This window comes from Triturus cristatus, chromosome 3_1 (genome assembly GCF_964204655.1).
Source record: "Triturus cristatus chromosome 3_1, aTriCri1.1, whole genome shotgun sequence".
In the NCBI taxonomy this organism is placed as follows: Eukaryota; Metazoa; Chordata; class Amphibia; order Caudata; family Salamandridae; genus Triturus; species Triturus cristatus.
The window spans coordinates 144,373,300-145,526,732 of NC_140583.1; the positions used below are offsets into that span (position 1 = coordinate 144,373,300).

Below are 1,153,433 nucleotides of genomic sequence, written 5' to 3' on the forward strand. Positions count from 1 at the left end.
CAGAGGTTTGCCCTAATGACCTTGAATATTTCTCAAACAGATTGTTTTAAATACTGTTTTTCTTTAATTTATTTTTATGTACCTGATGTGTGAGAGTCTAGTACAGCCATTTTCCAGAGAAATGTTGTGTTTATGTTTCATGCAATATACATAAAAGAATTTTCTTTAAGATCAAAACAAGGCCTTACATATAAGAAATGGAAGGGCGTCACAGAGATTATTTGCAGTAATATTGGTGAGCTGCTGCTGTGTTACAATATTGAAAACACACATAACTATCCCTGAGTATTAGATGTAAACACATTTAGGACCTTATTTTTGAGAAGTGATGCATCGCTGTGTGAAAACAGGGATGCGCCATTTCTTAGCGCGTCCTCCATGCAACATGATGGATGCGTCATATTTACTGTATGACGCATCATTTCGCAAGGAGTTACAGATACAGCAGTATTTCTGACGTATTTGTAGGCGCACAAGTGATGCATTACTGGGGTGTGTCTGAAAATAGACGCAGCTCCAGTAATGTGTCCTTTCACATGGGGCAAGCCCCATGTGAAAGGCCCTGCATCAGTCTTACACCTGCTGTGAGGCAGGTGTAAGATATTGACACAATGGCGTCCTAGAAGTGGCGCACTGAGTTCTCATAGATTTTAATGCGCCACTTCTACGAGGCTTTTTGCGGGGCAACACCCACCCTGCATACATTATACCTGGCGCAGGTATAATGTGGAGCAGGGGTTTACAAAGTGACGCATCTGCCTAGATGCGTCACTTTGTAAATAGGGCGCAACATGGCACATTTTTTTTATGCTGCTGGTGCGTCACAAAACATGACGCACTGGCGGCATAAAAGGCCCTTAGAATTTGAACGAGTGTTCCTTTGCACTGTCAGGGACCTAATGAAATGAAATAGTGTATTTATCAAAGAGCGCAGCTACTCAGACTACAGTGTCCTGGCACATGACAGCGGGAGGAAAACGTGTGTAAAGTTTCTTCCTGAAAGAGAGTAGGTCTGTGGGTAGTCTCAGAGACTCAGGGAGGCGATTCCACAATTTTGCGCCTAGAAAGCAGAGGGATCTGGCTCAAGTGCGGGCAGGGCATATTTTAGGCATGATGGCCAGGTTGGCATTGGAAGATCTTAGGGATCTAGATGTTGTGTAGCGATTAACTCTCTTATTTAGGTAGCCGGCTTCTAAGCCGTGGGAAGCTTTAAAGAAGATGGTCATCCCTTTGAAGTCAATCCGTTCTTTTATGCGGAGCCAGTGTAGAGACTTAAGAATAGGTGTCATACTAGATCTGGGTTTAGGTCTCAGGATGGCTCTGGCCGCCGCGTTTTGTACTACTTGTATGCGCTGGATAAGGGATTTGGGAAGACCGAAGTACAAGCTGTTGACATAGTCAAGCTTTTATGTCACCAGAGCCTGCACCGCGATCTTTCTGCTCTCAAGCGATAACAGTGGCAGGAATTTCTTAAGCATCCAGAGTATGCCAAAGTAGAAACAGAGGCGGGGGTATAGGATGTATTTCACGAGTTCTATGAGACTTTATATAAAAGTGAAGAGTATGATATACAAGCTGGGGAGGCTCTCGCCCTGCGTTTTTGTGAAAACAACTTAAATAAACAAGAGTCTGATCTCCTCGAAACTCCTATAACTGTGGAGGAGATAGAGCGGGCCATTAATAGCTTGGCGGCGGGAAAGGCAGCTGGGCCGGATAAGCTCCCACTGGAAATATATAAAACCTTCTTCGATTGTTTGAAATATGATATGCTGGCTACGCTCAGACAGGCACAGATGAGTTCCCCCCCTCAGTCATGGGATGAGGCGAGCATTATTGTCTTTAAAAAAAAGACAAATCTGCGGAAAATCTGGCCTCATATCGCCCTATATCTCTATTAAATACCAACAGTAAGATCTATTCGAAAATTCTCGCAACCCGGTTAGCCGAAGTTATAATCCCGTTGGTATCCATCAGACAACATGGCTTTATCCCTCAGAGAGGGACGATTAACCATATCAATAGGGTGTTGACACTAATGGATACCACGGGAGACGCCTTCAGCCTCATTTTACTTGATGCTGAAAAGGCTTTTGACCGGGTTGCATGGGGATTTTTGTGGGCAGTACTACAACGACGGGGGTTCCAGCCTAGCTTTATTCAAGCCATACAAGCGCTTTATTCCCAACCTATAGCAAGAATTTGTACTATGGGTTTAGAATCTAGCTGGGTGCATATCACTCGTGGAACAAGGCAGGGATGTGTCTGTTCCCCTTTGTTGTTTTCGTTATATATTGATCCATTTATAAAAATGCTGGAAGCCAGCAGTAGGATTGAACCGGTGATATTGCAACAAGAATATTATCGGGTACTGGCCTATGCAGATGACTTGGCCATTGTAAGTCCTAATCCCTCTACTGCCTTGCCAGAAATAGAGTTTTTGGCGTCACAATTTGGAGCAGTCTCTGGTTATAAACTTAACGCTGCCAAGACTCAAATATTATGCGTTAATATAACAACAAGCACGGATCAAAGGGTAATGAACGAAGTGACTTATTTAGGGATTAAATTGCGCGCCTGTCTAAAATCATTGGTTGAGGCTAATTGGTCATGTCTTTTAAGTGAAGTAAAGAAACAGCTAGACAGATGTGAATGTCTACATCTATCTATGGTTGGGCGCTGTAATGTCCTTAAAATGTTAATTCTACCTAAAATACTCTATTTCCTGACAGCTGTTCCATTGGAGATATCTCGGGCCAATCTCTGTCTACCAGATTTGTATGGGCACAGGGGAAAGCGCGGAGAGCTCTACGATTTATGATTTCACCGCGTAAACAAGGGGGCTGGGCTGTCCCTGATTTGACTCTTTATTACTTTGTATGTACCTTACAGCGTATGAATAGTTTATTGACAGGGATAGACGTGAGTAGCCCAGCAGAAGCTCCTTCTATTTTTCAAATGTTATTGGGCAGTGAAGCTAATAATCGCCTATTTCTCAATGTAGATATGAATTATTATAAGAGGACTCGGTTTAAGGTGTTCATAGCAGCTTTTAAGGTATGGAGGTCTGTCAAAAAATATTACAATATGGGGAAGATATCTGGATATACTCCCTTATCTGCTTTAGAACTTCTCCCGCTGATATTTGGGGATTGAATAGTAGATAAGTGGCGAGATAAAGGCGTTCAAAGAATTGGAGATCTATACTCTAATGGGGATTTGATATCTTTTGAAACGTTAGTGCAGAAATTTCAAATTCGTCGTTCTGATTTCTACAAATATCTTCAAATTCGGGACTATTTGTTTAACCATCACTGGAATATAGATACAAATCCAGTAATTGAAGCCGTGGGGAAGAATTCTCATATTGGATATTTGTATTCGCTATTATTAAATACCATGGGTAATGATTTAGTGATTCATAATTTAAAATGGGACTGTCTGCTGGGTTGGGTTGGGACCCGGATAGAAACCTCTATTGAAATGGCTGGGAGATTATTTATGGCCGCTAATTTACATGCACAACATTACAAAACCATTTTTAATTTATATTATACACCAATTAAAATGCTTAAATGGGGTGGGGGTAATGATGGGAAATGTTTTCGTTGTGTGTCTGATGAGGCTGATATATTACATATTTTTTATTCGTGAACGTACTTAAACTGTTTCTTTGGCCACATTGAGAAATTCTTGGAGGAGATATTGGGTGGAATGGTACGATTGTCCAATGCGCATGTATTATTGGGGATAGTTGAAGAAAATGGGAGGGATTCAGTGATGTATAAACATAAGTATCTGATATTCATGGCTACTTCCATAATAAGATTATGTATAGCCTCAATGTGGTTACAGAGGGATGCACCATCTTTTGAACTCTGGCGAGCTAAATTTTTGGCATCCTTTAACATTGAGTACAGCTTTGAAAGGCACGCGGAAAAAGAAACTTGGCCAGGAAATATGGAGACCAGTGGTGACTTATATGAGCCTGTAAATTTCAACCTTATGTGTAAAAGTCTCCTGTTTCGTCTTGTAAATTTTGTTTCTGCTGCTGTGTATTAATTGGGAATCTTTTTTTTTTTTCTTACCGCTGACGTGTATACCTTGTTTGTCATGAGCGTGTTCTCCTTTGTTTATTGTTTTAATTTTTTCTTTTCTCCTTTCTGTACGTTCATGGATTACCAATATAATCATTAAAAAAAAAAAACAGAGTATGCCAAAGCAAGCACCAGTTAGATTTTGGATTTGAAAGCGCATGGAGAGGGTCTTGTCTATGACAATTCCTAAGTTTTTGACTTTTCCTTCTCCGCGGGCGGGGGCGGCAGATCTTTTGGCCACCAAGTGCTCCTGTCAGGTGTTTCTGGATTACTAAAGAAAACAACTTCAGTTTTGTCCGGATTGCACTTCAGCTCATAGATCTTAAGCCAGTTAAAAACCTTTGTGAGTCAAGACCTAATCATTGCCCCGTCAAAGTCGGTTCCTTTTTCACACGTAAAAATCAGCTGAGTGTCATCAGCATAGGAAACAATTTTGGCGCCCTCTTCCTCTACCAGAAATGCACGGGGATAGATATATAATAACAAGCATTTACAATGCAACGGTCTCGGCATTGTTAAAGTTAGAGCTATTGGCATTGCTCATGACAATGCCGTTTCTTTAAATGTTTTAAAAACCAAAACATTAACAAAAATAATGTCATGAGCAATGGCAATAGCTCTAACTTTAACAATGCCGAGACCGTTGCATTGTAAATGCTTGTTGTAACTGACGGAGCCGGTATTCCTTCAAACTTGGAATGCCTCGAAGCTGCTTGAAAAAACAACAACACAATATTAGTGCTGCACCGATCGGCCCTTACACGTCTTCACCTCCCAGCACCGGTGTGTGCATGCTAGCTAGAGGATGCTGGGGGAAGCCAGGGGCCCGAGAGTGCCACGAGAAGGGCTTTTAGTCGCTAAAGGGTGCTGGGGGAATCCAGGGGCCCGAGAGTGCCACGAGAAGGGCTTTTAGTCGCTAAAGGGTGCTGGGGGAAACCAGGGGCCCGACAGTGGCACGAGAAGTGCTTTTATTCGCTAGAGATGTTGCATGCAGTACTTGAGTGCCGCGAGAAGAGCTTTTAGTCGGTGGAGATGTCTGGAGTAAAGCGCTTCACCGCCTCATCCGGAGTAGTAAGCGCTATACAAATACAGTCCCTTCAGCCGGAAAGATTTCACCCCGCAGACCCCGATGCAGGGGCATTGACTTGCTTCATTAAATGTAACGAGGATATTTTATTCCCCAGAACAGTACCTGCGGGTTGAAAACAACCCGGTACCGCCTCAGTGGAGTGTCCCCCGCCTAAAGAGCAGAAAGCCTTCTGTGTGCTGCCAGGGGCTCCGCAGCGTCCCCAGTCGGTCTTTATTGTTTGCCCCGGCGCAGAAGCATCTTTGGGTTCAGGAACTGCCCACTACGGCCTCGGCCGTGGCACACAGGCAGATGTCAGCCCTTTTCCGACACCGCCCCGCGGAGCTGTGTCCGCGAGCGGCCATCGTGGCACCATGCCAACACATCTCTCAGTCACCCCTCCACTCTCAAGAACGGACTAACGCCAGGGTAAAAACCAGAACGAACACAAACACAGCTATGAGCCGCCGGCCTGGGCACTTCAATCGTGTCTGATGTCCAGGAGCCTGGATGGGCGCTTACCAAAGATCTCTGGAGGCTAGGTTACGTAACGTTAGAGGCACATATTACATATTAAAACAAGAATTAACATAGACGATGGACTAATGATAACGCAGGCTCACACACAGCGAAGGGCACCGGAAGACACCACCGCCTTTCTCCGAGGCAGAGCAGAAATGCCTCGGAGAAACGCAGCGGCATTTTCGGATTCGGGGGCGTGTTTGTCTTTTCTCTCCTCCAGCCATTGGCTGGAGGAGAGAATGAGACTTCTTGCAAAAAACACGCCCCCCGATCCGAAAAGGACGGGGCCTGATCGGAATGACTGACCTCTTCTCCAATGGCTGGCCAGCATTCAAGAGGCCAGCCAATGGAGAACAGGGGAGAAGAGGGGTGGGTTCAAGCCCCTCTTCTCCAAGTCATTAAATCTCTCGACTTCCGGTTCTGCCTTCGGCAGACCGGATGGTCCCGAGACCTAAAAATGTAGTTAAAGACAAGAGAGAATCCAGGATGTGGTCAGAGTTCTTCACAGATTTCCCCATTAGAGCCAATATCGAGGGCAGGACTCTTTCTAAGCAACGAAGCGAGTCAGACAACAGATCCTTGCTTCCAAGATGATTACACGAAAGAATGTGTGCCGAGGCACAGTTCTGTAGAAACAGACACCCTTATATGAGATGAGGGTCTTTCACTAGGAGTACTGCTAAAATGCTGCATCTTGGGGGGGAGGACCTAAAGGGGTACCCCATTTATGACACATAGCGGGGCTGTTTTATATTGAAGGCGTATTCTTCAGCTAGAAGATTTAAGAGTAGACTGCCATCCGTTGTTGAATTCCTTTTACGGAAACCCACTTGAACCTTTGGTAAAACTCTGGCACTGCTTACCCAGTCCTCCACTAAACGCAGTGGGTGTTTCGCGTACATTTAACTGGACATGTCCAACAGAGTAATCATATGTTAACTCGAGGGCAGGTTCTGTTCACTTTTTTTATACAATGGGACCCTAAAGCTACCTTTCCAGGTTCTGGTAGATCGTGTCCACGTGTTATCACACCAAACACTGGAGCCAGGACTTGTGCCCACAAACTAAGATTACGTCTGATTATAACCGACAGTAAGCACATCCACACGCAAAGTAGTTTCCTTCAGTGCCATGGACTATTGTGGTGACAAAGTGTCCTTTTTAAGACCCAAATTATTTTTACATTGGCGAGGAGTTGACAACTCACTCATAAATACTTTTTTACACAAACTATGACAAAACAAGCATGTGCTATCTAGTAGGCGAGAGTAAAAAGTGTTGACATATTCTTACATTACTTTATATGTGCGCTTGCTTATACTACAATGCTAATGTTTCCTTGGGTGTATTTTGATAATATACTTAGGTGCTTGTAACACTAAAGCTTGATAAACATTAAACTAGTTCACATTTACAGAACTGCCTTTTTTTTTTTACTGTATAAGGGAGTGGGGTTTTGGAGGGGGTTGGGTTTTGTGCTGACTTTGAGTCACTGACTCCCTCTTACCACACCATAAAAAACAAAGCTTTGATGCAGTGACCAATGTCGTAGCACCGTTTCACATTGTGGGATGATCATGGGCTGAGCAGAGCCTTTAAAGAATTATCTGGAACCCTGCTCTCTGCAGAAGTTTCCAAATAACTGTGTTCACCATCTGATAAGGGCTCCCCATGGAGTGACTGTGTCAAGGATCCGATATATGATGAGACACAGGGCAGGGGGGCACAGGGTGAGTTGGAAGGTGTGGAAATACACGGGGTATGATGTATCCGTTTGTGAAACAAAGTAAATATATATAAATATGAATAATATGGGCAAAAAATAAATTTAGAAAATTAAAGACATCTAGACTTAAAATATAACTACTACAGAACTGGGAGACCTAATTATTTCCTATACAGAGCGAGCGCCGGGTGTGGAGGGGGGAAAGCAGGGGGTAGTATCACAGACCCCATACTCACGGGCTGTGCTGAGGTTGGCTCCCGGCGAGGAGTTGAAGCGGTCCACCTCCGTCGACAGGTCCATGACCTGTTCCCAGTCCCGGGGCGACCGGCAGTGTGGAGGAAAAGGGGGGGGGGGCAGAGCTTGGGGTGTCTTTGGAGGTGTGGGGGGAGCAGATTAAGAGTGGAAGAGGGCCTGAGTTTAAGTACTTCTAAGGGGTCGAAGGTGGATTTGTAGTAGAAAGGGCCTAGGACTGTGGGGCGAGGGGTCTGAGAGGGAGCAGTGACGGTATGAAGGGTCTGGATTGCGCTGAAGAGTGAGACGGGCAGGGGGCGTGGGTGGTAGGGAGAGGATGAGGACGGATATGGTTTGCGGGGGTCTGGCGTCTATGTTAAGACTGTCCGAAGCGTCTTAGGTGAGAAGGATTGTGTGACTGGTCTGTGGATTCAGAGTTGTTGAGCGATCTGTGGCGCTGTGGGTGGCGAATGTGTGAGACCGGAGTTGGTTTGAAGGAGACTGAGAGGGTTTGTAGATAGACTTAACCTGAGGAGTTTGTAAGAGAGCAGGGGGGGGGGTATGGAGGGGCTGAGGGGACAGGAACCGATCTGATGGCTTCTGAGAAGAGATCTACGTTAACCATTTGTGTAGCGTCAGAAGCGCGCCAAGCGCTGAGGAGGATTGGAGATGGCTGTAAGAAGGTAGGCTGGAACGGAGCCGAATTTGTTTTAGCGGGTCTCGGAGCATTGGGGCGGGGGAGGGGGTTCATGTACAGAGGGGAATTTTAAGATACGGCAGGAGTCTGAAGGGGATTGAAGCGAGCTGGAGGTCTGACGGGTGTGAGGAAGGACTGTGGGGGAGGGTTGTGAATGAAGCGCGCCAAGCGCTGAGGAGGATTGGAGATGGCTGTAAGAAGGTAGGCTGGAACGGAGCCGAATTTGTTTTAGCGGGTCTCGGAGCATTGGGGCGGGGGAGGGGGTTCATGTACGGAGGGGAATTTTAAGATACGGCAGGAGTCTGAAGGGGATTGAAGCGAGATGGAGGTCTGACGGGTGTGAGGAAGGACTGTGGGGGAGGGTTGTGAATGAGTCTGGGTAGTTAGAGGGGGTCCGAAGAGACAAGGCTTTGTGTAGTTTCGTAGGGATATAGGGCGATGGGGTCTGTTGTTTTGAAGGGTCCATGAAGAAACGGTGGAGTTCTGTCTGGGCGAGGGGATGTAGCGGACAGTAAGGGGGTCTACAAAGACTGAGGGCGAGCAGCCTGAGACGAGAGGTCTGGAACGCTAGGATGTGGATGGAGTGGGGGTTGCTGGGGGTCTGAGATGATCGGGAGCAGGGGGCTCTGATGTGAGAGATAAATTGGGGGCGGGGTGGACTCTGGTCTCGGGCTCTGCTGCAATCCAGTTAAAGCCCCGCCCACTCACGGATAATGGTGAGGGTTTAACCCCCTCTATGCCGGCGACCGAGGTCGAATGGAGAGGCAGCGAATTTACCCCTTTGCCGAGCCTCACCCCCCCCCTCCCCTTCCCCACCTGCAGAGCCTGGCCTCTCTACATATTAAAACAAGAATTAACATAATGATAACGCAGGCTCACTCACAGCGAAGGGCACCGGAAGACACCACCGCCTTTCTCCAAGGCAGAGCAGAAATGCCTTGGAGAAACGCAGCGGCATTTTCGGATTCGGGGGCGTGTTTGTCTTTTCTCTCCTCCAGCCATTGGCTGGAGGAGAGAATGAGACTTCTTGAAAAAAAACACGCCCCCCGATCCGAAAAGGACGGGGCCTGTTTGGAATGACTGACCTCTTCTCCAATGGCTGGCCAGCATTCAAGAGGCCAGCCAATGGAGAACAGGGGAGAAGAGGGGCGGGTTCAAGCCCCTCTTCTCCAAGTCATTAAATCTCCGACTTCCGGTTCTGCCTTTCGGCAGACCGGTAGTCCTCGACCTAAAAAGGGTAGCACTGAGAATGGAGCCCTGAGGGACACCTACATTCATGGCCGGAACTGGGGATGAGAAAGGGGGGAGCCAGATGTCCTGAGATCTATTTGCCAAGAAGGATGACATCCATGTTCAGGCAGTCCCCCCAGGCCGATGTTAGCAAGTCTCTCCAGGAGCCTCTCATGTGGGACTGTATCGAAGGCAGCCGACAGATCGAGTAGAATATATACGTCCTTGCCTCCCTGGTCCAGCTTACCCTTGAGAAATTCAGTCACTTCCAGCAGAGAAGATTCCGTACTGTAGTTAGCCCTAAAACCGGATTGGGACTCATGAAGGAGCTTCCCATTTTCAATGTGTTTTTTGAGGGCCTTGTTTACATGCTTCTCTAATACTTTGGAGAGGGCCGGAAGAAGGGAGATTGGCCTGTAGTTGGCAGGGTCCTTCGGTTTGGCGTTAGTGGAAGAATCTTAGCATTCTTCCATAATTTCAGCATGTTGTCTGAGGAGAGGGAAGCATTAAAGAGCTGATTTACCGTGGGGTTTATGGTGGGAGCTAATAGGTTCAGGATATTCGCAGGACATGGGACGGTAGGCGAGCCAGACTTAATGCTTTGGAGAAGGGTCAGTGACTCTTTAAGCTGAAACTCAGGGAAAGCTAGTAAAGATGGAGGATCCAAGAGGTGAAATTTGCTATTAGAACTAAGGTAGAGGGTCAGTTCTTCCTCTGAGATGTTAGTGAAGGCTTGTTGGATCACGGACATCTTTTTGTGAAACATTTGAGCTATTTGCTTAGACCATTCTTCCTTGCATGGCCCTTCCTTTGTGCCGACTTTCGGGGCGGTAAAGGATTTGACTATGGTAAAGATTTCCTTACTCTTATTTTGGGCATTTTTGACCTTGGTTTGAAAGAAGTTTTTCTTGTCTGCCTTCACGAGAATGTAATTAGCTTTTAAGTTGTCTTTATACACCTTCCTGTCCTCGGGTAGATAGGATTTACGCAATTTCGTTCCATTTTCCTACAATTTCTTTAGCTAGATCTGAGGGAATCGTTAAATCATGGAGCTGGTGGGGCCAAACTCTCTCAGGAGCGCGAAACAACCAGTACCGCTGCATCAATCTTGGTTTGGAGCCATGAATCTATTGAGAGGGCGTCCGAGTCGGGGCAGCCAGACAGCTCTCGTGAGGAATGACGGAGGGCGTCGGCGAACATCGGGATGGATATTTTATGGAACGTCCTGTAATTAGGGACCCTCTGCCCTGCGTTAGCCCGAGGGGCTGTGGCAGAGTTGGGAATGACGAATTTTAATAGGAGGTGGTCAGAACAGATAATGGGAAAAGGTAGGCTTGCTGATATGTCAAAGTTGTGAAAGATTTGATCTAGGGTATGACCCTTCTCATGGGTGGCCGAAGAAATAGATGGAAACATGTTGCAGGCCTGCAGAGTCTCCAACAAGGAAATTGTTTGAGGATCTTTTCCATTGTCCAAATGTATATTGAAATCTCCCAGAATAAGGCAGTTGTTGTATTTTAAGGCCAAGGAGGTGGTGGCTGTATTGAGCGTACTAATAAAATTTCCAATGGCACTGGGAGGTCTGTAAATCAGAAAACCAGCTAAGCTATGATGGGGGGGATAAGGGACAGCGGAAGCTTAAGGACTCTGCGCCCTCGATGTTTTCCATCAGGAAGGGAGAGCAGTCTAGTTTTTGATTGTAAATTTTGGTGACACCACCCCCTTCCCACTCGGCCGGTCCCTCCTAAGGATATTATAACCTGTAGGGATTGTTGAGGTGATAGTAGGGTTGGAGGCTTCAGACAGCCAGGTCTTAGTGAGAAATAAAAGATCAGGCTGTTCGTCTAAAAGTAGGCCATAAATGTGTGGTCAATGCTTTTGCATAGAGCGACAATTTAAAAGGATGGCCTTTAAGTCCTCTGTTTTCTTATTGTTTTTACACTTATTGTTGGGTGGGAGGGTCTTGGGTGTGAGTTTCCTGGGCTGGAGGAGAGACAAGTTGCACTTATTGCATCAAAAGTCTACCTCCAAGCTCGGATCAGCCGCTGTACACTGACATAATGGTAGCCGCCTAAGGCTAAGCGGTTTTTCCCTATTGTAATATAGTGGAAGAAACTCACCGGAGGGGAACTGGGCAGCATGGCCAGCGCTGGACGCCTCCGGAACGCCTCCAGGCGCAGACGGGCTTGCCTTTGGTGCGCCTTCGGTACGCCCGATGCGTACGTCCGTTTGCATCGGGAATATATAGGCTAATACCAATGATGCAAACTGGATCGCTAACGCAGCTGAGGAAGTGGAAACTGAGTGGGCAGTAGTGTGGAGCCCGATAGTAGCCCCAGCCCTCCGCACAATCGGCGTATCAGCCGCGGCCCACCAGGACTGGAGGAAAAGCGAGATGCGAATGGAAGCAGCTAAGGAGGTGTAGGCAAGCAGAATCAAGTAAAGTGCGCGAAGGTAGGAGAAATTGTTAAAAAGCACAGAGTAATTAAGCCACACATATACAATTTTAAAAGTATTAAAAACATAGTAGCATGGCAGGAAACACTAAATCCTAGCACTGTCAGCTGCGCGCGTCTGTTTGCATCGGGAATATATAGGCTAATGCCTATGATGAAAACTGGATCACTAACACAGCTGAGGAAGCGGAAACTGTGTGGGAAACAGGGGCTCAAATTGGAACATAAATTCAAAGTTGTTCTGAACAGGGGCCCCCAAAATATGTTTGGCCCAGGGCCCCCAAAATCCTTAAGATGTCCCTGGGTGCACGCCACTGCTTGTTACGCGCATGCATGTTTACGACATAGAAACAGACCAAGTTAACATTTCTGCTGCATGTGTAAATCCAACACACCAGTATATTTCCACTCATTTACCTTTATTTTGTTTTCCTTGTGGAATGCACCCGTCAATAACAACTCCTCCAAATCCATTTACTCCTGCCTTTCACCGAGTCAATCTGCAGTTTTTCCAGGGTGAGACATTCCTTGCAAAAGGTTTTCGAATTTACGAGTTTGTCCGCCCAGTCCCCTCTCCCAAACGTCCCCTTATCCAACAGCCGTTGCAAGAAGCTATATTCACTCACGTTTACGTCATTCTGGCAGAACTATATGCGGGAGTAAATGCATTTAAAAGGGTACAATCACTGGTGCTGGTTACTGGCCGAGGTTACACTGAGGTGCACATAGCGTGAATGAGGCCCCAAGTATTAGCAGAGGAGCCAACAAGCCGACACCTCATTCAGAACTAACCCCTCCAGTGTCTGAATTCAAATATTTGTATGACAGCTGTGCATCAACAACAAAAGATAAAAAGAGGTTCTTTCTTTCTCTCGCAGTAGAAAGTGTCTCTGCAGAAGATTCTGAGCAACTTTTAAATAATTCAGCGCCTTGTCAGGGGTATTAGGAGCTACATAATATCTCCAAAAACGGAGCTACTTCCGATATAAATAGTAAGCAATGAGTTTCTGGGACACGCGTTTCCTGCGCTTTCCTGGTAGCCACAGGCCTGTGTGTTCTGATGAAAGGGGTGTCAGAACCCCCGGGCTCAGGGGGATTTAGGGTCAGTAACACGAAGCCTCTGTCTGTCAGCTGCTGCCTCCAGTCCCTCAGACAGCAATCTAGTTTAAGACCGCTACTTCCGGTTCCTGTGCTCACTGTGAGCTCACGTGGCCTCTCTGCCCCTGCAGCACCTCCTGGCTGGTGGCCACCAAAGTCCAAAGGCCTGATAAGTATGAGACAGGAGGCTAGCTCTGGGGCCACCTCTGATCCCGGCTTCCCCACTTATGAAATTGTGTGACCTTGCTCAAATTAGTAGATATTCGTGATAATTCGGACTTCCGATTCCCCTACAACGAGAACACTTGTAAAATGGCAAAAGTGCCACGTAAAACAAGCATTGTCAAGGCCACTCGCTTTGCCTTTTGTAAGATGTACTTGGCTTTAGTAAAACTCGCAGAACAAGGACCGCACGGGTAAATGTCAGGGGTAATGGAAGGAATGTCCTACACCTCTGACCCTGTCGATGACGCAGGGGAGATTCTTGCCCCACCCTTTGCCTTGTGGGAGGGGGGGGGGTGGTTTGAAGGTGCTGGAGAGCACATATCTGCAGTGAACTGCAGCAAACAGAGCCAGCAGCCAGGTGATGCTGCTTAAGGAGGTAGAACTGGTTGCCACTCAGAGAACATGCTGAAGGAATAGGGGAGACTATTGCATTTTACAGAGCAATATTCGCACAGGTCCGGAAGGCCCACTCATGAAATATTCCAATACTTTTTCATGGTGTGCCTGACCATGCCTGACCCTCCCCAGGGCTGCTGGAGGTTGTATTGGCCTAAGAAATGTTCACGAAAACGGTGCTAAAGTTCCAGATGTTTACTTGGCATCTCATGATTCATAGCACTCTACTCACTGCAACATAAATAAACTCCACAAAATACCACTCAGTGTGACAGTTACATGCCACATAATTACACTCTACTCAATGCAACATAAATACACACCACAAAATACCACTCAGTGCGACAGTTACACGCCACATTATTACACTCTACTCAATGCAACATAAATACACTCCACATAAAACCACTCAGTACCACATAATCACACGTCACAATGACACTCTATTCAATGCAACATAAATACACTCCACATAATACCACTCAGTGCCACATAATTACACACCACATAATTACACTCTACTCAATGCAACATAAATACACCCCACATAATACTACTCAGTACCACATAATTACAAGCCACATAATTACACTCTACTCAATGCAACATAAATACTCTCCACAAAATACTACTCAGTGCCACATAATTACACTACTCAATGCAACATAAATACACTCCACATAATACCACTGTGCTACATAATTGCACGCCACATAATTACTCTACTCAATGCAACATAAATACACTCCACAAAATACCACTCAGTGCGACATAGTTACACGTCACATAATTACACTCTACTCAATGCAACATAAATAACATACCACTCAGTACCACATAATTACACGCCACATAATTACACTCTACTCAATGCAACATAAATACACTCCACATACCACTCAGTGCCACATAATTATATGCTACATAATTACACTGCACTCAATGCAACATACACTCCAAATATTACCACTCAGTGCCACATAATTACATGCCACATATTTACACTCTACTGAATGCAACACACACTTTACATAATTACATGCCACATAATTACACTCTACTCAATGCAACATAAATACACTCAACATAATACCACTCAGTGCCACGCAATAACACGCCACATAATTACACTCTACTCAATGCAATATAAATACACACCGCATAATACCACTCAGTACCACATAATTACACGTCACATAATTACACTCTACTCAATGCAACATAAATACACTCCACATAATACCACTTAGTACCACATAATCAAACGTCACAATGACACTATTCAATGCAACATAAATACACTCCACATAATACCACTCAGTGCCACATAATTACACACCACATAATTACACTCTACTCAGTGCAACATAAATACACTCCACATAATACCACTCAGTGCCACATAATTACACACCACATAATTACACGCTACTCAATGCAAAATAAATACACTTCACATAATACCACGCAGTACCACATAATGACACATCACATAATTACACTCTATTCAATGCAACATAAATACACTCCACATAATAACACGGTCCACATAATTGCACACCACATAATTACACTCTACTCAATGCAACATAAATACACCCCACATATGACTCAGTACCACATAATTACATTCTACTCAATGCAATATAAATACACACCATATAATACCACTCAGTACCACATAATTACAAGCCACATAATTACACTCTACTCAATGCAACATAAATACACTCCACATAATAGTACTCAGTGCCACATAATTACACTACTCAATGCAACATAAATACACTCCATATAATACCACTCAGTGCCACATAATTATATGCTACATAACTACACTCTATTGAATGCAACATACACTCCACATAATACTACTCAGTGCCACATAATTACACACCACATAATTACACTACTCAATGCAACATAAATACACTCCATATAATACCACTCAGTACCACATAATTACACGTCACATAATTACACGCTATTCAATACAACATAAATGCACTCCACATACTATCACTGTGCCACATAATTACACTACTCAATGCAACATAAATAAACTCCACAAAATACCACTCAGTGCGACATAAATACACCCCACATAATACCACTCAGTGCCACATAATTACACACCACATAATTACACTCTACTCAATGCAACATAAATACACTCCACATAATACCACGCAGTACCACATAATTACACATCACATAATTACACTCTATTCAATGCAACATAAATACACTCCACATAATAACACGGTCCACATAATTACACACCACATAATTACACTCTACTCAATGCAACATAAATACACCCCACATATGACTCAGTACCACATAATTACAAGCCACATAATTACACTCTACCAAATGCAACATAAATACACTCCACATAATACTACTCAGTGCCACATAATTACACTACTCAATGCAACAAATACACTCCGCATAATACCACTGTGCCACATAATTGCACGCCACATAATTACACTCTACTCAATGAAATATAAATACACTCCACATAATACCACTCAGTGCCACATAAATACACGCCACATGATTACACTCTACTCAATGCAACATAAATACACTCCAAATAATGCCACTCAGTGCCACATAATTATATACTACATAATTACACTTTGTTCAATGCAACATACACTCCACATAATACCACCCAGTGCCACATAATTACATGCCACATAATTACACTCTGCTCAATGCAACATAAATACACTCCACATAATACCACTCAGTGCCACGGAATAACACCACATAATTACACTTCACTCAATGCAATATAAATACACTCCACATAATACCACTCAGTACCACATAATTACACACCACGTAATTACACTCTACTCAATGCAACATAAATACACTCCACATAATACCACTCAGTACCACATAATTACACGTCACATAATTACACGCTATTCAATACAACATAAATGCACTCCACATACTATCACTGTGCCACATAATTACACTACTCAATGCAACATAAATAAACTCCACAAAATACCACTCAGTGCGACATAGTTACACTTCACATAATTACACTCTACTCAATGCAACATAAATACACCCCACATAATACCACTCAGTGCCACATAATTACACACCACATAATTACACTCTACTCAATGCAACATAAATACACTCCACATAATACCACGCAGTACCACATAATTACACATCACATAATTACACTCTATTCAATGCAACATAAATACACTCCACATAATAACACGGTCCACATAATTACACACCACATAATTACACTCTACTCAATGCAACATAAATACACCCCACATATGACTCAGTACCACATAATTACAAGCCACATAATTACACTCTACCCAATGCAACATAAATACACTCCACATAATACTACTCAGTGCCACATAATTACACTACTCAATGCAACAAATACACTCCATAAAATACCACTCAGTGCCACATAATTACACACCACATATTCACACTTATTCAATGCAACATAAATACACTCCGCATAAAACCACTGTGCCACATAATTGCACGCCACATAATTACACTCTACTCAATGAAATATAAATACACTCCACATAATACCACTCAGTGCCACATAAATACACGCCACATGATTACACTCTACTCAATGCAACATAAATACACTCCAAATAATGCCACTCAGTGCCACATAATTATACACTACATAATTACACTTTGTTCAATGCAACATACACTCCACATAATACCACCCAGTGCCACATAATTACATGCCACATAATTACACTCTACTCAATGCAACATAAATACACTCCACATAATACCACTCAGTGCCACGTAATAACACACCACATAATTACACTTCACTCAATGCAATATAAATACACTCCACATAATACCACTCAGTACCACATAATTACACACCACGTAATTACACTCTACTCAATGCAACATAAATACACTCCACATAATACCACTCAGTACCAAATAATCACACGTCACCATTACACTCTATTCAATGCAACATAAATACACTCCACATACCACTGAGTGCCACATAATTACACACTACTCAATGCAACACAAATACACTCCACATAATACCACTCAGCAGCACATAATTACACGTCACATAATTAAACTATTTAATGCAACATAAATACACTACACATAACACTGTGCCACAGAATTACATGCCACATATTTACACTCTACTCAATGCAACATAAATACATTCTCCATAATAGCACTCAGTTTGACATAGCTACAGGCCACATAATTACACTCTACTCAATGCAACATAATTACACCCCACATACCACTCAGTACCACATAATTACAAGCCACATAATTACACTCTACTGAATGCAACATAAATACACTCCACATAATACCAGTCAGTGCCACATAATTACACGCCACTCAATGCAAGATAATTACACCCCACATACCACTCAGTACCACATAATTACAGCCACATAATTACACTCAACTCAATGCAACATAAATACACTCCACATAATACCACTCAGTGCCACATAATTATATGCTACATAATTACACTCTATTGAATGCAACACACACTCCACATAATACCACTCAGTGCCACATAATTACATGCCACATAATTATACTCTACTCAATGCAACATAAATACATTCCACATACCACTCAGTGCAACATAATTACACGCAACATAATTACACTCTACTCAATGCAACATAAATACACTCCATATAATACCACTCAGTACCACATAATTACACACCTCATATTTACACTCTACCCAATGCAACATAAATACAGTCAACATAATACCACTCAGTATAATCATAATTACACGTCACATAACTACACTCTATTCAATGCAACATAAATACACTCCACATAATACCACTGTGTCACATAATTACACACCCTATCTTGCTCTTGCCCATTTTAACTGTTGGATTGAGAATGTGGTGATCAATCTCTCTCCACAAGCCAAACTTAGACACCATAATGCCCCACTGCCTAAATCTTGGTTCCTGCCCCAGCTTAAAATTCTGAAGCAACATTGTAAAAGGCTGGAAAGACAATGGACACAAGATTATGACTCTGGGACCACGACCACATTGAAAATGGCCCAAAAGACTTACTATGCGGCCATTAGATTTGCCAAGCGCAATTATTATACTGACCGTATTGCCCAGTCTAGTAATATTGTTAGAGTTGTTTAGCATCGTAAAAAGCTTCACTTCTCCTAATGCAATGAACGTGGCCCACACCCCTTCTCTCGAATGGTGTGAAGAACTTTCCACTTTTTTTTATTAATAAGGTCAGGGCATTGCAATCGTATTTTCAAAACTCCAACAGCCAGCCCTCTCAGCTGTCCCCCGATTATCTGTCTTGCTCCACTACCTGTGTTACCTTTTCTGCATTTGAACCTGTATCTCTGCCAGACTCCCTGGCTGCTTCATCCTGCCTTAAATCAGGCTCCCCTCATGATCCTTGCCCCGCAAAACTTCTGGCTACAGCTGCGGTTGTTGTTAATCCTTTTGCGAATCAGTTGATTAATACCTTACTCACTTGCTTTCGTTCCTACTGACTGGAAACAGGGGCTGCTTGTTCCTCTCATAAAAAAAACTACTCTTGATCCTCATCTCTCTTCCAGTTATCGCCCCATCTCTCTGCTTCCTGCGATTACTAAAGTTTGTGAAAAAATGGTTAACAAGCTGCTTACATCCTTCATTGAACAGCAAGGCCTTCTCCACTCTGCACAATCGGGCTTCAGGGCCACATATAGTACCGAGTCTGCCCTTGTGGAAGTAGCGGAGGCTATCTGTGAGACCTTGGATGCTGGGGGCAGGGCCATCTTGGTCCTGTTGGATCTCTCGGCCGCTTTTGATACTGTACCCCATTCACTTCTCCTTGCCCGTATACAAAAGTTGGGCATCATCGGTACTGCTTGGGAGTGGTTAAAATCCTTCTTGGAAAATAGAACTCAACAAGTTTGGATTCCCCCTTTTGTGTCAACATCTCAAGCTCTGCGGACAGGGGTTCCTCAGGGGTCTATGCTTAGTTGCTTGCTATTCAATCTTTATATGACCCCTCTTATTCAGCTGGCTGAGGACCTGGGTGCCAAAGTGGTTGCCTACGCATATGATACGCAACTTTTGTTTACCTGGAAGAAACACGAGGCCAACACATCTCATGTCAAGACCTGCCTGTCTGCGGTACTCAGCTGGCTTGTGTCGGCTCAGTTAAAATGTAACGCAGACAAAATTGAGATTCTCTTCTTTAAGGAGTTTCCCCCTCTGTTTTGGCGTTATTTCTGGCCGATTGAGTCCCCCTGCCCTTCCCCTTCTGGCCATCCTGTGAAAAATCTTGGCATCTGGTTTGATGAGAAACTCAGTTTTGGTAACCAGATTGGCATACTTACTGGCACTTGCTTTGCTATTTTAAAACTTCTCCGCAGATTTTTGCCATTACTGCTTCTCTCTGCTAAAGAAACGGTCATCCGTGCTTTGGTTACCTCTCGCATAGATTATGCGAATGCACTTTACGCCGGTCTGCCTTGTTACCTTCTGGTCAAACTACAGGTGGTTCCGAATGCAGCAGTTCGTCTTCTACTGGATCTTCCTAAGCACTCCAGTGTCAGGCATCACTTGCGTAACTTACACAGGCTGCCAGTTAAAGCTAGGATAATGTTCAAGGCTGTGACCATTGCTCATGCTGCACTTTCCGAGTATGGCCCTGCCTATCTCAGGAAACGTATTCAGTTTTATACCCCTGGCAGGTGTCTTCGCTCCTCGAATATGCTTCTAGCATCTGTTCCCAGGTTTCGTTTGAAACATAAGGGTGGCAGTTCTCTGTCCTATCTTGCAGCAACTTACTGGAATTCCCTCCCTCTGGATCTACGTAACCTTAAGAATCCTTCTCAGTTTAGAAAAAAGCTCAAAACTTTCTTGTTCAATTAGTCTGTTCTTAGTTTATTCTGCTTTGGTTCCCTTTGATGTTTGGGCTGGAGCCGGGACACTCTATTGAGTAGCTGTGCGCTACAAATCCCTAATAACAATAACAATACAAATCCCTAATAACAATATTAAATACTCAATGCAACATAAGTACACTCCACATAATACCACTCAGTGCCACATAATTATATGCTACATAATTACACTCTATTGAATGCAACATACACTCCACATAATACCACTCAGTGCCACGTAATAACACATCACATACTTACCCTCTACTCAATGCAATATAAATACACTCCACATACCTCTAAGTACCACATAATTACAAACCACATAATTACACTCTACTCAATGCAACATAAATACACTCCACATAAATGCACTCTATGCCACATACCACCAATCAACATAAATGCACTCCACACCATGACACAATTTCACTAAGCATAATTTCACTCAACACCACAGTTCCAGGCCCCACAATTCAACTCCACACATTTCCAATACACAACACATAATTACATACCAAACAACATATTTCAACTCCACAATCCACAACGTATCTCCAATCCACACCATATAGTGAGTGGCACCACCTGAGCACCAAACATCACTCATCACCACCATTTTGCATCAGCGCACCACCTAAGCATCACCTAAACATCCCCTAAGCATCATGTCAGTCTGCCCTCGGAATCTGGCATCTGTTGATTCTCCCCTAGTGTCCGTCCGCTGCTCGTGTTCTAATTAAATTACTGTTTTCCAACCTCCACTCCCCCGTTATTTATGTCCTGCTCCCCCATAACAAAAAAAATTATAACAAACAAGCATGAGAACAGGCAGGAAGAAGTTGCCAGCAGTGCAAGTACAAAAAAACTTGAAGACATTTTTTATGTTAAAATCCTTTTTTAATCTGGTTGTTCAGTTGTATATAATGTCGTCTTGGTTTGTATAAAGGTAACAAAAATGCTTAACACTTTTTATTATAACTTTTCAACATGATGTACAGTAGCCACAATGCCCTACAACATAGCCAAAGGTTCTGGCTAAACACATAAGGTCCCAAAGGCAAGACCTATTGGCTATGCCAATGCTTGTTACCTTGTGCCAGACAAAAATGTATCAGTACCTCTCATACTCTCTTGCAACTTGAATCTCCTTCAAGCACCAGACTGGAAAGTTTAAATAGCTCTCCTGCTTAAAGGTGGCACCTCAATCGTAGGGCCTACATACTCCATATGCCACGGCAGGTCCTGCTCTGGATCTCCTTTAACCAGGAAAACTTTGAAGCAGACCCCTTGCAAGGACAAAAACAAGTTCTCTGTAAAGCAGTACAAGAAACACCACAAGAAAGGTTCTTCAGCTTCTCAACGTTGCTTCTGCTCGAGAAGTAAGTCATCCAGTCAGCGGCTTTTTTCCAGACCCCAGCCTTGACTTTGTCTTTGTAATATTCTTTAGTAGATATGCAACTGGCGCTGGGCCACGAAACTCTGCTCCATTTCTGGACTTTCCAGCCCCTGGCGCTGACCCATCACAAAATACAAAATAAGGAAAGAGACTCCCACACGACCTTTATACTTTCTTTGTAGGCTTCAAAAAGCTCTATGGGCCACCCACTGCTAACCATACAAATCAAACAGCTACTTGTGTAAATGTTATCATTTTATTGTATTGTTCAATTCATTCTTATTATTTTTAAATATAAAGGTTTTTATGTACTTCCCTGATTGTACAAAATCTTAAAACATATTATTGAAACCACAAAAACATTCATAAGTAAAAATAAACAGTTATTCAGTTTGGACATACGGATCGCATTTGTTTTAATACATCAACCTAGTTTGTTAGAAACACACATATATTGAAACATATGGTATATCCCCTGAATCAAACACACTGCCATCCTGACCTCTCACACAAAACCAGACTAACACATATACATCACATACATAAGCTACCCAGCCACAAGTGGCATACACCGTTGATAATCGCGGTGAGAACACTTCATAGGGGATCCGCGATTGTGTTGCCAACTGGGATCGCACATATAATATAAGTTTAAAATAATGACAAACATTCACAGTGCTTTCAGGGACCTCATAAATTAAATAACCGATTTGCTAGTACTGCCACTTTTTACACCTCAGATCAATTTGTGAGGACACATTTTGAAAAACAACAAAATGCGTGAAAGACTTTTCTTTTTTCAACTTAATCAATCAATTTTATAGTATCAAAAAAACGTTATCGTCCTTCCAAAGTACAAAATACAAGAAAAAAGTTACAACTCACATAAATGGGACATAGTGCATACAATAACCATCACACCTTTCAATCACACATTTCAACCATTCTGAGCAACACACTCTTCTTTGCTCCAAACATACTGGTACCGATAAACCATTCACACAACTCAGTCAATCTTGTGGGAAAACATAAACATTTAATATTCTATTTTCACAGACCACAGAGAGTATCGTTGAAATAGTAACTCTCAATATTATTTGTTTTTTAACCAATTCCAAATTCTTGTGGTCAAACAAAAAGGTCTACGCGTTTCGAGACCCCTTGGTTTAGAGGGTCTCTCATCAGGACCTGCAAATTAAAATGACAAAAACCTTTTTGAGTAACACTAGAACGTACAATTTCCTCTCAAAGCACAACAAATTTCAGTATTGACTTGATTACCTCTGACATATGAAGAGAAGATCAGCCGATCTAATCCGAAATGACTCTGAAAAAAGAGAACATGGCACTAAGCTAAGGGGATAGAATACGAATTCTGGTGGTATTAACAGAAGAAAAATAGTGTTAAGAACAAACGTTCATTCATCGTGCACTTACATAAGTTATGGCGCGTCGTAGCTGTCTTAGTGAGCAAAGAAGAGTGTGTTACTCAGAATGGTTGAAATGTGTGATTGAAAGGTGTGATGGTTATTGTATGCACTATGTCCCATTTATGTGAGTTGTAACTTTTTTCTTGTATTTTGTACTTTGGAAGGACGATAAAGTTTTTTTGATACTATTAAATTGATCGATTAAGTCGAAAAAAGAAAAGTCTTTCACGCATTTTGTTGTTTTTCAAAATGTGTCCTCACAAGTTGATCTGAGGTGTAAAAAGTGGCAGTACTAGCAAATCTGTTGTTTAATTTATTACGGGCTCAGCTTTACTGCTCTCGGCCTACCTCCAATCTTTGGTTTGGGTTCAGGGACCTCATAGCACTAAAACTAAACAAGTCGCTTTTCCGTGCTGCATTAAACAGAATTCCATTCTGTGGGCCTATGGTTGCACACATATACATCTTTAGTGATTGCATTAACCAATACAGGTTTCAAAACTTAGAATAGTGCATTTCCCACTGATTAGTTTAAGTTTTATTTATTTTTCAGTGTTTTCTTTTTTTATATTTAGTCACCTAATGGTAAGAGATGGTGAGAGGGGCAAGCCCGTCTGCGCCCGTCCGTGCCCTGACGTCGCCCGGACCCAGGAATCCTGCCTGTTTCACTCCTGACATCATGCAGTCCCGAGGTATTTACTATTCAAGAAAGGAGTTACTGAGCATAAGGGAAAGGACAGTCTTCCGGCCCACTTGGTGGCATCTTACCCAGGACGCTGCTCTGAGCTTACTTATACCCGAGGGCCCTTTTTCCTGCATCAACTGCCAGTTTCAGTGTAATACCACTACTATAGCTCCCATAAGTATAATCCCTGGATATCGTACCTTCACTCTTCCCACAAAACCCCCAAGGATGACCTCCTACCGCCTCTAGAACCTAGAAGGCCGTCCAACAGCCTCAATCTAAGCTGCAAAGGCATCTTAAGCAATGTCAGATCCCTCCCTAAGCACGCTACGGAGGTGTGTGATCTTCTTAATACTAATAAACCCAGACTTAGGGTTCCTGACCGAAACATGGCTCAAGCCTAACTCTACCCCTGCCATCGCCCTTGCTTTGTCTGTAGGCTATAGGGTCTTAAGAATGGGTAGACAAACAAAAGGAGGGGGGGAATTGCTATTATTTACACAGACAGCATATCCGCTTCTATACTTGAGCAACACTGTAATGCGCACTTTGAAATCCTTGTCTTCCGTATCGATTTTCTCTCACAACTTAGCTGGAAAGGTTCATTAGTGTATCGACCCCCAGGTCTGCTGATAGACTTCTCCCTCCAGCTTACGGAAATAATAGCTCCCCATGTAATCTCAAGTAACAAATTGTTATTGCTTGGTGATTTTAACGTGCACAGTGAATTTACCACTAACCCTGATACGTCCCAGCTTTTAACAGACCTTGCTCCTTTAAGCTTAACGAAGCTCAATGATGGCCCGACACACACTGCTGGTCACACTCTTTATATCATTTTTTCCAATGCATCCAGCATTTCCTGCGAACCTCCCCAGACACTGACATGGACTGACCACGCCACTATTGAATTTAATATTCAAGGTTGCGGGGTGGCTGCTGTACGGACCCAAACCTCCCATTGGGTCTGCAGACAATGGTATAAGATCTCTCCGGATTCCAGATTGCCCTCCCAGCATTCTGGGTAACTGATCCCGCTAATACGGGGGAGGGCCTAGCCCAGTTCAACTTGGCGGTTGAATGTGCCATTGATCTGCTTGTGCCTCTTAAATCATTACGTAACTCAGCCAAGCGCCCTCAAACAGCCTGGTGTTCCCCCGAGCACCGCGCCGAAAACCAACTGTAAACATCTGGAGAGACGCTGGGGTAGGTCCAAGGAAGCGAGAGACAAAGACTGCTTTTAAAGAGCCCTCTCCACCTATCACAAAAACATAAAAGGAACACGGAAAGTTTTTATCACTTCACAGTTAACAAAGGCATAGAACGCCCCCAAAACCTTTTTCCAGATAATAAAAATCTTTCATAAACCCGAAGGTATGTGACAATCCTGAGACCCCCTCCCAAGCCCTCTGTGACGATATTGCCCAGTATTTAGCGCAGAAAATAGATCTTATCTATGATAAGATCTCCCATCCTGGGAGCCAGCAACCAGTTGCTTTTCCAGCATCTGCTAATACTCAGTTGCTGGAGTGTTTCCCCCCCTATATCCGCTAATGAGGTGGGAGCCTTACTGCATTCAGTATAATCAGGCTCCCCCTTAGACGTAATTCCAGCTAAAGTAGTTACTTCCCTCTCCAAACAATTGGCCCCGCACATAGGCACCCTTTTCAACCTCTCTATGACAGAGGGCTACCTTCCCCAGGAATGGAAAGCAGCACAGATCATCCCCATTCGGAAGAACTCCAAGGTCCCTATGAAAGAGCTCTCCAACCTCCGTCCCATCTCCTTACTACCTTATTTGAGCAACGTATTGGAAAAATATATTAATAAACAGCTGACCAACCATGTAAAAAATACTGGCAGTTTGGATCCTTCTCAATCTGGTTTAAGGCCCAAATACAGCACAGAGTCTGCCCTACTGGAGGTCACAGATAACATCAGGATGACCTTAGACACTGACCTCTCCACGATTCTCATGCTGTTGGACCTCTCTGCCGCTTTCGACACGGTATCCCACCCGATCTTGCACAGGAGATTGGAAGAGATTGGTTTAAGGGGGCCTGTCCTCCAGTGGATGACAAGCTTTCCTTCCTCCCGTTCCCAGACTGTCAATCTTGGCCCTTTTCGGTCAAAACCAATGGAATTGACCAAGGGAGCCCCCCAGGGCTCATGTTTGAGCCCTACTCTGTTTAATATCTATATTGCTCCCTTGGCCAACCACATCAGAGCCTGCAGCTTTATGCCAATTTCATATGCTGATAACACCCAGCTCCTCTTCTCATTTAACAAATCTGACTCATCAATTTGGTACACATTTTCTATGGGAATGACCGCCATCGCAAATTGGATGAAGGGGAACTTTCTCCAATTAAATGCGGGAAAAACAAAGATTATGCTCTTTGGAAATGCACCCTCATTGTGGTCACCAGATTGGTTACCGGTTTCTCTTGGCACACCCCCTTACCCTAAAACCCTCGTTAAAAACCTGGGTATCCATCTTGATCGAGCCCTGTCTTGAAGAAGCATGTGACCCGAACCGCCGGGTCCTGCTTTTATATGCTGGGCCTGTTACGCCGAGTTTTTCCCCTCCTTCCGGACTCCACTTGTAAAACCCTCATTCAGGCTATGGTTACGAGTCGGCTGGCCTACTGCAATGCCCTCCTACTCTCAGCAAATGAGTCGTCATTCCGCAGATTGCAGGTGGTCTAGAACACAGCAGCACGCCTTGTCATGAATGCTCCTCCGAGAACCGCCTCCCTACCCCTTCTCCAGCATTTCCACTGGCTCCCTGTTCGCAAACGTGTGATTTTTAAAATCTGTTGTATTGTACAGAAGGCTTTGCATAACAAAGGTCCGCTCCACATCTCTTCGAAAACTTAAGCCTTACGCTCCTTCCAGGACCCTAAGTTCAGGAAATAAAGTGTTTCTCCTCGTACCCCAGATTAGAAAAACTAGGCTAGGTGGAAAATCCTTTTCCTACCTTGCTCCCTTCTACTGGAACCTGCCTCCCATTCACCTTAGACAAGGCCCTGATTATGTGCACTTTTAGGAAACTCCTCAAGACTGCTCTCTTCTAACTTCTGCCGTCAGTCTGTCTAGTCGTAGAGTCCTAAGTGCTGAGATACCCCTCCAGTAGTGATTCAAGCGCTATATAAAACCTATAAATAAATAAAATAAATAAAGAGATCAACAAAATAGGTACAGAATATTTTGCTCTTTTAGGCATGTCTTTGATTACGCCTCTGAGCTTACTGACCCCGTCCCCAAGGCAGTATCCATACTTTTTTAATGCACTTCAACTGTTGCATTGAATAGCTTTGAGGTGGGAGAGCAACAAATTAACAAGGAGAACTAGCCAAAGGTCTGGCTTAGATCTTAGAGCCCGCTGATATGTTTGCTTTGAAATTCCTATCAAAACATCATGTAAAATATGGTATAATTCAAGACACATGCATTTGAAGCATTGACGTTAATAAGTCACATTAAAGTCTATTAAATCAAATACAATAGGTTTTCGTCCAACTGGTATTTGGAACTCACATATTTGAAAGTACTTTCATATGTATTCACGAAGAAAAAAGAATTTTGGTAAGGTAAAACATTTGCCTAAGATCACTCAATTTAAGCAGGGAAGCTGCAATTTATCCCAAAATATAATTTTGCACAAATCAGACAGTCAATGTGTATTTTTATTTTTTCTTATTCGTGCACTTTTCTGCAGTTTTATATAGCGTGAACTCGACCCAAAGGTATTAGAGCACTTTACATGAGCACCACTTGCATTACACAAGGTCACATTCATTGTTTATAGGCATGGGGAGATTAAGTGGTTTGCCCATTTTTTTTTTTTTTTTTTTTTTTAAAGTTCCAAAACCTTTATTAGTGTCTGAACAGTCATACATTATACGCCTACAACCTCACGGGCCGGCTCCACAAAACAGTTCACAACGAATTTCAGCACTTTGTACACAGCCAAGTGGCCGACAACCCGGAGGTTCGGCGGCGAATACCTTTTGTCCCAACATAGCAGTAGTACTATACAATGTACCATGAACACCAGGGAAGTGGCGGAGCACCATGTCCGTCAGGCGCAACCGCCATGTGCTCTTCCTATCATTTGGGAGTGCAAGCATCTAGAAGTATACCCCCCCACTGCAGTCCACCACCAGCACCCTCCTAAAGGGCCAACATTCTGATCCCACCTAGGTAATCTCAATGGCTCCTGAGTCAACCCTCAGCCTGCACCCGGTCCTCCCCCTCCTCTGAGGCAGTATGCGCCGCCATATACTCTTTGAACGGGTCCCAGATGTCCCTAGCTCTGCTAGTTAAGGGTTGCGTCTCAGCGTAGATAGCACTCTGCTCCTGGCAGTATAACAGATCCCCTATCCATTCCTTGAATTTCGGCGCCCGCCCCCTGCCCCATCGGCACGCGACTCTACGCTTCGCCAATAATAGAGCAATGTTCCCCAATTTGCGCGTCAGCTTAGGTATTGATATCGTGTAACCCAGCAGCATCACAAGCGGATCTAATTCGACCGTAGCCCCCAACATAACCGTCAATGCCGAATGCACCTGCAGCCAGTAATCTGCCACTCTCGGACACAGCCATGCCAAGTGTAGGAAATCTGCTCCCTCCGCCTGGCACCTCTCACATCTGTCGCTGTCCGATAGGCGAAATCTAAGCTTTGTAACCGGTGTGTAATACATTCGCTGTAAGAACTTATAATGAATAATACGTAGTCGGCTACTGGAGGAGATCTGGGAGGTGAGCTCGCAACAATACGTCCATTGCTTCTCCGTTATATCTCTGCCTAGCTCGGTTCTCCACTGCTGGAGTGCCCTACATTCCAAGCTCCCACTGTGCGCCCGAATACTACTGTATAACTGAGAAACTAAATGTCTGCCATCCGTAGAGGTAAGCAGGAGCTGTAGAGGCCTCACTACAACGGGTTCCTCCGGGAAGCTTGGTAATATCTTCCGCAGCCCACGCCGCAGCCGGATATAGTAAAATACATCCAGCGGAGTAGGCTGATATCCACAAAACAACTGCTCTTCCGTCTTGAACCGCCCATTAGCAAAGAGATCACCCCAGTGCCGTATTTTTATTCTAGCGCACATCCTCTGAAACCCTTCTTCCTGCAACAGTGACAAGTCCGGGTGATAAACCAACGGCAGCGTCGGAGCATACAGGAAGCTAAGCTCCAGTCGACGTAGTATACGTTGCCATGCGTCTACCGTGCACGGCACCGTTGTAAATGGCGTATCAAAGGCACGGATTGAGCACTGAAGAACACCCGTCAGTGGCAGAGGCTGGGATAGCCAGTCCTCCACCGCTAGCTGCGGCAGGAATGGCGTAGGTGCAAACCAATGGTATGCAAAGTGAGCCTGCGCACTCAGGTAGTATTCCAGAAAATCGGGAACATCAAATCCACCAGATTCGTATGGCCTGGTGATGACCGACCATGCCAGTCGAGGCTGCTTACCAGCCCAGAACAGCCGCAATAATTCGGTACGCAACCTTCGAAAGAAGTACGCCCCAGGGTGGTACGGGATGTTCTGGAAAAAATATAAAAAGCTAGGTAAGACCACCATCTTGATCAGCGAGGCCCTACCCGCCATGGTAAGCGGAAGAGACACCCAGCGAGTAACATCTTCCGTCAGCTTAGTTACGGCTGTGCCGTAATTCAGCCGCAACGTCTCCTCTCGATCCTTTGAAACCTGGATCCCCAAATATCGGAGATCCGACTCACACCATTCTAGCGGGTAGTCCAGAGGAAAGCGGCCCACTGCTGGCGTCAGGGGAAAAAATTGCGACTTCTTCCAGTTTATTTGAATGCCCGACAAACGCCCAAACACCAAAAATTCTCGGAGCAACGGATTGAGGTTAACCTGCGGATCCACCACGTACAACGTTAAGTCGTCCGCATACAAAGATACATCAATCTGCCGTTGGCAACATTTAAATGCACTCTGTTTATGCAATTGTCTGATACGGCACGCCAGAGGTTCAATCGCGATTGCAAATAGTAATGGGGAGAGCGGGCACCCCTGCCTGGTACCCCTAGTCAATAGAAACGATTCGGACACCGCACCATTAATCAGCACTCTCGCTCTCGGGTCAGTATAGAGCAATTTGATCCATGCCACGAATATTTTGGGAAAGCCCATCCTGTACAAGATGGCAAACAGATAGTTCCACTCAACCGAGTCAAATGCCTTGGTGGCATCAAGGAACACAGCCGCTACAGGCAGTTCCGGCGCTATCGTATTTATCAAGGAGAAGAGCGTACGCAAGTTGCTAGCAGTCGAGCGACCTGGGACAAACCCCGATTGATCTGGGAGAGCAATTTTCGTCATAAGCAGGGAGAGCCTAGTGGCCAGCACCTTCGCCAGAATCTTTGCATCACAATTAATCAGGGAGAGCGGTCTATATGAGTCGCACTCCGCTGGGTCTTTTCCCGGTTTCAACAGCGAGGTGATCAGTACCTCCCTCATTGTCCCCGGCAGCACTCCCACCTCCAATGATTCCTCATACACCTCCCGGAGCACCGGAGCCATGACATCAATATAGCTTTTATAAAATTCCGCCGGTAGGCCATCAGTCCCCGCCGCCTTACCATTACTCAGAGACATGATCGCTTCCCGTATTTCATCCAATTCAAATGGAGCCCCGAGAAATTCTCTATGGTCATCACTTAACCAACATAACGCCACATCATCCAGAAAGTCCCCAAACACCACCTCCCCACCACTGCGGGCTTCATATAACTCCTCATAATGCGCAGTGAATTGAGCTAATATTCCCTTCGTATCTTGCTGTAAGATCCCTCCCTGCCCTCTGATCTCTAGGACGTGTGTGGAACCCCGGGCATGCCGAGTAACCTCCGCTAAGGCGCGCCCTGGTCTCTCTCCTTCACAATATCGGCGGGCTCGCCAATATCGGCCCCTGAATTTGGACTCCCGATCTGCTTCCTGCTCGTACTGCGTAAGCCGCTCTCGGAACTCCTTATGGACCGGACCCATTGGTTCCCGTGCCATCCTAGTTTCTAGCTCCGCCAGCTCAGCCTCTAATTTGGTGAGCGAGCCTCGTATTGTCTTTAGGACACCGAAGCTCTTAGATATATAATATCCCCTGACCGTCACCTTGAATGACTCCCAGATGGTCTCAACACTATCCACTGACCCCTTGTTGCGGGGAAAAAACTCTGCTATCTCGTCCCCCAGTTCCGCTTGAAACACCGGATCTAGTAACGCCGTGGGCTGCAGACGCCACCTGTGTGCCGCCCCACAGAATCCAGGGAGCGCCACCTGCACCAGTACCGGACAGTGATCCGAATACGTCCGCGGTAAGTGAGCCACGCGACCCAACTCCAGCGCCAAGCCCGGAGACAGAAAACAGTAATCTAGCCTGGCCCAAGAATTGGCATATGTTGTGAAGTGCGTCCCCTCCCGGGCCCCAGGATGCACAAACCTCCAGCTATCCACAAGTCCCCCTTCAGCCACTATGCCTGCCAGGACGTCCCTCGCCCCCTTATTATATTGCGGGCTACCATCCGACCTATCAAGCCCTGGGGTCAGTGTTAGATTGAAATCCCCCCCCCATATGATATGCGTGGATCCAGTGTTCAGTATTTTGCCCCACAGCATGGCAAAGAAGGCAGGCGAATCCACATTCGGCCCATAGCAGTTTGCAATTGTGACCGTATCAGTACCAAGTCTGCCCCACAACAGGACAAATCTCCCTTCCTTATCCGTAAGATCACCCAACTTCACAAACGGCACCGCCTTCTTGATCAGTATGGCCGTACCCCTGGCATACCCTGAATACGAGGAGAAGCTGCGTACTGCCGCCCATTTGCTAGCAAAGGTGTAGGTGGCCCGAGGACTAAGATGCGTTTCCTGTAGCAAGGCAATTTGCACCTTATGCTGTTCCAGATAAGCCACCACCCTCCTACATTTCCTGGCGTCATTTAACCCCCGGACATTCCAGGTGGCGACAGTGACATGTGACTTACTCGCCTTGTCTGCCATGCTTCGTCAACCGACCAAGTACCAAAGCCGTCTGCCAGGTCTGCCTGCCAAGAACACCCCAGGTGCCTGCCTCCCAATAATATCCCCCCTCCACCCCATCAGATCGAATATTCAAATACAGCCCTTTCCATGGCGTATCGGATTCCAGCCCACACCCTCCTGCATGTACTACAACCACCCTCCTGGTACTACTCTGTTTCGCCCGTTTTGGAACTCTAATCATACACACCAGAACAACATCCCATGTACCCACCCACCTCCCACTGAAGCAAACCCCAACCTGCCAGTGCTGTAACCCCCCCTCCCCTCCCACAATTGCCCCAAACATCCAGGCAAAAACAGTCCCCAAACTCCGAACATATACTTGGGTATTTCCCGTCAGGAAACGAATCTAGGTGGCACCACCAGTTCCCTCCCCAGTGACACCAGCCCGGCCACACAACGTGCAGCCCAGCGCGGCGAAACGAGGAGGTGTCCGGCGCTAGTACTTAATCCACCCGAGTCCCACAACAAGCAAGTCTCTGCCTTCTTTAACAGTAGCCGACACTGTGCCCCCCCTCGTGTAGTCTTAAGAGGATAATTCTGCGGTGGCAGCGCCCCAGAACCCAACAACACCCCAACGCGCTCACAGCCACAAGGCCTAACCAACCCCCAGCGCAATGACTCACAGCAAGCTACCCCAATGCCAATTCTCGGGGGGGCCCTCTCAACCGCCCATGTAGTTCAATATACCAGCTACTGTCACACCACTCACGGTTCACCGGCCACCAACTCTTCACGCCCAGGGTCCTCGTCACTCCCAGCTCCAGCCTCCGATCTGCGGGAACGCTTATACTGTTTGATGAAGTCCTCCACCAGCTGAGGATTCGTGAAGAATTTTTGCCTCCCCTGATATGTGACCCGCAGGCGCGCCGGGTAAAGCAGTGCATAGTCCAATTGCAAGTCTCGTAGTTTCGCTTTGACTGCTACGAATTTGCGACGCTCCTCCTGCACCATCGGTGTGAAATCTGGATACAGCGTGAAGGAGTTGCCATCGTAGGTTAACGTACGCGTACTCCGTGCAGCCCTCAAAGCGGCGTCGCGGTCGCGATAATTAAGCATCCTGGCGATGATCGGCCTGGGCGCCGCCCCCGGCTTCGGTCTGGGGCCCAGGGCCCGATGCGCCCTTTCCACAATAAATTGGGGAGAAAAAACGTCCGTTCCAATGGCCGCCCCCAACATCTTCTCCACGTATTCCTCCATTTTACCCACATTCGTCGATTCAGGAATACCTACGATGCGCACGTTATTCCGCCTACTGCGCGCTTCCAAATCCTCATTCTTAGCAGCAATGAGGCGCAGCAGATTGTCCATTCTGGATAACTGTGAGGTGTGCCGCGTCACCGTATCTTCTGTGTCCGATATCCGCTGTTCAGCCCCCGTGATCCGTTCTTCTTGGGCGTCCAACTTCTGTACTACCGCATCCATTCGGGACGACATTCTATCCATTTTGTCAGCGATCGTCGCAAACCCCTGGCGCATTTCTCGCAAGATATCCTGTAAATTGGGCGCCGCTTCCGCCGAGCCTCCCGCCACCACCGGTGGCTCCGCCGTACCGCGCGTCTCTTCCACAGTCTTGGGCGGTTTCTTACTGGCCTCAAACGTGAGTTTGGGCTGCTTCGCATCTGTCCTGCCCATGCTGGCCTCCGGTCAGTCCTCTCCGTCGGCAACAGCAATCGATTCCCTAGGGCCCAGAAACAGCGTCGACGCTCCCTCCGCACTTCCCAGGAGCTACTATCCTTCTGCGCTCCGCAGGCCCAGGCCGCCAATATCCTCGAGTGCCGTGTAGCAGGCCAGCCGACACCAGCCGCAGCCTCCTCACACCTCCCAACAGTCTCCACGGCCGGCCGGCGGCCGCGTCAGCACTCCAGAGAATCAAACCACGTGCAGTCCGTGCCAATGGCCAGTACAGCACCCCCAATCTCCGCCGCAGCCACCTGCAGGGCAATGCGCAACGTAGCCCTCCACGGCCCCTCCTAGGGTCTCAGCTGTGTTCAGGGACTTCCAGGTCTGCCAGTCCCAGTATCGTTGCCCAGTGACCGCTCACCCCCGCAGTCGCGCTCCAGTCCAGTCATGCGCGATGCCCGGGGGGCGCCTCCGCTCCAAGGCGGTCGTTATGTCGGAGATAGGGGTGATCGGAAGGGGGGGAGCGGGGGGGGGCAACACCTCTCACCCCCAACGTCCCACGGCTCCCCCACAGCACCCCACCACCAAGCTCCTCCAGGAAACAAGAAATTCAGCGTACTGCCAGAGAACGGCGGGGGGGGGGGGGGGGCCGGCCAAGGAGTGCCCTCCTTACCGTCCGCAGCTTCGCAGACCGCCCCGCTCCGCAGCCCCCGCCAGGGCGCCGTGTCACGCAGGTGGATCGATTTCCGGCTTAGCGCCTGCGGCCCGCAGTCGCTACCGCAGCCCCGGCCTCCCGTATCAGTGCAATCCAGCAGGGCGACCCAGCTCTGCCCACGTCGCTCGCGCTCCGCTGACAGCGGCGCGTCTATCGCTGGCACCGGCCGTCCGTTGTCCGTGAGCCTCGGCCAGCACCCGCCGGACACCTCACCACTGCTCTGTGCTCGTTTTCGGCCCCCGGGTGGCACAATTAAGGATAGTTGGACGGATTATAACCGCTGGACAGCGGGAGCCTCACATGGAAGCCGCCATTCACCAGTGCGCCACCTAGCGCCCCATCGTGGTTTGCCCATTTTCACAGGATGTTGAGCCATTGCCAAGACTCGAAGCTGGTTTCCCCAGTTCCATAGTCATCAGCCATGTCGCTAACACCACATCCTGTGTAGAGGGAAGAAGGCAGGCTGAAGCCAAATGAAAGCTCGGCTCGTTGTGGGATCAAGGTCCCAACAGGACATTGAGCTGAGCCACAGACAGACTTCTGGTTCAAACCTGGCTTAAGCTTTCAGCGGCTGCAATGGACCCCAAATAATACATGGGTGGACGCATGGTAACCCCCATGTCCTGCCCATATCAAGCCTACCTGACAGAAGGTAATGCAAGGCAGTGCTATGCACTGTTTTGTTATTTTTGTTTTTACAAACCCACGCCAATCAGGATTGGTGCCAGTGTGTGCTAAAAGAGCTTCTTTAAGCTAGCAAAATCAGGCTTATCTGTCTCATTCTTGAGATGATTCATCTTGATAACTGAAAACAATCTGACCATAAAGTGCTGCCTAGAAACACCAATTGGTGCGGTTGGCGGACGTATAGCAAGAGGGATGACCACAGATCACAACGGGTTTCACTTTCTTTCATAGCTGCTAAGTGTCTCAATGCTATGCTGTCACATTCTGTCAATCTTTTTTTAAACTAACAGGGCACTGCAAGGGTGCTTCAGGCCCAAAGAGAACAGCTTTAGGCGACTCACCCTTGGGATACTTTAGGTCGTGCTGTAGCACTCCCTGCCATCAACTTCTAGAAGGGTAAGTTGAATCAAAGTGCTTTTCTCTCATTTTCACTGCTTTCTCCTTGCTCTTTCCTATGTTTTTTTGTGTGCCTCCTCCTTTCTTTTTTACTTCGTTTTATGTGAAGTCTCCCCATACAACTCCAAACCATCGCCTCTCTCTTTCTTGCCTTGTATCCACTCCCAGGGCCATCCTTCCCTACAAACCATGCCTCAATTTACTCACAACTTTCTTTAATTTTTACATGCGCTGCAATAGTATGTTCATGTCCCCTGAGCAAACAAATGCCTGGGAATATTAAACTGAAGGCAAGTGTTTTGGTCAAGTTAAGTTAGCACTATCAGCCTTAATAGATGTGTGACTTGTCTCTATTTTGCTGTTCTAAACATTTTTTTTTTTTAAATGACTGTTAGTTTGGTGAGGAATCGGGGATCAGAGTATTTAGTTTGCGAGGCTGCCGAAAACTCTGCAAAGCATTTGACTCTAAAAGATGCCCAACCACTGCCTCAACAGTCCAGGTAAAGTAGAGTTTAGGCAATGTTGGTGTATTCTGCAATGGATCCAAAGTACAATTGTTTTACAAGGTATAACATGAAGCAGGCTATGAATCTACCTTTCCTGAACTGCACAATAATGAGCTCTCCGTCATTATGTCCACTGTGTGTTCATGTTGCTTTTTCGTGGCTCTCCATGCCACCAGTTTTATTTTGCCTGGTGATTCCGGATGTTCATTTGGTCCGGAGCATTGCCAGTCTACTCTCATATGGTTGGTTGAGTGACCAGGGTGAAGTTCAGAGGTTTACTGTGTTGAGCATGCTGTCTCATGGTTCACTGAGTGTCGAGGCTGATATGAAATGGTACACTGTGATCAAGCTGCGGAATGATGATTCATGGCTTGATAATGCTGGTATATGATTATTCCCCAGTACTGTCTTTAATAGATCACATGCTTGAATCTTTCCCGTCACAGGAACAGTAATAATAGTAGTGTTAAAGAATTAGCATTGACTTCATTGAAAACAATAGTATTTTGTAACTCATTTACATTGTTTTAGAACATCCAAACTTAAACCAATCAGAGCTGAGACCCTGGAGCACTCATCCCCTGAAGAGGCACCATACCTCAGATTTCTTACAAGACGTCGTGTGTTAGGAAGTCTCCCTAAGCTCTACTCAGTCACCATGTTGCTCTTTTATCGTTTTGAATTCTAGCTTCCAGCTATCATTGGATCGCCTATCAATATTTGAGGTCAGTTGGAGTGTGTGTTTAGATATATATTCACACAGAATGCCACAGTTGAAAAAAGGGCTTTTAGGTCCTGCAAGACATGTGGAAAAAGCAGACTTTTCTCTGAGGATCCTCTTCAAGAGTGTTTGTATTGTCTCTATCCTGACCACAAACCCAGAAAATGTAAGTACTGTCATAGGTTTTTTGCTAAAAGCCTCAAAGACAAATGGGGTTGACTGCTTCTATGGCTACAGAGAAAAAAGTAAACTCCAGCCCTGAAAGGGAGGAGAAGGCTCAAACTCCTCCAGAAAAAGAAAAGAGGGTGAATCCTCTACCCACAGGGACACCAAAAGATCTAAGTCTCATGGAAAAGACACTTCTGAAGAGAAAACATCTAAAAATACCAGGATGGCACTTCCATTCCTCCTCGTAGTTTTGGCTCAGCACCTACGTCTGCTCCTCACACCACCTTCAGGAAGCCATCCTCACTGACAGACCGTTGTCGAAGACTTTACAATCTATTATGAGGACTTAAATTTCAGGCTCACCGTTGATGGTCTCGTAGGCAACGTCTACCACGTGGACGATCAAAATGTCGACAGCATCGTCAAGCAAGGATGTCATCCTGACTACACCACTGACGACGACATGACAGTCCGCGACGACGAAGATTAGCTCGTCAACTACCACATCGTCTACGGCTGCCCTGCCAATGAAGACTCCTTACGTCACGTCATCGGTCAACCATGTCATTGACGGAAGAAAAAAACGTTTTGATGGCGCCATTTATTCAGGATTTTTTAAAATGATCTCCTTTGCCTTCAGCTCGCCTTCTGGATTTTCAAGAATCGGAGGAGGAAGGCTTACCTGGACCAGCTTACAGTCCGTCCCAATTGAAAGTCAAATGCCAAGAATCTGGGAAGGAGGATGATGAGGACAATAATTCATCCATTTACTTGCAGGAGGACTACTCCGTCACTGAAAGAGATCCTCTCTCTCCTCAGCGCGTGGACTCCTCCCAGGAGCATTATCCTTACGAGGAGCAGGAGGAAGAACATCAACTACAGGAACCCTCTGTTAGTGTCCCTGTATTCCTAGTCACGACTTATGTTTCATGATCAACAACTATTAGAAGGGCTTTCCACATGACAACTCTGTTTAGTGACCTCCACCTCCACATCAGGTTCCAATCACTAGTGCTGCTCCTCACAGTACTCTAGAACGCACTGAAGAGAAACTAATACCACTGGCTATTTCCATTCCGGATGATCCACAAGATAGCGATGATCAGCAAATGGAGGAGAGTGAACTGGAGATGATCCTCATGCTCCAGATGAATAAGACGATTATGTTTGCCCAATGCCTCCGTCTCCTACCCCGCTAGTTGCAGATTTGCCACCTGCAGATATTGGAGGTTTCCACAATCTTTTAGAGCGGGCCTCAAAATGCTTCGTACTTCCAATGCCAGCAAAGCAAGCTGAGTGCTTTCTTTACTATTTTATACCGAACACACAGTGTACCACTCATGCTATCCCCATTGTGGATTTATTGTGGCAGAAGGCCTCAAATTGATGAAAACGCCAGCATCCATTCCTGCCGTCATACCAAAGCTCGATAAAAAATACAACTCCCCCCCTCCTGTCTTATTGGTCAACCTTGAAAGGATTTGGTAATCCTTCAGGATGAATAGAGAAGGGCAAAAAATCCATCCTCTCTGTGTACAGCCCCACTGGATAAGGAAGGGAGCCACTTTGATAATATTGGAGGGAGATTTTCTGCCTTGGTGGCCACTTCCATTAGATCCTCATGTGCCATGGCCATCCTACAGAAGTACGACCGGCAGATGTGGTACAACATCTCGTCTCTGTGGGAGTATCTCCCTGAGGATAAAAAGGAGGCAAAAGACATTCTTTCAGAAGGCGAAAAGGCTTTTTTTGAGTTAATTGATGTTGCCATGGACTTTTCGTCCACAGCCTTTGGACACATCGCTGAGGCTGCAGTGTTACGTCACCAGGGATGGCTAAAAGCCACTACTTTCCATCTGGAAGTGCAGGCTAAGGTGTTGCATATGCCATTTGATGGAGAATTTTCTTCAGAAAGAACATCGATGATGCACTCCAATCAATCAAGGCTGACACCGACAAGGCCAAGTCCCTTGGTACTCTACAGCAGTGACGATTTCAGCCATTTCGGGGCAAGGATAGAGGTCCGTACCTCTCTAGACCGCAGTTCCAGCAATGGTCCAGCCATATTACCGACCATCCTATTCGGGTCAGACCTACCGCTACAATACAACGCCACCTTATACGAGGGCATCAGGAAGCAGATGTACACCATCAGTTGGAAAGTCTCAAGATTCCCACAGGAGACAATGAGTAGCCGCAGGCCCCTGCCCCTTCAATCCAGTCCTGCCTTGTCCAAATTCTTCAATCAGTGGAAGTCCATAATATCCAACAAATAAGTGTTAAGATGTTTTCCAGCATGGTCACACCTTGAAATTTGTTTAGCTGCCGCCAAACTTTCCTCCATGGAAGACATCTCATCGACATCTTCCAATTCTCAAAAAAGAAATAAGATTGATCCTCTCTAAACACGCTATAGAAGAGTTACAACACAATCAGTGCAATCTGGGATTCTGCGCCCTCTTTTTTCTTATGAAGAAGAAAACAGGGAAATGGAAGCCGATACTGGACCTCAGGTGCTTGAGCAAGTTCATCAAAATTCAACAATTCATAATTCTTTCTCTCCAGGAGATACTGCTTCTCTTGGATGCAAGAGACTATCTATCATTCTCGATCTGGTGGATGCATATTTCCACATTCCCATACACCCCAAACTCAACAGATTTCTCATGTTCGAGGTGGTAGGGTGCCATTAACAATTCAAGGTGCTACCCTTTGGGTTGAAAGTCAGCACCCAGAGTCTTCACCAAGTGCATGACCCCGGTGGCATCCTTTCTACGATGTTCCGGTCACCAGGTATTCCCCCACCTGGACAATTGGTTAGTAAAGGCTCCATTCTTGCAAGCGGCCAGAAAATCCACACAAGCCTGCTGGCAACTGTTTCAGTCTCTATGACTCCACCTCAACAAGGAAAAAAAATCATCTCTCGTCCTCTCCGGGTCACTGGTTTTTCTAGGGGCGATCCTCGTCATGGAGCCATCAAAGGCCTTTCCCACAGAAGAAAGAAGAACATAATAGTATGTCTACTGTCTTCAAGTAAGCCGTTTTCATAAGGGATGCATATCCATGCTAGGGAAAATGTCATCCTGTGTCCCGTTGATCCACTGTTGACCTTTGAATTGTGTACTGCCGCCTTCAAATGAGGCCCCTGCAGGAACAGCTCGGTGCGCAGTGGACTCAATCTCTGGGATCGTTCGAATACATAATTTCCGTAACATCAGAAATGACCGCTGCAATGTCCTGGTGGAAGGTCACGTACAACCTCTCTCTGGGCCTCTCCTTCCTTCAGACAACACCACAGATGGTGATGATTTCAGATGCCTCCATAGAAGGATGGGCCCATCTTCAAGATCTTGAGAATCACAGCAAATGGTCCAAGCAGGAAGCTTCGCACCATATAAATCTTCTAGAGTTGAAGGCAGTGTTTTTCGGTCTTCAAACCTTCCTTCCAAGGATCAAGGGATCTTCCGTCCTAGTCAGGACAGACAACACCACCAAGATGTTTTATATGCTCAAACAGGGTGGAAGAAGGTCTCAAGTTCTCTCAGCCTAGGCACAGCAGATATAGGAGTGGCTGATAGACAATATCTCATTGAAGGTGGAACATGTCCCAAGAGTACAAAATGAGTGGGCTGACTCCCTTAGCAGGAACAGCAAGCAGTGTGATGAGGGGGAGATCAATGACAAGCGAGAAGTGTCTTCCAATCTTGGGGTTATCCAACCTTAGATCAGTTCGCTACATCTCTTAACAAAAAATGCAATCCCTACCCAGTAGAGTTCCTCAGCAGGGGTCTTTGGGAGATGCCTTTAACTTCTCAAGGATGGGAATGTTTGCTTACACATTTCCCCCCGTTCTCGCTCATCCCAAGGATTCTCCCAAAAATTAAATGGGAGCAGTAACGGTTCATTCTCATTGCCCCAGCAAGAGCGAGACTATATTGGTACACCGAGCTGCATCGCCTATCAGAGTGCTCTCCCATTCACTTCCAGCTGACAGAGGATCTCCTCTTCATGAATCGGGCCAGGTATTTTATCCACAGATTCACACTCTTCACCTATCAGCTTGGCTCCTCACCATGCTGAGTTCAGAGCTCTAACAATCTCTGAGGAATGCAAGTCAAAATTCATAAGGTTTGAGCTCCTTTTACCCTTAAGTGCCACTTGGCAAAATAGAAAAGGTTCTGTGAATGGTGTGATTCACTGTCTTATCTTTTTTCCATCACACTGGAGCAGCTGTTATCTTACTGCCTACATCCTGCCAAATCAGGGCTTTCCCATTCATCCATAAAGGTACATTTGGCTTCCATTTCCAGGTACAGTCGGTGTTCTGGCCACCTATCATTGTGGTCCAACAGGCTTATCAATACATTTATGAAAGGTCTCTTCAGGGCTTACCCACCTTTTAAGCCTCCTCCAGTCCTATGAAAGCTAAACACTGTATTATCAAAAATCATGAGGGCTCCACTCGAGCCTATTCGCAAGTGCAATCTAAAATTCCTTTCTTGGAAGGTGGCTTTCCTCTTAGCCATCACATCTGCAAGACGTATCAGTGACGTTCAGGCTTTCACCATAACAAGCCTTACCTTCAATTCCTGGAGGCAGAATAGTCCTGCGCACTAATCATTCATTCATTCCAAGGTGCCTTCAACATTTCACCTCAATGAACCAGTGAGTCTGCCTTCGTTCTTTCCCAATCCTTCTCCAACAGCAGAGAAAGCTTTGCATTCGCTGGACATTAAGTGTTGTTTGAAATCCTATTTGCAAAGAAAAAAGAATTTCCATAAATCATCTCAGTTGCTCATCTCCTTCTCTGCCCCTAGAAAAGGACAGGCCTTAAATGGGCTAGTGTTGCTCGCTGGGTCTCCTCAGCTATATTCGCCTGTCACAAAAAAGCAGAACGCTCACTACATGCAAACGCGAAGGTTCATTCCACTCGGAAGGTTGCAGCCTCCTGAGCCCTGTTCACAGGAGTATCACTGCTGGACATTTGAAGAGCAGCGACATTGGTGAACGCACACACCTTTACTAAACATTACTGCCTCGATGGCTGGAGTAAAGCAGAAGTAGCAGTTGGTCAGGATGCTCTACGGTGACTCTTTGCATAAGGTATGCTACTGTTCTGCTTTCAGCAGGTTTCTTCTGTTATATTACTTATCTACTAATTTAATTATGTTGAATATATGTCTCTTCTGATTTTATGCAATTTCACAGAAATGTAATTGGCTACTTGTAGTCAGTGGTAGCTCATGGTGGGATTGTTTGCTTTAACGCTGTCATTAGTGTTAGATACTGCTTACTAGTCTAATTCAAGCATGTGAATCTATAAAAGACAATACTGGAGAAAAAAAACAATCTACTCACCTGTAGACTGCGGTTCTCCAATATTGATGACTTCATAGATTCATGTGACCCTCCCTCCTCCCCAGTCAGGCTCACCTTTTGCTAACTCTACTGTAGTTAGTTTACACTTTTGATCGAAATCTGAGGTACGGTGGCTCTGCAGGAGATGATTGCTCCAGGGTCTCAGCTCTGATTGGCTGAAGTCTGGATGTTTTAAAACAATGAAAAGGAGTTACAAAATACTATTGTTTTCAATGTAGTCAATGCAAGTGCTTTAACAATCCTATTATTATTATTACCTTGGGACTCCCACCATGACGACGGGAAAGATTCAAGAATGTGAATCTGGGGGCGTGGCCAACCGCCAATGGCAATGGCCGCTCCGTAGTTTCATTGCAGAGCGCCACTCCCCAACTATCCTGCATAACTTCGCCCCTGCTGGCCCGATTCCCGCCCTGGTGCCTCCGTAATACTTCTGTGGTGCCCGGCTACTGGCAGTTAAATTTTGGGCTTGATCGGCGGCATCCCCCCCGCGGGAGCTCCACGGACCGTGACCTCGCGGGTTCCTCTGCCCGCAGAGGTGCGTCGTTGTGCCGATCGGGCGCCACGCGAGGCCGCGGCTGAGGCCTAGGGTGACGGGGCCTTCGGCGACGCACTGGTGGTGCTCCTTGCCGGACCCGGCTTCGCCGGATCCCTGTGGCGACTGCGGGGAAAGTCCTTGGAGGTCCGCGGGTGCCGAGGGGCCGAGTGGTTGGAGCGGTGACCCCCGACGTGAAGGACATTGAGGTACCTTGCAGACACGGGCCTGTAGACCCGGGGCGGCCTTCATAAACCGGTCGTGATCTGTGGAGGTAGACGGAGAGCTGACGGCGCCCGGGGGGTGCGCAATGGGGGCCTCCCCTTGATCTGTCTCGCCGCGACGTGCAGTGGAGCCTGGGAGGAGAAGCGATCTGTAATCAGCTGCCATTGCCTTGCCACGACTTAACCAGAAGGCTGAAGGGGTGATAGTGGTGGCCCCCTTCGATACCGGTGGAGGCGGACTCTGCTGGGCTGGAGTGCGAGGGCTGGCGGTGGTCCTGGGACTGCACTGAGCAAAACAACTACTGGGGGCCGTGGCTGTGACCTGGCCTTATCGGAGGGCAGCGGTTGAGGGCTGGACGCCTGCGGCGCGCAGGAGGCCTGTTCCGCTCTCCCGGGGGCCCCGCTCTGGAGCGACTGGTGGTGAGCACGGCGCGACTGGTGCGCTAGCCCCGAGCGGTGGGGGCTGCCCTCCGGCTCTTCTGCCACGGCGATCCGTACCAGGCTGTGGGGGGAAAAAACCCGGTGTGGGGGACGATCCCCGGGGGGGCCTGACGCTGCCACGGTGCTGGAAGCACGCGATAAGAGGGGACTGGCCGCTGAAGAGGCGACGTGAGTGTGCAGAGGATAGTGGCCGGCCGTATCCTTGGCCTACTACTGGGAGCCTGGACTATGGCGGGGGGCCCCTACGGCCAGGGTGCAGCCAGTGAAAACCGACAGGCCGGGTGGAACTTTCCACAGCAGGCGGCAGGGAATAGCGGCTGCGCCCGGTAGTGGGGGTGCACCCGCTAAGAGCCGACCATGCCTTCTGGGCAGAGTGGCAAGACGGCAACGCAGACCAAACTGGAGAAGTTTGTGTGGCAATACTAGCAGGGCGGTGACCGGGACAAGAAGCCGGCCTCTGATAGCAAGGCAAAACCTATGAACAAAGATCTCCTGGAGGCTATCACTGCTATCAAGGCATCCCTTGAAATTCGCATCGATACCGTGGCCACCGAGGTGGGTCTGATCCGGGAGGATGTGAGGAAGATTGCCGACCGGGTGGGTGCTGTGGAAACTGTCACCAAGGAACTGTCCAGTGACACTGCCCTTCTCAAACGAGAGGTTGCGGACATGCGTGTCGCCCATGAGGCGCTGGCCCGCCAGCTGGATGACTATGAAGGCAGGATGTGCCGGAACAACGTACGCATCATTGGGGTTCCGGAACGGGCGGAGGACCAGTCAGCGGACCTCTATGTGGAGGACCTGGTCCTCAAGCACCTACAGCCCCGAGGACTATCAAAGTGTTTTTCGATTGAAAGAGCCCATCGCGTGCCAGGGGGCTGCCCTCGACCGGGGGCACCTCCGCGACCACTTCTTGCTCGAGTGTTTAACTTCCGCGACCGAGATGTTATTCTCCAGACGGCGAGGACGGCTCCACCAGTCACGGTTGAGAACAGCAACATCACGTTCTTCCCTGACTTTACCCTACGAGTCCAGAAGCAAAGGCGCAGTTTCATGGAGGTAAAAAAGGCCCTCCGGGAACAGGAAGTTAAATACGCTATGATGTTCCCTGCCAAGCTACGCGTGGAGGCCGAGGGCAAATCCTGGTTCTTTACTCGCCCGGAAGATGCTTGGGACTGGCTGGAGGGCTGGCGCACGGCGGACAAAAGGAGGCGAAAGGGACCCTCGGCGACGGATAGGGCCGAAGATTGGCGTCAGCAAAGGCGATCTCCGTCAAGACTGGACTCGGCGGCCCCGGGTCCAGCTGAGGAACCCTGGCTCAGGACAATGATAAAAGGGTGAAGTGTTTTGAATGGCCACAACGGGCCTTCCTAACTTGAGGCAGGGGTTGAATGGGTACCTTCACACTGTGAGTATGGCTTGTATGGGTGTGCCCCGGGAACTGAAGAGTGTCCTGCCATTTGGTAGGTCGGCACTGTGGACTCCCATTGCAGACTGTGGGGAGATAGCGGACTGGCCTTCACGGTCGTTGAGGGGCTCTCAACGGTATATTCATTCGTTGGCACTGTTTTCTTAAAACATTACGGGGGGGCCAATAGTGGTTATGAGGGTGCTTCCTCAGAGGGGCTCGGACACTCCGATTGTTGTGGCAAATTCTCTTTAGCGGGGGGGCGGGGACGGGCGGTGGGGGGTGGATCCTATGTGCTGTTATTCAAATTGTGGGGAGTGGGGCGGCGCACGTTTCCTCAAATTGTTTAGGGGGGGGGGCGACAGGCGCTCTGCATGTTGGGGGTGGCGGGCGGTTTTAGTCCCGTAATGCAGGGAAGCAGGGAGGGAGATACCTTTTCGGGGGGGGTCGTTTGGTTTGATTGGGTTTGTTGGGGGGGGTTGTTTTTTATTGTTTACTTGCAGCAGTACCAAATGGCATTCTTTGTCAATTTGTCACATGGGATACTTACCTACAGATGCAGGGCCTTATCTCCTTTATCGAGCCTGAGACTGACGAGAGGTGTGCTGGGGTGACCGAGGGGCCACGATGCTTTGAGCACTCCGACCAGGCTAGGCTAGTACTGATAGGATTTTATGGCGGTGACTCAGGGACTTAGCCTTATGACCTGGAATGTCAACGGGCTGGGCGACAAACTTAAACGGGGCATAGTGCAACGGTACATTCATCGGCACCGGCTTGACCTGGTTATGCTCCAAGAAACACACCTGATAGGGAATTCATGCCAGGCCTTGGATAGAAAGGGGTATCGTATGATAGCGCATTCTGGCTTCACCTCAGGATCTAGGGGAGTGGGGATCCTCCTACGTAAGGGGTGCCCATATGTGATACATACGACGCGGTCGGAACCGCAGGGTAGGTATGTAGCATGCTCCGGTAGCTGGGAAGGGAGGGTCCTCAATGTACTCTGTTTACGCACCTCCCGGCCTTCAGCGCCAGACTCTTGCGGATGTAGGGACACTCTTGATGACCTTGCCTGAGGGCGCCTTGGTGGTGGGCGGCGACTTTAACTTAACTATGGATGATGCCATGGATCGCGCTCCGCCTCGGCGGGAAGCCACACATGGTTCGCAGCTGCATAATTTCACGGAGGCGTTCGGTCTGGTTGACATTTGGGACACACTTTACACGTTCCAATCGGGAGTGCATGGCAGTCACTCACGGCTCGATTACCTGTTCACCCAGGCGCAACATATTCAGCACTTCACTGACTCCACGAGCTTAGGACGGGGGATATCCGACCACTCCCCGGTCACATCTACCTTTGGCGCCCGTCGGCAGCGACAGCCTGGTCCCATCATGATTCAGCCCTGGCTGCTGAAAATCCCACACATTAGGGACGCCTTGAGGCAAGATACTGATCATTATTTTGAGGAAAACACCGGGTCAGTGAAATCGGCGGTAACGCTATAGGGCGCTTACGGGGCGGTCATCAAGGGAAGGGCGCTGTCCATGATAGTGGGGCACAGGGCTGAGCGTAGGCGGCGAGTGAGAGAGTTGGAAACTGAGATACTTTACCTCGAGAGCAGCGCTCCACATGCTTCTGCCCCAGATCCGCAACATTTACTCAATGTCAAGAGACAGGACTATAGACAACTGCTCCTCGAGGAGGCCAATCGACGCAATCTGGCGACCCGGCACAGAATATACGAGTTGGGTGAGCGTACCGGCAAGCTATTGGCATGGCTAGAACGTAAGGAAATGGCAGCGCGGTGGGTGGGCGCTATTAAAGGGCCAGACGATGTATTGCTCACTGACCCTCAACACATTGCGGAGACGTTCGCTAAGTATTATGAGCAATTGTAAAAGGCGCCGCAGAACTCACAGGGACGCTGGGCGCCGGATCTCCTAGCCACTATTGAAATGCGCTGTGTCTCTCAGCAAGACAAGGAGGCCATGGAGGTTGATATCTCGATTGAGGAGATTCAAAAAGCTATCCGAGACGTCCGCTCTGGCAAGGCCATGGGTCCCAACGGCATCCCGATAGAGCTCCTGAAACCTATGGCTCTAAAACTTGCGCCCCACCTGCTGAACTTGTATAACGAATGCTATGATGCTGGCGTTCCCCCGGCCGATATTCGCACTGCCACCATAGTGGTTATCCGTAAACCTGGTAAACCTGAGGACGAGTGTGCCTCGCACCGTCCTATATCCCTGATTACAGTGGAGGCCAAAATCTTGGCCAAATTGCTGCCCATCCGACTGCTTCCGTATCTCACTGCATTGATCCACCCGGACCAGTCGGGGTTTATGCCGGGCCGCAACACTGCGCGCAATTTGCGCAGAGTTCACGGAGCACTGGGCCGTGCTGGAACACTCCAAGAAGAGGCCCTTTTGCTCGCCCTTGATGCCAGGATGGCGTTTGATACGGTGGCGTGGGATTATCTCTTCGCTGTTTTCACCCGCGTGGGGCTGGGCCCCCGGATGATAGGATGGATCAGACTACTCTATAGTCGGCCCATGGCCCACGTCTCAGTTAATAATCTCCGCTCGAGCACCTTCTCCCTGTGCCGAGGCACACGACAGGGTTGTCCCCTGTTGCCGCTTCTTTTTGCATTAGCACTTGAGCCGCTCGCGGTCTGGATCAGGGGGGACCCCGAAATCAGAGGCCTCAAATGGACACCAGATCATGAAGACTGCATTTCTTTATATACGGACGATATATTGTTGTACCTGGCCTCCCCGGCGCGCTCGGTCCGTAGGGTACTCCATATTTTCCATATTTTTGGGGCCCACTCCGGATACCAGATTAACTGGTCCAAATCCCAGATGTACCCCCTCTGGGGTAATCCGCCTCATAGTCCTAAGGGAAATAACATCCCGGTGGTAACACAGGGCTTCCAATACCACGGCATTTTTATAACGCTGGATCCGTCCCTATTTCAAGAGCACAACTTAAGGGGCCCATTGCAGAGGCTCAGGGTAGATGTGGCCCATTGGCAGACGCTGCCCCTCACTCTCTTGGGTCGGGCAGCCCTTTTCAAGATGCTGGCCCTCCCGCACTTCCTCTACGTCTTACAAAATACGCCCATCCAGATTCCCGACTCCTATTTCGTGAAGATTGAGGCGGTACTGCGAGGTCTATTATGGGACACTGGACCACCCAGAATTGCAATGAACAAACTCACAATGGGCTGGTATGATGGGGGGATAGGACTGCCGGACATACGCCTCTACTATCAAGCGGCGCAACTGATCGCGATCAACCTGTGGGTATTCGGCGCCCACGATGATCCTAGCTTCCGCACTGACCACTGGCTTTTGGGGAAGGGAGGGTACAGCAGGGCGCTATACTCAAACCACAAAAAATTAGACCTGACCGGCCCTACAGCCCGGACGGTGGAAACCTGGCACAGGCTCCAGCGGCGCATGGGTTGGCATGGGCGGCTGACCAAGGCCACTCCACTTTGGGAACCTGACTGTCTGGGGCGTCTGAGCTCCTGCGCAGGTTTCGATAAATGGGACCTCATCGGCATTTCTACGGTGGGGGATATCTGGATTAAAGGCAAAAAGGCGTCATTTATGGAGCTTCAGCTCAAATACCAACTCGCGCCCTCAGAATACTATCGGTATCTGCAAATCAGTCATGCTATCGACGGCGCTCACCCCGCCGGCGCCCCCCTCCCGGCCTCCTCTCCTCTGGAGGACAGGCTGCTGCTGGATCCCATGGGCGCAGGGCTATCTCCCTGACCTATAGAAAGTTAGTTAATAATAGGACCGATCCAATGCATAAATTGCGGGCCAGATGGGAGGCGGATTTGGGGGAAATGGCTGAAGACGACTGGATTGACGCTCTAGCTTCCCCTCGGGAGGTGGCGATACCAATGCGACTCCGCCTGGTGCAACTCAAAATTTTGCACCGGGTGTATTTCGATGCCACACTGTTGTATAAAATGGGTAGACGTCCAGATGCACTCTGCTTGCGGCACTGTCACCAGACAGGTACATTCCTGAATATATTATGGACATGCCCCCACATTCAGCAATACTGGATAGAAGTCACCCGACAGATGGTGAGGACGATAGATAAACCTGTCACCCCTTCCCCCCAGCTCTGCCTCCTTAACGTGTGGGACGATACAGACCACACTCAGGTGGAACAGGAGTGGGTGGCGGGGGGTTGGGCCATTGCAAAAAGGAACATTGCCCAGAAGTGGGGAGTAGACACCATGCCACGGCTGCACGACTGGGCCACGGATATGGATCAGGCCATGGTGGCGGAGAAAACTGTTTACAAAAGTAGAGGCTGTCCGCGGAGGTGGGATCGCAAGTGGGGGTGCTGGAATAGGTATCGAGGAGACATTTGTATCTCTCCAACAGTGGAACTTCGTAGGGAGAGACAAGCTATCCTAGATCAAGTAGGGGCAAACGCTGTGACCTGATGGCTCCAGACCACCATTCCAATGCTGTGTATGGGGAGCTCCCCGATCCTAACTTATGTCTGTGACCGCCTCTGTAATGTTTTACTGCTCGATTTGCCCCCAGGCATACTGCCCTGGTGTATGACGTGCTGTCTCTGAAGTCTGGATGTATATGTTATCTGTAAAGGTGCTATGTAAGTGTCAGGACTGCTGCAATGGTGTGGTTTTCATTTCTAATAAAATTGTTATTTAAAAAAAATAAAAAAAGAATGTGAATCTATAAAAGACATCAATACTGGAGAACCACAGTGTATAGGTAAGAAACTTGTTTTTAGGTGTCGCCTAGGCAGTGCTTGCCCTGTCTCTTCAAGACATGCTGAATTAAGAACATGGGCTTTAAGCTCCGCTTATGTTCCACCAATGTATTTTATTGGCTCCTTTCAGTGTCTTTTACAATTTGTAATATTTCATTGGTTTATTTATATAATAGTACCTCCTTCTACCTTTTTAATACCTCCTTCTATTCAGTTGTAACTTCCCATAAGGACAGCCCCTCCTAAATGTGACTATACTCTGAACTTTTTATTTACAGTTTCTCACACTCTTTCCTTAATGACTTGTTAAACGTAGCTGGAGTTGTAGGCAACAATAGCCCCTTCCCCGACTGCACTTCCTCGACACGCGCTCTTTGTGCTGCCGATGCCTTCTCGGACTCCCTCCTACTTATTTACTTATGGATATGTGCTTACATTTTCTTAATGCATTTACTTTTCATTTCCATTTGCGGCACGCCGCGTTTTAGGTTCACACGCTTAAAGCTAAAGCGTGGCATGCCGCGATTGCTACAAAAGTAAATAATTACAAAAAGAAAATGGCAGCCGCCGGCTTTCTTTTCTATTTATTTACTTTAGTAGCATTCGCGGCACACTGCGCTTTAAACCTGTGAAGCTATTGCGCTGCGCACCACAAACCGTAATAAAATTAATATAGATTTTTAAAAAGCCACCCGGTCGCATTTACATCATTGTCTTCTTTCCCTTTAAAATGGTGGCAGCTTGCCTTTCCTTTCTATTTATTTACTTTTGCACCATCAACGTCACAAAGATATGGGCTTCAATTAAAAAAAAAAATTTAAAAAATACTTAACCATTCGGGGCACGCTGTGCTTTACCTTCACAAGTTTAAACTAAAGTGCGACGAGCCACGATTGCAATAAAAATAAATAAATAGAAAAGAAACAGGTGGCTGCCGCCTTTCATTTCTGTTTATTTACTTTTATAGCAATCGCAGCGTGCCGTGCTTTAGCTTTAACATAGGTGAAGCTTAAGTGCGGCGTACAACGAATGGTAATAAAGTACATACATTTTTTAAAAAGGCACTTACCCTCCTCTCGTAATTCTCCCTATTATAAACAGATAAATGACAGATGAACATATGTTTTTATTGAAAGTGAAATTTTTGTTACCTTGCGTTTTCAAAATGCACCATTCTTAATTATTTAGCTTTATTTCACAAAATACTACTACAATGCATTTTTAAACTGCAAACTAACAAAAATCTCACTTCCAATCAAAACAAATGAAAACTTTTGCTCAGCAGCAATCTTTCTCTTTATATTTTCATTAAGGATGCAGTACCTTATGTGGCTAATAGAAGTCAGTTTACAACTTCACAGGGACAGCTAGTAACAGCCTCTGGTACTGCAAAATAGTTTGTGTGCACGCTGTTTGCAGAGGTCGACGACGTTTCGATCCCGTTTACCCGAATAATGGGATCATCATCAGGACAAACAATAATTGCCTGAACAACATGTGTCTAAACGATTTTTTTTTTTAAAACAATCAAACAATTTGAGACGAGGAGAAAAAGGAAGGAAAAGAAAAAGAAAACTAGTGTGTTAATTAGAGAATGTGTTACTAAACGCATAAAGTTAGTGGCGCGCTGGGATCTAGCTGAGAAGCCACGCAGGGAGAGCCTATGGTCATAGCAAGCACCATAAGGGTTGGGGCGTGAGGAACGCAGCCGCATCAAGCTAACGGCGCAGTGAGGTCTTGATGAGGAGCTAGAGTGAAGCTGGGAAATTATAGAAGGTGGCCATAGGGTCAAAACGTGGAACATAATAGTTGATGTCACGAGTAAAAGAGCCTAATGAGCGAGAGTATAACGCTCGAAGGAGCGAGTTAGCTGTTACGCGATTAGCAGACCTGAATTTGTGTGTAAGGAGCTCATGAGCTAAACATGGCTAAAAAGGAATTAAAGTTAAAAACAAGGAGTGTTGGCGTTGGAGAGGGCGCGTGGTAAGGACGCGAACAATGGAGAGGCTGAAAGCAATAAGTGGCCTTACCTAGATCAGTCTTGGTTTTGATTATCAAAGCGCAATTGGAAACAACACGAACGGTGCGGGAGGAGGTGTTGGGAACAATGACCAACAACGGAATACCTGAAATGAGGTAAACTTGGTGTAAAATTGATCACCAAGGGGAGGAGGTTGCAGTTAATGGCAGCACATTAAGCGTGCGTTCATACCTTTGTAAAAGCAATTCAATGAAAGGAAGGTGTCGAAGAATCTAGCGGCAGGAGTTTAGAGGTAGGGAACGTCAGTACTCCAGGGGGTGTTGATCGATTAGATACCCACCAATTCGGGGAGGAAAAACCAACAGCGACCCTTGACCTTGTTAGGTAGGTCGCTCCCCCTCCGTACAGCACCGCCTGTCTGTCCTGTCCCTGCCCCAGCTGCCTCTGCTGAGGTAAATTGAGGCCCTCCTGCGGCCAGTGGTAGGCCGTAGGTCTGCTCCATTGTTGATTGTTCTGCCCGTATCGTCTTCTCTTGTTCTGTCTGTGACTGCTGTTGTCTGTCTTCCCCCTGTGCCTGTATTTTCTCCTATGCCCTTCTTTCCTTCTGTTCACATCGTCACCCCCATGATCTGTGCCCTCTTTTTCCTTATGTGACCCCCGTAATCTGTGCCCGTTTTTTCTTGTGACCCCCGTAATCTGTCCCCGTGATCTGTACCCTCTTTTTCCTTCTGTGACCCCCGTAATCTGTGCCCGTTTTTCCTTCTGTGCCCCCGTCATCTGTGTCCTCTTTTTCCTTCTGTGACCCCCCTAATCTGTGCCCGTTTTTTCTTCTGTGTCCCCCGTAATCTGAGCCCGTTTTTCCTTCTGTGACCCCCGTGATTCTGTGCTCTTGCCCTCCGTGTCGTCCACCGTTCCCGTTCCCGCCGCTGCGTCCCCGCCCCCTCACAGTCCATTCACTGACCCTACCTCCCGCCTCCCAGCTGCTCCTCCCTCCCACCTCCCCATATATGGCGGCCGCTGCCCACACCACATCTTCAGCAAAGCCAGCAGCACCATTGCACCCCATCTCCGGAAAACCATCAACATCTCCTTCGAGACAGCGACCTTCCCGGAGAGCTGGAAGCACGCAGAGATCAACGCATTACTCAAAAAACCCAAGGCGGACCCCAAGAACTTCCGACCCATCTCCCTGCTCCCGTTCCCGGCGAAGATCATTGGAAAGGCCGTCAACAAACAACTGACCAGCTTCCTCGAGGAGAACAGCATCCTGGACCCGTCCCAGTCCGGGTTCCGCAGCAACTACAGCACCAAAACTGCCCTCATCGCTGCCACCGATGACATCAGGACCCTGCTAGACAATGGAGAAACCACGGCCCTCATCCTCCTGGACCTGTCAGCCGCCTTCGACACACTACGAACACGCCTCTACGACGCCGTAATCCAAGAGAAAGGACTGGACCTCCTTCTTCCTCTCCGGCAGAACAAAGAGCGTCCGCCTTCCCCCCTTCTGCTCCGAAGCCACCGAGATCATCTGCGGCATACCCCAAGGCTCATCCCTCAGCCCAACGCTGTTCAATATCTACATGGCACCGCTCACGCACGACGGCACGACCTCAACATCATCTCCTGCGCCGTTCTTTATAAACTCACTAAGCATTAGGATTGTTTAAACCTTGAATCTTTACATGCACTCTATCCCTGATACGTCTAATTAGACTACACTCGTTCAGTCACGGGTACGCATACTACACCCAACATGGCTGCCATAGTCCGTGATCCAGTTTTCCATTCAATTACAAACACGCTAGGAACTCCCGCGCTTGAAACTCATCTTGCTTCTTAAGCTCCCGGAAACACAACCGGTTAGGACCATTGAGCCATTGTGCTCCTGCCAAACGGTATTCCACTGTTTTTTGGAACCCCCAGCACTTGGCGACATCGTATTCGTCTCTATTGAGGTAGCAGCCATAGTCCATGCGCAGCCCCGATCTCCACTGCATATTAAGGTCTAAATGTAATCGCATTGTTTCCGTCACAGGTTGTTCAATCAATCAATCATGGCATTTGTAAAGCGCTTTCTTTTAAATAAGGAAAATGTGAACATAGAAGAAAGACTGAATTGGTGCACATTCTATCTGAAATACATGTGTTTACAGCCTATATCAGTATTTATGAATGGGGAATACAGTTGTGACATATTGCATGTATAAAACGTACGCAAATACAGATTCACAATAAGGATGTCCAATCCTCATTTCTGTTCAGTCCGTTTTTTATGCTTTGGGTGCGCAAAATCCTTATTAGCTCCTCTTTGTTTAGCAGGATGCCAATGTACCCTCCTCTTGGGGGTGGTTTGATCTGACTGATTATCGTCCATTTCATGTCATCTTCATTGTGCCCAGTATTTGAAAAATGTTCGACCAGTGGTGCGTTGGCTGTTTTGCAGCGAATCCTGATGCGATGTTGGTTGATCCTTAGATGGGCTTTCTGTGTTGTTTGTCCAATGTAGGTTTTTTTACATGGGCATTGTATTACGTAGATGACATTACAAGAGTTACAATTGGTGAGGCATTTGGATGTGATTTTGACATTATTGAATAAAAATTCTTTACCTTCGATAGTATAATCACAAACGCTGCACATACCACATTTAACATGTCCTAGAAGGGGGTCAAGACCCCATAGTTCAGTGAGAGTAGTGGGGAGTTTGAGTTGGCAGTGCTGCTCTAACTAGATGGTCCTTTATATTGCAGCTTTTACGGAAAGCAAATAAAGGCCGTTCAATGTTTAACATGCCTGCATTCAAGATCGACAAATGCTTAAGGACAGATTTGCAAAGTGTTTGACATGGGTGAGAATGTAGTTACACATACCATGCGATTAGAGTCATCTTGGGTTTGGGAGATAGGAGAACATCCCTGGGGCAATACCAGACTCTTTTTAATGTGGTGCGAACCAGTCGTTTGGGGTATCCACGAGTATGGAGTTTAGAGGAGAGTAGTGCAGCTTCACAGAAGTAGTCTTCTCTAATAAAACAGTTTCTTCTGAGGCGTAAATTGTGAATATAGGAGTGAATCACACAATGCTCGGGGGTGGTTACTGTTATATTTGAGCAAAGTATTGCGTTCAGTAGGCTTTGTATAAAGACTTGTGATCAATTCACCATTGGAATAATGGATCGTCAGGTCCAAAAATGGGATCGCTGTTTTGCTGTGCGTAAGAGTGAAGGTCAAACCATGACAGTTGTTATTAAGCCAATGGAGGAAGTGGTTGAGAATATTTTCGTCGTTATGCCAAATTAAGAAGATGTCATCGATGTATCGCTAAGTCAAACAAAAGGGTCCCTTTGTGTTCCTTATGTAGCATACGGTGCAAACCAATTCAAACAAGCTGCATTCAACCAATAACCACTTATCAGCACCAAATAGAAACCAAGAGCATAATGTAAAAGAATATATCCTATATCTTTATTCAGTAAACAAATATCATAAAATATATTGAAAACGCGTAATACATTTATCTCATTTGTACACATATATTAAAAACATTACATTCATAGTACAGCGGGAGAACCTTATAATGTTCAAAAAGTTCAGACTAACAAAGGCTTGTCCTATATCAGAGAGCACTCCAAATACATGGAATTGAATATTATTGTTGTTACCAATTTAATATATAAAATCCATTCCGTGTCTTCTCCTCAGACCCGATGTTTATGAGGCCTGTTATGTTAGGACCAGGTGTTATCAGAATATTTCCTAAAAAAGCGACGCGTTTCGGTGGTATCGTAGTAGTTCACCACCTTCTTCAAGCTAACAATAAATTCTAACACATCTCCCAGATCATTATATCTAAAAAACAATAACATTAAAAAAATATTGTAAATATCTTCACATAAATCTTATTTTATAAACATTACATTCAATTTGTATTCGTTATGACTTTCATTACATATTTAGCAGAAAAAACAAGATTATTTTCGAGAAAGCATTAAAAATTATAATTTTAAAAATAAATGTTTACTACATTACGGTCTAGGTTTCACAAATGGTGCTGTCCATACTCATATATACCACATATTGCTTAGACTAACTAACATCCTCATTCATCCATTCAGCACTCAAAAGTTATCAAGGGTATTACCCACCCGATTTTCGAAGTGATGGAGGACAATCTAGCCCTCCTATTACGCAGAACGGTTTCTTTCAAGGGTAAAACCCAAATCTTAGCTGTTCAGTGAGGGGGCACAAAGTATCCTCCCTAGGAAATAAGAGTCGTAGTCAAGAACTAGAAATTACATTAGTCTCAGAGTTGACTCACTTTAATATCCCTAATTTTTTTAAAAAATGTTTTGTATCCTCAATTTAATAAACATGTATGATAATGCATTAGGATATATTGAAAATTCTACCTTGGAGACTCTTTTAGTAGTTTTGTATGGTACTTAAACCAATTCAAGTGCAGCGTTAACAAGGGACCACAGCCTCATAGGTTACAGCTAAGAATAAAATTGAATAATATTCAATTTGATATTGTACTTAAATTCTCATGAGCATCAATACTTTAATCATAAAAAATATATATATCTATATATATTGACCATATTGTACCTGTATACTTGATCCAAAATGTCCTGACCACTGGAGCTATGGTCATAGATCGAAATATTTCAGGAGTGGAGGTATGAGTTTCTTAAATATAGTAATGCTCAATCAAGAATATTCTTTCTAAAGGCCTCCGCAAATCCACCTGTTTTGCAAAAAAACCATAATCTCATATTAGTTCCTCCCTCAGGCATATCTGTTGCGTCTATCTGCTCATTTCCAAACAACACATCCCTTTTTCATGGCTACAAATATAGAGGGTACAAAACAACATCCATATTCCTCAAAGTGAATACGGTATTAATATTGTATTCTATTGTGAAGCCCATGGTTTTTCGTCAACATTAGAGCTTAATATAAAACTAACATAACCCAAACTGCCGGTACCGGGAGATCTAAGAAGCATACATACTCAACCAAATAAACACGGTTCTAGCGTTCCATTCAATGTTGGTAGCCAGCATCGTTCAACAATAATAATAAGGCTTTATCTAGTGCAGGCATATCCCAAAAGATAAGGCCATTCTAAGCAGACAATCAAAAAGAACTATGTGTGCACCAAGCTGTTTATATTTTTTACCAATTTTTTGCAAAGTACTCGTAATGTCAGTATATTCTTTAAATACACCAATAGGATTTCTAATCTCGATATGGCTAACTCGCCTCAACTGAGCTCCGTTGTTGTATAACGAATGATAAATGCGCACTATTTATACATAAAATAGTATTTGAACTGCGTACTCAGATTTAAACAAGAATAAAACATTATATCTCAATATCCCGGTTCTCTTAAATCACCATTACTAACCCTTAACCTTCATACTCATAAGTCTATCTTATACCCCTTCCTTGTTCGTATGTCGATCAGGAATCACTCACCGGGACTAATCAGTCTCCGCACCTCCTCCTGTTATCTTCCCGTAACAAAGTGAACGCCAACTTGTTTCCATTACCGTTTTTAAAGAGTCGGTTCGCGCGTCAACAATCTCAATAGAAAGAGGACTAAACCCAACTCTGCGGTTCCGCCATATTGTAATGGGTTGTATTATTTGTAATCAGTTCCCATAAAATAACAAAGCAATTCCGCATTATGTCTCGAACACACAAATCTTTCCTTGTGCCACATGTGGGAAATAAAAAGGGAAAATGGTAAAAAAAAACATTATCAAAATAAGCAAAAAATATATTTTCTAATTACTAATATCTTGTTTAGTCATGGGAATAACAACACCCAAACTAAATAGATTCTGCTGATTTAAAATGCAGCTATAGCTTAATTAATTTGAGTGCCCATGGTTATGCATGTGCAATAATAGGTCAAAACCCGTCAAATCACTATAAAATAAGTAATTCTATTTAACAGGGGGAGAACCTGTCTCATATTAACCTCATATTGTATATTGTTTGTTAATCCTCTATTAAAATATAGATCACAAGCCTCAATGTTTTAGCATAATTGTACATATAAGATGAAGCAAAGGATGGATAAAAACCACTTGCCAACTAAATATCAAGTTGGTGTATAGTTGATACCTAAACAGACTTTTTTTCCTTTATTTATCCACTACACATAACATCTCCATGTTATTTTAAAAGTTTTTCCCATTCCTCCCGTGAATTTAGTCCCTGTCTGATGGCATTCAAGATACAAATGTACCATTGTTCTCTGGCCTTCCTTTTTGTCTCCATGTGTCCTCCTCTCCTATTCATGGTTACTTTCTCTAGTATGTACGATTTAAAGTCAGTTTCTTTGTGTGCCTTTTCTAGAAAGTGGGCCACTAAGGGTGCATTAATCTTCTTAGTTTTAATGGCAGATCTATGCTCAAGGAGTCGTACTCGCAGTTCTCGACCCGTCTCTCCTACATATGCAAGTCCACAAGGGCATCTCAGCAAATATATGATATTTTTACTCCGACAATTGTTCAGTGTGAGCAACTATAGTACGGCCATTGTGTTGTAATTCCTTTGCCACCATACATTGTGCACATAAGGAGCAATTGCCACATTTGGTATTACCTATCACTTTTACATTGTCAATAGTCCTCTGCTTTTGGGATGAATCCTCCCTATATGTATGGACCAATTGCTTACGTAGATTGGTATTCCGTTTATAAGCAAAAATGGGTTTTTCTAATCTCACATTTTCATCATTATTAAGAATGTTCCAATGTTTGTTGACCACATTTTTGATTTTATTGCTAATCTCATAAAATTGGCTCACAAACACCACTTTAGTCATCTCGTCTTTTTTCTTGGGGCCCTCAAACATACTTTCTCTATTGTAAAAATGTGCTCTGTTAAATGAATGAGATATTAGTTTTCTGGGGTAACCTCTATCTTTTAATTTGGTTTTGAGAACCTCTGAGTGCTTATAAAAATCCTCCAGTTCAGTACAGTTCCTCCTCAACCGGAGGAACTGACTGAATGGGATATTGTCCCTCTGGGACCTAGGGTGAAAGCTGGAGTAGTGAAGTAAGGTGTTTTTATCCATAGGTTTGGTATACAATTCTACCTCCAGCTTACCACCCCTGGCCCCAATGGTAATATCTAAATAGTCAACACTCACCCTACTATGATGGGCTGTAAATCTGAGGTTCACATCTCCTAGGTTTAGCCAACTAAGAAATTCTTCTAGTTGTTCCATGGAACCAGTCCATATGAAAAATACATCATCAATAAAGCGATGCCACTCGCTAACGTTTTCATAGAAAGGTGCTAGTTCATTGTAAATATGATTTTTTTTCAAATTGTCCATACTGGCCCCCTTCTTTTGGCGAAATAGCTAGTTTTTAAACAGAAAAATGTTGTTGGTCAACACTAAATCCGTGCACCTAATGATGAATTCTTTACTGACACCCTCCATTTCTAAGCTCTCAAGTAGTTCATAAATTAGATGTATCGCTTCCATAGGGTGATATCCATATTGAAAGGATTGTGGGGTGTGAGAATTGAGGGCATTTCTAGGTAGTCCATATATAATCTCGCTAGATTTGGGGCAAAAATGGCCCCCACTGAGGTACCCTTCACTTGTTGATAGAATTCATTGTCGAATGTGAAGAAATTCCTGGTGAGACAAAGTTCGAGCAGTTGAAGTATAAAAATTGTGGGTACGTTATGATGGGCGAGGTCTTAAGTTCAGAGTGTGTTCAATGACTAACATTGCTTCTACCTGTGGTATATTTGTGTAGAGCGATTCCACATCTAAAGTGCATAGAATGTCTGAATTTACATTGAATGGGTGGTGCTCTACTAGGTTGATCATACCCATGCTGTCTCTAACGTAGCAATCTGTATTTGGAACAAAGTCCTTAATGAAGTAATCCACATACTGGCTGAGTGGGTCTAGGATAGAAACACAGCCAGAAGACTATGGGGCGTCCAGGTGGTGCCGTATCATTTTTCTGAATCTTTGGGAGGGTATAGATCACCGGGGTGCGTGGTGATTTGATGTTTAGAATAGGAATTCCTTAGAGCTGAGAAAGCCTTGTGTCTTGGCGTCTGGTGATCTGCATGATCAGTTGCAGGAGCTCTTTGGTGGGATTGGTAGGTAACCTACAATAATGGTTAGTGTTGTTAATTTGTCTTAGAATTTCTTCTTTATACAGATCTCTGTCCTGCAAAACTATACCTCCGCCTTTGTCGGCATATTTTATGACAAGGGACTGGTTGTTTTTTAGTGTGTCTATGGCCCTTTTCTCTTCCAGCGAGAGGTTATGTGGGATAAATCTCTTCTCACTCTCAAGTGATGATAGCTCCTTGAGTACCATTTTCTCGAATGTGAGTATTTCACTTGGGATCATATTGGCACTGGGTGAGAAAGTGGATGGAGGGCGTAAAGAGGTGTTGGCAACTGTGGTAGGTGAGGGATTAAGTGAGAAAAAAGCATGTAGTCGTATACGTCGGAAGAACCTGAGTAGTTCTGTCTGTTGTTCAAAAGAATTGGGTTTGATCGTGGGAACAAAAGAAAGCCCTTTGCTAAGGATGGAAAATTCAGAGTCGACAAGAGTATGTTTGGAGAGATTTAAAATGGGGATGGTTTGTAGAGCAGTGGAGCTCCTTACCACTGGTAAAATCTCTGGCAGGTTTGTCACTCGCCCAGAGGGTTGTACAATTGTCATTTGTTGCGTCCCTGCCTGGAGGGTTCACTCTGGCCTCTGCCTAAAAAAGTTTGTTTTGAGGGCCGACTGGAGGTGCTTCGGGTTTCTCCTTGATCTGAAGTATTAGAAGAATCAGCTGATGTATTGGAGAAGCCCACCAGGTTGTTGCGTCTATTAAACCTACCCCAAGGTCTGCTGTTCTGGGGGTTGGAGTATGTGTGGTTAGTATAGAAGTCTTTCTGTAGGTAAGGATAATTTCTCTCTAATACGTATGATTTTATGTCCTTCTTGACTTTGAGAGATTTTTTATTTTCTTCTAGTCTGTAAAATTAGTCAGCCGTCTTTTGTACTTGTTCAAGTAATTTTTTGCATTCGGAAACAACTGGTGTATTTTATTTGTTTCTCTATATCATTAATTTCTTGTTGTAATGTTTTTAATGTCTCGGTAGCTGTGTCGATTCCTAGTACCATCCAATGCCTAGAGCAGGTTGTCCCTATGTAACTAAAATTAGTTATGTACTTGGGATTGTCAGTAAATACTCCTGGTATATTACGGACCTGTAAACCGACAGGTATAACATTGGCCTTGAGGTACTCCGTGAGCATGCGAATCATGAGTTGTAATCGAACACATTTTTCCTTACATTTCTCTAGTTCTTCCTTAAGTGGGATATTAACTGCACTTGCTGTTTCTGCAGGGTCTGTAAAAAGGGATGGGCCTTCTAGGATTTTTTTTAATGTAGTCATCGGTATAAAGTGGTGCGTGGTCTGTCATACCAATCTGCGTTGAGAATTAAGGGAGAAATTAGAAAAAAGAAAGAAGGGAACAGGAGGTACCCACTTTAGAGAGGGGAAGATGGGGTATGTAACCCTTGCAATCCAGCGATTGCGCTAAGTATGTGTTTTACAAAAACAAGGGAACCCAAATTAGGTAAGCAAGGACCTTGGGTATCAATTTTTATCATGGACAGCGGTCCTTGTGAGTGGTGAATAAGGTTAAATAAATATAGAATGGAATCGATTCTATATAGTGACTATCCAGCCCCATAGTAGGATTTAATCCAGTTTATTCTTAATTAATTAAGCTATTTAGGAGGCAGTTTGGTACATATTTGCACTAACGTCGAGTGCACTTGCAGAAACAGTATTTAAATTGGTTGGAGATGGGTATTGGATGCTAAAATGAATTGTATTAGGACAGCCTCTGGGTAGCTTGGAGTACAAGAATAGGGTTAATACAAAAAATAGATACCGAAGGGAGGTCTTTAAGCACATCAGTGTTTGGGAGAGTCTAATGAAGAAGTATGTGATTTAAGAGGATACGTAGACTCTGACTGGTGTGACGAGAATAAAATACGATCTGGCTACTGCAATACATAGTGGCTTGCTTGAGGTGGGACAACATAGTGGACTGCTTGAGGTGGATAATGGAATGAGAGAATACTCATGGATGTGTCATTACTTTTCAGAGAGTTGCTGTTGTGTAATTTAACTGATTTTACGGCAAAATTCTCCAAGTTGCCTGAAATTTCATGCACCTGTGCCGTGAAAAAACACAAGTGTTTGTCCTTCTCAGTAGTGAGGCAGCAGGTCTGGCCAGAAGTCTTTTCCACACTGCTGGGTTGCTTTACTCTGCTGCTTAGTGGTTGATCAGCTCGGGGTCTGGCATGAACTACAGGGAGACATCAGCTGTTGCCCAATGCAATTTCCAGTCTAAATACAGGTGGTCTTGCTGCGCAGTGTATTTGAAACCTTTTGCCTCTTAACAAAAGGAGCAAAACAGTGCATAGCACTCGCAGGCGAAGTGGGGCGGGGAAGGTGGGCCTGCTCCTACCTCAGTGGCCCACCCGTCTGATGTGTTTCCCAGAAGGACGTTGCACTCTGCTGTTATTATGAAGAACGGTGAAATGTTTTGCCAAGAAAAATGCTAACATGCTCTGCAGCAGCAGGTGTACCCAAATGCAAGAGAACTTCCCTTTGAAGCTGGAAAGGTAGACTATCACTTATATTTAATTGTGGTTTACGGAGTGCATTCAGGCCCAGGCCTCACTACTTCATGGGCTTTGGGGATGAATGGGAATTGAGGTCCTCATGGTTCAAACTGTATACTGAAGCAAATTCCACCCCTGCGACGAACTTATTTTCAAAATACTTATGTTAAACTTGCCCATGCTGACAAGGGAGCGTTGGCTGAAGCCTCCTGAAAGTAAAAGATGCAGACTATAACAAGGTAACTGTTTACAATACTTTTGTCTCAAAACATGATGCTCTGGTGAACCACAAGGTACATATTCAGGTAGGTGCTATGCACGGTGTCCCCAAGCGTCCTGGTGGGCCTTTGCTAGTGTGGCACACCGATGAGGCTTGGCTTTTGCCCGCAGCACTTTGTATTCTGGGACTAGTGGATTTATTACTGCACATGCGAAATGTAGGCCTCCAAGCCAAAATACAGTAGGCTGTTAGTAATCATGATAGGATGAATATGCCATACATGCAGTGATGCCCTTGGCAACTATGTTTATATAGCGAGGTGGAAAGAACTACATTTTACAGTGTGTTTAATGAATATTAGAGAGATGCACAATCAGGAAAATGGGGAGAATGCACGATATTGTACGGTGTACAACCAATGTGTGGTTAGCACAAAATCATTTGTAATCTTGGTGTTTCTTTGTGCTCTTTGTCATACACCTGGGCACTACTAGGTCGGGGTGGATAGAAGTAACTTTCAGAAGAGGGGGCTGTTCAAATAATTCTTAAGTAGGGCAACGACATTTTGAATTAGTGGGTGGAAGACTAAACCTCTCATTCAAGTTCTATTTTATGCCTTTTTACTGGTTCTGCACATTTAATTTTATCGAGGCCTTGGCTGCTATTTTGGTAAATTGACACTTTATCTATGTTTCAGGGAATATGCAGCCATGCCCGGTGTGGGCATTTTCTTGCTATTCAGCTTTAGCCCTTCAGATAAGGACATTGAAAATGAGAAATGATGCAGTGTTTCTTGTAACCTGTTGAGCCTAAACAATGCGGGGCTTCGGTGGCCTTGAAGATAATTGCTTGCCAAAACCACACTTTGCGCGCAGGATTAAGAAAGCAACCCGGGGACTCATTAATGTAAAACTCAGAGCCTTAAAGAGTGGCGTTTTCAACGGAGAGCTTCTAAATTAATGGTGTTTCCTACTTAATGCAGCCAGTCTCACTTTGTATCAAATTTTGTCCTTCTGAGCTGCCTAATCCAAACCTACCTCCTATGCTTTTTCTCCATTGACAGTAGATAATTTACATTTTTTACAGCGGCATATAAACTTGATCAGGTACTTTCATCTAGTAAGTCCCCCTCCACCTCTGCCACCATGAATTTAATTAACTGAGTCGCTATGTAGGACACGTGTATCAATCCTGGTAATGCCACCTTTAACCTTCACACATTCTACATCAAATAATTGGGTACTGATAATAGCAAAATGTTCTGCTTTAACAGAATTAATGAGCAAAAGAACACCAGGTATCTACTCTACAGCACCAACCACAAGAACACCCTAAACATCAACTGTATACCCTTGCACAACCAGCCTAGGACTAAGTCCACAACGTCTAGCAAACTATCACACACACATCCCAACCTTATCATGAGTGAGTTGAGCAGGTTAATGGGCAACAAAGATGCCTCTAAATTTTGTTTTCAGTTTGTCACAAGTGCGGTGTTCAAGAATAGAGGGCAAATCTCAGGCTGTATCATCTGTCAAATATCTGCTTAGTCCTTCTACATGTGGATTGGGGTTTACAAAATTCTCTAACTTTGCAGTCAAAGACAGAATAATAAAGTGGATTAGTCGACAGTCTTGTGGTAAAGGGCTTGTAAAAACTGAGGCTGTAAGCGGTCAGTTTTTTTGTAACTCACTAAAACTTCTAAATACCTGTAAATGAATTGTGAAAAAGTTTCAAAACATATCAGCAGTTAGGAAACCACAAATGGACCACTTGATTGTAATTCAAAGGTGTGCTGGAAACCCGAGTTTTAATAGGTTCAAAACAATCAAGACACTTTACTTGGCGATGTTCAAATGATATATACTTGCTGAAACCACATTTCCACACGTTATTTGTGCGCTATATCGTTTTATCAGTAGAACTGCATATTGGCATTTTGCTGCCATTTCAATGGAAAAGGTTCTGTGTCTAAAAAACAGTGACTCCTGACCTACAATAATGCCTCAACGTATACAGTTTCTAGTTTGTAGCACACTTCTGTACATCATTGAGAATCTGCAGTTTGCAGCTCACAGAAATGAAATGGCCCAATCAGTATACTATTTACCATATACAGGTAAAATAAGGAGGGCTGCTATATGGCTAATCAGGGCATTATATAGCAATGCTAACTCCTATCTATCAGTTCTGGCCCACAATAATGCCATAACACTCAACAGTCTGCAGCCAAATATAGCTCATGCAGACTGGTCAATAACTACCTTTTCCTGCTTTAATGCTCTCACCCTCACACAAGACCTGTCCACTATGGGTCTTATCCATCACTCTGTATTGTACCAGTCCTCTCCAGCTTAACAGACTTTGAATACCTGAAGCAATCTGACACAAAGCTGGCCACTCGGAGGATTGCACTCTAGTCCAGTACTGCAGGTCGTATTTAGCTACATTCTCTCTGTGCTGCTTTACATCTCACAATGGCATTCAGATATGAGATGCTAGTAACAAGATCCAGCCAAGCAGATCTTCCCGACAACTTCTCTCACTAAACATGCCTGCTCAGGACCATGAACTGTAAACAAAATATCAGAATGGACAACCCAGTGCAGTAACCATACAAATAGATTATGATTATATGAAATACCATAAAAAGACCTGAACAGTAGCTCAAAAGTGCACGCATACCGAAAAACCATTAAGTGCACGATTGTCTCATCCCAATGTAAACTTATTTTGACTTTTACTTATGTTGGTTGTCTATTTACTTTATTATATATAAGGCTCACAGTTTTTCGTTTTTACTGATTTTTACAGATTCAGAAATTAATGCGTTTCCAGTCTGTATTCATTTTTAAAAGTGGAAAAATACTGTAATTGTGCTGCTTTTAAGAGAATCTTCATGCTGTCTTTAATGAATTCTAGGCAAAAGTTGAGCAAATACACAGCATGGGGAGTTACAAAAAACTGGATGAGATTTCCTTAAATACAGGCATATTTTAACATACATTTGTAGTAGAACACTAATATGTATCTATGGTATAGTGTTTTGTTATATGTAGCTGCTGAATTTGCTAAAAAATGGAATCCACATACGAGTGCAATTTTAAGAGTTAAATAAATGTGGCAATTACCATTTTGACTATTTATTCTCAAAACACAAAATATGGCCAATAAAATAAAAAGGATAAATACAGACGGAAATGTTTTAAAAATACCTTAAACCGAGAGTCCTAATTATATACTATTGCGCGACCTTCTCTGATGTGTCTGTAAAATGTACCCTTTGTCCTGAATTTTGACTTTGTCCTGAATTTTAACACTCACCGTCTTGAATTTGCACCCATATCAGTTGGTTACCCTGTCTGTTTTGCCTTTGCTGCCCCGTTTGGCCTTTTCTACTCGGTTTTGCCTTTTCCTGCACGGTTTTGACTTTATAGGTCTCGCCTGAGCCAGCGCTTTAGCGCTGCTCTCGCGAGAGCTTTTGTAAAAGGGGGGATTTGGAAGTACAAACCAGTGCTTTCAGGCCGCCAACTACAGTGCATGTGCGCCCGCCGGGCACGCGCAGCCTGCGTGATCATTTTGCGGCCGCTTTGATGTTCTCAGTGAGCCGCACGGCCACTGAGAACATCAAAGCGGCCGCAAAAGTGCACACCATTTGCCACCCCCTCCCTTATCCCACTTCCTGCTTGTTATCACATCCTTGCTGTCTTGCAATCTTCCCCGTTATCTCGCTAAGTCAGTTTCGTTTTATGTTCCTGTTTTTCCCGAGCCCAAAACATGACTGCTTTGCAAGACTGCATTGTTCAGCTGGCACAAAAACACAATCCCCAGCGCACAAGTATTTCAGAGGCGTGCAGCGAGCTGCTTAGACATCATTCCGTTTGTATTTCTGGCATTCAGACAGGAGAAGAGAGCAAAGCAATCATGTCGCTTCCCGAAGTGCCTTAGAAAGTGGAGAGGTTTATTCAAACAGCTGTCTTGTACTCGAGATGCATTTCACCCTCATCTCTTCTTTGATAAAGAGCCTCGCTCTCTGCAATTGCCAGCCCTGCTTTGCAGCACTCACTACCTGCACAGGGTCCGCTTCATTCAGGTGTGCTCGTCCAAGAAATATTCGAAAACTGTATGAACATTTCTTTCAAAACTATGAACATGTCAGGGAGCGGGACATCGTAACGGATATTTTGACACTACTGAAAGTCCCTACATCCTGTATGCACACACTGCCTCTGCAACCCATGCTCAGAAGAGGAAACACAAACACTTAGGTGATGGACTATTCCCTGAGGAAGCCCCCCGCATCTGGAACAATTGAGGGTCAAGACCCCGCCAGTTCTGACCTCCGCATCCAATCAATTTTCTTTTCCTTCACTTCTCCCATACACGTTTATTGTCAAATACACGAGTTAAAGCTATTGGCATTGTAAATGACAATGCCAATAGGCATTGTTATTTGCAATGTCAATAGCTCAAACTCGCGTAAATGCGAGACCTAATGCATTGCAAATGCTTGTTCCGATTGTTTTGTCCCACAATTTCCTCAAGACCTGGCTTTCCGACGGAGACGTCGCACCCCACCGCCCAGATACTCTCTGGGTGCCCCACTCTACAAATGCCGATGGATTCCTCACAGGTAGGCTGCATATGCGCAATGCCGATTTTATCCATACGAACGCAGCTCGAATAAGCGGTTGGAAATTAACGACCGGGGCAAATGAAACAAATCGAATTCAAAAGAGCAGAAGAGCGCATTAGATCATGCGATGCACTCAAACAATGGAATTTCATGGCGTCTTCTTTAGCACGTTTCTAAGAGCAGGGGGAAACCGTGGCATGCCAGACCATCGTCGCTAGGCTGGTGACCGCCGCTGGGATATCTGCTCGTAGGCAGCAATCCTTGAAGCGGTGCTACACACGAATATTTCGGCGCTGCTATTTCCAGCTATAGACGGCACTGTAGCACAGACCACAAATACCCACGTGCGGCTGGAAAAGCCGTTTCCGCAACAGCCGCATTAATGCTTCCGGGTCGATTTAGAGCACCTCATCCTGGGCGGTCCTTCTCTTTAGAACCAATCGGAAGGTTTACAGAGCAGAAACACCAGCCTAGGTCCGCCTACACCCAACCCACCTCCAATCAATCAGCTCAAACTAGGTTTGCGATTGGCTCTCACTGCCTCCAGTTTTTAAAGCGCTGTAGACTTCAGGCAAGGCTGAGAAATCTTTAGAGCTGCATAGAGACGTGAGGTAAGTCACGCTTTGTAGAATCCCCTGCCTTGCCAGCGAGGACAGCTCGTCTCGTGCGCATTCTCTGTATCTAGAGCACGTAAACATGGATGTCGTAGTTGCAAGTTTTTTTGCTTGCGTGTGACAGCTCCATGTTTCCAGCGTGCTTCTGTGCGCCTTTTCTGAGAGACAATTTGAGTGACAGTTTATATATATAATTTTGGTACTATAATGTTTTATAGACCCAGACTTGCTCTAGCTGCAACACAATGGGAGGCTTAATGCAACATCACAAACGTACAGCCAACTATATAAATAGGCAGGTCATAAATAGTAAATACAGCTTGCGCAGCAGTTTGTGACCGTTCTGTCATTTCACCATGCGACCTAGGTTGTATCACAAAATTTCCATCAACAAGTGGGTCACAGAATGGCCGGTCTGACAATGAATATAACTTAGGCAGGTAACTATTTGCGAGCTCCCCTGCAATTTGTTACTAATATAGAGACGGCGATCTGAAAACATCTGCAGACTGCAAGCATTTACTTTCCCGAAAGCATCTGCAGACTGCAAGCATTTACTTTCCCAAAAGCATCTGCAGGCTGCAAGCATTTACTTTCCCAAACTAGAAACTTTTTACTTTTATTTTAAACCTGTGTTTCCTTAAAAGGAGCAGGTGCCGCTTTAAACAAGCATTGGCATAGCCAACAGGTCTCGCTTTTGGGACCTTATAAGTATTTAGTTATGCAGCACAATATCCTTGGTGCAACAACATCTACTGTTGCATGGCTAAACACTTCTAAGGTCCCAAAGGTGAGACCTATTGGCTATGCCAATGCTTGTTATGCGCAGCAATGCAAACAATTGGCGCTGAAGCAGGAAAACAACAAGTGTCACCGGTGTAAACAGCAGACTCTCACACTAATCACAGTTGGTCGTTGCCTCCTCGCATTGTGTGATCTTCTGCAAATCAGTTTTCTCTCCGACGCGATTCCCTTGCTCATAAAGATTAGGCAAAATATGACCTATTACCACTAGGCGTTTTGCAGGGGCTGCAGTTAGGGTGTGTTGCTACCATGAACTGAGAACCCTATGAACAAGAAAAACATTTTTTAAAGCGCTGCTTATGTCACTTCTAAGTGTTTTAAATAGCAACAGTAACTGCTACCATTACTCATTGTAGAAATACAACATTTACCAACCTCAGAAGTATGGTCCGTCATAACATCCCAAGTCAGCAGCAATGTTTAACTCGCTGAGCCACCTTGCACGGTTACTATGTTTGGGAGATAGCTGTGCAGTGGCGAGTACATGCATATACTAAGTATGTGTTTTAAGTTAAATTTCTCCTTTTTAATCCGAATTAAATTCCAGGTATGCCCGAATATTTCCACCCTCATTGGCACGGAGATTTATACGTGGTGTTCTCTGATGGGCAGCTGCCATTTACAAGGGATGACAGAAAGCCCCCCTCGTGAGATTGGGCCATTTGCAATAACATTTTAAACGGGCAAAAAATAAGTGATCAAACATACAAGATCAGGACAACGTGCGAGGCAAAATGACAGGCGGCTAAATAAAAAAAACAAGAAGCGCGAGCAACAAGCCCGGGAGTTGTGTGTGCGCACGTGCAAAAAAAAAAAAAAACAGCACGCGAGCCGCACGCGCTACAAAATAAAAACAACACGCGAGTGGTGCGCGCGAAAGGAGATGCCTGTGCACGTTCACATGCACACAGGCTTTAGGCCACTCTGGTAGTACTTTGAAAATCTGCTTACTAAAGGTCTCGCCTGAGTTAGCGCATGCGCTAGAGCTCAGGCGAGACCTAAAAATGTTCGTTATTATAAGGGGATCTGAGCTCTCAGAGGAGAGTTACTGTTCCTTAGACACACTTCAAACCCCTTAATTACGATACAGTAGGTTAGGAGGCAGAAATCAAATCTTTAAGGCTCTTCACTTGAATGTGATTTCTGATAAACATCAGCTTCTGTCATGCTGAAAATTGTATTTTACCAAATATGTCATGAAAAATTCAGAAATTAAAGTTTGCCTGATTGGTAAGCCCGAATCAGGACCTGTGGCACATCTGCTCCGTATTTCAATGAACACCTACAACCACACAGTCCATACACTCCGCATCACCCTCAGACGCCAGTCCTCATCACGTATTCATCAAAGAACATGACCCCATCAGCACAGTGCTCAATCTGATCCTGCATGACTCAGTCATCACAACCACCTACCCGGAATCCTGCAAACACGCCACAGTATGCACCCTATAAAGAAACCCCTCAGCACACCCGAATATGCTAGCCAACTACTGGCCTATCTCCATGCTACCCTACCTGGGAAAAGTAATGGAAAACAAGACGAAGTGACAAACAAGACAAATAAATGCTTAACCGACCACCTCCTCAACACCACTCAATCCGGATTCAGGCCCAACCACACTACAGAAACTGTCTTCCTCATCTCCACGGACTTCATCTGGATGATTATGGACAGAGGTGACACCACGGCCTGTATCCTATTGGATTTTTTCACATCCTTCATACCCCATCCCATCCTTATCTAATAACTGCATGAAGCATCCAAGGTCCCGATCTTGGCTGGATTTGCTCCTTCCTGACAGGCTTCACTCTGTCGGTAAACATGGGCCCCTTCACATCAGACGCTGCCATCTCTATCTGCGAAGTTCCACAAGAATCCTCACTCAACCCCATTCAGTTCAACACCTACATGACCCAACTCACCAACATCATCCGTGCCCATAGAATCAACATCATAGCTTATGCTTATTACACCCAGCTCATACTCTACCTCTCTGACAAGACGCCAAACACCTGTACTAATGTCTTCACTTCCATGGCCAAAGTCGCCACATGGATGAAAACCAACTGCCTCAAGCTCATAACAATCAAGATGGAAGTAGTAATCTCCAGCAAAGACACCTTGCCCTGTGACTTCATCTGGTGGCCTGCTGAACTCAGACCCCTCCCGGTAACCCACGCAAAGAACCTCTGAATAGTAATCTACAACCAGGTCACCATGATTTGCCCAGTAAATGCAGTCCCCTTCTTTCTCTCACTCAAGATGCTCAGAAGGTCTTCATATGGCTCCCAATCATCATACGCAGACCATCACCTAAACCTTTATCACCAGCAAGGTGGACTACTTTGTGCTGGAATCAACACTGAGCTGACCAAAAGACTGCATATCATATTAAACTCAGTGGCCAGTCTCGCCCTCCACCTACTACCCAGCATTCGCATCAGCCTGCAACTCAAAGACCACTTCCATTCCCCAAACGAGCACTTGGTCAAACTCCTCACTCATACATATAAAGCCTTACGCAACATTGGCCCCATGTATCTCAACAACAGCATAAACTTCCACAAACCTACCAGTCACCTCTGCTCAACCGGACTCCTACTCACTTCCTCCCCACATACGCATAACCAAATCTTGCAGGCGTGCCTTCTGCTACCTCGACCGTAAGCAGGCAATGACCTGCTCCTCCTCAGCTCCTGCTCCAGCTGAAGGACACCCTCCTGAGTTGTGTGCTATAAAATGCACATAACATAATGATGTAGCCTAGTTAGCCGTACTGTAAGAATCTGCCTGTGCAGAGCTCTGAGCTGATGCTGGAATATTTGAGTGCCCCAGTGTAGGCAAAAGGCATTTAGGTGCACTCCACAACTGTCACCGGCCATGTGATGCACCCTTTAACTATGCAGAAGGCTGTAGCCTTTTGCCTGTGACAGTCCGTGCTCTCATGAAAACGCTTTACCAAGTGTCACACAACTCTCATCGACTGAGGTGTTCCTCAGCTGATTTTTATGAGCATTCTGGAACCTTGCAGCGATTTAGAAAAGTTCCCAGAAAGTGTTGTTCTATCCTTTAATGTGTCACGTGGCAGAGCTGTGCTCTATGTCAGTAGAGGTGAGCCTTCATGCAGGCTTCAGCACTCTCTAACTGAGCGCTCCAAGTATGACGAGGATTAGTGTCACACTCCTTGTGGGATTGACAGCGTAGGGCCCTATTGTTGAATGACCTCCTGTGTGGCTATAGATACACAACTAGCTACACACAAAAGGAACACAAAAAGCTGAAGTTTTGGTGTTTGGCGACCTCCTTATCTGGTCTCCGGCATGGTGACCTGCGTATTGGTGCTTCTGCCAGTCTCCTGTCACCAACTCACAGAACCTGGGTGTTAAGCTCATGTATACTTGCTGCTTTATAGTGAAGCTCTTAAGAGAAGTGTCTGCTATGCAACCTCTTGTCCAGATACCGAATGTTGCTGCCAGGTTTGTGCTGGATATCCCATAATAGGTCAGAATTTCTGCTTATCTGAACAATCTACATTGGCTCCCAGGTCAAAACCGCCACCTTTTCACAGCAATATGTTTCTGCCATAGCACTATCTTAAAATCTCTTTCGCCTTCAAATTATAACTCCCAGCTGTTTGCGATCTGCAAGCGTTCCAGAAGGCTATATTGTTTTATGGCTAGTCTGGTCCCTTTTCTCCCTAGAATCGATAGACCACGCTTTGGAGGTTGCTCTTTTCCTGTCCATACCACTCTTACTTGGAACCATCCGGCTTTAGCTATTTGTACGGATACTCATCTGAAATTCCGCAAACTCCTTAAGACTTACCGTCTCAAACAGCAATTTTAGCTTGCTGAGAGCTTCTCGGGGTATTAGCGTGCCTAATGAAAATAAAATACAAATGCTGTAGTTTGAAGGCCAGGTGTGTAAAGATAGGGTCTCTGTAACCTGAGTGTTAGCACAGTTGCATTAGTCTGTAAAATCTGTGTCTCTGCTACTATATATATTGCCTGAGATTGTGTGATGGTATATATCTTTACTCCACCTTCCAAGGAAAGACATGAGTAACAATATGGAACACCTACTTGGAGTGGAAGGATAGAAAAACTAAAGGAAATTAAATGTAGAATTGTTTATTGACGCTATTCCAAATTATTGGTCACATAAAATTAAATTTTCTGATGTACCTATTTTCCTTCTGACTTTTTAAAAATCTTTTTGGGAAATTGTGCTGAAGAAACATGCTATTTTGTCATCAACTTGTGTGTGGCAGGTGGACCGGCAACGCTTCTTGGGAGGATCTGACATAGTTGGCCTACAGTAAGAGTACTGGTTAATTGCATGAGTGCCTGTTGCATTTAAGCCCATTTTTTTGTGAGAAATGTGTTGTAAAATGCAATATTTGACCCAATTTTTATCAGGTGAGAACCATCTCCAACTCCTCTTGAGACAGTTTGAGCTTGCTACATTAAATTTGTGCCACGTTTTATGCCCTACAACCTTATACATCACCAGCCGCCACTGCTCTCTACAGCCTGCAGTGATAAAAACTGTTTCTGGTGATGGTTTTGTAGCTGACAAGTTTCCCAAGTCCCTGTGCAGCCTGATGTCTTGGTGCTTTTAGTCTGCTATGCTTTTTAGCCAACAGTAGCCAGGACAAACAATATTTAATAGGACCAGAGCCTTTTATACTCGTAAAACATAATACATTGAATCAGACTCCAGTCTGCAGTGGAAACCTTGGATCGGTGCTGATAATCCCTGGACATGTTCTCTTAACATTGTTGAGCCTTCATGTAGGGTGGAGACGGATGGTTTTATTTGTGATGTCATTGAATTCAATGGAGTCGACATATTTTGTTTAGAGGACTAGGAAGATTTCAGGGAGGGTCATCTTACTGAAGTGTATAGGAGTCCTTTTGATTGTTTGGAGAGTGATGAGATGTCCAATGAGGGTATGTTAAGAGGTTTTCTGGACTGCGAATAGTATTCAAATGACATACCTATGATGTCATGCACTGTACAAATGCCAGTAACTGCAACTGTCAAATATTGATTATGCAAGTGTGTCACATTTCTATGTTTGCAGTTTATGTATATGTGAACTTCTTTCAGATGTGTGATACTTTGAGTCTTGCTGTGTGGTAGGTAGTTAAATGAGAAAATTTCGCAAAAAGCAAGTGTTTATCTGCTTGGCAGCTGTTTAACCAGTAGTAATATTTCCTAAATTGTCCACTAGCTAAATAGCAGAGGTTATGTTCTATTTAGCTGATAGAAGGACAGATAGATAGCAAAAATATCGGAGTTAATTTCCCAGCGTCTGGCTATAAAACAAAGATACTATACTATCTCACTGGTCACCAGGCAAATAGCATGAAACGTAAATATTTAACCTGGCAGCCTGTTAAATATCAGATTATGTACCGTTTTCTCATTTGCTAGGAAATAGCTGCTGATTAAGTAGCAGAGATTATGTACTATTTAGCCAGCCATTTTAGAAATAGGAAATAAACTTCAGTATATACTAGAAGAATCTGAAAATATAAGATGAAAGGTGATTAAAGATTCATTACCTTTATCATCACCATTAAGACTTAAGGCCTCATTACTACGTCGGTTGGACCACCACTGACAGACCGTCGGTGGCGGTCCGCCTGATATCCAGGACAGCGGTCTGACTGCCGGATTACAATACCAGCGGTCAGAGCCCTGAGGTCGGGGGGGAAAGGTTGCCCCGACAGGATCCAAGATCCCATTGGGACGGCGGTTGAAATACTATCCCTACAATGGTCCTAGTGTCATTACAAACAGGGAGAACAGTACGAACAGAATCCCAGTCCAGATTCAGTTTTATGTGCCTGTTCAGTGAGTTTGAGTTCAAGACATGTTGAATTTTGGACCCTTATCTGGGCAAACCCATTGTATTTGGAGCATTACAAGGAGAAAAAAAATAATTGAGAAGTGGATTGAATTAATATCAGCTTCTGGCAATCACTCTGGTCTGCATTCTAGTCTATCAGTTTATTGTGTGTATTATTTATTGTTCCCTGTGCCACAATAGACTGGGAGACACCTTCCAGAAGTCAGCCGTCGGCCTACTCCACTAGTATTAGTCCTGCCCAAACTGCCAAGCCACATCCCATATGAATAGTAACCCAGGCAACTCTCAGCCAGTTTACAATCCGTGAGTTGTATCTTGAAAGATCATTCTAGAAGTGAAAATACACTAGTGTGCTCCATCATAATGCATTCATACACCACAACAACTAAGTGGTATAACTTGCCAGTTGTTTTATGTATCTAAGGTTGTGCTACCTAGTTGTGAAGTTAAAATATAAATTTAGTAATAGTTATTGTAACATCTCCTGTAAGGTAGTGGGCGGTCTGAATACATAATAAAGATTTTTATCACTTATTATATCATACCTTAACAGCCCTGTGGTAGTGATACCTTTTTGAATAACAGGGTTCACATTGAGAGAAACAATGCAAAAAATAAATGTTCATATTGTCAATCGGAGAAAAAAGACAAATACTATTGGTTATGATTACCTGGATATCAAATGGGTTCGTCAGAGTTAGCAATTGCTGCCCCTGGTGTTTGCACTTGAGGCTCCAGGAACAGTCTCTGGAATCCTGCAAATGCTTGGCATTCCACTTGGCCCCCATGTTTTTAGCTATTACTGAAGTCTAGCGGATTAGGAAGAAGTGGCAGAAGTCTTTAGCTAGCTCTGCCAGCATCTTCGATCTCGTACCCTATAACATACAGTTGATGTATCTGACCGCTGAAGCATAATCCACTTGCAGGGAAACACTACAGGTTACCTTGTCTTTGGTCATGCTAGATTCTGACTCTAATATAAGTTCTAGAGCAGCTCCAAAGGTTGTCCTTCTATTCTAAGACTCTGAGTTCTTTTTTTCCACCAGGAACAAATTGCTCAAATGCCTCAGGGTTGGGAAGGGGTGCTGTATTTATTGGCTTTGGCCTCTTGCTCTGCGACCTCTGCATCTACCAGGTCACATTGGTCCTGGGAACAGACCAACAGGCGTGGGCTTTGTCTTTGTTTTGGCAAACCATAAAACTATTTCCATAACACAGGTGTCATGGATAAGCTTGTAACCATGCATGCAGAAATGTTGCTACCCCACCCCAACCCCGTTCAATATATTAGAGGTGAAAAAGGGATCATTCTTACCTAAAGGTGCCATCATCCCGACCCAGGCACTAGCTTCTCCCCTGGTCTCGTCTGGAGGGAAATAAGATAATCTTGAACTGGTCCTTGAACTGGCTTCACTTGTAGCCATGGTTCATCTGGGAACCTGGTACATTTGGCTGGTCTTGCAGATCTACCCTGCCTTGTTAAATAACTGAATTGCGAACACTTTCCTGATTGAAGCCTAGGGTTTATCCTGTGAAGCGAAGGCCATGGTGAACTTGCTGAACTCTTTTAGGTTAGGCTAGCTAAATGGGCATCCACCTGCTATAAGGCCTGTCTTTGAGGCCACTCGTTTACCCAGTTTTAGATATACCTTTAATGAGGAGGATGCCTCTGTGTTCTACGGAAAGGATGCAGTTGGCATTGCCCAGAAAGCAAACTGCCCGCGGCTCTCAACCAGATTCGGTCTCTGATCAAATAAGGCCACTGGAAGTTTTGCCTTCCTCCACCATATCAACGTTCTTTGTAATAGACCCAGTGATGTCCAGAAGCATGTGTCATCAAGATAACCAAGACCTGTTGATACCCTTCATTGAGTCCTTCATACACTTTGGAAAAAAGGTAGCCTTTTTACCATTAGTCTTGGGTGTTAGCACTACCTTAAATTGCACAAAAGGGTGTGGGCACTCTGCCTGCAAATAACAACGGACCTCTTTATCTACAGGTTTACAAATCTTACTGGCCTCATATTTGGCCACCTGCTCTGCTTAGGTCCATTCAGAGGGCCTCAGATGATAAGTCTTTTGGCTCCAGTGCGTCTTCTCTATGATCTAGGTCTTGGTTCTGGAGGCCAGACCTAGGACTGTTTAGTCCTAGATACTGCGTGTGGGGCAGACTAGTCCAGGCCTCTTTTCTGCTGCGTCTATGCACAAGATGTTCCCTGGGTTCTCCTCTGCCTCTGGCTCAAGCCTTTCCTAAGGAGGGTAGAGCATGTGGGATATACACATTCTTAAGAAAGGTGTCTAAATGAGTACAGTTGTACCTTTCCATTTTTGCCTTGCTGTTAGTCTGTACTGGAAATACCCACAGTAATGAGGTCAGAGGAACCTGGTAGGGTCTTCTACCTGAGGAAGGGGTTCTGGTTTCCAGGCACGAGTAGCAGGAGCTGCTGTCAGCGGGGCTGAAGGACCTTTGATATTGCTTTGTACACTAAGGAGGCACTCGCCTCAAGTAGATGACTATCTCCTACTTTTAAAGGTAATTGATACAGTGCTGGGCCATGGAGATGTGAGGTTATTGCCTTAGAACACAGACCAAAAACTATTGTCTAAAAAATTGTGTATTATGTTTTTGTGATATCCTTATTAATGCACCAAACCACCCTTAACTGCATGCACTCCCCTTCACATGCTAGCAGCACTGAAAAAACAAGACCCCGCAGGGTGTGTAGATGAGGTGGTGGGGTCCATTTGGGACACGGCTGAAAAACAGTAAGTCAGTGTAGGAAAAGGCTGCACATGCCAGCTCCATTTCCTGCTCTTAAGTTGCAGACTGTCGGCAGACTCGTAATGAGTCCAGTCAGTGTTCGTGGTATCAACAACCTTCAAGTTAGGACTGGTGCCAGACATAGTGAAGAGCCCCCGGCCACAAAACTGCACTCAGGTGACGCAGCCTGTCTGAACTCCCACAGCCACACAGTAACAGGGAAAGAGCCCCAGAACCTTAATAGCAGCAGGACCAGAGGCTGGAATACAGAAAGACAAGTGCAGGCCAGCCTGAGCACAGCCTCATAAAATACCTTTGGGGAAGTGATCAGTAGCACCTCATTAAAGTAAACAAGAAATTCACTGGAACATCAGTAAAGAAAAGGAGGGGATAGGGAAAAACCATTATAACCACTGTCCCTGCATGATTAACTGCTGAGCAGTAATAAAATAGGAATGGGCAGCAGTTGACAGTCAACATAAAGATGAACTATAGCATGTAATTAGTTGATGTCATGATTCTGTTATGGGAAATGTAGTTCAAGTCTGTTCAGTGTTGACTAGCTTTTGTAAGGCCGCTTAGAATAGAATGTGTGACGTATAATCTTCACCTCCGGTCCTGACATAGAATTATATATTGGAAGTACTTCAGCTTGGTACGTTAATTTCTAATACTAATTTATGACACAGATAAGTTTATAAGATCTTTCCATCCACTCAAACACTGTGGACCAGTTCCTCAAGGTCAGTAGAAAATCTCCACCGTTGGATGGATGAGGCTCTCAAAAGTACACCAGGAAAAATGTAATAGTCACTGGTTTCCCAGGTGTACTCCTGATAACTTGTAACTTCCATTTACTCGGGAAAATTCTCACATTACAACACCCGTAGTGCCGATGTAAATGCACTGGCAATATAATTTCAGGAGCACAGACCTGATACAAGGTCCAAGTTCCACTAAAAAGCTAACTTCTTAAAGCCAGGCGTGAAGAGTTCTGTGTGTGGTGGAGGAGGCCATGAGAAGCAGGCAAAGCGTTACAGAGGGCTATCTCTGTAGCACAAAGAGCAGGCCTGGAATCGTGGATAGTGGTCGCTGTAGCATGACGAACCAGTCGGGCGTTGCATATGGTTGTTGCTGGAGTTTCACTTTGGCGGTCACTACAGGCTGTTATTGCTGTAGCATGAAATGCGGATCTCACGTTGCTAGTTGTAAATGGCAGTCGTTGTTGCGCAAAGAGCCTGGTTCACTGAAGCTTCGTGTTGGCGAGTGGCAGAGTCTCAGCGGGAACCCGTTTGTGGTGGCAAAGACCCCAAAACTTCGGGAGTTCACCTTTCTTTACAGGAGAAGCTCAGCCGGTCCATATGCAGGTCCAGTGCAGCAGGTGACCTGGGCAGTTCAAGGAGGCGTCTGTAGCTTGTGTGTCCCTGTAGCACAAACAGGAGGTGAACTAACGGACTTTTTGAGGCTCTCGTGTAGTCTGGCATGAAGGGATAAGGTCCAGTCTTCCTTCTCAGAGAGCAAGGCACTCCTCAACCAGCAAGACCGCTATCTGGGGGTCAAGGTAGTCCTCAAGCAGCAGTGCAGTCCTCTGGGGAACAAAGGCAGTCCTTCTGTGATGTCTAGGAGTGCACAGAAAAATGGTTCTGTGGCTCCAGTATTTATGCCTGGTGATCCTGTCCTATCCCCACATTTGGTTCTGGAAGGTTCTTCCCTTCCCCTTTCAAGCCTCCAAATTGTCTGGGATTACAAAAAGGCTGGTGTCAAGACGCTTTGTGTGTGCTGGAGCCCTTTCATGTGTAAATGGGGTAGGGTACAGCTCTGCCACCAGCCATCCTGGCAGGATGGCCTATGTTGCCCAAACCTAACCCCTTTTGGTTCCACTGTCTGGACAAAATTCACAAACCGTAACAACAGATGCATTCACAGTCAATTTACCCAGAAAACCTGGAAAAAGCTCAAATGGTTAAAACAAGAAAATGCCAAATTTCAAAAAGTGAAATTTTCTGAACTGTAACTTTAGTTTCAACTTTACCATTAACAGGGATTTTAAATTACAATTTGTTTAAATCTAAACAACATATGTCTGTCTGATCCCAATCCAAAGTTAGCACTTATTAAATATAATAAGGTAACCAAGCGTTTCTCAATGGGAGAGACAGGGCTTACAACAGTGTAAAACAGCTATACAACCCACATGTCCTCTTTTTTTAAATACCATGCATATTGACTATGAGCCTTAGTGCCTACCTGGGGGTGATGTACAATTATTAACAAGCATTGAAAATGCAATAGGTCTCGCCTTTGATTAAGTTAAAGCCATTTGCTTTGCTAATGGTATTGTTTAGCATGTCATTTTTTTCATGTCCGATTCCCGACAGAATCAAGCAGTTTAATATGGAGCCAGAACTGACAATTCATGGCCATGAACACAAACAGCCCAACCAACTAAACATCGCATATTATGATAATAAAGGTTGTTAGATGCAGAAAGGGACTTTTTTTTAAGCTCCAAAGGAACAAATCACTTCCTTCCATGTAAATTCCACAAGTTTCTAGGAAAAAAACGTACATTCAAGTTTGTATTTTAAAACCCACAAAAAGTTGTCCACAAAAATAAAACCGTTTGCATTAGTGTAAAACAGACTAACAAACAGCAAGGCTGTTACAATCTTAAAGTAATGTTCAGTTTCCAAAACTATCTATTTAACAAGCAACAACAACCAAACAATATAAAAAACGTGGGGAAATCAAACGATAATAAACTTGATCGCAAGCTCCAAAGAGATTTCAAACTGCAATACATTCTATCGCAAGTTACAAAAAGAAGAAAAAACAATGCTTACATCGGAGGCAGCCACAATGTTAAACCAGCTGTCACATTGTAAATATTTAAAAAAAGTATGATTTAAGAAGACCGTCTAATGCCGCAAGTAAACGACTAGTGTTGGCATCATGTGCCTTTTTGGTAGTCTATGGGGAGCCTTGAGCTTGACTTCTTCAGAGAGGGTATCCCAGAGGCTACGAGTGAACTTTCCGTCTGCAGGGTCTGCCTACCCTCTGGCCATAACTGCCCGGAGCCAGGCAGGGCGCTGCTCAGGGAGTCCTATGTTCCCATAGTCACTGGGGTCAGACCACAGGGCGGCTCGTTGAGTGACCCCTGTGCCCTCCGGGTGGGGGAGGCTGATGGGATGTGTGTGAAAGGATGTTCATCTGATGGGGGAGGGACGGGCACACTCCCTCATACAAATATATAATGGCTATAAAGCGGAGAGCCGCGGCGAAAGTGAAAGCGGGCATTCTTTGTTTAAGTAATGAACTGCATGGGATGTGAGGGGTTTACCTAGCATAAAGGGTCGTGCAGGCTTTTTGGTTGTGGCATTGTGCAACGCGTGATTATCAGCGTCACCTATAGCATTTGGCATCACAAAACTGCTGACATTATAGCACGATGGCTTAAAATTTCACACGTCACGTTCTCGTGTTGACTAATAGTGCTGCAAATTTTGTCTTCAGGGTGTTTTCAGTGCTGAGGATGTCGCGTGGGTGCCCCCTAACCCGCCCCAACCGCGTACAGATGAACAAACGCCTGCCTCTCTGTATACTGTTGTGTCTTCAAGCGCTTTGAAGCTTTGCTCAACCACACGGAGTGCTATACCAGAATTTAAACTAAAAAATACAATACACGTGTGGATTCCTTAATGTTCAGGTGCCCGCTGACCCCTTCACTCCACTAGGGAGTTACTTATCACGGGTACCACCGGCCCGTCCATCACAGAATCTTCACATCTGTATTGGGGTGAAAACACATTTCGCTTACAAATGTTTCACACTATATTGGCTATAGAACAGAGAGCCGCGGCCAAAGTGAAAGCGCGCAAGCGGAGCGCTGCAGCTAAAGTGAAAGCGGCATTCTTTGTGTAATGTTTCACACTATAAGGGCTATAGAGCGGATAGCCGCGGCGAAAGAGAAAGCGGCATTCTTTGTTAGTGAAAGCGGGCATTCTTTGTGTAATGTTTCACATTTGTCCGCATGTGTTTCCTATCCTGCCGCTACCGTCAACAAAATTTTGCCTAAAGCTCGGTTTGTACAGAACAGTGTAAGTTAGTGACAAGTAAGCATATGTTCGCCAAGCAGCATTGTGCTTTTTAAGTTTTCTCGCGCACGGCCACCATGAAAAACAAGCTCGACCCAGGCGGCCCGCGCTCACAATGACAAAGAAAGAGTGCGTCCCAGCTAATGATGGAGACCGTATAATGCCGCAAGTGAGAGATCCAATCCCGGTGGGCGGGGCCACTAGTGGACAGGGCAGCAACAAGGAGGGACTAATAAGCCTCCTTTTCAATCCTGAGCCAGCGTTTAGCATGGAGGATGACGCCAGCGAATTAAAAAGATGGGCGGGGCTTCAAGTCCGTCTCTAAAAGCTTCGGAATCCGTATTGATTCCAGAAGCCATCACATGGCGAGACAGTGCATGCGCGCTACTAACGCCAGGCGAGACCTAAAAAGGAAGGTTTAGGCCTGGCAAAAGGTTTATTTTTCGAGGTTGAAATGGCAGTTTAGAATTGCGCTACAGGCTGCAATGGCAGGCCTGAGACATTGTTTAAATTGCTACTTTAGTGTGTGGCACAATGCATGCTGCAGACCCACTAACAACTTTAATTTACAGGCCCTAGGTACATGTAGTACGGTATACCAGGGTATTAAAGTACATTAAATGTACCAATTAGGTATATGCCAATTGTACCACAAGCACTTTACCACTGGTGAGCGGGGTAAAAGGGCACAGATATCAAATGCCAACGAAACAGGTTTAGCAACAGAAGGCAAAAAAATATGGGGGATACATTGCAAAAAGGGCCAGGTCAAGCACACAGCATCACAATAACTTGCTTTAGGAAGCAAGTAACAATGTGGTGTTGGGAATGTGCTGTTCGAGGACCCAATAACACTAATACTGCACCTGATCCAGGGCAAAATGGGAATGTGCGTTTCTACAATAGGGTTGTAGGATTTAGGCTTGGAACTTCACCAAGCCAATAATAAGGGAACTATATGAAGGTTAAAGGTGTCCCTTACGAACACAATAAGACAACAGCCGCTACAGCCAGCACATTATAAAACCATGAAGAATGTAGCAATGCAGTTTCACCATTTGAAGATTAAACACACACTTTCATGAACCCACTTCTAATTGGGCACGCTGGTTAATAGATGCAAACTATCTAGAACTGTTAGAATAGAGGGTACAAAATACCACTGCCTTCAAATCCTATAGAGGATGAAGACTGGTATACATTCATGGTTGTAATACACATTTGTGGCGCACATTCTGAAAACTATGGTGTAACATGTATGCAATGAAGAATAATCTAATGGGAGACTGGTGCAGCATATTACGAATGCTGGTTGGTCACGTGCAACAAGAAATATTGAAACTCTGAACAGTGCTTTTAAAGGTTGGATATTCCTTCACACACCTTTTAAGAGGCACACAGAGAACTGTTGTTTTTCTCAGCCTAGAGACAAAACTCACTCCTCCAGTCTAGTAGCTGATTGGGTGCTTCTATAGCACAACTCTGGATGCCTTTGCAAATACAGTTTTTTCAATACATTGCATTATGGGTAGTTGTTTGTTCTGTAACAGTTAAAGAAAGTAAAGGTTCCAGTACCTTAACAGTTAGTATGTCAGACATGTCAACATGCAGATTTGTGGATGGGGAAGTTTTAAAAATAGCTGTTTGTAGTTCTTGGTTTTCCAGTATACTCAAACAATGCTATATGGGAGAAGTAGTATGTGGCAGAATTTTGTTCAGCAGTAGGAACAGCATCCTTCACAGGGTCTTTTAGTAGATCATAATTCTAGTAACTGCTCTTCAGAAAAGCTATTTGCTTAACTTCGAACCCGGAACTGCTAAACTCCAGCACCCATTAAGTTCCATGGACATGCATCATGATAGGCTGACGGTTTCCAAGGAAAATTTTATAATAAGAGGATTTCGAACAATATGACTCAGTTAGTTTGGAACCAGTCACTTTGTTGTGGTAAAGGCCATTGTTTAGGAAGAGTGTTGGATTATATTGATGCTGGTGGATGTACAAGACCTGTAGAGAAAAAAAGTTTCATGCATGTACTGAGAAAAGTATCATGACAAAGAGATATCTTTACGCATCTTAAATCAGACATCGAGTTCTTGTAAGACACACTTTCTTAATGTCTCATTTAGATATGTCTGAAGCAGGTGATGACGACATGCCTGAGCTGTACGACAGTGGAGACGATGCTGCCTGGGAAGATGATGAGCCTAAAATGGAGACTCGATGTCTATTTTGTGAGAGGTTGGTCCGTTTTTTTGGGGTGCTTAACTAGACAAAGTAAAAATGTTTGCAAGTTTCGTTTAAAAGAACACTTCTTATTTGAACTTTTTCGAGGGAATGTTTTTGACAATTGACTATCTTGAGGACGACTACATCCAGTCCTATCTATCTACAATTAAACCTCTGGACATAGAGTCACTTGGGAAACTGATGAATTAACACCTATCAGGGTCCCCTGATGACTTGTGTCCCCCCGGTGGAATGAAATGGATTATACCTATAATTTCTAAACCCATAGTTTTGAATTCCTCCCCTTCTTAAAAAAGCTATGGTGCAACCTATCCTGATAAAAACGTGAGACACCTTGAGATTCTGAAGAATTTTCACTATATTTCCTTACTGCCATATTGCACAAAGTTATTGGGATGAAATGTGGAACAGGAAATCAGTACCCACCTGCAGAGTGCTAACCGCATAGACCCCCCCCCCCCTACAAGCTGGTTTCCATCCTAGCCACAACAATGAGGCAGTAATTTTGTCATCAACAACTTGAGAGAACATCTGGATACTGGCCCAACACATGCACTCGCATTATTAGGTCTATCTACAGCTTTTGACACTGTTGATCATAACATTCTATTAAAACGGGTCAAGTCTGTGGGTGTTTTCGGTACATCCTTTGTATTGTCCGAATCGTACCTGAAGAAGGAACACAAGCAGTGTGGTTGCCTCCCTTTGCAGCCAAAAGGATGAAGGTTAAACGTGGAGCCTCTCAGGGCTGTGCTCTATCCCCACACTTATTTAATATCTCTGAGGTCCCTCATAAAAGAACTGGGAAAGAGAGGCTGTTGGCTGTAAAACTACCCTGGAGACCCTCAAATATTACTTTGCCTAGAGGGCAATGCCTCATGGCAACACAATTTTCAAAACACCACTAGCCTGTCTCAAACTGCACTTTGTAGTATGTTTTGTAGTACTACAAAACACACTAAAAACATACTACAAAATGTTTTGCCCATACTTGTGTGTGGAGTTCTCTTCTCTGCCTCAACTGTAGAATCTCCTCATAAGTATAGATTTTAGTCGTAAATGTGGGAGGAACACAAGGAAGTGGGTGGGAGAGAGGCAGACTTACTACTAAAAAAAGATGGCATTAGGGAGGATTGAGAGAGGTTTGGGGAGTTAGAGGGTCAGGGAGTTGGAGAGGGGCCGGGAGGAGTTTAGGGAGGTCACCCACCCAGCCAAGAAAAAGCCAATTGCATTACACTCAGTTGGAGAAATTTAACTTGCACTGTTGTAGTAAGTTCACACTCTCAGTTTGTGAGTACTGAAAGTAGTAAACTTGCTCCAAAGTGTAACTTACCTTTTTGAATCAGGCCCTTCGTGTCTCATCTGCTGGTTGATGAGAAGTAAACACCTGATCCTAACTCTGATAAAACTGAAATAGTAGTAAAAAAAGCAAAGCCTCTGCTCTAGACCAAACAGTACTGGCCATAAGAGATGGGACTTATGCCTTAACCCATGAAAGTTTCCAAAAGCTTGGGAGTCATTGTGGACAACCAGTTATTCCTCAAAAATCACATCACTGCAGTTGTTTCAAGGTTAGCTTATTGTCTGTTAGGAAATTACATGCATATTTTTCAGTGGATGCTTAGAAGACTATCATGTTGGCATACTCCAACTGGAAGCCGATTACTGCTAACTCCATCTATCTCAGCCTTCTGAGGGGGACTTGGCTTAGTTAAAGTTGATACAAAATGTGGCAGCCAGAATGGTATATCTATTACCCAGTAACACAATACTACCCCTCTTTTGAGTGAACAAATACATTTTAAAACTTGTCTGTTTTTTAAAGCCATCCATGGCTTAGCCCCTCAGTTTGTATACAAAAGAACATATGGATACAACCCTTTACAGATTCTTCACTTCTCCTCAGCTAATTTGGTGGACATACCAAGATTTAAAAAACGTAGGTTTGGCGTTTGCAGGTTTTCTAGTCTAGTTTGTGGAATGGAACCCTCTCCAGCGCAACCTTTGTTCTAACCCTGAAATGGCATCATTTAGAAAAGCTTTGAAACCAAGTTGTTCAAACAAACATTTATTTAAAACTTCTAGAGCTGCTGGTCCTATGAGGACAGAATGGGTTGTATTTCTAACCCTCTAGCATCACTTCACTCATATGTGAAATCAGCACCATGAACCCAGAGCGCTCTCTGAACACAATTAACAATAGCTATTGTTTATCTTCCTAAACAAGAGGAGTTATTGCAGATTAGCTTGGACACAAGATAGACCAGTAGCCGCATTATGGGGTCACGCAAAATGTGTCGAATGATCCATCTGTCTAGTGCTTTGCTGGGTGGGATGGTCATTGGCCATTTCATAGGCTTCGCACAACAAGGAGGAATATTCGTTTTTCTGTTCACTTCTAAATGCTTGGTTCTGTGCAGAAACGTAGGTGGAAGCTGGATCTGGTGTGCAGGGATCCTGCCTTGTGCCTGAATACTGGTTTTTTTTATAGGTCAGTGCTAGTGTTTCTGTACATGTATACCTCCTCACTCAATGTGACCTGCGCCGCCAGCTCCCCAGATAATACTGCTCTAAGTCTACTTCTGGCTGAAGGGCTAACTAACAAAAAGTAAACTGCATCAGCTGCGGCAGTTTTGTCAGTTCTAGTTATATTATCAATATTGTCAGAAGAAACGTCTAAAATCAGTTTTATATTGGTTCTAATTCTTATCCAAATATCAATAAAGCAGATGTTTGCATCTAGTTTATTAGCTTTCGTCAGCTTTATTAATTAAAAAAAAAATGCAGTCAGAAAAAATATGTATGAATGAGTGACAGAGTTTGCGGCAAAGAACGCTTTAGGATGTAGATGATCACTCATCAATGGCGTTGTCTTGAGCAGAGTATTGTTGCCATAACAGAAACATTGCTGGTCGACACTTCAGGACTTAGGATCAACCTTTGTCTTCTGCAGACCAATGGACCTCACAGCATCAATCATCTAAGTGGTAGATGCTGAGATTCAATTAATATCCACACTTGATATTTCCAACTTCAGCTTGTAGCAATCCTTTTACTTAATATTTTCCTTCTTTGAAAGTGGTGCATGTTTCAAAAGTTCATATATGGGATAGTAGTACTCTGTAAGACACCAGCCTCTGAAAACATCTTACAAAACCTCCTTGGGTTCTCAAGCACAAACATACTGCTTTTCCAGTGATGCCATACACACACTTCTCAGACTTGTACAATCTTCAAACCATATTAACCCTATGAAGATGCTAGGATTAAACTAATGGGGTTTATAGCCAACACAATCCCCATTCAAATCCATCACAGGAAGTGTCCATTTGGATAAGTTGACTGGACTGACTGCCTAATCCAGTTTGATAATGAGGTGTCCAAGACGCACACACACCGATCTACACAACACTTCACAGAAAACTGGAAATAACAAGATTACTAGCACTAATGTGTCGAAATTGCTTCTATCACAAGTGGATGCCGCGATCTGCAAGGAACTCCCAAATATGAAGAATATTGCACTTCACCTGAGAATCTTAAAATGCCGGTGTCTGTGAAGTTTGTGAATAAAAAGATAAATGGTGAATAGTTTCGGTTCTTCCTAGACTCACCTTATTTGTTTTTGTTAAATCTGAATTTAGGTCCATGCAACACAACCCTTGCGTAATATACAGTCGGCCTCTAATAGACAACTCGTCAGCCACTACATTACAATAGTAAATGCCAAAAGACACCTCTAACATTTGAGGTGCAAGCAATAGGCAGTTCAACCAATCAACTATTCAGGATATTGAAAGGACTGAAGGGCTGCCGTTTTCCAAATATGCTGCCCCTTTCAGCAGACTGATACCCCTAAACAAAATCCAGTCAATCTAAACTGACATCACTATTACCCCTATACAAAATCTGCACAAATGCGCTTTTATACTAAAAAATATGTATGTCCAAGTCTAGCAACACAGGAATCTGTCTCCCCATAACACCAATGCTGACTGTCTTAGTCAACTGCCTAACACAACTCCTCAATAAACTGAGGCATGGATCGGTCCACTTTCCTTAAGGCCCACAGTGAGACGAACAACCTGGCCAATTACGATCATTTTGCATTATTACTAAAAGTAGTATAAAAGATGGTCACCAAACAACTAAGCAAATGTGTAGAAACCGTTATACATTTAGTTGGTTTTCAGTTGGTTGTTAACCCCTTCCCCGCTCATGACGGAACCACTCCGTCATGAGCCACGGTTGCGCTGTGCTCATGACGGAGTGGTTCCGTCATGCTACGGCCGTTGGCGGCCGCTCCGCCCACGCGGCGCTAATTCCCCGCCTGTGCGGGTGATTAGCGCAGTGGGCGGAGACGTGACGGAACCACTCCGTCATGAGCACAGCTCAACCGTGGCTCGTGACGGAGCGGTTCCGTCACGAGCACCGCGCCACCGCGCTGCCCCCAAACCCCCCCCCCAGCGCCGCGGCGAAGGGGTTAAACAAAGATTAGTCACAGACCACCCCCCTGCATGACTCGAGTGCACGGTGTCCCATCACAGATGATGGAAGTGTTAGCAGTATTGTGTAGAGAACGCTAATCACCTGAGAGGGTAGCCAGGCGCAAGTATATCTGCGGCTCATCTAGACGCAAACGTTTCCAGGTGCAAACATACTAGTTCTAATAGACCTGTTGCCTGTATTTACTGTGGGGGGGGGGATAACCTGAAAACAACAATGAAATGAACTTAAGAGGCAATACATCGATGATACACTTTCTTGCCCTACAGCTCCACATGGCTTATTCACATTTTATCTCCCAAACACTACTGTGTTGTCAGTATTGGTTAACATTTGCATGAAGCTTTGACAAGATGTTTAGACCACTAAGGTTCTTCTACGCCAAACATTGTATTCTACGGAGATTTAGCTTCCCCAGCTTTAAGTAATGTTCTTGTGTTCTGGTATTTAATCACTTGATGGAGGCTTCTGTGCCAAACACCACACAAATAATAATCGGATAGTTTTCCCTCTATATCCATGGTATGTGTATGACAGATTCTCATAATATTGATAGCTGGTTGTTGAAAATGGGGTTACTGGTTGAGGGGGTGAGACCCTACTCAAGCAGCAACCACGATTCCTGTGCTTAATCCTCTGGTAGCTAGGCACAAAACCAGTCAGGCTAAAATAAGAAGCAATGTGTAAAGTATGTATGCAGCACTTCAAACAGTGAAAACACAACACAAGAAAAATCCCTCTCCAATTTAGAAGAAGATAGTAAAGTTGAATACATAATTTGACACCAAAACAGCACAAAAAAAATCTTTAGAAAAGGAGATATGCAAGTTTTAAGTAAAAACAGTGCCTAAAAGCACAGAGCACCAACTTTGGGTATCTATTGCACCAGAGCGGGACAAAGTCACAAGTTCAGGCTGACTTAAAAAGAGCGCAGGACAGGTAAGGCACCAAGTTAGGACAAGAGTCCCTTAAAGCCTGGTTTGTTGCGAGATCCTACATTGAGGATGGGTCATGCAGGAGTGGTTCCAAGCAGCTGCGGGCTGCGATGCCAAGTCCTGCAGCGTAGATGTTTCAGGCGCCAGGGGTACCGAACAGCTGCAGGGTTGCGATGTGGAATCCTGCGTCGTTGATGGATGGCTTGCGATGTGAAGTCCTGCGTCGAGGATGCTTCACACATCGACTTTGCCGAGGAATCTGCACGCTACATCTGTTTTGCTTCACAGGGCCACAGCTGACTGATACACAAAACAAACATATGGCATGCAAAACGTGGGTATATCGCGTGTGCAGTCTACCAAGATTACTGCATAGTGACCAGTACAAGGGGCCGTGTGAAGAGCAGAATGGCGCGCATTGCCTGGTTATTGCAGGTCGAGTAGTGCGGAGCTGCCTCGATTTGTGATACTAGGGGTCTGTTTCCCTTAAACTGATTGTAGAAAGCATGTTGGGGCATAATGCTAATCAGTGCTAAAATCATCGCAACACAAATGCAAACATTTAAAACTCTCCGGTCATCCCAAAAACAAATTCCATGCATGAGCAAATTAAGAAAGACACCAACACCAAAAACGAAAACAAATTCAAAGCCAAATACTTCACTACACTAGTGGCAGGTTTACAGTAGTTAGGCGGTGCTGCATAGGCGTTCCCAAACAAATAAAGGAGGAACTAAAAGACAGATTAACCGGTCAAAAGCTAAAGATTTAAGCTGACAAGCGACCAAGCAAATAAAAAGGCAATAGGCGGGAATAGGCGGAGTTTCACCACTGATATGGATTACTGGATGTCTCATAGAGACCGCGCATGCGCGCTGCCTAGGCAACACCTAAAAAGGAGGGGGCTGCACGGCCCTCCTCGTAGAGCCCTGGGGACCATTTCTACCCCCCAGGGCTGGCTCCAGCAAAGTCCCAGGGTGCCCATCCCCGAAAAGTGCAGTTTTCTATGGCAGTTTGCCATGGCATTTTGGAGCATCGTGCCATAGCAAACAGTGCTCCGCTTTGAGCAAGCAAGAGCAATTTCCGCTCGCTTGCTCAAAGCGGAGCACTCTTTGATTTTTGAACCCTCAATACTAGTCAGTAATAACATAGACGTGTTAGAAACTGTTACTTCAAGGAAACTATCTAATGAGCAGGAGTCGGAGTGTTTTCATATGAAGGAATGCAAGAAAACTTGAAGGAGAAATATAGATGTATAAAAAATGCTGAGTTCACTGCTCTATGAAATTCATTCTTCTTGCTGCCAATCGTCATAACAATGCTTGACTTACTACACAGTGCAGAAAATGTGCACTTGTACAACACTGGATAAAGTGGCTTCTAGGCCTCAGACGTACTTGACTCTCTGCAGGTATGTTAAGGTCAATGTACACTTCGGATTGATATAAAAACAGCATTAAGATTCGGTCAGATAACATATCAGTTCATGGTAAGGAATGCATGTGCAATGGCATGTTCATAAAAAACACTACTATCAAAACGTGGAATATATGATTCTGATTTCTCATTTCACCCCACCCTTTTTTTGCCAGGAGGCAAAACCCTCCACAAGTTAAAATATGTACAGGTGGATACCATTGACTTTTACAGCTTCAAACCGCCAGCCTCATCCTCTTCAGGAGTAGCTAGAGAATAATTGTGGACTGTGCCTTTATTTAAACAACTCCAGTATGAAGATGCACACTTTCATCTTTATTAAAATATACCGATTAATCGCAATTAAAATAACAGCAATAACTATTTCAAATATTATTATTGCTCAATTTCAATACAGCCAATTGGCAGCCAGTCCAGATGCCACTTAGTCCAATCCGTTCTGAATCTTGTGTAATTTATTAACACTATCCCTAATGTGGTGTCTTTGGTCAGTGGGAAGTATTGGGGCGATAAGTATACCCCTCGATTCGTACTTTAGTGCAGACCCCTTCCTTTGATACTAGGAGGTAATCTAAAGCCATTCTATTCTGTAGGAGCATGGTTGTGTCAGTATCTGACTGACCAGTAATCAGTCAAAGTGCGTTGGCATTTGCTACTTCTTGCAACATCTCCGCATTGCGTCTAGTTACTCGAATAGCCTGCCCTACTCCATACAGAGGGAAGATGATGGAAAATAATCAGTTTCAGAAATGTAACTGCAACCCTGACGTCTCTAGAGGGAGTGGACAGCAAAGTGTCTGAAGGCAGGTAGAATTAATCCAGAGTAAAAGAACACAGTCCACTCCTGAGGTAGCCAGGAATAGACTCCAGACTTACAAATACCATGAGCATATCATGCTTGATGATGTAATTTGTGGAACGCTATTCCAGTGGTAAGTTTGTGTTCATATGAAAGTGATTCAAAGTCTATACCCTCTTCTACAGAGACACACTCACTATGACCCGCAAACACCCTTTCACTGCTCAAAGACCATTTCCTTCTCAGTCATAGCAAGGTGGTGACATTGGCTTTGTAACGTCCCTTGGGGGTTTTATTTTTCGAATCCTTGACAAGATGCAGGCAAAATGCTGGAACATTCAGGCAGTCTGTAGAACAATTCAAGACCAGTTTCATATTTCTCAAGGGATACTCCGATCAAAGGCTTGGTTCCTCCCATCAACAGGCATGTAAGATCCAGCAAGAGGAGACATTATTAGTTTGTCCCTACTTCTCAAGCAACAACACATAGCAGTTGTTCACATAGAGCAAAACTCCATTGAAGGACCGCTTCTGTACAGCTAGGCCTCCCCATTCCATAACAACAATGTATCCCACAACTAACGGGATGCTCAGGGTAGTGACAAAAACAGCAAGCCAGATCCACGGAGGCATCAGTATCTGGGAGAGGGCTGCTTACTTTGGACAGAGGCTGTAATGTTGAGTGGTGATGGGTGTATTATTGCATTGCTGCAAAGGGGCAGACCAAGTAGGTGGACATGGGTGACTCTGCCCACTAGCAGGAGGAACGGCAATAGGGACAGTTCTGGCAGAGGACCCCGGCCTGGAAGCAGATCCGGAGGCAGATGAGGGTGTGCTGCCATCTCTAGGTGGAGCAGTTAGCTTGCACTATAAGGAGTAGATCCGTGTCGCCAGATGACAATTAAATTGCTGTATTGGTGGTGAGCAGGACTTTATGTTGCCCATGCTAGCAAGGTTGCATAGGAGTCGTTGCCTGGTGCATCGTGATGTAGACCCAGTAGCCAGGCTGGAGGGAGTAGCAGGCCTCATGATTCTCGGGTAATGTAGCTTTGACCTGAAAACGGAAACTGTAAAGACAAATTATACTTTTTCTACAGTACTACAAAACTGAATCATCATTCAATTATAAATCTAACTTTGCCTCTGAGATTAGAGAGTATGACAGCAAAATCACGGGTCACCCAATGATAATCTTGTAGGGGTTCAGTTTAGTTTTTTCAGTGCGTACTGCTCTGTACTTTGTACGTTAGTACTAAGGACAGAGCATCAGGCCATTTCAGCTGTGTCTCTGAACATACCCTTTGCTATCTTATTTGTGAGTGTGCCATTGTTTCTCTCTACCTTGCCTCGGATTCTGAGTGGTGCACATATTGAAAATGTGGATCTATCCCTAAAGTTTTTCAAACTTCCTGCACTACTGTTGAACTGACCTGTGGCATGCCAATCTGGGCGATTGCCCAACGTAAAAAATCTTGGAGTCATCTTTGATGACAAACTAACATTCAATAGTCAGATCAATAGCCTCTCCTCTACCATCTGGTTCATTCTAAAAATGATCAGAAAAATGTGTCCATTTATCCCTCCCGATGCAATCAAAACTCTGGTTACAGCATTGGCCCTTTCGAGATTGGACTATGGGAATGCCCTATACATGGGGACCCAATCCAAGCATCTACTAAGACTGCAACGTTTGAAGAATGCTGCAGACAGATTAGCACTAGATATTCCGAGGTTCAAATTCCACGGTTTAAGAGCCCTCCACTGGCTCCCGGTGAAAAAAAAGGATTGAGTTTAAATCCCAATGACTGGCCTTCAAAGCTCTACATGGCATAGGGCTGCAATTCTTGAGGACGCACCTGAAATGGTTTGCGTCGGCCAGAAGCCTAAGATCTGCCCATACAAAACTTCTACAGACAGCTAAGTTTAAGAAGGCCGGATGGGGTGGAAGAAGTTTCCTGTTGGGGACAGTTAAGATCTGGAACCGGCTTCCTATCTCCTTTAAAGAGCAGCTCATCACTTTTGTCCTTCAGAAAGGCAATAAAAACCCGGCTCTTTAACAACTGATGCATCCTGTATAACCCGGTAGCACCGCTCAGATCTACCGTTTCTAGCGCCAAGACGTCCTCGGGCATTCGTTGCGTTCTACAAATATACCAATCAAATTAAATCAAAATCAAATCATGTGCTCCTCGATCAATCGAAATTCGATTCGGTATTCACACTGGGGACTGAAATCTCCACTAACCGTTTAGCTTCTGTAATGGCATCTGCTCTGGTGCATGGGTACGCTTCCACCCAACCTAAAAACATACAGACAATCACCAAAATATAGGAATAGGATGCACACTTCAGCATTAGGATATAATCCATCTTGAAGTGCACAAAGGGGGGAGGGATGAGCCGTGGAGATGGTCTTGATCTCTTTCCCAGCTTTATGGGAGTGACAGGTGGCACAGGGGTGACAATTATTTATGGCCATGGAGGAAAAGAAGGGCGCAAACCAATGGGTTGCTGTGACACGTAACATGCTGCCTGTCCATACCTACATTGGCTGCTCTATGGTTTGGGGAGTAGAAAGTTTGACTTGACTACATGCCTATTGCTGTCTCTTTCACATCTCTGCTTGCAGGCCTGTTCCTGCAAAACAGACATCTCTATCAGTGAGTGCAAAGGATATAAATCTGTTCTAATTAAATTCATGGCAACAGCACCATTTTCAGACAAAGTTGCACTTTTAGTGGCTGATCCAGCCAAAGCATTTCCACTAAAACCTCATTAGAAGGGTGCTGGTGTGCAGCACACTTAAGTACTGCTATCTTCTTTGGTAATTGTAATGTACTATGAACATTTTGAACATGCTGGCCTTTCTTAATAGGGGCCCGGCAGAGGTTAAAAAACCCTGTTTTTCCCAAAGGAATCCGGATGTCAGGTGTTATTCCAAATACAAGTACAGAGTCATAGTCATTCCTTTGGCTGGAATGCATGCACGGGTGAGGGCGACATGCTCAACTACTTGTTCAGTCCTCACAATTGCCATGCCACAACTCTGCACAATATGATATACAGGACATACAGCGCAAACTTTGACCTGAACACCATCATTATTTCTGAAACCGGACCCATCAATAAAATACTTTAGCTCATAGTTGGTAATAGGTACTTCGGATAGAGTAAACGTGGGGCTTGATAACCTGGATGGTGACAAGAAGCCAGTCGTAGGACTTTCCCTCCTCAAGGGTAGACATCAGAGAAGCAGGGTTCTGGGTGAGGCAGTAGGCAAGGATAATACGGGAAGTGACAAAAATAAAATATTTGTCTAGACCACTGCAATGGTTCAGGGCTATCTTTTCTAACATAGTCTTTCAAGGGCTTTACCATTTGGTATACCTTTGGATCCACTGCCTATAGTAACCAGCCATACCCAGAAAGGTACCTATCTGGGAAATGGTACCGGGCAACTTACAGATGGCTTCAGTCAGCTGGAGGATAAGTGATCCTTGCCGGCAGAAATTTACCCACCACGGTACCATATATGGGGAAGGCAAATCTGTGATAGTTCTTTGAAACCACATGACCCTTGTTAGCCAATTCAATGAGATGGTAGATTGAGTCCCCCTAGAAGTGTTCTAGTGTAGCAGTTGCTAACAATGAAACATACTAAACCAAAGTGGAACCAAACTAACGTGTCTCAATCTTTCTTTAAAGGTTGGGAAAAGTATGGGGGGGGATATTGTAAATCCTTGAGGGAGCTTTTGCCACAAATGTTGAAATCCTCAGAATGCGAATGTGAAGAGAAACTTACACAAGGAGAATACGGGCATGTAAATGTAGGCAGAAAAAAGGCCTACCAATGTAATCCACTGGGTGTTTGCAGATTGCAGGAAAGATGGTGGCTGGATTGGGGACCACAGGGAAGCTTTGGATAACCACATTATTAATTTCCATAAGAACTTGTATGAATCTATGCATGTTGGCTTTGTCCACTTTGCGTATCAGCCAGATCAATGCTAACAATGGTTATTAACACCTTTATTGCTAGGCCTTCCCCTCCCGATGCTAAGCCTTTTTTTGGCTAGTTGGCATAGTTTGCGCTAGGGGCCCCTGTAACCTTTTGTCCTCATAAGGCATCCATGCCAATTTTGCGTCCTTTTCTTCCAACATCCTAGGGATTCTAAAGGTACCTAGGGTTTGTGGATTCCCCCGGAGGGACTTGGAAATTAGCCTAAATAAAGCTACATTTTATTTTTTGGGGGGTAAAAAAGTGCTACAGAAGAAAGCGTCTGTTTTTTTCCCCTGCATATGGTATCAACAAAGGATTTGCGGTGCTAAAATCACAATCTTTCCAGCTTTCAGGAACAGGCAGACTTTTGTCAGAGAACCAACATTTCCTCCACGGTTTTCCCATTTTAGTGGGACATAGCCTATTTGTCCAATTTTGGGGCTTTTAACCTCTTTCCAGTTATTGGTCGACATGGGTGTGAAACCAATAATGGACCCTGGAAAGCGATACATTTCTGAAAAAATAGAGAAAATTGTGAACTCAGCAAGAGGTTCTGTGTGCAGATCCTTTAAGGTTTTCCTATAGAAAGTAACAGTTGAAATAAAATAATTTTGAAATTGAGGGGAAAGACTGTAGGCCTAGTACCCAGGAAAGGATATGACCCAAAACGCCACGTGGACACATCACATTTTTCCTGTGAAAACTGAGCCTTTTTTCACAATATGCCTAGCTGTGGATTTGGGACCCTACTCAGCCGGCACTTAGTGAATCCTAGCAAACTTGTATATTTTTTAAAACTAGACACCCAGGGGATCCAGGATGGGTTGACATGTGTGGCTCTCAGCAGGTTCTGTTACCCAGAATTACTTGCAAACCTCAAACTTTGTAAAAAAAAAAAAACACACACATTTACCTCACATTTCTGTGATGGAAATTTCTGGAATCTGCGGGGAGCCACAAACTTCCACCCACCCAGCATTCTCCCATTTCTCCCCCTAAAAATAGTACCACACTTGTATAGGTAGACCTGGGGCTAGCAACAGGAAAAACATTAGAAGATACACAGAGGCCACACCTCCCTGGGGTCCACCAGGTGTCTAGTTTTCAGAAATGTATTGGGTTGTTGGGTTTCCCCACATGCCCGCCGAACGCAGATGGTCCCCTTGCAATACCAAGTCTTTTTTTGTGATCGATAATTTCCACAGTACGTTTTGGGCTCTTCCCTTTTGGAAGCACGTGGCCCACTCACACAAGTGAGGCACCATTTATATCGGGAGACCTTGGGGAACGCTGGGTGGTAGGAAATTTGTGTCAGCCTGGTGATCCCACAACTTTCCAACACAGAAATTTGAGGAACATTTAATGTTTTTAGCTAAATTTGATATTTGTGCTGGGGATTCTGGCTAAGGAAACGCTGAGGGATTCATGCAAACACACCTCCCTCTTCTCCCCAGTGTGTCTAGTTTTCAGGAATGTCTGGGTTTGGTAGGTTTCCATAAATGGCTGCTGAGCCCGGTAATAAAACCCAGGAGCCTTCATTGCAAAAACAGATTGTTTTGTGATACATAGGCGGCCACCTGGGTTTTGGTTCCCAGGCTTGGCGGCCATCTAGGTAAACCTCCATAACCCAGACATTTCTGAAAACTAGACACCTGGGGGAGTCCAGAGAGGTGTGGCTTGCATGGATCTTCCAACCTTTTCTCATCCAGAAACCCCTGCATACCTCAAATGTAGCTAAACAAATCACATTTTCCTCACATTTCTGTGTAGGATCAGCTTGATGGCACACATTTCCTACCACCCAGCGTTCCCCTCTTTTCCCAATAAAAATGATACCTCACTTGTGTGCGTGCCCAAAGCAGAGTCTGCCTAAAAACATGTAATAATGAAAAACTGAGGGGGAACCAAAGCATGTCTATAAGGGCACATTTTTTAATACGCTTTTAGACTGCCTCTGTTTTGGGCACACAAGTGAAGTATCATTTTTGTCAGGAGCTCAAGGGTAATGTGGGGTGGTAGGAAATTTATGCCAGTGCGGTGATCCTTAACCATTCTCACAAAGACATGTGAGGAAAATGTGACTTTTTAGCTATATTTGATGTTTGGAGTAGATTCTGGGTAAGAAAACACTAGGGATCCACGCAAGCCACACTGCCAGCCAAGCAACAGTCCGTCCACATCTTTAGCCAAGTGCCAGTCCACGTACACCACCAGCCAACCGCCATCCAAGCACACCGCCAGCCAAGCACCATCCAACCCACACTGCCAGCCAAGCGCCAGCCCACTACACCGCCAAGCAAGCGCTAGTACACACACACCGCTACCAAGCACTAGTCTACACACACCACCAGCCAAGCGCAATTCCACACACACCGCCAGCAAAATGCTAGTACACACAGAGCCAGTAAAACACCAGTACATGCAGACTGTCGGCCGAACTCCAGTTCACTCACATAAACACACACACAAACTTTCCCTGGTAGTGGTTTTCTGCCCCCCTTGGGGGCAGATGAGCCTAAACATATTTCTGATCTGCCCCTAAGGGGGGCAGTAACGACTAAGATGTGTGTCAAGGACCGCTTCCCATCCTTGCTAGTGAGTCACACCCACTTTTGAATATTTGCTGGGGATCCATAGTGTGAACAGGAGATCCTTTCCACTGAGACTTGCTTTGCTTAGATATTTCAGCCCAGTCAGTGTTTCTGTCGTTCACGCATTCACAGATAGCAAGAAAGAGTCTGCTGTTCTTGTACCTGCAGTTCATCCTTTGGGTGGTTGTGCGAATGAAACCTAAAGCAGGGTAGGTCTGCCCTCAGTTGTTCTCTAACTGATCTTTCGGAGGGGGGAGGGAAGGCAAAGCATCCTGCACTCACACCCAAAGATCCCGTTGCACTCTTGTGACGGTGTCCGGGTGGTTGGATTATGATCTATCTCTATAGGTCCACCTGTCCATCTCTCCCTCTACCGCTCTCTCTGTTTCTATCTGTGTGTATGTCTGTCTGTGTCTATATGTCCACTTGCCCATCTTGCCCTCTACCACTATCTATCTAACTACTTGCTGTCTATCTAACTATCTATCCCTCTCTTTTTCTCTCTTTCTCCCCTCTTCAATGGTCTGTGCTTTGGGTCCCATCGCTAAAGCCTGTCTTCCCCGTTTCCGCTATATTTCTGGAGCCCACTTGCTCTACTCTGTCTGTTCTCTGGACTCCTCACATTCCTACCTACCCAACCATTCTGTTATCCCATCATCTTCTGCTCAGACAACACTTTTCAGTTTTCAAAACAGTTAACAAAAACAATCAATCCTGAACATGCAATCGAGCAAGCAAAATACGTTAAGTGTAGTAATGAGCAGGAGGCAGAGCTTTCTCTGGAGAAGGAATGGGAGAAGACCTTGAACAAGAAATGCAGGTACATCATTACTGACTTTGCTGCTTTCTGAAAACCACGCTTCTTACTTCCTGTCTTTTCTACGAGGCTCAGCTTACTACACTTCTGTGCAGATATTTTAAGGGGATGTAAGGTGATGTAAAAAGAAAATTGATATTCGGTTCTGTAGCATATCAGAGTATGTTACGGCATCCACGTGCAGTGGTGTGTTCATAATAAAGCACTAATATTGGCGCTTGTCTAGTGACTGGGAGAATATTGAGTTAATTAAAATTCTCTCATGGAATTTCGCAAGTTGCGAGTGTCGTGTGGTGAAATCTGGCATTGTGGACTACTAGAAGTATTGTCATGTAACCTTGCCATAGGGAACATTATCGACAATGACCTATCTTGAGAAGGTTGTGAGCGCGACGAGTGATACCTTAAACCAGCAAGGAAATCAAAAGAGAAGCCACTCAGGTGAAGGTTTGCTGTTTGTTCCACCGAGCATCCTTAACACAACAATTGCCATAATATGATACACCTCTGATAGCTTGCTGATGTCATTGACATCTTCCAACATTCTAACTTCTAGAAGATATTGATTAGAACTCCTGGCAGTATGGTTATTCTTATCATGGCTGACATCGCAAAGCCATGTGGAGTAGTTGAAGCAGCTTATGTGAAGAACTTCTGTTTGTTTGCTTCATTGTCTTATGGTTTAAGATCGTTGATTCTGCACAAAATATTCCAGAACCATTATTTGGTTAAATTTTCTAAACAAATGATTGTAGGTGGCTACATTAAAGACCAGCAGGAAAATATACCAAAAGTCCAACCAAGATAATTGGGCTACTACATTCTCAGATTATGTTTAATTGGTAAAGATAATTTCTACCTATGTCATGGATTTGTGGTGACTTAGCGTGTAGTGATGGGCTACTTCATTCAGCTACCGCCTGATAGGATGCCAGGTTTGAAGAAAAAAGTTCAACAAATATTACTTCGATTTAAGGAATTTGTTGAAAATGCTTTTTGATAAATGGTGTGCCTTGATTTCTAGAAAGAACAAGACCCAACAGATTATAGAAGAAAACTTTGAACTTCTGTTCAGCTTAAAGCAGAAGGTGAAGAAGAGGTCACTGTATGGGAACAACCATAAATAAATAAAAAAACATCTTTGATTGAAGAAGTCTGTTCAGAAAAAAAAAATAATAATAATGCTTGTGCTAGAGTAAGAGTAACACGTAAACAACACTTTTAGTTTAGAAGTAAATATGGTAAAATGTCTGGAACCAATTTGTTATTTAAAAAAAATAAAATGGAGTTATTAAAAAGATAATCATAATAATGTAGGGATCACAGGTGATATAATAGTAAAAAAGTGTCAGAATGAATGATTAGAAACCCAAAAAATAACATTGTCCAGTGGAGTGCAGTGTAAAAGGCCCTAGCCACAGTGCTTAACTTGGGCGGGTGGGGCCCACCGGCACTTATTTGTTTGCGGACCGCCTCTTAATTTTCCTTAATGTGATTGAAAAATCATCACACAGGGAGAAAGTAGGAATCTGCAAGAATGGATGGTTTTAAGAGCCAGGGAGTTTCTGGGAATCGATTAAAGAGGCATGAAGTGGCTTCAGAAATATGAAATCTTGGTATTCGGCATGCCTGCTCCAGCCGCGGGCTTCCTACCAGAGATTTGGAATTTTTCCACATAGTTAATCTTCATTCTTAACAGTCCAAGCAGCTCTCTGCCTAGAGTAGTCATAGCACGTTTTATAGGGTCAGTGAGGAGAGCCCCTCTGTCTTGGCCGAAAGTAAGACCCTTTCCACTCAGGTCTGTACACTGGTTGTAGCCCATCTGCTGCCCAAAATTGGTTTGTGCTGTGGAAAATAAGTGATTGGTGATTTTTAAAAAAAAACACATTTTAGAGTTTCATCATTAGTAATCAATAAACAGACTTGTTATATTCATTAGTCGCTCCTTCATATAGCTATACATGACACAAGAACTCTGGCATCCCACCCTGTAGTCCCCACCCGCCTCCCTCGGCCGTGTGCTTGAGCCATACTAGCCGTGGTATTTGTATTTTGTATTTATAGAAGAAGCGCATAGAACCCAGAGGTATCAAAGCGCTGAAACGGAAAAGGCATAGTAAGGGAGGGAAGGGCCTAACCGGAGTAGAACAATAATATTAAAACAACTTTCTGTTAAGCAAAGTGCCACGTTTACACCTGCCTAGGAAAAGTCTGATGCGAGTTAAGGCTCCTAATGTGTTTCGGTATGGAATTCCTTACTGAGCAGCCGCCACTGTGAAGGCTCGTTCCCCCATCTAACTTTCCTGCACCGGGGAATGATAACCTTATGCTGACCTGCGGATCTGCGAGGTCTGGTGGGAACATACCAGTTGAATGCGGCCTAAGATAGCAAGAATCTTGCTGACGAACAGCCTTATGCACCATACACATGGCTTTGAAGGACACCCACTTCCTAACTGGTAACCAATGGAGAGGTCTCAAGCCCTGCCTGACAGGTGTTTTGGCAGTCCTAGGACAAGTCGAGCTGCAGCATTTTGGATAATCTGGAGCTTATTTAAAGAGTACTGATCCACATTTAAATAAAGGGCATTACAGTAGTCCAAGCGAGATGTGATCAATGCAATCATCACTGACACCCTAAGCTCTTTTTTTTTTTTTTTTTTTTTGCTCTAGCCAAAAGGCTTTTATTGGTAAATCAATCCCGAAGTAGGGCTTTGTATTAGTCAACATAAAACGAGAATCCGGTGCTGCTGCAAAATATCAGTTCTCCTGGTCCATCATTTTTTGCAACCCAACCATGTGATCTCAGATTTAAAATGGACAGTATTGCGACAAGTAAAAGTTAAATCATATGTGGAACCTGCCTTACATAGACAAGATGCTGTTTAGATGAATCACGCACTCCAAGGTGTATTGGATTAAACAATGTTAGTCAGTTGATCAGTTTGATGGGCGTGGGTGGAGGTACCGTCCTCTAAATCAAGGCGTAGTAATATGACCAAAGTTGCATTACCCCCCACGGGAAACGTCCCCCCCCGCGCACCGCCAGTAATGTCACGCCCCAAACATCCATAGGACAATCACAAAAAGAGCCCGAATCGTTCAAATCATCAACCCATCCAATAAGTTGATATACACTCATTGAATTCAATGGGAGCATATTCCTCAATTCAATGGGCGCGTGTCCCGGAATGCCGCCTCGTACGGTCAGCTCAGACAGTGTAAACTAATCGCGGATACACACCGTCTGAACTAACCGCGGGAGGCAACATTCCGGGGGACACACCCATTAAATTGAGGAATACACTCCCTGACGAAGGGCAAGTTGTCTGCCCGAAATGCATTGGGGTTCTCATTCATATGTATCCGAACATCAAGAATAACCCTTCAATGGACTTTTGAAATGAAGTGATTATCTCATGAACTCAATGAGTACAAATCATCACACAACCTATTAAATAAATTGATGATTCGAACGACTCAAACTCCCCTCGTGACCATCCTATGAACGTCCAAAACGTGACATCACCGGCAGTGCGCAAGGAGGGACACCTCCCGCGAAGGGCAATGCAACCCTGGTTACTTTGACAAGAGGCATCTATAATAATGAAACTATTGATGGCTGAAACAAGACTGCGTGACATTTCTGAGATCAGTAATATATTTAGAAAAAGTGTGATACATTAGTACCAAGAAATGTTGATTTGAAGATGTTCTGCTATCTCCAAAGTTTTTTTTTTTTTTTTTATTGAGCAGAGCAGAGCAACGACATAGCATCCAAATACAAAGTACAATTTATGATAACAAGATGTTATAAATACAAAGAATTCAGTATTAGAAACCTCTAAAGAGTACTAAATAGCCTTCCCATCTTAGCTCCTTCCTTTATGTTGCTAAAAGTAGTAATCAGAAAAACTAATCCATAATGAGGAAGGGATGTAATGTACTAAACAGCAGACCATAAAATGCTAAAGGAACAGATATAATATCCGTTGTTAATAAGCAGCAATGTATAGAAAAAAAGTGCTAGTGCTTCTCAAGTATAGTCATTAGGAGACAGAAAAGTGCAAGTGCGTCGATTTATGAGACGACGGTGGTAAAGTGCTTTGGGAAAAGATTTGATAACCATCATTATAGAATTGTAGCAGCAATTACATAGAAAAAAGAGGCTAGTGTTTTTTTGATTGTATAAAACTACTACAATTATTAACAGCCTGACCCAGACATTGTTCAGTTTCCTTTGTCTTTTTCCAGATCACTAAAATACTTCCAGTTTTTCTCAAATTTCTTAATGGCACCCACCCGGCCTGCATATGCTCTTTCAAAATTACAAGTTCTTCTCATTTTCATCCACCATTTCAAGTGAGAGGGAGCATCGGTGGACTTCCAATTTTGTAGAATTAAGGATCGGGCAACCATACATGAAATAAATAGAAAAGTCTCTTCATCCCTATTAATTATCGTTGTGTTTTTCGCGATACCAAACAAAGCCGATTCGGCCTCTGGCTGAATATTTTTCCCGATTGCCCTTCCCAAATCCGCAAAAATTGTATTCCAGAATAGATTTAGTTTCGGGCAAGAGAAGAAAATATGGTGCCAGCCACCTTGACCATTAGCAAGACATCTAAAACACTTATTTTCTACTTCCGGGTAAATTTTCCCCAGGGCCTCCGGTGTCAAATAGGCTAACCAGCGTGATAAAAAGGCCATCCTTTTAAAGTTAGCTGCTCTTAGTGCTTTATTGCCTAAACGGCAGATCGTCTCCCAGTCTTTACATTGAAGGCTGCATTGTGTCACGTGGTCTATTTTTCTTAGGTGGCTTTCAACCAGTGGCGTATGATTTTGTTGAAGTAGCAGCCTATACCAATTCCCTATACCCATTATTTTGGCTCCGTATAGGGCTACAGCTAGTTCAGATGGAGAGTTAATAATACCATGTATTTTCCTTATAAAGTATACGATTTGTATATATTCGAAAAACGTAGGTCTATTCGGGCCGTTTGCTCTGGACATCACCTCTTGCCACGAAATTATTCGATTAAGAATGGAAAAGTGTCTTCATTCTTTTAGCCCGCACTTTTCCCATCTAATTAAATGACTTTTGTTTAGTTGGAGCCCGAGATCTAAACATTCCCTCAAACTCAAGAATTGCCAGCCGGAGGAGTCCATTTTTTTTGAAAGACACTGAAGTCTAGAATGATATTCCCTTAAGGTCTTATATCGGGTTTTTTTGGGATATTTGGAAGTCTTTAGGAACACTTGTAAATTGGAGCTATTTTCCTGAAGCATTTTTTCCAAAAAGAAACTGTCTCGCTTAGATGTCGAGCCCATCAGTCCCGCCACTATATCTAAAAAGGCGGCCTCATAATATATTTTCACAGCTGGTAGGGCAAGACCACCCTGTGAGGTAGATAGTTGTACTATTGGTAGTTTGACCCTAGAAATTTTTTTCCCCCAGACAAAACTTCTGAACATCGTCTCAATTTCTTTAAAAAAGGAGAGCTTGACTTTAATAGGGATATTACTAAATAAAAATATAAGCAACGGAAGTATTGACATTTTGATAAGAGATACCCTGCCCACAATTGAGAGTGGTAATGAAAGCCACTGATCCAAAAGCTTCTTAATTTTATCTTTCATCCTGGTGTAATTTAATTCAAACAGCTGGTGGTAATGAGAGTTAATGTAAATTCCTAAATACCTAATCGGATCTTTATTGGCTGTTTTATTGGAGTTTATTTTATAACCACCAATTTGTTCAAATTCTCTAAATTCTTTTAAAACACTCTCAATATTTTCTTTATCGGGCCTCAGATATAAAATAATGTCGTCAGCAAATAATTTTATTTTGGACATTCGGAAGACCGGAGATCGAATAGCAGCATTATTTCTAATCTTGATTGCTAAAGGTTCAAAAAAAAAGGTGAATAGCAACGGAGAAAGAGGGCAACCCTGCCTGGTCCCTCTATTAATTTTTATCGAGCCGACAGTTTGCATATTAATAAAAATCTGGGCCGAGGCGTCTTGATAAATTATACGTAGCATGTTGACAATCTGGGCTGGAAATCCAAATTGTTTTAGGATAAAAAACAGGGTGCTCCAGTTGACTAAGTCAAAAGCTTTTTCCGCGTCTACCATAACAATGCATGCTGGGGTTAAGTTGGTATTAAAATAGTCCAAAGCTTGAATTAGAAATTCGGTGTTGACTGACACCCTAAGCTCCTTAGAAAGAAAAGGAAAACTCTTCTTCAAAGACTTGAGTCCGAAAGCAGGAGCTCACCATTCTATTCAGCTTGGAGTCAAAAGTCAAGGTGTTATCAAAGATCACTCTTTGACTGCGGCCACCGCCACAGGCATAGTTCCTCAAGTATCCGGCCACCAACTGTTGGTCCAAATTGAGTTTTCAGCTAGTGACGTTCTAGGTGAACGTCCCCAGTTGTGGATATTCCTATGAAACCACCAGTCTAGTCTCATGACTCGGTGGGGTCCCATCCAGCCATCGACCTCATTGATCCTCATATGTGGGAAACGAGCCACCTGACGATCAGGCTGCTCCCAGGCAGTATCCGATGATGTTTCTGTTGGCGGGGGTTTAGATTCCTCGCAGATTCCACCAATGCCTCCCAGGCCCTGGCTACATGTAGTGATCCACGCCCACTTCTAGTTTCCAGCAGAAGCACTGCACTTTCATATTCCCCCCCATCGTGCTTATTCTCTACGCCAGACCACCCCCCACGGGCCCCTTGGTGCCTTCTAGTTCCTAGTGATTTTCCTTTTCGCTTGTATAAAAGCTAGGTGAAAATTACTTGTGACTTTAGTTTCAGCCATGTGAGGCAACACTCTCCGGAGACCCAGGCCCAGCATGCATGGGACTTCGCTGTCAACAGTATCCGCAACCGCCCAGTGATCTCCTCCCAGTAGGCCGTGAGCATTGGGCAACTCCAGAATATTTGTATAAAGTTCACTCCCTCCTCCCCTTACCTTGAACTCTTCACACCCACTGTAGAAGGTATTTATCCTTCCAGGGGTGAGGTACGCCCTATGTAGTACATAAAAAAGTAGGAGTCTAAAGGGGGCGTTCCTTGATATTTTGGCTATTCTTTCTAATATGGTTTCCCAGTCACCCTCTAGAATGGGGCTCCCCAGGTCGTCCTCCCCTCGGGTGCAGGGAGTAGTGAGAGGAAGCATCATGTCCTCTCAGACCGGCCTATATAAGGAGGTAACGGCTTTAAAGGATCCCGAGGACGTTGCTGTGTAAGTACAACTTTTGTGGTTTGGGTTTTTGTGAAGGCCCTCTCCCCAGTGTTTACAGATTGCAGCCGTCACTGCCCCATGCAGCAAAAAGTGGCTTGGATGGAGATTATGTTCCGCCCAGAACCACTCAAATGGGAGGAGTACCTCGGTTCCAGATAAGTCCCCAAGTAGTGTCACCCACTCCTCCAATCCTCTCCAATCTCCGCCATGTGGTAGTACCTCCAGCGTCTCCATGGGTAGGTCAGGTGAGTACTGGATTCTCACACAGATTTTTTGCTGTCATCTGGCCCAACAGAATCGTAGTACTCGACATTCTGAGGCTCTAGTGGGGCATCTGAGCTGTATCAACACCCTAAGCAATTGGTGAAGTTTCGGCACTAAGAGACCCAATACTTGCCCAGGTGCCCGTCTGCCCTCCAATCATTGCATTAGGCATTGGAACTGCCCCACGTGATGGTTTAAAGTCGGGGACTGCTAGGCCTCCGCTGTCCACTGGTCGCTGCAGAGTGGTTAGGGCCACTAGTCTGCGGCCCGATCCCTAGATAAAAGCAGTACTGAGTGCGTCAGTCTAACGAAACATTGCTCTAGGGATCCAAACTGGCAGTACCCCAAAGAAATACAAAAGTCGAAGGAGTGCGATCCTTGTTAACAGTGCAACTTGGCCTGTAACCGACGGGGAGCGCTTTCCAGAAGTTGGTGCTCCCATGGAGTGCTCAAATCACTTTTCCTGCATTTCCCTCTAGCAAATCAGATGGGTTATGGTAGATCCGAACCCCTTTAGGTATTGCAAGCATCAGGGATCCCTCTGTAATGCTGCCAGATCTCTAGGGAGGATCGCTGTTTGCCAATATTGGAAATAGCAGCGTCTTCTGCCAATTAACCCTCACTCCGGAAAACGACCCAAACATCTCCAGGAGTCCCCAGCGCTCTCCAGATCCTCTGTTGTATTTTGTAGGGGCATCAGGAGATTGTCGGCATAAAGAGCGATGTGGTGGGTTTGTCCACCTATCACTGTGCTCAGAACATTGCTCCCGGTCCTGGCGCAGCAGGCCAGAGGTTCGATTGCCAGGGCGAATAACAGGGGTGATGAAGGGCACCCTGTCTGGTCTCGGTCCACCCGATAGATCTCCAAAATAAGTCGCCCTATCCTGACTCAAGCAGAGGGGTCCTAAAACAACAATCTGGTCCAGGCTACAAACCCCTGCCCTAGTTGAAAGTGTTCCATGATGCTGTATAAAAAGGTCCTTTCTAGGTGGCAAAGGCCTTCTCTATATACCTCGAAATTCGCAGCCTCCGTTCGATTATATGTATCAGCTTTCAATAGTTTGAGAAGTCTCCGAATATTTAGTGCCGTGTTACTGCCAGAGATGAATCGTGTCTGGTCAGAGTATGTAAGCTTGGGCATATGAGGGAGCAGTCTAGTGGCAAGTATCCGGCTGAGGATTTTAAAATCAACATTCATTATCGATAGCAGCCGGCATGCCCTCTAGTCACGTGCCGTCTTCCCGGGTTTCAGAAGTGACACTATTAAGGCTTCAAGGATGGAGTTTGGTAGAACTCCCATGTCTCTAGCCAGCTTTTAAAGCGTACTAGTTTGGTGGCCAGTTACTTAGTATATGTAGCATAGAGCTCTATTGGAAACCCATTTCCCACTACGCTTTGCCCTGGACCGTCGCTTTTATTGCTGTGTGAACCTCCGGCACGGTAATTCACCGGCCCATCTTCCTCAATGGATTGATCCGTGGTTTGCTTGATTTAATCCCAGCCTCACATTGCATACCAATTCCAAGCATGCCATTACAATGCGGGTATTACTACGCGATGTCAATGACAACGACATGCCATTACATCGCAACCTTTTACCACGACTATGCCTTCACCACACAAGCCATTACAACGCAAAGGCATGTGTGGTAAAGGTATACTCATGGTAAAGGTTTGCAAGGTAAGTGACTCTACCCTACCCTAAACCCTTATGTAGTACCCCTGCACGACCCTCCACCGACCCCCAAGTCCTCTCCCTACAATAACACTACACTACCCTGCGCGACCACCGAACACTACCCTAAACCCTAAACACTACTCTACACAAACACCTCTACTCTACCCTAAAACACTAGCCCCTGCACGACCCTCCCCCTCCCTCTACCCCCATTCCGGTCCCTGCACGACCCCCTGACACTACCCTATACATTAAAACACTACACAAACACCACAACACTACCCCCAGCACATGACCCTGCCCCTACCCCCAGTCTGGTCCCTACACTGAAACAGTACCCTGCACTACCCCCCCAACACTACCCTAAAGCACTACACTACACAAACACCACAACACTACCCTAAACCCTAAAACACTACCCCCAGCAAGACCCTGGCCCTACCCCCAGTCAAGTCCCTACACTGAAACACTACCCTGCACGACCCCCCTACACTTCCCTTAACCCTAAAAAAGTAACCCCCACCCAATTTCCAATGCCCCTTACCTCTCTCTCCTCGTGGTTCCTCTCTCTCGGATCCAGCGTCATCTGAGGGGCGGTGCAGGTCGTTGTGAGGAAACGGAAGAGCCTCAGTTTCCACACAACGAGGTGGAGCGCCATTACATGGCACGTGTTGTAAAACCGCATGCGATGTAATGGCTACGCGTTGTTAAATCGCATGCAATGTAATGACTTGCGGGGAAACAGCCGCGTTGTAATGGCTGTATCCCGCTACTGATATCACTCTGCTCTGTATCCCGGTCCATCATTTTTCCAAGTTTATCAGGTTCTTTTTTTACCAGTTACGGAGAAAAGGCACTGTAACTTACAAATATATATGCGCATTTATCTACTGACCACTAATTTAGTCTGTTTGTGAGGTAATGATCGCATTTAACTGGCTGCTGGCTTCTTTTGATCTGACTGTGCTTTAGACACATCTGTCACGTTGAATCACTTTCCATCCATACGGATGTCTGAATGCAATGTTAGAAAGTTAGAATTTGGACCTGAAACTGCATCCTACCAGGTTTCACTATTGCCATTCTGTTATCCCAGTTGATGAACGAACAGTCTGCCGGTGTGGCTTGTATTCAGCATACAAATGTGCTCTTTGTAATCCCTTAGGCAATAGTATATAACCTGATAAAGATGGGGCCCTCCGTCGTGAACGGGTGCATGCCATCAAAACCATCCCCGTGAGTGAAAGCAAGATCTGGGAGACCTTTCAAGAAGCAGTCAATTCCTAATTAAACTCCCAAGATCTTCAGCTGGACGCTCATTCCACACTTGGCAGCCATGCTACCAGGTGTCTCCATCAGACATTCCAAAGTAGAACACATTGGAATAGATTATCAGCTGTTTCCATATTGATATTCGATCCCATTTAAAACTGGGAGATGGTCTGTATTGTCCTACCTGCTCTTCTGCTAAAGAGTCCATTTCCTGTGGCTCTGTTGTGTAAGGGGGAAAACAGAAGAAAATCTAGGTCTGCTGTAGATTAAGATGGATGGATTGATCTGATAAGTTTCATTAATCATTGTAAACTGCTTTTTAAATGTACTTTGTAGGTTATTCATGTCTGCGGAAGAAACCTTTTCCCACTGCAAATCAGAACATCAGTTTAACATAGGCCAAGTGGCCCAAAAACACGGTAAGGCCTAATTTGCTTGGAAATATTGGTTCATGTGTGTCTGATGCATGTCTTTTACAATCTAATTATGAGACTGTGCAGGCAGTGGAAAATATGCATGTCCCTACAATTCTTAGACTGGCTGACCTAGCTGTGTTCTGCCTTACTCGGAGGAAGCCCCTCGACAATTTAACTTTCCTCAAGTTCCAGCCTCCCAGTACAATCTCTACGAGAAGACACACACCACACACATACTCCTTCCACACACACACACACACTTCATCCATCTACACACACACTACATCCACACACACACTACTTCCATCCATCCACACACACACACTCCATCCACACACACTCTCTCCATCCATCCACACACACACACCCTCTACAGCCATCCATCCACACACACACACCCTCTCCATCCATCCACACACACACACCCTCTCCATGCATCCAGACACACCCTCTCCATGCATCCAGACACACCCTATCCATCCATCCATACACACCCTCTCCATCCACCCACACACACACCCTATCCATCCATCCACCCACATACACCCTATCCACCCACCCATCCATCCACCCACACTGACACACCCTCTCCATCCATCCACACACACACACCCTCCATCCACACACACACCCTCTCCATCCATCCGTGCACACACACACACACCCACTCCATCCATCCATCCACACACACACCCTCTCCATCCATCCGCGCGCACACACACACACATACACACACACACACACTCCATCCATCCACACACACACACCCTCTCCATCCATCCACACACTCACAAACCCTCTCCATCCATCTATCCACACACACTCCATCCACACACACACACACACCCTCTCCGTCCATCCGCACACACACACACCCTCTCCATCCATTCATTCATCCATCCACACACACACCCTCTCCATCCACACACACACACACACCCTATCCATCCATTAATCCATCCATCCATCCACACACACACATCCTCTCTGTCCATCCATCCATCCACACATACACACCCTATCCATCCATCCATTCACACACACACACACCCTATCCATCTATCCACCCACCCACACACACACCCCCACCCTCTCCATCCATCCATCCATCCACACGCACACACCCTATCTATCCATCCGTCCATCCATCCATCCATCCATCCACCCACACACATACACACCCTCTCCATCCATCCTTCCAAACCCATCCTCCTGCTCGTTCTCATCTTGTCACACTCGACTTCTCTCCCTGTGTTCTTCACCTCAGGGCGACACTGGGCTTTGAGCCCCATGAAAGCAGTAGGCCATAAACCTCAGAAGAGCATTGTGTGATATACCTCTGGGGAACACTGAATGTTCTACACTGCTATTCTACGTCAGGGGAGCTGTCAGTATCTGACAGTCCAGAGGCACAAGACTCTGTGCATTATGGGGGCCAAGAGTGATCTACTGGAGGGGTATGCGTCAGTGTCATGTAGATGAGCAAAGGTTAATGTTAGGGAGGTGTCATGCTGTCCCATGTCAGGCATGAATACTGAATCCGGTCCTGTTTTCTCTTAATATTCTGGGGTTTGCATTATTATTGTTTTCTTTGTATTATGGGGTTTCATTGTTTTCCTATTGCAAACTCTACAAATACCAGTCAAGGAAGGGTGTTTTTAGCTTTCCAAAAGTATTTGAGTGATTTGTTTGCAGGAACCTATTTGTGGTATTTTATACACGCTGTACACGTGAGCTATATGCAGACCTGCACAGCCTAGAGACAGGCATTCATAGACACTGCTTTATTTGAGATAATATCCATTATTTTATTAGCTTATGTTCTTTAGCACGTAAATAAACTGTATGATTCATGAATCAATGGCAATTTCATCTTATTGTGTCATCCCCAAATAACCAAGCATTGGCAAAGCCAATAGGCTTGGCATTGAATGCCAGTGTACTGGCTTTGCCAGTACTTGTTTTCTAATGTTTTTGTAAGTCTTCTTACAAAAACATTAAGAAGATGGCTGCTTGTGCATGCGCATGCACAGGTGGACGTCTTTTGAATGTTTCTGCAATAGCATTTTAACAAATATTCAAAGAGGGCCGTCTTTGCATGCATGTCCGACTTCTGTGAGTGGAATGGATGCTCATTTAAAGACGGTCACCCTTATGTGCCTTTGTGTATGTAAGGGTGGCCCTCTTAAAAGCTGAGTCATGAAAAATGGCTGCCGGTGCATACGTTAGCGTGTCAATCATTGAATGGATTAGTATTTATTCATAAGACGGTGATTGGGAGAAGTACATATCCGGAATGCAGTGCACCACAAGTGGCAGCCAGAGCCATGTAGCAGTGTCTGGAAAGCTGCCCAGGTTCTTGCAAAGTTAAAAAAAAGGTTCAAACCATATTAAATAAAAAAAAATACAAAATACAGTGGTCTTCAAGTCCTTAGCACTGAATGTTACTGCTTTCTCTGTGGGTGATGACAGTGTGCATTGGCAATGTTGTCATTCGCAGAGAAAAGAACCAATGGCTGAAGTGGTCTGACCCATTCCCCCAAGCTGTACACTGTGTGAGCGAAAGCAAAATGTGAATGACCGAAAAGACCATAGATGAAGTGGTCTGGCTGGAAGCCTCTATATGAAGTAAATAATGTATGTACATGTTTGGTAAAATCAAAAGGTCTTGGCTAACACCAGACCTAAGAATGTTAGTAACTGAATTTTGAGTCTGATTATTCTTCCGTTGCATTTCTTTCTATTTCAGGTCTTGATTTCTATGGATACATCAAGTTAATAAACTTTGTTAGGACCACAGTAAGTAGTTTTTTTTCCCTTAAACAAATTGTTATGCCTGATGAGCAAGATTGTTCACAAAAAGGTTAGCAAATTCAAATAACATGCTAGGAAATTACCAAGTCCAAACAACGCTCATGTACAGTTCCTACTGAAGTACCCTTGCTTCTTTTAATTTGCACATGGCTTTGCTTTCTGTAGATGATACCATCTTTGTACAGTAGTCTGAGAGTGTGTGAGAATCTCTGACTTCGGACATCACCCTGCTAAGGTCTGTGGTCACCTGAATACAGCATCCATTGAGCACAACGCTTATAATACAATATAATGAACTCCGCACAGTGCGTTACAGTGCAGTAAACTTCGACCAGCACTCTTCTTGCTGATCACAGTATATGCCCCTTCTGGTACACCTCTGGCTTTCCCAGACAGTATAAGTGTATTTTGAAGAGTGAGGGGACCTAGACACTTCAGTGGAAAAGCAGAGGCAGCCTTCCACCCTAGTAATTTAATAAGTTATTTTTGCTGCAAAGGGCTGCTGAAAAGTGTTTTTGAAGTACAGCCATTTGGTGTAGGGTGGGACTGCAGTCTATGTTCTGCAGAGTGTGAATAGTTCTATGGAGGAGGCCAGCCTTTTTTCTGTCTTTCATTTCTGTTTCGTACATCCACACTCTTTCACCTTCTCTCCTCTTTTTTTCCCTCTCTAATCGCCCACTCTTTGCCTTCCCCCTACCTCTTGTTATGTCTCTCAAGAAGCCTCCCTGTGCCTACTACAATTAACTTAGGGCAGCTGGTAAAAGTGAAAAAAAACAGACTGCCCACTAGGTACATACCTGATGGAATAACTGGCCTGTCCAACCATTGGTTCTCCAACCTGACGATGACTCTGCTCTGAGGAGAAGCACCCTAGACAACGGCTGAGTCTAGAAATCAACCTGAGATAGATACATGGAAGGAGGATGGACCCAAGCGGGTTCTGAAAGTGCAGGCCAAGAATATACATCACCTGTCTGGGATACCTATAGAAAGGTGGGAGCTCTTGACCCACTTATTGTTCCAGTTCAAGGAGAGGGTGCTCCACAGAGTACTCGGAGGACTACTGCTCAGCTAAGGCTGATGTCTGCTAGACAGACAGCTTGCCAGTGATGAGGGGACATCACCTGGAGTCTGTTCTGAGGCGCCATTAGTGCCATTCCTGGTTGTAGGAGTTCCCTTAGAGCTGGTGATAATAGACATCGTTGAGCCATTTGATCCACTTTACAGCACCAGGCAATAAATGCCTTTTGGTTGTAGTGGATCTTGCCCCAGGTATCCTGAAGCAGTGCCACTGACGAACACGACTACAAAAGTGGTACCTCGGGCTCTCCTGGGGATCTTTTCTTAGGTCTATTTTTTTAAGACCGTGATTTCTGAACAGGGAACCCATGTCAGCTCAACTTACATGATGTGAGAGCTGTGGGAGGAAGCTGGTGTAACATAGCGCTTGTCCACAGTGTAACATTCACAAACCAATGAGTTGATGGAGTGGTTCAACAAAACCATAAAGAGCTTGAGGGAAACTCTACCAAAGAACCTCAGTAGGACCTTCTCCTGCCATATCACATATTCACCCACCGGGAGATTCCACAGAGGGGAGTGGGTTTCTGTCGCTTCTAACTTCTGTTTGGGCATCCATTGTGGGGCTTGTCCACCTTGATTAGGAAGGGAGCTTCAGAGTCACCTCGGAAGGATATGATGCCTATGTGATTGGCCTCAGGAAGTGCAATATGTGGCTCAGGCTAAGCAAAACATTTAGGCTAGCAAAGAGCTGATAAAGAGATGGTGTGACCAAAAAGTGACTCTTACTGTGTACCAGGAAGGTCAGGAGAAAAATAGTGTGGGCCATACATGGTAGTGCAGAAAGGGTCTGATGCGAACTACCTGGTGGACACAGGTGCCACAAAGGAATCCAGAAGATGTATTTCTGTAGCAATTGCACTTCTAACATAATTGCATATGTGGGAAGGAGTACTATCCTAATCCAAAAATCAATTCAAATAACAAATAGTCAATCATAATCTCATTAAGAATCTCAAATGGGAGGAGCCTAGCGCTTGACCAAGATGGCCGCGTGAGCTTAGAGCTCCCGAGACCCTCGCGCCCTCCGTCGACTATCCTGTCTCTAATCCTGACGGTATGCATGGCACCGTGTTGCTGAGTTATCAGGGAGGCGATTGACACTATCCGCGGTCGGATCGCCCATCGGGAACCGGACTTACGACGGGCGAAAGATTGCGGCCTAACTCCCGGAGATGCCAGGGGCTAGAGTTGGCAGGATGCCCGACTCCTAGTTGATCAACAACGGCCTGGTGAGGTGTGAACTGTCGGACGGAGGCCCTCGCTCTTTCACTTTCGGTTTCGTTCCCTTTGTCTGCCCGGACACTGTAGAGCTCTGGGCGGCTTTACAACCCCAGGGACGCTCGGCGGGCTACTCTGGCAGCACAAGGCGGACTTGCTCACTCCTTATTCCTCTCTCTGAGAGGGAGCGGTCTTCACTGCATTGGACTGCCTGGAGTCCATTATGTCGGGCAAGGCAGAAGGGGATCGGTTGAAGACTAAGTCCACCAGGCGGGGAACGTATTCCCAAGTCAACAGTATGGACCGCTACGCCCTCCTGAAAACATCGCCGAGTGGACCGAGCCAGGCGCCGGATGCCCAGAAGGAGGACTCGCCTGGGACACCGGAGCTATCCCTGCAGGATGTCATGGGCGCGCTTGACGGGATGCAGACCTCGATGGGGAGGCAATTCGAGGCCCTGGCGCATAAGGTGGATGCCATCCTGGTGGATGTCAATTTGATCCGCTCGGACCTGGGCAAGACAAACGAACGAGTTAAGAACCTGGACCACAAGACCACGGGCCTCGCTGATGATGTCGCGGATTTGCAGAACGAGGTCCGGAAGCTGAGGGCCGAGAGTGACCTCGCCGCTCGCCGGCTGGAGGACTTCGAGAGCCGGTCCAGGCGCAATAACGTGCGCGTCATCGGGGTCCCGGAGTCCTCGGATGAGGCTTCGACGGACCTGCTTGTGGAAGATTTGGTCCTCAATCATCTTAAGCCTAAGGGCCTTGGAAAGTTTTTTGCGGTGGAAAGGGCCCATAGGGTGCCGGGCGGGCGGCCCAAGGCGGGGGCCCCGCCGCGGCCGATTGTCGCCCGGCTCTTTCACTTTCGAGATCGGGACGCTATCCTGCAAGCATCGAGGGTGACGGGCCCAGTCCCCTTCCAGAATGCGTCGGTGAATTTTTATCCGGACTTCACCCAGCATGTGCAGAGACAGAGGCAGAGCTTCCTGGGGGTGAAGCGGAGACTTCGGGAAATGGACCTGAAGTATGCCATGCTTTTCCCCGCCAGACTACGGGTGGTGCATGAAGATCGGACATTCTTTTTTGACTCTCCCGTTATGGCCGACGAATGGCTGGACGCTTTGCCCCGGCGACGGACCGGGGACGACACAGCCGAGCATGGAGACAGTGGCCGGAATGGACAGGGCTGATATCTCAAAGCCGACCTGACTTGATTTAACCATACTTGAAGATTTGAACAGAGTGCAGTAACTGTGGAGGGTTGCGGGAGGACGAGGGGTGCTCTTTTCCTCCCTTAGGGTACTTTTTGTAGATTTTTGTTTTTGTAGGGCGACAGGCACACTGCAAGTTGGGGGGGCTTTTTAAGCTGCAGCAGGGGTGCAGGGTGGGGGGAGTTTTTGGGATTTTGAGTTTGTTGTTGGGGGGTTTATTTCTGCAAGGCATGATGATTATCCTCAGGGCTGTTCCATGGTGGCGCCTCGGGTGTGGGGTGGGCCTCTTTCCGTTTGAGGATGGGGGGTAGAGGCTTAAGTGTTATAAGCTGGAATGTTAATGGTTTGGGGGATCGCATCAAGAGGGGGATTGTGTTGCAATTTTTGAAACGCTCAATGCCAGACGTTGTCCTGCTGCAGGAGACGCATCTCATAGGCAATACGTGCTATGCCCTGAATAGGAAGGGGTATAAATTCATTGCACACTCGGGATTCTCTTCTGGGTCCAGGGGTGTGGGCATCCTCGTTAGAGCATCGCTGCCTTTTGAGGTGGACTCCACCATTGTTGACGATAGGGGGAGGTTTGTGGCGGTGGCGGGGCGGTGGGAAGGAAGGACTTTGGTTTTGGTTTCAGTTTATGTCCCGCCGGCCCTGCAGGCCTCCACATTTGCTGAACTGGGCAGGGCTTTGCTGACTCTCCCGGGGGGAATGCTGGTAGTGGGAGGGGATTTCAACGCTGTGGGTTCCGGACTGTTGGATAGATACCCGCCCAGGGACACAGGGGGGGCTCAGAAATGGCTTCCAGACTTCCTGGATACATTTGGTCTGATAGATTGCTGGAGGCTCCGGCACCCCACACAGAGTCAATACACGTTTCACTCCGGGGCGCATGGTAGCCTCTCCAGGATTGACTACCTGCTCACTCTGGCCGCACATGCCTCGTTGATATCCGAGGCGAGGCACATGGCACGCGGTATCTCTGACCACTCGCCACTGTGGATCCGGCTGGATCTAGGTCGGGAGGGAGGAGGGAGGGTGGCCCCCATCAACCCATGGTATTTCCGAGACCCCAAGATGCGCAGCGCCCTGGTAAAGAAGGTAGATAATTACTTTAAGGACAATCTGGGAACCGTGGACTCGGCGGTGTCGCTGTGGGAAGCTTTTAAGACCGTGCTTCGGGGGGAAGCCCTTTCCCTTGTGGTGGCTGCCAAGAACCGGAGGGATGGCGAGGTGCGGCGGGTGGAGGAGGAGATTGCGGCCCTTGAGGGGGATATGGAGGAGGAGGTTACAGAGTCCTCATTGCATGAGCTTTGCCTGAAGCAGGCGGAGTATAGGGACCTGGTGACGAACGCCGCTAAGACCCTCAGCAGGGAACAACAGGGCCGTCTGTATGACGTTGGGGATAAGGCAGGGAAACTCCTGGCGTGGCTGGACAGGAAAGAGCGGGTCAATAGAGTGGTGCCAGAGTTGATTGGAGAGGGGGGAGAGGCGATCGTGGAACCTGAGGGGATTGTGAAGTGTTTCGCGGAATATTTTCATAGGGTTTATTCCTCTGTGTCGGACAGGCCGCCCGAGGACTCGTCTGATCTCCTCCGAGATATCGAGTTGCCCTGCCTCTCTGACATAGATAGGGACGATTTGGATGGTGATATCACGGTTGACGAGGTGGCGGGGGCGATTCGCGCGTTGAACTCGGGTAAGGCCTCTGGACCGAATGGACTGCCGATCGACCTGTACAAACTGTTCCCGGATAGGGTCGCCCCTCATCTGCACGCCATGTTTTTGGAGGCGCGGCGGGATGGGATCCTTCCGTTGGACCAGCGGCTGGCGTCGATCGTGGTCATACATAAAGAGGGTAAACCCCGAGATAGATGCTCCTCCTATCGGCCCATTTCACTCCTCAACGCTGAGCCGAAAATTCTGGCCAAACTCCTGGCTACCCGTTTGATTAGGGTACTTGGCGATTTGGTCCATCCGGATCAATCTGGCTTTATCCCGCACCGAAATACAGCATTGAACCTTAGGCGTCTTCATGGCGTCATCGCCAGGGCGGGCACGCTGCGTGAACCGGCTGTTGTGGCATCTCTTGATGCCACGATGGCCTTTGACACGGTGGAGTGGGCATATCTGTGGGCCGTGCTGGCCAAGTTTGGTTTCGGTCGCGGTTTTGTGAGTTGGGTTCGGTTGCTGTACGAGGGGCCACTAGCGAATGTGGTGGTGAATGGACGGGCATCTACTCCGTTTCAGCTTGGTAGGGGTACCCGGCAGGGCTGCCCCCTGTCGCCTTTGTTGTTCGCCCTCGCCCTTGAACCGTTGGCAGCGTGGATACGTTGGCACCCGGATATACGGGGCCTTCGGTGGTCGTCGGATCATGAGGATCGTATCTCGCTCTATGCCGATGATATCCTCCTGTATCTTGCCTCACCTAAGAAGTCACTTATAGTGGTCTGTGACGTACTCGCATCGTTCGGTAGGAACTCGGGGCTTGTGATTAATTGGGGCAAATCGTACTTGTACGTCCTTAGTGGCGAGGTCCCACCGATCCCTAGAACATGTTCGATACAGGTTGCCCAGCAGGGTTTTGTGTATTTGGGGATTTTTATATCCTTGGATCCTGCTGTGCGCTATGAGAGGAATCTGCTCCCCCCTTGGCACGCTTGCGGCGAGATGTGGAAGGTTGGCGGAGGCTGCCGCTCTCCCTCGTTGGGCGTGCGGCCCTGTTTAAAATGATGTCTCTTCCCCGCTTCCTCTACGCTCTCCAGAACACCCTGGACTGGGTACCGGCCAAATACTTTCGGGAGGTCGAAGGCCTCCAAAGGACGTTGCTGTGGGATGGGCGGCCGCGAATAGCTATTTCAAAGTTGACGCTCCCATGGTACGATGGGGGCATCGCGCTCCCAGACATCCGACGGTACTATTGGGCCACGCAGCTGAGTGCGATCAACCATGGGTTTTATGGCCCTGCCCTCAGCCCTGGGTATGCCATGGATAGGTGGCTGCTGCGCGGCGGCAACTACTACAGGGCGTTGTATTCGCGGTCCTTCGACTCCTCCCTCACGGGGCCCACAGGTGTGGCGGTGCGCGTATGGAAGATGGCGACTGACTCGTTGGGCTGGAAGGAGAGGCTAACCCTCGCTACCCCATTGTTTGAATCGGAAAGATTGGGAAGACTCTGGCACACGAAGGGCTTTGATAAGTGGGACCTGATAGGTATAGCCAAGGTGGGAGAGGTACTGCATAAGGGGAGGGTGAAGTCTTTCGAGGAGTTGCAGACTGAGTTTGAGCTAGGGCCCTCAGAGTATTTCAGGTATATCCAGCTGCGTCACGCCCTCCGATCAGTCCTTGTTGAGGGTGAGAAGGTGCCGGAGTCCTCTCCCCTTGAGGACCGAGTCCTTGATGGTCATATGCCCGAGAGCACGATCTCGCTCATATATAAGAAGTTGATAAACGTCCGGGCAGACTTGCTGTTGGGGCTGAGAGAACAGTGGACCAGGGATGGTCTTGAGTTGGATAATGAGGACTGGCAGTCAGCGGTTTCTTCGCCTAAGGAGGTTGCGATCCCGTCGCGTCTGAGGCTGGTGCAGCTTAAAATACTGCACCGGGTGTATGTGACGGGGCCAAGGCTGGTCCGCATGGGATTCTCGGAGGACGGCCTGTGCAGAAGGGGATGTGGTATGGTGGGCACTTTCCTGCACATCATTTGGGAATGTGGTGTCATTGTGGAGTTCTGGAGGAGAGTCCATGCAGTTATGGGGGAGGTGACGGGCATTGTGGTACAGCCGGAGGCGCGGTGCTGCCTCCTGAACGTCTGGGGGCCCACTGACCTCGATGAGGCGCAGACCCAATGGGTGACTCTGGGTAACATGGTAGCAAAAAGGGATATCGCGCGGCTATGGGGCTCCTCGGGACCCCCTACACTGACCGCGTGGAAGGAAAACATGGATTGGAGCATGTTTAGGGAGAAGACGGTCTACTGCTCTAGAGGTCGCCCCCGGAAGTGGCATGCCATCTGGGGGCGGTGGAACCAATACAGGGGGGGAATATGTCTTGCCCCGGATCTGGAACCTCCCGAGGAACAGCTTTCCCCCTCACCTACTTTCCAGCACAGCTTGGTTTTAGTAACTGTTCTGGGCCTCTGCTGTTCCCCTTCTTCCTCCGTACACAGTCTTGTACTTAGTAGACGAGTGGGGTCCGGTCTCCCCTGGGGGCCTCCGCCATGGGCTCACAATGTCTTTGCCTTGCTGGGGTTTGTTGTTAGTTTTTTATGTGTGTATTTAAAATTGAACCTTTTGCATTATTCTTTGATCTGCATTGGGGACACATCACTGTATCTAACTTGTTATGCTGCCGAACCTTCGGGCTGTCGGCTGAATAGCTGTGTCCTGAATCTTGAAATAAAGGTTTTCAAAAAAAAAAAAAGAATCTCAAATGAAGCATCGAATGCAAACGTATGCTTGTTGTGTTAAGCGGTCCGTTTTGAAACCATTGCAGAGACTACCCTATTGAAAATTATTGGCTTATGTGTTTATGGCTTTCACATTCACCGCCAAGATATATATCCTCTGGAGACTTACCTAAGTCTTTCTTTTCGGATTGCTAAGAGTTTCCAATACATTTCTGACAAATTGGCACTACTGAATTTCAAGGACTCTTTTTCTAATGTATGTATGGGCTTTATTTCAACAACTCGTGTCATAAAAGATATAAAAAGCGCCAGTTATAATAAAAGACTTAAACACTCACTTTTAATAAACATATTACTATGGAATGATGTGGCAGCACACGGTCATTTAAAGGCAGGACATTTCCAAGAAATGGACAGAAACCTTCCCAATATCCTGCAGCTTTACTGATAAAGCTATATAGTGTATTAACAATAATCTTTAAAAATCAGCTTTCAGAAAACATTTAGCATTTGCAATCACCAAGTAAGGGATTCTTATTTGTTTTTCATCGTATTAAAAAATATTTTCAGTCCACAGAAGTACAAAATATTTACTTTCATAACTACTGGAATATATTTTGAAATGTTTGTACTGTTACTTATTAGCTATTTAAATGTGTGTTAGGAAAAACCTGACACCCTACAGCCTTTTATTTCACAATTCGCACAGCAGGTCAGACAGTTCATTTTACAAAATCCTGGAACTCTGCACTCAGAGAAGGAAAAGACATTGTAAACTGATTTCTGTCTTTTAACATAGAACTAAGGAGAACAGATAAAAACAAGATTTAAAGGCATATTTATTGCTTCCTCACTTTCTGACTGAACAGCTGTTCTTTGTAAACTCGCCAGAAAGGGCTAGTAGGTGCTAAATATAGCTTGACCTGATCAAATCTGACTCGCCATAGCGAATGAGTGAGTATGTTTTTCGAGGCCTGTAATTGTAATGAAAAATCCTAACTCATGGTGCAGTTGGATTTAAAATACAGTTCTAAAAATGCCACTTTTAAAAAGTTGTCATTTTCTTGCCTTAGCCATTTGGTGCCTGCAGCCTGTTTCTGGGTCACATGACTGGGTGTAGTTGACAGTGGGCTTTGTGTATTCCTCCTAGACAGCCAAAGACAAAGGGGAGCTTAGAGCAGTTGGCCTAATGGCTAGGGCGCTCGACCTCAGACCTGGGGAACTGGGTTCGAGTCTCGGTAATGACGCTGAACATCCTGTGATTCTGGGCAAATCAATTAATCTCCCCGTGTCTAACAAAGACTGAATGTGTGTCCTAATGTAACGTAACTGGTGCTATGTAAAGCGCTCTGATACCTGATTGGATTCGGGTCAAGTTCACACTATATAAAACTCTGAAAGAAAGAAAAAAAAAGGTGTGACTGAATGGACCATCACTGGCAGGATGGGAGGGAGGAGCTGGGCCCATCCCCACTTAAACTTTAATAGGCCATGTCCTGTCTCTACACAAAGCGCTGCACACCACCTGTAGTTATTCTGAAGATAGGGCAAGGAAGGCAAAGCACCTGTACACTTCAAAGGCCTGCTTCTAGAACCTTCTCCACACTTCAAAGGCACAACTGGATATAAATTCTGGACCTCAGACACCATCTCTTTCAGTAACCTTCTGGACCTGTCGATACTCTGCCAGGAAGAAGGACTGCTGTGCTTCTGAAAGGACTGTCACTTTGCTGGACTGTTGCTCTGAAAGAACTGCTGTCCTGCTGTGCTGTCCTACTGCCCTCTTGTCTGGGGGAGAAGGACTGGACTTGTATCTCTTGAAACCGGGGTGACTCTAAGAGTTAGTTGGCTGGCTTCCTGATCTGAAGTCTCAGAGACACAACAGGCTTCCAACAACCCTGCACCTGGACTCTTCCATCTGTGAGTCTGTCCTGCCAAGTGGTGCCACCCCAGTCCTGGACTCTTGGAAGGGGGCTTAAGGTGCTCTGCCTGCCTCTGTGGATCCAGCGGAACCGATGCATCTCCTCTGCTGCATGTGGCACCCCTGAGCAGAACTGACACATCTCCACTGCTGCATGGATTAGACCCATCGCATAGACCCGAATCGCACCCGCAGCCCATCGGAACTACCACTGCGTGACCCATGGCCGGCGCAGGCCCTCGCATGCCTAGTCGATGGCTACCTCGACGACGGACTCTGCCTCACAGCTCTCTGACTGTTCACTTCATCCCCGACGCCATACATCACAAGCCTCGTCTATGGGATCCTCGACAATGACGCAGGTCCTCGCATTGCAAGCTCGCTGCACAACGGAACCAACGCATTACTTTGGTTGTGCGAAGCATCTTCAACGCGGATCCTCGCAACGTGCTGCAAGCCAGGATTTCAGCAGGCCTAACTGGGTCCTAGTGGCTGGCCCGCACTCCATCGCGGTCAACCTGAAGTTGTAACTTTACCCCGGTCCAGCACGACCAGGTATCCACAGTTGGCGCTTTGTGCATTTTGGTGCTATTTTTACTGAAATCTTTAAAAAAAATTATATCTCCAGTTCTACTGATTGGATTTTTAGCGTTTAGGTCTTATTTTATTTATTAAATGTTACTCTATTTTTCTAACTTTGTGTGGGATTCTTTTATGTGTGGTGTTTTCACTTTATTGCTGTCTGAAGTGTCGCATAAATACTTTACACATTGCCTCTTAGTTAAACCTGACTGCTCTGGGCCAAGCAGCCTCTGAGATGAGCACAGGTTAAATTAGTGTTGGCTTGTACCTTTCCCTGACAAGGTTTGTGGTTGCTGCTTGACCAGGGCTCATACCCAAGTCAACCAACAGCCCAATTTCTCGCACCGATGTTTTTATTTAGGTTATTTTCTCCAATTATTTAATTCTTTTGTAGTTTAGGCTATTTTGAAATGAGAAACAAGGTTGCTTACTATTTACCTTTTTGGCTTTATAAAATTGGAAATCTTTCTTTTTAGTGCTTTGGAGAGAATGGCATATTCTGCCATCAACTGCTTTACCTAGTTAACTTCCGTAAGACACAAGACCATTTACAAAATGGGACTGCCCCTGTAGTCTTTTAGCCTTTGAAACGTTTGTTCTTATGGTGCTTGCAATTTAAAAATAATGCTGACTAATTTCAAAATGATGCTGACACTATCCAAAAGACAGGGAATAAAATTACCAACTTAACAGTTGTTTTATTTTCATTTGGAGGTTTTGTGCTTTTGATCCTAGTTTTGCAAATTTTTGTTTTTAAGAAACCAGCTGCAGAGTATGTGAATTCAATATGTGGCCCAGCTCCTTGGGATAATGAAGACTATTTGAAGCCTTGGAAGCACGATGACCCCTTGCTCCAGTTTGGTAAGCTGCAGTAGCATTATTGTAGCGGTTTTGTTCTTGTGATGGTTCTGAGTCCATAGTCCTATGGTAATTAGATATATATAATGTTTTACAGGATTGTTTTCTGTTAATAAAGGGCTACCTGCTCCTCTCAGGGTAGATTACATGCTTAAAGCGCATTTCAGATGGTGAACGCTGATGGAGTTGATAAAGTCGTTAAGTTTCCATCCTAATTTAGGTAGCTCCAGCCCTGCATGGTTGGTGATTGCCTGAAGGATCATTGACTGTTTGTGCCTTGAGTGTTGCATTACAGGCAGTCACTATTGCAAGTCATTTGGTTCAATTGCATGTTGTTGTAACAATACGGTTTGAAAAACAAGTAGGGAGATAGACATACTCTTTAAAAAAGAAGACATTGTAGAGGTTAGGAGTAATGAGTTATTGGATTTGAGGTTAGGAGCTTGGGAACAACATTAAGAAATTTGTTCAAAGATTTTGACATGCAGGGTGTGACGTTAGGTGGTATGGGTTAGGGCAATGAATTATGGATTTGTGGTTGGAGGTAAGAGGTAAGGATTTAGGCAGAACCAGCATTAGGTGGAGAGATGATGGTTTTGAAGAAAGGTGTTAGATGATGTGGATTAGACAAATTTGTTAAAATAGTTTAATATGTGCCACATTTTGCATTTTGTTATCATTTCCCCTGTCAACGTGTTTTTGTCTGAAGAGTCACCTTGTGAAATACCCTCATACTAAGGTTTTAAAGGTAGTATAGTTGAAAAACAAGACAGAGCTAATAATTTTACCTTTCCTTTTATTGCGTCTGTGGTAAATTACATGGCATGATACTTGACAGTGCTAGTCCTTCTTTGATGTCTTTTTCACCCAAGCTAAACTTCTTCTACTTGTGCTCTGAAGCGCTTATCTGCTTGTATGTTGTAGAAACTACTTATAAGATAAATTCAATTTTTTTGGGCTAATTTCCCTATTTTTTTTTTAAAACAATCCACACGATTATGTGACTTTTTCTGTATTACAGTGAGTTGTCACAGCCATGCTGCTTCTGAGATTTAGTTTTTCTCTTGTTTTACTAGATTTGGATGATCTTAGTGATGATGTTAATGCTCTTCCACCTGGTGGATCTCCTGGAGATGCAGCTCTTCTGGCACGCTTGAAACTTGCAGAAGAAAGAGCGCAAACTGCTGAGGCCAACTTGGCCCTTGCAATGGAGGATATTCACAGGATGAGGTAGTTGAAACAATTATTTTTTAAACTGTAATGTTCCTAAAATGAAATGTTGTGTCTGTTTTAGCTTTGAGGAAAAGCAGTGCATGTTCTTTATTCCTGGGGTACAGCCTGCCCATTACACCATGTATTTTGATTCAGGTCTGTGTGGCAATGACTGAAATCTGGAGTGTCTGTTGTTTGGCATATTAAATCCCTATGTTTATCTAGAAATATGTGATAATACTGAACACTATATTATTGTGAATGATGTCTGCTAGAACAAGACTGGTGGAAACAAAGCACAAATAAATATAGAGAAAAATGTTCGGCAATCTAATTATAGACTACCACAGTACCACCACAATTTAATAGACACCTTTCTAGACTTTGCATGATAGCTCCCTAAGTGATCAAATATCCAGTGTTTGTAAAGCGCGAACAATTACCCGAAGGTGTCAAGGCTGTGGGGGCCATCGGGAAGATTAAGCAAGCTATTGCCCACAAGCTGTGCATCATGGGAGACATGAACATTTGATTCTATCCACCTTCTCACTGCTTGAAACAATTCCCTCAACCTTCATCCTAATGTATTTTCCCACCCTCTACCCACCTATTGTTTTTACCAAATCTAATCCCTATTGTGTTCCCCTCCTTTAATGACCGATGCCTTCTCCCTACCTCTAGTGATATATCTTTTCATTGTAACATTACTCTTAGCCTCCCCCAAACGCCTTCTCATTCCTCTCTCATTCTGGTTCTTCATTATCTCATCCATCCCATCCTCCCCATATGCTTCCTTCTGCAGCTTATTTAGGACATAATGCTCTTTAGCACACTAGTGCCCCCGATCTTGCCATCATTACCCTCGTGCTTCTCCCTCTCGCTTTACCAACATCCAAACCAGTCACTGCCTTATCTTTCCCATCCACTGCTTTTTAACCTCTTCTTCACAGCCTCCCTTACCCTCCCAAAACCACAACAATATTCAGCTCTTACGTAAATCTATAGTCTTCTTTCGGCTCGTCAGTCGCTTTGTAACTACTTTTTTCCATCCTATGACACATCCGTAATTACCCTTCTGACCCAATGTAGAAAGCACATATGGCCTGCTACTCACCTCTTTTTCTTTCCTCTCTCTCCCACCCTCGCTCATGCCTTTTTTCTCCTTGTTCAACCTAGAAACAGTATGCCATTTACACCTACCAATCCCTTTATTCCTACTCACAAAATAAGCATCCTTTCCCCACATCCTCACCGTTTAAATGGTGAAGGCTCCTTTTCAAGCAAGAAGGGGAATCTTCCCCTCGTCTTCTTCCACCTAACGGTCTTCCACCATCCACCTACTTACCCCCCACTCCATCCTCTGCCAACACCTATTCATGGCCCCGACTAGCCATTCCTTCCAGTAACATTTTTTCTGTCCTCCTTCCCTCAGACAGCCCTGCATTTGAGATGCCTCGTGATCAATGAACATTCAATGAACAAGAGCCATATAAACATATTCAGCCTGATATCACACTCAAGACCATACCTAGTCTTTGTTGCTGAAACATGGTTTGGAAATGATGCTTTACTAGTAGTTCTGATGCATTCCCTCTTTGGTCCTTATTAGAATCTGACAGAGGAAGTACCAGAAAATAATTTGCTTTATCCTTCAATGAATTACTACAAACCTATACCTGTACACAATAAGTTACCCTAGGGCATGAAGTATGTGATGATTTATCTCTTATAGGTGGAAATGGTTTCCCTACAAAGAGTGATATGCTTCTTTAAAACAGAAAAAACACACAAAAGAGAGTGCCTCAAGAGCCTAGCAATTATATTGTTGAGTTCATTCTCTTTGTTTCTTCTCTCCTCCTTTCACGAAGCACACATAGTTGAATGGTGTCAATATCAATGTACTATTCTCCAATATCAAAATCACATGAGAGCCGTGGTATTCAGTCTCAAAACAATTCTCTCTATTATTCTTCAATACATCATAGAAACAGCCCCACCAACACGTTTCGTCCTCCAGGAGGACTTCATCAGAGGTTAATGTATTTCTTTACAGCAATGTCATATCATAGTCCAAGTGTAAAATGGAGCAGTTTTCCCTGAAATTCTTGAAACGCTCTTACTGCTCCTATATTGTTGTAGGGAAATACCAGGTGACCATATATAAATATCACCGCTTAATATCCACACCCTACTAGGTTCTGTAAGCTCAGGCCGGATAATACGACATTCCACCACTGTCACTGACCTTCTTCGTGTATTTCCCTACAACAATATAGGAGCAGTACGAGTGATCTTCCTTTTCCACCCAAGCAGCAAATCAAATTTCTACATAGATGAAAAACCTCAAAACTACCTCGAAATCAGAAATGTAGTGAAAATTAGCAGTTGCCAAGATAATTCCACATCGACTAGACTAAACCATCCCACATCGACTAGGCCAAACCCTGTTTCCTTTACTAGCAGCAATTGTTCAGAACTGGGGGGTGTTACTGGCCAGAAACTGGAACCAAATACTCTGGAAACTAGGCTGAACCTTATACTTCCTGACACACCCGTGTGAAGTCTTCTGAGCATATCCCATGACTGGTTGCATAATACTAGTTCCTGTAGGCTGCTCCCTGATGGTCTCCTTTCCTGTGGCTCTAGTACGGACTACCCACTGCATACAATATGGCTTGGCATTCTTTTAACAGACTGCATTCTCGTTTTTGCTAGGTATTGCTCCCCCGCTGCTTTGGGTAGGCTTTCAAAGAGCACAAACCTAGACTGGCTATTTATTTCCCATTCGTATGGGTTGCTCCCTGCTGCTTCTGGGTCAGCTCCCTAAATACATACCATGGCTCTCTATAGTGTCTCTGCAAACATTTTGACTTTGTCACAATCTATGGCAAGGCAGTTGTTGCAAAATAAGGGAATGAGGTCGAAGTAATAATATATTTTTTCAATTTTCAAAATGTTTTTTGCCAGTGGCCCCATCAACCCCGTCTTTTGGTCACATTGTCACTTTGAAGAATAAGCAATGGATGCACCTACCCTTTTACAAGGAAGGGTGTGGAAACATATCACCTAGCCCCTGTAATATTTAGCTTTTCCATCATGACATAAACCATTTATTTTCTTGAAATGTCGCGTAGATAGAATGCTTTTTTTCTTACTAGTATGCATAATAATGTCAAAATAGTTTCTGAGTATAAACGCCAAGCTTAGATGCACCTAACTAAATTAACTTCACATATTTGATATGGCTCATGAGACTATTATCAAACTATATTTATTTGTTTACTTTGAGTCTATAGCTATTTTGCGTTCAGCGATTATGGGTTGTGCTATAGTAAGTTGCGGAAGGTTTGATTTTTTTTTTGTACTTCCTAATAAGTAGCACGATGTAGAAAACTGTGGTGTGCTTAGTACTACAACATTTAAACCTATGTCCCCCTTATATAATGCCACACACCTCATCCAGGGCTCAAAGAAATATTACCTCATCACCACCACTGTGATGGAATTCCACTGGCTTTCCTTGCCGACTTGCACAATCCTCAAAACTCACTGCATCCTCCATAAAGCCATCACATCTGGCACTCCCACTATCTGACTGACAAACACACCATCTTTGGTGGCTCTCAGTGAACCTGCCACCAGAACACCATAATACGGGGACAAAAAATAAACAAGATTAGGGGGCTTCTCTGTGTACAAACCCAAGATCTGGAATGAGATCCCTGACCCCATCAGGGCCATCCCAACCCTGCTCAGACTTTCGAAGGTGCTAATGATACACCTCGTTAAAGAACACAGCATCAGAACATTGTGAAAGTGGAAGAGGACTTTTAGAGTCCAGCTGACCCTCCAACCACACTCTTGACTATTTCTCTGCCTTAGTCCCTGTACAGTGCTCTGCTATCTTTTGACTAGTTTTGCGCTATAAAATAACATATCTATGCACGCATACGCATACCCAGGCAGGTAAGCACACTTTACATGGGCAAAAGCTAGTGAGTGCAGTAACATACAGTCGGAGAGCAGAGGATTGTCCACTGCTATTTAAAATATTGTGTGTGCGTGTCTTCTCTCACCAAGTTTTAAGAGGGATGTAAAAGAACACAACAAGGTAATACGTAGTCCCAAATAGCATGGCTATCTATGAACATCAGGTGTATGGAGGCGGGAGAATTTTTTTCTGAGTTCCTACTAGAAATGTTACCAAATCTCTATCAATAATCAGCTGCGCACACTCCAGATGTTACCAGAATTGGTGGTCACATACTCCAATGGTGAAATTAAGTTTCAGAACACATTTTTTTTATACTTTATTACCAAGAAAACTAGATCCACCTCTGCTGTCAGCGTTCAAGAAGGCAGCACACCAGGGTTGTCTTGTACTCGTAGGAGGGCAGGAGGATGCTGCCAACAGTCCATCGCTTTCTGTGTTGTCCCTGCCCACAATAGGGCTACCAACTTCTGTCCATTTCTGTGAAGGAGAGTGGAGGGCAGCCCAGTGGTAGAGGTCTTGATTGATTCCCACATTGCATATACTGGGTCCATTTTGAAATTATACAGACCTCCAAAATAACTGTGCTTTCATGTTTAAAGTGAACATGTACATTTCTGTTCAGTTGGTCAAAATCCAGCCTTTTCTGTTTAAACTGAGCACTTGAAAGATTACTGCACACTCTGCTCTGAGCATGTACTGTGGTACATTTAGAGTGTGGTTAAACTGTAGGATACAAACCACTACACAGATGTTTAGTTTCTGCATAGGCGGCCTTGTCAGTACTCACACTGGTGTGCTACGCTGGTGGATCCATGGCTGCATGCTTGCTAAAACAGGTTTTGAGCATCTCTGCCTTAAGTGCACAACTGTAAAACACACCCAGATTGACCATACTGCACCCACTCTCTTTTCATCCATACTCCAGCATATCATTCTTAAGTGTTCTACTTCTCACTACTTTCCCTTAAATTCACCCAAAGGTGCAGCAAGATTACACAACCAGGTGCAACCCTAATCTTCATGCACAGCACCAAAACACTACCAATATGGGACACATGGTAATCACTCATTTTCTTTCTAAACCCCTCCCACATAGCAACGTGCTACCTGTCTGTAAATGTTCTTAGACCCTCATCTGGGGTGTGAAGGAGTATGTAAATGCAATTGCAATAGGTTGAAATCTTGTTACTGCACATTCTTCACCATTTATTTGTTCGAAATGCCATGTCTGTAATTAATACCATACTGGCAAATTTTCAAATTTTGACTTTCAAATTTTGATTGGGACTAAGCAAGTTGACGAGTACGGTCAGATGATCACCTGGTCTCGAAAACCTAAATTGTTTTCCATTCAGTGCTGGTGATTGTTCACTGTACTTCCATCTGTTTGTAGTCACGAATGCCAAGAACTGTAAATTCACATCCTGTAATGCACTTTTCTTATCAAAACCAGGACATCTGGTTAATTGGGCGATTGAAGATGATCGGTATATTTAGCATGTTGAGTCATGTGAAAAGTACTGTGGGATACCCAAGACGAATGCACAGTTTCCAATTAAAATCTATTATGCCCTGTGTCAACTCCACTAAAGAAACTCATGTGAAATACTAAACATTATCTTTCTAATCCACACTCGCGCTTCTGACTGCGTGGCCCTTGTAATAGTGTTTCCTGGAAGCCAACCCAGGTGGAAAGAGATCTCCAGGAGATATTTCTGATGTTCATTGAAGTCTTCTAGTTGAACCCTTAGCCTGTAAGGAAGGCTGAATAGTTAATTATTGTAGAAACTTAGATTGTTTTGCGTGGTTCCCTCATTTTCTCTTACAAGTTAGCTGGCATATTTGAACCTGTTGGCTTACTGCTAAACAGGTTCCAGTGTATGTGCTATACGCTAAAACACAGTGTATAATTGGCTACCTCCAATTGGCACATTTGACTTTTCGGCAAAACCATGCTAAAGGTTGCTCTGAAACTGTGCAATTGGCATAAACATCAGGTGCCACCTGTGTTGCCACAGTGTGGCTTTGCACAAGCCTATAGCTGCTGTGAACTGCTGCTGGTACCATTTTTACATGCTTAAAGCCTGTTTCTAACTTTAAGGATCACTTGTTATAAGAGCTTGAATAAGAGTCTTCTTGACTTAGCGGGAGCCACTAAAATACTTTTTTAAGCATTAACACATTGCCCAAGCAGGCACCACAGACAGACATAACCTGATCTCTCTTAGAAAGATTCTCGTCAGCCAGTTTGTCAAGAGTTTTAACTGTACTCCTGGGGAGAGAGGCAGAAACTAGTTTAGAAGGTCACCAATCATCCGACCAATAGACTTGCACCTTACCAAACAGCAATATCTCGCTCTTATCTCCATTGAGTTGTAAGCATTTCAGAGTCACCCAAGTGGCAATTTCCCTCATGCTGACAGTAAGGCTGTTTTTAGCATTTTGCAGATTGTCCCCAAAAGAGGTGATTAATTGGGTATCATCTGCGTAGGATATTATGTCGAAGCCACAGGATATGACTCTCTGGTGCCACATAGATGCTAAAAACAGTGGGGCTCAAAGAAGAGCATTGGGGGACCCCGTGGCCATGGAACATGGTCAGAGATTTGAAAAGGACAAATGAGACCATCTTGGACCTGTTTTCCTAAACAATTTTTGAACCAGTCAAGAGCCTTCCCATGGATGCCTATCTCATAGAGATGCTGGAAGTTGGGGAACATTAAGTCCAATGTATGGCCTGCTAAGTGTGTAGGGCTAACTACTTTCTGATGTCACAGTAGCATTTCAAGGTCAGTGAGCAAATGAGATACCTCCGTATCTGAGGCAACTTCTGCATGAAAGTTAAAATCACCCAGCAGGAGAAAATTGTCCGTGGCAAGTACATGCTGCTCCAAACATTCTATCAGCCTGTGGCTAAAATCTTTCTTAGAGCAGAGGACGATACACGCATCCTTCCAGACATCACCATAGAGAGTTTTCATCTTAAAAACACACAACTCCACCCATTGGGAGAGTAAGGAGTCCATGATCTCAACCATCAGGGATTCCAAGAAGTCAATAGCAACTCTGCCTTCCGATTTAGATATCTGTCTAGTCTCGCCAGCCTATATTCTTCAGGGAATGCATGGGAATAAAGGGAAGGGCTAGCAAGTGCTCGCGCAGCACATCTGTGCTAGCCGTTGTACTCCCACTGCAGTACAGAGCATTTGTTACCTGAATATCAGTCTCCATCTCCCTGGGTTTCCCGCTCAGGGTGTCCCATGTGAGGACCTCTTCCCCTTATTTACCACTTTGGTTATGCGCGCTATCTATATGTTTTTTCATAATTCCATCAGGTGTCCTCCATACCATTTGGTCTTGTTGAGACCCCATATTACAAAGGGGGTCGAAATATCGATATTTTCAAATGAACCAAGTATCCACCCCTTTTATTGTCAAAAGGGCTCGATTGCAATAGATAAATTATCCATTGGTATTTTGCTACAGTTTGGAAACTTGTTTCTTCTTTTCTGCATTGTTCGAATAATTGTATTGTCTTTCTTGGTTGTTTTTTGCTCCGTTTCACGTGGAACTCCATGCAAATATGCATTTACATTGAAAAATACAGTTTAATATTCCCTCTGTCACAACCAGTGTTTGTGTCAGAGTGTAACTACTAACCTGATTTTGCAGGGGTGATGGAGAGATGACAGTCCAACCACTTCCCTTCGTGTTCTCCCCGAGGGACAAATAGGAACTGTCCAACCAAAGCGAACACGTGCAGGAAAGGGGTAGTTGATAAAAAAAATTAAAGAACAGACTAGAATATTGGATTTCATTTCTTGCTGAATCTTCTCCGGAAAAAGTGGTTGATCAGTGTGTCCTATAAGGCCAACCATGGTGTGCGCAACCTGCCGGTAGAGAAAGAAAACACTAAAAGCAATTATAATATGCTCCTCCTACCACCAGCTTCCTTTGAGACATAATCCTCCCACCTCCTGTACTCACTCATGCAACCACACATAAGCAGAGGGGCTGTTAAGGCTGAAAACAGGAGTTGGATACTTCACTCTTGCACCAACTTCAGAGAACTGGCAAAAGAAGGCTTCTCTGTGATAAGGGTTTGCAGGGTAGAACACCAAAGGAACTGGTGAATGCCGCAACATTTCTAACTCCAATTTCCAAAAGCATAGGCCAATCGTCCAGAGGTATCTTTCTCTAAACATGAAGTACTTTATGAGGCTCAAAGGATGCCTCAATGACAATTGACAGGTGTGCACGCAAAAATGTAGAAAGCTGAAATATGATGCACTGCTCTGTCCATGAGCGTGCTCTCAAAAAGCTGTGATAGGTCCAGCAAAGCACACAATGTCACAGAACCAAAAAGGAATTCTAAATGAGGCCAAAGGCTACAGTGCGCCCTCTCAAGCATACGCAGCATTCACCGAGCATCGTACTAGTCCACGATGGAACTCGGATGACCTCTGCAGAAGCTGGCCGGGAGAAATCTTAGCCGGTGATCCCACTAGCAGTACAGAAATCAGCAGGACTCTTACGAGGAACCAGCTACCTGCAGGAGAGACTTGATGGCAATCTCGGCTGTAGTGTGGAACAAAGACTCACCCTCTCTAGGACGTTCGTTGTGCTGGCACATACTGGAATCCGCCGAGGGCTGCCTTTAGGGAAAGGGATTGCGGGGAGTCAGACTGTCATCCTCTCTCTCTCTCTCTCTATAGAGAAGTTTATCTGAAAGAGACTATTAGTTATAGATTCCTTACCTTAGAATTACCCCCAGGCGTCAGACTGGAGCCGGAGAATTTTTCTCCGCAGTACCCCTGCGCGTTGGTAGGTGGCGTCTGTTGACGCCGCATTCGGCATCGGCATTGCTGGAATGACGTTGCGATATCTACTTTAGACGCCGCCTCTCCATGCTGATGTCAGTTCTTTCTTTTTCCGCGCCAGCAGCGCAGATCTAGAGAGAGGTACCCTTATTCGTTTTTTGACTAAACTTTTTCAACTTTTGTTGACCTCTTTGTTAAAGTCTTACGACGCCTGGTGCACGAGGGATGTCAAGTCATCGACCCGGTTTCAAGCCTTATGACTCCTGTCACAAGCTGATGTAGGTCACCGATATGTACCTCGTGTGCCTTTGGTGCCTGGGTCGCGACCACAACCCAAATTCGTTCTCCGACTGCCGGGCCCTGAACCCTAAGTCTTTGCAGGAACGATCCCGAAAGCTTTTAGATGTCTGGCAGTAACCACCACCATTTGTCATCGAAGTCTTCGTCTTTGGGTAAGTGGAAGCACAAGAAGAAGGTGAAGAAGCATCGCTGTTCTTCGCCTTCTCCCTGTCCGTCGGCCAACAAGACACGGGACACGGAGGGTTGTCGTTCTCATGCTCTGCCCTCGAAGCCTCCTGGGACAGCTCCATGCTTCCCTCCCTTTCTGGGAGCCAGAGCGTGACCTGCCCAACTTCATGCATTTTACGAAGCGCTCCAGTCCATCTTTGGGCAGCCTGACTCTGCTTGCGTGCCTTCGGGCCCCATGGACTCGGCTGAGGGCTCTAGGCCTTCGATGTCGGCGGCTCTAGCCTCGTCGCCGCAGGGCCCCCAGGGATCCAGACCTGGATCCAGGTCGGCACCAGTTGACCTCACGGTACCTTCCCTGGCGCCGATTCCTCGGACTACGCCTCCGCCGCTGGTTGCGACCCTGGCTGGCATCGACCCCAGCTTCCCTCTCGACTTGGACATGGTGCCGGACCGGCGTCGACCGACGGCGGTACCGGCGTCGGAGGATACTTTTATACCGCTGTTCTTCCCTGGCGTTACCTATCACCCTGAGTGGCTGCCAGAGGAGGGTGAGAAGGACTGGGAGGGATCTGTTGACCCTCTGTCAGACCAGCTTGAAGAGCCGGACTAGAGAGAGGAGTTGGGTGATGCCTCCCCTGACCTTGGTATGCTTTCTCCCCCTACCATGACTACAGAGGAGGGAGCTTCCTACGCTGTGGTGTTGCGTAGGGCGGCTGAGGCCTAGGGCCTTGAGCTTCCCACGGTGGCAGTCAGAACTAACCTCCTGACTGAGGTGCTTCAGCCGACAGCCTCCTCTTTGGAGCCCCTGCTGCCTTTCAATGAGGCCTTCTCTGACGTCCTTCTGGGCTCCTAGCCCAAGACCAGCGCAGGGGCTCCAGTGGATGGAATGATTGCCCGACGCAACCGCCTGGACCTGGGGAACCACTTTTCCTCTCCCAACACCCTACCCCCGAGAGTTTGGTGGTCCAAGCCTCATCTTGGGAAAGAAGCGCTTTCCCTACAGTTCCTCAAGATAGGGAATCCAAGAAGCTGGACCATCTTGGAAAGAAAATGTTTTCTTTCGCCAGCTTAGGACTGCAGTCCGTGAACACCGCATGTCTCTTGGGCCGTTACACACATTCGGTGTGGGACACGGTTGCGCAAGTGGTGCCACAGTGCCTGGAGGAGGCCCGGGCCTTGCTTGCCCGCGCTGTTGCTAAGGGTTTAGACGCAGCGAAGTTCACCATCTGTTGTGGGCTAGATACCGCGGACTCGTTGGGTAGGACGATTTCCACAAGGGTAGCCCTGAGGCGCTACGCCTGGCTGAGAGCCTCTGGCTTCTCTGGGGATGTCAAGTCTACCCTTTTGGACATGCACTTTGATGGCCGTCGCCCTGAAGCTTGAGCGCTTCAAGGACTCTAGGGCTACGGCCAGGTTCTTGGGCCTTGCCGCATCCTCTTGCCCTAACTTGGATCTCAGAGATGTCAACTGCTTCCTCTGGGAAGAGAAGTTCAAAATGTTGAATTTGGCTCACGTCCTGTCTGCCGTCGACCCTGGAGACTGGATGGTAGCATTAGACTTGCAGGATGCTTATTTTCACATCCCCGTCTTGCCTGCCCACCGGCGCAACCTGCGGTTCACAGTAGACCACGAGCATTTTCAGTTTACCGTTCTTCCCTTTGGCCTTACCAGCGCCCCTTGGGTGTTCACAAAAGCGATGGCAGTGGTCACGGCTCATCTGCGTAGATCAGGAGTTCCAGTTTTCACCTATCTCAACGACTGGCTGTTGAAGGCGGGCTCGCCCCAGGCTGTGGTGTCCCACCTCCAGACTATGGCGGACCGCCTGCATTCGCTGGGGTACACTCTCAACCTGCCGTCACACCTGATTCCCTCTTAGAAGCTCCTTTTCATTGGAGCGGTTCTAAACACAGCTTTGTGCCTATCCTCCCGAGCAGCGAATCTGGGATATTCGGGCTGTAATGCTGATGTTTCAGCCTCTATCCCGTATTTCTATGAAAATGAGCCTGGGGCTGCTGGGCCTCATGGTCTGCTGCATCCTGCTGGTGGATCATGCCCGGTGGCATATACGGGCTCTGCAGTGGGACCTGAAGTTCCAGTGGGCGCAGAATCAGGGGAATCTTTCCGATTGCGTCCAGATCTTGGAGGGCACTGCACGTCAGCTGCAGTGGTAGCTCTCAAACGAGGAGTGGGTCAACCGCAAATCCCTCTCCCTTCCCTAACCAGAGTTCACAGTGGTGACAGATTTGTCACTCCTTGCATGGGGCGGCCACATGGGAGAGCCGGAGATCAGAGGCCTCTGGTCTCCAGCGGAGTCCTGGCTCCACATCAACCTTCTGGAGCTACGGGTGATTCGTCTTACACTTTCAGGGCATTCCTTCCTTCTGTCGGAGGAAGGGTAGTGCAGGTGTTCACGGACAACAACACCACCATGTGGTACTGCAACAAACAGGGCGGGGTGGTGTCGTGGACCCTATGTCTGGAGGCTCTTTGTCTTTGGATATGGCTGGATCATCGGGCATGTCCCTGGTGGTTCAACACCTCACAGGTTCCCTGAACGCCATGTCGGACGAACTCAGCCGCCGGTGCATGATGGATCACGAATGGCGTCTTCACTCGGAGGTGGTGCAAGGTCTCTTTCAGCAGTGGGGTGAACCTTGGTTAGATCTATTCACCACCGTAGAGAACGCGCAGTGTCAGCAGTTCTGCGTGTTGGAATTTCTAAGGCGGCATTCGCTCAGCAACGCTTGTCGTCGCAAGTGGAATTGCGGTCTTCTATCTGCCTTTCCGCCTATACCACTTCTGCCCAGAGTGCTGTAGAAGATCAAGTGCGACCGGGCCCAAGTCATTCTTGTACCTCCGGACTGGGCACGAAGAGTCTAGTATCCCGTGCTATTGAGCATGGCCATCGATCCTCCGACAGACTGCCTCTTCGGGAGGATATTCTGTCGCAGCAGTAGGGAATGGTCCTCCACCGAAACCTGTCCCGCCTCCACCTCCTTCATGGAGATTAAGCAGCGACAGTTGACAGCTTTCAACCTCCCTCCCGAAGTCTGTGATGTCATTGTGGCAGCCAGCCGTCCCTCTACTAAAACAGTATATGCCTGTCGATGGAACACATTTGTGGCATGGTGCGCAGCAAAGGCTGTTGATCCCCTTTCTGCACCTCTTTCTGAGGTTCTCCTCTTCATACTATCTTTGGCCCAACAGGGCTCTGCTCTATTCATCCTTAAAGGCTAGCTTTTGCCATTCTGGCCTTTCTTTGCCTTCCTGATCAGCCTTCTCTTTTCAAGTCCCCTATTGTAAATAGGTTTCTGAAGGGCATTACTCACCTCTGTTCTCCTATTCCTTTCGTAATGTCCCAGCGGGACTTAAATCTTGTCTTAACTTACCTTATATGCGCTCCTTTCGAGCCACTACATAATTGTCCTCTCAGACTCTTGACTTTAAAAAATGCTTTTCTTGTTACCATCACCTCTGCTCACAGGGTGAGTGAGCTTCAAGCATATCTTCCAAACCTCCTTTCCTTGCTGTCCATTCGGACCTTCGAACTAGGCCTTCTTTTCTACTCAAAGTGGTTATCTCTTTCCACATAGGACAGACCATCACTTTGCCCACCTTCTTCCCGCATCCTTCCAAGGTTGAGGAAAGACTCCACCGTCTGGTTCCAAAACGTGCATTATCATTGTATCTGGATCGCACAAAACAATTCCGGGTTGACGATCAACTCTTTGTTGGCTATGTGGGTGCCAAGAAAGGTCGGGCCATGCAAAAACGGACCATCTCTCGATGGGTCGCCCTGTGCATTAAGATGTTATTCATTGGTGAAAAAGGAGACTCTAGTAGGGCGGCTGCAGATACCACTGCTTTGGGACATGGAGTCCCCCTCAGGGACATGGAGTCCCCCTCAGTGACATCTTCCATGCAGCCACGTGGTCATCACTGCACACGTTCACTGAACATTACTTCCTGGATAGTCAAGTCCAGAGAAACGGCTTCTTTGGCCGTTCAGTTCTCCAGGACTTTCTGGTGTAAACTTAGTTCGCAGATCCACCTTCGGGGTTGGTATTGCTGGGGTATCTATTCTAAGGTAAGGAATCTATAACTAATAGTCTCTTTCAGATGAACAAGTTCCTTACCTTCGGTAACAATATATCTGTAAGAGACCTATATCAGTTATAGATTCCTTACTGTCCCACCCATCCTCCCCGTTCTGCAAACTGAGTATTAGAGAAGGGGACTCTAGTTCTCTGCACCAGTGGTCAGTGTCTTGCATGGCTCTGCGTTGCGTGGAATGTCGTGTAAAATGACGTCAGGGGCGGCGTCTAAGTAGATACCGCAACGTCATTCCGGTGATCATGACGCCGATTACGAACGCGGAGTCGACTGACACCACCTACCGACGTGCAGGGTTACTGCTGAGAAAAAATTCTCCGGATCCAGTCTTGACGCCTGGGGGTAATTTTAAGGTAAGGAATCTATAACTAATATATGTCTCTTACAGATATATTGTTACCAAAGGTAAGTAACTTGTTCGGCAAGTAGTGATTATATGGGGAGAACGGTATTAATAGCCCCTACAATCAACATGGCCATAGGGGATGCAGCTGAGGCGCTCCTCTGCTGCACGCCGAATTCTGGGATACTAGGATGTTATGCCAGATTTTGTTGGTCTTTTAGTATTGCATCATAGCAGAACAACAGTTAGGATACATTCCAAACAAGTCATGTCTACTGCTGACGTTCCTATTGCTGTCTAGAAACCCCCTATCAACAGTTGTAACTTTAGTGACCCTCCCTCGTCCCTCCATGCGAGTCCTTATTATTAAGTATAGACCTAGTATCAACAACATGGAGCTACGTGCATATCAGCTAATGAAAGTTCAGTATGGGGGTTTATATAGTGTTAGGTTAGGGTGTATATCTGTAAAGATAAGGTCAAATCCTGAGTATAGGGTTTACTCAGTTATGATCGGTGGTGTTATGATTCAGGGCCTTATCCTATTGGGTCTCTTCTTCCCCTTCCGGACCCTCCAGATCCGGCTGTGTTAGGTCTTGCAATAAGGTTTCCCATGCCCTGAGAATTTTCATTTTTTGCATTCCTCTCTTAGCCTCCCTCATCAGGACTCACCCTTCGTACCCTACCCATCTAAGGAGCTCTGTTTTCCAGGTGGTTATCTTGGGACCCCCCATAGACTTCCAATGCCTGGTTATTTCCCTTTACGCTAATATGAGCCCCAGATCTTGGAATCTGCTAGTGACCTTGTTTTTGGCTGTGTGGGGGAACCACCCTAGAAGACAGTGGGCTGGGTAGCAGAGAATCTTTGTCTATGGTTTCTCCTATTATGCGTGTTACCTCCTCACTCCCAGTATTCCCGTAGGCAAGGGTAGGTCTAGAACATGTGCAGGATATGTGCCTGGTCTTCACCACATCGTAGGCAAATTTCCCTTTCCGTCTGGAATTATCTGTGTGTGCGTTCCGGGGTTAAGTAGGCTCTATGGATTACATATTAGTTTATTAGTTTAAAGCGTGCTTTTCTGGAAACATTAGATATTCCCTTTAGTATATTGTCCCAGTCCTTTGTCGGGATTGGGGAACTCAGATCCTCCTTCCATTGTAGGTGCAGTGCCACCAGAAAACGTAATCCATCCGCCTGTAGTACCCTATACAGGCAGGAGATCACTTTTTAAAGGTTCCCGCCGATAAGGCTATGTAGTAGGAGCTCTGCTGGGTGGTAGGTTGTGTAGATCCCGTCTTCTAGTGTTTACGTATTGCTGTCATGTGTGCTTTATGTAATACGAAATGTCCCTGTGGCACCCAAATTCAACGCAGAGCTCCCCAAATGGCAGTTGTTACATGTCTCTATAGAGTTCTCCCATTTTTGTCACCCCAGCCTCTATCCATATCTCCAAGGTTCTTCAATTGTCCCAGTGCAGAAGCGCTCTTAGCATGTCTAATGGGATGTCTGGTGAATTTATTTTATTTATTTATTTATGTCATTTGTAGAGCGCATGAATCACCCCAGATGGGGTATCTCCGCGCTAAGGACGGATAGAGGTAATTACTGAGTGTTTAGAAGAGTGATGTTTTAAGTTTTTTCCTAAAAGACACGTAGTTATTGCAGAGACGAATATCCAGAGGTAGCTGGTTCCACAATTGAGGGGCAAGATAGGAGAACGCTTTACCTCCTAGTCTGGTTTGTTTTATCCTTGGAATGGTGAGGAGACCTTTTCCTTGAGAACGGAGGGTACGTGAGGGTGTGTATCTGACTAGTTTATCTGCCAGATATGTCGGTCCCATTTGATTAAGGCCTTTGAACACCAGACAGCAGATTTTGAACTGAATCCTTTTACGTATTGGTAACCAGTGTAGCCTGCGGAGAAGGGGGAGAGAGGGGGTTCGGTAGGGTGCACTGGCTATCAGGCGAGCTGCTGTGTTCTGGACCACCTGTAAGCTGTTCAAGGAGGACTCCTTTGCGGCGATTAGCAGAGCATTGCTGAAGTCCAGGCGGCTGAGTACTAAAGCGTGTACCAGAGTTTTCTGAGTGGAAGGGGGGAGGAAGTGAAATACTCTACGGAGTAGGCCAAGGGCATGGAAGCATGCTCGTTTGGTGGAAGTTATGTGTTCGTCCAGATTGAGTTTGCTGTCTATTAGGACCCCAAGGTTTTTGATCACTAGTTTAGGGAAGGGGGGCGGGCCTAGTTCTTCTGGCCACCAGCTCGGTGCCCAGCTAGTAACTGCATCTTTAAATAGCATTATTTCTGTTTTCCTGCATTGAGCTGTAGGAAGTTATTGCTCATCCATGATGTTATTGTTTTCATGCCTTCCAAAAGGTGTTTTTAGTGTTGGGAGAGTCTTTATCAAAGGAGAGAAGCAGTTGGGTATTATCTGCATAGGAGATTGGGCTGAACCCAATGTTTCTCAGGAGAGTAGCAAGAGGGGCAACTTATACGTTGAATAGAGAGGGGCTGAGACAGGAGCCTTGCGGTACTCCCTTTATCAACGTGGTCTTGGATTTGAACGGTCCTAGGTTTACTGTTTGGGTTCTTCCGTTGAGGAAATCTCGTAGCCAATCTAGAGCAGCGTCCTGTATTCCTATGGTTTGCAGTCTTTCCAGCAAAATCTGGTGTGAGATGGTGTCGAATGCAGCGGACAGGTCGAGCAGTACGAGAATTACTGCTCGGCCCGCGTCCGTCTGCATTCGGATGTTGTCTATGACATTGACTAGAGCGGATTCTGTACTATGTCGAGGGCGGAATCCTGACTGTGAGTGGTCGAGACAGCCGGATGATTCAATGAATGCAGAAAGGTGAGTGTTGATATGTTTTTCCAACAATTTGCTATGTAGAGGGAGTAAAGAAATTGGTCGATAATTGGATATTACATCAGGGGGCAGTTTGGTGTTTTTTCTTATGGGCATGATCTGTGCCGCTTTCCATTCATCGGGAAGCTTGCCTTCCTTGATGGATTTGTTGAGAATGTGACAGATGGGTGCTGCAAGTTCCGCTGCTAGGCTTTTTGATACTTTTGCTGGTATAAGGTCCTTGGGGGAACCTGATTTGGTGGATCTCAAGAGAGATTCTGTTTCTTGAATCGTGAGCAGAGGAAATTCTTGGAGGATTAGTGAGTTAGATGGAGGGGGGGCTTTTGTAGTATGCGGGTTATGGTGCGTTGTTGTGGTGGTTATTTTATTGTATAGATCGTTTATTTTTTGTGAAAAATGGTTGGCTATGTTGTCACATAATGCCTGGGTGGGTTCATCTTCTGGGTTACAGGCTTTGGGATTAATGAGGGTGTTAAGTACTTGAAAAAGTGCAGTGCGATCCTGCCGGCCACTTGGAGCAGCAAGGTGCTCCAGAAGTCTAGAGCTGCGTTCAGTCTTCTCACCGTTCTTCCTTTATTCCCCTCGTATATATCTGTCCATCATGCTAAATATAGACACCCAAGTATGGTAAACAGCGGAGCTCCTAACGCAGGTTTTCGAGGTCACCGGGAGAGCAGCCCACCCGCACCACCGGGGAGAGTCGAGACTTCTGCCAACTCACCTTAAGCCCTGAATTGTAGCCGAATGTCTTTAATAGGGCTCAGGCCTTCGCCAAGTCCTCATCTCCTCTTTCAAAGAACAGTCGCAGGTCGTTCGCATAGAGTGCTATATACTGGCAAGAATGGTCAGCCCTCAACCCTCGGTAGTGGCACCCTGTTCTGGCCGCAAGCACGAGGGACTCAATGGCCAAGGCAAACAGCAGAGGGGAGAAGGGGCATCCCTGCCTGGTGCCTCGCTCTACTGGCCATCCCCTTGATACAGAACGTCCTGTGCGCTCTCGAGCTGTGGGCTCTGTATAAAAGAGTTTAGTTCACTTTATAAATCTCTCCCCCAGCCCCGTACCCCCCATCACCTCATACAGGTAGTTCCATTCTAGGCTGTTGAATACTTTTTCTATATCGACCGCGAATATTGCGGCTGTTTCGCAGCCTTCTCTATTTGCCTCTAGTATAGTGAGTAACCGTCTGATATTTCCAGCCATGTTACGGGCTGCGATGAACCCATCTTGGTCCTCATCCTCATGTACTAGCGTGGTCATGTGGGGCAGCAGGCGGAGGCAAGGATCCGACTAAGGAATTTATAATCCATGTTTAACATCGAAAGTGGATGGAAGCCATTTTATCGTGAGCCTCCTTTTTTTTTTTTTTTTTTTTTTTTTTAAATCTGTTTATTATTTGAAATACAGTACATCTCACCTTCATCTGTGAGCAGCGTACAGATAACAAAACATATTAACAACATTACAGTTCCGGGCAAGTTCACAGGACATAAAGTGCACTTCTGAAACACAGCGAGCGTCCTGCAGCGGACACGCAGTAGCGACAGTCTTGTAGCAACCACCTGAGCAGTGTACCTGGCTACCAAAGGAAAAGATTCAATCAGTATCATTCGGCGTCGCCTCAGCCAGAAAGCGTCTAAGCGGCTCCCAGATATCCTTCGGTTTGGAAGAGGTGGGCAACTCCTCTGCGTACAATTCTAAGTTTTCCCTACAATATACCATGTCAGACAATCATCCACTTACTTTTGGTTTAGCTGCGCTGTCCCACGTAAACAGAGTGCGCCGCTTGGCCAGCAGAAGAGCAACCCTCACGAACCTGCCCACCACACCCTTCAGTTGAGGCACAGAGGTCAGCAGGCACACCGCAGGCACACAGGAAAGCACCGCCCCCGTCATTTTGTGAATGTGTCGTATCACCTCTTCCCAGTACCCAAACACCGGCACACAGCTCCACGCAAGATGCAGAAAGTCCGCAGCCTCCTGCCCACACCGCCTGCATCGATCCGACTCCCTCAACCCCATTCTGTGCAGCCTGGACGGGGTATAGTATATTTGATGCAAGTATTTGAAGTGGATAATACGCAGGTTACCATTTGGGGAGAGGCGGCCCGTCAGTTGACAAATCCGCTCCCAGTCCTCACCCGTGATCTGGGGGTCTAGTACATCATTCCACTTTGCTAAACTACCATCAGGGCCACCAACCGTCTCCTCCTGCACGGCCCTGTATAATTTTGTGATTAGTTTCTTCCTGGACGGAGCCACCAGCATCAGCTGCAGTGCCTTAAGAGCGGGGGGTTCAGCAGGGAAACAGGGGTAGTGAGCTTTCATGGCTCGTTTTAGACGGTAGCAGGTATACACAAACAAGGGTGTGGGATTCTGTATATATGCCAAATCACTCTGTTCTAGATAGCGGCCCCGTGTATACAGGTCCTGCATATGAGTTATACCCGCTTCTTTAAGCGATGTCAGAGGGCCCACCTCCTGTGCGACTGACAGGGCCGCGTGGTGTGCCAATGGCAGTGCCGGCGCATATAGCGGCAGTCTTTGCGTTCTACGTCCAATCGCCTGCCAGGCCTCAATAGTCATGTCCAATGTATTGATTTCGGTGCGTGGCGTGTGTCGGACAGTGTGTGTTAGTATACCTCTAAGTGGGATGGGATGGGCGTCCCCATCCTCCACCGCCACATGTGGGACGAAATTATGCGGTCTGTACCAAAAGTACGCATACTGCGCCTGTGCGCATAGATAATACACATAAAAGTCCGGCGCCGCGAAGCCCCCCCTGTCGTACGACAGGGTCAACGTTTTGCAGCTAGTCCTAGGGTGTCTTCCCCCCCAAATTAAGCGCAGCAGCTGGGTGCGTAGCGTTTTAAAAAATTGTTGGGTCAGCCTAATCGGTATATTGCAATATAAATATAGAAAGCGTGGGAGGACAACCATTTTTATCACAGCGATGCGATCCGCCAGGGACAAGGGGAGGCGCAACCATCCGTCCACCTGCTGCAGCAGTGCGTCATACGCCCTACCATGATTTTCCCTGATCACCACCTCGGGATCACGGTGGACCCACACCCCGAGATATTTCACTGGTTCCGTCGTCCAAATCAAGGGGAATTCCACGTGGGGCTGGGACGTTATCATCGTAAGTGGTATGACAACCGACTTGTCCCAATTAATAGCAAGCCCGGAGTACAGACCAAATTTAATATATTCCCGAAGGACCGGAGATAAGTGGGTCTGAGGATCTCTAATGAACAAAACCATGTCGTCAGCGTACATCGAGATGCCCACCGGCCGGTGATTAAAATTGAGGGCGGATGCCCTATGACATTGCCGAATCTTGCAAGCCAGCAGCTCGAGGGCCAGGGCGAATAGTAGCGGGGACAGCGGGCACCCCTGCCTCGTACCCCGAGCAATCCGAAATGGCTTTGACGTGTGGTTACCCACGCGCACTACAGCCGATATGTCAGTATATAAAAGCTGAATCCACCGTATCATGACCTCCGGGAAACCAGTCTTACGTAATATGTAAAACATATAGTGCCATTCTACGGAATCGAAGGCCTTAGCCGCATCCAGCATGACAGCGGCCGCCGGCAGTTCAGGATTAAGTATGTGAAGCATGGAGAAAATGGTCCGTAGATTGTGGGAAGTGGACCTTTCCGGTATAAACCCGGACTGATCGGGGAGCACCAGACAGGTCATCAGCGGCTGCAGTTTTGTGGCTAGAATCTTAGCCAGTATTTTTGCATCCAGATTGATCAGCGAGAGGGGACGATATGAGTCGCAACTGGAGGGTGGTTTATCCTTTTTGAGGAGGGTTATGATCATGGCTTGTCTCAAAGACGGAGGTAAGATGCCAGCCTCGTGCGCCTCAGCGTACAGTTCCAAAATATGTGGGGCAAGTAGATCAATGTACGCCTTATAAAATTCGGCCGTTAGGCCATCAGGCCCAGGAGCCTTATTGTTGGGAAGGGAAGTAATGGCGTCGCGGACATCATTCACATCTATAGGCATGGATAGGTATTCCCTATCGAAGTTGGAGAGCCACGCACACGCTATGTCCGATAAGTAGTCTCTCAAATCCTCCCCATCCACCGCCCCCTGTGTGGTATACAGAGTCTTATAGCAGTCCTTAAATTGTTCCACTATAGCCTGCGGCAGGTAGTGCTCCGTCCCAGCAGCATCAACAATCTTGTCAATCTGCTGGTGATTTGCTCGAAACTGTAACTTAGCAGCCAGATTTCTGCCGGGCCGTCCTCCCTCCCCATATGCTCTAGCCACATGCCATTTCCCCCTGTATTTAACTTCTGTATCTGCCAGTTTGTCATATTCCGTGAGCAATTCTTGTATGCGCGCCAGTGCAGCAGTAGACGGCGCTGCGTAGTATTCCCGCTCCAACCCCTCCAGAGCAGTCTCAGTTTTAGCAAGCTGCCCCCGAATATCTTTCAGAATACCTGCGGTGGTGCTAATGCAGACCCCTCGAATCGTTACCTTGAACGCCTCCCAGAGAGACGCCTGGCTAGTCACAGAGCCTGTGTTTTCAGCAAAATAGTTCACAATGGCCTCTCTAATGGTGTCTGTGTATAAAGGATCCCGCAGCGCCTCCCCTCGAAAGCGCCACGTGAAGGGGCGGCGTGGGTTAGCAGGGATGCGCAGATGTAAATATACAGGGCTATGGTCCGAGAGCGTGCGCGGCAGGTTGCTGACGCCGACCACCCATCTGTTTGTTTCCTCACTCAACAGCCAGTAGTCCAGCCGGGACCAACTATTGTGGGCAGATGTGATGTGCGTACCCACGCAAGCACGTTCATTCCTCAACCGCCAGACATCCACCAGTCCCATCTTCACCATTGCATCACGGACACACTGAGCCACCTTAAGTGTACGGGCACCCGTTGGATTAGACTTGTCAACCTGTGGATTGAGATGTGTATTGAGGTCGCCCCCCCAGAGCACCGCAGCGTCTGGCCAGGAGCGCACCCCAGCAAGCATCTGCGTAAAGGGGAGTGGGTCATCCACTACTGGACCATATATATTCAGAATCGTAATATAAGTCATGCCCAGCTTACCCTGCACCGCCGCCCAGCGCCCTTCTGAATCCGTAGCGGTGCGCGTAGGTAGGAAAGGGACACCTTTTTTGACCAGTGTAATCACTCCTCGCGCATAAGCGGAGTAGGAGGAAGCGAGCCGAAACCCCGCCCACCTATGAGCCACTGCAGCCTCAGTCTGTTTAGTGAGATGTGTCTCCTGTAGTAGCGCAATCTGTATATTATGTCTATCTAAGTAGTGTAATACGTGCCGTATTTTTTTGGGGGTATTAAGCCCGCGGACATTCCAAGTCAAGCAGCGGCATTCGTCACCCATTTTCTGTATGTGATGGCACCTCTCCGGAGCCGACTGCCACCCCACTCCCCGCATTGCAACACGCAGCTCGCCTCATCTTCCCAGCATGCACTCCAAGCCGTGTCCCCAATCGCATCCGGAACTGTATCGAACACCCACCCCCCACCCACTTCAGCAACCCAACCTTGCCAAAGACAGAGCCCAATACTGTACAAAATAACACAAAAACATAACCAAAAACAAACCTACAATATAGCAATAGTAGAGAAAGGTGGGGAGCACCCATTGGGGGAACGTAGCGGCCGCAAACACCTCCCAAGCTTTTGGGGAGGGGTCGCCATACTGTGTCTAGTGCTCCCAACGGTAATCCCACCACTCGAGGCGCCGTGCAGTCACCCAGCGTGCAATGCAAGCTCCCCAGCTACAGCAGGAAAGTGGCGCCACGAAGTAAACAGCCAAGGGGACCCAGCAGCCCCTTCCGTACCATTATGAGCAAACGGCTGAGACAACGTGCGCTCGATATCTAGATGGGCCCAGGAGCAGTAATGGGTGCATGCCCCAGTTGTAATACCCAACAGTAACCATCAGCAAGCTGCATATGAAACAGTGCAAGTGCATTGCAATTACAAACCATGTATAGTGGATAAACCAACAAACATAGTACTCAGTTCAACTACACAGCAATCCTGTAAATCAAACTTCAGATCGGACCCAGCAGTGGCTCAACATATAGGGAAAGCTACAATCAGTCATCAATCTCGGAGGTAGGAGTGGAGGGCTGCCGCCCTCTCCTCAGCGACTTAGCATGGTCCATAGCTGATTTTGGGCTAGTGAATATCTTAGCAGCGTCATCGTTGCCAATCCGAAGACGCGCTGGGTATAACATTGCATAAGGGATGCGTTCCTTCATGAGTAGCTTTTTAACACCTAGAAATTCTTTGCGTGCAGCTTGAACCGCGGCAGTAAAGTCTGGAAAAAAGGAGAGAACATTCCCTTGATAGCTGACAGTGCCTTTCTGTCGAGAGATACGGAGTAGTGCGTCCCTATCTCTGAAGTTTAACAGTCGGGCTATAATGGGGCGCGGAGGAGCGCCCGGCGGCGGGCGCGCATTTAAAGATCTGTGGGCGCGCTCAACGGCAAACATGGTGGAGAGATTCGTAGGCTCACAAATATCTCGGATCATAGTTTCGATGTAATCCTCAAGCCTGCCCACATTGGTAGATTCCGGCAGGCCTAAAATCCGTACGTTATTGCGCCGAGAGCGCGCCTCGTTATCCTCGTTCTTGGCCTGTATCACTGCCAGCAGCCGTGCAATGTCCGCAGTCTTATCAGAGACCTGCTTGAGACCATCCTCGTTGTCTGAAATACGCTGCTCTGCCTCACCCAGGCGCACCCCCTGCTTGTCCAGCCTGGCGGAGATGGAGTCCATGCGACCACTAAGGGCTTCTATCTTGCCATCAATAGACTGCAGGCTGGCCTGAATCGCCGACAACGTTGTCTCCAGGGCCGTGGGGGTCGGCGCGGCAGACTCCAATTCCGAGTCCGATGTCACGGCGTGTGAGGATTTACCCCCTTTGCGCGACTCAAACGTGAGCCGCGGCTGAGTTTTATCCGGCTTGCACATGGCCGCGACCAGCCCGGACAAGATGTAGCAGTAGGGCAATCCGGGTCGGACGCGCACCCCCAGGTCAGTAGGGAGCAGAGCACCAGACGTTAGTAGGGGGATCGCCACAAGGAGAGTCTCTCGCAATGCACACTACTCGGCGCCAACCGGCCTGCGCGCCTCCAACGCCCCTGATCAGCGGTATATTCCTCACCACAGGGCCGGCTTCGCCCACCCCACAAAGTCCAGCCCAGCCTCACAGGCAGCAGCGCACCGGGCCACTTCGCAGCGTGTGCGTCCAGCAGTCAGGCAGGGAACCCGGTCTCCCGCGGACCAACACTGGGCGGCTCACTCAGGATGCAGCAGGGCAATCCACAGCCGAACCGGCAGCCCGTGTGCACCTCGCCCCATGCGCACACAGCCTCCACCTCCACAAGATCACCTCTCCGCTCCGCGTGCAAGTGTCACAGTCAGTGCGCCCCTGTACCAGCTCGAGCAGGACTCGAAGGGGGGAGCTCGCCGCCAGCCACAGGGCCCACTCACCCTCTCAAAGCCGGCAGCTCGCGTGCGTCTCGCACCGCTCGCCTCACCTCCACGTCCGCCGGGCTGCCACTGGTCTCTTCCGCTGCGTCGGCAGGGGAGCTTCAGATCCAACGCCCTCTGCCACCGCTGTTACTCTTCACCAGCGTCCGTGCACACAATACCAGCAACCAGGCATGCAGCGCAGGGGCCTCCCAGCGCGGTTCCGATCTTCGCCTCTGCGACTCCTCCGCTCCCCGCAGCCGAGCTCCAAGATGGCGGCCTCACCCAGCGCGGCTCTCCGATCAGAGCCCCAGGCCACGGATCCGCATCCCGATAGAAGCCTCCACCAGCCCAAAGTCCGGAGCTTCAGTCTTCCACCCGGGCGTTCGGCGATGGGCACCCTGAGAGCAAGGATAATGCAGGATAGTTACGGCGGCCGGCGGAGCAGCACTACAGTGCGGCCATCTTGCCGCGCGCCAAGCCACGCCCCCCATCGTGAGCCTCCTTATTGGGTTTCAGAATGGGGACTACGATAGCCTCTCTGGTGGTTGTCGGGAGGTTGTCCATATCGTCGGTGCCTTATACAGCCTCACCAGCTGGGGAGTCAATTCCACGGAGAATGTGGAGTAAAGCTCCACAGAGGTCTTATTTCGCACCATAAGCTTTATAACATCGGCAATTTCACAGGACGTTATGTACCCTCCCAATAGTTCTGTGGTTTCCTCCGTGATCTCATGGTTTGCCATGTACGCTCGTATCGCCTGTGGTTCTCTAGGGAATGCACTAGCATACGAGGTTGAATAATAGTCTGTGAATATATCATTGATTCCATCTTGGGTATAAATCCTTTTCCCTTCTGCGTTCTAAGCTTGTAGTATGGGTGAATCTCTTTTTGCATGGTTAACTAGCCACGCGAGCAAGGAGCCCGATTTGTCTCTCTCAGCGTGTGTTTTATTCATATAGCTTTTATGATCAAAACATCGGAGGCATTCCACTTGCGCTGCTACCTCCTCTTTGGCCGTTAGGAGATCTATCTGTATCTCAGGGTGGCTCGGTCATCTGAGCTCTATTTCTCGCAAGTGTTTTTCAGCCCTTTCTTCATCTGTCAATAGCGTTTGCCGAACTCCTTTATATTCTGCAATACAATATCCCCTTGTCACCGCCTTAAAGGTACCCACTCTATTTGAGGGGAGGACTCCGTCCCTGCATTCTCAGTGAAATGTTGAACAATTTTAGTACCAATTGCTTCATGGAAGACCTGGTCCTCCAGCGCCTCGGATTTAAGTCTCCAAGTTGGTACGGAGGATCTAGGTTGTGCCCATTTTAGTCGCAGTAGGACAGGGTTGTGGTCCGAGATAGTACGGGATAAGTATTCAATGACTCCGATCTGACTGTGCACATCTGGAGATGAGAAGAACAAGTCTAGTCTAGTGTGGACCTCATGAATATTTGAGAAAAAGGAATAATCCCTATCCTGCGGGTGTAGGCGTCTCCATGAGTGTTTAACAGGTTCCATTGCTTCTGCCAATCCACAAAGATTTTGGCTGTGCGAGTTGTCTGGGAGTCTCGTAAGGAAGGGTGTGAGCGATCCAGTAGGGTATCCGCAGTACAATTAAATCCCCCGATCAATATTGTTTCTGCCAGCCGTGGAGCTAGTCATCGCGATAATGTCGCAAAAAAAGCGCCGTGCTCCGTATTTAGAACATATACATTCACCAGTGCTATCTCTCTGCCCTATGGGCGACCTCTCACCGCTATGTATCTACCCTCGGCGTCTATTATAGTGTCCATTAATTGGGATGGAACCCCCGACCGAATCCATATCAACACCCCCCTTGCGTATGCTGAATAAGTGGTAAAATATACCTGGCCCCTCCACCATTTCTGTAACGCCGCCCTTCATTGTCAGTGAGATGCGTTTCTTGTAGTAATGCAATGTGTGTCCCTCTCCTTTGCAGGTAAGAGAAGACTTTGTATCTTTTTGCCATGGTATGCATCCCCTAGACATTCCATGTCAGACATCTGTATGTTAGTCATGTGTCTGCAGAGTGTTGGGGAAAGAGTCCCCCAGCCTTGGCCTGCAATACCCCCATCTCTCGTAGAGTACTCCAATAGTGCTGATGTGTAGTGCTGTATGGTTTGCTAATCCCCATCATAACAAGCAAGAAGTAAAACCCCCAACTCCCCCTCCCCAGCAGCAACATGCCGCCCGCCCAAAACTTAATAATGATCAAAAGGTTCATAGAAGAGCTTCCCTAGTGCTCTGCGGTGATGAGGGGTGTCCATTTGGTTCCTCGACTGCCAGACCCCACCCGGCTTGGTGAGTCATTAATGAGGGACAATGTCCAGGGTAAGTGCTCAGTGCACTTCTCATGGGTCGTTAACTTGCCGGGAGCAGGATCTAAAATCCGTCTTTGTTCTCTCAAGGATAGGTGTGGCATGCCATATAATATCATCTGCTGTGCCCGATTTATCTTGGGCATTTCCATGCTTGAGTTCTCAAATGCATTGGTCTCCAGGTCCGATTCCAAGTCTGGGGGGGGTGGTCGCTCGCTCCGGCGTTTCTCGCTCTGCTTGGCCCCCACTTATTTGACCGACTGCCTCCATAACTCTTTGCCGTCCCAACTTGGCTTCAGTCTGGGAGGGCGCTGCTAGGCTTAGTCGCGCCTGTGTTTCCCTGTGTTTCTGGCGCTGCCGTTGCCACCGCCCCTCCCCTCCATCCAACTTGGTTTTTTTCTTCGGAATTCCAGCCAGTCCTGTGCTTCCTGTGGTGTTTGGAAGAACTTCTGAAGTAATTACTCGCAATCTGGTTGGGAAAAGCATTGAATACTGGAGATCCAGCTGTCTTAGGTCCTTCTTAATTTCCTGGTAGGATGCTCTTTGTTACTGGACCTCCTTGGAAAAGTCAGGAAAGATGCGCACAGCCTCACAGCCACGGAAACTGTCGCTCACAGCATGCGTCCTCACAGCGCGAATTGCCACTCCTACTGCTTCAACATCATGGATCAACGCGAGGGTGCCTGTGCTGCTCCAGCAGCTTCACGTGCTGCTGCCTGGGAGTAGATACTGGCGCATCTGTGTGGAAGTGACATTATCATGTAGAGTCATGCAGCGTGACCTTGTACGTCGGCCATATTGGATTGAGTGGAAAGTACGAGGAACTGCCATTTCTGATATTTTTAACCCCTTCGCTGCTAGGCCTTTTTTTGTCTATTTGGGGTAGTTCGCGCTTAGGCCCCTGTAACTTTTTGACCACATAAGGTATCCCCGGCAAATTTGGGTCCTTTTCTTTCCCAATATCATGGGGATTCTAAAGGTACCCAGGATTTGTGGATTTCTCTGGAGGGGACCCAGATTTTAGCCAAAATACAGCAAAAAAAATGTTTTTGGGGGAAAAATGGGAAAAAAGGGCTACAGATGAAAGCGTCTGTTTTTTTCCTTGCAAATGGTATCAAAAAAGGGGTTGTGGTGTTGAAATCACCATCTTCCCAGCTTTCAGGGACAAGCAGACTTTTGTCAGAAAACGAAAAAATGTACATCGTTTTGGCATTTTTTGGGGACATAGCCTATTTTTGCTATTCTTTGTGCTTTTAACCCCTTTCCAGTTAAAGGTAGAAATGGGTATGAAAGCAATAATGGATCCTGGAAAGCTAGACATTTTAGGAAAGTAGACAAACTTTCGAATTCAGCAAGGGGTCATTTGTGTGGAGCCTTCAAGGTTTCTTTATAGAAACTAACCGTTGAGTATAGGAAAAATTGAAAATTAGTTGAAAAAAACAGTCTTTTGTGTCAACATTTTCACCTGTAACTTTTTAATTATGACAGCTGTTTAAAAGCAATATACCGTTACATCCGCTGGACCTTTCTGGTTGTGGGGATATATAGTATTTGGAGGTTCACCAAGAACCCGACGAACCCAGAGCCAATAACTAAGGAGCGTCTTGCAATGTTTTTTTATTATGTATCAAGTATATAGCAATTAATTTGGGAAAATATAGACATGGAAAAATCGTTATGAAAGACACCTATGTATTTCTGAAATTGTAACAAAATATAGAGTTTAGAAACAGCAGATATTTGCACATTTCCGAAATTATGAGTACCCATACTAGCATGAGAATTATAGGTCATTTTTCAAAATGACTTCTTTTTTACACATTGTCTTTCATTTGGAAGGCAGAAATGCTTTGAAAGTCAATAGGTAATAACAATTTCTCTACAATTCTGTGTTACCCAAAGTCTACCAATAAAAATGGTACCTCACTTGTGTGGGTAGGCCTAGTGCCCGCGACAGGAAACTGCTCAAAACGCAACGTGGACACACTTTATTTTAACAGTGAAAACTGACCTTTTTTTGTAAAGTACCTAGCTGTAGATTTTGAACCCTAGCTCTGCCGGCACCTAGGAAACCTATACATTTTTCAAAACTAGACACCCAGGGGAATCCAAGATGAGGTGACTTGACTGGCTCTCACCAGGTTCTGTTACCTAGAATCCCTTGTGAACCTCAAAATATGTCCAAAAAAACTAATTTTTCTCACATTTCTGGGGTGGAAAGTTCTGGAATCTGCGTGGATCCACAAAATTCCACCCACCCAGCGTTCCCCAAAGTCTTCCGAGAAAAATGGTACCTCACTTGTGTGGGTAGGCATAGTGCCCGCGACAGGAAACGGCCCAAAACGCAACGTGGACACACCACATTTTACAGTGGAAACTGAAACTATTTTGTAAAGTGCCTAGCTGTAGATTTTGAACAACAGCTCTGCCGGCACCTAGAGAAACCTAGCAAACCTATACATTTTTTAAAACTAGACACCCAGGAGAATCCAGGATGGGGTGACTTGTCTGGCTCTCACCAGGTTCTGTTATCTAGAATCCCTTGCAAACCTCAAAATTTGTTAAAAAAAAAACACATTTTCCTCATATTTCTGTGGTGAAAAGTTCTGGAATCTGTGTGGATCCACAAAATTCCACCAAGCCCGCACTCCCCAAAGTCTACCGAGAAAAATGGTACCTCACTTGTGTGGGTGGGTCAAGTACCCGCGACAGACAAGGCCCCAAAACCTATTGAGGCGACTTCAAAATTACCCATCACAAAACAACCTGGTTTTGCAAGGGGGGGGGGGGTCCCATGAGTTTTTGGCCCCGGGCTCGGCGGCCATCTAGGGAAACCTACCAAACCCACACATTTCTGAAAACTAGACACCCCAGGGGAGTCCAGCAAGGTATGACATGCCCCCATCTGCCCCCACGCCCCCCTGGGGGGCAGAAAGACTGGAATTTCTCTGGGGCAACTCCCACCCCTACATGAATACAAAAACATTCCCTGGTTTCTAGTGGGCTTTCTGCCCCCAGGGGGCAGATTTGGAGCTATTGCCCCCATGTGCCCCCTCAGGGGAGCAGAAAGACTGGAATTTTTATTTGGGGGGGGCATTGGCATGCCCGTTTTGGGCAGCTCCCACCCTAATTCCAATTGCCCAGAATAACTCCCTGGCATCTAGTGGGCTCCCCCCGCCCCAGGGGGGCAGATTCGGGGCTTCTGCCCCCATCTGCCTAACATGAGTCCAGGTTATTGAAAGTTTTTATAAAGTTGGAGAAAAAGGGGCCTGCAGTAGACCATTCCAAATGTAAATTTGCAGAAAATGATGTTACTAATTTAGGACACATCATTGATGAGCACAGGGCTAAACCCAAGTCAACGTTAGGACTGACATTGAGATTGTGCCCCTTCTAATGTGTAAGGATGGTGTACGGTCATTCAGGATTCTTCTTCTTTTTTTTTTTTTTTTGAAAACCTTTATTGCATAATTCAAATTGTACACAGCTTGTTACCTACATCCTGCATTGATACAGGCCGGTAGCGACAACTCAGCATCTAGAGTGATAAGCATTGCAGGGCAAGTATCGATCATTTAACACAGCTCTTATGCCTACAACCCTTATGGGCCGGCAGCAGAATAGAAATAACAGACTACCTATGTGGGAAGCGAGTGCATAGGAGAAAGCCAGATGAGGTCAAACAAGGAGTAGTCTAGGTTTCGATTATCTATATTAACTAACTCAACGAAATCACAACAACAACACCCTCCCAGGGTGTGTCCACCATACACAGTATGTGGAATGCCGTATCTTACAGCACGGGGCTGCGGCACCCCGCAGCACATCACGGAAGAAAGTAGGAGCAGGAAGGGGCGCAGCACAGTCCCGGCCAGCAACGCCGCTGTTCTGGGAGGGGGGGTAGGTATGAACCAGTCGGGAAGCCAAGAAAGTGGAGTTACCATTTAGGATGCCATGCCATCTATCCCAGTAGGGAGCAAGGGGCACCAGTCCCCGGAGCCAGGGGGGACCGCAGAGCCCCCGCACATCTCCCCCGAGCCGCAGGTCTGCGATATGTGAGTACCCTGGAGAGCGTGCAGCCGACCCGGATGTGTCAAGAGGCGTCGTGTGCGGTGCGTGCCAGGAGGAGGGGGGGAAGCGGGGTGAGGGGATACAGCAGCAAGGAGCGCAACTGGGGCTAGGTGTAGGTCAGTTTGAAACGGGCGGGCCATCCCCCCCCCCCCCGAATCTCCGCGCGGGCTCCCTCCCGCCTCAGTCGCGTCCGGAGAGCGTAAAAGATATGCCTTGAGGGGTCCCCATAAGTCTTTGGGACGAGACTTGCGGGGTAACAAGTCCGCGTACTTGTGAAGTTGTTCCTGCCAGGTCGACATCGATGACAGCCAAGTCTTAAATTTGGGCACTCGTCCACGTCCCCATCTGCACGCCACGTGCCGTTTAGCCAGCAAGAGCCCCAGCGCGAGGAACCTCCGATGTGCCTTTAGCTCGGGGCAGGAGCGACCCAGGAGGGCAACGGCGGGGCAGGGCGCTATGTCCATCCCAACCATCACTGACAGGGCAGCGAACACCTCAGTCCAATACGTAGCCACTGCACGGCAGGACCACGCCAGATGTATAAAATCCGCACCCGGTCCACGGCACCGCTGACAACGGTCGTCATCCCGGAGTCCAAAGCGGTGCAATTTGGCAGGGGTATAATAAAGTCGATGCAAAAATTTATAATGCACCAATCGAAGACGCGCATTTCCCGTCACTGCAGTGATGTGGGTGCAGCTGTCCTCCCACTGGTCATCTGACATGGGAGCGCCCAGATCACTGTCCCAATCTCTCCGCGCTCTGAGCGAGGGGGGGGTGGGAGCCGCCTGCACGTGTGTATATAGCAGAGAGACCACATGCGTCGGGGCAGGTGTCTGGAGCAGAGCATGTAGTGGCGCCACAGTCTCCGGCTCAGCAGGGAACTGCGGCGTGACAGCTCTGATATTTTGCCGAAGGCAGACGTAGAGGAATGCGTCCATTGCCGATGGGGTAGCGTCTCCAAAAAAGTGCGCAGCCGAACGAAAGCTCCCCTGGTGGTATAGGTCTCCCCACGTGTGGATCGCCAACCGAGTAAGCATTCGGCGTCCCAGCTCCTCGCAAGTAACACTCAGTCTGGGGTCATGCGCCAGGACCATACGGGGGTAATATAGAAATTTGACATCCATGTAGTCTGCCAGGCGCCTCCAGGCCTGCACTGTGCAATCGACCGTAGTGGGGTCACGGGTCCCCGGAGGAACCACTGTGTATAGATACCCCGATGGTTGCGCAGGCCTCATGAACCCAACTTCAACTGCAAGGTGGGCCATAAAGGGGGGAGGGTGGAGCCAGTAAACCGCGAAGTGGCCCTGGGCGCAGTCATAATATTTCTGGAAATTCGGGACGTCGAGCCCTCCCTGATGATAGGGCAACATAAGTGTCCTTAGTCCGATCCGGGCCTGCTTCCCACCCCAGATTAGTCGAGAAATCTGGGAGTTCAGGGTCTTGAAAAAGTATGTCCCCGGGTTATAGGGGATGTTGGTAAATAGGTATAACAATTTGGGTAGCACCACCATCTTGATCAGGGAGATGCGTCCCGCCATGGACAGGGGGAGGTGGATCCACTGTGTGATTTGATCCGAGAGTTTATCCAGGACAGTCCCGTAGTTAGCCCGTATCATGGATTCCTTGTTCCTGGTCACCCGAATCCCCAGATAAGTGAGCTCGTCCGCTTCCCACACCAAGGGATAATCCAACGGGAACCGCGGAGTACTGTCCGTCAAGGGGAATAAAGCAGACTTCGCCCAGTTAATTTGTATGCCCGCTATGGCTCCAAATTTAGTCACCTCCCGCAGTAGTGGGTTAAGAATTTCTCGCGGCTTGCGGACGAACAGGGTCATATCGTCCGCATATAGCGCGATAAGGAGTTGGCGCTCCGGATAAATAAGAGAGCGGTGTTTGTGGTGTTGGCGTAGCTTGGCCGCCAACGGCTCTATGGCAATGGCAAACAAGACGGGAGAGAGGGGGCATCCCTGTCGGGTGCCTCTGTGAATAGCGAAGGGGGCAGAGCGTGACCCATTCAGCAGAACCGTGGCCTGAGGATGTCGATATAACAACCGGATCCAGTCTAGGAAATTAAAGGGCACTCCCATCCGCTCCAACAACGCCAGAAGGTAGTCCCACTCCAGAGTGTCGAACGCCTTGGTGGCGTCCAGGAAAACCGCCGCGGCTTCACAACTGGGGTCAATATCCTGCAACACCGCTTGCAGGGTGCTCAAATTGTGGGAGGTCGCCCGGTTGGGTACGAAACCGGCCTGGTCGGGAAGGACCAGACGTTCCATAAGCAGATTAAGGCGCGTGGCCAGCACTTTAGCAAGGATCTTGCTATCCGTGTTCAATAAGGAGAGGGGTCGATAAGAGTCGCAATGTTCCGGGGGCTTACCCGGTTTCAGCAGAGATGTGATTAGGGCTTCGCGCATCGTTCCCGGCAGGATGCCCTCCTCCAAGGCAGAGTAGTACACCCTTTTCAGTATAGGGGCAAGAACATGAATGAAGGCTTTATAAAAGTCTATCGGCAAGCCGTCCGAACCCGGCGCCTTGCCAGATTTCATAGACATGATAGCCTCCTTTATCTCATCAAGTTAGAGTTCGTGGTGCAGGAATTTCTGCTGGGATGGGCCCAGCCACGCTATCGCGGTGTCCTCCAGGTAATCCTGCAGGACTATCGGAGTAGTCCTGTGAGAGGTGTATAAACCTACATAATGGTCGGTAAGGACTTGAAGCTGGGCCGAAAGGTCCCTCTGCGGAACCCCCTGGCCATCTAGCAGGGTGGAAACGTAATTTCGATACCTAGGGGGACGGACCGCAATGGCCAATGCTCTGCCGGGTCTGTCTCCCTCCCCATGTATCCGTGCTAAATAAGGCTTCCCCAGGAATTTACACTCTTTGGCAACCGAGTCAGTGTATTCGGTCACTTTTTCCCGGAGACGCGCCGCGACAGCGCGATCATGTGGGGCCCGTGCCATTTCTTGTTCCAAGAGGAGTAGTTCAGCTTCACGTTTGCGCACGTCCCCGCGTAGAACCTTAAGAACCCCCCCCCCTTCGCAATGCACCATCCCCGCACGGTAACCTTGAAAGCCTCCCACACCGTAGTGAATTGGGAGACTGAGGCAGCATTACGATCAAAAAAGTCAGTGATGTCATCCTCCATTTCTGCCATAAAGGCAGGATCCGTGAGGTGCGCGGGGTTGAGACGCCAGCTCAGGTATGGGGAGGTATCAAGGGGAACGTGGAGCGACAGTAAGACAGGGGAATGATCGGAGAAGGTCCGGGCAAGGTGACATGCCCTGAGCAGCCATGGGGCGATACCCGCTGAGAGGAAAATATAATCGAGACGGGCCCATGAAGAGTGCACAGCGGAGTGATGGGTGCCCTGACGAAGCGTCGGGTGGAGGTGTCGCCACGCGTCTACCAGCTGGTGCTGGTCCGCTAAGTATGCCAAATTGCGCTGGGTTTGCGAGTAGTGTGACGGCTGTGGGTGTGACCTGTCCATCGCGGGGCTAAGGGCGGTGTTGAAGTCCCCCCCCCAGTACTACATGAGAGATACCCAGCGTGTGTATCTTCCCCCACAGATTCAGAAGCGGAGCCGGGTCATCCACGTTGGGGCCGTAGTAACAGGCAAACAGTATGGTGTGTGAGTGTAGTGTCCCCCAGATCATGCAATATCTGCCACACGTCCCCACCTCAGTACCCGCTGGTATAAACCCCACGCCGCACCAATATGGTCACCCCTCTCGCGTAAGTCGAATAAGATGAAAAGACCCTGCACGCAGCCCACCGCGACGCGAAGGGGGGCTTCCTCCCGGCCGCAAGTGCGTCTCCTGAAGCATGGCAACAGATACTTTATGCCTATCTAGGTAGCCCAGGACCTGGCGACGTTTTCTCGGGTCATTCAGCCCCCTCACGTTCCAGGAGACTATCTGAAACTATTGTGCTGGTTCAGTGTTCTCTACGCTCCCCATGGATCCAAGCACAATAGCACCTGACCGGCAGACATAGCTTGGGACAAGTCATAGCAAGCATGGTAACGATATAAAAGGACATTCTTGGGGATAACTTCTAATATCCAACTCCACCCCTCAGTAACTGGGGAGTACGTGATAGGAAATCGAAAGCAGAATACATGCCCACCCACACCGGCAACCCCAACTGGCCGGGAATAAGGACCCCACCCTGCCCACCCATTCCCAAACAATATCATCCCAACTAAAAAAAACCTGCAGAGCAGCATCCCCTGCCCCGCATGGGGGGGGGGTGCAATGGGGTTCGCCCGACGGGGGGATAGTGCCCAGGGGGCGCTCAACCAGCCTCCCATCTCCCTACTTACACCCACGAGAACCAGACAGCCAGTCCAGCCTCTCAGTGTGGGACGGAGATGGGTAACCGGGCAAATACATCTCAGTGACCAGACCAGGCATTGATAACAGTACAAGGGTTACCTCACCGGGATGCGTAGCAGTTCCAGCGGATATAGGCAGCAGTGGTACATAAGAATGTCAGTGTCCCCACAGCAGGGGGGGGGGTCAATCCTGCTGCGCCATCGGAGAGGGCGATCTAGAGCAATGCTGTCCATCTTTATCTCGAACAGTGTCCCTCTTGTGGGGCTTAAGAAAGTCTTCCACCTGCTGAGGCTGCTGAAAGAAGAGTTGTTTACCATGGTGTGTTATTTTCAATTTTGCTGGATACAGCATGGCGTAGGGTATTTCCTGTGTTTGCAATTTCTTCTTGACAGCAGCAAATTTACGCCGAGACTCCTGGACAGAGGCGGTGAAATCGGGAAAGAAGGATAGGGTTTCATTGCCGTAGCGCACGGTGCCCACTTCCCGCGCCCGACGCAACACGGCATCTCTGTCCCTGTAATTCAGGAAACGGGCTATGATGGGCCGCGGAAGAGCTCCAGGTGGAGGGCGGGCGGCCAAGGATCTGTGTGCCCTCTCCACGATAAGGTGTGGGGAAAAGGAGTCCCTTCCAAAGAGCTCGATCACCAGATTTTCAACAAAGGTCTCAACCTTCCCAGTATTAGTGGATTCCGCAAGGCCCAGAATGCGAACGTTATTGCGTCGGGAACGGGCCTCCAAGTCCTCGTTCTTGTCCGCGATGATTTTCCGGAGCCTGTCCATTTGCGTCAGCTGTTTGCCCGAGGAGGCAGCGCCATCCTCAAGGGAAGATATACGTTCTTCAGTCTCCTGGATGCGGGCGTCATGTTGATCTAGTTTAGCCACGACTCCATCCAATCGGGCATTCATGGTGTCGATTTTAGAGTCGATGGAGGAGAGGCTTTGTTTCATGCCCAGCAGGAGGGACTTCCAGTCCTCGTCCAGGGCCTCGGCGAGCGGGGGTCCCCCCTCCGCGCCACCCGACGGCGGGGGGTTTCGTTTGGCCTCATAGGGCAGTTTGGACTGACGTGTGTCGTTGCGGCCCATGGCGCGGTGAGGGGTCGACCCCACCGTCGATCTTCTATTCCACCAGGGGGGGAGGCTCGGCCGGGGCCCAGCGGGGAGAGCCCTCCGCCCCCAGCCGTCCAGATGGCGATCAAGCCCGGCTCCAAAGCAACTGACAGGCGGCGTGGGTACTAGACAGTCCAGGCGCAGGCAAGTGTCCGGTGGGGCCAATGGCGGCAACGCAGGCGAGGGCGAAGAGGATAGGAAGCAGGGGACTTCGCAGGCACAGCCGGGTGTATAGGGCCAGGGGCCGGCAGCAGTTTTTCCAGGTTACCGCTGCACCCCAGTCGGGGGGCACCAGCGTCAGATGTGCGGGCCGCCGGCTCATTGATAGGAGGGGTCAGAGCCCATCAGGGGTCCCACGAGGCAATCCCAGGCGGGTGGGCCTCCACGATGCAGCAGGCAGGCAGTCAAGATGGCGGGCAGGACGCGGCAGCCTCCCTGAGGGTCCCACGCGCTCCCCAGCTCACAAGTCCGAGGTAGCGCCTCTCCCTCTACCAGTGGTCCTCCTCCCGGGCCCAAGGGGCGAACCGGCAGCTGGCGATCCCGGTCGGAGTGGACGGGGTCTGTGCAACGGGGGGGCGCGAAGCCCCATGGCGCAGGAGAAGGCCTCCGGGGTGGGGATTCCTCAGCCAACGGTCCGGGACAGCCGCCAGCGGCCGGGAAGAGTCCGCGATGTGTCCCGCCTTTCAGCCCCGCTCACCTCAGCCCCAGCCAGGCAGCAACTCCGCAGGCAGCACGGCGCCTCCCCCGCAGCAAGCAGCGCCCTCAGCGGTGCTCAGTCTCCGCAGTAGGGTGCAGGCCCCCGATCCCCGGGGTTTCCCAGCGTGCAGCAGCCGGCCAGGTCAAGTCCCGCTCTGAGGCCGTCCTCCGCTCCCCAGTACTCCAGCGAGTATCTCGGCTCTCCAGAGTGCGAGCGCTCCGCTCTTTGCGCCGACAGACTCAGCAGGCTCTCACCAGTGCATCGGTGAGGGTTGTGGAGGGAACAGGCTGGTCAGGATAGCTTGAAGGATGATGGTAATGCCCGGTCGGGCGGGAGCCTCACTACAGTGCGGCCATCTTGGTTTAGCGCCACCTAGCGCCCCCCAGGATTCTTTCGTCAGAAGGATTGCGCAACATGATTGTGGAGTTTTGCCAACGACGGGCATTCAGGTATTGTCAGAACAAAATCTATTTTTTAAAAATTGTTTTGTGCCCTCAGGCAGATTTAGCAGCGGAAAAGATAGTAAGAGATTGCCCTGCTTGGTTAACTGCATGTGAATGTTTTTGTATTTTACATCCTCCCATGAATGAAGGTTTCTTCCTTAGGAGTCCGTGGGAGGTGGTTGCAATTGATATTACAGTGCCGGTGGGTGTTCCACAAAAGAATCTAATTTGTTTTGATGGATTTGTTTTCAAGATGGCCATTGGTCAAAGTGTTTGAGAAAGCTGGTACAGATTCAGTTTTTGGAAATATATTCTCATCTGAGGGTATTCCAGCATTAATTGTGAGTGCCAATTGCGTTCAGTTTCTTTCTCACACGAACAAAAAGTACTTTTAAAAAACGTATATAATCCAAGTGGCAACAGTATGGTTGAGAGATTCAACCATGTATTGAAAGGCTCTATTCAGTTAGCTATAAGGAACAATGTGGATTGTATTATCCAGATTTGAGAAAATTGTATGGGTTTGTAGAGTGAAATGAACCATGTGACTGGTTTACCTCCATCTGTGATCATGAGAGGGAGAAAACCTAGATCAAAGTACAATCCGAGAATGTTGTTTTCCACTAGGGTAGAGTTGTGTGTGGTTGAAGGTAGAAGTTTAGTACTGGATAGTACATACGTATGACTCACTTTCTGCTAAACATGGTGTGAGGCCTGTACAAATTGAAGTAGGACCCTGGGTGCTTGTAAAGAAACCTGAATTGGTTTGCAAGGGAAAGTTGGTACTGTGACCCAGAAGAAGTGTTGGAGGTGCTACACAATGCAGTGAAATTGAGGAAGGAGAAGGTGTAGAATCTGAACAGGATTGCAGTTGAACAGAAGGTTGTTTGAAGGGAAGAGGTTGAAGGTAGTTGGAAGATGAATTTGACTGGCTTCAGGGGGAAGTTGCTGTGAATAATTCTATGTGTATAGAGGTGCCTAGGGCAAGTGTGCAAGGTGTGCAAAGGAGTACGACGCAGAGAGCTGTAGTGGATGCGACTATTGTTGATGAAGGTGTGGTACAAGGTGATATGGTGACCAGGCCAACAATCACAGTGAGCACATCAATCACTTTGGATGAGGCTGCTGCTTTTCTCCCAGTGAAGATCTCATGGAGATAGATGACCCTAACTGACCACACTTCAAAAAGTAGTAGAAAGGCTCCTGGATGGTTAAATGACTACATTGTTTATAATAAGTTTGTGGTCGTGGTCCAGATAGCCTATGCATGCCTTGTAATTAATTTTCTGTTATGTACCTTAGTATAATTATAGTTTGGTTCTAAGGAAATTATAATTTATAAATTAAATGTTGTTCATTATTAATTTGCATAAGATGTGGTGGGAGAGAGGATGTGTTATGTTGCTTAGTTACATGGAATGTTGGTGGAAATTGGAATGCATTGATTCAGTTGTAAGGAATGTTGTGGAGGTCGCTCTGGAGGGGGGAGTGTCCACCGGTGCGACTCATTTGCTTAGTTCAGTAATAGAATATGGAAGCTAAAAACATCAATGTTCTAAATATCGAAAAAAAGAATATCGACTACAAAACTATCCACTTCAATACCTTAACAGGTAAGTACAAAAATATGGAATCAAAAATATCGAAGTTAAATATATAGGTGTAACAAATATCGATTCAAAAATATAAATAAAGTAAAATAATATATGTTAAATATATAAAATATTAATATGATCTTTAACAAAATTATTTACATTTAATATAAATTTTATCTAAATATAAAAAATAAACTTAATAAAATATAAACACAAAAACATAATAATTTATACATATACATATTGTAACTTTCAAATAATTTGTTTACTATTATCTTTATTTAATTTGTAAACTTTTAAATTCTATCAAAATAAAGGTGGACTCCGATCCTGTAAAACCCGGGTATGAACCGTCATACGGAGCGTTTTCTCCGTCCGACTCGTACCTGGGAAAACCACCTTACAAACCCGCAAGTACGATTCGTACAGAAATACCATTTCCGTACGATTCGTACAAAACACCGACCTGCTAAAATATACCCACAATTCCGATCTGGGACACCGCGTACGTGACGTCCGGACAGAGTCAGGCAGCGTTTTACGAACCAGCAAGTACGATTTGTGCCTACGTCACTCCACACGTAGCATTTTTTACGGGAGCCAAAAAGTGCCGGGAAATTGAGGACGACGAGAGGAAGGAGCACCTGTACGCGACGGACAGCCATGGACCCCATCCTACGTGTCATCCCGGCCCTCATAGCCTACGACCTGGTGCACAGGAACCGACGCAGACGCCGCAGAAGGTCAGAACAACACCCAGGGGCAAGGGGGGGGGGCAGGGGCAGGACACATAACCCCCACCCAAGGCAAAATTTATACATGCCCTGTACATCCCGTACCTCCAGGGACTGGTCACTCGGGGGGGGGGGGCGTGTCCACCAAGGCCTGCGTCCCGCCACAACGGAAGTGGACGTGGGCGCGTCCCGTCATCACAACAATTGTGGTACGCACCGTACCAACGCCTGAAGAGCGTAGGTACGGGTCGTACCACGCCTACCCCTACATCACCCTAACATTGGGGGTACGGCCCGTACCCAGGCCTGAAGAGCGTGGGTACCGGTCGCACCACGCGTACCCCTACGTCACCCCAACAATGGTGGTACGGCCCGTACCCACGCTCTTCAGGCCTGGGTACGGGCCGTACCACCATTGTTGGTGTGACGTAGGGGTACGCGTAGTGCGACCCGTACCCACGCTCTTCAGGCCTGGGTACGGGCCGTACCCCTACGGCACCCCAACAATGGTGGTACGGCCCATACCCAGGCCTGAAGAGCGTGGGTACGGGTCGCACCACGCCTACCCCTACGTCACCCCAACAATGGTGGTACGGCCCGTACCCAGGCCTGAAGAGCGTGGGTACGGGTCGCACCACGCGTACCCCTACGTCACACCAACAATGGTGGTACGGCCCATACCCACGCTCTTCAGGCCTGGGTACGGGCCGTACCCCCAATGTTGGGGTGACGTAGGGGTAGGCGTGGTGCAACCCGTACCCACGCTCTTCAGGCCTGGGTACGGGCCGTACCCCTACGGCACCCCAACAATGGTGGTACGGCCCGTACACAGGGCTTCAGTGCGTGTGGGCGGGTGGGTGGGTGTCGTGCTATGATCCACATCAGTGGACAGAGACATAGGGGTGTGTGCCCATCACGCCCAGCAGTGCCCAGACATATGAGGGGTGGGTGCAGAGGACCCCCAGCAGTGCCCAGACATATGAGGGGTGGGTGCAGAGGACCCCCAGCAGTGCCCAGACATATGTGCGGTGGGTGCCTATCACTCCCAGCAGTGCCCAGACATATGAGGGGTGGGCGTAGAGGACCCCCAGCAGTGCCCAGACCTATGAGGGGCGTGTGCCTATCACTCCCAGCAGTGCCCAGACATATGAGGGGTGGGTGCCCATCACTCACAGCAGTGCCCAGACATATGAGGGGTGGGTGCAGAGGACCCCCAGCAGTGCCCAGACATATGAGGGGTGGGTGCCTATCACTCCCAGCAGTGCCCAGACATATGAGGGGTGGGTGCCTATCACTCCCAGCAGTGCCCAGACATATGAGGGGTGGGTGCAGAGGACCCCCAGCAGTGCCCACATATATGAGGGGTGGGTGCCTATCACTCCCAGCAGTGCCCAGACATATGAGGGGTGGGTGCAGAGGACCCCCAGCAGTGCCCAGACATATGAGGGGTGGGTGCCTATCACTCCCAGCAATGCCCAGACATATGAGGGGTGGGTGCCCATCACTCCCAGCAGTGCCCAGACATATGAGGGGTGGGTGCAGAGGACTCCCAGCAGTGCCCAGACATCTGAGGGGTGGGTGCCTATCACTCCCAGCAGTGCCCAGACATATGAGGGGTGGGTGCAGAGGACCCCCAGCAGTGCCCAGACATATGAGGGGTGGGTGCAGAGGCCTCCCAGCAGTGCCCAGACATATGAGGGGTGTGTGCCTATCACTCCCAGCAGTGCCCAGACATATGAGGGGTGGGTGCAGAGGACACCCAGCAGTGCCCAGACATATGAGGGGTGGGTGCAGATGCCTCCCAGCAGTGGACATGGGGGTGTGTACATCATCCTCCCATTAGCAAAACTCTATGGGTGCATGAAGGCATCCACAATGTGCGACTATGTTGATAGTGCCATGACAACACATCACTGACAGCAGTGTCCCACTCCCATGAGGATGGATGTCCTTCCCCCACTGCATGACACACCACATGTGGGTGTGATGACAAATTACACATGCATACCCACCCCTGGCGGTGACAGCACAATACACACACTGAGATCATGCAACAAGACTGTATCCTCATGTGAAACCCCACTAAACTAAGAGAGCCTAAGGGAACACACACTGTCACCCACATTCCAGGACTGATAGGAATGTACAGGTGCTGGGGCAGCCAACAAGTTGTTGCCTCCCATGAAAGGAAAAGGGTGGAGTACCCACAGATACAATGCCCACAATTGTCAGTCAGGTGCCCAAATACCCTGCAGAACAAGTAACACATGTGTGCTAGGCTGGGAGTACACACATGCATAGTGCGGAAAAGGGACCATGTCCACATGAAGCCATGGCAACATACTTCATAAACAAGTACAGTGACTACCAAGGATGGCACAGACGATGCAGGCGGAGACATTGCTGAGCAGGCATGGGCAAAGTTGAAGGGATACCTCACACAGCAAGGAACTGTAGACACAGGTCAGCACAACACTTGGGAAACACCCTGCAGGGAAGAAGTCAGGTGCCACAGAGGAAGGAACACTCCTTGGGACAATGTCAGCATACAGTAAGAGCTTACATGACCAAAGAATATTTGCAGAGACCTTGTGATGGCACCCAGATACCTGGGTCCTCCCCATGAGCAGCACACTACAACATTTCCCAGACACCTAACACATTATCACCACCCCAACTCAGGGAGCAGCAGCACCAACAGCAATACCAGAAAAGCATTTGTGTGCAAATGAAAAACAAAATGCTTTATTCAGCATAAAAAAAATTGGATTTGAAATGTACACTATATACAAGGCCCATAGGCCAGTCCATATGCGAATTCCGGGGGGGGGGGGGGGACACATTGGGACGCGTTTCCCCTAGCTTGCCTGCACAGTTCACAGTTCCTTTCCATCCACAGGGGGGGGCATCGTGTGGGGGGGGAAGGACCAGGCACCGCAGGGACAGGAAGGACAAGGGTAGGTGTTGTGGGTACAGGGACAGACGACTCCACCACAGGGGGTGGGACAGCGCCAAAGGTGGTGGTTAGGATGGCGCTGCACACAGTTGCAAGGTCTGCCAGCGTCTCCCCTGCACCCGAAGGAACCACAGGCCCCAAGGAGGGGGGTGGGGGGGGTCGGAGGGATGGGTTGCAGCGCTAGTGGGGGAGGGTGTGGACAGGGGGGGGACTCAACTCCCCTTCCTTGACTGCTTGCGGGGTGGTGTCACACTGGGGCTGAGGGACAGACTGGCCATGAAGGACTCTTTGTCCGACTGTTGGGCAGGGGAGCTAAGGGGAGTGGTTTTGGAGGAAGTGGGTCGTGAGGACTGCGGACTCCCACTGTGGCTGCGTGGCTGACGTTTGCCCCCCGACCCAGTGAGTGTGCCTACTTCCGCCTGTGTGTGCGTGACTGGAGGAGTGCGCTTGGCCTTCCCTGTTGGTGTGCTGCCTGTGTCTGGTGGGGTGCGTGCATAGGGATGTCTGGGTGTGCTTGGGACAGGCATGGGAGTGGGAAGTGTGGATGGGGCAGGGGTGGGGGGGGACGGAGCGCTGCAGGAGACCCACTGCTGCCGTCAGTGACGAGTCCATGGACCTCAGCAACATCCGTTGGTCAGACATCGCTGCTGACATGCCCTCCATGTACGACACCATCTGTGTCAGCAGTCTGGTGTGGCCATGGAGGACATTAAGCAGCGATGTCTGACCAACCTGCAACTGCCGCAGGATGTCCACAGACTCGGCATTGACGGCAGCAGGGGAGACAGGGGCAGGGGGTGCGGTGCCTGGCACGAAGGAGACATGTGGTCGCCTAGCACGGACAGAAGGGACCCGAGCAAGTGGGAGGGTGGTGATGGGAATGGAGGGGGCGGCGAGAGATGTACTGCTGCTTTCAGCTGTGGGAGCAGCCTCCGCCCCCTCTGGGAGCTCAGCCTCGGACCCGTCAGCATCATAGTCGGTGTTGGGACTAGACAGGTCCTCCGCCTGACTTCCCTCGCCCTCCGTGCCACTTGCTGCGCCAGACTCCCCAGCACTGGTGGCACCGGTGCTGGATCCCTCCTCCACGTCCATGCCGGTGTCTCCCTCGGTGTCCCCCAACGATGCTGTGGGCAAGGTGAAGAGACAGGAAATAATTAAAATCCTATATAAATATGACACATGAGTCCAAACTACATAGGTCACAGGGCATAGCATGAAAAGCATCATGAGTAACATCTACAATACTACGCACATATGTAGGCCATGCACTACACAGTTGGTTGAGCCACCATGCCACTTTGAAACAATGGAGAGCATGACACAACAGCAAAGAACTTAATATCGAATTATACAGAGAAGCTAGTGTCTGTGGACAGTCAAGCACAGCATCTGGACCACACACCGTTGGCAAAAATGGATGAGCAGGAACCATGTCTTTTAACTTTTGACACATGCTGCAAAGCACAAACATTAAACCCTGCACAACATGACTGGGTCAATACTTGTTGAGTGTCTGTTCCGACTATCATCACACACAGGCCAGACCTGGCAAGGAAACATATGCTTTGGACATGTAGGCCTTGCTCGCACAAACCCCCCCCCCCCCCCCCCTCCCCCTACCTGAGACAATGTGATTGAGACAGCGGAAGGACTTACACCTCTTAATCAGGGATCACATTAATGGGCTCTATTAAAGCCTAATTGCACTCTAACTACCCCTCGTGGGGCTGACCACACATTATTGACAAACAACCATCATCAGATAGTTGTACACAGACACACAGGCACTGGCCAGTGTGAGGATGCACAAGCCACATTGGGTCACCCTGTACAGTGTACACATGTAGAACACTTTACGTAAATACAAATGAGGCCAGGGTACAATGCCACAGAGGCCAACCTATGCTGAAGACACTGAGAATGTCCACAGTGTTGGATGACACACATGATTCCTAGGAAAAGGTGTCTCATGGGACTGTAGTGGCCACACTGCTCCATGGTCCTGGATAGATCTGACTGCAACAGGAGCAACCGTCCCCGCACTATGCATATCTCCCCCTCATGTACATCATGTCTGAGGCCACAACATCGGTCATGCATGCTGCAAGGCAGTTCATTTTAAGCCTCATACTCCTATGTTGAGACTCTGCATCAGTGCCAACAATCATGGACCCCCAAATGACTGAACTGGACAGGGCACAGGCATGGTCCCAACACATGTCACAGACCACCCCCACACATGATGCTTCAAGCATTGGGCACTTGGATTAACTGCCAGCCTAAATTACCTTGTGCAAGAGTGACTACACACAGACCAGGGAACACATGTCAAGGAGGGGAAGGGAGGAAGAACAGGACCGGTTGACTTTGGGGAACGGGATATGCACTGCACATATAAACCCTGGCAGTGTATCCAGGCGACTGAGCACTTCCAAAAGCTGGTGACACACAACAAACACACATGTACCTACCCCCTTCCTGCTGCTGCTTCTCCTGTAGCCGCCTATCCATGTCAGGGAAGACCACCGCCAGGACACGCTTCATTTGCTGGGTCAGGCGCCGGCGCCCGCGGTTCTTGCCCTCTGGTGAGTCCCCCAGCAGGACCCGGGTGATCCTCCTGGTCCAGCACCGGATATCCTGCCAGCGTTTCCTCACCTGGGCCAGGCGCCGACTGCGACCCTCCACCGACCTCACGGCCCTGACGGCCCGCTTCCAAATCTCCCCCTTGGCGTAGGTGGCTACCTGTGAGGATGACAAAGTGAGACAACATCAATACACCTGCTCCATGTCACAGAGACACACATTAGAACAATTGGGCTTGTTTGAACAGGGCATAGTATGCAGCAAACTCATTGCACCTTTGTCATAGGGACATTATCCTCTGTGTACTTTAAATGCACTACGTGGCATTTAAAGTACACAGGTGGCATGAGGGGTGTGACAGAATCAATGATCATGGCTCACACTGTGCATCACAAGCAACACCAGGATTATGGACAGCACCTCAAAGCAGTCACATGCCCCAGGCCACTGATGCAACCTCAGCGGAGTACACAGACACACACAGGCACAGGACAATCACCTGCCATTGGCAACTGCGGGTACAAACATCACTCTGCACATGTGCCACTTAACTGGGGGAGTCACAGGTGTGGGCCTAGTTCAGCACGTCAGACACACAGCACGGCTCCCTGCTCACATCAGATGGGTAGGGCATATGCATCCTACATGCAGCTGGGGTGCAACACTCCACATAGACACTCACCCACATGACAGGGGACTTACACACACACACCAATGTCCAGGGGCCGTACACATCATTTGGACACTATCACCACAGGTACACTCAACTCACACACATCTGTGGGTACAGTCACCTGTCACACTGGGGGGACCACAGAATCACATCAGGACTATGGAAACAACATTCCCAAGGGGATTAGCCAGGCTGAATGTGGCATGCAACATGCAGTGATTGTCACAGTAAGCACAATGCAAGTGAGGAGTGCAGATATGAACCACATCAGGCTCTGCATGGGAGACATAAGGCATTCCATCCCCTGGGACCCACCATGAACAACATTGCATGTCTGTCACACCTGGACTCAATGCCAGAAGTGACAGACACAAAAAAGGGGCACAGTCACAGCTAGTGGAGTCAGCACTCACCTGCTCCCCTGGTCGACCATATAGGCAGGGGTACTGTGGGAGGATGACGTCCAGCAACGCCTCATTCTCCTCTTGTGTGAATGGCTGGGCCCTCTCCATAGACCTGGACATGGTGTCAGAGGAATCACGAGCAGCAGCAGTGGTGTGGAATGAAAGGTTGTGCAGGCAAGTGCTCTCTCATGGGTCCTGGCTGCTTTATATCTCCCTTGCTGGGCTGTTTCATTTACAGGAGTACAGAGTGATTGGTCAATCTCATTTGCATCCTACGTTTCCTCCAATCCCTTTAAACCTACCCCAGTGAGGGCCTTTGCATGGTTCAAAATTTGAGTATGATGTCAAGCCAACAACCACTTGGCAACATAGTATATTGTCTCCAACCGACTTTTGCTGGCCACCTGATGCAAAAATTTGAACTGGAAACTCCATGACAACCAGCATGCATTTAGGCCCTTATACTTGTCCCTCATGTGTCCCCTATGTAATTTCACTATCCACACACAGGTACGGTGCGTTCCACACGTACCCCTAGGGCACCACTACTCCAGTGATACGGTCCGTACCCGTGTGTGTAGGGCCCGTATCACTTCGGTAGTGTTGCCGTAGTCGTACGCCATAGTGATACGGGCCGTACATACGCGGGTATGGCCCGTAGCACTAGGGTAGTGTTGGCGTAGGCGTACGCCATGGAGATACGGCTCGTACCCGCGTATGTACGGCCCGTAGCAATATGGCATACGCCTACGGCAACACTACCCTAGTGCTTCGGGCCCTACACATGCGGGTACGGCCCGTAGCACTAGGGTAGTGTTGGCGTAGGCCATAGAGATACGGCTCGTACCCGCGTATGTACGGCCCGTAGCACTATGGCGTATGCCTACGGCAACACTACCCTAGTGCTACGGGCCCTACTCACGCGGGGTACGGCCCATAGCACTAGGGTAGTGTTGCCGTAGGCGTACGCCATAGTGCTACGGGCCGTACATACGCGATGCTGGGTGAGGGTGCTGGGGTACGGTGTTGGGGTGCGGCGCGTACAGGTTCGGGCTGTGCTACGGTGTTGGGGTACGGTGCGTACAGGTGCGGGCTGTGCTACGGTGTTGGGGTACGGTGCGTACAGGTGCGGGCTGTGCTAGGGTGTTGGGGTACGGTGCGTACAGGTGCGGGCTGTGCGACGGTGTTGGGGTACTGTGTGTACAGGTGCGGGCTGTGCGACGGTGTTGGGGTACGGTGCGTACAGGTGCGGGCTGTGCTAGGGTGTTGGGGTACGGTGCGTACAGGTGCGGGGCTGTGTTGGGGTGCGGCGCGTACAGGTGCGGGCTGTGCTACGGTGTTGGGGTACGGTGCGTACAGGTGTGGGCTGTGCTACGGTGTTGGGGTACTGTGCGTACAGGTGCGGGCTGTGCTAGGGTGTTGAGGTGCGGCGCGTACAGGTGCGGGCTGTGCTACGGTGTTGGGGTGCGGCGTGTACAGGCGCGGGATGAGCTACGGTGTTGGGGTACGGTGCGTACAGGTGCGGGGCTGTGCTACGGTGTTGGGGTACGGTGCGTACAGGTGCGGGCTGTGCTACGGTGTTGGGGTACTGTGCGTACAGGTGCGGGGCTGTGCTATGGTGTTGGGGTGCGGCGCGTACAGGTGCGGGCTGTGCTACGGTGTTGGGGTGCGGCGCGTACAGGTGCGGGATGTGCTACGGTGTTGGGGTACGGTGCGTACAGGTGCGGGGCTGTGCTACGGTGTTGGGGTACGGTGCGTACAGGTGCGGGGCTGTGCTACGGTGTTGGGGTATGGTGCGGAGGGGGGGTACGGTGCTGACATACGGGGGTACGGTGCTGACATGTGCGGGGTGAGGGGGGCTGTACGACTCGTATTCGGGCACAAGTTTACCCGTGTACATGTAGGCTACAGCGTTCGCTCATTACGGGGCCTTTTACATGCGGTTGTGTATTCGGACGGGCACTACGGATCGTACTAGCGCGCTCGGACTTCTGTTTTACGATTTGCACGTAAAAATGTCCGGCTCCCTATCGGACACTTTTCCCGACGCTATTCGGACGTAAAATTTTACGTCTCCCTCTCTGACCATTTTCCCGACGCAATTCGTATGTATTTTTCACGTACGAATCGTACTTCGCAGTTTGTACGGTACTTGTACGATTCGTACGTAAAAAAATACGGATACGAGTCAGACGGTAAATGTTTTTTAACGGATCGGAATCGGCACCAAAATATATACATACATCAATAATTTAAAATAAAAATAACCATTTTATAATTAATTAAAACATTTTACTATTTAAGAAATTACAACGTACATTTCACAATGCAATAAATACAACAGTAGGGAAAATGTTGGATAGCGGAATAATTACATTTACTATTCCAGCTTCAGTGAGTGCAACAGTACGGAAAGTATTGGATAGCAGAAGGCTAACAGTTACTATTCCAACTCCAGTTAGTGTAACAGTAGGGAAAGTGCTGGATAGCGAAGGGGTAAAAATTACCATTCCCACTCCAGTGAGTGCAACGGTAGGGAAAGTATTGGATAGCGGAGGGGTAAAAATTACTATTCCCACTCCAATGGATGCAACAATAGGAAAAAGTGTTGGATAGCGGAGGGATAAAAAATACGATTCCCACTCCAGTGAGTGCAACAGTAGGGAAAGTGCTGGATAGGGGAGGAGTAAAAATTACTATTCCAACTCCAGTGAGTGCAACAGTAGGGAAAGTTTTAGATAACTGAGGGTAAAAATTACTATTCCCCCTCCAGTGAGTGCAACAGTAGGGAAAGTATTAGATAGGGGAGGGGTAAAAAATACTATTCCCACTCCAGTGAGTGCAGTAGTAGGGAAAGTTTTGGATAGCAGAGGGGTAAAAATTACTATTCCATCTCCAGTGAGTACAACAGTAGGGAAAGTATTGAATAGCGGAGGGGTAAAAATTACTATTCCTACTCCAGTGAGTGCAACAGTAGGGAAAGTATTGGATAGCGGAGGGGTACAAATTACTATTCCCACTCCAGTGAGTGCAACAGTAGGGAAAATATTGGATAGCGCAACAGTAGGGAAAGTATTGGATTGCGGAGGGGTAAAAATTACTATTCCCACTCCAGTCAGTGCAACAGTAAGGAAATGATTGGCTAGCACAGGGGTAAAAATGACTATTCCCACTCCAGTGAGTGCAACAGTAGGGAAGGTGCTGGATAGCAGAGGGGCAAAAATTACTATTCCCACTCCAGTGAGTGCAACAGTAGGGAAAGTGGTGGATAGCAGAGAAACACAAATTACTAATAACATTTAAAAAATAGAAAAAATTTAAATAATGTTTAAAAAAATATATATTTTAAAAAGATCCAATTAAATATATTAAACATGAACTTTAAATATATTAATTACATATAACAAAAAGGTACATATATTATCTGAAATAAATTAATACATACATTCATAAACAATATTTAATTAAAAGGAACAAATATTAACAAACAAAAATATTTAAAACCATAAATGTATTTTTTATTTCCTACCCTAAAACACTACATCAATATAAAAAACTTCAACACTTTTATTTAAGTTGGTGGCTTTGCAAGTCATTGAGCCAATCAAAGCTTCAGATTCACATAATTAATAATAAATTAACAAAATATGAATAAACAAATAATATACATTCATTGAATACACATTCTTTAACACTATAATATGCACAACACACACCTAAAATGAATTACACAATTACCAGAATTAATTCTCAAATAATTAATTTAAATTAACAACTAATTATTAATTCATCAATGAAAAATAAATTACTTCATATCCTTCCCACCATTTATACCACAACACACACATCAAATGAATTACACAATTACCATCATTAATTACTAATTGCTAAAAATTAACGAATTATTCATCAATTAAAAATAAATTATTTCCCACCCTTTCCACCTATAAACACCACAACATACACCTGAAAGTAATTACAAAATGACCATCAATAATTACTAATTAATTAATAAACATTAACAACGAATTATTAATTAATCAATGAAAAATAAATTACTTCTCACCCTTCCACCATTTACACCTATAAACATCACAACACACACCTAAAATAATTGCACAATTACCATCATTGATTACTAACTAATTAAAATTAATTAACTAATTATTAATTCATCAATTAAAAATAAATTACTTCCTACCCTTCCCACCATTTTCACCTATAAACACCACAACACACACCTAAAATGTATTACACAATTAACAGAATTAATCACCAATTAATTAAAATAATTAATAACTAATTTATTAAATTATTAATGCTAAATTATTTACACATTTAATGCTATAACATTTCAATTCAGCAAATAATAATACATAAAAATTATTCAATACATTTAATAAAAATTACATTACTTCCCACCCTAGTCCCCTATAAACCCACAACCTGCTACGGAACTAAAAACGCAAAATTCAATTAAAAAATAAAATAATAACTACTAAAAATAATAAATACATTTTATAAAATTACATTATTTCCCACCCTATTCACCTATAAACCAACAACCCGCTACGGAACTAAAAATACAAAATTCAAATTTAAAAAATGTATAACGACTAAAATGTTTACACATATAATAAAAATACAAACAATTCTTATACATCACACACCCATATAAAATGTAAACTAAAATACATAACATTAATAAAAAGTCAATATTTTTAAGATCTCTATTTTTGCTAACAATATTAAACACTTTGATATCTTTTGATTCGATATTACTTACCTAAAATCGATGTTGACTACGACAATTTGTCTGTCGATATTCTTGACCCACAATATTTTTGCCACGGTACTTGTACAATTCAATATTTTTGACTCGATATTTTGTGTCTGTACCTATTTGCTTATTCGAGTGAGGACTGTTTACTTTGCAACACAGTCTCATCGCTCTATTACATGAGTTATTGCATACGAGTCATGAGGTTCCTCAGTGCTTTGCAAAGAAATCAAGCGCGTGTGTGCACCCTTCATGTAATAACTGGTGCACACTTCTTGTAATCACTGGTGTGCAGCTTATGTTCTCGTATCCAAGTTCTTTTTTTAATTGGTCTTGCTGCCACTATATGGGGCTCTACAAACAGCTCTTTCTATTAAGAAACTGCCTTGCAGAACAGCATGCGAGTATAAAATAAGGGCCTCAGAAAGAGGCAGTGCAAAAATCCAGATATCGGACTTTGGAGAGAGAAGTAACATGTTTGGTGATCCCCTGTACTCTGAGTGCGCTCTTGAAATAGCTGTTCTAGAATAATGTGTGGAGCAGCATGAGTTTGTTCGAATAAAGAAGCAACCGGTCTGGCAGTCATTATTTCCACCCGGTTTGGATGACACTTAAAAATATAAAGTATTTATTCATACTGCTAGAGGCCAAGTTCAGTCCAGGGTCCTCTGCTTTACTTCCTGTGCACCACATCCCTAGGTGACTTATTCGGTTCTTTTGCCTTCTCCCATCATCTCTGTACTGATGACACACATCTACTCCCTTCCTGTACTCATTCTTGAACTCGAATCCAAGGTTTGTCTGCCTGGCGGGCACTCATCACTCAATGGTTCCCTCTCTCTGAAATCCTTCAGGACAGACTTGCTCTCTTTTTGTGGAATCAGAACCCACAAATCTGCGAGTTACCATGATCCCCTTCATACTCTCATGTCTACATCTTCGGTCAGAAAACTTGGTGTGTATTTTAGCTGTGACAAGCCCACATCTCTTGCACATCCATTGCTGCCAGATACCAAGTTCTTTCAAATCTGTAGAATCTTTCTTTACATCCCCCTTCGTGCTGATTCAACACTACTCTGTCTGTTCGTTCTGAGCAAGAAGGGTTACTAAAGCAACTCTTTGCTTGTCCAGTAGTGGGAATGAGTACTGAGAAGGCCAAATTGGTCCACTTGCCTCTAAAAGCTTTTTCATGACGTTCATAAGCCCTCCCCTCCTACATACAGCTACCAGCATCTAATTGGCTGGTTTTCAGCAAAAAAAGGCACGAGAACTTTGTAAACTGCGGGTTCTCATTTTAAAGCTATAAATGATCTAGCCCATAGTTAGCTTTCGTGTGTGCTAACAACATATGTGCCTCCCCACGGCATTTGCTCTGTTAACCTGAATCTTCTTGTCTCCAAACCCCTCTGATTTACAGTTCTGCTCTTTCGAGCTACTCTGACTGTACCTCAGTAATCATTCTAGGTTACTGTTGGAAATGGCCCTTTTTACAGGGTCACTCCAAGGGCGTGGCTTGGTCAGTTAGATTGCGAGGGGGGAGGTGAGCTTCAGCTGTTCAAACAATCAAATAATATAATAAATGTCACTAAAATTGGGGCGCATTAGAAAGGCTTAAGGGGCAGTGGAAAGGGAGATGAAAGCTGATTGGTAGGGGTCCTAAGTGAGAGAAACCACAATATTTTGTAAAATAAACACTTTTTGAAGACTTTCAAAACAGAGAGAGGGATGGAGATTGTGTGCCTTTTTCTCTGTGTATATGTAAGTATTCCTGGTGAAATCCAGCAGACACCTCACCATACGGACTGAAAGCAGCAGTACCCAAATATTTACAAAAAAATGCATTTATTAGGGAGTGTAACACCCCAAACACCCCCTTCCTTAAGCCACGCCCCTGGTCACCCCCAAACATTTTGCCTTCCTCCATTTTTTTGACTTAGTGCTTGCTGGTATTAGAACTCTGAACACTTTAACAGCGCTAATCAGTGCTAAAGTGCTTGTGCTCTCTACCCTAAACATGATTGCATGTCTGGGTTGGGTGACAGCTGAGCTTTGTGTATTCCCAGTAGACACAAAGGGAGCTTAGGTGTGACTTGATGGGCCATTCACATCCTGATGGCTGATCCTGGGCAGGGTGGGATGGAGGAGCTGGACACAGCCTCACTTACACCTGAATAGGCAGTGTCCTGTCCCCACACAAAGGGCTGCATACCCCCCTTGTAGTGACTCTGGAGCTATGGCAGTAAGGGTGGGCCTCTGTGCACTTAAAAGGTCTGTCTTTGAAGTCTCCCCCTCTTCAAAAGCGCCACTAGGTATAAGCACTGGACATCAGACACTGCCAATTCAGTAAGTTTTTGGACCTGTGGATACTCTGCCAGAAGGAAGGATTGCTGTGCTACTGAAGAACTTCCACTCTGCTGGACTGCTCTCTGTTGGGCTCCTGCTTTGCGGTGCCGACCTGCTGCTGTCTTCCCTCTACCTGGGTGAGGACTGGACATGCATCACTTGACCCCAGAACCCAGAGTGACTCCGAGGCTAGTTGGCTGGCCTCCTGATTTGAAGTCTCAGGGACATAAAAGACTTCCAACCATCCTGCTTCTACACCTGGACTCTGCCAGCTGTGAGTCTACCCTGCCAAGTGGCGCCACCGCAGTCTTGGACCCTTGGAAGCGGCAGAAGAACTGACTCACCTTCTCTGCTGAGTGATGCAAACCCAGGCAGAACAGACGCATCTCCTTGACTGTGCGACCCATCCCTAAGCAGAACTGATTCATTGCAGGTGTTGCGTGGATTAGAGCCATCACAAATACTCATCATTGCTTCCTCCTGCATCTTGGGACCGATTCATTGCCTTTGGAACCGCCAGTGTGTAGCTCTCTACACGGCGCAAGCTCGTCACATCCTTCATCAGCGACAGCCTCGACGACAACTAAACTCCTCATCGCAGCTTCACCGCTTATCAGAACCAATGTATCATCTCTGCTGCGCTCCGCATTCCCGACACTGAACTTTGCATCACAAGCCCCGTCAACAGGAGCCTCGACGTCGGCGCATTAGGACTTAGTACCGCAGCTTCATCACTTTTTGAAACTGACGCATTGCCTCTGCTGTGCGATGCATCTTCAACACGGATCCACGCAACCCCAATGTAAGGTACTTTGTTCAGTGAGCCTAACTGGGTTCCTGTAGCCGGCCCGCTCCTTCGCAGTTGACCTGAGCTGGTGGCTTTGTCCTAGTCCGGCACGACCAGATATCCCAATCATGCTTTTTTTCTTCTTGGCACTAAAATGCTGTGGCCATACAAGACATTTTTCCCAGTGGCCTTGCCTGTACTGCTGCTTTAAAAGGAATGGAGCTTTGCCAGAAAATTCTGGTACTCTTCCTTTAAGCGAAAGAAAGTCTAGGTAACCTAAACATTACAGTTAATGGTTTCCAAAACGTTCTGTTTTCGTCTGAAGTATGTGGATGTGGTTCACTCTGCAGGATCTTATACAAGTCCCAAAAGAAAACCATTGCAGCAAAAGCAGGTGGCAATCCTGCCACAATCTGAGGTTGAGCCATATGCTTACTATTTGAGATTTACATATTTCGCAGCCTCCTAGACATAGCTGTATTCCATTGCTCACCCTTAGAGCAGAGGCCAGCCAGAGAATGGAGTACTCCCAAAAATCGAGGATTTACTTTTTTAATGCCATTTTTTTCTATTTTGGGCGTGTTGCTGTAGTGTCAGCATGGAGAGGGATTGAAAATAAAGACATATTAGTACACCTGCATGCAACGTGAACACGTTCTCAATAGAAGTGGAAGGGTATTGAACGACTGGTACTGGAGAAGGCGTGATCTCTGGTGTGGCAGTGGTGTATGTGAGGAATCTGTGTGAGGGCCAGGTCAGTGGAGGTTCTTGTGCGGGAGGGGGTGGAAATTCAGCGGGTGATTCAAGCAAGCGGGTCCTTGGTCATGGAGGGCTTGGTACGCGCGGGTCAGGAGCTTGAAGTGACAACTCTTGTGGACCATGAGCCAGTGGAGCTCTTTCAGGTGCTGGGTGATTTTTGGTTTTCTTGAGCTGGTGAGGATCAGTCTGACGGCTGCTTTTTGGATCGTCTGGAGTCTTTGCATGAGTTTGGTGGTGGTGCCTTCATAGAGTGTGTTACCGTCTTCCTGATAAAGAATAGACAAAGGACTTCCAAACAATCAGAAAAGCAAGTTCAATGCAGAAAATTACAGACCTGCTAACTTGGAAAATAGTTAATCCGTATGAGAGGAGGGGACAAGGCTTTGACGGTGTGGGGTTTTGAGTGGAGGAAGAGCTATGAACCAATCACCATCGGGTCAACCATGGAGGAGGCTGGGAATGGTAAGTAACAGGGATGGGCTTAGGGACCGATACTGTCAGAATAGGCCCTCCTACTCTCCGACAAATTACAGTGCTCCTGAGCACGGGGAGCTTGTAAAAACCATGAAGGTAGTAGAGGGTCAGAACTGTCACACAATGAGCTGGAAACCTGCTCTCTGCTAGGGTTTCCAGCTTGCTGTCTACACCATGTGATATCTGCTCTTCACCTGGACACAGTGGGGCCTATTCACAAAGGGCCTCTGCACTCGTGGCAGAGGCCCGCAATCGTAGTGGGGGCGCATTCCTGGCAGGATCTTCACAAGGCAGTTATTCATTGCAGAGGTCCTGTGACCAGTGTGGGGACCCCACACAAGTGTGAGCACCGCCATGACTCCGGTACCTCCGCAATGCTTACGCTGCCCCCACCATGAGTGCGGAGGCCCTTTGTGAATCGGCCCCTGAGTGAAGAGAGCCAATTCTGTGTGTGTTGGCAGGTCTGCAGTCAGAATAGCTGGAGGCAGTCTGACCTCCCTGAGCCATTTTGCTCTCCAGGGAGGCGCCTGCAGCCTGAACGTGTGTGTTTTTTTTCTTCATGCTCAGGCAGCAAATTCTCCATTTCATCTTAGTCCACCTGCCAAATACATTTTGATTATGATGCCAAACAAAGCCCTTGTGTTTGCTTTGTTCGCCCTAAGTTGGCAGGGTACGTCCAGACGTGGACCCCTTGCTCACTTTGCCACTGGATTCAAGCTAGCCTGGCTGATGAGGGCTGTTAGCCTGAAACTGGTCCCATGATGCTTGTTTCCAGTCCAGGGAAGACATGGTTTGGCAGTTTGGCGGGACTGTTCTCATGAGGTACAGGGTCAAGACTGATTTGCATATAGCTGTGTCTAAACTGGGGTGGCAAAGTTAGCTAAAGAACGATGATGGATTCAACCCAGATCTGTGACTGGGAGTGAGTGTCTGAAAAGTCTCAGCGCTCAGTCCATCATCTCCTTGTGTTTGCTTTGTTCGCCCCTTGCGTGGACTGAAGAAATTGAAGGACTCTGCTGTATGTGCTTTTTGAAGTATAATTTCACACAACTTAATAACAGTACCTGCTCATTTAAAGTTATACCAAATATTGTGAAACGTATTCTCAGCGTAAAGGGGGGTCATGTCAATATATGTGTAACTCTACCTACTCCCAAAGACACCTTTGTATTTAAAAGATGTTTTGGGAATCATTGTAGGCAGGGCGAGTCACTGGCTGAGGGTTGAAAGCTTGCATTGGTATTGCCCGTGCAACAGCTGTTGCTGTTCTTTGAGGCAGGTAAGCAGCTCAGTTGCAAAGGGTCTGCCCTTACTCCCCCCCTTTATGTTCATGGAGCCTGAAAGGAATCTGTGGCCTATGCCTACATGCACCTTATAACGGCACCGGGGAATTTGTATTGTCTTGTTCAACCTTGGGATCATGTTGATGGCATCATTCTAAATCGGTATGCTTTTTAGTGCATTTTGGAAGAAATTTCTTTCATGGTTATTCTTATAGATGGCCATCCTTCTTTCATGGGTGTGACTTCTATCAGGTTTGTTTTTATGGCTAGCTAACAAGTGGTACATTCCTTACACAGTTTTCAGTACAGTGCTTAATTTGTGCTGGTGGCTTCCGGTGCCCACCACTGGCACTCAATTGTGAGCAGCATCTCCGATGACAGTTAACCACATGGCGTCGCTGTCTTTTTCATTTTGAGATGAGCACAACAAATGTGTCTATTAAATCAATATGCATTGAAAATGAATAATGCTAGCCTCTCATGTCATTATCATAGCTTTGTGTGGCCTGTAATAGTCGAATTGTCACACTTGTAGGAGGGCAATGGTTAGGTGCTTTGCTAGTACTGCCTTTGGCAGCGCTGGCAGGGTATGGCTAGTACAGGCTGCAGTGGTCTTCCGAGAGGGGCCCTGGCACATACTTTTTTTTACAAATTAAGCACTGTTGCAGTAGTGTTTCCTGAGACCACCACTCCTACTGTCAGTTCCTTCCCAATGTATCCTACCATGCAGTTGTTCATTGATCTCTTTCATTCTTAAATCCATCCATCCACTCACACTGCCATTCAGATTACTCACCCATTCAGCTATGCAGTCAGTTTCTGATCCGCATACACTCGCTCACTAATTCATCCAAACATGCTCTCTCTCATCGATCCATCCATTGACTCATTCTTGCACTCCCACAGTTACCCGTCAACATAACAGGACGCACAAACAAGCTGTTTTCCAGACAAAGTTAGCCAGACCTATTGGCTTTACTAGTGCTTTTTCTCTTTTAAATTTCCTTTGGTATAAATGAGTGCTGTAGCTGCATTTGTTACGCCAAATCTAACAGTTGCAACAATGACCATTCCTAAGACATATTTTAAATGTATCGGTGAAAAATGTAATTTACAGCCACTCTGTTTGTGATTAACAAATGTTTGTTGCAGTTACTCGCTATAGCATGCATTAGCCGCAGGAGGAGCTCGCAGAACCCAAAGTAGACCAGAACATCTTCAACGCTGCATGACACAAAGCGCAGTTCATGGGGTGCGGGCCACGTGTCAGAGCGATGCGGATACAGCGCAGCCTCCAGGTCGCTCTGTAGGAACAATTTATAGTTGTCAATCAAAACTGTAACTCATGTACCTTCCCTATTAAAAGGAAATGCGGACTCGGCCTAGCAGGAATAGCTGTTGTGATGTCATTGTTCTGAGCACAGTATCTTCTGAGCCACACTTGGTCTAACACGTCTTTGAATGGGGTGTTTTCACAATTAGAACATTACACCCCTGGGGTCATGAGGGATTTTAACTCTGACCAGTAATTTAAGGAATCCGTAGAAATTGTGTTGTTGTTTTGGGATGACACTTGAAATATATTTTCATATGGCTGAATGGAGCACATAATACGGGAAATTTTAAATTCCTCTAGACTTAAAGTAATAATTTATCATAACGAGCGTTGCTTGCCATTGTTCAGTTTCATAGTTTCGGACAAGGCAGCATAGATGGGTATATTTTCTAAGCCCAGTTTTACCATAAGTGTATCATGGTGCTCGAAAACTAAAAACATAGCCAGGCAGGGGCTATCGAGATTCAGTGGGGGTGAGGTAAGAGAATTTAGGAAACAATAGAGTCTTCAGTCGTTTCCCCGAGTCTGTGATTGGAGGATGGGTGGATGGCTCCAAGGACAAAGGAAGCTTAGTCCAGACCGAGGGACTGGACAACATCACATCTTGTGCATAAAGGACACGATTCGGAGCAGAACACGTGAACTGGACTCAGGCCGAGGAGGCGCATGTGTTACCACAGAGTCAGACAGGGAGCTGGATTCAGGCCGAGGAGGCGCTTGTGTTACCACAGAGTCAGACAGGGAGCTGGATTAAGGCCGAGGAGGCGCTTGTGTTACCACAGAGTCAGACCGGGAGCTGGATTCAGGCCGAGGATGTGCATGTGTTACCACAGAGTCAGACAGGGAGCTGGTCCTCCAGGCGTCCTCCAAACGAGGCCTTTGTTCGGAGGATACCACGAGGACCGGATACCACGCAGAAATAAAAACGATTTCCAACATAAGGACTGCCTAAGACAATTTGGGGCTGGAGGAACGAACTCCCTTTTAGATTGCCCAACATTAATGAGAAGAACATGCATTTGTGTGCTGATATGGTGACAGAGTAAGATTAGAAATAAAAGTGGAGGCCGGTTTCTGATCTGAGTCACGTGGTTACAGAGTTACAAACAAGTGGACAATATTATGCTAACTGACCAGATTGCTGTAGGAAAGGAATGTCCTTAAAAATCAGTCGAACTTCAGAGAAGTAAGGATATGCCATAAGGGATGTGAAACTATGGTAACCAACCAGTGCCAAGTATAGGAGAGACATACATTTTTGGGTCTTGAAAAAGATGGAATATTGAATAAAGCCATCGAAACGCGTCGACGCTGATATCGACATAATCCGTTGGAAGGAGTTCTCCTTACAAGATAAAATTATAGAAAAGGTTTTGGATGAACGATTGAGAAAAGATTATTGTCAGAACGGATGTGTAAATCAATGACAAAAAACATTGTGTTTTGTTGTCTCTCTGTTATTTGTGTGTTATAGCTAAATGTCTCGATAGAGGAGGTTACTATCTGTGAGGTTGTGCTACATGTATTGTATTTTAAAATATTAGACAGTTTTATGTCTATTTTTAATTGCATTGGTATTGTGTTTTTAATAAATTTGATACAAATATTCTTTTGAAATATAGTGACTATTATGGTTTTTTGAATTTGTGATGTTCTAACACATGGGCTCAAAATTTGGGGTGTGAATAAGATTGAATTTAATTGTTTAACGAATTATTATCACCAAGGGATAACAAATGTTCATTACCACAGAGTCAGACAGGGAGCTGGATTCAGGCCGAGGAGGCACATGTGTTACCACAGAGTCAGATAGGGAGCTGGATTCAGGCCGAGGAGGCGCATGTGTTACCACAGAGTCAGACAGGGAGCTGGACTCAGGCCGAGGAGGCGCATGTGTTACCACAGTCAGACAGGGAGCTGGATTCAGGCCGAGGAGGCACATGTGTTACCACAGAGTCAGACAGGGAGCTGGATTCAGGCCAAGGAGGCGCTTGTGTTACCACAGAGTCAGACAGGGAGCTGGATTCAGGCCAAGGAGGCGCATGTGTTACCACAGAGCCAGACAGGAAGCTGGACTCAGGCCGAGGAGGCGCATGTGTTACCACAGTCAGACAGGGAGCTGGGTTCAGGCCAAGGAGGCGCTTGTGTTACCACAGAGTCAGACAGGGAGCTGGATTCAGGCAGAGGAGGCGCTTGTGTTACCACAGAGTCGGACAGGGAGCTGGATTCAGGCCGAGGAGGCGCATGTGTTACCACAGAGCCAGACAGGGAGCTGGGTTCAGGCCGAGGAGGCGCATGTGTTACCACAGTCAGACAGGGAGCTGGATTCAGGCAGAGGAGGCGCTTGTGTTACCACAGAGTCAGACCGGGAGCTGGATTCAGGCCGAGGAGGCGCATGTGTTACCACAGAGTCAGACAGGGAGCTGAATTCAGGCCGAGGAGGCGCATGCATTACCACAGAGTCAGACAGGGAGCTGGATTCAGGCCGAGGAGGCGCATGTGTTACCACAGAGCCAGACAGGGAGCTGGACTCAGGCCGAGGCGGCGCATGTGTTACCACAGAGTCAGACAGGGAGCTGGATTCAGGCCGAGGAGGCGCATGTGTTACCACAGAGTCAGACAGGGAGCTGGATTCAGGCCGAGGAGGCGCATGTGTTACCACAGAGTCAGACAGGGAGCTGAATTCAGGCCGAGGAGGTGCATGCGTTACCACAGAGTCAGACAGGGAGCTGGATTCAGGCAGAGGAGGCGCTTGTGTTACCACAGAGTCAGACAGGGATCTGGATTCAGGCCGAGGAGGCGCATGTGTTACCACAGAGCCAGACAGGGAGCTGGGTTCAGGCCGAGGAGGCGCATGTGTTACCACAGTCAGACAGGGAGCTGGATTCAGGCAGAAGAGGCGCTTGTGTTACCACAGAGTCAGACAGGGAGCTGGATTCAGGCCGAGGAGGCGCATGTGTTACCACAGAGTCAGACAGGGAGCTGAATTCAGGCCGAGGAGGCGCATGCGTTACCACAGAGTCAGACAGGGAGCTGGACTCAGGCCGAGGAGGCGCATGTGTTACCACAGAGTTAGACCGGGAGCTGGATTCAGGCCGAGGAGGCGCATGTGTTACCACAGAGCCAGACAGGGAGCTGGACTCAGGCCGAGGCGGCGCATGTGTTACCACAGAGTCAGATAGGGAGCTGGATTCAGGCTGAGGAGGCGCATGTGTTACCACAGAGTCAGACAGGGAGCTGGATTCAGGCTGAGGAGGCGCATGTGTTACCACAGAGTCAGACAGGGAGCTGGACTCAGGCTTATAGTAGGCCGGATTGAGATTCACCAGGCAGAGCACTCTGACATAAATCCACTGCTTTATTGAGAGCACGTGCAGTAAGCGCCCCGTTTCTGACCCCTGATCACATTCGCCAAGGCCACAAACCAGCCGCCACCGCGTCGCTGCTTTTGAATCCGGTTTCTGTCAGCCCTAAATTCAGAGCAGTGTCGCGACTGAGAAGCATTAGCATGCATACCCCAACCACTTATGCATCCCACTGCTGCGGGATAAACAGCAAGATCTTATGCAGGAGTAGAGGACGACAGCATGACCAGACCCGGTGGATCTGGCTGTCAAAGTGGAAGTCATTATCAAAGGCCACTTGGAGGTTTTTATCCCAGAGCAGAGGCGCTGGAGAGGTACCTGGTCGGGTGGACCAAAGGCTACAGTGCAACAAGCTGAGGCTCCCCCCTCCAAGGAGGAGGCCTTCCTCTTCCTTAGTGTCACCTTTCATCAGCCCCGGCGCACGCTGCACTGTCATAGGTCAACTTATAGATGTGCGGGCAGCATACGGGTTACACAAACATTGGAGGCCAATCTTATCTGTAGAGCTTAGCACCCTAATATTACCTTCAAATATTTGTTTGGAAGAAAAATGCATTCACTTTGCTATTTCACAAAACATTTCTTATTAGAAATCTAAATTCCCAAACACTAGAGTTTCCTCTCCAAGATAAACCTTCTGGGCCTTTTTTGTCTATTTGTCGGACAGGTTACTTCCATCAAACATGTAGCGGGTGCCATGTCTACTTCTAATCAGTGCATAGAGCCAAAGACCCCCAGTACAGCGGGATGGGACATTAAATTTATTTTGATGAAGATCCCTATCGGCCAAACCTAAAATAAGGCTCTCTGTCCTGACAAACTAGAGTTCAATTTAAGTAAATACGCGTTTTGTGTCTAAACATCAATTAGCCGTTTTCATGAAGTACTAACACATACCACACATGGACATGTTCCGCATTGCATGATCAGGTATCATAGTCTCGTATAATGGATGCCCAAATCTGCCAATCATTACCTCCATTATATCAGTGATGGACATCATCAGCTCATGGCTGAACACAATAGGTCAAGAATGACCTCCATCGTGCCAGGGTCAGTGTCATTGGGGGTGGCCACCCTCATGCCAAGGATGCCAGAGCCTGATTATATCAGGTGTGGTAGTATAGGTAGGACAGCTGCACACTGAATGACCAATTATTGTACGAGGGCCAACATTATACCAAGTGTCCGCTTCATCATGCCATGGATGCAGACAATATGACAATGGCAACACTATACTGACGTAGGCACATTCAGAGATGGCCTAATGTCCAGGGTATGGCGTAACGGCCAGAGCTGCCGACTTTGTTGCTGGGTAACAGGTTTGAGTTTCGACTGACCAGCTTGTGATTCGGGGCAAATAACGTAATTTCCCTGTGCCTACCCAAAATGAATGTGTCCTTGTGTAACGTATCTAGTGCTCATGTGGAGCGCTCCAATTGCTGCGGATCAAGTTCGCGGTATATAAAACTGCAAAAAAAACACATATATATTCCCACATTAAATCCTGTGCGCATCTCTCTTGAGCTGCTCCCTCCCAAACCCTGCACAGCTCACCCACAGAAGCCCAGGTCAGACTTCCTGCCACTCCCCATCCCTGCCCATTCTGACCCCGAGCTTCTCCCTTCCCTCCGAACACCGCACGGCTCACATATTCCGTAATTTGGGCATATTAGGACAGTGGTTTGGTCATTAAGAGTGACAAGTGTTTTGCTGGCTAAATTGTTTTGTGTAAAATCGCAAATCTGGAATTGTAGCTTTGCCCCCTCAAATGAACTCTGAGGTTGCCGAAGTGTCTGCATGCCCTTTTTGATGATATATTAGAGCTCTCTGAAACATATTTTATTCCTATTAAGCACTATAAGGAAAGTGTTAAACGAGGTTGTCTATCGTTTTGCCATGTTTGTAAGACACAATATTGTAATAATCGCGTGCATGGCCTGTTGTACATTGTGTCACCAGCAGAGGGCGCCTCAGCCTTCTTTGCTGTAGAATGGTTTTGCTGCAGTCTCGCCTCTGTCTGTCTCCACAGCCCCCCCCCCCCCCCCTTGCTTCCCTCCTTTCTTCTCTTTTCACAGTTCACTAACTTTGTCTCAAGGGTATGTTTCCAATTGATTACAGACACTTTGCGCAGGACTTTGTGATGAACGCAGATGTCGGGAGCAGCTCGTCCTCTGCCGGCGCGGTGGCGGCCCTGCGTGAAGACGAGGACGGCGCCTACTTCTGCTCCTACAGCCACCACGGGATCCACGAGGAGATGCTAAAGGTCAGCCGAGGGGCCTGTCTGTACCGCTGGTGAAGAGCTGGGGGGTGTAAGTGAACGCGTGCCCACCCCGCACTCTAGCGCATTGCTGCAGTGCGCCTGCATTTTTAACTGCATCTGTGCCAGACGAGTGAGGTGGAAGATGCCACAGCAGCGTCAGAGTGATAAACTGCAGATCCGCGCAGAGGATGCGCGCTCACACGGCGGAGGCGTGGCCTGTATGTGAAATGCACTGCAGTAGGAACGTGCGCTGCAGCAGGAACCGCAGTAGGCGGCTGGGGGCTCATGACGTCACCCCCCCACCCTGCGCCGCAGTAGGCGAATTATGGCCAGAGATGGCGGGAAACATCTCACACACTGCAGTGACCTTGAGCATCAGTAGCAGAACAAACACCGAGGGTTGGACTCTGAAGGAATGAGTTTGGGGAGCAGATAGTGGGCCCCCCACCTACCTCTGACTGACCTGCATTCGCTGCTGCCTTTTTGCACAAACTTGAGGCGTAGGATATCTCACCCGGCAGTCAAGAGCGGAGAATATGGGCAGGGGGTGTATCTGGGTCAGACTTGAAGGACCGGTCCTAAACAGATTATGGCACAGAGCCACTGGCCAGTGGTGGCCAGGCGCCATATTCCAACGGAGAATAGCCACGCGGAGAACACCGCTTTCTTATGCGCCACATGCATTATCCAGTTCCCAGCCAAGGCCTCATTGACCAGTGATCCCCGCATGAAAGCCCCCCTTACCCTTTCTGCAGATTTCAAAGGCAAATAACCTTTCTTTGAGAGCGAACACCTTTTTTGAGGGCCACTACTCGACTACAAACACAGGATTTAGAAGAGGAGTTTGCTGTGACGTGCGCATACCTATCACTCATAACAGGCCAGCATTGCCACACGCAGTTGGGGGTTGGATATTTATTCATGAGGACAATACCTTATCATGGCATTAAATGTCCTACACGTTCCTGAAGGCGGCCGTGGAGTTGGACAAAACTAATGTCCTACATGACCACTTCTATTTCATTGTATTCTTACTGTAGGCAGGGCTAACATCCAAGGCTTCCTCACAGTGTCATACCAGCATTTATGTAACAAAGCTTTCAAGTTTCATGGGGTGGTAGCTCACCCATGGCAGGTAGGGTTTTTTTTCATTCCGGGATTTAAAGCTCTGTTTATTTCATGATAAAATAGGGGAAACCAGTTCCAGAATCCAAATAAATAGCGGGAAACTGTAAAGCAGTGAAACGGAGACATTTCTGCTCCATCGGACGTAGTGAGCATTGAAGCAATTGTGTCAATCGCAGGGCCCAGGGAGCCAGCCCTGAGTCAGAATAGTGGGATAGCCGACAACCATGTATATGAGCTCCACTACATTCATTGTATCTGAATGTATCGGATGTGAGTTCTCTGACCTTCCTGGATCTACCTTGGACACCCCTAGAAGAAGGCTGCGTAGTGTTGGTTGAGTTAAAGATGCATGTGGTGGGGTGATAAAGGAGTCCTTGAACAGAAGTGACTTGCCTCTCCTCCAGCATCTCCAAGGCGCATTGAAGGCTCCTAGCCGCGCACATCAGTACTCCACATCCCTTCATGCTTTCCCTCTGAAGTGTGCATCAGAACTCCGTGCACCTGTAATCTGGTGTACGTCAGTACTCCCCACACCTCCAAACATTAACTCTGAAATGTGTAACAGTACTGCAAAGCCCTCCATGTCTTTGCTATGATGTGTAAGTCAGTGCTTCACACCCCTCACTACCTTCCCTTGCAAGTGTGCAGCAGTTCTCTGTGCACCACCATACCTTCACTCTGAAGTATAGGTCAGTGTTCTACCCACCTCCATACCATCGCTCTGAAGTGTACGTCCGTGTTCTACATGCCACCATACCTTCACTCTGAAGTATAGGTCAGTGTTCTACCCACCTCCATACCATCGCTCTGAAGTGTACGTCCGTGTTCTACACGCCACCATACCTTCACTCTGAAGTATAGGTCCGTGTTCTACACGCCTCCATACCTTCACTCTGAAGTATAGGTCAGTGTTCTACACGCCTCCATACCATCGCTCTGAAGTGTACGTCCGTGTTCTACACGCCACCATACCTTCACTCTGAAGCATAGGTCAGTGTTCTACACACCTCCATACCTTCACTCTGAAGTATAGGTCAGTGTTCTACCCACCTCCATACCATCGCTCTGAAGTGTACGTCCGTGTTCTACACGCCACCATACCTTCACTCCACCCATATGTTCATGTTGAAGCGTACCTCAGGTCTCGGCAGCCCCCAGACCTTCTTTCTGAAATGTGGGTCATTGTTCCACACCTTTGCTCTGAAGTCAGTACAGGTGCTTTATATATCTCGATACATTAACTCTAGAGTGTCCATCAGAAGTCCACAACCTATCAAGTTTGCACTCTCGGTCTGCTTCAGAATTCCCGAACACTGTATCTTCGTACTGTGCAGTCCTCCTCAATCTTGACCCTGCATACCTGCACCACTATTTCATACCAGTACTCTGAAGTCTACACCAGGACTCCACAGCTGAACACTGCGAAGTTTCCACGCGAGCTCTATTCACCTATCTATCCGTGTTCAGCCGCCATGTTGTGGACCATGTCCCTCCAACCATGACTTGCCCCTGTGCCGTCACATATGGTGTGACCCTTCACTTATCTCCATACTACCAGCAAGGGAGGTCGCTGGTGCCCATCTGCTAGGCAGTTGAGCACCCTGGTCCTTATTTGCCATGCTATGGGATGCCATGCTCCTCTTGGCAATGCCATGACGCACCATGCTGCTACCAGCCATGCAGTGAAGTGTGTCATGGCATGCCTCTGTGCCATCAGCCATAATTTCCAAGTCTTACCAGCCATGAAGTACCCGTATACATCTATCTGCTAAGCAACTCCTCATACTGTACTCCTGCAGCCATGAAGCAAACGCCCCTATCAAAGGTGCCATGGGGCACCCGCACTAGACAGCAATGGCCTAACCCAGTCCAATCAGCTAAGAATGCCAGTCCCTTTCGGCGCGAACTGTGCCATTGGTATCAGCCAAGAAGTGCCACAGATATGGAAGCCATGGTGGGCTGTTGCCTCCCAGCATGCCCTAGTCCATCAAGAATGACCTACCCAAGTTTATTCACACGTGATGTGCACTGTAGTAATACGGCACACTGATTCCATCACCCAAGGCATGCCCCAGGCATGACTTGTCCAAGTCTAGCCAGCTCTGGGATATCCTGTCCTTTCATCCATGGTGTGCGTCTGTCCCTTTAGGTGAGACTACACTTCCAATTCGACCAGCCATGATGTGCCACTGTCCAATCAGCTTGAGCATGCCCCAGTCAGCCATGACACTTCACAGTTCCCTCTGCAAGGAAGCTGTCTTGGACAGAGATTATTTTCCATCACTTGCTTAATTTAATTTGTATCTGGTGGACTGACATCCTCTACTTAACTGCAGGTGAGCTGAACTGGCATTCCACTGATGCCTGAAACCAGAAGTCTTCAGATTGGGAGCGGACCCCTCTGGGAAGAGGCTTCATTGATCTTAAGGGCTGGAGGGGGGTTCCAAAAATTGGAATACTTCCCCCTCCACGTCCCTTCCTCCTTCTTCTGCCAGTGATATCCTGTTCGGAAAAATGTTTGCAATCTTATTCTCTGCCAGTTGGTTCTTCCGTGATTTGCCTGCCGTGTCCCCCAGGACCAATATACCCTTTGTGCTTTAGAAACGTATGTAATAAATAAAATAAAAATGATGCAAGGCGTATATATGGGATTCTTCCATGCTGTAAAATGTGCCAACACACTGTAGAACACCGTACCTTTTCTACCCGCTTGTAAATCACCTCTTTAAATTAGTACACAATGTCTTTTTTGCCAGATTCTCAGTTAGGAACACCTTAAAAACATGTAGGCCGCCTGATGGAAAATGTACATTGCACATGTGCACTAGTCATAAGAGGACATGATGTGGGCAACCTATGATAAGGGGTATATATCACAGAAATGCGGATGGTGTTGTGCAAAAAATTAAGGGGCAAACCATATCTTCCACACATGAAGGGGAAAACTTGTGCAACCAATTTTTTGCACAGGCACGATTCGTCGTCTTCTTTTATTGCATGTGTTTTCCCCAAATGTTGCTTGTGGGTGCTTTCTGGACATCGATACCTCAAGGGAAAGTACCTCGCGGGTAAGTAGTGTGGATTTTACTCCCATTTTTGCTCGCTGTGCGCCGTGAGGTCACTGTCAATAGCACGTTTCCAAAGCGCTGGGACAGGGGTGCCGACCACGCGGCTGCTGCGCGTATTTGCGCGTAGGTGATGAATACAGTAGCGGGCGCGTCGGAGTCCTGAAAAACCCCGCGAGATAAATGTACTTATCCCTCAGATATCAGTGCAGTAGGGTGAAGAATTGATGAACAGGAAGCAGAAATGTCTCGGCTCAGAGGCGCAGCCGAGCGTGGCCGCCTGACAGAAAGCGCGGGCTTTTAATTGATTGCGTCGGGCTCACTGCCGCGGCGGAGTGATTGGTGGGGACAGGGTCGAGTGCTCTCCCGCTGACTGTTCACTTGATTGAGGGCGAATGAACCCGTTTTATTCCAACCGATCCTCTTTTTACCGACACCGCTCTGTTTTCTCCCTCGCTGTTCGCTAGATCGGGGTAAATACTCTATACTCTCCCGTACTCCAGGAATATCCTGGCACGCGCTCTTTTTACCATGCATTATTCGCAATCCCCTTTCCATTTTCGGAAAGTTATGTTTAGACCACAAAATAAACTCTCGGGTTTACCTTCGCTCTTAAAAAATGCGAGGCATGTTCATTGTAGTAATTAAATAAATATAATATAAATACATATTTTTCTCTCATTTTGAATTCAGCGTAATTGGTGGCCAAAAACGGGTAGGGTTTTTCAGTACTGAAAAATAGAAATTCGTAAGTTCATGACGTTACAGGAGGTGAAATCATACGACCTTTTTACCCGGTAGCGTCGCCACCGAAATGTACATCCGGTAGCGGGAGGCATATCAGACCGCGTCTTGATCCAGACGGGTGGAAGGGTGGCCTTACTATCGGAGCTGTGGGCGCGTAGAAGGATTCTCGGGTGGTTTTAATTTAACATGTAGGTGGTGGCTGTGATGAAGTGTCTACGGTTCCAAGCTGCGGCATTACTGGTACCACGCCAGTAAAATGTGCTGCAAAATACCTCATGGTAAAATAAACCACAAAGGTTCACTGCGGAAACATTTTCAAAACGATAAATAAAATGCTTGATTAAATACGCCTTGGTCTTTTGTGTGGGTGTGGAGGGGTTGGGGGGTTTAAGATTTCCGGTATTGCGGTGGGTAAACAATTCGAGGAACATTATTTCATAAATTGTTTCGCAGGCCGACAAGCCTTTCCAAGGTCATCCTGAATGTTGCCAGGGGCGCATGGTGTATGTCCGTCTTCGATGTGGGTCAGTGAAACTCAAAGTACGGCCCGGGGGCCGCTTGTGGCCCTTTTGACCTTTACAAGCGGCCCCCAGTGAATAATAGCACGAGCTGCTCTTTTCTTGCTGAACACAGCACTAATATTCAGAAAAAGTGTTAAATTAACGGGCAGGTATGTTTTTTGCACGTTAAAAGAAGTAACTACTGTGGCGTCCTGCACCGCTTAACTTTAGTTAACCTGTAAATAAATGCTTGCCCGTTTATTTTACATTATTTAGAACTCCTTGCACATTCCCTGACCCACCCAGGACCCCCTGTCCCCACAGTGCGTCCGTCGGTCACACCACAGACCATACTTTGTGGCCGCTGGACAAATGTTTCCGAGTACCCGCGATGTACGTGAAGTAGCGGGAATTGCAGCAGAGGGGTTCGGAAACTTGTTCTCTCTTGGACTGAAACCACGTCTTTGTCAGTGAAATGCTGCAAAATTGCGCCATGATGGCCACGTGGGAGAAACGCAGTGATGTAGGGAATCTAAAACATGCCATGCCTTTAGAAATTATATAACCTCTTAATTTACGGACTTCGAGCCGTGTGATCTGAGGCTATATTTATGGGGTTTGCTGGTCTTCAGGCTGTCTTCCAGGCGGAAACAGGACGGCTGGTCTCCTCGGCTGTTCTGCAGAGGGAAGTGCCCGCTTTCTGTCACAGCAAAGATGTTCCTGTCTGCTGCAGGATGCCCCGGGGCTCACTACACAGAGATCTCACTGGTCAGACAGTGCTAGAAGTCTCCCTAGTCTCGGGCTCTCATTGGCTGGTCACACATTGTAGAAACCACTGGTTTGCTCTAAGGGCTGCTGTCAGACCCAGGCAGCCTTCTTCAGTGTCCAAAGAAATTACTTTCATTTTATGCCACTGTCCTTCTTCACTTGAGTATCTATTTACTGCAACCATCCCAGCCTTCAAAAGCCACAGGAAGACGGGGCTAATTCGGTAGCCAGTAGGACTACTGTGAAAGGGGCAGCCTGCTACCTTAATCGGTAGGATTGGCAAGTATGGTTCAGATGTGGAGCACCCACCTTTCAAGGACGTGGTTTTGTGTCTAAATCGTTACCTGTGGAATCTGCATTCCTGGGCCTGCATTAAACATTGGGCGCACTGTCTCGATTTCTGCCTATTTCCACCCCCTTAACACGGTGCGCCTGCACAGACAAGGCAATGGTCACAGATACACAGACAATGTGCCGTCCTTGGCACAGGTGCAAACGTTCACCGCTTGCATGCATGCTGGGCGTGCATTAGTGAGGTTAACCCATTTATATGTCCATTCCCAGTCATGGACTGGTTTCTGTAACCCTGCCTCCGCCAGGTATCACGCCCCACTGTTCTATGTAGACATCTAAGGCAGGAGATGCTCCTGCCAATGTCCTAGTAAAATCTTTTTGTGTCCCTAGAAGTACATGAGAAGGCTATGTCACCTCGAGACTTTAAACTGTAAGGGGTGTGTTTGGCTTTCTTAAGGGCTTGTCAGCGTGAACGGTGTGAATCAGTATGAGCAGCTCCCTAGATAAACAATCTCTTTTTTTAAATGGCTTTTAAGCGTGTGGCCTATAAACATCCTCACGCTTTGAACTGAATCTCGTGAAGCTGCTTGTGCAAAGTTCCTGCAGTAATTTAGTGTATGTACTAGTGGATTGAGAGGGGTAGAACTGGAAGTCCTCCATGATGGGGGTCCTGCACATCCAGACAGCGGACGCCACCAGAAGATACCTTTAAAGCCTTGCAGTCGCAGAGGACTTTCCATCCCAGTAACGCCTTTTGTCACAGGGGGTGCGCAAACTGGATTTTTTGAAAGCTTTAACCCTCTGGTCATTGGAGTTTTCTAACTCGCTTCCACCCTCACGTGAAGCCTGATGAAAGATGCATTTTTAAACAAATAGATTTCAGTGATTCTTCTCTCCAAGCCTAGAGCAGAAGACCATTATTTTCACAGCCAAGTAAAAAGTATTATTCAGATGGTAAAAGCAGGACTATTTCTTTGGGAGGCTTTGGATCTCAAACAAACAACAAAAACTGAGTTGGACTAATGTGAACCTCTTAGATTGTTTGAAAATAGCACTCTCTGGAACATTACCAATGTTGTACGGTTCCTACTAATCAAGTTAAACTGTGTATTTTGACAACATATGCCTCAAAGTATGGGGACTGAGTTCACACATAGCAACAGAATAAGTTGGCCCGATCCCTGGCTAGCTCACAGTGCACCATCGGGATCCCTAAACCTGACAGGGTACCCGATGCTGTCTGGAACCTTAGAACATGAGCTCTCCGACTCTCTCAAGGAAATAGAGAAAACATCTGCCCTTTTGTGGTTACCTTAGGCATTCCCAAAGAGAGAGACCAGAAATATGCCAATTAACGTTTCAAACCTTTATCGAAGCAATTGGATTCTTCTGTAAAATACATGAGATGCAAGTCGCAGTAGAAGGAAACAGAGCATTGTTACCAGCATTACATTAATGGTGAAGAAGATGAAGAATTCAACCATTATAATGTTGCAGTAAATATATGAATATATATCATACTGATAACCCTACCAAACACTGACTCTACTATAGACAGCGTAATAAGAAGTGCATTCTGCCAGATCTCTGTGAGTAGCTTAACTCCCCATTTACCTGTATGCGTGATGTATCCAGAAGTCAGTCTGGTGTAGAACAGGCCACCGTCCTTATTTATTTATTTTTATTTATTTATTTAACTTATATGGCGCAACAGCTACCCAACAAGGGTTTCCCGGCGCCTGGATGAAACTACTGAAGAGGAAAGAGTCTATTGGTTGAAAAGCCAAGTCTTAAGAGCACAACGAAAGTGGGAATAAGACGGCTCTCTGCGTAAGGCAAGAGGAATCAGGTTCCAGAGAGAGGGACCCAGGACCGAGAAGGATCTACCTCCCATTCTTGAAAGCTTAAACCTGGGAACATGGAATTTTTCAAGTGAGGCGGAGCGAAGGGGACGGGTTGGAACATATTGACAGACAAGGGTCTGTAGGTAGTCAGGTGCTAGGCCCCATTTGATTTTGTGCATAAAAGAAAGAGCTTTGAACTCGACCCGCTTGTCAATACGGAGCCAGTGTAGATCCCGTAGATGGGGGGAGATAGAAGAACATCTAGGAACTCCGCATAGGAGTCGAGCAGCGGAGTTTTGCACAAGTTGCAGCCTACGGGATACCGCCTTATTTGCACCCAAAAACAGAACGTTTCCATAGTCCAAACGTGAAGTAATAAGAGCATGGACTACGGTTTTTTGGGTGTCTTTAGGCAGCATCCAAATGATTTTACGCAACCACTTCAAGATGGTAAAACAAGTGCCTGAAATTTTGATGGCTTGATGGTGCATTTTCAAAGAGTCATCAATGATAAATCCCAGGTTTCGGACATGGTCAACAGGACGAGGGAGAGTACCCAACTCATTCGGCCAGTGACGAGCACCCCAAAGATCCTTCTGCTTACCCAGAATAAGGACCTCCGTTTTGTTTGCGTTTAGCTTTAGATAGTTGTTATTCATCCAAACAGCAATTTGACGTAGGCCCGACTGGAGAACAGAAACAGAAGATAAGGGATCAGATTTGGAGAGTGAGAAAATAATTTGAAAATCATCAGCGTAGGTGAAAAGGGATAGTCCTGCGTTAACAGCAATGTCCGCAAGAGGCCTAACATACAGATTAAAAAGCAAAGGACTCAAAATGGAGCCCTGAGGGACTCCAAAAGGTGAGGGAAACATGTTAGAGCTGTCCGACGCAGAAAACACTTGGAAAGTGCGGTCAGTAAGAAAAGAAGATAGCCAGTCCAAGGCTGAACCACAGATACCAAAGGATTCAAGAGTGTTAATAAGGATGGGGTGAGAGATAGTATCAAAAGCCGCGCTCAGATCTAATAATATGAGCGCTACTGTCTCACCAGAATCCAATAGGTGGCGCAGTCTTTCATTCACGCCTAACAGTGTGGTTTCAGTCGAGAAACCGGCACGCAAACCAGACTGAGAAGGATGAAGGAGATTGGTATCCACAAATTTGACAAGGTGAGTGTGGATATGTTTTTCTAAAAGCTTAGAAAAGATGGAAATGGGAGATATGGGACGAAAATTAGACAGGACTTTAGAATCAGCAGCAGGCTTTTTTAACAAAGGGACTACCATGGAGTGCTTCCAGATTGGAGGAACAATAGAAGATGTAAGGGAGGAATTTAGAACTTCCATGACAACCTGGAGGTGGACAGGGTCAAGTTGTTTCATAATGGAAGCAGGAAGAGGGTCATTAGGAGAACCCGATTTAATGGTACCAAGAATGGAAATAAAAGTTTCCAGTTTCAAAGAGGGCCAGCAAGACAATTTAGGAAGGACACTAGAGTGTTCTTGAAAGGTGTCGGCCGGAATGGAAGGGGGCCCGTGCAATTTAGGGGGGAGTTTGCTATTTCTAAATGGATAAGTTCAATTTTATCTGAGAAAATTTAGCAAGGTCATCACAGGATTGTTTGTTAAGAGGCAAAGGTTTAGCTATAGTCTGAGCACCAGCCAAATTTTTCACTAAGCTAAACAATGTCTTAGGACGATTAGTAGCAATGTTAATGGTGTCACGGGTGTAAGCAGTACGCGAGGATTTGCATAGGTCATGATGAATTTTTAAGGAACTTTTGTATGCTATTTTCAAATCTGGAGAATAGTTTCGCCGCCATTTTCTTTCTAATGCTTTGCATTTTGATTTTTCGACCCTAAGGCTGTCAGTAAACCAAGGCGCAGGGGGGTGGTGATAGTATGATTTTTTTTGACAAGGGGAAGGCATACTTCAACAGCATGGGACAGCCAATTTTGGATGATTTTAGCAGAGACAGGTACCTGCATACTAACAGAGGGTAGATTTTCCTTTAGCAAGTTGTTCAGAGCGTTATTATCAACTTTTTTCCAGTCCCTAGTAAAGAACATAGACTGTGGGAAAGCAGAGAAAGAACTATCAGGTGCCTGGATTTGAAATTTCAGTAGAAAATGATCCGACCAAAAAATAGGTAACGCTGGTTCGCACACTATAGATGTAACATTAGAAAAAATGGGATCCAAAAGATGGCCGGCTTTATGAGTGGGACCAGAGTTACAAAGAACCAGATTCATAGCTAGTAGATCGGTAATAAGATTGGAGCATGTAACATTAGTAGCGTCTTCCAGATGGAGATACAGATCTCCAAGTAGTGTGAAATTAGAGGAGGTCAAAAGGAGGGAAGAGACCAAACCAGGCAAAGAGGCCGACCACAATGAGGAGGAACCAGGAGGTCGATAGAGCAAAAGCCCTTAGAAAGAAAAGTTAGGAGTAAGTCTAAGTTTAAATAGTGCGGCTTCACAATTGGGAAGGTTGACAGATTCTAAGTTGCATTGGAAGGAGTGTTTGTAAATAACAGCAATTCCCCCGCCCAACCCAGTGGTTCGATCCAATCTGGCGATGGCATAATTAGACGGAAGAGCAGCAGCTATATCAGACCCGGAACTGTTGTGGAGCCAAGTCTCGGTCAAAAAAAAAGCATCAGGTGAGTCTTCCAGAAGGAGATCAAAGATGAAGCTTTTATGCTTAGGAAGAGAACTGCAGTTTAAGGTTGGGAAACAAAACTTAGGAACAGTGTTATCAGATAGCGTGGCCATACGGTCATTGACCTTCAAGGAGTGGGTCAAGGAGAAGGAGCAGTGAGCCCCCGAACAGGTGAAAGTACGAGCATTATCAACAGCTAAAAGAGCACAGTCAGTAAGACCGATCGGTCATAAAGCAAGGAGTTGAGACGAGGAGTACACTAATCGTCGGGCTGCTAATGATGACAGAGGGGCAGGGGTTCTGGCCCATAGCCCCGGACTGCCGCGGACGGGCGCAGACGGGCTTGCCTTAGGCGTGCCGCGGGCGCGGCCGCTGCGCGCGTCCGCTTCGCGGGTCAGCAGGCATTACTGATAAAGCTTGTGGAAGGATCACGTGTCCGCAAGGACAATGAAACCCCGCCTCCCCGCAACGGACCAATCAATGTTCTTCCGCGATCTCCCTCCACAACAAACGGGAAAGCCCGTGGTGGAACGGGGAGTGGGCGGATCCAGAAACTAGTGAGCAATGTGCAAACAAGCAATGAGGCAGAATAGCAGCAGAACGAACTAAAGACATTAAGTACATTTCATTTAAAAGCGGTACAAGAAATTAAAAATGAGGACTGCATATATACAGAGCACTAACTTTCCAGCGCGCGTCCGCTGCGCGGGTCAGCAGGCATTACTGATAAAGCCTGTGGAAGGATCACGTGTCCGCAAGGACAATGAAACCCCGCCTCCCCGCAACAGACCAATCAATGTTCTTCCGCGGTCTCCCTCCACAACAAACGGGAAAGCCCGTGGTGGAACGGGGAGTGGGCGGATCCAGAAACTAGTGAGCAATGTGCAAACAAGCAATGGGGCAGAATAGCAGCAGAACGAACTAAAGACACATTAAGTACATTTCATTTAAAAGCGGTACAAGAAATTAAAAATGAGGACTGCATTTATACAGAGCACTTACTTTCCAGCGCGCGTCCCCTTTTCAGGATAGTGATGGAAGTCAGCAGGGCTGGCAATCAGTTGAAGGCTAACATCCAGGATAATCCATTGGAAGTGCTCCTCTGACGACCCAAAGCTCGGAAGCAGTTTATATAATAAAACTGTCTCAGTTCGCACTGTGTCCGAGATCCTGTGGTATGTTATTGTTTGTATTTCTGATTCAGAGCTGTCTCCCAACTGACAAAAACATACAAGAGCAGCGTGCTTAGCGTACTTTATCCTTGAACATAATGTACAGTGTGGTGATAAAGTCATTACGAAGAAATGTGCCTTGCAAGTAGAACACTTACTGAGTATGCTCTGATGTACGTGCAAAAGTATGTCAAAAGTCACAGTTTAAAAAGATGGCAAGTTTCAACGTGAACTTATAAAAGGGAAGTTTTTCTGCATGGGCCCTGTTGAAACCACAACATCAAGCCATCTCGCCCTGCTGTTAAATTCAGTGTTGCTCAGTGCAGCTGAGTCATGGAAACCTCTTTCCTGTTCTTGCAGTAAAGTCTCACAATCTGCTTTTCAGGCTACCAGATGACTCCATGCCACTGGGGGACACCATGTTCTGGGCCATCACAACCCATTGAATTCTAGAAACTGTAATCTTGGTTCAGCTTCGTTTAACTAAAGTTCTAGATTGCAGTGAGTTGTGGAATTAAGTAGAAAACTGGAATATTGGGACTCCTTTGATGTAGAGTAATTTAGTGGTACTGTTGAAGGAAATGTATTTGCCGTAAATTGTCTCCCTTATTTTAAAATTTGGATCTCTGTAGTTTTTACCTCCGCTTCGAACCAAACCGTAATCCATTCTCTCGTTTCTGTGCTCTCTTAAAATTGTGCCTTTCTTCTCTCACTGCAGCCCCTAGTCTTAAAGACATCGACTTCATTTTGGGATCCTAAGCTGTTATTGAGAATTGTAAATATTTTGATAACTAGCCTTTTGTATTACCGGGAAATCGGTGCCGTTGCCTATAGATCACTTATGGTATGGAAACCTTAGAACCTAATAATTCATTTTCACTCATAATTTTCAGTTGGCACATGAAGATGAAACTGATGTATGGCATTCTTTGCCCAGCGCTGAATTGCGCAGTTCTGCAACTGACTGTGATGCTTGGCACTTGTTGCAGCTTATGGACCACCCTTCTGGGTGATAGCGAGTGCGGAAGCACCAGGTATGTCTGGGCTGTGTCGATACTCCACCATGCGCTGAATGTGGCATCCACCAATATGCCGCCTGATAGCGAGAGGAGGGATCCCTCTTCTGAACATGTATAAATAAGCCCATTCCTCGGTGCAGATGTAACATCCTATCGGAAACGTTCAGGCACTTAAAATAATGTAAAGTCCTCTATATCAGCCAGCTTACACTAATGACTCCAGCATCACCAGCTGGATAGTGTTCAACATGACAACTCCTGCACGCAATCTGTCCATGCATAAACCAACCGAGAATGACAGATGGAAATATGACCATCAACAGATCAGTTTAATTATGCCAATATGTCCTCAAATGAGTGGCAACAGTTAAGAGCAAAACAAAAGGCCCTAAAACATGTAGTGTTCTAGAGCAGTCTGCAGAGTCTACCCATCTGCAGCACCCATCCAGACATACCTAATGAAAATCATCTTAAAAACTAAGTCTCGCTTGGAGTGACTGTAAGTATTGAATATAGGTTTCTCCCGCTTAGCCTCAGACACTCCAAAATATCATTTATCAGAAGAGATCTCAAGACGGTGGAAAAGGATACTACAGAGAGTACCTCTTATCTGCTCATTATGACATAAAAGCAGTTCTTGGTATGGTTGCTCAGCAGCTTGTTGTGGTAAACAAAAAGTCCAGCAATGAACTGGCCCTGCTGAAGGGGAAGCATCAGGTGTTTGAATGCACCTCAGGGAAATCCAACCCTGAGATGGACCAGGTGTGCTGCTTGTTCATCCTAAGAGTGTGCCAGTGCACGGTCAAACAGGTTAAGAAAGCCTACTATGCCTACTGAATCATCTATGGGGCACAATCTTGATTAAATAACTGTTTATGATTGTCAAGGCAATAGAAGGTGCAGTGTCTAAGAATCAGCCCTCAATGCTGGTTGGGAACTGATGTGACCCTATTCATATCCAAGATCCATAAAAAGGCCCCTTCCATAAAAGACCCTTATTCACAGCTGCACATCGTCAGCCTCTAAGTCCAACCAAGCTAAACCAAAATAACAACAAAGCGGCAAGTCATAAGAAGGTGCCACGAACATCTGCATGTATGGAACATTTAGTTCAGAGACGTAACTGCACTTTTCAAACTCTCCTTTACGCTTTGCAACAGGGTCTCTAACTTTGTCGAAATACATACCGGGACACACAGCACATGACGTCTCCAGTAGGGAGAGTGCTAGATTGTGATAAATTGGTGTTTACCTCCAGATCTAATTTAGAAATTTTGCTCGGAACTGGGTATGGAGTGTTGGCAGAGCGTGTGGAGAACCTGGGACGGTTGTCCACCTATTTTGAAATTGCCCCAAATTGACATGGTCTTGGGAGAAGGTGTTAAATGATAGACTCTACAGTTGAGACACGCATGCCTCGTTTCGCAGTCTGTCCTACTGGGACTACTCAGTCAACTGAGGCTGCCGTTTAAGTCCACAATAAGTTGCCAAATAGCTTTAGAGCTTAAGAAAGCACACCAAGCCATTCTTTAATTTTGATGGTCGCACCGTCGCCCGGGGAATATTAACTGGCTGCTTAAACTTTGGCATTCAATGTGAATGGAAAAGCTGCCACTCTCTGTGTACTACAAAACCAGCACCTTCTAAGAAATACAAACACCTCTATATTAACTCATTTCATCTACATGTAATTCGCTTAGTTGCCCAAAATACTTCTTATTATTGCACATAACCCGCACGGCCTCAGCAACACAGAGCATGCACGGCTCAGTACGCCAGAGATGTATATTTGCAGCTGTGGACATTTCACTGTTGGTGATCGAAGACTGTGAGATGGAAAAGCAACAGTAATGATGTTCGAAACTGAGGGACGAGTTGGATAGGGGTAGGAAGGGGTTTCCTAACTGAATTGGTTTATCACCTTTTCTGGTTGTGTATCACTTAATACCAGCTGGCCTCCGGGTTGTAGGTGGTAAATCTCTACCCCGTTTCAAAACTCAATCAACAGAATTGATCCTAAATACCTACCAGTTGCTCTACATCTAAAACAACCTGCTGTGTCAGCAGTTGTCACAATCTGCCCTTCAGTGACTCGGGATACTTCCATGTGTGCTTTGTGCAGCTTCATCCTAGAAGTACATGGGGGGACCAGCAGCCTAAACAGGGTGAGTTGAGGAATGCACATCTTCCCCATAGGATTTTAGTGACCTTAAAGAGCAAAGTATGTTCCTTATCTTAATCAAATGAAGGGTGTATTTCCCTGTATCCTGTTATCAATGGAGCATTTGCCCATGATTAGTGCACGAAGCACCTATCACCCGGTACCCAGCACATATTGTTTGGGGTCAAGAAAAATACATCTTCAAGTAGACCGAAACCACTGCAACACAAACACTTTTGCTGCCAATTTATAGTGTGCAGTATGGTTGTGGGAAAGATTACCTGCTGCTAAGGCAGGTTCTGCATCCACGTGCATTCTATGGGGGTGAGAGCTGTGCTGAAATACAGTGAGCTGCAAGCTCAGCTTGCAATACTGACAAACGTAAGTAACCCCAGGTAAGAAAGAAAGCAATGGTACGTTTAGAACAATGGTATATCCTGAACTATGCTATAATCAGAACACTTGCATAAGGAAGCAGTGGCATATTCAGAGCCCTAGCGTTATCAAACAGCTGCCCTTGACAGACACCATTTCTAAACGGAGCCTTTGAATATTCAAATATTTGACAGAAATAGAACCTTGAGATTTGCGGCATTCCATTTAAACTGAAAAGGGGCGTAATCGGAGCCTAGCAGAATCCAAACCTAGACATTACATGAACCCTAGCATAAGAGCTGATCTTATTAAAGCTCTGTTATGAGAACGCGGGTATAATGTTTCTGATGGATACTTCTAACTCCAGATTCCTCACATTTTGAATTCCCCCAGGTGCCCGAATGGATCCTGAGAAACTAGAATAGGTCCTGTGTGCCAGCAGATGGTGCCCGCGGACTCCATATGGTCTTTGCTTTACTTCCGGAAATGATGACCAGTCGAATATCGGCACCACCTCTGCATGCTGAAGTCCATTCTTTTTTTCCCCTCCCTTAGGCACATAAACAGATTTCTGCTCCTGAACTTTTCATCAGTGTTTAGTAACTTCCAAAGTCTTTTAACACAACAATGTGCTAGGAAATATATCCCCTTCGCAGACTACAGGCGTTAAACCGTGCCGTACCTTCAGGAAGCAAACAACTGTTCCTTGATGCACCCATTGGTCATCGGAGAGTACATTTTAACCGTATCTTGCTGATACAAGAAGTGAAGTCAGTCAAATTAAATGTCCTGGTCCTGCTCTTAAGCAAGTCTCGGTCCCGGACAACCATCCTCGGGTAAACCTAAGACAGACGTTCAATACCTATATCACCAAAAGCACAAAAAATCTAATCTGTGGCAACCTCCCCCATGCTTCTCCCTCCCCAGGATGAGGCTGTGAAGTTCCTCAAACCCTACCCTGCTGCCTTTGTCCCATTATGATCCTAATCCACAGTTGAAGCTGATGCCCACCTCAGTTTCCCGGGCCATCGTCGACTCTGCAGTATGTTCACTCCTTAAAAGAGTGATGCTGCAGCTTTTTCAGATGATTCCACGTTAGGCTGTTGTCTGGCCCCCGCAGAGTGTGCTGAAATCCAGACCGATTCTGGTTTTAAGGGGGGGGGGATATTAGGTTAGCAATCCTTAATTCACCATTAAAGATCTGGTGATGTCTCATATGGAATACGGATGCTGCAGAGAGAGATACAGGGATGCGCCAATTTGAATGCAAAGCTTCCACTGCAGAACTTGCAATCTTGCATTAGCTTAATGCGCAAGGCCAAGAGATCAAGAAGTCTCACAACTGGTTGGGAGAGAATGCAGAAACAAGCTTGAAACATCAGGATCACATCCTGACTGTGTCAAAACGGCTGGAGGGGAGGAAAGGCTTTGAAGGCCACCATGTCCAGACAGTAAATCTACTGTACTGGCTGATGATGGGATTTAGTTTTGCTATCCGAGCTCCCCAGGGAGGATACTAACGAGACCATTGTCTGTAGGTGATCTGCAGCTAACTGGTGAGCCCACCTTCAGCAGCCAGTCATCGCCTGTGGGTGAGTCCAACGGGCAGGATGTTGAACGCCCCATGAAACAGAGAAAACACCTGTGAAATTTCCCGACAGGCATGTGAAAATCTGTGTCCAACAAGCCCAAAAACAGCATCCAGTCACCAAGTTCTGATGCAGAAAGGACATGGGCCAGCATTTTGGTTTTGTCTTTCTGAAGGAAGGTATACAGAAACTGAAAATCTAGAATTGGTAGCAGAACGCTATCTTTCTTGGGCACTATGAAGTATCGTGAATAGCACCCCGTGCTCTTCTCTGTGTCAGGTAACCTAGTAACCATCTGGCAAGCAACACCTGCGAATCCTCTGAAGTCTTAGCAAAAACAGGAGGAACATAAGGATGAGTATATAGAAAAAGAAGGATCTAACCATTCTGAACATCCTCTAGAACCTAATGGTTTGAGGTAATTGCAGCCAAACTAGGTAGACGGAAACATATCCTGCCACCTACCGGACATAGATGTTCACTATAATGGGAGTCAGAAAGGCTTGGCAGTTGTTGTGGCAAGCGACAAATTAAAGAGGAGGACGACTGCCCTTGCTGATGGGCATGGCCTTTGCCACCGCCTCACCCCCTAGAGCCATGAAAAGACTGTGCAGACTCTTGCAGAGGTTTGTTAGGTGGTCTCTGGAGATAGTCAAGGCCCTGAGAGTAGTCTCAATAGTTCCTGCACTGCTAGTGAAATTGGTTGGCTGCAGACAATAAGCCCAAGGAGACAGCCGTAGCCCTGCTAACTTTGAAATGCTCCATGGTTGAGTCCAGTAGCGGTTCCTGGTGGGAGTGCTGTGGGGCGGTGAGGTGTGACGGGGCAAGATGGGAGGTAGTAAACCACGGAATACGGCCGAATGGAGGTAAGTACATAAATAAATAAACAAAACAAATTACATTGCGCACGCTGAATCGCCATTTGGCGTTGCAGCGTGCGCAATGTAATTTGTTTCATTTATTTATTTAAGTACTTACCTCCGTTCGGCTGTATTCCGTGGTTTACTACCCCCCACCCTGCCCCTCCCCACCGCAGCACTCCCACCAGAGCCGCTACTGGTTGAGTCTGGTTTTTTCTCTAAATAACCTAGTGCCATCTAGTGCCATCAAACAAAATATCCATCGTACAACAAGTTGCACCTTCTGGGGGATTCTCTTCTAACCCCAGACTTCTCACTGACCCACCTACGTCCGCCTTCTACAGTGTGGACTTCGGATTAGATATAACGTCCCATTTTATTTGAGAGTACAGAAGTTACCTTTGAAAACTGACATCCTTGTGCACGGGGGCTCCTATAAGTCCTCATCATTTCCAGTGTTGAGGCGAAGCCAAGTGAAGTCTGAGGGCGGCAGCTGCTGGCATCTCTAGAAAAACCTGTGACGTGCATCCCGCAATGGCGCCAGAATATGACACTGGTGCCCATAGCACAGGTAATGCAGTCTGTGGAGTCCAGACTGAACCATAAAATCCACCTAACTGCATCATGCAGTTAGGTGGATTTTATGGTCAACACTCTGAGAGAAAGAGTTTCGAAACTCCTCTGGTAGAACAGGCCAGATCTCGCCTGCCATATGCCAGATGGCATGCGTGTATCGCCTCAAAAGGCAAACAGTATAAGAGATCTCACAGCCAAACAGGAGAAAGAGTAGACCCTCTTTTCCAGAGCATCAGTGCGATTCCCTATCTGTCAGAGCCTTGTAGAGACAGTGGAGTTTAGTTTACTGGCAGAATCCTGTCTGACCAGGTTTCTGGCATTAGATGCAGTGTTAGAAATGCTAGTTCTCATGAGCAAGGCGGATGCTGCCTAGCAATAGGGCTGCTCACTTGTGACGCTGGGAAAGGCTTGGACCATGCAGCCGTCAAAACCTCCAGCAAGGCCTCATTAAAGGACAGCAATGATTCGAAAGTTGAAGGATCTGGTTGCAAGATTTCAGTGAGCAAATTTGCCTTTGTCTTTACAGACAGAAATTGCAATTCTAGCACATATGTGGCTCCTCGAACCAGCACCACAACAAAGACTTTCTCTTCAGTAGGGGGCCCAATGGCAGATCCAATTCTGTGTCAGTGCTGCTAGCAACTTGCAGGTCCAACTGCAGACCACCATCAGTGTAGTGAGGGGGAGAACATTTTCTGCACCCTCTAACTAATAGTAATGGCAACTGCATACTAGCACCCTGTTGCCAACAGAAGGAACGCTACAGACCTAACAAAAACTTTCCACAGGACAATCCTTGAAAAGTCAAGTTAATAACAGTATTTCACTGTGTAGGAAGGGATAATCCTTCTGCATGGTCCCCCCACTTTTTGCCTGGTGATTAGCTGGTTTTGACTAGTCTGACAGGGATCCTAATAATCGGGACCCCAGTCTATCTGCTTTCTTCCTTAAATTGTTATGTTCAGTACTTGTGTATATCCCAGATTGGATGCTGGGGTACCCTTATCCGTCCCTAGTATATGGTACTAAGGTACCCAGGGCATAGGTACCCGAGAGGCCCCACATGGGCTGAAGCATGCATTATGCCACCCATGGGAGACCATTCAAAATAGTACAGGTCTGCCACTGCAGCCTGTGGATGCTGGTGCTAGCACCACTTACTAGAGATAGGTTTCCTATATCTAGGGTCACTGCACTTAAAACCTATAAGTCACCCCTATAGCAGGCCTTTGCAATCCTGAAGGCAGGGTGCTTGGTTCTAAATGTGAGGGTGCCCTGCATGAACAGGACACCCCTATAGCCTGCGGAGTCCATTCTCCCAGGTTGTAAGTGAAGCAGCCCTATCCCATATAGAGGGGCACTACGTAATTACGCGATGACCATCTCGGAACTGGAGGCAACAAATTCTATCATGTTTGGTATCAAACATTTTGGAATTATACCTCCCACACCGTAAGCGGTGTGGAAGGTATGATTCCAAGCACTGGAAGAGCCCTCTCTTAGGCTCTCAGTGTCCCCGCTACCACCCTTCTAGACCTGGACAGGTTTCTGCCGACCAGAGACATAATTCTGCCCTCCTGCTGCTGAGCCAAGCTTGAGCAGGGGAAGGCGGAACAATAGGTATTTTGTCACATGGTGGTGTGACCTTCTACCAGACAGTATTTAGTGTATTGAGGCAGGGTGGGTGCACTTGCCAGCGCCACTCGGTCTGCATGAGGGGCACATTTGGTGTCCCCATGCATAGTCCAATTCAAACCAGCTCTGTGAGCCGTTGGCTCCCGCTCCGGCGCAAAACTGGACAAAAGACATGGGAGTAACCTCCCCCCTGTCCAGACCCTCCCCTGAATCGTCCCAACCCTTTCCTTAGGGTACTTAGGGGCTTACCTTTGGGTGGGTCCCTAGATTCGTCATGGGACAAGATTCAGATCAGACACCACTTCTTCTTCTACCGTCTGAGCACTCTGGACTTCGTTGAACTTCATTTGGGCTTGACTTTGTCTCCCTTTCAGTCTGCTGCATCGTCTGTGCCTATGCACCATACAAGAACCTTCCAAGGCCAGTGGGCATCAAAGACACCTGAAGGAATCTCCCTTGGAGTGAAGGAGTCACTTCCCTGTATTCGCAGGCACCAAAACTAAGTTGACCGGTCTGCTGATCCTGAGCTCCTCCGGACTCGTAAAGGTTCTGCAACATAGGTGGTGGTTTCCACAGCTCTCGAGGCCTGCCCTGCCCTCTCACCAATTTGAGGCCAGGATCCCTCGTGGGGGCTGCAATAACAGAACCTCTGTGCACCGCGCCAACTTGCAGTTGCAAAGGCTTGTTGGCTTCCTTTCAAGAAGATCTTCGGGCTCCAAGTAGCGCCAACCTCGAGCATCTCCGGAGACCAGAATCTTCGGCCACACCGCATCGTGTGCATCGTAGCCTGCATCTTTTGGTGAGCTGCTAGAGGTCCTCTCGCGACTCCATTGCCTCCGACCTGTGGGTCCATTTGAGGGTCACCTTTACTTCTGTTGGGCTCCCCTGATTGCTTGGGGCCTGCCCTGACTCCCCTACTTGTGGTGTGTCCCCTGGACCTTGCTGGTCCCGATATTGCCCCTTCTTCGACTTCTACTTGGGTTGCATTTGCCAAGGCTTGTGGGTGCTCCCACCGGACACCGACCCCTCAGCAATCGACATCCAACGTGGGACAGCTCGTGCACTGCTCCTGTTCTTCTTCAGCGTCGCCTGGTCCTCACAGCTGCAGAGTCAAGGTCCTCGGCAACTCTCCTGTGACTCCCGACATTGGTGGACATTCGTCTTCCAGATCTCCTGGTCACTCCTGAGCTACATAGGCTCTGTCCCCTCTGCTTGCAGGTACCTCTCATCTAGAATCCACCTTCGGATTCCACCGGGCAATTTCTCCTTCGTCAGCAGCTGCACTTTCCTGAAGTCCTCCATTTGGTTTGACTGCGGTTTCCGACATCACTTCGCATCTATGCACACGGCTTCCCTGGTGCAGGTAACGTGGGTACTAGGGTATCCACGGGTATGGTAGCTCTCCAACCTTCTGTCTTCCACTGGGTTTCTTCAGGGTCCACTGGGAAGGGTCCTTAATCTTTAAAAGTCCAACAGCAACTTTCTCGTTGACATGTACGGAGAACGCTGTCATGTTCCCACACTGTATCCGTAATCCAAAAGGGGGGACAGAGGGGCTATATTTAAGGAGGTCCAATGTACAGGCCCCAACAGACTATATCCAAAGCGGGGTACAGAGTTCCTCAAGTACTAGAAGGAGGAGATGCGGTTGGTAAATGGAAGGTTCATTCACCAAGGCTTGTTGGTAGAAAACAAAGGAGCCAGGGAAATTCCTTTAGGTGGAACTAATGCTCTCACACACCCAGCAAGCTAGGTGTCATGCTTCATCATATGAGCATTGCCCCTCGTCAAGTCGGCGCTGCAATCCTTGACGGGCACCCGAAACCGGGGCTCTTTATCGGGGATCTTTTGTTCCTGCCGATATTTGCTTGAGTGTGAGGGGCCTAGTAAGAAAAATGTAGCAGAAGGAGGAAGTGTGTAATAAAAAGGGTTGGTCAGTCCTAATAGTACTTTATTCAAAAGGTAGACTACCCTATTAAAATGTGTAGAGTGGCTAGATGCTAGAAGTAAGGTGTCTAGGCGTGAAGCTCTACTCTAAAATGATCGACCTGTTTCTTGCCATATTAGTCAGAAGGATCTTAGGCAATTCATCAGGATCAGGAGCTGTCTACATTAAAAAGGTGATGTGTACTCTACATACCATGTCCGATGCTGCGACCTGTGAAGATGAAGTAACAACATCAACAGTAAAAACAATGGCATCTCTACCTTGAGTACATAATGTCAACAATGGTGTTTGCACACAGCACCGTGTATAACGTGACGATAACAACCTGCTTCAAGGTGTACTATTTCAAGGAAAAGTGAACAATAAGTGGGGGGGGGTGATTTGGTGTATTAGAACTACTAATACGCTAAAGCCGTTCTCAATGACAAATAAGGTTCACTCACCTAATACATTGACTAAATACGCTCGCAACGGAGCTGGCGGCTTTAAAGGACACCGATTGGGTCCTAGGGTAAAAGAGGGAGGGGGAGGGAAGGGGAGAGATAAAAATGGACATCCACTGACAATCAAGGTACAAATGAAAGAGCGATCGAGGTTGTTACCTCTAGGTAAGTTCTTATGCTAATACCGTTAAAAGTTGTCAATCTCGGAATCAGAATACATCTCATTTGTTACTTAGCTAAAATTGTCGAATCTACTGACTGACATGATCAACTTCATACAGGCCGTAGCCAGTCAAATGCACTCGACCACTTAAAAATATAGTGAATGACACTGCACACGATCTCCGTGGCGTTCCTAGTAACTCATCTTGGGCACTTCTACGTCCTCTAGACCTTGTCTTGATCCTAGTCGTGGTTCTTATACCACTTTCTTAGTATATGGTTTAGTCCCCCCCTCCCCCTGGGTCCACTGTGTATTTCGTGCTATTTACTGTTATTTCTATGCAAAGTATTGTGTGTATTGTGCATATTTCTGGGTAGGAGATATCTTAACGTATTAGAGAGTATTATATAATAAATAAGAATTTTTATGAATACTTTGTGTGATTCTTTTTCACTTAATCAATACATATAAGATTGTGTTCTGGTAAAGCAAGCTTCTTTACACTCCTTCTGGACTAACCCTGAAGGCTGCTCTCCACAGCTACCACTTAGAGAGCTTTCTATGGTTGTCTAAGACCTCCTAAATCACCATAAGGGGTGTCCGGACTGGTGCAAGGTGTCCACTTACATAGCTGTACATCATATTTCAGGCTAGCTTCTCATACACTGAGAACTATCTGAATTGCACCAAAAAAATAAAAACTGAACCCCCCAGCACTTGCCTTGGCGTCGCTCCTGTAAAGTAGTCTTCTGCGCAACAATGCCTACCTGCTAAAAGCTCCTGGGCACACACACCCTTCTTGGTAGGGGAAAAAATCACCAGGCACAGGCACCAGCCACAACTAGATTAATCAAGCTCTCCGAGCCATCTGTAAACTCAATCAGTCAATACTTATAAAGCGCTGCAAATCACCCGTGAGGGTCTCAAAGCGCTGCAGTTCCTTATTGCTTTGTGGTACTCACTCGAACAGCCAGGTTTTTTGGCTATTCCGGAAGGTGCATAATAAAGTGGAGGTCCTGCGGTGCAGGGGAAGGTCATTCCAGGCTTTGACCGTCAGGTGAGAGAAGGAGCGTCCTCCGCTGTTGGTTTGCTGTATGGGTGGGGGGGGGTCTGCGAGGAAGAGTGAAGCAGATCACAGGTGTCTGGTTGGTTGGTGGAAGGTCATTCGTTTATTAATGTATGCCGGTCCTTCATTGTGTAGGGCTTTGTAAGCATAGGTCAAAATCTAGACTTAGTGCTTGACCCTCACTGCGCTGTTACACAGATAAATCAGTTAAAGACTCAAACCCTTCACTTCAGAGTGAGAGTCTAGGACTTAACCATTAGGCCACACAAGTCGACTTTCATTAAAATAAGCCACCCAAAACATGCCTTTCAAACTCTTTTTCCCCCGCCTCAGCCCCCTAAGTGGACCTTGCTCCACCACTTGTGTGCCCCTGCTCTCTTTACATTCACTGCCCTCTGGCACTCCAGAGCCGCTATCGAGAGATGATAAAACAGTCTCGCGGTCAGGCGAAAAGCTCCGACTGTGCGGCTTCCGCGGGGCAAGGCGAGAAATGTACCTCTTGGGACGCAGCGAGCAGGTACAAAGAAACCTGCTCGCTGCGGCTCCTTTTAACGTGCATGGTCCGGTCCTTTGCACCCCTGGAAGCACGTTACTGCTTCCGGGGTCGCGCCTACTGCGGCCAATCCTCTTCCCCGGCTAGCCCCCAGCCTGGGAGCAGGCACTCGACCGGAATCTGTCCCTGGCCCCAGCAACACTTGTCGGCCCTTCCAAGTTGAGAGAGCCTTGGTAACTTGTTCATTAATGCTTTTAGAATTTAGAAAAGCGATTAATAATCATTCTTAAAAAATAATTTGACCTTCGCCGTCAGACCGACAACCCAATATAACCATCAAATAAACAACACTTTGCCCCCAGGACTTGCAGAAAAGTTGTCTGTTCTTCAGGCACAAGTTGGGGGTCCACGCTGGTAGACAGCGTCCAACCACTATTTTCACAGGGTGGGTGCAGTCCACCCTGTCAGGAAATTGGCCCCACTGAATTGTGCTGAAGGAGTCCCAGTGTCATTTTCTGACAGCAACACACTTTCAGCAGCACATCGTCTGCTCTCCTTTCCGAGCAACAATGTGCAGGCAAAGAGGGGGCTTTGGTATTTTAAATTCGAACAGAGACCAAGACAAAGGCCTAAGTTAAAGTGCTATTTGATAGAGTATCCTCGCCGAGAGCTATATGGAGCCTCACATTAGATGCAAATGCAACAGAGGCAATAAAAGCAAACAGTTTGTTATTACTTCACAGGTACTTGGAGGGGCATGGTTTTGACTTTATTCAGTCCCTGTATATAAGAGATATGCATGCACTGTAACAACGTCACATGTGCTGGTCTGGCGCAGTGTTTACACAAATAATTAAATGTATCACTATTTTGTTTAATTTCTTTTATAGCGCTACTCATCCCATGCAGGGTGTCGGTACTCTTTAGATCACACATACACATTATACATGGACAAGAAATCATATATAAGGGTAAATCAATTTACAGGATGTGTTACGTAAGACGGTGGGGGATTTCGAGATGTAGGAGTCATGTCCTTCATCGCTCTCTGTGCTATATTAGAAGGATTACAATTTATGAACTGCAAGTAAGACCAGGTTCTCTGTGTTTAAAGCAGTCACCCACTTACGTAGCCACATAAAATAAACATCTGTCATGTGCATGTTAGATGATGTGCTTTGCAGGACACACTTTGACCCCCTATGCTACTTTGATTCAAAACTGGGACTAGACAAACCACAGATCTCTCCTGGAAATGCGTTAACCTCCGGAGTTATTTTACCATTAGTATTGTCCCCTGAGGTTTACTGAGCGCACAATGATTACTGAACCAGCAGGCGCCTTTACTACCATAAGATATGTTAAAGAGCAGACTTTGCAACTAATTAAGCAGAACACATTTATTGCCATGTTTCTCCTTGTTACCAATTTCTTAGTGGCAGAGCTTTAAAAAAAAATAGGCCCGCATTTTCCATCGGGGTTGTGTCACTCTTTTGGCACAACCCCAGCGCAATATCTCTTTTTTTAAATCTCGTAATGTGCTCAGATGTACTTATGAATAGACCTGCTAAACTTGTGAGGTCACTTCCTGTGAGGTCACGGGTTGTGATGCCACTTCCTGTGATGTTAAGTCCGTGTGATGCTGCGCCATAATGTCACTTGCAGACTGCCTGACTAGGTTATTCCACCACTTCTATTTTTGTCGGATGTGTGCCCTGCCTGGTCTTCACAAGCGGAGAGCCGCGCAGGACCGTTGGTTGAAAGGTTGGCCATGTTATTCCTTCTTGCATATCTCCTTCCTGGCGCCCCAGCTTCTGGCTCTCCTGTTCTGTAAGTGATGTAGTGCAGGGTGTGCTCATGGGTAGCTTGCACTGCGGCATTCTTCATTGAGCTGACACCTTCGGCTCGGGTGACTGACCGCGTGACCACAAATCACACGTTCCTTTCTCTGGACGAGGAAGCGTCGGTGATGGCTTTTGGCTGCAGTGGCGCACACAGACCCCCCACTGAATTTACTAATGCTGAAAACGTGGAGGTTATTTGGTAGTTCACGGGGAGCCAATAATCACCACCCCGCCTTATCGTTCAGAGTTTGCAGTGACTGAGCAGAGCGCCTCGTTCGTTATTTGAGACCTTTAGGCGATTCAAGTGCGTATGTTCTGCATGGTTTAGAAAGCCTAATGTATTTATGGAGATTCTTCCAAGAAGTGGAAACCATTTTGCTCTTCGAAAGAGGGTGCGTCGTTTCTTTATTTTAATGCGTTTGTAATGGGGTCATCCGACAAAAATTTCCAGTTTTACATATTAAACATTTTTAAAAAGTGTTCTTCAGCCTCTTATGTGGAATGGGTAACTAGTTAAACTTGTTATGCCACCTAGATCCCTCAAGGTCTGATGCATCCAGCTGTTTTCCCCCACTCTGCTTCTATGGGAAGTGTGTTAGCTCAGAAGGGTCTCAGTGAGTTATACCCCGCCACTGACATCTGCTGTGACCTGCAGGCCAGAAGTTCGAATTCTGGCCAGGCAAACTCTGCCTCCCATACTTTCGAGGGTAGTAAATGGTACATCATCAAGTTGGATGAAATGCTATATTACACATAACGCTGGTGGCTTGCTGCACGTCACTCCAGAGTAATTCTTCTTTTGTGGGCGTGCCTGCAAGAGATGGCAGTCCTCTTGAGGACTTTTGAGGGTGGGTGTAGTTCACTTCATACCCCCGGCTGGCTCCAGCTGCATATTCATCCTCGAGAGATGCTGGGGTGTGGTACTCTGCCGGTTCACTAGCGTATGTAGTGTTTGGATCTCACCCCAAAGACAACAAAGGCCTGTGCATGGCTATCACAGCATGAGGCATTTTAGGGTTTTTCGGTATTTCCTTGCTCTGTTTCAGCATAAATCTCCATTGAACTATATGCAAAGCTTTAGCAAGAGTGGTTTTCTTAACAAACAATTCTATGCATTACCTGCTGTCTGGCTTGGTTACCTCTAGTGGTTGAATACACAAGCCACTGACCTCTGTAAATCTGTAAAGGTTTAGGACCCCTGGCCCTCAGTTCGCAAAATACTCCGAACAGAAAGTGGTGGTCACTTGAGCATCCTTGACGCTTGGTGGGTGCGAGCGGGCACATCAAAGCTGAGGCAAACTGGGGATATGTGGATGAGTCTAGGTACAATACAACACAACTCACAGTAATAAAGTATGAAGGTCCAGCCAAGGGTTGTAACGTACACAACACTTGCAATAATCACTCATGTACTGAAATAATAACTCGTAGACATTTAATACATTTAAAGTTTAAACGCAAACAGATCAAATGAAAAGTACGCAAAGCACAATCCTACACAATAAATTGAGCCAGTGGTTTCACAAAGAGAGTGGTACTCTGAGGTGGGGTAGTGGACAACAGTGCAGGTGTGATAACCGTAGTGCTGCGGCGAAGCCTCCTGGCTAATCAGTGCACAGCATTCACAAATACTGCTAATGAGACTAGGGTGGACTATGTGACGTCTCCTCCCTTAGGACTCACTTAAGGGGTGACGCTGAGGCACCAGGCTGCGATATGGGGGGGAAGGTGGTTGGTATTTGTGACTCCGTAAGCTATTAGCAAAACTGAAAAAGATGGGGAAAGCTTCATGGGACAAAGCAAAAAAATGTCAGGAAATGCCAGCTGCTCAAGAGGATTGGGTATGTTTGTCTTTACCGATGCCCTTCTGGCTAAACAAGTGCCAGAAATCTGGCCTCCACCTCATCTCTCATACAGCAACCAGTCACTGTTTCTACTCCATGACTCTTGAATTCTTGAACCTGCAGATGTAGCCAGCCAGTGTCCAGTCCAGAGACATTAAACCTGCCGTTGTAGCCAACCAGTGTCCAATCTGGAGACCTTGAACCTGCAGTTGTAGCCAACCAGTGTCCAATCTGGGGACCTTGAACCTGCAGTTGTGGCCAGCCAGTGTCCAATCTGGAGACCTTAAACTTGCTGTTGTGGCCAGCCAGTGTCCAATCTGGATGCCTTGAGCCTGCAGTTGTGGCCAGCCAGTGTCCATGCTGAATACATTGAACCTGCAGATGTGGCCAGCCAGTATCCAATCTGGAGACCTTGAACCTGCAGATGTGGCCAGCCAGTGTCCAATCTGGAGACCTTGAACCTGCAGTTGTGGCCAGCCAGTGTCCAATCTGGAGACCTTGAACCTGCAGATGTGGCGAGACAGTGTCCAATCTGGAATCTTAGAACCTGCAGATGTGGCCAGCCAGTGTCCAATCTGGATACCTTCAACCTGCAGATGTGGCCAGCCAGTGTTCAATCTGGAGACCTTGAACCTGCAGATGTGGCCAGCCAGTGTCCAATCTGGAGGCCTTGAACCTGCAGTTGTGGTCAGCCAGTGTCCAATCTGGATACCTTGAACCTGCAGTTGTGATCGTAGAGTGTCCAATCTGGAGACCTTGAACCTGCAGCTGTGGCCAGCCAGTGTCCAATCTGGAGACCTTGAAACTGCAGTTGTGGCCAGCCAATGTCCAATCTAGAATCTTTGAACCTGCAGCTGTGGCCAGCCAATGTCCAATCTGGAATGTTTGGACCTGCAGTGTGGCCAGCCACTGTCCAATCTGGAGACCTTGAAACTGCAGGTGTGGCCAGCCAGTGTCCAATATGGAGACCTTGAACCTGCAGCTGTGGCCAGCCAGTGTCCAATCTGGAGACCTTGAAACTGCAGTTGTGGCCAGCCAATGTCCAATCTAGAATCGTTGAAACTGCAGTTGTGGCCAGCCAATGTCCAATCTGGAATGTTTGAACCTGCAGTGTGGCCAGCCAGTGTCCAATCTGGAGACCTTGAAACTGCAGGTGTGGCCAGCCAGTGTCCAATATGGAGACCTGGAAACTGCAGGTGTGGCCAGCCAGTGTCCAATCTGGAATCTGTGAACCTGCAGATGTCGCGGGGCCGCCTTCTGGACATTCTGCTCTGTCAGCACATAAAATAATTCAACTCTCCATCAAGAATTTTTCATCAAAGCTGTGTGAAGTTTAAATTTACTCTGGAGTTTTGCTCAGTTGACAAAGCTTTCAAGTTGGCCCGCTTTACAAAACTTTTCAATCAATCAAAATAATCTTTATTTCGGTCGTAGACCATAAAAGATAAGCAATCCACAAAGACATACAATTATACAAAAAGAAGAAAAGGGAATTGCAGTTCATAAAAAGTAAGTACAATAAAGATTAGATTAATTGGCAGTTAATTCATTAAAACAGTAGATAAAAGATTAAAAGATTAAAATATTATAAAAACAGTAAGAAATAGCATCAATGGGTGTTGATTTATTCCAGGGGATTAGACAATAAAAGGGAACTTCTCCTTCGCCACACAGCATACCAGAAACGTGATACCGAAAAAACTATAGGTAATGCAGTGTCTGTCTTCAGAATTCTGTAGGCAACTTTACAATGTGTAGTCCCCAAATTCCTACAGAGTTGAAGGAGCCAACGTTTTCTGATAGGTTTATATGTGGGGCAAAAAAAGAGGACATGTAAGTTACTTTCACTAGAAGCTCCACAGGTTGGGCAGTCAGAAGGATTATTTATCGACCATTTTCCTGAGAATGCTCTCAGGGGCAATGTTCCATACCTGAATTGCATATATAATTTCCTAGAGGCGTTAGGCTCCATCAGGTCTAAAACTGGCTCTATTTTGAAGTCTTCTTTAGTATTAAAGAAGTCCATGGTCAGTGAGCCTATTTTGTTATTGGTTAGCATCATGTTTTTGTTATTTAACCAAAAAGCGTTTGCCAATTCAGCTCTAGAGAGTGTAGGGGCGTTTATTTCAGGATGGTGCCATAGAGCAGGAAACCCTAATCTAATGAGCTCCCTTTTTATATAAAGTAACCACGGTATATTATCTATACCACGGGGGGTCAATAGCGATTTTAAGTCGTTTTGATAATCCTCTAACTCTGGTGTTGCCCACAGCCTGCGCCAATACAATAGTGGCCTTAAAGCAATTTCGTCTTGGATAGACCTTACTCCCAGGTCCATTCTGAGTGGTATAAGGGGAGTGCTGGGTGGTAGGGACAATAACGACCTCAGGAACTGGTTCTCAGATCTGCCAATGTCTCCGGTTAGACAGTGCCCCCATAGTTCAACCCCATAAAGAGATGCAGCCCGTGCTTGTACTTTATATATCTCAATGATGGGTGCTATCGGTTTTGAGATGGAAGCTCTGTATAATTTAAGGATCCCACCGCAAGTCTGCGTGAGTCGTAATTTAGCTTTTGCTAGATGGGGACCCCATTCCATCCTATCTGAAAGGGTGACACCGAGATATTCAAAGACTGAAACCCTATCCAGAGTAACACCATTGAGAGAAGGGTTAGGACCATTTTTTTTGGGCGGGTTGCATATCATGAATTTTGTTTTTGAGGAATTGACCTCAAGGCCTCTCTGGGAACAAAATTCAGAGAAACTATCGAGGGCACGTTGAATCCCCATAGGGGATTTAGACACCAGAAGGGTATCATCAGCAAACATTAGTGCGACCACCTGCTCGTTAAGTTTGGGGGCATTGATGTCCTTGACTCCCCTCAGGTGGGACACTAATGCATTAGTATAGAGAGAAAATAGGGTTGGGGCCAGGACGCATCCCTGTCTAACTCCACGGTTAACAGGGAACTTTGGGGTCAGATTGCCCCACTTACCGCACCTAACTTGGGCAAAGTTATCATTATGGAGCCGTTTTATAATCCCCAAAAGGCAGGCAGGCATCCCCATCTCAGCCAGGACCGCCCACAAAGTTTGCCGAGGGACTAAGTCAAAAGCTGCTTTGAGATCGACGAAGATAAGGTAGAGGCTGCCACCCTCTACCCTCACGGTTTTCCAATAAAGAAGTTGTAGTCGGAAAAGTTGGTCCACCGTGGATGTCTTCTCTCTAAAGCCAGCCTGGTAAGGAGTTAGTATTCGTTTTTCATCCATCCAGGCTTGCACTCGATCTAGACTAATACGTGCAAAGAGCTTCTGACTGACGTCGATTAGGCTAATCGGGCGGTAGTTACTAGGCAAGAGAGGGGAGCCCTTTTTGGAAACCGGGACTATCTCGGCACCTGCCCAGGTATTCGGAATGGGGGCACCATGGAGAATGGCATTGTAAAGTAAACAGAGATATGGTATCCACACCTCGGGTTTATGCCTGTATAGGTCCCCTGGAATCTTGTCAAGGCCTGGTGCCTTGCCTACTGGAAGTCTATTTACAGCCTTTTCTACCTCCCTGGAGGATATACTATCAATAACTTCATTAATCGCATCAGGGGGGGATGGGGCCTCAGTAGTGGGGGCCAAGGGAGCATACAAACTCTGAAAGTGATCAACCCATTGACTCGATGCAATATTGGGATCATCGGCTATACAGCCTTCCTTTGATTCTGATCTAACAATTGCCCAGAATTCTCTCATGTCCTTTTTGGTAAGAGCTCTTTTGATGTCCTCCCATTTATCGTATTCCCAATTATGCTTAGCCACTTTTACAGTCTGCTTGTATTTAATTCTACTCATAGCGACCGCGTTCCTATCGCCAGATTTTAGTGTGGCCAGTAGGGCTAATTTTGCCTTCCTGCATTCATAGTTAAACCAGGAGAGTACCATCGCGGTTTTCTTTTTTCTAGGAATCAAGGGGTTTAGATAGTTTCCCAGTATGGTAACTAGCCCAGTATGAATTTCGGACACGTGATTTTTCCTGGTATCACTGTCCTGGTCTAAGGTTTGACACATTTGTGCAAGGGCATTACATGTGGCCGAGTAGATAAGGCTGATTTTGTCAAGAGATTTAAGAATCAGCGTCCACTTAAGGCGTCTTCTGTCGCCAGAGAGATATAAGGGTTGAGGCCTACCACTATTTTGCGTGGGACTATTTTCCATCACTACAGTCAGATCGAGGGTCAGCGCATTGTGGTCACTATCATGGTGAGGGTGGATCGTAAAATCCAAAACCCTCATCCATGTCTTGGCCTCAACCAAAATGTAATCAATACACGAAGTCTGGCCAGGACGATTAAAAGTATGTTTACCCTCAAGATCCGACAGAGAGCGCCCATTGCAAGCTCTAAGTGAGTTAGCTAATGTTAGGGAGTTAATTTGCAGGGCTAATGATGTCCAAGCCTTGGCAGGTGGAATTTGAAGGGCCGGTATGGACCATTGTTCATCTTCCTCCCTAGTAATTGGGTCAATGAGCCCAGGTAGGGGCTCAAATTGGCAATTTAAATCGCCAGCAACAATCAAAGTGCCCTTATCTTTTACTGATTGAATAAGTTTGTCCAGTAGGTCTAGTGTAGGCGATTCACTGCCTGACTTAGTAGGGCGGGAGTAAACATTAACCAAAATAATAACAGAGCCTGAGCGAAACATAAGCTGTACACATTGGAGATCAAGTGATTGCGTGGCAATTTCAGAAATTACACAACCCAGATGTGACCCTATAAACAACTGCAGGTGTGGCCAGCCAGTGTCCAATATGGAGACCTTGAACCTGCAGCTGTGGCCAGCCAGTGTCCAATCTGGAGACCTTGAAACTGCAGTTGTGGCCAGCCAATGTCCAATCTAGAATCTTTGAAACTGCAGTTGTGGCCAGCCAATGTCCAATCTGGAATGTTTGAACCTGCAGTGTGGCCAGCCAGTGTCCAATCTGGAGACCTTGAAAATGCAGGTGTGGCCAGCCAGTGTCCAATATGGAGACCTGGAAACTGCAGGTGTGGCCAGCCAGTGTCCAATCTGGAATCTGTGAACCTGCAGATGTCGCGGGGCCGCCTTCTGGACATTCTGCTCTGTCAGCACATAAAATAATTCAACTCTCCATCAAGAATTTTTCATCAAAGCTGTGTGAAGTTTAAATTTACTCTGGAGTTTTGCTCAGTTGACAAAGCTTTCAAGTTGGCCCGCTTTACAAAACTTTTCCTGTGAACGCAAATCACCCAAAAACGTTTTTGTGGATGTATTGTCTTGTTTTGTAAAAGAAAAAAATCCCTGATAAATATTTTCATTCAAAACATAGGTTTTCCGGATTTTTCCCCCCGAAAAGAAACCTTTTAAGACCAGCAGTGCCTCTCTGCGTGAGTTTAGCATCCCGCTGTGTTCTCCGGCAGATGTAGGCTCCCACCTGGTTGTATGTAGGCAGGTGATATTTTGCAGCAGAGACCTAGCTATCATGCTGCACAGTGCTGGAGATAAACAGGTGTAAAGTACAGTGCGCCAGGGTGAACTTGGTGTCGCACATACACAAAGAGAAGAGAGAATCTGGGCTGGCACAGCGGGGCCAGCAGGATGGGGTTGAGAGTGTGATGCTGGGAGAGATGTCGGAGTCCAGGATGGGGGGAGACGGGGTGTTAGATGCCACTTCGTGGAACATATAGTCGGCGCCACCGTAATTATGCGATGCTTCGTCTTTTCGCATAATTATGTATTTGCCACATAATCCATCATCTTCCGCATCATTTGCAGATTGTAGCAAAAAAAGTTTCTAGCTGAAACGGATCAAAAAATACAAAAAATGCGGCGACGTGTGTTGCTGTGCTGCGGAAGGCATTTTGCAAGATTGACTGTTCACTTTTCAGTGCATATTGCTGTATTTTTTTTTTGTCAAACTCTTGCTAGTAAGGTGAAACCTTTGTCCTTACAATGTTAACGTGGTAAAAATGACAAAATAACGAACTGTTGTCACAAAATCTGTTGCTTTATGCTGCATACTTTGCGTTTTATTGCTGCATAATTTTGTAAATCCCTCACATAATTTGGTCCTCTCTTGCCGCATAATTCCAATGGATCATTTCCTGGCGAGAACCTGCGACGGCCGCAATATACAAAGGTGGTGGTGGTAGGGGGGGAGGGGGCGAATGCTGCCCCCGAGACGGTAGGTAAGAGTAGGTGGACGCCGCCGCCCCCCCGGACCACCCCCATGCTACGCCCTGGCGGCGCAGCTATCATGAGTGCCCTCGCACCGGGGCCCACAGCGGTGCGGGGTCGACTGCAACCCAGTCATATCCGTCTCTTCTACAATCCAGCCGTGGGTAGGGATCGCATTTTCATGCCCGACTTGACTGACCGCGCAACTGTGCGCGATCTATTTCAATCAATTCTTAAATATGTGCGTAGCGTGGGGACTTGGGTCCGACCGTCTCACTGACTGCTGTTGGCTGTTTGGTTTATCATTCCGCTTTGCACGAAGTGTTTCCGTTGGAATACACAAGGGACTATTATCTATTTGAAAAGTGCACTTTGTTATCACATTTTTATTGTTTCCCTCGTATATACATTCTGTACAAAAAGCAAACCTTTGTTAACACTTTTCCTCGCATCGTCAAAGGCAGTAGGAGCAGTGCATCATTAGTGCATGCACCGTGTGCAAACCGCGTTATTTACATGTCTCTGTTTACGTGCAATAAAGCCCGACCTATAGCCCTGCTAATGTCTGTTCTTTCTAGCACGTGGGCTTGCAGCTCCGTGGCTACGTCACCAAATGTTGTTCATTCTGTTATAAAACCCCGTGTTCTTGGATTATTCTGCTTAGAACCACACATATGTGCGCCTGTGTACGTTCTTTTTCTTCAGCGTTTATACTAATACTCGCATTGAGCTTTTCCTGAAAGAAAAGCCCAGCCTGGCATTAGCTCGGCCCAATATTCTGGAGGCCCATATGGAATGCCAGACTGCTGGAAGTGCAGGGTTGGCCTCTTTCAGGATCACTAGGCAAAAAATCCAAAATGGCCAATTTGACAGACATGCAAGGAACAAACTGCAGCGATGCCCTTCAGGGGCGGTTTGGAAAATTAAATATGAAATTCTGCGGTATTTACACAGAGTGGCTTTGACAAGAACAGGAGCGTGTAATGATCTCTTCATAGCAAAAATATCTCGTGGGATTCTCTTGTTTGGTTGGGACTCGTGTGTTGAACTAGAAACTTGTTACAAAGGCACGATAAACCCCAATTTTTGTTTTTCCTTTTTGTTTGTGTAGCTACATAAAAACTTTTTTTTAAAGACTCTGTATTCAATTCAGACATACATTTATTTTCGTTTATATGCAGCTTTAATACGTATCTTTTATGCTTTTTTACGTCAGAATATTACAATGCGTCATTTTAAACAAAACAGGCAAAAATAACAGTAAAGGTTGGCCGGCACAGTCGAATGCCATGGTCCTACTATCGTGGCAGGTTGGCCAGAGTGTGAATGTTTGTTCATGCAACACTGAAAATGGCTTCTCTTAAGTTTTAAGTCCTGTTCTCTTGTAAAGATGTATGATATATTTTTTCGTGTTTCTTTACCCAGGACACTGTACGAACAGAAAGCTACCGGGACTTCATTTACCAAAACCAGCACATCTTCAAGGACAAGGTATTGTGGGCAGCCAGGTGACAATCGAGGGGCGGGGGGGGAGTTGGGGGGAGGGGTTTAGGAGGATCTAGGCTGCTAGCTCCCTGTCTTCAAGGACAGGGTATTTTGGGCAGGACAGCTCCGTGGCACGTCATAGCGCCCCCTCTCGCACATCAAGGCGCTAGCTGTCCTCACGAGCCCCCGACGGCCTTTGATTTGAATACGCTCCGCGTCGTTACCCCAGAGAGCGCCGCGCCGCGTCTGGAGGGTGCGGAATGCTGATAAGAGGAATGCTGATCCGGGTCATTGTCGCGCCCCATGCGCTGTTCATTAATTATCATGACACGGCCACGTCGAACCACTCATGTCCGAGATTGTTTTTTTCATTAAATCACACTTATATCAGCGAGATTTGATTTACAGCCCTTCACGTGAATGGTAACGCAAAGCCTCCTTTATTAGAAGCAGCGCGCATCGCCAGACCCTGCTTAATTTATTTAAAAAAGTGGGAACGCCTAAAATGTTTGAGGAGTCTGTCGTCACGAATTGCCTCTGGTGCGCGGCACCGTCCCACCCTCCTACCACCTGCCCCGTCACTGTTGGTGTGGTGTGGCGCCATCTAGTGGCCGCGGTGATGGCAACACTACTGTCCAGGGCGAGGGCTGGTTTGTGCTTTGTGCGTACGTTTGTAACTTCTGCTGCTGACTTGCACAACAAATGTACCTTTACAACTTCAGGTACGTAAAGTTGGCTTTTTTACTGAGACAATAAATAGCTTCAGCATGTCATAGTTTTTTTGATCAAACTCACGAAAGATGATTGGAGGATGCTTGCTATACATCTAACCAATAGTAATCACTCGGGGTAGCATTCCAACCATTGTTCTTCTGCCCACCATGCCACCTCAGTTTGGGCCCTGCCATATGCAAATCAGTCTTGACCCTGCTCCAGTGGGAACAGTCCAGCCTGAACTGCCAGACATGGTGCGCTGTGAGCTGTAACAAAAGTAGCCCTGGGCCGGTGTCTCTCTAATTGGGGCTTGTCAGTAGGGGGGGCAGTTGGGTCCACTGACACAGTGAGCACGGGACCCAGGTCTGGGCATGCCCACGGCTACTCACGCTGGTAGATCACAGGTCTGGGCATGCCCATGGCCACTTACGGCAGTAGATCACAGGTCTGGGTATGCCCATGGCCACTCACGGCGGTAGATCACAGGTCTGGGCATGCCCATGGCCGTTCACGGCGGTAGATCACAGGTCTGGGCATGCCCATGGCCACTCACAGCGGTAGATCACAGGTCTGGGCATGCCCATGGCCACTTACAGCGGTACATCAAGCACTCAAAAGATGATTGGAGGAATGCTTGCAATACGTCTAACCAATGACAGTTGCTCAAGGTAGCATTCCAGCCCATCGTTCTTCTGCTCACCGTGCCACCTCGGGTTCGAACCAGCCATATGCACATCAGTCTTGACCCTGCTCCAGTAGGAGCAGCCCAGCCCAAACTGCCTAGCACGGCCCTCCCTGAATCAAAACACAAGCAACTTAATACTGGTTTCACTGAGCCACCTGAAGCAAGCTATACACGACCGACGAGCCCAAGCAGGGCTAAACCGGACTTGGCTTGCTTGTGTTTGATACAAGGAGGACCTGGCCTGGTAGTTTGTGCTGGATTGTAGTTTTTGAAGCAGGGTCAAGACTGATTTGTATATAGCTGGGTCCAAACTGAGGTGGCACGGCGGGCAAAGGAATGGTGGGTTGGAATGCCCCGAGCGCCTGCCACTGGTTAGACTTCTTTCAAGCATCCTCCCTTCAGCTTTTGTGTGTTATCAAAAGCGCCCAGCAAAAGCAGAAGAATATGTCCAGGCACTTCCCCAACATGCATGACACCAGTCCCCAGTCTAACCGGCAATTGCCAGCCTACTGGACCAAGGTATTCTGAAATACCAGACACATACACAACACTTAGACACGGAGAGCACATTTATACACTAAGCATTGCAACCCTGACCTACCCGAAATCTGTAACACTCAAAATGCCCCCCCACAGCCCATACAATAACCTATACCAGTACAGCATGAGCACCCTCTTTCATAGTCACACACCAATAACAGTAATACAGACGCGCAGCGCAACATGCAAACAAAGCGTGCACCACCAGTAATGTAACTTGTTCCCACACAGGACAAATGCAGCAAAATGCACCGAAGAACATTAAAATGATCAACACGCCCCACTGCTCAGGAGCACAATACAAAAGAACGTCCACACTGCAAGCACTTGAAAACCCCCTCAAAAATATAAACGCACCCTCTTTTTTTAATTTATTTTTTACATAGCAATAACTGACTAATAGGAAAAGGACGTCTTCATAATAAACTCGAAACCACGTAGCAACATTAAAACGGAAAATATGTTATGCAAATTGTATTCTAAAATGGCATTAGTCCACTGGTCTCTCGACTGGACGCTAGCCCAGAACACCAAGCGACGTCTCTGCTTCTTGTGAACGTAGAGGAGTCATAGTCTTCATGAGAGAGCGGTCCTAGCGTGGCTGCGCCTGTGGGATTTAAGAAGCGGAACCTGTATATAGGGTGCTGACGATTCCTTCTACTGCCTGCATGCATGGCAGGCTGGTTCATTCGGACAAAAGATGGGGCGAACTGTGGCGCTGATGTGAGGGTGAGCTGCCAGTCAAGAGCACTTCCACTAACCTGTCTATGGGCGGAGGCTCGGGCACGCTGCTCCATCATATGTCAGGCCTGTACAGAAGGAAACAGACTTTCAAGTCAGATGCCCAAATGAGTTACATCAAGCAGGCTGATGTCCCCCGGGGTGACAAACTACAGTGCTTGTTATATCAGTTCCTAATTTGCAAATCAGTTACCAAAGGCTTTGTTACCCACACCATGAAGTATACAAAGTGTGTGCAATGGGTGCCACCGTGGTTCAAGGTGTGGAGCACTCTCGGAAGACACAGAAGCTTGCAACAAACTCGTTTACTAGAGGGCTTTTATTTGGTTAAAAGAAGCTTGACGTGCTGGCAGTAGTTTTCAAGTGAGAGCTATTCATAATCCCTGGCAGGAACAGGTGTAGACTCCCTGTTCGTCCCTGCACAACTCTCTGCCAAACTCCATGACAACAGAATGTAGCTGCTCTGACAAGTAGCACAGACTCGCCATCATATCAAACACCACTGAAGCTGCCTCACCGCACATCTTCAGATGTACCGATGGCCTGCTTGTTGTAGTGCAGGGGACCGTGGCATTTGGAGGGAATAATGAAAGGCCATTCAAGTGGCCAATGCTTGATATGATTAAGGTGAAGTAACAGGGCCCGGAAGTATTGTGGTGGCCTCCTGTGCATTATGAAACCCACTAATATTTAAGAAGTGTGCCCAATGCGTAATAGATAGTGTTGTGAGTGTTTTTAATAATTAGAAAATAATTCTTGAGTTACATGTGTTTCAGGTAGCATTACTTGGCCTCAAACCAGCTTGTATTTCTTTTTTTAGTTTTATATAACGTGAACTCGACCCAAAGGTATCGGAGTACTTTACAGGAGCACCAGTTAGGTTACAGACAGATTCATTCATGTTGTTAGGCCTGGAGAGATTAAGTGATTTGCCCAGAATCACAGGTTGTTGAGCGCCCCTGCCGAGACTCAAACCCAGTTCCCCAGTTTCAAGGTCGACCGCTCTAGCTGTTAGGCCACACCCTCTCCCCTCTTGAGATCATTCACATTTGCAGTAGGAAAGCACACTTTTATTTTATTTGAGCGAGCATTCTCCATGTGCATGTGTTTCTCTGTGGTTTTATTTCCATAAAAAAAAAAACGTAAAATAGAAGCTTTTTCTACATGGTGTTTGTTAAATCAAATACAGTTGTATTAACATGCTTCCCTCATGAGCAATATATGTCCAGGATGTTCCTGTATTTGTAATTTTCAAGGCCTTTTCTTAGACTCGAACAAAAGAGCCTTTCATTCATCATACATTATATTGTTTGTTACATGATGCACTATTATCTCCTTCATTTCCTGTCTATACCTTATTCATAAATATATAGTAGAGTAGTTTCTTCTAGATGTATCATTTTGAATGTATCTAATATATTTAAATGTTCATTGGTCTGTGTCTTGTAACATTTATACTCTACTACTCTCAGACCATCAGATACAGCTAAATGTGTGTAGCTTTCTTTGCCTTAAATCATATAAAAAATTATATTTTTGGGATATGTGCCAGCCTTTTTTGAGCACTCCATGTAGGCAGACTCTGTGTTGGTCTGGCAGACTCGGAGGTTGTCGGGCAGACTCTATGTTGGTCTTCTTGCTTAACTATACGTAGGTTCTAGCTGCTACTTACTCTGCAGATCTATGTTAATCTTCTTGCATATTTTGATTTTGATTCATATTTGACTTTTTAATTGCCGATTCCTCACGATTTAGCTAATGACGTTTTGCCTTCTGCAATACCTTAACTTTTAATAAAGCCTAATTCATGGTTTTGACTAGTATTCAAATCTTGTGCAACTTTCATCTGATGTCAAAGGTCATCGTTTTATGAAGACTTAGACTGCTCCAATACTTTGCCTTGCCCCTTTTGATTGTTTTAATTAGGTCTAAAAAATGTGTACTGACAATGCTGCACGACCTTCTGATGAACTTTTGGGGGTTCTCGACAGAGTGGAAACAAGGCAGTAATACAGTGCTTAACTCATTAAAAAAAAAAAAGTGCCAGGGCCCTCGTCAGGAGGCCACCCCAGCTTGCATCACCCATTGAAAATGCCAGCACTTTCACAACTACTAACCATCACACTGCTTCAAGTGTGACATTTCAGACAGTTTGAAGCCCCCCAAAGCTATTAGAATGGCTTGAGAGACAGGTATTCGTTTTTTAATATCCATTTGCTTAATATACAACTGTTTGTGGTCCTCTCTATACTACACAAACAGCACCACCATTTGGTAGCTGTCATAAGTTCCGGTGTTGTCAATTAAGTGGCAGTGCTTAGCACCTGAAACCACCTGTTCAAATTAAGCACTGCAGCAATATGACTTGCTGGTGTATGACCTGAAGAAGAAATGAAAAAGCACAACCACTCCCCTAAATTCAAGATTAATAAAAGTTGACCCCAACAACCATCTATGAGTATTTTCACGCGAGGCGATTGTAAGGCATGTCAGTGTGGGATCAGTATCTTGAAATACATGTGAAATTCTCACATGTGTATGAAATATGACACGAAGAGTTTCATTAACTATCCTAGCCATTGTATCATGTGTGTATTGTTCTTATTGTTTAGGCTCTGGTACATTGACAGTGGGATTCAGAGTTTAGCAGTAAGGATGATGGACAGGTCTGCTCCATGCTTATAGTAGCTGTGCCGCTTCACAATGGCCGTGCCATTAGGGCTGCATTATTGGACTTTGCAAGTATCTGTCCCGTCCCAGAGCTTGGACGATGAGGGAATGGGGATATCTGGCTATGACCAGCTGAAGCGAAATTCATAATCCTTTGTGCAGGAAAGGATTGAGCGGTCTCGACTATGAAAAAGATTACACAGTCTGGATGTCTTAATACTTTTTTTATCAGATTTTACAAGGTAGAACCATTTCTCGTTGAATGAGAACACACACATTCATGAAATGCAAACATTTCCTCAGTAGGCAGTAATTATACAAGAACATTTGTAAATATGATATCTCATATTATAAGGTTCAAGTTAGAGTATCATTTATACCTTGGTTGGAGGTGTTTCATCTCAGGCAGAAGATTGAGATTTAATGTTCGCTCTGGAGCCTCTTACCCATCCTTGGCGCGATATTTTAGCGCTAAGAAAACCCTCCTCTTCTGCAGTTAATTGTTTATTTTCATTGTGATGAAGAGTCAAAGTGAAGCGATCACGTGGAGCGAGAATGCGAGATTAAGATTTTGTGGCTCAGCTACTATGGCTCATCTTTGTATTGATTAACAAAAGTTCCTGCTGAGATTGATTTGATTAAAAAATGCAAATCTGCTTGAAACCGATATAATGATCACTTCATCTGGAGCTTTACTCTCTTTCAATAAGTCTGCGGAGGCAGATGACGCATTGAGCCGTGGCGCAGCTTTGACGAGGTGTACCGGGTGCAAACGGGGACATGTAACGTGCGCCCCCCAGGGCAGATGCAAACTCGCAGGTACCCACAGGGCAGCACTTAGGGCAAAGCAGCTATTTGTTGCATCTGCTCCATCCCTCACTGTGCAGGAGGCACCTGGCCTGCACTTCAGGGGTGTGTGGTTTTAGGGTGTAGGGATTCCACTGCAGACGGGTGTAGTGACTGGCTGGACCCCTCCTTGCAGGGGAAGTGTGGAGGGGGGCCGTGAAACCCCTTCAACCCAAATGATGCATATTGTTAGAGGGTGCACAGAATGTGTGGCACCCAGTCTGTGTGCCTCCGGACGGTCTCTTTGCCTCTGTTCTCGTGTCCATAATACTGAAGTCGTAGGTGTCACCAGTACTCCCTCCTAGCTCCCAAAACCTACTGGATGTGACATCCAAGGCATGTCCTTGTATCATCGATATACGTTCACTTTTTTCCATGCTCTAGGAAGCAGATCTGGAGAGTTGCTCTCCTCAAACCCGTTTCCTAAAAGTATATTAAGTGCAGTGTTTTGTTGGGATGCCCCCGCCCCCCCCCCCCCAAAGTTGTCAGGCTTCAAGCCTGTGCTAAGCAGATGTTGCTATCAGACACGGTGCCCAGTATAGTTCTGACTGGAAAGTCCTCCATACCAGCCTTGTCCACAGACTCTTGGGTCCTATGGCCTCAAACCTATTCTAGGCGTAGGGCCTCTGACTCCTATCCCTGACCTCAGCCTTGTAGCCAGACTTGGTGAAAATACCACAGGATTCATGCCAGGCTCTGGCATCCGAACGCAACCGCAGCCCAAAGAGCTGCTTCTGGTCTTCAGCTCCTTGCACTGATCCAGAATAAATGTCAACCTTTGCCCAGCCGATGGAAACGCTCTATAGGAAAACATACCGGTTTACTCCCTCTGGTGAGCCTGTGGGTGCCAAAAAGCTTCTTCAGGCTAACAGTGCTAATCGACCCCCACACCATCGAGCCCCCCTAGGCTGCATCTTTCATGGCTGCAAGTCAGGCACTGCAATCGACAGCACTCCTGGCTCCCCCAGTGCCTAATGCACCTCCCTCTCATGACTACTGATGCTGGTTCCCATTTGGCACCCCAGAGTGCTAGTCGAGTAAACACCTGACGGAGGTGGATTGCACTGTGCTGCAGGGCCTTCACTAGAGGACATTGCTTCATTTCCATCACTTCTTCACAAGGCCTTGAATTGCCATTGTCTATAGAGGAGAACAAGGCTGCTCTCCTCACTGGGATTCTCCAGTCTGCTTCATCTGCGACTGAGCCTTTTAAGCTTTTTCAGAGACGCTTTACTGGACCATAACTGATTGCTTGAGGCAAGCCTGCTTCTGCACCTCCTGTAAAATGTCAGGTTGTACACTGCCGCGCCGTGCTCCTGGAGAGTCAAAAGGTTTGCCCGCTCATCCCTCACCATAGAGCTTAGTGACCCAGTCCTCTCTTTCTATCAAACAGCATTCTGGTTTCCTCCCTTACACTCCTGATCTGGGAGAGTGGAAGAAAATCAGTACAATGCGGATATAGGTTTTTGCCTCGGCTAGCTTTGCAATTCACTCTGCTAATGGGACTTGTTTCTGGTAGAAACTGCTAACTGTAGATTCCTCAGGGCCAGACTGGATCCAGAAAACTCCTGCGTGCTGGAAGGTGGCATCGTGTTATTCCGTGTTGATGCCGTTCCCCTCCAAAAGTGACGACTAGAGTCGCATTAAAGTGCCACTCACGTGCATTGACTTTGCTTCCTTAATTTCCGTGTTTCCAGGCGTGGATCCAGAGCTCAGCTGCTTTCTGCTTCACTCAGTGAAGCGATTTCTCCTGAAAAGTTTTCAAGTGTTCAAGGAATGTCACCTCTTTAAAAGACAGGATTTTATCCTTGTAAGGACTGTCGCAAACAGATGTCTATGACAGATCCCCATGCAGTGTGCCACTGGTGCTTGGGGTCCTTGCTCAACTCCAAGGCCTATGAACAAAACACCCGGAAGAAATCTAAAGGCGTTCGAGAGAGTGAGGTGAAGCTTTATGTGGTGAAACACTGAAGGCCTCAGTGCCTTTCCAACTCTATGCTGAAGTGGACAGCAAGGACCCACTACCGTAGTCATTCCCAAGTCAGATCTTCCACTGGCCAAATTCTTCAGATATGTCAAAGAAGAAACCTATAAAGTCTAAGTCGGACTCTACCCCTTCCTGCCACTCTGCAGAGAGGGTATAAGAGCATAACTGTGCCTCCAGATATTCCCCATATTCCACTGAGGAGACAATTCTATACCTCGTCCCGTTGCACCCGGAGTTCCAGGGTTAATCGGCGATTTTGCAGCAGGTTGAGACGTTTTGTAAGCCATGCTGCGAATCTTTGGCATGCTCTCAGGCCCCAAGGATCTGCAGGCACACCAAGTTGTATTACTGCCTGCAGGTTTACCCTCTGCACCATATGGGCCCCTTAAACTGCTGCGGGTTCCGTGCCGGCAGTGGGATCAGTGCTGAAATCTGCACCAGTTCCGCAAGGGTTGGCGCTGGCATTGATGCCACCAACACAGGAATAAGACCAGCAACCTATCATAGTGTCCGCATCTGAGCCGACGTGGTCTCAACTGAGGCACGTCCAGACCTTGATGTGCCACAACCTCTACTGAATTCATCCAACTCAGACACAATTCCACTTCCCTGCAATCACAGATACGCATTACACTACACCAACTTTTTTGCTTGGGCTCTAACTAGAGCTAGCCTCATGGAGACCACCATGGGGGGGATGGGAAAGTGTTTGCCTCAACCTCCGATGAAAATAGCTTGTACATGTACAGGATGCCAGTTGGGTTAGACATCTCATCTGATAGTGGTTGGTCCCCCCACCGGGCAACCAACAGACAAAAGCAGCTCAATAGTTACAGTGATCAGGAAGGTCCTTGACCTTCACCTCCTGACTATGAAGGTGAAGAAAAGTGTATTGACAGATGTCCTACCACCTGACCAAGGACCAACTAAACCTCTTCTGCCCTTCAATGAAGCCCCTTCTGACACACTGCTTTGCGTTTGGGCTAAACCATGGTGCAGTTCCTAGTCAAACGATAGGTCGCCTACTGCTATAGACCTTCTTCAGGATACCCATACTTCTTAACACAGCATCCAACCTCTGGAAGTCTGGTGGTACAGGCATCAGAGTAGAGTGAACTCTCTAATGCCTTTCCAACCACACTCCGGTAGGGAGATGCATTCAGCAATCATGTGTTCTCCCTAGCCAGATTTACCTTGAGGTTGACCAGTGCAAGCTGTTTCCTAGATTGCTATACCCACGAACATTGGCAGTGGTGGGTAAGATCTTACCTATACCCCCAGTGGGCTTACAGGCTTCCTTAGCCCAAACTATTCAAGATGGTTGGGATGGGGACACATTTGTCATTCACTCGAGTCTGGACACCATGAATTGTATGTGGGGCTTCGATGAAATGCCTGGATTAGGTCCACTAGCTTCTCTGGAGACATCTAGGGGCGTAACACAGGCCCCACAGGCTCCCTCAGCACAGTACTCCGGCCTGAGAGCTCCCGATTAAATCCGGAGTGGGGGCCCCTCCGTGTACCTGGCAGGGGGGCCCCCTCAATTTTCGTTATGCCACTGGAGACATACTGACATCCTTGATGGACATGTATTTCGACGGCTCCTGCTCGATTGGTCAGAAGGCGGATTCAGCCAAAGAGTATTTTAAGGAGACCCGAGCCTCATAAGCTTCTTGGACCTTTCAGATTCCCCAACAATTTTGTCCTTTTAGGGGATATGTCCTAGACACTTTGCATATCCACAGCGTCAGGCTCTCCCTACCACACAATAGGCCTGTCAGCCCTATTGAGTTCGAAAATGACCTGCCCACCAGGGGCAGGACTCATCTCAATCTCCCCCTCCCCCCCCCCCCCAACCACAACCTCCAAGCCATTTTCGAGCGCCCTTACTGGCGATAGCCATCTAGTAATGAGCAGGATCAACCACTACCTTTAGGGATGGCAACACATTGCATCCGACAAGTGAGTACTGCATATTGTCCAGAGAGGCTACGCCGTGCCTTTTATTTTCGACCATCCTTCATCAGTCCACATTTCAGAGTACCATATGTCCGTCTTCTTCAGACCTATTAATGCTTGAGAAGGAGTGGCAGATGCAACACTCATGTGGTCTACAGCTAACCTTCTCGTGTTTGGGAAAATGTTAAAGGGAGTGTGCCTCCTTCTTGATTGTCTCCAACAGTTATTGGCTTTTTTCGGATCCTTCAACACTGCAGATAGTTTTCACACAGAGTCCTGTGGATGATAGTTATTACCTTAAAAGAAAGTGATATGAGCATTGGCTCATATGCCATTGTAAATGATGAAGAACTGGACTTGTGTGCATTTTGCTGCCTCATTTTTCATCATCTAAAGATATTGCGGGGAATGTGTGAAGCCGTCATGAAGAGGGTTGTTGCAGCAGTCCACCTTGGCCTGTAAATAGTCTGCGAGATGGTCACCAAGTACTGTTTGGAGAGACAAGGTTGACCGACGGTAGAAGCCTAAGAAACAAAGTTAGATTCAGTATTTACTCTTGTCATCATGACTCACCAAGAAAAGTGTTTTGAATAGTAAAGTACGGATTTTAGACCTGTTTCCACTCAACCTATGAGAAAGGAACAAAGAACAGGGACACCCTCTTTGAATGTTGCAAACCGAGCTGGCTAGCTTTCACTCGCTCTTCTGACAACAACATAACTGGCACAAATTTTGCCGCAGCGCTGGGGGGGGGGGCGGTTCGGGGTGAGCGCAGCGCCGCCATGCTCGTGACGGAACCACTCCGTCATGAGCCACGGGTGCGCTGTGCTCATGACGGAGTGGTTCCGTCACGACTCCGCCCACTTGCATTGTTCGCCCGCACAGGCGGGGAATCAGTGCCGCGTGGGCGGAGCGGCCGCAACGGCCGCAGCATGACGGAACCACTCCGTCATGAGCACACGGCACCCGTGGCTCATGACGGAGTGGTTCCGTCATGAGCAGGCAAGGGGTTAAATGATCAGAGTATCATTGGGAAAGTATGGAAGTTTACACCTCACACATGCACAGATGGTGAAAAGTGGGAACATATGTCTGCCTCCCAACAAAAGAGTGTAGCAGTCCCACCATCTTAACCAAGCATTCAATTTGTCTAGTGATCAAGGGTGTAAAGGCAGAGTAAAGCCCAAAGGAAGCAACCCTGCCGCTGTTCTCTCATCCACTGCTGTCCCCTGACCGTCTTCTCTCCTCTTGCTGTGGGGGAGGGGAGCATGGGTGACTGCCTCGTTTTTTTCCCAAAGAAACGGACTAAGGAAGAAGATTGTTAGGCTCTATGTGGTTTACTCCTTGTCTGTTCCAGGTAAATCTGATTACCTACAGTGTAGACCACGAAAGTGCAAATAACAAAGATGTTGTTAAGCTCCACTAACTTGTAGCACACTCTACAAGTGGGTAGAAAATTAGGACATCCACTGTTAAAACTGCAGTATTTACATAATGTATTCCTTAGAAGCAGGTTACCATTGCTTGAAGCAAATGCAAAGCCGAAATACTTCAGGTTTCTTTTATTTCATAAAAATCTTTGTTTCAAAATTTTAATGTTGAGTGTACGTTTTGAATGTAAGTTTTTTTCATGACTTAGAAGTGTTGATGCAGGAGAAAGGCTCAAGAAGATCTCCAAGTCCTTAAGCCCGATTTGTACGGTCTTCAGGAAACCCATATCGCACAAAAAGACTGTGATCTACTTAAATCTTTAGGGTTGAAGGTCATAGCGTATACAACGCAAGATGTCAGGACTAAGAGGGTTGCCTTCATTTCAAAAGGCAGCGCCATTACTCTGGGGGAAAAAGATGGTGGATAGTAATGGCAGGTGGGTTATAATGGAATGTAAGAGTGGTGCTGGTTCTTTTACATTGTGCTCAGTATATGCATCAGTGTCAGATGACCCGGGTTTATTGCATTTTTTAGCTAATGAACTGCCTTCCTGGTCGGCACCGTACGTGGTCTGTGGAGATTTACATCTCAATGGCTCAAGAGGAACCATAGGCAATACTGGAGTATCTAGTAAAGGGCGCAAACCAGACTCTATGAGGGTGTATAATAATTTATTAAAATATATTGGCCTGGTAGATGTGTGTGCTGAATTTAAAAAACGATGATCCTGGCTATACCTATTATTCGGCCCCTCATGGCAAAGTTCCTCGGCTCGATTATTTTTTAATGTCCCCATCTCTTCTTCAGAAGGCTAGGGTGGAGCTCTTTCCCAGAGTAATGTCTGACCACAACCCTATTGTCCTGGAACTTCCACTTAGTGGGATATGTAAGGAGTATACAGGCTGGGCGATTGAGAAGGCACTCTTATCAGACAATGAATATGTTGAATATATGGGGGTTGGATGAAAGAGCTTTTTGATAATATCTGTAGCGCCCCTCCTGGAATGATATGGGATGCGTTTAAGGCAACAGTGAGAGGGGAGACACTGCAATATAGTTTGACCAAGCAGAAAAAAGGGGCTGCACAGATTAAATTGTTTTATCATAAACTTGCCGGTCTGGAAACAGAACTGATATGCAAGGTGGCTAGGGGATAGGATCTCTCCGCAACCCTGAATTCTATCAGGGTCACTAAAGCTTGTCTGTCCGATTTTAATTCTGAAAGGACAGCAGTGAAGAACTTGGTCAAAAGACAGGACTGTTATGAATTCAGTGAGAATGTCGGACGATTATTGGTAGTTAGGGCCAGGCAACAGGTTGCGTCAGGTCATATTGAACGATTAAAAACATGAGGGGGACTGTAGTTACGGATCCCGGGGGTATTTGCGAGACCTTCAGGGAGTTTTATGAGGATTTATATAGTGCTTCTCCCTCTACTACTCCTCTGGAGGGTGATGTACTGGGGGAATTTCTCCCGAGAGGAAAGGTATCCCCGGAGGAGGGTTTACAATTGGGGCTGAATATCTCACAGGAGGAGGTATATTGTGCACTTCAAGCCCTACCCGTAGGTAAGGCAACGGGTACCGATTGTATCCCTATAGAGATTTATAAAGTTTTTTCCAGAGAGACCTGTCAAGCTTTGCTAGTTTTATTTAAGGAGGTTAGAGAAGGAGCTTTTCCACCCGGTTCTTGGGGCACAGCCAATATTGTCTTTTTTTTAAAGAAGGGCAAATATCCTATCAGTCTGGGTTCATATAGGCCCATTACGCTGCTCAACAGTGATGCTAAACTGTACTCATAGATCTTAGCCACTAGGCTGAACTCAGTGATGCATCAACTAGTCTCAGTTTGGCAGCACAGGTTTATACAGGGAAGGGGGATGGAAGACCACGTCAGAAGGGTAATTTCACTCTTTGACGCTACCGAAGTCCTTACAAATCCTATGGGAGTTACCCTCTTGGATGCCGGGAAGGTGTTTGATCGTGTGGCATGGAACTATTTATTGGAAGGTCTTGGAGGCTAACGGCCTGGGAGACTCATTCGTTAATCCACTACGGGTCTTGTATATCAACCCCATTGCACGACTAAGAATAATGGGGGAGGAATGGGAGGCTTTCTCAATTGGTAGAGGGACTAGGCAGGGCTGACTGTCCTCCACCCTGCTATTTGCACTATATATAGGCCCCTTTCTTAGATGGCTGGAGATCTCGGCAGACATTATTCCTGTAAGTCTACACGGTTGGGCCACTAAGCTCCTGGCGTATGCCGAGTATGTGGCCATAGTTACTTCTGACCCCGATGGAGCAATGCGCGCCATGTAAAGCATTGCGGAAGACTTTGGGACTTATTCTGACTTTTCGCTGAATAGCGCTAAAACACAGATCTTGACAAATAGATTTGTCATGGCCTCGGATACTCGGATTGTTGAAAAAGCGGTTTATCTAGGGGTATTTATTACAGCTAAGGTCGATGATATCGTAGAGCTAAACATGGCTCCCATAATAGGGAAAATAAAAAAATGACCTCCAGCGATGGGATAACCTGAAGCTGTCAGTAATGGGGAGGTGCAATATTATTAAAATGATCATTTTGCCAAAGCTGTTGTATATCTCTTGTACAATCTCCCTGAAAATACACAATCTTTGGCTTTGCCAAATTGAGAGGGAGGTAGCGAGATTTATCTGGTCTTATGGCAAAACAAGGAGAGCTAATGCATTTCTATCCCTCCCAAGGGAGAGAGAGGGATGGGGACTCCCAAACTTTAAGCTATGTTATTTAGCTGCAGTCTTGCAATACTATGGGCCTCTCCTTGGCATCAAGGCTAGGGAGGGAAACAATCCTAGCTATGTCCCATCAATATTTGAAATCTTGATTGGTACACGGGCTAACGGTTGTCTTTTAAAATTTTATGAAGCCAGTTACTTAAAAAAAAACTTTTTAAAGTTTTAATTACTGCCTTTCGTAACTGGGCTGGTGTAAGGAAAAAATTAGGAGTTGGCAGGTTTAACAGGTATACCCCCCTGATCGGGAATGATCAGCTTCCGATGGCTCTGCGAGATGAGTGCTTGGCAAGGTGGGGAAGAGATGGATTTTATAGGATTGTGGATCTTCTGTAAGGGGATTACATAGCTCCCTTTGATATAATCCGGGAAAGATTTAGTATAGGCCCCCGGGATTTTTTTAAATTCTTATAGTTAAGGGACTTCGGGCCATATGTATGAAGGCAATTTTGCGATCACAAATGCCGAAATTCGCAGAATTTCGGCGTAGGCGATCGCCAAACAGCAGTGTCATATGTAAGACACAAACCACCCCATGCAAAATAAGGAATCGAAAATTTTGCAGTTCCCTATTTTGCGATTGCATTTAAGGAATTGCAAATAGCGATTCCTTCAATGCAATGTAAAAAGCACACAAAAAGTGCAATTTGGACTTAAGGAATCGCAAATTACCACCAACTTCAAGTTGGTGGTAATTTGCGATTTCTTTGAAAAATGCACTTTTATGCATTTTTCAAAGTGCCATGTGATTCACATACATGCCCTTAGGGCATGTATGTGCGCCACATATGCACCCATGCTCATTTCAGGGGTGAATCAGGGTGTCCTTATGACACCCTGGCAACCTTGAAATTGCATTCCCAAATTGCGATTCTCTAATTAAGAATCACAAATTGAGAATGTCTTCCCATTCATCCCTATGGGCCTCTAGGCCCATAGGAATGAATGGGGAGGTATTCCTTAATTGCAAATCGCAATTTTCGATTCGCAATTAAGGAATATGTAGATTTCTCAAAATTTATTGCAAATCCTACATACATAGGGTTTTGCGATTCTCAAATAGCGATTCGCAAAAAATCGCTATTTGAGAATCGCAAATGGGCATTTTCATACATATGGCCCTTCCTTCTTTTAAAAAGCGGGTGGCACTGCAGGTTTTGGGCAGGTGGCGATAATTGAACTGCTGACTTGCAGTTCGGGTTCCTTAATCTCACAACTTTATAGCTGCCAGCTGGAAGGGCTGCCAGACGATCTAGATAAGCATAGGCAAAGATGGCAGGATAAATTGGGGGTTTTGGATCCCCGTTTCCTTAAGTCAGTGGAATTGGGAAACTGTGTTGTGCTTGGCTATTCTGAAATCACAACATTTCAAGACCCTGTTTGACCTTTATATCATGCCTGCGAAAATTGCGAAATTGGAAGGAGTGGAGGGAACCCACTGCTTTAGATGCAAGGCACATGCTGCGGATATAATACACATCTTCTCCACCTGCCCCTGCATTGAGTCACTTGGTCAAGAAATATCTGCTTTTTTACAGCTTGTCTCAAAAGACAATGTACCTCTGTCACCACATCTTATGGTATTGGGGGCGAACGAATCTATAGGGAAAAAAGGAGAGTAGCTTATTTTCATTGCGATGGCAGTTTTAAGACTTTGTGTTGCCTCTGCCTGGCTAGATCCGCAACCTCTGACTTTTCAACAGTGGAAAGGCCAATATTTGCACATTTATAAATTAGAAGAAGCACTTTACAAGCGAAGAGGGAGAAAGGGCTAAACAAAAGGGAAAAAGATCTGGGGCCCGTTTACAACTTGGGTTACTCCATTTATACGGGCACAATGAAATGTATGGTAATCATCTTTTAGTTTAAGGGATATGTGATGAAATGTTGTTGCAGTGTTTGCTTTTATCCTTTTATTGTATACAGCTTTGTTTACTTGAAGAGACAAATGTAACTGCCTTAACCTTTAAATGTATTTATTGCCTGTATATAGACCTCATCCTTTAAAAGTCTCTAGTTTTTGATGTATGGTCTTAGCTGATAATGGTTTTTTAGGTCTCGCCTAAAAGCGAGACTATTGTAAGGAGCTCCCAAAAGTGCTCCGAAAAGCGGATTGCATGGCGAGCACGCGCACAATCACGCGCATCGTGCCGCCATGCAATCCGTTTGGCATCGCACTTCAAAGGGTCCGCTCCCCCGCCTGGAATGCGCTCCACCGCCCACGCCAAGCGCTCGTCACTCTCCGCCGGGCTTGTCTTGTTGTTTTTGTTTGTATTCTTCCACAGGGAAAGGTAACATTTGCATCTCTCATGCCTCCCACTTTCCTTTCCTTTAATTCCTCTTGTTTCTTGGGTGTCTGTGCAGAGCTTGCAAAACGCGGAAGGCTTTCCGTCTGCATATCAGAGACGACATATGTAAAGTGCTCCACTTGCATCTCTCATGCTGATGGTATGCAGTGAACGCTTCAGAAAGAATAAACCTAAAGTAAGCACGTTTCGTGCACCTAACCTGAAGTGCCACTGCCCCCAACCCCCTCACAACCGTGACAGTATTATTTTAGGTATATAAAGAGTGTTTGGCTTGTAAACAGTATACTTGTACGTTTATTTCGTTTTTGCGTGAAGGCATATATTTTCTTGGGACTACGGCCATTTTAAAAACAAATACGGGTTAACATCCTTTTTTTTCTTCAGTTTTTTAAGATAATGGTGCGTCTTCCGGTTAACGGGTGGTTCCCTGCCAGATGCAGCATTTCTCCGTGCGAACCTTCTTTCTCCAGTTACTTTTTGACAACCATCAGCATAGATTGTCCCTTAAGCACTTCCCCAAACTTGATCAACCGTCGTACAGCTTGCTGTTTTTGTGTTTTTCTCCTTCGGCAGTCACCTGGTGTGTTGTCTTGCACAGGACGGCACATGAATCCCTTAAGTAGGTTTGAGAAAAGCAGCACTTCGGAGTCCGGCTTCGTTACATTCGACTCTCCTTTCCATCGAGCAATGAACAACAAAAATCTTTCAGTGAGTTGATAAATACCACGAAACGTGGTATGTTTTGATAGGCTTGGATTATGGAGCTTTAGACGTTTTTTGATCCACTAGTCCTAATTAATTATCGACATTTTGACCCCTCCATCAGGCGCTCCGAGCATGTTTGCATGTTTTAGTTGGGGCTAGACCAGCCAGTTTATATACACGAAGTACACATGCTGTTAAACGCCTGTTAAAAAGACTATAGGGTCTGTCGAGCCGCACAGGATTTTATAAACATGCCTTAATAGGTCTTGAATATGTTACGGTGCAATGGGTGTTTTTTTAATTAAAAGCGGAGTCAGCAATTTTCAACCGCCGGCTCGTGACTCAGACGCATACACAGCTTTTGTCGTACCCTCTTCCATGTAGTTGCATATGCTAGCATGGCCTAGTAAGCGTATTTGTACCCTTTTTGTTAAAACCTCATTGGATATCTCATTTTTTATCGGACCCTCGCCTGTGTCAGTCAGTCATAAAGTCTTTATTCGGTTTAAGTGCAAACCATAAAAGCATACTACAATAAATACATATTAAAAAGACAAGGTTCATTTTGGTAAATTACCATATCTAAAAAAAACACATTGACACAGATAAATTTAACAGGGCAACGTGTCCAATTAAAAAACATTAAAAGGGTACAGTTCATTTCTTCAAGGAGCGAATTACCACAGTTAAAAAATTCGCAATATTAAAAGTTTCCCATACATTGTTTAACAACTGAAGATACAAGAAAGCAGGTCTCACTTGAACAAAGCCTTTGTCTCTTAATATAGGGATTAAAAAACGTTTCCTAATATCAATAAAGTGCTCACAGAAGAAGAAAAAGTGTATCATATCCTGGGGGGAAAAATTATCACAAGAACAAGGGCCAAGGTCCAACGCCCTTTTCCAACCTTTCTTAGCTCCAATCAGTAGATGTAATTGATTCAATCTAAATCTGGTTAAAAGAAAACGGTGATTTGCATTTGTAACAAATCCAAGATAAGGTTCCATGGAGGATGTTGTTTTACAGAGCTGGTGGGCCCTAACGGTGCCCTTAACCAGCTCCTTCTCTTCCCTTACCGAGGTAGATATGTACATATGAGTTTCTTTACACCATTTAGTGTCACCTTTTACCAGGGTCTCAGGAGAATGAAACAATTCTGGTCTACCAAGCTTAATAGCCAGGTTCCGAATATATTTCAACCAGGGTATATGTAGCCCATGATCTAGCGACATACAGTCTCTCAAAATTATGTGATTCAGGTGTAAATCCGGGTTAAGCCAAATGCTGATCCATTTCAGCATCGGGGCCAGGGCAATACTGTCTTCTAGAAAACTGATACCAAGTTCCTGATGAACATTATAGTTAGCAGTAGAGATCGGGACTGAGAGGAGGTTTTTTAAAAATCTATCCTCAACAATCTGAATGCTTTTGGCATTATTAATGCCCCAGATCTCAGCTCCGTACAAAGCTATGGAGAGACACTTAGCTTTATAAACCTGGATAAGGGCCTTCATTGGTCTGGCACCTAGCTTTCTGGCGAAACCCAGAACACCCACGTTTGCTCTTGAAAACACAATCTTTTTTGCCGTGATTTGGGTTACCCAAGAATCTCGATCATCAAAAAGAACACCCAAATAAGGAAAAGAAGATACCCTGGATAATTGATGACCCCCACATAAAAAGGTTTTAGATTTAGCGGATTTAGGGCCGATAACCATGACATGTGATTTAACAAAGTTAACAGATAAGTCCAAAGCCTTCATAAAATCAGCAAATGAATTAAGCAGTAACTGAAGGCCCACTCCCGTTCTAGCAATTAGGGCGGCGTCGTCAGCATATAAAAGAGCAGGAATTAAACATTTCCCTGCACGAGGGATATCATTACATGAGGCGATTAGGGTATTGTCTAATTCATTTATATACAGTGTAAAAAGGAGAGGTGCCAAAATGCACCCCTGCCTAACCCCATTTGATATGGGTATATCTTTTGTGCAATTACCCCTTTGATCGTAACGAACTGTTGCTATTAACTCTCTGTGTAGATCCGCTAAGAAGTGGACGATGTCTTTGTCTACTCCAAGTGCTAGGAGCAGGGGCCACAGTTTTGATCTATTTACCCGGTCGAAGGCCGATGACAAATCCATGAAGGCAACCAACAACGTTCCCTTCTTGGCCACCGTGTATTTACCAATTAATAGTTGTAGATTTAAACATTGGTCTGTGGTACCCATCCCTTTTCTAAATCCATACTGGACCTTAGAGAGTTTTCCTGATTCCTCTAACCAACCATTCAGTTGGGCAAGGACCACCCTCCCCAAAACTTTCACAGAAGAATCTATGAGGGAGATTGGACGGTAGCAGCTCGGGTCGCCTCTATCCCCCTTTTTAAAAATAGGAATGATGACAGATTTCGCCCACGTCGATGGAAGGCCCAGTTGACAAGCATTTGTGAAAACATTATATAGGATTTTGGACCAGAGTTTTATATCTGATTTAAAAAGATCAGCCGGGACTCCATCAGGTCCCGGCGCCTTATTACTTGTCGCCTGTGTCTTTGTGCCTACCTAATATTTAATCCTCGCTGGCTATGAGGCTCAGGTAGTGCTCGCGTTTCCTAGATACATTAAATAGTGGTTCATCCAGACCAGATTTCTATATTGCACTCTGTTTATCCCATTTAAACAGCAGGACTACAAGTCCCAGAATGCAACCTACCTATCATGGTGGAGCTATGCACACAGGGGGAAGGTCTAACGCTCATTTAGCTGACCTTGCTCGCTTTGTTTTCTTTCACTCCATGGCGGCGCCATGTTTGAAATTACTTAAAGAAGAGTTTTATTAACAAGTGCCGACAGGAAACGACTGCTGTTGACTCAAGTAGTGCAATTTGATCACTGACTTGAAGTGAAAATGTTAGTTTATCTACCTGCAAAACACATTACCGCGGTAATGAGTTCAGGGAAAAGACAGGTGCCTGCAGTGCCTTTCGTATCATTTGATTCACCTTTTATATGTGCCACTCCCCATGACAGTGCATAACATATGTGTTACAATATAGCATCCCAAGTGTACTTTTTCGATACAGATAGATGCAGTTCAGACATTTTTAAAGATGTTTCGTAACCACCTACAAATTGCAGGCATGTAGCTGGCATCTTAATTAAATGCATTCGAGTTTCCCCGCTCTGTTCTTTACCTTTTTTTTTTCATCACAGTTTTATATAGCGCAAAACTGCACCAACGCTATTAGAGCACTTTACACGAGTACCAGATTGCACTGCATAGTGTCAGATTTTATATTTTTTGGTAACGGAGAGATTATGTGATTTGCCCCCAGAAACATAAGGTGTTAAACTAACGTCTCATCTGTTTTTTGTAGCACTGCCAGTAAAGTATTTTTCATTACACAATTGAAATTTTACCCCACCTCTTTTCGTGACATTGTACCACGCCTTCTTTTCGTGTTTTTTGACATTACAGAGGGCACTATACCAAACCAGAGCGCCACCTTTCCCATTTAATATACGGGCCCTGGGCGGACTGCTGCGGGACTAAATAATGCGCTAATCCTTCACTTTTATATACGGAAAGGTAGATTAGCAGGGATGCTTTGGTTTCAACGTGCTTAGAGCACACATTTACAGCAAAATACTTTTTGAAGATCAGGGATATTTTATCTCCTTGTGAGTAGAGGCTCACTAAAAGCTATTGCGGTACTCTTCACATTGAATAGCACGGTATTATTACTACTCTCAACTGTACCGGTTTTATCACCATAAGGAGGATAATAATCTGAGTGAGCTCTGGGAAATTAAGTGATTTGCCCATAATCACAGGATATTCAGCTGATGCTGTGAATCAATCTGATTCTCAGTTCCAAAGTTGGCAGCTCTGGGAGTGTGGCCTATATTAATTGGTAAATTATCAGAACATGAACGCTTACCTCTATTGTATATAATATAGGGCTGGCAACCTGGCCATTGCTTAGCCCTTTTTTGGAATCTCTGTCAATCTACTTTACTGTATCCTAAATGACAACCAGATCCCATGTGTCACTTCCATCCCTTTCTCTGGCTCAGGGACCAGGCACAGATTTATTACATTTAATTGGTGTCCATTCGCTTGCGCCTTCATTCAAGTGCTATTTAATTGAAGTGCAATTTTTTTACAGGGGTTGCTGCTTACCTCTCCCACTCACCACTTTCCATGTTGCTGACCCCTTCGCCCACACCCCTCCGGTCTTGCTTGTTTTGTTTTCATTCGGATTGTTACACCACACAGAATTCCACAACTAACAATTGCAATCAAACCCACATACTTCCACTTCACACCACATACATCCACTCCACACCAAACTGCATAAAAAAGTACATTGCCTTTACAACGCCAATAGCTCTAACTCTCACAAATGCGAGACCTATTGCATTGTAAATGCTTGTATTAGCTATATATTGATCCATATTTATGGTATTATAAGTATCGTGATTTATCGCTTCAGCTGTATTTTTCTTTTTGACAAAATAAAAATATATCTAAAAAAAGAAAAAAGTGTTGATGCCAAAGTTGCAGCTTCCTGGTGCACGCAGTAAGACTTTTAAATAAACTCTGGCATATTGTATTGTGCAAGGTGTGCTCAGGCAAGCTATAATCCTACTTAAGTATGCAACCTAAAATGGAGTTCACCCTGTGTTCCTCAGACACTGGGTCATTACATATCACATGAAAAGGAAATGGTTTAGTGGGAAATATTAGGAAATGTGTTTAGAACATTAGGTGGGCTGGAATTTTGAAGCAATCCCACCTGAAATATATTAAATAAAAACAATATTGATCCAATAAAAGACAAAAGACATACACATTATTTTATGAGTTTATAGTACATTGTTTATAAATAGTTCAATTCACTACAAGGACAATATGCATAAAAAGGTATTCTGTGCAGATCATGAAAAGTGCTTGTGCAAATAAGTGTGTGTGAGTTGATATATTCAGTGGTTGAGCATGCAATCATAGTTGTTCAAGTCTGCTCAACTGGAGATCACATCAGTTTAGACTGAGTGGGTTTTTTGAGTCCCTTGATTCAGACCAGCCCAACTGAATGTCACAGATGATGGTTATCATTGACGTTTCCGCCCCTTATAGGTACTTGACACTTGATCATCAAAACAGGTTCCTCCTCAGGACAGCTTGTGGAGTCGCCTTCTGTGGTCAAATGAGGATATGTTATATCAGCTATGTGTTCATCACCAATAGTTGTTTTTCATGGTGCGCCAAAAATGGATACTCACCTAATCACGGTGTGCGAAGAAATCACAACTGAGATTCACAGGGGCCGCCAGGTGCTTCAACACTTGGCTGTAGGAGGTTGCCTAAGTGTTTCAAAAGTATGGGTAAGGCAATGGTTTAATAACCAATTCTAAAGGTAAGTATGTAGTGCATCTAAAGCAATCGACTCACTCAGGTTAAGATCAAAGGTATGTAGCCCTTCATCACCATTAAATCAAGTAGAAGTGGAGCTTAAGTGATCGCCACCCACCGCTTTTAAAGGCTTCATTAGGTCGCCTGTGGCTCAAATCAGTACATCATCAAATGATTGTTTGCAAGGCAATGGACATGCTAGAGCACATGCGAGGGAGGGGACGGCTGACGACTGACCAGTGTTTTGTTTAGAGTGATGCATTTCCTACTTAGTGATAATTATCACATCCATGGACCATAATCCGTAGAATTAAAACCATATTGGTGAAGTGATAGGATAGAGAGTAGAACAACCCACAAGCAGAGTAACGGTGTCCATCTGCACCCATTCTTACCTCTTGGTATGTGTGCATCTGCTGATGCTTCTGTAATGTAGTGCGACACGGATACTCCAACAGATCATCACCTTGGCGTGCACATGATAAGTCTATAATGAGATGGTGGCATTTAAAGTCATAAACATCACATACATGATTCTAAATTAGCATATTCTGGCACTCAGACTTGTAACGCTATAAATGAACAGTAAGGGCCTGATATAGATTTTGGTGGCTCTTTTACTATATCACAACGGTGACAGATATCCTGTCTGCCGAAATATAAATCCCATAGGATATTATAGGATTTATATTTCGGTGGACAGGATATTCATCACCATTGTGACGGAGTAACCCGTCCACCGAAATCGAAATCGGGCCCTTAAGCACTACTAAAAATTGGGTACTGATCTCTTCATATTCGTTGCGGCCATTATTGACTGTGTCCAAAACGTGTATCCATTTCCACTCCCTAAGGTTTAACACGGCATTGAAATTTCTTCCCCATGAGCTTTGCGTGACTTTCTCTAAAGCCCAGCTTTAATGTCACCTGTCTTGTGTTTGGCTTGATTGAAGTGTTCCACTATGGTGCTCCCTGCGTTTCACATCTAATGCGGCTGCGATGTTAATGCGAATGGAAGCTCATAGAGCGCACATTCACTCTAGGTCTCTTGGCACTAAATGCCCAGCATATCAGAGGAACTTAGACTGACTCAAATAGGTCCCATACGCTTGTTTAAAAAGCATAGTCTTCAGGCTTTTCTTTAAGGAAGAAGTATACATCGCAAGTTGAATTGTTCCTGGCAAGAGATTCTACCTAGTAGAGGCTATGACCAAAAAGCTTCGGCCTCCAGATCTGCACTTCCTTTATTTAGGAACAGTTAATAAATTAGTATAGGTTGATCTCAGATTGCGTGATGAACATATTTCATTACTTTGTCTGAAATAAATTTCAGAGTGAAATTATTTAAGCTGTTAAAAACAGAGTAGCAGGGTTTTACTTGTACTCTTTGTTTGACGGGGGTCAATGTAGTCTTTTATCAGAGGCTCTGTCATGGTTCATGTTGTCATTTCCCACTTTAGCATTCAAGTCTCCCTTCACAATCTTTAGGTCGTGGTTCGGCATGTCTTCAAGGTCTGCTTGCATCTGTTTGTAGAATATGTCATTAACTATTTCCCTTGCATCATTTGTTGGAGCATAGCACTGTATATCGGTGGTGGTAATGTGTCTGCCTTTTAACCTGGTGGTCATGAGTCTGCTGTTGACTGGCTTACACTCAATTACACATTTCTTTCTACCCTTGTTTAGGTCGTTGGCTACTCCTTCGATGATGTTAGTCATTGTCTCTTCCCGAGTACAGGACTGTCTCTCCTGTGGTGGTTTTCATTCTGCCAGATCCGGTCAACCTTCTGTCACTGACCCCCAGGATGTGTAGGTTGCAGCGCCTCATCTCAGATGTTACTTGAGCCAGCTTTCCTGCGCCATACATAGTCCATATGTTCCAGAATCAGATTCTTATCTTGCACTTGGCATTCATATACCGAGACTCTGAAAGTCCCTTGAGCCCAGAAGATTTGGTGCTTCTTGATGCGGTTTCATAACAAATGCTTTTTATGGAAGAAGGTGGAGAACCAGTGGATCACGCGTAATCTGGTCTCTACCCTTTGCCCTCTCCGTCTTGGGTGACCCTGGCAGGAGGCTGAGCTCCCACCAGCATAGCTCTCCAAATCAGTGAGACACGCAGGTCCCTCAACCACTGTAAGGTGGCAGTCCTCTGAGGAGTATCTCTGCTGTGCATCATGGTAAATTGAATGTTAGCAGACTTGCCGTTTAACCAACCCAAGAATGCTTTGAGTGTCATATCGTCTCCCATACAAATTGTCATGACATCGTGTATATACCTTCTCCAGAGTGTCCCATTCTATGAGAAAGGATTGTACTCATAATATATATGTGTAAATTAAAATTTGTCCATGAAATGATTTGCTAAGTCCGGAGCAGACCCTGTACCTATAGCAACTCTCTTTAATTGAAAATAATAATTATTATTTAATAACCGACTTTTTTTTGTCAAGGCGATCGATATCAAGTAATGTCGCAATGAAATCAGTGGGCACTCGTGCAGGACTCTCTCTGCTGTCCAGTGTGGACCTGATCGCTCCTAGTTCTTCATTCTGGTGTATAATGGTTTATAAGGATGCTACATCCATGCTGACCAATGTTTGGTTGTCGGGTGTACAGGGATAATCCTCAGCAAGTCTAATGATGTCCATATTATCCCTTAAATAGGCTTTGGTTTGCTCAACAAATGGTTTGCTGAATATGCCAATGTACTTGCAGAGTGCTCCTAAAATGGAACTGTAGCCTGTAACTATTCACCATCCTAAACGGTTGTTTAGGCTTTTTCTGGGTACTGTGTGAATTGTAGCCACAAGGTTTATTTTTAATCAAGAAAGCGTACTCTTGTTCGCGTAAATATCCTTCTGCTAGTCCGATGTCAGTAATGGACCTAATCGGGTGGCTAATCTCCTGTGTTGGGTTGCTCCTGAGTCTGGTTTAATGCATCTGTACTCCAAGTTAGTACAATATCGCCTTCTTATATTCTTCAGTATTCCTGTATAAAGATCACACCCAACCATAGAAGCATTCTTTGTGAATGAATCTAATGCTTGTTTTTTCTACTTTTGTTGTGTTATAGTTGATGTATTTTCTTTTATTCAGTAATTCTGTTACATCTCTGAGAGCTACCTGCTTAAAGGCCAAATCTTATGTGACATCATATGAGATTGAGGCTTGTAGTCCGAAGGTGGACTTAGTCCTTTGGCATCCTGCTTCCCTTCATGATGGGCTTTATTGAAATAATGCTATAATTTGACCTTTGTGAAAACTGGTGAAGCTCCATCTTGGCGTTGGATATTGGTGGCGGTGTATAAAAAATCTTTGCATAATAGTCCCAACTCCGCTGTACTGCTGTTAATGGGATTGTCTTCTATCGTCTGTAATACTGGTGTCTGGTTTGTCTTTCCCCGTGTGTCGCTTGCTAATAAAACCTCCGACCTATTTGTCCCCTGCCTCTGCCTCGTCCCCTGTCTGGAACTCTGCCTATATCAGGCCTCCATCCTCCCTGCCCTAAAAAGTATAAACTTGCTGCGGTTCTGTGTTCTGCCAGCCTTGTTGATATGTGGCTGTACTTGTACTGTTTTATTCATTTTCTGTGTTTGAACCACTCAATGCAGAGGATTCAGAGAATTATACAAATCTTTTTTGGAGCGGTTTACGTCTGTACGTGTGGTGCCCTGATAGTCATGTTAGTAATATTTATCCTGTAAATATGTTCTGCATCAGGTATGTAGGTATAACTAACCCTTTATTTGTTTTCACAATTTCAATTCCATATTTCTAGATTCTTTGATAAGTGATGTCTGCTTGGTGTGTGCGTTGGTATTTTCCATTTCAGTAATCTGGGATCAGTGTTGAAGATAGCCTGGTGTGATGATGAAAATGCACTGTCAATGTTTCAATTTCTCACACAAATGTGGTAGCCTCAGTAATGGATGTTTTAAGTCATGTTGCGAATCCTGGAAAATAGCTATGTTGCTGCATTCTTGACCCGTTCAAATTTGAGGTTCAGTGCAGTAGCCCCTATTATTATGTTTGTAATATTTATCATTTTTAGTAAACTGAAAAGGTCTAAAGTTAAAAAACAAAAACAAAAAAAAAACACGCAAATAAGGGCAACACTGTAGTAGTGGGGCCAATAATGACTTTGTTTCTAATAGGTTCAATATCATACAGTCAAAATTCCTATATTTGCAATTGTTTATTTTTTGTTTTGTAATTTTCTTTATTGTTAAAATTCTTTTTTCCATTCCCTGTACCTCCATCAGAGGCTGATGGCACTAACTATAATACCTGCTACCTCAGATCTCTAATAGAAATTAAAAAAATGTGGAGTATCTTTTCTTATTAGTTAGACTGAATCCAACTGCTCCAAGATCGTGTCGGTCAACTAATGTGTTTGCCCAAACAAAAGCTTAGCATTGATTTCAGAGAAGGCCTTCCGAGTTCCCAGATTTCTTCAACTCCTAAAACACCATTTAAAGGGAAACTTGAGCAAGCGGATTAAGGTAGTTGGATCACATATCCTGGTTTGTAAAAGAGAATCTGCTCAGGCCAATTTCCCTACTAAATGTGGAAGTCAAGGTATTAGCCAAAATATTGGCCTCTAGACTGAAGGTGGTTCTCCCCTAGATAATACACCCGACCAGTCAGGGTGTATTCCCGGTAGGAGCACGCGGCTCAGTCTGAGACGCCTATATGGGGTCCTCCACCTAACTAAATCTAACTAAAAAGGTAGCGATGGCCCTAGACGCGAAAATAGCGTTTGATTCAGTGGAGGGGAACTATATGTTCACAGTTCTGGATAAACTGGGGTTCGGCCCCAAATTCAGAGCCTGGGTCAAACTCATTTACACAACTCCTATGGCCAGGGTCAGGGTGAATGGAACAGTCTCACGCACCTTCGAGCTGCATAGAGCCACCCGGTAGGGCTGCCCACAGTCGCTTATGTTATTCGCCCTGGCCCTTGAAACCCCTAGTGGCACGGATCCGCGGAAGCCCTCTAATGTGGGGCATACCCGCAGCAGGGAAATGGGAAGAAATAATCTCCCTGTATGCTGACAATCTTCTGCTATACATGGCTAGACCTCAGAATTCCATAAACGGAGTAATCCAAATCTTTCGAATATTTGGGTAACACTCGGGCTATACAATCAATTGTGCCAAATCAGTTATATACCCCCTGTCGGGGAAAGCCCCTTGCTTGCCACGTGACTGCTTGGCCCGGTTAGTCCAAAGGGGTTCAGATATCTGGGTATATATGTCATATGAAATCTGCATGAATTCTTAGGCAAAATCTCGATCTGCAACCCGAAAGGCTTAAAGCAGATGTGATGCTGTTGGAATCTCTGCCACTGATTGTAGCCGGTAGAGCTGCCCTCTACAAGATGATGACCCTTCTGTTACTGCTCTATGTAATGCAGGATACTCCCTACAAGATCCCATCAACCGTGTTCACAGGAATTGACCAGACAGTCCGTAAGCTGCTATGGAAAGGGGCGGGGGGGGGGGGGGGGGCAAGAATTGCGCTGGCCAAGCTACAAAAAGGGGTATATGATAGAGGACTGGCGTTCCCTGACCTTCAAAAATATTACTGGGCCTCGCAACAGCTGATAATCAACGACTAGGTGTTTGCGAACCACCAGGACCCAGCATACAGGGTAGAAAGAGGATACATGGCACAGGGAGGATGGGAGAGACTACTATACGGTAGGATGACCAGAGACAACTGGCCTCAGCAAACACAAGTGGTGGTGCATGTCTTGCATAGGGCGACCGGCTTTCTGGGCTGGAAGGGTAAACGGACGGCCTAGACTACGCGGTGGTGCAGTGCACTGTTACCAGAGGTGGCAGGACTAGGCGGATTCCAGAAGTGGAGGCTCATTGGTATAGAACACCTGGGGGACATCTGAAGGAGCCAGTCCTACATACAGTTTCAGGACCTACAGTTCAAATTTGAACTGGCTGAATTGGAAAGATTCTGGCACGCGCAGTTGGGGCATGCATTGCACTGTCACCAGCGGGGAACAGCTCCCTGACTCCTCACCATCAGAGGACGATCTACTCACAGAGACACTATCAAATAAGGGAGTATCATTAATTTACAAGAAGCTAGTTAATAACTCACCTGACCTGCTCGACCCCCTAAAACAACTGTGGGAGGGAGATCTGGGTAAAACGCTAGATTAAGAAGATTGGGTGGTGGCCCATCAGGCCCCTCAGGAGGTCTCCATCAGAGTGAGATTTTGGCCGGTTCAGCTCAAGATTCTTCATAGATTCTACTATGCACAAACCCTCCTAGATAAAATAGGCAGAGCAGACTCCCCACTGTGCAGGAGGGGCTGTCGGAGCAAAGGATCCTACTGTCACACCCTGTGGGACTGCCGGCTGATCCAACACTACTGGGCCCAGACTACATCGATAATGGCACCGGTGGCGGAGGGGGAGGTCCCGGTAGAACCTGGTTGGCTACAATTAGGAATAAAATAGGACCATGACTGGCATAAGTAAAAAGAAATTTGGCTGAGACTGGCAGTGGGGGTTTCGGTGGTTTCGGTGCTTCGGTGGCTGGGACCGCCCCATCAGTTAAAGATCGGGAGGCTGACCGAGATTGGTGCCAGAGAGCGAACAAGTGATCTACATAGCCAAAGGATGCCCCAAGAAATGGGAGAGACTATGGGGTGACTGGAAAAACTATAGGAGCTAGGGTAGTGGGATGGGAGGGATATGACCAGGGGTACGGAAGAAAGGTGGGGTGCGCCAATCGAGTCAAACGAGATGGCCATAAAAGCGCCTGAATAATTCATTTGAATTGAGCATCACAAGGGAGCCTATGGCACCAAGGCGAAGATGTATGTGTGATGATCTGACTATACTGCTGCTAAATGATAAGTGAAGCCTACTGTTTTGTTTATCACTAATTAAAAAAATATATATGTATATATTATTCATCAGACTCTGGCAATATTTGACTTAGGCTTTCAAAAACTGACCTAATAAGTTAAGTGTACCTAAACTTAATTTCTCCCTCAATCAGCTGAGATTGGAAAGGGCAATTTCCCTCAGCTGACAAATGTTCCTCTTGTTTTCAAACAAGCAAATCTCATGAACCTGCTAGTTATTCATATATTTCTTTATTAAATGTGGATATGTGCAAACCTCTTTAATCATCGTAGTTAATAGGGATACCAGCTTAAGATGAATTTTGTGTTTGCACTCCCGATCAAGGGCCGGGCGGCTCTCCCAGCAAGCATCCTGAATGCTGTTGCTAGGCTGGATAAGACAACGGGCAGCGTTGGACTACAACATGTCTTAGTCTTTAGCAGTAATTACTTTCCAGCAGCAAGGTTGATAGCTACTGGGGCTACACACTGAATCTATTGTCTCTTATCTTGTCTGGCTATAATCGAGTCTAGTGCAGATGCTAGCTGAATGCGTTACTGTAGTAAAACACTTACAGTCTGCAGACAGAAAGCTTATACATTTCAGCTCTTGTGGCTGAGGTCTACTTACTTTCTTTCTTGCCTTCTTCATAGAAAAATGATACCCATGGCAAATTAGTTTTTTTATTTAATATGTTTTCGTGCTAAGATGATGAGTACTCGTGTTCCCTACTAATCACAAAACGTACGCAGTCTGTAAATGGAAAGTTGGCCCCCACCCCACCCAAAGCTTCCTTTACTCTCTGCGTAGCTGTTAACAAGCATTGAAAGCCTAGCTGTTGGACATAGCCCTATCTGCAGGGTCATCCCCAAATGTTTTGCCGTCACCTTCCTGTTTTCTGAATCCGTTTTGTTGCCTTTTAGGACTCTACTCACTTTACCACTGCTGGTCAGTGCTAACGTGCTTGTGCTCTCTCCTTTAAACATGGGGAAATTGCTTATTCCTAATTGGTACATTTACGTTTCTTGTTAGTCCCTAGTAAAGTGGTACTACATGTACCTAGGGCCTGCAAATTAAATGCTACTAGTGGGACCGCAGCAGTGATTGTGCATCCCATTTAAGTAGGCTTTTTAAACATGTCTCAGGCCTGCTATTGCAGTCTGTGTGTGCAGTTTTAAAGTGCCATTTCCACCTGGCAAAATAAACCTTTTGCCAGGCCTAAACCTTCATTTTTAATACTTATACGTCATCCCTAGGATAGGCCCTAAGCAGCCCATAGGGCAAGGAGCAGTGTATATAAAACTTGTACATGTACTTTTAACTTTTACATTTCCTGGTAGCGATAACTCTACATCTGTTCTACACTACTGGAAGGCCTACCTCTCACATAGGATAATATTGGCTTACCTTATTAAATGTAATAAGTGATAGCTTTTGATTGGGGCTAGATAGGATTGTTGAGTTCGGTTTCTAAAGAATTGTAATTTAAAACCCTCTAATGGTAAAGTCGAATTTTAAGGCACAATTCTGAAAATGGCACTTTAAAAAAGTTAGCTTTTTCTTGTTTTAACGATGTGGTGCCTGTATCCAGCTTACATGATGAGGTGTAGCTGGCAGTTAGTCTTTGTGGATTGCTCCCAGACAGTGAGACAAAGGGGGAATAGATGTTGGCAGGAAGGGCCTTCTCCGACTTGATGAGTGGGAGGAACTGTTGCCTATCACACTTGCACATCACAAAGACTCACAAATGGTTTGCCACTACTCTTTTGTGTCCCCAGACAATCTGGAGATAGGGCAGGGAGGCTGAAAAATCCAGATACCTCTGGAGATGGGAACCGCCAGAGCCGTCTCCTACTACAGAGTGGGTACCAGGTATAAATTGTGGGCCCTCAGTCCCAGCTCTTCAGTATACCTCTGGACCAGTGGAAGACTCAGAAGAACTGCTGTGCTGCTCTGCAAGAAAGACAGCTAATCTGTTGCCATGTTGCCTGAGTGAGAAGGACTTGGCCTGCATCTTGAACCTAGGACTACAAGAGTGACTCCAAGGGCAAGTTTGCTGGCCTCCTGATCAGAGCCTCTGGGACAGAAAAATGCTCCAACCACCTTGAACCCTGCAAGTACTCTGTCTGCTCTGAGTCCTACCTCTCCCCCACCACCCCCCCAAGTCCCCATCCTTGACCTTTGAAAGTGGGCCAGATGGTGCTCTGCCAGCCCAGCTGTGGTCCTGTGGGCAGAACCAACCCCCAGCGTGAGGGATCTCCTTGCAGTTCCAATTCGGATCCGCCGCAGTGCAACACATCCTCGATGCAGACCTTCGCATCGCAAGTCCCTAGTCGACAACATCCTTGACGATGACACAGGGTTTTGTGTCGCAGCCCGCCGTTTTTTTGGAACCGCCGCTGTGCAATGCCTCCACGACGCCGGACTTTGTATTTCAAGCGCCACGACTGCTGCATCCTCAATGACGACACAGGGCTCCACAGCTTCCTCGGAACTGCCGCTGCGCGACGCATCCTCAAGGCGGGATCTGGCAATGCTCCGCAAACCAGGATTTGAGGTACTTAGTTCAGTGAGCCTAACTTGGTTACTGTGTCTGGCTTGTGCTCCCTCATGGTTGGTTTGAACGTGTGACTTAGTCCTGGTGCGGCCAGATAACCTCAATTGGCGCTTTGTGCTTCTAGGAACTGTTTTGACCTAAAAATTTGAAATTGCGTATCTCCAGTTCTGTTGATTGATTGGATTTTTGTCGTTTTGGTCTCAAATCATTTATTTAGTTTTTGTACTTTTGTGTGGGATTTTTCTTGTGTTGTGTTATGTTTTCACTTTATTACTGTTTGAAGTACTGCATAAATACTTTACATGTTGTCTCTAAGTCCAGATTTGTGCCTAGGTACCAGAGGGTTAGGCACAGGTTAATTTGGGTTTCACCCTGAGAAGAATTGTGGTTGCTGCTTGAGTAGTGGTTCAACACAATTTCCAACACTTGCCCAAAACGTGAGTGCAGGGTACATTACAAAACAATTATTACGTTTCCTTAAGACTACAAATAGACAGCCAGGAATCAACGTTTTCAGAAAACCACAGCACTATATTAGAATCTGATTATAAAAATGTATGAAAAGTAACGAAGATGAAATGGTAAAAAGGTGTGCACTGCATGTACAGGATAAAATGATTATCCAGAAAAATACACTGATAATTCTAGACCACTAAACATGAACGCGATATACTGTTCCACGTCCCCCGATGCTACCATAGAAACACCCCTGAACACGTGAACTCACTGATGCAATGGTCAAATAGATGATGGCTCATAAAATATTTCTTTACATACAACGTTTGTAGTCCCTACCTAATCTTCAACACACTTCTATAAGATGGAGGATTGCAATCATCAAGGCAAGTTAAAACAAAACACAGTGGCAATTAATAAAACACAGAAAGAGTAGGTCTCCAAAGAAAATTTGTGTCTTGGGGTTCAGAAAAGTGGGATAAAGTCGGGGAGCAGACACAAAATGGATGAGCGAGTGGGTAGCTACAGAAGATAGACTGTACACACACCACGGGTGAGAGGGTGATGGTATGCATGGTGGATGTGAGGTGGCTAAAAAAAACTGTGAATGTGAATGGAGGCCAAGGAATAAAGGATGGGATGGTAAAGAAAGACAAAACAGATGATGGAGACCAACGCAAATATTAAACGGAGGGAAGGAGGAAGCCCAGCTCAAGTAAGAGGAGTATCGAGGCACACCATGGACGGGAGTGGAGAAATAGGCACACTATTGAACAATGCAGAGGACTCGAGAAAGGGAAGTAAGGCGCTCTTTAGATAAGTCATGGAACGTGGGTGCACAGCAGATGAGAGGAGGGAGTTGGACTGAGGGACACATGATTGATGAGGTCAAGACACCAAGAGAGGAGGACATCAACAGACCAAGACACATTGAAGAATGAGAGTGTTGGCTGACGAGCAACATGGATGACAGATAGAACAGGGCACTAGGTGAGAGAGAGTTGACGAGCTAAAAGCAGGTTGACATTCAGTAACCAAAAGCTGTTTTTACAACATGTCTTAGCTTAAACCCATAAGCTCAAACACATATCGCCGCTTCGTTCTCTAAACAACCAAGCTATGGTGTCGGGTCCTGCCCAGCATGATTGCTGGTATGCATCATTTCCCAAGAACCTTTTAGACAGACTGCTCAGAGCCCATATGAGCGCTTCATGCGATCTGCAGACTTTCCAAGTGAAAGGACAGGATAGCGCCTGGATACCCCTCGGGTAATTAGTCGCGCTTAACAAATCCTTGTAACGTGACGTAAGACAACAAATCGCATCTCTGCTGTACACCGACTACTGCACTGGTTCCTGGTTACAGACATCATCTTCAAAATCCATAGGATATAACTGTCTTGCACCAGATGGCGCAGATGTACACGACCACGAAAATCACTCCCCATTGGCCCGTATGATTTCAAATGAGATGCCTGTTGTGACGAGAAACATTAATACATAGGCAGGATATAACATATCCTCCTACTTTTAAGCGGTTAGTATCCATGTAAAGCGGCCCCACCAGGAGCAGCCTGCCAGCTGCTCAGCCCATCTTCAACTGCCACACCTCACCACACAGGCACACAAACATCCCAATCATGTCCATCACACCAGCATGCCACTCAGAACCCTCACACCGGCTGAGCAGCTAGGAGCCAGGTAACACAGGGGAAACATAAATACACAGACAGGATAAAACAAGGCCCATATGATTCCAAAGTAGAAGCCAATAGAGGCTTTCTGTCCCCACTCGATCACACGTGGACCAGTCCTTTTCAGTGCAGGCACTCTTGTTATTAAGTGTCCTTCACATCGATGTGTGGATGACAAAGCTGAAGACACATTTGATAAAGGGGATGTGAGAGAGGTAGAAGAAGGTTATAGCTGTCAAAGAATGCAGGACTATACTGAGGGAAGCCTTTGGTTATTTGCAGAGAGAGAAGGACCTTTTTGAACAACTAGACATTGTACTTATCCCAAACATCAAAGATGAAGGGAGTAGAAATGTGCAACCACCGCCCACCTGGCCTTTTTTCTGTCCGAAGAAGGCCAGACACATGCACTATACATTTAGAAACATTTCTGACGAAAAACACTGGGGCTGTATATTCATTCCAGTCTCCCGGCCAGCCAGTCAGGTAAACTCATATAAGCAGTGTTACAATCTTTTGGGCAGGCTGATGATGAAAATATGTAGTTGTGGTAGGTTTTTTTATGGCGACGTACATGTTACCAAAGGGCACGTTCTTTAAACTGACATTTTATATTCAATAGCTTCTGAAATTGCCTCAATGCACTGCACCAAGTTTACCGAATATATGCACCTGGAACCGATGGAAGGATGCACATGCCGGGCACCCTGACACTCATGAGACCCGGGGAAACAGACCTTTGGTGGAGAAATGCTCCTGCCCGAGGGAGGCTGAAAGAAAAAGTCTTGTTTTTAAAAACATTGTAGAAATTCGAAAAAACGTCATGTTTGGTGCTTTGTCCCTGTCAGTCAGTCAGGGTAAGTGAGGGCTGTCGCCCAATGATAGAATCCTTATAATGCAAAGACATTGAACATATACGTTACAATACGATTCCTTACGGCTTTGAGGTTAATATCTGTAACAAAAGAAAAGGACATATGAGCATTGTGACTGCGGTCAATTCTGAAATTACCTGGATGCACTGAGCCTGGTTTATTGCCTGTGGGGGCCCCACAAAACAATGCCAAAGATGCGCGCTTGCTGCCCCCACTCAGAAGACTAATGGGGATTTATATGTTTAACGTATGGTGGGGAAATGCTCCTGCACATTGGAGACTGATCAGAAAAGTCAGAATTAGGAAAAGGTTTCAGAAAAAACTTGAAAATACATTTTTTTATGTTATGCTGACCATCCATTCAAGGAGTGGAGGGTTGGAGGGGGCTGGCAGCCACCAAGATGTTGAAATGATATAACGTGCTATGTAGTCCCATGACTGAGTTAATATTTTCGACTGAATGAAATGGGCCCCATAGGCATTTGGACTTCATTGGTGCTGAAATTACCCGCCTGCACTCTGTCTGGTTTACCTCCTGGGTGTTACCCGCCTGCACTGTCTCTGGTTTACCTCCTGGGTGTTACCCGCCTGCACTCTCTCTGGTTTACCTCCTGGGTGCTACCCGACTGCACTCTCTCTGGTTTACTCCCTGGGTGTTATCCGCCTGCAATCTCTCTGGTTTACCTCCTGAATGTTACCCTCCTGCACTCTGTCTGGTTTACGTCCTGGGTGTTATCCACCTGCACTCTCTCTGGTTTACCTCCTGGGTGTTACCCGCCTGTACTCTCTCTTGTTATATGGCCCTTAGGGACATTGTTGACATTGTTAAGTTAGCATGAGCTTTGCTGCCGTGATGCTGCTTTTGCGCACGGTACAACATGACTTTATTTTTGCAAGACTCTGTTTATGCCTTTCACATGAGAGCCGTCTGCCTTTCACGTTCTCTGCTGCGTTCTTGGAGTTTAGTCTGAACACGCTGTACAAGGTCGATAAACAATGCCCCTTGTTATTCTGTTCTGGTCAGTCCCTAGCACCTAGACATAACATGCTAAACACAGCTGCACTGCTGGAGACTCGTGCTTTGATATTACGGGAATGCATGTTGTTTTCACACACATTTGGAGAAAGCCTTTCCATGGGGAAGAGCTATGCTGTTAGTAAGGTAGTTTAAGGTATGGGGGTCTGCTGTCAAAGCTCAGGGATCTTCCTTTATATAAATAAACTTCTTCCAGTCAAAGGGAGAGTGGTTATCCCCGCAACACTCTGCTTTACCTCCTGGGTGTTACTCGCCTGCACTCTCTCCGGTTTACCACCTGGGTGTTACCTGCCTGCACTCTCTCCAGTTTACCTCCTGGGTGTTACCCGCCTGCACTTTCTATCCGGTTTACCTCCTGGGTGTTACCCGCCTGCTCTCACTACGGTTTACCTCCTGGGTGTCACCCGCCTGCCCTCTGTCTGGTTTACCTCCTGGGTGTTACCCGCCTACACTCTCTCCGGTTCACCTCCTGGATACACCCGCAACTATTGCAAAATCAATCACGTCTTCTTTCCCTAGACGAAGGAGACCCTTGAAAATGAACATGTGGGACTGTTTTCCCCACTGATTTATTTCTGTTTGCAGAAAAGCAAAATGTATTGGGCAATTTTGTGACAATTTTGAAAAATACTTAGTTTGTATGATTGCACAATAAGACAAGAGGTACACATGTTTGATCAGCCTAGCATCAATATTTTAATTAAGTGGGTGAGAAGGAGAATGGTGTGATCTTCTGTGTGTGATGTGGTGAGCAGATGCAGGATGAGGATAAGGCTAGAATCCCATTTGTTCTGAATTCGACCTGCGTTGTTAATGCACTGAAGGTGCACTGCTATCTGAACCTCTTCTCATCTTGGACTTTTTGTGGACACCAAATTACATCTTCAAGAAGTTGTGAACAACTTGACAAGAAGTTTCGCATTTTAGCTCAGATGTTGTCAGACATCAAAATCATCCTGTCAGTAGATGTCTTTAAAAAGACTGTTCACTCGCTTGTCCTGTCCAGGTTGGATTATGGCAACTCTGCTTGCAGTCCTTGCTAGGATCTGGCTTTGATCCCTTCATGCAGCTTCTCGTCTGATTTTTATTTAATTCACTGAGGTCGGTGCTGCTAGTTTTTTTGGCTTTTAATGAAGTGACGCCATCGCAACTTGACTTCTTTATTCTCTTTCCGTTCTCTCATCATATGGCCTGCATGCACTGTCTTTCTGCACTCTCTTCTCCCCACTATCAATTCAGCTCCTTGCTTCAAACTAGGAAAGTTCCTTGTCAATGGACCTTAATGCAGGTGAGAAAGTATGTTTAGTAAAAGCTGAATTTGTAGGGAATTTGGTTAAATGATGGGAAATGCATTTGTTACGTCATCCAAACCTAATTTCTCTTTTATTTGCTTAAGATACGTTAAGGGCTGGTCTTCTACTTCCTCAGATATTTTCCAGAGAGATATTTTCCAGAGAGGTTGAAGTTTACATTGCATGCTTGCAAAATTTGTACACGCACAAGTACGTTTTTTTTTCCCACGATGTGATTGCACATGGATTAAAAAAGCTACACAACACACCTAAATAAACAATACTAATTAATGCTGTGAAATCCAGAGATCCAGTAGGAGTCTACATTTTTCTTCATAATGACACAGCTTAGACATGCTAAATGCTTTTTCTAATATCTGTGAGTGATTACCTGTTTGTAGCTTAAAATGTGGTTGTCTCAATCCTTCTACTTTATGAGGTTGATTACATGAGAACTTATTTTGATTAGGTAATAATTGTATGTAAATTGTTCTGTAGGCACTGTGGAGACGGTGGTACAGAACATTATAATTAGGACTTTTTAGGGCAATGCAGAATATCAGTCATTTCATCTTTTTAGAGAAAGTGACATTTGATGGTGATGAAGAATGAACTGGTCTATTTGTATTCTTATTAGGTTGTCTTGGATGTTGGCTGTGGTACTGGGATACTTTCAATGTTTGCTGCCAAAGCAGGAGCAAAGATGGTGATTGGAGTCGACCAATCAGAAATCATTTACCAAGCAATGGACATAATCAGGTACGTTTACCCAACTTCTATGGAACTGTCATCAAGTACACACAAATGTTTTTTTGAATATGCAATAATTTTGGTCTTTCTGTACTGTACTGTAATCCAACTAGTTTGTTTCAGAATGCACATAGAAGATTGTGTGCTTATTCGGAATCCACATTCCACTGTTTCCCCTAATACATCGCAGGTATTCAACTTGTTTTGTAGTTGAAAGGGAAGTAGTGGATCCTGGAACTATTTATGAAGCTTAAAGTTGTTTTTACTGATTTGTGTAGAGCACTCACACAGGCCTTTCTTAATCCTATGCGTTATTTGGTCAGCAAGAGTTAAGAACAAGAACCGCGCCTTGGCCTGGTTTCTTGCTTATGTCTATTGGCAAGACTCTTGAGGTAGGAGCAAGTTGATGAAGAGCTAAGACCAAGTTCACGAATGGTAGCCATCGCCTTGATGCACCAGTCTTTGCCCCTGGCATATGGATCTTTCGGGCGTAAGGGCAGTAGCAATGGAGGAGCGGCACAAAGCTTAGCCACACTTTTATGAAGATCTACATGTGAATGGCCTAACTAGGCTAAGACTTTGGCATCCAGTCCTGATTTTATAAGCCAAGCCAGAACTGGTTGCTGCAACTGTGCCTGTGTGATAAAAAATGTGTGTGTATCTATATATGTGCATATATGTGTCTGTGTCTGGGTGGTAACAGTTAAGATTGCTTTTTCATATACAAGGTGTTTTTCGTTCTGCTAATAACTTTTGCGCTGTTAGGCGAACCTTCAAGAAACTTCCCCCTCCAAAATAAAAGCAAATTCACATTACATCCTTCCTGGAAAGTTTCAGGGTGATGTCAATTGGGGGCGGGAGGGGGGGGGGGCAAGAAAAAGGTTTGTGTTAAAAAAAGCTTATTTTCCAATGCATTTTCGGTAGCCTTTTTTAGGCAGCAATACCGCAAAAACTGCAGAACGGAATTACACCAATTTGGCAGGAAGCTTCATCTTGGTTTGCAGATTATGCTTTTTTGTTTGGTGTAAATCGGTTCAATAGTTTGTAAGAAATTAAGGTACAAAAATATTTGTATATCTGGACCGTTAGGTCCGAGGGACTGCCGCAAGAGTCTTGCGGGAGTGCCAATTCAAAAATAGAGCCTTGTGACTGTCCAAGGGACCATCTCACTCCCCCAACAGTCGGACGCCCGTGGGAGCGAGCACTCTGATTGGCTGCCAGCAAATGGTGCTGGCAACTCTTACAGGACTCGGGGACTTAGTTCCCTGTCCTGCAGTATGAAAATACATTTTTTATAAAGGATCAGGTTAGGTATTCTACCCCCTTAGGCCCTGTGAGGGGAACCCAGAGAAAAGGGGGCCAAACAAAAATAAATCTGTGGGAATTGCGCAAAAGAAATGGTGGCTCCTATTATTGTAATTGAATATATGGAGAGGGGACGTGAGTAAAGCCCCTCCTTCATCCCATTTTGGGTCCCAAGGACCCCATCCCCCGGGCCAAGTATATTTAACTAAAGTGATGGGGCACGACGGCCCCCCTATCCGAGCCGAAATTCGCCATCCTCCACGAAATCGTAAAAATGGGGCAGGCTGACCGCGCAGCCCCCCATCTCAACCTGTGAAGGCCAAGGCACCTCATTCCCCCTGGGGATGATTTTTCACAAAAGGGAGGGGTGAAGGTCCTGGGGACCCCATGTACAATTGCATTAAAAAAGGGGGAGTGGGCCACGTGTGCACCTCTCCAAGCCTTAAAAAGGCCCCAGGGACCCCATCTTCCAGATCCATCACATTAATTAATAGGGAAGGGTGTGCTCACATGAATTAAAAGGGAAAGGGGGCACACAACTGCCCCTCCCTGAGCCTTTATAGGCCCAGGGACTCCATCCCCTTGGTCTAGCTCATTGACTGTCCAGGGGAGCCCACCCCTAGGACACACCGTAGTTTAAATCTCCCACCAGTAACAAACACATTAGTCTGCTTCCAGACTGCATGAGCTTTAAAGATGCTCCTGTCAGCGAGGAGCAGACTTGTGTTCTGTTTCCCTGCCCGACTCCTCAGGCAGGGAAACTGAAACGGGCAGGGAAACAGAAACGATATTACTCCCGCCCGGAGCAAGCAAGCTGAATACAGCTGCTACCTCTGGGCAGGAGCAATGCCGGCTCCCACTCCACCCGCGGCCTCCAACGTGGCAGTTGGTGGGTGCACTGGGACACCCAACTATAATTAATGAAGACCCCAGAGGATGTGATCCCCTAAACCAAACTAGGCTTGGGAATCGGGGGCGCGTGACCATCTCTCCCCTTTAAAAAAAAAAAAAAACACAGCCCTGGGGGAAGGGGTCACCAGGCCTAATAAGTCTTGGGGTGGAGGGCTGCATGCCCCCTCCCCTTAAGTTTTGAGCCCAGTGAATGGAGTACCTGGAGTGCAAAGAAGGCTTGGGGAGGGGGACCATGCAGCCCACTTTCTTTTTTTATTGTATTTGGCCCCATCGGATCAGGTTCCCTGGGCCAAAATAGGCTCAGGGAGGGGCCTGCACTGCTCCCTCCTCTTTAATAAACTATGGTCTGAGGGATGGGGTCCCTGGGGCATATTATGGCTCAGGGAGGGGTGCAGTGCGGCTCCCCTCCCCTGTTTAATTAAATTATATTTTGCCATGGGCGATGGGGTCCTGAGGTCCTAATAATGCTCGGTTGGGGGGGCCCACGGCCCCTTTTCCCTTTTATATTGTATTCAGCTCCTGAGTATGGGGTCCACGGGCCTATTAAGGCTCGGGGAGGGGAGCTACATACCCCCCTTAGAATTTATTCCTGGTGGATGGGCCTGAGGCCCAAGAAGGCTAAGGGAGGGGGACTGCACACATCCCTAACCTGTTTAATTGTATTTTGCCCTAGGGGATGGGAAAGGCCATCTGCAGCATGGGGTTGGAGGCCTTTGGGTGACTGCCTGTGGGTAGTTGGATGCAGCACGCGCCTGTAAGCTAGACCCTGTGGCCAATCCCTCATGTGCCCACTGTGAAAGGCCTTGCACTGCATGGGGTTGGCTGCCCCTGGAGATTGGCTGCCTGTGGGGAGTTGGCCTGTGTGGCCATGCTCTGCACCCAACCCCCACACCGTGCACGGCTAAAGGCCATACGTGGGGCATACGGTTGGCTTTACCTATGGTAATACAATATTCCATACTTGTATATGTAATGCGTCAAGGCTTTCGTTTGGAATAAACTCTAGCGTCACATCTCCACGGTGTCAGCGCCTGTTATTTGGATGTTTTCTCTGCTCTTTTGCAGTCTCATCACGGAGTTGGTCATGGACAACCTGGAACAGAAGTAAATAATCATAGTATTAGTACATTTCCCCGGGAACAGAAAACACATTAAAACCCATTAAAATCATGATATTGGGATCCATGCAAGCTTATAGAGACAGCATTGAAGGAAACTAGATATCTCTGCATGTTAACAGGGAATAGCAACAAAGAGGCACCGTGTTAGAGAAAGGTATACATTTCCTCATCAATATTTATGCCTATTGGCTCTTTGGTACCCATCCTGAGAATGTATCTGCATTCCAATTGTCTAAGGGCCTTCTGTCTATCATCTCCTCTCAGTTTTTACCACCTGATCTAAGATACAATAGGTCTGTTTGGAGGGGTCTCTGTTGTGGTATTCCATGCCTACCGGATATTTAGTATCCGCATTCTTAATAGCACGTAAGTGCTGTAGAACCCGCTTATGGGCTTCTAACTTTGTACTCCAAATGTAACCCTTCAGGCAGGGACATTCTAGCAGGTAAACCACATAGTCTGATTCACAGTTAAGTGGTTTAGATATAATAAGACGTTCTCCAAGGCAGGTTTTAACCTCCGTTGTATTTCTGCATTTGATACATCTTTCGCCATTTTAGCCATTTTGGTGCGTTTCAGTATATGTATTTACTAGTTTGTTCCCTAGTGTCGGTGGTCTTCAATATGTTATGTTCGGTCTGATGGTAACGTATGCTTCTATAGCAGGATCTCTCTTTACCAGATTAACTTGTAAGGCTTCCCTGTCAGGTTTGTTTTGTTTCAATAGTAGATCTATTCTCTTTGCCTCTCTGGCTTTTTTTTGGCCATCTGTAAAACTGGTCGTTGATACCCTCTGTCTGCTAATCTGTCACAAATCTCCTCTTCTGCTATCTCATACTTCTCAGTAGAGCGACAGATTCTTTTAGCGCTCAATAGTTCACCATAGGGGATACTATTTTTGAGTGACTGGCGATGTGAACTGTTGACATGTAGCGTTATATTACCCGCTGTAGGTTTGCGGAAAACTGTAGTGGAGAGGCATTGGTCTTTGACCTCTATTTTAACATCCAAAAACTCAATCTCAGTATTGCTGATTCGACTTGTAAATGTTAGATTCAGTTTGTTGGAATTGATCAAATTTACAAACATCTCTACAGACTCGATGTTACCTTTCCATAAAATGAAAAGGTCATCTATGTAGCGTAACCATATAACAATATGGCATGACCACTTTTCCATTTCTGGACTGTGTAGCACCTGCTCCTCCCACTAGCCCATATGCAGATTCGCATAGTTGGGGGCGAAGCAGGTGCCCATTGCTGTCCCCTGTTGCTGTTTATAAAGAATGTTGTTAAATAGAAAGACGTTACATGACAAGCACTACTTTATCATTTTGATCAACATGACATATATATATATATATATATATATATATATATATATATATATATATATATATATATATATATATATATATATATATATACTATCAGTGCTCCCTTTTCCCCTTTCTCCTATTCCAAAGGAAGAAGCACTCAAGGGGGTGATATCAAATCTGATTATTTGGAGCAAAACAGACGCGTTTCGGCTGGTGCCTTTTTTGATCTTTTGTTTACGCACGCAAAACGAAAATGCTTTATTATAAAATAAACATTATCACTTGTGTTAGACTTGGCACCATTGATGTGAGTCTCCCTTCCACTTTTTGCTGTTGCCTCATCTTATTTGTTGGTCTAGATGCTTTGGGCACTTTGCCACTGCTGATCAGTGCCAAAGTGCAAGTGCTCCCTATTGTAAAATGATGTAATGGATTAGTGATTCCATGATTGGTTATTTGATTTACTTCTCAGACTCTAGTACAGTGCACCACGTGTGCTCAGGGCCTGTAAATCAAATGCTGCTGGTGGGCTTGCAGCACTGATTATGCCACCCACAGAAGCAGCTTGTAAAATGTGGCTCAGACCTTCCATTGCAGAGCCTGTGTGCAGTCTGGGACTAACATGTCGACTTGGCAAGTTCACCCACTTGCCATTCCCTAAAGCTTCCCTTTTCTACATGTTAGTCAGCCCTACTGTAGGCCCAAGGCACCCCCATGGGCAGGGTGCATTGTATGTAAAAGGTAGGACATGCCCTGATGTGTGTGGCATGTCTTGATATTGAATTACAGCCAATTTTGTTTTTCACTATTGCAAGGCTACCTGCTCCCATAGGCCAGAATGGGCAGTTTGATTATAACATCTTATAATCGTAACTGACCCAGGGAACAAGGTAGAAATTCGAGTTTAGTATGCCTGAACTCAGAATGTTAAAATACATCTTTTAATTAAGGTGGTTTTTACATTCTGTGTTTGAAAATACCACTTTTAGAAAGTAGGCATTTTCTTGCCTAACCATCCAGTATACCTCTGCTAGGTTTGTGTATTTCACATCTGGTGTGTGAGTGACAGGGGCTGGGGTGGCCCCAAAAGTCTGGGTGAGTCCACACTAGGCTGAATAGACCTATCTGCATTTGGATTGGTGGGAGGAGTAGCACCTGGGCCTGAATAGGGCTGTGCCTGCCTTCCTCAATGCTGACTCCACCTCCTGTGGTGCGTCTGATGACCCTGGCCCACCCTGACAAAGGAAGAAGTTGTGCACTGGCAGAGTGCGCCCAGAACTGGTTTGGATTGGGTCCAGGACCCCTCACACATAGAGACCAAAGACTTTTGGGGTATAAATATGAGAGCTGAAACCCCTGAACTTTAGATCACTTCTGGGAAATCAAGAGGAGCCTTTGCCAAGGAGAAGAAACCAGAGAAGCTGAAGTAGGATTACTGCCCCTGTGCTGTTTGCTGTCTGGGGTATGTCTGCAGTGGTTATTTGTTGTCAAGGAAAGGAGAAAGGGACTTTGCTGTTTGCTTTGTTATCTTGAGGAAGATCTCCAAGGGCTTGAACTGAGCTTGCCTCCTGTCTGAAGTCTCAGGAACACAAAGACTTCACCACCCCCTGAATTTCCTTGCTGGGAATTTTAACCTACAGAGAGGTGCCTGCCGCTGTTTAGGACCTCTAGAGACTGTTTGGCGCTGGGAGCTGGAAGCGCGAAGAAACGAGAAGCGTGTCGCCGCCGCAGCAGTTGCCGTCGCATCACCGAAGAAGCGTACCGCCGCCGCATCTGTTCACCGTTGAATCGAAAGCGTAGCGCGTCGCATCCCCGGAGATGCGTGGCGCAGGGCTTGTCACGGCTCCAAAGATCATTGATTTTGCCGCGCAGCTGTCGGGCGTGCATGCATTGCATCCACGTTGTCGCATCGCATCAATGACGCCATTTTGTCTTATCTCACCGGATCGTTGCATGGCATCGAGGCACCATCTTGTCGCATCGCACCGGATCACAGTAAGAAACCGACGCATCACCTCCTCTCCGGTAAGGAACCGATGCATCACCTCCCCTGCGCCGCAGTAAGGAACAGACGCATCACCTCTCCCGAAGCAAGGAAACGACGCATCACCTTCCCTGCGACCCTTTTGTTTGTTTTGCGTGACGCATCTAAGGTACTTTGAGAGTAAAGTGTTGCTTTTAGCATCTACATTGAACTAAGCTATTTCTACCATTTTAAAGTTTTATTTTTATTACAGTATTGCATATTTTTGTCGTTTGGTCTTGTGTTAAGTCTAGTAAAGATTACTTATTTTTCCAAACTGGTGTGCTGTCCATTTCTAATGTTTTCACTGTATTACTGTATGTGTTCACAAATGCTTTACACGCTGCCTCTGAGATAAGCCTGTCTACTCGCGCCAAGCTACCAAGGGGGTGAGCAAGGGTTATTCAGGAGTGTATCCCCCTTTCCCTGACTAGAAGCAAGGGTCCTTATTTGGACAGAGGTGTATACCATTGCCAACTAGAGACCCCCAGTTCTAACATTGGTGGTCAGCGGTGAGGATTTGAACTTGCACTTGTGACTCATATACAGTCACAGGTGTACACTACTAGTGAGTGCAGACCATAACGCAACCACATACATTTGGTAGAATATTTCTGGGACTATTTTTTGAGAACTGCCAATACTTACCATGAGTATGCCAGCATCCATTGCATCTATGGATTTAGACTTTGAAGGAGAGAGGATTGATACCTACACTGTGCCACACCTTAAAGCTGTTTTTAAGAAATTCAAAATCTCCAGGAGAGGCCTTACCAAGAAAGAGGAATTCCAAAGGGTGCTGAGGGCCTGGTTGGAATCTAGGGATGTCAGTGAACACCATGAAGAGCCTATAATGGAGGGAGAGAATGTGGATGGGCAGCTGGAGGGGCCATTGGGCCTGGCTGGGGGGAAAGCACCTTCCAGGGCAGGCAGCAGTGTTTCTTCTAAGGGCCTATCTCCAGAAGAGCTGGAGGACAGGGGAGAACTAGGATGCATGAGTTGGAGCTCACAAAGTTCAAGCTGGGGAAGGAGGATAAGGAGTTGGCATTTCAGAGAGAGGAATTGGCCCTAGAGGAGGAAAAGATGCTTTTAGACCATGAAAGAGGGTTGACGGAGTTGGATCTGAAAGCAAAAAGTTTAGAGATCAGTCCCTCTGGTGGTGGCACTTCTTCAGTGCCTGTAGAAAGTAGAGTATATATTCCCATGGATGTCATTAAGGAGTTCATGAAGCATGAGGACATTGGGCAGTGGTTTAAGGCTTATGAGGTGACCATGATGGCCCATAGAGTGCCTGAGAAAGACTGGGGAGCGGGGTTGTGGAGCCGCTTTGTCAGTAAAGGGAGGGACACCTTGTTAGACCTGCCCAAGGAGGATCAGACGTCCTATACCCCCATGAAGGAAGCCTAAATGACCAGGTATGGGTTGACCCCAGAGCTTTATAGGCAGAGATTTAGAAACTGCAGGAAGCTGGAGTCTAGTACCTGGGTGGAGTATGTGACTTTCTTTTGCAGAGCCCTGGATGGTTGGGTGAAGGGTAGCAAAGTAAATGATTTTAAGGCGCTCTATAATTTGATTGCATGGGAGCACTTGTCCAGTAATTATTTTCCAGAGCTACGCCGACACTTGATTGACAGTAAGCTGACTGAGCCCAGGAAGCTTGCTGAGGAGGTGGACCGCTGGGTCAGTACCAGGGTCCACTAGGGTCATGTGGGAGACTCCGCCAAGGGTGGGAAGGGTCCCCAGCAGAAAAGTGGGGGGGCAAGGGTAAACAGAAAGAGTTCTACAAAGGGCCCCAAAGTAATCCCCAAGGGAACCAAGGGAAAGGTTCCCAGCCTCCCACTTATAAAAGGCCATGGGTCCCACTAGGTAAGACTGTGCAGACCTTGAGGGGGATGGCCTTAAACCTACAGGGGAACAGGTAGCTGAACTGGGGGACCTGCCTGAGCTGACCCATTGGCAGCAAGAAGGAGGACCCTCTAGGGAAGAGTTCTGCGAGGAGCAGAGGACGTGCCCTTCTCTTGTGGGTTTGCGGCAAAAGGCCACAAACCAGGCAGCAGGTGATCAGTCTTGGTCACATTGGATTTACTGGGAGAATGGTCTCCTGTATAGTGAGCCTAAGGTTGCTGAGCCTGGGTCAGCCCGGGTGCTGGTGGTACCCCAGTGCTTCAGAGCCTTCCTACTGGGTCTGGCTCATGATGTGCCTTTAGCAGGACATTTGGGGCAAGACAAGACATTTGAAAGGCTTGTTACCCAATTTCACTGGCCCCAAATGTGCAAGAGTTCTGATACTCATTGCAGGACCTGTCAGACTTGCCAGGCAAGTGGTAAGTGGTAAGAGTGGGAGGAAGCACAAGGCTCCTCTCCAACCTTTCCCTGTGGTCAGCACTCCCTTTGAGAGGGTGGGTATTGACATTCTAGTATTTACATTCTGGGGCCTCTGGATTCCAAGACAGCCATGGGCAACAGGTTCATCCTGGTCTTGGTGGACCATGCCACCCGGTACCCAGAAGCCATTCCTCTCCGTACTGTGAAGGCCCCCGTGGTGGGTTGTGCGTTGATGGGGATTTTCTCCTGCGTGGGGTTCCCCAGAGAGGTGGTGTCAGACTATGGTACCAACTTCATATCGAAGTATAAGAAGTCCCTGTGGCAGGAGTGTGGTGTAACCTATAAGTTCATCACTCCTTACCACCCCCAAGGTAATGGGCTGGCTGAGAGATTCAACCGGACCCTGAAGGGCATGATTATGGGTCTTGAGGAGCCCAGGAGGCGTGATTGGGACGTCCTCATGCCATGCCTTCTGTTTCTTTACAGAGAGGTGCCACAGAAGTCCTTAGGGTTCAGTCTGTTTGAACTGCTGTATGGTCACCCTGAAAGAGGACCTCTGAGTTTGGTGAAAGAAGGCTGGGAGAAAGTGCACAGTCATCCTCCCCAGGATGTATAGCTACATGCTGGCCTTCAGAAACCAGACTAGGTGTTTCAGACAACTTGCTCAGGCGAATCTGGCAGCCAGCCAGGAGGAGATGAAACGGGGGTATAATCAGAATGCCACTCTGATCGAATTTCAGCCTAAACAAAAGGTTTGGGTCATGGTCCCAGTGGAGCCTTGTGTGCTCCAGGATAAGTGGAGCGCAAGAGTAATGTCACCTACCTGGTGGACTTGTGGTCTCCTAGGAACCCTTTGCGAGTCCTGCATGTTATCCGCCTGAAGCCCCACTTGGAGAGGTCCGAAGTGGGCATGCTCCTAGCAACAGATACTGGGATGGAAGAGGAGACTGAGCCTCTTCCTGACCACCTGTCTGCCCAGGAGCAAGATGGGTCAGTGGACGAAGTAAACCTCTCTGACCCTTGAGCAACAGAATGGATGCCGCCAGCTGTTGGGGCAATTTTCTGATTTTTTTCTACCTGACCCCTGGTGTCACTCAGTGGTGTGTCCATGATGTGGACTCTGGGGACAGTCCTCCTATCAAGCACAACACTTTCAGAGTGACTGACCGGGTGAGAGCTTGCATCAAGGAGGAGGTCTTCAAGATGTTTTCCTTAGGAGTGATTGAGTCCTCAAACAGTCCTTGGACCGGGTTGGGATCTTCCACGGTCCCCTAAATTGGTGCTCCTACATGTGATGGATGATATAGGGGGCAATGTCTATAAGCGCCATCTGATGCTCCTGGGTTTTACTCTTGCCAAGCAGGATGTAGCGAAGGCCTGGTAGGCGACGGCCACACCCTCAATATCTGTTTGGAAGGCCGGGCTGGATTTCTGTATGGGCCTAGAGGCCCCCATTTATGTGCCGCGGGGATGCCCACGAAAACATTATAAAATCTGGAAGCGATGGGCAGACTACAGGGGACTGGAATTGGAACCAATTTCAGTGAAATAATTGCGTGGGTAGCGAACCATCTCCTCCCTGTTGGAGGGGGCCATGTAACACTTGAGTGCTGGGCGCAGGGTATTACAGGAGGTTTTTCAAGGGGTATGGCAACATTGTTGCACCCTTGACAGAGCTGACTTCCAGGAACCAGCCCAAGAAAGTGAACTGGACTGATGTCTGCCAAAAAGCTTTTGATGCCCTGAAATCTGCCATGTACACAGCTTCAGGCGCACAACTTCTCAAAGGAATTCATTGTGCAGACAGATGCTTCAGAGCATGGTGTGGGGGCTGTGCTTTCACAGATGAATGAGGAGGTCCTAGACCAACCTGTAGCCTTCATTAGTAGGAGGTAACTTCCACGGGAACAGAGGTGGAGTGCAATTGAGTGTGAGGCCTTTGCTGTGGTCTGGGCACTGAAGAAGTTGAGACCATACTTGTTTGAGGCTCACTTCCAGGTTCTGACAGACCACAGGCCCCTCAGATGGTTGATGCAGATGAGGGGTGAGAATCCAAAAATGTTGAGGTGGTCCATTTCCCTACAGGGGATGGACTTCACGGTGGAACACCGCCCTGGTACAGAACACGGAAAGCTGATGGTCTTTCCAGATTTTTCCACCTCAGTGAAGAGAACTCCCAAGGGTTGGGTAGTTCTCCCCACATTTCAGCTGGAGAGGACACTTGTTAGACTTGGCACCATTGGCGTGAGTCTCCCTTCCACTTTTTGCTGTTGCCTCATCTGTTTTTGTTAGTCTAGATGCTTTGGGTACTTTGCCACTGCTGATCAGTGCCAAAGTGCAAGTGCTCCCTATTGTAAAATGATGTAATAGATTAGTGATTCCATGATTGGTTATTTGATTTACTTGTCAGACCCTAGTGCAGTGCCCCATGTGTGCCCAGGACCTGTAAATCAAATGCTGCTGGTGGGCTTGCAGCACTGAATGTGCCAGCCACAGAAGCAGCTTGTAAAATATGGCTCAGGCTTGCCATTGCAGAGCCTGTGTGCAGTCTGGGACTGCCATGTCGACTTGGCAAGTGCACCCACTTCTTTTTTCTACATGTCATTCAGCCCTAAGGTAGGCCCAAGGCACCCCCATAGGCAGGGTGCATTGTATGTAAAAGGTAGGACATGCCCTGATGTGTGTGGCATGTCCTGAAAGTGAATTACAGCCAATTTGTTTTTCTCTTTTGCAAGGCTACCTGCTCCCATAGGCCAGAATGGGCAGTTTGGACATCTTATAATGCTAACTCGTACAGGGAAGAAATTCGAGATTAGTATGCCTGAACTCAGAATGTTAAAATACATCTTGTAGTGAAGGTGGCTTTTACATTCTGTGTTTGAAAATACCACTTTTGGAAAGTAGGTATTTTCTTGTCTAACCATCCAGCATGCCTCTGCTAGGTTTGTGTATTTCACGTCTGGTTTGTGAGTGACAGGGGCTGGGATGGCCCCAAAAGTCTGGGTGAGTCCACACTAGGCTGAATAGACCTATCTGCATTTGGATTGGTGGGAGGAGTAGGACCTGGGCCTGAATAGGGCTGTGCCTGCCTTCCACAATGCTGGCTCCACCTCCTGTGGTGCGTCTGATGACCCTGGCGCACACTGACAAAGGAAGAAGTTGTGCACTGGTAGAGTGCACCCAGAACTGGTTTGGACTGGGTCCAGGACCCCTCACACATAGAGAACAAAGACTTTTGGGCTATAAATATGAGAGCTGAAACCCCTGAACTTTAGATCACTTCTGGGAAATAAAGTGGAACCTTTGCCAAGGAGAAGAAACCGGAGAAGCTGAAGGAGTATTACTGCCCCTGGGCTATTTGCTGTCTGGGGTTGGCCTGCCATGGTTACTTGTTGCCAAGGAAAGGAGAAAAGGACTTTGCTGTTTGCTTTGTTATCTTGAGGAAGATCTCCAAGGGCTTGAACTGAGCTTGCCTCCTGTCTGAAGCCTCAGGGACACAAAGACTTTACCACCAGCTCCCCCTGAATTTCCTTGCTGGGAATTCTAACCTACAGAGAGGTGCCTGCCGCTGTTTAGGACCTCTAGAGACTGTTTGTCGCTGGGAGCTGGAAGCATGACACAGCAAGTAGAAACGTGTCGCTGCCGCAGCAGTTGCTGTCGCATCGCCGAAGAAGTGTGCCGCCGCCGCAGCTGTTCACCGTCGCATTGCAGACGAAGCGCGTCGCATCACCGGAAAGCGTGTCGCAGGGCCTGTCGCAGCTCCAAAGATCATAGATTTTGCCGCACAGCCGCCGGGCGTGCGCGCAATGCATCCACGTTGTCGCATCACATCAAAGACGCCATTTTGTCGCATCGCACTGGATCATTGCATCGTATCGAGGCCCCATCTTGTTGCATCGTACCGATCATAGTAAGAAACCGACGCATCAACTCCTCTCCTGTAAGGAACCGACGCACCACCCCCCCTGCGCTGCAGTAAGGAACTGATGCATCACCTCCCCCGAAGCAAGGATCTGACGCATCACCTTCCCTGCGACCCTTTTTTTTTTTTGCTTGACGCATCCAAGGTACTTTGAGAGTATACTGTCACTTTTACCATCTGTATTGAACTAAGCTATTTCTACCATTTTAAAGTCATATTTTCATTACAGTATTGTGGATTTTTTTCGTTGGTCTTGTGTTAAGTCTAGTAAAGATTACTTATTTTTATGAACTTGTGTGGTGTCCATTTGTAGTGTTTTCACTGTATTACTGTATGTATTCACAAATGCTTTACACAGTGCCTCTGAGATAAGCCTGTCTGCTCATGCCAAGCTACCAAGGGGGTGAGCAGGGGTTATTCAGCAGTGAATCCCCCTTTCCCTGACTAGAAGCAAGGGTCCCTATTTGGACAAAGGTGTATACCATTGTCAACTAGAGACCCCTAACAACGTGGTGCAGTCAAACATAGACGATGGACTTGCCACTACGACAATTGTGGTCGCCATATTGGAACAATGTTAAATTAACATTTCTATGCGGTGTTTTGAGATCATTTAGTACACTTTTACCAAAAATGCAAATGTAGACACAAAATTCATGATCATTATTTAGCCGTGTGTTAGCACTCTAATGTTACATCAACAAATCTTGGTGCACGTTCTATTAAATAGCTACCTCTATACAGTCCTTGTTATAGAGTTGCATAAATAAGCATTTTCGTTTGGTGTGCGTAAACAAAACTTCGAAATAGACACCATCTGAAACTATATATATATATACCCGAGAGTAACCAGTGAGCAGTGGCATCTGAGGAATGCTACGATTTGCCGAAATGCATTATGCCTATGCTGCTTTGTCCTAATAGTTATAGTTAGGACCGAGTTTCCATAGGAAATCTCAAAATTCTATTTTGAATAACTTTGGCACCGGTTGGCGAATCCTCGCGAAATTTTCAAAACTAATGGGGCGCTCCGCTCAGCTTCTACCCTGGAAGTCTCGGGGTGATTCGTCAAGCGGGGGCTGAGAAAAAGGGGGGGTCCCAAAACACGTTTTCCCCATGGATTTTTCCATAGGGACTTTAGTCGCAGCTACAGCCTGAACAGCTTAACATAATTATGTGAAATTTGGCAGAGAGGTAGCTAAAAGGTCCATGAAGTGCCTTTTGCAGGTTTGGTGTAAATCTGTTCAGTATTTCCTGAGAAAAAAGCATTTAAATCAATATATATATCTGTACATAAGGTGGCTCTAAAAAGAGCCTTGTGTACATTGAGTGTTTTTTGGTACCTTGAATATTAATACTTTTTTAGTAAATTAGTAAAAATTAGTAAAAATTATTGATTTTAAAAAACAAATATTTAAAAAATATAAATAAAAAATACATAACTTAGCATTTAAAATACCTTGCAAATTCACTGAAAAAACCATAGGTTTCACACACGTTATAGTTAGGAATTAGCATTTAAAAAACCTTGCAAATTCACTGAAAAAACCATAGGTTTCACACGTTATAGTTAGCTGGACATTTCACTCGTACAAAACCAATGAAATTCCCCCGTTATAGTTAGTTCAGCTAACTATAACTCGCGCGCCCGCAATCCACTGCTGATGACGTCACATATTACATCACTCATGACATGGTCAGTGACATCACTCATGACATCACTGATGACATCTCAAATAACATCAGTCATAACGTCATCCATAAGAAAAATTACCACATCTTCTCACACCCTAATATACCTTTGATACAACAAAAGAAAATTTAGAGTTCCATTCTCAATACCATTCCAATATCTACTTATTAACTCTAAGGTCTACATACACCTCCACTCATTCACCTGTACAGTCACTCATACTTACAGTCACTCCATACAAGACTAGCACATGCTTTTATACATCTATATACTCAGTCACACACTATCAATCATCCATAGAGGTACTTTCACACCTAGTCAGTCATGCAAATAATCACAGTTCCATTTACTTACCTATGCGGTTATACACACTCAAGTTAACTTAATCATAAAAATAGTACCACATTCTTACGCTCTAATAGAATCATAGATACAAGCACACACTCATCCATACAGTCACTCTCACAATCACAGACTCTCGCATCTACCCACTTATATACTCTTACACACATATATACTGCCTTTCACATATGTAGTTAGTCACAAATGTACCAGTGAAATATACATTCAATCACTAACACACCCATACATACACTCATTCAACCATACAGTCCACCACAGATCCACTCTTAAAACCATGAACCCACAGAATCACCCACTCACACATCTAGTCACAGAGTCACACACACCCTACCCACACAAACACTCAAACACCCATACAGATACTCAGACAACCAATCAATAACCCATATAGACACTCATATAGCTATTCACAAAACCATGCAACCACTTACACACCAACACACAAACACATACAAACATTCACACAGTTTAGTAACTAGTATGCATTAAGATACATTTAATGACTCACTTATAGTGTCAATTAAGCACATAGTAATATATCCATTCACTCACTTTTACAACCCCTTATTGTTCAACAGAGCTTTCCCTATATATATTAAACATATTAAAATTATTCAGAAACACATAGTCAATTGAAGACGTCATCAATGATGTCATCAGTGATGTTATTTGAGATGTCATCAGTGATGTCATGAGTGATGTCACTGACCATGTCATGAGTGATGTAATATGTGACGTCATCAGCAGTGGATTGCGGGCGCGCAAGTTATAGTTAGCTGAACTAACTATAACGGGGAAATTCATTGGTTTTGTACGAGTGAAATGTCCAGCTAACTATAACATGTGTGAAACCTATGGTTTTTTCAGTGAATTTATATATAAATATCATCATAGTTAGATAAAAATGTAATTTAAAACATACCATTTTAAATTAACAAGACCACTGAAATTCACCAGTTATAGCTATCTCAAGTAGCTGTAACTCGTTCTCTAAAGTAACTATAACTCTCACCCCTGCCATGCACAGTGTTGTTATCAATGAAGCCATTTCAGATGTTGCAGTGATTTTATCAATGATGTGACTGAACATGTCATGAGGGATGTAAATACTATGAGAGGTCATAAACAATGCATGGAGGACGGTATGAGTTAAACAACTTGGTGGTTTTATTGGCCCTTCTAGGGACACCACCAGGCTCATAAAATATGTTTTTTTTGGCTTTTGAAAAAGTCGGGCTAAAATTTTGCCCGGGCGGTCTCCCTCGCCATACCTACACGCCTGGATCTTTTTGCATAAAAACAGGATTTTCCGCATCGCCTCTTCTTGGTACTGATATCTTTTCACGTATGCTGGCGAGGTTGTCGGGTTTGCCAAGAGCTGTGAAATCTGTCTTCGAGTGTAGAGATATCAGTTTCAAGTGCCCTGATCGTACTGCGGATGGACTTCGGAATGCCATGCTGTTTGGCTAGGCAATCGCCTCGGATCACCGCCTTAAAGGTGTCCCAGAGTATGGCGGGGAGCCAATCGTGTTATGCTCAAAATAATCTTGATTTGCTGCGCGTATTTCTTCCCTGAAGACAGAGTCCCTGAGGGCAATCGCCATATGAATGCATTCGGGAGTGTGCTTGGGGGCTGGATAGTCAGTTGCACTGGGGCGTGATCAGAGAGAGTGTGGGGCAGGTGGGTAACTGTGGGTCGCCAGAGGATCATGTCTCTGGTGGGCCAACCAGTAGTCTATTCTCAACCATGCTCTGTGTTGCAGGGAGAAGCATGTGCCCCAGTGTGTATTGGAGTGCGCGTCTTGCCATATGTCCATGAGTTTGTTGTCGGCGATGATTGTGGTCAGCTTGTGGGTGCGGTTGCCTGGATCTACCCTCCCTGTCCAGAGTGTCTATTAGTAGAACATTGAAGTTGCCACACCATATTGTTGTCTTTGATTCAGTGCCTGCAATTAAGTGCCAGACTTTGGTGAAAAACCGTGGGTCATCCCCTTTGAGGCCGTAGCCTGTAGCAAGGGTTACTGGGTGATTGTAGAGTGTGTCTGTCAGGATGAGAAACCTCCGGTCGCTATCGCCGATGCAGTGTTTCGTAGTTCAGGCCAGGCCCTTACGGATAAGAATGCAGATGCCTCTTGCGTAATTAGAATATGTGGCTGAGTAGGAGGTGCCCCATCCCCTAGTGAGTAGTGGAGGGAGAGCCCGTCCATGGAGGTGGGTCTCCTGGAGTTGGCAGATATCTATTTGATGCCTATTCAGGTAGGCATGTACCAGGCAGACCTTTCTGCCGTCATTCAGGCCTCTGACATTCCATGTTAGATTAACTGTGGCTAAACCGTCCATCCCTGTCCTGTGAGATAATGGCAAGCCGTAGTGGTGAGGTATCGTCATGTGCAGGTGGTGTTGTGAGCTGTGTTCCCACCGTTGTGTGTGGTAAGAAAAGAGATGTATGTGCAAGTCAGAAAGCCAACATTCTGGAAATATCATAAACAAACTTCAAGGAACTGAACAAACCAACCCCTGCCGTCCCACCCTCCCCCTCAACTCCAACCCCCAATTAGGTTGAGAAAGACCCTCCCTCTCCCATATTTGAAACATCTGGGAATTATCCCTGGGGGCAGCGAAATTGCTGTGTGAGCTAACCCGCCAGAGGAGGCTGGGTGGCCGAGCATTAAGCTATAGCCCTTAGTTGCAGAGACTCTAGTATAGCGGCTGCTTTGCGTCCCTGTGCCTGTACCATAGCAAAATACAATTCACAACCAAGTAGAATGCAGTTCTGGAGAGCCTGAAGAGAGACATCATGAGATTGTCAGCGTCTTTAAAGGCCCAGGTCTTCCATTAGGAGGTCAGTGCCATCAGCCTTCGAATCCAGGCCCCAACTGTGGCAAGCTTGTATTTAGTCATTGTCGTTCAGCTGTGCTTTGGTGGGGACCTGAGAGGATGCTCCCTGTGATTCTTGGGTTTTACCTGTTGTTTGGCAAACCTGAGGGCTTGCTTGGGATCCATGAAATTATGCATTTTCCAGTCTTGTGATACTCTTAGCTTGGCGGGGTAGAGCATGGTCGTATTTTATGTTGGCTTGTTGCAGGACTCGCTTGGCCGGTTGGAATTCTCGCCGGGCCGCCTGCACCACCACTGTAAAGCTCGTAAAAGACTGTCGCCTCTGTACTGGATTTGGCCTCTCTCTCTTGCCAAGCGAAGGATCGTGTCCCGGTCTTTGTAGTTCAGCAGACAGGCCAGTATCGGACAGGGTGGGGCCCCCAGCGGCGCTCGCCGGCCCAGGGTTCTGTGGGTCCTCTCAACAATAAAGACTTGAGATAGATCAGGAGCGAAGAGGTCTTGTAGCATCGTCTCCATGAAGTCTTCCATTCTTGAAATAGCTGTCGATTCCGGTACCCCTGTGACCTGAAGGTTGTTACGCCTCAGTGGGGCCTCGGGGTCCTCGTTCTTTTGTTTAATCAGGTCCAGGACTTTATCCATGCGTAGGAGGTGTTCAGATGTGGTAGTGTGGTTATCTTCCGTTTCGCCCACGCACGTTTCTATATGGTCTAGCCGGGAGTCGTGGGCATCAACTCTGTTTTTCACCCGGTCTAAGCATGCAGTGAGCAGGTCCAGCTTAGCATCTATGTTTTTCAAACTGGACTTTACCTCCAGCATGATCTCTTTTAGGTCTAGTTCCTTCTCTTCTGCGTCTCCCGATGGATGTGTGGTAGTGCCCTTTTCGCCTCTGGATCTGTCTGGCGCTATGTTTTTTCTCAAAGGAGAGTGTAGATTGCCTGCCCTCTGGTTTGCCCATGGTCGGGGGTGGGCATATATCAGCAGACGCGGGCAACATGGGGGAAGAGGGGGTTAGTCAGTCCTGTGCCGGGGGCTTCCCCCCCCGCCCTGGAAGCACAGGTCCGCATCGGGAGGGGCAGTGGTACAGTTGGACACCCCAGTGCCTCTGGCCCCAGCGTCTGGAAGCGTTTGGGTCTTCAGCCTCACAGGCCAGGGATGGGTCAAGTTCTCTCTATGTCGGAGGGGGGGGGCGCAATCAGGCTTCCTCCTGTCTTGGTTGCCAGCACGATGACACCCTGCAGTCTGCCCGTCGACTCCTACCATAGGGCACAGAAGTAAGGGCCCGCCTGGAACCGGTGTGTGTCTCCGCGGGTTAAATGCTGGCTTCCCCGGGCCCGCTCTGGACCGGGCGGCCCGTCTCGCCAGGCCCGCCCGCTTCACGATGGCTGCAAGGCCGTCCGAGGATACAGGCCTGTGGGTGATGTCACGCTACAAGCTACTAGACTTGTTCTTAGGCTGATTCAGGCCTCAGAAGTGTCGCCCGCCTCGCTTGTCAGCAGGCGTCCCTGGGCCGTGTCTCAGGCTCACTCCGGTCCCCCAGCTGGTTCCGTGGGCGCCCGCCTTCTCCCGCCCTTTGGTTCCACTGCTCCGTTTTCAGCTGGGCCTCCCTGGCTGGGCGCGCCTTGTGCCCGCCCAGGCGTGCCCCTGCCCACAGGGCCATCCGCCATGAATGACCGCTGCTTCGGGGGCTGCGTTCTGCCCTGCCCTCCAGTGTCCACACATGCCGCCTCACCTCAGGTGCCCAACTCCAGGCAGCTCTCAGCCCAAGTCTGTATGCGGGTGTGTCTCTCGTTGGTTGCTGCTGGGCGGTCAGAGAGAGCGCCTCACATCCGCTGCAGGTGCTCAGACTCGGCCTGCTTGCTGCTGATCGTGGGATCTCCGGGTGCCTCTGCTTTAGGTGTAGCCCCATCCCGGGACAGCCATTGTGCTGCGCCGGTTCGAGCAGTCCCGACTTGGGAGGCTCCACTAGGCCGCAGTTACCGCCTTCAATCCCGGCTCGGTGTTCGAGCACAGGGCTGCCTCACCGCGGGGGTCCGTGTTATTCCTCCATTCCGCTGGTGTGTTCCACACATTCCACCACCTTTGTCGTGCTCAGATGGGTTCCTTGGTCGCTGGGTTTGCAAGGATTGTGAGCTCGGCCGGCAGAGCTCGCACACTATGCAGCCATCATGCAACGCGGCGAAGCCACCCATAAAATGTTTTAAAAGCCCTAGTAGGGCATTCATTATGGAGCACTCCTTGCAAGGATCAGTGAATAATAAATGAGCGCCTGCTGCCGCTTATTTCCTTTTTTTTTTGTGTTTATATTTTGGGTGTCCTGGTGCTGACACACCCAGATCACACCCAGATCTTGTTGGGGGCTGTGGGAGGAGGCCCAGGGCTCCTGCTTCCCCACTGGCTCCCTGCTACTTCAGGAGCCAGCATCGTGTGTTTTTTTTAATTGTTAACTGGGATGCCCCAGTGCTACCAGGGTAAACAAACATGTCCCTCTGGGGCTGTGGTGGGATGTCTATGCCCCCACAGCCCCACCCGCGCCCCTGCCTGAAGCCAGCCCTGGTCCAGGGGGAACGGCATTGCTCCCACCCAGTAGGAGCAGATTTTCTATTGCTTTTGCCTATTGCCCATTCTGTGTTTTTCCCTGCCATGGACGTGGGCAGGGAAACATCTTTGTGCTCCCAAAGAGAACATTACACTTTCCCTGCTCATGCTCTCAGGCAGGGAAAAGACTGTGTCCCAAGGGTGTGGGTCCTCGGTACACTGTCCCTGAGCTGGCCTCAGGGGATGGGGTACCCGGGGCCTCCTCCAGGCTCAGGTAGAAGGGCTCCTTACCTTACTTACCTTAGGTAACTTTGGATATCAAACAGCAGATTCCTCACTTCCCCTCCCGCTCCCCCTTCTCCCTCCAACCTTCTCTTTTACCATCTTAAAAGGTACTGATTTATAGATCTGGAGGGGGAGCCCAAAACATGTTTACTCCATTCATTTTTTCAGCAGAAAATTGAGCCGCAAAAACTGCTGAATAGAGTTAAACTAAATTTGGCAGAAAGTTATTTCTTGGTCCAGAAAGCGTTCTCTATAAGATTTCTTGTAAAACCGTTAAGTAGTTTTTGGTCTCTGAAGTACATTGAGGTGCTGAAAATACGCTTTTCCGTCAAAGGCATACAACCTAAAAAATGAATGTTTAAATTCTTCGGATATAGTAAAGGTAGAGTGCAGAAGGCATTACCATCAGAAGCAACATCCTAAATGGTAGAAAAACATATGCATCACTATCAATAAAAAAAAAAAGCATAAAAACATTTGGGTATTATCTTCTATTCAGATGTAAACAATCTGCCAACCCATCTAGGGAGTAAAAGTACAGTGCTTAAAAATAGTACGAAATTGTGCAATTTATGCATAAGATAGCAATGTGTTACATTATTGGAAACAACCAAATTCGTAGAGCCTACCTACTTAAACATAATCCTGGAGTGGAGGGCAACTCTCTCAGGCAAGGCCATGTAACCCTTAAATGTGAGGCTAAGGAGGGGACCACGGTAAGTAGTTTTTGAAAAATTAAGGTTAAAAAATGTGTATATTACACGCTGCAGAGGATCTGCAGAGCCAGCAGATCTCCAGATAAGATCTGATTAGCTGCAACTATAGCAACAAAGATATGTTGGCCGCCATTTTAGGACTCGGGCCTCCGTCCCCTGTACTGCAAAAAAGTGTTTTAAAGCACATAGCATACAGGGTATAGATACCCTGCTGTCTTAGGTGTGGTGTGGGGGCAATAATGCTTTTCCCCTCAAATTCGACGATGGGGATGTCCTGTGCTGATAATTTTTTTAAAAAAAGGAAGTCTCCCGCCTTTTAAAAATAAGACCCCTGGTTTCGCAGTAGTTTTATTTTTAGTGGAGGGGGCATGCGCCCCCCACTTCCTAAGCCGTAAATCCACTCTGGGACCCCATCCCTCAGGGCCTGATCGAAGCAGTAACTCGGCCCCCCCTACCCCCCCCCCCACCCCGGATTAAGCCTCCTGGCACTCTCTTGGGCAGGAAACACAGCTTTGCTCTTGCCTGGACCTTGTCAGTGATTTAATTCCCTTCCTGCGCAGCTCCGCCTGGGAGCTGCTGCCTCTTGCAGGCTCACTGACCCTCCCTGATTGGTGGTTCAAGGTCCTCTTTCACTCACAGGCTCTCGCCTGTGCCTTATCCCTGATGGTCTAGTGTGGAGCATCTTTGCTCTGCCGCTAATTTGCCCTCTGTCATTTTGCTTTCTGCCTCTTTGCACTCTTTTTTTCTCTCTTCACCCTTTTTTCAGTTTTTCACTTTTTTCTTTCATTGTGCCGTGCTACTGCTGCTGCTCGACCCCCTGCTGCCCGCACCCTTCCTAGCGTGACATTTACTGCCTCCCAGCTGTCCAGAAGGCAGGGGTTGGCTAGACTTTCCTGCTCCAGGCAGGGGAGGAGTGGCTTGCCCACTGTTGTGGGTGCTGACTGTTTGGTCTGCCCCATGGCCAACCAAACCAGTCATGCACACTCTGCATTTTCTCTATGTAGGTTGCCGCCCCCCACACGTGAGTCATGCCGGCCACGACTGCTAACATCCACTGACCACGCACAAAACTTTGGCAACATACTGGAGCCTGAAGTGCGTCTCTTAAAGTGAGTATCATAAGTTCATGTCATTATAAGTAGTTCTGCGCATTTCATTTTATCCTGAGCGGGTTTGCTGAAGCCAAACATGAAATTAAAACACTGTTCAACACTCTCCAGTGAGCAGATTCAAAGTAACATTACCGGATTTGCTTGAAATCTCCTGCACCTGTTGTTCCAAATGTGGCATAAATAAAGTCACACAGACCTACTTAGGGTAGAACTTGGTAAACAGGTGCCTGCAATCAATTTGCTGAAGTGTCCTGCATTTGGCCTGTGAGCAAGGACTGGGGAAGTCCGAAACATGTTAGGCCTCTGAAAGAAGAAACAAGAATTCCTTGTATGTTGCTGGGTTTGTTGCATTCCATATTAAATAATTGGAATCTGTTTGGGAGTGCACCTATGTCTGAGGGCATATATATATTTGGATATTTTATTTCACAATCTGGAAGCCAGCACCCACTTGGAGATACAAAACAGGACTCCAAGTCCCATCATGCCATAGTCTCACTCACCTGATTCATATCGGGATTTACTAAGCGAAATAAAGATGGGACTTCCTTTTTACTTGCTGGTGCCTTTCATTTTGTGCTAATGCTGCCCAGGGGAAGGGAGGTATCCCGAAACGCTTAGGCGGCGCACATGTGGGGAGATGGCCTGAGTGAGCAGCCCAGTCTTTGGCCTGACCTCCGGAGAGTGCGTTCCACCGGAGCGGCAACCTCTTGTTAAATATATATATATATATATTTGGAAAGGGGATTATTGGTAGGGGCAAATGTATATCTGCCATTGGCAATAAGGCCACTAACGCTGTATAGGGCTCAGAATAGGTTTTAGAAAATTCTTCCTATGTTCAACCCTTGGTAGCTTGGCTGCAAGCAGGCAGGCTTTACTTCAAAGATGTGTATGTAAAGCATTTAAAAACACCAACTCAGTAAATAATTAAGACACAACACAAAATAAAACTCCAACACCAATTTATAAAAATAGGAAATATTTGTATCTTTTAAATGACGATTCAAAATGAAGGGACTGAGAGCTTTTCTATGAGGTCCAACGTATGCGCCCAAGTAGTAGATGCACAAAAGAAAGTATGAAGTTCCTCAGTGGATCACTAAAAAGAAATATTGTGGAGACAGATAGGCAGGTAGTGCTTAAGGAGGAGGGGAATTCCTCCTTGTGGAACTAGGGCACTCACACACCCAGCAAGCTAGGTGTCATGCTTCATCATATGGGCCTGCTCCTCATCGGGTCGGCGCTGCAATACCCGACTGGCTCCCATGAAGGGGCTCTTTGTCGGAGATCTTTTGTTCCAGCCATAAAGGTGCAGTGGGAGTAAGGGGCCTAGTGAGTGTAGATGTAAGTGAAGTTGTTAAAACAGATGAGGGGATCCCGGGGCAATTTTATTTATTCTGGTGGGACCCCAGTCTGAATAAAAGAAAAAACAGGGTAGGCGACTGTCAAGCTACAACTCCTTGTATATACTTACTAATGTGCCCTTGTGACAAACAATATGTCGGGATGACAATGAGGACCGTGAAGACAAGGATATCTGAACATAAGAGCAACATCCACTGCCAGAAATCAAATACAAAACTGTACACACACTTCAAAGAACAGAAACACCCCCCTGAGAGTTTAAGTTAGCTGGCATTGGAAGTACACCCTAAGATTACCCAAACTGCCCTCTTCAGGATTGAGAAAAGATGGGTACATCGCCCGGGTCGCGATTATCAGGGACTCAACGACTAAATCCCTTGGAGCTTACTGTCTTAATGCCTGTATGGGTTCCCCAACCTTAGAAGCAAAAGATATGAGGGACAATGATCGGGCACCCTTGACAAAGATTCCCACAACAGAAAGTATTCTTCTTAACTGAGCCCACCTACATTCTGTGCGTACCAGCAGGCCCCCACGGGCTCGACCCAGGATTGCATCGGGCATATAAACAGGATGCACGGAGTACAATGGCTTGGGGACTCCAGAAACATATGCGGGGTCTGGCGTATGACCACAACAGTACACACACCAACATAACCGACCTAACTACATAGATTTTCCCGTCATCCAAAAACTTGTACTGAACTCATGATAATGTGTGTCTACACGACCAGCCACACCCCCATCCGATATAACGATCCAATATTGTGGTCAGACACTGCATATTTACACATAAACTCACTGGGCGGATCAATTCAATTAGAAATATACGTACTGTCCCATCTGACGTATCCCGCTCAGGTTCTTGTCTTTTGCTTGTCCTCTTCCCCCGCTCCTATAGAACTTCCTAAAAAACATCTACAACACTGGTGAGGGTTTACCCCGTTACGCCAACCTGATAACATTTGGGCACCTCACAACTATATTTGTGATGTTGTAACTGAACATATTTCAAGATGGCTGACATGTTTCACTACGCTTCCACAGCGCGTACACAGATGAGTCACAGCTGAAGCTAATTGACAGCTTGAACCCTCCCCTTCCGCCAGCATGGTACAGTACTTATGGTGGCCTCGCACCATGACCGGCTACCATCCTGGCTTCAGCGGAACGGGGTAGGTCCAGCACGACCCTTTTTCAAGGAGCGGGTGAGTATTTCGAAGACTCCCATTTGAACCCCGATCTACGGCGACGACGCAGGTAAGCGGGCTGTTACATGGGCTGCCCTGTTGGGATCTGAACTGTGCGAACTTTGCGCCTGGATTAGGACCTCCCTTGTCGGGTCCTTTGTGGCGTGCTTGTCCACACCGGGTTGCTCAGCGGTTTTCCTCACTTGGGGGTTACCTCTGTGCGACCGGTGATCAGACCGGCTCTCCTGAAAGTACGCCGTTTTTAAGGGGGCTCTGATAACAAGGACGAACATACATTCCTGACATAACGTCCCCTCCTACCCGCACCCTTGACACAGCCCCGTAAGGACAGGGACTCTGCAGTAGCATTTTGATATCGCTTCCCATGCCTTGAATTTGACAATTTCTCCTGTGTGTGTTTTTAATCCTTTACCACATTAAGACATCCCAATACAGATGTCTGTATTCTGCTGCAGTTGATGAAGCGTAATCCTCAAATTAGTTAGGTGAGTCACATATCACAATTGTTACTTCACCACCATCATAATTATTTTACACCACCAACTGTATTTACAGCCTGTTCTTCACCCCCAGTGCTTTGCACAAGTCACGTGGATATAATGATATACACTGCTGACCATTTTAATTAATCACTTTTCACGGGCAACAGTATACACGTGCAGGCACTATTATTGATTAGGCACTAATGATGTTGCAACGTATACATTCTAGACTGCGGATTGAACTTGTGGGGTTCCCCGCTAGTTCTGAAACAACCTTGTGTCGTTTTGATTTGTTTCCTATGCAGGTTGTGCCAGCAAACAAACTGGTAACATTCCCGTACCGTCATATAGTGATAGGTAGGTCCCACCATACCACTTGTGTAGACCGTAACCACCATAGGTCCTGATGAATCGCCACTAGATCACTTTGACTAATCAAGGCGTGAAACATGCTGACCCTCTGGGAGTAGAGCGCCTCTAGATTCATTGTAGGTTGACAGTCGCCTACCCTGTTTTTTCTTTTAATAAGACTGGGGTCCCACCAGAATAAATAAAATTCCCCGGGATCCCTTCATCTGTTTTAACAACTTCACTTACATCTACACTCACTAGGCCCCTTACCCCCACTGCACCTTTACGGCTGGAACAAAAGATCTCTGATAAAGAGCCCCTTTATGGGAGCCCGTTGGGTATTGCAGCGCCGACCGAACGAGGAGCAGGCCCATATAATGAAGCATGACACCTAGTTTGCTGGGTGCGTGAGGACCCTAGTTCCACAAGGAGGAATTCCCCTCCTCCTTAAACACTACCTGCCTACTGCCTATATTACTCCACTTAGGAACCCAAATAGATCAAAATATTTCTTTTGGGTGATCCACTGAGGAACTTCGTACTTTCTTGTGTGCATCCTTTAAATGACACCAAAACTAAAAGAATCCACTGTGGGGATCCGGAGATATGTTTTTTTTTTTTTAAAGATAATTCACTTTCTAGTGCTTAGAAACCAACAGTGCCCCTTTTGATCATTTTGTTGCCTCTGACTGAGACACATTCACATTTAGCAATCGTTCTGGAGGATCTCTCAAAACTCTTTTACAGCCCCCTCCATCAGGCTGGATTCTTTTAGAACTCCTTCCTGAAGTTCTTCTTGCGGGTCACAAAGTGTCCAACTCAATCCAAGGCTCTGAAATCTCCAAGAGGGTCCTTGGAAGTGTGAGACTGCAATTCCAGTATGAAATAAATATAAAATTCTAATGTAAATATTTGATGATATGAATGGGTCTTGCTTTGGTATGATACAAATGGCAATCACTCCAATAAAAAACATTCTGTCTAAAGTAATTCATTATTTCTGCTTACATCAAGCGACATGTGATGTCATAGAGACTAAAATCAACATACAGTATATTGTCCTATTGGCAAACATGCAGTACCTGATTACTTACTTAGCTGCCACAGTATATACTCTATAATTGATCTCTATGGTTAAAGCAAGAACCTAACCCAATAAAATTCATCAGTAAAAAGAAAACGATGTAAATGGTCTCCTGTAGCCCATGTCTGTCTGTCTGCTCCGGCTTAAAAAAAGTTTACAAAGTGCAAGGTGCTTGTATACTTATAAACTAAAGTGCTGGGTGCAAAGTAGAAAAATCCCTGTATACTACCAGGGTAAAAAGGGGAAACAGCAGTCAAGAGATGGTAAATACTTTTGCCTAATGGTTACTCCTAATTACTAGATGGATTATGCATGTAGGATCATAAACGCTCACGACATACTAAGTAGAAAATCAAAAAGCTATGTCGAGGCAAATGCAAAAGTAACGGGAAACTACATAGTCAAAGGGTATTGGGAACTAGTATAAATAGAAAAAGCGCAAACCAACTGCATACCTCTGTGCATCTGAATAACATGGACCAGAAAACAGGAATACCTCACATCTAGATGGAGAGATTGGGGAACTAACAAGGAGAACCGGAAAATAGAGTTATAAGAAATTGTTTAGGTCCTCCCCATTATTGAGACCATTTGGTGCGCTAGAGTCCAGTTCCAGTATGAACTTGGACTCCAACCATCTAAGCATTAGCTTCCTGTTCCCACCTCTTCTTAGGGGAGGCACAGCCCCAATTACAAAGTACTTAGGCAACTGCGATTGTTATTGTGCATCTGTTTGAACTGATATATCTCCTGCATGTATATAGCCTGTATGTATCCAAGAAAATACAGCCCGCACGCAGCGTGTCAGTTGCCATCAAACTTTAATGGCAATGCGGTTCAACCCAGAGGGTCTTCGTCACGTCCTTTGTTTACAGAATTGTGCTCAATCTCCCTTAAAAACATTACCCAGTGATAGACATAGAAAAAATATCCTCATAATTAACAAGCATTTACAATGCAATGGTCTCGGCATTGTTAAAGTTAGAGCTATTGGCATTGCTCATGACATTATTTTTGTTTATGTTTTTGTTTTTAAAACATTTAAAGAAACGGCATTGTTATTTACAATGTCAATAGCTTAATCACTCTCAAATGCGAGACCTATTGCAATTGCACCCACACACAGAGCCACACACACTGATTAAGCTACTGACATTGTAAACAACAATGCCGTTTCTCTACATGTTGTAAAAACAAAAACAAACAAAAATAATGTCATGATCAATGCCAATAGCTCTAACTTTAACAATGCCGAGACCATTGCATTGTAAATGCTTGTTTAAAAGATGCTTCGGATTCGCTGGAAGGGAGAGTAATAGGACGGCGATTCTATGCCCTGGAGCCAAGAACTGCAGAAGAACCTTCACACCTCCCCCCGACCCCCCTCCCCCCCCCCCCTCGAGATTTCAGTAGAAGGCGGCTTCAGAAGGTTTGCAGTACGATCTGCTCTGGAATGCTGGCATGTATGGCTGTGACCGTCATGTGCACAAGGCAGGGGTCATCCCTACAGACATGCTGTGCATGAAAGGAAGCACGCTGCCAAAGTTATGTTAGCAATCTGAGAGGTCACCTCTAGGTTAAAGGGGCCACAACACCCTCAGGGGCCTCTTCAAAGCACTGAGGGCTCCCCACATTTCGCCTCAGAGACCAATGTAAAGAAACGAAGAGGTAATAAGGAGAAAACTCAATTGCTTTTCACTTGGGATTTTGGCATATACACGCATCAGAAAGAAACACACACACTCGTTTTTGGTTTAAAGTTTTTCAAATTGCCATTTTATAAAATAATGACTTATAAATTCCACTCACAATCCGCACTCCTCTCCCTTTCTACAGCTCGTTAAGACCCCACCCTCACCCTTCCTGGCCTGTTTCTCGTAAAATGTATTTTAACCCTCATGGTTGTTGGGAAATCTGAAGCTCACCCCCTGCCCCCCATCCCCTCCCTCCCACGCTTTTCGATGGGACATTTACAGCTGAACGAAATGGAGAAAATCGAATTAAATGTTCTTGAAATAAAATAGTGAGGAGAATCACACATGTCGATTAGGGAGTTAAGGTTCCCGTTGCGCCAGAACTAATCTGCTCGTATAAAAAAGGCATCCACGTCAAAGAGGGGAATGATTAAACGGCCGGATTAAATCAACAATTTGGATTCTGCTAATAATTTAGCACCACATTAGTCATTGCAAAATCAAAAACTGCATATGGCATTGTGTTTCGGATAGGCAGTTATATTTTAAGGAAGAACTATTACAGTTCGTTTTTACTATGTACACGAAATTAGGGACGCTGATTTTCGCCGTCAGAAAGCAGGTCTGATCCCCGGCAGGAACCAATGGAGCTAAGCAGCACAGGGGTGTTTGGCGCTATGTGGGCAGTTTCCGAAATCCGGCTCCAGGCAGAAGTGGCAAGTTCAAAGAGAAGAGGCGCACTTCAAAGTCTGGCGGCAGAGCAATGTCTTTAGCGTCCTTGTGTGGAAGACACACACGAAAACGCGGACACAAACACGCGCACACCCACACGCACGGCCCATACTCACTCCGCATTTATTTATGTGACTAAAAAGGTAGCAAGATTCGTTGCTTTTTCGAGTTTGCCAAATTAAAGGCTCAGTGCAACGACGCCTATGGCCCCAGCCACAGTGGTCTAAGTGCATTAAACAAAATACAAACATCAGAGTAATATTGTTACCTTGTTTTCATAAAGCGCTTCAATGCAGGACTTCGCAGCTCTGTAAAGGAGAGAATCACTAGAACCATCTGGAGGAAAGACTGAACCTGCATCACGCATATTCGAACCTGCTGACTACGGATCTCTGCGACACATACTGAAACCCACTGAGCCAGCTTCAGAGAACAAGCACAAGTGTCTATCAAAATCCCCCTATAGTACCAAGAACCTGAAAAAATATCCGAAAACAAGCCGCAGTCACCAAATGACAACGGTTGGTTAAAAATTTCAATAGAGAAACACGAACATGTGCAAAACAGGTCAACAACGCGTTAGAAGCAGACGGAGACAGCGGAGGCCGGTACAGAGAGGAACGACAGCGAGAGAGGAGAGCCCCAGCACGGACCCGACATGAAGTTCGTATATAAGGAGGAGCACCCGTTCGAGAAGCGGCGGTCCGAGGGCGAGAAGATCCACAAGAAGTATCCCGACCGTGTGCCAGTAAGAATTGGGGCAGGGGAAGGGGCATCGAGTGTGACCAGACACCCGCTCTGAAAAGACACCACTGCCTTTCTCCGAGGTCAAGAAGGAATGCCTCGGAGAAACGCAGTATCCTTTTCGGATTCGGGGGCGTGTTTGTCTTTTCTCTCCTCCAGCCATTGGCTGGAGGAGAGAATGAGACTTTCTGCAAAAAACACGCCCCCCGATCCGAAAAGGACGGGGCAAGATTGGAGTGACGGGACCTCTTCTCCAATGGCTGGCCAGCATTTACGAGGCCAGCCAATGGAGAACAGGGCAGAAGAGGGGCGGGTGCAAGCCCCTCTTCTCAAAGTCACTCAAAATCATTAAATCTCGGAGCGAGACTGCGCAAGCGCAGCCTTCGCAGCCGAGACCTAAAAAGGATTGTGTCAGGAGGAAATTCACATTTGCAATGGCTTTCACTTTGTAGTTACATAATTTATCAGTGTGTTCTTCCATAATACAAATAAGTTAAGTGCAATTAATGTTGCACTGTCTCATTGCAGTACATGTATTTGTACATTTATTAAATTACATAACTACACACCACGACAAAATATGAATTTCCTTTTTGTAAAACAGATATCAACACAATGAGGATTTCTAATGCCTAGTGGCTAGGTCATGATCTCTAATTTATGCGGCAGGATGTGCTATATAGCCTAACTCCTGTCTCGTTGTTCCAATTGCCTACAAAACCATGCCATATCCGTTTTCGCCTAGTGGCAACAAATCAGAAACAAATTGTACCTGCCAAGTGGCAAATTATCCCATTCTGGCTTCCGCTGAGTGGCTCTAACAACAGTAAGTGTTGTAGGTAAGGAAAATACATATAAATATTATGAGAGTCAATGACCTAGATGATGTCTCGATAAATTGATGCACAAACCTTATCACAGAAGAGTTTTGCCTCCATGCCCGACTAGCGCCCATCCAACTAGCTCCTCTCCTCAGTTGAAGCCTGTGATTCACCATGTGTATAATTCATAAGATACTTTATAAACCAGCACAGAATCTTTGTATTTTATGGTGCTCAGAATCAAAAAGCCTCAGAGGCTATCAAACAAATATTATATGTAATATTGCAGAAAAATAGGAGACAGAAAACCAGTATCACGAACTGTAGGGGTGACATGCCTGGGGGGAAGACAGAAGACAAAGATCAATAAACAGCCACAGCAATATAGGTGGGAGTAATGAGTACAGGAACAAGGAACCTCCAGAGCTAAGTTAATCAGAATAACTAAAAGAAAATACTACCACATCAGACAATGTGACTATGGAGTTCTTCACTCTCGTTCAGTCCTCCAGGGATCTTGCTCCCAAGCAAAATGATGTACTCTGACTTTCTCTGTCTTAGCTGTCGCTCTCTCTCTGTTGCCACCTCTGGTGTTCCATTCGATCCTGTCAACCCCAAAAAACACAGGATGGTTAGCATCTTGTCCATGTTTGTTGTCACAATGTCTCGCAACAGGGTAAGTCACATCCAGGTTCTTGATGGCCCTGTAGTGCTCTAGTACTCTTTTCTTAACAGGGCTAATTGTACTTTCAACATACCTTAGCCCGCGGCCAAAGGCCGTGCACGTAGTGGGGTTGAATTAATGGAGGGGGCGTTGGCAGCACAGTGGGAATATTGAAGGCCAAGTCACCTACAAGGTCTGCCCTCTTACTCCCGCTATATTTTGGCTTAGCGGAAGTATAAAAAAAGCATGGACTACGAGTGGCGCCATTAGGGCGGGCTAGCAATTGATGCAACTTAAGTTCCTCCATAGGGCATATTTCACGAGAAATAGAATGTAGACGATTGGGAGTACCATGACAGACAGGTGCTTACGTCACTGTAAACAAAGGGATCCTTGCTGCACACTCTGCGGTTGCCCGCATATTAATAAGTCCTTTTAAGAAGGGGTACAGAGGAGTCTTTCAAGTAAGTGTCCTGGAGACTGAGATTGAGAGTACACCGCAGGTGGCCGTTCTTAGTAAATGGAGAAAACTAACCCTCGTAAAATATTTTACCGTCTCTTCTGCAATACAACCGTGGTGGTGGCAAAAAAGGGATAAGTCCAACAGGGGGGTGACAACCTTCCTCCGAAGGTGGCGAAGTGGATACATAACGTTGACTGGTGCTTGTATGCTGAATAATCTATATATATATGGCTAGAAGATGCCCACGGACACGTAACAAAATATGGGATCATTGCGGGAATACTGAGACCAGGTATAACAAGTTTCAGAGGACTTAAGAACCCTAACAAAAAGGGGACTAGGAAATTAAAGAGAAAGGGGAGGGTGGCTTGGCACTGGGTTATGTCTTTGGAGCTTTTATGGAGCGAAAACAGTAAATGCCCGAGTCTGTACTATACGCTGATCAAGACTTTGGTACTTAAGACCTGGCCGTACCAATAAACAGATCACCACGAGTAACAGATACCATGAAGCAGCTAGCAACTCGAGCACCTTGATCCCCTCGCGGGTGATTTCCCTCGGTTTGCAAAACCCTTGATTGATTGAACCTGGCACTGTAACCCAGGTATGTGCTATCAAGTAAAAAAATGTCATTAATATCCAACAAAGAGAGTTCGGCAAAAAAAACATTGACTAGGCCGTGGGTTTTTCAAGGCTGGGACATTTTGTCTTTGCCATTGCTTGTTGGGCTCGTGTCCCACAGCCGTGTGGCAACCTACATTCCCATTAGAGGCCACCACCGTGTCACACATGCTGATGTGCATGCGCATCGGCATAAGGATATGCTAAGCATCACCTTAGCATAGCCAATGCTTCTTTTATTTTTTGGCTGTATGCCTCGGGACTGATATTTTTGTAGAAGCCAATAAAACTCGAGTTCCCTGCAATGCGTGCATAATATTTCCCGGGTTTCCCGATCACAGCCGAAATCTGGGGCGGTTCAAAAGTTCAGGCAGCCTTTCACCCCTATCAGCTTCCCATCCCATTGTCTGGGGCCCCGTCCTTTTCAATTACCGCTCTAATGAGCTCCCCGGGCCGCCGCGAGAGGCGGGCCGCGCGGGAGGGTGGGAGCCGCAGATAGCAGCACGCGGCCGAGATAAGACGGGCCCGGCAGAAATAAATCCCACTCCTCTGAATAATTATCCTGTCCTCTCTAACATTAGCTGTCACCGTAATGGCGCGCGCCGAAAGATTGATACTCCTCGCCGCGGAGAATGGGGAATCGTTAAAAACCCGGGATCTGGAGTTGTTTCGGCGCGCGCCTCAGAGGGTTGTTCTTATGGAGTGGTTTCGGCGCGCGCTTCAGAGAAGGTTGTTCTTATTCTGCGGGCGCTCCGGCGGAGCACCGGGCTCGACTTTATTTTTTGCTCTCTCGAAACGTTTCCTCGTGATTACTTCCTGTGTAAGTCGAGGCGGAAGGATACAAGTCACAAAAGCGGCCGAGTGCCCTTGTGACTTTGAACGCAGGTGAAGGAGGGAGTGTTGTTCCAGTCTCCTCTTTTTTGGTTCATGGGTTGCTCTGATTTGTATTTACAGTGGTGACTTTTGAATTGCATTAACATTAGAGTCCATTTTAGGCCCTCATTTGCAACGGAAGCTGTAAACGGTGGTTTACTTTTGTAGGGCAGTCACTCGAGCATGTAGTCTCCCTTCAGCACTATACTGAGGGTGAATCTGTTGTAGCAGGTAAGGGTGCGCGAGGCTGTCTTCTCTAAGGTTTAATAGTGGTAAGCGCCCTCCTTCTTCTCCTTTCGCCATTCGACTGGAGCTGGCGGTTTCCTGTGCAGGGCACCTTCGTTAGGAGTCCTGTGGCAGGTTACCTACGTCAGTTGTGTATTACTGCCCAACCAGGTCTACTTTAGGAGTCCAGTATCATTGTTCACTACCGTCCTCAGGACCAGACATGACACTGCTAGTGGCTGATGGCAGCAATCTTTAGTTGTGGGGTTACTAGCCTCGGTACCTACACGCCTAGGTGTGGATACTGACTCTGCATTGCCATGGTCGGGACCCGCATGCAAGCGGTGCGTGGGAAGAACTGCTTGGATACATGATTGCTGGGGTACAACAGCCTTGGAATTTTCTTGTTTGCATGTAAATTTAGGTTTTATCGTGTTTCCTAGTTTATTGGTAGCCCCCTTCCTTGCATGTCCCCCTTACATACTCTCTCCACTGCTTGAGTCCCTGGAAAGGGCGTTGTAAGATAGGCTAAGTTTCTACTATTGCATTCACGTCATCTTTGGTGGTGCAAGAATGTTGTTTGTGACCCCTTCTGTGGATTAGGACAGTTGCAGCAGGTCAGCTCGTGGGCTATAATGAGGTACCCATGATAAAAGACGAAGAACACACTTGTGGCCATTGCCTACACCTCCACAAAGCAGGTGTGCTACCTGTCATCCCTGCATCATGAATCCATATCTGTCAATCAAACAGAAAGCCAGCTACCTTCTCTCATTTCCTGGTAGCCAACTAGTCTAATGCACATAGCTCTGTACATATGAAATGCCTTCCATATACAAGGAAACCAGAGGGACTGCACACCTTTGTGTAGAAGGTTCTGTGGGGCTGAGCAATGCCTAGATCACAGATGCATTTTTCAGTGACTGGATCCCTTCAAATGTTTGGGGGCAACTTTGCATTCGATTGGCATTTGACGTGAGACAGCTGCCACATTTGTGAGTATAATCTGCCTGTTTGTGCTCTGTGCACCAAAAGAGACATAGGATTCGACCTGAGCACCCCTGCTAGATTCTGAAGTACAGTCCAGCATTGGGCAAAAGGGCTGCTCCTCCGACATGAAAAGTAAGGAATTAGACTGCCTGTGTTTTTGAGAACCTGTTCTATTCAGGCACAGAATCCCAGGCCCAGCCGCTTCACGTGCTGTTGTAAGGAACATAGATGGCAAAGTATTGCCAGTATAAACGTTTGTTGTTTTTCAGAATGAAACAAGAATGTTGACGATCAAGAACAGAGTTCTTACCTTTCTCTTTGACGTTCCCTAAAAGCGAAGATATGCAACGTGACTTTGGCAACAGGTGGCTGTGAGGGAAGTGTCAGCTTACTGGCAGGGCAACCTTTTTAGAGGAATCTGACGATGATGAGATGTTTGGCCCTGCTCACAGTCCCTCTCAGCTTTATGTAAAATTTCAAGATGATGATGAATATGAAGGTTACTATCAGCAAGAATATCACCCTCCTCATGCAAAAATTCAATACATGGAGCCTGTTAATGAGCCGATGGTCCATCTTCCTGTGGCTCTGGTTCAGGACCTTCAAGACTTGCTGCATGATTACCGCACACGTTTTCTTACAGCAGCTGTTCCTCCACTGCCACCACTGGCTGCCTCTTCTCCACGTACCTTGGAGCCTTTGCCTTCCCCTGCGAGAGATACTGTTTTACCACAATAACATTAGGACACGTCTAATGACCGAGAAACTGAGGATAGTCAACCTCAAAAAGATGGGCAAATTGGTGATGAACGGGAGGATTGTTATAGCAACACCTGCTTCTCCTCAAACTGTAGAGTCTCTGCTAGAAGATATTGGCGGCTTCCACGCACTAATAGAAAGAACAGGTCCAAGTTTTCAGTTAAAACCAAAGGGGATGATGGACGGAGTGTTGAACATTGCAAGCACTCACCCCCAGTCAACTGATCTGGGTTTAATCCATCACCATTCTTTAGCTCACTCCGCCACCCTAGTGCAGACATGGCCATATGCAAATCAGTCTGACCCTGTGCCTCATGGGAACAGTCCAGCCCAAACTGCCAAGCCATGTCTTCCCTAGACCAGAAACAAGCATCCTGGGACCGGTTTCGGGTACATAACCCTCATCAGCCAGGCTATCTTGAATCCAGTGATTCCCATGAGGCACAGGGTCAGACTGATTTGCATATGGCCATGTCTGGACTAGGGTGGCGGAGTGAGCTAAAGAATGATGATGGATTAAACCCAAATCAGTTGACTGGGTGTGAGTGCTTACAATGTTCAACACTCCGTCCATCATCCCCTTTGGTTTGGCTTTGTTTGCTCTAAGGTGGCAGGGTATGCCCAGACGCGGGTCCCTTGCTCACTTTGCTCGTGCTACCAGGAAATGAGAGAAGGTAGCTGGCTTTCTGTTTGGTTAACAGATATGGATTCATGATGCAGGGATGACAGGTAGCACATCTGCTTTGTGGAGGTGTAGGCAATGACCACAAGTTTGGTCTTCGTCTTTTATCAGGGGTACCTCATTATAGCCCACAAGCTCACTTTGCTCAAGTGAGCAAGGGACCCGCATCTGGGCATACCCTGCCAACTTAGAGCAAACAAAGCCAAACCAAAGGGGATGATGGACGGAGTGTTGAACATTGTAAGCACTCGCACCCAGTCAACTGATTTGGGTTTAATCCATCATCATTCTTTAGCTCACTCCGCCACCCTAGTCCAGACATGGCCATATGCAAATCAGTCTGACCCTGTGCCTCATGGGAACAGTCCAGCCCAAACTGCCAAGCCATGTCTTCCGTGGACCAGAAACAAGCATCCTGGGACCGGTTTCGGGTACATAACCCTCATCAGCCAGGCTATCTTGAATCCAGTGGCAAAGTGAGCAAGGGACCCGCGTCTGGGCATACTCTGCCAACTTAGGGCGAAGAAAGCAAAACTAAAGGGGATGATGGATGGAGTATTGAACATTGTAAGCACTCACCCCCAGTCAACTGATTTGGGTTTAATCCATCATCATTCTTTAGCTCACTCCGCTACCCCAGGTCAGACATGGCCATATGCAAATCAGTCTGACCCTGTGCCTCATGGGAACAGTCCAGCCCGAACTGCCAAGCCATGTCTTCCCTGGACCTGAAACAAGCACCCTGGGACCGGTTCGGGTTCATAACCCTCATCAGCCAGGCTATCTTGAATCCAGTTGTCTTTAAGAGTCAAGCAATCTGACTGTTTTCTCTATGATTTCAAGGATCTATTGAGAAAGACTGTCAGATCTATAACCATTGTAGATCACATCTGGGAGGAAGGTGTAAAAGTAATGAGAACACCCACCACAGTTATCCCGGTCTTGCCCAGGATCAACAAAAATTATAAAGCTCCTAATGATGCTCCAGCTTGTCTGGTAGGACAACCTAAGCCGGATTCCGTTATCTCACAAGCCGCTCAACGGAGATCAAGAATCTCCTTAGAGCCCATTACTGCACCGCCTGATAAGGAGGGAAGGTGCCTCAATAACATTGGTAAAAGATTTACAACCACCTCAGGTGCTACAGTTCGCGCTGCTAACACTCAAGCAATTTTTAGCTAGATATGATCGCAAGATGTAGTCTGACATCGCCCATTTCATGGATCTTCTTCTGGAGGAAAAAAAATTGGAAGCAAGAAAGATCCTGCTAGAAGGAGAAAGGTCTGCATCAGAAATGATTGACACTTCTATGGACATGGCTTCCTTGGCTTTTTGTCAGCTCGTTGGAGTGGCTGTCCTCAGGCGTCCGGGTTGGCTGAAGGCAACAATGTACTGCCTTGTAGTGCTAAGCAAAGTTTTGGACATGCCATTTGATGGCGAGACACTATTCGGCAAACCATTTTGATGACACTTTACAATCCATCAACACTGACAGATACAGCTAAGACTTTGGGAATGCTCCAATATAGAAAGACCCACTTTTGTAAAGCACGTGGCCGAGGGACCTTTTCTTTTTGAGGTGGTTATCAGAGATAGAGCCACAGACTTGCACCTTTTTTGACTTTCTTACCAGCATCAGCAGCAATACCGTGCACCGCCACAAGCTGCTTACTCTAGGCAGAAACAACAGCCTTAATCCAGAGATTGTCAGAAAGTAGTGACGAGGCCTCGCAGCCTGCACTCTTCCCTTGTTTACTTCACTAAGGAAAATTGCCCTTTTCTCGTTGCAGTTACCAATGGCAGACAATAACAACAAACAAATGGGTCCTGGATATAATAAAATATGGCCATACCCTACAGTTTGCCTGTTGCAAAGTCATCCTGTGCCCTGGGCTCCCCCCAACTTTTTGTTGACTGATGCTGGTGGTACCTGACTCTTGACTCTGCCTAAGCAGGCCCAGGGCCAGTGCTATGCTGAAGGAAACATTAAAATACAGTTAAAACACCTACATACACTAGGGTACACAATGGTATGGTGGGGTACCTCTGTGATTGGCATGACCTACCCTATAGGCCCCTAGTATATAATAGGGCAGGGGGATTGAAACTACCTAGAAGTCCCCAGTACCCTGGGGCGTGGCAGTTTAGAGGCCAGCAGCTCTTTTTGCACTTGCATGTGTGCACTGCTGAAGCCTGAGGTCAGTTTAAAAGCAGCCTTGGGTGCCAGGACTGCTTTTAAAATTGTAAATTGTGCCTAAACTCGACTTTGGTGTTTGGGGCACTTAAACATGGATAACCTACAATGTTTTGGTATATTATGGACCCCCAGGGTCTCCCCTAGGTATCCCAGGGGTGGGGGGGGGGGGGGTCAGATATGTATAAGGTACACCCTTCTAAAATGAGTTTTTATATGCCTGGGTAAAGTGAAATTTCACATTTCACTCCCCACATTGTGGTAAAGTGCAGCTCAAATTCGACTTTGATGCTAGAAGCACTGGGGAAGAAGGATCTGCAATATTTCTACAGATTCAGGATCCCTAGAGTCTCCCCTAGTTGCACATGGGGTGGGTTCCTGTAGAATTAAGGCAAGTACTTATAAAATATGTTTTTGTAAGTCCTGGTGCAGGAAAAATGGCCCACGTCATGCTTCCCATTGCAAATCCCCAGTTACATAGGTTAACATGGTAGAAAGTTATTGATTAATAACTCTAGATAGGAGAGGGAAAGAAAGGCCCTTCAAAGACTTCCCAGAATGGTATTAACAAATCCAACAATATCATATTGTTGAATTTCTCCTAAAGTGTACATACAAGAAGTTATAAGACTTTCTTGTTTGTAAGTCCAAATCCAGCTTTCCAGTGGTCTGCCCTGATTGGTCAGAGTTAAGTGGATTAGCCAGGCTGCCTTGAAGAGGTGATAAAGAGCCCCTGGGGCTAACCAGCTCTGCTGGGAGGGCAGTGTGCTGTTTCATAGGAATGCCAGGCCAGGGGGAAGAGTCGTAAACCATAGTCTTCAAAGGCAGAGGGATGGCCACAGTGTCAGTTTCCACTTCACACTTTTGACCCCCACCAGACATAGGATAAGGGAAGGTATGTGCAGATGGTAGGTGGAGAGTCTATGGAAATAAGCCATCCTAAGGTGTGTGTTTAGCCAGCTCTTACCTCCTTGCTGGAAAATCAGCCATTATGGATTTGGAAGATTTGATGCACTCTGGTACAAAATAATGCCACACTCTTACAGGATGTGGTCATAACTTTGAGGAGTTACCCCGCTCCCATTGGTCAGAAGTGACCTCCTGCATGACCCAGAGAACTTGGAATAAGTATCTGAGAGGGGCAGAGCCCTCCAGATCTGCTGCTTGAAACTGAAGAGAATCAGAAGGGTCTGTCTGTGCTGAAGATTTTGAAGTGCATTTCCAAAGGCCAGGACTCTGAGTTTGCGCCTTTTTGCACCATTGGAAACTACAGCCCTGTGGATCAAACCTGCTACAAAAGGACTAAAGAGTGGACTCCCTGCAAGCTGCAGGTTAACAGAGCTCACCTGGACATCCCCACAAAGAATTCCCAGCCTGGAGTACCAGTGGATTTGTAAGGGTTTTGTTCAAGTGGATTGCGGAATTGAAGTTTCACACTTTCAAGGACCCTCTTGGAGATTCCAGAACCTTCGATTGTGTGTTGGATACTTTGGGACCCGCAAGCAGAACTTGGGGAAGGAGTTCTAACTGGACCCCGCCTGCTGGAGAAGGCGGCACAACACAGGGGTGAGATTCTCCAGAACAATTTCTAAAGGTGTGTCCCTGTCAGAGAAAACGAAATGACTAAAAGGGGCACTGTTGCTTTCTAAGCACTAGAAAGTGACTAATCTTTAAAAATTCCTATCTCTGGTTCCCTACAGTGGATTTTTTTCGTTTTGGTGTCATTTAAAAGATACAAATATTACCTATTTTTATCAATTGGTGTTTGATTTTTATTTTGTGGTGTGTCTTAATTATTTACTGAATTGATGTTTTTAAATGCTTTACATACCGGTCTTTGAAGTTAAGCCTGTCTGCGCGCAGCCAGGTTACCAAGGGTTGAGCATAGGAATAATTTTCTAAGACCTATGCTGAGTCCTACCATGTGTTAGTGGCCTTATTGCCAGTGGCAGACCTACATTTGCCCCTACCAATAACCCACTTTCCAACATTGCCTCAACACCACTTCCTCATCCGCCTCAAAAATCAATACCACCTCATCTTCAATTGCCTAAGGCGGCATTGCTAATGCTTTAAAAGGGAGCAATAGAAAGTGTACCACGCTCTAAGAGAGAAAGAGGCTTCTACTACTGTTTTTTCCTGGTTAAGGAGAAAAAGTCGGGAGAATGGCGCCTCATTCTAGACCTCAGAAAACTCAACAAATACATACAGAAGAAATCCTTTTGCATGGTAACTCAGCTTTTGAATCATTCAGATTTCCTGGCAAGCCTGGATTTGGAGACTCTTATTTCTAATATCCCTATTCATCCCAAACATCGAAAATGTCTCTGTTTGTCTGTGGCAGGCGCGCATTATCAATTCAAGGTGCTTCCCTTTGGCCTTCGTTCAGCTCCTCGGGTTTTCACCAAGTGCCTTGGATCCGGCCCTCAAGGTCTGAAATTGGAGAACCCTGGTATAGGCCATGAACCAGGCCTCTACAGCCATCTAAATTCTGGGCTTTTCTTTCAATCTAACTCCAGATGTAACCCATCACCTTGCAGTCAGCCGCAAGACATCTGCGCCAGGTGGTGGTTGGCCATCCTCTTTTCCTTTGAGGGGCTACAAATCAGGGCTTGCCTGGTGATGTTTGATGCAGACCTGGGGAGAGTGTGACCTATCCTGTCCCAGCATCTTTTCATGATTTCTTTATGAGCAGAGAGTTGGAAAGTCTGCTAGCCTAGGTCCTTGTTACTGATCCTTTAGACAGGTGTTGATGAAGGTTTGGACTTTGTTGGTGGTGGTCTCTGTTCTCAAAGTTTCTGCTCCATACAGAAGGACCGATTTTACGTTGGTGGTAAAAAGCCTGATCTCAGTTTGCGGTGTTAAGTCCTTGAAGATCCAGATCTCCTTTAGCTGAATGTAAGTAGGTCTTACTTAGCCGATTCTTGCCTTGATGTCGGCGTCTGAGCCGCCCTGCTTGTCGCTAAGACACTGTCCTGGTAGGTGAAGGCCCCAACTTCTTCCAGTGCAATGCCTGAAAGAGTGACTGAAGTTATGCTACCCGTGTTAGCCTTCAGGATCTTGATTTTTCCACAGTGGATGTTGAGGCCAAGTTGTGCTGATGCAGCTGCCATTTTGTAATGTGAATTACCTATGGTCTTCTTCCCTTCTTCCTCATTCCTGCACCAGAAGGTCTACAGGAACAGCTGTAAAACTTGTGCCATGGAATCCCAAAGGACACGGGAGTAGCGGCCTAGAAGGCAGATGGCATTCACAGACCTCACGGCCAGGCTCCTGGAGATAAAAATCAGTTTGCCAACTGTTTGAGTCACGATCATGCAGACTGATATTAAAAGCATTAGGAATGACTTTTCTGGCAAACGCCTGTACCACCAGTCTCTCTCTGATATGTCAGGTGTTGAGTCAGCATGCCATTGTCACCTGTTATGGGGCGATGACTACTGGTGACCTGCCTATTAACAGGTGGACCTGAACATGGCTTTGACCAAGTTCCCAAAACAGTTTCCATAAGGGCCCCATTAAATGGTAATAGGGGCTCTGTGGGAGCCTGGCCAGGTTGAAGTACTTCAGTCAATGTGTTTATTGATCTTCACTTACCACGATTGAGAGCTGTAAATGTATAACTTCTAACACTCTTGGTATAACAGCAGCAAAAGAGGCGCTTTCCTCCATGGCAAGATCAGAGAGGGGCACAAGACCAGTATCTGGAGAAGTATCCAGCCCACTAGCTTATTGAAGTTCTCAATACTAGTTTTCCTCCTTATATTGGGGAGGATAGTCGTCCCCTTCATTGTAATTATCATTGTCTAAGTCAGTGCCGAAAAGATTGTGTAAAGTTTGAGCGCTACCATGTGGGAATGGTACCAGAATCTGAAGAATTGCCTAGTGGTTGTGTGGCGGTCACACCTGGGCCATATCACAATCGAGGATGTTGTGGATTCTACTTGGAGTCGAATAGTATGATGGACTGACTGTACATCGCCCTCCTGGTGCCAATGCGAAAGGAACTGGTGCAGGAAATGGTGTTGGAACCAAAGTAAGCATCAGAGCTGGTGATGAACATGATGCAATTCAAGGGGCACAGATAGTGCAGAGGGTGGACCTGCCTGTAGAAGTCCGACTGGAGGCCCCTGCGAATCCTGCGCAGCTTAGCCTCTCTGAAGGCCTTTACATGCTGTGGCATCGTTGATGAACCTGGAAATTCAGGGTAGCCAAGACAAAACTCTAAATCGGCTCTGATTGAGATCAGGAGTGAGATTGGGAGGCCTTTTGACACCTTCTCTGAAGTCTCAGAGTGGTGGGAAGGGTGCAGTCCCTATTTTGATTTCTTATGCGTTTTTTGGGCTTACCAAGACTTCAACTGTGACGATGATCTGCCACAGGAACAACTTTGGGAACTGGAAGGGGACCTTCCTTTTGACCGGTTGCTGCTGGGAGTATTATTGTGTTTGGTGACATAATGTTTGGCCTCACAATCCTGTATGGCCTCTGGATTTATTTGGGTGCAGTCATCGCAGGCCCTAGAGTCATGCTCTGATCCCAGGCATCATGCCTGTGACAGACTTGAACTGTCTAACACAGGTATCGATTTGGGACACTCCCAGTGCGGTTTAAACACTATCATCTTAGGGTGGCAACATTTACGCTTGCACACTGGATAATTTTTTTTTTTTTGTTTTTTTTTTTTTTGTTTTTGAAAAACCTTTATTTCAAAAATCAGGACACAGCTATTCAGCCGACAGCCCGAAGGTTCGGCAGCATTGAGAGTTAGATACAGTGATGTGTCCCCAGTACAGTACAAAGAGTAGTGCAAAGGTCCAATTTTAGGTAAACACAAAAAACCACAACAAACCCCAGCAAGGCAGGAACATTGAAAGCCCATGGTGAAAGCCCCCAGGGGAGGCCGGACCCCACTCATCTACTAGTTACAAGACAGTGTACGGAGGAAGAAGGGGGACAGCAGAGGCCCAAAACAGTTCCTAAAACCCAACTGTGCTGGAAAGAAGGTCAGGGGGAAAGCTGTTCCTCGGGAGGTTCCAGATCCGGGGCAAGACATATTCCCCCCCTGTATTGGTTCCACCGCCCCCAGATGGCATGCCACTTCCGGGGGCGACCTCTGGAGCAATAGACCGTCTTCTCCCTAAACATGCTCCAGTCCATGTTCTCTTTCCACGCGGTCAGTGTAGGGGGTCCCGAGGAGCCCCACAATCGCGCGATATCCCTTTTAGCGACCATGTTACCCAGAGTCACCCATTGGGTCTGCGCCTCATCGAGGTCAGTGGGCCCCCAGACGTTCAGGAGGCAACACCGCGCCTCCGGCTGCACAGCAATGCCCGTCACCTCCCCCATAACTGCATGGACTCTCCTCCAGAACTCCACAATGACACCACATTCCCAAATGATGTGCAGGAAAGTGCCCACCATACCACATCCCCTCCTGCACAGGCCATCCTCCGAGAATCCCATGTGGACCAGCCTTGGCCCCGTCACATACACCCGGTGCAGTATTTTAAGCTGCACCAGCCTTAGACGCGACGGGATCGCAACCTCCTTAGGAGAAGAAACCGCTGACTGCCAGTCCTCATTATCCAACTCAAGGCCATCCCTAGTCCACTGTTCTCTCAGCCCCAAAAGCATGTCTGCCCGGACGTTAATCAATTTCTTATATATGAGCGAGATCGTGCTCTCGGGCATATGACCATCAAGGACCCGGTCCTCAAGGGGAGAGGACTCCGGCACCTTCTCACCCTCCACGAGGACTGATCGGAGGGCGTGGCGCAGCTGGATATACCTGAAATACTCGGAGGGCCCCAGCTCATACTCAGTCTGCAACTCCTCGAAGGACTTCACTTTCCCCTTATGCAGCACATCTCCCACCTTGGATATACCTATCAGGTCCCACTTATCAAAGCCCTTCGTATGCCAGAGCCTTCCCAATCTCTCCGATTCAAACAATGGGGTAGCGAGGGTGAGCCTATCCTTCCAGCCCAACGAGTCAGTCGCCATCTTCCACACACGCACCGCCACACCTGTGGGCCCCGTGAGGGACGAGTCTAGGGACCGCGAATACAACGCCCTGTAGTAGTTGCCACCACGCAGCAACCACCTGTCCATGGCATACCCAGGGCTGAGGGCGGGGCCGTAAAACCCATGGTTGATCGCGCTCAGCTGCGTGGCCCAATAGTACCGTCAGATGTCTGGAAGCGCAACGCCCCCATCGTACCACGGGAGCGTCAACTTTGCAATAGCTATTCGCGGCCGCCCATCCCACAGCAACGTCCGTTGGAGGCCTTCGACCTCCCGAAAGTATTTGGCCGGGACCCAGTCCAAAGTGTTCTGGAGGGCGTAGAGGAAGCGGGGAAGAGACATCATTTTGAACAGGGCCGCACGCCCAACAAGGGAGAGCGGCAACTTCCGCCAACCTTCAACATCTCGCCTCAAACGTGCCAGGGGGGGGAGCAGATTCTTCTCGTAGCGCACAGCAGGGTCCATGGATATAAAGATCCCCAAATACACGAAACCCTGCTGGGCGACCTGTATCGAACATGTTCTAGGGATCGGTGGGACCTCGCCACTAAGAACGTACAAGTACGATTTGCCCCAATTAATAACGAGCCCCGAGTTCCTACCGAACGATGCGAGTACGTCACAGACCACTATAAGTGACTTCTTAGGTGAGGCAAGATACAACAGGATATCATCGGCATAAAGCGAGATACGGTCCTCGTGATCAGGCGACCACCGAAGGCCCCGTATATCCGGGTGCCAACGTATCCACGCAGCCAACGGCTCAAGGGCGAGGGCGAACAACAGAGGTGACAGGGGGCAACCCTGCCGAGTACCCCTACCAAGTCGAAACGGAGTAGATGCCCGACCATTCACCACAACATTCGCTAGCGGCCCTTCGTACAGCAACCTAACCCAACTCACGAAACCGCGACCAAAACCAAACTTGGCCAGCACGGCCCATAAGTATGCCCACTCCACCGTGTCAAAGGCCATCGTGGCATCAAGAGACGCCACAACAGCCGGTTCACGCAGCGTGCCCGCCCTGGCGATGACGCCATGAAGACGCCTAAAGTTTAATGCTGTGTTTCGGTGCGGGATGAATCCGGATTGATCCGGGTGAACCAAGTCGCCAAGTACCCTAATCAAACGGGTCGCCAGGAGTTTAGCCAGAATTTTCGGCTCAGCGTTGAGGAGTGAAATGGGCCGATAGGAGGCGCACCTATCTCGGGGTTTACCCTCTTTATGTATGACCACGATCGACGCCAGCCGCTGGTCCAACGGAAGGATCCCATCCCCCCGCGCCTCCAAAAACATGGCGCGCAGGTGAGGGGCGACCCTATCCGGGAACAGCTTGTACAGATCGATCGGCAATCCGTTCGGTCCAGAGGCCTTACCCGAGTTTAACGCGCGAATAGCCCCCGCCACCTCGTCAACCGTTATGTCACCATCCAAATCGTCCCTATCTATGTCAGAGAGGCAGGGCAACTCGATATCACGGAGGAGATCCGACGAGTCCTCGGGCGGCCTGTCCGACACAGAGGAATAAACCCTATGAAAATACTCCGCGAAACACTTCACAATCCCCTCAGGTTCCGCAATCGCCTCTCCCCTCTCTCCCGTCAACTCTGGCACCACTCTATTGACCCGTTCTTTCCTGTCCAACCACGCCAGGAGTTTCCCTGCCTTATCACCAACATCATACAGGCGGCCCTGTTGTTCCCTACTGAGGGTCTTAGCGGCGTTCGTCACCAGGTCCCTATACTCCGTCTGCTTCAAGCAAAGCTCATGCAGTGAGGACTCTGTAACCCCCTCCTCCATAGCCCCCTCAAGGGCCGCGATCTCCTCCTCTACCTGCCGTACCTCGCCATCCCTCCGATTTTTGGCAGCCACCACCAGGGAGAGGGCTTCCCCCCGAAGCACGGTCTTAAAAGCTTCCCACAGCGACACCGCCGAGTCCACAGTTCCCAGATTGTCCTCGAAGTAATTATCCACCTTCTTTACCAGGGCGCTGCGCATCTTGGGGTCTCGGAAATACCATGGGTTGATGGGGGCCACCCTCCCTCCTCCCTCCCGACCTAGATCCAGCCGAATCCACACTGGCGAGTGGTCAGAGATACCGCGTGCCATGTGCCTCGCCTCGGATACCAACGAGGCATGTGCGGCCAGAGTGAGCAGGTAGTCAATCCTGGAGAGGCTACCATGCGCCCCGGAGTGGAACGTGTATTGACTCTGTGTGGGGTGCCGGAGTCTCCAGCAGTCTATCAGACCAAGCGTGTCTAGGAAATCTGGAAGCCATTTCTGAGCCCCCCCTGTGTCCCTGGGCGGGTATCTATCCAACAGTCCGGAGCCCACAGCGTTGAAATCCCCTCCCACTACCAGCATACCCCCCGGGAGAGTCAGCAAAGCCCTGCCCAGATCAGCAAGCCGTGGAGGCCTGCAGGGCCGGCGGGACATAAACCGAAACCAAAACCAAAGTCCTTCCTTCCCACCGACCCCGCCACCGCCACAAACCTCCCCCTATCGTCAACAATGGTGGAGTCCACCTCAAAAGGCAACGATGCTCTAACTAGGATGCCCACACCCCTGGACCCAGAAGAGAATCCAGAGTGTGCAATGAATTTATACCCCTTCCTATTCAGGGCATAGCACGTATTACCTATGAGATGCGTCTCCTGCAGCAGGGCAACATCTGGCATTGAGCGTTTCAAAAATTGCAAAACAATCCCCCTCTTGATGCGATCCCCCAAACCATTAACATTCCAGCTTATAACACTTAAGCCTCTACCCCCCATCCTCAAACGGAAAGAGGCCCACCCCACACCCGAGGAGCCACCATGGAACAGCCCTGAGGATAATCATCATGCCTTGCAGAAATAAACCCCCCAACAACAAAATCCAAATCCCTGAAACTCCCCCCACCCTGCACCCCTGCTGCAGCTTACAAAGCCCCCCCAACTTGCAGTGTGCCTGTCGCCCTAAAAAACCCAAAAGTCTACAAAAAGTACCCTAAGGGAGGAAAAGAGCACCCCTCGTCCTCCCGCAACCCTCCACAGTTACTGCATTCTGTTCAATTTCTCAAGTATAGTCAAATCAAGTCAGGCCGTCTCTGAGATATCAGCCCTGTCCATCCCGGCCACTGTCTCCATGCTCGGCTGTGTCGTCCCCCGTCCGTCGCCGGGGCAAAGCGTCCAGCCATTCGTCGGCCATAACAGGAGAGTCAAAAAAGAATGTTCGATCTTCGTGCACCACCCGTAGTCTGGCAGGGAAAAGCATGGCATACTTCAGATCCAGTTCCCGAAGCCTCCGCTTCACCCCCAGGAAGCTCTGTCTCTGTCTCTGCACCTGCTGGGTGAAGTCCGGATAAAAATTCACCGACGCATTCTGGAAGGGAACTGGGCCCGTCACCCTCGATGCTTGCAGGATAGCGTCCCGATCTCGAAAATGAAAGAGCCGGGCGACAATCGGCCGCGGCGGGGCACCCGCCTTGGGCCGCCCGCCCGGCACCCTATGGGCCCTTTCCACCGCAAAAAACTTTCCAAGGCCCCTAGGCTTCAGATAATTAAGGACCAAATCCTCAACAAGCAGGTCCGCCGAAGCCTCATCCGAGGACTCCGGGACCCCGATGACGCGCACGTTGTTGCGCCTGGCCCGGCTCTCGAAGTCCTCCAGCCGGCGGGCGACGAGGTCACTCTCGGCCCTCAGCTTACGGACCTCGGTCTGCAGTTCCGCAACATCATCAGTGAGGCCCGTGGTCCTGAGGTCCAGGTTCTTAACGCGTTCGTTCGTCTTGCCCAGGTCCGAGCGGATCAGATTGACATCCACCAGGATGGCGTCCACCTTATGCGCCAGGGCCTCGAACTGTCTCCCCATCGAGGTCTGCATCCCGTCGAGCGCGCCCATGACATCCTGTAGGGAGAGCTCCGGTGTCACAGGCGAGTCCTCCTTCTGGGCATCCGGCGCCTGGCTCGATCCACTCGGTGATACTTTCTGGAGAGCGTAACGGTCCATGCTGTTGACTTGGGTATACGTTCCCCGCCTGGTAGACTTAGTCTTCAGCCGATCCCCTTCTGCTTTGCCCGACATAATGGACTCCAGGCCGTCCAGTGCAGTTAAGACTGGTCCCTCTCAGAGAGAGGAATAAGGAGTGAGCAATTCTGCCTTATGCTGCCAGAGTAGCTCGCCGAGCGTCCTTGGGGTAATAAAGCCACCCAGAGCTCTCCAGTGTCCGGGCAGACAAAGGGAACGAAATCGAAAGTGAAAGCGCGGGGACCTCCGTCCGACAGTTCACACCTCGCCTGTCCGTTGTTGATCAACTAGGAGCCGGGCATCCTGCCAACTCTAGCCCCTGGCATCCCCGGGAGATAGGCTGCAATCTTCCGCCAGGCGTAAGTCCGGTTCCCGATGGGCGATCCGACCGCGGGTAGCATCAATCGCCTCCCTGACAACTCAGCAACACGATGCCATGCATACCATCAGGATTAGAGACAGGATAGACGACGGAGGGCACGAGGGTCTCGGGAGCTCTAAGCTCACGCGGCCATCTTGGTCAAGCGCTAGGCTCCTCCCCCTGCACACTGGATAATTGAATGAAAGTAGTGGTCAAAAAGACCAAAGACAAGCTCCGGCACTATGTCTAAAAGTATTAAAAGAAAGGCTCTGACAGGGTGGCACTTATAAGTTATCTGGAGTGTTGTTGCTTGTTTTGTTGTTGGCCCAGCAAGGAGTTGCATTGAGCACTGTTAAAGGCTATTTATCGCCTGTTTAAATTATTAAGGGTTGCTGGATCAGTATTTAAATCCTGTTGGGATTAATTTTTATAAAGGTTTACAACACGTTTCCAGCAAACCCTTTGTGATGACGCATTCGACCTTAAATTTGGTTCTCACATTTCTCATTTGCATTCTAGCTGAACCAGTGGCCTGTTGTACACTACGTCTCTTGACCCGAAAATGATCTTCCTGGTCACTATAGCATCAGCACGTTTTGTGTGTGTGAGCTGCAGGCACTCTCTGTCCAGTCGCCTTATACAACATTGTTACCTCCAGACAGGTGTTGAGAACTCGAGTTGCATTTCTGCTGCAAGCAGCAACCCCTTTCCATGTCAGACAAGCTATCACCATTTTGACTTTCTTTGCTCGAAAGAGGAGGAAAGATCCCATTGTTTGAATCCCACGAGGTCACCATTGCTACATTGATCATATCAAGAACTATCAGGTGAACGATCAGCTCTTTGTGGGTTTCTCTGGAGCAAAGAAGGGCAAGCCAGTGCAGAAACGAGCAATCTCAAAGTGAATAGTCCACTGTATAAAAACCTGCTATGAGCTATTTAAGAAACTGCCACCTGAAGGATTAAAAGCTCAATCCACTTGAGTGAACGCTACTACTACTCTTCTAGCACATGGAGTGCCTGTACTGGATATCTGTCAAGCGGCTAAATGGGCATCCGTATACACGTTCACAAAGTCATATTGCCTTGATAGTCCGGTCTGTTGAGATGGGTATTATGCGCATTCGGTCCTTCAGGCATTTTTGTTCTGAGCCATCCCACAGACCCCAAACAAGGGGAGGTTCTGTTTTTGTATCTATTCGCAAAGTGAAGAACCTGCAGTTAGAAGAGTCCATTAGAAGAAAAAGTTACTTATCTTCGTAAAGCACTTTCTGGTGGATACTCTATCTAACTGCAGATTTATCGCCGATCATCCCACCACCCTGTTGCGTGGAATGGGCTCTTTTTCCACCTAGAAAGGTCCCAAACAAGAGATATGCCACTGGTCAAGCCAATATGCAGACCCGTTCTGCAAGTAAGAGCGCGACCAAGCCTTCAAAAGCTAACTGGCGTCAATGCACCTGGGTGGCACTTATATGCGGCCCTCTCATCACTACTGGAGTGGGATGTCAGTGCGAAACTGCACAACGCCACCTACCAGCACCCAAGAGTATTGCTTTTGAGCTTCCTGATCACAAGATCAGGAGTTTGTGTTTAGACAGATTGTCCACAAGAAAGGGCGTTACCAACAATAAGCACATTTTTCATTTTGGCCATCAGCTGCAACAAACAGCAAGGTGGTGGATGGAATGCTTGAATGTTAAAATGTTTATTGCATCAGCTGCAGTGAATTGCATTTTAAGTCTGCAAATGACTAGTGCAGTAACTGGGGAGGCATGTTAAGTTACTGATTAACATCTATAAACCTCTCACCCACCAGGTGTCCAAGGTCAGGGGTTTTGCTTCTCCACCTTGAAACAAGGTGGTGAGTCAGTATGCAACTAAATAAATCTAATGAGCGTATTGCTTTAGCTGGAGGCATACAGACATTCCTCCTTAGCACCTTTGGGAATTATGATTTTCCTGGAAAGTGTGTTTTTCCCAGAGCTAAAAAGGCCACACACAACTGCTGCTGGTAAGTGGTGTCTCAGGGGTGTGGAATTTTATAAAATGTCAATTTGTCCAAGGGACAAGATGTTTCAGAAATCTTATTAGCCTGTGAGAAAATCCTCTTGTCTCATTTAGTGCCATGCAATGAGGTGATATGACAGGTTTCACATTGTATTTATTCATTTATTTAGTTGAGGTTCTTGTTTAATGCTTCATTACCCATATTATGTGTTAGAGTGCTTTATCATCTAACTGAAAGTTTACCTGAGCGAGCAGGAGTACAGCTCAAAGAGTTGGATAAATAACCTCTTCTACATAGATTAATGTGCTTTAAGAGTAGGTGTAAATAAGTCAGCAATTAATCAACAAGAGAAATTGGGAACTATGTCAGGACAATCAGGGGAAATTAGAGCAATTGGACAGAGGGAGCAGGATATTTTAGATCATAATAACATTCAGGTTTTTGAGGTATTTGAGGTATAAATTCTTATTTTTTTAATAAATATATTTACTTTTGTTTGCTTTTAACCGTTGACATAAAAGAACAAAAAAATCATGAGTGCATGAGACCAAGTAATCAACAGATACTGACAATTGGTATAAGACATAGAATAGTACAACACTTCGTCTGAAAGAGAGCACAATCAGATCACGCAATGTTACAGATATACATGTGCTGAGGGTCACATCAGAGTCAAGCAGCGTTACCCACAGTAGGTCAGACAATACGGGTTTTAAGGCTCTTTTCCCGGTTCTCCCAATGCCAGATCCGGTCCCTCTCCCTCTGGTCCTAGTTCCAAACCATAGTATTGTAACCATGGAGTCCATATCTTGCGAAACTTTCGAGGACACCCCCTTGCCGCATACGCCACTTTCTCCGCTACCATGTACAGATTCAGATAATTTCTTCATTCCTGGAGTGTAGGGAGCTGGGGTGCATCCCAGTAGTGAGCTATATCTCTTTTAGCTACTACCAATCCCAGGTTAACCAACAGCAACTTGTGTCGCAGGAGATATACCTCAGTTGGGATTCCCATTAAAAGGTATCGAGGTTCCATCTCAAGCTGAGCCCCTAATATACTGTTTAATTCCTGCTCTATCATATTCTAATACATTTGAATCCTGGTACATTCCCAGAGGGTGTGTATAAAGGTACCTCGTTCTGTGTGACATCGAAGGCAATCCAGGTTCTCTGCCCTGCCCATAACGTGTAGTCTCGCTCTATCAGAGTAGGTCCTATGTAGGATTTTGTATTGTATAAGTCGTAGTCGTAGCTTAATTGTGACTTCACGTGGGTGCATTAAGGCGGCCACCCAGTCAATGTCCTCCAACGGAGCAGTAGTGAGTTCCCATTTAGTACGAAGTGGGCATAGTGTGTCAGGTATATTGTTAATTTGTGTTTTGTATCTTAACGAGATGGCTTGGCTGGGGATCTCTTCCTGTAGGAGTCTGCCTTCTAAGGGGGCATATTCCAGCAGCGTCTCCGCGTCTAATCCTTCAGCTCGCCAGACATGTTGCAGCCGAAGATAAACATAGGATTGAGTCTGGTGAAGTTGATAAGTGGCTTGGAGCGAGGTGAACGGGGCCAATGTATCTTTTTCCATAACATCACCCACCTTAGAGATCCCTATCAGATCCCATAGCCTAAAACCTCTCAGCTTTCCAATTTCCTTCAGCCTAGTTTTCTCCCATAAAGGAGTTTCCCTTGTGGGTTTCTTATCCCATTTCATTTGCTTTTCTGCGTGTCTCCACGCCTCCACTGTTCGTTGGGTGGCTGGGAGGAGACAGCTGCAGTCTTTACCACCATAAAGGTAATGTAATTGTATACGGTCTCTATATTGCAGTCACTCCAACATATAGGTGGGGTGGTCTCTTGGTGCATGATTCCATTCGTTAATTATAATGAAGTGAGCCGCCCTATAATAAGCCCTAATATCCGGTAAGGCCAACCCACCATTGTATGGGTTGCGCTGTAAAGTTTGTAGTGCTATACGGGGTTGGGCCCCGTCCCACAGAAGCAAGTGGAGTTCGCTATTAAGGGTTGTGAATACGGTCTCAGGAATTTTGCAATAGGAGTTTTGTAAAATATAAAGCAACTGTGGGAGTGTGACCATTTTGTACATAGCTGTCCGTCCCATGATCATTAGAGGGAGTTTCCTCCACCTCTTAACGTCGTCTTGAAAATTAGAAAGGATACGCTTAACATTACGTTAGCCACTGATTTAGTAGTAATGTAAAGTCCCCGGTATGTAAACCCTTCCAGGGACAATCTTAGGCAATTCGGGTAGGTTTGGGGTTCCACCATCCCCGCCACTGGGTATAGGGTAGATTTATTTCAATTAATCTTATACCCCGCATGACGGCCATATTCCAAAAAGATTTTCAGAGGTTTGGGCAGTGTCTTAGCCGGGTTCGTAATGTACAACACAATGTAATCAGCGTACAGCGATATGCGTTCGGGGTCTAGGTGTCGGGAGTCATCTATAAAACCACCTAATCTTTGGCTGGTTCGAACCATACAAGCCAGTGGCTCCAGTATGAGAGTAAATAATAGGGGAGACAAGGGACAGCCTTGCCTAGTGCCTCGTTTAATCGGGCAACTGGATGACAGAGACCCATTGACTCGTACTCTGGCCTCGGGCACAGTGTACAGAAGCGTCAACCATTCCCAAAAACTTAGGGTCAAATCAAAATTTTTCTAGGACGGATCTCATAAAGGGCCAATGAATGGTGTCAATCCGAGGCTGCTTTGGAACTGCGCCAATGCCGTAGGACCATGGGATCCTGCTCGTATTTGGGTGCGATCTATCGCGGGCTCAAGTACATCGTTAAAATCCCCCCTATGATGTGTGTGGCTGGCCCAGAACGCAGTAAGAGCTCCGCAAGTCTATCTAATGTGCGTTGCTGTAGTCGCGGAGGAGCATAGACACTTGCAAGGAAAAACAGGTTTATGATTCCAACTGCCCTGCACTGCTACATAGGTCCCTTCTGGGTCCACCCAGTGGTGAATGACACGAAAGGGGGGGAGACTTTTTAATGAGAATCGCTACTCCTCTCAAACCCTTAGTGAAGCCCGCATGCGCCAGGGTAATGTAGTGTCTTCTACCCAGGAAAGAATAGCTCGAGCCCAACAGGTGGGTCTCCTGTGAGAGTATTGTGTCGGGTTTAAGTCTTTTAAGATAAGTGGAAACCAGGCCTCGCTTAATCCATTGACATTCCACGGCAACGTCGTGAACCTCTCCTCAGCCATTGCAACTCTCCCAGCAAGCCACCCTCTGTCCACCCCCCTCCCCGAGGAATTTGAGGTATACATTTAAGCATTATTTAAAAACAAATGGTTTTAGTATTTTCCTGAAAGGGATAAAATCTTTAGCACGTCCGACGTTGTCTCAGAAATGTGTAATAAGAAGTGAAGATATGATGACTGGCCAGTGGAGGTTTTTCAGGATAAGTTATGTGTGGTCAAAATTAAATCTCATTATAATACAATCACTTATTCTTATGCTATGAATTTTCTGACTAGCAACCGGTCAAAACTGCTCACGGTTTAGAGTCTAAGAAGGCTCTGATAATAATGTTTTCTGATTATACTAGACCGTGAACATATCAGGGCTTTACTTATCTCAAATCTTGAATATGTCAGCTTCTTTTATTATGCAGCAGTTCTGATTATAGAGGAGTTCAGGATATATATTTGCTGTTTTTTCAATTTAGTTTCTGAGGAATGTTGCTAAATGTGGAATGACCCTGTATTCCGCAGAACCTGGACTCCCACAAGACACTTTTCAGTTCTGTTGGGTTCACTTGCATCGTCAATCAGGATTTTTATAGCGCAGCAAGTCACCCATGGGGGTCTTAAAACAATGGATTTGCTGGCTGCATCACTGAGAAAGCTGTGAAAAATGAGGCAGGAGAAGGCACTCAGGAAAATGAGAGAGAGGAAGAAGAAAGCAGTAATGAACGAGGCATAAGCAAGAGAAAGCACTCAGAAAAACGGGGGAAATTACAAAAAAGCAGTAAAAAAGGAGGCAAAAACAGGAGAAAGCACTCAGAAAAACAGGGAGAAAGGAAGGAGAATGCAGACAAAAATGAGGCAAAAGTAGGAGAAAGCAGAGCGGTGCAGCAGCACGGGAGAGCTGGGGCTGGGACCTGCTTAATGGGGTCGTGCTGTAGCCTGCATTAAGTAGGTCTTGGGAAGTAGGAGGGGTGATGGTGTATGGGGCTAGGCGGAGGTGGAAAAACGGGTGGCAGGCGGGTGCGGCAAATAAGGGGAAAAAATGCGAAGCAGTGACAGATGAGAGAAAAGCAGGGGAAAGGAAAACGCATGAAAAAGCACTCTGAAAAATGAGGGAGAGGACGGAGAAAGCAGTAAAAAAAGAGGCAGGAGAAAGCACTCAAAAAAACAGGGGGAAAGGAAGGAGAAAGCAGAAAAAAATGAGGCAAAAGCAGGAGACAGCACTAAGTAAAACAGGGAAGAAGCAGAGCGGTGCAGCAGCACGGGAGAGCTGGCCTGGGACCTGCATGCACATTATAAATGTAACCCCATGAGGTGAAACAGTCCCTTTTCTCCTGAAACTGAATGAACGAACGCACAACATTAAAAAAATTCCTCTATGAAATATATGTTATACTACTGATTTAATCCACATTATTATTGAAAATGTGTTCTCATTGATCGTGTAGGCGTTCCATCCCCACTTTTTTCCTTTTTCCCTGAATGTTCCCATTTTTTAATGATAGATTTGTGGATCATGAGGGATCCTTTAGACTGCTGATTGGTACTTTTCAGGGCTACTTTTTGGTATATCCTGTACTGAAGTTCTCAATTGATCTCCCAACCATGCAGCCTCAAATTGGTAGCCCTCTGATCTAGAGACTTGTGCGGCGCAGCCGTGCCTCAGCCCAGGGTTGCCACGCTCCTCTTCCTGATTTAGATCTTTGGATGCACGGGAAATTCCTTCCTATGCGAGTCTTGCATTGACCTCTGACTGCCCTCATGCCCCTGCTGATGTTTCCTTGTTAGTTTCTTTTACCCAATCGTGGTGGGATCCATGCATCACTGCGTGGGCATGTCATCCCCCCAGCCAGTTCAAAGCCAAAGTAAGTTTATGTTTTATTATTTGAATAGCGTGGAGCGGGGGAAGGGGAATGCTCTTTGTTAGTGTCAACCTCACTTTAAGTGGAGAGGTGAGCGATCCTTCGCTTCCGAATCAACGTTCTCTGATCTGCCTTGAAACATGCGCACTGGGCTCTACATCGCGTGCTGGTGTCGTGATTTCATTACTGGCCGGTGTTTAAGGGAGGAGCTGCAGCTGGATGGGGCTAGTGCAGATCCCTTCTATGTGCCCCACGCTATGTTCCCCTGCTTATTGATATTTAAACTTCTGACCTTTTAGAAGTATGAGCACGTATTCATTCTAAAAGAGATTGAAGTTTTTAGCTGCAAGGGGTGGCATGCGAAGCAGGGTGTGTAGAGGAGGGAAGTCCACAAGATAATAAATAGTTGGAGAGGATAGAGTGGGTACGCAAGGCTGGCATGTACTCCTGGCGTGCGGTGGGTGGCAAACAATTACTGCTGGCTCCTTTTCCCTGACCAGAATGGGAACGTATAACTGTTCTCAAGAAATCCAGACACCAGTGGTCTATTTTGTCTTTATTGTGTTGAAACATTGAACGTTGTGCATATTAAATCGAGTGTGACTACTCTGCCTTTCTGTGTGCTGCACTGCGGCGGCCTAAAAGCATTAGTTCTCTGAGTTCTGTCATTGACTTGGAGGGCTCCTCTCAGGACATCCTTCTCAGAGAGTAACAGAAGATCTTTATAAAACTGAAATACAAGAGTTGCTGGAAGCCCAAATAACATCGTATCGCAACTAGTCCTATGTCATCGATCCCGCTTTGTATACCAATACTTACACATATCATGAAAAGCACTACACAACTGGCGGCGGGTTGCAAAGGAAAACAGCTGATATGGTACTCGCGAGCACTCTGACAAGGAGCTTCAACATGTGCTTGTACTACAATTGCAAAGTGTTCAGATGAATGTAATAAATTTACTTAATTTGGAATATATATAAATCTATTTAAATCTATAACAACCGAGTGCAAGTGTGCATTGGGTTTCTTCTTTTGCTTGCTACAAAAATCAATGTGGATAAATACTGATAAAATGACACAGGTGCCGCGGCAGAAGGTGCACCTTGATGCAAGTCTGACTAAAGGGGCCTTCCCTCCCTTCCTCCTCCCATGGAGCATGTAGGTTAAGGCTCTTGGGCTGATTGTGAGCCCTTTGAAGTGGAGAGTGACAAAGGTCACCCCACCCAGTGGTATCTCCTTATCACGAGATTGGTAAGGACGGGGCCCGCTTAATACAGGTCCTGATGAATGCCGCGTACCCCTTTGGGACACCAGGCAGAAACTGTTGACCCTATTCACTATGGTTAGGGGACAGTAAATTTCCCCACGTCACCGTTCACTTTTTTAATACCATACAGTTGCCCATTTCATTATAATTATTCGACAACTGTAATGGTTTTTAAATCACACTCACTTCTCACGGGCCCCCACTTAGTTTAGAAGTGCATCCCTGTTGTCAGGTGTATGCCCGTCCTCTATCAAACTGAGTTTTTAGAGGGCGAGGACTGCCGATGATGAAGCATGACACCAGGTGGTGTGTGAGGCTAGTCCTTCACTTTTTGTGAGATGTCAACACTCACAATTTAATTTTGAGCACCTTTTTGGTCACTCCCCTGGGAGCAGCCCCACTTGTGTTGAACATTTTGTGTTGGAGGCTGGCTTGCTCCTGGCGCCCTGAGGCGTCTAGTTTCCTCCTCCGGTTAGCTGCTGGGGTTAGTGTGGTTTAGAGGTTAACTCTCCCTTAGCCTGACTTCCTGGAACCTTTGCATCTGAAGGGTAAGACCGTTCAACATACCCAACTTCCTGGGTTTATGCAGATACACTGAAATTCTCCTGGGGCTGTTGAGTTTGACCTGCATAGATCATGCTGCTATTTGTGCTTCTAGAATGAGTAGCAGAGTTCCGCCTGTTACGTAGGCTGTGAACAAGTCTGACGACTCCTGCTGAGCTCCACTGGCCTGCAATGCTTGGCTGCATTGAAGCACCTGTCTAGATTTAGAAGCACAGAGATATAGGTACAGTTCCTTAAAGCTCTATCACTCACTAAAGACTGGAGGAGGAATGTCCAATAAAAGTACTGCTACAAATGCAGGTGATTTGAGTGGTAATACTGCCTGCTGAGCATACCTCTTGCCACCATGTATTTTATTACCTTCATTGACACTGCTGTGGGCAGCTGCGAAGCACCTAGTGACTTGCCAGCTAGGTGAATCTAGAGGAAATTGAATGGTATGAGCCTAACCTGTTTTTCCTATGGGTATACAACCATTTCTCTAGGTCCTATCATCACAGAGACCAAATGTGAAGAGACCCAGCAGCTTTGGAACACCCAGGCAGCGGGATATCCCAATTTTGGGTGACCAGCTCTGCTTCCCTAAAAACAGGTGGTAGGTTTGCCCATCTAGACTCAATAAAAACACTTTCAGAACTTGGAGATACTAACTCCTTCACAAGCACTAGGATCTCGAACAATAAATATTTTTGACTTGTAACTCCATTTTATCACAAGGATTGATATCCTCCATTTTACAGTGTTTATTGTTGAAAACATTGCTTAAGCTTACCAGTATTTTTATAGCTGTTTTATTGTGATACAGTGTGGCTATGGATATTTTTATTTTTTTAAAGCACATCCCTAGCTGGCTAGTAGTGGAGAGCTGTACAGAGAGCGATTCCCAATTAAGATAAATGGCAGAGGGGGGCAGTAGAGCTAGTAGAAGGGACATGTTGTCCGCCTCCTTGAGGTGAGTTTTCAATTTATTCCTGAATTGTAGCATGGTTGGTGCTGGTATGATATCGGAAGATGATTTGTTCCAAATCCCGGAGGTGTAGGCTGAAATGGCTTGTTTCTTGTTTTTTATTTTCTGCATGGTTTAATCTCTAATCTGGCGATGGACCTCTAGAAATTGTTAGGTGGACAGGAGTCTAATTATAGAGGCTTTGTAAGTGCTGCAGTTGATCTTAAAGATGATCCATGCTTGCACTGGGTGGCCTTTATAGATCTTTAACAGGTGGGTGTTCTTTGCTTTCAGGATCGTGTCAGTATTCCCAATCCTCTAGTGGTAGTGAACAGTGCATTCTATGCATCGTCTTAGTTCCTGGTTTTACTACTATATTATCTTTCATTGACATTTTATTGTTTTTGATGTTATTTCTACTTTAGATTTCTCATTTATACTATAAATATATGTTTGAGTTAATGAAAATTGTGCTTACCGTTTTTAACTACGCAAACAAACCAGGAGGACCTGGCTTGGCAGTTCGGGCTGGACTGTTCCCATGAGGCACAGGATCAAGACTGATTTGCATATAGCTGTTTCTGAACTGGGGTGGCATTGTGAGCAAAATAATGATGGATTTAACCCAGATCTCATGACTGGTGGTGAATGTTTGAGTTATTCAGCATTCCGTCCATCATTTGCTTGCGTAGCATACTGTTATAACTGGTCATTAACATCTTTATTGCATCTTTAATAATTGTATTGTACAACAACTAGACTCATGCTACACCATGTCTCCTGAGCTACCCGTGTATGACTTTAATATTGTTTCAAAAATGTTAATTGACACAAATATTGTGATGTCAATATTATCATAAATGAGTAATGTAATCATATCGTTGCTGCATATCAACGTATCATATCAATACATCTTATAAAATAACATATATTGCAGTTACAACTGTTGTTTATGGAGTATTATGTTGTATTTTATTAGCTTTGTGGTTATAAGTTCTTACTATTTTAAGGTCGGGTATATGTAGCTATTGTTTAGTCTACTTTTTGTTGGGGAGATTTGGAAATATATTTGAAGAATTTTTTTATTTTATTTGAATGTATTTATTTATTGGCAGGCCATTGGGTTTGTGGGTGAATAGGGTGAGAAGGTTTTTATTTGTTTTTTAATTGTTTGAAATATTTTATTAATCATGTCAATGTTTTTATTTTTAAACTCATTAATAGATAAATTTAAATAAAATTATACATTTTGTAAATTGTTAATGGGTGAGTTAGGAAAAACATTTTTTAGAATGAATTTTTTTTGTAATTTTTTATTAATTCATTTTATTATGTTAGTGTTTTATGTAATTAATTCTATAGTATATTTTCGATGTATGTGTTTTTTTCTAGCATTATTTTAATTTGTTTTTGTGGGTGTTTGATATTTTAGGGTAGTGGGGAGAGAAGTGCTTCAAATCTGTTTTATGTTTCCAATCAGAGAAGCAAAGAAAACAGAATGTGCCACCTACCTCCAGTCCACCAACCGCACCAAGGAACTATTCAACATCATTAGAGAAATATTCTCCCCAGACGCCGTCAAACACCATCCTACCCTTCCAGTCCATCTGAAACTCACTCTGACATCTTTCAAACCAAGACTGTCAACATCTACAAAAACTGCAAAGCTCAACCGGCTCAGCCAGACCTCCCCATTCCTTCCACCGACCTCCTGCCCCACCTCCTGACCGACTGGACACCTCTCTGCACCAAAACCACTTCATCCATCATGTCTTCCATTCACTCCGGAGCTCCTACCCACCCCTGCCCCTACCATTCCTTCAACTGTGGACACAACGAAATCGGTCCCCCGTTCACAAGCATCATCAACGGGGCATTCAGCTCTGCCACCTTACCGAAAACCTTGAAGCACGCCGAAATCAAACCACTTCTGTAGAAGCCCTCAGCAGACCCATCCGACCACAAGAAATACCACCCCACCTCGCTCCTCCCCGTCCTGAGCAAGGTACTGAAGAAAGCCGTCACCACCAGCTCACGGAGTACCTGGAATCCAACCACGTGCTCTAACCCGTCCAATCCAGTTTCCGCCCGAACTACACCACAGACCCAGCCTTTATAGCCGATACGGACGACACAAGAGCCATCCTTGACCGTAGCGAGTCAGTAGACCTGATCCTCCTCGACCTGTCATCAACCTTTGACACCGTCTCCCACCACCTCCTCATCCAAAGACTTCACCACATCGGCATCTACGTCAACGCGCTCCAGCTGCTATCCTCTTTTCCCACTGGACGCACTCAAAGAATCCACCTTCCGCTGTACACCTCCTACCCCAAGAGCATCATCTGCAGCGTACCACGGGGCTCCTCTCTGTTCAACATCTACATGACTGTGTTGGCACCCATCACTCGCAGCCAGGGTCTCATCACCATCTCATATGCCGACACCCAGCTCATACTCTCCCTCACCAAAGACACCACCAGAGCGAACTTCCAAAACGCAATGACTGACGTCGCCGATTGGATGAGGGCCAACTGCCTCAAACTCAACTCCTCTTCAGAAGACCTCCCCTCACCATGGGATGACTCCTGGAGGCCCTCCGCCCAGCAACCACCCCCTCCACCCACGCCCGCTACTTCGGAATCATCCTCAAAAGTGAACTCTCCAGGAGAAGTCAGATCAACTTGGTTGCCTCCACCGGCTTTAACACCCTCAGGATGCTCTGGAACGTCTTCAGATGGATCCCAACCGACACTAGAAGAACTATCACTGAAGCCCTAATCGCCAGTCGACTTGACTACGGGAGCACCATCTACGCTGGAACCACCACCCTCCTCCTCAAGCGCCTCCAAACAATCCAGAATGCAGCAGCAAGAATCATCCCGAACCTGTCCAGACGAGCCCACATCACCCTCCACCTCCGTAGCCTGCATTGGCTCCCCGTCAAGAAGAGATGCCACTTAAAGCTGCTCTGGCACGCCTAAAAAGCCCTCCACAACATGGGACCAGAATACCTAAACAACTGCCTGACCTTCCACCAGACACCTGCGATCTGCCACCCTGGCGCTCACCACCCTCCCCCACATCCATCGTACTCGAGCCAGAGGACGCTCCTTCTCCCACCTCGCAGCCAAAGCCTGGAACGACCTGCCCATCCTCCTTCGAACATATATCTCATTTGCCTACTTCAGGAGTAGACTCCAGACCTAGCTGTTAGGGTAGCTCAACCTCATTCAATCGCCTGGATACCCCTTTGGGGTGATTAGCACGCTCTACAAGTTCTGATTGATTGATTTGTATTAATTGGTAAAGCCTTTATATAAAATTCATTATTTGAATTGGTAGTTTAGCCGCTTCGACGCGGCTGGAATTCCCCCACTGTGCGGGAGAATTTCACTTGTGCGCGGAACAGACGGCCCCCGGCCATCCTCCGCACATGCCCACCGTGATGTCCCGTCCGACACATGGAAGAGGTTAATAGGTTTAGCTTTTAATTCTGTTTATAAGATTTATAATAGTAACAATATTTGATATATATTACCTACTGGCAGTTGCCAGTAGGTAGTTATAGTTAGGACCTAGTTACTATGGGAAAATGGCAACATTGTATTCACAATAACTTTGGCGCCGATTGATGAATCTCCGTGAAATTTTCAAAACTAATTCTTTGGTGAGATCAGCTCCTATGTTGAAAGTTTGTGGGTGATTCGACAAGGAGGGCTGAGAAAAAAAGGGGGGTCCCAAAACGTGTTTTTTCAATGTTAATTTCTATAGGAAACTTTAGACAAGGCTACAGGTCGAACGGGTGAATGGAATTACCCCAAATTTGGCAGGGAGAAGGGTCTTGGTCTAGAAAGCACACTTTTGTTTGTTTGATGTAAATCCGTTCAGTAGTTTGTGAGAAATATCGAAATTTACAGATATCGATATTTGGGAATTCTGCCATCTGATTGGCTGAGGCGTTACGAGCACGAGCTTGCTGCTGATTGGCTGCGAGTGTTTGAAACTAGGAAGTGTTGGCCGCCATTTTGTGATTCCGTTGAAGCGAGTAAGGGGGAAAAAGGGCGAAAAATGTGGGAAAGAGGAGGCTAGGAGCACTGTAACCTCTATGGGGTGTTTAGGGTGTGCTACAGAGGGGGTGAGAAGCGAACTACTCATACCTGCCGGTCTGAAAGTGCTGGGTACGGAAATTAAGTGAGGTATTGCGTAGTCTGATGCTGCTAAGGTGAGCTGCTGCGGGAGTCTGGGATGAAAGCGTGAGCCTAAACTGTGTGTCTTATGGTGTGAAGTCATGTGCCCTGGCCGCTGCAGCACACCCGAGGAAGTAGTGTCAGCATGTGTTTATACCTACTAGGACGAACTACTGACTCCTACTGGTTTGAAAGTCCTGGGGTACGGAAAATATGTGAGGTATTGTCTGGAGTCTCATGCTAAGCTGAGGTGCTGCCGGAGTTGGGGATGAAAGCGTGAGCCCAAACTGTCATATGCTGTGAAGTCATGTGCTGTGGCCGCTGTGCCACATCTGTCAAGTAGTGTCAGCATGTAGTTATACCTACTCGGAGGAACTTTTGTTTTGAACATTGTAACTTGTGTATGGTGCTTAGGGGGTGTTATACAGGGAGTGCGAAGGTAAATTTGCACGCATCAAATCAATACGGAATTTGTAAAGCGCAAACTACTCACCCCTATGGGGCTGAAGGCCCTCGAGGCCAGCGTGGAAATTATGTGAACTATTAAGTGAGCTATTGCCCAGAGTTACATGGTGCTGAGCTAAGGTGTCCTTCATAAGCATTTCCAAACCTACCCCAGTCAATGTGCCTAGGTCATTTCCACCACAATGCACAATCATGAGGTCAGGGTGTGGAAGATGCAAAGAGGTTTTAACCAAAGCTAGCAATTGGTGCAACTTCAATCTTCTCTGCGTAAACCATTTAATGTCTGCATTTTGTAAACCTAGGTCTAAGTCAATACGTCTGTGTTCTGCATACCTCTTGCACCTGAAAATATAGCTATGTCCTACGATCCACACTAGCATTTTCAAGGTATGGTTGGAAGGTATGGAAAGATGTCTGTAGCTCATGCAGTTCCTTGGTAGAATAAGAGATATGTTTAAAGATGGGGAAGTACTTTTTTTTGCTATAAAAAACGATACGTGATTGGGAGTTCAAAAGCATTCTTTTTTAAAAGTAGAGTGCACATTTGTTTTGTGGAAAAGCATCTTTGTGATTGGTTAAGAAAAAGCAGTTTCAACATGGAGTACATATCATAGGATAAAATTTGCTCAACTGAACCACAGCTGCTACTTGCATTTGGAAGGCACTGTTCGAACTTAAAACAATCGTGAACTTTTAACCTGCACGTGCCGTTAAATGTTCGAGAAAATGTTGCAAAAAACATCATTAAGTTAAAAAAAATTGATGAACGTTTAACCTGCACGTGTTGTAGAATGCTCTAGACAATTCAAAAGAAACCAATAGAGAGAAGTTTTGAAATCTAAAAGAATCAAGGAACTATTCTAATTTGTTCTTTACATGTGTTTATGTGTGGAGCAACAAAATTATAGACACAACAGCACCAGGAAGAGGAAGAAGCAGGGAGTGGGGCGACGGGGGGAGATGGGCAGAATGGCACACATGCACAATTAAGTACAGCACAAGTATAGACAAACAATGGCCAAAATTAAACACACCAACAAGGAGCACAAGTCACACAACCCGCCAACATCACACGACTGAACGAGCATAGAAGTGAAAACCACGCTGCATTCATACAGGATGTGTACAAAGGCCGGTCGTTGGTGTTGTGGGAGGTTTGCGAGCGTGGTTATCATGGATGAGATGCCCAGCACGTGGCACATGGGCGAGTTCACTGTGTGTTACATTGCCAAACAGCTGCTTCTCCCTACCACTAGCCCCCACACTTTTCTACGGTGCGCTGTTGTATCTCGTGCACTCGTACGGCACACCATTGTAATGCCTATTTGCGCATGTCCTGCTACATTCAAACTACACCATCACAGTGCCGTTTGGAGGTGGTGCATGGCACTTTACAACATCGAGTGCTGCGGCCTTTTCCCTTGCCGGATAGGCACACCCCTGCGCTGACCTGTGTACTCCGGACCACCACATACCGGATGTGCATGCAGGAGGATGCATGCGTAGCTACATGTCCAGGCTCACTGCCAACGCTGAGGTGACAGCACACTGTGATGTTGCAGGGCTCGTGCCTATCATGCTAAGACAATGACCACAGGGACACACTTGCTCAGATGCGGGTTTGGGGGGCGTTGGCGGTCCGGGAGTCTTGTGGCCCTCATGGGTATCCCTGCATCATGGTCATTGATTATATGGCACCCGTGGGTGTTCTGGTGTGGCTCTTGGCTGTGTTCCGTTTCATGGTGCAGGTAGTCGTCCTGCTTAACACCAGCAGAAAGCAGGTGTAAAATACCTGGTGCTAACGTGGCTTATCGCCGGAATTTGTTTCGCATTGCAATTGGTGTGAAAGTTGTGATGTGATTTTTTTCGTGTGCAGAACAATATACGAACTGAGCAGTGTATCTCGTCAAGATCCAGCACTTGACGCACTATTCCCAATCAATATAAATACAATGAGAGTTCTTAATTGATTTTGTGTGTACACTGTAAGTGCAGCCACTACCTCAGTGCAATTCAATACAGGATTTTAGTATTTAGAATAAATCGCAAAGGTGCACCTCGTGTCTTTTTGTACGGAAACGGCTAGTCTGCATTTCATTATCAGCACTTTAATGGAAGTAAAGTTGAGATAAATCTAACACACTATTTAGAAGTTGGTGTAAACTGCAGACATCACCAGTATTCCCACGATAAGTGCCCCAAAATTTAACACCATAAACAAAATGTAACAAAAATAATAGAAAACAAGAAGGCGGAACACTCCTGTGGAGACCATGGATGTCAACGACAAAGCCTGGAAAATAAAGCACACGTGTGTAATGGGCATATCAAAGGAGAGAGGCACAGAGAAAGAGAGAAGGAAAAAAAAGCCAGAGAGGGAAAGAAAGAAAGGGAGTGAGAAAGGGAGAAGGAAGAGCGAGAGTTAGAGAGATAGAAGGAAAAGAAGGTAGAGAGAGAGAGAAACGGACACTGCCCCCTCTGCGTATCCATGAGCAAATAATTACCTGGTGCCACCGGAGTATGCAGCAGTGGGCACTCCACGTGCCTGTCAAAACCCCGCACATCCCAGATATGTCGCTGAGTCCTGAGTCATGAATGGCGGAGACCACATCAGCTTTTCCACGGATCTCACAGATGTCGCTGAATCCTGAGTCATGAATGGCGGAGACCACATCATCTTCTCCACGTCCCGGCAGATCTCACACATGTCACTTGAGTCCTGAGTCATCAGTGGCGGAGACCACATAAGCTTTTGGGCCTGCTAAGCCTATGGAACTCAAGTGTGTGCATGTGGTGGTAGGCCCCTTGGATCCCAATATGTCAATTCCCTGTGTGGAAATTTAGCTTGCAAACTGAACATTATCTGCGCCATCTTGCCCCTCCCCAGCACCACGCACAGCGAACGCACGGCTGCCATTTTAGGCACCCCACTCATTGTCAATCGCCAGCGCGGTCCCCTTGGCGCTGCAAGCATCCCCCGCGCGCTGGCCACCCCCGCTCTCTCATACAGGCCATAAACCCTCTCCTTCTGCGCGACCCTGCTACGGAACCACTTCCGACCGACAACCCATACATGGTCATGCCTCTCCTTTGATAACCCCCTTCCTCTGCGCCCCATTGTCTGAACTGGTCCCAGGCCATCACCTAGCCCTGCGGATGCAGTTTATTGCCCCTACTGTAAGGGAAACACCCCACATCAAAGGGATTACAGTAGATCAAAGCCCCTACCCCCTGAGACCCGGCCGGTTGCACACACCCCCGGGAATTAGCGGAATTCCCTGCTGCGCGATAGCCATCTCCCACTGCGGGTAGGGTGGGAACCTCTACTGTAACCATGTGTGGGATCAGATCTGAGCCGGGGGCTTCAGGGGATGTTCTTTCAGGCATCAAGGGAATCTCAAGAATATACTATGTATAATAAAGCAATAAACCAGTGTATAAGAGACCAGGTCTCAGAGATGCAGTTAGAGCACCTCGTGACGATACCTTGCTGTCTGATCTGATGTGTTCTGCTCCGACGGAATAAAACTTTGTTTCCTGCCTTCCAGTCTCCGGCACCTGCCTCTTTTATTGGTAAATTATCGAGTGGTATGAGAGGCGATTACCGCCGGGCAAATACTTGAAAGGTTATCGACTGAAACTGCCGCTACCATTTAACAATTGGCGTCCCAAACGTGGGGCCCATCAGCGACACGTGGATCCAGTGGGAGAGGTCCCGACGACAGAGTGAACGACTGCAACGATCGGGAGAGCTCCTGCCCAATAGACCCTCGTCTGGCAGCCGATCATCCGAACTTCACTGGTTCCGAGCAGACCTCTCTCGAGTGATCTACGGTCCTGACTGGGAACCATCAGGAGTGCCGCGGCAAATACGGAGAGTAGAGGACGATCGGGCGCTGGAGGCGGAAGACGAGAAACTGTCCACGCGGTCCGTGTAAGGTCGTGAAATACGACAAAAGTGCGAAATAATTGATTGATTGTTTGAATACTAGTATTGCTCATTGATTGTTCTCTTTGAGATATTCGCTGTCTACAAACGGGGAGGAGTAGAAATACTCTCTCTCTCTCCCTTTGCAGATAGTGAAGGGTAGGTAACGCAGACTTTTGTCCCCGTTGAAACCCGTCGTGCCTATCTTTATCTCCCCATTGATTGATTGTCCGAACATTGATTGTTTTGAAGAATAGTGCTTTTTGAGATATTCTCTGTTTGCAAATAACGTAGAATAGGAATATTCTGTCTAGTCTTTGCAAATAGTGAAGGGTAGGTAACGCAGACTTTTGTCCCCGTTGAAACCCGTCGTGCCTATCTTTATCTCCCCATTGATTGATTGATTGATTGTCCGAACACTAGTTGTTCGATATTGGTTCTTTGGAGGTATTCTCTGCTTACAAATAACGAAGAATAGAGATATTCGGTCTAGTCTTTGCAAGCAGTGAAAAGATAGGTAGTGCTGACTTTTGTCCCCGTTGAAACCCGTCATGCCTATCTTCTCCCCACTGATTGGTAGTTGGTTCTGCCCGGACCGCTTATTAGAGGTGAACCACCCGGCTCCACTGGAAGGCACCCCTAATAAGGACATGTTCACTAAATATGGACTAGTCGCCGTAGCTTATAGCAAGCTGTGGCATAAATATACCAAGAAGGACCCCGAAAGTCAGTGGCCACTGATGGGATCCTTCGACGACCGCAAGATAGAAGCGCTAGAAGTAGCTCTGCGTAGCAATAAAACGACGCCTACTATGCTTGACAGTATTGGCATGTGGCGCAAAGAAGCGACGCAACGGAAAAAGAGGGAAGAAGTAAAAGCAGAAAAGGAATTACGAAAGGCAGCTCACCTTGCCGCTAGAAAGTTAGAAGAAGACATAAAGGAGAGAAGGGAAACTAAACTAAGACAGGAGCCCGAAACCTCAGGCCAGTACGCTGTTAGGACCCCTTCTTTGCTCTACCCTGAGTTGTCCTCCAAGCAGCGAACGAATGACGAATTACTGTTAGGTCCCCCGATCATTTACATGCCCCCTCCGTATGCACCCTCCCAATCAGTAGTGCAACACCCACAACCCCCGAACACGAGCGAAAGCAGTACAGGGGCCTCGGCCCTCACGGCTTCCGCGCCGGCTGAGCCTCTTGTGCCGAACCCAACGTCTACTACAATGCTAGACGACCATGAGATAGGAAAGAAAGAGTCCACCAGAATGAATCGATTAACTAAGGATGAACGAACAGGAATCGACAAGATAGTAAAGGCACTGGTAGGATCCTTTCTGACCTTACAAAAACTAAAATAACGCTAGGAGTTAGCCCTTTGTGGGACATATGAAACCAAGGGAAGGAGTCAAGCTCACGGTCGAGACGACCGCGAGGTAGCCCGACTCCATTACTCTCGCTACCTAAACATGTCTGCCCTACTGCCCACCCCGCCCAATAAGCATGACAAAATCCCGCACAAACGGAAGCCTGCTGACACCCACCATCGACGTCACCAAACTAGGGCTAGATCGCGCACAATTGGGCTATGTTATTTTTCCGATTGCACAGTAACTTCCTTGTGCTCGTCATCAGACTACAAATATGTACAAACACTCCAACGAAGTAATGTAGTTATAACATTTTAATAACTTATAGGATATAACAAACACACCAACAGGGTAAACAGGTTAAAACACGTTTTAAAACAACTATTTACATGACAGTCTGCTGCAACCTCCATCCCAAAGCCTTAACGTCCACGTGACACCGTCCTCGCCTCTCCTTCCTCGAAATTGCAACATTGGCCTGTTTTGGGCGGTCCCTCTTAGTTGACTTTGGGCTATAAAAGCCATGCAAAAATCCATTGACATCAGTGGCGAGCGATTGTGCGAATAGGCCGGAGGCTATACGAAGCGCCGAAGTTCTGGCAACACCAAGGCGGAGCCCGCCACGCTGTGCGGGCCTTTCCGCTTTCTCTTCTTCTTTCTTCAATGAGGGCTGGTGCCCTGGCGGGGGGAAGCGACGCGGACGGGCCTCCCCCACCTCCCCAGGTGGAGGCTCGCCGGGCACCCCAACCGTCTTTGACTCACCGGCCAGCTAAGCTGCACCCAACCGTCTTTAACTCGCCGGCCAGCTAAGCTGCACCCAGCCATCTTTTTCATCGGCCTGCTGAATTTCACCCTGGCACGCTGTGCGGGTCTTCCCAGTCACTTCTTCCTTCAATAACGGAGGGTGCCCTGGCGGGGGGAGGCGACGCGGACGGGCCTCCCCCACCTCCCCAGGTGGAGGCTCGCCAACCGCATCTTTCACACGTCAGCCAGCTGAGTTGCGCCCTGCCACTTCATTCGCCGTTCGGCTGAGCCGGCACCCCTGCACGCGACCGCCAGGCAACCACCCAGGTACAGGGTTCACCAAGACTACCGCTAGCACCCGACGCGGGGAGTGGGCCCCCGCAGCCAAGTAAGTAGGGGCCCACTCCGATGGTGATACCATACGAACTGCTGTTGTCGCTGCTACTGGAACCACTCCGGTGGCAATACCATCTGAACTGCCGCTGTAGCTGCTGTTGGCCCCTCTCCGATAGCCGTACCGAAGAGCTGCTGCTACTGCTGCCATTGAACTCCGGCGGTTGACCCCTCCGGTTCCAGGCCTGGCCCACCGTGAGACAATTCTGGACTCGAAAGCTTGTTTGCTAGGGCATGGGCCCCACCCTTGACAGAACGCTCCCCTCAGCCTTGCAGAATTGGTTGGAGTCATTTGACATTCGACTCCTGCGGACTTCCGGTAAGGACAAAACCACCGCCATTGCTCTTTTGCCCCCGGGCGGCAACCGCCTTGCCTCCGCTTGGTGCAGTGAGAAAGTAGAGCGTCGGCGGAAGAACCCGCCTGCTGCCCCGCCCTAAGAACGAACCATGGCATTGCTACAAGGTTGCAGTGACGCCATGCTGACGCAAAGTTGACGCTAACGAAAGTTCTCGAACTACCGAAAGGAATCCTGGTTCAACAGCTAATTCATGGAAAGATTTAGACTGTGCACTGACCCGACCCCGCCCCAAGATGGCGCTGATGTAGGAGTGGCCTACAACTCCTTGTGGCGTTCCAGTCACGTGACATTTGTGTTAAAAAAGAGAGAGATATATATATATATACGATGCTTACACACATGATGGTGGGGAAAAGGGGGGAACCGATTTTTATGTTAATCCAGTGTTGCTCATGTTGCTCGACGCCTCTCACACCGTGGCCGGTCTATGACGGCTGTAGGCCCGTACTTCCATACTGACATTGTTTTAAATAAAGGGCTTCTTAAAAAGGAATTACGAAATCAGTGTCATGACTAATCATCTGGGTTGTTGAAAGTTTTTTCTTTTAAATAAATGATTGTTACTCCTAAGCGAAAGCATACAGATAATACAGACACAATTTGCCTAAAAATCTTTTTGTTTAACGGAATTTGTACCCATCACGCCTGCCCTTTTTCCAAGAATTGTCAAATCAATAATGAACTATAACTTAAGGTATATGTCGCATGCAAGGTATGGTATCCTGCACCATAATACACGACCAATTGAGAAATACATGCACGACCAGGGAACGCGAATTTAGGAGATGAATGAACTAGAGCATCTTTGCCTCGAACTAAAGAATAATGGGTCCGTGGTATTACCCACCCCTGCGGCTAGCCTGGTACATGGTAAGTAGAACCTTTCGTGTCTGCGCGCGCTGGGGTATTTTGAATACTGCACCCCCCCTCCCCTCTTATTTCCCCTCTATAGGTCACGACGAAGTTCCGACTGAAGAGTGGAGTGGACATGGACCGCACCAAGTTCAATATCAGGGAAAACATAGACAAACGTTGTGAGATAGTGCGTAAAATTACGGACCACCATTGGGAACATGAAAAACTGTATGATATGATTGTGCGTGTGTACTACGATTATACGATATGAATGTGTATGCATTTCATGTTCGGATCACTTGAAGAGAGCGTCATTGTATGATTGAAGTGCGCGTCCACCGATCAAAGGGAGGAGAATAAAGGGTCAGACAACCCATAAAGATGAACTACAAAATACTGAAGGTACGCAGCATGCATAGGAATAGAGGACAGGAAAGGAGAGGTCCCCGTGCTCGACGCAGCCCTGAGTCTCCGTCTTGATGCATGTACTGTCACACCCTATCCGGCATTTGTGTGTACGTGATCACCGAATTTATGTCTTTTCCCCGCTTGTGTTTTCTTACATGGAACAGACCCATGCTACTCCATGTTGTGTGTGCACCAAGTGGCCTATTATCTTACCCATCTCTCTCTCTCTCTCGTTTTGTGTCGTATGTATGCCAAAATAGCCTACTTGATGCACACGTCTCTCTCTCTCTCTCTCTCTCTCTCTCTCTCTCTCTCTCTCTCTCTCTCTCTCTCTCTCTCTCTCTCTCTCTCTCTCTCTCTCTCTCTCCCCCTCCCTCGCAAAAGGCTCTCTCTTGCCCTCTTTTCTTCTTGAATAAATTAACGACATACACCCCTTTGGTAAGTGTATAATTGGCCTGAACACAGTGGTGCTCGAACAAATTGACAGAAACAAAAACGACCATACTTTACCACGTTACTACCTCTCCTTTTTACAAACATTAAGCCTAATCGGCTGAGAAGGAAAGGACAGGTAAGACGACTGATGTCTCCCAATCTGACCCTCAACACGGGGACTATATGTCAGTGGTTTTTGTTCTTAAAGGACACCATCTCCACCACCCAGAATTACCCCTGACCAATTAGCCCGAAATAGAATGTCTAAAGCACCCTGTTCTCCCAGAGATAACTCCAGCCCTATACTAGCCGTCTCAGAGTATCCCGAACGAAACAGCTGATGGCCCTGTTTTAAACTGATAAAGGGTCACCTACTGTATGAAAAGGATACTCATGAACGCATGACAGTAGCACCTCGCACTTACGGGTATTACCAAACCTTGTATTATAGGGCGCAGAAACCGACACCTAGAAGGCCAGACGATGGACAGGGACACCCACAGAACCCTGCACCACAGCAGTAATTAATAGATTAGTAACACGCACATTAACATCAGAGTTAATAGGCACCAATCATGTAGTAACAGATAAGAGCATTTCCGCAACTACTCAGTGGTTGGGAGAGAGAATGAAGTATGTAAATGTCTTCCCTGCCAAGATCTCTAAGACTTTCGTTTCTTATAACCTATTCAAGGATAACCTGCAGCCATCGGAAGAGAGGGGTCGGACGTGACGCACAGTCTGGCTGCGGATCATAAAGCATCTATGACATCGACCAAGGGGGAAGCGACGAAGCAACAAGGGTGTGAGACGAGACACCATTATCAGAACGATGAGCGCGAAGGGCTACATCGAGGCCCCTGCTCACTGACCAGCGTGCCTGAAGTCTCAACCCGTCGGGCCCGATTGATGGGCCCAGTGCTGAAAAGATTCTGCCCCCCCTCTGGTCCGCATTTTTGATCCGATCCCATGCCACCCCATTCTCTCTTCCTCTTTCATTTGGACTATGACTTTGACCTACTACCGAGGAACAAAAGGCCGGCACCCTGTCTCAAAAGTACCTGTGGTGAACTGTGTTAAGGAACAGGACTGTGATCAAAGAACAGTGAGTGGTCACACCCTGCCACGCGAAGAAATCGGATTTGAGCTGGACCTTAGTTCCACCGCCGGTGCTCAACAGTGCCAACGAAAGAAGAACAACAATGAGAGCTTACCAGTGATAGCTCTTTATAAAACAAGGACACTGGAAAGAAGAACCCATGTCAAAGTTGAAAATCCTCTCCCAACCACCTTATTATATTAACTATCTTCTTATCAAGTTTTCATGATGTTGCATCAATCACTTCCGACTATACACTGAGAAGTTAAGAAAATGTAACTTTGTATAGTAACATTCATACAACACCAGCCATGTACACGACTATACTGCAACTTTGAATGTACTTCCTCCTCGCCTACTTTATCAAACTGTATGAGACAATGTACAAATGTGTCAGATTACTCCAGCCTACCCTAACGACTCTGTATCTTTAAAATGTGTGACGAACATTGACGATACTGTAACTGAAAGGCTAACAAAGGTGAATATTGGCCGGACAAGCTGGCGAGATATGTTAAAAGGGAGGACTGTGGAAATTTAGCTTGCAAACTGAACATTATCTGCGCCATCTTGCCCCTCCCCAGCACCACGCACAGCGAACGCACGGCTGCCATTTTAGGCACCCCACTCATTGTCAATCGCCAGCGCGGTCCCCTTGGCGCTGCAAGCATCCCCCGCGCGCTGGCCACCCCCGCTCTCTCATACAGGCCATAAACCCTCTCCTTCTGCGCGACCCTGCTACGGAACCACTTCCGACCGACAACCCATACATGGTCATGCCTCTCCTTTGATAACCCCCTTCCTCTGCGCCCCATTGTCTGAACTGGTCCCAGGCCATCACCTAGCCCTGCGGATGCAGTTTATTGCCCCTACTGTAAGGGAAACACCCCACATCAAAGGGATTACAGTAGATCAAAGCCCCTACCCCCTGAGACCCGGCCGGTTGCACACACCCCCGGGAATTCCCTGCTGCGCGATAGCCATCTCCCACTGCGGGTAGGGTAGGGTGGGAACCTCTACTGTAACCATGTGTGGGATCAGATCTGAGCCGGGGGCTTCAGGGGATGTTCTTTCAGGCATCAAGGGAATCTCAAGAATATACTATGTATAATAAAGCAATAAACCAGTGTATAAGAGACCAGGTCTCAGAGATGCAGTTAGAGCACCTCGTGACGATACCTTGCTGTCTGATCTGATGTGTTCTGCTCCGACGGAATAAAACTTTGTTTCCTGCCTTCCAGTCTCCGGCGCCTGCCTCTTTTATTGGTAAATTATCGAGTGGTATGAGAGGCGAATACCGCCGGGCAAATACTTGAAAGGTTATCGACTGAAACTGCCGCTACCATTTAACACCTGTATAAAACATGCCATCTCCCAATATATATATATGTTGGTAAAAGAAGGCACCCGTGCATTTATACGATGATGTGTATCCGGGTCATTGAAGTAGGTTGGTAGTGACCCCTGACGGTAGGCAACCGTAATTTGTTGCGCAAACCGTATCGCATAATTCCTGCACTAGCATTACATATACAAAAAAATATACCCGATGTGCTGCGCCGTACTTGTCCCACATCTCGAGACTCTGTCCACAAATATGCACGCAAAGTATTTTCGAGCCTCTCTCATGTCAGTGGCCTTGTGCCACCTCCTGCTAGTACAACTATGAACTGCGAGTAAGCTTCATTAAAACGTATTTATTTGCACTGGCATAAATATACGACCAGACACGAACGACATCAACCAAGTAGGCATCATATTAGGTAGCTAGACCTGACCCGCTTCAAGATGGCGGCCGAGCCCTACGTATTAAGTATAGTAATCATTACATTACGACATCGTCCAAGACTGAGACATAAATAGAATGGAAAACTTCCTAACCGCACTTCCGAGGAATTGGCAAAATTCTGGTAAAAATAATTTGAAACAACTCATAAAATAGTAAGTGGTCACATAGAAGCCAACTGTATTATTTCCACTCCAAGATGGAACCGGCAATAACTTAGGCACTTAGAGTTAGATCACGTGTACCATTACGCTGGGCAGCACGCTACTCAGCCCCACAGGTTTTTGCAATTAGCAAATTTGTATCGCGCTGGCCTAACGTATAAAGAGGCAACAATATCAAAGGCAACCGTACCGGAGCCGGGTCACGTTAGGAACGCCGACGAGTGGATATACGCTACCACTGATAGGTAAGAGACCGTGCTGAGAGAATACATAGCTTTACTTGTTCTCACTTGACTCTATGTTCTAACAAGTTCAAATTGGACAAAGTACGGATGTAGTGATATCAGTAACATGGGTGAGATAACAAACATAGTTTAGTCAGAAGTTCTAATAGGAACGAGCGGGCCAAAAACCATTTATGGCTAGCACCAAGTAGAAAAACTATAACCAGAGATTATAGCGATAAACAAACAATAGTGGGATTTACCTGTAAAGTCATTCTAATAGGGTCTCTGAATAACGCGACTTATTCTCCCATCCCATACTGTCTATTAGAGCAGCCAACAAGAAGGGAACCGGTAATTCATACCCGGAACATCGAAAATGTGGTAACTTACGAGAAAACGAAATAAGAAATAAGAACACATTATGGAGAAAAGTTAACAGAAAAAGACCATCTAGGTAAATACACACTAATTGACCACGTTATTTGGTGTATAAATAGGATTGGAAATACTAACTATTCTCATTTTTTATTGTAGTAGGCAGACATACAAAGACCACTTGAGGGCTGATTACCAATGTGCTCGGTGAGACAAGTTCTGGAATAACGATCTTGCGACGATCTATTGATTCCGACTTTTTAAGATTGAGACCCGGACCGATTAAGGTATATATAGTGTACGCAAAACGTCATTTGAGATGTCATCAGTGATGTCATCAGTGATGTCACTGACCATTTCATGAATGATGTAATATGTGACATCATGAGCAGTGCATTGCGGGGGCGCGAGTTATAGTTAGCTCAACTAACTATAACAGGGCAATTTCTATGGTTTTCTATGAGTGAAATGTCCAACTAACTATAACATCCCTGAAACCTATGGTTTTTTCAGTGAATTTCAAAGGTTTTTCAAATGCTAATTTCTAACTATATAGTGCCTGAAACCTATGTTTTTTTCTGTGAAAAATAAATATATATATATTATATACAATTATATTCAGAAATATGTTTTGTTTATTTATTCTAGCACTATTTAGTTTTTTCTTAATTTAGGAGTGGGATTATTAAATGTGGCCCCTCGAAAGTCCAACCCTTTCCCTAGTGTTGCTTACATTGGAGTGGGAATAGTAAATTTGACTCCTCCAAAGTGCAATACTTCCCCTACTGTAACTCAGGTTGGAGTAGGATTAGTGAATTTGACCCCTCAAAATGTAATTTTGATTTTTATATTTTTAACATGTATTATTTTAATTTAATTTGTTTTAATATATATATTTTTTTTTTGGGGGGGGGGAGTAATTGTATTGTAATCAATTTTTCATACTTTTAATATCTGATGTTTGTAATTATTAATTAATATTTTTAATTGTGTATGTAATACTTTATAATTATATAAAATTGCATTTTTTTAAAGTATATATCTTTATTTTATGAAACTTATAAACATTTTTTTATATTATATGGATGTATTTATAAATGTAATACATTTTGTAATGCTAATATATATGTACTTTACATGCAAGGTATGTAAAGTCAGTATTTGTGTCCGTGATGTTTTTTTCGAGACATTCTGTATTCTGTTTTTGGAGGCGATGTACAGTGATACGGTCAAGCTAGACCTTGACTCGTCTCTATGTACCTAAAGTGACAGAGGCATGGTGAGGCCATCCTTCTGTTGCAGATCATATGCCTGGCTCTCTGGTTAATAGGGACACCGTTGGCATTTTCAGTTTTAAAGTGCCTGGTGTTTCCTGCGATTCCGCACACCTGAGATAAAGCCTAGCAGTGCATCTTCTGAATGAAGATGTGCTTTGGAATTGGATCTTTTAGTGCACAGAGAGCGGCTGTTCAGCACAAAGCTGCCATATTGTTCAATCTGTGTCAGACATCGGTTACTTGGGCACATCCTTATGTGCAACACACCAAATCTTTTAGTTAAACAAGCATGTGTAGTCACTATTCAAACTTTGTTACTATGGTAATAGTATTTTTTAAGTGTTAATCATTTCGATATTTGAAATTGTTTCTTTTTAAAGTGTTGGTTGCCAGGGACATTGATTGGATGACAGATGTGCATCATTCAAACAGTATTAATGCAAGAGCAGATCCAAGCTGAAAATATGCAGCTGAACCTCAATTTGATTTTCTAAAGCAAAATAATTTTTGGGCCTCCCAAGACGGAACATGGTTTGTAGTTCCTCCAGCTCTAGGTCGGTCCGTCTCCTCCAGTGTAATCTCTCTTTCATTAACTTAATTAACAAATATAGTCATGAAATGACCAACTACCCTCATCGAACTACATTTAACCAAGCATTGCTAATTCGTGACCCATCACAGTACAGTTATTAAAGGTAATGCAGTGGTTAGGGTGACGTGCGCAGAAGCATTTACAACTAATACAGAATGCACCCGTGAAATAGACATAATTATTTGAAATTTCAGCTCTGACTCTAGACACTATGTAACTGACCATTCCCTAATCACTGTATCCTCTTCACCTTGTAGACCTGCTATAGTGTAGTGAGGTAATGGATTGTACCTCACGGCACATTAAGTTTGCTGTTGTGTTATTTTCCGATAGACTGAACCGTCTAATAAATTATTTTTACGAGTTCTGTTTCTGATGGCAGTGAAAATGTGTGGTCGAAGCTGACCTTTGGATTTTTATATCGGCCTCTGGGGATAATTCAACTGTAGTTAGCATTATGTTGGGTGATATGGAAGAAAATGGGAAGGACTTTCCAAAGTCATCATGCCCTACCAGCTGGCCGAAGAGCTTCGCTCAGCTTGCGGCCCTTGTGTCCTGAGATGAAAAGTCCTCCCATGCACATGGTATTCCAGCTTGTGAAGAAGCCGCACCTCCTTCACTATGGTCAATGTGTCCAATGAGAAGAGAAGCTCTTCTATCTTCGCAGCTTTCTAGCTCATGATGAAGCCCCTCCTCCACTGTGGTCCAAGATCTTGGATCTCCTTGCAGCCTTGTTTCCAATGAGATGTGAAGCCCTTCCACCTATGCATTATCCTAGCTTGTGAAGAAGCACCTCTTTCATTGTGGTAAAAGAGCCTTGTTCTCCTTACATTCCATGTGTCCAATGAGAAGAGAAGCTCTTCCATGTATGCAGTGTTCTAGCTCATGATGAATCACCTCCTCCACTGTGGTCAGAGAGCCTCGATCTCTTTGAGGCCCTTGTTTCAAATGAGATGTGTAGCACTTCCACCTTTTATCTTTAGTCTCAATATCCTTGCCAACTGCTATTATTGAAAAAGTCGACGTCAATGTGAATAATGATTCATTTACGTCCAGAAATAAAATAGCATCTTTTTTTTTTTGTAAAAACATTTTTTATTGTTTTCTCAACAACACAACTCCCCAGGGCCCCCGAGGGTATCAACAGGTCACAAAAGAGTATCATATGAGTCCGACTTCACAATTATACAATGACATAAATACTCTTCCCTTGTGGGCCCCCCCTCCCCTCCCATCCCCCCCTTCCACCCTTGTCAGTGTGCCCCCTACCCCTAGTCTTCCGATGGTAAGCCCTACTCCCGTAACGTATTATTTGCAGGGGTGGTCTGTCCCAGTTCTACCAACTTAAGTGCGTTCCAGGAGCCCTCCCTGGCATGGGTCACCGTCCATCATCCCGAGCACCCTCCTAATCTCTCCGCGCTGGATCCCCAGTGTGTTCTGGCATCTCTCCCTCGTCTATGGCATCGCACAATAGTCCCTGGAGCTCAACCACCAATGCCTCCCACGCTCTGGCTGTTGCTAGTGTCTTTTCGTCGTCCGCTCTATGCGCTAATTGCAAACGAAGTGTACCCTCACTGCCTGCCCATTTTGCAAAATTCGCCCTCCACCTCAGAAAGCTAGGCCCCGCCCTTGACTTCCAATGCATGGTGAGCTCCCTCTTAGCCATAATCAACCCTAAAGCGCAAAACTTACTAGTAACCTTCGTGCGACGGGTATGGGGAAACCAAAGCAACAAACAGGCGCCCATCTCGGCGTCGATGGTACGATCTGTCACTTGATTCAGGCAGTCTATGACGTCTTCCCAATAGCTGCCCAGCGATGTGCAAGACCAAAACATGTGGCGAAAGTCAGCCCCGTCCACCCCACACCGTGGGCACTGTGCTAGGACGCCCCCAAAGTACTGCAGTATCTTGACGGGCGTCAAGTATGCCCTGTGTAGCGTGAAGAATTGCACCAGTTGAAACCAGGCGTTACGCGTGCCCTTCCAGGCCCGCCGCACCAGCTAGGCCATGTCAATTCGGGGATGGGCCTCCCAAGGTCAGCTTCCCATTTATCTTTCAGCGCCACTAGTGGCTGCAAACGTTCTGTCGACAGCTGTCGGTACAAGCAGGTGATAGCTTTGACCGTACCCGCTGCCATGACTACGTATTGGCAGCCCGCGGCGACCGGTGGTTCCGATAGCCCCGCATTCCATTGCTTTTGGAGGCCCGCCACAAGAGCGGCATGAAGCAAATAATCCCCCCTCTGGATCCCATAGGCGTCCTGCAGCTCCTGGAAGGGCAGCAGCACCCCCTCCTTGTATAGATCACCCACCATTTGGATGCCGAGGTCTTCCCAGATGGCTAACCCCGACCAATCACCCCCGTGCGGCAGAGCCATGCACATACCTAGGGGAATCTCTGGGGCATAAGGGCGGATAATATCAGCCTTCCTTTGGCAGCGATTCCAACACAGCCGGAGCGTGCGTTCCTCCAGAGTGAGCCGGGCTAAATCCATCCGCTGCTGGAGAACTATAAAGGAGATCACATGGCGAGGGATTAATCTGCCCTGCGGGCCCTCTGGGCCTCTAAACTCCCTGGCCACCGCCTGCGTAAGCCATTGTAGTTGGGCTGCCAAATAATACCATTCAAAGTCAGGGACCGCCAGGCCTTCCTCTGCTCTAGGCCGCCACAGCGTGGTCAGTGCCACCCGTCGTCTGCCCGAGCCCCAGATAAAGGCCGTGGACAGTGCCCAAAGCCTCCCAAAGAACGACGCCGTTATCCATTTGGGCAGTGTGCGAAAAAAATACAGGAGGTGCGGCAGCGCCACCATCTTCAGCAGCGCTACCCGTCCAGCGCTCGAGAGTGGGAGCGTGCTCCAGAAATTGATACTACCGATCAAACCCCTGATTGCCCTGCCCACGTTCCCCTCTAACAGATCGGGTTGGAAATGATAGATGTTAACCCCCAAGTAACGCAAGCAGAGATCTTCCCAGCGTATCACTCCCAGTGATTGGGGGGCCTGTCTATTAGGTGACAGGGGGAACAAGCATGTCTTGCCCCAATTCACTTTCAGCCCCGAGAGATGGCCAAAGTCATGCAGCAAGGTGGTCGCTCCTTTCAATGCGCCCTCTGTGTCCGCCAGGAACATCAGTAAATCGTCCGCATAAAGGGATATGTAATGAGTCTCTCCCCTTAACCACACCCCAGTATACGAGCGTCCTAGCCGGGCGTGAGAGGCCAGCGGCTCGATGGCCAAGGCAAACAATAATGGGGATAACAAGCAGCCTTGTCTGGTCCCCTGTCGCACCTGATAGGGAGCTGAGATGGTGACTCCCGTCTTCACGCGGGCAGTAGAGTCGGTATAGAGCAAAGTAGTCCAGCGCACAAAGCCATCCCCCAAGCCGAATTCCTGCAGCACGCGAAGAGGTACGGCCATTCCACGCTATCAAAGGCCTTCTCTGTGTCAATAGAAAGTGTTAGCGCCTCGGGGTAATCTGCCCGGTCCGCTTCCATTACCCGCAGCAAACGCCGAACAGAGGTGGCTGTGCTACGTTTAGGAATTAAGACCGCCTGGTTTGAGTGTACTAAAGTAGTCATATGGGTCAACAGGCGTGTAGCTAATACTTTACTCAAAATCTTGTAATCCACCGTCAGCATGGAAAGCGGACGATACGCTGTTCGGGCGCTAGCATCACCTCCTGTTTTCAGCAGGGGTACAACAATCGCCTCCCGCGCGGAGGGGGGCAAACGCCCCATCCCCCAGGCTTCCCTATACAGGGCCTGCAGCCGCAGGGCCAATGACTCCACGTATGCCGCGTAAAACTCGACAGGTAGCCCATCTGATCCTGGGGTTTTCCCACGAGCCATATGTTTAATCGCGGCCCGGATCTCGCCCAGCGTTATATCACCTCCCAGCTCTTTCTCCCACCCTGGGTCTAATCGTGGCAGCTGAGCCGCTGATAAAAACTCCTCTAGTTCCCCTAAATAAAATAGCATCTTTATTGACAAATTTACCCGTTGGGACCTCCGCATCAACCCAGACTTAGAAATACGTAGGCAAGTCCTGAAACCCAGGCCCAAGGTCACTGATTGACAGATCACAGGTGGGTTAACACGCAGCCAGCAGACAGACGTACAAACAGGAAATCCCAGATCAAACTCACAGAGGCGCAGCGACACCTCAATTGTCCAGGGAGAATGGCCCCAGTAAAAGCGCACATGAGCAGAGGGGTGCGCGTGTTCCCAAAACACCAAAGTCAGATGCCTAATAAAGTTAGGAACACTCAGCCTATCAGGACAGCACATGCAGAGACCTTGAGGTTCCCATGCCAGACATCTAGACATTATCTACTGACCACTGATTGTCCACGCAAGGTCGAGTCCCACCTGGATCCTTCACCTAAGCATTAATTTATGGCTCCAAAGAAAGCGGTCCGCATTCCTTTCCCAAAAAGGACTGGCCAACCCATCGTATTACACCCAATGAACTGTATAAAAGTCTATGTTAGACCAATTGTAAATTAAGACAGTCCTCAGATCCAATGCCTGTAACTGTTCTCCTGCCCTTAATGTTTAATTAATCGAACTGTTCCTGTTTTGGCAAACGTCTCTGGTCTTTTCAAGGTATTTCATGTTCAAGCAACACACCTATGTGTTCAAGGAGAAAACAAGCCATCTCATACATTTGATTCTTTTCCTTTGCTGTTCATTCTTTGCACGTTAGGTACAGTGATAAGCTCAAGAACAACTCTCTTGTTCATAAGGCAGTGAGTGGAAATAGAGCTGTGTAACCTGGGGAGTGTGTGTACTCTCTCCTGTAAACATGGTGAAACAAGCAATTGGCTCATATAATTTACTTTGAAGTCCCTAGTACAGTGATACTACATGTCTCCGGGGCATGTAAATTAAATGCTACTAGTGGGCCTGCAACACACATTGTGCCACCCAATTAAGTAGCTCTATAGACATGCCTCAGGCTTGCCATTGCAGCCTGTGTGTGCATTATAAACTGCCATCTGCATTTTGCCAGGCCTAAACCATCCTTTTTAATATATATGTCACCCCAAGAGTAGGTCCTAACCTGCCCATAGAGTAGGGTGCAGTGCATTTCAAAAGTTGGATACATACTTTTAACTTTTGCATGTCCTGGTAGTAAGAACCCTTTACATTAGTTTTTTACCATTGAAAGGCCTGCCTCTCCCATAGAGAACATTGGGTTAACGTATTACATTTAATAAGTGACAACTTTCAATTCGGAGCAGGTTGGAATGTCGAGTTTGGTATCTAAGGAATTATCATTTAAATTGTTTTATGGTAAAGTCATATTTTATGTCACAATTTTGAAAACGCCACTTTTGGAAAGTTGGTATGTTTATGTCCTAACCATTCAGTGCCTGCTGCCTGTATCCTCGGTCCCATCACTAGATGTAGCCGGCAGTTGAACTATCTGTATTGCTTCCAGACAGTGAGACAAAGGAGAAATAGGTGTTGGCATGATGGGCCATCTCTGACTTGATGAGGGGGAGGAGCTGTCACCTACTGCACTTGCATATCACAGAGGCTCTGCCTGAGCACACTCAGAAAGGGCTTGACACTTGTCTTTTGTAGCCCCAGACAAGCTGGGGCCAGGGCATGGAGGCAGGAAATTCCAATCTCGTCTGGGGTGGAAACCTCCAGAACCTTCTCCTATTTCAAAGTGGGGATCAGGTATAAATAATGGACCATCAGACCCAACTCTTTAGTACACATCTGTACATGTAGAGGACTCAGAAGGACTGGTGTGGTGCTGTGCAAAAAGGACTGCTATTCTTTTGCCATGCTGCCTGAGTGAAAAGACTAGAACTGCTTCTTGATTCTGTGACCACCAGAGTGACTCCAAGTGGTAGCTGACTGGCCTTCTGATTAGAGCCTCAGGGACAAAAAAGGCTCCACCACCTTGAAACCAGCACCTGAACTCTGTCTGCTGTGATGCTTGCCCCAAAGTGGTGCCACCCTAGTCATGCACCCTTAGAAGTGGGACTGAAGGTGCTCTACCAGCCTAACTGTGTTCCTGCAAGCAGAACAGATGCAGCGTGGTGCAGGTCTTCGTAGCCGCATTTTAACTGCTGCAGCCCAACGCATCCCTGATGCCGGTCCTCACATCGTGACCCGCATTCTCCTCGGGACTGCGCTGCATGATGCATCATCAACAGAAGCCTGCTTTTCGCAAGCCCCTTGTCGACAGTTTCCTCGGCAACGATGCAGAACTTCACAGTGCAGCCCCCCCCACCCAGCTTCCTCAAAACCACTTGTGCACAACGCATCTTCAACGTGCAAGCTAGGAAGTAAGGTACTTTGTTCAGCAAGTCTAACTTGGACCCGCACCCCATTGTGGTCAGTCTCAGCTTGTGACTTTGTCCCAGTCCGGCGTGACTAGATAATCACATTTGGGTCTTTGTGTTTCTAGGCACTTTCTTGACTTAAATCTTTACAATTGTATAAATTTAGTTATACAGATTAGATTTTTGTCATATTGATCTCAAAAACATTATTCAATATAACTTCATTTTTCTAAATTGGTATGATATCTTTATTGTGTTGTGTTTTCACTTCATTACTGTTTGAAGTTCTGCATACATACCTTAAACATTGCCTCTAAGTTAAGCTAGGCTGCTTTGTGCAAAGCCCAGGTTAATTTGGGGTTTTCTTTTGACTTCACCCTTACAGAAATTGTGGCTGCTGGTTGAGTAGGGCTTCACCCCCACTTTTGACTTCACCCTTACAGAAATTGTGGCTGCTGGTTGAGTAGGGCTTCACCCCCATTGAGCAATGCTAAATGCTGACCATTATAGATGATAGCAGACAGTGGGTGTGTGCAAAATTTCACATTTATTTTCTTTATGAAAAGTATGCAAAGTTCTGTTGGACTTGCACATCTTATAGAAAACTTTCACAAGCATTTTCCATGATTGTAGCTTGACATAACTTTGCTTCAATAGTATTGTTTTCCATTCTGTCCAGGAAAAAGTAAGCAATGAATATTATACTGCCTTGCTTACAAAATGTTCAGTACATTTTGGTAATTTTCACTGTACTGTAAAACTCATCTCAGTGTATGCAAAAGAAAATTGGAAACATTGTCAAAAACAGTGATGAGAAAGCATGTGAAAATCTGATTGCTTCACTTAAAAAACAATGTACGTCCCTGGACTGCACAGTCCCTTATCAGAATTGTTATTATTATCTGTCAAAGATGGATCACTTGCTCAAGAGGTAGGAGCAGGTCACACTGACCGTGGTATTTGCTTGTATCTCACAGGTTAAATAAGCTGGAAAATGTGATTTCTTTGGTCAAAGGAAGAATTGAAGAAGTTGATTTGCCAGTAGAAAAAGTAGATGTGATCATCTCCGAATGGATGGTAAGTTATATATTTTTTGTTCTTTTTTCCTCGTTTATTGTGTTAGCCTCACGTATCAAGCTTGATGTGTAGAGAAATTTAGAATTTGTCATGCCAGCCGTGGCTTTGTAGTGTCTGGCATCTAAATCTATAGCCAAAGTGAGGCATAAAAAATGCATTGCCAATAGCCAGTGGCTCTATTTTTGTTGAAGGTGCCTGCAATTTCTGAAAAATCCTTTTAAATCACTTCTGAGCAGAAGACGTGAAGAAATTCGTAGTGGGTTACCATGTACCCTGTTTAGTAAATTGTAGTAAATATTGGAAATACTGTAGTTGTAAATCACCAATCTTTATGATAATGTCTCAGGGATTAGTTTTTTTCTTGATAGTTCGATAGGGCCTGAAAATATTTCTAAGTGGCTTTGACAGAGCTAGTCGTTTTTAGGTCTCACTTAGGCAACGCTGGTGCTTTCTCTTCAAGACATGCTGCATCTAGGATATGAGCTTGAAAAAACACCCTTCCTTTTCACTGCTTCCTGTTGCTGTCCTTTAGAAATGCTGGCTTTTCATTGAATAATACACTTAGTAGTCCCTCCTTTTGTAATTTTGTATCCTCCCATGAGGACTGCCCCTCTCATATGTATTCTTACTGTTCAGGTTATTTATACTTTGAGAGAAATCTTTTTTTTGGGCTGCGTCTTTGCTCCTTAAGTGTTCTGTTCACCTGGGCAATGAAACTTCAGTCGCTTCATTTGCTTGTGGTCAGTTGTTGCATTTTTTAAAATTTTATTTTACAGAGTATTATATTGGGCCAACTTGACCCGAATCGGTTATCAGAGCACTTTAAATAGCACCAGTGAATTACATGAGGACACATTCATTTTTTTTGTTAGGCACAGGGAGATTAAGTGATTTGCCCAGAATCACAGGAAGTTCAGCGTCATTGCCGAGACTCGAACCCAGCTCCCCAAATCGACCGCCCTAGCCGTTAGTTTCATTTGCTTGTTGTCTCGCGGGACACCTATTTAAGGCGTTCCTTCTCTTCTGGTTACCAGACAAGGTATTACTCTAGCTGCGCTTGCGCTGCTGTGTTCGCTGTGATTTTTAACTTCCCTGTTTTGTATTTGCTTTATCTTATTTTTATTATCCCTGGTTTTAGTCTGGATTAGGTAGTGGTCTCCCCCCCCCCCCCCTCTTACCGCATTTAAAACATTTCAAGCACCGCCGTTTGGTGGGTCCGGGTCACGGGAGGGTCCATAGTTTTGTTTTGGGCGCCATCTTTGGTTGTGCTGATGTTGCTTTATCCCGGCAGGCGCCATTGCGAGCGTCCATGCGTCTGGACAACCTCGCGGGACACCTATTTAAAGTCGCTCCCCCCGCGCAGCAGGATCGCGCAGTGGGGCGCCGTCGCTTAGCCGGAGTCGTGCCTGAGTCCTGCCCGTCTGCGCCCGTCCGCGCCGAGGACGCTTGGGGCGCTAGGGGTTTGTCTCGGGCACCCGGGTTGTGAGCGTCGGAATGATTACCTATACCAGCATCTTTCTACGGTCTATCGGATATTCCCTTCCGAAGTGCGATCAGGCCCAGATACATCCGCTAAGCGGCCCTTATCGGTGTGCCTGTAAGAGATGGGCACTTGGCTCTCCTGCCCGCATCTGCAAGGGGACCCCCCTTGTGGCTTCCCAAGGCAATGCTTCGACGCCGATACTTCGTATATTAAACCTAAATGTTAGGTCTTTGGTCCAACATCATTTAGCCGTTTCTGACCTCATACAGGAGGAGTCCCCTGACATATTTGCGATTACGGAAACGTGGCTGCAGGAACACGATACTGCCATTATTAACTTGGCCTTCCCCCCGGAATATTCCGTTTTCACTCTTAATCGGATATCTAGAGGAGGGGGTATCGCCCTTGCTGTCAAATCTAGTTACCCCTGTAGTTGGAAGGTCTTAAACATCGTTGGATGTGAAAGTGCCTCTTTTAATATCGCGATCAGCCCCCAGTTTTCTATCTCGGGGATGGTGGTTTATCGGCCCCCAGGCAGTGACGTGGCATTTAGAGAAGCTTTCCCTGATGCTGTCAGCTCTTTGTCTATTGGCTGTGCTAATTTCTCCATCTTAGGAGACCTTAATCTCCACTTTGAGAACAGGAGTATGCCAGCTGTTAATAATATCTTAGCTGACCTTGAGGCCCTCCAATTGGATCAAAAGGTAGCTCAACCCACTCACGTGGGAGGGCATACGCTTGATCCTTTTTTTACTAATCTTCCGGAAGCTACCATCTCTTCTATAACACCTGTGGGGTGGTCGCATCATTTTTTAGTGGCCATTCGAGCTCCGCTGCCTGTCACTCCCTTTATCCCTCCTCCAAGACCAATTTTTAGAAGGCACTGGAATAAACTCAGATTAGAGGACCTCCATGAGGTTTTGGCTGCAGATCCGCTGGGACCCTTGGATAGTGTGGAACTGGGTTATGACCAGTTTTGCAAATGGATTACTAGGGCGCTTGATTTTTTGATCCCTATTATGGCAAGTAAATCTCGCGCTAGAGAATCGAGCCCTTGGTACGATAGCGCCCTCCGGGCGTTAAAGGGCACTTGTAGGCGGGCTGAGAGAGAGTGGCGGAAACACTACGACGCGGCTAAGAAAACGCTGTATCTAATCTCCGTCAAGGCGTACCATTGTGCCATTTGTAGAGCCCGCGCGGCGTTCTACTCGGAAGAATTCCGCAACAGCTCTAAATCATCAAAATCAATATTTAAGGCCCTTAAAGATCTCTTGGCCAAAATAACTTCTTCCCCGGTACTGGCCTCTACCATTCATTGTGAGGCTTTGGCATCCTTCTTCTTGGAGAAGGTGCAAGCCATTTACCGGACGTTTTCTTCTGCGGCCCCATCATTGGGACCTCTGGTGACGATCTTGTGCCGCCCCATTATGGAGTCCTTTCCTCTGCTTTCTTCTGAGGAATTTGATAGGGTGACCCTAAAAATTAAGTCTGGCTCACCTTTGGATCCATTAAAGCCTGTCTTTTTTAGAGATCAGTCCTTTGTAGGACGCCCCATATTGCGATCTCTCATTAATGCCTCACTGGTGACGTGCATGGTCCCAGCTAGCTGGAAGCGGGCAGTGGTCTCTCCTATCTTGAAGAAGCCTTCATTGGATCCTTCGAAACCGGAGAATTACCGGCCTATTTCCCTACTTCCTTGGCCGGCAAAAGTTATGGAGGCCCATGTGAATCAGGCTCTCTCTTATTATCTCATCCGAGCTAATATCTTGGATGACACCCAGCATGGGTTTCGTGCTGGGCATAGTACGGAGACAGCTCTTCTCGCTATGGTTGAGCATCTACGTGGGATGTTGGATGTGGGACAGACGGCGGCGCTAATACTATTAGATCTAAGCGCCGCCTTTGATACTGTCTCACACCCCATCCTTTTACGTCGCCTGGAGGAGATGGGCATCGGTGGTGCCGCCTTACAGTGGTTCCGCTCCTTCCTTGGCCACCGTTCCTTCTGCGTTGCCATACCTCCTCATCAGTCCAAATTCCATCTCCTGGGCCTGGGGGTGCCTCAGGGATCCTCGCTGAGTCCCACGCTTTTTAATCTTTATGTGAGGCCGCTGGCTGATGTTGTCAAGCAGTGGGGCATGACGATGGTCTCTTATGCTGATGACACTCAGCTGGCGGTCACTATCAGCGGGGATGCTGAATGCGATGCCCCCAGGTTCCAGAATGGACTGAGAGCGGTGGCGAGCTGGATGAATGTTAATTGTCTCCAGCTAAACGCGAAGAAGACCGAGGTTATGGTTGTCGGGAAGGGGCGAGAGCTGTGGGGAGACAGATGGTGGCCACCGGAGCTTGGGCCGGTTCCAACTCCGGTTACGGAGTTGAGAAACTTGGGAGTGTGGCTGGAGCCCGCTCTCAGTTTTGTGGGGCACTCCAAGAAAACTGCAGCCTGCTGTTTTGGGGTACTTCGAGGTCTAAGATCTGTCCTGAAGTTTTTTGATCCCCCCACGAGGCAGCTGGTGGTGCAGGCAACTGTAATCTCTTGCTTAGACTATGCCAGTTCCCTCTTGATAGGGGTAAATCTGGCAGAAATCAACCGCCTCCAACGCGTCCAAAACGCAGCAGCTAGAGCCATAGTTGGCCTGCCTAGGTCCTGCTCTGTCTCCAGAACTCTCCGGTCTCTACACTGGCTGCCGGTGAAAACTAGAACTAATTTTAAAGTTTTATGCCTGGCCTTTAAGATCCTGAAGGGTCTAGCTCCTCGGATCCTCTGGAATCTTCTGTCTTTTTATGTACCTTCTCGCTCTCTGAGATCGACGGACCAAGCGCTTGCGGTGGCCCCGAGATTCAAGTTGAGTCGCATGGGAGGTCGGTCTTTTCGGGTGAAAGCAGCTAGTCTGTGGAATTCTCTTCCGTTGGAGACTCGCCTTTTGGATGACCTCTTCTTATTTCGCAAAGCTTTAAAGACTGTGCTATTTTAACTGCTCCCCCTCTGTGCTCTCTGTTTGTAACTCCCTCTGTTCTGTTAGGTGCGGCTATGTTTATCTTGTCATGCGCCAGGACGCCCCTTAGCTGGGGCAGCTGTGCACACTACAAATGCCCCTAAGATAACATAACATAACATAACATAACATAACGTCTGTCCATTAATTTCCCCCTGCATCCCCCTCACCCCTCCCACAACACTGCTCTAGGCCCCCACCACCCCTTCCGAGGCCACTGTTGTTTTGCTCATTACACTACTTGCCCGCCCCAGAGCATTGAATTCTTATGTTGCTTTACATTTCTAGCTTTTATTTCTATCAGGTTGACACCAGACTTGAACAGGAATCCCCAGCTCCCCAGTTGACAGCTTGTACAGCTGTGCCATATCCTTTCCTTGGCCATGTTGCAGGGTGCAGTACCATATGTGGCCAACAAAGGTCCCACCGTACACCTAGTGGTACTGAACCCTCACAACAGTGCTTGTTAAATCTGCCAGAAGCCAGAAATTAAAAAACGCTTTTTGATTGGATTCTCTCCTGGCAGGTTCCAAAATCTGGACGTCATTTGCACTTCAGAAAGGCTTTGCATCATCATTGCCTGACCTCATTGCCATTGCCACCATTGCCTTCTCGTGGCACTGCGGAGGCGGTATCTGCACGGTGGCCCTTTTAAGCATTTAAGCACATGAGCTGTTCCAGCGTCTCACGAGCCCAGCACCCTAAGAGCTGTGTCAGGCTTGGGCCAACCCCCCTTCATCAGCGCCTTCTAGCGACCAGGGTTTGTGCCCGCAGATCGCAGGTCTCCGCCGGATCTCCGGTGTGCTCATCAAGGCATGGATTGCAGAATCCATGGCGCCACCTTTGGTCATAGGTCTGAGGTCCAGTGTCTGCAGCCTGCACCTCACAAGTAGACGTGCTCTGAAGTTTGAACAGATTAATTCCTGAGCTCAAGGTGCTCGCAGTGTGAGGGCATTTACAATGGTGTGTTGTGGGATCTGGAGAAGAAACGGGCCCTGCTCTCCTAAGAATTTCATTTCCCGTGTGGGCATTCTGAACAACCGGTTATTTTCCTAGATTATTATAATATATATACAGCAACAACAGGGCTCCTAATTATTGCGCGTTTGTTCATTCTTAGTGTTTCCCCTCTGCGCACCATAACAAGGTGATAAAGGTTCTTCAGAAATCGCCAGGAATATATTGCACTTTCTGAATAAATATGAGCTGTATATTGCTTTTCCACATACACTGCCTTCATGAGATTGCACAGCATGGCCGCGCACAGCGCCGCTTTCACTTTGTGGAATTTCCTCCATAGCAGACCCCTCCCACCTCCTGGCACAGCATGGCCGCGCGCCTTTATTTATTTATTAATAGACAGCTTTTACTAAGATCTACATGTAAATAGCTTTACTTTGCAGTGCTTCTTTCCTGACGCACACTGAACAGATCATCAGTGCAAGCTTCTCATGTATAGATCAGCTTACATAAACAGTGCAAGCTTCCCTTACATGCACAGGGCCACTACAGCAATCAACAGTGCTCGCCTTCAGTGTGGAGTTATCTGAACGCCAGTCTTCACTGGTGTAAGGATTATGGTTTATTTCAGGATATGCTTGGCCAGACGGGGCGATGTTTGCTAACTGAAATTTTACTATAAAAATATTGAATCAAAGCATTGTCAGAAAGTAGACCTGCTGGAAAGAAGCATGAAACAGGCCTATTGAAGTTCGCCTTTCTTTGTTTCTTCTTTTCTCGGCGTTCCTCCTCTGGCATGCATCTTCTGTGGTTGTTCATTATTGCAGATCACAAGGTAACGTATACCACATTTTGAGAACTCGGACAGGAAACAAGCAGGAGCCCTACAGTACAGTGAACTCTACAGACAACCATAGCTGCTTAGATCCTCCACAAAGGGCCTCGTGTCATGGATCCTGTTTTAGTCTGGGTGTTAGCAGCCTTACACATCCATCTCCTGGTCATTGAGCATACCGGTTCTTACACGTTGTCAGGAATCCCCTCCCGCACATGGATTCCCTCCCACGATGCCACTTCCGTGAACCTGGTGCGCTTGGAGGAGAGCGGACTACAACTCCCAGAATTCCCTCCGGCAACAATTGCCTTTTGCCACTCAAGAGTTCTGGTTACATAACACCAAGGGAAACGCCCAGTTTTCATGTTATGCAACTCAAGAGTTCTGGTTGCATAACACCAAGGGGAACGCCTAGTTTGCATGTTATGCAACTCAAGAGTTCTGGTTACATAACACCAAGGGTAACGCCTAGTTTTCATGTTATACAACGCCGAGAGTACTACTTAAGGAGAAGATCACTGGGACTCGGCGTCGGATATTCTGATCTTTGCCGGAGTACCTGGTTGAGGTACACGGACCCGTTGGAGAGTGGAGCGGCGGAAGGAACATTCTAAGGAGCGGAGGAGAGGTGCTGGCGTGTGCTTCCTGCCCGTGTCCTGTCCCGTTCTGAGAGCCGTATTCAACGTCATTGGGCACAAGTACCGTTGGTAGAGCCGAAGCTCCCAACGGCCTGACAATTTGGAGAAATCGAGGTTGGTGCGAGCCGAAGCTCCCAACCCTCGTTACTTGGGTGAACACACGCTTAGAGCTAAGACGCTATCCAGGAGGTGTTTCCGCGTCTTAGCCATCGACACTCGTAGGAGAACTGGGATAGGTAGAGCGGCTGCTCCCATCCATTCTCTGCACCACCTTGGGTATCATCACTTAAACCCGGATACAAGAGACGCACACTAGGAGGTGTTCCCAGCGTCTTTGTGTTGTGGCAGTACTCTGGGGGAAACTGGTAGAGCGGCTGTTCCCAGGTGGTAGAGAGCCCGGCCGGGTGACTCCCACGTGCCCCCCGTATATTCCACAACCTTGGAACTACCCTTCACAGCGGTCGAGTGGCATTGTCGGCCACTGCTTAGCACTGTGCCCTCCGTTGGAACATACCGGGACCGGTGTGCATGCGGAGGACGGTTAGAAGAGCTGTGAATGGGTATCGTACTTTAACTGGTGATTCCAGTACCGGTATTCTTTGTTGTCTGTAGTTGTTTATCTGTTTATTAAATCCTCCTTAACCTCCCTTTCTCTGGTCCGTTGTCTGTTTGTCCCAACCCCGAGAAAGCCAGGACGTTACACACGTCCATCTCAAGGTCCTTGAGCATGGCTTCCTACAAGTCCATCAGCTAGTCAGTGAACATGGATTTCTTACACGTCCTTCTCCTGGTTGTAGTAAGTTTCCTGCCCCATAAAAGACTCAGCAGGCAGGTTGGAGATTTCTAAATTAACTTTATTGCCCCGAGCGCCGGGACGCGTCCTTTCGCCCGTGTTCCCTCGCGGGCGATTTGGCGCGTAGCCGCGCCCCTTCCCGGCATGCCCTTGGCGTGCTCACAAACACTAGAGCGCGTCGCTACATATCTTCCCCCCTTTAGACCCACCAACACCAGGGCCAACAGTTAGCATAAACATTTACAGTCTTAGTTGATTCGTGTGTCAAAGTCTTCAAACCTCCTCGGCATCTTGATCACTCTGCCCAGTCTAGTATGGTTCTGTTTCGGGACCGGAGCAGTTCTTTGGTCCCCTGTCGGGATTTCTCCGCCTACTTTCGCTTCTCCTTGCATCTCTCTCTCCTTTGCTCTGACGTCCAAGTTCCTTGGGGTACTTTGACTGGTCGTTTCTCCTCCTCAGCTTCCTCCTGAGGCGTCTTGATCTTCCCTACCTCTCTTGGGCGTGACAGGCCCTTGCTCTACATTCTCCTGTTCCCTGTCTATCTCGGGCTCATTTCCTTCCTCCGAGATCGGTAACCTTCTGTCCTCCGGATCTTCCCACTTCATGATTTTGTTGCACTTCGCCATCCTATCCTGCGACCATACCTTCCCGTCACTCAACAGGGCCGACCTGGTATAGGGTTCTACCACTTGCAATGGTGGACTGAATTTACTGTCTCCTTTCCTCCTCAGAGTAGCTTGTTTCACTCTCACCCACTCTCCCCTTTCTAGGGTTACTTCCTTGACGTTACGTCTTTTGTTGTAGTACTCAGTGTGTAAGGCTTGCGTCTTGTCCATGTTGCGTCTTACCACCGCTGGCGACCATCTGCTTTGTACCAGGAGTTGTTTCCATGCTAAATTGTCCTTGGTGAAAGGATCACGCCCGCTGAGGATTTTGAATGGACTGTACCCGGTCTTTGTCGGAGTGATACGATAGGCCCACAGCATGCGTTGGAGCTCCTTTTCCCAGTGAAGTCCTGCGCTTATTGCTGCTTGTACAGACCCCATGATTACCCGGTTAAACCTCTCTGCTAGTCCGTTCCCTGCCGGGTGGTAGACAGGAGTGTGCTTGACCTCTATTCCATTTCGGTCCATGAATGTGTTCCATCTTGCTGACACAAATTGTGGACCATTGTCGCAGGTAATCACCTTTGGGATTCCTTCCTTCAAGAATGTGGTCATGAGGAAGACTAGCACAGCCTCGGTGTCTGCCGTTTCACATACTTCCACCTCAGGCCATGTAGAGTATCTGTCTACTAATACTATGGTGTATTTGGGTACACCTTCCGTATTCAGAATAGGATCCAGTATGTCCACTGAAAGCATTTCCCACGGGCTGGACGGACAGGTGAACTTCCCTAGTGGCGGGCGTAGTAATACTTGCATTTTGTCTGCCCGATTGCACCATTCGCACGTTCTGACGTGTCTCTCCAGTTGCCCGTCCATTGCTGGCCACCAGTATGCCTGCTTCACTCTCGCCTTGGTCTTCATGACACCAAGATGTCCTTTGTGTAGGATGGTTAGAAGATGGCTCACCAAGGCTTGCGGAGTGACCACTTTATCCCCTCTCAGTAGGAACACTGGATTGTCTCCAATGGATAGTTCCTCCCGGACTTCCCAGTATTTCCTCAATTCACTGTTAAGGTGCTTCTCGTCTGGCCATCCTTGGGTTACGTAACTCTTCACTGCTTCTAGGGTCTCGTCCGCTGCGTACGCTTCTTCCCACTCTTGTGCGCTGACCGCTCCTTCGTGGTCTTGTGTGAGCGCCACCATGTATCCTTCCCATTCTGAGGGCACTTAATCTCCCGCTGGCTCCATTGCGGCTGCTCTGCTCAAAAAGTCGGCTACCTTGTTTTTGGACCCGGGGAGGTCCTCCACATCATACACGTAATCCAACAGTCTCAGGGTCATCTTCGGGATGCGGGGGGTCGCATGGGCGTGTCCGCTTGATGTCTGAACTTTCACCAACGGTTTGTGATCCATGCGAAACTTCGAACCCCAAAGAAACTGTCTGAACCGTTCCATGGCCCAGACGGTTGCCACCATTTCTTTCTCTATCACACTGAATTTCTCCTCGTTGGTTGCTAAAGACCGCGAGGCAAAACTGACCGTGGTGACTTCTCCGTTTTGGAATCTCTGCATTAACACCGCGCCCAGTCCCTTGTCACTGTCGTCGGTGGTTAGTATGGATAAAGCTTCTTGGTCGAACCCCTCAAGGGGTATGGCGGTACAGATGTCTTGTTTTAGCTTTCCAAATTCTTCTTGCTCTTCGTGCGTCCACTTGAAGGTGTTCTTTTCATTCAAGAGCTGTCTTAAGTGGTGTGTTTTGGATGCGAAGTGAGGGACAAACTTACTGTAGAACTCCGCCATGCCTAGGAAGGAACAAATGTCTTCCTTCCTTTTGGGTGTAGGCGCTTCTTTGATGGCCGCAACGTTGGCTCGCTTCGGTTCTATCCCACTTCCGCTGATTTCGTGACCCAGGTACGTCACAGATCCCACTCCAAATCTGCATTTTTCCCATTTTGTCACCTGGATGCAGATGTTCTCAACAGTTGTATAGGGATCCAATATGTTAATTACCCTCATAAATGCGCTGGACCTTTCACAGGCCATCCTTAGCTGGAACTGATGCAACGCAAAAACCAAGATAATCAAAATGAGCACCATGGCACTTTGTTTCTGGGATTTGTCCTCTTAGGCCCATCTCCTCATGCACCCAATGGGAAGGACTGCAAACCCTACCATAAGTAGCTTCTCCCGCCTCCCTCCTCCACTCCTGTGCTCGTCTCTTGGGTGTGGCAGGCGTGACCAACATAAAGTGTTGTGGCACTGCTAGAAGGGATCGGCCCTTGGAAAATGCCTCTAAAGGGTTTAGAACGTCTACTATGTGGTAATATTGATGACCCCAACAGAATGTGGCTCTGTTTTTAATCTCTCCTGGAACTGGGCATTTGCCCGGGGGTTCCAGAGTGCAGGGACCCCTGTTGGTGGGTTTTCGGGTCACGTTCCTGCCAGTATAAAAGAAAAAGAAAAACTCATGCACCCAGTTTGTTTTTAAATTGAAATGCATCATTGGCAGTGACAAAGTTAACAGTGCATCTGCATGTTTTTATGAAGGTGTTTGAAATTCTTTATTGACATTTATAAAGTTAACAGTGAGCTACTACATGTTGTAATGAATATGATTGTAAGATGGTAACATTGTGATTGTGTTGCATTGGTTCATCATGACATATTTCTGCTTTTATTATTGTTATGACATCATGACAAAGTAGAAAGGCCTGCCTTTAGATAACTAGATTCTATTGTATTGTGTCTAGTATAGAGTTCAGGGTTCACTAGGGATGTGAACTGTAAAGAGCGTGACATAGTAGGTATTTCCACCTGCCATCACATGTGTATATATATTTGTAAATTGAATTAGTATAGAGTAGTTGAGGCATAATTAAATACTTTTACTTTTTATAAGTAAAAGCACTGGCTGGACAATGAGTTATTGGGCGATGTTTGTTGCATGCCAGCGAACTGGGTTACTGGCCCACACCACCTTCCCTGAGTAGGCATTGGCTGCCCTGCCTCGCTACCCGAGCTACTCCTAGGGTAGCAGGGCAGTCCAAGGCGTAACGTAGTGCTATAATGGGGTACTTGGTCCCTGGTAAATGGATGGTTGCGGACTTATTACTCGTGAAGAACTCGTGTCTTTCGCAGATAATAACCCACACATACATACGTAAATGTTTGAGAGCAAAGTTTTTACTGCTATCTCGCTGTGCTGTATTTGTTTTCTGTATGTGTGTGTTTAAGCATGCATGTCTGTTATTTTTACTAAAGCAGGAGGAACCCCTTTTATTACACACAAGGCAAAACTATTGGATTTGTCAATACTTGTTATGTACTGTGAAATGAAACTGTTTTTAGGGTACACTAGTTGTTTGTGTTCCCAAAGCATACAACAGTATCATGAAGGAAGTGAAGGTATTTCATATTAATATGATATTTAGGTGTGTGATACTGTGCTTAAAGCATCCAAGTTCGGTCCTTAATGCTGGAAACCCACCCAGAGACATTTGAATGTGTGCTTTGGTTCTTTTTGTTTTGGTAGTGACATTGATTTATGTAATAGTGAATATTCATGTGTTCATTCTGTGCCTCTGGAAATGTTTCCCTCATCACCAGCTCTATGGATTCCTAAAGTTTTTGAAGGCTATAGAGGTAATATAGGAAACGTGTGTTAAAGCGTTAGTATATGGTAATTACTTTTTAGAGGCCATGATAGATACTTTCCATCAAGCTGAAAACCCTCCAGTATTAAAGCAATTTAAAGTTGTACTTTCTCGCTCAAGGCTGGGTTTTTTCAGGCGTTGCATTTTTGGACTTGCTGATGTGGAAGTAGGACAACAGTTCTCTGCAGGGTTGCCTGCATTGAACATTCTACACATTAAAAGGACATCATGCTGCTTCTACACATGCTTCGCCAATGCATAACAGCATGTGCATGCCTAGGGTATTTATTGACAGTGAATAATGATGTCATCCATTTGTTGAGTGCTTATCTCCTTATATGCAGCTGTTGGTCAATGGCTGACAGCCTCACTCCCTTCCCAGTGCGTCTGTCGGCATTGGCTGACACTAGGGAGGGTTAGAAAGGCCCCGCTGGTGCTTTACACCAGAGGGTTCCCTTTTTCCCCCTGAGGCTTGGGTTGCCTAAGAAGTGCTTCACCAGCGGCCTGAGCTTTTTGTTTGTTTGTTTGTAATGACGATCAGCACACAGGGTGCACTGATGTCATTACATTACAAAAATGAAAGTAAAACGAGCTGAAGGGCTTGTTTCACTTTAACTGAATCTGTGCTCAGGTACCATAGCTCAGCCCCGAGCACTGATTCTTAAGAGAGAGGTATTGTTAGAAAGGGGAGAATCTCCCATTTTCAATGGTACCACTGGTAGGTGGATCTTTTCTTGGGGATCGCCACAGGAGAACGATCCCCAAGTAAGGTTTCACCCACTAGGCCCCACGAACATGGGGGAGTGGCCCCTAAGGCAAGGGCTTATGCTTCCTCCTGGTATTTCAGTCTTTATGGTCCCCTAGGGGGCAGACTGGGGAAATTACTCCTGATTTGCCACCCCGGGGAGCAGAAAGCCCACTAGACACCAAGATTTTTTTCATAGATAAAAATACGAAGGTGGGGACTGCCCACCAGGGCATGGCCATGGCCCACACCACTATACATGCAACAGTCTTTCTGCCCTCCCAGGGGGGCAGATAGGCAGCAGAAAGCCCACTAGACACCAGGCTATGTTTTTTAAATAAAATTGTAGCAGTGGTGGCTGCTCACAATGGACATTACCCCCTCCAGTCTCTATGCTCACCTGGGTGCCTGATGGGGGGTGATTAACCCCTATGTACCCCTCACCAGGGGGTAGAAAGTCCACTAGACACTAGGAAATAAACATAGGGTTGGAGGCTTCCCACCTTGGGCATGGCGATGCTCTGCACCCCCAAAAATGGGATCAACAGTCTTTCTGCCCCCCTAGGACTTGTATGGGGCAATTAAGGACTTGGATGGGGAAATTACCCCCAATGTGCTCTGCCGGGGGGGAAGGGCAGAAAGAAAACTAGACATGAGGAATTACATTTATGCAGTATTGTTTTGTGGAGGGGATGGGCCCCCTTTGGCATAGCCCCTTGCTCTCACCAACTTAGAGACCAATAAACGTTCTGTCCCCTGAGGGGGGTGGATAGGGATCTTGGGGAGGGGGAGCAGATAGCACAGAAAACACCAGGGATTTCAAAATCCAAAACAAACAAAAGAGGAGGTGGAGGCTTACCCAACCGGACATAAGGCCCCACCCTCACTACTAAATCCTCAACAGTTTTTCTGCTCTCCTGGGGACTATAAAATCACATCCCAAAGGCAAGAGAGGACATGTGATTCTTTTGGGTGTTATTCTTCATTATAGGCCAGCAGGGTGGGGCGAAATCCCATTGTCTTTCCATGGTGGATGGCTGCTCCATTTGAGCCAGGTAGGTATGCCTTGTGTGGATCCCATGACGTTTTCTTACCCACAATCCTTTGCATGCCTCAAACTCTGCAAAAAATCAATCACCTTCCTTCATTTCTGTGATGCAAACTCCCAGAATTCGCAGAGATCCACAAAATTCCTACTGCCCAGCATTCCCCTACTTGTTCCGATGACAAAACTACCATTCTTGTATGGGTGGGCCTAATGTCCACAACAGGAAAAGCCCCAAAACTTACTGTGGAAACATCAACATTTTCTGTAAAATAAACAAAATAAAAACGAACCTGAGTTAGCAATAGTGGTAGCTGCGTTAACCGGGGCCTGGCTCAGCCGCCTAGGGAAACCTACCAAACTCGCACATTTCTGAAAAGTAGAGATCTGGAAGAGTCCATGGTGGTGTGATTCTCATGGATCGCATGGTTTCTTTACCACAATGCCACGGAAACTGTAAACTTTGCCTAAAATCACACATTTTCTTTGCGTCTCAGTGATAGAAGCTTCCGGAATCAGGAGGAATCCACAAAATTCCTATCAGCTAGCTCTAGCTCACTTTTGCCGATAAAAACGCTGCGCAACATGTGTGGCTTGACCTGGTGCCTGCGACACTTGAAAGTTTGAGGTTTGCAAGAGATTCTGGCAAAAAAAAAAAACCCTGGTGAGATCTATGCAAGTGACCCCACCCTGGATTCCCCCAGCTGTCTAGATTTCACATATGTGCAAGTTTGCTAGGTTCCCCTAGGTGCTAGCTGAGCTACGACACAAATTTCACAACTACCTACGTTGCAAAAAAAGTATCAGTGTTGAGTGGAAAAAAGTGACGTATCCATGTTGCGTTTTGGGATGTTTCTTGTCAAGGGTACTAGGCCTCCCACACAAGTGAGGTACCATTTTTGTCGGGAGACTTGAGGGAATGCTGGGTGGAGGGAAGTTTGTGACCCCCCAACAGATTCCAGAATTTTCCATCACATAAAGTGACGAGAATGTGTTTTTTTAGTCAAAGTTTGAGGTTTACAAGAGATTCAGAGTATAAAATACAACCTAGTATTTCACCAGGTGTCTGTTTTTAAAAAATTTGCAAGTTTGCTAAGTTTCCCTACGTGGGTGTTGAGGTAGGGCCCAAAATCCACAGCTACCCACTTTGCATAAAAAAGGGTCAGTTTTGTGTGGAAAAATTGTGATGTATTTATGTTTGTTTTGGGTCATTTCCTATCGTGGGCTATAGGCTTGTTCACACAAGTGAGGTACCATTTTTATCAGAAGACATGTGGTAGCAAAGAATAGTAGAACATTTGTTATTACCAATTGGATTTCACTATATTTGTGCCTTCCAATGAGTAAGAAGTTATTATGAAAAATACCCCTTAAAATATATGCTAGTATGGGTAACCACAAATTCAGAGATGTACAAATAACTTCTGCTCCTAAACTCAATATTTTCCTTGATACCCATTTTTCAGTCTACATATTTCACCATATGAATTTGTCTATACTCGGTACACACCAAAATAACCGTTGTACGATGCAGCTCGTTTGTTGGCTCTGGGTACCATGGGCTCTTGGAGAACGTATAAACCCTATATATCCCCGCAACCAGGGCGGTCTAGCAAACGTAATGGTACATTGCTTTTGTAAAGCGGCCATCGTATCAAAATGTTACAGATGAAAGCGCTGTACCAAAGGCCCATTTTTTTCCTCCTCATTTTGTATATTTCTTTATTTCAACAGTTAGCTTCTTTCAGAAAACATTGAGGGTTATGACCCCTTGTGGAATTCAGATTTGTTTTCATTGTTTTAGAAATCTATAGCCTTCCTGGATCACCCATGGTTTTCACATTGGTTGCCTTCATAAATTGGAAGTAGTTTGATGTCATAATAAATAGGAAAAATGTGCTGCCACTTTTTATTCAACTCTGTATGTTCCTGAAAACTGGGAAGATGGTGACTATAGCAAAGTAAACCACTCAGTGCCATTTTTAGGAGAAAAATAAATCCGGAGCACTTGTTTCCTATATTATCCCCCAAACCCAAATTAGCTATATTTTTCCTATTTTCTCAGTCCCCTCCACAAACTCTGTGTTCCTTTTAGAATCCCTGGGATGTTGGAAAAAAAGACACAAATTTGGCGTGGATACCTTATGTGAACAAAAAGCTATGAAATCCTGAGCACAAACTACCCCAAATAGCCTGAAAAGGTCTCAGCATTGGGGCGGGGTTGGGCGGAGGCTTAGAAGTTAAGGAGTTAAATGTGCACTAAAATAAGCTGGGTGTCATTCAGCCCCAACAAACTCTTTTAACAGCATTCAAAATATAACATTATGTTTGCTTAATGAGAAAGTGTAGATTTAAAGTGAAACTTGTTACATACATCTGAGAATTTTTTTTACTTCCTTATAATATTAGAATTGCAATTCTGCATAATTTTTTGTAGTACTGTTATTGGCAAAAGAAAATATTGAAACAGAACTGTAACATTTAAAAATACTCCCCTTTTGATTACTTTTATTGACACGACTGAAAGTAATGTGCTAAGAAACGTTTAGAGTCCTACAGACTTTTCTTCGGATGGCAGCTACCGAGTAAATGATTGTAAAGACCACTTAAATTTTCTTCCTTCTAATTTAAGTAAATTCACTACTACCTAACTGAGTACAGATAACACATTTGATTTTTGTTTTACAGTGCTTAGAATGAGTGAAATGTGATGCGAAGTGTTATAAAAAATAGTTATTAAAGTTATAAAGCTGTAAAGCATCTGTAAGGTGATACATTAGCACCTGTATCGAGTGACTAGTGATGTGTTCATGTCAGGACAATCTGATAGCGACTTCTAGCTGCAGAGTCCTTACCCTAGAATTATCCCCAGGTATCAGATTGGATCCGGGAACGTTTTCGTGAGCAGTACCCCTGTGCACTGGCAGGGGGCATCGTTCGGCTCTGCGTGATGTCATCAGCATCAAAAGTGACATTTGCAGTGCCTATAAAGGCATCACTCTGGTGCGCTGACGTCAGTTCTTTTCTTTCCGCGCCAGTCAGCTCAGATCCAGGAAGGGTTTCCCCTTAGTCACTTTTTGACTAAGATTTTTTCAACATTTTGTTGAAGTCGTTTTGGGGTATTACCTCCCTGTGTGGTGAAATATCATCTAAGAAGGTCGGATACAAGTCCTGAGGACTCTGACCCTGTTTGCCTCTGGTGCCTCGAACAAGACCATGACCCAAAGGCATGTTCCGACTGCCGAGCCATGCGTCCGAAGGCCTTGAGGAAACAATCCCTCAAGCTCCTGGTGGCTCAACATGCAATGCTGCGATGATCTATATTGATATTGATAGGATTTGTCGAGCGCGTGTGTACCCGGAGGCGTTGTGGTGCTGTCTGTGAGCCAGGATTTAAATGACTTTCCCTAAGCCAAGAGAGTAGTGGTGGACTTCAGATTTTGTGGAAGGCAGTTCCATTTTTGAGCAGTGCATCTGATGAAACTCCTACCACCCCAAGACAACACGCGTGTGGGAGGGATCAACCAGATTTCTGGAGTGCGTGGAGCATTGGGATTTGCCTGCAGAATACTAATTAAGGTTGTTATTCAATGAGTCGGGCCTATTCCATAAAGTGCTTTGAATGGTATGCGATACGCCACTCGATAGTCAGCCAATGTAGCATACCTATAGCCTGGAATGCCAATTGAAATCTGGGAATATTAAGGAGCATCCATGCTGCAGTATTCTGCATAGTGTATAGTTTGGTTAGTGACCTTTTTTGTAGATTTTGGTAACGTCCATTGCGGTAGTCCAGTCTTTCAAGGACTAAAACTATGACCACGGTCTTTAAGGTATCAAAGGGATAAGATGGGTGATTTTCTTTTTTGTCCTCAAGATGTAAAAAGAGGAGGAGATGACGGCATTGACTTGGTCTTTACAGGTGAGCTTGTCATCTATGAGAACTACTAGATTTTGTACCTTTTTGGCTGGCATGGGGAGTGTCCTTAGGTTTTGAGGCCACCAAGAGGAGTACCAGAAAGAAACATAGTTTCTGAAAAGCATGACTTCCGTCTTGGTTGAATTTAATTTGAGACTGTTGTCACTCATCCAATTACTGACTGTGACCATGCAGTTCTGGAAAGTCTCACCTGTATGGTAGATGTAATTGGAGAGCAACACAATGATCTTGGTGTCATCTGCGTAGGTCACCAGTGTAAACCTGAAAGACTTATTCAAATTGGCCAGTGGAGTGATGTAGACATTGAACAGGGTCAGGCTCAATGATGAGCCCTGAGGAACCCCTCTAGGCAAAACAAAGGGCTCTGGGGTGAATCCCCTATGGGTTACTGATTGAATCCTATTGGTGAGAAAAGAGTGAAGTAGGGCCTGGGCTGTTTCTTTGATCTCATATTCCACATATAGTAAATCAAACTAATGTGATTGACTGTGTCAACAGCTGCAGACAGGTTGAGTAAGATAAGGGCTGCTATGACGTCCTCATCTAAGGATGATCTAGTTTCTTCTGTGGCCACAATGAGCGCAGTTTCCGTACTGTGACCACTTCTGAATCCAAACTGGGTCTTGTCAAGAAGATCGTTAATTTTGATATATGAAGACAATTGAATGTTCATGGCTTTTTCAGCCATCTTGGCTGGAAACAGAAGCCTGGATATAGGACTACTTGGCTAAGATCTTCAACACCATGTTCAGCACAGAACACTTCCCTAATCAGTGGAAAAATGCCTCAGTCCTTCCATTGATAAAGAAATCCTGAAGATGCTAATAGGTAGCTATTAGCATCTTTAGGATTGCTTTATCAATGGACGGACTGAGGCCTTTTACCATTGATTAGGGAAGTGTTCTGTGCTTAACATAGTGTTGAAGATCTTAGTCAAGTAGTTGGCAACAACATCAGGAACGAGTTGAATTATTGCAGATGGACATGGGTCTAATCGTACCCAGACTTGATGGAAAGAATCAGCTGCTTGACTTGATCAACCGAAAGATGTGGCTACTGGCTACTAATAGAAAATCTAGCAACGATTTCCTTCATTTTGTTCGGAAAGAAATTGGCCAGGGTGTTACAGAAATTCTGGCTGCCACCCGCTGTGTTTGTGGCAAACTTGGTAACTGTTTGGAAAAGTTCCTTGATGGAATTTTTGGTAGACTCGATTTGTTTTGTAAAGAATGCTGATTTTTCTTCTAATGTAAGTTTTTTTGCAGTCTGTGATGCACTTGTTCCTGTCTGCGGCAGCTTAGTTTTAGGGCTCTTAGCTCATTAAACCAAGTAATAAAGGGTTTACTCCTTTCCTGCATTCTAGGGTTAGTGGCTGCTAGAGTATTTATTGCAGACAGTAAACATGATTCATAGTCTGTAGATAATTTATATGGTTCCGCTGACAGAGCTGGTTCGGTTTCAACTTAGAGATGACTAAGAATAGGTGCTTGGATTTTGTGCCACGGATGTGCTATTTGTGTATTGCAAGGAGAAACTGTCGTTTTTTTAAAGAAGTTTCTATTTCAAAGGTCACTGCTTTTTGATCGGTCCAAGTCAGATTGAGAATTTCCGTGCCAGCCAAATGTGTATTATTAGTAAAGACGCCATCGATTGTATGGCCAGCAAGGTGGGTAGGGCCAGCAATGATCTGCGTTCGGCCAAGGCAGGACATGCTTTCTAATAGTGCTTCTGTGTCCCTGTCTGTTCTCTAAATGATAATTAAAGTCACCCAACACTGCGAAATCGGTTTCCAGAGAAAAGGATTCCAAAAGGAAGTTAATATCTTGGATGGACATGGATCTTGGTCCAGGGGGACGATATAGAAGACGTCCAGTGCTTTGGTGAGTTCAATATTGATCAAGGTCCCGGTTGAGAGGAAGGTCCTAGGAGCGGTCACATAGTCTGAGGTCATCGCCGCACAGGTCGTTGAGCCACTTGGGTAAGTCTCAGTCCCACAAAAAGAAGTCGTCAAAGCATGCTTCGACTTCACCTCATCCATCGGCCGACGAGAGGGAGGAGCGTCACCACTCGAGGCCTGGCTCTGCGGTTGAGCCAGCGCCCGGGCCAGCTCTGCACCTCCTCAAGTTTGCGGGAGCCGGAGTGATCCCTGCCAAATTAGGAGAATTTTATTAGACTATGCACCTCATAATTGGGTGGCCTGTTCCTTCTTGCGCGTCTCAGTCCAAGTGGGTTTGAAAGGGCCCCCTGCTGGATCCATACTGGAGGCTCTGGCCCAGATACCAGTTGCGCCTCTGGGATCCACAGATGAAAACGGACTGGGCCAGTCGTACCATTCTGACCTTCTGTGGTGCCAATCCCGAGGCCGAAGCTCCCGGTGCGAACAGTGCTAACCGGGGTCCCCATCCCCATTCTCATCCCCGACTGCAACACAGAGCCAGAGGGGCATTTTCCGACGCTGGCGCCGACTGGAGCCATGCAGTCCAGGCCAGGGCCTAAGCCCTATTCTTATGGGCTAGGATTTAAGCAGGAATAGGAGGGGTCACTGTAGAAACTAACATGGACTGCTGTAAGGATTTGTGTGAAGGCACTTGACTGGACACCTCTCCAGATACTGATATGCTTTCTCCCCCTACCATGGCTACGGAGGAGCGAGTGTCCCTAGAGTCGAGATGCCAACTTTGCAACAGGTTTATCATGACTTAAACAAGGCCATTCCAAAATACGGAAGGCATATGATTCGTGGAATGCAGAAACTAATACCCAAAAAAGAGGCGCCATATATTACCCGTTTGGCTATGGACAGTGGACTTCTGAATACGCATTAGCCTTGAAAAAGTCCTTTTGGACGAAACACGTGTCGGCTGTTTTGTACACACATGTGGTTGTCAAAAGAAGAAACAATAAAGAAATTTGGAAAGGAAACCCTGAATTATTTTGTGGACTTCAATCTGATATATACAAACAAACGGTGGAAACCAGCTTTACTGGTTTTATAATTTTCATGTGTGCCTCGACAAGTGTGTGAAAAGTGTCCTTTGCTATGGTGGTGTGGAGGGCGGCTAAGGTCCTTGAACGTACTCTACCCTCAGTCGCAGTCAAGTCTTGCAAGAGGTGCTGCAACCGGTTGTGTCCCCCTCAGAACCGCTACTTCTGTTCAACAAGGCCCTCATGGATGTCCTACTGGGTACCTGGTCCAAGCCCAGCAAAGGGGCTCCTGTTAATAGGACGATTGCCCGCCAACACTGCCCCGCTCCAGGTATCCAAACTTTTTCACCCAACACCCTACCCCAGAGAGCTTGGTGGTCCAAGCCCCTACATCTCATGTAAATCCTGACGCATTCCCTACCGCACCTCTGGATAGTGAATCCAAGAGGCTGTACACTTTGGGGAAGAAGATGTTTTCTTTTGCCAGCCTGGCACTGCGGTCCATGAACACTGCATAACTTTTGAGCCGCTGTTTCCATGCCCTATGGGATACTGTTGTGCAGGTGCTTCCATCAGTCACGGAGGAGGCCCAGGCCGTACTTTTTCAAGCTCCTGCCGATGAAAGAGATGAAGCAAAGTTTGCAATATGATATGAACTGGACACCACCGACTCACTAGGCAGAGCGGTTTCGTCGATGGTGGCCTTACGGTGGCACGCCTTGGTTGAGGACAGCTAGTTTATCTGAGGATGTCCAATCGTCTTTTATGGACCTGCCCTTTGATGGCTGCCATCTCTTCGGAGACCAGGCAGGTTGACGCTAGAGCACTTCAAGGATAGCATGGCTACGGCCAGGTCCTTGGGCTTTTCTATTACCCCTCGTCACTTCCAATCTGCCTTTCGCGGCTTCAGAAGGGGTTTCCAACTGCACTTTTACCCTCCCAGCCACCGTGCTGCGCATGCCCCCCAGGTTCTGCGTGGCAGAGGACTCGGTACTGTGATCATGCAGAGCACCTTGTAACAAATTCTCTGCTCCTCCTTACAGAAGCCTCCTATAGTTGCCTTTCAGTGGAAGGTAGTTTCAGCTTAGTTTTGGAGCTCGAAAATGAGATATAATGCAAAAATTCCTGCCTGGTATTCCCGATTTCACTGGGCCAATTTTGTAATAGTCCGGTATTTCAAAACCAGCAATTACGCCTAGGCGCAGGAATAAAAGTCATATTCTTGCACACCTATCATTCAAGCCTAAGAGTAGAAGAAGTTACATTTTTTTGCCAGTAGAAAAGTATTGGATTACTAAATCCATTCAATTTAGTATTCATAGAAGAAGCTCTCTGCTAAGGAACTAAGGTTTCAAAAATGCCCAGTTTCCGTGAATCCTTCAAAGCAACAAGGCTGATTCCGTAAAAGATGCGCTGCGCGTTAGAATGGAATTAATGTGAAGTTAAACGGTGTCTGCAATGCATTGCCTGGCTTCATCATGGAGACGGTGGCTGCTAAAAATACCAGTGCGCACAATTAGTGGATGTGACCATCTCGTTTAACCAAATGAATATTCTGTTTGCTCTGAAGAAATGAACTGATGAATGAAACAATTATTGTAGGGTCAGAACAAATGGGATGATTTATTTGTTAAGATACTTTTTGTAGAATACATTGTTTGCCAGAGGAATAGGAATCCTGCTTTAGATTAATGGAAGCTCGTGATGTTGAGAAATGCAAGAAAACACAGACTTTATTTACTTAAATGAACATGTAAGTGGAAGGCTATTGTGTTGGTCCATTCTGGCAGCACTGAGACCATCTGATTATTCTGTCAGGAGCAATGTGACAAGCTAATCTAACTATCGATTAGTTATCCAGAGCAGAGTGTAATGAACAGATGAGCTGTGGGGTTTTTCTATGCATTGTGTGGCGTAAGCATGGAGCAGCATCAAATGTTCCTCCTGGCAGCCTCTGCAACACTCTCGCGCAGAAGTTGATACAAGGGCACTTCGTAGAACTAGAAGTCGTTAACAATATATTTTTTTAGTTTTCATTTTACCCTTTAACATGGTCTGGTTTGCTTCGATCAGCAGAAGTGGACTGTCACCACTCCAAGCTGTTTTAGTAACCCTGGATGAATATTCATTTATTTCCACTATTTGGGACGATATGGAACTTTCTTTTATTGCAGTGAGATGTTCCCTGATGGCTTCTCTTACTCGACTTTTACTTGGACGTTTTTTTTCTCACTCACAAGGGTTGGTACCCACACTGAGGACACTAAACCACAGTCTGCCTGCACCAAGCAGTGTTAATGAAGTTTGGAAAACACGACGCTAAATACAAACCATGCAAGAAATCACCCTGACCAACCCCAGGGCTTAAGACACAAGTTTACAAACTCATTTCCTAGGCTGACATCAGTCTCCAAATAGGCGCCTCACTTGTCTTTTTAAAGGACACAGTGACTGACCAGACTCATCCCAATTCCCAAAGTAGACATTTTGTAATATTCATCTCACTTCCAGGGTGATGGAAAAGGCAATGTGAAGGTATTGAAAATACTTTATGGCCAACTAGGACTGAGTGCTGTAGATGATCAACTTGAAGCGAATGAGATCACAATAACCACCATCACTGCAACGACTATTGCTTCCTTTTAAACACGAGTCAACACATTGTAGGCTGAGTCGAAAAATGCAGTGATTTTGTGAACTGATCATGGTAGGACAAGATCTAGGTGTGCAATCCAAAGGAAGGAGCAGAGGTATCCAATATCAAGCAATAGAGAAAGAATATCTTTGGGGTGCTACTGCTGAGACACAAAGGTGTGGATCTCCTTCTTTCAGGGGATTTTGTGGTGGCATCAAAGCACTCCTCCATTGCCAGTTACTTCAAAGATGTTCTGGTCTAGCTTCCTTCCTACTAGGCAGAAGAGAGCATTCTTGAAGGGAAAAGGGGTAAACACAATGAAGATTTGGGAATCACTGCTAGAGCTTTTGCAGGACTCACCATAAGTAAGCCCTACTGAAATAAGAGGCGTGGCGACTAGGCACTGCGAAGGTAGAGTTAATTTAATTTGGACATTCGGTTTGCCGTGTTATTCCAGCAGAGCGTCTCACACCATCTGAACACTAGTAGAAGAATATCTGTTTCAAGGTATTCTAGAGATACCATGTTAGGCGGGAGGCAGTCCATCGCAGGGCTCCCCCACACATGTCCCTTGAAGATAATCAGCATTCTATGAAGGGCGGGAATAAGATGGATACACCATTTCATTGGCTGTTATGCATTAATTTGGTTTGGAGGATGTGGATAAAAACAAGGAACTACAGTTGACTGATAGTGGGAGGCTCCGAGTTCTATTTCATATGACAAGCTGCAAAGGGGGGACGATCTTTCTGATATATAAACTGTGATTTAGTTTCCACGACTTGAATGCGATGATATGTATGAATTGGCGGTGGAGATGCCCAGCTTTCTATATTGGTATAATATCACAGATGAGTAGATTTAGAAGCAGGAGCCTGATGGGGGCTTCCCCCTGGTGTTCCTGATTTGATACAGGCGGGGACCCGTGATACAGGAGTTTAGATAGGTGGTACAGGGAGTCTGATTACCTCTATAACCATATTAGTGACCTGCGGCATGCTTGGGTGGGTGGCTGGGGTGGGGGAGCTTGTTGGGATGGTTAGGGAATGGGGGTGGGGGTGGGGTTGGGGTGTTCTTTATGTTACAGCACAGTGCTGGCCTGGACCATGAGTGGAGACGGATAGGCCCAGCACTTGGGCTCTACGTGGGAGAATGAAAGAGTCTTAGTATTGCACCTTCGTGATATTTGGTAGAGCACTTCTGTGAACAGTCCCACCTGAGAGGTCGCTAGAGCTTTTATTGTGAACAATTGTTCTACATCTTGACTTTTTCATCACTTTATCATGGTGCCCACAGGGCTGTATGTTTATTTGTTGGAAAACAATAGAATTATGTTAAAAAAAAAAATTATAGATTTAGAAAGCAAGGATTATTGGGAAGCTATTTTTCCTGGTATCACCAGTACCTATACCAGTGATTCAGAGCTGCAGTTTTCTTGGTATTGGTGGTTGAGGAGGGGCGAGAACTTCTATACAAGTTGGGAAATTTATAGGAGTACCTACTCATCATGGTTTCTTCATGTCACCACTTGTAGAGTGGATGATGCTGACATGCAAACATTGCCTCTTTTTAGGCAAAAGATATAGTTAAGATCTGTTGTTCAATGAATAGGAGATTCATTTCCCAACCAACAGGTCAATAATGCTTCATATGTTTTATGTGGCGATGCAGAGAAGGTACACGCTGCCAATAAACTGTAACACTTCAAGTCAGAGTTGTTCCCTTAGCAATTCAGGGGGTGAAGGACGTTGGAATCCTTCTCAGAGATGTTTTTACAAGTTACCAAAAGAACATGTTCACCCAATATATAATGATTAACGAGAGGTATAAGGAGCAGGGGTTGGTCTTGGCCACAGTTTGTCCCAATATGGGACAATAGGGATTTATAGAAAACCTTTTACCCTCATTGGTGTAATCTGCAGATGGTGAGCTGATTCTGCTTGGTGACCTCAACTTGCTTGTTGCTAGGGATTTGGATGGATTCTGGGGAGGAGCAGGTGTTTTGTCCATGGAATCAGTTTAAGATTGCAGAACAGTGTTGAGAGCATGACTATACTTTGTACTACCCATTTATAAACCTATCCTGAGATTAACTATATATCCATTTGGGTCCTTAGCAGGCTGCTGTGTTTGCTGAAACAGGGAAGATTCTCTGTGGGAGCATGCCCCTGTGGAGGTAGGGGTTGACCTGGAAATTGAGAGTCCAAAATCCCTCAAAAGATGGAGACTGTGGGACTATCGTCCTGAGGGAATTCTTTGCGAGGTCTAATCTGTTAGGATGTTTGAAGGACTACACATCTAAAAAGCTCTGGGGAATGTGATATCTTAGATATTTACAAGTCAGTGGAGAGGGGACCTTTCTTATCAGCAGCTGGGCAATGAAATTTGAAAAAGTTTGTGAGAGATTCCTTATCATTGGAGTTTACAAGATAAGAATCCCACAGAAGGCAACAAGTTCAAAAAAATATTTGGAGGAAAATAAGACACTAATTTGAAGGGTAGGAACCTTACCACCAGGTCTGGCATTGTGCCGAGTGAAATAAAAAAACTGATAAATTGGTGATTTACTTTTGCTAATATTATTGGCACATTCATGGTTTTGATGCAATTTCCCATTCACAGCAATAAAATGACCTGTGTTGTGCTGGCCTCGCCACCTTACCTAGAGAGCTACATGCTCCGTTTTAAAAAGAATAGATGTTGTCTATGATCAGGAGGCATTAACAAAGCAGCGTGACTGGTGTCAGAACCCTTTCAGAAGGCCACGGGGCAAGCAGGAATTACTGGGCCTGAGCCATGGTGGCTGAAGCCTTTTACTCATGATGTCCTGGGGACGGCCTACAATTGGCTTTGAGCAACTGGGCATAGTACCCCTTCAACACATGAATTTTAATTATAGCATAGCTTTAGCAGTCCAAGGTTTCTCGGGTGAGAGGTAGATGTACAAATACTTGCTTTTATGTAAAAAGGAGTACTAACAAAAAGTACAATACAATACACTGCAGAGAATGTACACATCCTTCTTGGGGTAAAACCACTAACCCTGCTAATGCGTGAAGTCTCAGAACCTCTATGGGGGCTCTTTAGTAAGATCCCCAAGTCCTTGTGTTGGAACTTGTCAATTCAGATTAAGCTCCCCTGGGTCTGGAGGCCTGTTTGTCAATCTTCTCACTCTCAGGGAGTTAGTTCATAGTCTCCGGGCAATCCTTGGCAACCTGGCTGTGCCTAGAAGGTGGGAAGCTGCAGTCGCAGCTGCCGCCATCCTCGGCACTCCTCTGATGCAGTAAGTCTCTCCTGGCATGTAAGGGGAAAGGTCTCTGATGCTCCCGGATGGAGGAGTTGAAGTTGTTGCTCTCACTCTCCACAAGACACGGTCCACAGTATCTTCTCAACTTAATGTGGGTTCAGGGTGGCTGCGCTCTTCCTCCTTTCTAGTCCCTTCCTCCTGACATGAAGTGGCACATACAGGGCGACTGCCCTCTCTTCTCCATGATGCCACATAGCAAACGGGAGGCGTGAGTAACGCAAACAAGGTGCATCGTGCTAGCCTTACACTTCCTGAGGGTAAAGCTTTTGGGCACCCGTCCTGGTCTAAACAAATTGCAGTTCATGAGACAAGCTTAGGTCATAGCGCACATGCATGATCCGAGTTCTTAAACAAAAGTCATCACAAAGGATCCCGATATCATCTCAGCTGTAGCACTCAGGGCAGGGATACACGTGCGTCACCATGCAAGGTACTTTTTAATCCCAACAACTGGGTTGTTTGAAGACCTTTTTACTACACAGTTGTAGCTCTCAAACCTCAAGACTTCCTCTTAATGAGTTCAAGATCTTTTGAAGCATCATGAAATGTGGTGTCATTTTACATTTGCCTTAATGCTGGCAATGTGTCTACAAATAAGACATTTTGTATATTTTAATACATCAGGGGTGCAGTTTGTTCTGTATGTATATGTATTTTTATAATAGTTATTTTATGGGTGTAGATTAAGAAACAGAAACACAGTAGTATCCCCTCTGGAACCAGGAAGCTTCCTGTTGTAGAGGTAAAGAGATTAGGGATGGTCAGTACGTCAGATGGCAGCACACCCACTATTGTGGGTGGGAAGGGAAAGAGACATTTTTCTTTATATAACCCTCACTCAGGCTTCATCATTGGGTTCACGCCAACTACTAAAGGTCGGTGTGGGCTCAACCATGTTTCAGGGAGCACATATGAAGACTGGGTTTATAGGACCGTAACTTTAAAGATAAAATTCCTCTACCACTCCAAAAGTATCCTTTATTCGTGGTGTGGGAGGGAAGGTTAAAAAGTATGTAGGGCTTTAGGATGTGATGGTCCTATGATCCTAAAACACTAACATGTTTCTGCCATTTCCTAACGGCCTGTATGAGGTCCTGGGCTTTCATCAGGGTGGGTAGCGATGAAGTTACTTCCCCCGAAGACGTGAATGACGTGTGCATGCAATTTGCTTGCGAAAGAATTTTGAAAAGGCATATACTTGCTGCTGCTTTCTGCGAGAAATCCATGTAGGAAAGAAATGGCACAAGAGTACAAGCTATAATTTCTGCTGTAAAGCCAATAGTTGGGTACCGTTGCCGTGAAACTTTGTAGTGCAGTCCTCAAGCAAATAAGTGCTGTAACATTCAAGATATTACCACTAGGAAAACATGTTGTTCAATGATCCCAGGGATATCAAACCAGATGCACTCACTCATAAATCTTTTCGCATTCAGTTACAAGTCAAGGTGAGTGAATTGAACTTAAACTCACACATGTGGTCTCATTCGCACATACTAACCCTCAATATAGGGTAGCTCACTCTTACACCGAAGTCCACAACTATCTCATGCAAACCAAATGAATATTTAAAGTGATAATATAAAATATTCGTATTTGGGGTGATAGGGTCACTCACCCAAATTTTGAATGGGCACCTGCTCCTACGGGGGCATGGGAGGGAGGCCTTGTAGTCACACACTAAGTATAAGGAAGAAGAAAATGCCAAAATATAGTGATCCTTAAATATGGGTGACAAAAATTGCTTACAAGTATGCCTCCGGCAATATCCTCAGGCAAGAGGGGCAAGGAAAAACTTACTTGGTCAAAGGTCCTGTCCCTGCACGCAACCTACTGTTCGCTCAGCTCCTCTGCTTGCAGTTGCCATGAGGGAAATGGCGCTCAATTTAAGTATTCAAAGTGTCCGCTGAGTTCCGGGCCTGCGTTTCCGTGTGTGGCCCCGCCTGCCCTGCCTCAATGAATGGTGATTGATTAAGAAACCGGGGCTCGTCCATGAGCAAAGCCTGGACTTGCCTCCTCTCTTGTCGTCAATGGAGACATGGAGCTTCTGTGTACGACCCCGCCCACTATGACGAGGAACGGGATCACACGTGATGTGTGCCCTCATTCGTAACATCACGCAGTCCAAGGCTGTTGTCCCGGTAATTACAGAGGCAACATAGTGCTGCCACCCCCACAGTCATGCAGGAGGCAGTGCAGACAGCGTAAAAGTGTAAGGTTAAACGCGCACAGTTAGGCAAAAATGATGGTAGCGTTAAGGTGGGTCTCAAATGTGGTGCATATTGGGAATTGTAGTCCCACTCTTTCATTGTACCACTCTGTGCCGCGTGCGGCATGAGTAGTGAACAAGTCCCATCAGCGAAAAATATATATATTATTTTTTGTTACTTATGTGAGATATGGAAATGCACAGCAGGAATAACCCATCAGTACCTAATAAGTGTGAAATGTTCACAACTAACCTGCCCATACATCAACATATGGTAGTTGTGTCTTATTGTTAATCCAAAAAGGTACACATTTATGCAGATTGGCAAGTGTAAAATAACAGTTTGAAGTGCCAGCAGTTCGGACACCGGGGACCTATATGGCACTAAGAGGAATTGCCTGCGTAGGTACAGTAAGGAGGGGGGCAGGACAGACAAAAAAAAGGAGAAAAAAAAAATGTTAGTAGTGATGTTAGCCACATATAAGCTGGATAATATGTATCTATAGAGTGGAATTCAGCCAGTCGGGTGGGCTGCCATATTGTAATACTTGTCTGGGGTGGTTGTGGTCTGAAAACCATTTCTAAGATAAATTTTTAACCACAAAATGTACTGTTTTCTATTGCTCGGTCAGTCACAGCTCCTAATATTTTAGATGTAACATGATAGCACAGCTGCAGCTTTCCAACACAGTAATTTTATCATTGAAACTGTGTCTTAGCCCCTTGGGTGCAGAGAGGAGAATTTAGGCAGAGGGACCTGTCCTGGAACGAATACCCGCACTACCAGACATGCAGTTTAGGGTAAATTGAGTTTACCGCTGTGATGCGGACCACCTAACCACGTACACCAAGTATGGGGTCTGTTGCTAAGTATCCCAGAGATCGCTAGTATATCGTTTTGCACACACAGTAAGGATAGGCATAGAATTTGCCTTGGTGGGGTTGTTTATTGTATACAGCTTGCTTGTGATGCTGACTACGTTTCTTAGTTGTATTTACGTACTTATCGCAACATATTTGTAGACTATGATAGTTTTAATAAATGTATTGTAAACTTTCATCATGTCTTTCCTTTGTTTACTAAGGGCATGCATGAGTGAGAAACGAAAGGTGATGATCCATTTCTACAGTCCCCTTGGGGACTAGAGGGTCATGTGCTAGGTTGCTAAAATCACCCGCTACTTTGGGAAGGTTAGGAGTTTACATGAGGCACTGTGTACTAGCCAGGATTTGAGCCAGCAGATACTGATGTTGTCGAGCGACTCAGTCCCCACATTCTGACATCCTGTCATCCCAATAAAAGAAGGGGGTTTTAATTTGGGCTTTGGCCCTAAATTCTGCATATGGATACGGCTGTTGTATACAAAACCGATGGCACAGGTTACGGCCAATGGTCATATTTCGGGACTTTTTCATTAACGCGAGGCACACGGCAGGGTTGCCCTCTGTCACCTCTGCTTTTTGCCCTTGTACTGGAACCTCTGGCAGCGTGGATTAGGTGGGAGCCGATGATCCGAGGACTCCGTTGGGCAGAAGGGTGGGAAGACCGCATCTCCCTCCACGCGGACGATATATTACTATATATGACCTCCCCTAGGCGCTCCATACTGGTACTCTTAATTATATGTGAAATCTTTGGCCGGGCATCAGGATACACCATAAACTGGTCCAAATCGATCATGATTGTCCTGTGCGGCCCATCGGCTTAACTCCCAGTAGATTGTCCGTTGCAGATCGCAGGAGACGGTTTTAAATATTTAGGCATATACATAACAACCAATCCAGGTAACTTCTTCAAACGAAACCTTGTGCCTACCCTGGAGCGGCTGAAGAGAGATGCAATACATTGGGGAACATTACCATTGACATTGTTGGGAAAGGCTGCACTTTTTAAAATGTTGGCACTCCCTCGATTTCTGTACGCACTGGAGAATACGCCGTTCCCAGTGCCATCCAGCTATTTTAAAATGATTGCGGCTCAGGTCGCTAGCCTATTGTGGGGGAACAAACCAGCGCGCATTGCACAGGAAAAATTGGTTAAGGGCTGGTATGATGGAGGGATAGCACTCCCAAACATACAGTTTTACTACTGGGCAGCTCAGTTAAAGGTCATTAATCAATGGATACACTCCCCGCAAGCGGACCCCGTATTCAAAGCGGACAGATCGGGATTAGGGACAGAAGGCGTGCTAACCGCCCTGTACAACAAGAAGCAAGCCACCTCCTTGCTAGGGCCCACAAAACATACAGTTACCATATGGTATGAGGCACATACCAGACTAAGCTTGCGCTGGGTTATAACACAACTCACCCCTCTTTGGGACACGCATCGATTGGGAAGGCTTAGGAATTGTAAGGGGTTTGCTCAATGGGACGCAATTGGTATTTCCACAGTGGGGGACATGTGGAGCAAAGGCAATATAATCTCATTCGAACGTCTTAAACAACTGTATGAGTTAGCGCCCACTGAAATCTTTCGCTATATGCAGATAAAGCACGCATTGCAGGCTGTCCTCACACCTGGCACTGAGATCCCGGAAGCAACCCCCCTGGAGGACAGGCTGTTGACAGACTATATGCACAAGTGGGCTACCTCTCTCACCTATCGAAAACTAATTAACAATCTACCTGATCCTACTGCGACGCTTAGGGAAAAGTGGTCCCGCGACGTGGGAAAACTTGACAACGCGGAATGGCAGGAGGCATTAGCTTCCCCGCGGGAGGTGGGAATACCCTCAAAACTTAGATTGGTGCAGCTTAAAATACTGCACCAAACCTATTACACTAGGCTCACCCTTCACAGAATAGGTACAGCACTGCACCCATACTGCTTACGACGCTGTGGGGAGGAGGGCACATTTTACCATACCCTGTGGCAGTGTCCAAAGGTCAGAGAATACTGGATTAAGGTGATGAGAACAATATCACAGGCAGAGGAACTGTCACTAGTGCCGGAGCCCAGGCGATACTTGCTAAATGTTTGGGAGCCGAATGACCTCACTCACACAGCACAGACCTGGGCCACATTGGGGATAATGTTGGCAAAACGTAATATTGCACAAAAATGGGGCTCCGCAGAATTGCCAACGCTCGCTGCATGGTGTAAAAATATGGACGCGGCAATGGTGGTCGAAAGAACGGTGTTTGTGGTCCGGGGCTGTCCTCGCAAATGGAACAGGGTTTGGGGAAATTGGAATAAATTCCGGGGATACATATGTACGCCACCAGAAATACAGGAGGACGAGGGTACTGAGGATGAAGATTAGGCTGGGGTGGGGGACTCAATTGTGGGTTGCTGTTAGTCACTATTACGGAGTGTTAGACGATGAACCAATGCTGTCAGAATGTTTAATGCTGCAATGTAACGTCTATGTACGTTGTTTAAATGATTTGTGCCTTGTTTTTCAAGATTATAATACAAACGAATTTAAAAAAAAAAGAAGGGGTGTTTTAATCCGTAGGAATAAAGTGTCAGACTACTCACCAAGAAAACGTATTAATTGCTCTCTGGTATGTCATATAATCCCAAAATATTATTTATTAGCCTTGTTTTAAAGGGAAAGTCCTAAACTCCTAGGTTGGGGTGAAGAAAATAGTGTATCTACATATAAAAAAGACGTCTACTACAAAAAATAAAAATTGACTAAATCAATTAAATGATATAGCACAAACATATATATACATATAGAAATCTCTAAACAATGGAAAACTTCTCTCTTCCACACCATTTACATACATATATGTATGACTGTGAATTCTAGATATCGTACGCAGTCCGTATTGGGGGTAGTCCATTGATGAGACACCCATGAGGAAAAGTTCTGTCCTCAAGAATATTTTTTGTGTCCTGTCATCCCAAGGCACAGTTATGCGTTACCAGCAGAATTCATATAACACTGTGTCATAGCTACTAGGGTTTGAGATCAGGTGTAACTGATCAAACTGTCTGCTTGACCTGACACAAATTTGAGACTTGTTACTTGAATAGAACTCACATCCTCCAGCTAATTACCTATTTTCTTACACTAGGGCAAATCCATGTAGTTTATAATCCTAACTAAGTAATTACCAGCTGTTTAAGAGCATCAGTGTATTATTATATCAAATTTGGCTAAGTCAAACAAATCGTTAGTGTGCCATAAGGTTTGAGGTCAGAACTCTGTGTTTTAGTATCCCTCCAGCAACTTTTCATGTGTCTAACCCTGCTCCTACACTGTATCTTACATATCTTTCCTATACATGGTGCTCCAGGGAGCAAGACGAGGCTTACTACAATCCCAACATTGTTAAATGATCCATTTACAAATACTGTTGAGTGTATTGTTCTCCTAAAATTATTTAAGCTCTGACTAAATGAATCCCTCCTACTTTACCAAAGTAAATGCTGTAGAGCATTGCTTACTTCTACACAAATTTCTTACTGCATCCACAGAATGTTGAATGAACAGGATTATTATAAGCCAGGTCTGGTGGCTTGGTGAACTAATGTGTCTACTATAAGGGCCTGTGTTCGACCTCATGATCACGGGTTCAAATCCCGGCCGGTTCACTCAGCCTTTTATCCTTCTGAGGTCGACAAAATGAGTACCATTGAGTTGGGTAACAATAAACATCCGTTATTCAGCTCCAAGATACCCTTGGGTGAACGTGCTCTTTACAAATACACATGTTATGGTATGTTATTTTATAAGCCCCAAATTCCAGGATACTGAATATGTTTACAGAATAATTTATAATAAAATATAGTTTAATCTTCACAAGAGCTATTTGATGAGCTTGCTGTATTTTATTTATAAAATTAATACAATTCACAGAGATTGCAAGAAAATAATACACACTTGGGCATTTTTAAAAATTGCATTTTGTAGTACGTTCAGTAGCACTACAGTAGTTCTACTAAACATACTACAAAATTCTTCTCACACAAGTGTAAATCTCCACCTTCACCTCTCCTATCTTTTCAGTGGGAATATCCTCACACGTGTAAGTTTACAGTTCAGTAGTAAATGTGGAAGGGACTGAGGGAGTAGCTGGAAAAATCTTCATACTTCTAATTGGGAGGGGTTAAGGGAGGAGAAAGAAGGAGTTTAAGTAGTGTTATGGAGGGGCTGAGTGAGGAACATGCACCCACTCTAAAAAGAGTAAGCACACTGCAATTCACAAACTGCAGTTCTACAGTCATTACAGCCAAAAAGGGACGCAAAACAGTAGTATACTACTCTAGCTCAGAGCTGAAGTAGATCTAGCACCACACATGGCCAACTACTGGCACTGCAACACCCTCCCATTCAAAATAATAACGGTAGGGACTTAATATAAATTATATTGTTTGGCATAGTTATTAATTTAATGTTAGATATCTAAAAGTAAAACATATTCTTAATTAAATTGTAAAATATTTTAATAACCTTGTTTTAATGTATAAATTAATGTCACTATATTTTATTAAAATATAATCAAATTAAATTAATTCTATACATATTTAAAAAAAATTATTAATGCATAATAATTTCGTTTTTTATTTAAAGTGATTTTTTTTTTTAATTTACACTTCGGAAAAATAATTTACATTTAATATATTTAAATTAATAAAAGATTTTATTCAAAATTGTTAGTAGTGCTGTAACAATTATTAGTTGCGCTCCACATTTGTAACATAATAACATTAATTTACATTAATATTTAACATAAAAATATGTTTATCCCCCTTGGGGAAACTGTGTGGGCAATTAACGTGCGGAACAAAACTCCCTCAGTGAATTGTGCCATTTTATTTAGCCCAGCATTTTTATGTGGCTATATATACTTGATGTTAATCTCCTGAGATCTTTCCTGTGAGCTAGTGCAGTGGGGTCCTGAAATTGTGGGAGTCAGCCGTGTGAACGTATTAACAACAAAGTGATGTTAAGGTCCATAATAAATTTGCACCAGCAGCTATAACAGCCTTCCTTTGCTATGTGGGATGCACAGTGTTCGCATCTAAACCTTGTGATGCACAAACCCACGTGGACAGTAATAACCGCCAGGCGCAGTGTGGCTTATGTTGTTTTCCAGGTAGTTCCTAATTCTCTTTTTTTTTTTTTTTTTTTTTTTTACCCTTGGCCCTCCTGGACCAGTAGCCAGGTTTGAACAATTTCAGCATTCATATTTCACCAGCTAGTCTTGTGAAAATATGATTTCAGGGATTTGTATGTTATATTTTTTCATTATTTCCTGGTGCTAGGCCATCTGAATGGAGGTTTGTGACACAGGTGTAGCGTGCTCCGTGTGGAATGTTAACATTGACGTGTCTGAGTGACACTGGGGTTAAATGACTCCCTCTCACCCCGTGGTTCTGGAGGATGTATTCTTCATTAAATATTTTCAAGCCTTCTCTGCAGTATGATCATTTCCATTTTATGTGGCCTACACCAGGACTCTGCCCTGGTATCTCTTTGCTCAGCATGTATCTACATTCATTGGCTGGCCTCATCAGATCCTGTGTGCTGCCCCTCTCGAGCCAAGCGGCCAATGCACACATTTTAAAATAAATAACAGCAACGTCTACACTGAGCCATTAGACTGCCATTCAGAACTGTAATTTAATTAAGCACAGCAACATTCGTATAGTGGGAACGCTACTGGATAATTTGCAGCGTCTGGGTTGTAGCTCATTAAGTACCAGTTCAATTAGTTACAAAATTAGTTATGTTAGATTCTGAGCTCCTTGTGATGCCACAAATTGAAAATGTAGTAACCAAAAAAATATCCTGACTATAAAAAGAGCCTCTCCGTGTGTAGATTTCCGGGGCAAAATACAAGTACTCCTTGCCTCTGCGGAGTGTCCGCTGAACTGCGCAGGTAAGGCCGGCTTTGGCGCTGGTGGCGCCCAGTGTGACAATCACTTTTGGTGCCCCTCAACCCCATGACCGCCTTCTTGGATTCTCTCACTGTCACCGGGCAAAAGTACCCCTCATGTTTCCAAACATAAGATATTGCTAAACACAGTGCCCCCCCTGAGGTCAGCGCCCCTCCACAGCTCAGCGCCCAGTGCGGCTGCACCGGTCACACTGCTCTAAAGCCGGCCCTGTGCACGGGTGGTTCTTATGCAGTGGTATTGTCTTCCTTTCTGCTATCATGCCTGCAACAGATCCAAAGACAGCTGTGAGAACAGCATTCATTCATTGGCTTCTAGTTGGGAAAATGGTAGAGTTCATTCCTCATAGCATAATGCGTACGGCCTTCTGTCCAATGTGCCCATCTTTCTTGAATGTGGTGCTGTCTCACTGTGGCCTCACATTGGCTGTGCTGCGCCGCATCGGTTGGGGCTCACTAGTCGCTGCACTTCTTGCCAGGTGATTGGTTTCTGGAACTCTCTCATATAAGGCATTTGTTTTGTATTTTAAAAAACTTCTCCGTCACCCAGTTTAATAATGACATCTAAAGAGTAAAGATATTTAGCAGCATTTCACTATTAAGAGACCACGACATTAATAGTCGCCCTCAATGTAAATATGTGTTTACGTTGCATACTCTGCTACCCCTTTCTTGAGTTCAGTCTCTCAAAAATATAGATTATGCATACACTAAGAATATTGACGAGCTGATTCAGTTTCTTCTTTTCTTCAACAATTGGGAGTGGTCCAGGCCTGCTATCTTCCATTCAACTAGCCTGTTTTGGTGCAGTTTTCAATATTAATGACGCACTGTTGACACATCCAGGTGTGTGCACATTTGAAGAGAGCTGAAAACATTCCTTTTTAAACTTGTAAAAATAGATTTGAATAAATTGCATATACGTCACCGTGACTGTGGATGGAGACTGGTCATTCCAATGAATGATAGAGAAATTATTGTGTATAATCACAGTAAAATGTCACCACTTCTACAACTTCTAATTCCTCGACATTAACATTTTTTGTACCTTCACATTGTTTCACCGCTGTAATTCTAGCTCCCTTCCATGTACTTTGGCAACACAGTGCCTTTACATAGACACTTCCTGTAGCCATAAGTCTCAGCAGAACTTCAACCTCTAACCATAACCCAGGGTTGAAAGGCACGTAAAATGTTTTGCAAGTTAAAAGATTGTAGGTGATTACAATAAAATAAAAAAAAGGAACAGTGTAATTCTGTAGAGGTCTGATGACGCAACTGTCGTGAAGTGATGCTGGTATATACGTCTTTCCATAGTTTGCAATGTTTAGATGTGGGAATGGAGAGCCTCCGTCACTCCTTTCATGCCCCCGCCTTTCTTCCGCCGGTCCTGAGCCGGGGAAGCGTGCAGCCCTGTTCTGCAGACGTCGGCATCCTCGCGCTCCCGAGGCAGCGCCGAGAGATGACAGATGTGCTTTTTATTACCGTGATGATCGAACTTGTAATTACAGCTCTCTAAGGAGGGACGGGCCCGTGAGATGTTTTGACGCATTACGAATACAAATGGGCAGTTTCCCTCAAGTGATCGCCGAAGCACGTGGGGCCTTCTGCTTTCCCATGCACAGAGCTGGTTATGACGCAGTTGTACCATTTACTTCGAATAAATATGTATGCGTATCATGGGCCCGGTATTTTACTTGTGAAATGCGAATAGGATGTTGGTGAATTGGAAGAACATACTGGATGGACGTTATACCTGAATTAATCTTAGCCACTGGTGCCCATCACATTGTGGCGCTCACTGCCGCTACCCCCAGGACAAACCTTATGTGATTCAGGCTAGGCCCAACACCACAACGACCAGCCGATTCCGCGAGGTCCCATATCCCTCAACCCCTGTGCAGAGGACTCGAGCAGGCCCAGACATAGGTTGAGATAAAGTGCTGGTGCGCGCTACAACGGGTTTGTAATACACGTGTTTTGGTGTTACTATAAGTAGGTTTTGTAGGTTTTCCTGGGGTGACGTTTCGGTCAGAAAACGTCGCGAATATACCAAAAACAGCACAGTCGTACTAGAATGTGTCTCCCTGGGCACACTGTTGGATCTCACCAAAACACGTGTATTACAAACCCGTTGTAGCGCGCACCAGCACTTTATCTCAACGATTCCCGTCGGCCAACTACGTGCCCAGCACACACCAGAAAATGGCATACGAAGAAATCTCCAATATTACTGACCTAAGGGCAGATACTTTTACTTACGCAGAAGATGAGGTAAACAGGATCATACATGAGGAGACTACACAATCCAGCACAAACCGCAATAAAGAACAAAACATTAAACAACTATTATATCTTTCAAAACGAGAAATAAACCAACGTCTCCATGCTAGTACACTAATCAAATATCATCGAGCACAAAGAATACCTAGGGGCTTACGCATTCCTCTCAAACCTTCCCTATGCAAAAATGCTCAAAAATTCAAAGACCGTTGGTACGCTATACTTAACAAATGCTCACTTGATCTTATCCTATTGATAATTGAAGAACTCTCCAGCATTCTTGAAGAATTATCGAAAGAAATAGTGACAGTCACCAATGAATTAACCAACTCAATGTCATCGGACGAATGGACCAAAGTCCTAGAAGACATAAATGAACAACTTACTAAACATTCACAGGAGATAAACGAAAGAAAGATTAGCAAGTTTCGGCGAGATACTGTCGACTACAAACTTGGAGAGGTATATAGCTGGGCTGAGATATACACACGTAGGAGACAAAATAAACCCTATCACCAAGAAACTGATACTTCATCCTCAGGAAGTGATATGTCCAATAAACCAAGAGCCCAAAGATTCGAAGCAACCAGCGGATCTAGACCATCACCAACATCAAGAAACCACACCACACATCGAGAAGAACCTTCAACATCTACAACAAACATACCCAAACCAACTTCAACTCCTGCGGCGCCTTTTTTAGAAACGGGCCAAACAGAAAGAGACGACCCCGGAGGGAAAAAGACTAAGGAGCTCCAACCACCAGGAGCACTACAGCTACGACAAAGAAAGACAAAGGCAAGAAACAGACACAACAAACCTAGTAATCAACATATCTCAATATAACCTCAATGTATCTCAACTCAAATTACTTCAAAAAGGCACCTAATTCGTCCCAACATCCTCAACTAATCAGCTTGAACTTGAGATTAGCCTTTTTAAATTTATGAGGAAACTCAGATTACGACATTTCTTTGACAACGTAGTACCTAACCAAAGACCCAACGAATCGGATAAACTATTGGGATCAAGACCGCATAGCACATACATGGCACCCATCAGTCATAAAATACTTGACACCTTTGAAAATCTAGTGCAATCTGACTTGAAGAAAATCAATTATGAGAAAAAAAGTAGGACCAACTTGACAAAAAAAGATCTTGGAATTCTTAAGAGCCTGGCCAACAATCCCAACATAACATGTACGAAAGTTGACAAAGGAGGAGCCATTGTAATTCTAGATACGTCTCATTACGAAAGGGAAGTAACTAAACACGTTATGGATCAAACCACCTACATCAAACTGAACAGCAATCCAACTGAGTCATTCTTGAATCTGCTAAAAACAATTGTTGACAAAGCACACAACAATGGAACTATCAATGACAAAACCAGGAAGTTTCTAATACAGAACAATCCCAAAAGCCCCACATTGTACATGGTACCAAAAATTCACAAAGACTTGCACAACCCCCCCCCCCCTTCAGACCAATCGTATCCACAAGAAGTATATATGAACCTATTGGTCAATTTCTCGACAAATACCTCCAACCAAGCGTTGCCAAAATGAAAACATACATAAAAGATACCACCGATTTTCTATCACAAATCAACAAACTCCAAATCGATCCTCAAGAGACCATTTTATTATGCACCATAGACGTTAAAAGACTCTACACGTCAATTCCTCACAACCTCGGCATCGAAGCCATCGAACATGCTTTACTATATTCAAAAGTCAATCAAGACATGCAGCTTTTTCTCATGGAACTACTACATTTTACCCTCTTTCAGAGTTACTTCAAATGGAAAGAAGACTGGTTTCTACAAATGACAGGTACCTCTATGGGCAACTGTGCAGCGTCAGCGTATGCCAACCTGTTCATGGAGAAATTTGAGGAAGATCACATCATTACAAAAGTCCCATGGAAGACACATAACAGGATGTTTATTCGTTACATTGATGACATTTTCATTATCTGGAACAGACCAAAAAACACACTTACACAAGCCTTAAATGATCTAAACTCCATCAATGAACGCATACAATTCTCCTATGAAATACAGGATAAAACCATCTCCTATTTGGACGTGACTATCACCAATGTCGATAACATCTTACACACAGATCTGCATCGGAAACCAACCGACCGTAACAACATTTTACATTACTCCAGCTTCCATCAAGAATCCCTTAAAAACCACTTACCATACTCAAAAATACTCAGAGTCAAACGCATCGTCTCACAACCACAACTGGCCAATGAGAGAACACTGGAAATGATCACTCGTTTCAAACAAAGAGGATACCCCAATGAAATAATCGAACAAGCTACAAAACGTTGTCAACAGAAAACGCGCAGTGATCTATTCTTAAAATCTACTCCAAAAACGACTGAACGGAATGTTTTAGTATCTAAATATTCCACTGTAAGCTACAACTTCAAAAAAATCATCAAACGACATTGGCCCATCCTAAAATCAGAACAAGACTTCAACAACATCTTCAATGAGCTTCCGATCTTTGCATTTACCAGGAACAAAAATTTAGGTGAATTGTTGAAAGTTAAAGAAGAAACAGCAAGCATAACTCACAAAGGTACCCAACCATGCCACAACTGCAACAATTGCAATAGCATCATTCAAGGATCCTCCATTACACACCCACGGAAAGGATACAAAATCAAACTGTTTGTTACAGCTACCTGTGACACCACCAACGTGATCTACCTATTAAAATGCCCATGCGGACTAGCCTATATTGGAAAAACGGAACGAAAATCAAAATAAGACTTAATGAACATAAATCCAATATCCGCACCCATAATACCAAATCCAACATCGCAATTCATTTCAACGAAAACCACCACAACATTAGCCAACTTAAATTTTTAGTTTTGGAAACAGTGACAAAAAAAGAAGGTCGAGACAACAACAAACACTTACTACGACGTGAGAACTTTTGGATCAAAAAAATGGATACCTTGAAACCACATGGCCTTAATGACCGTATGGAATATCTTTGTTACTTATAGAGAACATTATTTCAACTGTACAGCATATGAATCCCATCGTTTTAATATGCATATTTTTAGTGTGTTGATCTAATTTCAAACTAATCTTGATGTATTGTAAAAACTGTTACCTCACTACTATTCTTTCACTAACATTATATCGTTCATACACACCCATCAGTAGCAATTGTTGACATACGCAGCCACATACATTCATTTACATAGTTCAGTTTGAAGAGCTAACATCTACGAATATCATCTACCATACATGGTAGATTTAGAGCATTCGTTCCCAACACAAGATGGCCACCAACTTTGTTCATATTTTTTTGTAAATTACCTTGTTGCAAATCACCATTTTTAATGACATACACCTAACAATAATATATTTAGGCAAATGCAGCGATACACCTATACCCATAAACACAGTTTAGTTTGAAGATTTAACAGCTACGAACGTCATTCATCATACGCGTTAGACATAGAGCAATAGTTCCCAAGACAAGATGGCTAACCACTCTACACATCAGATACGAGCAACATCTACACACTTCATTTTCTTTTATAATACCGGCAGACTAACATAGCATGACACCAAGTGAGTAATACTCAACACACACCATTTCCAATCAAGCTTCTTGCATTGAACCCAGGATGTACACAGTACAATTGCACATTCCAACATGGCTGCCAAAAATATCCAAGTAGCGATACATTCCCTTCCGACTTCACGTTACTTATAGCATGGTTAGAATACACGCCATTGACTCACATCAAGATAAGAAGAAGCACACACTAACTCTCTACGAGCTTGAAGTAAGTGTTTCGGTTTTCACGTCTTTACGCTTAAACTTATCAAACGCATGTAACCCTGACAGTTTAGTGGTTTTTCACGTAACTCGGCACACACCGCGAGTATCACATTGCAGCAAACGCGCAAAAACTCCCTGAGTGTTAAGTAGTTATTCACGCAACTCGGCATATATTGTAAATACCATGTTGCAACAAACGAGTGAAAACTCTTTGATATTGAAGTAGGTATTCACGTAACCAGGCAAACATTATGAACACTATGTTGTAATAAACGTGTGAAAACTCTTTGACATTTTTCGCCCGACTCACACACACAGTAGATACCAAGTCATACGACGCAACACTTCTTGCACATAAATTCTTCGGTCACTTTATTTACATGAAAACTCATGTTTTCGCAATGGCAAAACATGGACATATTGTGAATTTACAGTTCCTCCTTTCAAAACAACAAAGTTTCATGACTTCAGTCCTTTTTAAAACTACAATGTATCATGACTTCGGTCCTTTTAAAACAACAATGTATCATGACTTTAGCCTTGTTTATTAAGATAAAATAGTTGATAACATCATGATTTTTCATTGCCAGAAGACTCCACACTATGATTGCGTATTATATCATTGTTTTTACAGATATGTCCCTGACGAAGGGTTCAACGAACCCGAAATGCATTGGACAAACAATAAACATTTGAATTACAAGGTGTTTAGTTCAACTTCAAGTTGTTAATGAAGAAAGTAGAAATGAGCACGTAACTGCAGAGAAAAACAATGAATAAAATTGTGGAAACAAAACGCAACGTGTAATTGAATCTATATTACAAACTCGGTCTCCAACAGTGTGTCCAGGGGGACACATTCTAGTATGACTGTGCTGTTTTTGCCAGACATAGGTTGGCCTGGTTGTGAGGAGTCAGTGTGGTGCAGCTTGAAGCCTGTGGCACAGTGAGCTATGGGCCTGCCTCTGGGCATCCCTGAAAACCCTGGGGCAGTGACGGCACCTCCGTGTTTCCAGACTGCTCTACCGCACTTTTTGCTGCTCAGGCAGTGACGTAAATAATTAGTGAGATTTCTCAGTGATATAACGTGGGTTGTCTTTGTTTGCCACACTACCATTGATGTCATTAATAGAGTTTTAGCCAAATTAGCTATTTTTGGTCTTGGGTGGTAGAAAATGCCCTGCATTTTAGCTCTGCAGGTAATCTTATGAGGCAAGGATGAAACTGAGAGTTTGGAGTGGGGGGGGTCTGGTTTCAGCATCTCATCCCAGCGTCACGTTGAGGTTGTGCGTGGTCTTGGGTACCTTTAATAAAAACCATCTGGTTGAGTCGCGATTGTCGGCCGTCTGTGTTTTCAGCATTGTATTGGTTTACAGCATTTCCCTAGATAGGGCGTCATAGTTGTGGCATGATTTGTTACACCGTCTGGACACCCCAGGGGGCCTGAAGGACACCCTGCAGCTTACATCTGCAGTTTTTAGAGGCCCATGCGCAGCACATGCAAGGAGGTGACAGGGGGTTCATGTTTTCTGGAGCACATCTGGAGATCTAGAGAGGATGGGGCGCTGTGATTGTGCCTCTTTCCTGCGATGAGTTATCTCGATGACATCCTTCTGTTGGGGGCGAGGAATATCTCTAGGGTCCCATCTGATGCGGCACTGCTTCCTGAACTTACACATGAGGCTTCCTTACCACAGTGGTGGGTGAGGGGCCTGCAGACAGATGATGTGTTGAGTATTTGTTGTAATGAATAGGAGTAAAGGAGATTGTCCTTCGTTTCACTCCGAAATGCCCTAAATGTGCCTGCACGTGCCTGGCGGATTTCGTTTAGAATAAATATAGCGGAGTGTTTTACTGGGGCACAGTGCTGAGGCAGAGAAGTGGTTTGAAGATGACTGTGTTGGTGCAGTCACTCTTCATCCCTTCGGATGCGCGCGCTCGCCTATGCTGCCCCTTCAGCATCTTCTATGCAGTCCTGTGTATAGGCTGCGGTCCAGGAACCAGGGCTACGTTCACATTAGAATGCCTTTCATGTGAGCTCCTTCTTCATTGGCAGTTAAGGGATGCCCAGAATTCCACCGTGTTTTGTGCGCGCTCCACGCACACATTTAATGTCTCAGGTGCTCGTCACCCAGAGATGGTCATTGCTTGTCTCAGTGTAAGGGATTGTGGAGATGGAGCAAGCCAAAGAGTTCGGGCCCAAGGTACTAATCCCAGTCCACAAACTGGGATGTGCAAAGTATGCACCAGCTAGCGATTCAGTTTGCGAAGCCATTATATAGTAATAAGTTGCATCACAAAACGAACATTCACAGAGGGTCGCAAAAATATTTATCTGTTGAGTGTAAGTAGGGGTGTTGCTTTTGCCAACAACTGGAATTTGCTACAAATCCAGGATGACGCCCTACAAGGGACTGCAGACCTCCATACCTGCCATCAAATGCCTAAAATAGAACCTTTTTGTTTAAGATCGTCATGTGTCTATTAAAGGGATAAGTGCTATATTGAATTAAAGAAAGGGCAATTTGGGAAGACATCAGAGAACTGTGCAGAGGTCCCAGGGCCACTATCTGCTCACCCCAAGGCTACCCCACAGGTACAGCGTCCCCTTTGCGACTCAGACTGCGATATGGGCGTCTGTCGCTCATCAATGGCCTACAACACAGTTGTGGTTACAAGACATAGATAAATGTGACTGTGGCCTGAAATATGCATGGACTGTCCCTTTGACACCGCGTCCTAATTGATATTGGAAATTAGTCACCTAACCCCTTTTGAGAGTCAGAAAGAGTTTTCCGACTCTAAAAATGTGTTTTGCACATCACAAAATACTCTTTTGAGGTCACAGACCTGGTAATTTTGTGAATGACAGTATTTGTGGCTTCCAAACGGGGTTGTACAACATCCTCTTTGTATGGTTGATGATGGGTCAAGAGCAGATGTGTCTTGCCACATACCCTTTTATGCACTCAACCTTCGAGCATTGTTTTCCTTTTTTGTGTCCTCCTATCAGCTGGAAAAGGCCATAGCTAAATATAGACGATGGCTGATCAGCGAGGTTGCCCTTCCCAGCCTCTGCTCAGAATCTTCCAGCATAACTCAGCTTTTTGGATGTGATTTGAGAAATGAGTTATCTTCAATCATACCTTCCAAGAAAGCCTATAGTGATGCATTTGCAATAAGTACATTCGCATACCATCCCAAATGCTAATCCGACTCTCTCGACTTATCAACGCACCCAGAGTGTGTCTCTTTACTTAATTGAATCTCTGGATCAGTCATTAATCACAGTTCATCATTCCACGCATGCATACCGGGAGGCCCACTTCTCTGACAGACACGTGGTATTATGCAAGGTTAATAGTAGAAAAGTTTGGAATAAAGGGTCTAGATCCACTCTAAAGGCATCAGTATACGCTAGGACCAATTCCCTGGTGACATAGAATTTAGCCTTGGTGGCTCCATTAGGATGTTATGAAATACCTTTCCAGAACCCTTGCAGTTGCAGGTGACTCCCATCTGTATATAGTGGTGGCCTCTACTTCAGTGGAGAAGCATGCTGAAATACAAATCGGAAAATGTTTTGGGAGAGAATCGTAATTTTTTATATGTTACTCTCAAAGTAAGGTATATTTACGACCAAATCCTGGACTCAAGAGTCATGTTGGCGATTCCCTCTGCAGCTCCTCCATGTTCCATCCAGTGACTTGAATTTTTCAGTTGTTGATCTTGTAGTCAGAAATCTTTCTAAACTTCGTCGCATAGAAATAAAAGTGGGTCTGAGCCCTTCCGCCTGCTTAAGCGCTTTCAGCTCAAATGTGTAGCTAATTCTATCAAATGTAGAGATTCCTTAATCTCTGAGCCTATGACGCCAAGTACTGTTGTGTGCCTCTATGTACACCAAAAAGTGCCAGAAGTATGGAGTGTACACAGTGCCTAGCAGGATTACGATAGAAAGATATCAGTTCCCTCTCAAAATCCAGTGGGAAATATTGAGCTCTAAGGAATAAACACAAGATGTCCCACTCAGTACGGTCAAATGCTATTAAGGCGTTAGTTATTGGTATATGCTAAAAGGTCCAAGGTGTGTATCCCCATCTTTCACTCTCAGACAAAAATGGAAATTACATCCTGAACTTTATCCAACCTGGACACCAAGACTTTGCAAAGATCTTGGCATTGTCAAATTCAGCAGGGGAATAGGATGAGACCAGACAGGGATTTCTGTGGAGAAATAATGATAACTTCTCCTCCAGATGCAGGGTCTTCTCTAGAATCACAAAGGAAGTTGAAATCACCAGATGACTCCTAAGTAAAGAATATCCTGCCAGCAAAGTGTCACGTGTCCCTCCCATTACACATGCCCACAAATTCCCTCCTCTATCCTTGCTAAGGTGACGTTAGCAGGTAGGCTGTCCTGTTGCTCTCTTGACAATGAGGGGAGATCTAAATTCTCCATGTACATGTTGAACTCTTGCTGGCTAAACACTTCTTTGTACTCCAAAAAGATGATGGGAAGAATGCTTGCAATATGTCTAACCACTGGCAGTCGCTCGGTGTAGCATTTCTACCAATCGTTCTTTTACTCACCCAGCCACCTCACTTCGGACCCAGCCCTGATTGGGGCTGTTCAGTCAGGTATAGCTTGGCCCCAGGAGCACAGTGAGCACAGGACCCATCGCCTGGGCATCCCCTGACAGATATGCACACTGTCACTTGAACCAAGCTATCCCTTGCTGATGATCCTTAATTAGGGCGAAACCTGTCCTTCGTTGCTTGTTGCAGTTCATGGAGGACCTTGCCTGTCAGTTAAGACTGGACTGTTTCCATTGGAGCAAGGTAAAGACTGATTTGCATATGGCTGTGTCCAAACTGAGATGCCAAGGTGTGCAAAATAAAAATGGACTGGGATGTAGCCCACATAATTGCCAGTGGCTGAGATTAATTCAAGCAATCCGTCCATCACTTTTTTGTATCAAGAGTCCTTCGTCCCACACAACCCTGTGGAATATTCATGAAAAGCTTGGGTCTGGTGTCCTTGCTAGTTGCGGTATTCTCATTCCAAGCGTCTTGATATAACTTCTAACCTCCTTTATGTTTTCCAGCTTGGTAAACATACAGCTGCAAACCTCAGTGCATCATTCAGTTTCATAAGACTGGCATCAATGCATATATTTATTGTAGCATTTGCTCTCTTCTGGGCTTGACTATTAATCTGTTTCTTTCTTGGCCCCCAAAGTGTTATCACATAAATGCTCCTGCTCCAATTGATGTGTCATCTCAATAGCCTTAAGAACCTGGTCTTTTTCATCAGCTATTTCTCGCTTATGATATTGAGAACAAAGCCCCCGAATATAGGCTTTTGTGGAATCAGGAACAATATCGACTTCAGTAGACCTTTTGTTATGTATATACAAAAACAATTTTCAATCTTAATCAACATCCGCTCAATAAATTTATAGTTTTTGGAATAGCCCTCTTTCTCATGCCCTGCATGTGCTTCCCAGCATCCGAAAGTGGTTATAAAGACCTGCAGCAAGAGCATCGAATGGTAGCACAGCCCTCACAAACGAATCACTTGGTGGAAAGCTTGAATTCCAGAGTTGCCAGACGCTTGCCCTGCTAATGTATCCTGGTATAGCAGTATGGTGTTCCAAATCCCGATAAACGAGTACAAACCTCCTAATTCAGTCAGAAGGCCACAAAGCTCTCAGGATTTGGTTCCATGATTTTCTTTTTAGTCAGTGATCTGTTTCTTTTAGGAAAGGGCTCTACCAAGTACTATTGGTACTTCCACCTAACCAAGTATCAAAGTTTTTTGTTGTGAATAAGGTATATGTGTCTCTTGAAGCAGGATTTTATTGCACGGCACGGAGGCCAATGTTATGCATATCTTTTTCATTGCCAACTACAGCATCAACTTGAACTAACACTTAGAACTTAGAATAAGAATCTTTAAACAATCTACTCCATATATAATCCCCTGTCTGGCAGCCATCTTCCTTCTTTGTTACAGCTCACAGCCAAGATAAGTACATGCGTTCTGATCTCTTTAGTGAGCAGAATGGGTTTTGATTGAGCGACATAGTTGGGAAATGTATGTTCAGTGTGCCGTGGTTCAACTATAGTGTGAACAGAATATTGTTAAATATAACATATATAATTTAAATTATTGAGGTTAAAGAGTAAGCGTTTGCCTGGTTATTTTAGTCTTTTGTTTAGGATTAAGTGGATTTGGTCACTTAATTAGGGCAGTAGCGGCAGCTTAACTTCACACATTTCAAAACCAGAACGTTGGTGGTGTCAGGTGCGTGGCACGACCTGTATGACCGCAACGGATCCGAGCCAGGTCACAAGAGCTTTACGTGTCGCACGGCCTGGAGAGCTGGGAGTGCATGCTTTTGATGCCTGCTGCCCGCATAGACACGCATGTGAGAACACGTTATTAGTGAAATGTATGCACATGAAAAAATAGCCTCTGATTACCTCAGCTGCTAGGTGCTCCACGGTTCCTTGAGCAGTGCTGGACGTGGTATCAGTTGGCTGTCGTTGAAGCGCCGGAAAATTTGAGCGGCCATTTTGGATTGAGAAGAGTAGATTAGTCAGAAGGGCAGGAGAGACGGCTATATATTGGAACACTGAAGAACATTTTTTCTAGTCAATTTTGACGAGTGCGAGGTGAGGCAGAGGAACGCTGGTCATTGAGATACAGGGCTGTTATGGTGATTCTCTAACCTTAATGAAGTGAGGATTTTTGTTTTTTATTGTGACATTGAAGGTCTAGTCTACAATAATATAGGAAAATATAATCAATTTACGGTTCTGCTCTCACACTTGCCAGTAAGCGAATCTAGGCCTGCTAGTAGCTGAATTTCTTCATTCAAGTGAGAACAATTTTCTTCTTTCCGTACCTCATCCGGCAAAAATGTAGCCACAGGTACCTCAAACAGATGAAAAATATTTCCACCAGTGATGAATTTCTAACTGTTCCAGAATGTTTTCTGCTCTACACTCTTTCTCATAAGAGATTAAAATAGGTTTTAAAACTTCTTCCTTAAGAAATTTAGGAAGGACCCTGTGAAGACCAATATGTGTAGGCGGTTCTCTCAACACTGTAGAGTGGCAAAGAGTAACCTCCTGTTAGAAATGGGACTTCTGGTTGGCTAGGGCTTGCGCCAAAGCCAAGCAGAAACCCCCCCTCTAGTCAGGGCACGGGAGTTAAACACTGATGATAACCCCTGCTCACCCCCTTGGTAGCTTGGCACGAGCAGTCAGGCTTATCTCCGAGGCAATGCGTAAAGCATTTGCGCAACACACACAGCAGCAACACACTAGACACACTACAAAAGAAACTCCACACAAGGTTATATAAAAAATAGCCTTTGTATTCTCATAAACACATTAGAAACATAATCGCACATTTACACTGTGCCAACTAGCACAAGCAATATTCACAGGGGATTATGTACAGGACCAGGCCAATCGGGCCACGGTCTGAACCATCAGAATGCAGGTAGTGAATATAGAACACAAGCAGTAACTACTGGTACAATAATGACCTCAACATTATCACAGTAGCATTAGACACCATCCTACGCATAAACACATTGCGAATTGGGCCTCACCAGCAGAAACACATTATGCAATAACCTTCTAAGCATAGATCACATTTAGGCGCGTTTCTTCCGGACTCGGCCCGCCCTGTCCAGGCAACTTGCCTGCCTTTCGGGTCGCCACGGGCAGCGCAGCGGCTCTAAGGGTTCCTCTGTGCTTCTTGGCGGCGGCCTCACGCAGGGGGCACGAACCGGCGGAGTGGGCTCCCGCTCCGGTTGTTAAATGTGGCAATACGCGGGGTGGGCACCCACTCAAAACCGGCAGAAATGCGGGGTGGGCACCCGCTGTTTAAGTATGCATAAAAACGCGGGGGGGCACCCGCGAATCCAATATGCACAAAACGCAGGGTGGGCACCTGCGAGTCAGAACTTACATAAACGCGGGGTGGGCACCCGTTCAGGACGCCAAGAATGCGGGGTGGGCACCCGCTTCCCACGCTGTGCAGGGGAATCCCCACGCTGGGATTCCCACCAGACGCTCTGGTAGCACAGCGCTGCAGAGCACACACGCTCCGCTCCTCTCCTCTTCCTCAGGAAAATAAAATGCAGCGCTCAGCCTGTCTCCCACCAGACACAAACCGGGAGCAGGCAGCCCTTCCTTTCCAGAGGTGCGCAAGCAGAAATAACAAGTCCTTGGGGCTGGGGATACCCAAGCAGGGTACAGCCAGGTAGGCCAGCACGCAGGGACACCCAAGAAGCTGCAGCTGGGTCCCACGGCGGTTCCTCCTGGCAGAGTGTCTACCTCCCCCCAGCCCAAGTAAGCACAGACAAGCCCCATGGGGTCACAGCCCCTATTTGTATAGTACATTTTCCTTTGTCTGCAAAGCACAGGGCTTGGGAAAACCAGTTGCAACTGGTCCAGGAGCACTCTGTTTACCAGGCTTCTCTTCCCTATTGTTAGGTGGGAGCTCGTCATCAGACACACCACAGGGGGGCAGAGCCAGCATTCACAAGGGCAGGCACCATCCTATTCAGGGACCAGGGACTTCTCCTCCCACCACTCAAAATGTAGATGTCCCATTCAGCCTAGCGCTGACTCACTCTGCCCCTCCTGGAGCCACACACACCTCACCAGCCCCTGTCACTCAAAAGTCAGACATGCAATCCACATCAGGCAGGCAGTCACATAGCACACAGAAATGATATCTTCTAAAAGTGGCATTTCTAAAATAGTTATAATAAATGTGCGCACACCATTGCATAGCATTTATTATTACTATTCCAACCATACTAAACTTGACCACGCTGCACCTCTCATACCAGAAAGTACCACTGAAACACTTATCAGGGAATCCCCAATGCATTCCTATGGGAGGGCAGCCCCACAGTAGTGAGAAACCAAAATGGCTGTTTGTCACTACCAGGAAATGTCACACACTTAAGGTACATGTCCTATCTTTTACCTACAATGCACCCTGCCCATAGGTCTAGCTAGGGCCTACCTTAGGGGTGACTGACATGTGGTAAAAGGGGGGTCACGGACATGACACACACTTTGGGTGCCACGTCACAGCGGCAGTCACACTGCGCGCATAGGCCCTGCAATGGCAGAGGCCTGAGATAGGTTTGAAGGCTTCTTTGGAGGGTGGCGCAATCAGCGCTGCAAGCCCACCGGTAGCATTCAATTCACCAGCCCTGGGTATATGAGATACCACTTTACAAGAGACTGACAGGTAAATGAAATAGGCCAAACAGGTGTAGACCAATCTTACCATATTTAACATAGAGAGCGCACTCACTTTACACTGAATAGCAGTGCTAAAGTGCCCAGAGTACGAAAACCACCAACACCATGTTAGATAAAAGGCTAGGAGAAAGGCAAAAAGTTTAGGGATGACCCTGCGAAAAGGGCCAAGTCCAACACCACCTAAAAGCAATAAAAAAGGAGCAAGACCGGATTTCGGGATCTGCAGAGTATTATACCGATCTTCAGGAAGGTAAGCTAAGGCACAGTGGGAAAGCAATAAATGGGATGATCTCGGAGAAGTCTCTACGGACTCAAGGAAATTTTTGCGGGGAGTGAATCAAGGTAGTGGGAACTCAGTCAAGCCAGCGGAGATATCTATTCTGGCATCTGAGTGGGTTGCCCATTTTGTAAATCTTTACTCCCATCCATAAGGAATAGCCTCAATTCATATTAGTAGGCAATGTAGTACATCTGTATAGTAAGCGTTTTGTGGTTTAGAATACAGCAAAAAGTACATCAGTAATCCCTTCCATTAGCTCTAATGCCTTGCACGGTGATGTGACCGCTTCGTTTCAGCTGCCCTTCACTCACTCATTCTTACCCCGTTCCCCACTCCTGACATAGTTAGAAAAATAAACAGGAACATGCCATAACGGGCTCGCTGGTTACTAATAAAAGAGGCTGCAGGAAGGGCTAGTTTCAATTCACTGGATGGTCATTGTAAAGCGCCACAGGCCACCAACTGCACTCATAGGCACTGGAGTGCATCTGTATAGTAAGCGTTTTGTGGTTTAGAATACAGTGCACAGTACATAAGCAAGCACATTGTTTGTTATGTTGCAGAATTACAGGTTAAATGCAAATTATCAGTAAAAGGTTTATTGTAAGATAAAATAAACAAACATATTTTTAAAAGATGGCACCCCATCTTTGAGATATAGGTTTGGTAAATGTTGATGCTAGCATCCAAGTAAATTCATATTACTCAGATTTTCAAAACTGCAACCTACCAGGGGCACCAAACAGGCACTTTGCACGTGCAGGATCTCTAAGACCAGTGCGAGCCATAGTAACAAAGGTAAAAAAATAATACATTACGATTACATAACACTTCAAGGCTGACATTTCGAAGTACTGCAATCATTTGTTACTGTTACAAGAACTAACAGGATTAATTTTACCAACCTCAGAACATCTAAAGGGTGTGTTAGCCCTGCCAACTGGCCACGTGACCCAGTGATAACAGTACAGTGGCCTAATGAGCTGGCTTATCACTTTCTTGAAATGGCCTTGACATCTAGGTGATCATTGTAAGTACCGTTCACTCACTGGAAGGGAGGTATGGTCAGACTATACCATGTTTATTTATGTCAAACCAATTGGCACAGCAGTGGCCCACAAAACACCATGGGGTGAAAAGAGGGAATAGATTTAATGAAGGATTCCTGAATTTGGATGTACGCATGCAACGATCTCTGCATTTTGATTAATTTTGGCCCTGAAACTGCTAGCCAGTCTGATAGCTCAGAGGGTTGAGTGTCTGCAAGCAGGCATGCATGTGTAACATGCAGGTCACAAGTATGAATTGCACTAGGGCAGACAGACAGTACCTTCTGTCCTTGAGAGGTGAAAGTGCCATGAAACCTAGTGGTGGCCAAGAGCTCTGGGAAAGTTCATGTTCATTCATGTTGACTTTGACAAATACATAGGAGTATCATATGCATGATTTGCCCTAGTAGAATGTGGCCACAGATCTTTCTTTCAGTGCAAACTCAAAGTGTGGTTCAATGGTTAGAGTGGCAGACCCTGATGCAGAGGTCTGGCCCGGGACCAGGGTTCAATTTCCTGCCTCGGCGGGTCTCGGGCTCAAAATTCCACGGACCTGACAATTCTCGCCTCGGTGCCTATTCCAATCATGGAGTCCCACTCTGCAACTCTGGCCAATAGCTTGCTTAATCTACACAACGGCCCCCACAACGCTAAGGATGCCTGGCCTCCACCTTGGTGGTGTCCAGGAGTGGACACCTCACAGGGAAAGCCAGGATGGGTTCCACAGCGGTATTCGTACGAGCGCCTTGAGACCCTTGCGGGTGAGTAGTGCGCTATACAAGTATCAATTTACATTTACCTCGGGATTACAAATTGGGTGCAAATTGGCTTTGATACAGGTTATTTACTCAGAATTTTGTGGTAACTGAAGGCGTCACAAATCGTGGAAGCAAATAGCACACACACAGACAGTTTAAGGACAATCATTAGAATGTCCATAGAGCATGCACTATTAGTGCACTCTCCAACATTCCCACGTGTGAGGCTCCTAATGAGGTGCACATTGCACCTCATCGCTAACTAGCACCTTACACTCTTTAGCTAAATAGCATACAACAAGCAAACACTTTTTTCTGGGTGCGCAGTTTGCACCCCTATTTTGGGGCCTCGCCTGATCGGGCTTATATACTGCAGTTCTTACATATACCGCAGAGATGTGGGCACCGCATACAGAACTTGAATAAAGTCGGTGGATTTATTAAACGTTGCTGGTGTTGTTTGCTATGAACGTGTAATACACTTCTTTTATTGTCTTGTACAGCGAATGCACTCCCTCTCACTGATTTAAAGCGCTTATTTGCAGTTACCTCCCTTTTATGGTTTTATAACGATCTGCGTTCTTCTTGCCTGCCTACTACAGTGAGCTATACTAAGAACGTGTTCCAGATAGCACTTTGAACACACTTCAGCCTTTTCTAAGCGCTTTTATTAATAGATACTCTTGCTGCCAGCTCCCAGTGGATACAAGACGCAGTTCCATAGATGTGACGGCCTTGGACATCCCGGGTGCATCTGCCTCGTGAAATCCCTTTCAGTTTTCATCAGCACCGCTCAGAGAGCATCATTTGTATCCGTCAGACCGCTGTCTCCGCGCCTGCCTTGCCAAAAGACAGAATTAACTAATGCTAAAATATTAATCTAATTTAAAGAATACATTTTGTCCTCATCGAGATGAAATATGCTCTTGGATAAAATGTCAACTATTCTGCTCCAACTTTTGTCCTAATCGCGCCTGCGGTGATTGATGCCAGATGTAGATGTTATTCGACACCTTTGCCGCTGTGAGTCCACCACGAACAAGTCTGACATTGCATTTCGTGGTCTTTTTATGGCTTCTGGACAGAGGTCAGTTGGTTTCATTTGGAATTGTGTAGAATGTATTTTTATATATCTGTACCATAGTTTCAAGCAGGAGACCAACATTTTATGTTTATTTGACCAGGTCCTTGATGTAAAGTGCTTTCTGCTCAGTTGTTTGCTTCTTATGCTTAGTAACTCAGTGGTATTGTTTTATTTTCTAATTAATACTTCTAACTACAGATAACTCGCCTTTGGAATATCCCAGGCTCCAGCCTGGATCCTTACAATTCTTTAACAGTGCTCCTCTGTCCCTTGTAGGCGGTGCCCTATGGCTTTCTCATAACTCTTTACCACCCCAGAAGTGATAGAGCAGAGCCACATACAAGTGCTACCCCTGCGTGCCGGCGTTGGTTCCTTTCTTTCTGACCCGAAGTTCATTCCCATGGTCGATCTTCAGAAGATTTCCGTCTTTTTTCACGGGGTGCTAAGGAATGATATCCCCCACAGAAAATGATAGGACTCAAGCCAGCTAACGCTTCGGGAAGCAGATGTTGGACATGAACACGCACAAGGTCTGGCTCTAGTGCTTAGGCTCCGTGCATTACTCTCAATTCCTACCACAAATGTGCCTTCATGCACCTGGGATCGGGAGGTGAAACGCTGCTTCACAGAGTACAAAGATGTTGAGCACAGTCGCCCTCGAAATGGCACGCACGGTCATGGTCTTGTTCTCTGTGCTGATCCCGCTAAAATCTGCTTCCTCCTCAAAGAGTCTGGTGAGTCAAAGTCCAATCATAGGCCTAAAAAGACAAAGTGGAACTTGTCTCTATTGTGCCGCTCGAAGCCATTGGTACAAGCTTAGTACTTAGAAGGCGCACCTAGATGAGATCAGCTGCGTTTTCTTGTGATGTGCAAGCATCTCTCATGGGTGTGCCCTTTGACGTCTCCAGGCTATTCGGGGAGATGTGTGTTTCAGTACTGGTTTGAAAGACAGTCGTACCACAGCGCTATCACTTGGCTCATCCACGCTAGCAAAACTTTTTCCGTTCCATTTCAGAGGACTAGCTTATAGGTATCATCCACCGTCACACCCTGTTCTACAGCAGCGAACCCACTCCTTTCTAGGTTGTGTACATAGCTCTGGCCTGATGTTCCCCTGCTAAGCATCAACCAAGCTGCTTCAATTTGACCACAACAGCACATGCCTGGTTGGTAGTAGGTTGGATCCTCCCTGGCTGAAGATCCATCACATCAGACAGAAGGGTCTTACAAATCGTCCCAAAAAGTGATGCCCTGATGCTTACATCTGCCTCGCCCCTTCCTTAACCCGCACCAGAAAATAATTCAGAAGAACACACACTTTGATGCAGGAGGTCAGTCTTCTGCTCCCCAAAAGCGCAAAGAAGGGGTATGGGGTTCAGAGATAGGGATGGGAATTTACTCCTGCTTTTTACTTGTCCCAGGAAGGACAGTGCCCTCAAGACTTTCACTTATTGAGTTTGCCATGCTCTGCTTTGGCCTTACCTTGGCCCCTCCAGTGTTCACAAACATTATGGCAATGGTCTCTACCCATCTTCAGAGGTTGTGGTAAACAACTGGCTCCTGAAGGTGGGCTCACCGGAGCCAACCCTGGCCGACTGCCACATTCCTGCCCTTGAGAGCATTTACTACCAACGAGCCGAAGTTACACCTGAGCCCTACACATAGGGTCCCATTTAGTGGGGTAGTCCTGGATATGGTGTAGTTTTGTTCCTTTTCTCTGCCACAGAGAACCTGGGACATTCAGGATATGAGCTAGATGTTCTGGGATCAGTCTTGGTCTCGGTCAGGATGGTTCAGAGACTTTAAGGTTTCCTGGTCTCATGCATTTTCCTCACCGAACACCAGGTGGCACATGTGGGCATTGCAGTTGGATCTCATGTCCCAGGACTCAGTATTCGGATTGCCGCATTGATTCCACTAGATTTCGAAGGAGACCGCACAATGTCTGCAGTGGTGGTCGGTGGTTGCCAATTTGACCTCCAGCAGGTGACACTCCCTTCCCCATCCAGAGTTTACTGTTATGACACGTGTCACTGCTGTGTGCCCGACATAAAACTGAGAAGTAATAGAAATTGACCCCCACCCCCGGTTCAGCGATGGTAAATATGTGTGAGCTTCGAAACCATACATGTTGTCATGAGAAGACCCACCTTTCTCCTTTAGAGACTTCTCCAAGGCAACCTTCCACCCAGCCCTATTGGACACAACAAGAGTTCATACAACTGCATTGTAATTGCATGGCATGTTTTAGTCGGCATGTTTTAGTCCCACATGCCGTTTTTGCACTTAGATGTGTACCCGCCCATGGGTACCATTGCACCATCGACAAATGGTTGCTGCTCCTGGTGTCCATCACTTGATTCTTAAGTTAATTTGTTAACCTTTCTGTTGGGCAGTTGATTCTCATCTGATCTATGAATGTCAGAGCTTCGTCTATCACTTGTTTTTATAAATTGTGCACTGACAGCCCAGGTTGAATGAATAAATAATAAATGTTAGAAAAAATGGCCCAAAGGCCCATGCAAGATATTTAAATGGCTCTGACCAAAAACCGAATGAATCCTACATTGATAGATCCCAAGATTTTTACATAAATGTTTTTAGCACACGGAAACGAGCAGAGCTTTCGTTGATAGCTTCAGTATGCAAGGGAGCCGCGAAGGTGGTAATTAGAGTAATCTATTGCAGTTTAAGATTAAGGAGATTATTTATAATTAGTAAAGCCTATGGAGTTGAAAAGTTTAATAGAAGTGGAATGCCGATTGTAATGTATTTTACCAGATGTGTAATTCGGTGTTGGAAATGACACGTCTTATGCCTGGAGCTCATTAACTTCGAAGTGTTGGAGACAATGGGCCCGTTCAGAGCTCCTCAAGGCTGGGGAGCATATGTTGAAGCGGGGAGCTCTAGCAGACAGTCATCAGGTCCTGGCTTTTAAAGACCGGCTGGTGTAAACATGGCCGCCTGGACCGAGCATGTATAAGGCCTTCTCCTCAGAGCAGTACTGATCAGTGCTGATCCATGAGATGATTCGGTTTTATGGTTTCCAGTATTGTCTCGTGCGGTGCCGCTGTTCCTAGGGTTCTTCCATGCGCTCCTTGTTCCCTGCATTCATTTTGGTGCATGCTGTGTTCCATCTTCTGCATTGGTGCATGCCAATTCCATAAGTTCTTAATTGTGATGTGCCTCGTTTCCTGAGGTACATTTAATTTTTCCACCTTGTTCACCGATTGTTTACCTGTACTCACATTACCAAGATTCGTCCACATCTAATCCAATGTTATACTGAGAGTACGTTCATATATCAATGCTAGCTTTTTTACTGCTGTCTCCTTGTCCTGTAAATATCAGGTGGTGCTGCCCCCCCCTTGCCCCACCATCCCCCTTTAATGCTTGGTTTATTCTTCTCTTAGGGATGAATACTAAATTGGGCTACAAGGATTCAGACTTTATACTTGCCTTTCATCTTTCTGAAGTGCCTTTGTGGTTAAAAACTCCTCCCTTTGCTTACCATTGGCCTTGTGATTTGTACCTATCATTTGCTTGCTTTCTATTTCCTGTCTCCATTTTTTTTTGGTCTGTCCAGCTTGAGTTCCTCCCTTCTGTTACCCAAACCCTATTAACCGTATTCTTCCACCAATACTGGATTTCTGTAAACAGGCCTGTAATCTCGTTCTTATCTTGTTACATTTGCTGTGCTTTCAAAGACAGAGGTCAAATGTCAGGCTCTGCATTCCAGGGAGCTTGGAGATTACCTTTCCTTCTCTGACTTCAAAGTGAGAAGATTTGTATGACAATCATGCTGGCTATCGGGAATGTACTTGAGGAAGGCTGTACGTTATTTTTTTTCTAGCACACAACAAAATGTAAATGTCTGTAAATGAACTGTTCAGATATTTATGAATATATCAGAATTAGAAAAGCACAAATGTAGTACAGTTTTGGTAATTCTGAAGTGTGGTGGAAACAAATATTTTAATGCGATAAAAACAAATCAATACACAAGGTGATGACATTGCCACACATTATTGTTTGTGCAATGTATACTTTTATCAGTAAAACTGCATGTCTGTGCAAATGTTATGGTCATTTCAATTGAAGATGTATTGCCTGTAATGGCAGTACGCTACCACATTATGCATACTACTATTTACCCCACTCTACTCTACTCTGTAGCATTCCACACCACTGCAGTCTACTCTGCACAACTCAACAATGCTCCACTCCACACTGCGTCACTGCACTCTACTCTGCACCGTTTCACTCTACGTCACTTCACTCTACCCCTCTACTTTACACCGCTCTACTCTACACCACTCTACTCTATGCAAACGCACTCTACCCCACACTACTCTACTATGCACCACTGCACTCTTCACCACAGCACTGTACACCGCTCTACTCTGCCTACTCTACGCTATGCTACTCCACAGCACCGCACTCTATGCCACTGCAATCTACCCCAATGCACTGTACTCTGTGCCACTCCACTCTCCGCCAGCAAACTCTATGCCAGCGCACTCTACACCACTCTAATCTACCGTGCACCACTCCACTCTACTCTGAAACAATCTACTGTACAGCATTCCACACCACTACACTCCGCATCACTGCACACTATGCCAATGCATGCTACACAACTGGACTCTGTGCCAATCTACTCTGCACCACTGCACTCCAAGCCACTATACTCTACTTTGCAACACTACTCTGCGCCGCTGCACTCGGCGCTACTCTACTACACCCTTGCTCTTAAGGTTACTTTACTCTACACCACTCTACGCCACTGCACTGTACACCAGTACACTCTATGCTACTGTACACCAATGCACTTTACAAGACTCTACTTTGCAACACTGCTCTCTACACCACTGAACTCTAAGCCACTGTGCCACTTTACTCTTCACCACTGCACTATATTCTGCACCACACTATTCTATGCCACTCTACTGCACTCTACACCAATGTACTCTATGCCAACACACTGTACGCCACTAAACTTTATGCAGTCTAATCAATTGTGCACCACTGCATTGCATGCCACTGCACTTTATGCCTCTTTATGTCTCCCTACTCTGCACCACTCTACCCTCTGATAGTGCTCTCGACCCCACTCTACTATGTACCATGGCACTCTTCACCACTGCACATCACACCACTCCAGTCCAGGCCACTGCACTGTATTCTGCACCACTCCACTCTATGCCACTCTACTCTGCAAAACTGCACTCTACTCCACCATGCCACTGCACTGCACCACTCTACGCCACATCACTCTACTCTGAAACACTCTACCCTCAGCCTGTGTACTCTACCCCACTCTACTATGCACCATTGCACTATTCACCACTGCACATCACACCACTCAAGGCCCCTCCAGTCTATTCTGCACCACACCACTCTATGCCATTCTACTCTATGACACTCTAATCTGCAACACTACACTCTATGCCACTATTCTATGCCACTGCACTGCACGACTCCACTCTACGCCACTTCACTCTACTCTGAAACAATCTACTCTATGCCACTGCACTCTATGCCTCTGTACACCACTCTGTGCCTCTCCACCCTACCCCACTGCACTCTGCACCACTCTACCTGCACTCGATGCCACTACACTCTTCCCTGCACCACTCCACTCTACCCTACACCACTCTACGCAGTTTCTCTCTACTCTGAAACACCTACCTAGGCCACTTCACTCTGCTCTGAAACTATCTACTCCTCCCCCTGCACTCTATACTACTGCAATCTACACTGTACCACTCTACTTTACACCGCTGCATTCTACCTCACTGCACTTTATGCCAATGCACTCAACACCGCTTTACTCAAAAACAATGCACTCTATGCTACTGCACTCTACGCCAGTCTATTCTGGACCACTCTACTTTACCCCCCTTCACTCTGGGCCACTCTTCTCCCCCCTGAAACACTCCACCCCACGATACTCCACTCTATGATGCTGTACTCCATTTAACTCTACTCCACTCTATACTACTCCACCTTGCAGCACTGTACCTCTACTCTGTGCCACTCCACTCTGCAACACTCTACTCCACTCCAGTGTTTTATTTGTAAAAAATAAGTGCCAGGACTGTTTTCAGGAGGCTATTGCAGCTTGCACCACACATTGCTCCTGCCATGCTGCCAGTGATAGTAACCACAAAACTACTAACCATCACATTCATACAAGTGTTACAGTTTGGACTATTCCAGGCCCCCAAAGCTATGTGAATGGCTTGGGCAGCAGACAATTGTCATGGTTAAAGTATATTGAATGAATAATTGACTGTTGTTGTGTCATCTTAGACAGCGCCACCTTGTGGCCGACTGTCACAAGCGCCGGTGTTGAGAATTAAGTGCCGGTGCTGAGCACCGGAAACCACAGGCTCAAATTAAGCACTGCTCCACTCTATGCCACTCTATAACACTGCTCCACACTATGACGCTCAACACATCTCTAGCAATAGCACTCCATGCCACGTTACTCAACTCTATTCTACGACATTCTACTTCACTCTACTACTCTCTCTCTAACTCCATTCTGATACCGTATTACTCTACTCTATGCCACTCAACTCTACAGCACTCTACTCCACTTTTTGCCTTTCTTCTCTTCTATACTACTCCACTCTGACAATCTACTCTGCTCTATGCCACTCTACGCTACAACCACTCTACTCCACTCTATGCAACACCCCTTATGCCACAACACTGTATGCCACTTTAAAGCACTCTACGCTCTTCAACTCTACAAGACTCTACTCTCTCCACGACACTCAATTCCACTCAACTCTACACCACTGTACACCACTCTACTTTCTCCATGACACTCCACTTTCAGACACTCCACTCAATGCCACTCTCCTTTACCCCACTAACTTTTAGCCATGCTGAACCTCAGCTACACTGGTGCTCAACATGGCTAAAACATTGGCAAAGCCAATAGCTCTTGCATAGGCGAGACCTATTGGCTTTGCTAATGCTTATTCTTTTACTGAATTGACCGTCTTCAGCACTCACTGGGATCCAGGATTTGATAAAGCCAGATTTCTTTTTGGCTATAGAACAAGAATGGTTTCTCTGATGTTCATGCCTCCACCTTCACGGAAGTCAGGCTTAGCCATCAATGCTTGTAGACCATGTTTAATTTGTGCCAGTAAGTGCAGGTGGTAGGTATGGCGCTCATTTATTGTGACCGGGACTTTAATCATCAGACTTCGACCCAGAGCACAAGAGAAAAAGAAAGAAAGGGTGAAAGATAAGAGAAAAACGACACAGGGAGAAAGGTATTAAAAAAAAAAACGCAAGATCAAGATGAAGGCATCGGAGTGTACCGTGGTAGGAGAAAGACGTGAGGTGGACTCAAGACAAAGCAGCATTGGTATTCAGCAGCCCTGGCATTCACTTTGGGCCCCTGCATGGACTTTGACATTGCTTATAGAGCTATTGAGTTCCCACATGGCAGTCTTGGGTAGCTTATACAGTCCTTATGTTATCCATACATTGGGCTGCTTGTAGGGATTTGTTCTATGATAAATGCAGGCCTACATGTCCCAAAATATAGTGAACAAGCATTTGCAATGCAATAGGTCTCGCATTTACGCGAGTTTGAGCCATTGACATTGCAAATAACAATGCCTTTTATATTTGTTTTCGTTTTAAAAACAAATAAAAGGCATTGTCATTTACAATGCCAATAGTTAACTCGTGTAACTGCGAGACCTATTGCATAGCAAATGCTGGTTATAAATTGGTGTCCTATTTCTTTCAGGTTACATGACGGAAGGAGACAAATTAAGACTGACTTCCATTGCTTTTTCTTTAACACGGATTTGAATGTTGCTGTAGGCTCCCTGTGCAGCCCCCATAAGCACAGGCTATTTGTCTCCGTTTGCTTCACTGACTGTGTGAAACCAAAATGGCCATCCATCATCAACATTTTATGCTGACCTGTCTCTTCTATGGTGACAGCAGCATTAACTCAACCCAGCGAAAAACAGAGCGATTATTACAGAGGAAGTATTTAGAAGTTATCGTCACTTTTGGGTGAGCAAACTGAGAGAAGCCGGCAAACCAATGTCAATCAATGGCAGATGTTTACTCACAGGCAGGGTCAGTTTATGCTAGGAATTTCCTGACACATGCAGCGCAGCAGCATGGGCACACTCCGTATCACACTTCAGCTTCAAACACGGCTTAAATCCTCCGTGGAAACGGCAGCAATTATTGGGAGCTAAAACCAAACAAATAAAGACGCACAGTGCGCCAGTGGCGGCACAGCAGATGCCAGACTCATGGCGCTGATGGAAAGGGAATACAGATTAAGGAGCCATGGAAAGAGGATCAGCCGAGCAGTGCCCAGCAGGGGGCCCGGTTGCTTTACATGACGCCATGAACTATCAACACGTATGCCGCTCATGGTATTGATATTTAATATGCTTGGCATTTATCAGGGTCATATGTAATGAAAGCCTTGTAGCCACATCATTCATGAATTGCACATGGACTTTTTCGCAGTAGTTCCTATAAGTACCTGCACGCACGATTTGCGGCATTGTGAGTACACGCTTTGGTTTGTTTCGTGCTTTGAAATTTGCCCAACCCCGTCCAGAACACCCAGAATCTTTCACCTCCCCTGAGAGGAAAGGAAACAACAACAAACCAGCAACAGAGGAGCCCGCGAAAGTGAAAGTGATCGTGATTACGATCTCTACGGAGGAAAGACACATGGCGCTGCGCGCGTGCACGTTCACGTGCACTGTAGCTTTAGGCCACGGCAGCACTTTGAAAAGCCCAGTTATAAAATGTCTCTTCGAGCCTTTGGCTCGCGAGACCTAAAAATGCAGGATTGGATGAGCTGCTTACGCCAGCATGGTAGAACGTGAGAGCTCTGTGCTGGGCATGAATGTATCCCTTCATTGGTCAAAAAAAGCAGTTGGAGGCCGCTTTAGAGGAGATCCTGCTACTTTTGTAGGCCTAATATTGTCTGAACACAGATCAGTTGTAGTTGATTTGAGTAAGGGGTTCATTTAAGTCCAAACAACCTTTGATTTTGCGCGTTGTTTCCCACAGATTATCTTCGATGGTTATACAAAAGTATCAGCAATTGGAAGAATTTGTTAAATTTACTTTTCTGGATAATGCCTTTAGAAATTATTAAATGCGAATTAAGAAATTAACCTCAGGTAAACTGGAAAAGACAGCCATTGTCTAGCTGCTGAATGGGTTGTCTGTATCCATAATGCTTCTGAAAACTGTCCATTCGCTTCAGCTAAATGGAGGATCTTTTCCAGACATTTTATTTAGGGAGTAGCACCCTTGAATAACCTCTTTAGATCCTCGTTGGCACTTGTTGCTTGGCTGTATGATCACTAACGCGTTCCTTCTCGTTTCTGTTTAATGCAACCTACTCATGTCCTACCTACAGTGTCTATTGTGCCAGTGCTGTGAATGAATAAATACAAAATGAAGTATTTGTGACAACATGTGCCTCATCTGTTTGACCCGGTAAAGTATTCCCAGGGCTTAAGTGGGGTGGGTCTTGCCGATGCTCAGCACCGGCAGTTCTAAAAAGCAGGGGCTGAGATGGGCACCTATAGGGCTCTCCATTTTAGCCCTTGCCCTCAAAATGAAAAAAATAAATGTTAACTCTGCAGCAGTGCCACCCTTCACTGGCTTTGATGTAACTCCAAGGAGACTCGTTATAGTTCTTTCAGTCTCATCACTTCAGAATTGAAGCATTTTCAATATTATATACAAACGAACCCATAGCTGTTGCTTATTTACCTTATGCAATTAACAACCATTGGCAAAGCCAATAGTCCTAGCTTGTTGTAGGTGTAATGCTACTTGTTGTATCATATATGTGGATGCAGTGACAGAAGCAGCAAATTACCAGCATGGCGACACACTATGCTAAGCATGGATTCTTAGCTTATGTGTTTTAAGCCACTCCCTAAATTTATGGGTCACGCCGCTTTGAGAGAGACACCCCACCCCAGTTTTGTAATTTCACTTGAAACCCTGGGTATATAACCGGCCTACTTTCCGTCTTTCTTGTGTTTTACGTACTCTGGTGTGTGGTGTTGGGAGCAGCAGAGACGTCCAGTGTCCTTCATGCCCATTGGCTAGTTTTAGGAGACGTCTGAGCCTTTTTAAACACATTGCTGCTAGAATTGGACGTTATTCACTTCGTAGCTTCTATGCTTGGACGTTTTTAGCCCTAAAGGCATCTAACAACTATAGTGTCTGCTGTCCAATCGTTTTAGAATAAATCGAGCACCCCCCTCCCCCGTACTTCTGATTGGCCCTCTTTTAACAGCGACTTTAAACCGGGCTGGTTGCTGAAGATAAGATGTGGCGGTAGATCTACCATGGCTAGGTCTGGGCACGGCGCGCGAGAGCTGTGGGACAGAACAGGTGCAATGGGAGGGACAATGCAAGTCTTTTGGGCAAGAAGGTCATAGGCAGGCAGACACGTAAGGGAGGTTCAGAAAGTTTGAGGCACCAGGACAGTCCAGTGGGTGACTGGAGGCTGAGGGAAACGGGCACAGCAGGAATGAGAATTAAGATGGAGTGAGCTGTTGGATTAAGGCAAAGAAGACAGTGAGAGTGAACACACAGGGGTGTCACATTGTGATTGTTAACAACGGTAAAAAAAAAAACAGTGATCATAGGAGGAAAGTGATGCAGTGAGGGTGCTGGTGCACCCCCTCTCAAAAAGAATAAGGAGACACTCAGTGTGCTGACGAGCCGGACTACGGATCTGCTTCTCTACCATGGAATGACAGGACCAGGGGAATTCTAATAACAAAGACCTGTGGCCAGGTGTCTGCATCGGAATCGGAAGAGCTTGTGCACGCGGGGTGAGTGTCTGCTGCTGATTGATAGAAGCAGAGAGGGCCATTGGCGGTGAGGGGGAATGAGTGTCAGATTTGGACAGCGCACTGAGTACTCAAGCTTGGAAGCGGGTGAGCTTACGCTTTTAGAGCTGCTGTGAAGATTACTGGACAGTGTGATGCAATGAACGGATTACAAATTCTCAATACACACCACTCCACTTGATTGTGTGTGTGTTTTTGCACTCCATTATGCAGTTAGTCGCACTGTCTTGTAATTTGTGAAGCCTGCATGTCTAGGATAGTAATGCTTTGCACTGCACGCCTGTGATGTTACTGTTGGCTCAAGTAATGCTAATAGAGATCTTTGTATACTTGAGAGTAAACAAGCTTAGGTTACATTATGGTAGGTAATTAGGCATCACTTAAAAAAAAATAGAGGTTGGAGGTCCTTACAGGTGAGCGAAGATATAGCAAGAAGAATAGAATATCAAAAGAGCACAGAACAAAAAGCTATGAGGATGTAAAGAAAGGGGAGTAAAGATGGAATGTACTCCTGGATGTCTCTCGTTTTCTGGGCTGCTGTGTTGACAGGCGCTGTAGCCAGTCAGCCGCGCTGTCCCACTCGGAGTACAAATGGTACCCGTGGACCCAGAATATATGCAGAATCATTGACAGTCGCTCAATGCCTTGAAGGACCTGCTGTCTCTTGTGTCAAGCAGTACTTATGGCTTTAAGAGGAGCAGTCTCAGCCTGTCAGGGACATAGTTTGTCATCTTGAGTTACTGACGCGTCAGGTGCGCTGACACTACTGCGCTGTCTGCCTGGAAGGAGTAGCAGTGAATATCAGACCCTGTCCTGAAGCAGCCTCATACATGCGGAGGTGACTTACAGTCTGAAACACAGGAGTTGGAAGCGTGACCTTGCAGGAATGTCAAATAGGGCCTCAGCTTCACTTCATTGTGTTTGCTGTACCACAGCTGGGCTCATTGTCCTTGTCAATGCCAGAACTACCCACAGCGCTATCATGATATACTGCACGCGCCGCCACACCATGCCTTTGAGATATAGTTTTTCATTATCCTTTGCACAGTTAGTTTCCTACAGCAGGGTCTTTTTACAGTTATAGATTGAGCTACAAATGCTGATAGCCATCAGAATTATACAGAGATATTTCCTTTGTGATTCATGGCAGGTGTATGCATCACAGTTCTGCTATTGCCAGTTTTTTTCCATAACCTTTCACGTATAAATATTCAGATGTGTTGGGGTAAAGAGTAATGAAGTCCATGCAGTCACTTGAGTGAACTTGAGTCTGCGCCATTGCTTCTGTCTTAGATTAGTAAGTGAGGTGGATGAGAAATCAAGTCCGATAAGTATAAAAAAAATGGGCTATTAGGCGTGTGGCCTGCACAAGCAATTAGTCCACATTCACCCTCCACTGGGAACCAAGTAGAGGGTACCCCATTGTGGTGCTTGCCTGTCCCAGAGTAGGGGAGTAGAGCAGTCCAAGGCCTACTCAGGGGAAGGGTGTGGACTAGTAATCACTATTCGCGGGCACACAATAGTAACACTCAAATAATTGTCCCGTTTCCTTTTCTTTGGAATAGTAAAAATATATTTAATACACACACACTACTCAATACTACTCATTGATTTACAAATATATGCATTAAACAGTGAAAAATACCATAGACAACATTGATTAATGTCCTCTGCCCCTAAAGAGTCATACAAACACATTGGATAAGTCTTTTGACTTGGTCAAAGGTTCAAGAGAAGCAAACTACATGTCAAAAATACCTTCATTTTAGGAGTAAATGCAATAATCAATAGTCGGCATTATTATGAACATCACATGTATCTGTGTGCTTTTTATTTACTTTCAAACCATGATAATGCAATCATAGAAACTACCTTTAGAGGGCATTACTTTTTCATCACTTTAGCTGCTAAAGGGTACTCCACTGCACTCCCACCTGTAGATCTAAAGCTCCAGCGTGAGGAATGCTTGTAAGGGCAAGAAGGATCCAGAATGGGTCATCTTTTTCTAGATCCTCTAAACTTAGGGTCACTACTTTACCCAATGGCCTGTAGGGGGCGTCACTGCACTCTTGCAGCTCTCCCACACTCTTTTGGACTCGTTGGTGGTCCGCCTACCATCCCGGGGCCACCATATTATACTTTTTATACTAGCAAAAAGACCCCGCAGAGCATTATGGCACGCTTCTTGGTGGAGCTTGTAAATAAGAGAAGAGTAGCTGTGGATGCTTGTTACTGCTTTGTGGTGCAGTTTTTTCTTTTTGAGGTCTTATTTTTGCTAGTCGGGGTGCATAATCCCACTGCCAGGGGAAGCATGACGGTGCCCTCCCTACAACTGCCTGGTGTCAGGGCCAGAATAGGATTCCGGACCTCTTCTTGTTTCAGCAGTGCTCCAGCCTTCTTCTTGGTGGCGGGGAACCCTGAGTTGGGGGGTCCCTTGTACCCCCATAGATGACTCCGGCCCAGGGGTTGGGATCTCTGGGCCCTCGTAGCTCTGGGTAGCGAGGCCCCAAGCACACCCCCTCCCAGGGTTTAAAAGTGGAGGCAGTTCGTTCTGACGACCCCCGGGCCCTTGCCCATCTCGGGCATGTAGTACTCCGGTAGCGGAACACAATGTGCTCTGGGCCTCGCTGGAGAGACGGGGCAGTCAGAGTTTGAATCCTTCTCCTGGTCTTATCTCAGGGCACGTTGAACTGTGTTAAATGCCTTTGGGCTCATTTTGCTTCTGGAGACTAGCGCTAGCCACCTGGAGCACTTCCATTAGTCCTCCTGGCCTCTGACGTGGTAAACTTTGCGAGGAACTGGGTTCACTGGCTCCCGGCATTAGCCTTTCTCCTTTGTCTCTTCTGGAGCTTCTGTCCTCCTTGGCACAGAAGTCCATTCTTTCCCCAACTAGTCCGCAGGGTGTGTAAGAGGACCAGGTTTCCCTGGCCCTGGGTAGAGCTCACTGATCCTGTGGCAACGGTAGTCAGAGTCATTTATTCAGATGGATATCAGGGGGTCCCTCCTTCCACTTGTCCATGGCTGCTGCCTCCATTCTCAGTGTCCAGTAGAAAAACTCAACCAAGAGAGAGCTCTTCTCCATGCACAAGGCCAAACATTGTAAGTAGGGGCAGAAGGTTCCAGAAGCGAGGCAACTCTGGCCTATCCTGGGGTGCCACATCACTTTATTGGCCCTCTGCCAACCCTCCTGCACAGCATGCTGGGTCAATTTAAAATGGCGTCACCCAGGAGTCACTAGTCGCACCTTCTCTGGGGGCCTCAGCTCCTCACCTGGGTGACATCACTGCCAGGGCCTTTCCTATCAAATCCTCAAAGAGGTGCCCTCTCCTGTTTTGGCTCAAGAGGTCTGAGCTCTGTTCTTTTTTCAGTGGGTTTAGGCTGGCCCATCCCTGGTACAGTGTGTCAGCTGATTGATTGATGCAGAGCTGAGCCACAGAAATATGGAAAGGTGGGCTTATTTTGTTGGTTTATACAGCGGCATGAGCCAGCAGCAGCATGGTTGCCTAGAGAAGGCTCACTGAGATGCATCAAGTATCAAGCTTACAATGGCATGGAGATTGAACCTTCAAGGGCAAACCTAGCCCTGTTAAAGTGTCCTAATATAGTAGATGATTTATGGTGTTGTTTTTAGGTGACAGAAGCACAGATCATAAATAACTTTACGATTCAGAGTGTCGTTGTGTATTTGACAGCAGTGTGGCATACCCAGGGCTACATTAATCCACATGAATCTTTAGAAATGCCTTGACTGCACAGCTGTTGCCGGACCCTATGTGATCAACAAAAACGTGCTGTCAGAGTACTGCTGAGAGATGGGTTTAAGCTCCACCCACATGTTGGTTTCCCTGGTAGAGGATACGTTTGAGCCGAAGTTGTATACATGCACTAATAAGAGTGCTTGTGTTGCACTTTTTTGGCTTGTAACCAATCTTGTACTCCGAACCGTAGTACTGAATCGGTTATGGTGGCAAGCCAATGATTATTCAGTCAGGAATGCTTTATTCGACAACTTAATGTCATAAAAGAAAACATTACATTCAAAACTACATTTCATTTATAAAAGGAAGCCTTCCTGGTGTCAGCTAAGTAGCCAACTCATGAAAATCCAATGAGATAAAAAACTTAATGGGCAGGATTCAAAGTGCAAATGGGCAAACAATATTGTAGTACAAAACTTCAATTATCTTTTCCGATGATCCATCTTTCAATGCAAGAACTTTGCCTAAATACAGTATAAACTTTGTATAAAGTGCAAGGTGCAATCGAACAAGCTCATGTATTGGGGTAACACATATTTGGTCCTCAAGATAAAAACATATTAAAAACTATTGAGCAAAATTCAAAGTGCAAAAGGGCAGACATATTAAAACACAGAACTTCGATTATCTTTCCCTATGATCCATCTTAAAGTGCAAAACTTTTACAAAGTGCGAAGTGCTAAAAGGATATACTCCAGATGGGGTAGACTACAGACATACCATTCCTGACAATCATATAGAGTACCAAGTCCTGCTCTACATACAATACAAAGAACATTATATAAAGTGCTACGTGTGATAGGGCAAACTCAGATATAGGATGATCTCTGAATTTGACACATAATGGGCCTCCGAATAAAAACAAATTAGAAACCATAATAACAATTAAAAAACATTTTTTTCCTACGCCTAATGGCTCCAGTTAGGAAACTTACCACCCAAAAACAAACCATAGGGGATGCTAGCATCTGAAGGTACAGTAGGGCTGGCCTGACTTGGACAAAGTGACAGTCTCTAAGCAATGGTAATATACATTTCTTACGTAGGAGGACATAATAATCACAAAAGAAGACAAAGTGAAGAATATCCTGTTATGAAAAATTGTCACACTGGCATGGTTTTAAAGTGCCAGGTTTAAAAAAGCCCTGAGGTACAGATGGAAGCCAATGAGCCATTTGCAGATGAAATCTTGTTAAAAGAAAACAATGGAAAGGTTTAATCAAGTCCAACCTTATTTATTAAGTGTTGGCAATAATTTATTTATTTATTTATTTTTGAGATTTATACAGCGCGTACAATTGCCCGTAGGCGTCTCGGCGCTAGAAACTTTGAAGGTATTCCCGAGGTTAAGCCGGTAACTATTCTTGATCAAACAGCCAGGTCTTTATCTTTCTACGGAAATGCATCAGGGATGGGCTGTCTTTGATGGATGCTGGCAGGGAGTTCCATAACCTGGGAGCTGCCACAAGGAAGCATCTATCGCCCCAGTTAACTGTTTTTGTTCGTGGTATTTGAAGGATTTTAAGGTTGTTAGATCGGAGCGATCTTATGGAGGACTGGTATCTGAGATGGGATTTCAGGAAATGTGGACCACAGTTGTCCAATGCTTTATAGAGTATGCACAGCGCTTTAAACTTGATCCTGTTTCGAATCTTGAGCCAATGCAAGTCCCTTATAGTCTCAGAGATTGGTGAGAACTTAGGGATTCCAGACAGGAGGCGGGCTGCAGTATTCTGGATGGTCTGCATTTTGTTGGTCACTCTTGCTTGGGCGTTGATGAATAAGCCGTTACAATAGTCAAGAGATGACAGCACGAGGGCGCTTACCAGCGTCTTACCTGCTGAGGTTGGTAAAAACGGCATGATTTTCTTGATCAACCTAAGTTTGTGATGGGCTGTTGCTGCTATTTTATTTGAGTGGGCCATAAAATGTAATTTATCGTCAAAAATCACCCCCAGATTTCTGACGGTGATGGCTGGTGTAGGTGGTGTTCCGTGCGTGGGGGGCCACCAGGTGTTTGACCATCCTGGGGAGAGATGTCCAAATCTGACGACCTCCGTTTTTTCGGCATTTAACTTTAGACAGTTAGAGGCCATCCCCTCACCGATCGCCCGCATGCCCTCTTGAAAGTTTTCAGCTACCTTGTCTCCATTCCCGTTAATGGCCAACACAAGCTGGGTCTCATCCGCGTACGAAGTAAGGCTCATCCCATAGGCCTTGATGACAGAGGCCAGGTCCGACACGTAGATATTGAATAGTGTCGGACTAAGGGATGAGCCTTGGGGAACCCCACACGGTAGTGACAGCTTGTGCGATTGGAAGGGCCCCAGTGTGACCACCTGTGATCTACCGGCCAAGAAGGAGGAGAGCAGATTTCTAGCCATGTGGCGGATGCCCAGGTTTTCGGCACGGTCGACCAGGATCTTGTGGTCGACCGTGTCGAAGGCTGCCGACAAATCGAGCAGTACGAGTATTGCTGTACCTCCCTGGTCCCGGATCACTCTTATGTCCTCTGTAGCTTTTATTAAGGCAGTTTCGGTTCCGTGGAACTTGCGGAAACCAAATTGGGTGTTGTCCAGTAGTTGATGTTTTTCTATGAACTCTATGAAGTTGTGAGTTCATAGCCTTTTCCACTACCTTTGCTAAAAAGGGGAGACTGGCTATGGGGCGGTAGTTTTTTGGTTGGTCCTTGTCCAAATTAACTTTCTTAAGTAGGGGTTTGACCAAGGTATTTTTAAGGGAGTCTGGGTATATCCCAGTTCTGAACATTGTGTTGCAGATTGATACAATGTCAGGGGAGAGATAGTCCATGATCGGACGAATGACTTTTAGAGGACAAGGATCTAATGCTGAGCCTGATTTGATTGTGGCCGTTGTTTCCTTGATTTGTGTTTCTCCAAGATCTAAGAACTGAGAAAGTTCGATATTGTTGGTCCCGTTGTTAGATATGGGGGGGCTGATTACTGTTTTTGTGGAGAATGCTTGATATATATCATTTACCTTTGTGAAAAAGAAATCAGCCAGAGAATCTCAAAAGACTTGGGATTGTGGAGGATTCAGGTCCGGTGCGTTTCCCGCTAAGACCTTAGTTATCTCAAAAAGTTTTTTACTTGAGTTTTTAGCAGAATTGATTTGTTCAGTGAAATAGAATTTTTTTGTCTCAACAATAAGAGCTTTGTATTGTCCGAGTGCTTCCTTATAGCTGGTCTTGCTTTCAGCGCTGTAGGATCTGCGCCAATGTCTCTCCCTGTTTTCTTCAGAATTGCCTCTTAATACGGAGCTCCTCTGTAAACCATGGGGCTGATGGCGTTGCTCTGTTTCTAGAGAGTTTTTTAGTTGGGGCTAAGGAGTGGGTGGCGGTACCTATCCACTCCTGAAATTGTCGTGTGGCCAAGTTTGGATCAAATGTTGAGTCAGGACGAGTTTTTTCAAGTAGGCTCGTTAGCTCAGCGTGATCGATGTCCTTCCAAACTTTGATGGTTTGTGGTTTCGGTACAGAGTGGGGTCTGAGTCTATTTAATATGACTGATATTTTTATAAAAATAGCGAAGTGGTCGGTCCATGGCATTGGTAAGGTATCTGTTATATTAACGCCTTGCATATTAGTAAAAATGCCGTCTAACGTGTGACCGGCTATATGGGTGGGGGTGGTTACCAGTTGCCGAAGACTCATGGTGTGCATGTCTGATATCAAGGACTGGGTATCTTTGTCAGATGCATTCTCAAGATGGAAGTTCAAGTCGCCCAATAATGTAAATGAGTCTTCCAGCGCTGGAGCTTCTAGTATTGCACCCAGATTTGCTAGAAAGTTGGTGCGAGAGCCTGGTGGTCGATATAGTAGGATGCCTTTAAAATGAAACGATGGGGTGAGTTAAAGATCGAAAAGAAGGGCTTCGCAGGAGGTGGAGTGAATGTGAGATATTCTGACCGTTATGTGGTCGCGGGCGATGATGGCTAGTCCTCCTCCGCGCTGCCCCACTCTATCTAGGCGATAGGCGTTATAGGCTGGGGGGGTCGCAACTGCCATGTCAGGATCGGATGCTCCATCCGTCCATGTCTCCGTGAGAAAGAGACAATCAAGGTTGTTGTTGATAATAAGATCGTGTATTTCTTGCCGGTGCTTGACAAGAGATCGTGCATTGATTAGTGCAGCGGTGATGTCGGAAGACATAGATGCAGTGACAGCATGCGTTTTGATTTTTTCATTCATTATCTGTAGCTTCACGTTACAGTGGGGACATGTAGATTTTGTGGTATCTGACCATAGGTGTGGATTATATTGAGCGCAGTCGGTGTTAGGCGTGCGCAGTGCCATCCATGTAGATTTGGGGTAGATGTGGGGAGCCTGTCGCGGGGATTGATCAGAGGTTCTGGCCCCTGGCCCGGTCTCGGCACGGACGAGCACAGACGAGCTTGCCTTATGCGCGCCTTCGGCGCGCATTTGTCGCGTCCGCTGCGCTTCCGGAACATTCACATATTTGTAGGGAGGGAGCAATGCGAGAGACGTGGCCTCAAGGTGGGCGTGTCCCAGTCAGGGAGAGGGGAATGAAGTTGGCGGGAAAACGGCGATTTTGCCCTTACCAGTGCTCGTTTTTCAGCAGGAAAGGGTGCCTGCACACTGCAGTGATGTGACAGGGAAGGTGAGTGATTTTAAAAGCAAAGTGAAATTTTACACTTTTAAAACAAAGTTATGCTCAGTTTTCCTTGCTACTCCCGGCTGTGCCTCAGGAGGGTTCAAAAGTTATCTAAAGCGCTAGTAGTCAGCGCGTCTTTTATAACTTTGAAGAGGGCTGGCGTGGCCTCAAGGTGGGCGTGTCCCAGTCCGGGAGAGGGGAATGAAGTTGGCGGGAAAACGGCGATTTTGCCCTTACCAGTGCTCGTTTTTCAGCAGGAAAGGGTGCCTGCACACTGCAGTGATGTGACAGGGAAGGTGAGTGATTTTGAAAGCAAAGTGAAATTTTACACTTTTAAAACAAAGTTATGCTCAGTTTTCCTTGCTACTCCCGGCTGTGCCTCAGGAGGGTTCAAAAGTTATCTAAAGCGCTAGTAGTCAGCGCGTCTTTTATAACTTTGAAGAGGGGGGCGTGGCCTCAAGGTGGGCGTGTCCCAGTCAGGGAGAGTGGAATGAAGTTGGCGGGAAAACGGCGATTTTGCCCTTACCAGTGCTCGTTTTTCAGCAGGAAAGGGTGCCTGCACACTGCAGTGATGTGACAGGGAAAGTGAGTGATTTTAAAAGCAAAGTGAAATTTTACACTTTTAAAACAAAGTTATGCTCAGTTTTCCTTGCTACTCCCGGCTGTGCCTCAGGAGGGTTCAAAAGTTACTTAATAAATAAGGTTGGACTTGATTATTCATAGATAATGTGACGTAACGTTTTGCAGCGCCTCTTCTTCCCTTAGTCCCTGGCGCTTAGACAAAAACTGAAGTCTAATATTTTTAATTGTTAATTTATCCATGCGTTTGGGGCTTAAGAATAAGTCTGGGCAACCTAACCAAGTTGTCAATTCCTTCAGATACCTAAACCAGGGAATGTGTTTGGCTCTATCTAATGCTAAGCAATCAGTGATTATTATTTGATTTAAATTTATAGTGGGACTTGCCCAAATTCTCAACCAACGCATCAATGGAGCCACTGCAATCTGAGCTGCAATATATCCTATCCCTAGTTCTTCATGTGTTATGTAAGTGGCGGTGGAATACGGGACTGCTAAAACCTTACATAAAAATGTATTTTCCTCCTGCTGAATACCCTTTCCTTTGTATGCCCTTATGTCGCTGCCGTAGGTTGCCATTGGGGTGCATTTTTCCTTGTATATCTTCATCAGGGCCGCAATGGGTTTCGTCCCTCGTTTTTTTAGCCAAATTGATGTAGCCCCTGTAGCCCTTGCAAGGATATTCTTTTTTTGCATAATTTGTGGGCACCATGACGCTCTTTTGTCAAAAAGTACCCCTAGGTAAGGGAAGGTTGGGAAATTTGTTAGCTCTATCCCTTTACAATAAATTGTTTTCTTTTTTGGGGACTTTTCGGTGCCAATGGACATAGTATGCTATTTTTGAAAAATGTTTTGATAAATGTAAGTAATCCATAAAAACTACAAAAGCATTTAAAAGTGATTGGAGGCCCATTGCCATTCTTGCTAATGTAACCGTGTCATCTGCATATAAAAATGCGGGGATCATCTTGTCGCTGAATCTAGGGATGTCTTTACAGCTGGCTATGAAGGAGTCTCCCAGATTATTTATGTATAATGTGAATAAGAGGGGGGCCAGGATACAGCCTTGGCATACTCCTCTTTTCACATCCCAGCTGAATGTCAGGTCCCCATTGCTATTATACCTAACAGCCACTGTGTTGTTCATATGAATGGCATATAAAAAGTCCACCAGCTCTGGTTCGAGACCCATGTCTCTTAGGATAGACCACAACTTTGATCTGTTAACACCGTCAAACGCTTGCGTTAAATCCATAAATGTCAAATGGATTGTTCCTTTTTTGGCGATGGTGTACTTGCCTACCGCTAGATGTAAATTTAGTCATTGGTCCAAGGTCCCTTTACCAGGCCTAAAGCCATATTGGAGGTTGGAAATGACATGTTGGTCGTCCAGCCATGTCGTTAATCGGTTTAATATGACTTTCCACATGGTTTTGGCTGCAGAATCTAAAAGTGAGATTGTTCTACAACATATAGGCTCATCCCTTGCACCCTTTTTAAAAATGGGTACGATTACTGCTTTCCCCCAGGATATTGGGTATCCCTGTGAACACCCGCCACTAAAAACATTAGTTAAGATGCTTGCCCATACATTTGGGTCAGCTTTGTATAAGTCGGCCGGTACCCCGTCAGGGCCTGGGGCCTCTCCACCTGCTGTGGTTATAATGGCATCATAGACCTCTTCTATCCTGACAAGAAGTAATGTACAAGTTTGTCCACCTTCCCTTAACTCCTCTGATACTGTCAAATTTGCATCACTAAAGATATTTCCAAAATGCGATACCCATTTATCTGCTGGGACTAGGCAGTCAGTATTAGAATTTGGAGTTTCAGAGAGGAAGGGGCAATTAACTATCGACCAAGAATTAAAGTTCCCCTGATCCTGGTTTTGAAAAACAGTTTAAATGACATTGGTGGATATTAAAATCCCCGAAAATTATTATTTCAAAATAAGCTGATTTAGCCTCCTCATAATATTCCCAAAAATCTTTTAGGTCTAGCAGATGTTCCAACTCATGTCCTCTAGTAAAATAATTATACAGTAGACCGATCCTTAAAAGACAGTTCCACTGCCAAAACATTATGAGAATTACAATTGACCAAACATGTCTTACAGGAGAGTTTGAGTGAGAACATTAACAATAAACCTCCTCTCGCTCTGCCCATGTTTGACGGGATGGCACATTTATGAAATGAAGTGAAACCGTCTAAATAAAAACAATTGTTTGCTTCCCAGGTTTCCTGGAGGGCAATGATAAGATGTAGAGCTAGAAAATATTCCCAGCATAAATTTCCTCTTTTGGCTCTTATACCCGCTATGTTCCATGAAATAACTTTTCCATACTTGTCCCCCGTGGTATTTTGAGGCTGGAGTGATTCAGGAACTGCAGGAGTTATTGCACCATGAGCCTCAGGTGCTGATGTTAATGCATTTGGGGTCCTATTAAATGGGACGGAAACCTGTTCAAATTTATCACCTTGCCCTAGTCAGTCATTTTCATCCAAGTTTTGGCAATCTGCCAGAGCTTGAAATCTGTTGTATATTGGCAACTTATTTCCTATCTTACTTATAGCCAACGGGTTCCCTGACTTTCGTGATATTTGCCATTGCCCCTGCATAAAACCTCCACGCTGTCTTGGGGGGTAAAAGTATTGTAGTGAGACTAAATTAATTTGAGAATTTAGATTACTCTGGGATGCGCTGTCTATTAGAAACTTAGGTTTCTCTGGACCCTTAAAATTAACAACTATGCAATCTCCTACACCAATCTTATTAGTTTGTTGGCCTATCCACCCCACTCTTCTAGCCATTATGATGTCAGATGATATATACTAGCCATATATTACATTTTTTGTGCACCAATGGGTCACTTTATGGATTAAGTCCTGGGTGGTTTCCCAAGTTTCTTGGGAGAGAGGGGACCTCTAGTAAGACTGCTGCTAACGGGGCAGATGCAGGGGGTAAGTCGAAGATACTTCAGTTCGCAACTTTAGGTATGCCATGAGTAGGCTGACTTTATGTAGATAAGGGTGCCCTATATGAATCCAGGGGTCCTTTGACCTACACTGACTCAGCATTCTGGGCTACAAGTTCTGTTACTTCAGGTGTATTTAACTGACTTAGGCCACTTGATATACCAGTACTCCCTGGAATAATGGGAACACTTAAACTTCGACCAAGTAGGTCAGGTTCAGTGTATGTTTGAGTCTTATTTTGCAAAACAATTCCATCCCCTCCCCCTACAAGGTTTGGCCCAATAGACGTAGAGCGATTGTTACAATTGGTTATTCAATTTTGGACCAATTCCTCTACTTTTTCTATTGTTTGTGTTATTGGCACTAAGAGTCTTAATCATTTGTTCCAGCTTTAAGAATAAAGAGTCCAATGACTGTCCTTGGCCTAGATCAGGTTATGAGAATAGCTGAGTCCGCTTTTGTAGCCGTGGGGATTTCCTTATAGACTTGTTGTAAACAGTTCTTTTTTTCTTCTGCGGTGGTAGGTCTGGGGCCACTTCAGTACCCTCTGGTATTCTATCAATTAAAGTTTTAGAATGCATGTCCGACTCGCCAGAAATAAGTACCTCTCTTAGGGGTGCACAGATTGTAAGAGCTGCTGGGCATTCTGAGTGGGCCATATTGGCCGCGGAATCCCCTTGTTCTCCCTTCTCGCTAATAATTTGACTTTGGAGACATGTACTAGCCTCTATGGATAACCTCCGCTCAGTCAAAGCTATTTCCTTCGTAATTGCATGTGCGGCTTTGGTCAGAAAGGAATCAATTTTGCCCACCTTGCAACCCCCCTGAACACCCCCCTGTGAGGCTAGTGTTTTCCTTTTGTCCATATCGGCGTAGGTCACTGAGAACCCCCTATCTCAGTTCAGAGTCTTCTGTAGAGTACTTGAAAGTACTTATAAGTTCAAAGAAAACAAAATGATTAAAAGGTACCTTGCTGCTTTGACTGACTGCCGTTACTGGGGCTCAAAAATTCAGGACTACAGAGCACACTTTGCAAATTTCGGCCTGAAAACGGCCAAGGTGACTGGCACATCCCGGCCTCTTCCTGTCGCTGACGGGCGCAGATGGGCCCGCCCTTGGTCCGTGCTTTGCCCGGGCATGGCCCGGGCTTGCCCGCGCGCATCCCGCGCTGTGGGAGTGCTGCTGTGATTTTATCGCGCCCCCCAGACGCGGTGCCGAATTCGCAGGAGTGCAAGTGCCTCTGGGGGGTGTAGTTTCGTTGGGCCATTCCCCTCACGGCCGAGAATAAAGAAATTCAGCCGTTCACCTCACGGCGGCAGCGGAGGCTGCTCCTCAAAAGGCCCCAGTCAGATTATGTCTAAAGGTCTGATCTACTTATGATGAAACATTACGAACACAGCAGCTGGTCTGATGTATTTTTAGAGAAAAACATATTTTAAAATCAATAGGCATTTAAGGATGGATTGATATTGATATTTAAAGCTTACTAATAGGTATTCTGTGAACTGGAAAACCACAACTTGTTGTGATAGTCAAAAGTTTTGGTGTTTGTTACCTCTGCTGATAAATTGTGGGTGTAGAAGATTTTCACTTTGAGAATCCATGTTAAGCCGTCGTAGGAGAGGTGGTATTTGTTTTACGTACTGTACTTTTTTGTACTATGTACATTTATTACTGATGCTTGATGGTTGCCTTGTGGGACAGCTTACACTCATTACAGTAGGCCTGAGCTAGTTATGGTGAGAAGCCGGTGATAACACCTATATGCAGATTTGGTGCACATTAGAAATGTTATACAAGATACTATTGGTGTGCTGTGTTTTTTATGAAAAATGAAGAAAAAAGGCAGTAGGCCTTGTTATTTATTGTGAGCATCCTTTGCTAAAGCCCGGAGCCTCTGACAGTGGATTGTTATCACAATATGTTACTGGCTGTGGACAGGTATTTGGTTACATTTGCTCAAAGATTTCTTCATTTATAATTTTTGCTAGAAACTCTTTCGGAGGGACTGACAGACTTAGCTGTCTGACATAATCTTGTCAATAAAAAAAAAATTAAACTATACATACATCCCACTGCCAGAGATAATGGTTCATTTCACATAAGTCTTGGCCTCTCTTGCTCTGTGAATGACAGCAGTTTTTAATCGTGTACATCCGTCTGAAAATTAATGAGCTTCAGTGTCCGAGCTGGTAGGTTATTCCTTAAGTTTTCAATTCTCCTTTTCTACTTCCCCTTTCATTTCTTTGCTTCTCCTCTTATTTTTTTCATTTTTTCCTTTAAAGGCCAGGGCTAATTGATCACTTGCTTACCACTCATTTTATCTGCTGTGTGCCGCATTCTATGTTGCACTTCCTCTAAAGTAGGTGACCATTATCAAATGCTGTTGTCTGTCGTGCAGTATTGTTTTACCATTCCAAGATGGCCAATATGTTGGCTGTGAACTTGGATGGCCAACATGTTGGCCAAGTTGGAACTTTAAAACAATAGTAGATTATGTACAATACCCTGCAAAACGGACACCCGCTGCTATATTTAGTTTTGTTACAGCAAGCATATGCCGATAGTGTTTTGGCAGCAACACGTTTTCTTTTTTTCTACTTGCATTATTTTAATGTATCTTGCATTTGTTGTTGAGTGTGTATTTTCTTCTGATGGATACTTCTAACTGCTGATTTTTCTTCTTGTGAAAAATTCCAGACTTCAGACTGGATCTGGAAACTTTCAGACTAGTTCGCCTGTCCGCCCCTAGGTGGTATCATGTGAGTCTGCGCTGACATCATTCTTCTCCAGAACTGAAGAACGGGGCTGCATATAAACACTACCCATGTACACTAATGTCAGTTCCTATCTTTCTGCGCCTTCAGATGCAGATCCGGAGCTTCTCCCTGGTCTTTGACAAAATTGTTTTGTAAACATTTTCACCAGCATGCAAGGGAAATACCACCCACTAAAAGCACAGGTTTCAAATCATGCAGGAACTGTCGCAAACAGATGTCTGTGACGGACCCTCACAAAGATTGTTTGTGGTGGCTGGGGTCGAACCTCGACTATAAGGCCTGCGCTGACTGTGCCCATATGAACGTGAAGGCTATGCAGGAATACGAGGTCAAACTTTACATAAAGAACACTAGAAAACTCTGCATAGCAGGTCATCCTCGCAGTCAAAGTCTTCGGGTAGTTTTAAGAAAGAAAAAAAAAATCCAAGCAGGAAACAGCCCCTTCCTGCTGCTCTCGAACTCCAGAGAGGGTGTGAGGTTGTCAGTATGCCTCCTGGTTTTGTTTGGGATCTCCATTGGAGCTGAACTTGAGTCTTGTCCTGATGTCCCTCGAAGGTCGTGGCCCGTTGGCGATGCTACTGCTAGTAGAGGCCTTCAGAGAGGCCATACTATGCATTTTCAGCACTTTACCGGCTCCATTTTGCTCTCCTTTGGGCCCCAAGGATCTGCAAGGGCCTCCAGTTGGATGTCCGCTGGCAGGCTTGCCCTTCATGCCGTCTGTGCCCTTTAGACCTGTATCGGGTTCAGCATCGACCCCGGTGCTCCCTTTGGTTCCAGCAGCATTCACTGCGCTGGTTCAGCTCATCAATGCTGTCACCGCCGGATGAGGATATGCCGCCTATTGCGGTATTAGACTTCAAATTGAAACTGCAACAAACGCAACCCAAGTTGCTCCCGGTTCGGACAGGTGCGCTTCCTCTTTGCAATGCCTCTGATTCTGATACCTTGCTCTAAACACATGGTAGGTCTCAGACTTTACACAATCTGTTTGCCATTGATTCTGAAAATGACCACTATGATACTAGAGCTGATTATGCTTACTAGAATAATGAAGATAACTGGTATGAAGAGCTTCAAGATGCCAGTAGCTTTGGCACTTCCCCTGATACTGGCCTTTTGTCTCCCCTGAGTCCTGCTACAGAGGAAAGGATCTCTTTTGCTGTAGTGATGTGAAGCACAGCTACAATTGTCAAATATGGAAGAAAAAACGAACATATTGATGGACGTTCTACAACTTGGCCAGGCTCCTACTGAGCTGCTACATCCTTCTGGGCACCTGGGTAAGCCTTGTTCAGGGCTGCCCATTATTAGACTGTGCCTGTTACCATCATACTTAACCTGGTGATCCTGCCTTCTTGATATAGCATCTAATGTTGGAAACTTTGGTGGTACGGGCATCCACCAGCAGGGTCAGCCACTATGGCTTTTCTACCCTGCCCCACAACCATGAGTCCAGAAAAACAGAGACGTTTGGCAAGAGGATTTTCTCCTCCACAAACTGCTCTGAGATCCGTCAGTGCCAGTTGTTTCCTTGGCTGTTACTCCAATGCCCTGTGAGATACAGTTGCTCATGTTTTACCGGTTGTTCCAGACATTTTTGGGTGTCTCTTACAAAAGCTATCCAGTATGACCGGGATGCTGCATAATTTGTGATACCTTAGGGCCTGGACACGACTGATTCTCTGGGGATCATTAATAGACATGCCTTTTGATGAATCTCGCCTTTTTGGTGACTAAGTGGACTCTGCCTTAGAGATTATCATGGAGAGTAGAGCCACTGCACGTCCTTGGGGCCTTTTTGCTTGATTCTCTCTTCTCTTTAGATACCATAGAGATTTTCCCATCTTTCCTCGCAAGACTCTACCAGCACAACAGACTTTTCATCCTTTTTCATGTCATAGGTAGTGGCTCTCACTGACAATGAGGACAGCAGCCACAACATGCAGCTCTGTCCCCGCCTCTCCCGAGGCTACAACTGCAAAACTGGCTTAGTATGTCCTTGCCAGCACACAGCCAACCTGTCAGAGACAGGATTCAATATTTGCTCCAACTTGGCAAACCATCACAAGAGGCATTGGTCTATTGGGGATATGCCATTCAGTTTCTTTCTATCTTATCATACATTCCACCACTTTCATGGTGGCTGGTGTAGATAAAAACAGGGTAGTTTAAAACACCATTTGGCCAATTTTCATTCTTAAACATATAGAACATTTAGATACTCTAAACTGCAGTGTGGCATATTCCGACGACATCCCAGCTGAATTCCAATCTTATAAAATACAGTGGTTAATGTCCCTAGTTAATACTAAAGTACAGTGCTAAAGTGCATCCAGTGCAAACTTTCCTTAATCTTCCTAGTTAACACATGCTAAGGGCAGTATTCAAGTGAATTTCATTTTTTTTATTGTTTATTTTTTGTTTTTCTGCTAAGACAACCCTCTTTTATTCTAGACAAGACTTTGCAATGCAAATAACCTATATCTTCAACTTTACCCCTTAGATCATTACTACTCAGGATATAGTCGATCCTTGATTTGTGTCTATGTTTTTTGTTATAGAACGAGATGCCTAGCTGAGTACCTGACATTTCCCTTCAAATGTCTGATAAGGCATTCTGCTTCATCATAATTTTTAAGTATGACCTGGACTTGGATAGGACATTTGCCCTACTATTTGGGGATTTGTCCTTTGGCGGATTCAATACAATATTGAAATCCCCTGCTAGGATGATCGCATCCGGAAACCCCAAAAGATTTGAGAAAATGTTTTTTAGCGTAGAAGGGTCATCCTGGTTATGGCCATAATAGCCCACTACTGTTATGAGTGAACCTCTGACAGATAGTTTAGCAATGACCCACCTACCACTTTGGTCTGTCATAACATTAGGGAGTCCTGTATTTGCTTGTTTTTTTAACTAAAATCGCTACGCCCCTGATATTCGCACTTTGACAGGAGCTGATGCAATGTTCCACCCATCTGAGTTTCCCGCAGATACCGTTAATTTCCTCGCTCAAGAGATGTGTTTCCTGCAAAATGATTATCTGTGCAGGTGAGTCCTTAAGGTATTGGAGATTTTTTTCTCTCCTTCCTTTAACTCAGAGGCCATTAACGTTCCATGATAGACATTGTATCTTTCTCATGGTGGGTTAAAAACACTGATTTCTGGATGTACACGATCTTTCAAGGCATCAACACCCGACCAAAATCAATAACCAAGAAGGACTGCTAGGTTAAAAGGCGAATGAGAATTTTTCTTTTTTTTCTTTTTTCCCCTTATGCTCCCCCACCCATGTTTCCCCGTCTCGACCCTTCGTCCCCACCATCCCCTCCCTGGAGAACCCTACCCTCATTTACCTGGACTAAGTCCAGATTCTGCCTGCCTCCACTCTGCTCTGTCTTCACTATTACCCAATAGGTTTTTGTCCCCATGTATAGCTGTGAAGATATTCTCAAACTTATCTTGCCATGCTTCATATTTTATGTTATGCTTCAACCCTCCTGTAATTGTGTTAGCTTAGTTTATGACTCAGTTTACTTAAATCATGTTCTACAGGTATATACTTGTAATTATGTATATAAATTATGAGTGGTCCCCACCACCATAAAAGTTTCTACAGCTAAAATATTCCTAGGGGAACTATTTAAAGTTTTCCAAGAGCTCTTCCGCCTCCTGCACTGTTTTCAGGTTATACAGTCAGTCAGAAAAAGGTTATACATTTTGTTATTAAACATGACCTTCAGTTGTGCCGGAGATTTCAACTGGACGACAGCCCCGAATTTCTTAAAGTCCTCCATTTTCCTACCCAGCTCCCAGCGCGGTCGCTGCGGCAGGAGCCGCTTTCCTTGTGCTGCCTCTACTGCTTGTTCTTCCGGGTTCGCCTCGTAGGAGACCGCCTCGGAGAAGACCACGGGCAGCTGCGTTTCGGCCTCTCCTTAGCTCCAAGGCAGCCAGAAGCCAACACGGGAGGTCCACGGACCCTCTCGCACACATTCCAGAGTGAATCTCGCAAAGGGAGGGGGGGAAAGGCTTAATTAACTGCTCACTGAACTATTCTTGCAAGTTTCCCGTCATGGAGCAGAGAGGAGTGCTGGCGGCAAGCGGCTGCTCAACTCACGGCCGCCATGTTCTCCTTGTTGAAGATATAGGTTATTTGACCCCCCAGCTCTTGGACCATGCGGCAGTATGGATAGACCTAGATCTGTCAGGAAAAGATCAAAGAAGGGTATGGACATTCGACCGCACACTTCTCCTAGATGAAACTGAAACCCTTTATCTATACCGGGAGACAGTTTTTCTTAAATGTAAATATAGGATCGGCAGAGCCCTCTGTGGTATGGGACTCCCTGAAGTCAAATTTGAGAGGTTTGCTAACAAACAGGACTTCCTATAAAAATAGACAGTACAAGGAGGAATTGGCATCTATTGAGAGGGAAATGAAAGAGGTGGAAAAGAAGATTAATGATGAAACAAACCAAACTATTTCCCATGCACATGTCGTGAAATTGAAAACATTAAAAGATCTATTAGAGGACACCATACAGGCCAGGATCTCTCAAAGATGGGAGGCAAGTAAACTTGCACATTTTGAATATAGTGAAGGGGCTGGCAAATTATTAGCATGGAAAGCCAAAACTGACAGAACACAACATTTTATTCAACAAATTGATAACGTGCATGCTAATTTGTCGGTAACTAATGATGAAGAGAATGATGAAGAGATAGGAGAAGTCTTCTATACTTTTTTTAAAGATCTTTATAAGGAAGAAAATGAGGTAGACAGCATATCAGCACATGATTGGCTAAACCCAATTAATCTCACCCCTTTAGATCCCGTCCAACGAGTACATTTAGAGTCTGAAGTTTCACAAAAGGAGGTCAGGAAGGTGAGTTCCGCTTGTAAGGCAGGTAAGGCAGCAGGGCCAGACGGCCTTCCCGTAGAACTCTATAGAAATTTGGGAGAGGCGGTAATTCCATTCATGACAACCCTTTTTAATAAAATCTTAGTTGAAGGAGTTAAACCACCTACTTTGTGGGGCGAAGCCAATATAACGCTGATTTTAAAAACAGGCAAGCCTTCAACCAAATGCGGGTCATACAGACCTATCTCGCTCTTAAACACAGATTATAAGGTTTTCACCAGAATTTTGGTGGACAGGTTGGGTTCTGTAGCGGGCGGTCTGTTGCATACAGACCAAAAAAGATTTTTAAGAGGCAGGAACCTTTTCGATCTCATTCATGATTTCATTGGTGCCATTGATTTCGCCACAACTTTTTGACTTACTTTGGCAGCAATGACCCTGGACGCCACTAAGGCATTTGACAGGGTCAATTGGAACTATTTAGCGGCAGTGCTGGAGAAGTTTAATTTTGGTCCAAAATGTTGCCGTACTATTAGTCTCATATATAGGGATCCTTCAGTGAGGCTTGTGATTAATGGACAACTGACCAATCCTTTTAAAATTAAGAGAGGAACCAGACAGGGCTGCTCCCTCTCCCCCCTCCTATATGATCTGTATACAGAACCATTCGCACAACTTCTTAGGGAGGAGACACGTATTGCATCATTTAAATGTGGAACATGGGAGAGGAAGATAGCCCTGTACGCTGACGACATATTAATCCTTTCGTCAGATCTAGAGTAATCTTTTCCTCTTGTCATCAATATAGCGCGGGATTTTGGTCGGATCTCAGGCTACGAGGTCAATGTAGAAAAAACTGAAATCATGACATGGGATCTGCCGAGATGTCGACACCAGATCAAAGATGAGATAAGGTACTTGGGGGTGAAGATAGTTCACAATATAAATAAGATTGCGGAGACCAACTTTTTAAATATCTCAAAAGAGTGCCAAAAACTTATGAAATCTTGGACGCATCTTCCCCTGGCCATCTTAGGCAGAATCAACATGGTAAAGATGGTAATTCTACCAAAAGTCACCTTTCTTTTTAATACCATCCCTCTACATTTTGAGAAGCAAATAATTGAAAAATTCCAACAATCTATTAATTCATTTGTGTGGGCCTATAATGCCACTGGGATATCCTGAAAGAAATTGAGACAAAGGAGGGGAAAGGGGGGTCTTACACTTCTGTATATACAATACTATGCTTGGGCTCTCCAGCTAACACACTCAAGAATGCTGTTAAAGTCTCCGGATTCATCAGAGAGGGGGTTAATGTTTTTAGCTATGTTGGAGCAAGTAGGGTTATCGCATGAAGGTTTTCTTTTTAGATATGGAGATCAGAAGTTGTTCAAGAAAGTAAGGCTGAAAGTCCTTTTAAGCGCAGTTTACACTTGAGCCAGAATTAAAAAAACGAATAGGTCTGGAGTACTATTCAAAACTAGCTCCATTGTGGGATAGTCCGGGGGGACCACGTTGTTTGAAAGATAAACTGGGGTCTCCTCTAAAAACAGGCAGGTTTCTGGTATGGGGAGACCTAACAGCAGAGGGCTCACTAGTACCATGGGCATTTCTTGATGAAAAACCGGAGGAGGGTATGTCCAGATTTAAAGATCTACTGCTAAAGAGTTGGTCACAAAGTCTTAAAAAACCTATAGACCTGGGGAATACTCTGGAAGAACATCTAGTACAGAAGCCAGTAGGAAATAAAGAAGTATCGTTCTTTTACTAGGCTATTGAAGAGGCCATAGATGGAGACTTCAGATTAGACGAAGAGCTGTGAGGTGACTCTATGCCAGAGACCGACTGTACAGATCTGTGGCAAACATCTTTTAACACCTTGTTTGCAGTTGTAAAACCTACATGGCTCAGAAGAAACCATTATTTCACCACTCATAGGGCTTATTTATTACCAGCGAGACTTTCCAAAATGACCAAGGGTCCCCCTGTTACTTGTAAAAAATGCAACATGGAAAACGCCCCAAACACACATACGTTATGGGCCTGCCCGGCAACCACTGAATTTTGGGAGAAAGTTGGTGACACTCTAACAAAGATTTTGGGATACCCAATACATATCTCTCTCAGACTCATCATTTTTGGTATTTCTGGCGAAATCATAGGCCCGAGCAGAAGTTTTCTATTCTATGCTATTCTACTAGCTAGACGAGAAATATGTAGAAGATGGGCTGAGAGTTTACCCCCTACACATTCAGATTGGTTGTGTTCCTTGTATAAAATCTCTAAGATGGACTTGGCCAGGCTGAAAGATAGTAGGAAGATTGCCATTTGGGACTGTCTGATAAACTGGACCCCAGGCTAGAACAACTATGATTCATCTTGTTTTAACAAACTAATTACTTAATATATATGATCCTATGATTAAGCCTCATTGGAAACGCTCAGACTGTGCTGGGTTTCATTGCTTTCTCGTGGTCCCCAGTTTCGATTTTGGAGGAGCCCTCAGCAACAGTTACGGTTTTAAATTAATCAGAAGAGAGCGTGACCACCCTCTCTGCGACAACGAGAGGTCAGCAACAGGAACGAGGTTTGTTTGCTACTGGTAGGCGGGTGACATCTTGAAGCCCTACGTCTCAAATTGAGTAACGGGCAACTTCCTAAATTCCTAGTTGTCTGGGGTTGGAGGTTGGAGGTGAATGAGGAGAAAAAGTAAATAAATAAAAAAAATATTAAAAAAAAGACTTTGCAATGCAATGTGGGCTTCATCTTCCTGCGAGATTTCTAACTTCGCAGTGTATTTCCAAACAGCAGTAAACGTTTTAGTAGTACTCTCTCTCTTTGCATATGCCTCCTCAAATTTACTTGTTCGTTTCATTTTATTTAGCCATCCCACATAAGTAGGTATTTTCAAAGACCTCTAATTCTGCAGTATCAGGGAGCGTGCTACAAGGGAGGCAATTGATATAAATGTCTGGGTCACATAAATATGGAACACATATCCCTAGACCCAGGGTTTCAAGGTGATCGCTGCAGCATCATAATAGGGAGGAATGCATAAACCTAGACCCAGCGTTTCAAGGCGATCATCGCTGCATCATAATAGGGCAGAACACATATCCCTAGACCCAGGGTTTCAAGGCGATCACTGCAGAATCATAATAGGGCAGAACACATATCCCTAGACCCTGGGTTTCAAGCCGCCGCATCATAAGAGGGCGGAACACATAACCTAGACGCCAGGTTTGGAGGCGATCGCCGCTGCATCATAATAGGGAGGAACACATAACCCTTGACCCTGGGTTTGGAGGTGATCGATGCCACATCATCATAGGGCTGAACACATATCCCTAGACCCTGGGTTTGAAGGGGATCTTAGCCGCATCATAATAGAGCGGAACACATAACCCTAGACCCTGGATTTGGAGGCGATCGCCGCCGCATCATAATTGGGCGGAACACATAACCCTAGACCCTGGTTTTGAAGGCAATCGCCGCCGCATCATAATAGGGCGGAACACATATCTCTAGACCCTGGTTTTGAAGGCGATCGCCGCCGCATCATAATAGGGCGCAACACATATCCCTTAGTCCAGGGTTTCAAGGCGATCGCCACCGCATCATAATAGAGCGGAACACATATCCCTAGACCCAGGGTTTCAAGGCCATCGCCTCTGCATCATAATAGGGCTGAACACATATCCCTAGACCTAGGGTTTCAAGGCGATCGCCGCCACATCATAATAGGGCGGAACACATATCCCTAGACCCAGGGTTTCAAAGGGGATCGCCACCGCATCATAATAGGGTGGAACACATATCCCTTAGTCCAGAGTTTCAAGGCGATCGCCGCCGCATCATAATAGGGCGGAACACATATCCCTAGACCCAGGGTTTCGAAGGCGACGCTGCCGCATCATAATAGGGCGGAACACATATCCCTAGACCCAGGGTTTCAAGGCGATCGCCACAGCATCATAATAGGGCAGAACACATATCCCTAGACCCAGGGTTTCAAGGCGATCGTAGCCGCATCATAATAGGGCGGAACACATGTCCCTAGACCCAGGGTTTCAAGGCAATCACCGCCACATCATAATAGGGCGGAACACATATCCCTAAGCCCTGGTTTTGAAGGCGATCGCTGCCGCATCATAATAGGGTGGAACACATAAACCTAGACCCAGCGTTTAAAGGCGATCGCCGCTCCATCATAATAGGGCGGAACATATATCCCTAGACCCAGGGTTTCAAGGCGATCACCGCCGCATCATAATAGGGCATAAGACATATCCCAAGACCCAGGGTTCCGAAGGCGATCGCCACCGCATCATAATAGGGCGGAACACATACCCTTAGTCCAGAGATTCAAGGCGATCACCACCGCATCATAATAGGGCGGAACAAATATCCCTAGACCCAGGGTTTCGAAGGCGATCACCGCCGCATCATAATAGGGTGGAACACATATCCCTAGACCCAGGGTTTCAGTGTGATCACCGCCGCATCATAATAGGGCGGAACACATATCCTAAGACCCTGGGTTTCAAGCCTCTGCATCATAATAGGACGGAACACATAACCTAGACTCTTGGTTTGGAGGCGATCGCCGCCGCATAATAATAGGGAGGAACACATTCTTAGACCCTGGGTTTCAAGGCGATAGAAGCCGCATCATAATATGGTGGAATACATTACCCTAGACCCTGGGTTTGGAGGTGATCGCCGCCACATCATAATAGGGCGGAACACATAACCCTAGACCCTGGGTTTGGAGACATTCGCCGCCGCATCATAATATGGCAGAAGACATAACCCTAGACCCGGGTTTTGAAGGCGATCGCCACCGCATCTTAATTGGGCGGAAGACATAACCCTAGACCCTGGTTTTGAAGGCGATCGCCGCCGCATCATAATAGGGCGGAACACATATCCCTAGACCCAGGGTTTCTAGGCGATCGCCGCCGCATCATAATAGGGCAGAACACATTTCCCTAGACCCAGGGATTCAAGGCGATCGCTGCCGCATCATAATAGGGAGGAACACATAACCCTAGACCCTGGGTTTGGAGGCATTCGCCGCCGCATCAAATATGGCAGAAGACATAACCCAAGACCCGGGTTTTGAAGGCGATCGCCGCCGACATAACCCTAGACCCTGGTTTTGAAGGTTCGCCGCCGCATAATAATAGGGCGGAACACATAAACCTAGACCCAGCATTTCAAGGCAATTGCCGCTGCATCATAAGAGGGTGGAACACATATCCGTAGACCCAGGGTTTCGGTGTGATCACCGCCGCATCATAATAGGGCGGAACACATATCCCAAGACCCTGGGTTTCAAGCCTCTGCATCATAATAGGACGGAACACATAACCTAGACCCTTGGTTTGGAGGCGATCGCCGCCGCATCATAATAGGGAGGAACACATAACCCTAGACCCTGGGTTTGGAGGTCATCGCCGCCGCATCATAATAGGGCAGAACACATATCCCTAGACCCTGGGTTTCAAGGCGATAGAAGCCGCATCATAATAGGGCGTAACACATAACCCTAGACCCTGGGTTTTGAGGCGATCTCCGCCGCACCATAATAGGGCGGAACACATAACGCTCGACCCTGGGTTTGGAGGCGATCGCTGCCACATCCTAATAGGGCGGAACACATAACCCTCGACCCTGGGTTTCAAGGCAGTCGCCGTCGCATAATACTAGGGCGGAACACATAACACTCGACCCTAGGTTTGGAGTGGATCGCCGTCGCATCATACTAGGGCGGAACACATAACCCCCGACCCTGGGTTTGGAGGGGATCACCTCCGCATCATAATAGGGCGGAACACATATCCCTAGACCCAGGGTTTCAAGGCGATGGAAGCCGCATCATAATATGGCGAAACACATATCCCTGGACCCTGGGTTTGAAGACGATCGCCGCCACATCATAATAGGGCGGAACACATAACCTTTAGACCCTGGGTTTGAAGGCGTTCGCCACCGCATCATAATAGGGCGGAACAGATATCCCTAGACCCTGGGTTTGAAGGCGATCGCCGCCGCATCATAATAGGGCGGAACACATAACCCTCGACCCAGGGTTTCAAGGTGATCGCCGCCGCATCATAATAGGACGGAACAAATAACCCTCGACCCTGGGTTTGGTGGGGATCGACGCCGCATCATAATAGGGCGGAACACATAACCCTAGACCCTGGGTTTGAAGGCGATCGCTGGGGCATCATAATAGGGCGGAACACATAGCCCTTGACCTAGGGTTTCAAGGCGATCGCCACCGCATCATAATAGGGCAGAACACATAACCCTAGACCCAGGGTTTCGAAGCGATCGCCACCGCATCATAATAGGGCGGAACACATATCCCTAGACCCAGGGTTTCAAGGCGATTGCTGCCGCATCATAATAGGGTAGAACACATAACCCTAGACCCAGGGTTTCAAGGCGATTGCCGCCGCATCATAATAGGGTGGAACACATATCCCTAGACCCAGGGTTTGAAGGCGATCGCCGCCGCATCATAATAGGGCAGAACACATATCCCTAGACCCAGGGTTTCGAGGCGATCGCCGCCGCATGATAATAGGCCGGAACGCATAACCCTAGACCCAGTGTTTCGAGGCGATCTCCGCAGCATCATAATAGGGGGGAACACGTTTCCTTAGACCCAGGGTTTCGAGGCGATCGCCGCCGCATCATAATAGGGAATAACACATAACCCTAGATCCTGGGTTTGGAGGTCATCGCCGCCGCATCATAATAGCGTGGAACAGATAACCGTAGACCCTGGGTTTGAAGGTGATAGAAGCCGCATCAGAATATGGCGGAACACATAACCCTAGACCCCGGGTTTGGAGGTGATCGCCGACGCATCATTATAGGGAGGAACACATAACCCTAGACACTGGGTTTGGAGGTGATCGCCGCCGCATCCTAATAGGGCGGAACACATTTCCCTAGACCCAGGGTTTCAAGGCGATCACATATCCCTCGACCCTAGGTTTGGAGGCGATCGCAGCCGCATCATAATAGGGCGGCACGCATAACCGTCGACCGTGGGTTTGGAGCGGATCTCCACCACATCATAATGGGGCAGAACGCATATCCCTCGACCCTGGGTTAGGAGGCAATCGTCGCCGCAACATAATAGGGCGGAACACATAACCTTAGACCCTGGGTTTGGAGGCGTTCGCCGCCGCATCATAATAGGGAGGAACACATAACCCTAGACCCTGGGTTTGGAGGCGATCGCCGCCGCATCATAATAGGTTGGAACACATAACCCTCGACCCTGGGTTTGGAGGCGATTGCCGCCGCATCATAATAGGGCGGAACACATATCCCTAGACCCAGGGTTTTAAGGTGATCACCGTCTCCTCACCTCTTGTCCTTGCCAGATTTACCCCTTGTCTAGTAATCACGAAGAGAGCTACATCTGCCTCTGGATCTAATCTCTTCTCGATCCCCTGGTTTAAGACCGAGAAAATCCTTTACTAGAATTGCACTAGCCTTGGACAAGTAAAAAAAAGTATGTAGCCAATCTCCCTCTCCCTGGCATCGGAAGCATCTATTCTCCAATTCTTGACATATTTACTGGACTGCTTTAGGTGTATAATATGCCATCCATCGAGACAAAAAGGCCATTCTTGTGAAGTTGGCAGCTCCTAGGGCCTTACTACCTAACTGTGATATGGCCTGGCAATCCTGATTCGAGAGTGTACATTGTGTCTCCTGGGTGACTTTTTCTAGGAATTTCTTGACCAGCATTGATTCCCCCTGGGAGCAGAAAAGATGATACCAGTTCTCGATCCCTCTAAGCTTTGCTCCCAGTAGGGCAGTCGTGAGCATAGTTGGACCGGCGCTTGAAGGGAGATTACATCTATTTAAAAAAGATATCATTTGTATATATTCAAAGAAGTGAGGCTTACTCCGGTCGCCACATCTGTTTTGGACCTCCTGCCAAGTAATTACTCTATTTCCTACTAAAAAATGCCCCAACTCTTTCATACCACAGTTGTTCTAGCATCTTAAATGACCAGTCTGAACTTGAAGACCCAGGCTTTTACATTCACCTAATTTTAAGTACTTAACCCCTGTAGCACTTACTTGCTTATAAAAAGTTTTTAGTCTATAAGAACATTCCTACAAAGTGCTTGTACCTAGTTTTTTTAGGGGCTTTTGCTGTTTTTAAAAATGTCGGAATCTGCAGGCATTCTTCTGTACCATTTTATCCAGAAAAAAATTTCTACTGATCCATTTGAGTCCACTAAACAAGCTGTCAGATCTAAAATAGTGCCAGCCCCCCCCTGGTTAATATCCAATTGGAGCACCGAGAGTTTGATCCTGAGTACCTTCTTGCTCCAGACAAACTTTCTAAACATTGTTTCAAGCTCTTTAAAATAGATGGTATTAATTTTTATCGGTATATTTGTGAAGAGATAAATAAGCAAAGGTAGAATGGACATTTTGATAATGGTCACACGGCCTATCAATGTAAGGGTTAGTAATGACCAGCCGTCTAGCAGTTTTTTAATTTTATTCTGCGTAGCGTCATAATTTAATTTATAAATGTTCCCATATTAATTATTGACATATATCCCTAGATATCGAATTGGATCGGGCTAGAGGGATTTATAAATGTTCCCATATTAATTATTGACATATATCCCTAGATATCGAATTGGATCGAGCTAGAGGGCTTGTTGTTTAAGACTTTTGGGGAATAAATCACTCTCTGTTGATGGTTAAAATCTCAGTCTTATTATGGTTAATTGTACACCCCCCCCAATCAATTCCAATTTCAAAAATTCTGCTAATACCATCTTCCATCTTACGGCAAGAACTGCAGACCCTTTTGGCCAAAGGGACAGTAGAGTGGTTTCTGGCTTCAGAATTAGGAACTAAGTATTACTCAAGCTACTTCCTTCTGTCGAAGAAGGATGATGGACGGAGGTCTTTTTCTTATTTTAAATCTTAGCCCTCTTAACGCCTTCCTGCGGAATGACTCATTCAAAATACTCAAGCTAGCCCAGGTCCTATCTCAGTGCTGGCATTGGACCTGCAAGACTCTTATTTTACATTCCTGTCCTGCGGGCCCACAGGCGCGACCTGTGTTCATGGTAGGCAAGGAGCATAAGCAAAGCTCCCCTTTGGCCTCACCACTGCTCTTCTGGTGTTCACAAAAGTGGTGCCGGTGGTCGCAGCACATCTACGAATGTCGGAGTACTAATCTTCTCCTACCTCTAGACAACAGCAAACCTCCTAAAATTGTTGGAGTCCACTATCAAATCAAGCTTAATTCGTTTATATTAAGAACCATCAAAGCACCACAATAAATACAACAATACAATATATATTATATTTCCATACATTATTTACAGAAACATTGATAAAAAAATCGATAAAAACAATAGTAAAAAACCTAATTGCAATCAATCAATAAAAATGATAAATTCATTAGACAACAATTGTAAAAACAAAAGAGCAAGTCAGACTTGGGTGAATTTCCGAGCATTCAGAAGGGAAACAATGTAGGCTTTCCTAGATTGAGCATAAAATAAGGCAGAATTATAAAGTGCATTGTGTTCTGCAGAGACACATGTTCGCAGCCGCAAGGCCCTAATAAGTGTACCTTGTGCCATCCTCTTGGGGACACCAGCAGCAAGTGCAACAGGTTAAGCCAGAACCTTTTGAGCAGGAGTTGTTTGTGGCTATTTGTTACAATTGTGAGGAAGAGTTCTGTCGAATTAACAATTTTCAGCATAATATACCCACACACTGTGGGTTTCTGTAATACCTCATGTTCTCTGTCCATTTGTCTACACCTGAAAAATCTTCGCTCACCTATTTGAGATCTCTCTTCACCATTCCCCCGGGATTCGTAAGTAACTCTGCCCTCCCAGTGCTCTAGAACGACTTCTTAAGGTATTTGAGCCATGGGATGCAAAGAGCATAATCAAGGGAAAGGGGGTCCTTCTGGATTTCCTTGTTCAACTTTGTTTACCCTCTTGTCCAAATATCAACCCAGCAGAGAAGTGGGTGGAGGTCGAAGATGCCAGTAAGAAGGCTAACTTCCAATCCCTCATGCACAATGAATGAGGAAATAATTTGAGGGACGCCTTAAAAAGTATTTTCGACAAATTGTAGCTGAGTATATTTGACATGCCCCCAGGTCCCACTCTCATATAAGACTTTAGAGACACATTTGGCAAGATCTACCTGCACTAATGCCCTTTTAAAATATATATGTATTTCGTGGGTTTTTATTATGAACATCAGTTAGGCATAATCAGAATGAAAAAACATACCAGTGTAAATCATGAGCAATATATAGTAAGTTAAAACTCTGGAATTAGGTCACATGGAATAGCTGTGTGCAAACATACCTGCACTAATGCCTTGATCGGTCTTCTACCCAATTTAGAAGCAACACTGAATACCACTGCGTAGGCCCTTGTGGATTCTCTGTTTTCCTACTGTAGCAGGGGCTTCCAACTCAGTTCTGAGTCGAAAAAAATGCACATATATGGGAATGCCCTCGCCGAAGATGTGTCCCCACATTAGAGGTTTTGGATTTGGTTGAATGGGGTTCTGCCACCATTACAAAGGATTTACTAACATTAATTGTTAGATCAAGCTCGTCCATAAATACCACCAAAGTATCCAAAAGGGTTTGCAATCCCCTCGCAGTCCTTGCCATTAAAACTGCATCATCTGCATGAAACAGAACTGGAAGTGAGCGTGTCCCTATCAATGGGCAATGTGCTTGGGTGTCCACTAAAATCTGTTCAAGCTTGTTTATCTATAAATTAAGTAGAAATTTGAAAAGGTGCCAATTAAAAAGATTAGACTGAGGCAATTGAGTATAACACAAGTGAAGTTCTCTTTATTCCAAGTAAAGGAGCCAATGTCCTGTAGTTACTGTCTCCAGTGGTTCCCACTCCAACTAAAGAAAGTGAAGCTGGCAACTATGGAGAACGAACACAGAGCTCTGAGTCCAAAACAAATATAAACATTACATGTTATATTGCAGGCTAACCGGCAGAGGCCTGGAAGCCTGGGGTAGAAGTAGTAGACAGGCTAACATTACAACACTTCCGAATGGGGCCAGATATCACTTTTTAAACCGACAGATACAAGTCGCGGCATTGGAGTATCAGACTGCCGCTACTGTATTGGCCTGGAGGTCCCTCAGAAAGTAGACATTGTCAAGATGATTCGCCATCATTTAACTTGGTTTACTCGATCAAATGCCGAGGTAAGGTCAATGAAGGCCCAGTGGATAGAACCCGAACTAGCCACTGTATATTTACTCATAACCATATAAAAATTCAGGCACTGATCGTTAGTCGATCTGCCGGGCCTGAATCCGTACTGTAAATGCGATAAGATGTTATGATAATCCACCCAGGTGGTTAGTCTGTCCAAAAGGACCCGCCCCACAGCCCTACCAACAGAGTTGATCAAGGAGATTGGCCTGTAACATTGCGGGTTATCCTTGTCTCCCATTTTGAAGACCGGGACTATAGCAGAGGAAGACTGATATTGAGGAGATCCTGCCCTGACTGCAGCGTTTAGATCAGTCAGAACTAGGGCCCATACCTCATGTCACTTGTATACAGGTCAGATGGGATCCTATCAGGACCAGGGGCCTCGTTTTTAGTCAGGCCTAGGATGCCCTTTCTTACTTCCTCTAGTGTGAATAAAAGATTAGAGGTCCCTTCCATAATTTACCTGGCCTCATAGTCTAAAGGGGAGGTTGCACAGTTGTATTTCCCTTTGAAATGGGAAACCTATCTGTCAGCAGTGATATGGTGACATAATGAAGCGGCTTCATCTGAGGCATAACAAAGCTGATTAATAATGCTCCAAAATTTTGTGCTGTTCTCCCGACAACTAGCTTGTAGTAGGTTGTCCTACGCTATGTGCCTTATTTATATCTTGACAGGACTCCTGTCGTCCCTCCGCGACTGAGTTTACAAGTACTCCGCCAAGCTGACGGTATCCTGCCAGCCGTATTTAGATGTGGTATGAACCACCGTCCAAATTAATAGACCATTTCCTGTTACGTAAGCGGCACACCTTCATTGACGTGGTGGACTCCTCTGCTGGTTAACAGTACTCCGTCCCCAGCAGGTCGGCGGGTTTGTGCCAAGCCTATTTAGATGTCCCTGTTGTCCTAGCGGCAGTTTGTTGATGGAGCGACTCCCTGGTGGAGTGGAGACTGGTAGGTTCTACTTATTGATGTGTCAATACACATATATGTTGTGTTTGCTTCTAAAATATATGTAGGTATTGTGTTATGCCCCTTTTTGCATATTTCTTAGCGCACAAATAACACACTCACACACTATTGAATGCACACCCATAGGCACCACAAGTACAACACCCACAAGCACCACCACAACATAATTTTTTATTTTAAATCAATATAGGTGTGTTCATTTTACCTTGATTGGTTGTAAAATGAACACTAATGCATTACACATGAGAAAAAAATTGCATGTAAGAGTAATGTAAAAATACACAAGGCTACAGCAATTGTCAACACATGATCCATAGTAAGCAAGTAGAATTTTATTGTCTGATGAATAACATTCATTAAAATATATACAAATAAGAACATTACAGCACTTCTCACAACAATACATCAATAACAGACAAAATCAAACCATGATAACATTGAGTACTTGGCTACAACCTTATCCCTTTTGGAAAAGAGAAGTTTACAAATGTATCAAGTCTATAAAGATTTGCTTATAAAACATTGTCAGTCATTGTTCAAAGTTTAGTGCAGGGTAATGCTAAGGTGCTTCAGTATTTGCAGTACACTCTAAAACATAAAAAAAGACAATCATTAGCTCCTAAAAACTGTATCGATCAAGAGTGAATACAAAGAGCTTAGAGTTAACACAATAGTAAGACAAGTGTAAAAGAAGCTTACGTTAGATCCCAGCGACAGCGGAGTTGATTAGCATCCTACTCAAGTAGTAGCAGCAAGGGAAAGATCTGGACAATAGGGTTCAAGATAGATACGGAAGTGGGAAACACAAAAAAGGTACGATTCAACCACAATTCCTTCAATTACGCCTACTCAAAGTAGGAGGTATACCCGCCGCTGTTTCTTCGACTAAAAGGCACATTGTGATTTGCCCAGTGACAAGCGTGGCTGGACTCCTGCCGCTTCTACCTATGATGCCATCGATGCGGGAGAAAATATCTGGCGGAGTTGGCGGCACTCAAATGGTCTTTTGTCCACCGACCCGCCAACATCTGATTAGAGCCGGCGGGCGGCCTAGTAGGCGGGCTGTGAAGCAGTTGAAAAAGTGACAGCGGGACTAGATCTGCCAAGCTCTTAAATCAGGCCCTATATTCGCTATAATATTCTTACGCCTACTGACTTCAGCCTCATACTTACTACGTTAAGACGCAATTCAAACATAATCTCTGGACTTAGTTTTCGGGGCTCTCTTTAGGCTTCTGAGTGCTTGGGAACACTCACTGCCAAATAATTTTGGTACAGGAAGAGTCTTAGGTGCAACTTGCCAGGTGAAGGAGGTCTGACACTTTGCTGGAGATACTTGTAGAGGCCCCTAAAATACCTCCATTTGGTGCAAATCACTACATAAACAAATGGAAAACTAATTTTCACCTCTGGAGAACAATGGTCATTTAAAACTCTCAGGAACCACCTGCGATCACCTGAGCCTTCTACCCTGAAGGGTCGCCTTCTTAACCCCATTACCCTTTGTGTTCCCACAGTGACTATTAGTGAGCATCATAACGATAAGGAAGATTGGGTTATGAACACCATCGGGGCTCTGTAAAATGTTCATATTGAAGATCTTCAAAAAAATGTATACTGAGACAAAGACAAAATCTATAGTGGAAGGTGTTGGAGAAGGCTAGGTTATCAATAAAGGAAACAAGATAATATTCATTTAAAATGGTGTTAAACAAATTGCCTTTGTCAGGATGTTCCCTGTGTAATCCTTCCGAAAACATACATCTGGGGGGGGAGGGTGTTATTAAAGGTCACCCGTGGGCTCCCACACAGATCACCTGCCACAATTATGTTAGCTACTACATTTTTCTTCCCCTCAAGCTTTCTTATAAAGGAGCACCTGATTTGTTTTTAAACATATTTTATTGGCATTTTTATTTCTTTTCACATATCAGTATACATCCATTTAAACATTATTAGCACATCACTTGGTTGTTCCGCAGCGTACTCGCTACCTAGTTGACAATAGTTCCTGGTGTTTGTACTCTTCACTATTCATCGTTGTTCGTTACTAGGGATCATATTCCTAGCAATGCTATTCTCCTGATTTCCGTTAAGAATAAATGAGCACATGATGTGAAGATTAACCATATTTTGTTAGGAAGTTTTGGCATTAATAAAATTCAGCAATATTAGCTTTGATACTCCAGAAAAGGAAATGCTCAATGCCTGCAAAGTAGGAATACTGTGGGAAGTTCCTCAGTCTTACCTGTAATTGCTAAAATACAAGAAGTGCCAACCCGCCTTTGGCTCTTCCCGAACAAGATTCAGTTGCAAGGATAAAGAAGAATTTAAACCCTTCCAAAAATGCAATCTGGGGTAGCCCAGGTCTCTTGTAAGCAAATCTCCCATATCTCATAATGAGATTAAGCCAGTTTGTATCATTCATTTTAGAGGTAAGTGCTGCGATGTTCCCGCTTATCTGGCTTACATTCATTGGAGTTGGCTGCAGGAGGGCCTCCATGGGAAGAGATATGTGATTCCTGATTGGCGCTACATAGATGTTCTTGCGACTTGAGTCAATCACAAAGGTCCAGAGAGCTCACAGGTGCATATCTATGGGAGGTCTTCAAAAAGAAAGAATCAGAAGCACCCCTCCTATTGACATTACCGTGATGATTTATGAACTGCCAGGATGCAGAACTAACTGCTTCAGGCCTGTAGAATTATCCTAGTGGGAGATCCAATATAGTACAGTTTGCTGGTTTTGGACAAACATAGATACAAAGATGTGCCCCGCTACTGTGGACCTGTTGAAATTTATTACCACACAGTCACCAACAAGATTTTTCCTGTCCTTCTCAATCCAGCTCACCTTTCTCACCAAGTTGATCCAGTCACCAATGTAAAACCCCAGAGAATAATGTGACCTCAACCAGTGAGTAACCTTGTTTTTGAGTTGGGTGTAACTTTCAGGAGTGTTGACCTTCAGCTGTGGCATATTCCCTAGAACCATCACATAGAAAGTAGCCTCCTGAGGTAGGTTGTTGATGACTCCCGATTTCATGTCGAGTGCTCCAGACAAGAGATGGTCGTGTTCCTTTGCTGGAAACCTCTGGGAAGGCTTGGGACTGTTACCATTCTCTCTGAGAACATGTGAGGAAAAGGCACTCCCTCTCCCACTGTCTAGATGGCTAATGAGCTGGTCATGCTGATCAGAGACTGGGACTGGCTTAGTCTCTCCATCGGGTCGTCCAATCTTATCCTGCATCCGGGGAAGCCCCTGGACAGTGTCCTCCTTCCTTAAGCCCACATAGACTGTCTCCCAACTCTAAGGCGAAACTTCAGACTGTTGCTGGCCATAAGTGACTGCTGGATAATACAGAGTCGGCTACCATAACATTCAAAAAGGCCCTTAATGAGACATTCAATTTTAAAATAAAAGTGTCCAGTAAGTCATGAACCTTTTTACTAGTTGAAGTTTCCAATGAATCATCTGCTTGCTTTTCAGGGTGGGGGGTGTTTTGGGCCCGTTTGGTTTTTGGGTGCTAGCCACTCTCTTTTCTTCCTTTTTGTGGCCGGAGGGTTGGGAGTCTAAGATGGTCTTGTCATGTGATAAGTCTATTTCAGGGGAGAGCTGGCGAACGATTGTCTGACTCTGCATGGCATGAACATTACAACAGGTAGCCTTATTGCTTTGATTCACTGAAACAACGGCACTCACTGGAGATGGGCTTAGGTGATAAGAATTCAGGTCAACGGGAGGGGAAGGGGGAGCAACACTATTAGAAATGACATGGCTAGCATTTACATGAAGAGCTAGTTTTTCCACAACATTATTAATCTCGTCATTGAGTGCCCCAACCGCGGATGACAGTTAAGATAGAATACTGACTTATCCTGTGTGGGCTTTGGCATGTCCACATTTCTCGTCAATAATGGTCGAGTAGGGGTAACTGCCTTCCATTTTCTATTTGATCCAAAGTCACAGCGGGAATTTATGTAGAAGATGTCGGGGTGGCCCAGTTTGGTATGCACCCACTGTAGTTATGCGCCTGGCTACTACAAGCCCCTTCTCCTGTGGTAGAGAGTGTTCCTGGAACTTAGAGTCCTGCCTCCGAGTCCTGAGAACAGCGCCTCGCACCGCAGAATGCCCCTGCTTTAGATATGCATGTGCCTGGCGCAAATGCTGCGGGCCCCGCTTCCTGTGGGAGAGAGTGTACCTGGGGCTTAGATTCCTGTCCTCAAGTCCTGCGAACGGCATATACACGTGCCTGGTGTGAATACTGTGGCCTGGCAACCTTAGAGAGAGAGTGTTCCTGGGGCTTAGAGTCCTTCCTCTGAATCCTGAAAATGGCATATGGGCCTGCCTGGTGCGAATTCTGTGGGCCCCACGTCCTCCCGGAGAGAGTGTTCCTGGGACTTACAGTCCTGCCCCGGAGTCCCGAGAATGTGGTATGCCCCTGCCTGGTGTGAAAGCTGAGGACCTCCCCTCATGTTGAAGAGAGTGTTTATGGGGCTTATAGCCCAGTCCTGACTCCTAAGAATGCGTCCAACAACGTGTTATGCCACCGCTCTACACATGCTCCTGCCTGGTGCAAATACTGTGGGCCTCGCCTCCTGCGGTAGAAAGTGTTCCCGGGGCTTAGATCTCTGCCCCTGAATACTGAAAACGGCATTGAGGTCCACTATCAATAAGCCAAAGTCACACCTGACTTCTTTGCAGACTCGCCCTACGGTACATGTGCATGCCTTTCCCCCTGAACGGAGAGTCCAGAATATTTAGGCTTTGATCCCAATGTTTACGCCTCTGCCCTTCATCTCAGTGATGTTTCAGGGATTATTGGCATTCTGCTTCCTGCTGGTGCCTCTTGCCAGATGGCACATACGGACTCAGCTGTGGCACCTACATTCCCAGTGAGCACAACATCCGGAAAATCTGTAGAATGGCAGCCAGATTTCAGAGGAAACTGCAAAACATCTGCAGTGATGACTGATACTCTGCGATTAGGTCAGTGGTTGGCCCCTCTCCTTATCTCAGTGGTCACAGAGGATCCATGTTAAAATGTCGATGTTATAAATATAGATGAAAAAAATATCGATATAAAATTATTGATAACAAAAATATCGACTCCCTATACTTAAACAAGTAAGTACAATAATATCGACACAAAAATATTGATGTAAAAATTATTGAAGTAAAAAATATTGACTATAAAAATTTACATAACTTAAATAAAATGAATTAAATCATATTACTATTAACAAAATAAATTACATTTAATATATTTTAACTAATTATAACAAGTAAACTTAATTTAATAAATATAAACACAAAAAAGTGTACCTATACATATATTTACCTAACTACATTTTATTAACTATTATCTTTATTTCATTTTAAACTTTTTAAATTATATAAAAATTAAATATATACATATATAAATAATTTAAAATAAAATATTCTATATTTAATTAACACATTAAACTATTAAAAATAGAATAAAACCTACATTTAATAACCAAATAAACACAATAGTAGTGAAAATGTAGGATAGCGAGGGCGTAAAAATTACTACTCCCACTCCAGTAAGTACAACAGTAGAGAAAGCGCTGGATAGCGTAGGGGTAAAAATTACTATTCCCATTCCAGTGAGTGCAACAGTAGGGAAAATGTCATATAGCGGAGGTGTAAAAATGACTATTGCCACTCCAGTGAGTGCAACAGTAGAGAAAGCGCTGGATAGCGGAGGGGTAAAAATTACTATTCCCACTCCAGTGAGTGCAACAGTAGGGAAAGCGTTGGATAGCGGAAGGGTAAAAATTACTATTCCCACTCCAGCGAGTGCAATAGTAGGGAAAGTGCTGGATCCCACAACAATAAAAAACAAAAACATTCAAATTTTTATTAAATTTAATTTCCAATAGTAACATAATTAATATTGAAATTTACATATATTGTTAAAGATAATAAAAAATAATTAATTACACATTAATTAACACTATAATATCCACAATATACACCTAAAATCAATTACTAATTAATTAATGGAAATTAATTTAAAAATATTTAATAATTAATCAATAAAAAAATAATTAATTACCACCCTTCACACCATTTACACATATAATAACAACAAAACACCTAAAATTAGTTAAACAATTAACATAATTAATTATTAATTGATTAATTAACGAATTATCAAACAATTAATAACTAATCAATTAACACATTTAACTCTATAAATTCACAATTATACATATTAATTATTCAATATATTTTATATAATTAAATTACTTCCCACCCTATTCCCCTATAAACCCACAACCAGCTACAGAACTAAAAACACAAAATTAAACTTAAAATAAATTAAGAACTAGTAATATTTTAAAACATATAATAAAATGACAAACAATTCTCATTAAAAACACTAAAATACTTAACATTATCAATAATTCGATATTTTTGTCAACTATATTTTTGTAAGCAATATTTAAGATGTCGATATTTTTGTAATCAATATTACTTACCCGTCAGTCGATATTCTTGTCAACGATATTTTTGTTGTTGATATTTCTTCTCCACTATATTTTTGCGGAGATCTTTATGTCTCATGATATTTTTGCAGTGATATTCCTGCTCTGCACCGTCACAGATAAATCACAGCTAAGTTGGGAGGATATCTAGGAGAGGTGGAGATCAGAGGAAAGCTGGTGCAGATGCTCATGGACAACACCATCACCATGGCGTACTGCAACAAGCAGGGCGGGCTGAGGTCCTGTCCCCTGTGCCAGGAAGCCTTGCAAATCCAAAAATGTCTGGCCCACCAAAGGATTTCTTTTGTGGTGAACTACCTGGTGGGATCTTTAAACGCCAGGGTGGACAAACTCGGCTGCAGGCACCTAACTGTTGACAGTTTTTCCTGAGGTCGCACACGCTGTCTTCCAGCAATGGGGAGAACTAGACCTAGGCTAGATCTTTTTTGGCCACCACCCAGAATGTGCAATATCAGCATTTCTGTGCACTGGTGTTTCCGAACTAGCTCTTGTCTGGAAAAACCCTTTCATCTAAAGTGGAGCCCAGGAGTCCTTTATGCTTTCCCACCACTGCCTCTTCTATCCTGACTTCTGGAGAAGATCCGGAACGACCAGGAACAAGTCATTCTAGTGGCACCGTATCAGGCCAGGAGAGTGTGGTGCCTGCAACTCCAGGGTATGAGCATCTGTCCTCCGATTAAGCTGCTACTTCAGGTGGATCCACTGTTGCAGCAGCACAGCAGCGTTTTGCAGCAGTTCGGCAGGGTGTTGCACCTGGACACGCTCACTTTTCATCTTCATGCTTGAATATTGAACATTTTACCTCCTTTGACCTGCATCCTGAGGTCAATGATGTCATCTTTGTGGCGAGGCGTCCAGGACCTCAGGATGCAAATCAGTGTATGCATGCCGTTGCAAGCCGTTAGGACACTTTGTGGATTGGTGGGGCACCAAACAAATTGACCCTTTACGGGCAAAGTTGTCTGCAATTTTATTGTCTTTTTATGTCCCTATCCAAGCAACAACTCCTCTTTGGCCCTTATAATGTCTACTATTGTCTCTTTCAGCCTTTCCGCTGTTGCCAGATCAGCCTTTAAAATTCAAATCAACAGTGGTGTGATGATTTGCAACATTTGTTTCCATCAAAAACCTTTCTAATGCCTCAGTGTGACATAAATGTAGTACACACTTATTGATGTGCACTCCTTTTTGAGCTGCTGCACTGTTTTCGCTTGAGAATTGTGAGTTTAAAGCAGTCTTTCTCATTGCCTTGGGAATATTCGCAAGGTAGAGACTCTGTGGTTAGATAGAGTATCCACCAGAACGATCGTTACCTAAGGTAAGTAACTTGTTCTTTGCAGTTCTTTGAGAGGGCGAATGCATGAATGATTCAGTGGATGAATAAATGGAAGCAAGAATGCAGAAGGTGAGTGACAGAGTGCATTTATGATAATCTATTGAATGCCTATACCCATCAATGACATAAAATGCACTTTTCTTCAAAAGCCAGATCTATTGGCATTACCAATGCTTATCGTAATTGGGGAGCTTGTTTTGTATAATGACGTACAGGTGGTGATCATACATGTAGTTAGCCATGGACCACCTCACATCAGCGTGTTGCTAGCACAATAATTATGTGCTTCATTTCTTAGATATGTGCATTGTTCTTTGCAAAAATCATTACTATCTAGTCCTTTTTACAAGCTGAATTACATGAGTACACAATCCTGTGAGGTGTAGCATTTAAATGGTAATGGCCTTTTGCAGCAATTACGGTAATATGCATTCGAATATAAAACTGCTTCAGGTCTGCTGTTGAATTGAAACGGGCCTCATCGCATGCCTTTCCTTTGTCAAGGAGGGATTGCATCGCGTTGACAATGATATTTTGAGAATACTTGGTACTGTTGCATTATTTAAGCTAATGATAGTAACACTACAATAATAGCAGTACAAGGGCACTTGATCCGCTTTTCCTCTCGTGGAAGCATGTTTGGATGTGATATGATGTGAAAATATTGTGTTGGAATTTGAGTCAGCCACGCAGCAGGACAAATCTTTGTATGCGACTCTGGCCCTTGAGGGTTGTGCCACATGGGATCTCTATTGTTGTGCTTTACCGTGGTCAAACACCCTTCAGTAGGGGGTGGATCCACCAGGAACTGAGGTCTGGACATGAAAGCAGATCACCTGACTGAAGGAGAGATCATCAGCGGATGAGATCCGGGCCTTGACGCAAACCCTCAATTGAAAAGCTGTTGCAGAGTTGTGGAACATAGTTATAGAGGCACCATGTTTCTCTTATGCATGTGATGAGACAATAAAGCAAAGCTTGTGGATTAACCTCAGTTGATCTCCCTGAGCAGAGGCAGCACCTAAGGTGATGAGGCAGGTAGGTGATGGACATAGCACTGATCAGTTTGTGGATTGCCATACTTATTTGGGCGATTGACCTATTCTGTTCATGGCTTGACCGACACAATGGCACACTCTTGTTGCTTTCTGGCTCCCTCCTGCCCTGATCAATGATACCCAAGCAGCAAGAGCTTGGCACCACTCTTCCATCCAGCCATGAGACATAAACAGCTCCTAGGGCAGTAAACAGCATGGCTGAGCTTCTTTACTGCACACTGTCTGCTTGATCAGGCACCACTGTTCTGCACCACTCAGGTTCTCCTAAAGCTACCACTCAATTTAGCACTGTCCTTGCACTGAGACAATGATATCTGAAAGTAGGGACATGCTGCATGCAGCCAAACCCTGAGCATCACCAAATATAAGATGAAATAGACCACATTCAGGTTCTGCAGGAGGAGAGGGACTGGGACACTCCTCCTGGAGGAGTTAAGGTGCAGGAATACTGTTACTAGACTGCCTTTCTAGAAGGAAAGATTATGCAGCTGTAAAAAAAAATGTCCAGAGACTCCAAGTTTCCAGATCGTAAGCATGAATTATTTTTTTCTTCCCCACATTCCCCAGGTTTTCTGTATGCCAAGGGGATCTTAGGATCTCAGTCCGGCTCAATCACAAAAAGAGGGCTGGTTATTTTAGCGTGCCCCCTCTCCCGGCTGCCGCTAAGTATATTGCACTAATCCTTTCTGTGGTGCCCCAGGTTAGTGTAACTCCATGCATGTATTCAGTGGACTCCATTTAAACCACATGCAGTAGCACATTCTTTGCCCTACTAGACATGGAACCTGTGCGTGTCGGTTGATACATAGGTGCATTTAGTTGCAGGTGCACAAAAGATACTTTTATCCCCCTTCTTCTAGAAGATGGCATCATACACTTTATAGGAATATTTAGTTGCTGATGTCTTTAATTAACGTACTTCTGCCTCTGTCTGATCATTCCCAAGATGGCATGGAAAGCTGTTTCATTATGGGACAAACTGACAATTTTTTTTTAAAATATTGTTCTTGCAACTGCGGTCAGTAATGCATTCGCCCTTAACACATACTTATACACATTCTGACACTATGCACAGCCATACTATGTTTAGGAACTAATAAAAATGTCTCATCATTGATTTATGAAAGTATGTATAACAGGCATAGTGGGATGGATCTCTACATGGAGGCGGAGAAATTAACTTAGCTTATAAGGGGATGCCCCTGTAAATTTCATAGGAACTGGGGATGGTGGTGAGTGTACTATGGAATGAACGACATCACTGGCAGCGCTGCCCCCTCAGCAGTTCCTGGAGGGGTAGGACCCCAGTGGCTGGGGATTAGATGGGCTGGTTCATTACAGTTGCATTTGCAATGTGTTCCCATGATGGCACGGACTGTAATGGTGTTGTATGAAATGTTTAATTTGATACATGATTGCTCTTGTATATTGCTGATGCATAATAGACGTAAAGGGCGCATGTTGTGCAGAATTGTTAAATGCAATTTGTTTGTTGTTTCGTACATAAAACCAATAAAAATACAATTGAAAAAAAAAACTATGTATAACAAAGAGAGCAACTAACCAAAATGTAGTAAAACAACTGCAGGGCTTGAAAAATACACTCACTATGGCAAGCCAGATTTAATCAGGACGAGCTATTTTTAGGGACTACTCACTCCTGAACAACAAGTGTTCTGCTTGCTCACAAAGTTAATGAGCAATAAAGATGCCTTTAAATATTGTTATCTTGTCCCATTTTCTCGCATTCAGAGACAGAGTTCAAAAGTCAGTTTGTCTTCCTACATTTACTTTTCTTTCTGTGACTGAAGTTAAAGGATTTTGTAAAGTGCTGAGTAAAGCATGAGAAATGAAAGGCTGTAAGACTACAGGCTTTTTTTCGCACATAACACTGAAATACCTCATAATTGAACTGTTCAAACATTTCAAATATATGTCACTAATTATGAAGACATTTTGTAATTCTGTGGTGCAACACTTTACTTAGTGATGTGCACATTTTAAATATTTATGCTGAAACCCAATTTCCAGACATTATGTGCTATATAATTTTATCAGTAAAACTACATGTTAGTGGGAAAGTTTTCTGGCCGTTTCCATGGGAAACGTGTTCTCTGTAAATAATAGTGTACTACCACGTCATTCTTTTGTAATCTATTTATGAAAAGTGAGTTTTTAAACATGAAATGGGAAATATTCCTGCTCCTGTCCAGATGACAGTGCTATTCGTGATCTTAGAGGTAAGCTCCTGTGTATCCTATATGTGGGCTCGATTCTCCTAATACATGGAGCAAACCTTTAGTCTAGTAAATAGTTTTTTGTACAGCTGAAAAAGTGTACTTGCATATGTGAAGGTGCTCTCTTATGTGATTATGAAGAAAAAGGCAGCTCTGTAAGTCGAAATATTTGTCTAGAATCACACACATTGAGACCAGTTCACAGGTCAAGTATATTAATGTTAGGTCAAGTAGATTATTCAGGTTACTAGACCTGCAGTTCTAGTTACATTGCATGATTTCTCTAGCCCTGAACTGTTGCTATCCTGGGGGGATGGCTCTGCCAGTTCCCCGCTTGCTGTTGGCTTCTGCTCTGTCCTTTGGAAACACTTGTTTGAATCCTGGATGGCTGACTTAGCTAGAATGTCCAGTAGACATCAGGTCTTCAAGGACACTGTCTCCAGATCTGAACTCATCATCTACAAATCATTAATATAGAACATTCTGAATGGTCTGGGTTATCACATCAAAAGCCCAGAACCGAAAACAGTGTCTGTAATGACCTGGAGAGAGACAGCCACCATAAAGAAAGCCTTTTAGCCTCCTGCTCCTGACTCTGTTGAATTGGGTTCCATGACATTGTGTATCAGCAACACTTGTTACATACAGTGCTTAGAAAATGCAAAATGTGACATGAAGCACTGCAAAAAAACAAGTCATCGGTTTTATTCGTTTATGCAAAATCATGTGACCCCCAGAGATAGTTCTTGTACCCCATTCTGCCTACATCGTGTACATAAGTAGAGAAGCTGTAAAAATGCCAGTGTTTCGCGTACATATAAAAACAGCTGTTTATGGCACCACAATTTCCCCGACATAGCAGCTGTGCAGTAACGAAGATTAAACGTGAAGGTGTAGCTTGTCGCTGGTCATTTCGAACATTCACCCGCGTGTTGTTATCTTCCATGTTCTGCGTCTGCCTCTGTACCTTTGTAGTTTGTTTGTTTCCAGAAAATGAGAATCTTAGAAGCATCAAGCAGATCATCGCTTTCTGACTTCTTAAATTGTACCAATGTTAATTTCTTGTGTACCCTGGGGCATACCGCGAAAGTAGCGAAATAGAATATTTTGCATTTAAAAAGATGATACCAATTACAGAAACTTTTTCAGATATTTTTTATTTTATTTGTCTAAATAAGTTGTTTTTGAGTAGACCATATTACAGTAAGTAATTGAAACTGGTTAGTTCAGTGCGGCAGGGGGATCTGCGAATATAGTTTTTTTAAATCTCATTACAAGACAGCATATTCTCAGAATTTCCTATTGATTTGCTCGGATTATTTGCCTGGCACTACATTTAATCAGAAACGCAGCAGGTTATGAATATTAATACAGTGAACTTGGTTGTTGCTATATTCTGGTGGCTTTTTTTTTGTTGTTTTTTGGTGCACAGAGCTGTTTCCCCCTTGACAGTTATGGTCATTAACCCCCAGAACGCGCTCAGACAAGGCTCGTGGACTGTGAAGGCTGGTTCAAGTGAGCAAGCTTTCAAACAACCTCGCGGCTGCAGTTCGCTGCGCGACAAGAGCACCGGGCCACTGTGCAGTAAGCTTTCAGATCCCCGGCTACCAAGGAGCCCTGAGCCTCCACAAGGTGCACGCCCCGTGATAAGGGCAGAGTAAAGCAGACCCCATTGGTTGGTCTACTCTAAAACAAAGGTCTAACCAGGACAAGTAGCGAAGAGAGGGGTTGGTAGAGTCGGGGGCAGGGAAGAACCTGGGAGGGGGAAGAAGAGCACCTGTGGTTAGGAGGAAGCGGCAGACAGCCAACATTGTTGGATGGATGAGAACGGGGAGTGGAATGACCAGAAGAGTGAGCCGTTGTGAATGGTTTCTCATTTAGTTTTCTTTGGACGGTAGGTAGTGGCTATTGTTGAATTGGCTAACAGATACAAAATAACTTGGAAATATAGTGACTTTCTTAAGATTGAAATATTGTCCAACAAATGGTGGATTGGATCGCATAGGCTTTTTAAACCTCATTATTAAATGAGAGAAAGTGATCGTGAAACTTTAGTAACAATCTTTTCTGTATCATATTTTTGGGGGTTGGTTCTAATTACACAGGTTCTGAGATACATGATGTGTGTACGAGTCCCTGCCTGTTTTTGCTGACCTGTTAAATACTTGTCACAGTTGCTGCCAGGCAAAAGCTGTGCCAGAATGTTTGCCGCCATCAGTTAAAAAAAACTATTCACCACCTATCCTCATTGACGCCAAGGTGATATTTATTGATGGCAGGAGGAAACTGGAGATCCCCTTTAATTGTTTCTTCTAAATTGTTGGCAAGTTGGACTTTGCTCTTAAAAGAGGGCCTCTCTGCAAGTCATTTTTGTATTTTCCCGTATTCCCTGCAAAGTCAGTGAGAAACATGCATGTGATTCGTCTTATCTAGGAAGTAAAGGTGAGAACTTGGGAAATGAATGGTTTGTTGGGTGGCTTGGTTTTCCCTCCCTGAAATCTGCCTTGGTGTGTTCTTCCATTGGTTGAGTCTCTACACCTAACCGAGTGATGGCTCATGTCAGAGATGGGAGGTATTTGGACACCATGTGCTGAATAATTTAGAATCTTGTAAGGTAATTGTGTGGACCGTTACGTAGCAAACATGAGATCTGTAACTCGTTACATTTATTATGAAATAGCTTAACATTTGCTTGTACAGTTATGATTCTAGTTTTTTTAGTATAGCTTTTAATTTTAATGTAAATCTTACCCATTCATCTGTGAATATAGCACGTTAGCCTCCTACATTTCATCCTCGTATTATTATGTTAGTTTCTGTTTTTTTTCTGTACCATTTCCCCCTTTGTCATTGGTCATTTTATATATCACTTGTAGTATAAATGTTACCTGTCAAATGTGATTTTTGTATATCTGCTGCACACCCTATACTAATTTGTTGAGGTCCTATGTAATTATACTCACCAAATATGTCTTTGCATTTGGTTGTAGGATTGAAAATAGAACGACCTATCTTTTTTCTATCAATAGCACGCAGAAAATATTTTTAAAAATCTAGCTAGTATGTGCCTTTAGAAATTGGTTTGACAGCCTCAAAATGACGTTTAGTTGGAAGAGTTATCAATATATACGATATTAGAGAAGTTGTCCTTCAAGATGGCCACTAGAAATGTTTAGATTTGTGCCAATTTTGACGATTTTATTTTTTGCTATGTGAGTAAATGCAAGATAATTGAACACAAAGTTATACTCTTTGCCGTCCTCCCTTCCCCTGACCCAGCAGTGCTTAACTCCTTCCTATTTCCCGTCTCCTTACCATTCTTGTTTTGTTAATTCATAAGTCGTTCCCCCTTGTGTGGATGTGCAAACAGTTTACCTGGTTCAGAAGAAAGATCGATTATTTTGTACCAAAGTATATGAATGCATTTTAGTCTAGACTGATATGAAAAAGTAAATCTATTTGTATGAGTTATATATTCTCTCAAATCTGTGACTGATTCGATGATATTTCTCATTTCAATTGTAGTGTTCTTTTTTGGGTAAATTCATTTGTTGTTCCAGTGCACCTTTCTCCATTGTGCAGATAAATCTCTGTGCGAAAATTTTGTGAAAGAAACCACCATGAAACTTTGCTGCTGGGGTCGTATGCAATGATAGCCTTCAGCCTTCTCTCCAACCACTAGGAGGATTTGAATTGAAAGATCTGTGTTGAGATTTGAATTTAAAGTTCAACTCAGACTTGGATATATGAAGTAAATTGCTGTTTAAGTGTAGAAAGTGTATACCAACCGTACTCAAAACAAAACACCGAAGTGATGGTGTTGTCAGCATATCCAATCAACGTTGAGACCAAAGAACGAATCATTTGACTTAGTGATCTGAATATACAACATAACGTATTAGCCAAATGTTGTGCTGGATTGGCCAGTATGTTGTAACAGCAATTAGACACAATTTTGCTTTAAATCTTGTTTCAATAGTAGTGTACGATCTTACAATCTGGAAAGCTCACCCGGTGCTAAAAGGCAGAAGATAAATGGGGTAAGATTGGACTTTTTCGTAATCTGAGGGAACAATGGCGAACTGCTGACGGAGGACAGTGGCACTTTGGATCTCTTTACAGGGCCGTACAAGCTGTGTTTAGCAATGAGTTCTTTGGACAGAATTATATTAAATGCCAGAGAATGAGAAGAATTTGTGGCAAAATGATTGGTCCAGCAAGAGGAAGTGGTGGTGTCCGTACTTAGATAGAACTAAGCTATAAGAAGGAAAAATTAACTTTATCAAAGATATCCCCCTTGCAATGGTAAGGGAGGAAGATACATTGGTAGAAGCAGATGTTTTTGAACTCGAGAGAAGGCTATCGATGTCGTATAAGACTAAGAGGAAGTGGTTGTCAGAGAATCAGTGCAAATGGTTAGATCACTGGGCCCCCAACATAACAGTAGGAATGCGTAGGTGTTAGAAATGGAATTTCTGATTGGCTAGGGCTTACACCCAAGTCAGGCAGAAACCACCACTCTAGTCAGGGCAAGGGAGTTACACGCTGAAGATAACCCCTGCTCACCCTCTTGGTAGCTTGGCACAAGCAGTCAGGCTTATCCAAGAGGCAATGTGTAAAGTGTTTGCGCAACACACACTCAAAGCAGCAACACACTAGGCACACCACAAAAGGAACTCCACATAAGATTATATAAAAAATAGCCTTTGTATTATCATAAACACATTAGAAACATAAACACACATTTACACTGTGGCAACTGGTACTGGTCAATATTCACAGAGGATTATATACAGGACCTGGCCAGTCGGGCCAAGGTCAGAACCATCAGAACAGGTAAGTAAATGTAAAACACAACCCATAACTACTGGTACCATAATGACCTAAACATTATCACATTAGCATTAGACACCATCCTAAAATATCATAGCATGACATTAGGCATAAACACATTAGGCCCAAACCTCATTAGCATAAACACTTTACGCACCAGGCCTCACCAGCCTAAACACAGTATGCAATTACCTCCTAAGCATAAATCACATTAGGCATTAGGTATCACCATCATAAACACCTTATGCGACCAACTCATAAGCATAAGTACATTACGCATTAGGTATCACATTAGCATAAACACCAGAAGCATAAATCACATTAGGGCCTTGCGCTCTATCAATCATGAAACTAACCCCCTGGTCAGCTGGCCTTCCAATGGGGCTCAAATGCCCTATGACCCAAGTGTCAGGGCGTAGCTGCCAATGCAGCGAAGCAAAGGGTGCAAAGCGCTGGGGCCAAGGAGTGTATCTCACTCCTTTCTCTTCATGAAAAACAAAATGCCCCCAACGTTGCAGCTGCCCGCTACGGCGGTGCAGCTGTGAAGAAGACAGAGGCACGGGCATCTCTGTGCCTTAGGATGACCCAAAGGGGAGGGCACCGACAATGTGCCCCGTCACCCCCCCCCTTACTTCTGGTTAGCGACAAAAGTGCCCCAAAGGGGAAAGTGGCACTGGCACTACACTCCGGGACTTCTATGCGGTCCAACAATGCTCCTGGTGAGCCCCCCCTCACGGGGGCTCTTCTTGCCTAGCATGTCTCGGGTACACAGTGCTCTTCTCCCGACCCCCACTCACCGGGACTTATCCTTGGTTCCACTCGCTGGGGCAAAGGCGGGGAGCAGCAGAGAGGAGCCCGCGAGGCTCCTTCTCTCTTCAGTGCCGGTGCGTGGGTCTTCTCCTCTCGGGGCTCCTTTGGCATCTGGTGAGCCCGCAGGGCTCCACTTCCGCTGATAGGCACACAGGGAAAAGGCACCTACAATGTGCCTTGTAGGCTCTGTCTCTGCTTCCTCTCCACGGCCGCAGGCAAGGCTCCTCCCACAGTCAGGCTGACTCGGGCATGAAGTCCGGCCGGCAACTTCACCTTCTTGGCCCTGCCTTCAACCAGGCAGCATGCCTGGCGGGTCGCCGCTCGCGGTGTGGCGGCCCTTTTCATCAAAACGAGACGTGGAGTGGGCTCCCGCTCTGTTTCCTCAGGCCCAAAATGCGGGGTACGGTCCCGCTAGACAAATAAAGGTACCAGCATGCAGGGTGAGCACCCGCTGGCAAAAATACGCGCAAACACAGGGTGGGCACCCACGAAAAGGCATCATAATGTGGGGTGGGCACCCGCCGTCAAAAACGCTCACAAAGCGGGGTGGGCTCACGCCTCGATCGGCAAAATGCGGGGTGCTCATAAACGGGGTGGGCACCCGCCAGCAAGCACAAAATGCGGGGTGGGCTCCCGCCGTCTCCCAGCGGCTCGGGGGAATCACTACGCCGGAATTCCCTCAAGATGATCATGCAGCCCAACGCTGCAGACGCCAGTTCCTTTCCTCTGCTTGGCAAAATCAAAATATAGCGTTCATGAGGTGCCAAGTCCTGGACAGTCCAAGGCAAAGCTCAAGGGGCACAGCTGGGCCCAGGGAGGCCAGCACACAGGGCCCTCCAGCAGGAAGGCAAGCCCTGGTGGCGGTTCCTCCTGTGCCCCCAGCAGCAGCAAGCCCCCAGCAAGTACAGGAACAGCACCAAATGTATGGGGTCACAGCCCCTATACTTATACTTACCGTGCTCCTCTTTCCCTTTGCCAGGTGGGGGCTCGGTGATCACACACACCACAGGGGGCAGAGCCAGCATTGTACATGGCAGGCACAATCCTATTCAGGGACAGGGGACTACTCCTCCCACTACTCCAAATGTAGATGTCGTATTCAGCCTTGTGCTGACTCACCCTGCCCCTCCCCAGCCCCTGTCACTGAAAAGCCAGACATGCAATTCACATCAGGCAGGCAGACACATAGCACACAGAAATGCTAACTTCTAAAAGTGGCATTTCTAAAATAGTTATAATAAATCTGCACACCCCATTGCGCAGCATTTATTATTACCATTCCAAATATACTAAACTTGACCACGCTGCGCCTCTCATATCAGGAATTACCACTGAAACACTTATCAGGAAATCCCCAATGCATTTCTATGAGAGGGCAGCCCCACAGTAGTGAGAAACCAAAATGGCGGTTTGTCACTACCAGGACATGTCACACACTTAAGGTACATGCCCTATCTTTTACCTACAATGCACCCTGCCTATAGGGCTAGCTAGGGCCTACCTTAGGGGTGACTGACATGCAGGGAAAGGAGTCACAGACATGGCACACACTTTAGGTGGCAGTAACACTGCGCGCACAGGCCCTGCAATGGCAGAGGCCTGAGATAGGTTTGCAAGGCTACCTGGGTGGGTGGCGCAATCAGCGCTGCAAGCCCACCAGTAGCATTTAATTTACCAGCCCTGGGTATATGAGATACCACTTTACAAGGGACTGACAGGTAAATTAAATAGGCCAAATAGGTGTAGACCAATCTTACCATATGTAACACAGCGAGCACGCACACTTTACACTGGACAGCAGTGCTAAAGTGCCCAGAGTCTTAAAACCATCAGCACCATGTCAGAAAAAAGGCTAGGAGAAGGGCAAAAAAGGTTAGGGATGACCCTGCAAAAAGGGCCAAGTCCAACAGTAGGTGTTAGTAGTAAGGGGGAATAACTGTTTTGTAACGACTGGTACCTAAAGCTATAGTCTGTTTTTGAGCCCAGTAACTCTTCTCTAAAAATGACCAACAATCATGAATTCCAAAATTGAAAAACACTAATGATCGTTTTGTGTTGTGGCTGATTAACTACTACTAGCCTGTTGTATTCGAGATTGTGCTCAGTTCCATCCTGTGGGAGCAATGATGTTTACATCTTCTGCATCCCCTGTGGCACCTGGTGATATTCCAACGGTGAGAAACCTGCAGTTAGATAGAGCATCCACCAGAAAGAGAGTTGCTGAAGCTAAATAACTTGATATTTGGGGGCATATGTCCATTTCACACAAAGCAACGTGGCTCGTGAATTTCAGTGGTATTGTCGGCCAGCTTCCGAAGCCAGTTCGGGCTGCGGACTCATGGGCAGTACAGCGGGTTCCAAGCACACCAGCCGGTGGCTGCTTAAGTTTTTTCCCCATCGCTCTTTCTCCCTAACCTTTTGGAGGTGGTAAGTTCATCCAGATGTGTAGCCACTCCCATTTCAGTCACCATGGTAGAGTGCAGAATGCAGTGAGGTATCCTTCTTGAATGCAAGCGTGCTTCGGCTGGCCTTTATGACTTGGTTGCGCCACCCTCAGTAATGAGGTGATGCAGCACATGGCGTCTGGAAAGGATGTCACTTTTTACAAAACACACAAATCTGGGCCGGCTACATCATCCCGGTTAGTTCTGCATCTATGAAATTCTGATTGCAGGTCATAACTGCGAGTCAACGCAAGCTTCCAGCATGCGCATTATACATATAGTTTACATATAATCTCTGTTTGGACATAAACCTGTATCGATGAAATAACGTCCTCTTAAAACCTTGGTGCGCAGTCTCGCTCCTAACGATCCAGCCCCATGTATTTGTTTTTCTAATGTGGGATGAGTGCTGATGTTGCGCTGCAGGGCGTACAGCGCGGTGGTTGTGGAGTTGACTGTTGTAATTCCCAAATTTAGATGTGCTGCTGTTGCTCTAACGTGAGGTACTTGGAGGAAGCGAGGTGTGATAATGCACCTAATTCCTCTTTTATCCCCGGTTCTATCTGGGCACGAGCATGAGGTCGTTTCTTTCCCGTGTTCACATCTGTTCCTGGGTGTTCGCGTTCTCAAAGCTGCCTGTACGTGCCTGAAATGAGCAATCGCATACTGCAGTCCTATAACGCGTCCATGTGTGCAGAACTCTCCGAGTCGTCATTTCCAACCAGTGCTCTTTACAACTCTACATTTAGCAGCTAACATTTGCCCGGGGCTTCTCTTCACACGTTCTTATGCTTGCAGAACACGCCCCTCACTGTTTAAGACCCTCATAGAATGCAAACAATAAATTATGGAAATATACCCATTATGTCGTTTTTACTACACAATTCTGGAAACGCAATTTGCCTTTATCTACCACCATCCTTACACTGTTTCCATCGGTGGAAGGGCGCGCATTGCATTCCATGGACGTACCTCTTTGGAATAAGCATGGCCATTAGGCACCTACACAACATGTTGTCACAATGGGAAGGCGCGTTTATTGGTTGCAGCGTGTCTTGCGTACGTCGGCCGCGGCGCATTGTCATTTTCGTTTCTTGATTCAGCCATCGGTAAACGTGTTAGTATTCCAGTCACACTTTTGTGCAGAGCGTCTCTCCTCTTCATACAGTAATTAATTTTGAGGTTGCTAATGCAAGTTGTAAAAAAAAAATTTAAAAACATGCACATTGTTGGCGGAAGCGAGAACGCCCCAGAGCACCCTGGGAGGGAATGTCAGGTGTAATTCTCCTTCCAGATGGCACCCCTACAGGTGAGGCAGTAGCCTGTGAAATTACATTCTAAATTACACTGCAGATGAGCAGAGCACACAGGGCTCTGCGTCCTGATATCTGTAATAAACGACGCGAGTCAGGACCAAGGACAGCTCCGGCGAACTTACAGGAGTGTTATATGGCACAGGGGAAACGGGCTGGGATGGAGAAGGGAGCCGGTGCACCTGTGCGGAAAGGGCAGCCAGAGGATAATGACCTCAGCGGGGTCAGGTCTTGGATAATATGCACGGTAACCATCCATTTGTTTCCTGATTTCAGAAGTGGCCTGCTGTGACTATTGCGGATGTCATTTAATACTCGGGACGTATCCGGGAGGATCTTCAGGCCTCACCCAGATTCCGAATAGATTTTTCAAAGATTCATGTAAAGAAAATGTAATCATTCACACCTGACAAATACATTAATAAACATATTAAACTGTCTCGTATGTTGTTAATTTCTTGTTTCTTTAATTGTACGTATTTCTTTTCGCTTGACTTTGACATCCAGTTTTAGTTTAGTTTGATTCATGACAGCAGTTTGGAGATGGAGTAATGTTTCTGGATGGGTCGTGAGCTCCAGTTGTATAAAATGGGAACACTTGAAAAGCTCCCGTTAAAGGAGCGTTTGTGATAATTTTTATGGATCCTGCAGAACGCGGCCGGGGAGAGGCTTTGTAGACCACCCTGGCACCGAGGTCTTTTTCAGTGTGCCAGCATGAGACCGGAAGCCAGTAAGACTGTAGTCACCCCACAACCCACTGAGCAGTACTTGAATAAGATGCATTTCTAGTAACAAACATTTATATAACAGAGGAATCCAAGCCCTCTTTCGTCTGAGAAGGGCACACACAAGAACAGTAGGAAACAATGGCTATATTTTAAAGATTTATTTTAAGATGAAAATCCTATCTTAGTGCACGAATATATGTGATCACTATGATAAAAAGACAAAGAGAATACGTCTGCAGCATTTATGAGTAATGTGAACAGCAGAAAACATTGCAACATATTGGCTGTTTTAACTTTATATCAACGCCACCCTCTTATCTTAGGTGTATTTAGCTAAACTCAGCACAAAAAGGCAAGTCCAGTTCGAGTTTCAAATATGGCTCACACTCTCATACCTCTCCCAACAATTAAGTTACTGTTCGATATAACAGCATAGTCTAGTCTGCTATCCTCGTCTCTGCTGAGAGGAAGGTTGAGGCGCCCCCGCAAGTGAATGATAACCCTGCCCCCCATCAGCACAAATAGGTGCAGTGATCCTGGCAAGAAGTTCCCTCCAGCCCCTAAATTATATATCATTATCTGGTCATTGTAGAAACTTTCAGAATAAGCAGCTAGCAGAAACCCACCTCATGCCATCGTATTTATGTTCATTATGTGAAATCACGCTCTTCGAATATTAATAAACAAAAACTTAAACTATTCGCTTCTATTGCATTATGTTCGCAATTCAATAACAATTACTTTGAACATATCCGAGCTGACTTGATTATCATGGTGCAGTGAAAACTGACCTTAAACTAACATGCATTGTGCAGTTACTATTTATACTTAAAATGATTAACATAGGCAACCTAAAAAGGGGGATACATAGAAGATAAAAGGATGGTAATTCTAACTTCTCCATGTAAAGGTATGCAGCTGAATGTCTGGGATTTGCGTTAACCTCAGTAGACTGCCTGCTGAAACTCAAGCAATTAATCCCAATTATTATACACAATATTTTATTTACTGCGGGCGGCAGCACACGCCGCATTACAAAAAAACCCACAATTCAAACGTTTGCTGATCATAATTTATGACTGGTGGCATAGCAATTTACCAGTGTGGAAAGGTAGTTTGGGGTATTTACGTTTATGGCTTTGAAACCCAATATTAGAAGTTTATTGATGGCCTTATTGTTTGCTGATAGCTAGGCGGCCTGGTGATAGAAGTCTGTCCGCGTGTTGGGGGTGATTAAAATGGGTCCTGCTGGCAAGTTTACAACTCTGTCTTGGGGCGTGCAATGATATGAGGGAGTCTAGTGAACTCTGTCAGTAGGTCAGCTTGCTGAGGACTAATGAAAAATATGCAGCAGAATGTTTGAACAGATCTTACTTATGCTTAGTGTTTGGAATCTTCTGCCTTCGACTATGCTGGTTATGAATGTTTCCATGCTCATTAGGGACCAACGTTTTCTCCCAGATTTTCAGCTGAGGGCTTTATGGTCAGCATGTCTGGAGGTAAGTGCACAGAGAAGGAAAGTAAGCCTGATGTATGCGTGGCAGAAACATACATTATTGCGGTTCTAGATACATTCAGCATTAGTGAGTGATTGGCCAGCAAGTGGTAGGTGGCTATGAGGCAGCTTGAGATTGGTTCTTGGAGCTGATGGGGGGGGGGAGTAAAAGTGGAGAACGAGGGAAAGCTTATGTATGGCCCTACCATCTTCCATCTGTTTGCATTCATTCTTGGGTAGCCATTTTCTCTCCATCTTAAGAAATGTTAGTATCTTTGGCTAAAAGTCTTATGGCTTTAGATCCCGTTGGTTTTTCGAGCGGTAAGTGACTCACTCTTAATTTGAATTTTAACAAGCATAATTCTTCCTCCTCGCACCTCCACCTAACCAGGACCAGTCATTGTGCCATAGCTTCTTCTCTTTATCGGGCATTTGACAACAGGTGATCTTTAGCACATATTTGAAACTTGCGCAGTCCTGCAAAAAGTTTTAAAATCCAAGCTGACAGTGACCTTCAGCAGTCCCTTATCGATTCTTCAGCTGGCAAAACCTCCAGTCTTGGGTTGTTTTCTTCTTAGCTGACCTCAGCGTTGGCTAACATTTCCCCCACCCTGCCAGCTTCCTGTCGATCATGTCCTAGCCTAGCCAAAGCTTATCCTGCTGATTACAGCAAATGCCAGTGTAATAAAACCGCTGAAATATGGATGTTTTTCACTTCGTAATTAACTACTAAAACTGATAACACTTAATCTGTGCCACTCCTTGACATTAATATGCTAAAATGAAGACCCCCTGCTCATATTGACTCCTTCCCTCAAACATGTTTCCATAAACTTGAAAAACGTAGCTGCGTTCCTTGCTGAACAAGGTTGTTTCCTTTTTCTGAGTGAACTAAGAGCATCTACTTAGGTTAACTTTCCCTAAAATATGATACAGCAAACTGACATGGTGCCTGAAGAATTTAGGTTCTTTAGTTCTCCTTTTTAAACATTTTCGACCCATATTAGATTATCCCACCCTGCCAAGTAAGTACTGTTAACTCTATTACAGACCTGTGTTGGAAATGCGAACTTGCTACATGTCCAGGCCGCCATCAGACACAGTAAAGGGAAAGATCACTCATTTCCAATGTTAGGGATCATCCAGGAAAGGCGACTTGAGGCATCACCACAGCTTGGATGCTGTACGACGTCTGTGGTTTTCAAGAAAACCAGTTCTCTCTCTCGAATCGTAGGCGTAACACTGAACTCCGAGCAGCTCTTCTCTCACTGCTTCCTGGTCAGCTGTGTTATGCTACCATTAAAGTCCACATTCATTGCACCCACTGCGTTGCTCCAAAAACTCAACATTTTCTGTTGTTTTTTTCACATATCCTTTATTCCTCTCATGATGTAAAGCTGTGTGAATGGAAAGCGACGTCTTGCTTACCTACTCCCAGCACAGCCGTCGGGTCTGAGCCTTTACTTTATTGCTTGAATTCAGTACAAGACGATGTGTGCTGATACATTTACATTGAATTCTACTAATGCACATTATCAATCCCCTGCTCTGTGACCACACCTGTGGTCTACAGGTAGAGCCCAGCTTCTTGTCTGATGGTAACACATGTGGGAACTCTAGTGGATAAAGATTTCTTTATGTATTCACTCACTATAACGATGACTAGGCAGGATTATACCATGTTTGGCTATTGAGGGCAATATTCTTGTACCTGGGCTTTCCTGAGAGGGAGGCGCTGGTTTCCAGTGGCTGCTCCTCCGCCCCACTGTTTTGCAGCAGTGCGAATAAGGGAAAAATAAAATAGCTCGTTGTTGTTATCATGTTATTTGCTCCTGCTGCCTCAGTTTGCGGGCGGGGCTGCTCTGCTCTCAGAGCAGGGGGAGGAGTGGTGGCACTATGTAAGTGCGCATGAATGTTTGGCAGGCTCTCTCGGGTTCATAAACAGTTATACTGACTTTGCATATTCTCCACCCAGGCTGCATTACAGCCTGGGTGGAGAACATGCCCAGGCTCGCAGGCCCTGCCTGAGCGCTGAACCACGGCGCCCAGACCAATCACAGCGCTGCATTGCAGCATTGTGATTGGCCTAGGGGAGCCTGGGTGCTTCCTGGATGCTCTGTTCCTGTTTGTGCCGGAGAGACAACGGTGAAAAGACGCAGCTAGGAGGTACGTGGAGAAGTGTGGCTCAATGGTTAGAGCGGCAGACCCTGATGCAGAGGTCTGGCCCAGACCAGGGTTCAATTCCTGCCTCGGCGGGTCTTGGGCTCAATTTCCCCGGACCCGATAATTCTCGCCTCGGTGCCTATTCTAATCATGGGTCCCACTCTGCAACTCTGGGCAATAGCTTGCTTAATCTCCACAACGGCCCCAAAAGCGCTAGGATGCCTGGCTTCACCTTGGGGGTGCCCAGGAGTGGGCACTTCACAGGGAAAGGCCAGCAAGGGTTCCACAGCGGTATGTGCACAGCGCCTGAGAGACCCTTTAGGGTATGTGCGGAGCGCTATATAAATGCACTACATTTACATTTACATTTATTTTTTCTTTATCCCCTCTCTCCACTCCAAACCCCCCGCTCTCCGCCCTGCCACCCCGATCAGTGCCGGCTGCCACTGCTGGTTTCTCCCGTTTGGATAGCCCTGAAGATTCACATCTTGACCTTTTCCAGTACCTTTTGCAGTGTCACTGGAGATTAAGGAATGTGGTTGCATAATACCTTAGTGGGACTGTGCCACTATGGCTTTGAGTTTCCAACTCATTTAATGCTGTTCTTGGTTACTACAACATAAATGAATTAAGATTACTTGTAAGAAACACTGGCCTGGTGCCTTGAAAAAGCTTCCGAAAGGTTAAACTTTTGTTGAGTTCTGTGCACCTATTTCGCAATTGGAACTATTGCAGATGTGAGGGACAACTCTATTCCGCCCGTCACAGATGCATAATTGTATTTGATTTCAGGGATATGTATGGACTGTCAAATGTTGAAAAGCTCCTCCGTGCTTTCGACAGCTCACAAGTGTTCATGGCATTTCACTGGAGGAGAGTGCTATCATTTGGAGTTAGCTAGCGTTCCGACAGACAGTAGACGCATACTGCCCAGGGTCCCAGAGGACTCCTCTGCCCAGGATACAGGGTCTCTTGGTTTTTTTTCTTTTCAAATATGAAGTTCTCAGGTGTGACTGTCAGTTATGGGGTAAAAAAAGAGTCCAAACTCTAGGGTGTGATTTGAGATCGTGAGGCGGGCACAGCGGTCTGGGTGCGGGTCTTTGATGAAACGGATTTTCACCCAGTGCAACGGAACTTACTCAGAGAGTGAGCTACCTCGAGCAGTGGCTTGTGGGAACAGTATGGTTTGGGTACAATACGCTATGCAAAATGGCCTAACTCCTTAAAAAGCCAAGAGAGAATAAATAATTTGTGTTTTTGTGTATAATCCCCAACTACAAGTTCCTTTTCAAATAGCTTTATTTGCCCAGTCAAATCGCATACAGCTATTTGCTTATCTATTCAGCTGACAACATTTAACTTTTACTTGCCTCTTCATGGCACCCATATTAAGCCAATTAAGACATTCAAAATTATTGTTTAATTTACATCCTATCTGTTCAGTGCTCATCAATGTTGCTAACTCATTGCTATAATGTTTCTGTCACAATTTAGGAAGTCATTGCTCAATTGATTATTGAACTGTCTTTAGGTTGCCTACTTAAAATATCTGCATGTGTAGCTTTAAAATTGGTGATCTACACATCTTATGACAAGTGTAAAAAAACCGAATCAGCAGTCTTGCATATTGTAAATGTGTAATATTGTGTGTTTTAAGGAGAGCCAATTGCATTTCTTTGCCAAGCGATTGCATCCCATCATTCGGTTTTGCTAAACATAGATTAGCGCTAGCTGCCCGCCTCTTTGTAAACTGATTACCGGATGTATACTTTTCTCTCTTTAGGGATACTTCCTCCTTTTTGAGTCAATGCTGGATTCCGTGATCTTCGCGAAGGACAAATATTTGGCAGAAGGCGGATCAGGTTGGTGTGAAGTTATTCTGTGTTGGAAAATGGCTAATCTGATGCTGGAGGAACCACATGAGACCTCAGCCTGTGAATAAGCTATGCTTGACTGAGAGAGTTCCCACTAGAGATGAAAGATGTTGCCATTAAAGCCAGCTTCAAGGCATCATTTACAATATTTGTAATAGGAATGCATTAGATCGGGTATTCAGACCTCGGAATTAATGATGTTTTCAGGGACATGGCATGAAGAATAGGCTTTGGAACTCTCTGTCTCTTAAATAAGATACATTTCCTCCCAAAAGGTATAAATCACTAACTTTTTTCTTTTATGCAAATCTATGCTTAGGTTCATTTTGTTAATGTGATGTTATATATTGAAATAATATGGTTTATAATTCCAAGTTGTTTGCAGGAATGCACTATATTGGCTTCTCATCAATGCAGTTTTGATATCCACAAGACTTAAGTGGTGTGAAGTGGTGCATCATGAACATTAAATTTAAAAAAAATGGTCTGTGGTACAGTATTTGTGTACAGCTCCATACAGTAAATGCACAACCACAGTATTCTGTAGCATCATAAATTGCAAGGCTGCCTAGGTGATGTTTTGCGGCACAATAATTTCTGCCGATTCGAAAACTAGGAGTCTGTCTTTCATTCATAAAATACTTTTTTGATACAGTTAGAATAGACAGTTGACACATTTGCATGCATGCTGCTCATCTACCTCAGTTCCCTGTTTTACCCCCTTCGTGTGGGCCAATACCCTTTTCACGCTTTAGTGTTACTTTTGTTGCTTTGAGTTAACCCCCTCTAAACGCTTCCTTTTGCACATTTGAGCCGACCATACCAGCGCTTCTTACTGGGGGTAGCGCTCTAGTCTTTTTGTGCCGACGCCTATTTAAGCGTCACCCTGAAGCGACCGCGCACTACTAACATTGATAGAAGTGACGCTCTGGGGGTGGAGATACAAAACGAGTTGGGAATTGCATTTTAATGTTGCCCGATTGTTGAATTTGATCCACTGCTTTTAAAACCTGTTTTTTTAAAAACTTTATTGCTGCTGACTGCACTTTGCACAGAAACGCTTCCTTTTGCACATTTGAGCCGACCATACCAGCGCTTCTTACTGGGGGTAGCGCTCTAGTCTTTTTGTGCCGACGCCTATTTAAGCGTCACCCTGAAGCGACCGCGCACTACTAACATTGATAGAAGTGACGCTCTGGGGGTGGAGATACAAAACGAGTTGGGAATTGCATTTTAATGTTGCCCGATTGTTGAATTTGATCCACTGCTTTTAAAACCTGTTTTTTAAAAAACTTTATTGCTGCTGACTGCACTTTGCACAGAAACGCTTCCTTTTGCACATTTGAGCCGACCATACCAGCGCTTCTTACTGGGGGTAGCGCTCTAGTCTTTTTGTGCCGACGCCTATTTAAGCGTCACCCTGAAGCCCGTCTGCACCCGTCCGCGACCTGACGCGGCCCAGGGCCCGTCCCCCTGGCCACACCATCTCTGACCAGTGTAGGACGATGGCATACACGAGGCAGGCGCTTCTACATCTGCGCAAGGTACCGCCATCGGGCTGCGCTCACACGCTGCACATGGAGCAATGGCCTTTGAAGTGTGTGGGGTGCGGTTATACTATGTGCAAAGATCTGGAGTTGTGTAAGGAAGGTAACGAACTTGCTTCCTTCTTACTGAATTGTCGATCGTTGAAACGCCATAGTTTGGATATATATGACTTGCTTATCGACGACAACCCTGACTTGGTTTTTCTAACAGAAACGTGGTTGGATGAGCAGTCCCTCCCTGACATTGTTGAGGCCCTTCCCGCTGGCTATAACATTCTCCAAATCAATAGAGGGAGTCAGAAGGGGGGGGGGATAGCGATTGTACATAAAACCAAGCTTACTTGTACTCTCGAGCCGACTGCCATCAATAATTGTGAAGCTGGGCTATTTTCCATCTCGGTTGGCCCTAACTGTACCATCAAGGGCTACCTTATTTATCGCCCGCCTGGTGCAGCGACTGCGTTCATTGAGAGCCTCCTTGAGGCTCTAACGCTCTCTGCTCTACGTCATAATAAATTCATGATTGTAGGAGACCTCAACATACATCTGGACGATGTCAAATGTAGAGAGGCTGTAGCCCTGATTAAATCGTTGGAAGCTCTTATGTTTGTGTTGGCCGATAACAAGGCCACCACCAAGCAGGACACTTGCTGGATCCTATCTTTACTAATTGGGAAGATATAAGTGTATCTGACCCGATTAAGATCGTATGGTCAGATCATTACTTGATCCCTTTTAAACTTAGATGTTTGACCAACAGAGGGTCCTTACTGAAACCCCTGGCTATTAGGCGCAGAGACTGGAGGAAATTCAGTCATGATGGATTCAGTCATGCCCTAGGACAGGGATACCCAAAACCCAGTAATAACCTGACTGAGGCGTGCAGGATGTATGACGAGTGGGTTGAGAGTGCATTGAATAAAGTTGCACCCTGGACTCAGAAAGCTATGGCTCGGAGCATGAAATCTGCTCCGTGGTTTACTGCTGAGCTACGAGCAGCCAAAACCAAATGTAAAACTCTTGAGCGTAGATGGAGAGTGGATTATGCCCCTTCACTACGCGAAGTCTACAAGAGTGAATTAAAGGCGTATCATAAACGAATCAGGAAGTCTAAAAGAGACTATTACAGTAAGAGGATTGACTGCTCAGAGAATACCTCTAAAGAGCTATTTAGGATCTTAAAGGAACTCTCCTCCCCGTTAGCTAGTTCAGGGGAAGCTCCCCCCTCGACTGAATCATGCAATAAGATCGCTGACTTCTTTGTTGGGAAGGTAGAAAAGATCTATGACTCTTTCCAGACCATCACAGAACACACAGATCGGCCCAACTCTTACCGCGAAATACAGGTTAAGAATACTATTGGGAAATTTGTGGTCCCCCAAACTGAGGAGTTAATTAATATTCTATCGAATATTCACTCTGGCTCGCCATTAGATGCTGTTCCAGCGAGGATTCTTCGCAGTCATCTCCCCCAGGTAGCTGAACACATAGGAAACTTGGCCTCTCTTTCCTTCCAAGAATGCTTAGTTCCGGACGACTGGAAACTGGCCCAAGTTGTCCCGATAAAAAAGAAAGCTCATATCAGCATATCACAACTGGACAATCTGAGACCTATCTCGCTCCTCCCCTATTGTGCGAAGGTAGTTGAGAAATTGGTTAACCGACAGTTGGTGAGATTCGTGGAAGATAATAAGATCCTTCACCCGTCTCAGTCGGGATTTAGAGCCAAACACTCGACAGAGACCGTTCTCCTTCTGTCGACGGAACTGCTGCGGTGCCAGGCGGATGAGGGTCACACGACCGCACTGGTCCTATTGGACTTAAGTGCGGCGTTTGACACCGTGTCACACTCCGTTTTACTGGACCGTTTGAGAGAGAAGGGCATAACCGGTCCAGCCCACGAGTGGTTGGTGTCCTTTCTTAATAACAGAAGATTTCAAGTGCACTGTCCACCGTGCAAATCCAGTATTAGATGTCTCAAACAAGGGGTTCCACAAGGCTCGATTCTGAGCCCCACATTATTCAATCTGTACATGGAACCTCTTGCTAAACTGGTGGAGTCATATGGTGTTGCCATAGTTTCTTACGCAGACGATACACAACTGGTGATCAGTCTGTCTCGTGACCCAGTTGTGGAGGCTGAGAAATTTTTGGCATGCCTGGTAGCACTTGATGGGTGGATGAAGCTGAACTACCTCCGCCTCAATGGCAATAAGACGGAAGTTCTTATTGTTGGTCCCTGTCCATCCATCTGGACATCCGCTTGGTGGCCCTTAGAACTGGGTTCTGTTCCTGTCCCGGTTGAAACAGTCAAGAACCTCGGCATACTCCTTGATTCCAATCTTGCCTACACTAACCATGTGGGTAATGTGGCTGGTAAATGCTATGGTATTCTAAAGGTCCTGGGGAAGATTCTTGACCTATTGCCTCCTAGCGCCAGAAAAACAATGATACATGCCTTGGTCACTTCCCATTTAGACTATGGGAACTCCCTCCTATGCGGACTAAGTAACAAAGGTCTAATGCAGTTGCAGCGCGTTCAAAGTGCAGCTGCTAGGCTTGTTCTGAACCTCCCTAGAAGGGCCTCCGGGAAAAATGCCCTGCGTTCCTTACATTGGCTCCCGATAAGGGAACGAATTACATTCAAAATGATGTGCATTGCCCATCGCATTGCTCATCTAAAAGCTCCTTCTTATCTACAAGCACTGCTTCCAGTCTATCGACCTTCACGCTCTCTTAGGTCAATGGGCAATATGTTGTTAGTTGCTCCACGGACTCACAGAGCAAGGATGGGAGGACGGTCCTTCCGATACCTTGCCAGTAAGGGCTGGAATGACCTTCCCATCGAATTGAGAATGGAACCGTCTGAAACGAGGTTTAGACAAAGGTTGAAAACCCGTCTTTTTCCCAAAACTTAATTTAGTATAGTTCTCCTGCTCTTCACTCCCCGCCATGATTGTTGCTTGTGATGTTAGTGGAACTGTCAGCGCGGGGACGCACTGTTCCGTGTGCAACCATGCGCTTAACAAATGCCATTAATAATAATAATAATAATAATTACCAGCCCCTAAAACTGGCTCTGGCTTGATGCATGATTTTTAGTACCAGGAAGATCTGCAGGTTCCTCAGTCACAAACTCCAGCTGTCCAGGCTTGATCAGTCGTGCCTAAACCACCACTACCCATGAGGATTACTCATTGTTTGGCCTTATCCTCTCTTTGCTGCCCAGCATATCATTCATAGTCAATCATGTTACCCGATTCCTGCTTCTCTCTCACCTCGATTTTCATCCGTGCTGGGTGATTCCAAGGCTAACGAGGAGGGTTCTGTAAATCAGACATCACAAAAGGGTGAAGTGTTATTAGCCGGTTCTCTGACAGAATATCGATGTAAAAAATGTCAACAAAAAAATATAGAATGCAAAAATATCAACTCCATATACTTAAACTGGTAAGTACAAAAATATCGGAAAAAATATCGGATGTTATAAATATAGTTGTACAAAATATCGATTTATATACATTAGTAAATAGTGGATTTAATATACATTTTAACAAATGAACTTAATTTAAAAAAATGTAAACACCTACATAATAATCAATATATATATAAACTATTCATTTTAATGTGTTTCATAATTTTAAAATTATATAAAAATCTACATATATATATATATATATATATATATACACCAGTGACATAAACACTATTAAAAAATCCATTCTATTATAAATTAAACACTTTAACTATTTAAAAATCTTTAAACTTAAATTTACCACTCCAGTCAGTGCATCAGTAGTGAAAGTTTTGGATAGCACAGGGGCAAAAATTACTATACCCAATCGAATGAGTGTAAATAGTAGGGAAAGTGTTGGATAGCGGAGAGGTAAAAATGACTATTCCGATCCCCAATGCCTGCAACAGTAGGGAAAGTGTTGGATAGCGGAGGAGTAAAACTTACTTTTCCCACTCCAGTGAGTACAACAGTAGGGAAAGTGTTCGACAGTGGCGGAGTAAAACTTACTATTCCCACTCCAGTGGGTGTAACAGTAGGGAAAGTGTTGGGTAGTAGAGAGGTAAAAACTACTATTCCCACTCCAATGAGTGCAACAGTAGGGAAGGTGTTGGATAGCGGAGAGGTAAAACCTACTATTCCCACTTCAGCAGTAGGGAAAATGTTAGATTGCAAAGGGGTATCAATTAATATTCTCACTCCAGTCAGTGCAAAAGTTATAACCAACAAAATATTAACAACACAAATATTAACAACACAAATATTTAAAAAACAAAATAAATAAAACAAAATATAAATATATAAAAAAATTAAATACAAATATATTTATTACAAATGAAAACGACCTATACATTTTATATTAAATATAATAAAAAATAATGGTTAAAGAAATATTTTTAATTAGAAATTACTTAGAATCTAAAACATTATTACATCAATTTACTTTTTTATTTTCTACCCAATAACACCACACAATTCACAACCCACATCTAGATTTTATCAAAAAAATTACTTAATATAATTAACATAATTAATTACCAATTAAAGAAATATTAATTAAAATACAAATTAAAACTCATAAAAATTAATAAACTTCCCACACTTTACTCCTATATTCCCCACAAACCACTGGTCAAATTTAACTGTAAAAAAATGTATTGCACAATTAAAACTTATTTTCAATTAAAAACAAATAGTATATAAAAAGTTCTTAAGTAAATTAATTTACTCCCCAACCTTTACCCTTACAAAAGTAAAACCCACACACAAAAAAAATAAACAACTGCCCTAGTTAAATATCAATTAATTAATTAACATTAATGATCAAGCAATTAATAATCAAACATAAATTACTTCCTTACACTTTAAGGAAACCCCATAACCCACACCTAAAATTAATTACACAAATTCCATATTTAATTTTCAATTAATTAATCAATATTTATTACGAACTAATTAGTAATTAATTAAAAATAAATGACTACCCACCCTTTACTCCATAAACCCCACAACCCACATCTAACAAAATCACACAATTACCATTATTATCAATTAATTAGTTAATATAAATTAACAACTAATTATTATTAATTAAACAAAAATTACTTTCCACCCTTTACCCCTATAAACCACTCAACCCACCCCTAAAATTCATTACACTATTTCCATAATTAATTTCCAATTAATTAATATAAATTAATTAATTATTCATTATTCAAAAATAAATTACTTCTCACCCTTTACCCCATACACCCCAAAACTTGCAGCTAAATATTTTTACATAATTACCATAATTAATTCTCAATGAATATTAATTAACAACCAATTAATAATCAATTACAAATAAATTATTCCCCACAGTTAACACTATAAAATATAAATAAATAAAAATAATCATTAATTTATTAAGAATATTGGTGACTTCTATATTTTAAAAAATGACATTTCTTACCTTAAATTCGATATTCTTGACCATGATATTCTTGCTGTCGATATTTCTGAATCATGATATTTCCAACTCGATATTCTGTCTCAGCACCAGGTTAGCCATTCAACTTGATTTTACTTTTGTTTCCGAGGTTCCTGGGAATCTTTTCAGGCACCAATGCAAAAGTGCACAGAACAAAGCAACTATGGGAGATTTAGTATAATCATTCATGTGATCCTCAGAAACATTTGTTGCTACGCCTACGGAGAATACACTTTTCTCCCACCTCCATCCTTCATTGTGGACTCTACTTTAGGCTCTACTTTAGAATATTCGCATGCAGAAGCTTTAAATTTAGCTCTCACGCCACCCAAAAGGTCAAATGTGGTGTCTGGTGAATACACATCTTTTCAGTTGTACCACAGTCTTCTTGCCACATGGTGCTTTTTATCCAATTGCCCTGCTGCAATGCCCTAGTTGATTGGTTTTTCCTTTGCTGTGGATAATCAAACTAATCACATGTATAAATACCCCCAAAAAGTAAAAACCCTGTGAAAACACATACAAACAATGCATTATTCATGGTCTGGATTATTCTGGGAAACAGAGTTGTAGAAGCAACTTCATTGAACTTTGTTTCTGTAAACACTAGATACAAGAATGTGAACATTTCGTGAGGTCTTATATCGTAAAATACCCACAATGAAAAATTCATCATAATATTGCAGGTGGACATTTAAATCCTCTTCAGTGTTGAGGCCATGTGGGATCTTTGTGTTGAATCTTAGGATGTATCTTCATTATAACTGCCTCAAATGCCTCTCTCTATTGCCACCCGTTGGTCTGGCTAACACTTGATCTAACACAAAGTATACTAGATTGTTAACGTCACTGTTGTGGATCTGCTCGAAGTGTCTTGCAACAGGATACGTTTGATCCTTGTGTTTGATGATACAAATGTGTTGTAGGATGGATTCGTGTACCCTTAGGATAGAACTCCCTTTATATAGTTTGTGACAACTACACTTCAAGTCATAAACGGCATATTCACTTCTGCATGTTAACGGTTTTAGAATCTGGCATTTGATATCAGAAAATGGCAGAGGCACCTCAGTTGTATTCACCCAAAAATTGCATGCCATACATTTATGGCAGCGCCAAAATCCTTTACTGCCACTAAGCTAGCTCTGCTGTTGTTTCATTCCAGGAGTGTTATTGACTAAATCATTTCTCATAGATCTAGCCTTCCGGAACGTTAGCAGGGGTCTTTTGTGGATTTAAAGACCTAGAATTGGGCCACTACAAATCAAGTGCCAATGCTTTTGGAAAATGGCACAGATCTCCTGATGTTGATTGCTAAAGCCAGTGATGAACCTTATGGGCTGCCCTGAATCTGTCTGAATGTGTCTTTGCTTTACTTCTGTAAAGATGAGCTTGTCTCTCAGAATTGAAGTGGGTGGTTACCCCCTGTAAGGTGTTTTTATCTACTTTTCATAGCGCAGGTGGAAACTGAGTTGGCTTAATGCCTCTTCCTGATACATAGCTAGCGGCCATAAGACATTATTCCCCCCTTTGTCTGCTTGTCTTACCACTATGTCAGGATGGGAGTCTAACGTTTTCACCAAACTCAAGTAATTATTTTGGATGGATCAGATATTTCTCCGTACTCAAAATGTGTGTAAAGTTTCTTGAGGTCCTGAACTATCAGATCAGTAAATGTATCAATAGAAACCTCCGGGACCATAGTCAGGAAAATCAACCTGGGTTTGAATGGAGTAACAGGTCTACCATAAAAATACAAAACCTGTTCCCTGGCCAAAACATCATCTGTAAGCTCAGTTGCATCATCCCTGGATAAACTATCCAGGTCACGTAAGAAAATAAAATCAGAAACCTCCAAACTCTAACCACCAGTTGGTGCCTCTCGCTGCACCACTACAGTTTTTTTGCAAGTTTCAAAAAACTTGGCTAACCTTAATTTTTGTATGACTTTAAAACAATCAATTCTTGTTTGGACATAGTCCATATTCTCCGAAACACAATAAAATAATCCATGTGAAAGAATATTAATTTCCCCTGTATTTAATGCAAGGTCTGTTAAATTTATTACATTGCAATTCGAAGTGTCCAAAGTCATTTGGTCTTTTTCTGTGCTCCCTTGCTGGCCATTTGTTCTTCCTGACCACCTGTTCTTCCTCCACCTCTTCCACCTCCTCGATATGTTCTTTCCTGGCTTACCAACAGTCTATATTTCTGTCCCACCGTAAAAAACGGATCTCATATTCCACTGTGGGTAGTTTGCCGATCAATTGTCTCCCATCCTCGTTATCTGTGTCCACCTCCAAACTGGGCTCTGAGCTGGTTTCCTCATTATTAGGCAATGGCTTTGATTGTAAGCTCTGGGACAACGTCTGTTGTCTGATTCCCTCAAATCTTTGGAGAATGTGAAGATTTGACCTCGCTGGTAATCCAGCTTATCTCGCCGGAATTTTGTAGCCTTGCGGTCTTTGATGACCTGTTCATACTTCTTCACCCTCTCTTGCATTTCAGAGTGCATTTTCTGAATTGCCTCCTGCTCCGGTAGTTTATTCAGTTCCACGTTAAGGAGCTCAGTCTCTTTTAAAAGCGCCAGCCTGCCAATACCTGCATATTTCACTAGTATAGTCAGAATCCGTTTAGAAGAATCGGCGTTGCTCTCTGCCCATTCTTTTAACATCTCTGGATGCGGGTTCTCGTAGGTGGAAGCAATTAGTATCCTTAGACCTCCCGGTACCCTGCCAACTTCTAGGTACCGGGTTAGTGACCTGCTCTCCCACCATTTCGATGTCTAGCACTTTGTTATTTTCTCCAACGTCTTAAAGATCTCCTTATACCCCGTTGGCTTCGTTATACTGCCCTCTACAACATAGCTGTTCGGCTCCTCAGTTATATCTACATCGTTGAACAGCCTTTCAGGGTCTTTCTCTCTCTCCCTAATCTAGTCCATGTTTTCTGCAACAATGTTGCCAACAATCGTCTCTTGTCGCGTCTCGCTCTGCGGTTCAATACCACTCTCCTTTGTCCTCTTTATACAACTGAATTGAACAAGAATCTGGCTTACCGTGTACTACAATTACCATAATTAATTATCAATTGATTGGTTAATATAAATTAACAACTAATTATTAATTAATTAAACATAAATTACTTCCCAACCTTTACACCTATAAACCCCACAACCCACACCTAAAATTAATTACACAATTCCCGTAATTAATTTCTAATCAAGTAATTAATATAAATTAACTACTAATTATTCATTAATCAACAATAAATTACTTCTCACCCGTTACCCCTCTAAACCCCACAACCTGCACCTAATTTCTTTTTTACACAATTACCATATGTATCAATTAATTAATATTAAATAACCAATTAATAATTAATTACAAATAAATTACTTCCCACAGTTAACACCATAAAATCTAAATAAATAAAAAATAATCATTAATTTATTATAGTTAAATTACTTCCTATTCTATCCCCTTATAAACCCACAACCTGCTACGGAATTAAAAAACACAGAATTTAATTTAAACAAAATTGATAACTACTAAAAATGGAACTCCTATATTAAAAAACATAAACACTACTCATACAAAAAACCTACATCACATACATTTAACCCCTTCGCTGCGGCGCGAATTCCGCCGCAGCGCTGGGGGGGTTTGGGGTGAGCGCGGCGCCGCTATGCTCATGACGGAACCACGCCGTCATGAGTCACGGGCGAGCTGTGCTCATGACGGCGTGGTTCCGTCATGACTCCACCCACTTGCGCTGATCGCCCGCACAGGCGGGGAAACAGCGCCGCGTGGGCGGAGCGGCCGCCAACGGCTGCAGCATGAAGGAACCACTACGTCATGAGCACAGCACGCCCGTGGCTCATGACGGAGTGGTTCCGTCATGAGCATGCAAGGGGTTAAAATATAAACTAAAATACATAACACTAATTAAAAAAAAATCGATATTTTAAACTATATTTTTCCAAACAATATTAATGACTTCTATATTCTTAAAAACGATATTTGTTACCTTAAATTCGATATTCTTGACCATATTTCTGAATCACGGTATTTCCAACTCGATATTTGTGTAAGTCAAAATTTCCAACTTGATATTCTGTCTCAACACTAGGCTAGCCATTCCCTTCATTTTACTTTTGTTTCCAAGATACCTGGTAATCTTTTCAAGCACCAATGGAAAAGTGCACAGAACAAAGAAGTTGCCTCAGCGTAAAAGCAATTATGGGTGATTTACGCCTACCAAGAATACACTTTTCTCCCGCCTCCATCCTTCATTGTGGACTCTACTTTAGACTCTACTTTAGAATATTCGCAGGCAGAAGCTTTAAATTTAGCTCTCAATCCACCCGAGAGGTCAGATGTGGTGTCTGGTGAATACACATCTTTTTAGGTGTACCACAGTCTTCTTGCCACTTGGTGCTCTTTATCAAGTGCACTGCATCAATGCCCAAGTTGATTGGTTTTTCCTTTGCTGTGGATGATCTCATATAATAAATAGCGGTTGTGGGCGGATTCAGACCACAGACACTTGTTTGGTCTCCAAGTCTCCTTGTACGCCCCAAGACATTGAGGTAATACTAAGGCGCAGTGTTTGTTTTGAGAATCAGAAGAGAAAAGAAAGAATATGCATTCAGCTATGATCCTCGGATGTTGCAGTAGCATTACTCTTGATACTGTGATAGGGAAGCATGTGCCCTAAATCCCCCGATACTTGAAAAGTAAGCAGGTCATTCATGATCTCCTCAAATTGCCACAGTAGTAGTGAGAATACAAGCCACCATTGTTTGTCACACCAGTTCGCTCACCATATCCAGGCGATAAAATGAAGCCAAGTCCTCGCCCTGACGTACTCCTGCCTCCTAGGTGTGTAGCCATAGGTACCAGTTAAGCAACTGAAATCCTTACGTTCTTGAAACACCGACCTGGTGAATATCAAGCCACACTCACTAAGAGACAATGTAAATGAACTTTGCAGTAATGCCGGACATGTAAGATTTATGAATTAATGACATGTTAGTCCGTCGTCCCTCACCATGAAAATGCTTTAAATTTAGGCAAAAATTAATTATGTGCATTGATTAAGGCAGGGAATGCTGAAACGCATGTGCAAATTTTAAACATACAAAGGCATAAATACCGTGGAGTGCTCCAAAGCGTCCTTGTAGGGACTTTGGTGAGAATATATATATATATATGTGTGTGTGTGTGTAAATATGTATATATATATATATATATATATATATATATATATATATATATATATATATATTATTTTCATTTTTTTATAAATGCACCTTGATCTTTATAGACCTGGTGGGAACACAGAGGAGGGATTATGTGAGCATCATGTGAACACAGTAATTTAGTCTCTTTTTTCCTTATGAATAAGGTACTATACCTTGATTGTTTGTGGGACTTGAGAGCAAAGGAATTTGTACCTTTTCCTATGTCTTCTTATTCATATGTAAATACTTACTACAAGTTTGATAATGTACATATACAATTTCAGCTGAATGAAGGACACTAATTCAATATGGTTCTCATAGATTTATGTATAACACAGTGGTTTATCATACAGTGACTGTATGTTTTTGAATTCTTTAAAAACTATGTTCAATTTACTTGACATCATTACGCAGTAATTTGACAAAATATTATTTTGTATTTTTCATTTCTTCTTTTATTCTCGGTGCCTGAGATTATATGAATTAATGAGTCTTTTTTCCATGTCTGGCATGTCTTTAAATGCACTGAACCCGGAACTTATGGTCTTGTGACCAAGAGCTTGTGTGCTCGAAACGCGTCTTTTTTTGCCCGTGAAAATAATATATATATATATATATATATATTCACTGAAAAAACCATAGGTTTCACACATGTTATAGTTAGCGGAAATTTTACTGATAAAAAAACCAATGAAATTCCCCCGTTATAGTTAGTGCAGGAAACTATAACTCACGCGACCGCAATCCTCTGCTGATGCTAATACTGTATTTAGACACTTATTTGCCCATGTCTTCTTCCATAAATTTTTAGCTATACATATATTACAAATATTTTTTTTTCATAAAGACACATATGTCATCAGCAGAAGATTGCGGTCGCGTGAGTTATAGTTTCCTGCACTAACTATAACGGGGGAAATTCATTGGTTTTTTATCAGTAAAATTTCCGCTAACTATAACATGTGTGAAACCTATGGTTTTTTCAGTGAATTTGCAAGGTTTTTTAAATGCTAATTCCTAACTATAACGTGTGTGAAACCTATGGTTTTTTCAGTGAATTTGTACGGTTTTTTAAATGCTAAGTTACTTTACGCCATTCGTGGCGTGCGCGCCCACTTAACGCAGTTCGTTCCGTGTGCGCACGGTGCGCTTCGCGCACCGTGCGTGCACAGTGAGCACGCGCACCGCGCGCCCACTTTACGCAGTTAGTGCCGTGCACGCACGGTGGGCACGCGGTGCGCTACGCGCACCGTGTGCCCACGTTACGCTAGATGGGCCATGTACGCACGATGCACTTCGCGCACCGTGCGCACATGGAGGACATATTATGCGCTTCCTTGTGATAGGTAATCTGTTGAAATTTTTTTGGGAAATGCTGTGCTCTTATATGCCATGCACAAATGGTGGCCTTCGGCCACCATTTGCACACGGGGTGGAGAGAGGGTTTTTTTTTTTTTTTAATAATTTTTTACCGTACTCGTACGGTAAGCGTAATCGGCGAAATTTTCGAAAAATAAAAAATTACCGTTTTTTGCCTTGGGGGATCTTTGAAGACTCAACTAACATGGTTATGTGCATGGGCGCTGTCTAAACAGCCCCTTTATATGTTTTTGGCATTTGTTTATCAGCTCCCCCCTCAGAGTGCGAGAGAGAAAATGGCGGCCGCCGCTTCCTGGTTTCGACCGATTAGAATGTTTACTAAGATCTAAGGGCCAATCAGAATCGCGCTCGCGCACGCCACCGTACGCGTACGGTAAGCGTACCGTAAGCGCACCGTAAGCTGGCTCAGATATATATATTGATTTAAAGGCTATTTTCTCAGAATCAACTGAACAGATTTACACCAAACCTACAAAAGGCACTTCCTTGACCTGAGGACTACCTCTCTTCCAAATTTCAAGTAATTCTGTTCAGCCGTTCGGGCTGTAGCTGTGTCTAAAGGTCCTATGGAAAAATGCATGGGAAAAACGCGTTTTGGGACCCCCCTTTTATCTCAGCCCCCGCTTGACGAATCCCCCCGAGACTTTCAGGGTAGGAGCGGAGCGTAGCGCCCCACCTATTTTGACAAATTCGCGAGGATTCGTCAACCGGCGCCAAAGTTATTCAAAATAGAATGTTGCGGATTTCCTATGGAAACGTGGTCCTAACTATAACTACCTACTGGCGACCGCCAGTAGGTAATATATATATATAGAGACAAAGTCCTGAACTCCCCAATGAAACAAAGGGAGTTGAAAGCAGGTATGGACCTCTTCACCATGCACAACGCTGACGTCCAAAAGTAAAGACAACAAACGGTTCCAAAGTTTCAATTCCGACGTTTTAATTCATTTTGTCAGACAAGTGTCCGCCTCGGACGCGTTTCGATCGCCTCCGCGATCTTGATCACCTGACGCGCTGGGGCCGGACCTTCCAATTTAAAATCAAATTCACCCAATCATGATGCTCAATGGTAATAGACATAAATAAAATACTACAAACCAAAAGTGTGTTCTCTTAGAGAAGTACCGAGAATCAATCAGAAACATTAATGACCGGGTTAGTATATCAAATTAATACATAAAATGCAGCAAAGCAGATCATAGCAAACAAAATACAAGGCAAGTGCCCCTAAATGCTGAAATGCTAATTTACAAATCATAACCACGGCTTGCATGTTTCTGAAAAAAAAAAACAATTCATTTCTGGAATTTAAACACAACACACTCTTGATCATTAATTATCAAAATAAGACCAACACAAGAAAAGAGCAGTGAAGAAAGAAAAAAGAAAAATTAGAAAGCACATATAGGGATGAAGAAAAATAAATACAAAAAGGGAAGTGAGAAAAAGGTAGAGCAAGAAGCATTAGAGTGAATACTCAAACTATACAAGGCTGCCAGTGGCAAGAAACCGCTAGTGGATGTTACAAATACTGTTAGATCAACTGCAATTAGGGAAAAGTATAAAGACTACAATGAAACAAATATTTACAGAAAGTTGTGCAAATCCTCACTCGTGTTCATCCCATTGGGCATCTTGGTATCGAGTAATAGGATGAAGGAGGATTCTAACTGGCGTAGTTGTTTTTCTCTGTTGCCCCCCCGAATTGAAGGTGGTGCCGCGCCAATCACAAAATATGTTAAGTCACTGATCTTATTAGCATGAATAGCTTTGAAGTGTCGGGCAACAGGATATGTGGGGTCCGAGTTAACAAACCCACGGAGGTGTTGCAAAATGCGGTTAAAAACCGGTAGTTTGGTGCTCCCCACATATCTCAAATGGCAGGTACACTCTAACACATAGACCGCAAAGTCAGTGCGGCACGTGAAATGTTGTTTGATTTGTACCGGAACATTGCTAAATGCAGTGCAGTATTCGGAAACATTAATTCCGAATTTGCACGCACAGCATGAAGCACATTTGAAAAAGCCAAAACGTGATAACCACGTAATCTTCTCCGTGACTTCAGGATTGGATTTGACCAACGCATCCCTCATTGAGGGTGCTCTCCTGAAAGTAATGTTAGGTAGATTGGGCAGCAAAAATTTGAGAGTCATATCAGTTAAAACAATGGGCCAGTGTTTGTAAATAATATGTCGCAAGCTTTTGTGTTGTTTGCAAAAAGTGGTAATGAGTCTAATAGGTTGAATGACCTCTGTGTCCACCTCCCAACTGAGATTCGTAGTTTGAGGTTGTCTGGTAGTGAGGCAGATTTCCTGAGAACAAAGATTAGCTTTGTCAAGGGCTTTTTTCAGATTGTCCGATTTATACCCACGGGCAAGGAACCGATTGGTAGCTTCTTGTTGGCACTGTTCTAAATCACATTAACGGCTGCATATACGACGTAGACGAAGATATTCCCCGTAGGGTATGCTACGTATAAGGTGTGGTGGGTGTGCACTACTGGCATGTAAGATAGAATTGCCAGCAGTGATTTTCCTATGTAGTTTAGTTTTTATGTGTTGGTCCATAATGGACACTTCCACATCAAGGAACTCCACCCTCTCAGTGCTGATAGTAGCCGTAAAATGTAAGTTCATCGTGTTGTTGTTAATGGATGCTACAAATAAAGAGGCCTCCTCTGTGGAACCTTCCCAGACGATAAAAATATCGTCTATGTATCTGCCATAGTACCGGATATGTGCATCACACATATCTTTGTGGTTGGCTCTGAGGACATGTTCCTCCCACCAACCAACCAAAAGGCAGGCATAGGTTGGAGAAAAACATGCCCCCATAGCCACACCCCTCAACTGTTTGTATAGGACTTTATCGAACAAAAACAGATTGTTATTGAGACAAAGATCAATCATTTGAAGGAGCATGGTGTTATGGTCCTTGAAATTAATGGAACGGGAATCTAAAAAATGTTTGACAGCAGTTAACCCTTGAGAATGTAAAATACTGGTGTAAAGGGAAGCTATGTCAAGTGTGATTAGAACAAAGGTGGATTGCCAATCAATTGCCTTGATTTTATTTAAAAAATCACCAGTATCCTTAATAAAGGATGGCAAAGCGGTCATATGAGGTTGGAGAAAGTAATCCACATATTTCGACATAGCTTCCAAAAGGTTATTCCAAGCAGAGATGATGGGTCTGCCAGGTACCGGGTGAATACCCTTGTGAACCTTAGGGATGAAATACAGGGTGGCTGTCGTTGGAAAATCATTTTTGAGGAACAAATATTCATTCTTTGACAAGAGTCCCATTCTTTTCCATTGTGCCAATAGGGAGGATACAGATTTCTTAATTTCACCCAAATGGTCTCGACCTACTTTGCTGTAACAATTAGTATCGGACAATATATATATATATTCCAACAAATGCCCAAAAGCAGCAGGGACGCACTCAATGCAGATAGAAAACCATGTGGCTTTTATTTAAAACAGGCAACTTGCATTGTAATCCTTTCGGTAATTGTTCACAGACCTGACGCGTTTCCAGGTGCTGTCCTCTTTCTCAAAGGTCTCTCTTCACATGAATGTGGCGCAGGGAGTCGTGCTTATGCAACTCTGTGTGCTTAATTATTTTTATACTGCCCCCAGTGGGCTCCGCTTACTGCGTGTATCTTGCATGCTGGGATTAGTAGTTCTATGCAGGACAACTCCTTCACCATGGTACGTGCTGCGCAATCAGTCATAATCTAGTAAGCTTTTTAATACCCGTAGTGGGCCCCAGGATCGTCTGCAAGTTAGATTTAGCCATATCTGCAGTGCTGCCACGTAGGTCCGGACTCTGTTCCGACCAGGCAGCCTCCTTCCATTGTGAGGAAGGTGCAGTCCCCCACGACAGGGCTGCCGTGCGTTTAAAATGTTTCAAATCATCCGGCTATGACTCGTTTCAACAGGGTCCCCTGCTTTGATCACATATATGTATGTATGTATGTGTGTGTATATATATATATATATATATATATATATATATATATATATATATATATATATAATCCACAAGAAATACAATGATTCACGGCTCCCAATTGCTTCAAGGCATAATTTAATAAGGCAAACCACTCAACGCGAGCAAGGAAAAGTTTGTTTCCGAAACGCGTTGAGTGGTTTGCTTATTAAATTTCGCCTTGAAGCAATTGGGAGCCGTGAATTGTTGTATTTCTTGTGGATTATATCAACGAAATATTTGGATTTGAAGGGTTTCGCTAACCCATCACGGCCCGCCGTCGAAAAGTGGCTCGAGCTGAAGCGACTTTGTGGTGTGTGGATATATATATATATATATTATCTACTGGCAGTAGATAGTCATAGTTAGGACTGTGTTTCCATAGGAAATCTCAAAATTCTATTTTTAATAACTTTGGCGCCGGTTGACGAATCCTCGCGAAATTTTCAAAACTAATGGGACGCTCCGCTCAGCTCCTACCCTGAAAGTCTCGGGGGGATTTGTCAAGCGGGGGCCGAGAAAAAAGGGGGGTCCCAAAACGCATTTTCCCCATGCATTTTCCCATAGGACCTTTAGTCGAAGGTACAGCCTGAACGGCTGAACAGAATTACTTGAAATTTGGCAAAGAGGTAGTCCTCAGGTCTGGGATGTGCCTCTTGCATATATGGAGTCAATTTGTTCAGTAGTTCCTGAGAAAATTGCAGTTAAAGTACATAAATATCTATAGCCGCGTACCGTGCGCGCACCGTGCGCTCACCCTAACGTGCGCGAGCGTAATTCTGATTGGTGGTTACATGTCAGTCAACGTTCGAATCGGTCAAAATCAGGAAGTGTCGGCCGCCATTTTGTTTGTTTTGAGTGCGAGAGTGAAAAAGGAAGGTGGCGAACGTGAAAAGGGGGCAGGGTAGAGAGTTCCTGACCCCCTAGCCTTTGTCAGGGGGTCCCTGAAGGACCCCGAAGGCAGAAAAAAACACGGTGAAAAACCGTAAAAAAAATTAAAAAATTTAATACGTAGTTTATTGTAAAATAAGTATATAAAAAATATAATAATAAATACATAACATAGCATTTAAAAAAACGTACAAATTCACTGAAAAAGCCATAGGTTTCACATACGTTATAGTTAGAAATTAGCATTTAAAAAACCTTGCAAATTCACTTAAAAAACCATAGGTTTCACACATGTTATAGTTAGGTGGACATTTCACTCGTAAAAAAACAATGAAATTCCCCCGTTATAGTTAGTTCAGATAACTATAACTCGCGTGACCGCCACTCTATCAAAAGGATGATGTAATCAGTGATGTCATCAGTGATGCCACTGACCATGTCATGAGTGATGTAATATGTGACGTCATGAGCAGTGGATTGCGGGCGCGCGAGTTATAGTTATCTGAACTAACTATAACGGGAGAATTTCATTGGTTTTTTACGAGTGAAATGTCCACCTAACTATAACATGTGTGAAACCTATGGTTTTTTAAGTGAATATATATATATATGGATATATATATGTAGGTATATGTAAAAAACAAGCAGAGAACTCTGGGTAGTTCTCAAGTTTAGGTGGAAAGCAGCTCCTGTATAGAGCACCCTCACCATCAGCAGCACTCTAAATCTGCTCACCTCACTGTGCTAATCCTATGCTTAAAGACTTTGATAGAAAAGCACACATTTGAGGTGAGCAAATTTAGAGTGTCACTGGTGTTGAGGTTGCTCTATACAAGAGCTGCTCTCCAGCTAAACTTGGAAACTGCCAAGAGTTCTCTGCTTCTTTTTTGCATAATTTATGCGTCATTCTATGCCGGAAATGGTTTTGTTTTGCCTCATATATGTGTATACATATATATTTATATATGTGTGTGTGTGTGTGTGTGTGTATTTATGTCTTTTATATATGTGTGTGTGTGGGTGTATATATATCTGTCTATATATATATATGCAAGTGTGTGTGTGTATATATATGTTTATAAATATGTATGCATATATATACGTGTGTATATGTATATATGTGTGTGTGTATATGTATATATGCGTATATATGTGTATATGCGTGTTTTTTGTGTATCTGCACATATATGTGTGTATATATATGTGTATATATGTTTGTGTATATATGTGTGTATATGTGTGTGTATATATGTGTGTGTGCGTGTATGTGTGTGTGTATATGTGTATTTGTATGTGTATTTGTGTGTATTCCAGCTGACCTGTTTTTATTCGATAAGGGTAACTGGCTTGAATATATTTTAATACTTACAATTGCAATAGCCAGCGGTGCCCCAGTCCCAGAGTCTTGGCGTGGAGCAGAAATTCTCCCAATTTACGAAAAAGGAGGCGTGACAATCCTAGCAACTATAGGCCCATAAGTCTGATTGATTCGATGCAAAAAATGATAGCAAGGTTAGTGTTAAGTCGTATTCAGACCTGGATTGATGATAAAGGCATAATGTCCCCCTTACAGGCTGGTTTTCGTCCACACGTCAGTACGATAGACCAAGTATTTAGGTTTATATTAATTTACTGGCGTGTGGCAATCATCGCAGGTGGCACGATTTACGCTGCCCTCATCGATCTCAAATCGTCATTTGACCTAGTTCCACGTACTAAGTTATGGGGGTTTTGGAAGCTATGGGCATGCCACCAGAACTGTTATCTCTGGTGTTTAAGCTACATGAGTCGAATTTTGCCCAAGTAAGGTGGGGATCCCAGGGTAAGACTACCGAAAGATTCACAGTATCTAAGGGGGTTCGCCAAGGATGTGTCATGGCACCAACCCTATTTAGTTTATTTATATATAGGGTTGTTAATTATTTCACCTCGTTTCCAACTGACGCCCCATCTCTCGCAGGTGTGAAGGTTCCTCTGCTTGTGTTTGCAGATGACACCCTGATTATTTCAAAAACACAAAAAGGGTTGCAAAGGTCATTAAACCGATTTGACGAATTCTGTGCAGACCATGAGTTGCTAATAAATGTGGATAAAACCAAATTTATGGTCTTGCACAAACATAAATTAATTAGAGGGAATGTATACCTGAATAACATCAAATTAGAACAAACTGATGTTTTCACCTACCTGGGGGTAACCCTGGGTAGAAAATTAAATTGGCAACCCCAGATCGATTTGATGGCCCTTAAGCACGCCCAATTAGCTGGTGTGCTGAGGAAAGAACACAAATTATCTCAGACCAGGCTGGTAGGACCAGCACTTCAGATCTACAATACCAAGGTCAAAGCGTCAGTTCTATATGGTGCAGAGCTATGGGGTTTTGACAATATAATCCCCTTAACTGTGGCACAGAACAAATTTTTAAGAGCTCTAACTGGCCTCCCCAATCTACCCCCTTGAAACCCCTTTACTTAGATCTTGGGTGCCATATGCTTGAGAAGGCAGCACGATTTAGACCTGTAGCCTTCTGGAGAAGGCTTTGGTCTACTTCGGAGCTGGTAGTTTATGCTAATGCATTGAAATATGTTATTGGAGCTGATATATCCCACAAGATTCCCTGGCTACAAAAGGTTAAAAGTGGTTTACAAGACATGGGACTGAGCCATCTATGGGAGGATCCTGTTGGTAACTCTTTTCCCACTAAGAGTATTTTCAAAGAAACATATTGGAACATGGTTAGAATAAAGTCAGTACTCCACTCCTCGAATACCCCCTTGATCAGGTTACTTTTGGAGCACAAAAGTGTGGCCAAATATGAGGACTACTGGGATTTTATAACTAAACCAGGTGAAAAAAAACTCTATTTTCAGTTTAGAGTAGGTACCCTCCCGGTCAAAGCTTTCACCTGTAAATGGAAGAGCGTACCGGGCAACACATGTGTTTTTTGTCCTGAGCAGGTAGAGACAGTCCCCCATATACTCTTCATTTGTCTGGCGTATAAATCCCCCAGAGTCAGATGGATTAAAGCCCTATGTTCCAATATGGGCACCCGATCTTGTGCCACGGCTCTCTGAATATTAACATCAAGTACAGAAGTGCATATCGTGATTGCCGTGGCCAAATAAGGGCGAATAAGATGAAGACAACCTGAATATATGTTAGCACTTTAGGATTAAGTTTAATTATCCACGGGCCCTGGGGTAAAGTAACTTTTAAATAATTATGAGTTGTGCTTTGAGTATCTTAGCCTCATTTTAATGTATTCTTTTTATCATAGTCTTAGAATGGGATATAACGTTTTACTGACATGTTTTAATTTTTAGTGTTTCTTATATTGCCTTTTATTGCTAAATGAATTTATACTAAAATGCTATTATTGTATTTAATGGATGTGTCTTTTATGATCATAATGATTGCAATAAAGACGTTTTGACTTTGTGTATATATATATGTGTGTGTGTGTGTGTGTATGTATATGTATATATATATATATATATATTACCTACTGCCAGTCGCCAGTAGGTAGTTATAGTTAGGACCTATTATCTATAGGAAAATCGTAATATTCTATTCCCAATAACTTTGGCGCTGGTTGACGTATCTTTGCGAAAGTTTTAAAACTAATGGCTCGTTCCGGTCAGCTCCTATCCTGAAAGTTTGGGGGTGATTCGTCAAGCGCGGACCGAGAAAAAGGGGGGTCCCAAAACACATTTTCCCCATGTTATTTCCCATAGGAAATTTTAGACACGGCTACAGCCTGAATTGCTGAACGGAATTAAAGTTTGCAAAAAGGTAGCCCTTGGTTCAGAAAGCGCCCTTTTTTTTAAATGGTGTAAATCTGTTCAGTTGTTACTGAGAAATTCAAAAAATAGTGGTCAAAAAATCATTTTCCCATAGGAAACTTTAGACAAGGTTATAGCAAAAACTGCTGAACGGCATTACACCCAATTTGGCAAAAAGGTACTGCTTGGCTCAGAAAGCAACCTTTTTAAAAATGGTGTAAATCCATTCAGTAGTTTTTGAGAAATTAAGAAATAAAGATAGTTATATCTAGAGGCACGGAGGATCTGCGCTCCCTTCCGATCACCAGCTTCATGCTAATTGGCTGTCAACACTCCAAACCAGGAAGTGTTGGCAGCCATCTTGTGCCTCGGTAGAACCGAGGCACAAGAAAAGAGAAAAACAAACGCGCAAAACACAAAAAGGGGACAGGGTAGAAACACCCTGACCCCTTAGCCCACTAGGTACCTCCAGTAAGCACCACAGAGCTGCATTGCAGAGTGGTGTAAAAAGGCGCGAGGCCTCTGAACACCTCTCTGCAACGCAGCTCCCTTGCGCATACTGGAGGTACCTGGTGGGCTAGTTGGCCCCCAGGGATCCTCAGAATTGAAGAGGAATTAATTCACCAACTTAAAACGCGCCACAGGGTGTGTTTGCATACATGTCACCTCAGGCCCGCCCCCTTCCTTCACCACTGTGCAAACGAGCCCCCTGGCAAGTTGTAAGTTGGGGAATTAATTCCCCTTGAATACTGAGGGTCCCTGGGGGCCAACTAGCCTACCAGGTACCTCCAGTATGCGCCAGGGAGCTGCGTTGCAGAGCGGTGTTCAGAGGCCACACCCCTTTTTACACCTCTCTGCAACGCAGATCTGTGACGCTTACTGGAGGTACCTGGTGGGCTAGTTGCACTCTAGGGTTCCTCAGGATTCAAGGGGACTTAATCTTCCAACTTAAAATGGCCATTGGGGAATGGAGGGGATGGGGCCTGAGGTGACGTGTGCAAGCACGCCCTGTGGCACGTTTTTTTAAGTTGGGGAAATAATTCCCCTTCAATCCTTAGGCCCCTGGGAGCCAACTAGCCCACCAGGTGCTTCCAGTAAGCGCCACTGCGCTGTGTTGCAGAGAGGTGGTCCAGGCCGTGCCCCTTTTTACACCTCTCTGCAATGCAGCTATGTGGCGCTTACTGGAGGAACGTAGTGGGCTAGTTGGACCCTAGGGACCCTCAGGATTCAAGGGGGCTTAATCCCCCAACTTAAAATGCACTACGGGGCGTGTTTACACAGTGTTGAAGGGAGGGGACGGGGCCTGAGGTGACGGGTGCAAACACGCTCTGTGGCGAGTTTTAAATTGGGGAAATAATTCCCCTTCAATCCTGAGGGCTCCTGGGGGCCAACTAGCCCACCAGGTGCATCCAGTAAGCACCACTGCGCTGCGTTACAGAGAGGTGGTCTACGCCGTGCCCCTTTTAACAACTCTCTGCAACTCAGCTCTGTGGCGCTTACTGGAGGTACGTAGTGGGCTAGTTGGACCCCAGGGACCCTCAGGATTCAAGGGGACTTTATCCCCCAACTTAAAACGCCCACAGGGCGTGTTTGCACATGTCACCTCAGGCTTCCCCCCCTTCACCAGTGTGCAAACGCACCCCGTGGCGCATTTTAAGAGGTAGTTTTAATCCCCCTGCCCTATTATGTACTAGGGGCTTACAGAGGAGGTCACGCTAATCACAGGGGTACCCCAACGCACAGTGTTCCCTAGTGTATGTAGGTGTTTTCACTGTATTCTAAGTGTCTTTTAGCATACCACTGGCTCTAGGCCTGGTTAGTCTGAGTCAGTTAACACCAGTACCCGTCTGAAAAAGTTGTGGGCACAGGATGATTTTGTAACAAGGCCTCTTTCTGCTCCTCTGTTGGTTCTTTCTGCACGTCTTGCTTCTTCCTGCACTTTTCTTCATCTTTGAGGACTTCTGTTGCTTCTTTCTGCATTTCTTTTGCTTCTTTCTGTGCATTGTTTGTTCTTTCTTAACATGTCCTACCTCTGTAGGCATAGTTAGAAACTAGCATTTAAAATACTTAGAAGTTCACTTTAAAAAACCATAGGTTTCAGGCAAGTTATAGTTTGAAATTAGCATTTAAAAAACCTTAGAAATTCACTGAAGAACCCCTAGGTTTCAGGGGCGTTATAGTTAGTTGGACATTTCACTCGTACAAAACCTGTGAAATTCCCACGTTCTAATTAGTTCAGCTAACTATAACTCGCACGCCCGCAATGCGCTGCTGATGATGTCACATATTACATCACTCATGACATGGTCAGTGACATCACTCATGACATCACTGATAACATCTCAAATGACATCACTGATGACATCATCCTTGTGATAGAGTGGCAGACCTCCTCTCACCATAATATAACCTTTGATACACACTCTCAAAAATAGAAACTAACATTTTCAAAACAATGGACACACCAATACCAGTTACAACACACCTATTCAGTAATTCCAAGATTCACACACACATCCACTCATTCAGCAATAGTCCTATACAGTCACTCATACATGTAGTCACTCATCATATGTACTTATACACATCCTGTTGTACACCAACACTCATCCATAGAGTTACTCACACACGTAGTCAAACATGCAAACAAAGTATCAAACATCCATTTACTTCCATATACAGTTATACACACACCACCACACTTACTTCTACAGAAACTTACACATACTTACTCTCTTAAGCAATCACTTATAGAAACACATACTAATTTATACAGGAACTCTTCCAATCTCTCACTCATACTCACGTATATACAACAATACTCACATATACTAGTTTAAAACATATGTAGTTACTCATAAAGACACAATTGAGACAGTCATTCACTCACTAACGCACCCATATACATACTCATCCACCCATACAGTCCTGCACACATGCTGTCTTCAACACACACAAACAGTGAGTCACTCATTCATGCATCTATGCGCTATGTAATACCCCCCACCAAACCGTACAGACACTCGGACACTCATACTGATACTCAAAAAACCAACAAATAACCTATATAGACACTCATGTAGCTACTCACCAACCCATGCAGCCACTTATACACAAAGTGAGAGACTGATACAGATATTTACATATTTAAACATTACTCACTAACCCATGTATTCAGTAAGATACACTTAGTCAGTTATACAATCAATTTTACAAAAGAAAAATCATCCATTTAGACACTTATATACCCATTTATTCTTCCATCGACCTTGAGATATACATTTATAAAACATATTTCATTTTCAGAAAAACACACATTCACTGGATGATGTCATCAGTGATGTCATGAGTGATGTCACTGACCATGTCATGAGTGATGTAATATGTGGTGTCATCAGCACTGCATTGCAGGCGCACGAGTTATAGTTAGCTGAACTAACTATAACGGGGGAATTTCACAGGTTTTGTACGAGTGAAATGTCCAACTATATATCGCCCCTGAAACCTATGTTTTTTTCAGTGAATTTCTAAGGTTTTTTAAATGCTAATTTCTAGCTATAACGTGCCTGAAACCTATGTTTTTTCAGTGAATATATATATATATATATATATATAACACCTACTGGCAGTTGCCAGTAGGTAGTTATAGTTGGGACCTTGTTTCTATTCAAAAAGCGTTTTTTCTTTTGCCAATATCTTTGGTGCCGTTTGAGGAATCCTGGCGAAATTTTCACAAACTTAGGTCCCCTCCAGTCAGCTCCTGTCTTGAAAGTTTCGGGGTGATTCGTCAAGCAGGGGCCATGTTCATTTCCATAGGAAACTTCAGACAAAGCTACAGCCCGAACTGCTGAACGGAATTATACCAAATTTGGCAAAAATGTAGGTCTCGGTTCAGAAAGCAACCTTTTCTTTAACTGGTGTAAATCCGTTCAGTAGTTCCTAAGAAATTTAAAAAAGAAAACTTTATATATGTGAGCACCGAGGAGGAGTCACGGCTGCTCCCGAGCACGAGCTTCATTCTTGGCTGCCAACACTCCAAACCAGGAAATGTTGGCAGCCATCTTGTGACTTGGTAACTGAGTCACAAGAAAACAGAGAAATAAGGATGAAAAACAAGAAAAGGGGACAGGGTACAGACACCCTAACCCCTAGGCCAAAGAAACCATTTTTTTTTTTTTCAAATCGGCCGAATTGGCGCTGGGGGCGCAAATCCATATGAAAAAAGTTAGGAAACGAAGCGCGGACTCCCGCACTTCGTTATTTTTAAGCCCCCGGGTGGGCCTTGTCCCAGGGGCATGCAGAAAATGTATAGAAGCCCCGGGGACAGCCACCTCCCGGGGCTTCATTTATGTTTTGCGGGGGTACGCATCCCCCCCCCACAGCCCTGGGGACCGCCACCTCCCCAGGGCTCTAATTTTATTTTTAACATAACCTGCGTGGGGGGGCTCGCGGTCCGAGGCCACGCCCCTTTTTACACCTCTCTACAACTTAGCTCTGTGGTGCTTAATCCCCCAACTTAAAACGCGCCACGGGGCGAGTTACCACAGTGGTGAAAGAAGGGGGCGGGGCCTGATGTGACGTGTGTCCTGATGTGACATGTGTGCAGTTATGTCACTGACCATGTCTTAAATGATGTAATATGTGACGTCAGCAGCAGTGCATTGCGGGGGCGCAAGTTATAGTTAGCTGAACTAACTATAACAGCGGAATTTCTCTGGTTTTGTACGAGTGAAATGTCCAACTATAACGTCCCGCAAACCTATAGTTTTTTCAGTGAATTTCAAAGGTTTTTTAAATGCTAATTTCTAGCTATAACGTCTCTGAAAGGTTTTTTAAATGCTAATTTCTAACTATAACGGCCCTGAAATCTATGTTTTTTTCAGTGAATATATATATAGATAGATATATAATTTTCCTTGGTTTAACAAAAAAGCCTGGCAGACACTAATGAGCAGTTACATTTTCAAAGAGTCAAAGAATACCATTCCAGCAGCGAAAGCAATGTTTACCCAAAAACTTTCACAGTCTGTCAACTTTGTCTTTTAATCTGTTCAATGTTCTAAGTGTGATGGGTATGTTCACACTTAAAAGCATTTGCCATAGAACTTCACCTGCTCCTCAGGGATGAAGCCCAGCCCAGTTTAAACTGACTTTAGGTTGCTTGGGTTTGCATTTAGGCAATTTAGTCTGAGCTGTTCCAGTTTGAATTGACTAAGTCTATTTTTATGACCCCGAGTGACCTGGTGTAGTAGACAAAAAATGATGGCGTCATGGCTCTGATTGATTGGCAGTAGCTGAAACCTTTCAAAGCATTACACCAATCATCTCTTTGTTTTTTCCTCACGGTTGTGGTAAACCTCATCTTCCTTACTGCTTAAATATGATGGACAATTGATTTGATACAAATGTTGGTGTACTCCACGATGTTTGTTTTGTAACTTTGTTCTTCCGTCAGATAAAGTGTTATTTATATGCACACTTATTGCCCTTTTCGTATTTTTACTGTGCCTCCTTCCTACATGTTAGAAGAGGTGGTTTTCCATGATCTGAATATTAATCAGACTGATTTGGACTGTTGTAGGCCATGTACATTTGCAAAATCAGCAAAAACTACTTTAGTTAAATGGATAGTCTATTGTACTGTAAGTGATTGCTAAAAGTTGTGTGATTTCTCATTTCTCTATAGAATCTATTCAGTCTAGCAGGGCTGTGGTGGCACCTTTGGCATTCTCTCGAATGTGCTTATCCGATATATGCTTAGGACTGCTGCAGTGGAAATGCTGTTTCCTTTCTGCAGTCTGAATATATTGTCTCAAAATGGTATTCTGTTTTGCCAGGGTGTTTTCAGATAGATTTTCACAGAAGCTTGTTTAGCCAATAATGTCTCGAATCCACTTTTACTTCCTTGTTTGAGAATTTCTATTCTAAGAAAAGAGTGAGGACTCAGAGTAAGCTTTAGTTGAACAATGTAATACATATGCTCAACGGTTACCTAATATACCAAGGGGGCCTGGGCAAACATTTGGAAAGCACACCTTTGCTTCTGAGGCCACCTTGAAGACAACATTATTTAATGAGCACATGTAGAAATTAAGAAGTGGTCCTTGCTACTAGATGCAGATACCTCAGCATGTTTCCTGGTATGGTGGGTTCCTAATGCATGATGTACTTTCCTCCTAAAGAGAGACTTTTAATCCAATAAATGTTTAATCTACCAGTTTAAATCTGTGCAGGATATCTCTTCGCACTTTCTGTGTGTGGTCATTAAATAATTTTGTCCTAATGATGTCCTTAGACGCAACCCAAGAGTTGAAATGTCGTAGACAATTATGCAAACAGACTATATTCCAAAAATTGATTTACTTGTCTGTGCTTGGAATCCTATTGACAGAACAATGCATTTAAATATTGTTGCCATTTGTATTCTTATATGTTTACACATTGGGCCTCATTACGATGGCGGGAAGACTTGAGTCCGCCTGCCATCGTAGCGGGGACTGGGACCGACCGCATGTAAGTCGGCGGCCCCGCAACCCGGATTACGATGTGACCGCCACCGTGGTGGTCGCATCGCCCATACTTTGCTTTGTGGTGGGGATGCGTTCAGCAACCCCTGCCACAACGCAAATACGAAGGCACTTGTATATCCCTGCACTACGTGACCGGTACCATGCAGTGCCTGCCACATGATGCATGGATATGTAGGGGGGCACTATAGGTGCCCCCCAGTGCACTTGTCCAAGGCCCAGAGGTGAAGGGGAACCCGCTACGGCCTCCTGAATCAGTTTCTGCCTTTCTTTTCGCGGTAGGTTGCCTGCCGTGAAAAGACCGGCGGAAAGTGATATTGTAATCCCTACGGCGGTGCCTGCAAGGCATCGCCGCAATGTTCTCCTATGTTTTTGTTCCGCAAGGGGGTCGGAAAAGGACCGCCTTGCGGAACCGTGGCGGGCGGTCTTTGCGATCGCCACGCTTCCACATTGATTCCCCCCCCTGTGATTGTAATATGACGGTGGAAAATAGCCATTCGAGGGCGAAGGGACCACTTGCCATCATAATGAGGCCCGTTGTTTTTTGTGTTTTTTCCGCACTGTGTGAATACTTCGAGCACTTAGCACTTTTTAATTTAAAATATTTGTTGGCTTGGTATATTTTGAACAACTTAAAGAACAGTATAATTGATTTTGATATGGATAGTCTAATAAGTCATAATTATTTGCAATTCAGTGACAACTAAATAAACGTGAAGAAATGAGTCCAGAGAGAACCATTGTTGCTCACGATTTTAGTTGCACAAGATGACACAGTCAAGCATTAATGAAGAGCTTTGAAAGTGATGATCAATGGAAGATATCACCAGAGGTGTTCTAGTAAAATATCGTAGCCAAAATCTACTTCCAAGAATGAACTGGAACCATAAGACAGTTTTAACACTTGTTCAGTAATTTGGGCATAATCTAAGATGCATTTTATGATCCTATTTGTCCGAGAAGTATGCATTTAAGACATTGCCGAATAACATGTCCAGATATTCTATATCTTTTTTGATATGCATGATCACTAATCTTTCATTCCTTGAGAAATTAACGGAGATGTGCACATGACTTCCATTGCCCGTTTGTATTAGGGAATTAACTTTCTAAACATTTTCCAGTTTAACTTTCCGCATGACCAAAATATGGATCCCTATCCTCTAGGGGATCGTAGACTCCTTCCAGATGCCGTATCTGAGCGATTTATTCCTGTACCTCTTTGTTGCACCTTAAAGATTAATTATTGGATTTGGGTCAACCTTTTGAGTACTTGTAATCTTTTCTAGAGTTATGTGCTGGGCTAGTTCTCCTCTACTTTGAAACATATCACATGACGCCGAGTATGGAAGAGTCGGGCTTAGCCTGACAAAACCAGCAACCTCATACATTTGACTGTAAAGAAATCCTCCTCGATTAATGCTTTACTCTCACATTTAGGAGCCCGCTGAGATTATCCTTTTGCCACATAACCATTTACATTCCACAACCTTACCTTCCCCCGTACTACCTACTCACTAAGGTAATTTGGGGTTACCCATACATTTATCCATATGAGAGGTTTTCCCTAATTCTCGAAAGGTTTTCATATGCAAAGACCTGTAACTTACTCAACATTATTGAGGCCTCAGAAATTTCTGAACTTGACTCGTTTGTGACAGAAGTTTTGAACAAGTCCTTTTTATGATAAAACATGTCAGCTGTTACCATTAGCTTTTGATAGACCTGCATTTAATACTGTAGGCTAAAAAGAAGAAAAATAGTAAGGGAGGAAATAACAGTGACTCTGTATTATCTGCTTTGAGCAATACATGCATATAGTTCTTTGTAACTTTGGATGTTGTGCAATCTTCAGATGATAACATAGTTTACAAAACGATGATCCATATCCACACTGACAGGCACCGTCATGGATCAGATGATATGAGTTTAAATAATGGTAGAATCGGAATATCGTGTGCATACCACTTGTACCACTGGTGTCAGTGTTTTCCATGAGAGCTTTGTATCTAATACCTGATTTGTGGTCGCCCATGCCCACTTGACACCAGCACACCCAACCCCTCTAGTACCCATTTCCACCTCCATTGTAACATGCTTTTTTCAAATAAAAATGTAACTTTAAAACTAAGTAGCTGCCAGCAATTTCTCACCATCATGCCCTACACTCCGATTCTCTAGTTCACTCTCATCTTCTGAGCACCTCTGCATCCTTCAAAATTAATAACTCATTTGGCAGTGAAACAAGAAAAAGACCCTGTTGCAAGCATTTGTTCTTAATCTTTCAAAGAGTGTCAGTTAGTTAATTATAATAGTCAATTTATTTTAAGATTGTTTATGAAGTTTGTGGTATTTTTCCAAATATATATATTACTTCCAATCCCAGGATTCAATGCCCTACCAATTGGAATGTGGTAATGTATTCAACAGGAGAAATGCATTTCTATCAAAAGAAATTTTTGTTAGCTTGATTTGTAAAAGGAATATTTGCTCACGGTAATGGTTTGTTTTCCCATAAGGAATTCATACGGATGCTTAATGTTTACCTGTTTTGTGGAGAAGTGTGGCTCAATGGTTAGAGCGGCAGACCCTGATGCAGAGGTCTGGCCCGGGACCAGAGTTCAATTCCTCGCCTCGGCGGGTCTTGGGCTCAAAATTCCACGGACCTGACAATTCTCGCCTCGGTGCCTATTCCAATCATGGAGTCCCACTCTGCAACTCTGAGCAATAGCTTGCTTAATCTCCACAACGGCCCCCACAACGCTAAGGATACCTGGCCTCTACCTTGGGGGTGCCCAGGAGTGGACACCTCACAGGGAAAGCCAGGATGGGTTCCACAGCGGTATTCGTACAAGCGCCTTGAGACCCTTGCGGGTGAGTAGTGCGCTATACAAGTATCAATTTACATTTACATTTACCTGTCAAAACTTGAAAGCTGTGTAGCATGATCATTCCAATACCTCCAGTTATGCCTCAACATCTAACCACCCCACATTCACCCCCTTCTTCTAGACCCTTTCACATATAGTACTGGTACAGCTGACATCAGTATTACTCGTTAGTGATCTTGAATAGTATCCTTTGTATAAGAATTGTGTCAGACCCAATTGGGAGTCACAGGACATTGTAGGGACCACTTGGCCACAAACATGGGGTTCGGGTCATTTTTGTCGGATGTCCAGGTCCCATCCTACTGTGGTTGTGCAAACCGGGCCATGTACGGCCCTTTCTGTACTTCACTCTGGGTACCGAGGCCGAGCAGTCACATACTTCAGAGGGAGGTAGTGTGGTGGTGCTCGAGGTCAGAGCTCAACAATCAATCAAAACCCAGTAAAGTTACTGCCCATCCCACCAGTTATCTTCTCTAGAAATGAAGTACTCCATCACACAGTGATACTCAGTGCTCCAGATTACTAGCAGCTGAAACCAAGGAAAGCTATTTGGCAGGTGCACCCTGCTCCCGAGCTGTAATTTTTTCCAGGCCTCACATGGATTGGTCACACCGTTGGCATTCGAAACCACGCACAGGCCAAGCACAGTCTTCATCAGCTGGCGCCCTGGATGAGCAAACCGTGCTTTAACGGTTACTGCCCTGCAAGCACCGATCATTTCCAGCAGTTGCAGCTCCACATGGGCTGATCAGTCTTTAGCAGTTGCAATCTTACACAGAGCCAGCATCACACAGAGGAATTAAAATGTTCAGCAACCCACATAGGCCAGTCAAAGCACACAATTACAACACTGACCGGGCGTCAGCAACTGCACTGCTGTCGAGTCGCCAATCCTGCCGGGAACTATTTGGAGAGACTGTTGGGACAACGTTGACTGGGTCCTCCTGGATCACTGCAGCAGTCTGCTTCCCTGGGTGCCATACAGCCACAGGAGTCTCCTCCTGCAGGGTAGGGAGGCTTCTTCGCACTCTCTCAGCAGGCAGGGCAAGCATCTAGGTATTTTTAGACAGGCACACAGCTTCTCCAGCAAAGGAGATCCAGACATCATGTGATGTCCCCTCACTTATGGGCGTCTAGCTGTTTGGCAGACACCAGCTCTGGTTGACCAGCAGCCTTTTTGTACTTTTTGGAGTACTCATTTCCTAGGTCATTGAGGACTTGGAACTGGAATCAGTGGGAAATGGAGGTTCCACTTTTATATTTTTCCAGGCAGACAGAAAATCTTAGTCCATTGTCTCGAACTGCAGAACAGATTTGGGTGGTTCTCCTATCAAATGTCCTTTTCAGGCTGTTCTCCAGACATAGTTTCTGTGTAGAAAGATGCTCCTCAATCTTTGTGTAGGAAGATACTCTTTCAAAGCAGTGCCCTCTCTATCCAGAAGCACACACAGAAGAGGTGAAAAAAGGTGTAACATGTATGCACCTGGCTGTCAGCACAAGTGAATGAGTAATCAGGGAAAGAAAAAAGGGTATATCTCAACTAAACGCTTCCTCGCCATTCACAACAGAGTTTGTAGTCCCACACCTCATCCCTACCATCCTTCAAATCACAGTGTTTAGGAAGACTAATCATCATCTCCTTGCTTATAAAAACGGCTTCTTAGAATTTCTAAAGTGAATCATGACCCAATGATGGAGCATGCCACCAAGGGGTAACTCTGGTGGTTGAGGGTTTTACAAGAAAAACATTCTTTTTTCTGACATGAGAGAGTTATCAAGTATATATTTACTGGGTTCTCTGTTTTTGATTTAATATGAAGACTAGTCATCGTCTTCTTGCTAAAAAAAAATGCTTCATAGAATTTCTACGGTGACCCATGTTTCCACTCTCTTCTGTTCAGTATCTACGTCTCCACCTTCCAGCCACAGCAGACACACTCAAAACACCTATGTCTCAACCTTCCAGCTACGGCTAGGAGGGGGTTGTGGTTTGGCCCAACCCCCGACCTTTACATGTGGCCATCTGAGCTACTGTTTACTTGCCTTAGCACTGGCATTCAGAAAGCTGCTAAACAAGCAAGTATTTATTTACACATTAACTGTAGTAAAAGGAAAAGAAGCAAAAGTAAGTACCGTGCACCACCTGTCTTTGGAAGCACCTTCCTTTTTAAAGACATTGTTAAACAAACATGTAAAAATATGATATTCTACAAAATTAAAAAATGTTTAGTTCATTAACATGAAGAAGTGTTTCACCTTAATGAATCAGATTATATCACTTATTAACAGTGATAGTGAACATTGATGGTTCTCAAACATGAACTCAGAAACATTTATGCCTCCCCTCCACCCTGACAATAATTGTATTAGTGAACAAAGGAGCAAGTCAGTTGTCATGTGCACTCTTTACGTGGCCTAGGATGTTATTAAACATGGGAAACCGTTGTAGTTTCATTAATGTATCACAAGATGTTTTGTACAGCGCACATCCTGTACTCCTGTATTTGAAGGTGAACTTGAACGTGATAATTAAGGGAAAGGAGGATACGTGAAACATTGCCAAGGACCAAACAGTTGGGTCAAGTGGGGAAGCCAGAATTGAACTAATGGTTTGCTGGTTTCACATTGTGCAATTCAACCACTGGATGGGCATCTCTTCACCTCTCTGGTTTTTACATCAAAAGTTAATGTTTTGCCTTTAATTCTTGGTAGATGTGGTTAGAGCATGGGTGGCAGACAGAAAGCTCAATTTGTTATGAGGTAAAGGCATAGGAAGGATATGATTTAACTATCATCAAACTGTTCGGTAAAGCAGAAATTCCAACACTGTGATACAGGACTCCTTGTTACAAGATTCATAACTTTCTCTCTACTCCACATTTTAGTGCGTGGACTATGAGACTAGGTGTTCTCTCCCATCTCTCCCACAAAATTAAAATAAAATGATTGTTGGGTTACAGCCCTGTTTTCTTATCACATACTTACTATGAGGGTTTAGTTTAAGTCTGTATCTCTTTAAAATAAAAAGGAACTATGTCCAGAAAGTAATTACCCAAGAACGCTCAATCTGTCACAAGGGGAGACCGAGATTAGAAATAAAAAAACATGCGTTTTGGTTCCATAGTTTCCATCTTGCTCATTATCCAACAACTGGTGTGTGAGTGAATCTAATGACTCGGGGACTACTCACAGCAAATGTATGCTGCTGTGGAAACTGTCCAGAATTTAAATGAAGATTTTACTACCAGCATATTTTGGTAAAGTGGTAAAATCTGGATTAAATGTCAAATCTCATTGTGTTAAGGTGAAAACCTTTCTCCTGTTCTGTGTCTATCATTGGAGGTTGTTTGTATGTGTCTGCCCATCTCAGTGAATTTTACACCTTGCTGGGGGTTATTTGAAATGGATTTTTTTATAGCACGTGCTACCTCAACAGAGCCTATCTCAAATCAATCTTAATGTTTGCAAATAAGACGCTAAAGCAGTGAAACCCAGAGTATGGCCCAAAGTATGGCCTGGGGGCTTCATGCGTCCCTTTAGGAATACCTTCATTTTTAAAGATATGTTGCAGCAAATGTGTAAAAATATGATAAGGTTGCTTCAAAAATCAAAAAGTGTATTTCATTAACAAGCAGAACCGTTTCACCCTAGTACATCAGATTACATCAGTGCATTGGGAAGTATTTTCTTCTTAAGTGATAGTTTTCAAGCATAAATTGAGAAACGTTATTTTTTCTTCTCACTCTGAAAACAACTGCAATAGTGAAATAAGAGATTATGTGCACTCTTTGGGTTGCTTGGGTGCCTGTTATACATGAACAACATTATAATGTATTGTTTCAAACACAGGAGAAGTTTTTGTATAGTGCAGATCCTGAAAACATGCATTTTGAGGTTCTTTTACATGCGATAATGAAGAAAAAGGAGGGAAAGTGAAATAACACAATTGCCTAGGATCACACAAGTTGCTACAGTGGGGAAGCCAGGATTCATCCCAGGTATTCTAGTTTCACGATTGTGCAGTTCAGCTAATAAATATATATGCTTTGCTTCCCCTTAACCCACCATGCTGCCACAACCCCACTCCCCACCCCCTTCATGACCACACCCTACTAGCCCTTGCACAAATCACAAAACAAACTTTGTGGCCACTAGGGAAATGTTTACATGTACCCCTGGGCTAAAGGCATTCAGAGATTGTGAGCCCCATGAGTCTATTTTATTCCAAGTCAATAATCAATTTACTTCTTTTGTACACTTGGCTTGCCAAAGGCAACGAGGGCAAGCGGAGAAGACTTACCCCGGGGTGTGGAAGAGGAGTAGCAGTTGAGATGCAGCATATACTGTATTTTCAAATCTATGTGTCTTCTAGAGATTAGAGGCCAGATTGAAATGAAGCCCTCAAAAAAACTCCACAACTCACTGTGCACTCCATGTACAAGCTTTACTTTCCCTATGCCTACCTTCCATCAATCCCCGCCCGCCTGCCCCCCCCCATTCTGCTGGCATCAATGCTGCCCTACTTCAGACCACAAACCATATTTTTTGGCCCCTGGGAAAATGTTTACAAAAAGCCATGAGCTACAGGAATGAGAGCAGTCCACTTCCACTGTTGCGAAGCGCAGTCCTCCCCTCCATCTTCTGCGAGGCCAGACCAAGGGTATCCAAAATGGATGTTGCCGCCTCCATTACTCTGGCTCGCTCATGCACACCTTGCAGGTTCAACGGAGGATACGCGCATCAGCACGCAATCGTGATGGTAGCACTAAGGACTAGCTCACTGCATAGAAGCAGAACTTTACAAAGTGGGCCAGTAGGCCTCTACTCTAGTGACGCGGTCACCCCATTCTCGAAAACATGGATCGCTGCACTTTATACCTAACTCTGGACAGGAACAGTAGTCCGCTCTTACTAAAATCTAGTACACCCCTCCTGAACTCATACCAGACTAGGACCTGCTCCTCTCGGGGAGAGGCCTAGGCCTTTGCGCACACTCTAGACTAGACATGGCAATTCTACTGTCAATATTAAGTCATCATTCTAGTTGAAAATGCTGCTTTAATCCTTAGTCATACTGTGTGGCCCAGTTGTGGACCTCGGGTTTCTCAGAGCACCAAATCGATGGTCTCCCAATAACCTTGGGTTACCCTCCTGCAAACTGATGGGCAAAAAAGAGATTAAGCGGACTTTAAACTTCTGTATTCTGGGTTTCAAGCTCTGTATTTTTATAGACTGACACCACAACCATTTTTTCTAGGAAACAAAGGGGCAATCGTGTCCAATGAAACCGCAATAAAATATTAACCTCCTTATTATGTAATACATGTTTGCCTGTTTATTGTTCGTGTTCCTTAAAGAAGAGAAACCCGAACGAAATGTTCGAAGCAGGAAATGTTCGAAGCAGGAAATGTTCTTAGCAGGTGTTGTTTTATTCAAGGGCTCTTCCGCTTCTGCCCTTGGTCACTGTAAAGCGCTCTGCTCGGCAGCACCTTCCTACCTCTTCCAGATGTTTCAGGGTCAAGGAGGTATCTTGGGGTTCTTAACAAAAAGTACATTTCCTTGGAAGACGTTGGCCTGCCCTGCACTATGCACAGGTATGCTGATCCCTAGCTCAGGTGAGCTGCTGTTTGAGCATCACACTGAAAGGTGCTCTATAATGCGCCAATTCTAAACCAATTCCTTTAGTTGAATGAGCTGTTCGGCTTGCTTCCTGCGCTGCACCTTTTTTTTCTTCTAATTTACGCCCTCGCTCGTCACTGTTTAATTCGGTTGCCGTCATCAAGGGGGGAAAAGCCATTTACGATAAAGAGATTTTTCCTGATTGATGGCTCCTTGCACGAGGGCGGCCTTGCGAGACGGGGGACCTCTTCTCCGACCTCCTGCCTTGGAGCAGGTTTCGTGCTCAAGGTCTGTTTTCTTATTTGGGTTTTTAATGCTCAAGTGAATCCTCTGAAGATCTGAGGCACGCGCTGCTTTTACTTGAGGTCGGCACGTTCCGGTGCAGCTCTGACTCGGTCCCCTCCGAGGCTTTGTCCCCGTCTGCCACCTCCTCCCACTGCACCAGTTTAATGGTTTGTAGCGCGCGGTGCCCACTGCAGCGCGCGCCTTACGCTGTAGCTGGCGCCAAGGGGCGCGAGCACAGAGGCTATCTCGCCGGATTATGAGAGGAATTCAATTACATAGCTGATCATTACACACAGAAACAACAGATTAGTATTCGGGGCGTTTTTTTAATTGGTCTGCGGCATACTGCGGGCAACAGTGACGCAGATACTATGTCAGATGATTGTGAGAACTTTGTTTGCACTCCATGCACTTGCGTGTCTGCCAGGACCTTTCTTTGCCTGCTCTCGTCCAATGTATGTTCACCCATAACACACACACACACACACTCTCTCTCTCTCTCTCTATATATATATATCATTGACATCTTGATAAGGAAATAAATACACTGTTGGTATAACAAGTGGTCTGCGCGCGTGATTTTCAAAACAGGAAAAGGTTTACGAGCTGTTCTAAATATATATATATATATCTTTTTTTTTTCTTTTTTTTTTTTCACTGCACGGCCCACTTTCAGGATCCCAGGCGCTCTATGGCGGTGCGGATGAGGTACGGCAGGGCCAAGCCGTTTGTAACTTCACCTTCGTTTCCCCAAGAGGATTCCTCACGCACTCACGGACAGAAGCAAAGCTTAGCCAGTAGATGTTTGTAATAATCCATTTAATCACAGCGTGCCAGTTCTAACAAAGGATTCTCAAAAGAAATTATTACTGATTATTTCAAACATCTACTGGCTAAGCTTTGCTTCTGTCCGTGAGTGCGTGAGGAATCCTCTTGGGGAAACGAAGGTGAAAATATATATAAATATATATATAGATAGATAGATAGATAGATAGATAGATAGATATATCTTCACTTTACTGTACCTCATTTTAATTGAGAGTCAAATCCGAGACCACCTTGAAGAAATTCAGTTCAGGATATGTTTTGTATAAAAAAAAAGTCACACATAAGTTTTAATTGACAGTAATTATGTTCCATATGACAATATTATTGGCCCTACATGCAGGGTACATGACAAGCAACATCTCCTGATCTATACACATGTTACTATTTTGAAAGAATCCTTGTTGGAGAAAAGTAACAAAAATGAAACTGTTACTTTTAACTGAGTTCTATGCTGTGCTGTAATCTAAATGTACTAAAGTGAAACACAAGTGTGTTCAGCAAATAACGCATTTCAAAAAATCTCAAAAAATAAAGCTGTATCACTTACATGGTCAGGGTCGGACTGGGAACAGCAATCAGGCCGGGGGGATTGCTGATGGACGGGCCCCGGGAGCGGCGGGTGCTAGCAAGAAGCACCGCTGCTGCTTTTCTTACAGGGGGTCGATATTGCAGCACTGACAAAGTCGCCCCCATGGGCTCAGAACCGGCCCCCACCCCTCCGGCCCTCTGGGGAAATGCCCGGTGCCCACTACAGGCAGTCCGGCCCTGTACATGGTGAATTTTTTGAATGCTCAGCTCGTTCTTTGGCCATTAGAGTCCACAGTGAAGTTTGGCTTGGCTCTGGTTCGCGTCTTAATACGAATCACCTGGCTCCCTCACCAGTAATCAGCAATTTGAAGTGCAGCACGTTTTTTTTTTTTAATGTGTTCCCATCTTGTTTCACTATTTCAAGGAGTCTTAAAGGTTCTTCAGAACGGAAATGTTTTGCTGTAGGATGTGTGTCTTTGCATATGCTTACAGACTTCCTTTCTACCCCAGAAAAAAGGAATACTTTCTCCTTTTAATCACTGTGTAGTGGTTGCCTAGTTGGGCCTTTTTCTTCTGTTCAGCAATGCTTGTTGTGTTTATTGTCCCATACCAAAGGTATAACCTTTTTCTGTTGCTTGGTCCAAGTGCCTTGCATGGTCTTTAGTACCCCCTCTTGGGAGGATTCTTTTCTTCTTTGATGCCTGAATACATCATCTGGGTGGGCTCCCCATAGGATTATCTCCACCTTTCTATATCACATCCATGGCTAGAGTGGGCTCACAGTATGCAGAATCCCTCAGAGGTCCCAGACTAACCTAAGCTGATCGAAAGCCCTGCTCCTTCCTGTACTCTGGCGCTGCAGAACTCTGCACGCCTCCTACACCCTTAAATGTGCTGTTCTGCTTTATCAGTACATTCTGCCAAGTCTGGAACTTGCTACCAGCCAAGATTTAAAGCATTTAGGAGCATTTACACTTCAGAAGACAGTTGAAAACATGGCTATTTCCAAGATAAAATGTTACCATAACCCTAGGGTTGAATCCGGAAAGATAATCCCATCTTACGTTTCGGGCTACACAGCCCACAGTTATGGAACAGGGCAACCAACACTCTACTTCCAACTCCAGGTAAGTTAAGAAGGGCTGACTATCAGCTAGCCTCATTTTTATTTTTTTGATAAACAAATTTCATTGATTTTAAACCACCAAAAGTGGCTAGAGTTGAGCAACGGACTCACAAGGTGCACAGTACATCAGAAAAACAGCGACTGCACAGTCGACAATCAAGTGGTGCTTCAGAATGGCAAACTGTCTCAACCAGCACTCTAATTCACGTACAAAGTGAGTCCAAGTGACCCAGCCTCTTCTCCCAAACCTGCTCATGTTCGTGAGGGCAACCCCTGGCTTCATAAACCACACGCTTCTGTTAAGTGCACCAGTCAACTCCTCACCGCCATCTCAAAAGGGTGGGAGGGGTAAAGTACGTCCATTTAGCAGCAATGTAGTGATTAGCAACCAGGAGAGCCGTGCCTGGGAACGATTGTGCAGCTCTCGTACCTCGAGACCCTTCAAACACACCAAGCAGTATCAGCGGGGGGGGGAAGCTGAACCTCCCAACCAAGAACCTCCATTAGGCCACAGAGTACTTTGGACCAATAGTTCGCGACCACAGAGCAGGATCATACCATATGATAGAAATCTGCTGGTTCGATTCCACATGTGGGACAAGCAGAACTACGTTAAAGGCCCGTCCAGTGTATACTTGTCAGGGAGAGATAGACTGAATACAGATAATAGGTTTGGACCAGCCGTAGTCGACTAGAGATAGTAAGTTTGAGGGACCATCATGGCGTCTCTGCAGTCGCCCTCTTCCATGGGACCCAGCGAAACCTCCCACCAGTCTCTGAGGTGATGTTGCATACCGGGTGAATTGATAATCAGGGTGCGATAAATCTGAGAGATCCAGCCACGGGCAAGGTTTCCCATAAGGTGTTGGACCTCTATCGGACTGAACTCTGGCAAGGTGTCGGGCACAGGGACATGAGTACTGAGAGCATGTTGGAGTTAAAGATATTTGTAGAATTGGGTGTGTGCAAGGGCGTAGGTGGCCTGAAGATCATGGAAGGAGCGTGTGTGTGTCCCAGACCATATGTCCCCAATTGTGTGATACTAATAAGGTCCCAGGTGTTAAAGCCTTGAAACACTGACACTTTCTTCAACCAATTGCCATATCAGAGGGGTGTCTGTTGTGTAAGTTTGGCATCCCATTGCACATATTGAACTACAGCTTCCCACGCCAAGAACACCAGCCTGGTCACTGGATGCAAGTAGGTGGTATCGGAGAGCCATAGAGCAGAACCTGCAGAGGAAAGCCTAACAGGGCCACCGTCATATGGACAAGTGCAACATCGGGTCGGTACCCACGCCACAGAAACTCTGTGACTGTCCCAATAAGGGTCTAGAATCATGTCAGTGGCAGGTGGAGTGGCAAATTCTGAAAAATATACAGGAACCGCTGGAGAATCCTCATTTTGTAGAGAGCTATAAGCCCCATAAGATTTAGTTGGAGGGATTGCCACCTAGTGAGGTCCGTTCTAGCCATTCTGATGAATGGTTGTAAGTTAAGGGTCCATGTGAGTTCTGAATGTATGAAAACCCAGATGCCTAGATATTTAAAACTGTGCTGACATAAAGGTATGCTCGTCTGCCAGTCAATGCAGTCACTGGAGGAGGTCAAACAGATCTAGAGGGGTTCATCTTTGGACCAGAAACCTTCTAAAACCAGCTCAGTAAATGAAGACAGCGAGGGCCACTCGTGGCGGGATCTGCAAGATACATTAAGGCATCATCTGCATACAAGCCTATGCGATCCTCCTGGTCAGTACCCCATCACAATCCCCAAATCTGGGAGTCCATACGGATTAGTTGGGCAAATGGCTCGTACAGGTGAGGCCTGGCCAGGTGGGTAGAGAGATCTCAGACTTCCCTTAATTGGTGGTAGCGACTGTGCAGTATTTAGGATTGCTTTAATGAAGGGTGCTTTATGTATTATTTTATTTTTTACTGTACTGTTTGATGTGTGTTCTTTATTAACTGTGCCTTCCAGTTATTTCTGAAGCGAAGCCTTGTGCTTGGCCTGCTACCAAAAATGCCTGCCAGGGTTACTGGTAAAAGCCATTTTTTGTATTCTTGTTTCATTCGGTATGTACCTGCTCTCTCTTTGATCGTCCAGTGCCACCTGCATCAGGTATTTTATTTGTATTCCCGTAAATTACGTATGTGCCTGCTCTCTCTCTCTGCTTCAGGTGTTTCCTTTTTTGTATATTCTTGCTTCATTCCGTATGTGCCTGATTTCTCTCTTTTGTCTTCCATGGCCCACCTAATTCAGGTGTTTCCTTTCATTTGTATTCTTGTTTCAATTCGTATGTGCCTGCTGTCTCTCTTTGATCTTTCCATGGACCACCTACTTCAGGTGTTATCTTTTATTTGTAATCCCATTTCATTCCGTATGTGCCTGCTCTCTCTCTGCTCCAGGTGTTTCCTTTCATTTGTATTCCCATTTCATTCCGTATGTGCCTGCTCTCTCTCTGCTCCAGGTGTATCCTTTTATGTGTATTCCCATTTCATTCCGTATGTGCCTGCTCTCTCTCTGCTCCAGGTGTTTCCTTTTTTGTGTAGTCTTGTTTCATTCCGTATGTGCCTGATTTCTCTCTTTGGTCTTCCATGGCCCACCTGATTCAGGTGTTTCCTTTCATTTGTATTCTTGTTTCAATTCGTATGTGCCTGCTCTCTCTCTGCTCCAGGCGTATCCTGTTATGTGTATTCCCGTTTCATTCCGTATGTGCCTGCTCTCTCTCTGCTTCAGGTGTTAACTTTCATGTGTATTCCTGTTTCATTCCGTATGTGCCTGCTCTCTCTCTGCCTCAAGTGTTTCCTTTTATGTGTATTCCCGTTTAATTCCGTATGTGCCTGCTCTCTCTCTGCTTCAGGTGTTTCCTTTTTTGTGTATTCCTGTTTCATTCCGTATGTGCCTGCTTTCTCTCTTTGATCTATCATGGCCCACCTGATTCAGGTGTTTCCTTTCATTTGTATTCCTGTTTCATTCCGCATGTGCCTGCTCTCTCTCTTTGATCTTCCATGGCCACCTGCTCCAGGTGTTTCTTACTAGAGGCTTATGGTCAGGAGGGGTGCTTCTCCTTAATGACTTTTAAAGTGTGGAATTCTCTGTTTCTGCCTCTGCGACAAAACTCTCTTCATTCCTACTTTCGCAAAGATTTGGGGTTTACTTTTCCAGCGGTGAAAGGGCTCTTTACAATGAACCCTTTTTTTTAGCAGCAGTATACCTCAGTGAGGTGATAGTTTTCACTCTATGCGCTTTCATTCATCCACATCTGATTTTAGCTGTAGATCTGTTTTTCCCTCTGCCTCCCTCTATTGGTTCTAGATAAATGAAGGCGCAATGCAAATGTTTTCATATATTTTGGAAAGTAGTTCCCGCTTCGGCTTGTATTGGAAGATTCCTTGAGTCTGTCCCAGGATTCGGCGCCGCGCGCCGCCAGAGGATGGCCTCCAAAGCGTCCCTTCATCCTTCCTGCTGGTGTCCGGAGGAGAGTCCTGCCAGGCAGGGGGCAGGGATGAATCCACGGTTTGGCAATCTAGATTGTCAATTTATGCTTCTAGGATTCGGCTGTAGAATGATCTGGAAAATAGAATTTGTTTACACTCCCCAAGGAAACTTAGGAGTTTTGGGAACAGAGAACCAGTCAAACGAAAAGTCTGCGAACTGTCCTGCCAACATTTATTTCTCAAATTCCTGCGTGAAGGTTCTACACCCTCTCTTGCTTCAGAAGTTGTTAAACATTACTTAAGAGGGGAAATCTATGTGTAAAAAAATATATGCAAGTAAGAGCCGAGTGTATGTGAAACTGGGAGCGGCAAGGCTATTCATGGGCGCTCCAGGGGTCTTTGTCGCCCTAGGCAAAATACCATTTTACTTCCCCTACACTGGCACGTGAGTCAGATTTGATGTTTGCCACCTTTTATTGGCCGTGCAAGAAGTCTCGGATATAAAGAGGATTCAACGAAAGCCAAGAAGGGGTCCAGAGGAAGGAAAAAAATAAGTTGCACCGCACAAAGACATGCCCTTATTTTTCTACATCGGTGTGTCGCATCTGCTTCTGAATTGGAGCCTTGGAGGTCCGCCTTCCGTCATAGCGCTCTGAAGTGGGAAGGCGTCCTCTGGCTTCTAGGAGCAGGTCGATTCTCCGCGGGCCCAGTAATACGCGAGGTTTGTGAGGCATTACTGTGGAATAAAGGGTTTCCCCTCTGAATCGCATCTCCCCAGGAGTTGTTACTAGTGACAAATGATTCCCGGGCACTCAGCCGCGAAGGACACAGATGTCAAAGCCATGAATCTGTAAGCGAAGGGCCTCTTCTGCTCAATCATCAATTTATTTAATTTCACCTGCGAGAAGGCATAATTATTCAATTAAGAGCTCCCATCAGAAAGAGGAAAAGACAAATGTGTCAGGCTTGGGAGGTGAAAGGTTACCAGCGGTTGATTCCAGGGCTCGCAGTATAATCTGCCGGTGGCACGGAAGAACTGCAAAAGTGAACTACATTACATCAATTAGTGCAGCTAATTTGAGTCACTTATGAGAGATTGTCCTATATGCCTGACGGGGATGTCTTTGCAGCCATTCATTTAACAGCATTATTTGTCAAGACTGGCATTTATATTGACTTGCTTTAGCGAAGAACATTCATATTCGAAAATGTTGGTGGTCTGCCCTTAGATAAAAATTCTAGTGTCTGAAGTCTCCTGTCCGCTTCCTCCAATCAAGGTTTTATAATGCAAGAACAGGAATATATTCTGAAAAAATGTCACCGACCTGCAAAAAGAAAAAAAAAACACCAGGAAAAATCCATAGGATGTGAAATGAAGGTGATCCTCAGATGACTACCGGTCTTGGGACAGCAGCGGGCCACCACTGTGAGTGGAAGCCGTGGGCAGAGGGAGTTTTAACCCACTTCCATTTTCAAATTCCACTGCCAGCCCCTTACGCAATCAACATCAAAGCTTCAAGAACTGCCAGGTATACCGCAAGCCTCTGGGAGAGGAAAATGAGTGGCACTCTACAGGCTCACAAACCCTGCTAATTGGGACCGTGCATTGACTGATCAACCACGTCCACCAGAAAGGCCGCTATGCAGTCCCTAACACGTGTGAGGCATGTGCAAGTCCCTAACACATGTGAGGCATGTGCAAGTCCCCTTCCGGTTGAGATAGAGAAGGTCTGCAATCCCACTGGAACTGTGGAGTCCATCTCTCTCTCTCTCTTTCTCTCACACACACACTCACAGCTCAGAAATTAGATACCACTGTCAAGACTTCTTGCCCTAAGCCATCCATTTATCTTCCCTCGGAAGTCTACTTGAGGGAGTGTTAAGACCAGCTCTCAAATGCATTGATGGCAGTGCCCCTACAGAGGATCTCTCATCCACCTCGGTGCCACAGTACTTGCAGACTGCCCGCTGCAATCCAGTGAACAAACTAAGGCCTATCAGCAGTGCTTCACCATTATTCAGTTCAGTTGATCTAACTGGAGAATGTTCAGTTTTAGTTGCTTGAATCTCCTTTTTTTCATGGAGATGAAGTCTGAATTAAATCTTTTAATTTAATACTTTTCTAAAATTTATGAAAAGTTTAATACTGAACCAATTTAAGACCAAAAGGCAGGGAATGTCTGTGCCAGGATCCTTTGTGTGTGCTATAGGCCAAACCATTTGTAGTACAAGCAAGAATGGGCACAGCCCATCTCCAGTAATCCTGCCGAGATGGCCCATCCTTCCCACTCCTAAGTCCCTTTTGTCTCACTGCCTTGAAGGAATTTACAAACCCTAACAGCAGAGCCATTGACAGTCTTGTGACCCAGGCCACTGGTAGAAGGAACAATTGGTTGGAACAATAAAATTCCAACTTTCTAAAAGTGGTATTTTCAGAGTTGTAACTTAAAATTCAACTTCACCTTTCAAAGAAGATGTGAAATTACAATCCATTTAATTGTAAACAGCATGTCTCTATCTGCTGCCAATCTGAAGTTAGCACGTATTAAATGTAATAAGATAACCCAGTGTTAGTGGGGGAGATAGGCACTACGACAGTGAAAAGCAACTTTAGGTGTTGTTTACTGCTAGGACATGCAAAACTTAAGTACATGTCCTCATTTTAAAATACAATTCACCCTGCCTGATAATCATTTGGAGTGGCTTCTAAGTATTAAAAAGGAAGGTTTAGGCCTAGGAAAAGGTTTATTTTGCCAGGTCAAAATGGCAGTTTAAAAACTATACTACAGACTGCAGTGGCAGGCCTCAGACATGTTTTAAAAGGCTACTGTAGTGGGTCGCACAATGAATGCTGCAGGCCCTCTAGTAGCCTTTAATTTACTGTCCCTGAGTATAGGTAGTAACATTTACTAGGGTCTTACCAGTAATTTAATTATACCAATCATTTAGATGCCAGTTGCACCATGAGAGATCATAAGCACTTTACCACTAGTTAGCAGGGAGAAAGTGCAGAGTCCAAATGCCAATAATAATGGGGTCAGCAATAGAAAAAATAATCTGGGGTTGACCTTGTAAAAAAAGTCAGGTCCAACACTGATAATACTAATAACTTTAAAAAGCTGAAACACACACTGGCACTGTGCTCCTCACAGGAGGCTGATACTTTTTAAATTGTGCTCTTTAAATTGTGTTAAAGCTGGTTTTAACACTTACTTGAAATGGGGACTTGAAGGAAACAGTTGCACAAAGGAGGCTGCTTTCGACGGCATAGCACTTTAGACGCTAGAGAAGCCAAGCGCGGTGAGCTCTCTAGTTTTGCAGTTTTCCCGCCATAAAATGAAGGCTGTGGCATGGGCTCCTAGCTGAAACACACGCTGACACTGTGCTTCTCACAGGAACCTGGTACTTTTGAAATGTTGCTGTTTAATTGTTTTAAATCTGTTATAAAACTTGAAAAAGGGTAATTGAAAGAAACAACTACACAAAGGTGGCTGTTCTTAACTGCACTGCACTTTAACACTAGAGACGCCAAGCGAGGTTGGTGCTCTAGTTTTTTTGCACTTTTTCTTCCATAAAATGAAGGCTGGAGCGAGGGAGCTCCAAAGGCATGCCCACCTGTGCCTGACCGCGCCTCAGCGGGACCAGGATTTTTGTCCCTTTCACCCAAAGTAAGATTTGTTTCTCCTCTCAACAACTACTTACCCTATGGACTATCCCCATTAGTGACTGCCCTCACTCCATTGATTTGCATAAAGCTGAGTTGCAGTGTAAGAATTGTTCCTTCTCTTTACATGTGCCTGTAGAGTGTGTGACTGAGCAGATTTCAGTGAATGGTTGACGAATGTGAATGCTCAACTGTAGGTCACCTGCTCGTCACAATTTTGAGCTATTTGCTTTCTTGGAAGATGAAGAGCCGGACATTGTGTTCCTTACTGAAATATGGTTGCCTGATAACTTAATGCCTGATATAATTTAAGCTCTTTGCGTGGAGTAATACATTTGCTGGAGAGATCGCATCAATAAAGTGTGCGGGGGAATAGCAATTCATCTTAAAGAGTATCTGAAGTGTTCATGTTATCCCTTACCTATAATTGATGGTGAGAGCCTTTCCTTCACCATATCTATGACCCTGACATTTACTTTTTCGGGAGTCCTAATATATAGACACCCGGGTCTTGGTCTGTTTGCAGAGACTCTTACAGACCTAATTTCCAGTTTAGCAATCGGCAAGCCTAATCTAACTCTGTTAGTGGACCTCAATTTCTATTTTGAAGTGACCAATAACTCGCTTTCATCAGGTATTTTGCAGGCTCTTGGTTCAGTACAGCTAACACAAAAAGTGGTTGGTTCTACTCATGAGAAAGAGCATCTTATTGACAAAATATTTATCAAAGATCCTCATCTTAGGGTCGATGATTACATTCCAGTGCTGTGGTAGGGCCATTGCTTCATTCCAATGGTTGTGTATGGTTCTACCCCCTGACCGGGTCCCCTGCTGGTGACTCAGACGGACCATAGGTGGTCTTATCTTAATAAAAAAGCATGGAAACCTATTCTTGACTCCTCATATTAGGAAGTCACCCCTCCTCGGCGAATGATAAGTTTGCTGATTGAGTCAAACAGTCTTTAGATCAGGTGATCCCAGCGAAAACTGTCAAAATAAACCATGTAAATCCTCACCCTGGTTCACCCCGCATTTACTAACCCTAAGAAAAGAATGTAAAAGGTTAGAAAGAAAATGGAGGAAGTCATATGATTAGCAGGCAAACAAGAACTATCGCCTGGCTATAAGAAACTATCATTTAGAAATTAAATCTGCTCAAGCGTCTTACTGTGAATCCAAGATTGACTGCACAGCTAATTTGCCTCGGGACTTATTCCAAATTGTTAAATCTTTGACTGTCTTGAAATCGGATAGTCTACTTCCAGAGCCCACGGTAGCCCGTTGCAGTGACATGGCAATGTTCTTTCAAAAGAAAATCACCAATATTTATTCTGTTTACAAAGTAAAAAAAGTATGGCTGACCCTATTCCCGGGGGCAAGACCGTTGACACCTCTACAACATGCTTAACAACCTTTCCTGTCCTCACCCTTGAACTACTTCCAAAGCTTTTTAGTAAGGTGAAGTCCGGATCCCCCCTTGACAGTGTCCCCTTCACAGTGCCCCCTTTCATGTCCTCCTTCAAGGAGCAGAATTGTCAGACTTTGCTGGATCTTCTCAACCTATCACTATCTAGTGGCTTAGTCCTCCCAGCCTGGAAACACGCGGTTGTAAAACCACTATCGAAAGGGATAACCGTGACCCCTTTTGTCCAGGGATTTCTAGGCCTATCTCGCTGCTTCCGGCAGCTGGTAAGATTCTGGAAAGACTTGCAAATCAGAATCCATAAATCCTGATAGAAAAGAATAGAATAAATCCAAAAGGTATCGAAGTAAAATAGAAAACCTGAACAATGTAATTCTCGAAATATCTTTCCCAAAAAGGATGCTTAACGGTGTCAAATTGTTTCTTTTATCCCATTACAAATAATACATAAAAGATGATGGCCTAAAAATCCATCATCTGCATCTTAAAATTCCTGCGATCTAACAGCTTGTCAAAACTACACTTCAGTGATTCTCAGAGAGGGGTACAAGGTGCCTGGAGGTGGGCTTCAGGTTGGTGAATTATTACAATCCGCAATTAGCATTTACCATTTCTTGCAACAAAAGGCACTACATGGTTTTGTAACTTAATATTGTATGACCAGTGATACCTTTTTGCTTTAAATCAAATGTGACTTGACACGTCCTCTACTGAGATTTCTCAATCTCATAGGGAGTTTTCTCAATGTAATCTGAGTGGCAAAATATCTCATCGGTCCCAGCCCTAAAAAAGACATAGTAATTGGTACACCAGCCCCAAACCCTTTAAGTATTTTAACACCTTGAAACCAACTTTACCTAAAAAAGAAAGGGTAACTGTGAACCAGTCCTAAGACTCAAAGATCCCCTTCATTTACAGGAGATCCAGACCCAACCCTTTACGATTCTGGAAACTCCTAAAGGCTGAACTATCCAGGCCTGCGTTCCAATGGAAATCAAGGTTCATGAGTGAAGAATATCAGACATGGGCTCCACTACATTGATCTGAGTCCTACCTTCCTTGACTTTTGTCCTACCTCTGTCCAATGATTTCCAAAGCCATATGTGTTTGCCAGAACTGATTTACATTTCTCTGTATATAGTGCTTTATATCTTACACATGCCATTTCCATATTCTATAACTAACTGAATTTCAAAACTCAGTTACCCATCTGAAGAAGGGCTGTTTTGGGATTCGAACCTGTATCTCACCGCAGATGTTAGCTGCATGCAGTTAACCCACTCAGCCTTCCCAGTGACTGAGAAACAGACACTTCGTTAACGTCAGTGTCTCCTACTGTTCCCAGTCCCTTGACATCTTTCTCTCTCAGTCTGCGCCCTCCCGGACCCAGCAGGTTCAAACCAACACTCAATATAACTCACAATATGATCAATATACCTCAAAAGCGTATGGAGTTGTATGCAAACGTGGCTGAAAACTATGGCCTCTGCTTCCATGGCACGCTCGAGCCTCTGCACTCATTCAGCTTGTGTTCCCTTTTCTTCTTTCATCCCAATCATTATGTGGGGCTTTAATTAAAATGCAAATTTCCCCCAGACGATGATCTGCCCAAACAATGTAATGTGAATTCAATGCTTCTAAACGCGCATACAAGCCGTTCGTTGCATCTTTATAGTGGCTATAAAAAGCATCAATTAAAAGAAATGTTCCAGTGACCTTGTTTTGTTTTGGATTTTACTTAGCTTTAATACAGCTCATGTCTACCCCTGGTGTTACCTAAGGTGCTGTGCATGATGGATGAGTGATGGGCAAGACTAGACTAGATATTAACGACCCAAGTTTTCAGTATCTTCCTAAAGATAGGATGATGTGTTTCAGCTGTAGATTCAAAGCAGAGACTTCCACAGCTTTGTGGAGGCGAGCGAGAAGGACCTCTCCCTAAGAGACCTTTCTTGTCTTGGGCACTGTCAACAAAAGGTGGTTGGAACGCAGTGAAGGAGCAGGGTTATAAGGAGAACGTCTGATCATTAATAAAGTAGAGCTTTTGCTGTTTTTGAGCTTGTGGACAATCGTCCGTGTTTTGAATAGGATTCTGGAATGAAGGGAAAGTAGTCTGGGGTCCTGAGCACTGGAGTTATGGGCACCTGTCTGGGCATGGTGGGCCACTGCATTCTAAACAAGCCGGTGGTGGCGAAGATGGGCTCAATCTAGTCTGTGACGTCTAATCGTGATTGAAGGGGAGCACTTACAGCAGGAATAGTGTATGTATATATTGTGCATTTTGTGGGAATCGTAGGGTATTGTGTAAGAGGGCCAGAGGAATGCTTCAGTCTTGCTTCTGTGGATAGGCATGAGTTTCACATTGATGGGTACGGCTTCATGAATACACACCGCCACTGGGAGGTGCTTGGTCTGTGGTTTTCTGGTCTATGATTCCTGTGCTTTTGCAATTGATTGTAATTATGAACTCTAGTACTCTCAGTAGAGGTACACTGATATGAAGCTGCAATAGGAGCTTTTATCGAATTTCTACAGCTTTTGTGTTAGTGAACCTTAACAGAGACAATGCTCTATGCATGTACCTACTAGAAGTTTGCTGCAAAATGGATTTAAACATCTGAAATTGCAGTTCATGGTGAGATTAGGTAGACAGAATACATAGGTGGTGTTGAGGTAGAGGTACTTTCCTGGTGAAAATGATCACTCCTTAGAGCTTTCGCTGAACTGGGTAGATGGTCATTTCAGCAGATTTCCAACGTTGTATTTAGATTTCAAACGCGTCCCATTCCTCTCGAAGGAAAAGAATGAATGCCCAGAAGGCACTTGAAGCACATATCTCTCTGCAAGCTTTCATTTGTTTTATATTTTCCTTGTTGATAATCTTTGTCCCCCTCAATTAGCTGTGAGTGGGCCTATTGAAAGCGATCTTATTTCGGATGGATACTTCTAACCATAGATTCCTCAGACTATCCCCAGATACCAGATTGAATTCGGAAGACTTTTCAGCATAGCCCCTGTGCGTTAGTAGGTGACATAGTGTAGCTTTTCATGGAAACCACTCCGGCCCAGAAGTGAAAACTGGAGCTGCCGATAGGCACCGTCCAAACACACTGATATCAGTGTATTCTTTCCGTGCCATCGTATACAGATCTGCAGCTCGCTCCTACTGTTTTTTCATGCCAGTTGACAAATTCATTTTCCAGAATGTTCTCCAGTGTCCATGGGAATATGATCCCTCCTTAACTAGTGTTTAAGCCTTGTTGGGACTGTTGCAAATATTTGCCTGTGACGTATCCCAATAAGATGTGTCTCTGGTGTTTGGGGTCATGCACACAAATCAAAGTTGTGCAAAGCGTGGGCACTAAAGCTTCATAAGGGGACCTAGGACCGTTTACCCAAGCTGTAGGTCACTTAGCACAGAAAGAAGTCACATAAAAGCTGCTCCCACTCCTAGTCAAGGACACAGACCTGCACCTGCTCTTGGGGCTGGTGCTTTGATAGTTATCGTTGAATCCCAAGTCTTACGGTAAGTCAAAGTAAAAAAAGAAAGACAGGAAGTCAAAGCGGCCCTCATCCCAGCCTCGCCACTCTCTGTCTGAGAAATCTTGAGGACGTTAACATGACCAGAGGTCTCACTCCCAGTTCCCTACTGAGAAGCTGATTCCACAACTGTTCCAGATAATCCCTGAATTTCTGGATCTGACTCTGACACCTCAATAGATCAAGGTAATTAAAAGGGCCATGCCTGAGTTTTTGCCACCTTTCCAGCTCCCTCTGTCACAAATTTGAGCCCTGTTGATCCGTGGAGGTCTCCATTTGGGTTACTGCCATCAGGCCTCGATGCTGTCTATGCCATCTGAACCAATATAGATTCAGTCCTGACTCCAAAGCCAACTCCATGCTCCTTACCACGGTCCCTGATGGTTCCTGCTATGTTGACCCGCTTTGCCAAAACCCGAGGAGAATTTCTATCCCACAGTCCTATCCAGCTGCGAGTTGGACACGTCTGGACATCAGCCAAATCCACGCCCCAGTTATGCACCCAGCAACCTTAACTTCTGACTTTGATACAATATTGCCATTGCCTACTAACGGCCTCCAGGGCACTTTCTGTATCACTCTGACCAGAGCCAACCAGCTTTCGATTGTGATGGTGAGGCGAAATTCTCCTCACAAAATGATGACAACAATTGTTATATGGATCTACCAAAGGCTAGAGGGTGGGATATTTCCCCTGACATGGGACTATTTACCCCAACCCCCTTGGACCTTCTACAGTCTTCTTAATTTGCCATGATAATTAGACAAACAGTTTGATAAATACTTGCATTTGCAATTGTTTTCAATTGTTTTAATTTAAGTTTTACAACCCAAACAATTATCATCTGAACCTCTACTGTCATTTATTAAGGCCACGACTGACACTCTCTTGCACACTTGGATCAAATCCTACTCTTGCCCACCCGTAAACAGACAGGTTGCACGCTGTCACTATTTCTGGGTGACCCTGACTTTTTCATGCAGCACCCTACTCCTTAGAGACGAGCCCAATTCTTTACGCACTATTCCACTGGCCAAATAGTAAAAAAAGCAAAGATGATGTTTTCTTCCACTAGCCTTGCACACAAATGAGTCAATGACAGCTGCTTGCTGGAAAGGTACTTCCATGTATTATGGTTCTTGCCATTGATATTTTACCTACCCTCCAAGAAGAATTTCACACAATTTGGCACAGACCATTCAGCATGTCCAGGATGCCGCCAAATACATCATCCGGTCAGGCCTGGGTACAACACCATGGTGCTCCAGTGTCACGCATAATTGAAACCTCGGCCTTCTCAGATGATGTTCAGGCATCACTCATGAATATGTATTTTGACGCATCTCGCCTCTTTGGTGAGAAGAGTGACTCTTTCCTCGAGAACTTCAAAGAGAGTAGAGCTACTGCACTCTTCCTCGTTTTTTCTACACCGGCAGGGTAGAATCCCCAACACTTTCGCCCCTTGCGAAACAGACACCCAGGTCTTTTTGGATTCAGAGATCTGTCTGAAAATGTCCATAACAGCATGGGCCACTTAGTAGCACAACACCACCCGATGGGTTGTAGAATCACCCATTTTCTCGTTGGGCGGCAAGCCAGGAATGTCCTGCACATAGTGCTACAGTGCTATGGCATGCAATTCCTTTTCATCCTGCCAACCCTTCCACCTACATCAGAGCAGCTTTCCAAGAACCATCTGTCCAATTTAGAGAAAATTGGAGAAAAGAGCCATAGACAAGCTCCCAGCCTCCGAGATCAGAACTGGAAGTTATTCCTGCTGTTTCCTAGTGCAGACAAAGGGCTGAGGCCCTTGCCCTATTTTAGACCTTCGCCCCTCAAATCCTTCCTGTGGAAGAAAACATTTGGGATACTCACGCTGGCTCAGGCTTTAGCTGCCCTGGTTTTGGGGACTAGTTGGTATTGTTGGGACCACAGGATGCCTATTTCCATATCTACATCATGCAGGCACACAGGAGATACTTGCGGTTCATGTTGTGCCACTAGAAGGTTACTTTTCCGTGTTCTCTTTCGGACTCACTAGTGCCCCTTCAGTGGCTACTAACTTCTTGCATCCTGGCTTGTCAGCTATGCCAGGTAGCATATTCGAGCTCTGCAAAGGGATCTGTAGTTTCAGGAGAACGTGTATGAAGTTTCAGAGAAGACTGCAAAAGGCCTGCAGTGTTGGCTGCTTGACCGCAATTGAACTCCTATCCCTGCCCCACCTAGAGCTGACAGTCGTAACAGACATGTCACTGCTGAGGTGGAGTTCAGAAGACTCAGACAAGCTTCTACATTTACCTGCTGGAGTTGTGGGCCATTCACTTGGTGTTGAAATCCTTCCTGACATCTATCAAGGTGAAGCTTGTTCAGGTATTCACGGACGACCTCACACTATGTGGTATTTGTTGGGATGGGCTCCTGGCCCCTGTACCAGGAGGCCCTGTGCTTCTGAACATGTCTTAAGTGTCAGGGCATCAACCTAATTGTGCATGTCTAGGTGGGATCTTTAAAATTCAGGGCTGACTAACGCTGCCGGTGATGTATAGAGGATCACAAATGACAGTTACATCCAGAGGCAGTACAAAGCATCTTTCAGCAAAGGGGACAGTCCTGGCTCTATCTCTTCACCACTACCAAGTACATGAAGTTTCGACACTTTGCATGTTGGAGTTCTTAAGAAGGCTCTCTCTCAGAGATGCATTTGACCTAGAATGGAAGATGGGACCCTTGTGTGCTTTAAGCAAAGTTGCCAACGTGCACACTAACTGCAACAAGTTAAACTTGGTATATCAATTTTATCTGTTCATCCCTGTCGGTGTGCCACGTCCAAAGGCGCTGGATAAACAATGCAAACAGGTGTGCTGGGAGGGAAGAAGCCCTACCTAGCTGACAGGAGCACTTATCTGGAAAACAGCGATGTTTTCTAAATTCAATTCAACAGTTTAATCAAATTAAAACACTTTATCCAATGTTGAAGCTTCTTCTTAAATGTTATTCAGTAGATCGATATCATTGTACCAATAGTTCCTTGGTAGCAAATAATTTTCAACCAAAATATTTATACAACCCAATGCATTTAGGCCCATTGTAGCAGCATGTGGGTCAATCTCTGAACCCATCGGAAAATATCTGGATTGTTTTTTACTACCTATAGTTCAACAATGGGCATCACACCTGTTTACCCCTGTCTACTTTCCCACCACTATCTCTTCTCCCACGAGTTCTGAAAAAGATCAGGAACGACTGGGCCCAATTTATTCTAGTGTCTCCAGATTGGGCCCGGAGAGTGTGGTGCCTGGATTTTCTGGGGATTAGCATCTGTCTTCTGATCAGGCTGCCACTTCAGGTGGGTCTTCTTTCACAGCAGCAGGGCAGGGTCTTGCACCCAGTCCTGTGCAATCTAAACCTCAATGCATGGAGAATGAGCTGTAGCAGTTGGCTACTTTCGATCACCTCCCTGTTGTAGTGGATGCCATCATGGCAGGCAAGCATCCTACGAAATATGTTTATGTCAGATACTGGGACAAGTTGGCGACTTGGTGTTGCACATCTAACACAGACCAGTTGCAAGGTACACTGTCAGATGTGTTAATGATTTTGTTCTGTTTGTGACCCAGCACAGATTTGCGTTGGGCACAGTTAAAGGTTTTTGTCTATCCTTCCAGCAGTTTTTGTATATACCAGACCAACTGTCCTTGTTCAAGTCATCCACACGGTTCTCCATTAACCCCTTCAGTGCCCCGCCCTTTCCCCCTCCTGTGCCGGGCGTTACATTAGCGGGCGGGGTCCATGACGAGATAGTCTCGTCATGGGCACAGCGCAACCGTGCTCCATGACGAGACTATCTCGTCATGGGCATAGAAGAGGTTAACTGCGTGTAATACAATATTGGGACCATAATTTGCCTCTTACTTTCCTAATTTGTACTACTTTTGAGCCATTGCGGAGCAGTTCCATCCATCCCCGGACTCTGAAGATGGCCTTTCTCATCATGATAGCAGCATGTTGCATGAATGAGCTTCAAGCTATGTCCAGCTGCTCTATACCACCTTCTTTCCGGACAAACTCGTGCTGAGGAGTAAAGTGGCCTTTGTCTTGAACGTTATGCTTCCTTTCATGTTGACATTCTTTGCCCCACCTCACACCTCGAAAGAGTAAAAACTCCATTGTTTGAACGCAAAAAGAGCGCTCAACTTCAGTATCAATCACACCAAAGACCCTCAAGTGAAGGATTAACTATTTATGGGGTTCCCTGGGTCAAAGACAGGCAAAGTGGTTTTAAAATGAACTTTGTCCTGATGAATAGTTCTCAGTATCAAGATCTGTTCCACAGTGGCCATACGGCAGCCTCTAGAATAATTGACTGCCCATTCCACCTAAGCCAAGGCTGCTACCATTGTGTCAGCACATGGAGTGACTGTCCTGGATATGTCAGGCTGCAACCTGGTTATCAGTGCACATGTAATAATGGCCATAAGGAATCCTCTAGAATCGTTGACTGCCGATTCCACCTAAGCCAAGGCTTCTACCATTGTGTCAGCACATGGAGTGCCTGTCCTGGATTTCTGTCAGGCTGCAACCTGGTTATCAGTGCACATGCAAAACAAAAGGGGATGATGAACGGAGTGTTGAACATTGCAAGCACTCACCCCCAGTCAACTGATCTGGGTTTAATCCATCATCATTCTTTAGCTCACTCCGCCACCCCAGTTCAGACATGGCCATATGCAAATCAGTCTGACCCTGAGCCTCATGGGAACAGTCCAGCCGGAACTGCCAAAACCATGTCTTCCCTGGACCGGAAACAAGCATCCTGTGACCGGTTTCGGGTTCCTAACCCTCATCAGCCAGGCTATCTTGAATCCAGTGGCAAAGTGAGCAAGGGGCCCACGTCTCGGCATACCCTGCCAACTTAGGGCGAACAAAGCAAAACCAAAGGGGATGATGGACGGAGTGTTGAACATTGCAAGCAGTTACCCCCAGTCAACTGATCTGGCTTTAATCCATCATCATTCTTTAGCTCACTCCGCCACCCCAGTTCAGACATGGCCATTTGTAAATCAGTCTGACCCTGTGCCTCATGGGAACAGTCCAGCCAGAACTGCCAAAACCATCAGACTGATTTGCATATGGCCATGTCTGAACTGGGGTGGCAGAGTGGGCTAAAAAACGGTGATGGATCAAACCCAGATCTGTTGACTGGGTGTGAGTGTTTGATTGGTTCTGATGCTCCGTCCATCACCACCCCCTTTTGTACCGCTTTGTTTGCCATAAGTTGGCAGGGTATGCTCAGACGTTGAGTCCCTTGCTCACTTTGCCACTGGATTCAAGCAAGCCTGGCTGAAGACGGCTGAAATGCCAGAAACCGGTCCTAGGGAGCTTGTTTCCAGTCCAGGGAAGGCATGGCTTGGCAGTTCGGGCTGGACTGTTCCCATGAGGCACAGGGTCAGACTGATTTGCATATGGCCATGTCTGAACTGGGGTGGCAGAGTGGGCTAAACGGTGATGGATCAAACCCAGATCTGTTGACTGGGTGTGAGTGTTTGATTGGTTCTGATGCTCCGTCCATCACCACCCCCTTTTGTACCGCTTTGTTCGCCATAAGTTGGCAGGGTATGCTCAGACGTTGAGTCCCTTGCTCACTTTGCCACTGGATTCAAGCAAGCCTGCCTGAAGACGGCTGAAATGCCAGAAACCGGTCCTAGGGAGCTTGTTTCCAGTCCAGGGAAGGCATGGCTTGGCAGTTCGGGCTGGACTGTTCCCATGAGGCACAGGGTCAGACTGATTTGCATATGGCCATGTCTGAACTGGGGTGGCAGAGTGGGCTAAAAAACGGTGATGGATCAAACCCAGATCTGTTGACTGGGTTTGAGTGTTTGATTGGTTCTGATGCTCCGTCCATCACCACCCTCTTTTGTACCGCTTTGTTCTCCATAGGTTGGCAGGGTATGCTCAGACGTTGAGTCACTTGCTCACTTTGCCACTGGATTCAAGCAAGCCTGGCTGAAGACGGCTGAAATGCCAGAAACCGGTCCTAGGGAGCTTGTTTCCAGTCCAGGGAAGGCATGGCTTGGCAGTTCGGGCTGGACTGTTCCCATGAGGCACAGGGTCAGACTGATTTGCATATGGCCATGTCTGAACTGGGGTGGCAGAGTGGGCTAAAAAACGGTGATGGATCAAACCCAGATCTGTTGACTGGATGTGAGTGTTTGATTGGTTCTGATGCTCCGTCCATCACCACCCCCTTTTGTACCGCTTTGTTCGCCATAAGTTGACAGGGTATGCTCAGACGTTGAGTCCCTTGCTCACTTTGCCACTGGATTCAAGCAAGCCTGGCTGAAGACGGCTGAAATGCCAGAAACCGGTCCTAGGGAGCTTGTTTCCAGTCCAGGGAAGGCATGGCTTGGCAGTTCGGGCTGGACTGTTCCCATGAGGCACAGAGTCAGACTGATTTGCATATGGCCATGTCTGAACTGAGGTGGCAGAGTGGGCTAAAGAACAGTGATGGATCAAACCCAGATCTGTTGACTGGGTGTGAGTGTTTGATTGGTTCTGATGCTCCGTCCATCACCACCCCCTTTTGTACCGCTTTGTTCGCCATAAGTTGACAGGGTATGCTCAGACGTTGAGTCCCTTGCTCACTTTACCACTGGATTCAAGCAAGCCTGGCTGAAGACGGCTGAAATGCCAGAAACCGGTCCGAGGGAGCTTGTTTCCAGTCCAGGGAAGGTATGGCTTGGCAGTTCGGGCTGGACTGTTCCCATGAGGCACAGGGTCAGACTGATTTGCATATGGCCATGTCTGAACTGGGGTGGCAGAGTGGGCTAAAAAACGGTGATGGATCAAACCCAGATCTGTTGACTGGGTGTGAGTGTTTGATTGGTTCTGATGCTATGTCCATCACCACCCCCTTTTGTACCGCCCAGCCCGAACTGCCAAACTATGTCCTCCCTGGGCCGGAAACAAGCATCCTGGGACCGGTTTCGGGTTCATAACCCTCATCAGCCAGGCTGTCTTGAATCCAGTTGCTGTTCGCCCTATGTGGGAAGGGTATGCCCAGACGTGGATCCCGTGCTCACTACGCTACTGGAGTCAAGCTATCCTGGCTGAAGATGGGTGAAACCCCGAAACCAGTCCTAGGATGCTTGATTACCGTCCTGGGAAGACATGGCTTGGCAGTTCGGGCTGGACTGTTCCCATGAGGCACAGGGTCAAGACTGATTTGCATATGGCCATGTCTGAACTGGGGTGGCGTGGTAAGCAAAATAACGATGGATTAAACCCAGATCTGTGACTGGGGGTGAATGTTTTGCCAATGTGCAACATTCCGTCCATTATCTTGTGTGTTTTGCTATCAGTGCACATGCTCACAAAGTACTACTGCCTTGACAACCAGGTCCAGTTGGAAGGCCATTTTGGCCGCTCGATCCTTCACATTGTTTTAGTTTTAGTCATTTCTCAAACTGTCTATCAGTAGAGTTACTTCTTTGGTCTGTATTCTATAGGTGAGGAATTGGTGGTTAGAAGTATACATCTGATAAATAAGTTACTTACCTTCCGTAATGCTCTTTCTGGTTTCTCACTGCCGTGCCCTCTTTCCATTCTGTGGTTCACACTTTTCCTTTTAAAAAGATCCTAAATTTGAGGTCTACACACTGACGCAAACAATTTGTTTTTTGGGATCCATGTCTGACGGTGCGGACTACATAGAAAGAAAAACTGACCCAGAGCACTGGGGTGGCGCCAATATGCGACTCCAGCCATCACTTCCAGGGCGGAGCATGGTCAACACAGAGCCACATAACACCACCTACTGGCTCACAGGAGCTATGCTGAAAAAATATTCCTGAACCGGACAGGCACCTGGGGATATTCTAGAGGTGAGGAATCTGCTGTTAGATAGAGTAAACACCTGAAATAGCATTACCAAACTTGCTTTTCTGGCCAGAAATAGAAATGTGAGTTGCCGGGGCAGTGATTTGTTTCCCAGTGTTACAGGACTATTTTGAATCCAAAAATACAAAGGTTAAGACTAACTAATTCATAGAAACCCCACATCCAACACCGTCATCCTCCTCTTCCAACTAACAACACCAGGTGCCATACACATTCCAGAAACCTTCCACACTATAGTCTACTAAGGTAAGAGTCCTAGAACGTAGGATTAGATGTATCAAAATTGAGATTTCTAAGTTGTGATTCTTATTGAATTGCAATTTGCAAATCCCAATTCCTAATGTATGAGTTTTATATTTAAAATATTGAGTCCTGGTTGGTCACAAATTGAGCTACCTCATGAATATTAATGAGGTAGGTCGCAATTAGTGGCCCACTTGGAATCTCATCCATTACAGGGATGGTGGCCTGCTGGGGTCAACAGACCACAATGTCTGTAATATCTTTTTAATAAACCAATTTATTTTTATTTAACTGTGTTTTATAAAAATAAAATGAAACGTTTAATTGTCATTTTTCTTAAAAAAAATATTTTCTCATTATTCTTAAAGGGGAAGGGGTGCCTTTGCGAATGGGCTATCACCAGGTAAGAATTGGAGTATTATTGTTTTGCGACTGAAATTCGGTTACAACATTAATATATACCACTGTAATTCAGTATTTGGAACGGATGTGTGGAAAACATGTAATATTTTTCTTAGCATACGCAACAGCCATTTTTGCTGTGGTGTACATTTAAGTTTCCTTCATAATTCTTTCGTCTTTTCACTCTGCTTGTGCTATCTATTTTAGTTGACTTCCTGACTCAGCTAAAGCAATGTATGTGCTGTTTGTGGCTGCCAGAGCACCTGGATTCAGATGTTAACTGTCAACCATTTACTGCTGCCATAAGCACTCCTGCTCCCCCTCCCACTTTGCTGACCAAGTGGTTATTCATCTGCCCTTGTTTGCTGAAAACTATTTCTAAAAAACTTGTTCTTCCTATTTCTGTTCACATGCTTACACAGAAAACCGTATAAAAGCCCTATGTTCTGTGACTTCATTGTACTACCTCAGGCAGCACTTGAGAGTGCTGTGATGTGTGGATGTGATCCCACTCATGAATGATTAATAACTTGTTATTTATTCCCAACTCCAGTGCTGATCTCTATTTTGTTGGTCTTTGAACCCGTGGACAAAAGGGTGACCCTGCACCAGTGTACCCCTGAAAAGGTACATTTCCACAGTTGGCACCCAACGTGGGGCCCGATTGGAGACTTGGCTGTCCGAAGGAGCGATCTTGATAGAGGACCGAAATTCTGCTGAGGAAGCACACTGCACGAGGAGACCTTTGTCTTTGCAGGCCAACGTGACTTTTCCGTTTACGAAAGGAGCAAGAGTTAGCCAGAACACAGAGAGGTATAGCAGCAGTTCAATCTCAAGCACAGAATGTAGAAGCTCCGGTGGAAGAGGCTACCCCCCAGTAGTAATACAGTTACTGTAAAACCTATGCGTGAAGCTGCACCCCTGTATGTTCCTCCGAAGGGTACGGGAACCAATGATGATAAAACTTCGGATGATGCAAAGGGATATTTTATATATAATTGGGTTTATACTCCTTGGAGTAGAGCTGATGTGATGGCTCTTAAAACTACTTTGCCCGACCCCCGGAAAAAATCCTGCCGTCTTCTATGAGGAGGTGGAAGGAGCCATTAGCTCCTGCACTATGCCAGATATTGATATGTTCTTTGGGCTTATTTTGCCTCCTGAAATGTGGAGAACAATACGTAAAATAGATGACAATGTAGCATATGGTGATGCCTGGGAACATTTAGAACAAATAGATGCGGAAAGGGAGCCTGCGCAGAAACCTCAGAAGGAGATATTAGATCTTCCTAAAGCTATTGTGACTAAGTAAAAATCTCTCATACCGCCTAAGAAAATAGATTGGACTACGTGGGAGTCCTGTAAACTGTAAACGGATGAGCCAGTTTCTGATTTCTTTTCAAGATTTGAGGAAACATTCCATGATTTTAGTGGTTAGTCATTGGCCGATGATATGGGTAAGCATTTGTTTGTTGATAAATTTTTCGCTAATGTGTTACCGGAAATAGCTAGCCGCTTAAAGGCCAACGAGAGTTCTTGGACCACGTCTTCCCCAGTTTCCCTTTTTGACTATGGCCCAATATTATGAACGGCAGGAACAGGAAGCAAAAGGCAGGGAGGATAAGAAGGTTAAGGAGTTAAAGACAAGAGTTATGTTGGCTCAAATATATGGTCCACCGTTTAGGGGAGGTGGAAGAGGCAGACGTGCAATGTATACACCTGGAGCACCACCTCTCCCGCGAGAAAATTTGTCCCCTGATCAGTGTGCTTACTGTAAAGAGACTGGGCATTGGCGTTCTGAGTGCCTTCTTTTGCGAGCTCAGCAGTATCAGCGGGGAAGGGGTAGTATGAGAGGACGCCCAGGGAATTCAGGAAACAGGGGCGGTATGGAAGCTCGTCCCAGGTGTGCGTGTTATTTTGAATGACAGTTATCCAATGGTTGTGAGATCTTGTCTTACCAATGAGGATGTTTCTCTGGCATCCTTACCCATTACTTTGTGGGCTAAATCAGATACTGTTGTGGGTCAAATGGTTATTCCGCCTCTACATATTCAAGTAAAGGAGGGTGTCTCATTGCCTCGACTGCCCCAATACAAAATATCCAGAGAAGGTGAAGAAGCATTAGCACATATTGTTCAAGGTTTGATTAAAGTGGGGGTAGTGGAAGAGGTCCCCTATAACACTTGCATTAGCCCTATCCTTCCTATTTTGAAAAAAGACACTGATACTAAAATCTACAGATTCATTATTGATTTGTAAAAAGTTAATAAAATTGTAGTGCCCCAATATCCAGTAGTTTCTGACATCACTTAACTTCTCACTATGGTCCCTCCTACTGCCACTACATTTTCGGTGATCAATTTGAAGAATTCTTTCTTCTCGATACCCATTCACACTGAAAGTCGTTATTTGTTCGGGTTCACCCTGAAAATAGATCATATAGGTTCTGTAAAGCTCCACAGGGCTATACAGAGAGTCCCAGCATTTACAGTCACACATTAAATAGGCAGCTTGATTCCTTTCCTGTACCCAAAGGGGTGGCTCTTATCCAATACGTCGATGACATCTTGTTAGCTCCAGATACCACTGAGCAGTGTGCAGAAGGAACAATGTTATTGTTATCATTTCTTGCCTCTCACAATCACAAAGTCTCGCGAAAGAAATTGCAATTTTTTAGACGGCAGGTTACCTATTTAGGTCACATCCTGTCTAAGGAGGGATGTGCACTTACACCAGACCACATTCAGACTATTTTAGATACTCCCGTGCCCCATACTCAGAAGGATGTTCGTGCACTGATTGGCCTCACTTTTTTTGTAGGCAGTGGATCCCAAGTTTTTCAGACATTATTAAACCTTTGTTAGCCCTTTTGACTAAAGACACTCCGATGCCCCTCCCATGGACTACTGAATGTCAGAATGCCTTCCAACAGTTACGCCAAGCTCTTTGCTCTGCACCAGTATTAGGCACTCCAGACTACACTAAGACTTTCACACTCTATGTCCACGAGAGGGAAGATTGGGCCCTCTCGGTTTTAAAACAAACACACGTTGATAAGCAACGTCCTTGTGCCTATTTCTCAGCTGTTCTTGACCCAGTCGCCTGTGCGCTGCCTGGATGTTTTCGAGCGGTGGCAGTAACGGCTGTATCAATACGTCAGAGTGATGGAATAGTTTTGTCACATAAACTGCTTGTGTTAGTACCCCATTCTGTTGATACTTTGCTAAATCAAACGAAATCACAGAACTAATGCATAGTGCTCGCTTGACAGGATGTGAATCGACACTTTTGGCCCCTCATATTACACTGAAAAGATGTTTGATACTAAACCCTGCCACATGGTTGCCATTTCCATCAACTCCCACAGTCACAAGAGTCACATGATTGTATATTCCTTACTGAAGAGCAAACAAAAGGCCGCATTGACCTACAAGAAACACCTCTCTCTAGTATTGATGGGTAGTTATGGGTTGATGGCTCGTATCTAAAATTGCCTGATAGCACCACATCTGCTGCCTATGCGGTTACAACACTTCAGACAGTAGTTGAAACAGCTCGTATCCCACAGAAGTCAGCCCATCGACCGAACTGATTGCACTAACGAGAGCGTGTGAGCTTAGTACAGACTTACTTGTTAACATTTTTACCGACAGCCAGTATGCTTTCAAGGTGGCGCACAATTTTGTCCGCTTATGGAAAGAAATGGGCTTTCTCACCTCACATGGGACATAGATAGTGCATGGAGAATTTGTACATAATCTCCTTATTGCACTAACCTATCCTAAGAAAGTGGCAATTGTTAAGTGTAGTGCACACAAGAAACTGATTGATAAAATAGGGGCAGGCAATGCCTTTGCAGATCGCACAGAACATGAAACCGCAATGCAGCGAAGTACCACATCCATGTCTAGGGTTATGTGTTTGGCCCTAGTATGATGCGGTGGCGATTGACTCTAAACCCAGGGTCTAGGGTTATGTGTTCCACCCTATTATGATGCGGTGGTGATCGCCTCTAAACCCAGGGTCTAGGGTTATGTGTTCCGCCCTATTATGATGCGGTGGCAATCACCTTTAAACCCAGGGTCTAGGGGTAAGTTTTCTGCCCTATTTTGATGCATTGGCGATCGCCTCTAAACCTGGGGTCTAGGGTTAAGTGTTCTGCCCTATTATGTTGCGGTGGAGATCGCCTCTAAACCCTGTATCTAGGGTTAAGTGTTCCACCCTATTATGTTGCTTCGTGATCGCCTTAAACCCAGGGTTTGGGGTTGTGTGTTCCGCCCTATTATGATGCGGTGGCGATTGCCTTCAGACCCAGGGTCTTGGGTCAAGTGTTCCGCCCTATTATGATGCGGTAGCTGTCGTCTTTATACCCAGGCTCTAGGGTTATGTGTTCCGCCCTATTATGATGCGGTGGCTTTCGCCTCTAAACACAGGCTCTAGGGTTAAGTTTTCCGCCCTATTATGATACGGTGGCGTTTGCCTCTAAATCCAGGGTCTAGGGTTATTTGTTCTGCCCTATTATGATGATGGATTAAACCCAGATCAGTTGATTGGGGGTGAGTGCTTGCATAGCCTCGCTGATGATGGCTGATTAGCCAGAAACCGGTCCCAGAATGCTTGTTTCCGGTCCAGAGAAGACATGGCTTGGCAGTTCGGGCTGGACTGTTCCCATGAGGCACAGGGTCAGACTGATTTGCATATGGCCATGTCTGAACTGGGGTGGTGGAGTGAGCTAAAGAATGATGATGGATTAAACCCAGATCAGTTGACTGGGGGTGAGTGCTTGCATTGTTCAACACTCCATCCATCATCCCTTTTAGTTTTGCTCTATTATGATGCGGTGGCGTTTGCCTCCAAACCCAGGGTCCAGGGCTATGTGTTCCGCCCTATTATGATGCGGTGGCGATCGCCTCCAGGATCCAGGGCTATGTGTTCCACCTTATTATGATGCGGTGGCGATCGCCTTCAAACCCATTGTCTAGGGTTATGTGTTCCGCTCTATTATGATGAGGTGGCTATCGCCTTCAAACCCTGGGTCTAAGGTTATGTCTTCCGCCCTATTATGATTTGGTGGCGATCGCCTTCGAACCCAGGGTCTAGGGTTATGTGTTCCACCCTATTATGATGCAGTGGCTATTGCCTTCAAACCCAGGGTCTTGGGTCAAGTGTTCCACCCCATTATGGTGTGGTGGCAGTCACCTTTAAACCCAGGCTCTAGGGTTATGTGTTCCTCCCTATTATGATGCGGTGGCTATCGCCTTCAATCTCAGGATCTAGGGTTAAATGTTCCACCCCATTATGATGCGGTGGCGATCGCCTCCAAACCCTGGGACTAGGATTATGTGTTCAGCCCTATTATGATACGGTGGTGTACGCCTCCAAACCCAGGCTCCAGGTTTATGTGTTCCGCCCTATAATGATGCGGAGGTGATCACCTCTAAACCCAGGCTCTAGGGTTAAGTGTTTTGCCCTCTTATGATGCGGTGGCAATCGCCTCCAAACCCAGGGTCTTGGGTCAAGTGTTCCGCCCTATTATGATGCGGTGGCAATCACCTTTAAACCCAGGGTCTAGGGGTAAATGTTCCGGTCTATTTTGATGCAGTGGCGATCGCCTCTAAATCTGGGGTCTAGGGTTAAGTGTTCTGCCCTATTATGTTGCGGTGGAGATCGCCTCTAAACCCTGTGTCTAGGGTTAAGTGTTCCACCCTATTATGATGCAGTGGCGATCACCTCCAAGCCCAGGGTCTAGGGTTATGTGTTCCGCCCTATTATGATGCGGTTGCATTTGCCTCAAGACCCAGGGTCTAGGGTTATGTGTTCCGCCCTATTATGATGCGGAAAACGCCGTGTAGTTTTTGCATACGATCCGTGACACAATCCGAGGGGCCGCTTACAGATCCAGCCAGGGCTGATGTTTATGTGTTCCACCCTATTATGATGCGGTGGTGCTCACCTCCAAACCCAGGGTCCAGGGCTATGTGTTCCGCCCTATTATGATGGGGTGGTGTTCGCTTCCAAACTCAGGCTCCAGGGCTATGTGTTCCGCCCTATTATGATGCTGTGGCATTTGCCACCAAACCCAGGGTCCAGGGCTATGTGTTCAGCCCTATTGTGATGCGGTGGTGATCACCTTCAAACCCTTGGTCTAGGGTTATGTGTTCCGCCCTATTATGATGCGGTGGCGAACGCCTCCAGGGTCCAGCGCTATGTGTTCCGCCCTATTATGATGCGGTGGTGATCACCTTCAAACCCTTGGTCTAGGGTTATGTGTTCCGCCCTATTATGATGCGGTTACAATTGCCTTTAAACCCAGGGTCTTGGGTCAAGTGTTCCGCCCCATTATGATGCGCTGGCAGTCACCTTTAAACTAAGGCTCTAGGGTTATGTGCTCCCCCCTATTATGATGCGGTGGCGATCGCCTTCAAACCCAGGGTCTTGGGTTATGTGCTCCCCCCTATTATGATGCGGTGGCGATCGCCTTCAAACCCAGGGTCTAGTGTTATGTGTTCCGCCCTATTATGATGCGGTGGTGATTGCCTTCAAACCCAGGGTCTTGGGTTATGTGTTCCGCCCTATTATGATGCGGTGGCCTTCGCCTCTAAACACAGGCTCTAGGGTTAAGTTTTCCGCCCTATTATGATGCGGTGGCGTTTGCCTCTAAATCCAGGGTCTAGGGTTATGTGTTCTGCCCTATTATGATGCGGTGGCGTTTGCCTCCAAACCCAGGGTCCAGGGCTATGTGTTCCGCCCTATTATGATGCGGTGGCGATCGCCTCCAGGGTCCAGGGCTATGTGTTCCACCTTATTATGATGCGGTGGCGATCGCCTTCAAACCCATGGTCTAGGGTTATGTGTTCCGCTCTATTATGATGAGGTGGCTTTCGCTTTCAAACCCTGGGACTAAGGTTATGTCTTCCTCCCTATTATGATTTGGTGGCGATCGCCTTCAAACCTAGGGTCTAGGGTTATGTGTTCCACCCTATTATGATGCAGTGGCTATTGCCTTCAAACCCAGGGTCTTGGGTCAAGTGTTCCACCCCATTATGATGCGGTGGTAGTCACCTTTAAACCCAGGCTCTAGGGTTATGTGTTCCTGCCTATTATGATGCGGTGGCTATCGCCTTCAAACCCAGGATCTAGGGTTAAATGTTCCACCCTATTATGATGCGGTGGCGATCGCCTCCAATCCCTGGGTCTAGGATTATGTGTTCAGCCCTATTATGATACGGTGGTGTACGCCTCCAAACCCAGGCTCCAGGTTTATGTGTTCCGCCCTATAATGATGCGGAGGCGATCACCTCTAAACCCAGGCTCTAGGGTTATGTGTTCCACCCTATTATGATGCGGTGGCGTTTGCCTCTAAATCCAGGGTCTAGGTTTATGTGTTCTGTCCTATTATGATGAGGTGACGTTCGCCTCCAAACCCAGGGTCTAGGGTTGTGTGTTCCACCCTATTATGATGCTGTGGCATTAGCCACCAAACCCAGGGTCCAGGGCTATATGTTCCCCCCCTATTATGATGTGGTGGCAAACGCCTCCAGGGTCCATGGCTATGTTCTCCGCCCCATTATGATGCGGTGGCGATCGCCTTCAAACCCAGGATCTAGGGTTATGTGTACCGCCCTATTATGAAGCGGTGGCGTTCTCCTTAAACCCAGGGTCTAGGGTTATGTGGTCTGCCCTATTATGATGCGGTGGCGTTCGCCTCCAAATCCAGGGTCTAGGGTTATGAGTTCCGCCCTATTATGATGCGGTGGCGATCACCTCTAAACCCAGGGTCTAATGTTATGTGTACCGCCCTATTATGAAGCGGTGGCGTTCGCCTCTAAACCCAGGGTCTAGGATTATGTGTTCCGCCCTATTATGATGCGGTGGCGTATGTCTCCAAACCCAGGGTCTAGGGTTATGTGCTCCGACCTATTATGATGCGGTGGCGTTCGCCCCCAGGGCTATATGTTCCGCCCTATTATGATGCTGTGGCGTTCGCCATCAAACCCAGGGTCCAGGGCTATGTGTTCCGCCCTATTATGATGCGGTGGCGATCGCCTTCAAACCCTTGGTCTAGGGTTATGTGTTCCGCCCTATTATGATGCGGTGGCATTTGCCTCCAAACCCCGAGTCTAGGGTTATATGTACCGCCCTATTATGAAGCGGTGGCGTTCGCCTCTAAACCCAGGGTCTAGGGTTATGTGTTCCGCCCTATTATGATGCGGTTGCATTTGCCTCAAGACCCAGGGTCTAGGGTTATGTGTTCCGCCCTATTATGATGCGGTGGCGTTTGCCTCCAAACCCCGAGTCGAGGGTTATTTTTTCCGCCCTATTATGATGCGGTGGCAATCACATCTAAACCCAGGGTGTAGTGTTAAGTGTACTGCCCTATTACGAAGCGGTGGCGTTCGCCTCTAAACCCAGGGTCTAGGGTTATGTGTTCAGCCCTATTATGATGTGGTTGCATTTGCCTCAAGACCCAGGGTCTAGGGTTATGTGTTCCGCCCTATTATGATGCGGTGGCGTTCGCCTCCAGGGCTATGTGTTCTGCCCTATTATGATGGGGTGGTGTTCGCCTCCAAACCCAGGCTACAGGGCTATGTGTTCCACCCTATTATGATGCTATCGCCTTCACACCCTGAGTCTAGGGCTATGTGTTCCGCCCTATTATGATGCGGTGGCGATTGTCTTCAAACCCAAGGTCTTGGGTCAAGTGTTCCGCCCCATTATGTTGCGGTGGCAGTCACCTTTAAACCCAGGCTCTAGGGTTATGTGTTCCTCCCTATTATGATGCGGTGGAGATTGCCTCTAAACCCAGGCTCTAGGGTTAAGTGTTCCGCCCTATTATGTTGCGGTGGCGATCGCCTCTAAACCCATGGTCTAGGGTTATGGGTTCCGCCCTATTATGATGCGGTGGCGTTTGCCTCCAAACCCAGGGACTAGGGTTGTGAGTTGGACCCTATTATGATGCTGTGGCATTCGCCACCAAACCCAGAGTCCAGGGCTATGTGTTCCGCCCTATTATGATGCGGTGGCGAATGCCTTCAGGGTCCAGGGCTATGTGTTCCGCCCTATTATGATGCGGTGGCGATCGCCTTCAAACCCAGGGTCTAGGGTTATGTGTTCCGCCCTATTATGAAGCGGTGGCGATCGACTCCAAACCCTGAGTCTAGGATTATGTGCTCCGCCCTATTATGATGCTGTGGCGATCACCTCTAAACCCAGGGTCTAGTGTTATGTGTTCCACCCTATTATGTTGCCGTGGCATTCGCATCCAAACCCAGGGTCTAGGGTTATGTGTTCCGCCTTATTATGATGCGGTGGGGTTCGCTTCCAAACCCAGGGTCTAAGGTTATGTGTTCCGCCCTATTATGATGCGGTGGCGTTCGCCTCCAGGGCTATGTGTTCTGCCCTATTATGATGGGGTGGTGTTCGCCTCCAAACCCAGGCTACAGGGCTATGTGTTCCGCCCTATTATGATGCTATCGTCTTCAAACCCAGAGTCTAGGGCTATGTGTTCCGCCCTATTATGATGCGGTGGCGATTGCCTTCAAACCCAAGGTCTTGGGTCAAGTGTTCCGCCCCATTATGATGCAGTGGCAGTCACCTTTAAACCCAGGCTCCAGGGCTATGTGTTCCGCCCTATTATGATGCGGTGGCGAATGCCTCCAGGGTTCAGGGCTATGTCTTCCGCCCTATTATGATGCGGTGGCGATCGCCTTCAAACCCTTGGTCTAGGGTTATGTGTTCCGCCCTATTATGTTGCGGTGGCGTTTTCCTCCAAACCCCAAGTCTAGGGTTATGTGTTCCACCCTATTATGATGAAGTGGCGATCACATCTAAACCCAGGGTGTAGTGTTAAGTGTACCGCCTATTATGAAGCGGTGGCGATCGCCTTCAAACCCTTGGTCTAGGGTTATGTGTTCCGCCCTATTATGATGCGGTTACATTTGCCTCAAGACCCAGGGTCTAGGGTTATGTGTTCCGCCCTATTATGATGCGGTTGCGTTCGCCTCCAGGGCTATGTGTTCTGCCCTATTATGATGGGGTGGTGTTCGCCTCCAAACCCAGGCTACAGGGCTATGTGTTCCACCCTATTATGATGCTATCGCCTTCACACCCAGAGTGTAGGGCTATGTGTTCCGCCCTATTATGATGCGGTGGCGATTGCCTACAAACCCAAGGTCTTGGGTCAAGTGTTCCGCCCCATTATGATGCGGTGGCAGTCACCTTTAAACGCAGGCTCTAGGGTTATGTGTTCCGCCCTATTATGATGCGGTGGCGATTGCCTCTAAACCCAGGCTCTAGGGTTAAGTGTTCCGCCCTAATATGTTGCGGTGGCGATCGCCTCTCAACCCATGGTCTAGGGTTATGTGTTCCGCACTATTATGATGCAGTGGCGTTTGCCTCCAAACCCAGTGTCTAGGTTTGTGAGTTGCACCCTATTATGAAGCTGTGGCGTTCGCCACCAAACCCAGAGTCCAGGGCTATGTGTTCCGCCCTATTATGATGCGGTGGCGAATGCCTCCAGGGTCCAGGGCTATGTGTTCCGCCCTATTATGATGCGGTTGCGTTCGCCTCCAGGGCTATGTGTTCTGCCCTATTATGATGGGGTGGTGTTCGCCTCCAAACCCAGGCTACAGGGCTATGTGTTCCACCCTATTATGATGCTATCGCCTTCACACCCTGAGTCTAGGGCTATGTGTTCCGCCCTATTATGATGCGGTGGCGATTGTCTTCAAACCCAAGGTCTTGGGTCAAGTGTTCCGCCCCATTATGTTGCGGTGGCAGTCACCTTTAAACCCAGGCTCTAGGGTTATGTGTTCCTCCCTATTATGATGCGGTGGAGATTGCCTCTAAACCCAGGCTCTAGGGTTAAGTGTTCCGCCCTATTATGTTGCGGTGACGATCGCCTCTAAACCCATGGTCTAGGGTTATGGGTTCCGCCCTATTATGATGCGGTGGCGTTTGCCTCCAAACCCAGGGACTAGGGTTGTGAGTTGGACCCTATTATGATGCTGTGGCATTCGCCACCAAACCCAGAGTCCAGGGCTATGTGTTCCGCCCTATTATGATGCGGTGGCGAATGCCTTCAGGGTCCAGGGCTATGTGTTCCGCCCTATTATGATGCGGTGGCGATCGCCTTCAAACCCAGGGTCTAGGGTTATGTGTTCCGCCCTATTATGAAGCGGTGGCGATCGACTCCAAACCCTGAGTCTAGGATTATGTGCTCCGCCCTATTATGATGCGGTGGCGATCACCTCTAAACCCAGGGTCTAGTGTTATGTGTTCCACCCTATTATGTTGCCGTGGCATTCGCATCCAAACCCAGGGTCTAGGGTTATGTGTTCCGCCTTATTATGATGCGGTGGGGTTCGCTTCCAAACCCAGGGTCTAAGGTTATGTGTTCCGCCCTATTATGATGCGGTGGCGTTTGCCTCCAGGGCTATGTGTTCTGCCCTATTATGATGGGGTGGTGTTCGCCTCCAAACCCAGGCTACAGGGCTATGTGTTCCGCCCTATTATGATGCTATCGTCTTCAAACCCAGAGTCTAGGGCTATGTGTTCCGCCCTATTATGATGCGGTGGCGATTGCCTTCAAACCCAAGGTCTTGGGTCAAGTGTTCCGCCCCATTATGATGCAGTGGCAGTCACCTTTAAACCCAGGCTCCAGGGCTATGTGTTCCGCCCTATTATGATGCGGTGGCGAATGCCTCCAGGGTTCAGGGCTATGTCTTCCGCCCTATTATGATGCGGTGGCGATCGCCTTCAAACCCTTGGTCTAGGGTTATGTGTTCCGCCCTATTAGTTGCGGTGGCGTTTTCCTCCAAACCCCAAGTCTAGGGTTATGTGTTCCACCCTATTATGATGAAGTGGCGATCACATCTAAACCCAGGGTGTAGTGTTAAGTGTACCGCCTATTATGAAGCGGTGGCGATCGCCTTCAAACCCTTGGTCTAGGGTTATGTGTTCCGCCCTATTATGATGCGGTTACATTTGCCTCAAGACCCAGGGTCTAGGGTTATGTGTTCCGCCCTATTATGATGCGGTTGCGTTCGCCTCCAGGGCTATGTGTTCTGCCCTATTATGATGGGGTGGTGTTCGCCTCCAAACCCAGGCTACAGGGCTATGTGTTCCACCCTATTATGATGCTATCGCCTTCACACCCAGAGTGTAGGGCTATGTGTTCCGCCCTATTATGATGCGGTGGCGATTGCCTACAAACCCAAGGTCTTGGGTCAAGTGTTCCGCCCCATTATGATGCGGTGGCAGTCACCTTTAAACGCAGGCTCTAGGGTTATGTGTTCCGCCCTATTATGATGCGGTGGCGATTGCCTCTAAACCCAGGCTCTAGGGTTAAGTGTTCCGCCCTAATATGTTGCGGTGGCGATCGCCTCTCAACCCATGGTCTAGGGTTATGTGTTCCGCACTATTATGATGCAGTGGCGTTTGCCTCCAAACCCAGTGTCTAGGTTTGTGAGTTGCACCCTATTATGAAGCTGTGGCGTTCGCCACCAAACCCAGAGTCCAGGGCTATGTGTTCCGCCCTATTATGATGCGGTGGCGAATGCCTCCAGGGTCCAGGGCTATGTGTTCCGCCCTATTATGATGCGGTGGTGATCGCCTTCAAACACATGTTCTAGGGTTATGGGTTCCTCCCTATTATGATGCGGTGGCTATCGCCTTCAAACCCAGGATCTAGGGTTATGTGTTCCGCCCTATTATGATGCGGTGGCAATCGCCTCCAAACCCAGGGTCCAGGGCTATGTGTTCCGCCCTATTATGATGCAGTGGTGTTTGCCTCCAAACCCAGGGTCTTGGGTTATGTGTTCTGCCCTATTATGATGCGGTGGCGTTCGCCTCCAGGGCTATGTGTTCCGCCCTATTATGATGGGGTGGTGTTCGCCACCAAACCCAGGGTGAGGGCTATGTTTTCTGCCCTATTATGATGCGGTAGCGAACGCCTCCAGGGTCCAGGGCTATGCGTTCCGCCCTATTATGATGAGGTGGCGATCGCTTTCAAACCCATGGTCTAGGGTTATGTGTTCCGCTCTATTATGATGTGGAGGCTATCACCTTCAAACCCAGGGTCTAGGGTTATGTGTTCCACCCTATTATGATGCGGTGGCGTTCGCCTCCAAACTCAAGGTCCAGGGCTATGTGTTCCGTCCTATTATGATGGGGTGGTGTTCGCCTCCAAACCCAGGCTCCAGGGCTATGTGTTCCGCCCTATTATGATGCTGTGGAGTTCGCCATCAAACCTAGGGGCCAGGGATATGTGTTCCGCCCTATTATGATGCGGTGGCGAATGCCTCCAGGGTCCAGGACAATGTGTTCCGCCATATTATGATGCGGTGGCTATCGCCTTCAATCCCAGGATCTAGGGTTAAATGTTCCACCCCATTATGATGCGGTGGCGATCGCCTCCAAACCCTGGGACTAGGATTATGTTTTCAGCCCTATTATGATACGGTGGTGTACGCCTCCAAACCCAGGCTCCAGGTTTATGTGTTCCGCCCTATAATGATGCGGAGGTGATCACCTCTAAACCCAGGCTCTAGGGTTAAGTGTTTTGCCCTCTTATGATGCGGTGGCAATCGCCTCCAAACCCAGGGTCTTGGGTCAAGTGTTCCGCCCTATTATGATGCGGTGGCAATCACCTTTAAACCCAGGGTCTAGGGGTAAATGTTCCGGTCTATTTTGATGCAGTGGCGATCGCCTCTAAATCTGGGGTCTAGGGTTAAGTGTTCTGCCCTATTATGTTGCGGTGGAGATCGCCTCTAAACCCTGTGTCTAGGGTTAAGTGTTCCACCCTATTATGATGCAGTGGCGATCACCTCCAAGCCCAGGGTCTAGGGTTATGTGTTCCGCCCTATTATGATGCGGTTGCATTTGCCTCAAGACCCAGGGTCTAGGGTTATGTGTTCCGCCCTATTATGATGCGAAAAACGCCGTGTAGTTTTTGCATACGATCCGTGACACAATCCGAGGGGCCGCTTACAGATCCAGCCAGGGCTGATGTTTATGTGTTCCACCCTATTATGATGCGGTGGTGCTCACCTCCAAACCCAGGGTCCAGGGCTATGTGTTCCGCCCTATTATGATGGGGTGGTGTTCGCTTCCAAACTCAGGCTCCAGGGCTATGTGTTCCGCCCTATTATGATGCTGTGGCATTTGCCACCAAACCCAGGGTCCAGGGCTATGTGTTCCGCCCTATTGTGATGCGGTGGTGATCACCTTCAAACCCTTGGTCTAGGGTTATGTGTTCCGCCCTATTATGATGCGGTGGCGAACGCCTCCAGGGTCCAGCGCTATGTGTTCCGCCCTATTATGATGCGGTGGTGATCACCTTCAAACCCTTGGTCTAGGGTTATGTGTTCCGCCCTATTATGATGCGGTTACAATTGCCTTTAAACCCAGGGTCTTGGGTCAAGTGTTCCGCCCCATTATGATGCGATGGCAGTCACCTTTAAACTAAGGCTCTAGGGTTATGTGCTCCCCCCTATTATGATGCGGTGGCGATCGCCTTCAAACCCAGGGTCTAGTGTTATGTGTTCCGCCCTATTATGATGCAGTGGTGATTGCCTTCAAACCCAGGGTCTTGGGTTATGTGCTCCCCCCTATTATGATGCGGTGGCGATCGCCTTCAAACCCAGGGTCTAGTGTTATGTGTTCCGCCCTATTATGATGCGGTGGCCTTCGCCTCTAAACACAGGCTCTAGGGTTAAGTTTTCCGCCCTATTATGATGCGGTGGCCTTCGCCTCTAAACACAGGCTCTAGGGTTAAGTTTTCCGCCCTATTATGATGCGGTGGCGTTTGCCTCTAAATCCAGGGTCTAGGGTTATGTGTTCTGCCCTATTATGATGCGGTGGCGTTTGCCTCCAAACCCAGGGTCCAGGGCTATGTGTTCCGCCCTATTATGATGCGGTGGCGATCGCCTCCAGGGTCCAGGGCTATGTGTTCCACCTTATTATGATGCGGTGGCGATCACCTTCAAACCCATGGTCTAGGGTTATGTGTTCCGCTCTATTATGATGAGGTGGCTTTCGCTTTCAAACCCTGGGACTAAGGTTATGTCTTCCTCCCTATTATGATTTGGTGGCGATCGCCTTCAAACCTAGGGTCTAGGGTTATGTGTTCCACCCTATTATGATGCAGTGGCTATTGCCTTCAAACCCAGGGTCTTGGGTCAAGTGTTCCACCCCATTATGATGCGGTGGTAGTCACCTTTAAACCCAGGCTCTAGGGTTATGTGTTCCTGCCTATTATGATGCGGTGGCTATCGCCTTCAAACCCAGGATCTAGGGTTAAATGTTCCACCCTATTATGATGCGGTGGCGATCGCCTCCAATCCCTGGGTCTAGGATTATGTGTTCAGCCCTATTATGATACGGTGGTGTACGCCTCCAAACCCAGGCTCCAGGTTTATGTGTTCCGCCCTATAATGATGCTGAGGCGATCACCTCTAAACCCAGGCTCTAGGGTTATGTGTTCCACCCTATTATGATGCGGTGGCGTTTGCCTCTAAATCCAGGGTCTAGGTTTATGTGTTCTGTCCTATTATGATGAGGTGACGTTCGCCTCCAAACCCAGGGTCTAGGGTTGTGTGTTCCGCCCTATTATGATGCTGTGGCATTAGCCACCAAACCCAGGGTCCAGGGCTATATGTTCCCCCCCTATTATGATGTGGTGGCAAACGCCTCCAGGGTCCATGGCTATGTTCTCCGCCCTATTATGATGAGGTGGCGATCGCTTTCAAACCCATGGTCTAGGGTTATGTGTTCCGCTCTATTATGATGTGGAGGCTATCACCTTCAAACCCAGGGTCTAGGGTTATGTGTTCCACCCTATTATGATGCGGTGGCGTTCGCCTCCAAACTCAAGGTCCAGGGCTATGTGTTCCGTCCTATTATGATGGGGTGGTGTTCGCCTCCAAACCCAGGCTCCAGGGCTATGTGTTCCGCCCTATTATGATGCTGTGGAGTTCGCCATCAAACCTAGGGGCCAGGGATATGTGTTCCGCCCTATTATGATGCGGTGGCGAATGCCTCCAGGGTCCAGGACAATGTGTTCCGCCATATTATGATGCGGTGGCTATCGCCTTCAATCCCAGGATCTAGGGTTAAATGTTCCACCCCATTATGATGCGGTGGCGATCGCCTCCAAACCCTGGGACTAGGATTATGTGTTCAGCCCTATTATGATACGGTGGTGTACGCCTCCAAACCCAGGCTCCAGGTTTATGTGTTCCGCCCTATAATGATGCGGAGGTGATCACCTCTAAACCCAGGCTCTAGGGTTAAGTGTTTTGCCCTCTTATGATGCGGTGGCAATCGCCTCCAAACCCAGGGTCTTGGGGTCAAGTGTTCCGCCCTATTATGATGCGGTGGCAATCACCTTTAAACCCAGGGTCTAGGGGTAAATGTTCCGGTCTATTTTGATGCAGTGGCGATCGCCTCTAAATCTGGGGTCTAGGGTTAAGTGTTCTGCCCTATTATGTTGCGGTGGAGATCGCCTCTAAACCCTGTGTCTAGGGTTAAGTGTTCCACCCTATTATGATGCAGTGGCGATCACCTCCAAGCCCAGGGTCTAGGGTTATGTGTTCCGCCCTATTATGATGCGGTTGCATTTGCCTCAAGACCCAGGGTCTAGGGTTATGTGTTCCGCCCTATTATGATGCGAAAAACGCCGTGTAGTTTTTGCATACGATCCGTGACACAATCCGAGGGGCCGCTTACAGATCCAGCCAGGGCTGATGTTTATGTGTTCCACCCTATTATGATGCGGTGGTGCTCACCTCCAAACCCAGGGTCCAGGGCTATGTGTTCCGCCCTATTATGATGGGGTGGTGTTCGCTTCCAAACTCAGGCTCCAGGGCTATGTGTTCCGCCCTATTATGATGCTGTGGCATTTGCCACCAAACCCAGGGTCCAGGGCTATGTGTTCCGCCCTATTGTGATGCGGTGGTGATCACCTTCAAACCCTTGGTCTAGGGTTATGTGTTCCGCCCTATTATGATGCGGTGGCGAACGCCTCCAGGGTCCAGCGCTATGTGTTCCGCCCTATTATGATGCGGTGGTGATCACCTTCAAACCCTTGGTCTAGGGTTATGTGTTCCGCCCTATTATGATGCGGTTACAATTGCCTTTAAACCCAGGGTCTTGGGTCAAGTGTTCCGCCCCATTATGATGCGATGGCAGTCACCTTTAAACTAAGGCTCTAGGGTTATGTGCTCCCCCCTATTATGATGCGGTGGCGATCGCCTTCAAACCCAGGGTCTAGTGTTATGTGTTCCGCCCTATTATGATGCAGTGGTGATTGCCTTCAAACCCAGGGTCTTGGGTTATGTGCTCCCCCCTATTATGATGCGGTGGCGATCGCCTTCAAACCCAGGGTCTAGTGTTATGTGTTCCGCCCTATTATGATGCGGTGGTGATTGCCTTCAAACCCAGGGTCTTGGGTTATGTGTTCCGCCCTATTATGATGCGGTGGCCTTCGCCTCTAAACACAGGCTCTAGGGTTAAGTTTTCCGCCCTATTATGATGCGGTGGCGTTTGCCTCTAAATCCAGGGTCTAGGGTTATGTGTTCTGCCCTATTATGATGCGGTGTCGTTTGCCTCCAAACCCAGGGTCCAGGGCTATGTGTTCCGCCCTATTATGATGCGGTGGCGATCGCCTCCAGGGTCCAGGGCTATGTGTTCCACCTTATTATGATGCGGTGGCGATCGCCTTCAAACCCATGGTCTAGGGTTATGTGTTCCGCTCTATTATGATGAGGTGGCTTTCGCTTTCAAACCCTGGGACTAAGGTTATGTCTTCCTCCCTATTATGATTTGGTGGCGATCGCCTTCAAACCTAGGGTCTAGGGTTATGTGTTCCACCCTATTATGATGCAGTGGCTATTGCCTTCAAACCCAGGGTCTTGGGTCAAGTGTTCCACCCCATTATGATGCGGTGGTAGTCACCTTTAAACCCAGGCTCTAGGGTTATGTGTTCCTGCCTATTATGATGCGGTGGCTATCGCCTTCAAACCCAGGATCTAGGGTTAAATGTTCCACCCTATTATGATGCGGTGGCGATCGCCTCCAATCCCTGGGTCTAGGATTATGTGTTCAGCCCTATTATGATACGGTGGTGTACGCCTCCAAACCCAGGCTCCAGGTTTATGTGTTCCGCCCTATAATGATGCTGAGGCGATCACCTCTAAACCCAGGCTCTAGGGTTATGTGTTCCACCCTATTATGATGCGGTGGCGTTTGCCTCTAAATCCAGGGTCTAGGTTTATGTGTTCTGTCCTATTATGATGAGGTGACGTTCGCCTCCAAACCCAGGGTCTAGGGTTGTGTGTTCCGCCCTATTATGATGCTGTGGCATTAGCCACCAAACCCAGGGTCCAGGGCTATATGTTCCCCCCCTATTATGATGTGGTGGCAAACGCCTCCAGGGTCCATGGCTATGTTCTCCGCCCCATTATGATGCGGTGGCGATCGCCTTCAAACCCATGGTCTAGGGTTATGTGTTCTGCCCTATTATGATGTGGTGGCTATTGCCTTTAAACCCAGGATCTAGGGTTATGTGTACCGCCCTATTATGAAGCGGTGGCGTTCTCCTTAAACCCAGGGTCTAGGGTTATGTGGTCTGCCCTATTATGATGCGGTGGCGTTCGCCTCCAAACCCAGGGTCTAGGGTTATGAGTTCCGCCCTATTATGATGCGGTGGCGATCACCTCTAAACCCAGGGTCTAATGTTATGTGTACCGCCCTATTATGAAGCGGTGGCGTTCGCCTCTAAACCCAGGGTCTAGGATTATGTGTTCCGCCCTATTATGATGCGGTGGCGTATGTCTCCAAACCCAGGGTCTAGGGTTATGTGCTCCGACCTATTATGATGCGGTGGCGTTCGCCCCCAGGGCTATATGTTCCGCCCTATTATGATGCTGTGGCGTTCGCCATCAAACCCAGGGTCCAGGGCTATGTGTTCCGCCCTATTATGATGCGGTGGCGATCGCCTTCAAACCCTTGGTCTAGGGTTATGTGTTCCGCCCTATTATGATGCGGTGGCATTTGCTGTCAAACCCCGAGTCTAGGGTTATATGTACCGCCCTATTATGAAGCGGTGGCGTTCGCCTCTAAACCCAGGGTCTAGGGTTATGTGTTCCGCCCTATTATGATGCGGTTGCGTTTGCCTCAAGACCCAGGGTCTAGGGTTATGTGTTCCGCCCTATTATGATGCGGTGGCGTTTGCCTCCAAACCCCGAGTCGAGGGTTATTTTTTCCGCCCTATTATGATGCGGTGGCAATCACATCTAAACCCAGGGTGTAGTGTTAAGTTTACTGCCCTATTATGAAGCGGTGGCGTTCGCCTCTAAACCCAGGGTCTAGGGTTATGTGTTCAGCCCTATTATGATGTGGTTGCATTTGCCTCAAGACCCAGGGTCTAGGGTTATGTGTTCCGCCCTATTATGATGCGGTGGCGTTCGCCTCCAGGGCTATGTGTTCTGCCCTATTATGATGGGGTGGTGTTCGCCTCCAAACCCAGGCTACAGGGCTATGTGTTCCACCCTATTATGATGCTATCGCCTTCACACCCTGAGTCTAGGGCTATGTGTTCCGCCCTATTATGATGCGGTGGCGATTGTCTTCAAACCCAAGGTCTTGGGTCAAGTGTTCCGCCCCATTATGTTGCGGTGGCAGTCACCTTTAAACCCAGGCTCTAGGGTTATGTGTTCCTCCCTATTATGATGCGGTGGAGATTGCCTCTAAACCCAGGCTCTAGGGTTAAGTGTTCCGCCCTATTATGTTGCGGTGGCGATCGCCTCTAAACCCATGGTCTAGGGTTATGGGTTCCGCCCTATTATGATGCGGTGGCGTTTGCCTCCACACCCAGGGACTAGGGTTGTGAGTTGGACCCTATTATGATGCTGTGGCATTCGCCACCAAACCCAGAGTCCAGGGCTATGTGTTCCGCCCTATTATGATGCGGTGGCGAATGCCTTCAGGGTCCAGGGCTATGTGTTCCGCCCTATTATGATGCGGTGGCGATCGCCTTCAAACCCAGGGTCTAGGGTTATGTGTTCCGCCCTATTATGAAGCGGTGGCGATCGACTCCAAACCCTGAGTCTAGGATTATGTGCTCCGCCCTATTATGATGCGGTGGCGATCACCTCTAAACCCAGGGTCTAGTGTTATGTGTTCCACCCTATTATGTTGCCGTGGCATTCGCATCCAAACCCAGGGTCTAGGGTTATGTGTTCCGCCTTATTATGATGCGGTGGGGTTCGCTTCCAAACCCAGGGTCTAAGGTTATGTGTTCCGCCCTATTATGATGCGGTGGCGTTCGCCTCCAGGGCTATGTGTTCTGCCCTATTATGATGGGGTGGTGTTCGCCTCCAAACCCAGGCTACAGGGCTATGTGTTCCGCCCTATTATGATGCTATCGTCTTCAAACCCAGAGTCTAGGGCTATGTGTTCCGCCCTATTATGATGCGGTGGCGATTGCCTTCAAACCCAAGGTCTTGGGTCAAGTGTTCCGCCCCATTATGATGCAGTGGCAGTCACCTTTAAACCCAGGCTCCAGGGCTATGTGTTCCGCCCTATTATGATGCGGTGGCGAATGCCTCCAGGGTTCAGGGCTATGTCTTCCGCCCTATTATGATGCGGTGGCGATCGCCTTCAAACCCTTGGTCTAGGGTTATGTGTTCCGCCCTATTATGTTGCGGTGGCGTTTTCCTCCAAACCCCAAGTCTAGGGTTATGTGTTCCACCCTATTATGATGAAGTGGCGATCACATCTAAACCCAGGGTGTAGTGTTAAGTGTACCGCCTATTATGAAGCGGTGGCGATCGCCTTCAAACCCTTGGTCTAGGGTTATGTGTTCTGCCCTATTATGATGCGGTTACATTTGCCTCAAGACCCAGGGTCTAGGGTTATGTGTTCCGCCCTATTATGATGCGGTTGCGTTCGCCTCCAGGGCTATGTGTTCTGCCCTATTATGATGGGGTGGTGTTCGCCTCCAAACCCAGGCTACAGGGCTATGTGTTCCACCCTATTATGATGCTATCGCCTTCACACCCAGAGTGTAGGGCCATGTGTTCCGCCCTATTATGATGCGGTGGCGATTGCCTACAAACCCAAGGTCTTGGGTCAAGTGTTCCGCCCCATTATGATGCGGTGGCAGTCACCTTTAAACGCAGGCTCTAGGGTTATGTGTTCCGCCCTATTATGATGCGGTGGCGATTGCCTCTAAACCCAGGCTCTAGGGTTAAGTGTTCCGCCCTAATATGTTGCGGTGGCGATCGCCTCTCAACCCATGGTCTAGGGTTATGTGTTCCACACTATTATGATGCAGTGGCGTTTGCCTCCAAACCCAGTGTCTAGGTTTGTGAGTTGCACCCTATTATGAAGCTGTGGCGTTCGCCACCAAACCCAGAGTCCAGGGCTATGTGTTCCGCCCTATTATGATGCGGTGGCGAATGCCTCCAGGGTCCAGGGCTATGTGTTCCGCCCTATTATGATGCGGTTGCGTTCGCCTCCAGGGCTATGTGTTCTGCCCTATTATGATGGGGTGGTGTTCGCCTCCAAACCCAGGCTACAGGGCTATGTGTTCCACCCTATTATGATGCTATCGCCTTCACACCCTGAGTCTAGGACTATGTGTTCCGCCCTATTATGATGCGGTGGCGATTGTCTTCAAACCCAAGGTCTTGGGTCAAGTGTTCCGCCCCATTATGTTGCGGTGGCAGTCACCTTTAAACCCAGGCTCTAGGGTTATATGTTCCTCCCTATTATGATGCGGTGGAGATTGCCTCTAAACCCAGGCTCTAGGGTTAAGTGTTCCGCCCTATTATGTTGCGGTGGCGATCGCCTCTAAACCCATGGTCTAGGGTTATGGGTTCCGCCCTATTATGATGCGGTGGCGAACGCCTCCAGGGTCCAGCGCTATGTGTTCCGCCCTATTATGATGCGGTGGTGATCACCTTCAAACCCTTGGTCTAGGGTTATGTGTTCCGCCCTATTATGATGCGGTTACAATTGCCTTTAAACCCAGGGTCTTGGGTCAAGTGTTCCGCCCCATTATGATGCGATGGCAGTCACCTTTAAACTAAGGCTCTAGGGTTATGTGCTCCCCCCTATTATGATGCGGTGGCGATCGCCTTCAAACCCAGGGTCTAGTGTTATGTGTTCCGCCCTATTATGATGCAGTGGTGATTGCCTTCAAACCCAGGGTCTTGGGTTATGTGCTCCCCCCTATTATGATGCGGTGGCGATCGCCTTCAAACCCAGGGTCTAGTGTTATGTGTTCCGCCCTATTATGATGCGGTGGTGATTGCCTTCAAACCCAGGGTCTTGGGTTATGTGTTCCGCCCTATTATGATGCGGTGGCCTTCGCCTCTAAACACAGGCTCTAGGGTTAAGTTTTCCGCCCTATTATGATGCGGTGGCGTTTGCCTCTAAATCCAGGGTCTAGGGTTATGTGTTCTGCCCTATTATGATGCGGTGTCGTTTGCCTCCAAACCCAGGGTCCAGGGCTATGTGTTCCGCCCTATTATGATGCGGTGGCGATCGCCTCCAGGGTCCAGGGCTATGTGTTCCACCTTATTATGATGCGGTGGCGATCGCCTTCAAACCCATGGTCTAGGGTTATGTGTTCCGCTCTATTATGATGAGGTGGCTTTCGCTTTCAAACCCTGGGACTAAGGTTATGTCTTCCTCCCTATTATGATTTGGTGGCGATCGCCTTCAAACCTAGGGTCTAGGGTTATGTGTTCCACCCTATTATGATGCAGTGGCTATTGCCTTCAAACCCAGGGTCTTGGGTCAAGTGTTCCACCCCATTATGATGCGGTGGTAGTCACCTTTAAACCCAGGCTCTAGGGTTATGTGTTCCTGCCTATTATGATGCGGTGGCTATCGCCTTCAAACCCAGGATCTAGGGTTAAATGTTCCACCCTATTATGATGCGGTGGCGATCGCCTCCAATCCCTGGGTCTAGGATTATGTGTTCAGCCCTATTATGATACGGTGGTGTACGCCTCCAAACCCAGGCTCCAGGTTTATGTGTTCCGCCCTATAATGATGCTGAGGCGATCACCTCTAAACCCAGGCTCTAGGGTTATGTGTTCCACCCTATTATGATGCGGTGGCGTTTGCCTCTAAATCCAGGGTCTAGGTTTATGTGTTCTGTCCTATTATGATGAGGTGACGTTCGCCTCCAAACCCAGGGTCTAGGGTTGTGTGTTCCGCCCTATTATGATGCTGTGGCATTAGCCACCAAACCCAGGGTCCAGGGCTATATGTTCCCCCCCTATTATGATGTGGTGGCAAACGCCTCCAGGGTCCATGGCTATGTTCTCCGCCCCATTATGATGCGGTGGCGATCGCCTTCAAACCCATGGTCTAGGGTTATGTGTTCTGCCCTATTATGATGTGGTGGCTATTGCCTTTAAACCCAGGATCTAGGGTTATGTGTACCGCCCTATTATGAAGCGGTGGCGTTCTCCTTAAACCCAGGGTCTAGGGTTATGTGGTCTGCCCTATTATGATGCGGTGGCGTTCGCCTCCAAACCCAGGGTCTAGGGTTATGAGTTCCGCCCTATTATGATGCGGTGGCGATCACCTCTAAACCCAGGGTCTAATGTTATGTGTACCGCCCTATTATGAAGCGGTGGCGTTCGCCTCTAAACCCAGGGTCTAGGATTATGTGTTCCGCCCTATTATGATGCGGTGGCGTATGTCTCCAAACCCAGGGTCTAGGGTTATGTGCTCCGACCTATTATGATGCGGTGGCGTTCGCCCCCAGGGCTATATGTTCCGCCCTATTATGATGCTGTGGCGTTCGCCATCAAACCCAGGGTCCAGGGCTATGTGTTCCGCCCTATTATGATGCGGTGGCGATCGCCTTCAAACCCTTGGTCTAGGGTTATGTGTTCCGCCCTATTATGATGCGGTGGCATTTGCTGTCAAACCCCGAGTCTAGGGTTATATGTACCGCCCTATTATGAAGCGGTGGCGTTCGCCTCTAAACCCAGGGTCTAGGGTTATGTGTTCCGCCCTATTATGATGCGGTTGCATTTGCCTCAAGACCCAGGGTCTAGGGTTATGTGTTCCGCCCTATTATGATGCGGTGGCGTTTGCCTCCAAACCCCGAGTCGAGGGTTATTTTTTCCGCCCTATTATGATGCGGTGGCAATCACATCTAAACCCAGGGTGTAGTGTTAAGTTTACTGCCCTATTATGAAGCGGTGGCGTTCGCCTCTAAACCCAGGGTCTAGGGTTATGTGTTCAGCCCTATTATGATGTGGTTGCATTTGCCTCAAGACCCAGGGTCTAGGGTTATGTGTTCCGCCCTATTATGATGCGGTGGCGTTCGCCTCCAGGGCTATGTGTTCTGCCCTATTATGATGGGGTGGTGTTCGCCTCCAAACCCAGGCTACAGGGCTATGTGTTCCACCCTATTATGATGCTATCGCCTTCACACCCTGAGTCTAGGGCTATGTGTTCCGCCCTATTATGATGCGGTGGCGATTGTCTTCAAACCCAAGGTCTTGGGTCAAGTGTTCCGCCCCATTATGTTGCGGTGGCAGTCACCTTTAAACCCAGGCTCTAGGGTTATGTGTTCCTCCCTATTATGATGCGGTGGAGATTGCCTCTAAACCCAGGCTCTAGGGTTAAGTGTTCCGCCCTATTATGTTGCGGTGGCGATCGCCTCTAAACCCATGGTCTAGGGTTATGGGTTCCGCCCTATTATGATGCGGTGGCGTTTGCCTCCACACCCAGGGACTAGGGTTGTGAGTTGGACCCTATTATGATGCTGTGGCATTCGCCACCAAACCCAGAGTCCAGGGCTATGTGTTCCGCCCTATTATGATGCGGTGGCGAATGCCTTCAGGGTCCAGGGCTATGTGTTCCGCCCTATTATGATGCGGTGGCGATCGCCTTCAAACCCAGGGTCTAGGGTTATGTGTTCCGCCCTATTATGAAGCGGTGGCGATCGACTCCAAACCCTGAGTCTAGGATTATGTGCTCCGCCCTATTATGATGCGGTGGCGATCACCTCTAAACCCAGGGTCTAGTGTTATGTGTTCCACCCTATTATGTTGCCGTGGCATTCGCATCCAAACCCAGGGTCTAGGGTTATGTGTTCCGCCTTATTATGATGCGGTGGGGTTCGCTTCCAAACCCAGGGTCTAAGGTTATGTGTTCCGCCCTATTATGATGCGGTGGCGTTCGCCTCCAGGGCTATGTGTTCTGCCCTATTATGATGGGGTGGTGTTCGCCTCCAAACCCAGGCTACAGGGCTATGTGTTCCGCCCTATTATGATGCTATCGTCTTCAAACCCAGAGTCTAGGGCTATGTGTTCCGCCCTATTATGATGCGGTGGCGATTGCCTTCAAACCCAAGGTCTTGGGTCAAGTGTTCCGCCCCATTATGATGCAGTGGCAGTCACCTTTAAACCCAGGCTCCAGGGCTATGTGTTCCGCCCTATTATGATGCGGTGGCGAATGCCTCCAGGGTTCAGGGCTATGTCTTCCGCCCTATTATGATGCGGTGGCGATCGCCTTCAAACCCTTGGTCTAGGGTTATGTGTTCCGCCCTATTATGTTGCGGTGGCGTTTTCCTCCAAACCCCAAGTCTAGGGTTATGTGTTCCACCCTATTATGATGAAGTGGCGATCACATCTAAACCCAGGGTGTAGTGTTAAGTGTACCGCCTATTATGAAGCGGTGGCGATCGCCTTCAAACCCTTGGTCTAGGGTTATGTGTTCCGCCCTATTATGATGCGGTTACATTTGCCTCAAGACCCAGGGTCTAGGGTTATGTGTTCCGCCCTATTATGATGCGGTTGCGTTCGCCTCCAGGGCTATGTGTTCTGCCCTATTATGATGGGGTGGTGTTCGCCTCCAAACCCAGGCTACAGGGCTATGTGTTCCACCCTATTATGATGCTATCGCCTTCACACCCAGAGTGTAGGGCCATGTGTTCCGCCCTATTATGATGCGGTGGCGATTGCCTACAAACCCAAGGTCTTGGGTCAAGTGTTCCGCCCCATTATGATGCGGTGGCAGTCACCTTTAAACGCAGGCTCTAGGGTTATGTGTTCCGCCCTATTATGATGCGGTGGCGATTGCCTCTAAACCCAGGCTCTAGGGTTAAGTGTTCCGCCCTAATATGTTGCGGTGGCGATCGCCTCTCAACCCATGGTCTAGGGTTATGTGTTCCACACTATTATGATGCAGTGGCGTTTGCCTCCAAACCCAGTGTCTAGGTTTGTGAGTTGCACCCTATTATGAAGCTGTGGCGTTCGCCACCAAACCCAGAGTCCAGGGCTATGTGTTCCGCCCTATTATGATGCGGTGGCGAATGCCTCCAGGGTCCAGGGCTATGTGTTCCGCCCTATTATGATGCGGTTGCGTTCGCCTCCAGGGCTATGTGTTCTGCCCTATTATGATGGGGTGGTGTTCGCCTCCAAACCCAGGCTACAGGGCTATGTGTTCCACCCTATTATGATGCTATCGCCTTCACACCCTGAGTCTAGGACTATGTGTTCCGCCCTATTATGATGCGGTGGCGATTGTCTTCAAACCCAAGGTCTTGGGTCAAGTGTTCCGCCCCATTATGTTGCGGTGGCAGTCACCTTTAAACCCAGGCTCTAGGGTTATATGTTCCTCCCTATTATGATGCGGTGGAGATTGCCTCTAAACCCAGGCTCTAGGGTTAAGTGTTCCGCCCTATTATGTTGCGGTGGCGATCGCCTCTAAACCCATGGTCTAGGGTTATGGGTTCCGCCCTATTATGATGCGGTGGCGTTTGCCTCCAAACCCAGGGACTAGGGTTGTGAGTTGGACCTTATTATGATGCTGTGGCATTCGCCACCAAACCCAGAGTCCAGGGCTATGTGTTCCGCCCTATTATGATGCGGTGGCGAATGCCTTCAGGGTCCAGGGCTATGTGTTCCGCCCTATTATGATGCGGTGGCGATCGCCTTCAAACCCAGGGTCTAGGGTTATGTGTTCCGCCCTATTATGAAGCGGTGGCGATCGACTCCAAACCCTGAGTCTAGGATTATGTGCTCCGCCCTATTATGATGCGGTGGCGATCACCTCTACACCCGGGTCTAGTGTTATGTGTTCCACCCTATTATGTTGCCGTGGCATTCGCATCCAAACCCAGGGTCTAGGGTTATGTGTTCCGCCTTATTATGATGCGGTGGGGTTCGCTTCCAAACCCAGGGTCTAAGGTTATGTGTTCCGCCCTATTATGATGCGGTGGCGTTCGCCTCCAGGGCTATGTGTTCTGCCCTATTATGATGGGGTGGTGTTCGCCTCCAAACCCAGGCTACAGGGCTATGTGTTCCGCCCTATTATGATGCTATCGTCTTCAAACCCAGAGTCTAGGGCTATGTGTTCCGCCCTATTATGATGCGGTGGCGATTGCCTTCAAACCCAAGGTCTTGGGTCAAGTGTTCCGCCCCATTATGATGCAGTGGCAGTCACCTTTAAACCCAGGCTCCAGGGCTATGTGTTCCGCCCTATTATGATGCGGTGGCGAATGCCTCCAGGGTTCAGGGCTATGTCTTCCGCCCTATTATGATGCGGTGGCGATCGCCTTCAAACCCTTGGTCTAGGGTTATGTGTTCCGCCCTATTATGTTGCGGTGGCGTTTTCCTCCAAACCCCAAGTCTAGGGTTATGTGTTCCACCCTATTATGATGAAGTGGCGATCACATCTAAACCCAGGGTGTAGTGTTAAGTGTACCGCCTATTATGAAGCGGTGGCGATCGCCTTCAAACCCTTGGTCTAGGGTTATGTGTTCCGCCCTATTATGATGCGGTTACATTTGCCTCAAGACCCAGGGTCTAGGGTTATGTGTTCCGCCCTATTATGATGCGGTTGCGTTCGCCTCCAGGGCTATGTGTTCTGCCCTATTATGATGGGGTGGTGTTCGCCTCCAAACCCAGGCTACAGGCCTATGTGTTCCACCCTATTATGATGCTATCGCCTTCACACCCAGAGTGTAGGGCTATGTGTTCCGCCCTATTATGATGCGGTGGCGATTGCCTACAAACCCAAGGTCTTGGGTCAAGTGTTCCGCCCCATTATGATGCGGTGGCAGTCACCTTTAAACGCAGGCTCTAGGGTTATGTGTTCCGCCCTATTATGATGCGGTGGCGATTGCCTCTAAACCCAGGCTCTAGGGTTAAGTGTTCCGCCCTAATATGTTGCGGTGGCGATCGCCTCTCAACCCATGGTCTAGGGTTATGTGTTCCACACTATTATGATGCAGTGGCGTTTGCCTCCAAACCTAGTGTCTAGGTTTGTGAGTTGCACCCTATTATGAAGCTGTGGCGTTCGCCACCAAACCCAGAGTCCAGGGCTATGTGTTCCGCCCTATTATGATGCGGTGGCGAATGCCTCCAGGGTCCAGGGCTATGTGTTCCGCCCTATTATGATGCGGTTGCGTTCGCCTCCAGGGTTATGTGTTCTGCCCTATTATGATGGGGTGGTGTTCGCCTCCAAACCCAGGCTACAGGGCTATGTGTTCCACCCTATTATGATGCTATCGCCTTCACACCCTGAGTCTAGGGCTATGTGTTCCGCCCTATTATGATGCGGTGGCGATTGTCTTCAAACCCAAGGTCTTGGGTCAAGTGTTCCGCCCCATTATGTTGCGGTGGCAGTCACCTTTAAACCCAGGCTCTAGGGTTATGTGTTCCTCCCTATTATGATGCGGTGGAGATTGCCTCTAAACCCAGGCTCTAGGGTTAAGTGTTCCGCCCTATTATGTTGCGGTGGCGATCGCCTCTAAACCCATGGTCTAGGGTTATGGGTTCCGCCCTATTATGATGCGGTGGCGTTTGCCTCCAAACCCAGGGACTAGGGTTGTGAGTTGGACCCTATTATGATGCTGTGGCATTCGCCACCAAACCCAGAGTCCAGGGCTATGTGTTCCGCCCTATTATGATGCGGTGGCGAATGCCTTCAGGGTCCAGGGCTATGTGTTCCGCCCTATTATGATGCGGTGGCGATCGCCTTTAAACCCAGGCTCCAGGGCTATGTGTTCCGCCCTATTATGATGCGGTGGCGAATGCCTCCAGGGTTCAGGGCTATGTCTTCCGCCCTATTATGATGCGGTGGCGATCGCCTTCAAACCCTTGGTCTAGGGTTATGTGTTCCGCCCTATTATGTTGCGGTGGCGTTTTCCTCCAAACCCCAAGTCTAGGGTTATGTGTTCCACCCTATTATGATGAAGTGGCGATCACATCTAAACCCAGGGTGTAGTGTTAAGTGTACCGCCTATTATGAAGCGGTGGCGATCGCCTTCAAACCCTTGGTCTAGGGTTATGTGTTCCGCCCTATTATGATGCGGTTACATTTGCCTCAAGACCCAGGGTCTAGGGTTATGTGTTCCGCCCTATTATGATGCGGTTGCGTTCGCCTCCAGGGCTATGTGTTCTGCCCTATTATGATGGGGTGGTGTTCGCCTCCAAACCCAGGCTACAGGGCTATGTGTTCCACCCTATTATGATGCTATCGCCTTCACACCCAGAGTGTAGGGCCATGTGTTCCGCCCTATTATGATGCGGTGGCGATTGCCTACAAACCCAAGGTCTTGGGTCAAGTGTTCCGCCCCATTATGATGCGGTGGCAGTCACCTTTAAACGCAGGCTCTAGGGTTATGTGTTCCGCCCTATTATGATGCGGTGGCGATTGCCTCTAAACCCAGGCTCTAGGGTTAAGTGTTCCGCCCTAATATGTTGCGGTGGCGATCGCCTCTCAACCCATGGTCTAGGGTTATGTGTTCCACACTATTATGATGCAGTGGCGTTTGCCTCCAAACCCAGTGTCTAGGTTTGTGAGTTGCACCCTATTATGAAGCTGTGGCGTTCGCCACCAAACCCAGAGTCCAGGGCTATGTGTTCCGCCCTATTATGATGCGGTGGCGAATGCCTCCAGGGTCCAGGGCTATGTGTTCCGCCCTATTATGATGCGGTTGCGTTCGCCTCCAGGGCTATGTGTTCTGCCCTATTATGATGGGGTGGTGTTCGCCTCCAAACCCAGGCTACAGGGCTATGTGTTCCACCCTATTATGATGCTATCGCCTTCACACCCTGAGTCTAGGACTATGTGTTCCGCCCTATTATGATGCGGTGGCGATTGTCTTCAAACCCAAGGTCTTGGGTCAAGTGTTCCGCCCCATTATGTTGCGGTGGCAGTCACCTTTAAACCCAGGCTCTAGGGTTATATGTTCCTCCCTATTATGATGCGGTGGAGATTGCCTCTAAACCCAGGCTCTAGGGTTAAGTGTTCCGCCCTATTATGTTGCGGTGGCGATCGCCTCTAAACCCATGGTCTAGGGTTATGGGTTCCGCCCTATTATGATGCGGTGGCGTTTGCCTCCAAACCCAGGGACTAGGGTTGTGAGTTGGACCTTATTATGATGCTGTGGCATTCGCCACCAAACCCAGAGTCCAGGGCTATGTGTTCCGCCCTATTATGATGCGGTGGCGAATGCCTTCAGGGTCCAGGGCTATGTGTTCCGCCCTATTATGATGCGGTGGCGATCGCCTTCAAACCCAGGGTCTAGGGTTATGTGTTCCGCCCTATTATGAAGCGGTGGCGATCGACTCCAAACCCTGAGTCTAGGATTATGTGCTCCGCCCTATTATGATGCGGTGGCGATCACCTCTACACCCGGGTCTAGTGTTATGTGTTCCACCCTATTATGTTGCCGTGGCATTCGCATCCAAACCCAGGGTCTAGGGTTATGTGTTCCGCCTTATTATGATGCGGTGGGGTTCGCTTCCAAACCCAGGGTCTAAGGTTATGTGTTCCGCCCTATTATGATGCGGTGGCGTTCGCCTCCAGGGCTATGTGTTCTGCCCTATTATGATGGGGTGGTGTTCGCCTCCAAACCCAGGCTACAGGGCTATGTGTTCTGCCCTATTATGATGCTATCGTCTTCAAACCCAGAGTCTAGGGCTATGTGTTCCGCCCTATTATGATGCGGTGGCGATTGTCTTCAAACCCAAGGTCTTGGGTCAAGTGTTCCGCCCCATTATGTTGCGGTGGCAGTCACCTTTAAACCCAGGCTCTAGGGTTATGTGTTCCTCCCTATTATGATGCGGTGGAGATTGCCTCTAAACCCAGGCTCTAGGGTTAAGTGTTCCGCCCTATTATGTTGCGGTGGCGATCGCCTCTAAACCCATGGTCTAGGGTTATGGGTTCCGCCCTATTATGATGCGGTGGCGTTTGCCTCCAAACCCAGGGACTAGGGTTGTGAGTTGGACCCTATTATGATGCTGTGGCATTCGCCACCAAACCCAGAGTCCAGGGCTATGTGTTCCGCCCTATTATGATGCGGTGGCGAATGCCTTCAGGGTCCAGGGCTATGTGTTCCGCCCTATTATGATGCGGTGGCGATCGCCTTCAAACCCAGGGTCTAGGGTTATGTGTTCCGCCCTATTATGAAGCGGTGGCGATCGACTCCAAACCCTGAGTCTAGGATTATGTGCTCCGCCCTATTATGATGCTGTGGCGATCACCTCTAAACCCAGGGTCTAGTGTTATGTGTTCCACCCTATTATGTTGCCGTGGCATTCGCATCCAAACCCAGGGTCTAGGGTTATGTGTTCCGCCTTATTATGATGCGGTGGGGTTCGCTTCCAAACCCAGGGTCTAAGGTTATGTGTTCCGCCCTATTATGATGCGGTGGCGTTCGCCTCCAGGGCTATGTGTTCTGCCCTATTATGATGGGGTGGTGTTCGCCTCCAAACCCAGGCTACAGGGCTATGTGTTCCGCCCTATTATGATGCTATCGTCTTCAAACCCAGAGTCTAGGGCTATGTGTTCCGCCCTATTATGATGCGGTGGCGATTGCCTTCAAACCCAAGGTCTTGGGTCAAGTGTTCCGCCCCATTATGATGCAGTGGCAGTCACCTTTAAACCCAGGCTCCAGGGCTATGTGTTCCGCCCTATTATGATGCGGTGGCGAATGCCTCCAGGGTTCAGGGCTATGTCTTCCGCCCTATTATGATGCGGTGGCGATCGCCTTCAAACCCTTGGTCTAGGGTTATGTGTTCCGCCCTATTATGTTGCGGTGGCGTTTTCCTCCAAACCCCAAGTCTAGGGTTATGTGTTCCACCCTATTATGATGAAGTGGCGATCACATCTAAACCCAGGGTGTAGTGTTAAGTGTACCGCCTATTATGAAGCGGTGGCGATCGCCTTCAAACCCTTGGTCTAGGGTTATGTGTTCCGCCCTATTATGATGCGGTTACATTTGCCTCAAGACCCAGGGTCTAGGGTTATGTGTTCCGCCCTATTATGATGCGGTTGCGTTCGCCTCCAGGGCTATGTGTTCTGCCCTATTATGATGGGGTGGTGTTCGCCTCCAAACCCAGGCTACAGGGCTATGTGTTCCACCCTATTATGATGCTATCGCCTTCACACCCAGAGTGTAGGGCTATGTGTTCCGCCCTATTATGATGCGGTGGCGATTGCCTACAAACCCAAGGTCTTGGGTCAAGTGTTCCGCCCCATTATGATGCGGTGGCAGTCACCTTTAAACGCAGGCTCTAGGGTTATGTGTTCCGCCCTATTATGATGCGGTGGCGATTGCCTCTAAACCCAGGCTCTAGGGTTAAGTGTTCCGCCCTAATATGTTGCGGTGGCGATCGCCTCTCAACCCATGGTCTAGGGTTATGTGTTCCGCACTATTATGATGCAGTGGCGTTTGCCTCCAAACCCAGTGTCTAGGTTTGTGAGTTGCACCCTATTATGAAGCTGTGGCGTTCGCCACCAAACCCAGAGTCCAGGGCTATGTGTTCCGCCCTATTATGATGCGGTGGCGAATGCCTCCAGGGTCCAGGGCTATGTGTTCCGCCCTATTATGATGCGGTTGCGTTCGCCTCCAGGGCTATGTGTTCTGCCCTATTATGATGGGGTGGTGTTCGCCTCCAAACCCAGGCTACAGGGCTATGTGTTCCACCCTATTATGATGCTATCGCCTTCACACCCTGAGTCTAGGGCTATGTGTTCCGCCCTATTATGATGCGGTGGCGATTGTCTTCAAACCCAAGGTCTTGGGTCAAGTGTTCCGCCCCATTATGTTGCGGTGGCAGTCACCTTTAAACCCAGGCTCTAGGGTTATGTGTTCCTCCCTATTATGATGCGGTGGAGATTGCCTCTAAACCCAGGCTCTAGGGTTAAGTGTTCCGCCCTATTATGTTGCGGTGACGATCGCCTCTAAACCCATGGTCTAGGGTTATGGGTTCCGCCCTATTATGATGCGGTGGCGTTTGCCTCCAAACCCAGGGACTAGGGTTGTGAGTTGGACCCTATTATGATGCTGTGGCATTCGCCACCAAACCCAGAGTCCAGGGCTATGTGTTCCGCCCTATTATGATGCGGTGGCGAATGCCTTCAGGGTCCAGGGCTATGTGTTCCGCCCTATTATGATGCGGTGGCGATCGCCTTCAAACCCAGGGTCTAGGGTTATGTGTTCCGCCCTATTATGAAGCGGTGGCGATCGACTCCAAACCCTGAGTCTAGGATTATGTGCTCCGCCCTATTATGATGCGGTGGCGATCACCTCTAAACCCAGGGTCTAGTGTTATGTGTTCCACCCTATTATGTTGCCGTGGCATTCGCATCCAAACCCAGGGTCTAGGGTTATGTGTTCCGCCTTATTATGATGCGGTGGGGTTCGCTTCCAAACCCAGGGTCTAAGGTTATGTGTTCCGCCCTATTATGATGCGGTGGCGTTTGCCTCCAGGGCTATGTGTTCTGCCCTATTATGATGGGGTGGTGTTCGCCTCCAAACCCAGGCTACAGGGCTATGTGTTCCGCCCTATTATGATGCTATCGTCTTCAAACCCAGAGTCTAGGGCTATGTGTTCCGCCCTATTATGATGCGGTGGCGATTGCCTTCAAACCCAAGGTCTTGGGTCAAGTGTTCCGCCCCATTATGATGCAGTGGCAGTCACCTTTAAACCCAGGCTCCAGGGCTATGTGTTCCGCCCTATTATGATGCGGTGGCGAATGCCTCCAGGGTTCAGGGCTATGTCTTCCGCCCTATTATGATGCGGTGGCGATCGCCTTCAAACCCTTGGTCTAGGGTTATGTGTTCCGCCCTATTAGTTGCGGTGGCGTTTTCCTCCAAACCCCAAGTCTAGGGTTATGTGTTCCACCCTATTATGATGAAGTGGCGATCACATCTAAACCCAGGGTGTAGTGTTAAGTGTACCGCCTATTATGAAGCGGTGGCGATCGCCTTCAAACCCTTGGTCTAGGGTTATGTGTTCCGCCCTATTATGATGCGGTTACATTTGCCTCAAGACCCAGGGTCTAGGGTTATGTGTTCCGCCCTATTATGATGCGGTTGCGTTCGCCTCCAGGGCTATGTGTTCTGCCCTATTATGATGGGGTGGTGTTCGCCTCCAAACCCAGGCTACAGGGCTATGTGTTCCACCCTATTATGATGCTATCGCCTTCACACCCAGAGTGTAGGGCTATGTGTTCCGCCCTATTATGATGCGGTGGCGATTGCCTACAAACCCAAGGTCTTGGGTCAAGTGTTCCGCCCCATTATGATGCGGTGGCAGTCACCTTTAAACGCAGGCTCTAGGGTTATGTGTTCCGCCCTATTATGATGCGGTGGCGATTGCCTCTAAACCCAGGCTCTAGGGTTAAGTGTTCCGCCCTAATATGTTGCGGTGGCGATCGCCTCTCAACCCATGGTCTAGGGTTATGTGTTCCGCACTATTATGATGCAGTGGCGTTTGCCTCCAAACCCAGTGTCTAGGTTTGTGAGTTGCACCCTATTATGAAGCTGTGGCGTTCGCCACCAAACCCAGAGTCCAGGGCTATGTGTTCCGCCCTATTATGATGCGGTGGCGAATGCCTCCAGGGTCCAGGGCTATGTGTTCCGCCCTATTATGATGCGGTGGTGATCGCCTTCAAACACATGTTCTAGGGTTATGGGTTCCTCCCTATTATGATGCGGTGGCTATCGCCTTCAAACCCAGGATCTAGGGTTATGTGTTCCGCCCTATTATGATGCGGTGGCAATCGCCTCCAAACCCAGGGTCCAGGGCTATGTGTTCCGCCCTATTATGATGCAGTGGTGTTTGCCTCCAAACCCAGGGTCTTGGGTTATGTGTTCTGCCCTATTATGATGCGGTGGCGTTCGCCTCCAGGGCTATGTGTTCCGCCCTATTATGATGGGGTGGTGTTCGCCACCAAACCCAGGGTGAGGGCTATGTTTTCTGCCCTATTATGATGCGGTAGCGAACGCCTCCAGGGTCCAGGGCTATGCGTTCCGCCCTATTATGATGAGGTGGCGATCGCTTTCAAACCCATGGTCTAGGGTTATGTGTTCCGCTCTATTATGATGTGGAGGCTATCACCTTCAAACCCAGGGTCTAGGGTTATGTGTTCCACCCTATTATGATGCGGTGGCGTTCGCCTCCAAACTCAAGGTCCAGGGCTATGTGTTCCGTCCTATTATGATGGGGTGGTGTTCGCCTCCAAACCCAGGCTCCAGGGCTATGTGTTCCGCCCTATTATGATGCTGTGGAGTTCGCCATCAAACCTAGGGGCCAGGGATATGTGTTCCGCCCTATTATGATGCGGTGGCGAATGCCTCCAGGGTCCAGGACAATGTGTTCCGCCATATTATGATGCGGTGGCTATCGCCTTCAATCCCAGGATCTAGGGTTAAATGTTCCACCCCATTATGATGCGGTGGCGATCGCCTCCAAACCCTGGGACTAGGATTATGTTTTCAGCCCTATTATGATACGGTGGTGTACGCCTCCAAACCCAGGCTCCAGGTTTATGTGTTCCGCCCTATAATGATGCGGAGGTGATCACCTCTAAACCCAGGCTCTAGGGTTAAGTGTTTTGCCCTCTTATGATGCGGTGGCAATCGCCTCCAAACCCAGGGTCTTGGGTCAAGTGTTCCGCCCTATTATGATGCGGTGGCAATCACCTTTAAACCCAGGGTCTAGGGGTAAATGTTCCGGTCTATTTTGATGCAGTGGCGATCGCCTCTAAATCTGGGGTCTAGGGTTAAGTGTTCTGCCCTATTATGTTGCGGTGGAGATCGCCTCTAAACCCTGTGTCTAGGGTTAAGTGTTCCACCCTATTATGATGCAGTGGCGATCACCTCCAAGCCCAGGGTCTAGGGTTATGTGTTCCGCCCTATTATGATGCGGTTGCATTTGCCTCAAGACCCAGGGTCTAGGGTTATGTGTTCCGCCCTATTATGATGCGAAAAACGCCGTGTAGTTTTTGCATACGATCCGTGACACAATCCGAGGGGCCGCTTACAGATCCAGCCAGGGCTGATGTTTATGTGTTCCACCCTATTATGATGCGGTGGTGCTCACCTCCAAACCCAGGGTCCAGGGCTATGTGTTCCGCCCTATTATGATGGGGTGGTGTTCGCTTCCAAACTCAGGCTCCAGGGCTATGTGTTCCGCCCTATTATGATGCTGTGGCATTTGCCACCAAACCCAGGGTCCAGGGCTATGTGTTCCGCCCTATTGTGATGCGGTGGTGATCACCTTCAAACCCTTGGTCTAGGGTTATGTGTTCCGCCCTATTATGATGCGGTGGCGAACGCCTCCAGGGTCCAGCGCTATGTGTTCCGCCCTATTATGATGCGGTGGTGATCACCTTCAAACCCTTGGTCTAGGGTTATGTGTTCCGCCCTATTATGATGCGGTTACAATTGCCTTTAAACCCAGGGTCTTGGGTCAAGTGTTCCGCCCCATTATGATGCGATGGCAGTCACCTTTAAACTAAGGCTCTAGGGTTATGTGCTCCCCCCTATTATGATGCGGTGGCGATCGCCTTCAAACCCAGGGTCTAGTGTTATGTGTTCCGCCCTATTATGATGCAGTGGTGATTGCCTTCAAACCCAGGGTCTTGGGTTATGTGCTCCCCCCTATTATGATGCGGTGGCGATCGCCTTCAAACCCAGGGTCTAGTGTTATGTGTTCCGCCCTATTATGATGCGGTGGCCTTCGCCTCTAAACACAGGCTCTAGGGTTAAGTTTTCCGCCCTATTATGATGCGGTGGCCTTCGCCTCTAAACACAGGCTCTAGGGTTAAGTTTTCCGCCCTATTATGATGCGGTGGCGTTTGCCTCTAAATCCAGGGTCTAGGGTTATGTGTTCTGCCCTATTATGATGCGGTGGCGTTTGCCTCCAAACCCAGGGTCCAGGGCTATGTGTTCCGCCCTATTATGATGCGGTGGCGATCGCCTCCAGGGTCCAGGGCTATGTGTTCCACCTTATTATGATGCGGTGGCGATCACCTTCAAACCCATGGTCTAGGGTTATGTGTTCCGCTCTATTATGATGAGGTGGCTTTCGCTTTCAAACCCTGGGACTAAGGTTATGTCTTCCTCCCTATTATGATTTGGTGGCGATCGCCTTCAAACCTAGGGTCTAGGGTTATGTGTTCCACCCTATTATGATGCAGTGGCTATTGCCTTCAAACCCAGGGTCTTGGGTCAAGTGTTCCACCCCATTATGATGCGGTGGTAGTCACCTTTAAACCCAGGCTCTAGGGTTATGTGTTCCTGCCTATTATGATGCGGTGGCTATCGCCTTCAAACCCAGGATCTAGGGTTAAATGTTCCACCCTATTATGATGCGGTGGCGATCGCCTCCAATCCCTGGGTCTAGGATTATGTGTTCAGCCCTATTATGATACGGTGGTGTACGCCTCCAAACCCAGGCTCCAGGTTTATGTGTTCCGCCCTATAATGATGCTGAGGCGATCACCTCTAAACCCAGGCTCTAGGGTTATGTGTTCCACCCTATTATGATGCGGTGGCGTTTGCCTCTAAATCCAGGGTCTAGGTTTATGTGTTCTGTCCTATTATGATGAGGTGACGTTCGCCTCCAAACCCAGGGTCTAGGGTTGTGTGTTCCGCCCTATTATGATGCTGTGGCATTAGCCACCAAACCCAGGGTCCAGGGCTATATGTTCCCCCCCTATTATGATGTGGTGGCAAACGCCTCCAGGGTCCATGGCTATGTTCTCCGCCCTATTATGATGAGGTGGCGATCGCTTTCAAACCCATGGTCTAGGGTTATGTGTTCCGCTCTATTATGATGTGGAGGCTATCACCTTCAAACCCAGGGTCTAGGGTTATGTGTTCCACCCTATTATGATGCGGTGGCGTTCGCCTCCAAACTCAAGGTCCAGGGCTATGTGTTCCGTCCTATTATGATGGGGTGGTGTTCGCCTCCAAACCCAGGCTCCAGGGCTATGTGTTCCGCCCTATTATGATGCTGTGGAGTTCGCCATCAAACCTAGGGGCCAGGGATATGTGTTCCGCCCTATTATGATGCGGTGGCGAATGCCTCCAGGGTCCAGGACAATGTGTTCCGCCATATTATGATGCGGTGGCTATCGCCTTCAATCCCAGGATCTAGGGTTAAATGTTCCACCCCATTATGATGCGGTGGCGATCGCCTCCAAACCCTGGGACTAGGATTATGTGTTCAGCCCTATTATGATACGGTGGTGTACGCCTCCAAACCCAGGCTCCAGGTTTATGTGTTCCGCCCTATAATGATGCGGAGGTGATCACCTCTAAACCCAGGCTCTAGGGTTAAGTGTTTTGCCCTCTTATGATGCGGTGGCAATCGCCTCCAAACCCAGGGTCTTGGGGTCAAGTGTTCCGCCCTATTATGATGCGGTGGCAATCACCTTTAAACCCAGGGTCTAGGGGTAAATGTTCCGGTCTATTTTGATGCAGTGGCGATCGCCTCTAAATCTGGGGTCTAGGGTTAAGTGTTCTGCCCTATTATGTTGCGGTGGAGATCGCCTCTAAACCCTGTGTCTAGGGTTAAGTGTTCCACCCTATTATGATGCAGTGGCGATCACCTCCAAGCCCAGGGTCTAGGGTTATGTGTTCCGCCCTATTATGATGCGGTTGCATTTGCCTCAAGACCCAGGGTCTAGGGTTATGTGTTCCGCCCTATTATGATGCGAAAAACGCCGTGTAGTTTTTGCATACGATCCGTGACACAATCCGAGGGGCCGCTTACAGATCCAGCCAGGGCTGATGTTTATGTGTTCCACCCTATTATGATGCGGTGGTGCTCACCTCCAAACCCAGGGTCCAGGGCTATGTGTTCCGCCCTATTATGATGGGGTGGTGTTCGCTTCCAAACTCAGGCTCCAGGGCTATGTGTTCCGCCCTATTATGATGCTGTGGCATTTGCCACCAAACCCAGGGTCCAGGGCTATGTGTTCCGCCCTATTGTGATGCGGTGGTGATCACCTTCAAACCCTTGGTCTAGGGTTATGTGTTCCGCCCTATTATGATGCGGTGGCGAACGCCTCCAGGGTCCAGCGCTATGTGTTCCGCCCTATTATGATGCGGTGGTGATCACCTTCAAACCCTTGGTCTAGGGTTATGTGTTCCGCCCTATTATGATGCGGTTACAATTGCCTTTAAACCCAGGGTCTTGGGTCAAGTGTTCCGCCCCATTATGATGCGATGGCAGTCACCTTTAAACTAAGGCTCTAGGGTTATGTGCTCCCCCCTATTATGATGCGGTGGCGATCGCCTTCAAACCCAGGGTCTAGTGTTATGTGTTCCGCCCTATTATGATGCAGTGGTGATTGCCTTCAAACCCAGGGTCTTGGGTTATGTGCTCCCCCCTATTATGATGCGGTGGCGATCGCCTTCAAACCCAGGGTCTAGTGTTATGTGTTCCGCCCTATTATGATGCGGTGGTGATTGCCTTCAAACCCAGGGTCTTGGGTTATGTGTTCCGCCCTATTATGATGCGGTGGCCTTCGCCTCTAAACACAGGCTCTAGGGTTAAGTTTTCCGCCCTATTATGATGCGGTGGCGTTTGCCTCTAAATCCAGGGTCTAGGGTTATGTGTTCTGCCCTATTATGATGCGGTGTCGTTTGCCTCCAAACCCAGGGTCCAGGGCTATGTGTTCCGCCCTATTATGATGCGGTGGCGATCGCCTCCAGGGTCCAGGGCTATGTGTTCCACCTTATTATGATGCGGTGGCGATCGCCTTCAAACCCATGGTCTAGGGTTATGTGTTCCGCTCTATTATGATGAGGTGGCTTTCGCTTTCAAACCCTGGGACTAAGGTTATGTCTTCCTCCCTATTATGATTTGGTGGCGATCGCCTTCAAACCTAGGGTCTAGGGTTATGTGTTCCACCCTATTATGATGCAGTGGCTATTGCCTTCAAACCCAGGGTCTTGGGTCAAGTGTTCCACCCCATTATGATGCGGTGGTAGTCACCTTTAAACCCAGGCTCTAGGGTTATGTGTTCCTGCCTATTATGATGCGGTGGCTATCGCCTTCAAACCCAGGATCTAGGGTTAAATGTTCCACCCTATTATGATGCGGTGGCGATCGCCTCCAATCCCTGGGTCTAGGATTATGTGTTCAGCCCTATTATGATACGGTGGTGTACGCCTCCAAACCCAGGCTCCAGGTTTATGTGTTCCGCCCTATAATGATGCTGAGGCGATCACCTCTAAACCCAGGCTCTAGGGTTATGTGTTCCACCCTATTATGATGCGGTGGCGTTTGCCTCTAAATCCAGGGTCTAGGTTTATGTGTTCTGTCCTATTATGATGAGGTGACGTTCGCCTCCAAACCCAGGGTCTAGGGTTGTGTGTTCCGCCCTATTATGATGCTGTGGCATTAGCCACCAAACCCAGGGTCCAGGGCTATATGTTCCCCCCCTATTATGATGTGGTGGCAAACGCCTCCAGGGTCCATGGCTATGTTCTCCGCCCCATTATGATGCGGTGGCGATCGCCTTCAAACCCATGGTCTAGGGTTATGTGTTCTGCCCTATTATGATGTGGTGGCTATTGCCTTTAAACCCAGGATCTAGGGTTATGTGTACCGCCCTATTATGAAGCGGTGGCGTTCTCCTTAAACCCAGGGTCTAGGGTTATGTGGTCTGCCCTATTATGATGCGGTGGCGTTCGCCTCCAAACCCAGGGTCTAGGGTTATGAGTTCCGCCCTATTATGATGCGGTGGCGATCACCTCTAAACCCAGGGTCTAATGTTATGTGTACCGCCCTATTATGAAGCGGTGGCGTTCGCCTCTAAACCCAGGGTCTAGGATTATGTGTTCCGCCCTATTATGATGCGGTGGCGTATGTCTCCAAACCCAGGGTCTAGGGTTATGTGCTCCGACCTATTATGATGCGGTGGCGTTCGCCCCCAGGGCTATATGTTCCGCCCTATTATGATGCTGTGGCGTTCGCCATCAAACCCAGGGTCCAGGGCTATGTGTTCCGCCCTATTATGATGCGGTGGCGATCGCCTTCAAACCCTTGGTCTAGGGTTATGTGTTCCGCCCTATTATGATGCGGTGGCATTTGCTGTCAAACCCCGAGTCTAGGGTTATATGTACCGCCCTATTATGAAGCGGTGGCGTTCGCCTCTAAACCCAGGGTCTAGGGTTATGTGTTCCGCCCTATTATGATGCGGTTGCATTTGCCTCAAGACCCAGGGTCTAGGGTTATGTGTTCCGCCCTATTATGATGCGGTGGCGTTTGCCTCCAAACCCCGAGTCGAGGGTTATTTTTTCCGCCCTATTATGATGCGGTGGCAATCACATCTAAACCCAGGGTGTAGTGTTAAGTTTACTGCCCTATTATGAAGCGGTGGCGTTCGCCTCTAAACCCAGGGTCTAGGGTTATGTGTTCAGCCCTATTATGATGTGGTTGCATTTGCCTCAAGACCCAGGGTCTAGGGTTATGTGTTCCGCCCTATTATGATGCGGTGGCGTTCGCCTCCAGGGCTATGTGTTCTGCCCTATTATGATGGGGTGGTGTTCGCCTCCAAACCCAGGCTACAGGGCTATGTGTTCCACCCTATTATGATGCTATCGCCTTCACACCCTGAGTCTAGGGCTATGTGTTCCGCCCTATTATGATGCGGTGGCGATTGTCTTCAAACCCAAGGTCTTGGGTCAAGTGTTCCGCCCCATTATGTTGCGGTGGCAGTCACCTTTAAACCCAGGCTCTAGGGTTATGTGTTCCTCCCTATTATGATGCGGTGGAGATTGCCTCTAAACCCAGGCTCTAGGGTTAAGTGTTCCGCCCTATTATGTTGCGGTGGCGATCGCCTCTAAACCCATGGTCTAGGGTTATGGGTTCCGCCCTATTATGATGCGGTGGCGTTTGCCTCCACACCCAGGGACTAGGGTTGTGAGTTGGACCCTATTATGATGCTGTGGCATTCGCCACCAAACCCAGAGTCCAGGGCTATGTGTTCCGCCCTATTATGATGCGGTGGCGAATGCCTTCAGGGTCCAGGGCTATGTGTTCCGCCCTATTATGATGCGGTGGCGATCGCCTTCAAACCCAGGGTCTAGGGTTATGTGTTCCGCCCTATTATGAAGCGGTGGCGATCGACTCCAAACCCTGAGTCTAGGATTATGTGCTCCGCCCTATTATGATGCGGTGGCGATCACCTCTAAACCCAGGGTCTAGTGTTATGTGTTCCACCCTATTATGTTGCCGTGGCATTCGCATCCAAACCCAGGGTCTAGGGTTATGTGTTCCGCCTTATTATGATGCGGTGGGGTTCGCTTCCAAACCCAGGGTCTAAGGTTATGTGTTCCGCCCTATTATGATGCGGTGGCGTTCGCCTCCAGGGCTATGTGTTCTGCCCTATTATGATGGGGTGGTGTTCGCCTCCAAACCCAGGCTACAGGGCTATGTGTTCCGCCCTATTATGATGCTATCGTCTTCAAACCCAGAGTCTAGGGCTATGTGTTCCGCCCTATTATGATGCGGTGGCGATTGCCTTCAAACCCAAGGTCTTGGGTCAAGTGTTCCGCCCCATTATGATGCAGTGGCAGTCACCTTTAAACCCAGGCTCCAGGGCTATGTGTTCCGCCCTATTATGATGCGGTGGCGAATGCCTCCAGGGTTCAGGGCTATGTCTTCCGCCCTATTATGATGCGGTGGCGATCGCCTTCAAACCCTTGGTCTAGGGTTATGTGTTCCGCCCTATTATGTTGCGGTGGCGTTTTCCTCCAAACCCCAAGTCTAGGGTTATGTGTTCCACCCTATTATGATGAAGTGGCGATCACATCTAAACCCAGGGTGTAGTGTTAAGTGTACCGCCTATTATGAAGCGGTGGCGATCGCCTTCAAACCCTTGGTCTAGGGTTATGTGTTCCGCCCTATTATGATGCGGTTACATTTGCCTCAAGACCCAGGGTCTAGGGTTATGTGTTCCGCCCTATTATGATGCGGTTGCGTTCGCCTCCAGGGCTATGTGTTCTGCCCTATTATGATGGGGTGGTGTTCGCCTCCAAACCCAGGCTACAGGGCTATGTGTTCCACCCTATTATGATGCTATCGCCTTCACACCCAGAGTGTAGGGCCATGTGTTCCGCCCTATTATGATGCGGTGGCGATTGCCTACAAACCCAAGGTCTTGGGTCAAGTGTTCCGCCCCATTATGATGCGGTGGCAGTCACCTTTAAACGCAGGCTCTAGGGTTATGTGTTCCGCCCTATTATGATGCGGTGGCGATTGCCTCTAAACCCAGGCTCTAGGGTTAAGTGTTCCGCCCTAATATGTTGCGGTGGCGATCGCCTCTCAACCCATGGTCTAGGGTTATGTGTTCCACACTATTATGATGCAGTGGCGTTTGCCTCCAAACCCAGTGTCTAGGTTTGTGAGTTGCACCCTATTATGAAGCTGTGGCGTTCGCCACCAAACCCAGAGTCCAGGGCTATGTGTTCCGCCCTATTATGATGCGGTGGCGAATGCCTCCAGGGTCCAGGGCTATGTGTTCCGCCCTATTATGATGCGGTTGCGTTCGCCTCCAGGGCTATGTGTTCTGCCCTATTATGATGGGGTGGTGTTCGCCTCCAAACCCAGGCTACAGGGCTATGTGTTCCACCCTATTATGATGCTATCGCCTTCACACCCTGAGTCTAGGACTATGTGTTCCGCCCTATTATGATGCGGTGGCGATTGTCTTCAAACCCAAGGTCTTGGGTCAAGTGTTCCGCCCCATTATGTTGCGGTGGCAGTCACCTTTAAACCCAGGCTCTAGGGTTATATGTTCCTCCCTATTATGATGCGGTGGAGATTGCCTCTAAACCCAGGCTCTAGGGTTAAGTGTTCCGCCCTATTATGTTGCGGTGGCGATCGCCTCTAAACCCATGGTCTAGGGTTATGGGTTCCGCCCTATTATGATGCGGTGGCGAACGCCTCCAGGGTCCAGCGCTATGTGTTCCGCCCTATTATGATGCGGTGGTGATCACCTTCAAACCCTTGGTCTAGGGTTATGTGTTCCGCCCTATTATGATGCGGTTACAATTGCCTTTAAACCCAGGGTCTTGGGTCAAGTGTTCCGCCCCATTATGATGCGATGGCAGTCACCTTTAAACTAAGGCTCTAGGGTTATGTGCTCCCCCCTATTATGATGCGGTGGCGATCGCCTTCAAACCCAGGGTCTAGTGTTATGTGTTCCGCCCTATTATGATGCAGTGGTGATTGCCTTCAAACCCAGGGTCTTGGGTTATGTGCTCCCCCCTATTATGATGCGGTGGCGATCGCCTTCAAACCCAGGGTCTAGTGTTATGTGTTCCGCCCTATTATGATGCGGTGGTGATTGCCTTCAAACCCAGGGTCTTGGGTTATGTGTTCCGCCCTATTATGATGCGGTGGCCTTCGCCTCTAAACACAGGCTCTAGGGTTAAGTTTTCCGCCCTATTATGATGCGGTGGCGTTTGCCTCTAAATCCAGGGTCTAGGGTTATGTGTTCTGCCCTATTATGATGCGGTGTCGTTTGCCTCCAAACCCAGGGTCCAGGGCTATGTGTTCCGCCCTATTATGATGCGGTGGCGATCGCCTCCAGGGTCCAGGGCTATGTGTTCCACCTTATTATGATGCGGTGGCGATCGCCTTCAAACCCATGGTCTAGGGTTATGTGTTCCGCTCTATTATGATGAGGTGGCTTTCGCTTTCAAACCCTGGGACTAAGGTTATGTCTTCCTCCCTATTATGATTTGGTGGCGATCGCCTTCAAACCTAGGGTCTAGGGTTATGTGTTCCACCCTATTATGATGCAGTGGCTATTGCCTTCAAACCCAGGGTCTTGGGTCAAGTGTTCCACCCCATTATGATGCGGTGGTAGTCACCTTTAAACCCAGGCTCTAGGGTTATGTGTTCCTGCCTATTATGATGCGGTGGCTATCGCCTTCAAACCCAGGATCTAGGGTTAAATGTTCCACCCTATTATGATGCGGTGGCGATCGCCTCCAATCCCTGGGTCTAGGATTATGTGTTCAGCCCTATTATGATACGGTGGTGTACGCCTCCAAACCCAGGCTCCAGGTTTATGTGTTCCGCCCTATAATGATGCTGAGGCGATCACCTCTAAACCCAGGCTCTAGGGTTATGTGTTCCACCCTATTATGATGCGGTGGCGTTTGCCTCTAAATCCAGGGTCTAGGTTTATGTGTTCTGTCCTATTATGATGAGGTGACGTTCGCCTCCAAACCCAGGGTCTAGGGTTGTGTGTTCCGCCCTATTATGATGCTGTGGCATTAGCCACCAAACCCAGGGTCCAGGGCTATATGTTCCCCCCCCTATTATGATGTGGTGGCAAACGCCTCCAGGGTCCATGGCTATGTTCTCCGCCCCATTATGATGCGGTGGCGATCGCCTTCAAACCCATGGTCTAGGGTTATGTGTTCTGCCCTATTATGATGTGGTGGCTATTGCCTTTAAACCCAGGATCTAGGGTTATGTGTACCGCCCTATTATGAAGCGGTGGCGTTCTCCTTAAACCCAGGGTCTAGGGTTATGTGGTCTGCCCTATTATGATGCGGTGGCGTTCGCCTCCAAACCCAGGGTCTAGGGTTATGAGTTCCGCCCTATTATGATGCGGTGGCGATCACCTCTAAACCCAGGGTCTAATGTTATGTGTACCGCCCTATTATGAAGCGGTGGCGTTCGCCTCTAAACCCAGGGTCTAGGATTATGTGTTCCGCCCTATTATGATGCGGTGGCGTATGTCTCCAAACCCAGGGTCTAGGGTTATGTGCTCCGACCTATTATGATGCGGTGGCGTTCGCCCCCAGGGCTATATGTTCCGCCCTATTATGATGCTGTGGCGTTCGCCATCAAACCCAGGGTCCAGGGCTATGTGTTCCGCCCTATTATGATGCGGTGGCGATCGCCTTCAAACCCTTGGTCTAGGGTTATGTGTTCCGCCCTATTATGATGCGGTGGCATTTGCTGTCAAACCCCGAGTCTAGGGTTATATGTACCGCCCTATTATGAAGCGGTGGCGTTCGCCTCTAAACCCAGGGTCTAGGGTTATGTGTTCCGCCCTATTATGATGCGGTTGCATTTGCCTCAAGACCCAGGGTCTAGGGTTATGTGTTCCGCCCTATTATGATGCGGTGGCGTTTGCCTCCAAACCCCGAGTCGAGGGTTATTTTTTCCGCCCTATTATGATGCGGTGGCAATCACATCTAAACCCAGGGTGTAGTGTTAAGTTTACTGCCCTATTATGAAGCGGTGGCGTTCGCCTCTAAACCCAGGGTCTAGGGTTATGTGTTCAGCCCTATTATGATGTGGTTGCATTTGCCTCAAGACCCAGGGTCTAGGGTTATGTGTTCCGCCCTATTATGATGCGGTGGCGTTCGCCTCCAGGGCTATGTGTTCTGCCCTATTATGATGGGGTGGTGTTCGCCTCCAAACCCAGGCTACAGGGCTATGTGTTCCACCCTATTATGATGCTATCGCCTTCACACCCTGAGTCTAGGGCTATGTGTTCCGCCCTATTATGATGCGGTGGCGATTGTCTTCAAACCCAAGGTCTTGGGTCAAGTGTTCCGCCCCATTATGTTGCGGTGGCAGTCACCTTTAAACCCAGGCTCTAGGGTTATGTGTTCCTCCCTATTATGATGCGGTGGAGATTGCCTCTAAACCCAGGCTCTAGGGTTAAGTGTTCCGCCCTATTATGTTGCGGTGGCGATCGCCTCTAAACCCATGGTCTAGGGTTATGGGTTCCGCCCTATTATGATGCGGTGGCGTTTGCCTCCACACCCAGGGACTAGGGTTGTGAGTTGGACCCTATTATGATGCTGTGGCATTCGCCACCAAACCCAGAGTCCAGGGCTATGTGTTCCGCCCTATTATGATGCGGTGGCGAATGCCTTCAGGGTCCAGGGCTATGTGTTCCGCCCTATTATGATGCGGTGGCGATCGCCTTCAAACCCAGGGTCTAGGGTTATGTGTTCCGCCCTATTATGAAGCGGTGGCGATCGACTCCAAACCCTGAGTCTAGGATTATGTGCTCCGCCCTATTATGATGCGGTGGCGATCACCTCTAAACCCAGGGTCTAGTGTTATGTGTTCCACCCTATTATGTTGCCGTGGCATTCGCATCCAAACCCAGGGTCTAGGGTTATGTGTTCCGCCTTATTATGATGCGGTGGGGTTCGCTTCCAAACCCAGGGTCTAAGGTTATGTGTTCCGCCCTATTATGATGCGGTGGCGTTCGCCTCCAGGGCTATGTGTTCTGCCCTATTATGATGGGGTGGTGTTCGCCTCCAAACCCAGGCTACAGGGCTATGTGTTCCGCCCTATTATGATGCTATCGTCTTCAAACCCAGAGTCTAGGGCTATGTGTTCCGCCCTATTATGATGCGGTGGCGATTGCCTTCAAACCCAAGGTCTTGGGTCAAGTGTTCCGCCCCATTATGATGCAGTGGCAGTCACCTTTAAACCCAGGCTCCAGGGCTATGTGTTCCGCCCTATTATGATGCGGTGGCGAATGCCTCCAGGGTTCAGGGCTATGTCTTCCGCCCTATTATGATGCGGTGGCGATCGCCTTCAAACCCTTGGTCTAGGGTTATGTGTTCCGCCCTATTATGTTGCGGTGGCGTTTTCCTCCAAACCCCAAGTCTAGGGTTATGTGTTCCACCCTATTATGATGAAGTGGCGATCACATCTAAACCCAGGGTGTAGTGTTAAGTGTACCGCCTATTATGAAGCGGTGGCGATCGCCTTCAAACCCTTGGTCTAGGGTTATGTGTTCCGCCCTATTATGATGCGGTTACATTTGCCTCAAGACCCAGGGTCTAGGGTTATGTGTTCCGCCCTATTATGATGCGGTTGCGTTCGCCTCCAGGGCTATGTGTTCTGCCCTATTATGATGGGGTGGTGTTCGCCTCCAAACCCAGGCTACAGGGCTATGTGTTCCACCCTATTATGATGCTATCGCCTTCACACCCAGAGTGTAGGGCCATGTGTTCCGCCCTATTATGATGCGGTGGCGATTGCCTACAAACCCAAGGTCTTGGGTCAAGTGTTCCGCCCCATTATGATGCGGTGGCAGTCACCTTTAAACGCAGGCTCTAGGGTTATGTGTTCCGCCCTATTATGATGCGGTGGCGATTGCCTCTAAACCCAGGCTCTAGGGTTAAGTGTTCCGCCCTAATATGTTGCGGTGGCGATCGCCTCTCAACCCATGGTCTAGGGTTATGTGTTCCACACTATTATGATGCAGTGGCGTTTGCCTCCAAACCCAGTGTCTAGGTTTGTGAGTTGCACCCTATTATGAAGCTGTGGCGTTCGCCACCAAACCCAGAGTCCAGGGCTATGTGTTCCGCCCTATTATGATGCGGTGGCGAATGCCTCCAGGGTCCAGGGCTATGTGTTCCGCCCTATTATGATGCGGTTGCGTTCGCCTCCAGGGCTATGTGTTCTGCCCTATTATGATGGGGTGGTGTTCGCCTCCAAACCCAGGCTACAGGGCTATGTGTTCCACCCTATTATGATGCTATCGCCTTCACACCCTGAGTCTAGGACTATGTGTTCCGCCCTATTATGATGCGGTGGCGATTGTCTTCAAACCCAAGGTCTTGGGTCAAGTGTTCCGCCCCATTATGTTGCGGTGGCAGTCACCTTTAAACCCAGGCTCTAGGGTTATATGTTCCTCCCTATTATGATGCGGTGGAGATTGCCTCTAAACCCAGGCTCTAGGGTTAAGTGTTCCGCCCTATTATGTTGCGGTGGCGATCGCCTCTAAACCCATGGTCTAGGGTTATGGGTTCCGCCCTATTATGATGCGGTGGCGTTTGCCTCCAAACCCAGGGACTAGGGTTGTGAGTTGGACCTTATTATGATGCTGTGGCATTCGCCACCAAACCCAGAGTCCAGGGCTATGTGTTCCGCCCTATTATGATGCGGTGGCGAATGCCTTCAGGGTCCAGGGCTATGTGTTCCGCCCTATTATGATGCGGTGGCGATCGCCTTCAAACCCAGGGTCTAGGGTTATGTGTTCCGCCCTATTATGAAGCGGTGGCGATCGACTCCAAACCCTGAGTCTAGGATTATGTGCTCCGCCCTATTATGATGCGGTGGCGATCACCTCTACACCCGGGTCTAGTGTTATGTGTTCCACCCTATTATGTTGCCGTGGCATTCGCATCCAAACCCAGGGTCTAGGGTTATGTGTTCCGCCTTATTATGATGCGGTGGGGTTCGCTTCCAAACCCAGGGTCTAAGGTTATGTGTTCCGCCCTATTATGATGCGGTGGCGTTCGCCTCCAGGGCTATGTGTTCTGCCCTATTATGATGGGGTGGTGTTCGCCTCCAAACCCAGGCTACAGGGCTATGTGTTCCGCCCTATTATGATGCTATCGTCTTCAAACCCAGAGTCTAGGGCTATGTGTTCCGCCCTATTATGATGCGGTGGCGATTGCCTTCAAACCCAAGGTCTTGGGTCAAGTGTTCCGCCCCATTATGATGCAGTGGCAGTCACCTTTAAACCCAGGCTCCAGGGCTATGTGTTCCGCCCTATTATGATGCGGTGGCGAATGCCTCCAGGGTTCAGGGCTATGTCTTCCGCCCTATTATGATGCGGTGGCGATCGCCTTCAAACCCTTGGTCTAGGGTTATGTGTTCCGCCCTATTATGTTGCGGTGGCGTTTTCCTCCAAACCCCAAGTCTAGGGTTATGTGTTCCACCCTATTATGATGAAGTGGCGATCACATCTAAACCCAGGGTGTAGTGTTAAGTGTACCGCCTATTATGAAGCGGTGGCGATCGCCTTCAAACCCTTGGTCTAGGGTTATGTGTTCCGCCCTATTATGATGCGGTTACATTTGCCTCAAGACCCAGGGTCTAGGGTTATGTGTTCCGCCCTATTATGATGCGGTTGCGTTCGCCTCCAGGGCTATGTGTTCTGCCCTATTATGATGGGGTGGTGTTCGCCTCCAAACCCAGGCTACAGGCCTATGTGTTCCACCCTATTATGATGCTATCGCCTTCACACCCAGAGTGTAGGGCTATGTGTTCCGCCCTATTATGATGCGGTGGCGATTGCCTACAAACCCAAGGTCTTGGGTCAAGTGTTCCGCCCCATTATGATGCGGTGGCAGTCACCTTTAAACGCAGGCTCTAGGGTTATGTGTTCCGCCCTATTATGATGCGGTGGCGATTGCCTCTAAACCCAGGCTCTAGGGTTAAGTGTTCCGCCCTAATATGTTGCGGTGGCGATCGCCTCTCAACCCATGGTCTAGGGTTATGTGTTCCACACTATTATGATGCAGTGGCGTTTGCCTCCAAACCTAGTGTCTAGGTTTGTGAGTTGCACCCTATTATGAAGCTGTGGCGTTCGCCACCAAACCCAGAGTCCAGGGCTATGTGTTCCGCCCTATTATGATGCGGTGGCGAATGCCTCCAGGGTCCAGGGCTATGTGTTCCGCCCTATTATGATGCGGTTGCGTTCGCCTCCAGGGTTATGTGTTCTGCCCTATTATGATGGGGTGGTGTTCGCCTCCAAACCCAGGCTACAGGGCTATGTGTTCCACCCTATTATGATGCTATCGCCTTCACACCCTGAGTCTAGGGCTATGTGTTCCGCCCTATTATGATGCGGTGGCGATTGTCTTCAAACCCAAGGTCTTGGGTCAAGTGTTCCGCCCCATTATGTTGCGGTGGCAGTCACCTTTAAACCCAGGCTCTAGGGTTATGTGTTCCTCCCTATTATGATGCGGTGGAGATTGCCTCTAAACCCAGGCTCTAGGGTTAAGTGTTCCGCCCTATTATGTTGCGGTGGCGATCGCCTCTAAACCCATGGTCTAGGGTTATGGGTTCCGCCCTATTATGATGCGGTGGCGTTTGCCTCCAAACCCAGGGACTAGGGTTGTGAGTTGGACCCTATTATGATGCTGTGGCATTCGCCACCAAACCCAGAGTCCAGGGCTATGTGTTCCGCCCTATTATGATGCGGTGGCGAATGCCTTCAGGGTCCAGGGCTATGTGTTCCGCCCTATTATGATGCGGTGGCGATCGCCTTTAAACCCAGGCTCCAGGGCTATGTGTTCCGCCCTATTATGATGCGGTGGCGAATGCCTCCAGGGTTCAGGGCTATGTCTTCCGCCCTATTATGATGCGGTGGCGATCGCCTTCAAACCCTTGGTCTAGGGTTATGTGTTCCGCCCTATTATGTTGCGGTGGCGTTTTCCTCCAAACCCCAAGTCTAGGGTTATGTGTTCCACCCTATTATGATGAAGTGGCGATCACATCTAAACCCAGGGTGTAGTGTTAAGTGTACCGCCTATTATGAAGCGGTGGCGATCGCCTTCAAACCCTTGGTCTAGGGTTATGTGTTCCGCCCTATTATGATGCGGTTACATTTGCCTCAAGACCCAGGGTCTAGGGTTATGTGTTCCGCCCTATTATGATGCGGTTGCGTTCGCCTCCAGGGCTATGTGTTCTGCCCTATTATGATGGGGTGGTGTTCGCCTCCAAACCCAGGCTACAGGGCTATGTGTTCCACCCTATTATGATGCTATCGCCTTCACACCCAGAGTGTAGGGCCATGTGTTCCGCCCTATTATGATGCGGTGGCGATTGCCTACAAACCCAAGGTCTTGGGTCAAGTGTTCCGCCCCATTATGATGCGGTGGCAGTCACCTTTAAACGCAGGCTCTAGGGTTATGTGTTCCGCCCTATTATGATGCGGTGGCGATTGCCTCTAAACCCAGGCTCTAGGGTTAAGTGTTCCGCCCTAATATGTTGCGGTGGCGATCGCCTCTCAACCCATGGTCTAGGGTTATGTGTTCCACACTATTATGATGCAGTGGCGTTTGCCTCCAAACCCAGTGTCTAGGTTTGTGAGTTGCACCCTATTATGAAGCTGTGGCGTTCGCCACCAAACCCAGAGTCCAGGGCTATGTGTTCCGCCCTATTATGATGCGGTGGCGAATGCCTCCAGGGTCCAGGGCTATGTGTTCCGCCCTATTATGATGCGGTTGCGTTCGCCTCCAGGGCTATGTGTTCTGCCCTATTATGATGGGGTGGTGTTCGCCTCCAAACCCAGGCTACAGGGCTATGTGTTCCACCCTATTATGATGCTATCGCCTTCACACCCTGAGTCTAGGACTATGTGTTCCGCCCTATTATGATGCCGTGGCGATTGTCTTCAAACCCAAGGTCTTGGGTCAAGTGTTCCGCCCCATTATGTTGCGGTGGCAGTCACCTTTAAACCCAGGCTCTAGGGTTATATGTTCCTCCCTATTATGATGCGGTGGAGATTGCCTCTAAACCCAGGCTCTAGGGTTAAGTGTTCCGCCCTATTATGTTGCGGTGGCGATCGCCTCTAAACCCATGGTCTAGGGTTATGGGTTCCGCCCTATTATGATGCGGTGGCGTTTGCCTCCAAACCCAGGGACTAGGGTTGTGAGTTGGACCTTATTATGATGCTGTGGCATTCGCCACCAAACCCAGAGTCCAGGGCTATGTGTTCCGCCCTATTATGATGCGGTGGCGAATGCCTTCAGGGTCCAGGGCTATGTGTTCCGCCCTATTATGATGCGGTGGCGATCGCCTTCAAACCCAGGGTCTAGGGTTATGTGTTCCGCCCTATTATGAAGCGGTGGCGATCGACTCCAAACCCTGAGTCTAGGATTATGTGCTCCGCCCTATTATGATGCGGTGGCGATCACCTCTACACCCGGGTCTAGTGTTATGTGTTCCACCCTATTATGTTGCCGTGGCATTCGCATCCAAACCCAGGGTCTAGGGTTATGTGTTCCGCCTTATTATGATGCGGTGGGGTTCGCTTCCAAACCCAGGGTCTAAGGTTATGTGTTCCGCCCTATTATGATGCGGTGGCGTTCGCCTCCAGGGCTATGTGTTCTGCCCTATTATGATGGGGTGGTGTTCGCCTCCAAACCCAGGCTACAGGGCTATGTGTTCTGCCCTATTATGATGCTATCGTCTTCAAACCCAGAGTCTAGGGCTATGTGTTCCGCCCTATTATGATGCGGTGGCGATTGCCTTCAAACCCAAGGTCTTGGGTCAAGTGTTCCGCCCCATTATGATGCAGTGGCAGTCACCTTTAAACCCAGGCTCCAGGGCTATGTGTTCCGCCCTATTATGATGCGGTGGCGAATGCCTCCAGGGTTCAGGGCTATGTCTTCCGCCCTATTATGATGCGGTGGCGATCGCCTTCAAACCCTTGGTCTAGGGTTATGTGTTCCGCCCTATTATGTTGCGGTGGCGTTTTCCTCCAAACCCCAAGTCTAGGGTTATGTGTTCCACCCTATTATGATGAAGTGGCGATCACATCTAAACCCAGGGTGTAGTGTTAAGTGTACCGCCTATTATGAAGCGGTGGCGATCGCCTTCAAACCCTTGGTCTAGGGTTATGTGTTCCGCCCTATTATGATGCGGTTACATTTGCCTCAAGACCCAGGGTCTAGGGTTATGTGTTCCGCCCTATTATGATGCGGTTGCGTTCGCCTCCAGGGCTATGTGTTCTGCCCTATTATGATGGGGTGGTGTTCGCCTCCAAACCCAGGCTACAGGCCTATGTGTTCCACCCTATTATGATGCTATCGCCTTCACACCCAGAGTGTAGGGCTATGTGTTCCGCCCTATTATGATGCGGTGGCGATTGCCTACAAACCCAAGGTCTTGGGTCAAGTGTTCCGCCCCATTATGATGCGGTGGCAGTCACCTTTAAACGCAGGCTCTAGGGTTATGTGTTCCGCCCTATTATGATGCGGTGGCGATTGCCTCTAAACCCAGGCTCTAGGGTTAAGTGTTCCGCCCTAATATGTTGCGGTGGCGATCGCCTCTCAACCCATGGTCTAGGGTTATGTGTTCCACACTATTATGATGCAGTGGCGTTTGCCTCCAAACCCAGTGTCTAGGTTTGTGAGTTGCACCCTATTATGAAGCTGTGGCGTTCGCCACCAAACCCAGAGTCCAGGGCTATGTATTCCGCCCTATTATGATGCGGTGGCGAATGCCTCCAGGGTCCAGGGCTATGTGTTCCGCCCTATTATGATGCGGTTGCGTTCGCCTCCAGGGTTATGTGTTCTGCCCTATTATGATGGGGTGGTGTTCGCCTCCAAACCCAGGCTACAGGGCTATGTGTTCCACCCTATTATGATGCTATCGCCTTCACACCCTGAGTCTAGGGCTATGTGTTCCGCCCTATTATGATGCGGTGGCGATTGTCTTCAAACCCAAGGTCTTGGGTCAAGTGTTCCGCCCCATTATGTTGCGGTGGCAGTCACCTTTAAACCCAGGCTCTAGGGTTATGTGTTCCTCCCTATTATGATGCGGTGGAGATTGCCTCTAAACCCAGGCTCTAGGGTTAAGTGTTCCGCCCTATTATGTTGCGGTGGCGATCGCCTCTAAACCCATGGTCTAGGGTTATGGGTTCCGCCCTATTATGATGCGGTGGCGTTTGCCTCCAAACCCAGGGACTAGGGTTGTGAGTTGGACCCTATTATGATGCTGTGGCATTCGCCACCAAACCCAGAGTCCAGGGCTATGTGTTCCGCCCTATTATGATGCGGTGGCGAATGCCTTCAGGGTCCAGGGCTATGTGTTCCGCCCTATTATGATGCGGTGGCGATCGCCTTCAAACCCAGGGTCTAGGGTTATGTGTTCCGCCCTATTATGAAGCGGTGGCGATCGACTCCAAACCCTGAGTCTAGGATTATGTGCTCCGCCCTATTATGATGCGGTGGCGATCACCTCTAAACCCAGGGTCTAGTGTTATGTGTTCCACCCTATTATGTTGCCGTGGCATTCGCATCCAAACCCAGGGTCTAGGGTTATGTGTTCCGCCTTATTATGATGCGGTGGGGTTCGCTTCCAAACCCAGGGTCTAAGGTTATGTGTTCCGCCCTATTATGATGCGGTGGCGTTCGCCTCCAGGGCTATGTGTTCTGCCCTATTATGATGGGGTGGTGTTCGCCTCCAAACCCAGGCTACAGGGCTATGTGTTCCGCCCTATTATGATGCTATCGTCTTCAAACCCAGAGTCTAGGGCTATGTGTTCCGCCCTATTATGATGCGGTGGCGATTGCCTTCAAACCCAAGGTCTTGGGTCAAGTGTTCCGCCCCATTATGATGCAGTGGCAGTCACCTTTAAACCCAGGCTCCAGGGCTATGTGTTCCGCCCTATTATGATGCGGTGGCGAATGCCTCCAGGGTTCAGGGCTATGTCTTCCGCCCTATTATGATGCGGTGGCGATCGCCTTCAAACCCTTGGTCTAGGGTTATGTGTTCCGCCCTATTATGTTGCGGTGGCGTTTTCCTCCAAACCCCAAGTCTAGGGTTATGTGTTCCACCCTATTATGATGAAGTGGCGATCACATCTAAACCCAGGGTGTAGTGTTAAGTGTACCGCCTATTATGAAGCGGTGGCGATCGCCTTCAAACCCTTGGTCTAGGGTTATGTGTTCCGCCCTATTATGATGCGGTTACATTTGCCTCAAGACCCAGGGTCTAGGGTTATGTGTTCCGCCCTATTATGATGCGGTTGCGTTCGCCTCCAGGGCTATGTGTTCTGCCCTATTATGATGGGGTGGTGTTCGCCTCCAAACCCAGGCTACAGGGCTATGTGTTCCACCCTATTATGATGCTATCGCCTTCACACCCAGAGTGTAGGGCTATGTGTTCCGCCCTATTATGATGCGGTGGCGATTGCCTACAAACCCAAGGTCTTGGGTCAAGTGTTCCGCCCCATTATGATGCGGTGGCAGTCACCTTTAAACGCAGGCTCTAGGGTTATGTGTTCCGCCCTATTATGATGCGGTGGCGATTGCCTCTAAACCCAGGCTCTAGGGTTAAGTGTTCCGCCCTAATATGTTGCGGTGGCGATCGCCTCTCAACCCATGGTCTAGGGTTATGTGTTCCGCACTATTATGATGCAGTGGCGTTTGCCTCCAAACCCAGTGTCTAGGTTTGTGAGTTGCACCCTATTATGAAGCTGTGGCGTTCGCCACCAAACCCAGAGTCCAGGGCTATGTGTTCCGCCCTATTATGATGCGGTGGCAAATGCCTCCAGGGCTATGTGTTCCGCCCTATTATGATGCGGTGGTGATCGCCTTCAAACACATGTTCTAGGGTTATGGGTTCCTCCCTATTATGATGCGGTGGCTATCGCCTTCAAACCCAGGATCTAGGGTTATGTGTTCCGCCCTATTATGATGCGGTGGCAATCGCCTCCAAACCCAGGGTCCAGGGCTATGTGTTCCGCCCTATTATGATGCAGTGGTGTTTGCCTCCAAACCCAGGGTCTTGGGTTATGTGTTCTGCCCTATTATGATGCGGTGGCGTTCGCCTCCAGGGCTATGTGTTCCGCCCTATTATGATGGGGTGGTGTTCGCCACCAAACCCAGGGTGAGGGCTATGTTTTCTGCCCTATTATGATGCGGTAGCGAACGCCTCCAGGGTCCAGGGCTATGCGTTCCGCCCTATTATGATGAGGTGGCGATCGCTTTCAAACCCATGGTCTAGGGTTATGTGTTCCGCTCTATTATGATGTGGAGGCTATCACCTTCAAACCCAGGGTCTAGGGTTATGTGTTCCACCCTATTATGATGCGGTGGCGTTCGCCTCCAAACTCAAGGTCCAGGGCTATGTGTTCCGTCCTATTATGATGGGGTGGTGTTCGCCTCCAAACCCAGGCTCCAGGGCTATGTGTTCCGCCCTATTATGATGCTGTGGAGTTCGCCATCAAACCTAGGGGCCAGGGATATGTGTTCCGCCCTATTATGATGCGGTGGCGAATGCCTCCAGGGTCCAGGACAATGTGTTCCGCCATATTATGATGCGGTGGCGATCGCCTTCAAACCCAGGGTCTAGTGTTATGTGTTCCGCCCTATTATGATGCAGTGGTGATTGCCTTCAAACCCAGGGTCTTGGGTTATGTGCTCCCCCCTATTATGATGCGGTGGCGATCGCCTTCAAACCCAGGGTCTAGGGTTATGTCTTCCGCCCTATTATGATGTGGTGGTGATCGCCTTCAAACCCAGGGTCTTGGGTTATGTGTTCCGCCTTATTATGATGCGGTGGTGATTGCCTTCAAACCCAGGGTCTTGGGTCAAGTGTTCCGCCCCATTATGATGCGGTGGCAGTCACCTTTAAACCCAGGCTCTAGGGTTATGTGTTCCGCCCTATTATGATGCGGTACCAGTCGTCTTTAAACCCAGGCTCTAGGGGTATGTGTTCCGCCCTATTATGATGCGGTGGCTACCGCCTCTAAACACAGGCTCTAGGGTTAAGTGATCCGCCCTATTATGATGCGGTGGCAATTGCCTCTAAACCCAGGGTCTAGGAGTATGTATTCCGCCCTATTATGATGCGGTGGCGTTTGCCTCTAAATCCAGGACCTAGGGTTATGTGTTCCGCCCTATTATAATCCGGTGGCTATCGCTTTCAAAACCCAGGGTCTAGGGTTATGTGTTCCACCCTATTATGATGCGGTGGCGATCGCCTTCAAACCCATGGTCTAGGGTTATGTGTTTCGCCCTATTATGATGTGGTGGCTATCTCCTTCAAACCCAGAGTCTAGGGTTATATGTTCCGATCTATTATGATGCGGTGGCGATCGCCTTCAAACCCAGGGTCCAGGGCTATGTGTTTCACCCTATTATGATTCTGTGGTATTCGCTACCAAACCTAAGGTCCAGGGCTATGTGTTCCGTCCTATTATGATGTGGTGGGTACGCCTCCAGGGTCCAGGGCTATGTGTTGTGTCCTATTATGATGCGGTGACTATCTCCTTCAAACCTAGGGTCTAGGGTTATGTCTTCTGCCCTATTATGATGCGGTGGCGATCGCCTTCAAACCCATGGTCTAGGGTTATGTGTTTCGCCCTATTATGATGTGGTGGCTATCGCCTTCAAACCCTTGGTCTAGGGTTATGTGTTCCGCCCTATTATGATGCGGTTGCATTTGCCTCAAGACTCAGGGTCTAGGGTTATGTGTTCCGCCCTATTATAATGCGTTGGCGTTCGCCTCCAGGGCTATGTGTTCTGCCCTATTATGATGGGGTGGTGTTCGCCTCCAAACCCAGGCTACAGGGCTATGTGTTCCACCCTATTATGATGCTATCGCCTTCACACCCAGAGTGTAGGGCTATGTGTTCTGCCCTATTATGATGCGGTGGCGATTGCCTTCAAACCCAAGGTCTTGGGTCAAGTGTTCCTCCCCATTATGATGCGGTGGCAGTCACCTTTAAACGCAGGCTCTAGGGTTATGTGTTCCGCCCTATTATGATGCGGTGGCGATTGCCTCTAAACCCAAGCTCTAGGGTTAAGTGTTCCGCCCTATTATGTTGCGGTGGCGATCGCCTCTCAACCCATGGTCTAGGGTTATGTGTTCCGCCCTATTATGATGCAGTGGCGTTTGCCTCCAAACCCAGTGTCTAGGGTTGTGAGTTGCACCCTATTATGAAGCTGTGGCGTTCGCCACCAAACCCAGAGTCCAGGGCTATGTGTTCCGCCCTATTATGATGCGGTGGCGAATGCCTCCAGGGTCCAGGGCTATGTGTTCCGCCCTATTATGATGCGGTGGCGATCGCCTTCAAACACATGGTCTAGGGTTATGGGTTCCTCCCTATTATGATGCGGTGGCTATCGCCTTCAAACCCAGGATCTAGGGTTATGTGTTCCTCCCTATTATGATGCGGTGGCGATCGCCTCCAAACCCTGACTCTAGGATTATGTGCTCCGCCCTATTATGATGCGGTGGCGATCACCTCTAAACCCAGGGTCTAGTGTTACGTGTTCTATCCTATTATGATACGGTGGCATTCGCCTCCAAACCCAGGGTCTAGGGTTATGTGTTCCGCCCTATTATGATGTGGTTGCATTTGCCTCAAGACCCAGTTTCTAGGGTTATGTGTTCCGCCTTATTATGATGCGGTGGCGTTCGCCTCCAGGGCTATGTGTTCTGCCCTATTATGATGGGGGGGTGTTCGCCTCCAAACCCAGGCTACAGGGCTATGTGTTCCACCCTATTATGATGCTATCGCCTTCACACCCAGAGTCTAGGGCTATGAGTTCCGCCCTATTATGATGCGGTGGCGATTGTCTTCAAACCCAAGGTCTTGGGTCAAGTGTTCCGCCCCATTATTTTGCGGTGGCAGTCACCTTTAAACCCAGGCTCCAGGGTTATGTGTTCCTCCCTATTATGATGCAGTGGCGATTGCCTCTAAACCCAGGCTCTAGGGTTAAGTGTTCCGCCCTATTATGTTGCGGTGGCGATCACCTCTAAACCCATGGTCTAGGGTTATGTGTTCCGCCCTATTATGATGCGGTGGCGTTTGCCTCCAAACCCAGGGACTAGGGTTGTGAGTTGGACCCTATTATGATGCTGTGGCATTCGCCACCAAACCCAGAGTCCAGGGCTATGTGTTCCGCCCTATTATGATGCGGTGGCGAATGCCTCCAGGGTCCAGGGCTATGTGTTCCGCCCTATTATGATGCGGTGGCGATCGCCTTCAAACCCAGGGTCTAGGGTTATGTGTTCCGCCCTATTATGATGCGGTGGCGATCGACTCCAAACCCTGAGTCTAGGATTATGTGCTCCGCCCTATTATGATGCGGTGGCGATCACCTCTACACCCCGGGTCTAGTGTTATGTGTTCCATCCTATTATGTTGCCGTGGCATTCGCATCCAAACCCAGGGTCTAGGGTTATGTGTTCCGCCTTATTATGATGCGGTGGGGTTCGCTTCCAAACCCAGGGTCTAAGGTTATGTGTTCCGCCCTATTATGATGCGGTGGCGTTCACCTCCAAACCCAGGGTCCATGGCTGTGTGTTCCACCCTATTATGATGGGGTGGTGTTCGCCTCGAAACCCAGGCTCCAGGGCTATGTGTTCCACCCTCTTATGATGCTATGGCGTTTGCCACCAAACCCAGGTTCCAGGGATTTGTGTTCCGCCCTTTTATGATGCGGTGCCGAACGCCTCGAGGGTCCAGGGCTATATTTCCGCCCTATTATGATGGGGTGGTGTTCGCCTCCAAACCCAGGCTACAGGGCTATGTGTTCCGCCCTATTATGATGCTATCGTCTTCAAACCCAGAGTCTAGGGCTATGTGTTCCGCCCTATTATGATGCGGTGGCGATTGCCTTCAAACCCAAGGTCTTGGGTCAAGTGTTCCGCCCCATTATGATGCCATGGCAGTCACCTTTAAACCCAGGCTCCAGGGCTATGTGTTCCGCCCTATTATGATGCGGTGGCGAATGCCTCCAGGGTTCAGGGCTATGTCTTCCGCCCTATTATCATGCGGTGGCGATCGCCTTCAAACCCTTGGTCTAGGGTTATGTGTTCCGCCCTATTATGATGCGGTGGCGTTTGCCTCCAAACCCCGAGTCTAGGGTTATGTGTTCCACCCTATTATGATGCGGTGGCGATCACATCTAAACCCAGGGTGTAGTGTTAAGTGTACCGCCTATTAAGAAGCGGTGGCGATCGCCTTCAAACCCTTGGTCTAGGGTTATGTGTTCCGCCCTATTATGATGCGGTTGCATTTGCCTCAAGACCCAGGGTCTAGGGTTATGTGTTCCGCCCTATTATGATGCGGTGGCGTTCGCCTCCAGGGCTATGTGTTCTGCCCTATTATGATGGGGTGGTGTTCGCCTCCAAACCCAGGCTACAGGGCTATGTGTTCCACCCTATTATGATGCTATCGCCTTCACACCCAGAGTGTAGGGCTATGTGTTCCGCCATATTATGATGCGGTGGCGATTGCCTTCAAACCCAAGGTCTTGGGTCAAGTGTTCCGCCCCATTATGATGCGGTGGCAGTCACCTTTAAACGCAGTCTCTAGGGTTATGTGTTCCGCCCTATTATGATGCGGTGGCGATTGCCTCTAAACCCAGGCTCTAGGGTTAAGTGTTCTGCCCTATTATGTTGCGGTGGCGATCGCCTCTCAACCCATGGTCTAGGGTTATGTGTTCCGCCCTATTATGATGCAGTGGCGTTTGCCTCCAAACCCAGTGTGTAGGGTTGTGATTTGCACCCTATTATGAAGCTGTGGCGTTCGCCACCAAACCCAGAGTCCAGGGCTATGTGTTCCGCCCTATTATGATGCGGTGGCGAATGCCTCCAAGGTCCAGGGCTATGTGTTCCGCCCTATTATGATGCAGTGGCGATCGCCACCAAACCCAGGTTCCAGGGATTTGTGTTCCGCCCTTTTATGATGCGGTGCCGAACGCCTCGAGGGTCCAGGGCTATATTTCCGCCCTATTATGATGGGGTGGTGTTCGCCTCCAAACCCAGGCTACAGGGCTATGTGTTCCGCCCTATTATGATGCTATCGTCTTCAAACCCAGAGTCTAGGGCTATGTGTTCCGCCCTATTATGATGCGGTGGCGATTGCCTTCAAACCCAAGGTCTTGGGTCAAGTGTTCCGCCCCATTATGATGCCATGGCAGTCACCTTTAAACCCAGGCTCCAGGGCTATGTGTTCCGCCCTATTATGATGCGGTGGCGAATGCCTCCAGGGTTCAGGGCTATGTCTTCCGCCCTATTATCATGCGGTGGCGATCGCCTTCAAACCCTTGGTCTAGGGTTATGTGTTCTGCCCTATTATGATGCGGTGGCGTTTGCCTCCAAACCCCGAGTCTAGGGTTATGTGTTCCACCCTATTATGATGCGGTGGCGATCACATCTAAACCCAGGGTGTAGTGTTAAGTGTACCGCCTATTAAGAAGCGGTGGCGATCGCCTTCAAACCCTTGGTCTAGGGTTATGTGTTCCGCCCTATTATGATGCGGTTGCATTTGCCTCAAGACCCAGGGTCTAGGGTTATGTGTTCCGCCCTATTATGATGCGGTGGCGATTGCCTTCAAACCCAAGGTCTTGGGTCAAGTGTTCCGCCCCATTATGATGCCATGGCAGTCACCTTTAAACCCAGGCTCCAGGGCTATGTGTTCCGCCCTATTATGATGCGGTGGCGAATGCCTCCAGGGTTCAGGGCTATGTCTTCCGCCCTATTATCATGCGGTGGCGATCGCCTTCAAACCCTTGGTCTAGGGTTATGTGTTCTGCCCTATTATGATGCGGTGGCGTTTGCCTCCAAACCCCGAGTCTAGGGTTATGTGTTCCACCCTATTATGATGCGGTGGCGATCACATCTAAACCCAGGGTGTAGTGTTAAGTGTACCGCCTATTAAGAAGCGGTGGCGATCGCCTTCAAACCCTTGGTCTAGGGTTATGTGTTCCGCCCTATTATGATGCGGTTGCATTTGCCTCAAGACCCAGGGTCTAGGGTTATGTGTTCCGCCCTATTATGATGCGGTGGCGTTCGCCTCCAGGGCTATGTGTTCTGCCCTATTATGATGGGGTGGTGTTCGCCTCCAAACCCAGGCTACAGGGCTATGTGTTCCACCCTATTATGATGCTATCGCCTTCACACCCAGAGTGTAGGGCTATGTGTTCCGCCATATTATGATGCGGTGGCGATTGCCTTCAAACCCAAGGTCTTGGGTCAAGTGTTCCGCCCCATTATGATGCGGTGGCAGTCACCTTTAAACGCAGTCTCTAGGGTTATGTGTTCCGCCCTATTATGATGCGGTGGCGATTGCCTCTAAACCCAGGCTCTAGGGTTAAGTGTTCTGCCCTATTATGTTGCGGTGGCGATCGCCTCTCAACCCATGGTCTAGGGTTATGTGTTCCGCCCTATTATGATGCAGTGGCGTTTGCCTCCAAACCCAGTGTGTAGGGTTGTGATTTGCACCCTATTATGAAGCTGTGGCGTTCGCCACCAAACCCAGAGTCCAGGGCTATGTGTTCCGCCCTATTATGATGCGGTGGCGAATGCCTCCAAGGTCCAGGGCTATGTGTTCCGCCCTATTATGATGCAGTGGCGATCGCCTTCAAACCCAGGATCTAGAGTTATGTGTTCTGCCCTATTATGATGCGGTGGCGATCACCTCTAAACCCAGGGTCTAGTGTTATGTGTTCTACCCTATTATGATACGGTGGCATTCGCCTCCAAACCCAGGGTCTAGGGTTATGTGTTCCGCCCTATTATGATGCGGTGGGGTTTGCTTTCAAACCCAGGGTCTAAGGTTATGTGTTCCGCCTATTATGATGCAGTGGCGTTCACCTCCAAACCCAGGGTCCAGGGCTATGTGTTCCACCCTATTATGGTGGGGTGGTGTTCGCCTCCAAACCCAGGCTCCAGGGCTATGTTTTCCGCCCTCTTATGCTGTGGCGTTCGCCACCAAACCCAGGTTCTAGGGCTTTGTGTTCCGCCCTATTATGATGCGGTGGCGAACGCCTCCAGGGCTATGTTTCCGCCCTATTATGATGCGGTGGCGATTGCCTTCAAACCCAGGGTCTTGGGTCAAGTGTTCCGCCCTATTATGATGCGGTAGCAGTCGCCTTTAAACCCAGGCTCTAGGGTTATGTGTTCCGCCCTATTATGATGCTGTGGCCAATGCCTCCAGGGTCCAGGGCTATGTGTTCCGCCCTATTATGCTGCGGTGGCGAATGCCTCCAGGGTCCAGGGCTATGTGTTCCGCCCTATTATGATGCGGTGGCGATCGCCTTCAAACCCAGGGTCTAGGGTTATGTGTTCCGCCCTATTATGATGCGGTGGCGATCGACTCCAAACCCTGAGTCTAGGATTATGTGCTCCGCCCTATTATGATGCGGTGGCGATCACCTCTAAACCCCGGGTCTAGTGTTATGTGTTCCATCCTATTATGTTGCCGTGGCATTCGCATCCAAACCCAGGGTCTAGGGTTATGTGTTCCGCCTTATTATGATGCTGTGGGGTTCGCTTCCAAACCCAGGGTCTAAGGTTATGTGTTCCGCCCTATTATGATGCGGTGGCGTTCACCTCCAAACCCAGGGTCCATGGCTGTGTGTTCCACCCTATTATGATGGGGTGGTGTTCGCCTCCAAACCCAGGCTCCAGGGCTATGTGTTCCACCCTCTTATGATGCTATGGCGTTTGCCACCAAACCCAGGTTCCAGGGATTTGTGTTCCGCCCTTTTATGATGCGGTGCCGAACGCCTCCAGGGTCCAGGGCTATATTTCCGCCCTATTATGATGCGGTGGCGTTAGCCTCCAGGGCTATGTGTTCTGCCCTATTATGATGGGGTGGTGTTCGCCTCCAAACCCAGGCTACAGGGCTATGTGTTCCGCCCTATTATGATGCTATCGTCTTCAAACCCAGAGTCTAGGGCTATGTGTTCCGCCCTATTATGATGCGGTGGCGATTGCCTTCAAACCCAAGGTCTTGGGTCAAGTGTTCCGCCCCATTATGATGCCATGGCAGTCACCTTTAAACCCAGGCTCCAGGGCTATGTGTTCCGCCCTATTATGATGCGGTGGCGAATGCCTCCAGGGTTCAGGGCTATGTCTTCCGCCTTATTATCATGCGGTGGCGATCGCCTTCAAACCCTTGGTCTAGGGTTATGTGTTCCGCCCTATTATGATGCGGTGGCGTTTGCCTCCAAACCCCGAGTCTAGGGTTATGTGTTCCACCCTATTATGATGCGGTGGTGATCACATCTAAACCCAGGGTGTAGTGTTAAGTGTACCGCCTATTAAGAAGCGGTGGCGATCGCCTTCAAACCCTTGGTCTAGGGTTATGTGTTCCGCCCTATTATGATGCGGTTGCATTTGCCTCAAGACCCAGGGTCTAGAGTTATGTGTTCCGCCCTATTATGATGCGGTGGCGTTCGCCTCCAGGGCTATGTGTTCTGCCCTATTATGATGGGGTGGTGTTCGCCTCCAAACCCAGGCTACAGGGCTATGTGTTCCACCCTATTATGATGCTATCGCCTTCACACCCAGAGTGTAGGGCTATGTGTTCCGCCATATTATGATGCGGTGGCGATTGCCTTCAAACCCAAGGTCTTGGGTCAAGTGTTCCGCCCCATTATGATGCGGTGGCGATTGCCTCTAAACCCAGGCTCTAGGGTTAAGTGTTCTGCCCTATTATGTTGCGGTGGCGATCGCCTCTCAACCCATGGTCTAGGGTTATGTGTTCCACCCTATTATGATGCAGTGGCGTTTGCCTCCAAACCCAGTGTGTAGGGTTGTGATTTGCACCCTATTATGAAGCTGTGGCGTTCGCCACCAAACCCAGAGTCCAGGGCTATGTGTTCCGCCCTATTAAGATGCGGTGGCGAATGCCTCCAGGGTCCAGGGCTATGTGTTCCGCCCTATTATGATGCAGTGGCGATCGCCTTCAAACCCAGGATCTAGAGTTATGTGTTCTGCCCTATTATGATGTGGTGGCGATCGCCTCCAAACCCTGACTCTAGGATTATGTGCTCCGCCCTATTATGATGCGGTGGCGATCACCTCTAAACCCAGGGTCTAGTGTTATGTGTTCTACCCTATTATGATACGGTGGCATTCGCCTCCAAACCCAGGGTCTAGGGTTATGTGTTCCGCCCTATTATGATGCGGTGGGGTTTGCTTTCAAACCCAGGGTCTAAGGTTATGTGTTCCGCCTATTATGATGCAGTGGCGTTCACCTCCAAACCCAGGGTCCAGGGCGATCTGTTCCACCCTATTATGGTGGGGTGGTGTTCGCCTCCAAACCCAGGCTACAGGGCTATGTGTTCCACCCTATTATGATGCTATCGCCTTCACACCCAGAGTGTAGGGCTATGTGTTCCGCCCTATTATGATGCGGTGGCGATTGCCTACAAACCCAAGGTCTTGGGTCAAGTGTTCCGCCCCATTATGATGCGGTGGCAGTCACCTTTAAACGCAGGCTCTAGGGTTATGTGTTCCGCCCTATTATGATGCGGTGGCGATTGCCTCTAAACCCAGGCTCTAGGGTTAAGTGTTCCGCCCTAATATGTTGCGGTGGCGATCGCCTCTCAACCCATGGTCTAGGGTTATGTGTTCCGCACTATTATGATGCAGTGGCGTTTGCCTCCAAACCCAGTGTCTAGGTTTGTGAGTTGCACCCTATTATGAAGCTGTGGCGTTCGCCACCAAACCCAGAGTCCAGGGCTATGTGTTCCGCCCTATTATGATGCGGTGGCGAATGCCTCCAGGGTCCAGGGCTATGTGTTCCGCCCTATTATGATGCGGTGGTGATCGCCTTCAAACACATGTTCTAGGGTTATGGGTTCCTCCCTATTATGATGCGGTGGCTATCGCCTTCAAACCCAGGATCTAGGGTTATGTGTTCCGCCCTATTATGATGCGGTGGCAATCGCCTCCAAACCCAGGGTCCAGGGCTATGTGTTCCGCCCTATTATGATGCAGTGGTGTTTGCCTCCAAACCCAGGGTCTTGGGTTATGTGTTCTGCCCTATTATGATGCGGTGGCGTTCGCCTCCAGGGCTATGTGTTCCGCCCTATTATGATGGGGTGGTGTTCGCCACCAAACCCAGGGTGAGGGCTATGTTTTCTGCCCTATTATGATGCGGTAGCGAACGCCTCCAGGGTCCAGGGCTATGCGTTCCGCCCTATTATGATGAGGTGGCGATCGCTTTCAAACCCATGGTCTAGGGTTATGTGTTCCGCTCTATTATGATGTGGAGGCTATCACCTTCAAACCCAGGGTCTAGGGTTATGTGTTCCACCCTATTATGATGCGGTGGCGTTCGCCTCCAAACTCAAGGTCCAGGGCTATGTGTTCCGTCCTATTATGATGGGGTGGTGTTCGCCTCCAAACCCAGGCTCCAGGGCTATGTGTTCCGCCCTATTATGATGCTGTGGAGTTCGCCATCAAACCTAGGGGCCAGGGATATGTGTTCCGCCCTATTATGATGCGGTGGCGAATGCCTCCAGGGTCCAGGACAATGTGTTCCGCCATATTATGATGCGGTGGCTATCGCCTTCAATCCCAGGATCTAGGGTTAAATGTTCCACCCCATTATGATGCGGTGGCGATCGCCTCCAAACCCTGGGACTAGGATTATGTTTTCAGCCCTATTATGATACGGTGGTGTACGCCTCCAAACCCAGGCTCCAGGTTTATGTGTTCCGCCCTATAATGATGCGGAGGTGATCACCTCTAAACCCAGGCTCTAGGGTTAAGTGTTTTGCCCTCTTATGATGCGGTGGCAATCGCCTCCAAACCCAGGGTCTTGGGTCAAGTGTTCCGCCCTATTATGATGCGGTGGCAATCACCTTTAAACCCAGGGTCTAGGGGTAAATGTTCCGGTCTATTTTGATGCAGTGGCGATCGCCTCTAAATCTGGGGTCTAGGGTTAAGTGTTCTGCCCTATTATGTTGCGGTGGAGATCGCCTCTAAACCCTGTGTCTAGGGTTAAGTGTTCCACCCTATTATGATGCAGTGGCGATCACCTCCAAGCCCAGGGTCTAGGGTTATGTGTTCCGCCCTATTATGATGCGGTTGCATTTGCCTCAAGACCCAGGGTCTAGGGTTATGTGTTCCGCCCTATTATGATGCGAAAAACGCCGTGTAGTTTTTGCATACGATCCGTGACACAATCCGAGGGGCCGCTTACAGATCCAGCCAGGGCTGATGTTTATGTGTTCCACCCTATTATGATGCGGTGGTGCTCACCTCCAAACCCAGGGTCCAGGGCTATGTGTTCCGCCCTATTATGATGGGGTGGTGTTCGCTTCCAAACTCAGGCTCCAGGGCTATGTGTTCCGCCCTATTATGATGCTGTGGCATTTGCCACCAAACCCAGGGTCCAGGGCTATGTGTTCCGCCCTATTGTGATGCGGTGGTGATCACCTTCAAACCCTTGGTCTAGGGTTATGTGTTCCGCCCTATTATGATGCGGTGGCGAACGCCTCCAGGGTCCAGCGCTATGTGTTCCGCCCTATTATGATGCGGTGGTGATCACCTTCAAACCCTTGGTCTAGGGTTATGTGTTCCGCCCTATTATGATGCGGTTACAATTGCCTTTAAACCCAGGGTCTTGGGTCAAGTGTTCCGCCCCATTATGATGCGATGGCAGTCACCTTTAAACTAAGGCTCTAGGGTTATGTGCTCCCCCCTATTATGATGCGGTGGCGATCGCCTTCAAACCCAGGGTCTAGTGTTATGTGTTCCGCCCTATTATGATGCAGTGGTGATTGCCTTCAAACCCAGGGTCTTGGGTTATGTGCTCCCCCCTATTATGATGCGGTGGCGATCGCCTTCAAACCCAGGGTCTAGTGTTATGTGTTCCGCCCTATTATGATGCGGTGGCCTTCGCCTCTAAACACAGGCTCTAGGGTTAAGTTTTCCGCCCTATTATGATGCGGTGGCCTTCGCCTCTAAACACAGGCTCTAGGGTTAAGTTTTCCGCCCTATTATGATGCGGTGGCGTTTGCCTCTAAATCCAGGGTCTAGGGTTATGTGTTCTGCCCTATTATGATGCGGTGGCGTTTGCCTCCAAACCCAGGGTCCAGGGCTATGTGTTCCGCCCTATTATGATGCGGTGGCGATCGCCTCCAGGGTCCAGGGCTATGTGTTCCACCTTATTATGATGCGGTGGCGATCACCTTCAAACCCATGGTCTAGGGTTATGTGTTCCGCTCTATTATGATGAGGTGGCTTTCGCTTTCAAACCCTGGGACTAAGGTTATGTCTTCCTCCCTATTATGATTTGGTGGCGATCGCCTTCAAACCTAGGGTCTAGGGTTATGTGTTCCACCCTATTATGATGCAGTGGCTATTGCCTTCAAACCCAGGGTCTTGGGTCAAGTGTTCCACCCCATTATGATGCGGTGGTAGTCACCTTTAAACCCAGGCTCTAGGGTTATGTGTTCCTGCCTATTATGATGCGGTGGCTATCGCCTTCAAACCCAGGATCTAGGGTTAAATGTTCCACCCTATTATGATGCGGTGGCGATCGCCTCCAATCCCTGGGTCTAGGATTATGTGTTCAGCCCTATTATGATACGGTGGTGTACGCCTCCAAACCCAGGCTCCAGGTTTATGTGTTCCGCCCTATAATGATGCTGAGGCGATCACCTCTAAACCCAGGCTCTAGGGTTATGTGTTCCACCCTATTATGATGCGGTGGCGTTTGCCTCTAAATCCAGGGTCTAGGTTTATGTGTTCTGTCCTATTATGATGAGGTGACGTTCGCCTCCAAACCCAGGGTCTAGGGTTGTGTGTTCCGCCCTATTATGATGCTGTGGCATTAGCCACCAAACCCAGGGTCCAGGGCTATATGTTCCCCCCCTATTATGATGTGGTGGCAAACGCCTCCAGGGTCCATGGCTATGTTCTCCGCCCTATTATGATGAGGTGGCGATCGCTTTCAAACCCATGGTCTAGGGTTATGTGTTCCGCTCTATTATGATGTGGAGGCTATCACCTTCAAACCCAGGGTCTAGGGTTATGTGTTCCACCCTATTATGATGCGGTGGCGTTCGCCTCCAAACTCAAGGTCCAGGGCTATGTGTTCCGTCCTATTATGATGGGGTGGTGTTCGCCTCCAAACCCAGGCTCCAGGGCTATGTGTTCCGCCCTATTATGATGCTGTGGAGTTCGCCATCAAACCTAGGGGCCAGGGATATGTGTTCCGCCCTATTATGATGCGGTGGCGAATGCCTCCAGGGTCCAGGACAATGTGTTCCGCCATATTATGATGCGGTGGCTATCGCCTTCAATCCCAGGATCTAGGGTTAAATGTTCCACCCCATTATGATGCGGTGGCGATCGCCTCCAAACCCTGGGACTAGGATTATGTGTTCAGCCCTATTATGATACGGTGGTGTACGCCTCCAAACCCAGGCTCCAGGTTTATGTGTTCCGCCCTATAATGATGCGGAGGTGATCACCTCTAAACCCAGGCTCTAGGGTTAAGTGTTTTGCCCTCTTATGATGCGGTGGCAATCGCCTCCAAACCCAGGGTCTTGGGGTCAAGTGTTCCGCCCTATTATGATGCGGTGGCAATCACCTTTAAACCCAGGGTCTAGGGGTAAATGTTCCGGTCTATTTTGATGCAGTGGCGATCGCCTCTAAATCTGGGGTCTAGGGTTAAGTGTTCTGCCCTATTATGTTGCGGTGGAGATCGCCTCTAAACCCTGTGTCTAGGGTTAAGTGTTCCACCCTATTATGATGCAGTGGCGATCACCTCCAAGCCCAGGGTCTAGGGTTATGTGTTCCGCCCTATTATGATGCGGTTGCATTTGCCTCAAGACCCAGGGTCTAGGGTTATGTGTTCCGCCCTATTATGATGCGAAAAACGCCGTGTAGTTTTTGCATACGATCCGTGACACAATCCGAGGGGCCGCTTACAGATCCAGCCAGGGCTGATGTTTATGTGTTCCACCCTATTATGATGCGGTGGTGCTCACCTCCAAACCCAGGGTCCAGGGCTATGTGTTCCGCCCTATTATGATGGGGTGGTGTTCGCTTCCAAACTCAGGCTCCAGGGCTATGTGTTCCGCCCTATTATGATGCTGTGGCATTTGCCACCAAACCCAGGGTCCAGGGCTATGTGTTCCGCCCTATTGTGATGCGGTGGTGATCACCTTCAAACCCTTGGTCTAGGGTTATGTGTTCCGCCCTATTATGATGCGGTGGCGAACGCCTCCAGGGTCCAGCGCTATGTGTTCCGCCCTATTATGATGCGGTGGTGATCACCTTCAAACCCTTGGTCTAGGGTTATGTGTTCCGCCCTATTATGATGCGGTTACAATTGCCTTTAAACCCAGGGTCTTGGGTCAAGTGTTCCGCCCCATTATGATGCGATGGCAGTCACCTTTAAACTAAGGCTCTAGGGTTATGTGCTCCCCCCTATTATGATGCGGTGGCGATCGCCTTCAAACCCAGGGTCTAGTGTTATGTGTTCCGCCCTATTATGATGCAGTGGTGATTGCCTTCAAACCCAGGGTCTTGGGTTATGTGCTCCCCCCTATTATGATGCGGTGGCGATCGCCTTCAAACCCAGGGTCTAGTGTTATGTGTTCCACCCTATTATGATGCGGTGGTGATTGCCTTCAAACCCAGGGTCTTGGGTTATGTGTTCCGCCCTATTATGATGCGGTGGCCTTCGCCTCTAAACACAGGCTCTAGGGTTAAGTTTTCCGCCCTATTATGATGCGGTGGCGTTTGCCTCTAAATCCAGGGTCTAGGGTTATGTGTTCTGCCCTATTATGATGCGGTGTCGTTTGCCTCCAAACCCAGGGTCCAGGGCTATGTGTTCCGCCCTATTATGATGCGGTGGCGATCGCCTCCAGGGTCCAGGGCTATGTGTTCCACCTTATTATGATGCGGTGGCGATCGCCTTCAAACCCATGGTCTAGGGTTATGTGTTCCGCTCTATTATGATGAGGTGGCTTTCGCTTTCAAACCCTGGGACTAAGGTTATGTCTTCCTCCCTATTATGATTTGGTGGCGATCGCCTTCAAACCTAGGGTCTAGGGTTATGTGTTCCACCCTATTATGATGCAGTGGCTATTGCCTTCAAACCCAGGGTCTTGGGTCAAGTGTTCCACCCCATTATGATGCGGTGGTAGTCACCTTTAAACCCAGGCTCTAGGGTTATGTGTTCCTGCCTATTATGATGCGGTGGCTATCGCCTTCAAACCCAGGATCTAGGGTTAAATGTTCCACCCTATTATGATGCGGTGGCGATCGCCTCCAATCCCTGGGTCTAGGATTATGTGTTCAGCCCTATTATGATACGGTGGTGTACGCCTCCAAACACAGGCTCCAGGTTTATGTGTTCCGCCCTATAATGATGCTGAGGCGATCACCTCTAAACCCAGGCTCTAGGGTTATGTGTTCCACCCTATTATGATGCGGTGGCGTTTGCCTCTAAATCCAGGGTCTAGGTTTATGTGTTCTGTCCTATTATGATGAGGTGACGTTCGCCTCCAAACCCAGGGTCTAGGGTTGTGTGTTCCGCCCTATTATGATGCTGTGGCATTAGCCACCAAACCCAGGGTCCAGGGCTATATGTTCCCCCCCTATTATGATGTGGTGGCAAACGCCTCCAGGGTCCATGGCTATGTTCTCCGCCCCATTATGATGCGGTGGCGATCGCCTTCAAACCCATGGTCTAGGGTTATGTGTTCTGCCCTATTATGATGTGGTGGCTATTGCCTTTAAACCCAGGATCTAGGGTTATGTGTACCGCCCTATTATGAAGCGGTGGCGTTCTCCTTAAACCCAGGGTCTAGGGTTATGTGGTCTGCCCTATTATGATGCGGTGGCGTTCGCCTCCAAACCCAGGGTCTAGGGTTATGAGTTCCGCCCTATTATGATGCGGTGGCGATCACCTCTAAACCCAGGGTCTAATGTTATGTGTACCGCCCTATTATGAAGCGGTGGCGTTCGCCTCTAAACCCAGGGTCTAGGATTATGTGTTCCGCCCTATTATGATGCGGTGGCGTATGTCTCCAAACCCAGGGTCTAGGGTTATGTGCTCCGACCTATTATGATGCGGTGGCGTTCGCCCCCAGGGCTATATGTTCCGCCCTATTATGATGCTGTGGCGTTCGCCATCAAACCCAGGGTCCAGGGCTATGTGTTCCGCCCTATTATGATGCGGTGGCGATCGCCTTCAAACCCTTGGTCTAGGGTTATGTGTTCCGCCCTATTATGATGCGGTGGCATTTGCTGTCAAACCCCGAGTCTAGGGTTATATGTACCGCCCTATTATGAAGCGGTGGCGTTCGCCTCTAAACCCAGGGTCTAGGGTTATGTGTTCCGCCCTATTATGATGCGGTTGCATTTGCCTCAAGACCCAGGGTCTAGGGTTATGTGTTCCGCCCTATTATGATGCGGTGGCGTTTGCCTCCAAACCCCGAGTCGAGGGTTATTTTTTCCGCCCTATTATGATGCGGTGGCAATCACATCTAAACCCAGGGTGTAGTGTTAAGTTTACTGCCCTATTATGAAGCGGTGGCGTTCGCCTCTAAACCCAGGGTCTAGGGTTATGTGTTCAGCCCTATTATGATGTGGTTGCATTTGCCTCAAGACCCAGGGTCTAGGGTTATGTGTTCCGCCCTATTATGATGCGGTGGCGTTCGCCTCCAGGGCTATGTGTTCTGCCCTATTATGATGGGGTGGTGTTCGCCTCCAAACCCAGGCTACAGGGCTATGTGTTCCACCCTATTATGATGCTATCGCCTTCACACCCTGAGTCTAGGGCTATGTGTTCCGCCCTATTATGATGCGGTGGCGATTGTCTTCAAACCCAAGGTCTTGGGTCAAGTGTTCCGCCCCATTATGTTGCGGTGGCAGTCACCTTTAAACCCAGGCTCTAGGGTTATGTGTTCCTCCCTATTATGATGCGGTGGAGATTGCCTCTAAACCCAGGCTCTAGGGTTAAGTGTTCCGCCCTATTATGTTGCGGTGGCGATCGCCTCTAAACCCATGGTCTAGGGTTATGGGTTCCGCCCTATTATGATGCGGTGGCGTTTGCCTCCACACCCAGGGACTAGGGTTGTGAGTTGGACCCTATTATGATGCTGTGGCATTCGCCACCAAACCCAGAGTCCAGGGCTATGTGTTCCGCCCTATTATGATGCGGTGGCGAATGCCTTCAGGGTCCAGGGCTATGTGTTCCGCCCTATTATGATGCGGTGGCGATCGCCTTCAAACCCAGGGTCTAGGGTTATGTGTTCCGCCCTATTATGAAGCGGTGGCGATCGACTCCAAACCCTGAGTCTAGGATTATGTGCTCCGCCCTATTATGATGCGGTGGCGATCACCTCTAAACCCAGGGTCTAGTGTTATGTGTTCCACCCTATTATGTTGCCGTGGCATTCGCATCCAAACCCAGGGTCTAGGGTTATGTGTTCCGCCTTATTATGATGCGGTGGGGTTCGCTTCCAAACCCAGGGTCTAAGGTTATGTGTTCCGCCCTATTATGATGCGGTGGCGTTCGCCTCCAGGGCTATGTGTTCTGCCCTATTATGATGGGGTGGTGTTCGCCTCCAAACCCAGGCTACAGGGCTATGTGTTCCGCCCTATTATGATGCTATCGTCTTCAAACCCAGAGTCTAGGGCTATGTGTTCCGCCCTATTATGATGCGGTGGCGATTGCCTTCAAACCCAAGGTCTTGGGTCAAGTGTTCCGCCCCATTATGATGCAGTGGCAGTCACCTTTAAACCCAGGCTCCAGGGCTATGTGTTCCGCCCTATTATGATGCGGTGGCGAATGCCTCCAGGGTTCAGGGCTATGTCTTCCGCCCTATTATGATGCGGTGGCGATCGCCTTCAAACCCTTGGTCTAGGGTTATGTGTTCCGCCCTATTATGTTGCGGTGGCGTTTTCCTCCAAACCCCAAGTCTAGGGTTATGTGTTCCACCCTATTATGATGAAGTGGCGATCACATCTAAACCCAGGGTGTAGTGTTAAGTGTACCGCCTATTATGAAGCGGTGGCGATCGCCTTCAAACCCTTGGTCTAGGGTTATGTGTTCCGCCCTATTATGATGCGGTTACATTTGCCTCAAGACCCAGGGTCTAGGGTTATGTGTTCCGCCCTATTATGATGCGGTTGCGTTCGCCTCCAGGGCTATGTGTTCTGCCCTATTATGATGGGGTGGTGTTCGCCTCCAAACCCAGGCTACAGGGCTATGTGTTCCACCCTATTATGATGCTATCGCCTTCACACCCAGAGTGTAGGGCCATGTGTTCCGCCCTATTATGATGCGGTGGCGATTGCCTACAAACCCAAGGTCTTGGGTCAAGTGTTCCGCCCCATTATGATGCGGTGGCAGTCACCTTTAAACGCAGGCTCTAGGGTTATGTGTTCCGCCCTATTATGATGCGGTGGCGATTGCCTCTAAACCCAGGCTCTAGGGTTAAGTGTTCCGCCCTAATATGTTGCGGTGGCGATCGCCTCTCAACCCATGGTCTAGGGTTATGTGTTCCACACTATTATGATGCAGTGGCGTTTGCCTCCAAACCCAGTGTCTAGGTTTGTGAGTTGCACCCTATTATGAAGCTGTGGCGTTCGCCACCAAACCCAGAGTCCAGGGCTATGTGTTCCGCCCTATTATGATGCGGTGGCGAATGCCTCCAGGGTCCAGGGCTATGTGTTCCGCCCTATTATGATGCGGTTGCGTTCGCCTCCAGGGCTATGTGTTCTGCCCTATTATGATGGGGTGGTGTTCGCCTCCAGGGCTATGTGTTCTGCCCTATTATGATGGGGTGGTGTTCGCCTCCAAACCCAGGCTACAGGGCTATGTGTTCCACCCTATTATGATGCTATCGCCTTCAAACCCTTGGTCTAGGGTTATGTGTTCCGCCCTATTATGATGCGGTGGCGTTCGCCTCCAGGGCTATGTGTTCTGCCCTATTATGATGGGGTGGTGTTCGCCTCCAAACCCAGGCTACAGGGCTATGTGTTCCACCCTATTATGATGCTATCGCCTTCACACCCTGAGTCTAGGGCTATGTGTTCCGCCCTATTATGATGCGGTGGCGATTGTCTTCAAACCCAAGGTCTTGGGTCAAGTGTTCCGCCCCATTATGTTGCGGTGGCAGTCACCTTTAAACCCAGGCTCTAGGGTTATGTGTTCCTCCCTATTATGATGCGGTGGAGATTGCCTCTAAACCCAGGCTCTAGGGTTAAGTGTTCCGCCCTATTATGTTGCGGTGGCGATCGCCTCTAAACCCATGGTCTAGGGTTATGGGTTCCGCCCTATTATGATGCGGTGGCGTTTGCCTCCACACCCAGGGACTAGGGTTGTGAGTTGGACCCTATTATGATGCTGTGGCATTCGCCACCAAACCCAGAGTCCAGGGCTATGTGTTCCGCCCTATTATGATGCGGTGGCGAATGCCTTCAGGGTCCAGGGCTATGTGTTCCGCCCTATTATGATGCGGTGGCGATCGCCTTCAAACCCAGGGTCTAGGGTTATGTGTTCCGCCCTATTATGAAGCGGTGGCGATCGACTCCAAACCCTGAGTCTAGGATTATGTGCTCCGCCCTATTATGATGCGGTGGCGATCACCTCTAAACCCAGGGTCTAGTGTTATGTGTTCCACCCTATTATGTTGCCGTGGCATTCGCATCCAAACCCAGGGTCTAGGGTTATGTGTTCCGCCTTATTATGATGCGGTGGGGTTCGCTTCCAAACCCAGGGTCTAAGGTTATGTGTTCCGCCCTATTATGATGCGGTGGCGTTCGCCTCCAGGGCTATGTGTTCTGCCCTATTATGATGGGGTGGTGTTCGCCTCCAAACCCAGGCTACAGGGCTATGTGTTCCGCCCTATTATGATGCTATCGTCTTCAAACCCAGAGTCTAGGGCTATGTGTTCCGCCCTATTATGATGCGGTGGCGATTGCCTTCAAACCCAAGGTCTTGGGTCAAGTGTTCCGCCCCATTATGATGCAGTGGCAGTCACCTTTAAACCCAGGCTCCAGGGCTATGTGTTCCGCCCTATTATGATGCGGTGGCGAATGCCTCCAGGGTTCAGGGCTATGTCTTCCGCCCTATTATGATGCGGTGGCGATCGCCTTCAAACCCTTGGTCTAGGGTTATGTGTTCCGCCCTATTATGTTGCGGTGGCGTTTTCCTCCAAACCCCAAGTCTAGGGTTATGTGTTCCACCCTATTATGATGAAGTGGCGATCACATCTAAACCCAGGGTGTAGTGTTAAGTGTACCGCCTATTATGAAGCGGTGGCGATCGCCTTCAAACCCTTGGTCTAGGGTTATGTGTTCCGCCCTATTATGATGCGGTTACATTTGCCTCAAGACCCAGGGTCTAGGGTTATGTGTTCCGCCCTATTATGATGCGGTTGCGTTCGCCTCCAGGGCTATGTGTTCTGCCCTATTATGATGGGGTGGTGTTCGCCTCCAAACCCAGGCTACAGGCCTATGTGTTCCACCCTATTATGATGCTATCGCCTTCACACCCAGAGTGTAGGGCTATGTGTTCCGCCCTATTATGATGCGGTGGCGATTGCCTACAAACCCAAGGTCTTGGGTCAAGTGTTCCGCCCCATTATGATGCGGTGGCAGTCACCTTTAAACGCAGGCTCTAGGGTTATGTGTTCCGCCCTATTATGATGCGGTGGCGATTGCCTCTAAACCCAGGCTCTAGGGTTAAGTGTTCCGCCCTAATATGTTGCGGTGGCGATCGCCTCTCAACCCATGGTCTAGGGTTATGTGTTCCACACTATTATGATGCAGTGGCGTTTGCCTCCAAACCCAGTGTCTAGGTTTGTGAGTTGCACCCTATTATGAAGCTGTGGCGTTCGCCACCAAACCCAGAGTCCAGGGCTATGTGTTCCGCCCTATTATGATGCGGTGGCGAATGCCTCCAGGGTCCAGGGCTATGTGTTCCGCCCTATTATGATGCGGTTGCGTTCGCCTCCAGGGTTATGTGTTCTGCCCTATTATGATGGGGTGGTGTTCGCCTCCAAACCCAGGCTACAGGGCTATGTGTTCCACCCTATTATGATGCTATCGCCTTCACACCCTGAGTCTAGGGCTATGTGTTCCGCCCTATTATGATGCGGTGGCGATTGTCTTCAAACCCAAGGTCTTGGGTCAAGTGTTCCGCCCCATTATGTTGCGGTGGCAGTCACCTTTAAACCCAGGCTCTAGGGTTATGTGTTCCTCCCTATTATGATGCGGTGGAGATTGCCTCTAAACCCAGGCTCTAGGGTTAAGTGTTCCGCCCTATTATGTTGCGGTGGCGATCGCCTCTAAACCCATGGTCTAGGGTTATGGGTTCCGCCCTATTATGATGCGGTGGCGTTTGCCTCCAAACCCAGGGACTAGGGTTGTGAGTTGGACCCTATTATGATGCTGTGGCATTCGCCACCAAACCCAGAGTCCAGGGCTATGTGTTCCGCCCTATTATGATGCGGTGGCGAATGCCTTCAGGGTCCAGGGCTATGTGTTCCGCCCTATTATGATGCGGTGGCGATCGCCTTTAAACCCAGGCTCCAGGGCTATGTGTTCCGCCCTATTATGATGCGGTGGCGAATGCCTCCAGGGTTCAGGGCTATGTCTTCCGCCCTATTATGATGCGGTGGCGATCGCCTTCAAACCCTTGGTCTAGGGTTATGTGTTCCGCCCTATTATGTTGCGGTGGCGTTTTCCTCCAAACCCCAAGTCTAGGGTTATGTGTTCCACCCTATTATGATGAAGTGGCGATCACATCTAAACCCAGGGTGTAGTGTTAAGTGTACCGCCTATTATGAAGCGGTGGCGATCGCCTTCAAACCCTTGGTCTAGGGTTATGTGTTCCGCCCTATTATGATGCGGTTACATTTGCCTCAAGACCCAGGGTCTAGGGTTATGTGTTCCGCCCTATTATGATGCGGTTGCGTTCGCCTCCAGGGCTATGTGTTCTGCCCTATTATGATGGGGTGGTGTTCGCCTCCAAACCCAGGCTACAGGGCTATGTGTTCCACCCTATTATGATGCTATCGCCTTCACACCCAGAGTGTAGGGCCATGTGTTCCGCCCTATTATGATGCGGTGGCGATTGCCTACAAACCCAAGGTCTTGGGTCAAGTGTTCCGCCCCATTATGATGCGGTGGCAGTCACCTTTAAACGCAGGCTCTAGGGTTATGTGTTCCGCCCTATTATGATGCGGTGGCGATTGCCTCTAAACCCAGGCTCTAGGGTTAAGTGTTCCGCCCTAATATGTTGCGGTGGCGATCGCCTCTCAACCCATGGTCTAGGGTTATGTGTTCCACACTATTATGATGCAGTGGCGTTTGCCTCCAAACCCAGTGTCTAGGTTTGTGAGTTGCACCCTATTATGAAGCTGTGGCGTTCGCCACCAAACCCAGAGTCCAGGGCTATGTGTTCCGCCCTATTATGATGCGGTGGCGAATGCCTCCAGGGTCCAGGGCTATGTGTTCCGCCCTATTATGATGCGGTTGCGTTCGCCTCCAGGGCTATGTGTTCTGCCCTATTATGATGGGGTGGTGTTCGCCTCCAAACCCAGGCTACAGGGCTATGTGTTCCACCCTATTATGATGCTATCGCCTTCACACCCTGAGTCTAGGACTATGTGTTCCGCCCTATTATGATGCGGTGGCGATTGTCTTCAAACCCAAGGTCTTGGGTCAAGTGTTCCGCCCCATTATGTTGCGGTGGCAGTCACCTTTAAACCCAGGCTCTAGGGTTATATGTTCCTCCCTATTATGATGCGGTGGAGATTGCCTCTAAACCCAGGCTCTAGGGTTAAGTGTTCCGCCCTATTATGTTGCGGTGGCGATCGCCTCTAAACCCATGGTCTAGGGTTATGGGTTCCGCCCTATTATGATGCGGTGGCGTTTGCCTCCAAACCCAGGGACTAGGGTTGTGAGTTGGACCTTATTATGATGCTGTGGCATTCGCCACCAAACCCAGAGTCCAGGGCTATGTGTTCCGCCCTATTATGATGCGGTGGCGAATGCCTTCAGGGTCCAGGGCTATGTGTTCCGCCCTATTATGATGCGGTGGCGATCGCCTTCAAACCCAGGGTCTAGGGTTATGTGTTCCGCCCTATTATGAAGCGGTGGCGATCGACTCCAAACCCTGAGTCTAGGATTATGTGCTCCGCCCTATTATGATGCGGTGGCGATCACCTCTACACCCGGGTCTAGTGTTATGTGTTCCACCCTATTATGTTGCCGTGGCATTCGCATCCAAACCCAGGGTCTAGGGTTATGTGTTCCGCCTTATTATGATGCGGTGGGGTTCGCTTCCAAACCCAGGGTCTAAGGTTATGTGTTCCGCCCTATTATGATGCGGTGGCGTTCGCCTCCAGGGCTATGTGTTCTGCCCTATTATGATGGGGTGGTGTTCGCCTCCAAACCCAGGCTACAGGGCTATGTGTTCTGCCCTATTATGATGCTATCGTCTTCAAACCCAGAGTCTAGGGCTATGTGTTCCGCCCTATTATGATGCGGTGGCGATTGCCTTCAAACCCAAGGTCTTGGGTCAAGTGTTCCGCCCCATTATGATGCAGTGGCAGTCACCTTTAAACCCAGGCTCCAGGGCTATGTGTTCCGCCCTATTATGATGCGGTGGCGAATGCCTCCAGGGTTCAGGGCTATGTCTTCCGCCCTATTATGATGCGGTGGCGATCGCCTTCAAACCCTTGGTCTAGGGTTATGTGTTCCGCCCTATTATGTTGCGGTGGCGTTTTCCTCCAAACCCCAAGTCTAGGGTTATGTGTTCCACCCTATTATGATGAAGTGGCGATCACATCTAAACCCAGGGTGTAGTGTTAAGTGTACCGCCTATTATGAAGCGGTGGCGATCGCCTTCAAACCCTTGGTCTAGGGTTATGTGTTCCGCCCTATTATGATGCGGTTACATTTGCCTCAAGACCCAGGGTCTAGGGTTATGTGTTCCGCCCTATTATGATGCGGTTGCGTTCGCCTCCAGGGCTATGTGTTCTGCCCTATTATGATGGGGTGGTGTTCGCCTCCAAACCCAGGCTACAGGCCTATGTGTTCCACCCTATTATGATGCTATCGCCTTCACACCCAGAGTGTAGGGCTATGTGTTCCGCCCTATTATGATGCGGTGGCGATTGCCTACAAACCCAAGGTCTTGGGTCAAGTGTTCCGCCCCATTATGATGCGGTGGCAGTCACCTTTAAACGCAGGCTCTAGGGTTATGTGTTCCGCCCTATTATGATGCGGTGGCGATTGCCTCTAAACCCAGGCTCTAGGGTTAAGTGTTCCGCCCTAATATGTTGCGGTGGCGATCGCCTCTCAACCCATGGTCTAGGGTTATGTGTTCCACACTATTATGATGCAGTGGCGTTTGCCTCCAAACCCAGTGTCTAGGTTTGTGAGTTGCACCCTATTATGAAGCTGTGGCGTTCGCCACCAAACCCAGAGTCCAGGGCTATGTATTCCGCCCTATTATGATGCGGTGGCGAATGCCTCCAGGGTCCAGGGCTATGTGTTCCGCCCTATTATGATGCGGTTGCGTTCGCCTCCAGGGTTATGTGTTCTGCCCTATTATGATGGGGTGGTGTTCGCCTCCAAACCCAGGCTACAGGGCTATGTGTTCCACCCTATTATGATGCTATCGCCTTCACACCCTGAGTCTAGGGCTATGTGTTCCGCCCTATTATGATGCGGTGGCGATTGTCTTCAAACCCAAGGTCTTGGGTCAAGTGTTCCGCCCCATTATGTTGCGGTGGCAGTCACCTTTAAACCCAGGCTCTAGGGTTATGTGTTCCTCCCTATTATGATGCGGTGGAGATTGCCTCTAAACCCAGGCTCTAGGGTTAAGTGTTCCGCCCTATTATGTTGCGGTGGCGATCGCCTCTAAACCCATGGTCTAGGGTTATGGGTTCCGCCCTATTATGATGCGGTGGCGTTTGCCTCCAAACCCAGGGACTAGGGTTGTGAGTTGGACCCTATTATGATGCTGTGGCATTCGCCACCAAACCCAGAGTCCAGGGCTATGTGTTCCGCCCTATTATGATGCGGTGGCGAATGCCTTCAGGGTCCAGGGCTATGTGTTCCGCCCTATTATGATGCGGTGGCGATCGCCTTCAAACCCAGGGTCTAGGGTTATGTGTTCCGCCCTATTATGAAGCGGTGGCGATCGACTCCAAACCCTGAGTCTAGGATTATGTGCTCCGCCCTATTATGATGCGGTGGCGATCACCTCTAAACCCAGGGTCTAGTGTTATGTGTTCCACCCTATTATGTTGCCGTGGCATTCGCATCCAAACCCAGGGTCTAGGGTTATGTGTTCCGCCTTATTATGATGCGGTGGGGTTCGCTTCCAAACCCAGGGTCTAAGGTTATGTGTTCCGCCCTATTATGATGCGGTGGCGTTCGCCTCCAGGGCTATGTGTTCTGCCCTATTATGATGGGGTGGTGTTCGCCTCCAAACCCAGGCTACAGGGCTATGTGTTCCGCCCTATTATGATGCTATCGTCTTCAAACCCAGAGTCTAGGGCTATGTGTTCCGCCCTATTATGATGCGGTGGCGATTGCCTTCAAACCCAAGGTCTTGGGTCAAGTGTTCCGCCCCATTATGATGCAGTGGCAGTCACCTTTAAACCCAGGCTCCAGGGCTATGTGTTCCGCCCTATTATGATGCGGTGGCGAATGCCTCCAGGGTTCAGGGCTATGTCTTCCGCCCTATTATGATGCGGTGGCGATCGCCTTCAAACCCTTGGTCTAGGGTTATGTGTTCCGCCCTATTATGTTGCGGTGGCGTTTTCCTCCAAACCCCAAGTCTAGGGTTATGTGTTCCACCCTATTATGATGAAGTGGCGATCACATCTAAACCCAGGGTGTAGTGTTAAGTGTACCGCCTATTATGAAGCGGTGGCGATCGCCTTCAAACCCTTGGTCTAGGGTTATGTGTTCCGCCCTATTATGATGCGGTTACATTTGCCTCAAGACCCAGGGTCTAGGGTTATGTGTTCCGCCCTATTATGATGCGGTTGCGTTCGCCTCCAGGGCTATGTGTTCTGCCCTATTATGATGGGGTGGTGTTCGCCTCCAAACCCAGGCTACAGGGCTATGTGTTCCACCCTATTATGATGCTATCGCCTTCACACCCAGAGTGTAGGGCTATGTGTTCCGCCCTATTATGATGCGGTGGCGATTGCCTACAAACCCAAGGTCTTGGGTCAAGTGTTCCGCCCCATTATGATGCGGTGGCAGTCACCTTTAAACGCAGGCTCTAGGGTTATGTGTTCCGCCCTATTATGATGCGGTGGCGATTGCCTCTAAACCCAGGCTCTAGGGTTAAGTGTTCCGCCCTAATATGTTGCGGTGGCGATCGCCTCTCAACCCATGGTCTAGGGTTATGTGTTCCGCACTATTATGATGCAGTGGCGTTTGCCTCCAAACCCAGTGTCTAGGTTTGTGAGTTGCACCCTATTATGAAGCTGTGGCGTTCGCCACCAAACCCAGAGTCCAGGGCTATGTGTTCCGCCCTATTATGATGCGGTGGCAAATGCCTCCAGGGCTATGTGTTCCGCCCTATTATGATGCGGTGGTGATCGCCTTCAAACACATGTTCTAGGGTTATGGGTTCCTCCCTATTATGATGCGGTGGCTATCGCCTTCAAACCCAGGATCTAGGGTTATGTGTTCCGCCCTATTATGATGCGGTGGCAATCGCCTCCAAACCCAGGGTCCAGGGCTATGTGTTCCGCCCTATTATGATGCAGTGGTGTTTGCCTCCAAACCCAGGGTCTTGGGTTATGTGTTCTGCCCTATTATGATGCGGTGGCGTTCGCCTCCAGGGCTATGTGTTCCGCCCTATTATGATGGGGTGGTGTTCGCCACCAAACCCAGGGTGAGGGCTATGTTTTCTGCCCTATTATGATGCGGTAGCGAACGCCTCCAGGGTCCAGGGCTATGCGTTCCGCCCTATTATGATGAGGTGGCGATCGCTTTCAAACCCATGGTCTAGGGTTATGTGTTCCGCTCTATTATGATGTGGAGGCTATCACCTTCAAACCCAGGGTCTAGGGTTATGTGTTCCACCCTATTATGATGCGGTGGCGTTCGCCTCCAAACTCAAGGTCCAGGGCTATGTGTTCCGTCCTATTATGATGGGGTGGTGTTCGCCTCCAAACCCAGGCTCCAGGGCTATGTGTTCCGCCCTATTATGATGCTGTGGAGTTCGCCATCACACCTAGGGGCCAGGGATATGTGTTCCGCCCTATTATGATGCGGTGGCGAATGCCTCCAGGGTCCAGGACAATGTGTTCCGCCATATTATGATGCGGTGGCGATCGCCTTCAAACCCAGGGTCTAGTGTTATGTGTTCCGCCCTATTATGATGCAGTGGTGATTGCCTTCAAACCCAGGGTCTTGGGTTATGTGCTCCCCCCTATTATGATGCGGTGGCGATCGCCTTCAAACCCAAGGTCTAGGGTTATGTCTTCCGCCCTATTATGATGTGGTGGTGATCGCCTTCAAACCCAGGGTCTTGGGTTATGTGTTCCGCCTTATTATGATGCGGTGGTGATTGCCTTCAAACCCAGGGTCTTGGGTCAAGTGTTCCGCCCCATTATGATGCGGTGGCAGTCACCTTTAAACCCAGGCTCTAGGGTTATGTGTTCCGCCCTATTATGATGCGGTACCAGTCGTCTTTAAACCCAGGCTCTAGGGGTATGTGTTCCGCCCTATTATGATGCGGTGGCTACCGCCTCTAAACACAGGCTCTAGGGTTAAGTGATCCGCCCTATTATGATGCGGTGGCAATTGCCTCTAAACCCAGGGTCTAGGAGTATGTATTCCGCCCTATTATGATGCGGTGGCGTTTGCCTCTAAATCCAGGACCTAGGGTTATGTGTTCCGCCCTATTATAATCCGGTGGCTATCGCTTTCAAAACCCAGGGTCTAGGGTTATGTGTTCCACCCTATTATGATGCGGTGGCGATCGCCTTCAAACCCATGGTCTAGGGTTATGTGTTTCGCCCTATTATGATGTGGTGGCTATCTCCTTCAAACCCAGAGTCTAGGGTTATATGTTCCGATCTATTATGATGCGGTGGCGATCGCCTTCAAACCCAGGGTCCAGGGCTATGTGTTTCACCCTATTATGATTCTGTGGTATTCGCTACCAAACCTAAGGTCCAGGGCTATGTGTTCCGTCCTATTATGATGTGGTGGGTACGCCTCCAGGGTCCAGGGCTATGTGTTGTGTCCTATTATGATGCGGTGACTATCTCCTTCAAACCTAGGGTCTAGGGTTATGTCTTCTGCCCTATGATGATGCGGTGGCGATCGCCTTCAAACCCATGGTCTAGGGTTATGTGTTTCGCCCTATTATGATGTGGTGGCTATCGCCTTCAAACCCTTGGTCTAGGGTTATGTGTTCCGCCCTATTATGATGCGGTTGCATTTGCCTCAAGACTCAGGGTCTAGGGTTATGTGTTCCGCCCTATTATAATGCGTTGGCGTTCGCCTCCAGGGCTATGTGTTCTGCCCTATTATGATGGGGTGGTGTTCGCCTCCAAACCCAGGCTACAGGGCTATGTGTTCCACCCTATTATGATGCTATCGCCTTCACACCCAGAGTGTAGGGCTATGTGTTCTGCCCTATTATGATGCGGTGGCGATTGCCTTCAAACCCAAGGTCTTGGGTCAAGTGTTCCTCCCCATTATGATGCGGTGGCAGTCACCTTTAAACGCAGGCTCTAGGGTTATGTGTTCCGCCCTATTATGATGCGGTGGCGATTGCCTCTAAACCCAAGCTCTAGGGTTAAGTGTTCCGCCCTATTATGTTGCGGTGGCGATCGCCTCTCAACCCATGGTCTAGGGTTATGTGTTCCGCCCTATTATGATGCAGTGGCGTTTGCCTCCAAACCCAGTGTCTAGGGTTGTGAGTTGCACCCTATTATGAAGCTGTGGCGTTCGCCACCAAACCCAGAGTCCAGGGCTATGTGTTCCGCCCTATTATGATGCGGTGGCGAATGCCTCCAGGGTCCAGGGCTATGTGTTCCGCCCTATTATGATGCGGTGGCGATCGCCTTCAAACACATGGTCTAGGGTTATGGGTTCCTCCCTATTATGATGCGGTGGCTATCGCCTTCAAACCCAGGATCTAGGGTTATGTGTTCCGCCCTATTATGATGCGGTGGCGATCGCCTCCAAACCCTGACTCTAGGATTATGTGCTCCGCCCTATTATGATGCGGTGGCGATCACCTCTAAACCCAGGGTCTAGTGTTACGTGTTCTATCCTATTATGATACGGTGGCATTCGCCTCCAAACCCAGGGTCTAGGGTTATGTGTTCCGCCCTATTATGATGTGGTTGCATTTGCCTCAAGACCCAGTTTCTAGGGTTATGTGTTCCGCCTTATTATGATGCGGTGGCGTTCGCCTCCAGGGCTATGTGTTCTGCCCTATTATGATGGGGGGGTGTTCGCCTCCAAACCCAGGCTACAGGGCTATGTGTTCCACCCTATTATGATGCTATCGCCTTCACACCCAGAGTCTAGGGCTATGAGTTCCGCCCTATTATGATGCGGTGGCGATTGTCTTCAAACCCAAGGTCTTGGGTCAAGTGTTCCGCCCCATTATTTTGCGGTGGCAGTCACCTTTAAACCCAGGCTCCAGGGTTATGTGTTCCTCCCTATTATGATGCAGTGGCGATTGCCTCTAAACCCAGGCTCTAGGGTTAAGTGTTCCGCCCTATTATGTTGCGGTGGCGATCACCTCTAAACCCATGGTCTAGGGTTATGTGTTCCGCCCTATTATGATGCGGTGGCGTTTGCCTCCAAACCCAGGGACTAGGGTTGTGAGTTGGACCCTATTATGATGCTGTGGCATTCGCCACCAAACCCAGAGTCCAGGGCTATGTGTTCCGCCCTATTATGATGCGGTGGCGAATGCCTCCAGGGTCCAGGGCTATGTGTTCCGCCCTATTATGATGCGGTGGCGATCGCCTTCAAACCCAGGGTCTAGGGTTATGTGTTCCGCCCTATTATGATGCGGTGGCGATCGACTCCAAACCCTGAGTCTAGGATTATGTGCTCCGCCCTATTATGATGCGGTGGCGATCACCTCTACACCCCGGGTCTAGTGTTATGTGTTCCATCCTATTATGTTGCCGTGGCATTCGCATCCAAACCCAGGGTCTAGGGTTATGTGTTCCGCCTTATTATGATGCGGTGGGGTTCGCTTCCAAACCCAGGGTCTAAGGTTATGTGTTCCGCCCTATTATGATGCGGTGGCGTTCACCTCCAAACCCAGGGTCCATGGCTGTGTGTTCCACCCTATTATGATGGGGTGGTGTTCGCCTCGAAACCCAGGCTCCAGGGCTATGTGTTCCACCCTCTTATGATGCTATGGCGTTTGCCACCAAACCCAGGTTCCAGGGATTTGTGTTCCGCCCTTTTATGATGCGGTGCCGAACGCCTCGAGGGTCCAGGGCTATATTTCCGCCCTATTATGATGGGGTGGTGTTCGCCTCCAAACCCAGGCTACAGGGCTATGTGTTCCGCCCTATTATGATGCTATCGTCTTCAAACCCAGAGTCTAGGGCTATGTGTTCCGCCCTATTATGATGCGGTGGCGATTGCCTTCAAACCCAAGGTCTTGGGTCAAGTGTTCCGCCCCATTATGATGCCATGGCAGTCACCTTTAAACCCAGGCTCCAGGGCTATGTGTTCCGCCCTATTATGATGCGGTGGCGAATGCCTCCAGGGTTCAGGGCTATGTCTTCCGCCCTATTATCATGCGGTGGCGATCGCCTTCAAACCCTTGGTCTAGGGTTATGTGTTCCGCCCTATTATGATGCGGTGGCGTTTGCCTCCAAACCCCGAGTCTAGGGTTATGTGTTCCACCCTATTATGATGCGGTGGCGATCACATCTAAACCCAGGGTGTAGTGTTAAGTGTACCGCCTATTAAGAAGCGGTGGCGATCGCCTTCAAACCCTTGGTCTAGGGTTATGTGTTCCGCCCTATTATGATGCGGTTGCATTTGCCTCAAGACCCAGGGTCTAGGGTTATGTGTTCCGCCCTATTATGATGCGGTGGCGTTCGCCTCCAGGGCTATGTGTTCTGCCCTATTATGATGGGGTGGTGTTCGCCTCCAAACCCAGGCTACAGGGCTATGTGTTCCACCCTATTATGATGCTATCGCCTTCACACCCAGAGTGTAGGGCTATGTGTTCCGCCATATTATGATGCGGTGGCGATTGCCTTCAAACCCAAGGTCTTGGGTCAAGTGTTCCGCCCCATTATGATGCGGTGGCAGTCACCTTTAAACGCAGTCTCTAGGGTTATGTGTTCCGCCCTATTATGATGCGGTGGCGATTGCCTCTAAACCCAGGCTCTAGGGTTAAGTGTTCTGCCCTATTATGTTGCGGTGGCGATCGCCTCTCAACCCATGGTCTAGGGTTATGTGTTCCGCCCTATTATGATGCAGTGGCGTTTGCCTCCAAACCCAGTGTGTAGGGTTGTGATTTGCACCCTATTATGAAGCTGTGGCGTTCGCCACCAAACCCAGAGTCCAGGGCTATGTGTTCCGCCCTATTATGATGCGGTGGCGAATGCCTCCAAGGTCCAGGGCTATGTGTTCCGCCCTATTATGATGCAGTGGCGATCGCCACCAAACCCAGGTTCCAGGGATTTGTGTTCCGCCCTTTTATGATGCGGTGCCGAACGCCTCGAGGGTCCAGGGCTATATTTCCGCCCTATTATGATGGGGTGGTGTTCGCCTCCAAACCCAGGCTACAGGGCTATGTGTTCCGCCCTATTATGATGCTATCGTCTTCAAACCCAGAGTCTAGGGCTATGTGTTCCGCCCTATTATGATGCGGTGGCGATTGCCTTCAAACCCAAGGTCTTGGGTCAAGTGTTCCGCCCCATTATGATGCCATGGCAGTCACCTTTAAACCCAGGCTCCAGGGCTATGTGTTCCGCCCTATTATGATGCGGTGGCGAATGCCTCCAGGGTTCAGGGCTATGTCTTCCGCCCTATTATCATGCGGTGGCGATCGCCTTCAAACCCTTGGTCTAGGGTTATGTGTTCTGCCCTATTATGATGCGGTGGCGTTTGCCTCCAAACCCCGAGTCTAGGGTTATGTGTTCCACCCTATTATGATGCGGTGGCGATCACATCTAAACCCAGGGTGTAGTGTTAAGTGTACCGCCTATTAAGAAGCGGTGGCGATCGCCTTCAAACCCTTGGTCTAGGGTTATGTGTTCCGCCCTATTATGATGCGGTTGCATTTGCCTCAAGACCCAGGGTCTAGGGTTATGTGTTCCGCCCTATTATGATGCGGTGGCGTTCGCCTCCAGGGCTATGTGTTCTGCCCTATTATGATGGGGTGGTGTTCGCCTCCAAACCCAGGCTACAGGGCTATGTGTTCCACCCTATTATGATGCTATCGCCTTCACACCCAGAGTGTAGGGCTATGTGTTCCGCCATATTATGATGCGGTGGCGATTGCCTTCAAACCCAAGGTCTTGGGTCAAGTGTTCCGCCCCATTATGATGCGGTGGCAGTCACCTTTAAACGCAGTCTCTAGGGTTATGTGTTCCGCCCTATTATGATGCGGTGGCGATTGCCTCTAAACCCAGGCTCTAGGGTTAAGTGTTCTGCCCTATTATGTTGCGGTGGCGATCGCCTCTCAACCCATGGTCTAGGGTTATGTGTTCCGCCCTATTATGATGCAGTGGCGTTTGCCTCCAAACCCAGTGTGTAGGGTTGTGATTTGCACCCTATTATGAAGCTGTGGCGTTCGCCACCAAACCCAGAGTCCAGGGCTATGTGTTCCGCCCTATTATGATGCGGTGGCGAATGCCTCCAAGGTCCAGGGCTATGTGTTCCGCCCTATTATGATGCAGTGGCGATCGCCTTCAAACCCAGGATCTAGAGTTATGTGTTCTGCCCTATTATGATGCGGTGGCGATCACCTCTAAACCCAGGGTCTAGTGTTATGTGTTCTACCCTATTATGATACGGTGGCATTCGCCTCCAAACCCAGGGTCTAGGGTTATGTGTTCCGCCCTATTATGATGCGGTGGGGTTTGCTTTCAAACCCAGGGTCTAAGGTTATGTGTTCCGCCTATTATGATGCAGTGGCGTTCACCTCCAAACCCAGGGTCCAGGGCTATGTGTTCCACCCTATTATGGTGGGGTGGTGTTCGCCTCCAAACCCAGGCTCCAGGGCTATGTTTTCCGCCCTCTTATGATGCTGTGGCGTTCGCCACCAAACCCAGGTTCTAGGGCTTTGTGTTCCGCCCTATTATGATGCGGTGGCGAACGCCTCCAGGGCTATGTTTCCGCCCTATTATGATGCGGTGGCGATTGCCTTCAAACCCAGGGTCTTGGGTCAAGTGTTCCGCCCTATTATGATGCGGTAGCAGTCGCCTTTAAACCCAGGCTCTAGGGTTATGTGTTCCGCCCTATTATGATGCTGTGGCCAATGCCTCCAGGGTCCAGGGCTATGTGTTCCGCCCTATTATGCTGCGGTGGCGAATGCCTCCAGGGTCCAGGGCTATGTGTTCCGCCCTATTATGATGCGGTGGCGATCGCCTTCAAACCCAGGGTCTAGGGTTATGTGTTCCGCCCTATTATGATGCGGTGGCGATCGACTCCAAACCCTGAGTCTAGGATTATGTGCTCCGCCCTATTATGATGCGGTGGCGATCACCTCTAAACCCCGGGTCTAGTGTTATGTGTTCCATCCTATTATGTTGCCGTGGCATTCGCATCCAAACCCAGGGTCTAGGGTTATGTGTTCCGCCTTATTATGATGCTGTGGGGTTCGCTTCCAAACCCAGGGTCTAAGGTTATGTGTTCCGCCCTATTATGATGCGGTGGCGTTCACCTCCAAACCCAGGGTCCATGGCTGTGTGTTCCACCCTATTATGATGGGGTGGTGTTCGCCTCCAAACCCAGGCTCCAGGGCTATGTGTTCCACCCTCTTATGATGCTATGGCGTTTGCCACCAAACCCAGGTTCCAGGGATTTGTGTTCCGCCCTTTTATGATGCGGTGCCGAACGCCTCCAGGGTCCAGGGCTATATTTCCGCCCTATTATGATGCGGTGGCGTTAGCCTCCAGGGCTATGTGTTCTGCCCTATTATGATGGGGTGGTGTTCGCCTCCAAACCCAGGCTACAGGGCTATGTGTTCCGCCCTATTATGATGCTATCGTCTTCAAACCCAGAGTCTAGGGCTATGTGTTCCGCCCTATTATGATGCGGTGGCGATTGCCTTCAAACCCAAGGTCTTGGGTCAAGTGTTCCGCCCCATTATGATGCCATGGCAGTCACCTTTAAACCCAGGCTCCAGGGCTATGTGTTCCGCCCTATTATGATGCGGTGGCGAATGCCTCCAGGGTTCAGGGCTATGTCTTCCGCCTTATTATCATGCGGTGGCGATCGCCTTCAAACCCTTGGTCTAGGGTTATGTGTTCCGCCCTATTATGATGCGGTGGCGTTTGCCTCCAAACCCCGAGTCTAGGGTTATGTGTTCCACCCTATTATGATGCGGTGGTGATCACATCTAAACCCAGGGTGTAGTGTTAAGTGTACCGCCTATTAAGAAGCGGTGGCGATCGCCTTCAAACCCTTGGTCTAGGGTTATGTGTTCCGCCCTATTATGATGCGGTTGCATTTGCCTCAAGACCCAGGGTCTAGAGTTATGTGTTCCGCCCTATTATGATGCGGTGGCGTTCGCCTCCAGGGCTATGTGTTCTGCCCTATTATGATGGGGTGGTGTTCGCCTCCAAACCCAGGCTACAGGGCTATGTGTTCCACCCTATTATGATGCTATCGCCTTCACACCCAGAGTGTAGGGCTATGTGTTCCGCCATATTATGATGCGGTGGCGATTGCCTTCAAACCCAAGGTCTTGGGTCAAGTGTTCCGCCCCATTATGATGCGGTGGCGATTGCCTCTAAACCCAGGCTCTAGGGTTAAGTGTTCTGCCCTATTATGTTGCGGTGGCGATCGCCTCTCAACCCATGGTCTAGGGTTATGTGTTCCACCCAATTATGATGCAGTGGCGTTTGCCTCCAAACCCAGTGTGTAGGGTTGTGATTTGCACCCTATTATGAAGCTGTGGCGTTCGCCACCAAACCCAGAGTCCAGGGCTATGTGTTCCGCCCTATTAAGATGCGGTGGCGAATGCCTCCAGGGTCCAGGGCTATGTGTTCCGCCCTATTATGATGCAGTGGCGATCGCCTTCAAACCCAGGATCTAGAGTTATGTGTTCTGCCCTATTATGATGTGGTGGCGATCGCCTCCAAACCCTGACTCTAGGATTATGTGCTCCGCCCTATTATGATGCGGTGGCGATCACCTCTAAACCCAGGGTCTAGTGTTATGTGTTCTACCCTATTATGATACGGTGGCATTCGCCTCCAAACCCAGGGTCTAGGGTTATGTGTTCCGCCCTATTATGATGCGGTGGGGTTTGCTTTCAAACCCAGGGTCTAAGGTTATGTGTTCCGCCTATTATGATGCAGTGGCGTTCACCTCCAAACCCAGGGTCCAGGGCTATCTGTTCCACCCTATTATGGTGGGGTGGTGTTCGCCTCCAAACCCAGGCTCCAGGGCTATGTTTTCCGCCCTCTTATGATGCTGTGGCGTTCGCCACCAAACCCAGGTTCTAGGGCTTTGTGTTCCGCCCTATTATGATGCGGTGGCGAACGCCTCCAGGGTCCAGGGCTATGTTTCCGCCCTATTATGATGCGGTGGCGATTGCCTTCAAACCCAGGGTCTTGGGTCAAGTGTTCCGCCCTATTATGATGCGGTAGCAGTCGCCTTTAAACCCAGGCTCTAGGGTTATGTGTTCCGCCCTATTATGATGTTGTGGCGTTAGCCACCAAACCCAGGGTCCAGGGCTATGTGTTCCGCCCTATTATGATGCAGTGGTGTTTGCCTCCAAACCCAGGGTCTTGGGTTATATGTTCTGCCCTATTATGATACGGTGGCGTTCGCCTCCAGGGCTATGTGTTCCGCCCTATTATGATGGGGTGATGTTCGCCACCAAACCCAGGGTGAGGGCTATGTTTTCTGCCCTATTATGATGCGTTAGCGAACGCCTCCAGGGTCCAGGGCTATGCGTTCCGCCCTATTATGATGAGGTGGCGATCGCTTTCAAACCCATGGTCTAGGGTTATGTGTTCCGCTCTATTATGATGTGGAGGCTATCACCTTCAAACCCAGGCTCCAGGGCTATGTGTTCCGCCCTATTATGATGCTGTGGAGTTCGCCATCAAACCTAGGGGCCAGGGATATGTGTTCCGCCCTATTATGATGCGGTGGCGATTGCCTTCAAACCCTTGGTCTAGGGTCATGTGTTCTGCCCTTTTATGATGCGGTGGCGTTTGCCTCCAAACCCAGGGTCTAGGGTTATGTGTTCCACCCTATTATGATGCGGTGGCGATCACATCTAAACCCAGGGTGTAGTGTTAAGTGTACCGCCTATTATGAAGCGGTGGCGATCGCCTTCAAACCCTTGGTCTAGGGTTATGTGTTCCGCCCTATTATGATGCGGTTTCATTTGCCTCAAGACCCAGGGTCTAGGGTTATGTGTTCCGCCCTATTATGATGCGGTGGCGTTCGCCTCCAGGGCTATGTGTTCTGCCCTATTATGATGGGGTGGTGTTCGCCTCCAAACCCAGGCTACAGGGCTATGTGTTCCACCCTATTATGATGCTATCGCCTTCACACCCAGAGTGTAGGGCTATGTGTTCCGCCATATTATGATGCGGTGGCGATTGCCTTCAAACCCAAGGTCTTGGGTCAAGTGTTCCGCCCCATTATGATGCGGTGGCAGTCACCTTTAAACCCAGGGTCTATGGTTATGTGCTCCGACCTATTATGATGCGGTGGCGTTCGCCCCCAGGGCTGTATGTTCCGCCCTATTATGATGCTGTGACATTCGCCATCAAACCCAGGGTCGAGGGCTATGTGTTCCGCCCTATTATGAAGAGGTGGCGTTCGCCTCTAAACCCAGGGTCTAGGGTTATCTGTTCCGCCCTATTATGATGTGGTTGCATTTGCCTCAAGACCCAGGGTCTAGGGTTATGTGTTCCGCCCTATTATGATGCGGTGGCGTTCGCCTCCAGGGCTATGTGTTCTGCCCTTTTATGATGGGGTGGTGTTCGCCTCCAAACCCAGGCTACAGGGCTATGTGTTCCACCCTATTATGATGCTATCGCCTTCACACCCTGAGTCTAGGGCTATGTGTTCCGCCCTATTATGATGCGGTGGCGATTGTCTTCAAACCCAAGGTCTTGGGTCAAGTGTTCCGCCCCATTATGTTGCGGTGGCAGTCACCTTTAAACCCAGGCTCTAGGGTTATGTGTTCCTCCCTATTATGATGCGGTGGAGATTGCCTCTAAACCCAGGCTCTAGGGTTAAGTGTTCCGCCCTATTATGTTGCGGTGGCGATCGCCTCTAAACCCATGGTCTAGGGTTATGTGTTCCGCCCTATTATGATGCGGTGGCGTTTGCCTCCAAACCCAGGGACTGGGGTTGTGAGTTGGACCCTATTATGATGCTGTGGCATTCGCCACCAAACCCAGAGTCCAGGGCTATGTGTTCCGCCCTATTATGATGCGGTGGCGAATGCCTTCAGGGTCCAGGGCTATGTGTTCCGCCCTATTATGATGCGGTGGCGATCGCCTTCAAACCCAGGGTCTAGGGTTATGTGTTCCGCCCTATTATGATGCGGTGGCGATCGACTCCAAACCCTGAGTCTAGGATTATGTGCTCTGCCCTATTATGATGCGGTGGCGATCACCTCTAAACCCAGGGTCTAGTGTTATGTGTTCCACCCTATTATGTTGCCGTGGCATTCGCATCCAAACCCAGGGTCTAGGGTTATGTGTTCCGCCTTATTATGATGCGGTGGGGTTCGCTTCCAAACCCAGGGTCTAAGGTTATGTGTTCCGCCCTATTATGATGCGGTGGCGTTCGCCTCCAGGGCTATGTGTTCTGCCCTATTATGATGGGGTGGTGTTCGCCTCCAAACCCTGGCTACAGGGCTATGTGTTCCGCCCTATTATGATGCTATCGTCTTCAAACCCAGAGTCTAGGGCTATGTGTTCCGCCCTATTCTGATTCGGCGGCGATTGCCTTCAAACCCAAGGTCTTGGGTCAAGTGTTCCGCCCCATTATGATGCAGTGGCAGTCACCTTTAAACCCAGGCTCCAGGGCTATGTGTTCCGCCCTATTATGATGCGGTGGCGAATGCCTCCAGGGTTCAGGGTATGTCTTCCGCCCTATTATGATGCGGTGGCGATCGCCTTCAAACCCTTGGTCTAGGGTTATGTGTTCCGCCCTATTATGTTGCGGTGGCGTTTGCCTCCAAACCCCAAATCTAGGGTTATGTGTTCCACCCTATTATGATGCGGTGGCGATCACATCTAAACCCAGGGTGTAGTGTTAAGTGTACCGCCTATTATGAAGCGGTGGCGATCGCCTTCAAACCCTTGGTCTAGGGTTATGTGTTCCGCCCTATTATGATGCGGTTGCATTTGCCTCAAGACCCAGGGTCTAGGGTTATGTTTTCCGCCCTATTATGATGCGGTGGCGTTCGCCTCCAGGGCTATGTGTTCTGCCCTATTATGATGGGGTGGTGTTCGCCTCCAAACCCAGGCTACAGGGCTATGTGTTCCACCCTATTATGATGCTATCGCCTTCACACCCAGAGTGTAGGGCTATGTGTTCCGCCCTATTATGATGCGGTGGCGATTGCCTTCAAACCCAAGGTCTTGGGTCAAGTGTTCCGCCCCATTATGATGCGGTGGCAGTCACCTTTAAACGCAGGCTCTAGTGTTATGTGTTCCGCCCTATTATGATGCGGTGGCGATTGCCTCTAAACCCAGGCTCTAGGGTTAAGTGTTCCGCCCTAATATGTTGCGTTGGCGATCGCCTCTCAACCCATGGTCTAGGGTTATGTGTTCCGCACTATTATGATGCAGTGGCGTTTGCCTCCAAACCCAGTGTCTAGGGTTGTGAGTTGCACCCTATTATGAAGCTGTGGCGTTCGCCACCAAACCCAGAGTCCAGGGCTATGTGTTCCGCCCTATTATGATGCGGTGGCGTTTGCCTCCAAACCCAGGGACTAGGGTTATGGGTTCCTCCCTATTATGATGCGGTGGCTATCGCCTTCAAACCCAGGATCTAGGGCTATGTGTTCCGCCCTATTATGATGCGGTGGCGATCGCCTTCAAACACATGTTCTAGGGTTATGGGTTCCTCCCTATTATGATGCGGTGGCTATCGCCTTCAAACCCAGGATCTAGGGTTATGTGTTCCGCCCTATTATGATGCGGTGGCGATCACCTCCAAACCCATGCTCTAGGGTTATGTGTTCCGCCCTATTATGATGCTGTGGCGTTAGCCACCAAACCCAGGGTCCAGGGCTATGTGTTCCGCCCTATTATGATGCAGTGGTGTTTGCCTCCAAACCTAGGGTCTTGGGTTATGTGTTCTGCCCTATTATGATGCGGTGGCGTTCGCCTCCAGGGCTATGTGTTCCGCCCTATTATGATGGGGTGGTGTTCGCCACCAAACCCAGGGTGAGGGCTATGTTTTCTGCCCTATTATGATGCGGTAGCGAACGCCTCCAGGGTCCAGGGCTATGCGTTCCGCCCTATTATGATGAGGTGGCGATCGCTTTCAAACCCATGGTCTAGGGTTATGTGTTCCGCTCTATTATGATGTGGAGGCTATCACCTTCAAACCCAGGGTCTAGGGTTATGTGTTCCACCCTATTATGATGCGGTGGCTTTCGCCTCCAAACTCAGGGTCCAGGGCTATGTGTTCCGTCCTATTATGATGGGGTGGTGTTCGCCTCCAAACCCAGGCTCCAGGGCTATGTGTTCCGTCCTATTATGATGCTGTGGAGTTCGCCATCAAACCTAGGGGCCAGGGATATGTGTTCCGCCCTATTATGATGCGGTGGCGAATGCCTCCAGGGTCCAGGACAATGGGTTCCGCCATATTATGATGCGGTGGCAATCGCCTTCAAACCCTTGGTCTAGGGTCATGTATTCTGCCCTTTTATGATGCGGTGGCTATCGCCTTCAAACCCAGGGTCTAGGGTTATGTCTTCCGCCCTATTATGATGTGGTGGTGATCGCCCTCAAACCCAGGGTCTAGGGTTATGTGTTCCGCCTTATTATGATGAGGTGGTGATTGCCTTCAAACCCAGGGTCTTGGTTCAAGTGTTCCGCCCCATTATGATGCGTTGGCAGTCACCTTTAAACCCAGGCTCTAGGGTTATGTGTTCCGCCCTATTATGATGCGGTACCTGTCGTCTTTAAACCCAGGCTCTAGGGGTATGTGTTCCGCCCTATTATGATGCGGTGGCTACCGCCTCTAAACACAGGCTCTAGGGTTAAGTGATCCGCCCTATTATGATGCGGTGGCAATTGCCTCTAAACCCAGGGTCTAGGAGTATGTATTCCGCCCTATTATGATGCGGTGGCGTTTGCCTCTAAATCCAGGACCTAGGGTTATGTGTTCCGCCCTATTATAATCCGGTGGCTATCGCTTTCAAAACCCAGGGTCTAGGGTTATGTGTTCCACCCTATTATGATGCGGTGGCGATCGCCTTCAAACCCATGGTCTAGGGTTATGTGTTTCGCCCTATTATGATGTGGTGGCTATCTCCTTCAAACCCAGGGTCTAGGGTTAAGTGTTCCGCCCTATTATGTTGCGGTGGCGATCGCCTCTAAACCCATGGTCTAGGGTTATGTGTTCCGCCCTATTATGATGCGGTGGCGTTTGCCTCCAAACCCAGGGACTGGGGTTGTGAGTTGGACCCTATTATGATGCTGTGGCATTCGCCACCAAACCCAGAGTCCAGGGCTATGTGTTCCGCCCTATTATGATGCGGTGGCGAATGCCTTCAGGGTCCAGGGCTATGTGTTCCGCCCTATTATGATGCGGTGGCGATCGCCTTCAAACCCAGGGTCTAGGGTTATGTGTTCCGCCCTATTATGATGCGGTGGCGATCGACTCCAAACCCTGAGTCTAGGATTATGTGCTCTGCCCTATTATGATGCGGTGGCGATCACCTCTAAACCCAGGGTCTAGTGTTATGTGTTCCACCCTATTATGTTGCCGTGGCATTCGCATCCAAACCCAGGGTCTAGGGTTATGTGTTCCGCCTTATTATGATGCGGTGGGGTTCGCTTCCAAACCCAGGGTCTAAGGTTATGTGTTCCGCCCTATTATGATGCGGTGGCGTTCGCCTCCAGGGCTATGTGTTCCGCCCTATTATGATGCTATCGTCTTCAAACCCAGAGTCTAGGGCTATGTGTTCCGCCCTATTCTGATTCGGCGGCGATTGCCTTCAAACCCAAGGTCTTGGGTCAAGTGTTCCGCCCCATTATGATGCAGTGGCAGTCACCTTTAAACCCAGGCTCCAGGGCTATGTGTTCCGCCCTATTATGATGCGGTGGCGAATGCCTCCAGGGTTCAGGGTATGTCTTCCGCCCTATTATGATGCGGTGGCGATCGCCTTCAAACCCTTGGTCTAGGGTTATGTGTTCCGCCCTATTATGTTGCGGTGGCGTTTGCCTCCAAACCCCAAATCTAGGGTTATGTGTTCCACCCTATTATGATGCGGTGGCGATCACATCTAAACCCAGGGTGTAGTGTTAAGTGTACCGCCTATTATGAAGCGGTGGCGATCGCCTTCAAACCCTTGGTCTAGGGTTATGTGTTCCGCCCTATTATGATGCGGTTGCATTTGCCTCAAGACCCAGGGTCTAGGGTTATGTTTTCCGCCCTATTATGATGCGGTGGCGTTCGCCTCCAGGGCTATGTGTTCTGCCCTATTATGATGGGGTGGTGTTCGCCTCCAAACCCAGGCTACAGGGCTATGTGTTCCACCCTATTATGATGCTATCGCCTTCACACCCAGAGTGTAGGGCTATGTGTTCCGCCCTATTATGATGCGGTGGCGATTGCCTTCAAACCCAAGGTCTTGGGTCAAGTGTTCCGCCCCATTATGATGCGGTGGCAGTCACCTTTAAACGCAGGCTCTAGTGTTATGTGTTCCGCCCTATTATGATGCGGTGGCGATTGCCTCTAAACCCAGGCTCTAGGGTTAAGTGTTCCGCCCTAATATGTTGCGTTGGCGATCGCCTCTCAACCCATGGTCTAGGGTTATGTGTTCCGCACTATTATGATGCAGTGGCGTTTGCCTCCAAACCCAGTGTCTAGGGTTGTGAGTTGCACCCTATTATGAAGCTGTGGCGTTCGCCACCAAACCCAGAGTCCAGGGCTATGTGTTCCGCCCTATTATGATGCGGTGGCGTTTGCCTCCAAACCCAGGGACTAGGGTTATGGGTTCCTCCCTATTATGATGCGGTGGCTATCGCCTTCAAACCCAGGATCTAGGGCTATGTGTTCCGCCCTATTATGATGCGGTGGCGATCGCCTTCAAACACATGTTCTAGGGTTATGGGTTCCTCCCTATTATGATGCGGTGGCTATCGCCTTCAAACCCAGGATCTAGGGTTATGTGTTCCGCCCTATTATGATGCGGTGGCGATCACCTCCAAACCCATGCTCTAGGGTTATGTGTTCCGCCCTATTATGATGCTGTGGCGTTAGCCACCAAACCCAGGGTCCAGGGCTATGTGTTCCGCCCTATTATGATGCAGTGGTGTTTGCCTCCAAACCTAGGGTCTTGGGTTATGTGTTCTGCCCTATTATGATGCGGTGGCGTTCGCCTCCAGGGCTATGTGTTCCGCCCTATTATGATGGGGTGGTGTTCGCCACCAAACCCAGGGTGAGGGCTATGTTTTCTGCCCTATTATGATGCGGTAGCGAACGCCTCCAGGGTCCAGGGCTATGCGTTCCGCCCTATTATGATGAGGTGGCGATCGCTTTCAAACCCATGGTCTAGGGTTATGTGTTCCGCTCTATTATGATGTGGAGGCTATCACCTTCAAACCCAGGGTCTAGGGTTATGTGTTCCACCCTATTATGATGCGGTGGCTTTCGCCTCCAAACTCAGGGTCCAGGGCTATGTGTTCCGTCCTATTATGATGGGGTGGTGTTCGCCTCCAAACCCAGGCTCCAGGGCTATGTGTTCCGTCCTATTATGATGCTGTGGAGTTCGCCATCAAACCTAGGGGCCAGGGATATGTGTTCCGCCCTATTATGATGCGGTGGCGAATGCCTCCAGGGTCCAGGACAATGGGTTCCGCCATATTATGATGCGGTGGCAATCGCCTTCAAACCCTTGGTCTAGGGTCATGTATTCTGCCCTTTTATGATGCGGTGGCTATCGCCTTCAAACCCAGGGTCTAGGGTTATGTCTTCCGCCCTATTATGATGTGGTGGTGATCGCCCTCAAACCCAGGGTCTAGGGTTATGTGTTCCGCCTTATTATGATGAGGTGGTGATTGCCTTCAAACCCAGGGTCTTGGTTCAAGTGTTCCGCCCCATTATGATGCGTTGGCAGTCACCTTTAAACCCAGGCTCTAGGGTTATGTGTTCCGCCCTATTATGATGCGGTACCTGTCGTCTTTAAACCCAGGCTCTAGGGGTATGTGTTCCGCCCTATTATGATGCGGTGGCTACCGCCTCTAAACACAGGCTCTAGGGTTAAGTGATCCGCCCTATTATGATGCGGTGGCAATTGCCTCTAAACCCAGGGTCTAGGAGTATGTATTCCGCCCTATTATGATGCGGTGGCGTTTGCCTCTAAATCCAGGACCTAGGGTTATGTGTTCCGCCCTATTATAATCCGGTGGCTATCGCTTTCAAAACCCAGGGTCTAGGGTTATGTGTTCCACCCTATTATGATGCGGTGGCGATCGCCTTCAAACCCATGGTCTAGGGTTATGTGTTTCGCCCTATTATGATGTGGTGGCTATCTCCTTCAAACCCAGGGTCTAGGGTTATGTGTTCCGATCTATTATGATGCGGTGGCGATCGCCTTCAAACCCAGGGTCCAGGGCTATGTGTTCCGTCCCATTATGATGTGGTGGGTACGCCTCCAGGGCTATGTGTTGTGTCCTATTATGATGCGGTGGCTATCTCCTTCAAACCTAGGGTCTAGGGTTATGTGTTCCGCCCTATTATGATGCGGTGGCGATCGCCTTCAAACCCATGGTCTAGGGTTATGTGTTTCGCCCTATTATGATGCGGTGGCTATCGCCTTCAAACCCTTGGTCTAGGGTTATGTGTTCCGCCCTATTATGATGCGGTTGCATTTGCCTCAAGACCCAGGGTCTAGGGTTATGAGTTCCGCCCTATTATAATGCGTTGGCGTTCGCCTCCAGGGCTATGTGTTCTGCTCTATTATGATGGGGTGGTGTTCGCCTCCAAACCCAGGCTACAGGGCTATGTGTTCCACCCTATTATGATGCTATCGCCTTCACACCCAGAGTGTAGGGCTAAGTGTTCTGCCCTATTATGATGCGGTGGCGATCGCCTTCAAACCCAGGGTCTAGGGTTATGTGTTCCGCCCTATTATGATGCGGTGGCGATCGACTCCAAACCCTGAGTCTAGGATTATGTGCTCCGCCCTATTATGATGCGGTGGCGATCACCTCTAAACCCAGGGTCTAGTGTTATGTGTTCCACCCTATTATGTTGCCGTGGCATTCGCATCCAAACCCAGGGTCTAGGGTTATGTGTTCCGCCTTATTATGATGCGGTGGGGTTCGCTTCCAAACCCAGGGTCTAAGGTTATGTGTTCCGCCCTATTATGATGCGGTGGCGTTCACCTCCAAACCCAGGGTCCATGGCTGTGTGTTCCACCCTATTATGATGGGGTGGTGTTCGCCTCGAAACCCAGGCTCCAGGGCTATGTGTTACACCCTCTTATGATGCTGTGGCGTTTGCCTCTAAACCCAGGTTCCAGGGATTTGTGTTCCGCCCTTTTATGATGCGGTGCCGAACGCCTCCAGGGTCCAGGGCTATATTTCCGCCCTATTATGATGCGGTGGCGTTCGCCTCCAGGGCTATGTGTTCTGCCCTATTATGATGGGGTGGTATTCGCCTCCAAACCCTGGCTACAAGGCTATGTGTTCCGCCCTATTATGATGCTATCGTCTTCAAACCCAGAGTCTAGGGCTATGTGTTCCGCCCTATTATGATGCGGTGGCGATTGCCTTCAAACCCAAGGTCTTGGGTCAAGTGTTCCGCCCCATTATGATGCCATGGCAGTCACCTTTAAACCCAGGCTCCAGGGCTATGTGTACCGCCTATTTTGAAGCAGTGGCTATCGCCTTCAAACCCTTGGTCTAGGGTTATGTGTTCCGCCCTATTATGATGCGGTTGCATTTGCCTCAAGACCCAGGGTCTAGGGTTATGTGTTCCGCCCTATTATGATGCAGTGGCGTTCGCCTCCAGGGCTATGTGTTCTGCCCTATTATGATGGGGTGGTGTTCGCCTCCAAACCCAGGCTACAGGGCTATGGTTCCACCCTATTATGATGCTATCGCCTTCACACCCAGAGTGTAGGGCTATGTGTTCCGCCATAATATGATGCGGTGGCGATTGCCTTCAAACCCAAGGTCTTGGGTCAAGTGTTCCGCCCCATTATGATGCGGTGGCAGTCACCTTTAAACGCAGTCTCTAGGGTTATGTGTTCCGCCCTATTATGATGCGGTGGCGATTGCCTCTAAACCCAGGCTCTAGGGTTAAATGTTCCGCCCTATTATGTTGCGGTGGCGATCGCCTCTCAACCCATGGTCTAGGGTTATGTGTTCCGCCCTATTATGATGCAGTGGCGTTTGCCTCCAAACCCAGTGTGTAGGGTTGTGATTTGCACCCTATTATGAAGCTGTGGCGTTCGCCACCAAACCCAGAGTCCAGGGCTATGTGTTCTGCCCTATTATGATGCGGTGGCGAATGCCTTCAAACCCAGGATCTAGAGTTATGTGTTCCGCCCTATTATGATGCGGTGGCGATCGCCTCCAAACCCTGACTCTAGGATTATGTGCTCCGCCCTATTATGATGCGGTGGCGATCACCTCTAAACCCAGGGTCTAGTGTTATGTGTTCTACCCTATTATGATACGGTGGCATTCGCCTCCAAACCCAGGGTCTAGGGTTATGTGTTCCGCCCTATTATGATGCGGTGGGGTTTGCTTTCAAACCCAGGGTCTAAGGTTATGTGTTCCGCCCTATTATGATGCAGTGGCGTTCACCTCCAAACCCAGGGTCCAGGGCTATGTGTTCCACCCTATTATGGTGGGGTGGTGTTCGCCTCCAAACCCAGGCTCCAGGGCTATGTTTTCCGCCCTCTTATGATGCTGTGGCGTTCGCCACCAAACCCAGGTTCCAGGGCTTTGTGTTCTGCCCTATTATGATGCGGTGGCGAACGCCTCCAGGGTCCAGGGCTATGTTTCCGCCCTATTATGATGCGGTGGCGATTGCCTTCAAACCCAGGGTCTTGGGTCAAGTGTTCCGCCCTATTATGATGCGGTAGCAGTCGCCTTTAAACCCAGGCTCTAGGGTTATGTGTTCCGCCCTATTATGATGGTGTGGCGTTAGCCACCAAACCCAGGGTCCAGGGCTATGTGTTCCGCCCTATTATGATGCAGTGGTGTTTGCCTCCAAACCCAGGGTCTTGGGTTATGTGTTCTGCCCTATTATGATGCGGTGGCGTTCGCCTCCAGGGCTATGTGTTCCGCCCTATTATGATGGGGTGATGTTCGCCACCAAACCCAGGGTGAGGGCTATGTTTTCTGCCCTATTATGATGCGGTAGCGAACGCCTCTAAACCCATGGTCTAGGGTTATGTGTTCCGCCCTATTATGATGCGGTGGCGTTTGCCTCCAAACCCAGGGACTAGGGTTGTGAGTTGGACCCTATTATAAAGCTGTGGCATTCGCCACCAAACCCAGAGTCCAGGGCTATGTGTTCCGCCCTATTATGATGCGGTGGCGAATGCCTCCAGGGTCCAGGGCTATGTGTTCTGCCCTATTATGATGCGGTGGCGATCGCCTTCAAACCCAGGGTCTAGGGTTATGTGTTCCGCCCTATTATGATGCGGTGGCGATCGACTCCAAACCCTGAGTCTAGGATTATGTGCTCCGCCCTATTATGATGCGGTGGCGATCACCTCTAAACCCAGGGTCTAGTGTTATGTGTTCCACCCTATTATGTTGCCGTGGCATTCGCATCCAAACCCAGGGTCTAGGGTTATGTGTTCCGCCTTATTATGATGCGGTGGGGTTCGCTTCCAAACCCAGGGTCTAAGGTTATGTGTTCCGCCCTATTATGATGCGGTGGCGTTCACCTCCAAACCCAGGGTCCATAGCTGTGTGTTCCACCCTATTATGATGGGGTGGTGTTCGCCTCGAAACCCAGGCTCCAGGGCTATGTGTTCCACCCTCTTATGATGCTGTGGCGTTTGCCTCCAAACCCAGGTTCCAGGGATTTGTGTTCCGCCCTTTTATGATGCGGTGCCGAACGCCTCCAGGGTCCAGGGCTATATTTCCGCCCTATTATGATGCGGTGGCGTTCGCCTCCAGGGCTATGTGTTCTGCCCTATTATGATGGGGTGGTATTCGCCTCCAAACCCAGGCTACAGGGCTATGTGTTCCGCCCTATTATGATGCTATCGTCTTCAAACCCAGAGTCTAGGGCTATGTGTTCCGCCCTATTATGATGCGGTGGCGATTGCCTTCAAACCCAAGGTCTTGGGTCAAGTGTTCCGCCCCATTATGATGCCATGGCAGTCACCTTTAAACCCAGGCTCCAGGGCTATGTGTTCCGCCCTATTATGATGCGGTGGCGAATGCCTCCAGGGTTCAGGGCTATGTCTTCCGCCCTATTCTGATGCGGTGGCGATCGCCTTCAAACCCAGGGTCTAGGGTTATGTGTTCCGCCCTATTATGATGCGGTGGCGATCGACTCCAAACCCTGAGTCTAGGATTATGTGCTCTGCCCTATTATGATGCGGTGGCGATCACCTCTAAACCCAGGGTCTAGTGTTATGTGTTCCACCCTATTATGTTGCCGTGGCATTCGCATCCAAACCCAGGGTCTAGGGTTATGTGTTCCGCCTTATTATGATGCGGTGGGGTTCGCTTCCAAACCCAGGGTCTAAGGTTATGTGTTCCGCCCTATTATGATGCGGTGGCGTTCGCCTCCAGGGCTATGTGTTCTGCCCTATTATGATGGGGTGGTGTTCGCCTCCAAACCCAGGCTACAGGGCTATGTGTTCCGCCCTATTATGATGCTATCGTCTTCAAACCCAGAGTCTAGGGCTATGTGTTCCGCCCTATTCTGATGCGGTGGCGATTGCCTTCAAACCCAAGGTCTTGGGTCAAGTGTTCCGCCCCATTATGATGCAGTGGCAGTCACCTTTAAACCCAGGCTCCAGGGCTATGTGTTCCGCCCTATTATGATGCGGTGGCGAATGCCTTCAGGGTATGTCTTCCGCCCTATTATGATGCGGTGGCGATCGCCTTCAAACCCTTGGTCTAGGGTTATGTGTTCCGCCCTATTATGTTGCGGTGGCGTTTGCCTCCAAACCCCAAATCTAGGGTTATGTGTTCCACCCTATTATGATGCGGTGGCGATCACATCTAAACCCAGGGTGTAGTGTTAAGTGTACCGCCTATTATGAAGCGGTGGCGATCGCCTTCAAACCCTTGGTCTAGGGTTATGTGTTCCGCCCTATTATGATGCGGTTGCATTTGCCTCAAGACCCAGGGTCTAGGGTTATGTTTTCCGCCCTATTATGATGCGGTGGCGTTCGCCTCCAGGGCTATGTGTTCTGCCCTATTATGATGGGGTGGTGTTCGCCTCCAAACCCAGGCTACAGGGCTATGTGTTCCACCCTATTATGATGCTATCGCCTTCACACCCAGAGTGTAGGGCTATGTGTTCCGCCCTATTATGATGCGGTGGCGATTGCCTTCAAACCCAAGGTCTTGGGTCAAGTGTTCCGCCCCATTATGATGCGGTGGCAGTCACCTTTAAACGCAGGCTCTAGTGTTATGTGTTCCGCCCTATTATGATGCGGTGGCGATTGCCTCTAAACCCAGGCTCTAGGGTTAAGTGTTCCGCCCTAATATGTTGCGTTGGCGATCGCCTCTCAACCCATGGTCTAGGGTTATGTGTTCCGCACTATTATGATGCAGTGGCGTTTGCCTCCAAACCCAGTGTCTAGGGTTGTGAGTTGCACCCTATTATGAAGCTGTGGCGTTCGCCACCAAACCCAGAGTCCAGGGCTATGTGTTCCGCCCTATTATGATGCGGTGGCGTTTGCCTCCAAACCCAGGGACTAGGGTTATGGGTTCCTCCCTATTATGATGCGGTGGCTATCGCCTTCAAACCCAGGATCTAGGGCTATGTGTTCCGCCCTATTATGATGCGGTGGCGATCGCCTTCAAACACATGTTCTAGGGTTATGGGTTCCTCCCTATTATGATGCGGTGGCTATCGCCTTCAAACCCAGGATCTAGGGTTATGTGTTCCGCCCTATTATGATGCGGTGGCGATCACCTCCAAACCCAGGCTCTAGGGTTATGTGTTCCGCCCTATTATGATGCTGTGGCGTTAGCCACCAAACCCAGGGTCCAGGGCTATGTGTTCCGCCCTATTATGATGCAGTGGTGTTTGCCTCCAAACCTAGGGTCTTGGGTTATGTGTTCTGCCCTATTATGATGCGGTGGCGTTCGCCTCCAGGGCTATGTGTTCCGCCCTATTATGATGGGGTGGTGTTCGCCACCAAACCCAGGGTGAGGGCTATGTTTTCTGCCCTATTATGATGCGGTAGCGAACGCCTCCAGGGTCCAGGGCTATGCGTTCCGCCCTATTATGATGAGGTGGCGATCGCTTTCAAACCCATGGTCTAGGGTTATGTGTTCCGCTCTATTATGATGTGGAGGCTATCACCTTCAAACCCAGGGTCTAGGGTTATGTGTTCCACCCTATTATGATGCGGTGGCTTTCGCCTCCAAACTCAGGGTCCAGGGCTATGTGTTCCGTCCTATTATGATGGGGTGGTGTTCGCCTCCAAACCCAGGCTCCAGGGCTATGTGTTCCGCCCTATTATGATGCTGTGGAGTTCGCCATCAAACCTAGGGGCCAGGGATATGTGTTCCGCCCTATTATGATGCGGTGGCGAATGCCTCCAGGGTCCAGGACAATGGGTTCCGCCATATTATGATGCGGTGGCAATCGCCTTCAAACCCTTGGTCTAGGGTCATGTATTCTGCCCTTTTATGATGCGGTGGCTATCGCCTTCAAACCCAGGGTCTAGGGTTATGTCTTCCGCCCTATTATGATGTGGTGGTGATCGCCCTCAAACCCAGGGTCTAGGGTTATGTGTTCCGCCTTATTATGATGCGGTGGTGATTGCCTTCAAACCCAGGGTCTTGGTTCAAGTGTTCCGCCCCATTATGATGCGTTGGCAGTCACCTTTAAACCCAGGCTCTAGGGTTATGTGTTCCGCCCTATTATGATGCGGTACCTGTCGTCTTTAAACCCAGGCTCTAGGGGTATGTGTTCCGCCCTATTATGATGCGGTGGCTACCGCCTCTAAACACAGGCTCTAGGGTTAAGTGATCCGCCCTATTATGATGCGGTGGCAATTGCCTCTAAACCCAGGGTCTAGGAGTATGTATTCCGCCCTATTATGATGCGGTGGCGTTTGCCTCTAAATCCAGGACCTAGGGTTATGTGTTCCGCCCTATTATAATCCGGTGGCTATCGCTTTCAAAACCCAGGGTCTAGGGTTATGTGTTCCACCCTATTATGATGCGGTGGCGATCGCCTTCAAACCCATGGTCTAGGGTTATGTGTTTCGCCCTATTATGATGTGGTGGCTATCTCCTTCAAACCCAGGGTCTAGGGTTATGTGTTCCGATCTATTAAGATGCGGTGGCGATCGCCTTCAAACCCAGGGTCCAGGGCTATGTGTTCCGTCCCATTATGATGTGGTGGGTACGCCTCCAGGGCTATGTGTTGTGTCCTATTATGATGCGGTGGCTATCTCCTTCAAACCTAGGGTCTAGGGTTATGTGTTCCGCCCTATTATGATGCGGTGGCGATCGCCTTCAAACCCATGGTCTAGGGTTATGTGTTTCGCCCTATTATGATGCGGTGGCTATCGCCTTCAAACCCTTGGTCTAGGGTTATGTGTTCCTCCCTATTATGATGCGGTTGCATTTGCCTCAAGACCCAGGGTCTAGGGTTATGAGTTCCGCCCTATTATAATGCGTTGGCGTTCGCCTCCAGGGCTATGTGTTCTGCTCTATTATGATGGGGTGGTGTTCGCCTCCAAACCCAGGCTACAGGGCTATGTGTTCCACCCTATTATGATGCTATCGCCTTCACACCCAGAGTGTAGGGCTAAGTATTCTGCCCTATTATGATGCGGTGGCGATCGCCTTCAAACCCAGGGTCTAGGGTTATGTGTTCCGCCCTATTATGATGCGGTGGCGATCGACTCCAAACCCTGAGTCTAGGATTATGTGCTCCGCCCTATTATGATGCGGTGGCGATCACCTCTAAACCCAGGGTCTAGTGTTATGTGTTCCACCCTATTATGTTGCCGTGGCATTCGCATCCAAACCCAGGGTCTAGGGTTATGTGTTCCGCCTTATTATGATGCGGTGGGGTTCGCTTCCAAACCCAGGGTCTAAGGTTATGTGTTCCGCCCTATTATGATGCGGTGGCGTTCACCTCCAAACCCAGGGTCCATGGCTGTGTGTTCCACCCTATTATGATGGGGTGGTGTTCGCCTCGAAACCCAGGCTCCAGGGCTATGTGTTACACCCTCTTATGATGCTGTGGCGTTTGCCTCTAAACCCAGGTTCCAGGGATTTGTGTTCCGCCCTTTTATGATGCGGTGCCGAACGCCTCCAGGGTCCAGGGCTATATTTCCGCCCTATTATGATGCGGTGGCGTTCGCCTCCAGGGCTATGTGTTCTGCCCTATTATGATGGGGTGGTATTCGCCTCCAAACCCAGGCTACAGGGCTATGTGTTCCGCCCTATTATGATGCTATCGTCTTCAAACCCAGAGTCTAGGGCTATGTGTTCCGCCCTATTATGATGCGGTGGCGATTGCCTTCAAACCCAAGGTCTTGGGTCAAGTGTTCCGCCCCATTATGATGCCATGGCAGTCACCTTTAAACCCAGGCTCCAGGGCTATGTGTACCGCCTATTTTGAAGCAGTGGCTATCGCCTTCAAACCCTTGGTCTAGGGTTATGTGTTCCGCCCTATTATGATGCGGTTGCATTTGCCTCAAGACCCAGGGTCTAGGGTTATGTGTTCCGCCCTATTATGATGCAGTGGCGTTCGCCTCCAGGGCTATGTGTTCTGCCCTATTATGATGGGGTGGTGTTCGCCTCCAAACCCAGGCTACAGGGCTATGGTTCCACCCTATTATGATGCTATCGCCTTCACACCCAGAGTGTAGGGCTATGTGTTCCGCCATAATATGATGCGGTGGCGATTGCCTTCAAACCCAAGGTCTTGGGTCAAGTGTTCCGCCCCATTATGATGCGGTGGCAGTCACCTTTAAACGCAGTCTCTAGGGTTATGTGTTCCGCCCTATTATGATGCGGTGGCGATTGCCTCTAAACCCAGGCTCTAGGGTTAAATGTTCCGCCCTATTATGTTGCGGTGGCGATCGCCTCTCAACCCATGGTCTAGGGTTATGTGTTCCGCCCTATTATGATGCAGTGGCGTTTGCCTCCAAACCCAGTGTGTAGGGTTGTGATTTGCACCCTATTATGAAGCTGTGGCGTTCGCCACCAAACCCAGAGTCCAGGGCTATGTGTTCTGCCCTATTATGATGCGGTGGCGAATGCCTTCAAACCCAGGATCTAGAGTTATGTGTTCCGCCCTATTATGATGCGGTGGCGATCGCCTCCAAACCCTGACTCTAGGATTATGTGCTCCGCCCTATTATGATGCGGTGGCGATCACCTCTAAACCCAGGGTCTAGTGTTATGTGTTCTACCCTATTATGATACGGTGGCATTCGCCTCCAAACCCAGGGTCTAGGGTTATGTGTTCCGCCCTATTATGATGCGGTGGGGTTTGCTTTCAAACCCAGGGTCTAAGGTTATGTGTTCCGCCCTATTATGATGCAGTGGCGTTCACCTCCAAACCCAGGGTCCAGGGCTATGTGTTCCACCCTATTATGGTGGGGTGGTGTTCGCCTCCAAACCCAGGCTCCAGGGCTATGTTTTCCGCCCTCTTATGATGCTGTGGCGTTCGCCACCAAACCCAGGTTCCAGGGCTTTGTGTTCTGCCCTATTATGATGCGGTGGCGAACGCCTCCAGGGTCCAGGGCTATGTTTCCGCCCTATTATGATGCGGTGGCGATTGCCTTCAAACCCAGGGTCTTGGGTCAAGTGTTCCGCCCTATTATGATGCGGTAGCAGTCGCCTTTAAACCCAGGCTCTAGGGTTATGTGTTCCGCCCTATTATGATGGTGTGGCGTTAGCCACCAAACCCAGGGTCCAGGGCTATGTGTTCCGCCCTATTATGATGCAGTGGTGTTTGCCTCCAAACCCAGGGTCTTGGGTTATGTGTTCTGCCCTATTATGATGCGGTGGCGTTCGCCTCCAGGGCTATGTGTTCCGCCCTATTATGATGGGGTGATGTTCGCCACCAAACCCAGGGTGAGGGCTATGTTTTCTGCCCTATTATGATGCGGTAGCGAACGCCTCTAAACCCATGGTCTAGGGTTATGTGTTCCGCCCTATTATGATGCGGTGGCGTTTGCCTCCAAACCCAGGGACTAGGGTTGTGAGTTGGACCCTATTATAAAGCTGTGGCATTCGCCACCAAACCCAGAGTCCAGGGCTATGTGTTCCGCCCTATTATGATGCGGTGGCGAATGCCTCCAGGGTCCAGGGCTATGTGTTCTGCCCTATTATGATGCGGTGGCGATCGCCTTCAAACCCAGGGTCTAGGGTTATGTGTTCCGCCCTATTATGATGCGGTGGCGATCGACTCCAAACCCTGAGTCTAGGATTATGTGCTCCGCCCTATTATGATGCGGTGGCGATCACCTCTAAACCCAGGGTCTAGTGTTATGTGTTCCACCCTATTATGTTGCCGTGGCATTCGCATCCAAACCCAGGGTCTAGGGTTATGTGTTCCGCCTTATTATGATGCGGTGGGGTTCGCTTCCAAACCCAGGGTCTAAGGTTATGTGTTCCGCCCTATTATGATGCGGTGGCGTTCACCTCCAAACCCAGGGTCCATAGCTGTGTGTTCCACCCTATTATGATGGGGTGGTGTTCGCCTCGAAACCCAGGCTCCAGGGCTATGTGTTCCACCCTCTTATGATGCTGTGGCGTTTGCCTCCAAACCCAGGTTCCAGGGATTTGTGTTCCGCCCTTTTATGATGCGGTGCCGAACGCCTCCAGGGTCCAGGGCTATATTTCCGCCCTATTATGATGCGGTGGCGTTCGCCTCCAGGGCTATGTGTTCTGCCCTATTATGATGGGGTGGTATTCGCCTCCAAACCCAGGCTACAGGGCTATGTGTTCCGCCCTATTATGATGCTATCGTCTTCAAACCCAGAGTCTAGGGCTATGTGTTCCGCCCTATTATGATGCGGTGGCGATTGCCTTCAAACCCAAGGTCTTGGGTCAAGTGTTCCGCCCCATTATGATGCCATGGCAGTCACCTTTAAACCCAGGCTCCAGGGCTATGTGTTCCGCCCTATTATGATGCGGTGGCGAATGCCTCCAGGGTTCAGGGCTATGTCTTCCGCCCTATTCTGATGCGGTGGCGATCGCCTTCAAACCCTTGGTCTAGGGTTATGTGTTCCGCCCTATTATGATGCGGGGGCGTTTGCCTCCAAACCCCGAGTCTAGGGTTATGTGTTCCACCCTATTATGATGTGGTGGCGATCACATCTAAACCCAGGGTGTAGTGTTAAGTGTACCGCCTATTTTGAAGCAGTGGCGATCGCCTTCAAACCCTTGGTCTAGGGTTATGTGTTCCGCCCTATTATGATGCGGTTGCATTTGCCTCAAGACCCAGGGTCTAGGGTTATGTGTTCCGCCCTATTATGATGCGGTGGCGTTCGCCTCCAGGGCTATGTGTTCTGCCCTATTATGATGGGGTGGTGTTCGCCTCCAAACCCAGGCTACAGGGCTATGTGTTCCACCCTATTATGATGCTATCGCTTTCACACCCAGAGTGTAGGGCTATGTGTTCCGCCATAATATGATGCGGTGGCGATTGCCTTCAAACCCAAGGTCTTGGGTCAAGTGTTCCGCCCCATTATGATGCGGTGGCAGTCACCTTTAAACGCAGTCTCTAGGGTTATGTGTTCCGCCCTATTATGATGCGGTGGCGATTGCCTCTAAACCCAGGCTCTAGGGTTAAATGTTCCGCCCTATTATGTTGCGGTGGCGATCGCCTCTCAACCCATGGTCTAGGGTTATGTGTTCCGCCCTATTATGATGCATTGGCGTTAGCCTCCAAACCCAGTGTGTAGGGTTGTGATTTGCACCCTATTATGAAGCTGTGGCGTTCGCCACCAAGCCCAGAGTCCAGGGCTATGTGTTCCGCCCTATTATGATGCGGTGGCGAATGCCTCCAGGGTCCAGGGCTATGTGTTCCGCCCTATTATGATGCAGTGGCGATCGCCTTCAAACCCAGGATCTAGAGTTATGTGTTCCGCCCTATTATGATGCGGTGGCGATCGCCTCCAAACCCTGACTCTAGGATTATGTGCTCCGCCCTATTATGATGCAGTGGCGTTCACCTCCAAACCCAGGGTCCAGGGCTATGTGTTCCACCCTATTATGGTGGGGTGGTGTTCGCCTCCAAACCCAGGCTCCAGGGCTATGTTTTCCGCCCTCTTATGATGCTGTGGCGTTCGCCACCAAACCCAGGTTCCAGGGCTTTGTGTTCCGCCCTATTATGATGCGGTGGCGAACGCCTCCAGGGTCCAGGGCTATGTTTCCGCCCTATTATGATGCGGTGGCGATTGCCTTCAAACCCAGGGTCTTGGGTCAAGTGTTCCGCCCTATTATGATGCGGTAGCAGTCGCCTTTAAACCCAGGCTCTAGGGTTATGTGTTCCGCCCTATTATGATGGTGTGGCGTTAGCCACCAAACCCAGGGTCCAGGGCTATGTGTTCCGCCCTATTATGATGCAGTGGTGTTTGCCTCCAAACCCAGGGTCTTGGGTTATGTGTTCTGCCCTATTATGATGCGGTGGCGTTCGCCTCCAGGGCTATGTGTTCCGCCCTATTATGATGGGGTGATGTTCGCCACCAAACCCAGGGTGAGGGCTATGTTTTCTGCCCTATTATGATGCGGTAGCGAACGCCTCCAGGGTCCAGGGCTATGCGTTCCGCCCTATTATGATGGGGTGGTGTTCGCCTCCAAACCCAGGCTCCAGGGCTATGTGTTCTGCCCTATTATGATGCTGTGGAGTTTGCCATCAAACCTAGGGGCCAGGGATATGTGTTCCGCCCTATTATGATGCGGTGGCGAATGCCTCCAGGGTCCAGGACAATGTGTTCCGGCATATTATGATGCGGTGGCGATCGCCTTCAAACCCTTGGTCTAGGGTCATGTGTTCTGCCCTTTAATGATGCGGTGGCTATCGCCTTCAAACCCAGGCTCCAGGGCTATGTGTTCCGCCCTATTATGATGCGGTGTCGAATGCCTCCAGGGTTCAGGGCTATGTCTTCCGCCCTATTATGATGCGGTGGCGATCGCCTTCAAACCCTTGGTCTAGGGTTATGTGTTCCGCCCTATTATGATGCGGTAGCGTTTGCCTCCAAACCCCGAGTCTAGGGTTATGTGTTCCACCCTATTATGATGCGGTGGCGATCACATCTAAACCCAGGGTGTAGTGTTAAGTGTACCGCCTATTATGAAGCGGTGGCGATCGCCTTCAAACCCTTGGTCTAGGGTTATGTGTTCCGCCCTATTATGATGCGGTTGCATTTGCCTCAAGACCCAGGGTCTAGGGTTATGTGTTCCGCCCTATTATGATGCGGTGGCGTTCGCCTCCAGGGCTATGTGTTCTACCCTATTATGATGGGGTGGTGTTCGCCTCCAAACCCAGGCTACTGGGCTTTGTGTTCCACCCTATTATGATGCTATCGCCTTCACACCCAGAGTGTAGGGCTATGTGTTCCGCCATATTATGATGCGGTGGCGATTGCCTTCAAACCCAAGGTCTTGGGTCAAGTGTTACGCCCCATTATGATGCGGTGGCAGTCACCTTTAAACGCAGGCTCTAGGGTTATGTGTTCCGCCCTATTATGATGCGGTGGCGATTGCCTCTAAACCCAGGCTCTAGGGTTAAATGTTCCGCCCTATTATGTTGCGGTGGCGATCGCCTCTCAACCCATGGTCTAGGGTTATGTGTTCCGCCCTATTATGATGCAGTGGCGTTTGCCTCCAAACCCAGTGTGTAGGGTTGTGATTTGCACCCTATTATGAAGCTGTGGCGTTCGCCACCAAACCCAGAGTCCAGGGCTATGTGTTCCGCCCTATTATGATGCGGTGGCGAATGCCTTCAAACCCAGGATCTAGAGTTATGTGTTCCGCCCTATTATGATGCGGTGGCGATCGCCTCCAAACCCTGACTATAGGATTATGTGCTCCGCCCTATTATGATGCGGTGGCGATCACCTCTAAACCCAGGGTCTAGTGTTATGTGTTTTACCCTATTATGATACGGTGGCATTCGCCTCCAAACCCAGGGTCTAGGGTTATGTGTTCCGCCCTATTATGATGCGGTGGGGTTTGCTTTCAAACCCAGGGTCTAAGGTTATGTGTTCCGCTATTATGATGCAGTGGCGTTCACCTCCAAACCCAGGGTCCAGGGCTATGTGTTCCACCCTATTATGGTGGGGTGGTGTTCGCCTCCAATCCCAGGCTCCAGGGCTATGTTTTCCACCCTCTTATGATGCTGTGGCGTTCGCCACCAAACCCAGGTTCCAGGGCTTTGTGTTCCGCCCTATTATGATGCGGTGGCGAACGCCTCCAGGGTCCAGGGCTATGTTTCCGCCCTATTATGATGCGGTGGCGATTGCCTTCAAACCCAGGGTCTTGGGTCAAGTGTTCCGCCCTATTATGATGCGGTAGCAGTCACCTTTAAACCCAGGCTCTAGGGTTATGTGTTCCGCCCTATTATGATGGTGTGGCGTTAGCCACCAAACCCAGGGTCCAGGGCTATGTGTTCCGCCCTATTATGATGCAGTGGTGTTTGCCTCCAAACCCAGGGTCTTGGGTTATGTGTTCTGCCCTATTATGATGCGGTGGCGTTCGCCTCCAGGGCTATGTGTTCCGCCCTATTATGATGGGGTGATGTTCGCCACCAAACCCAGGGTGAGGGCTATGTTTTCTGCCCTAATATGATGCGGTAGCGAACGCCTCCAGGGTCCAGGGCTATGCGTTCCGCCCTATTATGATGAGGTGGCGATCGCTTTCAAACCCATGGTCTAGGGTTAAGTGTTCCGCTCTATTATGATGTGGAGGCTATCACCTTCAAACCCAGGGTCTAGGGTTATGTGTTCCACCCTATTATGATGCGGTGGCGTTCGCCTCCAAACTCAGGGTCCAGGGCTATGTGTTCCGTCCTATTATGATGGGGTGGTGTTCGCCTCCAAACCCAGGCTCCAGGGCTATGTGTTCTGCCCTATTATGATGCTGTGGAGTTCGCCATCAAACCTAGGGGCCAGGGATATGTGTTCCGCCCTATTATGATGCGGTGGCGAATGCCTCCAGGGTCCAGGTCAATGTGTTCCGGCATATTATGATGCGGTGGCGATCGCCTTCAAACCCTTGGTCTAGGGTCATGTGTTCTGCCCTTTAATGATGCGGTGGCTATCGCCTTCAAACCCAGGCTCCAGGGCTAGGTGTTCCGCCCTATTATGATGCGGTGTCGAATGCCTCCAGAGTTCAGGGCTATGTCTTCCGCCCTATTATGATGCGGTGGCGATCGCCTTCAAACCCTTGGTCTAGGGTTATGTGTTCCGCCCTATTATGATGCGGAGGCGTTTGCCTCCAAACCCCGAGTCTAGGGTTATGTGTTCCACCCTATTATGATGCGGTGGCGATCACATCTAAACCCAGGGTGTAGTGTTAAGTGTACCGCCTGTTATGAAGCGGTGGCGATCGCCTTCAAACCCTTGGTCTAGGGTTATGTGTTCCGCCCTATTATGATGCGGTTGCATTTGCCTCAAGACCCAGGGTCTAGGGTTATGTGTTCCGCCCTATTATGATGCGGTGGCGTTCGCCTCCAGGGCTATGTGTTCTGCCCTATTATGATGCTATCGCCTTCACACCCAGAGTGTAGGGCTATGTGTTCCGCCATATTATGATGCGGTGGCGATTCCCTTCAAACCCAAGGTCTTGGGTCAAGTGTTCCGCCCCATTATGATGCGGTGGCAGTCACCTTTAAACGCAGGCTCTAGGGTTATGTGTTCCGCCCTATTATGATGCGGTGGCGATTGCCTCTAAACCCAGGCTCTAGGGTTAAGTGTTCCGCCCTATTATGTTGCGGTGGCGATCGGCTCTCAACCCATGGTCTAGGGTTATGTGTTCCGCCCTATTATGATGCAGTGGCATTTGCCTCCAAACCCAGTGTGTAGGGTTGTGATTTGCTCCCTATTATGAAGCTGTGGCGTTCGCCACCAAACCCAGAGTCCAGGGCTATGTGTTCCACCCTATTATGATGCGGTGGCGAATGCCTCCAGGGTCCAGGGCTATGTGTTCCGCTCTAATATGATGCAGTGGCGATCGCCTTCAAACCCAGGATCTAGAGTTATGTGTTCCGCCCTATTATGATGCGGTGGCGATCGCCTCCAAACCCTGACTCTAGGATTATGTGCTCCGCCCTATTATGATGCGGTGGCGATCACCTCTAAACCCAGGGTCTAGTGTTATGTGTTCTACCCTATTATGATACGGTGGCATTCGCCTCCAAACCCAGAGTCTAGGGTAATGTGTTCCGCCCTATTATGATGCGGTGGGGTTTGCTTTCAAACCCAGGGTCTAAGGTTATGTGTTCCGCCCTATTATGATTCAGTGGCGTTCACCTCCAAACCCAGGGTCCAGGGCTATGTGTTCCACCCTATTATGGTGGGGTGGTGTTCGCCTCCAAACCCAGGCTCCAGGGCTATGTTTTCCGCCCTCTTATGATGCTGTGGCGTTCGCCACCAAACCCAGGTTCCAGGGCTTTGTGTTCCGCCCTATTATGATGCGTTGGCGAACGCCTCCAGGGTCCAGGTCTATGTTTCCGCCCTATTATGATGCGGTGGCGATTGCCTTCAAACCCAGGGTCTTGGGTCAAGTGCTCCGCCCTATTATGATGCGGTAGCAGTCGCCTTTAAACCCAGGCTCTAGGGTTATGTGTCCCGCCCTATTATGATGCAGTGGCGTTAGCCACCAAACCCAGGGTCCAGGGCTATGTGTTCCGCCCTATTATGATGCGGTGGCGTTCGCCTCCAGGGCTATGTGTTCCGCCCTATTATGATGGGTGATGTTCGCCACCAAACCCAGGTTCCAGGGCTTTGTGTTCCGCCCTATTATGATGCGGTGGCGAATGCCTCCAGGGTCCAGGGCAATGTGTTCCGGCATATTATGATGCGGTGGCGATCGCCTTCAAACCCTTGGTCTAGGGTCATGTGTTCTGCCCTTTTATGATGCGGTGGCTATCGCCTTCAAACCCCGGGTCTAGGGTTATGTCTTCCACCCTATTATGATGTGGTGGTGATCGCCCTCAAACCCAGGGTCTTGGTTTATGTGTTCCGCCTTATTATGATGCGGTGGTGATTGCCTTCAAACCCAGGGTCTTGGTTCAAGTGTTCCGCCCCATTATGACGCGGTGGCAGTCACCTCTAAACCCAGGCTCTAGGGTTATGTGTTCCGCCCTATTATGATGCGGTACCTGTCGTCTTTAAACCCAGGCTCTAGGGGTATGTGTTCCGCCCTATTATGATGCGGTGGCTACCGCCTCTAAACACAGGCTCTAGGGTTAAGTGATCCGCCCTATTATGATGCGGTGGCAATTGCCTCTAAATCCAGGGTCTAGGAGTATGTATTCCGCTCTATTATGATGCGGTGGCGTTTGCCTCTAAATCCAGGACCTAGGGTTATGTGTTCCGCCCTATTATAATCCGGTGGCTATCGCTTTCAAAACCCAGGGTCTAGGGTTATGTGTTCCACCCTATTATGATGCGGTGGCGATCGCCTTCAAACCCATGGTCTAGGGTTATGTGTTTCGCCCTATTATAATGTGGTGGCTATCTCCTTCAAACCCAGGGTCTAGGGTTATGTGTTCCGATCTATTATGATGCGGTGGCGATCGCCTTCAAACCCAGGGTCCAGGGCTATGTGTTCCACCCTATTATGATTCTGTGGTATTCACCACCAAACCCAGGCTCCAGGGCTATGTGTTCCGTCCTATTATGATGTGGTGGGTACGCCTCCAGGGTCCAGGGCTATGTGTTGTGTCCTATTATGATACGGTGGCTATCTCCTTCAAACCTAGGGTCTAGGGTTATGTGTTCCGCCCTATTATGATGCGGTGGCGATCGCCTTCAAACCCATGGTCGAGGGTTATGTGTTTCGCCCTATTATGATGTGGTGGCTATCTCCTTCAAACCCAGGATCTAGGGTTATGCGTTCCGCCCTATTATGATGCGGTGGCGATCGCCTCTAAACCCAGGGTCTAGGGTTATGTGTTCCGCCCTATTATGATGCGGTGGCGTTTGCCTCTAAATCCAGGGTCTAGGGTTATGTGTACTGCCCTATTAGGAAGCGGTGGCGTCTCCTCTAAATCCATGGTCTAGGGTTATGTGGTCTGCCCTATTATGATGCGGTGGCGTTCGCCTCCAAACCCAGGGTCTATGGTTATGTGTTCCGCCCTATTATGATGCGGTGGCGTTCGCCGCCAAACCCAGGGTCTAGGGTTATGTGTTCCGCCCTATTATGATTCGGTGGCGATCACCTCTAAACCCAGGGTCTAGTGTTAAGTATACCGCCCTATTATGAAGCGGGGGCGTTTGCCTCTAAACCCAGGGTCTAGGGTTGTATGTTCCGCCCTATTATGATGCGGTGGCGTTTGCCTCCAAACCCAGGGTTTAGGGTTATGTGTTCCGCCCTATTATGATGGGTTTTGTTCGCCTCCAAACCCAGGCTACAGGGCTATGTGTTCCGCCCTATTTTGATGCTGTGGCATTCGCCACCAAACCCAGGGTCCAGGGCTATGTGTTCTGCCCTATTCTCATGCGGTAGCGAACGCCTCCAGGGTTCAGGGTGATGCGTTCCGCCCTATTATGATGCGGTGGCGATCGCCTTCAAACCCATGGTCTAGGGTTACGTGTTCCACCCCATTATGATGTGGTGGCTATCACCTTCAAACCCAGGGTCTTGGGTTAAGTGTTCCTCCCTATTATGATGCGGTGGCGTTTGCCTCTAAATCCAGGGTCTAGGGTTATGTGTTCTGCCCTATTATGATGTGGTGGCGATCGCCTTCTAACCCAGGGTCTAGGGTTATGTGTTCCGCCCTATTATGATGCTTTGGAGATTGCCGTCAGACCCAGGGTCTTGGGTCAAGTGTTCCGCCCTATTATGATGCGGTAGCAGTCGCCTTTAAACCCAGGCTCTTGGGTTATGTGTTCTGCCCTATTATGATACGAAGGTGATCGCCTCTAAACCCAGGCTCTAAGGTTATTCGTTCCGCCCTATTATGATGCGGTGGCAATCGCCTCTAAACCCAGGGTCTAGGGTTATGCGTTCCACCCTATTATGATGCTGTGGCATTAGCCACCAAACCCAGGGTCCAGGGCTATGTGTTCCGCCCTATTATGATGCGTTGGCAAATGCCTCCAGGGCTATGTGTTCCGCCCCATTATGATGCGGTGTCGATTGCCTTCAAACCCATGGTCTAGGTTTATGTGTTCCGCCCTATTATGATGTGGTGGCTATCGCCTACAAACCCAGGGTCTCAGGTTATGTGTTCCACCCTATTATGATGCGGGGGCGTTTGCCTCTAAATCCATGGTCTAGGGTTATTTGTTCTGCCCTATTATGATGCGGTGGCTTTCGCCTCCAAACCCAAGATCTAGGGTTATGTGTTATGCCCTATTATGATGCAGTGGCGTTTGCCTCCAAACCCAGGGTCTAGGGTTGTGTGTTCCGCCCTAATATGATGCTGTGGCATTAGCCACCAAACCCAGGGTCCAGGGCCATGTGTTCCGCCCCATTATGATGCGGTGGCGATTGCCTTCAAACCCATGGTCCAGGGTTATGTGTCCCACCCTATTATGATGTGGTGGCTATCGCCTTCAAACCCAGGATCTAGGGTTATGTGTTCTGCCCTATTATGATGCGGTGGCGATCCCCTCTAAACCCATGGTCTAGTGTTAAGTGTACCGCCCTATTAGGAAGCGGTGGTGTTCTCCTCTAAACCCAGGATCTAGGGTTATGTGTTCCGCCCTATTATGAAGTGGTGGCGTTTGCCTCTAAACCCAAGGTCTAGGGTTATGTGTTCCGCCCTATTATGATGCGGTGGCGTTTGCCTCCAAACCCAGGGTCTAGGGTTATGTGTTCCGCCCTATTATGATGCGGTGGCATTCGCCTCCAGGGATATGCGTTCCGCCCTATTATGATGGGGAGGTGTTCGCCTCTAAACCCAGGCTATAGGGCTATGTGTTCCGCCCTATTATGATGCTGTGGCATTTGCCACCAAACCCAGGGTCCAGGGCTATGTGTTCTGCCCTATTATAATGCGGTAGCGAACGCCTCCAGGGTCCAGGGCGATGCGTTCCGCCCTATTATGATGCAGTGGCGATCGCCTTCAAACCCATGGTCTAGGATTATGTGTTCCACCCTATTATGATGTGGCGGCTATCACCTTCAAACCCAGGGTCTAGGGTTATGTGTTCCTCCCTATTATGATGCGGTGGCGTTCACCTCCAAACCCAGGATCTAGGGCTATGGGTTCCGTCCTTTTATGATGCGGTGGCAAACGCCTCCAGCGTCCAGGGCTGAGTGTGTTCAGCCCTATTATGATGCGGGGGCGATCGCCTTCAAATCCATGGCCTAGGGTTATGTGTTCTGCCCTATTACGATGAGGTGGCCATCGCCTTCAAATTCAGGCTCTAGGGTTATGTGTTCTGCCCTATTATGATGCAGTGGCGATCGCCTTCAAACCCATGGTCTAGGGTTATGTGTTCTGCCCTATTATGATGTGGTGGCTATCACCTTCAAACCCAGGGTCTAGGGCAGTGGTCTTCAAACTTTTTTGCTCTGAGCCTCCATTTAAGCAAAATATTTTTAAGTCAGGCCCCTCACTAAGACTTCATGGCATGACTTGAGGGGCATGGGGGCTTATGAGGTCATTTTCAGGAGTTCTTTTTTGGGCGCTAATAATCAACAATAAATGGAAAAGAGCAAATACATTAAAGTTGAAATTGACAAAAAACACAACTCTCCAAATTTGTGTGATTTGAGCCCCTCACACGCCTCTTCCCCAGTGCAACTTCACCTTCTGCACCAATGACACCGAGTCACTGAGTAGCAATCTACTACTCCTGCCTGGCCATGAATCCAATCTCGAAACATAATAGAAATGAGCTCCCAAATGTTGTCCGCCTCTTTACTGCAAGGGTGCCCTCAGCCCTAATGCTTGCGAGGATAATGAGCCTCCATGCCTCTTTTGTAAAGTATGACAGTCAGAACTCTGATGCAGTGGACCCCTCACACTTCTGGACCCCAGGGCCACTGCACCTGCTTCAACATTGAGAGCTACCGTCATGTGAAGAGGGCAGTCTCCTCTGTCGGTTGTTAGGAAATGGGCCTCCATTTGCCCCATCCTCACTGTGTCATTTCTGTGAGGCCTAAGCCAAGGTGTTTCCTCTGCTTCAGTTGTGCCCTCTCTTTGGCCATTGGTCCGAGGCCCATAGCAACAATGGCACAGTTTGGGTGGACTGGTCCCCAGTGCAAGCAAGAAAGGATAGTAAAACAACCATAATTGGGGTTTAGTTGGGACCTGGCCCCCTTGGGCCCCAGTTCCACTGCATGTGCAGCACCATTGGTATGTATTTCACTGCCTACTCTACTAGGCCATCGCTCTTAGGCCAGAGGCGCAACAAAGGCGGTCTGCCCCTTTGTGTTAGAAAACAGGAGAAACCCCCACATTTTGGCCCCCTGTTGCTCGGGGACTGTTACCAGCACAGCTAGAGTGATCTGTCCCCCAATTCCAGCAAGGAATATGGCTCCCCAACCTCCCTTTTGCTGGTATCAGAACCATAATTGGGGTGAAATGCACCTCCACACTACCATACCAGCGCCACTGAAAGTGCTGTACTAATGGTAGTGCTGGTCAATTAAAAAAATAAGCCTAAATATCCTGGCATCTTCCTCAGGACATCTCTCTAAGGAAGCGATCTCTGTTCATTTGTAAATGAAATAATGAGTCTCCACAGCACCCCATTCATCAGGCCATCACTTACCTAAAATGAATGTGAATGTGTGCAGTTTCTTACCCATCAAATGTAAAGGCTGGCTGGGAGCAAGTATAGGATGTAATTTTTGCAGTCACTTGAAGATCCATGGTGACAGTTTTATTATTTTTGAGGGATTACATAAAGGTGCCGAGTTTTGTAAAGTCTTTTATGTGGACTTATAAAAAAAGCTCACACCAGGTACTGTCTGGCTGCTTATTACTAACAGTGTGTTTTTTTTAAGTGCCTGTTTTACCTGAAACATTAAATAATTTTGTGTCAGTCTATCGTACTGTGCGTAATGCCATTTTAAAATAATGGCAAACCTTTCCAGGATTCTTTTTGTTACAGGCTGGGACCTCATAGCACTATAAATACAAAAGTCCCAATTCTGCACTGCGCCAACCAGGATCCAAATCTGTAGCTCTGTGGTCTCACAAACAGTCAAGACATGGCAGCAATTGTGCTAACCAATTGAGGTTTCATAACCTAAAAGAAAGAACTTCCAACTAATTAGTTTAATTGGCATTTACTCTTCATTATAATGCGTGCATTATTTTATAGGCATTTGCCTGAAGGGAAACAAAAACAAGTAAATATTTACAGAATATTTCATTGTTACAGCCACATCTTTGCCCGTTCAGGATGTGTTCGGGATAAGACTTGTCATACTTTTTGAATTTTTTTTGTCGGAAAGCAACAATCCCTGAATTGGTAATTGGGACCTTCTCTTGCCTCTGCATGAGAGTGAAATGGATGGGCTAAACAATGGCAGTGCTTCATGTAAATGACGGCAGCCTGGAAACGCGAAAATACACTTCCAGGCCATCTTCATTTACAAGTGTTTACTGAGACATTTGCGCCCCCCTGGGAATGCAGCCACGGACCCCCAGGGGGGCGCGCCCCACAGTTTGAATACCTCTGGTCTAGGATTATGTGCTCTGCCCTATTATGATGCGGTGGCGATCGCCTCTAAACCCAGGCTCTAGGGTTAAGTATTCCGCCCTATTATGATGCGGTGGCATTTGCCTTCAAATACAGGGTCTAGGGTTAAGTGTTCTGCCCCATTATGATGCGGTGGCGTTCGCCTCCAAACCCAAGGTCTAGGGTTATGTATTGTATTGTATTGTATAGTGCTTTTGTATAGCGCAACCATCACCCAACGGGTATCCTGGCGCTCAGAGACCAGATGGAAAAAAAAAACGTAAAGAGTAAACGATTCAGCTAAACAAGGGGTTGCTGTCTGTTCAAGGCGAATAACCAGGTCTTGAGGCCTCTTCTAAACCCCATCAAGGATCCGGCCAGCCTTAAGTCCTGGTGAATCTTATTATGTGTTCCGCCCTATTATGATGCGGTGGCGTTCGCCTCCAAACCCAGGGTCTAGGGTTACGTGTTCCGTCCTATTATGATGCGGGGCGTTAGCCTTTACACCCAGGGTCTAGGTGTTGGAAAGTGGATTAATAGTAGGGGCAAATATATATTTACCCTGGCAATAAGGCCACTAACACAGTATAGGTCTCAGAATAGGTCTTAAAAAATTATTCCTATGCTCAAACTTGGTAACTTGGCTGCCAGCAGGCAGGTTTAATTTCAAAGACAGGTATGTAAGCATTTAAAAACACCAAATCAGTAAATAATTAAAACAAAACACCAAATAAAATCCAATACCAATTTATAAAAATACGGCATGTTCTTATAAATGATCCCAAAATTAAACAAATCCACTGTAGGGAACCAGAGATATACATTTTTAAAGATAAGCCACTTTCTAGTGCTTAGAAACAAGCAGTGCCCCTTTTGGTCATTTCGTTGCCTCTAACAGGGAACCATTCACCTTTAGGAATTGCTCTGGAGGATCGCTCACCAGTCTTTTGCTGCCCCCTCCAGCAGGCTGCGTACTGTGAGAACTCCTTTCTGTAGTTCTACTTACGGGTCCCAAAGTATCCAACACATAATCCCAGGTTCTGCAATCTCCAAGAGGGTCCTTGAAAGTGAGAGACTTCAATTCCCACAATCCACTTGGGCAAGACCCGTACAAATCCACATGTAGTACTCCAGGCTGGGGATTCTTGGCGGTGATGTTCCAGGTGAGCTCTGTTAACCTGTAGCTTGCAGGGAGTCCACTCTTTAGTCCTTTTGCAGCAAAGTAATCCACATGCTCTAGTTAAGATGGTGCAGAAGGTGCAGTCTTCAGCATGGCCCGTCTTGGTTTCTTATGTTTCAAGCAGCAGATCTGAGAGGCACCGTCTCTCTCAGATACTTATTCAGTGATCTCTGGGGTCAAGCAGGAGGGAACTCCTGTCCAATGACCTGCAAGGTACCACCCAAATGTCTGACCACTTCCTGCAGAGTGTAGCAAAATGCAAACCCAGAAACCACTATTCTTCCAAAATTCAATGTGTCAGAATTTTCAGCAGGGACAGAAGAGCTGGCTTAATACACCCCTAGGATGGCTTATCTCCATAGTCTCTCCCCCTTGCATCTGCTCATTCCTTCCTTAACCTTAGCATCTGGCTGGAGGTGAACAGGGTAAGGTTGTAAATGACACTGGGGTCCTCCCCTTCTCTAGAAGTCCATGGTTTACGACTCCTCTCCCTGCTCTGGCATTCCTATGCCCAGCAACCTCTCCTCTCCGAGAGGCTTCCTAACCCCAGGGGTCATTTATCACCTCTTCAAAACAGCCAGGCTCACCCACGTATCTCTGACCAATCAGGGCAGAGAAGTATAGGGTTGAATTTTGGCTTACAGACAAAAAAAGTCTTATACCTTCTTGTCTTTACATTTTACAATAAATTCGACAATACCATATAGTGGGATTTGAATCCCTGACATAATATCGACTACCACAATATCGAGGTATAAAAATATTGTGACAAAAATATCAAAGTCAAGAATGTCGACATCCTATCTACATCATGGTAAGTACAAAAGTATAGAAAAAAAAATATCGATGTCAAAAATATCGTTGTTAAAAATATCTGTTTTTTAATGTTAAAAACATATAAAATAAAGTAAATAATACATATAATTAACAGAAACAGTTAAAATTATTTAAACATGTTTAAAAATCATAACTAATACATATAATATTAAAATAAATTAAACAAATACATATAAAATATAATATTCATAAATACTTCTAAATTGTTATTTTTTATTATAAATTATAAATACATATATACACATGCAAAAATGATATAAAAAATATAAAATATATATATATAACAAATTAAAAAATTACAATATTTTTAATCTTTTTAAAATAAAATATAAAATTAGTTTTTATTAATACTGATGAAGGGTGAAATCCAGAAACGCATGTCTAGAGATGTACAGCACTACCCTGCACCAACTTTGGTGAAACACTCCAGTAAAATCTTAAGTAAACATTTGTTAAGAACTGCAATTACCATAATGCTAAGGGGTGAACTGTGCTGGGAGTTGAAGCAGTGTGCTCCCACCCCTTCCTGTTTTGAAAAGGCTCCCTCGAATGCTGCAAAAGTCTGTAGTAAATACATGATCCATGCTATTGGACTTACTTTGACTGTTGTCATCATTGTTGCCATAATGTGAGTTGTAGAGGAAGTATTATTTTACTCTTCCCTATCATGAAAGAAAGCACCGAATGTTGTACCTCAATAACACTTTCATACAAATGTTTCATCATACTCATAATGCTACGAACACTACCAACTGCTGGGTATGCAGAATGATGCCAGCACATCAGAAGAAGAGGAACAACTTTCATTCACTTGCCATTCTCGCATAATGGCTCCTGTAGAGCCTGGTTCGCACTGTTGTGGGTCTCTGAAATTGCTAATATCACTCTAGCTGATGTAGGAGGACTTAATGCAAAGCTTAATAAAGTTTGCTACCCCGATGAGGAAGGGGACCCACAAGCCAAAGGAACTGTATGGGAAATGGAGCAGTATCACAGAGGAAATTCCTCCACAAGTTATGTTTTCCCCAACACTCGATCGGCCAAGGGTAACAGGCCTGTTGTCATCGCTGTTACTAGAACCCAAGCAAATCTTTGTGTGAGCAGTTTTGGTAGTATCCCAGTGGAAAAAAGTGACTGTACCACATTATTGAACATTACTGGAACGAACAATAGCAGTTTTCTATCCTCGCACAACACTTATTTCATTTGTGAGAGTAAAGGCTACTATTATCTACCAATCGGATGGTCCGGAATATGCTACGTGTCCTCCTTGCTTCCTCCTGTGTTCCTAGCACCTGCATCTTATCATAAAGATCAAAAACTGTTTAATGACATTTCCTTGAACCGATTCAAAAGAACTATAAATAATGAGGAAGTGGATCAAACTGACACTGTATTACAGCAATATGTTGACTTTATTTTGGGAATCTTTTTCTTCGTTGGTGCGGCTTTGAATATCAAGAAAATCAGGCACTTAACCCGTGTAGTAGAGGCTGTGACTAATCAAGCAGTAATGGCTCTTGGGAATATTACAGAAGCACTCCAAGTTACGAGAATTGTGACTTTGCAAAACCGAATGGTGCTAGACGTGGTTGTAGCTGATCGTGGTGGAGCATGTCGCATTATCGGTAGTCGTTATTGTGGCTTTATCCCTGACCACGCCCCTTCTGTTTATGATGTCATTTCCAAAATGCATAAAATAGCCACTGCGATACATCAAGATTCAGGAACATGGACTTGGGCTGGATGGGTGTGGAGCGTATTTTCTGTATGGGACTAAAAAATATTGTCAGCATTATTTATAATTATTGCAACTCTCTAAACTTGTTTATGTATCCAATGCGGGCCAATGCTTTGTTCCCTCTGTATTTCCACTTGTACTTCTTGTCTACCATATAAAATAAATGTCCAAAATGTAAATGCTCGTTCAGCAATAGACCAAGAAGTCAGCGATATGATGCTGATTGATATACATGATATTTATCTTACCCCTTTTAAAGCATAAGAAAATGTCTTAGCTTATGCCAAAAGGGCCGTCTGTGGAAAACGTGTAATAATTTACTTGGCATAAGCGACAGCCATTTTGTCTGTGGTGTCCATTTAAGTTTCCTTCGTAATTCTTTCATCTTTTCACTCTGCCTGTGCTATCTATTTTAGTTGACTTCCTGACTGAGCTAAAATCAATGTACGTGCTGTTTGTAGCTGCCAGTGCACCTGGTCTCAGATGTTAACTGTCAACCATTTACTGCTGCCATAAGCACTCCTGCTCCCCCTCCCACTTTGATGACCAAGTGGTTATTCATATGCCCTTGTTTGCTGAAAACTGTTTCTAAAAAACGTGTTCTTCCTATTTCTGTTCACATGCTTACACCGCAGAAAACCTCTATAAAAGCCCTGTGGTCTGTGACTTCAGTGTACTACCTCAGGAAGCACTTGTGAGTGCTATGTGAATGTGGTCGCACTCATGAGTGATTAATAAACTTGTTATTTATTCCCAACTCCAGTGCTGATCTCTATTTTGTTGGTCTTTGAACCCGTGGACAAAAGGGTGACCCTGCACCAGTGTACCCCTGAAAAGGTACATTTCCGCAGATGCCTCAAACAAGCCTCTTCCCAATACCGATTCCCAATTGAGCCACACACGCAAACTGTGATTTGGTATCAAGTTAATGAATCACAATTTTACTTTTGGACATTGAAAAAAGCTTGTCTGCAGTTGCAAATGGCCCGATTTGCAACCTCACAAAAAGCTTTGCACATCTGGCCCATACTCAAGAAAACTGACAATATAACAGACTCCTTGGTCTTCAACTGAGTGTGTAGTGAGCTTATCTAACCTACACTTCAGGTAGTGGAAGCTGCCTCGGGTTATCACAAAATGAGACATGATTTTTTTTTCTCTGTCAAAACAGCCATTTTTTAATGTTTTCCGTCCATGTAATTGGAAAATTAAGTGCTCGTAGCTATAACTATGCTGCAAAGCTACTGTGTTTTTTAATGCAACCAAAGTTCAGATTCGAGCAAAGATGAAAGGCCTAATCCTTTTCACTTCCTTTTGTTGCCCGTGCAACATTCTTAATGAAACAGTAGATGACTGCTGAAAATTTCCTGCACATTTCTAGAACTGCCTGCTGATAGGTTGAGAGCTTGTTTAAGGATTGAGGTAACAGAGGAGGTCAGCAAGGGGACAGTAACTAGTCATTTGTAGTCCGGAACTTAATATGTTTTGCTTATTGGGCTGACGAGCACATTATGGACTAGAGACTTTACAGATTTTGGTAGGTTGGTGTAGCCTTGATACATGTGTTGGGCTTCATTCAGAAGGCACAGGGTCTTGATCTCCACTAGTTGCCAAATGGAGAATCACTGCACAAGTTTGTGTCTTTGGTTCTCTTTATTAAATCAATCAATCAATCAGGGGTCTGTTGGAGCGTGACTACTCACCCGTAAGGGTCTCAAGGGGCTAGGGGTGTGGGGGAGGGCAGGTTCTATTCCATCAAGGAGGGGGTCTGTCGAAGAGCCAGGTCTTGAGGTTTCTTGCGAAGATGGGGAGCGATGTTGTCTGTCTGAGGTGGAGCGGAAGGGCGTTCCATGCCATGGTCGCGAGGAAGGAGAAGGAGCAGCCACCTGATCTAGTCTTTCTGATGCGGGGAACCACGGCGTAGGAGAGCTGGGTTGATCGTAGGATCCCTTGGGGTGCGTGGAATTTGAGTCGGCTGTTTAGTTATGCTGGTCCGGTGCCGTGGAGGGCCTTGTGTGCGTGGGTGAGTATCTTGAAAGTGATTCTCGCCTCGACAGGGAGCCAGTGGAGTGTGCGCAGGTGCTGGGAGATGGGGCAGTGTTTTGGCAGGTTGAGGACTTGTCTTGCGGCAGCGTTCTGGATGTTCTGTAGCTTGCGGGTGAGGTTTTTATTTATTCCGGCGTAGAGTGCGTTGCCGTAGTCAAGTCTGCTGATGACCAGGGAATGGATGATGATCTTTTGGTATTCAAGGAATATACATTTGAAGGTCTTACGAAGGAGGCGGAGGGTGTGGAAGCAGGAAGACGAGACAGAGTTGATTTGGCGGTCCAATTGAGCTCGAAGTCAGGATGATTCCCAGATTGCGTGCATGGTCCGTGGGGGTTGGCAGGTTTCCGAGGGCGGGGCACCACCAGGTGTTGCTCCAGGCGTCGGGGTTTGGGCCCATGATGAGTTGGTGGTTAGTTGTAGGCAGCTGTTTTTCATCCATTTGGTGACAGCTTCCATGCCTTCTCGAAAGTTGTGTCTGGAAGTGTTGGGCTCGTTGGATAGGGAGAGGATGAGTTGCGTGTCGTCTGCGTATGACACAGTGTTGAGTCCGTAGGTTCTGACGATGAGGGCGAGTGGAGCCATGTAGATGTTGAAAAGCGTCGGGCTGAGGGAGGAGCCCTGCGTCGTAGAGTCTGCGTATTAGGGTGCGGTGGGAGACTGTGTTGAATGCCGCTGAGAGGTCGAGAAGGATGAGGGCTTCTGTCTCTCCTTTGTCTAGTAGGGTGGGGATGTCGTCTGTCGCGGCGAGGAGGGCGGTTTCTGTGAAGTGTTTTTTTCTGAAGCCGGACTGGGAGGAGTCGAGGATGTTGTGTTCTTCAATGAATGTGGCGAGTTGGCTGTTGATGGCTTTCTCAATGACTTTCACTGGGAACGGGGGCAGGGAGATGGGTCTGTAGCTTTTGAGGTCGGTGGGGGTCCGCCGAGGGTTTCCTCAGGAGGGGGTTGACCTCAGTGTGTTTCCAGTTGTTGGGGAACGAGGCGGTCGCCAGGGAACAGTTGATGGTGTGGGCGGCTCTGTTGGAGCTGTGGTGGGGACAGGAGTGATTTTGTGCTGGAAAAAGGTGCTCAGTTTGTGGCAGAGGTCTTGTGAGGGAGGGATGTTGGTAGACTCGCTGGTGGGTTGGGCGAAATCCTTAATGATGCTGAAGAGCAGGGCTGGCTTTAGGGCAGTGTGACTGGTGCGGCCGCACTGGGCGCTGACCTCAGGGGCGGCACTGTGCTTAGGCAATAACGTATGATTAAAGAGATGAGGGGTGCTTTTTCCTGGTGGTAGTGAGAGAAATCGGGGATGTGGTCATGGGTTTGAGGGCGCCAGCAATGATTGTTGCACCTGGCGCCACCAACGCTAAAGCCGGCCCTGCTGAAGAGTTCCTTGTTGTTGTGCACGTGGGTGGAGATTCTGTCTTCAATCGTTTTTTTTCTCATTTCTCTGATGAGTTGATGGTGGGCGTTGGTGGCGGCTCTGAAGTTGTTGTGGGCTTCTGTGGATTTGGTGTTCCTCCAGGCCTTTTCGAGGCGGCAGCAAGTGCGTCTGGACTTTTGAAGTTCGTTGGTAAACCATCTGGCTTTTTTGGCACGGGTATTGTTGTTTTTCTTGAGGGCATCTAGGGTGTTGGCGCTGTCCGAGATCCATCTATGCAGGGTTCGGGCTGCGGTGTTGGGGTCGTCGTTTTCCGCGATGGTAGGGGTGGAATTGTTGAGTGAGGAGCTGAGCTGGTCATCGGTGATTTTGATCCAGTTTCTTCGTGGGAGCAGGTGCTGGTCTGGTGTCTGTGGATGGTGGGTGTTCTGAAGGTGAAGTGGACGCAGCGATGGTAGGTCCATGGGAGTTCGGTGGTGTGGCTGAAGGTGATGGAGTTTCCTGTAGTGAAGAGGGGGTCGAGGGTGTGTCCTGCTGAGTGCGTAGGCTTGGTCACGATCTGGCGTAGTCCAATGTTGTGGAGGTGAAAGTTGAGGTCTCCCAGCAGGGTGTAGTTAGTGGATGCGATGGCCTGCGGGGAGATGATGTCCGTGATGGAGTAGGCAAAAGGTTTGCGGGGTTCAGGGGTTCAGTAGATGAGGGTTCCACGGAGGGTGGCGGTGGGGCTGGCCAGTATCTTGAAGTGAAGGTGTTCCATCAGTTCTGTGGGCTCGTCAGGGAGTGTGCTCAGGCGGAGGCTGGATTTGTGGGCGATGGGGATTCCTTCTCCCGGGCGGGTGGGACGGTCCTTCCTGGGGATCTTGTATCCTTGGGGGATGGGGATGGCGATGTCCGGTCCCGAGGTGGTGTTGGTCCAGGTCTCAGTGAAGAACACTACGTCCGGGGTGGTGCTGTCGAGGAGGTCACAGATTTCGGTGGCGTGTTTGTGGAGGGATCGAACGTTGAGGAGGATGCATTGCAGGGTCTTGGGTTTGGTTGTATTCTTGCAGGCGGTTTGCGCTAGGTCTGTGTTCTTGGTGGTGCTGCAGGAGTGCCGGCAGCGGTGACAGCTGAAGGGTCCGTGGGTGTCAGCTGATGATGCTTGTTGCAGCCTGGGTTGAGTGCGTGGAGTGCCGCTGGGTCGAAGGCGTTGGTGGGGCAGAGGTCCAGGGTTCCTGGCGCTGGTCGCGGACAGGCACAGATGGGCTGGCCTTAGGCATGCCTTCGGCGCGGCCGCCATGAAGTGGGGGTCGGTAACGGCTGGACAGCTGGGAGGAGGGAGGGGAGCTGGATTGGGCGGGGGGAAAGGCCGCGGGGTCAGCAGCGGCGGGGAAATAAGGGATAAAGGAGATAAAGGAAAGGGGGAAAATAAGCAGAAATAAGGCACAAAAGAGCAGAGATGCAGAAAAGTGCAGAAAGGTGAAAAATAGAAGAGGGCAGAAAAATGAGTGAAAGAGGAGAGCGAGAGGAAGGAGACAGAGATCTACTGGACTACCAGGGATGAGGCGCAGGGAAACCTGCGGGTGGAGGAGGTCCTTGATCACCAACCCTCGAGAGTGCAGGGGCAGGCCTCACTTAATGGTGGAGCTGCGAGGGTGGGAGAGCAATTTCACTGACAATGAGTCAGTGGTCTTGCTCGCCTGTCCCCGCAGCGGCCGCCATTAAGTAGGGGTCTTCTTTTTACATGTCATAATCTTCAGTCTAATGGGGTTCTGGCTGTAAATGTGGCAAGAACTACCAGTGAATGTAAGCTTGTCTGCAAGATCTGCCGGGTGCTCGACATGATGGCATTCTGAATGATGCTGAGAAATTTACTCTTACCTGTCCAAAAGCTGTTTTGTCTCTAGTAAGACGCAGCAATGGTACTCTTTTGTCCTGGCTACTTGCATGCACAAACTAAATTTGACTTCCAATCCGTATCCTAAAGCAAGAATTTCTTGTGGCTTGTTAAAAGGATATCAGTTATTAAACATTCTCTTGAACACCAACATGATACTATCTGCCAAAATTATGTCTAGGAACCTCCAACCTAATAGATGGCAGTGCTGAAAGAAAGTATAGATCAAAAGCTACTCTGGTAGGGTCATTCTTGCTTTTTCTTAGCAGCTCAGAGACTGAGTTCACTGCTGAGGTCCAGGAATCCTAAAACATCGTCATTTGATTTGCTCATTGCGTAATAATTCAATTTAAAAAATGTCCAAAATCTCAGAGGAACATTCATAGCATATCAATCTTTCAAAATCACTAGTTAACATTGTACAAAAACCATCTGATACCATCCCTGTCTCTTCTGATGCTCTGGCAGTGTCTTTCAACTTTTAAATATCAATAGAGAGTGGATCACAGGTCCTGAAAGAACCAGGGTTAGTAGCAACAGTACAGAGTACTGTTAAGAAACCCTCAATCACGTGTTCATTCACAGGTGGAATTCTAGCGGTATGTTCGGTTATCCGCTATTTGCTTGACAACGTGACAGCATCATCATCGGGTTAATGGATGCTTCCTCCACCCGGAGGTTAATTCCTCTGGTTTTTTCAGTTGTGATCAGAGAATCAGTGAACCGTGTTAGGTGTGTAGTGAAGTGCTATATAGTGAGTGAAAAAGGTTTAAAAAACTCGAAGAGTCCAGTTATTTAAATTTTTTTAATGAAACTGGATTCGAGTTAGATTAAAAATACTTGTCGTGCACAGATCAGACTAATTAGGGTCTAATGCACTTGAATAATTATGTGTCCAGAAAAAAGGTCGACATGTTTCAGCCTTATATCATGCCCCAAAGGGTCATACAGGCTTTCATCAGGACCCTAGTGTATGTGTGGGAGGTTCCTTAGTTTGAAGGGATCTCCCTCGTGAGATGGGTGAGTCCCATTATCTCACCAGTCAGTCTGAGTTCAATTCGAACCTTAAATGTTCTATTTGAGGGTTACATCCGATGGTTTAAGCTTGGCCCGCTCTTTTCGGCGGTTAGCGACTTGTTCTGTCACTGCTTCTCTCCACCCGGTTGTCTTTCAACTGCCTTAACTTCCAGCCAAGCTACATTAGACCCCAAAGAGCTCAAATCTGACAGATGTAAGGTAAAAAGCTTGAAGAGAAAGTAAAGCGCCGGTCAGTAGTCGGGCCTGGACCTGGGCACAGTTTGAGTATAACCGCATTGGAGCGTGGGTTGGATACACCAAGCGGAAGGTTCTGGGCAGAGATTTCACCTTCTAACTTAGTATCTAACATAGAAGTGGAAATGAAGATCGAAATCTTCCTGTGGGGCAAGGTTGAAAGTTGTGTCCTAAAATGCCTTCTTAAAGCCAGATAGCCATTGCACCAGGTTCCACTGAAGCCATCTGTTTTAGAAGAAAAATCCCAGAGCTGGAGAAATGTAAACTTTTTGTCCATCGAAGTCCTCGCATCGGGTGAATACTTTACATGCCGTCATTCAGACAACACTTATCTTCAGACTTCCTCTTTTTTATGAAGCACAAAATCCTCCAGTGGGACAAGCCTGAAACTGTATCCGACAACGTCCCTTTGAAACCAGACACCTTTGCAGCAAGGTCCCACTGAGACTCCGGAGGTCTTGGAAGTTCAATTTTTTTTTAAAGTTTCAGCTTTTCTAGAGCTTCTCCTCTTACAGCATTGAAAGAAGTAGATCAATAAGGCTCAATAAGAGAATTCCTTAGGCCCCCAAAATCCTGACAGAGGGGAAGTGTCCCACAGATCTTCTGTAAAGCAGGAAGGTAGCAACTTGGGGAAAAAAGCTTTTGATGAGAGCAGGTGTTTTCACTGTCTACAGTAAGGGCACACGAAGGGTGATTCCCCAACCCCTAGAAAAGAAGGTACTCACTAGTGGGCATTCAGGAGGGGTGTCCATTATAGCACTTGAGAAGGAAGATTAACCAGAGGTGGTCATAGGACATGCCCTAGTGTCTCTTAGCTGGGAGGTGGACCCAGAAGGTAAGCTGGTGATCCCTGAGAATAGTAGCAAACATTTCCAGATTGTCATAGTGAATGGAACCCCTGTCACTACTCTACGGCATACTTGTGCCAGAAAGACCCCACCGGTGGAAAGACTGGTATCCCTAGAGCAGTATCTGCGAGGAAATGTCTCTAGGTTAAAGAAGGTTCATGGGAGTGGAGAATCTGATTGCCCTGTACCCATGGTCTACTTAAAGTGGAGGGGACGGGTGGTTGTTGCCCATAGATGGGTGTTGTATGTTCCCTCTTGAGCATAGATTACATCCTTGGTAACAAACTACAACAGGTTTTGTGGCTGTGAGTGCCCAGGATGGCCCAAGGTAGCTCTCTGTTCGTACCATCCTTAAGGTTATGGTCCAGAGATGACCCGTGCCCGACACATAGAGAGAATGATACCCTTGAAGGGGAATGTGTGTCCACCTTTAAAGTCCTGGGCTACCAGGCTAGTGTAAACTTTCAGGGTATCACCCCTGATGTGGTAGAGGTGAGAATGGAAGGATAGTGTCTGCAGCCTGAGGGTGTTTCCAACTCTGATAAACCTAGGGGAATTAAGAGACCTCAGGGCGACTCCTTGCCAGTCCACTGGTTGGAGGTATGGCCTACCCAAGGCAGGGGGCTTGAATCATCCACCTGTCAGTGGATTGCTAATGGCATTGTTCCTGACGCAAACTGATGTCAGTGGCCCCTGTTGGTTGCTTTTGTTTTGGGCAGAGTTGGCCCTAAGTTGGGGATACAGGTCTGACATAGGTGCTGGATGGGCCACATAACCTGGTTGGCCATGGTGGCACTGGTCATCTACTGGGATGCATATGTGCCTTGGTAAAGGACAGTTGTCTTCCAGGTGGGAGTCTGCAGGGTCATGGTAGTGGTGGATGCTGCGTCTGTCGGAATGGCCGTGCTCTCAAAGTTAGACCACAACAACTGTTGAGGTGGTGGCTCTCCCTACAGGGAGTGAACTTGATAGTAGAATGTGAATCTGAAAATGACCATGCCAATGTAGGAATCTTTTCTACACTCTTTCTGCTTCGTCGAAGACACTTGCTATTCCCGTTAATCTAGGGAGAATGCAAGAAAAAGGACTTATTTTTGGCATGATCACCCCTATTTTTTGATGACTGGTGTTCCTGCTTTCTTTTTCTAGTTCTGTAAAATAGGACACTACTGTGCAACCCCCAGTTTATTTACTGACTCCTAAAACTTGATATAATTGGCTGACTCCCAATCATGGCCGGCCTAGGAACCTTAAGTAAAGTTTGACAAGACCATCCCCCCACACTGCATGTAGCAAGCGAGCCCGAGCACTATAAGGAAGATTTGGCAGTGTTGCTCCTCAAAGTAATTTAGAAAAAAAATGCAAACATGATATCTTTTGTGACAGTTTTTCATTCTGGAACTTTGCCTAGCCATTGAATGAATGGAGACGGTAGACAGGGCTTCATGGCTCAATGAATGAATGGTTAAATCGTGAGAAGTGGGTCAATGAGTTAATTGAAAAATGTATGAAAATAATTAAAAACTTTTAGCTACCTGTAGCAAGTGGCCTAGTTTTCATTTTAGCTTCTGCCTTAAAACATTACCCTTCCTATACAGTGCCATCTCCAATCCTTTTAAAACGTCAATGGTTCTGATGGGTTTAAAACAGTGCAGTGATTTAGCATCTCAATGAATTAAATACAAGCATTAAGCTCTCATCTAAAGCGGAGAGAGAGACCTAGCCACCTAGTTGTGTAATTGCACAGTATGAAACCAGAAAACAATGCCTCAAGTCCGTTTTCCATATGACCACATTGTGTGATCCTTGGTAATTACTTTTTCTTCCTTGACTCCTTATTCTTCATCATCACTGAGAGCAACTTGAAATATATCAGTTCGGCGAGTGCGCTGCATAAAAGCAAAATATTATAAAGTTACTCCAGCTATAGTAACACCCTCGGCCATGTGTAGGGGTCAATAGACAGATAGATGACTTTCCTCTTGGTTTACTAACAGCATTGTCATCAGGGCAGTAGTGGTGCGCGTATGAATTTTTCTAAGATCATAAATAGAATCTATCACTTCTAATAATCAGCACAGATGTATAATTTAACTTACTAAACTGAAATGCGTTGGAAGGGTCTCATTTATGCACTGTCTTGAAATTCGTAGCGTTGTTATTATATGTATATACACAGGACTTTGAGCCAAGCAAGAGCAGAGCTCTTGCTCCATACTCCCCCCAAAGCACTGAAGGTCAGTGCTGCTCGTGATGACCCTTTTGCCGACAGGAACAAACCAAGTAAAACAAATGATTTTTAAGTGACTCTTTAAAACCATTTGTTTTGCATTGTTTATGTTTAAAGAGCCGAAGCACTGCAGGCACAAAACCTGGTCAGCCCAGCTATTTTCCTGAAGTAGCAATCTACCAGTGGCAACTAGAACTGGACTCAAGCCTCCTGGAGGCCTCTGCTGCCATGAGTCCTGTCACCTGATATCCTGAGAGTCTAAGAAGTGGACTTCCAGTATGTCTCAGCGGGACCTTGCCGCAAAGGTGTTCGATTTTGAAGGGACTTCGTCACATATGGGTGAAGGATTGTGAGCTCCTTGAAAAGACCAAGTTCAAAGATAGAAATCTTTATCATGTGAAGGCGTGAAAAGGCGATGTGAGGACCTCAGCAGTCATAATGTTTCTTTTTTTTCCTCATTGACTTTTCCTGCAAAAACAAGTGCATTGACTGGACCTTATCAAACTGCTAAATGGTTTTGAGAAGACTTGTTCAAATATTGCCTGCAACTTTTGTCTGCCTGATTATGAGTTTGGGGGCCCTACCGGCACACTGCTGCGTCTGCGGTCTCCCACACGCTGTATTACGATGTCACTGTTGGACCAGCGACGGTTGATGCAGGTGTGTATAATTTGACCTCACAAGTGTTAAATGTGCCCAAATGCTTGACACGTGAAGAAATACCTACTACCAGTACTTTTCCATTGGTGGAGTCTGGACCATATGTGCCCTGTCCAGTCAATGGGTAAATACTGCAAAACGGACTTACCTTGATTTCGGCACCAACAGGGTCATTTTCTTTGCAGTCAAGATGCTGCTGTGAAGGAAGGACCTGAACTGGAGGAAGGGATCCCTGTGGAAGACTGAAATGAAGAAAAGGAAATGGGTGAGTATACACCCACATTCCTTCTTTCCGCCACGGTCGGCTCAACGGAAAGCCAACTCGTAATTCTGACGGCAGTAAACTTGTGTGTACCGCACTCTGATGGCTACTTTTCCCTTACCACCGTCGCGTCGGTCTGAGAATGGCTGGCAGTGGTGCTCCGTCAGTCTTTGGTTCTACAAACCGTAATACGGCGGGTGGACTGCCAACTAGGCTGCGTGGTTTCCAATGCCGTTTTGACCATGGTTCCCTTACTGCCAAACTTGTAATCAGAACGTAAAGCAATGCGAAAATATAATGCACTATGATACATTGTTTACAAGTTTATAAATGAATATCTGAGTAATTTAATCAATTTAACCAAGATCCGTTTAAAGAGGCAGTGGCGAGGCCATTCTCTGAAATAAGCAAAAGTAGTATTGTACTGCTGGGAAATTTGTTTAAAGCATATACATTTAAATACAACCATGAGTCACAGACCCTGAGCCTACAGGCGTAGGCTACTCGCAAGTATATGATTGACAGGCTGCTCGCCTACCTCCAAATAATACTGATCAGTAGCTACTTTCTGCCTGACAAATTAAACTTAAAATAGAATTTTATTTGGAACAGTGCTGATTTTTTTCTGTTTTCTGGCAGGAAGACCCCCGCTAGGCCACTCGAAAAAAAAACATTAATTTGCCTTCCAACCCAGTACAATGAAATTGTATCATCATTTCTTGAAATTGTTTGTAGAAATCTAAAAACTTGAATTTTGTTTGAAAAGCTCAATGCTAAAAAAAATCTAGGGTCGCCATATTGTTTTGTACAATGGGGAAATATTTCCTTCATGTCCTCCAACATTTAAAGCACTGACCAATATCAAACAAATTTTTTTTGTGCAAATATTTTGTTGATGTTCATGGGTCGTGATGAAAGTTGTTAATTGATCTTAGCACAACGTGCCAAACAGTAAAGCTCAGCCTTTTTACAACAAGCCTTTATACTTGTGCCTGTTTACTTCAAGGACAAGGTGAGGGTTTGTTAGAAATGGGGGTTTCAAGTTGGCAGAGGTAGGTACCTTTGACCAAATAGGGACCCTTGCTTCTAGTCAGGGTGAGGGAAATACACACTTTAGATATCCCCTGCCCCTTGGTAGCTTGGCACGAGCAGAGAGGCTTATCCCAATGGCAATGTGTAAAGTATTTGTACCAACACTCACAGTAACACAGTGAAAACACCACAAATGGACACCACACCAGTTTAGAAAAATAAAATATCTTTATCTAAACTAAACAAGACCAAAACAACAAAAGTCCAACATACAGATACTCTTTAAAAAAGTTGTTGCAAAAAAAAGCTTGTAGATGGGAAATGCGACACTTTACTCTCAAAGTACCTTGGTTGCCTAACGCAGAACAAATAAAAGGTTCGCAGAGAAGGCGATGCGTTGATTCTTCCTGCGCTCCGGTTACGATGCGACAAGATGGCGCCTCGATGCGTTGTGATGATCCGGTGCGATGCGACAAAATGGCGTCTTTGATGCGATGCGACAATGTGGAGGCGATGCGTGCACGCCCGACTGCTGTGTGGCAAAATCAGTGGTTTCCTGAGCCGCGACAGGCCCTGCGACACGCTTCTCCAGTGATGCGACGACACCCTCGATGGTGGCGGCATGCTTCCCCGGTGATGTGGCGGCGATCAGCGGCACGCTTCCTCAGCGATGCGACGGGCCCTGCGACAAGCTTCTCCGGTGATGCGGCGACGAACAGCGGCATGCTTCCTCGGCGGTGCAATGGCGGCTGCTGCGACGGTGAAGCGTTTCTTCCTCGTTGCATCGCGCTTCCAGCTCCCAACAGCACAGGCCTCACACACAGTTACATGCACCTCCTGGCAGGTCAGAACTCCCAACAAGGAAGTTCAGGGAAGCTGGGGGTGAAGTCCTTTTGTTCCTGGGACTTCAAAAACAGGAGGCCAGCTCTTCTCAGGCCTTCGGAGACTTTTCTTCAGATGGACACAGCACACAGCAAAGTCCTTCTTCAAGCAGCAGACACAACACACAGCAAAGTCCCTTTGTCCTTTTATCAGTGGCAACAGGAAACTTCAGGCCAACCCCAGACACACAGCAAGGGCAGTACTTCTCAGTCTCTTCAGCTTTCCCCTTTGGCAACAGGTTCCTCTTGATCACAAAGTAGTCTAACTTACAGGGGTTACAGCTCTCATATTTATACCCCAAAAGTCTTTGTTCTCTATGTGTGAGGGGACCTGGACCCAGTCCAAACCAGTTCTGGGTGCACTCTGCCAGTAAACAACTTCTTCCTTTGTCAGTGCGGGCCAGGGTCTTCAGACACACCACAGGAGGTGGAGCCAGCATTGTGGAAGGCAGGCACAGCTCTATTCAGGCCCAGGTGCTACTCCTCCCACCACTCCAAATGCAGATCGGCCTATTCAGCCTAGTGCTGACTCACCCAGAATCCTGGAGCCACACACACCTCATCAGCCCCTGTCACTCTCAAACCAGACAGTCAATCCACAAACCGGCAGAGGCACCCAGAAAGGTGGAAGAAAATAGCCACTTTTTAAAAGTGCTATTTTTAAACACAGAATTTAAAAACCATTCTTCCTAAAAGATGTGTTATTCAATTCTGAGTTCAGGGATACCAGACTCCAAGTTTCTATCTCACTCCTATGGGAACATATGCTGGTATAATGTTACATAGTATTCACCAGTCTGTCCTTTGGGCAAGATAGCCTTTCAATAGTGAAAACCGAAATTGGCAGTATTTCACTATCAGGACATGTTACCCACACTAGTACATGTCCTACCTTTCACATACATTGCACCCTGCTCAGGGGGGGTAACTTGGGCAAACCATTGGGGTGTCCTATGTGTAAGAGAAGTGAAGGGCAAGGCCTGGCAAGTAGGTATACTGGCCAGGTCGACATGGCAGTTAACAAACTGCGCACAGACACTGCAGTGGCAGGCCTGGGACCTCTATTTAGGGCTACTCATGTGAGTGGCACAACCAGTGCTGCAAGCCCACTAGTAGCATTTGAATTACCAGCCCTGGCACACTCAGTGCATTTTACTAAGGACCTACTAGTAAGACAAATATGCCAATTATGGATAACCAATCACAATAACAATTTACACAGGAAGCACTTGGGCACAGATCAGCAGAGGCAAAGTGCCCAAAGCATCTAAGCCAGCAAAAATTGAAATCCAGAACATATAGGAGGTAGAGGCAAAATGTCTGGGGAAACCACGCCAAGGACGCCAGGTCTAACCGGGTTCAAGTTACAGCAGCAGAAGTGTAGATTACAGAAAAACATTGCCCAGGGAACTATAACTTTTTTCTCATAAATATAGCTAGACTGCTTTTCAGACGATTCTTTTCTGAAACCTCTTGTCTTCCAATATTTCACGAGGTTCATCTGAAGTATGGACGAGCCATGCACATTTCTTTGGGAAAGTGAGAACGTCCCTCCTGCCGGCACACAGATAAAGAGCAGCCTGCACTGCTGCAGAAAGATGTGCTTTGTAGATAAGGTCTCTGCAGCCCTGGAGGCTGATCCTAACAGCAGAACATTAAAGCAAGGCAGCTTTAAATAGGACCAGAATGAAGAGTTGCTATTGGGTCTGCACACCTGCAGCCCAGGGTGGAAGCATCGTAGCCAAATGAGGGCACCGGCTCACCTGGATAAATGTATTTGTGGCACTTAGTACGAAATGAAGTTGGAGCCTATGGTCCGGCCTATCATGAAGTGTAGGATCTGATTCAACAAAGTCCACATGACACTGTGTTCTGCAGTGATTATCCTAACAACATTGCTTTAGTGTCTATCGCGCTAGCTCTCCGCCTGTCTACATCTGTCTGTTTACCTATCCATCTGCTAGTCAGAATTAAGAACCATAGACTACTTGTGTTTATTTCAAGTGGACTCTTTTTTTCAAACAAGCGTGCATGTGCCAATGCTAACGTGGTAGTCGTGATAGGAATGGTTTGAAATGTATTTATAACTTTGATGTTTCATTTAAAACATTTGCTTCTATAGCTGTGTGTTTTTGCATGCCAATGTCCATACTCTCATCCTAAGGTTGTTTGTAGAGTTCAACAACTGCCTGTCATTCGCCATCACTTTACTATTTAACAACTTCCGCCTGCCAGTGAAAATCTCAGGAAAGTATGGAAAGGGAAGGCATATACATGGCTTGGAGTAACCTTAATAAGGAGGTGTTTTTCTTAAGGATGTCACAGTGGGTCTCAACCCCAATCTGACATTGTCAAACAAAGAGAGAGTCTACAATCTCAAATCCAAGCAGATCTCATCATCCAACTAAACATCATAAAAAACCAGATACCTTCAAAAAGTCAAACTCCAACTAGAGATCAGAACAAAAATAATCTGGGAATCCAAAGCTCAAGCAGACATGATGCAACAACGGGTCATTCCAGAACTTTTACTAATGGTAAAACTGTGTTGAGTAAAGGAGATGACCTTCTCTTTTTCATTTTCATTGGATGGCTTCTTTGAGGAATGCTCCCCTCAGGATCTTCTTCGTTGTGATACTTTGTGGACGCATCAATGCATGACTACTTTAGGGTTTAGGGGGCTATAGCTTAATACAGTTTGTGATCCATCGTGTGGCACAGCGTACAGAATTGTATGCCAACTTCCTGTCCACATATCAGCCATTCTGAAACATTGCTTGCTAATTGGAATAGTGCTTTAGTGATACCAAAAAGTGGCAATTGCATTCACACACGTTATGTCTTACATAAATAATTCTAAGATTGTGGGAAACTGTTTGGTATATAACCTTGATCTTCGGCATTTCATTCAAGGGTGATCATAAACTGATGATATTGGCTCTACATGTCTGTAGTCGGGTACAGTTGGTAAGAAGGATAAGAGTTGTGCAACCTTGGTGACATCATATTGAGCTTTCTGGCCAAAAGTGCCCATCCGTCGGTGCCTCTAACCCATGTATTGTCTTCTTTGTTGGAGTGCTCTTTTTTCAGTGGCTGCCCTATTGTGTTGTGGAACCTCTGGTATACTTCAAAGGTATTTTTTCAATATCAGTTGTCTTTAACAAACAGGAAGTACGTCATCCATGCCCAGAAAGCGCCGGGACACCCCCGTTGGAGGTAGCCGTGCGCTTTATAAGCTCCTTAAATAAATAAATAATAAATAAAGCTATCCTGACATTGTCTACGATGGAATAGTCTCGCATCGGTCAGTGATTCTAATAGTACATTCCTCCCAGCTTTGATGAAGGAGACTTCAGATTAGTAGAATCTATGGTGGACTCTTCCTTCATCCAATAGCAATGTTTACTGATTCTTTTTGGGATAAAGTAGGGAAGCAGAGGCATTTAATAGGTGAGTCCTAAAGCGCAGAATGTTATTGACTAAGGACTTTATTCTTTATTTTGGATGCATAGTCAAAAATAGGATTTAATTTTTCATGAGTCATACTGCATTTATAAAATTGAATAATATTTATTTCGGATCTATTCCTATATCATGGAGAAGTGTTCCCTTTTCAGTAATGTAGGAGAAATGCAGACACGACAGTTCACATACCTCTTTGTTTACATCAGGTGTGACCTGCAGGTCAAGATTTCGATTCCTGTCTCGGCCTTTCATCCTTCTAAGGTCTTCAAACACAAACCTGAGTTTTGATATGCCATCGATATAATTTCACATATTGCCTTAAGATTTTATTTCTTTGTATGATATTTTCAAGTCGTACACAATATACAAGCACATAATTTTTGTGGGTTATACGTTTTTTCCTCTGGTGAATAAAACTAAAACTATTCTTATAGTCGGGAAATGTGTGTTACCAGGTACCATCTCTTCGCCATCAAAGTTTGAAAATAGTCCCGGTCTTTGATCAATCAACCAGATGTCTTGTAAAGCGCCACTACTCACCCATAAGGGTCTGAAGGCACTGGTGGGGATGGGGGAATAGCTGCTGGTCCAGTGGGGGGATGTGGTTCAGTGGAAGAGCCAGGTCTTGATTGCCATATGTTATATATGGTCTCTAGGCACTTGTAAAGATTCCAGTGCCTGGTAAATCAGTGCCTCACTGTGCTGATGTGTGTTTTTTTCTGAAGTTAAAAAGTGAGACTGTATTTGTTGCATTAGTAAAAAGCTTGAAACTACAATTTAATGTGCAAGCATAACCTAAACCAATGGGTTTTCCATCAGCAGAAAATCTGCTTATTTTCAGTTACTGTTAGAATGAAAAAGCAGCTTGCCTTCTTTTGGGGTTTTTCCTTACATGTGAAGTGTTGTTCCAAGCTGTGAAAGAGCCTCCTATACATGGTATGGGTGGCTGGGGCTTGGAATAGCCTATCACCGATTTGCACACTTGCTCTAGTACTTGCTAGGTGCGAATTTTGGCTTAAAAATTGATTGTGATTACCCCTAGACGTCTGAATTTGTGGCTGATTTCTATAATTCCAGTTGACACCTGCACCTCCTAAGGGTTCACACGTGACTGCTCTGCTTCCCCTCCACCGCTGCCTTAACATCCTTTAGGTTAACAATACCATTTTCTCTTTATGTCAGTAAGGATTTTAGATTCCTAATCTAAATTCAGTTTTTGGAGATTGTAAATGCTATTTGTATATATACTTTTTTGTGCACCGGGGCCATTACTATTTACAGGCAAGATCATTAGTATGCCAGTAGTCTAACGGTGATCAGCAACACAGACCATTTTGATAATACGTTTCTTAATAAATTGAAGCCCAAGAGCAGCCAATGGAGAAGCCCTAAACAAGATCATTTATCCTGATTGGTAGAATTTGCAGAAACGCAAAAAAGCTGGGCGCTTGCAGTGCTTTTGTGTCGAATTTAAAGATTTAGCTTAATTAGGGTATTAGGTGCGCAAGGGGCGTGTGTGTACTACATTAATGCATTGTTTGGGTTTTTGGCATGCTGGGTTTTTGGCATGCTGTTATCACCACCCAGGTGTAATTGTACAAGGGTGGTGTACATGGGAGGCAGCGCCAAAATTAAGATCAGGTAAATCCTGGTTTTAAGTTATCGAAACGAGGAGAAATGCATTATTTTTGCATTTTCCATGTGTGCTGCCTTGTGCAGCACACATGGAAATAGAAAAATACCATGGTTTGTTTTTGACCAGGAAGGTCCCCCTTCCTGCACATGAACAAACCTTAAAAAAAAAGCAATGTTGTTACTTTCATGTGTGCTGCATGAAGCAGCACACATGAAAGTGACAGAATGGCATTTTAGGATTGTTTTTGTGCCGGAAGGGACACCTTCCTACACATAAACAATGCTCACCTGCACGCAGACCTCCTTGCACTGTGGTGCATGGGGGCCTGCGTTGACGCTAACTTGCTCAACTTAGTGCCATCGCAGGGGGAAACGAATTTAAAGATTCCACTAAATGAGGGTATTAGGTGCACAAGGAGTGTTTTTGTACTATATTAATACATTGTTTGAGTTTTTGGCATGCTGTTATCACCACCCAGGTATAATTGTGAGTGTGTGTGTGTAAACACAATTGCGACCATGGTACTCCTACTACACAGATTTAAGTTACCCGGTAGGTCCACACGACACATATATCACAAAGATTGGGGCATCATTCTTCACTTCTCGCATCATGCGTGCAATCATATCACACAGCCTATAACTGAATGCCTAGTCTTCTGTGTGCTTCTTTTAGACTTCAGTGTTTTTTGTCTTTTGCAGGCAAAGGTGATTTTCACCCTCCAGCTACATTCACATTTGCCCTTTCATCTTTCACACTTTGTTGGCTTACATAATATCCCACAAATTTCATTTCAGTGTTTCCTTCATGTCTACAACCTTCCACGTCAAATTAAAGATTAAAAAAAGCAATTTTATAGCTCAGCAGTGAGTGGAAAATAGAAGCACGGGTGCAGTCATGTACAGCGCCATCTCGTCCGCTTAGATTGGTGTCGGTCCTCTGCAGCCCGATAGGATTGCCTCCCCAGAGACCATCCATGGTCATTCCTTTATATTGCATTGGAGTTTAATGTACAGTGTGACCCTAGATTTTAAACTACCACTTGAAAATGGATGTGAAACATATTGTTACCCTCATTTATGCATTATTTTTATATCCCTGTCCATGTTACTTGAAGGCGCACAACTTATACCTTCAAACCTTTAAAATGATGTGGATGCTTTTCTGGCGAAATGTTATTACAATAGGGCCATTTTATCCGGGTAGAAGAAGGACATTAAATAGATTTATATCTACTAGCCGTACACAACTTTTACGTCATTTAGGGCAGGGGATTTTTAATTTCTTAGGAGTTGAAGAATAACAATCCAGTATGGTTATAGTTCATTCTATAAACCAAGAATAGTAACACACAGATCTAAAAGGTGGCTAGCGTTTAAATGGACGTTTGGGGTATGAATACCTCGGGACGTGAGCACCTAATGTGCAGTAATGGTGTATGAAAAAAAATACGGTATATTTGTGAGTTACGTGCTCATAGCAGGACAAAGATGCAAGCTGGCATCAGATTCCAGTGCAACCTCTGTAGGGAAATGTTAGAAATGGGATTTCTGGTTGGCTAAGGCTTGCGCCAAAGCCAAGCAGAAACCACCCCTCTAGTCGGGGCAAGGGAGTTGCACGCTGAAGATAACCCCTGCTCACCCCCTTGGTAGCTTGGCACAAGACGTCAGGCTTATCCCAGAGGCAATGTGTAAAGCGTTTGCGCAACACACACACACACACACACACACACAGCAGCAACACACTAGGCACACTACAAAAGAAACTCCACACATGGTTATATCAAAAATAGCCTTTGTATTATTATAAACACATTAGAAACATAATCACACATTTACACTGTGCCAACTGGCACTAGGCAATATTCACAGGGGATTATATACAGGACAAGGCCAATCGGGCCACGGTCTGAACCATCAGAATGCAGGTAGTAAATATAGAACACAACCAGTAACTACTGGTACAATAATGACCTCAGCATTATCACATTAGGCATAAAACACATTAGGCCCCAAACCTCATTAGCATAAACACATTACGCAATAGGACCTCAGCATTATCACATTAGGCATAAAACACATTATGCATAAATCTCCTAGCATAAATACATTATGCAGTATCTGTAGGCATAAACAACCCAACATAAACACATTATGTCTTCATCAACACATGCCATGAAACACCTTATGCCTAACCATAGGCATACACACATTGGGCCTTGTGCCCTACCAGCCTACCTCTGACCCCAGGCCAACTGGCCTTCTCTGGGGCTCAAAATGCCCTTTGTCAATAATGTCAGGGCACAAACTGTGGGCCTTTGAAATAGCCCAATGGCTGCCAATGCAGCTAAAGCAAAGGGGCGCAATGCGCTGGGGGCGAAGGAGCGTACCTCCCTACTAACTACGCCCCCGTCGTTGCAGCTGCACGCGCTCTCACCGGGCAGCTGTGGCAGAAATGAGCACTGGCACACATGGTGCCTCTAGAGCCCCAGTCTGGGGCTCCTATCATCAACTTGCCAAACATTGCAGTTGTCCGCGACTGCAGCGCAGCTGTGAAGATAGTACAGCCCTGGCACCACCTCTGCCCCCTTAGCCCCCCTCGCCGGGGCTCCTGTGCTGGGCTTCGACTCAGCCCCCAAAACGAAATCAGCGCGGGCACCACTGGTGCCTGAGGAAACAGCTCACGTGCAAGCCCCACTCACCGGGGCTCTCTCGGGACTCAGCTGGTCTCCTGCTCCAGTCGGGGAAAGGGGCACCGACACGGTGCCTCAGCTGCCTCTGCATACAGCCAGGCTTCTCCTGGCTTCCAGGGCTCTCAGGACTGCTTCCTTGGGCCCGGGACGCCCTAGGAGGCGGGTAGGCTCTCGTCCTCCTTCCGGTCTCCAGGAAACGAGAAGGGGGCAACGACGGAGTGCTCGTCCTGCACTCCAGCACGGCAATCATCAGCAAGGAGAGGGAGAGCGTTTCCTTCCTGCAGCTCTCCCCTCCTACTCCCCCTGGACCTTCCTCACGCTGCCCAATGGGCTTCCAACAACTCGGAGGGCTCCCCCTTTGCTCACAGGAGTTCCGCCTACAGTCTGGCGCCGACTTGCCTGACTTCCGGTTTGCTGGACTCGGCAGCTTCTCCTCTCCTCACCAAAGCGCGGGGTAGGCTCCCGCCTTCGAATAAGCGCACTTGCGGGGTGGACACCCGCTTTCCCCACAATGCGGGGTGGGCTCCCGCCAGTAAACACAAAATTCGGGGTGGGCACCCGCTCCAAAGCGGCATAAGCGCGGGGTAGGCTCCCGCTCTCCCCACAGGCATCAGTGCGGGGGGGGCTCCCGCTTTCTTCCGCAATGCGAGGGAATCCCCACGTTGGGATTCCTTCTGAAGATGCGCAGCTCAACGCTGCAAAGGCACCAGCACTCTCCCAGTCCTGGGAGAGATATTTTAGCGCACACAAGGCGCTCAGGTTCAAAGTTCCAGGGGACAAAGGCTGGGCCTAGGCAGGCCACCTCACAGAGCCCTCCAGCAGGGAGGCAGTCCCTCGTGGCGGTTCCTCCTGGGGCCCAGCAGCAGCAAGCCCCCACGTCTCAGGGAAGCACAGGAACAGCTCAACATTATGGGGTCACAGCCCCAGTACTTATAGTGCCTTTTACTTTGTTCTGCCCTAGCACAGGGTAGGGGGAACCAGTTGCAGCTGGTTCTGGGGAGTGTGGTGCACTTTGCTTACAGGGCTCCCACCCTCCTTTGTCAGGTTGGGTCTCTGTCATCAGACACACCACAGGGGGCCGTAGCCAGCATTCACATAGGCAGGCACAGGTCTATTCAGGGTCAGAGGACTACTTCTCCCACTACTCCAAATGCAGATGCCCTATTCAGCCTAGTGCTGACTCACCCTGCCCCTCCTGGAGCCACACACACCTCACCAGCCCCTGTCACTCCAAAGCCAGACATGCAATCCACATCAGGCAGGCAGACACATAGCACACAGAAATGCCCACTTCTAAAATAGTTATAATAAATCTGCGCACACCATTCCGTAGCATTTATTATTACTATTCCAAACATGCCAATCTTGACCACGCTGCTCCTCTCATATCAAGAATTACCACTGAAACACTTATCAGGGAATCCCCAATGTATTCCTATTGGAGGGCAGCCTCACAGTAGTGAGAAATCAAAATGGCTGTTTGTCACTACCAGGACATGTCACACACTCAAGGTACATGTCCTATCTTTTACTTACAATGCACCCTGCCCATTGGGCTAGCTAGGGCCTACCTTAGGGGTGACCGACTTGTAGTCAAAGGGGGGTTACAGACATGGCACTCACTTTAGGTGCCACGTCACAGCGACAGTAACACTGCGCACACAGGCCCTGCAATGACAGAGGCCTGAGACAGGTTTGAAAGGCTACTTTGGTGAGTGGCGCAATCAGCGCTGCAAGCTCATCAGTAGCATTCAATTTACCAGCCCTGGGTATATGAGATACCACTTTACAAGGGACTGACAGGTAAATTAAATATGCCAAACAGGTGTAGACCAATATTTACCATGTTTACCACAGAGAGCGCACGCACTTTACACTGGACAGCAGGGCTAAAGTGCCCAGAGTCCTACAACCACCAACACCATGTCAGAAAAAAGGCTAGGAGAAAGGCAAAAAGTTTAGGGATGACCCTGCAAAAAGGGCCAAGTCCAACAGGAAGGAACTGTGTTAGAAGTGACAGACAGAGCGGTAGGGATGGAGCTTCTGGGAGGCACGTGCCCATTTGTGGAGCTGGCATGAAAAGTGGAACAAAGTTGGCTGTCCAGCCTTTCGTTGCATTGACTTGGATATAGCTGAGGTGAACCTGGAATCAAAGTGTAAGGTGAAAATGAGAGTAGACGGCTTCATAACCCTGCACTCGACACTAGCAGTATTCTATGCATATCTGCAAACTAGGAACTTCTGGAATCAAAGCCACTAGTTCGGAGCACAACTTCCAGGAAGAGGTGCATACAACAGAAGCCGAAGACCCATGTTAGTCTGAGACTAACCGGAGAAGGGCTATTTGAGACTGTACCAGTTGCCCTGACCATGAAGCGTAGTGCACGGCAGATAAAACAACACTGACCTTACATATCATGTCCTCATGCTTCCATGATGCCGCATCCATCTCCCAAACTAGCACAGGCATTTTGCTGAGAGCAGGGTATCGGTGACAGTAGGCCTAGGGCAAGGAATCAAGGTATTGAAATTATGTTGGTCTATGGCTCCATGTTTGATTATTGCCTTTTTAAAGCTGATAATAATATGATACTCAATCTCCCTTGTGATGAGTGGCATTATCCTTCATCTTATAGACTGTGACCTTATCAATGGAGGCAACTTGGAAGATGACAGTGGACTACCTGAGGGTAAATGACACCAGTTCTCCAACATTGATATCTCTTATATATTCACATGGTTGAATCATTCCTGGTCGTTCGGTTGTAAATCCCTGGTACATTAATGTAGCAGTAAACAGTGTAAAAATACACAGTGTACAATGCAAGAGGGACATGGGCCTGAAACAACATAGTATCTTTAGTATCACATCCACCTCATTTTAAATAACCCAATCTTCAGCTAATGAGGTGGAAGCTTAAGCTCTCCTTTTCCTCCTAGAGGCCACCGCAACTCAGATTTCAAAGCACAAGTTTGAGAGTAAAATACAATGAGCCTCTGAGCAGGGAGGAGTGAGAGTCACATGTCAAAATATAAAAGATATCAATGTTGGAGAACTGGAGTTAGAGGTAGGTAACTAACTTCTTTTCCAACATCGGATTTTTTATGTATTCACATGCTTGAATCAAAATAGCAAGCTGTACACATTATAAAATTCAACAAAGTAGGTAGCAGGCTCACCTTAAATGAAACAGGTTTCTCAGAATTGCCTGCCCCATTGTTGCATCAGCTTCTGTGTCCAGATCTAGGCAGTAGTACTTAGTAAACATATGCCTGTTCTGCCAGGTGGTTGCACGGCAGATGTCCTTGAAGGGCACCCCAGCATAGAGTGCCGCAGTGCCTTGCCCTGGTGGAATTCACCCTCATTTTTCCACAGAGAGGACACTGGCTTTGGTATGACAGAAAGCAGTGCAGGCTCAGAGCCAATGAGCTATACCCTGTTTAGACAGGGTTTGACCTTTTTTTTGTTAATACTTTATTATTCAGTTTCCAATAAACATACACAACTTTCATCATAGGCGTACATTACAATGAGCAGAAGGGCCATACAGTGTACACAGCGTTGACAGTGGCATATAATCATCATGTTAGTCCGGCCGGGTCTAGAATAGTGTTCCGGCTCCGTATTCACAGGTTGGGGAGGAAGCATAACAATATTAAGGCGGTACATACTATCTTAACCTTGACTTGTAAGGCGCACCCTGGTATCCACATCAGCAGCACCAGAGCACACACTCAACAATAATTCACAAGTCAATAACCTTATTCGAGAAGATTACTATGTCACAATTAATGAAAATACAGTTGCAACCCAGGCCCCAAGAGGGTTTGACCTATTCGTGGTTGACTAGATAACACAAACAAATGGTCTCATGTGCACATGTCCTTTGTCTTATATATATCAATTTGACACATCTACGCAAGTCCAAAGAATTTAACAATCTTACTACAGTTGAAGATGGGTTTGCACAGAATAATCTAAGAATGACCGGTTCAATTAGGTGAAAATCATTTGGAATCTTTGGAATGAATTTAGGGTTGGTTTTGAGAATTACTCTCTCCTTCATGAACTGGAGAAAAGGATCCCTGATAGTGAATGCTTTAATCTCTACCATTCTCCTTGCGGATGTTAGTGCTAGTAGAAGTTCTGTTTTCCAAGAAACAAATGTTAAGTCTGCTTTATGAGAAGACTTAAAAAGACGTAACATCAGCTGGCTGAGGGCTGTATTAAGTTCCCATGAAACTGGAAAATGTTGAAGAGATGAAAATGCTCTGAAGAGCCCTTTTATAAACTGTTTAATGATCCTTAGTGAAAACAGAGTAGACATTGATATATACAGTTCTTCCAAATCTCGATGCTCCCAGCTTGAAGAATATTTGAGTCCACTCTTGGCTAAATTAACAAATATGGAAGGATCTGAAAAAGCTTTATTTGAAGTGGATGAAGACTGTTATTCCTGCCCTATACTCAAAATTGCTTCCGTTTAGCATTGTAAGTTATAAGTCTCTGGAGCTCAATCCTGCGCCAGAATTTTTTTACATTCTTGCGGTAGTCTAAATGGCCAAATTCTAGGTAGTCAGGTGCCGTCAATATTCAGTGACTTGGAATCGTGGTGGAGAATCTCTCAATGATGTTGGTAAAGTATCCTGGGATGCACCTTCATAGGAATGGCTGAACGTGCCGATAACAGCAGAAGCTCGCTGAACAAACACTGGTGAGGCCATGCTGGAGCAATGAGGATCAGAGTGCAATGGTCTATCTTCGCCTTCTTTAAAATCCTGGGGGTTAGGGAACAGGAGGAAAGGCGTAGGCAAATATCTGGGTCGAACTGATCATAAGAGCACTGCCCATTGTACCTGAATGCCAGAACCTGCTTGCAAAGCACGGACATTTCCTGTTGTTCATAGTGGCAAAAAGATCGAAGTGCGATCACTATGGCTGAAACATGTAGACCCTCCATGTAGACCAGCGCGCTCGACAATTTTTTCAGACCGCGCTTGCACTGTTTTTAACAATTGACACCAAGAGTTAACTATTAAAAATTCCTTTTCTCTTGGTAGCTAATTTAATACCACTTCACAATATCACTATTTTTCGCACTGCAAACACCCATCTTTAAAACATCTTCATGCTTCATAGATCTTAGGAGATCTGACAAACTGACCTAATTAAAACATCCGTGAGCTCTTCCCTCATAGTGAGGGAGTTGTAGCCCTTGGTTGCACTAGGTTTTGCAACCAAGAGGAGATCCCAGATGATGAAGCATGCCACCTCGGAGGGTGATGGGATTCCGTCCTCTTAAATAGGACTCCCTCCATGATAATAAAAGATTAGTTGCTTGTACTGACTGTGCTTCTGACCTATCCTCTGGAGAGTGTACTAGACCCGCGGATTTCTTGTCTGTTAAGAATTGTATTGAGGATTTTGTCCGCGCAGGTCTTGAAACCGTTCCCTGAGACGCTCAACCCACCCCGTGTTTTGTATATATCAAAATGTAATTCACCTCTTTCTGTTCTAGTTCTCACTCGTGACAATCTAACATTTGGCGACTGAGTGCATCCGCCTGATCGTTTTAGCACCCTGGCAAATGTTCCACAGCGATGTGTATCTTGTGAGCAGTGGCCCAGTTCCACAGAAGCTCAGCCACTTCTGACAGGAGTTTGGACCGTGTTCGTCCTTACTTGGCTATGTAGAACATTGATGTTGTGTTGTCTGTTCTAACTAAGACTGGGTGACCTGAGTATGTGAGGAGGAATGCTTTTAAACCTAGTCATATTGCTTGTAGTTTCAACACAGTGATGTGGAGCTTCTGCTCAGGTATCTGACCAGAGGCCTCTGGTTGAATTCTCTTGCAGGTGAACTTCCCACCTGTCCATGGATGCATCCGTAGTGAGTATTAGCCTTTCTATTATCGGCGGAGAAGAAAGACCTGCATTTAGGTTTTATTGGGATCCTCCACCACAAGTTTGCTTCAAGTGCCTTGTGACACGAACCAAATCTTACCATGATCCTTCTGTCTGTTTTTATTGCAAATCCAGTTCCTGCTTGACAGGTCTCATATGGAGCCTTCAAAACGGAAGGAGGCCATCAGGCCCAACAGGGACTTGTTTTGCATCACTGTGATTGATTGTTTTCCAGAAATAGTCTTTGCCACTGTGTACAGCTTTCTCACCCTTTCCACTGTTCAAAAGCTTTACCCAAGTGTCACTATTGCTCCGAGAAGTTGGATCTTTGTCTGGGATTATAAGTATGACTTTTCTTTATTCAAAGTGAGACCCAATCTCTGGAAGAGACTGATGCAGGCATTTGTAGAAGCGTTTGCTAATTTCCTGGATGACGTTTTGACTAGCCAGTCTCCCAGGTGTGGGAACACCTGGTGACCTTCTCGCCTGAGAAAAGCAACAACTAGGGCGAGACATTTGGTGAATATTCGAGGCACTGATTTGAGTCCAAAAAGGTTCGACTTGACCTGGTAATGCTGACCTGCTACGTACTTTCTGTGATTTCGATGAATGGATATATGGAAGTAGGCATCCCGGAAATCCAGGGAGGTCATAATTCCCCTTCCTGAATCATCAGGAGTACTTCTTGTAAAGTAATAATCTGAAATTACTGTTTCTTTAGAAACTTATTCAGCTGTCTCACATCCAGTATTGGTCTCCATTGAACTCTCTTCTTTTTGATTAGGAAGAACCTCGAATAAAAACAGTTGGTTCCTTTGTGAATTGAGGACAATATCTATGGTTCCTTTGAAGAGAAACATGAGAATTTCTATTTGCAGCTTCTCTAAATGAAGATGATATTCCTTTCTTATTGGACAAACTAGAAGTCTCTGGATGAACTCCAACATATGGCTTGATTGGACAATTTGTATCACCCAGTTGTCTAATGTTATGTTCTTCCAGGCTGAGCTAAAAGCTAAATCCCCCCTCGAACTTCTGAGAACCAGGTGGAAAATGGGATATAAGCTGGGAGTCAAACTCTTTTCCAATTGTTACCATCTTGTCTTTGCTTCTGATTGAAGAAGTATCCTTGATTGTATCCAGATTGTCTTTGAGGATAATATGAACGTCCCTGATTGAATTCCCCTCTAAACTGTTGGGATCTTCTAGAGCCACGAAAATTAGACATCCCAAATCGATGCTTCAAACGTCCTTATGCGTTTGCGATGTAAGTGTCAGTCTTAAAACATTCAAAGCCTCATCTACATGTGTGCCAAAAAGAGTGAGGCCATCAAAAGGCCTATCCAGAATCTTGGATTGGACGTCAGCGCGAAAGGCTGTAGACTTTAACAGCCTTTTCTCCTCAGTACAGCACCTTTTGCCAATTGGTGAAAACCTGTGTTCGAGAATTCCATTTCTGCATCGATAATCAAGGAAGAGGTAAGCTTTCCTTCTTTTAGGATTCTTCTCGCTGCTTCCCTCTTACTATTGACATGTATTTATATGTTTGCCTATATCCATTGTTTTAGTACTATAGTAGAGATCTACCATCGAGTTACTCTGTTGGTGCTTAATATAGTCTATATATGTTTCTGTCTTATGGTTGTTTTAGCACACCTATTATACAATAGAATGATGATGGCTTAATAAATGCTTATTGAAAACGTCCCCACCGTTTATTCTCTCAGAGACAAAGTCAGCACGAGTGACTGAGCAAAAAGTACTGTACTGTTTCCACGGTCCCTGATGGGACAGAGTTGTCATGTTCGATAGTTGCCAAGAGCTATTCTCTCCTTGGTAAGAGGAGATTACAGTGGCACTGTGAGCTAACTAGGTATACAGGCGAACATACCCGGTGGGGGTGTCTGGAATCAGTCTGGACATCAATTTATAGGAATTACACAACAGTGGTTTATATATTATCGAATTTCTGTGAGATTCCATGGAGATTTGCCAAAATACTCAAATAACGTTGCAGGGATGAAGAAGAAATAGGGCTTGATAGAACCTTTCATTCAATATAAAGACACAATAATGTACTTATATTGATCTCACTTTTATGTTTCTGCTACTCACTCTACGTGCAGCGTACACATCACCTAGAATTTATATATATACCAATATAATTCAGACTGTCCTCTGCTGATGTATTCTCAATTGTTGTCATGTCACCCCACCTAGGTATGTTTCTGTTAACGCCAGTGGTTAGGCACATTCACTTCAAAGCAATCAATACTCTCCAGTTTGCAAAGCTCTTCAGTGGCCAGTACACATTGCTGCCAAAATGAGAGACCATGACACTGAGTTCACCTGGGCATTTTTTTGCATCACCGATGGAGGCAGTGACTGTGGAGAGGCAGTTTGCAGTGTCACATTTTGCTAGCGCCTTGACTGTTTCCCCAGCTTGAGGCATGGCACATGAATTGGAAAGAAAGGGAAGTTACATTCGGTATTCATGATCAGCTTCCCAAAAATGTAGGACCATATCTGAGGCAGACGTCGTTGTTCACTAACCATGTAATAAAAAAAAACATTACTGAGGTTAGGAGTATGAATACAACTACTTATAATACGGCCTCACATTTTTGATAGATTACAGATTGATAAGAAGGATATCCATGTCCTAGAAGAGGGTGCTTACTTCAAGTTCCTCCCTCAATTGTGCTTTAAAACTAAGTGTGGACTCCATACAGGTCTCGCACCTGAAGCATTCTATTTCACCACCCTTTCTGTAGCAGTTCAGCAGTACATTTTGTCCTATTTCTATGCCTTATGGTGTTTCCAAAAGGTTAGAAAGCCTCATTCTGCCTCCTCAGCATTGTGTTTACCTTCACTCCCATACTCTACTGTGCTCCCCTCCCCAATTGAGACAGCATTTTTAATTCTATTATGCCCAATTAATTTGTTTGCCCCAGATATCTAGTATTTGACCTCTGGTCCAGATATGACCTGCTGAATAGTGTGCTGCTATATTTCCATAATTAAACCTTCAGTAAGGAAATAGTGCTCAAACGTTTTGAACAATTGCATAAAGTTCAGTAATGGAGTGCGAGAGAGATTGGCACTGTGCATTGTCCACAGAGCTTCCCAAGGAACAGGACTGCTATACCTACAAATGAAATCCACTCCATATAAATCAAACAGAACACTGTGCTCCAGACGTGTACTACTTATCATCTTACCATAAGAAATCCACAGGAGGCACTGCTTTCTCAGTACAAGCCGCCAAGGCCTGGAACTCACCACCAGCCAACATAAGAAGTACCCAGAAGTGTTTACATTTCTGAAGATAGACCAGATCCCAGAAAACAGTTGCACCCTCACGCTCAGTCCTCAGCTTACAAACCACAATTTGCAAACAGCAAACTGTTTTTGATATGCAGGGAAGCTAAGAAGGGATGACCTATGGATCGCTGTGGCATCTTATAGGTATGTACTTGCATATATAACAGTTATGGGCCACAATAGTACTAAAACCATAGTATGCAGCGGTCATTAACACATTATGACTTACTCCTCATAAAGTCATATAAGACTTATCTGCTATAAGGGTTGTCCATTACCAGCACTGTACAGCCCCCCAAAAACCGCCATTACCAAATGAACAGGCATGGAATAACTGAAGAGATCTGTCACTCCACCACTGCAGGTCCAAAATATCTATAAAATCTAACTACTTTACCTCTTACAAAGACACTGAGTCATGGAATGATAAAAATGCCTATCCCTACAGATCAATCCACTTCTCCCTCCTTCCAACCATGCCAGATCAGGACCACAACTATACACAAAATCTTAGATAAGACAACCAAGTGCAGTAGCCAGCTAGCAGAATATATTACATGAAATACTATAAAAGGAACTGCAGAGCTGATCAAGCTAGCTGAAAACAATAAAACTGTGTGCCTGTCTCCCACACATCATCCTCCACCATGCTGCTACGCGCTCCATCCCAGTACCTGCATCTCCGAGGTCATTACACATGATATGAAAACACTGCCCACGTAGGTTCAAAACAAATATTTAATTCTTCCGACCACACACCCTCCTCAGTGTAGTGTGCTCCTCGTGTAGGCATGTGCCTCAGCGCCCCACATAGGGGTAGTAAGCGCTATATAAATACTGCAATACACAATATTTTTCCCACTTTTACCTGAACAGATAATGTGTGGTTAAAAAGTCTATGTTTTCTATGCAAAGCTGAAAAGATCTACTTTTGAAAGTGTAACTCTCTTATTATCTGAATTCTTTTTGGAAGAAGCTAAAAACTCCAAATTTGTGACAGATAGGAAACTCATTATGAAAAATATTAAGGTTTTTACTGTGCAGCATCGCCATGTATTAACATATGAAATTTACCTGAATAAAACTTGCTGCAGTGTTTAGCAAAAAGGTTTCTAGTGGCATAGGTTAAATACACAGTTCAACATATACCGGCCGGTGTTTTTAATCCACAAGCTTGTGTGATTTATTTCACTGTTGTTCTCATATTTTGAAAAACAATACATACATTAACACCGTTTCATCTCAAAGAACACAATTTCGACAGTTTAACATTACATACAGAAAATTGCGTGACAATACATGAAAAACATTCAAAGCATAAACAAAAAAATCAAACATGAATCACCAGTCCTGTATTGAAAAATAGTCACACTGAGGCGGAGGTCGTCTGAGATTTACAGACATCACAAATCTATGATCTCCTGCCTATGTGTGCAGCCCTGGGACTTGAGAATCTAAGTGTTCGCATTAGGAGAGTAATTATTTGTAAACCTTTCTCCTCGGGCACTTGTAGGGGTTTCTTGTCCCAGATGCTGGGGTCACCGCGTTTCCAACCCCGTATTCATTATGGGGTTTTCGTCTGGACCTGGACTTGGTGGTATCTCGTGTAGGATCTGCTCTTCCCAAATGACTTTGGTGGGGAAATGAAAGGCCAGGGGCCAGATGGTTGCCTGACTCTGCTGTGGCCTTAGTCGTATTAGTTGTTAAATCGAATCCTTGGTAAACTGTTGTATCTGCTCACTGCAACTTCTTGAGAAAGCATTCCAGATAGATCGAGCTTTTCTAAAACCACGGCAGAGTCAGGCAACCATCTGGCCCCTGGCCTTTCATTATCATTATCCCACCAAAGTCATTTGGGAAGAGCAGATCCTACACAAGATACCACAAAGTCCAGGTCTCCTTCGTCAGGCTTCTGAAGAAGGACCTCTGGACAAAAGGAGTTGGTGCAGCTGCAGGGAATTTCGAGAAACCAGTTGTAACCTGACATTTTGCTGTAAACTTCAGCTAATTTTCTACAACTTGAATCCTTAGATCAGTGCCTTCAGAGTGTTTCCTGAACGATTGGACACCTTAGAACACTAGAAACAAAGACTACGCTATTTTTATTTATTTATAAAGAGGCGCATGACATTCTACCAGAGAGGTCTTCCATTGGGTTGATGTTGGTGCATAGCTAAGCAGATAGATTACAGAAACCAAAGTGGGAGTAGACGATTGATGTAGACAGCCAAACCCATTCTGGGAAAAACAAGAAGGTAACTATGCATGGTATAGTAACACAGTAGGCCTATTTACACGACAATCTGCATCAATAGTTGGTAATTCACTGCAATCACATTAGATGGCATTTCAAGGTTGTCTTGAACTCAGTGAGGGGCACAGTCGGATCTCAACAGTGAATTCCAACAGTGGGGCCCTAAAAGATAGAGAAACTGGAATCTGGATGCTGCACTGCTCTGTGACCAGCAAGAACTGATCATTGAATTGTAGATTCCTAAAGCGTGTGTATACTGTGTCAGTGTTTTGTCAAGGTAAAGTTATCAAGAGAGGTACATGGATTACCTTTTATATGATTGCCACCAATTTTTAGCAGACCCTGAGTTTTTGCTGAGAACCATTTACCTTCATGGCAAAAGGGAGTGGTAGATGTGTGCCTGGGCATGTTGAATAAGGTTCTAGAGGCAAAGTTGACAACTGTGTCCAATGAGGAGATGAAATATTAATTCAGATCCATGAGCAGGCTGTTGCATTAATCTAATTTGTGTGATAATTAGTGCTTGGCTGTGTGGAATAGGAGTCATAGGCATATCTTACTTCTAATTAATGCATTATTCTTTGTACTGAGACTTGGGCTTCCTAGTGTCTACCTTAGGGGTGACTTATATGTAATAAAAGGGGAGTTTAAGACTTGGCAAGGGGGTGTTAATGCCATGTCGACATGGGACTTTAAAACTGCGTTCAGGATGCAATTGCAGACCTTGGACATGTTTTAAGGTGCTACTTTAATGGGTGGTACAATAAGTGCTGCAGATCCACCTGTCACATTTAATTTACAGGCCCCGAGTTATAGTATACCTCTCTACTGTGCACTAAATTAAATATGGCAATTGGGTATAATACAACTATATTTTAGAGGAGGGAGCACTAGCATTTTAGCACTGGTTAGAAGTGGTAAAGTGCTCATACTCCTAAGGCCAACAAAAATAAGTTCAGAAAAATCTAGGAGGAGAGGCAAAATGTTTGGAGGAAGACGGCAAAATGTTTGGAGGAAGACGACCTTAAGGCTCACAGGTCTAACAGATATGATGACAGTGCTGCATAAACTAAACATTCTGAAGGCGCCAGACTGGATCTGGAAGTTTTCATAGCATTGTGCACAGCACAGTGCTACACCTGTAATAGCACAATGGATGAGAAGGAAGAACTGGCCAATTCTAGCTACAAATCTTTGGAATCCATTTAGTTAATTTATAGTTATTTGTTAAGTGCAGCATAGTGCCTGGAGGGGTCTTTAGATCTAAAGACTAATTGCCAGGCACAGGAATTTAACATGGAAGGGAGCACACATATTTGTCTTGAATTGTAAGTCATAGCCAAACCTGAGGTGGGTTTGTGGGGTCTCAGATGACACAGAGCAGGCCCAATTGGAGGCTCTTGCAGATTTGTGTGGCCTGTAGGCCCCCCAGAGGGAGCCAGAAGAGTAGCACATTGCCTTCTTAAAGGCTCGACCTGCTCTCCCATCACCTATGGCGTGGGAAAGTCGAGGTCACATCGGGCTTAAATGTGAAATCAGCTCCTCAGTCAGGGATTGGGAGCAAGAACGAGTGTGACCTGGATGGCCTTGCAACTTCTCTTTAGATAGTGAGTGGCAGGATGGAGCCAAGTTCCTCTTGGACTTCTTGTATTTCTCCTGTGACTATGACTTACTGGGTGTCAAGAATAATTTTATTTCATTTCAGAGAACCATAAAGTTTCACAATATAAAAATACTAACAATTCATAAAACATCAGCAAAGAAAAATTTAAAACAGCTATTCATAAGATTTCGGCAGAGGCAATTAAAAACATCGTATTACTTCCTTAAAAAAGACAGTTCAAATAAAACGGAATCATACCCTGATAATCCTATACAAATTTCACTCATAGCGCTTTCTAATTACGGTAGAACCCCTTATAAATGTTGCTACCATGATACAGATATCAGAGTAGGCCAATGAGTGCAAGTAATTAAAACCATCGTTATATGAAACAGGATGAACATTCCTTAATGATGATAGCAGAAATCTAGTTCTCAGCGACTTATATAATGTGCAAAATAAATGAAAGTGCATCGTGCTTTACCTAGATGAGTTATCGCACGGGCAAGGCATAAGCTTGTTCTTATTCTTGACTTACTGGGTGACTTCGACTGCGAAGAAGGCATGTCATGGAATGGGCCTACCTCAAGAGTGGGAACAGGTCCGCATCCTCAATTTAGAATGGATCTTCTTGGCTTCTTATAATGTTCAGTTGCGTACAGCTTCGCTTCACTTGTCTTGAATCGACTTTGGGTGCTTGAGGGCACCTTACTCACACAACTTTGAGTCCAATCAACATAGGTACATCTCATGCAGGTTTGTCAACATCTTTCTTCCTTCTCCACCCACCTTTTGTCTCCTCACGGCATGGTTTGAACCTTGTAGTGATAGGTGGGGACATTGTTCCCATGCGAACTGGAATTAAGTTTTGAAAAAGCTTGTCAAACAAAGAAAAAGGGGGAGCATGACTCTGAATCCGCATGTGAAGGCACTGAAAAAAGGAACTGATTTCATCGTGCAGGGGGGGTGAACTTGGGTGAGGGGGTATACTAAGGATCAAAAACCTGGGGTTAAATAGAGTATCCACCAGAAAGAGCATTACCAAAGGTAAGTAACTTGTTCATCACATTTAAAATATTTAAACATACAGATCCTTCCAAGAATTGGGCTGAACATTACACATGGATTTCGTTAAAATTCAAGCTTTGCCACGTATATTTTGTATGATGTTGTGTCATCTTGTTTTTTGCCTTTTCCCAGCTGTTTCCAATCTGAGTCTAAAAGCACCAATAACTTTTCAAGGGTGCATGTATGAGCTTCATAGAGGAATAATTCAATGTCCCAGGTCTGATTCATGTAAAACATATTTTGCAGTATACCCAGACGTTTGCACCATTAGTTTGGTGGCTGTGAGCAACCCAAAGAAGCATGGAGACAAAATTGCCTTCTGGGAGGATGTGTATGGATTTGACATGTCCTGCATGAAGAAATCCGTCACCCCAGAGCCTCTGGTGGAAATAGTAGACCCGGAAACGCTCATTTCTCACCCCTGCATCATTAAGGTACTGTCTGTAAATTAAAGCTTGCTAGTTGTTAATGTCTATGAGCAAATGTGATGTATCACTCATTAAATAGCCTGCCTAAAATAGGCTAGCTTAGTTCTTTGGATGTTTGTCATGAAATAAGAAGCACATTTTAGTTTCCATTTTGGAAACTCCAAGGTGACAAATTAAAAAGCCATCCTGGCTTACAGTGAGTACACAACTAGCTGCTTGCCCTTGGCGTGTGTGACTTTTATAGGACAGTATATTGTGCTCCCTTCTACGTTATCCTCAGTTTTTCTTTAACACCAAGAGACCCCATCCAGTTTGTATGCTGCACTTAACAAATAACGATAAATTAACTGAGTGGGGTCCTTCCCTGGGATCCATTGTATCTGTTGTAGGTTTAACCCCATCTACGCTGTTGTGTATAGTTACAAACTATCACGTTTTCATTTTGGAGAAGGAAGGGTGTGTTTTTAAATGGCCTCCTAATGATGCTTGGGCAAGCGGCTACATAGTTGAACTACAAGATAAGGTTGGTAACGAGAGTGATAGTACTGAGGCGGTGCAGGCTGCGATGGTTGACTTCTTTATCCCTCTATATAAGACTAGGTGGAGTACTCCCACCCAGGAACTCTTTATACTTTGACTCCATACAGCTGCTATGGTTGGAACGCAGCCGATATTGTGATGAACCTTTTTTGGTGGAAGAAGTTGTCCAGTTTATTAATGCGATGCCCACTGATAAGGCACCCGGCTTGGATGGCCTTACTGCCACCCTCTACAAGAAAAATTTCCATGTCCCGGCTCCACTTCTCCTTGCCGTGTATGATGAGCCCCTAGCGGCTGGTGTTCGACCCACCCACCATGCTGGAGGCGTTATCATGATTCTCCTCAAACCTGACAAGAACCCTGAGCACTGCGTTTCGTATCGGCCTCTATCCATGATTAACATGAACAATAAAATCCTGGCTAAACTGATCGCTACGCGCCTTCTTCCGCTTGTACCAACTATAGTGCGACCGGACCAGTCGGGAGTTTTTCCAGGCTGATCTACAGCTCTCAACTTGAGCACCTTATTTGCCTTACTCCACATTATTGAGCCGACCCTCAGCGCTGCTGCGGTGCTTTTAGACGCCACCAATGCGTTCGATTCACTTGAATGGCCATACCTCTTTGCTCTACTATCATGGCTCATGACGGGTCCCAGATTTATTAGGCTTTTTGGACTATTGTACGTGCAACCTGTGGTGCGGCAGCGGGTCAGTGGGACAGTCACATCCCCCTTTGCGGTGGCGAGGGGCACCCATCAGGGTTGCCCATTGTCCCCGATACTATTTGCCATAGCGCGGCTTGCAGCTCGACTGCGGTAACATCATGCACACCATGGCCTTGCGTATTTCGCCCCATAGAATCAAAGCATCTATGTATGTGAATGATGTCACCCTTTATGTGTGCAATCCGGAGTTCAACCTGGACCCTCCGATCAGGGAATTCACCAGATTTGGGGGCATGTCGGGATCACCATTAATTGGGTGAAGTCACTCATATTCCTGCTGAGGGACGCGACGTCTGAGTTCTTCTCTGAATTCCCGCTCAAATGGGCAGATGGCCTGGTCAGATACCGTGGTATCTGGCTCAGCAGGGGCCTGGGTGAGCTTTGGAGGGCTAACTATGGACTCCTTCTGACGTGGCTGGATGATCATGTAGAGGGTTGGCGGAAGCTCCCACAGTCACTCACTGGACGGGTGACCATTGCCAAAATGGTAATCCTTCCGAAATTCCTATATCCGTGTAATAAGCTCCCGCTACCCTTGTCGCTCTACCTCTGCCGACAACTCCAGACATGATTTGTCTCCCTTGCGTGGACAGGCGAGCAGCCCAGGATCGACTGGGAGATACGACAACTCTTACATGAGCAGGGCGGACTGAGAACCCTGGGCATGGACCTATATCGCTTTTGCTTGCAAGTGCAGCTAGCACAACACTGGCTCTTCCCAACACACTATCCGGCCCACACTGCCCAGGAACACGATTATGTTGTGCCATGCCCCCTCCCGATGGCACTGCACCTGCCCCTTAGATGCCCAAGGGCACAGGTAGACACAGTTGCCTGTACAGTATGGGCATGGAATGGGGTACGAAGAAGAGCCCGCCTTGAGCACCTGATCTCACAACTATATGCTGAGATGCAGGAGACTGCGCTTGTGCCCGTCCCTACTGGCCGAGAGCTTGACCAATTGCCAATTGCGGTACTGTTGTTCCCAATCGCGAGTGTTGTCTCCTAATTACAGGTTGCGCCTTATACACTTTAAATACATGCACAGGTTATATCGTACACCGGATGCGATGCAAAGGATGGGCCTTGATTAACGACGCTCGTTGTGTACGTTGCGTGACTTTCTGCGCTGTTTTTTTACATGTTGCATGGGATTGCCCTGAGGAACCTAGATATTGGGGAGATGTGTTTGAGGTCATTAAGGAGGTCACCGGACATACCCTGGAGCACTCCCCTCATCTTGCGATCCTGAGTTACGTGAAAGAATATCACGGAACAGGCGCAAGCTAGGACGCCATGAGCGACGGACTGGCTCAAAGATGCGGCTTACTGCCAAGAACAACGTAATGCCTTCAGGGAACGGATGTCGGTGCGCGCCCGCCCCAAAGATCCCTGGTCCCCTCTAGAAATGTATCTTAATTCCCGATCGGTATGGGGTGAGCATCAGACTGCTGATGATGCTATGGCCCCGATGTTACCTGCTACTGCTGAGGAGTAGGGCCTATAGCATTCCTGCCTGCAGTGCGCGAGGAGCACTGGCTGTGATGCAATCAGAGCCAGCATTGTAGAGTTACCCAGCTCGCGACCACAGCATTATTCCACATTCTGAGTACCCTCTCTCCTCCTTCCTTCTGTTCTCCCTCCCCCTTTAGGTTGTAATGAATGAGTTGGACAGCAAATGTTGATTACGGCATTGAATGTATCGCCATGTGCCCCATGTGAACTGGATTTGCTATGTTCTGCTCGTTCATATTATGTCTGAATATAAATAAACCGACTTTAAACAGAAATCCTGCATCGTTTGGAAAGTTGCTAAATAGAAGAAAAGGCCGTCATAGTGACAGAATGAAGGAGGACATTAAGCTGGTAGATTCCTGAACTGGAGAATTTTCAGTTACAGGCAAACTCTAATTCTTTACCCTTTCATTCATCTTTCTCCCTTCTCCTTTTGTCTCTTGCCTACTTCTCTTACCTCCTCGCTGCTTTTCTCCCCACTTCTTGTTAGCTCTGCTCTCTAACCCCTTTTTTCTGATCTCTCAACAAAACACCGGTCTCACCATATCATACCACACTTCACCACTGAACACCACAAACATGTCCAGGACACAAAGTCACATGTCTGTTACCATAGAACATCACCCTGCTACTACAATATTTTGCACCACCACTCTTCATTCAAGTTTTTTTAAATTTCATGTTTGGTCCCTAGGTCGTGTCAGGGCTTCGCCCTCCTTTCAACTATCCCTCACTCTCACCATTTCAACCCGCGCCTCAGACATGCAGGGCATGGAGATACGCAAGATACCACACCTCTTGCCACTGACAAGGGTTGCAACCTTGCATGAAACTTGGTTTGCTTGCAGGTACAAAACACATTCTTTGCCCTGCCCCTTTGGAACGTCCCTTATTTTGACAACCTGCAACAGATATGCAGACTGACACTCCAACTTGCTGCTTCATGAATAATAATGCATAGTGAGCTCCGCCCTAAGCTGATGTCGCCAGCTTCAGCCGATGCCACAGTCTTAGCAGCGGCGATAATATGCCATTTGCCAAAGCGCATGCTTTAAATACCATAAGATTTGGTCTTGCACGCTTGTTTTCTGTGAATACGCACTCTGAAAAAACAGTTTATTTACACGGGGAAAGCAATTTAATTACAATAGCAGCAAGAGTGACCTTGATATAATACAGTATCAATCAACCAATCATGGGTTTGTTAGAGCGCGACTACTCACCCGTAAGGGTCTCAAGGCTTGGCAGCAAGAACTTACTCAAGTTTTAAAAAAACAGCTAATCCCGATTGCAAGATTTTCCACAATGCTTGTTGAGTGTTTATTGTGTTTTTGAAGCGCGCAGGCATAAGCAAAGACTGAAACAGGTCAGTTTAGTTTTTTACAGAAAGGAATCACACTGGGCCCCTGAATCCACTTCTAAAAAAAGAAACAATTTACAGAGACTCACAGGTAATAGAAGCTTTGTAAATTACCACAAACTCTGCATTTCACTGCCATTTTGAAAATACCCTAATTAATGAAGTTCATCCCTTCCTTTCAGAACAACATGAGCAATCTAGAAAAGCCTGCCCTGCTCCTTTGATTTGGTGCATGAGTTCAAATCACTAATAACCTCGACAACTGATAAGTCGGAATCAAAACCATTTGTGGTGCCCCCTAAGGTAAAATCAAAACCATTGCGCTATGTGGAAGTATAATGGTGTTTGCTGATCACTCAACTCCAAAAAGTTTTTTAACATCTACATGGCCTCCCTCGATACCATCGTCAGACAGTACGGCTTCAGCATAGTATCCTACGCCGACGAGACCCAGCTCATCCTCTCCATGACCAAGGACCCCACCACCACCAGACTCCACTACCAGGAAGTAATGCAGGACGTCGCATCCTGGATGAGCAACAGCTGCCTGAATCTCAACTCGGAGAAGACCGAAGTCCTCTGAGCCACCCCATCAGCATGGAACAACACCTGGTGTCCCACCGCCCTCAGCAGCCCTCCAACCCCCATGGACCATGCCAGAAACCTCTGTATCGTAGTTGATTCCTCCCTCTCCATGAACAGGCAGATCAACGCCGTCGTCTCCAGCTGCTTGAACACCCTCTGCATCCTCCGTAAGATCTTCAAATTGATCCCCCCCTCCCCCTCGAGTCAAGGAAGACAGTCACTCATGCACTCATAACCAGCAGACTGGACTACGGAAGCACCCTCTACGCCAGCATCAACAAGTCCCTACTCCGCAAGCTCCAGACGATACAGAACTCCACAGCCAGACTCGTCCTCGGCATCCCCCGACATGAGCACATCAGCCCACACCTACGGAACCTCCACTGGCTCCCCGTCGATAAGAGAGTCACTTTCAAGAAACTTACCCACACCTACAAATGCCTCCACAACACAGGACCCTAATGCCTCAACGAGAGAATTACCTTCCACATACCCAGAAGAAACCTCCAATCCACCAACCTCACCCTCACCGAAACCCAGCGCATCCGCAGAGCCAGAACAGGGGGAAGAGCCTTCTCCTACATCGCGGCTAAGACCTGGAATGAGCTCCCAATCATTGTCAGACGCCCTCCTTCCCTACCTGAACACCTTCAGGCAGTGGCGGTCCGTCCATTGGGGGCGTTGGGGCGTTGCCCCCCCACCCGCGCCTCGCGCCCGCAGCTTCCTCTGTGAGGGAGAACTGTCAGTCAGTAGGACGTTGGACCGCCCACCCCCTTCAGAGTCTGAAGGGGGTGGGCGGTCTGGCGTCATGTTGACTGACAGGCAGCCAGCAGCACACAAGTGCGCATGAGTGGGTACGGAGGGCGATTTTTGCACCGTGCCCAGTCATGCGCACTAGTGTTTCCCGAGTCTGGCGCATGCCCATTAGGAGAGCGAGGTTGAGACAAGGCTCAAACCTCGGTCTCCTAATGGGTAGGTGGACGGAGCGTAAGCCTGCTCTAAGCCAATCCCGGTGCTGCTCCAGCACCAGGATTGGCTGAGAGGCGTCTTGCAAGCCAGCACTGATGGGCTGTTCGTTCCAGTGAGTGAGTTGGCGCCAGAAGTAACGTACCTGAGGCGGCGAGTACCCGGACCTGCTCAGGACAGGTAGGATTTTATTTAAACCCCCCCCCCCGCGCGACACCACCCCCCCGCGACACCCTGCGCGACACCCCCCCTCCCCTGCGCGACACCCCCCCCCCCACGACACTGGCGCTTGATGTCTACAGGTGTCTCCAAGATAAAACTAAGGATATTTGAAAGGGTTCATCACATCCTTCTCTAGGCCCTGACCATCTCTGAATGCCAAGGCAACAGCTTCAGCCTACTGGCTTTCCTTTCCTTTAAAGCACCCCTACTTAAAAACGAAATATTACAGCATTAATTGTCTCCAACAAGTGACTGATGGGCACCCAGGCATCTTTCTCTTTGTTAGGTCTCTGCCTCTGGTGAGGGTGTGCAGGGAAGGGGAATATAGATAACGAGATCGATGGGAGTCAGTTCATGACATGGACGGATGCCTAGAGCGGATAGGGTTCATGGAAAAGTGACCGGGACACAGCTGGGGTCGACAGGACTGGACAGCACACCTTAGAAAAGCATAGCATGGAGAGAGCACTGGATGAGGAAAGCACAAGAGCCCATAATAAAAAAAACACGTTATTTTGTAGTAATATCATGCACATTTCTTTAAAGCAGGATGGTAGAGTGCAGGAAGGGACAGCACAGGAAGGGTGGCAACGAGGTCAAGGTGGCTGGGAGCGATGGGGAGAAGCCCACAATGGGAGAGAGCACAGGCAGAGGCTGATAGCATCAGGGGAAGGAGCATAGGCTGTGGCATCAGCCCAGAACGGCAGAGAACCGCAGTGTGTGAGACTGGAGCGCAGGATAGGACCGGACACAAGAGTGCAGCATGTGGCAGTGCAGAACAAGAAAAGGCAACTCATGAGAGCAGAGGAAGGAAACCCCCACCATGATGAGGATGAAGGTGTTGGGCCTCCAACTCCCGCAGTTGATGTGATTATTTCAAAAAGTTCTTTATCTAATGTGTTTTAATCATTTTGAGACTTTTTACTTTGCTCTAAGTGCTCCAGTATGAGCCCACTGCAACCTGAACTCCTAAAGAAACATTTGTTTTGTATAGATGAATATTTTGTCAGATAAGCAAATACATATTTATGATATTTATGTGTTGTGCGTGGGTTTGTGTCTGTGGGTTCACACATACATATTTATTGTACGAGCAGAAACGTTACTGAATATATCTACATATGTTTTTGTCCACAAAGCACATGAATAACGGCGTCTTGTGTCACATGCTCTGTTCATTAGGAGACCTACTGCCGTTAGGTTAGTGGATGTTCTTTGCTTTTTAATGAACCCTGTCTGGTTCTTTGGCAGCCTTTTTGCCTCTGTCGCCCACTCCTGTAGATCTTGCATTAGTAACGTTGACAAAAATTAGAGGTCCACATTGAGAAGTGATATCAACCTGTAGTTACTGAGGGATTTGGCTAACCCACTCTTGAAGATGCGATGGATCACTGAACCCCTCCAGCTTTCCAGTATGCTTTCCGTCACCAGTATTAGCTCGAAAATCAAATTCAAGAAACTAGTCCAGGTAGTGTCGCTGTGCAGTTCGTTTCTGGGTTCACCGGATCCTGTGTGCTTATGCTATGATCTAAATGATATTATTTTATTGTCCAATAAATGTGCCGCATGGCGTGTTAATCTTTTGCATCCTCCCCGTTCGGTGAGATGTTGCGGTTTCTACATGTTTTTATATTTTTGAGAACCATAAATCTTTCCATTCAATATAAACGCATTTATGTAAGCCTATATAACCCTGTCCTGCTTAACTGTGTTCTGCTCACTGTCATTATTCTCTCAAAATTGTTGACACACTGACAGGCCTTGGGTGGACTGCTTGAAACTGCAAAGTAGATAACTATGCATCAGGGCTAATTATTTAACATTTCAGAGGTTTGGTGAGTTGAAAAAGCATCTTGTGGGTATATAGTTCCGCCACAGTGACTTTTGGTGCCTACATAGTGACCATCCAGGGCAGAGATTTTGTTGTTGTTGCAGTTTCTATAGCCCAATCTCGACACAAAGGTATGTATTGGAGCAATTTACATGAGCAACAGTTGAATTGCACAAGCACGTTCATGTTGTTTTATACCATGGCATGTGGAGATTAAGTGATTTGCCCAGACTCACAGGATGTTGAGCTGACACCGAGACTTTAGCCTGGTTCCCTGGATCCAAAGTTGGCAGCTCTGGACATAAACCACATCCTCTCCCTGTGACGGCTCCTTCATTGGGGTGTGGGGTTGTAAAACAAAATTTCTCGGGGTTGAACCCCCCAAACTCCCCGTAGGTGGTTCAGGCTCGCATGCTCGCTCGCCATAGTGAAGTACAACATTGATTTTACGCCTCACCACTTTCAAATGTCACCAGCCGCCACTGCCTTCAGGAAGTCTCTCAAGACCTGGCTTTTAAACTGAACAGAAATGCTATCCCTCCCCCCACGCGCCTTGAGACCCTCACTAGTGAGTAGTGCGCTTAAATTCCCTGATTGATTGATTGAAAAGTCCTTTTCCGTTCTTGCAGAATTCACCAAACCCTTGTCCTGAAGAGAATCCCCAAAGAAAGTGTGGGTTTGAAATGCATAGACCGGGATCAATAAGGGATCCTTGTTTAATCAGTATTAATATGGACGTATAAATTCATTTGTCTGAAGAAACTATTGGTAGCCCATATTAGATACCTTTGGACCCTTTATACGTTCCAGTACCAAGAGCACTTTCTCTGAGTGAAATGCTCTGGTCTTGTAAAATCTTGGAGTGGTGAAGATGCAATTTTAGCCTAGTTCATATATAAAGTTTGCGTTATCACAATGTATATTAGATTTATCTTTTCATATTTTACACGTTTTTCAAATATTTTCCACTGTATATCCATCAAGTTGAATGTAGATTGTCCTTTCTTTTATCGTACCAAATGTGAAAGTTTAAAAAACGTTTGTGTTCAATCATTACTAAAACAAATTTGAGGTCATGATTATTAAGTTAAATGTACCTCATGCATAAGTAAAGATGTTTTTTATTAAGATATACCCCAGCACTCTAACGTTATAGTTGAAATGTCAACCCGTACTCTTGTAACAATGGATTTACTTTTTGTATAATTGGTGTTCTGTCCCCTCAGTGAGAGACCATATATATCATAAAAATTCCCTTGAGAGAAAAGGAAAACAGAAAAGAACATCAAAGAGCAGACATTATTTGCATAGTTCGTATCCGCACAGTTTAATGTGGTATGTTCAAGGAGTAGTATCAATTACATATAGTTTTAAAGCACAACATGTGCAATTTCAAGGTAATAACGGCACAGTCTATGTGGTTCCAAAGTGATTCTACATACACTGTACAAAGTTCAGGTACACAATTTCAATATTCAAATAACTCATTTGCAATGTTCCAATAATGTATTTTTCTTTTTTGATTACACCACAACTATACAAAGTAATGACCCAATATGAAGATCTAATCCTAAAGGTTTCTCAAGATTGATGTTTGAGAAAAGGCCAGAGGACAAAAACCCCGTCGGGGTAACAGTCCAAGTCCGCCACCCCGTCGGGGAAACAATCCATGACAGCCAAGTAAAGATGTGTTTAAATCTCACAACCACCTGCTTTTGATTTGTGTATACAATGGTGGTGAAAAGGGCAGCAGAGGTCCTTGGACTAGAGCTGCCCTCCGTGCAGGTCAGGACTAATCTCCTGACCAAGGTGCTCCAACCTGAGGCTTCTACGTCCAAACCCCTTTTGCTCTATAATGAGGCACTTACAGATGTCCTTCTAGGTAGCTGGTCCAAACCTAGCACAGGGGCTCCTGGGAATAGGACGATTGCAAACCCACATACCCAGCTCCTGGTGACCCAAAGTTCCTCAGCCAACACCCCACCTAAGAGAGTTTGGCGGTGCAGTCCTATACGTCCCAGGGCGTGTTCCCTTCGGCCCCTCCTGATAGGAAATCCAAGAGACTGGACTAATTCGGAAAGAAGTTGTTTTCTTCCTCTAGCCTGGCATTGCTGTCAGTAAATATTGTATGTTCTCCCATTCCCTTTGAAAGACGGTGCGCAAGTGCTGCCACAATTCCCGGAGGAGCCCTGGGCTGTGCTCTCTCGTGCTGTCAAGCATGAGAGATGCAGAAAAATTCACCATACGGTGTGGCCTACATACGGCGGAATCGCTGGGCCTTGAGGTGCCACACCTGGCTTTGAACAACTGGCTTCTCGGGCAATGTCCAGGCCAATTAGATGGAATCCGCCATTCTTGGGAATAGGCAGACTCTTGTGGAAAGTCTTCCTTTCGCCCCTTTCGTGGCAACGGAAGGGGTTTCCTGCCGCGTCAACCCTATCCCAGCCACCGTCCCTCACAGACTGCGCAACCCGTGTGATCACATGGACACAGTGCATTCCGATCCCGTAATGGGGTCCAAAAGTCATCGACCACACTGCCCCCAGAGGCCTCAGTCTCGAAGCACTCCTAGGCTGTTTCTGCAGGACCACACTACTCCAGTTATTGGGAGAATTTGCCACCATCTTCCCCACTGGAGATCCATAACACTTGACACGTGGGTCTTGATGATAGTCCAGGAGGGCTATTCTCTACCTTGTCTTTCTTTTCCTCCTCCTATACTGTCAAATCAGCAACATCTGACGTAGGATCTTTTAAAGTTGCTCCAAGTGAAAGTTACAGCACTTTTGGCCCAGGTAGCTATAGAAAGGGTCCCAGTTTCAGAAGTAGGCAGTGGCTGTTACTCCTGCTACTTTCTGATTCCGAAGAACAACAAACCATAAAGTGCTCTGGGACTTGTCTTTCTTGCCACTTGAAGGGTGGTCACCTGTTTCATCTAATGTTGGTGATATGTGGAGTAAAGTGATGAACTAGATGAATACGGATCCCTCCATGGAAATTTTAACACCCACCAAACCATGGAAGTCAATATAAGACTCTCATTTGAGTAAGTATCCAAAGTAGCCATCAAGAAATGTAGGCTTACAGTCCAGAGGTGACTTGGAATGGCGTGGCCAAAATGCTAAATAAGCAAATAGTTGATCACGTTGACAGTTTCATCTACAGGCATCCATCATTATATGCAAGGATATGATGGAGCGGGTTTAGGGCAATACATCAGTTGGCACTGCAATGTAGAACAGTTGCTACACAGCCAGGATGTAATGAACCCTTGTAACCACCCCTAGATCCTCACGGAGTGCACTACCAGTACAAACCTGGGTGCAGAGTGTTTTCATCCAGGCTTGCCATTGACATGGTTTTTCCTAGTGCTATTCTGAGGATGCAGATTTGAGGTGACTCCTGAGGGATATAATTCCCGATTGCAAAAGGAAGGTCTTTAGCATCTTGTTAACTGGGAGATTAAAATATGGAGCATCTCGATGAACAAAGTCAACTGCCTGAAGAACCGGGGCGCTTTCCCCAGTAGCTGGCCACATGTGATAGACATATCTGTCTCGCCCTGTCCCAGGACTGCGCTCATGCTCAGAAGTCAGAGGTGCTAAATCCACTTGGACACAGATCAGGTAGGACTCGAATGGCAGCAGCTCCTCATAGCTCCCAGCGTTCCATTTACTTTTCCCACCACTTGTTTGTTGTTGTACACAGTCCAGCGCAGGCGAATCAGCATGGACTGGACTCCTGAGGTTTTTGTAACATTCTTTATCATTTTGACATCAGATAATCTACAAAAATAAATCCAAGCAGCCTTTTCTGTTTATTGCCTTTCGGGCATTAGTTGAACATTATTTGATACAACGCAGCAATAGAAAAAGATGTATCATATTCCACCTTTCGCTTATCTTAAACTTGTTCCTCTCTCATTGAGGGTCTGACAACCCAGTGGACCTTATTTTGTGACTTCTTCTAATGTTTCTCTGAGGGGGGTACCCTGACCACCTGGCCTCCAGTAAGTTCTCACCCAGCACTAGAAGTAGATTTTTAGATCTCAAACACTGTCTCCACGTAATGGAATTTTTCAAACTGTTTAGGTCCAAGGAGCATCATCAAAATTTAATGACTGGTACTGATTACTTCTCTGTAATCTCCATTCCTCAACTCTTTACCTATGTCCCCTCAGATGAGTCGATTTATGCAAGTCCTATAATGATACACCAGACAGTCTCTCGCCAGTAAGGCAGATCTGGGTTAGCTGTATTTGGATAGATGTAAGAAATGAATAGAAGAACAATCTTTGAAGAAGCCTGAAGTATATGTACACATAGAAACCATGGTCATCCACGGCGTGTATATATTGAACTGTGGATGGACACTGTTTAAGCATTTAATTGACAGCACATGTGACCAGGAACGAGCTAAACAAACACCGGTGACTACTGCAAATTCAAAACTTAATAAGAAATTATTCCATGATAAAGTGTGAGTGACCTGACGTTGTTATGAAATCACTTGCTTGCCAAACGGCTTGTTGTAAATTATCTTTTCTGGTTTGTTCATATTACGAGGCTACAGAAAAAAGTACCGTCTTTTACAGCTATTTGTTTTTTGCAATTACTTTAATAAAATTAATGACTGAAATAAAACTAAGATGACATGTGAACCATTTTAATCAATAACTGTTTCACATAACAAATGGATTGAGCAAAGCTAGGAAATAATGAAATAGTTGCTATTCATCATGTGATTAATAGCTATGCAACTTATAGTTTCACTAATTCAAAATAGCATTTTCAGCATTATATTGCACCGCTGCACTGTTTGAAATTCTCTTAACTTGATAAAATATAATTGATACTAAACACTTTGACTGTTTTTCAAAAAGTTGTATTCTGAAGTTTTTAATAACAAATGCTTGTATTTTCTGTTACAGTTGAATGTATGAAACGTTGTGATTGTGTGTGTGTGTGTATATATATATATGTGTGTGTGTATATATATGTGTGTGTATTACCTACTGGCGGTCGCCAGTAGGTAGTTATAGTTAGGACCCCTTTTCCATAGGAAATCCGCAACATTCTATTTTGAATAACTTTGGCGCCAGTCGACGAATCCTCGCGAATTTTTCAAAATAGGTGGGGCGCTACGCTCCGCTCCTACCCTGAAAGTCTCGGGGGGATTGGTCAAGCGGGGGCTGAGATAAAAGGGGGGTCCCAAAACGCGTTTTCCCCATGCATTTTTCCATAGGACCTTTAGACACAGCTACAGCCCGAACGGCTGAACAGAATTACTTGAAATTTGGCAGAGAGGTAGCCATAAGGTCAAGGAAGTGCCTTTTGCAGGTCTGGTGTAAATCTGTTCAGTATTTCCGGAGAAAATAGCATTTAAAAGCATATATATATATATATGCGCGCAGGGTGCGCGCACCGTGCGAGCACCGTGCGAGCACCCTAACGTGCGCGAGCGTAATTCTGATTGGTGGTTACATGTTAGTCAACGTTCGAATCGGTCGAAATCAGGAAGTGTCGGCCGCCATTTTGTTTGTTTTCAGTGCGAGAGTGAAAAAGGAAGGTGGCGAACGTGAAAAGGGGGCAGGGTAGAGAGTTCCTGACCCCCTAGCCTTTGTCAGGGGGTCCCTGAAGGACCCCGAAGGCACAAAAAAACATTTTTTTTTTTAAAAATCGCGGGGGTGCGCGCACCCAGAAAAAAAAAAAAAAAAAATTTTAACAAAAAAAAAAAAATAATTCGCAGGGTGAAAACCCAAAAAAAAAAAATAATAATTTTTAATACGTAGTTTATTGTAAAATAAATATATAAAAAATAATACATAAATAAATTAGCATTTAAAAAACCGTACAAATTCACTGAAAAAACCATAGGTTTCACACACGTTATAGTTAGGAATTAGCATTTAAAAAACCTTGCTAATTCACTGAAAAAACCATAGGTTTCACACATGTTATAGTTAGCTGGACATTTTACTGATAAAAAACCAATGAAATTCCCCCGTTATAGTTACTGTAGGCAACTATAACTCACGCGACCGTAATCCTCTGCTGATGACATATGTGTCTTTATGAAAAAAAAATATTTGTAATATATGTATAGCTAAAATTTAATGGAAGAAGACATGGGCAAATAAGTGTCTAAATACAGTATTAGCATCAGCAGAGGATTGCGGTCGCGTGAGTTATAGTTGCCTACAGTAACTATAACGGGGGAATTTCATTGGTTTTTTATCAGTAAAATGTCCAGCTAACTATAACATGTGTGAAACCTATGGTTTTTTCAGTGAATATATATGTGTGTGTGTGTGTGTGTGTGTGTGTATATGTATATATATATATATATATATATATATATATATACACACACATATATATATATTTATATATATATATTACCTAGTGGTGGTACCCACAAGGTAGTTATAGTTAGGTCCGCTTTTCCATAGAAAGAGCGTTCTTTGGTGGTCCATTAAACAGGGACCGAGAAAAATGAGGGCCCCCAAAAAGCAAAATCCCCATGCATTTTCCATAGACTTCTTTAGGCAGAGCTACAGTAAAAACTGATGAACGAAATTACACCAAATTCGACAGAAAGCTAAATCTTGGTCTGCACATTGTGCCTTTTGTGATTTGGTGTAAAATCATTCAGTAGTTTTTGAGAAAATAAGGGACAAAAATATTTGTATATCTGGACTGGTGGATCATCAATAGTTCGAAGGACTTTCACAGGAGCTCCAAATTAAAACTAGAATGTTCTGATTGGCCTAGGGAACTTTATTTCCCCTGGGCCATCTCGCTCCAGTGAGAGTCAAACTTTTGCAGGAGCAAGTTCTCTGATGTGCTGCCAACAACATGAAACAAATGTTGCTGGCAGCCATACGGGACTCTGGGACTTAGTTCCCTGTCCTCAAGTTAAAAATAATATAAGAGGGTAGGGATAAGCTTGATTCCTTAGGCCCCATGGGAGACCCAGCAACACACTCTATGCCGGAATCTCTTTGTAAATGCTCCTGTCTACTGGAAACTGACTGCTGATTTGTTTCCCTGCCCGCACTGATGCGGGCAGGGACAAAGAGCAAAGCTCCCGCCCACAGGGATCAGCATTAGTAGCTGCTGCCTGCAGGCGGAAGTAATGTCTGCTCCTGCTGAATGCGGGGAGCTTACAGGGGCCTTGGGGCTTCCACCGCAACTCCCAGAGAGGGTATAATGGGTGGCTTGGGTAAACACCAAGGCACCCACTTTTTACAACAGTGGAACTTGGGGAATGGGGTCCATGGGCCCGGTAATGGCTCAGGGAGGGGAGGTAGCCTCTCCTCCCCTTTATTTTTATTCCACTGGGGAATGAGGTCTTCAGTTACTAACAAGGCACAGTCAGTCGCGCTGCCCTCTCCCCTTTATTTAATTACTTTTCCCTAGGGGATGAGGTCCCCAGGCCGATAACAGCTCAGGAAGTGGGTATGTTGGCCCCTCCCCTATATTTAAATGACTGGCCCTAGAAGATGGGATTCCCTGGGCTGAAAACAGCTCTGGGAAGGGGGCATTTATTTTTAGACATGGCCCTGGGGGATGGGGTCCCTAGGAACTAACTAGACTCGGGGTGGGGGGCTGTGCTCCCCCTCCCCTTTTTCTAATATATGGATGGCCCTGGGGGGATGAGGTCCCTAGGGCCTAAAATGGATCAGGAGGCAGCCACGTAGCCCCCCTCCCCTTTATTTGTAGTAATGGCCCTGGGGGATGGGATACCCAAGACCTAACAATGTCATTTGAGATGTCATGAGTGATGTCATATGTGATGTCACAAGCAGTGCACGGCAGGGCGCAAGTTCTAGTTAGTGCTGCTAACTATACCTGGTGAATTTCTGTGCTTTTCTGTGGTTTTCGTATTTTAAAAGGTGAAAGTTAATGACAAATTCACCCAACTATAACATTACCTTAGCCTTTGTTTTTTTCAGTATATAGGACCGCCTCAGGAATAGGCCAGGCAAGTGGCCGCTGTCATTGGCAGCCTGTGACTTCATAGGGAGGCGGGTTGATTTCCTCCCACTTCACGGCTCGGTCTGCTCTCCAACCTTGGGGCTTTGGACGTTGGGGACTCAAGGGGGGTTTTGAAAACTGCATTTACAGGGCCATTAGCTGCTACACGGCCCCCCCTTTACGTGGCAAAATTCGGTGCTCATGCGAGCAACATCGGATTCATCTGGTGTATGCTGGGAGCTGTAGTTGTTCATTAGACTGCAGCCATCCCAGGCAGCAGGGTCAGCTGATCTCCCACCAATGGGAGTGCCCATGTATCTACAAAGGAGGGAGGAGGTGACACCCGCGATCAAAGGTGCATCTGTGGAAGGCAAGATAGCCGAAATGCATTATGCTGTTTGTATCTGTGAATAGAGGCTCCCTTTGAGTACCCCGCTGTGTCCTTAGATTACTGGTGAGAAGGTGATCGTGTGACACATATTTCGCGCTTGCCAGGAGCGTGATACAAGGACCCATCCAAGCAAGCGTCCAGGGGCTTTGCTGGCAACTTTTTGTGTTACAATCAAGGTATTGATTGTTCCCAGGGCAGCCTCAGGAATGGGCCAGGCAAGTGGCCGCTGTCATTGGCAGCCTGTGACTTCATAGGGAGGCGGGTTGATTTCCTCCTGCTTCACGGCTCGGTCTGCTCTCCAACCTTGGGGCTTTGAACGTTTGGGACTCGAGGGGGGTTTTGAACACTGCATTCACGGGGCCATTAGCCGCTACACGGCCCCCCCTTTGCGTGGCAAAATTCGGCGCTCATGCGAGCAACATCAGATCCAGCTGCCATATGGATTTCATCTGGTGTATGCTGGGAGCTGTAGTTTTTCATTAGACTGCAGCCATCCCAGGCAGCAAGGTCAGCTGATCTCCCACCAATGGGAGTGCCCATGTATCTACAAAGGAGAAAGGAGGTGACACCCGCGATCAAATCAACATCTGAGGAAGGCAAGATAGCCGAAATGCATTATGCTGTTTGTATCTGTGAATAAAGGCTCACTTCGAGTACCCCACTGTGTCCTTGGATTACTGGTGAGAAGGTGATCGTGTGGCATATATTTCGTGCCTGCTAGGAGCGCGATACAAGGACCCGTCCAAGCAAGCGTCCAGGGACTTTGCTGGCAACTTTTTGTGTTCCAAGACCACCTGTAGGAAAGTGGCTCTGTATATACGGTTCCCAAATAGTTACAGTGTGTACAGAGTCCACAGTCCCCAGAGGTTTGGCAGAGGCTAAAGTTAGATATAACCTTACTCTCTAAAGTGGTAGCTTGGTCGAGCAGTAAGGCAGTATCAGAGGACAGTGTAAAGCATTTGTTGTACACACTCAGTCAGCAAATGGCCTCACACACTCAATAACTGAACTCTAGGCCAATGGTTTGTATTTAAAAATATATGGTTGTTTTATTTTAGAACCAACAATAGGTATCAAAATATACTTTTGCAGAATGAGATGCTTTAGTTAAATACTTTGCAAGAGGCAATTGGCTTGAAATGCAATAGTTACAGTTTGTTGCTATAGGCAACACAATTTCAAACACAATAATACATTGAGCTCAATGGGAATTTTAAGTTATATGCAATTGATTACTTTCAGGATTACTTTTCTAACTCCAGGACTGGATCCTAGATTCTGTCCTGGGACATTTCTTGGAAACAAGTGAGTAAATATGTTTTAGTTACTGTTGTGATTTTTAAGCAATATTTTGCTATTTTAAAAGTTGACACTTAGAAACTTTTTCTGATCAAATTACCAATGTTATACTATGGAAGGAAATTGACTTAGCAGGTAAGTGGGGTTATGGTTACTTTTTCTAGGTCAGTGTTGGATCCTGGATCCAGCACTAGTGTACCATCTGTAAGCAGTTGAGAAACTGTGGAAGTTATACAGGTGATTTTTAAGGAATATTTATAAGCTTGCAAAATCGACACGTAGAAGAAATTTCACAGAAAAACAGTCAATGGTTTCCTATGAAAGAAACTTCGAGTTACGGGTAAAGTATGTTCTCGTTACTTTTGTAATCCAGTGCTTGGCTCCTAGGCTCAGTACTGGGACATCTATCTAAAACAGGTAAGCAATTACGTTTTCACAGTTGGTACGATTTTGAAAGAATATTTGTAGTTTGCAAAAATCGACACTTAGAAGAAATTTCACAGAAAAACAGCCAATGGTTTCCTATGGGAGAAAATTGAGTTAGTGGTAAGTACGGTCGTATGTAGCTGAGGAGGGGACTGCTCATTTTCCTAAGCACATACCTGGCTGGCACCAATGCTTCCTTCAGGGCAGACATTCTGCCCTGTTGGATTTGCTTCAGAATAGTACAGTTTAGGATAGTCTGCAGTAAGGCAAACAGGGTGTGATGTAATTGTGATATGGTTTTCCCCTGTTCTCCCACTTGTACCGAGTTTAAGAAGTGGACTTCAAGGGTTATTTGGCTGACCTCCTTAGTGGCTATAGGAACACAACAATCTGCAAGAGGTCTTTGTTCTAAGGTGCCCACGTGCCCAGCAGCAACTTTACCTGAAATGGACCCTGCTGGTGGCTACTGCTGAAGTGGGTACTTATCCTTAGGTGTGGTCCCTGAGGTGCTGGCAGCCTCAGAGTTGACCAAGAAGAGCAGCTCTAGAAACGCTGAGAAGTTGGGACTTTGAAAATTGGTGGACTTCCAAGACCTGCGTAGCATCAGCAGTAGCTGACAGCAAAGGTTTGTGATTTTGAATGGACTTCGTCAGATACAGCTTCAGGCATGCCACACTGGAGACTTTAAACTCAATAAAAAAAAGTCTGAAAACAGACATCTTGACCAGGAGATGGTGCAGAAAGTATCTGTCTGAAGTGAGGACTTTTGAAGCAATGAAATTTGAAGCACTCACATTCTGACCTTTTCCCACCAAAACCAGCAGCTTTAGCTGGACCTTGTCCAGCGTCTATCCAGCTTTAAGAGGACTTCGGCACATACAGCCTGCAACCTTGCCCCACTGGAGGATTTCAGCATCCATTTCAGAGCGTTAAGAGAGAGCAGAAGCCCTTAACACTGGTTAACAGTGGTAAAGTGCACTGAGTCCTTAGGCCAACAAAAATGAAATTCAGAAAACAGGAGAGGTGAATGCAAAAGGTTTTGGAGAAGATCCTACCAAGGATGACCGGTATATCAGATGGTTAAGGAGTCTGTGCTCTGCATCTTTGGCATCTTAAAGGCTTCCTCTGGCGTGCCTTTAAGCACCATGGATCCACCATAGAGCCTGGGGGTTCGGCCTCGGTGTGTCTGGGCCTCCTAAACCAGTGTTGGGTTCTGCTCTGACTCTGGAGCTGACTCCACAGTTGACACCAGGATCTATGCTAGTTCCTGCCATGTTGACGCTGGCACTGGTGCTGCCGATGCCGGAGGAGGAGGTCGAGCTAATAGTTTTGTCTGATTCCGAGCTGAATCCATCTTGACCATGGCACAAGCCACACTCTGGTTCAGTCCTTACACAGTCGCTCCCTATACATTTGGACTCTGACAAGATAACGCCTTTTGTCTAGGACCTACCTTCCTGTTGTCCAACTTTCTATTCCAATTAAACGCTGTGAGAAGCTGGCCTGGTATATGATTTCCACTTATGTAAGTGAGCACCCTGCACCAGTACAGACAACACTTATGGTAATTTAAGAGGTCTTCGACAACCTTAGAAAGCTCTCTAAGGGGTAGCTGTGGAGAGAAGCTTTCAGGCTTAGTCCAGGAGCGTAAAGCAGCTTGTTTAACAGAATGCAATCTTATATGTATAGATTAAGTGAAAAAAAACACATAAGGTATTTATAAAAATATGTACTTATTATATACTAAGAAAGTGGTATAAGAACCACGACTCGGATCAAGAAAATGTCGAGAGGACGTAGAAGTGCTGGGGACCCAGGGAACCACCCAAGGTGAGTGACTAGGAACTCCACGGAGAGCTTTTACAGTGTGGGTACACAACCTCATGCTCCGTACATATAAACGTGCAAGTCGCAGTTGGATTTTTAAAGATTAAGGACCCTTCCCAGTGGACCCTGAAGAAACCCCGTAAAAGACAGAATATTGGAGAGCCACCCCACTGGTGGATACCCTAGTACCCATATTACCTCACCAGGGAAGCCGAGTGCATAGGTGTGAAGTGGTGTCGGAAACCGCCGTCTATCCCAATGGAGGACTTCAGGAAAGTACCAGTGCTTAAGAAGGAGAAAGTGTCCAGTGGAATATGAAGGTGGATTCTAGTTGAGAGGTACCTGCAAGCAGAGGGGATAGAGACTATGTCACTCAGGACTGACCACAAGATCTAGAAGGTGAATGCCCACCAATGTCGGGAGTTGCAGGCGAGTTGACGAGGACCTTGACTCTGCAGCCGTGAGGACCAGGAGACACTGAGGAAGACCAGGAGCCATGCACGAGCTGTCCCACGTCAGATGTCGAGTGCTGAGGAGTCGGTGTCCGGCAGGAGCACCAACAAACCTTGGCAAATGCAACCAACGCAGATGTCGAAGGAGGTGCAATGTCGGGACCCTCAAGGTCCAGGGGATTCACCACAAGCAGGGTAGTCAGGGCAGGCCCCGAGCAATCAGGGGAGCCCAAAAGAAGCAAAGATGACCCTCAACAGGACCCACAGGCCGGAGCCACCAGAGTCGCAAGAGGACCTCAAGCAGCTCACCAAAAGATACAGGCCACGGAGCAACTGATGCGATGTGGACGCAGACTTTTGTCACTGGAGATGCTTGATGTTGGGGCTACTTGCAGCCCGAAGATCTTGATAGAAGCAAGTCAACAAGCTTTTACAACTGCAAGTCGACGCGTTCTCAGGGGTTTGGTTCCTGCGGCTCCCACAAGGGATAATGGCCTCAAACTTGGTGAGAGGGCAGGTCAGAAACTTTTGAGAAGAGGATTTTTTCTTCCATTAGCCCTGGTCGCAGATGAGTCAATGCTGACTTTGCTTGGAAGGTATTCCTATGCATTCTAGTACTTGGTTGCTGGGGTGTTGCCAGCAGTCCCAGAAAAATCTCCGACCAGCTTGACGCAGACCATTCATAATGCCTGGAATGTGTTCAAGTATGTCATCCAATCAGGCCTGGATATGACAGACTTCTTAGGCAGAACGATGTCCACTATCATGGTGCGTGGGGGCCAAATACGGATAAGATCCATGAGCTTCTTGGGTGACATTAAGACGTCACTCATAGATGTACCTTTGGCAAGACTGTAGCCTCCCCCTCGAGCACTTTAAAGGAGAAAGAGCTACTCAGTGCTCCCTCGATCTTTCCACACCCACAAGGCAGTATCCTCAACAACGTTGCCTCTTTTGAGGCATCTGCTAGTGGCTTTGACTTCAGATAGAATTCGAGGGCACTGCCCCAGCAAGAAGCACAGCAGACATTTCAGGGTCCGGTTATGAGTTCTGGCAGACCACGCCCAGGCCAGCAGGGGCAACAAACCTTCCAGAGAAATCTGCAGTTAGTAGCAGTTACTTACCTTCAAAACTGCTCTTTATGGTTGATATTCTTTACTGCTCTCCAGCCACCCTGTTCTGTGGAATAAAACGTATCATCCCTCTAAAAAGGTCCCAAGTTAGAACTTTGCACAGTGGTATGAACAATTAGTGTTTAGTTCTGTCTCTGAGGGTGTGAACAATGTCTTGGAAGAATCTGACATCAGCACTTTGGATGGCTCCAGTCATCCCTTCTAGGATGAGCAGATTTGACATGGAGCCAAACAACACCACTTACTGGCATGCAGAGGCTATGCTGAAAATTCTTGTTACTACAGTCTGGCACCTGGAGATATTCTAAAGGTGAGAAATCTGCAGTTAGAGTATACACCTCAAAAGCATTACCAAAGCTCAATAACTCGTTTTCACCACAATCAAAAATGTGCAGTGTCAGCAATATCCCCCCACTACCTATCCTCAGGGCAGAGTCCTCAATCTTAATCTGTGCAACCTAGACCTTCCTGCATGGAGATTAAGCAGCGTCAATTTACTGCATTAGATTTGCCACAGGAGTGGTAGAAATCATCCTCACTGTTAGACTCCCCTTCCCGAAACTCAACTATGCGTGATGCTGGGACAAATTAGTTGCCTGATATGGTGCCTGATACAGTGACCCCTTACAAGCAAAGCTTTCGGATATTCTTTTCTTTAGTTTATCCTTGGCCCGGCAGGTCCTTGCAGTGGGCACTGTATAAGGTTGTTTGGCAGCCCTTTTAGCCTTCCTGCGTTTGCTGGACCAACTGTCCTTGTTCAGATCACCTTTTGTGAAGAGAGAGATTTATTAAAGGTTTCACTCATATGTTCCTTCCCAATGCCTTTTCTAATGGCAAAGAGGGCCCTTAATTTGGTTTTCACATTCCTTATGTGTACCCTTTGAGATTTTGCATGGCTGCTTGCTGCAGCTCATGACCTTAAAGACTGTTTTTGTCATTGTGATAACATTAGCTCGACTGCTTGAGTGTGCTCCAGGCACTTTCAGTGTTCCCAAATTTCAGACAAACAGATGGTGAGGACTTGGGCAGATTTCTAACCAAAAGTCGTAAGTCCCTTTTATATTGAGCAATCTATTATTTAACCCGCATTCTTTGCTCCCCATCACACCTTGTTAGCGGAGCTCCATCAGCGAGATGCCAAAAGAGCTTTGTTCTTAGTAAGAACCATTGTGTGGGTGATCAACTTTTTGTTGGGTTCTCTGAAGCAAAGAAAGGGAAAGCCGTGCAGAAGAGGATCTTGTTGATGAGGATAGTCCTCTGTATTGAGATCTGCTATAGGCTGGCCTTAAATAACCTACAGAAGGACTGTTCTAGGAGGGCCAAGGCAGCTAGAACTGCTTTGGCGCGAGAATGGGGGCTGCCGGCCCATGACATCTGTCAGGCAGCAATGTGGGCATTGATGCATACATTTGTCGGTGCGCTGTACCCCTAAATTCTTACACCTTAAAAGCATGCTTAACAGTTGGGTAGATCAGGGACAGTGTTATTTTTTTTAAACTCTTTTTATTGAACAAGCTCAAAAGACAGTACTTCTTATGCAAATATGCATGTACATCACTAGGTTGATTTGTAACATTAGTACCTCATAGGAGAGGTGAGGGCGAGTACTTCGTTTAAGTGATAAAAAGAACAGCATTATGAAAACAGTCGCCAGTAGGAGCTGAAACTGAATAAACATAGAGGCTTTATTATACATTACATATTTGATGAAGCTATGGTGTAGGTCCCCGATTCCACTATGTCCTCCTGTATCTGCACCATGATGACCATATCTTCTCCCATTTCTTGACACACACCCTACTTTGATACATAGTCTCCTCTGCTCGCTGGCGCCAGTCTAGATCGCTCGCCCACTCAGTCACTGATGGGGTTGGGGCACACCCCAGCACCTGGCGATGTTTCGTTTTGCAATCCTACCGCCAGGCCAGCCAGAGACTGTCAGGTCTGGGTCGGTCTGTCTCTCTCTTGATCATTAGAAGAAGCCATCTGACGTCAATTGGGACCTCTGTACCAGCCACTTTTGACATTATTGCCGTGACTCTCTGGCAGAACTGGACTATCTAGGGGCATTCCCATCAAATATGAAACAAGCATTGGCATAACCAATAGGTCTCGCCTTTGGGACCTTATAACTATTTAGTTATGCAGCACAATATCCTTGGTGCAACAACATCAACTGTTGCATGGCTAAACACTTATAAGGTCCCAAAGGCGAGACCTATTGACTATGCTAATGCTTGTTTTTGTTAGGCACGGGGAGATTAAGTGATTTGCCCAGAATCACAGGATGTTCAGCGTTGTTGCTGAGTCTCGAACCCAGTTCCCCAGATTCGAGGTCGACTGCCCTAGCCGTTAGGCCAACTCCTCTCCCTTTCAGCTATGAGGTGAGGCTACTTAGACCCTGCTAAACTGAGACTGAGACTCGGGCCCCTAATGATGATGGGTAGGTTACCAAGCTTCATACTAATTAGGACGGCATTCCTAAATAACCCAGTGCAAGTTACATATGTATTGAAGGACCCTTATTTGCTGCATTGGCATTGAAACCTCAGTATTTCAGGACCAAGTGTGTCTGGCTGCAGAGTATGACGGCCACTGAAGGCCACTAAGGGTCACTTGTTGTCTTGCATACTGAGTAGTGCAGAATGCAGTGTTACTCTCCACATTACATGATAGGTACTGCAGAACCCAGCTTGTTGCCCTGCAGACTGGGTATTCTAGGATGAAGTGTTACTTGCCGAATTTCAGAATGGATATTGCAGACCCCAGGCTAACGTGTTGCCATGCATAATTTGTAAAGCCGGATAAAGAATTATTTGTTGCACCGTATACTGGGTAATGCAAGGCCCAGTGTCACTTGCTGCATTTTCAGCTGAATATTGCTGGACCCAGGGTGACTAGTCTGGCTGCACTGTATACTGTCTGCAGGACCCAGTGCCATTGTTTGCAGGGCACGTGTTACAGTGCATGCTGGTTATTGAAGGAAACAGTACCCTTGCTACAATGCATGCTGACTATTACTGGACCCAATATCGCCTGGCATACTGCATGCTGGACCATGTAGGAGCATGTAAATCTAGTGTCTGAGTATGCTGGACTGGCATCACTTGCTGCGACAGATCCTTTTTCTCGTATTACATATACTCTCAACAGTTCACCTTTGCACCGATGCCCGCCCCATCTTCAGCCTATTCCTACTTGCTCAAACTAAAAATATGTAGTTATCTACCTACCTGTTGTTGGTCCCAGCGTGTGCTAACTATTGCAGAACCTGGCATTGCTATCTCCAGTACATGATGTGATTATAGAATCCTATGTCCTTTCTGGCTGTTCATGCATTGCAGCGCCCTGTACAACACAGTGTATCGCATTCTTGGAAACAAAGCCTCTCACAGTACTGCCAAGGCCAAATAGCCGGAGCCCCCGGCGGCTTCGTTTGTAAAAAACAAAACAAAACAAGGGCTGATGCAGCAGGGGCAGCTGAAACCCTCCGTGTTCCAGTTCGCCCAACCTCGGCACCTGCCGTACTCACTCACCTCTGCCCGCACTGGACCTGCGCCTGAAGCTGTTCCTCAGGAAGTTGTCAAACTAACCCTGTCCCTCGCAGAGCCCTGCCCCGCTTCACCTGTGACCCGCTCCCCACTGAACAAAGGTGCTCAGGCACCCTGCGTACCCTGCCCGTAGAAGTGCTACACGCTGCCGTCTTTCAGCTGACTCGGTCACATCAGAGCTGTGCGTACCACTTCCGCGTTCAAGGGGCGCGCGCGGCTTTCGTTTTCTCTTCACCTTTCAGGACGTGCCCTGGGATTCCCTGTTAGGAGCCGGAGAAGTTGGTGCCTCTAGTCTAAGAACGGTGAGTGCGACTTTGAAAAGTCCCCTTCAGCGCCATTGCCTCGGATCCACGAGCCGACAAAACTTTGACGTGGTGCTATCAAGTAAATACAATCGTAATTTAAAATTGGCATACCTTCCACGCGAGTGGTGCGCCCGCGTGCGCCACAGCGAGCGATCTGTTTTCAATTATCGCGCCCGGGCATGATAATTCAAAACACACGTCGCCCGTGTGGGTAACCGCAAGCAATAGGCCGTGGGCGGAGCAAAGGCAGGACATGCACCCGCCTTTGCCCAATTGCGTGCTGTCTTTCTTAGACAGACGCACGCAAAGCCCAATAGCCTGTGAGAAAAACCAAAAACACACGCACAAGCGTGTGGTGAGCTTTCTGAAGCCCCTTACTAAAAGTCTCGCAGAACTGCGCATGCGCGCTGCTCTAGGCTCGACCTAAAAAGGAGCCCTCACGCTAGCAGCTCCTGTTACAAAGCGCTGTTTGTACCCTTCCCTATTTGTGTAGGAGTATGCGTGGGTAGTAGGAGATGTGTAGTATCTTAAGCTGTACCAACCTGAATCTTGTGTGGATTACTATTTCCCTGGGGCTTTGCGGTCCCTCTATCCATTCCTTGTATTATGTATTGCCTAGGTCGTAAACCCAGGCAGTACGGAGGGCTGCTAGGGGGTCTGGTATATTGTTCATGAGTTTAGGATATATCATTGAGGTCGCCTTTTCAGGGATGGGGTCTACCAGCAAGCTGTCCTCCAGAGGGGAATGGTCGGGAATGACCGTGCCCCGCTGTTTGTGTCTCTGTAGGGCGTGTGTGATAGGGAAATCTTTGAGCCGGAGTCAATCTATATTCCTCTTGTAGGTCCTCTAAGGGAAGGTGATTGCTGCTCCTCCACACGTCTCCCAGGTGTTCAATACCTATGGTCTTTATTTATAGAAAAGAGAGGGACCTCTTAGACGTCAAGGGAAATAAGGTACTTTCAATACACCAACAATATAAATCCCCTTGACCACACAATATAGTTAACATAAATGGAAATAACCATAAAATATGTATATATCTCAATGCCACAAAAAAACAATCAGAGTGTGAGGTATAAAATATCAAATACATTTTTTGCATGTGAATTACAATTTATTTAAAAAACCTGATTAAAAGTCACAAAATAGAGTCCCCAATCTGACTCGACATTTAAAAAATGTTGTTGATACAATACAGAGGAAAATTATTCAATTGCAGTGATTTACACATCGTTATGACCAGCATAACACAAAAAACAACACATATTTAGACAAAACCCCTTTTCATTTCCTACTGCATATCATATGGAATTATAATTTCTGGAACATAAATAGTGATACATTAATCTCCTTTGTATCTACAGTTCTATGTTGGTCCTGATACCAGAATTGACACTCTGAGAAAACACATTTATTATGGTCTTGATAAAGATGGAAGTATAAGTGTAACCATCGAAACGCGTCGACGCTTCTGCAAGCATAATCTAAGGACCAACATAGAACTGTAGATACAAAGGAGATTAATGTATCATTATTTATGGTTCAGAAATTATAATTCCATATGATATGCAGTAGGAAATGACAAGGGGTTTTGTCGAGTCAGATTGGTGACTCTATTTTGTGACTTTTAATCAGGTTTTTAAAATAAATTGTAATTCACATGCAAAAATTGTATTCGGTATTTTATAACTCATACTCTCTGATTGTTTTTTTGTGGCATTGAGATATATACCTATTTTATGGTTATTTCCATCAATACCTATGGTCTGCCAGCCCCTGAAACCCCCTAGTGTGGCCACCTCTTGCAATCATTCCCCGGGCCACAGGGGTGTCATGCTGGTTAATTATTTACCCTGCCATCCCAGAAACCTGTTTGCCTCACCCCAGAATGCTACTACAGTTGCGGTATGCGTAAGCTTTTCTGGGCATGCCTTGCGGGCATATAGGAGTGGTGTGCAGCTCCCTCCTGGTATTGTGTCTCTATCTACCCTGTAAGCCGGATCTCCCTTGTCCTCATAGACCTAGTCATTTATAACTAGTAGCTGTGAGGCTAAGTAGTATAGTCTGATATCTGGAACGGCTAGACTGCCATCATAAACCTCTTTTTGCAGCTTATCTAGTGCAATCCTGGGGGTACCACCCTGCCATAACATTGCCCGTAGCTCTTGAGCCACGCGCTTGAAGACTGTTGGGAAGACAGGGTATGGGGTGTTCTGCAGGACATACAAAAGGCATGGCAGGGCCATCATTTTGTAAATAGCAGCTCTGCCCATGAGGGACAGTGGCAAGGTGCGCCAATGCTGTGTATCAGTATGGAGCCTATCAAGTTGGGGGATGAGGTTTCTCCTCAGGAACAGCTTGTGGTTGCGGGTGATATGAATGCCCAGATATTTAATACCTTCCATCACGACTGGAGCTGCACACCTCGCCAGCAGCCTGGAAAGGGGGGGAGGGGGTGCGACAGCGGGAAGACCACCGACTTCGTCCAATTTACAGAGTATCCAGAATAGCTCCCAAACAACTCAAAAATATGCAGAACCTTTGCTATGTAATAATATGGCCTCGAAAGATATAGAATTATGTCAACGTACAACAAAATCTACTCCTCCCAAACCCCTGGCGCGTCTACGCCCCAGGTAAACAGGTCTGTCCTAATCCAATGCCCCAGTGGCTCTAACACTAGGGCAAATAGCAATGGCGATAGGGGACAGCCCTGACTGGTTCCCTTTTGCAGCTGGAAAAGCATAGACAGTGCTCCATTGACTTTCACTCGAGCCAGTGGCCCTTGATAGAGTAGTCTTACCCAACTACAGAAATTGGGGCCAAAGCCCAGACTGGTGAGCACCGCGAATACGTAAGGCCATTCAATACTATCGAAGGCCATCGAGGCGTCCAGTGCCATCAATGCTGTCTGCTGGAGGGAGAGGTCCTCTGTCAAGTTGTGACGAGTACTTCTACTGGGCATAAAGCCGGATTGATCTACGTGGATTACAGTAGTGATGACGGATGCCAGTCTATTGGCCAAGGCCTTTGCCAACACCTTTGCCTCCACATTGAGCAATGAAATTGGCTGGTAGGAACTGCACTGGTCTGGAGGCCTGCCAGTCTTCTGTATGACCACGATGGTGGCTGCACATTGGTCAGCGGGCAATTATCCCTCCTCCCAGGCCTCCACCAACATGTTTTGTAATGGTGATATTATTCTGGAGGCAAGACTCTTGTATAGCTCAATTAGGAGACCATTTGGACCCATTTCCTTCTCTGATTTTAATGATCCCAGGGCACTGGACAATTCATCCTCTGGTAGTTCGGCAGCTTAGGCTTCCGTGCCTCCACGGAGAGCGTCGGCAATGAAAAGTATTTCAGCAGCTCGTCATAATCACTCTCGGATCTTGTGCTCGCCGGCGAGTATACGCTTTTATAGTAAGAAGCGAAGGCCTCTGCTATTCCCACACTGGACGTTTGGAGTGCCCCGAATTTGTCCCTAATACTGACCACCCACGATCGCTCCCCGTCTCTTTTCTCAAGTCAGGTCAATAGCGTAGAGGCCTTGTTGACCACATCATAGAGTCGGTGCTGCATTACCAGAGCATATGCTTGCGCTTCACCATCAGCCATGGCACACAGCTCCAGCTGATGCAAAGCTAATTTATGCTGCTGGTCCGCGCCCCCACAGGCCGTCACCTCCCCCTCCATTTGAAGTAATTCTTGTTCAAACAACTTTATTTGTAATGCCTCCTCTTTTCTCTTTTGCCCTATTAGCGCCTAGGCTTTACCCCTCAGTACTGTTTTGAAGGCCTCCCAAATGGTCTGGTGTGATTCTATTGATCCTATATTTTCTTTAACATTGAGGTCAGTTCCTTCACAGAGTTTATTTCTGAGTATGGGGTCCCTCTTCGGAAACCGACAGGGGTCAATCTTTGGAAATGCCGCTCTGTTGATGGACGGACCTCGGATAGTAACGCCCACTGGGGAATGGCCAGAAATGCTCTAGCCGTATGTATTGGTGTTGATAAATCTCCCACCTTATCCTTTTGTCTGAATAAGTAATCAATTCTTGAGAAGGAGCCATGTCGCGCTGAGTAATATGTATATTGCTGTTTCTGAGGGTTGTGCGACCTCCAGAGGTCTAGCAAACCCATGGCAGTTCGGAAACCTGAGAGGGCCCGCTCTCCTTTCTGACCCGCCTGTGCAATGAAGCGGTCTAGCTCAGGATCCAAAACTGTGTTAGCATCCACTCCCACCAAAAGGGTGCCCGTGAAAAGCCCCACCAGGAATGCACTGATCTTTGGGAGAGTGATTGTTTGGAGCCTCTGAGGTATATAGAACGAGCACTGCACTATTGAGGGCCCCTCTCCTCTGCCTGCCACCTCCACGCAAAAGCCAGCATCATCAGACCAGATACCGTCTATGGTGAAGGGCAATGTGTTTTGAATCAAAATTCCTACCTCCCGGGCATCTGTTGAGGACCCCGAGTGAGCCACCAGTCTGTACTGAAAACGATGAAGGGCCCTAAATCTGCTCCCTCTGAGGTCTTGCATCATTACTACGTCTGGGGAATGCTGCGTAATATTCTGGAGAACAAGTGTCAGTTTAATTTTATTCTCCAGCCCATTCACATGCCAGGTCCAGACGCGGATATTAGCTGATTCACCCATTATCATGGCCATGACAGTTGGCAGTAGCGGATCGTCCCCCTCCCCGATTGGCCAAGTGTCAACATGCATCGTGATACGACTATATCTGTCTTGAGCAGCAGTAAAATTGCAAACAACAAAATTAAACAATTTACCCAACTCCCCCCTCCCTGTTAGGTGAGGGATAGTAAATGAAATAGAATCATTCTTGCTGTCAAATGTTACAATACCCCTTACCACCTCATGAGAGCATCTCTGCCTGTAGGCCCTAAGCAGATATATTATGCAAGGGTGTCCGGAGTCCTTATAACTATGATTGTCTGTTCAGTTCCGATTGTCACTCTGTGGCAGTTCTTTTTACATTCCCACCCTTGAGTCCCCCTGCTTCCACCCCAAGCAAAGTAAAGGGAAAGAAAAGTCACTTGATATTCTAGTCCCCCCTCCTGGTTACTTATCTGTTCTTTGCCGCTAGGCTGGACTTTTGGGCTTGGGGTCGACATCTCGCCGCGCCGTGGCTTGCTCTTTCGTGGTGGATGTTTGAGCTCCCCCCCCCCCCCCCTTGCACCCAGCCATCCGCCAGCCCTCCAGCCTGTCACTTGCCTTGTCTGGCGACATGAAGAAATAGGATTTCCCCTCGGCGTGGATCTTTAGTTTTGCTGGAAATTCACGTTTTGTCCCCAGAGGGCCCTTTTCACCGCGTCAAAGGTACGTCTTTGTCGCTGGACTTGGAGCGTGAAATCGGGGGGAAATCGGATGGTGGCACTTTCGTACTGTAGGTCGCCATTCTGGCGCGCCACCTGCAGGATTGCATCCCTCTTCCTGTAGTTTAGTATAGGAGGTATGATTGTGTGAGGAGAATCCCCGGGCGCGGACAGAGTCTGAATGCGCGATGTGATTGTTCCACTGAGAAAAAGGTGGACAGGCGTTTAGGCTTAAGCTTATTCAGGATTTGGTCTTCCAGGAAGAGGTCCATTGATGGCACCTCCATTCCCTCTAGAACGCCTAAAATCCGGATGTTATTCCGGTGCGCTCTGCCCTCTTGGTCCTCTAGTCTGGCCAAGATTTCTCTCTGCTTTTTAGTCAACGTTGACACTTGCTCATTTAGGCATTTGGACTGTAGGCCCCCTATGCTTGTCTAGGCAGTGGAAATCTTGTCCGCCAGCTTCCCGAAATCTGCCCTGAGTAGTTTGACATCTTCCGTTACAGAGTCCAGTTTTGGTTCTAGCATACCACGCAAGTCCCTGATTGCCAACATAATGTTTCTTAATGAGGGGTCAGGGGTTTGGTCTTCTGCCCCAGCCAGCAGTGCTGCTCTGCCAGTGCTCTCTGCGCAGCCCACCATCACCACCACCGTGTATTTATCGATTCGATTGGCCCGGCCTGGTCCCACACTTGGTTCTAGCCATTGCTGTTGTCTTTCGGATGTAATAAGGTACCTGGGGGTAGGCCCAGACTCTTGGATGGATTTCTTGTCCTGTGTTACCATGGTACTCGGACGCCCCAGTGTTCCAGCCTAATCCACCTCAGTGTCTGCCCCGGCTGCTATCACTCTACGGGTCTTTCCCACTCAGGGAGATAGGCGCACTCCGTAGTTCTGCCTGCTTGCGATTGCGGTTCTCCCCATTCACAGGATCCAGGTGCCGCAGGAAGAGGCGGAACACCCCCAAAACCGCCGCCGTGGAAGTCCGCCTGCTTCTCTGAGCCTCAGTCGGCAGCACCACTTGACCACTCCTGTTTGGTATCTCTTTATGATCTTGGGGACCTCCTGGTTGCGTAGGAGCTGGGCCCAGACTCACCCAGCTCGGTCTCAGACCCCTCAGCTGTTGGATTGCCGAGCTGTCTAGTCAGGGTCTTCAGTGCGCCTCCACCCTGTGGGGCGCACTCTCAGCCTCCAGGCCCGAGCGGGGGATCGACAAGGGCACCAAGGCTTCACCCCATGGGGACTCAACGCACGGCCCCTGAGAGGCCAGCTGGAGATCGCTTGCGCCCCTTGCCTCTCTTCCTCCGCCCACTAACCTGGGTGTTGACGTTATCCTCTCCAGGATATCTTATGGGCACTTACAATCGGCAGACCGCTGCGATGTCTACTCACTGTACGACAGTGTCAGAAGTCCTGCGCTATCACGACCCTAGAAGTCTTCGCCCACGTGTCTGCAGGACCTCGGCTGGCAGACGCGCATCTGCCAGGTCTCTGGCCGCTACTGGCGGGCTCAAGCGCTCTCTGCCCGCACTCGCTGCCGCAGCCCCTTCTCATTGCTTGCAAGGTCTAGGGAGTGTTCTGTGATCTTCCCCACGGAAGGCTCGGCTTCTGGTGTTGTGCCCGGATCGTCCTTAAGGACCCAGGCAAGTGACGCTGGCCTCCGCTCTTCTCACGAACAAGCAGGCGGCGCCATCTTGTCTGCACGTATCATTTCGCCCTCGCTCTTTCTCTTCGGTATGGCACTACAGATTAGTATTTCTTTCAGCCAGTGGAGCGGAGATCCTGTCCCCCGCCGACACCCTGCCGGTGGTGCTCTTGCTGTGGACGGATGATGTCGAATGTAACAGGTCTGGAAGCTGGCAACTAGCGCAGCTCGTTCAGTTTGTGGCAATCTTTGCCAGTTGCTAGCTACGCCCCCCAATCAGGGACCGTGTTAACCTTAAATGACGAGGCAATTTGTCTCGGAGACAGAGTTCAAACAAGCAGGACTGACTCAAAAGTGAGTTTTAGATGGGAATTCAGACAAACCATAAAGGTTTCTTGCAAGAATTCAAAAGTAACAACATATGGTAATGGAATACATAAACCACTGAATTACCCAGACTTCTGGTGCCAAAAATGCCTTAAATTCAGGATCAGACAGAATAGTGATACAATGAGAGAAAATGCTAAGAGCCAAATGTACAGCAAAATCAATAAAAAATCGAACAGTATCCCTAGGAGAAACCCAGAAAAGATCTGCTCAGCCCCAAATTCCAGGGTTTCTGTACCAAATGTCGCCATAAAGAAGTATGAAAACTGCATAGTCACTGGGGTGTGAGCAAAGAAAAACATTTTCAACAAATCAGAATACAGACATTAAAATCGGCATTCAGTCCTACCACCAAAGCACTAACTACATGAAAACTGATTCAGCCTTTGACCTAATGTCACCCGGAGAGGTCAGATCAAACTAGTTACATGAACAGCAGTGAAACTACTGTGTATGAATGTAATGCTGTGGGTAAGCAGAAGATCCTTGAAAATGTTTCAATAGTGACCAATGCTGGAGTTCTTTTTTCGAGAACAGTGTAAGTCATGCAGTAAGAACATGAACAGAGCATGAACAGGATGAGGAATCCATTATGAACAAAGGGGCATCAGGGCCAAACTGAGGCCTAGTTAGCATAAGCCAGAAAACCTCACTCTAATGGGTCATAGGAAAATGATTTGAATACCAATAGCATCATATTATATACAAGCTCAAATTAATATTCTGCTCCCTGTTAATGATGCACGTTCTTGATTAATGCACAATGGCTTGGGAATGAGATTTCACCCGCTTGGTTCGGCAAGACTTTTTGGTCTGAGCCCACTCCACAGACCCTCCACCTCAGGGACACACTGCTTAGGTATCTAGTCTAAGATGAAGAATTTGTGATTAGAAGTCTCCCTCAGAAAAACAACTTACTTACTTTTGGTAACATTCTTTCTATCTGATACTCTATATAACCACAGATTTTTCCCTGACCTCCCACCTCCCCTTTTCTGTGGAGCGGCCGAATTTAACATCTAAAGTGGTCCCAAGCTAGTGATCAACAATTGTCCATGCTCCGTGACCAACGGTGTGGAAACGGAAGAAGACAAGAAACTGTTGTCAGCACTAATTGGGGGTGCTTATATGCGGCTCGACTCCATCATGTCTGCAGTGGTATGGAGTCCGCACGGAGCCTCTTGACATGATCTAGTGGCGAGTGGAGCACTGCTATGGAGAATCTCCAGATCCAGTCTGGTGCCATTTGTAGACCGAGTATCCTCAGAAAGAATGTTACTGAAGGTAAGTAACTTATTTATGAGTGCTAAGCACAGCCTCGGGTGACCCCAGTACTCAACGGAGCCACTTCACTCCGTCCCAGCGCCTTGAGACTTTCATGAGTGAGTAGTTGTGCTTTACCAACCCTGAGGGATTGATTGAGCATCGAGAAGCAAATATGGCTGCAGAAAGATAACATTTCTCCTCTGTTTAAGTTCAGATCAATTTCCTGTGGATCAGACTTTTTCGCTGTACTCACCAGTGCAGGTTGCTAATATGGGACCTTTTCATTGTTTATTATTTACAAGGAGGCCCTGTCTCTAAAGTTGCAATGCATACAGCTGCGAGAATGCTGATATCTATTCAGTCTTTTTCATTAGTCCTTAAATTGACTCAGTAAAAAAGAATTTTATCTGGGATATAAATATTTTCCTCTGATACGCTGCTGTTTGTTTCCTCAGCGGATAGAGTGCCAGCCAGCAGCTGTCGCGGATCTGGATTTCTCATCTGATTTCACCCTCCAGATCACAGAGAGCACTGTGTGTACGGTGAGTCACACTTCACTGTCCAGTCCACCCCCCCTTGAGAGTGAGTGGCATTCCAATGCGTTCATTACCGAGCTGGAGATGAATGGAGGGCACAATTGCACTAGACAGGCCTCCCTGACACTCCCAGGGCAAGAAACTCCTCTGTTTTCACAGATTAGCAATGCTGGATGCTCACGCAAGATGGATTTGTTGAAGTTCTGAGTGGCATATACTACTGGTGTTTGCCCATATTTTAAACATGTATTCATGTAATTAATCTAGAAAACCTTCTCAGTACATTACTTTGCTTAATGCAGAAGGTTTTTCCTCTTGAGCTAAGGTTTTTTCCTGAAGTGCCTAGTTGTAGGTATCCATCGCGTTTTCCTGCTGAATAGTTTGGAGTTTTTATAGGGCCGGCATACACAGAAAAACAGCTGGACATTCATGAGCGGTAAAGTGCCCAAGTCATAGGTGAGGCTGTTACTTCTAGTTGCATATTGCGATTTCGCATTCAGTATGAACCGTCAGAGGGTTAATCATGGCGCAAGCACAGAATCTTCACTCACAGCTTCATTCATGTTCTAATTTTTATGTCTGTCTTTGAGACATCTGTACATGTTTTTCTGCAGTCTGATGTTTCCCAATAAATGCATAATAAAAATGCATTTCTATACTTACATAGAGAGGATGTCGGTCGAGTCTTTCCTTCCATTGGTTTGTTCAGGTGTCAATCACATTTTACTTCTGCCCACCATAGCGTTCAGTGCAGACATTGGGTCAGTCCACTTTAGCCATTGGTTCGCTACACACAGTTATGTGCACAGTGGTCTAAGAAGGAATGCACTTCAGTTGGAAAAAATGTACCTAAGCTGGTGTGTCTTTTGCCAGATTTTGTTTTGCATATGTTTGCAATAAAAAAATATAACATAATTAACTATTAACAAATTTGCCAAAGCCAGACTTGTTTGCTTTATCAATGCTTGTTAATTAAAGCAAAGGGACAGATGCTTGCTTCTATTATATGCTATGGCTTCTGTGAACAACATGTTTATAGTCATGGGGCATGCTTTTATGAGCTGCTATCAGCAGGCCTCTGCCTTCGAACCCGCGTCATCCAGCCCATCATACTCGCATGTGACAAGGCATGACATGGCTCCTTAAATGAACTGTAATTATGGCCTTCGTATGATAGCAGTTAAATTGTACTGAAAATTGTTTTCTAAACTCTAGTTTTTTTTTTTTTAAATCATTGTTCTGCACTGTGCATTGCTTCGCCAGTACGTTTCCATGACTTTACCTATATTTATTACAATTTTATACCTTTTTTTCTGAAGTACATTGCCGAATAAACTATGTGACAAGTCTACATAAAACTCACTGGATGTGGTATATGTTTCCATAATGTTGTATTGAGAATTTTTCCTTGCGTTTTTTAAATGTCACATAATATACAGGAACCATGATTGCTTTAGTCTTCGAGCGCTATTGATGTGTTAGAAATAGAACAGTACTGGTTGGATTGTTATCCTATGTTGCTAGTTTTTCTTTTATTATGAGTATTCTTTCTCACTTTTCATATTTGTGCTCCGCTCACAGAGCAAAGCACCTGATCTTGGGCCAGCAGTATTTGCTAATGTTGGTGATCTATCACCTGTACTTCTTCATGCACATCTAATGGGTTTGGTGAGTTGTTTCCCCAACTTTTCAGGGCTAAAACCATGTCTGCATTGGGCAGTATGGCTTCATCAGACTAAATAGGCAACTACTATTTTCCAGTTAAGCCGTTCTCCTTTATGTGTCTCATCATATTGTTATAAACATATGGGAATGTGTAAAGTACTGAACTTGAAAAACTTCTTCCCACACTCTGCAATAAAATACAAGTCAACACAGTTATGTTATGTTATTTAAATTTATATCGGGCGCAACAGCTACCCAAAAAGGGTTTCCCGGCGCCAAGCCAGAGAAGGAGCAGGAAAGGAATTACTGATTAAACAACCAGGTTTTTAGTAACTTATGAAAGTGTGTGTAACTGGTTTCATTCTTGTGTGGCAGAGGAAGAGCATTCCACAGAGCGGGGCCCAAGTAAGCAAAGGGGTGATCACCCATATTTTACAGTCTACTCCCAGGCACCATGAATTTAGTCTGGGTGGTGGAGCGAAAGTGCGTGATGGCAGATGGGGTTTGACTAGATTTTGCAAATACTGAGGAGCCGTACCCTGCTTAACCCTGAACATGCAGTTCAGAGCTTTAAACTTGATCCGGCTCTCAACTCTCAGCCAGTGGAGGTCTCTCAGAGAGCCCGAGATGGAGGCTGCTCTAGGAACCTGACAAAGCAATCTTGCAGCAGAACTCTGCACCAGCTGCAGCTTGCGTGTCACGTCTTTATTGGCTCCTAAGTAGAGATTGTTACCGTAGTCCAGTCTAGACGTTACCAGTGCCTATAATACGGTTCTCTGGGTGAAGCTTGGCAACATCCAAACAATTTTCTTCAACCATTTCAAGATGGTGAAGCAAGTTGCAGCCACCTTCACTGCTTGTTGACACATAGATAGTAAGACATCAATGATAAAACCAAGGTTCCCGACGTGAAGAGACGGGTGAGGTAAAGCACCCATTTCTCCCGGCCAATGGAGAGGTCCCCAGAGATCTTTGTTTTTTCCCAAGATCAGGACCTCAGTTTTTTCACCATTAAGTTTAAGAAAATTGGCCTGCATCCAGGATGCAATTTTGCTCAGCCCAGACCGGAGAACAGATGGTTCCGCCTCCTTACCCGCAGAGAGAGAGAAAATAATCTGGGTGTCATCGGCTTAAGAGAATAATGACAACCCAGCGTCCTCTGCAGTCACTGCCGGGGGTCTGACATAGATGTTGAATAAAAAGGGACTAAGGATAGACCCCTGGGGAATCCCATAGGGAGAGGAGAGGATGCTGGACGTGGCTACAGAAGAAAAGACCTAAAAAGTGCGGTCAGTAAGAAATGAAGCTAGCCATCTAAGTGCTGAGTCATTGATTCCTAGAGATTGTAAAGCCTTTATTAATACGGCGTGAGACACCGTGTCAAAGGCCGCACTTAAGTCAAATAAAATAAAGGCCACCGTGTCTCCGGCATCCAATCGATGACGTAACGTTTCAGTGACACCGAGAAGAGTGGTTTTAGTTGAGAAGCCAGCTCTAAACCCAGATTGTGATGATGAAAACATTTTGGGGTCTCAACAAAATTGGACAACTGTCCATTAATGTGCTTTTCCAAAACCTTGGAAAGTGCTGAAAGTAAAGAGATTGGCCGATAGTTTGAGGAAAGGGTAGGGTCGGCGCTGGCCTTCTTTAGTAAAGGAAGGTCCATTGCATGCTTCCAGTCAGAGGGAACGATAGCCTCCTTTAAGGAGGAATTAAGAAGCTCCATCATTATTTTGAGACACGGTAGTTCAAGCTGCCGTAGAACTGGAATAGGGAGGAGATCACGGGGGGAGCCTGCATTGATGCTTCCTAGGTACTGTCTAAGGGCCGTGATGTCTAATGGTAACCAAGCTTCCAACTTGTTGGCAGGTTCTGTGGTGCATGTGTCTCTATATTTGAACGTGACGGCTTCCTGAAGGAGAGTAGCCGGAGATGAAATGATGTTAGCCGTTTTATTACCATTCCGGGTTGAATATATTGTTTCCACTTTGTTAGTAAAAAATTTCACGAGATCCTCACATTGCCATTCATTCAGGCTGGGTGCAATGGGCTGAGTTTCAGAGCCTGATAATTCCTTCACCATTTTGAACACAGTGAGTGTAGTTCGCATTAACACCACAGAACAATACACTTATATAGTATGCACACTAAAAGACAATACTGCTGTGAGACTACTTATACAGAGAACATTCTTAAAGAGGTGAAAGGAATACAATTTACATCTTTGGCTGGAAACCTTGGTGCACTTTTCAACACTACCGTGTACCTGGAGTCCTTCAGAACAAGTGCACTCCTGCTTCTAGGCACCAACTATTGAACATCTGCAAAATCTGACTTAACATTCCATTCATCACTGCCAAAACATTGCTGTGTGCACTAGTTTTCTGCAAGCGGAACCAGTGTAGTCTTTATTCCCACTGCTCAAGGTATATGTTTCACCACTAGAGCTCGCTGTCATATCCCCAGACACAGCTCTGGCTCTCATCATTGTCATCAAGCTGGTTTGCTATCTGTCAGAAACAAGGCCCTGTATACCTCCTTGTTCTAGTCTTGAAAAGTATACACGCCCAGGTCCCCAACCACATAGCTAAATTCCTGGTCCACTACCCACGCCTCATGCCCCTTGCAGTATTCACTCCTCAAACCCAAACCTCCCTAAGCGACCTCAGTGATGTTTGTTGTTTCACTCATTTTGCTCACATCACTGTATCTTATCCTTTCTGACATGCGCTCCATCTCCTCTTGCTTCGTTTTTAAGATACCTCTTAAAGTCCAACTTCTCAGACATGAAGGGTTGCTAAGGTCTAATCCCTCTTCAAAACCCTGTCTTAACCGATGTGTTTCTCCTCATGTGTCCCTTCAGATATGTCCACACGTAAACCACGACTCTTAATGTACATATTGTAGTTTGTGTTTGTAGTCTTCGTCTTAGCGTTGACACTCATCACTCTCTGTATAACTATCCCATTTATGTTATCTACCAAACTGCTTATGTGTGAGCGGAGTATTGCAAAACATATTGCTATGCACAGCATTTCATGACCAAATGCTTTTGCTATGGAGAGTAAATAAATTGACTAACCGCCAATGGCTTTATATTCGAGTCTTCTTTTTTAAAATTATTATTATTTATGTATTTCTATTTTCCATAGTTGTCAGACAAGACATTATTTCAATTCATTTCAAAAACAGAAAACTATTTAATATTATACATATTTTCACATTAACAGCACTCAAAACCTCAAAGCATTTTAATTAGAAAAAACATAGATTAATGCAAAATTACAATTGAGGATAAACGTCATCACGTAATTCGGTTTAAAGGGCAAAAGGAGATTGCGCATTTCAAAAAGTCTATGAAATCGTCTTGTTAAAGTGAGTTTAATAAAGGGCCTACAACTTCTTGCTCTCACCTACCCTTTTAGTAGTGTCAAACATGTGATCACATTGACAATACCCAAAACCTTAAAATATTTAATTAGAAATATCGTAAGACGGTGCCAAATCACCATTGAGCAAGACCTCTGGCCTACTGGGCAGGGTAACTGCTCCCCCCTCACGCAGCTCCACCGTTAAGGCACTGCCCTCAGCGCCTTCTGGTAATCTAGTTAAGGTGTTCAGAGCTCTCCTCCACCTGCAGGCTTCTGCCTGTGCCTCATCCCTGGTGGTCTAGTGCCTGCTCTTCTGCTAGTCCGTTCTGTGTGTGTCTTCCTCTTTCTGTTTTTGCCTCTCTCTGTCTTTCCTGTTATTTGATTTTTTTGCCTTTTTTTTTCTTTTTCTTTCTGTTTTTTGTTGCCTTTTTCTCTGCCTCTGCTGCCCCCGCGACTCTTCCTCCCCCAGTGTGTTCCCGCTTCGGCCACCCAGCTGCTCACCCTCCCTCCGACCCCTACTTAGTGGCAGCTGCTGCACACCAAGGTGATCAAGACCTCTTACTTCTTGGTCATGGTAACTGCTCCTCCCCCATCCCAATTCCACCGTTAAGGCACTGCCCTCAGCACCTTCTGGTGATCCAGGTAAGGTGTTCGAGGCCCTCCTCCACCTGCAGACTCCTGCCTTCGCCTCATCCCTAGTGGTCTAGTGGAAGAGCCTGCTCTTCGTGTGTGTTTCTTCCTCTTTCTGTTTTTGCCTCTTTCTGTCTATCCTGTTATTTGGCTTTTTATGTATTTTTCTTTCCGTATTCCTGTTTTGTGTTGTCTTTTTCCCTGCTGCTGCTGCCCCCGTGGCCCCTCCTCCCCTAGCGTGTTTCCACCTCCCAGCTGCTCACCCGACACCTACTTAATGAGTGCTGCGCACAGAGGACGCGCCGAAGGCATGCCAAAGGCAAGCCCGACCGTGACCAGCTCCAGGGACCCTGTTCTCCCAACCCCCCGCCGCTACGACCCCAGCATTCTCCACGCGCTCAATCCTGGACGCAACAACTGCTAGCTCTTGACGCCGAGCAACTCTCAACGCCCGGTTGTCCTGACGACATTGCCGGTCACCTTCACCCACCTCCGGACCCCGGCAGCCACACCCCAACCCACAGGACGCCACCATACACAAGCCCCTAAGCTGCACTCTTCTCAATTTATGCTCCCTGCACAGATACACCGTAGAAATCTGGAACCTCCTCAACACTCACTCGCCCGACGTCACCTTCCTCACAGAGACCTGGACCAATGCCAGCTCCGCCCCAGACATCTCAACCGCCATTCCAGACGGATACAAGATCCTGAGGAAAGACCACCCAAACCGCCCAGGAAGAGGCCTCGCCATTGTCCTCAAAAAAACTCCCTCCGACTGACAACCGCCAACTCGGATGACGCCTCGACCCTCACGGAACACATCCACTTCCAGATCCAGAACAGCACTTCGTGGAACACTCGTCTACAGACCGCCCGGACCCTGACTTCCCTTTCACCAACACCATCACAGACTACATCGTTCCCCACGCCCTCGCTTCCACGGATTACATACTGCTTGGAGACCTGAACTTCCACCTAGACAATCTCAGTGATCCCAAAACCACCGCTTTTCTGGAGAACCTCACCAACGTTGGACTGTAGCAACTTATCTCCTCTCCCGTACACACACAGCAGGACACACTCTCAACCCCATCAGCGCCGGAGGAAACAACATTTGCTTCAGCCACATCACGGAACCGCTCTGGACGGACTGCCACTGCATCCATTTCTCCTTCATGAAACCCACCGCACACAAGCACACGCCGCACCACGCACGCAGAAACTGGAACACAATCACCGAAGAACACTTCACCTCTGCCTTCACCTGTACTCCTCCCCTTACTACGACAGACGCCAACACAGCAGCAAACAACCTCCACCAAAGGATCGCCAACTGTGCCAACACTCTCGCCCCCCTCCAGAACTCCACCAGACGACACAGCACGAAAGCCATCTGGTTCACCACGACCTCCAAGAATTCAAGCGCTCTTGCCGACGACTGGAGAAAACGTGGAGAAACCCCAGAAGCACGCTCCGTTTTCGAGGGCCCCACCACGGCACACCACCAACTCATCAAATCAACAAAGAGAAACTTAATGCAAGACAGAATCCTCTCCAACTCCAAGGAACTCTTTGTCATCATACAAGAATTCACCAGACCCATCAGCAAAACTACCGATGTTCCTCCCTCCCAAGACCTCTGCAATAAACTCAGCTCCTTCTTCCACCACAAGTTCAAGACGCTCTACGACAACTTCTACGACCAAGACCACAGCACCGACCCAACACCCCCCCACCAGCGATGCCATCCAGCTGATCCTCCTCATCTGGATCCCTTTCACCACAGAAGACACCGCAAAGATTTTGAAAAGCATATACTCCGGAGAACCTACTGACCCCTGCTCACCGCACATCGTCCACAGGGCCGCCACCACCATTGCTCCCAAACTACGACGAACGATCGACTGCTCCCTCAAGACTGCCACATTCCCAGATGACTAGAAACGTGCCAAGTCAAACCCCTCCTCAAGAAGCCCTACGCAGACCCGACTGACCTCAAGCATTTCAGGCCCATCTCTCTTCTACCCTTGGTCGCCAGTCATCGAGAAGGCCATCAACACCCAGCTCGTGCACTTCATAGAAACCAACAACATCCTCAACACCTCTCAATCCGGATTCCGCAGCAACCACAGCACTGAGACCGCCCTCCTAGCCAATGACATCCGCTCCCTCCACAACCAAGGCCACAAAGCAGCCCTCATACTCCTAGACCTCTCAGCAGCCTTCAACACCCTCTCCCACTGCACACTAGCCGCCAGACTCCACGAGGCCGGCATCCAGGGAACAACCTTAGTCTGTGTTTGATCTTTCCTCTCAAGCAGAACACAAAGAATGAGACTCCCACCCTTCCTGTCCGAACCTACAGAGATCAGATGCAGAGTACCCCAAGTATCCTCCCTCAGCCCCACACTCTTCAACGTCTATATGGCCCCCCTCGCAGCTGTCGTCAGAAAACATAGACTCAACATAGTCGCATATGCCGACGACAATCAGCTCATCCTCTCCCTCACAAAGGGACCGGACTAAACCAGGCGCAGTTTACAAGAAGGGATGAAGGACGTTGCAAACTGGATGATCATCAGCTGCCTGAGGCCCAACATGGGGAAAACAGAAGCCCTCATCCTCGGCTTCACCTACTCCGTATGGAACAACACCTGGTAGGTCCCTGCCCTCTGAAACTCATCCACCCCTACAGACCATGCTCGCAACCTCAGCATCATACTTGATTCTTCACTCACCATGAACCGCCAGATCAACGCTGTGTCCTCCACATGCTTCAACACCCTCTGCATACTCTGCAAGACCTTCAAATGTATCCACCCCCAACTCCAGGAAGACCGTTACCGACGCACTCATCACCAGCACAGTAGACTATGGAAACGCTCTCTACGCTAGAATGAACAAAAAGCTCCTCCGCAAATTCAGACCGTCCAGAACGCTCCATCCAGATTTGTCCTAGACATCCCACGACAGGACCACACTACCCAATACCTCCGTCAACTCCACAGGCTCCCATTTGAAAAAAGAATAACCTTCAAACTGCTCACACACGCCTACAAAGCCCTCCATAACACCGTACCCCAATACCTTAACGAACGAATCTCCTTCCACGCCCCCAAGAGCAACCTCCACTCTGCCGACATACCCCTAGCCACAGTCCCCCGCATCCATAGGGCCAGAGCAAGTGGCAGATCCTGCTCCTACATTGTGGCCAAGACCTGGAACAAACTCCCCCTCTGCATCAGACGAAGCCCGTCACTGCACCATTTCAGAAAGGATCTCAAGACCTGGCTCTTCGGATAACCTACGGAGCTGCTCGTACCCTACTCCTCAGCGCCTTGAAACCCTCACGAGTGAGTAGCGCGCTTCAAAAATCCCTGATTGATTGATTGAGAATAAAGTACATTATGTAATTCTAATTCAAGTGCAGAAGGAAGGTGCAGCTATCAGACAGTCTTTTAATTCATTTTGTTAAAGTGCGTTCAGTAAAGTAAATAAAGCATTTTCATGCCTTAAAAAAATGTTGCCCCAACATAGCCTTTAAGCATACAAATATTCTATAATATAAACTATATGTAGCTTTTTGAGCTACAGTTGGAAATTGGGTGGCTCAGTTGATTTCCAATATCAAATAATTAGTTATCAACGAGCGGACGACTAGGATTGCTGTAAACTACTAATCTTGCAGATTTCTAGTCTTTAAATCGAAGTGTCTAAAACTCCCTATGACTTGGGGTCCAAAGAAAGAGGGAATCCTAGAACCTCACAAGTGCAGATTATAACATTATCCTAGAATCTCCTTAACTTCTGACATCCCCAAATCATATGCTCCCAGCTGCCCATCACACCATATCTAAGGCAGATTTCTGAGATATTCTCATTCCAATCATGCAGTCTTATAGTAGTCTAGTAAATCAACCACGAGGAGTACGACTTCATCTGTTTGAAATTTGCCCACCTCAACAAATAGGAGTTGAATGCCAATATTTCTAGCCATTCTTCCTCAGTCATATTAACACCAACCTCCTTCATCTATTTTTTTTGGGCAAGGCAAAACATTTTGTCAGCGTAGTTCTGACATCCTTTAAGCCATCTTACTCATTGCCCAACCTTTCTTATAAGATTTGGGGGTTATACATTTCGTCACCATTTCCCTTGTTCCCTCTAAGTGCAGCGGGAGACATTACTCCCAGCTAGGAGCACAAACTGTCTCCAAGAAAGGGCAAAGACAGTGGAAAACGACTCAGTCGGTATACCAAAGAGCACGCTGTTACGCGTTACTCCATTTATCTCCCTCGACATCCATCAGTCTTTGCTACCACGGAGACCATAGTGGCTATGGGAAGTGGCTACACCAGAGGGACGCACTAGACCGATTAATGCAATCTCATACCTGAGTATATATTAGTCACCATTCCAATTCTTGAAAAGTGATCTACTAATACAGATTAAAATGTATTGTAGCTCCATGTGAATTTCCACAGAGCCACCTCCTTATTCACTATTATTAATTATGATGGTTTCAGAAACAAAGTGGGGTTTATTTTGGTAGTAAGGAGATTTAATTCAGATCCATGCACACATCAGATCACTTGCAATAATGCTGTTAAGGATCCCTTGTTACCCGCAATTTGTCAGTCGGTTCAATGTACCTTCGTAGATGTGGTCGCCCAGAACAAACCCAATATCAAAGCGCATAGCTGCAGTCTGTGCCTTTTTGAGCCATGTGATATCAATTGTAATAAGGCTGAGAGAGATCGAAGTTATATAGCTCAGATAAAAATTCACAGTTGACCCTACTTCTCTTTTGCCCGGGTGTTTGATAATCTGCTGATTAATGTTTCTAATTTTGTGATTCTGGGGATAAACATATTGTGTTACACAGTTAATTTGTGGTATATGAGACATGTAAACTTCCAAGAAAATGGCGATGTTCCTGACATGGTATTATGTACAGTGGAGGCATTGAAGAAGGATTTGTTATTGAGGATAGATACAATGTTAATTACTGAAAAATCCTTCTAACTGTAGATTCCTCACCTTATAATATCCCCTTGTAGTCAGACTGTATCCTAAGATTATTTGTAGCAGTGCTCACATGCTGCTAGGTGGCTTCATGCTGTTTCATGTTCGCATGTATGTATGCATGTATACATGTATGTGTGTGTGTATGCTGCTTGATGTTCGCATGTATGTATGCATGTATGTTTGCATTGTAGCAGTGTTCACATGCTGCTAGGTGGCTTCATGCTGCTTCATGTTCACATGTTTGTATGCATGTATGTATTTATTTATACATGCATGCATGTATGTATCCTGCTTCATGATTGTATGTATGCATGTATGTATGCATGTATGTATGCTTGTATATATATCGAAATAGACAGTTTGGGAAAAACAGCTGCACTCCCCTCCTATACACACAGTGTAAGTGAAGTATTAGATTCAGGTTGCCCACCTCTCTGGTCCACTGCCTTAGGACCATACACATCTAGCACATAAAAACCACACAGAGAGGCAACACTACAATACGTAAAATGGTACATCAAATATTTGAGTCCAAGTTCTTTTTAATTAATACATAATAGATTCTTTAATGTCGCAAGTTGGACAGCAGCAGCAATACAGCCAACGCTTTTCACCCGACAGCGGGCTTCCTCAGGGCTGTAAAAAGCAACATGAATATATCAAGAACCATATCTTATAATACCATGTAACATAAATTTGACAAAAATTACCAAAACAGCAATACAGAATTTAATTGTCATTTATAATTAATAGACAATTAAAACTGACTTCTACTGCAAATAACAGCAGAAAAAGAAAAAAGAGAGAAAGGGAAGGAAAATACCAACGAGCACCCAAATAAGAAAATTGATTCAAAAGAATGAGAGAAAAAAAAAATCAAGAATAAAACCACCATGTGAAAACTTAAACAAAAACCAGATATAGCCCGATGTATGAGCCAAAAGGTCAGACAAATTGTTTGCCAAAGAAACAATGCAAATTGAATTTGAGCAGTTAAAAAACTAATCACACCTATACGTTTAATTACGTGATTAGTGTATGAACAGACACGGAAGTGAGACTATAAACCCAAAAGAAAACAAAACCAAAAGGATATCTCACCAAAATTGGAAATTAGTCCAATCTTGTACAAATCACGGGAGTTCCACAATCACTGCTTGATTTGCTATGTAAAGATATAAACATGATAATACATATATCATATCAGTAAAATAACCTTGTTTGTTTCTAAAACCAGGCATCAGCTTATCATAATAAAGAGTAATTAGGCAATAACCTCACACTTATACAACAGTTCTTCTTAAATATCCAATATTACAAAAAAGAGGGATTTCTACAGTAGATCCCAAGCTTGAAGTGAATATTCCACAAACGGCTTTGATGAACAAACTAATGATTGCCTCCAAATTACAAAATTAGCTAAGGGCAAGTAAAAACATTATCCTCCTATATTTTACCTGTGACCAAATTCCGTCCATAAATCACGATTCAGAATCCAAAAGTTAGGAACAATCACGAATATTCACTGCGATTGGTGAACATTTTTCTAGCACTACAAAAGAAAAATATTTGATTCTTCATTATAATACATCATTTACCCCCTATATATCAAAACCATTTTAATTATGTACGACAATATTAAATGTCGACTAAACTGAAAAAGCAGAATGGAATACAAGTCCTAAATGTGTGAGTACCTGAGTAGACCAATAGCATAAGAACCAAGATTTCAGTATTTATCCATTCCTATTACCTTCGAGCCAAACACTCATCGATAACCAACAAACCCGGCAATTGCCGATTACTGCTTAAAGTGCACAAAGCATTTAAACCAAACACACTGAACACCCGGCAATGAACAATGAGCCAAGCAAACGCTTACTTGCTTATACAACGGCACAAAATAATAATGCCAGGCAAGCGCGACCGATAGAGAAGTGGCGTATTAAATGCGTACATAAAGTTTTAAAGAACGCAAGTCGGAATAGCAGGCCTCAAAAATTTCACTTTGTCTTATTAATCCATTCCTACCAAACACCTTCATTAATACATTACTTACTAACGAGTTACTCCGTAAATGGCCCCATGAAACGCCGAGTCCTTAGTCCCTGGACCTGCCGACAACCTTCAAGTATAAAACGGAAACGAGTCAAAATCCACGTGACCTAATATAGGTCAATCTGATTGGACTTCCATCCTCACTTACTCCGTTCCAGTACTGTTGTTGAAAACAACTAGTGCGTGTCTTAGCCAAACAGATACACGTTACGAGCTTGATTTCTTTCAACAAAACTTTATCAAACTAACACAGTGTTAACACCATGTTATGTATATACGCACAAATATCAATAGATATTACTCCTATTTGAATGAATCATGTTTGAAGAAGTGAATGTATTTTATGTAAAAAAATATAATTCCAAAAACAATAACATTTAAACCATTGTTTTATCACACGCATACTTCCCAGCCACAGTCGCTGAGTGAAGACACCCAAGAACCGCGTGTGTATTTGTACCACAATCGCAATCCAGTACAGATAGACTGCACAACCAATCTGTCTGCCCAATTTCTAGACCATTTAGATATGAGAAAAAGAGAAGGGGATAATAGAAAAATGTATGCATAGTATCACCAAAGTGAAAATAAATTACAAAGAGTGTTTCTTGATTAAAAATATTTTTAGACTCCGCATCTTCGCAATGAATCACAATCAAAGTGTAAAATATCATTTACATCCACATGTCAACCAGACTATTCGTCGACAATGTTACATATATACTTCCATTGAGCAGACCCTCCAGGATATCGCGATTTCGCGGCAATCCGCGAAATCGGCACTTTTGCAAAAATGCCGCGATTTTTACTAAAGTGCCCGCAAAATCGGCACTTTTGTAAAAAAAAATGCGCGATTTTTACAAAAGTGCCCTCCAAATCCAATTTGTGATATCTCACTCTCCCCCGAGATTGCCTTGACCCCCCCCCCCGATATCTCCAGACCCCCTTCTATTGGCGGGGGGGCTCAGGCCACGGGTCCAACCAATGGAAGGAGGGTCCTCACAGCAGAGCAGGCTTGGTGGTGTATATTTACTTTCCTCACCTGCCCTGCTGGCCCTGCTGTGCTGTTCCCGTCATAAGTACTGCAGCTGCTGCTCACCTCACCATCAGCCCAGGTAAGGATGCTGTGTTGTGGGGGGCCTGCCGCCTGTTCAGCGAGCAGGTGGCCCAGAGGGCATAATGTTTTTGGGGCCCGCTGCGCACTGGTCACGCGGCGGGCCCTTCCTGGCATTTTTTTTTTTTTAATGGTTATGGGCCCCAAAAACATTATGCTTCTGGGGCCCGCCGCACACTGGGCACGCGGCGGGCCCACAACCATTAAAAAAAAAAAAATACCAGGAGGCACCCGCCGCATGCCCAGTGTGCGGCGGGCCCCAGAGGCATAATGTTTTTGGGGCCTGCCGCACACTGGGCACGCGGCGGGCCCCTCCTGGCATTTTTTTTATTGGGTTGTGGGCCCGCCGCGGGCCCAGTGTGCGGTGGGCCCAGAGGCATAATGTTTTGGGGCCCGCCGCACACTGGGCGCGCGGCAGGCCCCTATTGGCATTTTTTTTTTCTTAAAACGGTTGTGGACCCGCCTCATGCCCGGTGGCGGGTCCGGTTTACTGTAATGTTTGCCAAATGGGTTTGAATAAGACCACTCGTTTCTCATATAATAACCAATGTTTATATGAGATCAAACATTTTTCGAACTGTCAATCAACATATGTGATCTATGTAATTATCTGCAATTGTTCAAAAATATATGTCGGAAGTACAGTGAGACAACTACGGGTACGGATTCAAGAACATCGAAGAGCATGTTACAATAATGATGGTACAAGTGCACTTGGAGTTCATGTTTGTGAGTCTGATGTACCCATATCCAAATTTAAATTCCATGCAATTGATCAAGTTCTTCCTGATAGACGAGGGGGAAACAGAATTGCGTCTCAGACAACTTGAGGCGTTTTGGATTTGTAAGTTAAGAGCGGTTACATCAGGCTTAAATTCTGATAATGAGATGCATTGTTTACTGTAAGGAGATTTTCTGATTTTGTTTCGCATCGTGTACTGTTAAGAATTGCAAAATGATGCTATTACTCTGGATAATTATTGATTCATTTTTCCCCTTATGTAACATAATCTACATGTAGGGTTGAGTTGATAGATATCTTCTTGATTCAATATTATTATCATTCCTTTCTGTCTTCATTTATGCTTTCCTCAGGCACATTCTCAAAGTGCCATGATATGGATGTATTTATGTATGATTGTATCGCCCTGATGTATTGTTATGATCACGTTCTGTATGCAAAAATGTAAGTGTTATTCATGGGCTCATAATGAGGGATTTAAAAAATATTTATACTCCATGGAAGTATATATGTAACATTGTCAACGAATAGTCTGGTTGACATGTGGATGAAAATGATATTTTACACTTTGATTGTGATTCATTGCGAAGATGCGGAGTCTAAAAATATTTTTAATCAAGCAACACTCTTTGTAATTTATTTTCACATTGGTGATAATGCATATATTTTTGTATTATCCCCTTCTCTTTTTCTCATATCTAAATGGTCTTTAAATTGGGCAGACAGATTGGTTGTGCAGTCTATCTGTACTGGATTGTGATTGTGATACAAATGCATACGCGGTTCTTGGGTGTCTTCACTCCGCGATTGTGGCTGGAATGTATGTGTGTGATAAAACAATGGTTTAAAGTTTATCGTTTTTGGAATTATATTTTTTACAAAAAATACTTTCACTTCTTCAAACATAATTCATTCAAATAGGAGTAATATCTATTGATATTTGTGCGTATATACATAACATAGTGTTTTTAGTTAACACTGTGTTGGTTTGATAAAGTTTTGTTGAAAGAAATCAAGCTCGTAACGTGTATCTGTTTGGCTAAGACACGCACTAGTTGTTTTCAACAACAGTACTGGAACGGAGTAAGTGAGGATGGAAGTCCAATCACATTGACCTATATTAGGTCACGTAGATTGTGACTCGTTTCCGTTTTATACTTGAAGGTTGCCGGCGGGTCTAGGGACTAAGGACTCGGCGTTTCATGGGGCCATTTACGGAGTAACTCGTTAGTAAGTAATGTATTAATAAAGGTGTTTGGTGGGAATGGATTAATAAGACAAAGTGAAATTTTTGAGGCCTGCCATTCCGACTTGCGTTCTTTAAAACTTTATATACGCATTTAATACGCCACTTCTCTATCGGTCGCGCTTGCCTGGCATTATTATTTTGTGCCGTTGTATAAGCAAGTAAACGTTTGCTTGGCTCATTGTTCATTGCCGGGTGTTCCGTGTGTTTGGTTTAAATGCTTTGTGCACTTTAAGCAGTAATCGTCAATTGCTGGGTTTGTTGGTTATCGATGAGTGTTTGGCTCGAAGGTAGTAGGAATGGATAAATACTGAAATCTTGGTTCTTATGCTATTGGTCTACTCGGGTACTTACAGATTTAGGACTTGTATTCCATTCTGCTTTTTCAGTTTGGTCGACATTTAATATTGTCGTACATAATTGAAATTGTTTTGATATATAGGGGGTAAATGATATATTATAATCAAGAATCAAATATTTTTCTTTTGTAGTGCTAGAAAAATTTTCACCAATTGCAGTGAATATTTGTGATTGTTCCTAACTTTTGGATTCTAAATCGGGATTTGTGGACGGAATTTGGTCACAGGTAAAATATAGGAGGATAATGTTTTTACTTACCCTTAGCTAATTTTGTAATTTGGAGGCAATCATTAGTTTGTTCATCAAAGCCTTTTGTGGAATGTTCACTTCAAGCTTGGGATCTACTGTAGAAATCCCTCTTTTTTGTAATATTGGATATTAAAGAAGAACTGTTGTATAGGAGTGAGGATATTGCCTAATTTATTTTTATTATGATAAGCTGATGCCTGGTTTTAGAAACAAACAAGATTATATTATTGATATGATACATGTATTATCATGTTTATATCTTTACATAGCAAATCAAGCAGTGATTGTGGAACTCCCGTGATCTGTACAAGATTGGACTAATTTCCAATTTTGGTGATATCTCCTTTTGGTTTTATTTTCTTTTGGGTTTATAGTCTCACTTCCGTGTCTGTTCATACACTAATCACGTAATTAAACGTATAGATGTGATTAGTTTTTTAACTGCTCAAATTCAATTTGCATTGTCTCTTTGGCAAACAATCTGTCTGACCTTTTGGCTCATACATCGGGCTATATCTGGTTTTTGTTTAAGTTTTCACATGGTGGTTTTATTCTTGATTTTTTTTTTCTCTCATTCTTTTGAATCAATTTTCTTATTTGGGTGCTCGTTGGTATTTTCCTTCCCTTTCTCTCTTTTTTCTTTTTCTGCTGTTATTTGCAGTAGAAGTCAGTTTCAATTGTCTATTAATTATAAATGACAATTAAATTCTGTATTGCTCTTTTGGTAATTTTGGTCAAATTTATGTTACATGGTATTATAAGATATGGTTCTTGATATATTCATGTTGCTTTTTACGGCCATTAGGAAGCCCGCTGTCGGGCGAAACGCGTTGGCTGTATTGCTGCTGCTGTCCAACTTGCGACATTAAAGAATCTATTATGTATTAATGAAAAAGAACTTGGACTCAAATATTTGATGTACCATTTTACGTATTGTAGTGTTGCCTCTCTGTGTGTGGTTTTTATGTGCCAGATGTATGCTTGTATGTTTCCATTGTAGCAGTGTTCACATGCTTCTAGGTGGCTTCATGTAGCTCCTTACCACCTCGGAACTAACCGAGCGGAGCTGCATTTAGTGCTGTCTCTGCATGCTAACATCCTTCATTTCTTGTAAAATAGCAACTGCTGTATGAGGTCACAAAGGCGTATCCCATTGTCCTGTACCCTGACTCTAATCCTTCCCCCTCTACCGTGCACCACCTCTCAGCGGCTCTGTTATCTTTTGAGATCTGACTCTAGTCGGTCCCAGAGCACAGTGCAGTGTAGGATATTGATGATGATGATGGTGGGGGGGCTGTTTTGCTCCCTCCTCATTACACTGATGATGCATTATACCTTGATCTTCAAAATGCCAGTGGGTTGGACACCTCACCTAAGACAGAGTTAACTTACCACTGGGATTCCAAACGAAGAAAGTGCTCATTTGAGGAGGTGGTTCAGACGGCAGGCAAAGTGCTAGAATTACAGCTGCCCCTGATTGAGACTAAAACAAATTCTTTGATAGAAAAGATGCAGCCTGGGCAGCAACAGCTGAGCCATTACTTCTATTTAGATACTTACCTTTTATTTACCTTTTATTTACAGCTACCGTGATGACTATATGTTCTTGTCTGCCTGTTAGCCTGCAGGTAGCCTGACATCATAGATGGGTGCCTGGTTAACCAGACTTTCTCACCAAGTATTCTATTCCCAAGAGTCCTATTGTACAGTCCTCCACCAAAAGGAATGATTGCTTTGGAAAACATACGTTTTTCTCCATCAGCTTGGTGCTGTTATCTTTTAATGTAGTCTGTCTGTTAGGCTGCTGCACACATGCTCTTTGGGACATGGCCAGTGAGATTTTGCCAGCAGTCCTGGCGGACCCGAGGGCCTCTTGGACCCACATGATACATGATGGACAGGACGCAACCAAAAATGTTATTCAACTTGGTTAACAGAGTACATTTACAGGACAGCCGGTAACAGTCCTAAGCAGACATGCCTCGATGTGGTTCACTGGTTTCTCTGTCCATGTTCGGGCTTATCTGCTGGGTATGTTCTTTCATAGGTCTCGCCAATTGTGGAGGTAAGGTGGACTCCCTTTGGAACTCATTAAAGACAGTAGAGCTACAGCACGTTCTGGGAACTTTAGGATATTGCTACTCCATTTCGCCACCAGCTCAGGAAATCTACAAGCTTCTCCAGGGGACTGAGGGCAGTAACAACTTTACCAGCCATTGATTTGAATAGACAACCCAATCCTTTCGGTGCTGTGGACACTGATCTGGCAGACAACATGCAGGCCAGCAGGGGCACCATTCCTCATACTCCTCTTCCCCTGTTACCACAGCCAACATACCGTTTTAGTTAGCCATTAGTGGTGCAGGGCCTCCCAGTAGGAGGCAGGATCCTGCACTTCCCCCTGGGTTGGCGATCCATTATATCCAACAGAGGAGTCTTACGCGTTGTTCAAAAAGACAACACCCTACCTTTTCTCATTTCCACACTCAGTATTCCTCCAGCATCACATCAGTTGTCAGCAGACCATTGTCTGCCCTACTGCTGGAGGTAAGTCTGTTACTCGCTAAGTGTGTGGTAGAGTGGGTACTGTGCTCGTAGAAGGATGGGGAGGTTAGTATTCCCATTACTTCCTTGTCCCGAAAGCAGGACTGGGGCCCCAGACCTGTACTTGACCCTGACCCCTGAACTCCTAACTGAGGATGGATAAATGTAAAATGCTCACTTTGGCCCAGATCCTATCTGCTCTGAACCTGAGCGAATGGGTGGCGTCAAGGGACTTTCAGAATGCATATTTTTATATGCCCTCATGTTATCTGTGGTTCAAGGTGAGCAAGGAGCATTTTCAGTTTACTGTTTGCTTCCATTTGGCCTCGCCAGTGCCCCTTGGATGTTTCACGAAAGTGATGGTGATAGTTGCTGCACATCTTCAGAGGTTGGGAGTCCATGTGACACGACAGCTGGCAGCTTGGCTTCTAAATTGAGTTTGCCACAGTCAGTCGTAGACCTCCTCCGGAAAATGGCAGAACTTTGTCCATATTGGGTTCCACCATAAACGAGCCAAAGTTTGAATCTTTGTAGAGGCTTCCATTCATTGGGGTGATCCTGAACACGTGTTGTGACCCTAATATTTCGAGCTCGACCCTTGATCATGATGAGGTTGGATTTGAGGCTTGTTGGCCTTTTAGCCTTGGCATCCTCCTTGTCAACAGTGCCAGGTGTCACCTATAACCCTTACAGGGGTACCTGAAATCTCAGTGGTCCTGCATCAAGGCCGCATGCCCAACATCATCCAGGTCTCCGATAAGACAGCTCGGAAGCGTAGTGGTTGCTGATCGACTGCTATCTATCCACCAGCAGGCATCACTGATGGGTTGGGGCGGTCACCTTGGATTGGTGTCGATCAGCATCAATCTTCTAAAGCTACAGGATATTCATCTGGCCAGTCAGCAAGGTGAGGCTGCAACAAGCAGGGGGAGCGTGCCAGATGGTTTTGTGACTTTGTAGATGATTGGAGCACTCTGAGTGTCTACCTAGTAACTAGTCTCCTAGCAGGGTCCCTGAATTCCGAGGCGGACTAAATGAGCACGCGTACTATGGCAGATCACAAGTAGGGTGTGCAGAGTTAGTGCAAGGCGTCTTCTGCCAGTATGGAGAACTCTAGGTTGATCATTTCGCCACCATCTGGAAAGCTCAATGTCAAGAACATAACGCATTGGAATTTTCGTAAGAGCATGCGTTTAGAGGTGCATTAATGATGAAATGCAACAGGGGACTCCTGTACACCTCTCGTCACAACCTCTCTTCCTCACGTTCTGAAGAAGATCAAGAACAACCAAACCCAAGTCCTTCTAAGTGCCCCAGAGTGGGCCAGCAGCGTGTGATTCCTGAAACTTCTGGCCATGAGCAAGTACCACGCAGTCATGCTGCACAGCATTTTAAAGGCGGGAGCACATGTATAAATTTTGTATAAGCACTGAACAATAAGTAAGTCTCTCTTTGCTGACCTGAGTTGAGGATAAGGCTCATACAGGGTAAACCTCTAGGTGCAGTTAAGGCCAGGCCAGGCCACCGCCTTGGAACCCCTTATGAGTTACACAGAGTGCCTTAAACTGAATGCGCTGCCACACAGTTACAGGTACCTGTAGTTTTAGGCCCTCTGCTCTTGGCTGTTTTACACTAGGCTCTTGTTTCCTTAGAAATGTAAACTCTACTTTCTTTGAAACTGTGTTACTAACTGAAGACTGCAAACTGTGAGCAGTTGTGATACTGATTACATTTCACCTGAGTAGCATTTTCATTATTTCTGACCGACTGCGACTTTTGAAGGTAAAACAGATATTTATGCTTTGAAAGTCATATTGCATATAACATATTTCTTTCTACTTATGCTCCATTTATCTGTAGGACTTAGTTTAAGCCATTCTACATAACTGGTATTCATGTTGATAGTTTATTTATTTGTTAACGTTTTAATTTGGGTACCCCGTGAAGTGTGAATATTTAATTTTAATGGATTTTTTATTATTGCATCTCTCTTCGTAAGGAATTTGTATAGTGTTATTTTTGATGTTGTTTATTATTGTCATGGCTGTGCTATGCAATAAAATGAAATTGTATCAAATACCCTTATAGATCAAGAAAGTCACTCCCATCATCAATATCATCAATAATATGAGTTCTAAACCATTTATCAAAAGGTAACTAAAAGGGAGCTAATCCTCGCATTTAGATTCTCCAACTGCCTTTAACAAAATAGTTACATTACAGGTCAACCGTTTAATCCAAAGAATTGCAAAATCTATAAAGTGCATTTCAAAATACATTTTCAAGCATCTTACTTTTTCTTAAATGTAATAATGCTTCAAAATGTAGAAAAATATTTTACAACATATTAGACAAATACATATTTAATGTAATGCAAGGTCTGCGATATAGACCAGCTGCTCTCAGAGCAGTCTAAACTAATGCAGGTGATGAGAGGTCAGACTTTACATTGAACAAATGCTTTTATTATAAACCGAACGAAAGAAAGTGTGTGTCTGTCTCTACCCCTATTTGTTACACTCGCCCCCAAGATTTGCTACGAGTGCTGTATGATTTTCTGTGCACGCAGTCGTTTTTAATTTAAGGAGCACTTCTTCTGATAAATACGTTTCCCTAGGGAACTCACCATCAACTCTGAACATGCTCATGTTGTTGATAGCGTAAATCATCGTGGGGATATTTCATGATTTATTTTCCTTCTGCTGAATCATCTTGAAGTGCTTTACAATTTTTTTTAAATATCCTCAGTAAAGAAGCACAAAAATACAAGTATATGTATTTCAATATATAATTGAATGTCAGCAAGAAAATAAATTATAATTACCTAGCGCTATGAGCCAAAAGTGTATGTAGAAATGATATTCTAGAGAACATCCAGTCAAAGTGAACTGGCATCCCTAGCCGAGCATATGGGAGTAAACACATGAAACTAAGGGGCCGATTTTGATGCGGTCGGAAACGGCTCAGACCATTGGTCAGGGCCGTTCCAGCTGCATCAGAATTACCAGTTTGGATTCCTTTCCAACTGGCCCATTTTGTTGGGGGCGTTCAGAAAGGAATACGAACCGGATTTCCGACTGGCCTCCGACGGAGAGCCCAGCTGCCATTCGGAAATCTTCCTTCAATATCTCGGGCGGGTTTTTCTGGCAGAGGGATTTAGAGGGAGGTTTTTCCAGAGCCTTTCTGTGCCGGCCTTTCCGACAAGGTCGGCACGGATGGGGGCCAGCAGGGCCCCCATCGGTACAAGGCCTCCAAATGGCAGTCTAGGTGCCCCCTGTTGATCCCTGCACCCGGTGGTCTTGAGGTGCCTGCCACCGAGTTGAGGGATGAACTGCACCTCTGCTCTTTGCAATGAGCGCATACATTCCGTTTGGAATGCATGCTCCCATTGTAAAGAATCGGATTGCGACCGGACGGGTTCGGTTGCATCCTACGTCCTGGGCTGGAACCGACGACAGTAGGTCGTTCGGTTCCAGTTCCCAACCGATGTCATACGGACTCTGGTCCGTCCTACATTGGAATCGGCCTCTAAGATGTAAGTGAGGAATGGCAGAAATGAAGTAATGTCTTGTGTAATACGAATAAGAAAATAGATATCCAGGGTCTTGAAGGAGGCCTTCCAGTCATTTATAAATTAAAACTTATTTCTTGGTGACAAATGATATTCATTATTCAGTTGATAATAAGTAAAGTAATTATAAATTAACCATATTTATAATTCAAACATCTAAGCAAAAGACATAATGTGTCTCCATCTTAATACTTTAGATCTAAGCTTCTGACACTGGGCCACTGTTCGCTTGGTTACATTCATCAACCAATGCATAGTAGAGTAAAAATTATCAAGGGATTCAACACAATTTAGGCAAATACTAATTGACCAAACATTGTACTTGGACGACAAACGATGGCAATACCCTTACACATTTAAAAGAGTAGTGAAAGGTGTCTTAATTGGCTAGTGCTAAGAAAGAATTTCCAGATTCTGTTTCTAGAATGTAATTATGTCACTGTGACGAGGAATCCCACTTGGAACCACACTTTTATTAACATCCATAGTATATGTTCATTTGTAAATAAATGTGATAAATGTAGCACAAATTTCAATCAGAATAGTCTATAATCATATGCAAATACTAAATCAGAACCGCACCACCCTTCTTGACACATATACAGGTATTCTTAAGTGTCCATATCAATTCAATTTGGTCAAATTAATGCGAGAAAGGTCACTTGATCCAACCGATGATTTATAATTTCTTTTATGTTTAAAACAACCTTCAGCCAACGTGTTTCTTCCTACTCTGCTAGGACTTCTTCAGGGCAAATGTATTATCTGTATAAAAGAATTCAAACTAGGAGCGACCGTCCGGTACAAAATAGCCAATAGTCTCCAAAAAGCTGATAGTTCTCAATTGATTCGTGTGACACCATATTTAGAATAATCCATAATGAAAAATATCAATTAACATGGGTGGCTTCTTTCCAGTCCCAATAGTTGAACCGGTATAATAGCCAGACGCAGACAGAGGAGAAGCATAAAGCGTATCAAAGTATTCTTTTAATAAACGTGTTAGTGGGTATTCCCCACCCCACCCCACAAAGAAAGAGTCCTGTGAACATACACGCCGTAACGTCGCCCGGTACTGACAAAATCGGAGTCTATAAACATATGACTTCCTCAATTGGTACTGTGCTCACATAATGAAACATTATTAGATTTGTGGCATGAGAAAGCTGCCAACAATTCATAATATATTTTGTTAAAGGAACAATAGTCCCTGCAAACAACAATCACACTTAAATTAAATTAATACGTTTTATCATCTCGTACTGTCTTCATGCGAAAATAAAACCACATTTATCAACAATCAAAAGGTATTAGGTAATGTCATGAGAAACTAAAATATAATGCATTATGCTCAGGCAGTTGTAATTGACGTATATAGTGTATAAACACTTTTCATATCAATACACATATAGCCACAGGTCAGCCTTTTGCAAAATTATATATAAAGTGCAGGGTCCATGCACAAAAGTCAACAACGTTTCAATCCTATTTCAAATTATGGATCATCATCAGGACATTAAAAGGTTAATGCTAAGTACAGACTAGGTAGAATAGTCTGAAGAATAATCAAAATTGAGAAAGAGAAAGAAAAAAGGAAAAAAAAGAAAAGGCGAAGAAGAAAAAGGTAGAGAAGTTAAGTTGCCAAAAAAAGGAAAACAATTAAGACTTTATTCAATAATGCATCCATTCCAATATGATGCGGTAATGATTGGCAAAATAAATTATTACAGCCAGACAAGCGGACATAGAATGCGGACACCAGTAAAAGGTTATACAGCTAGGTAAACCAGAAATTACCTGTATATGAATAGTCAGGGATCCCCAGAGGTAAATGGAAAGAAGAATCTAAGGGAGGTTATATGCGTAAAGATATTAATGTTAATGGACCCCTAATAGTAGGATAGGCCATGAGCAAAAACAGGTTCAACCCATACCTGTAGTTGAGAAATCAGCAAATAATGTACTTTGAGGTGTAGCTAATGCAAATCCAGTAGTGTACCACAGTGAAAATATCCTATGGAGACAAGTATCCGAGGCTTCCACCCTAATATAATTAAAAGAAAAGGGGGGGAAAATCCAAATTAGATATACAGGTTGCCCAGAGATTCAAGAAGAAAGAAATATAAAATTGTTAACTACTGAAAATACGGTGGGGTTAGGGGAGGGGGGTTCTGTGTACGAGAAAACCCATCTAGACCAGATTTGACGAGTAGGAAGATCGCGTCACAAGGATTGTGTTCAAAATACTTGCCAGCAGAACTGCTTCTAAACAGTTTGCGTCAGAAGCAGCAATGGCGAGGAAGCCAGCCTGTCTAGGATGCCACCCTGTTGTTTGGGTGGTTTTATTGAACGGTAGCTCATAGAAATAGAAAGCAGAATCTGAAGGAGGAACAGTTGGATCACAATCAAGTGTGCCAACCCGGGAGCCATATTGAGGGAGAAAAAAAGTACTGTAAAGGAACTCTCCAGCCACAATCAAGGGTTTCAACCAGAGGGCAATATGGAGGTTAAACACGAGCTGTTTTTTCAAAAATTGGCAATAATGAAGAAAAAGTGATAAAAAATAGGTGAATACGCATCCAAAATGGTCTGATATAAATGAAAAAGTAGGACTATGGAAAACGCACAGAATATAGGCAAACAAGTGGGGGAAAAGATCAGGAAAAAAATTAGCCGAGTACATAGTGAAAGACACTATTAAATAATATATATATTATCTACTGGCGGTCGCCAGTAGATAGTTATAGTTAGGACCACGTTTCCATAGGAAATCCGCAACATTCTATTTGGAATAACTTTGGCGCCGGTCGACGAATCCTCGCGAAATTTTCAAAATAGGTGGGGCGCTACGCTCCGCTCCTACCCTGAAAGTCTCGGGGGGATTCGTCAAGCGGGGGCTGAGATAAAAGGGGGGTCCCAAAACGCGTTTTTCCCATGCATTTTTCCATAGGACCTTTAGACACAGCTACAGCCCGAACGGTTGAACAGAGTTCCTTGAAATTTGGCAGAGAGGTAGTCTACAGGTCAAGGAAGTGCCTTTTGTAGGTTTGGTGTAAATCTGTTCAGTAGATTCTGAGAAAATAGCCTTTAAATCAATATATATATATCTGAGCCAGCTTACGGTGCGCTTACCGAGCGCTTACCGTACGCGTACGGTGACGTGCGCGAGCGCGTTTCTGATTGGCCGTTAGATCTTAGTAAACATTCGAATCGGTCGAAACCAGGAAGCGGCGGCCGCCATTTTCTCTCTCGCACTCTGACAGGGGATTGAAAAACAAAGGGCAAAAACATGTAAAGGGGCTGTTTAGACAGCTCCCAAGCACCTAGCCATGTTGAGGGAGTCCCCAACGATCCCCCAAGGCAAAAAAGGGAATTTTAATTTTTTCGCAAATTTCGCCGATTACGCTTACCGTACGCGTACGGTAAAAAATAATAAAAAAAATAAAAAAGTATCCACACTCTCCCCACCCCCTGTGCAAATGGTGCCCGAAGGGCACCATTTGTGCATGGCATATTACATCAAAGAAAAACTAATATATTACCTGTCACAACGATGCTCATCATATGTCCTCCATGTGCGCACGGTGCGCGAAGCACATCGTGCGTTCATGGCCCATCTAGCGTAACGTGAGCACGCGGTGCGCGAAGCGCACCGCGTGCTCACTGTGCGCGCACGGTGCGCGAAGCGCACGGAACGAACTGCGTTAAGTGGGCGCGCACGCCACGAATGGCGTAAAGTAACTTAGCATTTAAAAAACCGTACAAATTCACTGAAAAAACCATAGGTTTCACACACGTTATAGTTAGGAATTAGCATTTAAAAAACCTTGCAAATTCACTGAAAAAACCATAGGTTTCACACATGTTATAGTTAGCTGGACATTTTACTGATAAAAAACCAATGAAATTCCACGTTATAGTTAGTGCAGGCAACTATAACTCACGCAACCGCAATCCTCTGCTGATGACATATGTGTCTTTATGAAAAAAAAATATTTGTAATATATGTATAGCTAAAATTTAATGGAAGAAGACATGGGCAAATAAGTGTCTAAATACAGTATTAGCATCAGCAGAGGATTGCGGTTGCGTGAGTTATAGTTGCCTGCACTAACTATAACGTGGAATTTCATTGGTTTTTTATCAGTAAAATGTCCAGCTAACTATAAACTATAACATGTGTGAAACCTATGGTTTTTTCAGTGAATATATATATATATATATATATATTTTTGTTTTTTTTATTTAAAGCTTGTATTTATTTCTTAAGTGTATATGATTTACATTAGTAATTATTTTTTTCTTCAGTTTTCTCACAGGACTAATTGTTGGAAGGAATGGATAATATAATCACCCAGCTGCCATGAATTCAGATAGTTCAGTTGAATGCTCCAATCTTGTCCCTGGCGCAAGAAAAGGCAATATTACCCTTTCCTACGCCAGGGACAAGACCGGATCGTGGGAAAAACACATTATTCAAGTCCCTTCACTAATCCAACCAGGTGAATAGTTGATCATAGAAAAAAATATAAAAAGTGGGAATTAATACTAAAAACTTAATAGCTGATTTTTTCTTTATCTAGCAGATGCAATATCATTTCAGAAGGTCCTCAAGAGCCAGAATCCGGTCCGTTTGACGAAATTTAGAAGACTCCTGTATCCAGAGTCTCTCTATTTTATCCAGATCCCCTTTTCCCTGCTGGTCGGTTCACAAGTGTCATAAAACTAGCTGAGGACGTGAATAGGCAGCAACCGGTGAGAGGAATCCAAAGCATTTTTGGGAATAACTATCATTTCCCCGTAACTAAGTACCTTTAAGGTTAGTACTCAAAGCATTCTTTGACACATACACTCACCTAAAGGGCAAAAACAACGGTACAGGAAATGGAATCAGGCGGGGAAGATTTTCTGGCTTATTTGGCAAACAGATCTGCTTGCAGAGAGGATGGCTCAAACAAGTATTTCCAGGCTGCTATGGTTCATTTCCTGGTGCATCAGTATAGTATCATACAGTATGACTACTGGCAATGTGGCTTATTCCTAAGGTGGCTCATTACCGTACAAGTTCACACTCTGCCTTCTCCATGCACATCCGTTATGTTTTTCCTATGGGTCTTGTGTAATATCTCCTCCACTTCTTTGCTTGACTTACCATACAGTTTCAGTTGCTGTTCCATTGCCTGGGGATCTCCTTCTTTTTTAAAAAAAAAAACACATTTTTATTCAATTTTTGCATAGGAAGGAGCAATGAGTTACAATCTGCATTAAACACGGTACTTATACATAGGTCTAAGGATATATCACAGACATCTTGTGCAATCTTACAAATGGTGCCACAGAGTTGTCGATGCACCCCAAATATGACATACGAGAGCTTGGAAGTACATCAGTCCAGCACATTACTATGTATCCGACCATGGCTATGTGTGTGTATATATATATATATACATGTGATCAAGGTCCAGGAGGGACCGAAACGCGTCATGGCCGACTAAGCAAAAAATAAATTAACCTGCACTGAATCGTGGTCCGTGCCTGCTTTTGTATCTCGGAGACTGGAGAGCGAAGTAAGCAGCATAATTGCATATATATATATATATATATATATATATAATCCACGTACTCCGTCAGTTATCCCGCTCACAGCACAGCGGGTGCACCAGCCGCGAGGGCGGAACTCGCGAGTCAATTTCAGCCACAGTTTTTAAGAATTGCGGCGCACTCTGGTCAGTTGCAATAAAGTAATTTATTTCAATTCGTTGCTAAACACGATCTGTACGCGATCTGCTGACAAACGCGTTTCAGCCTCCTGGCCTTCGTCAATGTCAATAGTGTTCAGTTACCATAATCTATTTAAGCATTTCATTGGTTGCCATGATCATAGAAAAATGGAAATAAAAAGCGGACCACATATGTACAAGTATTCAGTGTGGGAAGTGTCGGCCATCTTAACACTGTGCAATACTATATACAAACTAAATGTTTAGGCTGCTCTCTCAAATTATAAAGAACAACAGTTTCTGTGTCAATCAAGCATATATACATTTGGCAATTGAATCAACGGAATTCAGTCTCACCGACTTTTAAATTCATGTGCACACTACGTTAGTTAATCAAACACATGTTGTAAAAAATAGTAATAATCACGCCCTAAATGGGCTATCTTCGTTAGTTACGAATCAATACACAATGGGTGAAATAGAATTCCCTATCCACCGCTTTTCAATTTATGAGAGCGCAGTATGTGTTGATCGTAAAATAACGCCCTGAATGGGCTATCGTATACTCTGTGGCCATTCTTCCCCTTAGTTAGAAAGTTACAAGGGACAGCGTTAGGGTTTAAATTGTTTTATCCAATAAAGGACCAAAGTTCTTCCTCCTGATTTAGTCCCCCCGGGGTTTTAGTGCGTAGCTCCACTATGAGTTTCGCCTCAAGTTGTCTCAGTGACCTGACTCTGTCCCCTCCTCTTTCTCCCGCTGGGACCTGATCTATGCAAAAGAATGTCAGTGTGTCACTTTTCGCACCATGCAACCCTGCAAAATGCCTCGCCACTGGGTACGTTTTGTCCCTATTCGTTATGGCTCTTTTATGTTCCAGGATACGCTTCTTTGCTGGGTGTATGGTGCTTCCTATGTATTGCAGTCCACAAGGACAAACCAGGCAGTATATTACATAACTGGAATTACAGTTAAGAAGTTTGTCAATGGGTCTTTTAGTTTTCTTGCCTGGCACTGCATAGTCTTTCACCTTTTTGCAGTTTTTGCACGCCTTGCAACTCATGCAAGGAAAGAAACCAGTTATAGTTGGTTTGGTTCTCGGTTTCTCCTCAAAGTGGCTGCGCACCAAGATATCTTTTAATGAGGAACTTTTCCTGAAGGTGATGTCAGGATTTGGAGAGATTAATTTTCCCAGGACCCCATCAGTTTGGAGAATTCCCCAGTTCTTCTGTATGAGGCCCCTAATCTTATGAGCCTCTGCCGAGAAGGTCATGATTAATCTGACCTTAGATTGGTCTTCATCCAATATACTATCAGAGACCTGTTTTTTAGTGAGTAGCTCCTGTCTACTTCTACTTGCAGCCTTATCTACTGCTTCCTGCAGCACTTTACTGTTGTAACCTCTATCTTTGAATCTCAATACAGATTCATCCGCTGCCATTTGGAAATCCTCAAGGCGGGAGCAGTTCCTCTTGAGCCTTAAGAGCTCCCCATACGGAATGCTATTGATCAAATTCCGTGGATGTTGGCTCCAAGAGTGCAAGACAGTGTTACCCGCTGTCGGCTTGCGGTACAATTTTGTGCACAGCTTATTGTCTGCCACAAAGACCAGGAGATCTAAGAAGGCTACCTCCTCTCCACTGATGTTGCTCGTGAATTGGAGGTTGTAGTTATTCTCATTCAAAGCCCTCACATACTCTTCTGCCTCCATTCGTGTACCTCTCCAAACTATGAAGAGGTCATCGATGTACCTAGTCCATAGGGCTATTTTATCCAGCCAGATCTCATTTTCACCCGCCCAGGCCACGTGCTTCTCCCACCAGCCCACGAAAAGATTCGCGTAGCTGGGGGCGAAGCACGTGCCCATCGCGGTGCCCTGTGTCTGCAAATAAAGTTCTCCTGCAAATAGAAAAATATTGTTATGCAGACAGAATGAGACAATTTGCGATAGCATTTTGTTGTGTTCCTGGAACTTCAGTGCTCGGCTTTTCAGGAAGAATTCAAGGGCTTCTAATCCCTGGGAATGTCTAATGCTTGTATACAAGCTAGTTATATCAAGGGTTATTAGCAATAAATCATCATCCCAAGAAATCCCCTGTATCTGACGGATAAAGTCAGTTGTATCTAGGATGAATGAACTCAGGTCCTTAACCAAGGGGAACAGAAAGGAGTCTACATAGATAGAAGCCTTCTCCAATAGACTCCCCAGTAAGGAAACTATCGGACGTCCTGGAGGCTCCTTAATGTCCTTGTGTACCTTCGGAAGATGATAGAATGTAGGTAACACAGGACACTCAACTTTCATATATTGGAGCTCATTAGTTTCTAGAATTCCTTTGTTGTTCCATTCTTCCAAAAGGCTGTAAAACGCCAACACGCTGCTGTTGTAGTCTTCTCTCTTGATTTTCACATAGCTTTGTGTATCACCAAGTAGGCGTAAGGCCTCACGTTTATATTGTTCCTTGGTCATTATTACGACATTACCCCCTTTGTCTGACTGCTTGATTACCAGTTCGGGGTCGTCTCTGAGGGATTTCACAGCTTCCCATTGCGCTTTTGTTAGATTAAATTTTCTTTTCCCTCTCTCATCAGTTCGTAATTTATCAAGGTCTTTAATCACTGCCTCATGGAAGCAATCAATGGCATCATAGGGGGTTCGTGGTATATATTTGGATTGTGCCTTGAACTCACTTCTACCACTGCTTTGCTTTACCCCTATCTCCATTAGAAGTTGAGTCGCGCCTTGCATACTTGTAGCTCCTCCAATTTCTTCAGACTCTTGTAAATCCCTCATCACTGTGAGGATTTCCAAGTCGCTCCCCTCGAGGTTCTCTGTGGTGGGTCCCTCTGTGGTCAATTGTTTCATTTTGGATTCGGGGTGCATTGCAAAGATTTTGCGTAGTTTGAGCTTACGTATATATCGATACAAGTCAATTCGCATTGATGTATAGTCCCATTTCGTTGTGGGGCAGAAGGTGAGCCCTTTCTGTAGCACAGTTCTCTCCACTTGAGTGAGTGTTCTAGGGGAGAGATTGATGATGGAGAGCTTGTTTACTTCCTCTTTCCCCCCCGTCTGCTCCTCGTTACACGGGGTTCGTAATTTTGTTTTGTTGTTCTGCCCTCCTCTCCTTGTTTTCCGCCGTCCTGTTCTGGTGGGCGGCTTCTCTGTGGAAATTTGCGCCACGACTCCTTGATTAAGTGGTATTCCTCGGGAAAAAGCTGATCCACGTTACGTGGTGTTTCCTCCGTGCTTCTAGGTAATTCTACCTCTGAGAGATCAGCTTCCGATTCCGATGTGTCCCTTTGGGTTGTCACTGCTTCACCTCTTGATTGTTGCAGGGCTCTTCTAGGTGCGTCGTACTTTTTAGCAAAAGTCAGCACCCTCCCACTTTCGTAGTCTCGTTGGTCTCGTGCAAACTTATTCTGTTTGCGTCTCTTTATATCGTTTTCATAGGCTATTAGGCGGGTTTTCATACGCGCCCTCAATGTGTCGATAAGCTCCTTGTCTGTATCTTTAGATATATTATTCTCAATCTCTTGGATTTCATCCAACGCTGTCCCTTGTAACTTTCTAACTAAGGGGAAGAATGGCCACAGAGTATACGATAGCCCATTCAGGGCGTTATTTTACGATCAACACATACTGCGCTCTCATAAATTGAAAAGCGGTGGATAGGGAATTCTATTTCACCCATTGTGTATTGATTCGTAACTAACGAAGATAGCCCATTTAGGGCGTGATTATTACTATTTTTTACAACATGTGTTTGATTAACTAACGTAGTGTGCACATGAATTTAAAAGTCGGTGAGACTGAATTCCGTTGATTCAATTGCCAAATGTATATATGCTTGATTGACACAGAAACTGTTGTTCTTTATAATTTGAGAGAGCAGCCTAAACATTTAGTTTGTATATAGTATTGCACAGTGTTAAGATGGCCGACACTTCCCACACTGAATACTTGTACATATGTGGTCCGCTTTTTATTTCCATTTTTCTATGATCATGGCAACCAATGAAATGCTTAAATAGATTATGGTAACTGAACACTATTGACATTGACGAAGGCCAGGAGGCTGAAACGCGTTTGTCAGCAGATCGCGTACAGATCGTGTTTAGCAACGAATTGAAATAAATTACTTTATTGCAACTGACCAGAGTGCGCAGCAATTCTTAAAAACTGTGGCTGAAATATATATATATATATATATATATATATTAAAGATCGAGATACATTGTTCTCATACAGTAGTGGGCCATCCTGTTGTTAAGGAGGTACCTTTTTAGTTCATACATAATAGAGAACAGGAATGTCAGAGAAGGGCTTCCGCGTGACCTATGAATAGATCATTCAGATAATTAGCCATGTTGTGTTTGACAGCAAAGTTGCCCAATCTTCCAATTTGTTTAGTCCTGTATGTAAATTGTCTGTGCGTAAAATCCATTTCAACTCCTCTTTATTCAGGCTGGAGGAGACTTCCGTAGGTCATTCTCATATTGATTCAGCTGTACAAAATGTTCCACCAGTGGGGCAGTCATGACCTCACACCTAAGGCGGCTTCTATGTTGGCATATTCTGACACGTATTTCTTGTGTTCTTTGCCCAGCATGTAGCAAATTACATGGGCAGGTAATGGCGTAGACCTAGTTAGGAGTGTTACCGTTGGAAATTTGCCTCAAGGTAATCCTACTCTTTTTGTGAATAAATTATTTACCTTCAATTGTAAATTCACAGACACTACAATTGCCTCATTTCAAGTGGCCTACACTGGGGGTAATTCCTACATATCATTGAGCGTGCGGTCAGTCTTATAAGGGGGAAGACTAGCTCCAACGACATGATCCTTAATGCTCTTGTTCTTACGAAATGCACAAATGAGTCTCTCAAGTGTAAGATTACCTGCACCACATTACAATATTTCAAAATATGTTTTTTCAAATTGTTCGATGTAGGAGAAACTGTAGTCACACATGCTGGTCTGTCTAAGTCCTTTTTCTCTTTTGGGGTAAGTAATACTCCTCCTTCTGTTTGTAAATGTCAGGAGTGGATTGTCACGGTTGCACCACCTGGTAATCCAGATCGAACAACAGCGATGCTAGTATCTATGCTTCTCTGAACCCACGGATGACAATGCCAGAGGGCTGCTGAGAAAAATATAGGCCCTGGCACTAACTCCTTCACTAAATGAGACCCCAAGGCAAAGTATTGGCAGTGGCATATTGAAGGTAATTCTAAATCAACAGCAAATGCCAGCAGTGACATATCATAGGCGCCTATACGCGTCCATGGCAGATGTGTGAGGACCGATGACAAAATACAAGCCCTGGCACAGTGAGTGAAATTCTTGACATATTGGGGTACCCCATGTCAATGTTTTTTTTTTTGAACCGGGATCAACTCCTGAGGGGCATCATGCTTCATTGACACACAATTAAAGTTATGGAATATTTCACGAGTGCCCCTTAAGTGCCAATGGTTTTTTAGCAAATGTATTTATAAATTGTGCCATAAAATGAAGGATTTGAGACATTTATTTTTCATTTCTAATTTCCCTTGGAGCGAAGTCTCCCTATTTGCCTGGAAGTCTGGATCTGGCGCTATATTTCGGTGATCGCGTTTTGCCCCACCGCTCTCCAGACCCGGTTCTAGAGGGGTGGCTGGGTGGGCCAGGCCCACCCAAACATGAGACTGGCCCACCCAAACGTAAGCCTTGGCCCTTGCAGTGACAGCTCAAAGGCCGATACAAAATGACATCTTTAATTTAAAACATTAGTCCTAACGTTGTTTTCCTTCCTGTTCTGGGAGTTAAGTGATTTGGCCTGGGCTCTTTCTTACAGCCACCCCAATCACCCAACTCCTTTTGGAAAGGTAGGCTGTGTCGTGCAGGAATAATAGGGGCATGGCGAAGGGGACAAACTCTTTATTTGGCACCGAGCAACTTTTGCCTACCGTCCTGCTGTGTGGATATTTCCTTTTCTGTTCTGCGCTAAAGAAAATAAGCTTGTTTGTTCCTTTTCACTTTTCCTGCCCCTGCATATCAGACCAGGCTGACACACAAAGTTTGACTGAGGGAGTAGGTAAGAGAATGTGTTAACTATTTGTTTTTATTTTTTAAATCTGCACAGGACCCGTATGGCACATACTTTGTGTATGCTTTATTTAAATAGTTTTTATAATTATCATGGCCATGGATGCAAGACAAATAAAAATGTCCAGATAACTGGTGATTAATAATCCTGCTGGAGAGCAATCCTTTGCCTGATGGTAGTTTTGAAATGGAGATAAGCTGTATTTTATGTGGATAGCTCAGTGGGTTACTGCCTTTGTTACAGAGATTCTTGTGTAAAAACAGTTTGGGCCGATATACATTTTTATTAGTAAATGTGGTATGCTTTAAATCCTGAGTTTATGCTTCCCCAGCCCAAACCGTCTTAAAATATACTGCCCACCAGTATGAATGTTATTTCTACACCTTGTAATCATCATTGGCTGATGTGGCATTCCCTATAGACTGATTTACATACTTGTATGATTTATTGTCTCTGTATAATGTGTGTGTGGTGTAAAGAACTGTGACCCACTACACTTATATGAGTAGCGCTATACAACAAATGAAATGCATATGAGAGGGGCTACGGGGAGATGAATGGCACTGTTGGAGGGTGGTAGTAATGGTATCTGCGGAGAAAGAGGTAATATGTGGGGTGCCAAAAAAGACTTTTGCACTAGCGCTAAAGCCGGCCCTGTCATGGCCTTTCTGGTTTTATTTAATTAGCAGTTAGGTCATAAGGGCAACTGTGGAACATATTAAAGTGTGCGCTAATTATATTTACTGCTATAGTCAATATTTTAAGTTTGAAGGTGATTTTGCTAATGTTTTTTATGGGAATAAGGCAAGTGGAGGTGGATGGTGGCTGATATGGGGCTGGGGCCCAAGGTCAGCTGTGAGATAAGGTGCACAGGGGAGGGATGGTAGAAAAGTAGATTATCAGGCCTGGAAGTACTTGTTTCGAAGCCTGGCCTGTTGGAAGTTGAGGGTTTGCCCTTAGGTCCAGACATTGCTCTTACTTTCAAATAACTCCAAATGCTCTGTGTACACACAGAATCGCTCCATTGTATCATGGTGACTGTTTGCAAGTAGATATGATGTAATCTAGGGCTTGTAGGCTACGCAAGAAGCGACCAATTGGGCCCGCAGTGGCCCACCCAAAAAATAATCCTGGAACCGGGCCTGCCGCTCTCGGGGATCACCAGCTCTCAATGCTGAGTTGCATTTCAGCGGCACTCGCGGTACCAAGAGTACATAATTAAAAACGATATTTTCACACAAACACGAGAAAAGCACTTTGAGAAGTTACCAGTCGACCGCCACCGAGCCAAGTTACACCCCAAGACGAAATAATGCAGCTAAGCCACTGGGAAACGGCGGCAGCTAACGAGAGATGGGATCACAGGAAGACCGGGAGGAAGATGTGAGACGTGAAGTGACGAAACTGACAGATGACACAGAGCCAAGCTAAGTGACACGCGAGGGTAAAGGACTGTGACAAATCCAGCTGACAAGTGACATGAAAGGGACAGACAACTAATAGAAGGAAGGGAGCCCAGACGAAGTCACCAGAGTGGCTCCTGACACCTAATAGAGAGAGAGGGGGTACAGAGGAGACTCGTTGAGGGAGTGAAGATGTCACCTGGTGACGTGGACAGGAGCGGCAGCGCACCAAGAAAGACAAGTGACTTGTAGAGACGTCAGCAACCGCGAAGAAAGGAAAAAGTCGGTCACGTTGCGAGGGTGTTATGTGCAAAACATGACATTGATAGAATTGTGAAATGCAGTACACGTAGCATCTCGGGTCCACGTGACACAGCACAGGAAGTGCCAGTATCGAAGCACAGCAGGGAGGGGCACGTGCCCTCTGGGAATATTGAGATCAGCTCAGTGAGTTACAGCAGAGGCGCACAATGGAGACCTCGTGGAAAGAGGGCGCTGTGTGGAAATGAGCTAACATGCTTCCTGCTAAGCCGGCTCCTCCTTTTATCTTGAGCCATATGTCCCCTGAGGCCCCAGTAACTTCGTGGGGCTGTTGGCGGCAGGAATTTGCCATGAAAACTTCCACAGAGTGTGAGGCGGCCACGCGAGGCCTGGTGACTGGTTGGCGAGTGGTTTCATTTCCTCTGGTTCTTGCTGCACTGGCCCAGGATGCTCTGTTTCGCTATTCTGTAGTCAGTTTTTCGGTCATGAACCTGCAGTACACTAGCACTCCGACGACACCCCAGGTGTATTTGAAGTCGGTGGCATCCATCTCCTCATAACCTACGTGTCACTGATTCTAGCCTAGGTGTCCATCATCAGAGTCAGGCTCAAACCAGCTAATCCCCAATGTGTTTATCTTCAACAACATTAACCACTGTGTTGTTCCATGATGGCACATTGGCATGTTCCCAGTCCAGCTCTCAGCCTGCTCCAGTCCCTCTGCATTTACAGTGATGAAAACCCTGGTGTCGTGGCACCAGCTTCCTCCCCTACACAGGAAAAGCCACAGCTGCCAGATTCCACCATCCAAGCCCCTGAAATCTAAATGGTGTCAAATGCCCCCTCCGCAGCATCGCCACTAACACGCTTGCAACCCGGCAAGATTCTTACATGTGGCTATCCGCCTCATTACGGACAACAAACATCTGGTCGCTTAACACTTATGCATCATCTTTAAGAACTGCTGCGTCACCCAATAAACTATAGTGACTGTCCCCAGCTGATCCTACAGTGAACTTGGCCATCCCTGGTGGTCGGCGAGACCTGCTGGAGTCGGACTTCCAGACCACATCTAAGCTCTGCACATATACTTCTAGACCGCGGTAACTCCCTCCTCTCCAGCAAACCCTGTACTTCTCTAGTGACCCTGAAAAGCGACCCACATGCTGTCCAGCATAAATTGTCTGGCCCTGTAATCATGGATTATCCTTGACTACTTACGTCACCTTTAACCCTGTGATGGGCAGCATTCTAGCAGTGAGCTGAGCCACCTGTCATGTCACTTTAAGAGAAAGTGTGTTTGGTGTCACAGAAGTCTTACTTCTCTGCCTTGAAAGTGTAAAAATTGAACACATAGGCATAACACGATTTGATTTTTACAATAATTTAGAAAGTATTTTTTTCTCTTGTGATCTTTAAAGAATGGTAACGGTGCATTCCAGGTTTGAGTAACAATTCTGTATCAACTGATGCTTTTCAGGTAGTGTGGTACGTTTTTAAGACTTCGTAGTGCTGAATCGCTATTTTCTTATATTACCTCTCCTGGGGCATTCTCCTTATTCAACACAAGGATGAACAGCTGAGCATGCACCACTGGTTTTCCAACCTGTAACCTGCACACAGAATCTGCAGCAGATGCATTCACCAACCGAGCTAAGTCACCAGCTAGCCCCTCTCTCCTGGAAAAAAGCCTACACGATTGGAAAGTTCCCTGCATTTGTTTCCCTTGGCGGTGAGAGCTGCAGCTTGATGCTGAGCAGAACACTCGAAGGAGGACATGTTTAATTCAACAGCAGTGGTTCACGTGGTGGTGAGAGACGCATGAGATCGCCTCGGCGATACCGGACTATTTCTACCCGTCTCTGAGGCTTGTGCTTAGTTGGGATGCTGCAGTGAAGATCTTTGTGTGATAGTCAAGGAAGACGAATATCACCTCAGTGTATGCAAATGCCTCCGTGTCTTAGAAATGTGCAGCAAGGTCGATGTCACTGTGACGAGCTCGTTCATCTATGTTCGGGCTTGCTTCAAGGAATGCAGTACGTCTTGATGCCTATGAAGAATTGTGCAAGGCAGCCAAGGTTGGACTGAAACCCCGCAGACCAGAGCAGCGGCGCGGATCCTGCAGAGCGTCTCAAACTCAACAAATCTTGTCCAATGAGCCGGCTCAGGGGTGCCTCCAGCTTCCTGGAGACCGCCTCATCTTATGGTTGGCGCCACAGAGCAAGATAGATCTACATGGTGATGCTCACTGCGGATCTACATAGTGACCCCCACTGTGCATGATCTACACTGTGATACTCACTGCAGATCTACATAGTGATCCCCACTGTGTATGTGCATGATCTACATGGTGATGCTCACTGCGGATCTACATAGTGATCCCCACTGTGTATGTACATGATCTACAAGGTGATGCTCACTGCGGATCTACATAGTGATCCCCACTGTGCATTATCTACAAAATGATACTCACTGCAGATCTACATAGTGATCCCCACTGTGTATGTACATGATCTACATGGTGATACTCACTGCAGATCTACATAGTGATCCCCACTGTGTATGTACATGATCTACAAGGTGATGCTCACTGCGGATCTACATAGTGATCCCCACTGTGCATTATCTACAAAATGATACTCACTGCAGATCTACATAGTGATCCCCACTGTGCATGATCTACATAGTGATACTCACTGCAGATCTACATAGTGATCCCCACTGTGTATGTGCATGATCTACATGGTGATGCTCACTGCGGATCTACATAGTGATCCCCACTGTGCATTATCTACATGGTGATGCTCACTGCAGATCTACATAGTGATCCCCACTGTGTATGTACATGATCTACAAGGTGATGCTCACTGCGGATCTACATAGTGATCCCCACTGTGCATTATCTACAAAATGATACTCACTGCAGATCTACATAGTGATCCCCACTGTGTATGTACATGATCTACATGGTGATACTCACTGCAGATCTACATAGTGATCCTCACTGTGCATTATCTACAAAATGATACTCACTGCAGATCTACATAGTGATCCCCACTGTGCATGATCTACATAGTGATACTCACTGCAGATCTACATAGTGATCCCCACTGTGTATGTGCATGATCTACATGGTGATGCTCACTGTGCATTATCTACATAGTGATACTCACTGCAGATCTACATAGTGATCCCCACTGTGCATGATCTACATAGTGATACTCACTGCGGATCTACATAGTGATCCCCACTGTGCATGATCTACATAGTGATACTCACTGCGGATCTACATAGTGATCCCCACTGTGTATGTGCATGATCTACATAGTGATGCTCACTGCGGATCTACATAGTGATCCTCACTATGGATTTGCAGTATCTACATGGTGATTCTCACTGCGGATCTGCATGATCTACATGGTGAGGATCTGCATGATCTACACGGTGATGCTCACTGCAGATCTGCTTGATCTACACGGTGATGCTCACTGCAGATCTGCTTGATCTACATGGTGATGATCACTGCGGATTTACATGGTGATGCTCATTGCAGATCCCTTTCTAAAGTTTATTTGTGTGCTCTCCAGACCAGAGTCTTGCAATCCTCTTCAGGTTTCACAGATTAAAGTTCCCTACTTTGGCATGGTCTACACTACACTTTGTAGTCTACGCCATGTCCAGTACATGCAACCAGGCAGTGTTTTATGTGTGTTTTTTGTAATGTTGCTTCTTAAGAGCAAACCTAGACTGCAAGTAACAAATGATGGTTGGTGAGCCTTGCGATTGAGTGGGCTCGTTTTAGGATTATAAGAGGAGGCGTAATCTTGTTGGTTGAAGCTCCACCGTCCACTGTAAATCACGTGGATTTGGAAGCCTAAATAGTGGTATTTTCCTCTTGTAGACTGTATGCATAAATGTGTTATTTGTTTAAAAACCGGGATGCAGCCAAAGTATGGTGGCTGTGTCAGTACATACTGCATTGCTCTAAAAGACAACTTATGTTGGGTCAGTGAGAGGTGCGGTAAGTGAGGAAGTAGGAAGGCTGACGTCACAGGTCTACAAATCATGTACATTTTGGAGCCTTTGGCGTGGCTCGCACGGCCCCCTGTTGCTCAGCTTGGCTGTATTTGCTTTTTCTGCTTTGTTGTTGTAGTTCTGCCGGCCAACCCCGACAGTCACTAGGGGAGGGTCTGGTCACGAATACCCTTGGCCTTAACTTCTTTTCCAGTTTATCCCACAGGGTTTGGAACCTACACACCCTTTTTTCGTTATTTAGATGCTCCCTTTTTGGCAGGCCTGGGGTGGTGGGAGTGAAGAATCTGTAACTGTCTCAGTGGCGGGTGGTCAGCAGTGCAACCAGAGGGTTTTAATCCGGCAACTTTTGTCCTTCAGACCTGGTCTACAAAGAGCTGCGGTTGGTGTGGGGGGGCGGGGGCAGTGGATCCGTGTACACTAGTATCCTACAGGATTAAGTCTAAGGCCTGTCAATATTTATGACCTGTGGTAGCCCCACTGCATTGTCCCTGGGCGCACCATGAGTTTGTAATGCCGTTGAGCACCAGAGTATGCACGGTATGTATGTTTACATAGATATCAATTAAAGGTACTCAGGAGTAGCTGTTACTACCACCGGCTGGTCCTTCTCTGTCCCAGAGACTGCCTCTGCTAACCCCGGCCTGAGGAGTCATGAAGACATTAGTAAAACTGTTTCACTTTATGTAATGATACTGGTTATCCCTGGGCCGGATCTTCAAAGTGGCAATAATGATGAGCTCTGTATGAAGCTTTATCCCACACTAGGTCAGTGTTTCTCCTGGTCATGGTCATGGTCAAACTAAAAAGGTTTTACCATGTCCTATCTACTTGCTGTGGTTCAACTCCTGGTCCTACCCTCAGTAGCACACAGTAGGCTGCGGGCAATACAGAGTCACGTACCTGTGATGTATTCGCCGTGTGCGTGATTTCACTTCCGTTACTCCTCAATGAATCAAGACATCCTTGAGTTTACAATGTCTTAGTCCCAGTGCTTTAAATGGGCCGGTACTTACCGGTACTGAGTACTGGCACTTCTTAGATTTATCACTCTGAGTACTGGCACATTTCTGCTGACGAGGAAAGCACTGGTACTCATGAAAAGGTAGGCTCATTGGCTCGGAGTGCCTGTGAGCAGGAGTGGAATGAGTCTCTGGCAGCCAAGGTGCTGCTTCTGTAGCCCCGAACTGTGCCCCAGCTGAGCTATTCCGCAGGCTCATTTGAATAATGTCCGGGTGCTTACCATCACGCTGGGTTTGACAGAGCAGGGTCCATTCAGGCCCTGTGCTGTCAATCCCATTCACACTATCCTGTACATTTGTGCAAACACAGAAATCATGGCAGTCCCCTGGCAGTGGCAATCAAGCCACGGCCAGTCCGGCCCTGGTGGCAATTAAAAAAGCCATGGTAGGTGAAGAGTATAACATGGCTTTTATTATACCCGAGTCTTTTGTGTGTCTGCTTATGTTTGTGTGTTTGCCTGCATTTTTTGCCTGTTTTTGGTAAGAAAAAAGTAAGAGAGAGAGAAAACACTCTCAGGAGGTATTTTAAAGAAAATGGGTTGCACTTTGTGTGTACATGTCTGCTCGGCGACAAAGATTAATAAATAACGTAGTAGGGAGGGTTGGTGGTTGGGTGAGTGAGTGAATGGATGAGTGAGCAATGGTCGATGTATGGATGGATTAGTTAAAGGATGGATGGGTGAAAGAGGGTGGATAATTGGATAAAAGGGCGGATGATGGGTGGATAAGTGAAAGATTGGATGGATGGATGAATGAAAGGCAGGGAGGATGGATAAAAGGGTGGATGATGAATGAGTGAAAGGAGGGATTGAGTGCAAGGGTGGATGAAATGAAAGGGTGGATTGAATAAAGGAGTGAAAGGGTTGATGGATAGATGAGCGAAAGTATTGATGGATGAGCGAAAGGGTGGATAAAGAGATGGATGAGTGAAAGGATGAATGGATAGGTTTGGAGATGGATGAATAGGTTTGGATATGAAGAATGGAGAGAAGTAATGGTGAAAAACTGAAGGATGGATGAAAGATTGAATAGACAACAGAGTATAAAGGTTAAATGGTGGACATCAGCAGGTAAATGGTAGGATGAATGGATAGATCGATGGAAGAGACAAGAAATATCTAGGGAGGGTCATGATGATTTGTTTCATTTGCTTCGTGCTAAAAGAGCTTTGGTAAGCAGTGGGGGTATTTTCAGTTTCTTCCTACTCACGTGCTCAAAAAGATACAGTATTGTGCCAAACAACAGCAATCAACAGTATGCCATTAGGAAGGTGCAACTATTGCAATTTTTTAAAATTTTATTTTACATATTATCGCATTTCTCTTTTATTTTGTGTAATGAGTTAACCTGCTTTGTTTATATAAACTCATTTCTCATGTGTTTTGGTGTGTGCTGCAAATAATATAGAAGGTGTTAAGTATCATCATGTCTTGCTCCTAGCCCTGCCCCTAGCCCCTCCCCCTCACTACACCTTTAGCTCATTTTAATGAGTACCTGCACTTATCTTTTTCCATTTAAAGCACTGCGGAGTCCATTCATTCTTAAGTTATTGGAAAATGGCGTCTTGGCACTGTGCACGACACCTCAAATAACCATTCATTGCACAACCCCCCACAATATGTTTTACTATATACATACGAAAGGCGTTTGAAATGCACAACCTGGCACTTTCTGCCCACCTGCAAAGCTGCACGTGTCTCGCCCGTGTGTCAGAGGTGGTGTGTGATCTGGTCCCTTCCGATGTTATGACCTGACAAAAGTGACATGGACAGCAGACTCCTTTTCCAGAAAGACAATAAATTTGAGCGGGTCAATAGCGGTTTATTTGGACCCCCGGCACGTGCGCTGTTGCCTTTTCCCGCCGCCTCGCTTAATCCAAAGCGTGAAAAATTAGCCTTCGGAGCGTCCCCTTCATCCCACAGGCAAATACGGGGGCCTGGAGAATTCGGGGGGCGACCTAGCATCACTCGGGAGACCTGAGCGCTGTCGATGTCAATATATATTCGTTTGTTTGCCTTTTTATAAACGTAGAAAAAGACACGACCCCATAAAGTAGTTTGCCGTTTATCACAGGATTATCGACGTTTATGAGTAAAACTTCCGCCGCTTCTCTGATTGAGTGCGGAGCTGTGCTTCGGCCCTGACGCGTCATCCATCATATCCAGAGCCTAACCTTGCAGTAAATGAACGACGAAGGCTGCTGCTTGAATTGCTGAGTTTTAAGGTGGCGCACACCGCCGCGTCTTCTCCTCTCAGATGTCCTTAAGATTTCTCAGTATGGTCTGTTCGTGGGGTTTATGCAATTGTTGTAGATGCATCTTAATGTATAATCCCTGTCCCTAGAGAAATTTACAGGGCAGCACCATTAAAATGTAAAAAGTAACATGACGCCCTTCAGATCCGAGCGCAGGCCTTTATATTTTATAGTTTTGAATGTAATTCATGTTACTTCAGAAACATAATGTGGCTTGTCTTAAAATAGAGATATTTTAAGCACTTTTGTGCAGTCTGTTTATTGAAGATGCCTTTTTTATGCAAAAAAAATACTTTCCAAGCCATAGTGGTTAAATGTTTTTGTGTTTGTTTGTTAATGTTTTTGTTTTTTGTATAGCGCATGTACACCGACATGTAGGCCTCTTAGCGCTTGGAAGAGGAAAGATGAAAAATGTCTTCAGTTTTACAAAGCAGCTCACTATTACAATTCTCTACTCTTTCTACCAGTCACCTGTACTCAGTGGTAGAAATGCATTCAAAAAATATGCAAACTGTGATGAGCGCAGTGCGGCTGGGTGAATGGGTGTGCTCAAAGAGGCAGCTAAAAAACCAAAATATTCTGTAACTTTTCTCCATCTTTCACCTTCAAGTAACTACATATAAAATAACACAGGCACAGCTTACATGAAAATTAAATGCAAGTTATATTAGTTAGTGGGAAATGCACTACCATACATTATGAAACCTCTCCTAGTTAATGCACTGTACCAGAGAGCCTCAGAATTGATTCATGGTTGGTGCAGTGGAGAATAGTGACGTGTGTATGTTTTAGTGCTACAAGGTCCCAATCTTTGACAGAAAGCACTCTGAACATAAAAGTAATTATTTTAAACTTGCATTACGCACAGTATAAGAAAGGCTGCTACAAAATGCGCAAAACGGTTTAAAACTAGTGCTTCCAAAATATAGATTCTATTAATACCCAGACTCTACATTGTGCAGTTTTTTTATAACCGGCTTTTAAAACCGCTCACTCCAAAGCTTAGCTGGTAGCTACCTTACAATACCTCTCAAAAGAATAAATGTGTGTCATCATGAATCTTCTAGTGATTTCATCTATTAAAGCCAATACTGTCTTCAGAGCACCCTTTACGTTAGCAGATTGTACAGTTGTGCACATTTATATTTCTTTCAGGAAGCAGGCACCCTGGCAAGAAGGCTTGTTGAGCAGTCTGCCTGTCCCACAGTTTCACAGCACAGGAGACTCCCTGCATTACATTTCAGCTGAAGCATTTCAACTGTTGGAATTGACCGTCCCGATGCGGTTATCTTTTCACAAAAAGTAGGGGAGCTGTTTTTCTTAAATTAAAAAAGCATGGACACGTCGCGTCCCTCAGATCTTTGATCATTGCCTGTACTAAATATTCAGTTGTGAATTGATAATCCTTTGAAAAATGGTCAGAGCAGGACGATTATTAAAGTTGTTAAGCTGAAAAATTAACACACAATGCGTCTGTAGAAATATTCAGATCCCATTCGTGACATGCCTCACACTCGTTTGTGAATATTCCACAGTGTTTCATTGCTTCTAGTTCTTGAATGGAATTGTAATTTATAGAGCCCGGATTCTTACATCTGTCAGTGTTGATGTTCTCTTAGATGTCTTCCAGTTATCTTCAGCCGCTGGTCCAATCTGTGTTTTCTCTCTGCTCACTCCATTGAAATTGGTCTTCTCTCTGTTGTTTATTCCCTTTCTTCAGCGTGTGATGCTAAACCTCGTTCCTCTTTCTCTGGGATCTATCTTTAGGATTTCACATGTTGATCACACAGTCCTTTCTTCTGCTCTTTGCTTTTTTTGACTAGAGTGGTCCTTGGGTTACCGTTTCATTGCAGTTCTGTGGCCTGAAGCTTTCTGAGGTGATCTGTGTTCCTTGTCTTTGTTCCATATGTCAGTTGGAAAAGGGTCAGAGTTGCCCAGGTGACCAATTTATTTTCATCTATCACCTGGTAGGCCTCTTCATGTGAACTTACCTCACCTGTAACCTAATAATGTATGAGAGTGCACCTATATGCCTCTTCCCTCCACATGAATCGTTGCATTATCCTCATCTTTAAAATGTTCCCCAGTCTGTATACGGAAATGTTTTATAGCAGTGCTCCCACGTGCCACTAGGTCACCCTGCAAGTCATTGAGCGGCATTGCATGTAAGCGCTACACCGGCTTGTTGACGTCAGATCCTTTATATCCTGCATGTTTGAATGCCTCTGTATTCTACAATTTGCCTCTCAAAACACAGTGCGCAAGGAAACTATGTTCCCACTGAATTTTTAGATGGCAGCAAGAGACCGCTCCACAGAACACAGATGTAAAGTATTCCTGCGTGAGGAAATAGACCAAAGCCTGTGCAGGTCCTTCTTAAGTATGGCCTCCTATATCATGCAAAGATCAGCTTTGACCTTCCACAGTGGAGTAAAGTTAATTGTAGTGAAGAGTGCCAGAAATATTGAGGCTCAGGAATTCTTTGTCTGAGAAAAATGGTCAGATATGTAGAGGCACTATTTTGGTTCCACCTCCAACTTTAAGGGGAGAGTTAGTAAATTTGGCACATGAAGGACATCAAGGAAATGCCTAAATACAAGGAGAAACTGCGAATGACGTACTGGTGGTCTGGGATGGATCTTGAGACAGAGAGAATGATAGGAGGTTGTATACAGTATGCACTCAGTGAGAAGGCATTAAAGCCTCAGCTTCAACCAATGGTTCTCAGGGAGCTGCCTAAGTGTCCATGGGAAGACGTTGCGTTAGATATTTTGGGTCCAGTATAGGCTGGAGGAGTAGTAATGTATGTGTTAGTTCTTATAGATATGTTCTCTAGGAAGCATTAGTAGTTGACTTGAAAAACTCGGATCGCTCAGTATCCGTAGAATACCTACATACACCCTGATGACAAGGACAACACAACATTCTAGTCTTCGGAGTAAACCGATACGGAGGAAAGGCATAGCCCCCTCTAGATTACGCACAAATAGACAAGCCCACAACTTGGGCGCTAACATTAACAATACAATGGAACATCCCCCAACATTCTCCTCATTCTGTGATCGGGAACAATGTCAGTTCACCTTTGTCTAACTACAGCCACAGTCCGTGCAGGTAACAGCGGTGGGGCCAGGTGGGGATGATTCCGACAGACGATGTTGAGGCAAAATTCATTATTTATTTAATTTTCTCTCTGCGTCTTCCGTCGGAATCCCCCCCACCCGGGCTTGGCAGCCCACCTCTGTTACCTGCAGGGACCGCAGCTGTTTACCTAGTAGCAGACCCAGCCATGGCATGCCAGGGGGGAGGGAAGAGGGAGGAGGGGGTTGTTGCTCCGAAGGGGCAGCACCGCAAGTTGATTATCACTTATATTGATTATAACCCTGTTGTCACTGTCTGTGAGGACCCAGTCCCCTAAAACTTGTCGGGCACTTATTGCGCGCACCACACAGGAGATGTATACAAACAGCATTCAATGACTCTAACTCATAGTAAGAGCCAATCACCTTGTTGCACTTGAAAACAATAACATTTTGTTTAAAAAAAAAATAATATGTTCTCTAGATGGCCAGAAGTGATTGCCACAAGCAGAATTGAGGCCAAACATGGAGTGTTTTTTTTAAAGGTCTTCATTGGAAGAGAAGCGTTCGAGTTGGCCCTTTCTTCAGGGTCATCCGCAAACTTTTTGCCTTCGGCTCCTGTTTTCTAAACCTGTTTTTGTAGGCTTTTAGGACTCTGTGCAATTTACCACTAGTGCTTAAGTTGGGAGTTGGGAGCTGCCGTCAGCTGCATGGCTGAGACCTTTTCTCCTGTAACAAAAAATGCGAAGAAATAAACCTACTGGATTTGTCTTTAACATCTTTCAAGTGCAGGATTTCACTTTGTTACTGGTGTCCCTTGCAAATATTGATTCTTAAGGTATGTATTACTGTTTTGGGACCAAAAACCGGTCGCAAAACAATAATATTTTACTACCAATTCAAAATTGATGGTAAGCTATTCTTAAACTGGATGGGGGGCGAGTTAAGAGGGGACCCCTTCTCTTTTGAGAATCTTGACAGAAACGTTTTTTAAGAGTAGACACTGGTCTACAGGACCTCTACCTACTTCTAAAAATGTTTCTTTAACTCTTCATAAAAATAAAAAAAAGATTGTTTTTTTTTAAAGCAGTCACAGAAACGATTGGCTGCTGACCCCAGCAGGCTACCATGCCTGTGACTCTAGACAATCATAGTGGGTCGTAATGTGTGACCTGCCTCCTGTATATTAATGAGGTAGGTCGCAATTGCACCCCACTACAATTTGAAATTTTGTAAACCAACCTATTAGTACAGAAGTCGGTTCACAAAATTTGTTTTCAGTCACAAAAAGTCAGGGAGCATTTTGCAACCACTTTAGGCAAATGGAAGATTTTTACATCAGACCTCTGATTTCCAGAATCAGATCAGCATTTTAATCCACAGATTGTTGGTGAAATACGCCCCATCCCCCCCAGCCACTCTCTCCACTCTCCTGGTCGCATTCAACAACTCCCCTTCTGTTTTTCCTGCTAAACCTGGGTTATCCATTATGTTCAGATTGGGTATACAACCCTTTCATCTCCTCATTCAGTTTTCCTACACCGTAGTCCAGCTGTTTATTATTTGTATTCCCCATGGCCCCAACCCACAGTCTTCCGCCATCCTTTTTACCCCAAGTAGCTGCTGTACATTTACTATTCAGTGGTAGCAGATCTACCACAGTGTGTTGCTGACCCCTCATTGACTCGCCAGTGGTGTTCAGGACATCTCTTCATGTATTTCGTAGGATACTACCATACAGCCTTTGTAGACCACTTGTCTTGAGTAGTGACCTCCGGCTCTGGTGCTTTCTTCTGGTGTCATTCGTCTTCTTTGCCAATCTATTTTCCAGCTTCAGGATCTTTTATGTTTTCTTGAGGGATCTCGCTATATGTACATCTGTTTGTCCCAGATACACACTTATCAGAATATTTTGCCTCATATGTACTAAATGTATTTACACCTGACGAAGTGTGTAACAAGTCTAAATATCTTGTTTTTCAAGGCGATTGTTGATTGCTGAGATACTTTAGAGCTGCGTATCTTAGTCTCTGAGAGCCTATTTTTGCATGGGCCCACGTACGTGTGCGTGATGGACATCAGTATTGACTTGTGAAGATTTTAAGTGGTTAGGCATAAATACCTTCCTTGAATTGGACCACGGAGCCTGCTTTCCTTTATGGGGTTTATGTAGTGTCATTGCTTCTGTCACTCATGGGCAGATTCATACTTTCTGGTCATCATCCCACATATGGTCCAAGACAAAAACTGAAATAGCTATCCTGGATAACCGCCCACTCTTTAACCCCTACGCCATCCATAAGAATAGACCAGATCCAGGCGTTCACGATTAAGCATCATATTCTCCACTTTACCAAAGATAAAGATAAACTAAGTGTAAATTCCTGTTTAAAATGCCTTTGGATTTCCACCTCATGGAACCTGTAGTATTTTGCTCCTTTCCAAATTGGTCTACAATGCCCATGAGAACTCTGCACTCTCTTGATGCCTGGCAGGACTAAAACTATCAGAAACTTTTATCAACTCCTTGTCTCCTTTGGTTGTCAGGCAAAGGCATTGCACTTTAGATATATGATATATTTTATACTTAAAGGGGCTTCCAAACAGCCCTCTTCATCAATCTGTCTTTTTTATGTAATTCACAATTTCTTTGTACCCACTACAGCAAACAGCATGGTTCATCCCACTTAAGCCATCGCTACCTTATGCCTGCGTGATGGCGTTCTGCTCAATCACAAGCAACACATCCGAACACAAAGAATCTCACTTCATTCCCAGCAACTTCTACGGCAATGTGGGATTTTTGAGACCAAAAATAATTGGCGAGGGCCCAGCAGTTCCCACAACAATGTTCTATGTGGCAAAACAAGCATTGAAAAAGCAAAGGGCAGGCAGCAAACCAGACCAATTAACTTTGCCAATGCTTGTTATTGAATTGCTCTGATATTTTTACGTGGGGACTTATACTCACCTTGGGTGATGCAGATGGGGGGGCTAGGGATCCTTCCTTAGCTTTACTGTTCTTTAAGTTGCTCGTATACCAGATGTCTGATCTTCGAACTCCCCACTGTCATTAGCACCATCTTTTTTTTTTTACAAATTTAAATCACGACATACGGCAGCATTTTCTCATGACATTGTTTTTTTTTGTTTATTGATTTTTTTTGGTGAAAGATGTGTCATTTAGATAGAGCAATTACAATGTAGCAAAATACTCATCCAGGGAGCATCTTTGCAAATGGAACGCAAGTATCGTAGCGTCAAACCTTCGTAAGTGAAATAGAACAGCACAGTTTATTAATCATAAAAGCAACTAAAGATTGAATTAAAATACTAGATGACCCTATTCTTTCATATTTCCAGATCGTAACCAGGTGGGTGACCCAGAAGTCCCAGCCTGACCGGCTCCCAGATTTTTCTTAGCTTACAATGCCTAGGATGATTGTATATAGCCGCAGATTTTCAACCCACAAATGAACACAAGTTCCTGACACCAGGATAAGGAATCTGGAGCCTCCTTCTGGATCCTTCTTCTTAAGTCATGCTCAAGCAATCACCAATCTTGCAGATGTAAGAGCAAAATAACTTATCATGACATAGTTACAGGATTAACAACATACTCCCCCCACCCCCTTAAGCGCATCCATTAATTTCTTGCATTAACAACTTGTGTATATGTTTGTCATTGCAATAAATCAAAACATAGATAGATTTGTGAGACATCTCAACTCCTGTAATACACAGTCAAATAACAAGTAAGGCCAAACAAACCACTATATTGTATCCTGTATTAAACATAATTTGCATATCATTGCATTCTACGTCCATCTCTCATACAGCCTTCACTTCTGCATTGTTCAAACAAGTCCTCAGTGGGCACCAGATGTCTTTGGGTCTCAGAGAGGTCAGTTGTAGAGTGGCGCAATTCTCTGCTTGTTCATTGCATGTAGTAAAATCTTTTAAGAAATCTTTGGTTTTAGGTGTAGGCCGCTCCAGACTACATTGCCACTCTACATTATGCCTTTAACAGCATCATGACATTAAGTTTCCTAATCCTTTTCAGTATAATTAGCACAAATCCCAACAATCCCCGGGGTCGTGTTATATACATTGTGCCCCGAGGTCGCAAAGGGCATGTAGCTAGCTTGACTCCAGTGGCATGGATTTAGGCCTATGCTTGCGATGCCACTGGATTCAGGCTATCCTGGCTGAGGAGAGATGATACCCAAAACCGGTCTCAGGATGCTTGTTTCAGGTCCAGGGAGGATCTGGCCTGGCAGTTCAGGCTGGACTGTTCCCCTGGGGCTCAAGGCTAAGTTACATATGGTGGGTACAAATTGGGGTGGCGTGGTGAGCAAAAAAACAATGAATTTAGGCCCTGATCTCTGTAGTGGGGGTGAGTGTTTGACATTGTTCAGCATTCCAGCCATCAATTGTTCTTTTTGTATTAGAAACATTGGTGCAGAGGCAAACATGCTCTTAGAGGGTGCAGTAAAAGTGCTCCACCAAGAGGTAGTGCACTTTTGGAGTGCCTCCTTAAGGCAGCCCTTTGGAGGGAAGAAGGGGGGCCCATGAACCCCTGCCCCAGACATCCCCCTACACGTGGGTGCAGTTGTTGACTGCACCGGCAGGCAAGGGAATCTCTAATCCATCTTCAAAGTGCAGGTGGGTTTCTGCATGCACAGTGAAACACGGAGCGGCTTTGAAGCAGCCTCTCCCTATTTAACTTAAATGCGCTGTCCCGCGGGTCGCACACGTTCGCGGCTGCCCTCGAGGCTGCGCATTCTTTGTAATACAGCACAATGTCCTCGTTTGCGCCCGATGCACCTGTGAAATATGCGCAGTGACGCAAATAGGGAGAGTGTGACGTATACATGAAACAGCCCCTGGATTGAAGTAAATGAAATCTCATGCTCTGTAACTCCCAAAATTGTAACTTAACTGATACCTCTGTCCAGAAGCATTGGACATATGGGCAGTTTTAAGCAAGGTTTGCATGAGGATTGTGGCATCTGCTGCATCTGGGATTCAAGTTTTGAGTTGCATTTTTGTAGCATAACAGACAAGTAATGCATCTGTTGTGGAAATTTAAAATATATTGATCTGTGTGTATTACTTGATAATATCTGCTCTTTCTGTGTACAGCCACACTACCAGTATCCAGGGTGCAGGGGATTAGTTACGGCCATGCCAAGCCTTCTGACCCATCTCATACTAGGCCTTTTTGGTGGATTTCTGTACACGTGATGGGCTTTTCAAGATGGATTGCAAATACAGTTCGTTGATTACCCTTATCTGCCTTAATGACCAGATGAGGCACCTGGTAAACTGGGTGGAATCAAAAAGGCTGAATGAACCTGTGCTGTGCAAAGTACAGTCCCAAGCTAGGTAGAGAAAGGCATCCCTTATCATAGGGCAGCATTAGGACATTCCACCTCAAGCATGGCTGAGTAACTCCCCAAATTAATCGAAATAATTTTGATTTCAATTTGGAGAATAATGCTCTGGTTAGCTGTATGAGTATACTGAAGAAGAGGTAAAGGTATTTTGGGATAACCATAATCTTGAGAATTAAAGGCTATGTTTGCTTAATGCATCTTTCTGACTGATCCATCAACTTTATTATCACTGGCACCACTTCATGATCTCTACGCACTTTAATCCTCAAATATTTAACAGACTCCATATGCCATTTCAGTGGATTGTCAATTTGTGGTTTTCATCATTACTAGGGTAGATGGAAATATCTCTAATTTAAGCATGTTAAAACCGCAGACATTTCACCTTATGAAATCACTTCCCTGAGGCACCATCCTTAATTAATTAATTCCTGTTGCCTTCTGCATTGTGTCATAAAGGAGGTTATGGTTGGATGTGTTAGTTGTTCCTTCTATGTATAGGCCAGCTCACAGCGCTGCCTTACTAGACATACTTTTTTACTGTAGGAGAGCAAATTACTATGCCATTCGTAATTTAAATACTTCTTTGTTGCCCTGTCATGGTAAGGTTGTAATCCTTTAAGCCATTTGTTAGGTTTGGCTTCAAACCTAAAAAATGGCTCAAACCTGCTGGACCTGTTGTTACCAAATCTTAAAAATATACATATAGTTGGCTTTGAGAACTTTCAGAGGAGTTTTTTCTCATCTCATTGTTTTGGCTGTTTGGTCTATCATTACCCCTTCAATGAAGTGTTTGCATTTCAGTACGTGAGAGGCTCTTTTGGACCTCATAAGTTCATAGACTCGTGACACAGCAAATTCATTATTTCATAAATGGATTGTATACAGAAAACCCTAATTTTCCTTAGCTTTTCTCACTACATAAGTGTTTTAAGGTATTTCTGGCTGTAGAACTTTGTGCTCATTACCCTTCTAACCAGAATTAAAGTAACTGCGCTGCCCCTTTTATTCATGGTCAAATAGACATAACCCTAATTGACATATTTAACTTACCTATTAGTCCCTAGTATATGGTACAAGGTGTACCTTGGCTTGGAAGTTAAATGTCACTCGCGGGCTGCATACTATTGTACCACCCACTGCAGTGACAGTGCAAGCATGGCTACAATGTCGTGAGGTTAATAGGTCCCATGCACAAACGCTTCAATTTTTACATGTTCACGTTTTGAGTTGGCATCTTTTTAGAATAGAATTGTAGCACATTTTTCTTGTGTGCTTCCATTCGATAGTGTACTCAGAAAGTGTTGCTCTTACAAATACATTTCTTCGTAGGCACATTATCATATCATCGTACATTTTGTCTAAGGACCAAGTACACTGTGCAAACTGCCCTTGCATATTATTATCTGTTCCGAGACAGCACTGAATTGGTGGAATCAACAAAGAAAACTGAACATCTGAACTTGGGCACAGTGCGAATGGGTCCAATTTGGGTTATATATACTGCCCCATGCCTTTTGTTCGGGAGAGGAGCATTTCCGTAGATTCTCTCCGAAAAAAAAGGGGGGGGACTAGCCTGTAGACAGTTACATCTGACCTAAATAGCCATGTTTTTAGTCCTTTACGAAAGGTCATTTCTACTGGTTCTGCTGTCATATGCATTGCTAAGGACCGTTAGACATGGCACCATTGGCGTGGGTCTCCCCGGCATTTTTTGCCTTTTACCTCCTGTGTTTTTGCTGTGTGTTGGACTTCGTTTGCTGGTCTAGATACTTTGGGCACTTTGCTACTGCTGTTCAGTAGCAAAGTGCAAGTGCTCCCTTTGTAAATTGTTGTGATGGATTAGTGGTTCCATGATCTGCATAATTGATGTACTAGTCAGACCCTAATACAGTGCACTATGTGTACCCTTGTCCTGTAAATCAAATGCTGCTAGTGAGCTGCATCACCGATTGTGCCACCTACCGAAGCAACCTGTAAAATGTAACTCTGGACTGCCATTGCAGAGCCTGTGTGCAGTCTGGAACTGCCATGTCCACTTGGCAAGTGCACACACTTGCCCGTCCCTAAACCTTCCTTTTTCTACATATTAGTCACCCCTAAGGTAGGCCCAAGGTACCCCTGTGGGCAGGGTGCAGTGTATGTGAAAGGTTGGACATGTCCTGATGTGTGTGGCATGTCCTGATATTGAAATACTGCCAATTTCGTTTTTCACTATTGCAAGACTATCTGTTCCCATCGGACATAATGAGGAGTTTGTTTATAACATCTTATAAACATAACTGGCCCTGGGAACAAGGTAGGAAAATAAAGTTTAGTATACCTGAACTCAGAATGTTAAAAGGCGTCTTTTAGTGAGGGTGATTTTTACATTCCGTGTTTGAAAATACCACTTTTAGAAAGTAGGTATTTCCTTACCTAACCATCCAGTGTGCCTCTGCTAGGTTTGTGTCTTGCATGTCTGGCTTTTGGATGACAGGGGCTGGAGAGGGGCGGTGGCTCTAGAAGTCTGATGAGTCAGAGCTGGGCTGAATAGACCTGGGCAACATTTAGAGTAGGGGAGGAGAGTTCCTTTCACCTGCCTGGGCCTGGTCTGCCTTCAACAATGCTGTCTCCACCTCCTACCAGGAAGCTGCACCAGTGAGGACAAAACTGGTTTTGGCTGGATACAGACACTCTCTATCTTCAAAGAACAAAGGATTTTTGTGTATAAACTGAGGGGCCCAAACCCCAGACATTTAGATAACTTCTGGGAAATCAAGAGGAACCTTTGCCAAGGAGAAGAGCCGGAGAAGCTGAGGAGGAATACTGTGCTTATTGCTGACTGGGGTTGGCCTGCAGTGGCTACTTACTGCCAAGGGAAGAAGAAAGGACTGCTGCTTGCTTTGTCCTCCTGCTTGAAGAGAAGATCTCCAAGGTCTTGAATTGAGCTTGCCCCTTGTTCTAGAGGTCTTAGGAACAGCAAAGACCTCACCGTTGCTGTGGGCACCGCCTCTGATATTTTCCGCAGAAGAAAAGGGTAACCAACTCTGTCATCGAGTACATCACAGGATTCCGTGTCCTGAAAGGACCGCCGAGAGCAACGCCTCTCTTCGCAAAGCAAACCTGGTCTCACCGACTCCGTCAACAAGCCGCTGTTTGCACCACGTCCTCAGGGCATCGTACTCCGCAGCGCTTTGCTACACGCTGCAAGGACGTCACCGACTCTGTCGCTGCCCGACCCGAACATCGACCGGTTCCGTCGCCGCATCGTGACCTGCCAGCACCGCAGCGAGCACCATCTCACCCTTCAGCGCACGCCCTGGTCTCACCGACTCCGTCAACGAGCCGCTTCCTGCACTGTATCGTGAAGACACCGCTCCACTTCACAATGCGACCGCGACGTTTGCCCCGACCGACTCGCACCGACGTGTTGGTCGCAATAAGAAAGGTACTATGTCCGAGTCTGTCGACGCTTTAGCTGGCCTGTATCAACGCGGTCGGCTGGACTTGTTAGACTCTGTCGTATTCAGTATCACGGTAGCCCCAGAAGGAGCTACTGGGTTGGAGGAACTGTGTTTCATTGATTTACCTGCAATTTAAATGTTATTTTGCACAAGTACTATTTTTCAAGAGTATTTTGTATGTTGGATTTATATCATATTTGGTCTTGTTGGTTTTGATAAAGATTTGCTAGTTTTCTAAACTGGTGTGGTGTCCATTTGTAGTGTTTTCACTGTATTACTGTATGTGTTCACAAATGCTTTACACACTGGCTCTGAGATAAGCTTGTCTGCTCCTGCCAAGCTACCAAGGGGGTGAGCAGGGGTTAATTTGGAGTGTATCCCCCTTACCCTGAGTAGAAGCAAGGGTCCCCATTTGGACAAAGGTACCTACCTCAAGGAGAGAAGTCACCATTTTCAATTACGCAGACGACCTCCAACTCCTGTTCCAGATCGACAACTCCCCCCAGTCAATATCGGACTTCAAAGACACCATGACTTTCATTCGCCAATGGATGGATCACAATCATTTAAAACTAAACCCCAGCAAAACTGAACTAATACTGATAGGTGAGGCATAAAATCACTGGGGACCACACTACTGGCCAAACAACCTTGGCCCCCCACCCTCTCCCGCCACCTCGGTAAAAAGCCTTGGGGTTACCGTAAGCAATGACCTGTCCCTCAAAGCGCACATAGGAACCGTGATCTCCACTTGCTGCCTGCAATTACGCAAAATAAGCAGGCTTTTATCCCAAACTGCACTGATCCAGGTCGTGATAGCCCTGGTTTTATCCCGGCTTGCCTATGCAAACGCCACCTTCCTGGGACTCCCAATTGGACTAACTAAACGACTAAACTAGTTCAAAATCAAGCGGCAAGACTAATTTACCAACAGCCCAGATGGCAACACGCCTCCTGTCAAGAATTCCTGTCATGCGAGGGGAGGAAAACGGTAACCAGCGAAAACGGACTACATCTCCCAGGATGCTTAGCGGTTGAGAGGTTATGTAAACAGGAGAGCTGTTACATAACTCAAGGAAAACACGCCCTTATGTAAACAGGAGAGCTGTTACATCACTCAAGGAAAACACGCCCTTATGTAAACAGGAGAGCTGTTACATAACTCAAGGAAAACACGCCCTTATGTAAACAGGAGAGCTGTTACATAACTCAAGGAAAACACGCCCTTATGTAAACAGGAGAGCTGTTACATAACTCAAGGAAAACACGCCCTATAAAGGGAGGAACCGGGAGGTACAACGCTGTCGGATATTGTGTTTACACCGACGTACCTGCTTAGTGAAGAGCAGTGTTCCGGAGTGGTGCTCCAGTAAGGCAAGAACGGAGGTAGGTCGAGTCGTTACTCCCTGGGCCGTGTCTTGCCCCATCGTCACCTGTGAAGGACCCGGAAGCTCTACCGGATAACCATTGAGCTTCGCTTTTTGACTCGGCTGAGTCAAAGCGCAGTGGCGCTTTTGCTGGTTGGAGTCGTAACTCCCAGCCCGACCAGAGATACAGGGACTGCCAGCTGTAACGCACACCAGGAGGTGTTGGCCGCGTTACAGACTCGGAAGTCCACGGGATCGATCGAGCGGCTGCTCTCGGTTCAGTCTTCTTTGCTTGTGATTGGGGTATCGGTGACGCATCACCAGGAGGTGACTCCGCGTCCCGGTGCAGTCTGAGGAAGAGGTTGAGCGGCTGCTCCCTTCAGGTAGAGACCCCGGCTGGGTGTTTCCCTGACTCCTCGATTCTCCCCAACACTCTTCGTGCCCCTCACAGCCTACCGATTGGCATTGTCGGCCATTTCATTTCTGCCCTCTGTTGGCATACGCCGGGATCGGCGTATATGCAGAGGACGGTTAGGACCATCCGTGCTGTGGGCTGGTAACGTACTTAGCCTGGAGGATTCCAGTGACTATAACCTTTGTTTATTCCTTGTATTATTTTTGCCTTCATTAAAATAACTAAACCTTCACAAGTGGTTGCGTTCTCATTATCGTGTCTGTTAAACGATCCTGAGACGTTCAGGGCGTTACACCTCCCCTCTCCTCAAAAAACGTCATTGGTTACCTATCCCCCAGCGTTGTACCTTTAAAATCGCCTGCCTGGTGTATAAATCCCTAAACAATCGCAGCCCCAAATTTATTACTGACCGCATTTCCCGATATACACCTCCGCACAACCTCCGCTCAGCCCATCTTCACCTACTCGCAGTACCCACCTTCAAACTGAAGCGGCAAGGGGGCTGCAGGTTCGGGACCCTTGCCCCCCGACTATGGAACTCCATCCCATTGGAAATCAGATTAAGCACAAACCTGATCAATTTCAGAAAGTCTCCTAAAACATGGCTTTTCTCATGAGCCTATAATTCATCTGTTCGGACTGGCTTTCCCTCTACCTCATCCGCGCCAAGAAACCAACTGGTGAACGAGCGCTCTACAAAACCTTTCTAACATAACATTTCTAACATAACCTTTGCCAACTGGAGACCCCCATTTCTAACAGGGACTATAGCAGCAAGACCAAACAATTACAGAGCTTATGAAGATTTAGAAGGAGCACTAACATTTCAGGAACACACAAATTGGTTCCAGGGTGCCCTTCCAAATACACACAAAAAATACGACTAGGACCCTTCAGCAATGACAGGGCAAAATGGCCAGTCCTAGCCAGCTGTACACCATATCCACGAATAGGAGTTCTCACAGCAGCAGAACTACGTACACTTTACACAGGTATAGATAGACTCTACAGATGGTTAACACCGTTCGCTATGCGAACGATCACATCAACCCTAGTAAGGGTTATTCAAGCTGCAATTAGTCAAGTGACTACTAATGCACTTATAGGTAATGTTCCTACCAGATGGGAGGAAATTCTTTTCGGGATTGCACCAAAAACAAATCAGCTGAAGTAGTATTTCCCCATACTTGACTCCAAGATAAACACAGAATTCTCACAATGCGCCTACCTCTAGGAATGGTACCCACGGTCGAAGAATGTGTCCTATGGGGCGCAGTATTTGCTGAAATCTATACCATAGTAGCTTGACTGTAGCAGTTGAAAAATGGCAATTTGACCTGTCAAAATAAAGCCTTTTGACAGGTAAAAACCTCCCTATTAAATCTTGGTATGTCACTCCTATATAGCCCACAAGACAGAGTGTGTGGTACTTAAAAGTAGGGCATTTAGAAATTGAATGTTAACATGTTCTTACGGTGATTAGTACCCAAAAGCTATTTACACTGTGGCAGGCCTAGCTGACCAATGTAGAAAACCATATTAAAATACTAATGCTGTATTTCTGGAATAGGATCAGGTAGAAAAACAATTAAACAACTATTTTAACAGTTACTAAAAATCCAATTCAATGGTGAAGTCTGATTTTAATAAATACCAAGGAAAAGTATCAGGGCAAAGTAACTGTTAGTAAGTTATATTTTCCTTGCCTGAAGATCCTTTTGGCCAATATGCATTGGCTCTCCAACTTCTCTCAGCCAGTAATTAGCCTTCAATAGGTGTGAAACGCCTCCCAGGAGCAAACAATAAGCTGACCTGAATGGGCAGATGTTACTCCTCTGAATACCACAGAATATGCAGGCTGCGGGCCCTGGGCATCCTTTTTGACACTACAGTGTCATATTATACTTGAGTGTCAAATTATGTTAACAGGTGTGGCGGGTCCACTTTAAACATGTGGGCACACTTGAAATGGGAGAGAACAGGATACCAAGATAATTCTTGTGGATCTACTGTCTAATTGCTGAAGGACTCTGCTTTTGTCCTACGAGACCTCTGTCTCTGGGTTTTTGTGGGTACAGTTGTTGCATCAAACAGGATTTTAGTGTTAAATGTGGGAGGAAATTTCAATTGCCTAAAAAAAGCACTTACATGCACCCACTTCAGAACACTTTCTTAACCTGTGAAATATCAGAAGAGGACTTCATCTGCTGTCTATGACCTGAGAGCAGCCCGGACTGACTGGACCCGCTCCCTCTTATACCCAGGACAAAGGTGTGGACACCAGAAGTCATAAAGCTGACCTCCTGTTTAAGCTACTGTGCTAAAACAAGCTACAAGAGATCTTTTGCTAAAAGTACCCAGCTGACAGTGGCAACTGGACCATGTTGACTTAGGGGTACATTATGGTGATGGGGAAACGGGGAGGCACAAGACAGTCCTGCTCTCACACTGCCAAACCTCACTGCTATCCGCCAGCAAGATTACAAGTTTTCTCATAGTCTGGCAAGCGTCCTATGGCATTCTCACTGCAGTGCCTATTAAAAAGGCACCGCAATGGGAACGCCAAAGTCTGTTCCTGCATGGCATGGACTGCAACTCATGCTCTGCAGGAAAGGGGGTGCATGCAGACAGGGGGCACTCCATGTGCACCACTGCATGCATCCTCAGGCAATGAGGGTGGACCCCTTAGCTTCCCCACCGCTATAGGTTTCATGGTGGCCTCGCTGTCATATCATTTGTGGCGGTGAGGAAACTCGTAATATAATTGGCAGTGCTGCAGCAGCACCGCCAGCATATTGCAGCCCTCAGATTGCTGCGCCACCACCAGGGATCTCGAATCCCTGGCGGTTGTGGCAGTCCTATGACGGTCCAACGACCGTAGTTGTAATATGGCAGTCCGACCACTGGTGCGGTGGTCCCTAACCGCCACTGCACCTCCACCACGAGTTTGGCCATCCTATGGACCGCCAAACTTGTAGTTAAACCCTAAGTCAGACGGCAAAATCTTTGACCAGGATCAGCCCGCTTAGTCCACACGACCAGTACTCCATTGCAGTCAGCCTGAAGTTGCACCTAGGTCCTGGTCTACTGTAAACATTGACTATTGTTGGCCCTTTGTGCTTTTTGATGCTACTTCTACTCAAAACTTCAAAAATTAATATCTCTGGTCCCTCTTTGACAATTTGACTATTTCTTGAGGTGGGAAGTCACCCACCTCAAATAATAATACAGTTTCCGCTTGGCACGTAACAGTAATGCATTGACCTGCTATCAAGGAGCAATTGATCACCTAGTTCACATTGGAGCTGAAGATGAAAATTGTAGCGTATATAGGATAATAGATTAGTGTCTAAAGAAGGATTTAGAACAATAAAATAGGCACTTATACCCCCCAAAAAACCAAAGATTAATTTACAAAGAGATGCTAATCTGGTAGTAGAGAAGATAGCAGTGACTCTTTGATGGAATATCCAGCACCAGAGACTCTGCTTGTGGAAACCCGGTTGTTCCTCCACCTCTATATGGTGAAGCGGAATCTGCCAAATTTCTAAAATTCCCTGTTAGTACCCAGACTGGCAGTCAAGCAGACTCTGCCCCTGCAACTGGGACTATCTGAGCTGAGTGAGGAAGGGGAGGAGGGCATTCAGAGGGTGAGCTCTCAGGACAGTAGTGACCTCTGTAGACTTGCACAAAGCCCTCCGCCATTTTAGTTTCCCTCCCTTATGCGTAATCCAAAATGGATTCCACCCTCCAATCTTAACCAACATGAACGCAATTCTTCCGCTCAGGCCACGACACACACAATGCGTTAACACACTACCCACTCATATCCCATGTGTATAATTGTTCAACCTCTGGTCAATGGAGACTGGTAAAAAAGTTTACATGGGGGAAGGACAGTAGGAAGGTCCCCTTGAAGAGACTGTCCATTAAAGTCTGTCTCTTCAGTAAGAGCCATGCCGGCTCCACTGGTCCGACAAAGCCCGAATAGAAAGGCCATTAGCCACAATTTTATTGAGGGGTGCACATTGGGTGACTCTTTGACATCAGTTCACTGCTTTAGGGTATCAGTTCCTTTTAACACGTAGGTGCCCAAAGTACTTGCAAAAAGTCTGGCTCACTGTAGAAACATTTAAAAAAAATACAGAAATAGTATCAGGAAAATAGTGCAGGGTAGCACTGGACTTTTCCATCCAAGCAAGGCCAGTGTTGGGTGTGAAAAAAGTTGCTGGCACCCATGGGTTCCTCAAATAGTTTGCTGATCTTTGTTTGTGGGAAAACGACAAGAGCTTTCTTGAGACAACATTGAAGGCAAGGTTTGTACTTAATGCAAATAAAAGGTGAGAAGTCTGCAGAAAATGCAGATTACTTTAGAAGAACTTGAGACTGATAACTCATGAGTCAGTGAGAAACTGCTGTGGGATGAAGGATAAGAGACAAGTGGAACCTCAAGACGGGAGCCGCAGAAACACAAACGGAAAGACCAAGTTAGGCTACAAGAACTAGAAGCACAACTGTGTACCTCATTCACACACCTTTGCCAGAATCACAATTGCAACTGGCCATTGCTTTGTGCCATCTCCAGAGAGACCCAGGATTGAAAGGCATGTCTTCAGAACACCTTTTTGATCCATTGATGGGCACTATGAGAAACTCGTTCTACCTTCAGCCTTACCTCCACAGCCCTAAATCTAGGCCTGTTTAGATACCTGGAGGTGACTCCGTTCAAAGTATGCACTACACAAGAGCAATATGCTACACAAAAAAAATATAGAAAGACGATATTCTCGAAATAGCTTATTTCATCGCTAAGAGTGTTAAGCATGTGAAATATAAAGAGGAACTGGATCGCTTACATGTATTACTTTAACATGTTTTACATTCATTGTTGAGAAAGCGATCAGTGTTTTTACCTGTACACTTAAGGACTTGAATATAGGGCCCGATAGGAACCTGTTTGAATGACCATTTTTAATTAAGGTCGGGTCTGAGACCCGGAGAGGCCCAGCCCACTTAGAGCCCTGCAGGGATCCATGCGGGTCTTGCAAGGTCCCCAAGTCCCTTATCCAACTGTTGCATTTAACAAGCATATTATTATATGTATTTTTCTTTTTTAAGTTATATTCTAACGTTTTATTTTATAAATACATGTTCGAGGCATATTAGCTGCAGATTACACACTTTTGCATAGATCGCCATCTGGTGTTGGGCCCGGATGTTTGCAGTTTGTTTTTCCTCTTGGAAAGTCTTTGGAAGTCACGAGGTCGGTGACTCCCCCTTTGGATTGTATTGCGCATGGGCTTCGGCTTCATCCTCAGATTGTTTTTTTCTGCCATCGGGCTAGGATGTAATCTTTGCGCTCCGGTTCCGAACAGCTTCCAGTTCGACGATCCACACGCAATCCTCACCCCAATCGCTGTATTGTTTCGATCACGATCTCTTCAATCAACGCGCCTTCTCATCCACACAAACCTTTGGTTCCAGTCGTCGACGGCAGCCTTCGGGCCTACCCAGGCTCCGGTCCCGGCTCATGGAAAGAACTCCATTTAAAAAGTGCCCTCGATGTGGGTCCAAATTTCCCCACACCGATCTTCATGATGTATGCAACCTCTACCTCTCCCCTGAACACGAGGCTCGAGACTGTCCGGCCTGTAAGTCTTTCCGATCCAAAAAGACTATTCGGGGTCCGAAGAGCCAGAAGGAACATGGCACACTCCTCGACGTCCATTCCAGTCGACATCTTCGGAGACGACATCGACGATCCGGAACATCATTGCACCGAAGAGGACCTCGTCAGCGCTTCCGAGGCCGACGAGTCAGATGTGGAGGACATCACTCTGGCGCAGAGGGTCGTGAGTACCAATCTATCCCCCCACACCCGCGCCGACACCCAAAAAGGCTTCAGTCACGCCTTCGCCTCCGAGCCTAGGCAAGACCAGAGACACTGCTTCACACACCCCCCGGTGAAGAAGCCAAGTAAGCCTTCCAGCGGCACAGGCTCGAGCCAGCCTACCAGCGGTGCCGAGAAACACACTTCAGCACCGAAAAAGAAACCGGCCTCCACCTCGACACCGAGCTCCGCACCGAAGCCCTCGGGGTGGAAACCCAGCTCTTCGGCACCGACGCCATCTTCTGTGCCGACCAAACCACACAAGGCCACCGGCACCGACACTTACAAGCCGAAGCCCATCTCTGTGCCGACCAAGAGACCAGAGGGTCCCAAGCTGGGTCCTAAACATCAAACCGGCACGGAAAAACCTAAAAAGTCATCGGCCCCGACGCCTTCGGCGCCGACGGACCAAATTACCTCACCAGAGCTATTTACACCAGATCCCTTGCAAAAAACTCTCACCAAGGATCCAAAAACTAGACATTTGACACTCTCTACCAAAAAGAGACATTTGGAGAAGCATGCTCCGCCTCTACCTCCAAAGAGGAAGGACTCTGCTACCTCTCCGTTCAGAATACCTTCCCCTCCCCCTCCACCTCCTCCTCCTTCCCCACCTCCACCCCCTCCGCCCTCTCCAACCCCACCTCATCGTTCTCCTACCCCGTCTCCAGACGATGATGATCAGTGGGACCCATATGATGATACAGGGGATGTGCCACAGGACCCCACCCCTACAGGATCTCCAGATCCATGGGACGATTACAATATACCAGATATCCGCAACGTCCCACAAGATGATATTTACCCTTCTAGACCATCTCCACCAGAAGATTCATTAGGGTTCAACCATCTTCTGCAAAGGGCAGCACATTATCACGGGGTGGACTTGCATAATGACCCTGTGGAGGAAGATTTCATCCTAGACACATTTGATACTTCACATAGGTCCATCTCCATACTGCCCATGCTCAAAGGGGTGGTAAAGCATGCGGCAGAAGTTTTTAACGACCCAGTTAGAGCCAGGGTCCTTAACCCACGTATTGAAAAGAAATACAAACCTGCTCCCTCAGATCCCTCTTACATCAGAGGACCAGCGCCATTAGATTCCTTAGTGGTATCTACGGCACGTAAAAGGGCAAATTCACAAGTGTCAGGTGATGCACCACCACCTGACAAGGAGTCAAAACTGCTAGATGCATCAGGCAAACGCATAGCATCCCTGGCCGCCAACATATGGCGTATAGCAAACACTCGGGCACTGCTGGCCAGATATGACAGGGCTCATTATGACGAATTGGAAAGCATAATGCACCATCTCCCTGAAATATATAAAGGTAGGGCCAACGAGTTAATTCAAGAGGGTAAAACAATCACAAACACCTCCATACGTTGTGCCCTAGATGCAGCAGACACAGCCTCCAGGGCCATCAACACCAGCGTCCTTCTCCGCCGCCATGCTTTGTTAAGGTTATCTGGGTTTAAACCAGAAGTACAAGCCTCCATCCTTAACCATCCCTTTGACCAGAAACATCTATTCGGGCCAAAGGTGGATGAGGCCTTAGAAAAGATGAAAAAGGACACGGATACCTCAAAATCCATGGGGGCCTTACAGTCTCACCCGCCCATACGCTCGTTTTGCCGCTCCTCCTTTCGGAGTGCATCCAGAGGCTACTCCTCAGACACAGCGTCCACATCATACAAATCCCCTACTCAGACCACCTTTACAAAAGGTTACCAAAGAGGCGGCTACAGGGGTAACAACAACAAGGGCAGAGGCAAAACAAACAATGCCCGTTCTGCCACACCTCCTACCAAATGACTTCCCCACGCTCCCTCCAGACCATTCCACTCCGGTCGGGGGCAGACTCCAAAATGTCCTTCATGTCTGGGAGACCATCACCTCAGACAAATGGGAGACCCAAATAATTCGGTCAGGCTACTGCCTGGAACTAACATCTACCCCCCCAAACATTCCACCCAGGCAACGCCCAATGTCACAAGAACATTCAACATTACTAAAGCAGGAGGTAATCTCCCTCCTACAAAAACAGGCAATAGAACACGTTCCTGTCAATCAACAAAATATGGGGGTCTACTCCCTATATTTTCTAATACCAAAAAGGGACGAGACTCTACGACCTATTCTAGATCTCCGGCCCCTAAACACATACATACACTCAGACCATTTTCACATGGTAACGCTTCAGCAGGTACTTCCGCTCCTCTCCCAGAACGACTTTCTCACCACACTGGACTTGAAAGACGCATACTTCCACATTCCAGTACACCATGCTCACAGAAAGTACCTCAGATTTGTAGTGGACGGACAACACTACCAATTCAAAGTGCTCCTGTTCGGAGTCACAACAGCACCATGGGTATTCACCAAGAGCCTAGCGGTGGTGGCAGCACACCTTCACGTCTTCCCATACTTGGACGATTGGCTGATAAAAGCCACTTCATACAATCAGTATGTACACCACACCGCCACCACAATCGAACTACTTCACCAACTAGGCTTCACGGTGAACCACCAAAAGTCCCAGCTACAACCATCCCACATAAAACAATACCTCGGTGCCACCATAGACACCTCAAAGCAATAGCCTACCCCAATCCGGCCAAGATTGCAAGCATGCAGGCTTTGCGACAAAAATTCATACCTCAACACTCCCTTCCAGCACGAGTGTTCATGCATCTAATAGGGATGATGGCCTCTTGCATTTTCATAGTGCCCCACGCAAGACCCCAGATGCGTCCTCTCCAAGAGTGCTTAGCGTGCCAATGGAACCAGGCCCACGGTCAACTGACAGATCTGGTGCTGGTAGACGGTCGCACCCATCACTCTCTGCAGTGGTGGAACACCACAAACGTTTCCAAAGGTCGACCGGTCCTGGACCCGGTTCCCCAGATAATACTAACAACGGACGCATCGCTCTCCGGCTGGGGAGCTCACCTATTACACCTCACTGTGCAGGGCACATGGACGCCTCAACAAAAGTTACTCCATATCAACCATCTGGAGTTACTAGCAATCTTTTTAGCCCTGAAATCATTTCAAACACAGATTTTAGGCAAGACAGTGCTCATTGGCACAGACAACATGACGGCCATGTATTATATACAAATACAAGGCGGCACACACTCTCCACAGCTCTCTCAATTAGCACAGAGCATATGGAGATGGGCAATTCCCCACAAAATCTTTCTCCTAGCTCAACATGTCCCAGGAGTCCAAAACACCGTGGCAGATCTGCTCAGCAGACAGACACAACAAATCCACGAGTGGGAACTTCACCCACAGGTTCGTCATCCGTTCTTTCAAATGTGGGGGCATCCGCAGATAGACCTCTTTCCACCCACGAAAACACAAAATGCCCAAGCTTCGCCGCCAGATACCCACACCCATTGTCCAAAGGAAATGCGATATGGATGAACTGGTCAGGCAAATTTGCGTACGCTTTTCCGCCTCTCCCACTCATTCCATTAGTGGTGCGCAAAATACAACAGCACTCCCTCACACTAATTCTAGTAGCTCCAACGTGGGCCATACAACCGTGGTACACCACGCTGCTGGAACTCTCTGTAGTACCACACCAAAAACTACACCTCTCACCATGCCTCGTAACCCAGAACCATGGAGAGATCAGACACCCGGACCCAGCTCAGCTCAACCTTGCGATCTGGCTCCTGAAATCCTAGAATTTGGGTACCTAAATCTTCCCCCTGACTGTATCAACGTCATTAGAGAAGCTAGACGCCCTACCACTAGAGCGTGCTACGCTGCCAAGTGGAAAAGATTTGTTGTTTATTGCCATAACAACACCATCAATCCTCTGGACGTGTCCATCCAACACATCATAGGCTACTTACTCCACCTACAAAGGTGTAATCTAGCCTATACGTCCATTCGAATACACCTCGCAGCAATTGCAGCTTACTTACAAAACAGGCAACATCTATCACTCTTCAGAGTACCTGCCATTAAAGCCTTCATGGAAGGCCTCAAAAGAATAATTCCCCCCAGAGTACCACCCTCACCTGTGTGGAACTTAAATATCGTTCTCACAAGGCTGATGGGGCCTCCCTTCGAACCTTTGCATAAATGCGAACTACAATTCCTAACATGGAAAACAGCTTTCCTTGTAGCCATCACTTCCCTTAGAAGGGTCAGTGAGATACAAGCACTTACCATACAAGAACCTTTTCTTCAAATGCACCATAACAAGGTTGTTCTCTGTACCAACCCAAAATTCCTACCTAAAGTAATTTCCCCTTTTCACCTAAACCAATCTGTAGAACTACCAGTATTTTTCTCGCAACCTCAGACCGTTGCAGAAAGGGCTCTGCACACGCTAGATGTCAAACGAGCCTTACTCTACTACATCGAGAGAACACAACCTTTCCGAAAGTCCAAACAACTGTTTGTCTCTTTCTCTCCACCGCACAAGGGCAACCCCATCTCAAAATCAGGGATAGCTAGGTGGATTGTAAAATGCATCCAGATTTGCTACCACAAAGCAAAACGAACGCTATCCGTTCCCCCTAAAGCCCATTCTACACGAAAGATAGGGGCTTCCATGGCATTTCTAGGGAACATCCCATTAGATGATATCTGCAAAGCAGCTACATGGTCAACACCGCACACTTTCACCAAACACTATTGTGTAGATGTGCAAACTAAGCAACAAGCTAGTGTGGGCCAGGCTGTACTTAAGGCACTATTTCAAACCACTGCAACAGATACCGATGGTCGCCGCTAAGGTTGGGAACTGCTATATAGTCTATGCAAAAGTGTGTAATCTGCAGCTCATATGCCTCGAACGGAATATGCTACTTACCAGTATGCACCTGTTCTTGGCATGTAGAGCTGCAGATCTACACACGCCCACCCACCTCCCCGGCTACCTGTATCTGTTCCAGTTTATCTTATTTAGATACACACATGGGTTTCTTCACTGTTATTACTACGCTTCATCTTTCCCTGCTGGCGAAAAACAATCTGAGGATGGAGCCGAAACCCATGCACAATACGATCCAAAGGAGGAGTCACCGACCTCGTGACTTCCAAAGACTTTCCAAGTGGAAAAACAAACTGCAAACATCCGGGTCCAACACCAGATGGCGATCTATGCAAAAGTGTGTAGATCTGCAGCTCTACATGCCAAGAACAGATGCATACTGGTAAGTAGCATATTCCTTATTTATTTTAGTTTACTTTAAATTAATTTTTAACTTCATCCGTAGTCCAATCTCCCTTTCCAAAGCCTCGTAGAAGATATGTTGTCCAAACTAGAAATTATGTATCTTCTGATGGTATATGTTGACTGTTAGGTAGAGTTTTGTCTGTCTTGGGGGAAGCGCATTTGCCAAAAACACTTTCAGTTTTTTTTCTAATAATTGCTGTCCTTTGAAGATGCACTGTCTGTTGAGCTTTTTCTATGAATAGCACACTACCCCCCCACAAAAACTTTATTTAAATTATTATTTAGTACAGAAAACGTATCATTCCAGGAATAATGTTTAGATTACATATTCTAGTATGGAACATCAGGTCCTTTGTTATAAGACATACAGAACAGATTCGTAATAGCAAAATATATTAGTGATGTTCATCACTCATGGATATGCGCCTCACAGAGTCACCCCTGCGTGTAATTAATAGCACTCTATTTCTCAAGTGTAGGCAGCAGATACTCTCTTTGGGTGGCAAAACTCACCTCTGTAATCGAAATTTCAGACACCTAAACGTCCTGGCTAAAATGACATTCGAAATCTGTTCATACCAGGTCTTCCCACTGCAGATACCCCCAAAGTTCAAGAATGGATGAAGCCGGATGTAGAGTATTGCAAATGGATTGATGATCTTGTACATTTACAGGCACATGCATCAAAGGAAAAACCGGTCGCAAACCGGCAGATTCTCAGAATCTGCCCCTTTGCGACCGGTATTTTTGCATTTGGGATGCATCATCCCAAATGCAAAAATCGCAATTTAAGTAATCTCTAAATTGCGATTACTTAAATTGCGATTGCATTTAAGGAATCCCAAATTGAGTTTCCTTAAATGCAATGCATTAAAGTAAAAAAAATTGCGATTTCGCTAATAAGGGGAGCAAATTACCATGAAGTTGGACTTCATGGTAATTTGCAAAAACTTAGAAAAATGCACATTTGTGCATTTTTCAAAGTTTCATGTTGCGCACACACATGCCCTTAGGGCATGTGTGTGTGCAACATATGTGCACAGATCAATTTCAGGGATGCAATAGGGTGTCATTTTGACACCCTTGAAATTGCATGAGCAATTTGCGAGTACCTACTGGTACTCGAAAATTGCTCATGCAATCTCCAATTCATTCCTATGGGCCTAGAGGCCCATAGGAATGAATGGGACGGCATTCCTTAATTGCAACTCGCAATTTGCGAGTCGCAATTAAGGAATGTGTAGGAATCGCTATTTCTTTTGCGATTCCTTCATGCATAGGCTTTTGCAATTCCTTAATTGCGATTCCTTAATAATCGCAATTAAGGAATCGCAAAAGCCTACGTTGATGCATGTGCCAGTTAGTCCTTTAGAATCCCTTGTTGCACCTACAGCGTTTGCTGTAGAAGTCGAAATGCACACGGGGTGTGTGGGGATGGGTCAGTGGCACACGAGGGAAACACTTTCACTGTGTCTTTTAAACTGATTAGTGTTTGTTGTTTTAAATGTGTGGCAAATTTTCTCTAATTTTGGAACATGAACAATAGTCTAATTGAGTTTGTTAATACTGGTGAAAAAAACTTCTATTCCTGTATTGTTAGCATCTTATATAGTATGGCATATCCTTCATATTGTGTGTTGTAAAGGACTAAGAATAACCATCTTGAACAACTATCACAGATGATCTATTGCAAAAGTTTCACTGGAAATTTTCAAATCAGTTTTGTATTTGTTTGTATTTTAAATCGCTAACAAATTCTTTAAGAAGAGAAACATTTCACATGTAGAACCAAATGAAGGCTTCTCTACATCATATTGTGTTATTGCAGTAAATCCCATGACTACTTTTCGAGGTGCATCTCAATTGGTCTAAGCAGTCTGTTTATGCTTTTCAAAATAATGGGCTAAAATGGATTTAGATTGCTCAATATCCTTTTGAAATGCTGATGCAAACCTTATAAAAATGGCTCCCTCCTGCACAACTAATAATGATCTTCTTTAGGGTCATGGCTGTTGTTCTCATATGGCCTCAGACAATGTAGTTGGGCCACAACGACGACAGCACATAATAATCTCAGTTTTGTCAGTGCTGGACTAATTGATATTTGTGTTTAGTCACTCATTTTTAGTTCAAGAATTCTTGATAGCGCGGCTATCTGAATGCGCTAGACATATTGTAGGCTTACCAAGAACATTCAGGGGCTTGAGCATGCCCTTTCCTTTGGTCTACTTTTCTGCCACTCTTATTTGACTGCTTCTTATTTATGTCCTAGTTTGTCGGTCTTGTGTTTGTCCGTCCTATTGACCATAGCCTCTTTACCATCTCTTTTATTAGCTGGCTTCTGTGCTTCCACAACTTGCTTTTCAAGCGCTACTTTTTTGGGCGAACGTACTAGACAGCACGCACACTGTATAGTGTGAGACATATAGTAGGCTTAGCAAGAACATACTGTGGCTTGGAACCCTCCCATTGCTTATTATTGGTTGGCTATCCTGTCACTCTGATGTGTTGGTTTATTTGTGTCCCAGCTTGTCAATCTTGTGTTTGTCCCTCCTATTAGCATATCCTCTTTACCATCTCTTTTCATTGGCTGCCATCTGTGCCTCCCCTGCTCGGTTTCAGGCACTACTTTTGTATTTTCGGTTAAGCACTCCAAAGGTGTGTATATGTTTTCTTGCTGTCTCCCCCTGCAGTCCACGTGGCTGTCTAGCGCCTGTGTATTTCTCTGCCCTCTCCATGTCTTCTCCCCCTTGTGTGCTCCCCCTGTTGCTATCTCGCCGATGTGCTTCTCCTCACCTGCTCCACATTGCTCTCTCATCCATTGCTTCTCTTTTCCACCCGCCCCCTCCATGTTGCTTCCATTCCCCGCCTTGCGTACTGCTCTCCGACGCCCTCCTTCTCTGTCGCCCGTTGCTTTCCCTCTCTATTCCCCATGTTGCTTCCCCCACTCGCTCCCTCTGTATCGTGCTTCAAAAAACACTCTTGCACATTTTTTTCTTTTTATTTGCCGATTCAACTTGGATTTTCAAGCACTCCTTTTTTCTTTTTGGTTAAGCACTCCATTGGAGTGTGTGTGATTTTCCCAGCTGTCTCCCCCGTGTACTTCTGTCCCCCTGCACTATGTGTTGCTCTCTGTCACCTGTGTGCTTCTCTCCGCGCCTCTCTATGTTGTGCTCACCCTCATGCACTTCCCCTGTTCGTTTCTTGACTGTGTGCTTCTCCCCCACCCGCTCCATATTACTCTTCTGCCTGTTGCATCTCCCCATCACCACACGGTCCGTGTTGCTTCCAATCTACCTCTTGTAGCATTCCCCTACATGCCTTCTGTGTTGCTTTCCCGCCACCCTAGCCGTCTTCCTTTCTTCCCTGCCCCTATCCCTACTACAAAAAAAAGCATTTGCGGTACTGATTTTTGTATTTACCTATGCAAATTAGCAACTAAAAATAAATGTTGTCATTTTGCAGGCATGCACCTACAAAATCTAGTGACTGCCATGTCATAGAGTTTTTTTGTAACTTTTTTTTTTTTAACCATTCTGCTGTTGCCACTGTGGACCTGCTGTCTTTACACCAGTGATTAAATATGTAAAAATGCTGGGGCCCTCGTCAGGAGGCCAGCGCAGTTTGCACCACACATTGCCACTGTACTTAAACAACTGCCAACCATCACACTGCTACAAGTGTGACGCTTCAGACTGTTCGAGGCTACCAAAGCTTTAAGGATGAGTTGGGTGGCAGGTATTATGTGTTTTTAATTTAAATTGAATTAACAAACAACTGTTTTTGTGCTCATCATTAAATTACACAAACAGCGCCGCCAGGTGGCACCTGTCATAAGTTCAGGTTCTGGCAATAAAATGCTGATGCCGAGCACCGGAAACCACCAGCTCAAATTAAGCACTGCTTTACACCCCAAAATGTACCTCAATCAGACCGCCCACAATTCAATGAATTGGATATGGTATTAAAACTCAATTTCATTAGGCAATGTGCCCCTTGGGTAAGGCACCTACCAAATCATCAAAAACCAGAGGGTTTTATTACAAAATTCCAAAGTAGAGCAGTACTTAGTCAGTGCCATGAAGGCTGTTAGCAAATAGACCATTACAGAGAAGTGCAAATCAAAAATGTATCGAAGTCACAAATGAGCCGCAAAATCAAGAGAGGACTGTACAGCACCATCTGAGCCTTTGGGACAGTCTTCTGGCACGCCCAAAATCAAGGCTTTAAATACACTATTTTCGCATATGACATTAGTAAAAACTAGAAAATCACTGTGGTGGGAAACATGTTAGGTCCATAGCACATCAGAGCACAATTCTTAATAAGTGTCATATTGACTTATCACCTAAGCACTGTCCCACCACATGAATATCAGTACTGCCCATACTATGTTAATGCCAATTAGAGATGGTGGAACAAACTAGATACATGAACAACAGTAAATTAGTGTGAATGAATAGCGTACAGTGAGATAGCGGAAGGACCTTTGAAAGGTTTCAGTTTCATGACTGAGCCAGGTTAAATTGATAGAGAACGTCAGAAACAATGGGAATGGAAATAAACAAGTATATTCGGTGTGCTGCAGAAATATAAAGCAGAGAAATGGGCTTGTGGTGAATGCGCTTGACACAGAAGAATCCATTTTGAAAAGTATGGCTGCTGAACCCTAATTGAGGCCTAGTTAACAGGAGTCAGGAAATCGCACTTCTGAATTTCATAGGAAACCGTTGTAAAGAATTTGACACCATATCAGTGTGTACATGTAGAATAGAGTGTAAAATCACATTCTGTATATTGTTAATAATGTACGAAAACACAAATGTAGGAAACATTTATAGCACTACAAAACATTGGGGATACTGTATTACAAGGCTAAAACCATTGGCCAAATCAGTAGGTCCCAAAAGTGCAACCAATTGGTTGTTGCCTATCGAGCTCAAATTTTTTACAGTGAAGCATCTCTGTTGATCATCCGCGATCATCTGCTGTATTTTCCCTTGAGTTGATATAGAAGAAAAATCATATGGCTCAGGATTGGGGGCACATGTGAGCAGCTTATCATTGTTTTCAAGCAAAATTGGGATATGGGATATTGAGGTCTAACACTTATCATCACTGGGAACAGCAGTAGACATTCACAGAGTGAGAGTCCATCTGGACTCCGTCAGAATGGTGTTTTGACAAAATATCGAGTTTGAAATATCGCAACTCAAAAATATTATGATGCTAAAATGGTATATAATATCAATTTGTTTTGTAAGTGATAATGTTATCAGTGATTCATAATGTTTTACTGGGTTGTTGAGTTAGTAGGGGGATAGGGTGGGAAGTAGTTTTCATTTTTCAATATTTAAATTTATTGTTGATTTATTTTTAAATGAGAATTAATTTTTTAATTGATTATTAGTTATGGAAATTGTTTTCGTGTTATATTTGAAATGTAAATGTTTAATTTAGTTTTATTATTAGCTACAATAAAGTACATTTTAATAGCCAGTTGTTGGGTTTGTAGGGTAGGAAGGTAAGTTATAAAAGTGTTAATGTATTGGTAATAATTTTTTAATTGGTAATTATGTAAATAGTTTATTATACATATATTTTTTGTTACAGTGTTATTTGTTTTGGTGAATAGGTTTGCTAACAAACAAAATATATTCTATTATATTAATCTATATATTTATGTAATTTATTAATTGGAATTTAATTATGTATAATGTTTCATATGTATTTCTTTAATGTATTTTATTTAATGGTGCTTGTGAGAACCTGATTCTGAGATAACATTTGGTATTTAAATAATAGTTGGATCTTAATTAGCTGTGTTGATGACCATTCCTTCTACCATTGCTCTAAGCAAGACCTTTCTCCAACTAGTGTGTGACCTTATGAAGCATGCAATCTCTTCTTGTGTACCCAGACGGGCGAACTTCTAAACTCTGTTTCTAAGCTCACAAGATGCGCTCTCCTTAGTCTGTGCGGTGCTGAGAACCATCCCAGCATATGTAATCACCCTGTAAGGCCCATCACACAGTGAGACAGAAGAGGAATGCTCCCTACACTAAACAGCCTCTATCTACCATCAATAAAAAAGCATATAAGTTTGCATTGGGGGAATTCTCCCATCACTATTGGTTGTTCCACCCACTTATAGCTTCCTGTGTACTTCTGGATAAAAGTCACGGCCGGGAGGGCAGGGCTCAGGTGTGGTACTTGATAAACACAGTGAAGGTGAGACGCCTGGGCTGGAGGTGAGCGGTTTACCAGCGGTGATCGCCAGATTGGGGTGTTACCACTTTCAGGTTATAGCCTGATGGATGGAGGTTATTTAGTCATTACTTAGCTGCCTTTGTTGTGCTGCGAGGTCTGATGCGGGAGCACAAATCAATTTGACAGAAAGTCTCCCTAGGGCAGCAAAAGGCGATGCATGATTATTGCTCCCAGGAGGAGACGCCAGCGTGTGAAGAGATGTAGTTTCCCATCCATGGAAGAGGGAGAATAGCAGAGGTGGGGAAAGCTGATGAGTGGTCCAAAAACAAGGAATTCATTGTGATCTCATGGATCGGATACAGATCCTGCCGCTGCCTGTAGATTTACCAGCAGCGCGATGCTTGGAGGTCGAAGGAATTTAGCAGTTAAATACTTTCTCGTAAATGTATTTGCCCTGGTCTGCTGCTTTAAGAGCTTGTCAGTGGACAGAAGAGCCACAATATGGACTCTTTTTAAATAAATTGTTGCAGATCTCCCCATGGCATTTTGCTGCCGTTCTACCAATCCATAATCAAATGCATATATGTAATAACAGCTCTATAGTATTGGTTGGGTGATTTGTTTGTCTTGCTAAAACCTTTGACTCTGTCCAATTTACATGAAAATTGGCAACAACTTGGCCCGTTCAACTCAGGGTCATCATGTCATGTTTTGTGTACATTGGTGGTTCATACCCAAGTTGCTTTTTCCATTTTAAACCCGATAGGATTTTTTCTGTATGCAGCAGCAGAATCGGCTGACAGGATTACACCATGGAGATGGAACTCTACTTGCGGAAACTCATTTGTGTTCCTCCAGTGTAAATTCAGTCAGTAGGTTTTTAGGTATTTGCATTACACACAGCCATTGGCTGGGCTTTGAAGGTTCAAAGTTAGTTATATTTGGACCTCTACGTTCATAAACCACCCACTGACGAAATGACGCAGATGGGAAACCCAGTTGGCTGCCTTACGCTCCATGTTGTGTTTATCCCAATGACCTATAATTGTCATGAAGTTAGTGAATGATGTTCGGTTAAAAAAAAACAAGCATTGGCATAGCCAATAGGCCTCGCATTTTGGACCTTATAAGTGTTTAGACAAAGCTATTGGCTTTGCCAATGTCTTTAAGCTATGTTGTAGCATGTTGAAAAGTTATAATAAAAAGTGTTATAAGCAATTTTGTTACCTTATAAGACATTATGTACAACTGACATTATGTACAACTGAAAGACTTTAAACAAAGTATTAACGTAAAAAAATTCTTTTTTTGTCCTCGCAATGCTGGCAACTTCTTTCTGCCTGTTCTAATGGTTGTTTGTTGTAGCTTTTTTGTAAATGGGGGGGGGGGGTACATAAACAACGCGATGGTGAAGGTTAGGCAATAGTACCTGAATTACAACACGAGCAGTGGACGGACACTAGGGGAGAATCAACAGATGCCAGATTCTATGGGCAGACTGCACTTGCACTTATGGCAGTGAGGCACATCAGAAAGTCTGTGGACAGAGTCTGAAATCATATATATATATATATTAGAGAATGAAAACCTGAGGTAATGAGGTAAGAGGGTTTGTGTAAGGGGGAAGACTTATACGTGAGGAAGACAGACTGAGTTAGTATGTGCGGAGGACAATAGAATAGAAAAATTGACACCCACAGAAAAGACAAAGGGTGGCAGAGAAAGAGTAAGACATTGTGTGTGTGTATCTGCTTGAGAGATAGAGGAAGCGAGAGACAGAATGAGTGAAACTGAGAGAGGGGGAACAGATAGTGTGTGTCAAAATGAGTGACCACAGGAGAGGTTAAAAGAAATGGAAGATGAGTGCCTGGGTGATGGCCAGACAGAGAAAGAGAGAAGGCAGAAGACTAGAGACAGAGAGAAAAAAAGAGGAGCAAAGAGGAAAAGAAAAGGAGGAGAAGGGAAGAGTGGAAAGAGATAAACAGAGGAGAGAAAGAGGAAGACGAGAAATTGTCACTACGAAAGTGCTACAGGGCGAAAAATGATTATACAGGAAAGGGGACATGAGAGGAAAATACATGGAAACCGGAGAGAAAAAGCAAATGAGTGAAGGAGAGAAAGTGAAAACTGACTGAGAAACAAAATGTGAACTGGTGTTCATGAAAGAAGAAAAGGAAATGCTGGAGTACTAAAAGGTTAGGTAACGTTTGAAATAACAAGTAGAAAGACGGAATATATGTAAGAGGGCACTTTAAGGGCGGTACACATAGATATTAGCAAAATGAAAGAAATCCGTTGGAAGAGTGAGAAGAACGAGGGCAAGAAAGAGAGAAGAGAAATAAACAAGAGTGTTAGAGAGAGCGATGAAGGAATAAGAGGGCACAGGAAGAAGACAGGAGAAAGAGAAAAAAGTAGGGAGCGTTAGCTAGAGAGGATAAAATGGAGAGAAACTCATATGGAGAGAAGGATTGAGGAAGACGAGAGAGAAGGAAGATGGAGAGAGATTGGTAGGAAGACAGACTGAAGATGAAACGAGGAAGAGAAAGAAGGAGGGAAATTAGAGCGAGGGGGCAGAGTAAAATAAGAGACAGGAAGAGGAAGGAAAATAAGAGACAGGAAGAGGAAGGAAAGAGAGAGATGGGGAAAGCAAGAGAGGAACACGAGGGAGGGAGAGAAGAGCAGACGAGAGGTGGACGAGCGATACAAGAGCGAGTGTAAGAGGAGAAATTAATTCATGAGTGCCATTTAAATCGTTATTTGTGTAATTACCCATACACACAGATACAAATGGCATTATTCCAGTTCATGCATATCTCTTGCATAGGAGGGCTGAACAAAGTCCTGCCTGATAATCATAGTTTCTCTTTAGCACTTGTGAAGTGATAACACGCCTTCCCCTGACCAGTCGCTAACGGCGTGACACAGAGTGCAGGGCTCACCTATGACTAGGGTGCAAACTTCAGAAACCAGCTGGCACTGGAAAGCCACTGTCGGCACAGCTAAACACAGACTACAGGAATCTCCAGCCAATGGGGAGTCAGAGAACCTGTGCCACTCATCTATCACGGCCTGCCTAAACATACAACACTGTGGACAGGAGCAGGAGACCTCAAATAAAGAGGTGCATGGTTACTTAGAACTAAACCTCTGCTCTGTGATGCACATGTATACAGACCTCTTATGCAGCCCATAGGACTAGAGCTTCATCAGTCTCTAAGCGCTGCCAATGCTTGCATGAAAAGGAGCTGGGGCATAGTGAGGTAAACTAGCAGTGGGGAGAGTGAGTGTAAGAACTGAGGGGCCCTCTACTGTCTTACAGCTAACAAATCAGTCAACACACGACTTGTACTTCCCTCACAGGAATACCAAAATGACGGTCTTGCACTGCAGAGAAAACGTCATCAAACACCAGGTCAATGAGTTGTTGAAACTGATTCAAATGCAAACGTTGCCCCCTAAGAACAACCTGGACCGAACATTCAACAGTAGGCTGCAGCGGTGTGGATTTGGAGCGAGCATGCAATGCGTGAGATGGAAACCAACTCCAAAGAGGATCATCTTAAGCAGAATTATTAAGGTCTACAAATAGCACAAAGTAACCCTCTCAAAACGAACCCTCTATAGAGACGCAGAGTCCAAACAAAGCCTCCCCAGCCCTGAGCTCATGCCCGCTCCGCATGGATGTGAGAGGTAACCTGAAGCCCTGGTCTTTGGACTCCATTGTGAACACACCATTGGAAGTGCTTTTATCCTTTTTTGATTTTATCTTTGCCATTCTATGACGATTCTGTACGAAAATTGTCAAAAACAAAAGAAGGCCACTCGAGTCTTTTCTGTGGACGTTGCCTGCGGTTTGGTAAAGGTGAAGAAGAATAAGGGGGTCCCAAAATGTGCATATTTCATGTAAACGAACATAGAGAAGTATTGATGCGCGAGGATGCAAAGCCCGTTTCCGGAGGGCTAGGCACGCCCTGTGCGGGGGCACGAGGCATGGACTGCAGGGTGTGGACGGAGTACAGCATGTGGTCAGTGGGCCCGGGCAGCGGGTGTGCCCAGCGGGCACTGGGGGTGTGGAGAGTAGGAACAGTGCAAGGCCGAAGCTCACTCCTGTGCACAGGAGGTGCCAAGGCCTTGTACTTGGAGTACACTGGGCACAAATAGCCCTGGTGGCTCTCTGGGCAGTGACGCTAAGCGCAGTGCTTGGCAAACGGCCAGACTCTGCTTAGTGACCTGGGGTATGTGTGCGTGATATTTGTAAAGTGCAAGGCTGGGAGGGAGCAACGGGGCACAGACAGACCCTTGCGCTGGAAAGGTTTTGATCGATATTTTCAATGACGACCTTGGCTTTTAGTTTGCACGTGTTCTTGCCCAGACTGTGTCTGTTTTTCACCACAGTTTTTTTTGCCAGAATAGGTGCAATGTATGTATCTTCGTGTGTGATGAAATTGTGGGCATTGGAATATGTTTCCAGTATTGACAGTCTATTTGTAACGGTTGTGCCTGGCCCAGCCTGAATACATCCAGCAAAAAATAATCAAACAAAATCCGCTCAAAACAACATACTTGTTATTAGTAAAACCCTCCCAGTGTTCCACACCTTTCGGTTCCTCGTGCGTTATTTGAACCTCACCACTCGGCAGACGACTTGGTCAAGGTCACATAAGGTGACTGAATGAATGCCCCTCGTGGTCAAAAGCCGTATTTACAGACCACGCGGGAGGAGAGCCCATCTTCCAGCTGTCCACTCGCGTTTTAACGGCGCATGTTTGCTGAACATGCTGCACGCGTGAAGTGTAAAATGCCGGCGGAGTGCGGCGGGCCTGGCCTGGCCACGCTGGTCGCTCTGACGGCCGCCTTTATCCTACTGGGAAAACACGTCCCTGCTGCGCTGAATTAGGGGCATCCCAGCTCCACGCCTGAATAAACCCCATCAGAAGCACATTATCCGCCTACTTTTCCTGGCCTGGCGCCTAATTATATCCGCCCTCGCCACACACTGCTGGAACGTGATACCGGCGCAGAGCAGGATGATAAATCGCTCCCCGCGGCTGACGGCGATGATGGCCAGTTTTAATTGTCCTTTCTCTGAGAGGTGGTCGGATTGGCCCCGCTGGTTTCACACGCACGCGGCTGTGTGCCCGCTTTTATTTCTGAGCACTTGTGTTTGCAGGCCGCGTGTTGTCTCCGTAGGTGTCGCACACACGGCTGTGTGCCCGCTTTTATTTCTCAACTCTCGTGTTTTCAGGCCGCGTGTTGTCTCCGTTGGTGTCACAGATACGGATGTGTGTGCCCATGGGCGTCCGCAGAAATTTTTCCTGGGGCGCTAATTTGGCAAATGAAGGGGCATGGCTAATGTTAATCAATGGGGGCGGGGCTAAAATGGCAATCAGGATCGGGTAATGCTCAGGCCAAGCCGAGAAAAAAAAGTGGTGAATTCAGCATTTGAAACTGGACAACAATTAGAGCACACATGAACCCTAAAATTACCCCCCCCCCGCCCCTTAAAACTCATACATTCCCTGATCCCTAAAATTAGCCCACTGGAACTCCAAGACGCATACCCATCCTGACCCCTAAAATTGTCCCCCTGGCACCCCAAAACCCATACCCACCCTGAACCCTTTAAATATCCCCCCCTTGCACCCCAAAACCCATACCCACCCTGAACCCTAAAATTACCCCCTGGTACCCCAAAACCCATACCCACCATGAACCTTAAAATTATCCTCCTGGCACCCCAAAACCCATACCCACCCTGAACCCTAAAATTACCCCTACCCCCCAAAACTTATACCCTCCCTGTACCCTAAAATTACCCACCTGGTACCCCAACACCTATACCCACCCTGAACCCTAAAATGATCCCCCTGGCACCCCAAAACCCATACCCACACTGAACCCTAAAATTACCCCCTGGCACCCCAAAACCCATACCCACCCGGAACCCTAAAATTACCCCCTGGTTCCCCAAAACCCATACCCACCAAGAACCCTAAAATTATACCTCTGGCACCCCAAAACCCATACCCACCCTAAACCCTAAAATTACCCCTGCTCCCCCCCCTCAACTCATACCCGCCCTGATCCCTAAAATGACCCCCCTGGCCCCTTAAAACCCATACCCTCCCTGAACCCTAAAATTACCCCCCTGGCACCCCAAAACCCATACCCACCCTGAACCCTAAAATTATCCCCCTGGCACCCCAAATCCCATACTGAACCCTAAAATGACCCCCTGGCACACCAACACCCATACCCACCCAGAACCCTAAAATTACCCCCTGGCACCCCAATCCCTAACCTACCCTGAACCCTAAAATTACACCCTGACACCCTAAAACCCACACCCAACCTGAACCCTAAAATTACCCCCTGGCACCCCAAAAGCTGAACACTACAAGCTTACACTACATTTGCATATTCGGAGGGGACTGTCCTCTTCTGATACTATTCAGTGGAGTTGGGCTGATCAGCATCACTGTCGTCCTGGCATCCAGCCCCTCCAGAAGGTCTCACTGTGTAGATAGATGTGGGTCAAATGTCTCCTGGTTTCGCCTTGCCTGGGCCTCCTCTGCTTCTTCGTCGGTGCCCTTGGATGCAAAAATAGACAGATCCATGGCCCTGTTCACCATTCACCTGGTGAGCAGCGCCGTGGATGTGTATTCCATACAAGTGCACAGACAGCAGGGGGAAAGGGATGGCAGTGCAGGTGACGCTTTTCCTTTGTAAAGTAATTCCTGCTGGCGTTATAGGCCAGGGTTTGCTGTCTGTGCATTTGTATGGAATACACATCTATACAAGTGCACAGACAGCAAACCCTGGGCTGTGATGCCAGCAGAAATTCCTATACAAAAGAAAAGTGTCACCTGCACTGGCCATCCCTTTCCCCCTGCTGTGCACATCTTCCCACTCCCACCCCCTGCTCACATTCACAACACATCAAGTGCTTAGGTGAAATCCCTGCCTTCAGGCAAGGATATCACCTTGGTGGCACCAGTCTAAAAGAAAACAAAGGGTGAGGGCAGGGAGGGTTGCTGAAACCGTTCAGAGGCGGGCTGGCTCGGGCTGGTTCTGGGCCTCTCAGATGGGGTCATAAAAATGACATTCTCGGACGCTTAGCATTCAACCATGGCTGGTTCTTAGCACCTGGTGGTGGCTCAGATCAAAGTAGGCACTTTACAAGCGTAATATGCTACAAGGAAAAAATACAGAAACACAACATCCGGGAAATCGTTAACACTCTAAGGGAATTAAATATTAAGTAAAACGTCAAACATAAACATGAACTAAATCACTGCTATGCATTGCCTTTTTACATTAATTATTTAGAAATCGATCAGTGTTTATGTCAGAATAAAGGGCATGACGTTCAAGCCCGTTAAGGACCCTTTGCAACGTCCTTCTGCGACCCATTGGCCCTGGCCCATTTAAAACCCTGGCTAAGGGGTCACTTCAGAGAAATCCCTGTTCTGGAATGGGGGCTGAGCAGGACTTTGTGGCGGGGAAGGAGACTCGTGGTTCCTGCGCGGCTTGTAGCATGTCTTTTCCCTTCTAATGGAGGTGCGTGCTTCAGTCATGCTTCTGGGCTTCAGTCCTGTCCAGATCTGCGCATCCGAGCGTTTCACATTGTAAGTACCATGGATGCATTGGTGAATTATTTGCAGACACGTTCGGGTAAACTCTGTACTTTTGGTGACGTCATGTGAGCTCACCAGTTAATGTAGGGTGACCAACTGGCATGGTTGCAAATTCAGTACGGTCAGTGTAAAAATTCAGAACAAAGGGTCAATATTCAGGATGAAAATTCAGGACAGAAGGTCAAAATTCAGGACAAATCTTTGGAACAAAAGATAAGTTTTACAGACACATCAGAGGAAGTTGCGCGATAGTATAAAAGTAGGTAAATAGACAACCACTTAAGTACAAGTCAAAGTAAGTTTATATTAGGTTGAGACAATAGGTCTTTTTTAGGTATTTCATATGATAATAATCTATTTATATGGTTACTGCACTGGGTTGTCCAGTCTGATATTTTGTTTACAACTCATGGTCGTGAGCAGACATGTATGGTGAGAGAAGTGCTCAGGAAGATCTGCTCGGATAGACTTTGTTACTAGCAGCTCATATCTAAGTGCCATTGTGAGATGTAACGAGGCAAGCATAGGTGAACTAAAGGGAGGATTGCTGTGATGAATCCACTCTAGGGAACGCATTATGGGTGTTTCAGCAAGTGGAACTTAAAATATAGAATCTGTCTTTGCTTTTGGGGGCTTCGTAGAGAGTTGCACTAGCTGACGGAAGTCATAAAGGTGCTTTTCCCTACAGCTTTCTTAAAGAAGGCACTGTCAATACACTATTACATAGTTTATTTTTGACACCTTGCCTATTGTTACAAACACAGTATACATCTCAAGCACAGCTCATGGCACTATGAGGCTCTCCCTAAAACCTTACACCTAAAACAAAGCATGCAAACATTTATAATTACTAGTGTAACATTCAAGTAGCAGTTGGGTGTCACTCAAAATGTCATATGCATGATGTATGGATCCAACACATAAGCACACAGCAAATACAGACTAGTAATACATAGGCAAGGGAGTAGCCAGAAATTTTAAATACCTCCCACTTTGAACTAGAGCTCTCATGGCACCAAGAAAGCAAAGTAAGTCATCACAACCCTCCCCAGAAGAGCTCTCTTGTCCAAGGATTTAGCCATTCATCCTTCCATCAAACCCCTGACATCCACCATTTCAAATGTACTTTCTGTTATCTATAAATTTTTTCATCCACCATTCAGTCTTTCACCATTCATTCTGTCCTTCCATCTGTGTTCCCATCCATAACCAAATCTTTTCACCCATTTGCAAACCTATCCGACGTCTATTCTTCCATCCATCATTTCACTCATCCATCCCTCCATCCACCCTTTCACCCAATCCATCCATCATCCATCCACCCTTTCACCGAATCCATCCTTTCACTCATCCGTCCACTCTTCCACCAATCCATCCATTCACTCATCCATCCAACCATTTACTCTTTCACCCAAGCCATCCTTTCACTCATCCATCCATTCTTCCACCCATCCATCCACTCCTCCATCCAACCACTTACCCTTTCACCCATCCAGCCACCCTTTCACTTATCCATTCATCAACCATCCACCCTTTCATCCAATCCATCCTTTCACTCATCCATCATCCATCCACCCTTTCACCCAATCCATACTCTCACTCATCCACCTACTCTTCCACTCATGAATTCCATTCACTCATCCAGCCAATCATTTATCTTTTCACCCAAGCCACCCTTTCACTCATCCATCCACTCTTCCACCCACCCATCCATCCATTCAGTCGTCGATCCATCCACCCTTTCACTTATTAATTCATCAATCCATCCATCATTTCTCTCATCCATCCACCCATTCACTCGCCCATCATCCACCCTTTCACTTATCAATCCATCCTTTTGCTGATCTATCTTTCATAATTGGTGGTGTGAAGGGTGGGAACCGCCAAGACAGCGCACACATGCACACACTACTGTTCTTTCACACCCCCTACTGCTCACCTTTACTGGCACGATCAAATCTTTTCTACTGCTGCCTGAAGTCAGTCTGGTATTTTTCTAAATGGCACTTGTATTTTTATTGGAGCTGTTTGTGTTTATTCTTGAATACAGAACGACATGCACAAACATTTCTCTATCTCTTTCATTACAAACAATAAAAACAACACATTGATTTACATTTCTTTAACAGTTTCATGGTGAGATAAAGCGTTGTCCATTCCTTTCACACTACAAAATGAAATGGCACCAGAGAGTAACAAGACCTCACAATTTATCGAACACAAGCAGGTACATTTGTTAGAAGATGCGCGTCTTCTCATGAGAGAAGGGCCAGATTACGCTTTCAACTGCACGAATCCCCTTCTTGCATTTTTTCCAGGACCGAAACCCACCAGAGTACCCCCACTGCCTTCACTGTGCGCCCCAACTTGAAGAGGAGACTTCTTTAACCCCGCAGTGCTCTTGTGCTTCTCCTATCATGTGAGTCATATTTAAACTTCAACTTTACCTTCCGCTCGGCATCTCAGTGATATTGAGCTAAGGCGCTTTAGAAGTTCAAGGTGAGAAGTATGCTGTAGCAGCAAGTCAAACTGGCCATTGTCATTCTGTATGTGGCAATCAGCCACAGACAGAAAGACAATGGGCGGGAGGGGCTGCGAGGAGGAGTGCGAGGCGCCCCGTCAGGGAGTTGAGGCTTCTGGTAGGGAACAGCTCTGCTCCCTGCAGGGCCCAGAATTACGGACAAAAGGCGTCCGTAAAAGCATGGACGTCCGCAGGGGGGGCAAGGAGGGGCGCTCCAGGGGGGGCAAGTGCCCCTCCTTGCCCTCCCTCCCCCGCGGACGCCCATGTGTGTGCCCGCTTTTATTTCTGAGCACTCATGTTCTCAGGCCGCGTGTTGTCTCCGTAGGTGTCCCACATGCACACATGGCTGTGTTAGGGTGACCAGATTCTCAAAACAAAAAACGGGGACAGGTCATAGACATAGAAGTAGGACTACGGTTTGCAGTAACCATCGACATAAAGGTAGGACTATTTGACAGCTGCCATGGACATAGAAAAAGGACTATAATGACAGCTCCCTCCACAGACCGAGATGAAGAATTACAGACGACAAATCAGAGGTCTTTTATTGGCTGTAACCATTAATTCCATTTAAACAGACTTTGCCTCAACATTTGCTATAGTTGGTGACCACCCTTGCCTTGAAATTCCAAGTATGTGTTCGTATCAAATAAGTATATATATATATATATATATATATATATATATATATATATATATATATATATATATATATATATATTCACTGAAAAAACCATAGGTTTCACACATGTTATAGTTAGCTGGACATTTTACTCGTAAAAAACCATTGAAATTGCCCCGTTATAGTTAGTTCAGCTAACTATAACTCGCGCGCCCGCAATGCACTGCTGATGACGTCACATATTACATCACTCATGACATGGTCAGTGACATCACTCATGACATCACTGATGACATCTCAAATGACATCACTGATGACCTCACTGATGACATCATCCAGTGAATGTGTGTTTTTCTGAAAATTAAATATGTTTTATATATGTATATCTCAAGGTCGATGGAAGAATAAATGGGTATATTACTGTCGAAATGGATGATTTCTTTTTGAAAAATTGATTGTGTAACTGACTGATTAAGTGTATCATAGTGAATACATGGCTTAGTGAGTAATGTTTAAATATGTAAATATCTGTATCAGTCTCTCACTTTGTGTATAAGTGGCTGCATGGGTTGGTGAGTAGCTACATAGGTGTCTATATAGGATATTAGTTGGTTTTTTGAGTATCAGTATGAGTGTCTGCATGGTTTGGTGGAGGGTATTACGTAGTGCATAGGTGCATGAATGACTGACTCACTGTTTGTATGTGTTTAACACAGCATGTGTGCAGGACTGTATGGGTGGATGAGTGTGTGTATGGGTGTGTTAGTGAGTGAATGACTGTCTCAATAGTGTCTTTATGAGTAACTACATATGTTTTAAACTAGTATATGTGACTATTGGTGTATATAAGTGAGTATATGTGAGAGTGAGAGATTGAAAGAGTTCCTGTATGAATAAGTATGTGTTTCTATAAGTGATTGTTTAAAAGACTAAGTATGTGTAAGTTTCTGTAGAAGTAAGTGTGGTGGTGTGTGTATAACTGTATATGCAAGTAAATGGATGTTTGATTCTTTATTAGCATGAGTGACTATGTGTGTAAGTAACTCTATGGATGAGTGGCATTGTGTGACAGGATGTATAGGTGTATGAGTACATATGATGAGTGAGTACATGTATGAGTGACTGTATTGAACAGTTGGTGAATGAATGGATGTGTATGTGGATCTTAGAATTACTGAAGAGGTTGTTGTTACTGGTATTGGTATGTCAATTCGTTTGTAAATTTTAGTCTCTATTTTTGTATGTGTGTATCAAAAGTTATATTAGGGTGAGAGGAGGTCTGCCACTCTATCACAAGGATGATGTCATCAGTGAGGTCATCAGTGATGTCATTTGAGATGTCATCAGTGATGTCATGAGTGATGTCACTGACCATGTCATGAGTGATGTAATATGTGACGTCATCAGCAGTGCATTGCGGGCGCGCGAGTTATAGTTAGCTGAACTAACTATAACGGGGCAATTTCAATGGTTTTTTACGAGTAAAATGTCCAGCTAACTATAACATGTGTGAAACCTATGGTTTTTTCAGTGAATTTCTAAGGTTTTTTAAATGCTAATTCCTAACTATAACGTGTGTGAAACCCATGGTTTTTTCAGTGAATTTGCAAGGTTTTTTAAATGCTAATTCCTAACTATAACGTGTGTGAAACCCATGGTTTTTTCAGTGAATTTGCAAGGTTTTTTAAATGCTAATTTTTTTTTTCTTCTATTTTTTCTAACATATTTTTATTTTAATTTTCTTACCTTTTATAAAGACTATGATTAAATTTTTAAAATTCTTTAATATGTTTTTTTTTAATATATTTTTAAAAATAAACATGTAAAATTTATTTGCAGTACTTTTTTTCTATTTTTTTTTTTATTTTTTTAGTACGCGTACCGTAAGCTCACGGTAAGCGTACGGTTTACGCAACGTCCGTAATTTTCCTACGCTGCTTGCGTATAGTTACGCAATTTGCGTAGCCGCGCGTACTCCGCGTGGGACGCCGGGAGTGACTGTTATGCGCATGCGCGCAAGCGCGTGTCTTTTTTACGCGCATGCGCACTTTTGCCGTAAGCGCACTGTAAGCGTACGGTAGGTCATGTGATCATGAAACACAACTTTTGATTGGTTGAAACTACTTTCAGTTCTAGAACTCTCCTACACCACACCCATTCCCCTCATTTCTGCTTGTGATCCCTTGGGAGAAGGAGCTGGTTTGTCTTTGGGATACGATGGCAGAACAGCAGAGCTCTTCTGAGAGTGAGGCTAGCACTAGCAGCACTGTCTTGAGGCAGAGATCGAGGAAACAAAAGCCCTCTTATGTATGGGATTATTTTACTTTTCCTGAAGGCCAGCAAAAGGTAAATGCACCCTTAGTGACTTGTAAGCTGTGTAAGCGTGTACTTTCTAGAGGTAATCCTAACAGGAAGTATTCCTTTGGGAATCACACCATGAAGAGACACCTCCAGTATGTACACAGAAGGACACATGGTCATCTTTTTGGAGGTAACTCTTCAGAAAGACAAGCCAGTACATCCACAGCAGCTCAGCCTGGACCATCATCTGCAGGGCTGACTCCTTCTTCTGCAGGTCAGGTGAGCCCTTCATCTGTGGGGGGAGAATCTCCTTTTGCTGGCCCTCTGGAAATAAACCCTCGATTTCGGAAGGTTGATATTCGATGCACATTTTGTCAAGATCTAATTTGCTATAGGGAGACCAGTGTTTCCCTAGTGAACAACAAAATAGATCAGCACATTTGTCGCTTTGAATAATTTTCCCATGCTTCCTTTCCTCTGTCCCTGCATGAACACAACGGTTCTTTTAAGAGCCAACCTTATCTTTCATCTTTTTTTTACATATGTTTTTAAAAACTTTTTTTTTTTTTTTTACCGTACGCGTACGGTGCGCGTACTTTTTTTTTATTTTTAAAAAAAAACACTAAAAATCAATTATCACATTACAAGGTCCTTGAGAGACTACAATTATTATTATTGACTTACCATACTCACTCAAAAAAATATTTATTCATTTGTTTTTAAAAAAAATAGTTTTAAAAATGGTTCTAGTTTTCGAAAATTTTCTATATCAATCTGAAAAAAAAGAAAAAAGTATTAATATTTTAAAAACAATTTACAATACAGTACACATATTTACATTTTTTTCCAAAAAATATTTTTGCCTTATTTTTGCTGTTTTCAGAATATATTGCATTAAAATTATGAAACCACTTTTTTTGATTTATTTAAATGCACATGTCCAAACTGCTTTTTCAGACCACCACCATGTGTATTCTCGGTGACTGCCTACACTCCAGCAAGGGCAACCAGCCTTAGTGATGCTGAATGTATTTGCATTACAGACTGAAACCTGAAAACCCCACTCGCTTGTAAATACTGTGCATGATTATACATGGCAAGCACATGGGTGTGTGCTAAGAGTCTGCTTCTTCCCCCAAAAATTCGCTCCCCCTTTCCATCTAATGCAACTGTGAAATCACCAGAGCAATACGCAATAAATCTCTGCCTATAATTCCTCTCTGCACACAGAGTCATGTTTTCACATTAGTCCCAAAACGAAATTTATTTGCCAATTTGAAAGCACACTTACTGCTCTTTTTTTTTCGGGGCAAGAGAAAATCACTTTTACAGACTGACACATTATGAAACCACTTTTTTTGATTTATTTAAATGCACATGTCCAAACTGCTTTTTCAGACCACCACCATGTGTATTCTCGGTGACTGCCTACACTCCAGCAAGGGCAACCAGCCTTAGTGATGCTGAATGTATTTGCATTACTGAGTCCAACCTCAAACCCTTAAACTATTCTTTTTTTTTCCAGTACACCTTAATTTATTGTAAAACATACTCCATATTATTTTACATGTTCCTCACATTTAAATTTCTCCCAAAACAGAAAATGATAAACGCAACTACAACAAAAACAATTTCCATTTCTATTATTCATTTCTTAAGTTACCACATACATCCCCTCTCAAACTGTAAACTCACCTTTAAAATTAGTTAGTTGTGAAATAAATGTGACACTCAAACAGCAGATTATCAGAGCCAGGATCTCTGTTGTGTTCACCTCTCTCCTCTCAGCAGAACCAGATAATGGCAAACTTTCCCTCTATTTTTCCACACATATACATGTAAGTTTCAAATCTCAGTGCTTCCAACTTTTTTTCAAATGTAATCACACATTTCTATTGGTTGAAAACCAACCCTTTTCCAAAAGTACCCTTCCCCCAACTTGACTTCTGCCTAGTACCCTTCCCCCAACTTGACTTCTGCCTGCTACCATAGCAACAGCTCATGGAACACTGCTGTGTTGAGTTAGGTCAGAAGTTCGCCAAACAATGTTTCAATTCCACAGAGCAAGAGTGCTTGACTTTTCAAACCTAACAGCAAATCCATAGTACTGTTCTTTGGTAACACATTTTTCTGTACCAATACAAAACATGCTTCTATTAATTTACACATACAGCCTAGTTTTTATTCTAGAATGGTATGAAACAGCCAATCAGTTCTTTTTTTTTAATAAAAAATATCTATGCCTCCATTTCCAAACTGTCTTTCTTTTCATATTGCCATTCTACTGAAAGACACCTCCTGAGTGCATCCAGTTCTCCTTTGAAGATGTTCACAGTGTGGATTGTAGGGCACAGCTATGTCTTCTGGAGTGAAAAGTTTGCAGAGAAAACAGATATGGTGAGAGACCTTGCTTTGCCAAATGTAGACATTAAATGGATTGGTCAGAGAGGGTTAAAGTGGCACCAATTGATGCCATTGGTGAAATCCTTCATACAAATCCAACACCCTGACCTCATAATAGTGCACTGTGGTGGCAATGACCTAGGCACTTTGACTGGGGTAGGTCTGGAAATGCTTATGAAGGACACCTTTGCACAACTGTTTTCACTTTTCCCTAAAACTGCCTTTGTGTTTTCCAACATATGCCAAAGGCAAAAATGGAACTGGTCCAATCATTTCTGTCCACAGATTGACAAAGCAAGAAAGCACGTCAACAAATCTGTTTCTGCTTTCCTCCGTGACTATGGTATGGGTGCCATTTACCACAACAACTTGCGTTACGACATGCAAGACATTTATAGAGGAGATGGTGTACACTTCACTGATGAAGGGAACAGAGTCTTCCTCTTGAACCTTAGACTCTGCATCGGTACTTACTTGTAGGTACCACTTAAAAATCACTTCATAAACACAACGGCTCTTTTTAGAGCCCCCTAATATCTAAACACTTAAATCTGCATTTCATTTCATTTTTGTATTTTTTTTTTACCGTACGCTTACCGTACGCGTACCCCGTGATTTTTTTTTAAATCAATAAATGTTTTCTTTGTACTTTACAGTCCTTCTTTGACCCCCTCACAAATGTAAGGGGGTCTGTAACTCTCCTCTTTGCCCCCTTTTCTTGTTTTCACTCTTTTTTTCAGAGTGAAATACACAAAATGGCGGCCGCCGCTTCCTGGTTTCGGCCGATTCGAATGTTTACTAAGATCTAAGAGCCAATCAGAATCGCGCTCGCGCACGCCACCGTACGCTTACGGTAAGCGTACGGTAAGCGTACCGTAAGCGGGCTCAGATATATATATTGATTTAAAGGCTATTTTCTCAGAATCTACTGAACAGATTTACACCAAACCTACAAAAGGCACTTCCTTGACCTAGGGACTACCTCTCTGCCAAATTTCGAGTAATTCTGTTCAGCCGTTCGGGCTGTAGCTCGTTCTAAAGGTCCTATGGAAAAATGCATGAGAAAAACGCGTTTTGGGACCCCCCTTTTATCTCAGCCCCCGCTTGACGGATCCCCCCGAGACTTTCAGGGTAGGAGCGGAGCGTAGCGCCCCACTTATTTTGAGAAATTCGCGAGGATTCGTCGACCGGCGCCAAAGTTATTCAAAATAGAATGTTGAGGTTTTCCTATGGAAAAGGGGTCCTAACTATAACTACCTACTGGCGACCGCCAGTAGGTAATATATATATATATATATATATATATATATATATATATATATATCTACTGGCGGTCGCCAGTAGATAGTTATAGTTAGGACCATGTTTCCATAGGAAATCCGCAACATTCTATTTGGAATAACTTTGGCGCCGGTCGACGAATCCTCGCGAAATTTTCAAAACTAATGGGGCGCTACGCTCCGCTCCTACCCTGAAAGTCTCGGGGGGATTCGTCAAGCGGGGGCTGAGAAAAAAGGGTGGTCCCAAAACACGTTTTCCCCATGCATTTTTCCATAGGACCTTTAGACACAGCTACAGCCCGAACGGCTGAACAGAGTTACTTGAAATTTGGCAGAGAGGTAGTCTACAGGTCAAGGAAGTGCCTTTTGTAGGTCTGGTGTAAATCTGTTCAGTAGTTCCTGAGAAAATATCATTTAAATCAATATATATATCTGTGGCAGCGCTCCGTGCGCTTACCGTGCGCTTACCGTAAGCTTACCGTACGCGTACGGTGCCGTGCGCGAGCGCGATTCTGATTGGCTGTTAGATCTTAGTAAACATTCGAATCGGTCGAAACCAGGAAGTGTCGGCCGCCATTTTCTCTCTCGCACTCTGAGGGGGGGAGGAAAAACATGTATATATATATATATATATATATATATATATATATATATATATATATATATATATAATATATATTATGACTGTTAACTGTGAACAATAAAGAAAATCACACAATTGAAGAGGAGTTTGTGCTCTTTTGTTTTCTCCGCGAGGAAGTGAACGAGTGCACTGATATATATATATATATATATATATATATATATATATATAGCAAATTGGTCATAGCGACGCGCATTATCTGCTGGTGCAAGCGTTGAGATATGATCAGTATCCCAGAGTATTTACAAACAAAAAGAAGGACGCTGCACTCCCGGAAGCTCATATCATGTACTTTAATGAGCAAACAGCATTGCACAAATTCCACCAATGTGTTTCAGCCATTGTAGCCTTGTTCATGGTAGTCTGTTTTCAATTACAAGTGCGTGCTGCTGTATTTTATACTCTCAGGGGCATTCTGGGACTCGTGGTTATTATATTATATTGTTATTTCACCTTGTTGCAATTACTAATATGAAAACAAGTATTTCACTTTTTTTCTTTTCTTTTTCCTTTCTTGAGGCAACAGAAATGTTGCATTTATAATTCTTACATAAAGAGAGTGCACACATAAATCCAACTCGCCAACTGCTAACATTTTGAATAGTTCAATGTGTATGCACCTTTCACATTTAGTTATTTCCACATCCATCATTCCGTTTGTTGTAGCCTTGATTGGAAAATTAGTAATTGCATGTGCTTTCAAAATTATGGCGTTTCAAAACAATCCCAGTCACTTACTTTTAGCACTTCGCACTGTCATTGAAGTCCCACAAAGAGTTTCCAGACCCTGCTCGCTGATTTTTCATTCAGTTTCAGGGTCGCATCGGTATGAGAGGCATATATTTTTTTAAATGGACACACACTCACTGGAGTGCTTTGACACCCAGTGGAATGTGTGCTCAATGCATTTCATGGGGGTTGAAGGCTGCCCTACTGCCCCTAACATGGCGTTTTTAGTGTCTTGAGATTCTTGTGGTTGTGTCACTTATTTCACAATAAGCACTGTCCCACCCGAACGGAATGCAGCGTTTCCTCTTCGATCTCTTCCCGGCTTAAAAATGAGAAATGCTTTGGCTGCAGAAAAACGTAAAGAAAACCTTTCAGAATGTTTGGAATTTCCCCTGGTTTCCTGTGTTCTCTTTAATACGACAAAACAAAACTGTGACACGAAGTAAAAATAGGTTACTGTTTCTAAACAAGGATATAAGCAGGTCCTGCAAGTAGGCTTTTACAAAATAAAGACATTCAAAGACGCACTGCCGTCAGTAGCTGTTGGAGCAGGAGCGCTGCATTAACAAAACAAAGGTATCTCTGGAAGTACCCTAAGTGACCGGCATTCAGGTGTGAATGTATGCAGATTGCATCCTTTGACTTCTCGGCCTGGAGACAGAGGTCACATTAAAAGCGCTGAACCTCGCGCTGTGGAATGAAAGGAGCACCTCTCCCCACCCCCCATCCCATTCAAAGCCCAATTTGATTTTGCTCTTGAAAGTGCTCTTGAAAGTGCAACGGAAAGGAGCATTCAGAAAATGGACACGCACTCACATCTACATTAGACTGTCCATGTTTAGCAGTTTCACAAGGCACCATAGAAGTCCAAGGCCAATCATGCCGATGGCTGGCATGACGTAGGTGGCGCTGCGTTGTACAAAGAGAAGGGAAATCCCGAGAGAAAGTGTCTCTCTCCAAAGGATTTCCCTTCCTGCTACAACGCTCACCTAACGTCACGCCTTAATCAGTGCAAAGAGAGCATGCACGCGCATGCTCAAACAACCGAAACAAATGAAAAACCGGGACATTTGTATGTTTAACCCGGACACTGTTTAAAAACCCGGACATTTCATTGACTTGGAGAAAAGTGTCGGGACACGGGGACACTTCTCCAAAAACGGGTACCGTCCGGGGAAAACCGGGACGTCTGGTCACCCTAGGCTGTGTGCCCGCTTTTATTTCTGAGCCCTCGTGTTGTCAGGCCGCGTGTTGTCTCCGTTGGTGTCACACACACGGTTGTGTGTGTGCCCTCTTTTATTTCTGAGCCCTCGTGTTGTCAGGCCACGTGTTGTCTCCTTTGGTTTCACACACACGGGCGTGTGTGTGCCCTCTTTTATTTCTAAGCCCTCGTTGTGTTTTCAGGCCGCGTGTTGTCTCCATTGGTGTCACACACACGGCTATGTGCCCGCTTTTATTTCTGAGCCCTCGTATTTTCAGGGCGCATGTTGCACCCACCAGGGTTGCCCTTGGCAACTATTTGTTCTCCTTTCTGTCATTAAATTGAGAGGTCATGCCCCAGGCATGTAGATTCTCAAGAACAGGCCCAAGGCTGTGCATGGTTTACCGAGTGCTTGCTTGCTGTATGCTGCCCTGCACCGAGTCCTCCTTTGTTGATTCCCTGTGCTCGTCTCTCTCATGTGCATATGTTTACAGTCCTCTGTTTGGTATGCTGTCTCTACTGTGGAGTATCCTCTATGTATTCTACAACAACGAAATTATTATTGTTTTCTAAATTGAGCTGTGTCTCCATGTCCAGGCGAGAATCAGTGTCCAACCCAGAGACCCCTTTTCCGGTAATTTCTTTTCATTGCGAGGTACACATGGCTGGTGAATGTTGCCTCTGAAAGGCATTCCAGACCTTCTCCGTCTTCTTAGCTATTTTCTCAATGAACAGCATCCCCCGCGTTAGAGTTGCTCCAGGCCCTTCATTAGTGTCCCGCTTACTTTAAAGTATCTTTTAGATGCTGAAAGCTCATGCATTGGAAGCGAAGGTTGCTCAACCATCGCCTCTCCCGCGCTCCTTCTTCTTGCTCTGGTTATACCTCAGCTTTACAGGCCATTATCCAGTTTAGGGCCCCAGGGTCTCGCCTGATGCCTTTTTGTCGATTGAATCTAGAAACCTGTAGGGGGAACCTTGGTTGCAAGAGCAGTGCATGCCATGAAAAGAAGCCACGCGCACACTCACTTCTACTAATGTTCTAGTGCACACATAAAAACCTCTTGTAAAACTGTGCCTTAATAGCGACGTTCGTTCTGGATTTATATGTTAGAATATTACCCCAAGGAATTCAACTGACTATCCCATTATCCACCCATTCCATTAAAGACACTGAATAGTAATACCTCAATTAGGAACTAGAAAAAACATGGGTGGAAAGGGTAAGACACAGGGGAGCAGCTTCAAAAGCAACATTGGACCATGACAGAACCACCGCTCCGCTCACTAATCTCGACGACACAAGGATAACATATGCAGACTCCAGATGTGTTCATAATACAAATAGGCCAGGGTTCTCCAAAGTCGGTCATGTAGTCCCGGATGCATGCCACATTTTCAAGATAACTACATTTATATTAATGGTGATATGCTAAAAATATGGAATGGATCCATCCCTCAGGCCCGACATCGAAGGACCCTGAAATAGGCAAGTGTGACATTATAATGGGTGGAGTGAGTAGCTTACCGATCTCTTGGATATCTCAATGAACTGATGTCCTACCGGGATAGCGGACAGGAGTCCAGTACGCCAAGCAGCAGGAAAGCAGTCATGTGGAGATGACAAGGACAGTACCTGCCGTCTGGAAGTTTGTCTGAGGACTCGGTGTGCACAGGTAAATGTTAAGAAGATCAAGGTTTGAGAGACCAGTACTCACAAGTTCAAGGGAAGCCCAAAAGGTTTGTAAGGAAGGAGTGGAGCAAGGGGAATGGGAACCATGAAGGAAGAAAACAACAAAGGGTAAGGAACACAAGACTGGGTACCAAACTAATACAGCATTGGAAGGCCGAAGCAACAAGGGACAGTGCCAGGCATCTATCCAATGCTTGTGAGAAGTTGCCCTAAACCAGACATGTAGCAACAATAACACCTAGGCTGGTTCCAAGTGTAGTTTTTTCACAGTGTCCATGCCCAACCAATTTGGACCTAAACCATTTGTAGTAATCTGCTCATGCAGTGCCTCGTGCCCTTGATTTGAGTCTCTTCATGATACTGCAGACAGTAACCCCATCCAAAGAAACACCTCACACCAGAACACATGCCACTTTCTTTGAGAAGTGTCTAATTTAATGACATGAACAAGGAAAGCTGCCTCCCTTGTCATTTAGAGGTGTTATACCCAAACCAGAAAATCAGATATAATTGCCCAAAATAAATGCAATGATCTATGATTGCTTAAACCTCGTACTATTGTGACCTATCAACGAATACCGGAGGCGAAGGGGTTTCTCCTCTTGGACACAGGAGGCGTTGTTAGACTTGGCATCTTTGGCGTGGTTTCCCCTGACTTTTTGCCTCTAACTCCTCTATTTTTTATGCTAGGCTGGATTTCGTTTTTGCTGGCTTAGTTGCTTTGGACAATTTGCCACTGCTGATTAGTGTCAAAGTGCAAGTGCTCCTTGTGTACATTTTTATTACAATTGGTTCTCCCTGATTGGCATATTTGATTTACTGCTAAGTCCCTAGTAAAGTGCACTGAGTGTGCTAGGGCAGGTATAACAAATGTTACTAGTGAGTCTGAGTAACAAGAAAAAGGGGTTGTCCTAGACACGTCACTAGTACCTTGGTAAGGAACAGTACTGGAAAAATGGCCAGTGTGGACACAAATTTGAAACAAAAGGAAAGATTGTACACATCAACAACACCTGTTAAAGCAATTACAAACAATATTCTTTGTTAACCATATTTTATTCATATGGAACATGGAATCACATGTTCAAAAGACGTGAAATTCGTTAAGCACAATTGTAAAGAAGTGCCACAAAAGGGAAGGAGGAGTAAGTGAAGCAATGTGCAGATGTGGGGATAAGTGAAGGAAGGAGGGCAGTGAACAATACAAACATCTAAATCATGAAAGAAGCCAATCCAGCCTTATCAAAGGCTTAGTCTATTTACAACACCATATTGTGGAAAAAAAGATTAAGGGGACACGGTGAATCAATCACTGTTGTCCACAAAGGTAAACAAATAGTGAAGCTGTCGACGTTTCGACCCTGGGAAGGAATGTAGGCAATTGGAGTCCTTACAGTAGGGTCTTCATCAGGACCAAAAAAGGAGGGACACCCTAGGGATACTGGAGAACTCAGTGTGGAATTGGATGAAGATGGGCCTTCCGACTCCACAGTCAGAAAGGGACGTGTTTGCGGGTTAATAGTTAGAAGCCCTGTCTCTCTTCTAATTTATAGTTCATCGGCTTTGAAAAATCATTTACTCCATGTATCTTGTTTGAAAAATCACGTCTGTGTCACATCGCAGCACTGATTGTGCCATCCACATTAGTAGCCCTGAAAAGGTACCTCAGACCTGCCACTGCAGTGTCTGTGCGCAGTTTGAAACTTCCATATCAACCTGGCAAGTGCACCCACTTGCCAGGCCCTAGCCTTCCCTTTTCTTACATGTAAGGCACCCCTGTGGTAGGCCCAAGGTACCCCTGTGGGCAGGTTGCAGTGTATGTGAAAAGTAGGACATGTACTGGTGAGTGTGACATGTCCTGATAGTGAAATTCAGTGTATTTCGTTTTCAATATTGAAAGGCTATCTGCCCCATAGGATAACATGAGAGGTACTTTGTAACATCTTACAAATATAACTTCCCATTGGGACAAGATATAGAAATAAAGTTTAGGCTTTCTGAACTCCAAATTTAAAAACACATCTTTTAGTAAAGATGTTTTTAAAATTATGGGTTTGTAAATGCCACTTTTAGAAAGAATGATCAACTAGAGAGGGTGTTGGCCCTTAATCAGTAAGGCTAGGCCAATAATCTAAATCTCACAGCAAAACGCTTGCCAATACTGATAATTAATCATAACCTTAATGCCATTGACTTGAATTTAAAATTTACAGGTAAAATGAGCACAGCCTCAATAGAATTCTTAGAGATCCTAGTTCGGGTCGGGGAAGAGAAACTAGAAACCACTGTATTTAGGAAATCTACAGCAGGAAACACAATCCTACATGCTCAAAGCTCACGTCCTGCACCACTAATCAGAAGCATACCTTTTGGTGGGTTTTACCGGACGAGAAGAGCATTCAGTACAGTGGAAGAGTTCAATAAGATCGATGGGGAAATGAAAAACTGATTCTTGCAGAGAGGATACCCAAAAACTATTTTTGGAGTGGCATCTAAAAAAGCTAGAGTCCTTAAGAGGGAAGATGCCCTCTTTGAACCATCCAATACAGCTAAAAATACATTTTACACAAAGAAAGGGACACACAGGCTACACATCACAGTTATATATTGAACAAACACTGGGATTTAGTGCAACAGGACCCAGTCCTAGCTGCAGTGGTGACCAAAAGACCACAGGTTACCTACAGAAAATCTAGTTCATTAAGGGAGCATCTGGTCAGAAGTGATTTCTCTTCAAGGAAAATCAACAAAACATGGGTCACTGCCGGAGAGGGGTTCAAAAAGTGTTCCAAATCTAAAGCCTGTAAGAATGGCGAATATCTGACTCCCATTACTACACCATTTCAAAAGAATATAATAATTAAGAGTAGTCTAACCTGTAAATCGAGCTATGTCTTGTACATTCTTAAATGCCCCTATGAGAAATCATATGTTGGGATCCTATGCCAGCACATAAGAGAATTTTACAGCATATCCACACAAAATATAATAATGATCGTAGATATCCAATCGCTAGACATTTTGAGAAAAGTCATCAAAGCAACCCAGCACATTTGAAATACAGCTGTATTGCACGAACCCCGTAAAAGAAAAGAGGGGGGAATAGAGCAAAAGAATTAAGAAGGTTAGAAACTTTTTACATTATATAGTATGTAACCGAACGGTTTTAACATCGATGAAGAACTGTATACATGCCTATAATTTATTGCAGCTCTCAAATTAATCTATTCCCTTTGAATATTCAAATGCAATACGTAACATTTTTCAGTTTTTATAGGGGGCTCAAAGTCACTTTGGGCAGAAACTCCTAAGATAAGGAGCTGATTTTATTGATCCTTAGTTCTCACCCTTTTTTGGCTGGCTTAGGAGTGACAGGAGCTGGGAATGTGCCATGGCTCCAGGGATTCTGGATGAGTCAGGGCTGGGCTGAATAGACCTAGGCTGCATTTAGAATAGGGGGGAGATTTTCTTTCACCTGATTAGGCCTGGTCTGCCTTCCTCAATGCTGTCTCCACCTCCAGCCAGAAAGCTGGGCCAGAGAGGACAGAACTGGTTTGGACTAAGCACAGACACACTCTGCCTGAGAGAACAAAGGGATTTTGAGTATAAATATTGGGGCCTAGGCCCCAACATTTTAGAACTCGCTGGAATCAAGGAACCTGCCAAGAAGAAGAGCTGCCAGAAGGAGTACTTCCCCTTTGCTGAGTTGTTGCTTTGTTGGGTTGGCCTGCAGTTGCTGCTTCTGCCTTGGGTAGTGAAACAACTGGACTAAACTTTTTTTACTTGTGCTGAGTATCTCCAAGAGCTTGAAGTAGAGCTTGCCTCCTGTTCTGAAGTCTCAGGGACTGCAAAGACTTCACCAACCTCTGGGTACCGCTTCTGGAACCGCTGTTTCATTTGCCACAGAGAAGGGAAATGCAACCGACTCCGTCACTGGCTCTGTGTCCTGATGGCACCATCCACATCTCGCACCGCAACCCTGGTCTCACCGCCAACCGCTGCCACCGAGCCACTGCTTGCACCGTGGCCTGTGGCACCGCACTCTGCACCTCCTCGCTTCACCTCGCCATCCTGTTCTCGCCGATGCCGTCGATGCTGCTGACGTGTCAGCATCGTGGCTGAGGGCACCGCTTATAAGTTTCACGACGCACCGCCTCGTCCCACACAGCTGTCTGGGCCAACCGACACCAGCTCCCGCTAACCGGCTCTTTCGCTTGCACTGCAACCTTCCAGCACCGCATTGAGCTCCGTCTCACCCTGCACCGTAAGACTTGGTCTCACCAACGCCGTCTGGACAGCCGGCACCGGCCGAGCTACCGACTTGTACTAACTGTGTTTTTGAGGTACTTCTGCAATTTTAAGGATATCTTGCAAAGTTTATATATCTGAAGTACTGTATTTTGGATTTTTATCGTTTTAGTCTTGTTTTGGATATATAAAAATATTGGATATTTTTCAAAACTGGTGTGGTGCCCTATTGTTGTGTTTTCACTGTATTACTATTAGTTATGTGCAAATGCTTAACACACTGCTTCTGAGATAAGCCTGACTGCTCGTGCCACGCTACCAAGGGGGTGAGCAGGGGTTATTTTAGGAGTTTAACTCCCTTACCCTGATTAGAAAGAAGGGTCCGTACTTGGACAAAGGTGCAACCCCTCGCCAACTAGTGACCCCCATTTCTAACACAGTCTCATACTTCTTGATGAAGAACTCTTTATTGTCTCAACTAAGAGTGGCCCATTGGAGTCTGAAGGCGCTTTACTTCGGACCTTTCAGGGTCATTGCTCTTTATTCCCAAGATCCTCGTGGCCTCCTTCAGGGTCAAAACACAATATTTTGCTTGTTTCCTGGTAAGTATGACTGTAAAGGGGTGGTCCTGTTAGTATGGTGGGTTGCGTGCGTAGAAAGTTGTGGCTTGTCATATTCTCATCTCAGCGTTGACACTTCCAGGGCATTGTAAAGTCATTGTTTGTGACTTACACATAGCATATCGTCCATAGAGTGTGGGGACAAAATTTCTTCTTTTCATCACAGAATTGGACAAGCTTGAGAATGTTATGTGGCATCTCCCACAGAGCGACCTGTTCCTTTCACTCTGCGTTCTGGCGAGGTGAATGGGATGGTCTTGTGGGCAATTTCAAATGTGTTGTAGAGCGCCTCTGCACATATATCTGGATGTATAATCCTTCTCTGCCCCTGGGAGGGCCCCTAATTTGAATGTTGCTGCACGTTGGTCGGTTTTCGAGACCTTATTTGAGCACGGCTGCAGTTCGTCTAGGTCAAGGGCATTGGTTCCCATGTTATGGATTTCCTTGGATCCCTCGTTCAGTGTGTGTTTCACATTGTTGACTCTTCAGCCCCATCTGTAACCGCCTTCCTCAATTCTGCCCACAAGGGCTATGTTAAAGCGTGAAAGGGCCGGTCACTCTCTCAACCCGTAAATGGGCTGTCTGGGCCTCTGTCTTGCATGATATGGTGATATTATGGATTTCCAAGCCCAGATTGAGTCCAGGGTGGGCCTAGTCCGAGTCGGGTCTCGGATTTTTGGCCTCCAAGTTAGCCATCAATAGGGTAATGTTTGGTAACAGTCGGAATTGTGGGAGCAAGAGAGGGTTCTTTCAACTCTTCTCCTTGTCTGGATAAAACATCTGTTGAATCCCAAGTCTGCAGGCAACTTCATATTAGAAATGAGAAGAGATACAATCAACTGTGTGTAGCGTAGAGGCATTTCATAGACCAAAGGTGTAGTAAGTTTTTGTGATTGATCCAATCTGTAATTTCATAAAGAATTGTGTAAATTCCTCCTTTATAACCAATAATTCATCATAATAAATAATGCAGCTACATTCTGATGAGGACAAAGTTTCAGAACATTATGCAATAGGACTCACTGCCTCTGATTCTAGATCTCATTGTGACAACACTGCCCATGTACCAAAGAGCGAAGGATTGTTCTCTAAGATGAAGGGTAGCTGCATACTTGTATGCCTTAAAATTGGGGCTGTAGTGAAAACTGCTTTGATAATCGGAAAGGCATTCTACTGATCCTCTCCCCAGATAAATGGTTAAAATTATTGTGTTAGTTGTGTGAAGGGCCGAACTATACAAACATAACCTTTGATAAAATCTCTGTAGAAGAAAACAAACCCTAAAATATTTGTATTCCTTTAAGTGTTGTGAATGTTGCCTATTTTAACACAGTTTTAGCTTTGTTCATATATGTATATATGCTGATTCCATTCCCTGATATCTGAATCTTAGGAAGGTCACTGTAAATATATCAAAAGCACATTTCTTATTTTTGTTTGTGAAGAGTGCTTCCATAGTCAGTTAAACACTTCTTTCACATAACTTCAATATTGCTGTAGACCTTTAGAATAAATATGGATGTCATCAAGATACACAATTATAAAGGTATTCAAAAGATACCGGCACATATCATTTCCAAAGTGTTCAAATGCGGCACGGATGTTACACAGACAAAATAGCATGACAAAGAAATCATAGATACCATAGCAGATATTGAAAACAGTCTTCCACCCTAATTCATGGCAGGTTGTAAGCCCCTCTAAGATCTCTTTCAGAAAAGCGTGGGCCTCCTTGATCTGATCTAGAAAAGTAGAAATGAGGGGGCATCTGTTTCTGACGGTAATGGCTGTAAACACACAATAGTCAATATATGGTCTGTATTTTCCATTTGGTTGTGCCATGAAAAATATAGGCACCGCTGCCGGTGAAGTTAAATGAAGACATTTTTGCAATACTCCTTGAGATAATGTTTTAATACTAAATTTTCCTTGATCAACATTGGATATATACTTCCAGGAGTACGTGCTACAGGTATCAAATCATGAACAGTCATATTCTCCTTTACGCCCCTTTGTGGATAAAAACAAGTTAAAGATCGAATTTCATCCTTATATCTGAGGATTGCAATTTATTTGGCAATAAAATGTATAAAAATGAATAGACTGGGTTTCCCAATACATCTGCAGATTGTATCTTTGTAGCCATGTGGTTCCCAGAACTATAGCAAAAGCTGGAGGATAAATGTTGTATTCTTGTACGAGGTATTTGCATTCCAGTTAGTTGGAACTTAATCAGTTGAAGGTTCTTTGTGTTCAAAGTGAGCATTCCCTGGGAAGTCAGTTTGTTCCCTGACCAGCTGGGAAGTGCCCGTTTATGTTAGCATTTCAGTCTCAAATAAAGGAGATTACTTTACCCGCACATAGAGATCCTAATACTCCTTTACAACAATAAACTATTTAAAATGTTATGGTTTCCACGCAAGTTTTCCTTAAGAAAGCAAAAATGGTAATGGGTAGGTTGCTTGAATTATTTTCAGCCACTCTAATCTGGGTCACAATCCCGCCCAGTCCCACCATCCAAATGCAAATCCGTTAAGGTCCAACCTCAACTGACAGTCTATGTCTCTCCTGAATGGGAACACAAGTAAACCCAAACCCATTTTAGCCAATTTGGGCCTTGTCTATCGACTGATTTATATATGGTTCGTTTCTTGTTGAGGTGGCATGTTGGGCAACAAAACGATGGACTGGATTGTAGCCCAGAGTAAGTACCAGTAGCTGAGATTGGTTCAGGTAGTCCAATAATCATTTTTTTTTCTTACCAAACTGACTCTGTGTCATGATTCTGTAGACATGATCATGGCCCTAATTTACTTGCACACTGCTGCTGAGGTATGAGATGTACCGTCAATCGCTTTGATTTCTTAAGGTGTTTCTTTTAGAATATTTGCATCTCAAGCGGAAAGATATGGTCCATGATGCAACCAGAAGGCCCCTGAGTTGAATATGTTAACTTATACATAGATTTTGATGGGTCCACGAGCCCTTGTTATTGCAGGACTCACACAAAAGTGAGACTGGATGTAGCGCACTCTGATACCACTGGGTCATGTACATTCTTTCTGAAACTCCCAGGAAATAAATAAATATAACCAGGAACGTTAAGCCAATATTAAAGTAGAAATGTCAAAGTAGTGAGGAGGCGTTCATTAGCGGATCAAACCACAAAGAACACTTTAAAGTTAATTGTGAAGATGAGCTTCGAAAAAAGAGAACAGTAACTAAAGGGGAGCACTAGGTGAGTAAGGTATCTGGAGAACGAGTATCCCTACCTCTCACCATTATTCTGTGAAGAATAAATCTTTAGATGATAAGGCAAGGATGATATATTGTGCATATCCCACAAGTGTTGTAATTCCTGTGTTTGAATGACAATTTGAAATTTAGCTCACAGCGTGACAATTGCATTCACACTCTATGGTAAAAGATTACATTATTCTTACAACCTCACAAGATTAACAAGAGTTTAAAAAATTTAAATGGAGATGAAAGCTTACCGGTGTGTGGGCCAGATCACTTGAAATATATTTTCTTTTTTTCAAAAAATATTTCCTTTGGTGATAAATAATTATTGTCCTTGTTGTTTGTTACAAATAATTCTCACTTGAGATTGCCCCACTTTAACAACTTTCATGCACTGACTGGGTTCATCTTACAGTAACGCAAAAAGAAAGGATTTGTGTTGCGTTACACAAACACTAAATAACATAACATCTAGGCTGTGCTGAGGCTTTAGAGGACGAAAGAAGAGTAGTTTCTCTCCACGAAGCCAGCCTGCATTTTTAATTCTAGTATTTTACTCACTGTTACCTACCTTCATTAAAAACTATGGGCCTGATTCAGATCTCGGTGGGACTCCAGTTGTCCCTCTGTGGTGTCGGTTACAAGTACTCCTTTGACGTGTTTTGATGAGTGCTGTCTCACAGTACTTTGTCGCCGTCAGGCCAGCAGGTTTGCACTGAGCCGATTTAGAATTCCCTGTTGTACTAGCAGCGGTTTCCTAACAGAGTGAATCTCTGGTTGAGTGAAAACTGGTAAGTACTTCTTTTATAATGTGTCACTACACATATAAGTTGTGTGTGGTTTAAAGATATATGTAGTAAATGTGTCACACCCCTTTTTGTACATAGCATAGCACCGGTAAAACATACACACACTATTGAATGTATACACTCAACCACCACAATAAAAAACAAAACAGATGTGTTCATTTAACATTATAATCATACACAACAAAGGACCTGTTCACACGGTGAGTTTAATACTCAAATCCCTTCTAATCCGTTATGATTCTTCAAAAAATCTATTAGACCAGCGGTTAAACATATACCGTCTGTGCTGGTGGGATCTGGATCACCATTTTTAGAAAATTAAAAACTATCTGTTGCGTTAGTTCTGACTAATGTCTCCCACGGTCAAACCCATCCCCTCATGTGATACGACCAAGCTCAATTGAGCAAAAAGAGAATGTAGAAAAGAAAAAAGTGTGGGAAAGGATTAGGGGTGCCTCACAGAAGTAACACCAAGGGAGTGAGCAGGATGGTACTCGCCTGCTTCCTCAGGTTCTCATCATCAGCAACCACCAACCCGTAACAAAACTGTGATGGGGTGAAAGAGAAAGAAAAAAGTGGACAAGGTGCTAGGGTGTGGTATCAAATACTGCCTATGCACCAGGTGGTTTGTCTCAGTGTGCGGCAGAGTCAACCCAAGAATTGGAATTGCGGAGTCCAAACTGTAGCTCCGCCCATACCAATTTAAAACCGAGCTAGATCACACTGGCTATTTAATTTTATTCAATGTCGTGTGTCTGCTCATTTAAAAGCCGACATGTTTAATTGCCAAGGGAATACTCACGGCAATTTCTTCAGGGCGTGGGTCGATCACATTGGTGCAGGGTGGAGTGATCGACCCACGCCCTGAAGAAATTGCCGTGAGTTTTCCCTTGGCAATGAAACATGTGTGATCTAGCTCGGTTTTAAATTGGGATGGGCGGAGATACAGTTTTTTCTTTCTCTTTCACCCCATCACAGGTTTGTTACGGGTTGGTGGTTGCTGATGATGAGAACCTGAGGAAGCAGGCGAGTACCATCCTGCTCACTCCCTTGGTGTTACTTCTGTGAGGCACCGCCAATCCTTTCCCACACTTTTTTCTTTTCTACATTCTCTTTTTGCTCAATTGAGCTTGGTCGTATCACATGAGGGGATGGGTTTGACCGTGGGAGACATTAGTCAGAACTAACGCAACAGATAGTTTTTAATTTTCTAAAAATGGTGATCCAGATCCCAGCAGCACAGACGGTATAAGTTTAACCGCCGGTCTAATAGATTTTTTGAAGAATCATAACAGATTAGAAGGGATCTGAGTATTAAACTCATCGTGTGACAAGGTCCTTTGTTGTGCAGCTAAGGACGGACCTGAACAATGGGGTTCAAGAGGGAAACAGAACTGGGAGACAGAAAAAAAGGTATGTTTGTACCTCATTTGCTATGAATCCACCATCTCAAGTATGGTGGTATCCCTGCCACATATGGCCTGTGGCGCCGTCAACGCAGGAGGGTAAACCTGGTGGAGTCAGCAGCACTTGGACAGTCTGTCGTCAGTGGACCTACTAAATCGAGCGAGCGGACCGCCAAGGAGGCGTAGCGGTGAAACTGTCAAAAAAGTGACGGCGGGACTATATCCGCTAAGATCTAAATCAGACCCTATGTTCAGAGCGGAATTTTGAGAATTCTGTTGGAATTGAGTTTGTTCCCTGAAGACTCTTTAGCTTTTATCTTGCTTTTATGGGTGTGCAAAACTATCGAAATTGCTGTAGCAGAAGTATTGCAAAATTACGTTAAAATATAATTTTGAGTTGATTACCGGTCGCTCATGTGCAAAACACTGCTGCTTACATGTGGATTTGTAGTTTTGCACTAAAAATTACACAAATGGTCCGTTCAGGTTAAAAATGTACTTGAAATGTTTGTTAAACACCCATGTTGTTTGCATTCACTAATTACCTGAACTGTACGCATGTCCCCAAAGGTACTTGATGTGGTGTTATGGTATAAACTCAGTAATTTTGCTAAAATTGTCCTAATCTAAATCGCGAAAATTAACTGGCGTAATTAATATTTCTCTATGTCCGCCTTCCTTTTTTTGGATCTATCGCAAGTGAGAACATGCCGCTCTATTTATTTGCGCTCCCGCTGTCCTGTTTGTGGTGTGGCTAGGTGGCCAAAGTATTGCACTTTTGCGCTGCAAGGCGGCTGCATCGTCCTTCCGCAGGCGGCGGCAGGGCACAGCCTCTGCTATTTATTGCCAGGATCATCGGTCATCTTTTTCAGTCTCGCGGTCTCTGTTGTGCAGACCGGAGGACGAATGACTGGCTGGGGGAGATAATAAAGTTCATTCTGATTGGTCCTGGGGGTGCTGTAGATGCCCTCTCACAAGTGGACTGATGATGGGCTGGTGAGAGTGTAGCTAAGGGAATCGCTCCTGTATTTTTGTTTCGAAGGAAAGCGGTGCAATAGATTGACTAAGTGCAGTACGCAGAGGCCTTATTTTATATGTTCATTTTTAGCAGTCAAACGTTGTAGGTGATTTCAGGCTATAGTCCTGGGTGGGTTTTTTGTGTGCATGTGAATATTCTTGAAGTCCATCAATAGCCCGACAGTAATTTATTGTTACTTTTCTTTTTGGAAGTCAAAATCATGTCCCTTTTGTTGATGCTCCATTGGGAGGGTAGGATCGTGGGAGAGCATTGTGGGAGGTACCAACCTGCGATGGAAAGGGGGAGACGGAAATGCGGATAAGAAGCTCCTTGCAGTTGTGAGCAGCTTCCCACTGCAGCCTCTGCTTTCCCTGGAAGAGTCTCCGGCACTCCTGAAGGCTGGTAACTTGGATTCGCGGCCAGTAGTGTATGGAGATGCAACGCAATTCCTGGTACCCACAGGCAGGGTGGTAGCAAATTATTTAATTTTTAAGTAGCACAAACGAGACTTACAGGAAGCAGTGACAGAGTGCTGTTCATAGTGGGCATAGTGACACCTATAAAGTATGGTTTTCCGTCCCAATTTGTATTCAAGTATTCTTTACAGATTACTTATTGCATGATCTTTTGACTGAATAGTACCTATGTCTAGAAGGCCGCATGCACTCTATTCATTGTCGTTTGTTACACACACACACCCACACACACCCACACACACACACTCACTCACGAGACGCATGCTGCTTGTGGCATCAGCAGAGCACTGAGCGAGAACCAAAATAGATACACCAAAAAAGGTGCAGTGGCATCGCTTGGACCATTTGAAAAGATGAGCTGTGAGCAGCTACTGGAAGGTAACAAAATAGATGTGCAGATGTAGAAACTGCACCACATTTCTACAGTGAGGAGGGAGCAGGCGAACAAAGGACCAACGCAGTGTTTTCCCTCTCAAGGTTTAGTGTACTGATGATGACAAGCATAAGACTGAGTGCATTTAACATCCAGTAGGTGTCATTTCTTTTCCAAAGACCAGCCAAGTAGTCCGGCTAGCTTGGAAAAGGAATTTTTTTTCAGCATTAGGCAAGACATGTAGATTCCAGCCCATTGACTTCGCCTATATGAGAAGAACACCAGACCAGAATGAGTTCTTTTCACGAGTTTACACCTCAGAAGGTGAGTGAGTGTGTTTATTAATTGTTCTTAACACATATGTCTAATAAAAAAAAATGTTCTGGTATTAAAATAATTGTTTTTAATTCTTTTTTACTTCTGCCACAGAACGGTAGCGCACAAGTAAGATGGTGAGGGCCTTTCAGACCCCACGGCTAACAAGTCTATTGGTCTGTAGAAGGGTCCTGCTGGGAATGAGCTTCTTGATTATTCCTGTAGATGAATAGATTTACTTTGTTGTAACCTAATGAGGAGCAAATTAACTATCCCTGTTTTTTAGACCAACCAATAAACTCACAGACGCATCTTAAACAAGCCACCAAGAGTCGAAAAGGTTTCAGGCCGTCACGCTGGAGGTCTTTTCAGAAATTGATCCAGAATTATTGGATGAAAGGACCGCCATTATCCCATCTTTGAACCTTAAGTGATATATATTTCTGAGCAACTTTAATGACTGTAAAGGATTTTTGTTTAAGTTGGCAGCTTAGAAAACCAAGGTCATGTGTGCTTCTAATACATATCCCAGGTTCTTAACTTGGTGCTCATGTTATGTTATGTTATCTGGAATTTGTAGACCGCGCGGCTACTCCAAAGAGTGTCCCGGCGCTGAGAAAAGACCGCCATAACCACTGACAGACAATCACCCCCAACCACAGAGCCAGAAAAGCCTAAAGCTGGAAAAGCCACGTCTTCAGGTTCCGCCTAAAAGTCAGAAGGTCCGGGATCTGTCGCAGCGGGGAGGAGGGGGAGGCTGTTCCAGAGTCGGGATGCTACTACTTGAAAAGATCTTCCCCCCTTCCCACTGCTCACTATCCACTCATCCACTGCCAGGAAACGAGGCAGCCTGTCCTCCCTCAGTAGATAGTGGATTGCGAGCACTGTTGACAAAGTGGGTGATCTCAGTCTTAACCGCATAGAATTGGCCAGCTCTTGTGCCCTCAGTCCTAACCCTTGACAGACAGATCACAAGCTGCTCCAGGCCATTTGATGATGACGACAACCATTAGGTAAATTTGAATGTTATTGGCATTGTAATAAGAGAAACAGAACCAAACTCTTGGATCAGTAGGACAGGAGAAACCCATGTAGTTGTTAAATAGGAGTCCACACACCTCCATTTCAATGTGCCTTTTACTACACAACTGAAATGTTGAAATGACCATCATTTTGAAACTGTTGTGGTATTTCAATTACCTCCTTTATCAGTACCTCTCGCTCTTGCCCCTAGGTGCGAACATGCTGCAGTATTTAGTGAGCTTCTTGAAAAAGGGTTTCCAAAAAGCAGTTCTTCGTGTGTTATTGCCCCCACCACCAAAGATTCCAATTCATCCATTTCACATACATTTTCATCAAGAGGCTTCTTGACATTCTCCTGGTATGTAGCATTTGCCATTTCTCAGTATGCAGATGAGCTCATCAGTCTCAAAGTTAATAGTGGTTTCCAAGGCCCTATCCATCTTAGTCATTTTGCAAGCTTTTGCAGACAGTCCAGTAGATGTTTCGGGCAGGAAAACTGTGAGTGAGGTATCTAACCATTTCTTGAGATACTTGGTGTAGGTTAGAGAGCAATATGAACATTTTCTGTCACCCTCATGAGGACTGAAATCTTGCACTCCACTGCTCTCCGTGGACAGTCAACCCAGAGGTTGTTAACCTCTTTGTCCAGAGGTTGGTTCATTCTCTCATTTAAAATGAGCACCCTTGGTTGATGAAACCAACTTGGATGAAGTAGTCCTGATTTCATGTGGGTCGAAAGTGATTCTCACATGATCCCTCTTCTTTAAGCCTCTTGGGGGCAATTACCTTGGATCACAGGCACAAACTTGGTCTAATGGGAACTGAAACTACCATGGCTACCATGTCAGCTGGTCTGTGGCATAGCTTGGACAATGGATATCCAACATGCCTCCTTTATTACTGTGTGTCATCTTTGATGCAGTGTATCATGATGTTTTGATCGATTGGCTTGTAGCAGCCAGCCTGGACAGGCTGTCTCTGTCGTCATTTTCCTCCTTTCTTTTGATGAAGTATAGTTTCTTGTGCCTAAATTCAGTCTGGTGTTGGTGGAGTTCCACTTTGTTCTTTATAATGGAAAGTTGTTCCCACCCAATTCTCTCCATACTTTCCTCATGTATAATTCATTATTTAATTTAAGTTGTAAGTAGTGTGAGAAATTGGGTTGTTGTTTGAGGGGCGTGGAAACCTACTCAAGTAACATTCACAAAAGCAGTCAGGTTTAACTTAGAGGCAATGTGTACAGTATTTATGCAGCACTTAAACAGTAATAAAGTGAAAACATGACAAAGGAGAAATCCAACACTAATTTTGAAAAATAGAGTACGTTTTAATAAATTATTTGACACCAAAATGAGGAAAACCCAATCAGCAGAACAAGAGTTATGAATTTTGAAAGTTTTTGTTAACAACGAGCTCCTAAAAGATTAAAGGGCCAGCCACGGACCTGTTGTCAGGCGAGACCAAGTCGAAAGTTATGGCAGACTGCGATGGAGTGCAGGTCTGATAAATGAAGTGAAGTGCATTGGTCCCGGTCTCCACTTACTATGACCTTAGAAGAATTTTTCAAGAAAAATGTCTGAAAGGGTAAAGTTCAGCGGGTCGAGGCATCCAGCGGTGTCCGAGGAGAAGGTGTCATCGTTGGAGAGAAGCTGGACGAAGTCATGGAGGAGATAGTCTCTTGATGGAAGTTGAAAATGCTCAGCGAGACAAAGCTTCAGGCTGTAGCCAAAAAGGGCTCCACAAGGCTAGATACCCCTTCTGCGAAGAGCCACTGAACAGAATTTGCTTCTGCGGAGAAGAACATAGCGGCAGCTGCCGTGATGTCAGGCCAACTGGCGATTCACCTTGGGCAGGTTGGCGAGTAGGTTGCTTCTGGTCTCTTCTCAGTTCTCAGAGCACCTTTTGGCAGAAAATGTTCTAAGTCTCAAATGTTGAATTTAGGATGTCTGGGAAAATTTAGCATCACTTCCAAGGGATCTGGACTGGAGGGGCACCACTTGGAGTGTCTGGACTTAAATCAGGCTGTATCCATGTGCTGGTTCAAGATGGGTGGATTCTTTTCTGTTCCTGAGGCTCTGATCAAGAGGCCAACCAGTAAGCTTTTCTGGCAGGAATACACAAGGGCAACTGCCAGCTATGCCTAGTCATATGACGCAGAAAACAGCCTGCATGCACCAAATGGCTAGGACACGAAACTACTAACTTTGTAAAAGTGCCATTTTCAGAATTGTGACTTAAAATCCAATTTTCCCATTACAGAAGATTTTAAAGTACAATTTGTTTATACACAAAACAAGATTTCTATCTGCTCCCAAACAAAAGATACTACTTGTTGAATATAATAAGGTAACCCAATGGTATTGTATGGTGGAGGTAGGCCTCACAGCAGTGAAAAACAAATGTGTGAGTTTTTCAGTACCAGGACATGTAAAACTTAAAAGTACATGTCCAACTTTTTAAATACTATGCACCCTGCCCTATTCGTTGTTTATGCCCTATCCTAGGAGTGACTCATATGCATTAAAAAAAGGAGGTTTAGGCTTGGCAAAGTGGGTGTTTTGCCAAGTCGAACTCGCAGTTCAAAATTGCATGCAGGCTCCAATGGCAGGCCAGAGACATGGTTAAAAAGGCTACTTAAGTGGGTGGCACAAATGGTGCTGTAGGCCTAAAGTAATTTACAGGCCCTGGGTGCAAGAAGTACTACTTTACCGGGGACTTACAAGTAAACAAAATGTACCAACTGGGTGTAAGCCAATGTTACGATGTTTAAAGGAGAGTGCACCAGCACTTTAGCAGTGGTAAAGTGCACAGAATCCTAAGGCCAACAAAAATGAATTCAACAAGACAGGAGAAGTGAAGGCAAAACGTTTTGGGGTGACCCTGCAGAGAGGGCCTCGGCCATCAAGTAGTATTAAAGATAATTACATTTCTGTATTAATAATGCTCCTTCCACCGTAGTAAGTACTGTAAATAAAAGGTGCTACTATTACACAATTAAATGGTATTCAATGTACCAACTCCAAAATGATGACAACTGGTTGTCCTTGTCAGGATTTAAAATCTTGGCATGAAGATAACTGGGTTTCTGTGCTGAGCATTTAACTCAATGAGCCATATTTCCTGCTAGCTTAACTATCATTGGAGGTTTGTCACCTTGGCAAATTACTTGTTTGTTTCAAGGCCTAACCCATTTGAATTGTGACAGTAGTAGCATCCGCCTCTTTTGTCTCTTGGTCATTTCTCCCCATAGTGTTGTGAATTATTTACTTGCGCAGAGAGACCTTCTTTTGTATTGTATAGCTTCAATAGATAAATATCCCATTCTACTCTTCCAGTAATACCTTAAAATGACAAAAGTTGCAATAAATAGGATGCAATGAAGTCAGTAGCATGTTTTGTCGACATTTCTCAACACATTTTCACTATCGCTGGAGTTTCTTTTACCTTTTCAAGTCCTCATATTCCCTAGGGTAAAAAATACAAAATCTCAAAAAAAGGACACTATTTTTTCACTTAGCAAGAACAACCTGAGGGCAAATAGTTCACTTTCTTTTAGTTTTGTAAAGAATGTAAATATGCAGTGATTAGTTTGTAGGTTTATAAACATAATGTATAGTAATTAATAAGTATCTAATAGGGTATGTTGAAAAAGAGTAAATAAGTAGTTGTAAATGATTAAATTAGCGATTTTTTTTATTTTGTTCTATTCCGAAGGCAAAATTGTCTAATCCTTTATCTTTCATCTTGCTCAAGGAGAATTGCAAGATTTGTTTGTTTGATAAATCTTTATTCGGCTTATACAGCCATAAAAGAATGCTATAATAATTCAGATATCAATAAAAACAGCCATAAAAATAGAGTAATAATACAGATATCAATAAACATTCAATGGATCAATTACGGCAGCATCCAATTACAGCATACAATAAATGGGCGTTCAGTAATAAAACAAGCATCATTAAAAGACATTCAATGGGTCAGTTACAGCAGCATAGGCTGACCGTACATAATCACTGGGCACACACTTAAAACTGTCTCATAGAGAGCTATTGACCATATCGCTTCCTAATGTAAAGTGCTTTTCTTGTAAAATATATAGCAGCTAGGCAAACTTCATCAGTTTCCAAATTGATTAAAAATCTATAGCCTTCTAGATATTAGTTAAAATGAGCAGCAGCTCAAAACAGGGACTAAAACTTTCTCCTCACAGATTTATAAAGTACACAAAAAAATGCAAAGTGCTTTGAGTCAAGGCACTGTCACACGGGCATGGTAAAAGGTTTTCTTTCCACCTGCCTTGGACTAGAAATGGCTCTAAAAAGTGTACAATACCCAAAGGTATCCTTGACAAATATAATCTGTGTTGAGTATTTTCTATAAAACTAAGATAGAATTTCACCTCCTAGTTAAAAATCACATGTTCCAGATTTGCAGAAAGTCTGCGAACATGCTTGTCCTGGGCCTGTTCATAGTAGACAGTCTTAAGTAAGGCTTTCACTGCACCTTGTATTTGATTTGGTTTTTCATAAAGCCCGCTGAGCCCCAGCTGCCTAAAACTGCGGCGTATATATGCAAGCCCGCGAATACATCGGTGTTATCCAGGGCCAAACAATCCTGGAGGAAGAGCCTAGAGAATCCTAATTCTGCTGTATTCCATAGAAATAATGAGGCACACAGTCCTCTAGAAATTGTAGGCCCGCCTCCGAATGATAAAAAAAAGGTTGAAGTTTCCTGAGGTACCATCAATAGTCTCAGAAGAAAGCCATTTTCTAAGATTTGAAGTTTGTGTCAGCAAAATACCCCCACACTCTTGCCCCATATGAAACAATGAAAAGACACTTGGCATTAAAAAGAGCTATAATTTCTTTTATAGTCTATGACCCAATTTTACTGCAAATCCGTAGATTGATTCAACAGCTATGTTGGTTTATTGAGCTTTTAAGATTAGCAGTGGGCCCCATCTTAGCTGCGAGTTAAAAAGACCCAAATAACAAAAGGTTAAATACCTTAATTGCCAAATTCCCCTGGATTTAGACACTGCTCAACCCTGCCCATACCATGTCTAAAGCCATATTGGACCTATGAAGGGATGGTATTTGAGGTCGCCCATCCTTCTAGGCGGGATAAAAGGACACTCCCCAGAATCTTAACTGTGGTATTTATTAGGGAGTTAGGCTATAGCAAACTGGGTCTGTTTTATCCTCCTTTTTAAAAATTGTGATTACGGTAGCGTTTTCCATTATAAGGGGAGTGGACCAATGATAACAACTCTGAAGGTATTTGCCAGTAAGGCGGCCCATAAATCAGGGTCAAGGAGAATTGCAAGATTCAATATTCTCTTTCAGGTTTGAGCCAAAGCTTGTCTCCTATGATCCTCGGTTCGAGTCACCAGATTTCATACTTTAGGGGAGACCAGTTCTCTTGTGAGATGCACTGTGACAACAATAAGGAAAAATGAATCTTTTTAGAAGATAGTTTGCCCTTCCAAGAATCCATAATAAAATTGAAACGGAGAATATCACAAATCCATTATGAGCTAGATAATTTCAGTCTGTTAGTAGTGCATTACTGCACTCGGATAAAAAATGAGCAAGCCCATTTAGGCAAGCCCTGTACAATATATTGGTGTGCACTGCCATTGCTTTAGGATCATAGTTTGATATTCTTATGGTGGAGGAAACCAGGTGTGTATTTATTGGTCCTATGTTTTTACCTAATTATTTTCTGGGATGGTTTTTTTCTTCACATGTCCTTAGCACAGAATTTACTTGGGTATTGCTTGTAAGACTAACGAGTTGTAGAAGATAACAAGTCAAATTACTGCTTGATGCTTTAAGCTGACTTGCATTTCTCAGGAGTGCAGGTTGTTTGTCAAATATGACTTTTCCTATACATCATTATCTAAACCTATTAAGGCTGACAGATAATGTATTTTTGTTTTGCATGCCACTGTGTATAATTCACTAAAAATCTCACGAATTACATTTTGTATGAGATCTTGCAAAGATATTATTGAAAACGTTCTTGAAGACCTGGAGAGTCCCAAGATCTGCTTAACAAAAACATCAGGCATCGAAAAACGATAAAACATTTACCAGCCCTTCAGGTCTAGTGACTTGAATAATGTACTTGCCTAACTACAGTGCGCTTGACCCATAAACTGGTCTCAAATGGTGTTATCCTAGGCAAATATTTTAATTCACAGTCACCTTTTTCATTGAGAGTACTTTCAAATATGAATTCAGCATGTCTGCTTTACAAAAATGGCTTTTGTTTGTTTTAATAGATGAACTCTGTTTAAAATATAAATAGTATCAAGCCAACATATAGGATACACAGAACCCCTGACAATCGTCTAAGTTCAGTAATAGCATTATCATCTAGGCGAGAGCATGAATGTTTCTCAGTTCTTGTTTTAAAACCCTCATTTTTAATAAATATATTGCTAAAGCACGATGTGAATCGCACTATCATTTATTTATTTAGAGACCGCACACTTTCCATTGAAATGGTAATACATTTTCTCACTGACATCCAGTTTCAATGATAAAACTGATTAGTGTACAAACAATTATGTGTGAAAATTGAGTTTCAGCAAATATTCATCCTTTGCACATCAAGTAAAGTGTTCTGTTGTGTTCTGATCCCATCAAAATCTTTGTTTCCATTACACTTCAGTATTACAGAAAAATGTGCTTTCCTAACTGCTGTTTTATTTAAATATTTGTACAGTTCATTTACAAGCTATTTAAGTGTTGAGTGTTGTGTTTGTGTAAAACTGACTTTGTGGAGCCTTTCTTTTCCCACTCAGTACCCCGGCATGATTGCAGTTCACTGTTAAAAAATCATCTATCTTTGCAGCCAAGTCTTCAGGATAAAATAAGCAGCAGTTTGTAAAAAGATATAAGCTGAATGAATTTTGACCTTTGTTTTTGAACACACAGCATCCAAATGCATCTTTATTGCTCATTCACTTCCTGAATGAACAAAATAACTGTTCTTGCCAGTTCCAGCTCTCTCCCCAGGCCTGCACACGTAAAGCCCAATCAATCTCGGGTCAAACATTTACCCAGGTATAATTTAATAGTATATTTTGGGGCTAATCGAATCGGTCTCGATAGGTACCGGAGGGAGCTACATTTCCATACAGTGTTCAGAAAACTATCTGAAAGTGCTTGTTACATTCCATATGGATTGCGATGATACTAGTAGTCCTTGTATTTAAATATCAGGCATGTAGTTGCTTGTTAAATCGGTCACCTCAAGCCAGGCTAAACTGGGTGCTAAGTTATCCCTACAAGACTATGGTACTATTAGTAGTATGTCATTGCCATTTAATCAATACAAATGTCCCTCAAACATATTCTTTTTAATTTTAGCTTAAGGAAGATTTCCTTTTACCTCAATGCCTTGGGATCGCATTAGTGCTAGTTCTAGCCTTTTTTAAAAGGAAACTTGGTTCAGCTTTATTTGTCTAAATTACTATTAAATTGAATTTACCAAACTGTATGTTGAATCCATGTTAAGCAAGTTGCGTACTTCTTATTTAGTATACACCATTCTTGGAATAGTTTTACCCAGAGTCCAATTATGTTGATATTATTTTCCTACATAAACTTTTGTTTCGGAGTGCATGTACACATGTCTGTTACTTTTGATGATTTAATTCCTGCTTTTGTAACTCACACCTCCTCTAGGCAAACTTAAGAAGTGAGTGATAAACCCAACAAGAGGATGAAACAAAATTCAGCAGCAGCATAAGGAAGCTATTTAAAGAAGGGCCGTGTAGCCTTTCTAAAGGAGAGAAGATGGGTTAAGATTTTTTGATCTATAGAAGGATCTGGTTCTAAACCTTGTGCTCCACAAGAGTGAATGTACATTCTCTCTTTACTCATAGGCAAGGAACTGTGCGTAAGTGGATATTGTTAGACCTTCGTTTCGTGGTGGGTTTGAAAGTTGTAAAATGGCCTTGAAGTTACTTGCTAGTGAAATAGAGTATTCTAGGGTTATCTAAACCTCACAGTAGCACATACAGGTGGCTAGAGACGGCTCGTTTGTAGAAGTGCAATTTGGATAACATTTGGAACCTGTATGACACCTTAATCTGTCTACAGCATTCTGCAGTCTTTGGAAGCAAGTGACCTGTAAATGGGGAGACCAGAGTACCACATGTTAGCATAATCCGGTTCAGAGTTATTCAAAGATCAAACAATTATACAGTGGAGATTAGGTTGGGTGAACCCTTTAGATTTATGCTATTCTGGTGACTACAGATTCCACACTGTTGAACCTGATATCCAAGTAATTTATGATAGACTGACAGTTTTCCATTTGTACTGATTTTTACAGATAAATACAGACAGAAAAACATCAATTTCTTTGTCTGTATATATTTTTAAATATTGAAAAATGCGGAAAATAGGTGTGTTTTTTGTGTGACATTTGATGCGGTTTATCATGACTGCTAGGCCACTAGCACACTGAGGTATTAAAAAGTGGACACGTTTTTCTAATGAATCTTTAAACAGTATGTGACTGTGGAGTAACATAGTAATTAATGTCTTATGGGTGATGCATTTTATGTGGTTTCTTATAGCACCAAAACACATGGGGCACCCAATTGCAAGTATACTTTCTGGTAAAAACATGTGGAAATATACTTCTTTCAGGCTTATTTATTTTTCTTAAAACATAAATACAAATTAATGTAGATAAAGAGCAAATAAAATACACATGGATAATTACAAAAGGAAACTTGTAAAAATTAAATACCATAAAACAGGGAGCCCTGTTTATAATATCTCGCCTGGTGGGTTATTACATCGTTTAGCAGAGCTCCCCTGGATAGAAAATCTCTGTGCATTGGTCTCGGGTGATGAAAAATTCCACAGCAACGAGTGTATAGGTGCCAGTTCTACTAATCCAAGTCTACATGGAAGCGAGTAGGCAAGCAATGCGTTTCAACCAGTCTTGATCTCTGCAGTTAGTCCCGTTTCAGTTTTCTTCACCTATATATATATATATATATAGACCCCTGACAACCATGTTCTCAAATGTGAGAATGTGATTGCATTATGGGGTATGTACTGTAGATTTCCAATCTGGTCCTCTCTGTACACATTATGATGATATATTTCCAGTTACCTTCCACATGTTATTTGTGAATATATAAATACCTGCCAGTATATAGTTGTGTGTCTGTAACTTCACACATTAGTATGAAAACACCCAACATGTTGAATTATGGGAGTTGTAGTGTATCTTATTTAGTGACTGTTAATAATAGGGATTTGTTGTTGTGTCAAAACGAACCAGGCTGGGGGATCGTTTTTGATTGCAATGAAAGTGAACTTGTTTGCTTAAGTAGTTTATCTATAAACCAGCTCCTCTCCTATTGGAAGTCTTTTTCTATATGTCATGCATGGTAATTTCACAGCTTCCTCTGCTATGTCAGTCATTTATCGAAAGGGACCAATATTTTTAGACAATCCTCCTAGTTTAATGATTCCCTTCATTATAACTGATGATCAGCCTTATTTCTTGTCAGTTTTAGTGCCAGTAATCTCTTTTTTTTTGTTTCTAAGTTATTAACAGTTCCTCTCTCTTTTTCTCATATCAGCTTTGTCTTAATCGGTTTCTTCTACTGATTTCCGATAGCCTCTCATCAGAAATCTTTGCTTTGTTTTACTCAAGTTTATTTTAGTCAATTTCACACTAAATCAGTTCTTGTTCCGGAAGCAATCATAGCAGTACTCCTGCTCTCCTAAGTGGTGTCGTGCGGCTCCGTGGTGACTTCGTTGAGAGTGACAGCGCAGAGTTGGATATCAGCATCACTCCGGCACTCCAACGTCAGTTCCTTTCTTTCAGTGCCTTGGGACGCAGATAAGGAGTTCTCCTCACCCTCTTTTCTTAGCAGGCTGTCTAGTTTTTTCTTCCCCCAAAAATGTATTGTAATTGTATTCTGTGTGAAAATCATGTCCCTTCTAAAAGCCACAGGCTTCAAACCATGCTGTGACAGTCGTAAACATATGTTGGTGACAAGCCTGCACGAACTATGCCTTTGCTGTTTAGGCTGCGGGCGCATCTCCAGGTCAAACGTGGAGTGAGCCCTCTTGAACTCAGATGCGATTCAGGATTGTGCAGCAAGGCAGTATGTCACAAAACATCAGAAGAAGCTGCGACATTGCCACTCCCGCTTGAAGTTGAGGACACATACTTGTTCATGCTCCTGAGGCTCTACCTGCGACAGGCCTGTGTCGCGGTTAAAGTCTTTTAGTAGGTCAAAATCCAAGTCAAAGCAGTAACACAAGAAAGCCAAGCAGGCCTCATCCCCATCCCATCCCACCCCACTCCATCTCTAATAAAGTCGCAAGGGCATTGAGTGTGACTCAGACTCGCTCACAGGCGTTAGGGAATTTCCCTGGTTGTATATATCATCTGACGGTATCTTTGAAAATGAGGGCAGACAAGCTCAGTCGATGGCACCTGGTAGATCATGCATGGCGGTTACACCCCGAGGTGGTATAGGGAATCATCCAACAATGGGGAGAACCTTGAATCGGAAGGCTTTCTCTGGAAGACACATTCCAACTAGAGTGGAGCACGGGACTCCTGTACGCTTTTCACACATCTGTCTCTCCTCCCACGAGTTCTGAAGCATTTTAGGAACGTGGCCAAATTCATTCCACTAGTTCCATATTTGGCTAGGAGAGTGTGCTACCCAGAACTTCTCGGAATGGTAATCTGTCCCTTGATTAGGCTTCTGCTTTGAGAGGATCATCTGTTGCAGCAGCAGGGCAGGGTTCTGCAGCCGGCCTGCACAATCCATACCTCCATGCATGGAGATCAAGCGGTGGCAGTTAACTGCATTTGTTCTACCTCTTGAGGCCGTCATTGCTACTTTTGCTGCATAGACCCTCTCTACAAAGTCCATTTATGGCATGTACTGATAACAATCTGTAGCCTGTTGTGGAGTCTGTAACGGAGACCATTTACAAGCCAAATTGTCAGATGTTTTATCATTTGTTTTGTCTTTGGCCCAGCAAGGACTTGCAATGGGCACCACTAAAGGTTATTTGTTGGCCCTTTTCAGTCTTTTTGCTTTTACCGAACCAGCCAATCTTGTTTAAATCACCTGTTGTAACAATATTTATGAAAGGTTTTACACACGTATTTTCTCCTGAACCCTCTGTGATGCCAAAGTAGGATCTCAGTTTGGTCCTGACTTCCTTATGTATACTCACTTTGAGCCGATGCACAGTTAATTGTTCCCGCCTTTAACTCTAAAGACGGTCTTCCATGTTGCAATAACTTCAGCTTGTCGTGTCACATGAGTGAGCTTCAGGCTCCTCAGTCCAGCTGTCATACACCAACTTTTTTCTGGACAACCTGAAGTGGAGGACCAGTAAGTCGTTTTTTGCGAAAAGTCATGAGTCCTTTTTACGGTGGGCAATCCATGACCCTCCCAACGCTCTGTTTAACCTTAAAAAGGCAAGGAGGAGAGACTTTATTTTTTGGCCCCCAAAAGAGCCTTAAGCTTTTACATTGATCGCACCAAAGACCCTTGGGTGGACAATCAGCTTTTCTAGGCCAAGAATGGTAAATGGGTGCGGAAAAGAGCTATGTCATGGTGGATAGTCCTCTGCATTAAGTTCTGTTGAGCATTGGCTAAGGGGCAACCTCCAGAAGAACTGAGGGCTCATTCCACCAGGGCCAAGCCTGCTACCACTGTGTTAGTATGCGGAGTGCCTTTTCTGGACATTTGTTAGCCTTCAAAGTGGGTGTCATCACACACATTCACGAAGAACTATTGCCTTGACAGCCAGGTCCAACGTGAAGAACATTGCAGCCATTCAGTCCTGCAAGAGTTTATAATCTGAGACATTCCACAGAATCTTCACATTGGGAGGTTCTGCTAAGGTATCTAAAGATGAGGAGGCTGCAATTAGGAGCATCCATTAGAAGAACAATCTACTTACTCTTGATAACACTATTTCTGGTGGATGTTCTGTCAAACCACAGAACCATCCCGTCACTCCCATATCCCATACTGTGGAATGTTCTCTTTTTCCATCAAAAAAGTTCCAAATTAGAGAACTGCACACTGGTATGTCTGATTGCTTTTGAGCTCTGCATCCGATGGCACGGACAGATTCAAAAAAGGAACTGATGTCTACACACAGAGGTGGCACTTTATTGTTACCCAACATAGTGGTGCGTAGAGCACTGTTATGAAAGCTTTTGGATCTAAGATGGCATATAGGAATAATCTGAAGGTGAGGAATTTGTGGTTAGATAGAGTATCCTCCAGAATGATTGTAACCGAAAGTAAGTAGTTTTTTCTTATAATCTGTTATTATTTACAAACAACAGTGTGTTCAAAAATTCCACTTGTTCCCTGCTAATGTGGTGCATACGTTTAATATTGTATTTGGTATTTTGTGCTATTTTGAAATAATCCAGGAACCTATTTCGTGAGCCATCCCAAATCATCAACTGGTTGTCTGTGTAGTATGGCTACAGGATGACCTTCCCTAATTATTTCCATTCTTGACTGTCCATTCATGCTCTCTCTATCCTAGTACCCAGTAGTGCGATCTGCATAGCACAGATTGAAATAATTTCTCATTGTATTACCACGTTTGTTATAGATCTTTGCTAAACGGGAAGTTATTTTGCAGGCACATTTCCAACACCATCGCCATGTGTTGGAGTTTTGTGAGTGATTTGGTTTTTAGATACTTTTTATACAATATCATACTATATTGAGGTGTACTATGAGGTCACATCCGTTGAAACGAATGGATAGTTCTCATCCCATGTGATATTTTGAATTTGACATAGGAAGCACGTTGTATCCCGAGACAGACTGAGGTTCTTCACACTAGATGCCAAAAATACATCTACATATTTGGAGATATTTTCAAATACTGAGCCTATAGCTGAGACTATTAGTTGACAAAGTAGTTTTTGTGGATCCTTATGTATTTTGGGAAGGAAATAAATTGTGGACATAACTGGATTTGGTCCCGCACTTCTTCATAATTGAATAAGCCCTGTTCTCACCATTCCTCATGTTTTATGTCCCATTTTTCTTTCAATTCAGACTCTGGATTTATTGTTATTTTTTGTTTAAATTGTTTAATATCCAGTTGTCAAGAATATGATTCTTCTGCAGCGTTTTGAGAGTTAAACCTTCCAGTATGGTGAGATTTTCAGATTTTGTCGTACCGTTCCCAGAAAGGTCAATTTTATTGCCTGGATGCATAATGGGGCAGTATTTGGATTGCCCTTTTAATTCACACAGCCCCACACCGATCTGTGGCATATTGAGGACTTGGACTGTAGGTGGATAGTGTTCCTCATTTTTGAAAAGATGAGGCTGTGGGAGGTCTTTATAAGATCCTTATTTCAAATAGCAGGAATGACCCCCGGTCAGTAACTCTTCCAACCGTCACTGCCACTCCCAGCTTCCAGGATGTCCACACAAGTTCTGGAAGTAGAATCAACCAGTGCGTCTGGAGTACAACATGGGCAATAACAAGTAATTTTACTGACCTAATAATTTTTCTTGTATTCTAGAATTGCATGTTCTATTGATCATCTGGCCCGTATGATTTCATCTCTGAGCACACCAAATTTGCAAGAGACAGTTGGTCTTCATAATGCAGCCATAAATTGATCCTTAGACTCACCCTGAGATTGAGCACGGGGAAAAGAACTTGTGACGTTCTACTACAATGCTTATTCTTTTGCCATAGTTCTCTTCTAATGCTTTCAAGGCATTATCATACACATCTTCTTCATCATCAGATTCAGCATTAACATTTATACCTTTGATAAGTAAAGTTTTCAGTACTTTTCTACCCTCTACCCCCAAACTATGTTTTAAAATTGATAATTTCCTTTTTGATACATAGTCATCACCACCAATAGCCTCCAAATACCTGATAGACATTTCTTTCTAGTCTTCCCATCCCATGCAAGGTTGACCTGGGTGTTCAAAAATGCAGGAGCAGAAATGTTGTGAGTAGCCATAATGGAATACCAAGACAGGCAGATGTGTTGCTCAGTTGTGCCTGTCACTGGGAAAAACAAGCAGGAAATTCTGTGTTTTTTCCCCCTTGCATATTGACAAGGTATTTAAAACATGGTGCAGTGCTTAATACAATTTGGAACTGAACCAAATACCTATTGTATCTTGGTTTTCTTCAAGACTCGTCTTCCTCTCGTGTGGTTGCTAGGTAGCATACACGCCCTCGCATAATTTTCCTTGTCCGCTGACAATTTCACACAGCGGAGTTCGCTGTGTGGTTGCCTGGCAACACACGACGTCCATCCGTGCGTCGACTTCAGGAAACAGAGTACGTCACTTCTATCATGATCTCCTGGTGGTGTGCAACGTCTCTCTGTGTTGCGCCACTTCACCTGTCACAGCTTGTGGTCAGTACCCGAACTCCTGACGTCTCTGCGGGATGGCGCCATCGTTGCACAACAGTCGTCCAGGTAGCAGAGCATTCGGCCCTTCCGGACACCCAGCTTGCACGCACCACCTGATAAAATGTTCACAACGGCCAAGGTCACACATTTCTCAACAAATGCGCACACAGCCGCACATTAAACTTGCCTTGTGACCTTGCCTTGTGGCCATTCGACAAGACGGAAACCTCTTTCCTCAGTCTTTTCATTGACTCGGGCTGCAGCTTGGCAGGCCAACACCTGACGTGGACTCACAGCCGGAAAACTTGTAGATTCACACTCCGCTTGCTTCCAATCCCATCTTCATCGCCAGTCTTGAAAAGATGACGCTGTAGAAGGGCTTTATAAGATCGTTATTTCTGATAGCAGGAATGGCCCCCGGCCAGCAACTCTTCGAACAGTCACTGCCACTCCCAGCTTCCAGAATGTCCACACAGGTTCTGGAAGTAGAAGCAACCAATGTGTCTGGAACACAACATGGGCAATAACAAGTAATAATAAAGCATAACATAAGACTCCTCTGTGTCATTTTCAAGTGAACTTAGTACAGTTAAGTGTCATGTCTTCAATAAGCAGCTTATTTGTTCTAAATTTTCTTTTTAATTTTAAGATCTTTAATCAATTTGACTTTCCTAACATATTTTTACGTAGAAATCTTAACGTCCACGCTATCACTTTGATACGTAGGACAAACGTTTCGACCGATCCTAAATACCAACTGCTCTTCCTTCATTGAGATTTTTTCTGATGGGGTGGTAACTGTCAAAACTTTCTTATCCCCTGCTTGTTTCTCTTGGAGGGCTGTTGTTTATGTCCTATATTTTCTCATCTTTCCTTCACATGTTTTCCTCTTTCTACTCCATGTTTTCCCCTCTTTTCGATTTCACTTGTCTTCTTTGAGGTTTTTTAGCTACATAGAAAAGTCTCATTGTGTTTAAAAAAAATGAACATTCACACTTTATTTACATTCTTTAAGAAACATACCTTCTCTAATTAATCAAGTTCTGAGCTGCTTTGCCTGTCTACTTGATTTCATTGTAGGTTATCAGCATTTTCCTTTTGTTTAATACTGTTAACTTTATTTGCAAAAGCGTATATCGCACCATACATGCAATCCCCCCATATGTCTATGAAACTTTTGTCTCTTTCTTTCAATCACTGATTGTTTATTTCCCTCTAATCTTGCTCCCATACTCTTTAATAATCCAGCATATTCCTCCTTGTGCCCCTTTAGCTCAGCGTCCATTGTCAGGATTTCCTAATCTGTTTTTCCAATTTTAATTTTGGCATATTTTATAATAATCTTGGTATTTCTCTTAGAACACTGCATATTGTCTCCCACTCTTTTAACATTTCTGGAGTCATTATAAAAATGTGTACTAGATTTCGTTAATGACTTAATGTACCACCGTGTGTTTGTTTCTTAGTCTCTCCAAACTACATAATTTTCCTTTTCAAATGATTGGTATCACCGCTTTCATCGCTATGGTTTGTGCATTTCTGTTCCAGCTTCACATCCCTTTTCTTTCTGCAGCAATTTTTCAATTTAGTTTCAAGTTCATGACAACAACTTTCAAGTATGGGCAGTCACTCTTTTGTTCCAATACTTGGACTTTTGCTCACACAGCATTCAAAGATTTCAAACATCAGAGCAGCGGTTTTTATCGGTGTCCTGTCTTGGATTTGTTTTAAACTGTTCAGAACAGCTTGGGGAACAAAGGAAATCCTTACTTCTTTGGAGCTTGCAGAGATGAATCCACCCTCCATGGGGGCCGTATCCACACTCAACCGGCTTGGCGCGGACTTTGTGGCGCTCACTCATTGCGGTCAGTTAGTTCTTCACTTGCAGGTAATTCCAAATCCTGCTCCAAGGGTGGTTGCTGTGAATCATACTCGTATCTGGTCTAGCAGGCTCTTTAATTGTTTTACAGCACAGACCCAGTAATAAAATGAGCACATGCCAAAGCGAAAAAATTAGGAAAAAAGAAGAGCTGTTAAGCACTTGGAAACAAAAAACTGAAATTGCAGGTAGTAAAACTGACAACAAACCAAGTCTCATCCTTAGTTATAGAAAGGAGAATCGTAGAATAAAGGAGATTTAAAAAAAATATTGGCACTTCTGAGAAATGACTCTGACATAGCAGAGGAGGTTGGGGAATTACCATTCATGATATACAGAAAAGCTTCCGAAATAAACAACTAGGTGTTGCGTAGTAATTTCCAAATGAACCAGAAGAACTGGTTAAACAGACAACAAATTGTGTTCTTTAATGTGACAAGTGCTTGGATTGTAAGAATACTATCAACATGAAATTGTTGGCAAAATGGGGAAAACAATGTGATCAGACATCGCGCAAGTCATCTTTTGTTGTGTATATCCTGGAATACCCATTCAATATGCAGTAAGTGAGATGTATACTATATCCCTTACAAAAACGTAAGTAAGTAAGTAGGGCAAAGAAATCAAGGACTATAATTATCCAATTGCGAGACACTATGAATCTGCACACAAAGATGACGCTGCATCACTGAAGTGCTTTGGAATTGATTTAGTGATGAACCATGGAAGAGATGGTGGCCAAATCCTTCAATTTAGAAAAATGTAATCTAAGTACCGTATGAGACTGTAAATTAAATCCCTGGGGGTGTGGGATGGGGTGGGTGCACTGCAAAGATTAGCAACTGTGCGTCTCCATTGTATTAAGCTAGAGTTTGCGTTTCAAGGGTTTCTCAGGCAATTCACAGTCTTTTATTTATGTATGTTTTGATGGCTCATTCTATTTGGTGAGAAGGACAATTCTGCTTTAGAGCACGTTAAACAAAGTAGAACAACAGCCCACTCTCTGGCTGTTTAACCCTGGCCAGCTTCCTCACGTGGTTCAAGAAATTCTTAGGCTACTCCAGGGGTTTGACATACAGAGGCAGGATCCCATAGTTGCTTCTAGGATGGCGATGCATCACATCCAAAAGATGGTGCCTCTACATCATGCAACACGGCTATGCCCTACACCGTCGCAGCTTCCTCCCCCATCAGAACAGCTCTCAGGGGAGCACCTGTCCAGTCTAATGCAGGAGGTGCAAGCTATCCCCTCCAAAGGAGCCATCTTGAGGCTGCTGGCCTCAGATTCAGGAACATTACTCTCGCTCTTTCCTTGTGCCGAATAATGCCGAATAAGGTTGAAGGGCTTTGGTCTAACTTAGCCTTCCTAAGGATTTGCATTCGGTGCCTCAAAGTTCATCAGGCCCATCTTCTATACCAAGTGACAGCTGCCACCTCTTTGGTGGGTGGCTGCCTAAATTTGTGATGTTAGGTGTTTTTTGCTTCTCAGAAGCAATGTATACCATGCAGATTATTTTGCATTGTAAATCCATGACATTGGGCAGCCTAGGAAAACAGCAGAAAGAATGTGATGCACACCGAACAGGACTATTTCCAAATCTCTTCTTTGTGATATGTCTTCCCACAGGCGTGCTTGGAGGTTGCTGCTTCAGGAATATCACGACCAGCAAAGTAGCGTACAAAGAATGAGCAAATAATTGAAGTATTAAGGGCAGCGGTTTTGTATAATGGAGCTGTAGCCTAATTTGATGTCGCTTGTACCCAGCAGATGGCCGCACTGCAGGAAGAAATAAACGCTGAGCTAGGGCAATGGAACTGACTGGTCAGCTGCTGGCTGCTGTCCTGGACTTTGGCTGCATTGCCAAAGCATTGTTGCAAACCTTCCCCAGATGCTAACAAAAAGGGACTTCAGATCAAGAGCCGAGCTGATGTCTGCAGAGCTGCAAGGAAACATTTTGCAGATTCCTTCCTTTTTTAGCTTTTTGTCAGGATTCTAGAATTGATGAACTATAATATTAATCCCTGGACTTGGTTCTTCAGATTTCTAGTATTTGCTCTCTTACCTAGGTCTGTGATACGAAAACTATAAAATAGTTCACTCTACTCGCTTGTCAAAAGTCCCCCCCACCCCCTTCCCCTTGCCCCCATGATCAGTACAGTCCACAGTGCGATGCGGCCTCGTGATGTGTGACACACTGCACTAAGGGACTATGGTTTAGCAGCAAAGGGCCATTCAAGCACACCTGATAAAATTAGATTTTACTAGAACGTAAGATAGGGCCAATGAGCAACGCGTAGTGTAATGCTAGAACCGAAAAACGGTTCTGTAGTATAAACAATTTTATTAGAATCATAATTTGTAACAAGCATTGGCAAAACACATAGTTCTGGCCTGGCCTGACAAGCAGGTGTATTTGATATATTTTTATTGCATTCTCATGCCGCAAATAAAAAGAATTCGCCTGAAATTACATCCACCGTATAATTTTAATAGACGACTATGTGAGCTTCATTTTAGGCGTGTATAGAAACCCTTTTGATCCTTAGTGTCGCAAATTAAAGGTACCATTGTGTTTGAATTGAGTTAACATGAAAACATATTTTACGCTCACAAGGACTACTAAAAGAGCAAAAGCACTGGCAAAGTCAATTATTAGCTCACTATTGCCGGCATAGATGACTTGACTTTTTAAACATATGTCCACATGTGATCTGTGAACATGTTGTCAGAGTGCACAAGAGTCAATGATTAATGTGGAATGACCCATTTCCCCACGTTGTGTTCTGTGGTGGGCGGAAGCATAATGTGAACAGCCCGTATGTATGTAGGCTAGCGTGAAACCTAAAGTTGTCTCTACGCCCGACCTTAAAAAGTTATCATTTTTATTGTTAAGTATTGGTCATAGCACAGATTGTACTCCAAGTAGCCTTGAACTTGTATGTACCAGTAGCATATCAAAAGTAAGGTGCTGTCCACTGAACAGTGTTGTAGGCCCAGTTAAGGCGAGATTACAGTACCCAGGAGGTGATGATGGGATATGGTTGCATTTAACTCCCTGGGAAGCTATGCATCTGTTTTAAAGCTTTTTATATCTCACATATTTACAATTTAGGCCAATTTAGGCTTTGAATATATTTCTATCACACATATTTGCATAGATTGAGGAACAGAGTGAGGAAATGTTCAGCTCACAGTCACACGATGCTTAGCATATATTTATTTATGTCACACATATTTATAATTTGAGGCACGATTATCCCACATTCACAAAATCCTTTGAATATATTTATATTACACATATTTACAGCTTAAGACAAAGCGTGGTGATGCATTTTAGCCTAGAATCACACAATCCTTTGTGCTAGCACCGATGCTGGGATCAGGGCAAAGTCTCCAGGTTCCAAGGTGAGCAATTAGCCCCCAGTGCACTTCGCAAGGACTGATTAAAAGAAAAGAAAAATTACTGATAAGACAAAAGGCTCTTCCAAATCCTAACCATGCAGTTTCTATTGTGTTTGTCACTTGTGCTTCTGAATTTGCTTTGTCTTTTCGATCTGCCCTTGGCTGGTGTCCTCGGAGTGTGGGGGCTAAACTCATTGGCAATTGTAGGCATCCCATAATAGTGCACCGTGTCCTCTCCTTCCGTGCCTCGTGTCCCCCGTGAAGCATGGACGGCAGGTCAATCATTGCTGTGCGAGCTCGCTGGATATTCCTCTGGTGCACCGGCAGCAGACATTTTATTGGCCGTTCACAATCTCAGGATTAAAAGCAATTATTTCCGCATGGGCGGTTTTAGCGAGTCAGTGATTTTACAAGCTGCAGTAAAAGGAACACTGCTGAAACCTAATGAATTTGGTGTGTGTTGGTAGAGAGATATTAAAGGCATTATTGCAGATAAAGCCTCTGTTTTTGACGAGTGTTGTTTTTTCTTCTTCACTTCAGTGTTGCCATGGTGCGTTGTTGACAATGTGGTCTCGTAGTCGCGATTGGTATTCCACCCCAGGGCATATGATATACATTTAACGACTGATAACATGGGAAAATAAATATTGAGACTTCCTTATATGCTCCATGTTGCTTCTGATGCTTGTGTGAGATTTGCAGATCTGCAGCAGGCATGGTGGGGAGAGCCACGTCCTGCATCTGACATGCTACTTCCATCCTCGGTCAATAGCAGTCCAGACTGCTTCAGGACATGCTCTAGTTTTTGGAGCTGGACTTTGACTGACTATTCCTTCGTTCATTTGTTGAACGAGGAACTCTGGGACCGTGAGACAGTAGGTGCAGGTACCGACCCCTTCCAGAGTGACCCTTAGTGATGGGACAGGAATCTCACAACAGCAGGAGGCGACCCCCGGCACCAGCGGATGGGGCCTGGCTTGGTCGTTCCCATACCCATCACTCCCTGTCAGCACCAACAGTAAATGTCCATGTCACTTTAAGTTGCTTGCAGTGAGCTTGCAGTGATGGGACTAAACCTAGCGAGGAAAGGAGTCTTGAAGCCTGAGAACCGGTAGCGTGTCAAGTCGACTCCAGAATGCCTCGTCCGCAAGGGAGAAGCCACACAGCTCTCCTCTGTCCAACATTGACAAATAGCCAGGCAGAGAGGATGTAGTCCACTGTGCCTTTTGTAGTTGCTTCATGGATTAAAAGGGATTACCATTCGTAGTCGCCGTCTATACAAACATCATCCCTCTGGATTGCCTTTCTGATTCATATTGTGAGGACATCCTGTTTCTGATGGATGATCCTTCCCGCAGATTCATCATTACATGTGTTATGTGCATAGTGCAAACCTGGTCACTGGGCAGCACAGCTGTGTTCAGTGTCAGAGGCAGAAACACAGTCCACCAGTGATTGAAGAAGCATTTGGGTACTGGGAGCACAAATGGACTTTCCCTCCCTCCCTCCCTCCCTCCCTCCCTCCCTCCCTTCCTTCCTCCCTCCCTCCCTCCCTCCCTCCCTCCCTCCCTCCCTCCCTCCCTCCCTCCCTTCCTTCCTTCCTTCCTTCCTTCCTTCCTTCCTTCCTTCCTTCCTTCCTTCCTTCCTTCCCTCCTTCCTTCCTTCCTTCCTTCCTTCCTTCCTTCCTTCCTTCCTTCCTTCCTTCCTTCCTTCCTTCCTTCCTTCCTTCCTTCCTTCCTCAGGTGTACTGAGAGCTGCTGGATATAGTGAGCTTGTCAGCCTGGGAGGCAGAGGATACCGGTCAGATGGGTTTGTAAATGATGCAGTTGGTTTGGAGATAATGCAGGCGAGAAAGGGGAGCCATCAGAGTTCCATCCGGATGGGGTTACTGAATAGAGTAAAGACAGTAAAATGCCTTTTTTTTTTTAAAGGTAATTTGCTGTTGTGGAATGAGTTTTAAGGCAGAAACAGAGTAGTTTTGTTAAATAAAGACCAGGGCATCGTTTGGCAACAGGGCTTTGTGTCTACAGTGCCCGTCTTGGTTGCTGAGCATGTCCCTATTGCAAAGATTGCAAGAATCTTTAAAGCAGAAGAAGTGATGGAATATCTCATCCAGACCCTTTTAGATACAGTTTGGAAACTAATGTTTATGGAGTTGAATGTAGTTAGTATTATTTCACCACTTGCCTCCTTTGTTTTTCCAGCAACTTCTCTTGCTGAAGACTCTTTATTATCTTCAAAGGTTGCATAGATTAATGGTGCAATAACCATTTTTCGTGAGGGATTTGGACCTAAAAGGAAACCTTTCAAATTCATATCATCATTTATTTTCAATGTGTGTTTCTTCACAGCACTGAGTGTGACATCAACCACTTGCACTGGTTACCTACATGAATGAATGAAATGCCATTTATGGAGCGCCTGGTTACACCAATTCAAGTGTGTCCCCGCGCTGGAATCAGACCATCCGGGATCGAGCAGAATGGCAAGATGCAGCAATAAGAACTAAGACAGAGACCTAAATAGCCACGTTTTTAGTTGTTTGCGAAAAGCTTGTTCTGCTGAGCATACTGTCAGCGGGGTCAGTAGGGATCTCTGTCTCTCTCCCTCTCCCAGAGGGAGAGGGAGAGAGACAGAGGGAGAGGGACAGAGGGAGAGGGAGGGAGACAGAGGGAGGGAGGGAGACAGAGGGAGGGAGAGAGACAGGGAGGGAGACGGAGGGAGGGAGACAGAGGGAGGGAGACAGAGGGAGGAGGGAGACAGAGAGGGAGACAGAGGGAGACAGAGAGGGAGACAGAGGGAGGAGGAAGACAGAGGGAGGGCGACGGAGGGAGGGCGACGAGGGAGGGCGATGGAGGGAGGGAGACAGGGGGAGGGAGGAGGAGGGAGAGAGAGAGAGAGGGAGAGGGAGAGGGAGGGGGAGAGATGTGTGTATGCCGGGGTCTGGTGGATCAGTAAACAAAGGCGTCTGCTGCAGGGACCTGTGTTCAACCTCATGGTCACAATTTGTTTTTGGTTTAGCCCCGCCCCTCCCCCTCTGACCCCGCCCCCACCGGTGCGGCCCTCGGCCACAAACCACACTGTAAATTTGGCCCCCAAGAGTAAGTTTGTGAGTACCCATGGCTTAGCTCTACGATTTTTATTTCCTGATGAACATGGTACGGCTTCCTTCACTGCTGACGTTATCCACTTTTCATTCTGGAGGTTGGCGAGATTAGCGTTATCTAATTGGGGTAGGTTACATATAAGGAAATCTTTGAAGGTTTTCAAGTTTAAAAAATTAAATTTCCTTCTCTTGGGCATCTGATCTGCTATATTATTGGGGAGCAGCCTTAATATTCTAAATACGAATACTAAACAGAACCACATAGTGGTCAGACCAGGGGACTACTAATGGATCCTCGACTTGTAGCTTAAGGAAGTTAGCAAATATCGGGTCTAAAGTATGACCTAATTGGTGCGTCGGATTATGAATTCTTTGGGACAGATTCACCGTCTCCTATTCATTACAGAGTGTTTCCTACGTCTGGGTTTGGGTTAGTCCTAAAATGCATATTAGGTTCACCTAGGACTAGCAGATTGGTGTGGCGTAAGGCCAGCTGAATAATCCTTTCTGCCAAGCTCCCAATTAATTGTGATGTAAGCCCTGGTGGTTGATAGATTAAAAATACTTTGAGGGCGAAGTTTCCTGCTAGCGTTAGCACAAAAGAGATGGCTTTGCAAATCTCAATATTGGCTTCCTCGATAGCGCATTTCATAGCCAGTTTATAAACAATGGCTATTCCCCCACCTCTTTTTAAAAGGCGGTCATGTTTTACAATTCCATAGCCTTCCGGAATTGCATCTTAGAATGCCGGGAACCGAAGATTCCCTATGCCATGTTGTCATTAAAAAGAGGGCGTCAGGTTGCTTATTCCTGATAAGTTCAAATAGTTCATATTTAGGTGTACATAGTGATATACAATTTAATGATAAAAAGTGATATTCATTCTTTTTAGGCCTAACCTGCTTAGCCAGGCATAATTTGAACTCACAGTGTGGGCACTCAGCTTCAGGAAGTTCCCACATTAAGCTGCGCGCGCAGCCCGCCGCTATCATAGGTGTTTAAGGGATTCAGAGGGGTAAGTGATCCTGGATTGGAACGTGAAATTGGCAGTGGTTTTGGTCCCTGGCCCGAGCTGGACGCAGACGGGCTTGCCTTTGGCGCGCCTTTGGCGTGCCTGCTCCACATCCATGACGGAATATCCACCTCCTGGGGCATGGCCCAGTCTCTACCAGTCCCGCGAGAGCAGGACAGGTGAGAACACACGCTACACCCTCGTCTCGTGGGCTGGATCAGGTAAGGACGAGGAGAAAGGGCAAAGCGGAGCCAGGCAACTCCGGCGCTAGGTGCTTACAAGGCACCTCCCGGCAATTAAATGCTACAAGGAAAGTAAATTGAAAAGTTGCAGTGCACACACCCGCTCAATAGACACGCGACTCCAAGTTGTGTTAGCACTGGGGGAGGGAGGGGGAGTGGATTTACTCTAAAGGAACGCTCCGCTCTTACCTGAGGTGGTGATCTGGCGCTTATCATTGTAACAGGAGAATTCAAAGAATACTGAGTGTCCAGCCTATTTCCCAAAGGTCCAGAAGCTTTACACATAAACTTTGCATAAACACATTATTACCTCAAGGCCATATGGCTATCCCATTCAAGTGATATAGTATTGTGTTAGCTGTAGTGTTTTGAATCCTGTATTTTACATTATCAGATATAGTTTCACTTAATGTTCATTAAAACATGCGTGGAACTACCTTTACAAATTCAAATTGTCTTCAAATCAGTACAGAAAGCAAACCAATGGAAGTTGTTTGTCGAACAGGTTCATTTAAAGATATGGCTATAAATATACGGAAAACAATGTCTCATACCCCTCAATTTGCCAGGTTTGTGTGCCCCAACTTATTCTATCTTAAATAGTATCTTGCCAATATATATAACACCGTTCCAAACGCTGGAGAACAGATTCCCTTCTGGCAAGTGATCAAAACTTTTTTCATGATCTCAGGCTACTATAGATAATAATATGCTAATGGGACAGATCTGTCTTCATGAGTAAAATAAATAAATACAACTTCTTTAAAATGCCTTAGTTCTGTCAATTGACAGTACCTGGCAGCTGTCACTGTGTAAAATGATACATTTGACGAGAACTAGATGACCAATGATTATAGTGAAGACCACAATAATGAAAGCAAAATAATTGCTGATAATGATTGTCATTCAGATAAGGGCCTTCATTGTCTAATGATTGTCATTCAGATAAGGGCCTTCATTGTCTAATGATTGTCATTCAGATAAGGACCTTCATTGTCTAATGATTGTCATTCAGATAAGAAGCTTCATTGTCTAATGCTGCATCTGACTTGAGATCATTTATCCTCTAGTGGTTGTGGTGCTGGTGTGCTTGGAATTGTAGCAGTCTTTCTCAGTGTTGCAGCCCAGAAGAGTCAGACGTTCCTGAGATGGGTCAGATGAGTTCAGCTTGGCTGATCTCTTATCAGGGCAGCTAAAGAATAGGGAGAGACTATGCTGGTCTTATCTGGTGGCACTTTGGATTTGTCGACAGACTGCAGAGCAGAGTCAGCCACATGATGCTTTTTTGTGATCAATCAATACCTTCCGGTTTTTCTTCTTTCCAGGCAATAATGGCAGGATTACATAGTAAGTTCCTTCTACCACGAGAATTGGCACAGGTGGTATGTAGGATAGAATCTAAATACCTATATCCTGATGGTCCAGAGGTTTGCTGGTTGGTAAACTTGCCCCCCACTGTGTTGGTGATGCTGTATACATTGATTCTCTGAAAGATACCAGAATTGCTTCTACGCTCTGTTGAGCCCAAACCAAATGTTCTGAAAGAGATTTTACAGTATGGGCCGGCTACTCCTGAGCCCACGTTTCCTTTGAACGATGCCCTCACTGGTACTTTGATGGCCAATTTGTCAAAGCCTTGCTCTTGCACGCCTACGAGTAGGCAGGTGACCAGTAAGCACAAACTGGGATCTGTTTACTTGGATTTTCTCACCAAGTAACCCTACTTGGAGAGCCTCATCATACAGGCCTCAGGAAGCAAGATGAATCTTAACTCATTTCCAGCCACTCCTCGAGCAAGGAAGTCAAAGAGGATTGAGGCTTTTGGCAAGTGCCTTTCTTCAATCTAATATTGCGATTTTAGCATTACAATCCATAAATGCTGTTTGTTTGCTGGGTCCTAACACATATGCCCAGTGGGACATTACTGATACATTCTAGAACAGTGCCCTCCAATCCCATCCTGAGTTTGAGGCGTTCGATCCGTTTTTCATGGTTGACCGTGTCGAAGGCCGAGGATAGGTCCAGGAGGATTAGGAGACAGATTTTGTCTTGGTCAAGGGCTTGGAGGGCATCATCAACGATGTGGAGCATGGTGGTTTCAGTGCTGTGCCGAGGTCGAAATCCGGATTGGAAGTCATCGAGTAGGTGGAAGTTGTTGATGTGTTGACTTAGCTGCTGTTGCACACACTTCTCCAGAACTTTGGCTAAGAGGGGGATGTTGGATATGGGTCGGAAGTTGTCAGGGGAGGCTAGATCCAGCGACGACTTTTTCAGAATGGGGAGGACTTGGCCGGCTTTTAGAGAGTCAGGCATCATTCCCTGCCGGAGAGAGGCGTTAATGATTGCAGTCCAGCTAGGAATAATGGATTGGGCGACAGCAGCAAGGCAGTTGGATGGGAGCGGATCATTAAAATGGTTATTCGGGTTTAGGGTAGATAAGATTTTTTGAGACTGAGTCTTCATCACAGACTTTGAAGTCAGTCCAGTGAGCATGATTTTTGGGTGGAGCCTGTGCGGGCGTCGTGGTAGGAAGAGGCAGGTCAGGAAGGGGTTGCGGGTATGTGATGGAGCTGAGTTCGCTTCCAAGGGCTAAGATTTTGTCAGCGAAGAAAGAGGAGAATTCCTCTGAGGATATAAGAGACTTGGGGGTTTCTTTCGATATTTTGGCCAGTTTATTAGATTGGTGTTTGACCAGTCCGAGGAGCTTGTGGGGTCTGTTCTTGGCCTTCTCTAGTTCAGTTCTGAAGAATTCTTTTTAAGAATTGAGTATGTTCCTGTTGTAGACATTTCTGGCCTGGCGGAGGAGTTTTAGATGAGCGGGAGAGGGGTGCTGCCTCCAGGTTCTTTCAGCTTGCCGGAGGGCTCTACTCTCATTGTTGAGGGATCCCGTGAACCAGGGGTTTCTGTCTTTGATTTGGGTTCTCTTCAGTTTTAGTGGGGCTAGATCATCCTGGATGTTCAATATAGTCTCAGAGTAGTGATCGTTGAGGTCACTGACTATTGTGATATGCGAGGGGGGGGGGGTGGATTTGCAGCGCGTCCAAGTTTCCTGCGCTCCAGGTTCTTGGTGTCTCTGATCCAGCGTTTAGGAATCACCGGTTGCGGTGCCCTGGTTTAGTGGGTGCCAGGTAGAAGGAAGGTGATGGCATGGTGGTCAGACCAGTCGCATGGGTCTATGGAGATAAGTTTGACTGTTGATTCTTTGGAGATGATCCAGTCAAGAGTGGCCCCTTTTGAATGAGTTGGAAGGGAGCAGGCTTGGGTCAGGACTTGATCGGCCAAGAGGTCTTTGATGGCGTTGACATGTGGATCCTTGGGATCGTTCCAGTGCAAGTTAAAATAACCAAGGAAAATATCATTAGCGTTGGTGGAAATCTTAGCTGTGATGATTTACATGAGGTGGTCAGTGAAGGGGTCGTTCATGCCCGGGGGGGGGTGATAAAAGATGTGCAGGTTGCACAGTTGGGTGGAGTTGTTGCAGATAGCGAGGGCAAGGTATTTGCAGGATTCAGAGGTATCCGCCAGAAGTTCTGTGACAAGAAGGTTAGAGCAGTAGATGCAGGTGATGCCTCCTCCTTTCTTGTTGGATTGCCTGTCCACAAAAAATAAACTACAACAGTAGAATTCCCTCTAGACCTAGATTACTTTGAATACCGGCTTATATAAGCTCAGATAAGGGGCATCATAAACATTGTACTCCACACAAGAAAATTGCTAATTTTTACATAATTTATTTCATTTTTTCTTTTATTCTTTTGTGCTTATCATACTATCCTTTCTTTCAACAACCTCCATGTACTGCCAACTTAGGTCAGGTCTCATCTGCATTTAAATTCATATCCAGTGAATTTGGTGTTGAAATTGAAGGAGATTCTAGGGTGTTATTCCCTTTTGCTTTTATAACACAAAAGATATCTATTTACACCAAACATGCAAATGTTGCAGTTCCCACATGCATAAAGACATGATGGTGTACTGTGTAGCCAAGTTGTAGGTTTTGTGCCACGTTTGAGTTAACTAGAGCAGAGCCTTTTTTAATTGTATGCCATCATGTATAGATGATCCTTTGATCATCCACTATGACTTGCAGACTGCAATTGCATTTTAGAACTCACCAATTTCTTTTTATAAATCTTTATATTTCACCACTGTTGACATTGTAGGGCATGCTCTGGGATAATTTCCCACACCTGTTTTTTATTGGCTGTAGTAGGTTTTAGGAGTGGTGTCATGTATATATATACTGAGTGAAGTCCAGAAACTCCATCTTTGTTTTTTACCCAGTCATGATGAAATTCAGGTTATGAGGATTTCCATTAATAAAATCTGGGAGTTCTCAAAGCTCCTGTTCACAACCTTTCCACAACATAAATATATTTTTGATGTATTGCCCCCAGTACATAATGTGTTCTGTCTAGGTGGGGTTGGATCTACCCCATAGATAAGTTTTTTTTCAACCAAACCAAGAAAATTGTGTATGATGGTGTAAATCTGTACCCCATGGCTTCCTTTTGTACGTGTCTGTTGCTTTCAGACAAGAAAATATTATTAATGAGCACAAATTATGTAATTTCCAGTATCATTGGTGCATGTTCATAAGGACTGAGGGACTGCCCTCAGGAAATCTTTAATTGCTACTGTTCCGTGTGTCATGGGTATCCTAGCATATGAAAAACGTGAGGAATATGTATATAATGAACATGCATTGTTCCCAAGTTAAGTCTCTCAATTTGTTTAATCGATCTTTTGTATCTTGAATATAGAATGGAAAATGTGATACATATTTAGAAAGAAAGACATCTACCAATTGTGACATTGCTTTCTGTGAAAGCTCCAGTCTAAAAAGTTATGGCCCCACATTTGTGACTCATAGGGAGAGAATGCATTCAAGAAAATATTGTTCAGTTGCAAACAGAGCTCTGTGTAAATGTCAAGCGGTAGCCTCCTTTCTTACAAATGATGATGTTTTTGTTGCTTGACTTTAGTGATCCGGTTTATGGGATTGTGTGTAGTTAGCTCATAACGTGTCATCACCAGGTTGTCCAAGTTTCTCCTTGTAGGAAGGTAGTATCCTTCTAGCATGGTTCCCCCCCACTTTTTGCCTGCTGTCAGTGGGTTTTTGACCTAGCCTGCTGGGATCCTGCTAATCATGACCCCATCAACTTTGCTCTCTCCCCGAAATTGACATGGTAAGTACTTTGGTACATCCACAATTGGCTACTGGTATACCCTGTTATAGGGTACTGAGGTTCCCAGGGCATAGGTACACCATGGGTCTCCCATGGGCTGCAGCATGTTTTGTGCCACCCATGCGGGTCCACTTAAACTCTGACTACAGGCCTGCCATTGTAGCCTGTGTGAATTGGTGCTTGCACCGCTCACAACAGATATACGTTTCTTTAAGTGTGAGGGTGCCCCTGCATGAGCAGGAGACCCCTACAAACCCCAAAGTCGATTCTCCAGGCTTTGTAAGAGTGGTCAGCCATTTTAAGTCATACAGTGGACATCTGGGAAAAACAAGATGTCAAACTATATAATGGCTGCACCGAACCCAGTCATATTTGGTATCAAACATGTTGAAACCATACCCTAACACCGATTACAGTGTTAGAAGTATGAGCCCATGTACTGGTGGGCCCTTTAGGGATCCCCCCTGTAACCCCGGTAACTGCCTTTCAGGGTCTGCAAGCAAGCTAGTGCTGATGCTGACCGCAGACATGATTCTGCACTCCTGCTGCTGAGCCAGGCTTGAGCAGGTCACTGATCAAAGGACATGGGAGTATCCTCTCCTCTGTCCAGCCTTCCTCTGTAAGGGACCCCCAAGTCGTCACATCCCTTTCTCAAGGGTACTTAAGGACTACCTTGCGGGTGGGTCCTCAGTTTCATTGTGGGACCAGACTCAACCCTGAAACTACGTCGCTCTTCAATCGTTTGGACACTTGGACTTTGTTGTACTTGACTGGAACCGAGACTGCACCAAGGACGACTCCTGCTACTCCTGGTCTTGCTGTTCTCAAGTCTTCTTTGTCATCTGTGTCTGTGCTTCATACAGGTTCTCCGAAAGACCTTAGGGCATCAAGGACACCCAGAGAAATCACCCTTGGAGTTAAGGAGTCACTGTCCTGCATCTGCAGGCACCGCAATGAAGCTGACCAGTCGGCTGCTCCTGATGTCCCTCAGACATACCGAGGCTCAGCAACACAGGTGGTGGTTATGTGACTCTCTAGAGGCCTGACCTGTCCTCCATGCAACTTGGAGGACAGTGTCCCTCGTTGGGGCTGCTGGGACCCGAAGCCTTGTGCACTGTGTCGACTAGCCGTTGCCAAAGCTTATTGACTCGAAACTCCAGAGATCATTGGGCTACAAGAAGCTCCAGCACCTCACTTCCTGAAGAACAGAGTCTTTACTGCATCGTGGGCCTCTGACTTTTGTAGGCTACTTGTAGTCCTCTTGCGACTCCTGTGCCTTCAGCCTGTGGGTCCTCCTGAGGCTCATCACTTACTTTAGTGGGCTCCCCTGCTTGCTGGGGTCCTGTTCTGACTCTCCTGCCTTTGATGAGTCCCTTGAACCTTGATTGACCCAATGTTTGCTCCTTTTCGTTCTCCATGCCAGTTGCTGCTACCAAGGCTTGTTTGTGCTCCCGCCAGACACTGACCACCTAGATATCGACATGGGACAGCTTGTACAGTATTGCCTTGTCCTCATAGCTGTGGCGACAAAGTCACCATTGTCTCTTCTGAACCTCCCAACATTAGTGGGCATTGTGTTTCCATGCCTCCTGGTCACCTCTAAGTGGCATAAACTCTGTCCCCTCAGCTTGCAGGCTTCCCTGGTGCAAGTAACCTGGCTCCTGGGGCATCCTGGGTGGGGCGGCTCTCCAACCTTTTGTCATCCAAAGGGTTGCTTCGGGGTCCTCCGGGAGGCGTCCTTCTTCTTTAAAACTGCAACCGCGAGTTCTCTATTAGGCACGAGGCTGGCATTTCCACTCTGCATACAGCTTCTGTGTGGTTCCTGGGTACTTATCTTGGATGGTTCCTTGTGTACCCAGCTCCTCTGAGTCTTGTGGTCCAAGTCCTGTTCTCCCTTACAGTGTGCATTCCACTTTCTTAATTTATGGTTTGCTGTCCTCCTAGAGGCCAGTGTATATTTGTGCTGCTTACCTGATTATTGTAAAGTATTCTTGTGTAGTATGTTGATATCTCCGGGTAGGAGATATTCCAATGTGCTAGTGAGTGTGTTGTTTCTTAAATAGACTTATTTTTATATATACACTATGTGTTTTTTTTCATCACTTAAATAAGTGTGCACCATATACTAAGCCAGCCTCCTACACTCCTTGTTGTAATATTTCTTCTTTATAAGAACAATATTTCCACCTCTGTCTGTTTCCTTTAATATTACCGAAGGTATTTTATTAAATTCCAAACATTTGGCATTCCACCCTTATGATGTTTGAGTATACACTTGCTTGTTGTTAGTAATCCGGTCCTCCAAGTTTATGTAAGTTGTGTAGAACCTTGTAGTTGAAAACGTTTACACTGTTGCACATTGGATGTGTGCTAATGAGTTTAGATAGTAGGAGGATACCATTAAAAGCATCTAGATCACTTTTGATCTACAATTGTCATGAGCTCAGTCATTATTTTCCTCATTGATTCACATGAAGATGGTGTAAATACTCTATGTCCTGTATTTTGTGGTCAGCCTAGTACCTTCTGTTTTGGGTAGCCCATCTGTCCATTTGATAAAATGTGTAAGTTTCAATTTCCTAAGATTTGAAAATATCCTAAGATTTGAAAATATCTACATGAAGTTGTTAAAAGTCACCCTTGGACAACTGCCTGCAACCTAGGGAGTAAAGATATCATCTGCCAACTCCCCACCATTCTAAACACTTCTATCACCACAGTCATCTTTCCAGAGCATGTATACATGCAGAAGTCAGACCTCTCCTCAAGAAACCCTCCACCATCTCACACCAACTCTGTAACTACCGCCCAATCTCACGGCTCCCTTTTCCCAGTCAAAGTCCTTGAGAAGGTCATTAACTAGCAGCTTACCACACACCTTGAGAGAAACAAACTCCTAGACGTCTCCTAATCCGGTTGCCGGGCCAATCACAGCAATGATACTACCTTGAACGCTGCCACTGATGACATCCGCACCCAACTCGACAGGGGACAATCCGCTGCCCTGATCCTCCCCTACCTCTCCGCAGCGTTCGACATTGTATCCCACCACACAATCATCCAGAGATTGCACCACATCGGGATGCAGGGAAATATACCCAGATTGATCGCATCATTTCTCACAGGACAAACTCAGAGAACCCACCTACCTCCCTTTACCTTGGAACCCAAGAGCGCCTTATGCGTAATCCTCCAAAGTTCATCTCTCAGCTCCACCCTCTTCAACACCTACATGACACCTCTAGCTGACCTTATCAGAACCCACTTTCTCAGCATCATATCCTACGCTAACGAAACCCGGCTTATGCTCTCGTTCTCAGCAGACCCCACTACCGCGAAGACCAATTTCCACAACTGCTTGAAGAATGTCACCGACTGGATGAAGGCCAACTGTTTGAATCGCAACACAAACAAGACTGAAGTGCTGTTCTTCAGCAACAACACCTCTCCGTAGAAGACAGCTGGTGACCCGCTCCAGCACGGACCCACTACCACACCAACAAACAATACCATGCCCACAACCTCAGCATTAGCCTATACAGCAAACGCACCATGAAACAGCAGATCAACACAGTCTTCCCTGTCTGCTTCCACGCTGTGCATCCTCTAAAAAATATTTAAATGGCTCCCCATTGACATGAAAACGTCACTCAAGCCCTAATAACCAGCAGACTGGACTACAACAACGCTCCATACGCAGGAACCAACACCGAACTCATGAGAAGACTCCAAACAATACAGAACTCGGCACCCAAACTCATCGTCAACCTGCCCATACAGACCCACATCACCGCACACCTCTAGAACCTCCACTGGCTCCCTGTCGAGAAAAGATGCTAATTCAAGATATTGACACACGCCTACAAAGCCCTACACTACCAAGGACCAGCTACTTAAAACACCCCCTGAACTTCCACCAACCATCCAGTGACATATGATCTGCCTCCCCCGCCTTCGCAAAGACACTGCACATACGCCAAAGCCAGAACGGAGGCCGTTCCTTCTCCTACCTTTCCGCCATGTCCTGGAACAGCCTCCCCCACCACATCCGAACATCACAATTTCTGGCGGACTTCAGGAAGAGACTGAAGACCTGGCTTTTCGACTGAGCCCAGCAACCTATCCCCTGGATACCCTCACAAGTTAATAATAGCACTGTACACATACCCTTTGATTGATTGATTGATCGTTGACTACCACAAAAATATAGTCCTTTTCTCAAAACTTTAAATGCAATCAGCATTTTTTTCTGTCACATTAATATATAAATTAGATTCAGAACTGAAATATCCGATTAGTGATTGCATCAATAAATCCCTCCACACAAATGGCCATTTTATTGGCATCCATGTTTACATTTTATTGGTGTTGCTCGTCCTTCTCCCATCTTGTTCTAACTCTTTTGGTTTCTTTTGAGCAGGTCTCAGAGAAGCATTAACTGTCGTCAGATACTGTTTATTTTATTGGGTGTACATACAACTCTAGGAGTGATACCCCCAAAAAACAGGTTTCGTATCTAACCTTCATATTTCTCCGACCATACATATTGCCTAAACCAATATGTTTAGTAGTGTAGCACCACACTGTACTTCAAGAGTTTTGATTAACATTTAGTGCACAACCAGTTTCATGGCTGCTGTAATAGAAGTCAAACATATTCTGATACTTAGGGAGTAATTGTACCTGGAGAGCAGTAAATGTTAGCCTCTGATGAAAAGGCAAGGCCAGGGGCGTAGCTTGGCCACTAAGATTGAAGGGGGGTGAGCTTCAGATTACTCGACAATCACGCTGGCATATAATGTTAAAATACATGATACGACCAGCAGGGTCTATGCAAGGGGCTTAAGGGGCAGGAGAATGAGGATTGGTATGAGTACTAAGTCAGAGAAACATAATATTTTTAAAATATTTTTTAAAATTAGGACTTTTAAAACAGATGAGAAGGTGTGAGTGTTTGTGTGTTTTTGTGAGTGTGTGCCTGCAAAAATCCCAGGCACCTCACCTCACCAGGGAAGAGGAGTTTGCCTAAAGGCTAGGGCTGTCGACCCCGAATCTGGGGATCTGGGTTCGAGTCCTGTGATTCTGGGCAAATCACTTAATCTCCCTGTGCCTAACAAAAACAAAAAAAATGAATGTGTCCTCGTGTAATGAAACAGGTGCTATGTAAAGCGCTCTGATACCCGATTCGGTCAAGTTCGCCCTATATAAAACTCTGTAAAAAAAAAAAAAGAAAAATACCCAACTGAAAGCACTTGTTCCCAACAATTTATCAGAAAATCCATTTAGTAGGGGGTGTAACACTCCAAAGCTATGCCCCTGGGTAAGGCTGATAACTGACGGTGAAACCATTTATAGCTATTATGAATGGAAACCTAGTATTAGAGACTGCCGTATATTTTTAGATAATGGCAAGCGTTTGGGGCATGGGTATTTACACCAAAAAATATATATATTGTTGCACCTAATTGCAGTCGGTCATTCCTCAACATCTCACACTTTTTCGGAGTACAGCTGTAGCGCAGACATCCCGTACCTATTATTTTTATCCACCGGACAAGTAGGCTCATCCCCCACAGCTCGAGCGCAAGGCCTTGGCCACCAGCTTACAGTGCACAGTGTGCTTGTTGCAAAAAGAATTGGTTGCTGCTAAGGCGAGATATGTGTCTATATGTGAGAGGCTCAAATTGGTATATATGGATCATTAATGCAAAGCCTTGCTGTTAGAGTGACCACTCTAGGGAAATACAGTGAGCTGTAAACTCAACTTGAACTTGGCAGAGGTTCCAGCCCAAACATGTCTGGTTATTCACAATGCTCCCAGACTCCTTCACTCTGTGTAAATTCTTAAGAAAGAGTAGCAGCACGGTTGGAGGTTTTATTTTGGAAGCAACCAATGTACCGAAAGATATTTGCAACTTGAATGCCGGAAGGTTGTAGACAGTTTTGATAAGCTATTGTGCAACGTGTTTGCTTTGAAAATAAAACGAACCCCAAAAATATTTGCAACTCGAGGGTAAAAACCGAAACGTGACAACATCCTGACTTGTGTCACTGCATTGCGCACGAGAGCTTGAAGAACGAGGGATGTTATTGAAGTAAACAATGTAGTGACTATTGTAATGTGTTTAAGAGCATGAACTCCTGATAAAGTGCATCCGTTATCCAGGCCTGCTGCATATGCCTCCGAAGCCAAAGAAAGCCGTGTAAAATCAGATATTTAATTTTGTCAAGATAAATGTGAAATGTGGTGAAATTTGCGAACACGGTGTTATTCTCATGACATAAACTATATGATGCAAAAGTGAAAACGGTGTCATGAAGTCAGCACTTACTGTATATTTCACCTTTTTATGTGTTTGCTTTCTTAGGCGCTGGCTGGTTACTTCGACGTTTTGTTCGAGAAGCATTGTAATAACAAGGTGGGTCCCTTTCAGTGTTACATATTCAAATGTAATTAGCAGGGATGTAATACGTGTCTCTTTTTATGTGTAGCCCCGAGGTGTGTGGGCGTAAGCATATTTTGCTCTTCGATTGACTGTTTTCGTGTTATAGGTTAATGTAGCGTGTTATTAAAAAGCGTGTCCCTCATCTGTGACGTCTGAACCCTGTCATTACAGGTCCTGTTCTCCACCGGCCCCCAGAGCCCTAAAACACACTGGAAGCAAACCGTGTTCCTGCTGGACAATCCCATTTCAGTAAAAACAGGTAGGGCTGTGTCTCGAGCGCGGTGACGTCCTGCTGTGGGAAGATGGGGGCAGCTAATGTAACAGGCATTGCTAAGCAGGGCTGCAGGAGGGTTGAAATGGGAATAACTAACAGCGCGTTTAGAAGAATAGAAAATATTATTTTTGCATCCTCTAGTCATAAAGTGCTGACTGAGCGAAAAAAAATGTCTTGGTAGGAAATATTGCATTTATTCATTTTCTTTTGTAAGTGGCCTTGATTTTTGTCGATTTGTGCACGGATCATATATCAGGAAGAAAAACTCTCTTGCTTTTTCGGAGAGATGCCTTGTGCCTCGAGCTCCCTTGACTTGTGCATGTCCGAAACAGCTACATCAGGGGGACATCCTCTTCTAATGATGCTTCCTAACCGGTCCTTTTGTAAGGCACAATATAATGCAGCCTCCCATTTGAACCAGTTCCTCTCTTTGGCGTCTGACAGAGTAGCGCCATAACCAGCCCTTAGCCGCCGCCGCTCTGAGCCCTTGGTAGCGTCACACTTTTGTAGGACCAGGTGGCCGGTCCCTTAATCCCGTTACCGTGTTGCAAATGTTAACTTTACCTTTTTGCCGCAAAAATATAAAAAAGTGTGGGCAAGAAAACTGAAGGAGCACTAGCAGCAAGAACAACTTCACGAACAGCTGTCTGGGTTCCGGCCAGTAATCGCATTGGAAAGCACTCAAGCCCGCATAAGAGAAGGAGGTCTTCCCCACCTTAGGTAAAGACAAGCCGCCACATGTCAGTAGACCTCCCAGTGGCACATGATGTGGTGGGCCAAGGCACGCTTCTGAAGAGACTTCAACAATGGGAGGGTGTGACCAATCCCGCCTAGTAATGATCATTCCTTCCTGTCGGAAAGCAAATTGTCTGATAGGTTCAGTAGACATCAACACGAAATATGGCATACAGCGTACAACAATGCATGTGCCACAGACCGCCACTCTTTAACCTGTATGTGCTTCCATTGACACAAGTGCTAAGGAGCTACCCAGTCCGCTTCCAGTCGTATGCAATAGCCACATTCTCATCAGTCTGGCCAACAACTTGATAAGTCAACTATTTGCCTCAAACTCATTCACAGTAGTTGGAAAGCTTTCTTTGCCTCATTGCGACCAAAACTAAAATAATGATAGGTAGAACTACACCCATATCGTCCCCATTTGAATGGCCTACCTGTCTGAGGAGACCCCTAAGTACCTCACTGGAAGTAAGAAACCTTGTGGTAACCTTTGACACTTTGGCCCCCCTACATACATTCAATGGTCAAAAGCTGCAACTTCCAGCGGTCCTTGATGCGCTAAATCCTCTCTCTCTTCCAAAGCTATCCTGAGTTTTAGGACTGGTGCATTTTGCAAGAGATCATGTTAGACAGGTGGGTTTTGCAGATTGTCCATGAAGGTTCTGTCCTACTCTTCCTTTTTTCCCACCGCACCTTCCACCATCCAGCCAGCAATTGACGGAGGTTAATCTCTCCATTCAGCAGGAAGTGCAAGCGCTTTTGACCAGTGGGGCTGTCAAGTGTTTGCTAGCACCAGAAGTAGGACATGGTTGTTATTCTCGCTACTTTCTGGTCCACAAGAAGGACGGAGGTCTCCAGCCTATTCTAGATCCGCACCCTTTCAATGTATTTCTCCGGAAAAAGAAATTCAAAAGCTCACCCCGGCTCAAGTCTTGTCTGCTCTCAACCCTAGAGACAGGATGGTGGTGTTGGACCTGCAGGAAACCTGTTTTCATATTTCTTCTCTTCCAGACACTACCTGCAGTTCGTGGTCGGGGAGGAGCATTTTCAGTTCACTGTGGTCTCACTCACGCCCCTCGAGTGTTCACAAAAGTGACAGCGGTGATGGCAGCACAACTTTGGAGGTCATGGGTGCCAGTGTTTACCCTATCTCAGCAACTACCTTTTCAAGGCAGCTCACCACAGGCAGTTGTCAGCCACCTCCAGACTATGGCAAACCTCCTGCCATCTTTGGGGTTCATTATAAACACGTCAAAGTCACACTTCACTCCCTATCAGATGCTCTACTTCATTGACACAGTTGGGTTTCGTGCCTTTCCCCCAGGAGAGAGAGTCCATGACATTCAAACTATGATCTCGATCTTTTAGCCTTGGTCCTGGATATTAGTGAGGTCGACACTGAGGCCTCTGGGACTGATGGCCTCCTGCATCATGCTTGTCGAGCACGCCAGGTGGTATGTGTGGGCTCCACAGTGGGATCTGAAGTCCCAGTGGGCCCAACATCAATAGGAACTTTCCCACCATGTGCAGATTTCAGAAGAGACTGTGAAAGACCTGCAGTGGTGGCTACTGGACCGGTATGGGGCAGCAGCAGAACCCTCTCCTTTCTCCACCCAGAGTTGACAGTGGTGACCGAGGTGTCACTTCTGTGCTGGGTTGGCCACCTAGGAGAGATGGTGATCGGAGGCCTCAACCTTCTGAAACTGAGGGCTATCTGCTTGGCATTGAAATCCTACATACATTCATCAAGGGGAGGCTGGCACTAGAGCTTATGAACAGTGCCACCGCCATGTGGTACTGCAACGTACAGGTTGGGGTCAAGGACCCTGAACCAAGAGGCCTTGCGCCTCTGGAAATGGCTGGACAATGAGAGAATTTACCTTGAAGTAAACCACGTGGGAGGCTCTTTGCATGCCAGGGCAGATGAAGTCTGGGGAGAGGATATAGGGAGAGGAGTTAGCCCAACAGCTAGGGCGGTCGACCTCGAATCTGGGGAAGTGGGTTCGAGTCTCGGGAAATGACACTGAACATCCTGTGATTCTGGGCAAATCACTTAATCTCCCCGTGCCTAACAAAAAGTGAATGTGTCCTCATGTAATGCAACTAGTGCTATGTAAAGCGCTCTGATACCCGATTCGGGTCAAGTTAAAACTCTGTAAAAAAAAAAAAAAGTCCACTATTGATGCCTAGCAGATCACAAATGGCATCTGCACCTGCAGGTGGCGCAAGGTCCCTTACATGAATGGGTAGAACCATGGCTCAATCTGTTAGCCACTGCCAATAACGCACAATGTCAGTACTTCTGCACCTTAGGGTTTCCAAGGCCTCTCTTGCTCTTGACTCCTGTATGCCTTTCGCAGATACCACTCTTGTCCCGACTTCTCAAGAAGATCAGGATAAACTTATCTCAAGTCATCCTAGCGGCCCCAGATTGGGCACAGCAAGTATGGTATCCAGAACTCCTGGGCGAGAGCATTTGTCCTCCGATAAGGCCGCCCCTCCAGGAGGATCTGCTACCAAAGCAGCAGGGCAGGTTTGTGCACCCGGGACTTAACACTCCACGTTTATGCTTGGATGTTGAGCAGCGACAGCGGAACATCTTCGACCTTCCTCCTGAGGTAGTTAATGTCATGGCAGCTAGGCGTCCCTCGACAAAGACTGTATACGTCTATTGTTGGGACAAGTTTGTGGTTCGGTGAGGCATATGTCAGATTCATACCCTGCAGGCCAAACTGTCTGACATTTTATTTTTCGTTTTTTCTCTTGCCCGGCATATGTTAAAGGATATCTTTCCACTAAATGGTTGGCTGATCAATCCTCAATATTTGAGTCCCCCGTTGTGATGTGATTTTTGAAAGGGCAACAGCATATGTTCCCCCCTCTCCTTTTGTTATGCCCTAGTGGGACCTCAATCTCGCCCTTACTTATCTGATGTGCACTCTATTCGTGCTGCTCCACAGCAGTTCCTTACAGCTCCTTACCTTCAAGACTGTGTTCCTCATCACCTTTTCCTCAGCATGACGTATGAGTTGATGTGACGCTGTTCCACATCGGTCATACCATCACCCTGCTGATGTTCTACGCTTCGCCTCACTCCTCTAAGCAGGAGGAGAGACTCCATTACTTGGACCCCAAAAGAGCATTGAGCTTCTACATCCATTGTACCAGAGACTACTGGGTGGACGGTCAGCTCTTTGTGGGGTTTGCTGCAGTAAAAAAAGGCAAGGCTGAGCAGAAGCATACCATTTTGTGCTGGATTGTGCTTTGCATTAAGATCTTCTACGCATATACGTTCTAGAAATTTGTCAGGCTGCTACATAAGCGTCCCTCCACAAGTGCATCAAGCTCTTTTGTCTGAACAGCCAGGTCCACCAAGAAGGACATTTGCCACTCGGTCCTAGAAATCTCTATCAGAAGAACAAGTTACTTATCTTCTGTTAAGCTCTTTCTGAAACAGACTTGATCTAGCCGTAGTTTCCTTACTGACCCTCCCTTCCTCCCCGTTTTGTGTTTGGACTCTACTCAGTAATAAGATCCCAATGCTTGCTTTTGGGGCTCCATGTTTTGGGGCGTGGACGGTTTCGAAAGCAACTGATGTCATCGCACAGGAGTGAAGCTGGATGGCATTTCCGGAGCGGAACGGCGTCAGTGTGAAGCCAAATGACGCCAACTTCCAGCACACGAAGGGACTATTGAAAGTTTCTGCATCCACTCCAATGCCTGGGGAATATTTGGAAGGTGAGGAATCTGCAGCTAAGTAGAGTCTCTATAGTCTCTACCAGGAGGTGCGTTAGTGAAAGAAGGTTATTTGTTCTTCAAAAACACTTATGAAATGGCCCGCTGTTTGCATTAATATGACTCTAGATGGCAAAATGGGCATAATAAAATAGAATAGTATGTATTGAGGTGAGCCCTATGGATGTAAAAAAAATTGAACCAACAATTATGGGCATATTAAGTGAATTTGCTTGTGTCTCGGGAAACAAGGCCTTGTGAACTTGCCTCAATAGGCAACATAACAATTACATTCTATATGCAATACATTTAGACAAATATAGTAATACCTGATAGTTTTATCTTAATAAATAAAACAGATGCATCAATTGCCATATAGATAAAAACCTTACAGGAGAGAGGGTTTCCTCAGAGTACGATGGAATTTGTGTAGGTGTGGCTTACTGTGGTTCTAAGTAATGCCAGTTTCTTGATTGTGAGGGTTGGTTACCAACTTTATTGGCCATGCTATGATCAGTTACAAACAGATGCCTTGTCTAACATCAAGTTTATTTTTATGTATTTATTTTGATTTATTTAGATGTTTTATAATGGGTTCAGCTTCCCATCAGGGTAGGTCTGTTCAGGTTATGCTGACTTAGAACAGCCATGTCTTCAACTGTCTACGGAAGGTCATCAGTGGTGGGCAGTTTCTCAAGGTTTCAGGGAGCTCGTTCCATAGCTTAGGGCCCTGAGATGCAAAAGGCCAGCCTCCCATGCATGTGTATTTCATTAATGGAACCACGCACTGGGAAAGTTCGCTCGAACGGAGGGTCCGGGAAGGTTGGTAGGCTTTCACAAGTTCTTGCAAGTATCCTGGGCCTGCCGCTGCTCTTGCTGTGTGCCCTTAGAACAAGGTTTTGAACTGAACTCTTTTCAGTACTGCAAGTCAGTGCAGTTCCCATTACAGACCAGAAGCAGAGGCATTTTTCTGGAGTGTATAGTGCATCCTTACTGGTGAGTGCTGGAACACCAGCAACCGTGTGCATATAAGTATTTTTATTTATATTTTTTATTACATGAGGCTGGTGAGAAAGTTGAAGCTGCCTCTAAGCTAAACAAAACAAGCATTTACAATGCAATAGGTCTCGCATTTGCGAGAGTTAGAGCTATTATCATTGTAAATGACAATGTCTTTTACCGATGTGTTTTGGAGTGTAGTGGATGTGTGCTGAGTGGAATTATGTGGGTTGTATTGGAATTGGTAGTTGTGGAATTGTGTGGTATGGAATTGTGTGATGTGGAGTGTATTTGTGTTGTGAAATTGTGTGGCATGGTGAATAGATAGATGTGAGAGCTACAAAGAATAGATAGAAATGAAGCAAGAGAGATAGGTGGTTGTGCAGGAAGTGGTGAATGACCTAGAGACAGAGGAGCAAGAAGAGTGTGTGAGAAAGATAAAGGAGAGAGCAACCAACAGACGCATAAAGAGGGGCGACCTGTGTACACACAAGATACCCAAGGAAGAGGAGGTGAGTGTCGTTCTGAGGAACGAAACCTTAAAAAGGCACAGGAAAGAAACTGTGCTTAGTATGTGTGAGCAGGCAGTATAGATTGGCGATAGGGAATGTAAGGTAGGGATGAGAGGGGCAGTGGGATTGCGAGATGAGGGGTTAGTGACAGTGTTAGAGAGAGATGAGTAGGGCAGTGGGTGTGTGGGGGACAGTTGACATGGTTGTTGGAAGTACAAGGGTGCTGGATTGGAGTTGTTTGCTGTGGAATTCTGCGGCATGGAATTGTGTGGTTTTAATTTGTTTTAGTAAAAATATGTGATATGTCAGTGACATACCTTTGAATGTTGTTTCCTAGAATGACTACCCATCCATGCTCAAAATAGAACCCGAGATAAAAATGTGGGTCGTGAGAGAAACCCAAGACCATATGAGCTTCTTTTACATTTTCTTGAGACTTTAATAGAGAGCACTTGTGTTTCCATCAGCTAATTGTAATGAAGTTCAAGCAAGAGTGTGTGTGCAGAATGTACCACCACAGAAGACCAAAACCAGAGGGTGCTCTCAAGTCCAGTCAACACGGGACCAGCCAAACAGGTAGAAAATGTGCAATATGCAACAGGTTTATTTTAGAAAGTAATTCAAATAGAGAAGCATTCTAAACAAAAATGCTTTTTAAATAAAAAATTAAAAGTTACTCAAAAAAAGACAAGTTAAAAAGTCACTTTTTGAAATTCTATTTTAGGAAAATAAAAAAACAGAGGGCCAGCACATGTAGGTTAGAGTGATTGATGCTAAAAGGCAAATACAGCAGTGACTAGTAGGTCCACGAGTGTTATTTATTCAACACTCACCGGATTGGCTGAGTTATTTTTCGGAGTGTGCTCCCTGCCCTCTCGCTTTTCCCAATACCTCTTCATACAGATAATGACATGTCTACATCGGGTTATGGTAAGTTACCAGGAAGAGCAGCCATTTGCTTTGGTTTCCCAAGCACTTTGGAGCAGAGTGGTCTGCTTGGCATGATGCGATGAGTGGCAGTAGTTGGCTGACCCATTGTCCTATGCTTTAGGATGTGATGGGTGGAGCTCGGTGGGAGGAAACAACACAACAAGTGCACACAAGCAAGCAACACCTACAAAAAGCGTGCATTGCTGGCAGACCCTTCAGAGAACACCAGAAAGCATCTGCAAATAATTTTCTCAGATTTAAAAATGATATTTATGACGGGAAAAGCTGTAATGCAGTTATGTGTGCATTCTGTTTGTTTCACAGGGCTGTATAGACATATCATATATAGGTTGGAGGGGGGTATGCGCGTACTGTATCCAATGTTTACATACACACACAAGTAAATACAGACCAGAGTAAGAAAGGCCAGCTGTTCAGTGGAGTTGTAAGCGAAAGGTATTGCCCATTAAATAACCACCCACAAAGTACTAACTTTTGCGGTATTCACAGCGGTACAGTTTCCAAACTTAAACTGCCCATCAAATTTATACCCAGCTACCTCAGTGGTACGTGGTGCGTAAACTGTTGAGAAGTCCAGCAATCTGTACAGATTCAATATGATTTGAGTGGGAAGCCAGTATCATTTGCAGTCAAAATAATAATATGATAGGTTAAACTACAGTAACGAATATGAAGAGAATTACATGTATTCGCTAACCATACTCGTCGGTAAGTAAGCAAATGTGGAAATGAGAACGCATGTGGAAGGTCTGCGTACAAAGCAAGAGACTGCACTCAAATAGTCACTATCCTTATATTCAAGGCCCCTGGAATTATGAGATTCTGCAACAGCTGGTTTTTCGAAAAATTATTGATTTGCCACACAATCCTTTATATGCTCCATAATTTGAAGACTTTAACAAAAAACGAATTCTAGCTCATACAGATCAAAGGCTACTAAAAGTATAACACGTGTTCCAGAGCAGTGTACGGCCCTGTGCAAAAGTTGACTGGCATGTTTCAGTTGCTTATTGCTATATTTGAGTGTGGAAATGGTACTGAGTGAAAATCTTTCGCCTAACAGTGATACCATGCATAAGTGAGTCAATCCTGCCACATAATTTGGTCCCGTCCTGCCTCATAATTTCAGTAGCTCTGCCTATACTGCCCAGGAGCTGTGGAGTCATGCTGATAAGTGGTTCAATTTCAGCCTTAGTAGATGCTTGTAGTTCATCACTGCCTGGGCTGGATGTTCTTAGTGTGGATTTCCAGCACCTGGGGGAGTGAGGAGCAGGCTGTAAAGAGCCCTGATGCGAGCTGATCTTCCTCTTTTCCTCTTTCCACTCTTGACAAGTGCTGCACGCTTCTCATGGGAGCTTAGTTGCCCAGCCACTCAGCTCCTTTTATATGGTTGGTGAGGTGTTTCGTGTATTGGTATATTTTCGTAGGTGTGGGCTGTGGGGAATGGCGGTCCATGACAGCGACCCTTGGGGTCCACAGGATGGGTGAGAGGTGGAGTCTAGGACAGTGAATCTCTGAGTTGCCCAGTGTGAGCACAAAAACAGGGGCTGAGGGTGGTTGCCTTGAGCACTTATATTATGATGCAGTTGTTGTCTTAAGTGTTTCCGGGCACTTGCATCTGGCATCCTGATTATGAAATATTGTTCTGGAAAACATTGATGCTAATGTTTTAATTTAAATTGATCAGTTCTGTATTAAATTTTATTGGCGTTTGTAATACATACGGCCCAATGTTTATCCAGGTAAGAGTTGTATACTTCGTATGGGGTGAGAGTACTAAGCCTTACAAGGCCCATCCTATGCTCGTACAACCTGTGAATGCAGCAGCCTGTCTGTGTGAATACATTTAAATTCAACTCTTTCTGTATCTCAATCAGACGAATATAAAGGCCAACAGCTATTATTTACCACAAGACATTGAAATGCTCAATATTTGATATAACTGACCTCAAAGGGGCAGAGAGCATCGGCTTCTGCTTTCAACTAGAGGAATCCTTTTCCTTCTCAGGAGCCCTGTTATACTGCCTACCAGGCCCTCACCTGAATTGTTTGAACAGCATTGGAGATCTCATGGGTTCACTAACTCTTAGATTCTCCAATTTCACTGTACTGGGGGACTTTAATCTCCATCTAGATATACAAAATGATCCAGTTACAACGAATTTAATGGAAATCGTAGAAACGTTGGGCCTGAATCAGCGGATATCTTCTCCCACACACAATGCAGGGCACACCCTGGACGGCATTGGTTCCAATCTCACGACCCTCATAACTAATGCCCAGTTAGCCTCACCTGGTCCGACCATAACTTTATACCTTTTGAAATTAGGCGCTATCACACGAATATCCCCACGGGCTACTCCTCCGTAATTCAAAACACCAGAGGTAGGTGGAATGATATGGCAGCCTCTCCAGAACTCAATATAGAAGCTGTGAAATGCAGGCCCAGGCTGACAGGGGACCCATCAACGGATAACCAACGGTTTAATCATTGGATATCCACTCTTAGCAATAGTTTTGCCCCTCCGACCCTACTGAAAAATCGCTCATCTAAGAAACCCTCCGCCCCCTGGTACACTCAAAACCTGAGAGAATTACATAGCCACTGCAGGAAACTAGAACGCCGATGGTGGCAATACTACAAACAGGAAGAACTGACCTTGTTTAAAGCAGCTCTTAAAAACTTCCACTAACAGATCAAAGCTGAAAAGAAATCGTATTTCACCACCTTACTCAAACAGGCCGGTTCAGATCAAAAAGCTATGTTCACGTTAGTAAATTTCTTCATCAACACTATAATCCTTCAACAAGAGATTCCCCCATCACAGTCTCTTTGCGATCGCATTGCTGACTTTTTTGTACAAAAGGTCCAATCGATACAAAAAGATTTCATAACACCCCACGCTCCACCCATGGAGATGCCCTTTAATCCAAGAGAGGATAGATTGTCCCTTCAAGCCTTTCAAGCTATTACCCTAGAACAATCCCGCCAAGCTATCCTTGCATGCAAATCAGGATCTCCTTTGGACCCATGCCCCCCTCAGATTTTGTATGCTATCATAGACCTTATTAACTCAGTTATTAACAACATTATAAATGCCTCACTTATACGAGCAGAAGTACCCAACAAATGGAAAATTGCAGCAGTCAAACCGCTCCAGAAAAAAACGCTTGCTGACCCCACCACTCTCACTAATCTTCGTCCCAATCAAGGAAAAACTAGTTAATACCGAACTCATGACCTACTTAGAACATTCTACATCCGAATCAATCAGGCTTCAGGCCTCAGCAGTCAATAGAATCAACGCTCCTATACACTGCTGAAGCCCGTAAATCTGCCTTAGATCAAGGAATAAATGCTTTGCTTATCTTTTCAGACTTATCGGCCGCCTTTGACACTCTCATCATGCCTCAAATCATGTAGCATTTCTCATCTTGCCTTGGCCTGGCTAAAACCTTTCCTACTAAATCGTAGACAAGTTGTTACGCTTGGCCAATATCAATCAGCAGAAAAACCCCTGCTCTCCAGAGTCCAACAAGGTTTCATTCTTAGCCCAGTGCTCTTTAACGCCTATATAGTCCCCCTCATTAGTCTGATATCATCTTTCAACACTGAGACTATCTCGTACACGAATGATACTCAGATAATTCTGGTAATAGATAAAAACACCACACATGCTAAAGAAAATCTGCGACAGTGTCTTGCAGTGGTCTTTCACTGGAAGAAAGTAAATCATTTAAAATGCAACTCGAAAAAACGGAAATCATGCCACTAATGAAATCTAATACGTTCTCCCCCAGCCTATGGTGGCCCATAGACACCCTCCCTCCTAACACAGTGAAGGTAGCAAAGAACCTGGGGTGAAATGCAACTCAGCACTCTCCCTTCGCCAGCAATCCCTAGCAGTGGTTGGGTCATGCTTTCTTTTGATGAAGTCACTTAAAATGGTTTTCGATCTTCTTCCCTGCACGGCTAGAAATGCAGTCGCAGTGGCTCTAATTACCTCTAGACTTGATTACAGCAACAGCCTTTACGCAGGAACCAGTAAGTCATTCCTAAACAAATTACAGATGGTGCAACATGCAGCCTCTCGACTAGTATTAAAATGGCCTAGAAGCTCATCAGCATCAGCTGCACTCCAAGCACTTCATTAGCTGCTAATCCATGAAAGAGTACTTTTTAAGATCTTGATAATCACTTTCAGAGCTTTCAATTCTTTAGGCCCCTACCATCTCCGTGGCAGGTTCACTCGCTATGTGACACACCGCACACTCAGGTCACCTAACGCAAATCTCTTGAAGCCCCCGGTGTTCAGATATATCACAATGGGTGGGAAATCTATTGCAGTACTTGGGACCAAAGCCTGGAACATATACAGTTCATTCAAACAGACCCTCTTCAGAAAAGCTCCGAAAACCTGGACCTTTACTGCCCCAGACGCTCTATGTAGATCACGTATCTGACTCTCTCAGTTCTATTAGTTGTGTCCTTTAGGGATCCACGCAGCGCCAAGATGCTCCTCGTAGTGAAAGCCGCGCTCTACAAGTTCATATAACATAACAGCAGTAAAGACCATGGACAAGGAGTGAGATCACTAAAGCCAAACAATTTAATTGTTTCCTGTATTAGGTTAAGGGAGGTGCTGCCTGTACATTATATCCCAAGTCCAGTTGGAATGAAGGGAGGGCACATGAGGTTAGTGTACTTAATGGTGTGAGAATTGATGCAGGAGTTTGGGGGGCTACGGGTGGGGGAGTGGAGGAAGGAGGAACAGTGCCAACTGACTTCAGGTGCATGACTGTTTACAGTAGGCTACAAGTGATTGTTTCGGTCTGGACCCTAAAGAGGCTACAGACTTTCCAACGTTGGGATAATGTTCACAGTGTGAGGGGACGGGGCCTGATAAAGGGGATGGACTTTCAGGTCATTATAGTCTGAGCACCATAAAAGAACACTAGATGAGTGGAGCTTGAAGAGAAGGCGCTTTGTGCTTGAGCCGCCTCTCCTATGATGCCCAAAAGTGCAAATATGACTTCTGAAGACCAGTTGGGGGGAGGCTGCAATATCCGTAGTGGATTTTCACTGTATACATACATCCATCACGCATGAACTGGAAAGCAACACTGTGCAGTGGTTTTCGGCTCACTCAATGCCCACCCTGTGAGATCAGCTCTTCACCAGGCGACTCTGAATACAGCTGATTTCAGACTCAGGCACAGTTTTTCTCAAGCGAATCTTAATCTTCACAGCCGTGGCAGCCAGGGACGAGCATAGGTGTCCCTAGGGATGTGAGCAATCATAGCATCTCTCACACTTAATACACGATACACGCCTCGTACAGGTGGAGAACCCGTAGTCGTGCGGCTGCTGCTGAGTCAGTGGTCGATGCTTGCTGGAAGATGAACAATAAAGTCAGGAAAGCGAATGGTACAAAAACAAAGTGACGGCAGTTCACAGAGCTGACTCGCCCTCAGGTCTGCCCTAGGCTCGCATGCCCAAAAATCTGATCTTCCAGTAGACCAATCTGGCAGTGTGCGCCAGAGAGGATAAAATACTTGATGGCAAGGTGGCTCGTCATGACGCATCACATTAACAATGTAATTGACCATGTCTTGCGGCTGCCATCTTAAATTGGGCCAATATTAATTAAAACTTATAACAGCTGCGCGGAACTGCAAATAATCTATCACCCTCCAGTAACCCAGTGTGGCAGCGTGTAAGTGAGAAGGCAAACCGCTTGTCGACAAGACGGCCTCATCATTGCGCAGGGCGTGCGGCCACCATCTTAAATTAGGGCAATATTAATGAAAACTTTTAACAATAGCAATTTTCTCTGTGCGCATCGGCAGCGCATAACCGAAAAGCATTGTAAACTGTTTTCACAAATTGTTGTAATCCCAGGCACTGCAGAACGTTTTCATTTCGAAAAAATCTGACAACCCCCCCATTCCTCCCCCATTAATTTGAAATGGTAAATAAGGGGCAGCCTGATAGGAACTAGGAGCAAATAAAAACATTGAGCTCTGGAGTGAAGTGTGCTTAGACAATGTAAAAAGTAGTCTCTTTTACAGTTGCTGTGATGGGAAAAGTGTAAGGGGAGAAGTAATGGGGCCATGCTCTGGTGTGAGGAAATGAGATACAAAGAGGAGGGTCAAAGGTAAGGTGTGGCCACTAGAAGGCAAGGATTTTTGAAAGACATTGAAACACTCAAATTAACCAGTGGGCTGGCTGGAAGCCCACAAAGAAGTATATAAAGTTCAGAAAAAATTTTATTGAAAGAATATGAAATTTGAAATGGTAAATAAGGGGCAGCCTGATAGGAGCTAGGAGCAAATAAAAACATTGAGCTCTGGAGTGAAGTGTGCTTAGACAAAGTAAAAAGTAGTCCCTTTTACAGTTGCTGTGATGGGAAAAGTGTAAGGGGAGAAGTAATTGGGGCCATGCTCTGGTGTGAGGAAATGAGAGACAAAAAGGAGGGTCATGCGAGTTTATGCTACTGACATTGTAAATGACAATGCCTTTTATTTGTTTTAAAACCAAAACATAAATAAAAGACATTGTAATTTTACAATGCCAATAGCTCAAACTCTTATAAATGCGAGACCTATTGCATTGCAAATGCTTGTTTCGATCTTGATAATCACTTTCAGAGCTTTTAATTCTTTAGGCTCCCACCATCTCCGTGCCAGGTTCACTCGCTATGTGACACACCGCACACTCAGATCACCTAACGCAAATCTCTTGAAGCCCCCTGTGTTCAGTTATATCACAATGGGTGGGAAATCTATTGCAGTACTTGGGACCAAAGCCTGGAACCTGCTCCCCATTCATATACAGTTCATTCAAACAGACCCTCTTCAGAAGAGCTCCGAAAACCTGGACCTTTACTGCCCCAGACGCTCTATGTAGATCACTTATCTGACTCTCTCAGTTCTATTAGTTGTGTCCTTTAGGGATCCACACAGCGCCAAGATGCTCCTCGTAGTGAAAGCCGCGCTCTACAAGTTCATATAACATAACAGCAGTAAAGACCATGGACAAGGAGTGAGATCACTAAAGCCAAACAATTTAATTGTTTCCTGTATTAGGTTAAGGGAGGTGCTGCCTGTACATTATATCCCAAGTCCAGTTGGAATGAAGGGAGGGCACATGAGGTTAGTGTACTCAATGGTGTGAGAATTGATGCAGGAGTTTGGGGGGCTACGGGTGGGGGAGTGGAGGAAGGAGGAACAGTGCCAACTGACTTCAGGTGCATGGTGCATGACTGTTTACAGTAGGCTACAAGTGATTGTTTCGGTCTGGACCCTAAAGAGGCTACAGACTTTCCAACGTTGGGATAATGTTCACAGTGTGAGGGGACGGGGCCTGATAAAGGAGATGGACTTTCAGGTCATTATAGTCTGAGCACCATAAAAGAACACTAGATGAGTGGAGCTTGAAGAGAAGGCGCTTTGTGCTTGAGCCGCCTCTCCTATGATGCCCAAAAGTGCAAATATGACTTCTGAAGACCAGTCGTGGGGAGACTGCAATATCCGTAGTGGATTTTCACTGTACACATACATCCATCACGCATGAACTGGAAACCAACACTGTGCAGTGGTTATCTGCTCACTCAATGCCCACCCTGTGAGATCAGCTCTTCACCAGGCGACTCTGAATACAGCTGATTTCAGACTCAGGCACAGTTTTTCTCAAGCGAATCTTAATCTTCACAGCCGTGGCAGCCAGGGACGAGCATAGGTGTCCCCAGGGATGTGAGCAATCATAGCATCTCTCACACTTAATACACGCTACACGCCTGGTACAGGTGGAGAACCCGTTGTCGTGCGGCTGCTGCTGAGTCAGTGGTCGATGCTTGCTGGAAGATGAACAATAAAGTCAGGAAAACGAATGGTACAAAAACAAGGTGACGGCAGTTCACAGAGCTGACTCGCCCTCAGGTCTGCCCCAGGCTCGCATGCCCAAAAATCTGACCTTCCAGTAGACCAATCTGGCAGTGTGCGCGAGAGAGGACAAAATACTTGATGGCAAGGTGGCTCGTCATGACGCATCACATTAACAATGTAATTGACCATGTGTTGCGGCTGCCATCTTAAATTGGGCCAATATTAATTAAAACTTATAACAGCAGCGCGGAACTGCAAATAATCCATCACCCTCCAGTAACCCAGTGTGGCAGCGTGTAAGTGAGAAGGCAAACCGCTTGTCGACAAGACAGCCTCATCATTGCGCAGGGCGTGCGGCCACCATCTTAAATTAGGGCAATATTAATGAAAACTTTTAACAATAGCAATTTTCTCTGTGCGCATCGGCAGCGCATAACCGAAAAGCATTGTAAACTGTTTTCACAAATTGTTGTAATCCCAGCCACTGCAGAACGTTTTCATTTCGAAAAAATCTGACAACCCCACCATTCCTCCCCCATTAATTTGAAATGGTAAATAAGGGGCAGCCTGATAGGAGCTAGGAGCAAATAAAAACATTGAGCTCTGGAGTGAAGTGTGTTTAGACAAAGTAAAAAGTAGTCCCTTTTACAGTTGCTGTGATGGGAAAAGTGTAAGGGGAGAAGTAATGGGGCCATGCTCTGCTGTGAGGAAATGAGAGACAAAAAGGAGGGTCAAAGGTAAGGTGTGGCCACTAGCAGGCAAGGATTTTTGAGAGACATTGAAACACACAAATTAACCAGTGGGCTGCCTGGAAGCCCACAAAGAAGTATATAAAGTTCAGAAAAAAATTTATTGAAAGAATATGCTCAAATGTTACAAAATAAGAAAAAAAACAAGAAAAGTTAACAAGTAAAAGTACCTAGTAGGGTAAGTAATGCCAAAAACATAGGCTGTAATATGAAACAAAAAAGTTGAGTATACCTATAGGCAAAAACTAGCAAGTGATATGAAACAAGGCAATAAAAAAGGGATATGAGATATAAATTACAAGCATAAAAAAAAAAAATTAAAGGAAGTCATGGAGGTTTAGGGACTTTTTGCTGAAACGGGGATAAAGACAGAGAAGTACGAGCACTCAAGTAAAAAAAAACTGTATCTGGACTCCACAAGTCTCTTCGCTTAGCAGCTAAAGTTAGGGGATAAACAAAAGTCGTATCTAATCCGTGGTTATAGCAAACAGCATACCACCAAGCCTTATAAAATAATTTGGAATAATCCTTCCAATTTTTAGTTATTTGCTGGAATGCTACCGCTAATAACAAGTCTATTATTCTGGTGCTACAGGTGCAATGATCCCAGATGGGAGAGAGACTCCCTAAAAAGATGTGAGAAAAAGAAAAGGAGTGAGTGGATGAAAGAATCTTATTAATTTGAGACCAAACCTGTTTCCAGAAACAAAGAGTAAAGTGACAGCTAAAAAGCATGTGAAAAAGGTTTGCACGTGGTGAGGAGCAGGACCAACACTTGTCGGAGGCTTCCGGGAAATGTTTGCTGAGAATGAGTGGTGAAAATAATAACCGATTATAAATAAAAAATAGTGTTTGAGTAGTATTCGCAGCTCTGGAAGATTAACGCATCTTCAACCCCAACTTATCCCACAACTCAATAGGCCAAGAGATTGCAAAATCTTTTTCCCAATCTTCCTCTAATGTGGTTTTAATGCGGGGGAAGGGCAAAGTGTGAAGAAAAGCATATATCTTGGAAGCCTTAGAGTGCTTAATAAGTAAAGAGTTCAGCGAGGTAGTAACTGAGGGTATATGAGTTGATGGAGGATGTAGACCAAGATGAGCATCGTAGGCCTGTTGTAATGCGTGTGTCAATAATAAATATTTGGTTCGACAAGCGAGAGGTAGATTGAAAGAAGTGGCAGCTGAATCAAAGGGAATGATCTGAGTATGTTTGAACAAGTGGCGCACCCAAATAAGGCCACGTGTTCTCCAGGATTTCCAAGAAATTGGCTTATTTTTAATTAAGATAGACGTGTTATGCCAAATAGGTTGATCAAAAAAGGATGAAACAGGTAAATCGGGAAGAATTTTGGAGGTGTATTTAAGAATAGGAGTTGAAACGGACTGAGGTCTGCGAGAGAACATAAGATATTCTTTGAAGGAAAAGGGAGAAATGAAAGACTTCTCTAAGGTCAACCAGAGAGGGGAGAATAATGAGGAATCTTCAATCCAATGAGAGACTTGATGTAAGAGAAAGGACTTATGATATAAAGAAAAGTTTGGGAAGTTCACCCCACCTTCTTTTTTAGAACGCATTAGCTTAAATAAAGACATACGAGATTTTTTGTGCCCCCATAGAAAGGAAGATAGAATAGAGTTTATTTTCTTGAAATATTTCAAGGGGATAGCAAGTGGTATATTGGAAATTGTAAACAAAACAATGGGAGAGAGCATCATCTTGATCGTGTCCAGTCTTCCCCACCATGACAAATAGAGAGGATGCCATTTGTTAGTGAGAGTGGTCAATTTTTGTATACAATCTTCCATACACTTAGTGATTGTACCAGAAAGAGAGGAATGGAAATTGAGGCCCAAATATTTAATATAGTTAGGGCTCCAAGAAAAACCTGAAGCAGAGAAATCATCTTTGAAAGTCACTTTAGTAAGTGGCAGGATTTCACACTTGTCTTTATTCAATTTATAGCCCGATACTTGAGCAAAAGAATGAACTTCGTCTAAAAATGCAGGAAGAGAGGTATCCGGTTGGGAGATAAATAATAGGACATCATCAGTATAAGCTGCCATTTTAATGTCAGAATTATGAAAATTAAAACCATGGATATTGTCATTCTGACGAAGTCGCAAAAGGAAAGGTTCTAAAGCAAGATTAAACAAAAAAGGTGAAAGCGGGCAACCCTGTCTGGCTCCTCTTCCTAATGAAAAGTAAGGAGATAAGCCCCCATTTGCAGAAATTGCTGCTCTAGGACAAGAATAAAGGAAGGAAATTAGGGAGGAAATTTTTGGACCGAACCAAACCACTTCAGAGTTTTAAATAAATAAGACCATTCAACCCGGTCAAAAGCTTTTTCCGCATCCAAAGCTATGGCTGCGAGGGAATGGGGATAATGAGAGGACTTGGAGAGAATATAAAAAAATAATCTAGTATTATCTGACAACAGTTTGCTCTTAACAAAACCAGACTGCTCTTTCCCTAAAAGCTCAGGTAGTAAAGACTCTAAGCGCATCGCTAATGCTTTGGAAATTTTTTTATAATCGATATTTACTAGAGAAATAGGGCGATAATTTTTACAATACTGTTGATCCTTACCCGGTTTCGGAATAATACAAATAAGGACATCAGAGAAGGAAACAGAAGCGGAACCAGTTTGAAGGAAGGTAAAGGTAGAAAGAAGTAAATGTAATTTGGGAATGAGCAAATGTGAAAAACAAGAAAAGAACTCAACAGTGAAGCCGTCCGGGCCCGGAGCTCTTCCGTGTTTGAGAGTATGAAGAGCTTGGAGGAGATCTCTGTGAGTAAGATCAGCCTCCAAGGATGAAAGGTCCGGAAGAGTATCAAAAGGAGAAGATATGGTTGACAAAAATTGGGAGATGGAGTGCTCAGATGAAGATGCTTCGGAAGAATACAATGCTTCATAGAAATGTAAAAATTCTTGTAGGATGTCCTCACTTTTGTGTTTTAATAACCCATCATGGCCGTAAGTGGATTCAATATGGATTTTATTTTGTCTCACCTTTAAATAATTGGCCTACAACTTTCCAGCCTTATTTTGCCCACCATAGAACTTGGCGCTAGATTTTAAGAGAAAATTAGAGGCATTACACGTAGAGTCTTTATTAAATTGAAATTTGGCAGAAATGAGATCATTTAAGCAATCTTTTGATTTAGAAGTGTAATATAAATGTTCTAATCGTTTAATCTTAGAAAGTAGGACATTGGTATCTTGTTGGGCTTTCTTCCTCTTGCGAGAGACATAATTCATGATGAAATCTCTAGCCGATGCTTTGAAAGCATCCCAAACTACATGAAATGGAACTTCACCCGTGTGATTAAGTAGGAAATATTCGTGGAAAAAGGATGTAAAAGAAGAAACAAATTGTGCATCAAGAAGGAGAGCGTTGTTAAAACGCCATTTTTTAATAGAGGTAGGCTTTCGTATCACATCCAGAACAATGGAAACTGGGACATGATCTGAAATTAAGATGGAGCCGATGTCAGAAGAAATAAGGGACTGGGTAAGGTGATGTGAAATAAAAAAAATAGTCTAGTCGAGATTGAGTTTGGTGAGGGGGTGAAAAGAAAGAGTATTCTCGCAAAGTGGGGTTATATAGTCTCCAAGCATCAGTGAATTTGTATTGTGCAATAAGGTGAGTGAAAGATTTTTGTGACTCATGTGGGATGTTTGCGCTAGCTGAATGCCTATCCAAAAAAGGGTCAAAAACTTCATTGCAATCACCTACTAAAATAAAGTTAACATAATTTTGAGTGATTAGCGGAGCTAAAGAAGTCCAGAAAGAGGCATCACCACTCGTTGGAACGTACACATTTAAAATAGACATAGGGACATTGTCTAGAATAAAATTAACTAACACCCATCTACCTGAACTATCAGCAAAATGCGCTACTGACTTAACTGGGAGAGATTTTCTAAACAAAATCAAAACGCCGTTACGTTTACCGTCACCTGGGGAAAAATATACTTCACCCACCCAACCCCTTTTCAGTTTAGCAGATTCATCTGCCGATAAATGTGATTCCTGTAAACAGGCTATATCTGCGTTAAGTTTGGTCAAATGGGATAATACTCTCTGTCTTTTAATTGGCGAATGCAAACCTCTAACATTCCATGAGACTATATTCAAAGGCATAAAACAACATTAAATATGCATATCAAAAAGCCAGTTGAGAAATAATCTTGAAACAAAAAGGCAAGTCAAGCATAGAAGCATATTAATAAGGTACATCTGAAATAAAAGAAAAACATTTCATAAAAAACAACAAAGAAAAAGCCAATTACAAGATGAAAAGAAAAAGGGAGAATAGAAAAGAAGAAATATAGTGAAAATATAAGCAAAGAAGATAGTAAATGAAAGAACTGGATCAAGAAAAGTGGACAGGAAATATGCTGAGGAGAAACAAAGATACGAAGGAAGGAATTAGCTGAGGAGCATAAAAAAGAAAGAAAAAGGAACTTAAAAACATAATACCAGAGAAAGAAGAATGGAAGACTTACATATTGTCGAGAACAAACAAAAGGGGAGGAGGTTTGATGCCACATAAAACAATGATGGGCCAAAAGCTCCAAAGGGAGGGCAGGGAGGGAAGACAACTGCAACGAAACCCAAGGAGAAGAAGGTGAGTGGCGACGTGAAGGAAGAATCTGTGAAAAGGGGGAAGAAAAAAGAGAGGGTGAATGTTAAATAACGAGAATGTAGAAGACTGATAAAAAACAAGCAACTATAAAAACAGTGTAAGCATAACAATCATGAAAACCAGTAAGGAACATAGCAAAAAAGCAGTTACATGAGATAAATGAGAGGAAACCACTTATGAAGAACTGGATGAAGCAGCAAAATCCATGCTGTTGGCATTATGAGAATACAGAAAGCTCTTTAATTTCAGCGGGTCGTCATAGGTAGTAGTCTTATTGTTGAAAGTCACCTTAAAAAGGCAGGGATGAAAAAGTCCATATCTCGCTCCCATAGAACGCAGCTGTGGTCTCAGCGAAAGAAATTCCTTGCGCCGGTCAGCAGTGGATTTAGCATAATCCTGTGAAAAGAAAAGTTGATTACCCGACCAGGTAAGTCGAGGAATAGCCTTGGCTGCGGAGAGAACTTGAAGTAAATCTGTATATTCTAGAAAGTAGAGGATAACACCTCTCGGCCTTTTAACATTGGTAGTGGAGATCCCAGCAGGAGGAGGACCTAAACGATGAGCTCGTTGTATGTTGAAATTGGTGGTGTCTGGCAGCTGAAGAATTTTTGGCAAGAAGGATTTGAAAAAAGAAAGAGCATCGGACCCCTCTGAATTTTCCGCCAGGCCGTAAATGCGAAGATTGTTCCTCCTATTTCTGTTTTCTAAGTCCTCAAGTTGTTTGTGAAGTGTAGAGACTTGGGCATACAGTGGGTCAACTTTGGCAACAGAAGATGTAAGAGTATCAACAGTCTGTTCTAGAATGGTTACACGACCATCAATGTTTGACCACTTGTCGGATAACAACTGGAGAGTAGTTTTGGTTTCTTCAAGCGTAGTTTTAGTTTCTTCAATAAAAGGGCGCAAGGCCCTAATCTCATCCAAAAGGATATCCATTGTTACTGCTGACGTTTGTTTGAAAGGAGAGGGTGGTTTTTTTTTAAGTCGTTTAATTGAACCTTTAGTGGCACCACTCGTCTGCGAGACTGAAGCAGAAGAAGGAATTTTAACAGAGGTGTCAACAGAGTCATCCATCTCTAAACACTGATACCTAGACCCCGTATAAAGAAGAAATTTGCGAGAAGTTGGGGAAGGCTTACGTAGGTCCTTGTATAATCTACCCATAAAGAAAATGAGATATGCAACTATAATATATCAAAGGCATGTAGACAAACAGCAAAAGATTCCTAAAATGGATACAACGCTGTATATAAATGAAAAAAGACCATACACAGAAAATATTGATGAGGGATTAAGGCAAAGGCACCATCAAAAATATAACTGGTGAAATGAAGTGTGCACAAGTGAATGCAATAGAGTAAAGCACTATAAAAAAGCATTACTACTAAATGTACTACCTAGAAAAATCAAGTAAAGAGCCAGCAATTTGTAGCAAAAAGGCATAACATCACAGCAGAGAAACATGCAATGTAACTTAACACTGGGACACAAAGCGGCATGGAGTGCAATAAGAAATACTTTTAATGTCTCAGAGCCGCTAGGAGTAAGCCTCCGTCTGTAGCTTCAAAAGATGGCGGCTGCAGTTTCAGAAGTCATCACCACAAGTAATTATGAAGTAGTTATAGCGTGGTACAGATGAATAAAAATATCGTGTGACCCACAATTGTTGATATAAAGGAGAAAGTAGCGTCAAATAATGTTCAATTAAACTGCAGTAATATTATGGAGGATTGATAACATTTATGAGGATAAGTAAACCAAAGCGCTCGAAAAACGCGCTAGTGAAAGGTCAGACACCTTGCAGAGGACATTTGAGCATAGCGTGTTGGCTTCAGGCTGACAAATGAAGAAATAAGTAATTGAATCGGCCTTTACCAAGGTTGGTCATGAAGCGCTAGGAGCGAAGCACCGTCAGCGCAGAAACAAAATGGTGGCCGCAATACGAAATATCGACGTTTCACAGCTCTTCCAGAGAAAGGATTACCCACATGGTGAGTAGGACGTCCCAAGTCGCTTCAGCAGTTCAGCGCCAGTTCCGAATCAAGAACCCATTCTTTTTGAGGGTTGAAACGCCGTTAGGAGTCTCGCTGAGCGTCTCGTTCTCCGCGCCGCCCGGGAGAGCTAAGGAGGAGCCGCCATCGCTCCACAAAGAAGTATATATTAAAGTATATACAAGAGGTCTTGAAAGAAAGACATAAAAAATGACCCTATGCAGGACTGCTGTTGCATTAATTGACCCTTTTCAAATCACAATAATATCCTCTATAAAACAACATGAATGATTGATCATGTTCAGAAAAGCATTCTGTGCAAACCCTGTGGAGATATAAAGACTCCTTATAGCTTAAATTGGTGATATATATTTGATCCATGCATTTTTAAGCAGTGCTTTTAAAATAGATGTGGTAACAAGATGCCACATGTGGAGTTAGACTTCAGTGTGATATTATTCCGTTTGTATCACTCCGACACTCTATTTTAGTGGAAAGTAAACTGCAAAAACTCACTTTTTCTGAAATAGGTGTAGTTTGATTTAATTCTTAACTATGAATCCTATGCATTCCACACCCTGAGTTCTCCAACCTCTCCTGTCCCTCCACGATATTTGTTTGATTTGAGACTTATTGAACTGGCAGGTATGCTGTCGCTGACTGCGGGATTCTGTTGGCGTGGAGTTCATTCTTTTAGGTGTTCTTCAGTGTATAGAACGCTTAATGGAGTATTTTGAGCACGATGAGGGCTTTCAGAGCTAATGTTATGCATTTGTACCTCTGTGGGTTGATGCACGTTCTGACTTCCTGGGATTTTGAAGCCTTTGTAGCCTGTTGATGAGTTTCTTTGGGAGCCGGCTGTAGATCTGGATACAAAAGGATACAAGGTGCCAAGACTAGAGCTCTCATTGACTTCACCCATTGAATCGAAGGCTCCTCTGCCTTAGAGGAAACTGCAAGTCTGTACGACTGAGACTTTCAGTGCCCTAAGTCAGACAGTCTTTTTGACCAGAGTACCAACTTGCAGATCCTTTCATGGTGAGGAAAATATTTTACACAGTTGACTGTGTGACTTGATATTATTGTGGGTCACGGGTCTGTGTTTCAACTGCATTGTTGGAAATGGCCCTTATTGATGTATTGTAGGAGGCGTACCTGATTCTGCTTCGGTTGTTGGGTGAAAGGACTCGGATAAATGTTGAAGAGCAGGCTGAAGAGAGATGAGCCTTGAGCGCCACACAGCACCTTTTGGATGATGAGTTGGCTGGCTTAATCCAAACTTGTTGGCTGTGGTTGAAGAGCATGGATCTAATTGTGACGGGACTGGTGCCGTGATTCAAGTCTAATCTGAGAGACGAATACAGCCGAATGTTGTGCTTCACTATAAAACAGACTGTGGAAAGGTCACAGAGTGTGAGTTCTTGTCCGGACTCTCGCAGCATAGACCGCCATTCTCAATTAGGTTAACCCCACTACTACTAGTACTACTACTACTTCCAAAATAGGTAGCTATGGAAATCCATAGGGGAGAGGGGAAGAATGGAACCTCCTCAGTTTAAAGGTAATCTCCAATAGCAGAATAGAGATATCTGTATTAAAAAAAAGAGCAGAATTAACAAATCTACCCAAATTCTGTCCGGAGGATTAGAAAAAATGAATTCAAATGCTACTTACTAACTGGCATTTGAGACTGGCTTACGGTGAACTGCAAAAGACTAGTAACCCACTCTCGCTCAGTTGCATCCAAGAGAATATTCTGCTTATCAAGAAAACGTACTCGTAGTTTATAACAAGATGTGTCCTCTTAAGAAATAGTTCAAACCAGTGTCCAGGCTAATGTTCTGCATTAGATGCCAGAGCCTAACTATGCTTACTAAAACTTACTAAATCAAGTGGTAGTTTCAAACAGTGAGAGGAAACTCCTTTCAAACAGAAGACTTTTTCCAGCATCAATTACTAATCCTTTCTCAGCAGAAGAAACTGAAATCCTTCAGAATGCCGTAGAAACTCAAGAGATCCAGATTGACTAACAAGGATCCGGTGCCAACGTGCTTCTTGTTAACTACTGCTGCTTCTTCCAGAATGTTCCATACCATTCTGACAATTTCTCCTTCTGCAATTTTCTTACACAAAGGTGGAAGGCTCCGCATGATAAAAATATAGTTCCAAATTCTACTAAAGTGTAATCCATCCCCAGCGAGCAAAGCATACTGTTTGCTGTAGTTTGAGAATTACATACACTTGCACTGACCATCTGAAGCAGAAAATAGATTGCTCTCTTAAATCACCGCTTTCCTACCAAAGACCATTAGGGCCTACTCAATATCTCCTACATTGAAGTAGGCGGTGCCTAACAGTGAGTTGAATTCTTGTTTTTGTCCAAGGAGATTACAAGTTCTTCTGGTATTAACCAAGATAATGTGTGGCTCGAGCCCTTGCTAGTAGGCATGCAGCATATAAGATCTTTAAGCTATCTTTTGCCTTCCTGTCTATGATCTTTCTGAACTGGAGATCAAACTGTAAAGTTAATCAGCACCTTCGGGTAAGCAAATAGTTTCTTTCTCATATCCTCATCAAGGTTATCAGTTGATGGGAAAGAAGTAATCCTAAATAGTCCATATATTTTCTCATTATCATAATTGTTAAGAGAGAACATTCCAACATTTTGTGAGCTTTTTTCTGTCAGTATGGTCTGAATTCACAGCTTTCTGTTGAAGAACTTCTTTGAGAGAAGTAATAGATTCAGAGTAGATATCTTCTGTGGCTTTATATTTCCAGAACACTGAGTTGATTAATTGTTGTATATAACCCCTTATTTAACTATTCATTGACAAGGAAGAGGACTGTGGTATTTATTGTCAGACATTTAGAGCAAGGCGGGTGACACCGTTTCATCCAGAAAAAGAACGATTTTTAAACAGATTTTTCGTAATTAAATGGTAATATTTACTCCCACAAGTGTGTTATGAAATCTATTATGAACAAAAAACAAATCCTGTAACATTTATCCATGCCCAAATAAAATGAAAGCTTCTGTGGACAATTTGATAATATTGTTTACAAAGTCACCAGGAGTTGTATGACTCTAGCACCTCTTCGTGGCATAGGAAAATGGTTTGATGACTTTGACCAAATTAAAACTTTGTGTCCTAAAACCAAATACTGTCACAATATTTATTATGTTTAGAATAACGTACACTAATTCAGCATAATGGTTATTCCCATAGAAATACTCTAACAGATGTAATCCATAATAGCAGCACACTCCAATGTACAAGGATTACTTCCTTTGATTTTGGATCATGGAGTGAGATCTGGCAAGCCATTGTTCACACGGACCCTGAGGAATGCTGTGAATTATCTACAAATACAAAGGAAAGACTAGTGTGGTGCTCTGAATAGTGTTAATGGTACATCATTATTGGAAAAACTAAAATAAATTATAAGCAGTAATTAACAACACCTATTACCATTTAAACAGGTATAAGTTTACAGAAGAAGCAAGGTTGTGTTACCGCTCAATACATAGCTAAAAAAACACCCTCCAGAGTTTTGTCTTCAGATCTGTTAGACACCAAATATTACAATTCCAAAACTACTGTAGTAAATATTAAAAGAAATGCAATTAATAAATAGAATGAAGCAACAAAAAGGTACAAAGTACCAAGACAAGTCAGTGTTTGAAGTTGATCATGTTATAAGTGCGTTTCCCGACTCATTACGATGGAGCAGGGGGTAGCGTAAGACTAGCAGAGCGCACTAGTCGAAAGATTTCTTTTGCTGAAAGGCAAACTCCCCCAGCAGTGCAAGGCATAATGGCGTAGCCCCGGATGGTTAAATGAAATCAGATATAGTGAGACCAGAATCCCACTGAAGCATACACTTCTGGCACCAAAAGTTCAGATGGGGAGTTGCTTTTCTGCTGGGGCTGCTTGCCAGTCCTATTAGAATTTTAAGGGCTAGATGTACAACGCTTTGTAGTGTGCACAAACGGGTCTTAAACCAGTTTGCGTACGCTAAAAAGCATGGGCCCATGTACAAACAGTATTTTGCAACTCGCAAATTAATTGTGATTCGCAAAATACTGTTTTGCGACTCGCCATTAGGAAGGGGCGTTCCCTTCCTAATAGCGACTGCAAAGCTATGTACCAATGTTTTGCGACCGCAATTGTGGTCGCTAAACACTCACAAATTACCACCTACTTCGAGTAGGTGGTAATGCATTTGCAAATGGGAAGGGTCCCCTTTGCAAATGCATGCAATATTAATTTTTTAAGGGCAGACAGTGGTCCCAGGGACGACTTCCTGTCTTTGAAAAATAAAACAAAAACATTACATTTTTTCTCTTTTAAATAAATACTGTTTTCCTTTTAGAAAACTGGATGCATTAAAAAAAAAAAAAGCTGCTTTATTTAAAATCAGTCCCATAGATGGTGGTCCGCTGAGCCGAGCATGCCACCATCCCTGGGAGGGCCTGTCATTCATAATGGGCTCGCAAATTGCGAGAGGCTCATTAATATTCATGAGCCAGAATTTGCGACCCCAATGGGAATCACAAACCGTGTTAAACACACTGTTTTACATGCCAAATAGCTCCTCACAAATTGTGGGTCGCTAATGCGATGCAATTTGCGAGGCGATACATCTAGCCCCAAGTTTTGCCTTCAGAATTAGACACAGTTTTAGTTCTGAAAATACTCTGAGGGACAAGACAATATGCTGTAGCGACTAAAGCATTTGAGCAAATTAACAACACTTACCTGCTGAGTTTCCATCTTAGTCAGGGAGCCTTAGCACCCTGTACTTGTCCTCAAAAGATGTATAACTGTCCTGGGGCTAGATGTACGACCAGCAATTTTGCGACTCACAAATTGCGTCGCAATTGCAAGCCGCAATTTGCAAGTCGCAAAACTGGATGTACAACAGTGTGTTTAACACTGTTTGTGATTCCCAATGAAGTCGCAAATTGCGAGGCTCATGAATATTAATGAGCCTCTCACCATTTGCCAGCCCTTTGGAAATGGCAGGCCCTCCCTGGTATGGTGGCTTGTCTACAAGAAAAGGGGAAGTGCTGGTTATCATTGCTTTGTAAATGATGGTGCTTGTTTTGAAGATGGTGTGGGCCAAAGACTACCATCAGGATGAGGGTGATGTGACAATATTTCTTTAGGCCATGTATAAAATGTGCTGTGAGTGGGCGAGTGTGGAGTCTGGGCATTACCACCATCCAGATGCAAAAGAGTACAGCAGTTCTGAAGTCGCTTTTTGGAAGAAATGTTTTTACTTTTACTAGAAGAGAGAGATGGTACTAGTCTATCTGTTTTTTTTTTTGGCAGTGTGTTCCTTGATGGTGAGGTTGGTGTCCAGGGTGAATCCAAGTGGATTGGCATTTGGTCAAAGTTGAGGTTCAAAGCCTTTAAGCTGCATGTTGTTGAACCAGTTTGCACTGTATCTTGCATCTTGTTCTTGGCAAGTAACAGGAATTCTCCAGTATTGGGGTGTCTTTCATAGATTCACATGCTTGAATATTCCCTGTCATCGAAGTGGGAGTCCCACGGTACATAAAAAGCAATAAGTCTCATGTATCTAGATACATACATAAACCATATAAGAATAAAATACATATCTAAATAAACTTTATATAGTTCAAAATAACATATCAAGTCAAAAGTACCATAGGATAACATTGACACATAGAAAAGCATTGAGAACAAAGAATCACTTTACTGACATATCCATGTCGTTTTTATAGTCCAAACTCTAGCCAATCAGGCGCAAGCACCCTCTAGAACCTTCTCCTCAGAGTCTCAGGCCATCAGATTTTCTACCGCACGTCGTGTGAAGGGAGTCTCCCTGAGCTCTGCTCAGTTTATTTCTCTGGTTTGGAATTTACCACAACTTATCCTCATGTCTTCAAGTAAGAAGTCTCTTTTTCGTCCCTGTGCTTCTTGTGGGAAGTTAAGACTTTTTTCTGAGGACCGTCATGAAAAATGTATTTACTGCCTTTACCCTGACCATAAGGTGGGGAACTGTAAAATCTGTAGAACTTTCTCACAGAAGACTCTAAAGGACAGGGAGGGTCGCCTCCTGTTGTGGCTCCAAAAATTGAAGGACGCAGATAATCCTCTCTCTGAGGTCGAAAGTGTGGCTTCTGCTCGCACCGGAGTCTCCTCCAAGCGTAGTAGTGTACAGGACTTGCCCTCTCCCTTTCTCAAAAAGAGAAAACTTCACCTTTTGGGAGTTTCAAAAGTGCCAGTACATTCTGCTACTACGTCAATGCCCCCGAGATCTCACTCTCAGGCGTCTGTGACTCCTTCAGCGCATGTTTCTGCTCAAAAACGTGCCAAACCGTCGACGGGATCGTCAACGGTCCCTCCGTCGACGAAATCTACTGCTTCTTCAACCTCGTCGACGACGGTGACGACGGTTTCAAGCAGATTCCCTATGTCGTCGCCGACGGCTTCGTCGACGTACTCTCCGTCGACAGTGGTATGTGTTTCATTGAAGGCTGTCTCGTCGACGATTCCTATATCCTCCTCGTCAACGACGAAGAAGCTGATTATCCCATCAACGTCTAAATCTTCATCGACGATGAAAAAGAAGTCGTCGTCGTCCATGATTAAATCTTCGTCGACGGCAGCCTCGTCGTCGACGGCAGCCTCGTCGGCGTTGGCCTCGTTGATGGTGGCTTCGTCGGCGTTGGCCTCGTCGACGGTGGCTTCGTCGACGGTGGCTTCGTCGACAGTGGCTTCGTCGATGGTGTCTTCGTCGATGGTGGCTTCATCGACGGTGGCATCGTCGACTGCGTTGTCAACTTTTGCATCTCTGCCTCTGGTGCCATTGTCTACGCCAACATCTGCTCCTGTTGACGAATCCTTGCTTCAGCGTATCACGCTGTTTTGGACTCCATTCCTATGCCACCGGCCATTCAGCCACCGCAACAGTTGTTTCCATCTGGCAACGAGGATGACTCTGCTTCTGATGAGGACGTTCATTCCACTTTCCGGGCTGCTCGCAGTCCATCTCAACTCTTCATTAAATGTCAGGATTTAGAAGATGACGATCTGGACAATCATTACTATCAGGAAGAGGAACAGGATCCTCCTGCAAAGGTTCCTATGGCACAGCTTCCTTTGTCCCTCATCTCCAACCTCCAATTTATGTTGGAGGATTACAACCGCCGTTTTCCACCTTCATCTCACAGTTCTCCACGTAACGCACCATCGACCTTTCCGACTCCTCCTCCAGTGCCGGCAGATTCAACACCATCCACCCCTTCACTAGTTCCCCCTGCAGAGGGTGACGGTGACGTTCTTCAGGATACGGAAGACGGAGAGCTCCAGGGCGATGACGACGATACCATGGCCGACTGGGATGATTATCAAATAAATTCTCCTTCGTCGCCTCCAAAGTCGCGAGTGAACTCTCCATCTGTTGACATTACAGGTTTCCATCAACTTATGGAAAGAGCTGCGCAGCGATTTCATCTCCCCATGGTCGTGAGAGAGGAGGATTGCTTTCTCTATGACTTCAAATCATAACCACAGAAACAAGTTCGGGCCGTGCCCATAATTGACTTTATTTGGAATGAAGGGATTAAGCTAATGAAAACACCAAATTCAATCCCAGTGGTTCTTCCGCGGTTGGAGAAAAAGTACAAGGCCCCGGACTCTTCTCCTGCTTGCTTGGTGTCCCAGCCAAAGCCGGATTCAGTCATCACCCAGGCAGCACAACGTCGCTCGAAGAATCCCTCCTCTCCACTTTCCTCTCCACCTGACCGTGACGGCCGTCGCCTGGGCGCCATTGAGAAGAAGTTCTGTACCATGGCTTCCACAACAGTAAGGGCGGCAAATTCTTTGGCCATCTTGGGCCGTTACGATCGCCAAATGTGGTCGGACATGGAGGCTTTCGTTAAGCTCATTCCAGAGCACTCTAGAGCGGACGCCCTGAAAATCTTGCAAGAAGGTGAAAGAGCTTCTTCAGAGATTATTGATTGCTCTGTAGACATTGCCTCCACTGGTTTTCGACAGCTGGCTGGAGCAGCTGTTTTAAGGAGGCAAGGCTGGCTTCGTTCCACTTCTTTTCGTCAAGAAGTTCAGGCAAAGATTCTCGGATATCGTTTCAAAGGGCCATGCCCTCGAATTTGTAAAGTTCCCTCGCAACACCCCTCCATCCGGTCCTCCTCCCGCTCATCTCAAAGAGCTTTTCCATCAGATCAGCATTATGCTCAAGAAAGGGGCCATCGAAGTGGTTCCGAAAACACAGAAGGGGCTAGGCTTCTATTCCCGTTTTTTCCTCGTACTAAAGAAATCTGGGGAGTGGCGCCCTATCCTCGACCTGAGGTCCCTCAACAGGTTTTTGAAAGACCAATCATTCCGCATGCTCACGCTGAGGGACATTCTTCAGTTCCTTTCTCAGGACGACTTCATGACAACAATCGATCTGCAGGACGCTTATTTCCTCGTGCCAATTTTACCACGCCACAGGAAATACCTACGCTTCCGTGTAGGCCAAAGGGACTTTCAATTCAAAGTTCTGCCCTTCGGGCTTCGCTCAGCTCCACAAGTCTTCGCGAAAGTCCTTGCCCCGGTGGTGGCCCATTTGCGGTTGCGAGGCATCCAAATATTCCCATATTTGGACGATTGTCTCATCAAGTCTCAGTCCTCCCACCAAGCATCCCTAGATACTCAGTATTGTCGGACTCTGTTCCACTATCTGGGTCTGTCGGTCAACATACAGAAATCTCAGCTCACGCCAACTCTGCACAGAACGTTCCTCGGCGCTACCATCAATACCTTCAGGGCCATGGCTTTCGCCTCCGCCGATCGGCAAACACGGATCCTGCAGCATGCAGCTTCCATCAGATCAAAGCGGTCCGTTTCAGTCTGCATATTGAAGTCCTTTCTGGGGATGGCGTCCTCCTGCATTTCTTTGATCCCACATTGCAGACTGAAGAGTCGTCCCATTCAAGAGGAACTAGACAAGCAATGGCGTCAGGTCTCCGGTTCATTCAGCGACCGGATCTTCGTAACCGCTCGCATGGCTCAAGCTCTGCACTGGTGGACACATCCTCGCAACATCGCAGCTGCAACATCTTTTCTAACTACAGCCCCGGAACTCGTTCTTACCACGTATGCCTCCCTGGAAGGGTGGGGCGGGCACCTTCAAGATCTGTCCATCAAGGGCAAATGGACTCTGTCTCAACGTTCTTGGCACATCAACAGACTGGAACTGATGGCAATTTTCCTTGCGCTCAAATCCTTCCGGCTCCAGCTTCAAGGGGAGTCAGTGTTCATTCAGACGGACAACACCACCAGCATGCACTACCTGAACAAGCAGGGTGGGACAAGATCTCCACTGCTTTTCCTGCTGGCTCAGAAGATCTGGGATTGGGCCATACTCCATCAGATCACGCTCACTGCAGTCCACCTGCCCGGCATTTCCAACATTCTCGCAGACGCACTCAGTCGGTCAACGTCATTGACCCACGAGTGGGAGTTACACCAGCCGACTCTAGACTTTGTCTTAAGCCTTTGGGGTCGCCCAAACCTCGATCTCTTTGCAACTCCACAGAACAGCAAATGCCAGTCTTACGCAAGTTGGCTTCCCCACAGAGGGTCGCGCGGATATGCCCTTTCGATGGACTGGTGCAAGATATTTGCCTACGCTTTTCCGCCAATCCCTCTGATTCCTCGAGTGTTGTGGAAAATGCGGAGACAACCGTGCCACATTCTCCTGATTGCTCCACGGAGGCCTCGGCAGGCATGGTTTTCGGAGCTGCTGCTCCTCTCTCAGTGCGAGCCCATCCTTCGTCGCCCTCGGCGGAACTTCTAACAATGAACAACGGTCGGATCTGCCATCCGAATCCCAGTTCACTCAAATTGTCTGCTTGGAACCTGAGCACCTTGAATTTGCTCACTTGAACATTCCACCTGCCTGCAGGGAGGTTCTGGCCAGGGCGCAGGCGCCTTCCACGGTGAAGACCTACAAGCTAAAGTGGAAGCGCTTCTGTCACTGGTGTTCGTCTGTTCACATCCACCCAGTGCTCGCCTCCCCGGCACAGATTCTGCCTTTCTTTCTGCAGTTGGCACAGTCAGGACTGTCTCACTCCACCTAAAAGTCTTTCTAGCAGCAATTTCTCGCTTTCGTCAGGACGGCTCTTCCTCTCTTTATTCATCTAGAGTAATTCAGCAATTCTTTAAAGGTCTGTTCCTGATGTTCCCGCCCATTCGGCGCCCTTCGCCCACGTGGCGTCTCAACATCGTATTGGCGCAGCTCATGAAGGCGCCCTTTGAGCCAATCCATTCAGCGTTTTTCAAATTTTTAACAAAAGGAAGGTCGCCCTCCTGCTTGCACTGACTTCCTCTCGCAGAGTAAGTGACATTCACGCCTTTACAATCCAACCTCCTTTTCTTCAATTTAAATCGGACTGTGTTATCCTCCGCACTAACCCAGATTTCATGCCAAAGGTGCCGTCCGATTTTCATCTTAATGAACCCGTAATTTTAAAAACATTTTTTCCTCATCTGCAATCTCCAGCGGAACAGAGTCTACACTCTTTGGACTTAAAGAGGTGTCTCAAGTTTTACATCAGCAGAACGCACCCTTTCGCAAGTCTGATCAACTGTTCGTTGCCTACGGGCGAACCTGTAAGGGACATTCTGTTACCAAACCAACAATTGCACGTTGGATTTCTTCAGCGATATCTTTCTGCCATCAGAAGGCTGGCAAGCCTCTTTCTTCTGGAGTGAGGGCGCATTCTACGAGAGCAATGTCCTCCTCCACTGCTTTATTCGCTGGTGTGCCCATCCATCAGATTTGCCGGGCAGCTACATGGTCCAGCAGGCACTCTTTCACGAGGCACTACTGCCTGGATGCAATCAATGAGGCGGATACGGCTGTGGGCCAAGCAGTTCTTCGGAATCTCTTCAAATAAGGTGAGCCTCTGTTACTTCCCTCCTCCTTGGGTTGTTATCAGTTGCGTATTTTTATCATGCAATGTCATTGTATTTCATGCAACGGTGATACGGCCTCTTCAGGCTGCAGAGTACTGCTCACTATTTTATTCAAGCATGTGAATCTATGAAAGACACCCCAATACTGGAGAAGAACAAATGTTACTTACCTGTAAACTGTGGTTCTCCAGTATTGGTGTCTTTCATAGATTCACATGCGACCCACCCTCCTCCCCTCAGAGGCTCTCTTCTCCTCATTAGCCTCTTTTGTCACTCTTGTGCTACGAAAATCTGAGGGCCTGAGCCTCTGAGGAGAAGATTCTAGAGGGTGCTTGCGCCTGATTGGCTAGAGTTTGGACTATAAAAACGACATGGATATGTCAGTAAAGTGATTCTTTGTTCTCAATGCTTTCCTATGTGTCAATGTTATCCTATGGTACTTTTGACTTGATATGTTATTTTGAACTATATAAAGTTTATTTAGATATGTATTTTATTCTTATATGGTTTATGTATGTATCTAGATACATGAGACTTATTGCTTTTTATGTACCGTGGGACTCCCACTTCGACAACGGGGAATATTCAAGCATGTGAATCTATGAAAGACACCAACACTGGAGAACCACAGTTTACAGGTAAGTAACATTTGTTCTTCTCTCTTGGTTGGGTTGAGCTTCAGGAAGACGCTGTACATCTAGATCTGGATGATGTGCAAACAGTGTTTGACACTTTAGATTTCTGAAGTATAGGAAACTTTCAAGTAGAGTTGTGTATCATTGGCATGCTGGTGAATCTTCTGTGAGTAGAGCACTAAGCTGCTCCATGTAAAAGTTGAAGATGAATGAGACAGAAGGGTGGTCTGGAACACACCAGAGTTCATAGGGATCTTTTGTGACCTGGAGATGCTTATGTGAACAAACTGGTTTTGGATGGTAATGTAGGAGGAGCACACGTGAAAGACATTGCTGATGAGTCCCATTTGAGAATCCAGTGTGCATATGAGGGTAGGGTGTTCGACTGTTTCAAAGGCAGCTGTGGGGTCCAGCAATATCAGGAGGCAGGTGTAATTTTTATCTGTGGTTAAGAGGGTATCTATGATATGTTGTTTAGCACTCTCTATGCTGCAGCATGATCTGAAGCCAGACTGGTAGTCGCGCAGGAGATGGTTAGTATTGATGTGATTTTGGGGTTGGACATAGACTGCTTTTTCAATGATCTTGCAGATGAATGGTAGGTGAGTGATCGACCAATAATTAGCAAGGTCATCAGGGTCTATTGTAGGTTTCATTAGGTGAGAGCTTTTATGAAGGACGATGGTAAGGCATCTTCGTAAGGCTTGACTTTGAGCAAATAGCATATAACAGCGTGATCTGGGAGAGATTGGGTGTTGAAGTCTGACCATTGCGGGATTCTACAGGAAGAGGTGTAAGAACCGAAGCAGGCTTGTTGTTGTCAATGTGCTGTTGGATCGTCTATTTTTTTCACTGAGGAAGTGGTTGATGTCATTGCATTATGCTGTGAAGTGAGGAGCAGGTGGGTCCGTTAGAGAATTGATGCAGTGCTCGATTGTTTTAAACAGCGCACTTCTTCTGTTGGTAGCTTCATTGATGGTGTTGGTATAGTACTTTGGATTGGCTGATTTGATGAGCTGTATGTATGTTGAGTGAAGGGACTTAACTAACCCCAGATGGTCTGTTTTTCTTTCCTGTCTGCAGATGGATAATCTGATAACCTCTAGGCAAGATTTTTCTAACATTCTGTATCTGAAAAATGCATAAGAAAAAATCAAGTAGCACAAAATGCTGCTACTTGCTTAATTTTGGGCATGCCTAAGTGGGACTCAATTTCACAATGTCTATGGTAACTGCATTGTCTTCCAATGAAGAAAACGATTTCATTATGATTCTTGTCAGTGCTCATAGCACCATCTATAAACGCAGCCCTTGATATCTTATTGACAGCTATTCCCTAACAGCCAACCTAAAACCTTGAGTCTGCTTCCATGTTATTAGTCACTATACCTACAGTCCATCCAGTCAGACAGGAAGGCTGGTCCTTCTCGTTTCTTGCAAGTAAAGATTGGAATCAGCTTCCTCTGACTCTCTGCCATTTCCTCCGAAACACAATTCAGAAATGCTCTTAAACCCTATCTATTTGCATCATACCAGTGACTTGGAGTGCCCCCTTCTGTGCAGTTGCCTCAGCAATGGGACTTTCCTCAGAGCAGCCATGCACTTTATAAGACAACTCTTTCATTCATGTATTCACTATTTCAAGGTCTTCAGAGTTCCAGGGTACCTAAGGCTTTAGCTTGCACTGCCATGTTGTAATTCGAGCGTGGATGTTCACATGGATTTCCAATTTAGCTTAGTACTGTGTTGGTGTCAGAGGTGGATTTTGATATCCAAGATGGCCGCCGGGTGAGGAGCTCTGGCCAGGAGCTCTTCCGACTGGGGATTGCCTTTGGCATTAGTCCCAGGAAGTTTCTCCCCCCTTCAACCACCTACACCTCCGTGGATCTATATGACTGCTTTCCGGCGTTTCTTCCCACCCCAGAGTAAATTTTGTTGTCCTGCTACTTCACCCTCTGTGTTTCCTGATGGACGCTAGGGGAGCCAATTTCATCATGGCTGTTTCTTTGGTTGAGCTGCCTTCGCAGCTGAGAGGAGATGAGCTGGCAGACCTTCCCTCCAGTTGTCACCTACCTACCGGGCTCGACCTTGGTTGCTTGGCATCCCGCTACGCCGTCCGGGACTGCTGCTGGGACATGCAAGTCTTGACCCACTGACGAAGCAGCAACGAGACTACAGCGACGCTGCCGCCCTGTGCCCTCGAGCTAATCATCCTCTGCGAATCAGGGTGAGCGCGCCCTCCTGACCTCCTAGCTGCCTTTCCTCTTCCGGGGCTGCTGCCTGGGTGCCCGAGCCGATTTCCCCTGATTCTTCCGCATGTTGGGTCGGGATACTGCTACCAGAGTGTTTTCTTTTCATGATGACCCGAGAGTGATCAGCGATTTTCCACCTTTCCTTCCTCCCGATCCTGTGGCTCCCCCCCCATCCAGTCCTGCTCCTTGAGGTTGGTATTACTACGGATTTTGGTTTGGGTTTCTGTGGATCTGTGGGCCCACCATTTTGTACTGGGGGTTGTTGGTGACTGTGATTCCGAGTCCTCCATCTTGACTGCTTCTACCGTTTCCTCGATCGCTGCTTGCCGCTGGTCTACGTCCCGTGTCGCCTGCCTCTCCATTGCTTCAAGTTGACCCCCGTTGGAACGTCTACACCCCTCCAGTCATGAATGGTCACTGAGAGGCTCCCTTTTTTTGCCCCTTCCTGCGGTCCCACTCAATTGCCAAGGTGATCCGACGCAGTGAGTGAATCTGGCACTGGATGTTATGACTACATGACCTCAACCGGTCTGTGGGCTCGTTAAATCTGACTTTTGTGGACCTCTTGATGTACTTTCCTCCATTGCCGGTCTGCCAGATCTGATCTGATTTCCAGTCCTTAGACTCTAGCCCCCTCCCCCACTACCATCTATGCTCTATTGAGACTTGTTTTTCTTTGTTATCCCTTTGCGCTTGTATCTAATGTAATTATACAAAACTGTATTAATGTAAAACGCTCTGATACCTCCGGGTCTAGCCAGCGCTATATTAAACACTTCAAATAAAATAAAATAAAGATAGAGCGGGGGATGTGTTCAAGCATTAGGTTGTCTATAGAGAAGGCTTTGAAGGATTTGAAGGTTGGTCTTCCCTTTTGTGTTGACCTTGGTTTTTTGGTAGGATGCTGAGCATAGTGGTAGGGATGGCAAAGTGGTTGGTTCGCTACAGGGATATGGGGGGTGTGCATTGGATTGTTGGTGATGCTGAGAAGATAACGTTGAGGATGTAGCCTTTGGAGCACCTTGTGTGTATGACATGCAATACCATTTTGAGTGTATCAATGAGGTTTAAGAGGGTGACTCTTGTGTTTTTTGGCTTGTGTTATCTGGGAGGTTGAATTTATGTTATCTTGGAGGTTGCATTCACCCAAGAGGGTGGTGTGAGCATTTCGGATGGACAAGGGGGTGAAGGAATCTGTGTTCCTGTCCCATCTGCTCACCCACATTCCAGATTAAATACCCAGTGATTACTACTCCTAGTTTTCCTGTTGACTGAGCCACTTCCATTGTTTCTGGGCTAGAGAAGTATTCTGCACCGTTTCATGAGCTAATCAGTGTTGGGAGAAAAAATACAGCAGAACAAAACAAATGAATTATGAAGCTTCCAGGCAACATACAACATGTTTTCCTAAAACCACATTCAAAGTATATTTAGCAAAAACTTTACCTGTATAAGTGAGTTCCATTGTTGACAAATATTGACTAATATTAAAAATAAACTTTTAATTCAATGGTTTAGATTTGCCTAGCCTTTTTTGTGAAAAAGTGACTTTTAATTGCAAGTCCTCTTCTCCATATGCCACAGTATCCTAAATAGTGAAAATAATTCTTTGTGGCCACAAAAAATATTTCCGTAGCATTAAACAGTAATAAAGTGAAAACACAACACAAGAAAAGTCCCAAACCAATTAAAAAAAATAAACCAACTTTATAAATAAAATGACAACAAATGACAAAACTCTAATAAAGTAAAATCAGAGATAGGAGTTTTTAAAGTTTTAGGTGAAAATGCCACCAACAAGCATAAAATCACCTCTTGTAGTTATCTGGTCATGCTAGAAAGGAGGAAAGTCACAAGATAAGGCCTACTTCAATGGAGTACAGGGACTGGGTTAGATCACTGAAGAATTATCTTCTCAAGTTCTGAGCAAAGAGTGACGTCCGTGTTGATGGGGCCCACGAAAAGGAGACTGTCAGCACGAAGAGCAGGCCAGGCGTCATAGATGGTCGCTGCTGCGGCCCGAAGAGCCAGTCACTGTAGATTCACAATGGTTGTTCCTGTTAAGTGCAAGTCTCCCTGGAGCTTTGCGCTGGCAGTCATCGTGTATGGTGCTGTTGGTTCGAAGAGCAGGTCCTGCGGAATCTTTGCATTGGCGGTGTTTGCGGATGGTCGATTCGGCTTGAAGTATCTGTGTGGTCACAAGATGCCCAAAACGTCGGTATCTTCACATTTTCTTCAGGAAGAGTACACTCTGATGCCAGCCAGTGGTCCAAGACTTGGGAGACACCTCTTGTGCATCAAGACTCACTCCAGCAGAGGCCAGCAGCAGGGCTCAGGCAGGTCCAGTTGATGCTGGTTAGCAGGACAGTTGCAGGGAGCCCTTGTGAAGTTTGTGTTCCTATAGCTCAAACAGTAGGTCAACCAACTGACCCTTTGAGTCACCTCTGAGGAGCCAGGGTTTAAGGCAAGCACTTCCAGTTTCCCCTCTTCAGACAATAGGGCAGTCCTCCCGATTCTTCCACAGGTCCAGGAGTGTTGTGATGGGAGGTTCTAAAGATCTCACATTTATACTGGGTACCAGCTTTTGTAACTGGGATTTCCTGGCCTACACCAAAAACTGATTCTGGCCAAATTTTTCCCTTCTTGTCCTGGCTCCAAACTGTCTAGGGTGACAAAGGCAAAGGAATGCAGGTGTCAGGTGCCTTTATGTGTGCTGCAGGCAGGGCTCTTTGAAGCATAACCAGAGCAGGGTACAACTCCTCCCTCACCATCCTGTCAAGAAGACCTCCCTTCACACTTTGGCCTCTTTTGTTTTTCAGAAAGCAATAATCGAGACACTACAGGAAAGCCATTTACAGTCACGTCACCCTGGATACAGGCAGAAAAACACAGTTAGTTTGGGCATAAAAGGGCCAACTTTCTAAACATGGCACATTCAGAATTGTAACTTAAAATCCAACTTCACCATTAAAGAAGATTCTAAATTAAAATATGTTTGAGTGGAAACATCATTTCTCTATTTTGTACAAAACTGAAGTTAGCACTTATTACTTGAAATAAGGTAACCCAGTGGTATTATATGTGAGATAGCCCTTAAAGCAGTGAAAAACGACTTTTGGAGTTTCTCTCTGCCGGGGCATGTAAAACTTAAACACGCATGTCCTACTTTTTAAATGCCATGCACCCTGCCCTTGGGGTTGTAAGGGGCTACCTTAGACGTGACATATATATTAAGAAGAAAGATTTAGGCCTGGTAATAGGTTTATTGTGCAAGGTTGAAATGGCAGTTTAAAACTGCACTACTGGCTGCAATGACAGGCATGAGACATGTTTTAAAAGGCTACTGTAGTGGGTAGCACTATGGGTGCTGCTGCACACAAGTAGCATGTATTTAACAGGTCCTGGGTACCTGTACATTCACACCATCTATATGTGTGACTGTAAAATACTGGCTGCAGGCCACAAAACTACAGCTGGCCTGCACATGTCCCTATGTGCAAAGCATTGCATACAGTACTGGCATAATAAATACAAAAATATATAAATAGAGAAATAGAGAAATAAATAGGTTGTATAAAAGGCAATAAAATATTGCATCATACAAATAACCTAGGGGAATACATGAATATATAAAACCCCTATTAATCATAACATTTATCTATATAAAATATATTTATTAATTAAAGCCAATACCATAAAAGACACAATAAAACCTGAATTTCAAATAAATAACTAGCCAAGGGAAGAGGAAATGGGTAAAATCAGTGCTGAATGCTAGGTCCAGAATGTTGCATGTCAAGCATGTAAAGCAGGTGATAATTAGCCTAAGCACGTGTGGAGGTACTCAGTAATATTAAGGCCTCCCGGGGACTTAGAATCTAATTGAAGAATATAGCGTGTTTCCAATCTGCGTAATCTAGACTCCCTGTCCCCATCTCATCTACTGGATGCAATGGTATCAATGACATAGTACTTGCGGCCACTGTTATTACTATTGTGTGCCTCCTTAAAATGTCTAGCAACAGGGTAGGTATTATCTTGATTTGAGATTGCTCGGAGGTGCTGCAAAATGCGTTTATGTACAGCCAGTTTTGTACTTCCGACATATCTAAGCCCACAGGGACAATTAAGGACATAAACTGCATATTCAGTCTTGCAGGTTAAAAGCTTATTGATCTTGTGTTCTCTGCAACTGAAGGGGTCCATGTATGTCTTAGTGTTCGTCCCATGGAGACAAGCCTTACATGTTTTACATTTGTATAACCCACTGTTGGTTTGTAACCAGGTGGTCTTATCAATCATTTCAGGGTTAGTGTTGACCAGAGAGTCCCTCATTGACGGTGTCCTACTGTGCGTAACAGACACCCTCGATGGAAGCATAGGGCCTATAGTAGGGTCACTGAGTACAGTGGGCCAATTATGATTGATGATCCTGTGTAGGCTAGAATGTTGTCTACTGTAACCCATGATAATTCTGAAGGGATTAGATGTTTCGTCCCTTTCCCTTACTGTCATGACATCTTGCTGCGCTATAGCATGTACCACTGTACTGTTACGAACCAATAGCTCAATTCTACTAAGTCTCATAGATTTCATAATGGCACTATCTATTGTATGTTAAGAACATCCCCTTTCCCTGAATCTCTGTTTACTCAAATGCTGCGCTAGTTTTAAATCAGTGTCATTGCTGCAAATTCTTCTGAGACGTAGCATCTCCCTTAGGGGATGCTACAAGTAAGATGTGGCGGGTGTGCACTGCTCGCATTTAGTGTTGAATTTCCTGAAGTAGCCTTACGGTAACCTAGTTTCAATATTGTCGTTGCAAATGTAAACCTCGGTGTCAAATTTTTTTATACTCGATTGGCTCATGGTAGCCGTTAAATGGAGGTTAAGGTCATTGTCATTTATCTCAGCAATAAATCTCACGGCTTGTTCACTAGTGACATTCCAAAATACAAACAGATCATCAATGTAACGTAGCCAGACAACCACATTTTCCTCAAATATTTTTACATGCTGGTTTTTGAGGACCAGTTCCTCCCAACGTCCCATGTGCAAGCAGGCGTAGCTAGGGGAGAAACTGGCCCCCATTACTACACCCCTCTGTTGTTGGTAAAGGAGGTTGTTGTACATGAAATTATTGTACTTGAGGCAGTGCTCCAACATCTCCACCAACATTTCATTGTGATCCCTATATTGTGGAGGTTTTTGTGATGGGTAGTACCGAATGGCTTGAATGCTGTCTTCATGTCTAATACTAGTGTATAGGGATGTCACATTCAAGGCCAGCATCCAGTATTCTTTTTTCCATGCCACATCCATAATTTTTCGCAAAAAATCCCCTGTATCTTGTACATAAGAATTTAAAGATTTGACAAAGTCTTGTAAAAAATAGTCAATATATATTGAAGTTTTTTCAAGAATCCCATCTCTGGCCTCAATAATAGGTCTGCCAGGGGTTTTTTTCAGTATTTTTGTGAATTTTAGGGATAAAATATATTGTAGGGATGACAGGATTGTCCTTCAGAAATTTATATTCAGCGTCCATGATAAGATTTTTTCTTTTCCAATTAGTCAATTTGGAGTAAAATTCCTTGTTAGATATTTTTATAGCAGCGGAGGTAGTGCGTATATAGCACTCTCTATCGTTCAGCTGGGAGTAAGCTTCCCTATCGTAGTCGTCTCTGGTTAAAAGAACGATCTTTCCACCTTTGTCACTTTCACGTACAATAATATTTCTTTCTTGCTTTAATTTGCGCATGAGAGTCTCATATTGTTGGAATTGTTGATTGTATCTGTGTTGTTTGTTCTGTGTCTCAATATGCAATTTTTTAATTTGAGCTGTCCCATTTTCGTGGAAAATGTCAAGCGAATCACGTGGCATGATGGGGTTAAATGTAGAGGGAAGTCTGTATGGAGTCACACGAGCAAACTGGCCAGTGCCAAAAGCAACATTACCACTGATTGTATTTTCATTGTGGCTATTTGGAATGCTGTACCCCGCTCCCTCTGTTTCCCGTAATTCCTGCATTGCCATCAATAGAGGGGCATCTGATTGGGATGAGGTCACTGTAAGTCCTCCAATGCCAATGTGTTTAGTGTTATTCAGCGTGTGGAACTTTTTTAATTTTAATTTTCTGACCGCTTTGTACATGTCTAATCTTGTGGCGGCATAGTAAAAATTAGCTTGAGGTGCATAGGATAGGCCGAATTTTAGAATTGATTCTTCATCCTCTGATAATTTTAATTGAGTCAGATTTACAATGGTTTTGTTCCCACCCAATTCAGGAATTATTTTTTCATCCACTGACCCCTTCCCCTCTTCTTGTTTTGATTTTGGGCTCCTCTTCCTCGCCCTGCTCCTCTGCCTGCGCTTGTAGTTAGCGCGCTTTCGTCGTAGCTTTTTATTGTTGTTCACGGGCGAAGAGTTTGTCTCCTCTCGACACATAAAAATTGATCTCTTCGCCAAGAGAAGATTTAGGTAATCTGACCTGTCGCTACGCCATTGCGTAAATCCGAATCAGAATCACTGCCCCCCATTGAGCTCAGATCTGAGTGTGAGGAATCAACTACATTGATGCTTCTACTGGAGACTTTGGGATTAGGTGCGCTTTTGGTTTTAGGAGCCCGTATAGCGTCATATTTCCCGGCAAACGTAAATATCTGCCTAGTTCGTAATCATTGCGGTCTCTTTGGAATTTGAAGGCCTTTCTCTCCATGATTTTCGCTTCCTCTTTTATATATATATTTATTCACAAAAATAATAGCGCGGCACTCTTCTTGGTGGTTAGATGTTGTTTATTTCAAATCGTGTCTTTCTCCTACGCGTTTCGAACCGTAGTTCCTGATCACAGCAGTGTGTTACACACTGCCGTGATCAGGAACTCCCTGGCCATATTATACAAGTGCCCAGGAGCACAACAGTCGTTTGCGTCCGCTCATTACAGAAGGGGCTGCAGACGCTTGTGTGGCCCCTTCTGTAATACTGATAGCACTGGTGCACATAAAGCGCCAGCACTATCTTCAGAGGGTGTTCCCTCATTTGCATGGGGGCTTGTATTACAGATGCAGGCGCAGAGACAGAGAAGCTGTCAGGGGGCACACTGACAGCGCGCTACCTAAAAGCTGGTGCACTGTCAGTGCGTCTCCTGATTGCAGCCCTCTGGTGGCGGGAGGGGGGATCCCGTGGACCCCCCCCCGACATCCTCTTGCAGGCAAGTCCAGTCACTCACTGCATCCGCATGCAAGGAGATCTCTATTCCCCCTTCATAGGGCAGGCGGTTCGCCCCATGCTCCCTCCCTCATTTGTCCATCTTAGCTCACCCCATCCTCCCTCTCTCATTTGTCCATCTTAGCTTGCCCCATCCTCCCTCCCTCATTTGTCCATCTTAGCCTGCCCCATCCTCCCTCCCTCATTTGTCCATCTTAGCGCGCCCCATCCTCACTCCATCCTCCCGCCCTCATTTGTTAGCTCACCCCGTCCCTCCTTCCATTGTCCATGTTGACTTGTCCCCACCCTCCCTCTGTTTGTTGTCTGTGTTGGCTTGCACCCCATCCTTCCTCCCTTCATTTATCGTCCTTGTGGGCTTGCCCCGACTCTCCCTCCCTTCATCTGTTTGATGTGCGAGTTGGCTTGCCCCACCCTTTTTCCTGGCCACTCTCCCTCCTTCCATTTTCGTATTGTTCTGACCCCCACTCCACACACACACGGTCTTGCATTTGGACAGTGAACTCTTCTAACTAGAAGTACCTTATCCCAGGTATAGCTTTTTTTTCACCTCAACTCTAAAAATACTTTCACATTACATTAATGCACCTACAGAAATGTACTAATAGAATAGTTTATTTGCAGTTAATAATCATTCAGATTATGTCAACTGTACTGCAAGTGTAATTAAAGATAGGGCAGGCTGGTCACCACCGCGTTAATGCCATTTCAAAATATGGACACACAGAATTTGCATACCGAATCTAATAGGAAATGTCACTAAACACACTGCTCAATCTCAGTTTGTAAAAGATGTCTATAGTCATAGGACAAACGATTGGCTGTTCTGCTGTCATACAAGGTCTATTACCCCACCAGCTATTGTGCTTTCTCAGAAATACATCTCCCAGTTCAGTGCATCAGTTGTGAAGGCTCATGGCTTATTCTTACTGTGACTTCTCTTCCTTGCTGAGACAGCTGTGGAGACCTGCTTTTTCGGTCTCCACCTGTCTTCCTACACTTGCTGTTCCAAGAGGGTTAAGTAAGGTTTTTCTTGGACCTTTCCAGTAAGGCACGGGTGGAACGGGTATGCCCAGACGTGGGTCCCTTGTTCACTGTGCCACTGGATTCAAGCTAGCCTGGCTGAAGAAAGGTGACATACCCCGAAACCGGTCCCAGGAGGCTTGTTTACGGTCCAGGGAGGACCTGACCTGGCAGTTCGGGCTAGACTGTTCCCATTGGGCGTAGGGTCAAGACTGATTTGCATATAGCTGGGTTCAAACTGGAATGGCATGGGAAGCAAAAAAACGTTGGATTTAGGCCCAGATTTCTACTGGGGTGAATGTATGACATTGTTCTACATTCTGTCCATCAGTTTGTTCTTTTTGTGTGGGGAGGCTGCTCCAGGTATTTGTAGCGTTGTGAGAGTGTCCTCCACTTCCGCTTCGATAGATGCAGGAAGTATGAGCAAGTGAAAGAGAAGGTGAGCGTTGACTTCTTGGCAGTTGTTGGAAGTTCAGGCGGTGGTTAATGTAGCTGTGTCCTTGGTTGTGTATAGCCTTGTGTGCGTGATTCAGCAGCTTGAATTGGTATCTCTTCTGTATGGGGAGCCAGGGGAGTTTCCTGAGGAGGGATGTGATATGGGTTCATCAGGGAAGGCCGAGGATGAGTCCGGCTGTTGTGTTCTGTATTGTCTGAAGTGTCTGTTGAAGGTGTGTGGCGATTCCCACATAGAGGGTATTGCTGTAGTCGAATCGACCAGTGATGAGGGCTTGTGTCACAGTGCATCCTGTGTGTACGTGTTGCCATTTGAAGATCTTACGCAGCATACACAGAGTGAGAAGGCAGTTGGAGGAAATGGAATTGATCTGTGATTTTATGTGAGCTAGTTGTCGATGATTCCAAGGTTTCTGACATGGTTGGAGGGAGTAATAAGCGGTTGATCATAAATAAGGCTCCCTGTTTTACGTTTTTACTGATTTTTACAGATCAATATAGGCAAAAAAACATTTATTTCTTGACTGTATTTATTTTTAAATGTGGATAAAAACGGAAATTGGGTGTTTTTAGAGTGATTCTAAATACACTTTGCCATGACTGGCAGGCCAATAACTGTGTGGAGTGATAGGTAAGGGGGGTTAAAAAAAGGTATTTTAGTAAAGAGGCTTAGACAGCAGTAGATATGTACAAGGCTGATACTCAAATCTGCATAATTTTACATAAGTGCATTGATTTCTCTTCTGTGGGTGTTCATATCACTGAAACCTGGCTTGCATTCAAGAATGACCGCATATTTATTGGTTAAATAAATGTGGAAATATACCACTTTCAGCTTTTTTTTTGTCATAAAACCTATAATAAATATGTATAAATACAGATAAAACTGACAAAAAATAAATATGGATAAATACAGACGGAAATGTCCCAAAAATAAATACCTTAATGTGATGGAGACACGTTGGATACAGGTTGTTAGTACGCCCTGGTCACACTATGCAGACAGTAGGCGATGAAGCAAAGTCACCTAGGGGTTCTCTGTTTATTCCAGTTTTACCATTGGACTTTTCTAGTGATGGAAAAATCTCTGTACTGGGGTGAATGTATGATATTGTTCAGCATTCTGTCCATCAATTACTCTTTTTGCATTTGTCACCCCGAGTGGGATGGGTATGCCTAGACGTGGGTACCGTGCTCTCCATGCCACTGGAGTCAAGCTAGCCTGGCTGATGAGGGACGATACCCCGAAACCAGTTCTAGGATGCTTGTTGCCAGTCCAGGGTGGCCATGGCCTGGCAGTTTGGGCTGGACTGTTTCCATGGGGAACAGGGTCAAGACTGATTTGCATATGGCTGGGTCTAAACTGGAATGCAATGGGAGTAAAAAAATCGATGGATTTGGGCCGAGATCTCTGTACTGGGGTGAATGTATGACATTGTTCAGCATTCTGTCCATCAATTTTTCTTTTTGCATTTGTCACACTGAGTGGGACGGGCATGCCCAGAAGTGGGTCCTGTGCTCTCTATTCCACTGGAATCAAGCTGTCTGGCTGATGAGGAGTAATACCCGAAAGCAGTCCTAGGATGCTTGTTTCCAGTTCAAGGAGGACCTGGCCTGGCAGTTAGGGCTTAACTGTTTCCATGGGAACTGGGTCAAGAATTATTTGCATATGGCTGGTTCTAAACTGGAACGGCATGGGGAGCAAAAAACGATGGATTCAGGCCCAGATCTCTGTACTGGGGTGAATGTATGACATTGTTCAGCATTCTGTCCATCAATTGTTCTTTTTGCATTTGCCACCCCAGAACTGCAGAATGGCAAAGCTAAAAGCTATGGCTGGGCAGGGCTTCACAATCCGATATACTTGTTTTGGATAATCGCAGTAGCCTCTAACTTTGTGCTAAAAACAATAACTCCAGGCGAAACAAAGCAGGCCAGTGTAGCTGAAGTAGGTGCTTCTTCTTCAGATAGCCTTGGCACCTTGTCCCAGTCCTCTAATGATGAAAATGTTCTAAATCCCAACTTTCAGTACAAGTTCTTCAACTTCCTCCCTGATTCTCCCGAGTTCACAAACTTTCAGGGAATGTGTCTTGGAACGGAGCCTCCAGCCTCAGGAAGGAGAAGAGATTTGTCCAGTGAAGTCCACATCCAGAGATGCAGTCTCTACTGGTTTAGTTGGTTTTCTTCCAGACTGATGCAGCTGTCTCTGTCCTGAGGATCCTCCATTATTTCCTGGCCACAGAAAAGAGCTCCTCAGTATTCAGATTCTCCCAGTTGGACCAGGACCTGGTCTTCGTGGGATAAGCAAGAGGATCATTTTCTCAGCCTTCAGAGAGGCCTTTCGAGTTCTGGGAATTGAAGGCAAAGCAGGGGATTCCTCTCCTCACTCATTCATTAGTTAGATATAACTTTTTCCAGCAGGCCGGCTTCTGTTCTGCTCAATTACAGGCAGCTAACCAAGAAGTAGATGAGTGGGAGTTTTTAGAGGTTCCACTGGGCTGTAATTGGAAATGACCCTCAAACTAATCAGGCTTCACCACCGAGCTGTCCCCACACTGTGACACTGTTCTTGCCTCAGCTGTTACTTTATTACAAAAGGTATCCCAGAATTCTATTCTCCAGAACTTATAATGTGCATGGCTACCCGAATCTGGCTTCCTAGCGCTATCGTAATGAGAGGTGTGAGTGAATTAAAGGAGAATAGGATAGAGTTAAAAGAAGAGATATGTCTAAAGTTTTTATGTGAACATCCCATAATTTTCCTCCAATATGAGGCTAGTAGGCAGAGACTTCCTAAGCCTAGGTGGGAGGTAGGCGAAAGACCTCCACCCACTTCATGCTTTCCTAATTCTGGGGACAAAAAGCAGTCCACAACTGTTTGTTTGCAAGTCCCTATTGGCATGGTAGGGGGTGGCTATTTGCTGCAGGACAGATAGGCCTGTGTTATGCCTGTAATAAAATGCATAGTTCTTTAAATTGTACTCGGCAGCTTATGGGCAGCCAATGAAGTGCCAGCCGATTGTGTTTTCTGAATACCTAACAGTATTCGGGCAGCGGCATTTTGAGTGATCTGAAGTTTATCACTGAATTTGGGCTGCCTAAATACAGTGAGTTGCCATAATCAAGGCGGGACAAGGTTAGCCCATGAGTCACGTTTCGGGGTGATTCTACCGGGAGCCATTTTAAAACCTTTCTTAGGGCTCTCAACGGGCCAAGTCACCTGCCAGTCACCTTCTTTGCGTTGGAGGCCATGGATAGTTGGTTATTCATGGTCATCCCTAGTCTTTTTACTTCTGACTTAGGCGATGGGTGATCTCCTAAGGGGGATGGCCAGATGATCTGATTCCAAAGCTTTGGGTTATTTGCTAGGACCAGAACCTCGGTTTTACCACCATTCAGTTTCAGACGGCTGCCTGCCATCCACTCGGATACTTTTGTTGAGCAGCTGTTGAGCCGCATGGAAACAGAGTTCATATTTGGCGACAGCGTAACCATCGGCTCGGCTGGGTGTCGATCTCAGTAGATACCACCTTGAAACCCAAGGAACATGTGATACCTGATAGGGGGCGGACATAAATGTTCGAAAGTGTAGGGCTCAAGGGCGAGAATTCTTTGTGCTTCCCAAACTGGCATAACTGAGTTTCACTGAGCTCTCTGTCTAAAGGCAGATGACCCCGACCCCCAAACAGCCAAAAATGACCCCTTACTTGGGCACAACTGGTCCACTCCATGCAATACGAGAATCTTTTGTATCTCGAAGACCCTCTTTCTTCAACGAAGACAAGTGTCATGGGTTCTCAATTGTGAGCAGATGGGACGGGAAGTTCGCTTTGCTCAGAGTCATTTGAAATGCGTCAGATTGCCAACTTCCTTCCAGGAGAAAGAAGTGTGAATGATTACTATCACCCATGGACCCAGATTTCTTTGCCACTTCAGGGGATTTATCTACCTGTACAGGCAGGTCACCTTAGGCGCAGGATTATGACAATGTGATGATAGTCACCTTAGCACCATGTATAATAAAACGACATGCTGCGCGCTTCCTTCCTTGATGCTGCGTTAGCAAAACATGGGTTTTAGGAAAAGTGCGTGAATGCAAAAGCGTACTTACCTATGACATCGCACTTACTTAAGCTCATATCTCTTTACATTGAAGTGTGGACACGTCTTACATGTCAGAATGGAGCACTAAGGGGTTGAGCCAGCCTTTTTCGGGGCACAGTTACATCTTACTTAAGGAGTGTTGAATCATCCTTTTACTCAGAATATAAAGTCCTGTTTGTTCTCTCTTCTTTTGTTTTTACATTGAGGGGTGTCGTGGGCTGCCATGGCTTCCCCCTCGTGCTAATGGAGAGAATGTTCCCCACCTTTGGTGCCCGCATTGAGAATCTGCAGCCTGGCAACACTGGAAGGCAGAGATGAGCGTTTTATTGTAAAGAGTTCCATGTTTAGGGAGCTGCTTAGCAGGACTCGACTACCCAGACACCAAAAGACCAGTTGTCCAGAACCCAAACATTGGCTATTGAGTTTGCATCATTTTACACTTCACCCTTCAGTCGTGGTTCACTCCGAGGCATAGTAGAAAATTTGTAACTAAGATACGTGTGACTTAGTGCTCACACCCAGACTCAGTATCCCGTCAGAGCTAAATCTTTTCATGAGAACCCATCTTTAATTACACAAAGAGACTGCAGGGTGCATAAAATAATGTACAATGACCCAACGTGAAAGGTCCTAGTGCACTTTGGGGATAAGATCCACCAGTGTGGTACAATCCAGCTAACAAGCTTCTATGTAATACAGTGGGTAAATGTTTCCACCCTGTGGGATTTACCATACACGAGAGGTAGTGTGGTACAATCCAGCTAACAAGCTTCTATGTAATACAGTGGGTAAATGTCCCTGTGCTAAACTATCAAATAGTTGGCGATCTCCCAGATGTGATTGTGAGTTTGTTTTTGCTCCCTTCCATAGATAATAAGCATTCTTTTATTGCACACTCATACGCAAGGAAAGCAAACGGATTCCATCTATTCTAACGAAATGCTCTGTGATCTGAACACTACTAGTTGTGTAAAACAGTGTGAAAAAAGTCTGCAAACCAGCCTTTTGAACATGCGATTCTTGTTTAAACGGGTCACTCGTGTAAGTCCATGTATATTCAGAGTCTATTTTTGATTTTTGGCGAATTTATAAAGTTTTGTAGGAATACTCTTGGGGGAAGGATCATTGGTCTCAGTTTCCCAGGGTTTAGCTATAAAGGTATTTTGTGAATTCCTAGTCGCTCAAATGAGAAAGTTGTAAGTGTAATGGACTGTCTAATTGTACTTGAAAAACTTCTCAAGGAAATCCTTTTTCTTGGGCTTTCCCTCCCCCACTGCCGCCGCGCCTTGATGAACAAACTCTCTTGCCCATGACAGGAGTACCTTTTCATATGTGCACATAAATGCGCCTGTTATTTTCAAAGTAAATTACTCATTTGCACTCCTAAGTACAACGTCCACGCACACATGGGGCGCATATTATCAAGCCAGGCGAAACAATTATCGCCGCTTTAGCGGCAGAAACCTGCCGCTAAAACGGCGATAATGGGCTTGATAATATGCTCTATGGAATTCCAATTGAAGCTCAGGTTAGATGTGAAGGACGTCTAACATGGGCTTCAATTGGAATTCCTTGGAGCATATTATCAAGCCCATTATCGCCGTTTTAGCGGCAGTTTTCTGCCGTTAAAGCGGCGTTAGTTTTATCGCCTGGCTTGATAATATGCCCCATAGTTTTGTGTATGGAGAGCTGTGTGCTGAAACAGCATGGAGTTTGGTCCGAGTGCGCCAGACACACTCCTCGTCCAGTTGTCAGGCATCTGCAGTCTGCCATCCGAAGAATTAACTGTTTTGATGGATGTAGAGTGTAAACACAACACCAATAATAGCTTTTTGATTAGATGGAAGACAGGTCAGCTCGTAATAATCCCGGGTATAAAACAAATTGTTGTTTTGGAGCGCGGCGTGGACGTGCGCCTGCAGCCGTCAGGTGGCTTTCGGATGCCCAGTTGTGTGCCAGCCCCCATCAATCCTGGCTCGCCGACGCACAATCGATGGAAAAGCGCGATGCCCGCTTTGCGCAGTTCCGCCGAAGACGACTGGAGATGCAGCCGGTGCATCGCAACCCACGAGGCTTGGGAAAGATTAATAAAGGCCCGGAAACGCGTTACGTCAATGAAGCAGCCATTATGGGGCGCGTTGTAAAACCTCTCTGCAGTCAGAGGCGCAACTAGAGCCAAATTTCGGGGGGGGGCTAAGCAAAAATTTCGGGGGGGGCTGAGCAAAAATTTCGGGGGGGGCTGAACTTTAAGCAATAGGCAGAGTGGAGCTGCAGGGGCTCTTAGAAGGGGTGAAACAACAGCGAGGCCTCATTAACATGCAAATGGTCTTTAAAAGACCTGTGAAGTGCTCGGGCGCGGCTGTGTGTCTGCCCGGGAAGGTGTCTCATCCCGGGCTGCCACACACGACGGGGGGGGGGCTGAAGCCCTGCGAGTCCAATGGGTGTTGCGCGCCTGTCTGCAGTGATTTCATTTTAATAACAATACATTACGCTGGAAATGAAATCTGCATGCAGAAAATCTCAATTAGCAGTAAAACAGCACATGGCTCTGATAGCGCCTTGCAGTGGATATACAATGCCGTTGGCCTTTATTGTATTTCGTCTGTGCTTTCAAAGGGGGACGGGGGTGGGGGGGGGGGGGGCAGGGGGGCGTACAACTAAAGTAGCGTAAAAACTGAACCTCTCCAGCTGCAGTTCTCTCGTCCATTTTCGGGGGGGGGGGTGGGGGGGGGGGGGTAGCCACATTTAGAAGTGAAACATTTTTTAAAATTTATTTATCAAGCGGTTAGTACCCCGTCGGAAAGCCTCATTACACGAGGGAGGAGATACCCGCCGGCCTGGACATCAACCGCAGCCCTTTTGTACAGAAAAGCAATGGTATACAGGAATTAATACACAATTTATTTTTGAAAAGAGCACATTTTAATTACCCTCTCTCTAGTTAATCAATCTAACAGAAATATATCAAAACATTTTTAGGCATCTACATAAAACGTGACGTCTAATCAGGCGAGAAATAACAAGACATCTATACAAAATTATGTACTAAATTAAAAAAATTGGAACATAACACACAACACCTTGTACACATACGTTAACCCCACAAGTACATTCCACTAGTGTCCTCCCACTTATTCAGGGCGAACCACTCGGAGGAAGTCTAGGCAGTATACTGGAAATCTATCCATCAATGTAGACCCTCTCAGAATACTGTTGCGTTGTATACAATCAGGGTTAATGCAAGACTGTGCCCACACTACAAGAAAAATATATTTCTGTTAGATTGATTAACTAGAGAGAGGGTAATTAAAATGTGCTCTTTTCAAAAATAAATTGTGTATTAATTCCTGTATACCATTGCTTTTCTGTACAAAATTACGTTCCATACCCAGGTATATTAAGGGTCAATTGGGTATAACCCTGTTGTTTTTTGCAAGCAATCAACCACAGCCCTGGCAAAACCTGTTCAAAGCAGCCCTCCTCCTCCTCACCCCCCGAGGAAGGCTGGTGCTGGGGTGGAGCTGCGGGGGCATTCTTGGGCCATGGCAGTCCGTTCTTCTCTGTAGGCTCCACCCCGCCCCCCCAGCCTGCAGCCTCCTGAGGAAAGGCCGGAGCGGAGGACTAGACAGCCCAGTCCTGGATACAAGGCGGGGGGAGGAAGCTGTGAGCTCCTGTTGCTGGATGGCCCCATTTTTAGACCAGGATTGGATCCCCTATTTTATAGCTCATAGTCTGGTACCCCTGTGTGCGTCATAGCCATCTGCAAGAGTTGTCACTATATCATACTTAGGGCTCCCGGTTTTATGGTATTTATTTTTTTCACATTTCCGTCTGTATTTATCCATATTTATTTTTGGTCAACTTCATCTGTATTTATCCATATTTATTATGGGTTTGGTGAAAAAAATAAAGCTGAAACTGGTATATTTCCGCATTTATTTAACCAATAAATAAGCAATCACGCTTGAATGCCTGCCAGGTTTCAGGGATATGAACACCTACAGAGATAAATTAATGCACTTATATGAAAATATGCACATTTCAGTATCAACCTAGTGCCTATCTACTGCTGTTTAAGCCTCTTTACTAAAATTTGTTTTATTTTTAACCCCCTTACCTATCATTCCACACAGTTATTGGCCTGGCAGTCATGGCAAAGCGTATTTAGAATCACTCAAAAAGCACCCAATTTCCGTTTTTATCCACATTTAAAAATAAATACAGACTAGAAATTAAATGGTTTTCTGTCTGTATTTATCTGTAAAAATCAGTAAAAACGGAAAACCGGGAGCCTTAATCATACTGCATCAGATGACGGACGTAGATTCCATTTATGCAGCAGGTGCAGTAGCACCGGGTCCCAGAGGCCCGAGAGGCCCACGGAACAATGATTGGTGCTGGTGTTCACGGTTTAAACAGCAGCCGGGAGCCAGTTTCTTCCTTGCACTTTGACCCATGACTGGCTACGCCACCATCCTGTGACAACCACTCTGAAGTGCATAGCAGCAATGTGCCAGGCCGGCACTCAAACTGCTTATTTCCTCATGACTTGATGTTTAACACAAGCAGTGCGCCACAGAGCAGTCCACATGGCAGGTTGCACCGTGCGCTATACAAAGGCCAGTGACAATAACAAGGAGCGGTGCAACCTAAACTGCTAGATAGGAGACCCTACTCTACCATGCTGGATGTTGCCATGTGACGCCCAATCACATAGGGCTCTTCCTGAGGCCCGTTCTATCACCCATCGGGTTCTGAGTTTACGAACTATGTAAAATAATCAATTGATGGACGGAATGCTGGACAATGCAAACATCCAGCCCCAGTCACAAGGATTTGGGTTTAATCCACCATTCTTTTGCTCACCACACCACTCCAGTTTGGACCCAGCCATATGCAAATCAGTCTTGACTCTGTTCCTTGTGGGAACAGTCTAGGGTGACCAGAATTTTACAGACAAAAACAGGAACATTAAAAAAAAAACAGAAGGACTACAGATTTACTTCAAGCTAGCGCACAGAATGACAGCGCTCCTCAGCAGAGAATTACAGAACAGACAGTAAGAACATACATAGAATGCAATTTTCAAACCCAGTAGCTTGCCTGTTAATCAAATTGCTGTCTAGAAACAACTGCTAAATATCCCTGCTTTGTAAAACATAAAAAAGCACCTCCCGCTGTTTTCAGTCAACACTCTTTAAAAACCGGGACATGAGCTACATTTCTTGAAATCTGCCGGACAGCTGTTGAAAACCCAGGACTGTCCAGGCAAATCCTGGAAACCTGGTAACCCTAGAACAGTCCAGCCCGAACTGCCAAGCCAGGTCCTCCCTGGACCGGAAACAAGCATCCTGGGACCGGTTTCAGGGCATCACCCTTCATCAGCCAGGCTAGCTTGAATCCAATGGTATAGTGAGCACGGGACCCACGTCTGGGCATACCCTTCCCACTTAAGGCGGCATATATACAAAAGTAACAATTGATGGACGGAATGCTGGACAATGCAAACATTCCCCCCCAGTCACAAGGTTCTGGGTTTAATCCATCACTCTTTTGCTCACCACACCACCCTAGTTTGGACCCAGCCATATGCAAATCAGTATTGACCCTGTTCCTTGTAGGAACAGTTCAGCCCGAACTGCCAGGTCAGGTCCTCCCTAGACCGGAAACAATCATCCTGGGACCGGTTTCAGGGCATCACCCTTCATCAGCCAGGCTAGCTTGAATCCAGTGGAGTAGTGAGCCCGGGACCAATGTCCGGGCATACCCTTCTAAGAGCGACATATGCAAAAGAAACAATTGATGGACAGAATGATAGACAATGCACACATTCACCCCAAGTCACAAGGATCTGGGTTCAAACTGGAATGGCACGGGAAGCAAACAAATAACGGATTTAGGCCCAGATCTCTGTTCTGGGGTGAATGTATGACATTGTTCCGCATTTTGCCCATCAATTGTTCTTTTGCATTTATTACCCTGAGTGGGACGGGTATGCCTAGACGTGTGTCCTGTGCTCTCCATGCTGCTGGAGCCAAGCTAGCCTGGCTGATGAGGAGTGAAACCCTGTAACCGGTCCTAGGATGCTTGTTTCGAGTCCAGGGAGGATTTGGCCTGGCAGTTTCGGCTATACTGTTCCCATTGGGCACAGGGTCAAGACTGATTTGCATATGGCTGGGGTCAAACTGGAATGGCATGGGGAGCAAACAAACGATGGATTTAGGCCCAGATTGCTGTACTAGGGTGAATGTATGACATGGTTATGCATTCTGTCCATCAATTGTTCTTTTTGAGTTAACGAACTATTCAGGAAATCCTGCCGAAATGTGAATGAGGAAACGGATAAGAAAGAGGGGAAACATGCACAAATCAGTGTGCAAGTCTCAGCTGAAAAACATGTAATGATGTCAATGCTGCTTCCAGTAATTACCACACCATGAAGTGTAGGTAATACCAGATGCGGTATCCAGAAGTGTAGGTGATATCAGATGCTGTATCCAGAAGTTTAGGTAATACCAGATGCTGTATCCTGAAGTGTAGGTAATTCCAGAAGCGGTATCTGGAAGTGTAGGGGTTGCTAGATGCAGTATCCAGAAGTGTAGGTGATACCAGATGTGGTATCCAGAAGTGTAGTTGACACCAGATGCGGTATCCAGAAGTGTAGGTGATGTCAGATGCAGTGTCCACATGTGAAGGTGATACCAGAGGCAGTATCCAGAAGTATAGGTGATACCAGATGTGGTATCCAGAGTGTAGGTGATACCAGATAAGGTATTACCACATTCAGAAGAATAGGTGATATCAGATGCGGTATGCAAAGTATAGGTGATAGCGGATGTAATATGCAGAAGTGTAGGTGATACCCGATGTGGTATTACCATTCCCAGAAGTATAGGTGATACCGTATGTGGTATCCAGAAGTATAGGTGATACTGTATGCGGTATACAGAAGTATAGGTGATACCAGATGCAATATTACCAAATCCAGAAGTGTAGACAATACCAGATATGGTATTCAGAAGTTTTTGGCGGATACCAGATGCAGTATCCAGAAGTATAGGTGATGCCAGATGCAGTATTACCACACCCAAAGTATAGGCAATACCAGATGCAATATTATCGAATTCAGACGTATAATTGGTACCAGATGCGGTATTACCACATCCAGAAGTATCAGTGCTAAAAGATTTGTTATTACCACATCTAGAAGTATAGATAATACTATATGTGGCATTACCGCATCATTTGACCAATTCTGTAGACCGTGTCCTCCTGCATTCGTACCTGTGCTCCTCCCTCATTTACACTTGCCACCGAATTTCGAATTTAGTGATATCCACCTCATGTTTGTCAGATTTCTTTATTGTTAGAAATACCGTTAGATTCTTTTTTTCACTGCCAGAACAAATCTTTTGTGGTGCATTTTCACAAAATTCACAGTAATTGTGAGTAGTAGCGGTAGTATGATCTTTCCTCCCAGTTGATGTTACAAGAAACAACATTGCACAACTTTAGCGCCAAGTGTTGGACTCCTGTATTCTGCTCTTTAAGGGAGACAAACAACCACCTACCAAACACGGCATAAGTCAGAGTTGAGTAGAACGATAGGTCGAATCACAGAGGTTGCATGCGAGTAAACAGGGGTTGCAGCCACTACCCCCTCACTGTACCTATAAGACGCACTGGGAGCATCTTTGACAGGTTTGGGTTTTTTGTAGTGGCTACAATGTGTGCACCCACTGTGTGACCTCATGTTGGTCCATGGAGGACTGTAGTATGATGCAGAAATGAGTCACATTTTAAGCCTTGTCTCCTTTCCACTATATGTTTCATAGTCTAAGTAAAGAGGTCTGTTGCTTTAGGTACCAGTGTTGAGAATGTTACTTACACTGATTTATTTCCAAGTACACATTCAACGACACAATCATAAGTGCCGCACTGTAAATGAAACTAAATTCCCCTAATTTTCCATCCTTTGAAGGCATCATGCATACTTCTGTACAATGATGTATGAAACAATCTGTACCAAGCCCTGAGCTTATACCCTGTGCAATTGAGGCCTTTAGTTTTAGGGGGCGGTAAGCTCAGAGAGGCATATCACACCATTTAATAGGATTCTGATGTATTCAGTGTTGTCCTGATCGCGCCGCTGCGCGACGGCGGTTATACTGACATAGCCAACGTGGTGTGATAAGGACAAGGTGACGCCGTTCTATCCCTGGGAGAGATCCTTCCACTGCCATACTGAGCAGTAGAGCTGCTCAAAGACATCAGTCACGCCATATCTATGTGACATTGATTTATTGCTCTGATCAGGCTCAGCGTTCTGCACTCTCTTGAGTTTCGATGCAAAGATACTACTGAAGCGCGACCGAATAAAGGGCGATGATGCTTCAGTCACCACAGATAAACATATAGCTAAGCACAGAGTCCCTAGATCCTCCTGGAAGCGTAAAGCCATCGGTTGCGTAAGAACTGCTAAGGGCCTGATTTAGGATTTGTCTGATAGGTATTTCCCTTATTACAAGTGCATTATATCTCAGGTGACCAGATTTTGACAACCAAAAACAGGGACACCCCAGACATAAAAGTAGGACTAAAGCCTTTAATCTTACTTCTATATCTGGCCTGTCCTGTTTTTTGCATAGCCTAGTAAATATATATATATATATATAAATGAATGAAGAAATATTTCTAAAGCGCGTGGTTACCCAGAGGCATCCCAGCGCTACGAAACCATGTGAACTGTGAGGAGATTAATAAAAGAGAAAGGTTTTCAGAAGTTTTCGGAACTTGAAGTAGTCCGGTTCGGAATGTATGTGGAGGGGGAGACTGTTCCAGAGTCTGGATGCATTGTATGTGAACAGTCGGCCTCCACTACGTGCACGTTTAATCTTGGGGACTGAGATTAAACCTTTATTCTTAGACATAAGGGCTCTGTTAGGTACATTAGGTTGGATCTAGGGGCGCTTTCCTGACACTGACTTATAGGTGAAACACAGAGCCTTAAATCAAATTCTTTCCTGGACAGGGAGCCAATGCAAGGTAGTGAGGGCGGGCCTTGCAGAGGATCGTTTGGAAATGTTCAGCAGCATACGGGCCGCACAGTTATGTACTATTTGTAGTTTTTTTTATGGTAGCCTGGGGTGCTCCCAGGTAGATGGAATTGACATAATCGAGTTGTGATAATACGAGGGCCTGTACCAGCAGCCGTCTAGCAGCAAAAGGGAGCAGGGGGAGTAACTTTCTAAACATTCTTAGTAAGCCATAACAACTCGCTGACACTGTACGTGATTGATCTCTAAAATCGAGATTGCAATCAATCCAGACTCCTAGGCTCTTTATTAGTTTTTTAGGGGTGGGGGGGGTGACCTAGGCAACTGGGCCACAGGTGATTTACATTTGGGGGAGCAGACTTCCCCAAAAGCAAGAGTTCAGTCTTAGATCCGTTAAGTTTCAAAAAGGAACCACTCATCCAGTTAAAGACTTTCTCAAGGCAGGTGGCTAGATCAGGGTCCAGGTGGTTGGATTGCTTCAAGGAGATAATTAATTGTGTGTCAGCGGCGTATGTAACGATCTGAACCCCAAATGGGTATACTGTTTCAGCCAACAAGCTCATATAGACATTGAACATCGTGGGGCTTAGGGAAGATCCCTGTGGGACCCCACAAGTCAATGGAATACGTTTCGAGGAGCATTCCCCTTCGAAAACTGTAAAGACAGTGTATTGGAGGAAAGACTGTAGCCATTTTAGTGCCAGTCCGGTCACATCGGCCTCCCTCAGACTTTGTATCATTAGCTGGTGATTAACAGTGTCGAAGGCCGCGCTAAGGTCCAATAAAATAAGGGCAGCGCAGCCTCCATTGTCAAGGGTCTTCCTGATTTCCTCTACCGCAGCCAGGATAGCCGTCTCTGTGCCTTGTTGGGGTCTGAATCCAGTCTACGTAGGATGCAGACGATTGTTGTCTTCCAAGAAGGCCGATAAAATCGAATTGATGTATTTCTCTGCTAATTTACTGACTCCTGGGAGTAAGGACATATGTCGATAATTTCCCCAGTTATCTGGATCCAGGTTCGGTTTCTTTAGGAGTGCTTTGACCCTAGCATGTTTCCATTGCGGTGGCACAATCCCAGTTTTAGTGATGTATTTATACAATCAAGTATGACTGGTGACACCACCTCCGAAATTTTATGGAGAATAGTAGGGGGGGCGGCATCTAAGGGGGACCCGATTTGAGCTTTCTGAACAACCTGTGCAGGGTATTAAGATCCAGAGGCAGGAATCCCTCCAACAGGATGGGGATGTCAGGAGTGACTATATCAATTGATGCAAGTGCTTGTGGAGCAATAATAGGAGGGAAGGAATTATAGATGGTTTGTATCTTTTCTGAGAAGAAATCAGCAATTTGATCGCACCGCGATTGAGCTTTGTCTGAGACATTAAGGGGGGTAGGGGATGTAAGAAGGGACTTGGCAATTTTAATTATCTCACGAGGAGAGTTAGCAGACGAGATTTTTCCTTGATAGTACAGGGCTTGAGTGTTTTTAATTTCATTTTTATAGACTTTGATAGCTTCTCGGTATTTGATTTTACTAGCGGCAGAGAAATCCTTCCTCCAACTTCTTTCGTGCCTTTTACATATCTGTTTTAGCTGGCGTAGTTTTGGGAAATACCAAGGATTTTTTTTTGCTCCCACCGTTTCTGAGATTTCCTTCTTAGGAAGAACACAGTTAAGTGCAAGTTCAAGCCAGTTATTAAGATTGTCGTTGGCGACGATGGGGTTAGGGTGCGCTGATGGCAATGTGTCCTTAAGATTGCTGATCAAGGTGTCTAAGGGGAGTTTCGATATATATATGTATGTATTTATATATTGGTATGTATATATATATGTGTGTATGTATATATATATATATATATATATGATAGGCTTTTAAAAGTATGTGCACACACACATATGCATATCTATATACATATATATGTATATATGCATACATAGATGTATATACAGGTATACATGTACTTAACTTTTTAACATTATCTATGGCAGGAACTCCACCCTATGCATCCTGCCCTTCTCCCCACCCTGTCTCCCAACGCTGGAAGCATGCAGCCGAACTCCTCCTGTGCTGCCTGTTGGAAACAGAATAAATTGCTTAATTTTTTTATTCTTCTGAAGCGCTCATGTAAGTAGAGAATTCCTTCCAATTCGCCTTCCAATTGGAATTACCTGACCTTTGACATAAAAACCAAGACCTCAATTTAAAATGAAGAAATGTGTCGGACACCGGGACAGTCCCCCAAAAACCGTGACTGTCCGGGGAAAACCGGGACGTCTGATCACCCTAATTATATCCTAAGACACTTTGCAGATTGGCTATCCGTCACCTTTGTGATGAAGTAACCCATCCACTGAACTCCGGATCAGGTTGTAAGATCTTTTATGAAGAGGATCCGGAAATTATTAAGAACCCATTCATTTTTTTCCCTCCTGACATATTTGTTTATGGATTTTCAAGAACTGATGCTTCATTTGAGTTGCGTTAAATAGAAAACCAATTAAATGTAGTAAGTTTATGTTCTGCGTGGATGGTAAAATCTGCAATTAAGCATATTTGGAAGCTGTAAGTTGTACGTCATGCTACCCCGTGGCTGCCCTACAGAAGAACTCGTACAGTGATTAATTGGTTTTCAAATCTAGGTGTTTACTTCCTTTTCAGTCCCTAAGTCTTTTAATAGAGCAACATCGCAGTTTTGCAGGCACTGACTATTGCTTGCAGCTGCTAAGTGTACTCAGCTCTGAAAATGATTTATTTCCTTAACACTGACCTCATTATGTTGGCTGAAATAGAATCCTTGGTCCATGTTAACATTCTACTGAAAATGTAATCTGGATGTTGGGTAAGGGGATAAAAGGAAAGCGAGGGGAGGGAGAAGGAGGACTAATCTACTCAACATACATTCTAGTATGTTGTATACAAGTAACAATTATGCAGATTTGCATCAGCACCCTTACTTGGTCTCATAGTGCTCAATTAGACAGAGTGTGGGAAGAGGTCCTTCTTAGTGATCAGGGAGGGTGCAAGGACTTTTGTTGTCCTAGGCCAAAGTGCATAAGCAGTTGCAGGGCAAGATTGTCTCCAAAGATTTGTGCATTTGTTAAATGCGGTGGAAAGTTTGGTGCACAAAAATATATCCAATTACAGCGTTTTGCCGGGACCCAAGATGTGGGATGCAAAATAGAACATCATCAATTCCAGTAACATATCCGACCCTTCCAAATTGGCAATTACTGCCATCCATTCGTGCAGGTCAAAAGAGCAAACATGCTCCTCGTTTTTCAGTTGTTGACAGTGCCATTCATGGAAAAACTGTGTGAACTTCGATGAAATTGAGATCCAAGAGACGCCGTGAGGTTCCACAGGTACTACCCACGGCCAGTGGCCCCAACGCTGAGTTGTATACAAGCTGCATACCCAAGGAACAGTTCTGGTTATGGGCCACCAAGGGACCCATCAACAGTTCGAAAACCAGGGCAGGCTGAGATGGAGTGGGTAGGCAGACAACCAGGGCCCACTGAAAGGGGGACCGGATACAATGAAACACAGGTTACTCAGAGGTGAAGTAAGCATTTTGGAAGGTCAGACAAAATTCAGCGTCTAGAGCATCTAGAGGCACCATTTCCAAAACAATTGTAGCATCAGCTCATGGTACAGCTGCAGTGATGCCTGTCCGGGTAGGACCACAGACGGAGCAGCCATTGCGGAATAGAAGGAAAATCACAACGATGCCATAAATCAAGAAGAGCAGCAGTGGGACCCCACCAAATACGCTGGAAAAAATGGAATGTATAAAATCTAGAATTACTCTGAAAACAGTTTGAAAAGTACTCACGAGGCCAGAGCCCACGAGTTTAAGAAAGTGTCAGGCCCGTGGTATCAGACCCATTACATATTTGAAATATCAGTTCCCTGAAAGGCAGGGGGAGATTTGTATTCATTAATGATTATATTTCACTAGACCTTCTAGCCACCTGCAATTTGAAGGACTCACGAGCTGAGGTGACAGCCACGTCTTGTTGAAACAATAGCGCTTTGAGTCTGCTTAGTTTATTGAAATCTGTTTTCAGGGTTGGAATGGAATGCCACAATAAACTATCTACACTCCCACGTGGAGGGGTAAACTGGACGTTGTTGTAACAAGTAACCAACTGGGAAACAGACACTACATACGGGATACCCGCCTGCAGAACGCAGCAGTCGTGATTATTAAGAACAAGATAACTGCCGTTTAAAAGCAATGTGAGGGTGGATTAAATAGCGGGAACCGGAGTTCCTTTCAGTTACCAAGCCAGATTAGGTGCAGAAACATTACAGGTGCCGTGGATTTTTACTTGTTGACACACAATGGAATGGCCAGCAGTGAATCACACATTTCTCCTGTTAGAAAAACCTCTCTCTCAGCCCATTGACAACGATAAGTAAAAGGCAGGTACCATAACTGCTCCCAAGGGGTTCATATCTACCTATAGGGAGTGTATCATGCAGGCTGTAAACTGAAACATCGAGATGGGCAACGAGATAACCCGTGTAGTAACCATACTGCCGAATTAGTATTTTCTACACTGAAGGAAAGCTGTTCAAGTTTTTCTATATGCAGCAGGGTATAAGTCGCGTCCTTCACAACCATTAACTGTTGTTTACTAGTTAAATTGAAGGGTAAGAACTACGCGCTACAAATTAAGTATTGCCAATTTAAGCGGGGGAGGAGTTGGCCTAACGACTGGGGCGGGCGACCTCGAATCTAGGGAACTGGGTTCGAATCTCGACAATGACGCTGAACATCCTGTGATTCTGGGCAAATCACTTAATCACCCCGTGCCTAATAAAAAATGAATGTGTCCTCATGTAATGCAACTATTGCCTGGTAAAGCGCTCTGATACCGGATTCGGGTCAAGTTCGCCCTATATAAAACTCTGTTAAAAAAAAAAAGCACCCATATTTTAATATCTATAGTGTCTAACCAAATTGCATAACTGATGTAAGTTGATGTTGACTATGATACAATGTAGATACTTCATTTTGTACAATATCAATCACAGAAGACACAATTGTATCTAGAGTATAAACACGACATGATAATGTATTAGTGCTGTGGTCACCAACAGCAATCACTTTGTCTAAATTGTCTTTGTCGATTTAATATAAACGCACAGCAGCTTCCATTTGTAACACTTGACAAAATTCATTATATGTTGCATGAACAAATCATTTGGCACAGGAGGATTTGGGACCTAAAAGAAAATCAGAAAGGTATCCATTTGAAGGTCTTGCGGAGGATGCGGAGGGTGTTGAAGCACGTGGAGGAGACAGTGTTGATCTGTCGGGTCATGGTGAGGGATGAGTCAAATATGATGCCAAGGTTGCAGACATGGTCCGTTGGTGTGGGGGGGTTGCCAAGGGCAGTGGGCCACCAGGTGTTGTCCCATGCGGAGGGGGTAGATTCGAGGACAAGGACTTCTGTCTTCTCTGAGTTGAGCTTCAGGCAGCAGCTGCTCATCCAGGATGCAACGTCTTTCATCCCTTCCTAGAAGCTGAGTCTGGTGGTGTTGGGTTCCTTGGTGAGGGAGAGGATGAGCTGGGTGTCATTGGTGTAGGATACTATGCTGAGTCCATGCTTTCTGACGATGGTGGCTAGGGGGGCTATGTAGATGTTGAAGAGCGTGGGGCTGAGTGATGATCCTTGGGGTACTCTCCATCTGATCTCTGTGGGTTTGAAGAGGAAGGACTTGAGTCTCATTCTTTAGGTTCAGCAGGTGAGGAATGAGCAGATCCGGTCTAGGGCAGTTTTGTGTGTGCTGGCGTTGTGGAGTGTGGCGGTGAGTGTGTGCCTTTTCATTTTATGTGAGGATGAATGTGGAGTCAATACTCCAACCAGTTCTGCAGCAGAACATACCATGAGGTAGTGGCCGTAAATCAAAAGAAAAAAAACTGTCATGAATCCAATCCACATGAACAGAAATACTATGTAAAACACGATCCAAACATACGTCCATGAGGGAACCAGATAAGTGCGTTTTAAGCAAAATAGGAACACACACATCCTTGCTGGTATTGTAAACAAAACTGAAGACTGAGAGGAAGTGTCAGATGAAAAATTGTCTTGATCACTATAGTAACAAGAAGAACTCAGCCTGATTAACAGAGGCTGGGATTCTGGATTTGAACTTGAGGCTTGCACTCCCGCAGGTGAGCAAGGAGTAGATCAGAATAAACGATTTTCATTGTGGAGTGCGTAGAAGGTAAAACAGATAGCAGGTCAACTGAAGGCTCGACTTCCCCATCCAGCAGCCGTGGAGAATCAGAAAAAACAGAACTCACAGGCTGTAAAGGAATATCCCGTCATGGGACACACCGAGGCATACTTTTCAGTATCAGCCATATGGTGTAACTTGACATGGTCAATTGAAATGAAGTGATTATCTTTGCAACCAGGCAGAGGAGGTAAAATCATAGTTCGGTTACCCTGTAGACCAAGCACTGGCACAGGAGCACGTTGGGATGGACTGAATTATTTCTTAATTGCCACCTTTTCATGAACCAGATCAAGAAATTTAGGAAGCCATCCTGCAGCAGGAATATAAACCGCTGCTTCTTCAGGTGCAGCTGATGCCAAATGGGATTTTGCCAGTGTATCACAACACTTTTGTAGATCCTGTAAGACAGCACAGTGGTTATCTACATCAAATGTTGCGGCAGCCGCCACAACGTCTAGACCGTCAAGGTCTTGAACAAACATCTTGATACCAAAGAGCATTTCGTACGGGTTCCGCCCACCTAGAGATCTCCTTTGGAGATTATTAAGAGCACGTTGAACCCATAAAGGTGAGTAAACCAGCCACGTCCCCTACCTAATACTCTTGCTGTTAAAGATTGCATTAAGTCACGGTTCGTCCACTTCACAACAGAATTGCACTCAGGCCGATATGGAGACGAGAAATGCACCTGCACTCCCAAAGACTTAATTTAATCACAGTAAGCCTTAGAGGCAAATGCTGGACGTTGGCATAAGTCCCTACAAAGACTTGCAAATCTTTTTTTACAGTGTGAGCGTCAGCAGAGTGCTGGGGCCAAACCCAGAGGAACCTAGTGCAAGAATCCACTGCAAAAAGCAGTGTCCAATGATAAAGGGCTCCACTGATCAAGGTAAAAACATCCAAAAGGATGATTAGAAATAAAGAGATGAGTTTGAGGTGGACACGACACAGTTGGACTCTTAATTTGTTGACAAACATCACAACAAAGGACATATTTACGAGTCTGCTGATATAAACCGCTCCACCAGTAGCATTGTTGTAAAAGAGAAACAGTAGCTACAACACCAGCATGTGCAGAAGCCATGTCTTCATGAGCAGCCACAATGAGAGAATGCCTGCGTTCGAGATAGGGGACCAAACGATCACCAACCGAAGGAATAGAAGCACAAGGAACTTTGTCGGTTGTCAACTAATAAGTATAGCGTGATGGGTGTTCTTGAGAAAAAGGAGTGCCCTCCTTAGTTGTGGCAACAGCCGCCAAAATGTCATCATCAATTTGAGTCATAGGCCAAATAATAGCAGCTATTTTAACTGTGGCTACTGCAGATTTGGCTGCTTCATCAGCCAATGAATTTCCAACCGTGTGCGTTCCAGCATGTTGATGTCCCAAAATATGCACAAAATGTGTAAGGGGCAAGCGTGCCCTAGGGGCCACCACCCAAACCATTTTATGCTTGATTGTGCTACCATGTGAATCGTTAAAATCGTTTTCAAAACAAACTGTCATTAAAAGACTGTACACAGTAAAAAGAAGAGGAGAGCATGTAACTCTGCTATCTGGGCCGTGCAGTCGCCAAGAGACTGCAGGTAAAGCAAGGAGGACTTAAAAACTCAATTTCTCATTGAACCTATGACAATTGCGCAAGCAGCCAAATAGGCTTGTTTGGAACCAATGGCTGGTTGAGCCGAACCATCCTTGTTAATGAGACAAATGTACTCATTTAGAGGAAGAACCCCAGAAGGTTGAGGGTCAACATGCTCATACTGAAGAAATCTGTGTTTGTAATGAAGGATCAAAAACAAAACTGGCATCAGCTGGCGTCAAATACGTAACCCATTGAATCCAACGAGGATAAAGGACTTTAGAATTAGGCACACTAGCTTTCGAGACTGCTTCCAGAGCGGGTACGGGAGAAACTACAAAAATGCGTTTACCTTGTGCCAAAGGGCATTCTTTCAGGACAGCCATCTGCACAGCGTTTAGAATTTTTTTAATTAGATGAAAAACGCAACTCTGCAGCTGTATATAGACGCGATTTGTAAGCCATTGGGACTGTGTCACCCTCATTAAAAGTCACATAAGTGAAACCAATCGCTCTGGAAAGAATCCGGGTGACCAAATTCGTAGTATTTAATCTAGTTTGTAAGTTCTATATCGCAAGTAAGTCAGATTGCAAAGCATGCAGCACAGCGGTATGTTCCAGAAGCCAAATGGAAGCAGAAAAGGAGGGGTGTAACAAAGCATATAGGAGTTTGACAGCCTGAGCACAGTCAGAAATGTAAGTCCTGCCAAAGTTCAGGAAACCTAACAGTGACTGTAATTTCTTAAGGGTAGAAGGAGGTTGCAACTGAGCACACTTTTAAAAAAAAAAAGGGGGGCAAACCCCTACCCTTATTGTTCAACTCATAACCAAGAAAAAGAATGACCAAAAACAAAATATGTGATTTTGCAAAATTGAATTTGTAGCCTAAGGCTGCAAAGAATGTTGAGGATTCAAATCATCGTAATTCAGGTATTTGTCATCGACATATGAAAACGCATTGGGGTCATTTTCATTCACTAGCGACTCGATATGTGCCGAAAAAACACCGGGGCTATTCTTATACCCCATCGGCAAAGTCTTTGAGTGCCTAGGGCGCTGAATGCAGACATGCCCGGCTCTCAGGTGCCAGGTTGTGACTAAAAAAGCCATTGGAAATATCCAAAGTCATTTAAAATCTTTTACGCACAATGTTATTGATTCTGTACTATGCGTGTTTTGTACTGCATATGTACGGGTATGACTATTCAAATGTCTATATTCTAAAACAATGCAAATGACCCATCAGATTTCAGAACCGGAAAAAGGGGGTTATATATCGCAGAGATACAGGGTTCAATCACACCTTGATACTCCAATTGAGTCAGAATCTCTTTAACAGATGCTTTCACGTCACGTTTAGTTGGAAACATGTGAGGGAAAATCCTTACCCCACCCAGCCTGGTTATGATCAGGCAGGCGCTAAGGCAAGAGCCCACTCTGAAGCATAGGCATGCTTAGTCGCATCAGGGACATATTGTGAGAAGGAAGAAATTATCACATCCTCACCACAAGGACAAGTAAGAACAAAGGGGGCGGCTAATTGACCTTCGCTAGTAAAATGTCAAATGAAGACGTCAAGTTGTCCCAAAAAATAACATTTATTGTGCGCTTAATGTCACCTTCAAACTGAATGTCTATTTAATAACGACAATCAGGGGGTGCTTCGCGGTGTCCGCAGTTTCAACAGTGAGAAAGGTATCAGTTGCTCTCTCCTTTAGCAACGGATGGAGTGTCAGGCTCACCATGGTAACTTCTGCCGCGCTGTCGAGGAGAGTCACCACCCAACTCCTGACCAGGAAGAGGTTCTCACCATCTGGGGTATGTTTTGTTATCAGATCCGCAACCTTTTTCTTCTGGAATTTGGCTATATACAGAGGTGGTTCCTCCCTCTTGACTTTCACGTCAAAAGAGCCCTGTGGGTCCCGCTGGGGTTGCGCATGCTCGAATTGTTTGCGATCTTGTCGTCCTCCCCGTCATACCGTTGATCAGACGATTCCTGAAAGGAACGAGGAGGACGAGGATCAGGAACCTGGTGCCCCTCTGGAGTTTTAATCTTAGAGCGATGCGTAAATCATATCTACGTTCAGAAGCGTCAGGTGGTGGTGAAACACCACAAGACCTAGGTTTCTATTGCTGCTTATTTTTTCTGAAGACTTTTTGGGAAAAAAGGGACGTCCCTCCTTTACAGGAGGGGGCTTGATCTGAGACAATTGTGAAGGTCTAACCCCCAAATTATTGCGCCCCCAAGGACGTATAAAGGTCAACAATAATAAATGGCAACTCTTGTTCCCGATCCAGGTCAGGCACCGGCGAAAGCCATTGAAGAACCATCAAAGCTGCTCCTTTACCTTTAACATTAGAAAGAATCATACCGGAGACAATAGGAAAATTGCCCAACAATTTCATCCCCAGATCTAGGACAGGACCTGGCCCATGTTCATCCTGTATATACTGAGACAAACACCGTCCCCCAGGTGTTGCGGTCAGTCAAAGGAGGATTGAGACAACTAGGCACACACAGAGTAAGGATCCTATGCTTCTCAACGGGACCCGTAAAGGGAAAAACAGCAACAATCTGTTCAATTTTCAGAGCTTTCCAAAATGGCAAGTCCTCACAATTCTGAGGACGCTTGCCCATTAGCGAATTAATCATAACTGGGCTAATCACAAGACCTCTACCGTGTGCAACCTGCACCGGAAGCCCAGCCCCAGGCGGAGCAATAAGAAAAGCACGGGCAACAAATTGGATCATGCGTCTATAAAAAAGAACAACCTGACCGTATAACAAACGAACCTCCACTAAATTTGCATTAAGATAATTCGGATGCGGAGGGAAAGTGGCCAATACATGCCAAGTGGCTCCATCAGTACTCAAGCGGCCCATATGAACAAAGAAAAGAGGGTGAGGTAGGGCGCTATTAAACCAAATCGGATGGTCCCAGGCCGAAAAAGGAACTTCAACAACCACATAAGGACGATAAGCACCCGGAACAGCTGCAAGTGTATAAGCATGGAAAGAATTATCATTCGCATCCTCAGCAGGAAACGTAACCCAGGAGTAAAACACCTTGAAACAGCAGGCAGGATCCACCTCAACTACAAAGACAACTGGAGACCCCAAATTGGGGACTCCAAGCTGTAACAAATGCTTAGTGAGGGCAGCGCAGCAATGAGACGGAATCTGCATCTGCTGCACGATCACAGAAAGAGAATAGAAACAAACGGTAGCACAAAACAGGTTAAAAACCTTTTCAATTTACATCTTAAAAACCTACAGCAATAGGGGAACCCTAAAAACTGAGGAGGCAAAGCCCTCCCACCACGGATGTGAGGGGATTGCAGACAAGCACAAGTGCTACTCAGGGGTCCCGTGAATAAGCACCAGACCAAACCTTGGCGGTGCCATGTTGCAGGGATTCTGCAGAGTCACAGGACAATGTGTGGGATTATGGGACATTAGTAGGCAGGGACTAAGTCATCATACCACCTGAATACCCATGAGCCCGGAACTGACTAACTATAGTGTCTCACTTGCCCCCCTACTCACTCACAGAGGCACAAGTGATTAGACACCCCAGAACACAACACTCCGACTCTCCCCAGAATCGGAGTTGCAGGACACATCTTTCCGCTCATACACTCATACTAGTCCATAATAAGCTCTGACTGAGGCATGAGGAAAGTTTAAAATGTTTTTTTAACTAACGTGCTCTATTTTGCAGTGTACGTGCCACAACAAGTAAGAAAATGCCTAACACAAATACGGTCAGCATAGCTAGTAGTCCGTAAATCATAAATGGAGATATCAATATATACGACAGTATAGCCTAACCTCCCTCCCCTTATACAGAAGCAAAATGAAAATATATACATATATATCAGAAGATCTCTAGGTGTTCGCAGCAGACCCCGTACTTCAGTATACACAGAATAAAGCTCTACATCCCAGAGGTTGTCACAATCTTTTCTCTGGAATGGTCCCTCTCCAAGTGTGTGTTACCTATCTGTGCATACCTATAGGACAGAAAGTACGTGTTCCTAAACAACAGCTGCAATTGCGTGCTTTGTCTATGTGCTAGGGCGTGAGCAGAACAGAATAACAATGAGCATTGTTGTACGACCTTGTCTACATGTTCAGACTAAATCCCAGGAAAAGGACAGAACACATACATAGTGGCGTAAAGCAAAATATATTTGTAATGTAACGTATGCAAAACAGAGGACAGTCTGCAACGTGCTCATGCTAACATAGGCAAAATGACAATGGGCATGCATGTGACATATGACAATTGGCTGCGCACTAAGTATTCCACCAGGGTGAGCTGGGCACCGAGCTAATCAATGCCTAGGAAGAGGTCAATCCGAGTGTGTACATCGTGCACCTAGGAATAGTAGGAGTATTCATGCCAATGGCTGTGCCAGTCGCCATGTGTCATGCAGGCGTATCCATGTGAGTCAGTGACCAAAGTGCTATGGTATGCGATTGTTGGCAGTTGTGCGCAGGGTGGACCAGTCAAAATCACCTCTCCACAGCTTGGGGGATAAAGAGTCCTTAAAGAGCATCCATGTGAGAGGGAACCTACTTGTTTTGTGCTGGGGGTCATAGAGCACATCCAGTGTGAGGGGAGCTCCATTTAGGTGGCCTTCTAAGATGATGTAGCTTCCTTTAGTGTCCACCCTCTGTGTACCCACAACAAAGGAGACCCCTGGAGCGATCCAGATAAGAACCCCGTGGACAAAGGTCGAAGTGGATGTGCCGTACACCTGCCCCTCCATTTTGTGTGAACCTTGTGTAGTTCTGAGGTGGTAAGATGTGTTTCCTGGAGCACTGCAATGTGTATGTGGCAGCATTTAAGGTGTGCATAGATGTGATCATGCAACGCATGGTCCAAGTAAGGACATAATATTGCAGGATAGCAGTGTCAAGTGTCGCCCCAGCCATGGATTTCAGTAGCAAGGTCAGCTGTGAAGGCTACGAGTACCCCACATTCACCCAACCAGCATGTAGTAGCTTCTGATGAGACCCACCCCCGTGTGGTCAGATGCTCCCATGTGGCATGCACATGAACACAAATCCATTATTGGGTATAACCAGAGCATTTTGGTAAACAGAAACAACAAACAATCAGGGTAACTAGTTCCCTACCAAGACAGATACTTTGTCAGAGCCTGTCCAAAAATGCCCAACTGTGAAACAATAAAAAGTGTAAGTGAAAACAAACTGTTAGTAAAGTCCACGAAGGAGCACTGGTAGGACGTGGCACTGCAGTGAAGATCCAGTATCAACATCAGAGTGAGAGTGTCAATATACACGGTCTCTGTGGTGTAGGCCCGTGTTAGATGGTATGCCATCCAGCCCCCAGTCAGTACTGCTTACTTTCGGGGGGAGGGAGGGTATAGTACCCAAAAGGAAGCATACCATGCCAGGTCGATCATCTCGGGGTTAGGAGGACCAGCCTTATACGTCATTTGTCGATCGTGGGGTGACTTTAGGGCCTGATAGACCCCAGCAGGCCCGACTCCCAACTCCAACAGGCTCAGAGCGCATAGGTGCATAGGAGTTCATGTCATGGAGAGAGGCCTCTGATTCGGCTCGGACCTGCTCTGCCACCGCTAGATCCTTAGTTGGTTTTGTCTCGAGGGATCTGTGTTTGCGCCGTCTGGATTTGGCACCAGACGTTCTCCGGCACTCAAGCCCTCGGATGGATTGTGAACCAGATCGTTAGAATGAAGCCAGGTCAATACATCTTCTGGTGAGTGGAATATGTGGGGCGTTTTGCCATTTGTCACTCTGAGTTTCGCTGGAAACAGAAGAGCATATTTAAATTCCAAGTCTATTTAAGACGTTGCTTAACTTTAGAGTAAGAGCCCTGTCGGCGCTTTACCTACATGGTAAAATCAGGATATGCCGTGATCGTTACTTTTTCATAGCGCCATGCTCTTAGTGAAACCGTTGCAGCAGCAGGTCATGATAATTGAGAAGACGAGCTATGATGGGTTGTGGAGGGGTGCCAGGGGGGGTAGCGGCAGCCCGGTGTCCAGTGCACCCATTCAATGGACAAGTATTTTGGCACCTTCTCTTCGAGAACTGTCTTCACCGGCCATCAAGGGGGAGCCCATCAAGCGGATATTATTGCATATTGATTGCCCCTCTGCATCTTCCACTCTGCGATGCAAATTAGCAACCTCCTCTTCCATGTGTCTCAGCCCTCCTGCAGGTCCTGCACTATCAGTCTCACCGTAGCCAAGGCAGATTCCGCTTCCTCCACTCTGTCCGCCAACTTGCGGTGATCCGCTTGTAACACATTTATGTCTAGGGAGACTGTAACTTCTGGTCTTTAGGTTTGGAGATAATTATGTTGTCTCCTCAGCGCCAGTGGTTTAGTGGCCTAGGGTTTTTCCATTATCATAAGCCAGTCCGGGCAATCCCAGGAAGGGCCAAGGAGCAACAAGTGTAGCAGATGTCTGGCAGTCACACCAGAGGGTACCCAGTCACAAGCCCGCTGGGCGGAGCGCATACTGGCTCGCCATGGGGGAAATAGGACGTACCCCTATTGAGGAGATCTGAATTAGGAAGGGCCAGGTGATCTACTTTCCAGGATGGGCTGTTGTGGATACAGGCAGTAGACGTAAGGTCCCAAAGCAGGAGGCAGGCCGCCTTGTGTCAGGGTTAGTCCAGGTGCTCCAGGATCATCCAAGGGAGTAGAGATAGGGCAGGGCACACGCCAGTATGTCATAGAGGTCACAGAGGGAGGGGTGCACGTTCCTCAAGCCTGATAAACTGATGGCACAGGTGCAGAAGTACTGGTTAAGTCACACAGTTCAGGCGGGGTCACCCATGTGCCGGGCCTCTCAGGAGAGTTAGGGGTCAAGGAGTCCGTGTGTGGGGCGGTTCTGCGTAATTCCAGTGGTTCCCTCCACATGATGCACTTTGACTTGGTGTGCCCTGCGTCCTTGCCAATCAAGTTCCCAGGGCCTGTGTTCTTTCCCAAAGCTGTACTTTTGAACCCACAATTGGCACATTTCTGGCCACAGGTAAGCCCCATGTAAAAGGTGCCATGGGTACCAAGGGCATTGTGACCAGGGAAGGCATCTAAGGGCTGCAGCATGCGGTCCAGGCACCGGCGGGTGCAGACAGGCTTGCTTTTGGCGTGCCCTTGGTGCACCCACTGCACAGCCATTGAGTAGTGTTGGGAAGGCGGGAGGGCTGGTCAACTGGGAGGCGGGAAAACGGCACTTGGAAGCGGTCGAGATGCAGGGAGCAAGCAGCAGTGAGGGGAGAAGGGCTGACACGCAGGAGAGGAAGGGGAATGAACCAGCTTGAAAGTAAAGGACAGAAGTAAAGCCCTTGTTGAAGTCACATCCTCAGAGCTTTGGACCCCCAGTAATAGGTCAACCTCCAAAATCAAAGCCTGTCTAATCAACTGTAAATCTCTTCCTAAGCACGCAGATAACATTTGGCTAGTACTTGATTCAAAGTCTTGGGATCTCATCTTCCTAGCGGAAACATGGATGAGAGAGAGCTCGAACCCCGACCGGGATGGTATTGCTTGGGTATCTATTCTAAGGTAGGGAATCTTCGGCTAGACTCCTCTATCAGATGAATAAAATACTTAACTTCGGTAACGCCTAATCTGACTAGATCTAGCCGCAGATTACTTACCGACCCATCCTTTCTTCCCACTCTGCGAATTGATTCTCCCGTTCCTTCCGATCCCTTCTATGCACCCTCATGCCTTTCATTGGTTGGGGAAAAAAGTAGAAGGAAGACAAACCAAACAACCATTATTAATGAATGTAAGCGACTTTCAAAAAGAGGTTTATTTATTGGCACGCGGTTTTCAAGGCAGTTTCTATATCTGGCTCTGCGTTTTAGAGCAGAAAGTAGTTGTGGAAGAAACTGGCGTCGGCACGTCGTGGGAGGGCTTATGTGGACTTTGATGATGTCACATCCGGTGGAAGATGTAGTTATGGAGTTGCTCGATATCCTTTACCGACGCTTAGAGGTACTGCTGTAGAAAGATTTCTGGATCCAGTCTGGCACCTCGGGATAAATTTGGGGTAAGGAATCTGCGACTAGATCTAGTCTCTACTATACAAGACATTACCAAAGGTAAGTAACTTATTCTTCAATACTAAATGTATTGATGAAGGAATGAATGAAGAACTTATGAAATAGACTAGAGCTGAAATGTGAACTCATCTACTCATGTGGGTTGCTAGATGCCGATGACTGGTTTGCAGACATGGTGGTTTATTTTGACATATTCCTTGTACCACAAAGATACTCACCTGGGTACTATTTAACAAAAATCTTCCATTAAGTGTAGAGTTTAATAGAACAGAAAGAACCCTCACTTGTCCAACATATCCCTTTCATTAAGCAGTGTGCTTGAAACCTACTACCTTTAGTCACAGAGAGGGGCAAATTTTAAAAAAAAAAAAATATTTGAAGACATACATTATTAGTTGTGAATGAACTATGCAAACTAAAAGGTGTTATGAGACTAGAACCGGTTCTTACAGAAAATGGTAGTAATCAATGTTTAAAGGCTGAATAAAATGTTTATGATATAATCAGAATATCATGAGGTCAGACGCTTTCATCCCCATGACAAAAATCTGGTTTGTTTGGATGGGTGGAAGAGGTCAGCTTGAAAGGCAACGTTTTCTGAGTGGTAGATTAGCGCACACATGATTTGGCCAGGCTTGTGACACATGTAGTTAGCAGGTGCCTGCAGGAGAAGTAAGATGGACGTTAGATCCCATTGGATGGCTAAACCACCTCTTCTACCCACTTCCCTGTTCTTGGTAAATATCGTATGATAGGGGTGAGGAGGTTTGTAACATATATAGCACTGGAGTTTCAGTGATCAATATGATAGTGGTGATAATCACATTTAGTTAGGTCAACAATTGTGGGTGCTGGTCTTTTTTGAAAGATAATTTTACATTGATGACTACACCCACAAAAGAGTTTATATGAAAGTAGGGTCTTCCGTAGTATTATTTAGTCTGCTCTGCCGAGTGGTCTCAGGGGGACTGGTCGCTGTAGTCTGTGAGGCGGAAGGATTATAGGGACAGCTTTGATGTAGTAGCAGTATAAATAATTACCTTATTTGCTGACTCATTGCTGCATCCTATGATCTGGGTATATGGATCCTGTTGGTGATATGAGATGTACCTCACTAAGGTGTAAATTGGAGGATTTTCATTGGTCCCCGCTGTAAAAGCAAAAGGTGGCTTTGGCAGAGCTTTGGTGCTCTTGTTGGCACTGGTTCGAAGTAGGGTTGTTCATGGGATACTCACCAGGCTGCAGGCGGATGTAGCATTGATAGAGGGTGAGATCTACATAGCGTAGGAAGGATGATTTTCAGGCTTGGAGAGTTTAATATTTTAAGATGAATTTGTGGTCAGATGCTGTAAAGTTGTCTTGGTTTGCTTGTATCACTATTTAGAGAATGCCATTGTGCCGCAAGTGTCCTGTATGGCTCAAGGGGGCATGGTAGTCTGAACGTATTGAACTTTAGAATGAGAATGGTTCATTTAGTGGCATCTTGAGGTAGTAGTTTTGCGTACCAAGTAGAAGCTTTAATGTAACCGTTTGTTACCATTACTTGAGCACTGTTGGCAAACAGTGGTACATACAAGGAAAAGTGTTAAAGATTAAAAAAATGTAGTCCTTAATATTTTTTTTTGCATTGCAGATTATCATCATTATTATTATTGTTATTATTACTGTTGTTAGAGGCCCGGCGCCGGTATATAAAGCCAATATGTTTTAGACATAATCTCTGCTCTGCAAAAAGTCTAATTGAGTTTTGTAAATCTCCGCTTGATGAATGTGCTTGTTATAACCTGTATACATTTTTTAAAAGTTTTTTTAAAACTGTTTTAATGTCTGAATATTATAAATGTTTTACTACCTATTAATCATGTATTTGTTGACCTGAGTCGAGGTCTAAATCAAATTTAATAAAAAATTCTTGATTCTTGTTGTTAGATGTTGTAGAAGTATTAATAGAACTACTGCTGACACCACCACTACTACATATTGCTATATACCCATAGAGTAGCTACATGCTTCACTGTTGACTACACATAGCAGCAATTGTTTATATGCTTTACATAAGTACATAGATTACAAATGAACCTGTTTATTACGGTTGCTTCATATTAATAGTAATGCTCTTAGGACAATGAGTATTTGTTGTATTACTGAGTTTGTAGTTACAATTCTTTATGCATGGTGGCATCCAGTGGCCGTGAATTTGTTCAGTATTTTTTTATAGGCGTGGGTAGCAAGTGCTGAAGTGAGGGGCCACAATGAGTGTATAATTCCCATCATAGAGGAGTAAGGCTATCGGAGATGAAAGGCTTGGAATTCAGAAGTGAGCTATTTGAAGGCCTAAATGCAGAACATTCATATGATCTGGTTCACTCAGCCTATTAACGGGTGATGTTGGCCCTTTTGCAGAGGTACTTATGGTTGTGATATATAGTTGAATCAGACGTCAGTACAGCTGTACTGCACCCTAGCACCTTCAATTTGTAAAGGCAATGTAACCTGGTTATAAGTGCAAGACCCACGGGTTTCCTCAGGGGTGTAAAATGTGCTGGTGATTCAGACATACCAACAATCAGACATTTGCAGTTCTGTCACTGTACTCCTATATTAATGTCAATCATCTGATTGATGCAGCATGTAACACTATTACTCTTTTTGCTCTTGTAGGAGACATCATGCAAGGAAAGATAAAAGTTCGCAAGAACAGGAAAGACCCACGTTCGCTCCTCATAACCCTGTCGCTAAACAACACGGTTCAGACGTACTGCCTTCAGTAGCAGAGCAATACAAATGAAAAGTCAAGGAAGATACAGTGAGATGCAATACAGAAGCCATTGAAGGTGTAGTACTGCCTTCAGTAGCAGAGCAATTCAAATGAAAAGTCAAGGAAGATACAGTGAGATGCAATACAGAAGCCATTGAAGGTGTAGTACTGCCTTCAGTAACAGAGCGATACAAGACCAAAGCCACTGAAAATGTAGTGAGATGCAAGACAGAAGCCACTGAAGACGTAGATCATGGATCGCCTCTTGTAACCCTGTGTGAATCAAGGATTTGTGAACTAAACGCCATTGGGAGACTTGCCCCCTCCTCCCCCCTGCTCTTGTCGGCCGCACTTGCAAATGTAACTGTATAGAATCCTTATAACTTTGCAGAAATGTTGATTCTCTGTGTTGTTTTTGTAACAAAACTAAATAAACAAACCCTTTAAAAAAGGGGCATTGGGAAACCAGAAGAGGCCCTTACCGGGGGCAGTAGCACTCAATATTGTTTTCACAGATTCTCGCAAAGACCAAATAAAAAGTTTGATATCATTGGAGTATATGTCTTACTTCTTTATTTGACAGAATACATGATACAATAGTGCCACAGTTCCAAGTGCTTTATTCAGTACTGTACAGTCTCAATATTCAGCACATTATCCGCGCTGTACCTGGGATTTGTTAAGCATCCTTGGGACACAGTTTTAAGTTACCAAAGATGTAGCTCCTTAGGAACATGAGACTAGTCAGCTCAGAAATGCCTTTTATTGAAACCAGACTGGTTCACTTGTTATGACTTAGTGTTCAAAGCTTCCACTTAGTCATGGACTGATAGAAAAAGTGCCCCCTGAGTGAGCAGAAGTGATACAGCTCTTTATAGAGCTGATGAAAGCTAAATTACCACCAATGTACCAGACTCTCTTCAGTGAACGCCAACTCCTTTATGTCTATTCCAGTGTCAACTGCGGTGTTGGGACGGAAAAGTCCCTTGCATGGTGATGTTTGTGTACCCCAGTCGTGAGTGTCATAGCTGCAATGGTTTCTGGATCCCTGATGTTGATATTTGTTGTCATGGCCGAACACGAATAATGTGTGTGTATCAGGCCAAAGGCCTGTCTCACTGATTGCAGTCTTGTTGGACTGCAAGGAGCGCCCAAAATACTACCCTCGTGATGTTGAAAGACCACTGCCTTTACCAGGAATTAAGTAGCAAGGTGGCAGTATACTCTGTTGCAATCAGTAGAAGTGAATAGGCCTTTTTACCTGTTTACTGGAGTGTGGCCTACAGGCTCACTCATGTAAAGTTCTACTGCTGTGTGCTTAGCCCATCCAGTATGCGGATCACTGACAAAAAAATCGAAGGTCAAAAAATCGACCTACAAAAATATCGGAGCAAAAATATCGATATCAAGATTATCGACATCCTATCTACAACATGGTAAGTCCAAAAATATTGAAAATAAAATATCGATGTCAAAAATATCGCCATTAACAAATATCGTTTTTTCTTTCGTTTAAAAAAATATGTAAAATAAACCAAATAATACTTATAAATAAAATAAACATAATTAAATATATTTTATAATGTTCAAAATTAATAATTAATATATATAATTTAATAAAACATTAATTAAACATATACATTTAATATATAATATATATACTTACTTAATAATTACTTTTAATAATTATTTTAATAACTTAGAAATTATTAAAAAATATTATAAATTACCAATACATCTATGCACATAAAACAATAACATGAATAAAAATTAAATAATTACGTATAACAAATTTAAAAAAAAAAAATTTAATTTGAATATTTTTAATTATTAATTTTATATTACATTAGCTAAAATAATACAAAAAATATTAAATATCAGAGAGAATAAAACTACTACTCCAACTCAAACAAAAACAACAGTAAGGAAAATGTTGGATAGCGTAGGGCTAAAAATTACTATTTCCACTCCAGGGAGTGTAACAGTAGGGAAAGTGTTGGATAGCGTAGGGGTAAAAATGACTATTCCAACTCCAAAGAGTGCAACAGTAGGGAAAGTGTTGGATAGCGTAGGGGTAAAAATTACTATTCCAACTCCAGAGAGTGCAACAGTAGGGAAAGTGTTGGATAGCGTAGGGGTAAAAATTACTATTCAAACTCCAGAGAGTGCAACAGTAGGTAAAGTGTTGGATAGCGTAGGGGTAAAAATTACTATTCCAACTCCAGAGAGTGCAACAGTAGGGAAAGTGTTGGATAGCGTAAGGGTAAAAATTACTATTCCCACTCCAGAGAGTGCAACAGTAGGGAAAGTGTTGGATACCGTAGGGGTAAAAATTACTATTTCCACTCCAGACAGTGCAACAGTAGGGAAAGTGTTGGATAGCGTAGGTGTTAAAATTACTATTCCAACTCCAGAGAGTGCAACAGTAGAGAAAGTGTTGGATAGCGTAGGGGTAAAAAGTACTATTCCCACTCCAGAGAGTGCAACAGTAAGGAAAGTGTTGGATAGCGTAGGGGTAAAAATAACTATTCCCACTCCAATGAGTGCAACAGTAGGGAAAGTGTTGGATAGCGTAGGGGTAAAAATTACTATTCCAACTCTAGAGAGTGCAACAGTAGGGAAAGTGTTGGATAGCGTAGGGATATAAATTACTATTCCCACTCAAGAGAGTGCAACAGTAGGGAAAGTGTTGGATAGCGTAGGGGTAAAAATTACTATTCCAACTCCAGAGAGTGCAACAGTAGGGAAAGTGTTGGATAGCGTAGGGGTAAAAATTACTATTCCAACTCCAGAGAGTGCAACAGTAGGGAAAGGTTGGATAGCGTAGAAGTTAAAAATAACATATTTATAAATAAAATTATTATTTTAAATAATTATTTATTTACTTATTAAATAACTCTACATTATTTACAAATACCAATAAATAATTATTACAAACACAACTACCAATGAATAATTAGCAATAAATTAATAATAAATACCAATAAATAATAATGAATAAACATTAATTGCAACATAAATATTGAACAATAAAATATTTTTCATAACAAAAAACATATTAATTATTAAAAAGTAATTACCTATTAAAATATTTTGAACAATTAAATGTTATACCCAAAAATAATTATTATTAAACATTAATTACCAATTAAAAAATATTGAACAAATAAATATTTTTATACCCAAAAATATTAATTATTAAACATTAATTACCAATTAATAATTACGTATTAATATATTCGAAATTTCGATAAATATTTAATCATATTTAATTACCAATTAATGATTAATAAGCAATACATTATTTTTCATAAATATATTATAATTTAAAATATTTACCAATTAATAATGTCCAATAAATTAATTATCAATACCCAACAACAAGGTGCCGATTCCGATCCGTTAAAAAAAATTAGCGTACGACTCGTATCCGTATTTTTTTCCATACGAATCGTACAAGTCCCGTACAAACGGCGAAGTACGATTCGTATGTGAAAAATACATACGAATCGCTTCGGGAAAAGTCTACGAGACGTAACCGGACAGTTTTACATACAAATCGTAAAACTGAAGTCCGAGCGCGCAAGTATGATCCGTACCGGCGTTCCGAATACACAAGCGTATGGAAAATGTCCCGTACGGAGCGAACTTTGTACGACCCCTACCCCGGGTACACTTGTGCCCGGGGTACGAGTCGTACAGCCCCCCCAGCCTCCCCGACCCGCGTATGTCTGCACCGTACCCCCACACCCGCGTATATCCGCACCGTACCCCCCACGTATGTCCGCACCGTACCCCCCCACCTGCGTATTTCCGCACCATACCCAACCCACCCGCGTATGTCCGCACCGTACCCCCCCCACCCACGTATGTCTGCACCGTACCCCAGGCGTACCCCAATTCTCGCGTATGTACGGACCGTACATACGCGAGGATTGGGGTACGCCTGGGGTACGGTGCGGACATATGCGGTTGGACGGTACGCCTGGGGTATGGTGCGGACATACGTGGGTGGGGGGTACTCCTGGGGTACGGTGCGGACATACGCGGGTGGGGGGGTACGCCTGGGGTACGGTGCGGACATACGTACCGTAAATACGCACTGTTGGCCTATGTACGGTGCGTACCCCAACAGCGCGTATGTACGCACCGTACATATACAATGTTGGGGTACGCACCATACATGATGACACGTACGATGTGGTTGATGGCGTGTACGTCGCATACCGGGGCCCCTTTTCGTCGTGCATCGCAGCGTACTTCGCTTTTCCGGCACTTTTTGGCTCCCGTAAAAAAAATTGCCGTTCGGAGTGCTATAGGTACGAATCGTACTTGCTGGTCCGTAAAATGCTGCCTGACTCCGTGCGGACGTCGCATACGCGTTGTCCAGGATCAGAATAGTAGGTATTTTTTATCCGTACGGTGTGTTTTTACGATTCGTACGGAAATGGTATTTCTGTACGAATCGTACTTGCTGGTTTGTAAGGTGGATTTCCCGGGTACGAGTCGTACAGAGAATACGCTCCGTACGACCATTCGTACCCGGGTTTTACAGGATCGGAATCGGCACCCAAATGTAATAATTACTTAATTAGATTTCAATTACTTCCAACACTACTCCCCTATAAACGCACGACACACTCCAATAATAAAATAATAAACTTAACATAATTATCAATTAATCAATTAATAAAAACTAATTACCAATTAATGCAAATTAATTACCAATTAATAATTAATTAACAATAACCTAATTATCAATACCAATAAATGAAAATAAATTATTACTTAATTACAATTAAATTACTTCCCACCCTATTCCACCATAAACCCACAACCCGCTACAGAACTTAAATGCAAAAATTTATTAAAATAATTAATAATTCCTAAATATTTATAATTAATTTCATATAATTAAATTACTTCCCACCCTATTCCCCTATAAACCCACAACCCGCTACGGTACTAAAACACAAAATTGACTTTAAAAAACATTATTAACATATAAAAATTGTATACATTTATTTTAAAACCAGTAGAACACTTAACAAAAAACATATAACACATACATATTAAATACATATTAAAATACATAACAATAATATAAATATCAATATTAGTAACATCGATATATTTGATTTCGATATTACTAACTTCGATATTACTAACATCGATATAAAAAAAATCGATATTACTTACCTCAGGGTCGATATTCTGTCCATAGATATTCTTAACATCGATATTCTGTCCCTTCGATATTGTCAACTCGATATTAGTGTAGGTAGATATTTAATTTTCGATATTTTGACTGCTCACCCCAGCATACGTGTGATTGCATGCATGTGCTGTGTGTATGTGTGCCTGTGAATGGTGAAATACATGGAAGACTCTGGGTTCCATTTTGGGAGATCCAGGACTGACTGGAGGAGCATGCAACGTTAGAGAATACCCCAGACAGATTTATGAATTGCTGTATTCTTGTGAGCCGAGTGTACCACAAACTGGAGGGAGGAGAGCCAGTCTCATCAGTACAATGCAAAGGGTGTTCTTTGATTCAGGGAAAGGTCACTAAAAGGGGACTGAACACATCTCGGGAAGTAGATGGGGCTGATAAGAGAATCATAAAGAGTGAGGCTGGTGCCCTGAGGTAACCATTTAATGCACATATCACTGTGACTGGCATTCATGTGTGAACCTCTAGTCACTCTCATGGCCTGTGTTGTGGAGCCTTCAGTCTTGAAGTCGCTCCTGCTGTGAAAGACTCCTTTCTGAAGGAAGGTCAGGGTGACGTAAAGACCATAAGGCCCAACTCCATTTTCTGCTGGCCGAGGCTCTATTTTTTTGTATTTTTGCAGAATAATCAACATGTCTACCCTTGTCGCATATGTCATCTGTCCTTATCTTGCCAAGAACCTGTGAAGTGTCAAGTCACTCACACATAGACAAGACACCAGATGCAACATAAGTCTGAAACACATATCTTGTTATCTCTATTTCAAGGTCAAACGAGAACAATAGCCAAAACAATGTAGTCTTATTTTTACCTTAATTGTTTGTAAAAATGCATCTTAGACTAGAATCTTGATGATACTGGGAATTCCATCTTAGATAAGTTACAGTATAAAAGCACTGACACTTGACCACTTCTCAGGAGCTGTCCCTCGCCCCATATTACTGCACAAAATACTGCCAGAGAAGATTTTGACTGCCAGAGATGCTGCCTAATCACATTTTTACTGAGAGCTGATATCATGCCTGAGTCCTGAAAGAGCTGATGCTACACGTGTTTACCTTTTGCAGGGAACACAGCCTCCCTGACTACTGAAAAATTACACCTCTTTGCTGTTAACTGGTATGTAGTGCGTTGATTCTCCCTATGGAACTCGAGTTGCAAGTATACTACTTCATGTTCTCTTAGCTTAGTCCGTGGAAGTGGGTTCTAGGGTGTTAGGTTTTTCAGATGACATTTTAATCATGATAGAAATGTTCATTTTCTTTGCGTTGTTCTCAACCTGCATTATGCTATTTAAATTGGAGTATGTGTGTTTATTTTAGATGCACTAAGCAAGAGTGTGCACCTATTGAAGTAAATCCACTTTTTTGTTAAAGTGTCTTTTTTTTAGTACAGTTTGTGTGTGTGGTACTGACAGAAAGAAAATAGGTTTAGTTCCATTCGCCACAGTGTGCATGGATCCCTGTTTCGGAACTGTTAGTAACCCAAAAGCATTGATGCCATTCCAACTATGTTTTGGGGGGTGGGGGGGGTTCTGCAGGGCACCAGAAGCCAGTTTTTCACATTCAAGTGTTGGTGTATTGAACTAAGTTCACTTGTGTCACCGTGGATGAGAAAGCAAACCTTGTAGAGCTGAGGCAGAGATTCAGTTTAGTAACATTGGCACCAACATGGTGCCTGGATGTTTGGGGCACCCTTGAGTAGTTTCTTCTTATCATACGTACACACACATGAACCATTAACCAACAGTCCTTAGTAACCATTTGTCAAGCTTGACTTTTAAAAGGTTATTTCCCATTCTATGCATTTTTGAATTATTTGAATCCATTCCACTTAAATTCGTTAATATGGCAGCCACTACCGTGATAGGAGCTAATTACAGTGAAAGCAGTAACATCATCTCTAGCTTTGAGGTGTCCCCGATGCGGGAGGGGGAGTTACTTTTCTAATAGCTGCTCACACAGCGTATACCTTCTGTGGCAGTCTACTCATGGGAGGAATTTGGGACCATAGACACTGCCTCTGTGCATTTTCAGACTAATAGGCTTTAACACAACCTGCAAATGATATGGCATACCAAGATATGGAAATCGCTTTGACTTACCAGTAACATCAGAACTGGTTTGCAGATCAGTAACCACATACGCACAGGAATGTCTACCTTGGATCCCTAAGCAATGAAGGGGCTACACACCCAGTTTTGGCTGGTTACACAACTGTTCCTCGTCCAGATACCCTGGCACTTGCTGAGTTGTTAGGGGTATTAACATAGAATCTTGACTATGTGTCTTACTCTATGGATGGTGCCACCTGAAGAGGAATGGAACACCTGCAGTCACACCAGTATACATGGCAGGCCTTTATTAGCAGTTTCCCCTGAGGTACTAAAACAAGCACAGAACAAGTGTGGAGCTGCACCAGCTCTGATCTAAGGAATGAAAGTAATGGGTAACTTTTCTACTGTTTCCTCGATCATCCTGAGTAACATTAAGGGAGAAAATCCGGTCATGGCAATATGCCAGAGACTGGAAGTAGTTCATTTCTGGATTGTGAACGGGAACTACCAAAAATAATCACAGAAGTTTACACCTCTGTGTGTAGTAAAACCTTGGATTCTTTAGCTGTTAAGCCTTGTTTAAAACCTAAAAGTGCCATTCAGGGTTCTGTTAATGTGAAATCTGCAACAGAATGCAGAAAGAAACAGAGGGTAGAGAGCAAAGACAGAATGGATTTCCTGCATCTTGGGAATCTTAAGGGTGGTTGTAATTTAAGGGACTGTAAGAAAATGTAAAGACCGGAACGCTATCAGTATTCTGGCATCTGCTCCCCAGTTTCTTTTCATGGCATTAATGGTAAACAAGCAGAGAAAAGAAGTGGATCCGAGGACCGAAGAGAGGAAGTGTATTGCAAAAAAGGCAAAACAGGACGAGAGGCTGAAGTCAGCGTGAAGAAGGTAGAGAAAGTATTGGACTCTAAAAATCCAGTTAAGGAGAAGAAAGTACCAGGACTTTCTAAAAAAATATGCCGTAACAACTACGGATTCTCTTAGAAAATAAGACTTGGGTGAGAGCATTTCTAGACATTGCAGCAGAAGTCACAATAGTACATCAAACACTACAGAGGTTTCGGGTAGCAAGTCCAACCTATGAATTCATACAGGTTGAAATTCCAGATGAGCATTTAAATCCACCTGATAGGGTTTATAATTTAGTAATACAGATTAACCTCTTCAATGCCTATGACGAGCTGGTCTCGTCATGGGCCGCGGTTGCGCTGTGCCCATGACGAGACCAGCTCGTCATAAACCCCGCCCGCTAATGAAAGCGCCGGCACAGGGCGGGGAAAGGGGCGGGCACTGAAGGGGTTAAAGAGGCTATACAGCATGTTATTAAAGCAGTCTTCTAGTCACATTTATCTGACGATTATAACATCATACTAGCTGAGGCCTCCAGTCTGTATTAGGGAAGCACACCAGGGGGAGAAAGTCCCCATGGCACCTGAAGATGTGGCCTAACGGCTATAGCGGTTGACCTCGAAGCTGGGAAACCGGGTTCTAGTCTCGGCAGGGACGTTCAACAGTCCGTGAATCTGGGCAAATCTTAAACTCCCCGTGCCTAACAAAATGAATGTGTCCATCTGTAACGCAACTGGTGCTCATGTAAAGCGCTCTGATACCTTCAGGTCAAGTTCAAGCTGTATAAAACTCTGAGGGGGAAAAAAAGATACCAGCAAAATTTAGACCAGTGAATGAGCTGTAAGAGAGGCTCCAGCCTTATGCAGAAATCAAGCGGGGTGGAATAACCATTGTAATATAGGGGCATAATTACGCCTTGCCTTTCACCACTGATCATGCCCCATTTTTCGTTCCAAACCAGACAGATCGTATAGGATAGTTTTAGACTATAGGAATTTAAATTCACATATGTGAACATATGTGTTGCAAAATGCACATAGCACAGGTTCAATGACGAACCTGGTGCAGAAAAAATGTGAAACAACCCTAGATATTTCTAATGGGTATTTCTGTCAGAAACTAGCACCTGAACGTGGGTATCTAACTGCCTTTAGTTTCCTAACTATGGTGGATAAAGTGATAACCCTTTTAACGTGCCAGGTTACTGGATTAATTTGAAAAACTTGAAGAGCGCCTAACTTATGGTGACCATTTCAGATCTGAGTTATCCAATGAGGGCAAGAGTTTGGCTTCCGATTTCCTTCAGTAGTGTGCTACTCTTGCTGCCTTCTAACACACTGAAGAAGTTGCATTCCCTGTTGGGATTCTTCAACTTTAAATGTTAACTTTGAATGTACACACTTGCCTTTTAATGCTGAGCAAGGGAAGCCCTTGTTTGACCTTATTTCTTCCATGTTTTCAGAAAAACAGTGGACGAGCAAACACACTGATATCTTGCGTGCTGTGCAAGCAGACATGCTAGAGACAAGCTATTTACAAACTAGGGACAGAAAAACTAACCTAGTTCTCTGAGTCATACCAAACCAATCTGACCTACAATGAAGGACTGACTGTCTCTATAGCATACAACTATCACTTGTATTACCCAGCTGAAGCATGTTTTGCTTCCATTGAAAAAGTTCTTTCAGCTGTGCAAACACCAAACACTCCCAGTCCGGGTTCTGTAGCAACCACAGCACCGAAACTGCCCTCATCGCCGTCACCGACGACATCAGGACCCTGCTTGACAACGGAGAAACCACGGCCCTCATCCTCCTGGACCTGTTAGCCGCCTTCAACACGGTCTGCCACCGCACACTAAGAACACGCCTCCACGACGCCGGAATCCAAGAGAAGGCCTTGGACTGGACCACCTTCTTCCTCTCCGGCAGAACTCAGAGCGTCTGCCTCCCCCCCTTCCACTCCAAAGCCACAGAGATCATCTGCGGCGTCCCCCAAGGCTCATCCCTCAGCCCAACGCTGTTCAATGTCTACATGGTACCACTCGCCACGGAGCACGACGACACGACCTCAACATCATCTCCTACGCCGACGACACCCAGCTGATCCTCTCCCTCACTAACGACCCCCACACCGCCAAAACCAACCTCCACAAAGGAATGCCGGCCATCGCCGACTGGATGGTCCTCATCCTCGGACCCACCCCCTCGGCCTGGGACGACTCCTGGTGGCCGCCGACTGCACTAGGAGCACCCCCTACACCTACCGACCACGCACGCAAGCTAGGGGTCATCCTCGGCTTCACCCTCTCCATGATAAAGCAGGTCAACGGCATCTCCTCCTCCTGCTTCAACACCCTCCGCATGCTTCGCAGGATCTTCAAGTGGATCCCCACCGAAACGAGAAGGGACGGTCACCCACCTCGCCACCAAGACATGGAACACCCTCCCCATCCGCCTGCGTCAGACTGAAGACCTCCTAACCTTCAGGAGACTTCTCAAGACCTGGCTCTTCGAACAGTAGCGGCGCCCCCCCCTCCCCCCAGCGCCTTGTGACCCTCACGGGTATGTAGTGCGCTTTATAAATACTATGATTGATTGATTGATTGATTTTGAAGGAGCACTCTCTGGCGCAGGTTAAACTCATGATTGTGGTTTCCTCCCATAACGGCACTAGAGGCAGCCACCAAGGCAAGGTTTCATAATGCTCGCAACCAATACCCGAGCTAGGTGTAGCAGGACGTCTTGTCTGTTGTGGCTGCGGGGGACGACCTGTCCCAGAATCCTGTGCCCTGCCGTGCCCTCCCTGGAGGAAGGAGCTTGCCTGCTTCAAACACGCTAAAAAGCGTGAGTCACCACCGCGGCTCGGGAAGCCTTGTCTGTTGTGGCTGCAGGTGGACTATCTGTCCCAGAATCCTGTGCCCTGCCGTGCTCTCCCTGGAGGGAGGAGTTTGCCTGCTTCAAACACGCTAAAAAGCACGAGTCACCACCGTGGCGAGGGCCGCCTTGTCTGTTGTGGCTGTGGGGGACTACCTGTCCCAGAATCCTGTGTCCTGCCGTGCCCTCTCTGGAGGGAGGAGCTTGCCTGCTTCAAACGCGCTACAAGCGCGAGTCCCCACTGCGGCGCGGGACGCCTTGTCTGTTGTGGCTGCGGGGGACTACCTGTCCCAAAATCCTGTGCTCTGCCGTGTCCTCCCTGGAGGGAGGAGCTTGCCTGCTTCAAACGCGCTAAGAAGCGCGAGTCACCACCGCGGGACGCGCCCAGGCCAAGGGCGGCCCGTCATCGCCAGGAAGACGCAGGGCAGGGCTAACCCTCTAACATATGCCAGAGATCACGATTGTCTGGAAGGACTGGAACAAACTCAAGGTACTGTTTCTAGTGTCTCAGGGCTAAGGAAGGTATTAGCACAAGGGGCTTTATTTCCAGAGTGTTAGTGTGTATACGGGTTAAAGCGCAACCATCAAGCACAAGAGTACGAACTAAAGCACAATATGGACTGTGGTGGGTATTGTTAGCTGTGAGGAATAACATAACGACCACAGCTGGTCCATCTTTGTAGTGTTGATTTCACGCTGTCATTAGCTTTGTGTATTATTTAATCATTCTCCGCCTTGTAAAACTGTCTGTACTTGTTGTTGAAGCATGGGTGAAAGGAAGGCAGTGGAAGTACCAGGAGGTGGAGAAACTGGGAAGAGAAAGAAACCAAAGAAATCGGCCAAACGTTCCAAGCATGCAACAAACAATTGTGTCATGAATCGCATTGATGCAATCATCAGCGATTGTCAGGTGATATTAACTACTCCCTTGGGTATTGGAAGTGGGACTCACACTGCAAACCTAACTGCTCATACAGACCGGCCACCATCCCCCAAGCCCGTAAAACTTATTCCAGACATGTTCAAAAAAGGATCGCAAAAAGTGTCCCCACCATTGAACAAGGGCACAGTATTGCCCACTGAGCAAATTGCCCCTTCCCCTGCGTACAACCGCACAAATCCACACAGTTAGTGAGTTGGAGTGTTGTAACAGATTTGCGCCTCTGACGGACATATCTGAGGACAATTTGCCCCCTTATCCGAGCATCCCCAAAGAGCATATAGGGACTGTCGGGTATAACAAAACTCCAACACCAGTAAAAATATGCAATATTTTTGCCCAGGTTATCCAACTGAGAATATAGGGTCCCAGTTAAATCTGTTCCTTGAACTTATTACCACTCTCAAGGCGTTGGTTGAGAAATTGACAGATACCCTCAAGTTGCCAACACACTGCAATGCATTGGATCCTAGTAGACCGGTACTGACTAGGAATCTTATAGTCAGTGCCTCCAACAAGACTACAATGGGTAGATCGGGCAAAAACATTGAGGAATGTCCTGTCTCTACAGCAGACTTCCAATCAATTACTAATGGTAGGTACCAGCGAAATTATGAAAGATCGAACCCCGAAACTAACCCAAACAACATCATCCAGAATAGTCTCAGGCAGCAGCAAAAGGTAACTGGCTGTTCGGCAAATCCATCCGTTATTTTGTCCAGAAATCTAGGTCCACCCATACACAAGGACCACCGATTCACAAATTCCTCGTTGGTAGGCCCCAGGGGTGCACAGTTGTTTTGACTAATGTACCTAGAACACCTTATATTTCCAATGGGGAAGATGAACAATCCTTGATAAATAAGAGCATCCATTGGTTATGCCACACGAGGAAGTGTAGATCTGTAATTAGAGAAGACATATTGAAAGCTAACAGATGTGTGACTCCAGGCCTTAATACAGATCATGTAGATCATGTATGCCTAATATTGAAATCTAAGAATCTTGCAGATAATTTGGTGTCATTCGATCTAAGAACATCCCATCTGATCCCATCTAACATCAGGATCAAATACAATCCTCCCGCACTTACTAGCAGCAATAGCCACCTCAAAACATTGTTAAGAAGTGAAATGGGCTCAACTGGCCAGAGCGTTGCTAACTTCCTGGGCTATTACAGTTTACGGTTCGCTGTCGGTCTTGTGTCTTGTGTAGGTCTCAGCGCTCAGGTGCTGGCAGCTCATTATAGTTTACCTCGCTGCGCGGTGAGGCTGTTTGCTTTTAAAATTCCCGTTTCTCATTTTTGTTCGTTTTTGTTTTCTTGACCCTGCTTTTAAAATAGAGGTATTTACTGGGCTCTCCCCTCACCTGCACACTAATTGTGAAGCACCGCTGCTCGAGCGGACCCGGTTCTGGGGTGGTCGGGGGTCGCCCGAGTTGGTTGAACGGCCGCCATTTTGGGAAGCGCATTGACGCTCTTTGAGCGCCATCTGGAGTGTCCTGGTGGTGCGCTTTGACCCTCACCTGGAGGCACTATTTAAGGCGGTCCTCTAGTGTCAGACCTGATAGGTCTCAGCGCTTAGGTGCTGGCAGCTCATTATAGTTTACTGCGCTGCGCGGTGAGGCTGTCTGCTTTTAAAATTCCCGATTCTCATTTTTGTTCGTTTTTGTTTTCTTGTTTTCTTGACCCTGCTTTTAAAATAGAGGTATTTACTGGGCTCTCCCCTCACCTGCACACTAATTGTGAAGCACCGCTGCTTGAGCGGACCCGGTTCTGGGGTGGTCGGGGGTCTCCCGAGTTGGTTGAATGGCCGCCATTTTGGGAAGGGCATTGACGCTCTTTGAGCGCCATTTGGAGTGTCCTGGTGGTGCGCTTTGACCCTCACCTGGAGGCACTATTTAAACCAGTCCCCAGAGCGTAGCGGGATCGCGTAGCGGGTCGGCCTTCGCTTTGCCAGAGTCCTGCCCGTCTGCGTCCGTCAGCGTCTCGGAGGCGGCGGAGCGGCGGTAGGCTCTGGTGGTATTCTGTCCTTGGGCAAGATGATTTGTTATTCTGCTAGGGAACTTTTCACATTGCGAAAATGTTCCTGTACATGCCGATCCGTGTTCCCGGGACGTTATAGGGGTAAACGGTTTTGCCCGGGGTGTGGTTGGGTGCCTAATTATGCCCCCGTTTCCTCACAAGGGAGAGATGAGGATCGAGTGAGACATCTTTTCCTATTGCTCAATACTAGATCGGTAGGCAAGCATGCTCTGGAGATCTTTGATCTCCTTGTGAAAGAAAAACCACTCTGCCTGCTGCTGACCGAAACCTGGTTGGGGGAGCTGTCTAATCCGGACATCATGGCAGCGATTCCCCCCGATTATAACATCTTCCGGCAAGATAGAGCCAAAGGCAGGGGTGGGGGGGTAGCGGTGGTAGTGAACAAAGCAGTTTCCTGCTCTATTCTTCCTCTTAACGCCATCGCAGGATCTGAATCCCTTGCTTTTACCATCAGACTGTCCCCGCAGCAAGCCCTGAAAGGGCTGTTGGTGTATAGATCCCCTGGCCCAGTTGGATCCTTTTTCGACGATCTCCAGGCCGCCACTGCTGAGCTGGTCTTGAGTGCGCAGCACTTTCTTCTGGCAGGAGACTTTAACTTCCATATGGATGTCGCCGGTGATTCGGATGCCAATCAACTGCAGGATATCACGGCTTCTCTGGGCCTTGCCCCTTTTCTCACAGGTCCTACTCATGATAAAGGACACACCTTGGACCAGGTCTGCGTCCGTCAGCGTCTCGGAGGCGGCGGAGCGGCGGTAGGCTCTGGTGGTATTCTGTTCTTGGGCAAGATGATTTGTTATTCTGCTAGGGAACTTTTCACATTGCGAAAATGTTCCTGTACATGCCGATCCGTGTTCCCGGGACGTTATAGGGGTAAACGGTTTTGCCCGGGGTGTGGTTGGGTGCCTAATTATGCCCCCGTTTCCTCACAAGGGAGAGATGAGGATCGAGTGAGACATCTTTTCCTATTGCTCAATACTAGATCGGTAGGCAAGCATGCTCTGGAGATCTTTGATCTCCTTGTGAAAGAAAAACCACTCTGCCTGCTGCTGACCGAAACCTGGTTGGGGGAGCTGTCTAATCCGGACATCATGGCAGCGATTCCCCCCGATTATAACATCTTCCGGCAAGATAGAGCCAAAGGCAGGGGTGGGGGGGTAGCGGTGGTAGTGAACAAAGCAGTTTCCTGCTCTATTCTTCCTCTTAACGCCATCGCAGGATCTGAATCCCTTGCTTTTACCATCAGACTGTCCCCGCAGCAAGCCCTGAAAGGGCTGTTGGTGTATAGATCCCCTGGCCCAGTTGGATCCTTTTTCGACGATCTCCAGGCCGCCACTGCTGAGCTGGTCTTGAGTGCGCAGCACTCTCTTCTGGCAGGAGACTTTAACTTCCATATGGATGTCGCCGGTGATTCGGATGCCAATAAACTGCAGGATATCACGGCTTCTCTGGGCCTTGCCCCTTTTCTCACAGGTCCTACTCATGATAAAGGACACACCTTGGACCAGGTCTTCTCTTCAATCCCTCTCTTTGATATCGAGCTCCTTCCGGTGCTTTGGACTGACCATAGGCTGGCCAGATTCTCGATATTAGCCAGCAAGAAACCCCCTTGTAGTGGGCCGAGACAGTATGGCACGGCGCGGAGGGCTCTGCATAGAGTTACACCTGAGATGTTAAGTCAGGCGGCGGAGGACCATCCGTGCCCTATATCAGGCAACTTGGAGCAGGACGTTGAGTCCCTACAGGGGTGGTTGACGGAGAGGTTGGATGATCTTGCCCCAGTTATGGCCCGAGAAATATGATTAAGAGGGTCTCGGCCCCCTGGTTCACTGAGGCACTGCTGGCCACTCGTCGCCAATGTAAGGTGGCAGAAAGGGCGTGGCGCCTCCATTATGATCTAGAGGCCAGAGCGGCCTATAGGTCAAGGGTTAAAGCCTACCACTGTGACATTCTCCGTGAAAAAAAGGTTTTCTTGGCCAGGAGGATTGAGGCTGCCTCAAACTCATGCAAGGAGATCTTTGCGGTAGTTAGGGAGTTTATGGCCCCCAGATCCAACCTGCCCCAAGGGTTTCCATCTGAGTTGTGGGTCTGTAACCTGGCCAGATTTTTCACGGATAAGATTAAGTCCATTCAGGACTCTTTCGCAGTGGGCTCAGCCGTGGTGCATGTGAGCGTGGTGGTGGGACCGGTGTGGCGGCCTTCACAGGCTGTGGTCCTCGCAGAGTTTCCACCTATTTCCACCGATGCTTCCTTGGCGTTTCTGGCCAATCTTAAGTCGGGTTTGCCATTAGATCCTTGCCTGGCCAAATTTTTGGCTAAGATGGCGACTGTGGTCAACCCTGTGGTTAACCCACTTGTGAATTTGTCTCTGAGGGAGGGGCAGGTTCCATCGCCCTGGAAAAGGGCGATGGTGATCCCCCTCCTCAAGAAGCCTGGGCTGGACTCGGAGGTTTTGGCCAATTACAGGCCGATCTCCCTCCTTCCGGCGCTGGCCAAGATCACGGAGAAGCATGTGCACGGCGTTCTTTCCAGCTTTCTTGAGTCCAGTGATCTGCTACATCCTTCACAGTCCGGTTTCCGTCCTAATTTAAGTACGTAGACGGCACTGTTGGAGGTGTCTGAGATCATTAGGGAGACGCTGGACTCTGGAGGTCGCGCGATGCTTGTCATGCTCGATCTCTCGGCGGCCTTTGACACCGTCCCCCACGAGATGCTTCTCGCCAGACTTTATGACATCGGTCTGAGGGGGACGGTGTTGGATTGGTTTTCATCTTTCCTGGAGGGCCGCCGACAAACGGCCTGGGCCTCTCCGAGCTCCGCTGAGATGCCGCCATTGGGAGTCGGTGTTCCGCAGGGATCTGTGTTGAGCCCGACTCTCTTTAACATCTTTATGACACCTCTGGCGGCACTAGTGGAGTCTTTTGGGGCCCAGATCGTTTCCTACGCCGATGACATGCAGTTGCTTTTCACGTGTGGGAAGGATCAGGCTTTTGATGGGGAGAACATCCGGGGCTGCTTGGAGTCGGTCTTTAGCTGGTTCCAGTCGAATGGCCTTAAGGCCAATTCAGATAAATCAGAGGTGTTGTTTTTTGGCTGCTCCCTCGACCCTGATTGGCGGGCCTGGTGGCCGACGGATATGTGTCCCCCTGCCCTGGCTTCGCTGGTGGCAAAGAATCTGGGTGTAAAGATGGATAATAGCCTGACACTGGTGCCACATGTTCGTGGTCTAACGGGCACTTGCTTCGGGCTACTCAAGATGCTCCGGAAGTTTTTGCCTCTGCTCTCGGAAGAGCACAGAAAGATCACTGTGCAGGCCTTGGTTGGTTCCAGATTGGACTACGCTAATGTCCTGTACAGTGGTCTCCCGGACTTTCTTGTTCAGCGGCTGCAGGTTGTGCAGAACGCTGCAGCTCGCGCTATTTTTGGCCTCCATAGGCGAGTTGGAGCCTCCGGTTTGTTGCAGTCGCTTCATTGGCTGCCCATCCGGAAGCGGATCATGTTTAAAGTTCTGACGCTGGCGCATAAAGCGCTTTTTGGCGTGGGCGCGAAATACCTCCATCGCAGGCTCGCCTTCTACCGCCCTGCCAGATCTTTGCGATCCGAATCTCTGTTCTTGGCTGTGGTTCCTCGAATTAGGAAAGCACGCTTTGGAGGGCGCTCCTTTAGTCTGAGGGCCCCTCAGTTGTGGAACACCCTCCCTCTGGCCCTACGGTCCTCTACTAATTTGCTTCACTTTAGGGAGAGCCTGAAGACCTGGCTTTTTAACCTTTAGTATTTCTGTTGTTCTTTTTTCAGTTGTTCGCTGTATGGTGTTATGTTTTTTATTCTGAGCTGCCTCGATAAAGCGCCGGGACACTCCTTTGGAGTAGCCGTGCGCTATAAAAATAAATGTATAACATAACATAACATAACCTTAGATAATATAGATTGATGTCTACAGACAGCTCCCCCACAACAGCCATTTGAGGTTGCGGTAGTCAAGGGGGGGGGAACCAACTAGCATGTCAATCGATCAGGGAATAAAATCCAAGAAGATTCCCATATAACAAGTTCTGAATTGTCCATCTCAACATTCGCTATTGCTTCTTGGAACATAGCGGGTCTTAAAACAAAGACTGTATCAGCCGAATGGTCTATGTTCATAGATAGAAGCCAAGATATATGGGGTTTTCAAGAAACATGGTCCCAGAGCCCTATTTTTCGTCCAGGGTATCTCAATTTTACCAAACTTGCTACTACTAGTGGCAAAGGGCGGTCCTCTGGGGGGCTTACCCTATGGGCACGGCAACATTCTGGTTATGGGGTCGAAGAACTACCAACGGATAGTCCCGATATCTTGGCCATGGTTCTAAGGTTTAAACAAGGCAGAGACACTATATTGATCAAAATATATGCCAGACGGATGGTGGGTGGGAAGCTCTCTAACACAGTTTCCCTATTGGAAGCCTTAATAGAGAAATACAGGGGTAGACACAATTTGGTCATAGCAGGTGATTTTAACTGCACATTCGAGCCCCTTGACCATGAAGATGGTGGCCTAAGTAGTGAACAGGACTCACAATGGGGCATTCCATCTCTCTCTCTAACCCCGATAAAAAAATAGACAGAGGCAGCCTTTCAACTTAAGAGTCTGTGCCTAGAAAGGGGCGTTAGGGCTGTAAACGGGAGGTCAATATCGGATGGCAAGGGTCTGCACACATATAACAATGGTATAGGAAGCAGTAGAATTGATTATTTTTTAATCAATTTGGAGATATGGTCTTGCCTCGTCGATATGATAGTCCAAGAGAGAAGCGAGAGTGAACACAACCCATTACTGCAAACATTGCAGATGCAGGGGCTATCAACATTACAGCCACAATCTCTTGAGAGGGTGACCGGAGACATAATCCCAACAAATGACTTGCGTAGGGTGAAGTGGGCGATGTTAATCGAAAAAAGAGAACATCCTAGAACAAATAAAGGCAGAGGTGGAGAAAACTCTAACAGCTATCTCCACCATAGTCGCCCAGGAAAATAAAAATGGTGTTATCACACAGGCTCATGAAGATTTGTTCATTAAACTTAAATGCTTTTTTTTCAAGACTAATAATACTGGTAGCAGGAAAAACCACAAGTCAGCTAATTGGTATAAGAAGGACTGTAGAACAGTATACAAGAAATTGTCCCAAGCAATACGTACCAAATCAATGGAGGAAATCAAACTGGCTCGGAAATTGAATAAAAAGACCCAAAACACAGCTAAAAAGGAGTCAGATGAAAAACATTGGAATGATCTTCTGCTTGCAAGTAACAATAAAAGCATGCAATGAAATTCTGGAGGATAGCAAAATAGGGTAGTGGCAAACCAAGTCAAGCATTGGACAATTGCGTAGCACCAGATCCGTGGGTTTCGTTTTTTGAGGCTCAATTTGCAGCCTCATCGGAAAATTTAAAACAACCCTTAATAGAATCAGACACCCTTGTGACCTTTGGGATAGGAGAGGTTGAAACAGTCTTGGACGTGATTCCTAAGAGTAGAGCTCCCGCCCCAGACTGCATCCCGGCTGACCTATTTAGGCAAAATAGAGCAACCTGGATCAAGTATATTCATATACTAGTAAATGCAATAGCCAAGGGGGCTCCTATCCCAGTTTCCTGGAGAGGTGCAGAAATTATACCTATATACAAAAAAGGGGGACCGCACAAGCACGAGCAATTATATGCCTATAAGCCTAATAGATTCGATCCAAAAAATCTTTGCCAGGCTTATGCTGAGCCGAACCCAAATTTGATATTTTATCAACTCTCCAGGCTGGATTCCACTCGCATGTCAGCACTATTGATCAGGTTTTTAGATTTATGCTGCTTTACTGGTGTACTGTAGTCATTGACGGCGGTACCTTGTATGCAGAATTTATCGATTTAAAATCTGCGTTCGACCTGGTCCCCCACAAGAAGTTATGGGAAGCTCTGAAGGAATTAGGGATGCCTCCAGAACTCCTTGCCCTAATTGTCAAACTGCACGAGTCGAACTATGCTCAGGTACGCTGGGGGTCCAAGGGAATGATTACAGACAGGTTCCCCGTAACAAGAGGGGTCTGCCAAGGGTGCGTCCTGGCAACTACCCTTTTTACATTATTTATTAATAGGGTAGTTAAATATTATTCTACGTATCCCATAGATGCACCCTCACTCGCCGGTATGAAGGTACCCCTTCTAATGTTCGCCGACGATACCCTTATTTTATCCAAAACACAGCAAGGCCTGCAGCGAGCGTTAGATAGATTTAAGGTCTTCTGTAGTGATCATGAGCTTGTACTTAATGTAGACAAAACAAAATGTATGGTGCTGCACACATGCAAAGTGGTGAAAGGGAGAGTCTACATGAACGATGCACAGCTGGAACAAACTGACATTTTTACTTACCTGGGGGTAACCTTGGAAAAGAGGCTTAAGTGGAAACCCCAGATAGACATATTAGCACTAAGGCATGCTCAACTTACCGGCGTCCTATTAAAAGAGTACCAGCTCTCGCAAACAAAGCCGGTTGGCCCCACGCTAACGATTTACAATGCCAAAGTGAGGGCCTCGATCTTATATGGCGCTGAACTCTGGGGTTTTGAAAACATAACACCTCTATCAATAGCACAGAACAAGTTCCTGAGAGTCTTAACAGGTCTCCCCCCAATCTACCCCCCTTAAACCCTTATACCTAGACCTGGGCTGCTGCAAAATAGAGGAGCTAGCTCGGTTTAGGCCAATAGCGTATTGGAGGAGGCTGTGGACAACCCCGGAGCTGTTACATTATGCGAATGCATTAAATCATGTAAGAGAAGCTGACCCATCTTGTAAAATCACATGGCTACATAGAATTAAGGGCACAATGGTGGATATGGGGTATAGTCACCTGTGGGTGGATCCAGCTGTTTCCTTCTAAAAAAGATTATAAGGAAGCCCACAGGAATATGGCTAAAACAAAGTGGATGTCATCTGTCCAGAATTTTTCCCTAACGGGTAAATTCGTGGAGCACACGCACGATACCCAGTTTGAGGCTTACTGGAACTTTATAACCAAACCCAGCGACAGAAAATTGTACCATCAGTTTAGGGCTGGCTCACTTCCAGTAAAATCACTCACCGTCAAATGGCATAATACAACAGACTCCAATTGTCAATCCCTCACATTCTGTTCGCATGTCCAGCATATAAATGCCCCAGAGACAGGTGGCTTAAGCCGATCTGCTAAAATCTGGGCACCAGATCTAGCCAACATGCACTTCGCACTTTTAAGACCAATAAACATGAACATTTAGTAATAGCTATAGCTAGGTTTTTGAGCTGGTCGTGGGGTGATCAAATAATTTGAAGAAACAATGTGCATTGAGTGGTATTTCTATATAATAGATATGCTCAATTTTATATCTTCATCAATTATTTGGTCATCAGTTGACGTGCAAATAGGTACGTCTCCCAGCTTTATCTAATTGTGTAAATGAGACCATGGAAATGTGCATTACCCAGGCCATTTAAAACATATCACTGGAAAAAGCCTGAGTCATAAAATCATATTCCCAAAAATCTTAACCAACGTTATGCTACTGATTTTTAACATTTTACCTTTTTATGTATTTCATAAGATTTTTTTGCATTTTTTATAACTATATATTATCAATCTGTATAGGTTTGTACCGCACTGTTTTGTGGTGTGATTAATGATTGCAATAATGGAAATAAAGACTAAATTGGTAGTGGGCCGCTTCTTTGAAGATAAGTGGATTTAAAGTTTCAGTATATCTCTCTTCGTACACATGCTTTTCTCCAGTATGAAGATGTTCCTCCAACTTCAACTGTCATGCCCATTGAGCCTTATTAGCGCATGTTCAATACGGATGACTCTGCTCAACCAGCAGTAGGAACAAAATGCAAGCACACCGTAGCCAAGGGGTGGTGAAAGATGGTGAATTCTATTCGCAACGCACCCATTCTAAAATCTTAGGCAACAGCACTGCACTACATACAGAACTTCATGCTCTGTTACTTGCATTGCAGAAGGTCAATCCATCAGTTCCCACACTCGGTGTCAGATTCATCCTCCTGCGTGCAAGGTTACAATATTGATTTTCAACCCTGGAGTTTGAGTGGATTCAAGTATTCAAATTGAAAGCCTATTAAGAATAAACAGCTTTGGGGAAAAGGGGTTATCTTACAAGATACGCTTCCATTGGTCCATGAGAGGCACACTTTGGGCATCAGAGTGATGGATTCCATGCCAAAGGGAACTGTGCTGCTGATTTTGATTTTGACTATGTCTAATAATTGACAGTTACAAATGAATAGTTCTGATATAAATGAAATGATCGAGAATAGAACCTTTAATTCTGCTCTGTTCCCTCCAGAACACTTAGCCTTATTGCCCTATGATTCCAATACCTGCATGCGTCATTTCCTCTCTAACATCCCTTGCCCATATGCTAATCGCTCTGATCTACGATACAGTGCACAAACACCTTGTACAGTTACCACAACCAGTGTGGGCAAACTGTACCAACACTGGTTAGCATGTTCCAGTCTTTCATCTGTAAAAGAACATTTATCCTCAATCAAAGAAAACATGGAGTTTTCTGGCTTCCTTCTGGAACCACATCCCACTTGTAAGAATCGATTCATAGCGACAGGAATATATGCTATTTGTAAAGAATGGAACAATTAATCAGAAAAATAATTTGCATAGAGAATTAGGAAAGTAGATCAGAAAAACCTGCAAACAGTTTTCAAAGTTATTATGTATGCACTTTCTAAGCAAGTGTACTCATTAAACCACATCATGTCCTCTGCATTAGATCTCCTTAAAGGAGACTTTGGTCTGTGACAGCATGGCCGGACTCAATTAAGAGCTATTATGAAATTACATTTGGCATCATAAATACTCAGATCAGGTTTTGTGCCTTGGCAACTCCAAAACGAGACAACTATTTTTGGGCCTTATAATTTGACCTTAACACAAAAAACAATGGTGAAATAAGAATCCACATAATCTTTGCTGAGAATTGAGTAAGAGGGTAAAAAAACACAATTTTCCATCCATCTATTACCTGGCTGATATACAGTATTATTTCCCCTCAGACTCTCTCGAAGTCAGCGTTCAGAACTTCTCCAAGTGGATCTCCTCTGCCGCTGACACCATCGCTCCAGGGAAGAACACCACCAGCAACAGACCCACCAAGCACCCCAGTTGGTTCACGCCTGAGCTGCTGACCCTTGAACGCCACTGGAAAAAGCTAGAGAGACAATTGCGCTCCAGCAAGACCTCAGCTAACAGCTACTATCACCGTCACAGGGAGGCCAAGAAGGAAGCCCTCACCAACAGCATTGAGGCGAGCGCCAATCATATCAAGGTACTATTCAGCATCGTCAGAGAATGCTCCTGCCCCTCCCCCACCGAGAATACAATTCACCCCTCACATGCCCACTGCGATACAGGCGGACTACTTCAACCACAAAATCACTGACATCTACAGCAACTTCGACCCCAACCCACCAACCTCAACCACCTCCGCACTCAAATCAACACCTCCCACCAGATCACCGACTGGAAGCAGCTCATGAACAAAGACACCATCTCCATCATGAACTCCAAACCACTCCGTAGCCCCCAGGGACCCCTACCCACACAACATCTACAACCTAGGAAGAGTAGTAATTGGCAGTATCCTCACAGAAATCCTCAACACCTCCATCCCCACAGCCACCATTCCTGATGCCTGGGAGTACACTGAAGTGGAACCCCTCCTGAAGAAATCTTCCACCGTGGGATGACACATGGTGGCCACCGCACTCAGCCCCTCACCTAGCCCCACCAACTACGCACGCAACTTCTGAATCATCCTAAACAACAAACTGAACATGAAGCAGCAGATCAACACCGTCTCCTCTGACTGCTTCCACACCCTCCACATGCTCTGCAAGATCTTCTGTTGAATCCCCATCCTGACCAGGAAAACAATCACCCAGGCCCTCATTGCCAGCGGACTTGACTACAGCAACGCAGTCTACACCGGAACCATTAAACAGCTCCTGAACCACCTCCAGACCATTCAGAACTCAGCTGTAAGACTCATCCTCGACCTACCCAGAAGATCCAGCGTCTGCCCAAACCTCAGGGCTCTCCACAGGTCCGGGAAAGATGCCTCTTCAAACTACTCACACACACCTACAAAGTCCTCCACAAATCCGGACCCGCCTACAACAACACCCGCCTGATGTTCCACCAACTAACCAGGGAACTCTGCTCCTCCACCCTCACCCAGGCCCACATCCTCCTTATCCGTCGAAGCAGCTGCGGAGGTCGCTCCTTCTCCTACCTCTCTGCCAAGTCCTAGAACAACCCCCCCTCCTCCTACAGACCTCTACATCATCAAGGGATTTCAGGAAGAAGCTCAAGACTTGGTTCTTCTACCTGCATGGCCATCCGACCGTGGCTTACAGTACCCCAGTGCCTGGAGACCCCCCGGATGACAATTCACGCTTTACATGATCCAATGATTGATTGATTACTCTACCAATTACAACTTTTTATTTTCATTACTGCCAGAAATACATATTATTAAGCTGGTCTGAAACAAAACACAAATCACATCTGTTCCGTTTTTGGAAGTTTCCTTTTTCTTACATGTTCTTGAATGAAGATGATCCTGTGTTTATTAGCATTACCAGCTATAGAAATCCATTTCTGTATGATACCATTTCCTTGCATGGACTGTGTAGCCACTGGATGCCAAGGTAAAGTTCTGTTTTATCAGTCACTCCTACTACAGTCAGCCTCACGCACCATGAACTACTGTACAATGGTTCCTATTTGATCCTATCGAATGTTACTTCATGCAGCTTGACACCAGACCAATTATATCTAATTATAAATACTAGAGAAGGGTTTAAGAATTGCGGTATGCGATGGCACCCACTAGTGTGTGCGTAGGAGTCTAAATTTCTGATATCAAACGGTGCAAAAGGACAGGGGGAACCAACCCTAAACCCCCTACGTAGACCAAGGTCTAAAACATTTGAACATAGGATGCCTATGCACACGTTAACAAGTCATACTATATGAGTATAAACAGTAGTGGAGAGAACATGAATTCATAAAAACAGTTGATAATTCCAGTAGGGTGTATCTTTCTTGTTTTTAATGAGGATCCGTTGCCCAGCCAACACGTGTTTCGTCAGGGTGTGAACCCACGACTTCTTCAGGGCTACAAAAACATATAATAATACATTGTAGAGACACACAAGCAGAAGCATAAATAAGTGTAAAAAAAAGTTTTTAAAAAAAGTCACAACATGAATTGCCCGACACTGGGCCTATGAACAAGCGTACCAGAACCCATGTGACAAGCTATAACTCCATAGTAAGGGAAAAGAGAGTAAAAATAACAACAGAATATAAGTTGAAACACCACAATACCAGTGCAAATCCTATTAGTGCCGTTGAAACAACCCGCAAGAGGTTAAATGTGATGCATCATATAACCCCGATTACGTGCATAAAATACAAATTTTACAACAAAAAAAACATTTAAAAAAACACAGGAGCAAAGGTAAGGCCACAAAGGGCTTCTAAATCTGGTATAGGATCAGCGTTCAACTTATATCGGTGAACACTTGAGCTATATTGTGTAAAAAGGAGTATCGTTGGGTCAATAGAACAAAATTGGCCCGTGGTTTACCAAAGAATAGGATCCACCACGACTCAATTGGTAGAAAGCACAGCAGAGGGAGAACGAGGGAATGAATAGATAAGTAAATAGATAAAGTGAAGTCTACACCGGAACCATTAAACAGCTCCTGAACCACCTCCAGACCATTCAGAACTCAGCTGTAAGACTCATCCTCGACCTACCCAGAAGATCCAGCATCTGCCCAAACCTCAGAGCTCTCCACAAGTCCGGGAATGATGCCTCTTCAAACTACTCACACACACCTACAAAGTCCTCCACAAATCCGGACCCGCCTACAACAACACCCGCCTGATGTTCCACCAACTAACCAGGGAACTCTGCTCCTCCACCCTCACCCAGGCCCACATCCTCCTTATCCGTCGAAGCAGCTGCCGAGGTCGCTCCTTCTCCTACCTCTCTGCCAAGTCCTAGAATACCAATCTGTCGTATCAAAGGGTGATGAAGTAAAAGGAAGTAAGTCTTACCTATTAGGCTAGCGGGGAAAGAACAAATAATCTGGAATCATATAAGAGGGTGATCCTAGTTAATACAACAACATAACCACCTCAGCAAAAGAGAGCAAGTAATAAGTAAGAGGATAAACGGCTCACCTCTCCATCGGTTATAATTCCGTCCCGGCTGTACGGGAAAAGTGAGTAAAGATACTCTGAATGTAGTTAACGGGTAAGTACCCCTTGAGAAAAATTAGGACATAACGGAAATGGTCAGCACCGAAGAGCTCTGAAACAGTGTCACACAAAGTGCACAACCTAAAAGTACGAAACATATTCTTGTCAATTATCTCTCATTGTGTGTGAAAGGATCAAACACACTAAAAAGCACAAGTTAATGTAGCGCCATATTGTGTTGCTAGCTTAGTCAAGGTATATTTTCAAAAGTGTCAACGGAACACAACGAACCACTCACACAGACTAGATAGCGCCTTAAGTAACCAGAAGCACTCCAGATGCGAGTAGAGTAATCTCGCTACCAGAGGTGTGACACATGAGTACAAAATAGGACCCGAGGTAAGGAAAATCCAAGTAAAATACATATTCAAATAATGGTCTACCCTGTCAATCTGTGTATGACTATCTCCAAAACCCGTACTCAGACTGAAACAGGGTGGTCAATTTTGTATCACACGAAGGCTTCCCAGTACCCGTACTAGTCGACTATTAGATAATACCATAACAGTTTACAATCCAAATATCAGACTCAAGTAACCCGGCAGAAACAATTAATAACACGCTGCAGCTAAGAGCGGGCCCAATCTGAGCAACAGCTAAAAGTATGCCAAGTCTTGGAACAAATCTTACCTCTGAGGCGTGTGTGCCACGGAGCCAGTACGATGTGAATCAATAGGCAGACCGGAAGTGAACGGTCGCTGACGTTTTAAACGTTAGAACCCACGCGAAAGACTAGAGCGCGCAAGGAATATCCGGTAACATACCGGAAGCGAGTAGATACATCTCGCTGTCCGAAATGTTCAAAGACCATTGAAATGCTTACTGCAGGTACAAGGAGGCGTATCTTACAATGACAACAGGCCAGAATTTCTAATAAAGTATGGTTGCCCCAGTAATACGACAGATAGTACAGTGACAAGTAAGATAAAAGCGAGCTCCGGTGCCCCCAATTAAGGCATAAGTGTGTAGAAAGAAACCGATGGGTGTAGCACCCTAGATAAGCACAGGATTGGTAACCCGTGGCAACAACCAGCGGGGAGTAAAAGGGAAGAGAGAGAAATTTACAGAAAAGAACAAGTTATAAGTATCATATAACAAAATTGTAATGATGCAACTGCATACATGGTGTAATACATCAAAATGCTTGGAACTCGCCACAGATTATTAATATGGCGTGCGTGTAGTTTCCAAAGGAAAATGGATCAGACATGTTACCAACGACTAAGTGACTCTGTACATTTAAAGATCATGCCTGGGGAGAAAAAACGTCCAAGGTTACAACGATCCCTCAAAAAGTGAAGATGTGGTACAGTGGTATTAACAAGAGAATACCGAAACAATGCGGCTTTGTTACATGGGTTTAGTTAAATACTAACGTAAGAGGATATAAGCAGTACATTGTTAGTATAACCTTAAACAAAGAATTAATTCAATTAGGGCCTCTTCCAGATGTATTTAATTACGACAGAAAAAACTTAAGCATGTATGAACAAAGATCACCTATTAACTCAGAGCTAGAAATATGCGTCATGGCTAGTTTCCTAAGAAAAATGGAAGCTCATGGTCTGTGTTGAGGCCCAGCTCAACCGCATCTAGACGCATGATCCAAGTCGCTTCAGAACGGCGTAAGGCCAATTCTCTGTCACCTCCCCTAGGAAATGGTGGAATTTGTTCTATTCCAAAGAACGTAAATTGTTTGTATGGGCCCTGTGCATCACAGCTGTTAGCATGGGTCGCCAAAGGGTATCTGCTGTCATTCTGCTTCAAAGCCCTTGCATGTTCACTGATGCGATCCTTAAGCATCCGAATAGTGCTACCTACATATTGTCTCTGACATTTACAGACAATTATGTATATGACAAAGCGTGTAGAGCAGTTAATGTTCTGTTTGATCTTATATTCTTTCTTGTTGGGCACAGAAAATGTTTTAGTATGTGGTGAAGCCCACCTACAAACCCCACCGCATCCGCATTTATGGAAACCCTGTATGCGTGTGGTGAGCCAGTCACTCCTCTCAGCAATCCTCGGTACCGTAGGACTCAGGATAGATCTGAGAGTGTTGCCTTTCCTGAAGGTAACAAGAGGTCTGTGTGATGTGAGCGATTCAATGGTTTTGTCAGCTCTCAATGTGTTCCAATGTTTGTTCATACTTTTGGTCAGAACTTCAGTTTTATAGTTGTGGTTAGTAATAAGTCTGATAGGTTGAGTGAGTGTGTAAACTGGCTTTCTAGTCTTCAGTGTTTCTGTTCGTGGAAGACCTAGAATGCGTTTTTCTGCCTTGTCTAAGGTGGTTTGTTGATAGCCTCGAAACTTAAACCTATTTTTCATGGCATGTATGCAGGAGTGAAATTCCCTGTCTTCACTACAGATTCGTCTCGCTCTGGTGAATTCACCAAACGGAATGGCCCTAATCTGGTGTTTAGGATGTGCACTGGTGGCATGTAACACCGCATTACACGCAGTAGGCTTGCGATGTAACTTACTATGTAAAATGCCATCTGTGAGGTACAGCTCTATGTCTAAAAAGACTAGACTGGTCCTACTCTGTTGATGAGTAAATTGAACTCCCAGAGTGTTGGAATCCAGAAAGCTATAGAATGCATGTAGTAAGGGTTCCGTGCCAGACCAAAGTAACAGGCAGTCATCGATGTACCGCCCCCAGTAGACGATATATTGACTAAATTGACTGCCCAAGTCTCCCCAAAGCCATTTGGCCTCAAAATAACCCATGAAAAGATTGGCAAACGAGGGCGAGAATTTAGAACCCATGGCTACTCCTCGTATTTGTTTGTACCACTGGCCCTCGAACAGAAAACAATTGTTGTTGAGAATGAGTTCAGTCATGGATAGTAACATTCTCGTGTGCTGCCATTGTGTAGCTGGCAGCTTACCGAAATGCCATTCTAATGCTTCCATACCTAATCTAGGATCAATGTTGGTGTAAAGGGAGACTACGTCTAACGAGGATAGCACAATGTCATCTTCCCAGGTTAAGTCCGTCAACAAGCTGAGAATATGTTTGGTGTCTTTGATGTAAGCAGGGAGATTCTGGACCAAAGGTTGTAAGAACAGGTCCACATATTCAGCGAGTCTCTCAGTCGGGGCCCCTATACTAGAGACGATAGGTCTGCCAGGTGGAAATGGTAGTTTCTTATGTATCTTCGGAAGTGTGTATAAGACCGGAAATTTGGGTCTGTTGACTTTGAGATACATCTTTTTACTTATCTGTTTATTCCCTCGTTCTCCCTCTGCTGTGCTCTCTACCAATTGAGTCGTGGTGGATCCTATTCTTTGGTAAACCACGGCCCAATTTTGTTCTATTGACCCAACGATACTCCTTTTTACACAATATAGCTGAAGTGTTCACCGATATCAGTTGAACGCTGATCCTATACCAGATTTAGAATCCCTTTGTGGCCTTACCTGTGCTCCTGTGTTTTCTTTAATGTTTTTTTTGTTGTAAAATTTGTATTTTATGCACGTAATCGGGGTTATATGATGCATCATATTTAACCTCTTGCGGGTTGTTTCAACTGCACTAATAGGATTTGCACCGGGATTGTGGTGTTTCAACTTATTATTCTGTTGTTATTTTTACTCTCTTTTCCCTTACCATAGTTATAGCTTGTCACATGGGTTCTGGTATGCTTGTTCATAGGCGCAGCGTCGGGCAATTCATGTTGTGACTTTTTTTTAAAACTTTTTTTACACTTATTTATGCTTCTGCTTGTGTGTCTCTACAATGTATTATTATATGTTTTTGTAGCCCTGACAAAGTCGTGGGTTCACACCCTGATGAAACACGTGTTGGCTGGGCAACGGATCCTCATTAAAAACAAGAAAGATACACCCTACTGGAATTATCGACTGTTTTTATGAATTCATGTTCTCTCCACTACTGTTTATACTCATTATAGTATCACTTGTTAACGTGTGCATAGGCATCCTATGTTCTATATCTAATTATAGTTTCTAAAACAATATAGTGCTGTGGAAGAACCTGGTCACTACCACCTCAATGTATAATCAAAAATGTCCCTTGGCCGAGTATTGACATAAGAGGCATTCTTTTTAGCTAAATTAGCGAATTAGTCACAGTGTTATAAAAAAAAATAAGTTACTTTGAGTTCTACGGACAAAACTAACAACCTGCAAACAGCCAGAACAGCTTTGCACATTCAAAGGCTGGTACAGACGCAATATCCGACTCACTTTGCTGATATCAAGCATAAGATTTTTAATTTGTCTACAACAACTGGTATTGTGCATCTTTTTGAGAACATTGGATCTGGTCTGGGGACTGGATTTGTCCAGAATTTAGAATGATTCCATCATTTCTTCATTCCTTATTCTCCAGTCTTATTTGATGCAAAATGATCCTAACGCATTATTTGGGACATGCGTGGCTTTCCGAAGTTAGTAAGAGTTGGATGCTAACCTTTCGCAACATAGGCTACACAAGTGAAACTTGTTTTCTTGTGTATGAACTGGCAACTAAAATCATCTGGGATCTACATCTAGAGCTACCTCCAGCGGCCTTCCTAGATGTGGAAATGTTGCTACCATTGTTGCCACACTAGAGACATTGTCGAGCAGTGAGTCTATCCCTATTGCAAAATGTGAACTGTGACTGTCGCATAATAAAAACAATGTAGACGCACACAAGCTTGAAATTAAGAACCATCGCAGCTAAGCACATTGGTGGACTGTGTTGTTGAATTAATGTAAAATAAGTTAGCTGTCAAACACGTTTTGTCACTGACTTTCAACTCCCCAAATGCCTATGCATGACTCGAGAATTGTTTTTTTGTGAAAGTCTGCCAATAATGCAGCATGAGACAAGGGTCCAAATTGATGCAGTCCATTACTTCATCAACACTTTGGCAAATAACCGATATTAAACTTCATAGACAAGCTGAAAGTAATTTCAAGACTGTTCATTGAATTATTTTTGAGAATTAACACAATATTTAAGATCATAACCAATAAAGCTAGCCAACTCCATCATAAGAAACCACAACATTTAGTCATCTCCGATCGCCCTGCCTAATACCTTTTATAGTGCTTTCCAAGTCTTACCGCCTACAAACTTCACTAAAAGTCAAGAAGCTTCCTAATCAGAGGATAGTATCCTTCCATCCACATTATGGGATTAAGGCGCAAAATACTCACACTCTTGCTATATCATTAATTCTTGTCTTTACTAGGTTATATTCCAGTTATCGCTGAAAATCACTAGAATTCTTTCTCTGTGAAAGAAGCCATTATCAAGTCGTAGAACTTCAGCAACTACAGTCCAGTCTACTAATTCTTGTTCCTTGGAAAAGATATTTGAAAGGAATTGACCTTACAAGAGCTCACTGAGCACCTGCAACTATACTAGTTCAGCCTCGTGCCCCTTGCAGCACAGAAATGATGACGACCACCAGTGATGGAGGAAGCATCACACTTCTGAGATGATCAATACCCCTACTTACTATCCTCTAGGACCTTTCTGGGAGCGATAAGAGTGTTGACAGCCAGGTGCTCATAATATCCTCCTAATGTGTTTGGACATAGAGGCTAATGTCCTCAAAGGGTTCACATCTCAATTCACCTACCTCATTTCATTGAAATGGTTCTCTAGACCCACCTCCATTACCCGTCACTTGCAATGTCCTCCAGGTATCCATTCTCGCGCCAGTGTCAAACACACAATAGATATACACTGGCACATATCCAGCTCTCCATGAGGCTGTCTACAACTAACAACATGCACAAGCTGCCTCAGTGGCATGCAAAGCTTTGAGTCAGACTCAACCCAACCCAAAGAGTTCATACGCCTCTTACCCAACACCATAAAATATTAACCTCCTTGGCTCTCAGGTAAGGACTTCATTGGCTTCAACATTACAACAGAACCGTGTGACAGCAACTTAATATTTAAGGCTTATAGATTGTTCAAACCAATACAAAATGGCTTCTAGATTTTCTTATATCGACATGCACTGTCCCATATTTGTTTAAAATAAAAATACGTTTATACATGATTATGGTTTCACAACATGCGTACTTAGGACCTGGTATATATGTTGGTGGAATGGAAACTCCATCGCAATGATATCGCGGAAGTGTTAACCACAGCGATCTTAAATCCGTCTGTATTAGATTTCTAACTGGCCATGCTAATCTTACAATTAAGGGAGACAATGGACTTGGTCCAGATCGACACCCTCAAGAAAAGTGACGGCAACTAAATGGTGCCCTCTAAATAGCACAACCGCTGCTTCGAGACGATTGTGGTAGCCCCTGAAGTCGCCTTCCTAATCTATTTTTGTTCACTCATAGGCTCTTTGTCTTACCAGACCTCCAAAGACCCTGGCCATAATGGCCTGATAATACATATTTGCTTCCTTAAATTTGAAACATATGGTTTGGTGGTTCATTGCCTTGGCGAGTGGCAAAATTGAATACAGCTCCCAATGACTGAATACATCTGAGCTCTGCTGAGTGTAACAGATCAGACCCGGAGGAGGAGGAGGCTTAGAGGATGCACAGCTGGACTCTGTGTCCCAACACGTGGGCCGGATTTAGAACCAAGTGGCAACGGCAGATTCCGGTTTCTAGCAGAAGTGCTAAATATGGTGGAACTTCCTCCACCATAGTTTTCCAACTTTGTTGGAAATTCCATCAGTTGTTTCTCCTCTGGCTTTAGCGCTTCCGTCATAAATTGGATGATTTTCGATGGCCACAAAACTCTAAATCCTTTGGTTCCTCATTTAGGTAGTTCTACCTCTCCTACCGCCTGGTACTACAATACCGACCCCTGCCCATACTGGTGATGCACGCCTGGGTGCTACAGAGCACAGATACCACAATCTTGCTGCTTGGGCCCTTTATTTCCTCTCCACCCCTCCCCCTCTGTATCTTGCAAGCGGAGGAAAGTCAAGGGTGATTAGTGCATTATACAAAGGCATCTTTCAGTTAATGGAAATTACCATTCTTAACAAGAAGCTTATGAACCTGCCCTTCTAGTTTTAATGATCCTGTCATTTAGAGCAGGATTGCAGCAGCTAATTTCCAATTACTATGGGAGGTCCTTCGCTACAAGACTATCAAACAGAGGGGCTGCGGCTCTCGGGGCTTCGTCACTGCAAGGAGTAGGACATGGGCCGGAGAGGCATGCGCAGTGAAGGATGCTGAGGCCGCGAGATGCAAAATGGCTTCTGTATGGGGCCTTCTCACAGAGGCATCTTGGTGTGCCCGTAGTACTCTATTTAGTACTCTTACATGGGTTTATTACTCTGCCCCAAAACATCTACAATTGGAATATTCATATATAGCTTGTCCAAATAGAAATAAATGTGCTTTCTTTCCACTTTTACTAATAAGAAGTTGAATACTTTGAGGATAATTCACAAAGGCGTGTAAAAGTGCGTTAAAAAATAATTATGTTGTACTACTTCCTGTACTCACAAATGACTACTTGTTTTTATTTTACATTCATTAATTTTGCATACCTTTGCATTTTAATGTGTACTTCCTGCTTTTTGAGTGGCATACTCCCCTAGAACCAAACCGTAAAAAAATGTATGCAAAAATGATATTCAAATATTCTCACTGTTTTTCTTTACAAGATGTATTGTCTGTCTGACATTCAGACTTTTCGGTTCAGCCAGCATTTAATTGTCTCTTTCAATTACTTTCACAAAGCTTTGTGTGTTGTTATTGCAAATTGTGCCAGATTTTCTTTTCCAGTTGCTTTTGCATCAACTGTGGAACTCCGCATCCTGTTGTTTTATAGGAGGTTTAATTAGCATCTGAGCCACTGAAAGGGTGTCATACTGCTTCTGTCGGGTGTTTTCCGTCTTTTTCCAAATTCACCCACCTGACTTTCCTGCTGCTGAGCCTGTGAGATTAGCATTTGGTTTTGTGTTTGCTGCTGAACACATTTCTCGGGGAGGTTAGCATACGGTTTAGTGTTTTCTAGTAATGCTTGAAAACAATGTTTTTCGGCCCAAGTGCATCAATGTTTTGTGCGGTTGCGCAGCGTGTAGTTTTCAGAATGGAAGTGTGCAGCTGTAAACACCTGACACAGTGTGCCAAAGGTACACACAGTACTGGCCGCAGACGTCTCTGCGCCTATCGGTGCGGGCGGTCCCGGCCCCTTCCGAATTGAAATGAAATGCGTCAGGGGTTCACGACCACTTTCATCACCGCAAATCACTGATTGAGCACTGAGCCTTCTATGTGGGTGGTGTCAATTCGCAGAATCGAAGCTCTCCGTGACAGATTCCACTTCGCCAATGTCTCATGCCGGCTTTAGGGGAGGCTAGCGTGGGTCCGGGTTTGCATGTAATATGGGGCTTTATGGAACTCTGGGGAGATTGCAGTTCAGAGGGATCTTCCGGGACGTCGAGGTCATCTCATGATCTGTCTTTGGATTTCTCACTGCACATCTCTGGTCCTTATTATCAAAAGTGCCCCCAAGGTGCAACTGAAGTGTGGGCCCACTGTTGCCATCCCGGGGGACGTTGAGATGGCAGACGGGGCCGCAGATGCTTGCCCAGTCCTTTCTGTAATAGAGATCGTGCCGTGCACATGTAGCAATGGCGCAAACTCAGTGGGGTGTTCCCTCATTTGCATGAGGACGTGGCCCCATGCAAATGAGATAACACTTTGCCTCTGCGCTGTACCATAGACACGGCCGCAGAGGTAAAGGAGCTGTTATTGGGCACTTTAACGTTGTGTGCTAGAGAGAGGTGGTACACAGTCCTTACACCTCATGAGCGCGCCTCTTGGAAGGAGAGATGCTGGATCGCATGGACCCTCTTCAGACATCCCCTTTTGGAATGCACACTGGTAGTTGCCTCCACTGTGGAAGCAAAAGACACACAATTGATGGACAGAATGCAGAACAAATCAAAACATTCACCCGCAGTCAAGAGATCTGGGTTAAATCCATCATTCTTTTGCTCACCATGCCACCCCAGTTTAGACCTGGCCATATGCAAATCTGTCTTGACCCTGTGCCTCATGGGAACAGTCCAGCCCGAACTGCCAAGCCAGGTCCTCCCTGGACCGGAAACAAGCATCCTGAGACCGGTTTCGGGGTTTCACCCTTCTTCAGCCAGGATAGCTTGATTCCAGTGGCACAGTGAGCCCAGGACCCACATCTGGGCATACCCGGCGCACTTAGGGCGAGAAAGCAAAAGACACACAATTGATGGATGGAATGCAGAACCAAGGCTTCAAACATCTGCTTTTCATTAATGAAATGCCCCCAGGTCAGATACATGTTTGCAGCTGCACTGGAGACAGTGGATTCATAGTGGTGGCATACACTGACCAGGACTGCACCCGGCGCAGCCAGTTTTGTGTGCACCACAGTCCAGTCCAGAGCAGAATGTCCTCTGAGTGATGTGCACCCTAGTCTCTTTTTTAGTGAGCTCGTCTTATGGCCATCTCTACTCTTGCTTTTAGCACGGTCATCCCAATCAATCAATCAATCAATCAATCAATCAATCAATCAATCAGGAAACTGTAAGCGCACTACTCTCCCGTGAGGGTTTCAAGGTGCTGGGGGGAGGGGGGTACACAGCTCCGTTCAGCTGAAGAGCCAGGTCTTGAGGGTCTTCTTGAAGGTGTTCAGGGAGGGGGCTTGTCTGATGTCTGCCGGTAGCTCGTTCCAGGTCTTGGCTGTGATGTAAGAGAAGGATCTTCTGCCTGATCTGGCACTGTGGATGCGCGAGGTTTCAGCCAGTGCGAGGTTGGGTGATCGCAGGTTTCTTTTGGGTACATGGACGTTTATTACGTCGTTGAGGTATTTGGGTCTGTTGTTGTGTAGGCATTTGTAGGCGTGAGTGAGGGTTTTGAAAGTGACTCTCTTCTCTACGGAGAGCCATTGGAGTTGCCGCAGGTGTTGGCTGATGTATTCGTGCCGGGAGATGCCGAGGACGAGTTTGGCCGTGGTGTTCTGTATTGTTTGCAGTTTGCAGAGTAGGGAGTTGTTGATGCCGGTGTAGAGTGCGTTGCCATAGTCGAGTTTGCTGTGGATGAGTGCGTGACTGTTTTCCTCAATTCGAGGGGGATCCATTTGAAGGTCTTACGGAGGATGCGGAGGGTGCTGAAACAGCTGGAGGTGACGGCGTTGACTTGTCGGTTCATGGTGAGCGATGAATCGAGTACGATGCCGAGGTTCTTGGCGTGGTCTGAGGGTGTAGGTGGGCTTCCGAATGCGGTTGGCCACCAGGTGGTGTCCCATGCTGAGGGGGTGCTTCTGAGCACGAGGACTTCTGTCTTCTCTGCATTGAGTTTTAGGCAGCTGTTGGTCAGCCAGACTGTCACTTCTTGCCTTCCTCTCTGGAAGTTGAGTTTTGCGGTGGTGGGGTCTTTGGTGAGGGAGAGGATGAGCTGGGTGTCGTCAGCGTAGGAAACAATGTTGAGGCTGTGTTGTCGGACGATGTCTGCGAGGAGGGCCATGTAGATGTTGTAGAGGGTCGGGCTCAGCGATGACCCCTGTGGGACTCTGCAGGTGATGTCCGTAGGGGAGGAGAGGAAGGGCGGTAGTCTGATCTTTTGGCTTCTTCCAGTGAGGAACGAGCGGATCTAGTCTAGGGCAGTTCCTTGTATGCCGGCGTTGTCAAGTCTGGTGATTAGTGTGCGGTGAGAGACAGTGTCGAAGGCTGCAGAAAGGTCGAGGACGATGAGAGCCGCAGAGTGACCCTGGTCCAGGAGGGTGCGGATGTTGTCTGTGGCGGTGGGTAGGGTGGTCTCGGTGCTGTGCTTGGCTCGCAATCCAGATTGGGACGGGTCGAGGACGGCATGCTCTTCGATGAATCCTGGCAGTTCCCTGTTGACTGCTTTCTCTGCCACTTTGGCTGCAATGGGGAGAAGCGAGATGGGCCAATAGTTTTTTAGGTTGGTGGGGTCGGCCGTGGTCTTCTTGAGTAGGGGCCTGACTTCAGCGCGCTTCCAGTCATCTGAAAAGGGCCCCATTTTGAAGGTGGTGATGATGGTGTGTTGCAGTTTAGGCGCAATGGTGTCTGCAGCTCTGTGATTGATATGTGGGGGGAAGGGGTTGGTGGGGGCCCCCGAGTGGATGCCTTTCATGGCCGCCGCGGTGTCCAAGGTCGTGATAGGTGTCCAGTTGGAGATGGTGGGCTGGCTGCTGTCTTGGGGAAGCGGGTGGCTGGGTGAGGCGTCTTGTGGGTGGTCGGTGAAGTTGTCGTAGAGTGTTCTGATCTTGAGGTGGAAGTAGGTCCCGAGCTTGAACCATCTTTGCTCTCCCCTCCAGTGCCATAACATCATAGACTATTTCTGGTCTCTTTTCCAGTACTGTAATGATGTCATGTACATCTCTGGCTTTCTCTTCTAGAGAGTTTTTCTGTTAGTCCATTTGAATCCCTCCTCCATTGGGGTATCCTCTATCACCATTTCTGTTCTTCAGTACAGTGCATTCATCTCACATGGTCACATCATCTTCGTTGTCCGATTTGGAGGGTTGCATGCAATTAGTACACCACAGCTCCAGAAATGTAAGTAATAGGAGATGATGGTAGCATAATGTTTAATGGATGAGGACTGTCCTTGTCAGAGGGAAGTGGTAATGATAATTATTCAATGCTCATTATTCAATCTTCTCACGGATTCTAGAGCTCTTTATAAATACCTCACTGTAAACTAGGAGCAATCTTCCTTCTCAAGTAACATCAGATGCAATAAGCCACTTTTATCCAGTATTAGGGGTGTCTTTCATAGATTCACATGCCTGAATCAATCCCCGTCGTCGAGACGGGAGCCTCCGGTACATAAAAAAGTAATGTCCTATAGACATACATAGAGAAAAATAGGCCTAAGGGCCTCCCCTTAGCCGCCTATCATAGTCCTTATGTAAAAAGGACCAAACTCCTAGAGCCAGCCAATCAGCTATCACCTCCCTCTAGAACCTTCCTGGCAGGAGCCTCAGTCCCTCAGATTTTCTACCGCACGTTGTGCTAGGGAGTCTCCAGCCTGAGTTCTCCTCAGGATTTCTTTCAAACCAGATTATTCACGATTTTTGGTGACTTTCTTCTTCAGGATTTCAACACTGACTACTTCAGGCCTCTTTTTGCTGCAGTGAGTGTTTATTTTATCTACAACTCCTGGCATGTCTGACTCCCAGAAGAAAGCCCTTTTCAGGGCTTGCTCTTCATGTGGGAAGAAGAGGCTTCATGTGGACGACAAGCATGAGCTATGCTTGTATTGCCTTTACCCGGACCACGTCCCTAAGGACTGCAAGATATGTAGGTCTTTTCCACATAAGACCTTGAGAGACAGGGAGGGCCGCCTGCTTATCTGGCTGGACAGGCTCAAGGACAAAGACAGTGTGGTGTCCTCAGAGGCGAGCTTTTCCGGAGCTTCTGAAGTCTCCCTGAAGAGGCCGAGAGTGACATCTCCTGGCCCCTCAGACGCTCCTCCTAAGAAGACGCACAAAAAGTCTTCAGAGGCAAGATCTTCGAAATCCTCAGCGTCTGGTAAAGTCTCTCTCACTTTCAAGAAGCCTACTCTGTCGGCCTCAAAAATTGCGACACCATCCTCTGCGCAAAAAAGGCCATCAGGACACGTCTCCACAGCAACGACGACGGTGTCCACGTCCACAGCGGCGTCGGCCCGCTCGTCGACGACGACGACTCCATCATCATCGTCTGCAGGTACCCCTATCTCGTCTATTATACTTTTGAAACCGTCGTCTAAATCATCGTCGACGACGAAGATAGTCCCGTCGAGGACCTCGTCGACGAGGAGCCCTCCGTCGACGGAAGAGTCGACGACGAGGATATTGATGACGAGCGCGTCGACGACGAAGGCATCGTCGACGAAGATGTTGACGAAGATGTCGACGACCAAGGCATCGTCGACGAAAGCGACGACGAAAGCGTCGACGACGAAGGCGTCGACGACGAAAGCGTCGACGACGGAAGCGTCGACGACGGACGCGTCGACGACGGACGCGTCGACGACGGACGCGTCGACGACGGAAGCGTCGACGACGAAGGCATCGACGACAAAGGCATCGACGACGACTGAATCGTCTACGACCACATCGTCGACGAGGACTTCGTCGACGAGGAAAATATCGTCGATGGGGACGCCGTTGGTGACACCCGAGCCGTCGACGGGAACGTCGTCGTCGTCCGTGGGACGGAAAACCACGGCGATTTCTGTGCAAGGATCTGCTTCCAGACCACAGATTACCCCGGAAACAACATCTCCAAGCAAGGTCCAAACCAATTTACCTCTGGAGATCCTGCAGAGTGAAGAGTCCGAAGAAGAGTTCTTCCAACAGGCTACTTCCCCTTCCGAGCTGTTTGTCAAATGCCAAAGCACGGATGAGGAGCAGGAAGATTCAGGCGTGCAGGAGCGCCCCGTCCAGGAACAAGTCCGCACGGAGGTCACCCCAATGGTCTGCCTCCCTCTGGCAATAGTTAAGGACCTCAAGTTCCTTATCAGGGATTACAAACAACGTTTCCCGGAACCACCAAGACAGGATACAGGGGTCCCAGTGCCAGCTACAAACACCCCAGCGACAGCCCCAAGGCAATCACGGCCGGTAACGCAGGTCTGCCACGAGCCGCCACCTCAGGTGATAGACTCAACGGATGAGGAGGCTGAGGAGATGGAGGAAGGTGAGGTCCAGGGAGACCTGACGGACCAGGATGACGATGAGCAGGAGGACTATGTAGCATCTTCACCACCTTCCCCACAACCGCGCCAGGCGGATTCACCACCTGTGGATATCGGGGGTTTTCATAAGTTAGTGGAACGGGCTGCGACGCGGTTCCATATGGTCATGGAGTCGACGGAAACCGAATGCTTCCTCCATGACTTTAAGGAGCAGACGAAGAAGACGGCCAAATCCATCCCTATCATTGACTTCCTCTGGGACCAGGGAAAGAAGTTGATGCTGACGCCAGCTTCAGTTCCTGCGGTCGTTCCGCGCCTGGATAAGAAGTATAAAGCACCGTCCACGGCGCCAGCTTGCCTGACTGGCCACCCGAAGCCAGATTCGGTCGTGACCCAAGCGGCCCAGAAAAATTCTCGAAACCCATCCTCGCCTCTGTCAGCACCACCAGACAAGGAGGGCAGAAAGTTAGACACAATAGGCAAAAGGTTTTCAACCACTTCGGCAATGACCATCAAGGTGGCCAATTCCATAGCCCTTTTAGGGCGTTATAACCGCCAACTTTGGGAGGATATTGCCCCATACTTAGCAGAACTTCCGAGTGCCGTACAGGATGAGGTGAAGGCACTCCTTTCCGAAGGCCAGTCTTCTGCCGCAGAGATCATCGACTGCGCCATAGATGTAGCCATGACAGGCTTCCGTCAACTGGCTGGGGCTGCAGTCCTGCGCCGCCAAGGATGGCTCAAAGCAACATCGTTCAGGCAGGAAGTGCAAACGAAGGTGCTAGATATGCCCTTCGATGGGCAGCATCTATTCGGAGATAAAATTGACGAGGCGCTCCAGGCCATTAAAAAGGACACGGACACGGCTAGAGCGCTTGGAACCTTACAGGCGCGGAACCAGTCCTTTCGGGGCAACAAGTCTAGAGGTCAGTCTTCCTACAGAGGATCATTCCAGAATAAGTCCTCATATTCGTTCCAGAATAAGACCCAGTACCAGCAAAAGCAACAACAGGGCCGACAATCATCTTACGGAAGATCCAATTTCAGGGGTAAGAACCAGAAAAGGGGCACCGGCGGACGCCAGTGACCGCTTACTCCAGCCAGTCCAGCTACCATCTTCTTCACAAATTGGAGGAAAATTGACCCATTTCCTAAAAAATTGGCGCATCATCACCTCAGATCGTTGGGTGCTCCAACTCCTCAGATTCGGCCATTCCCTAGAATTTACCGCCATCCCGCCTGCAACCCCTCCCCGCAAGTCTCCACACAGACATCTGCGGCTGCTGCTCCGGGAGATATCGGAGATGTTAAGGAAGGGAGCAATAGAGCGAGTTCCATCAGCTCAGAGGGAGAAGGGTTTCTACTCCCGTTTCTTTCTGATACGCAAGAAAGAAAAGAAGTGGAGGCCCATCCTGGACCTCAGAGCACTCAACTCCTTCCTAAAGAGTCAGTCGTTCAGGATGGTGACGCTCCAAGAAATCCTAGGCATTCTGGAGGAAGGAGACTTCATGACATCCTTGGATCTTCAGGATGCTTACTATCACATCCCGATACTCAAGGGGCACAGAAAGTTTCTACGTTTCGAAGTGGCAGGACAACACTACCAGTTCAAGGTCCTTCCGTTTGGCCTCAAATCCGCTCCGCGGATTTTCACCAAGTGCCTTTCTCCTGTGGCAGCTTTCCTACGTCAAATGGGTCACCAAGTTTTCCCCTACCTAGACGACTGGCTGGTCAAGGCGCCTACGGCCGTAGGCGCAACCAAATCCTTCAACGCTTGTACCAATCTTTTCCAACATCTAGGATTGACACTCAATCTTCAGAAATCACATATGTCCCCAACGAGAAGCATTACCTTCCTCGGGGCTACCTTGAATACGGAATGCGCAAGAGCATTTCCCTCAGACGAGAGAAAACACAGGATCATATCCCTGGCCAAAACGGTGCAATCAAGGAAATCCCTGAGAGTTCGCACCTTCAAGTCACTCCTGGGGATGATGTCTTCCTGTATACTACTCATCCCTCACTGCAGGCTGCGGATGCGCCCTCTGCAGGAGGCTCTTTCGAACCAGTGGACTCAGAGTGCAGGTTCGTTCGAGGACATCATAAGCATAACACCGCAAATATCCAGGAGTCTCGAGTGGTGGAAGGATACCAGAAACCTCTCGAGAGGACTACCGTTCCTGCTGCCAGCAGCACCACTGGTGATCACCACAGATGCATCTCTAGCGGGTTGGGGAGCTGTCCTTCAGGACCTCAGAGTCAGCGGCAAATGGTCGGATCAGGAGCAACGCCTCCATATAAATCTGCTGGAGTTGAGGGCTGTGTATCTAGCTCTGCAGGCCTTTTTACCACGCATCCAGAACTCTCAGGTGCTCGTCAGAACGGACAACACCACGACGATGCATTACCTGAACAAACAGGGAGGAACGCGTTCGCTCACGCTATCGCGCGAATCGCAGAAGATCTGGAACTGGCTTGTTCTCCAGGGGATTACGCTCGGGGCGGACTACGTCCCGGGAAAGGACAACACCATTGCGGACGCCCTAAGCAGGCAGAAATCTCTCTCCCACGAATGGGAGCTCGACGAGAGTGCACTAACACACGTATTCTCGGAATGGGGAGCCCCAAGAATCGACCTGTTTGCCACCAGGGAGAACGCCAAATGCCCAAGCTACGCAAGCTGGCATCCCCAACCGGAGTCGCTCGGAAATGCCTTTTCCATAGGCTGGTTCAGCGTATTTGCGTACGCTTTTCCACCGTTCCCGATGATTCCCAGGGTCCTCAGGAAAATGAAGGCGGAGCCCTGTACACTAATTCTGATCGCCCCGTACTGGCCGAGGCAGCACTGGTTCTCGGACCTTCATCGCCTCTCCATCAGGACGCCGATTCGTCTAACACAGCTCCCGAACCTACTGACGATGTCCAACGGGCAGGTGCAATACCCGAACCTCCAATCGCTCAGGTTATCGGCCTGGCTCCTGAGCACAGAGAGTTCTGCCATTTGAACATCCCACAGGACTGCAGGGATGTGCTAGCAAAAGCGAGGGCTGACAGTACCAACAAAACCTACTCCCTCAAATGGAAGCGCTTCTGCGTCTGGTGCTCGGAGAAGGGCCTGAGACCACTTCATATCACACCGGAGCAGATATTGCCATATCTCCTGCACTTGGCACAGTCCGGATTAGCGCATGCATCCATAAAGGTGCATCTAGCGGCGATTTCACGTTTTACCAGGACTTTTCAAGGCCCGTCTCTGTGGTCCAGCAGACTTGTTAAACAGTTCCTTAAGGGTCTTTATAGGTCCTTTCCAAGGCCCCGACGGGTCCCACCGACATGGCACCTCAACTTGGTCCTTAACCAACTCATGAAGCACCCCTTTGAGCCCATTCACCGAGCCTCCATCAAGTACATCTCATGGAAAACGGCTCTATTACTTGCGCTCACATCTGCCAGGAGAGTCAGCGAGTTGCAAGCTCTCTCCATTCAGGAGCCCTTCATGCAGTTCAAACAGGACAGGGTGGTGCTGAGGACAAATCCCAAGTTCATACCGAAAGTGCCTTCAGACTTTCACCTCAACGAGCCGGTGGTACTACGCTCCTTCTTTGCCAACCCTACCACGGCAGCAGAGAGGACGCTCCATTCTCTGGATCTCAAACGGTGTCTTAAGTTTTATATAGACAAGACAAAAACCTTCAGAAAGTCTTCGCAGCTATTCGTGGCCTACAGCAGACCAAGGCTGGGTATGCCTCTCACAAAACAGAGCATTTCAAGGTGGATTTCTTCTGCAATAGCGTTCTGCCATGAAGGGGCCGGACGGCCGTTGCGAGACAGGGTGGAAGCACACTCCACCAGAGCGATGTCCACATCAGCAGCGCTGTTCGCTGGAGTGCCGATTTTGGACATCTGTAGAGCGGCGACGTGGAAGTCACCGCATACCTTCTCCAGACACTACTGCCTGGATGCCGAGCTTACGAGGGATGCGGCAGTGGGCCAGGCGGTGCTTCGCCATCTATTCCAGTGAGGTGAGCCTTCCAACATCCCGCCATCCTGGTATGCACATTCTTTACTGTTTTACTATTTTGATGTATGCCAATGTTTCGAACTGTTATGATAATGCTGTATTATCTCAAATACCTTTATGGCATGTTACATCAGAAATGTGCATAATGTATTGCTAACTACTCTGATTCAGGCATGTGAATCTATGAAAGACACCCCTAATACTGGATAAGAAACGCGTTACTTACCTGTAACAGCAGTTATCCAGTATTGGTGTCTTTCATAGATTCACATGCAACCCTCCCGCCTCCCCTGGAAGGACTCACACCTCTCTCTAACTATATTACGCCTACCTAGCTTGGTGGGTACGAAAATCTGAGGGACTGAGGCTCCTGCCAGGAAGGTTCTAGAGGGAGGTGATAGCTGATTGGCTGGCTCTAGGAGTTTGGTCCTTTTTACATAAGGACTATGATAGGCGGCTAAGGGGAGGCCCTTAGGCCTATTTTTCTCTATGTATGTCTATAGGACATTACTTTTTTATGTACCGGAGGCTCCCGTCTCGACGACGGGGAATGATTCAGGCATGTGAATCTATGAAAGACACCAATACTGGATAACTGCTGTTACAGGTAAGTAACGCGTTTCTTCTGTCTCTTTCCAAACTTGATTTTTGTACATTCTCAACAACAACTTACTATTAACTCTTATAAGAAATTGGGTTACTGGTTGAGGGGGTGAAATCCTACTAAAGCAGCAACCACAATCCTTGTCAGAATGAAGTCACAAGAAAACTCCAAATTAACTTGTGCTTGACCCTCTGGAAGTTTGGCACAGAGCAGTGAGGCTTCACTTAGAGACATTGTGTAATGTATTTATGTAACACTTCAAATAGTAATAAAGTGATAACATGGCTTAAGAACCAAAATGGAGTACATTTTAGTAAATAAATCAAGACCAAAATGACAAACATCCAATCAGTAGAACTGGTTATATGCAAGTATGAAGGTTTCAGTGCAAATAGCACCAAAATCACAAAGCGCCAATTGGTTATCAGGTCGCACTGGTCCGGGACTAAGTCACAAGTTCCGGCCGACCACAGTGGAGCATGGGCCAGTTACAGGCACCCACTTAGGTCCACAAAACATAGTACCTTAATCCTGGTTGCAAAGAGACCTGGAGTCCTGCGTCAGGATGCATCGGGCAGCAGAGGCGATGCAAAGTCCAGGCGAGGAAATGTGCCATGCTACAGTGATTCCTGGGAGCTGCGATGGGTGAGGCATTGTCCTTGCACGGTGATGCATCATGAAGCTGTGGTTCCGATAGCCTGCGTTGGGTGAGGCAATGTCCTTGTGTGGTGATGCATTGTGTAGTGGCGTTTCCGATGGATGATGCGAAAACCTTGCACAGTTGAAGTCCACGCAGCAGAGGTGATGCATGTGTTCCGATGGTGATGCATTGGGCAGCAGCGGCGCTGAACTGGTTCCGTGGGGGATGTGCCGCTGAGGAGATATGTTGGTTCTGCTGAGTCCACAGATGTACTGTCAGAGCACCCTCGGGCCCACATCCAAGGGTCCAGGACTGGGGTGGCACCATTTGGGAGGGCAGAACTCACAGATGGCAGAGTCCAGGTGCGGAATTCAAGGTGGATGAAAGCCTGTACTGTCCCTGAGGCTTCTGACGAGGAGGCCAGCCAATTAGCCCTTGAAGTCGTTCTGGGGTTAGAGATTCAGATCTTGTCCTTCTTACACAGTCAAGAGAGCAGCAGAGCAGCCATCAGCACAGGAGGGCAGCAGTCCAATGGAGTGGCAATAATTCAGCAGCATAGCAGTGCTTCTTCCTGTCGTAGTATTTCACAGGTCCAGAAGTGTACTGTAGAGTTGGGGGTCTGAGGTCAAACATTTATACCTGGTGCCCACTTTGAGGTGCAGAAAGCTTCTATAGGATTCCGTCCCCCTGAGGTGTCAGGCATCACTTTCCTCCCTGTCCTGGCCCCAGCTTGTCTGGGGGTCACAAAAGACTAGTGACAACTCCTTTTTAGGAGTGCTCATACAGAGCCTTTGTGATGTGCAAGTGTGGTAAGTTACAGCTTCTCCCCCTCTTTAATTCAGAGTGGACCATCCTGCCAACATCTACCTTCCCTTTATCTCGCTGGGTGGGAGCAATACATAAAGATCAATTGTCAGCTACACCTAGTCATGTGATCCAAAAAAAGGCTGCATGCACCAAATAGTTAGGACAAGAAAATGCAAACTTCCCAAAAGTGGAATTTTCAGAATTGTGACTAAAAATATGGCTTTACCTTAAAGGGGGATTTTAATTGCAATTCTTTAGACACCAAATTCAATCTGTCTACCTACTCCCAATGGGAAGTTACAGGTTATTAAATGTAGCAAGGTAACACCAATATTAACCTATGGGAGAGGTAGGCCTTACAGTAGTGAAAAAAGAATTTTAGAGATTTTTTCACTACCAGGTCATGTACAATTTAAATTAAAAGTACATGTCCTACTTTTTAAATACACTGGACCGTTCCCTCTGGGCTGTTCAATGCATTCCATAGGGATAACTTGCATGTATTAAAAAATGTTTGGGCCAGCAAAAGGTTTCTTTTGCCAGGTCGAAATAGCAATATACAAACTGCACACAGAGGCTGCAATGGTAGGCCTGAGATATGTTTAAAGGCCTACTTAAGTGGGTGGCACAATGGGTGCTGCCAGCCCACTAGCAGCATTTAATATAAAGGCCCTGGATAAATGTAGTACCACTTTACTAGGGACTTAACAACAAGTAAATTAAATATGTCAATTGGATGTAATCCAATTTCACCATGTTTTAAGGAGAAAGCACCAACACTTCAGCAGTGATTATCAGTGGTGAAGTGTGCAGGGTCCTAAAATCCAACAAAAGCAGTTAAGAAAACAGGAGGGAGATGGCTAAAAGTCTAGGCATGACCAAACAGAAACAACTCTAAAACAAATACTCTATAAAAAATAAACAATCTACTCAGTTTGGTATAGGTCCTGTGAACAGCGTGCGGCTGTACTATTTAGGATGGCCCTTCAAATGCATAATTTAACTACCCAGCTCCGCAATGCAAGGCATTGTGGACACAGCAGCAAAATCATACAATAGTCATCATGTGCAGCGAGGAAAATCCCTGTGAATAGGAATTATTCATTTTTTTCCCAAATAAACCCCAAGATAAGACTTTGTTTATGAAAACCAAAAAATAATTCTGAATGAACGAAAAAAAAATTGCACTTGACATTCAGAGGTGCTCACAACACATCTGTCACACAGGTGTATGTGCCCCAACAGAAAGGCATGAATCTCTACAATACGGTGGACAGTCCTCCAATTGCATGACAGGCTAATGTCCAGTTGCTCTGCAGGAGGCTCTAGGCAACTTTATTCAGCTATATGGAAATGAGTGGAATCCTTTAAAGAATAAAGAGACTGTTGGTGGCGTGTTATTTTATAGCTACCAAAAAATTGATTTAATAAAAAAAAACACCTCTTCTGCCACGTCCCAGGAATTAGTTGCTTAGCGCTGGAGAATATGTTACATTCCTCCAAATGTATGTCTTCAGCTTTTATATTTTTATAGCATAGCATTGATTTATAAGGCATTAAAGAGCATATGTGTGGCTGTAAAAACAAGCTTAACTGAATTCAAAAATTGCATATAACAGAGCTCAGATAATGACCAATCCTGTTTCTGTGTTTCCACTGAAGGATTCCCAGCTTGACATGGGGTAATATTTAAATAGCATTTAATTCTAAAAAAAGGTCCAATGCAGGAGGTCTCTATTTGCATGTAAGTATCATATTTTTGTCAAATATTGGCATCAATTACTTGTTTACGTTTGCAGTTGTAACAGTTTTTCCTCGAAAATAAGCTTGATTGCCAATATTTTAGAGTGTTGTGGAAGGTGAGTTAAAGTGCATTAAACCTCCATCTACTCATCAATCTCTAATGTAGTGGTGGAGCAGGTAAAGCAACATTTTGTATACCTTCTCTATTTTGCATGATAAAATACTAATTACGTAATTCTTCTTAATATTAACTTGTAGTAACTGTTTTGAATGTTAACACTAATCAACCTTGCACCTTAATAAACACGAATTACACAAGGGACTAAAATGCTAATTGCATGGCAAATAATTCTAAAGATTAACTGTGGTACGCATATTAACTGTAGAATGCGTTGTGATAGAAATTTGCATGATTTATGTGGCTTTGTAACGGTTTGCGTTCCTGGTATCGCGGAATGGTAAGTATTATTGCTTTAAATGTTGCTATAAGCTAGGAAAATACTAATATATAATGGGATTAGTGTGGGTTTAACATTAGAATCTTCATTTCCTTATATTAATTATTTTTTTATGTTTGTTTTGCTTAAGTTGGCATTCGGGCTTACAAGGCCGCAATATTCAAAATGGAGTTCGGAAGTGGCCACCGTCGTGTGAGCGCAATGTCTACTGCGCAGACTCGGATGGCTCTGAAGATCTCCAGGCGTCCTCCGACCAGGGCACAGTGTTCCTCGTCAAGGATAGGAACGTGGAGAACTGCCAAAATTCAGCTAGTGTGAGTGACAGAAAAAACAATGGCAACCTGTCCGAAGAGGCCTGCATATTGATACTTCGGACCCTTTCGCATGAGAACTGTACAATCTAAAGGATGACATATTCAATTCCATGAGAACCAAGAAACATGGGAACAACGTACCATATTACAAATTTGAAGGACTTAGCCAATCGGAGTGTTTAGATTTTAATAATTATTGCAGGTTATCTTAGAATTTATTATAAAAGGGGAACTTAGACGAGGGTAGTGTGTGCGTTCCAGGAGTGCGTTTCCAAGACTCGGATGGTGACTGCTGATCGATTTGCTTGCACGATTGCTTGGTACCGTGGATAACTTTGGGACTGAGGCGTTCTGAGAAAAATAATTTTTCCCGGACTTACGTGTGTTTTAGCCTGCATTCGAATGAGATTTTTACCAGAGGGAATTGATTTATGCAGGGCGGACAGGTTATGGAAATGGTCACTGATATCAAAATTTAGGTAAATATACTGATATGTCAATTTGTGCCAAATATTCAATGAAATTATGCAGATTTGATTAGATGATGACGATGCCAATGAAAGTGAATTAATTAGATAAACCAAACCTCTATTAACTGAAAATGAGTTTGTGATTCTTTAAAAGGTATCGATTAAAGGTTCTGAGGCTTTAAATGTGTTTTAGCTGGTTCTAAATCACCATCAACCAGTCCAACTAATTGGTCCATCGACCAAGTGGTGGAGTGCCTTGATGTGAAGGTTAGGAGTCTATCGATACTAAGGGTATTGTGTATATAATGTAAAGAATTTTCTTCCTGTAGGTAATAAGGTACCCCCCACTTGTCCAGCACTTCTTTCCTCCTGTGTGCAGACTCGAGTGAAGTCGTATGAGTGTTGGTGTTATGGGCCTCACCAATGAATGCGTGTATGACTGAGTTAGTGTAATGACAGGTCTGTGACGCAGGGAGGATATGTAAATGGCTCTTTTCCGCTGGAGAAGTTTTCTGGTAGCAGAGTTATGGTTTTATTGCATTGGTTTGGTGATTATTGATTATTGATCATCGATGATTGCTTATTGATTTATGTACTAACATTATATGTTGAGTCGTGTCGCGTTTTATGTTGTTTTTGAAGACTTCCGGGATGTAGGAAGTTGGATGCCCTGTAGGTACACGGGGAAAATGTGTGGCAAGTGAAGTCGCACGGTGTATTGTCTGGTTGCCCTGTAGGTACATGGGGAAAAACATGTGGCAAGTGAAGTCGCACGACGCATTGACTGGGTTTGACTTGGTAACATCGTCGTGTGTTATCGTTAGGGACATTTCTGTGTGAGTGTGCGTGAGTGCAATAGCAACAGGTTCTCTCGTGAAACTCTGGCCTTAATTCTCAGGAGCAGTGTAGTCTCCACATGTGTTTTATCCCCAGAGAAACGGTTAGCCTTATTGCTTGTTAGAAGGGTAAGGTAGAGGGTAGGGCTTCTTTATCGGCGAAACAGAATAATTCTGGGAAAGGGCAGAGGTAAGCGCTGCTCTCGAGAATGACTGAATTCTTGTGTAATTGGACAAAACTATCTCTTTGGTTTAGCAAAACAGGCAATGGTGGTGTTTCTATGTCGTTACTAACAGATTTTGATTAAAGAAAAACATCAAAAAAGTTTGCCGATAAACTTTGTAAAGGAGGGGTCAGCAGGAGCAGGAGTAGCAAAACGAGCTGAGGTCAGAGAGACTGCTTTGGGATTGGCCAGCCATTGAGAGACGAAGTTTCACGGATTGGTGCGCTGGTGTATGCCGCGCTAGGAGTGGAGTATTACAGTGTGACGTAGACGCTCCAGATTGGCGCGTTAGTGTGAGTCGTGCTGGGATTGGAGAATTACAGAGTGACTTAGACGCTCCAGATTGGCACGTCAGTGTGAGTCGTGCTGCGTTTGGACAGCAAACGGAATAGTCGTAGAGAAGCGATTCAGGGAATCTAGCGATTCAAGATTAAAGAATAAGAAAATGATGTATTATGATCCACCAGAGAAAGAGAAAAGGTCATGGCTTGGAAAAATCAAGAACTTATTAAAAAGGATAAGCCGATTGTGACTAGGGAGGGACAGTTACTTCCTCCACCGAAATAGCCCGCATCTTTTAAGGTAGCAAAATATGGGTACCCTACATGTATTTGGCTAGATAATTGGGCAAAGTATACCAAAGAAGATGGAGTTTTAGCATTTCCAGAAAGTGGTTCATTCAATCTAGCTGTATTAAGGAACTCAAGAGAAAGGATGATGAGATTAGAACCGAGACCTAGACCTAAACAGTTTGAAGCTTTAACAGAATGGGAAGATGAGATGTATGAAAGAGAACGACAGCGGAGTGGCGGAAGATATAATTACATGTTTGGTAGACCGTGTGGACAGGAAAGTCATGATGACAGGATGAGGAGATGGCAGAGTGCAAACATGGCTGATGGAATGTTACCGTTGAAAAACGCTGAAGAGACTAGTGGTAGAAAGTGTACAGAAAGAGAAACAATACAGGATCAGAAGGTTACAAGTATGGTGTGAATGAGTTGGAGGATGATGTGCTCGAGGACATGTTTTATAGAAATCCTCCCCCGTCTCAACCAAACTCCACGTTGCTGACGCCAAGTGTGCCAGTAAAAGAAGCACTACGAAATAAGATTTTTGAGCAAACGCCACCTGATTTAGGGAAAAATAATCCATTTAGAGAATCTGAAATTGCACAACCTGTTAGGATGGTAAATGAATATTCAGCTGAGTTGGCTAGAACTACTCTGGAATTAACTGAGAAAATTAGGGAATTAACCAAAAATATGGAAGCTGTAACAGTACCTGTAACTATAGGACCAGTAATGCCTGTCTTTGATAAACAGAAAGATTTCGAGCATTGTTTAACAGTTCCGTACCATAGTAACAAACCAGTCGAGATGAGAAAAAGAGATTCGTGAGAAAATCCATGGGGAAAATTAGTAGGAACCTCAGGGTTAAGTACTCCTAAAAATCTGACAATGAGTCAAAGTCCAACAAGTAAAATACTGATGACAACAGAATCAGCACCAGAGACCCCAGAGAGAAGTATAGAGCGATTAAGAAATGAAACAATTCCTGTAGGTCCCACTTCTGGTGAATTGAGCGACTGGTTAAGGATTTACAGCGAAAAGATACAGAACCTCAACCTTTAGATGTGGCAAAGTTAAAAATGACACTGGAAGAATTAATAGTAGGGACTATTCCAAATGAAAAATTAAAAGCATATCAGGACAAAGAGTTAATGTTTCTTTGTAAAAGTATAACTTGGAGAGCGAAAAATTTGCATGAGAAACTGGAAGAGACAGCGAGCGAAATGGGTATCGACTTTGAGAAAATAAGGACACTACAGAAACCATATAGGGTTGATTTCTCTGAAAAGGATATCGAAAATGTTAATACTGCAGGAAGGTTAACTCAAATTAAATAACTGCTTGCCTTACTAAGTAAATGGGGTGATGTAGATAGATGGAAAAGCAGGTGGTTTCGAAAAAGAGATGAGGCAACAGATAAGACCTTTTCAGCGTTCCCGGTAAGAGAAAAGGAGACAGTGGTAACAGAATGTCCCATGAAGGAGATCCCAGGAGGGGGGTATTTGCATGTTCCTTGGACTAGACAGGACATTATATCATTTACAAATGATTTTCCCAGACTCTGCGAGAAGCCTGTGGAGTGGCACCGACAAGTAGAAAGATTTGTCAAACTATCAAAAGTACTATGGATATATTTGAATGGTCTGTTCGATATAATTGTGCCGGCAGATCTATGGGCGGAATGTAAAATCTCAGTAGGTTGGCCCACCCAAGAGTATCCTAGGGATCCTAAAACAGGTGCCCCTGATCCAGAAGTAATGAGAAAGTATGAACAGGTAATTACCTTTTTGAAAAATAAAGTACCTCCGAAAGAAACTGATTGGGTAAAAATTGATAGAACTCACCAGGAAGTAAAATAATCCGTACATGCCTATTATGAGAGATTGCAATTGGCTTTTAAAAGCAATACAGTGGTGATGAGAAATTGAGTGAGAAGGATTTAAGTCATTTTGTATATCGATTTGTGTATGGGTTGAGTTCTGAGGTAAGCGAAATTATTAAACAGCATACAGTGGATTGGCAGAATAAAAAGATAGATGAAGTACTGAGACATGCGAAATATTTTAGTGACGAAATTGAAGCAAAGCAACGCAAGCTAAAAGAGAAGGCCATGTGAGCTCAGGTTAAGGTAGCGGAAAGGCAGGAGGCCCAACTGATTGAACAAGCAAATGGCATGGGCCATGTGAGACAAAAACCTAATATTGGAAAAGGACAGGGACAGATTAGTTTAGACGAAGCCAAAAAGAAGTGGCCATGTCATAACTGCGGAAAGGTAGGGCATTGGAAATCCGAGTGTAAATTGCCCCCAAGTGCTAATGGCGATAATTAATCCACAGGTGCAGAATGAGGTGAGTTGTCAACCGCCGCGACAGCAGCAGGTTGTTGCCCAACAGTGTCAGGTGCCAAAGCACCTTTTCCACAGAGCGTAAACCCTCAGAGATACAGTAATGAGACAGGATTCTACACCGAGGAACAAGTAACAAAGCTACCGCGCGCTAGTGCTGTATCACAGTATTGGCTGCAACGCGATGAGAGTGAGTCAGAAGAGATTTATTGACGGTGCCGAAGAGAGGAAGAAGAGTGCGTACTTGGCGCAACTCTAGAGGTAGACAAGACAGGCCCTTTTGTGGATGGAAAAGTAAATGATGAAAATATTACTTTCCTAGTAGATACTGGTGCTACTCGTTCAACTGTTAGATCAACTGATGTAAAAAATCTTACTCTCTCGGATGACACAATCCAAGTAGTTGGAGTCTCAAACAGCCAGATAAAAACGTATCTTACTGAACCAGTTAAAGTTAAAATAGGGAAATTTTCTGACATGCACCGCTTTGTCGTGTGCGATACCAGCCCTGTAAATTTGTTCGGGAGGGATTAGTTGTGTAAAATGAATTGCACGATTTTCTGTACTCCGGATGGCATAGCTTTTGAAACTCCTGATGAGGATGTACTGTATAAAATGACCATGGCCAATATGGAACACGAAGTTACTGAGGCATTTGTTGTATTTGACCCAGAAGAATTACCTCAGGAATTGTAGAAAACAGTGAAATCCGAGGTATGGAATTTCACAGGAGAAGATATGGGATTGATGAGAAACGTAGACCCTGTAAAGATAACTGTAAAAGAAGGAGTAAGTTACCCGAATATTCCCCAATATAATTAGACGCCAGAAATAATTGCAGGAGTCACTCCTATAATAGACAAAATGATTGAACAAGATATTTTGAGAGAGATAATGAGCAGTCCATGTAATTCACCAATCATGGGTTTGAAAAAACCTAACGGAACTTTCAGGATAGTGCAAGACCTGAGAAAAGTGAATAAAATTGTTGTACCATGTTGTCCTATTGTACCAAACCCTTCAGTGATCCTATACCAGATTCCTCATGATTCAGAATGGTATACGGTCATAGACCTGTGTCATGCTTTCTTTTCCATCCCATTGCACCCTGACAGCCAACAGATTTTTGCGTTCCGGTTTGGTGAACGTACTTTGGCATAGTGCTGAACCCCACAGGGGGATACAGAAAGCCCATCGATATTTAATCAGATTCTAAAGAAATCACTGGAAGATTTAAAAATGCCCGATAGCTTAGTACTAGTGCAGTACATCGATGACCTACTGGTGGCATCTAAAACACGAGAAGCCTGTGTTGTAGATACAGTTGCATTTTTGAATCATTTGGCGGATGGAGGACTTAAAGTATCCCCATCAAAATTACAATTTTACAAAAAGGAAGTACAATATTTAGGCCATAAAATTGAGAAAGGTTTGAGAAAAGTGACTGCAGATAGGATCAGAATAATAAAAGGAATGAGAGCACCAATGACTCAAAGAGAAGTGAGAATGTTTCTTGGAATGGTTGGATACTGCCGTCAGTGGATCAGCAACTTTTCACTGATTGGAAAACCTTTCGTGCGATTGACGAAGAGTGATGTGAAAGACCCTCTTGAATTGAACAAGGAAGAGTTGAAGGCTTTTAAACAATTAAGAGACAGCTTGTGTAAAGCCCGAGCTCTTGGAATCCCTGACTATGAAAAAGAGTTCGAGCTCTATTGCATTGAGAGAGATGGATGTGCACTTTCTGTGTTAGTACAGAAACATGGAAAATTGAGACGACCAATTGCATATTTTTTGGCTGTACTAGATCCGGTAGCTGTGGCATTGCCGGGTTGTTTGAAAGCAGTGGCTGCTACCTGTAAGAGCTTGGAACAGAGTGAGGGAATTGTGATAGGATATCCTGTGAGAGTGTTTGTACCTCATGATGTGGCGATGCTCTTAACAAGGAGCCGCACCCAATTTATGACGCATAGTCGTCTAACTAAGTATGAGAAAGTCATATTGGGTGCAACGAATGTGAGCCTTGTGAGGTGTCTCAATGTAAACCCCTCATCGTTGTTACCTGATGCTGTAAATGTGGAAGTGAAGGATGACGTGGATTATGATTGTCTGGAAGTGCTTGACTTTTGCACCAAGCCGCGTCCGGACATAAAAGATGTGCCTCTGAAAGAAAGTGACTATGTGATGTTTGTGGATGGGTCATGTTTGAGAAATGACGAAGGAATTTTGAGTGCAGCATACGCAGTGTGTACTGTAGCGGCTGTATTGGAAGCGTCTTGTCTGTAAGGAGTGAGATCAGTTCAGGTTGCGGACCTGTTTGCGTTAACGAGCGCATGCAAATTGGGAAAGAATCTGAGAATCACTGTGATTACTGATAGTCAGTATGGATTCGGAGTTGTGCATGATTTTGGGCAGATTTGGTCCCAAAGAGGGCTCTTGACGTCAAGTGGCACTCCTATAAGGAATGCTGAAGTGGTTGGGAAATTGCTTGAGGTGATACAGCTGACTAAGCAATTGGAAGTAGTAAAATGCGCTGCCCATTCGAAAAATGCTGATTACGTATCAGCGGGAAATGACTTCGCAAATGACATAGCGCAATATTGTGCGCGCAACCATAATTCGGTTAATCGAAACCGGGAAAAGGCAATTAACTCATGTCCCTTACTTTTTTCTAAAACTGTGAATACGTGGGAAGAAGTGAGGCAGTTACAGGAAGAGGCAGGAGATGAGGAAAAGAAACAGTGGATAAAATCAGGATGCGCACCTCGAGAGGTAGACCGAGTTTGGGTTTATCGGGACGGAAGACCAGTCATGCCTGATAGCATGGTCTCTACCATGGCACGTATGTACCATGGACAGGCACATGTAGGAAGGGATGCTATAATCAGACTTTTCAAACAGACATGGTATAATGCCAAGTTTCGGCTTGTAGCTGTGAGCCTTTGTAAAAGATGTCTTATATGTCAGCAATATAATCCAGGAAGGAAAATAGTGATGAGTTTGGGAACAGTAGGACGGGAGGGAGGTCCTTTCACCAGAATGCAGATTGATTTCATTGAAATGCCCCCATGTAATTGGCTAAGATATGTCCTAGTGGTTGTTTGTCTGTTTTCACGATGGGTAGAGACGTACCGAGCCAGAAGGAGTGATGGAAATACAGTAGCAAAACTCCTATTGAGAGAGTTTATTCTTAGATTTGGTTTCCCAGTTACGATTGAGTCAGATAGAGGAAAGCATTTTGAAAATGAAATCATAACATTGATTTGTGAAGCATTGAATGTACAACAGAAACTGCATTGTGCCTACCGTCCAGAGGCATCTGGAGTTGTGGAACAGATGAATGGCACCATTAATAACAGATTGGGAAAAATGTGTTTGGCCACATGTCTAAAATGGCCTGAGTGCTCATGACTATTAGATCTATTCCTGATAGAAATACTGGACTGAGTCCCCATGAAATTGTTATGGGTAGAGTGATGAGACATGTTTTCATTCCTGTCAACAAACTACTGCCTATATCTGATGACTTTGTGTTGGATTATTGCAAGGGGTTGGCTGATTCCGTTCATTCTGTGTTTCATCAAGTTGGACCGGATGCAACCACCCGTGAAAAGTGCTTTTGAGCATGACGATGGCTGTGAACTGTGCCAGGTAAAGAATTGGATTCATGCGAGTCATACTCTTCGAATCCCTAGTCCAGTGAATAGACCTGAAGAAGAATATTTGAGAGAATCCGATTCCAGTTCTGAGTCAGACTCAGAAGAAACAAGAGCAAGACCAACTCCAAGAAATGCTGATTTGGAACCAAGTCAAGTTACAGAACCAGAGAATTTGCCATTGAGAAGACGATTGGAGATTTCTGATACTATCTCCCAGTCAGATACTGAACAGGTGAGAGTACAGGAAAACATAAAAGAAAATATTGAAGAGACTGTCAAGGAAATTTTTGATAAAGAAGCTCCACATGCAAGTACAAAAGAAATTCCACCTGAGGTCATACAAGTAGAAGGTGAGGAATTAGATACACAGAGTGAGGGTAAGATTGTTGCGAAAGACCCCCGAGGAGGCGTAGGGAAAACACACATCCAGGTAGAAGAAGGGACAGTTAGTCAGCAGGAAGATTGCGTGGAAAAAACACGAGGAGGGACAACTGTAGACAGGAAACAGAAATTTGTGGAAGAGAAGTCGAAAGAAGGTAAAAATCACACTGAGACCGAATCCGAGGAAAGTGAAGGAGAAGTACAAGAAGGACGAGTCTTGAGGAAGAGAGCTTGGAAAACCGAGCGAGGCGAAAAGGGAAATAAGTTAAAAAGGCCAGCAAAAGAGGAAATTTGGCCAAACAAAATAAAAAGACTGAGGTATCGATTGACAAGAGTGAAGTCATCTAAAGCAGAACAAGTGAATGAAGTATCTAGTCAAGAGAAATCAGAAGGCACTGATCAGACACACTTAAAGAAAGAAAAACGAGTTAAAAGACCCAACCAGAAGTATAAGTCACCAGAATGGACGTATGTGGCACTTCCTGAAGTACAAGAGGAAGCAGACAGCCAAGAGAGTCTAGGTGTGACTGTACCGGAAGTGGTTGAAGATGAAGAAGATTCGGAAATCCTGAGAGTTATCTTGTCTGATATCAGAGAAGAGACGGATGTTCAGGAAATTCTGAACCAAGACTGTGAAGACGAAGTAAAAGACGATCAAATGCCAGACTGAAGTGACAAGAAGAAGATGCAGAGAGATTAAATTGCCGGACAAGACATATAACCGAAAAGAATCAAGTAGGCGCATAGAGCCTTGGGTTTAGACAAAGTTAGTTGTGAATAAAAGAGTCTAAGTCAAAAGACACTGGTCATTTCCGAAATGGCAAACACAGAAGGTAGAAAATCTACGTGTGTGTTCCTTTGAAGATAGTGCAAAGTGTGTTGTTCTTATACAGGATTACTAATGCTTCTGTGGAGTATATTGGCTTTAATAATTTCATTTAAAGTAACGTTCAAAACGGTAGAGGGTCATACGGAGAACAAGACTAATATAGAAAAGATTCATGATACTCATGTAACTAGATTGATAGACAGAACTGATCTCCATAAGGATAGGTCTATAACAGATTTTTCTAATAATGTTTTTTCAACGTTATTGTATGAATATGTGAAAACTATGGATGTTAGAGACTGTTATGTTTGCATGCAATTACCTGCATCGGTGTCAGAAGGTGTTACATATCACCAACTTTCTGTGACCTAATGCCTGTAGTTCCTGAACTAAATAAGATAAAACATGGTAAAGTTTTAGGTGAATATTGTTTAGAAACTAGAGAATTGACTTTAGAAGCAGTGTTTAAGAATAATCTTACTTGTAGTCTGAAAAAGGAAGAAAAGACCTTCTTGAGCATGGCGGAAGAGAGGCGTATTAAGATGCAAAGAAAGATACCTGAGGGAAAAGGAGAGAAGACAGTTTGAGACGTAGAAAAAGAAAAACATTTAAAGGGAGAAACCAGTCCAGCTATGGCTTTAGATTGGCCTCAGAGAGGGAATTTGTGTATCAGAAGAAATGAAACTGTGTATTATAATTATTTTATTGGTGCGAGTGAATGCAATGATACATATAGAATCATGGGAGGAGGGGGGTTTAAAGGAAGAAACGATCCAGTATTCACTGGATTATATTTTGTCTGCGGGAACAAAGATTATTATCGGTTGCCGGACCTTTGGTATGGCACATGTTACCTAGGCCTGGTCTTCCCAAAGATATTTCATGTGGGAAGGGGAAAGGATGGTGCGCATGAGATAGGTAGACAACTAACACGTAGGAGGAGGGAAAGTTGGTCAGAAATTGTAGGGGATATTTTTGGAGCACTGATACCAGCCGTTGGAATATCTCTGAATGCACATAAAATTAGAAAATTGTCTACAATAGTGGATCGCTTATTGACGAGCGTTCTTACTGGTAAATACCGAAATGGTAGCCATGAGAGCCATGGTTATGCAAAATCAACTTGCCCTTGATATTATTTTGGTAAAAGAGGGAGGAGTCTGTGGAATGCTGAAAGTGCAACATTGTTGTACTTATATTCCTGGCGAGAGTCACGATTTAAAGAAATATATTAAGAATATAACAGATTTGCATGAGGAAATTGTTCCATTGGAGGTTGAAAGTGTTTGGAAAAAGATTGGTAAATGGTTTTCTACTATAAAAAGCTTCTTAATAAAATTAGGTAGTTAATTTGTAGGTAAGATTCTAATTCCAGTGACTTGTGTGGTAATATTAGTATTCTGAGATTAGGGTGTGTTGTATAAAATTAAGAAAGTTGCACAATAAAATAAAAAGAGATGTGGCCAAGAAAAGAGAGAAAGAAACAAAGGAAAGAGAGATGGGAGATATAGAACTGGAAGAATGGAAAGAAAATATGTATAAGAAAACAGAGAGGATTAGATGGGGGAAACAATGATGTGACGTAACCAAATGTAAGAGAACTGAGAATTCATTTCCATAAAAATTTTAACTAAAATTTATTGGGAGTAGTGGTGATATTAAAAATCACCAAAGGGGGGATTGATGGAGCAGGTAAAACAAAATTTTGTATACCTTCTCTATTTTGCATGATAAAATACTAATTACGTAATTCTTCTTAATGTTAACTTGTGTTAACTGTTTTGAGTGTTAACACTAATCAACCTTGCACCTTAATAAACACGAATTACCCAAGGGACGAAAATGCTAATTGCATAGCAAATAATTCTAATGCTTAACTGTGGTACGCATATTAACTGTAGAATGCGTTGTGATAGAAATTTGCATGATTTATGTTGCTTTGTAATGGTTTGCGTTCCTGGTATTGCGGAATGGTGAGTATTATTGCTTTAAATGTTGCTATAAGCTAGGAAAATACTAATATATAATGGGATTAGTGTGGTTTTAACATTAGAATCTTCATTTCCGTATATTAAATATTTTTTTATGTTTGTTTTGCTTAAGTTGGCATTCGGGCCTACTAGGCCGCAATATTCAAAATGGAGTTCGGAAGTGGCCACCGTCGTGTGAGTGCGACGTCTACTGCGCAGACTCGGATGGCTCTGAAGATCTCCTGGCGTCCTCTGACCAGGGCACAGTGTTCCTCGTCAAGGATAGGAACGTGGAGGACTGCCAAAATTCAGCTAGTGTGAATGACAGAAAAAACAATTGCAACCTGTCCGAAGAGGCCTGCATTTTGATACTTCGGACCCTTTCGCATGATAACTGTACAATCTAAAGGATGACATATTCAATTCCATGAGAACCAAGAAACATGGGAACAACGTACCATATTACAAATTTGAAGGACTTGTTGCAGGTTATCTTAGAATTTATTATAAAAGGGGAACTTAGACGAGGGTAGTGTGTGCATTCCAGGAGTGTGTTTCCAAAACTCTGTTGGTGACTGCTGATCGATTTGCATGCACGATTGCTTGGTCCTGTGGATAACTTTGGGACTGAGGCGTTCCGAGCAAAAGTTCATTTCCTGGTTTTAAGTGGGTTTTAGCCTGCATTTGATTGAGAATTTTACCAGAGGGAATTGATTTATGCAGGGCGGACAGGTTTTGGAAATGGACACCGATATCAAAATTTAGGTAAATATACTGATATGTCAATTTGTGCCAAATATTCAATGAAATTATGCAGATTTGATTAGATGTTGATGATGCCAATGAAAGTGAATTAATTAGATAAACAAAACCTTTATTAACTGAAAATGAGTTTGTGATTCTTTAAAAGGTATTGATTAATGGTTCTGAGGTTTTGAATGTGTTTTAGCTGGTTCTAAATCACTATCAACCACTCCAACTAATTGGTCCATCGACCAAATGGTGGAGAAACTTGATGTTTAGGTTAGGAGTCTATCGATACTAAGGGTATTGTGTATATAATGTAAAGATTTTTTTTCTATAGGTAATAAGGTACCCCCACATGTCCAGCGCTTCTTTCCTCCTGTGTGCAGACTCGAGTGAAGTCATATGAGTGTTGGTGTTATGGGCACCACCAATGAATGCGTGTATGAATGAGTTAGTGGGATGACGGGTCTGTGACGCAGGGAGGATATGTAAATTGCCCTTTTCCGCTGGAGCAGTAGCAGTGGCCTTTAGCAGTCTGATACATATGTAGCCTGTCTAGTGTTAATGAAAAGACAAGGCATTTTGAGCACAGACCTTTTCATGGTGCTATGTACCTTAAAAGGTCAGAAAGTTTTACTGCATCCAGAAACATTAACCTGGGCTTTCTAATCATATTTGAAAAGGACTTGGCACATTAAGCGTGTATGTTTTTAATGCATGATAGCAGCATGTTATCTATGTTGAAATTTCTGTAGTAAGAATTCCTCTTAAAGTTTTATGAAAGCCTACTTGAAACTCAATTATTGTGTTATTGGTATGTTTTCTATTTTTATTTTGTAACTCTTTCTATTTAAACGTTGCTCACCATACAGTGCCTGTCAGAGATAGATGCAACTTTTATCAAAATAAAGGTAGTCACTTAAAGGCTGTACAGTTCAAATATTAGTCCTTAAGTGCAGATCACTATCAGTGCTATTACGGCCTACTAATTTATATAGGATCATCAGTACATTTAATACAACAATAGTGCAACACCTGTTCCTTTCCTCTTTGGTAGAGCCCCCCACCCTCCCATCAATACCCCTGAAATCTCTCCAGGCCCCCCACAGTTTTTCCCATTTTTTGGGGGCAGCCAGGCTCTGGTAGATCTCCTCTTCCGCCCTCTGACACCAGTCAAGGTTTGACTCCCACTCTATAATGCTCAAGGGAGTATGTGAGCATCATCGTCTTGGTATATTGTGCTTGGCCACACCGGTCGCCAATATTAACCACATTTTGGAGTATTTTGGCAAGTGTTCCTCCCCTTGCACTGTCAGTAGTAGCCATTTTGTATTGGGGCACCATTAAGGAAATAACTTGGAACATTACCTCCATCACCTTGCGCCAAAACTCTTGAACAACTGGACAAGCCCAGAGGATATGAGAGAAAGTGCCCTCCTGGTTACAGCCCCTGAGGCACAAGGGTGTTTACCTGTACCCATTATATGTAAGAGAGTCCTTAGGTAATATCCCCTGCATAAAACTTTAAGCAGGATTAATCTAAACCTGGCTCGAATGGCTATTTCCTGTGGGCTCTGGAGAGCCTCTGCCCAGTCCCCATCTTCTGTCTCCCCCAGGTCCTCAGTCCAGGTCAGGACCTCCGGAGACCCAGTAGGTAGAGGGAATTAGTAACTAGTTGCCTATAGATTGTGGAGATCCCTTTGTCAGGTATTGAATCTGTGAGGAAATGATCTTCCTGAGGGGATGCCTCCGGTAGTTGCTTCCCCTCAATTATGTTCCTTCGCAATGCATTCCCCAGTTGGAGATAAAAGTAATTCTCAGTCTCCTCCATCTCAAATTCCTGGTGGAAAACCTCAAACTCTATGAAGGATTGATCCCTTCACAAATCTCCCAGATGTTCTACACATATTGTTGCCCACTTGAAAAAGCCTGCCAGGGTACCAACTTCCTAGAGCCAGTCACTGTGCCACAGTGGAGTTAAAGCTATGAGTTTATATTCCAACCCAAGTATCCTCTGGCTTCCCTCCATACCCACACAACCATCCCCATGTGTGGTAGCAGTGTTTTACCTTCTCTTACAGTAGAGAATCGCCTCGTGATCACCGCAACCCACCGCATCTCTGTCAACACGGAGGCCAGTTCCTGTCTATCCTAGAAGACCCCGTCATTAATCACTAACAGCTCTGATGCCCAATAGTGTTTCCTGATATCTGGGATTGCTAGCCTCCCATCACAAACTCACCTCTGTAGTTTAGCCAAGGCTATGAGAGGTGCACCTCCATTCCAGAGGATTAAACGCAGTTCCTGGTCTACTTTCCTGAAATATTCCGGTGGAGTCTGGAGCGCCGTGTTGTGGAGCACACATAGGAGGCTCGCGATGGTCATCATTTTATAGAGAGCAGCTCTGCACATTAAGGACAATGGTAGGGTGCAAGAAAAAACACAAATTGAATAGGGGGCCTAAGGAAAAAATTTAGAGACCAGGACGGATTTGAATCCCCAAATATTATATTAGACCATAGAAAATCTGTGGGTCTGACAGATTAGTGAGCACATACAGTACAAGTTATCAAGTCACCCTTGATTCTAAGGGGAGTCCTTTAAAGAGGACGGAATCCCATCACCCACCGAGTGGCATGCTTCATCACCTGGGATCTCCTCTTGGTTGCAAAACCTAGTGCAACCAAGGGCTACAACCCTCTCCCTGGGAGGGGGGAGCTCAGGGATGTTTTAAGTGATCAGAGGTTGGATCTACTAGAATCCACTAGAAGTGAAGCAATATAAATGTTTTGGGTGATGGTTGCAGTGCGTGTAGTGATAAAGTGAAGTGGTGATTTAAAATTGGCTACCAGGAAGAAAAACAGCTTTAATAAGATCCATCCTGGTGTCAAATATAAAACCAGTGCGTATGCAGCTTAAACCAAATAGCTGCATTAGTCCGAAAAACACAGGTCTACATGTTTCAGCCATGTCGATCATTATATGATCTCAGCTTTCATCAGGACCTAGATAGTTTATCGCTACTGCAAAAAGGTGTAAGAATACAAGTTTCCAATATCTCAATCTATGTGGTTGGATACGATACAACCTACATAAACCTGTCGCTTCTGGCTTTGGTAAGGTGTCACAGGAATTGGACAGAACCCGTTGATGTATGGGTGCACTCCTCACCTCACCTGGCAACAGCTCAGGACGTGAGGCACCGCTCTGTCCGTCAGTACCCCAGGCCGGATGAGAGCTGGAACGGGAGGTCCAACCTCTGATCACCTAAATCATCCCTGAGTTCCCCCCTCCCAGGGAGAGGGTCGTAGCCCTTGGTTGTACAAGGTTTTGCAACCAAGAGGAGATCCCAGATGATGAAGCATGCCACCTCGGTGGGTGATGGGATTCCGTCCTCTTTAAAGCAATGGTAGGGTACGCCAGTTTATCAATATCAAACACGGAGGGAGAAGCTATGAACAACTCTGCCCACTCTGCTTAGAAAGTATCAAAAAGTAGTGGGTGTCATACTAGAATCACTCTGAAGAAGATTCTCTTAGGACCCTCAACAGTCATTTTTGGTCAGTTGTATGTTCTTAGCCATTGACGGACTAATGGCCGGTATGTCATCATCAGGTCTTTTTTATATCTCCACCAGGAGACAGTCTCCCTGCTCGGTGAGACTCTGTGGAACCCGAATCAGAAAGTGATCTAAAATTACCTCCTACCCAACACCTCTGAAATTTAATAAAACAAAGGTAGGGGTAATATTAAAAGCAAGAAACAGATGTATAGAGGGGTGTATTGTGTGTCCCTCACATCAAACATATACTTTGGTTCTACATGTTACAGCCATACTTGCGCCCCAGTTTGTCGGTGGCTTTCAACAGGACCAATAGGATTGAAGGATCCCTTTTCTGTGCCAGATAGGATACTTTCCCCTCGCTTATACATTGTTGCAACTGGTCACTTTTTGTGTGTTTGGGAGAAAGCAATGTTACCCTCTTAAGTGAGAAAGAAAAAGAGAGGTATACTGTACACTTTTACTGGTTAGTCCCTCATTAAATACAAAAATATGGCACAGCCACAATGATTTGTTAACCGTTTTTTTTTAAAGAAATGTAAGAAAACATCCTGTGGGTACGCTATCTATGCACAGTATGCATTCAAGGACAGGAGGAACAAAGAGTAGAGCGACTTAGAAAGACGAAAAAAGTAAAATCGAAAAAAGGACTAGCATTTCTGTTCATGTCATTCTATTATAATGGCCAGTTATTTCAGTCTTTGAATATGAGTGTCTGTATCCTGCCATTAGTATACTGTTTTTTTAGTTCAAAAAGTAAGTTTATTAAGAAAACAAGTGATAAAGTACAGTAAAATATGATGGGGTAAAAGAACAGAAAAGGGAACCATAAAAGTTACAAGTATCATGTAGACATATCAAGGTTGGAATGAAAAGGCATTAAAAACATCAATACATCCAAAAAGAATTTCATTGCATGTACCAACCAAATAGCAACGTAGCATTAACCAAAATATTAGAACATATTATAAAATATTAATATCTAAGATATGGAATATCATGGAGGCCGAGCAACCTCTTGTTGAGCAGGAGTTAAAGAAAAAGAGCGTTTAGCACTACAATCAATGAACGATGTAACAGGTGACCATACAATAGAGCGCTTCATGGCTAGATGGATGGGATGAACACATGCTGTATCCAATCTATGAAGATAACACACTGCATACCGCCAAGCTTGGAAAGATAAATTTATAGAATCCTATCAGTTTTTAGTGATCTGTTGGAAGGCAATTGCCGACAACACGTCTTCAATCCTGGTGCTGGAGGTATGATTCTTCCAGATAGGGGATAAGCTACCTAAAAATAGATATGTGATAGAAAAGAAAAATTGGAATTGAGGATATAGTTAATTTGACCCCAAACAGATGTTCAGAAATTAAGTAAGTGAGGACAAGTAAAAACCAGGTGTGTTAAATCAGCTACTGGAGAGGAGCAGGACCAACAAGTGTCCGGAACTGTAACATGCCATTTATGTAATACAACCGGGTGTATCAAAACCCTGTTATAGATAAAAAATAACGTTTGCGTAACATTTGCCGCGCTAGAAGTTTTCCTAATTTTGGACCATATGTTGTTCCATAGAGAAGTAGGCCAATCAACTGCAAGATCCTCCTCCCAAGACAGTTCAACTTTGGTCTTTGATCTAACGGGCTGCGAGGATTGTATATGAGTATAGATATTGAATGCTTTAGGACATGAAAGAAGAAAGGCCAATAAATTGTTTACCGTGGGAGTTATTGGGTGTGTATGAATTTGAGTATATGCAGTTAAAAGGACCTGAGATATTAAGTGATATTTGGACTGGAAAGAAGGGGGTCAATGAAAAAGATGACTAGCTTCAGAAAAAGACAAGGTCCTATTTTGAGAAAACAATTGATGCGTCCAAATTAAACCTCTGTTGCTCCAGGATTTCCAATAAATAGGTTTCCCGCCAATTAAAATAAATGTGTCATGCCATAAAGAAGAGTTAAGAAAGGAATCTCGATTGGTAGGAAATAGGGATGGAGAAAAACCCAGAAGTTTGCAAGTATATTTAAGAATAGGAGTAGATAATAATGGTGGTCTACGGGTAAAGTAGAGAAATTCCTTAAAAGAGAAAGGAGAATAAAAGGAACGTTCGAGTACTACCCACAAAGGACATTCCAGTGATGAGTCAGAGAGCCATCTCGAAGCTTGGCGAAGTAGGAAAGATCTATGATAAGTGGGGAAATCAGGTTAGGTAACGCCACACTCTGCTTTAGTTTTTGTTAAATTCAACAGGGACATGCGAGGGTTTTTTTTTGTTCCACAGAAAAGATGATAATATAGAGTTAATTTTTGTAAAGAATTTTAAAGGGATGGGGACAGGGATATTGGAAATGGTGAATAAAACTAGTGCAGCCAGCATCATCTTGATGGTATCTAGACGACCCCACCAAGAGAGATATAGCGGGATATAGAGAGGTGATTTTGTGTAAACATTTCTCCTTGCAGAGAGATAGCGGTGTTGAAATTAAAGGAGTAAAGTAGAGACCCAAATATTTAATGTGATGTGAGTTCCAAGCAAAGTTAGAAGAGCTAAAATCATCTTTGAATGTATATTTAGTGAAAGGCAGTATTTCACATTTATCACGATTAAGTTTATAGCCAGAGACAGAGGCAGACAGATTGAGGATTAGAGAGAAATAATAAAATGCGTCAGCATAAGCTGCTAACTTAAATTGGGTGTCTATAGTTTCAAAACCCTTTATTTCAACATTTTGATGAATCCTGGATAAAAAAGGTTCCAAGGCTAGATTAAAAAGGAACGGAGATAATAGGCAACCCTGACATGCCCCTCTTTTTAACTCAAAATAGGGAGATGAAGTACCATTCACAAAAACGGCTGCTCTTGGATTAGAATATAGGATAGAAATCAAAGAAATAATTTTGGAGCCAAAACGGAACCATTTCAATGTGTGAAAGAGGTACGACCAATTTACTCGATCAAACGCCTTCTCTACATCCAATGCTACTGCAGCTAAAGAATGGGGTAAGTGTGGCGCTTTTGATAAAATATCAAAGAACAATCGGGTATTATCAGAGAGGAGACGGCCTTCAACAAAACAAGACTGTTCTGCGCCTAATAAGTGGGGGAGGAATGATTCAAGACGAATAGCCAGGGCTCTGGAAACATTTTTATAATCAATATTTGACAAGAGAAATGGGTCTATAATTTTTGCAATATTTCAAATCTTTCCCATCTTTGGGTATTAGACATATTAGAGCTTCTAAAAAGGAACCTGAAGGTTCTCCGGACAGTTTAAAAAGATTTAAGAGATTTAGAAAATTGGGAAGAAGGATAGGAGCGAAGTGAGTAAAAAATTCAACTGTAAATCCATCAGGTCCCAGAGCTTTGTCCTTCTTAAGTGATTGAAAAGCAGAAAGAAGTTCTTGTTGTGATAAATCAGCTTCTAAGGGGGTAAAATCTATTTGAGTGTTAAAAGATTTATGGATACCTGAGAGAAATTGTGTAATATCAGAGTCGGAGGGTGTAGTCTCAGGAGAGTATAATGATTTATAGAAAAGAAGAAATTAGTTTAATATTTCTGGATCTTTAGTTCGTAGTATGTTCATCAAAAATGGCATCAATATCAAACTTGTTATGTTTAGCTTATAAGTAATTCGCCAAGAGTTTGCCAGCCTTATTCTGACCACCATAGAACTTTGCGCTTGACTTCAACAGATATAACGAGGCATTGTCGGTTGATTCCTTATTAAATTGTAATTTTGCCTTAATAAGTTGTGAGAGACTATTCTTGGATTTTAAGGAGTAATAGGAGTGTTCTAGCCTCTTTATCTCAGCTTAAAGATCACTGGTAACCTTACGGGCATTTTTACGTTTCTTGGAAACAAAACCAATGATGTAGTCTCTAGCAGCTGCTTTGAATGCGTCCCAAACAATGGTAAAATGAAGATTATCTGTTTGGTTAAAAGAAAAATATTAATTAAAAAAGGAAACAAAAGAGGAGTGAAAAGTTTTATCAAGAAGAAGTGAGTTATTAAATCTCCATCTTCTAGGTAAGTTACATTTTAAAACGATATCCAATTGAATGGAAATAGGGGCATGGTCTGAAATCGGAATAGAGCCAATGTCAGCACTTCTTAAAGTTTGGGCTATATTGTGTGAAACAAAAAAATAATCCAATCTGAAATGAGTTTGATGGCCTGGGGAAAAAATGTAAATTCTCTAGTGGTGGGGTTATAAATTCTCCAGGCATCAATGAGTTTATATTGATGAATAGTTTGAATGAATAATTTATTTGCTTTATGAGGTTTAAAAGAAACCAATGAACTTCGATCTATGAAGGGATCCATCACCTGGTTGCAATCCCCAGCGAGGATAAAGTTGTCATCAATACAGGAGGAAATTTGCTGAAATAAAGAAGACCAAAACAGAGGGATCTCCATTAATGGGCGCATAAACATTAAACAAAGATATCAGATTACCTTCCACTTGTATTTTAGTATATAACCATCTACCTCCCTCATCAGACTGTTGAGAAAACGAATTAATATTCAACTATTTGTGACAAAGGGTAATGACTCCATTGTGTCTACCATCACCTGGAGAGAAGAAGACATTCCCAACCCATCCCGTCTTCAACTTTAAAGATTCTGTAGAATTTAAATGAGATTACTGCAAGCAAACAATATCTGCTCCTAACTTGGATAAATGCGTTAATACACGTTGTCGTTTAATGGGAGAGTTCAGCCCTCTGACATTCCATGAAATGATTTACAAGGACATAAAAACAACAAGAAAATAACAAGAAAAAGAATGCCCACAAAGACCTTCAGAGCACAGAAGGTAAGATTTGTAACATTCCAACTATAAGAACATAAATTGTATTGATAAAGAAAAATTGAGAACAATAGATAGAAAAGTGACCTATAAAAAAGAAACCTAGAAAAATAGGAAGGGAAAGACTTAGGTAAAAAAAAGTGAAATATGACAAGCAGAAAAAAGAAGAAGAAGAGGAAAAAGGTCATAGGTCCATCAAACACATTGCTGACACGAAGCCAGGCAGCAGTCCCGCGTCTAACTGTAGGGGTGTTTTGCTAAATCTACACATCCCAGGATCCATAACAGTATTCATACCACCCGCCCCATTAAAAGGGTGCCGTTGGTCATCTCAAAGAGTAAAGCACTAATTCTTGGGAGAGTCACGGCTTGTAGCCTTGGTGGCACATAGAGGAAGCAGAGATTTAGCGAGAGGCCCTCCCATGTTTCAGACACAGCTACATAGCAGCCCTGAGTTTCATGCCAAGTGTGCAATGGAGTGAATGGCAATGACTTCATAACCAATATACCCTTGCCTTAGGAGTCTGTGAAGTAGCCAGCATGGGCCAGTAATTATTAGCCAAAGCAGTCTAGGGCTTGGTAATGGTTACCCTGGAGGTGAGTCTCCTGTAGAAATATTAGGTCAGGAGAATGTCACCACAGGTACTGAAATACTAGCTGACATTTAATTTTGTTCCCCTCTCCATTGACATTCCATGTCCAGGCATTAAGTTCTCTCAGTGTGTTCCCTGGCATTGATATGTTCTTACGGTATGTGTGGTTTGCATCTGCCACAGGCTAGACCACCACGATCAGACTCTAATCTCAACCTATGCTGTGTGTGTTCTATCACCCTAAGCTCGCAGTGAGTGTAAATCTGTATTGATGAGCTTGTAAAGGAAATAACAAAACAAAACTTCACAAATCCTGTTACTCCCGCTCCCTGCATCATGAGTTTAATACTACCTACAACCCCAACTTGAAGAGTGCATGTCGCCCCAATAGTTGCATCTAACAGCAAGTGTGTGGTACCACCGTCAATGTGAGTTGGTCCAGGATAAATGTATTCGATCTTACATCCCCCTGAATGGTTCATACAAACTACTGAACAGTGACTAAGCGTCCCACACCCCGTGGTGCCTCCCCACAGGCTGGCCGTCTATCTCTAAGCGTGCTTATACCATCGTAGCTTACTAACTAATATATACCCATTCTTTTCCCCTTCTTACATCATGGTGTCCTTTTACCCGGTTCATTTGAGTATTGAAATCTTCACTCATCCATCCATTCAGGGATCTCGGAGTCACAGACTTCCAGAATGGTCAGAGCGGCACGCTTCTGACTCTCTGTCTAAAGGTTGGGCACTGTGTTCCTTGCCTCTTTTCCAGCCAGCCTCCCTCCAGCCCTCAAGTCAGTCCCATGCTTTATTCAAGGAAGTGAAATGCAGCATTTTTCCATCTCCACTACTCAGAGCTTAGCAGGGTACATCATCATGTATGTCTCGTAATCCTCTCTTGACTGTCTCGAAGCTCTGCCCCTGTTGCTGCACCTGGAGGGTGCAGTCAGGGAAGCAGCGGATAGTTGATATTCTCAAATTGCAGATCTCCATGGGTGCGTGCTCCTGTAAGGATCACATTCTGATCCCTATAGTTGAACACTTTTTCTGTGATCGTGTGCGGGAGGTGTCTGTGCGCACAGCGATCTGTGCGCCCAGCGATCTGTGCGCCCTCTCTATCAAGAAATATGTCTTTTTAGGCGAAGCATTTTTAGGATGAGGTTTTCCACGAAGCGATCAGCATTTGGCTCCTCCACCCACACAGGAAACACTACTACTCAAATTTTGTTGCGCGGGTCCCCCCCTCCCCCCCTTGATCCTGCAGTCGGGCCATGATAATAACATTTTGTTTGTTAAGTGGTTCATCATGCTCCTTCAGATTTTTTGTTTTGGAAAGTAATCCATTGATTTGCATTTCAGCCACTGTAACTTTCTCAGCGACATTTCGGACATCTGCCTGCAACAGATTGACATCTATTGTGACTCTGTCTAGCTTAGGTTCCAGCATGCCTCATAGCTGTTGTATAGCGGCCATGATCTTGCTCAAGTGAAGATTCGGGTGAAGGATGAGTATCCTGGTCGGTCTTGGTAGTCATCACAGCACCATCTGTGCTGCCAGCTGCCTCCCTGACGACTGTGTACTTACCAAGGTTGTTGGTCTGTGTAGGTCTAGGGCCCAACTTCTCACCATGGCCCCAGAGGCATCAGAGAAACATAACACCAGACCAACAGCCAATATCTTTACCGCTCTCTCCACACTGCAGCCTGATGTGGGACCCTCTATCAGGTCAATCCGCCTGGGTCTCAGTGGTTCCCCTGACTGGGGTGTCACTCAGAGCGCCTCGTCCTTGCCACTATTTCTGCCCTGTTTCTGTGGCTACTACAACCCACTCCTTCGGGATTCACAGTCGGGTGTTCAGACGAAGTTACAGAGCTTCTCCCATGGGAACACAGAACCCTGTCTGGCATTCCCTGCAGCAAGCCAGATGGTCCCTGGTCAGTCGTTTCTCAAGTGTGTCATCAGTTGGAGGAGGGAAGGTGGCCCACCCCCTTATGTTGCCCTCTGGGGTACAACAGAGGGGCTCCACCACTGCAGTCCATATGTAGACTGGTCCCTCACTCACTGAGTCTCCCGGTCAGTCTCACCCCACACAGCTGGCCCTCTTATATCGTGACCGGTAATGGGCACAGGTATCTTCTGTTAGGATGCGCCCACTAAAATGTTTTGGAGGTCTAGGTGCCAGTGAATTGATCATGCTGCGGACGATCCCACCAGGCCGCATACAAAGGGAGGCCCCTGCCCCAGGAAGTTCACTGGCCGGGCTTCTTCCTGCTCCTTTGGGGCCTCCGGATCAATCACGCCTCAGCCAATGGGTCCAGTCAGATCGCAGCGGGGGGGGGCCTAGGTATAAATGCCCCCGGGCACCCTCGATCTCCCAAAAGCCCACTTACTTTGATGGACCACAGACCCTGATGCAGGGGACTCTCCTGGGCCGCTCCTTTGGCTCTAATGCAGTCTGGCTGAGTAAAGCTGCCTGGCCCAACAACCAGCTCTGGTGTAGCTCAGCCCTGAGGCATTTCTCAATCACAATCCCTTACGATGGCCGCCTCCTGATTTTTCTCCCCGCCACTCTTGGGTGTAGGCAGCAGTGTTCTAGCTAGAGGGAAGGTTGCCCCAGCTCCAATCAGGATTTGTCTCAGCCCCAGGTCTCAAAAATATTCCTCGGACCGTGGGGTGCCCAGTCCACAAGCCAAATCTCCACTCCCACAGCACCTCTGAGATCAGGAAGGCCACAGCAGCTAGCTGGGGTCACTCCAACAGCAGGCAGGTGTGGTCGGTGCTGTCATGGATCAGATTTATGGGGGATGTTGGGGGATTATTCACTGGCAGCCGCGGAGCCTACTCAGAATGGGCCATCTTTGTTGGCGGTTAGCCACATTTCCTATTTCTGTTAGTAAAAATGGTTATGTACTGCAAGAATAGTGCAAGTGATCACATTTAAATATATTAATCCATACATTTTGATGACGTCTGTGGGAAGGGAAAAATCAACAGGCCAGAGCCACAACTGACTCATTTGCTTATGGTCACTAAAGATCCCCAAATCAAGTTGTGCCTCTTCATTGAGTGGCCATCTTTGTTCTCTTCTCTCCTGCAGGGCATGCAGAGGCTAAACCTCCTACTGATTACTTGAATCTACGGAATCACTCTAGATCTTACCCAAAATCTTGTGAGATGAGGAGGCAGCCTACTTCAGACAACGCACTCACTTAATGTTATTTCCCCATTCTCAGACTTTTCAAACCCTGCTGATAAGCCCAGTTTTTCCTAATATCTTAAGCATAGCTGGTGACTCCAAAAAACCAATGGATTAATCCCAGATTTGTGACTGGGGGTAAATGTTTGCTTTTTCAGCATTCTGTCCATCATCTGTTCTTTTTGCTTTTGTTGCCTTAATTGGGAAGGGTATGTCCAGTTATGGGTCCTGTGCTCACTGTGCCCCTTGATTTAAGCTAGCCTGGCAGATGAGGGGTGATACCCCAAAACTGGTCCCAGGATACTTGTTTCTGTTCCAGGGTGGAACTAGCTTGGCAGTTTGGGCTGGACTTTTCCCATGAGGAGCAGGCTCAAGTCTGATTTGCATATGGCTGGGTCCAAACTGGGGTGGCGTAGTGAGCACAGAAAGGATGGATTAAACCCAGATCTGGGACTGTGGGTGAATGATTGTATTGTCCAACATTCAATCCAATATCTGTTCTTTTTGCTTTTAGCTAGTGACTCATAGCATCACGTTTATCGTAACCAATTGTGTAATGTGGAACATAATGATTTTCATTGCTCCTCTATGAGGAATTGCACATATCAGCCTCTGCAAACCCTGCCTAGATTTATAATGTCTAAAATGCTTCCCAGCATGCCAGATTTTTTTCATTGGTTAAAGTCTCCTCTTAAAAGTATTTAGTGTTTTAATTGGACATTTAAAGACTGCACTTTATCATTTCCTGTTTTGTTTCTTTCCACAGATTTACTTCCTGTTTTGACTACAGAAAGGAGACCAGACCAATCCAACTCGCCTCGCTGTTATGCTTGTTTGCTTGTTCCTCGCTCGTTGAACTCACTGGTTTCCTTCATGTTAGAAGTTGGGTTTCTGGTTGGCAGAGGTAGGCACACTGTTGAAGCAGGAACCACAATACTAGTTAGGGTAAGACACAAAAAAAAACTAAACTAACCTGTGCTCACCACCTGGCAGCTTGGCCCAGAGCATGCAGGCTTAACACAACAGTTAATGGGTGATATATCTGTGCTACACTTCAAACAGTAAAACAGTGAAAACCCCACACAAAAAGATACCACACCTGATTAGTAAAATAGAACTTATTTTAATAAACAAGACAAGACTAAAACAACAAAAATCCAATATGTAGTACTTTAGTTATGAATTTTTAAAGAATAAATTTCAAAATAGAGCTTAGTAGCAATAAGCGCTTGTGTGAGTTATCTGGTCACTCTAGAAAGGGCCAAAGTCAAGAGTTCAGGCCAGCATTCAAGGAGCGTGGGCCGCATACATGGACCCGATGATGCCCACTGAACAAAAGTCCCTTAATCCTGGTTGCATCAACGGTGTTCTACAGGAGCAGCACTTTAAACCCACTTCCAAGGACCCAGGACTGGATTGGCACCACTTGGCAAGACGCATAGATGGTAGAGTCCAGGTGCTGTAACAGGGTGGTTAGAAGTCTTTGATGACCCTGAGACTTCAAAACAGGAATCAAGCAAGCATGCCCTTTAAGTCACTTTGGTTTTTAGTTCTGAGTTGGAGAGATGCAAGTCCAATCCTTCTCACTTCCAGGCAAGAGGGCAGCAGGTCAGCAGATCAAAGCAGCAGTCTGGCAGAGTAACAGTCCAGCAGAGCGGCCGCCCTTGTAACAGCACAGCAGTCTTTCTTCCAGGCAGAGTATCCACAGGTCCAGATGTGTACTGTAGGTGGGGTTTTGGAGGTCTAGTATTTATACTTTGATGCACTGGTTCTGTAAAGATGGCTGGAGTGATAATACAGGGTCATTAGGACTATTGTGTGGAGACAGGCACAGCCTATTCAGGTGCAAGTGGTGCTGTGCTTAGCTCCAACCCCCCCCCCCCTCATCAAGCCAGTTATATTAAGGCCCATCACATCACACCTGAGCTCCCATTGTGTGTGGCTGTCCAGAGGGAATGCACAAGACCCAGCTATTATCCAACCTAGACGTAGACGTGTTTTCAAAGAAAAGTAGAAGGCACAGATTGGTTAAAGTAAGAAAATGCTAACTTTCTAAAAGTGGAATTTTTGAGACCTGCAATTTAAAATCAAACATTACGTAAGCTGTGATTTTAACTTTTGAGTCCAGAGACACCAAACTCGAAAAGTCTATCTTTTCCTAATTGGGAATTACAGTTATAATGTGTATAAGGTAATTCCAATGTTAACCTATGAGGGAAGTAGGCCTTGCAGGAGTGAAAATGATTTTTTCTCTAGCTGTACATGCAAAACTTAAATGTATATGCCCAACATTTTTAATACACTGCACCTTTCCCTTGGGGTTGTCCAGGGCCTACCTTGGGAGCTTATATTCATTAAAAAGGAAGGTTTGGGCAAGGCAAAAGGGTTAACTCACCAGGGCAACATGGTAGTTTAAAACTGCACACACAGGCTCTACAATGGCATGCCTGAGACATGTTTAAATGGCTACTTAAGTGGGTGGCACAATCAGAGCTGTAGGCCCGCTAGTAGCATTTAATTTACAGGCCTTGTGCACATGTAGTGCACTTTACTAGGGACTCATAAGTAAATTAAAAATGCCAATTGAGGATAAACCAATGTTACCATGTTAAAAGTAGAGAACACATGCACTTTAGCACTGGTCAGCAGTGTCAAAGTGCCAAAGATCCTTAAGGAAGCAAATATGATGTCAGCAAAACAGGAGGTTAGAAGGCAAAAAAGTTAGGGGATACCACGCCAAAGATGCCTGGTCTAGACCTTCGTATGCTGATTCTTTCTTCAAGTTTCATTCTTCTACTCCTGTGTTTGATTGGCCTGGGTTGGTGGGAGTTTTTTTTTAATGCATTCAGTTTTTTCCTTCCAGCATGATTCACTTTTTATCTCTTCCCTTGTCTACCTGACATAAATCTAGAGTCAGTGGTTGCTTAAAGAAAAGGCTTTGCCTAAGGGACCTTCCCTTGACAGGTTACAACAATTGAGACAATGGAGCAACTTCAAGAACTTTTGACTACAGTGAATAAATTAACTTTACAAGTCTTTACCTTGACTAATAAAGATGGCTCCCTTACTCAGTCACTGGCAGTTCTACAGCAAGGTACTCGTGTTTCCCCTTTAGCGGGTCTGGCGAAACAAGTTTGATAGAGACCCGTGTAAGCTGAATGAGTTTCTTCATAAATGTCAAATAAATTTTACATTCAAGCCACATGTATATGCTAGTAAATGAGGAAAGGTGGGATTTATTGTTAGCAATATTACCAGAAATGCCTTAGTCTAGTTAACAACCCTGATTTCTCAATCCAGTCCACTACTTGATAACCTTTCATCTTTCTTACTGAATTTTAGAACTCTGCATCATTGGACCACAAGTACTTTGCCCATTAAATTCTAGAAATTAGTCAAGGTAACTTTAATCTCCATACTTATATTTACAAGTTTGAAGCTATCACCATCACATTACTATCACATGGTAAGACTCAAGTCCAAATTCCTCACCAACAAATGCGGTTGCAGATACTGATTGCAAATACCCACATACAAGATAAACATACAAAGGCAGGGTCTGCGAAACTAATCGCCTTGGTGATTTTTTATTTTTTTATTTAAGAAGTTTTATATAGCACTGGCTAGACCCGAAGGTATCAGAGCGCTTTACATACGGTAAGCATTTTTTTACATAGTTAAATCAGTTAAATTTTTACATAGTTACAACAGTTACAAGAACGAATCATGGCATGGAGAAAAGTGGAGCTACATAGTTACATCCATTACTAGAGCCTTACATTTCATAGAAAACAGGTCCAATAGTGCATAGAGGGGGGGATAGAGGGGAGTCGGAATATAGAACAGAACTAGGCGTGGAGGATCGAACATCAGGGGAACACCACAAAGTTAGGGTAAGCGAGTAGAAAAAAACGGAAAGTGCCAAAAAGATCAGCAACATCCAGAGCCAGACCCCTCGCTGCATCGGGCCGGATTAGAAATGGGAAGGGACGGGTAGGGAGGAGGGGGAGAAAGGGAGCACAATGGTGTCCAAACGAGTAAAGAGGGGTGCAGGAGTTCAAGTGGGGAGATTGATTTAGGCAATGGTCAGACTGGAGCGCACTGGGCGCTGATCGGAGGAAATAGTTAATTTGAGAAACTGAAGAGACCGCAAGATGGAGGATCCAGGAATGAACCCCATTAATTTAGCAACAAAATGGCGGGAGAATATAAATCCGGTCAACAAGCCCATAAGGGGACCAACCCCCGGAGCAGGGCTGAAACGGCAAGGCAGTCAACAAGATCTGGCGGGTGAAGGTTGTAGTTCGTCGATCATTCTAAGGTCGTACAGGCTCGGTGGTACAGGGTAGCAGTGTGTGGGGCATTCTCATTGTTGCTGATGGGGGGACTAGAATCGTGCATTCAGCCGCAGTTCCAAAGAGGCAAAGCAGGACACCATGCAGCCGTGGCTGAGGCCCGGGAGGCAGGCGAAATGGCCGTATAGGAGTTCCCCAGTCAACTTACCATCAACCACCGGGCAGCTCAACTGGGGCGCCATCAGGGACGAAGGAGGATCGGCCATCATTATACCCTCGGGGTTCCTCAAATGGCGAGGGGAGAAAGAGGACAAGACGGGGGAGGCGAGAAACAGAGCCCAGGTCAAGAGGGAATGTGGCGGCTGATGGAAATCCTCAGCCAGTCACGTTCGTGCATAGCGGGATGCCAGGCAACCATGTTTCAGGTCCGGAAGGCAGGTGAAGGAAACAGAAAGGTCCGGAAAGGCAGCTACCAGCATGGGCGTAGAAAGTGTGGGGGGCGCGGGGGATATACCCCCCCCTCCCCCGGTTTTTGGAGTGGGGGGGACACAGGGGACAAGGGTGGGGGGGACGAGGGGACAAAGGAATTTCCCCTCTCCCTTCTGTTATCGCAGGGCCATTAGCACGCGAAAGCGCTACCTAATGGCCCTGCACTTGACCTGCCTGGAGTCAGAGGCCACCCGCCCTCTGCCTTTTGTTATGCTGCAGGAAGGCTCAGCCGTTCTGGGAAGGGCAGAGAACGGAGAAAAAATAAACGCTGTCTCTTTTCCTTCATGGCAAGGACCGTGTCCACTACTCCTGATCTGCCTCTGGCGGCTGCCCTCCTCTCTTTATTCCTCCATCTCTTTCTGTCTCTGTCTCGCTCCTGCTTACGTGTGCTGATTTCAAGAGGCAGCTCTTAAGGTACTCTCGCTTGCCTCTCCTTTTCTTTATTTGTTCCCCTGTGAAATTGATCCAAAAAAGGCTGAACACTTTGGCTGTGAATGTCCTCATTTTCTGACCGTTTTCTATTGAAAAGAAAAACCTCGGAATGGGGAGAAAAAATAGTTAAATACCTAAATAAAGCAATACAGAGTGGACAGCAGACAGGCCAGACTATTATTTACACCCACACACATTAGCGCCACTTTACAGAGTTTGCCAGTGAAAGCGCTACTTTCTTTTTATCTTGTTTCTTTGAACAACATTGTTTTCCCAGGGTGGGTAAGTGCGCCATTCCTAAAGGGACTGCAATACCTGGTTGATGGGTAGAGTGGAAACGTTTAATATGATCGTTTTAAACTTTTTAATTATGTTAGCTTATAAAATGCGACTCTGTGTTTGGGGATGTGGTCTTTTTTAAACCAAACTGCATACATTTTGAAAGGATATAAGCAATGGACATTGAAAGGGGTCCATTCCTGGTCCTGTAGCCATGTCTTGAACTTTTCAGGCAAAATCACTTACTGATTTCTGGATAATGAGTTTAAAACCGTTAAGGTAACCATGTTTTTTTCTGATTACAGTTCACATGCTTTGCTTATTCTTGCATTCCCTATGAGTGTTTGCTTTTACCAGGGTGTTATTCATTTTTTTCAGGCAGCATTTTACTGTTGTCTAGTGCATAATTTGAATTTAGTCGCAGCACAATTGAGTTGTGCTGAAGGCAGTGCGAGTTTCTCTCAGTGGGGCAGTATGGTGTTCAGTGTGGGAGAGAATGTGGCACTCTGGACAGAGCTGCTGAATTTGGAACTGGAGAACCATGTTCCGACCTTCATGACCAGTTCACCATACCACATTCCTGACAGAGCTTATTCCGATGCTACACCTTAAAAGGCCCGATAGACCTTAGAAGCCCAGGTGTCTTAGCACCCGCAGGTGGACCTGTCCACCACAATCCATACTGCAGTTCACTTCCAGTCTTACGGGCAGGCATATGAAGAAGCACATCCTAGATCGACAGTGAATCTGCCACTGAGGTCACAAGACCCTTGAGGCCAGTCCACCTCACTCATTGGTACCTCCATTGGCCTTTTTCCAGCACTAGCAGTGCAACTTGCCAGGGGTTGGCAATGTAGGATTTGCATGCACGCCAAACTTAGGGGGTGATTATAATGGCAGTGGGACCGCCACGTCACCCCGCCGGTGGCGGTCCCACCGCCATTGGTGACTGCATCACAGGCCGCCATATTACAATGGCGGGTGGTTACCTGGCGGTCGGAAAGACCAACCACCACGCACCCGACGGGCTTCTTGAGCCCGCTGGTATGGTGGAGGGGCTCGTGGTTCCTACAATGCTGGTGGTGCCTACCATGCACCGCAGCAGGGATTACGATGTCCCTTACCCGCCAACTTATCAATGGCGGTTCACCTGCCATGGAAATGCTGGCGAAAGGGACATTGGGGGCCCGTAGCAGGCCCCTTTACCCCTGGCCCTCAGACATGGGTCCTGGGAGGCATCTAAGATGCCCCACAACATATCACTGCACCATGTGGCAGGCACCGATATATTTAACATGTTCCTTTTTTTTTTACTTTGCGGCGGATGATGCAGCCAGCAGCACCTGCTGCAATGTAAAAGATAGGCACTGCGAACACCGTAGTGGAAGTCGCATTGTAATGCCTATCGTGGGGCCTCCACCTTGAAGGCCAGCGGTCCCATTCCCCGATCCGATGGCGGTGGTACTGAAGTCCGCCTGCCATCGTAGTCAGCCCCTGAGTTTGCATTTTATGAATATGATTCAGCGAGAAATAAATTGATGTTTGCAATTTAATTGACTTTGGTTGGCCTCTTATCTATGAGATTTCCCTGTTGAATGTTCCTTTACATTCTACATTTTTGGTTGTATGAATTGATTGCATACTACACTCTCCTACAGGTATTAATTTGAGTGTCATTAGGAGTGTCTGGGACCAATTGTTTTCTTAGGAATTGTTTTCTTTACTAACCTTTGCAAAGGGCCCTAAACTTCACAGCAGCACAAGTCACATTTCTTTTAGTAATTTGAGATCCGTTTGAGCTACAAAATTGTTTTGGAGGAAATCGTTAGATTATGCAGCAGATGATGTATTATGTGGCAAATATGATACAGCCATAGTTAAGTGGAAAACATTTTTCCACTTAATTTTGCCCCAACATTGTAGTTGATCAATTTGTAAGTTCCCCAAACCCAAAAGTCGAGTTTGGGCACAATTTGCATTTTAAAAGCAGCCCTATAACACTGGGCTACTTTTAAACTGACCTCAGACTTCAGCAGTGCACACATGCAAGCGCAGAAAGGGCTGCTGGCCTCTAAACTGCCATGCCTTATTATATTCTAGGGACTTAAAAGTAGTTCTAATCCCCCTGCCCTATTATGTAGTAGGGCCTTATAGGAGAGGTCATGCCAATCATAGGGGTACCCCAACCCATAGTGCACCCTAGTGTATGTAGGTGTTTTCACTGTATTTTTAAGTGCCTCTTTCAGAATAGCACTGGCTGTTTAGGCAGAGGCCAGGGTCAGTCAGTCAGTTACCAGTCAGCAAAAAGTTGGGGAGTGCCCAGGGCGGCTATGCAACACTAGAGAAACACAAACTCAGAATGTAAAACATAACACCATGGTTGGGGGGTTCTCTTCAATAATCAGAATTGATTTCTATCCTAATGAACCCATTTTCCAACATTAGGATAGGGAAAGACTGGGGAAAAATCATAACGTTCTAATCTATACATTGAAGTTTTTATGCAGTTCTTTGATGACGGTTAATAGCTCACTGTTCAAAGTTAGGATTTTAATCTATAAACTTCAAATACCAAAAGAATATCTCAGACAAAAGCAGTAACTCACTGACCTATTGAATTAAAACTTTCACTAGACAAGCCTTCGATCTCTCTCAAAAAAAGAACATTAATCACCAAAGTTATCTTCACATTTTTATTGTTGCCTGAAAATTGCTGGAGACCAGGAATGCAGCAGCAGGTACTTTTCAAACCCTAATGCACTTGCAAACACGACGCCCCTACCCTAAGTCAGCGGCCTTTGTTTGCTTTGTGCATTAAGATGCAAGATTCATATATATTTTTAAACATTTGGTCTCATTACTATATGAATGTAAATAACAATAAAGCATACATTCAAACTGTGACTACATGCCTGCTTTTCTCAATATTTCACTTCGAAAGTATGCGATTGTATTTGTTTAACGGGCGGTGATTTGTATAGGGTAACTGGAAAGTGCACAAGGTTGTCCCTGTCCCCCCCAGAATTTTAGTATCTCCTACGCCCCTGGCTACCAGTCATCTCCACCGGGCAACATGGTATGCAGAATTGGAGTCCGGCATCTAAAGAACCTCGGTGCGTCGTCGGAAAGGCGGGGGAAGTAGATGAGCCAAGCAGAGAGACAAAGTATAGTGTGCCAAAGGCCAGTTGGGTAGGTGACAGCTGCGTGGGAACCCACTGCCAATCCCCCTATAGCTACTTGGGTAGCTCCACCGGTCCTCATCTACGACTCTGGGTCTCAGCTGTCGGCGGAACACTCACAATTCTTCAGAGGTTGCAGGGGCAGGGCTCGAAGTTTAATCGTGAAATCTTGGAGAGTCGAAAGGACCGCTGTCCAAGGAAGGCCCAGGTGAGTAAAGAGGCCCAAGGAGGGGGTAGATTTCAGGGGATTTCAGACAAAAAGGCGATCCCTTAGCCGGGAGCTCCCAGCCGTAGCTCCTCACCAGACCGCCATGTTCAATGATGTTATAGAAGTAACTCAAAACAATCCTCTCAGCGGATAAGAATGCCTAGGTTTTCCGCTGTGCACACGAATCCTGGCGATTAAACAGGACGACACACGACAGTAATAGCAAGGGTGTAGAGCTAAAATACGCAGCCACAATAGACAAGGCAAAGTGCTTAACAAAAAATAAGGGCGAACCAAGAAACACTTACCAAAAAGCAAGTTACAAGGGAAATGGAAGCTAAGGCAGCTGAAATAAGAAAGTAGAAACTGAAACTAAGGTAAATGGGAAGAAGGCAGGCCATGGGGAAAAGAGAAAATACAGAAGGGATGAAAGATCAAGATGCACTAAATATTGCTGCCTCAGAAATCAAAGAAGCACTGCAGACAATGCTCATTCAAAGAACAAGAATTAAGTAAAGTTCAGGAACTCAGGAAACACGAGGTCAGTTAAACAGGAACACAGTTACAATGACCAATGCTAGACTGAACAGAACTGGGTTTTAAAGAGATCACTTTGATCTTGTGCCTTGGGTGTCAACAGGCTAGCACCTGCCAGCCACAGCTGTGCTGATTTCCTCCACCCATCCTTGGCCTGCAGAAGCGGAAGCAAAGCCGTGAGCAGAGTTTCCAGGTATTGGAGTTTTTAGCAGAGCTGACTGGCTCCCACAAAATGAGGCATATATCTGGAATGGATGGTAGTTTCACAAAAAAGTCTATAAGGCTGGAGGTCCGCGTGTCCATACGATGGAAGGTCAGGAAGCTTATTAAAACACTGGAAAGTTATACCATTGGGCCACCTGGAGGTGGGCACAAGAGCGCAGGGAGCAAATTGTGACATCCTAATGGAAAATAACTTGTTGGCTAAACCTGAAAAATGTGTCTTTGATGTTGATTCTGTGGAATATCTCAGATATGTAATTTCCACAGTGAGCTTGGGCATGGCTAATCGGAAGGTGAAAGCAATTTTACAATTGACCTATTTCAACTTCAGTAAAAGAGACTCAAAGTTTCCTGGGATTTGGTTTAATTATTATTGCAAATTTATCAAGAATGTTTCAGAAATTGTTACTCCTATAACTGATCTTAAAATTGTAAACACTTTAATTGGAATCAGGTGACCACATAGGCTTCCAACAAAGTAAAAAAGGAATTCATAAAGCCTCCTATCTTTCATTCAGCAGATACTTCTGATACGGTTGTCCTGCAAACTGATTCATCTGCTCGAGCTATTGAAGCTGTAATAATTCAGAAAGGCCTTAATAAGTTGGAAGATCCAACAGCGTTCTTGTCCCGGAAATTTACACCTGCTGAATATAATTATTTAGTGCTAGAGAAAGAGCAACTAGCAATTACAGACGCCATCTAAGAGTCGAGAAAATTCCTTGGTTGGTGTCAATTGAAGGTATTGGTTCTTACTGATCACTGGAATCTGCAGATTCTTCAATATGCTGAACGCCGGATGTCATCAGCTTCCTGTGCCTTTTTTCACCACTATGATTTTTCAGTCTTATATTTACCTGGAAAGCTGAATAATGTAACTAAGAGCCTTTCTAGACAATAATCGAAACAAAGGGAATTTGGAACCAAAGGATTCTTCCTCTTAGTGCCTTTGTGACAGCAGCACTGACCACCACCCTCTTAGAGCAAAACCATTGTGATACTCAAATATTGATAAATACTAACTTCACAAGTATCATCCTTTTAAAGGTTCCAAAGACAGGCTAATCTTTTACAGGTAGAGGTTCTTATGCCTTCTAAGAATATTCGCGAATTGATACTACAACAATGTCATGATTCATTAATCTTTGGCCATATGGGAATGAAAATCACAGAGGCGATACTATAGTGGTCAAGTCTCTGACAAGATGTGTGTGTATTTAAGTTCTTGTGAAATTTGCGCCCAGAGTTACAGAGATACCCTGAAGGAGGCCAGTCCCCTTTTAAACTCTGAGTTGCCAACAAGGACTAGGAATATGAAAACAATGTATTTTATTGTGGAATTGCAAAGTGCAAATTGTAATGGTAATGGTAATTCATTTACCAAGATGACACACTTTTCAGATTTGCATAAAACTCCTTCTGGATTAGAAATAGCTAACATATTTTACTTTGATATTTTTTAGGCTACACAGTCTTCCTCTTTGTGAATCTCAGTATGTTTGCAAACTTTTGATATCATTCTGTAAAAGTTTTGGAATTTACAGAGCTTTAACTCCTGAATATCATCCACAGACCACAACTAAATGTACAGACTGAAAGACTGAATAGAACTCTGGAAGAATTTTTAAGATGTTATGTCTCTGCTTCTCAGAATGACTGGAAATGCTTGCTTCCCATGAAGAGGTTGCTGCCTGCAGCTTGTTTGTATGGCTGCATGCATGGAAAATTAGGGCTTGGTAATTTAGTAATACATGCCAGATTTTCTTCCATGATGAAAGCCTCCTCTGACAAGTATTTAGTATTTGAATTGCTAAAGGTAAGATGGTGACTTATCATTTCCTGTTTCCTTAGGCAGGTTTACTACCTGTTTCGGTCTACAAAGAGGGGACGAGACCAGTTTCAATTTGTGTCACAATTATGCTTGCTGCCTATTCGCTCCATGGTCAGGGCCTGTCATGACCCCGCATGTGGTTGTGCGAGTGAGGGTGCAGTGTGTTTTTTCATGCTCCTGCTATAGCCATCTTAGCTGCTCCAAGACAGAGCCACAACATGGAGCGATCTACAGAGGTCTGATCTTTCAATGTCTCATCTCATAACTCCAGCAATGTAATTCCCAGTGAGGCCGGGAGATGATAGTCCAATATAGTTTTAATTTGTACAAAAATGTCTGGCCAGAATGGTGCTATGATTGGACAATCCCACCATATGTGTCGAAAGTCACCCAGCAAACCACAACTTCTCCAGCAAAAATCAGTTATGTCAGGGTAATATATTTTGAGTTTGGTGGGGTAAAGGTACTAGTAATACAGCACCTTGTAATGAGCCTCCCTCAACACCATGTAGCGACTGAATCTGGTAATGTCCTGCCATAGTCGTCACCATTGTTTATCAAAAATTTAACCATCTAGTGTTTCTGCTCAAAAATGTATATAGCGAGGTTAAGCCTTGAGGAAGGTGTTGAGCAGGTAAGCATAAAGAAAGGAAATGAAGCCCTTCCTCCCTTCTGCGTGACGCACACATTTTTTTATATGGGAGAGATCTCTGGTGGCTGCAAGACGTACTTCTGGTTGGAGGACCTAATGTTTTAGCTGGGTATAGTGATACTTTATAGAATCTGCCAACCCAAAGTCCTGCTGACAATTTTCAAGAGTGAGAATATCACACCCATGGAACATGTCTATAATCGTCAGGCAGTCCTCTTCCCTTTATGAGTCAAAAGGTACCGGTTTGAGAGCCAGTGGAAAGGCGGGATTAAAATGTCCCGGGGTATATGAAGAAGGGGATGTCGCCCTCCCATCCATTCACGTCACTGAATACCACAACTGTAGAGTCGTTCGAGTGGGTGCGCTAAGGTATGCGTTGGAGGGTCTGTCTGATTTAGGCTTTCATAACAGGTCCCAAATATATTGTCTAAACTCTGCTCCATCCATATGGAGCCAGTGTTTAACCCACTCTCTCATGGCCCATTCCGACATCATTCGTAGTTGCGCTGCTTTATAGTATAGAGAGAGGTCAGAGAGCGCCAGGCCTCCCATCTCTTCCGGGAGTCGTAGTTGCCTAAAGGGTAGACAGGCTCTACGACCCTGCCATATGAATTGTATTGTCAGGGATTTAATGACTGAGAATAACTCTGTAGGTAGCTCTAATGGGAGACCTTAAAAAGATATAAAATCCAGGGCAGCCCCATCATTTTAATTGCATTAATACGTCCTAGCCATAATAGATACAAAGGGGGCCATTGTTTATGGTCAGTCTTAAGTTGTTGTAGCAGTGGTGGATAGTTGGCACGATATAGATCCGAAACATGAGGGGTGATTTTAATCCCTAGATAAATGATGTATTTTTTAGATCCCTGGAAGGGTGTTGATCTTACCAGGGACTCAATCACTTGTATGGGCAGGGTTACATTTAGAATAAAAGATTTATGGAGATTTCTACGGTAGCCTGCCACTGTTTTCATTGTGTGTTAGTTTGCGGTGTAAGGCCATTATTGATGTGTAGGGCTCAGTGAGGGAGAGCAACACGTCATCCTCAAAAAGTGAAATCTTATGATCTACCGAGCTGAAGAGAATTATCCTAATGTCTCTTAAGACACGTATGATGGGGGATTAGGTCTGAGCTAAATATTTCATAGAACTGGGCTGTATACCCATCAGGTCCTGGGGATTTATGTAATTTGCGAACATTAATCACTGTTCGCACTTCTTCGATTGGGCTATATAATTCCTCATTTTGCTCAGTAGTTACTTGAGGTAATTCTACTTTGCGCACATAGTCTTGTTGTGTTTCTTCACTTGTGTTTTGAGATTTGTAATACCCTTTGAATGCTGTCACTTTATCTTCCTCAATTTGAGCTATTTCTCCTGTCTGCAATTTAATATATGGGATGTAGTCTTTCTCATGATGTATCCTAAGCTGCTGTGCCAGTTGCGTGCCCACTTTGTTCCCTATGGTATATGTCTTGTGCTTAAGACGCAGTAGTGTATATTCTGCTCTGTTAGTGTATATTGCATTTAGTTTCCCTCTAAGCTCTGTGAGTTTCCTTTGGAGTGCTAAAGTGGGAATGCTTTTATGTGCTTTCTCTGCTGTCTGAAGTTTGATCTCAAGAGTAAGTGTATCCTTAGCTTTCTGTTTAATTAATGCAGACATCAGAGAGGTGCGCGTTCTTCTAATTGCTGCCTTCAAAGCATCACAGGTAGTAGAAGGGTTGGTGCCTTTTGGATTATTTTGTTAGAAATATTCCAGAATCACTTTCCGTAGATCGTTTCGTAGGAGACGGGCCCTGCTGAGAAAAAGCAATGATAGAGCTTAGGCAGGGGTGCAGCCCACTCTAATATAAGTTCTACTGGGGCGTGATCTCACAGAGCCGTAGGGTGAAAGTCAATTATCTTAATAGCGTGTTCCAATTATTGGCTCAGAAAGGCATAATCCATAGGAGACTAGGAGTGAGTCCAGTGGGAAAAGAAGGCATAATCTCTGACAAGCAGATATACTTTTCTCCAAGCATCAAGCAGGCCCATAGATTGTATAGCTGTCTTCAAGCTTATATAAAAGCTACCGGTGCCTGCTCAGTGTGAATGAGTACGGTCTATTTCCTGATCCCATGTGAGGAGAAAGTCCCCTAATAAAATAATTATGTTCTCGTCAAACCCTCCCAGGAGTGTGAGAAAAGAATGGAGAAAAGTAGCCTGTGTCGTATTTGGGCCACAGATCGAGGCTATCGTACACCTCTTGCCAAGTAGCGTCCCCTTTACCATTAAGATTCTCCCCTTTTCTGATGTAATGCCCATTAGTTAAAACTGGAGAGAGGAATGGGAAAGAGGGGCCACCCCATTATTCTTAGTAGAAGCTGAGGACCAGTAAATTGTAGGATCTCTTTCTGGTGTAGTCTATGGTCCTCTTTATGTTTGAGGTGTGTCTCCTGTAGAACTACTATATCATATTGTTTATCTAACAGATATGTCCATAGTTTGTGTCGTTTAGTTGCAAAGATAAGCCCTTTAATGTTCTATGTCAGTGTAGTTGACACCATGGTAGTATGTGACAGCGGAAGGTTAATTTGATCATTTCTATACTCTTTCCCTCGGTGTCCTGGTGTTCACCTTCCCCCAGATTCCCCCTCCCGCGGCCCATCCCACAATGCCACTTCGCATTTGGACTTGGTCTCATTCGTGCTATGAAAACTAAATAACTTAACAAGAACTCCTGGGGGGGGATCTTTCCCCAGCATTTGGGAACAATAAAATAGGTTGTGTTCATGTAATCGTGTTTGTTTTGAACCACTTTACGCATTCAAGCTGTAGTAGCCTTTGATTGAGGTGATTGAATGCTTGTTAGTGGCAATAGTTGTATTTCCCTTTAATCATAGGGATGGAGCTGCTCTCTAAATTCCCCCTATAATTTTAAAGACCAATGTGGACAAAGGTGGAATGGTTCTTGTGTTAAGGCTTCTCATGAAGTTATCAAAATACTATTAGATACTCTAAGAAAGTCTTCTCTAGTTAAAGATTTTAGGTCTTTTATCTGGGTCTTCTCCATCGCGTGTTCAAGAGTCTGCAGAACCTCTACTGCCTGTAGGATTTTGCTTCCCCTGCCCTCTTGGTCGTCTTTCCTAGAGCCATTGCTGTTTGCTACAGCCAGACAGATTACTGATAGATTAGCCTTCCGGTAAGGCTTCTGAGCTTTCTTGTTCTAAAATTGTTACTGCGAGCAGAGCTGATGCCTCCTGAAGATCTGTTAAGTGGACCGGCTTATCTTGGACATTGAAGGGGATACCTAAAGGGTAAGTCCATCTATATTTGATGTGTTTTTGCGCCGTTTGTCAGTAAGTGGCTTAAATTCTAGACTAAGAGCAAGAGTAGCCAGGGTATTATCTTGATACATGGAGCATGATCCTCCTTGAAAGGAAATCTCGTCTACCTTCCATGCTACTTCAAGTATTGCCTCGTTTACTTTAAAAGAATAGAGCTTCACCAGGACATCTCGTGGGCATTTCCCCTTGCCATGGATACAAGTACCAACCCTATGCACCTGTTCAAGCTTGACTTTGGTGCTGTTTTTCCCCAGAAGCTATGAGGATAGGTGGACTACAAAGGCTTCTAGGTCCGGACCCTCTGCGCCTTCTTCCAGGTGTCGTAATCTGATGTTGTCTCATCGTGAGCTGCTTTCCAGGTCTTAACATTTTAATAGTGTTGTAATCTGATGTTGTCTCATCGTGAGCGGATTTCCAGGTCTTCACATTTTAATAGTGTGGCCTTTAAATGAGTATGAAGATGTGAGGCAGTGCTTTCGAGTCTACTTCCGCTTTGGTCTAGAGTTTGACAGGTATTGTCCAATTTGAGTTTCTGTGCCCCAACGGAGTCGACATCTTGTTGGAGAGTAGTAAGCTTTAAGGTGAGTTCAGGTCAAAGAGCTTCTAGAGAGGTTACAAGATCAGCTTTGAGCTACTCCCTTAGTTCTTTTTTAAAGTTCTGGATGGAGGATAACAGGTCCTCTTTAGTTAGAGCCATGTCGCTGTTCGGGGATCAGACTGGTATTGCTCCCTCATTTCGGCATGTTGGAAGTAGCTCAATACTCCATTTGTCTATGATTTCTTCGGTGGCCTGTAGTTTGGGAGTACACCTAATAGAGAAGGACTAATATTTAAATCTCTCCTGTATTGTCAGTAGGGGTGCCCAAATTTCCTCCTCAATGTGCTTCTGTGTGTAGTTTCTGTTCCCGGGTTATCTACAGAGTCATCATGAACAGCTCCTAGCTAGAACTCCATGATTCGCTGCCAGTGCGCAGCAATTCCTTGTAGCACGATATTCTTAGATTATTATTTGACTCACAGGGAGGGTGCTCTCCACTGGTCTAGGGTATGGGCACCCTTCCAGCTAGGATCGAGTTACTGGCTAACTCAGTGGTCGCTGTAGATACCAGCTTCGCTTTAAGGGGTACAGAGAAAAGGGGGTACAAACTTGTTTAATGATGTTTGCAGTGTAGTCAGTTGTATTGGATCTTCTCTTTGCTGCAGGTAGTGTGTAGACTCTTGGACTCTCTCGTCAATCCCCCTTACCCCTTACATCCAACTTTCCCTTGCTGGGCCTCACTCCTGAAAATCAACGATGGGCTCTTGTAGTATTTTATTGCCAATGGAGTTCTACAGCAGAGGGGACTTAGGCCTTATGGAGAGTAGTAGTCTCAGGGATTCGCAGCTTCCATACCTCTTCTGCATTTCTTTCTGGATTTAGTGCTTTCCATCCCTAGCTCTAGGGAAGCAACATAACAGCCACGTCGGGAGCAATCTACCATAATGCAACTCTTCCTGGGGCCTACGTACCATATGCGGGTGCCGCTCTTTCAGATGCTTCTCCTGTTCTGGTTTCGGCTCTGCTTCTCCTCTCTGCCTTTGGGGGGGGGGGGCTAGGGTGCTAGGCAGTGCCACCAGGCTCTCCCACTCAGAGGCTTGATGCCAGACCCCAGAGCGATTCCACCTCACCAAGTCGTGTTTTCTCTTTTTGTGGCAGGCCATGCCGCTTGCACCTCCTATCTTTTGAGCCTGCGCCAGCTCTTCTTCCCATTTTGTAGGATGGTCAAGTACTCTCCTTGCCGTCTCCCCCATTGTCCTCCACTGTGGAACTGTGGTGTGGATCAGGGTGTCATGAAAGGTTAGAGAAAATTCTTGGTTTGTGGTGTGAATGCAGCAGAGCTCGCATGGATCACGTCCGAGAGGCCATGATGGTTGGCCACACCCCACAACTCTTTTAACAATATCTATTTCTGTCCTCTGGCAGACATAGTCGAGTCCTTTGGTCTTAGTCTATTTGTCCTATGTCAAAGACACTAAATTACTATTTTCTCATTAACCGGAACAGGAATGTGCTGCAGCACGCCTCTAGTCTTGTCTCCTAATTGTCTCCAACTGACTAGGGATAAACTGTCAGCAGCTTATTGGAGGAAATATCAAGTTGCAAGTTGTGTTGAACCAGCCAACACTCTGGTTTCTGGTGTGTTGGCCAGATGAGCTTGGCTCTTTTCCCTCACCTAAGCCTGCTGTAAAATCCCTTGGGGTTTGGCTCAATAGTGAGCTATGGATGGGCCTCCAGATCAAAAAATCTGTCTGGGTGGGTTTTTTGGCATACTGCATAGCCTGTAAAAGATCTTGTGGACTTTACCCGACCATGCACAAAAGACCATAGTCCAGGCAACTATAATCTCCTGCCTAGATTTTGGCAACAAACTCTATTTGGGGGTCTCGCAGTCCTCCTTTAAACAAATGCAGATAATACAAAATAATGCAGCGTGCCTGCTATTCCAAATACCTACAAATTATTCCACTGGCTTCCTGGGAGAAAAAATTATTAATTCAAGGCATTTTGTATTGCTTACAGGGCCTTCTCAGACTCCGGTTCTAGGTTCATTAGAGGCCTCATTCAGACTTAAGACCCATTCAGGGCACTGTTGTTAGGAAAGTCCAATTTAGCATTTTAGACCAGGATTAGGAGAGCCGGAGGATGGTTGCTCAGTTATCTGCCATTCAGTAACTACAACACGTGCCCTATCAATGCACACTTTGTTATGAATTATGAAATTTCAGATGTCATTCTGGATATTATCAATGCAGCCATTGATCATTTCCGGAGTGATGCAATTTGTGAGGGTACAAGCAGTGCATGACAGAGGTGTGAGTTCTAGTTAATTTAAATATTTATAATTACTTGAGATGACTATAACTGGTGATTTCAGTGTTTTTGTTTGTTTAAACATTTATGTTTTAACTGACATTTTTACCTAAATATAATGTCTCTTTAACCTTTGTTTTTTTCAATGAATTGTTAAGGTTTCTACAATTCCTAGCTATAACAATCTTTTAACCCAGTTTTTTCAGTGAATTTCTAAGGTTTTTTTAATGCAAAGATATTATTCCAATTCCTAACTATAACGTCACTTTAACCTTTGTGTTTTTTAGTGATATCTATGTTTTTTACATAAACTGAGATATCCATCACTGTGCGCAGCATAGGACTGGCCACAGGAAGTGGCCTGCAGCCCAGCCCTGCAGCCAGTCCCCCACAGGCACCCAACCCCCCCTTTTTTAAAAAGCTTTTGTTGTGTCATGGCTCCTTGGAGGCATTGCAATTCTCGGGGGGACTCGCACTCAAAAAATATATATATTGTTTTAGTTTGGCCATGGGGGTTTCCCTCTGGGTTGTGATTCGCAGATCTGCAAAGGGACGCTATTAAATACCACTGCTAAAGGTACCGTACTATTAAAGGGGTGTGCTGAAGGAGACAATGGGTGCTAATGGTGGCAAACACAAGTACAGGGAAAGAGGCATATATAAATAAGCAAACAAAAAGAAGTGAAAAAAGCAAAGAGAGAGATTGCAGGCATACGAAGGAAAACACCAAGAAAGGGTGAAAACATAGGAAGAAAGGAGGCAAAGAGAAGTGGTAGGAAGAACAGAAGGAAAGACATGGGAAGAATAGAAAAAGGAAAGAAACAAAGAAACAAAGACACATTGGAAGATAACTCCAAAGAAGGGAAGATAGAATAGAAGGATTAAAGATGCATGGAAATAAGGTAAGATGGGTGGAATGAAGAGAGGAAGGAAGGAAACTTAAGACAAATTGAAAAAAGGAAAGAAACTAAGTGAAGGAAAGTGAAGTATAGGAGGAAGGAAAGGAAGATGTAAAACACGTGGAAAAACAAAAGTTAGAAGAAAAACCAAGCATAAAGGTAGAAAAAATAGGTAAAACGAAAGATATTAAAAAAAGAACAAAGACCTATAGACAAAGGCAACATGGAAACTAGAACAATCTAAACAGAAGGAAAGAGAAAAGTTAAAGGAAATGAAGCAAACAAGGAAAACGGGGCATACATATAGGGAGAGGGAAAGTAAGACAAATGAAGAGTAAAATATCAAGAAATATAAAGAAGGTAGCCTGAAGATTAAAAGAAAGATGGCAAAGTAAAGAATTTGCAAAGAAAAAAGAAGGAGCAAAGTGTCAAAATCAAGGTAAAACAAATTAAGGTGGAAAGTTGAGTGAAACAGAAACAAAAAGACAATCAAGTGATGATCAAGACAACAACAGCAAAAAAATGAAAACAGTATTAAGATAAACTAGATAGAATAATAGAAAAAGAATGAATGAAAAATAAAAACATTGCTTGTTGACAATAAAGGTGGATGCAAAGAAGAAACAAAGAAGTGAAAAAATAAATTAGGATGCATTTGCATGTGAAAGTAAATAGCATAGAAATAAAGGAAAAAAGTAGGTGACTAAAAAAGCAAATTTAAGAATGAAGGAAGAAAACGACTGAAGGAAAGTAGGTAGACTCCGAACTCAAGTGAATGTATGGTGGAATAGAAAAAAAAATAAGGTAGACACAAATGGTGGTGAGATTGGGGTAAATTATCTGGAGTGGTAAGATAGGGTTATGTTATTTCAATATATTATGTGTCGAATGTTAGAAATAAGATTCCTCGTAGGCTGAGGTATGCCTCCAGTGCAGGCAGGAACCACCACTCTAGTCGGGGTAAGCTAGATACACAATACTATGACCTGTGCTCACCCTCTGGTATCTTGGCACAGAGCAGTCAGGCTTATCTACAAAGGCAATATGTAAAGAATTTGTGTAACACACACAGTAGCACGATGAAAACACCACTAAGAGACTCCACTACGGCTTAGACAAATAGAGACTATCTGAACAAAATAAGACCACAACAATAAAAATCCAGTCAGTAGAAGTTGAGATATGAATTTATAAAGATTAAATGCAAAAATAGTTTTTAGAAGTCACTAGCAGTCAAAAGGTTACATGAGGATGCGAGGGACCAGTGTAAATCCAAAGTTCAGGCTGACCACAATCGATGGCATGCCGGCTACAGGACCCAAACAGGTTTCACTGAATAAATACCTTGGATGAAGCTTTTGTAGATGTGTCTACTGTGTTGTCATCCATCCATGCAAAGGGGGTTTCGGGTCTTCAACAAGCTCCGTTGAAGTGAATGCAATGTGTCGTCGTCGAGCTGTGCAAAGCATAATTGTCGAGCCACACAGGCTGTGGAACCACTGTCGTCGGGCTGCCTAAGCGTTATAGGGCGATTTGGTTGAATTTCTCACATAGTCCATGTAATGCATTGTTTTTGATGCAAACAGCTTCAGAATCCACTTCTAAGGCCCAGAGATTGGAGGGGGCACCTCAGGCAAGGGTAGGTCTCACAGAAGGCAGAGTCCAGTAGCACTAGCAGAATTGTAGGAAGGCTTTGTGTCCCTGAGACTCCAGTAAACAAGATGCAAGCCAACAAGCCCTTGCCGATCACTTACATGGAAGGCAGAGTCCTTCCAGAAGAGTCCGGGGGCAGCAGGCAGCAAGCAGCAAAGCAGTAACCTGGTTTTGGCAAGGTAGATTTGGTGAGTTTATGCTACTTCAAGATGTTTGGATCTTAAGGCTAAAATATGGTGAAAGGTGGGAGGGGATAAGTGAGACAGAAAATAGGAAGAAAAGGTGAGGAAAAAAGTTTGGAATCGGGGAGCAATGAGGAGAAAAGGACAATGAGCAATGGGAAAAAAGCAGAAATTTGGGTATTACAAAAGGGAACTATATAGAGTTACAAGAAAGCTGAGCAGCAATTAAGGTGACAAGAGAAGCTGGGAATATGAAGGTAGAGAAGATGAGATGGGATGATTGAATGAGCGAGAGGTGGAAGGGAAACCTCAGAGTTTGCTGCGGCACTGACAATAGTAGGGAGTGATGTGACCATTTTTGGAATTAAGGGCACCCTGGCAAAGGATGTCCCATGGTATATTTTGGCCATTTGTGGAATTATGATGATCCTTTTTGCTATATTATGGTTCATCTGGCGTGGATTGGTACTTTTTGGCATACTATGACCATTGAATGGTATTATGATCTTCCTCCTTGGCTTACTGTAAACATATAGTGGCACTGTCAGAAAGGTGTGCTCTGCTTCATATTGTGATCATTCTCGACAATATGGAGGCCCTGACATAGGAGGGTGCCATTGGCCTTTTGTGGGAATCCTAGGCATCATGCATATTGATCATCCCTACCATGTGCTTGGATACCAACAAGAGAAAAGCAAAATGAGCAACGTGATTGAATACAGTTCACTAATAGAATATCGACTTAAAAAATATAGATGAAAAAAATATCGAAGTAAAAATATGGAATGCAAAAATATTGACTCCCTATACTTAACCAGCTAAGTACAAAAATATCAAGAAAAAAAATTGGTGTCTAAAATATAGTTGTACAAAATATCGATTGTTAGATATATAAAATTAAATAATAAGGATTAAATATATTAAATAGTAAAATTTATTTAAAAAAATATAATATATTTAATATACATTTTAACAAATATAATAAGTAAAATAATGTAAAAAATCTAAACACACATACCTAATTAATATATATATTTACTTTAAAACAATTTAAAAACTATTAATTTTAATTTCTTTTATAATTTTAAAATTATATAAAATTTACAAATATATATATATATATATATATTCACTGAAAAAAGCATAGGTTTCAGGGACGTTATAGTTAGCTGGACATTTCACTCGTACAAAACCAAGGAAACCGTTATAGTTAGTTCAGCTAACTATAACTCACGCATCCGCAATGCACTGCTCATGACGTCACATATTACATCATTCATGACATGGTCAGTGACATCACTGATGACATCTCAAATGACATCACTGATGACATTACTGATGACATCATCCTGTGACTGTGTGTTTCTATAATTTTTAAATATGTTTTATATATATATTCCTCGGTGTATTGAAGAATGAGTCCATAAGTCCATAAGTGTCTGGATGGATGATTTAGTAGGTGTGTGACTGACTGTATAAGTGAGTGATTAAATGAGTCTTACTGAATGCATGGGTTAGTGACTAAACTGTGTGAATGTATGTATCACTCTGTCTGTTGTGCTAGCTGCTGCATGGGTTGGTCAGTAGCTATATGAGTGTCTTTATAGGTTATTGATTGGTTGGCTGGGAGACTGAGTGTGTTTGTGGATGGGTGGGAGGTGGGAGGTGTGTGACTCTGTGCATAGATGTGTGAGTGGTTGATTCACTGGGTGTATGGGTTCAACAGTGCATGTAGAAACACCTGTATGGGTGTGTGAGTGTGTGTATCGGTGTGTTGGTGAGTGAATGGTTGTCTCAGTGATACATGTCCAAGTAACTACATATGTAAAAGGCAGTGTATGTGAGAGTTGAAGTATATAAAGGACTCTACACTATAGTTGCTGATTTTGAGACTGGCTGTATAGATTAGTGTGTACTTGTATCACTGATTATATAATAGAGTAAGTATGCGTTAGTATCTATATAAATAAGTGAGGTAGTAGTGTATAATTGTATAGGTGAGTAAATAGGACTGTGATAGATTATTTGCATGACTAAGTACGTGTATGAGCAACTGCATGGATGATTGGCGGTGTGTGATTGTCTGTAGAGGTGTATGAGTGGATACGATAGTGTTGTACTTATGAGTGACTGTATGTATGAGTGATTGTATGGATGAATGAGTAGATGTGTGTGTACACCTAGCAATCAGTGAGTGCGTATGTAGTAACTGGTATTGGTGTGTTAATGATTTTGAAAATGGTTGTCTGTATTTTACAGTAGGTGTATTAAAGGTTATATTAGAGTGTGAGGAGATGCATCAGTTTTTCACATGGATGATGTCATCAGTGATGTCATCTGTGATGTCATTTGAGATGTCATCAGTGATGTCATCAGTGATGTCACTGACCATGTCATGAATGATGTGATATGTGACGTCATGAGCAGTGCATTGCGGGTGCGTGAGTTATAGTTAGCTGAACTAACTATAACGGTGGAATTTCTATGGTTTTGTACGAATGAAATGTCCAGCTAATTATAACGTCCCTGAAACCTATGGATTTTTCAGTGAATTTCTAAGGTTTTTTAAATGCTAATTTCTAACTATAACGTCTGTAAAACCTATTGTTTTTTCCACTGAATTTGAAAGGTTTTATAAAGGCTAATTTTTAAACTACAATGTCCATGAAACCTATATTGTTTTTAAGTAAATTTTAAAAAGACTTGCATACTTTTTGTAGTGAAAAACTAACTGTAACAGTAGTCTTTTATAAGTTATAATTTAACAATGTTTGAAACGTAATTAGCAGTAATTAACATATAAGAATGGAAAAAGTGTGACGCAGCAGCTATGATACCTGACTTCGAACAACAGCGTTCACAGTTCGATTCCCGGCTCCAGCGGCACGTTAGCCCACCACTATGTCACTGTGGGCAACACCTTGCTTAGTCTATCCGATGTCCCTGAGTGCCAACACACCTTTCCAGGGGTAGCTCTACGCTTTACAAATGCTCGCATTTTTTTAATTTAAAACAATGGCATGGTTTTTTTTCATCTATTTTAAAATATATTTTTTTTTATGTCTTCTATTTAGAATTATGGCAAATAATAAATGTATTTAATCATGAGAATGGAAATGACACGGTTTGCCATGTATCAGTTTTAAAGCTCTCCAACGTAATTACATATTAAGGACCTTATACGTGTTAGGATCGAAATCGAAACCTTTACCGCTTCACATTTTGTAACTTTTCCCAACACGTGCACAAGTGAAACAGTTCAAACGTGAGCACGTGTCAACTGTAAAACGTGACATCTAAATGGGCGGAGCCGCATCTTCCTTCCATAGACTACTCAATAACCAAAAAGTATATAAACCACACCCGTTGATAGATTAGTTTTGTTTTTGCGAGTTATTTACGCGTGTCCATTCAGTGATGCAGGTGCTCTTTCCTAGAGTCGGATTCTTCTTTTGCGGCCACAAAACATAATACAGAGTTGTAAGTTGCTTGATTATGGCATAGTAGATATTTAGAATATGTAGCTATTCGTCAATATTTAAACACTTGTATTTAAAAAATAGTGTTATTGATTGATTTTACCATTTATATGTTCGTCAGAAGCTTGTTTTGAGCAACAGACAGAATACAGCAAACATTGTTCCTTTTCTACCTCCTTTGAGCTCATATAGTGTGACTTTGTATATTATAATATTGATACTGAACTTGACATCAGAGGTGTTGGTGACCCGTCGGCACGAAGACAAAGATTCATATGTAACGTCAACAGCTTCTGTTTCTTCCTGTGTTTCCCCCTTGGGATCATATACTGTGAACATGTATATTGTAATATTCACACAGTCATTATGATCTCAGAGGAGTTTATGACCCGTCGACGCGAAGACTAATAATTTATACGTAACGTCAGCAGCCTCTTGGTCTTAGTCTGTTTCCCCCTTGGGATCATATAGTGTGAGTATGTATATTATAATAACCACACATTATGATCTCAGAGGAGTTTATGACCCGTCGGCGCGAAGATAAAACATTTTGAAGACCCACAGAAAAGAAGCTCTGAACATATTCATCGCTGAAAAGTATTTCATTATTAATCTTCTTTTGTATTCATGAGTTTATGCTCATTTTCCTTTTTGTGTGACATCAGTGACACCCTGTATATTGTAATAGAGTGTCATATTTCCACACAACAGGAAGTGGGGATTTGTCGCCGCCAGGAGTAACCCATCTAAAATACAGCTTACTAAACCTTATAACGTACTTGATCAGATATTTTCACAGTGAGAATATTTTTCAAAATTACAGTTTAAATAAAGTTAGTTTGCATACTTTCTTAATGAATATGTTTGATAAACCCTACATTTTTTTGGGGCATTTCTATTTTTCTCTGTTGCGGTTTCTATTCACCTTCTCCCTATAGAATATATAGGACCAGTACTGTATATTATTATACTACTATCCTATATATTCTTAAAAGAGTATGTGATTTGTTAGCGGAGCAGTGAGCGACCTCTAAGCACTATGACAGAACTTTACAGAATTCTACAGAATAGACATTTTTCAAAATGATAAAGAGTACATTTGTATGTAATATAAAGTTATTTGTGTTTCACTGTTTTTACTTCTTATTGTTCTTCTGACCTCAGATGATGTAGTGCGGGAGTGTTTCTTGTAGCACTTCTTTTCTACTTTATCTAAAAGTAACTCATGCCCCCTTATATTTTCAAGAATATGGGCAACACTTTAACAAACTATAGCAGAAAAAAAGGGAGGGTGTGGCCACACTTAAGGGATACTTTATGAATTGCGTTTTTATTTGTCACCCCTTTGATATATACAGCTACAGTTTCCAAAGGAAGTATATTTGTATTTGCTTAATAAAAACTGCTTCAAACCTAGACTGAAATTTTTGCTGTTGAACCGTAGTGCGGGAGTTTTTCTTGTAGCACTTCTTTTCTACTTTATCTAAAAGTAACTCATGCCCACTTATATTATCAAGAATATGGGGCAACAGTTTTTCAAACTATAGCAGAAAAAAAGGGAGGGTGTGGCCACGCTTAAGGGATATTTGAAGAATTGCGTTTTTATTTGTTACCCCTTTGATATATACGGCTTCAGTTTCCAAAGAAAGTATATTTATGATTGCTTAATAAAAACTGTTTCAAACCTAGACTGAAATTTTTGCTGCACAACCACAGCTCCCCGTCCCAAAAGTAAACACCGCATTATAAGTAAATAGTGCTCCTGGGAAGTATCCCAACTGCTAACTCAATAAAAAGAAGACCGCAACACACTCTGTTATATCGAGTTACTAGTGTTCCTACCCTTCCCCGCTACTACATTCAATGGTTTGCAGCCAATGAACATTAAGCTTGGGAACGTCTTGCTTGGAACACGTTACCCAATCAGAAGTCCCTGATGCTCTGCGGAGCTGGAGGGAATGGCTGGCAACACTTCTACTTACAATAGTACGCAGCCAATGAACATGAAGCTTGGGAAAGTCCTGCTTGGAAAACGTCAGCCAATCAGATGTCCCTGCTTCTCCGCGGATGGGGAGGAAATGGCTGGCAACACTTCTACTTTCAATGGTTCACAGTCAATGAACATTGAGCTCAATGTTGGAACACCTCAGCCAATTAAACATTAATTTTGTTCCGGGCACAGGGACACAACACGCCCTCCCACATAATATTAAATTTCGTCTAAGAAAGTGACACTGTCCGTGATAAAAGTGAACACCGCATTATAAGTGAACATTACTGCGCATTATATTAAAGGAAAGCTGCAATACGGCGCATTGTTATTTTCCCGATATGATTTACACAGCCTACTGTTGCCACAATACCGCACATTTACACTACCTGTGAGTGCACCGTTACACAGCCTACTGAACATTGCTGCAATGCCGCACATTCACTCTACCTGTGTGTGCACCCTACACACTGCTTGCCGCAATACGGCGCATTGTTTTCTCAACGGGATTTCCAGAGCCTATGCAACCTTGCCGCAATACCGTGCACCGTTGTTCTATGGATGTAATTTCCAAGGCCTACGCAACATTCAAACCATTTAAACAAAAGCGTACTTTCTGGACCAAGACCTTTCTCACTGCCGAATTTGGCGTAATTCCATTCAGCAGTTTGACCTGTAGCCTTGTCTAAATTTTCCTATGGAAATTGTATTGAGAAAACAGGTTTTGGGGCCCCACTTTTTCTCAGCCCCCCCTTCACAAATCACCCCCAAACTTTCAGGATAGGATCTGACCTAAAAAGAGGAACTTTTTGGAAAATTTCGTCAAGATTTGTTAAACAGCGCCAAAGTTATAAGCAAATCAAAAAATGCTTTTCCTATGGAAACTAGGTTCTAACTATAACTATCTATATATATATGGGGTCGATATACAACATACGTTTTGATATGGCTGATATCTACAGAAGTGGTGGAGACACTTCACAGATGAGGGAAACTGAGTTTTTCTGAATAACCTGAAGCTGTGCATCTGCACTTACATGTAGCTCCAACTAATAAACACAAGGGCGCTGAGTGACAGCTGTGGTCCGGCTAGCAGAGGGAGACCTACGGCCTGTCGGGCAGGCTTGCAGACGGAGAGCTACTGGCCGTCAGCTCGCAAAAGCACAGCAGCGTACTGGCTCGCAGAGGGAGACCTGTGATCTCACTCGCACAGGGAGACCAACGGGCCAACAGGCCTTCTAGCAGAGACACAGCTACGAGCTAACGGGCTGTATCGCAGACGTACTGCTGCGAGACCGAGCTGAGACCCGGTGGGCTGACTCACAGAGGGAGAGTAATGGGCCGACGGGCCTGCTAGCACAGACACACCTACAAGCTAACGGGGTGGCTCGCATGTGGGGAGCCAGCCGCGAGCCTGTGATGTGGGGAGAGTGAAAGGGGTATCTCACACAGACAGAGCTGCGGTATATTTTCAATGTTGCCTCGCAGAAGTAGAACTACGGACACGATGGCTTGTAGAGGGAGAGATGCGAGCAGGCGCACTGAGGCACAAAATGTATGACAGCTCGCAGACCCAGAGCTGTGACCCGACGGACTGACTTTTAAAAGTATAATCGCGAGCTGGTAATGTGGGGAGAGGGACCGTGAAAGGAGTATCTTGTGGAGACAGAGCTGCAGTATATTTTCAGTGTTGCCTCGCAGAGGTAGAACTACGGACCCTATGGCTTGTAGACGGAGAGATGTGAGCTGATGGACTGAATCACAAAATGGCTGCCAACACTTCCTAGTTTCAACCGTTCACAGCCAATCAGCCGCAGGCTCGTGCTCGTAACCCCTCAGACAATCAGATGTCAGAATTCCCAAATATCGATATCTGTAAAATGTGATATTTCTCAAAAACTACTAAACGGATTTACACCATTTCAACAAAAGCGTGCTTTCTGGACCAAGACCTTTCTCCCTGCCAAATTTGGCATCATTCAGTTCTGTAGTTTGACCTGTAGCCTTGTCTAAAGATTCCTATGGAAAATGCATTGAGAAAACACGTTTTGGGACCCCCCTTTTTTTGTCATCCCCCCTTTAAGCAATCACCCCAAACTTTCAAGATAGGAGCTGATCAAAAAAGATAAACTTTTTTAAAAATTTAATAAAGATTCGTCCAACGACGCCAAAGTTATAAGCACATGAAAAATGCTTTTCCTATGGACACGTGGTCCTAACTATAACTATCTACTGGCGACCGCCAGTATATATATATATATATATATATATATATATATATATATATATATATATATATATAACATAAAATCTAATAAAAAAACATTCTATTATAATGTCCCACTCCAGTGAGTACAACTGTAAGGAAAGTGTTGGATAGCAGAGGGGTAAAAATTACTATTCCCACTCCAATGAGTTCAACAGTAGGGAAAGTGTTGGTTAGCGTGGGGGTAAAAATTACTATTCCCACTCCAGTGAGTGCAACAGTAGGAAAAGTATTAGATAGAAAAGGGGTAAAAATTACTATTCCCACTCCAGTGAGTGCAACAGTAGGGAAAGTGTTGGATAGCAGAGGGGTAAACATTACTATTCCCACTCCAATAAGTGAGTGCAACAGTAGGGAAAGTGTTGGATAGATGAGGGGTATAAATTACTATTCCCACTCCAATGAGTGCAACAGTAGGGAAAGCGTTGGGTAGCGGAGGAGTAAAAATTACTATTCCCATTCCAGTGAGTGCAACGGTAGGGAAAGTGTTGGATAGTGGCGGGATACAATTTACTTTTCCACTTCCAATCAGTGCAACAGTAGGGAAAGTGTTGAATTGCAAAGGGTAACAATTAATATGCCCATTCCAGTCAGTTCAAAATTTAAAAAAAACAAAATATTAACAACTACAAAATATTTAAAAAACAAATTAAATAAAAAATATATAAATAAGTTAAAAATTAAAATACAAAGATATTTAATATTAACATTTCAAAAAATATATCATAATGTTAAATACATAGGACAAATACCTACAAATATTATATTAAATAAACTAAAAAATAATTTTCAAACAAATAAATATTTATTATTAGAAAATATATATAGAAACAAAAGCATTAATTATTACATAAATTTAGTATTTTTATGTCCTACCTGATAACACCACACAATTCACAACCCACATCTAAATTTAAAAAAAAAAACTTCCATAGTTAGCATAATTAATTACCAATTACAGAAATATTATTAATTAAAAAACAAATTAAAACTCATAAAAATGAATTAACTTCCCACACTTTACCTCTATATTCTCCACAAGCCACAGCTAAAATTAAACTGTAAAAAAATGTATTACACAAGTAAAACTTATTTTCAAATAAAAAACTAATAGTATTTAACAACTAATTATAAAGTAAGTAAAATTATTTTACTCCCCACCATTTATGCCTATAAAAGTATATGAGATTATTTTATGTGTTCATTAAGAACATTCTGAAAATGTTACTGCCCATATTGTTTGAAAATATTCTTTTAAAGCACAGGTCTTCAAACTGTGGGGCGCGTCCCCCTGGGGGGGCGTGGATGGGCTTACAGGGGGGGGGGGCGCAAAGGCCTCTGCAAGCACATGTAAATGAAGACGCCTGGAAGTGCAGCGATGTTTATTTCCTGCATTTCCAGGCTGTCTTCATTTACTCTGAAGCCCTCAGAGTGCCTTGGGGCCAGAGGCCAGTGGGTGTGCTGCTTGGGGCTGGCCAGTGTCTGGAGTCTTATTAAGACTCCAGCATGCCCGGTTTTTCACATGTCTTTAAAGACCATTTGCATACCTTTGGAAACTGGTTAGGGAGGCTGGTTTTTCTTTTTTCTTTTTCCAGTACCCCCTGGGCCCCGACTCTGCCTATTCCTCCTTACATTTGTATTTTAAAGAGCCTGTAAAGACCTTCCTTTGACACTAAATAGGGTCTTAAATAAAAAAGTATGTATTCATTTGTAATTTGACTTTCTGTCTGTTCCTTTTATTTTCAGTCATGAAACATTCAGGCAGCCCTAGAACACATTTAAAGTGCTTTATATTTGCTTTTCGAAGTACGCACAGATAAGTGCTGAAAATAGGGCTTTAGGTGACTGTTTATTTTTGGACCGTCTGCAACATCAGAATAATGAGCTGGCAACCCTAATCATAAGACTGGAAGTTTGTTGCAGGATCAGCACATTATTTATTTCCTTCACCCTCGATTCCCTGATTTAATTCCATAGTAGCAATAGTTTGATTTATATCTGAAACCCTATGCCCGTCAATAACATGCTGATTAACTTCAAGTGTCTGGGAATTCACCCTGCATTCAGACAACTCACTCCTTATTCTCACCCTGCACTCACAGCGCATAGTTATGGTTTTCCCGCATTTGCCACACAATCCATCGTCTGCTGTATAATTTGCAGATTGAAAAATGCAACAACACATGTTACCTCACAGTGGAAGGCCCTTTCTAAAGGTTGACTGGTCACCTTCCTGTTGCTTATTGCTATATGTGGGTGTTAATGTGGTACTTATGAGGGGCAATAAAAGCCAGGACAATTTTAACAAGTGTAAAAATAGCAAAATAGTGCAGTAATGCTATCACAAAATATGCAGCAAAATTTGCCTTTGCTTACTGCAGAATTTAGTCAACTTTGCTGCATAATTTGGTCTTCTCCTGCCGCATAATTCCAATGGCCCTGTTTATAGTGCTATGAGGTCCCAGCCTGTGGCAGAAAGCACTGAGAATATGTAAGTCATTATTTTAAAACAGTATTTACATACTCTAAGCTAGGCTGCTGCAACATGATGCAGTGATTGAGATAAAACAAGTTCTTACAAAACATACTTTTTAGTAATAAGTAATCAAACTGTATCAAATGCATAGATTTTTGTAAGTGTCTCCACTAGTCCAGATCCCAGCTGATAACTCCTTTACATCACATCTTAAAAAGAATAGATCTTTGCCACCATAAAGTTTTAAGCAGATCCACTGGAATTATTCAGCAGAAGAGGACAACATTATGCGGAAGGTTTGACTAAATTATGCAGCAAGAAAAGGTCAATTATGCGGCACAATGCGCCACATTTTGTAGTTAGCATTACTTAATTATTTTGTCATTTTAACTCATGGTAACACTGTCAGGGGAAATATTTCACCTCATTAGTACCAGTGTAGCACCCAAATACAGCAGTAAGCAACTACAAGATTACCAGTCAATCTTTGCAAAGGGCCTTCCACTGCTCCGGAACACTTTTTCATGCTTTAAGTACCTTTTGTTCCGTTTGAGCTAGAATCAAGTTTTTGTTGTTGAAATCTGCAGATTATGTAGCACATGCAGTACACTGATAATTATGTGGAAAACGCTGCTGTAGAAACTCATAATTCCATGGTTTCTTTTTTAACTATCTGCACTATCACCCACACTTCAATTTCAGGCATCTCAAAGTCAGTATTAACTATTCAGGGGCAGTTTTTTGTGAAAGCTGAGTCCATGGGGTAGCAGGTAGAAGGCCAGCAGGGTTGCATTCAGATGCAGAGCCCTAATCCTCTTGATCCTTGGGGCCTCACAGTAATGGTCTAGGAGACAGAGGAAAGGAGCGAGATTCATAGATATTGTCAAAGAGAAGGCCCAGAATAGGGAGCACTGTATGCAGACTCATTTTTATGTTTACAAATGGCCAGAGACCGCTTCTTCAGCGAGATACCCCAAAGAAGGGGACAATATAAGTGTTTTTGTTTTTTTAAAAGGTACATTCATTAGTGAAGCTGGTACTGCTCCCAAGTGTGTAAGTGGCCACTGCTGGTTATCATAAAGGAGCAGATGCAGCAGGACAGGGGCCCAGGGATTTGGGGGGCCCACGGCATCACAATTATGACTGTCTACCTTTAAAAAAGGGGCATCAGAGCTTATTGTCCTTTCAAGCATTAGGACAGAGGTGATGATCCATCATGGAGGGGAAGAGGTAAAAAAGGCAAAGGAGATAGCCTGCTACTCAGGACTGCAGTTATCATTAGTGCAGCAGGTATAGTTACATCGGGGTCAAAGATGTGAGGGGCTCACAACACCCCAATTATGAGGAGCAGTTAGTTTGGGATATCTGTTTTTGTTTGATGCATTTGCTGTTTTATAAGTCTCACATATGGTGCAGTTCATAAGCTATAGAAAAAGTATTCCTGAAATCATCTCATAAGCCCCGCTCCCTGCACGCAGCCATGTCCCTCCTGCTCCCCCAATCCTTGTCATAAAGTTTTGGAGGGGGGCCTGACCTCAAAACATTTTGCTTAGGGGGGGCTCAGAGTAAAAAAGTTTGAAGACCTCTGTTTTAAAGCCCACTATTCTGCTCTTTTTGCCACGAGGTGCATTGTGTTTTTTTCTGAAGAACAAAGACTTAAATGGCTTATTTGCTTTATTGATTGATTGGTTGATGTGTACCACAGGATTGAGCAGTTGAATACAAGTGCTATGAATCTCAACCTTCGATGCAACTCGCAAAAATGACTTCTAGTTAACACAGCCTTCATGCTCAGTCATTCGTTATGCTTTCTACACTGAGGCTCAGGCCTGAACCACCCAAGAGTTTTCCAGACCTGGAATCACCCAACACTTCAAATGGTTCAAGGGGTTTATTAGTGCCATCCATGCCGCGAGCAGTATCAAGAACCAACCAAAGACTTAACCAGTAAAGGAGTTAACTCTTCGCAAAAAGTTTTTAAAAATTCATTGGGGAGTCCATCCAAACCACACGCTTTAGCTGACGCAGAAGATTTTATGACTTTCTCAATCTCAGCTGCAGTTATTTGAATTTGAAGTGTTGACACCAAGCTATCAGATACTTTGGGAACAAGAAGAGAATCAAAATAGCTCTCAATCAGCTCTTTATTTATTGGATTATTAATGGTATAAATTTGTTGATAATGATCAACAAATGTACGAGCAATCTCCGCTCTATCAGTGGTTCTTAAGTGTGTTTGGTAATCTAATATTTCGCTTATGCATGCAGATTCTTTACGAGCTCTTGTAGAACAGGCAAGCATCTTCCCCACCATTTGACTTTCCTCATATACTTTCTGCTGGTAAGTCTGAGAGCAGTTAATTTCCTCTAAAACAAAGAAATCCCTTAACTCCTTCCTTGCTTGATCCAACCTAGAATAATTTAAAGTGCCGCCTGCATTAGCAGCATCAATTACTGACTGTTGAAGTTGTGCTATCTTATCTCGACGTTCCTTAGATTTATTAGCCGTAATAGCGTTTATCTCTCCTCGTGCTGGAGCTTTGAACCCCCCAAACAGAAAAAATGTCAGCTGTTCCTTTATTTATTAACAAATATTCATTTATCCAAACTCGAAATTTACTAATCCAGCCTGGGTCCTGTAGCAGAAGCCGGTCCAGCTGCCACTTGGACCTGCTTCTCCCAGCCAGATCCAGTTCAATATCTACTAAAACATAAGAATGACCAGAGAATGCATTGAGGCCTATACTTGCATCTTTGAAATTAAAGGAGAGAGACATTAATAAGAAGTCTATACGTGATACGGTTTTATACTTACGAGAGAAACAAGTATACTCCAGAGTGGCAGGATTTAAAACCCGCCAGGGATCGATTAAATAAAGATCTTGAATCAGAGTGTCCAAAAGCTTCTTTGTTTTGGGTTTTAATTGTTTTTTCCCTCTATTAGAGGTATCGAGCTTTAAATTCTGAATATAGTTAAAGTCCCCGCCTAGAACTATTCGACCCGGAGCCCCCATCAATAATTTATAAAGTGTGGATAATGCAGTGTCGTCATCAAAAATTGACCCATAATAGTTTACAAAATTTAGAATCTGATAATTAAGTGAAACTTGTACCCAGAGCCATCTTCCAAAGGGATCTCTTTGTTCATGAAGAAAAACCCAATCAAAATCGCGAGAAAAATAGATCTCTACCTCTCGCATAGCAACTCCAGTAGAAGCAAACAAGGCTCTCGAAAATATTCCTGCAATAAAATAATTAGGAATATTAGTTTTTAAATGAGTTTCCTGTAGATAAAGAATTTGGGGTTTTAAAGTAACTAGCCATCTAATCAAACCTCCATATTTACGTTTATTCAGAATGCCATTAACGTTAATTGACACAACTCGACAAATGCTAGCTGGAATCATTTTTGTTTTTTGTAGAAAATAAATACATCGGAGAACATTCTAATCTACCATAAATTACCAGTGTAGTCCCTAACATGATATCCCAACAGCACCTGCTCAAATTTCTTTTAGAACCCTTCCCCCCACTAATTCTGCCCACCCAAAACAGACCCTCCCTCAACCCACCAGGAATCATGGAATTACCCGCTGTCCATAATTCCCTCCCCCTGAACATATATTGGTGCCCTGATATTGCACCATCCAGTGGACTCACCACCCCCTGCGTGAGAAAAAAGAGAGAAAAAAAAAGAAAAAGCAAGCCCCAGAGACCAAAAAACAGAAAGAACAAGCAAACCAACTATCTATACAGTCAGTATAACTTAGCAGCAGCCAAGCTATATGACAAATATAATGATTCTACACGGTTATTGTTTTAAGCAGTTCCTGAGCTTCATCTAGGCGAGTGAACAGATGGAATTTGCCATGAACGAGGACTTTGAGCTTCGATTGTTGAGCAATCGAGGCTTGAGCCCCTTGAGCCTTGAACAAAAATAAAAGCTTGACAATCTCCTTTCGTCTTTTTGCTGCCGTTACAGACATGTCTGAAAAGATTCTACATCTTCCTCCACTTTCCGTTTCGAATTGACGAGCCTAAATTGCTGCCGAGAGGATTTTTTCCTTTATTCGAAAATCGGCAAAATTCACGAGAATAGTACGAGGAAATTTTGCGTTAGGAGGAAGATAAGCAGGAACTCGATGAGCCCTGGTCAAAGTTAAGTCGCCAGCAAAATTTGGAAGCACAGTTTTTTTGATAAACATCTCTACCCATTTGATAGCATTGGTCCCTTCAAGTCGTTCAGGAACACCAACTATCAGTAGATTGTTACGCCGAGAAAAATTCTCCAATTCCTCAATTTCGTCCTCCAAAATCGTTTTTTTCTGTAGCGTTACTTCAACTCGCTGGAGGACACCCACCATTTGATCTTCCAAAGTGGAAATCCTTGATTCAGCTTCAAGGAATCTAGCCGGGAGACTCAATACCGCTTCTTCAATTTTTTCCAGACGCCGGTGAATAGCCTGAGTTTCGACAAGATGGATTTTCTTCATACCCCGAATTTCCTCCAAAATGAGATTCAGCATAGTTTTAATATCCATCTGACATGCAAATTCCTTTTCTTCCTGAATTACCAACAAAGATTTTTGAGACTCTGCCTGTAGATGATTTTCTTGCAGATTGGATGTAAAAGCAGCTAAATCTGAGCCCAGTATCAAAGAAGAGGATTGCCTATTGGCGGGTCCCTGAGGCATATCTAACATGGCTGGCCCATTTATCATGTTTATCTCATCGACCTGATACTGATTCTGATCAAGATCTTGTGGCAATATTGAGGGATTCGAAGGAGATTGTATAGTTTTCATGATTCCAGAATAAGGGGAAGAGGGGGGCACTGAGAGTAGACTCGCGGCGGACACTGCCATCATAGTCTCAGAATTTTGAGGTATACTCCCATCCTTCGCCAATGAAGCTTTTAGCTGATTCATTGATAGAGGAGAAATTTCTTGGGCTGAGGTAATAGTATCCCCAGAAGGCTCACTCGTTGATGCCCGTTTAGCCGTTACCAGCTCTTGCCTAATGTCTAGCGAGCTTTTTGAAATACTCGGAGAAACCGTTTTTTTTTTTTAAAAAGAGGAAATTCTTTGGTATTTTTCACTAGCCTTTTGGGCTGTATCTCAACAATTCCTGGAGGAGCTTTACCATCTTTTTCCGAGGCCATCGGCATTCTAATAAGATTCAGAGGAGAGTCCTCTAGCCCCGAGCTTTGTGAGCTAAAAGAGGACTCAGGTTGTTGATGTTTATTGCTCCCCTTAAAATTAGTTGATTTGACTTTCAACGAACGTGTCTTAATTTTAGCCGTCAAAATAGCCTCTGCTTTAGCAGCTGCAGTTGCCATTTTATGTTGTTTTCTGAGCATAATTTGCCTTGAACTAACAAAACAACCAGAGGAAAAAAAAAAAAAACCTGAGGGAACACAAGCCCGCGTCTGAACACCCAATACAGTTAAAGTTTTTTTTTTTTTAAAAAGATGCCTCTGGTTTAATTTTCCTCAATTTTGGCCCGGTATAAAACTAGGAACCTTAGTAATGTTAGTAATGTTGCCAAGTCTCGTATATAAATGTTTATCCAACTTTTTACGTGCCTCCTCCAGTAAGTCCACAAGCCTGATCAGAAAGCCTCCAGATTACTCGAATCCAGCATAACGCCACAAAAAATAGAAATCTAAGACCGGAGCACCAAACCGCCTCCACATGATAGAAGGGAAAGGGGAAACACACCCATTCTGATATTTTCAGCTGGCTCACAGTCACTTGTAACGTTGCCCCCAGACTAGATTTGCTGGAGCTGATGAAAACGAAAAATGTAGGACCCCCAATATCACACTAGGCATATCCCTCAATGCATATTTGAATATTTGTTTCCATGACGATTTTTATTCCGAAATTATCCAAGCTGCCCCTTTCTTTCCCTTCTTCTCCCTTCTCTCTTATCAGTTCGAGCTTCAGTCTTGTTTCATCTAGCACACAGCCGACTGGTATTTATTAAATGGGCCATAAATCACCAACCTTGCCGCCAGAATACTTCCAGTTGCTCTCACAAAGCCGAGAAACTTCTTTCCCTTTTCCGACCACAATAAGAATTTAGTAACAGCCACTTGTTCTTGAAAGCTGCAAGCGATGTAAACTCGTGCTGGAAAGCCTCTGTATTCCAACAAAAAACTTCAGCAGCTGAACACTAATCACCGAGACCTCGACAGCCAGACATTCCCTTTCGCGCTCAGCTCCCAGAAATTTTCAGCAAGCATAGATCACCTCGGCAGTGTAGCGTTATTCACCACGCTTATCGCCATTCCTTCTCCTCGGTTTCTCCCACGAGGGGCGGAGTCACACACCTGACTAAGGAGAGGCGGGGATCTCCATAGCCCATTTGGTCCTCGCAGATTATATAAAAATGGGGGGCGTAATTCCTTCAGAATTTAAAAAAGCTATAGTTGTAAGTTTCGTAAAAAAGGGTAAACCATCTAATAATGTTAACTCTTATCATCCAATTAGTTTACTGAATGCAGATTATACATTTTTTATGAAGATTTGGGCCCTGCGTTTGACCCCGACAGCCAAGGAAGTGATTCATGGCGATCAAACAGTGTTCATTGCGGGAAGAATGATGTCAACTAATACCCGCTTTTTGATTCAAGCTCTCGATTATTTTCATAGCACTAAGACTTCTGCTTGCATAGCGATGGTGGATGCTGAAAAGGCCTTCGATTTGGTTAATTGGGACTCTTTATTCTTTGCACTTTTAAGGTTTGGTTTTCCATCATCTATAATAACAATGATTAAAAATATTTATTCGGAAGCTCAGGCACTGATTATAATCAATGGGGGTGAAGCAGGCACGGTTAAAATTAATCGTGGAACTAGGCAGGGATGCCCCTTGTCACCTCTTTTGTTTACTTTTTTTTATAGAACCTTTAGCAATTAGTTTACGTTCAAATAGGAATATTAGAGCCCCTATTGCAGGGATGACTAAAATAAAACGTTTCGCAGACGACGCAATTCTTTATTTAGATTCGGAAAAATTAAATATTCAATCTACTCTCGCAGAATTTCAAAAGTTCGAACAAATCGGAGGGTATAAAATAAATACCACTAAAACTGAGATTTTTATGTTAAATACGGGGGTGGATTGTCTACCGGAAGAATTAAAATCCCAGACGTTGAAAATCGACCCAGTTAGATATTTAGGGATTTTCGTTACAACACACTACAGAGATTTATTAAAAAATAATTACGAAGCAACCTGCGATAAGATCGCTAATCTTATGGATAAATGGCCCAATCTTACTCTTACTTTGGTGGGTCGAATAGCTTTAATTAAAATGTCTATTCTACCTCTTTTGTTTTTTTTATTTATTAATGTCCCGATTAAACTTAACGTTAGTTTCTTTAAACAAATTGATACTATGATTAGAAGTTTTATATGGAACAAAAAGAATCCTAGAGTTCAGCTTCCAATTTTACAACTTGATATTAATATGGGAGGACTTTCTTTACCGAATATTCGTTTATATTACGAAGCGGCACTATGTGACTACATGACATGTATTCTATCCAAACCCTATTCGCTCAACAACTTTTTTTTTAGTTTAATGACTCAAGAAGCTGGTATGCAACTTCCGACCTTTTTGAAAACTTCAAAATTGCCCAAAAAAATCCGTTATAAGACTCCAATTGATTTTTCTAATCGTTTATGTTTGTTTTTTAAACAAAGAGGTTTTTCTGGTTATTTTTCACTTAAATTGATTGAATGCCGCGAGTTAGGATTATATATGCATTTGACACAAATGAGAAAATGGAATGAATCCGGATTGGCGATTCTGAGTAAAATAGGCGTTCAAGAGAGGGCGCCCGGGAGGGATCCTCTGGCTCGAATAGACTTTCTTTTTTTGAATATATTCAAATAATTAACTTTTCGAAAAAATATAATATAGTCCTTGGTACTCCTCCCAGTAATATTGCTCCTGCACTTCATGTCGCAAGACTAACCGGCGTAGGTAATTGGTACCGTATATTGAATCATCAGGATGAATCCCCTTTGGTATCTAAGATTTTGGAAAAGATTAAAATCAATACAAAATGTGCTTTTTCCTTCCAAGATTGGCAAAGAATTTCAATTTTTGGTAATAAGGCTTTGCGTGCTGCCAATTATAAAAGAATGGCATTCTTGGCAAATTGGATGCTTTATTACACTCCTGAAGCCTTAAACAAAATCTATCCAGAGGTATCAAATAAATGTTTTCGTTATGATTCCTCACTAGGTGGCGGATGGTATTATATTTTTTACACTTGTCCAAAGTTATGTGTTTTCTGGGAGCAAATATTTTCTTCTTTTAGTGAAGCAACAGGACAATTGTGTAAACCTTCTCCAGAAATCGTTTTGTTCGGCATAAGTACTAAGGATATGTTTTTTTCAGATTCTCATGCTCATTTCCTTGTAATTATGATGTTAGTCGCTCGTTCATTGATTTTACAAAATTGGAAATCCGAGACGATACCACTATTTGAGAAATGGATGTGTAAAATGAATCGAACAAAATGCTTCGAGGAAGCTTATGCTAAACGGGTGGGGGCACCAAAGAAGTTCTTAAAGGTCTGGGATGTTTTTTGTTGATAGTCTCTGATGGATTGCTTATATGCTTTGAAGTCATGTCTTGTTATTCCATTTGGCACTGCTCAATAAACAAGCATTTGCAATGCAATAGGTCTCGCAACTGCGAGATTTGGAGCTATTGGTATTGTAAATGACAATGCCTTTAATTTATGCACAAGCATCAGGCATCAGACATCCACAAGCATCAGACATCAGGCATAAGACATCCACAGGCATAAGACATCCACAAGCATCAGACATCAGTCATGAGACATCAGACATCCACAAGCATCAGGCATCAGGAATCAGACATCCACAAGCATCAGGCATCAGTCATCAGACATCCACAAGCATCAAACATCAGGCATCAGACATCCACAAGCATCAGGCATAAGACATCCACAAGCATCAGACATCAGGCATCAGACATCCACAAGCATCAGACATCCGTCATCAGGCATCAGACATCCACAAGCATCAAACATCAGGAATCAGACATCCACAAGCATCAGACATCAGGAATCAGACATCAGGTATCACACATCAGACATCAGGCATAAGACATCAGGCATCAGACATCCACAAGTATCAGACATCTACAAGCATCAGGCATTAGACATCAGGCATCAGACATCCACAAGCATCAGACATCCACAAGCATCAGACATCAGGCATCAGACATCCACAAGCATCAGGCATCCACAAGCATCAGGCGTCAGACATCAGGCATCAGACATCAGGCGTCAGACATCAGGCGTCAGACATCAGGCGTCAAACATCAGGTGTCAGACATCCACAGGCATCAGACATCAGGCATCAGACAGCCACAAGCATCAGACATCCACAAGCATCAGACATCAGGAATCAAACATCCACAAGCATCAGACATCCACAAGCATCAGACATCATGCATCAGTTATAAAGGTCTGAAAGATACTTCATATCGACACACTTATGCTTACTGAAGATTCACTGTGTGTTGTGTGAGACCTGGTGGAAAATGAACTGAAGAATACACCTGTAACTGGGCCAAGGCTAATATTCAATCTATTGTGTACTGTCAGTAAGTTAAGGCAGAGTGGGACATTTAAGTCACATCTTTGGCAGTCTGCCACAACTGGCCAGGAACAATTCAAAGAGAGAGGATGTGAAGCCGACGGGAACTCAACGCCCAGCTTCTGCAGCAGACCTAAACTTTTTTAATCCATGCCGGGAGATAGCGAGCTGCCCGCCCAGGGTCGAAGTTTGTTAAGAGGTGGAGCCAGGGGTATGCTTTGTGAGTTCTTTCGAGCCTTCAATAAGTGATGCAATTGATTAATTCAATGGTTTTCACTGCTTGACCTCAGAAGGATAAAAGTCAGAGTCATCAGAGCTGGTAACAGAGATTTGAGGAGTCACATTGGTATAACGTAGGAGTGGGAAGTAAGCACGCACCACCTCTCTTGGTGCACGCCTTCCCCAAGCGCTTTTAAAATGTTTGAGCTCGGCTGGCATGCGGTAGAGAGATTTATTGCCAGCCTATCACGTCCGACAAGCCGTCAGGGCTGGGGCAAGCAGCCATGAGTCAGGCTTTCCTGAATGGCAGGAGTGTATCTGGGCCTTCATGCGCTGTCTCAGGCGAGACCTAAAAAGCCAGACGAAGGGAATGGATGGGGGAAGGGAGTGGGAACAATGGAGGAAGCGTTTGCAGTTTGTTTAATTAACCCAGCACCCGCTTCGGTCGGCGTCCGTGCAGGGGGGGGGGGAGCATATTTACTACATATAATGGCCTTAAATAGTCAAATATTTTTGTTCAAAAATGTAAATGTATTCAATATAAATAAAACCGCATATATGACCGCAAAACTCTTCCATGTGTGTTTTTTTTTGTTTAATCTGGTTCCGACCTGCGCCTTGGGGAGGTTTACGGCTCCTTGCTCTTTCTCCTCCCCTCGTTCATGGCTGGTCTCCGAGCCTGAAAGTAGTTAAGACCAGGGGCAGCGCCGTATGTGCTGCAGAGGCACAGCGGGCGGAGTAACGGAGGGTGAAAGTTGGCCCAATATGGAAAGTAAAGAAAGACGAAAACAACCAAACCTTGTTCAAATCATGATGCGCGGTGTTGGAGTTTACCGCGCTTCATGCTTTGGACAGCCCGGTGCTAACAATGTTTGTTTATTTTAGTACAGTCTTTCTAAAATAAACAAGCTTACAAGCACCCTGCTGTCCAAAACATGAAGCGCAGTGTCAGAGAATCGGGTGCCGAAGGAGCGACGTGGACTACTGCTGCAGAGGCGGTGTGCGCTGTGAGGGAGGCACATTGCTTCAACAAACTAGGGAAAAATAAAGTACCATGATGAGCGATGTCGGAGACGCGGGTGCATATATGAAGTGAGAAAAAGTGTGCAATTCTGGGAAAAAAAATGCTTTACCTACACGATGGCCCCTCGCATCGCATGCCGCTTCTTCTCAGCTTTGGAAGCGGTGAAATATAAGACGTGACCACTGGTTATAAACAAGCAGCATGCGGTGCCCGTCCATCGCGCACACCGGCACTTGAGAATGGCGGTGGAAAATAAACAAGGAAGTAGTCCCTACACGAATAGATAATGCCGAGCAGTGGAACAAAACTGTAGTTAGTCGGTGCTGCTTCCTGCTAAAGGGAAGCAAAACGGAAGTGCCGCATGGGATCGTAAGCCAATGACAAGCCCGCTAACAAAATAAATGCCCGAGTTAACGAATGGCAATGGGCAGGAGAAACTACCGGCAATAGGCGGAGTTTTACCCAACATTCAGAATTACTTAATGCCTCGTAGAGGCAGCGCATGCGCTGCCCTTTGCGAGACCTAAAAATGTATTAAAAAAGAACCAACCAAAGACGATGCATATTCATGAAGAGTAGAGGGGCGCCTCATGCTGCCGGCTAGCATGTTCCAGGACACTGTGCTCAGCACATGGCTGTACATCACTGTCACCCAGACTGATCTGACATCTCTGCACTCGCAGTCATTTGTTTGGATGCTTTGCAAGCCGCCTGGTGTGTAAGGCATAATGGGTGGTGGTAGAACTCCAGAATCCTGTGCACAACAAAATATGTGAAACTTGGGCGTGCTCCTCCTTTAACAACTGACCGTCAGGACTTTCTGGAACGACACCAAACGCTTGCTAGTTTCAGTCTTGAATAAGCCTGAGATCTGCGTACTATCGAGGGGTGAAACACATGTTGGCCACCACACGGTATCTAGATGAAGTATGAAAATATAAACATGAAATCAGAAAACGAAAGGAATGATGATGCAAGGTTTCTTTTAGAATCCCTAATAAGGGTGGCAATCACCTCAGGAAGATGCATTGCAACACATTTGTTTCTCTTATTGTTCATGCATTCTTCTCCACCTGGCTACTATTTTTGTCCCAGATTATGTTCCTAGCATCAAATCTTCATCCGGATTCCAAATTGGTTTCTTTTCTACTTCCTGAAGTCAGGGGCTTTTTGGCGATTTTCTGATTTCGTCAGTATTAATGTTCATCTCTAAGCAAGAGCAACAAGATTGCCAAGGAGGGCTCCCCCCCCCCCCTCCCTCACCCCGCTTATGGGTTAATCCTCCTAACTGAGCCCCTCTTATGGAGACTCTTGACACCGTCCATATGTGCTATTCTGTTCAGGGTGGCACTGTGGCTACTGGGAAGAGTTGTCCTATCCTCAGTCAATAAATATGGGGGCTCAACAGACCTTCTCAGAGTATAGTCGTTGACATTGATGGAATGAGGGCTAGTGAATTCTGGACCACTGCTCTTGGCTAGCCAGGTGTCTTTAACTTGTGGTATATTATATATCTATGTGCCTAGTATGGTGTAAATGTTTAGGGACTCAATGTACATCAACTGAGCGGAAACAGGCACTGTGCACCCTATCCTAGGTGGGAGATTGCAGAATGGTAAACTATTGCATAGGGCAAACAGCCCATTGGGGGTCATAGTGTAGCTTAACATTGAATTCTCTGCCCCTAAAAACAGCAGGGTGTCTGCCTCTCTGGACAATGAATGGGTGCATTTACCATATATTTGGTGTGGAACCGCAACCCCCCTGCGCTACAGCCATGGTGTATAATCTACGCATCGAAGGGAAACGGTGCTTTATGACAATTCGTACATGTAATTCTTCCAATAGTACCTGTTTAAAGGTTGCGGACCCGCAGAATTGCCTCGCAGACGGAAAGGAAGAGAGGGGGGAGGGGGGGGGGCTATGGTTCATGTTCTGTGATACTGATCGCCCGCTTCTCTCCCAAATACCAGTTTTATGTAACTCACATTTACTACATGCACAGCATCCAGCTCACAAGACTGGGGTCATTGTGCACTGCAGATGGTACAGGCTGCAGTGGGGAGCTACCTACACAGACTGATAGCCACACACTGACCACATGACACTCCTTCAGGAGCATACCATTCCTGTCAAGTGGTGTGTTTGATTATACTATAAAAATTGACCAAAAAGTGAAAATACCAATTTTGTCTTTTAATGATGCGTAGTGGCTCTGTATGTACAGCGGCGTTTGTAAAAAGCAAAGAGACACTTTAAGGCGAGCTGCGATCGTTTTCCTACCAGTGCGCGCCATGTATGGAATGTTAAGTATGACGTCATAGTCATGGTCTCTATATTTACGTAGCAGCAGACATTCATGCCCATAAACTGCCTTTTAAACACTTCCGTGTATATTTCCTGGCAGGGCAGATTTGCATTGCATGCTGGGATCTCGCCGAGACCCTCTCCAAGGACAGCTCGCTCCCCCGACGACTCGAGTTCTAATCCTTGCAAATAATTGATCATTAAGTGCAGCTAATGATGGCATCGCAGTTAAATGAACTGGAAGATTATATTAGAAGCCTATCGGATTGAGCGGTACAGGGATAACTAGTGGTTTCCAGAGGCCTGCACCAGAATTTAATGATCTCTTTTATTAACAAACAATTATGTTTTTCATAACCTGACGTAGCAGAGCTGAGAAGCAATTTTACAATCACTCGATTTAGTAATTGAAATGTAACGGAAGAGACACAGCAGGCTTTTTGTTTCTTAAATGCCTGTGTATTTTTTTAATGTGCGTGTATTTAAAAATAAAATTAAACAAATGAACCCTTTCTCTTGGTGAAAATGAGACCTTTACAAAAGCTGTAGACAAGGTCTTAATATGAGTGTTAACGAAGAATATATGTCGTTACTACGCATTCCGTTGCAACTGTAGAAAGGGCAAGCATCATTGTATGTGTGTTTGTGTACATGTGGTATTCATATGGCACGCGCGTGACCTAGCCTAAGGCCCGGCCACAGATATAGAAGACAGACTTGAACAGGCCACCTGAGGTTATGCCTCGGATATATGGGGAGGGGGGTGGAGTGGACATGAAAACCTGTCGGCCATATGAAAGAGATTCGTTAACGGGAAACAGCCTTTACAACGAAGCATTTTCTACGCGTTACGTTTACAACGGTACACTTACCTCGTAAACGTCTTCACAACACATATTGCTTCTACGACGTCTTCACCACGCAAGCAACCTCATCACGGAAAAACGTCTTCCTGGTCGGAAAAAAAAGCACCAGTCCTTCTTTAGTGTCGGCGAAGACCTAAGAAAAAGGAAAAAAAGAAGAAAGGGGGCTTGGGGGGGTCTCCCCCCAAAAAAGAAAAAGCAGGGTAAAGGCAAAAGCGAGGTAAGGGCGATGCGAAGAAAAAACATTCCGTTGTAACGCATGCGTGGTAAAGGCATGCGTTGCAACGGAATGCGTAGAAACGACATATATTCACCTCAGACTCGTCCTGAAAGCACCGAGGACCTATGCAGGCTTTCCTGAAGCGCCTTGCCTTAGGGCCATGCTCTCCTGTCCAATCACAATAAGAAGTGAATAAACAGAATCCTCCCCAAGGTTGGTGTCATGTGACATACTCCATCTGTGCCTCTCTCTTGCTGGCTCTTCAGTGTCTACGTACATCCTCTGGTGCAGCTCTTCGGGCAATAGCAAGTGAATTTTAAAATGTATACATTGACAACACCTACATCCCCTTCAAGCTGGAGTACAACCCAGAGAACAACACTAACATCACAGTATGATAGGATTTCATTTTTGATTTGATGTTATTTTCCTATGCTGAAAGGAGCCAAAACCCTGGTGGTGGTGCAGACAGACCTCACTCGTACACTTTTACATACCACTCAGGCCTTGGAGCACCCCCTTCTGCATCACCAAAAGCAAGGAAGCTAGTAATAACGTTCTGCACTGAGCCTTGTTTTGCACAACACGTCAACACAGTTTTTAGAGGGGTTAAAATGTAGCTCTTCTACCTTGACAAAGTTCTTCCTTTTCTCCAGGCCGAATATCACATGGGGCACACAAGAGGGCTGGTGACGGGCAAGGAGGGCTTGACTACTGCAGTGCTATCGCTTGGCCTCACGGCTAGGGCGGTCGACCTCGATTCTGGGGAACCGGGTTCGAGTCTCGGCAATGAACATCCTGTGATTTTGGGCAAATCACTTAGGGCCATATGTAGGTAATATATATTTACCGATTCATAAATACCGAATTTTACCGATTCGGTATATTAATGAATCGGTAAATAGAATGTAGATAAACATTCGGTAATTATTACCGAATCGGTAATATTCTGTATTTATGAATCGTATTTACCGATTCGGTAATAATGCATCCCTTCCAATTCATTCCTATGGGCCTGGAGGCCCATAGGAATGAATGGGAAGCCATTCACAATTACCGTTTCGGTAAATACCGAATCGGTAATAGGGGGAGCATATTCATGGGTGTCATTGACACCCTTTTGCACACCTGAATCGTGCATGTATGCACATGTGGCGCACATACATGCCCTAAGGGCATGTTTGTCTGCCACATGGCACTTGTCAAAAAGCACAAAATTGCTTTTTAAAAGGTTTTCGTTATTTACCATCAACTTGTAATTGGTGGTAAATAACGAAGCCAGAAACCAAAAATGCACTCACTTGAGTGCCCCCTACATTGGATTTCAGGATTCTGTAATTTACCGAATCGGTATTTTACCGATTTCTTAAAATTCCGATTCAGTAAATTACCGAATCCTGAAATCCAGCCACCTACATCTCAATTGCCTAAATACCGGTCGGTAACGGGATATTTACCAATTTTCGGCCGTTACCGTCCGGTATTTAGGTACCTACATATGGCCCCTAATCTCTCTGTGCTTAACAAAAATGAATGTGTCCTCATGTTACACAACTGGTGCTACGTAAAGCGCTCTGATACCCGATACCTTGGGGTCAATTTCGCGACATATAAAACTCTGTAAAATAAAATAAGTGCTCCCAAACAAACTCAGTGACGGATAGCACATATGGCTAAACTAGGCTGACACATCAATCCAGCACTGATGATGCTTTACTGGCTACTGTTGGATGCAAGAAAGAAATTTCAGGTCCTATAAATGGTCCACCAACCCTGTTGTAGGAAGAGCCAAAAGATCTGCGTCAACTGAGTTTCATATCTCATGAGCAAGGCTTTGGAGCCGAGACACATCTCTGAGCTGCTGTATTTTGACTCGCCAAGTCCTGAGTGCGCATGGTTTTCTGCACTACATGAAACCAAGTTGATAGATTTGTATTGCTGGGTACCATGCCCAACAAAACACAACACCCCTCTGAAAGTAGATTGTCATGAGGGATGTACTGTGTGAGGTCGTACTTCATTTAACTATATCTGGTTTATGTCATTTTTTTTTTTTTAATATTTTGTTTTTACTGACATATTCACATAACTAACGTCACTTTAACCTTGGTTTTTTTCAGTGAAACTCTAAGGTTTTAAAAAAAAGTAAAGTAAGATATTATGACCATACCTAACTATAATGTCACTTTAAATCTTTGTTTTTTTCGGTTAATTTTAGAGTTTTTTTAATGGAAAGTATAAAAGGGTGTCATTGTAAGTAAGACAGACCTACTGGCTTTGTCAGAGTCAAAATACTATAATAGTATCCACTTAGCGATGCGTACTAATAGTCAAAAAATATTTAGAATAAAACTTGCTCTTATTCAAAGCAACTCTAAAAATGTGTTTGAGTCTTTCTTCAGGCCGCAAAATGCAGGCATAGAGCCATTCACTATGGGTCCCCGCGATCCAGCCGCAGAGCATACAGCTCCAGCCGGCGTGCAGGCATAGGGTCATTCACTATGGGTCCCCACGCTTGAGCCGCAGAGCATACAGCTCCAGCCGGAGTGCAGGCATAGGGTCATTCACTATGGGTCCCCACGCTTGAGCCGCAGAGCATACCGCTCCAGCCGGAGTGCAGGCATAGGGTCATTCACTATGGGTCCCCACGCTTGAGCCGCAGAGCATACAGCTCCAGCCGGAGTGCAGGCATAAAGCCATTCACTATGGGTCCCCGCGCTCCAGCCGCAGAGCATACAGCTCCAGCCGGAGTGCAGGCATAGGGCCATTCACTATGGGTCCCCGCGCTCCAGCCGCAGAGCATACAGCTCCAGCCGGAGTGCAGGCATAGGGTCATTCACTATGGGTCCCCACGCTTGAGCCGCATAGCATACAGCTCCAGCTGGAGTGCTTTAATAAAAGAGGGTAAGCTCTCCAGAGGTCATGAATTTATGACCCAGGAGAAGTCTTGCAAGCTTTTAAAAAATGTTCCGGGGTTGGTGGGGGGCGGCTGCTCTGCTCCCTACAGCCCCCACCACCACTTTTCCCAACATTTAAACAATATGCGGGATGTTGACTCTGCCCTTCCTTGGGCACCACAAGGGATGCAAAATACAAATATCCGTCCGCGAGCTCTACAGAGCATCAGTCCACCAGGGATGTATGGAAGAACCTCTCTCTGTCGCTCCTTATCCTTACGCCTTCTTTGCAGAAGCTGTCACAGAAATGAATCTGCCCCACACATGCCAGCTTCACAGTAGCTTTTGAAAAGTCTTGGGCAAACTCTTGTAAAAATCGGATTTGGCTGTCGTATATCATTCCAACTCCCAACATTTTGGAATTTGTTTACCTGTAGCGAGCGAGCCCCTCCACCCCCCGCCCCCAACTGATCCATAGCTCCCAGTGTTAGAAATTAACTTCCTGTTCTCCATCCAGCAGCTGAAAATAGCCACACTGAGCCCAGAAATGTACTATTCTCTCAAAAAGCAACTTTGGTTCTTTGAGATTGAAAATCAATTATCTGAATATATATGTCTTACTAGCTGTCTTTGTTTTCCCCTGGAGTTCTCTAAATGACTCAAAGTTGGCAGCTGTTCCTTTGCAGTGACTGATGCGCACCTGTCCTGTCTTTGTTGCTCCTGCAGGAAAGAACCCCAGTTAGCCTTAGACATTTCTTAAGAAAGTTCAATCAGATGTTATGGTGAAGAAAACTGTTGGTAACAGGGATCCTGCTCTTTACTGCACACTGCACATGAGAGCAAGAGTTATTGATGGAAAGAGGAAAAAGCCTCAGAGAATTATTTTTGTGCAGGAAGGAGTCCCTTCCTTCACAAAACAATCCTGCTTGTAATGCCAGCACTGTTTACCCATGGTGCAAGGGTGCCTGCGTTGGCGCTAGGCTGCCCTCAGTGCTCCGCAGTGGGGAGAGGGCAGGAATGCGCCATATCTTAGGAGATATGGATTCCTGCCCTCTCCTTGCCACATAATACAGTGCGCGCAGAAAGTTGTCTTACTGCAGTGCGCGAGCTGTTCATAAATCTGAGCCCAGGTCTACAGAGAGCCATCTAGTACTGTCTCATTTGCTAAATATTGGCATGCTGATAGCCATTCCCACCCTCACGTTAGCAAAATATTGGGTGTGGTACATTGTTTGGCTAATAGGGTGTTCAGTGCTTCAGCTGTTACTTTACATGCCATGGCATAGTCTACGTTCTTAAAGTACTGGTGCTAGTTTTGGGCACCCTGCTGTGTGTGCACCACAGCACATTATTTTTCCAGCAGGCCCACAAACAGTGAATTGCATGAAGGCCAAGCAATGTACATTGGTGCAATCTCCAGTATAACTGATGGCTTGGACTGTAGGCACGTGGCTTTTGCACCACCCACCGTTACTGAACAGATATAGTGTAATCGGAAGTTGCGGCAAAGCGTAAATGTACAATTGTGTGTGATGCAGAGCAAAGGCCATATTTATGGCAAAAAGTCCCGGGTGCACTGTGCCACTGGGAAAGGGCAAGATTGCACCATAGTCAAGGCACACGGTACACTGCTGTCCTTTCCCCCTGTGCTGGTGCACAATGGACTGCCTAGCGGCAACACAGGTACCTTTGCATCATGGTGCAGGGGTGCCTGCATTGCATGTTAGATTGTTTTTGTTCAGGAAGGATCACCTTCCAGCACCACAGCTATCCTGAGATTCATATTTCCATATCTATGTGTGCTGCAAAATGCAGCACCCATAGAAAGAGGAAGCAACCAGGTGAGATGTATATGTATGGCGCATTCCCAACTCTACCTGGTTTGGTAAATCTGAAAATGCATAAAAAACTATGGGAGTTGCAAGGTAACCCCCACGGCCCGCCCACAGAATGCCTCCCTTGCACAGAGTAATGCAGCGCAGCCTTCTGTGCTGCGTTGCATTACTCCAGATTATTGATACTATTCAAAGCCCCACAAAGTGGCATTGCGTGGCTTCAAAAATCTGACTAAGAGGTTTGTGTCACACATTGCGTGGTGCAAGCACAACACAAACCTCTTGCAAATATGCCCCTTAGTATATACTCATTGCCTAGTGCGTTTCCCAGGATTACACCTAATCCAATGATCTTCCATAATGGCAGGATCTCATGATCTTATAATACTGTGTTAATCTATCACTTGCAAATGACATGGCTGCTAGCCGAGTGCACCGCCTCCTTTTTCCCAGTTTCATGGTATGTGCTTGCAGTAAGGCAGCCTAGGCTGAGTCCGTGATTGTGTTGGCTGCAGGCCTTCCTCCTGAAAGTCCCATCAATGCAACAAGTATTATCTGAAATCCTCTGTGTGTTTGAGGACATAACATGATGAACAATATCATGCTATCCTCACTATAAGATACACCAAAGATATCTTCTAAGATTTATACCCCTGTGGTTTAAACAATATGTGCCACTGCATGCGGGTGTCAAAACTCAATCGTAGTGCACCTTTCTTTCCACTGCAGGTGACTTTGGCTAGCCTCTTTGGGTTTGCTGCTGTTGTCAGTCCATGATCCCAAAACTGCATCACACACCCAAGAACAAGGTATGTTCTTCATGTGCTTTCAGATTGCTCAAGACCCACTTCGGTGTCTTCACCAGAATGGTGGGACCCTAGCTTATGGACTAGACAAGACACCTCGCTCCCGGGCAGCATTATGCACACTGCAGCTACAGAGAGGGTTGTGCCTATGCCTGAGGAGGACAACCAGGCAGATTATGGATCAAGGGATAATGGCGCACACCCTCAGAAAGGACAGACCCAAGCGCAGCAGGGTGGCGGCATGCAGCCATTACGGCTGGGGTGATTCAGAACTATTTTTTAATTACACAAAAATGTGGTACTGCCACCCCTGGAACAGAAATTCAGTTGCATAATAAATCATACTTTACTCAAATGTTAATATGTGAAAGATTTATTTTGTGAAAATGAATCTCCAACGTGTTTTCACCACTCCCCAAATAATCAGTCAAACACACAGTGGCTTAACTCCTGCCCTACCTCAAAGCCGTGTCCTTGCTAATCCACTTCTACCCTGTAGAAAACCACTGTCCAGTACACATGTCAGTATTCTATCTAAAGACACCAGGCCTGGGATTCTTTTTTCTTTGGAGGTGTGTGTTAGGGCGCGGGCTACAGGCAGCGTCTGCTGAGCTCCTGCAAGGCTTTGCATTAGGCATCTACCTGGAGGCCGTGGAAGGTAAGGATGTGGAGGATGGTGGCATGTGATTGGTCAACAGGCATCCTCCGCCATTCTGCCTATCTAGGATCTGATTAATATCCCAAACACCAGTGGTTGTGTTGGTAGTAGACGTGGTGATCATGGTTGCTGCCAATGCGATTGTAGGTGCTGGTTGTATCTACAAAAACGTATGTTATTGTAGCTATGGGGGGCTAGTATGTTGGCTTCTGTGTTCTAGCAATATGTTTGTATGTTTGAGTCCGACTAGTGGAAGGCTTTTCCTCATCTTCCCAATCCTTTGCATGCCACCTGCAGTGCAATTGTCAGATTTTAACACTATGTACTTAAAGACCATTGGCCATAGTTGGTTAGTCATTACCCATTTGGTCACATCTCGGTACTTCTTGAGATCTGCCCTCATTACTAGTTGTCCAGAGATGGATCACGAGACAAGAACTGAACCCCCAGGGCAGAAGCAGTGAGACCACCCTGGCCACACCACTTCCCCCCACCCCACAGCATTAGAAAAGCATGAAATGCTCTCTGCAGCCTTTCTGGGGCCCACATCTCCCTCAGCCCCAAACACTCAACCCTTAGTATGTACCTCACCAAATTTCACCTCCAGACTCCTGCTGTTCTGCTGTTGCCTCATGTATGGTGATAGTAGATGGTAGTACCCTATCCCGCAGGCCACCAAACAGCTGGTATTGTGTTGGTGGGCAGGACTTAACCTTGGGTGGGCATAATGTTACATTTGCATGTTCGAGCTGCCAATCTGTGTGTAGATATGTTACAGAATGGTCAGCCAAATATCACAATAGACCTGCACATTCAGGGTCCTACATTTCTTGCCCTTCCAGGGTTTGGAACCATTAAATACAGGATGTAAGTGCACCCTGGATACGTCCCACCTTACATCCAGCTAATTATGAAGACTAAAAATAGTTATGTTGCATCCCTTTCCTTGACTTTTGTGATGCCCGTGCACAGCATCTGGTGCCCTCTATTTTCGTAATGTCGATGATCCCATGCACAGCACCCGGTGCCCTCTATTTTGGTAATGTCAATAATCCTGAGCACAGCATCCGGTGCCCTCTATTTTGGTAATGTCGATAATCCTGAGCACAGCATCCGGTGCCCTCTATTTTGGTAATGTCAATAATCCCATGTACAGCATCCGGTGCCCTCTATTTTGGTAATGTCGATGATCCCATGCACAGCTTCCTGTGCGCTCTATTTTTGTAATCTTGATGATCCCATGCACAGCATCCGGTGCCTTCTATTTTGGTAATGTCGATGATCCCATGCACAGCATCCGATGCCCTCTATTTTTGTAATGTTGATGATCCCATGCACAGCATCCGGTGCCCTCTATTTTGGTAATGTCGATGATCCCATGCACAGCTTCTGATGCCCTCTATTTGGGTAATGTCGATGAACCCATGCACAGCTTCCGGTGCGCTCTATTTTGGTAATGTTGATGATCTCATGCACAGCATCTGGTGCCCTCTATTTTGGCAATGTCAATGATCCCATGCACAGCATCCGGTGCCCTCTATTTTGTTAATGTCGATGATCCCATGGACAGCTCCCGGTGCCCTCTATTTTGGTAATGTGGATGATCCCGTGCACAGCTTCCGGTGCCCTCTATTTTGGTAATGTTGATGATCCCATTCACAGCTTCCGGTGCCCTCTATTTTGGAACTGACGATGATCTCATGCACAGCATCCGGTGCCCTCTATTTTGTTAAGGTTGATGATCCCATGCAGAGCATCCTATGCCCTCAATTTTGGTAATGTTGATGATCCCATGCAGAGCATCCGGTGCCCTCTATTTTGTTAATGTTGATGATCCCATGCAGAGCATCCTGTGCCCTCTGTTTTGGTAATGTTGATGAGCCCATGCCCAGCATCCGGTGCCCTCTATTTTGGTAATGTCGATGATCCCATGAACAGCATCCAGAGCCATCTATTTTGGTAATGTCGATGATCCCATGCACAGCATCCGATGCCCTCTATTTTGTTAATGTCGATGATCCCATGCACAGCATCCGGTGCCCTCTATTTTGGTAATGTCGATGATCCCATGCACAGCTCCGGTGCCCCCTATTTTGGTAATGTCAATGGTCCCATGCACAGCTTCCAGTGCCCTCTATTTTGGTAAAGTGATGAACCCATGCACAGCATTGGGTGCCCTCTATTTTGGTAATGTAGTGATCCCATGCACAGCAATCGATGATCCCATGCACAGCTTCCGGGGCCCTCTATTTTGGTAATGTCGATGAACCCATGCACAGCATCCAGTGTCCTCTATTTTGGTAATGTCGATGAACCCATGCACAGCATCCGGTGCCTTCCATTTTGGTAATGTCAATGATCCCATGCACAGCTTCCGATGCCTTCTATTTTGGTAATGTCAATGATCCCATGCACAGCTTCCGATGCCTTCTATTTTGGTAATGTCAATAATCCCATGCACAGCTTCCGGTGCCTTCTATTTTGGTAATGTCGATGATCCCATGCACAGCATCCGGTGCCCTCTATTTTGTTAATATCGATGATCCCATGAACAGCATCCGGTGACCTCTATTTTGGTAATGTCGATGAACCCATGCACAGCATCCTGTGTCCTCTTTTTTGGTAATGTCGATGACCCATGCACAGCATCCGGTGTCCTCTATTTTGGTAATGTTGATGATCCCGTGCACAGCTTCCGGTGCCTTCTATTTTGGTAATGTCGATGATCCCATGCACAGCAATCGATGATCCCATGCACAGCATCCAGTGCTCTCTATTTTAGTAATGTCGATGATCCCATGCACAGCTTCGGAAGCCGTCTATTTTGGTAATGTGGATGATCCCATGCACAGCATCCGGTGCCCTCTATTTTGGTAATGTCGATGATCCCATGCACAGCATCCGGTGCCCACTATTTTGGTAATGTCGATGAACAAATGCACAGCATCCGGTGTCCTCTATTTTGGTAATGTCGATGATCCCGTGCACAGCTTCCGGTGCCCTCTATTTTAGTAATGTCGATGATCCCATGCACAGCTTCGGAAGCCGTCTATTTTGGTAATGTGGATGATCCCATGCACAGCATCCGGTGCCCTCTATTTTGTTAATATCGATGATCCCATGAACAGCATCCGGTGACCTCTATTTTGGTAATGTCGATGAACCCATGCACAGCATCCTGTGTCCTCTTTTTTGGTAATGTCGATGACCCATGCACAGCATCCGGTGTCCTCTATTTTGGTAATGTTGATGATCCCGTGCACAGCTTCCGGTGCCTTCTATTTTGGTAATGTCGATGATCCCATGCACAGCAATCGATGATCCCATGCACAGCATCCAGTGCTCTCTATTTTAGTAATGTCGATGATCCCATGCACAGCTTCGGAAGCCGTCTATTTTGGTAATGTGGATGATCCCATGCACAGCATCCGGTGCCCTCTATTTTGGTAATGTCGATGATCCCATGCACAGCATCCGGTGCCCACTATTTTGGTAATGTCGATGAACAAATGCACAGCATCCGGTGTCCTCTATTTTGGTAATGTCGATGATCCCGTGCACAGCTTCCGGTGCCCTCTATTTTAGTAATGTCGATGATCCCACGCACAGCTTCGGAAGCCGTCTATTTTGGTAATGTGGATGATCCCATGCACCTGCAGTGCAATTGTCAGATTTTAACACTATGTACTTAAAGACCATTGGCCATAGTTGGTTAGTCATTACCCATTCGGTCACATCTCGGTACTTCTTGAGATCTGCCCTCATTACTAGTTGTCCAGAGATGGATCACGAGACAAGAACTGAACCCCCAGGGCAGAAGCAGTGAGACCACCCTGGCCACACCACTTCCCCCCACCCCACAGCATTAGAAAAGCATGAAATGCTCTCTGCAGCCTTTCTGGGGCCCACATCTCCCTCAGCCCCAAACACTCAACCCTTAGTATGTACCTCACCAAATTTCACCTCCAGACTCCTGCTGTTCTGCTGTTGCCTCATGTATGGTGATAGTAGATGGTAGTACCCTATCCCGCAGGCCACCAAACAGCTGGTATTGTGTTGGTGGGCAGGACTTAACCTTGGTTGGGCATAATGTTACATTTGCATGTTCCAGCTGCCAATCTGTGTGTAGATATGTTACAGAATGGTCAGCCAAATATCACAATAGACCTGCACATTCAGGGTCCTACATTTCTTGCCCTTCCAGGGTTTGGAACCATTAAATACAGGATGTAAGTGCACCCTGGATACGTCCCACCTTACATCCAGCTAATTATGAAGACTAAAAATAGTTATGCTGCATCCCTTTCCTTGACTTTTGTGATGCCCGTGCACAGCATCTGGTGCCCTCTATTTTGGTAATGTCGATGATCCCATGCACAGCACCCGGTGCCCTCTATTTTGGTAATGTCAATAATCCTGAGCACAGCATCCGGTGCCCTCTATTTTGGTAATGTCAATAATCCCATGTACAGCATCCGGTGCCCTCTATTTTGGTAATGTCGATGATCCCATGCACAGCTTCCTGTGCGCTCTATTTTTGTAATCTTGATGATCCCATGCACAGCATCCGGTGCCCTCTATTTTGGTAATGTCGATGATCCCATGCACAGCATCCGATGCCCTCTATTTTTGTAATGTTGATGATCCCATGCACAGCATCCGGTGCCCTCTATTTTGGTAATGTCGATGATCCCATGCACAGCTTCTGATGCCCTCTATTTGGGTAATGTCGATGAACCCATGCACAGCTTCCGGTGCGCTCTATTTTGGTAATGTTGATGATCTCATGCACAGCATCTGGTGCCCTCTATTTTGGCAATGTCAATGATCCCATGCACAGCATCCGGTGCCCTCTATTTTGTTAATGTTGATGATCCCATGGACAGCTTCCGGTGCCCTCTATTTTGTTAATGTTGATGATTCCGTGCACAGCTTCCGGTGCCCTCTATTTTGGAACTGACGATGATCTCATGCACAGCATCCGGTGCCCTCTATTTTGTTAAGGTTGATGATCCCATGCAGAGCATCCTGTGCCCTCTGTTTTGGTAATGTTGATGAGCCCATGCCCAGCATCCGGTGCCCTCTATTTTGGTAATGTCGATGATCCCATGAACAGCATCCAGTGCCCTCTATTTTGGTAATGTCGATGATCCCATGCACAGCATCCGGTGCCCTCTATTTTGGTAATGTCGATGATCCCATGCACAGCTCCGGTGCCCCCTATTTTGGTAATGTCAATGGTCCCATGCACAGCTTCCAGTGCCCTCTATTTTGGTAAAGTGATGAACCCATGCACAGCATTGGGTGCCCTCTATTTTGGTAATGTAGTGATCCCATGCACAGCAATCGATGATCCCATGCACAGCTTCCGGGGCCCTCTATTTTGGTAATGTCGATGAACCCATGCACAGCATCCGGTGTCCTCTATTTTGGTAAAGTCGATGATCCCATGCACAGCTTCCGGTGTCCTCTATTTTGGTAATGTCGATGAACCCATGCACAGCATCCAGTGTCCTCTATTTTGGTAATGTCGATGAACCCATGCACAGCATCCGGTGCCTTCCATTTTGGTAATGTCAATGATCCCATGCACAGCTTCCGATGCCTTCTATTTTGGTAATGTCAATGATCCCATGCACAGCTTCCGATGCCTTCTATTTTGGTAATGTCAATAATCCCATGCACAGCTTCCGGTGCCTTCTATTTTGGTAATGTCGATGATCCCATGCACAGCATCCGGTGCCCTCTATTTTGTTAATATCGATGATCCCATGGATACGTCCCACCTTACATCCAGCTAATTATGAAGACTAAAAATAGTTATGCTGCATCCCTTTCCTTGACTTTTGTGATGCCCGTGCACAGCATCTGGTGCCCTCTATTTTGGTAATGTCGATGATCCCATGCACAGCACCCGGTGCCCTCTATTTTGGTAATGTCAATAATCCTGAGCACAGCATCCGGTGCCCTCTATTTTGGTAATGTCAATAATCCCATGTACAGCATCCGGTGCCCTCTATTTTGGTAATGTCGATGATCCCATGCACAGCTTCCTGTGCGCTCTATTTTTGTAATCTTGATGATCCCATGCACAGCATCCGGTGCCCTCTATTTTTGTAATGTTGATGATCCCATGCACAGCATCCGGTGCCCTCTATTTTGGTAATGTCGATGATCCCATGCACAGCTTCTGATGCCCTCTATTTGGGTAATGTCGATGAACCCATGCACAGCTTCCGGTGCGCTCTATTTTGGTAATGTTGATGATCTCATGCACAGCATCTGGTGCCCTCTATTTTGGCAATGTCAATGATCCCATGCACAGCATCCGGTGCCCTCTATTTTGTTAATGTTGATGATCCCATGGACAGCTTCCGGTGCCCTCTATTTTGGTAATGTGGATGATCCCGTGCACAGCTTCCGGTGCCCTCTATTTTGGTAATGTTGATGATCCCATTCACAGCTTCCGGTGCCCTCTATTTTGGAACTGACGATGATCTCATGCACAGCATCCGGTGCCCTCTATTTTGTTAAGGTTGATGATCCCATGCAGAGCATCCTATGCCCTCAATTTTGGTAATGTTGATGATCCCATGCACAGCATCCGGTGCCCTCTATTTTGTTAATGTTGATGATCCCATGCAGAGCATCCTGTGCCCTCTGTTTTGGTAATGTTGATGAGCCCATGCCCAGCATCCGGTGCCCTCTATTTTGGTAATGTCGATGATCCCATGAACAGCATCCAGTGCCCTCTATTTTGGTAATGTCGATGATCCCATGCACAGCATCCGATGCCCTCTATTTTGTTAATGTCGATGATCCCATGCACAGCATCCGGTGCCCTCTATTTTGGTAATGTCGATGATCCCATGCACAGCTCCGGTGCCCCCTATTTTGGTAATGTCAATGGTCCCATGCACAGCTTCCAGTGCCCTCTATTTTGGTAAAGTGATGAACCCATGCACAGCATTGGGTGCCCTCTATTTTGGTAATGTAGTGATCCCATGCACAGCAATCGATGATCCCATGCACAGCTTCCGGGGCCCTCTATTTTGGTAATGTCGATGAACCCATGCACAGCATCCGGTGTCCTCTATTTTGGTAAAGTCGATGATCCCATGCACAGCTTCCGGTGTCCTCTATTTTGGTAATGTCGATGAACCCATGCACAGCATCCAGTGTCCTCTATTTTGGTAATGTCGATGAACCCATGCACAGCATCCGGTGCCTTCCATTTTGGTAATGTCAATGATCCCATGCACAGCTTCCGATGCCTTCTATTTTGGTAATGTCAATGATCCCATGCACAGCTTCCGATGCCTTCTATTTTGGTAATGTCAATAATCCCATGCACAGCTTCCGGTGCCTTCTATTTTGGTAATGTCGATGATCCCATGCACAGCATCCGGTGCCCTCTATTTTGTTAATATCGATGATCCCATGAACAGCATCCGGTGACCTCTATTTTGGTAATGTCGATGAACCCATGCACAGCATCCTGTGTCCTCTTTTTTGGTAATGTCGATGACCCATGCACAGCATCCGGTGTCCTCTATTTTGGTAATGTTGATGATCCCGTGCACAGCTTCCGGTGCCTTCTATTTTGGTAATGTCGATGATCCCATGCACAGCAATCGATGATCCCATGCACAGCATCCAGTGCTCTCTATTTTAGTAATGTCGATGATCCCATGCACAGCTTCGGAAGCCGTCTATTTTGGTAATGTGGATGATCCCATGCACAGCATCCGGTGCCCTCTATTTTGGTAATGTCGATGATCCCATGCACAGCATCCGGTGCCCACTATTTTGGTAATGTCGATGAACAAATGCACAGCATCCGGTGTCCTCTATTTTGGTAATGTCGATGATCCCGTGCACAGCTTCCGGTGCCCTCTATTTTAGTAATGTCGATGATCCCATGCACAGCTTCGGAAGCCGTCTATTTTGGTAATGTGGATGATCCCATGCACAGCATCCGGTGCCCTCTATTTTGGTAATGTTGATGATCCCATTCACAGCTTCCGGTGCCCTCTATTTTGGTAATGTCGATGAACAAATGCACAGCATCCGGTGTCCTCTATTTTGGTAATGTCGATGATCCCATGCACAGCTTCCGGTGCCCTCTATTTTGGTAATGTCGATGAACCCATGCACAGCATCCGGTGGCCTCTATTTTGGTAATGTCGATGAACAAATGCACAGCATCCGGTGTCCTCTATTTTGGTAATGTCGATGATCCCGTGCACAGCTTCCGGTGCCCTCTATTTTAGTAATGTCGATGATCCCATGCACAGCTTCGGAAGCCGTCTATTTTGGTAATGTGGATGATCCCATGCACAGCATCCGGTGCCCTCTATTTTGGTAATGTCGATGATACCATGCACAGCATCTAGTGCTCTCTATTTTAGTAATGTCGATGATCTCATGCACAGCTTCCGATGCCCTCTATTTTGGTAATGTGGATGATCCCATGCACAGCATCCGGTGCCCTCTATTTTGGTAATGTCGATGATCCCATGCACAGCATCCGGTGCCCTCTATTTTGGTAATGTCGATGATCCCATGCACAGCTTCCGTTGCCCGCTATTTTGGTTATGTCGATGATCCAATGCTCAGCATCCGGTGTCCTCTATTTTGGTAATGTGGATGTTCTCATGCACAGCATCCGGTGCCCTCTATTTTGGTAATGTCGATGATCCCATGCACAGCATCCGGTGCCCTCTGTTTTGGTAATGTGGATGATCCCGTGCACAGCTTCCGGTGCCCTCTATTTTGGTAATGTCGATGATCCTATGCACAGCATCCGATGCCCTCTAGTTTGGTAATGTGGATGATCCCGTGCACAGCTTTCGGTGCCCTCTATTTTGGTAATGTCGATGATCCCATGCACAGCATCCGATGCCCTCTAGTTTGGTAATGTGGATGATCCCGTGCACAGCTTCCGGTGCCCTCTATTTTGGTAATGTCGATGATCCCAGGCACAGCATCCGATGCCCTCTAGTTTGGTAATGTGGATGATCCCGTGCACAGCTTCCGGTGCCCTCTATTTTGGTAATGTCTATGATCCCATGCACTGCTTGCTGTCAATGCTAAAGTCTCAAAAGTACTGCCATTTCCTCTCCTTATCCTGGTTCTCCTTGCGATGTTTGCCAATGATGTGTCAGACCTTCTTTTGAGGTCACTGGATCGTTTTTGTAATCTTCCACCCTTCTCCTAATCCAATGCAATTTTCAGGATTTTGGTGGCCCAGGGCAAGACATTTTGGATACCGCAGTACAGAACAAATTAGAATTTTATTACTCACTTACTGCTAAATTAGGCCGGCATAATTCCACGGTATACTAAATTATATTTTAAATGTTTAACAAGTTTATTGAAAATCAGTTGAAATATGTCTTGCCAGGAACCTCAAAAATCTTTGAAATGATCCAGGGTACAGAAACAGAGTTAGAAGGCAGACCGGGAAAGACAAAGGTTTAGATAGACTAAAAGAAGAGAAAGGGGTCAAATAGAGAGAGTGTTCACTTTCCGAGGAAGCCTTTGAAAGGTGGGGGCCGTGGGCACCTGCCCAAGTTGCCCAAGCCTTAGAACGTTTTTGTCCTAATGATCGATGCCATGCCGCTGTCACCTTCGTGCCTTTGGTGGAGTGTAGACCAGGGGGTGTCCCAAGACTTGGGCTACATTTTTTACCACCTCCTCAGACATAATTTCGGCCTTCAAAATGTTTGTCTCCAGGGACTCTCAGTCTCAGCGGCCATGGTGAAGTCAGGCAGATATCCCTCTCGAGATTGCTGCCCTGGCCATAGTGTATCAAGGAGTCTCCTGTTACCCTTTTACAGGCCCCCAAAGTCAGGAAGTGGCTGTCTGATTTCTTCAACTCTGCCCACTGTGGGAGGAGTCTGTAAGGCTGCCTCCTATCCAGTGAGTGATGTTCCAGACCTGCACATCCTGTTTCTGACACAGAGGAATGATTAATTTCCTGTGAGTCTGGTGATTCCGACGACTCATTGCACCTCACACATGCATGATGGTATCACTAAGTGTGGATTTACCAGAGTTGGTAATACCAGATGCAAATTAACCCGCTGCGGTTTTATCGCTCCCAATAACTATGTGTGCATTATTACCGTGTGCGTTTCCGTACATGGTAATTCCAAATCTGTGGTACCCAGTAAAAAAGTGTCATTGTTTCTCTAGGTCCTGGATGTAGGATGCTGAATCGTGGTAACGAATGTGCTGTTCCCACACCCAATAATTAGACCATTCTTATTGAGGGTTAATACAAGGAACACCGGCACATGCATGGGGTTAACTAAGATATTCACTTACATTGACCGCTGAAAGGCTTTGTTGCAGATTGAAACCGCAAGGGTTTATTATTGGCCATGCATATTATTATAAACTATGGAAGAAATTGTCCACAAACAGGCACTTGTTTACCACACTACTGAAGTGCAGAAAGAGGGGCGGTCACTGAAGCAGGGATAGTAACACTGAGGGGGTTTATTTAAATGTCTTTCCTTCCAAGGATAAAGAGAGCATTAAAACAGAAGATCACATTTTACTTCACTGTCAAAAGAAGGTCTAAAGCCTGTTCCATCCTTTGAGGTTTTACACAGAGATTGTTTGATCCTATTGTGAGGTGTGGCGGGACGGGGGGGGGGGGGGGGGTTGTTTACAAGGAGCGTGAAGATCTTCTGAGACAGAGGATATTTAAATGCTCCTGACCACCCAGGACTCTCTCTACTTTTATTTTGTCAGTATCTTTTTTTGCTTGATAGGCAACCCTCTGCCCCTTTAAAGCCCCATTTCTTTCAGTGCTTTATTTGCTTTTTCACGCACCTTCTCAGCGATTCCGAAACGTGTCTGGAAAAGCTGAGCGGCCCGCCGAGTGACTTTGTCCTCTATCATGAGCCATTAATACCCAGTCACCTCCAGTCCTTTCATTAGCAGGCGCGCGCCTCCCTGACATTAGTGGACCCCCTGCTTGGGGCATTAACAGGATCTCTTCACGGGCACCTAAGGCGTTCTTTGCCCTTGCATTCTATCCTCGGCGCCGCTATTTTTTTTAATGAGGACTTTGCTGACCCGGAACCAGAGAGTGATTTTCACACTAGGGAAAGTTGTAGAGTCTGTCATATTAATCATGGCTTCATTTACATTTTGCATGTATTTAACCACTCTCATGCTACTCTGGGAAGACATGCTTTTTCTTTGCGGACAGCAGGCTTGTAATACAAACGTTTGAATATTAAGAGTAGATGAAACTATACTTTTTGTTGATGAAAATGTAACATATATAAAAACGCATTTGCGAGAGTTCAAGCTATTGCCATTGTACATGACAATGCATTTTATGTGTTTACAAAACCTGCAAGCAAGTTTTTTTCTATTTACTTACTTTTGTTACTAAAAGTAAACATATAAAAGAAAGCAAAATATTTTTCTACTTGTTTACTTTTAATGCAATTGTGGCATTCACGCTTGTTAAAACCTAAAGTGTGGGTGCTGCCACGTAAAAAAAAAAAAAAAAAAAATTAAAATAAAAGTCATGCGGCCGCATTGAGCCAACAAATAGGAAAATAAAAGTGCAGCGGCCATTATGCTTGTGGAGGCGTGCAGCACTAGAAAAACAAAAAAAATTAAGCATAGACGGAAAGCTATTTCAGAAAATTGTGCTAGGAGGCTCCAATTAAAGCCTACCGAGCAGCAACACAAGTAAAAGGGGGTGTCGCCATAGGAGGTTACGAAAATGAGACAAGGAGGTACTAAGGAGGGACTACTTAGCATATTGACCAATGAAAAGCCACAGTGTCCAAAGGACAATGACACAAACCAATGAAAAATATGGGTATAGAGTGGGCAGAGCTTCAAGTACATACCTGAATACAGCACAGAGCAGCACATGCGCTGCCCAGGCTCGACCTAAAAATGTGTATGACGATACACTATTTTAATTAGAACATATAAATGTTGGGTACTCCATACAGCTAATAATAGCGGGTGTAAACCTTTTGATTCAAAATTCCTTGTCTTTCTGTTAATCCCTGTTGGACCTGGCACTCTCACCAGGGTCGCCCCTAAAGTATTTGTGCTCCCTCCTTTAAACATGGAAAAAAATTGGCTTGTACCCAATTGGCATATTTAATTTACTTGTAAATCCCTAGTAAAGTGGAACTACATGGACCTAGGGCCTGTAAATTAAATGCTACTTGTGAGCCTGCAGGACTTATTGTGCCACTCACTGAAGTACCCATTTAAACGCAGGTCTCTGGCCTGCCAATGCAGCCTTTGTGTGCAGTTTTAAACTGCTATTTCAACCTGGCAAAATAAACCTTTTGCTAGGGCTAAACATTCCGTTTTAATACATATAAGTCAACCCGAGAGCAGGCCCCAAACTGCCCATGAGGCAGGGTGTCTTGCATCTCAAAAGTTGAACCTGTACTTTTACGTTTTGCATGTCCTGGGAGCGAAAAACTCTAACATTCATTTTTCACTATTGCAAGGCCTACCTCTCTCATAGGAGGACATTGGGTTACCTTATTACATGTAACGAGTGATGACGTTTGTGTAGGAGCAGGTAGGGATGTCATGTTTGGTGTCTGAGGAATTTAAAAAACTCTTTAATGTTAAAGTCGGATTTTACATCACAATTCTGAAAATGCCACTTTTTAGAAAGTTAGTTTTTTTTTGTCCTAAACAATTGGTGCCTGCAGCCTGTTCCTGGGTCTCTTTTTTTTTTCAGAGTTTTATATAGTGTGAACTTGACCCGAAGGTATGGGGTATCAAAGCGCTTTACATAACACCAGTTGGGTTACATGAGGACACATACATTTTTTTGTTAGGCACGGGGAGGTTAAGTGATTTGCCCAGAATCACAGGATGTTCAGCGTCGTTGCCGAGACTCGAACCCAGTTCCCCAGATTCGAGGTTGACCGCCCTAGCCGTTAGGCCAATTCCTCTCTTTACTAGGTACAGTTGACAGTTGGTTTGTGTGTTTATCCCAGACAATATTACAAAAGATGTTCTGGGTGTTGACAGGTTAGGCCATCCTGGCCTGATAGGGCGAGGGGGGCAGAGCTGTCACTTACCAAACATGTACTTCATAGGCACTGGCTCAGTTGACACACAAAGGAATTCACACTAGCCTATTGTGCTAGCAATGCACTGCTAGGTCTGTAATGCGCACTACAGCATCAACAGTCTGTGGTGACCACCAATGTGATTCTCCAGCAACAACCATTTGCGATGCACCTCAAGATGTTTGTGCTACAGCAACGATTGTCTGTGACACCTAGCCTGCTCCTCACATTACAGCGACGAGCATCCACGATGTTCTACCTGCTCCTCGCTGCCTCCTGCCATGTGAATGGGACTCTTTGCACTTGAGTTTAGAAGGTAACTTTTTCAGTGGGACTAACCTGGTCCCTGTGGCCGGCCTGTGCTCCTTGGCAGTTGGCATGAACTTGTGAATTTCACCCAATATTGCACGATAAGATAATCATGAGTGGTGTTTTGGGCTTTTACGGGCTATACTTACAGAAACCTTTAAAATTACGTATCTCTGGTTCTAGTGATTGGATTTATGTTGTTTTGCTGTCAAATAATTTATGATATTTTACTCTATTTTCTAAATCTGTGTCAGATTTTGTTGTGTTTTCACTTTATTACTGTCTGTGTGCTACTTAAATAATTTACACATTGACTTTAAGTTAAGCCTGACTGCTTATGTGCCAAGCTACCAGAGAGTTAGGTACAGGCTAATTTAGTGATGTTTTGTGGTTCACCCTGACAAGGATTGTGGCTATTGTTTGAGGCAGGATTTCACCCACCCCTCCCTCCACTAACAACCCAATTTCTCACACTCCCTTTTTTAATTTAGAACATTCTGCCCTCAGTGGGTGAATGTTCTAATTGCATTATAGCCCCTTTGCCCTGAATTATCCCAGTTGTTAAAGGCCATATCCGTCATTAATGGCTCTAGCCTGCAGCTCAGGCCTAAAACTCAGTTTCAGGGACTTTAGCAACCATTATTGCCATTGACTAGAATGCTATATTAGTTGTCACTTGGAACCATCCATTAAAAGTATACGTTGTATTTGCAATGTGAACGTCTTTCTCTGCGTAATGATAGCACAGTTCCTTTTAGAACCAGGATCACCAGCTCTCCATCTGGGTATACCTCCCAGCAAAGGGGTAGTAGGGCCTCCTCTAAATAGTCCTCTTCCAAAGCTACACTAATATCCACTATGGAATGCCCTCTAGTGTTAGACTTTCTCTTGGATCATGATCTTCCCTACTCAAAGGGCCTCTTCCTCCATGACTCCTACTTTCCTGCTTCTCAGAATTCGTTTGGACTCTTCCCTTAGCCAGGATTTTGAGACCCTAAGGCCCTGCTGTGGGCCTGGACCTTTCTTGGGATCACCCCGTGACTTTTTAGATACCTTTGTGAGTGCCCTCACATCAGATACATTACCAAATTGTCTGGGGTAAGCCACCTTAAAGTCTGTAGGTGGAGCTCTAAAGAGCAATTGCTCAAAATGTGCTCCTGCATAACCAAACTGTATAACCCATCATAAGTGTTCATTGTAGAGCTCCTCATGAAGCCATTTAGGGCTTTCAATGTAAAGTCTACAAAATCAACCCACATATGTTGTGGCACATTGTGTGTGTCTCGGAACTTAAGGTGAAGTTTTCTTGCGTTAGACTAAACTTCTGCAATGGTGCATCCGTCATGTGGGTGTATGTATCTGGCTGTCCATTCTAGTGCCAGGAGTGTATTCCTCCCCAGTGAAGGCAGTGCTGTTTGTCTACCCTGTACATCTTCAATGCCCTCTCACAGAAAGTGAACCATTTATCAATGTTATTCTCCTCCACCCAACATTTGAGCAAGTGAGTGTATGTGACCTCCTGTAAACACCTCACCTTTGCTACCACCATCTTTATGGGACTGGACAGGTCCCACTTTGCAACTCTTCTCCTCTAAAGCTGGCCTTTCTCTTCTTGCTCCAGCCTTTCCTCTTCCAGTGCATGAGTAGCTTTCTTCTCATCCATGCCTATGGTACCCAGCTGCAGCCTAAATTCTCAGCCCTCCTGTCCACCAGCTCCAGCTTGTGAGCATACATCTATGATGGGGTCATGCTGTGAGAGGATACACTGCTTTCAGTTCTGAACTTGCAGGTGATGCGGCTCCTAGAGGATCTGTCCAGCACAGACAGATCGACCTCTTTGTTTCTAGCAAGTAGTAGGCTGTAAAAACTGGACTCAGAAATGTAATTTTAAAAATAATAAATGACCCAATCAAGACCTTATGGCAATTAACAATCCAAGGTCAATTTTTGGTGTTAATTTACTTTAGGGTTTTTTATATTTCAACTTTTACATCTGAGTGGTACTGCTTAACACAAGTTCTGGATTCCACTGCTGAACACCAATGTAAGAAAGTTAATTATTAATTGGGGTGGATGGTAACCACCTCAAGTAATAAAACCACCAACTTGCAATGTCCAACACAAAGTTTCAATAATTTAAATCTGAATAGAAGAATTATGAATTATCAGCCTTTCAGATCCCTTTGTTCAGCCTCTACTTTGGGGCTAACTATAGTGTGGTTTCACTGGGCAAGACTCGCCATTCTTTCATTGTCTTGGCATGTGGTGAATGGTACGGGTTGCCCACTTTCTTCTTTGTCTATTTCCCATGAACAGTTTTCTTTAAAAGCCCTGAAAATTTATCTTTTGTCAGCGCATTAGCACTCCTCTCACTTATACTTTTGCTATAACTGTAGTGATAAGACACTACCGGAGTAGCCATGTGCCTTATAAATTCCTTCACTGGACCCTTGGTAGCTATGACACAGAACAGACAGCCTTAACTAAGATAAAATGTGTAAAACACTTAGAAGCCCCAAAACAGTACAAATGTCAAAAATACCACACAATAATATTCCCACTCCAATTTATAAAGTTAGAGAAAACTTTAATAAAAAATGATACCAAAGCATCAAAAATACAATAAGGGGAATAGCAGATATGCATTTTTAAAGATTTAGGAGAAAGAACACCAAAAAAATTCAAGCACCAATAGAAAGCACTATTCCTGTGTGACAAAGAACTAGGCACGATTTAATGCCGAACACGATAAATCGAGGGTTGGATACGCAAAGCAGGTTAGTGTTAGACACATTTTTTAATTTCAAACACTGGAAAAGGAAGTGAGAATTCTCCAGAAGGTCATGGCACTGGCAAAGTCAGTTCGAAGCTGGATGGGCATTGAGTGTAGTCCTGCTGAAGTTGATTGGGCGGGAAAAGTCAAATTTTAAACCAAGGTAAGTTCTCTCATTGGCTGGGTACTTAAGGTGCCTTTTCTGTTTAAGATTTCTACCTTTGGACTCATTTTCGGAGCTTGGATTCCTCCAGCAGGGCAAGGCAGCACACTGTATCCAGGAAGGTCACCCCAAGTCAAAATGACTTGTGATGAGGGTCTGCTGAATTGGATTTTCAGGGGGCAAAAACCAGAGTGCAGGACCAATCTGACTTTCTTGCCAGCCAGGTTGGACCTTGTGCAAATTGAGTTGGGTGGTTGGTCATGTTCCTCTGGAGGACTGGAAGTCCAAACTTTTTCTGAGTCCTAATTTTTCAGCGATTTCCGAAGTGCTTCTTGACACCACTAAGGGTCCCAGGACCGCAGGGACAGCACTTAGCACAGGTTTCACTCTAGCAGTAGCCACCAGCAGGGCATTGTCCTCTTGGCCAGGGTGGGAGTCATCGATTGTATGCAACATTAACAAGTTGAACTACATCAGTCTTAATTCTAATTCGCCTCACTTACTTTCAATAAGCCATGTTTCTGCCTTCCTTGAGACATTTCAACTTAATAATAGTGTGTTGCTCAACCACTATCTGGCAATACAACCCAACAGAACACAACATATATTCGCACTTTGAGTTTACAGGTTGAATTAATTTATGTGCTAACCATTTAGACATCATTGTGGAATTAGGAACAATTTATACATAATTAGAAATATGGTGCAGCAACTTCTCTATTCTTGTACTTTCCTGGTGGTGTTGCAGTAATTCACAACACAACCATTTAGTCAAGTTTCAAGTTCTAATTTGTGTTTTCAACCCCATGAGTCGTCCTGCAAAGAAATAAGAGAGAAATCAGTAAACAAATGAATTGAAATAAAGTAAGCAAAAGAGATTAATTGATATTTGCCCAATTGACATGAACTACATCAGTATTGTTTTCTGGATGACTGAAGTGGTTGGCATAGACATGTAAACCAGTTAAAATATGAAAACATAGGGTCTGGTTTACTTCACATTCAAGAAAAAACAAAGACAGGATACTGCCCAATGAAGAAAGGGGACTGCAATCAAATTGAAAACATTGGTGTGATTTGAATGCATTTTAGGGGGAATTACACTGTGAAGAGATTCTCTCCCTATTCTCACAGCTTTTTGGCAACAGGCTTTGATTTTAAGCCCCAGCCTACTCTGAAATTTGCCTCTACAACCCACACGAAGTAAGTTCAACCATTATCTTGTTTAACATGGAGTACTGCTTGCACCCATATTCTCACTGGTAGATAAACCATGAACCATATACCTTTTGCCATGCATAGCCAGACTTGGCTCTAGGGCCTAAAAATGTCCACACAATGCACCTACAGGTGTACACACAATACTTTTTATGCTGTGTATGACTGTAGGCCCTGTACTAAACGTGTTCCTTTTAAAATGATATAAGGGTTTATGGAGTAATGTGAAAAGCAGTATCATGGATGATCTCATCAGTAATTTAATCAGCGATGTAATCAATAATGTCATTTGAGATTTTATCACTGATGTCATCAATGATGTTATTTAACATGTCATGATTGATTTAATATTTTGTCTGACTTTTGTGCCTGTATTTTTTTTTTCTTTTTGTCTGACTTTTGTGCCTGTATTTTTTTTTTCTAGTCAGTTTCAGCCCTTTGCGTTCTCCTGCCTGTCTGGCCGCCTACCTCGCCGCCCTCCGCCTTCCCTCCCCGCTCCCCGCTTCCCGCCTCCCAGCTGCCCCGCCCACCCGCGCACTTCGCCTTATATGGCGACCGTGCGAACGCGCAGCGGTCACGCGCAGCGGGCGCGCCGATTGTGCGCCGAAGGCGCGCCAAAGGTAAGCCCGTCTGCGCCCGTCCGCGACCGGACCGCGCCCAGCGCCAGGACCCCTGGCCAACGAAGATCCCGACCGACCCGCCTGACGTACTCCGCCGCCACCCTCACCGCACTCAACACCGGCCGACTCCCAGAATGCCATCAAGCCACTCCACGACGTACCCACGGACCTTTCAGCTGCCACGCCTGCAAGTTCACCTGCATCCGGACCAGCCTCGCACCAGCACCCACCAAGTCGAACACCAGCAGCACCCACCTCAAGTGCATCCTGCTCAACACCCGCTCCGTCCACAGACACGCCATCGAACTCTGGAACCTTCTAGACGCCACAGCCCCTGACGTCGCCTTCCTCACGGAGACCTGGATGAACGCCTCTTCAGCTCCCGACATCGCCATCGCTATCCCAGAGGGCTACTAGGTCGTCCGGAGGGACCGAAACGCCAACCAGATGGGAGGAGGCATCGCCATCATCCACAGGAACACCATCCGTCTCACGACCAGCACCGACAACACCCTGACCAGCGCCGAACACCTGCATTTCCAGATCCACACCAACCCGAACACCACCCTCAGAGGCACCCTGATCTACCGACCCCCTGGACCACGCACACAATTCAGCGAGGACATCGCCGACTTCGTCAGCCCGCATGCCCTCCCCTCCGCCGACTACATCCTCCTGGGAGACCTCATCTTCCATCTGGAGAACAACAACGACCGCAACACCAGCACCCTGCTCGACAACCTCGCCAACCTGGGACTCAAGCAACTGGTGTCCACCCCCACCCACCTCGCCGGACACACACTCGACGCAGTCTTCTCATCCAGCACAGACATAGACTTCAGCCACGCCACAGAGCTTCAATGGACGGACCACAGCTGCGTCCACTTCACCTTCAAGAGAACGACGACCCACCAACACCAGCAACAGGCAGCCCGCAGAAGCTGGAACAAGATCACAGCAGACCAGCTCGCCACCTCCCTGAACCAGCACCCTCCTGCCAGCTCAGCGAACCCCAGCCAAGCCGCCGACAACCTCACGAAGTGGATCAGCAACTGCGCGGACGAACTCGCCCCACTGAGGACCCCGCCTAGCAGACCCGGCAGCAAGAAGGCCCCATGGTTCACCGACGAACTCAAGAGCTCCAAGAAGAACTGCCGAGCCCTCGAGAAAGTCTGGAGAAGGGAATCGACACCAGACAACAGGACCTCCTTCAAACTTGCCACCCGGAAACACCACCAGCTGATCCGCGCCGCCAAGAAAACAGCATTCAAAGACCGGTTGGACAACAACGCACACAACTGCAAGGAACTCTTCAACATCGTGAAAGAGCTTTCCAACCCCAGCGCAGGAAACAACGACATCACCCCATCGCAAGACCTCTGCAACTCCCTCGCTTCATACTTCCACAACAAGATCGCGGACATACATAACAGCTTCAACAACCAACCAACGCACACCATGACCGAACAACCACCCCCCACCACCACCCTCCACGCCTGGACCCCGATCAGCACCGAAGACACCATCCGCACGATGAACTCCATCCACTCCGGATCACCGACCGACCCCTGCACTCACCACGTCTTCAACAAGGCCGACGCTGTCATCGCACCCCACCTGCGAGACATCATCAACACTTCCTTCGACACCACCATCTTCCCTGAGAGCTGGAAGCACGCTGAACTCAGCGCCCTACTAAAGAAACCTACAGCGGACCCCACCGACCTCAAGAATTACCGCCCCATCTCGCTCCTCCCGTTTCCAGCCAAAGTCATCGAGAAGACCGTCAACAAGCAGATGGCCGCCTTCCTCGAGACAAACGGATCCCTCGACCCCTCACAGTCCGGCTTCCGAGCCAATCACAGCACCGAGACCGCCCTCATCGCCGCCACCGATGACATCCGAGCCCTGATGGACAATGGAGAAACAGCGGCCCTCATCCTCCTAGACCTCTCTGCGGCATTCGACACGGTCTGCCACCGCACCCTAGTACGGCGCCTCAGCAACATCGGAATCCAGGACAAGGCGCTGGACTGGATCATCTCCTTTCTCGACGGAAGAACACAGAGAGTCCGCCTACCACCGTACAAGTCAGAGGCCTCCGAAGTCACCTGCGGCATCCCTCAAGGATCATCTCTGAGCCCCACCCTCTTCAACGTCTACATGAGCCCCCTCGCGGCCATCGTACGCAAACACAACCTCAGCATAATCTCCTACGCCGACGACACCCAACTGATCCTCTCCCTGACCAACGACCCCGCCGCCGCCAGATCCAACCTGCACGAAGGGAAGAAAGAGGTAGCCGAGTGGATGACGACCAGCCGCCTGAAACTGAACTCGGACAAGACGGAGGTCCTCATCCTGGGCTCCTCACCCTCCGCCTGGGACGACTCCTGGTGGCCTCCCGCCCTGGGCACCGCACCCAAACCGACAGACCATGCACGCAACCTGGGCTTCCTCCTGGACTCCTCCCTCTCCATGACCAGGCAAGTCAACAACGTCTCCTCGGCGTGCTTCAACATCCTACGCATGCTACGGAAGATCTTCTGGTGGATCCCCACCGAGACCAGGAAGACCGTCACCCAGGCCCTCGTCACCAGCCGACTGGACTACGACAACGCCCTCTACGCCGGTACCACCGCCAAGCTCCAGAAGAGACTCCAGCGGATCCAGAACGCCTCAGCCAGACTCATCCTCGACATCCCACGAACCAGCCACATCTCCGGACATCTGAGAGACCTTCACTGGCTCCCCGTCAACAAAAGAATCACCTTCCGCCTCCTCACCCACGCACACAAAGCCCTACACGACCAAGGCCCGAGCTACCTCAACAGCCGAGTCAACTTCCACGCTCCCAAACGCCACCTCCGATCAGCCAACCACGCCCTCGCCGCCGTCCCCCGCATCCGAAGAGCGACTACAGGAGGAAGGTCCTTCTCCTACCTGGCCGCCAAGACCTGGAACTCCCTCCCGACCGACCTGCGCCTGACCCAAGACCACCTCTCCTTCAGGAAGAAGCTGAAGACCTGGCTGTTCGAGCAGTAGCGGCACCCCCCCCTCCCCCCCCCCAGCGCCTTGAGACCCTACGGGTATGTAGCGCGCTTTACAAGTGTCACTGATTGAATATATGAGGTCATAAGCTGTACATGATGAGGGCACAAATTATAGTTCACTAATGTAGGAACCTGGGGTCACCAGGCCCTATGGGCGGTAACGTGGCGCGAGCCGGTCGGGCAACCAGAGGGCTATGTGTTAAGCAACCATACACCACACACTCCTCATGGACTAGGGACACACACAATAAGTGACGCCACACCGTTTTAAATTATGCAAATACTTCAAGTTTATCCAAGTATAGCTGGTCAGTTGCAGTTCAGGAAGTAACAAGGCGATACATGCATCATAATACCATCCATCAGTAAATACGGCAATCTTGGCGATATTTATGCAGTGCCTAACCTCATTCAGACACCCACTGCAGTTGGCTAAGTGCGGGTGATTATAGCGCTGTGCACGCTAAGCGAGGCCTTTCCCTGAACAGGCCGTCTAACACAGCACGATACTCGTAATGGGTGACATCGGGTACATTAACATGGAGCCTGTAGAACTGAACGCTCCTCGTAATCGATGGCCCCTAATCCTGTGAAGCAAAGCATATAAAACCAAGCGCTACGCGCAATCATTTACCTGTGAATACATTTGAGCAGGGCATATAACACAACGCGTTATTCTTAATCAGTTGCCTGTCACTACTTCTGAGCAGAGCATATATCACAATGCGCCGCTCGGAACCCTGGGCATGTAAATACTTTCGAGCCGGGCATATGACACCACGCGCTACTCGCGATCATTAGCATATAAATACTTTCGAGCAGAGCATATAACATAACACGCTACTCGTGATCTTCGGCATGTAAATACTTTCGAGCAGAGCATATAACATAACACGCTACTCGTGATCATCGGCATGTAAATACTTTCGAGCAGAGCATATAACATAACACGCTACTCGTGATCTTCGGCATGTAAATACTTTCGAGCAGAGCATATAACATAACACGCTACTCGTAGTCTTCGGCATGTAAATACTTTCGAGCAGAGCATATAACATAACACTCTACTCGGGATCATCGGCATGTAAATACTTTCGAGCAGAGCATATAACATAACACGCTACTCGCAGTCCCGGTCTCTCCGGCTGGGGAAGCGGAGTCGGTGGTGTGAAGCGCCACACGAGGGTAATGTCAGTCCGTACTTGGGACGGCTTCCAGCGGGGAGGGTTACCGGACTTGAGGAGCGGGTCCTTATGCTCCGGTGCAGTTCACAGAGCACCGCGCTCAGTATCGTGGAAGGGGGGCACGGACAGGATCCCTCGGCGGGGTCTCTCCGTCGTGCAGGCAGGGTAGGGGACTCCCACGGAGGGGACAACCCGGGCCAAGTGCGGTGTGGTTCCCAGACCAGCAGGGGGCGCACCAGGGGGGATCTCGGCCTCCGGGCTTACCTCCGTCTCGGCGTCAGCAGGCGTCCGTCCTCACGACGATGGGGGAACTCGGCCCCGACCTTGCGCACCTCCTCACACGGCTGCGATGGCAGCGACGGGGCCCCGGGCTTCTCCTGGGCCTCGCGACACAGCAGGGCACTTCTCCAGGGCCTCGCGACACAGCAGGGCACTTCTCCAGGCCTCCAGGCCGCGGCGGTGAGTGCGCTGGCTTCGTCGTCGCAGGGGGGGGGCTCAAGTTAAGGATGGGGATATGGTGCTCAGCGGAGCATTCTGCCGGGGGTCCCAGACCAGGGCAGGGAGCGCGGGGGTCACAGCGCTAGTACCTGGTCGATCCCCGGTGGCTTGGCAATCGGCTTAGCATTTAGTTTGATGGGTCAGCTTGGACACGCAGTCTCAGCTCTAGCATTCAAGGCTTACAGCTCGCTCTTGTCATGCAGTCTCAGTTCTTACAGTTAGCTTTCAGTTCTCAGTGGACAGATGAAGTCTTGTGGCGCAGATGTATCTGGCGCCCTTAAGGGGTTCTGTTACAGGGGGTAGGAATGGAGAGGGCGACTAGATCCTTCCTAGTCAGGCTGGCAGAGAGTCTCTGGGTCCTCCTACTACTGGGCAAGATCAGTGGGATTCACAGGGCACCTCACTCACTTAAGAGGCAGTACCTAAATCCTGTCACTCTCAGAGGCATAAGTCCCTGGCTAGGCCCTACCGCCTACACTCCTGGTGGATTCTTCCTGCTCTGCTTCACCCCAATGGCCAACTCACCACAAAAGTTTCCCTCCCACTCTTAAGTAGCCCTAGGTCAGGTGACCTCTAGCCAAGGCGGCAAAAGTAAAACCCCACCTCCCTTCTAGAAGGTTCCAGCATCTTCCAGGAGCTTCCCCACTCTACCTATGGGACAAAAAGGTGGGCTGGTGTCGCAACATTGTTGTGGGTCCCAGCCAACTCCTGGCAGCTAGGGTGCTACTATGAAAAACGACCACCCTGCAGTAGCAGGGGTCGGTGGCAGCCATCTTGGGAGAAGGGAGCACCTGCACCTTAACACTGATTGGCAATGAAAAGGCGCCCGGAGACCTAGTCCAACATAAAAATGAGGGTGGAAAAAATGAGGCACGATACAAAAATAGAAGGGGAGACCACCCTAGGGCTGACAGGTCCAACATGCGTCCCCCCCAGCCGAAAGAGGGGAGAGCTACCCAACCTCTAGGGAGTTCTCTTCACTAAGGCGGAAAAACCTGGAGAGACCGTCAGCATTGGCGTGGTCAACTCCGGGCCGATGTCCCACCCGAAAGTCCATCCCCTGTAGGGAAATGGACCACCTCAACAACTTGGGGTTTTCGCCTCTCATCTGCATGAGCCAGCGAAGGGGGCGGTGGTCGGTCTGGATAAGGAAGTGAGTGCCAAAGAGGTATGGCCTCAACTTCTTCAGAGCCCATACCACCGCGAAGGCTTCTCTCTCAATGGTGCTCCATCGCCGTTCCCGAGGGAGGAGTCTTCGAGATATGAAGGCCACAGGTTGGTCTTGGCCCTCGGTGTTGAGTTGCGAGAGCACCGCACCTATGCCGGTCGTCTGTCTGTACAATAAATTCCTTGCTGAAATCGGGTGTTGCTAGTACTGGAGCTGTACACATCGCATTCTTCAGCGTATCAAAGGCTTCTTGGCATGTAGCTGTCCATATGACCTTGCGAGGTTGTTTCTTGGAGGTCAACTCCGTCAAAGGGGTCACGATGGTACCATATCCCTTGACGAACCGGCGGTAATACCCAGTGAGGCCGAGGAAAGCTCGGACCTCTGTTTGGGTCTTGGGGGGCTCCCAAGCCAAGATGGTTTCAATTTTGGCCTGGAGGGGTTGCACCTTACCTCCGCCCACCAGGTGTCCCAGGTACACGACAGATCCCTGTCCAATCTAGCACTTGCTGGCTTTAATGGTTAAGCCAGCGCGTTGCAGTGCCTGCAATACCTCCTGGAGGTGTTGCAGATGGTCCTCCCAGCTGCTACTGAAGACAGCTATGTCATCCAAGTAGGCTGCTGAGAAGGACTCCAGGCCAGATAGTACCTGATTCACTAACCGCTGGAATGTGGCCGGAGCATTTTTGAGCCCAAAGGGCATCACTCGAAATTGGTAGTGGCCCTCTGGGGAGGAGAACGCTGTCTTCTCCCGTGCTCCGTCGGCCATGGCAATCTGCCAATATCCGGAAGTCAGGTCAATGGTGCTGAGGTACCGGGCTGCTCCCAGCCGGTCCACCAGCTCATCTGCACGCGGGATGGGGTGAGCATCTGTCTTCGTGACAGAGTTCAACCCCCGGTAGTCCACACAGAACCGAAGTTCTGGCGTCGTACCCGGTGGGGCCGCTTTCGGCACCAACACCACTGGACTAGCCCACGGGCTGCTGGAAGGTTCTATCACCCCCAGCTCCAGCATCTTTGCCACCTCACGCTGGATGCTATCCTTCACTCGGTCAGAAAGCCGGTAAGACTTGTTCTTCACCGGGGGGCTATCCCCTGTGTCCACATCATGGGTACACAAATGAGTGATTCCAGGCGTGAGGGAGAACAACGAGGCGAACTGTCCCAGGACATGGCGACAGTCCCTCTGTTGCTCTGGGGTCAAGGATGGGGAGAGGACTACACCTTCCACCGAACCATCCTTCTCTTGTACCGCAAGAAGGTCAGGAAGAGCTTCACTTTCTTCCTCTTCGCTCCCATCTGTCACCATAAGGAGAGCAAGCTCCGATCGCTCATGGTGCGGCTTCAGGCGGTTGACGTGGAGCACCCCGAGGGGCTGACGGGGGGTTTTTACATCCAAAACGTATGTGGTCTGGCCTCGCCGCTCCACAATGTCGAACGGGCCAGTCCACCGGTCCTGGAGGGCACAAAGCTCCCCAGGTTCCATAACCCACACCTTCTGTCCAACGTCTAACTCGACCGTCCGAGCGTTGCGGTCATACCACTCCTTCATCACGGTCTGGCTAGCCTCCAGGTTCTCTGTGGCTGCCTTCCACAGCTTGGCCATCTGGCTGCGGAACGCCAGCATGTAGCTGACAATGTCACGGGGAAGCTTCTGCGAAGCCTTCTCCCACCCCTCTTTTATTAAACTGAGGGGACCCCTAACGGGATGGCCATAGAGAAATTCAAACGGGCTGAACCCGACTCCCTTCACTCCACACTCCTTCCACATGGCCTGAATGTAGGCCGACATGAAATTTGTGCCCCTGTCCGACACCACGACCTTCGGGAATCCCACTCGGGTAAAAATTCCCAACAGTGCCCGCGCCACCACCGGTGCAGTGATGGTCCTCAGAGGAATAGCCTCCGGGTACCTTGTGGCGTGGTCCACCAACACCAAGATGAACCGGTGTCCCGCTGCGGTCGGAGGGTCCAATGGCCCAACAATATCGATACCGACCCTCTCAAAAGGGGTCCCGACCACGGGGAGCGGTTCCAACGGGACCTTCAACTTTGTCCCAGTCTTGCCACTGGCTTGACAAGACTTGCAGGTCTTGCAAAAGGTGTTTGAGGCAATCCTCATCCTGGGCCAATAAAAATGGGGGACTAACCGCGCAAAGGTTTTGTCCCGGCCCAGGTGTCCAGCTAAGGGTATCTCGTGCGCTAACTCCAGCAGGAAGGCCCGGTAACATTGGGGGACCACTATGGCCCTCGAAGATCCATGTACCGGCACCCTGGGCTCACTGTATAGGAGACCATCCTCCCAATACACATGATAACCTCCCAGTTCCTGACTGGCCACTTGAGCTTCGGCCTGCCGCCGCATACCCTCAAGAGTGGGGCACGTCCTTTGTGCTTGACAAAATTCCTCCCGGGTAGGCCCTCCTTCCACTTGCCAGTCAGCAAGGGTCGGCAAGTCCTCCACAGGAACGACATCTACCTCCGCGGACTCCGGGGGCACCTCTGCGGCCTCCCCATCCGACTCACGGGGCATGTCCTCTACCACCTCCTTCTTCCCACGTTTGGGTTTAGGTTGGGCCATGATTCCAGGCTCCAACTCCGGGTGAGTTCCATGCCGGGCAGCCATGGACCGCGTGCTCACGCAAGTGCACCCTGGTAATCCTAGCATCTCATTGTGAGCGTGAAACTCAACGTCCTTCCATTTGGTGTGCTCCAGGTCGTTCCCTAGCAAACACCCCACAGGCAAGGCAGGGCTCACAGCAACTCGCAGTAGGCCTTTGACTCCTCCCCACTCGAATGGAACACAAGCCACTGGATAGTGACTCAAACTGCCGTCAGCCAATACGGCCGGATGGAACTCCTCGGGGACTACTTGGTCTGGGGACACCAGCCACCGCACGACAGTGGTCATGCTGGCCCCTGTGTCCCTCAGCGCTTCCACCTCCTCCCCATGAATTCTCACCCTCTGCTGATACTTAGCAGTGTTCGGGGGCAGGGACACTACGGGGACCACTTCTCTATCCCCAAGTGAAACCAGCGTCAGGCCTGTCCACTCCCCTTCCCTATCTAAGGGCAGCTCCACCCCAAGCGCTATACTACTCACCCCGGGACTTTTCCCGCCCAATGGGGCTGGTGGTCGCTTGCGACACTTGGGATCTCCTCTGTAGTGTCCAATCTCCCCACACTCGTAGCACCGCACAATCCTTGGCTGCTGACTCCTGTCAGGGTAAGTGGGTCTTGTGGAATTGGACGGGGGTGGGGTTCCTACTCCCTTCCCAAACTTATTTTGGGGACCTTTCGAGAACTCCACCTTTTTATCTCCCCCCTCTTTCTTCTGGGGGAAACCCTGTCCGCCTTTTGAGCCATCTCCCCCGGGGCCCTTGTGAGACACCCGGGTGCTCACCCAAATATCTGCCTCCTCCGCAAGCTCTCGAGGATCCTTCAGCTTGCGGTCCACCAGATGTTGGCGCAGCTCCGGAAAGCTCTTATTCAAGAGGTGCTCCCTTAAAAAAAGATCGTACAACCCTTGGTAGTCCTGCACCTCGCTGCCACGCACCCAACCATCTAGTGCCTTTCTCGCGTAATCAAAAAAATCTACCCATGTCTGGGTGGACAGCTTATGGCTGCCACGAAACTTCTGCCTATACTTCTCGGGGTTAAGGCCAAACTTCTTTAACAAGGCCTCTTTCATGGGGGCGTACTTAACCTGATCCGCCTTGGCCAAATATAACAGGGTGTCCCTAACAGTGGGAGGTATATACCGGTAGAGACCACCTCCCCAGTTACTCTCGGGTACCCCATGGGCCGTTAAGGCTACCTCGTATGCCTCCAACCACTTCATGATGTCATCCCCTAATGTATAATTGGCTATGACTTCTTTGGGTAGATAGAATTTTGGTTCTTGAGGTTCCCTGGGTATGCTGCCACCATTGTCTTTGTTAGACGCGTTCAATTGGAGGGCGCGTAGCTCCAGCTCCTTTAACTGAAGCTCGTGCGCCAGCTTCTTCTCCTCCATTGAACATTTCTTATTCTCTCTTTCCTGTTCCAGTTTGGCCAGCTCCCATTTTAACTGCCTCTCCTCCCTCCTGTCCTCATACTCCTTGGGAGACGCGCTCCTACTAGACCCTGTCCTACTACTGGCCCCAGAACGTCTCCCTGGGGGCACATTTTCAGACATATCCACGTTCAAGAGGTCAACCACCTCCTGGGCGCTCTCCTCTTGAGGTGCATCTGGCGCCTCCTGCCCCTCATCCCCTCTCCCTTCTGGGTGGTGGGCTTCTACCTATGCCCTAATGGCGGTGCGGAGTTCCGGTCCTTTGGCCTTCCGCATCCCAGGCACCCCCATCCCCTGCCCGAACTCCCTTAGTTGCTTCACAGTGTACCCCTCGAGGTCAGCTAACCGGAATTCCATTCTAGCAGGTGGGGACCTAGACACTAAGGAGAAAAATTCCTAGGGTATAGGCAACAGTTAACGGCTCACCAGGCTTCTTGCAGTCTCAACCTGGACAGTGGAACTAACAATGCAGCAATCAATGTTTTTAGAGCTTTGGAACACAACAGGCGTTTAATTGTGGCGCCCTTCGCCTCACGGAAGGGTGCTGTATGGTCACAGGTCCCAAGGATCCCACCGCTGGCCAACAATTTAGGAACCTGGGGTCACCAGGCCCTATGGGCGGTAACGTGGCGCAAGCCGGTCGGGCAACCAGAGGACTATGTGTTAAGCAACCATACACCACACACTCCTCATGGACTAGGGACACACACAATAAGTGACGCCACACCGTTTTAAATTATTCAAATACTTCAAGTTTATCCAAGTATAGCTGGTCAGTTGCAGTTCAGGAAGTAACAAGGCGATACATGCATCATAATACCATCCATCAGTAAATACGGCAATCTTGGCGATATTTATGCAGTGCCTAACCTCATTCAGACACCCACTGCAGTTGGCTAAGTGCGGGTGATTATAGCGCTGTGCGCGCTAAGCGAGGCCTTTCCCTGAACAGGCCGTCTAACACAGCACGATACTCGTAATGGGTGACATCGGGTACATTAACATGGAGCCTGTAGAACTGAACGCTCCTCGTAATCGATGGCCCCTAATCCCGTGAAGCAAAGCATATAAAACCAAGCGCTACGCGCAATCATTTACCTGTGAATACATTTGAGCAGGGCATATAACACAACGCGTTATTCTTAATCAGTTGCCTGTCACTACTTCTGAGCAGAGCATATATCACAATGCGCCGCTCGGAACCCTGGGCATGTAAATACTTTCGAGCCGGGCATATGACACCACGCGCTACTCGCGATCATTAGCATATAAATACTTTCGAGCAGAGCATATAACATAACACGCTACTCGTGATCTTCGGCATGTAAATACTTTCGAGCAGAGCATATAACATAACACGCTACTCGTGATCATCGGCATGTAAATACTTTCGAGCAGAGCATATAACATAACACGCTACTCGTGATCTTCGGCATGTAAATACTTTCGAGCAGAGCATATAACATAACACGCTACTCGTAGTCTTCGGCATGTAAATACTTTCGAGCAGAGCATATAACATAACACTCTACTCGGGATCATCGGCATGTAAATACTTTCGAGCAGAGCATATAACATAACACGCTACTCGCAGTCCCGGTCTCTCCGGCTGGGGAAGCGGAGTCGGTGGTGTGAAGCGCCACACAAGGGTAATGTCAGTCCGTACTTGGGACGGCTTCCAGCGGGGTGGGTTACCAGACTTGAGGAGTGGGTCCTTATGCTCCGGTGCAGTTCACAGAGCACCGCGCTCAGTATCGTGGAAGGGGGGCACGGACAGGATCCCTCGGCGGGGTCTCTCCGTCGCGCAGGCAGGGTAGGGGACTCCCACGAAGGGGACAACCCGGGCCAAGTGTGGTGTGGTTCCCAGACCAGCAGGAGGCGCACCAGGGGGGATCTCGGCCTCCGGGCTTACCTCCGTCTCGGCGTCAGCAGGCGTCCGTCCTCACGACGATGGGGGAACTCGGCCCGACCTTGCGCACCTCCTCACACGGCTGCGACGGCAGCGACGGGGCCCCGGGCTTCTCCTGGGCCTCGCGACACAGCAGGGCACTTCTCCAGGGCCTCGCGACACAGCAGGGCACTTCCCCAGGCCTCCAGGCCGCGGCGGTGAGTGCGCTGGCTTCGTCGTCGCAGGGGGGGGCTCAAGTTAAGGATGGGGATATGGTGCTCAGCGGAGCACGCTGCCGGGGGTCCCAGACCAGGGCAGGGAGCGCGGGGGTCACAGCGCTAGTACCTGGTCGATCCCCGGTGGCTTGGCAATCGGCTTAGCATTTAGTTTGATGGGTCAGCTTGGACACGCAGTCTCAGCTCTAGCATTCAAGGCTTACAGCTCGCTCTTGTCATGCAGTCTCAGTTCTTACAGTTAGGTTTCAGTTCTCAGTGGACAGATGAAGTCTTGTGGCGCAGATGTATCTGGCGCCCTTAAGGGGTTCTGTTACAGGGGGTAGGAATGGAGAGGGCGACTATATCCTTCCTAGTCAGGCTGGCAGAGAGTCTCTGGGTCCTCCTATTACTGGGCAAGATCAGTGGGATTCACAGGACACCTCACTCACTTAAGAGGCAGTACCTAAATCCTGTCACTCTCAGAGGCATAAGTCCCTGGCTAGGCCCTACCGCCTACACCCCTGGTGGATACTTCCAGCTCTGCTTCACCCCAATGGCCAACTCACCACAAAAGTTTCCCTCCCACTCTTAAGTAGCCCTAGGTCAGGTGACCTCTAGCCAAGGCGGCAAAAGTAAAACCCCACCTCCCTTCTAGAAGGTTCCAGCATCTTCCAGGAGCTTCCCCACTCTACCTATGGGACAAAAAGGCGGGCTGGTGTCGCCACATTGTTGTGGGTCCCAGCCAGCTCCTGGCAGCTAGTGTGCTACTATGAAAAACGACCACCCTGCAGTAGCAGGGGTCGGTGGCAGCCATCTTGGGAGAAGGGAGCACCTGCACCTTAACACTGATTGGCAATGAAAAGGCGCCCGGAGACCTAGTCCAACATAAAAATGAGGGCGGAAAAAATGAGGCACGATACAAAAATAGAAGGGGAGACCACCCTAGGGTTGACAGGTCCAACAACTAAACTATCAATCAATCAATCAATCATAGCATTTGTAAAGCGCACTACTTACCTGTGAGGGTCTCAAGGCGCTGGGGGTGGGGAATGCTGCTACTGCTCGAAAAGCCAGGTCCTGAGGAGTCTTCTGGAGGTCAGCAGGTCTTGGGTCAGCCGTAGGTGGATGGGGAGGGTGTTCCAGGTCTTGGCGGCGAGGTGGGAGAACGATCTGCCGCCAGCGGTCGCTCTTCGGATGCGGGGGACTGTGGCGAGGGCGAGGTCAGCAGAGCGGAGCTGGCGGGTGGAGGTGTAGAGGCTGAGTTGTCTGTTGAGGTACACTGGTCCGGTGTTGTGGAGTGCCTTGTGTGCATGGGGGACGAGCTTGAAGGTTATCCTCTTGTTGATGGGGAGCCAGTGCAGGTCTCTCAGGTGGGGTGTGATGTGACTGTGGCGAGGGATGTGGAGGATCAGGCGTGCAGAGTCATTCTGGATGCATTGAAGCCGTTTCAGGAGTTTGGCCGAGGCTCCTGCGTAGAGGGCGTTTCTGTAGTTCAACCTGCTGCTGACAAGGGTCTGGGTGACCGTTCTTCTCGTTTCAGTGGGGATCCATTTGTAGATCTTGCGGAGCATGAGGAGGGTGTTGAAGCAGGAGGAAGAGACGGTGTTGACCTGCTTAGTCATGGAGAGGGTGGAGTCGCGGATGACCCCTAGGTTGCGTGCGTGGTCGGTCGGTGTTGGAGCTGTTCCCAGTGCGGTTGGCCACCAGGAGTCGTCCCAGGCCAAAGGGGTGGATCCAAGGATGAGGACCTCCATCTTGTCCGAGTTCAGCTTCAGTTGGCTGTTCCTCATCCATTCGGCGACGGCCTTCATTCCTTCGTGGAGGTTGGCTTTGGCAGTGTGGGGGTCCTTGGTGAGGGAGAGGATCAGCTGGGTGTCATCGGCGTAAGAGATGATGTTGAGGTCGTGCAATCGGGCGACGTGGGCGAGCGGTGCCATGTAGATGTTAAACAGCGTTGGGCTGACGGATGAGCCCTGAGGTACGCCGCAGATGATTTTGTTGGCTTCGGAGCAGAAGGGGGGGAGGCAGACGCTCTGTGTTCTGCCGGAGAGGAAGGAGGTGGTCCAGTCCAGGGCCTTCTCTTGGATCCCAGCATCGTGGAGGCGTGTGCGTAGTGTGCGGTGGCAGACCGTGTTGAAGGCGGCTGACAGGTCCAGAAGGTTGAGGGACGCGTTTTCTCCGTTGTCTAGCAGGGTCCTGATGTCATTGGTGGCGGCGATGAGGGCAGTTTTGGTGCTGTGGTTGCTGCGGAACCCGGACTGGGATGGGTCCAGGATGCTGTTCTCCTCGAGGTAGCGGGTCAGTTGTTTGTTGACAGCCTTCTCGAGGACCTTAGCCGGGAACGGGAGCAGGGAGATGGGCCAGAAGTTCTTGAGGTCCTTGGGGTCTGCCTTGGGTTTCTTGAGTAAGGCGTTGATCTCGGCGTGCTTCCAGTTCTTCGGGAAGGTTGCTGTCTTGAAGGAAATGTTGATGGCTTTCCGGAGATGGGGTGCAATGGCGGTGCTGGCTTTGTTGAAGATGTGGTGTGGGCATGGGTCTGACAGAGATCCGGAGTGGATGGTGTTCATGATCTTGATGGTGTCGTTGTCGTTAATGTTGGTCCAGGAGAGCAGGCGGTTGGTGCGGATGGTGGTCCTGGGGGCAGAGGTCTGAGTGGTTGTCGGCGTGGTCGTGGCGTTGAAGCTGTTGTGGATTTCTGCAATCTTGCGATGGAAGAAGATGGCCAGCGAGTAGCACAGGTCTTGCAAGGTGGGATGTCGTTGGTGTTGGAGCTGGGGTTGGAGAGTTCCTTCACGATGTTGAAGAGCTCTTTGCTGTTGTGTGCGTTGTTGTCTAGGCGGTCTTTGAAGGAGGCCCTTTTGGAGGATCTGATGAGGTGATGGTGTCTGCGGGTGGCATTCTTGTGGGCTGCGTAGCTGTCCAGCGGAGCCAGTTCTTCTCTAGCTTTCGGCAGCTGTGAATTTCTGTGATTTCTGTTTTATTTTAAACATTAGTTCTCATCCCATTGCAAAACCTAACCATAATGCCACTTTAAGATTTGTTTTTTTCAGTGAATTTATGTGCTTTGTTTACCATATCTTAAGGTGAGCAAATGCCCAATCCCTCACGAAAATCTGTAGCCAACCCCCCACTGGCAACCATCTGCCCCACAACGCATGGCCGGGCCCTATGCCCAACACTGCGTGGGCAGCCAACCTCCCAATGCACACAGCATTCAGCCAGGCACTTCAGGGATTTGGCTGCACAGCATGGCCTCTAACCAGACCCTACCTCCATCTCCCCTAAGTGTTTTCTTTTTTTTTTTCATTCCACCCTCCACTCCTGCACCCACCCCGCCTCACCATTCCTGATTGGTAGCAGCCACTACTTAGCTGAACCCTACCCAATCTCCCCAAAAGTAGCCATTCCCGAGCTGCTCACACCATTGGTTGTAGACTCAACCCTCTGGCTGCTACCAACCACACGCTGCTAGCTAGACAACTTTGACTTTTCAAAAAAGTGACAAAGTACCTGATTTGGATCTTGTCAGATGGGTTACGCAGTCACAACGGTGACAGAGATCCTGTCTGCCAAATAACAATCGTTAATATCGTTTTATTTTTCCTATTAAAGTGAGTGGCTCTCGGGGTGGGTGGAGCTGGCTAGAGCAGAGAGAGGAGGGATTTGCACTCCTTAAGTGCGCAGGACTGCTTGGCTGGCTCTCTGAGGCCGGCCAATCACTTTTCATCTTCCCCACCAGTCTGCATTACACAGCCTGGTGAGGTATATGCAAAGCCTACCAATCCGCCGTCTGAGCGCCGTGGTGTGGCGCTCAGACCAATCACAGTGCTACATTGCAGCGCTGTGATTGGCTATGGGGATCCTGGGAGCCCAGGTGCTTCCTGCTTCTTCCTAAAGTCTGCGGAGACAGGAAGAAGAGGACAGAGAAGAGGCGGCGGCCTGCCGGCCCAGGTAAGTGTTTTATTTTTTTGGTTCCGTCCTGCACTCTCACATCCGCCCCGCATCACCACTCCCGATCAGTAGCAGCCGCCACTCAGCCGGTATGTACCCAATCTCCCCAAAAGTAGCCTTCCCCGAGCTGCTCACGCCATTGGTTGTAAACTCAACCCTCTGGCTGCTACCAAACACTCGCTGTGCATGGCCTTTGGCTACAATCTGTACCCAAACACCAAAGAGCCCTAATTGCACCAGCTGATGCCCACCCCGCTGTGCACAGCATTTAGGCATGTGCAGTGATCGGATGAGCCTGCACCCAACGTATTGCAGGCAAAACCCTCCCCTCAGCCTCTCAGTGTGCACGACCCACAACAGTGGTACTTGGCTGCAGGGCCTGTTCTATGATCAGACTCTTGGAGATTTTATTAACTGATTTAGGTTCCGGGTCAGTACAGTAGTACCACATGGGTGGGCCTTACTGGGTAGAGTTGGAGGTGCAGTTTCTGTGACCAAAAATATGTATATTTTAAAAATGTTAACCCACCGGAGGGTGACTGTGGGGGAGCTCCCACACATGGGCCTTAGGGTCAGGGTGTGTTCACCTGCATCCTTATCGGTCATGTCTTATCTTTTTTGTAGTATTTGGGGATATAGTCCACGAGTCCTTTAATGACAGTTGCAACATTTTTTTCACATGATCTAGCCAGCCAATCAGATTGCACTACCAAAAAGGCTGATGGGGAAAAAAATCTCCTGTTGCCATTTTGGGATGGGTGGTGTTTAGGAGCTGAAGTTATGCCTCCTTGTGGAGTTCTGTCACCTTGAAACTTCTATTTCTAGATGGCAGGTCCCAACTGCCACCAGGCCTGCAAGAAAATAGTTAGGATTGGGTGGTAGAATTCCTCCAGTCATTGACTAGTGTACAGAATAAATCAGGCACCTCAACCCTCACCTCCTCACAATTTTACGGGGCATGGGAATACTCCTTCTGCAGAAATCAGCCCTCCTGGAAGAAAACTCCTGACTCCTCATGGAAAACGAGGACTGATCAAGGACTCAAGGGTTCCTGACTCCTGCTGGCACTTAGAGACTGGAAATGTTTTCCAAAGTTGATGTGGCCGTCCTCCTGTTTGTCTACTTCCAGGACACAAAAAGCTGATCTCCTGGCTGTAAGTGAGCCCTGCTGACCACAGGGGACAGGATGAGGCCTGGCTGGAGAAAGACCTGTGATGTAGAAGCTTGGTCTGAGGAGCTAGGATCTGCAGGGCTGGCCAGAAGGAACTTTACAACAACTTGAAAAAAGTCAAGCCCAGTCTTTTTTTTCGCTTCCTGGAGACTGGGGTAAGGTTCTAAGCCTTGTACAAGTCGTTTTCACCCAAGACTGGCTATAAAACCAGTGTGTCCCACTTGAGGCTTTTTGCCGTGCTTAAACTGCTTCAGTAGGACCTTATGTAGAAGATGTGTGGCCTTGTGGACCTCTGCCTAACTACAGCTTCCAACCTTGGCTAGCTGGGCTTTTCGGAAAAGTGACGAAGTGCCTGATATAGATCTTGTCAGATGGGTTACTCAGTCCCAACGTTGACAGATATCAGATCCGCCAAAATATAAATCCCATAGGATACAATAGTATTTATATTTCGTAGGACAGGATATCCGTCACTGTTGTGTAGGAGTAGCCTGTCCCCCAAGATCAAAATCAGGCCATTAGTCTGAAGATAAAACCTGGGACTGGGGTGACAAGGTAAATCTAACTGACCCGTGAAGCTACCTCGGTAGCTAAAAACTACAAATTTGTTCCGCTTGGAACTTTTGTCACCAAAATCAATTACTCCAGTGGAAGCCGAATGGAGGTGCATACAACTTGGAAGGACCACAGCATTGGACATTGATTGGCTAGAAAACTAAGGGCGAAATGCACGATGCCCAAATTAGCGCCTCTCAAATTGCGAGTTTATTGCGACTCGCAATTTGCGAGCCGCTATTTTGGATGTACAACAGTGTGTAACACACTGTTAGCGATTCCCAATAGGGTCGCAAATTGAGAGGCTCATGAATATTAATGAGCCTCTTGCAATTTGCGACCCCATTGGGAATGGCAGGCCCTCCCAGGTATGGTGGCCTGCTGGGCTCAGCAGACCGCCATGTCTGGGGCTGCTTTTAAATAAAGCAGTTTTTTTTTAAATGCATCCCATTTTCCTTAAAGGAAAATGGGATGCATTTAAAAAAAAGAAAAAAAAATGAAACTTTTTCGTTTAATTTTTTAAGGGTAGGCAGTGGTCCCTGGGACCACTTCCTGCCACTAAAAATATGTTCCCCTATATTTGCAAAGGGGAAGGGGTCCCCTGGGGACCTCTTCCCTTTTGTGACCCCATTACCACCCGCTTGAAGAGGGTGGTAATTTGAGAGTGTTTTGCAACCGCAATTGCGGTTGCAAAACATTTGTACATGGGGTTGCGCTCCCTATTAGGAAGGGAACTCCCCTTCCTAATAGCAACTCTCAATTTCAAAATAGCAAGTTGCAATTAAATTGCGACTTGCGATTTTGGTATGGTACATACCCCTATTGGTTTTTGCATGCACAAACGGGTTCGCAAACCGTTTGCACTTGCAAAAAGCGTCGTACATCTGGCCCTTAGTCTGAAAGAAAAAACTTTTACTGGAGCGATCCCTTCGGTATATGCGACCTCCACTCCCTTGTGGTCAGCCCGTATTGATGCCAAGGTCCCAGTCAACTTCGAATTGTTGTTTGTGATTGTCACGTTAGTTATTCTTGACCATTTTTGGATTAAAACTTAAAAAATTCATGTCTCCTGTTCCCCTAAACCTATTTTAATAATCTTGGTGGCATTTTGCTCATTAAGATTTTCTCCATGTGTCTAAATTAATTTGTGATGCGTTGTGTTCTTTACTTTAAAATTGTTGAGACTGCTTGCATACACATACATGCTTAAAGCATTGTGACACTGCAATCGAAACTATAATCCCTTTAAAGGTACAATCACAGACTTTTTTGCCCTACTGTTGTTAATATTCTTATTTTTTTTACAGATATCTGCTTTTATCTTTTTGCAACGCAGGCTAACACCCCTCTGATTAGATACACGTTTAAAAAAACTGTAAATAAATGCCATCCAGCTGCGAAAGATAATGAAATGATCTCAGCGCACAACCAGAAGGAAAATGAGACTAGTGTCTTCATCTCCCAGACACGAGATATGTTGGTTTCGGAATTGCTGGCAGTCATTACTGCAGTTTTTATAGGATGCTCATAAAATTGTTGAAAAACCCACAGTAACATTGCTACAGCCTTTGACTGCCGCATCCTCACCCAGGCAGCAAGGAGCTACTAAAGACATTGGAGATAATTACTGGATAAATGTTATACTCGCACCTCCTGGTAATTTTCTCAAATGTAATGCGACACAGTGAATAAACGCGTGGTGCCCATCTCCAGACATTTTTCCACTCCATCTAATTACCAGCGGATTCTTAATGACACCACCATGGGCCATATGTAGGTATATCAGATTTTGCGATTCTGATATAGCGATATTTCAAGAATCGCAATTTCAGAATCGCAAATTCCGATGTAGGTATTTTTTCGCAAATATTTTGCGATTACCAAAAATTCGCAGAATTAATTTGCGATTACCCAAACAGCGATTCCTTAATTGCGAGAACGCAAATAAGGAAACGCAATTCTGGGAATCTGCAATTCAGGTGCAGAATGATGACATCACACCCAGGAAGTGTGACTGCCCATGCTGCACCTGATTGCCAGCAGCTGTGTTTGAGCCAGTAGCTGTGTGAGAGCCTGTGTGGAGAGGAGAACAGTTGTGCTCAGCTACTGAAAGCAAGCCAAATGGAGTCCCAGGGGCCTGAGAAGCAGCATGAAGAACCACCAAGGAAAAGAAAACATAAATTCAGCGATAGGGAGCTGGAGGTCCTCACCCAGGAGGTTGTTACCAGCCATGATCTCCTGTTTGGGAAAAGTTCCCTACGTGTGCCAGAGGCCAGAAAACGTAAAATATGGAGTATCATCCAAGAAAAAGTTAATGCCATTGGTGTCACTCACCGCACAGTCGAAGGCCTCAGAAAAAGGTGGTACGACATGCGGCAAAGGTCAAAGGAGAGGGTGGCCACAAGACTTGCAGAGGCCCAAAAAACGGTGGTGGCCCATCGACAGCAACAGAACCGACGCCCCTGGAGGAGCTGGTGGAGGGCACACTGCAGCCTGAGAGTGTGAGTGGAGTGGCTGACCTGGACAGCTCCGAACACACAGACACCAGACAAGGTAAGATGCATGCCAAAACCCCCTGATACATCCCTAACCCACTCACACATCCCACCAAAAGGCAACCTGAGTGCAACTCCAGTATATGTCAAACAGCACACCCAGAAATACATAATGGGAGATGTAGTCACATGCACTGATAACTGTGCCAGTGAGACACAGCCAGGTGGAATAGGGAGGAATCCATCATGCAAATAGGGAAAAAGACAGATAGTACCCATGTGAATTTTATTGTGTAAAATATAATGCATTACAAATGCTAGATTGGACACAGAACTAATGTGTGCCATTCAATCCACAGCACCACCACCAACACAGGAAATTGAGCCAGAATGTGAGGAAACTGCGCAGATGGAGGACAAGGCAGGGCAGGAGGAGAAGGGCGAAGGCAGGACTTCTGACGCTGCACCATGCAGGCAGCGCAACATTGTTACACCACTTCCACTGTTGGAGGCACAGGCACCAGACACAGCAGAAGAGCAACAGCCAGTGCACAGGCAGCGTGCAGGACAGCAGCAAACACAGTCCTCTGAACACTCCAGAGTAGGGAGAGGGATGAGACGCAGGGCACGCCCGTCCACCAGCACTGCTCCTGCCGAAGAGGACACGGTGTTCTCGGGCCTTGAGGGCAGCATGCTCAAACAACAGCGCCTGCAAGTAAAGGGGATACGGTCAATCCAGCGGCAACTGACTGCACACAACCACAATATGACCGAGTTGCGCACAGGTGTAATGGCCATGACTGGTGCTTTGGAGGGACTGTGCAGGGAGATCATGAGGGACAGGGCAGCCCGGCGCAGGGAGAGATATCGACTCCACACACGGCTGGACTTGTACACCAGAGCAGTCAACCGCCAGTCAACCGCCACATCCCTGCTGGCCAGAAGATGTGTGAGCATGCAGCGTGAGCTGGCCCACTGCTGCCAGGACGTTGGCAGTGTCCTGGTACAGGTTACACATGCAGTGGACCAGATGCGTGCAGCTGCCACAGGTGACATAGGTACACTTAGTGCAATAGACACAGATGAACAGTCAAGCAGGAGAAGCATCACTCTCCCAATTCCACAGGACAGACGCCGAAGTGCACGCCAGGGCAGAGTGGATGATGACTCCAGGGAGGGCACTGCGCAGACACAGCGAGTCTCAACAGGGCGTGCACGTAGGAGGTGAAGGGACACCAGGGACTAATGGCCATGTGTGACGCAACACAGTCCATACTGACTCAGTGGCTGAGGGCACTTATTGCACTGTGACACAAACATGTGCAAGCACAAACTATGAAGTCACTATGTAAGTTAGCATTTTTCCTGAACATAAGGAAATAAACATCACTGTTCAACACCATTAAGTGGCATCGTGTCCTCATTACTCACTTAGAAGTAGTTCTGTGTGATCTCATCTCATCTCATGTGCACCGGCCCCACCTGCTGGTCCGTGATGTGGAGCTGGTCCCTCCTCATCTGATGACTCAGAGTCTGTTAGGTCCACTGGGGCTCCTTTTTTGGTAGCGATGTTGAGTAGCATTGCACAGGCAACAACAATTTTGCAACATGTCTCAGGGCTGTACTGTAGTGCTCCTCCACTCTTATGGAGGCATCAGAAATGTTTTTTTAGGATTCCAAAGGTCCTCTCAATGGCACAGCGTGTAGCTCTGTGTGCTCTGTTGTACCTCCTCTCACCTGCAGTTGCTGGATTCAGGTACGGTGTGAGGATGTAGTCTCGTACAGCATACGCACTGTCACCTACAGGGTATAAGCAGATTCATGTTCAATACTGTCCTGCCACTGCATCACTCTACTGGTTCTGTGTCTGTATGGCATGCATTTACCTAGCAGGTAGCCCTCTCCAAATTCGCCATTTGTGAGTCTGCGATGTAATGCACAGTGGTGAAACATGAATGAGTCGTGTGTGCTTCCTGGGTATTTGGCCACAATATCAGTGATTATATGTTGGGCATTGCACACTACATCGATGTTCAGGGAATGATATGACTTTCTGTTCCGAAAAACATATTCTCTGATGGGGGTGAGATTGCGACATGGGTCCCATCTACGCAGCCTATGACATGAGGGAATTGGGCAATTTGGTATAATTCCTGCTTGGTCTGATCTAGTGCCTGTGGTGTGCTTAGAAATTTCATGTGGTGGTGCAGCCTCTGTACCATTGCATCCAGGAAAGCGTGGAGGAAGCGCGAAAGTGCACTTTGTGAGACACCTCCTGCTGTGGCAATGACCCCCTGAAAACTCCCTGATGCCAGGAGGTGCAGTGAGCACAGCACCTGATCATGGGTGGGAATGGTGTGTGCCCTGCGTGTGGGGTGTTCAAGTATGGGTGTCAGCTCCTGTATTAAATCCAGGATGCTGTCTGGGTGCAGCCTGTAGTTCACATGGATCTCCTCCTCGGTCAGTTGGAAGAGGGTGATGCGTGCTCTGTAGATCCTTTCCTGTCGTCTCCTTCTCTGTGTGGCATCCCTGATTCACAGCCTCCTGGCTATCACGTACAGGCCAGCCATGGTGGGAAGTCCCAGTGGCATTGTGGGCCTGTTTAAATTGGTTGCACATGGTTACCACCTGCTCAGAGTTGGTGGTAATTGAGAAGTGCAAAATTGCGAATATCGAGGAATCGCTATTTGCGATTTTTTTCTACATCTGATTTAGCGAATTCGCAATTTGCGATGTCGGTAATAGCAATTTCCGCAAATGATGGGACGCAGACTGCGATTACGCAAAAAAATTTGCACAATCAGCGTTATGCTAAAATGCTAATCGCTAAAATAGCGATTCGCATTTTAGAGCAGCGGAACCCTTTCCTACATAGGTACAGTCTGTTTTGCGATCGCAAACACCCAGATTCTTGCGAATCGCAGTGTTTGCGATCGCAAAAGTAATTCCTACATATGGCCCCATATCTCTTGCAAGATGTAAAGTTTTTTGCTTTGGTGCATCGTAGTCTTTGCTGAAATGATGAGTGCAAGAGAAGAGGTAGAGCAGCAACTGCATACCACAATTATCAATGCACGTTTGTCCGAGTTCCCAAAGCTTGGACCAGAAATGCTCCAGAGCCATTTCCAAAGCCTGACCAGTCCAGGACTTGGCCAGTTGTGGAGAACCAGTGTCCCAGCGCCCTGCTGTGCTGCAGATTCTATCATACATGTGCAAGAGGGTGGCATTTGCATAGCACTTGCATATATGCATTGGCGCTTGTCCTTTGACAGCAATAGCACGCCTTCAGTTCATTGCACGTGAGGATAACAGTTAGCTTAGAATGCCTCCTAGGTACCATCCTGCTGGTTACACAAGTAGCACGCCCTTGTTTTTCCACCGCCGCAACGTTTACTCCTAAATTAAGAAACGCTCTGCTCATGTCGAGCTCGAGCATTGCTCCACACTGTCACACAGTCAGTACAAAAAGCGCCACAATTATGTGCTGCAAAAGCGCTCATGTAGTGGTACGAAGAACCTACATGCGTCTTCAGTGTGTAGCACACACCACTGAACAAAAGTGGGACAGGCCCCTCAACCACCACAAGTTTTGCAAAAGTCACAATACCACACCCCACACATCCACCTTCGGGCATGGATGGGTGGCCCAGCACAAGTGGATTTTTTTTTATTTGTCCATTGTTGTGAATTTGTACAGAAAATGACAGTGGACACAAAAGATTGCCTGTAAATCCACAGATAAACTGGCAATGAACTCCAGATTCTCAAAGTCCTTACTGTGGTATTGGCCACACAAATCTGTCTCATTAGGACTGGCCTGGGGATGGGCTGGTATTTACCCACCATCTGAGTCACTAATAAATGGGCTAATAAATGGACTACTGGTAACTCCTCCTACTGGCCCCATCGGAACAGAGTGGCCGCTCGCAGTGAGGGCCAGTATGAAAAATGTCCATAGGTCCTATTCAATAGAAGACCCCGGCCATGAATTTCCTGCTGTTCTCTGTTGCTTGTGGTTTTGCTCCAGTTCTCCATTTGCAAAACACAAAAGGAAAGGATAAGTTTCGACTAAGATGTGAGTACGTATCGTGAGTCCGCCCTGGTCTGAGGATGCTCAGGGCCTGAATGTCTTTCTGTAAGGTTGTTGGGTCAACATCCCTAAGTGCTTCGTTTGCCAGCTGGGGGTCGGGTCCCTCCCTGCACAGGTGCCCTTCAGTAAACACCTTTCACTTCTCTGCCCCAGCATCTTTACACTGCTGATGAGTTTTATTCAGGGAGAAGAGCACTCAAGGCTAGGAAATGTCATGACCCTACAGGCACTGAGGGGGTTTTAGGCTGAGGTGTAACCAGGGGCGCAACTAGACTCAAATTTTGGGGGGCTGACACATGGATTAGTGGAGACAGAGACATCATAAGAGCCTAATCAAAATTACTTGTGGGGGCTCCCTTGGCTTTTCCGATGTAGTGGGTAAAACACTGAGTCATTCTTTGAGACTCCATGTGACAAATAGTGCATTTGAAAGCACACAGGGTCGGTAACATTATTCTCGGCATTACATGATTTTGGGGCGCTCAAGGATTTCTAGCACAGTGAATGACAAATGTTCTATCTTAATACACATTAGGCCAGTAAACCTGGTGCAATGTGAAACACCAGATTCTATTTTACATCACAATTTGAGACAAATCGTGCACTCCAAACACTCTGGGGCAGTTGTGTCAACCTAACTAGTCTTAAAAAAATCTTTTACAAGATGTTTCACCATCCTTGCCCCAAAGAAAGGTTTTGAAAATTGGAAGCAAATAATGCAGTTTAAGCACATTTATTAAGTTACTTCTCTGTTCATTCTTCATTTACCTGCACATAATACTTTTATGGTATTTTCTGAATAGGATGTTACTATAGTAAACAGCTTTGTAGCTGTTTGGGGACAGCTGCCACATAGCCTAGCTCTATAGCATAAAGAATGTTGAATGTATATTTTTTGGTACTTTGTGATAACTCCCACCAAATAGTTTTGAATTTGAAATGCTTGGGTAGTCATTTAGCAAGAAACACAAACCATGTTTGATAAGATTTGCTCTAATAACATACATTAACGATAGAAACTGGGCATACAAGCTTTATTATAAATGATACCCCCACATCACAGATGGGTGTCAATCTGGTATTACTAAGGGTAAGGGATGTTGCCCTAGTTTTCCATTTGGCACTCATTGCGCTGCACTCAATACCACTTCTCTAAGTGAAAGGATCAGAAAATAAACAGAGATTTAAAAGTCATGTAATTTTACGTTCCAGTCCATCTACCGAGCCACTGGGCAGCACATAAGTAACTGTTGTGGAGCTAAGAATGGGTAAAGGGATCAATCTTTGATGCCACTACAGCTATTGCTGCCATTTTAGTGAATAAATGCCACGGCAGCTCAGGGCTGACGTTCAAACCTGCAATGTACCACTAAACACAAATGGGAGCAGATTATTAAATAGCAATAACATTTGTGAAAATAATTTGCAACAGTACTCAAAGAATGAGAATGTATTTACTGATAACAATGTTTGCAGATGTATATTGAAATCTTGTGTGAAGCAAATGACGTATGAAATAAGACTTCTTGGTGTGGAAGCTTAGTAGCAGTATGACAAAGTATTCCCAGAGATATAAGAATGATGGGGCTAAATTAGAACAATAGCATAATATTTTGGAGTAATCATAGTGTGAGAAAAACAAACCAGTCTCTGCTTTGTTGTGGCAAGCAGGAAATCGGGCACAATCGCTAGGCCCTGCAAACCTAATCCCAACCTCATTCATCTGAGCAGGAAGCAATTACTGCAGAGACAGAACATAGCGTAACAGAATATTAACCATTTTAAGCACTGCCCCTCCTGCTAACATGGCCTTCTGCCCTATAAACTATTGCAGAACACAAGACAACCATGCTGGCCTCTAACCTCAAGGAAGCCATCTCTCCCTTCCTCATTCCCTCCTGCTGCCTCCTCAGCTAAATGTAACGATGATAGCGAGGATCATGAGAGGTCTGCCTTGAGGCCCTATGTAGAAGGTCGGCAGCCCCAGCTTCCAAGGGGTTCTTCTTGACCTGCCCTAGTATCGCCTTCTCTCAAAATACTTGGTCAGATATTCCTCTTTCCAATCACTTTTCATTACCAACAGGGTAAACAAAGATTCACTGATACACACAGACCAGAACTCTGGCTTCTAAACTGGCATCCCAGCCCTCATTCTTTTCCTTCAGGAAGCTAGACACAGATGGAACTTCCTTCTCTGTCCACAAAGCAACAATTTAAAACTCACTCCCTGCAAAGATAAGAAACATCCAAAACCACCTCAGGTATAATGCTTCTACATGTATAACAAGACTCTAGGCCACAATTAGAGTGCACATGACAACTGTCTTGCTTCTTTGTGGCTTATTTATGTGATTTAGGCACAGGGCAGTGCAACAAGACACCTCGTTGTGCTGCCCTATGCCAAAGTGAAAGGGCAGGAATGCATCATAGTTTTGCAATATGCTGAATTCCTGTCCTGTCACCCTGCGCTGGTGCCGTTTCTGCAGACTAGCGCCATCGAAGGCACCCTTGCATCATGGTGGAAGGCTGCCTCTGTTGCATGCAGGATTGTTTTTGTGCAGGAAGGGGTACCTTCCTGCACAAAAACAATGCTAATAAGTGTTTTCCTTTTTCTATGTGAGGTTCTATAAGGTGTAAGAGTCAGATGTCATCTGTTAGAAATGGGGGTCTCTAGTTGGCAACGGTTTGCCACGTTTTCCAAGTAGGGACCCTTCTTCCTAGTCAATGTAAGGGGGATACTCTTCTAAAATAACCCCTGCTCACCCCCTTGGTAACTTGGCATGAGCAGACAGGCTTATCTCAAAGGCAGTGTGTAAAGCATTTGTGAACACATACAGTAATACATTGAAAATACTACAAATGGACACCGCACCAGATTAGAAAAATAAGTAATCTTTATCTAAACCAAACAAGACCAAAATGACAAAAATCCACAATACAGTACTAAAATATGATTCTTAAAAGTTAGAAACAGTTCTTTTCAAAGAAAATGTTGGATGCAACACTTTTATACAAAGTACCTTGGATGCGTAGGAAAATGCAAGCAAAAAGGGTTGCAGGGATGGTGATGCATCAGTTCCTTACACTCGGGGAAGGTGATGTGTCAGTTCCTTGCTCTGGAGGTGGTGATGCGTTGGTTCCTTACTGCTGTGCAGGGGAGGTGATGCGTCGGTTCCTTACCGGCGAGGAGGTAATGCGTTGGTTTCTTACTGCATGGGTAGGTGATGAATCAGTTTCTTACTGCGTTCCCCAACGATGCGACAGACTTGACGCTTCGATGCGATGCATGAGATTCTGGTAAGATGCGATGCGTGAAGACCCGGGATGCGCTGCGATGATTTCAGCTGCGTCCCCCTTGGTGCATCGGTTCTTCCACAACAGGGCCTGCGTCAGAATCAATGCAGTGATCTCGGAGATCGGTGCACAGGATTAGTCACACGGTAGACACTTCAGCCATTAGCAGGCGCTGCGTCGATTCTTCAGCAGCAGCCATGCGTAGGAAAATTCTCCTCGCAACGCCGTGATGCGTCGGAAACAGGCGATGTGTCGACTTTCATAATTCTTGCAGTTTCACGTCCCAAAACAACCTCCATAGATCCAGAACATTGGCAGGCAATTCTCAGCAGGTCAGAACTCCCACCAAAGGAATTCAGGTGGGACTGGGGGTGAAGTATTTGTGTCCCTGAGACTTCAGAACAGGAGGCAAGCTCTATTTCAAGACCTTGGAGATCTTCCTCAAGCAGGGGACACAGCGCACAGCAAAGTCCTTCTCCTTTCCTTGCAGAAAGTAGCCACTGCAGGCCAACCAAAGGCAGCAAACAGCACAGGGGCAGTATTCCTCGCCAGTTTCTACAGCTCTTCACCTTTGCAAAGGTACCTCTTGATTCTCAGTAGTGATCTTTTCTATCCCTGAGACATCCAACAGGATGCAAGCTCTACTTCAATCCCTTGGAGAAAATTCTAACAGCAGGGTGATGAATGGACAATCCAGTCCTTTCCCTGCCCAAGACAGAAGCAACCACTGCAGGCCAACCCCAACATCACACAGCACAGGGGCAGTACTCCACCTCCAGCCTTCCCGGTTCTTCTTCCTGGCAGGTTCCTAGGTTCAGCAGTAATCTAAAGTTCAGGGGTCTGGGCCCCACTTTTTATAGTACAAATTCCATTGTTCTCTGATGGCAGAGAAGCTCTTTGCCCAGCCAAAACCAGTTCTGTCCTCTCTGGTGCAGCTGCACGGCAGGAGGCGGAGACAGCATTGTCCAATGCAGACCAGGCTCATTGAGGTGTGAAAAAATCTCCTCCCCCTACTCTAAATGCACCCCAGGTCTATTTAGCCCAGCCCTGACTCATCCAGGAAAGGCATGACACACATCAACCCTCCCGCCCCCCGGTGGCCATCTGAGAGAATGCACGTTCCCAGCCCCTGTCACTCCAAAGACAGACAGTCAATACACAAACCTAGCAGAGGCACACAGGATGGCTAAGCAAGAAAATACCTACTTTCTAAAAGTCGTATTCTCAAACACAGAATGCGAAAATCATCCTTACTAAAAGATGCATCTTTATATTCTGAGTTCAGGTATACTATACTTTGTCTTCCTATCTTGTCCCAATGGGAAGTTATAGTTATAAGATGTTATAAATAAAAATCCCATTCTATCCTATGGGACAGATAGCTTTTCAATAGTGAAAAACGAAATTGGCAGCATTTCAGTATCAGGACATGCCACACACATCATGGCATGTCCTACCTTTCACATACACTGCACTCTGCCCACAGGGGTACCTTGGGCCTACATTAGGGATGACTCATGTGTAAGAAAAGGGAAGGTTTGGGCATGGCAAGTGGGTGCACTTGCCAGGTCGACATGGCAGTACCATACTGTGCACAGACATTGCAGTGTCTGAGTTACATTTACAGACTTTTCATGTGGGTGGCACAAGCAGGCCCACTAGCAGCATTTGATTTACAGGCCCGGGGCACACACCATGCACTGTACTAGGAACTTACCAGTAAATCAAATATGCAAATCATGGAATCACTAATTCATAAACACAATTTACAAGAAGAGCATTTGCACTTTAGCTCTGATCAGCAGTTGTAAAGTGCCCAGAGTCATAAAACTAACAAAAACAGGGTCCAAAACAGGAGGCCAAAAAGCAAAATGTCTGGGGGTAAACCCACTGGACAAGCCAGGTCTAACATCATCCATACTGATAGGCAGTAGCGTAGCATGGGCGGGGCCACAGGGATGGTTGCCCCGAGTTTAATATTCTTAGGGGTGCAAAGTTTTAAAAGAAAAAAACATTTGTGGTGGCAGGGACTCAAGTCACGTCAGTGCTGTTGTCTGCAAGTGCAGGTTATGTTGTCTTGCCCGCCTTTCCCCCGCAGAAGGGCTGCACAGAGCTGTACTCTCATGCATCCCTCATGGCCTCAGGCAGGTCAGAGCTGCTCATGGGTTTTCCTAGTGGCATGAGAACATGCCGCCCAGTGGCACAACAGTGGAACGTCTCTTGTGGTACCACGGCGCGGTACAAGGAATTAGATTCAGCTTTTCAACAGGCCTAGGGACCATTTCAAGCCCGAGTTCCGCACTTGCTGCCTAACGTCATGTGTCAGTTTGGGATGGTGGGTTGAATCACCCGGGGGCGTGGCACCCATCCATTCTTTCATCCATTATTCAGTCTTTCAACATTCATTCGGTCCTTCTATCTGTGTGCCCATCCATGTCCAAATCTATTTGACCATTTCCAAACCTATCCATCATATATCCTTCCATCCATCATTTCACTCATCCATCCATCATCCATCCATCCTTTCACCCATCCATCCATTCACTCATCCATCCAACCATTTACCCTCTCACCAATCCAGCCATCCTTTCACTTACTCATCCATCCATTCACCCAGTCACTCATCCGTCCATTCGTCCATACATTAACCATTTCACTCATCCATCCATCCTTTCTTCCAGCTCTTCACCCTCCCTTTCTCTCATCTATGCATTCTTTCACTCATCAATCCTTACACTCTTCTTTTCACTCATCCATACACCCATTCACCCATCCATCCTGTCAATCATCCATCCATACTTTCACTCATCTATCCATCCACCCTTTCTCTCTCTATCCCGCTTTCACTTAGCCATCCTTTCCCCATCCATCCAGCCAACAATCCATCCACTCATCCACTCATGAATCCATCCATTGACCCTATCACTCATCAATCCATCTTTTCTCTCATCCATCCACCCTTTCACTCATCCATCCATCCTTTTGTCCATCTAATCTCTCTTTCACTCACTCTCCATCTTTACATCCATCCTCTCACTCGTCCGTCCATCCATCCATTCATTCTTTCACTTATCAATTCATCAACACATTCATCATTTCACTCATCCATCCACCCATTCACTCGCCCATCATCCACCCTTTCACTCATCTATCCATCCTTTCACTCATCCATCCACCCTTTTACCCAACTCACCTTCCATTCGACCCATACATCCACCATTCCACCAATACATCTATTTATTTACCCTGTCTCTCGTGCATCCTTCCACTCACTCATCCATCCATGCTTCCTTTCATTGTCCATCCATTCACCCTTTCACTCATCCATACATCCCTTCACTAATCCATCCGGCCATTTACCCATTCCTTCACTTACTTACTCACTCACCTTTTTACATTACTTATGAGCTGAGCCTTTATCTGCAGAGTTACAGACAGAAGAGGCCCATCAAGAACTTCACCCTTGCTGTTGTTCCCAAAGCAAGGATGGGCCGGGGGAGGGTTCATTATGCCCCTGCACTTAGGCAATCAGAAAACTTGGAAGTCATGAGTCATGCATGAAGCCCAGTGCCGGGACCTGAGGTGACTGTGACATGGTGTTGTTTCCAGAGCTTTAAGTGGTTGAAGGAACTTGGGGGCCTCTCCAAAGGGCGAGTCCGATGTAATTAAGGGCGTGGCTTAAAACAGGTAGCTACAAATCTGTGCTTATCATAATGTTCTGCCCAAATGATATTTTGCTACTTCTCCTATTGCATTCAGATATATATTACATTACACCTACAACAAGCCAGGACTATTGGCTTTGTCAATGGTTGTTAGTTGCATAAAATAAAAAAGCAGCAACTATGGCTTCATTGTAAATAATATAGAAAATGCTTCAGTTCTAAAATGATGAGACTGTGAAAGACCCATGACCCCTTCTTTTTAACTTATTTTGCTGGCTTCTTTACATGAACTGGAGCTGTACATTTCTTTCATTTCGTGAGGTGCAACATTTTTCTTTATCTACTTTAAAACAGAATGCCCTGCCCTAGACCTAGGCAGGAGGAGCCCACCACATGCTTTAACAGGCCAGACTGGCCCATTGTCATTCTGTATGTGACAATCAGCGCAGACAGAATGGAAATGGGCGTGCTCAAAGGAAGAGTGTGAGGCGGCCCCATCAGGGAGTTGAGGCTTCTCGCACGGGAACAGGCTGTTCCCCATAAAGAAGCATGGGTGGGCCATGAAGATGAGTGGGAACTGTCCAAACAACAACATAGTATTTAACCGATTTGATATTTTAGATATTGGTATCTGTCTGCATTTGACATTTTTAACACAATACCCAGCACCAAAAGAGCCACATACTGGCTTTCTTTGATGTGCTTCTGACTTTGGGGAAGGGGAGGGGCTCTGCTTGACCAATCTTTAAGATGCAGAACTTTAAGACTGCAGGATGCTCATAGTCATGTGCAGCACCAGAAATGTTTCTGCTGCCATACAGAGCCACTCTACAGATTGTCATGTTTTAAAAACCTTTGACATGAATTTATGTTCCAAAGCATTGAAGTTTAACAATATGAGGTAATAATCATAATTTAGTTTTCAGGACAGCTGCTAATTAACCCACATATTACATTACTCAAGACATCTTCTATGACATCATTAATAATATCACAGTGAAAATATGAGTGTGCATGGCTGGGGCAAGAGTTATAGTTACCTTAGGGCATGTGTTATAGTTACTTGAGATAATTATAATTGCTGAATTTCTATGGTTGTGGGCTTGTAAAATCATATAAATATATATATATATACATATATCTATATATATATATATATATATATATATATATATATATATATATATATATAGATATATATATATTCCCCCGTTATAGTTAGTGCAGGCAACTATAACTCACGCGACCGCAATCTTCTGCTGATGCTAATACTGTATTTAGACACTTATTTGCCCATGTCTTCTTCCATACATTTTTAGCTATACATATATTACAAATATTTTTTTTTCATAAAGACACATATGTCATCAGCAGAAGATTGCGGTCGCGTGAGTTATAGTTGCCTGCACTAACTATAACGGGGGAATTTCATTGGTTTTTTATCAGTACAATTTCCGCTAACTATAACATGTGTGAAACCTATGGTTTTTTCAGTGAATTTGCAAGGTTTTTTAAATGCTAATTCCTAACTATAACGTGTGTGAAACCTATGGTTTTTTCAGTGAATTTGTACGGTTTTTTAAATGCTAAGTTACTTTACGCCATTCGTGGCGTGCGCGCCCACTTAACGCAGTTCGTTCTGTGCGCGCACGGTGCGCTTCGCGCACCGCGCGCCCACTTTACGCAGTTAGTGCCGTGCACGCACGGTGGGCACGCGGTGCGCTATGCGCACCGCGTGCCCACGTTACGCTAGATGGGCCATGTACGCACGATGCATGATGCACTTCGTTTTGAAAGGTATTATTTGAATTTTTCGTATATGTTATAAGCCATGCACAAATGGTGCCCTTCGGGCACCATTTGCACACGGGGTGGAGAGAGTGTGGATAATTTTTTTTTTTATTATTATTTTTTTTTAATTTTAGTTTATCTCATCTCTAATAAGCCATGCACAATTGGTGCACTTCGGGCACCAATTGCACACGGGGTGGGGAGAGTGTGGATAATTTTTTTTTTTTTATAATTTTTTACCGTACGCGTACGGTAAGCGTAATCGGCGAAATTACCGAAAATATAAAAATTCCGTTTTTGGCCTTGGGGGATCTTTGGGGACTTCCTCAACATGGCTATGTGTGTGGGAGCTGTCTAAACAGCCCCTTTACATGTTTTTGTGCTTTATATTTTAAACATCACTCTCAATGCGAGAGAGAAAATGGCGGCCGCCGCTTCCTGGTTTCGGCCGATTCGAATGTTTACTAAGATCTAAGAGCCAATCATAATCGCGCTCGCGCACGCCACCGTACGCGTACGGTAAGCGTACCGTAAGCGCACCGTAAGCTGGCTCAGATATATATATTGATTTAAAGGCTATTTTCTCAGAATCTACTGAACAGATTTACACCAAACCTACAAAAGGCACTTCCTTGACCTGAGGACTACCTCTCTGCCAAATTTCTAGTAATTCTGTTCAGCCGTTCGGGCTGTAGCCCTGTCTAAAGGTCCTATGGAAAAATGCATGGGAAAAACGCGTTTTGGGACCCCCCTTTTATCTCAGCCCCCGCTTGACGAATCCCCCCGAGACTTTCAGGGTAGGAGCGGAGCATAGCGCCCCACCTATTTTGAAAAATTCGCGAGGATTCGTCGACCGGCGCCAAAGTTATTCAAAATAGAATGTTGCGGATTTCCTATGGAAACGTGGTCCTAACTATAACTACCTACTGGCGATCGCCAGTAGGTAATATATATATATATATATATATATTACCTACTGGCGGTCGCCTAACTATAACTACCTACTGGCGACCGCCAGTAGGTAATATATATATATATATATTACCTACTGGCGGTCGCCAGTAGGTAGTTATAGTTAGGACCACGTTTCCATAGGAAATCCGCAACATTCTATTTTGAATAACTTTGGCGCCGGTCGACGAATCCTCGCGAATTTTTCAAAATAGGTGGGGCGCTACGCTCCGCTCCTACCCTGAAAGTCTCGGGGGGATTCGTCAAGCGGGGGCTGAGATAAAAGGGGGGTCCCAAAACACGTTTTTCCCATGCATTTTTCCATAGGACCTTTAGACACAGCTACAGCCCGAACGGCTGAACAGAATTACTTGAAATTTGGCAGAGAGGTAGTCCTCAGGTCAAGGAAGTGCCTTTTGTAGGTTTGGTGTAAATCTGTTCAGTAGATTCTGAGAAAATAGCCTTTAAATCAATATATATATCTGAGCCAGCTTACCGTGCGCTTACGGTGCGCTTACCGTACGCGTACGGTGGCGTGCGCGAGCGCGATTCTGATTGGCTCTTAGATCTTAGTAAACATTCGAATCGGTCGAAACCAGGACGCGGCGGCCGCCATTTCGTGTGTTTCACTCAGAAAAAAAAGGGTGATATCTTGAAAAGGGGGCAAGGGAGAGAGTTACAGACCCCCTAACATTTGTAAGGGGGTCAAAGAAGGACAGAAAAGTACAAAGAAAACATTTATTGATTTAAAAAAAAATCGCGGGGTACGCGTACGGTAAGCTCAACGTACGCGTACGGTAGAAAAAAAATTTAAAAAAAGAAATGAAATGCAGATTTAAGAGTTTAGATATTAGGGGGCTCTAAAAAGAGCCGTTGTGTTTATGAAGTGATTTTTTAGTGGTACCTACAAGTAAGTACCGATGCAGAGTCTAAGGTTCAAGAGGAAGACTCTGTTCCCTTCATCAGTGAAGTGTACATCATCTCCTCTATAAATGTCTTGCATGTCGTAACGCAAGTTGTTGTGGTAAATGGAACCTATACCATAGTCACGGAGGAAAGCAGAAACAGATTTGTTGACGTGCTTTCTTGCTTTGTCAATCTGCGGACAGAAATGATTGGACCAGTTCCATTTTTGCCTTTGGCATATGTTAGAAAACACAAAGGCAGTTTTAGGGAAAAGTGAAAACAGTTGTGCAAAGGTGTCCTTCATAAGCATTTCCAGACCTACCCCAGTCAAAGTGCCTAGGTCATTGCCACCACAGTGCACTATTATGAGGTCAGGGTGTTGGATTTGCATGAAGGATTTCACCAATGGCATCAATTGGTGCCACTTTAACCCTCTCCGACCAATCCATTTAATGTCTACATTTGGCAAAGCAAGGTCTCTCACCATATCTGTTTTCTCTGCATACTTTTCACTCCAGAAGACATAGCTGTGCCCTACAATCCACACTGTGAACATCTTCAAAGGAGAACTGGATGCACTCAGGAGGTGTAATTCAGTAGAATGGTAAAAAGAAATGAAAGACAGTTTGGAAATGGAGGCATACATATTTTTTTTATAAAAAAAAGAACTGATTGGCTGTTTCATACCATTCTAGAATAAAAACTAGGCTGTATGTGTAAATTAATAGAAGCATGTTTTGTATTGGTACAGAAAAATGTGTTACCAAAGAACAGTACTATGGATTTGCTGTTAGGTTTGAAAAGTCAAGCACTCTTGCTCTGTGGAATTGAAACATTGTTTGGTGAACTTCTGACCTAACTCCACACAGCAGTATTCCATGAGCTGTTGCTATGGTAGCAGGCAGAAGTCAAGTTGGGGGAAGGGTACTAGGCAGAAGTCAAGTTGGGGGAAGGGTACTTTTGGAAAAGGGTTGGTTTGCAACCAATAGAAATGTGTGATTACATTTGAAAAAAGAGGGAAGCACTGAGATTTGAAATTAACATGTATATGTGTGGAAAAAGAGAGGGAAAGTTTGCCATTATCTGGTTCTGCTGAGAGGAGAGAGGTGTAAAGAACAGAGATCCTGGCTCTGATAATCTGCTGTTTGAGTGCCACATTTCTTTCACAACTAACTAATTTTAAAGGTGAGTTTAGAGTTTGAGAGGGGATGTATATGGTAAATTAAGAAATGAATAATAGAAATGGAATTCCTTTTGTTGAAGTTGTGTTTATTATTTTCTGTTTTGGGAGAAATTTAAATGTGAGGAACATGTAAAATAAAATGGACTATGTTTTCACGATAAATTAAGGTGTACTGGTAAAAATAAGGAATACTTTAAGGGTTTGAGGTTGCACTCAGTAATGCAAATACATTCAGCATCAGTAAGGCTGGTTGCCCTTGCTGGAGTGTAGGCAGTCACCCAGGTTACAAATGGTGCTGGTTTGAAAAAGCAGTTTGGACATGTGCTGTTTTCAGAATCTGAAAAGTGGATTCAAGATGTGTCTGTAAAAGTGTTTATCACTTGCCAAAAAAAAGAAAAGTAAGTGTGCTTTCAAATTGGCAAAGAAATTTCGTTTTGTGACTAATGTGAAAACATGACTCTGTGTGCAAATAGGAATTACAGGCAGAGATTTATTGCGTATTGCTCTGGAGATTTCACATTTGCATTAGATGGAAAGGGGGAGACATTTTCTTTGTGTAGAAGCAGACTCTTAGCACACACCCAGCTGCTTATCCTCTGGAATCATGCATAGTATTCACAACCGAGTGGGGTTTGAGGTTTCAGTCAGTAATGTAAATACATTCAGCATCACTAAGGCTGGTTGCCCTTGCTGGAGTGTAGTCAGTCACCCAGGTTACACATAGTGCTGGTCTGAAAAAGCAGTTTGGACATGTGCTTTTTTAAGAATCTAAAAAGTGGATTCAAAATGTGTCAGTCTGTAAAAGTGTTTATCACTTGCCAAAAAAAAGAGTAGTAAGTGTGCTTTCAAATTGGCAAAGAAATTTCGTTTTGTGACTAATGTGAAAACATGACTCTGTGTGCAAATAGGAATTACAGGCAGAGATTTATTGCGTATTGCTCTGGTGATTTCACAGTTGCATTAGATGGAAAGGGGGAGCCATTTTTTTGTGCAGAAGCAGACTCTTAGCACACACCCAGCTGCTTATCCTGTGGAATCATGCACAGTATTCACAACCGAGTGGGGTTTGAGGTTTCAGTCAGTAATGCAAATACATTCAGCATCACTAAGGCTGGTTGCCCTTGCTGGAGTGTAGTGAGTCACCCAGGTTACACATGGTGCTGGTCTGAAAAAGCAGTTTGGACATGTGCTTTTTTAAGAATCTGAAAAGTGGATTCAAAATGTGTCAGTCTGTAAAAGTACTTATCACTTGCCAAAAAAAAGAGTAGTAAGTGTGCTTTCAAATTGGCAAAGAAATTTCGTTTTGTGACTAATGTGAAAACATGACTCTGTGTGCAAATAGGAATTACAGGCAGAGATTTATTGCGTATTGTTCTGGTGATTTTACATTTGCATTTGATGGAAAGGGGGAGCCATTTTTTTGTGCAGAAGCAGACTCTTAGCACACACCCAGCTGCTTATCCTGTGGAATCATGCACAGTATTCACAACCGAGTGGGGTTTGAGGTTTCAGTCAGTAATGCAAATACATTCAGCATCACTAAGGCTGGTTGCCCTTGCTGGAGTGTAGTCAGTCACCCAGGTTACACATGGTGCTGGTCTGAAAAAGCAGTTTGGACATGTGCTTTTTTAAGAATCTGAAAAGTGAATTCAAAATGTGTCAGTCTGTAAAAGTGTTTATCAGTTGCCAAAAAAAAGAAAAGTAAGTGTGCTTTCAAATTGGCAAAGAAATTTCGTTTTGTGACTAATGTGAAATCATGACTCTGTGTGCAAATAGGAATTACAGGCAGAGATTTATTGCGTATTGCTCTGGAGATTTCACATTTGCATTAGATGGAAAGGGGGAGCCATTTTTTTGTGCAGAAGCAGACTCTTAGCACACACCCAGCTGCTTATCCTGTGGAATCATGCACAGTATTCACAACCGAGTGGGGTTTGAGGTTTCAGTCACTAATGCAAATAGATTCAGCATCACTAAGGCTGGTTGCCCTTGCTGGAGTGTAGTCAGTCACCCAGGTTACACATGGTGCTGGTCTGAAAAAGCAGTTTGGACATGTGCTTTTTTAAGAATCTGAAAAATGGATTCAAAATGTGTCAGTCTGTAAAAGTGTTTATCACTTGCCAAAAAAAAGAGTAGTAAGTGTGCTTTCAAATTGGCAAACAAATTTCGTTTAAGGGCCTAATGTGAAAACATGGCTCTGTGTGTAAATAGGAATTACAAGCATAGATTTATTGCGTATTGCTCTGGTGATTTCACAGTTGCATTAGATGGAAAGGGGGAACCATTTTTTGGTGCAGAAGCAGACTCTTAGCACACACCCAGCTGCTTATCCTGTGGAATCATGCACAGTATTCACAACCGAGTGGGGTTTGAGGTTTCAGTCAGTAATGCAAATACATTCAGCATCACTAAGGCTGGTTGCCCTTGCTGGAGTGTAGTCAGTCACCCAGGTTACACATGGTGCTGGTCTGAAAAAGCAGTTTGGACATGTGCTGTTTTAAGAATCTGAAAAGTGGATTCAAGATGTGTCAGTCTGTAAAAGTACTTATCACTTGCCTAAAAAGTAGTAGAAAGTATGCTTTGCAATTGGCAAAGAAATTTCGTTTTCTGCCTAATTTCAAAGCATGACTTTGTGTGCACACAGGAATTATTTTTAGATATTTAATTTGTGAAGGTGTTATTGTGATTTTCATTCATAGGAAAGGGGTTTATAGTATTTTAAGATTTCTAAAGAACATAAAAAATGTAGTAATATATTTAAATAAAATAAAGGAATTTTTTTTTAGTTTTTTTCAGGTATTGCTGAAGAGCAGTGAACAAAATTTAAGATGCCTACAAAATCCAGACTAAAGAAAGACCACAAAAAAAAACTATATTTGAAGACAACTGGAGGACCTAAGTTAGCTGGAGATGCTCATGTTGGGAAAAAGAGAAAATCTTCTGGTAAGCAGACAAAAGATTTTTTAAAGAACATATTCAAAAAAAGGAAAAATGTACAAAATGTCTGTACTGGAAAGAATGTTTTCAATAGAAAAGGACAGGAAAAAATTGAGAATTTAGTTAATGCAAATATACCTTCTGCAACTATAAAGATTAACTTAAACAGAAAAACAGCGTTTAAAGAGATACGTAGAAAAATGTTTCAGAGAAGAGTTATGTCCAATTTGATAAAGGATGTGAAGAAATATAAGCAAAAGGCAAAATTTTACAAGAGAAAAAAAGAAATTGAAGCCATTGCAGCAAAGGCATTAGAATTAAAAAGGAAACTATTCATTTTAATTTTGAATAGGATGCGTACATTAGATAAAATGGTTAATGTACTGAAATCACAAAGCAAAAGGAAAAGAGTAGTGAACAGAACAAACTTTTGTAAAGTGTTTTTAGGAAAATGGATGCATAGTTCAAGTAGTGAACCTTTTTTTAATGAAGAGAGCTATTTTCAAAGTAATAGTTTGCTGCATGCAGTTGACACCAGAGGTCGTGCTTATGAAGTGAAAAATGGTTGCATAATGGAGAAGGAGATAATGGTTTCAAGAGATGAGGTACAAGTGATGGCGGATGAGGCTATGGGGAGACGTCCTAAAGCCCCAGTGTACACTTGGAATTGTAGTAGTATTTGCACTGTGCGTCAGGAATCTATTGATAAATTTCGTGAGTTTCTAAGAGAATATAGTAAAAAAAGTGTAAAACAGAAGATTAAGGTGCTTCAAAGTCTAGATCCATGCAGAGTGAGAGAGAATACTGGTTTGCAGGGTCATTCTCTGGCTTGTCTATCTAGAAAAGTGTGTAATAGTGTTTTCCATCATTTTAGGATGCTGGCTGTTCATCATACTGAAATGAGAAAGTTTGTGAGACGGTTGTATTTCGCTAAAAGTCCAGCAATAAAGTTAGATGAATTGAATAGGGCTCTGTTCCATGGATCGGTATCAGATGTAGAGAAGGTTGTTGATGAAATTCAGTTTTGTTACTTTGGTCCTGAACAAAACAGTGCAGAAAAGGACACAGTAAATGAGGAAGAAGTGGAAGAGAATGTAGAACCCTCTGTAAGTAAGACATTTAATGATCACATAACAACATTTGCAATAATCTCTAATGAAAGACCAAATATTACTTGTATTTGTTGCCGCAGAACTCATTATAGAAAACAAACTAGGAATGTTGATCTCTACAGAAAGAGTGAAAATGAAGATAATTATAAGTGGAAGGATTTTGCCACATATATATTTCTTGAAAATTGTTTTGAATTGGGTGAAGATCAGCGTATTTGTAAATACTGTTACAACAAGTTAGAGGAAAATAGAATGCCGACCAGAGCTGTACATAATAATTTAGAATTGGATGCTATTCCTGCTGAACTTTCTGAATTAAATACATATGAGTCTATACTCATTCAATGTGTTCATCCGTTCCAGACCATAGTACGTATGGAGCCCAAAACTGGTAAATTACCTCCTTCAGATTTACTGAGAGGTTTAAAAGGTAGAGTGGTGTATTTGCCCTTGGATTTGAAAAAAAATATGGAAACTATTGATGCGGATACTTTGGAAACTGAACCATTAATTATTCTGGTTAATGGTGTACCTACAAAGAATAAGAAGATTTGGCAGGAGCTGGTAGATGTACGGAAAGTACAAAGAGCAAATTTGTATTTGAAAAGGAATAACAAATGGTATGAATCAATTTATATAGAAGAAGAAGAAGAAGATTTACAAGAAGACACAGAAACACCAACTGGACAAATTGAAAAAGTGGACAAGTCAAAGGAAGAAGAAATTTATGAACATTTTAGCATATATCCTCTTCATTCAAAAGAAGTTATGGGAGACAATATTGATCTGTTTCAGATGAAGAAAGCAAAAGGAACTCCCCTGAGTGTATGGGAGGAGAGCTTGGAAGCTCAATGTTTTCCCCAGCTGTTTCCTAAAGGAAAAGGAGGACGATACGATGAACGTCCAGAACAGATTCCAGCTTCTGAGTATCGGACTACAAGACTATATGCTGAAGATCCCAGATTTCGACAAAGTATTCCTTATTTATTCCATCTTTTATTTGAAAGCGACTTGTCTGCATTATCAATTGCAGTAAATCACATTTTAAAAAGTGGAGTACATTTACAAAATGTGTCTGCTAAGGATTTTATGGAGAAAGTGCAGCACCGAGATGATCATTTGGAAACACAACTGATCAATCTGATGGCTTGTCAGCGTGGGACAAATGAATATTGGTACCGACGCCATGGTGAATTAAAATGCATGTTACGAAATTTAGGAACACCAACATGGTTCCTTACCCTAAGCTGTGCTGAGTACGCTTGGGATGATTTACTGGATTTTCTACGAGAGGCAAATTCAAACATTAAAAACATCGAATACAAGACAGCAGGAGAACTGTGCTCATTGGATTCGGTTAATGTTTGCAGATATTTCAATCATAGATTTGAGGCTATGATGTCCTTCATCTGCAATAAAAAAAATCCACCTCTAGGAGAAGTAGTGGATTTCTTTTGGAGAAAAGAGTACCAGGCAAGAGGTGCTCCTCATATTCATATGCTGTTGTGGATCAAGGATGCCCCAAAGTTTGGAACAGATACTGATGAAGCAGTGTTATCTTACATTGAAGAATATGCAACATGTGCTATACCAAAAAGCACAGAAGAGAAAAAGTTAAAGGAGCAAGTTTTACGTTTCCAAAGTCATCGGTGTGGAAAATACTGTCGACGGAAATACAAGAGCAAAGATAAATACTACACTAAATGTCGATTTGGATTTCCTAGACCTGTTCTTTCAAATGGAAGAGTAAACAGTTTTATGTCATCTGTGAGACATACTATCACAAGAAAATCACCTAAGAATACCTACAACCTAAAAAGAAAAGAAGAATAAAAAAATATAAATGACTACAACCCAGTCATTTTATCCATGTGGAATGCTAACATGGATATACAGTATGTAGCTGACAATTCCATTGCTGTTGCTCGATATGTAACGTCTTACATTACTAAATCAGAAAAAACTGAATTGAAAGAAATGTGGGAAGAGATTTCTCACGAGAAGACTGTCAGTAAGAAGCTGTACAGTTTCAGTTTAAAGATGTTATCGCATCGAGAAATTGGATCCTACGAATGTTCAGATAGGTTATCTTCTGCAAGTCTCTACTCGAAATCAAGAAGAATAATTTGGGCAAGTTTAGGCCTTGCAGCAATGAGAAATCGGGTACTGAAATCTGTTGGAGAAATTGAATATTTGGCTGAGAATGACCCAGAAAGTACAGATATTTTGAAATCAAGCATGTTGGACACATATTATCCCAAGAGAAGTCAACATCTGGAGAACATGTGTCTCTATGAAGTGCTGCAGAACTACATTTATTCACGGAAAGCCGCAGAAGACATCAAAAATGGAAAATATAAAGTCATTGGTGAGGAAGGATGTTTGGTGAAGCAAACAAAAGGAAGTTTGATAAATCACCGGAAGCTGAGTTGCGACACTACTGACAAAAAGGAATTTTACTACTTGGCTCTTTTACAGCTGTTTAAACCATGGCGTTCAGAGGATGAACTACTGGGAGAATTTCAAAGCTATGAAGATTCATTTAATGCTTGCAAAGACAGCATACAATGCAGTACATTCACAACTTATCTGCAAATGTTAAATGAAGAAATTGAACAGGAAACTACAATTGCAGCAGAAGTAGCTAGAGACAGTTCTCAGGACAGCCAAAGTTCAGGAACACTCAGTCAAGATCCCCTAGGACAACCAATCGTTGAAAATGAAGCACCAATAGCCATGAATGAAGTGGAAACGGATATGAATCAAGCTCAAGAAGAATTTATAGACTTACAAAATTTGGAAAGACAACTGAACGAAGAGCAGCAACAAATTTATGAAGAGATCAGAAACAAAATTGATCACGGATTTCTACATGAAAAAAAAGAGTGCTCATGCACATCATTTCATCCAATCAGGATGTATGTAAGTGGACAAGCTGGAACTGGAAAAAGTTTCTTAATAAAAGTCATCAGAAGCTACCTACAGCAAAAAACAGATTCTACTTTGTCTTGTGTGGTTACTGCTCCAACTGGGTTAGGAGCCTATAACATAAAAGGAATCACCTTACATCGTTTGCTAATGTTACCAGTGGAGCATGAGAACAAAATACAATACAACAAGCTAACTGGAGAAGCATGCTTGGAAGTTTCAAGAGTATTGAAGAAGATGCAAGTTCTCATTATTGATGGTATCAAACTTAATGCTTGCCTTTGTGCATTTAAGAATGCAGCAAATTCTAAGGACAGACTATGACGTGTTATTTGGTGGAAAACATGTCATAGTTTTTGGGGATCTTCTACAGCTTACTCCAGTTAAAGGACAACCAGTGTTTAATACTGTGACACATGAAGACACAAAGAAGTCATTGGGAAGCATTGGTAATGCAAATATTTGGTCCTTCTTTGAGTACAAGGAACTTACTGCTAATATGAGGCAAGCAAACGATGAAGAATATGGAAGTATTCTGAAAGATATCAGGATTGGACTACTCACTGAAGCAGGCACAAAAGCATTACAGAGTCGGTTGCTACATAATTTATTTCCAAAGGAAGAAATAGTTGCAGAGAAGATATACAAGAACATTGCAGAAAAGAAAAGTGTCATCTGCTTAATGCCAACTCTACGTGAATGCTCAATATTCAATGAGGAGCTTTTGAAATTGGAAAAGGAAGATATCAGGAAATTGGAAGCAGTGGACAAAATTGAGGATGGAAGAATTACTATCACATTAACAGGCACACTGAAAAATAATTTGGATTCACTAGAGAAGAACATTTCCAAAACAGCTGGATTAGAAAAAAATCTATATGTTTGCATGAACTGTAGAGTATTTTTAAGGAGAAATTTGGATGTTGAAAAAGGGTTAGTTAATGGAGCTATGGGACGAGTTGTGGGTTTTATTAATTACCAGAAAAAAGATGGAATTGAATGTTTAAAAATAAAATTTGATCAGATAGAAGAAGTTAAAGACATTTGTCGTTGTTCAGTTCGTTTCATGCTTGTGAAAGACTTATATGTACGTAGGAAGCAGTTTCCATTTTCGCTAGCATATGCTGTAACTATTCACAAGTCTCAAGGATTGACTGTAGATTGTGCTTTTGTGAACATTGGTTCAACTGTGTTCAAAGAAGGTATGGCTTATGTAGCTTTGTCACGAGTGAAAACATTATCTGGTTTATTCATGATAGACTTTGATGACTCAAAAGTTAGTGCTGATACAAATTGTGTAAAGGAGTATAATAGATTAAGAAGAACCTATGCTCCTCATTTAGGTCAGTATCCTGTGTTGGAGAAACGTGTAGTTTCTCGTAAAAGGAGAAATGAGAATATCTGTAATGAAGATGTAGAGAGGAGGAAAAAAAAGAGGAGTGATGTAATTGCAAGCAAAAAGAAAAAGGAAAATGAAGAAGAGGTTGTAGGATGTCATTTTGAAAATAGCTCTGGTGTCAACTGCTACGCTAATGTAGTGCTGAATGTTGCATTTTATCTGGAAAGTGTGCAAGAGCAGATAATATTAAATCAGGGAAAAAGATTCTGTTCTGAGTTGAGTCTCCTTTTTCAAAAGCTGAGTAATGATAAAACTCAAATAGAAAGTGCTACTGAAATTAGAAAACTTTTAGATGTATGTTCAGGACGAACACAGTTTTCTCAAAATGTACAGCAAGACGCACAGGAATTCTTGATGTTTTTTCTTCAGGTACTGGAAGAAGAAGGGGTTTCCATTAAAAATTTGTTTGGTCTCTCTTATAAATGGGAACATAGTTGTGAAAACTGTTTCAATACATGTGGCTCTTATGTTGATTCTGAAAGGTTTATTTATTTAACATTGCCAGAAAGTAAAACAGTCACTTTTGCTAAATTAGTTAAAGATGCTAATCATAACATGGAATGCAGTGAGTGTCAATCTGAAATGTTTTCAATGTTACTTTTAAAGGAATACGGACAATATGTAATTTTAATGATGCAACGATGTAAAGCTGATGGTTCAAAATTGGATACTTTAATAAAGAAGTTTACAGGACAGCAATTATCAATTTCAGGAAAAACTTTTGTAACAGTTGCAATAATTTTCCATGAAGGACCTACTGTTACTTCTGGACATTACACAGTTTATCTTAAATGTGAAAAAGGCTGGACACTGTGTAATGATTCCCAATTGATTTTCAAGCAACGTTTGCCTTTTGATTTAGCAAATTCCTATCTAATCTTCCTGAAACCTAAATTTTAGAGAGACTTGGCAAGATGTGTACAAAACAATTTTACCATTTTATTGGATTACCATTGGAATTTTCAAAAAAAATGATTTTTCAAATTATCATTTGGCCTAATGGAAAGGTAACCAATTGTAATGTGGACTTTTTAAATTTTTAATGAAACTTTGGAAAACCAAAAATTTAGAAAAAATCGGTAACATCTGCACAATTTAAATTTTGGAATGTTATTGGATTGCCATTGGAAATTTATTCAAAAAAGATTTTTAAAATTACTATTTGGCCATGAGGAAAGGTAACCAATTGTATTGTGGACTTATTTAATTATTAATTAATCGTTCGGAAACCAAAATGTTACAGAGAATCGGTAAGATCTGTACAATTTAAACTTTAGAATTTTATTGGATTACCATTGGAAATTTAATCAAAAAAGAATTTTAAAATTACTATTTGGCCTAAAGGAAATGGAACCAGATGTATTGTGGAGTTATTTGAGATATATTTTTGTGATTATACTTCTGAAACAAAAATGGCAGACGATATTTTAAAGAAATAAGTATTGATATTAGTTGATATTTTTTTAGAATATTATGCATTTCTATAATGTTATGTTTAAGTTAAAAGAGATTCTGGGCTTTTTTTATACAATCTTTGAGATTGTTATTTTTTTTTTGCCCGCTGTTAAATGATGAATGCAATTGCTTTCACAATTTATAGTGAAATGCAATATATTCTGAAAACAGCAAAAAAAAGGCAAAAGGCAAAACATTTTTTGGGAAAAACATGTAAATTCGTGTACTGTGTAATTTATTGATTTATTAAATATTAATACTTTTTTCTTTTTTTTCAGATTGTGAAAGAAAATTTTCAAAAAAAACTAACCATTTTTTCAAGTAATTTCAATTACATTTTAATTAAAAATTACATTGTTGGGTGGGACAGGTAACTGAGAAATTAGAAGGTCTCTTTCTTCCACTTTATCTCAAAAAGATTTTTAGTATTTAGTTATTAATTCCTCAAGGATCTTGAGATGTGGTAATTGATTTTTAGTGTTTTTAAAAAAAAAAAAAAAAAAATATACGCTTACCGTACGCGTACGGTAAAAAAAACAAAAAAAAAGTTTTAAAGAAAAAATAAAAAAAAGTTGAGAGGTAAGGTTGGCTCTTAAAAGAGCCGTTGTGTTTATGCAGGGACAGAGGAAAGGAAGTATGGGAACATTAGCTGGTTGGACATTTGTGCTGATCTATTCTGTTGTTAATGAGGGAAACACTGGTCTCCCTGTGAACAATTAGATCATGGCAAAATGAACACCGCATAGTAACCCTACCAAACCGAGGGTTCATTTCCAGAGGTTCAGAAAAAGGTGATTGTGCCCCCACAGATGAAGGGCTCTGCTGAGCTTCCGAAGAAGGACTCGGCTGAGCTGCTGTGGATGTGCTCGCTCGACTTACTGAAGGGTTGCCCCTAGTATGTCGTGCATGTGTCCTAGGATGCACATCCTTAAGGTGTCTCAACATAGTGTGATTCCCAAAGGAATACTTCTTGTTGGGATTACCTCGCGAAAGTACACACTGGCACAGCTTGCAAGTCACCAGTGCAGCATTGACTTTTTTCTCACCCTCTGGAAAACTGAAATACTCCCATATGAAAGAGCTCTTCTGTTTCCTCCTTCTCTGCCTGATGGTGGTGCTACTAGCCTCACTCTCAGCAGAAGAGTGCTGGTCTGCCATCGTATCCCAAAGACAACTCAGCTCCTTCTCCTAAGGGATCACAAGCAGAAATGAGGGGAATGGGTGTGGTGTAGGAGAGTTCTAGAACTGAAAGTAGTTTCAACCAATCAAAAGCTGTGTTTCATGATCACATGACCCACCGTGCGCGTACGTTACGCTTACGTTACGCTTACGGTGCGCTTACGGTAAAAGTGCGCATGTGCGTAAAAAAGACACGCGCTCGCGCGCATGCGCAAAACAGTCACTCTACAACACTTCCGCGTAACGTGCGCGTGTAGCGTGCACGCCTACGCGCCCCACGCACAGTACGCGCGGCTACGCAAATTGCGTAACTATACGCAAACAGAGTAGATAAATTACAAACATTGCGTAAACCGTAAGCTTACCGTACGCTTACCGTACGCGCACTAAAAAAAACCAAAAAAAGTATATATATATATTTTCTATGTTATACTAATATATGTTACCTGTTTGGTATAAAAAAAAGAGAAAACTTGATATATTGCATATTTTTTATTAAAAAAACATAGTGTTTTAAGAGAATAAAAAGTTTAAAAAAAACTTGTTTTTTAAAAAAAAAAAACACAGTTAAGATAAGATTTTATAATAAAAAAATCATACAAAATCAAAAAAAAAAATATGGGAATCACATATGTTTTAGGTAAGAATTAGCATTTAAAAAACCATACAAATTCACTGAAAAAACCATGGGTTTCACACACGTTATAGTTAGAAATTAGCATTTAAAAAACCTTGCAAATTCACTGAAAAAACCATAGGTTTCACACATGTTATAGTTAGGAATTAGCTTTTAAAAAACCTTGCAAATTCAGTGAAAAAACCATAGGTTTCACACACGTTATAGTTAGCTGGACATTTCACTCGTAAAAAACCAATGAAATTTTCCCGTTATAGTTAGTTAAGCTAACTATAACTCGCGCGCCCGCAATGCACTGCTGATGACGTCACATATTACATCACTCATGACATGGTCAGTGACATCACTCATGACATCACTGATGACATCTCAAATGACATCACTGATGACATCACTGATGACATCATCCATGTGATAGAGTGGCAGATCTCCTCTCACCCTAATATAACCTTTGATACACATATTCAAAAAGAGAGACTGAAATATTAAAAAAAATGGACATACCAATACCAATTACAACAACCTCTTCAATAATTCTAAGAACCACATAAACATCCACTCATTCACCAACAGTCCTGTACAGTCACTCATTCGTGTACTCACACATCATATGTACACATACACCAATACATCCTGTTACACAATGCCACTCATCCACAGAGTTACTGACACACATAGTCACTCATGCTAATAAAGAATCAAACATACATTTACTTGCATATACAGTTATACACACACCACCACACTTACTTCTACAGAAACTTACACATACTTAGTCTTTTAAACAATCACTTATAGAAACACATACTTATTCATACGGGAACTCTTTCAATCTCTCACTCTCACATATACTCACTTATATACACCAATAGTCACATATACTAGTTTAAAACATATGTAGTTACTCATAAAGACACTATTGAGACAGCCATTCACTAAATTTTCCACAGCAGATTAGATTAAATCAACTTAGCTTGGTAGTAGATCAGTGAATCTGCCAATCTGTAAGTCTGCAATCTAAGCATATGAGCACGTAGTACACCTCATCTTCCCAGTCAGGAGGGTTACAGGGTGCGACCATCCACTACGGCGTCTCGGCGGCCATCTTGCCCCGGAATATAGTTGATTTAATCTAATCTGCTGTGGAAAATTTGCCTTTCTTACTGGGAGAAAAGAGCACTCGATACTGATAAAAAGCGATGCTGAGAGAACTTACTGGCTTGCTTTTTTTGATATGTGACTTTCCACAAGAGAAAAAGTGGGCTCTGCAGAAATATCTGCACAAACACTGTTCAGCTTTGATTTCCCATTCGCCCCTACTTGGAAGTCGCTATTGGAAAGTTGCTTCAAAATCTATGGCTACAAAACCTGCACTTTACTCAAGGAAGAATCGTGACCGAGACGATTGGAGCCGTGACTCTGAGGTGGAGGAGGATATGGATAACCTCGGGGCCCCAGCGCTTAATTTAAGAGGGAAAGCACGATCTAAAGTGCAGCAAAGGCGAGAAGCGGCAAAGGAGAATAAATTAAAGAAAATACGTGAAAAAGAGGAAGGAGGGAAAAAAAAGAATGTGACTGTCCCAGTGTCAGCTATTGTAAGGAGAAGAGAGGAAGCAAAACTCACCGCTGGGGAGGTACTTGGAAAGGAAACTGCACTCCGCCAGATGACCATAGTTGAGACTTTTTTGCCCGCAGCAACACCAGTAACGACTGACCAAACAACTTTGCAGTCGAATCTGCCACAGGGAGTGAGAGTCCCCACGTTGGTGAGCCTGTGCAGGATGTTGCAGCCTGCTGTGGAGAGGGAACCGTTTGAACAGGCAGGAGCAGATGGGGATGGTACCTGCATGCTCGAGGTACAGCCTCTAACTGAAGTTACAGAGGCAGCAGAAGGCGGAGACTTTTCTACTGCTGTGGAAGTGGGCGGACCCAAGCTCTTAAAGGAGAAAGCCACAATTCATTTGGCACCAGTGGTATCTGAAGTTAAAGGGCCAGGCGTAGAACAAAGCCGGGTGGAGGATACTGTTGTGGAAAAAAGTAATTCTGAGGCTGCAACTAACTTAATTGAAACAGAGCTAAGGGTTGATAAAGATATTAACTTGGATTCAATTAATAAGAGGGATGCAAGCACACGCAAACTACCTGATGCACTTCCTGCCTCTCCCAGTGATGAGGTTTTTTTCACTGGTAATGACGAGGCGGATGATGAGGAAAGTATGAATGGAAGTCTGGGATCAACGACAGACACGGAGTCAGAGACGGAGAGTTCAGATGATGAAACAGTGAATACTGACACGGGAAGTAATGAGACTGTATCAGGGACTGACTCTGAAAACTCCTCAACTCCTATTAGTAGTGAGATAGAGCCTATTGATAAAGAATATAAGGATTCAGTTCAAAAAACATTGCAAAAAGACGTCTCTTCTAGATCAAAGACAAATCCTGAGGGCAGTATCAGATCTGTGGAAAAAATTAAAACTAAGAGCAAAAAAAGGAAGTCAAGCAAACGAAAAGGGAAATCTAGACAACAGAGATTGTCAAAGGAACACAGAGGCAATATGAAAACAGTAGTAAAAAAACTAAATTTGGATAAGATGGCAGAGAATTCTGGAATACCGGCAGATGAGTTTGTAAATGGTGAAACTCTGGACTCTGCGGACCGTGGAGCGGATGGTGGTATGTCTAATTTTGAAGTCTTATTTACAACATTAAAACAAATGCAGAGTGAGGCTCGCATTGAGAGCCAAAAAGCAAAGCGCAGGGCTAAACAGGCGAATAGGAAAATACAATCCTCCTTGCGTAAGGTCAGCAGGTTGTATGAGGAGATGGCTGAGAGAGTCTCTGAAGTAGAGACTAGAACCGGGAAATTAGAAGATGATATGGTCAAAGTGAAGGATGACAGAAAAGAACAAGATAAGACTACGGCCGACATGCTATGGAAACTCGAGGAATTTGAGAACAGACAAAGACGCAACAATGTTCGCCTGATTGGAATACAGGAAGGGAAAGAAGGAAGTGATGTTCGGGGGTATGTTGTTGACTTATTAAAGGGTGCCCTCCCAGAGTTGTCTACATGGGATCTTGACCATGAAATACAAAGGGCGCATCGTTTTCCTCTGATCCAGAAAGCAGCGCAGAGTAAGCCTCGCGCAATACTTCTATACGTGGGGAATTTTCTTCTGCGAGAAGAGATAATTAACAAAGCAAAGCCCCAAGCTAAATGCAAATACAACGGCGTAGAGTTCTTTGCACGTCCTGACTTTTGCCACACCACTGTGGAAAGAAGGTGGAGGATGAGGCAGCTCATTACCCCATTTCAAAACATAGGTTGTGAGGCTTACCTTCTGTATCCCGCTCGTTTGAAGATTGGAGTAAATGGGAACTTTAAAATTTTCTACTCTGAGATACTTGCACAAGAATATCTTAACTTTCTGCAAGACCAACGGAAAACAAGGCACAAGGAGAATGTTGAGAATAATGATCTTGCAGTAGCTCTTAGGGATATTCCCCAAAAGAAACGAAGATAAATATAATATGGAAAATAGAGACTGTGTAAAGTAATTTTTGGGGACGAAAGCTACATATGAGGACTTATTTAAAATAATAGAGGAAACTGTTTGCTCAAGGTCTATGAAAAATTTATTTGATGTTTTACTCTTCTTTATCGGATGGTTTTCTTGAGTTGTAGCTTTTTCTGCTTCAATAAGTAAAGATTGGTATTAATATAAGAAGAATTGGGGTAGAGGTTGAGCACGAATAGGGGTGGTATTTGTTGGACATACACTGAGCACAGTAAGATGAAGGGAAAGTTAGGGGGGTTTACGGGTTTGACATCCAGGAGGCAAAAGTCGGCCAGACATAGGTCCGTTGGACCTATTTGCCTGTAGGGGGGGTGGGACTCTGAGGGTGGGCAGTCTGGGGTGGGGTTGGGGATGGGCAGGGAAATGGACAGGGCACAAAGGTACAAGACACTTAAGAGGATTTGACAAAAGTAATTTGTATCAACTGTATGATATGGGTAGTGACACTGAAGATGTGGAAGACAATATTGAAATTAACAGGGAAGTCTATTTATGCAGTGTGCTAGGCCTAGTATTGTATATCGTTTCTAGAACATTAAATAAAAGCAAGCAGATAGGGTCTGAAGAGAACTGGCTGGGGGAAAAAAAAAAAAAAAAAAATGAAAAATGTCTATTAGATTAGTGACATGGAATGTATGCGGCCTAAATGATGTAACGAAAAGGCAGAAGATAGGAATACGGCTACGGCAAATGAACGTAGATTTTGTGTTTCTTCAGGAGACACATGTAATGAGTACCCATGAGATATATCTTAATCAGCTGGGGTTTCAAGTAATAGTTGCTTCTAAACAAGGAGTTAAACAGAGAGGGGTAGCGATCCTATCGAGGGATAAAAATGTAGTAACAAGGAGAAAGTTAAGAGATAATTGGGGGAGATGGGCGATGGTTGAGGTACTATTAGGGGGGGTGTGGACAACATTAGTTGCAGCATATGGTTCTACACAGGACGATCCAGAAATTCTGCAATTTTTGGATTCGGAGTTGGCAGACTGGGCCCCTCGAGTTATTATAGGTGGAGACTTAAATATTGATGGTGCGGAGGGTCTAGGATCAGGCTCAATAAGACAGTATAAGGGGAGGAAAAAAAAGGTCTACAAGGCCCTTACTGATCTTTTAGAAAATAATACATTGCGAGATGTCTGGGGGTCAATCAGATCGAAACAACTCGGTTATACATATTATTCAGCACCGCATCAGATATGCGTTAGGCTGGATTACTTCCTGGTTTCCAATGATTTAATTAGTATAGTGGAAATTGATAGACTTCCTCGGATACTTAGTGACCACAATCCCCTAATCCTAACGATAAAGCAGAGTGGGGGAACAACAATAAGAAGGGAGTGGACATTCGAAAGGGGATTGCTTTTAGATGATGACTATATAAAACATATGTCTAAATGGATTACTGAATTCTTTGAATATAATAGAGGAACTGCTGCAGTTGGCATAGTATGGGATGCCTTTAAGGGCGGAGTACGCGGTGAAACGTGCAGTTATAGCGCCTTCAAGAGGAAAACAGAAAGACTGCGATATAAGGAGAAAGAGGGAAAAGTACTGGAGGCAGAAGAACAACTTAATAACTGTGTAATAAGGGGAGAGCCGACTGAACAATTCGTAATAGAATTACTGAAGGTGAAAAGTGAGGCAGAGGAAGAACTTGCTAATAGAGCCGCAAAGCAATATATAATCAGAAGGGAGAGATGTTACGAGTTCAGCGAGAAAATAGGGCGAGTCCTTGCTATACGAACCAGACAGATAGCGGCGGCAGGGACGATTAAGGAAATAAAGGATGAAAAGGGACAACTACATTCAGATCCAGAAGAAATTCGGGAGGTCTTTAGGAAGTTTTACCAATCTTTATATGATGAGAAAGATCCCAGTAGTATCGATAGAATAAATGAATATCTCCAGAACATTGAGGTAAAAACTATATCCCCTGAAGATGCAGAGGAATTAGAGACCGTATTGGACGAAACTGAGATTAAAGAAGCAATGACTGCTCTACCCTCGGGGAAGGCTGCTGGACCTGATCAGCTACCGATCGAGTTTTATAAAACTTTCTGGGGATGTTTAGGTAATAATTTAACTCAAATGTTTCAAGCTGCACAAAGTGGGGTATCCATTCCCAAATCCTGGAGCGGGGCAGATATAGTATTAATTTAAAAAAAAAGAAAAGCCCCCGAATGAACCAGGGTCGTACCGCCCAATAACATTGATGAATAATGACACCAAAATGTATTCAAAGGCACTGGCTGCAAGATTTGCAAGAATTATAAGTAACCTGGTTAGTGATAACCAACATGGGTTTATTCCTGGTAGAGGGACAACTCACCATATTAGAAAAGTTATAACTTTATTTGATGTGGCGGAAGTAGCAGGAGACCCGATGGCAGTTATGCTTTTGGATGCGGAAAAAGCATTTGATCGGGTCTCCTGGCAGTATTTGTGGCAGACCCTAGCTAGAGTTGGGATTAGAGGAGGCTATTTGAAAGCAATTCAGACTCTATATATGGATCCAGGTGCAGCATTAAGGATAAACGGGGGTATAACTGGTCAATTTAAAATCAAGAGAGGAACTCGCCAGGGATGTCCTTTCTCTCCCTTGCTATTTGCCATCTATATGGATCCCTTAATACGGAAGATAGAATCAGCACCAGAGATCACCCCAGTCAACACAGTTCTTGGGCCATGCAAGATATTAGCCTATGCTGACGACGTTGCGGTGATAACACCTTGCCCAACGGAAGCAACTACATTTGTAGAGGCTGAGGCCTTAAGATTTGGACAAGTCTCAGGGTACTCATTGAACGCGTCTAAAACCCAGATTATTAAAAACTCTTTTACACCTTGTGAAGATAGAAGAGTAGTGCCGGCAGGGAAATACCTCGGAATTAATATTATGTCTAATTTAGATAGTTTGGTGGATAATAATATTGCCCCAGTAATCGAAAAGGCAAGAAAAGATTTGGATCGTTATGAGAACTTACATTTATCATTAGTTGGGCGAGTTAATATTATTAAAATGCTGATCTTACCCAAACTGTTGTATCTTTTTAGGGCAATCCCTCTTCTAATTGAAAATAAGTGGTTTAAAATTTGCGAAAGTATGGTAAATCGTTTTATTTGGGCTAGAGGTAAAACCCGGAGGGCATTGAGGTATATGTCCCTTCCCAGGGAGAGAGGGGGGTGGTCACTGCCGGATCTAAAGGTATATTATTGGGCTGCAGCAATACAAGGAATGGCTGGATTAATTGGGGGGGCTGAGATGGATGGATGGGATAAGACAGGCTCGCTGGCTATATATGGTTTAGCTCTGAGTACAAATGCTGAAAATATTTTTTTAAGATTTACTGATGGAAGTTACTTTAAAAGAACACGTTTCAAGATAATTATGGCGGCCTACAGCATATGGAAAGGATTTTCCAAAAAAGTTGGAATAGGGAAATATAGTGTATATACTAGACTCAAAAATAATCCCTCATTACCTAGGGCTGTGTTCTCAGGAATGGTATATGAGGAATGGGAGAGTCAAGGTATAAGAATGATTGGTGATATGTGGGATGATAATGGCATCTTACAATTTATAGATTTGAAAAACAAGTATATGTTAAACACAAATCATTTCTTTAAATACCTTCAAATAAGGAGTTGTATATTAAATAAAAAAGGGGGAGCTCTAGGCTTTGGGAGGAGTATAATGATGGATCTCATACAAAAAGGTAATGACTGTACTATAAAAAGATTTTATTTAGAAATGACAAAGTTAAAAAAGGATGATCTTGACAAATGGGTAATTAAATGGTCCTCAGATTTAGATATAGCTAGAGAAAGAGATATTTTCTCTGAATCACTTGAGATGGGATGTAAATTACTATGCTCAGCGTCTCTTCAGGCCCAGCACTACAAGAGCCTGTATCACCTGTATTATACGCAATGGAAAATTGCTCAATGGGGGGCTGTGTCGGGCATCTCGTGTTTTAGATGTGGCAGTATGGAGGCCAATTTGTTACATATTTTCTCTACTTGTCCACACTTAGATAAGATAAAACAAGATATCGGGAATTTTTTCCGGAATGCCTTAGACACAACAATAGAGTTGGACTCAGCAACTATTTTGTTGGGAATATCCCCCAACGGACAAATTAATTGTAAATATTTTCTGTTTGTAGCAATGTCGATTTTTAGACTGCTTGTGGCCTCAACTTGGTTAGATCCAAATCCTCCTACGTATCATCAATGGCTAGGAAAAACTTTGTCAATACAAAAATTGGAAACAGCTATTTACTCTAGGAAAGGGAGAAAGGGTAAAAAGCTGGGTATACAAATCTGGGGTCCTTTGATTCAATGGAAGGCTGGAACTGAATAAGGTATTTCGAGGAATGTATGTATTATGGAATGTTAACATATATTATTTGTATCCGTATATATTATGATAGGATCTGTATGTAGTATGTATATTGTAATATTTCATTCTCCATTTTTCTTTTGAATATGTAGTTGAGTATGTGGCTGCCTTATGAAACTTATTGTGCCTTGTCCATGTAATGGGGGAGGGGGGGGGAAATAAAATGTGGGGAAAATTTTTTTCAATAAAAATATTTAAAAAAAAAAAAAAAAGAGACAGCCATTCACTGACTAACACACCCATACACACACTCATCCACCCATACAGTCCTGCACATATGCTGTCTTCAACACATACAAACAGTGAGTCACTCATTCATGCACCTATGCACTACGTAATACCCCCCACCGAACCATATAGACACTGATACTCAAAAAACCAACTAATAACCTATATAGACACTCATGTAGCTACTCACCAACCCATGCAGCCACTTATACACAAAGTGAGAGACTGATACAGATATTTACATATTTAAACATTACTCACTAAGCCATGTATTCACTAAGATACACTTAATCAGTCAGTTACACAATCAATTTTTAAAAAACAAATCATCCATTTAGACACTTACATACCCATTTATTCTTCCATCGACCTTGAGATATACATATATAAAACATATTTAATTTTCAGAAAAACACACATTCACTGGATGATGTCATCAGTGATGTCATCAGTGATGTCATTTGAGATGTCATCAGTGATGTCATGAGTGATGTCACTGACCATGTCATGAGTGATGTAATATGTGACGTCATCAGCAGTGCATTGCGGGCGCGCGAGTTATAGTTAGCTTAACTAACTATAACGGGAAAATTTCATTGGTTTTTTACGAGTGAAATGTCCAGCTAACTATAACGTGTGTGAAACCTATGGTTTTTTCACTGAATTTGCAAGGTTTTTTAAAAGCTAATTCCTAACTATAACATGTGTGAAACCTATGGTTTTTTCAGTGAATATATATATATATATATATATATATATATATATATATATATATATATATATATATATATATATTGTAGTGGGTTTGTAATCACAACTTTATTGCTGTTTATGACATGTGTAATGTTCTGTATGTTCTGTTGTTCACGAGCTTGGAGTGTGCATCTTCTGAGGTTCGATCGGTTTCTGACAGTTGAAGATCGAACCTCCATGGGTGCGCCGCTCCTGGCCGTGGCTGGAGATTTATGAGAATAAACCTGTTTTATGAGACTAAGAGACGCTTCCAGTAAATTTCTACTTACTACATATTGGCGCCGATTGGGAGTCTCTTCAGCCACATTTCCATCGAACTACACGCGTCACTTTCACGATCCGATTGTTCTGGAGCCTCTTCGTCAGGGACCATCCAAAGACATTTGGAGAAACTGGTAGGATAAATTTCATTTAATTAATTGTGGCTGTGGCGAGAACTACCCCTCCGGTGGATTTCACCCTCAGTACCGTTGGATGCAGCTACACGCGCATACCTGGCGCGCGTTAGCTTAGTTGCATGTGCACGCTCTTCAAGGTTTAGGCACAGAGGATCTTCACACACAGATACAGCGCATTCTGTAAAGTAAAGTCGCGCACGCAGGTTCATGTGCTTAAATATGTATATATATATATATGCCACTAATAACTGATGACCTTATCAATGTGTTATGTAGCATGAATAACAAGCAATTGACAAAAAAATATCAATATAACTGGAGATGTTATTTTATTCTGTGACTGATGAATTACAATTAAGCAGTTATTTATATAATTGTCTTGTACTTCTGAGTTGGGGAGATTTATGAATTGTAATGAGTCCCCCACACGAGCAGCAGGTTTCAAGTCTGTTTTCAGTGGCTGTTAAAACAGGAGAACATGTGACCTGTGGGTCCGGTATTTTAAATGTAACAATTCAGTGACGTCTTTGTGTGAGCAAGGCAGCAATGCCGAAACGCGTAGCAGCGATCAAATAAACGCAGAAGAAAACTTGAAAGTCGAGTCCCTGTGTTGGCATCTGATTTCCATTGGGGGATTCGGAAGTGGTGTATATATATATATATATATATATATATATATATATATATATATATATATATATATATATATATATATATATATATATATATATATATATATATATATATATATATATATATATATATATAGGTATTACCTACTGGCGGTCGCCAGTAGGTAGTTATAGTTAGGACCACGTTTCCATAGGAAATCCGCAACATTCTATTTTGAATAACTTTGGCGCCGGTCGACGAATCCTTGCGAATGTTTCAAAATAGGTGGGGCGCTACGCTCCGCTCCTACCCTGAAAGTCTCGGGGGGATTCGTCAAGCGGGGGCTGAGATAAAAGGGGGTCCCAAAACGCGTTTTTCCCATGCATTTTTCCATAGGACCTTTAGACAGGGCTACAGCCCGAACGGCTGAACAGAATTACTAGAAATTTGGCAGAGAGGTAGTCCTCAGGTCAAGGAAGTGCCTTTTGTAGGTTTGGTGTAAATCTGTTCAGTAGATTCTGAGAAAATAGCCTTTAAATCAATATATATATCTGAGCCAGCTTACGGTGCGCTTACGGTACGCTTACCGTACGCGTACGGTGGCGTGCGCGAGCGCGATTATGATTGGCTCTTAGATCTTAGTAAACATTCGAATCGGCCGAAACCAAGAAGCGGCGGCCGCCATTTTCTCTCTCGCACTGAGAGAGATGATTAACAAACAAAGCACAAAAACATTTAAAGGGGCTGTTTTGACAGCTCCCACACACATAGCCATGTACAGGGAGTCCCCAAAGATCCCCCAAGGCCAAAAACGGGATTTTTATTTTTTCGCTAATTTCGCCGATTACGCTTACCGTACGCGTACGGTAAAAAAATAAAAAAATAAATAAAAATATCCACACTAACCCCACCCCGTGTGCAATTGGTGACCGAATGCATGGCTTATCACATAAGTAAAAAACGAAAAGATTAAAAAAAAAAATATTAAAAAAAAAAATTATCCACACTCTCTCCACCCCTTATAACTACTGCGAAAAATTAAAATATTACCTTTAAAAACGAAGTGCATCATATGTCCTCCATGTGCGCACGGTGCGCGAAGCGCATCGTGCGTACATGGCCCATCTAGCGTAACGTGGGCACGCGGTGCGCGTAGCGCACCACGTGCCCACCGTGCGTGCACGGCACTAACTGCGTAAAGTGGGCGCGCGGTGCGCGAAGCGCACCGTGCGCGCACGGAACAAACTGCGTTAAGTGGGCGCGCACCCCACGAATGGCGTAAAGTGACTTAGCATTTAAAAAACCGTACAAATTCACTGAAAAAACCATAGGTTTCACACACGTTATAGTTAGGAATTAGCATTTAAAAAACCTTGCAAATTCACTGAAAAAACCATAGGTTTCACACATGTTATAGTTAGCGGAAATTTTACTGATAAAAAACCAATGAAATTCCCCCGTTATAGTTAGTGCAGGCAACTATAACTCACGCGACCGCAATCTTCTGCTGATGACATATGTGTCTTTATGAAAAGAAAATATTTGTAATATATGTATAGCTAAAAATGTATGGAAGAAGACATGGGTAAATAAGTGTCTAAGGGGCATATGCATCAACATTAGCATTTGCGATTCCTTATTAGCGAAAAATAAGGAATCGCTAATAAGGAATAGCAAAAGGCTATGCATGTAGGAATCGCTATTCAAATAGCGATTCCTTAACATTCCTTATTACCGAATCGGTAATACCGAATCGGTAATAAGGAATACCTACCCATTCATTCCTATGGGCTTGGAGGCCCATAGGAATGAATGTAAAGCCATTCTGTATTAGCGATTCGGTATTACCGAATCGCTAATAGCTGGAGCACTTTCAAGGGTGCCAGGGTGTCAAAAGGACACCCTGTTGCACCCCTGAAAATGATATGTGCACATATGTTGCACACACACATGCTCTAAGGGCATGTGTGTGCGCAACATGACACTTTGAAAAATGCACAAAAGTGCATTTTTCAAAGTTTTTGCAAATTACCATGCAGTTCATCTTCATGGTAATTTGCTCCCCTTATTAGCGAAATCGCTAATTTTTTAACTTTGATGCATTGCATTTAAGGAATCTCACTTTGGGATTCCTTAAATGCAAGAGCTATTTAAGGAATCGGTATTTAAGGAATCCCTATTTAAAGAATCGCTATTTAAGGATTCCTTAAATACCGATTTCTGCTTTTGGGTTGATGCATTGGGATTGGGTATTTTTTACTTAATACCGGGAGCTAATAAGGAATCGGTATTTTACCGACTGGATTTTGGCTTGATGCATAAGGGTGTAAATACAGTATTAGCATCAGCAGAGGATTGCGGTCGCGTGAGTTATAGTTGCCTGCACTAACTATAACGGGGGAATTTCATTGGTTTTTTATCAGTTAAATTTCCGCTAACTATAACATGTGTGAAACCTATGGTTTTTTCAGTTAATATATATATAGGTATATATATAGGTATATATCAGATTTTACAGGCACAAAACCATATATATCCACACCGTCTTGGTCCAATATGGTCAGAGAGGCGCTCTGCGTCTCAGCGGTTTATCAATTCCCCTGGCAGGACTATGCCGGCAAGATTTGCCACAATCTGGCACCTCAGCACCCGATAAAAGGGAATGCACTCCCAGTCAAGTGTTTAAAAAACTTATTTTATTTTCTGTTGTGAGTACAATCACCCAATGCGTTTTGGTCTACTCCCAGACCTTGATCACGGGTTATTTTTCCTACAAAACCTGTGTGCCATTTATTTCCTGTTGAGATACATGACATAATTTCCCAGTATGCATTGCATTATGGTCCCTGTAGTTAATCACATTTGGGAACAAATGTTTATTATGGTGCTACCATGCTATTTTGTAAATATGCTATAAAGTGTAAATTGTGATGTGTGCAAATGTGAATAAATTAACAGGTTTAAAACAATCTTTAGGGAGTCATCAATGCAGTTCTTTGGACTAGTCTTTTGTTTTGTATATATGATTTTGTGAATGCTTTTTTGTGCAACGCATCATTTTCTTTTCATCCTCCATTCCTTTTTATTTTCTTTACTTCATTAGTTTTTTTATTTGCTTTACTTCCAATTCGGTCCATCTTTCATGATGCCGATTTTCTTTACATTTTTTTCTTAGTTATCATTTTCAATTATTGTTTGTTTGATTTGATTGAATGTTATTCATGTGTTTTAGCTTCTTTACTTTGAAATCATTGTCTGCCCTCTAGTGGGTTGTTGTCTGTCATCTGGTGGGTTGTGTTCTTTATTTTGATGTTATTCATTATATTTATTGCTTTTTCTTATGATTTTACCTTTTGTTTCAAAAGAAACTTTTCATCAGTTATCTTAATTTTTTTAATTCTAGTTTTATCAGATGATATTTTTGGTCATGCATGCCAATTAAATCAGTTACAGATGTTATTTGTATTGCGTGTCTCTTCTCATGGGACATCATTTTCATTTGCTCTATTTATCTTTGTTGGATTCTTATTGTTTCTGTAGATTATAATGCTTGTGGAATTCCAATTTCATTATTCCAGTTATTACTTTTTCTTTCTATTGTTTCAGCATTCTTTTTCTATCTTTTTCTCCTTCGATCTTCATGGGGTTTAAGTTTTTATTTCTATTCTTC

General features: G+C 45.5%; 1 protein-coding gene across 1 annotated transcript; it reads left to right on the forward strand.

Annotated features, from left to right (window-relative positions):
• Positions 1-67,902: 67,902 nt before the first annotated feature.
• On the forward strand, positions 67,903-949,857 carry PRMT3 (protein arginine methyltransferase 3). Its single transcript, XM_085643603.1, has 16 exons — positions 67,903-68,018; positions 83,693-83,804; positions 109,703-109,785; positions 112,532-112,581; positions 123,777-123,879; positions 124,953-125,106; positions 188,347-188,491; positions 224,299-224,364; positions 262,570-262,691; positions 347,313-347,412; positions 471,098-471,176; positions 693,318-693,505; positions 727,700-727,786; positions 872,355-872,405; positions 872,604-872,691; positions 949,206-949,857. The coding sequence occupies exons 2-16, from the start codon at positions 83,695-83,697 to the stop codon at positions 949,313-949,315; spliced, it is 1,536 nt and encodes a 511-aa protein (XP_085499729.1). The 5' UTR covers positions 67,903-68,018; positions 83,693-83,694; the 3' UTR covers positions 949,316-949,857.
• The last annotated feature ends 203,576 nt before the right edge of the window (positions 949,858-1,153,433 follow it).

Excerpts from the sequence above, each read along its gene's own strand:
- PRMT3 (XM_085643603.1), top strand. The coding sequence starts at position 83,695 with ATGTCTGAAGCAGGTGATGACGACATGCCTGAGCTGTACGACAGTGGA. Across the intron at positions 83,805-109,702 it reads CGATGTCTATTTTGTGAGAG|GTTATTCATGTCTGCGGAAG; the intron begins GTTGGTCCGTTT and ends TGTACTTTGTAG. Across the intron at positions 727,787-872,354 it reads CAGAGAGCACTGTGTGTACG|GCGCTGGCTGGTTACTTCGA; the intron begins GTGAGTCACACT and ends TTGCTTTCTTAG.